The following is a 1043079-nucleotide window of genomic DNA, read 5'->3' on the forward strand; positions in this document are numbered from 1 at the left end:
CTTGAGAGACATTAGACTTTGTGCAGAGGGTATCTTGTAAAATATGGAGTTAACTGGGAAGAGGAGCAATGGATGGTGATTAACCTTCAATGGAGCAGGTTTTTCTTCTGGTTAAGTAATTGCTTCCTGATACAAGGTCACTTTTAAAGTGACTCACAGCTTGTCTTGCTACTGCTTATTAGGATATGAAGAAAACAAGGAAAAGAACTTTGAAAGTTAATTTTCTAAAAGCAGTAGGACATTGCAGTACCATAGATAAACCCCTTGTCTTAAGCTTAGGAAAAGTAGTTCAAATCCAGCAAATACTAAATTTTTATCAATTGCTACAGATTTACCCAGGTCAGCCACAGTAACTGGGTCTGACCCTGAGAATGCCAAGTCTAAATGAGTGTTTTCAATTAGTCTTGTTAGTTCTTCAGTTACAGCTCAAGCTGGTGCTTCCAGAGAAAGACCTCTACCCCAGTTCACACATCTCAGTTACACCCATGCCACCCATCACCTGATCCCCAAATCAGTCACTAAATTCTGGTCCATGGTCTCCTGATCTCTTACTGGATTTCACTGTCACTGGGCTGGCCGCCTTCTGAAGTTACTTTATTACCTTGGAATTGTCTCCTGGGTCCTTATCATCTTCATTCTGCTCCTATCTGCTGAATTCAGGGAGTTCTTTGTTAGCAGCATTGTTTTATCAGAAGTTTATGTTTGGTCAGCTCTTGTGGCCTGAGGCAGCCAGCAGCTTCAGCTGCTGATGGTGAGACACCAGTGCTAAATGAGACTGTTCAGAGAGGAGAATACACTTAACCTAATTCCTCTGTAACATTGATGATAGTTCTTTAGCTTACTCCTTAAAACAACCAGTTGTTTGTCAGCTTGAAAAACCTTTCAGAGCTGGAGGAAAGCAGGGATGTCACTAGGTGCTTCTGTGTTAAAATGCCTGAGTCATCGTAGCTTGCTATAAAATTTTGTTGTTTCCAAAAAGTGTACAGATTCTGTTCCATCTAATGGTATTTGCAGTGGCAAGGAAGTTGCAGTAACTGCTTTTCCAGTAGATCCAACATTTAGATGCTTTATGCAATCAAGGCACACGGAGGGTCAGGTGTCAGACTGACAATAATGCCCAGGCCATTGCAGGGCTCAAGGGCTTCTTTGCAAAGCTTAGTCACTATGACTTTGCAGACAAGGGCAAGCATACAAGTAAACTGCATCTACAATGATATGGAATAGATTTCTTTTTACTGTTTGGAGCAGGAAGTAGATTTAATGCAGCGTGAAATATCAGTGCTGAGTTAATTGCGAGATATGCAGTTAATATGTAGCTTTTTTTCCCCTTCTGGACCAAACCTCACACAGAATTATCACAATGCCTGTTCTGTTTTACCCTTATTAGTCTCTGAAGCTTGAGATACATATGAGAACAATTTGTTACCATGGTCAAAAACAGATACCTTTGTCACTTTTGACAGTCCCCTGAGTACATCCACCAAGTCCTTCAGTTGGTGCTAGTTTGAGGCAAGGCTGCTTTACTAATTTTCACTAAAGGCTGGGCAAGACACTGGGCAGGCCAAGTTCTGCCACGTGTGTGCTGGGGAGGAGGTACAGCTCCTTTTGGGCACGAGATGGGAACAAAGATTACAAAACAGAGCCTCTGTGGAGATGAACTGAAACCTTGTCACCACACAGGTAAAGCTGTAGGATGTGGTCAGGGACTAGGTCAGGCTCACTCCTCCAGAGAACTGGTTCTGCAACCACAGAGCTGCGATTCTGTTGCTTGCAGAACTGGCACCATCCGCATATCCCTTCAGCTTCTTTTGATTCCTACAGCAGCAGCTGCTGCTTCAAATTCCAGCTCCAAAAGCACAGCAGACACACAACCTCAAACTGGAGAGAGATCATTCTCCAAAAGGGCTCAGGACGATGCAGTCCAAACAGGCATCAGCTCAGAGTTTGCCAGACCTGGTTTCCAACCTCTGTCAGAGCTGGGAACTGTAGACTAATTACAGATATCGTTATGCTCTCTGTAAAAGGGATGTAATGTTATTCTAGGTCACAAGGGATCCTGTAGCCCTGAAATCCTGCAGTTAAAATACCCAGATATGAAAATGACTGTGTACTGTATAATCTCTCTCCCAACCCTGTGTTTTTGATATAACTTCCTTTCCTGCTGAAATCTCTCAGAAAATGTTACAGCCAACACATGTTTCATAAGAGCTGGAAGTGGGAGGTGCCTCCTGTGCAGAGCCATTTTCACACAATAATTTCTGCTCTGAAGCTGACAGATGTATCTCCAGCAAGTTCTCACTGTGTGTCGATAAAACCACAAAAGCGAAGAGTATTGACACTTTTCTACTTCGCTGTAACAAGCCCAGAGAACGTGTTGAGCTGTCGGTCAAACGAGTTCTTTTTTCACGTTAAACAGACCTACATGGAGAAGCAGTTTGTCGTGACTCACAGAACGCATAAATCTCATCTGCTGCCACATGTTAACCCAGCTGCCGAGCGCTCTAGCACGTGTCGCATCCAGCAGCAGCTGGAAATGGCTCTGAGCACAACAGGGCACCCCAAAGCAGTGGCACGCCTCGCCCCCCATCCCACAGCAGTGGGACAGCACAGGAGCAGCTGCTGCCCCGGCACCGTGTCCGAGCCCGGCTCCTGCCCCGCTTTCCCCCCCCTCCAGAGCACCAGCACATGACTAAACCAAGCCGCGAGTGTGTGAGCCGCGTTTGTTTAACAGGCTGTGACAAAACGCCGCCTGTGCCTCTGCTCCGGCCTGCTGCGCCGGGAATGTGTTTTTCCAGCTGTGTCACAACGCCAGCTTTCACAGGGCTTTAGCAGGAAGTTTTGCAGCCCTCTGCTGCAACCTGCTCTCTGATCTCTCCACCGCCCCACCAAGCCGTTCTTTTTTTGGCATTTCACGTGATTTCCCCGGTCTTGACTCAGCAGTTTCCCGCAGCAGCATTTATTGGTTTGGTTTCCTACCACCACCTCCTCCAGAAACGCGGCGGCTCAGAAACGCTGCCATCTGCTCAGAGCTTTCTCACAGCTTAGATAAGGAGTGTTTTTTCAGAGCAAGCAGCACAGAGCTCTCGGAGCCCTCCCTGTCCTGTCCCTGGGCGGGCTCACACACACAGCCGAAGCACTGCAGATGTCAAACTGGGCTGGACAAAGTATGGTCTTCATTACGGTGTCCAGATCCCAAATCCCTAGTCCCCAGGCTATAGACTGGGGCTGCATGAGAAGGAAAAAACAGCTGTAACTCTCAGTTGTTGGCACAGTCCCAAGAAGGCCCCTGTGGTTCTGCCCCTCTGCCAAGTGAATATGTGACCTCTCTGGCCAGCATGAATATATTCCTCTTTCCATCCCTTCCACATGAAATGGTACCAAATCCTTCCTCTGCCTCCTGGAAAGGAATAATTGGTTCTGACACAATCTTGTCCCTGGAAAAAAAATACAGGAATTGCCCTTCTGTTAAGAGATATCTAAAAGAATGAATAAAAATACATTAGAATAAAGTTGTGGTTACTGCACGTCCTAGGCATTATCTCTTCCTTCTTTTTATCACAATCTCTACTCTTCTGCACCAGGAATTAGAAACATTAAGTTACTCAGTGATTAATTAAACAGTGGACACTTCACTTCTGGCCACACGTTCTCCAATTTTTGCAAGACCCTGGGTTAAGAAAAGTTTGATTGCAGATATAATACCTAACCAGCTGAAACTGATAAAAGAGTCACAGAGGATTAAGCATATGATGTGAATGAAAGTTATTGAACAGCCTTTACACTTGAAATTAGGCATAAATCCATATTCCTTGATGAACCAAAGCTTTAAAAAGAAATCATAAGGTTTTGCATATTTGTTCTCAGTACATGTCAATACCTTCTTAAAATGACTGACATCAGACTTGGTGCAACATGGTAAAACTGTAATGCCCTACAGAAACATTAGAGTCCTTATTCTCCCATCCATCAATAAACATAAGGAATGTCTTAGAAAACCAGGATCAGCTTGCCATCCATCAGCGGCTCCCAAAGTCATGCCAAATGCAAAAGCATTTCTCTCTAGTAAGCAAAAGGATAAGGCATTTTCTCTGCATTCTGGTAACAATCATTCAGTCTTCTACCGTTAAAGGAAAGTAGCTGAGTTTGCATATGAGTGTGAGTTTATGTCACTGAAGTCCAACTATCACATAAATTTTACTGGTTTTTAAGACTGACACAATCAATGAAGAAATTACTCTTGATAAATAAGATGAGGTTGAATCCTACAAGTACTGAATATAATAGCTTATGGAACTTAAGAGGAATCAGACAATACTTGATGCCAAACACTAATTTTTTTTCCTAAGGAAAGCTGAAGGATTTGTTAAAGGAGAGGAACTGTTTCATTTTGTTCCCTTCAGAGCTTCAGAGAAGAGACAGGCTTTGGGAACTGCCCAAAAATTCTTTATTCAGGGAGAACAGTGCCAAAATCAAGCTTCTGTCAGTTGGCTGGGCAAGAGGAGAATTATCGCTGTGCAAATGCAAGAGTACCTTGCTTTTAACAACCTATTAATACATTCAGATGGCTGGAGCATGTGGGCTTTGTTAGATAAACCTCCTCCCGTACATGACCATGAGGTGCTTGTACCAACTCTCTGCAGGGGGAATTCGATCCATTTGTTTCCCCAAGGATTCCACACGAGGGCAGGAGCCCTTGGGGCAGCTTTTGTGGTTGCCTCATCTCTTGCTGTGCAGTCGCTGGGGTCAGCCTTGATGCACACACCCCACGTCAGTCCCTCTGTGACAGTCTGTGACAATGACAATAAACCAGCTCAAAGTCTGCTGAGATCATGGTAAAATGATGTCACATCACCACCTGTGGAAGCCCATGGAAGGCTGTTACATGGCAGGGATGGAGGCACAGGGAGGGCAAAGTAACCAGGTGCAAACAAAGAAAGAATAATCTGCATTCTCACATTAATTATGGTATTTCTGGTGCAAAGCAATATGTTTTTCATTATGCTAAATTATATAAATTATACTGCTCCTTTAATCCCACACTAGTTGCTACTTTTCTTGTGTTACTAACAGAAAGGGATTTGCTTGTTATGGTAGCTACCATTAGATTTCATTTCAAGCTTCACTAAATTAGCATAAAGGAAACAAGTTAATCAGCCTTCCTGTTATGTCTGCAGAATATTTAGCTGTTTTGCAGTCCATTTCCTATGTCCAAGAAAGAGATCAAAATATTCAGGATTTTTCACTCAGAACAAGGGGAGTGTTTGAACAGATCAATGTTTATATATAAAGCTACATGTCCTGAAGTAAATATTCCAGCAGATACAGAAGGTGACACTTCACCACACCAACTGCATGGATCGGACCAATCATTTTCTCCTCTTCCAATTAATTAAAGCCTAATTCATTGTCTGTCTGCTAATAGTCAAATCCTCCTAATGTAATTGCTCCTAACTCCCTGAAAGTTCACTTTTTAAAAACAGGATTTTGAACTAAAATAGTGAAGCCTGAGGAAATATAAAATTCCTCAGACCAGGACTCTCCCTCACCTCTGAAATGCCCCATTCTTTATGCTGAAACTGAGAAAGAGAAAAGACTTGCTGCTTTCAGAATTCGTGGTTTCATCTGGGCTGCTGCTACTGGACATTCCCCCACAGCCTACAGCAAGTGCCGGCTCAATTATTAAATATAAAGTTTATTTCTTCAAATAAATTTTCAATAATTAAGCCCAAAGGCAAAATGTAAATTTATCCTAAGGGTTTTGAAATTATACGAATGTTGATATTCACATGCAACCTCGCTTAGACAATTGCATGTGCAGGTATGTAATACACATGGTAAGTGGGTTCTAGGTGCAGTCATTAAGCACACAAAGAAAAGCAAAGAAGCAGTGAAGGTGTCTGACCTCACGAGCACTTGTGTGTGGGACCCTCATTTGTTCAATGCCCTGGTTTCTGTGGTGGCCCTGACACGCCAGCTTTGGTTTTGTGGTGCTCTATGGAAAAGTTTGGTATTGCAAGTACAAAACCGAGAGAAATTAACAGCCATTTGATAACAAATTGCATTATTGCCACTTCCTCAGGAGTTCATAACTGCTTTCTTGTCAACACCATCTACACTCCGGCTGTCTCAGTATATCAGGTCGATGTGTTTTATTGTCTTTTTCAGCCTTCTTTCCTTCTCCCATAGCTGGGGATGTCTTCTAGAGCCTGATTATTCAAAATCCTCAGTTCTACTACAGCATCAGAAACAGGAATGTGTCATTCCAGGAGGCCCTTCCTGGCTGAGCCCAGAGCTCCTCAGTCATCTGCCTGCTATTTTCCTTGCCGTCTTCCAGCCTCAGTGTCTTCTTCCTCATCTCCCTTTCCTTGCCAAGCCAGCCTTCATGTTTGGGTTTTGGGTTGTTTTCCATTTTTCCCTAATCAATACTCTCCAGGCTGGAATCCAACACCAATCCCCATTTTATACCTCCTTCCAGTCCCAAGTCCACCAAGTTTTTTGCCCATCCCTGTCTTCTCCCGCCCTCTACGCCAGTGGCTCTTTTCTCCCCCAGGGATACCACGAACCCACCAAGGGCACCGCCAGCCTCAGGACACGTGCAGTGAGAGCAGCGCAGCTCACTTCTCCCCCTCTGTGTTTATCGCAAACACGGACAAGATCTTTTAGTCTTTATTTTTCTTTATTAGTGAAAGCCTCTATATTAAACTTCTCTGCACGCGCACGTCCTCTCACAGCGTACAGCGGCCTCAGAGCGAACCGCAAACGCTGCCGAGGCCCAGGGCAAGCGGCCGGGACATGGCCCTGCAGAGGCCAGAGCGGCGGCACAGCCCCGGTCCAGCCCCGGTCCAGCCCCGCGGTGCCGCCGGTGCACGGGGAGCGGGCACCCCAGACCCGCCCGCCCGCGGCGCTTCGCGGCGAGCTCCGCGTCCGCGACCCATGGAATCGAGCGGCGGCGCCGCGCGGCGATTGGCGGCGCTCGGGCGGCCCCGCCCCGCCCCTCACATGACCGCTGGCGAGGGTTTTGTCGCGCCCGCTCGCCCCGGCCCCTCGCCGCCCCCCGGAGTCCCCGCCGGCAGCACCCCCGCGATGGAGCCGGTCCGCCCCGCCGCCGCCTCCCGCCGCCGCCTCCTGCTGCCGCTGCTGCTGCTCGGCGTGTCCGGTGAGCGGGGCAGCGCCGGGGCCCGTGGGAGGGGGGGGGGGCGGGCGTGGGGTGTCCCCGCGGGCGCGTGCCCGTCCCGCTCCCCCCGCTCCGTGACGCGGCGCGCGCGGGGGGTCCCGGGGCCGCCTCGGCCCCGCGGCGGCTTCGCGGGGCGGCCCCGGGGCGGGGGCACCGCCGGAGGGGAGGGGAGGGAGGAGAGGGGAGGGGAGGGAGGAGAGGGGAGGGGAGGGCGGCGGGGGCCGAGGCCCCGCGGCCCTGCCGGGCACACCCGCCCCGCGCCGCCGGTGCCGCCGCCGGGGCCCAGAACCGCGGGGGGAACGGCGGGGGCAGCCCCGGGGCTGTGGCCCGGCAGCCGCGACCGCGGGCCCGCCCGGGCCGGTCCTGCCCCGTCAGCGCCGCTCGGCGTGGGGGCAGAGGGCACAGCCACGGCTCTGCCGGCGTTCACCCCCTTAAAAATCCCCAGGCTGGGAAGAGTTCTCTAAAAACGCAACGATCCGTGTGCTCTGAGCCAGGCATTGTGGAGGCACAAGGCACGCCGATCCCATCCGTGAGGGTTCAGCTGGAGTCGTAACCACTCGCACAACATATGAAATAATAGGGAGACGCTGGTCTGCGAGCAGGACGCTGTTTAAGTGGTGTGCTCAGGCACTTGGTTCGCTCACTGTGTCACCAGAAAGCCAGGGCTTATTTCATACAGTCATAGAATCCCAGGTTGGAAGAGACCTCAAGGATCAGCTGGTCCAGCCTTTCTTGGCAAAAACACGGTCTAGACAAGATGGCCCAGCACCCTGTCCAGCCTGATCTTACAAATGCCCAATACTGGGGAATCCAGCACTTCTAGATTATTAGTCCATGTCAGGTAAACAGACTATAAAATGTTCTCACAATTTTTACCTAGCTTTGATAACTTCACAATATGCTTCCTGTTTTTAATACTTTTCAGAAATCTAGCTTTTCTTTCAGTGTCTGGCAAATTGAATATAGTCCTGACATAATTTACTGCTTTGTGATGATCTGCCCTCTTAAGTGGTTCTAGAAAATGAAGTAAAAACAATGTCTTAGTAGCTAATAATCATATCTTACAGGTTTTTTCCAGTCCCATGCAGTGGAAGTAGATATAAAGGATGCCTCTAATGCTACATGCCTGTATGCAAATTGGATGATGAGGTTCTTGATAACATATGAATCAAACACTAGTGATTATGTAAGTATTTGGAGGTAACTCTTGCTAAGAACTGTATTTTGGCCTGCATAGAAGTTTAAGTATACTATGTTACTTAGAGTGTTTGATTTTTTACTTCTTTTTTTTACTCAGTTGTTAAGAGTATTCCTACATACTCCTTTTAAAACCAAGCATAAGTTCTCAGTCATACAAATGACTGAAAGTCCCCTGTTGCTCTTACTTAAATGACATACACAGAACTCACCAAGTTTAACTAGTATCAGCATAGTTATGTTTTTAGCCCAAACAGTAAATCTGAACTGCAGCTCAGCACAGTCAGGATTTACAGCCAAGTTAGATTTGTACTTTTGTACTTGAATCTGATATAGCTCCTTTCTCATACAGATGTCAGGGAGCCTTTTTCATGATTTTGTAGAATAACCTAAAATAATCTCACTTATCTTGTGCAAGGTTTATGATGTTGTCATGAGGAAGAACTGCTATCTTTTTCTTCCAGAAAACCACAACCTTGAATTTGTCATCCAGCGTGACACACGATGGAAGCGTCTGTGGCAATGACACACAAGCTGCACTTGTGGCGGTGCAGTTTGGGGAAGGTCATTCTTGGAGCATTAACTTTACAAAAACCAACGAAACTTTCCAGGGAGACTTGATCATATTTACCTACAACACCAATGACACAGCTGTGTTTCCTGATGCTAAAAGAAAAGGTAACGTTCCTTGCAGAATCTGACTGGCAGAGCAATCTCAGCCACGAGTGTCAGACCTCGGTACCTGATCTTGGTTGGTGTTTTCAAAGTTAGAAGAGCTAGTAATGTGTGTAGAGAGCTCTGTGGCAGCTCCATATGCTGCCAGCTATTGCTCATCCTACCTACCTACTGGATGACAATGCAGACTAGTTGTCTTGGTTGAATGTGTAATTCCTTTAAGTGAAACAAAATGGGAGGGATAACTGAGCAGCTTTGATCAGAGTGGTGCTGGTAGACAGCAGGCACATGGAAAATTCATTTTAGTGTGCGCTACTTGACCTTCCACCTTGCCAAGCAATGCAGTGTTAGGCTTTCTGTGTGCTAGTGCCTGCTAATAATAGGATTTTTTTTCTCTTTAGTAACTTAAGTAAAGGGATTTACCTTTCTAATGGCTTGTCTAGTTCTGGAAGCTTGGTTACTTCTCTGCATTACTCAGCACTTCAGGTCAGGATGCATAGGGAGAACAAAAAACAGAGCTTAGGACTGTTAAACTTAATTATCTCTTACTCTTTGTTTTATGGAATTATATAAAACGTAAGACTACCTCCAAGTTCTTGTAGTTCATAAGGCATTAAAATATTTTTACTTATTTGTAGGACCAGTTTCTGTTGTTGTAAAGGACCCTACACATCCAGTTCAAGTGAATAATGTCTACGTGTGTCATAGTGCTGACTTTATTGAAGCAGAAAATGTAACACAGATTTTCTGGAATGTTACTCTGCAGCCTTTTGTTCAGAATGGCACAGTCAGTAAAAAAGGTGAGCATTTAAATTTGTGAATAAACTTTTTTGTGTTGCACCTTAGTGCGGGGAGCAGAGTCCCGTAATAAAAAGTCCACCAGTTCTCAAATGTGCTGTGTTCAATAATACTCATGTAAATATCCTTTAGTACTTCTTTCCTTGTTCCTGGAATAATAGATTAGGAGAACAGATTTAGTAGTGTGTTGTAATGTGGATTGTGTCCATGCCAAGGGGGTAGGCTCCTAAAGTGTGTGTTCCAGTAATTGGGGTTTTAAGAATAAGCACTTCAGAACTACTGTTGCTGACTAGTTCATTTGAGCTTGAAGGTTTTTAACTGACTGCCTTCCAGTGGGGCCTCTGCTTATAGCATTTGAACAGCCCAGAGCCTGTTGTTTCATCTCCCAGCCCAGCTGCTAAAAGAGATGAGCACATCATCCTGCTGCCTGCAGCTTAACAGGGTCCCTCACTTTGTGACAGGAAGGGCATTATCACACTTCTATAACCACTTAGCTGTCTGTGTGTATTTTGGTTTCATGTATCAGAGGTAAGTAGTACTGCATGGATTTAACACTGTGAACATTACAGAATTTCTGAGAATAGAGGGTAGCCGTACATTTTTTGGAATACTGTGCCACAGTGCCAAGTTTGGGGCTTCTGACTTGGTGATTAACAGACTCCCAATGAGCCTAGATTTCAGCAAAGCAATTGATAAGTGTATTGAACTGACCACTGAGTCATAAGATTTTAATAAAATTCAGCACTGAAATGGTGGTTAAAATGTCTTTTCAGAGTCTAGATGTCGTGCTGATACACCTACTTCTGCACCTACTGTTCTGCCTACTGCTGCCAATGTAACTACTGTATCCACCACCACTTTGTCACCTGCTCCAACCACTCCTCCCAAGCCTGTGGAGAATCCAGACACAGGAAATTATTCTCTTAAAAGTGGAAATAAAACTTGTCTTCTGGCTACTGTGGGGCTGCAGCTGAATGTTTCTCAAGACAAGGTGCTTTTCCTTTGTTTGAAGAGTAACAGGGTGTGATGTAGGTATTGGGTGTGAAATCTGAATGCAGGGTGTTTGCTTTGTATGCTGCTGGCTGTCCAGAACTGCTTCTGACTATTGTGTGTAGCACCTCTCTGACATCAGAGTAGTTTTGTGGCATAATGTCTGGCTTTAAAACCTGATGTGGATTCAACATAGCTTGTTATGGGAGTACTTCTAACGTGATTAGAAGTCTGGAGCTTTCTTAGCTGTTAAGGCTGTTGGTCCCTGCAGATACTGTCTTTCCCCTCAGAGGGAGCCAGGGAGCCTGATGTGTTGAGGAACAAAGTAGGACTTCTCTGGGCAATTTGTTTGCTTCAGTTTTTGCCAGCATTTAAATTTTTAACTCAGATAGCCTTGGTTTGATGGTAGCCAGGCTCAATCTTCCTGCTGTCGTGTTTGTGACAAGACTGAACAATGTATTCCAAACGACAGCTGAATGTGTTTGTGGTGTGTCTGTGTTTCAGCCTCTCCTGATCAACATCAATCCAAAGACAACCATCGCAGATGGTGCCTGTGGTAACACAACAGCAACTCTGAAGCTGAACGATGGAAATAGCACACTGATTAGTTTCACATTTGTTGTTGTAAGTAACTTCTTTTATTTTAAACCAAGCTTTCATTTAACAGCACTGCATGGTGATCACTCATAGTAAAATCCTCCTGTCACTTGCTGTGGTGGGCTGTTCCCATATGGGAAGTGGAACTGGCTGCCTCAAGGCAAATGGGGTTAAAGATGTAGAAAATGTAAGACTGGGAGATGTGTTAGCCTTTGTAAAGCGTGTGTTCTTACAGTTACAAATGCAGAATTGCACACTGACACTTGGTTCTTGCTTCTTAAACAGAAAAATACAAGTGCAAGTGTACAGAAGTTTTATCTGAAAGAGGTGAATGTTACGCTGCTCAACCGTCTGAATGGTTCTGGTAAGAAACAGTGTCTGCCTTAAAGCAAGTGTAATATTTTACTCAATGTCTGCATCAAATACTTCTTTTTTCATTGTTGTTCATGCTTACCGTTAGCTCCTACTTTATGTTTATAAGTTGGTATGAACAAAAATAATGAGCAGAAATGGCAGTAAGAGTTACTTTAAACAGCAGTGTGGGATCATTCTGTGATTCCTGAAACTTCTGCTAGTGAAGCCTCTATATAAATTAATAGGGTTTCTTTACAACTATTTTCAGTAATGTAATTTTTTGAGGTGTGAAATACAGTTGTACCAACTTAGTAGCTTTTTTTCCTAAACCAGCTGTTGTTTTCTTTGATTGAAGATGCTGCTATATCTTCCAACCACTTGTACTTAACTCTCACTGGGAAAAGAGGCCAGTCCTTCAAAAACTAAAGCATATTTTTTTCCAAAACAAAAGTATATTGTTTTCTTTTTTTTTTAAGTTGCTTGTCATGGCTACCTACAGCAGTTGAAAGAGCACTAAAGCTAAAACACTTGCAACTCTGCAATGCTGGGATGAGTGGAAGTACAAGGAAAGCCTGATGTCATCTGTATATATTGAGGAGAGGTCACTGCTGAGTACTTCAGTAGTAACTTCAGTGCCTGACTTCTGTTTAAGCAGATTAATCCCACTTTGCACTACTTTGCTTTTCAGACTAGTCAGTGTTGAAATGTTGGCCCCTCTCGTTTCAGCTCCTCAGTCTAGTGATTGTTTTAGCAACTGTCATGCATTTAAAGTGGACATGCAAATTTCCTTTCTTTTTTTCCCCCTTTTGTTTAGTCATTTCAAGTGCAGATAACCACAACTTCAGCAAGTGGGATGCTTTCCTTGGGAGCTCTTACATGTGCCGAAAAGAGCAAACTCTTGACATTAGTGAAGATATTCAAGTACATACTTTTAATCTACGGATTCAGCCATTCCTTGTGGAGGCAAATAAGTTTGCTACAGGTAAGAGTTATATTTTTGTTAACTTTATCAATGCTTGCAAGATTCTTACTTGCTAAAAAGCACCAGCATTGGGTACAAGCATTCATCTTGGAAGCTCTTGTTCCAATTTTTTTTTTAATCTGTTTTTATATACATGGAGCGAAGAGAAGTTCTGAGACTGACATTCAAGTTCAAGCAAAGCTTTGCTCTCACTTAAAAAATGTCTGCTAGATATGTGGTGTGGTTCTCCTTCACAAAAGTCAAATGAACTAGAGACACTGAAGAGGGACGTAAGCTTTGCCATGTAGAAAAGATTAGAAGTTACGTGACATTATCTTGACATACAGCTTTTTGTAGCTCAAATATATGAGAAAATAGGACAGAACTTAAGCAGAAGTGGACATTGAGAATGCTGTTAGGTGTTTTGTTTCTTTTTACCTGTCACTCCAAGGACAGGAGTGTTGGGGGGAAAAATGAACTGACAGAGCTTCCTTCAGAGGCAGTCTTAAGTATCCAGAACTAAATAAAGATTTTTAAAATGTTTGTTTGCATTATCTGGGTCTTGTCTGCAGATAATTGGAATGTCTTAAATGACCTCATTCTTCATATTTAGTGTAACCTGGTCTTTGTTCTTAATAATAATACTTACAGCACAGTCTTTTTGGACTAGACTGATATGTAGACATATAGATTGAGTGCACATTTTTTAATTTCTGTTTTTTAGACAGAGGTAAATAACTCTCCAGATGTGAGCAGGGTAAACAGTATTTCTAAAGAGTTAGGGTCCCATTTCACTTTGTAGTTCAAGTTGCAGCTGGCTTTCTTCTCCTCCTAATACAGTTATTTTATCTGTGTGACATGTCTCCGTTCTGGATAGATTCTTGATACCAAATCTAGGTCACTTTTTATCCTTAATAATTAAAAGCACAAACCAGACTTGCCTTAAGTGTGAAATAGATAAGCCTGGTTCTTAAATGTAGAAGAATGGCTACTCCCTTGTCTAGTGCAGAACTTGTGCACATGAAAACTCAGACACCTTTACTTTGCTCTAGGTGTGTGTGTATATATATATGTAAAACATATATATATTGCTATATGTATGTTACCAAACATTCCACGTGATTAATACTTCATATATGCTAGATGTAGCCATGAGACCTCTGCAGTTCCTTCTGTCTTAGTTTAAATATGTAAAAATAAGTGACTCTTGAACATGTTCATATTAAGGAAAACAGGTTTTTCTACCACACTTAGGAAGTATTCTGTCTTTATTTATTCTTTGTCGCAACCTTTTTCTCACCTACAGCCCAGGAGTGTTCGCTGGATGATGACAGCATTCTAATCCCAATTGTAGTTGGTGCTGCACTTGCTGTCTTGATTGCCATTATAGTGGTTGCTTACATAATTGGCAGAAGAAAAAGCTATGCTGGATATCAAACTCTGTGAATCTAAAAGTGATTCCTGTTCTGATTTCACTCTAAACAAAGCAAGTGCAAGTTCTGAAGTCCAAAAAAGACCCAAACTTAGGAGTAATTACTAGCCACAGCTAATTGGAGTTGAGAAACAAAGAGAGACTGTTTCTCTCAGATGAAGCAGAACTACGGTTTCAGTTTCCCTGCTCTAAGAAGACGCCGTGGGTTTCATAGTTGTTTTGAAGATGTCAAATACTGGATGAATTGCTAGGCTAAAGATTTTATCTTGCAAAAATCCTAAAGCGTTTAGGATTTATTTCTGCTTTTTACAAATAGTAGCCTGAAACAAGAACACATTCTGAACTGATGTGCATTGGGCAACTCCCAGAATAGCATAGAATTTGTACTTGCTTATCTCCTTTGCATTCCTTAGTTGTTGTCGTAATTGTGGGTTAAGCTGGCAGCATTAGTCACTATGTTGACTTGTGTAGTGTTTAACAAGGATTGTATGATGCCCAATAACAACTTCGTTTTCCATAGGATTGAGCTTCAGGTTGGTGATTAAGTGATCTCTTGAAGTGGCAGCAGTAACTTACTTACCTTTGTCAGAACTTGAGTAATTTACTCCCGCCTTGGTGTAATTTCAGGAGTCATTCCTGTACCCTGGCTGTAAAAACAAAATGGGTAACCTATATTTGCCAAATGGTGGATATGTAGGAAGACTTCAGTGCCATTTCCAAATGTTTTCAAAAAAAAATAACAACTGTTAGGCACTGAATTCTTCATTCCTTATTACACCTTGGCAATCATCTGAAATACTCAACTAAGGCAGACTTCTGCTAAATTAATGCAAGCTTTTTTGCTGGCATCAGTTTAAAGGGAATTACCTTTCTAAATATTCCAGAACTTTAAAGTGCACTTAACTTCATACCATACTCTGCACAGAACTGGTCTGTCTTGTTGCTTTGAATGACCATTGTTTAAAGATGCTTTTGTTTAATGAGCCAGTATCTGTTGTTGCAGCTTTTAAAATCTCCATCTTGAATGGTTCTCTGCCAACCAAAATCCCCGTTCCAACTGCCCGCCCTTGGCATTCTGAATGTTCAGCGTACTTTGTGTTTGACTGTTTGCAGTGTAGCATTTTGTTAATGTTAAGAATGCAAAAGCCAAAACTAGTCTGAGATGGACCCACAACACCTGTTTTTCCTTGCTGTATGGAAAGAATAACTAGGCTAAAATATGCAGTGCAACTGGACTGGTCTTAAACTGCAACTCTGTAGAGACAAACCCTTGATACACAACTTTTCTCTGGCCTCCTTGTGCTGTAATACATATTCTTACTGCATGGAAAAAAAGAAGTCTTTTAGACTTTTAGATAAGTGTGGCTTTTTTGCATATGTCATAACATCAGCTGCCTAAACTATTTAATGACCATAACATTGACTCCCCTTTTAGGATGAGTTTAGCCTGCATCAAAGCTGCTCTAGTGTTTTATTAGTGTTCTCTAGGGTTGTAGAGATGTCTGTGGCATGTTTGTATACAAATCATAAAATACACTTCTTTCAGTAATGGTTTGGGTTGGTTTTGTTTTTTTTCTGTAAAAACAGTTTACTCTTGACACTATCTAAGGAAGCAGGTATGGGTGGATAATACTATAGCTTGTAGTCTACAGCTTGAATTTTGCATCAGTTACTGAAATTCATTTTAATGAAAGTGGGGAACTGCTATAAATTTAATCATGAAACAGGCTTCAAGACTTACCATTTTAATTTAAAAAAATGGATCTAATGACTTTCATATTAATATATCCTCAAATGCAGAAGTTCATATAGACTTTTTAGCTTTTTTTTTTTTTTTTTTTTGTGAGTGATGTTCAGTGGCACCAGTTAAACATGCATTTCTGTTAAGGAGTAATCATCACACTGTATTCTTCTGGCCATGCAAATTTTTGAACTGTACACAGTTTCCATAATATAGAAGATTTGTGCAAACTGCTCCCAAAAATCAACGTTAATACCTTTGCAAAAGCCTGCAAGGACATCGGCTCAGAGTTTTAAGCACTCCTAGACTGATGTGCAGACAACTGGTTCAAAAACATCAAAGTTTCACCTGACTTCCTGTTGTTATAAAACCACTAGTTTTTCCTGTATGTATTGCTCCATAGGGAACTGTCAAATCTGTTTAACTTGTGCTCTAAAAAATAAAGATTGTTCTATTTCTTAAGGAAACTTGTTCACATTTTTTAACTGATTTGAAAATGGACGTCTTGTATTGTCTTTTTTTAAAGAAAATAAACTAAATGAGTAAGGTCAACTCCAATCAGTCTATACCTGAGATTCTGTTACATAACTGGCTTTGTTCTGGTCTGTGGAAACAGCACTTCAATAGTATGTGCTTGTGGATGTTGAGTATTAGTATGTATCTTCTATCATAGAGTGTGCTTGGGTTTGTGCCTTATACAGTTTACTAAATAGATTGTACTCTAAAATGCCAAGATTTCTGATCTTTTACATTAAAGATGTCATACTAAGAGATCTCAAAATAAGCAGTTCTAGCTAATGAATAATGGGCTTGGGGTTTTTTGGGGGGGTATTTGTTAATTTGTTTTTTGTTTGGCTGTTTTCTAATTTTTAAATTTACCAGAGTGTTCTCTGTTGCATAGCACATACCAATAAACCACAGAATTTGGGGCTATTGGTTGAATGTTGTGATCAGAATTAAACAGGAAGGTAGCTTTTATACTGGGACTAAGAAAGCTTTGGGCCAAAATTTCTGGATTACTTTGAATAGAAACACATCAGCCGAAAAAGCTGTTCCTGCTGGCCCGAATGCAGGGCCTGGGCCCTGGTGTAGTTACCAGTTCTGCATGTGGAGACACCTCTCTGAAGCTTCTGACCAGTACAGTGACCATCCCTGGTCTGAAACCAGAAACCCTCTCTGGGAATTGTTTGCAGTTGTCCTAGTGTGATGTGTACTGCAGCCATCCTCTTCCTCTAAAGAACACAGTCTGTCCCTACCTGCTGGGCACTCTTCATACTTAACAAATCCATTTGTGTTTAGGGTTAATGACCCATTATCCAGCATGTAGGAAATTGTGTATCTTGATCTTCAGTGAACAAAGATGACTAAACATTGAATGCAGGTTTCTCTTTAAGATGCTTAAATACTTTCTCAGTAGTTCCTTTCCTCCTTTTTTTTTCCTTTCCAAGTCTTGCTCTACTTGGCAGTAAGGTGCCTTCAGATAATCTGAGTTTAATATTTTCAGGTGTGGAGCCTCCAGATGTTCTTCCTCTGAGCCAAAGACTTTGTATAGGGTTTCATGAAGGGGCAGTGGCAAGTGTGTGCTGGACTGTAATAGGCTAAATCAAGACAGTAGATTTCCTGTAACTAATGCTGATTCTATGGAAAACTCTAACAAAAAAGTTTTATAAGGAGTGCTGCTTTATGAGAAGCATGTAAGTCAGGCACCCTTCCAGGCACAATATCAATATCTTACCAAACCTCTCCTGGCACCAGGCAGGTGGAGCTCTGCTCTCATTACCAACAGCACAGAATGCCAAGCCCTGTCCCCGTGTCTGAGGTGTATCCTTGAGTTTGAAACCAGTTCCCAGCATTGTTTGCTAATCCTTGATGAGTGTTTATATCAGCAAGGTACTCCTCACATGGTTTATAATCTGTATATTAAAAACCAGCGTAGCATTACAGCTGCCTCTTCTGGTTTTTTCCTCCTCTGTGGATTTCAGTAAGGTCTGTGTCCTTCTCATCTGAAACTGGTAACCCTTTTTTGCTGAAAATAAAGGTACCCAACCCAAGAGAGTCTTTCAGCATTTTCCATTCAGTGCTTTTCAGTAAGTTTCCACTTTGTTACTTGGATTGTCCTTTATTTCTTCATGTCTGGAACCCAGAGAGGTGCTGGTGACTTGAGATTTGGGAAGACCCTTGGACAAGGCAATAATACGCCAGTCTGGGGGTTTTGTTGCTTTATTGCTGCTAACTCTGAGGTGTGATCAGCTAATGGTGCTCAGGCTGCTGCTTTGTCCTCGCATTTCTGATTTATCCTCACTAGAGGAAGCTGAAATTAAATAGAAATCGGAAGTATAGTGCCAATATAAATTATGTGTGTAGAATATATGTTTAAAGAAATCACTCCATCAATTCTTTGCTCAATGCTGATTTTACTTTAGATGTATTACTGTATCTAATGCAGCATAATTTCTCAAAAATGCCTCTTTTTTCCTTGCTTTCTTTGGTTTCTAATGCCTGATTTCCCTTACTAACTTACTCTCCCTTGCTTCTTTTTTGTTTTTCTCCTTTCTGCAGCCCAAGAATGCCCTGCTGACTCTGACCTGAACTTTCTTATTCCCATCGCAGTGGGCATGGCGCTCGGATTCCTTATCATTCTTGTCTTTATATCTTACCTCATTGGAAGAAGAAAAAGTCGTACTGGCTATCAGTCTGTATAATCTCTTAATTCCATCTCTGTTGCCACCTTCCCTGCTCTTCTCCCTTTCCCAGACTCCCTGATCTGCCCCTTTAAAAAGGAGAAAAACAAATTAATTCATGGTTTCTTTCTTTAAAAAGATTAAAATCACTTCATGGTAGGATAACATGCCATGAGTATGAAGATGAGTTGCGATTACTTGAAGCTACTGTATGATTTTGGAAAAAGTAAGTGTTCTGAGGACCATAGAATTGAGCAGAGGTGATGTGTGTCCCTGTGAGAAATTATTTTGAGGAAAGAAGACATCTACCAAGCTTTATGTTGTTTAATCTTTTTATACAAGAAAATTTCTAGCTGCCTACAGCTTGTCTTGGATAATGCTAAAGCTAAAACTATAATTAAAAGTGTGAATGCTGTGTCAAAAGGGACTGTACATGCAGTGGGAAAAAATACCAAGCTCTTAACAGACTTCTATGGGGAACTTGGCATATGGCTGTTCTCGTGAACCAGTCTGAATTTCCTGTTCCTTCTGAATGTAAAGGTGGTACCTGATCTCACTAATAACATAATATGAGAAGAGCATCTGAATCTTCTAGTAAATTAATTTGTTTAACATCAGTATGGAGAAGTTGACTGCTAACATATATTGAATAGCTTTGCACTTAGCATGATGTCTAATTTGCTAAGATAGTCCTGGAGAACTTTGGCTACTCAGAAAAGCCAACAGTCTGCTAAATGAAATGTCTCCTGTGTTATTTTGTTGGACTGCATTTTTCCTTTTGTTCTGAGCTCAATTGTGAAATGAGGGTGGGAGGCTGGAATTTCAGTGGCTGCAGTTTCTCTCAGCTTTGATTCTGAACATAAAAGAAATTACACAGCATTGCTCCATGTGAGGCTGAAGAGTATTTTGAGAGCACTCAAAGACTGACTAAACACAGATTGCTCAGAGATTCCTGCAGATCCTTTGGACAGCTTTCATAGGTTAACAAGGGATCACTGAAAAGCTGTGATTTAGGAGTGCAGGTGAAGATATAAAACCAGTTGGTTTTGATAGAATTTATCTGCTTTTAACCTCCTCATTAGTACTGTCTCAATGTAAGAGCACAAAATTTCTAGCATGAGGAATGCTGATTGTAAAGCAGAATATATATATATAGTGAAGAAAGTGACTTCCAAAGGAATGAGAGCATCTGACCTGTTTGAAGATGCTTTCTTTGTTATTAATGCCATACCTTTTGCAATTCTATGTTCCATATATAAACTGTACCAAAATATAAGTTAGTCGTTAGTGGTTGTGTTCTGCTTCACTCCCATCAGGTTCGTGTTGATGGGAGGGAAGGATGAAAGGAGCCTCTTGCTCTTTCAGCCTTTTTGGTCCATGTTGGCAGAAGCCTTGTGCAGCCAACGAGCCCTGATTTCCAGCTGCAGGACAGCTCAAGAGCTGCCAGGTCTGCAGAGAGCTACTGAGGGCACACAGAGCTCTGTCCTCTGCAGCAAATGTTTGCTAAAGCTGCTTTCATATTTAATCTCTTTGTGCATTGAGCCCACGTCCACGTTGTAGGGAAAGCACCTTTGGTAATTCACGTGCTTAGAGGTGACAGCCAACACTGATGTTTGAGTGACTCACAACAGCTCTATATTCAGGGAAGGGAGATTTCTGAAGAGTTAGTTTTGATGTCTGAGAAGTACCTGTACATTCAATTATTCTTGTCCTCACTGTGACCAAAGATACACTCTACCTGAATCTGACAAAAGTGACTTTGTACTGCAGATGGGCTCTTGAACCAAGTTGTCTTTTTTTTTAGGAACGTAATTTAATGCTGCTGAGTTGGACTGTGTGCTTCAGATTTGGTTGTCTTGGTCTTTTATATTGTACCTTTGCTCTCTCAATACTTGATTTTCCTGCCAGAGTGGTAAATGGAATTATTTCAAGGCTGGCAATTTCTGAATAACACCCCCTGGTGAGTGTGGTGCTTCTCTGCTGCCAGCAGATGGATCCCAGCTATGGTTTTGTGCTCAGATTGCAGACTGAAGTATTTAACATCACTTTCGCTAGGCTATTTTAGTAAAATGTGGTCATTTCCCAGATGCAGACACATACACATATATATATATTTTATATATACATATAAAGTATTATTTTGAGCTTCAATAGAAGTCAAAAGTTGATCCAGCACTTTCAGGTTGTTGCAGCATGAAGAGTGGTGTATACAGTTTTCCAGATCTTGAAATGACTGTACAAATATGCTGAAAGCAGAATATGTGTGTGGAAAATAAAGTTAACTCTTGTGTTTATAAAGCTTTGTTTCAGTGTAAGTAGACAACCCATGCCATTTCTGAAAGCTTTTGCAATGGGATTGTCAACATGCCTGGATCTGGGTGTTGGTGGGGAAACAGAAGCTCTTGCTTCTAAGCTGTTCACACATTTGCATCCAAATAAGTCAATTTTATTTCGTTGATTTGATCAAAGCAAGGGTCCAGTGTCTGCTAAAGGGCCTGCTACTTCATGAATCCTTCCAACAGGCAGATAAGGAATAGACGTTAAATAAAGTTTTACCTTGTTGCTAGCATAAGAACTGTTAATTTCACAGCAAAAAGCATGAAGGGTTTGGTTTCCTTTCAAGACCCCACAGAAGTATAAATGTATTAAAAGAGCTAAAGCAATTGGCAGGGGGAGGAGTGCTTGTGGGTTCCATGTATTTCTGATGGCAAAAGAAGAGCCACTCCCCCAGGATCCTCCTCCTTGGCAGAATGCAATTTCTGTTGATCAGAAGATGCCCTTTCAGATAACTTGTGCAGGCAGAATGATTGTGTTGCCCTGGCTCTGTCAGTGTCATCTGAATGATGACATCTGAGCAGAATTAGTTCCTAAACTACCTCTGGTTCAGGTTTTTAACAGTTCTTAATAAATAGGTTTTGCCAGATGGTTGGCTGTGATAGTGTAGAGGGAGTCTTATTGTTCTGGGTTCCTGAACTCTTTGGCCTAAGGAAGTTAATCAAGTTCTCAGAATTCCACTTAATCAAGTGCTCAGAATTCCAGGATCAAGTTACACACTGCTTTGAAATTCAGTCCCTAACTGGCCAGCACAGGGAGCTAAAGTCTCAAACTGCATCTCTTACACCAGTGTTTGAAGAATGCTACCACAGAGTTAATTTTACTGTAGTCACTTTATTTTTAATACAAAAAATTACTTCTTAGAGACTTATATAGATCAGGAAATGACGGCAGATTAAGTACCTGGACTAGGATGTAGGACAAACATACCATAATGCTCCTGTTCAGTCAGTAATTTTAGTAAGTGTGCTTTCCAACTAGTACATTATCCCAAGGTGTCCTGTCCTGCTGTGTTCTCGTAGCTCCCACCATGCAGAGTGCAGTTCATGTCTCAGACACAAGGGCTGGGAGGGTTGGGTGGCCCGTGCAGCAGAGGTTGCTTAGGGTAGCAGTGCTCTGCTGGGACAGGGACAGATGTGCTCCATCAGCCTTTGGGGATGATGAGCTGGGGGCTTCATCCATATCCACATTGACCCTTTAACAATTAAACCACCGAGTGTTTCCCTGTGGCTGCTGCAGCGTTAGAGCTGTGACCTCTCTGGACCAGGGAAGAACCAGTCTGAAAGCTCTGGGCACTTCTGTGCCTGATCAGGGGAAGCAATGAGGCACTGCCAACTTGTGAACTGTGACAAGAGGGCTCCTTTTGCTTGGCCCTGCCTAAGAGACTTGATGAGGATTCCTGGGGCAGAGAGAAGTACTGGAGTGAGGAGGAGGGAGGGACAAATGCATTAATCTTCCCACATCAGAAAGGAACAGCTGGAAAGGTTCAAGGGCAAATGATTTTCTATGTGGCCCTTGCTCAACACCCTGGGTGTGCTGAACAAGCTGTGTAAAATGCTGCAGTCAAGATGCTTCTGGTGCTGAAGATCCTAGGAGGCATTTTGAGAACTGCCATTTTCACTTTTAAACTCAGTTATTGCAGGCATAATCCAGAATTTTTGCTGTTTATTATTTTAACAATAATAGTGCTAATAAACTACCCTCTTGTTAGCTTTTGCCTGAGAAATGCACATAAAACTATGGTAAAATTTAAAATTTAAAGCCAGGAAAAATGCATTCCACAGGGGTCAATTGTAAAAGACCTTATGAAAATAACATTTGGATACCAGAGGATTTTTAATCAAAACTGAAATGCTTTTGCAGGTTCTCTACCCAGGAGATAACTTAATTTTTACTAATAATGATTTACATCAGGTGATGAAAAATGTGGATCCATGCTCCATTGCATTTCCTTTGTTTCCTAACTATGAACAAAAATAAATTAACAGTAATCTCCATGTGCCTGTTTTTCCTAGCTGAAAAAATGCTGGCTTGATGCTTTAAAAAGGAAAAAGCCTCTGACTGACTTAACCTAAGTGCCTGGTGTTGGCAGTGGCTACTTCCCGATGCTGAGTGTGAAGATGATCCGGCCCAGGAAGCGGTCGCTGTTAAGGTCGTTGATAATCCCCTTCCCATTCAGACTGCACTGAATGGGGACCAAGTGATTCTTCTCCACGTCTGTAAAGTGCATGGCCACCAGTGGGGATGTGTAGTTGACCTGAAAAGAAGGGAGATTTAAGTGCAATTTTCGAGGGAGCAGAAAGGCAGGCTGGGCTCTCACGATCAGTAAAATCATTAGTAATTGGTTCACGATTCCCAAGGCATCTGAGAGCGTTTCCCTGATGTCCATCGTGGTCCCTTGGGATGATGAAGTTGAGCCTTTCTGTGTCTGTGCCTGAGAGGGATGGGATCATGTTGGAGTTTTGTAGTGCACCTTTGCCTCTTGGGCTGATTACCCAGGACAACACCAGACAATGGGACTCTCAAATACTTTCTGCTGTTCTAAAAACCAGCCTATGGTTTGTAATAAGAAATCCATGGTGTTCCATGGATCTGTGTGCTCAAAGCATGTGCAGACATGGCATCTGGGGCTGTTACTCAGCCTCAGCTGGCAGCAGTATGATAATAGGAGTCTAGTGCCTGTCTCATCTTCCATTTCAGGTTTTTTTGTGATGGTATGTTCCCTCCCAACACAGTCCAGCCCAGCACAGCTCAGAGCAGTGCTGGCCAGCATGTTCAGAAATAGCTGCTGATGTTGGACTGCTCTGTTTGGAGCCATCCAGCCTGAAAGCTGTTTTGCCATAGCTTTGTCAGATGCCCCATCCTTTTCCTCTTGTGTCACCTAACCCCTGACTTCCCTAATATCCTGGGAAAATGCTGGTGTTGAGACCTTCCCTGGGAGTTAGCAATGCCAATCTTAGTCTCCAGCTGGTAAATGTAATCATTCCCATTGCTAGCAAGGAGTCCCCAAGGATATCCCGTGGTTTGTCAGAGACAGAAATAGAGCACTGTAATCCCAGTGCCCATGGCCTCCCTCCTGCCTGCATCTGCCCAAAATAGCCAGAAAGCACATCTGTACTCTGCATGGCAGCTCCTGCCCTCTCCTCCTCAAAGAGGCAGAACAGAGATGCCAGAGCCATAACTTACATGAGTGAACTTGCCGTAGTAGGGATAATACATGAGGTCAAACGTCCCGTTCCCAGGGTAGAAGTCCACGGATCTGAGATGGCTCTCATTGCCTTTCTGTGATCAGAAAAAAAAATAAGGACACACACACACACATAGGACATGGGACACAAAATGCAGCTCCCTGCAGAGCAAGGCAAAGGAGCTTTAATATGGATGTCTCCTGCCAGCCCACGGCAGGGCTCAGCTGCGCTGCCCGCAGGGTGCCTGCTGTGAGCACAGCTGCTCTCCTGATCCAGCCAGGGCAGAACAGAGCTATGGAGCCATGGGCAAGGGTTTCAGTTTGCTGCCTGTTGATTTCTAGGGTATGATCCAGCAGCTGCCTGGGCAGTGGGAGCCCTTCCTTCCCCTTATTGCAGTTGGCTTGCGGGGTGCCCCCCAGGACTGAGGGTGCTGTGGAGAGGCTGGAGATGGATGTGAGCAGTTCCTACATGTTTCCCCTGGTTCCAGGCTCTAGCTGGCACTGCAGTACCCAGCCCAGCAGGTCTGCCACAGGGGCTGAGCAGAGTGCTGCCAGTCAGGCTGACAGCAGCCAGCAGCGCTCAGAGGGTGATGGCCAAGGTGGGAAGCAGGAGACTGGTGGCCTCTGCTGCTCTCAGCAGACCAGCCCCCACTTGCACCCAGACTCATGGGCAGCACTGGGTCCTGTGAGTGTTTGGGGCTAAAATGAAGACAGATGGTGGTGGGGTCCATCATTTGGCATTGGCATTTGGCCTTGTACCCACCACAGTGCCCAGCATGAAGGAAAGCAGTACCTGCACTTTGCAGTCCACGCTCACAGGGACCCCAGCGCCAGGGCGGTAGCCTATGATCTGCAAAAACAAAAACCATCCATGCTTGTAGGAAATGCAGTGCCAAGCATGTGCTGCCACCCTTCTCCAGGGCTTAAACCTTTCTGGGTGCCAGTCACATTGCTCAGGACAGGAGCTGTGTGTCCCTACAGCAGGGTCTGCCACCCCACACAGTGTGACCTGCCCTTGGCTGAGTGCTGGATTGGTGCCTGAGAGCAGGGGCAGAGCAGAGCACCCAGAAAGCCCAAACACCCTGGAGTAACACAGCCCCCTCCCCGCACAGTTCACATCCTCTTAGACTTATTTTCCCAGCAGTATGCACTGAACCACCATGCTGTTAGATTTAAAATAAACTCAGTTCTATGAAAATTCCCACTGTAAAGTGCCTGGGGTCTGGAATGTACCCTGAAAGCTCAGTTCCTCCCAGAGAAGGGCCTGGCACAAGATCCTCTAAGCACTCAGGCCTCAGCAAATCAAATCAAGCAAGTTTTGTAGTGTTTCTTTTTTATGTTTTCTAGTGGGTATGAGCCAGTAAGTTTGGGGATTCTAGTTCACTTTTTCTCTGGGCCTGAGAAGCGAAAGAGTTTCAGTCCCTGCATGGTCTTTATCACACTGGGATGCACTGAAGGAAGGAATTGAGATGAAAAGCTTCCTCTGTACCCGGTTCATCTTCAGCAGGATGCAGGGCTGGCCTTTGGAGTATCCAAACGTTGGGTCCTCAATGCCAGAGCAGTTCTGCAGCAGTGAGCGCTTGAACTGGCAGGCCTTCTTCTCCTCACTGTCATCACCCCCTTGGATGAAGTACTGTCCCGAGACACACTCGATGTTCTTTTCTTCTTGAACTTTGTCATCATAAGCTGGTGGGGACCAAGAGACTTGTTAAAATTTCCTGAGACCTGCATGGACCCCCACTCTCAGAGTACATCCACATGTCAAGGGCATTAGAAAGTCCCACCCAGAAAGGCAAAGCTCCCTCCCACAGCAGCTCCCATGTCCTTTTGAGCCTCGCTTTCCAAATGGGGGTCATGAGATGCCCAGGAGGAGACCCCTGCACCCATGTGTGCATGGATGGAAACAACTCACCAGCATGATTCCTGGGGTGATGAAGAGCTTACCTGCTAGGAAGTGGTGCATGCTGTCCACGTAGGGCTGCCACGTGTTGGGCTGAGAGACATTGAAGGCAATGGTGAACCCATTCAAGTATGGCCTGATCATCACTCCTGAAGAAGGAGATGGACTCTGATAGAGCAAACGTGGGTGGACTGGCCATGGGCTTCGGGTGTGTGTTGTAGGGGCTGGTTGCTCTGTGACTGGGCTTGGGGCTGGGCACAGCCATGACAGTGGCAGCACCAGTGCACAGATCGACTCTCTTCTCAACCTACTGATCCCTCACCTCCATTTCACCCCCAGAGAACACCATATACACGTCAAAATATCCCAGGAAACAGGGGAGATATGGAGGGTCTCAGCAGTGCTGTGGGTAAGTGATGGGTTTGGGGTTGCACAGAGGGGCTGAGGCATTCTCCATGTTCCCAGCTGCCTGGCTGGCTCCAGACAGGGGTCAAGGTGAGAGGGCCTTGTGTTCCTCACCAACACAAAAACACAGGGAAAATGCTGTGTCTGATACAGGGAAAGGATATTCTGAACATTATCTTGCCAGAACTCCCCCATATAATAAAAATTACTCTTGATTTGCATTTTGTTTTGAAGATATGAGGTATAAACAGGAAGCAGCTGAAATGAATCAGCATCACCTATGAAATGACTAAACTTGGCCATTTACCTTGAGAATAACAATAACAATAAATAGCATAATTAGAATAACAATTAGTATAATCAGGACAAATGCTTCCCATGGGGCTATTTAAGATGTCTGATCCTCTGCAGAGAACATGCAGCTCTGTCAGTGCCCTGAGGTAAGCGAGAACACCCTGTGTGATGGAGGGCTGGGTGACTGTGGGAGTGTACAGCTCCAGCAGGGCTTTGTCTGAAGTCCCAGCCATGCCATTTCAGTAGGCCATTGCTGGGCAAGTGCCCTCAGAGGTGCCCAGGGTCAGGCTGGCTGGGGTACGTACCTGGCGGAGACACACGGTCCCGGAACCTGGGCGTGTAGGGGCTCAGCGTGAGCAGCATCACGTACATGCAAAAAGCAAACATTCCCGCCAGGCACGTGTAGAAAACGAAGTAAAACAGTAAGATCAGGCCTGCAAAAGACAGAGGCATGTTGCTGTTGATGCAACCAGAGCACATCCCGTGGGAGGCGTCCCACAGGGATGCACAGTCGTGCTCAGCTCGGCGTCCTCCGCAGCTCTGAGTCCGTGGTGGAGGTGGGAGCTTGCACACACACCCCCTGCACACAGACCCTGGTGGTTTTGGGTGCAGGACTCTCAGCCAGACATGCTCCCTGCCCAGCCCTGGGGCTGGGGCAGCTGCTACTTGGCTCTGTACCCCTTTTGCTGCAAGGCCCTTCCCAGAGCTGTCAGGACCAGCTGTCTGCGTGTCCACCTGCCTCAGCTCTCTCCGACAGACAGACCCAGCCTTGCCTCTTGCCCTTCCCACCTGCTCTTGGCATGGTAACATGCAAGGATACCCACTGGCTTCAGCACCTCCAAATTCCTGATGGGGCTGTGGGTGATGCTCCTGCCCTGACTCGTGTCCCCTGCCTGGCAGGGACCCTGTGCTGAGACTCAGTGAGCAGCATCTGAACACTCCGGGGCTGCAGCACCACACTGGCTGTTTCATGGCCCGGACATTCAGGGAATGGGTTTGTTTTTCCTCTGGACCAGGCTCATGGCTGAGGATGTCTCAGGAGGCCACGGCCTATGAATAAAACCCAGCGGTTCAGAAAGCAAAGTGAAGCCCTAACCCAAACATTTCCCAGGAGAAACGTTCCGGCAGCTCGGGGGGAGCCCTGGGAACACAGATGTGCTCTCCTGCCGTGCTTCTGCCGCAGCCACGGTGCTGGGAAACACTGAGGGCCATGTCCTGCTGTGAGCTGAGCTGAGGTGCATGGGACCATCACTGCTGCTGGTGGCACAGCAGAGACAATGCCCAGCCCTGCCATTGTGATGCTGGATGGTGCCTCTGCCCCAACCTGGCAGAGCTAGAACTGCATCTGGGGTGCCAAGATGATGCTTGTTGAAACATCTTGCCACTTGCATTGCCCTTCTGATGTTTCCTGCAGTGCAGCGGGAGCATTGTCACTGGCAGAGATGGGGGTGCAGCCTTTCCCAGGGCCTGGGCCCTCCAGTGATAACCCTGTGGCCCTGCACTTTGTCAGTGCAAGTCCCCTGAGCCCCCAGTCTGTGGGGGACACCTTCAGAGCAGCACGGGGGAGCAGCCCCAGGCTGGGCAAATTTCCTCCTCACCCATGAGATGAGGATGGGAAAGTTCAGCTTCATTCACCTCCAAGTGTTCTCACTTTAAAAGAAATTTTGATTTTCACAGTAGTTTCAATGTCTCTCTCCTGTCCCCCTGTACGGGCATGTGAGCACAAGTGTGTGCACCGAGGGCATGTGTGTCCATGGAGAGTGGGATCCTATGGCAGAGCACGATGATCCCAGGGTGCAGGAGGATGCTGCACCCACCCTGAGGCTGAAAATAAATAACTGCTAGCAGGGTCACATCCACATCAGACCGAGCAAGTTCTCTCACAGGCATCTTCTCAGCACCTGGCAGAGCCTCCAGAAACACAAACCCACATCCCTAAGGACTGTCACCCCCATACTGCTCCCGCACTTCATTCTGCACCTTCCCATCCAGCAAAGGGGCAGAAGAACTGTGCTGCCTCCATGGCCAGCAAAGGGCACAGGGGAGCAAATGTGGATGTCAGGATCTGACCCTGGCTCATGTTTGTGGGTTTTCAGCCTCCTCTGGTGCTGGTGGGCAGCTTCCCCTCCTGGCTGTCCCCACAGGCTTTGCAGGAGACCCAGAGTGCTCAACAGGGGCACAGGCAGGCTGCGGGGCTTGCAACATGTTGCCAGTGCCAGCCAAGGGCTGCCAACACTGAGCACCAGCCCCGAGAGCTCACAGCCTTACACTGGTGTGGATGTGCGAGTGATTCTGGGCTCAGGTTGGGATTTTCACTCTGCCACGGGAGCTGTGTGCTGTCAGAACAGAGCTGGAAAGGTGGACGGCACCGCATGTGCTGTGGCACTTTGGTTTTGCACCGAGCCTGCAGCAGAGCTCTCCCCACAGCAACGGGCTGCTCTTAACCACCCGGGGCACCTCCAGCCTCTGAGGTAATTTTTGAGGGCCACATGGATGCAGATAAAATAGACAGGGTACTGAGAACCCTCACTGGCACATCCCAGCCCACTGGCCCTGACAGCACTTGTGGGTTCTGCTGTGGGCACCATGGCACACCCCGGGAAGCTGTGGGGTGACAGTGGGGACCAGCCCTTCCCTCCCCAGAGCCAGAGATCACATGGGCAGGGAGGGCTGCTCAGCCCTATGGTGTGCACCCTTCACAAAACACCTGCCCTACAGCTTGAGTACCCTTCCCCTACCAACCTGATGACCCCAAAGCCACTGTCCCACAGGCTCCTGATTTACACAGGCAGGAGCTGGGGTGCTGGCAGAAGCAGAGATGAATGGCTGCAGCAGACTGACCTGCAGCCCCCATGCTTTTTCAGACTCTAAATTTCTTTCCAGGACTCAGTCTGGGCAGCCTGAAATCTTTGCTTTCACACTCTGAGTGAACATTAACACCCAGACCAAGAGTTTTCTGCTTGTCCTCCTCACTAGTTCTTTATTGCACTGGCTAGAAATATTTTCACTAAAAAAAATGGACAGGGGTGGTCAGTCCAAGCTATCAAGGACATTCACAGTTAAGTGAATCTGTTGTGAAGCAGAAAAGGCAACAATCCCCAGAAGCAGGGCTTGAGCAAAGACCTACCCCAGCTCTTGGCTGTTCTCCCCAGGCATGTTCTCTCCTCCGGGTTCCACAGGAATATCTTCATCTCCCCAGCCAGGTCTGCCCAGGTTTTGCTCCCCATCTCTGCCTTGGTCTCGTCCTTCCCTCTGTCAGGATCTTGGACCTTCTCCTCATGCTTATTTTCCTGGAAGAGTTACAGAACACAACCCCCACAGGCAAGCTGAACATCTCATTGGCCAAAAATAAATGCAAAAGCACTTAATAGCTGGAAATGTTTCAAATTTCCATTTTCCCATCATCACTCTTGAGTTAAAGAGAGGCAGTTTTGGCTGTTCCGACTTAAGATCTCTTAGAACCCAGCACCCATTTTTCCATGACATGTACGTCACTGCCATCACACTGGGCACTGTCTCCTTGTCCTGGCATTTACAGAAACTCATCTTTTTCCACCTGTATGAACATGATCAAAGAAAACCTGTGATCTGGGAGGGTCAGGACTGTTCCCACGCTTCTGCAACATCTCTGAGCTCAAATGCACATTTTCAGTGCTACCACAGATGATAGCAGGCAGCAGCATATAAGGTCATTCAGTTTGTTTTTCTTGGTGCAGGAAGAAGTGTTTAGTGTTTGGAGAAATCCCTGTGTTGTTATATTTCAATTATGCTGAGTTCCAGGGAAAAGCATCCCCTCAGGTTGCAACAGTTTGTATTTTGCCTCGGTGGTGAAAACTTGTTTGTCCAGAACTGAGGAACACAAACCTCTCTGTACCTGGCCCTGGCCAAGAGTCGCTTGAGACACAGCAGCCGTCTTTGAACCTGGGCATGTTCTGTGTCTCCAAAAGCAGGCAGTGAGGTAGGAGAAGGTGCTGACCTGGCTTTCAGCCGGGGAGGAGGGCGATGCTGAGGTCTGGATGGGTTCATCGCCTCCCCACATTTAATGCAGCATCGCCCCGTGTCTGCGCCGAGGGCCATGGAAACCTGCCGGCCGCGGGCACCTGTTGGAGCCAGGGCTGACAAACAAGACATTTGCACCCCGTAGGTTGCCCCGGGGGAGCCGGGAAGCGGCCGACAGCTTGGCAGAACGCCTGGCTTGGAAACACCTTTGAATCGGGGGCGGGGGGATTAAACTCTTGCGCAGACACACGAATACTGCAAAACAGTGAGAATGGGGGCAGAGTACTGACTCCAAAGCCTGAATGTGTCCCTTGGGGAGCCTGGTCAGACCCAGCGTGGCTGGAAACCATCAGCATCCCACTGACTGCCCTGATCGGCTCTGGCTAAAGCCCCGGTGGGACTCCTTTGTTAGCCCGCCTGCGTCAGAGCCTGCTCCCGGCACAGTGCCCACGGTTCCTGTACGGCCAAGGCAATGCTTGGCCCAGGTCCTGCACCCCAGGCTGAGCCCTTCCCGAGCCAGCTCCTGCATGGCCAGAGGTACAGGGCACACATGGTACGGGCTGATGGAAACACGAGATCGGTGTGGGGCAGCTGGACAGGATGGGACAGCCACACTGCCTGGCAGACGCCTCTTAGCTAGGGAGCTGGGTCAGGTCTGGAATGAACCACCTCCCAGGCGGTTTAGCTTTGCAGCCCAGGACAGAGACAGTCTTGGAGCAGTCCCTTTCACTTGGACAAGGTGCAGAAGGAGTGGCAGCAGCTGGGGCAGGATGGGACACACAGCCAGGTAGGATGTGTTGGAAGACTGGACAGCACTGGGCTGCTGTGGGCCATGACAGCAGGAAAAGAAAAGCTGGATCCCTGGCGAGATCACTCTGTGCTGCCAATTGCAGGTGTCCTGGGGGAAGCCAGGGGCTTTCCCTTTTCCTCACCCCAGACCAGGTCAGCTCTCAATGGGGGATTCCTCCTGCTGAAATCCAGGTGTGCAGAGTCACTGTGCCCAGGTGTCCCCGTCCCTCCTAGTCCCCCTCATCAGCCAGCACCACTAGCCAGACCTGCCACTGTCCTTTCCCCTCCCAGTACAAAGTGCTTTGCCAAAGGGACAAAGCAGCATTTCCTAAAGCAAAGTAGTTATATTTATCAGCCATGAAGCAGGTCCTTGCAGCAGCTCCCACTCTCCTCTTGGAGGGTGGCCAGCAGCCCCCAAAACACTCACCGCCTCCTGGCTGGAACTGCTGTGCTGGCCCTCCATGCCCCTGGTGCTGGTGTTCCTGTCCATCCCTGGGTGGGAAATGCAGAGAAATATGAATGTTAGCACAGCAGCACGAGCCTCATTGTGGGTGCCATGTCACCCCAGCTCTCAGTAACCCACAGGCACAGCCCTATAGCCCCACAGCACCTCCCAAAAACACAGCTGTGCCAAGACCTCTGCCTGTCTGTGGGGAGCCACACTGCTTTCCCTCTCTACCCTGCAAAGCTCAGCGTTCAGGAGTGGATCAAAAAATAACTTGCTTTCCCAAGAGGGGTGAGCTCAATGCAACAGGATCCCATCCTGAGTCCTCTGGAATCTGGTGCCCTTTGCAGCCCCCTCACTGCATCCTGCCTCATGTTTGGGTCCCCATCACTGCCAGTCAGTGCCCTACATGGGAAAGCCAGGCTCTTCGCCCCCAGGAGACCCTGCAGCTGTTAATAAACATTAGCAAATCACTAGGGTTTCCTATGGCCACATGTCGGTCAATGTGTGCTTGTCAGTCACAGCGGGCCACAGTTAACACTTACAAAATCTCTTTTGCAATGAAGGGGCAGTGCAAGGGGCAGGTCTATATTTACCCCTTCAAATAAAGACGGCAGCCAGCAGTTCACAGCATTGGCTTCCTCGACCTGGCTTAAAGAGCTGGGCACAGCCAACCAGACAAAATCCAGAGGGACACCTTGCTGTGGCACCCAGCAGACCGGGGCTGGGGGGTGTCAGATTTTTCACCCATCAGTGAATTACAGGCACAGGATGAAGCACTGGGGCACAGGGGCTGTGTGCTGGAGCCCTGCTCCTGGAACAGCTCCAGTGGTGCAATGGCAGGGACAGGTAGCTCTGGTTGTGCCCACACAGCTCTCAAGGAACAGCAGGGCTCGTTTTACACGTCTGTCCCAGCAGGAGCTTGGCACTATCCACCAGCTCATTTATTGGCACAATTCCAATGGGACCAGTGACCTTTCCCTTCACAAGAGAGCCAGGCCCTGTTCAACAGTGGCGAAAGACTGCCTTGCCTAGGCTGGGGCTCTGCCCGGAGGCACAGGGACATCTGTCCCAGGCTCCCACAGGGCTGCACCGTGCCGTCCGAGCAGGCAAAGCACCACTTCTCCCTCTCCTCTCCTGAGCATGGCTGAAAGCCCTCACCGGCTGCACTAATAAACGGGCACAGCAGGAAACAAAGAGGTCTGGCAGCTGCCCTGGTCTGTGCTGAGTTGGCCGGGGCTGGCACACGCCTGCTGGGCCTGCAGGCAGGGCTGGCTCAGTACCGGTGCCGGTGCCTGCCCGCAGCCAGCCCACCGGCAGGAGGGCACTCGGGCTGCTGTGCTCACAGCTGGACCTCCTGGCCAGGCTGGCGCCTTGGGGCAAGGGTTGCCTTCCTGAAGCTCAGGAGCTGGGATGGGATGCAGGGATTTAACGTGGCCTGGGCAATTGTAGGGCACCAGCAGCTCCCCGGGGGCACACACACCCTGTCACAGCAGTTGTGCTGCTGCTCAGCCCGGCCCTGGCACGGAGTGGAGGAGGGAACTGAGACCTGCCTCCTCCATCACTGTCACAGAGTGGGGGTGACTGAGCAGGAGGGGACCAGTGCCAGCCCCTCTGTCCAGTGGGACACAGGCAGTGAGCTCAGGGCTCCTCTAGTTCATCCGAGGTGAATAACTGCTGTTTTCTCTGGAGGTGATGTGTTCTTTGCCATTAATTGATCTGGGCATTTGTAACTTGTCTCTCACACCGCTGTCAGTGTACACTTTCCCTTTTCTCCTGGGAGAAGCTGGTCATTAGGCTCTTATCCAGTTAAAGTGTGGTGTGCTGTGTGTTTTTTTTTTTTTTTTTTAAGCACAGATAGGATTAGTTTCTTTTAACTTGATGAAATATGCTTGAAACAATTATATGATTTGTACTTAGCACCTTTCAGCCCAGGGCATTAAAGTGATTTACAAGCAATTATGAAGCCTGCTGGGAAGATGCTTTTATCCCCATTTTATAGACAGGATATGGAAAACAGAGGTTAAGGGCCTGTCCTAGCTCCTTGGCCAGAGACTCAGGGAGATTGCAGAGGATTGCTGCCTCCATGGGACAGGGCAAGGGCAGCAACAGGCATCGCCACCGGAGCGGAGGTCTCAGAGCACCGGGAAACAAAACACTGGGCCGGTGGCCGTGGCCGTGTGCCTGCCCGGGACTGTCACCCACACCGCAGGGAGGAGGGCCATGGGGAGGACGGGGTAACAGAGAGGTGCCAGGGAGGTGTTTGGTGAAGGACAGAATGTCCCAGAGCAACAGGGCTTGAGAGGGGTGGGAGCTGCTGAAGGTAAAGGGGCTGGAGAAAGATGGGGAGAGCCAACACCAGCGAGGCGGGGAGCCCCTCTGGCCGGGCTGCCGGTGAGTGCGGCGGGACCTCCCGGAGAAGGGGTAGCACCTCTGCCCCTCCGGAGATGGGGCAGGAGCTCTGTCCCTCCCTCCCCAGCCCCTCCTGGGGTACTGTCGCTCCGCCGTTTCCAGCGGGACGGCTCCGGGCAGTCACTTGGGAAGGACGTGCCCGTGCCCGAGCGCTCCCCGCGGACCCGGGGGTGCAGCGGGCGGTGCAGTTCGGTTCTGTTCGGCGCAGTTCGGTTCTGTTCGGCGCAGTTCGGTTCTGTTCGGTGCAATTCGGTGCAGTTGGGTTCTGTTCGGTGCAGTTCGGTTCTGTTCGGCGCAGTTCGGTTCTGTTCGGTGCAATTCGGTGCAGTTCGGTTCTGTTCGGCGCAGTTCGGTGCAGTTCGGTTCTGTTCGGCGCAGTTCGGTGCAGTTCGGTTCTGTTCGGCGCAGTTCGGTGCAGTTCGGTTCCATTCGGTGCAGTTCGGTTCGGTTCGTCCCTGCTCGGCGCTGCCCGGTTCCGAGCCGGCCCCGCCGCTCGTTCCCGCCCCACTGCGCAGGCGCGGCGCAGCCGGTGCCGGGGCTGTGGCCGCCGCCGTGGCCCCGCGGCTGCGGCGGGAGCGGCGGCACCGGCACCATGCGGCAGTCCCTGACTCAGCAGCGCCCGGGCGGCGTGGCCCTGCCCGACTCCGTGGGTGAGTGCCGGGCCGGGGGCACCCCGGGCGGGGCCGGGGGCGCGGGGCCGTGCGGGGCCGGGGGTGCGCGGGGACCCGGCGGGGCTGCGGGGCTGGGGCCGCTCCCCCGCTGGGCGGGTCCGGCCGCAGGGCACGGTCCGTGTGTCCCCTCAGGCCCCGCGGCCGCTGCGGCGGGACCCCCGCGGGCGGGTCATTGCCCGGCCCCGCAGCGGCGGCAGCAGCAGCATCATCCTTCGGAGCGGCCGCTGCTGGGGCCGGGCACGGCTCGTCCCTGGGCGCGGGCTGCGATCCCCCCACCCTCGCTCCGCCCGAGCGGGGCCCGAGCCACGCAGCCCCCGCAGCCCCCGCAGCCCCCCGGCCGTGCGCTGCCGGGCCCGCAGTCGGGGGGCGGTGGGGTCACCGCTCCCACGCTGGCGCGGTTTTAGCCGAAAAAATGGAATAAAAGGAGAGGGGCTGGGGAGAGGGAGGCTCGGTGCCATCTGCCCCCCTCCGTCGTTCTCTCGGGGTAAAAGTTGAGGCTGGCTTCTTCCTTGGGCTACTTTGCGCTTATTCTTCGCCTTCTGGTTTTCCACCCCCCCAAAGAACAAGATGGAGAAGTCGGTGCTGTTTCTGTGCCATCTTGTCTGTTTTCTTCTAATAATCAGGAAAAAAACAGAAGTAAATCAAGGGCAGTACAAAGATATACATTATTGCAAACTTTTAAAGTAATCTGCAAAAACCTGCTACAACCTTGTCTTTAGAGTGGGTTTATATATGGCAAGGATAATAAAAGGGTGTTTCTGATGCTTAACATAAAAATGATATTTCTAAGACCAGTCCACATTTGGAGTGCCATTTTAGCAAAAGCAATAGCCAGACTATGGATAGCAGTAATGTCTTTACATCTCCCTCCCAGAGTTAAGCAATGCTTCTGACCACCTTGTATACTCTCACTGTGGTAAGCACTGTGAGTTTTGAAGTATCTAATTGGGATAAATCACAGAGAAAAGGCTATTGCTATCTCTTAAAAGCAGAGATAGCAAAGCTCTTGTACCTCTGCTTCTGTCTACAGAGCTGTACCAAGCTCAGGAACAAAGAGGAGAATGATGTGATGGGGAATTCTTTCAGCAAAAATTAATGTTGAGGGAGATGATTTTGCCAGGGCAGCCCTTCAGCAGCTGTCAACAGAGATACTGAGTATGAGTCCATGTATGCTGAAGCAGCTGCAGGCATCCTTATAGAAGTACAAAACCACTTTCTCTCTACACATGTAGCAAAATGTGTTTTCAGAGAAAGAAAAAATGTAATTAGTGTCCCAGTGCAGAGCTAAAGTGGAGGTAATCACATTATCTCTTCAGTTTCACATCTCTCTTCAATAGCAAGGTAAAGGACTATCGTTGGTTTTGTCAGAACTTGGAATAAAAGCTTTGTTTTTTTTAATTTAATCTTATAAGGAATATTGAAAAGCTTTCAGAAATTTTCCAGTGGGAAACATTTTGTTCCTCTTCTGTGTTGCATTTTGATGTTTGCCACTCCTGACCAGGGAAACGATGTGGAAACGAAGAGTGGAAAACATGGTGGCGCAAAAACAAGTTCAGAATCCATAAACAGTGTTTCAGACTGCTTCTTTTAGGGTGTTTTTCTGCAGGAATGCTGTTGAAAAACACTCCTGTTTTGAGACAAATGGTGCATTTTGCAGGTGTTTTCGTGGTGACTGTGAGGGCAGCGCAGGAGCACCGGTTTGTGCTCGTGTGCCCACTGGGCCGTGCTCTGCAGGGTGGTTTTGCAGGGCACACAAACATCTGCACACCCACACAGCCCGACCGTGCACGGTTTGAGCTGTGCAAGGAACATATGGCTGGGTTTGTTTACCCTCTGCTCATTTGCCAGCCAAACTGTAGCAGTAAACAGAAGTTTGGTAATCATGTGGAAGCAAGACGGGTTCGTTCTTTCTCTCCTTTCAGAACTAATCTATGTAGGAAGTGGCAGTTTCTCTCCAGGTTTTGAAGTTTTGTTCAGCTAAATTTTGGTCCCAGTGCTATGGAATTTTAAGAAATTTATGGGACACTTGCATTTAAATGGTTACATTGGAACTGCAGTGTGGCACAAGTGATAGTATTTGGGAGGTAGTACATACAGAAAGGCTTAATATCTTGATGAATTTTGAATGCTTTAGAAGACTAGATTTTATATTATTAACTTATTTGGCAGATTTAGGAGAATAAAAAGAATAACCCCAAATACAACAAGCAGCAAACAGTTGGGTACCTTTATCCCAGGCTGTAAAAGCATGGCATGAAAAACAAAGGATCACTGAGAAAAGAACCAGCCTGCATCTTAAGGTTCTTTAGTAGTTATTTGATTTTTTTTTTTGTTTGAAATTAGTAACTGTGTAGCTGTTCATTTCAGCTAGGGACTAACTAGTTGCCGGGCTCCTTGCTCTTAGAACCAGTGACATTCCACTGGTGCAGTCAGAGCTGTGCTGTGGGACACAAGAAGAAGGTTTGCAGGTGGAGAGCTTTCCTTCCAGAGACACTGGTCAGTCAGAAAGGATGGTGCTTTTCTTTACAAACCTCTCTTGCCTTTCATCTAGGGGAGCCTGCTTGAGCAGGGAGGCTGGACTAGATGACCTCCAGTGGTCCTTTCCAGCCTTACCCATTCTGCGATTCTGTGATCTCCTTGTGTTGGGCTTTTAAGCCCCAAGTTTAGGAGTTGTCTGTGATTTCAAGCTCATCTGATTGATGTGGGTGAAATGATCCAGCCCCATGCCCATGGCAGCCGTGCCAGTCCAGAGCATGGAGAGGGAGCACTCCTGCCAGCAGCACAGTGGTGGATCAGGCTGGAGCGGGTGTGGAGGAGCAGTGGGGAGCTGCTGCCCTTGTCCCTGGGGAGAGCTGTCCCTGTGGAGGAAGGGAGATAATTTGTACCAGTGTGTGTCCATATGGCTGCATTGGTGTAACTGTTGGGGTGAAAAGATCTCTCTGTCTGCTCTGCAGATATGCACAACCCTACGGAAGGGCTTGTGGGCACCTGGGGTGTACACCTCTGAGACAGAAACTTCCCAGCAAGGCCTTCTATGCTCTTCTTTCTGGAGAATTTGGACAAGGAGGTTGTGTTTGGCTTGGCCAAGTCTTGGCCTTTCTGCAGGTGTTTTATCTAGCCATGTAGAGGCTGTCAGGGAGCCCTTGAACACCTCAGATGGGGATTCCCAAGGTGGTTTCCTTTAGGGAATACACTCAGCAATGGTGAAAGCAGCTCCTTGCCCTTGGGACATGTTCCCTGCCCTTCTCTGAAATACCCTGAGAAGTGCTGGGAGCATGCACATGGCTTGGGAGCCTCTGGGGTGGGAATTACCTTTACCTGCTCCCCGGGCACGCTGGAGAGCCCCAGGCTGTGGGAATGGGATTCAGGATGGCCCCAGCAGCCCACAGGGAGTGTGGCAGGGGGCTGTTATAGTCCATTGTCCTACCAGCCACTCTTGCAGGTGCTGGTAGGACATATGTATGTCTACATAATATATGAAATATAATCAAAAGGATTGTTCCACAGAGTGATATGAAGATGGCAGAGCACACGCTGAGCAAACACACCTAAGGATGTTGCTGAGTGTGACGTCGCAGCCAGCTTTCCTCTTGGCTGGTGGAATCACTCTTTTATATTTATGTTCATTTGGGGAGATCTATAAATATATAAAAGAAAAAAACCTCATCATCAGGCAGCTGTAGATGAATTTTATTAATCCACAAATTCATTATTCAAGCATGTAAAAATAGCTGGTCCTTGCTGAAAGTAGGGGATGACACTACAGGAGAGTGGCTGTTACTGGTGATGTCTCATTTGCATGGAAAATCGTGGATGCCTTATGATTACAGCCAAGATTGCCCCCCTCAAAACAAGCAGCATACAGTGTGGTTATTTAGCTTGATGTAAGCAGATAGATCAGAAAATATGTAAGTGCCTAATGGGAATATTTCTCATTAGCTCAATTGCCCCAGGCCAGAGGGGCTGGGAGACTCTGATGTATCTAAATGAGCTTTGCAGAGTTACAGTTCTTAAAGCTCTCTTCATCTACGTCAGAGCAATGATAAGTAAATGTGGATTCAGATGCCCTAGTAATGCTTGATAAAGCATGTTAGTGAAGGTGAAAAGTGACAGCCAAACCCAAAAATATTCTCAAGCTGGAAGAAAGGAAATTCACCATGATGTGGTTGGCGGTGGGAGGAGAAATTTGTGGTGTCGTGACTGTCCCCAGATGAAATCAGCAAATTCTGTTGTGTGTGTGTGTGTTTTTAGGGTCGTTCAATAGAAGAAAAAGAAATTCCCTCTACGTAACTGTGACTCTCCTCATTGTGTCAGTATTAATTCTAACGGTGGGCCTAGCTGCTACAACAAGAACCCAAAATGTGACTGTTGGAGGTTATTACCCAGGGGTTATTGTAAGTATAGAACTCCTAGGTAGGTCTAGAAAACTTATTGCCTACAAAGTCCCTTGTAATGCTGCAAATGTTATAAAGGGTGTTCTTGTCCTGAATATTTTGCTCAGTTACTTCATTGCCATTTGATTTATTTGTTTTATTATTATTTTGCACCTGCTGCTCATTCCCATGCAAAAATCACATCCAAATGGCAGCTTCCTCTGAGCTTAGGTAATAACTAATGCTTTTGAGCTAATGGTATGGCAGGTTTTATGTCAGTAGAAGGAACCATAGAACTTCTTTGTTTGCACAGATCACATTCAGCCCAGGCAGAAGTAAGGCAAAGAAGGACCACAGGTGCCAAGAGCAGTTGAGAGACCAGGTCTTGGAATACTGTTCACGTGACTTGTGGTGATAAAGTTCACTTGCCAAAGTGTTTAATGACTTGGAGTCCCTGGATGAGGAGCTGTGGCAGTTTGCCAGGAGAGCGTGTATATCAAAGCCACGAGCACATCTATTTCTTCTGTTTTGTTATCAACAGCTGAAAGTGGGAAAGGACAATCTTGTAGCTTCAAATGGCTTAATTTAGAGAAGACTACTGGTGTCCAGCCTTCTTGCTATTAGATGTATATCCTCCTGCAGAAGCATAAGGGACAAGTACATCATGCCTCTCCCAGCATGAGCAAAGGTCTAACCCGAGCTGGAAAGCAAGTCCTGGTCTGTTCCTGTGCATGTCTGAGATATGCTCAAAAAGAAGCACTGAACTGCAGACAAAATGGGTGTCTTAGCATATTGAGTGTAGCTAGTAGCCCAGCTAGAGGTTTCTGGTCTAACAGCTGTGGAGTGCTGCACTTCTGATTTGGAGGCTTGAAACAGTCTAGATAACCCCAGGCTTGTTCTTGACTTATTGCTGTTTGATTTATTTGCCATGCATTGCAGATCTCAGGGAGCTTTATACTTCTCTGTGACCGAGTTCCTCTATGGCTGAAGAAAGCCCCTTTACAGCCCTTAGTGTGGAACATTGTTACAGATTATGTTGGGCCTCTTCTGTTTAGGTTTTCTGGTTTCTCACAGTAACTCCTGCACTTAGGCCTGATCTTTTTTAAAGAGAAGCATAGAAGGAAGGTGTTGAGAAGGGTTTCAAACATTCCACACTTAGCCTACACCCTGTCAGCCTGAGCTGAACCTCGTGCTTCAGAGCAGGTCCTGCAGACTGATGCAGATGGGTTGAGTCTGTTGCTCACGTCCCCTTGACATCTCCCGTGCTATTTATGGACTGGGAACGTCAGCATCACTAACGCTTTTTTAGGACTTAGCCTACCCAAGGAATTAATGAATTCCTGGACTTGGGAAGGGCGCTGAGTTACTTTATTCAGAAGCACCCTGGCAATTTCTGTTTATCACCAAATTCTGCCTCTCGGTTCATTAATCCACTGCATGGTAATGTGTGATGACCTCACCTGTCTGCCTGCACAGGAAAACATTCCAGTGTGCTGCTGGATGCTTCAGCAGGTGCTTAAAATAGCTGATGTTTCATAACAAGCTGGGCTTTCTCCCTTTACTGGGAAAAAGGGCTTGCTGTGGTGCATGAGTACTCAGTGAGCTGTCCCCAAGCAGGTGACTTCCACAGCCCTGAAGAAGCAGCTCCTTGCAGCTCTTGTCATCCAGAACCTCACACTGCTGTTAGGCCTGTGTGCATTTCCCTCAGGGATTCTGTGCACTGTTAGTCATACCCTGAGTGCCCTGTGTTGGTAGGTAAGGTAAGGAAAACACAGAGCCAGAAGTCTCATCACTGCCACACCTCATGCACTGTTCTGTGCTCCTTCAGCTTGTGTTCCTTGGGCAAACACCTCTTGTGGAGGAGGGGACATGCAAAGAAGTGATGTCTAATGCAGGGGATTGTCTTCCCAGGCCTCTTCTTCCAAGGAAGGGCAGAACCGGGCACTGGAGACCATCCACACGAGTGGGATTTTGTTTGGTTGGGTTTTTTGAGGGTTTGAGGTTAGTTTTTTCCCAAAACAACTCAGTTCCTCATTGGTACAACTGGAGAAGCTGAATTAGAGGGTGCAGTGACATGTCCTGTAGACAGGCTGCCCTCACCCTCCTCCATGACCACCCAACTTTCATGACTACATCAGTGAGCACCCTGGCTGTGTCTCTGTGGGAAATGTCCTCACCTGTACCTGGATGACTGAGCTGGGACAGAGAAGCCTGGAATATAGCAGTGGTGCTCAGCAGACAAGAGTAATGATCAGGTGCACAGGGCAAGCACCCTTGTGAAGTGAGACTGTGAGATATGTGTGTTGTCTCCAAGTTACAACAGCTTCCAGAATCTGTGTAAGTGACTGACCTTTCTTATGCTTTCACTGGCAAACCTCTTCTGTAGTGGTTCCTTGCCAAGGATGTTGGCTTCGGGCTGGAAAAGTGCATTCATTTTGTGTCCTGTCCTTCTTTCAAACAGGCATCCCAAGGCATCACATCCATCAGCAAATTAATGATGCAGTTGATGCAGATTCCTAAGATCTCTTTGTCCCATCCATAGAAGAATGAGTAGTTTTTCCATTAATGCAATGAGAATTCCTGTTAAGGAGAATCCACGGATTTATTTGGTCTTCACCTGTTGGATGTACAGACTTGCTGTAATTTCTTCTTTTTGAATTACCTGAGATTATCTGAGGTATTTCACCTTTTGATTTGAAGCTGCTCTGAAAGACCAAGTGGATATTTCTCTTATGGATAAAGCTCAAAGGGCACAAAACATTTTTCTTGAGCATTTGCCTTGGGTGTGTGTTGCCTGATCAGCTGCTCTGCTTTAAGCCCTGCTGTTTGAGCCAGCTGCTCTTGCTGCCCACGGCACTGCACCAAAGGTTACTGGGCTTAAGCAGGGCAGAAGAAGATTTAAGACCAACTTTTCATCACATTTGTGTCTTTTAATCTCTGTATATGCCTCTACCTGAAAGTATTTGGCTTATTAACTCTTTGTTTTCTATTCCTGGCTCTTAAAATATCGATTCCAAGTTGGTTGGCTCATTCTTGAATCACTGCAGTTTGTCTCATGCTTTGTTCTGCTTCCTGGGGAGTTGGCCAGTTATTGGGTGTTCTCACCCAGATCTTCACTGTCCCTTGGTCTGTTGTCTGGATTTGCACCTGCTTAATATGACAGGTCCAACTGTAGGACTTTTCTGGCATTTCTCATTTTGCCGACCCATGGAAGTGGAGATGGATGTGCTCTAGACCAACCAGAGACCTTTCTTGGCGTGACACAGAAGTACTTCTGCATCTCCCCTTGTAGTCTGTGGTTCCTCCTTGAAGTCCCTGTTTCTGGCCTGGCTGAGGTGTGCTCTGTCCTGGAAACTTCTCCTTAGTGTAGCTAAATAGCTTAAGGTTGTGGAGAAAGGAGGTGGAAAATCACACTCCTGGATGACTTCACTGAGCTGAAATAAGTGTTGTCAGTTATGGCAGCAAGAAAAGATGCTTTTGCTGCAGTAGCTTGTTCTGTTGGCTGGGTTGGCGTGAGCTCTTCTGGTAGAAGACCCTGGTGAATGCATCCTCACCCCTGGAAATGAGGGAGGAGTAGGAGAAGGCAGAAAGCTGCTAAATCTTCTCAAGTATAAATCTCCCTTATTTCATACTTCGCATCAAGAAAGTCTCTGAGTTAAAAACTGAGGTGATTGCTCACAGGCTCGGTGAGGCTACAGAACCTGGTCCTGCAGATGTTAGTGCCGTGGTCCTGCAAGCTTTGCATCTGGAGAGTCCTGAGTGTTGGTAGGGTTGTTCCAAGACAGCAATGCATATCCTCATCCACCAGCCATTACTCAGCATCACTGGGGCGGGGATGGAATTCAGAACTCATCCTTTTGGTTTCTACACACGCTTTTAGTGCCATATGTGGGATACACCTGATAGTTCCTGCTAGTGAGACTCCACTGGTTTCTTGCTAAGGAAGAGTGCTCACACATCCACAGTATGTTCTCTTGCTGCTTCTGGATTTAAATGTGTTCTGTCTGTATACAAAATATGTTGGGTATCATCCTGATCTAAATGCTAACAATACATTGTTTTTCAGCTTGGTTTTGGGTCGTTTCTTGGAATAATCGGATCAAACTTGATAGAAAACAAAAGGCAAATGGTAAGTTCTTTATAGAAACTTCTCTAAAAAATGACAGTAACTCAAGTATTGTATGTAAATAGTATTATTGGTTTTCCTAACTCTTCCAGGGTAGTATTGCATACCTCTTGAGAACTAGAGATGGTTTCTGGCAGCCCAGGAGAACAAGGCTGTTAACTCTGCTATTTTTAAATTAAAAAAAAGAAATGCTCAAGGAAGCACAAAGTGACTATACACAGTTTCACTGAACTTGGTGGGATTTTTTTAAAGAGCATGAAATTGGGCATTTGGAGTTTTCAGGATAGTCAGTGCTTCACAGGCTCATGCCCAGGGCTTTTTCTTTTGAGCTGTCTCAGTATGTGATACATAATATGGTAAATAAGATAAAAATAATATAGTTATTTTAAATCTTCTAAAATAAATACTTTGAAGCCCAGAACTCTAGAAGAATTGCTTTTGGCCACTTTCTATTCTAAGCAATGGTTAGAGGAGAAGATCAAGCAGTTGGTGTAACAGCCAGTCTGGAGGTGAAATCCCCTAGAGAGCCCAGCAGAAAGTCCTTCCTGAAGACAGGAGTGCTCAGAGCTGTCTGCTCTACAAATGTCTACAGAGTAAGTCACTTGAGATATCATCATGACAAAAAGCACGAAGACTGGTGTAACTGAAAAGCAGCCAATCTCTCCAGCACTGCTGATTAACACACTTGTTGCTGGTTCCTGTTTCCAAACACCTCTTCCAGTGAGAAGGAAAACCAAGAAACTTTGCATACTATAGAGCAGCAGTTGGGGACCTCAGAAACACAGGAGGTGCTGGCTAGACCAGGTGTGCAGCCCCCAGTGCTCTCGGGTTCCCTCCTCGTGCTGCAAGGAGGGTTTTGTGTGCTGGGGCTGGGAGCAACATTCAGAAGAGAGCAGGTGGGCAGTGAACATGCAGATAGCACAAACCAGGGGAGATGAGATCACAACTGAGCTTGTGCTGGGGTGGGAGGGGGTCTCTCTGTGGATTGGGGATGGAGCTGGCTCAGATTACCCCTCTTGGCAAGCACAGGACACTTGGCTTGCCACAGGACACCTGTGGACTTGTCTGGGTCTCTGATGGCATCTTGCAGATGCTGTTTCACAAACTCCACACCTTGATGCCCGTGCCTGGAGGTAGGGGCTGTAGTGCTTGGAGACATCAGTAACAGGGCTTAGGGCAGGGGGAAGGCTTTTTGGAGAATTTAGCAAAAGGTGGGGGTAGAGAAAGATCAGTAGAAGTTGGTACCCAATACTGTCCTGGCGGGCTGTCGAGCTCAATCTTTCCAAGCCTATTTCCTCTGCTTGCCCACACATGGCTGGCCAGAAGTAGCACGTGGGGAGGAGCAGTCCAGCTCCTGGAGCACCCTGTGGGCAGATCTGTCTCCTGCCTTAGCTGGGCTCTCCCAAGAGAGTGGCTGCAGTCCCCCTCCCCGGTGTTTTCCCCATGCTCTGGCAGCAAGATCTCTCCAGCCTTCTGGTGTGAGGCAGCAGAGGGCTGAGGGAGGTGGTGCTGTCCCTGCAGCCTGTCCCACTGGGCTGCTGCTGCTTCTGCAGGGATGGAGCTGCCTCTGGGAGGGTCCCCAGGGGTCAGATTAGCAGGGTGTGCTGCTGACCGAGGCTAAGGCGTGGTGGCCAAACTGCAGGGGGAAATGGGAGAAATTCCTGCCTGTCCAAATCCAGAAGCTCGGCTGTGCTGCCTTAGCCTTTGCTTTGCAAATAGCAGGCTCCCTGCTGAGCCAGAGGGAGAGGGTGAGGCAGACCCTGCAGGAGAGGACATCTGCCTTTCCCACAGTCAGACAGGGTGCAGGGGAGGTGAGTTTCCCAGTGGATATTTTTTGTTGTTTTCACCCTGGCTCTGTAAGAGCAACATGTCCTGTTCTTTCTGTCCTAGTGGGGTTTCAGCCTCTTGCTCATCATGTATTAGCAGCATGTCAGCGTCTGGTTGAGCAATGACCATGTTGTGCCAGTCCTGGACCCTTCACAGGAGTGCCCACGAGTGCCAGCATGGCTCTGACTTGACTATTTGGTTATTCTGAAGAGCCCTGGGTAGCCTGTGTTTGTTCTTTTCATCTCTATCATTTTGTGTCCTAAAAAGCACACATGACCCAGCTCTGCAGGGATTGCGTCACTGCTGCCTCGGCCGGCAGGAGCGTGTCTCTGCTCTGACCGCAGAGAGGACATGCAGTAGCTGTCACTTACTGCCCCTGTGCTTTAGTCACACCTCCTCCTTGCCCAGGGGCAGCTTTGTCCATTACATGTTTCCATAATGCCACTGGCAGCGCAGGATTTATTTTTTTTTATCTCCTGTGAGCTTCCCCAGTGTCCTAGTTTGCTAAAAGGCAGTCTGGGTCTGGCTTGTTACGCAGCTGGTGGCAGAAAAAGCTAAAAGCAACTTCTGCAGCCGTGTTCTCGTGTGTGTTTCTGTCCGTCAGGTGACTGGGGAGCGTGAGGAGTCGAGTGAGCAGGGAGAGCTAAGCTGAAGCAGCACTCACTCCTCACTTCTCTCCTGCCTGCCTTCAGGAATAGACCTCTCTGTTTTTTCCCACCCAAGCATATTGACTGCCATGCCATACATCTGCACTTCCCACTTGCCAGAGGAAAGGAGAGCTCTCGTCCCCCCAGGGATGCCCGCCCTGCAGGCAGCTCTGGCCCAGCCCAGCTGCCCACTCAGCAGTTTTCAGCTGAGGAGTCAGGGGTTTACAAGGAGTCAGGGGTTTACAAGGAGTCAGGGGTTTACAAGGAGTCAGGGGTTTACGTGCCTTTATGACAGTCATCCAGGCCAGGGAAAAGTGAGAACCAACAGCTTCACAGCCCATGAGTGGCTGTACCCTCACCTAAAGGGATCCTCAGCCCAGGACACTCCTGCTTCCTGGTTCCTGCACTGTCCAAACCCAGTTTGTCTTTTCTTGTCTGAGTGCTACTTGGTGTGGCTGACTTCATCAAGAGTTAGGTGAGTGAAGACCAATCAAGAATATCACTCAGCTCTTGAGAGGGGCTTCTGCTTGCTACAGTAACAGTATTAAGCCCAAATCAAAGATCTTAGTGGCAAGTTGAAAACTGAGATTTTTAAAAATTAATTTGTATATTTCTATTTGCTGTTTGATTTTTCTTTATCATAAATTCTCGGTGTTTGGTTTTCAGGCTTTTCTTTCTCCAGCTGAGAGAGAGGAAACTCTGTAAATAAAGTGAGCAAACCCATTTCTAGCATTAGATCCTTATCTCTTGGTAGGGCTGTTATGAAAGTATCATCATTAACCTTGTATTTATTTTAAACAACCATATTAGCAGCTCCTATCTGCAAGCAAGCATGACCAACAAATACCCTAATTGTATATATTTAGTGTTTGGCTCACTTCCCATCTCCAAGGCTCATGCTATTTAGGGAAAATATCCTCTTTCATGTATGTATGAAAAAAAAGGACAGTACAGAGGAAAACCAAACTTGCTACAAAATAACCTAAGCCATAAGCCCCATTCTTCCACTGAGACTGTGAGAAGCTGCACCTTCTCCCCTTGTGTAATTTCACTGGTTTGGTTGTGAAACAGGGTGACTGTGATGGATAATGTGAGTTGGGATCCAAATGTGGAGATGCTGGGGCTGAGTGGGGAGGAAATGCAGGTGTTTACAGCTGACAGAACCAAGGTCCCAGTGTAGGATCTGATCCTGGAAAACTTGTCACCTGCTGCCATCTGCAAGTAGTTTGTGGCACAGCATCTAATATTCCATAGCAGCCTAGTGGCTGTGATGTGTTCATGTGGTCACTGGGATCATTTCACAGTCTGCTCCATCTGCTGCTGCAGGTTTTATGTCTATGCCTTGAATACTTGCCTCATCTAGAAAACCATTTTATTTTCTCTCATTTTGAAGCTAAGTGAAGTCAGCAATTGTACAGGGACCATTTCCACTGTCCCAAGCAAGCCCTCCTGCATCCCCACTCGTTTCTCAAGCTGACCTGTTCTGCACATGGATGTTCCTGGAGGAAGGCCTGTTTTCGCTTAGGGAGATCTAGGTAAAACCAGTGTGATTAACCTAAAAATCCTCAGGTACTTTAAAAATACACATAGGATCCTTCTGGATTGTGTTAGGGAAGAGTTAAGGACAGCAGCAGCCAGAAGAGGAGGTGTATCCTCAGCCTAAGTTTAGCCTTTTGGAGTCATGGAAAAACCTGCCTTACTATCTCAAGTGCCCAGAGAACCAGTCTGGCACAGTGCTGCCGCTCCTGCCGCTTTGCCAGCAGTGAGAGCAGGCTGTGCAGCCCAGGCAAACATTGGGGTCATTGATTGCTTGAGGGCTTATTGACTGTGGTTTAGGTATCCTTGTGGAGAGGGCACAAATCACTTGGTTGTGGAGAGGCAGGTGATACTTTGCTTTGTTTTCCTTTCTCAGCTGGTTGCATCGATCGTCTTCATCAGCTTTGGTGTCATTGCTGCGTTCTGCTGTGCCATAGTAGACGGTGTCTTTGCTGCCAGACACATAGTAAGTGCTTCCAGGAAAACACAGGTCCTGCAATGCTTTTACTCTAGGAAAGCAAGTGATGGTGTCTGCAGTCCTGTATCGGGACACATCAAACCCTGCAAATATACACCATGTGCTGAATGCTGTTTCAAATCATAAGCTTTAGAAAAATGTATCTTTTTTAAAAAATATTTTTAAATTAGCATGAAGAATTGAGATCTTAAAATTTTTGTGTGTGTGCTTTATGTGTTTACTGAGTCTCACAACTCTTAAGATGTAATGTGAATTACAGCTATCACCAAGGGATAAAATATGACCAGTAACATCTATTTTGTTTTAAATGTAGGCAGAGGTAGTTCTTAATGCAGAGTCAACCACTGAATGTTGTAGTAGAATGAAGCAATTTGATACAAAGCTCATTAAAGCATTAGAGTATAAACAGGAAACAGTTGTTCTCAGTTTCCATTTAGTGACTTAAAAAAAGGATGAGCTGCTGCTGTCACGACCAATCACTAGTGCAGTGGCAAGTTGGGGTGGGGGGTGCCATGGCTGGGATGGTACAAAACAGTCTCTAAGTTTCCCCAGCCCCTTTAGGTGGTCTTTTTGGTTTAGCTGCAGTACTGATCCTGGTGCCTTTCCCCGGCAGGACCTGAGGCCGCTGTACGCGGGGCGATGTCAGTACTACTCCAAGAGCACGACCCCGCCTGAGGTGAGAGCAGGTTTGGCTCTGCTGGCTCTGAACGGGCAGCTTCATGGTGCAGGTGGAGGAACCTGCTGCCAGGAGTCTGCTCCAGTGTCCTGGAGGTCTGAAAAGTGAGGAGGGGGTGGGAGGCTGGGCCTGGGGTGGGAGGACTCAAGGAGGTGAATTCCTCCATGCTTGGTACTGCCTCATTAGTGAAGGAGCAGGTGGAGAGGAGGGGATGGGGGATAGGAAAATACACCAGTTTCTCTAGATCTTCAGCTGTGCATTCATTATGGGATTAGGGTGTGGGTTAAGAGTTCAGACAGCTGTAATTTCTGTGGGTTTGAGCAACATGTACGAGCCTCTGCACCCCTGCTGTTGTATTCTCCAAAGAAAAGCCTCTCAGGGCTCCCAAGTTCCCAAGTAGTTTTGAATAACCACTATATTCCAAATTAGAATGCCTGCTTGAGGTGCAAAGTTAAGTACTACTCAGCAGCATTGCTGGGGTCCACTCTCTTTTCAGGCCAAAGCCTGTCCATGTGAGCTTGGGTGTTACCACCCATGGGCAGACAATGACCACTTTGGTCAGTTATGCACCAGTATGGAATTCTTGCTCTCAGTTTGTACCGTGCTGTTGGCAGCTCTGTTGCTGTGTGGTGAGCTGTGTTCGTTCAGCAACACCTCGGCTGCCTGTAAGAGCTGCAAACCCCCTTCCTATGCAGGCGTGGGCTTGTCTGTGAGTTCCCCACTGTGAAAGGAAATGCTGGTCTGTTCTAGTCTAGTACATCTTTATTCCAGTAACTGTGGACTTTGCAGGAGCAAGATAAGGAAAGAAAAATCTGCCTGGGGCTAATCTGGAGATTAGTGCAAAATCTACATGTAGAGCAAGCCAAATAGCAGCAGAAACTGTTTGAGGATGTCCCAATATGCTTTATGTATTTTTCTCTGTGTTCACACAGGCGATCTGTCACCCACAACGCCGTGCCCCCTGCACACCAAAAATAAAAACCAATACCTGCTTCTGCTGTGACCTGTACAACTGTGGGAAGTAAGCCAAAAATGCCATTCCTGGCCGTGGGAAGGGCAAGCAGGTGTCTGCCTTGCAGGTGTCTGGCAGGCCAGGACAGTATCGGTTAATGACAGTTGTTGTGGGAAGGGATCTTAAGCTGTGGTTACCAGCCACCAGGAGTCCCAGACAAAAGCTAAGCAAATAAAGGGGTGTGTGAACACACCAAAGCCATCCCAGCTGTGGGTGAGCATGCTCTGGGCCAGCCCAGCTGGAAAAATGAAGAGGACAGGAGTTTCCATTGCTTTTGTGCTTGGTGTCCTCCCCAGTTTCCCCCCCTACTGAGTGTCACCTTCCTTCTCTGTTGGCACTGCTTGTTCCCTGGGTCTTATTTTGTTTTAGATGGTTATTGGTGTAAAAACTGGGACACTGTTCTTCCTCTCCTTGTGACCGTTTCATTCCCCACCCTGCCAACAGGGAGGAGAGTTCACAGGCTGGTGTTCATAAACCTCTCTGCCCATTTCTGAATATTGTTTATGGTCACAGAGGGTTGGAAGGTGAATCAGCACTGTGCAATGAAGAGTCAGAAGGTGGTTACCAATCCAGAGCCACTGCAGAGTGATCACACCAGCTAGATCAGGCTACTGTGCCTAAGCCAGCTTCATTTACAGCATGTGCTGCTTATATCATGTGGAGTCTCTAATGTGTGTCAGCAAGCAATTAATAAATTGATTTTTTTAGTGCTCGTTCTTGCCTAGGGCTGTTCCAGGCTTAGCATTTCTCACAGTACTTAGCTGGGCTGGCCCCCACTTAAATCATTGACTGTGGTGGAGGAAGATCAAAAGCTGCTGTTGGGAGAGGGTAGGTGGTTCCCTGTGCTGGGAGTGATCCCTGGTCTTTGTAGGACTTTGTGTCTGTGAAAGCCGTTGCAGAGGGGCGAAGCTCACACCTTCCTTTAGCAATTTACAGAACATTATCCCTTTGTACTGGCTGAAGAGAGGGATTCACAGAGACAGTGTTTGGAATAGAAAAGCTTGAAACTTTTCTGTATTTCCCTTTCTTTGGGTTTTGGGGTTTTTTGTCCCCAGGCAGGCTGGTTCAGGGTCCTGCCTCTGACCCATTTTCTCCTCTTTGATACAAGATACTAGTTGTTACCATCTTAATCTTGCTTAACACCACAAAAATATCCTTCACTGAGGAGGTGCTGGTTCTTTTGGGATCTCATTAAGAAAGGCATGGACCTTCAAGACCGGTTAGTGCACATGTAAAGGATGGAAAATGCAGAAAAAGTGATGGCAGTCTTGCATCCCTCCTGATGTCTGGCTGTGGCAGCAGAGGATGAGCCCCTTCCCTTGGATAAGTACATGCTGTATGTCTCTGAACAGTGCAGAATGTTCTCCTCAGTGCACCAAGGCTGGCTGAGAGCTCTGCACTCTGACACATCTCCATAGGAACAAGCTCTTGCCAGCAGCACATGCAGGTTGTGTTGTTGGAGGCGGTCACGGTGTGTGCTCGGGGTCACACGGAGGTCGTGCCAGCAACGTGCAGGTTTTTGTGACCTGTGCTTATGCTTGAAAGCCCTGTCTCCTTGTTGCAGTGTCTCCTGCAGTGGCCTGCTACAATGAAATACGGAAAAAGGAAAGGAGAGAAGTCAAAGTTGAGTAATGAGGGAAGGAGCATGGCTCTTGTGAAAGGGGACAGGTCCTGAAGGCCTTGCAGAGTCTGTTGGGGACCTGAGCCTGGATCTCCTGCTTCTTGACCTTCAGTATGAGCCTGTTCTTTCCCATTTCCTCAAAGCCCTTGTGCAGTTTGAGCCTAACTCTGTATGTGAGCTGAGAGACAAGTCATTCATAAGCTCTTAATATTGTCTGTCCCTGATAAATATGTTTTCTGAAGGGGAATTTGCTGTAGCCCACTACATCTGGTATGTTATGCTGAAGGCCAGCCTGTGTCCTGCCCAGCAGGCAGAGAGAAGTCATTCCTGAAGAATCCCTGTAAGGTAAAATGTATGCAGGTATTCTTCCCTGCATATGCCAAGGCAGTGGAAGGATTAAAGAAAGGGTTTATTTCAGATGCAAGGACCATTTATTAATGATGCTGCGCACTGGGCCCCCAGGGGAAAAAGGCAATGCCCTGCCTTCTCCAAGGCTCTTTGTATCTTCTCTCTCTTCCCCCACCCTCTCTGTCCAGAGGAGGCCTTGTACACATCTGCAAAACCCGTGTTATCTCTCTGCATACCTGGGAGATAGCTTGCTCACAGCTTCTCCCTGCAGCTTTCTGAAATGCAGAAGGAAGGAAAAAAAGAACATCTAACCCGTTTTAGAAGGCATTTTGCAGTCTTCCTAAGTGAAATCAAGTTCTAGCTTTCCATCACAAATTCTTCCAAACTTGTACCTATCCCTACAATCCCGCTGCAAGACTCCAGCCCACGTGTTGCAGGAGCTGCTTTTCCTTTTCTAGAATAATGACCTCGCTGGATCCCACCAAGTTTTCTCTATCTCTTTTCTGCATGTGGAAAAGCTTAAAAATGCAAGCAGAAAGACCTTTCCCTGCCAGGGTGCCAGGCTGTTTTAGAGACTGCTTTGTCCTTGGGAAGCCTGCAGGACCTCTGGAGATTTCAGATGATAGAAATAACCGGCAGATTCAGACTCAAGGATATTTGGGTGTTTGCAGGCCTTGCTTGTTTCAGAGCACATCAGTCTTCTGCTGTCATTGTGCAGGGAGATCTTGGATGGCACAAGTGTGGGATCTACCACTCCCTTGGTAGTCAGGTCCAGGCTGTCATTGAATTACAGAATGCATTTTACTGTCCAGCAGAAGTACTCAGGTTTTCGATGCGTGGTGCAGTTTTTTTATCATTATTGTTTTTCTTTCCTAATCTAGCAGAGTGGAGATTTCTGGAGGCTACTATGAATACATTGATGTCAGCAGCTGCCAGGACATCATCCACCTTTACCACTTGCTCTGGTCAGCAACAATTCTGAACATAGTGGGGCTATTCCTGGGGATCATTACAGCAGCAATCCTTGGAGGCTTTAAAGACATGGTAAGAGGGTATCAATTTCTCTGTATATTAAGGCAGAAAAACTCAGGCAAATTGCCTTTTAAAAATAATCATGAGAACAGCTATTAGTATTTCCATGCAAATTATCTATGCATCACTGCAATCAGGATGAAAAGGAGGGCAGGAAATAACTGTGAGGGGAAAGTGGAAGTGATTCACTTTCTGATCTCAAGTCACCACCTGAGCACAGTTAGAAAAGATGAACAGAATTAGGAGGTTGTATTTTCAAAAGGAACCTTCTCAGAGGTGTTGGCAATACCAGGATGAATGAAAATAAGCTCTTTCTTAAAAATTGATCTTCTTTTCATAGCGTTCTCATTCTACAAGGAAATGTGTGGTGGTTGCTCATGAATTGTTGATTTTATAGCAGTAGTAGGGTTCTGAGCTTTACAGACTGTTAAAGCAGCTGTGTTAGGCTGAAACTCTCCATCTGGTTTCTTCATGGTGTGGAATCTGGAAGGGTGAACTGGGGATCAAAACCAAACTTCAGATAATGGAGAAAATGCTGTTCTGACAACATGAGCTTTGAAATACCCTCACTTGACCAAGCTACCTTCCATACAGTTTTGTTCTGAAAGCACAAATCAGTGGGGAGAGCTGAACATTCAGCAGATACACTTGGGGTTTTTTCAGTCTCTTGTGACTCATTTGGAAAAATACAAAATGAGACACACAGAAAAAGAGCATTTGTTGTCCTGGCTATACATTTTTCTTACAAAGAAATCTTGGACCCTGCACTAAGGGTGCCGTATTGCAGAACTCTGAACTCTTTTCAGACTCACCAGTATCTTCCCAAATAAAATAGGAGACACATTCCCAGCTGTGCATTGGAGCCCTTTGAGATTTGATCCACACCAGAGAGCCTCTAAACCTCTGCAAAAAAAAAGATGCATAGAAGTGTCTGTGAACAGCAGTACAAGAGGATTTGAAATATCTCAAAATGCACTGAATAACAGAGTAATCAGAATTAATGGGTCATTTCTCCTACTTGTGAAGATGCAAATCTGTTTTGTCTGAGTGCTGGTGTGCACTGGGCTATTACCAGCTTGTTCTGTGGCATCTGAGAGGAAGCAATGAGTGGGTGATGAATGAAATGACCTTGGGACTTAGCTGCTGCCCTGAGAGGGAACTGGATTGCCAGTTGCTAATTCAACAGAATTGAGGTCTAAAGACACACAGTGCTCCTCTAAATCATTTCTGCTTTCATTCAGCTGTCAGCTTTCCATGACTTGGTTAGCAGCCTGAAATTCTCTTCTTTTTGTTTTAACAGACTCCTTCCCTCCCTACGCTGAACTGTACGGTTGAAAATGCACACCCTTCAGTGACCTACTACTCAAGGCCACAAGTGACATCTTACAACACCTACTACCACAGCACTCCTCACCTGCCTCCCTACTCTGCATATGACTTTCAGGTGGGGAATGTTACAGGATGTTTTCTTGTTTAGCAGCAAGGTTAAATCCAGCCAGTCCTGCAGGACTCTGGAGACCTGCCTTCCCATCATTCACACAGTTTAATTTTCTTGTTCCTGCAGAACATATCCAATCTTTCCTACTAGGTAGGAAAGACTAAGTCCTTGGTAGTGCTCTCTCTTACTAAGGCAGTATTTTCCTGAAAGCTGTCTTTGAAGTGAGGGCAACAGAACCTGCTGCCTACCTGCCTTCCCCACCTCTCACTAGTAGAGGCCACATGAAAAATAGGCATTGCCTCTGGCACTGCAGTGTTCTGAGGAGAGAGGCAAAGCCAGGTGTTCAGGTGCTAGATTTTATTGGGCCAACTACTGTGTCTGAGAGAAACAGATGAGCTTTTGGAAACAAGCTATTTGAGCTCCTGAAGAGACATGATGCCTCAAAAGCTATCGTGTGGTTTCTTTCCACATGGTTCAGCTAGTCTAAGGGTGGTCTCTGCAAACAGCACCTCTGCTGTAATGCATCCCTTCCTCTTTGAATTATGGAGCTGTGCTGTTGGAAGTGGTGTGTTCACATGAAGCTTTCAGCTCTCACTGGTGAAGCAGATGAGGACATTTCCTCCTCAGCTCCTTTGTCAAGTGGATGTTACCACAGTGGTGATGATAACACATCATACATTTTCTTTGCAACCATCAGGGCTGAAGACTTTTTTTTATTAACAAAAGGTTAAGGTCTTAGAAATCAGCTAAGAGGTGTGCTCTGTGGTAGCCACCATCTCCCTCATCAGAGCCATGCATAAGAGTTAAATCTAAACTTTTCTGGTTTTACTGCTAGTGGCACTAGACAACACTGCTGTCAGGGCTTCCTAGGTATGCTTGAATACTTATATCACAATTTCTAGGATTTATGTATACAGATTTGTGATGCATTTTTGAGATTAATGAAACCTGGGACAGTCACTGGCATTGTATCACTTACAAAAATGCCAACATCAGTGCATACCAAACCAAGCTTGTCTGCAAAGTCCTCTTCTCAGCTTCTCAGCAGTTCTAAGTGCTGTCAGACTCAGGATTTGTCAGTACAGTAGCCCCAGTACCTGCAGAGAGCTCAGCATGGGTGGATTTTCCTGCTTTTTATCTGGAAGTACTGCTGGGCTCTGCTAACACTTAGAGCTCAGCTGGACGGATCAAAGTCTCTGGGTCTCAGTGCTGTGAGCACAGGTGTTGGCTTAGGAGTCAGCACAAAAGCTGGGCATAAATTCAGGTAATCTAAATTTAATATAGCCAAGTCTCTCTTTGAGATGCAATTCCAAGTCTGCGCTTTGTGTATCTTCCAGGAAACTTGAGGGCCTGCATGAGAGCCTTAGCTGAGCCTCTGGCTGTGGAGACTCTCTTGCCTTGAACCCTGCTCTGCTCCAAGCAGTGACTGTACCACCCTGACACCCTCTTCTCTGCCATCCTGCAGCAGACAGAGCAGGCCCAGCATTGCCTCTCAAATTCCTTTCAGAGGATGCATTAGCTCTGGTGCAAGAGTGCTTCCCACTCATCCCACAGATGTTTTTTTCCTTCACAGGAAAAAAACCAGCACTATTCCAGAATTTCTGAGGAAGCCTGTGCCCCTGCAAGAGCTTTCACACACAAATCTAAAATGGCAGACCCAGCTCTCTGGTTTTTGGGAGAGCTGGTGGGTGTTGCAGCAGCCACTACTTGTGCCATCGCTAATGACACTCCACACTCCTCCAGTGGTGAGGAAGGCACCAGGCCTTTGCAGGGGGCTGTGATGGGAACTGGGCAGTAGGAAAAGGTCCTGGTGGAAGCAGTGCCATCTTACTCCTCATTGTGTTCTTGGTTGGGGGCAATTGGGTGAGAAAGCCTCAGAGTTTTGACTTCCACAGGCCCTGAGCCACGTTTGTCTCTGACAGGAGAGTGCAGGCGAGCGTTGACCTTCTCTGCCTTTCACCCTCTGTTGAAGGAGGAATTAATGCCATCTTCCCATGGGCACTCCCATGCCCCTGACAGTGCAGTGCAAATCCTCCTCCCACTTGCCAGGGCCTTAAGCCAGGAACATTTGGGATTTCAGTTTGTGCCACAGCTAAAGGGTGGTGGAGGGGTGTGTGGTGCCTGGGCTCTGCCCCAGTGTTTGCTGGTGTGTCCAGGCACCACCAAACACTGTTTGCTCTGCAGGTGGCCTGTTCAGGTGGGCCAGGTGGAAAACAGCAGCACAGGGGCACCACGGCTGTCTGGGGCAAACCCACCGTGTATTAGTGGCCAGAAGAGTTGTTGTGGTTTGACCTCAACCAGTTGTGCCCCACACAGATGGGGTGGGGGGGATCAGGGAGAGAATCAAAAGTGAGAAAATTCGTGGGACAGTAAAGGAAAGGCCACGTGCACAAGCAAAGCATGAAGCCACATGGTCTGGGATATCCCTTGGGTCAGTTGGGATCAGCTGTCCCAGCTGTGTCCCCTCCCAGCTCTTTGTGCCCCCCCAGCCTCCTCCCTGGTGGGGTGGGGTGCGAAGCAGAAAAGACCTTGGCTCTGGGTAAATGCTGCTCCGTGATAAGGGAAACATCCCTGAATTATCAACACTGTTTCCAGCGGAAATCCAAACCACAGCCCCCTACCAGCTGCTATGAAGAAAATTAACTCTTTCACAGCCAAACCCAGCAGAGGCACAAGTGGAAATAGCAGAATTGTTATTTGTATGTACACATTTTGCAGAGGTGAACCTTGCACTGTTAATTTTGAATTGCTTGGTAATCAAGTATCACTTTGCTGAGGTCCTTGACATTATGAAGTGGTTACATTACAGCCTTCTTGCTGTCTCTGCAGCATTCCAGCGTGTTTCCAGCCTCCACTCCCTCTGGCCTCTCCGATGACCCCCAGTCCATGTCGCCATCTCCCAGCTATATGTGGGCCTCTAATGCGCCGCCTCGTTACTCGCCACCGTATTTTCCCCCTTTTGAAAAGCCACCACCTTACACACCATAAAGAATGTGGGAAAGAAGACAAAAGTGCTTGCCATCGAAATAATTGTGAACATTTTGTATTTATATTTTACTGTGGGAGGCAGCAGGAGGATAGATACAGAACAGAATTGCAAATACAAATATTAGATTGGACTGTTCTTTCTTGCGAGACTTTGTTTCAGAAGTTCAACAATGGCCTGTGACAGAGGGGACAGACTGCTGATGTTTTAAAGTGTTGGTGAGTAGCAGGTGACCTAAATGTCAGCCTCTTTGGTTCATGTAGTCCTTGATTTTTAATAAAGTGATCCAACACAGATGACAGATTCTGGTCTGCCTTACTCCATCTTGTGCCAAGCTGAAGTAAGGGCAGCCAGGATCGATAGGAGCCAGAGAATGTCAGTCTGTTTAAGGTGAGGGTGCTCGCAAACAGTGTGACTCGACACTGGTTTTGTTTGGCCTTCAGGCTCCAATTGCTGGGATTTTGGGCAGGGAGGCACAGGACTTGGCTCACATCACTTGTTGGTTACAGCCTACACACTGGAAAAATCTTGGGGGAACTGCAACAGTGTCTCAAACTTCAACCCTATTGAAAAGAGGTAACATCCTAGGATAGTCTCGTAGATTGTAGCAAAATAACTGGAACAATGCTTTTTTGAGGGGGGGAATCTTTAATAGGCAAGCTGTTTTTATTTCAGAATGCTTCTTCAAGTGAAATGGAAGGTGAAATGGAGTTGTCTCTCTCTGAATTCTGTGTAAGTAAAGCTGAAGTCAAGCATTTTGGGTGGTTGCACTGCCTAAATCACCCTTGTATTCCTATAAAGAGCATCAGAAGCTGTCCACAAGTCACTGAAACAGTGCAGTGAAAACATAATGTATTTATTTATTTCCCTTTTGTTTGGTTGGGATTTTTTTTTTAAGCTTGTACTTTTAACTTTTTTAATGGACTGAATCAGCTCCCTGAATAAGCACTGTTTTAGTAGCTGTTTTATGGGCTGCACATAAGGAATATCCACTACTTGTTCTCCAAGACATAAGTCTCACACAGTAAAATTCAACACCCTGTAATATAGGATGAAACTGAGGAATTTGCAATTACTGTTGTGACTTTCATTTAATCTTCAGCTGATGACTATGCTGACTGATCTAGATTAAAGCAGATTTTGCATGCATCCTGCATAACAAAAGAAGGTCAGCTTTGATATGTGACACACTGACCTGTAAAGTGTGGTTCTACTCCAGGAAGTGATTTCAGATGACAGTGTTCAGATCTGAGCTGCTCAACCTGAGCATTCTCAGCTGCTTACTTCAGGGATACAAATAATGTATTGACATTTTACTACTTATTTCCTAAAGATTTAATTTCCTTGGCCTCAGTTTGTTGACTCTAATCCTCAGTTGCCTACCTTTACTTGCAACTGATGCAGACCAAAAGGCACTTAAGAGGTTAAATCTGGCTTTCAGAATCAAAAAGTGGAATATATGCTAGTGGGGTGGGGGAAAATCCAGCTGGATTTTAAATTGTGGCATCTCCTTTTAATCTATTAAAAAAAAAATCAAAATCAATTAAAATGCTGTCAACATGGAAAACAAAACACTGAAGTCTCTGATCTCACTTTTGAAAGTACACCCACACTTTATAATGCTGTTTTTAATCCTATGCATTTGCAAAGCCTTTAGGCTAGACTCTGTGTTAACCTTATCATTTCCACTGTCAAATACTAATCAGTATGTTAGTATATTAAAGGATAATATTGTTTATCCAGAAGCAAGTGTAACTTTTCTCCAGTAAGAAGGGGAACTAAACAGCTGGAGAAAGGAATACAACTTATAGGATTTAAAGCAGTAGTGTATGCAAAACATATCCTGGTCACATTTGGTTTGTTGAAGTGCAGCTCCTATAAATTTGCATACTGAAAATAAACTTATATACTAGGGCATCCTCCCTTTTATATTACATTTTACTGAATTAAATCTTGATAAAGAGATCATGGGCAATTTCAAAACAGACAGTACTTCTCTTGATAAAACTCCCCACAAAACTAGAATTAGAAGGGCACATCAATTTAGTATCAGAAAACATTTTATTCCTGTATCTTTGAGATAACAAGTAACAGTCCTGTCCTACTTCTGACAAACACTCTACCATTTGTGCCTGTGAACTAAATAGGGCTAGAAGGACTAGGGGACACCACAGGACAGGACAAAACTCCTGAGGGGAACATAACTTACTGGCAGAGGAACAACTGGGAAATTACTGATTTTGAGTTGAAAAACATTAAACTTAGGAAATATCCAAATTCTCATTTTTTCTAAGGAATGCTTAAGCAAAAGTTACATTGCTGCTTTAAATTCACTATAAAAGGACAAGGCCATTTTCACATTTAAAAAAATTACTGGTGGGATTTTCTGTTGAATTACCTGTGTCCTGCTTGAGCAAAACTAAACATTTAATGTAACTGCAACATTCTGCACTGTATTCATCATTTCTTATGAGAATGTCAAGATTGTGGCTCATATGTACCCTTTTATTACTTTACCAAAGTTAAATAAAATTGTGTGACTTTTGTAAACATTTATAAATTGCATTTTACATTTTAACAACTTTCCTGTCTTACAAGCATCTTTAATGTTAGTTGAGAAATTCCAGTATAATTGCACTGAGAATAAAAAAAAAAAAAAAGAAAAGAAAAACCTAACGAACAAAAAAAAAACCCCACCTCTACTTGTTATACTGGAAATGTGTTTTTATACCAGGATTAAACAAAGACACCTTTTTTTAAATTCTGTTTGTGAAAGCCCCAGATGTACCTACACTTTGTAATTCTGCAGTTCTACCCACATAACATGGTGCCCTGACCTCCAGCACCATAAAGGCATTACTGCTGATTTTTTGCTTTAACATACAGATGAATAATGTAGACAGTGGAGTCTCAGTGTCTCCTTTACTTACTATGGGCCTAATTCTGTCCTGATGAAGTCAGCTGCCAGGAAGAAGTGGAGCCCAAACCATGAGTGAGCTGAAATGCATTGCACTGGTCACTAGGGATGTTTTACTGGTCACTGGGGATGTTTTTCTTCATTTTGAGCTTGTTTGCAATGACAGCAGCAGTTGGTCAGACTGTTCCATGGCAGCTCTGCCTGTTCTGAGAGTTTGTGGCTGTCACAGCATTCTCACAGCACACTGGAGCTGTTCAGTGAATTTGCTTTCTTGGAAAGGGTTCAACAAAAACAAACAAACCAACCAACCTCAGGCCCAAAAAGCTGTGTGTCCCCCCTGCCCCAGCGGTTCCCTGCTATTCCCAAAGACCTGGAAAAGGAAGGTACAAGCTGTTGGTAATCAAACACGTTAAGACTGTAGAACTTGAGTTGCAGTTACAAAGAAACATGCTACCACTCAGCTTTAGAATTTAAGTTTTTTATTTTTGCCATAGAAAGCTCTAAGAACTAATATCAAGTATCGATTAATGAAAAGTAGAACACAACTTTAAAAAGTATGTTAAGGAAGGACTGTACAACTATATACATCACAGATCTGGGAAAATCAAGAAATGTTTTCACATGGAACATTTCCTAGGCAATAGCTGTAGAATTCAGAGTTCAATGTATATAGTTGTCAGCTTCTGCATCTTTTATAAGCTGCATGCCTTAACAGTAAAAAATAAATAAGCAGTCAGTGTTATTTGTTAAACAAACAAATATTTGCTTAGTTCACATAGTGGAATGTTAGGTATGAATCCCCAAAGAAACCAGACAGTGAGGATGCAGCCACTGTTACCATATTCTGCAGCAGATCTGTTAATGGTTTATATGCATATAAATGACTGTAAGGTTTGCCACCACAGTCTGTTGAAATTTTTAATTTCTATATAAATGCTTTGTCAACCTTTTTTTTCCATTACCCCAAAGCCAATTTCTTAATATTTACATAAGTTTATTTCATTAAGTTAAACTGGAAGCTAAATGCTTACAAAAACAAACAAACCCACAAATATAAGTGCAACAGCCAGAAATCTAAATATAAAAGCTCGTGGCCGCATAGAAAGTTTTAGAAGTATGGATTTAACGTGTTTCCAAACCAATAAATACTGGAAGTGAAATAAAAAAAATGCTTTACATGACCTCTGGACTTTGGATATCAAAAATTATTTCCAAGGAAAACTGAAGACCCTGAGACACATGCAAGCACGAGTCTTCTAGCAAAAATAGTTACAAAGCCCTAATTTTCCAGTTTTCCTCCAAAAAGAGACCTTTAGTAGGCACAGTTTAATTTAAGGTTTGAAATATACCAGCAGCAAACAGTGATAGCCATTATATTTAATTTTGTACACTTTGCAATGTATGCTTAATTCCAGATCCCTGTACAGGTCATAAGAATTGGACCTGATCGTCCTTGAGGGTCCCTTCCAACTCAGAATGTTGTGTGATTAAACGTGTCATGTCAGTAACAAAAATAACATTGTATTTGTCTTGTCAAAGTTCAAGAATTCCCGTCATAGCACCAGCCAGCTAGGGCAGAACCACCTGTGCCAACACAGGCAATCCACACTCATGTTGCATAAGGATTATGTTTGACTGCTGCAATGCCACCTCAGATAACACCCCACCTGGAACACTTAAAGCATGCCCCATTATATTCCCAGGGGTCTGCAATATGATCTGGAAATCATCAGTGTACCACATTCTTGGCCAACAAAAGAGAAGTGCAGAGCATTACAAGTGTAAGGTAAACAAATCCTCCTCCCACCGTTGCTCACAGGGATTTCTGGTATCCTTTTCTGTAGCTCGAGTTATATTTGAATCATTTACCATTTAAGCCTTTCTGTCTAGAGTCCTGTATGTCCAAAATCCTGACTTTGACAGTCATAGGATCAAGATGCTTGCTTAAAACATGAAAAAGGAAAGAAAAACCTGTAACTGGAATTTAAGCAATGAAAGGTTGCAATAACTAACTAGTACTACGCACGACAGTCTTTCTCAGTCATCTCTAGAACTTGAGCAGTTTTTATATTACCATTTACAAAAATTCAACAAGTCACTAAATCTGAAGTGCTAAACTATGACTTGGTAAACAGCCATTTGTTTTTCTCAGATCTACCATTTCCTCATCAAGTTGGACGTCTCATTAATCTTCTAAGAGCTTAAAAATGTACCAAGTGCAAGGAGAATAAGGACAACATAATAAACCCAAACCTGAAAACAGATGACAACTAGACAACCACAGAGAAATTATACTTTAGATTATGGTGAATAAAGGGTATTTTTTGATCGTTGGTTTAGTCTTCACGCTTCCACAATCTATAAATGGGGGAGAAAAAAAATCCAAATCCCTGTTTCACTTGAAGATCTAGACAAAGTCGTACAAGATCCTCAGCAGTCTCAGTGCTGAACCGATACAGCATTTACATGACTTCCCAGTTTTGAGAAGCCTTCAGCTAAAAACAAAACAAAACAAAAAGATACTACTTTTACCAAAAGTATTACTGTTTTTAAAATTCCAGACTGAAGCCCTTCTTCTTGAAGAGTGAAAGAAGGAACATCACTTTGTATCAAACTAACTACTGGCATTTTTTCCAGCATTAAAAAAACCTGATCTTATTCCTCAAGCTTTAAAACAGTAAAATAATCTCCTTCCTAAGTGTTTTAAGCTTCTTCACTACAGAGTTCTGTAGGTTTTGGCTTTTTATCCCCATTGCAAAAAGAATAAAATATGATGGTTCAGACAGTGAATACTCTGCTCACCATCCTGCCAAGTGTAAATAAAGTTTGTTCAAGTTAGCCCTGATTATCTCTCATTGACAAAACCATTTGCACAAAGACAGATGATTTATAATGTTTATAAAAGCAAAACTAAGATGCTAGCTCAGAAATACACTACTCCAGTCTAGTAACAGCTCATTTATTTTGGCCCCTTGCAGTAATGCACTGTTCACAAATGTGAGGTGTGGGATTATTTTTTTAAAATGGTTCCACGACCAAGAGACAATGAAAAAAAGCCTGTTTTCTTGGCTAACATCTAAACAGAATTCAGCATTAAAGTGCTAACATGAAGTAAAGGGTTTACATAGTAGGTATGGGTACAGAAAATAATTCAATTATTTTAGAAATATTTCTAGGTCTTTAGAAGAAATTGTACCTTTTCAAGCTACAAATCCTCATGTTTTGATCAAATTTAACATACCAGAAAACACTGCCAGCTCCTTAGAAATGTCTTCCTCTCTATTCAGATAAATTTGAAATGAATTGCTTCCACAAATCACTGCAGATAACATAATCCAGACAAGTGTTACCATTTTGGTGACTTTGTAGAACAAGTTAGCTTGTTTTGACTTTAACCTTTTATTTTACAGCTATTTTAACAGTCCTGTTAAAACAGCTGCAATGTTTCTGCACTGAATCCTTTTTTTCCAGCACTTAATGCATTTCAGTAAGACTCTGGTATTACAAACTCAAACTCAGTACTTCCCTCTGACGGATTTTGTTTGAACATTGTTTCATTTCCCGGCGGAACGAAAATGTCGTCCCAGCTAATTTGTTTGGCCGGAGAGTTAGGTGCTGTCCCTTCAGTGCCGTCCTTCCCTGAGCCAACACGATAGACAATTCCCCCCTCGTTCATTCCCGGGATGCTGCTCGAGCGGTCACTAATGTAGGCGTACTGCCTGATCTGCAGGGACCTGCAGGGGTGCAGCCGGTAGAGCTTGGTGTCTCCGGAAGGGTCTTGGCTGTGAACCGACCTGATGTGGGAGACCGTGATCTGGTAGTTGATGAAAGTCTTGCCACACGTCAAGCACTGGTACCTTCGCTCCCCGGTGTGGTGGAGCTCGTGCTTGGTGCGATACTCTGCCAGAGCAAACACCTTGTCGCAGTACCGGCACGGGTACTTCTTCTCCCAGGAATGGACGTTAAAATGTCTCCGTAAGCTCGTCAGACACGCGTAGGATCTCTTGCACACGATGCAGATGTAGTACACTCTGCCGTCCACTATGAGCTCGTAGTGGTCATCGTGCTTGACTTTCATGCGTTTCCTGTTTGAAGATTCATCACCAGATGTCCTGGGCGTGTCCTCAGGCTTGGCTTCCCCCTCCTCGGAGTCCCCCTTTACAGGGATGACTATGTCGTACGTATCCTCACCGATGTTTGCATAAACCTTACAGCCTGTTGACAAGCCTCCTATCTCAGTTGCTGTATCTAATGTTATGATTTTCTGCCCATCTGCCACATTCTTTGATGCTATGCCCGAATTGAATTCCTTGTTGTTTCCACTGAGGACATCTGAGATTTTTATTTTAAATTCTCCAGGTTTAGCAAATGACTCTTGTGGAAATGTAACAACCTGTTTTTTCTGTACACCTGATCCCTCGGTGGTTGCTGCCTTGGGAACAGAAGACTGCTGAACCAAAGAGCTGCTGCTGACTGAACCAGGACTAGAGGAGCTAATGATATCGACATCATCTTCAACAACCTCTTCATCATCAACAGCAGTTGTTTCCACTTCAGTTAAGGAGCCCTTATTAGATGGCTGCTGGTTCTCCTCAAGTAAATTAATTGTAGGGGTCACATGTGTTTGATGCAAGGAGCTGGCACCAAGTGATGAGTTAAGCAGAGGCTTGTTTAGCACGATGATATTAGGGGTAAAATGCTGGGGAGTTGCTGAGACAAGCGATTCAGCACCTGACTGTGTTTGGTTTGGGTTTAGCTGACTGGCAGACAAGGTGAGGTTTTGAGCTGCTGTGGTGTTTGTCAAACAGGGAGAGCCACCACCGCCACAGGTTTTTTGGTCAGAAGCTCCAGCTGGACTTGAGCAAGGCTGGTTCTGGCTTGCAGCATTTTTATCTTTAGTACATTCTTTTGGAGGAACAATCTCAGAACAAAAAATTACATCATCGTCCTCATCATCCGAGTCGCTCACTGTAATTTTTGTAGTCTCATATTCTATGCCATGTAAGGAGAATGACTGTGTTATAACTGGCATCCCATCCGTTGCCTCTTGACTCTCTGGCCTGATTAGAGGTACTTGTGTTTCAGCATCCCTTTGACTTGGACTAGAAGTTTCTGAAGCACCATCTTTGACCTCGCTCGGCACATTTTTCTCTTCCGATGGAGCTATGCCCAGATCAGCTATGAATTTCACGCCCAGCTGCTGCCCTGATTTGATCAGTTCATCAAGTAAATCGGATCGAACGCTGATTATTTTCGAACTATAAATATAATTAAGAATTTCTGCAAAAATTTCTGCTCTCACAAAGCTCAGTTCAACCACTTGACCAGCCACTGAGAAAAGCTGGTGAAAATACGTGCTTGAGGCCGAAAGGATGTTTCTGTGAGCTCGAAACTTCCGGTCCTCCACGATGACTGTAACATCACAAAAAAGTCCATGGCCACGTTGTTCATTCAAAGACTGAAGGAGCACACTAGAATACTGTGTGTCTGTTGCAGAGATGAGTTTTTTCCCCTCCATTCCTACAAGAGGAAAGTAAAAAGTATCAAATTAGTAAAAATACAGACATACAGTTTTAACTGCGTGACAAAATTCCCATATTTACTGTCTGTTCCTTCTTTGAAAGAAAACAAATCTGAGACACTGTTCATAAGGATATATGCTACAGCACTTGGCAAATTTGTTTCTTCTTATTTGTCCTTTCACCTTCTACAAAAGGTAAGTGCAATTCTGAACATATCCTCTACTCTTACAAGGTGAGGAACAGAGAAACAACTGCTTATTTTACGCAACAGAAAATACAGTAAATTTTACAACCAAGCAGATGGAAGATTTGGGTCCCTCAAACAGCTTTAAACACTATTAGACATTTCTTTCTGATTGTGAAGATATTCTATAAATTGTTATGAGAAATCCCAATAACATGAAGTTATTCGTGGGCCAGACAGCAATATCTGTATATCACCAGTCAACTGAGTTGATGAAAACGCTATGGATACCGCACTTCCTGCCCCAGGAAAATAAACTTTTTTTAACCCCTCGTCATACATTCGCAAGGCTATTCTGTATTTCAAACCGAGACGCCGAGGCAGCACGGCAACAAAACAGACCCGCAAAGTCAAACTGACCCCTCTCTCGGCACTGCCCCCTTCACAGCCCCCAACAGGCTGAAAAAATCAACGTCAAAATATAGAACAGCGAAACTTTTATTTCCGCAGGCCGGGCCGGGCCGGATGAGCCGCCGAGGCCGGAGCCCCGCGGCCGCCGTACCTCCGGCCCCGCTCCCCCCGCGGCCCCGGCGGGGCTTCCCCGTGACAACGAGCGCCCCGAGCGCCGCCGCGGGCGTTCCGCGGGCGGCCCGGCAGGACCGGCGGCTCCGGGAGCGGCCTGGCGGCAGCGGCCCGAACCCACGGACGGCCCCTCCGCCGCTCGGCCCTTGTCGAGCCGGGGAGAGCCCCCGGCGGGGCGGGATCCGAGCCCCGCGCTGCCCCCGCGCCCCCGGTACCGCGTTACCTGCCCGCGCTCCGGCCGCGGCCCCGCTCCCCGTGCACCCGCCGCGCCTCGGCCGCCGGGGGGCGCTGCCCGCGCTGCCCTCGGCCCTGACCCGAGAGGCCTCGGGAACCTTCGCGCCGGGGCGGGGCCGGGCCGCGATCCCGCCCCCGCGCCGGGGCTCGCCCACAGACCCTCGGCTCGGCGGCCCCGGGGCTACCGGAGACTGCCCGGTCGCACCGCCCGGGTTCTTCCCCGCCGGCAGAACCCCCCCTGCCCCACCGCAGGCCTTGGGCAGCTCGGGCCTCACGCACGGGCCTCGCCGCGGCCTTGGCGGTTCCCGCCCGGCTGTCCCGGCACCTGCCTTGTGCCCGGCCGTGTGGATGAGGCCGTGCAGACGTTATTTCCCGCTGCGGCTCATTTCCTTCCCGGGGGCAGGGACCGAGCTGGCGCTGCTCCGCCGGGGGTGACGCAGCTGTGGCACCTCCGCCCAGCACCGAGCGGGGCTGTAACCCGGCCTGGGCATCCCTGGATAACCCGGCCTGGGCACCGCTGGATAACCCGGCCTGGGCACCGCTGGATAACCCGACCTGGGCACCGCTGGATAACCCGGCCTGGGCACCGCTGGATAACCCGACCTGGGCACCGCTGGATAACCCGGCCTGGGCACCCCTGTATAACCTGGCCTGGCACCGCTGGATAACCCGGCCTGGCACCGCTGAATAACACGACCTGGCACTGCTGTATAACCCGACCTGGGCACCCCTGTAAAACCCGGCCTGGGCACCCCTGTATAATCCGACCCTGGGCACCCATGTAACCCAGCTCTGGGCACCCCTGTATAATCCGACCCTGGGCACCCCTGCCCACACTGCAGGAGCGTTGGTTTGGTGCTCTTTGCACCTCGCTGGCACGTCTTGGACCCTGCTGGCAGCTGTGCAGACGTGCACGGACTCCACACAAAGTATCTTTGAGAAAAGGCGCGACAGGTTCCAGGTTTGACATGTGGCCATCAAAGCGACACATCCACAATGCGGCCTCTTGGAAACTGTCGCTGTTCTGGAACGCTCAAAGAGCACCGAGATCATAAAAGATATTTTTCATCTTCAGTTACTGATCTGTTCCATTTTTTTTTTTCCTATGGATTTTGTGGACTTGAACCACAGGGGTTCCTATTTTTCTTTAAGATTTAAAAACTTTGACAAGAACAAATGTCCTCCTGTGAAGTTAGACCAAAAACATGAACAGGCCACAGTCACTGGCAGAAACAGCTGCAATCCCTCACACTACATATATCAGCAATGAAATGATCCTGCCCCAGTATATGAGCCCTTCTAGCAAGAAAATCACTGCCAACCTCCCTATATTTGTATAGTTAGTAGTGTTTGTATAGTTAGTGCCTTTTGGAAGCAAGCTCTCATATCTGAAATGTTATAAACCGGTTTCTGTTTATTTATAGCTTTTACCAGAGAGTCAAATGGAGGAGAATAAATAACAGAAAAGAATAATCGGGGAAAAGGAAGGCTTTTCTTCCTCATATAACCCTTCAATTAAGTTTTCTCCTTTGATCCAGGTTCTTAATAATTTTTACTTAGGTGGATATATTAAATGAAAATAATACTATAATTATTTTAATTCTTAATCCAGTGTTCCTTTTTCTCCTCCAAAAATCTGTGATGGCCCAAATTAAACCATTTCTTAGCCTTTCATCTTCCAGTTTTAAGGAGTTTTCTCCTAATTGCCTATCCCATTCCTAAACAATGAACAGGAGAATTTACAGCTAAAGATGAGCACTGCGTTGGAAGGAGCCCTGCTCCTGAGGCATCACCAGTTCTCAGAAATCAGGTTTGAACTGCTTACCCTTAGGCATAGAAATACTGGCTGATTTAAAAGCTGCTGGTCTAGCTGGGAGAGCTGCACCATCTCCTTGACTTTTACCTTATTTGGAAAAGCTTCTCTCTATGTCAACTTCTTTGATCAGATACAAATCTGAACCCCACTGTCACCTTGCTGTGGCCAGAACAGAGCCAATGCTCTGAGCAGCTTAAATCTGACCAAAGCTGCCACTCAGTCCTCCTGCACTTGAATGCAGAATTTCAACATTCATATTTTTTTGTCTAGCATGCAACTCTTAGTTCTGGGGCTGTTTTTTCCTCTTTTATTTTTAGATAAGATTATAAAGTGTCAGGTGATTCAAGTCACATCAACACTTATACAGTGACGATTTAAAAGAACCATTTTATCTAAGATACTAATAAGAAACATCTAAAACATAGAACTAAACATGCTATTCTTGGAACTGAAAAAATAGCTAAGAGACACAATGGCAACTTTTATTTTGTTGCATAGAAGTGATCAAAAAAACTCTGGGATTGAGCCTCTGAAAATATGAAGTACAAATTTAAAGAAGTGATGTCAGGCTTTTGTGAGAAGACAAAAAAATACGCAATTCACTGACAAGTTTTCAGTTAAGCAGTTTGAGGAGCTCTCTTGTTTTTAAAAATTCCAGTTTGAGAGAACAGAACGTTTTTAAAGATCTGACAAATCTGAGAGACAAAGAAGCATTCTCCGTCTCATGACGTGTCCTGTGACTCCCCGCCCCACGGGAGGCACTAGGCGTTCCCACCTGAGCCCGAATGTGTGTAACTCGTGAGATCTTTGAGTTTTGAGGGGAGGAGGGGGCTTCCCCCAGCCGATCAAGACCATCACTTGGACAGGACTGCGACCACCATCTTCAACCAACAGAACATTGAAGGTGCAACTACCAAGTTTCATCGCTGGATCCAGCGAGTGGTGACAACATATATCTTTCCATTTTTATCCTTTCTTTCTCCTCCTTATACATTTCCTTAAGTGTTACTTTTATGCTTTAATATTGCTGTATTACTTTAGATGATAAGAAGCAAAACGGCTACACACCTGTTTTCCTTTGAAACAAAATTGCTCTAAAATAAGCCCTACATATATATTTACAAACACGGATCATTCAGTGTCGTTTCACCTTAATCCACCCCAAGGGATTTATTAACAAGAACCTGGGTTACCCTCCCCTTCTGGGGCGGGTCGTATCAAATCCTACCGTCAACCCAGTACCACCATTAAACCACGACCTCAAGTGCTACACGTTTTATGAACACTTCCAGGGATGGTGCCTCCATCGCTTCCCTGGGCAGCGTGTTCCAATGCTTTACAACCCTTTCCGTGAAAAAAATTTCCCTAATATCCAATCTAAACCTCCCCTGGTGCCACTTGAGGCCGTTTCCCCTCGCCCTGTCAATGCTCCCCCGACACGCTGCCGTATCAGGCCGCGCCGGGAGCCGCCGGATTTCCAGCACTCCCAACCGGACCGTGACGGTGTCGGGCCCGGGCGGGGAAGGCGAGCCCCGACGGGGCAGGGTGAGCTGTCCGCGGGGCAGTGCTGCTCCCGGGCCGCCCTAGAGAGCTCCCGGGGCCGCGGCCCCGTGCCGGTACCCGCCGCCGGCGCTCCCCCCGCCGCTGCCTCACCCACCACCGCCTCACCTGCCGCCGCCGTTGTCCGCGCGTCCGTCGCTGCCGGGCGGCACAAAGGGAGCCGCCGGAGCCGCCGGTGCCGCCCGCGCCGGAGGGGCGGTGACCCCGCGGGCGGGGCCGCCCCGCGCTCGCCCGGCCGGGAGGCGCCGGAAGTGGCCGGAAGCGGCCGGAAGTGGCTTCCCCGCCCCTTCGCCGCCATGGCGCCCGTGTCCCGCTCCCGCTCCCCGCCCGCCGCCAGCCCCGAGCGCCGCGCCCGCCGATCCCGATCCCGCTCCCGCGAGCGCAACGTCCCGAGGCGCCCGAGCCACCGGCGGAGCCGCAGCCGGTCGCGGTCGCGCAGCCCCGGCCCGCCGCGCTCCGCCGCGCACCACGGGCACCACCACCACGGCAAGGGCTGGCCCGAGTACTACGAGAAGGAGAAGGAGGAGATCCTACGGCAGAGGCAAGCGCTGGGCCGGGTCGGGGCTGTCCTACCGGTTGTCGGCGGGGTCTGGGGGTGCTGTGGGAGGGCGGCGGGCCCGGCGCTGCACGGCCCGGCCACGGGTCTCGGCCCCTCCGGACGCTCCCTCGGCCGTGTCCGCGGGCAGGACTGAGCCGGGGCTCGGCTGGGAGGGGGTAACACCTCTGCAGTGGGGGGGCACTTCTGCCAGCCCTCCGGCCTGGGAGTTGGCTCCTTGCGCCTGTTTTTTTCTTTTCCGTACTGCGATTAACAGTGGTGACAAGTGCTAAATTTAAAGTGTTTATGTACTAGGTGTGGCACGCAAGGGTTCAGTGAAGGTGTTTTCCTTTACAGGAGGCTCAATGAGAGAGAGAGAATTGGAGAGCTGGGGGCACCTGAAGTCTGGGGGCTGTCACCAAAGGTTCCTGACCCCGAGTAAGGCTTACTCTTTTTTCTTTTCTTCAGTTTTTTATGTTAGTTTAATTTACAAAAATGCCTTATCCCTGTGCTAGTCCCATTGCCACAATTCTTGTCGTATCAGTTAACTTCTGAATCAACATAATATGAGATTATTAGGTTTTTCCCCCCAGGTAATTCCAATATGTGATTAATTGTAGATCAATAAATTGATCTACAAATATTGTGACCTCTGTGTTGTGGTTCTGAAAGCAGTTCCCATGCTGAAAATTAACCCTTTAATAGTTTACTTCATTGCAAGTATTGACTCAAAACCTGCAAGCCTTTGGTCACATGTGTATCTTTGATCTTGAGTACTACAAAATAGATGTTAAACAGCAAACTGTTCTTTTTATTCAGTTCTGATGAGCATACACCAGTAGAAGATGAAGAGGCAAAATCGAAGAGTAGTTCTTCGGATTCCAGCTCCGAAGGTATTTTGTTTGGCTTACACAGCTTGTTTTGAAAATGGGAAGCTATTGAAGTCTAGAATCTGCTGCAGTTACTTGCAGGAGGGTTACTGGTTTTGATGGCTGGAAGTGAGTGGGCTCCAGTTCAAAGGAGAGCATTACCTTGGGAAGATTGGGAAGTACATATGGAGCCAGTTGATTGACCTCTAATGTTATATTTTCAAAACATTCTAGAGGAAAAGAAGAAAAAGAAGAAGAAAAGAAACAAGAAGAAACGTAAGGCATCCAAAAGAAAGCGCAGAAAACATTCTGAGGACAGCGACAGTGAGTCGGAGTCTGAGCAGAACTCCAGTGGTAAGACAGGAAGGTTTTGGCTGGTGTGTGAGGGCTGAACACAAACTGACACTTCTGGCTTTTATTGCATGCTTGCAGTGTTCTGAAGTTACAGAGCTGCAGCATCAATCCATGGTCTTTTCTTTCACCATCTTGCTGGGTTTGTAGTGCCTTTTCCTTGAGTGCTTGAGGTCTGGCCTCAGGAAATGGGATTTCTGAGTTAAGCATCCATTGGGTATCTCATCATAGAGATCTGTTTGAGATGTTCTCATATTCATCAATACTGCAGGTAGCTTTCTACTAATGCTTTCTTAGTATTGCTTGATATCTAAACAGTCATGTCTGAGAAGCTGTGTGAGTACTAGGGCATTCTGGTGGAGGCAGTTCAGTACAGTAAACTACTTAGTTATAGCTAATCATCTCTTTTTGCTAATGATATACTTTATTTTTTTTCAGATGAAGATAAAAAGAAAAGCAAGAAGAGGAAAAAGAAGAGCAAAAAGTAAGTGCCTGGGTTGCTGCGTGTAGTTCTGGCTTCTTTGGCTGGAGAGCAGCTCCACTTTCTTCACAGGCTCTGAGGGAGTCTGAGCACTCTGGTAATTCAGGCTGCAAGTGCTGACAAGTAATATTAATTTGATGGATTTTCTTTGAATCAACAGAATCGTGCAGCATAGACAACTCCCTGCAAGTGTAGAGCCACTTTCTAGCGCTCTGTGAAAGGTGTAACATTGTCTTGGCTTTGCTGTAAGGTGTTTTCTATAAAACAGCAATCTGTACATAGCCAGCCAGTCTTCCCATAAGTAGAAGTTACCTTGAGAAACTAATTATTTGAGTATGATTCCAAGCAAATTTTGGTAAATAGTATGTCTGTCTGACTTTATCACAGGAAGAAGTATAAGAAAAAGAAAAATAAGAAGAGCAGGAAGGAATCCAGCGATTCCAGTAGCGAAGATTCCGACGATGAAACAGTTCAAGGGGATGATCTCTGGATTGAGAGATCAAGTAGGTTCACCTGACTTTACATTTGTATTGAAACTTTTTAGTGTCCTTTTTGTGAATTCTCTTAGGTCTTACTGACCTGTGGAACACTTCTGATAACAAAGAACAATGGGCACAATATCAATCTTCCTCATTATTTGATTGTTGCAGAAAATACCGAAGCTGATAGCTTGATTGGACCAGAGGCTCCCAAAACTCATGCGTCTCAGGATGACAGGCCTTTGAAGTGAGTAGCCAGCTCTAACAGTGCTTTGATCAAATCAAGTAAATCAAGCATGAAAGTTACTGTTCAAAAGGGCTGTTACAACAATATGGCATGCAGAGGGAGAAATGCTGTGCCAGAAACTTGCAAACAAAAGTGCTAGTGGTGCTAGCCTTTCCCCTGGCCTGAATTTGGGTAGAAAAGTCTGGTTTATGCTTCTTAGTCTTGATTCCTAGAAAATCAATTGTAAGGTACCTTTATTCTAATGCTCTGCAGTGTTGTGACTTTGTAGTGTCTTCTTCATTTTTTAATCAGAATGGACTCAACTGGTAATTTAAGATGTTTCTGCTGGTGTTAGCCATAAGGAAAGAACAGGCCAATATGTGGGAAAGAATAAGAAAGTGTTTAAAAATGCAGCTGTATCTGGTAGTGAACAGGGAAGCAGGATGTTTATCTCAGGCTCTCTGTATTTGAGACTGCAATCCTCCCTTTTTTTTTTTTTTAGCTATGGACACGCCCTCCTGCCGGGTGAAGGTGCAGCAATGGCAGAGTATGTAAAAGCAGGAAAACGTATTCCCCGGAGAGGCGAGATCGGTTTAACCAGTGAAGAGATCGCATCGTTTGAGAGCTCTGGTTACGTCATGAGTGGCAGCAGGTATGGTTTTGATGATGGCAGTGGTTCAGTGATGTTTTCAAGAGCTGCTTGCTCTGTTGGCTGAGTGGCAGACTGCTTCCAAGCTCTAGTTGAAAGTGTGGAGGAGAAGGTGCTCTGCATGCTTGCAGTAATCTACACCAAACTCCCCATTGCTGTAGACAGATGGTGAGGTTTTCAAGGATGCTTTCTCCTCGAGCAAAAGTTCTTTCCAGGCAATATACTTCTAATTATCTTTATTTCAAATGAGGAGATGCTTGTGCCAGGTGGTGTGTTTGGACAGCCCTGGTGATGTGCTGGCCAGTAGGAGACAAATCAAAGTGTGAGAGGTTGGCTGCACTTTTTGCTCTATGAGTCCTCCAGGAATTTCACTTAAATTTTGGTGAGCCAGCAGCTGACACCCTGGGGGTAGGTGGGACTTCTGGCTGACACGCCCAGAAGTCAGTTCCTTGCTCTGCCACACTCCTTCTTGGGAAGGTTTGTGTGCAAGTTCGGACTTTGTAGTGCAGGTATCTTTATTTAAAGCCCCTGAAAACACTCAGGCCAGTTGATGGATGGAAGCTGTACCGGGGCAGTGTGCCCATGATGACACACACCACGTTCCCCTCCACAGACACCGGCGCATGGAAGCCGTGCGTCTGCGCAAGGAGAACCAGATCTACAGCGCGGACGAGAAGAGAGCCCTGGCCTCCTTCAACCAAGAGGAGAGGAGGAAACGAGAGAACAAGATCCTCGCAAGCTTTCGGGAGATGGTCTACAGAAAGACTAAGGGCAAAGAGGAGAAATAGTGCTTTGTTTGAGCTGTGCAGCACAGACTGTACCACGCAGCAGCTGACCTGTTCCAGTCGTGATTTGAAAAATGCTGCAGGTGCTGCAGCGCCTTTCACCCAACAGGGCCGGGCCCCAGGAGTGGATTACTTCTGTCAAGAAAACAGAGTTACTTTCATCAGATTCTCTAGGGTGATTTGTTCACCATCTACAAGGAATCCCTGTAAAGCGAAAGGCTAGAAGGCAGGAACAGACAGGGAAGATTAGAGGTGTCAAATGTTCTGCGCTTGCTTTGAATCAGACAAGCAGGAGGATCCCGTGAGAAGGGCTTTGTTACATAATACCAATGTGTCATTTTTTTAATTCCATTTATTTTGATTTTTCATAGACTCATTTAGCTTGGAAAAGACAGTGAACAAGCTACTACTAACAGCAGCAAAAATGAAGGAACTCCTGAGTTCCTGTTTAAGATCTAGGACTGTCCACTATTTCTTCAGAAGTCTTTTTAGATTTAGGTTTTTCTCAAAACAGTGAAGTTTGGTTTGTGGTTCAAACTAGACTTGTAAATATTCTGTAAATGAGTTTGTAATTTAATACAGATGGGCTTCAGTTACTTGAAAGCAAGCAGATTGCAATTGGGGTGTAAAGTAACAGTATAATAGGAGGGTCCGCTCTTCACCGAAATCTGTGGTGGAGAACAAAGTTGCTTGCTTCTTTTTCTCCTATGTTATACATAGGCATTAGAGCAGTGGGGTGCAGTGATTGGAACCCCTGGATGTATACAGTGGCAACAAGGATGTGTCTTTCAATTTATTTGAAATGTTTATGTTTATGAAAGTGTTCTAGATTAAAACCTTATTTTAACTCCGGTAGTGTTTTAATTTGGTCTGTTTCAGCAGCATTGCATGGTTTGCTTTAAGCTCTGTACTTGGAGGCCTTGCTCAAGCAGTGCTTATGTGGTGGTTACCTTTGATTCAACCACATATTTCCAAACATATCCCCTTTGAACTTGTTTTTAAAAACACTTGAGAAAGTGTTTTTGAGAGGGCTTTTGTTCCCCTAAATCCTTTTTTTATTTTTTTTGTTCCCCTAAGTTGGGCAGCAGAGATGTCTCGTATATTGGTGCAAAGAAGATAAAAGTCCTAAAGTCCTATAATGTTTTCCCTATAGTTCCACAGACCAGCAAATCCCTCCCAGCTGTCTCTTCCCATTTACACTCTGGAACCTGGTTCCATCCTGGTGTACCCACCCATACCTGCCAGCAACCGTCCCATAAAGCCAACTGCCATGTCAGGGCATCGTTGATTTGGCACAGGTTCAATGCTTTTTATGTGTCCACAAAGCAGAAATGCTGCTAAGGAAGAGCCTTTCTTTCTTCATTGTGTTTATTTGGTTCTCCAAAACGGAGCATTGGTGATGGTGAATTGGAGCTGCTCATTGGGAACTAAGTCTTTCTATGAGGATTATTTTATTTTCAATAATGTCCTGAAGCCACTTTTCTCTAAACTGACACTCTTCTGGCCTGGAGGATGGAATAAAAAGAGGGTAAATTGTAAGAATAATATTGAATCCAAGTTTGGCCAGCTCAGAGCTGGCCTTAATTCACCAGGCAAGCCTATCTACTGCAATAAAGACCATGCCTAGACCTGGGTAAGCAGGACATATTCTTCCTGGAGAAGGCAGATGCCCATGGGGTGGCTATCTATGCTTGTGAGGGAGAGAAGCTAATAATAAGCAGGGTCATTTCATTTTGTGTAGCAAAATTTTGACAGCTTCTTCCACCTCCCTGATGTGACTGCAAACTTATTTACATGGAGCTCCCTCTTTGGTTTTGGCATGGAAAAGCTTGCTAGAACCTCCTGAGTTGTGTCAGTGACAGAAGAGTAATGACATTTACCTGCGAATCAGCCTGCTGGACTCCAGTCTGAAGAAAACCTCCACAGGCGAGGTCTGCAAGAGAGCAGAGACAGGGCAGAGGTCATGTACAGCCCCTCAAAGAGCAGACATTGTAGTTAGGTAAGAGCTACTATCTATGTCTTCAAAAATAACCTGGATATTTGTACAATGTTTCTGATACAGATTAGAATAGTTTTAGTTTAAAGCCTCTCTGAGTATTTTCTTAAAGCCTATTAAAGGTAAAGCCTCATAAGTTACAATTCTAAGTGTGTGGGATGATGTAAGATTTCTGACCAGCTATGGGCTGTTGTGCTGGTTTTGACTGCCTCAGGAATCCCTGTGCTCTTTTCCCTTTAAGGACTGGTGTGTGGCATTTCTGAGTACTTACGTCAGGTTTGAGTTTGGAGATCACTATAACAAAGTAGACGCTTGCTGTTGCTCGTGGGATGGGTTTTCGGCGTGTTGGGATGCCCCAGCAAGCTCTGTAATGGTACCTCTTGCTGTCCTCCAGTTCTTCTTCCTCAAGAAATTCTGAGTGGTGAAGCCAGCTCTCATGAATGTCCCATGTCTGTCGAACAAAGGCATCACACTAAGACTCCCTCTGTCCAGTAGAGGTGACTTGAGGGCAGTGCTAAAAAGGAACCAGAGGTGCTGTCCTTAAATTTTTCACACTTCTTAACAGTGAGAGGGTGTGACCTTCCCGAATGGATGGAATTGTCACTCACAGAAATGAGTTCTTCAATCTGCTGTCGCCCTCTCTCCACTGTGAAGTTGTTGCCTGTGGTCCACTGGATAGTTTTGATAACACGCTTGGCTTCTAAAGCAAATAAAATGCTGACAAATCCTCCTGGGAAAAAACAAACAAACAAACAACAAAACAACACATGCTAATAGAGCAAACACAATACCTTTTTCCTTTTTCTTCAGACAGTCCTCTGTACTGCTTCTCTCATTGTCTGGGGGTTTGTGATCTTTGTCCTCCTCCTTGTCCATTGGCTTCACCTTTAGAGAAAGAAAAGCACAAACACAGTGAGACAGAGCCGGCCCGAGAGCTGCAGGACCCATCAGAGGAACACGGAGAGCACTGGCCACTCCCTCGCTCGCCCCTCGCCCCCGCTCACCCCCCTCAGCGCTGCCCCGGACGGACGGAGGGTCCCGGGGCTTTTTTATTCCAGGGAAGGTGTCCAGCCCCGAGGAGCTGCTCCCGGGCCCCGGCGGTGTCCCTGCCGCTGTCCCGCTCCCCGGCCACGGCAGCGTTCCGCGTCACCATGGAGAGGCGGGGCCGTCTCCCGGCATCCCAGTCGGCATTCCCTGCGGATACACCGACCCCGGGGAAATGCGTCCCCAGCAGCCGCAGCGTTACGGAAAAGGAAGGCAGTATGGCCAGGAAAGCAGCTGTGGGATCCTGCCGGATTCTCTGTTTGTCATGTTTCTGCCGGTCTCGGCAATGGGGGAACTAAAGCAGCCTCCGCTCTGTGCTGTCTGGGCAGAGTCTCAGCCCAGCCCGGCGCACAGAGGGCTGTAGTCTCCCAGCCCTTCATAGGGAAAGGACCAACAGAGAGAGGCCAGAAATGTTTTAGCATATCACAGTGTGCTGAATTCACAGCAGCTGCTCTTCCAGAATGACAAAAGGCTGCTATATGGATTCAGCTGCTCGATCAATAATGAGCAAAGTGTAGGTCCTAGTCCTCGTGGTCTCATAGATGCTTCCTGTCCAGCTGAGAGAGCATTAATACAAGCCTGGACATTTCTCAGAAATTTGTCTGATCCATGTGACTCTGCACCTTGTTCCCTCCACATTGGTTGTGGGTGGTCATTCCATGCCCCATGTCTCACAGGGGATCAATGTTGGTGGCAGTGACACAAAATCTGCGTTTCACTCTGACTGCCACAAGGAGATAAGTAACAGGCATCGTTATAGCAGGTTCAGGATGTAGCAGAGACAAGTTTTGGCTTTATTGTAAGTTGAGACTGCTGACTAGTGCTATGCTGGGAGGCAAGAATCCAAGCTGCAGGAGGTAGCACTGGCTATTCATGCAGGCTGCTGCAGTCAGCAGCAGGGAACTGCATGTCAGAAGTGGGTGCGAAAACAGAATCAGTCTTTCTGGCATTCCTTTTCCTCCTCTCACAGACAGCTGCCTGGTGCATATCAGAGCACATAAAGTGAGGAAACCAGTTCTGTCCAAAGCTTTTATGCGACTTATGCAGCTCATACGCACCTCTGGGATAACAGATTTAAGAAGGGGGAAAAAACTTGGTTTCAAGACTGCAGCTGGAGAGGAGTGAGGATATGTGGGAGGAACAGCTCTGCAGACACCCAGGTCAGTGAAGAAGGAGGGGGAAGAGATGCTCCAGAAGCTGAAGCAGAGATTTTGCTGCAGCCCATGGAGGACCCATGCCAGAGCAGGTGGAAGTCCAAAGGAGGCTGTGGCCCCATGGGAAGCACAGACTGGAGCAGGCTCCTGGCAGGACCTGTGAGCCCATAGAGAGAGGAGCCCACACTGGAGCAGGTTTGCTGGCAGGCCTTGTGCCCCAGCAGGGGATCCACGCTGGAGCAGCCTGTTCCTGAAGGACTGCACCCTGTGGGAGGAACCCACACTGAGCAGTTTGTGAAGAAGTGCAGCTTATGGGCAGGACTCACAGTGGAGAAGTTTGTGGAGGACTGTCTCCCATGGGCAGGACTCCAGGCTGGAGCAGGGGAAAAGTGTGAGGAGTCTTCCCCTGAGAAAGAAGGAGCAGCAGAGACACCATGTGATGACATTCACCACGACCCCCATTCCCTGCACAGCTTGGGGGGCACGAGGTAGAGAAAACTGGGAGTGAAGTTGAACCCAGGAAGAAGACAGCGGTGGAAGGAAAGTGTTTCATCATTTGGTTTTATTTCTCATTATCCTGTTCTTATTTGATTGACAATAGATTAATTTCCCCGAGTTGAGTCTCATTTGCCCTTGATAGTAATTGCTGAGTGATCTCTCCCAGTCCTTATTTCCACCCTTGAGCCTTTCATTATGTTTTCTCTCCCCTGTCCAGCTGAGAAGGGGAGTGACAGAGCAGCTTTGGTGAGCACCTGGTGTCCAGCCCCGGTCACCCCACCACAGCAACACAGATACAAGGGCTGAACACACATATATCTTTATTTAGGAGTTCAATCATTCTCAATAGATACGTGGATTCTTCAAAGTGCTGCCACCTTTGTCTATATTCTCCAGACCCTAAAAAGAAAAAATAACAGCTATATCTGCATCATTCTCGCCACTAATGGGCAACAGGGCATAGCTAAAAACGCCAGTTTTCAAACTACACCTAATTACCCAAGTCCTAGTTAAAACACAATTAAAATGCACAGCACCAGAGGCAGATCAGCTGCGGGTACGGAGCCCGACAGCCCCGGGAGCGACCAGTGCGGCCGCGGGAACCCCATCCCAGAGCCCGGGGATGGAGGAGCAGCGCCTGGCTCCTGCCTCTTCCCCCCCGGTGGTACCTGCCCATGCCCCAAAAACCTGCCTTGGACACGTAGTACTTGTTGACACCCGAGATCCGCCGATCCCTTTCCATCAGGGCCCACTGGAAGGGGAAGCGGGCGATCCTCTTCTCCTGTGGGCACAGCGATGCCTGTTACGGCCCCGGGCAGGGCCCCCGCCGGGTTCGCCGGTATGGGGTCCCGAGGGATGGGGGAAAGGGGAGCCCGGGAAGGAAGGGATCCCAGAAGGATGCAGGGGGCTGAGGGGTAAGGGCGGTCCCGGGGGAAGCGGAGCCCCGGGGCCGCGGGTCCCGCCCCGCGCTGACCTTGCCGCCGTTGTTCCAGCGGTTCATGAACATGGTGGAGAAGCCGGGGATGCTGAGGCAGACGCCCATGATGGCCATGCCGGGCAAGATCTCGTACCACATCTTGCCGGTGTCGCTACCGGTCCCGGTGCCGGTCCCGCTGCGCCGCTCCCGGGGCGCTCCCGGGGCACTCCCGGCCTGCCCCGCGCCCTTCCCGGCCTGCCCCGCGCCCGTCACAGCCCGGCGGGCCGGAGGGGCGGTGGGAGTGACAGCGCTTGCGGGAGACCGGCCCTCGGCAAGGAACGAGGCCGAGGCCGTGCCCGCGCCCCAGCCCGCCTGATCCCAATCCTGATCCCAATCCTGATCCCAATCCTGATCCCAATCCCGCACCCGGTGCCTGTCGCTGACACCTCCGGGACTGGCGGTGCCGGGCGCGGTGCACGCCGGGAGTTGTAGTCCGGCGGAACCCTCGGCCCGTTTCAGGCGTAGTCTCGCGAGAGTCGGCGGCCAATGGGCGCGCGGGGGCGCGCGGCGCTGCCCTGGTCCGGGATCGGGATCCGGAGCGGGGCCGGGATGAAGGAGGACAAGGAGAACGCCAGGCCCAAGGAGCGGCGCGGGGCCGCCGCCGGGCCGGGGACTGTGCTGGGCGCGGGGCCGGGCCCCGCCGCCGGCACGGAGGGCAGGGCCGGCGCGGCCGAGATCGACCGCCTGGAGCGGCCCAAGGACAAGAAGGAGACGCTCAGCAAGGTGGGGCCCGCGCGGCGCTCGGGAACGGGCACCCCCCGGGAACGGGCACCCCCCGGGAACGGGCACCCTCCGGGAACGGGCACCCCAGGACCGGGCAGCCCCCGGCACCAGGCCCTATCGCGGTAGCAGGAACCACCCCTTCAGGAACGGGCCCCCCAACCCGGTAACGGGGCCTTGTTCCGGTAACGGGGCCGCCTGCGGGGGCCGGGGGTGGGGGAGAACGGGGCCACCCGGGACGGGAGGGCCGCGGTACCGCCCTGTCCCCGGCACTGCCGCCCTCTGACCGCCGGTCCCTCCGTGCCGCAGGTGGTGATTCGGCGGCTCCCGCCCAGCCTGACGAAGGAGCAGCTGGAGGAGCACCTGCAGCCCCTGCCCGAGCACGACTACTTCGAGTTCTTCGCCAACGACTCCAGGTACGGCCGCGGGCCCCGCCCGGGCGCTCCCGGGAGCCGCCGCTGCCGCCCCCCGGGCCCCGGTGGCGCCGCCGCCCCGTCAGCCGAGCGCCCTCGGTTTGTGTCTCCGCAGCCTGTACCCGCACATGTTCTCCAGAGCCTACATCAACTTCAAGAACCAGGAAGACATAGTCCTCTTCAGGGATCGCTTCGACGGCTATGTTTTCGTCGATCACAAAGGTGAGTGAATGGCACTCAGTGCGTGTTGCTGCTTTCCCGCTGTCTGTGCCGTGTGCTGGTTGAGTGTTGGAGGGGTGGGGGTGAGCAGCCAATTCTGGCTTGTTCGGGTTAAGTGCCTTTGGTGCATGTTATGCAGTATTTCACAGAACAAAGAAAACTCCATGTGCTTTGTGGAAACTAGTTTAAATTGACTTTTTTTATGGATGTATTTTTAATGGATTTTCTATACGATGTGTAAAATCCAGATGGGTGTATATAAGGCAGCAGTGGTGTTGATATAAATCCTGATATTGAGGTGAATGTTTGCACTGTCATACCTGAGCATCAAGTCTGTAAAGTGAAAGCAGGTTCATGCTGTCAGTGTACAAACAAATGAAGCTGAGGTTACTGATGTCACCCTCTGCTACTCCCCTCACCTGTTCTGTGCACTTCCAACAGTGTCACTTATCTTTTGGTCAGTTTTTACCTGAAATTGTCACTTGTTTCAGTTTACAACTGAGTGAGTCATCTTGATTCAGTAAAAAGAACAGCTGCTTCTTTGCAGATTAAGTTGTTAAAGTGACTGCTCTGGAGACAGTAATCTGTAGGAAACATATTTGGTTTAATTAACTGGTTAAAAATTTGAGTATTTAGTCACCACTTACCTGTTTTCTAAACATGTTAGGTTTCATGGGTTTAAATTTTGCTTTTCAGAAGTGCTTACATTGGGCAGCACTAAAAGTTCCTGTTGGCTTGGGCAGTGAAAGGGTCTTACCTGGAGCTTTGATTCAAGTGCATGTGTTTTACAATTCATCTAGACAGGTGTTCTATGTGACAAAGCTCTGTCCATAAGATTCTTCTTTATTTGGGAGGGTTACAAGTTCATGAATTCTGCTGTCTCTAGGGTGGTTTTTTTATTAAATTGCTTTCAAAATGGAAGGATTTTTTTATGCTGTCTAAATAATCTCTTCTAGTATTGCATGTTTCTTGTGAGGCTTATCTTCCTGCTTTAGATATGGACAATATGGTCTATTTTATATCTGCTTCATCTCTATTTTAATGCATTTTTCCCTCTCCTCTTAACAGGTCAGGAGTATGCTGCCATAGTTGAGTTTGCACCTTTCCAAAAAGCTGCAAAAAAGAAGAGTAAGAAAAAGGATGCCAAAACTGGAACTATCGAAGATGGTATAACAGCAAGATAGTTTGTTTTGCATGTGTAGATTGAAAATCTTAGCAGTAATTTGAATATGTTTTTACTGTGACACTGTAATTCCATCAATGGGATGTTTGCTTATTGGCACTGCTTTGTGAGGTGCAAGTCTATTAAATGGTTGTCCCAGACAAACATAATGCAGCAGCTCATTTGAGAGCTGCCAGCTTATGAAAAGATGGCATATAAACAACCCAACTTATGTAAATCCAACCCAGACTTCCAGCAGTGCATAATGCAAATGCTTTTCGTGCTCCAATGTATCTCTTTTTTGTTTTTCCCTTTTTTTTCCCTTCCCCTTCCTTTTCCCCTTCCCTGTAGATCCAGAATACAAGAAGTTTTTGGAAAGTTACAGTGCAGATGATGAAAAATTAACCTCCACTCCTGAAACTTTGTTGGAGGAAATAGAGGCAAGAAACAAAGAGCTAATAGGTATGGAAATCTGTGTACTATAGTTATATTTTCCTAGAGCACAAAGAAACGTGGTTTGTAATTTGAAGCTGTGATTCCTCAACCTGGAGGAGACTGAATTCTTTTGTGTACCTGCTTAGTATTTGTAAACCTTTAGGCTAATATTATTCAGTGTATATTTTGTTTTGTTCCCATCCTCTAAATTCTTCTCTAGGTTTAAGTTTCAGGTGAGAAAGTTCCTTCCTGTTGCCAGCTGCTGGTCAGATGTTTGTTAGCCAGACCAGGCTTTGGAGTGGCTGCATTTCAGTGGATGCAGTGATGTTTAGTGCACAGTGCTGTGAGTTGTGATGTTCCACACAGGCACAAGTTAAGAGAGAATGTGATTGGGTAAAATACCACAAAAAATGACCAGATTGCTCTTTTTAAGCATGTTCCAGGAATATCTTTAAAAGCAAGAGAGTCTGGGAAAAGCCTAATGCAGACTGAGTATCCCTGTACACAGAGGTGTACTGGGTATCATATTAGTGTCCTAAAGAAGTTTGTAGAATCCTAATAATTGCCACTGTTCAGAGACAGGTTTGGAATACTTGTTTCAAAGTATTGCTGTACGTGAGAGGAGACAGGCAGGGGAATCTGTAAAGATGCTTCACTTCATACAGGGTTTTGTTGTATTGCAGTATTGGATAAGGCAAATTGTTTACATTTGTTTTGTATATTCTCTAGCTAAAAAGACTACTCCTTTATTGAACTTCTTGAAAAACAAACAGGTAAGAGTTACCTCCAGAATCTTCTTGTTTGCAAGTACAATTTGCTCATTTAAAGCATGATTGTAGATATTGCAGTATGTGTACTGATATGTTTCTGCCCTTCCTTTTGAAGAAGGATCTTTTGACCCAACTCACTTGTCAACACCTGGTTCACATATTTTAAAGTACTGGAATGTTGGTCCTTGTAGGAATGGTGGTGCTTTGTGTACATTCTGGTCCCAGCAAATTGTCTCTTGTGGCACTGCCAAAACAGATTCCATTTTAATGCTTCCATTTTTAGTGCACTTACAGCTGAGGTCCTTGTGGATGATCTTTCTCCTAGCACATAATGTTATTTTAACTTTTAGCACTGGAGAAAATCAGAGGTGGGGCAGATTAAATGAAAATTAGAATGATAAAGGCTGAGGCCAGTGTTGTGGTTGGGCTTTTTAAGACAGTACAAATCAAGGCTTATGAGTAAGAAAAAAATACTGCTGCAACATGTTCAGGTTCACAACAACAGTAGAGGTGACAGGATTTTTTTTTTTTCTTTTATAGTAGAGGCAGCTTTGAGGTGAGTTATTTGATGGCTTAAAGAGATGTTTTCTGGTGTGGAGATACACTATTTCTCTTTGCTTTTACACACACAGAGACTGAGAGAAGAAAAAAGAGAGGAGAGGAGGAGGAGAGAATTGGAAAGAAAAAGACAAAGAGAAGAAGAGAGAAGAAAATGGAAAGAGGAGGAGAGAAGGAAGAGAAAAGAAGCAGAAAAATTGAAGAAAGTAGACAGATGCCCAGAAAAAGAAAGAGACAGATCAAAAGAAGAACCAAAGATTAAGGTCTAGAACAGTTCTTTATTATAAACTGTTACACTCCCTTTCCCCTATTATTTGTATATCAGTCTCAAAATGTGCTTTGAGTATTGTGTGAAAAATCACATGAGTTTGGTGTTAGTAAATTACCAATTTTTTGTAATATTCAATAGTAGGCAATGTAAAGGTTTACATGCTGTAATGCTTCATAGTAATATTTAAACTTCTTGTCATGTGACTGTTGTACATGCCGTGGTAAACAGGATTGTGAATTCACTATGGAATGGAGACTTTTTAAGCTTTCTAAAATGGCCTGGTTTAGGAGAAAAATCCTAGTTTGCTGTGTGAATAATGCTTACTCATACACTCCAGCTTTTAGAAATGCTGCTATTTGCAGTAATATTTCCTTAATGTTCACTTCTCACTGGACTGTGGTTCCTTTGATGCAATTTCGGTGTTGTGCCAGACAATATGTATCAGAGTGAGCTTTTTAGTTGAGACTTCTGTTTTCTTTGTAGCTACTTAAGAAGCCTGAAAAAGATGAAAAAGACTTGGAGAGAAAAGAAAAATCCAAGAAACTGGAAAAAGAGACTCTGAGGGAGGAAAAAATTGCGAGTAGTGCATCTGCCAAACGATCTGATGGGGAGACAAAAGAAGAGAAGGCAAAAAAGTATTTTAGTACTTGCTATAAATATATATGTATCTATAACTTGTTTCCTGATCATAATGAGGCTTAGGCTGCTCTGCTATGTCAATGTTTTGAAATTCCTTTTAAATGCTTTTCCTAATATAAGGCACAGGCTGTGTTCTCTGTGGCAGTGCACATCCCTGTGATTGCAGAAAGCTCTGTGAATTACCTGAAAATTCTTCACTAGTGGACAAATTTTAATATTTTTGCAACTCAGTGTGAGAACTGCACTAAAGAAGCCCAGGTGTAGGTGACTGCAGCAGGCTGTGAGCACTGTCCTTGCAATGGGATGATTATAAACATGGTGAGAGGAGAGGTGTTCTCCAGTTACTAGTCCCTCTAAGGTCTTGTAAAAAGGTCAAAGTGGAAATTGTAATTCTCAAAAGCTCTGTGATCTGTTCGAGGTTCAGTTTTGTCGTGTGAGAAACAGAGATGAGAGACAGAAATTCAGGTTTTTGTAAAGCCAGAGGAGACTCAACCAGCTATGCAAGTAGGAGGCTGGGAAGTGCTAGTGGTCAGTGTCCTCTCTGGCTGTCGTGCATGACTCGGGTTGTCACAGCCGCCCAAGAGCTCCCTAGAACCTGCCAGTGTGTCGTCCTCCTATTGCACATTTACACCGCTATTACATTGATCTCCCGGCTCTGTTTGATGAATCTTTTGAGCTTAATTTTCAGTTTTGTTTTCATACAGATCAGAAGATGAGTGTGTAAAGGACTACAGGGACCGAGATAGAGATTTTGACAGAGACAGAGAATATGAGAGAGCGCAGAGAGAGAAACTGAGACGCCAAGAAGAGGAGCGTCGGAGGCAGAAAGAGCGCTATGAGAAAGAGAAGGTTTTTAGAAGAAAAGAGGAAGAGGTGAAAAAGGAGAGAGACTTACTCAGAGAAAAGGGAAAGAAAAGTGATCTTACAGACTTTACCAGCAGCACGGACAAATCTGAGAAAGTAACCAAAGATGATAAAAAAGAGGATACAATTAAGAGAGATCGTATCAGAAACAAGGTGCTGAATTTCTTTAAATTCATATGTTGATTCATAGGGGTCAGTTTGTGTTTTTTAGGATAAAAGCACTTCAAGGAAAGAACCATGTGGTTTCTCTGTTGAAAATTCTCCCTGTTCTGGCAACAAACTCTGCCATTACTAGAAAGTTTTTTTTTTCCTGTTTGTCCACTGAATTTTGCTAAATTATTTGTGGTATTTCTTGTCACTGAGTAGGAATTAAGCCAAGATACGATGGGTTAAATTGTAAGACACTGATACCTTTCCATTTGCTGACTTGTGCCATGGGCTGTATCTTTAAGGTGTTGGTAGAGCATCAGTATCTCTGCTGCCTGAAAATGCATCTCGAAGTGGAAGAGTGATTGAACAGGCTCCTCCAAAGCAGTGTCAAGACTGCTACTTGCAGAATAGGGCATGTCCTGTAGGCTCAAGAAATGTCTTGAGTTTAGTTTTATATCGTCAGCAAATTAGTTTTTGCAGCATCACTGTGCATGTTTTTTATGTCACTTAAGACATTGTCAGGTACAAATGAAACTCAGGGTTTTGAAGATTTGAAATTGGCCTCTTTTCTGAGGGTGAGCTGAACTCAACAGGAAACTCTCTACAAATCTCTTCAACTGTGAGCAGTGTTCTTTGTGGCTTGAACAGGGATGTTGCCTTACAACAGAGACAACCTTGATTTGAGACACTTGAAGTTACGTTGCCACCATGGTGGAGTAATTTAACTTAGAACACCCAGAAAAGTTTGAATTTGAGCCATTTCTAATACCACTGCTGCCATAATAACCCTGATAGCAGGGAGCTATGAAAGAGTCTAAACAGTTCTGGTTTGTTTCAGGATCGCCCCGCAATGCAGCTGTACCAGCCAGGAGCCCGAAGCCGAAGCAGATTGTGTCAGTATGAAGACAGTGCTGCAAAGCCCACAGATCAGGGAGTGGATAAGAAACAAGAGAGTGAGACCAGTCACATGAAGGAAGAGGAGTGACTAGCATGCAAGCCTTATGTGTTCTGACTGTCTGTGCAGCCAAAGAGCATGTACAACGCAATCCAGAAGTGCCTTCGAAGCGAAGAAGGAACAAAGGAAGAAAAGGGGGCATTGTGCTGTTGGATGTTTCTGGTTAAAGAACCTCAGTTGTAGATTCGGAATTTGAAATGTGTTCTCATTGTATTTTCAGTTATTTGAATTTATTTTCCCAGCATCTAACTACAACAGGGAAGAGAATCTTTGCTAAATAGAAAGACTTTATGGCCTTAACTATGATAATAAATGAGTTGTGGTCAGGAGGGGATGACACCTGGATCTAAAGCCAGAGCTCTACTGCAAGGCGATGGGAGCTAGTGTTGGATGCACTTAGGCAGAGCAAGCTTGGAGTTGCCCAGACGTAATACAGGTGTTGCTATGTTGTGTGGTGCTCCTGCCTGAGGCAGGGAAAGCTAAATTGTGTCAGTCTAGCACTGAGACAGGTATACAGGCTGGGGTTGTTGAGGTACCAGTGGACAGGAGCACTTTGGCACGTAAGGAGCAGAACATCTGGCAGTGCAGTAACAGTGTTAGGGAGGGAGAGACCTTCCTCTTCAGTGGTTCTGTGGATAAAGTAACTAAGTTGGAGTGTATGAATAAGCTGGCTTAAGAATGGAATATGTCTTGACAAATTCTCATGCAAAGTCTCCCTACATTGAAATGCTTCTTTTTAATCAAATGTAGCTGGTTTGGGCATCCTGTTCTTTTCCAGCATCCTCCCTTCTGTAGAGTCTGAAACGTTTCCCAACTCCTGCCCTCTCGGAACTGCTTCCTCTTCCCTCATAACTTGAAGTATTGTTTTACAGCCCAGAACGAGACTTCGCCAGTAGCAGCTCCTCCCAAGCTAGCGAATTTTAGCCATAGCTGGTTTTTTTTGTACTAAACCCAAATAAAACTGCACAAACTCGCTCCTCCGCAGCCGCCGTTCCCTCACTGCGTGCGGGTCCTCCTGGCCGCAAGGGGGCGCCGTGCCAGCGCTGCCGGCGCCGCTCCGCCCCGCCCCTTCCGCCTCCTCTGCCGCCGCCATCGCCGGGAGGCCGCTCCGCTCCGCGCCATGGTGAGCCCCCCCCGAGCAATCCGCCGCCATCCGCCGCGCCTCGGCATCGCGAACCGCCGCCGCAGCGTTCGGGGGGCCCGGCGGGCCGGCCGCGGGGGTGGCGGGGCGAGGCGGCCGCGGGGGAGCGGGAGGGACCCGGGTGCGACTCGCCCGGGCTTGGCGGGGCGGTGCCGGGGCTCCGTGAGGGACTGACCGCTGCGCTCTCTTGCAGTCGTCCCACAAGACGTTTAAGATCAAGCGCTTCCTCGCCAAGAAGCAGAAGCAGAACCGGCCCATCCCTCAGTGGATCCGGATGAAAACCGGCAATAAGATCAGGTATCGAGCGCGGCTGGCGCGTTTTGAGGAGCTGCGGCCGCACGGGCGCGCTCGGGCGGCCCGGGCGGTGCGGGCCGAAGGAGGAGCTGATGGCATTTATGCCTCCAGAAGTGCGGTTTTGTGGCCGTGAGGGCCAGGCAGGGGTGGCAGTGCAGTTTTCGTGGGGTTTCCATGCCATTTCTTTCTGTAGCCGTTCTGTCCAGTGCTCTGCGAGGGTCCACGGGTGTTCAGTGATGGCACATGTAAAGCGAAAGCCTGAGCTGCACTTGTGGGTAATTTATTCCAGATTTTGTACCCTGGTAGCGTGTTTGTTTCTGACGGTCTTGGGGTGGTGCCTGTCTGAGCCCGCTGTTTAAAAGCTGTTGTATACTTCGGTCAGAGAGCTTGTTATCTCATCCGCTTCTTTGTCTGGATTTTTTTAAGGCAGCGGAATTTTTCCTCCTCTTTCTCTCTCTTTGCCCTAAGCAGTGAGGAGAGCCACAGCAGCAGTGGCTGGCTCAGGTAGTGAAACTGGGCAGGATTGCCAGGTTCTGTTCCTGTAACTCCTCCCAACTTGTTTCTTTCTAGGCAAGATTGGTGGCGTGTATGTACAACGAGGTTCTGTTTTAGCTAAATTGCAGTACTTTGGAGTACTGTACCGTGGGGCAAAATGATGGATTTTTGACGTGTGGCACTTGAACACCGTGGTGATCAGCTGTGTCTGAGCTGTGTGCCAAAGCAGGCTGCAATTGCAGAGCTTCCTGCAGTGGGAGCACTGCCATTTTCCTGCTGAGAGCAACTCTGTTACAAACACTGTCTGCGGTTTCACCTGCACCGTGGTGAAAACGTTTGTTCTTAACATGGACAAGTGCATGCTCACAAACGGATATTTCTTGGGATAGACCTTTTCCATGTGCTGCTCTTCTTTCATGTTTTGAACAAATGTGTGTGTGCACTTTGCTAATTTACCCTGCTCTTGTCTTAGGTACAACTCCAAAAGGAGACACTGGAGGAGGACCAAGCTGGGCTTGTAAGGGAGACTGTCCTGGGAGCTCTAATGAACACTGGTCTTTCTGCATCAGATTGATACACCCTCAAGTCATTCCTTCTGTGGTGCTGGACTGCACTCCCCAGTGTGGGGTTTTTATGAGCTGGTCTGGGATGTTGATGTTAACTGGGAAAATCTCTTCTTGCATCTGAAACATGGAGACTGTGTTCTATTAGTGTTCTTTCTTTCAGGCATCACCATGAGCATTGACAGTGCACAGGCTTACTAATAAATATGGACCTGAATTGCTTGGTTGAAATAATTTCGTATATATATATGGTGGGATCATAACAGAATGAAAAATAACATTCCTGTGAGTATGTTCTCACTTAGTATGAGGAACCCTGGCAGCTCTTTTCAGGTAGAGTAGGCTGTGTCTTCCTTGTCACTTGCTGGCTGTAAACCTTTGAGAGCAAAATGTACCCGTTTTAAAAGAAAAAAAAAAGATGTAAAAATTAGAACTAATTTTAGAGGAGTTAAAATGAAAAAAAAATTATTAGAGAAGCTACTCCCAGGTAGGAGTGGGGCAGGGCAGCCCTTGGAGCCTGTGATTAAAATCCTCGCTGGGGAGTGGGTGCAGTGGAATAACTGGATGAAAGAAAATTTTGCTAAGGGTGAGTAGATCTATCTCCTACAAAATGCAGTACTGTAAACTGTAGCACATCATCTCTGCATGCTCCCTAGAATATGAGGTAACCTGAGCTTGCTTTGGAGCTCTGTATTGGTTTGATAAGTTAGTTCATGTCAACCACAGGTGCAGCTTAATATAAAACATTTTTTGCAGACAGTAGTAGCTCAAGACAAATCAGCTATTTAAAAAATTGGGAGAGGAAAAAACAGATAAAATGGCTCAGAGTAGTTGTCACTCCAGCTCCCTGACGCTGGTATTTTCTGCTGGGGCCTGTGGAACCATGTATTTACCTCAGGGAAGTGGAGGAGGTGGCTGTGCTCTGCTCCCAGCCCGGCCTGGCTGCTCCTTCCCTTTCTGCAGAGCTGACCCGGGGTAGGTGCTCCGGTCAGCAGGAAATCCCTGACGGTGCAAAGCCCATCCTGACACTGAGGGCTGCCAAGGTTCCTGGGTTCAGCTGCTGTGGTGGTTCCGTTCCTGAGAGGCAGCTTCCTGAGGAAGCCTCGGGGTGCCACACCTGTGTGGCTGCTCTTCACATTGAAGGTAAATAGATTTACCTCCTTCGCATAGCGATTGGTAGCAAATAATGCTGGGCACATCACATGTTCACACGTGCAAATGCCAACAAACAGACATCTCACTCATGGCAATCTGTCCCTCCTAAGCTGTGCTGGAGGGTTCTGTGAGCTGGGGCGAGCAAGGCTGGGATTTTTCCCAACTTCAGGACGCTGCAGAGGTATCATCTAGGTTCTCTTCCTGTCTGGTCAGAGTCTAGACTCCTTTGTTATCAGAGGGAAGCAGTAAGTCACTGCAACAGGAAAGCAGCAAACAGCATTGCCAGAGAGGCTCACATGCTGCAGACACTTTGACCCCAATGAATTTGAAGTCTCTTTGCTCTTGAGGCAAATGTTGGGAAATAACAGCGCTGCTGAGGGCTGGAGATCTGCCTTGGAGCCTGGTGAACCTCCCGCAGCCTCTCCACAGCACCACTGTTGGCAGGCAAAGCTACTCTAGAGTTTCTCTTTAATTGTGTCTATGGGGATCTGGCTGAGGAGGAAAACAGTAATTTTATGGACTTGAGAATGGAAAGAGACAGTTTTCTCCATGGCATTTGTGGGAAAGCTTTCCTGAGTAATAGATTGAAAAATTTATTACTATTTATTAGAAAGTCTCCCTATTACTGTCCTTACTGTGATATTTTTATCAGATGGAAGCAGTTTCTACTAAGGAGCTGCTTTGGAAAATAACCCCTTGTATTATTTTCCTCATTTGACAATCTGTTTTTCAAATTTGACATTAAAGGACAGCACATAGTAAATTTAGTACAAATTAAACTTGGGATAAACTCAGCCTTCTGCAGAATCTTAACCCCTGGTTATGAATGGTTTCTGTTGTTCCTGTGGCAGCTCTGTTTGCCCTCTCCTCTCTGTGAGACTTGCAGGGGGGATCAGGGATCTCTGCAGAACTGGGCTAATGAGATAATTGAGACACCAACAGAAGCTTTAAAGAAAAAAAATCTAAATAATTTGGATGTTTTACTACATTAGTTTTGGTGGATATGCTGTTGCTTTTGAGTGAGAAGCAAAGTTAGAGCCAATTGTGTACTTGAGAAATATTTTTTAAATGTGTCTGCATATCCAAACCAACTGCCCTTCTGCAGGTATAAAAATAAACCGTGCAAGACAGAGGGGTGGGTCACTGGAAGTGGCGTGGGGTTTGGGGCAAACACAACGTGCAGCAGCAGGAGAAGATCCTTTTTTTGCTCAGTGGAAAAGAACTCGGGCAGGGCAGGGGGGTGTCATCAGTGAGCGTGTTGTACCACCACCCAGAGAAGCTGAGCTCTGGCTCTGCTCTTTCTGAAGTCCCTGCCTAATTCACCTCAGCACAGAATACAGGTTTAAACCCACAACCAAAAGATGGGGGAAAAGCTCCTTTAAGGGATTTTCATTACCTGTCAAGGGGAATCAAGTACTAAAAATCATTTTGTGTTATTTAAGTGCAGCATTTGCCAGCTAAATTTTACCTTTGAATGGAACATTGAAGTCCAGGTTTCCTGGTGGGGTGTGACTAAGCTGCAGGTATGAGTGCCAAGGAAATGGTTCCTTCAAGGCAATTCTCATTAATTCCACTGTTTACTCTGTGCCTTACTCAGAGGCGGATGTATGAGCGGTCCCGTGTCCCTTCCCTGACAGGTGTGAAAGGGTGACAGAGGACTAACAGGACAAAAAATATTTTGTCAGTCCCACCTGTCTCATCAACAGCACTTTGGTTACCAGAACTTGACCCCAGTGCTGTTCATGGAGTCTGTGCTGCTGTGACCAGCCCTGCTGTCCCATGGCATGGATGTGGCCAGAGCAGTTCCAGGAGGAGCTGTGTTGCCATACTCTTCAATCCATTAGAGCTAAAGCATTACAAAACTGCTGTAGATCAGGCATTGAATTCATTCCCAGCATGTTTTGTATGTATCTACTGCTGACCTCAAAGATTAAAAAGACACATCTATATGTTCACCTTGTCACCTGGATCGCTGTCCACCCATGTGCAGGCTGCTCTTCCCTTTGTCACCTACTGCAGACTGGGTGTCCAAGTAGCATTTCAGAGCACAATCTGTATGTAATGGGTTGGCTCAGGGTCTGTGAAACCCACAGGCTCAGGTTCCCCAGAGGAACTTACGTGTGTATCTTTCTGCATCAAGATGCAAATTCATCTGTGCAGCCAGGCCAGATCATCTCAAGTCCTTTGGCCACCTCTGCAGACCCCCAGAAAGGCAGTTGGAAAGAAACTACAACTCCCTTCCCAAATGAGGTGTGTCTGCAAGGGCTGTTGCTCTGTGAGGGGAACAGAAACTCCCCGGTTCCTGTCTGAGAGACATTTGCTCAAATGGGACTGCTATTTAGGGAGGCAGGAATGGTCTTGTGCTGATGAAAAAGAGGAAGGGGACATTGTTTTTCTGAAGGTATTTTTAAGCAGCCCTGGCCTTCAAGAATGTAAAAAGCAAGTTGAAATCATGGGCAGAGCTCCATTTGGTGAACAAAACACAAACAGGCAAGCAGAGGCTTTGCCCTTTTAATGCAGTGACCAGTACATACACATGGCATTTTACTGCTGCAGGGATATTTTATCAGTTTCATTTTTGAGCATGACCTCAGTAGCAATAAAAATGATCTCACAGCCTTCACATACCTTTTCCATGGTATTGAGCAATGAATCATCTTTCCAGAGTTGCTCCTGAACTCCAGTCGCCACAGAAGCCAACCCATGCCATCCCACTGGTGCCCTTGCTGCCTCCTGTGCTCTGGCCCCCATCCCCAACGGGGCTGAGTGTCTCAGGCATCTCATTTTACAGGTAGGAGAACCAAGTCACCGAATTTCTGTGTGACCCATCTACAGGCACACATAAAGTCTGCCAGCAGCCTGGGACAGGCAGCTCAAACATCCACCCACAGCCCCAGCATGGGATCCACACGTGGTGGGTCAGCATCCTCTCATGGGCACACGGGGTGTCAGAGAAGCAGCTCCCCAGAGCAGAGCTGACTTGTGAGTCCCTACCGAGGGGCTGCAGCAAGGAGTTCCCATCAGCTTGGGCATGGGGTAAAAGCCCCTCTGCCGACAGGCAGTTTTTTGGAAGGGCTGTCCCTAGTCTGTGCTCCGATGGCTGTGGTGCTCCCCACACGCACCAGCACAGCCCCAAAGACCACACGAGACCCGGGGTGGCTGAGGTGCCTTGGTTTAATCCTCACTTGGCCAGGGTTTCAAGCACCCAAGTTCCCAGCTCCCTTCAGGCTCTTCCGGCTGCTATCCAGCATGGATTTACAGGTGAATGGGGACAGAGGAGCTTCAGTGCTCTTGGAAGAAAGCAAATGCCTGTCTAACAATGCCTCGGAGAGCTGACAGGCTCCAGGGGTGCTGGGCTTTCCCCTCGGCCCCAGAGTCCACAGAGTCCTGCCCTGCCCTGGCCTCTTTGGATGACTTACAGTTGTTGTTGGTGTTGTGAGAGCGCAGCTGGACCAAGTCCTCCTCCAAGGCCCCCGCCAGCTCCTTCAGGTCCCTGGAGGTGTCTGCCCTCAGGTACTGCCAAGCCTTGCGCCCATTGTGGTCCCTGCAGCTGGTGTCTGCCCCGTAAGCTCCCACCAGCACTTTGATGAGCACCTCGTGTCCCTGCAAGGCAGCCAGGTGCAAGGGGGTGAGCCCGCCGCTGGCTGTGGGAATGTTCACGTTGACGGGATAGCCTTTCTTCTGGGCGTGGGAGATGACCTGGATGAGGCTCTCATGGTGGCCATGCTTCGCAAGCCAGTGGAGAGCAGTGAAGCCCGTCACAAAGTCTCTCCTGGTCAGCAGGCTGGGATCCAAGTCCAGCAGCTTGATGATGCTTTCGGCATCGCCCTCAGCCACCGTCAGCAGCCACGCGTGCTCCAGGGGATCAAGGACAAGGGGCAGCAGGTCAGGACTCTGCTCAGACTTCTGCTCTTGGTGCAGCCCTGCAAGGAGATTACTGCTGTTGGATGTCTTCTGAGTGGTGGCAAACCGCAAGGTGCTGCCAGGGCTGTTGGTCTGTAGGAGGATTTCCTTCAGCTCCTTCCTCCGGGTACTGCCATGGCCGATGGAGAACCTGCCTGCAGTCCTACCCCAGCTCCCCAGGCTGTTCCTGCCCCAGCTGAGGCTTTTGTTGGTGTCCATCTTCTGCAGCGTATAGGAACTGTCCCTGCTCCCCAGGGTGGCTGACCGGAGCTGGGAGCTGCGGGCTTGGCTCCCTGCTTGGGGCTGGGCAGCTTCCAGGAAGGAGAACTTCTGGCCGGTGCCAGCTACCTTCTGCTCTGCCAAGCTCTGCTCCTGCCGGGCCATGGCGGTGCCTCCCCGGGCTGGCCAGCAGCCTGATCCCCAGCAGGGCACAGCTCACGCTCCCCAGCTCTCACCCCACGCTTCCTCCCCGGCATTAGGCGGAGGAGGAACCGATTCTGCGTGGCGGGAGGGCATGGCGGCGGATCCCGGCACTGCCGGGCGGTGCAGGTGACCTTTGGCCACGCTGTGTCCGTGGCTGCCGCAGGCGCCGTGCACGGCCTCAACCACAGACTGTCTGCCCCCCCGGCCCCACTCGGCTGCGGTGTCACAGAGGGAGAGCAGGTGGTTGTGTGGGGATGTGCAGAGTGTGTGGGACCACGGGGGCGGGTGGAGGCAGGTGGGTCCTGGGCAGTCTGGTGCTGGTGTTATGGAAAAAATTTGTTGAACTGTCTCCTCCTCTCTGAACAGTCTCGTTTAGCACCAGTGTCTCACCATCAGCAGCTGAAGTAGCCTCAGCCTTAGCCCGCAACAGCTGACAAAACGTAAACTTCTGATAAAACAATGCTGCTAACAAAGAACTCCCTGAATTCAGCAGATAGGAGCAGAATGGAGATGATAAGGACCCAGGAGACAATTCCAAGGGAAAAAGTAACTTCAGAAGGTGGCCAGCCCAGTGACAGTGTAGTCCAGTAAGAAATCAATAGACCACTGACCAGAATTTAGTGATTGACTTGGGAATCAGGTGATGGGTGGCATGGGTGTAACTGAGAGGTGTGAATTGGGGTAGGAGGCACCAGCTTGACCTGTAACCAAAGAACTAACAAAAGACTAATTGGGAACATTCACTTGGACTTGGCATTCCCAGTGGGGTTCCAGGTCAGATCCTGTTACAACATCTGGCCTGTGTAAATCCGTGACACCGATCCCAGGAATGCTTCCTCTGGCCCCAGTGGTGCCCCAGGGTTGCCTTGCTGAGGCACCTGTCTTACAGCCCCCCCAGAATTGTACCCCACGATTGCAATGCTTCTCCTTGATGCTGTGCTCAGGCAGACCCAGGTTACTGCCCCAAGGAGCCGTGTTCCCAGTAGCTGGTGGGTCTCCATGCTGTAAGGGACACCCAGCCTGGGACAGTGTTTTGGGTCCCTTGCCACGTGATGTTTCATCCCAGAGGCATTTTGGCCTTTCTCTCTTGCTCTGTTTCACTTTCCAGCACAGCCCATGGCTGGTGGTGTTGGCAGCTGCAGCCACCAGTAGTCTGTACCCTAATTTTTTCAGAAATCAGGACAAATTCCTCTGCCTCAAAAGCTCCTAGTCCTGTTTCTCCCAAGACCTTTCTCTAACCCATGACTCCTCTGACACCCATGGCTGAACTGTTACTGTGTTTTGTGGCTGGTCAGGCAGTGAAGAGCCACAACAGCCCCTTGAACCTTTTTAATTTCCCTTCCCTAAGCTTTAGCCCTGCTCTGACTTGCCCCGGGCTGGTTGTCTGCCCTCAAGGACCTTTGCCTTTCTCCAACCACTTTAACCAGTTTTTCTGGGATGTGTGGGGAGCTGGCATAATCTCAAAGCCCAAATGACTGGTGGTGAAAATGTAATTGTCCCCTTGCTCCCTTTCTGGTGCTGCCTGGATTTATCATTGGCTGTTGGTGGCTTCTGTGGGCTCAGAGAACTTGAGCCACACAGCCGTGGGATCCTGGGGAAGAGTTGAAAACACTTGGGTGGCAGCTGGGGAAAACAAGGAGGGAAAGAAACAAGGAGGGAAACAAGGTGCTGCTCCTGGGGAATGAGGTGCACAGCAAAGCTTCCATTTAGCGCTACCCTGGCCATAACTGCATTAGGGGCTGGATGCACTGGATGCACTCTGACCAGGATAAAACCCAGGTTGCCAAGCCTGGGGACTTTACTCGGGGGTCCCAGGGGCTGGGGAAGTGACTTGCTTTGGGTGGGGACTGAGTTTCCTCTCAGCCTTGTTTGATGCTTGTGCTGGCGCACCAAATGAAGGAAAACCCAAGCGGCAGCAGCGACACCGCCCGGAAGCAGCAGATGTGCTCAAGCGGCTGAGGGAGCAGAGGCTGCACCTTCGGGCCGAGAGGGGCCGGGAAGGGCTGTGGTGCCACCGGGAGGGGATTCGGCACCGCCGCGGTCAGTGGGTGCCCGGCGGGCCTGAACCGTCCAGCAGCTCTCGGCAAGTGCGCCACGTGCTCGGACAGGGGACCCGAACAGACCCAAACCGGGAACCCCGGCCCAGCCTCGGGGCTGCACGGCCCGCGCTACCGGAGGGGCCGCAGGGGCAGCCGGACATCGGGACTGGTAAGGGCCGAGGAGCCGCCGTCCGGGGCTCGACACCCGCTGTCCGGAGCTCCGCGCCCGCCCGGCCCCGCTCGGAGCCACCGCCCCGGACCCTCCGCCCGCCCCGCCCGCAGCCCGGGCTGCACCATCGCGGGCGGCCGAGGGGGAGGACCGGCGGCCCCGCGCGCCCCGGAGCGCGGCGGCGGCGGCACCGGCGGGCCCGCCTGGCCCGAGCAGGGCAGGGGCGGCGGGGCCGGGCGGGGCGGGGCGCGGAGCGCGGGGGGGCGGGCGCGGTGCCGTGGCGGGATCCCCCCGCGCGGTGCCGCGGTGGGCGCGCCCGGAGCCGCCCGCAGGCCGGGGCGGGACGTGCGGCGAGCGCGCAGCGATGGCGGCGGCCGAGGTGGCGCGGCAGGTGCGGGCGGGCGCGGGGCCGCCGCATCGCGGGGCCCGGGCAGCGCCGGGGCGGGGGAACCGGGGCCGGGCAGCGTCGGGGCGGCGGGCGGGACAGTCGGGCACGGCCGGGGCAGAGGGCCGGGGCGGAGGGGGGCGCGGGCTGCGGGGACCGCGGGCTGCGGGGACCCCGGCCTGGGGCGGGCTGCGGGGCTCGGCCCGGGGCGGCGGCTCCCGGAGGGTCGGGGTTTGGGGTCCGTCCCCAGGGCTGTCGGGGTTGCCCGGGGTAGGGGGTGTTGGGGTCCCCCGCTGCAGCCCGGCCCGGCGCCTTGTCCTCCCGCACCGGGATGGGCGGGGGGTCCTGCCCGGCCGGTGTCCCCGGACCCGGCGCTGGTCGGGCTGCAGTGCTGGGGAAGCCTCGCCCCGCTCCCCCGCCCGGGGTGGGGGCCCCTCGCCGGCCGGGGCGCGGCGGTGGCGTCCCGGTCTCTCCAGGGATGCTGCTCTCCCAAAGGAACATCTCCCCGTGCTCGGCGGTGCGTGGTGCGGGGAGGTGGCCGGGCCGGCACCGTGTGCCGGAGGAGCTGCGGGAGGCGAGCGGCAGCAGCGCCGTGTCCCCGCTGCGCTGACCCGGAGGGACTCCCCGAGATGTCCCCCCGGGCCGCCGCCGTGCTCGACACAAGGTCTCTGTGTGCCTGCGGAGAATTATCTCCGCAGGAGATACGAGGAGGAGAGGGAGCCGAGCCACCTTTGCGTATGTTAGAGAAATGCTAAGAAGGCATCTGTAACGCGTTTGCATGCGGAAGCGTTTTGTCTGCGATTTGATGGGCTTCCAACTTTGATGTCCGTGCGTTAGTACAGAAATAATACTTGAGATGAATGCTTGCTATTTCGTCTTCAAAGCAGTAGGTTTTAGCATGGACCCAGTCTTGTTGAACGGGTAAATGTAGCCATTCCTCACCAGTTTGTGATGTTATTTCTTCCTGGACATACCCATTGCCTTGTATGTGACTGCCAAGGTATGTAAAGTGACTCACTTGCTCCCCTGTCTTTTAAAAGCAATTGAGTGTTAGACTTTCCTAGGATAATGTACAGGAGTTTCAGACATCTGCTCGTGGCCTGGCATGAATTATGATATGGCACAGCCTCTCTTTGGAGGCAAAAGGGAAAGCTGGCTGTGAGACAGGCTTGAAATTAATGCACTGCAAATTGCACATGTCTTTGTTCAGATAGATGACTTGTCAGCCAAGGTCTTGGGCATCCGGTCATGACCATGGTTTGTGGAGCAGTCAGCTGTACTGTCCAGGTAATGCAGAGGGCTCTGAGTGTGCCAACAGGGTTAAATGTGTGAGGCCTGGGTTTGTGGGGCAGTTGGGATCACCACCCAGCCTCTGCCCAAGCAAACCGTTCATCAAACCCGTGTTTATTGTGGAGATGGTCAGTGAAACCCCCTCCTCCCCGGGCAGGCAGTGGGGCCCTGTCACCACCAAGCTGAGTCTCTTCTCCTGTCCTCTCTTGGTGCAGAGGGTGCAGGATGTAAACACTGAGACCACAGGGAATGTGTCCACTCTGCTGCCCAAGGGGGAGGATGTGTGCAGAGGACCGGCTTGCCAGACACTATTCAACTCTCAGTCTCTAGTAGGGGTCAGAAAAACCATTATAACTGCTGGTAGTGATATGTATTTTTGAGTTGCTGGAGGAGACTTCTGGGAATGTATCCAAACTGCATTGGTGTTTCTGCAGCCTTTTGGCAGGGGCATAAGGAAGTGTAATCTTAGGAGTTGTCAGAATTTGAGATTTTGGAAGCACTTGGCTGTGCATGTTGAGTGGCCGAGTGATGCAGTGCGTCTGAAGAGGGTGGTCGATGGTCAGGATCTTTGGTGAGATGTTTCTTGCTTTCTGTGGTGGCTGTTTGAAAACTATTTCCCTCTCACTTTTCTTTTTCTTTTATATTCTTGTTGATTTGTTATCAACTGAGCAAAGAGAAGAAATACAAAGTCTTTATCTAGACTTTACATTCTTGCTTTACATTTATCTTGGGGAGGATGTTTATACTGTCTGCTGGATAATTCCTTCGTTGCATGAGAGAATTACTTGTACAAGTGAGAAGTAATTCATACAAGTGTTGCTCTAATTTGCTGTTTAATCAGAGCCAAATGCAGTCTGGGGAAGTGGATACCGTAACACCAAGGTCAGGAGAAGGGATCTAATGTTGTTCTGATGTGGAAAACTGTGATGTGGAAACCTCGGTTCAGGTTCTGCCTTGCTTTGTGATGTGACCTCTTGTGCAAGAGTTGTCTCAGGTTTGGGGGTTAAGCCCCCAGGTCTCAGCATTACGGGGCAGCAGAGGGGCAGGGGGGGTGGCTGCTTTGAGCACTGGCAGCGGTGCTGGAGCTCTGTGAGTGTTGCTTGATTTGGTTTTGTTGTGGGATGGTGCTGTTGCGTTTGTTGCAGCAGTTTGGAAATCCTTCGAAGGGAGTCTCCAAGGCCTCAGTGTTTAAGTGATTCTCATTTGGGAAGAGGTGGGAAATTGTGTCAGAAGTACTAAATGTCAGCTGTCAGTGTCCTAAACAGAAACAGTCTTCTCAATTAGATGCAGCCTTTGGGAGCAGTTTCATGCTGTGCTGGCCTTGTTTGGATATTGGTCCCTTGGGTTCAGAGCTGTGACGTTCGTTATTTGCCGTGCTCTGCTTGAATATCACGAAGTGGAGGCTTTTCATTTGCCTTGTCCTTTCTCATCATTCCTTTAGACCAGGCCACCAGAAATAGTTCTGAATATGCAGCGTTGACATTTGCAATGGCAGCATCACTGTGTGTCTCAGGGACCACGCTCTGCTTTATCTCCACAAAGAGGAAACGGCCTCTCAGGGCTTTGAGGACATTGGGAGGTGACAGTGCTGTACCTGCTTGTCCTGTAAAGTAGATCAAGGCACAGACATGCATTCAGCAAGATTTTCCTTTAATCGTTTCTTCATCCCAAGGACCCTGGAATGATTCAAACACCTTGGAGTCTAAATCTCACTGATTTTATGTACACTAATATTTAATGTGCAGTGCTTGGGGTTGTCCATTATAAAATCTTTGTATTTTTCATATATTTCTAAGAGTTCTCTGTAAGAATCAGAGTAGGCAGTGGTGGCTTCTGTGACATGGAGAAACACTAACAAAAGGTTGTGTAAATCCTTGAAAGACAGGCAAAAAGTAAAATAACCTCTCCAAGTGGCTGCTCCTTACTTTCACTCTGCAGTACCCTGATGATGCAGCAAGAGAGTGTGTTGCTCTTTTTGTTCTTTTAATCTTGTTTGTGACAAACATGCTTCACTTCCTCCCGAGCAACAACAGCCCATTCTATCCTGGAGCGGGTCACTCTGTGTATATGGGGGAAAAGAAGGCATCTGGGATCTTGGTGTGGTGCCAGTGTTCACACTGCCTTTCCAGACATTCCATCTTTGCCTTTGTTCCAAGAAGCTGGTAACCTTAAAACAGAGAGTATGGAAGGACTCAACCATCCAGCACTCACTGATGCTCAGGGAAAAAGCCTTCACGCAATAGTTAAGCCTTACTTACCTTGTTGGTACCTCTGTATATGTTTTAAATTTGATCTGAAACTTTGTTTTCAAAGATAAATAGTACAAGACAGCTCTTGAACACTTTATCACCAGAAAGCTTATAAGCTTAACGTATTCTCCTTCAGTGTTGAACAAGGTGATCCAACTTTACATTTAATATACATCCAGGATGACTAATCGTTGTGCTCATATGTTGTTTATGATGGTGGTCTTTATATATAGCAGCATTCTTGGTACAAAGACTTGGTGCCTGAAGACTGGTGACTTGCACAGTTTCTTGGTGGATCAGATAGAAAATGTTTATTTTCTCTCCACGGGTTTGGTAATTGCTGACAACTTCTGATGTGTGTTTGACCTTAAAACATTTTTTCTTATTTTTTTCCCATTGCATCTGATCTCTTGATGCCTTGGCCAAGGAGGTTTTAGCTTTTTTGCCAGAGTAGCACATGGTTGTGTAGTTAACATGAAGGCTCAGCTGCTGTGACTGGAAATCACATTTCACAGTACTTGTTTCCTGGCCTGTAGCAGACGTGAAGTGTGGTTTAACTGCATTATAAAACCACAGGTGACTAGAAAAAGAAGCTGCAGGAAATGACTTGGAGGCTGAATTCTGTGCGATGGTAAATGCCTGCTCTCAGCCCAGCGTGGCTCAACTTCTACCGTTTATTTTGTTCCATCTGGATCACACTTATATTTAGGGATGAGGGGAAGATTTGTTCTTAATGAGAGCCTACACTCCTGCCCACGCTTCCTGGGGAGAGTAGTGTTCAAGCAGTCTTCAAACGGTGCAGTTTTAAGGCTGAGTATTAAAAATACACTTGATATTTCTCCTTCCCCAGGAGCAGTCTGCCTGTGGTTCTCTCTCGCGCCTTCATGGACTCTGTCCCCCCATCTGTTCTTCACCGGGACTGGGTGCTTTTGCTGCAGATCCAGCACTGCCATAAGATACCCTGGTGCTGGGTTTTGTTTTGGTGAATGCAGTCCAGGAGAGTTTGAGTGTGTTGTCACAAAAATCTGTGTGCCTGACAGCCTCCCTTTCTTCTGCTTTAGCTGTTTGTGCATTGCTGCACTTGGAGCTGCATCCTCAAGGCAAAACCAGAATCTGCTGCTAACATGTCGTTAGGAGGGAAGGTGCTCAGGAATTAATAAAGCACCATATTTGGTGAACATCTTGGCAGGAAGAGTCAGACTAATACACAAAATATGGCTAAGGGGAAACATATTTACACATCACAGACTGGTAAATATGGTTAATGGCTGCAGTGTATTTGGAACCTCATATCTGAAGAAAAAAAAACAAAAACGACAAACCCACAACAGCAAAACAGTAACAAGGCAAGTAATGATACCGACAGGCTACTGTAGTAAATGCAATCCTTGGGGATGTTTTCCTAGCTTAAAATACCAGTGCCATTAGCAGAAGAGGGAAAACCAGTATGCCTGTCCCTGCAAACAGTCTTTCAAGATACGTGAAAGCATGATTCTGAAAGAACAAGTCAAAAATTACACCCTGTAAACTATTGCCTTTTGGCTGTAGTATTTCTTGCAGACTTATGATGTTCCTAGAAAGCCAGAGGGGAATTTTCTGGTTTTGACGCTAAAATACGTTATTAAGAGAAGCCTTTTCTTCAGAGAGGCAGATAGCTGCCTTTTGGGGGCTGCAGGAGGGCAACTTTCCAGTACACACAAATAATGTGGGTGCAGCACCGTTCTCTCTGTTTTGCATGATGCCATTTCTGAGGCTGAGCTCCTGCATGTGGTTTACTGCTGTTTGCTGGGCAGGGTTGGAACCCTGGGTGCCTTGGCCTACACAGGCCTGTGTGCAATGGCCAGGTGGAAGTTCCTCCAGAAGGAAGTGGCTGTGCATGGTGTGGAGCTGGAGCTGGGCCTCAGCCCTTCTGCGTCCTGGGGCAGAAGGGGGCACCTGGCTGGGGAGACTGGGTTGGTGGTGTTGGGCACAGGAGAGAGGGTGCAGGAGCACCTTCTCGTAAAGTCCTTTGGGTGGCTGGGGAGGAGCAGCCCTTGCCCCCCCGCAGACAGGTTTGGGTACCCCCACTCCCAAACCCTCGTGCAGGCTCCCTTCTGATAGGGCAGTGGATTTATGAGCAGCTGAGTTCTGGACACGTTTTCTCAGTTTGTGTTTTCCTGTTTGGTTCCTGGCTTTCAAAGATGTGCTCTGAAGCTCGGATAGGGACACTTGGAGCTGGAGAAGACCTGATGCCTTGCATGGTCTGGCCACCTGCCTATGTGAGCATCTCCCTTGCAGCTTCTTTCAGTGATCCCTGATTTTCAGGTGCCAGTGGCTGTTTTACAGATTTGGACAGACTCCTCTTTGCAGTCTGAGATTTTCATCTTCACAACAGTACAGAAGATATTGCTGTGTTTGATAGCTTGGAGCTTGTATTCTCTGCTGTTTCTGTGCTGCAGCAATTGAGCTTTGCAGAGACAATGTGTTTGGGTTGCTCAGTTACTAGATGTAGGTCCATTTGTTCAGTTACTAGATGTAGGTACAGTTTTCCTAACTGTTCTAACTAGTTTCTGTAATTGCAGCTGTGAATGGGAATTACATGTGAGTTCCAATTCACATAAAATGAATTGTAATAGGCTTATAGGAGGAAGTGTCATTAATACTCTCCTTTGCACCGGAGATTCTTTTTGTTTTCAGTATGAGACTTGAGTTTCTATGTATTTCCTCAAGAAACAAGTGTTTTGCTGCCTCTTTATCTCAGCAGCTGTGTTTGGGTACGTGTTTTGCAAAGTTTAGTATTTTTCTGACAGGGCTACCTTCAGATGTGTGCCAAATGAAACGTGCTATTTGTGCCGCCTGGGTTTGTTTTGGGGAAGAGGGAAGCACGCTGACATGATTGACAGCATCCCTGCAAATCTGCTTGGACTGTGCAGTTGATTCTGCTTGGGAGGTCTTAGAGAATAGACAGAGCAGTGTATTTTGCTTGAAAATGACACAACTCTTTCATTGTATTTCAGGGTGAAGGCTGTCGTACTGTCCCGCTCTCTGGACACGTAGGATTTGACAGTTTGCCTGACCAGCTGGTTAATAAGTCAGTTAATCATGGGTTTTGTTTCAACATCCTGTGTGTGGGTGAGTATTTCCATTTTGGGAAGTTCTCTTGCTGAAAAGTTCTCTGCAGCTGGATGTAGCTTGTCAGTGACAGCGTTAACAAGGTAGCTTTGATTTAAATTTCCCCAACTGTTCTATTTTCAGTAACAAGATTTACTGGTGCTCTGGGAAATCCCCGCTGGTGTTCTGCAGTATGGCTTTCTACCAAGCAGTGAAATAAAATGCCTAAAATCACAGGCTGTTATTATGATCTTTATTTTCCTAGTATGTTTGAATTTCACATTTTTAAAAGAAAATAGGTACTCATGCCAGAGTACTTTGTACTGAGGTCTTGTCTGGCTAGGTATTGAATTATTATTATAATTATTTTGACAAAATACTAGTCGTCGCCTCTTAAATCACTAAAAGCTATTTTCTTCTCCTCCCTTCTGTGCATACTTGAATTAAAATTGTGTCTAGCCAAGCCTTAACTGGTCAGACGATTATCCAAGATGCCATGTGTGGATCACAGCTGGGGCCTGGCACTGTAGCAGGACTTGGTGTCAGTCCCTGCATCCCGTCTCACAGGGTTAGGATCCCAAATAGTCCCTCCTTGGAGGCAGAAGTAAAAACCCTGTATGACTTTGATAGAGTGATTTGGCAATGTGGATAAGGAAATTAATAATAGGGAATTAATAATTGTCTGATTGTTTTACTGATGCTGATCCCCTGCCTCTGGGGAGCAGGAGGTTATTGTGTGGCCATGGCTGCTCAGGGTAAGCCCTGAGATGAGTCTGCAGATGATCCCAGCTGTGCCTGGTGTGACAGAGGGAAGAGAAGCAGCTGTGGATACCTCTTGGGGTAGCTCTGCATGCTGGTGGTCAGCTCTGCATGCACACAGAGCTTTTCTGTCCCCTCCCATGAGAGATGCAACTCTTGGTATGGACCTGGTGTTTGCCCAGGACAGGGTTAAGTCTGAAACAAGAGTAGTGGAGCGAGGAGAGGGGAGCTGAGCCCTGTTAAATGGAGCTGAGAAGAAAATTTTCTGTACAAGGGCATTCCTGTGAGATGATAAACTTTGCTGACAAATGGAGGTCACTGTCAGGCTGAGTCGCTGGTGATTTCCACGGTACGTAAATGTGATATGACCTAGTGAGACTCCTGGCCCCAAGACTGAAGCCTTGAAGAGTTTCCTTTTCCACTTACCGAGCTGCAGTGTTTTTTTCTACAAGTTCTACGTGTAGCAGGGAGTGCCTCCTGTGGTTATATGTTCACTTTGATGTGTGGAGAAGAGTTGAATGCCTCTGCTTTCCTCTTTGGAGGACAGGAATGGAATACATTAATCCCTTGTCGATCTGAATGACAAGGACACACCAAGATCAATGTGCATTAGTTATTAATGTCAGTCTTTTATGAATAGTAATAACACAGTCAATCCTGAAATAAAGAAACTTTACAGAAAAAAATTAATAAACTTAATTAGAAAAAGATCCACAAATCTAAAGTTGAGGAGGCCAGGCTTTAAAGTATTTTTTAAGAGTTGTCTGGTGTCTCTGTTAACTTGTGGAAACAGAGTTAAACTCTTAAACATCCTGGAGAAAAAACCCAACATTTCTCAGAGTTCGTCCGTCATTTGTTCTGTTGGATCTCACTTGGACAGCAGGAGTTTGGGGTGAAAAATTGAAAGAAGAGGGAGCAAATGAGGATTGGAGCAAATAAAAGGAATAGATGAACTGATCCCATAGACAGGCCACTAAGCATGACAGAAGGGCACTTCATTGCCTCCCATTTTTCAGATGTGTGTGGCATCTGTTGGAGGAAAAATCCAATGGCAATTTTACTCTGCATCATATTGGATCTGAGCCACCGATCCCTCCAGCTCCTGGTGGAGAAGCCAAGGAAAGCATCAAAAATGACTCTCAGCAGCACGTCCAGAGTGGAGCAATTTTTAGCTCTTCTCATGCTGAAAGCTGTCTCCCCTTTGAGACTAAAGCCAAAGATAGAATAAATGAGAAAACCTCTCATAAGAAGCTAGGGGTTGTGGATGGTTTCTCTGATCTTTTATTCCTCAGCACAATCATTTTCTTCCTAAAGCTTCTGTGATAAATTGTTAGTTGCCTCTTAGTTCAGTACAAAGGCTGAAGAGGTATTTAATGGCTGAAACTTTCTGTGCTGACTGTATTTCTCAGTGAGATGGGGAAATAAAAGAGGAATATATATAGGTTTTTAATGTAAACTTGCTCAGTTTTGGCCAGGGTAGATTACAGTTGCATTAGACTAGTATCCCGTTATAAGCAGGATTTTCCTGCTTCTTCTGTTAGGGAACTTGTTCTAACTGGCCTATCCAGTGCAATGAAAAATGGCTATTTAAGTAGAAATACCTTCACTTTCCCCAAGGGTTGTACCAAGACTGCTTGAAGTCTGTCACTCCAAACGACTGAGCCCCGTGGTGTGTGGGAGCTCTCACCAGCTGGAGGAGGGAGGGATCTGCACAGGTTTCCCTGCTCTCCAGCAGGCAGCTCTCTGGGGTGATGAGCTGTACAGCCTGGAAGTTACCCTGTGGTTGTTTTTATGGTCACTGGTGCAACCAGCTGAGGAGACAGCAGGGTTTCTCCAACCAAAAAGCCATCTGTCTCCTCAGCCCTCTCCTGCCCCCTCGCCGCTGGTCCCCTGGGATGGATGGTGGGAGCTGGGTGGTCCTCTCAGATGCTTCAGCATCTTTTGTGAGCTGATGTTGCTCCTCTTGCCTCCACAGCCCAGCCTCTGCCCTGCAGTGGGTGAATTGTGTGGTGTCTCTGTACACCTGTCAGATGAAACGAGCTATTTTTTCCTGTCTCCTTGAGAGATGCCCTTATCAGGCTGAGCTGCCTCAGGGCTTGTCTCAACAAACCTGCTACATTGGATTAGCTCCCATTTCTACACATGAAAAGGCTGTGCATGTGGATACATTTTCTTTAAACTTGAACTGTTTGATATCTGGAGGCACGGTTGTTACTCTTGTGAAGGCCAGGTGCTGCTCTCTCATGAAAGGGTGCTCTTCTGAAAGCTGTTCTATGCCTTTGAACAGGGAAATACTGCAAGGACTTCTCTGTCCTCCCACAGAATTGAATGAAGATCATATGATTGGGGCCTCTTAAATCCCGAGTGATGTGGAGAAGGGGGCCAGTGAGCAGTTGCTTGTTGTTTCACTTATCACATCCTAGGGAAAAGCAAATTAAATCTCCAGCTACCAAAAAAGGAGGTACAGCTTTTGTGGTGTATAATTCAGCTTACTGCTGCAGGGTGCTTAGGATGCCAAAATTTCTGTGGAAGGAAGAAGCCATGAAGATTCATTCACCACAAAGAGACCTGTATTGATTTGGGAAGCTGGGAGCTTGTCCCAGCTGTAGTTTTGCAAGTGATGCCACTGCTCCATCAATGTGGGATTTGATGAACCATTTCCATAGAGCACTGAAGACACCGTGTGCATGTGCAGCTGGACCAGAGGGCACATCTCAGAACGAGAGGAGGTGTGGGGAGCCCAGCACAGTGACTCTTGCCTGACAGCCTACTGTGGGCATTAAGAGTGGGTGGTGCTTTCTGGGCACTGCTGTAGGGCTGCTGTGTGTCCAGAACCTGGTGTGGTGTCTGTTGCCATTTTTATTTGTTTTTTAATGTCTCTGAAAATCGTGGGTCTTAGCAGCAAACCTCCATCCCATGATGAAAGGCACAACACTACAGCTTCTCAGTAGCTGTCAGAGCTTCCTGCTGTAGAACTCTACCAGGAAAGGTCACCCTCTGTGCCCTGTCCTTTTTTGTCAGCCCTGTTTCGGGAGAGCAGACCACTGCCTAGTTGCATAACCCCTAAGTACGGTTTTGGAGATCAAATCACGTGTGCCCATAAGCCTGACATCAGGAAATAATCCCCCTGCCAAGGATGCCTCTCACTCGGTCTGTACACTCACTCTGTACACTGCTGCTTTTTTCACAGTAATTCTGCCTCTTAATCCCCATTCATCGTTTCTGCTTTTTGGAGATGATTCCAGTGCTGTTGGCTGGAACAAGCACGCACCACTTTGTCCTTTTCATCAGGCCATCTGTTCCATCTGGACTCCTGTCCTTACAAGTAGCAGTTGGCACCATTCACATCTTCCAGCCAGCAGAAAGTTGCCTCTGTGCGAGGCAGAAATTCCCAGGAGATTCAGAAATCCTCTCTTCTGTAGTTTTGGCCTTCAGAGTAACACTCCTCATATTTAACACAATGAAAAACTTTATTAGCATCTTCAGTCTTTTGCCATCTCATGTCACTTTGTCAGTGTTAACATCGTGTTTCTTTCAGCTGAGACAGTCTTTCCTCTCTTCTCCACTGTCCTCTTCCCTGGCAGGCTTTAATGCTGTGCCATGTCAGTGGGGTCACACAGCTCAGGGGCGAGGGTATCTGCTGGCTCAATGTAATTCTTGGTGTGCAGACTTCATGTTTGACATGCTGTGTTAGTGGCTGAGTGTTTTGTGTTTTAAATGTGAAGTTGTAGGTGTTTGGATGGTCAGCTCCCACCTATGGAAAAATGACTTACCAGTTCAGATCTTACCCTTCCAAAAGAAAAAACTTAGTGTTTGAATTCAGAGTTGCCTTTGCCCTGTGTAGGTGTCATGAAATAGAATATAAAAGCATGTCCTGCATCTCTTAGGCACTTGACCTGGCCCCTCTGGCATTAAAGTCCTTCCTGCTGGAAACAGCACATTAGATTGATTTAAAGTAGGCAATGATTAACAGGTTCAGGATGTGCTTAAACAATAGTCTTGGCCTCACATGAACATCTTTTGCCCCAAAGAAGGAGGGAGGCAGAAACCAGAGGTGATTTACAGGGTATTTTGTCTGCCTGGAAGTCAGTGTGGGTTACACATGATCTGTGTATCTGCTGCAGGGAGCAGCTCCCTGCCCTGGTCACCACTGCTCCTCCCCTGTCACCCTGTCCTGCAGCCCTGCAGGCTTGGGAACAGACTGCTGGATCTGACCCTGCTCCAGGGCCTTCCAGGCTGTGAGGCAGCGGCATAGGAGGAGGCTTTGCAGGCTGGTGTGTGGATGATGGTCCCACACCCCAGGGCTGATGGACTCCCCAGCTCTGAGATGTCCCATCCAGGGTTCCTGGCATTCACAGGCGAGCAGCCAGCTCGCTGCTCTGTCCCACCCATCCCTTGGCAGGGGCTCTGGAAATGCTGCAGCCTTCTCAGGTTGTTTAGATTTTTGTCTTTTTTTACACTGCTGTTTTCCTGGAATCCCTGAGAAAGGCCTGGCAGGTCCTACAGGCTGTCTGCTGTTAACTCTCAAAATCCCTGTCCAAACTCTGGTCTGCTGCACTTTGCGCACCTGCTGCCTTTTGGGGGCAAATGGTACCTGAGAAGTCCAGACAATGAGATTCCAAGTCGATGAAGGACTTGCTGGACCAGCTTATTTTTCCAGCGACAGAGGTAACGTTGTGCTTTGCTGGGTCCCCCTGCCTTGCTCTGGTCAGCAGTGTTTTAGGCACAGCTGATGCACTGACATAGCACAAGGGACTGCAGCCATACCAGCTCCTGGTGCTGACTCCCTCTTCCCCCCTTCAGATTGCAAATGGGATTGATGCAAAAAGCAACTGGACTGGTGGCTGCTCTGGCCATATGTGGCATCCCTTGGTGATGGAGCACAAGCTCTCAGCTGGCTCCCAGGCAGCTCAGGGTGTATGCTGACTTTGAAATGTTAATGAATTTTGCTGCCTCTGGAAAGGTATTTGATATGTGATCCTGGCAATCAGAGAAGCTCAGTTCCCAGAGCAGGGGATTTGGGCGTTGGAACGGGGTGATCTTTAAGGTCCCTTCCAACGCAAACCATTCTGTGATTTTATGAATCTATGTTTGCCTTGCCCTGCCTATCTTGTAGTTCAGCCCTGAGTGAGAGAAATCCCTTCTGTGGCCAAGAGAGGAATTTGCCTGCTTGAAGGGGTGAGGCTTGGAGATTTGGAAGGGGGAGGATGGGGAGGAATTTCCCCTTGTTGAATTGGGCATTTCATGCAAGTTTGGATCTGTTGCAGAGCTCTAAACTTACAAAAATAAGAAGCTCTTTTATTCTGAGCAAAGTAGGAAAGCGATGAAGTTGTTTTGGTTGGGAGCTGAGGGCTGGGGGAAGGAGGGAAAGGCTGCTGCAGCCAGACACAGCCTCCCTGTGCTCCCGCAGTGGGTGGGGTTCAGCCGGCTCCTGAAGTTTCTGCAAAAGTCAGCCGGGCAGCTCAGAAATTGTTGTTTCTCCAAAACACAACAGCCCTCACAGGGCAACAAACCAGACTGCATAGGAAGTCAGATCCTTTGAGCTCAGAGACCTGGCTCCGTTCTCAGAGCTTGGCAAGGGAGGCTGCCCTGTGGAATGCAGGCACAGAGGGATTTGTTTTATTCTTCTTGGGATGTATCTAAAACAAATTTAAGACTAGTCTCTGGGATTTCTCTCTTCCTTCCAGTCAGTGAAATAGTTACCTGTTGATAGAGGGGATCCAAGTAACAGTTCAGTGCTGCAGAAAGTTTGGAAGCAGATTTTGGAATATTGTATAGCTTGTGTAGCTCCTAAGATATGGAAACCAGATACTACCAAAAATGCCCTCTCCCAGTCTAGAAGGCTGATTCCCCAACTCAAGCTGTTGTGAGTAGAAACCCACTGCACAACTTGCTATAGGACTAGAACCAATTCTCAGGGTTTCTGCACAGTAGGAGACTGCTTCTGTGGCTGCTTATTAAACACATATTGATCTGGAGCAGCTTTTTTTGGAAATGGCAGTAAGCCCCACCCCCACCCCCCTTTTTAATGAAAACAGCATCTTCTGTAGTGTAGCTGTGGGTTTATGCAGGATCTGAATGATGCTTTCCCCTTCACCTTTTCACCTCTTTCTTTTCATCTCTATTTTCTAACGATATTAATGGCCATTAGACTGTGAAATGTAATTTGCCCAGAATACAGACCTCCCATTGTTCATGGCTTTCTGTTTACCAGACGCTCCCTTGGGAGCATGAGATCTGCTTTCATCTGCTACAATTTCACCCCTGTTAATGGTTGGAAGCTGAAAGGCCAAGCCATATTAATATTCAACTGAACATTTCAACTCTCTTTTTTTTCCAACAGGGGAAACTGGCCTTGGTAAGTCCACCCTCATGGACACCCTTTTCAACACCAAGTTTGAAGGTGACCCAGCATCTCACTCACAGCCCGGGGTTCAGCTGAAATCCAGTACCTACGACCTGCAGGAGAGCAATGTCAACCTCAAACTGACTATTGTGAGCACAGTGGGCTTTGGGGATCAGATCAACAAAGAGGACAGGTGAGTGTGGGGGAGAGAGGCTATATCATGGCCTAGTTTTTCATGCAAGGTCTCTCCCTGTGCTCTATGGGGGCCAGACTGCCTTGTACACTTTTCCTGCTTCTTTCTTATGGGTTGTCCTTGTCATCTCTTTGTGATGGGACAGGTAGAAGAGAGGACAGAGGCTGTGGAGTGTCGGCACTGCTTTGGCTATGAAACAGCTTTTCTTACGCTGTCAGAGTAATATCTGCCCTGCTGGCAGCCTTCTGCCCAAATTCATCTGGTGGGGAGAGTGGAATGCTCCAGGGCAGCATCTGGGTTTGTTTTGGCTGTGCTGACCACAAGCTGCCAACCAAACCACCTGTGTGGTCTAGTGACCACTTGGCTTAATACCCACTTCTCTGTGTTGCCAAAGGAAGCACGATAAATGTGCAGTGAGATACCCAGGGGAAGTGTGTCTGGCAGCTCACATCCCAGCATGGCTGGACTGTGGTGGTTAAGGGATGTGCAGTTCCAGCAGGCAGTCTCCAAGGTGCATCTTCACAGAGACATTGCTGATGGGATTTGCTTTGTTGTGGGTCTGTCAGGTTTCTTTTTTTAAGCTATGTTTAAGATGCATTGATGTCCTTTACGTTATGAGTCTGAAAGGCTCTGTATTTCAGAAGGCCTTGGAAGGGTGCTACAGGAATTTCCTGCCCAGAGCACTGGGCAAAGGTAGTACTGAATGGAGCTGTATCTTCCACCAGCAGGACTCAGAGCTGTGAGAGCAGCAAGCCATTCAACCCCTGAGTGCAAGCAAGGGTTACACACTGCTGCAAATGAGTCTACATGATTCTTACTTTAGAAAGTCTCTCACCCTCATATTTCAAAGTACGAGAGTCCTCTTTCCCTGGAGAGGATGATGTGTCTCCTGTCCTCTGCTGAATCTCAGTACTGTGTTTTGACAAACAGGCTGCTAGAGTCTGATGTAGGACCACATCTCCGTGTCAGTAGTGTAACTCTAAAATTTCTTGTGGGTGGAGAGGAAGGGAGATGGAGAGAATTGGTCTCAGGACGTGAATTCTAACAAGCAGCTTGTTTCTTAAAAGCAAGCAAAGGAGCACTGTCTGTTTTTCTCTCCGACTGTGAGATGTATAGCTTTTTTTGTTTTCCTTTCACCAAAGCTATAAGCCCATCGTTGAGTTCATTGATGCTCAGTTTGAAGCCTACTTGCAAGAAGAACTGAAGATAAGAAGGGTCCTGCACAACTACCATGACACCCGCATCCACGCCTGCTTGTACTTCATTGCTCCGACGGGACACTCGCTGAAATCCCTGGACTTGGTAACAATGAAGAAGCTCGACAGCAAGGTGGGCACGTTTAACTCTTATGGGACAGGCTTGCTGTTTGCATGGTGGAAAGGCTGCTGCTTTTCCAGAGCATTTCCCCACCTTGAATAGCCCTTCTGGTGGAAGTGACTGGCTTGGCAGATAAATCCTGTAGATTTATTGATCGCTTACAATTTTTTGAAGGTTGTTTTGCAGACTTGGAAAAACTCCCTGGAGCAAAGTTGATTACTTTGTTCCTCTGTTCTTTTCTAGGTGAACATCATTCCCATCATTGCCAAATCTGATGCCATTTCCAAGAGTGAGCTGACCAAGTTTAAAATTAAAATCACAAGTGAACTGGTCAGTAACGGGGTTCAGATCTACCAGTTCCCAACAGATGATGAATCGGTGGCAGAGATAAATGGGACAATGAATGTAAGTGACTGGGTGCTTCCTCCTCTCATAGAACAGCACTGTCAGCATAGGGGTTGGTGGGCCATATTGGGGTGTTTCTTAAATCTGCTTTCCCTTTTTATTTTGTGTCTTAAAAACAGGATTTCACAGAGATCCCCTCCTTGTAGGGTCATCCTAGACTAGCAGAGCCTTGTGGTTGGCTACTGACTCTCTGGTGGGCTTTTCTATTCAGAAAACAGACTTTTAACCCCCTCCTTGTCCTCATGCATGTCTGTTGAGGGACATGTAGGAAGCTAGACAGACAGTGAGGCCTGGCTGTGCAGGGCAAGGACAGTCCTGGGTTATGGATTAATAAGATGAGTGTTACCTGTCTGGTGTGAGGGGCAGACTGTCTGCAGACATGCACCTCTGCTCCTCACCCTGTGTTCTTCTCAACAAACAGTTCTACTCTCCTGGACTGGTGTTTCCTGGAAAGTCCTGCCTCTATGGATGTCTCCTCTTGCCTATGGCTGTCTTTGCAGCAGAGCCCCTTCACCTGGCCAGCTCTGGGACTCTTGTCTGCATTGAATTCCTGTTTTATTATTGATCCAGGTTCTTAGCTAGGTCATGGTCTGGTTTGGCCTTTTGGCTCTGTTGCTGTTGGCCAGAATGGGTGGACAGGGAGTGCAACGAGGCTGATTGGAACAGTGATGTGAGAAATAAAACACAAGGGTGGGACCAGAGGCCCTGGCAGCCCAGTGGCCCTTCTCTTCTGCTTTTGGTCACTTTGGGAGTACACAAGAAGAGAGGGAGTGTGTACAACTTTCTCTGGTGTCTAACACTGTTAGCTCAAGAGTTTCTCTGTATTTCTGTCCCATGTCCTGCCATGATGTCCTGCCACCAGTAAATTTCCAGGATCTGGTGGCAAGGAGTTGCACAGGTTAACCAGCAGTGTGTGAAAACCAATACACAGCTTAGTCCAGACATGCCTTAAGGTGCCTGCAAGTGCTCATTCTGGCTCTGGCCTGCACAGCATGGTGGGTGCCTGTCTGTGGTTCCTTGAAGAGGGAGCAAACTGTCCCTTGGCCCCTCTGGCAGTGCATCCTGACCATGGTCCCGTTTTACAGAAGGCCTTTTACAGGAAAGCAAGTAGGGGAAGTTGCTTCACTGCTGTTGATGTAGTACAGGTCTACCTGATGTGCTTTTGTGTCACCTCTTGATCTAATATTAAAGAGTATTCTGGAGAGGCCTAAAAGAAATATAAGGTTTGTCCTGATGTCAGTGGTGGTTTCCTGGTCAGAGTGGTTTTGTGATGGTATCTTTTTTAGTGCTTAATGCTCTCACTGTGTAAGAATAGAGTTACTGCTGGAAGCAAAATGCAACATCACTCCATCCTCAAGGAACCAGAGGTGTGATGATAAAGGGAGAAGTCCTTCCCTCTCAGCCCTTCTCTGCTTGTCTTTCCTTTTAGCCATTCACATGTTCCCTGGGAGGGAGTTGCTGTCTGGGGCAATGTAGACATTTTGGGTTGTGTCAGTTGCTCACAGAGAGATCAGCTCTTTAATCCTCCATTGAAATCGTATCAGTCAGAATTACCAGGTTTATGGGAACTAAGCAGGCCAGAATCTGAATCTGATCAAGGCAATTTTGCAGGCCTGGAAAACTTGTATCCAAATAGTGATTTTATTAGCAACATAAGACAAATCTGCTTATGCTTCAGGGCAGGGGATGAGCTTGTGGAGGGACTGAGACCATTAAAAGAGCCAGGATGGGTTGATTTAGGTTGACAACTTAAATTGCCAGTTTTAGTCATGTTTAAAATTGAGGAATGGGGAACTTTGATTTAAATAGGTTGCCTTAACCTTGTGTTTGTACTCCTCTACAGAAAGCTTAATTGTCTTTGCCTGTTACAGATCAACATCTTAGAAGGGTTATAAATGTAGTTTTCATAATTAAGTAGTGCTTCTTGCTGACCATCAACTTCTCTGGATCAGTTACTTTTTTCCCATAAAGTATATATATACAAGTTCAGAGAAGACACTGTCCAAATTCATTAGGTCTCTTCCCATCTAGATTTTATTCTTGCATAAAATCAAATCAGAAAAACAAGCTCTCCTGTTCTTTCAACTCCCTGATGGCTTTTCCATTTTGAATTAGTTAGTCTAATTACTGAAAAAAATATTCTCCCTGCACCTGCTAGTTAAATGAGATCACATGCAGCTGTGTGAGCTGTCCCACATGGTGGGAGCTGGGAACTTCCTTTGCTAATGGAAAAAGGGAATCACCAGCACTTTCTCCCTGGCAAAGACAGCAACTGGACAGTTGGTGCCTGTGGAGGAAGAGTCTCTGCTGTTGAGGGTAACCAGGTCCATTGATGGCCGAGGTTCAGGCTGTGCCTGTGTGGCCATAGCACAGTGTATCTGCCACTGCCTCAGGCTTCTCCTCTTGTTCCTATTGCTTGCTTTGTCCATTGGAAAATCCCCTTACTTTGCTCTCCCAGAAGCCTGGATACAAAGTGAACAAAAAGCATTAACAGCTGTGGGAGAAGCCAGTCATGGGATGCTCCTCATGGACAGCCCGAAGAAGCCAACAGGGAAGTCCGGAAGCTCTCCCTCAGAAGCAGCAGGATGTGAAGAGGAGAGAAGTAGGCACCTCTGGTGCCCCATCAGGCTGACCACTAGCCCCACTTATTCTGTGTGTCCCATGTGAGAGCTGGGAGGCTGAGCAATACAAGTGGAAGAACCCATCTGTGTGAGTGCTTGCTGGCAGTTTTGCTGTATTTACAGTTTGACTCTATGAGCCACACTCTGAGAGCAGAAAACATAATCTGTGAAATCTTTTGCTTGTATCAACTGTCATGAACTTGTCCAAGTTTTCAGATAAGCTATGGAATTCTCTTGCCTGTTCTTGAGAGCAATCCAGGGTCACTGATCTTCCACGTGGTTGGTTTCCTGGGGCCCTTTCAACTGCCCAGAACTCAGCACACTTTAAAAGCTCTCTAGCAAATGTCACTGCACGAAACTCAGCAGAAGGGCTTGGTGCAGGGAGCTGGAACTCTCATTTTTAAAGTGCTGAAACTTTGCACTGGACTTCTTTGCAGCTTGGCAGAATGCACAGTATTGTTCCCAAGAGCAAGTGGAGGTGTGGACAAATCTCACTTACTGCGCCACAGAAAAGTGCAGCAAAGTATGATGGCAGTGTTGGGGGTTTGCCCGGCTGCCTGAGTCTAGGGAATGAGGGGACTGTAAGGTGAGGTCTTCAGAGCTTAGATAAGTGTTGGGAGTGTTTATTTTCCAGTTTTGCTGAGCTTGCACTGGGCAAATCTCTTCGCATTCTTCAGAGAGACTGTCTTTACTGAGAAATGACTGTTTTTGATTTCTGAATTTCTGAAAAGCACATCTCTCTTGTGAGCCCCAGGGAATGCAGAGTCATTCCCAGCTCAGCCTGGGGCACACCTCGGGGCACACGTGGCCATGGAGGCTGACCCTGTGCAGGGACACATTCAGCCCTTCCTCACCAGGGCTGAAGCAAGCGGGGAGGAAGGAGCTGTTCTCTGGGGGTGAAGGATGGACTTCTATTTCATGATCCGATGGAGCAAGGAGTCTTGTGCTCCAGTGTGAGCCAAGGGAGTGGAGGGGGGATAAAAAACCAAGAAGGCTCCAAGACCTCTTACTGCTTCTGTGCTTGTGCAGATGTTCTCCTCAGCCACGGCAGCCCCGGGACAGCACCGCAGTCAGCGCCGCGCAGCACATTGTTCGAGCTGGCATTCTGATGCCAGTCTTGACTGGCTCATCTCACCTGAGACCCTGTGGCTGGGAGGATCAGCCAGGTAGAGGATATAGAGTGGTAGCACTAACAAGGTTTCCAAAAAGGACCCACCCTGCTCCCCCTTTGTCTTGGGCTAGTGGCCAGTGACTAGACTCCCTGAGATTAGCGTGTGCGTAATGACTGTTCTGCTCAGTGGCTGTGCTAATCTCTGTGTGCTGGCAGGTCAGCCAGGTGTGAGAGGGACTAATGTGGGTATCATGAAATGTGTTCCAGGCCCACTTGCCATTTGCAGTGATCGGGAGCACGGAGGAGCTGAAAATAGGAAACAAAATGATGAAAGCTCGTCAGTACCCCTGGGGCACAGTGCAGGGTGAGTTGAGCCCTGGGATTTTCATGGCATGAATGGTGACACGTATGCAAGTGGGCTCTCGTAAAAGGCGGAAAGGCCTGTTGGACTTTATTATCTCATGGGGAATTATCCTTTGCTAAATCCTTGTGTCAGGCCTATAGCGACAGTTTGCTCTGCTCCAAAGGGCTGTTAAACCTGTTGGAGGAGTAGACAAGTGGGGAATATGGGAAGAGATCTTTGTTTCTGTCCCCACCTTAGTGCTTACCGTGTCTTCTTCCAGTGGAGAATGAAGCTCACTGTGACTTCGTGAAGCTGCGGGAGATGCTGATCCGCGTGAACATGGAGGACCTTCGTGAGCAGACCCACACCCGCCACTACGAGCTGTACCGGCGGTGCAAACTGGAAGAGATGGGGTTCAAGGACACTGATCCAGACAGCAAACCCTTCAGGTGAGATCCTAGAGGAGACAGGAGAGCCTGAGAGAGGCATTGCTGGATGTGCCGCGTGCTTGTGTAAGTGTGCGTGTCCTTGGGAGAGCATGGAAAGAACCAATGCACCAAGAAAACCTGCCAGGTCTGATAAATCCAATTCAGCAAAGGTACTGGCTGAGTGAGAGAGGGTGAAAACACGGGGAGCATGTGCAGGACTGACTGAAACTGCAAGTATAAGAGGAGAAATATCTGTGCTGCAGAGACACAGCAGTGTTCCTCTGAGCTAGTGTTTGTTGCCGGTGGGTTTCTTTGAATTGCCCAACATTCAGCATACAGAAAAGTGTAACAGACCCCAAAAATTATTGGACAAAAAAAGACCTCGGGCACACGTGGGTGAGTGAGTAGCAAATGTGTTGTGTTCAAGCAATATTCACAGTGAGGGCCTGATTTCAGAAGGTCAGAGGAAGCAGAGTTTGTTCCAAATGATATCACTGGACTTTCCTTTCTTTTTAGCTTACAAGAAACTTATGAAGCCAAAAGAAATGAGTTTCTGGGGGAACTGCAGAAAAAGGAAGAGGCAATGAGGCAGATGTTTGTCCAGAGGGTCAAGGAGAAAGAAGCAGAGCTGAAGGAGGCTGAAAAAGAGGTGAAGACTGCAGTACTTCTCTCTTCGTGGTTGTGAGTGATAGATTCACTCCCAAGTAGGTAGTTGCTGCCAAAGCACTTTCTGCAAAGTGGGGTTTAGGACTTTCTTATCAAGAAGTCTAAGGTTTAACTTGGATGGGGATGTTAAGGTGTTCATCCTGTAGGACAGAACTGAATCACAGTGTTTACTGAGTACAGCTTACTGCACCAGGAAAGGGCCATAGACTTGATTCTGATGGAGAGGTGCAGCGTGGCAAAAGTCAAGGAGAGAAGCAGCCCCTGAATAAACTTGTTATACAAAAAGGATACCCATACAACTTCATTAGCATTGTGAAAAATCCATTAATTTACTGACCTTTAAAGAGGAATAAGGAAGAGACTCCTGGAAATGGATTAGGGATTTTTTTACAATTATGCTCTCTCAGTCCTCTGTTCTTAGTGTGCACAATGATGCCTCACTAGAACACTGCCTGGTTTGTGAGTTGTTGTGGAAGGAGACTGTTCCCTGCTCTTGTCTAGGCACTGTCAGCTCAGGAGCTAGAAATTATGTAGAGACCAATAGAGACTTGCAGGCTCAGGTATCAAGGGATCCTTCCATCTTCCTCTTTTCCTGTGCACAGAGTATCTGGTAGTGCTGGGTCCTCCTCACCTCTCTCCTTTCCCTTTAGCTGCATGAAAAGTTTGATCGCCTGAAGAAATTACATCAGGATGAAAAAAAGAAGCTAGAGGATAAGAAGAAGTCTCTGGATGATGAAGTAAATGCATTTAAACAAAGGAAGACAGCAGCTGAATTGCTTCAGTCTCAGGCTCAGCAGGCTGGAGGATCGCAAACTCTTAAAAGGGATAAGGAAAGGAAAAAGTAAGTTGCTAACCCAGTGGCATTTGCCTTTTGGTAATGGTTCTCCTTTACTAATTTTCTGGGTGTTCATATCTCCCTTCCAACATAGCCAGTCCTTATCATGGGAAGGTTTGCAGCCAGATCTAATGCCTAGTAAGGCTGAGCAGTAGCTGGAAGCGTTTAACCTTCAGCTGTCATCCTGAAGAGCTGGGAGCAGTGCTAACCTCCCTCATTGCCTGCTGACAGCATGGGAGAGGATGAATTTATTTTTATTCCCCTAGATTCCCTGCTCCTCCCCTGGTCTGTCAGTGCTTGTAATGAAGTGGAACCATGCTAGCTGCCAAGGCAAGGGTGTGGGTAGCAGGGGTGTTCCTCTACCCCCAGAGAGGAGCATGTCCTGTCTCAGATTCTTACTTGTTCAGGTTGGGAAAAAACTTGGACTGTGAAAAGTCTTGACTTATGGAGCCTGCAAAATGTAAGGCTGCAAAATGAGGGGACAGGTTACAGCACCTTGTTAGCACTAGTATTCTTCTACAGTCCTAAATCAGCTTTTTGCCCTCCACATAAGCAGTGGGAGTTACTGCATGGCTTTAGCAGGGGTTCCCTGTGCCAGGGACTGGTGTTTCGGGATCCACCCCCTCCTAAGGGTCCTGGGATCTGGGCAGTGCCCCTTAGGGGCCTGGGCTCTTGAAGCTCTGCAGTTGATCAAGAGCAACCAGCTGTACAGTGAAACAGTGCTCCCAGTTCTCCCAGCACTGAGCAGTTCTTGCCACTGGGGTACATTTCCCAAAATGAAGCACTGTGCCACCTGGGCGAGTGTACAGACAGAGTGCACTCTGGTGCAGAGACAAAGGAGTCTGGTTTTGTACCACTGCCACAATCCCCCCTCTGCACGTCCCTGGGGCAAATCCAGAGCAAATCTTGCTTGCACTATGCAGTCTCAAATACATGAGGAAGTGCTGTTAAATTGGACAATATGGGATGTGCCCAAAGAGCTGACAGCATTGTTTGTCAGAGAAAAAGCCCATGACCGTTAAGCTTGGAATCAAATGAGACAGGAGAGAAACACCCAATAACAAAAATGAGATCCTGGTTTAGTCTTTTAATTTTGAACTGGAGCTGCTTCTATGTCAACATTCTTTTCTGATGAGTAATTAGCACTAGTCTGTTCCTTTTTCCACTGCCTATGTTGATTTGCTCATTTGAATTACCTTCAGGGGGTTTTAGTATCTTTTCATGCTGAGGAGTCTGAGACTGACTGGGAGCAGACTTCTCTCCCCAGCCTGGACTGTGTAAGGAATACACAACTGAGTTCTTTCATGCTTATAGCTCTCAGACATCTGGTCACTCAGGACTGCAGACTTCAGCCCTGAGATTAGTCAGGGTCAGGAGTGCAGAAAAGGGAAACAAGATGCCCTATAGTATCAGCAAATAGTTGCTGTGGCCCGAGCCACACTCTTGTTCCTTGAAGTGCTTCTGATCTCAGAAGAGCTCCTTGACACCAAGCACACTGATATGGTAAAGCTTTGGTACTGTCCTGGTCATTTAAGGGCACAGAAAACTCCATGACAGAGATGGGTCAGTGCTTCAGTACGGCTTGGGAAGATAGTAGGGGGCTTTCCTCTCCTCCAGGAAAATGGCTGTGTTAGAAATGGGGCTGCTTTCTTTGCTCTGTAACCTCTCCAGTTGTCCTTAATAATCCATTTCAGTATTTAGATCATAAATTTTCCTCAACAATCCATGAATTTCACAAGCTGTAGCTTAATTGTAGCTAGTTCACTACTGTCTGGCAGTACACTAGCCTTTTTCTTTCACAGGTGACTCCTTTAAACCTAAGCTCTGTAATTTGCACTAATCATGACTTAGTTTATTTTTGTTGTTTTTGTTGTGACATCATTATCATCATCATTAGCTCTTTACCTGTGTGCTGTTTTACAGTTAGCTGCTGTTTGGCTGCATGGTGCATGAGGCACATTGTCCTGGTAAGCGTCATTAACTAATAGAGCCTCACAGTGGGATCAAGTACCCTTCCTAAAAAAGGGAAGGGTAAAAGAAGCCTATAAGTATTATCTCTGTCTTCCTCTGCTTTCACCCTCACAATATGTGCTCTACCAGTTTCTCTCTACATATGCAGTTGTAGAAAAGGGATGTAATTGTCTTCAAAGGTTCTGCAAAGTAAAATGCAGAGACTTTGTATTAGGATATGAAACGTAAAAAATAAGGATTAGGTCCTTTTCCTTTTAAATCTTCCCAGCACTTTGTTGGCTCTGTTCTCTTTATTCCATCTCCCTTAGAAATAAATTATATTCTTTAATCACACAGGCCATGTTGATACTATGGCAACAATTGCTATGGAGATGTGGTGCTGATGATACAGCCCAGCCATCCATGTAAATACTTCTTCCCTTTCTCCTCCTTACCTCCCACCCCTCCCAAGTTGTAGTGTTAACTTGTGGTTACAGTGAAGGTGAAGGTAGATCCCCCTCTTCATATACTAACAGATAGTAAAGTCTGCCAAGCCTAGAGCTCTCCTTTGTCCCAGAGCACCAGAGAATCACCAGACTCTCTGTGTGTATGTGTGTGTGTGTATGTGTGTGTGAGGGAACATTAAAAAAGCTACTGCTGAGTAACCAAACCAGTGTTCACCTGCTGACTGATTATAGTTGGTTGTGCAAAACCACAAGGGATAATGGGTTGAGCATTAGCAGGTAATGAAGGCTCTGAAGAGAGACTGAGAGTCTTTATGACACTTTTAGGAGGCAAACAGGTCACCCATGGATTGTCTGTTCAGTTGTAGCAGGCAGGCACAGACCCACACCCCTGGGAGCCGTGCCAAGTGTGCCCATGGCCAGGGTAAGGATAGAGGTAGAAGGAGGGCTGTGCTCAACTTGTGTCCAGAAAGCCTGCCAGAGAGCACTTAGCCCCTGAATAAGGCTGGCATCCAAGTGCCTGAGGAGTTTTGCCAAGGTGTGGAGAGTTCCCACTGCAGGAGATCCCTGTCAGGGCTGTTATGCTGTGAGTCTGCTCTGCTCCAGTTGCAGTGACTGTCACTGTCTCTGCCTGCATGTGAGCAGGGGTGTGAGGTGGCCACAAAGTCATGGCCAGGCTTGTGGAACAGATAGGGCTGCCTGAAAGGGTTAACAAAGCCAGCCCTAAGCAAGGGTCTGCAGTGCGGAGTGCCTGCATCTATTGTAAAAGGAAGGGTCATTTAAACACAGATACATAAGAAATGACTCTGCCTGGCAGGAGAGCAGCATCCTCATTAGGGTTATTAGTTAAACTGCTAATGACAGTCGTCTACTTACAGCTAGGTTGAGTGTGTTTAATTGAGTCTTTTTAATTTGTTGTTGATTCTCTGGTGAGAGGAAAAAGGAAGCTCCCACAGGAATGTCTTGCTTCTTGACGGAGCAGCAATACTCATTATCCAAGGCAAGGATTAGAGCACCCGAGGCTGAGGTGTGCAGGCCTTTCAGAGAAGTGACCTGTTGGAACATCAGCACTTAACTATAAAACACTCTGAAAACTCAGCCTCGAATCCACCCTTCCCTGCAGACAAAGCTAAGACTGACATTCCCTCCTGAATTGTCTAGACTAAATTATGGTCTGCCCTTAAATAGGTAAAGCTGATTCCAGGATTCCTACCCTCTTAGCTCCACCAAGGGAAATGGAAAAGCAAGTAAACATTACGCTGTCAGTGAGAGGCATTTCAATGTAATTTAAATGGGACCTTCCACTTAACAGAAGAGCTTCAGAAGGGTCTTGCACTGCCTCGAACTGGAGCTTGCAGTCGTCTTGAGCTGTCCAGTTGAATCAATGTACCGGTAACTGTAAAACAATGAAAAGAACAATTCTCTCCTTATCAGACTCTGAATGTGAAAAAATAAGCTCAAGGAATAACTGTTCATTCTGGTGCTGAGTACGAAGGCACGGCTAAAGTGCAGTTAGAGTGAACATTGCTGATTTTTGTTGGGTTTGGATTGCTTTTGGCAGCCCTCATAACTGTACACTGTTGTGTGCCGGGCTTTGAATCAAATGAAGTTCTTTGTTCCCGCTACACAAATGCAGACAGTGCCTTTTTCAATGAGCATTTGTTGTTGCTAAATTAAATATGTATATATGGTACTTTCCCAGAATTCAAAAAAACACTCTCCATATTGATCCATAAAGTATTGCAGGGCTCCACTGTTTTGCATGAATACAAACAAGTCATAGTTGACGAGTTCTGTATCTTGCAAAACTGTGAGAGGATTGTTTTAGAAAATAAATTTGGTTCATCCCACTGCTGAGTGTGTGCGTGTATGCATGTGTGTGTCTGCATAAAGCATGTTCTGTAGTCAAATTAAACATCATTAACACTTAGCAGCATTTCTTTTTTTGTGTGTGTGTGTGTTAGGAAACATTCGTATTTTTATTTTGGATTTTTTTTTTGTCATTAATCCATAAAACCATTAACCTGCCTTTTTCTTTCATTTTCAGTCCGGGTTTCCTGTAGAGCCTTTCCCTTCGCACCAGAGGCGAATGCCCCACCCCCGGTTAACACTCCATTGTGCCTGTTTGCTCACCTTTGCCCATTGCTCCCCCCTGTGCTTAAACTCTGGTTTAAGTGAGAGCCCCGGGCTGTTGTGGTTGTCCCTGTGAGGAACTCGAGCTGCCCAGAGGTGCTCGTTGCTGATTCCCAGTGCTCCCGTGTGTGTGCCCTCTTCCCATTGCTCAGCTCTTTGTCCCTGCTCTGTGCTGTGCCAGGGCTGCTTGGGGGGTGCATTTACCTCCCGTGGTGGGACCCCAGATGCTGCCGTGGGGTGGGATGTGCTGTCTCAAGAGACTGGCTGCCCTCTTCCTTATTAATTTGCTGTGCCTAACCCCTTGTTACCACCTCTGTGCTGCCCTGTGTGACTCATATAATTTTCAAGGACTTTTTGTAAAACTTGACATCCTCACAGGCATGGGCCTGAGTCCAAACCTCTGGTCCTCAGGCTTGGGGAATTCTCAAATTTGGATCCATGGTTTGCAACTAAGTGTTCTCTGAATGCTGCAGGGGTCACGAAGGATCTCTTGCCTTGTCTCCCTCTCATTGTGCTGGCCTGGATGCACATCCTGGATCCAATCTCAGGGAAAGCTGGACACCTTGCTGTACATATCAGTGTTTGTGAAGAAAGACGATGCTGTTTCTTTGACTTTCTTCTCAGTGATTCCAGCAATTTCTGGTTTTAATGCAAAAACCTGTATGTTTTTTAGCTGGCATCCATTTAAAAGTGTACAGATGTTAGCAGGTTGCTTTTCATATTTTCTATTCAGCAAAAGCCTTGTTTTTACTGCAAGATCTGCACTAAAAAGGAGGGTGTTTTGCTCACTGGGCCAGGAGTTCACTCTGGCCAAGTGCAACTGTGGTTTGCCTGCAGGTGTCTTCTCTGTGTATTTCTGGCTGAGTTTTGTTTTTAAATAAAGAGTTCATCAGACAGTGAATTCTGGTTAACATTTACTTCTTTTGTTTTTTGTTTTCTTTGCCCTTCTTTTACAGTAACCCATGGCTCTGTACTGAGTAATTACCCCAGAATACAATGGGCTGGAATGGACCTTCATTTACTTGTTAAATCGGAGGGTCTAATAAAACGTGACAGCATTTCAGCTGTGACCTTTCCAGGGTGTTACCCTTGCTCTCTCCTTGTTGTGATTCTGTCTTTCCTATGTACTCATGGTTATTGCTTTTATTAAACAATGTAAAATCAGTGCTAACAAGGTTTCGGATGCTGCAACTTCCAATCCTACCATACTTTTTTCCCCTACAATTAATGGATTATCCTTTTTCCTGGTCTCTCTCTACCTAGATAGATAAGGGATAGGGAAATAAGTTCTGTGAGTTATTTTTGCTGGCAAAATAACAACGCAGTTTAAATGTATTTATTGGTGACGTTAAAATGACAACACCACCTTAGTTTAATTATCACATAGTTTAGAGATAAAGCACTCTTTTCTCTTTAAACTTGGTGTCATTTTCATGGCTTCATCTATCCTTTAAAATTTTCTTTTATTTTTTTCTGTTGCTAGTTCATGCTCCTTGAAGACTAGCATGTAAATCCTCATTTCCATTTCAGAGTTCCTTGTTGTGACCCTGATTCTTCAGTCGTGCTGTGGGCAGGCTCAGTGCTCTGTGTGTGGGGGTGAATCCACACGTCCTGCCCCTGCTGAAAGATCAGGATGCATTGCTGCCAAACAGCCTCAACAAAAACCCTCCAAACTCTGGGTTTTTAGGAGATAAGCTTATGTCAGGCCTAGCCCTGATAGGTGGTCTTGTTTTAGTGCAAGCTGCTGCTCAGAGTTTTCCTGGAGAAGTGCTCTGGGTGATGCCAAAGGCCCATGAGCAGTTCCAGCACAGTGCCAGCCCAGCTCTTGCTCGCAGCAGCAGCTGCCCAGATCACACTAAGGTCTGGCCTCCGTTTCCAGCAGTCAGGGCAGTCCAAACTCTTGATTGCAATGTATTTTCTCAGGTATTCTGTTTCACCATAAACACAGTTTCATATCCCATAGAACTCTTTGATTGCTTTGTGGTTCGTTTGGGGGGTTTTAGGAAGTTAAAATAATTTGAATATTTACTTCTTCCCCTACTGTTGCATGTTACCCTGCTCCCCAAACCAGTCAATATCAATCTGTCAAGGATTTCTAGATTACCTGCTAAATAACCATTTAATGTTGCTTTTTTTACCTTACTGCAGGTCATTGACTGTTCTTCCTGACCATTTGCCTTATTAGAAAGTTATTTAAAGTTATGCAAAGTCTTTAAAAAGACTTTAAAGAAAAAAGGGGTTTTATATGTGTGGTTTCTGAAGTACTTGAGGGTGCCACAAGGAGATGCCATCTCTCCTCTGTCAGCTGTTTTCATGTTGCATCTCTTTTTCTTGCTTTTTGAGTGTCTTTCTCTTTTTTTGCTAATCTTCTGGTTTTTTCTCTTTTTTACCCCTTTTCTCTCTCTGTAGCTTTTTTTAATCTGTCTTCGCCAGCTGCACTGTGTCTGAGGGAGAAGACTGCCACTTCTAGAAGAGTTTAAGGGTCTTATGTCTGGGGAGGGGGGAACAAATCTTCAGTGTTAGTGTCTTGGAAAGAAGCTCTTTTACTGACTTGCATGATACCTAAAATTGAAGTGTCTTGTAATTTGTGTGACAAGACAGGGTGATATGGGGGGAACTGATTGTTACCTGGGATTTTGAAGAGCGACAGAAATGTCATGTTTGGACTAATGATGTAGCGAATACATTTTCAAACGTTGTTATGGGCATATTTTTTTTCTAATGTTGTCTTTAATAATATAAATGTCGTGGGCTTCCCTGGGGTGTGAAGCCTAAGGAATATTTTCAATATGCTATTGTTTGACTGGTTTTGGAAACCGTGCATTCGAGAATCAAAGGAAATATGAACATGGTGCAACTTACTCTGTTGGCAGCCACAAAATATTTAATTTTATCAAAGAAATAAAGTAAGAACTGTGTGTTTTCATTGGTGTCCTCCTGTGTCTCACCACCCTGTTAAACAAGCCTGGTGGACGTGGGTCAAGTGGTACTTTCTTTTTCCTAACTGCACCTCCTCCTGTTCTTTAAAGTTAGGGAAAGCTGACAGTACCAGGAGGGAGAGGCGGTGCTGGGGGCTGGTATAACCATCACAGCAGCCCCTCCGCACCCTGTGAGCTGGTCCAGAAGTGCCGGACCAGCCCCGTCCTGCCCTGCCCGCTCCCCGCATGCTTCCAGAGCCACCTCCCCATCCCGGCCCCCTTCCCTTTTTACACATGGAACTGCACCGCGTATATTTACATGGCAAAACACCGAGGAACCGGCACTGTTCCGCCTGTGACCTTTCTAACTTTCATGTCAATTTTAAATAAAAAATTACGAAAAGCCAGCGCGCCTGCTGTGGTTTGTGATCGGGGCTCCCGCCGGGGCCGGGGCAGTTCCAGACCGTCACAGGGGAGTCAGAGCCCGGCGGGGACGGTGGTCGGCAACGCCAGGGGCAGGGCGGGACCCGCGGAGAGACGGAAGGGAAGAAGGGAAGAAGGGAAGAAGGGAAGAAGGGAAGAAGGGAAGGGAAGGGAAGGGAAGGGAAGGGAAGGGAAGGGAAGGGAAGGGAAGGGAAGGAGCGGCCTCGGGACCGTCGGGACACTCCGCCGGGGCTGCCTAAGCCCCGCCCCCTGGCCGTGGCCCCGCCCCCGGTCTGACCCCGCCCCGCCCTCGGCCGCCGGCAGGGGGCGCTGTGCCCCGTGGCGCCCGGGCCCCGCTATGGTGTCGGAGTCTCGCGCGACCGTGACGCGCGGCCACGTGAGGCGGTGCCGGCCGGGCCGCCCTGCTCGGCCCCGCGCGAGTGACGGGACCGGGACGGGGACGGGGAGGGGCGGGGGCGGCGGGGCCGCGGCGGCACCGGCACCGGCCAGCGGGGCTAGGGGGGGCGGCTGAGGCCGGGCCGCGCCCGCGCTCCCCGTTGGCCCACAGCGCGCCGCGGCCTGGTCCGCACGTGGGGCCTGGTCCCGCCGAACGCGCCCGGGCCCGGAGGGTCCGCGCCCCCGGCGGGGTCCGGCGCCGCGGCCTCTGCCCACCATGGCGCCGCCGCCCGCCGAGCCGCAGCCGGAGGCGGTGCCCGAGCCGGCGGTGGAGCAGTGGCGGCAGTACAACGAGACCGAGCGGCAATGGGCGCTGCGCCGCCGCTTCATCCTCCGACACCTGCCCGCCTACCCCGGCGCCGCCATCGACCAGCTGCTCGCTCTCTCCGTGCTCTGGACCAACCACGTCTTCATGGGCTGCAGGTGAGCCCCGGGGGCACCCCCGGCGCGGGGTCAGCGCGGCTCGGGGGGTCCCGACTCGGGGCAGAATTCGGAGCCGCCCCCGTTGGGAGAAGGGGCTCGGGCTCCCGTCGTGGCCGAGTCTCGGCCCCAGCTGCCTTCTAAGAAACAACGGCGGAAGGGCTGAGGTGGAACGGGTTGGTGCGGGAGAATTCAGCTCCTTGGCAGTTTTCTTTGCTCGGATATGCCCCTGTTTGCATGTGGAGGGAAGCAAGCTGCTGGAAAAGTTAATTTGTGTTTTGAAAGTAGTTCTTGATGTCCCGCCCCCAGGACTCGTTAAGCTGGTGATGCTGTGCTTTGTCATTTAAGTGAGCAGTTTCCCTCTGCGCGTAAAGCAGCCGGTACAGTGCCCTTAATTCTCGGCTTTTCTGGGAGAAACAGGCCTGTGAGATGAAAGCAGTCCTGTATCAGGATTACCAGAATCCAGCCGAACTGGAGATCTGCAGAAACGACACCCACGTTCCGACCGACACCTCCGGTGTTGTGATTGTTTTTAAGTGGACGTGAGGCTTTAAGGGCAGAACCAACTGCTTAACGACCAACTTCTGCAAGCTGTGCAGTGACAGAGGAGCTTGTGAGCGCTGGGGGCACATAACTGACTTTGATTACTGTTCCGTCCCGGAGCCCTGTGGGGGGAATACTTCGTGTCATTTGTACAGAGCCGAGTCAGCATCCTTAAATACAGATCTGCCTGTTCCCTTGTTCCTTTCTGGTTCAAGTACTAAACTGTTCTGGTCTGCAAGCACCGAAATTAAACATAATTTTAAAATAGCTTCCAATTCCCAAGCTCGAGTAGTATGTTAAAATTGAGAATTTATTCTTAAGAGACAGGCTGTGTGGGCCATCAGCTCATGTTAATGCGTTTGTGTGTTGTCTTGGGGGGCCTTTTTTGTGCCAGTGCTTTTGGGAATTAGTGCAGTGATACAAAGTGCTGGTAACAAAAGTGAGTGAACAACTGTGTGTGAAGAGCTCAGATCCCAAGAACTGATAGAGTTTAAGCCTGTAAGTGCACATGCTGTGCCTGATGATCATCTTCACCTGTAGCTCTCAGGGGAGATGCAATTTGGGCAGGATGGATGTGGAGCCATTACCAGTGAGGATGTTTCCCCATGTTGTGCTCAGCCGAGAACACACAGCAGGGGAACATGCTGGGCTGTTAAAGACAATTCCAGCTTTGCTTAGTATTGTCTGGGAATGGGAGGGACCTGCAGAGTTCCCTGGAACTGCCTTTTGCTGCTTGGGAAGAGCTGTTATTGCTGTATCAAGGGAATATCTTCAAAGTTTGGGGGATTTTTGTTTTCTCTTTAAGTTTGCTGGTTGATTTTTGAGTTGGTGGGGTTTGGTTTTTGCTTTGTTTTGTTTTGCTGTTGTTGATTACTTCCTGGCTGAAGACAACCTGTTTGTCAGAGTAAATACAGATCAAAGTCTTTGCTGATGAAATCTGAGTGAGTGTTCTGCTGGGAGGTGATCTGGAGAATGTCCAGAAGGCTTAGAAAACACGGTCTGTGAGGAAGGAGTTATGTAGAAGGCTCCATTTAGTTTAGAGGTGGATGAGAGAAGATGTTTGTGTTCTCGGATATGTTCACGGTGGCTGCAGAATGGGGTAGGAGGAAGCATTGTGCTCTACAGCTGCTGGGATCAGAGTAAGGGGTAATGTATTAAAATCAAACCAGGGAGACTTCAGTTAGGCACTGGAGGCGTGGGATTCCTCTGCCTCCACATGCAGTTTCCACAGCCTGAGATTGCTAAGGCCAGGTTAGACAAACACATTGGGACTGGTTGATTTCCCTGCCCCCCTGGCAGAAATCTGAGCCCCAAAGGTCTCCATCCCTTGTGAAGAAGAACGACACATGTCAAATCTAAGCTGTTCTTGCACCCTGCTGGAAAGGAGCATTGTCCATCACGGGTAATGTCCTCTTCCCTGTAAGCCAGAGAGAGGAACAGAGATTCCCATCCCTCTCCCTTTCCGCTGCAAGAGAGTGAGGGTGTCACCACTGTCTGCCTCCCTTTGATCCCTCCTGACATTTTCTTCCCCTGCACAGTTCCACTGCCTCTCTGCTGGGGGCTGAGCTGTGCTGGGACTGCAGGAGTGTGTGCTCAGAGTTCTCAGCCAGGAATTTAAATGGATCTAATTTCTGCCTGGCCCTCTAAATCAGGAGCAGGAAGGGCATATCTTGAGTGGAGGATGAGTGGATTTCCAGAGCCCTTGAAACAGTAGTATTTAAAAGCTGGTGCAAGTTGTTGCAGCACTTCATGACACTTGTAGACTCCTGTGATGGGTGGTGACCTGATGCTTTCTGTCTTTGGAAGGTGAGCACACGTGGAACAGGTACAGCATTGCTTGTTCTCTGTTCTGACCCATGGGGTGAAGCTCTCAGAGGCTGCTTTCAGGCCATGATTGTAGGTTATCCTTGGATAGAAAGGTTTAGGGGTTTTTTCCTCTTCAGCTTCAGTGTGCAAATGGCTTGAAATCATGTGACAGATCCCCAGAGCAAGGGCAAACTGTGCTGGTTGGGGCTGTAAGGCCGAGAGCGATGGGGCTGGAGAGGGACAGGGCTGTGCCGTGCAAGTCCCACCTGTGCAGAACCCCAGTGCTGTGGCAGGGTCAGGGTTTGCTTGGGGCGTTGCAACCTCCTCACCTCCATCGTGGCTCAGGGATCTGAAACATTTTGGTTACAGCACCAAGCCAGAATTTAGTCTGGCTTTTTAAAGAGGGGTCGATTTAGGCTGAGCAGTGCCTCTGTCACCTGATCTTGGTGTTGGTGATGTGCAGGCTGTGGCTGCTGCCCCACACGGGACTCCAGTGCCAGCCTGAACTCCTGAGCTTAGTTCACTGAAGCTGCTCCTCCTTCTCCACACCCTGTGTTCCTTAGTGCTCCTAGTAGCTCTGCCAAGTACTGTATTTTGTCAGATAATGTATTTAAATTTCAGTGTAGAACACTGTCAGTGTGGTGGCTGCATGGTTTGTTACTCACAAGTGAGCCCCCTCAGCTGCTGTGGGGCTCTCTGCCCGTGCTGGACTGGCCATGGCAGGGGGACAGTGCTCAGCTCTGCTCCAGCAGAATCAAGGGAGTGTCTCCCTTGCACCAGCTGCTGTGTCCCAGGCAGCCTTAGTTCTCGTTTTACATAACAAAAGCTCGTGTGTGCATGTGTGTGTTGCCCGTGGGACCGGCTCTCAGGTGGTTTGCTGTTGGATCCACACAGATATGGCGTGCAGGTCATGGAGAAGGTTCTCAAGATGGCCGAAGGCATCGACATCGGCGAGATGAGGAGCTACGAGTTGGTTCCCAGCAGGAAGCTCAAGAGACACCGCTCTCCATCAGACAGTGAGTATTTGTGCCTGTGTCAGGGACCCCCTTCCCTGTCCCTGTCTGGTGGGCATCAGTGGGAGTGTGGGGAGGGCAATGACAGCCGACATGGTAAACTGGGGAGATGTGTCCATGACGTGCTCTGCTGGACTGCAGCTGCTCCCCCTCCTCTGCTGTGTGCATAATTCATGCAGAGTTCTCTCTTTGCTTAAGAAAATGCCATTTTTCATTTAGATTATCAGGTAATTGGTTTTCTCTAGGGATAGTGTTGGAAATCGAATCTGTGTAATGAAATCCCTGTGGGGTGACGTTCTAACCCAAGGAGGGGCTGTACGTGTATGTGGAGATGTGGAGTTCAGCTCATTGATTTTGAGTTATGACCTGCCTGGAGAATTGTTGTGAGGAGGGGTGAGATGATGTCTAGTTTTGATTTTGTTCTTCTTAATTCCCTACTGGAATGGAAGAGTCTGCCTGTGTCAACCCAGTCCCATGGGTGCAGGGATCAGTGTTCCAGCTCTGGCTTTTCCAGTGGAGGAAATGCAGCAGGCAGAGGAGGCTGGCAGTTCAACAGGCTCTGTCTGCTGGCTTCTCTGCAGCACCTTCAGAGCTGCCTGCCCTCCCTCTGGAGAGGGGTGGGAATTGTGTCCCTGTGTGTGGTGTGGGTGCAGGCAGGCCCTTGGGTCAGCCAGCACTGTGGCTGTGTGCAGCACAAATGTGTGTGTCCTGTGTGAAGCACAGGACTCCTCTAGGCTTGGATATAATCCCTAACTCTGCCACAGTTGCTTCCCTTACTTTGGCAGCCAGCAGTCTTTCTGTGCTTCCATGGGCCAGCTGTAAAACTGAGATAAATACTGCTTTTCTCCCATGTTTTGACTGTCACAGGCAGCAGCTCTGAGAGGAGGGTTTCTCTATGTCATGTTGCACAGACAGCATAAAGAGCTGTTCTGCTGGCAAGAGCCTTTAGGTGCTGCTGCAGTGCAACCATCAAAATACAAACAGCAAGAAATGGAAATGTTGCCATAATTCATCAGAACTGATGAGCAAAGGATTTAACGTGTGTGTAAGAGCTTTGTCACCTGATTTAAATAGGAGGGAGGGGCTGTTTGTGCTGTGTGCAGAGCACTGTTTTCACCTGCAGGGAGCTGGGCCATGATAACCATGCTCTGGTGGTTGATGTCTAGACAGATGTGCTGCCTGACCTATATTAGGGCTGCACACGTTGGCCCTGGATCAGGCAGCATTTCCCAGCACTGAGGTGGCCTTTTGCTCCCCCGATGAAATTACGCACATGTACCACGTCAGCGTGTGGGGGCTAAATCTTTCACAGAAGTCTTGTATAACCATCTCTTAGATGTTACATATTTGCTTGTCAGCTATTTGATTCTCCTTTTCTGCAGTCACTGTGCATGTCAAGATAGTCTGCCTCATTAGCATTTCTTCTGGTGAAGAAACAAGAGGTCTCTCAGTAATGTATAATGGGGCCCCCAGCCACTGCAACTTGGGCAGATTTCTCCATGTTTGGTGCCCTTTAGCCAAAAGAAATTACTTTGACAGAAAATGTCAAAGCCAGTAACAACCCTGTGTGTTTTGGAAAGGAGGGTTCAATCTCACTGTGTTCCCCCTCAGATGAGAAGACCTGAAGTAGTTTATCTGAGATCATTCCACAACCATGCAGCAGAGTCAGAGCTGAGGCTCTGTCCTGCTCTGGTGTTCTGTCTTGTAGTTTTACTTGTTTTAGTAGCTTTTAGTGGATTAACTTCAGAAATTACTGGATGGGTTCAGTGGGCAGTGCTGGGGGGCAGCATCGTGTAACAAAATAGGTAAAGATTTTTGTGTGGTAGTTGTGAAGGTGGAAATACCACTGTAGTGACCTGCACAAGAATGACTGGTCGTCTTTGATCTATTGTGAACGTCTTTGGAAAGAAACCTGTTGGGTTTTGGCTAAGGAGTGGGAATCCTGTGTTCAGAACCTGCAGGCTCCTCCTGGAGATCTCTCTCTGAAAACATTGCCTCCCTGTCATGCACATATTGGTAATTGTGTAATTTTCTTCCATTTCCTAGGTCCAGAGCCGGAGAAGATTCCTGAGCCGCCCAAAAAGGTGACCCCCAAGTTCCGAGTGCGACCACGTTTTGAACCCATACACTTTGTCACCAGTGCTGAGAAGGATGGCAAGAAGGACAGTTCTCTGGATAACCAAACGCAGGAGGTGAACCAGGAGGCAAATACAAACAGCATGGCACAGCCAGCTGAAAACTGTACAAATTCTTTTGTGAATGCACGGGACGTGGATCCCCAGGTCTCCAGCACAGCTGGGTTAGGCTTTACAGGCCCGGCAGCAGCAGCAGCACCAACAGCCAAGAGGGCTGTGAATAGTGTGGACTCTAACACAAGCAGCTCGTTGCAGGTTTCTGTTTCCCCTTCAACTGCCCCGTCTACATCAGAGACTTTCCCTCCGTCAGCAATAATGCTGAAGCAGAGCTTTATGGAGAAACTGTCAGCAGCTGTCTGGAAAAATCTCGCCAACCCAGATGCAAACACTGGGACTGATAAAATTAACTTCACCTATCTTTTGACACGTTCGATTCAGGCATGCAAGACAAATCCTGAATATATTTATGTTCCTCTGAAAGAGATCGCCCCTGCTGACCTCCCCAAGAGCAAGAAGCTCCTGACAGATGGCTTTGCCTGCGAAGTGCGATGTCAGAATGTCTACCTGGCCACTGGCTACGCCGGCAGCAAGAACGGGTCCCGGGATCGAGCCGCGGAGCAGGCAGTGAAGCTGCTGAAGAAGTCCGTGGAAGTTCGAGTTGTCCAGCGGAAGTTCAAGCACACCTACCACGAGGACCTGGTGGTGTGCGAGGCGGGCGTGTGTCGCACGGATTTCCCTCCTGCTCTCAAGCCTCACGAGGAGTTTGTAGTTGCCAACAGGGACTGTGTCCCACTGCAGCCCGGTACTGAAGCCGTGAAGGGTTCTGCCAATACCAACAAACACTGGACTAGTTTTGTCCTCACGGAGAACGCCAGTGACGCAATAGGAATACTGAACAATTCTGCCTCATACAACAAAATGTCTGTTGAATATAAGTACGAATTGATGCCCAACCGCTCGTGGCGGTGTCAGGTGTATCTCCAAGATCACTGCCTGGCCGAGGGGTTTGGCACGAAAAAGACCAGCAAGCACGCAGCAGCTGAGGAGGCCCTGAAAATCCTGCAGAAGATGCAGTCAAATATAGCGTCCCTCAAAGTGACCCAGGTGCAGAAAGTGGGCTGCTCGTCGCGGGGCTCCGGGAGGAAGAAGGACCTGAAGGACCTGGTGATCTATGAGAACTCCAGCAACCCCGTGTGTACGCTGAACGACACTGCCCAGTTCAACAAGATGACGGTGGAGTACGTGTTCGAGAGGATGACAGGCATGCGATGGAAATGCAAGGTGATGCTTGAGGATGAATTCATCGCAGAAGCAGTTGGAGTGAAGAAATCTGTCAAGCATGAGGCAGCAGAGGAAGCTGTGAAAATCCTCAAAAAGACTCAGCCAACTGTTGTTAATAACCTGAAGAAAGGCACCGTCGAAGACGTCATCTCCAGAAATGAGATCCGGGGTCGATCAGCAGAAGAGGCTTTCAAACAGAAGATCAAAGAAGACAACATTGGGAACCAAATTTTAAGAAAGATGGGCTGGACAGGCGGTGGCCTAGGGAAAGATGGTGAAGGAATTAGAGAGCCTATTTCAGTGAAAGAGCAGTTTAAAAGGGAAGGACTTGGGCTTGATGTAGAAAGGGTGAACAGAATTGCTAAAAGAGATATTGAAGAGATCATTCGAAACTATGCACGCTCAGACAGTCACATTGACTTGACTTTCTCTAGAGAACTGACCATGGATGAGCGGAAGCAGATACATCAGATAGCCCAAAAATATGGTCTTAAAAGTAAATCCCACGGGCAGGGACACAACAGATACTTGGTGGTGAGCAGGAAGCGGCGCAAGGAAGATCTGTTAGACCAGCTGAAGCAGGAAGGCCAGGTTGGGCATTATGAGCTTATCATGCCCCAAGCAAACTGAGGTGAGGTGTCCCCTTAGACCAGAGACTGAGCTTCCTGGACACTCAACTAAAGAAAGAGATGCTGCATTTTTCTTGTGGGTAATAATGTCATCTTTTACTTTGGCAATATAATTTCTAAAATGTTGTTAGGCGTTTAGAACCGACCGAGTTCTGTTCCAGTACATTAGCACAACCCAAAAGCAGTAGTGCAGTTACTGTATGTGTCTTTGATATTACTTGTTCCTTCACATTTTAATAGTTTTGTAATAGCAAACACACATGTCCAATGAGAAGGAATTTGACATCATTTAAAATCATAGGTCCATTATTCTTTTTGAACAAGGAAGGAAAAAAAAAAGCCTTTTTTTTTTTAAATAATTAAAAAACAAAGGAAATGCAGTCTGGGGGCATAAACCTGTATGTAAAATTGATATTAATGACAATAAAGTTTTATTTCTGGAAAAAAAAGGATTTGTCACACTTTGTATAAAAAAAGTGTGAAAACTCTGTTTATTCTTGAGAAATACATGTATTGAGGTCTTGTCTCTGCCACGTGTGTATGTACAGTATGTAAACCTTAACCAGCAGTACAGTTTTATTCATAGATTTCTACCCCGAGTCTCCCATTCTGAGAATCACCGAAGGCACCTTCGTGGCCAGCGTATTGGACTGAGAGAATCCCAGCGCCTTTCTGCCTTGGAGAACTGCTTGACATGTGCAAATGCCATGGTGAAGTGTGAAATGTAAAAACTGGAGGTAAATGCAGAGCCCACGCTCAAAGATGCTCATGTAGCTTGTGGGGACTGTTATATAACTTATTTTTTTACTTTGAATATCAGCTCTTTAATCCTGAGCAAAAACAAATCTGTGCCTGATTATTTCTCTGCTCCATCCCTGTACCTTTGCTTGTGCCTGTGGAGGGAGATTCACCAGTGACCTTGTGGCCTTGCTCTGACCCCTGTGTGAGCGTGGCAGCTCTCCAGGAGGCTGGAACGCTTCCCTCCGTGCCAGGGAAGCAGGCTGACCTCTGGCTGTGCTGCTCCACCAGCAGCACCACAGGACACGGTGCTCTGTGAGCCTTGGAGAACATTCACTTCATGCCTGGGGAGCATAAAGGTTAGGAACTGGTCTTGGAAGAGTCCAGAGTCAGGCGTGCTGGTTTTTCTGTCAGCAGTGGTTCTGTACCGCTAAGTCGGTCCTCATGCAGTGTTTTTGTTTGTTCTCCTGTTATTGTGTCTCAGCTCTTGCCTTTGGTTTTCTGCTGCCTGTATTTGCCACGCCATCCTCTACCTTTTTTCCTCACCTCCTGTTCTGTTTTTAAATACTCCCAGTGCTTTTTTAAATACTCCTCTTATCGCTGAGGCAGGAGCTCCTGGTGATGTGTAGTTAGAGGCATTTTCATCCCTACAGGATGCCCTGGCAGGTGAGACTCGATCAGGAAGCAGAGTGAGCATCCCCTCCTCTCCCTGCCTGGCTGCAGCACAGCTTCTGCCAGCTTGGACTGCTGAAGTAACAACTTGCTGCTGCTCTTGCTGTAGGAAAATAACGTGGCAGTTAATTCTGAAAGTAGATTGTTTTTTTCATTTTGTTTGGGTTTTTTTGTGCATTATTCCTTTTCTCTGGTTCTGAATTCTGCTGTCAAGAATGCTGGGCTCTAGCAGATGGTGCTGTAGGAGTGGAAGAAGCCTGGTACTTTCTAGGGAGATATTCCTGCAAGCAGGAGTGAAGCTCCCCCTCCCTAACTCGGGTATGCAGCAGGTCTTCAGAGCTTGCTGATGCCAAGAAAAGCAGTGAGAGCACCACTGGTGTTCAGGCTGAAAAATGCCTCTTTTGGGAGAGTGGGGACTGGCTGTAGGTCGGGGTAGTGGGCCTGTGTAGCCTGTGCAGGGCAGGGTGTTGCTTTTCCTGCCCCAGGAAGTGGCCCTGACCCATCTTTGCTGAGCACGGTGCCCGTGCAGGACCTGGAGTGCAGGTGTAGGTTTGGCTGGGGGGGCATCACCTGTGGGAGGAGAAGAGCAGCAGCCCCACCCTCCCCTGTGAGTCTGTGCAGTGTCAGGGCTGGGGAGAGACCATGGTTGTAATTAAGGCCGTGCATAAAGGCCTTGCCTGAGCAAGCGGGGAAGGTGAGATTGGTGTTTCTGCAGCTCAGTTCTGGCTGCCTTGAGTCCACTCTCTTACTTTGGTGGTTTTTTGTGACTATCAAAACAAACACAAGAATGGAGGGACTGGTAGGAGGGCTCCTGTGACCTTGGAGTGACTTGGCCCTTCCAGCTGCTGCCCTGAGTGGGAAGTATGTCAGTGCTGGAGCTTGATCCCACACCCGACTGCTGCCACCCCAGTTAAAGAAGCACAGTTATACACTTCTTGCCTATTTATACAATAAGCACTAAGGTTACACTTTATTTACAACTTTTGAAAAATGTACAGTTTCTTACATGGGTTACTTGTGCAAAGTTATACTTTTCAACTAACAGACCAATGTGCACACAAAAGACACTGGAACAGTGGACAACACAATTGTAGGTTCCATCCCACACTGCTGCTTAAGGTTCTGTATCCAAAGGTACAAACTTGCCTTACAAAAAAAGTGAGTCTGGACTTACAAATGTTTTTTTTTTTCAGAGTTGAAAAAATACTTTCATAAAACTGAAGGGAACAAACTCAAGCATGCAGCAGTAGCTCACACAAACCACGCGGTCATCTACAAAGAGCAGAAACTGCAGAGACTCGAGTGCCTACCCTGGACTTAATTCAAACTTTCCACAAGACAAAGTTAGATCCCAAAGAACTTAATCTTTCTCAGCTAAATATAAGGGGCAGGAGAAAGATACCAGAGGAGAGTAATTCCACAGCTGAACAGGTCATGTTTTACCTCTTCCTTAACATGGAAGGCCTTTTGCTGAGTACCACACCTCTACCTGGTTTTGTCCAGTAATGCCTCGGTGACAGGACTATAGAAACCTACTGACATTTCTGTAGGCATGTCCTTTAAAATAATAATAATAATAATAAAAAAAAGGGCTTGTTTCTTGCCCTCAGTAAAGATCCAAGTACCACAGCTGAAGTGATTTATGTAGATCTGTACATAAATCTTGCATGTGAAGTGCAGAAGTAACAAGCATTCCAGGGTCTTACTAAATCTTTGAATTGAAATCAATTGAAGAGTTAATTTTTTTAACATGAGTAAGGAGTTGATAAACCAATACAAAAAGGAAACAGGTTATTTCTTCACTCAATACTTACAAATGCAGTGGGGTCTAAACCAATAGTAGAGGAAGTGACCAGCCTGGACACATCAGCACTTTAGTTAATATCAGTTAAAAAATGTGTATGTATATAAACATCCCTTTTATCAAGCTACACATAAGCGTCACTGTGTATAACACAATTACAATTAAAAGCTTAGTGTACACTACAGAAATGCACAATACTGCCCTAAGACTGGAGAGGGACCACAGAAAATGAATTCAGCATCAGTAACTCTTTTGCAAGTAACCCAAGTACAGAACGTTTGACTTCAAAGTGGGTGCGTTCTGATGTCCAAGGAGAAGAAGCTTCAGCAAGGGAGGGTGGCAACAGCACAACAGCTATTCTGCTTGCAAAGTAAATGCTAGGAGGAAAAAGATGACTCGGACACTTTGTTTATTTTCCTCATCAGAGTGTTCATTTGCATCATCCTGGGTCAACAGTCACGCCAGCTCTGTTCTACTATTGCAGAAACCCGTTTTTCATATTCCCGCTTATTCTCTTGGTATAGCTGAGCTGCCTGGCTGTTTGCTGGACTGTTCGGATTTGGCTCATCCAATAGAGACTGTGCAAAGAGAAAAAGATCCTTAGGCATTGCAAAGTACACAGCTTTCCAATGTGTCCTGTAAACTACCCACTCTAATCAGAGCAGAGAGGTTAGTCTGGGTGCAGCACACTGCACTCCTGCAGCTGGAAGGCACCACAGGCTTTGGCTACACTGGCACTGCTCAGCACAGGGGACTGTGGCAGCCAAGCAGTGCAGCCCTGGGCAGGTCCCTGCAGTGCCCACCTGTGTCACTGCCCAGCCCATTTACACCTGGGAAGGATTCACACTGGGCCAGTATACACGTACAGCTGCTATACTGACTCTTGGGAGAGGGAAAAAAACCATTTTCCTGAGCTGTTTTTGTCAAAGCATCCTAATTTCATTCCACCTTTTCATGCAGAGTTCTTTTACCTGTATGGATGTTAAGATGGAGGAGACATCGTAAGTAGGACTCCAACGATTCTGAAGAATATCCAGACATATACTACCGTCTGCATAGACTAGAAAAGGTTCAAAGAGAACAGCTTAAAACAGGAGTTGTACAGCTACTGCCTTTTTCCTGCTATTGCCTGATGCTGAAAACCTACATTCAGACAGACACTACAACAGTCCATAGCATCTGACAGACTGCAATCCAGCCAACAGGCCTGCAGGTAGGAAGTGGTGAAGCTCCTCACCAACAGCTGCCTGAGGTATTTAAACTCAACCCCCTAACATCAAACTTCTCTGTCATTGTAACAACCACTACAGAAAACCAAAAACAGCTTTTAAGGCAAAAAACCTCCAGCTACCCAAAAGTGAACCAAATAAAGAACAGCAGCAAACAGTTGTTTACACTCAAGGCTTCCCCAAGAAGTCTCTACATCAGTCAGAGTCCAGTCACCTTCCTCACAGCAGCTACAGGAGAACCTTCCCTCCCTGCACTGTACCCACTCTTGCACATTTGAAAGTGTCAGGTATTTCTTCACAAAGCTGATATTTGTTTGGAGGCCAGGCTTACCTCTCCAGCTTTAGTTACCAAGGAAGGGGATTTATTGAACAATCTTACTGTGACTAGCTATAGTGGAGAGTAACACTACACTTCGTGGTATATTGCTCTTGCAGGGATTTTGGGGAAGAGATGGAAGTCAGCTGCATTCAGCAGCATCACTATGCTGTATCTACAGTACAACAGACAGAAGTCCAAGACACTGCTATTTAAGTACAAAACATTCTTCTGTAAGGCTTAACAACAGGCAGTTGAGAGTCTCATCAGTACTGTGCTATAACACCTGAAAGTTAAGAGGCTCTTTTTATTGCCCCTTTCATTTCAAGCCTGAGCACTGCTCATGTATCCATCCTCATCAAAACTACATGGGCCCACACCGGATTTTGCTGCCTTATTAGATAGGGGAAACTTTTATAATAATTAGACCTTTTTCTAAAGCAAGCTATAACAACAAAAAAACACCCCAAAACAACAAAATTCCTCCTCCCCCCCCCCAAAACACCTACAACCCAACAAAACAACAGAAGTAAAGCCAGGCATTGTGTAAGTACTTACCATTTGGATGAAACATTTTAGAGACAAATCTAACAGTAGGTGGCTTATTTGGGTATTCTTCTGTGAATTCTATTGTAAGTTTGAAAGTCCCTGGAGTTGAAAAAGAGATAAGCAACCTTTATTCAACAAGAATTTACACAAGGGATGAGTAAGTAGCATCCCTCCACAACACACACTGTACTATTGTGCTCACACACGCATGTTGGACATGGAACACAGACTGGGCAGCCCTACAGCCATTCCTCTACTCCCTTGGAGTTAATCATTAGCGCTGAAGTCCCAGACAGTGCCGGTACAAGAGTATCTCCCGTGACTTCTACTGCCAAAACCACCAACCTAGTCAAAGGGTCTGTGTAAGGAATTAAATCTGCCCATGAGGTTTTCTTTCACGGAGCCCAATCCCTGCACACTGTACAAACAACACAAGTGGGTGTACAACCATCTGCGTAACAGCCGGGATTCGGTAAGTCCTATCTATGGAATGTGCTGTCATGACAAGGACCTTCTTATTTATTTTCTCTGCATTTCAAAAAAAAAAAAAAAAAATCATGTTTCTCAACAACTGTGAGGTAATCAGATTTTATTGCAGAAAAGCAGTATTGAATGCAGCATCCAAATCCAACAATTCAAAATAAAAAATCTCACCATTTATTTCACACTAACTGGTCTTCCTTGGAGAAAGACTGATTAAGCAGAAACAGAAAACTGCAGCTGAGTCCCACTCCAACGTTTTAACAGCCTGCACCAACGTAAGTTATTTTAGCCCTTCTCCTCAGGCTGTGACAATCTGAGAATAAGAAGTCTGTCAACTAAGCTGCACACATATGGGTCCAGGGGATTAAGGACTGCTTCTGATTCAGATGGATAACTAAAGAACTCACACACTCCACTGCAGACCCTGTGAGCTTCTCCTAACCACAATATCACCTGAGAGCAACCAGCCTGGGCAGCAGCTTAGGAAGGGCCTGGGTATGCCTGGAGAGAAATCTCTGAAGCACCTTCATATAAATATACAGCTCTTCTGCAGGAGGACTGCACCTTACAGTAGCAGCTGTAACAAGCTGCCAGGGTGGACACACTGCCTTTTTCAAAAGGAATTCTTATGTATCAGTGAGAGGTCAAGTTCCCTCCACCCCCCCCACTCAGCGTCCTTGCTTCCTGCTGTGAGGGAGTTTTCCAGCACTAATATAATGAAGTTACTCCTTTCTCTGGCTGGCAAACATGTGCCAACAACTGGTAGCCAGAGAACAGATTTTTCCCCCCCCATTTTCTTTTCAGATCAGCAAGGACCTGCAGTATCTCCCAGGGACTCCTTTCTTTGTAAGGAGATAAACTGTAACACTGAGTGGCAAGAAATGAAGGTCATTGTTTTGACGTTCCAGTTTGCAAATGAAGACACAGCACAGATGCCTCAGTGCTTTCCCTACAGCACTGGGAAGTCTCAACACCCTAAAAATAAGTTTTTGCATGTTTGTTTTTTATTAGCAGCCTAACAACATAAGAGTACAAACCCAACACCATGCTATCTTAATGTGAAACAAAAAAACCCAAAACAATATAGTTAAGACTGTTCAAGTTAATGGAAGTCTGCAGTGGGGCTTTCAAGCTTTACCCCAGCTAGTCCAGAAGCACTGAGATCAGTGTTTGCAAGCCAGTACTGGGAAGTTAGTAACAACTTCTACCAGCTGCAAACATCAGGTCAGGGCTACTTTTCCTTCCCTACATGGTGACAGTCCCAAGCAATGCTGGCCTTTTAGAACTAAATGCTTAGAGATGTGATTCTGAATTTCAGAGATTCCCTGCCCCAGTTCTGGTTCTCAGTACCTCCTCCTGAGGAAGGAGGAGTGACTAAGCAAGCAGCAGGCTGAAAACTGAGCACAAACCATCACAGGGTAGAGTTCAACAAGCACACTTGAGCCAATGAATGCTGGTCTGGAACTCTGCCTGAAGTGGGAGCAGAAGGGACAGACAAGACAGCCCAAGGGCAGTAACGGGCAGTTTGGTCTTAGAATCTATTTAAAACTACTGAAAGAAAGGGAAGCTTTTGTCTCACCAGAGGCAGGACAGCATTACTTTAAACACAAATCTGAGCGGGGGGCAGACAGTGTCCAGCAGGAGTATCTCCCTACTCAGATTTCCACATCAGGGCCCAGAGTGGCAATGGCTTTTTGGAACAGCTCCCCAGTACACAACTCCTCGTTGCTGAGCTTTAGTAAAGGACAAATCCAGACGTCTGACAAACCAAAGTCCAACAGTCACTCACACTGGAAGCCAACACAAGTCAATCAGGTATCACAACACACACTGTTGGGGATGAGGCCTTTGGTGTTCAGTCTGTCACTAATTTTAAAGCTTTCAACTGGTATTCCTCACAACTTATCCTATACAGCCATTTTTAAAACATAAATTATCATATTCACTGTCATTACTGATACTGGGATCATCACTGAGGAGAAAACATTCTCTTTTCTCTCCTGTACTCACCTTGTTGATCGGCTTCTCCTGCCTCAGGATCTGAGTCTCTGACACAGCTAACAGAAGTCTCTGCACAACCCATGTGCTGGCCCCAGCAGCCCCCCAGAGCAGAGCCTGTGCCCCTGCTGGGCCCCCTCACTGCAGGCAGTGAGAGCAGCCCCTCCATTCCACTGCCCACAGAGCAGGAACAATCTCTTCCACTCCCGCAAGAGGATACACGATCCATATTCCACAAGCAAGGAACAAACCACAACACACAAACGCCTTGCCTTCTCTGTTCAAGCCTCCTGCATGACGACAGCAAGGCAGGATACTACAACAGCTGTATTACTTAACTCTCTCCAAGCCAGGAATCCTGCACTGACCACATTATTGTCATCCAGTTTCAGAGAAACAGGTCTGAAAGACTGGGAGAGCCTGGGCTTCCATGGCTGTGCCAGCACTACCACTTTAGATGCCACACACATATAGATTCTTAGAAATATGGTGAAAGGCAGGATAAATATCCCCAGGGTACTACTGCAGACACCTGCAATCCAATCCTCTCAAAGGAGAAGATGGAAGTTATGCTGCTGATCTGAATTAGTGGTTGCTCCTAAGCTGAGCCAGCCTGAACACTGAGTTGTGAAAACACCCTCCAAAGTCTGGGGGTGGAGAAGGAGGGATGTTAGCTGCAGTATGTTGCACAGCAAGTAAACAAACACGTTTGAACTTCGGGTTTTCAGTCCAGACACCTCAGAAGCTGGGACTGGGGAAGGGCCTCAGCAGAGGGAGGATAAAGAACAGTAATTCTGACGATGTTGGAGTTATACATTGGTTTTAACAAAAATCTCAAAATTTCACACGCTACTTTCACAAGAACTAAGCTATCTGAAGTCTTACAGCATCACCAGAAAGTGCCTAAAACCAAAAATACAAAAGCAACTTCTGAAGCACTGACCTCAAAGGCTTCATGAGAAAGATTACAGAGTTTCAGTGTACCTTTGACTCCCAGGGGCCTGCACAGTTACAAAATAAGCCCAAACCAGCATACTGTTAAATTAAAATTCCCTTAATTTTACCTACATTGAGCTGGACTGCACCTGGACTGCACTACCATTATCTGAGCTGTGCTACTCTACTCACTTAATGGAAAAGCACAGCTGAGGCACCAGTAATGCCATATCTCCAGGCACCACTTAGTGTTTTGTTATCTAGCACAAGGTAAGATATGTCCAGAAAAGAGGAGATAAGCAAGTATCCTGCAACACAAGACGCATCTGTTTTCTTGAGCACAGTGTGAAAACACACACTTTGCTATGAAAAGAGCAATCCATCACACGCTGAGATTACAAGATCAACCAAAGCAGGACAGCAGCAGCCTCAAGCATCTGCCTGAACCTCAAAACTGCTGCAAGTCCAACACGTCCTCGGCATCCGAGATAAAAAAATGATGCTGCCACAGAAAGCACAGAGGAAATCAATATGTCAGGGCTCTCAAAAGCAGTCTTCAACCTTCTGCAACTAAATGGAAATGTATGGAAAAAAACCCTTATAGCATCTGTTAACCACACACTGAGCTGGAAGAGCCTGAGCATGGTAACAACCTGCATTTTAGCACACTGCAAGGAGACAGCTTTCTGCTCCAAACAGTGAATCACTCCATTAGCAGCAGTGCTCCAAGAGCCTAAGCAGCTCTAGCAACCCTCATAGAAGTTTAAGGGAGCCTTCTTTAAAGGTTACAACATGAGATAACAAAATGTATTTAGTCTATCTGTTCTATAATACAATGTTATGGAACACTTAAGTTCTGAACATTAGACTGCTGAAGCAGCTACTACAGCAAACAACTAACCCAATACATTAAAAAAAGTAACTGGAATCTTTGCAGTTTTCTTAGGCTTGAGATATGTAAAATCTTCACAGAGAAAAACAATCTGCAGTTTAGAGGCATGTCCACAGGTGCTACCTCCGAGGATAAACAGAGACATGGGAGTTAGCCAAGAACAACATAAAAGAGTTAAGGAATTTTTCCTATGCTTTTGTCATGAGTCACAGAGATCTAAGATTAATTATAGCCTGCACTGAAAATATCTTAAAAAAAAATGCATCGCTGATTTCAGTTAGACAGTATTTCGTGTCTAACAGGTTTTCACAAGATGCTGAAGTATTCATACAGCACCTGTAAACCTACCAAAGGCAATAAGGCCAGATGGAAACTACAGGTATGTTACCAGGACCTATTTAGTCACCTTTTAGAGTTAAAAAGTCCTTTTAATCTTAAGCCCTGAATGATAACAATTGTAGCAGACTGAAGTAAATGCCAAAAAAACCCCCAACCCAACTGTTCTGAACTTCCTCAAACATGCAGCCCATTTCCTACTTCAGCTGACTCACATTGGGACTTACTCACAAAACACTTCCAGCACCAGAAAAGAAACACAGAACTCAAACAAAAGACAACGGTTCTATACCAGGATTTTGATGGTTCTCCAAATACAAGTGTCCCTAAAAACACAGTCCAGGGTTCAACAGAAAAGTCTGAAGAGCCTTAAAATGCTACATTAAATTAGGTTTAGGACAGCCAGACTTCACGACTACAAGCAAGACCCTACAAGCTAATCTGTCTATCTCAGTAAATTAGCACAGCAATCTAAATCTACATCAGTTTTTGGAAGTCGGAGTAAGGGGAAAAAAAAAAAGGGTATTTACTTAAGTCAAGCACACGGGTGTGCGGTCAGGTGAACGTGACCCATGCCCCCCCTCCACCCCCGGGCCCACACCTGTTGCAGAGTTCACGGCAGTGACACCAAGGCCGTGTCAAACCGCACCAGTTTTACCCCAGAACGCCAACCACCAGCCCCGCACGCCGCACTTACCGTCCTCGAAAGGGGTCCCCTCGGGCCTGGAGGAGGGAAAGCAAAGCACAGCGTTACCCCGCGGGCAGCCCGGCTCCGACCCCCGCGCGGCGGCCGAGCGGCCCCCGCGGCCCCGCCGCCCCTGGCCGCGCCGACTCACCCGAAGATGACGGCGTTCCACACCATGATGTTGTTCTCGGAGGGGGCCCCGCTCACCCCGGCCGGGGGATCCTCCTGCAGCCTGCGGGACACAGGGACCGTGAGGGCGGCCCCGCCAGCGGCGTAACCCGGCCCGGGGCTGCGCAAACGGCGTAACCCGGCCCGGGGCCGCCGCCCTGCGCAAACACCGTACCCGGGCCAGCGGCTGCGCCAGCAGCGTAACCCGGGCCGGCGGCGGCCGCGCTGCGCAAACGGCGTAACCCGCGCCGGGCAGCGCCGCCCGCGCTACGCCACCAGCGGAGCGCGCCCTGCCCCGCCGCCATGTTGTGCTGCCCCCTCCTCCCCCGCCAGCGCTGGGCCCCTCGTCCTCCTACCGCCCGCCCCCCCACCCCTTCCCCTCGGCCCGCGGCCTCGGTACCTCTTGAAGTCCCGCATGAGGCGCCTACGGGCCGGAGTGGACATGGCGGGCTGAGGGTTATAGCTCAGGCATACACTGCCGGAGGGAGCGCGGGGCGCCGGGCGCGGTTCGAGCTCCGACTGAGGCGGCGGCGGCGGCGCTGACCGACAGGAGCGATCGCAGCCTCTACCACTGCGGCGGGCGCGGGGGGGGAGCCTGAGCTGCACCGACTCCTGCGCCGGCTGCCGGACGGTCCCGGGATGTACCAACGGCGCGGGGGGGGGGGGCGGAGCCGGATGTGGAGGAGCCCCCGGCCCAGCCTGAACCACCGCGGCGCGGGCGCGGGGGCGGCGCCGGGCGGGGCTGTACCAACGGCGGCGGGGGGCGGGGGTGGAACGTGATTGCTGACGTCATGGAGGGGGCGGAGCGTCGGCGGCGCTGCGGGTTGGGATCAAAACAGTTCGACAGGGAAAGCGAACGTCACACACGGAAAAAGGAAAAGGGGGAATTTAATGCCCACTTCCCAAGGGCAGGCAGGTATTCAGCATCCCCAGGACAGCAGGGCCCCAGCACACGTAATGGTAGCTTGGGAAGACAAACACCATCACTCCAAACGTCCTTCCTTCCTCCTTCTCCCCCAGCTTTATTGCTGAGGATGAGGCCGTATGGTCTGGGATATCCCTTGGGTCTGCTGGGATCAGCTGTCCCAGCTGCTTGTGCCCCCCCAGCCTCCTCCCTGGTGGATTGAGGAGCAGAAAAGGCCTTGGCTCTAGGTAAGAACCACTCAGCAGCAACAAACACATCCCTGAATTATCAACACTGTTTCCAGCACAGATCTAAACACAGCCCCGCACCAGGTACTGTGAAGAAAATTAACTCTATCCCAGCCAAAACCAGCACGACCTTCTACACTGCACTTTCTGCTTCCCTAGAGAGCATTTTCCAAGGGAAAATAATCTCCTTTCTACCTTTCTTTAATAGCCTTTGGAAGCAAAGGATCTCTCTGCTGCTGTCTAGAGCAGGCCGGGTGGGCCCTGTTTTTCGAGCTTATCCTCACTCGTATCCTCACGTGAGGCAGCCGCGTGGGGAGGCGGCTTCGGAAGAGACACGGGAGGAGACCCACGGAAAGGAAACAATAAACCCACGGTTATCAGCGGCCGCGCTGCAAACCGCCCGTCCCGGGCCTTCCCTGCTGCCACCGGCCTGCGCCACGAGAAACGTGCGGGCTGGTCAGGAGGAGCCGTGTCCAGAGCCTTGCTTTAGGGACACGGGAGCCGAGGGAGCTCCAGCACCGGGTGTCCCCGGAGCCCCGCGGAGCCGCCCCGCGGGCGGGGCCGGGCCGGGCGGGCAGGGCCAGGCGCCGCCATGCCCAAGGTGGTGTCGCGCTCCGTGGTGTGCTCCGACACCCGCGACCGCGAGGAGTACGACGATGGCGAGAAGCCGCTGCACGTCTACTACTGCCTGTGCGGGCAGATGGTGCTGGTGCTGGGTGAGCCGGGCCGGCGGGTGAGGCCGCGGGCGGGGGGCGGTCAGGCCGCGGGCCGGGAGGGGTCAGGCCGCGGGCCCGGGCAGGCGGCGGGTGCGGGGTGCGGGGTTCCGGGTGCGGGGTTCGGGGTTCCAGGTGCCCGCCTGGCCCCGCCGCCACCCCGGCCCTGCCGCTCCCCGCAGACTGCCAGCTGGAGAAGCTGCCGATGCGGCCGCGGGACCGTGCCCGGGTGATGGACGCGGCCAAGCACGCCCACAAGTTCTGCAACGCCGAGGAGGAGGAGAGCGTCTTCCTGCGCAGGTGGGCCCGGCCGCGGCACCCCCGACCCCCTGAGAGCCCCTCAGGGCTGCCCTCCCCACCCGGCTGGCAGCCACCGAACCCCGCTGTCTGTGTGCCCTGCTCCAGCTGTTCCTCTCTCCCCCAGACCCGAAGGCATAGAGCGGCAGTTCAGGAAGAAGTGCGGCAAGTGAGTGATCACACCATCTTTTTAGTAACATTTATAACCTTTTCTTGACATTTATAATCTCAACCACAGGAATCCACAATCTAAGTTTCCTCTCAGCTCCGTGTTTCTGTTTCCAGGTGTGGACTGCTGCTCTTTTATCAACACCAACAGAAGAATGCTCCTGTGACGTTCATTGTTGATGGTGCTGTGGTCAAATTTGGCCAGGGTTTTGGGAAAACAAACATATATACTCAGAAACAAGAACCTCCCAAAAAGGTAATCGGCTCTAGAGAATTAAAAAGGCTATCTTTGCTTTTCAAAACATGCTGTGTGTAAAATAACTTAATTGTCGGGGCAGGGGGGAGAAAAAACAGGACCTCTGAACAATATAGTGTCTTCTCCATGTCTTCCTAAAGTTTTCCTTTACAGAGGTCACTGCAGCTTGGAGTCTGAGCATTAAAGGAAAGCAAAATAAACTTCAAAATTTATACTGTGTCTGATGTTTAGGCTCAGTTACCAGAAAGTTTCCATCTGTAAGTAGGTCAGGTTGGTAGCCTGCACAGTGATTTTCAAAATCTGGCTCATCTATTTTATATCAGTGAATTTCCTTCTGGTAATGAATGACACCTCTAAGCCCAGAAATCACTGGGCATAATTCTCCTTTGCCACCCACAGAGTTCAGGTAATCTCGATGACTTAAGAAGCCTTAAAAACTTTGGAAGCACTCCCTCGTGGCACAACTGTTACCAAGGTTTAACAAAATACTCTGTTTTTCACCCAGGTGATGATGACCAAACGGACAAAAGATATGGGCAAGTTCAGTTCTGTAACAGTCTCCACAATTGATGAAGAGGAGGAGGAGATCGAAGCGGTGAGTTTCGGGTGCCCTTGGTGGCACCCACATGTGAGCTGGGCACCTGTCTGGGACGTGGGGCAGAGCCAGCGCTCGTCTCACCACCTGGGTGAGGTGTTGTTACTCTGGGGTTTGCTGTTGCAAAGTGATGTGTGTGTGTTTCAGAGGGAGATTGCAGACTCCTATGCACAGAATGCAAAAGTGATTGAGAAACAGCTGGAACGCAAAGGCATGAGCAAGAAAAGGCTACAGGAGTTGGTGAGTGTTTTCTTTGGTGTTCAACACAACTCCCTGAGATGTTTGTTTTGTACACAGAAACTATTTTGCAGATCAGACTGCAAGTATAGAGAGGTCCTGGTACAGTCACAGGTAACTTGTAGTTTTGTGAGGATGCGTTTTCCTTTACAGGTTTTATAGAAATATTCTTCTAGTCCTTCTAGAATTAAAATAGTACTCGATTACCTGTAGAGCTAACAAGAGCAGCCAGCTTGCAGGGAGGCTTTCTGCAACGTGTTGGACAAGGATCAAGGGAAGGGGACATAAGGCCATGGCTTTGCCAACCAGAACACCCCTAATACTGTGCTCTTGTGCCTGCCTGGCAGAGCAGGTTGTTGCCATGAGGTGTCAGGGCAAGGCAAGGCTCTTGTGGAGAACTTGCAGCTCAGCCCCTACTGAGGCACTTGAAGAATGGCAGGAACATCCCAGCTGATCTTACCTGCTGTGACAGGAGGGTGGTAGATGGGAGGGGGACGAAATGTGCAGCTTCCACTTGGGGATAGAAAGTATGAAATTGTCTCCTGAGTGGTTAGTTTTAGGATGTTTATGATTTTAAAGGTGGTCCTCGTTTTGTGCGTCAGGGAAGGAGGGAGTCAGCAAAGCAATTGGGCTACTCCTGCCCCTGGGTTGGGAACTGGAAAGTTTGCAGTGGTCAGACAAGAGCAAACCTCACTGGAGCACTGAAGGGAAACATATGCAGACATTATTTCATTCTGTCTTAATTTTCCTTTATTCAGGCTGAGTTGGAAGCCAAGAAAGCCAAGATGAAGGGAACCCTGATTGATAACCAGTTCAAATGAAATGCTACGTATTTGCTGAGTATTTGGAGACAGGAGAAGGGATCTGTTAATAGATCTGTTAACACAGCAGAAGCAACAGACAGTGTTCAAGGGTTGCACTGTGCTGCAGCCAGCCTGGAGGGTGAGAACCTCTCTGTCATAAGTGATACTCTGGTACCAATTTTAATAACTCCAACAGCACTGGAGACTTTGCTGAAACTGCAGTTCTCCACAGACCCAGTGTTATGAGCACGCTCTTCCAGGCAGAATATTTACTTTCGGGAAAATCTTTGCCAGGTGCCTTCCTGAGTTCACCTTTAGATACCTGTCTTTTTATTTTGATAGTGTAAGATTTCCTTGAATGTATTAGAACAACAGGTCAACTGTACAACAAAGACACCCTTACAAAAGTATGCTCTGTGCCTGTTACTCATTTTGTTATTTTAACTGTGTCCAAAACATGCGGCAGCCTGAGGGACATGCCATTCCAACACAGTCTAGAACAACTGGGATGCAAGGCTTGAGCATCATTCTGCTGCTCACCCTGACCTGCCAGAGGCAGCCAGCACAGGCTTGGCTGCAGCACTCCAGCCTCAGGTCCTGTGGAACAGGGTACAGAATTACACTGTCCCAATAGCTACTGCCCCATACAAGAACATGAAATCCAACCTTGTTTTAAATTAATGAAAACAAACTGCAACTATGAGTTCAAATATATAGTAAGAAGCTACTGATACAGTTGGTAATCATTTAAAGTAGAATACCACTGCATGTCTTAACTAAACCGTTCTAAAAAACAGTATTGGTTCTAGAGTTGTGAAATGTGGAGGAAAAATTGTTTTGAATGTTCTGACCACTAAGGACTTGATGAAGACAACATTACACATCGGTTTTAAAGTACCTTATTTGGAGAATATTATTTTGTATTTCTTGTTGATGTAATAGCAGTGCTCTGCAGCGCATGTGTTTGTTGCTCTACTTGAGATTAAATGCCATATTATGAATTTGAACTAAAATGCCTTTCCTAAGGTTTTCTTACTCTAGCAAGTATCATAAAATAATTTGAGCAAAGATGCTTCATCTCCCACAATTATTACGGAAAACTTCCTTTAATCAATAAAGATTTTCCATCTGGCTTTATAACCTTGACTGGGAAAACTCATCTCTGCTTTGCCTAAGGATCTATTCTTCCTTTCTTTGGGGAAACAAGGTGTAACAGAGGGAGTGAACTCTGTGCCAGAGTTGGCAGGCTGGGATGTGTCCATAGGTCCTGTGACAATTTAATGCCAGGCTGGGTAAGCAGGTGTTCAGGTTAACTCACAGTGCTGATCTTGTTCCCTGCTTATCACCTGTTAATCTGAAGCCTATTTCCAGAAGCTCTTCAGTTAAGCAATTACAGGGTGGTGTGCCATACTTGGGAAGGGCAGGAGGCGTATGTGGGTACATCTCTGGTACACAAATCCCTTTCCCCAGTGTGGTAACACAGTCCAGCCAGGCGAGGGCCTCACGGCTCCCCTGGGAGCGATCCAAGCCCCAAGTAACTGCAAGTTGGTCTCTCTAAAGATTGGGAAGTTTTTTCCCCAAGCACGTGTCAAAGACTGACATCCAAAAATTGGTTTTGCACCACATGAAGTCCACTGGGATGCAGACTCTGAGTCTCTAGTTGTCCAAGAATGAAGTACAGTCCTGCTTCAAGTGACACCAGCACACAAGCTGACTTGGGGATAGTGTGACTTACAGTCAGGGTTGAGGCTGGGAGTGACAAAAGGTTTCAGCTGAGGGTGGGCTGTGAAGGGGCTGTCAGGTGGGGTTAGGACCATCTGCAGTTTGGTGAGGCACAAAGAAAATATGGTGAGTGCCCAGCTCAGCACAAGTTGTCCAATGTAGCTGTTACCAAGTGCCACCCAGAGTCTTGAGGCACAGCACAGGCACTCCTCGATTTTGGAAGGCCAGTCCATACGCAGTCAGTGTTTGTCATTCTTGTCACTGGAGATCTGCCTAGTTTGGCTCAGGACTCGTGCATGGACCCAGTCAGAAAGGAGAGTACATCATTTGTTGCACCAGCAGTCCCTGAAGTGCTTTTGATACACTCTAGTTACAAACTCAATGCCTGAAACAACTCCAACACAGAGACTCTGACCCAATACATTATTATGTATTTCTTACTCTAACTAGATCTAATTCACAACGGGTTAAATCAAGTTGGGTTTCTCATTTCTAGATCTAAATGAATTAAAATATATTAGCTGACTGTAGCAACAGGAAGCAGGGGCACCTAGTTCAAACACTTGATTAAATGTCCTAACCAGCTGTTCTACAGCTGGTTTTTTTGTACCCTGGTAGAAAATGGGGGATCTGCAGCAGAGTTCAGACCAAAGCAAATCCAGATTTTGCATTACTGTAAAAGTCAACATTTGTTTTTATAAATCTGTTTGTTTAACTGAGCACCATATTGTACGTAAGAACCTGTCCAGATGCAGAGGTATCACAAAGCAAAGTAATGTGTGAAATAAAAGTAGAGGAGGGGATCTGTTCCAAAAGTAATGGCACACATGGCCAGACTTACCTTCCTGTGTTTCATGGCTTAGTCCAGACCAATAACCAGGCACCTTCACAAGATCCTAGTCTGATTTACTGTGTCAGAACAGCTCGGGGTGTAAAAATGCTGCCTTGTTCCCCATTACCTGTACAAAAACCCCCACACAATTTTTAAACACTGAAGAGAAGTGGTAATGCTGAATCAGACCTTGTCGGTGTTAATTGCAGCTGTACCTGGGGAGCAGCGTGATGTCCTCCCTGCCTGCCTCCTGAGGGGAAATATTTCTGGTCAGTTCTTACAGCTCTCCTTGGGCTGTGCTCTGTGTTTGTGCTATTTCACCTGCCAACTGGCATACAGATGGCTAATTCTGACTCCCTAGACTATTGCAATGAATATTGATAACTGCACACTAACAACGTGTATGACAAAGTGATCAGCTTGGGAGCAGCACTGACTGGTCAGCCTAAATCAAACTGGACTCAGCTTTTGCTGGTGTTCTAAAGAGCCCCACAGGTCCATGGGCCACTGCTACCTCCAGGCATTTGAAAGTATAAAAGGACAGACTTGTTTAAAAGGCTGCAGGGCTGGGCTCCAAGGGATGGAGGAGGAAGCATTGTAGCTCTCTCCACTGAAGAGTTCTTATGAACCTAGCTGGCCACAGTGTGCTGGTATTTTGGGTGGATTTCAAGGCACAGGTGGCCAATCTCCTTGTCAGCCAGAAAATTGCTGCCCTATCCCTGCAGCTAGGGCCGTAACTCCTGTCATCCCAGCAGGATCAGACAACAACCACCAACAAACCACTGGTGGGATGACACCTCCCACAACCTCTCTGATGCTGCCGGTCTTGGTGTGGGTCTTGGCAGCTCCTGAGTGCTCATTGCTCCCCAAACTGCTACCTCTCCAGCAGCTCCCTGTGACTCCCAGAGACACAGCTTGGAGTGACCCAAGGACCGCTGAAGGGGACAGTGGAGTGGATGAGCTGGCACTCCGCTGGTCTTTTACAAGGTGAGTCCTTGGGGTGGGATGCTCTCCACTGCACGACTCAGCACACACGAGGCAGCCCAGCCAGCCCAGCCAGGGCAGACTGGTGCCCACTGAGCCATCCCAACTATCCAGCACCACTCGCCACCTGCCCCAGCCACTGACAAGTGTTTCATATGATCCCATGCACAGCCATGCTGTGTCAACTCCTCGTAAGCCTGGGATTTACAGCTGCTGGGCGAGGGGGCGAGACAAAAGTGGTGTTAGAAGGCGTTTGTCCACCTGTCCCTGCCAGCAAAGGGGCTGATACACCAGGACATGGCTCCCGTGGAGGAAATCATGACATACGAGATGTTCGGCCCTCCCACAGGAGAATCACAGTTAAAAGGAAAATCCACCCTGTCCATGCTGTCCTCGGAGCAGCCCAGCCTGGTGGCCAAAATGCTGTGTTGGAGGGACTGCACTCAGTTTGTTGCTTTGCCACTGGATGGCTCCAATCCCTTTTCTTTGCCTCAGTTTCCCTGCAAGAAGAAAGCCCTTAATCCCTGTGTAGTGTGCTCCTGTGGCAGGCACCAGTAGCGGCTGAACCCCCCGACTTACATCCCCAGATAAAGCTGCTCCCAGGGAACTGCCAGGAGGGGGAAGTTAAAGCCCCAGGGGCCCAGTGCCATAAGGGCTGCCAGCCTGTGCTCCCTGGCATTGGATTGTAGGTAAAACCCATTGTGGGCTCTGTCCTGCATCTCCCATGTGCCAGAGCTAAAAAAAAAAAAAGCTGTGAAACGAGCTTGTTTCCCAAGTCCCCAGGGCATTCATTAACTATTGTGGGTAGCCACAACCCATTTCACTCAGTGCCAGTCCTGCACCCCAAGCCCAGTGCACAACGCTGTAGGTCTAAGGACTTGGGGGTCCCCCGGCTCAGCTCCTTTGCAGCCTGGCACAACAGCCCAGCTCAGCACCTTGGTCACCCATCACCATGTGCAGGAAGAAATGATGCACTTACCTCCTCGTGCTAATGGCCCAGCCACACATCCCCTGCGGAGGAAAGGACAGGAAGGGATGCCCCACGCTCAGCAACCAGCAGCATAAGAACAGCCCTTGAAATCCAGGAGAGCTTAGCAGCAGGAGGCAAAACCAGCCAAGAGCCCTCAATTAATTAGCTGCACTTCTGCAGCAGGAGAGGGTTCCCTGGTAAAGTTGCCCCACGGCAGAGCCCCCTGCCAGGCTGCTGCCTGCACCCTCAGCACTGCCCAGCTCATGGCACTGCTCCACATCTCACAGGGCAACTTTCAGCTGGTTTTGTTTCCCCAGAAGACAGTGGGGGGATCTCACACTGCAGCAGCCCAGGGCCAGCTGAAAAACATCAGCAAGGGCTGTTGGCTCAACACCATCTCCCATCAGGAATGCACATGCCCATTTATAGGGACCCTGGCAAGCCAACACCTGCAGCAGGATGGTGCTCCGCTCTCACGCCTGGTTGCCCTTAGATTTCAGCAAGAAAAACAACTCTCACCCTATGCAATACAAGGTCTTGCTTAGCTGCCTTGGGCAGTAGTTAAGATTAGTTTCAGTGATTGAGATCAACTGCTTTGAGCAGGCCTGGGCAGCCAGAAAGGAGCCAAGGCGTGGGGGAAGCGAGGAACCTCGCTGATCTGAAGGGCAGAAGACCAGGAGAACATCCCCTCACCACTCCACATCCCCTAGCAGAAACCAGGCAGTTTCACTGGGGTGGCTCACAGACCCACAGAGGTATCTGTGTAAAGGCCAAACCACCCACATTGCTCCGTCTTGCAGTGTTTTCTGCAAACTGCCCTGGCAGCATGAAGGAATTTTCCCCTTCCTCTGGAATTTGGAAGCTTAACTTCCAGGGGTAAGGGATGAGCCTGGAGATGCAGCTCCCTGCCTGGTAAGCAGAGCTGGCACAGAAGCTGTCTCAGTTCAGCTGTTCCATCCCCATAGCACACCACTCACCTCCTGTGAGGGCAAGGCTAGCCAGGGGCTCTACAGAACAGCAGCAATTACCTGCACTTGTGTTCTCTGGCTGGGTTTTAACATATCCAAGTAGGCAGCTCAGTTTCTAAGCCAGAGAACATGAGGCCAGCTCTGCTCCTCCAGACAGCATTTCTCCAGCCTCTCAGGCATTCAGTGCCATAGGGAGTGTTGTGCTTTGCAGATGGTTTAGGCACTTGGCACTTTCAAAACCAGGTTTCAGCAGCTTCAGGGGTAGACAGGCCAGAGGCAGGATTGTGGCACACAGTTAGTGCATCATCTCTGGTTACCGGTGTCTCAGGGAGATCAGCTGGGTCAGTCCTTCAGAGCTGCCAGTCCTCATTTCAGCCACACAACTGGCCTCCCTCTGGGGAGCAAACAGGGTCCTCTGCAGCCTGCGCTGTGTTTACCTGCTGTACTTCGCAGGTAGCAAGGCTTGCAGGATGCACATGGTTCATCCTCCTCCTTCTCTACAGTCACCGAGACCCCCACCCCCCTCGTGCTGCAGCTGCTGCAAGAACAAACATGAGATGAGGAATATTGGTTTCGGATTTTTATTTCTTTGTACTCTTTAAGCAGGAGTGACTGAAATAGAAACCATCATGAGTCCCATCAAGGGGAATAAAGACAGGGCAGGCTGTTGCCCCTGCCCCATGCCAACCTGTATAAACATCAGCCGTCACTGTTTAGTAACTAGATGGTTTTCAAACAAGTCCATGAACTCTCATAGACTACACAGAACAACATGCCAGTTCACAACAGGAAACAACTTATGTGTACTTCTTGATTTCATCATACAAGACTAAGACAAAAGCACCACCCATTCCTCGGAGTACATTCGACCATGCACCTTTGAAAAACGCCTTGGAGCCCTCATCCCGGGCAATCTTCCTCCAGCAGTCAAGAGTGCCAGTGTACATTATGTCAGCTGCAGAAGACAGACAGCTTTAGCAACTGGATGCCCAAGACCCCCAATATCCAGGTCAGAAATGGCCTGATGTATCTGCCAGCTTCATAACCTCAAGTGCATCCCCCCATTTCTTGACTGACTTTCTCCAGTATTAGTGCACTGGAAGATAAGACTGCCCAGCAGATATGCTGCTGCCGCCTTACCCCTGGGAGACACTGGAAGGACTGGTTTGAGCAGAAGGCAGCAACTGTTTGCTTTGACACCAACACTTCCAGACCCAAAAGCTATTGCACAGGTAGCCAGGCTGTGCCTGCTATGAGGGTTGTCTGTTCTTGCCCCAGAGACACCAGTTTGCAACATCCTTGGGGAAGTTCTGCTGTTCCTCCCTACTGGCAGATAAAGGGGTTTGTGCAAGCCCCTTTATAGGTGTGCTGTGCAGGCCAACCCACCCATGCCCCTGCCTGTCACCTGCTTCTGCAGTCCCTCCCACACCTTTCTTACAGGACATGAGGATATCTACTCGGGTTGGTGAAAGCTAAGCCACCCTCACCTCAGCTCCAACACCAACTGTTGATTCAGGGATGCCCTATATTTCTTATACAATGAAGGGGAAACTTACCTCCTTTACGGCCAGACTGCATCATCATGCGACGACGAACCGTGTCAAAGGGGTAGGAAACCAAACCGGCGACAGCAGTGACGGTCTGAGCAATCATCCAGCTGACAACGATGTGGGTGTTCTTGGGGTCTGGGAGCATGCCTGCAGGAGAGAGGCTTTGATGAGCACGGCAGGTGAGCCACCAGCGCTGCTGAAACGCACTGCAGGCCTGCTGCAGAACAGCGTCTCCCTTTCAGTGCCATTTTGGTCAACCTACCCTTGGCGGTGTCGTAGATGCCAAAGTAGGCAGCTCTGTAGATGATAATGCCCTGGACAGAGACACTGAAGCCCTGGTACAGGCCCCTGAGGCCATCCGAGCGGAAGATTTTGACCAGGCAGTCACCGAGCCCGCTGAACTCCCGGTCGGCCCCGGCTTTACCCACATCCGCTGCCAGGCGGGTTCGGGCAAAGTCAAGGGGGTACACGAAGCAGAGGGAGGTCGCGCCGGCGGCACCTCCGGACGCCAGGTTACCGGCGAAGTACCGCCAGAACTGGGTCCGCTTGTCCACGCCGCCCAGGAAGATCTGCTTGTACTTATCCTTGAAGGCGAAGTTGAGGGCCTGGGTGGGGAAGTACCGGATCACATTGGCCAGGTTGCCGCGCCAGAAGGAGAGGACGCCCTGCTCCCGCGGGATGCGCACCACGCAGTCGATGATGCCCTTGTAGTGCTTGTCGGCCGAGATCTGCTTGCTGGCGTGTTGCACCTGCGGGGAGCCCACACGCCGCCGTCAGAGCCGCCACCCTGCGACCCCCCGGCCCGCCGCCCCCGCCGCCCCCCCTCTCCTTGCGGCGACCTTGCGGCGGCCCCCAACGCTCACCTGCAGCAGCAGCTTGACCCTCTCGATGGGCGCGACGGCGGTCTTGGAGATGGCGGCCGCCACCCCGCCGGCGAGGAAATCCTTGGCGAAGGACACGGCCGCATCGGTCATGGCGGGAGCGGCGGGAGCGGGAGGCGATGCCGGGCGAGGGAGGCGGGAGGCGGCGCTGAGGGGGGGGCGCCGCAATGGCCGCTTATATAGGGGCGGTGGCGCGCGCGTGGGCGGGGCGCGCGCCCCGCTCGCCCGTTGGCTGCGGGAGGGGGCGGGGCCGCCGCGGCAACGGGCGGGGGGAGCGGGATGGGGGGACCGGGATCGGGATCGGGGTCGGGATCGGGACCGGGGGGGACCGGGACGGGGCACCCCGGGATGGGGGAGCCCCACATGGGGCACCCCACCGGCACCGCGGGCGGACAGGGTTATATCTATATATGGCCCCGGCCCGGCCACACGGCTCATCCCCATCCTAGCCATGAACAGGCCCACATCCGACTGCCCCGACTCCCTGAACCCCAGCCGAGACACTCGTTCAGAGATCTCTCAGGATACTGTCCTCCCTGCACACATGATGCTCCAGGAGTCACCGAGCTCCAAGTAGTGTACGGATTCCCTCCGAGTACTGCACGGATTCCCTCCCTCAATCACTGCTGAGCTCAGTTGGGGCGCTCAGACACACCCCCCACCAGGTACCACCCACCACCTCCATCGCACCGCCGCATCCAAATGTCACTCGAGTGACACTTCACCTACCCAAGAGTTCAGCCTTGCTATTCACTGGTTGTTCATGATCACACACCATTTCGCACGTTAGTGATCCACTGCTGAAGCGCTTTCTTTTGGAGCTGTCTCAAATATTAGTGCTGCCTTTTGGGTTTATCATGCACAGATGTGATTACAAAGGAGAGGCTTGGTTGATAAAAGGTTAGTAAGTGATTTATAGGTCGTAGGAGTGCATTACAATAGAAAGGTGGTATTAGCACATCAGAAACAAGTTAGAGGTAACTTTTTGACTCACTTGACTCTTATGAGGTTTGAAGAGCTGATCAGACATTCATATGCACCCATCGTTCAATCTTTAAATCTATTTAGAAATACAGTATTAGTAAAAAACATACAGGTATGCTTGGAAAAGGTAAGAAATCCATTCCTTCCCAAAACGCTTACAAGTCATATCTTATTCATACATCTCCAATAAGTCCCAGCATTATTACCTGCACTGTGTTGATGGGGAAACTGAGGCACAGAGAAACATGTTCACTAGACTGCTTGATTAGAGCCAAAGCACTTACAGCCTCAGTGTGATTCATGAGCCACCAGATCTGCTCTCTACCATCCTCAGCTGTAGGATACATCAACAATGAGTTTTAGGTGCAGGGCAGGCCTTACAGTTATCCCAAATCTTTCTGCAAGTTTCTCTCCATGGTCACAGACTGTTCCTGCATGGATCTGCCAATGCCTCATCCCGCTGTGACTTGTCCTAACCAAGCAGTTTCTGAGATTTACTTATTTCCACCCATCAGGGGTTATAAACAGTGCAAAAATGCCCACAAGGAGCTGTGTAGAGCAGCAGCAAACCCCGTGCTGAGCCCAGGCTGCTGCAGCTTGGGCTGGAGCAGAACTGATGTGCACACACTTTCTCAAGGTGCCGTGATTCCCACCCTGCCACAGCCCGAGCCTGCGGGACACACCGCAGGGGGCACAGCCACCTTCCCACGGGGACATGGGGTTTGGGTTTTCTATCAGAAGGCACTGGGACGGGGCTGTTCCATAGTTGAACTTCTACAAAGGAACTGGAGCAATATCACAGGTCCTCAGATGATCTTTTATTGTCCAAAACCTCCCAAGGCTGGTCAGATTCCTATCAATTGCATTGGCACTGGCAGTAACCTCGTGGTCTTGCAGAGAGGCTCCTACACAGGATCTGTCTGCAGCTCCTGGATCACAGCAGTTAAAGTGGAGCAATCACAGGTGGTGTGCATGGTGCTATTCTGCTGGCACATTCCGGGCAGCACAGCAGGCCTAGGTCTGTGCAGTGGAACTAAAAAGTGGTCTAATATAAAAATAGAGCTTTAAGAATACCAAAACAACATGACAAGGCTCGTGGCTCTGAAATACCTAACACACCTAAGAACTGCATTTTTCAGGAAATATTTCAGTTAGAGAACTTCAGGAAAACTATTTTTCAAACTGAAATAATTCACATAGGTGCAGTAGCAACACACAAGAAAGGGAGGAAGATTTCCTAGTACGCACTTAAGTTTGCAAGATTGTCATTCCAGTGTATTGCAGTCCATTTTGCACATTACAGTTCTCTCTTAGCAAAAGCATAGTTGCAGCAGCATGTTTTCATCTTTGTGCTGGAGTTTCACACACAATTATTATTCTCGAGTAAGTCTCAAAAACTGAGGTGTGGATTTGGGAGTGTAACTGAACTGAGACTAATTCTGGCTTGGCAGAATGCCATGTCCACACAGTATCACTAAAAAACCTGGAGACTTCAGTAGAAATTCTTGCATGTTGCATGGATTCTAGTTTGTTTTATCATGTTTGGCTGACTTGGTATCTCAGATTGCTTAAAAAAAACCATTTGAATTTTCTTAATGGCTTTGAAGATACAATTTATAATCTCATCTCTGTTCTCTCACCTTTCTGCAATTGGTTTAATCTCAAGTTGTTACTCAGTATTAAAAAACACCTAAAATAATGCCATTTCAAGTTCCAGCAGTAGAGAGTTTTCAAATTGGTTGTAAGTCTCCTCTTCAGTATGTGGTTGCTATTTATATCGTTTATATCCATTCAGCAAATGAAATACAAGGTTTATTCTTTTCTGTCACAGGTGTCTCAGTACTAAAACCATGCAATCTGCTGAAAAGCCAGTACCTGTAGCTCAGTATGTCTTTCTTGCAAAGTTCCTTAAGAAAAGTGGTTGGTATATCTGCAGTGGACACTCTGAAGTCAGTTTTCAAGAGCCGATTTCCTTGGCTCAAAATTTTCCCTTCGGAAGCGCTTTAATTCTCTCAGTTCTTGTGGCTGTAAGCTCTGGTCCACACCAGGAGTCAGCTTGTAATTTAAAGGAGATTCAATATAACCATTTCTGTACAGACAGACCCGCTTGCAGAATTCAAAGGTGCTAAACATAACACCAAAGTACGGGACAATCTGATAAAATAATAATAAAAAAAGCAATATTAGACTCACTAGTAGCATTCATAGCTTAGATGTTTTAAAAAAGGAAACTTGTAGAACTTCAAATCTGATCTGCTAATAGACCTGTCCTCATTTATATAAAATCAGTCTCACTTCAAACTAGGCTGGCACCTGCAGCATGCTAGAAGTAGGAGTTTATTATTGGTCTATAACTAATTATAACAATATTGTGAGGAACAAGGTCTATGCTAGACTATAGATTATTACAACTTGTGAAATACCTAAGCCCCTGAGCATATCTTGGTAGGAAATGTGGAATTCATTCTACACACAGCAGAGTGACTGAACAATTTCCTTCTTTTTCCCATGCAGAACCAGCAGCTCTGGTGCTGTGTGGCTTTGTACCAGTCAAGGTAGGGCAGGCACAGGTAGCCCATCACAATCAATCACATTGTCACTCAATTAGCACTCATTAGCTGACCTGTATTACTCCATGTAGGTAATCCTCATCACAGCACTATAAAACGTATTTATGTACACTAAATTACCTTCTGTTTAAGTTACTGTGCTTTATTTCATGCTTTCAACTCAGCAAGGGCTGTAGTAACCAATACACATGTATTAAATAACTGGCTGAAAGTGCTGCTTTGGACTTCTGGGCAAGTGGCTTACACAAACACAATTTTCTTTACAGCCCAGTACAACATATCAAATTACTGGAGCTCAGCTGAGGAGGAGAACTCGTTTAGCTGTTCTAAGTGGATCACTTGCAATCCCCCATCCATTTCCTACCTTGTGTGTTAGCAGCACTCCCTTGGCTAAGAACATTCAAATGAGCTTGAAAGTAATGACATCTAGAAGCCAACCTTACATTTGGAGAAATACAATACAAACAAGTTCCAAGGCTGGTTTCTAACCTGTTCTGTCACAGATCAGCCGTCCATGAGCTGCTACTAAGTACAGAGGAATGCCACAAACTTTAAAACCCCAACTGTCCAAAACTGTCTTGATTACTTTAAGATAGTACTGGATTGGGATGAAAGTAAACCCTTACCTTGAGCAGACTGGGTGTGAGTCCATTCCAAAGTCCAAGCACACCTTTGTTCTTCACAGTTTGCCGGAAACAGTCAGCCATGCCAGTAAAATGGACATCAACTCCTCCATAGTGGGGAAGCCAAGGACTCTGGGCCTGCCAAGAGACACCCAGGGGGATTTACAACAAGCAGAGGAAAACCAAAGTAATTAATTATTTTCTCTATTCTGGTACATAAGGAACACTCAATGCCAGGTTTCAACAGACTGATCTGGATTCTTCCCAAAAGAATCAGCTATTTTCCATTAAAATATAAAATAAAAAGGGAGGCAATTCACTCTCTGATAGGTATGAAAGAGAACAGTAATTTCACACAGCACTTCCTTTTGTGTCATGAGATAAATCCCACCCCTGTGAAGACAAACCGTCCTAACCAGAGCCACATATCCCATCAGACCCACGTCTGCCAGCTGCTCAGGTCTGAGGGGAGGTATTTCACATCCCTGGCAGTGGAGCACCTATGAGAGGGAAGCCTGGGGCTGGTCCCTGATGCCACTCTGCCTTCCTGTAACTGATGGAACCAGCTGGCTCACCTCTGGCTGCCTAGGCTGTGTCTGCACTGCAATTAGAAGGGTGAACTGTACTATGGGCTCAGCAGCAACAGCAACAGCAACAGAAGGACAGAGATTTCAGCCCAGGCTGTACAAGCCCACCAAGGGCTGCAGAGCAGCAGCTGGTGCCCACGCTCCATATCAACATGTTCAGTTCATACAGACTGGTAAAAGTCAGCTTGGGAGCATCCTGCTGGGCTGCAGCTACGTTTCCAGCTGCAGTACAGACCGTGTCTGTTCACATGGAAGAAGTGTAGTTGGTCATTTTTAACAGCTAAATCCTTTCTTCATTAATCTCCTACTGCGTTAGCACAGACAGGATAACCTGACCTTCAAAAATCCCCTCCTCATCCATCTGTGCACATGCAGCCATGGGTTTATTTTGCATTGGCAAATCAGGGTTTCACTCAAACAAATGTCACTTCTCAGTCAGGGGTGTGCAGGGACCCCAGGACACAGGTTGATGACTTGCAGGTGCAAACTGATCATCATAAGGCAGAAGTTTGATAGAAATGGGACTTGTACAGTGAACTCATTGATGAGTGTCATTATCCCCACATTGATCTGAAACACCATATAGTATAGCAAATTTTCCCTCCTTGGCCAGACTAATCTACAGCTTCTCAGAGCTGCTAAGCCTATAGCAAGCCTTTCATAAATGTACAAGTGGTGATGACATTTTCTAGATGCCTCAGCTATAGCATTTCAAGTACTTGGCAACTGAGATGCTGGAAATGCAAAGAGATCAAAACTCATGCTCTAGGTGTATAAGAGAAATTGCTAATCAAATAGTTTAAATGTTGCTGCATTCCCTTGCATTACTGGGAAATTTACTGCTAAGATTTATAAGCTGACAAAAAAAAAATCCCTGATCACCCCACACACTAACAGCATAGTCTTCTTTGTCTACAAAAAAAAAATAAATCCACACATCATCATTTTTTTCTCTTTTTATTTTGTTTTTGTGCATGATTGAATTGTATGTGAAATACTTCTTATGGCAAAAGAAACACCTCCTGCACAAAGACTTTCATGTCTGTACTGCAGAAGATGCTGAATGCTGTGTCTGAGACTTTAGCAACCAATTCCACTAAGAATGGTGATATTAGCAGCAGCAATGCTTAAAAGAATACTCAAATTATGTAAGTATTCCTAAAAATGCAGCAGCAGTCATAGGAGAGCTGGATCCAAAAGCCTGTTCTGCTTTCTGGAATGTCAGTCAGGTTCCACGAGTTTTTTTGGTAAAGAAAGTTAAAGAAATGAAGAGGGACAAGTTTCTGAAATGTTTCAGGAAGGCAGGAATGCTGTTAACACACAATTCCCTTCCTTTTTCAGTCCCTTCGTGGTAGGCAGGGCATGGCCTGCCAGAATTAACTGCATGAGCTTGACTTAATCTCCTTCATTACTGTATACACTGCAAAGCCACATATCAAAGGTTTTGATTACAGTACTCCACCAAAACTAGCAACAAGCACAGTGCAGGTTTCAGCAAGATCCTGCACAGAGTAAACACTGCTAGAAGACAATTAAAAAGGAACAGGTAAGCCAAACACCCAGATTTCCAATGTGCCCACAGACACTGACCTCTTAAGAGATTTACTGAAAAATTATTTATAGCAACATTCACCACAGATAGAGTCGTTCTCAAGATTTCAGTCTGTGAAGTATGTGTTGCCAGTCTTTCTGCCTTACAGAAACAGTATGTTTCTAGGACTCTATACACAGTATTTAAATAACTATTGTCCACAGAATCTCAGAATCACCTACTGCAAAAGGAAGCCTAAAAACTGTATCAGTGGGTAGTTAAAACTTCAGTATTTTGGAACACAGCTGAACAAAGTTAAAATGCATTAATAAAAGAGAAATATTACCCAGGAATTTCATTTGGCACTGTTTTTAACGAAAACAATGACTGTGGGTTTTGGGTGGTTCTTCATCATCTAAGCACGTCCACCACACTGCAATCCTCACAACCACCCCATGGCAACAGAGCCAGAAATGGAAGGAACAAAACAGATCAAACTAGTTTCTCTACCTCTTTTGCAGAAACCCACTATGACATACAAATCAAACAGCTAATCTCATACCAAAAAGGTCAGGTTTACGACAGAGACATTTCACACACCTCAAAGCAGCCTGAATTCTTTTCTTTTGACACCCCTTGATGCTATGGGCTGCTGCTTGTTATGAGCACTTTTAAAGACTTCCTTCCCCCCCATTACTGCTGTCTCAAACTGCAGGAGGCTGGAGATACAATACAGCTCCCAGTGCTGATAACAGTGCCAAGGTGTTAGTCATGGTAGTAGCACAGCTAAGTTGCTTATCCCTTTACCTCTGATGGGCAATGCATTGATTAAAGCACATCAAATGCAGAACTGGCTCCATCTGCTCTCTCACAAATGCAGTATTTTCATATCCAGAGGCCACCAAATCTACTAAGTCACTGCAATACATCCCCAAAGTCAGCACTCTGTTCCACAGTGGCAATCTAAACCCAAGAGAGACACATACCAAAAAAAAAAATCCCAACTACCTGCTCTCACTTTTTTTTTAAATAAAATATTTAAATCACGATGAAGTGTCATGACAAAACTCAGGTTAATTGTTATAGTTAATTGTTACCTGAAGACTCTTCCGACACCGTCTCTCCCATTGTCTGCATTACGAGGTGACTGCTAGGACAACATAATCCCATTTTGGGAACTAATCTCACAGACCCTTTCAGTGACTTCCCCCAGCCCCTCTCCTGTGCAGAGAAAAGCTTTTCACTGGCCTTTTGGGACATTTTGGTTTGCAATTATTTGAATTTACACGTATCAGAAACTGTCTGAAAATACTTCCCTCTCAATTCAAGTACTTCCCTCCCCTTCCCTCTTCATAAATTTTGTTGGTACAAATATTTACTATTTCTTTTTTGAGTAAGCAGTACTTGTTGGCACAGAATATGAAATACCAAGTAACAGTGAATAGCTGCCATCACCAGTATGGTACCCTGATGGTAGATAAGAGTAAAATTGCTTTGTTACTTCTGTATTTTCAACAGATTCAGGTGTCTTACACTTCTAATCAATTTAAAAAAAAAAGGTACAGGAAGACACTTTACACACAGCTCAAGAGTTCACACTCTTAATCTGGAAGCTAAAAGAAGAAGTCTTTGCAGTCTGGGTTAATAAGGGCACATGCAAAGGGCAAGTGCAGCTGTAGTTCAAAGGAAAGGAAGGACAAAGATTGCAGTTCTCATTCAAGTTAATGCCACTCCAGTCATCAGAAATTTCACTCAAGTGAAGGTTGAATGCTTGAAAGATTATTTAATTCCATTCCAAAAAGAAAGAATTAAAATGCAAATAAGTATTAATACTGGGTAGAAAAGCACTCTCTTGGGCTAATCAATCCTTCCTCCTGGAGGTCAGCATTACTTAGCAGTCATTGTCTTTTCTGTGTCAGGTTTGGTAATGCTGACTTACCTCTGGCTAAAGTCCACCCAAAGGTATTCAGGCACGTAGGAAGGTAAACCATGACAACTATCAGGATACAATCAGAGCAGAGCACAGCTGCTGACCTCCAGCTTCCTGCACTCTAGGAACACCGTGTCCTCTGTAACCTGAACTGGGGCCAAATCATCTCATCTTTCTGAGGGAGCAAAAAAGTCTGACTCTGCTTTAAATCCATTATCACCAAGCCTGTTGTACCCTGAGGCTTCGTGGCTTGTGACACTCCCTCCTTTATTACTGAATCTAAGCTTTCCCTGCTTTTAACACCTGTGGTATGCAGAAGTCTTTAATACAGAAGTCTTTCTCCTCAAGGTAGTGCAAACACCTTTCATGGGCACCTCTGGGTGGTTTCCAAATGCCTCACGATGGTTCAGTTCAAGCCCTACAAATGGGTGCACCATTTTCATGCACGTTAGCACTAGTTTATTTAATGGTGCAAAACCTTTAGGCAGACCAGCTTGGTCCCACACTTCACACAGTGGACAGCAATGCTACTTCCTGCATCTTCTGATGCCTGTGTAGGAACTGAGGAGAAAATTAATTTTTTACAGGACTGTAGCTTTCTAGAGGACATATTTCCACTGGCCTGGCAGCCACTGGTGGATGAGGTAAGGACCTACATCAAATCAAAATAAATCAGATATAAAAGTAAAGTGTCTATCAAGTTTTAGCTCCTCCTTATGGAGTATTTTGCATAATTAGTCACGTCACATGTCACAAGCACAGACAACTGAATACAAAACTGTCCTATATAACTGATGCAAAAGTACTCATGTTGGGGTAACAGTGATAGCTGTACCTCCAGAGACATTATTGTCCCCTGGCTGAAAGTGATGGCTATAATAGCTGTGTGTGCACAGCAGCAAACCCAACCTGTGTCAGGCTGTGCCAGCTGGGTGAGCTTACTGAGTTTAAAACGGTGTGCTGAGTTAACCCATCTGATCTGGCCCAAAGCAGATTAAAGAGCTCTCACTCACACCACACTGATCACAGGGCTGCAGAGGCTGTAAGAGGCTGGCAGCCATGCTCAGCAGGGAATACCAAATCCAGGACTGGGAGTGTGTGGCCACTTCAGCGTCTGGGAAAACCATTTGGAGAGAATTGCATTCTGCCCTCCCTCAGGCTTCCTGCATTTCAAACGGCTGCAGTGTTTTCCTGCTTTTCTTCAGCAGGCCACTGTGTTGCAGTGCTACTGCTGTAAGCTACTGCTGTATTCTGCTTCAGGGTGAGCATTACATAATTATCACACCACAGATTCTTGGATGAACAGGGTTAGAGATGATTTTCATAGCATGAGCTGTCACAAGGCAGACCTCACTGCTAGATCAGCCCAGCCCTAATTCCAATTCTTGATTTACAATTTTTTTTCTCTTATTCAGTTTTTCTACTAATACTTCTCAGTGTTTCAACTTAACAGACAGTCTTCATGATTCTCTCCTATGGAAGTCTGGGGATTTAAGAGAAATGCCTCTGAGGTTTGCTCAGATGCATAAAAGCTGATCTAGGCTGTTACAGAAAGCAAAGCCCATGTTATGCTCTCTATCTTTTTTCAGGCATTGTCTCAACGATTTACTGGACCAAATACTTCCCAAAGCAGTAGGGCACTATTTTGCAACAGCTTCAGAGAAAGTGGTATAAAATATTTTTATAGCAACATCAACAAAACAATAGAAAATGCTGGTAGCTCAAAGCATTTAGACATAGCAGAAACCAGAAGGAAGGAATGGATTTTGCCACAACCAGAATCTGACATCTATTACCTATTTGCTGGTAATCAAAGGAGCCAGGCTGGTCCCAAGTTCAAGCATGACTCAGGATGTGGGGACCTGGCTGATGTCTGAATCTCAGCAGCAAGAAGAAGGGGAGATCATAGGGAGAAGTAAAAAAAGTAAGAACTCACACTGTAGCCTCCCCTTAGAGATGAGACTCCAAAATATTTCACCTATCTGTGCACTTATTTTCACAACACTTGAAGGAAGTTAATATATCTGAAATCTCCACTCTTCTGTCAAGTTTAGTTGGAAGTTGGACAGTAGGATCAAAAGTTATTGGGGGCAAGGACAAGGACTGGCAGCTAGCAACCACATAAGCCTTACTTACACAGGAAATCATAATAGAAGTAGTAATATTGCTACTTATTTGCTTCCACACAATGGGACTTGCCACTCTGTGTGGTCAAAATTTTCAAGGCTCCCATGCCGTTCACTATTAAAGGGTCTCCCTGCTCAAAGACTCAGAGCACGTATGCTTTCGAGATGTCGTGTGAACCACATGACCCAAAAGGGATTTCTTATTTTTAAATCAGGTCATGACTCCAATAACTTTCATATTCCCAGCTGACAAGAACACAGATCTCACCACCAGCAGCGACGCCACAGCTCGTGAGCTTCCCAAGGCTGCCACGCCAGCCCAGAGACCATCCCCAAAGACAGAGCACTCTTCGCAAGTTACTCATGTTTAAGCAAAGCAGGAGCACTGTCTCCTCATCTCAGCAGGCAAGAGGACCATTTATCATTTTCTTTTCCAAAACTCTGTTCATAACCCAGCCACTGGGTTCTAACTACGATTTTTACCATGCAAGGAACATAGGGGACTGTTTTTAAATAAATACTTGAACAACTACTACTTTTAAGGAGAGGCTTTTACTTTAAATTAGCTACCTTACAAAGGGAACAACTTCCTAATTTTCTCCAGGTTATTAAGAACTCATAGCATTTACAACAGATTTCACACTTGCAGAGCACCCCATGTTCCAAAAAACTAAAAAAAAAAAAAACAACAAAACCCCCAAAACGCACTGCAGATTTATAGGCAGCTGAGGCCAAACTGATTCACTTTTGTCACTGAAAAGAGGCCACTTCTTGGGTGACACATGGCAACAGTCTACACTAACCAAGAACAGTGAGCCTGTTTGTTTGTGGGAGTGAAGAGAAGTCAAAGCCTGGATTTTAAAAGAGAAAGATCAGTACTGAATAATGCTTTCCCCACAGAGATGTCCTCACAGCTTGAGGATGCAGTGCAGTCAGCACCAAAAATCTGCAAAAGTCAGCACCACTGAATCCTGCAGTGTACTAACAGTATGCTTATTCTGTATTGCAAGGGTTTTATAGCAAAACTATACCTGAGTAGCATTTACTGGTGAAGGAGAGTTTAAGACAAGTTTTAGTCGCAGATATCAAAACAAATCATACCATCAAAATATAGGGAGAGGGTTGAGCTTCTGAAAACCATGCAAAGTTTGTTCATCTGAGCAGGTGAGGAGTAACTGTAGTTGGTAGAATATCTGTGAAACTTTGGGGACATCTTTGTGCATTTTGCCTTACAAAACTACCAAAATCACAGGTCAGTTTGGAATGGAGGCTGAGAAGTGACACCCTGGGGTATCTGAGCCCACCTCTGCACATCATGAGCACAGAGGGAAGTGCCAAACTTGGGTTTGGGTTTGTATTGACCATTTGCATGCTTGTAGATTTTCAGTTCCACACATAGCCTGGGATTGGTGCCATCCTAATAATAATCTTCTGTACAGCCTGTAACAGCTCTAAATTCATCTTCCCTTACTGAAATGCCACAGCTCAGTCCAACAGGCATTTATGAATGTTATCATAGGCAAAAAGATGATGTGGGGGAGTGGAAACATATTACCAGTGCTTCCCTTAGACTCATTCAAAGGAAGAGATTTTCCTGCTGAAGGTGAAAAAAAATGAAAAAGAAAAAAGTGTTCTTGTATGCCAGTCTGCAGGTTAAAGGTGCAGTACTTGAATATGGCTTAGAAACTGTATTTAACAAAGAAAATGATATTGTGAGTTAAGGAAGGAAAGCCAAGAACAACAGTCAGCAGGATATAAAGATCAGTACGCTTTTGTTCAGAAACAGATAAATCATAAAAGTGAACCAGGAAAACATTTAATATGGAACATGCCTTTGAATAACCCTCTCCTTCACTAATCCCCTTCTACAGAAGCACAACAAAAGCTATATTTCCATGTTGAAACATGCATACAGTACCTCTGAATTCTCTAACATGCCAATCAGGAGCAAAGTGAAAAAAGGAAGACAAAGGAATAAAATTAGGATAAACACAACATACAGGACTCACATATTCAGTAAGACTCGCTCACATTGATTAACATTTCTTACAAGAAAAACATTAAAATGTATTTAACAAATATAACATCTTAGTAAAGAAAAAAAAGCAAACCCGGTAAAGACAATTCTAACAGCAAAGGGGGAAGGAGCCATGGTTACAGAACAAATCTGACATCATAAATCATCACCACAGCACAGAGGAAGAATTGTTCACTGACAGTCAGCTCCTACTCCCACAGCTGCCAGTGACAGAAGCAGCTGATGTCAGAAGTGTAGGATTCAGATACGTAGAATGAGAAAGGATGAAACAAAATTATTACAATGGAGATTAAAAATAGCACCTTATCCTTCCTCCCATAGCAGAATTAATTTGCTAGTCTATGCAAACAAATCAAACAGATTGTCCAGATGAGGAGCTGGATGGAGCTAACTCGTTCAAGACTGCCTAGCATATCAGGTAAAGATCTGAGCTGGATGTCCTGGTCTCAGGCTTGTTCTCCATCCTTGAATGAATGAAGGCTGCTTTGTGTCCTAGTTCCTCTTTTTTTGAAGCTCCTGAGACTGCCTTACAACTCCCTTGTTCCCCATCACCATCAGCTTCACTGGAAAAGTCTTCTTTTGTAACATACTCCCTCCATCTGTTAGAAGGGAGGGAAGAGGAATCTGATAGTGACCTCCTCAGTGTGCTGGGTTGCTCTTCATACACAAACCCAGCGTTCACTGCTCCAAAACAAAGCCAGCACTTCCCTTTGTTCACTGCAGAGCACACACACCAGGCCCAGGGGAGCTGAAGGCTTTGGTATCCCCTCTTTCTATCAGCTAGAAAGGTGAATCACCGAATGGAGGCTGATCAGAATAAGATGTCTGAGAAAAACTGATCAGAAGTATCTGCCTCCCTGCTTTCTACAGAACTCCAAACTGTCTTGAGCTCTTATTCCCCCCATTCTTTATTCTCCCCCTTTCTAGGTCCATCCCTTCACATGATATCTTTTCTGGTGCTGTACTAGACATTTCTCTCTTCTGACCACCACCCCACAAACTGAACAGACCAGGAGGTAAGGGCAAAGCAGAGCTGATCCCTGCAAAGCTGGGCTGTACCCTGGTGCTAACTGTGAAAACCAAACTTCTTGGATGACCTTGCATGAGTTCCAGTGAGCTTTTGGTGTCAGTTGTGGTGTGATTTGCAACAGGTCTCTTTTCTGATCAAGCCTCCACTATTTAAATAATTTCCAGTATCTAACAAATTACAGAATTTCACACCTAGGAAGCTGGTTTTCCTGAGACATCTTTGCCTTCTCCTATGCCTTCAGAATAAACCACTGAACAGGAGGTGTTTCTCTAAGCTCAGACAAAAACTATTCAGTTGTTGCAATGTACTTATGAGGGAAAAAACCCTCTCTTGATGAGCCTTTTTTTTTTTTTCCACGCAAAGTATTTTTAGCATCTCCACTTCCTACATACTTAGGCAGTAAATCCAGTTCCCTTATTTCTGGAAGTGCTGATCAGATGACTTAAGCATCCTTTAGGTGGAAGAGCACGGCCTAGTGGTAGGAAAATGAAACATGGGCCCGTCCCACTTCTTCACTTTCCTGCCACAGCTTGACACAGAACCTCACACCAGTCACAGCTGAAAGCTACTTTTGAACTGATTCCAAAAACTGAATGTCCAAGTAACTGTTGTATCAACAGAAGACTTTAAAAGGGAAACAGCACAGTAAATGCCTTTCTTTTCTTTTATTCTTTAGGGCAACAGTATTGCTGTGAGCTGAAGGATATAAAGGAAAAGATGACTTGTGAGGAGTAACTGCTTTTCTTAGACCCACTCATACAGCCAGGAAAAAACGATCAAGTTTTCGTGCTCAGAATGTCTCTCACCTGACACATTTTAGAAGATACCTAATGAAAGGCCTCAGATTAAAACTTGACTTCTGGACACGTCAACTAAATGAGCTGGTCTAATAAAAGCCATTACTTGTGCTGCTGAGGTCCTTTGTTACGAGATGGAGAGAGACAGTGAAGGCTTCTGTGACATGACATCTAAGCCCTGAAAAGGGGAACTCGGGGAGCAGGAGAGGGAAATTCACAGTTTCACTGACCTTTTGCTACCTTGTGGCTTGTCAACCAGGCTAAAACTCAATGAAGGGGAGAGGGACCTACATAATGCTGTCACACCAAATGACTGGGTTTTTTATAAGATCACAGAAGACTCCCATAAATCTGCAGTCCCATGAACCAGGATGAAAAACCAAACTCATGTGCCCCAGTCAGAGAGCCACCAGACAATGACAACTATTCACTGTGACTCTACTGGATGAAGTTCTAATGAAAAGTCAGTATCATCAAGTGAATTATGTCAGATGGAAGCTGGGGGGTAGGGTTGTTCTGTGGGGTTTGGGTCTTTTTTATATTATTATTAAACTTTTGGGAGAAAGGATCACAAGATACAGTAACTCTCATGTTGCTGATGCTCCAGGAAAACAGCAGAACCAGCAGCTGCTAAGTCCCTCATTAACCAGTGGAGTCAGAAATAAAAATAAGGACAGTTATGACCCTTCAGACTTAATACTTGCTGTGGAAGTTTGTTGTGGTCGCCAGAACTTAGGTGAGGCATAAATGGCAGACACACAGGCTCTGAAAATGACATGGATCTTCCTGCCTACTACCAAGGGGACTGAATTTCTGCAGCTGGCAAACTTTCAGCCTGTATTTCACAGAAGGTTTGCCACTTCTGAACTTTGAGAATCCGATGGAACTACTATGAAAAAGAAAAGAAATAAAGCTACAGACACAGAGTCTGAGAGCACACACATATCCCATGGTAGTACTTGAACCCACGTTAAAAGCATAACAACCCACTTGTAACAATAATATCCAGACTAAAAACAAAACAACAACAACAACAATAAAACAACAAAACCCCAAATAAAGAAAAGGCCCAACAAAGCCAAACCCAAAGTCTGTGTAGCCTCCTGGTAAGAAAAGTAAAGCAGCACTCATGATCACCTCACTAGTCTTGTCCCAAGCTCTTGCAACAAGCACCTGTAACAAAGTACTGGTAACATGAATTTTCTGTACCTGCATCTTCCTCTTGACAGTCTCAAAGGGGAAAGAAAGTGTCTGGGCCACACCAGCTGCTACACAGCCATTTATGAAGTTCTGAAGAGGAGTGAACCGAACTATGGGCTCTTGCCAGATTTTGTCCAGACTGATGTAAACAAAGAATGAGCCTGCAGAAAATGGGACAGCACCTAGAAAGCAAACAAGACAGGTTTATCTCAACACACTGTACATTAAGAGAACAGAGCTGCTCACCACACAGCCTAGAAAGACGGGAGGAGTTGCTGCCAGTTTACACCTTGCATTCCTCAAACCCAATCCGGATTTTGAAGAACTTTAGTCTATGGTTTGCCACCAAACACCCATATTGTAGCATCTAGATGTGCAGTTAGGGACATACATTTACATATTAAAACTTGCATGTTATCAGACTGAACTGCTTTAGACTCATGACAGGTCAGTTCTTTCTCCAGGTTACCTTTTTTCTGACAAGCTCTTTCCCAGTCCAACCCAACCCTAGCACTTGTATAGGTAAACAGAGCTATGTCTTCAGTCAAGCTCATGAAGGATAATTCTGGTCTCTTTTGCTTGTTTCATGCTCTCATCAATTTTATAGTGGGATTATACATTTATTATTGTTGTTGTTGTTAGGCATTTTTTGTAGTGTCGTTGTGGAAAAGTGGACTCAAAGTTAAATGGCATTTTTAGAGGCTATGGAGAGTAAATAAATAATTAAAATGTCATTTTAAGTAAAGACAGAATACAACTAATCTTAACCTTTCACATCAGTTATGCACTGCTTGCTCATACTGGTTTTGCTGAACCGCTTGGGAGACACTCTCACACCTAGACAGGAATTAGGAATACTCTGTGTGTGTATATATTTAAAGAGTTTAATAGTGAAAATCATGCATCCAAGCACAACTACTACCTATATCTACTACTATCATCTATAAAAAAAGGTAAAGAGGATACATAAAATGCTACACACATGGTCATGATTTGAAAGAATAAAGCTGCAGCAGAGGTAATCAGTATTGCAGTGCCTTGTAAATCTACACATCTTCTACAAGAAAACATTTCTACTTGCTTTTGAAATCAAGTGAGCAAGTGAACCCACTACACAGCTGCAACAAACAACAGGCAATGAAGTGACTTCCCTTTTATTTTTACCTAATATAGCTGGTGAAACACCACGGTAGAGAGCACGGAGTCCTTCTTGATGATAAATTTTGTAAAAAGCATGAAGAATTCCCTCATAAGATGGTTCCAGTCGGTTCTGCACAATGAGCCGTGTTTTAATCACGTCAGTGGGGTATGTCACGATGGTTGCAACCATGCCAGCCAGACTTCCTGCCATGATGGCTCTCCAGTGGGAGACATGACCCAGCTCATCCGCGAAAAGTATAACAAGTCTAAACACATAAAAGAAGTCCTATTAGTGACACTGTGAACGTGAAAACACATGAAAAATTAAGGAAGATAATTCCTGATGCAATTGTTCTTCTGCCCACAGGCCCTTTCAGCAGCAGGAATTGAAACTTTAATATGTAAATCATCGAAGATCTTTATGTAACACCACACAAGCATCCATCTACAGGGTGAAAATCTCCCTTTTACATTTTCATCTACTGGATGAAAATTACCATGACTCAAAACACGTCTGCATGAAATTATCTGATCATCAGTCATCAGTTAGAGACATTGATCCAACACACCAGCCAAAGTTATCTCGTAAGAAGAAATATGTAGATAATGTCATCACAGGCCTTCCGACAGCAACTGAACCTTCCTCTGTTGCTTGTGTTAGAACAGGAGGATCCACATGGATATGCCTCTAGAGAAGACTTATGTCCAGGCACTACTATGCAGAGGAGGTTAAGTCTAAATTTGAAATTTTGAAATTGAAGCAGAGTTTTAAAGGCTACACACAACTCGTGCATTTGTGCTGCAGAGAAGGACTTTTCTGTGGCAAGGCACTCGTACATCAGGGAGCAGTGTTATGGAGGCAGCAAGAAGCAAGTAAAAACATCCAAGAGGAGAGTTTTAGCTGGAGGTAAAGAAACTTATCCTATTTTGGAAGCATTAACTAAACTGCCTAAACAGCAGATCTACATGTAACCCACATGGTGCAACCATGTCCAAAACAAAATGATTTGCAAATATTTACAAGTCACTGCTTGCTCGGCTGATGTTTTTTCACAGGAACGTGCATTTGCTACTGGATGACAGATCCCTACACCTACTTGTCCTGAGCCCTGGAAGAGCCCAGGGCAGAAAGCCCAGCCAAGCAGAAGCAAAAGGGCATAAACTTTTTTTCCCACGTGTCTTGTACAGTCCTTAAACCCACACTGCCTGATTTTCCTGTGTGTGCACAAATGCGTGGGGAGGGTGGTGAGGTGTCTCCAGGTACTACCCAGATAACATTTGAAACTGCCACGGAATGACAGCCCGTGCCCAGTAATTGCTGATGGAGTGTGGAGTCAGCCAACCCGCCCTTGCCCAGCCAGCTCCACCCACACCCCTGTCCCCAGGGTGCTGGCTGTGCTCAGCCCCACTCCTCCTGCCACTGGAATTACCATTTACTTAAGCTGCCCTCTAACACTTCTCTTTTTGTGTTTCTTGCCTTCATACACACCATTCTCCTACTAGAAAACACATTGAAAAATCCCCAAATAATGTATCAAGGAATAAGGATTTATTTTCATATTTATTTAATTTCCTGATAGCCTACTTCAATGTGATGTTCAGAACACCCTGTGCAAATAGAGACAAAATATGGCCTTGCACAGGGAATACACTGTTTCAAGCTAAAAGAACAGTGACGTTAGTTAGTTCTTTTGCTCAAAATCGACTGGTTTATACTGGTGCAACACACCACCTTTTCTGGGAATTTTAAATGACGTTTAAATCACTGTTTGTGCCTTCCCACTGCCATTATCCCTCCCCTGTGACCACTGTGTGTATTATGGCACAACAAAGCTGCCCAGTTTTAGGGTCACTTCATCTGTGGTCTCCTGAAGGGCACAGGCAGCACTGGGTGAGTGACCTGCTGGGGCAGATGAGTGACAAACCCAGCGGACTGGCAGTGCCAGTGAGCCCAGGCTGCTGCCCAAGAACCGAATAGCCCACCGCCCAGCTGGGTGGAAATGTCATGTGCTGCCGTGAACAGCTGACTGTGATAAAAAAAAAAAAAATAGAAGAACGAAGCCCAACCCCCCGAGCGGCAAAACATGCTGGTGCGTGCGAACAGTCAGGCACTCCCTGGAAGGGCTGAGAGATACTGGCAGAAAACGGGAATCCCAGGACACAGCACGGTCGGCAGAGCTCGGTCAGCACTGCTCCATGTTGATCCCGCTGCAGCCCTTCCAGCGTTTACCTTAGTTTAGTGGCAGTGCATTATCGAAAACAAGATCTTAAAACAAATAATGTCACATATCAACGTCAAAACTTATCTAATTTGCTTAACAAATGCTGCACAACCGGGTAAAATATTTGATTCATGATTTCGCTATTTTCTTTGATATAGACAACATAAATACTCGAGAGCGTATAAATGAATAAAATAAATTGGCTGCAAAGAACAGATGTGGCAGCCACATCTGCACGTTGTGCTGTAACTTCATTTCTAAAGGAACCTGAGCAGAAGAGTTTTAAGACTATTGACCCTTCATGACTTGAAAGAACACCTATGACTTTATAAGAAACTGCTGGTGACTAACACCTAGACTTTATAAGCAATTGCTGGCATACCACCAGGCCCTCGGAATCGCTACGCGCTGAATAAACTAAATAAATTATTAACAAATCATTAACAAATTACGATTCAGGGTCCGTGCCTCTGGGGGGAGAGAGGGGGCGCAACCAGAGACATCAGACTAAACTCTCCACCTTCCCCCCCCGCGTTCGCAACAGACAGGACAGCCGGGGCGAGCGCGGACCCTCCGGGAGCCCCCCCGGCCCCTTACCGGCGGGAGGCGGCGATCTGGAGCGCGCTGTAGGGGCAGAGGCGCAGGCAGGCGGTGAGGTTCCCCTTCCAGAGGGCCCGCAGGCCCTCGGTGCGGCACAGGCAGCGCCCGGCTTCGCGCAGCCCCCGCCGGCAGTGCCAGGTGCCCACCTGCGCCAGCACCGTCAGCAGCTCCAGCGGCGCCGTCAGGCTCAAGCTCAGCGCGCCCGCCAGCCCCGCGCAGCCCAGCCGCTGCAGCGCGGTCACCCGGCCGTCCCGCCGCAGGGTGGCCATGGCCCCGCGGGCCCCGCGGACCCCGCGGCGCGGAGGGAGCGGAGCGCGGGGAGCGGCCCCGCTCGGCCCGGCCCGGCCCGGCGGGCGCGGTCAGCGCGGGGGCGGCACCGCCCGCCTCGGCCGCCGGGGGGCGCTCGCGCCGCGGGTGCGCTGTGCGGGGGCGGAAGGAAAACACGGAGCGGATTCCTGGGACCGGTCCCTGCTCCTGCTGGGGCCTGAACTCACACAGCGTCGCCTTATTTCCATTTATGTGGCTTAAAAAGTGACTCAGGCGCATGCAGGACACTCCCCTTCGCCTTTACGTGTTCCCACAGGGATCGGATGCATCCACCAGTTGCTGTTCATTCACTGCACTACCTGGACAGAAACACTGCGTCCCAATAGTGAGCTCTGCTTCTGAAGCCCTGTGCATTGGTGCTGAAGTGAGCGACAGAGTGAAAACCATTAATGAGATTTACAGGGTCAGTTAGTTCAGGTTTTGTTGAGGTACTGCCAGAGAAAAGAGAAAAAGAGCACGGAAACAGAAGAGAAGAAAATGGAAGTGAGATAAAAGCAGTGACCTGGATCTATGGAGTGAGGAGATAACGGGCAGCAAGAAGGCAGTAGCAGTGATTTGCCCTAAAACAGGATGTTTGCTGTTACTGTTCTGTTTCTTGTAATAAAAAGAACAAGCAACCAACCAACCAACCAACAAACAAAACCTCACAAACAAAAAACCCCACCTAAATTGAACCCTACATTCAGTATCTTTTTACAGTGCATGCAACAGAAGAATATCAAATGGCCCTTAGCCTGCCTTTGGCAAGAATGCTCTGCTGATGATCCAGTGGAGTATTCCCAGATCAATAAAAGAGATAAAAGACATCAGTTGCCAGGAGCTCAACTACTTCTGGTCTTGTATTTCCTTGGTAGGAAGAAACCATTTAATCACCAGGGAGCAGAAAAAAAAATGATATATGGGTGTAACTCACCATATATTAATAATGCTTGGAAACAGAAGACTTCTAACCATAAAAGGGTGATATTTCTTGCAGAGGTTTGCTTTCCTTGCTTGTCTGCACAAGACAAACCTCAGCTTAAGATTCTGAGCACTGGTATTTTTCATCCATTCTTCCCATTTCCGTTACTCATTTTGGGGCAAGTTTTTACAGAATTGTTCTGCATGACAAAATGAATCACCAGATGACCTCAGCCTTCCACAGCACAATTCAATCCATGGAGAAGAAGATGGTTGGTGTGAGATTCTCTGTTGTTATTTTTTCTCCCATATAAAGGGATCTGACAAAAGAAAACTGTCTTTAAAAAAAAAAAATTAAAATAAAAGATTGATTGTCACCAGCAGGAAGTGGAAGTGTTCAAAGCCAGGTTGCATGGAGCTTTGAGCAACCTGGTCTAGTGGAAGGTGTCCCTGCCCATGACAGCAAGTTTGGAATTAGATGATCTTTAAGGTCCCTTTCAACTCAACCCATTCTGTTATTCTATGATCTAAGATTACTAAAAATGAATACTTTAAATTGCACCTTCTTTTCACCCTTTCTGCCAACCCAATCAAGTTTATATTGTTTATGTACTCCTTAGTTTCCTCTATCTCAAAAGCTATCACTGCAAAAACTACCAGTGAATCCTCTGAGGGATTTTTGTTATCTATATAAAAAAAGATTTTTATTACAGTTGCAGACTGAATTTCTCTAAGCAAATATTTTATGCAGTTGAGTCATTTGTAAGAACTATTCTGAACATAACTTTTCTTTACTAGAAGATTGCTGTGTATTTCTTGCATAGTTGTAGTTAATAAAGAACAACATACACTGTCTTAAACTAGCTACTAGTTAATTCTTTAATCATTCCTACACTGACATCATCCTGCATTATTACACATCTTTTAATCAATGATGACATAGAATCACAGAATTGTTAATTGGAAAAGACCACCTATATAATTTACCCCAGACACCCTTGCAGTGAAAACATCAAGTTCTGGATTGGATTTGGTTGGGTTTTGTTGTTTGGGTGATTCTTGTTTGGTTTGGGTTGAGTTGGGTTTTTGTTTGCTTGGTTGGTTTGGTTTGGTTTGGTGACTGCAAATAGTTTGGTCACTATCAATGAGTTGCTTCAGCACAATACAGGTGTGGCTGACATCAGAATCAGGCACAGCACTGAGATCTGTCACACACTGGTTTTACTAGTAAAGTTGGTGTTGGAGTGTGCTGTCATTTTCTAAATTAAACTCCTTTCTATTCTGACACTTGGGTGCCATGTCAGTACCTAACAAGAATATGTTTAAAGTTTCATGGAAATCTTCTGAGATGAGGGAGAGAGAATGAACAAAGCTCTCAAAGAACCCACTTTTCTCCCATGCCATCTTCACACACGAGTTTGAAAATCTCCACATTTAGCCCTGCTCAGAGATGTTCAGTTGCCACTGCTTTCCAGGACATTTGCTGGAGATTCCTAGAGCACAACGTGCTTCCAGTTCACTCCTTCACTGGTGCTAGGAGGAGAAGCCACTCCAGCAAGCAGCTGGGTTGTCTGTATGCCTGATAGCAAAAATTAGCAGATTTGCCTCTGGTAACCCAGGACGTCTGTGACTGAGCCAGAAATAGAACCTCACGCTGTTACTCCTGTGACTTCATCACGAGCTGCCTCTCAGTACCACGAGCGACTCACAGTGTCAGCTGGGTTGGGTGGTTGTAGAGCAGACTTTAGAAGGAGGAAGCAACCAAGAAACTTCGATCTCTGTGTCCATATAAAAAAATCTCCCACTAATACACAGTCTAAGCATAGCTCCAAAATGTTATAAAACAGAATTATATTAAGGGTTGTGCATTCAGGACTTTATAAATTATCATATTTCCCATGGCTGGACAGCTTATGTTCTAGAAAACGAATTCTTCTTAAAGCCAAAGCTACATGTTGGACTAAGAACTAACTTTCTTCCTTTCTTTCTTCCTTTCTTTCTTTCTCTCTCTCTTCCTCTCTTTCTTTCTTTCCCTCTAAGCAAAATCACTCACTTATGTAAGAAGTACTTCTGAGGTAACTTTCTTTTGGATTAAATCCGTCACCACACAGGCCGATTAGAAGGTCCTGACAGGGAAGTTAAACACTTTAAAAAAACCCAGGTACTTTTTAATATTACCTTAAAGACATTTAAGTTGAACGAGTTTTTTGTGCAGCCAGCCAGGGGATGGCAGTATTCAACCCATCATTCACTTGCTCCTGGCTAGAAAGTGGTTGTGTAGGTCAGCTTCCTCTCAATAACTGATCACATCAGTATCTAAGGAAAGAATATCTCAGCAGTGCACAAATTAGTTTCCTGAGTCAAACCCACAGTGACAACCATCTGCATGAAGCAAGGTTGTATCACTTTTATTTATGAATTGAAACTATGCAAGTTTCCTGCTGTCCCTTGGAACAGATCGCAGTGTTCTATTTCAAAATGAAAAACAACTCTGAGGTTTGATTTTTTCTATAGACTGTACAACCTAGAGTAGAGAGATATATAGTCTCAACAGGGAAAGCTACCTTAGCTTTTAAATTACTTGAGCAGTACATAACATACAGACATAGCTCCTGGAATGGCATTACCAAGCCCCAAGCAGAACCATAACTAAGATTCTTCCTTTCACATACTCAAACACACTTCATGTTCAAATCTTCCAACCATCTCCCTCCCCGGCCTAATCCTGAAGCTTCCAGAGAAGTTTGCCTATGCACACTGGTTTCAAGACCTTAAAGAATACCCCTTTGAAATGTAGTTGGTTATGATGTTGCAATTTCTGTGCACTAAAGTTGATTCACTTCAAATCCACTTCAGTTAGATGACAATAAACCCAGAACAAACAAATGAGCTGGCTCTACACAGTCCTTGGCACCAGTTTTCCCTGAACTGATTTTCAAAGGTCTCATAAGACTTGTTCAGGCAAGGGTTTTCTCTTTCCTTGCTATGACCAGTTCTAAGAAGAAAGTTTTTGTAAGAGTAGAGCAAATGTAGGCAGGTAACATATGGGGTAAAGCCTACAAGCTTGCAGGGTGCAGAGGGAAGTGTAACTCCTCTGCAAGAGGGAGATATGGGAAAATTAATCGCTCAAAATCTCTTTCTAATGTCTCAACATTGTATCTTTTGCATAGAATGAGATAACTAATACTGGCTTAAAATTGTATCTGCAAAACGACTCTGTATTTTGTTGTTGCTTCTGTAAACATCAAACCCCACATCTGAAGCAAGGTGCTCAGTCTCCCATATTCTTTGTAGCAACAATTTCCACAGTTTTATTGTTCCCTCTGTAAAAGGGAATAATTTCTTTCATCCACTGTGTAATACTGAATCATCCTTTTATCAGTTTTGGCTTTGGCATGTTTAATTAACATGACAAGACACTTCTTCATAACATGAGAACGTTGCCAAAGTGATTTCCTTAACATCAGTTTTCCAGCCTCCTTTCCTAGAGGAAATACAACTTACTGCTCATTCTCAGAGTAACTCTTCATACTGCTCCAATACAGTGCTCAATCTCAGCAGGCAGGATATTCCACAATGGCAAAAGACCCTCTGCCTGCATCCCAAGCCCTCTGTATGTCCTATGATCATCACCCATCAAATTTACAACCATACTGCCCCAGGAGAAGAGAGAGAAGTGTCTGTTTCTAACATGGGGCATGAGAGATAAAAAATGTATTATGTTTTACATTTATGTTTGGAAGATTGCAAGATACAAAACCAACACTGAAAATACAGGGAATATTTGAGTGAATGGCTACTCTACCTTGAATTCCTCTGGAGATCTTGAAGGCAGAATAGCCAAGTGCTGGTACCTCCAGCAGCACACGGGTGAGGTGCTGGCACCCTTGGGAGCCTTGGTACCATGCTGAGACATGGGCACAGCGTTCTCACTGGGCAAACACGTACAAGCCAGTGCTAAAACAGGGAAAAGCCAGACATAAACCTTCACATGCTATTTCTCATAAGCAGTGGTGGATGAGCTACCTGTGTTGCAGGACAAAGGAAAACACGGTATTGTATCCCAACCAGGCCTTCGCACTGCCCGAGCGAGGCAGCTGCTGAGGGGCAACCTTTTCTCTCTGGTATGTTTTTAATACACTGCACACACATGATGCCCACAGGCCGAGGATGCCGGGTCCAGGCCGGTGCAGCCGAGGCCGGGCGTGCAGGGGCAGCCCGGGGCTGTGCGGACCCTCAAGGGCAAAGAGCCGGGCGGGAAGAGCAGCCACCGGCACCACCCGGGATTCGCCTCGCGAACCGTTCCTCAAAAGCACCCGTCAAATCCCCGACCACCACAGGGCCGGGCCGCCCCTTCACGGGAGCCTGGCGACCGCGGAACGCCCGGGGGTGCGGCCGGGGCGGGCGGATGGCCGGGACGCGCGGGAGGGGCGGGCGAGCCGCGCCCCAGGGGCGGGTCCCCCCGGCGCTGCTGCGGCCGCCGCGCTCCGCCCCGGGGTGGCGGCGCGAAGGGCCGGCGGTGCAGCGCGGCCGGAGGGTAAGGGAGGCCGGCCCTGAGGGAGCGGGAGCGGGGCGCTGCCGGCGGAGGGCGCTCCGGGCCGGCCGGGCGGGGGGCGCGGTGCCCCGCTCGGCCGGGGAAGGTGCCGCGCCCGCCGGGCGCTGGGGGCGGAGCGGTGCCCGGCGGCTCCGGCGGGGCTGCCCGGAGCCCGCGGGCCCTCCAGGACGGGACGGCCCTGCCTCCTCTGCGGCCCCGGGGCGGCGGCGGGCTCGGCCGGAGGAGCCCGGCCCGTGCGGGGGTGCCGGGCCCGGGGGTTGCCCGGCCCGGAGTGGCCCGGCCCGGCTTGGCCCGGCCCGCGGCTGCCGCAGCGCTCGGACCGGCCGGAGCTGGGCCCGCAGCTCCCCGGGGCTGGAGAGAGCGCGAGTCCCCCCGGGTCGCCGTCCCTGGGACCGCCGGGGGTGGGCCGGGCTCCGCTCGGCCGGCGGTGCCGTCACCCGGCTGCTCCGGGCACCGCGGCCTCCGGCGGCCGCGTCCCTCGGGCCGGGGCTGGCGGGCGGTTTGCGGTGTCCCCACCGCAGGCAGGCGGGATGGGGCACGGCGGGGCTGGGAGCGTCCGCTTCAAAACGCCCCTTTTATTGCGATGTCTGTTCGAGCAGTCGCGCATCTGGTCATCTCTCCTTTTCACTTATTTTGCGCAGAGCTAGGTGGATAAACTGCTCTCATCTGTTAAAAATTGGTTTAAACCTCTTGTTTAAACTTCTGCAAGTGGCTCTTTCCTGGTAGACACTTGTCGTAGAATGACTAAGGTTGGAGAGGACCTCTAAGCTCATGGAGTCCATCTGGGAACCTCACCGTGTTTGCCACTAAACCATGTCCCCAAGTGCCACATCCACACATCTTTTGAGCGCTTCCAGGGGTGGTGATTCCAGCCTCTTCCAATGCCTGATCACCCCTTCAGTGCAGAAATTTTTCTTAGTATCCTATCTAAACCTCCCCTGAATGCAACTTGAGGCCATTTCATCTTGCCTGTCATTTGTTACCGGGGAAAAGAGACTGACCCCAGGCTACAGCCTCCATTCAGGTAGTTGTAGAGAGTCATAAGGACCTCCCTGAGCTGCTATGTATCAATTCATATACTTACCACATTGCATTTGCTTGTAGGTGCTCTTGCATACCCACCTCTGCAGAATTAAGATATTTCCTCTCAGGCTTTGGGGACTGCTCTGTGCACGAGGGCAGGGAAATCAGATGTCTGAAAAATAACCTGGCAAAATACTTTTTTTTTTTTTTTCTTCAAGATAACCCTCTTTCCTGACTTGGTTGATGGTATGGTCTCTGAAACTGTTGTGATGGCCCAGGGCCTGGCATGAGTGACCAGCTGGGAAACTGGGGATGGTAAGAGCTGTTTGAGTTAGCAGTACTGTGAGCAAATATGAGGGACACCTTTGGATCAAAGTATTCCCACTACTTGCATGTTACTCATGTGGACTGTATGAGTGTTTCAGGTCAGATGTTACCTGGTTGTTAATGTTTCCCTAGAGTGTAATTTTGTTTTAAAGTATGAACTTAGGTAACACATTTTAGGGTGTTGTAAGATAAGGACAGCCTGCAGTTATCATAATAAACCCTAGTGCAAGGGCAGATGTGTTCCAAATGTTATGACAGAATGGTTAAAAGGAAATATTAATAATTTGGTAAAGGGGTGGAATGTCAATTTTCTTGTGATTTATTCAGTTGGAACAATTAAAACCTAAGATAACAGCTTCTTCATATGTCAGGGTTGATTCCAAAAGGCCATGCTGCTGAGATCAGTCAGTAAATAATTCTGTGCTTTGTACACAATTACATGACAAGAAATAGATTTCTGATGCTTGAAGAGCTCCTGGCTGTGAAGAAGAACAAGGGTAACAGTGTGCACTGGCAAACCACTATAGCTTACTCAGCTCTATGAAGAGAGTTTTGGGCTTACTTTCAGGTGATTTATTACAGTAGTAGCAACATGGTTGCAGCCACGGTGGTGTAAGGATATAAGTGAAAGATTTGCAAGGGCAGGATAACATCAGTTGGTTTAATAGGAAATGTACTTGCAAAACAGAACAAGATTTTGGGTACAGCAACTGCTCTTCAGGCTTGACTGTCATATCTCTACAGGTTGCAACAGCAGTGTCCTAGATGTTTCAACCTGCTGCACCACAAATCTTAGTGTGATGGAAGAAGTGTAGCTGATATTACACTTTAGCTTTAGGAATCTCTTTATCTTAATGCGTAGTGGGAATAAAGGATTCTAGAGACTACTGACTGCTTCAGTTCTGTAGTAAGTACTTTGGGTGTATCTGCTTTGCTTATATGAGACACTGAAGGTGTGTCTATATACATACACTCCTGTATGCAGAGATTAATCCTGAGAGATTCAGCCTTGCCTGACAAAGGTATGGTTGATTGAGTGCATTTGGCAGCAGCTCCCTAAGAGAAGTGATTCAGTCCTAAGATTGTGCTGTAGCTGCTGCTTCCACAGATTCATGGTTATTTTATTTTAATTTTAATTACACTAGCTTTTCCTCAGTACATTTGTGGGTTTTTTTCTTCATCGTTCTTAATAAAGTATAATCACCTTCTTTTTCCAAACAGTTTCTGTGCTTGTCTTCCCTTGTACATTCCCATATTGAAGGCAAACAGGCATTTTTCAAGCAATAGCAGTACAGTTTTTAACCTAGGAAAACCATCTTACAGACCTTTTTTTCATGTTTCTTTGGTGGAAGCTTTTATGTGGCACTCCTGCAGTTCTCTCTGTATATGTATCTTTTTTTTTCTCCCCCAGTTTGGTTTAGTCTGTATTTATGTTAAAATGGTAGATAAAAATAAAAGAAAATATAGCATGTGGACAGCATTAAAATACACTAAGCTTTATTTGGAACTAGGTGATAAGATTTTGTGGAATAAACTGGCACAGATGGTGGTTTTCCAATTTCTGCTCTTTTTTCCTTGAAGTCTGAGAAATCCTTGTTAACCAGTGGAAGGGAAGCGTCTCTGTAAACTTTTTGGACACTTAACCATGTGCAGGGATAAAAACAACCCTTGTGATTATCCTGTTTGTAGTGGATGTAAGATATTGATATATTGAGTTGAAGTATCTGAACTTCAGTCCTTGAATCAAAAAAGAGGGGTTTATAGTTTTAATGTCCTGAAAAATTTGTCTGGCTAAGCTAAAACTTGTCATTATTTTCAGTGTGCTTGGCACTGAAACTTGGAGATGATCTCAGGAACTGCCACTTGATTTCTTATTGTTAAATATGAAATAGATGTAGGAGCTGCCCTAATTTAGGTGATTCTTGGCTAGAAAAGGGTACTTATTCTCTTCTCTGTACCTTTTTTGATGAGGTATGTTGAGAGATGGATCCATTGAAGTGCTATGCTTAGTGCGGCATTATAAAAGAAAATGTGCAAACCTGTAAGCCTAATTTCAACAGCCTATTAGCTTACCTCTGTAAGCACTTATTAGGGTGTGCCCTGTTTCATTTTTTTTCCCCCAGAAGGTAATTTCTAAACTGTGATCCTGAAATTTACCTCTGTGCTGGAAATAATGCTTCCTATTACTTATTTTTTCAGTGTAGGTAGACCTCGATGCAACTTACTTGAGTATTTTGTTTTAGTGTGCTCACATCTGGGCATTTGAAGCTGATGAAATGCAGCACACATCAACAGAATTCATCAATTTTTAAGCAAGCAGATAAGCATTTGATCCAAAAGATGTTGCTCTAAGAGTCAGTGGATTCTAGTTTTGGCAGAACTGCTTGAATCCTGCGACCAGGAATGCTCTGCTGAACATGCTGAACTGAGTCCCCAGAAGAGCATGCCAGGAACGAGTTTGGTCACAGGTATGGTGTCAGATTTTTGAGCCCCTGATATCAGGGAGGACACATTTGGGAGTGGGGTGTTTGAGCTTCATTGAAACCCAGTGTGAGCCTCAGAGGAGATGTTGTAGTATGTCAGGGTACAGAGGGACATTCTCATGAGTGTAGTGGTGCTTTGGGAGTCACCTGGGGTCTCTCATTTGCTCAGCATGTTGTCTGTGTTTGTATAAATACACAGCAAACTGGGCTGCTAAGTCTGATTCTGCTTCTTCTGTGACAGGTGACTTTTGATACAACCAGGCATTTTAGTGAAGGAGCCATAAGAGAGAGAAGCCTGAAAAGACTAAAGCTGCAAGAACAGGAGCACATTCGAAAAAGGGGGAAAAAAAGAGAGGGGGTTGAAAGGTGAGAGTATATTTTTAGAGAATGTCCCATTTTCTTGAGATTTGTTACACTGCCTCATACCGAGTCAAATACAGGAAGAGTAGCTATGTGAAAATCCAGGCTTTGAGGAAACAGGAGTTGGAGAACTTGAAACACTACTGTGTAGTTGTTAATGTGTTTCAGAATGAAAAGCATCATGATAATTCTGTGTAAGACATGAGATACAGGGGTCTTGATTATGAGAAAGGTGGGACTGGAGACATTCCAAGGTCCCTTTCAGATGGGATTATTTGATGACTCTGTGGGCCTGGTGTGAAATCAGAGAACTCTTTCTCTCAAATTGATCTGAGGCTTGATTGCTTAAGATTTCTGCATGTGGACTTTTTGTATTGCTCTGTGCTGCAACATCATAAATGATGTTGTTATGCCCTGAAATAAAATTAATGTGACATGCATTTCTAGGTGCCTCCCAGTTGACTGGAAGATCCAAAGCTAGAAATTAATACTTTTCTCTCTTTACCCATTTTTACATGTTATTTTTTCATTGTTGATATCTTTAGGGTAGTGTTCTTAAATTTTGTGTATGAGTAATAGTAGCATATTGAAGTTTTGATTCTCTAGATAATGTGTTTGGATGACATCCTAAACTGTCACTAGTAATTAATCATGTTATATACCTTCGTGTCTTAAAAAACCCCAACACTCAGAATGCAGAGCATAGTGACATGCAACGGAAGCATAGCACGCTAGGTCTCCAAAAGGTTTAGTTGTTAATTCTTCCTTATTCAAATACTTCTTAAAAAACTGTTTTTAAACACTTATTTGTGTGAACGCTGTTCCTTGAATTTTCTGGAGCTTTTTGTGATGTGTCATGTTGATTATTTGGTAGATTTACTTTCTGCAGGGCAAGGTTCCCAAAAAGCAGTGACAGCCTGTTGTGGTTTAACCCTAGCTGGTAATTAAACCTTACAACAGCTGCTCCCTCCCTCCTACTCCCTGGTGGGATGGGGGGAAGAATCAGAAGGGTGAAAGTGAGAAAACTCATGGGTTGAGATCAAGACAGTTTAATACATAAAGGTCATGTGCATAAGCAAAGCAAAACAAGGAATTCATTGCCCACTTCCAAAGGGCAGGCAGGTGTTCAGCAGCCCCAGGACAGCAGAGCTCCATCACGTGTAACGGTGACTTGGGAAGACAAACACTCCAAACGTCCCCCCTTCCTCCTTCTCCCCCAGCTTTATATGCTGAGCATGAGGCCATATGGTCTGGGATATCCCTTGGGTCAGTTGGGATCAGCTGTCCCAGCTCTGTCCCCTCCCAGCTCCTTGTGCCCCTCCAGCCTCCTCACTGGTGAGTTGGGGTGAGGAGCAGAAAAGGCCTTGGCTCTGGGTAAGCTCTGCTCAGCAATAACCCCTGTATTACTCTTGTAATACCTCTTAAATGGGACCCTCCTGCTAATCTGTAGGGGAGATTTGTTAATCTAAGAATTAGATCCAAATGATTAGTCTCTAGTTGTGTCCTTGGAGACAAACAATCATGTGATGCTGTTGTCTTGGCAGTGCTTATAAAGAAAACACTAGAATACAAACAATTTGAAGAGACAAAGAACTTTCTAACTGTGGGCATCAGTTATGTGTGTGTACTTTTTATGCCATGTTTTTTTAAACATGTTATTTTAACAAACAAGATTCCTTGTTAATCACATGTGATTCTTGGCGACTGGTTGCTTATTATTAGCACTTCAAAGACTTACATCCAATTCTCCAGGACTCAAACTGTAAAATAAGTGTCATCTAAATTGTCCCATATTGATAATTGCCTAGAAAAAGACGTGGTGATGAAAAGAAGTTCAAGAGAGAAAAAAGAAAGCTAAGCTCGAGAGGAGAGAAGAGAGGCAGATAGATGGAGATGAGAAACACCCCCCAAAGCAGCAGAAGGTACCAGCAGAAGAACAGCAGTGGCCAGAGAATATGCCTGAATGGGAAGAAAGGAAATCTCTGCTAGCTCAGAGAAGAGTGGAGTCTGTCAGACTGCTTACAGTGCTGTTAAATCGTGTGAACGTAAGACTATTTTAAAACATATTTTAAATTTTGAAGGATATTTACTACATCTTGAATAATTCACTAGACATTTGATGTCTTGATGCTATTGAGAAGAATGCCTTGGGGCTGACCAAACACTGAGGCGGCCTGAGGTCTGTGTCTTGTGACAATCTCTTCTCAGTCTTGCCCTGAGAGCAAATGTAGTCCATTTTCAGCCAGAAACCTTGCTTTTGGTGCTTTTCTGAGGCATTGTCATTACTGAATAAAAAATAGGGGTGGAAGGGCTGTATCAGCTCTATTAGACTTGATCCAGCATTGCAAGGAAGGAGTTTTGGGGTGGGGACACAAGTCATGCTTTCTCTGCTTGGTTTATCTCAGGTCTACAAGTGACTGAATTAAATTGGCACAGATTATGCCAGTTGCATTTCTAATAGCCTCTTTTTTGGGGGGGGCCAACACTAATCTATCAACTTCATTTCAGTTTGATTCAGTTAATGTCTTGAGTAAGTCAGCAGAGGAGTGAGCAAAATTTTAGTGTTTTGAACACAGATTAATGTTTGGAGGTTTAGTTTAGTGCTTTGGGCTAAAAAAAAAGAATTTAAATGAAAATGGGGTTTAATTTCTCTGGGGCTTTAATTTCTAACATGGCTTTGTCTTCACTGTTTGTTCAAAAAGATTTGCTTACAAGCTTTTAACAAGTGTATGTTTTCCCCAGTCCTGGATGTAAAAGATTTCTAGAGGTCTATAATGTATTGTGAGTTGAAGTCAGAGGCTACCCTTGCCATTCTGCATAAATTTTAGGGCCCCATAATATCTGACATTGGCCTTCTTAATCATGAAGGTGACATGTTAAATAAAGTTCTATTTTCTTGGTTTCACAGTTGGCAAGTCAAAAAGTGGATCCTTCATTGGGCGTAAGGAAGGACGGTTCATTTTCTGAAACAGCATTAAAAGACATCCACCAGGAGCTGATTAACTCCCACTGTCACACGCACAAAGAGCTGAAACACGAGGAAGAGTTTAAGTGCCTGTTAACCCAAAAAGGTGGTGGTTTGTGCAGTGAGGAAGGAGATGTGAGTAATTTCCATGCATCTGCTTGTCACATAGTCAGGACGGTGTTAAATGAGCCCTCTCCAGCCCCGGGTTCTGAGGGACTGCCTGGCAGAGACGTGTGGGACTCCTCTGGCTGGGGATCTTTGCTGATTACGGTCACCCAGGACAGCAGGGTCATCGAATCTCTCGCTGGAAGGCACCACCCAGCACTGAATGCAGCTCACACACAGACAGTGCCTGAGGAAGATGATTGCAAAAAGCAAAAGGTTTATGAGACTGATGAATTCATCCATTATTTACTGAACTACTATCAGACACCGCACTATGCACGTGTTTGCTTAGAGCCAAAAAACTCGGCGAGCAAGTCCTGGTGGAAGAGAGTGGTGTCTGGTGACGGTGGTGGTTTTGACATCAGCTTGAGTAACAAACATGGGCGGCACCTCAGAGAAGGGAGTCCTGTACAAAACCTCCAGAAGAGAAATTGTAGTAGCGATAGTAATTATAGACTGGTGGTCACTGTTGGGGAACTTGAATCAACAGACAAAGTGTCAGAAAACAAAGTCCATGGGGGCAAGCTTGCAAAAAAGTTGCAAGTGCAGAGGAATGACTCACTCACTGTTGATAACTTACCACATGCAGTTCTGAATCATTCTTTGGCGTGCACTGCTGTTACTTGTGATAAGGAGTTCAAACGAGAAGATGGTAGAGATGAAGGCACTGTATCATACGAAACATGTAGATCTGCTTGCAGATTAAAGGATTTGTTGGAAGAGATCAGTGATTCTGAGTACTTTAGAGAGGCATGTGGCAGCTCAATGAAGAGAGCAGAAAAAAGATGTGAAGAAATTTACAGCAATTGCAATAGAGGGTGCTTGCCTGCAAGAGGTGAGGAAAGAAAATTGCTGGTTTACCATAAAAATGTAGCTCTGGAAGGTCAAGAGAAGGAAACCAACAAATGTAACTCCTGTTCTAATTCTGTCCATGAGGGCTTGACAAGGCAGTGGGAACATAAGCTTAAAAAGTCATGCAAGCGGTCTAGTAGTAAATTAAGACATGAAGGACAGAAAAGTGAGAGACAATCCAGGGAAGAGGAGAGGAATGCTCATAAAATCAAGAAAAAGCGAAAAAAGCTTTCTTCTAATTTTTTATCCGATGAATGTGGCTTTTCAGAGACGGACAGTTGCATGCAGCTGGAGTCGCTCAGAAAGATACAGAGAAAATGTAAGAAAATGTTCCACAAAAAAGTGAAATTCAAGACACTTCACACCACCATGGCAGCACCAGATGTGACCCCTCGTGATGGCTCACCCATTCAGGAGACCCTCCAGAGGAGAGGTGAGAAAGAGGGACACCACAGCTAAGGGGACTGAATTTGACAGACTCTGCAGGTGAGGTCAGTCGCCACAGTTCTTACAGTGATGAATGGTGTTTTTAAAAAGAGTTTTAAAAATTATAACTATGGCATAAAGAAGCAGTGCAGCTTCTCTGCAATTACAGGTTTGTTCAGTTTAGCTCAGAAACAGTACACACAGCTGCAGCTGAAGAGTAGTATTTGTCTACTTAATTGGGTAGCAAAGTATCTGGCTTGGGCGTTTGCAGATGGGTGCTTATTCTGTTAAAAGAACATGCATGCTAACAACATGCTTCAGACAATTAAAACATTGATAGGCAATTAATATGTGGCACAGCTGTGTGGGGAGTACTGTCAGAGGTTAGTGAATTTCTGTAGAGGTAATCATCTGATTTTCATACAGGATTGCTACTGGCAGTTGTTACAGCCCGTTCACAATTTACTGTGCTTTCAGTTGGTTGGTGGACACCTTATAGCCACCTTCCCATACCCTTTTCCCTTCCTGCCTGCTTGACAAACTCATTTCAAGTAACTTTTTCATATACTTATCTACAGGAGATGAGAGGAAACTAATGCTGAGAAGAGAGATGGATGCAGACGTCAGAGGATGCCCTCTATTTCCTCTTGAGATAATTCAGACAAACCCCTGCTCAGATACTTTCTGTGGAGCAGAACCCAGAAGAGGATGCTGAACAGCTACGATATAGTAGTTCTGAATCTTTTGTACAGAAGTGGGAGAAGAAAGCCCTTTGATCATTAAAAGGTATATGAAATACTGGTTTGGGTTTTTTTTTTGCTTAGGTAATTCCTTTGGTTAGAATATCTGACTGGTGCAGTGAGCCACAAAAGCAGAATCTGTGTTTGCCTTTTGGATAACAGAGGACCAAAACTTTCCCCAGGGCCAGACTTTCATGGACCAGCTGCTAAGAATTTGAAAGGACATGAATTGAGATCTTGGAGTGTTATACTTTGATTAAATGTAGGGAATCATGTAAATATCAAAATCGCAGTATTTAGTAATGAGTCATTGGAAAAAGACATACTTGTCAATCCTAGAGCAAGCATATGAAGTGCCTCCTCAATCAGATTGTTATAATGATGGGACTGGAAGGTGTGGGGGACATTTACACTCAATTGTGTGAATAGATTTCCAGATATGAAAAAAATCCCATCTTCTGTAAAACCCACACTGGAAAAATGCTTGTTTTCTATTCACAATTCTAGAGGTGTTTCTGAAAACCTGCTGGTCTTTGGGAGGAAGGATTTCACTGAACTTGTGCTCGATGTAGTGTTCCCAGGGATCTGAATGGTTGTGTAAGCAAAGCTCTGAGTGTTTGATAATGAAAGGGCAATGCTTCTCAGCCTGCCGCTGACAGTCCTCTGTAAATGCAGGCTGACAGTTTGTTCACACAATTTCCAAGGCACATGTGGTGAGGTAGCTATTTAGTACGAGTTTGCTTACAAATAATTTCCAGAGGAATTGTGAAATGTTGTTGGACTTGTGCTGCATGTAGGTAAAAATGTGAAAATGCAGTCTAGGAGCTTGAGTTATATCCATATTTATTCAGCTGGCTATATCTAGAAGACAGCCACAATTGCTTTTGGACAAAGTTCCTTAGCAAGATATAGAGGACCAGCTCAAAGTTCAATACACTGATTATTGCAGCTTTCATTTTATTAATGCTTTATTTATTACATGTCAGTAGACTAAGTTAATGTGAAAATGTTGCCTTCATTACATAGAATCTTACCCATATTTGTAACTTCTGCTCTAATAAATAGTAATAAAAAAGAATAATTGTAATTGTCTGTGGTAGATAGATTTTCCCCCAGTCTTCAATACTGGTGATTCCTACAGGCTTCTAAGCTAGGTTTTATCAGCCTTCTCTGTTCATATGTTCAGATGTTGAGTGCCTTTTCAGGGTTATGAATGACAAATGGTTGCTACTCAAAGTAGTGTTAATCTATTACTTTTGTCTAAAAAGATCTTATTTTCTTGACAGAAATATTTTCTGAATATTTTGGAGAACATTTATGCCCCTCTTAAGTCTCCTTTTTAGTATTTTATACAGTTCTAATGAAGATCAACTGTTGTACTTGTTGACTGTGTAAAATGTTTTCAGTTGCACTGATGTGACATACCAAGGGTGTTTTTTCTCTATGCAATATTTGCAGATTAAAGATGACAAAACTTCCCCCTCTGTCAATCTATAGGCAGTTCTGTGTCCATGAGTACCTGTTTCCCATGAGACAGGCCTTTTGATTACAGGTGAGGAAGTTATTTCTTTTTGTTAATCTGGGGGAGAAGGAACAAACGATTTCCTTCAGTGTAAATTTCCAGTGTTTTATCAACGTGCTGGCACAATATTCAATAACAAATAAACACTCCAGTTCTGCAATTGCTTCTTGCATTCACCTACATTGATTGAAACTGATAAAGCAAATCCTCTGTCTCCAAGTCCTCATTCTATGTAAAACCTCGTTAGTAAATAAAATATGCATGCACTTTAAGTTGAGACACCATTGTAATCTTCATACTGAAACAGAACTTTTGGGACTCCTATTTGTTTATAGGTGACATAATTTAGAATCTGTTTTCAGGTGTTTTAATATTAATTCATTACTTTTCACAAGATCATAGAATGGTTTGGATTGGGACCTTAAAGACCATCTTGTTCCACCCCCTGCCATGGGCAGGGACACCTTCCACTAGACCAGGTGCTCCAAGCCCCATCCAACCTGGCCTTGAACCCTTCAGAGATGGGGTAGCCACAGTTTCTCTGGGCAACCTGTGCCAGGGCCTCACCACCCTCACAGTCAAGAATTTCTTTTTCCTATCAGCACATTTAATATGAACCCCATCCTTTCATATGCTGGACTGCTCAGTAAATTATATTATCCTGAAGTCTAATCTTTAAAGAGACACGTAACAGCTTGCTTTAAAACTTTTAAAATACATAGCTTTGTAGATTGGATTTTAGTAGTTACAGGAGTAAATGTCACATCTCAAGTATGAAAGTTACCAAATGTTTTGGCAATTAGAACAATTATTAGGTGAAAATATGCATTCAAAGCAGCATTTATGTAGTTCAGTAGTGGCAACGTAGAACACCTTTCAGTTCAAGCCTGGTGTGTGCTGTTGTGGCCAGCTGGTGTTTCAGGAGGCTGGGTTCTTTTTATGGAAACAGTTTACTCTGACATGTATGAAGTAGGGCCCTGAGACTGCAGACCTTGCCATCAAATCTGACTTTTTGTACAGAACTAATGCAAATGCCTCCTCATAGAGCTGGTAAGAACTGAAGTCCTCTCAGGGAAGTTGGTTGAACAAGGCTTTGTACTGAAAATACATGACCTGTGGGTTGTACCTTGTGCTGAATTCTGAAGTCAGAATCCTAAAGGCTGGTTTTAAAGCAGAAATACACAAAGCCCATTACATCAGTCCATCTGCTTGAAATACAATACAGCAATTATGATATAAAGCCCTTTCTTCTTAATCCAGGGGTTCCAGGCAATGCACAGAAATGCCTCACCTTTTGTAAAGCCCCTTACATAACTCTCAACAGAAGCATTCATTACTGAACTTTTGTTTAGCTGAAACAGCAGGAATTAAGAGCAAATAGTGGTGATTAAGAGCAGGCAGAGTCCAGATAAAAGAATATGTGAATTTTACAAAGCAGCTGACGGTATGACAGAACTGGTTGGAAATGAGATGCTATTCATTTGTTTTGATTTGTCCAGGAGCTCCTCAAATATTCCTCTGTGACAGTCCTAACATTTTAGAAGAAAGTAAAAATCCATGCCTGCTGCTTCATGCTTTCATGACTTGCTTCTTCCCCTTTCACAACAAATTCTCTGTTTATTCTGACGAAAGTAGTGGTCTTACCAAAGTGTCATACCTCCTTCCCAAGAGGTATTAAGCTTTGTCTTGTGTTACTGCCCATTTTCTGCATCATTTTTGCTACTTTTCTTTCTGATGCATCACGTTGTAATGTACAGATTAATACTTAATGTCCAGTTCCTTAGGATATTTTATGGAGTAACTTAAGAGTCAGGTGGTTGGGTCTGCTGAAGGGTAGGTTACAGCCTAGCCTAGTTCCACCACATGACAGCTTTACAAAGCTCCATCTTCTGCTCAGTATTAACAATTATTTGGTGGGTTTTTTTTCTGATTGACTCTGCTTTTGCAACAGCAAAGCATATTGTACAACATGAACATGTTGTCTATTTAATATTCTGCTAAAGTTATGCTACGCAGAACTGCATTTACTGGCATTTGATTAGAATGTATTATACTGATCCATGTGTTGGATAACATAAAACATTGGAGAAAGACAAGATGAAACATTAGAGGAGGGTTAAGTATCACATGTGGTTGCAGTTAATAAAAACAAACACCACTATTATGCAAGAGTATTTTATTTTCTGCCTTAAACAAATAAAAGCACATTTCCAATTTGAGGTAAACCATTAGTAGTAGTTTGCAAAGAGTATAAATGTCTCTAAAAATAAAACAGCAACACAAAGGTCATGACAAGATCTACGTTTGTCTCTAGACCTTCATTAGGTAGTTCATACAGTACCACTTTATTCATGCTGTCAAACAATCGTGCTCTTCATTGGAAGGCCCAGTGCAACCTAAAGAAAATGCCAGGACAGTGTCTGGACTGAGGGAAAGTCACTTGTTCTCACCACAGATGGTATCAGACACTTTAAACATGTTGTGTCAACTTGTTTATGAAAGCTGCTGTTGTGCAATGCACTCTACTTCTGAACGCTGAAGTTTACACCTTCCCACTCAGGACTCAGTTCATCATTTTGGTCGTGTTGCCAAACTGAAACGACCAGACAGCCAAGCCAGAGAAATGAAATAGAGGGAACTATACCAGACAGGCACCCTGGGATATTCTGCAGCAGCGGAATCACCTGGACACGAAATGCATTTACAGGTGATCAGCAAATCATCAGTGATCTTGGAAGTTATGAGGAAGTTTTACAGAAGTATTTTGGATGATGATGAAGCACATTAATATTTTTCCTTGGTCAGATCCATTTACCCAGCCCTCTCTGGTAGGAGGCAGGTCACATAGTAATTAAGCATAGATGTGAGGAAAGAGAGTAAATAAGTAAAAAGCAACTCAAAGGTCAGGTCCCCATTGCTGGTTATGAATTAGATTGTGCCATTTCTTTTAATGGCAAAGTTCCAAAGCAACAAGTGCCTCAGCACAGAATGGCTTACACCATGTTATTTTATTGTGTACAGGAAACTTGTGTAAATTATGTTGACCAGGAACATTTTTCTGCTAGTTAAAGCTGCATATACAAGAGCACTTGTTAATCATGCCATATGAGCAACCTTTGTTTTTCTTACGCACAGGAATGAAGAGCAGCTGATCTTCCATGTTTAACATAATTTTATTGGAATTAACAGAAGAGTTTTACTAAGAAAATTGAATGAACAGTAGTCCAGTGCAGTCACACTTCATGGTGTACCTCTAGGGATGCCTAGTTCCACTCAGTATCTAAACCTTTGTAACACTTCAGATGTGAACAAAGAATATTAATCCACGCAGAATTATGCATGTTGAATACATCAAGTATTCATCAGTCCTTATTAATTTTTAAGTATCTAAAAGTGATTTAACCTCTGAAATATTCTTGATATTTTTTAAAAGCAGTTAGTGTTTCACCTGTAAACCGCTAACACAACCCTTAAAAGCCAAATTATCTTATATAATATTGAATTACATTGCACAACAAATGAGTACGGTGCTTCGTGGGCAAATAAAATATAGTCCCTTTTCTAGAGGAACTACAACCCAAGGGCCAGACCCTGCAGAAGCTAAAACAAAAGAAGATTTAGTGGAATTTGTGTTGCATAGGTGAAGTTACTCATGTTTGTGTCCACAGTGGTAGGTTGTTAATGAAAAACTGGATTTCAACCTACTCTGCACTAAAAGGTGATAGCAGAAAACCAGTAATAGTCCTTTATTGCCAAAACTGCAGTTTACTTTTCCACAGATATTTGTTGTGCACACTTCTGATTATGTGGGTTTAAAGGAAGACAGACCTTCAGTAGTTTGCCACTGAATTTGAAAAGGAAACCATTGAAGAGAAACAATTCACTGTAACTCTTGGACCTTTTGTAAGCATTGCTGCTGCTGCACCTTGTAAAACAAGTGGAATGTTACAAATGATCCTTTAGATTCAAAACCAGATTGTTCCTCACTGCACTCTCTACTCTTTCTTTGCATTCTGGGCATCTTTTTCTTCTTCGTCAGAGTACACAGTGGGTTCTTCCCCCTCCTTCAGCAGCTTACCAACATGATGATACTTAACTGGGGAAAAAAAAAAGAATCCAAGTAATTATTCTGCCCTGAAGATGTACCTTTTTTAACTCTGTTTTCTGAATTAACAAAATGCCTGTATTATAATAAAATAACTCTGAGCAACTTGTTTCAAACATTGTGGGGAAGGAGCAGAGCCAAAATCAACTACCTGAATTACTATTAATGTTGTACTAAGTGTAAGAATCATGCCAAGTGAATGTAACTGTAATTCTCATTCTACTGCCTAAGCCAAAAGGTGAATGAATGTAAAGACAAAAACCAGAATCCTGGATTAGATTATTTCTCTTGCCAGTGTCAAAGGTGGTTTTTCAACCAATGGCATTGTCAGATTACTTACATATTAAACATGCACATACATATATGCATATACACGACATATACACAACTTTGAAGGGGTTTTATTTTTTGTGTGTTGAAAATATCCAATAGGACAGAAGGGAGATCCTTTCTCTCGAAGATAAAGATGGATCTATTATCCAATTATGTGATTAAGCCTCTGATTTATTTTATATCTCTTTTTGAACCAAGATCATAGACATGTAAGAACTGAGAGCTATATTATGTTGCCCATGTGTCAACTTCAACAAAGCAGAAGATGCCCTGGATTACAGGTATCTTGGCCTAGCATTGCTGTTATAATTTATAAGAATTGAAAGCAACTAATTGGCATATTTAATAGAAACACAGTAATAAAAACAGTGCAGTTCATTTCAGTCCTGATGCTCAACTCTTGTAAAGGTACATTTAAACACGAGTTTAGGTCAGATATTTGGTAGCATAGTTCTGGTTTCTGCTACGTGCTTGTTAGCATAATAAAACAGCCATTCAGTGTGGCATGATTAACAGTCTTGATTAAGACAGGAAGAGAGCCAAAATAGTAGGGGCACATCAGGTCAGGACTGAGATGTTCTAATGACATGATGTGCAGGAAAACTCCACTGTAGCCAGTTAGAGTAAATCTTTGAACACTAGATTTAAAAACAAAACACATTTGATTTCCACTATACTACTTTTCAGTATATGCAATTTCCCTCGTGGATATATACATATAAATTCATCAGGACAAGCAACTGACATATTTATTTTTTGTCTTATATGAATAAAACTAATTGCTTTGCTGTTCACTCACTTAAAAGGCATCATGAGATACGGAGAAATTATTTTTCAGCAATATATGCAACAGGAGGGGAAAAAAATCATACTAGTAGACATGCCCTGGTACAAGGTCAGCACAGCAACTTCCATAAAACTGTGGTTTGAAGTTGGTTTTGAGCAGCAAGTTGAGACACATGACACAAACCAGTTGGAACTGCTTTTTTAAACTTTTAGTACTAAGCATAAAACAAGGCTACTATGAAAGTGACTTCCTCCTGTTAATTTTAGAGCAAACATCTCAAGTGTTCAAGTTGCCTTTTTTCCTCTGGCCATCACTGGCACAGCACACATCAGGCAGCTGGAAAACACAGAGGGGACATTTGCCCATTTTCCTGATCACCTTCTGGGGGAGAAATTCAACTGAATAGAGCTGTCTGTGAATCTGCCACAGCCACCAGCAAGGCCATGCAGAATAACTTACTGAGAGTAGAAAAAGTTCTATCAAGAGCTCCAAGGGGAAGTCTTCAAAAATACTAAAACCCAAGAAGTAATAATTAAAATGTTACTGTTATTTCTGAGAAGCTGAATGGGACATAAGCTTCATTTTTCAGAGCATTAAAATCTATCAGTCTCTGTAGAAGGAGTCTTAACTTTATAAAAAACATGGTCTTTATTTCCATATCTTGTCAACTTTTTGGGTGGTCTTACAGATCTTACACTATGATAGAGTGCTTGTATCTGCTACTGTTCAGTAAGGAACAGAGGGAAGGAGAATGCAGGAGAACCTGACATTTCTCTTAATTCTAAGTAACAGTAATTCTAGTAATATTAAACCCAGGTATTAATTTCCAGACTGATGCTTTCAGCTGGTAACAGCCTTTTGACCATTGCTTCCCCTCTTACACACCAGTTACTGACTTATTTGTAAATAGGTTTAAAATTGCTTACAAGTGAATTGTGACTCCCAGTCCCTCAAGGTCTCTTGCTGTGTAGCGTTGAGGTCAGAGAGGTCATCGTACTCATCCCTCAGTGCCTCCTTATCCAGGCAGAAAGTGGCAAGACCTCGGGAGGCATCTCTTCCAGCAAAAATGCCATATGGACCCTCTTAAAATAAAAACATAAGCTGCGTTATTACGGAGATAATGGATGCTGTGTGATCTTCATGGATCAGAGTCCCCAGGCTAAAACAGATAAAGAGTTCCTACCCTGACCTGTGGGTCAGAGGTGCCTCAAGCTTCTGAAAGGTTTTTAAGTTTTATGCTACTTGGTAATAAGGGAAAACAGAGGAAGAGGGCAAGAAACAAGACCATGGGAAAAAGACACTGAGTTTGCTACACCACAGTGGTGCATGGCACATACAGACAGGGTAAGGACAAGCACCAACTGGGAAACACATCGTCAGAACGAGGAACAGAGGAAGGATTTTTAAGTCTGAGGTGAAATGAAAGTTTTCCAAGAGATGCTCCTGACTTAAAGAGATGAAAGGATGGCTTGACAGAAAAAATAGTGCAGATACTAGAAATTACTAACTTGGAAAAAACATCTATTAAAACTTTCAAAATGTGAGATGGACTCAAATTACCAAAACATGCAACTCACAGAACATCAGAGATACCAAGACAGACTCTTGATAAACTTCATTAATGATTAACTTGTTTGCATGACAAGCCAAAATTTGAGATATTGCATGTTGCAACTACACATTCAAAGTTCTTCTTAAGGGAGCTTCAGTGAGTTAGATGTGAACACTGGGTACTGTAGAGCACATGCCATCTTCCACTCCTCCCAAAGCGTGCTTTTTCCTAAATTCCTCAAAAGAATCTTACGTTTCCATTAAAATGAAAACCAAACCAGCCAGACACTGTGGTGAACCATTCAGCAACTACCAAATTAGATACAAGGGGCAGCTTTTACTGTTGTCAGGGAAGGCAGCATCCAAAGCATGGACTTTAAGTGGTTTTCAGTTTGCACAAATACAAAACTGCACATCTAACTCATCTGTACATATCATCTCAACTGCTGCAGAATGCAAAATTACAGTCTGACGTCATTCAGTGACAGTCTTCAGTCTATGTATGGACCAAAAGTATAACTGATAACACTTACAAATACACTGTGTATCCTGCACTATTCTTCTTGTCTCTAAGTAGCACTGGCAGCTCACTACTGCAGCTACCAGCTGTCTGGACAGCTCAAGAGTGGTTATGCCAGACAGGTCCTGGGACAAATCAGCAAGCCTGAGTGGGGCTTTTAAACAGGCGGCCTCTGTTAAAAATAAACCCCCACGCCCACGTGGAGGTGATTAAACTCTTGCACCTCGGTGCACATACTCCCACCCTTCTCATCACTGGCTGCTCTACGAGCATAGGTTATTCAATCTTTGCACGTTTGAACTATGCTCCTGCTAGGAAGGTGGCTTAATCTAAATTGGTAGATATTTAGTATAAATATTATGCAATAGAGTGATGTCCACTAAAAGCTGGGAAGGGAATGTAAACACTCAGAGAACGCTTGGCTTCTGCCGCCTGGCATCGGGCAAAGGCACCCCAGGCCGACGAAGCCGCCCAACCCCTTACGGTACTTGTAACCTGCCACGGGCAAACACACAGAATAATGAAGCAACGCTAGCTCGCAAAGCAGGAGTTTCTGCACCACCGAGGCCCGACCCTGGAGCCGGAGCGGCAGCGGTAACCCTGCCCTCCGCCTCTCCGGGAGGCAGCTCGGTGTGCGCGCCCTTCCCGGCTCCAAGCCAGCCGTGCCCTTCCCAAAGCTCCGGAGCCGGAGCCGGCCCACGGTGCGGGTCAGGCAGGAGCGCGGACCGCGCTGACCGCGCACCGGGGGACGCGCTCCCGGCAGCAGCGGCTCCGCCCCGCCCCGCCAACACCCGGGTGGCCGCGCCGGGCCCGCCCCGGCCCTCACCGGGCCCGTAGAACTTCCTGGCGCGGGTCACGTCGAAGACTTTGCCGTTGACGGCCATGAGGATGCGCGGGTCGCTCACGCCGTCGAAGGGCCGCAGCTGCGCCAGGGTGAAGTCGCGGCGCTTCATCTTGGGCAGCGGCGGCGGGTCCGCCTCGCCCGCGGGCGCCGCGGGCCGCTCGCCCCGCAGGATCTGGTAGAGCAGGAAGAGGCAGAGGCCCAGCAGGCTCAGGTTGAGCGGGGAGCCCACGATCTCCAGCAGCAGCCCGCCGGCCTCGCCCGCCGCCTCCTCGCCGGCCACCGCCGCCTCCTCGCGGGCCATGGCTCCAGGTACGCTGCAGCTCGGCGGGTCTGGGAGCGCGGGGCGGCGGCTCCGAGCGCTGCCGGCCCGGCGGGGCGGGCCCGGGGGTGGTGGGAGGTGGAAGGAGGGAGGGGCGGCGGGCGGGGCGGTGCCGCCCCCGGGCCGGGCGGGCTCGGCGGGCCCGGTCCGAGCCCTCCGCCGGCACTAGGTGGTGGTGCGGGCCCGGGATGGCGAGCGCTGCCCGGGGACACCGCGCGGCTGAGCCGGGGGCGGCCCCGCCGGCCGCTGGTCCCCCCGAGGCGGCGGTGGGGCGGGTCAGGGCAGGCCGCGGCGGCGGCTCCGTGGAACACGGGTCCACGGCACACGGTTCCATAGAAATTCCGGAAAAAAGACCCCTCTGCGTTGCGTTAGACCCATGTCAGAGCTGTCGCGCTGGGCTCTGGGAGCCGCCGGGCCCTTCGGGATGGGGGACGGAGGATGAAAGATGGAAGTTGGATCAGGCTCTGCTCGGTGGTGCCCAACAATAGGACAAGAGGCAATGGGCAGAAACTGATGCACAGAAAGTTCCACCTGAGTATGAGGAAGAACTTTGCTATGCGTGTGACCGCTGGAACAGATTGCCCAGAGAGGGTGTGGAGTCTCCCCCTCTGGAGAACTGTCTGGACACAATCTGAACCTAGCATTGGGACATTTGTTTATAGAAAACCAGAAGCAGTGCATTTCATTTACTTTCCACTTCTCAGTGTTAGGAACATTTTAACTCTGTGGGCCACAGGAGATACTGACGAAGTTTTACCTTTTGGGATACACTCAAAACCTCTGAGCACTAAGACATTTAAACATGTTGGCTCTTGCAAGGGAGGGTGTTTGGTTCCATCTGCTGTCTCCTTTGGGAAGCTCCTTGTTTTATTGATCAGCACTTGAACTTTAATCTGTCCTTTCATGGTATACACTGACTTTTGCTTCCACCTGCTGTGTAACTGGAAAAACTACTTGTTTCATTGATCTGACAACTGAGATTTGTACTTGTTAATAAAGTAGCTCTGAATTTTGGCCCTATTTAGTATATTAGAGAAATATCCAAACCGTCAGATTTATTCAAACTGGAAGCTGTATTACCTAGTTAATTCTACTCATTGTAGACATGAGACTATTACACTTCATTGTGTTGATATTACATGTTATAGGGATAGATGTAGAAAAAACCAGAAATTTTGGTGGAAGATTTTTCTTTCATTTTTTACAACACATTTTGTTCAAAAGCAAGGAAAAAAACCCCAGACTCCAAAACAACTCCAGCCCTGAATTTGACCTTGAACCAGACACTGAAGTCAAGGAAAAAGAAGCTTTGTTTATGCCTAGTATCCTAGAGAAACCATCCAAGAACAGTTCATTCTTAGATAAAGAAGGGCCAGGAAACATTGCCAAAATTGATAGAATCTCAAGTTATCTGCCACACGAGCACTGTTACTGCAAGTTACAGTGGCCAAACTTCCAGCTCTTTTTTTACCTTCCAGCATATAAAAAATAGTCATATGCCTAAGAATGCATCTTAAGAAAAAAAAATAGGAGCAGACATTTAGAAATAAGTGGATATGAATAAAATTATGATAAAATCAGTCAGAATTATCTAAATTCATGTACCCTTTGCTATACATTTCTCTCTAGCAAGCCTATGTGTCAATTCCTTTAAACAGGTTCTAGTCAGAGAAGTTGGTCCCAGCTCTAGTTAAATACCTCAGGCATCAGCCATGCTCCCACGCAGGTTTTCCTCTGCATCCGATAGACAATAGCTTCCTCCTTGAAACCATTCTGTTAACACCTATGAGATGGGTTGATAGAGCAGTTCTAGTAAAATGCTCTCTTATTAATTGAAGAAAACACTGGAACTCAGACAACTTTCATATCCTTGCAAATCAGAGTGGTTCGATCAGTTTTAAAATATTTCTACTTGTGTTTTTTATAAGCAGCATAAATCTGTTAGAGATGAAGGAAAAGTAGCTCTACTACACCTCAGCATTCTTCTTACTACTCTATTTCCACTTTGGAACTTGTCTGGTAGATGTAATGCATCTTTTAGAGCATATGTAATGCTTCTAAACAAAGTGTGCTTTGCCTAGGTTGCCCATGGTACATTTTATCTTGGCAAAATACCTGGGGACCGTTGTTGCCAAGCTGGTTTTGGGCCTCACATTCTCTCATTGGAAGGCCTTCACAGGAATTCCTTTCTCTGAATTACCTGATTGACCATTTTAATTTAATCTACGACTGCAAGAAAGTTTTCCAAAGTTTGCAAAGATAGCAATGCCTAATTTGCATTACTTGTGAGCTGATTCTCAGAGCTGCTGGTCACCTGGAACTATTGCTGGCTTTCACTTGACCTGCAGGGACCCAGGGTTTCTGAAGCAGAGATCTTAGTCTTTGAAATTACTGAGAACTGGTGACAAATAAAAGCACTGGCAACTTAGATCTTTGCTGCCCAGACTAAAGGTTGATTTGTAGCTCCCACTTGAGAATTTGAGAGACTTCAGGAACGTGCTGTAGGATTGCAGTGCAAACAGCTCGTGACACCAAGTAACTATAGAGAGGCGATTTTTGCCTTATGGTCCAATGGCCTCTTGGAACCTGTAGACTTCCCTAAGTAAAGAATTTAAAAAGCAAGATTAAATGTGCCTTACAAGGACACCAGGAAATCAAACCTTCTAGGGAGACAGCGTCTTATATGAGACCATTCAATATTTTTACGTAGGCAAGCTCTATCATGTCTGACTAGTTTGGTGTTATACGACTATTACATCTCCCTCTTTTTTTCCCCTCTGTTCCCTGCCCTCAGTAATAATTTAACTTTCTAACAAGGAAAAAGAAAGGAAAGATGAGATGGGGTAATCTCACACTTCTTTTACTGACTAGGGCCTACCTATGCCAAGGAAGCAGAACCCCTCCCTAAACTGCAGAGATCCAGTAGGTCAAATGTACTAATGCTGGCAGCAGGCATTATATGAAGCGGATCTGTTCCAGGTGCAGATCTAGGAATGCCCTGAATTACTTCTAGTCCTCAGATCAAAAGCAGCGAGCATTTTTCTGATGGACAATTCTTTTTTTTTTTTTAGTTTTTATTTCCATCTCTGCCACATTTCTGTTTCTTTTTTCAGTTGCATTTTCTGTCTTTCTAGCTGTGCTCTCCATCCAGTTAAGTGTGAGAAGAAATGACTGTGCAATGTGAAGATGACACTGTGCTGAAGGCTATCAAGACCGTGCCATTCCTGCAGATATATGTGTACACATCTGCAGCATAAAACAGTTCCAGATGGGAATTTTTACCAAGTTTTAGAAAATGTGTTGGAGAAGGTGATTGGAAATGCAGACACCGCTCATGCTGGAGAGTTGCTTTCCTCAGAAATACACTGTTGTGAGCTTGCACCTAAAATCTTCCCCACACCAGCCTTATCTTCCCCCTTGCTTGCTTGTCTTTTAGGCTGCCAGGACTATGGGTGTTGATTCAGTCATGTCAAACAGGACTGACAGTCACCATGACAAGAAAGCTTGCTCGGTCAGTATGTACAGCAAGTATACTAGGAAGTTTTGGAGGTGTCTTTTAACTATAGATGAAAATCTAGGGGTGAATTCTCAATATTGAGTCTTTTTTTTTTAAAGGCAGCAGATGTCAGAAACAATCTGCACAAGCTGCAGATACTTCTGGAAGAGTCAAGGAAAAGAAAACACAAATCCACATGTGATTCTTGCAATGTAAGAGGTTCAGTATCCCTAGAAAGCACACTGATTTACACTGGAAGAGTAAACAAAATCCCTGACTTCCTGAAAATAACAACTTGGATTTGCTTACAGATCTGATGAGCCAGAAGGATTTTATGTATCAGAAATAACTGGATGACAGGAAGGAAACTTGGTGCACTCCCAGATCAAGTCAAACCAGTAGCACTGTTAGTGGGAGTAGGAAATGTTATCTCTGCTCCGTTAGTTTTGGACAGGGAAATGGTATCCATTGCATGTACATGTGTTGTTCACAAGGACCAATTTTTACTTACACTGGAGACATTACTTTGTATTTTGGAATACATGAGCCGTCTTCACTTGTGTCACTGTATCCCTGAAGTAGGGCCTGTTATTTCTCTGCCACTGGGATGCAGTGCCAGTTCTGCTACAGAGCAGATCAGTCTGTTTCAGTGGGAATTGGCAACCAGCTTCAACATTAATAGAGTCAAAGGTTAGAAGAAGGGAGGTATCAATAAACTGTGAGATTTTCTATGCAATGTTTCTGCAACAATTTAATTGCAGAAATGCAACAAGATAGGCAGGGATTCTCATCTCAGTTTATTTAGCTGGAATCTGCTAAATTGATTACAATTTACAATCTACTTGATTACAAAGAGGGCTTTTGTTACCTTTCTTTAATCTGGTTTAGTTTGGTGGTCAAGTCCAAAGCAGCACAGACAAGATGGGGGTGACTGAGTAAAAAGGAGAAAACCATAAAGGAAGACAGACGTGGCAGGATTATCACTTGGGTTTTTTTTTACAAAATCATCTAAGTGTCTGTCTAGATTAGATACACGTCCATGTGCAAGACAAATTTTTGTCTGATTATTTTTATCCTTGGTTTTCAGACCTTATTCAATAGTTGAAGACAGTTCAGTCACGTGTAGTTTGACACAAACTAAAATGCTAAGTACTAATCCAATAGAATCCAGTTTTCAACGTGATAAGGAAGCACTCTTAATTTACATCTGCTCTAGTTATACGATGTCCTCAATGGGAAAAGCTCTCAAACCCTCCAAGTCACCCCCCAGCCTGAGTGATGTTACCTGTGTCACTCTGCTGAGAAGATGCCTTGCACTCACGCCCTCCAGGCAATGTGCTGAATGACATCTTAGGTCAAGCTTAATGTTTTCCCAAGCCATTGTGTCTCAGGAGCTGGGCCCCAGAACTGCCATTACCATCACATGAAGCTGAGTCAGGAGAGGTTTAGGTTTGGTATCAGGAAAAGGTTTTTCACCTAGAGGGTGATTAAGCACTGGAACAGGCTGCCCAGGGAAGTGGTCACCAAACCTGTCTGAGTTCAAGAAATGTTTGGACAATGCTCTCAGATGTTGGGGTGTCTTGTGTAGGGCCAAGAGCTGGACTTGATGATTCTAATGGACCCCTTCCACCTCAGGATATTCTATGGTTCTACGACTCTGTGATTGCGCTGAGGCTGTGCCTTCACAGCTGAATTATTACAGGTCCCTCAGACCGGACTCTGTAAGATTTTGTGGACAACAAACTCGCAGGAAGCCCAGGAAGCCTTGAAGGTAGCACAGTCTTCCCGTCCCGCAAAGGCGTGAGAAAGAGCCAAAATTCCTGCAGTGAATGTGTCAGGTGGTCTCCGACGCCCCGCGCAGGTTTCGGGCGGAGGCGGGGGTCGGACGGGCCCCGGGGGTGTCCGTGCTGCTCCCGTGGGACCCCCCCGCCGGTAACACGGTGGCGGGAGGTGGGGCCGGTGCCCGGTGCCCGCGGGGCGGGGCCGCCCGGGGCGGGGGCGCTGAGCCGTGCGGGGAGCGCGGGCGGTGAGCGGCGGCGGGGACCGGGAGGGGGAGGACGGGCAGGCGGGCGGTCACCGGGAGGGGCACGGCCCCGGCCCCGGCCCCCGGCACGGGAAGGGCTCCTGCCGCCGCTCCCGCCCTCCCGGCCGTTCGGTGCCGGGGCAGCTCCTCGGCTGTGTCGGGCGTCGCACACGCGGAGCCCTGGGCGCTCGGCAGCTTTGGGATAACGCTGGTGGGTGTTCCGTGGCGGAGGCGAGCGGCGTGAGCTTTCTGAGAAGCATTCTTTGTTCCGATGCTGTATTCACCGGCTACCGGCTCCCTACGTCTGCGAAGGCTCCGCGGGCATCCTCGTCCCGAACTGCAGACTCGCAGGCTTCCAGTGTCGGATCTCCGCATTTTATGCTCCAAAACAGGTTTTTAACCCTAAGTTAGTTAGCTGGAGTAGTTGTGGTTGTTAATACGATCTGGAGTTTATTTTGTGTCTTGCAGTCTTAGTGGAATTGCTGGAATTGGCGGCTGTCTCCCAGGAGTGAAGTCTTAATCCTGGTATGGGCGCTGGGAGAATCCATGTGATCTCAGAGCTAGTATGAAGGAGTGACGTGAGAGAAGTAGTAAAGGGTCAGATACATGAGCTGTAGTAGATGAAAAGACACCCACTGTGTAATTTCTGTCCTCTTTGTTTTGCTGAGACACTCCATAGCTTGGTCTTGCAAACAGCTGTATGCAGGAGTAACGCCTTAATGACTTTGATGAATTTCCTGTGATAACTATCCTTGTACAAGTCAGTGTGGCTCATGTAAGGGCGAGTGCTTTCATCCAGGTAACAATCTGCAGGCAGGGTATGAGCACAAAATATCCAAGAACCTCAGCAAACCACCTCCAGTCTTTTCCATAGTGTAGTCCAAATCCTCTCTTGAAAATTGAGGAGTTTCTCATTTAAAATGTCCCTTTTCCCAAGTAATCTGAAGTATACTGTTAGGAACCTTTAAAACAGAAAAGCAAGTTTGGTGGCATTATCTTTTATTAACAGCTTCACCATTGTAAGTTTTCTATTTCTGTTTCCCTCACACTATATAATAGATGATAATTAGGACTCCAATACTTTTGCAGGTACACTGTAAGATAGGAAATACAAATATGTATTTGTCTTGCTGTTACAAAACAAATACAGTGAAAAATTAATCCATTGATTTCATGAGCATGGAATGACTTTTTGCACTGTTTGGTTGTTTATAGTTTGGACTTCTAGCTATATAATATACAGACCACATTGCTAGTGCTTCAGGCCAATTCATGAATACTGCACCTGGAAAGTTACACTGACTTAGTGAAATTGCTCATGTGTCGGCAGATGACTTATCACAAGATGAACACAGCTGCAATTCTCCAGCTGAGCTCCTACACATCATAAGAAAATGCAGCCCTGTTGCACAGGTAGGGTGTGAGGTTTGCAAGGATTCCAGAACTGTCCGGTACTACAGAGAATTTTGATCCATATCTGCAAAACTAAAAGTTGACTCGGTTCTTACTCATTATAATGTAAGAAAGGGCAAAGCACTTTTTCTTACCTTGGTCTTTATGATTGACTCAAGTTTAGCTTATATGTAGATGAATGCATTTAGGTTTGTATAAAAATGCTTTTTCTAATATGTGAAGCCAAGTTACTTGGATGTTACACGAACCAAAAGTAAGCTTCTCCTTTTGTTTTAGATCATTGTGAGTTAGAAGACTTTTCCACTTAAGCTGTTTGTTTATGTTTCTGTTAAAGATTTGATGGAAGTTTTCTGAAAATGAAATGTCACAGATTCTTGTGACCACAGTGATGGAGACATGCCCAGGGCAGATTTGATGACTCAAAATTCTTTGTCCTTTGGAACCCACAGCACAGGGTTTTTTTTGCTATATTCAGACATTTGGGAACTAAATGCCCTTTTAGCTTCTTTTTAGTATTTCTGGGATCCAGCGAGTGCAGACTTATCCAGCAGAAGTTAAATTTTACCACTTTAGAAGATTTACTGACATTTGTTTCTGTTTCAAAGTTAGTATTTGTGTCTACTTGTTTCTTAACTTACCAGTCAGAGAATTTGCTACAGACAAATGCACACCTATGTTTTCTTATACCAGAAGATGATGTATGGCACTCAGAGAAGAAACAAGAAATTGTACTTGGTCCAAAGACCTGCTTAATACAGGCCCATTAATTTATTTAGAGATCAATGGTTACTTAGAATATTTCACAAGAAAGCACTCGCTGCCAGTGCAAATACTGGGATCATGCATAAGCCTTAAGAGAAGGGCTAAGATGTTGCTCAATTTTGAGCAACTGTGAAAATGGGCACTCAGGAACAGTATTTTGTGTATATGGGAGTCTGGAACATTTAATACAAACAAATACATCTTTAGTTGTTCCTGCTTAATCTCTGCTAAAATCCACTATGACTTTGACCAGAATGCTTACTGTATCTGATACTGTTGACGTGTGTTAGACATTCATTCATATGTATTTATTTATTTATATGAAATCTCTCTCTGTGTAAATGAAAAGGAAATACACATGGTTTAGCAAACTGGGGAGCTGATTTTTTTTTCCCCCCTGAGGATTTTCAGTAATCCTTATATTTGTACTGTGGACAGTGTGCGTGGTGTGGTTGGTCTCAATATCTTTAGTTATGTAACGTAAACATCAAGCTGTGCTGTAAGTCAAACAGGGGACAAAGCAGTGTGACTGTAGTCTCTGTGGTACGTCAGACTGCAGGCTGACACTATGATGGGAAGAGTTGAGTTCAGTGGAAAGACCATCATTGATTTTAATGAGCTGTGGATATGGCCCAAACTCAAGGATCGGTGGCTTGGCTTCGCTGGAATGCCACCAGCATCATGTTGAGTCATGCGTGCACAGATACATATACATCCTCTTAAAGTTTAAAATAGCTTTCCAAAGGAGTGCCAGTGCCACAAGCAAAGATACCATTTGTATTTCATCATTTTCTTCTAATTGAATTCAAACACACTGCATAAGATTTTGGTACTCAACACCGGATTTAGTGGAAATGCAGTTCTGTCCCCTCATCACTCCCTCAGATGTGTTTCTATGCCAGTTCTTCTGTCTGTTTAAGGTCAATCTATTGTGTAGTTTAAGCATAAAGCTCCATCTGGAGAGGTTTATCTCCACATCTTCAGTTGACAGCTTGTTTGTGCAATGAAAGGAGTGCTACAGGTTAGAACTTGAAAGCACCTCTTTGGCGAGCAGGACTGAGATTTGCAGCTGATGGTATTCACAAGGATTGTTGTAACTACTGTTCTTCCCACACTCCTGCTGACTGTTGCAGTTCCCCCCAAATGCCATGAGATCTCATCAGGTCATAGCTCACACAGCCAGGTGATCGTGCAAGACTGAACATTCTTCTGAGCAAACAAAACCAGGCAAAACTGTCAAAATACATGCCCAGCCACAAAGCTTAAAAGCAGGATCTTTAATGGTTCAGAAACTGAAAATGAAGAGACCACCAAATGTTTCCAATACACCTGCTTGTTTAAGGCATCACATAATTTTGCTGACTCAGGAATGCTGAATTTTGGGTGGCTGCACTATTCTAAGCTCTTAAAACTGCAGGAAGCAATGAGAATCTTATTTCCCAGCTTCTGTTGAAATTTCTGCTTGAAAGCCTGTGGGGAAAAATGGAAGTTAGTGCACATACTTATTTTGCTTACAACTTTGATGCTGTCTTTAGGGCTGACCTCAGCAAAATGGCATGTCAAGGAGTCACACAGCCCATCCTGCTTTCACTGCTGTTCTTTGGCTTTTCATCTGCTGTTCCACCCTCTCTTCTTTCTGCTGAACATGCATTTCTTAAATTTAGATGACATTTGCCAGTAAAAGAGGCTACCATTATTCATAGGAGTCTGTTAAATATTATTGCTACCATTTGCCAAAAAATGTTATAGTAGCTTGTAGTCGTGTGTCCTTTCCTTTCTCCCAGTTAATATTTTATAAGACTGTTTTGTATTCCACTAGGTTACAAAGGAAGGATACCTGCCAGCACAAAAAGGGTTAATGCTCATGTATTTGGCTGGGTCTTTGCTATTTTGAGTGCCAAGACTCTTTTTTTGTGCCTTTTTTTTTTTTTTAATAAGATTCCTAACTTAGCAGAGTTGGAGCTGCAGCCCTTGCGGTGTGATGTGGGGACATTTGTCTCTCCCTGGATCCTGGCATCTGGCAAACCAGCATCTTTTCCCAGTCCTGTGGCACATTACTGCAGGCAGATAAAAGGGGTCTAAGGCTCTCCCTCATGGTGTCAGGATATATTTTATCCCATTGTTCAAGAAGCTATTCGTGTATTTCTAAGCACTGGTAATGACAAGAGAGGGAAGGTTTAGAGAAGATGCATCCTCTGATCCTGTTTTTCAAAGCAGTGTCAGGATTTCTGAGCTCTTCTGAATTTACCCTTTTTTTTTATATGATACATTTAATTATCTCAGTAAGAGGAAGTGAAAGGACGAGTGAAAGAAAGCAGGAGAGGCAGACAGTGTGGTATACTTGACATTTGAGAAATGATCCAAGAGTTGATCTACAAATTTAAACTATAAGCCCTTAATATAATTACCCAGAAACATGCTAGAAGCCAGGAGTGTTTATTAATGGTGCTTGCTTGATTTTCTTGCTTTTTCAATCTATATGTTGTATTTGAGTTTACCTTCAAGTGATATAACACCTCATAGGGAACTTGTGGATTTATATAATTGGCTTTATATCTGAATTAAAAAGGGGGAGATGTCAACACAATTTTATAGAGAATGGTGCATAGAAAACCTCCTATGCATTAGGAGACTAAACTCAGCTGGCGATACCATCTAGGAATTGCCTTCTGTAAAATGGTAATGACAGTTTTTTCCCAAATCCTTAGTTCTTTGTTTGTGGATCTGTTAAGAGAGACCTTATTTACAGATGCATAAAGCTTTATTTTTTTAAAGATTTTTGTCCTTTGAAAGAGACATAGCATGCAGCACATCAAAGTAAATTTCAAAGCCACAATGCAACGTTTGTGTGCTCTTAAAGGTTCAAGAGCAGTACAGTGAACAGAAGAATATGAGATGGTTTATACACCTCTTGTTAACTACCAGCATGTACTTCTTTGAGCATTTATTTTTTTATTGCTTATTTTCTTTTTTTGAATCTGTCTTTCACACACCATCACTATGTTGCTACTGTGCTGGCGGAATAGTGGATTTAATGAGTTGAACTCCTAAAGCTGTGGGCTCTGCAATAATTAAAAGCAATATCTTATTGTATAAGAAAATACATTAAAATGTTAAGGTTCTTATGATAAATGTTTCATGAGAGGATCTGAGTTTGTCTTCGTGGGGAGGTGCTGATAAAACCTGTAGAACTGGTAGGTGACTTTGCAGGTACGTGGTGACAACTGCTCCTCTTTCTGTTTGGACCCACAGTGTTGCTGGCATTTCAGTATTTGAAAACTACCTGGATGGAAGGATCCACTTAGTAGCAAGGATTCAAGGCTTGATGCCTATACCAGTGGATATCAATTATGTTCTCTTTAAAGGGGCGGTGAGGCTGAGAGTGGCATTTATCCTAGGAAAGCTGTTGGTATCCCCTAAACTCCGTGGTAAGGCAGAAAGATACTAAAACAATGGACTTAAGTTTGTCATGGCTCTTAACTGCAGCTTTTTTGGATACCACTGATCCTGGGGTGACAGACCCATTGGCTCAGTGATCAGCTTAAAGTGTGTGCCAAGCTCTGTGGTTGGGAAGGACCAAGCAGAGATCCAGTTTAAGCATGTGATTATGTGACTAGTGACACAGAACTGTGGTTTATTCAACAGTTTTAGGTAAAATTCTTCTGCAATTAGCTTATTTCCTGCCTCTGGATATTTATTAGATATTTTCCCTTCCCATTATAGTGGGAACAGCTCCAGCATATTTAAGAGACAATTGAGAGCACACTGGGATACTTAAAGATTGCCAGAACTTGAATCTGAGTAACATGTTAGGCTGCTGTGTAAGGACTCTGCTGTGCTATGGGTCTGTTCTGGAGAAACTGGCTCAGTATGAGGTATTTTTTATTATGTGATGATTTTAAAACTCTGAACATGAGAGGTCAAATTATGCAGTGCACTCACTGATTTCTAATTTAACTTAGCATTTTGATGCCAGTGCTCCTGCAAGAGTTCCCACAGCTGAAGGCTGGCTAGTGAACTTACAGTTATCTTGGGTATTTATAGGGTGACTATTCTTGTAGGGTCTTTCTGGCTGTCCTTATTGAGCAAGGGAGGATGGGGAAAGACTCTAAAACACAGTTCCAGGCACCAGGAATTTTTGAGTTCAGTTGCAGTTTATGGATTCTGGAACAGTCACTGAATTACTTGTCCTCGGTTCTCCCCACTGTATCTGCAGTATGGAGTAATACATTCTGTGCAGAGGGACACAGGTCTGGTATCTCACAGATATCAAGTGGTAGGAATAAATTTATTATTTCTTAATATTTTCAGTTATTTTGCAGCTTGTGGAATGAACCAGGTACAGTATTCATGCTTTTACACAGAGAAAAGATAACAAAGAAAACACAATGTTACCATTGCCTACTAATTTGAGTTAAATGTCAAAAGTATGCCATTTTGACTTTTATTTTTCTGTTTGCTTCCCCTTGGAGCAATAAAGCCTGCAGGCAGGACATTCTGGGACTCCACTGCCCTTCTCTGAAGGTTAATGGTCACCTTATCTTCAGCCTTGTGTTCGCAGGCTCTGGAGCCAGACAGCCTTTTCCCCAGAGCTGTGCTTCCGTGATTTCCCGTATTATTGCCTCAGCCAGCAGCCACTGAGATGGTATCAGAGATGACCTTCGCTTTTGAGTTTTTATTTCAGTTGCAGTTGAAATTCAGGATGTTGATGGCTTTAGGAATATTATTCCAGATGTGGGAGTCCCTGATTCTCCTCTTGCTTATACCTGCACAAACGAATCAGAAGTAATTCTGTTGAAGAGGTGGGTCTACATTAGCGCAAAACTAATATACATGGGAAGTCATTAAACCTGATTGCTGTTCACAGCACAGGCATTAGTGGCAATGTTGATCTGATCTGTCTCCAAGGGAGCTTGGCGAGAGTGTTGGAAGGACATTAACTGGATCTATCCCTAGAGGGGAGTTTGGGAAGAATGGGGAGTAGAAAACTCAATTCATTATTCACATCATCTCCGGATATTTGTTTAGACTCAGTAACTGTTACCTCTGATGTTCGACATCTAGACTAGGCACTGGTCCATGTGCCTGTAGCTACACACTGTGTTCTCACATTTCTTTCCAGATGGTCTTGTATGTTGGTGCCTGCCTGGACACCGAGAAGGAAAAGTTGTGTTGTTGGAACTTAATATTTTTTAACACGGTGTTTTCTTAAGTCAGAATCTGCTGAAATAGAGCTCCTTTGTTCAACTTCTGCACTACTCCCCCTTAGACAAAAGAACCACAGTTTCCTAGTATATAAAATATTGACCGTGCTAGTATTTTCACAGGAAATACCAGCTCTTCCACTGTGTCAAAAATAATCTGCTTTTCATTCAGATTCTTTAAAATCTTAGACTTTAGATTTATGATCTTGGATGAAAAAAGCAGAAACGTGAGAGGCAGCACATCCTGGCTATATTGTCTGTGTATACAGGGATGCTGTCACTTCTCTATTAGTAAATTATATATTTATATGCAAATAAATCCTTGTACATTTGTAAAATGTCAAACAAACAATCTATCTCTGGATATGTATTACTTGTTTGTCAATTGGTATTTTCTCTCACTGAAGTCTGAGGTTACATCTGTGATCCTGTTGCAAATCTAGAGGAAATTACCTTTTGAATGACACATGGTCTGACCTTCATCTCCAGATAATCCAGTAAGAGTTCACATTTGGCTGTGGAGACACAAAGGATAGATTTAGAATACCAGTATTTTTGGCTGTATTTTAGAATTCAGTAATGCACTGGATATCCCATACTGAAGTTTATCTTCACTCATTCCTCAGAGGTGAAGACAGTGTGTTTGTGGTAAACTGCAAGAAACAATTCAGACTCAGAGTTACCAAACACTGGAATTAGAGATTACATGTATTGCTGCTTTCTTTGAAATATTCTTTTTATTGAAGGAGATTGCAGGAAGTCCTCTAACAGGGAATAACAACAACAAAAATCCCCCAAATCCCACACATTGTACACAAAGTGTGAAAATAGACTTAATTAGAGCAACATACAGTAATTAGACTCCAGATAAAGTATCATGGCAAATTCTTCTGGCTTATATGCATGAATAAAAAGCCATTAATAGTGCATAGTTGGAGATGTCTGACTATACTCTCTACTTTCAGTTTCAGAGATAGGCTTTGACCCTCATTTTCCTTCTGATATTAATCACAGATGGATGTATAAACTCTGCAAGGCAGAAATCCTCTTATCTCCACTTCTTTGTTGTCTGCAGAGTGCTGTGTTTGATTCTAACCCTGTTTGTTTAAAGCTCTGATACTGCAGCTTTTAACAGCGGTGCACGTTTAGTTGTTTCTTTAGAATTGAAGGGCTTTCACAGAAAATGTCTAAGCCAGGCTGATTTGCCAGCCTGGGAATCTCACTTGTAAGAAAACTGAATCCATTTATCTTTCAGGAAAGTATTTTCTGAGAATCACGTTTATGCTGGCACACAGTTGCAGAGTGTTGTTAGGGGTACAGATGCAACATGCATGTAAGAAATGCATGGAATCTTCGTGGCATAAAATCCAAGTGCCCATAGATCAGTATATGACGGCTCACCCTGTCACAAGGGTGACAGGGGAGCTGCAAACCTCCTTCAGTGAATTCTCAGCTGATAGACACTGTTTTCAAAACAGCAAAACTTACCAGAGGAATGCAGTCAAAACGTTACAGTGACTAGGAAAGAAGAAAGTAGACTAGATTTTGGTAGAGCTTGAAGGCTAAAACCGGGAGACTAAAGTCTGCCTTGTTGAATTCAGTTCAGAGACATAGAAATCTAAAGGAAATCTGCAATGTTGTGGTCTACTAGTTTGCTGTGGGATTTTTACTCCTACCTCTAAATTTGTTTAGTGAAAAATTCACATGAAACTTTTGTCCCTTTCTGGAAAAATCAAAAAAAAACGTAAACCAAACATCCATGTTTAAACACAGTTTGTGAATCATGGGATTTCCTAACTGTGTGACATCTGGTCCATCCCTGCTGCTGTGCACTCTGTCTGTGTCCTGATGGACAGAGCAAGCCAGCTTTGGATGGGCAATTGTGAAGTTGGAAGTGTTTGCAGTCTGGGAGCTGAGGAGGCAAGGATGTAGTCAGCCCTTAGAGACCCAGTTGCAAGAGGCTACAAGAAAAGCAGTAGCTCTGTCAGACATGGAACATGTTTAGAATTGCTGGTTGTGTGTATAGTTCCTGACACCTCTGCTGTCAGGCTGCTGGTGTGTACCCTATGTATTTGCAGTATGTATATATTTGAATTTCCTCCATTGGATTAGTAGTTACTGTTGGTTACTTATGTCGAAGAGGCCTTTTTTTTTTGCCGTGGCACAGGTCACAGTGCCTGAGAAATTAATAGCTTGCTGATTTTAGGAGCTGTATTTTGGTGCAAGCATTTTTCAGTGATTGGATTCCTGAGCCTTGCTCAGACTTGCCTCCCTCCTTTGGAGAAATTGAGAAACCCATTGGGAAGTTTACCAGGCACTTGGATCTCTGCTGCTGCCCATTCATTGCTGCTGGTACCACTGCGGGAAGGCAGCTTCCCACCAGGACTGCTTGTTCTCCCAGAAGGGGAAGCAAGGTGGATTTGGATGTGCAGTGATCACAGGGGGTGGTGCAATGTTGGGCTGTTGAGGGAAAGCAGTGACAGTGAGTTTGACAGTGAGTTAAAATGGGGAAGGCCATAATTTTCAAGTGAGAGTAGGCCTGGACTGGGCTATTTTAATCAAGCCAAGCCACAAACTTTAGAGGAAATCCAGATCTGATTCAACTTCCAGGTGTTTAAACTTGCTGTCTTCCCTATCTTTAAAGAACCATCTTTACCTTGCCGAAGTCTGTGTTTGAGGTTATTTGGTGTTCACTAACTTTCCAAGTTAAAACCAGCTTTAATTAATTGGCAGTAGAGCAGCCTGTTCACTTCAGCACTTAAATGAAGAGCTAATGTAAGTGTAGCAATGTTTGGCTCTCAAACCCAGGGTGCAGCACATAACTGCTTACTTGCACTGATTTACCTGTGGATGAAGAGCCATGATATTTATCAACATCTAAGATTTCAGACCTATACCCAAAAAGCTCAGTGTGTAGCCATTTGGAGCTGTGCTAGTGATAAAGAAGCAGAGCAGTGAATAATAAATCTAACATGAAGTGGCTTGGAGAGTGATATGAAGATAGAGAATCAAAAAGGATTAAATCCTGAGGTAGGGTAATTATTTTTAATGACTGTTTACTAGTTTTTGCTTCTTGGAAAGTAAGGGGGTTTTGAGATGGTGCAATGTGTCTTGCTAAACTGCCAGTTGCTGGGAATGGGACTATGTCTGACCTAAATGGAACCCAACAGATGAAGATTTACATGTTCAGGTAAGTCACTTCAAGACAAAAATGCATGAAAGAAAACAAGAATAATGAAAGGAAGGCAAACCATCTGAGGAGGTTTGGAGACAGGGAATCTGCTTCATGGTAGCAAAAACTCCAATCTTTTGAAGCTTGCGGGCTGTATTCTGCACCAGGTGAAGTGATGAAATTCTTCCAAAGCCATCAAGATTGCACCCTTCCACTGGCTTTAGGGACTGTGCCTTCCCACTGGGAGGCCATTTGATCCTTCCAGCTTTTAAATACAAATGTGAATTTTTCATGAGGTCTCCTTCATTTCTTACTGTACTACAAATGTTTCTGTTGGCAGCATTTTCTGAACTAAATGCCAGGCAAATTTCAGATGCAATCCTACATCCAAGGTTTTGAACATTAGGCCAGTCAGAAGGTTTCTCCAGTAATCTCCGGGAATTCCTTCCTGGTGGTTGTTACCCAATAACTGAAACCTTGATTTTGCATTTTTTTTTCCTGTGGGCTTTCTCTGATGGGTGGAGATTAATGCTCTCTAGTGAGTCTTTTTTTGCTGGGATTAGGAGTTCAGTATGAAGTCATTGTGACAAATGCAGTAATTCAGGACAACGATGAAACTTCCTTGGGTAAAACTTCAACTAGTGTTACTGTATTTTTGCTTCTTTGTCTTTTCCCAAGAGACAGAAAGTGTATCTGCTCGAGGTCAGGTTTGATTTGTAGTTCTTGTGTGGATGGCATTGAAGCTGGCTGCTTGGAGAGGCTTTTGCTTGCCTGCTAAGTGGGAAACTAGACTAGAATATGATTTGTTTCCCCTTTGTGATGGTTCTTGCACTTGCTGTCATCTATTATTTGTGTCATGGCTTTCCTTTGTGAAGGGGCCTTAATAGAAAATAGAGAAATGGAGTTGTCTGTTCATAGATTTCAAAGTTCTGCACTGGTGGAAAACTGCTGTAGCTGAGTCACTTATGTGACTCCTCACCCAAGGCCCATTTCTCAAACTTCATGTTTCTGTTATCAGAAAGGTATTAAAAGAAAATACTTTTTTTCCTAGTATTCCAGAAGAACTGCTCCACCTTAGATCTGGTCTTGCTTCTCAATGCCTTTAAGAGGAGCTCATACAGAAATAATAATACTGCCTCTTACTGGCTTGCCAGAGCCAAGTATTCAAATGCAGTGTACTAGCTGAGAAACACAAATAAATGTGGTCTTCTTCTGATCTTCTAGGAATGACTGTAAATATTTCCTTTGCTATTATGAGAGTTATGAACTTCCTACTTTCAAATATATGTGCATTTTTTAAATCAGGAGCTGACATTCTTAGCAAGGCACGCGACTCCAGGAACAGGCTGACGTGTTACTGGCTGCTGCTGCTCCCTTGTTGTGTGCAAGTGGCACAAACAATGTCTTGCCTCATATTTCTGCTTTTACCTCAACAGAGGCCATTAACAGTCATGAATTCATTTCCACATGAATTTAATGCAATATAATGTCAGAAACAACAGCTATGTTGTCCCCAGGACTTGGGTCATCCTTGTGAATGAAGCTGCTTGAGGTTTATGTTCCCCAGCATTTTCCTCCTTCCACACCCAGTGAGGGCGTCCTTAATTGTGATAGTGAGTAACAACCATTAGTGTATTGTCAGAGGTCATCACCAGGCACTAATTTTGTCATATGGGTCTACTGGCTAATTTAAACTCTAGAGCTTTTAGCCTGACCTTGCAATATTGCAGGGATGTAGTTGGGGTTTTTTTCCCTCTGTTAATGTGTTAGAATAGATTATGATTTACAGTGAACTGGGATAATACCTGTTTTGGAAGGTGCTGGGCACTCCTTACGTGCTGGAGAATAATTACAGTTTTTACTGGTTACTTCTAAGATGTTGCAAGTATTTTCTGTAGCTTTTCTCTACCAAAAAAAATAACAATAACAATTAATCTCCTCAGGGCTTCTTCACATCCTAATTACAACCAAGCCTCTCATTAGTCCCACAGCGAGGCAGAATCAAATGCCATATGGTATTTTACACTTAGGATGCTGCGCGTACCAAGAGCTGGAAGGAGACAGGAAAAGGGGGAGTTAACAATTCATAACCATTTATGGAGCAGGCACAGCCCTCCTTGGACCCAGTTCAGCAGAGTCTGAGGGCCTCAGATCAGGAACTTTATCTGGCCAGTAATTGCATCGGCATGCTGGCTGCCTTGTGCGCGCGTGTGGGCAAGTGCTGAGCACGACACAAGGCTGCAGAACCTTCTGCTGGCATCCACACACAGGGATGAATTAAATGCACACACGCCTCCCGGGAAACACCATGGCTGGATTCTACGGGTGCCTGAAAAGTAAAAAGTAAGTGCCATGCTGAGCCCTCCCCTCCACCTTTCCCCTCCACCCACCAGCCCTCCCTCACTTTCCAAAGTGAGCTGAGTCTCCTGAGTAGTTTGAAAACCTGTCTTTGTTGTATTGCAGCTGCAGCACTGAGCAAAGTGCTTGTGCCTTGGGACTGAAGCACCATTCTGAGTGCAGAAGTGCAAAAAATTAGTCCTGGGTAAAATATTAGTGTGGTGAGAATTGGTCATGTTTTTTTCCTTCAGAGGTGTAGGCATGAAATATTGAAAAAGGAATTAAGAATCTTTTCCTGTTTAATTATAGCAAGAGGAAAAATGTCCTCTTCCTTAGTGATTAGCTATATTGTTTGTATATTAACACATAAAAATGAGAAATAAAGAAATGTACATTGGCTTTTATAAAAGCATTCAGCTAGAAGTCTGGCAGTAAATGCTCTTTAAGAACTTGATGTACTCAGTTTTTCTATAAGCAATCTGAGGTTTGTTTCTGTAATTGCTCCCTGTTGAGAGATTCAATTGTATTTAAAAGGAATATTTTTTTATTGCTTCACTGACATATTCTGTTGGAGTAGACTATAAAGAGAGAAGAGAATGAGATAATGCACATTAGTGTTTGTGCTTTAAACCACCATGAAGATGCATTCTGTTTCTGCTTTGACATTCTCCCTGCTAAGGAATGGAACAAAATTTCCTGCTGCCAAACCCGAGCAGTGGTTTGATCATGTTTTGCGCCAGCAGACTGCAGAGGGCTCTATTCTTGCACCCAGTGTGGGATTACAGACAGGGAACATGCACAGTGGAAGGCAAGTGAAGCTGTGTCTTGAGGCTTAGGATGTGAATGCTGATAGTTGAATGTGTCCTAGTTAGCAGAGGGGAAAACATAGTTCAAAAGTGGTGATGGATTCTTTTTCCTTTTCCCTCTCCTAAAGGTTGTATCCCTCACACTAACAGTTTGTCTCATGTTACTCTGGTGGAAATGTGCATTTTCAAAGGCACACAACTCTATTGGATTTCAGTTAGCATTTCCATCCCATACTGACTCTTTTCCTCCTCTGAAATTTGTAACAGGGAATTAATATTTGGAATGTAAGTTTGCTTTAAATAAAGGAAGAGTATGCCATCATAACTAGCAAAAGGTCTAAGAGTGAGTCCTGATGAAGATAGGTGGATTGGCACTTGAATTGACAACCCCCCCCCCGTTTACATAGTTGGATTTATGCTGAGAGGCTTTTTTCCCCCCCAAATTCTCCAGCATCTAATGCATTTAAAACAAAATTGAAAGTCTGAGAGGCTATAAAGGCTGGCAGATGAAGCTTTTTACATGTGGTATACCATCTCTTCTTTCCTGGTAGATCTCCACCTGATTTATGAGGAACAGAGCTTTTTTTCTTCAACAGATTTTTCTTTCTTGATATTTTCCAGTTAGGTCTCTACACTTGATAATATACAGATCATATTCTTTAGCCTGTTATTTCAGCCCTGTGATGTGTTCCCAAGTGAATTAGTGCAACTATTAATACTTTGCAGTCTTTGCAAATTTTACATGCTGCTTTGGCTGTGGTTATTAGCAGTTAAAATAAGTGCAAGGCACCCGTTGCAGTAATAGTGATGTTTTTAGCCCAGTATTAATTTTGGATGAAATTTGTTTGGAGTTTGATGTGAAGTGTTTGTCTTTCTGGACAAATGCGTCATTGGAATGGCTTCCCCAAGTTCTCACGTGGTCATTTGACCTGTAGGAGTTAGTTTGCTTTCTGAATGAAAGCTCTTTTGGAATGAAGTGGCTTTTCTGTGTTAAGCAGTTGGCTTGGGCACCGGCAGGAGCTTGGCCAAAGTGGCACAGAGCTCAGTGCAGGCCATGAAACCTGCCATGGACACTGGGAGAGGGTGCCCTCCAGGGCCCTGAGCTGCTGAGTCCAGCTAAAGCACCTGGGCTGTTTTAAAAGCAGCTTTGGGTAGTGCTTTCCTGTGCTGCTGTCACATTTACCTTCCCCACGTTTTGCAAGAGAAAGCAAAGGCTCTGCCCTGGTGCAATAATGTGTGGCTGAATCTGATCTTTGTGCACAGTCTTGTACCTGTGTTTTATTTATGTTCTTTTAAGACATAAAGAAAAAGGCCAAAGCCTAATCCAGATAATTCTACATCACAGCTCCAATCTTGGCTGCTATGTCACTGAAGTAAAACTTGTAGATTGCTTTCATATTTCTCTTTAGCCAGCTGAATAACCTCAAACTGTTGTTCTGGTAAGTTTATAGCTCATCACCCTTGTTGCAAAGTTTTGTTTTTTCTCGGTCCAAGTGTGGTGTCAGAAGAAAAAATTAGATCTGGACAGTTAGGATGAAGTTTTTAAAACCTGTGGAGGAATCTTTTTATATGTTCCTCAGTTTTTGGTACTAGCCAAGTATGTTGTTATAAGCTGAAAATGTGGTTGCTTGAATAGTAAGGTTCACTGATGGTCAACACAAACTGCCAATTTCCAAAGACAAAAATAGTGTGTTAGAAGCTATATAAAATAGCTGGCTGAAGGTTTTATGTGCCAGCTCAGAACTGGTTTGTATAGCAGACTATAAGAAAATGTATGTAACTGGTCTGCATTTAATGTGGTCACTCAGGATTTCACGGTGCCTTCCACAAACAATCCTAGAATTATGGACATTTCAATTTGAATGTCTTCTGCTATGCTAAGCTCTGCACTCTCAGTAGAGAATTGTGTTCTTTTTCTATAGTCCAAAATTGTTAAAAAATGCTGATGTGCACTTTTGTCCTGCAAAGAAGTTTTAACATTTGGGTAAAGCAACTCTATCAAGGAATACATCAGTAGAATTTTCAATATATTTTTAAATTGCTTGAGATGAAAGTGATTGCAAATGCAGAACAATGTTATGACCACGAAATTGAGTAAAATGTGTTTTCTAGGTTAGGTGCTGCTGCTGTAGTTTATACTGCCTGTTCAGATGAGTGTCAGGAAGAGATGTTTGCTGGGTTTATTTCATAGTTGGTACAGTGCTGTCCACCTGACAGATAACCAAGCTGTCTGTTCACTGCCTCTTGCACCTTCACCCCAAGCCCTCTTGTTGGAGAAGTTCATATGGGACAGTGGAAGGAGTGCCAAAAATCCCTTTGTCCTTGGGGCTAATTACACTTTTATTACAGCTTTCATATGTGTGTGGAGTCCTTTGAGCCTTTTACTCCCCATCCACAGCAAGCAGCTGCTGTTTTAGCTCAGACAGCAGCAAGTGAATTGGAAGTGGTTTAAAGCTCCACCAACTGCTACTGAAGTAGCAACTTGACAGTTTAAAACTGTTGGCTTTTCTCTGTCAGCAGCTCATTTGCCTCCCGTGGCCTCTCTCCCTTTTTGGAGCCGTGTAATCACCACGGGGTCTCAGTAGCTGCGTGTACTGACTGCCTGCAGTACATGATGCTGTGCTCTTTGGCATGGTTTTAGATATGCAGCATCTCTCCAAGGCTCAAAGGCTGTTTAAAGCAAGACACTGAGTTCCCTGGCCATCCCTGCCTGTGTATCCCCCTGCATATCTGGGCTTGTCTCGACTCAGCAGTGGTCCATGGGCTCAGTGCCACTGGTACAGTCAGAAGGCTGTGCAGCTTTGGAGTTGGTGCTTCCTGGGAGTTGTGGCAGAACTAGTGGTCCTGTGGTGAGCTGGGGATCTGTGTGGCTGATGAATTGTGGTGAAATGCTTTCCATGAACACTTTGGTGTTTTTAAATATGTCTCTATTGTACATCACTTTGACACAATGTTTCCCAACAAGAGCAAGAATGACTCCTTAACAGCTTTTCAGTGTTGGTTTTTTTGAGGTGAAAATATCTGAGCATGATAGGCAGTTTCTGCCCAGCAAAGCAAGTTCACCTGTGTAGAGACAATCCTTGGATCCACATAGGAGTGACAATATTAGGTTTCAAGAAACAGCTTTTGTGGAAAGTGGAGAGCTCTCCCAGCTGGGGCCAAGTTAGAGAGGATGAGCTGAGGTGAAAGGAGTCCTCGGGCTTGTGAGTCTCTCAAGGGAATCTTTCAATACACAACCTATGAGCATGTTCCTGTACTTGGCAATTATACAGAGTGGACATTTGTGAGCATGTTGGTTTTGGCCCACAAGGATCATTCAGTGCTACGCCTGGTATTAAATGTGTGGAGGCTTAAGTCCTGTTTTCCTATTCAAGAATGGTAGAGAGGGTAAACAAAAGCAGTCAGGAGGTGTCAGAGCCATGGCACTGCAGGCAGTTGGGCACAGTTAGTACAATGGTGCTATATTAGTAACAAAAAAATCAACTATTTCTCTTTGTTGATTCATTCCATTTGACTCATCTCTGTGCAAGAAGTTCACTTCTGGCTTAATACACGAGTGAGTCACTCCACATCTCCCAGTCCTCCTCATTCTGTTCGTGCTTCTCTCTGGATGGTGTTTGTTTTAGCAGCCACAGTGGTGCAGTGTGTTTGCTGGCTGTAGGCAGAGGAATTCCAAGCAGGCATGCCAGTTTGTTTGGTTTCAGCCCTTTCCCTATCACCGAGGTTCTGAGTATTTGACAGACATGCTGTCAAATGGACCTCTAATGCTGCTTGTCCTACATCACTTGCACTGGAGCAGAAGCTTCTTGGTTTGGGACAGTCTGCTGAATGTGATCCTCACTCTTCTGCATCATTTGACTGCCAGGTTTTTTGTCTACATTATTTTGCCAGACTGAGCCATGAAAACATCGTGTCACAATTTTGCCTTGTGTAGACGCTGGCCTTTGTCTCTTACACAGAAACTTCTGCTGCTCAAGGTATCTAGCTTTGTACCCCTACAGCCAACTGGAGGGATTAATTTGTCATTTCATCCTTTTGTAGAGGTATAGAAAGTTTAATAGCTGTGATGTAAAGGCCTAGAACTGGCTTTAGAAGCTGAAATTTGATGATATGTGGGACAAAAATGTAGTAGGTCCAAACTGTACTTCTGGTAGATAACCTACCTGAGGTGGTGTAGAGCAGCTAGAGCTGATTAACAGACAGACTTGGGAAAATCTCAGATAAGCCTGTCCTTGGGGAAACAGGAGAAAAACAGCAAGGTAATTCCAAGGTTGATTTCTACTCCCCCCCCCATTTCTCCTAGGAACTGCTGCTGTAAGAAAACAATTGAGCACAAGGTGCTCCACACTAATGCAATTCAAGCTTATAGTTCTGCATTAAATCTGTTAGAGTCTTAAGGTTGAGTAAAGTTATTTTGGATACAGTAAATACTAACTGCAGACTCATTTTATCTATCTTGTTATTTTATTCGTAATTATTTGTATCAAGATAGCAGGTGGCCCTCCAAGGCCCCACTGAGGGAGTCACTGTATAAACAAACAAGAAAACCCCCCAGTCAGTTGATTTCCTGTTTGATTTTGCTTGTAGATGCTGTTCATCACTATGTTAATAGTCAGGGTTGTTCCAACAGCTCAACCTTTCCAACATAATGTATGTGAAAAAGCTGAGACCTGGGCCACACACATCATTATTTTTTTCTTTAACTGCATTTTTATATTGGTGTGTGCTGCTGCTGCATTCATACAGGTGTGCAGGTGCCACAACTATAGTTCTATAGTCTATCATATCCTGTCCCCATGCTAGAGCATGTTGGTATCTTTGCAACTGTTGTGGTTTAGCTCCAACAATTAAACCCTACAACAGCTGCTCACTCCCCCCCCTCCGGTGGGATTGGAGAGAGAACTGGAAGGGTAAAAGTGAGAAAACTTGTGGGTTGAGATCAAGACAGTTTAATAGGTAAAGCAAAAGCTGCACATGAAACCAGAACAAAACAAGGGATCCATTCCCCACTTCCCATGGGCAGACAGGTGTTCAGCATTCCCAGGGCAGCAGGGCTCCATCACAGGTAATGGTGACTTGGGAAGACAAACACCATCACTCCAAACGTCCTCCCTTCCTCCTTCACCCTCAGCTTTATTGCTGAGCATGAAGCCATATAATCTGGGATATCCCTTGGGTCATTTGGGATCAGCTGTCCCAGCTCTTTCGCCTCCCAAATCCTTGTGCCCCCCCCAGCCTCCTCACTGGTGGGGTGGGGTAAGGAGCAGAAAAGGCCTTGGCTCTGGGTAAGTGTTGCTCGGTGATAAAGGAAACATCTCTGAGTTACCAAAACTGTTTCCAGCACAAATCCAAGCCACAGCCCCCTACCAGCTGCTGTGATGAAAATTAGCTCTACTTCAACCCAGATCAGCATGCTCTTAGAGGGAATTGTAGCACTCATGGTCGGAGCAGGGAAACTTGGCTGTGCAGACAAAGCCACCCAATCTTGCTTTTTAACCATCTAGCCAGAGCTAAGGCAGCTTTCCATCTTCAAAGTCTTGTGGTGGTTGTTTCAAGGATCTGGTGCTAATTAGTGAACTAAATGTTTGACTTTTATTCATGATGAATTCCTTTATGCTTATTCATTCTCAGAAAAATGTAAGTGTGTGCTTCTGCTGGGTCTTCCAGGTATCACTCATCTAACAACACAGTTCTGACCCACACAGTAGTTCTGATGCAAATAGGATGTGTTTGAATGCTCCAGCTCAGATTTAGAATGGAGACATCATGGTAATCATCAACCTACCTGAGTATGTGGGAAGATACAGACTTGTCAGGGGTGTAGAAGAATTGTTCTTTCATTCACTCTAGCAGTTAAACTGCTTTCCAGCATCTCAGTTTAGTGAAAAGAATGTTTCAGAAGTTGAAATGTCATTGCTTTCCCTCAAAAACTTGCAACTGTCTTATTGCTTCCTTCCTTTCAGCCTTGGCCTATGAAGACCTTATAGAATGTCTGTCCCAATCTGATTCCCTCCCTGCTTCCCCCTCACTGCCTACTTTTCAGTACCCCTTCCTTCAGTCCTTGTTGTCTTTGGTGTCACCTTTCTGGGTCTTCCTACTGTCATGTACCATCTGGGTTTTCCTACTGTCATGTACTGTCTCTGCTCCCTGATGCTGCTGTACCACCACCTTCAAAACACAGTTGAATACAGCTTGATACTCCATTGGTGCAAAACAGCATTAGCTCAGATAATCTTATTTTAGATGATCCTGTTTTAGAGAGGTATTTGTGTCTGGAATCCCAGAGAAGTAGGATCCCTTTTTAGCAGTTGCTCATACTAAAGTGAAAGGTCAGTAGTTGCCCTTGGGACAGAAATGACTCAGGAACTGCACTGAGCACATGGATGATACTCCTTGGCTCCAACAGTTCTCCATGAGCTTCAAGACCAATTGTACTCCAGGAGCTGCCTAATTTGAGGCTCTAGAGAGAGCAGCCAGGAAAGCAGAGCAGGGACAGCAGGAGGTTTCCTTTAGAATAAAAGAAGGGAGACCATCAAACTTCACACACAGCTGCAGAAAAGCTTCTCTGCAAGCACTGAGGCTGCCTCAGGCCTTCCTTGATCAGGAGCCAAAATAGGGGCTGAATTACAGAGATACCCACGGGCAGTGGGAACTCAGGGGATTTAGCCAGCCGGACACAGTATGTTTCAACATAGGAAGGAGCTGGCCTCATTTTTATTTTTGTGTGTGTACAGGCAGTAGATACTGCCCCAAATAGGTTTTGGGACTTCACATGAAGAGAGATTTCCTGAGCTTCCTGCCAAAGGCAGCTTTTGAGACCACAAAGCCTGTGTTTTATTTGCTTTCTTATAGCCAAAAGATGGCTGACTGGTTTTATGATGTTTTGATCTTCAGAGTGAAAATTTGTAACACAATTCATCCTGGAAATTTCTGTTAGCCTCTCCTTTTTTTTCAGTGCATTTTGCATTCTTGGCCATTAAATGTCTTTATTATCTCTTCCAAGAGACATGTCCTGGGAAGTTTGATCTATCTGAAGATTTCATTTTATTTTTTCCCATTCTTAAGCTGCTCTTTACCCCCAAATTGAGGGATAAATGACTGTTTTGGAAAAACCTTAACAAAAGAAAGCTTTAGGCATAGCCTAAAATTCCATGTTTCAGTTCTGGCATTCAGTTCTCTATTGTTTCAACCTAATTTCCCCTGCAGTAGTCAGACAGCTTAATTTGGTAAAAGTGCCTCCAGACTCTTTCTTTTAGGCTCAAGATGTAATGATTCTTCACATTTTGTGAGAATAACATCTTAGAAATCACTGTGACTCAAATACAGGGGCACGGCAGATATGCAGGCTATTATTGTGAAATTTTATGGGGTTTTTGTTATTTATCTTCTGTGTTGTGGTAGCACTTGTTAGCAGTGTCAGTGGGTATGGTTCCAGCACACTGGTTTCCTGTAGGAGAGGCAGTACTTAGTTCTTCTATAGGGCTCATTAGGCTTTTCAGGCATTCAGTGTGACCCTTTTGATTCCACAGGTAAAGAAACTCTAGGCTCCTGTCAGAAATCCAGTAATTTACCCTGATATCCAGTGATAGAGCCAGGAAAATCAGTCAATCTACCCAAGTCCAGCCCTGTAGTCTCCACCTGCTAGACTATGTTCGAAGACAAGCTCTGTCTCATAGATTTTACTGTCTAAACTAATAATTGTCACCTTCATGGTTTGCAAATATTGGCAATTTCCATTAAGTTTTCTCAGGCACACAGTCTTTCAGGCCCTTGTAGAGCGTGTTGAAGCCAGCTGATGGCAAACTCCTTTCCTTAGCTGCCTTTTTGCTGATCCCTGAAGAGCAGCCCATGGACTCCTAGGGCTCTGCACACCACAGGTCAGATCCCAGTCATCTAACTTTATGCTTGAAGGCCACAGATGAAACAAAATTATTTTAGGACTTTGGAGAGGAGGTAAAAAGCACACACATAAGCTAGAAAACAGTGGCCAAATATGCCCACCACCAGATCTGGGATGGAAGATGACACTTATTTGTGGAATTTACCACTTGAAGAGGCAGAAGACAGCAACTTGACTTTTATTCCCATACTTGACTCTCTGACATCTTGACTCTGCTAGCATGAGGCATTCAGAGATAGTGGCTTGACATTTCCTGTTGTTTTGCTCTTGAAACCATTTCCAAAGGCAGCAGCACATACTGGGCGTAGCTCCCTCACTGGCAAAGGCAGCCTTTGGTTACATGCTTGTTGATTTTTAAATGCATGTTCCCTCTCCTTCCAAACTACTTCAAATGTATCCATGTCAAGTAGATCTGAGAGCATCTCCTACTGCTGGCTCCTTAGCGTGGTTGCTGGAAGACTCTCCTGCTTCTTTTACTTCTTTTTAGGAAGAGTGGAAGAAGATCCTCATTCCAGCTGCTTCCTGAAATTTCCCCAGTGTGACAGTCTGAAGAAAAAGAATTACTACATGGGAAAAGCACTGACCTACTCCTATGCTAATGCCAAATGGTGGAATTCAGCTGTGTTATTTAACGTACATTCCTTTAAAATGGAGGAGGCAGTCTGGACCCAGAATCTTGGCTGAGCTCTTGCATGGTTTAGATCATGACTGTGTTAGTGCCAGGCTCGATTTGAGCAAAGTTCTGTCACACTTCTCCTTATTGGTGCTGACCAGAAAATGCACTGGAAGAAGTGTGCGATAAATTATTACCAAGGATGGGCTATTCAGAAACATTTTCCTTGGCTTTTGGGAAACAGGTAGATATTTGCTCTCTCCCTGAGCAGATACAAACTTGCAGCTGAGATCTTCTCACTGACAGCAGCTACACAAGATCATGCTAATAAGCACTGTGGAGTAATTAGGTGTTTGAGGGCAGCCTGAAGTGCCATGTCCAAACCGGGTTAATCTGTCTGGTGTGGGTGCCAAGTGTTGCAAAGCTCTGGTAGGTGGGACTGCAGTTTGGCCTCTCGAGCTGAGTACAAACTAACAGCTGCCCTGCTACTGGTACCTGCCTCAGGTGTAAGGTAGCACAGGTCTGTGTATGTGTCCTACAGGTGTGTCCCCACGTGCAGGGAGATGGTTCTGCAGGGCTAAATAAACAAATGCCATGAGTGCTGGGAGGGAGGGAGCCTGTGGAGATGGGACAGCATGCAGGGAACACAGGCACTGACTCTCTCAGTTCCTGGACTGAGTAACAGTGCTTATGAATTTGTCTTATTTACCCTTCCCCCTTCTTATCCTCTTGGCTTCTCACACAATTACAGACTGAGCCTGTGTGACTGTATGAAAGGCATTTCCTCCTCTTACTTTTTTTTTTTAAAGTTGGCTTCAGCCCACCAGCTGCTTTCCATTAGTGTTACACACACACTCACTAGGAGGGCAGCACATAATGCTTCAGGCACTGTTGAACAGCAGAAATCCTTCAGAATCGCTGTCAGACAGAGGCTTCTCAAAGTAGATTGTAGGTAAAAAGAGTTCAGCACATTGGGACCTGTCTTCTGGCGAGCCTTCGTGGAGAAGCCAAGGTGTGGGGACAGAGGGGGGTGAGGGGGTGTTGTCTGAATGCAAAGTGTGAAAGCTGTGAACAGATCTCTCTGTGTGACCAGTTGTTGGCTCTGGATATCTCATCAAGGGCAGGAGCTGAATGTTGTCTGTTGCTATTATGACCGCCTGCTTGATTCTGGGAGAATATTTTATTGATATTAAGTGTTATCTAGATGCTTATCCAGACTTCCTGATTGATACTATTGCTGTATTATTTGTGATCCCTGGAAAAGGACCTTAAACTTTCTTAAACTATCCCTCCTTCAGTGAAAATTAGATGAGCAATATTCATTAACTTGGTAAACTCTTCCCCTCACTGTTATCAGTGCAAGGTCAGGTCCTGGTTCCTGCTGTTGTGTTGGGTTGTACCCCATTTCAACAGAGCTGTGTGTGGAATCCCACACTGTTCAGCATGTTCCATGACTGTGGGCCTTGAAGTGCAGGTCACTCATCTCATTGCATGGAGAGCAAAGGGATATTTGGTTGTTGTGTTTCTGATGTGCTCAAAGGGTGTGGAAATTGAATAGAAATCTTGCTGGCTTTGCTCCATGATTGACCTGAAATCCTGCTCTGTGGAGCTACAGGGGGTAAACTTATCCTTCAGCTGTTGGATTAACAAGTTCATTGATAGCTACCTTGTTGGGTGCCCAGAGAGGAAAGCCATCATTTTGACAGAATAAAGTCCTCTAACGTGCTTTAATGAGAGAGAATAAAATTTAATCTGTTGGTCACCTTTTGCTGAAGACTGTAATTTGAATACTAAACCATACTGAAATCTGTGGTTTTTTGAACCTTGCTTCTTAGGAGAAATAGAGGGGCTTTCTCTGAGGTCCTGCAGTAGCTTGAAGTATGTTCTGAGGGAGACTGGCTGCAGGGTGGTGGCCTAGAGGACCAGATGGGGGCATGCATTTCCCTGTGCTGATCCATCTTGCTGTGAAACGTGTGTGTCCTGAAATCTGGAGCATAAGCTTGATTTCAAATAATTTTTGTAGCATGAAGGAAATTGGTCTTTAATAGCTCCAGGCAAAAATTTCACCTCTTTGTCTTGGCTGCTTGCCATTGTCTGTCTTCTGTAGGCTATGAAGATGCTAACTGAATACAGTGCCTCTGTAAATAAAGACTCTTCTTGAGTCTTTATTTCTTCAAGCATTTATTTAATAGGAAAGAGGCTGTTCAGGGCTCAGAATCTCCTTTGATCTCTCTGTCATAAGGCCTTCCGGAATGCTTATACAGAACCATGGGACTGAAGCTGAAGAAACACTAAAGGTGGGGTAGGAGCTTGCTTGCTGTGCAGTCTCCAAGTTTCCTGCTCCCTTGGAGAGACAGCAAGGAGGCTGTGTCCCTTTTCTGAGGCTGAGCAGAAAGCATTTGTCTTGGGCCTTTGTTAAATGCAGGAAACTTGAGTCCTGTATAATGTTAACTTCCCAGGAGGCATTAAATACACAAACCAAGCAGTGAAAGGGAATTGTCTTTCCTTCATTTAGCATTTTCCTACCCCCCATGTACATGTTAAGTCATGTGTTCAACTGGGAAAAGCGAGTGGTCAGAACACCATCCTGAAACTTTATTCTTTTGCCCTATCACTGCCCTCCTATAGAGCACTCCAAATATTTGTCCAGTTGCCTCGGTTTGCAAGGGGGAGACAAGGACATTTCTCCTGTTCCTGGAGATTTCTTTTTTCTCTTCAGGCTCATTAGTTCCTGTAATGAGTCGAAGAGCTCCAAGTGAATGCAACACGGTAGGGTTATCAATGGGAATTTTGTATGGGATAGCAGGGAGCCTAGATCTAAACCATCAAACCAAGCAAGGGTAGTGATGATTGCTAACAAAGTCCTGTTGTCTGCTTTGAAAGTACAGCAAGCCCTTCAACTTTGTATGAGTTTTATTGCTTTAAAGTACACCATAGCAATGCAAATAAGGTCCAATAATGTCAGTTTTATTTTTGTGATTGTATCTGTATAGGAAGCCACTGTTTGCAAGTAATTAATTAATTCATAGTTGTGGTAATCCAGCCCATCACCCTGTGCAAGGAGAGGCAAATACTGTGCTTTCAGTAAGTTTTCAGCCTTTTCCATGGCCCTGTGCAGCAATTGATGCAGTGGACTTACTGAACAGGGCCAAGTCTGGCTTTTGAGGGCAAGAGATTCAGCATCTTGTTTGGCTTTTACCTCTTCAGCAAGAGGCCTGTGCACATAACAGGCATAGCAAATGCTGTTAGACAGAGGATTAAGAACATGGTTAGAAAGTTGTAGAATGGGGAAATGTGTCCACTCTTCCAGTTCTAGTGAGAAGCAATTGGTAGGTGTGACTTGACAACTCTACTATCTTGTCTGGCCATATCTGTTGCACTGAGGAGACAGTTTCCTCCATCCCTCTGCAAGCTCCTTCTCCCAGATGTCCTGTAGCACCTGAAGGGTACCAGAAATACTGCTCTAAAAGGCCATCTATTTAACCTGCTATTTTTATCAAAAAATCAATACACATACAGGATTTCTTTAAAACTTTGTCTCTAATGGTGTAATGCTCTGGGAGCGCTCACAGGGTGCCAGCTGGATTGAACTGATGTACATGGTATTGATACATCCTGACACTGCATCTGTCTGCTGTCATTAAGGCCTGGAAGTGGTGAATGTCTGGAGGTTCAATTGTTTAATGCCTGTGCACTCACATGTATTTGTATTGATGGGGTTTTGTCCTCTTTTACTCCATTACATTGACCCCCAGGGTAGGGTCTGTGGCTCAGAACATTTGCTAGCTGTTCTCTGTAAAGTGCAACTCACTGCCACCAGAAATTGGAAGTCTATGTGTCATCTAATTGCTAACTTTCCTCCAGGTATGTTTTTAATGATGGAACTTCCACTTAAATATATGGTTTCCTCTTTTAATTTGAATACTTGCTAACTTAAAGCTTGGGAAAATCTGTGATGTTCAGTTCACTGGAAAAAAGATGATACTGTGAGGAGGTATAGAAAGGCACCAAACCATTAGGTCCTACATGGGGCACCCTTGTAATTGACACTTGAGCTCCATGTGCCCCAGAGAACTATAAAATCGAGTTAATGCTGGAGCTGATTTGACTTAAGAAACCGCCCCAGAGCTGAACTGCTTTGCAGTTACAATTCTACTTGTCTAAAAGATATACCATTTGGAAATATATGCTTGCAGTTACAATAAACACTGCAGTCAAAATATCTCCAATGCCTGGAAGAATTCTGAGTGAGCAGCTGAGATGATCGAGTGATTTAAATAAATGTTGAACTGGTGCAAACAAAGCTGGATCTGAAAGCAGCAATTTTCTCTTGCTTTGGTTTAATTGAAGATGGGTAAAGCAGGAGTTAGAGGTCTAAATGAACCAAATTCCAGGTTCACACACATTCTGTGAAAAAAAGCTCAAGTCTGGACACTTGCCAGTTTGTTCTTGTAAATTTGTTGAATTCTTTCTTGGCGTTTTATTTCAAATGCATTTCCCTTTCCCTCAAGAAAAATCTAATGCAATATGCATGGTGTATAAAGTTGAGAGGGAAAATTGGAACAAAATTTCTTTTTAATACAGAGAAAGAGTCTATGAGAAAATCTACTGATGATTGCTTTAATGAAAATATGCAGGAAATGCAAACTTTTTTATGGGTAGATGATGAGACATGGGGGAAAAGGGATGAGAGCTGAATGGTTATGGTCATCCAAAAGGAGAAAATCTTAGAAGTCTTATTTTTTTGTTGCTTCTCAATATTGTCTAATAACTGTTTCAAAAACAACTTCAGTGTGTCTATATTAGGAAAGGTATAATCAGTCCTGGTTGCTGCAATGGCTTTTTCATTACCTTTTAGCAAGTTGGGGTGAGATTATTTGGAGCTATGGTGTGTTGATGCTCTCCTGTGTTCAGTGCTAGCAGGTGATATTAGACTGCACTTTGCCTCTCCTTTGTATCTCCCCCTTTCCCACTCAGAGTTCAGCAGCGTGGCAGATTGCATTCCTGCGTGGCTCACACAGGGAAAACTTGTTCCACAGCCTCTTTCTGCAGGAGCCCTTTCTGTTTTACTTCCATGGGCTGCACTTTTCTTTTTTCAGACAGTCCCATCACCTCTCCCTCTGAGTTTGTGCACCTTAAGGTTATCTGAGAGTGTGGGCTCATAGGAAAGTCCCAGTGCTTTTGGGCATAACCAATTATAGAATATGTGGGTGATACAGAAGAAATAAAATAGTTTAGTGATTGGCCAAAGCAGTACAGAATCACAGTCTTGCTTGCTGTTGAGGTACTTGACTTGGCAATATTGTTACACTACTTTGAGGCGGAAAATATTTAGATGAGATCTGTGCAGAAGAGGAAGCAGGATTTGTTTCTGGGTAATTTCATTTGTTTGTAAAGATTTCTTACTCTTCAAGTCCTGACACAGTATATTGGAACAGCTAATGATATAAAAGTACCACCTAGATATCTTCCATAACAAAGGACAGTATTTATGAGCTGCCCTGCTAAACTGTCACATTTCCATTGTTGCTTGACATTTGTACTGTAACTCTCTGGACTGCTGCTTCATTCCTTTGTCTCTGACAGACACTCATTTAGGAGTCTTGGAAAATACAAAGTGGAGCCAGTTAACATTGAATGATCTTAAAACTAGGCTGAACTTTTGTTTTCATCAGGGAGGAAGATGATGCCATCAGCTAATTTGGTTGATCAATAGCCCTGCTGGCGATAAGGTTTCAGAGCTTGTGGCTAAAAGCTGATTGCACTGTATCCAAAATAATTTGATCTATTGGTTTCCACAAATGTAGCATAGCCCAGAATGATGTTTCAGTGCTGATGCTTAACTGGTTTTAATAATGCTGACAGACTAGCCTGGTGCCTGCTGTGAGGACACTGTTAAACATGAACCCTGGGCAGCAGAGCACTTACTTACATTTTTTCCAGTAGCATGGAGCTGTCACTCTCTAGTGAAGGTTCATTATTCTAAGACTGGGAAGCGTTACAGTGTTTGGTGAGCAAGTGTAGTGACATCTTTCATGAAAGCAAACTTTGATTCTGGTCTCCTAAAAAGAGAGAGGTACTGGCAATAATTAGACTGGTTTGTTAGTTGTGGCTGGAGAAATAACTGTTACTGAAAAATGAGGAAAAGCTCTGTGGCCAACGTACAAAAAAGTGTGCAAGCCATGTTTGTGATAACCATTTGGGCATGTGGTCTCAGAAAGAATCCAGCCATGTTCTTTCTTTATGTGGGCTGGGACCATATTCTACTGGGGCAATGGACTAAAATTTAACTGGAGCTTTTATTTCTATTTCAGTGACTATATCATGGCTACGGGACCCACAGAGGTCACACAGTCACCTGAATCAGGAGACACAGTTGAAGAGTGCACAGGTAAGCTGTTGTTCTCAGAATGTATAGTCAATTTGGAAGTCAAAATTTATTTTCTTCAGGCAAAGGGGTCTGTAGTGAGTAATTTTGCAGTGTTGTTTTGTTTTTTGTTGTGTAAAAAATCTCTATATGGCTTTGTCCATTGTCAGTATTGTGGGAAAGGTTTTTTAATGTGCGATAATGGAGCAACATATCCTGATGGAGAATATTCTTTTTGGTTCTGAATTGGATTTTTAAAAGCAGGATGTTAGAACTTGAAGAGCTGATTGTGTTGCCTGCTTTGGTAGATCCTGCAGAGGTGGGAGCTGAGCCTGTTAGCCAACTTCTGTCTGTGGCAGCTGTATTAGTACCCCCTAATATTTGCCACCATCAAAATATTATTAGAAGAGAGAAGCAAATGGCAAAGTGACTGTTAGTTGAACTCTGCATGGCAGATGGAGAGAGGTGAAAAAAGTGTAATGATGGATGCTCAGCAACGGCTGGCTTCTTAAATTTGTAATCTAGTTTGTCACACAGTCTAGTGCTATCCTGTCAAACTGGTGAGCTTGTGTGAAACCCATGAATGAAAATTTTGTACTCAGGTTCACTAGAAGATTCACAAAATGGATCAAATTATGAAGTGGGTGACAGGGAAAGCAGGAGATGGCTCATGATCTGAAGTGCTGACTCTAAAACCACCAGGAATATTTCTGTCTCTAAATGAACAAAAACGTGAAATACTTAAAGGCTGCTGCTCTATTGCCAAGGTATTCAAGAGACACTTGACTGGATCTGGATAAAACCATTTGAGGATCTTTTGTTTACTTCCAGTATAATGAAGGATTGCCTCACCTCTTTATAACTTTAATTGGTTTGTGATCTAAAGGTTCCAGGAGGCTAAAATCCTCAGCCTTTGCAGTCTTGTCAATTAAATTGATTTCTTGAGGTCTGCCTTATTCTCGGACTAGTAGCAGAGGGCTTCCAGTGCATGCTGCTCCTTCTTGATGGCAGTAACCAGGTCACTGACCAAAACCTGTCAGCGTCCAATGTTACCCTTGCTGAATTCCATGATTTTAATGCCTGTCTGGCAATATCAGGTATTTTTTAATGGAGTTAGAATAATGGTATTTTCTGAGAATTTTGTCTATGGATTAGGTTTTTTGTTTTCATGTGTTTTTATTGTTGAGAGTATCCAGTCCTTGAATTTGAGGGGAAAAAGAACATAGAAAATCTATCCTGACCACACCTTAGGAAGTCAGAGACCATAGAAGATCCCTGAATTAACTGTTTAATTTAAATATGATCATTGAACTCCCAAATCAGATGCTTCTTATGCTTTTTACAGTCTCAGTTTGGCACTGGAAGAAGCATCTATCTTTTCTATCCTCTTATAGGAAAGAATGATTCAAAGAGCAGAAAGTCATGTGTTAATTCTCTGTGCACAGAAGACACAATGAAATAGGCAGTACAAAACCAGTAAAAAATACAGAATATACAAACTTTACAGAGAAAGCAAAATGGTTATTCCTGCTCCTTTTCTGTTATAGTTGACTAAATCATAGTTAACATAAGCAATTAATATTTGGGAAGGCTTTTCCTTTTTAGGGCAGTAACCTTTAAATTTAATATTTTATTTTTAATGCCATGAAATTTAAGATGAGTAACCATAAGAATTCAAAAATCATGAGTCATTGTTCATCAGTGGGTGAAGGGGAAATAGATGTAGTTGTCTGGGCTTGGATTTTTGTTATGCAATGAAATTTTTCCATCTTAAGTAATAAGATCCTCTCTATATTATTAGTTCAAGTATCAGAGAGCACTCTACCAATTCAGTGATATATCGAGCTACTTCACAGTGCACTGAATTGTTACTTAAATGTGGCATCCTTTTAATGGTGTGCAAAACCAGTGCACAGCTGTTCACAGCAGGAAGCAAATATGGGTGCTGTCCTTCTGAACCGTGCCTTTTGTGCCAAATGCTCTCACACAGAGCAGCCCCACAGTTTTCATCCAGCACTAAGTGTCTAGTAGTGATTTTATCTTTTTTTTTTAATGTAATAGTATGGCAAGCGCCAGTCTCTGGAACTCCAGGGAAACTTACTGATTTCTCACTCATCTGAGACAGCTGAAGGCTTGGGGCTGAGCAGAGTGTGGTTGAAGAGGAGTTCTTGCTGGAGGGGGTGTACCCTGCACATCACATAAATTAGAGGCTTAGAGAAGGCACTGAAGTAACTGATGTGTCTGCATCAGAGGACTCTCTGTTGCACAATGATACCCAAACCTTGTCCCATGCCAGCTGAGGTTTGCTCCTTGGCGGTTTTTGCAAATCCTTTCCATGGGCTCCACTTTAAAGTTAGCACCACTTCTGATCTAGACAAGTATTTGGAGTAGTGTTTGGCAATGTTAGCCTTTGTGGTAAGACTTATGTCTGTTTCTCTTAAATGTCCATGGATTCACTTCTTTTTTGTTATTGTGTTGTGGTTTTTTGGTTTGCTTTGTTAACACTCCTCTGGGTCTCTGGAAATACCAGCACCTAATTAAGCTCAGTAATACTTGCACTAAAATCCAACTTGCTTTCTGTCTGTACCACTGTCATCTGACCAGTGTACGTGACAATGTCCTTGTTTCTCATTTAGACAGCTTTTGAGTTGCAGAGCTCTTTGCCTGTATCAAAGTTTGCCATCTTGTTCTTTGAGTCATTGGACTGTGTTAGCAGACATTGCTGAATTGATAGTTTTGAGGAACTGCTTTCATGAAACTTTTTAAACTTTTGTTTTGCCTATCTAAAATAAACCAGATCAGCTTTGACAAGTTTCCTGGAAGAATACCATGCACATTGTCTTAATTCCTGATATGAAAGGCAGGAATGGTCAGGAGGTGTTTCTGAAGACTCTCTAAAGCGCCCTCAACATGCTTGTTTTCTTTGAGAGGCTTTGTGGTCTATTCTTGCTGTGTGACTTCTCTTCTCTTACCAGTTCTTGCTATGGGTGCAGCATGGAGCTCACTGAGACCCATGAGAGCCTTAACAAATCCAAAAGCCTTGAGATCAGCTCTGTAGTGTGATCCAGGCAATATGACCTGTATGTTTGCTGTGACTGTCTCATTCACTGATGAGCAGCCACGGAAGATGGAAGGGCCTTCCACTGGCAAACCCTCCGTAAGAGCACCACATCCCATTATTATTCAGATGAGTGGGACTCCAGTGACAGGTTTGTTCCAGATAGTTTGAAAGATAGTTTGGTCTCAGAGACAGCCCCAGTCCCTTGGAAAGCAACGTGCAGGTCTCTGCTGGCTGCTGCTGCTCTGCCGTGTCGCCAGTCCACGCCGGACAGTGCAACAGTGTCCTGTGTGTTCTGACGTCTGGTGCTGGCACTGGTCTGGAGAGCAGGGAGGAGACAGGGTGAGTAGACCTCAGTATCATTGTTTATTTCTCAAAGTGGCCACTGTCTGATGCAGCTGTGCAGTGGCACAGTTTCAGCCCAGATAAGGCCCATTGGCAGAGGTCCCTACACGTACAGGGCACACGCTGAGACAGAGCATCGGCGACTAAATCATTACTGGGAGAAGACAATAATTGTGTTGAAATAATGCCTTGCTTATGAAGGAATCCTCCAGCTGTGGGCATTTATTATGCCAACTGCTGTAAAGTATTATTGAACGAAGAACTTGGCTCGGATCTGCAATGATGTTATTGCTCTGCCTATGTATTTTAGTCAATCACGGGGGTCTTAGTACAATAGTTTGGCCCCAACCACTCCAAAGTGACCCCTCAATGTAAGGGTCAGTGACAAAATGCAGTACTTGTGTGCTGAAAGAAAGTAGATTTAAGAATGTTAAAGTATCTTAGATTATTGAAAAGGAAATGTCAGTGAAACTTCATATGGTTTATTTTGTTATTTTTTTATTTTTGTTTAGACAATGGAAAATTTGAAACCAGATTAACAGTTTTCTATTTGTGTTCTTAGTGCTGCTGTGTTTGGGACTTTTGTGTCCTGCAGGGCAATGTCTTAATTTAAGTTTGCTCCACTGTCCTTGAAGGACTTGCTTTTATTCTGGGACAGTGGCTTAATGTGGAAACAGATATTTTGGTTTTAGAGTTTATAAATTATTTTGTCAGTTTCAATCTTTTTGGCAAATTTGAATGTCCTACGGGTGTTGTCTCCTTACTGCACTGAGTAAAGAGAAAGCAGAACTAAACTAAGCTAAGTAAAGAACATTAAGAGCTAAAGACATTGACAGCAATTTTTTAGTAAAAATACAGCAATTATGATTGGTGTTCAGTTGCAGGTAGATACATTCTCTATATAAGGGGTATTTTTGCATAAACTAGAACCTAAGTAGGCACCACTATTGTCAGCTTAATGCCAGTGTTGCTTTAGAGGCAGCAGATGTAAGAACTGCAGCTTCACCTTTCACTGGACTCTAGCACTGAATAATTTAAAAGGAGCTGACTAAAACTGAATGGGCTGCCTTAGCTTTAAGGCTTGCTCCAGAATTTAAGAGACAACATTCTCCAAGCTAAGCAATACCACCAACTTTCATAAATTTTCATTTTTCTCATCTTGCAGGAAAGAAAAAATCCAAATTTCAGACTTTCAAGAACTTCTTTTCCAAGAAGAAAAGGAAAGAGCCTCCACCTCCCAGGGGGGAAAGTAATTTAAAACCTTGCCAGTCCAGCAGCGATGTCAGCATCGCTGTGCTCAACGCTACTGCACTTCACTCACCGAAGGAGGCTGGGTAAGCTGGCAAGGAAGGAAAATAAATAAATAAAAGCAGGCCTCGCACAGCAGTGGGATGAAAGCATGAGCTGGCCCCTTAGGAGCAACCTCTGTCCAAGTTTGTGCAAAACAAGGCCTAATGCTGATGAAGGAATTCCAGGAATTTCCTCTTTCTTTGCTAGTGCTTGAAAAGTCAGACTGGAGAGGAGGGGGAGGGCAGCCAGGGGTGATCCAGCCTCTTAGTCTAGAACTGCAGATAGCCCAGATTGTTTTGATTGGTTTTAGTGTTTGAAATCTGTCTTGGAAGGCCTGATCAGCAGCAGCTTTTCAAGAGGATGATGTTTGAGTAGTGTTAATACAGAGAACACGTGTGGAGTGGCTTTTTTAGCATCAGTGCCCTCTATCATGGCTGCAGTAAAGAGAAAGAAGTATTTCTGGTATATTATTAGCATGTGATTGCTTCTTTAACTTTCTTACCTAGCCATTTAGGCATAGATAAAGACTGAAGGCCCCTGGTTTTGTGTCACCACCCCCAGAGGGCTGGGCATGTGAGTGAGGTTTACAAGTCCATAAGGTGTGTCCAGAGCAGTTGTCAGACCCCTGAGTGATGTTAGCTCAAACCCTTGTCCTTTTTTCAGTCGGTGTTGTACAAGCTATCAGCTTGCACTGCTAACACTGCTTCACTGATGTTAGACCACCAAACTACACAACACTTACATTGCAAATCTCTGACTGAATCTGAGCTGGGACAACCCTCTGAGCATGGTCGTGTCTCTTGCCAGGCATGTCATGGAACACTATCGGGTAACCTGTAAATTTGGCTGTTTTCCAGCTCCCCCACCCTCTTCATCCTCCCTTGTTAGCCACTAAACTAGGCCTCTCTTTGGATTATTCTACACTTCGGGTTGTGGAGCTGCAGACTAACAAAGTGTGACAAAACACTGGCCACGTCCAATGGTTTACAGTGTTTTGTTGGAGGGAGCACTGGATGGATGTGACACTGGCAGAGGGCACGAACAGGTGACTAGAGTGGGACATGACTGAAATCAGCACTGCTGCCAGATGCTTTGTATCATCAAATAGAGGATTGGGTGGAGCATTTCTTCTGGTGGAAAACTTACAGATGTTACTTTCTCATGGGTACTGGCTCCTCCTTGCCCCACCTTTCCCCACTCATTCGGTTTTGTTTATGCAACTGTATCATGAAAATGATCTGGGAATGAAACAACAATCTCCTTGTTTTGTTTGTTAGCATAACAGCAACAGAGTAAGTGACCACACAACCAGTCTCCTGGGGTAAGGGGAATTAGACTGACTCAGCCCAGTCCAAAAAGTTTAGAGACAGCTGAGCTTACCCCATCAGCCCATAGGAGGCAGCTGTCTGCTCCAGAGGCACAGTCGGTGCAAACTCTTTCTCTTGCCCTTAACCAAGTATTTGAAGTCCAATTGCTGTTTACCTCAGTGCTATCCTCCAGTGATTATGAACTGTTTTGCAAGATCAGAGATCAGGAAATGAGTAAAACCCTTCTGCTTTTTTCCCTTACAGATAGGATTAGATGGACTATCAGAAAAACTTAGGGATATGTTTATGCTACTCGAAAACCCTATTATATCCAGACTGTGCATGGCATAAGCACACTTTATAAGTACCTAAAGAGACTGAACTATGTAATCCTATGGAAAACCTGATCCTGAAAGCCAGTGGAAATACAGCTTGTGGAGGGTTTATAGCAGGACCCTGAGCTTTGCAATTTCTGGCATGCAGACTATAAAACCCAGTTCTAGAACAATGCTGCTCTTTGCTTGTTCTTGAGGCAGAAGCACTGTTTTTCTTTTTTTCTTTCTTTTTTTTTTAAGCGTTGTTTTAAAACCAGGTGCCCACCAAATCTGCTCTGTCACTCTCCTCCTCAGCTGGACACAGGAGAGAAAATATAGTTAAAGGCTTGTGGGTCAAGATACGGACAGGGAGAGATCACTCACCAATTACCACCACTTTTCATCCTCCTACTTCAAACACTAATAAAAGGAGTGGGGTTGCAGCAACAAGAAAGGGAAGACAGCATAGGCCACGATAGGTTTAGGAGCTGCTTTCCTGCTACCTGCAGAGTCCCATCGTTTCCTCAGTCATGGCAGCTCAAATGTTGATGCACGTGAATGAATCTAGCATTTGTATGAGGAAATCAGTGTGGAGATACAGTGTTTAAAACATCTGGGCTTTAGGTAGTGCATCTTTAGCATCAGTGCAAATATAAATACACTGCCTGGAATTACACAGGAATGCAGATTTGCACATAAGCGACTCATCTGTACTAAAGCTGCAGTTAATTCTATGTTTAATCTAATGCTCTTTTTGTGACTGCCAGAAGAAAATACAGTAATTCTCTTGCAAACACATATGATACACATGCAGAGAGAGGAAAAGAGAAACAGATCTTGAACTGGCAGTCTAAAGAACAAGGAAACCTTAGCTCTGATTGCTAAGGAATTCCAAGTAAAGGAAGCGAGGAAATCCCCAATTGGAAAAGTTATTACATTCTAATGCACATGCATTCTTTGCAGTAAATAGAATATGCTAAGTAATAATGATTATACATTACAGTAAATAAAAGTTGCATGACTGTTTTTCTGAATGCAGTAAAATTATGTCTTGCCCGTATGGAGTATCTTTCATGCTGAAAAGGACTATAAAATCAAGCACACAAAAGGATGGGATGGCTTCATTAACTCTAATCATGAAGTAAGGCAAGTGCCTTGCCTGTGTGTGGGACTGCTGTCCTGTAGACTAACACAGACATTAACCATCACTTATAATGGGAGGAAGCACAAACTCTGACCTGTGCTGTGAGAGAAAGAGCTCAGATTGCCTTTGACGCAATGTAAACATGGAGCAAAATTATTTTGCCCTACTGTGAGACTCGATATAACTGTAAACTGATTGACTATACCTTTGTGGCAACAGGAGGGTTAGTCAAGCAGCTAAAGGAGATGTCTCTGGAGATGTAAAGAAGGAAGATGTGGGAGGAAAAAGAGTAATTTTTGGGGTGTTTTTGCATGGTGTATTTACTTTATGAAAGTTCACAGTCCTTCAGGGTTTTCTTCTAAATAGAGAATCTGTGGTTGGGCAAATAACAGAGAAATATTTGATTTTCTTGCAGAAGAGTTTTGACATCCTGGATTTTTCTTGTCAGAGCTGTGTTCCTAATCATCCTGTGTTACCCAGAATCAAACTTCCAGAGGCAGTGAGCATTTCCTGAGCCAAGGAATCCTTGTAACTTGAGTTAGTGATCTCATGGCCTACGATGAGAGAATATTAGTTAAAAACTGGGATGAAATCCTGGTAGAGGCCATCCTTATGGTCTTCTGAACAAAGTAATGTACAGACAGTGCTTGCCTATGATAGTGGAACTTGGTGAATAAATGATATGAAGTCTTCCTTGTTGTGCCAGCCAAGGGCAAAATTTTCCCTGGCCAACTTAATAGCTCAAACCAAATCAATATCACTTGTTACAACTCAGTTAACAGTTGTTGTGGGAACTCATCATTGCTTCACTGGGCTGAACACCCAGTGAGCACAGAAACAGAGCAGGAATATCTTACCTGGGTACTTTAACTTGGCCACGGATAGGTGTGTAAATATGGTCATGGACATTTGTCCCACCTACATTTTTTAATATGTTTGGGATCTGGAGATGTTCCAGATACAGGTGAACACAACCGGTTTTATTGCTGGACATGAGAGGATTTGAATCAAGTTTGTTAATGTAACAAAATTTAATTTTCTGCCCACATTTGGGAGAAGCGGAAAAATAATCCCCTACCTTCGGCAGGTATGACACACACCAGGATGCAAAGGTCATATCCTGAATGTCTCATGCTTGGCCCATTACCACCCAAGGAGGGCAGGGGATTTCTGTTGCCCCCCTCTGCACTGTAGACATTTCTCAGGGTGGTGTGCAGCCACCTAAATCCCAACATCAGACTAATCACCCTGGGCTCCCTCTCTAGTTTACACAGACTGATCTGTGTGTTCAGTGCAGATGCTGAGTAGTCTGAAAACAGACATCTGCATTCAACCATCATCCTAAAAAGTGTTTCTCCTCCCTTCTGAGTATAAAAAAAGCTAGCAGTGACTACCTTAAACAACTAACATGCACAAATCTGAAGTTAAGTGAGATGCATCCTGCCCTGGAACTCTTTATGATCCTTCTGCCCTGGTGAAATAGTGTGGGGAAGGTACCCAGTGCACTGACCACTCTTCCTTCCTTCCCAGGCCCAAAGGAAGCATGGGAAACAAAGCCTTGTCCCATGACAGTGTCTTCATTTTTGAATCTGCACCAGGAAATGTGGCAGGTGATGTGTTGTCTCAGGAAAACATACCTGGAAGAGTGAAAACTTTGCAGGTGAGAACATCATCCCCTCATTCATGGTGCTGCTTTGTGTGAGCTGTCTCCTAGGAAAATCTGTTTCTTGATTCCTTTGCTGTGTGCCTTAAGATTTTGCTGACTAAAGTGTCCAAAGACAGATTTACTACTTTTGGATCTATTCTGCCTCTTGGAAGCTGCATCTCTGAGCAGTGCTGGTGCTTTCAGCCTTGCCCAGATCTCACAGTGTTGGAGTGACATGAATCCAACTCATGGACTCTTGGAAACTTTCCTTATTGAGCGTGTCCTCTTTCAGTGGGATTTATATTCTTTACTTCACAGCTACTGCTTTTGGGTTAAGGCCATTTATTTATACTATAGTGTGTCCCTTACACTGTTATTCTTTAAATATTATTTATGTTATTTTTTTTGGCAATTCTGGCTCTGATGTTTTCACTGTACATGCTACCACCAGTGACTGTGTACATGTGTGGGATGATGGATATGTTAGGGTGCTCTGACAGCTTTATTTATATGATTATTCTTCTGGTCTTTGCCAGCAAAGGATACTGTATTCTGCTAGATCATTTCCTTCTTCCAAGGCTATACTGAACCCTCCTTGACAGCTCCCTTATGAACTGTTGGGTATATTAAATGCATTTAAGTAACTGCCCAGCTCGGAACACTGAGATAAAAGTTTAAGATTTTTCCAGGGGCCGAATACAAATTGATAAAGCAGCCAAAGGCCACTGAAATTCTTGTTTTGCTCAGTGTGAGCTTCATGTTGCAAACACAATTGCATCACACAGTAAGTAATTGAAAATGCACGGAGGGGCTTGTTCATCCCTAAGACTGCAAAATAGTCAAAGACATTTTTTGTACAACAATAGGAGTAGCAGGAGAAATCATGTTTATATATGGCAGAACTTTGTTGTGGGGGAAAAAAGCTCTTTTCATGCCATCTCCAGTCCACTGTGCCCTCTCCTCATCCATCCATCATCCTGCATGGTAATGTAATACTGCCAGCACTATTTTTGTAGCTGTAAGAGACAGCCTTTTTCTGTGAGCTTGACTCATGTCAGAATAAAAGCCAAGCACTAATAAAAGCTGTTACTTTCTTAGCAATCTAAATTAACTTCTACCACTAGAAGACAGAGTGTAAATTCAGAGTTTCCCCCATACCACTTTGCTGTCTGCATGTAACAAATTTAATAAATCTAACATAGGAAGTTGTGCAAAGGCACCAAAGCAAAATTGACTTTCTGCCTTTTCCTTCCCATTAAGTGCACAGGTGTGTTATATGTCTTGTGTTGCCCATATATTGCAATAAGGGCTAGAAATCTGTTTGAACTGGAGGACTGGTGCATTAAAGGGTGGCATTGTGCTACCCTGTGTGGCTGTTAGATCTTGAGGAATTACATTGCATATTAATCTTGTGGAATAAGAATTGCAGCTATTTAGATCTAATTTACAGAGATATAAATGAATACATATCTTGCAAGAAAACACAGAATTAGGCCTAGAATTTCCCAATAAGCAAAGAAATGGAAAAAACCCAAGTCTACATGTTTATCTTGGGAATATTCTGTAGAGATGTTTTCAGTTGAAGGACAAAGTTTCTGTTCAGGCCTTGTTTCTATTCCAGCTTTGACAAGGCTGATAGACTTAAGCCAAGAATTTTAGTAATGGTGTTTCCTGAAATCTGAACATTTTTAGTTTGAGGGAACATCTGGCTGCTTGTGAGTTTGCAGACTTTGTTTTATTTTTCTTGGGTCAGGGTCTGCCAGAGCATTCTTTTATGCAATCTTGGAAAAGAATCCCCATATCCCTTTGCAAACAAAGCTGTTCCTGGCTGCTGTTATCATTCTTGCTGTTAATAGGAGCAACTGCATTAAAAGTGTCCAAAATGTTCCCTATAAATAATGCCATTGAAAGTCTATATTCTAAATTTCAACCACAGCTTCAGCTGCAGCAGAATGTCAGACTTGGATCACCTCCTCTTGTTATAACTGGAAAGAAACTGGAAGATGCAGGTGCTGTTTCTGAGGATGATGGTTTACCTAGAAGCCCTCCTGAAATTTCAACCCTTCGTGAAGTTCTGACAGATTCGCCAAACAAGGTATAATTGTCACGTCACCTTGATGACCACCTGTACAGAAAAGAGAAAATCTGCCTGGAGAAGGGGAAGACCTTTTTGCTTGCTTGTGATAAATTGTGATGGCATGGATCAGTCAGAACCAGAAAAAATTAACTAGGTGGATTGTGGACTTGTCACTCTGAGGGATACCTAGAAAGTGACCTTACAAATACCCTTTCTGGGTACAGTGTTCCATGCTTTTGTGTAGACCAGTACTGAGACACTTGTGACCTACATAATTAGCAAATGAATGATTTTGGGCTGCAGAGAACAGGCGAGCATTTGTAAATTTGAAGATTTTAAAACAATAAGCCAAAATAATTTTATAAAATATGTTGCCTCGGGGTCAACCTTCATGGCATATCTCATAGCAGGAGAAAGCTTCCCTACTTTGCTTGATCCCAATGAAGAAATGAAAGCTACTGTGTAAGGCAGGAACTCAGTGACCCTTCCTTTATCTTTCCTCTTGTGTTTTCTCATAATTAGCACTGGATATCCAGTCCCAGATAATTCAGTGTGATACTTCCCTGGACTTACCCTCTTCCTTATTTTATCCCACAGTCCTCCAACCCTGTTCAGCGTCATAGCTCTTTGAGTTTAGGTGGCACAGACAGTGAAGATGAACAGGTAAATAGCTACTTTTCCTGCTAATAAACTTTCCTGAGACGGCATGTGTGGTGTCTGTATGGAGACAGTACAATCATTTCACTTTTTAAAATTTATTCTGGGTACAGTGTATCCCAGGAAACAATTCTTTAACACTCCAGAGTGAGGCAAGCGATACTGAAAATGTGCCTCTTTGAGTTTTGAATAAGAAATAAAGTCAGGCAGAAATCTAGTGGTAAGTGATTTGTTTGAACAGCATAGTCAGTTCTTTGACAAAGTATGAATCTGTAAAGTTACACAACAAAAAATTGGACAAGGTAAAGCACTTCAAGTGCAATGGCTGTGTCACCTTGCTTTATAAATGAAGCTTGTTTGGCACGTCTGTGACATTTTGCAGATGTTCCAGAAAGTTTGGTCTATGTTTCAAAACAGTAACAAAACCAGTCAAACTGCATCTTTAGGGGGGTTTCTATGAACACTTGTGTAAATCCTTTATTTTGATAGCCTAATCTAAGGTTACTGCTCTTTAGTTCCCCAGAGCAGCATTGCTGCAAGGCTGAGATCCACATCCCTGTCTGGAAGGTGGTTCTGGGATACTTGTTGGACAGAAGCATTTGATTCTCCTGAAAGTGGATATTAAAAGAGAAAAGTGGCTATGACAAATTTCTTAGAGATAAACAAGCACCCATACTACTTTTGGTGGTTTCTGTGCTTTTTTTAAATACTGTATTCCTGTACTGTGGCATTACTGATATGGGAATGCAGCTATACAAACGGCACCAGTGTCTCCTGCTGGTGTGTGCATGTACTGCAAACGAGTTTTCAGATAAGAAATGAGAAGACAAGCTGAGGCTCTTACTGTGGGAAAGCAAGAGACAGGTGTTTCTCACTCTGTGTAACATACAGCCGAACACACAGAACTGAGTAATCTCTATGCAAAGATGACTTTAGGCAAGTATTTTAAAAAGAGGTTTTATGCCCCGAAACACAGCCATTTCACACTTCTGAAATGGAAGGAGGTAGCAAAGGAACTGTTCCAGAGCTGTGGGGAAGCCAAGCAGAATGTCGAGCGTTGTGTTTGTGTTTTACAGACACCTTCTGGAGCTTCCTCCAGGCCCATCAGTCCTTCCTCCCCTGCCACTCTGGGGGTCTCCATCTCACGAGGCAGCAGCTTCCTTCCTGTTGACTTCACCACCCCTGCCAGTCCCCTCGGCTGCCTGGACACCTCAGCAGCCAGGCACAGGATTGCCATAAACCCTCGGAAACAGAAAGGCTTTACCAACAAGAATCAGCAACCCCTCCAGGTAAGTGTTTTCCTGAAAAGAATCGCTCAGCAGACGGAAATCAATGTGAATTTTTAACTATTATTTTAAATAGTTTTAAATTTTTTTCTTTCTTATCCATGTTCATTTACTTCTTCTGTTGGAGGAAGGGAAACCACCTATTTTGCACCAACCAACCAAAAAAGCCTTGGAAAACTTTAGTATCGTGGAAACTGAAGAAAGTGCAAGTTTTGGTTTTCATTATTTAGCCAAAAAGTTGGGGGTTATGCTTCATTTGTAAAAACATTCCTGTTGTTTGAAAAGCTAGCTGTCAGTTTTAAAGAGGCTTAAGTCTATTTCTGCAAGTCTAGTTCTTAACTGGAGTGGTATATTAACCACAGTGTTGGTAAATTACAGGGTGGAGTTTTTGTGTCTATGTTTTGAGTATTCATAAAAGTTCATGTGTATAAAATAAAATCTTTGTGCGTGATTCTTTAATTAAAAGATCTTACTGCACTTCATTAGGTGGAACAGCTGGAAAATGAAGCGTGTATTCCTGCAACTCCAGAAAAGAAGGAGAATTCAACAGAATTACTTGAGAGTGACAAACATAAAAGTGATTGGGAAGGTAATAAAGACTTAATTGTTGCTACTTTAGATGCTTGAACTCTGACAAGACCTATTTGAATTTTAAGTCTTTTAAAACTAGTTATTTTTTGGTTTTATATCATAAAATCAATTCTGGCTGCTAAAGTGTTATGATGGAAAAAGTCATGTACACTCAACACAGTGATGCTGAAGTGGTGAACTTTGAGGGCAGCATTAAAAAATACATAAAGTAAAAGCACCATGTTCAGAAGTACCTGTCCTGCACAGCTGTTTGGGTCACATTGGCTACCAAACTGAGTTCCTTAACACTAAGAAAAACCTTAACCTCAGCATTATATCTGTTATGTGTGACAGGTGACTTTGACTGGCTTGTGTTTACTAGGTCTTCCTTTGCTACTCACCCCCTTATCAGCTGAATAGCAGCTAACTGCCAGTAGTAACACAATTGTAAGTTGTAAAACAAATGAAATTTCTCCAAACAGCACCAAAAGACTTTTCTCTGTAGCACTGCCTTACCTGGCAATTGTGCAATGGTGTCGTGGGAATGTTGGCACTTTGTTGTCAGGGCAAACTCAGGGCAAACCCAGTGCTATCAGGCATCAGTTACTGTGTGTGCAGGCACATCTAAGCTATCCAGATGATCAACAACCCTGCTTGAAGCTGCAGGAGGCAGAGCTACCTGATGTTGAGGTGCCATGCTTACATGCAGAGAATTCTCCAGGTCATTGTAGACAGCCTTTTTAGGCATATGCATGAAGAAATGTCTAGGGAAATCTAGCTAGTAGTCTTACAATTAGGGATATGCACAAAAAACAGCTAAACAGCAACTAATTTAGTACACCTGAAGCAGACAGCAACTTTCAGTCATTCCCCGGATTCTCTGAATTAGATATGTTCAAACTAAAAACTTTATTAGTCTTTCACTTGGACAGCCCTTTTCTAAATATGCTTTTAACAGCCTTATTTATCAGTTAATGGTACCCAGACGTGGGACGCTCATGTTAAATGACTGCACTGTCTGGAATGAAATAGTCATACAGATGGTGTTTGAATTGTAACCTTTAAGTGCACACTCTTCTCTGTTTAATACAGGATTATCAGCCCAGGTGGGACAATTTTTGAAGGGAGGCAGTTCTGTGGAGACACCAGGTGTAAAAACTCCCGCTGATGCTGCCCATGACTCTTGTGATTCCACAGCTGTGGCAGGAGGCTCCTGTGCTTTGCTGCAGGAGGATGGAAGCCTTCCCTGCATGGACCATCACCACACAGCAGCCACACTCCCTCTGAGACCTGAGCCTTCTCCAGTGAACCTGGAGGAACACCACAGTGCAAAAGTGTTGCACTCTTCAGATGAGTCTGCTGATGAATTGAAAGAACACCAGCAAAGTACTGGGACTGAAGTACTTGCACTTCCAGAGCTGCAGCAACTCGAAGGAGAAGCTGTTGTGTCTCCAGACATACCAGCAGCTGACTTGTTTAGCAGTGGTGTGGAAACAGAGGGCATAGATATTTTGGCAAACGTGTCCTCACTAAATTCTGTGGACCCAAACATCAAAGCCCAGGAAAAGGGGGATCCACTGTTTACTGGCGAAGTAGAAACCTGCTTGGGTGCTGCTGAGAACCATTCCAACCGTGACATCCTAGGTTCTGCACTAAGCACTTCACAGGTTGCGGTAGCTGATTCAGAGTCTTGTGCTGGCGTTGAGACAGTGGCTGTTTTGGAGCCTGAAAACAGTTCAGTAACAAAAAATAAGAAAGAAACTTGTGAAATTATGGAATCTCAGTCACCCAAAGGCAATGCAGAAAAAAAACCAGACACTGCTGCATCTGTCTCAGAAGCAGGTTGCGTGCTACCTCGCGGGAAATTGGAAGGATGTTTTAAAGCAGAAACTGTTCCTGTTTCAAAGGGTAACAAACAGGCCAGCACATCATGCATTTCTGAAAAACTTTCCATTGGGTGTCTTGCCTCTTCTAGTTTGGCTGGCTTGAAGAGTAACATACCTTCTGATGACAGTGTGGAGTACCAGATAAGCAGTACAGATTCTCACAGAAAAACAGTGGAAGGCAATCAATCTTCAGATGAAAATGTGAAAACTCCATTGAAGACTCCTTCTGCTAAACCAGTTCGATTTACCATTGCACCAGCATGGCAAAGATCTCTCTCAGGGGGTTCAAATTCAAAGGAAGATTCCTATTCCAGAAGTTCCCCAACATCCCCTATAAGACCAGAGTTCTTTGAGGGAATGACAAAAGAGCACACATGTTTTGATGCAGTCATCCAGGAATCAGCAAAAAACAATTCAGATAGATTTGATCAAGACTGTAAGGACAGAGATCTGCATTTGAATTCTTTTATGGAGTGGGCTGACCATGAAACTCAAAATGCTGAGAACCCATTTGGGGTCAGACTAAGGAGAACATCTTCTTTACTAAAATACCAGAGTGAAAGCCGTGTGGAGTCTTCAAAGCTGATCCCCTCAGCTGTTCCCATTGCTTCTTCTGCTTCAGCCAAGGAGGATCAGAAATTGATGGGAACTGGGAAGCCACCTCCAGGCCTTCCTGTCAGCACAAAATCAGTTGTTAAAAAACCTGATCTCCTAGAAGACAAAAATCCCCCCAAGACCAGATCAGAAGAAGTGGCAAAGAAGCAAAATGGTCATAAACCTTCAGGTATTTATGCTGTATTTTTAACCAGACATTGTAGAAAACAGTGGTCATATAATAGGCTTGGCAGAGTGGCAAACAGAAGATAAAAATCCTCTTGATGAGGACCAAATTCAGCCTTGAGTTCGTCAGCACTATAATTTAACTGGCTTGGTGATTTGGCCAGTCAAGAGAATTCTTGGCTTATCTTAATGAGGGGTGTGTTCCAGCAAGAATAACAACAATAGCTTGAGGGCTATATCTGAAACATTTCTGGTACAAGGGACTTGTGCATATAGTCAGAGTTTTAACACAGTTTTTAAAAACTTGCTGCTGTTTGGTAGTTAATTCAGACTGCATCTGCTCAAACCTTAACTAGAAGTTGCATTAGGTGTGATTATTTTTTTCTGCAATGACTTAATTTAAAATATTTAAAAAGTGACAAGGCAGCCTGTATTTTACTGCCTACATGAAAAAATCATGTTTAACATATTAATTTAGTCTGCAATATAAGGATTTTGTTTCAAAGACAAAATCCAGTTCACAACGACCTTAGTGGGAGTTCTGCCATTGACTTAAATGGAAGCGGACTCAGGTCAAAAACTCCAAAATAAACAGGAAAAAGCAGTTATTACCAAGGACAAAATCATCAGGGAAGGTAATTTCATCTCCACAGTGTTCAAAGAGTATTACAGATGCTGAAGGATTTAAAACATGAAACACTAGCTTTAGGCTGACTTGACCTAAATCCCTTCTTTACTTCAAAAATGCTTCTTTTGTAGAAAAAGTCACTCCACATTTGGAGACTGCTTCCTCTGAGCCAGCTTGGGTCTCCATGGCAAAGCTAAAACAAAAGGGTTTCCAGGACCACCCTCTTGCCAAAGAACATAAAGCTGAAGACAAAGCTTTGACCAAAGTGGATCAGGAGGAGGTAGAGTACCAAGTAATGTTGCATGGGTGTGAATCCTGCCCTAGGTTGCCTGGGTGCTCTTGCAAGCTGTTCAATGTCATCTTCATGGGAGGTGTGTTGTGAGCACTACCCAAAGAAAGATTTGCAGAACTGGCCTCTAAAAACACTGAGACAAACAACTTATGCAAGTGAGCAAACACATGTGCCTACACTGTCCCAGTGATTAGTTTCAGAGCTCCTGTATGTTCTTTTGCACTCCTCAAACCCAAACATTTTCAGAGCTTACTTATTGCCCATAATGTATTTATGTAGCCCAAGAGCTGCTTTGAGCTGTATTAGCTTCCTCACTGCCTTCTCCCTCCCTCCCACGGGATGTCCCCAGCCATCCTTGTCTGGCTTTTACTGCATTTCCACAGTCGGGTTTGAGATGTTGCCAGGCTGAGCTTTATGAATGCCAGTGGCTAGTGGTTCAGTTGCATTCTTTTCTTCTCCCCTCATGCTGTAGCAAGGGATCTGTGCTAGTGAGAACATACTGAAGAAGAATCTGCCTTCCAGCTTGAGCTCTCAGGAGAAGAAAATGCAAATGAAGACCAATGTGTCTGCAGCAACAGGTATTCTTTTTCTTTACATCTTTACATAGTGGCTACGGTTTATGCCAGTAAGTGGTGTGGGTGGCAGGTGATGGGGGAAGATAGACCCATTTTTATAATCAGCACACTTTATATAAGGCCCGTTCAGAGTGTACTGTGTGTAAGTCAACATAATGGCTTGGTCTTTCAGCAGAGAAAGCAAGTGAGGAACTTTTATCTCCACTACCAGTTCACAGAATGGCATATAAACAGTCTGGTGATTTATTACCAACCAAGGTCAGTACTAAAGAATAGCAGCTGAAGTTGGAGACTGTCCAGAAGAGAGCAGCAAAAAAAGGTCAGGACTTCTAGACCTCCAGTCAGCCAGGAAATACTGATGGAAGGGGATTTGTTTAGTCTAGAAAAGACAATAGAATTTTCTGTAGAGGCCAAGACTAGTCTTTATGACCTTTATGAGCTTAAAATGCACCAGGGGATGTTTAGCTTAGATATTAGGAAATACCATCTAATAATAAGAGTGGTGAAGTGCAGAAAATGTGGCTTGCATACAGAGTGTATGCAGTTTCCATTGCTGGATGTGTTGAAGAGATAAACACGTATCAAGAACAATTTAGGCAGAGTGAGTTTCACCCTCAGGTGAACAGAGGCCCGATGGCCCCTCTCCTGATCTGTTAGCTGAGTTTCTGGATAATAAAGATGCAGGGGAAGACTGTGACTCAGACATCGTGACTCACATTACCTCTTCCAAGGCTTCTGCTGGGCTGCAGCTTATCCCTCCCTGCTTACTCAGTGTGGTGCCAAACCTCCAGCTACATATAGATAAGCTGGTTCTTCAGCTGTAAAAGCATATTGTACCAGCTGAAAGCTATTGATTTCAGATACTGCCTAAGAAGATGAGAAATGCCCCACTGTGTCAGAGCTGTGGCTTTTCTGTTCCAGATTCCTGTTGCTGACACAGTAGGAGATGCTGTCTAGAGAGAGCACAAGCACCTGGCCACTTTTCCCTTGTAATCTGCCAGCATCCAGAGTTGTTGTGCTAGAGATTTTAGGTGGTACCTCTGTGCTGCTCCCTGTAGTAGTTGTTTTTAGAGCTGTTATCCATTTCTGAATCTACAGGTTCTACAAAATGAGCTTTCTCCCTCAATGCAGATATCTGGCTGGCTCAGGATGTGTGCACCAACACAGAAGCTCTGATGGCAGTTGCCAATTAACTCTGTGTGTGTGACTAACATACTATAGCTTTTAGAAAGGGTTCTGTTACAAGCCAGCTTTGTCTTATGCTTTTAGGTGTAAAGTGAGAGATGAAATGTAAACAGGCCAAGATTTTTGCTTGGATTAGGTCTTCCTTTGAAAGGCTGGCACAAGCAGACTGGATTTCTGTTTGTTGAATCATCTAAACCTTGGAAGCCAGCACCCTTCAGTCAAAATTCAGAACTTCACAAACAAATCTGCTACTCCTTTACTAGAACTTGCACTCTTTGTGGTCCTTGCAGCAGAACTACAAGTTTTTGTGCATCACCTCTTCCTAAGAATTGGCCTAGTTTCCTGACATTTGATAACTGTTTCCTCAGCTTCAGAGACAGCGTTTATTTATAGGCATATTCTAGTGTTCCACACCTTGAACATCACAAAAAGCTCTGACTAGTGCTGATGTTTATGGAAAACACTGCTCCTCTGCTGCTTGCAATACCATGCCCTATTGTTTAGGAAATGTTCAGCACTGTCCATGTGTGAGTAGGAAACTGGGAATCCCAAATGTAACCTCCCCTTTATTTGATTCCCATTAGCACAGCCAGAAATTTGGCTAGTTGAAGGTGCTGGTGGTGAACAGGACGTAGACTTAATATCCAGAGAAATTATTAATTTGGATCATGCTTTTTGGAATATGTTAACTGTTAGCAGTTTTCTTAATGACTGGTTGAAGTTTTCTGTGTGATCCACACAAGCTGCATGCAACAGCAAGAGCCAGGACAGCTCAAGGTCAGCTAAGTTTGGAAGAGAATTCCAAGACATCAGTTCCTTACTTTAATGAGTGTTGTTACTGCTGCCTGACAGCCCATGTCACAACCAAGGGAAGTTTCCTCTTGCTCTCCCACCTCACCTTAAACCCCGTGAGGCTGGTCTCAAAGCCTGTCTTCCTGCAAATAGGAGTGAGCCACTGTCTTGGGATTTTGTTTTACCTTGTGCTGTTGAGACCATGCTAACAATTTTAGAGTCGCTTTTGCTTATTACAAAGAAGGAGGTCTTCCAAAATGTGGAAATTAATTTTCAAAATAAAAATTTCAGTAATACCTAAATTCCTACATCTTCTTAGATACTTCTGAAAGTCTGCTGTGTATGAGCTGTGTATGTAGAGCTGCAGCCTGTTTTTAATGAATATACTTCCTCCAGTATTCCTAAGTGCAATTTGCCTCCTGCAAGAACTACCAACCAGCCAGAACTTTTGAAAGACAAGGGACCTCCTGAGTGGAAATAGGGAACTACTTTGACTCTGCTCAGGAGTGTGACTGATGGAGCTCATGGATATTTTCCATTGATTTCATTTCAAGCATGCTCAAGCTTCTTGCACTTAACATGGCTTAAGTCCACATGTGGCCTCTGTTGTTGTGCTGGAGCACAGCAGCCTCATCATGCCTGCCTCACACCACACACAGACTAGTCAAGTATGAGAAAAAGTCTGAATTTTCTTAGTTTGACTGACACAGAAATGAAGTACTACCTGGATTGAAATGGATGGAGAGAGCATGATGATGAAAAGACTTGTGAGCCATATCTCAAGAATGAGAGCTGCATTCCCTGAAGCCCCATTCTGGGATGTCTGTCTGAAGGCATTAATTTTGAAAAATTTCAAATAAGATGAATGGAGGAGGCCTTTTCTAAATAGGCACTCAAAGCCATACAGGGAGCATTATCTGTATTCCTCATTCCTTTGTGAGGATGACAGGCTTCTGTTAGGCTGCATCAAGAGGAACACCTAGTCCCACCTTTTTGGCTTAAAAGTCCAAGAATATAAAGCACTAGTTTGATCTCTACCTAGTATTTAATAATATTGCTGCAGCAATATTTGTGCCAGCAGTGAGGACCGAAAAAAAACTTTAAGTCTTCTCAGTGTTGAAAAACATATACCAGTTACTTTTAACTCCACAGCAAGCCTGGGGTGATCCTTATCCTGCAGATATTTTGCTTCCATTTTCCTGTGTACTCAGGAGTCTTATTCCTGGATTTTCTTGCACTCACAGAGCAGAATTAGTCTGTGGAACTCCTTGCTGTGCACTTTAATGGAAGTCAAGTGTTTGAAAAGATTAAGAAATTAATTAGCCGAGAATATGAATTAGAAAAATAACTGGTGCTATAGTGTCCACATGCTTGAAGAATTTTGAAGAATTTCTTCGTTTATCAGGGCTTAGACACTTGCTGTTGGGACTGAAGAGAAGATTCTTATATTACTCACTAGCAGCTTGCTATCAATTTTCCCGTTGCAGTAGCTGGTCCTTGCCACTGCTGTAGCTGGACCAGATAGTGCCAGAGATAACCAGTTTAGCAAATCTTCTGACTTATTTGTGATTCACAAGCATTTTGGGCTGTAAAACAATTGCTTTAGAGATGAGGAGATATTACTGGCAGAAATGGAGTCTTTAGCCCTCTGATGAGTGATGGATATCTTCTTGTTGGCAGGTAAAGTTGAACCTATTTCTCAGGAAGCATCTGTGATTCCTGCTGTTGAAAAGGAAGCAAGGCACTCCGCTAACCTGCCAATGACACCCTGCAGTCCTGCTGAACCACCGTGGCTGTCCCTGGCCAAGAAGAAAGCCAAAGCATGGAGTGAAATGCCCCAGATTGTACAATAGGAAATGACAGGAGCATCCTTCTTCGTATTGCCAATAGCTGCGTTAACTCCATTTAATCCCTTCTTTACTGTGACCATTTTTTGGAGAAATTAGAGCCTTAAAGCTTTTGATCAGACTGTTGTATGTAAATACACGATGAAGAAATACCATTGCAGGCTTAATTTGATGTATTAGGAAGCTGAACATTTCCTACTACCAAACACTAGGAAAACTTGATTAATTTTTATATCCTTACACATCGATGGTGATGTTCTAAAGAGGACATGCTTCAGGCTTTTGAAACATTTCTCTAGCAAAATATGTTTTTAAAGTTTCTTTTAAAGAAACTCTTTCTTTTAAAGACCATACAGTATTTTGTGCAGTTTCTTTGAGCTAAGAAATTAATGTATGCTATAAAATAGATACAATGCTGGGCACTGACGCATCATGACTCATGGGCATTGATGTCATCACACTTCTTTCTTTAATGCTCTGGGATGGGCAGTCTGACTTTGCTTCAGATTGTTAATGGATCTGCTTTGTGACAGCTGTAAGATCTGAACACATTATGAGTTAGAGCAATTCTGGCTTTTGTGTGGTTTGAAGTCACAAGGCTTTGGTCTTGGTGCTTTGCTCATAGATACCCAGTGGAATGGCCCAGAGCCACACACCCATTCTCTCCCATGCACTGGAAAACCATCACACTGTAGTGTATGCTCTGCTTTTGGTTCCACCTTTGGAAATCTGGGGTAATTTAGACATTCTGCTCAAAGAATCCATCCTTTCTTTAATTATGGCAAACAGTGATTTTTTGTTGTGCGTGAGATTCCTCAGCCAATTTTCTCTCTTAAAGAGTGTGTTGGGGATGAGAGCTCTGCTCCTTAGAAGGTGGCATCTTGTTTTCAAGAAATGCCACTCCCTATGTTCATATGGATATGTATTTAGTCAGTTGTATTTAATATTAGTGATACAAGGGGCATCTGCTTTCCTTCTTGTCTCCTCAGTCTTTAACCTGTAACTCAACATCAGTCTGAGAATGTGCAGCTAGGGCAGGATTGTTCTCTCAGGGCCTGACCTTGCAGTCACTTAAACTGACAAAAGTTTTGCTATTGGCTTTGAAAGACACAGACATTTGAAAAAGAAGCTTTGTAAAATGATGTTAGTGGCATAAGTGGCAGTAGCACTTAATGGTCCTTTTCAGTTCTTGCAGCATTGCACATTATATAGCTTTTGTTTACAGTCAGTGCAAGATTTGAAGGCTGACTTGGCTGATGGACTGTTTTTAGCTGGAAAGTTGGTAGATATTTTTAAGGATAATAATATCTATTGATAGGATTAACTGCAAAATGAAATAAATTGGTTTCAGATCAGCTCAAGCAAGACTTTAATCTTCCAGTCTTGGCCTGAATTTAATAAGTAGCTCTTGCAATTTGAAAACAGTATTAATTATGAGGTAGAAAGTGATTTTTTAATTTTTTTTTTTTCATATAGGTGAAAACTTACCCAAGTAGGCTCAGAATCTGTAGATACTCTTTATTCTGGACTAAGACCAGAAAGAGTAGGAGTTTCACATTGACTTGGTAATCAATGCCTATTTTATTACTTGTTTTTCTCTGCTTTAGGGAGCATATCTTCTCTTACAAAGAACTGAAACATTTGTATTTCTCTGAAACTTTTGACTGTAATGTAAATGAACATACTCAGCTTTGATTCCTGAAGTTTTGTACAGCTGCCATCCCATCACAAGCTTACTGACCCTGTGAAATATGGGCATTTCTATATTCAGTAAACTCTCTTCTCTTTTTATTAATATGGATTGTGATCCTTCATCCAAAGTACTGCAAATGATGCTATAATCTCTCTTTCCCTGTGTTTGCTTTTGATCTTAATACTGTTCCTGTCTTTTATGTTTGGTATGTATATATGTTTTTGTAATCCTTGTCTTGAAGGAACCCTGTTTGTATTCCATTCCCATATTTGGTTTACTATTAAATGCTGTTGCCAGTGATGATGGTATAATTTCTGGGAAAAAAAGAAGGATGAATGGCCCCCATTCCTTAAGGAAAAAATAAAAAAGAGGTCTTTGATCAATATAGGCTCTATACATGGATATACTGCACAGATTTTGTTTCGAGGTGATTTTGTGTGACCTAAGACTGATCAACATGGCTGGTCAGACTAAGAAACTTTTCTAAATCTAGCTATTTAACAGTTTAAAAATATCACCAGAGAGCTGATGGCTCTCCTTTTGTTTTGGAGTTATTGCTCCTCCAGTGAAGGGTTGGTTTGAAGGCGAGCACTCATGGTTGTAGGAAGCCCTGAAAATACTTCTTCAAATGTGTTCAAACAAGCTGCTCTAAAATATTTTGGAGGTGCTTTACAAAAGAAGGAAAACACAAGAGAATTATGAGATGTTACATTTGAAATTCACTTGCATTCTGGATTTCTGAAATTAATGTTTTCAAGTTTCTCTCTTCAACTGAGGGAACAAAAAGCACATAGAGAAAACATCAAAACTGAGTCTCTGGAGTATCAGGGATTTATTGATGCATTTATAAAAGTTGGTAACTCCATTAGCAGACTTTCGATTTCCTGTTGTCCAAGTGTAGTTTTCAGGTGTTCGATCAGTGAAAATAACTAACATAACAAGCGCCCTTTGGGTGGTTATTTCTAGACACAACCACCGTCTTTGAAAATGAGCTGTGTTGAAGTGGGGAGTTCTTTGCAGAACGTCACTGTGAGGTTTGTGCCTTGGGATGTGTAGTGGAGGATGTAGAAATCTGTCCCTGGAATTCCCTGTGCACAGTCCAGCGACTGGGGCTTGGCTTTGGTGCTGCTGTGTGACAGCAGAGGGTGCTGGAGCCTTCCCCGAGCGGCGCAGAGGCTGCTCAGTGTTGGAGAAGGTGGATTTCAGCGTGGCTGTAGCACTAAACACTGGCCCTTCTCATGTTAAAGTTTGGATAGAGAGGGCCCCCCTAACATATTACGTTATGTCTTTTTAAGGGCTGCAGTCTAAAACAGTGAATGTAATTTGTTTTGAAGCATTACAGCAGAAATTCTAAGCTCAGGGAAGCTGTGACTCCTGAGTTTGTGCCACCTGCTCTGCTAAGTGCTTTTGAGATCAATACAGGAAGGATATTAGCCTGTGGAGATACTCTATCCTTTAGAACTGCTCCTGGAAGATGATACATCTGAAGGATACAGGTAATGAGAGATGTGATTAGCAGCCTACTGAAGAAAGCAAACATTTTTCTTTGTCTTTTCCTCCAGGGTGTGTTAACCTACCTACAATTTTGTTCGAGATTTAATCAGGTTATAAGATTTGACAAACTTGTCTCATCAGCCATCACCAAAATATTAATAATGATGTTGAAGCTCTTGTATTTGGGGAATACTTGTTTAGGATTCTGACCTTGACTTCTTGCTTGAATTCTGCCTGTTCTATGTTGTCAGGAAGTATTGCACCCAAAGTATCAATATTTGTTACAGGCTACAGCCTCGGTTAGTTGTTGATGCAGAGGTTCACTGAAACCTCTGTTTTTCATTGAAAATGAATTTTACGTCTTTCGTGGAAGTACAAAGGTGAAATAAACTGTAAATTCTGGACTTGGAACACAAACCCATTCCTCTGCCCAGAACAAAATGCCTGTTCAGGTATTTTCAACTGGATGGTTGAAGGGGCATGGCTGGGTTGCAGTGAATGACAGTTCAAGCTGAGAAACAACAGGCTTAGAGCGGGAAGCTGCAATTCCAATTATTCTTCCATAGTGGGATGGATCTAAGCCCAAGGAAAGGTAATGAATGGGACCTTTAAGTAGGGGCTCTAAATGCATCTCTTCTCACTGCACATGAGGCAGCAGAATGTGGTATGTTCTTGTGAAGAGTGGAAATACATCAGAGGTGCCCACTGTGATCCACAGCTTTTCTTTTTTCCTTCTTTCATTTGATGCAGCCCATATACTTCCATTTCATTTGGCCCGGGAGAGGTAACACTTCTTTACCAGACCTTGTTCCTTGCTCTGAACCACATTAAGCAGGTGAGCACCATGACTGCACTGCAAATCAAAACTGGTTTTGGCCTGCTGGTCAAGTCCACAGCAGCACAACAGTTTAAATGGAATTTCTGTGTAATCCATGTGTTAAAAATGCAGCTTCTCAGGAGTGAGCTAAGCCAAAGTTTAGCAGCTTCCTCTGTCTTGAGGGGCAGATTATTGACTGGAAAATGTGAGATGCTATTTTTATTCTTATTGTGCTAGGAGTGATTTAAAAAGAAGCTATTTTAATAGCTGTTTATTTTTTAGAGGCAGTTCAAAGAAGAAAAATCTAGAGGCAGATTATCTAAACAGGATTATTAACTGTCAATTCTTAGACTAGTCTAAAGCAAGTTAGTCGCTAAACAAGAAACAGGTATGGAAATGGCTGAAGTGTGGAGTATTTTATTTATATAATTTTGTATGATGTAGAAATGAAAAGGCAGCAGGAAGGGATTGATTGACATAAATAACCCACATGGAAAAGGTTGTTTGATATCTGAAACTCTTGTTCCAGCCTTTCTTCTCTCTGCCTCACAATATTTCACTTCTCTCTATATGCATTCTTACTTTTCATTTGATGGGATCAAAAACGATTTTTACTTAACCTGTTTTGTAGTCAGCCATATTTTGCAGAATTTGGATGAAAAGCTGACAAGCCCATGATCACATACCTGTCAATACTGGCAACAGTGTCTTGTTCAAAGTTCATCCTAACCTCCATGGTTAAGCTTCAATTTCCCTATTATACCATTCAGACCTCAAATTAGTTTTGATTTGCAGGTATTTTTCCAGCACAGAAGGGTGAGGTTGGCTGCTTTAAAATTAGAACCTCTACACAGTGCTTAGGAATATGTTTCTGTGGCATTGAGGTAACTTTTTCCAAGTTACACAATAAGTTCACTGTAGCAATGGCAGCAATGTATGGGAAAGGGTTGGAGTCCTGGGACTGTGTTGTGTTTCCATAGAGCTTAAATTCCATGCAGCAGCCTTCCCTAATGGTGTCATTGGCACTGCTGAGAGCTGACAAAGCAGGAGGAGATGTTGCTGGCTGGCTCTGTGTGTCGTTCAGGCTGTGCTAAATGCCAGCATCACTGCTGACGTGGGCAGAGGGGTGAAGTGACAGTCATGGAGAAGAGGTGGAAGGGTGACGTGCACCCCAACGGGGCAGCATTTTACCAGTTGTGCCTGTGGGATGAAATAACTTCACTGGACTTTGTGAGCTGTGGAGGTATGTTTTATTCATACAGGAGTAAATAAAGTGACATTTCTGTCACAGCTAGATGTACAAATTAGGATATATCTACATTAAACTGGAGCTGTGTTTTAAACACAAGAGGCATTTACTCAGTTTGGATCCTGAGTCATACATATTTCAAAGAGGAGGAATAAATATCTGTTTCAGTAGAACATTTAATTTGTAAAAGTAGTTCTACCCAAAGATGAGTGACCTGATCTGTAGTTGCATGAAAAGAAATCAGAACAGTGTCTCATTTCATGTTTTAATTTCCATTTTGACAGAACAATTTATTACATAAGCATCCTTAGTGTTATGATCCCTTTTAAAAAATAATTGTCTCCTTACTTTGCATTGTTTATAAAATAAGAGCTTTGGCTATTAGAAGTACTACATATGGTGGTAGAATAATTGTGGGGAATAGGCACATTGCATGTAAAATGCTAGGAGAATCAACATCACTTCATATTTGCTATTTATTTAATAGTTTCAGAGTATGACTTGCTACTAAAGCACAAATTCTGCAAAGTCCTCTAGCATGGATCAGTATGGGATGGGGCTTGGACTGACCCCGTGGGGCCTGTAGAAAGTTAGACTGCAGGTCTAGTCCTGCTCTTGAGTGGACACGCTGGAAATCGGGTTTGGCTCCTTCTAAGAGATGTTTAAGCAAAGTGAAACAAAAACTTTTAGAAAAGTATGTTATTTTTTAAAATAATCAACCATGTCATGCAAATTCGAACAATATAACTTGGGGGCTGAAATGGCATGGATTGATGTGACAAAGTGTAATGTTGCAATCTCAAGTCCAACTACCCTTGAATGGGGGGAAAGTTGGGTCTTACCCTTTACTCCTGGGAATCCAGGTCTGGTAACCAGGTCCGTGTGACTCTGGGGCTGTGATTGGTCCTTCACCTCTAAGAGGTGTGTTTGGCTCGGACTTGCTGAGTGTGAAGGTCTTCACTTATTCCTAGGTAATGCACCCCAAAATGGTGTTACCTGAAGGATCTGATGACATCAGTCAGAAGTTCCAAGCAAATGCATCTTCTCTAAAGCCAAGTTTGATAAGTCACTTCTGAGAGTCCTTTAAATCCAAATGAGGAGTAGCTGCTCCACGAAGTGCTTTTGCATCCATGCCAGCAGGCATCCTGCTCCACAGTACATTTGGCTTTATGTTGGGACAGAGGCTCCCTCCTGCGATTCAGAGAAAGAAATGTTTGTGCAGCTTGAGTTTAGGGACTCTGGTGAGTGAGCTGAAGCCAGTCATTGTCCAGATGGGACCTCTGGTGTGTTCCGTGGAATGTTTAATTAATCTAATTCAGTGGGTTTCCTACAGCACAGGTGTCCTTATGACTGCAAGACACTGATTTGACCCAATGTAGCAAAGGTCTCATTTGCAATTTCACCAAAGTCACTGGAATTGACAGGAATTGGGTGGGAATGTAATTCGTTTATGCTAGTTTGTATCTTACTTCATCCTTTTTCTTCTGGATTTCTCCTTTGAAGGCAGTAACTCAAAAGTGAGAGCATATAGAGACACTGCCATGACTAATTCTTTTTTAGAGCACTCCATTCCTTTAGAAAGTTTGTATCTCTGAAAAGCTAATGGCATAACACAGAGGGCTGGGATGGAGACGTGGGATACCTGGACCTCTCTATGGGGACTTCAGGTGTGCCAGAGCCCATTCCCCTTCCTGCTTCACCTTCTCTGCCCCGGCCAGGAATCTGAAACCTGGCTTGGGTGCAACGGGGTGAACCAGGAGGCTGGTGTGTCCAGCCCCAGCCCTGCACTGGGCTGCTCTGAGTACCGGAGTCCCAGGGCCTGAGCCAGCCTCGAGCTCCTCCTGCAGCACCGCGGCCGTGCCTGCGCTGACCGGGAGCCACCCGCGCTCTTCCCAGCCAGGATCAGTGTCTCGGCTTCCTGCAGACACTCTGCAGGCGGCTGCGTCTTGCAGGCTCAGAGCCTTGGCATTTATTTACTCTCCCCTAGTGTTTCCCTTGCTGTGCTGACGTAACCAAGGCCATTGCATAATAACCCAGTCTTCAAAATTACTTTCTCATAGCTTTTACCACGTGAAAGAAGTTGAGCCAGCAATGCTGGCGGTGTCCAGAGCCAGAGCTGCTGGAACATCTGATTCCTTTGCCTCAAAGAGGCAGCTTGTCAGTCTTCTCCCTCTGTTTAATTATGGGAATTTCAGAAGTGTGTGCACACGCTTTTGTACTGACTGAACAGATAAAACCAACTATTTTCCAGACAGAACTCATACTTTTACTAGACTTTTGCGTTTGTTTTTATTAACAGTATGGGTCTGTAACCACAGTACTGCAGTAAAGATTTTTTATTTCAGGGAGTGACTTAAACAACAACAGACTTCATGCAATTTTCCAAAGAAATGTAAAATAATTGGAAGGATCAGTGCTAAGTGGCACTTTAGGCTTTCTTTCAGATCTTAGGAACATCTCTGTCAGAAAAGAACAGATCTGCTACAGCCAATGGAATTAGTTTGTTCTAAATAGGATTATAATTCGACCATTCTGTTTCTGCATTGCTCAAAAATAAATTTCAGTAAACAGCTTAAAGTCAAGTCTCCTCCTAGCTATGCCAGAACTATGCTGAAGTGGGAGGAAATTTCCCCAAATTCACACTGTCTGATACTAGTCCACAGTGAAAAAATTGTTGAATAAATATCTGTGTTTCCTAGGTAGCCCTTTCAGAACTTGACTTGCAATTAAAAGCTGTCTCTTACTAAAAATACTATTTTATTGGCTTGCTTGACTCCCTTGATGTCACTGCAGACATTTCTTCCCTGAACTTTCCCCAAGTGGGAGATTTCACAGGCCAACCACAACTGAATTGGTGAGGTGGCACCAGGCTGGGTACCACCACCTGTCCTGCAGCTTTACTGATGCGATGTGGTGCCTCTGGGGTAGTGGCTTTTTGGTCAGAACTGACCAACATCCACCTGACTCCAAGGGAAAGGAGAGCAAGCTCACACTCACATCCCCCTGCAAGACAGAGTGTTGGCATTTCCATGGGCATCCACAGCCCCCTCTTCAGTTATGTTTGCATTGATGGTAGACTCCAAGTTGAAAGGGACATTTTGAGTTAGATAGAAAGTTCTCCAGAGTTCAGTAAGAACTGAGGTTGTGGTTCTGTGTGTTGTGGAACTCTAATTCAGATGCGTTGCTCTGATCCAAATCTGGATCTGAATTCCCCCAAAGCTTGGGGATATTTGGAGGACTGTTTTTGCTTTTAAACCCATACAATCTTCTCATTCTTATAAGCAGTGTTCATTTTGGACTCACTCTGTTAATATACAGCCTAGTAGGAGCAACTATCAACACATAAATATTTCTACTAATAGCCCAAGCCTGACATTCTGACTTAATTAATCTGATTATGTTTAATCATAAATTGTAGTAATGCTTTGGACATATTTTTTAACTGGTGAGGCTGCTAATCAGTTTTGCAAAATTGGCATTCACCAGGCTAGGGATTTACCTTGCTTGAAGGCAATATTAATCCCTGGCTAAAAAGATGACTGTCTTTACTCTCTTTGTATTTCTAGAATCCTCAAACTGACCTTTTTTTTTTTTTTTTTTTTTTTTGTAGCACAGTGAAGTATATTATTATTCACTTGAAAGAAATCAGTTTATGGGGAATGGTTCATCTACTATATGAAAAATAGTTTAGAGATATGTCTTGATTTATTTTGGCTTTGATCAGTTAACAGCTGAGTGCTTAAAGCACAGAAATAATAGCTAAACCGATGGACTTGTGACCTTTTATTGCCACAGAAGCAGCAAAGTGCCTGTGTATCTAAAGCTGACAGACCAGCTTTGTCTAGCTGGGAAGGGCTGAAAACAGGAAGTTGGTTTCCATTTTGGTTTCCCAGAGGAATATGTATTATGGCTCCAAGGAAGGCAGAGAGTAGACATAGAGCTTTTGCCTTGTTTTTTAGATGACATCCCACTTTGCTCTTACCTGTTACTTTGTCTAAAGGTGTTTCCTGGAATGTAAAATTTCTGCAAGTTTGCCTTTGAGCACAGGTTTTCTGTAGAAGTTTGTGCAGCACCTTTCATGCTCTGGTGAGACAAGGCTTTGTGAGACATGGAGCACTTGTGGATGGTTAACTTTGACCAGTGTGAAATGATGGTTCAGCGCTTTTGCTGAACTATCACTGATGCAAACTGCCTCCACAGAATAAACCTGATTCTTAAAACTTCTCTTAAAGGATTGAAGAAAAAAGTTGGTCTCTAGCAATGAAATGCCGTTTTTATTTTAGGCATCTCAGTGTATGAGTGAGGAAGTAATCTGATTAGCACATTTGCTAGAGAAATGAACCAATGGGAAGGTGAAAATATTAATAAAAGATAGTTGATTTATACTCAAACTGGCCTTTAAATTTGCAATATATGCTGTAAGAACATGCTTATATAACCTCTATTTCTATTCATAAAGGTTTATGTGGGTCTATATTGAATTATGCATTTAAAATTAATCCACTGAGGCAGCCCACTGAGATGCCACTTCTCATTTAGTAACTGCATTAAGGACTTTGTGCTTCATTTAGAAACTGTGAGAAGCTTGCTTTGTGATGTGGAGAGGCACTGACCTGCCAGATTCAGACTGGCTATTATAGGGGGTTTAAAACAATCATCTCTCCGTCTCTCTCTGATTTACCAGTAAAACTCCATTCTTGACTCGTGTGACCTGACTCATGCAACTTGGCTGAACCTGACAGACCCAAAAGAATTGTGTCAGATTCTTAGAAAAGATTATTGAAGATTTTCTTCAGAAGTTGGGAACAGCCGTGGGGACCCAGAATGAACAGACACACACATTGGGGTTTTATACCAGCAGCTGTAATTCAAATTTATTAAGTGTCTTGTTTGTGTAGCTTTCCAGTTCCTCAGACATTGCAAAAGGGTCAAGAGCTCTCCTAGATGTTTATGTGGATTTTTTTCTAAGAAATATTGGACTCAGTTCTTCTGATTGGCATTCTCCAAAGTGCAATTTTGCTTCTAAAATGGCTGCAGAATGGTATTATGAGGCTCTGTGTCTGAATTAAACTTTTTAACCTTAAAAATAAAAGCATACCAGTTCTGCATATCCACACTGTGGCATAAAATACAAATTGACAAATCTACGTGGCCTATCTCATTGATCACAAAAAATGACTTGTTGTGGGAATGATTGCCTTTATTGGCTCTGGGCAAACCTGTTGTCTTCCTATCCTGTTTTTGCTTGTTATTGTTTTTATTATTAAGATAATGCTTTGTAGCCTTAGTTTAAACAAATTATGAAATACCTAGCAAGACTTGGTTTGTATTTCTCATTCTCTGAGCTGTGCTCATACTGCCAAAGTATTCAAGTGTCTCCTGAGTATTTAAGAAGTTAATTCTGTGACTACTGAAACTGAAGGACTTTGCTCTCACACAGAGTTGTGCACCTTCTCTTCCATATTTTCCACCATATCGGTCCCCGATTCCTTGTGTTATCTACTCCACGTTAAAGATTGTCCAGAGCCACCTGGAAGCTCACCACCTTCTCTGTGTGTGCACCTGCATTTTGGGTGACTGGCTGGCAGTCTCAAATTTGAAAGGAGGTGGTAGAAATGGCAAATAAATTGGTTAAAAATCAGCCACCTGGTTCAAAACTTCTCAGAGGGGATGGACAGGCAGGATCATACTGGAAGTGAAGATTCTGTAGAAAACCAGGCTAGAAGGATAAACAGTTGTAAGAAGAACATTCCCTCACTTTTACATTGTCTCCCTTTACAGTCAGCAAACAGAACAACTTGTTCAGTTTGCTGCTTTATTTTTGTGTGAGAGAATTAATATGTGTGATTTACTAGAGGGAAGCTAAGTTGAAGAAAAGGATTTTTATGTAAGTACAGAAAGTGCTTATTCCCCTGATCATTTTTATCTGCTATGGGATTAAATTCTATAGTCTAGATTCAGCTGCTATAAAAATCTTATCTCTTGCATGTATGACTGTGCTCTGCTAGATGAGAGTTTCAGTGCTGCAGGGTGTCTGCAGCCAAGCCCAGGGAGGACTTCGACTATCAGGGTAAACACTTTAAATAAGATGCAGTAGGTAAGGTAAATAACATTTATATATAATGACTTTATTTTAAAATAGTCTAGCCTTTGCCAGATCTGTGACAAAATTAAGACTGATATCCTCAAAGTTATTTAGGTGTCTCATTAATGCAATTGAGAACTGAGTATTTGGGGATCTGAAGTTAAGTTAGAAAACAATGAACATCTTGAGGAAAGTATTATTTAAGATTACAATAGATCTTTCTTCAAGTCTCACCATTTTCAGAATCTCTTGCAGGTTTATTTGTGTTTAGATTAATGGTAAATAAGATCATAAAATTAAATGTTCATTTTAATTTGTGAAAAGCAACTGGTTGCATAACTGTCGAGTTATGAAACCTATATTTTTGTCCTCTGCATCCAGAACATCTGTGGCCTATATTTAATTGTAGTTTTTATCTTCAATTTGAAGAAACAATGTTTAGCCTGAAGACAAAAGTGATCTATGTAGTGAAATCAGCTCAATAACGTGGCTGAGTCTCACTTGCTAACAGAAAATGCATTTTTATACATGTTCTAACTTAGAAATTGTATTCATTTGATAGTTTAAGTACAGTTAGAATACTCTGCTGTTCTGAGCAATGTGAACAGCGGAGTATTAAGATATAGAGGGATTGTAACTCAAGAGGAACAGGTACATAAGAATAGAAATGTGGGGCCATATTGCAGCATCAATTTTTAAGCAGAAATCTGTACTGATTCCAGTAGGAAGTAATTCTGATGAAATATTAATGAAATTATGTGATATGGCCCATGGGCAGGAAATAACGAAATGTGTGAAGTAAAGCAAGCTGGTACAAGTAGAGAGAATAACATGAAATGCAGAACCAAAGGGAATGAGTAACCTCAGAAGCAAAACTCCTGAAAAATCTGGAGCATGATGTAGAAATAAGGTTTTACGTAGACTGGGAATGTGAAAATGTCATCACCTTTCAGTCCAGATTGGCAGCTGCAATCTGTATTTTGCAGTTGGTCCGTATAACGGACCAGATGAGATTTCTGTTTCAGTCAACCTCCTTTTTTTTGACTTGTAATTCAAATCCAAATGCTAATCTGCATTTGTGACTCAGAAATCTTTAAGTGACATCCTTACTAAAGAAAAAAAAAGATGTAACCTTCATGTAGAAATAGAAAGGTGAGGTTTGAAGGATGTTTCTTAATCTTTTAAAATAAGGTAGTCAAGAGCTTCTGAGATGTTTGCATTCAGTTGGCTTCTACATTATTGTTGCTGTTAAATTCAAGGTCTCCATAGGCTTCTTAACCCATGTCTGAGTTGCAAATCAAGATATCTGCAAGTGTACGCAGCTGAAAACAGAACAAGGTATGAAGTTCTAATTTTAAAACAAATTCTGTTGTTTGATGTAAATCTTAGGGTTCCCAGGTACAATCTCAATGAGATATCTTGAAGTAAAACTACAGTTTGCTCCAAACACAATATGATTTATTTCCACAAAGGTGAGGAATTCTAAACCTCCAGTTTCTCCCTGCACATCTCATGAAGGAGATTGTTGGTTGGTCTGTCTGGCTTGGGATGTGCTGGTCAACGAGGCCTCGTTCATAGCCATGGCATTAAAGAGCCTCATCAATGAGGTGTCCCAGTTAAGTGAATTGAAGGTGGAAATATTTCCATCTGCTACTAAAAAGTAAATCTACTTGTATTCTGCTGGAGACATACCAAGTATTTTGAGAGTTTTCTAACACACTGCCATTCATTTCCCCACATTGGATTGTGTAGATTAAAAAGCACACAAAAAAAGGAACCCTCAAAACATACTCCAATAACAGATGCATATTTATGCAGCCAGCAGTTCCCTTGTTTAAAGAGAATGCTCTAAGAATTAAATCTCACAATTTTCTGAAATAGCAAGGACATTTAAAGTGCATCTGTGGATTAGTCTGAGTAAGATTGTTCTGTGAATTGCTTGAAAAGAAAATAGACTCTTCCTAGGTATTGCAACAAATTGTTCCCAGCACTTCAGCTTAATACAATAAATGAAAATTCAGGGGAAGCAACACAATATTGGATGAACCTGCTTCAGAACATTGGCTCAGGCCACAAAGCAAGTAATTAACAAGCTGAATGAAGCATTTAAGCCCACGCCTTATCATTTATGTAACTAACCTTTGAGTTTTGGACGCACTGGTATGCTGCAGAGAAGCCTACACAGTGTTTCTTTTATGTGTGTGTATTGAGCAAATGGGAAATGCATACCCTGCCATTTGTTTTTCACATTTTCAGCACTTATCAGAGTTCTCTGGCTGAGTGATCTTATATTGCAAAAATGTACGCCTCTTGGTCCTTTTTTCTGTAGTGCAATATAAATCTAGATGAGCCTCAGCCTTGTTATGTGTGTGTGGGGGGTGTATTCTACTTTTAAGGGTGCTTTTGAGCTTGTTTAAAGCATCATTAGTAGCGCTAGAAAAGAATTAATTGAATGCCACTTTTCACCAAAGAAGTGAGCAACAAAAAGAGCGACAGGAATTCTGCAAACTCCTTGTTTATGGAAGCAGCGTTCACAAACAGCTTTGAAAATAAACCAAGAATGCTGTGAACCAATGAGATCTGAAAAGATGTACTTTCCATCTTTGTCACACATCTGTTTTTCCCATCCTGAGAAATACTGGGCACGTTAGGAATGCTGAGACTGCTGGTGACAACATTAGTTTCCTATAGAGCCCCTGAGATAGAAGCAGAGTGTAACGTCACCTCTGCACTTGGGGAATGAGTCATTTTGCTTATTAGTGCTCTCACTTTCGTCTCTCCCTCCTGTTCTTTTCCCCATCACTTAAAAACCAGACTTATTTGGAACTCTTGTAAGACAAACACCATTTCTCCTTGGTGAGAGGAAAATAAAATAGCATACTTAACATGGTTACATAACACACTGCTACGCATGCCTAAAATGAGGTCATTTTGATTAATATATTTATCTGGTGTGCAGCTGTAACAGGAGATGTAATTGTGATTAAAAGAACACCGTTTTATTTAGTCTCTTTGCCATAGCCTTCAGTTTTTATAACTAATATCCCCAAAACTGATGGGAGTTAGTTGTTAGTTATGTCATACTTCGTGCCCTCGGGCTATGTCCAAGCCCTCCAAACCTTGGAAAATCATTATAGTGATTCCTTTCTCTCTTCTTTCCTCTGTCAGAAGTTAGGTAAGAATTCTGCAATAATTATGGTTATTATAAGTAATCCAGCAACATATGACTAGAAGGAGGAAAGAGAACAGAGGCAAACTGGAATTCCTTAAAGTTTAAGATGTTGCTGGATGATGGGGAAAGTAAAAAGATGAGATGAGTGATAAAGCCAGTTGCAGTGAGCCAGGAGAAAAAGCGGAGCAGCACGCTGCAAATGTCTCTAGTATCATCTGTGGGAATGAGAGAACCGGTAGGATCTGCTTTTGGAATACGAGCAGATGTATTTTTCTTTTGGGATGTTGAACTGCCATTCTTCAAAGTTCTGACGCATCCGGTTCTATTTCGGTTTGATGACTCCCAACTAGACACGTTAGGCGGCTGCTGCTCAGAAGCCAGCATTTAAAAACACTGTGTTTTTCTGTTCGACTCTTTCTGGCAAAAAGCTCGTTATTCAAGTGCTTGCTCTAACCTTTAGTTACCCTGGTTGCATAACTGGAAAGCAGCATCCCACCATGCACTTCTGTGACCCAGTTGTGCCTTTCCAGTAGTGACTTTATGAGTTATGAAAGGTGTGTCTGCCACATTGCTACAGAAACATTTACTCTACTGACCCTGATTTCCTAAATATTATATAGTCATCGTTCACTAGGAAGTAAAAAACAATGTAAAAGCACGTGAAAAAAAAACACCCTAATTCTGTGATGTTGAAAATCCTTGTGTATACTCTTTAGCCTTGATAGTGTTTGGGATTCTCATTGATAAAAAAAAAATACTTGTAGAACCCATTTTAAAATCATTAATGCTTCAGTAATCTTTCAAAATGAATTTTAGATGGTACATTCAGTACTAATAGTCACAGTACAAATCATTGACTCATACAAGGAAGAACCTGAATAACAATTGCTTTGTTGAACTGATTTGCAGTCTAAATTGTGATGTGCAGCATTCACATTTTCTGGAGTGTCTGCAGACTTGCTAAAATCCTTCCACATTATTGTGTCATCTGTTACCCTGTATTCTACTCATGATAAACATCTATGTGGATGAGAATGAATTTCTAATATGTCAAATAGAGAAAACTATTTATCACTAGCACTACTTTTACAAAATCTTTCTGTAGCTCATAGAAAACACAAAAAAGACGTGTGCTTGGTTTTCTTTTCCATCGCATAATACAGCATAAGTCAGTTATATAAAGTCACTTACATAAATAGCTTAATTCTCCTTTCACTTATATGGAATTATAAATCAAGAGCAGATCTACTGAAACAAAAGATGCTACACTGGCATAAAACTGGTATTGACAGCATGTGCAGACTTTCATTATATGGATTTGTCCAGCCAGTGATTTTTGGGCTTTAACAACTTGAAAGCCATCCTATCCTAAGATGTAAACTATTCAGGATGTGGCTGGCCTTCATAGCAAAGCCTGCTCTTTACATCAGTGCTGTGTTTTTCAGGTAGCCTCTGTATATTAATTTTTGGTATCAATATACAATTTATCTGGGTAATTAAAAACATAACATTACAGGCAAAGGCAGCCCAATGACATTGCTGTTCACTGGTAGGCATGACTTAACCAGTTCTTCTACTGTGTATGTTTTAGAGAACTTAGTATTAGTGACTGCTGATGAAAACCTGTTTGAAAATCAGAAAGACTTCTAAAAAAATCAGTCCCAGCCCTGCAATAGTTTAATAATGTAGTTTCTAGTCTTCCTTCATCTATATGTGTGGCCAAGAGGCTGATTGATGGCATTCCTTACCTTAGGTTTGGTTGTGAGTAGTATGGAGCAAAGACCAGGCAAGCCATAACTCCTACAGCAGAGCTGAAGAACTGTTGAAACTGAGAAGTCAGCACACCTTTTGAAGCTAAAAACTGTTGCCACACCTTTCACCCAGTCATACAGAGAACCACAGCATGCTAAGAGATGTTCCGGGATTTTTGTGGCATCTCATTCACAGAATAAAAAATGTATTACAGCTGACTGACATTTGAAAAGCTGTGGCAGGTCACAGCCAGGAGCTATCCTGTGGCACACCCTTCCCTCAGCCTCACACCCACAGTGAAGTCAGCACAGGGTCTTGTGTCAGGGAACTGGGAAGCAAAGGCTGACTGGAAATGGAAGTTCTTCTTGAAGTGCTTCATATGATAGAGATCATCCAAAATTGCTAATGATAATTTTAATATGAAGCATTATGTAAGCGTAGATGACTTTAGCATATTTCAAATATCATTTGAATCAATCTGTGTAGGTACACTTATAAAACAAGAACACAGTGAGCAAATAGTTGGGAAATATTTTGCTATCCTATATTTGGTTTAAATTCTGTTTTATACTGCATCTAAACCCCACATTTTTATAACTGATCTTAAAGGTTTCAAAACTAAAGTTATGACTTAAAAACAATAGTTTAAATCAACATTTTCCCTAGCAAAGCTTCAGTTTTGACTATTTACTATTTCCCAGTGAAAAAGCACTTTAACCGAAGCACTTCCTCTACTCAGAAGCAAATGTATTTTGTTGTAGAAAATAGCAGCCTTGACATAATGAGCTGTTGGCCCACCATATACAGCCTTAGCTTGTGCCCTGGATTCTAAAATAAATGCAGGGCCTGAATAAGCTTACATCGAGAGACCAGCAAGCCAACCTCTGACCCCAGCAGCAGCTGGGGCTTAGGCAGCAAGTCACAAGCAGGCTACATCTTGCTTAAATGACAAGGCAAAAGAAGCAGCCCATACATATGTGACTTGCAAAACACTTTGCAGATTTCATTTTTTTAGTAGAATAAACTCTTAAGTTTATGAATAAAACTATTCTCGAGCTTTCTCTGTGAAGTTAATGGCTTTGATAAGCCTATGGAACTTCTTCTTCACTAAAAACAATCTTCTCAACACCACATAGATACAGGTTAAGTGTGGCCAGGATGCATTCTTGCCTGAGAGTGTAAATGAGAAGGTATCCTGGTCATAGTTTTAAATCACAGCAGGCTGTAAAGCAAATGTAAAACAGGGAATAAGAGGAAGCAAAGTCCAGAGAAGTGCAGGGTAGTACTGTAAGCCAGGCCCTCTTCAGCTCCCATTATTCTTACTTTACTAGAGCAACAAGGGAAGGAAAAAAAGAAAAGCACTTGCTGTACTTTTTTTTACAAATTCTGAGGTTTGAACAACTTAATTTCTGTGGTTTGGCTTCTTCGCTTCAAGTGCTGTTGTGTGACTGCAGGATCCAGCTGTTCTTTTTTCCTTTGTCTAAAATACCTACAAAAAGTAGCTCCCGTGTAATATTTGTTCATCTCTGTAGTTCTTTGTTATGGAAGCCAAAGAGTAAAGAACACAAAAATTTTAATTAGGAAACAACTCTCCACACAGACTTCATTGGTACAACATAGTTATAAGTACATCTACAAACACATACAGGTTCTTTGGACTATGATTTTTTTAAAATATATTTTATATGACAACGCAAACAAATCTGGAAAAAACAAATTACTTCAACCTTATGTAGAGGTAGCTGAACAGTACTCTGTCCAGTGATATGAGAGTATAACTTAAGTTACATTTCAAGTTCATTACAGTGCACAAAAGGATGTTTTACAAACAAATGGATTATACAAGTCCACAAAACTTTTTATTTAAAATGGCTTGATAGATATATTTCTGGCACTCTTGTAACCACATAGCTTGATGGAATTAAATTGGACAAGTATATGGTTCCAAATTAAGACATCTTACACAGATAGTCTTTTGCTCCACATTTTTGTACTTCTCCCGTTCCTCATCAGGGAATTATAGAAGCTATTACATTGTTTTTGCTACACTTCTGCTCTGTAAACCTTTGTTCTGCAAATTGAATGTAAAGATTAAAAGGTGCATATGTTTTATATTTATAAAATATATGGCTATGACTATTAAAAAGCTCAAGAATGGCAATAACAGAATACAGGCACTTCTATGTGAGGGTTACTTTAGACCTTATGAAACTCCAACATTAGTAAGCACTTCACATGATACCTGGATGAGTAAGTCAATGTAATAGTTCAGGTTTTTATTATCCACCATTTTAATCCTGTCTAAGCAGATTAGTTTCTTTCTTCTTTCAGACAATATTTATTTAGCAAAGTGTTTCAAGAGAGTGACTTTGCTCAAACTACCATTTTTCTGTAGCTGTAAGACTTTCAGTGATTTACTGAGCTTTGGAATAAACCCCAGATCCTAAACTATGTGCTGCACTAGTTACAATTTCTGTTGTGAAGCCAACAAATTAAATGAGAACTAAGCAGGGGTTGAAAAGAGAGATTGAGTTCATCTGATGTAGGACTTGGAGGAAATGGGAAGCACTACTCTAAGTGCATATAGGTCCATGGGGTTTTTATGCACAAAACCCCTGTAGTTAATTTACACTTTGTTTTTTAAATAAGAGTTTGTGAACATGTTCTCCATTCCTAAGCATTGCATTTAAATACAACTCCTGCCTGTCATTGATTTAAACATCAGTAGAAGTTCAGCACCAAGTAGAAATCATTAAAAGGAAAATTTTTTCACAATGAGAACAATCAGTCATTGGAATAATCTCCCCAGGGAAGTGTTGGAATTCCCCAACACTGGACACTTGTAAGATTTGGCTGGACAGGGTGCTGGGCCATCTTGTCTAGACTATGCTTTTGCCAAGAAAATTTGGATCAGCTGATCCTTGAGGTCCCTTCCAACCTGGGATTCTACAATTCTGTGAAAAGACCATCTAAAACAGAACTCAATTCTATGAAGCTCTTTCTCTACAGCACAGATTAAGACAGACCAAATCCACATTTTTTTTTTTAGACTAAAACAATCTTTGGATTAAGAAATCCATGGTTGAGGTGTTCTGTCAGTAAGCAGTCATACAGGACAGAAGGACAGGCCGAGCAATAGACCAGCCATTCAGTATCTCTTATTGCTATAAGGTAATGGAAGATATCAGCACTTAAAGAAAAAAAAATAAGAGAAACTTTTACATCTAACACCAGAACATCACTTAAGACTTAGCATAATGGCCTATCACACCATTTTATCATTTCATTATTAAAACTACTGAACTACTTCCTAAGCAGCCTATGCATTACTTATGCCCCCACAAGAACAATTAATCAATACTTCTGATCACACAGGAAATACAAGTTTGAGTCATGATTTTTTTTTTGTTTTTAACAGATGAGCAAGACTGGTTATGGAACTGGGTTTGGTGTCTAGAAAAAAATGCAAAGAGCTTAAATAAAATACTCCCCCAATTAATATTTTATCTGATCAATGCTGTTTCTATAATTAAAGCGAAGGTATTTTTAGATCTGCTCAGCTGTTTATTCATGCCTGTGATAAATGTTGCATTTACATCCTTGTACTCATTAACACAACTGAAAAATAGTCAGCGATGATGTGGCATAACTAGAAGATTTTTTGGTTTTTAAATGTCATTACTGAAACTTTACCATCTCAATTTATTGCAGGCTAGGGCCATCCCTTGTCCAGCTTTTTCTGGACAGGTTTGTGTTCTCTAACAAATTTCTTTCTCAATATTGTTTTTTTCTTCTGATGGAATTTGTAGACTGCAGCCATTAATCTAGGATGTGTGGCCATAGAGCAGCCCCAGAATGCTACTGTACGTGTACAGATGAACTTTTTGATGTGTTTGATTTGTTGTGCACGTGCAGATCACCTGTTTGCATTACATGCAGTAGGTCCAGTGTTTCCAGGTGGCAGCAAATGCACTGGGTGTTCATGATGCAGGGCATGTACGAGAGTCTCTGCTTAGGAAATTCTGGCAGCTTCAGTCAAGGCTAACAGAAAAGATAATATTCACTTTTAAAACCAAGGATTCTTTTCCATGACAGTTTCTAAAACAACAAAATTGGCAGAATGAGTATGTAGAATACATAGCATGCAGGGAAAAAGAATAATGACATCAGTGAGAAAACAGTTTAAATTAAATATTTAAGGTCCTTTTCTCACAGATAAGAGTAACAAAGTGACAGCTTTTTTTCCTATGGGAGCACTATGAGGCCCTTACGTTATGCAATAATACATAATGGTTTGTGGAAGAATTGCATTGAATGCAGCTTCACTTCCAAACAAGTGGAAATCACTTCATTATTGATTTATGAAGACAAATGTCATAGCAGGTGTCAGCCACTGTATACTTGATACTGTTCAGAACATGAAGGTATTTTTATACATTGTTTACAGCATGTCAAGTACCCTTATGGAAGAAATGCAGGAATCTAGCAGTGAGGAAGGAAGCTGTAGTATTTCTAGAGTAGCTCAATGCAAACAGGATACACATTCCATGTTTATCACAAAGGTGAAACATGTTTGTCTTCCATTTGTTGCTTTGGTACCCTTATGGAAATGTTCTATGGAATTTAACAAAAAGGGGAACAAAGGTAGTTTTATAAAAACGTAACAGTATGGAAACTACTTTTAACTAATAAATATTTCTGATGAGATGGAAAAACACCCAGAAAAATGACATTAAATTCTACTGCATTTTTTCATAAAGGAGGCATGAAATGGCAGAGTACTGTCCTGGGTAAAAAAAAAAATCAAAGAAATGTGTAGCATTCCATAACATTCTCACTTCATTCTAGCTTTTGCCACTGAAAAGGAAAACAGTAGCTTAGAATAAAAGGCCCAGTTTTGCTCGCATTGAAATCAGTGAAAGCCCAAGTCAGATGGAGGTACAAGCAGTCCCAGAAAGTGGTACACTGTGAGCAATAAAAGCAGAAAAACAAGTATAGGAATCGTTGATTTAAAAAAAAAAAATCAAAACCAAGATACTTCCTGTTCTCATTTCTGCCCTATTTTTACCTGCTTTATAGCTAGCAGTAATCATGCTAAAATTCACTTGTTTTCCTTGGCAGTTAACTATTATTAGCAACACTACCCAGTCTCTTAAGAGAAATGCAATGGCTGGGTAGAGATTTGAAGCTAACAGAAACCTGAAGATTGGGGTGAAATAAATAGCATTTATTACAACATATTCCTTCTTATGTGACACAAACTGCCCTCTGAGTCCTACAGGTCAAAATAACTCCCCCCTCCCCGTCCCATACACACACTCCAAAGCCAAATCCCACCAAACAATTAAAAGAAATAAAACTCATCTTAACAGCAACAAGAGTTGATTAAAAAAAAAAAAAGTCTGTGTATTAACCTACAATGAAATGACACCAGTACTTCCAGTTTTCTCTAGGATGAGCCACTTTTCATATATTGTGGCTCTTTCTTCGCACTTTGTAGCCATTGTCCATTTTTGCAAGAAAGAGTTCAGATACAAATTCAACTTCAAGTTATCCTCCGTTCTGTGAAAAATTAGGGAATAGATCCTTCTGTCACCACTATGGTCAATTCCCACTGACATCACCTGATCAACACAAACTTATCCAAGCATTTAAACACTCATGCTCAAGGTTAAGCACGTGCTTGACTGTTTGGTTGCATCACAAACCTAGTCACAAGCATAGGATCAACCTCCAACAACTGTGCTTGAATTATCTCAAACATAATCTGTGTATTCAAAGACTTCAAGGCAGGATGTTTCAGGGGAAAAAATCCTTCTTAAGCTACAGTAGAACTGGGGATGAGTAGAAAAACATTCAAAGTATTTGAACAGAAATAACTGAAAAATTATCAAAGCAGTTGCTTGTGCACTGCAAGAATCATCATTTTTGCCCCCAGTCATAAATACAGGGTAAAAACACTATAAATAAATAGAGCAGCTCACTTTCCTTTAGCGAATGAACACATAAATAATATACATTTTGAAACAAAAAATCATAGTGCAAAAATAAATTATCAAACAGAAGTTGTGAACATTATTTTACACAATGCTATATAAAACCTGAACCATTTGAATAAAAGACTTTGCAGTTCACTGAAATAATGCATTAACATTATTATTTCTGCTTCACATTAAACTGCACAGTTCATCCTTTATCCACTAAAAAATAAAAATAAAATAAATTAAAAAAAATCCTTAAGATTTTTAAAAGGTTTATGGCAAACAAGATCACTTTTTGTTCTATCACATTTGTTATTAGTTTAGCAGTGCAGTGATTGAATAATTGTCTCAGACTTCCAAATGGAAACTACTGAAGTATCCATAAACATCCCCTGCTCTTTATAACCCATTCTCTTTGAAATTCAGGCTTGAAACATCCTGACACTCAAATCTGTAAGACATTATTGCAGTTATATGAAGTTACAAGAGACAGTCTACAGTCAAGGACTGTGGGAGACTTCACAGCTCTCCTCCTCACCATCACCGTGATCTCGTACGAGACATGAACGTAAGGACACGTCTGATGCCATTCAAGCGGTCTTTGAGGGATTTCATGGCAAGGAACGGGAGCTGAGCTCTGTTCTCAAGTGGAAGGACAGCCAGGACCCACCAGCACCAGGCTGGCCCATTAGGGTTAGCCTACAGCCAGGGGAAAAAGAAAAATAGAAGTCAGGATTCATACAGATGGCAAGGTCCTGGTTTTGAAGATCTAACTTCGAAAACACAGTTTTTGACAGCAATCTAGCAACTAGGTCATTTCATCACCAACCTAATGGCTGTGCTTACAGGTTCCCCTGAAACAGATTACAAACAAATTTCACCTTTCCTAAAAATAGAATGTTGAAGGCATTTCTACTTCTAGCAACGATTTATAGGCTGGACTTTCTAGATTTTTTAAATGTATTTTTTTTCCCATGTTATCATTGACCCAGCTCTTTGGGATTCCTGCCTCCCTTCTCCATACTTCATAACAGTTCTTCATATTTAGCTTTTGTTGTTCCATTCTGTTATTTTAAGACCCCACCATTTGCAGACCTTTAAGAAGAGAACCAGGTTTTCTCTTGCCTATTTACACTTCATCCTTCAATTGAGGAGGTAGAATAGGCATTTCCATTTCCTGGGATTAATATAGTCAGATAAGTAGCCTTAGAAAGTTATCAACATTAAATATGAGCTTTTGTTCACAACTGTGCTACTGCTGGTGTATGGCAATAGAACTCAGGCTCAGCTTATGTGGGGTAAATGCAGAGTATTCATATTTTCATCTTAAAAGGCAATGCCTGCCAGCTTATCGGATATCCCTGCTATTTCTGTCTCCAAAAGTTACATAAGCCACTGATTCTGGATACCTGTGGGTCAGGATCCTTAGCTGGCATTGGACCAAAATGACTGAGAATTCGACTTTTGAGTGCTTGCTTGAGGGAGTTAAACCACATATATGCCTGATCATAGACAGAATCATGGAGAACAAGTAATGCAGCATATTCTTGTCCTTGCACCTGAAACGAGTAACAAAAGGGGGAAGGTTACTGTTTGTTCAGTCTCTATGTTGGGGAAGGCACAGCATTTTTAGGATTTTCTGAGGTGGGTGAGGGAAAGAAAAAGGAAAAAAAAAACACACCAAGAGAGTTCTGGGATAAACGCTGAAAGCTCATTTGGTGTTCCCCCTTTTGCTCTCCCTCCCCAGTCCAAATTCTTCACTTTCTTTCCCTGTATTCTATACCAAAGATATCTATTTGCAGAACATGCACTTTCTGGATTGCTATATAAAAAAGCCTTTACACAAACATCATATACAACAACAGAAGAAAAGACCATACAAAGCTTTTTTAAAAAAAAAAAAATTAGTAGAGCCTTAGAGTAGACATTTTATCCTCCCATACGAAAGCTCTTAAGAACTAATGTAATTTTGAAGATTATTGTGGGCTCAAACTTGCTCCTTCTTACCTGAATGGGAGTTTTCTAACTGGATTCCATGCAAATGGAGGCAGGTTCCCTCTCTACCCTCTTATATATAGCAGTTACTCTGTCTAGAAGAGCAGTAAGATTTCATTCCTGAATTCACTTAGTTTTGTCCTCTGCTAAATGCCTCTAGGAAACACAGTCTTCAGTACATGGGCAGTATGTGTGCATGCTTGTGGTAACTATTATGTTTCCCACCTTAACCATGAGCACTTAATAAATACCACAAATTTGTTTTACTATAAACTTCTACAAAGAAGAACTCACTGAAAACAAGCACTTAGAATTTCAAAAGTAATACAGTTTAAATGAAATATTTCTAAATTTACCTTTTGATCCTCAATGTACTCAATATCTGCTGTGTTATATCCATCACGCTGGCTGTGCTGGATCACCTTAAATCTCCTCTTGCCAATGCTGTCTACAACAGAGCGACCATCAGCAAAGAATTCAACATTTCTTATCTCCAGAATGCAGCCATAATCTGCAAACCTATTGAAATCAGAACAAAAGCAAATAAACAAGTCTTATTCTCTCCACCCTTAGTTCCACAGAGCTGCCATACAGCCAGTCCCTACCACAGAGGTATTTACCAATGTCAGCTCATTTCTATTGTTCATAATACTGACCTGTTGTAGTTCAAATTATTCCACAATTGTTTGCAAAACTATCAGGAAGATTCAGGCTGTCTAATCTGATTAATGCTAACTGGATGTTTTGGAATACAGGGAACATCTTATGAAATTGAAAGTTATATAGGTCAGAAGAGCACTTTCTCCATAACCCTAATATGTTCAGTCAATTTGTACAGAAGGGCAAGTGCAATTCAGAATATTAGAATTATGGAAGGACTATGAAATCTATAAAGAAAAAAGTGTTTCCACAGTTTCAGCAGATTTAACTCTGTAGGTGGGTACTTTGTGTATGTTATACTTCTTACAGTGTATACGTACCCAGTAGGTAGATACCATAAAAAGAAGGGAGAAAATCTAAATACAGAGACAGACACTGAGGTCAAATTACCCAAGACCGACTGTAAATTGTCAATGTAAATGGTCAGTCAGTCTTTATGATGGTTCTGTTATGCCTCTGCAGCCTCCACTATATTCAGAACACTGAAGATATAAACATATCCCATAATATAAAAAAGTAAACCCCCCAACGCGCTGTACTGCCATTTCAACTTGATTTCTTGTGCCAAAGCATTCAACAGATTTGAAAATAGTAGAAAATACACTTCCTTTTCATGTATTACAAGAGGTCTGCAGCTCAATTTCATATGCTACACACTAGTCGTGTGTTTTGAGAGAACAATCAGTCATATTAGTCAGAATCCAAGTGATCAAGAGAGAAACTTCGGTCTTCTCAATGACTTCAAGCAGCATGATTATGAAGAAACTTTGTCTGCTGGAAAACTACTGCAGATATATAACCATGGACCTTTCTGCAGCTTTCCAAAGACACTGGCTCCAGACTAAGTGGGTACATCACATGGTCCAAGCACGCTGTTCACTCACCCCTTTACAGGGTCGCTGATGCACATCCCAAATTGTTTGGTGCCAGTCTCCATGCACCTCCGAATCATCAGGCGATAACATGGCTCAAAGATGTGCAAAGGACATGGGACTGTAGGATAAGCCATTGTGCAGACAAATATGGGAACATTCTTATTTAGGCTGTAAGAGAGAAAGGACAAATCAGATGTGACATTTTACCAAACCACTGACAAGGTATAAAATATGTAGTAACATAGTCTTTTGAATTATGATGTCTTTAAATAGAAATTACAACATCTTTGGAAAAAAATTCTTAATGGATTAAGTAAATGTTTTCCCTCAATTGACTAGATATTATATTTATATACCACTTAATAGTAGAAGAATTTTTCATTATGCTTTCTGGTTTTGCTAGTGAGAGCATTATTGTATCTTCATTATTGCTTTTATTTACTTAATTTTCCTTAATCCCAATTCTTCCCTACCCAGTACATTCCAACCCCCATCCTGTCAGACTACTTCCACCTATTGTCTCACTCTGTGCCTTTCACAGAGGTCCACTGAAAGCAACCACATTGCTTTATACTTCCTTTATAAAACAACCTTCTGGATTTCTTCTACTTCTGTTTATTGTTTAGCCCAGTGTGCAGATTTTATGCTCACTCAAGCACAGTTTCACCTGGACCCTGTTCTCTAAAATGACACAGAGAAAGAAGCTCCTTTGTCAGCACCTCAGCCTGCTGTTCCACAGCAGTCGGAGCCATTCACAGCTAACGGCAGTGGAATTACAGATTGGATTTTACATAAATGGATTACATACTTGGAAAGCTCTGCTATTTCCTCTTCATAAATCTTTCTTCTTTCAGTGAGTTCCTCTGGAAGATATCTGGCTATTAACTCCTCCATTAGCACTGTTTTACAATATTTCCTCATAGCCAAGCACTGCAGGAAAAACACACACAAGCAGTTACAGACAATGTCCAGCATTTCACAGCGTATGGTGCCTGTGCACATGGGATCCACCTTTACCCCCATTTCCTGATATCTGTGGTTCTATGATCTCTTAAGCTTGCTCTGCCATTGAAGATTTGTTTCTTCAACTATTCTCTATGTTACAGACAGTTTCTTCAGAAATCTGGAAAGTAAGTAAAGTCACCTTTTTCTAAGCACAGGCCTGGTCCTAAGGTTTGAACAGAGACTATCCATGCTTGATAACTCACAAGAGCATTTAAAAAATCACATTCTTCCTAAGTTATGTAATATTTCTGTGGAGTTGGGAAATATCAAGGGTTTCTGAAGGTGAAGGTGTTCCTATGCCTTGCACTTGAACTTATGCTGAGAAAATCCAAACATTACCTCTGAGAGCCCTTCCTTGCACAGGGGACATTTTGGGTTGTGATCCAGACACCTCTCCAGACATTTGAGACAGAAGGTGTGTCCACAAGGTGTAGTGACAGGTTCATAGAAGAGCCTGGATTGAAAAATCCAAAAGCAAAAAGACAACAATATCGTGTACCAAAGTAAAAGAAAAAGGCTGCTACTCAAAAAAGCTGAATTCATTCACTAACTTAACTACTGACTACTACAGGGAAAAAGTTGATTCTTGCTTTTCATTTCTTCAACCAACGTTGGTACTTATTCAGCTTACAGACTTTCTTATTGTCACCCAAGGTGAACTCTGATGAATGTGAGTGACAATATTGTCATGAAATTCCAACAAGCCAGGATTTAATTTTCCTCTATGTGAGCAATAAATAGAACCAGAATTGGGACCATCTGACTTTGCTAATGAAATGGAGCAATACTTGCACAACTATTACTGTGGAAATCACGTGATTACTTGTATGAGTAGAGCTAAGCACAAAATAGCTATTTGCATCAACAGCCCACATCAGTGACTGCAATAAACTGGGACCTGGCAGTTCTGGGTTAATGGCTGAACTCAAAGATCCTGAAGGTCTTTTCCAACTTAAATGATTTTATAATTCTACTATTGCCAGCTCTAATGGAGACTTTTTTTTTTCTGGTTGGCATAGACAGGTTTTAACCTTCAAATGACTGCTTTTCTGGAGAATGAGTGACATTAGGTTCATGTTTCATCGAGAAGAATATTTAAATATATAAGGCCAAATCTGCAAAGTACCATGGTATTTAACCTTTACTCAGTACCTCTGTGACACTTATTCTCATGTAAGGATTTTTTTCCTTATAATGATTATGTGGTATTGCAAAGTGATGTTTCCTTGTCAATAATAAAAAAATAGAAGTAATTCAAAACTAGAAACTAAAGTGTTTGGCATATACTGTATTTTACAACATACTGTCTAAGCATTTTAAGGTCTCAAATATTAGTCTAACCATAATTTAAGTAAATTAATAAGTTTCCTTTAAAATATTAGTTTATCAAAACAGTACACTATGTTCTATTAAACCTGTGGAAATCACAAATACGTAAACCCACATTTAACAGCATCTTTAACAAGATGAGTATTTAAGAATGTAATCAGCTCTTAACAGGACTGCCATGGACAGTTTATTAAATGTCATTAGTTAATATAAATATGACATTTAAGCAATGGAACATATGAAGTAGTATCTAGAATACCACACCTATCTTACTGCTGCTTGACTGTATAACTGAAAACACTTGTTAATTGTTTCATAAACAGAAACCTCACTGTACCAAGGCTTCCCTAGTGCTTTAACTGTGTAAAACACTGAATTGTACAATGTGTTTCAGTAGGTACTGGACTGCATATGTAATTACTTAGTAATGACTGACTTCATCTGAAACATTAGCAAAAAGACAAGGAATTCCTATTAGGATGCCTGAGTCTCTTTCACACCAGTATGTTGCTTTGACTATTACTTTGTGTTTTCTGCTTGCTGTGGGAGCAAATGTAGATCAGTAACATTTTAGCCACTCCACCAGACAAACAGGTTAATAACAGCTCCTGAAGTTAATTATGAACAGGTCAGTAGGTTACTAGGTAATTAGTCCAAAGTACCTCAGGAACCAAATCCCTGAAATACTTCTGAAGAACATGGCAGGAAATAATTATAATCAATCAATAACAAAGATCTTATGACAGCTTTCCTTAGCACAAGCCTCCCTTGTGCAGTGATGTTACAAAGCTAACATCCTTCTAGATGCAAGGCCTGGATTCGTGACTGCAATTACAAGCTCAGCACCCCCATCCTCTATACTGTAAGGGAATCAGTAATCCTTGGGCTAATTCCTTTACAAATGTATTGTAGTCTGGCTCTTTCTGACTTAACACACAGCATGAGAAAGTAGGACTAATTAACTTCATTAAAAACGTCTGAAAAATGCTGTGTGGACATGATAAACATGTAGAATCACTAAACAACCTAAGACTAATTGCGTGGCTTTCTGTTAGAGGAAAGGTTTGCTCTTTGCAGTATTGAGTGTTTTGACAGCTGTATAAACTTTTGGAACACATTTCAGTTGTAGATAGGCAGAGGGAGAGGGGGCAGATCTGATTTATTTCAAGCAGAAGCAAATCAGACAACAGCAGTTGTTCCCTCAAAGGTTTCAGTTTGTCTGGAATAAATTGAAGCCCCCTTCTCCACATATAAACAATAAAACAAAGCAAATCCAGATTTCTCAAAACACAGGCCTTCAGAAGTAAATCCATAAAGAGGCTGCTATTTAAGAATTTAAAATGTAGTGCAAACCCCACCATGTGTTATTCATAGATCTGGGTACTTAAAAAAAAAAACAAACCTAAGCAACACTCACTGCAGTGAGTGAAACATCTTCCCAATATTTCTAAGTCAGTAACAAAACCCCACATGTGTTTTTGCCAAAGTTAAAATGTTTTTTTACAAAACAAGTAGTAAAATAGATGGAGCTGACAACTCCTACTTATTTTATCAAGTCATTGCTGTCCCCAAGAATACCTGCTGTTTAACTGGAAGAGATCTTTAAGCAAATGGAGTGACACCCATGTCACTTAACATGTCTCTTAAGCAATAGAGGAGAAGCATGCTCTTGTTTACTTGCAAGATCCTCCTATTGCAATAGCAGCAACACAGTACTTCACATGCAAACTCAGAATATTCATTGGATGTGGTCTCTTCAGCTATTTTGTGCTTTTTGTAACATTACAAACAGCTCTACAAATTCCAGAGGACAAACCATGGTTTTGTGCACTATATGTGTCAGTGGGTAGGTGTGTATCAGTGGTGAGAGGAAATCTTCCAGACACCTTCACTAACACACTTAATCCTCGTGTGACCTTACATGCCCTTCCCAAAACAATCAGTAGCCTAGAGCAGATCAAAGAGTCCCTATTCATGAACAGTGCTCAGAACCAAAGGTCTAGAAATGCATCATTGGACTATAGTGAAAACTTATTTCAAGTCAGGGCAAAAATAAGTACCAAGTAAGATAGAAAATCTGTAGATCATAAAATGGAAAAAGATACAGCTTGAAAGCTAAAGACATCCATGAGAAAACAGCGCATACCTCATACACAGGGAGCAGTCCAAATCTGATGGATCCACAACTTCAAATGGAATATGTTGTCCAGTACTATTTTCCTTAGTATCAACTGTATCTATCAATAAGACAAAAAAATAATTGAACAGAACTATGCAAACACAATACTATTCCATGTATCTCTGTCAACATCTGATATTTAAATGGGTGTTGTATGTACTTTTAATTTACTGAACCATTAAGCATCATTACAATAATTTCTATGCAAAGCAAATCCTCATACTTCCTCTTAATTTTGGTCACATTATACCCAGTTACAGAGTAACTTGGTCTTGCTTTAACAATCAATGTCAAAACACTGTTAGTGCTGAAAGTCTAAAGTGAGACAAATTCTTCTGTCGTACCATTGTAAATACATCCCACAGCATGAAAACAAGGCCAGTTATAATGAACAAATAGAATTTTTGCTTTTAAACTTTTAAAATTGATACAGAAAGCATTAAGACCACATGCAACATTGATGTTCCTTAAAGATTAAAGCTCTGCTGAGAAACAAGCACTTGGCCCAAACTTCTTTGACCCTTTTTTGACTTTTTTCTCCCCACATACAGGAAAGATTCCACATCATGCCTTCATTAGGCAAAACAGAAAGTTTAAAAACCAAAGTGTAATAATATGGACTCTCTTCCTTTGAGTTTTATAAAAGCAAAGTTCCCAAGGATTCCATGTCATGGAACCCATCCTGTGTGTAATTAAACATACCTTTCTTCATCAGTTTGCAGGGTACCTCAGCGTTTCGCAACTCTTCCGAGCAGCACTTCCTTTTCAGGAGGCTGCATTTCTCAGAAATGAGTAAAGTAGACTCTGGCATGGTGGTGAATTTGTTCTCCTCCTCCGAGCAGTCCTTTTTGCTCTCTGTAATTTGCATCGATTTCCTCAAACTACCAGAAGTAGTTACATTTGGTTCCTCTTGAATGGAAAAACCCTTTTTCTGTTCCACATTTACCTGTGTAAAGAGAGGACTGACATTTGACCAATCATCCAACAACCTGGTAAGGAAAGACCCCAAACCTGTCACAAATCTTTAATATTATGGATCACCAGGAAAAAGCTAGTAGGTCAAGAAGCAAGAGTCTGAGAATTGCTAATTCTAATACAAAACAAAAAACAACCAACAAACAAACTCAAATTATTTTCCCTCTCTGCCACCCCCACCACTGAATATTTTCAGCCCTTTTATGTGGCTTTATAGCTTGAAGGTCATGAAACTGGATTCAGGCAGAAATGCAGCTAGATCTCAGGTTAAATGTGTTGTTATCACTTAACCTATGGAAAAACTGCATATTGTTTATATCATAATGATGGCATCAACCATCAGAACAACCAAAACAACGTGAGTTTATTTCAAGGAAGCAGTATAAATACAAAAAATATATAAGAGAAAGTACACAGAGCTTCCTTCTGCGAGACAGATTTCTTTTGCAAAGGATAAACCACTCAGTGTTTATCCCCTTACGGCTACAGGACATCACCTGTCAGCTTGTAACATCAACTCCCCAGATGAACCCCAAAACAGATAGTGTGGATTGTGAGCAGGAGCTGTGGTGATGTGTAACATGCAGAAAGATGGGTGAACTGCTCCTCAAATGACTTTGTGAAAGGGTCATACAGAAGGATTTCTTGTCAGAATATCCTGACAGCCTTTCCAGAAGGCAAGGTCACTGACTGTTTCTTATTGGTCTCAACAAGGCTGCTCAAGACCTACCACTTTGTTTGTAAGGACCACTGAAGTTTCCTCCTACATATACAGTATATGCAAACCCCATCCCAAAGTTCAGTGAAGCAGAAGTGGTCCTCACACACCCATGAATGTAAACCTCCACAGCCATTTACAAAACTGTGGCTATGAAAGCAAACTTATAAAGTTGCTGATGTATCTGACACAGCTCTACAATAACCTCTAAGTAGTATACAGACTCTGAATGCCACTGACATCACCAGTTACAGGTTCAAGCTGAAACTCTAGATTTTAACATTTCACAGCTTTTGAGGGTATCTCAATCCAATCTTCAGAGGCCCTTTCCCACTACCAACTACTTGGAAGAGCTAATGACAGTTAGAGGAATTGAACCCAATCAATTCTGAAACAAAATTTATCAGAACAACAGAGGACTTGTATTAAAGTCAATTAAGGAGACTTCAGTAAGTCAACACTGTTTTGTATGTTCTGAAACTCAGTAAAAATTTGAGAAAATGTATCCTCCTATCTCCCAGAGGCAAAAAGGAGAGAAGGCTTCCCAATGTGAACACAAAACACACAACAAATTAAGAACCACACATCAGACTTGATCTTTACCTTGAGCAACCTTTGTAGGTTATGGCTGGTGCCTCCAGATCCCACTGAATTTAGGAGATTCCCCTTTAATCTAGAGTGATGTGACAACAGCTGCAGGATATCGGGTAAGTGTTCCTGAGCATTTCCCGGGATGAGTGAAAACAAACTAAGTAGAAGCTGTGATATAAAACAGAACACTTCACTGCTTAGTTCCTTCCTTATAACCTCTAAATGAAAAAGCAAGTAAGGGAATAGCTGAAAGAAGCATCCTTGATTTTGTTAAAACCATTTAAAGAGCCCTTTAGACTAGGGTAGGAACAAAAAGATCAAGAGCTATGGCAATACAGGCCAAACAGACAGCAAGAAACATTTTCAGAGTTAAATAAGCCCATAAAGTTATTAATCATTCTCTGATGTGACACACAACATGCCTTTGTTGTTTTTGTCCTGCAGTTCAAAGTTCACCAGAAATTACTACCATCTTTCTTAAGTACGTTTTTTTGCTGCACATCAGAAGCTTTCACTGGAGTTTACTAGTACAGAAAGCACTCATCTCTCACAGGCTTAATCCAAGATCAGTTGAGTAAATGTCTCTGATATTGTAAACTGTAGCTATTTTTAATTCACTTATGTGGGAATACAAAAAAGGTAGGCAGTAGAAAAATGCTATTTCTTTATTTGCTATAAGAAAATAAGTGGATCTGTTTCAAGTAGCAGCTTGAAGCCCCTTGTATAGCATAGCTTATCAGATGATTATTTAAGGAAAGAAACAGAGCTGAATAGAAGATTCACACTTCAAAAACTAATTTCAACATACTACTGAGGTGATCCTGCTGATGTCTGAGGAAGCCACATGACAGCCAAGATTTCTATTTAAAGCCAAAAAGGATTCCACAGGATCACACTATGTTCAAAGTAACATGTGCAGACAGTTAATACAAGCAGAACATCACAGCTGCACCCAAAGAATTTGGTAAAACGTAGTATGTCATTGTTATGCAAACAGCCTTGGAAATGACCCAGTAAAACATTGCATCATGGATGAACTCTGTGTCTGATGAGTGCACGAGTAATTCTTTTGGTCATAAGAAGCCTAGTTTTTCTCGGAACCCCACTGCTCAGAAATCAAGTGTCTTGGTTAGGGCTATTCGGAGTCAGGATTTAGAAACCTATCTGTTTGTTTCTTGTCTTTTTGCTCTGGTGCACAGAGTCTCCCAGCATGACTATGAGCACAAAGCATGACACAATGACAATGAAAGACTGCGTGGAACCCACTGGGGAAAACAGCAAACAAAACCCTCAAACATCAGTGACAAAAAACTCCCAGGAGACTGAAATCTCAACCATATTTAAAATGAGATAGAAATTTGATCGTCCTACAGCCATACAGGTTATACTGTTACCTTCATGAACAGTGCTTTACTGTAAGAATTCTACTTTTAGAAAGCCTTATGTGTTACAGTACACAGAAACCCTAAACCTCCTGTCCCCACCAGTTATGGAGAATGGGATGAATACACTGCCATAAAAGAAAATTCAATAGAAGGAAGATAGAACTATTATGGTTTTATTGCCATTAGCTATCACTGCCACACTGAGCCTTTTAGCTATGACAACAACAAAAAAAACCAGTCAAATGTCAAAATACTGATTCACAGGAAATCAGAGTTTTGAGGGGTGTGCAACACAGAGCAGTATTCACAAAAGCCACTTAAGAGTTCACACACATCTTAGGCTGCTGCTGAAAAAAGTCACACTGCAGATCCATTTCATTGCTTACTTAGCATTAATTATTAGCAACCTTAGAAAACTATTTTAAAAACAGTTCTTCCTCTGTTGGCTGCTTCCTCTCTCACGCCTCCTTCACACACCGATACTCGGCACAGCGAGACTGGCAGTGGGAAGAAAGCTGCTGCTCCCAAGTGGAGTTTGATGAGTGCTGCGTGTTGCATTCTGCCAGTCAGTGGCCTGATACAACATTCAATAGCAACTCCCCCTCTTCTGCACTCCATCATTGGTAATAGATTGCCAGGCTAGGAATCAGATCAGAAATTTGACTATAGAGAATCACAGTAGTCTGCGGGTGGCAATTATTAACAACTCAGTTTTAGTTCAGATTTGCTGATGCTAATGTCCTGACTGTTTCCACCTCATACCTGCTGAGTATGTTTTCTTGCTACCTCCCTATCTTCAAGAGCAATATACAACTCAAATGTCTGGATTTGTGCAGCTCTTTGCAGTAATGAGAGAGGGGAAAAGAAATAATCCCATCCTCCTTAATGAAAGGCCACTGAAAACAATAATGCAGTTCTAGATGATTTAGGGAACTCACCTTTTGTGCCTCAGACTTGGCTGTCTTGTTCCCAGTATCTAGAGCAAGGCAGAATAGAAACTCTCTTAAAGCTTCTTCTGTTTTCCCCAGATTAGCTAATGCCTGTCCTTTCCTCAGGTGACCCTGCAAGGAAACACATCCATAGCTACAGTATTTTTTCTTTTGTTATGAAAATAGGCAATAAAATCATGATGAAATTACAAGAGATCTTTCTGAAGAAGAAAAAGTTAAGTAGGAAAAGTCACTATAAGCATCTCTTACACCTAGACACCACCACTCTGTGTTTCTAACCGCAATGGTCCTAAAAACTCCTACAGGATATTCTCCAACTCAAGCAAATATGACTTTCACAGCACCTGAGCCCAAATGATCTTGGAAACATCTACTTCCCCTGCACTGATCTCCTAAAATCGTAATTTTGTCCTTATAGAATGATACAAGCACAGCATTCATTTTTAGAGAGAGTTCATGAACTTGATATTCATCCAGGTCAAAGACAATAGCCTTAGCTCATGTTCCATGATTGTCACTCTCTACCTCAGGAAGCTCGAGAATACCATGGTTAAATGTCTGTAAACAACAAGGGTCCAAGAAGTTACAGGATTTAAAGCTTCCCTCAAATTCAGCTGTCTGACCATTCTAACCATTTCCTACCAGGGTAGTATCAAGATTTTAAACCAAAGTAAAACTGGAGTCAGAACTTACTTTCAACCAGTATGGCTGGAGCCTGCACGCTGTTTCTGCATCGTGCAATGCATCTTCACAAGCTTTCAAAGTGGAGTTAATCTGGGACCGGTTGCTATATAGTAAGTGGTCATTTGGAGCTGTAAGAAATAGAAAAAGTGGTTAAGTAAAACAAAAATTAGTTACATAAGCTTTACTCCTTAATTTTTTTTTTTTTTTTGTTAAACACATGTTGGTGCTTCTGAGTTGCACAAACCCACAAAATATCCAGTTTTTAAATAACTATGTACTAAATGAAATCTGGAAACCTCTTTGGGCAACTCCAGACAAAATGTCAGCTATGTATTATATAACTGCAGGGAACATTGCATAAATAAATGCTGAGACGCTCACACAATAAATTACCAGTGCTGACTGAGGATCAGATGGTTGGTAGAAACATACAGGAGACATTTAAGGCGGCAGGAGGGATGCTGGCATACTGTAGGGAGGAGTTTCAAAATCCGTGGCATCAAAGTTTTTAAGTGATACATAACGATCTCTTCGTGTCATCGCTCAACACAGGAAAAGAAGTGACAGTGTGAAGAATCAGATAACACTACACTGATCACCGAGTTACACACACGCGGCGCGTTGTAGCATCGAGACAAAACGTGTGCTGAGGGAAGGCTGGGCACTTTTCTGAGAATACTTTCTCATTTAAGTGAAACTCGTAATACCTTGCCTCTAATTCCCCCTTACTGCGTGCAGTGTGTGAGTTGCTTTTCCTCAAACTGCATTAAAAGGACCTCGTCAAAAAGTTCTCCCTGCACAGCCCCGCAGGCGCTTCCCGGCGATGGGGCGGGAGAGCCGAGCCGGGTCAGCCGGGGTTGTGGGATCCCGGACACGCATCCCCCGCCATTCCCTTTGCGCCCGGCTACGAGCGGCTCCTTCGCACCTGGCGGTGGTCCGCGGGGACCGGCCCCCGGCCCCTGTGGAGCTCCTCCCGGGGCGCGGCGGGATGCCCGGGGCGCGGCGCTCCGCTCGCTCCCGGCCCCGCCGGTTACACAACGGCGCCGGCCGGGGGGAGCCCGGCCGGACCGCAGGCTCCGGCTTACGCAACCGCTGCTCTCCTGACCCAGTTTCACCGCGGGCCGAAGAGCCACGACCCCTCCCCGGGGCTCCCCCTCCGGGGCACCCCCGACACTCCGCCAGGGCCCGGCGCGGGGGGCCGGCGGCGGCGGGAGCGCGGCCCCGGCACACCCCCCGGACGCGGGGGCTGCCCCCGGCAGAGCTCGGGGCTCCGCGGGGCGAGAGGCACCGGAGTGGCCGCGGGCGAGCCCCGGCCGGTGCAAAGTTGCCTTCCCCGGGGGCTGCGGGAGCGCGTCCCCCGCGGGGCAGCGCCGGGGAGGGGGAGAGCCCTTACCTAGGCTGACCGCTTCGTTGTACTTCTGCAGGGCGGCTTGGAGCTTCTTCTCCTTGTAGAGGAGGTTCCCTTCGTGCCGGAGCTGCGAAGCCTTCACTTGGCAGGGGAACCACTTGGCCAGCAGGTTGCTGAGGATGACATTGACCCGCAGGAGCTGCCCGGCCGCCGCGCCGCCCGCCTCCTTGCACAGGACGCAGCGGGACTGGGGCGCCCGGTCCCTCTCCAGGCACTTTTTGCAGAACGTGTGTCCGCAAGGCAAGGAAACGGGCTCGAAGAGGAAGCCCTGGCACTTGCGGCACCTGAAAACGTCCCACTCGCGGGGTGCCGCGGGGTGTCCGGCGGCGGGCAGCCCCTCTTTGATCCGGACGCTCTGCGCCAGGCACTCCACCAGCTTCTCCAGCTGCTCGGCGCGCAGCTGCTGGTGGCGGGACGCCAGCTGGTACAGCGGCAGCGCCTCGTGCAGCCGCCCGCCGAAGGCCAGCGCGTCCGCCCGCCCGAGCAGCACCTGCCACTCGGGCCCCAGGCCGCCGCCCGGCGCCTCCAAGTTCTGCGCCTGTAGAGCCCCCGCCGCCAGCTGCAGCACCAGCTGGGGCTCGGGGCGCGGCGGCGGCAGGTGCGAGCCCATGCCGTCGGCTCTAGCGGGGCGGGCGGCGCGAGGCGCCGGGGCGCGCAGGGGGCGCGGCGCGGCCCCGCCGGCCCATGGCGGTGCTGCTGCCGCCCCGCGCCGGGAGCGCCCCGCGCCGCCGCCAACGCTTATATAAAGGCGGGCACGTGACGGCGGCGCCGCCGCTCATTGGGCAGCGCCCGCAGGTTGTTACAAAACCAGGCGGTTTTGTAACGCGCCGGCCCCGGCCCGGCCCGGCCCACCCCGCTCCCCCCGCCCCGTGAGGGGTCACCCGGCCCCTCAGACCCCCCGGCCCCTCAGACCCCCCGGCCCGGCCGTGTCCGCCCCTCGGCGGGTGGGTTGGAGCCGCGCGGCCAAGGGAGCGCCCCGTGCTCGGAGTTCGGTCTGACCCGCCGGTGGGACGCGGGGCTCGCTCCCGGGCTCGGCGTTTTGGTGCCGCCGGTGACACGGAGAAAACAGCGGTTCAAAGAGGTTTTGAGATGCCGTTCCCTGCTAGAACTGGAGTTGTAGAGCCTTGTACTTGCACGGTTAATCAGTCCCTTTCAGGGAATCTACGTAGTGCTGAAGCTATTTTGATGTCAGGTAATCGTGCTTTTAGGGCAACTAAGGAAAACATTAGAAGGAAAATGCTGTGTTTATTTAGTTTTATTGGGTTTATTTATTTACGGCATGGCATGTTGCACAGCTCTACCTGTCCATGCCGGATTCTAGAAAAAAGCACATGATGTATCTTTGTTTTATTCAAGACCAGCCGTGTTGACCATTTGAATCTGCACATTCCCACCAATTCTTGTTAGATGAGAGGATCGCACTAGTTGTGTAACTGTCTGTGCTAAATGTAGCCTAGGAAGAAAATCACCTGTGCTACTATCGAAAAGAAGCAGTTGTTCTAAAAGAAGTTGTCAAATTTTTTTTTTTTTTGCAGTTTCATGCATATCTATAGTTACCAGAAATGTCCATGTTACGTTATATATACATACCCTTTCAAATGTTCTAAAAATGTGGGGCACTTTTCATGCTGTCTTGAAATCCACTGCAGAATTTGAAGTTTCTGAGGATGTCCTGTCACTGATACTACTTGCCTCCTCACGAAGCTCAAGGGACGGGATGAAGGAATAAATTTCCATTTTCCTACTTATAGAAGTGTCTGGACTCCCCAGCTTAGACTGTGTGAGCTAAGCAGGTATTAAGGGACAAGCCCTGCCTATGGAGCTTGAATGGACAGGAGAAAAGATGGAAGAAAGGAGAGGCAACATGAGTTTTGTAAGACCTTGTTTAGAGAGGATACTTGACAAAGTTCAGATGAACTTCAAGATAAAAAACAACTTAAAGCTGCTTAAATTCTGGATCTTAACTTTTAATAATATACACTTTGAATTAATGAGTTCAATATCTACCTGTTGTTCTTAGGCAAATCCTTTAATTGGAAAAAGAATTTAAGAACCATTGGTTTCCATACTTCTTTCTGCCATCACTTAAATCATATTTGAATCTAAAGTATAGCACAGCCTGACAGCAAGTAATTCAAAGAAAGCTAGGACAGCTGAAGCACTTAAAATTTCAGTTAAGCAATGCTTCAGAACAGCTAGAAAGAATTAGCTTGGGAGTGTGGGGTTTTCCCACCAGACTCCAGCTTGCTAACATAGATTTCTTGTTTTCCAAACTTCCATGCAAGAAAATCTCATCCTATAAAAGAATAAAACCCTTAAGAAAAAAAAAAAAAAGGAAAAATGCTTTCTTGCAGCCTTGAGGTCGGCAGTTGTCTCTATTGCAAAACTATAGTCTCGGCAACCCCTCGGTGTGTTATTTTATAACCATTGTCCTGAAAACCACTATGAGTCAAAGCCTATTCAAGCGAGGGAAAGTGACATAACCACTGGTTACCAGTAGCAATGCAGTGACAATCTCCCTATCAGGGATACGCCACCAGTATTTACATAGTTACATAGCAGACACTTAAAGAGATAAATCATGGTATAAAGAGAGGGTTTCTAGCAGCACACAAATTCTAGATAGGGAAGGGGAATAGATTATCATAGAAAATGTAATCAGCATTTGCACTCTGAAAGGAACTTCCACAGTTCCTATTTGCAATGTATGAAAGCATCTGCAGGGCTGGCTGATGCTCTGGACTGAAACGAGTCTCAAAAAAGCACTGTGAAATGCACTTCTGGGAATTCTCTTCCACCAGCAGGGAGGTGGCTGGAACGTTTCAAGGGAAAAGGGAAGCTGTGCTTATGAACTACTCCTGTGTTGGAAGCTGTGTGCTTAGAAGGGTTCAGAACACAGACCCTTATCCCAGGCTAGAAAACAGTTAAGACCTTGTCACAGATGGCCTACGGGCAACAACTCTGTGACTTCTTAGGGGAGAAACCAGCTGGCTCTGCCTCTGCTAGTTCCTGGTATGTGTGTGGTGTTTGGTAAATGTTAGTACTTGGTGGGGTGTGACAGGTACAGAGTGACCTGTACAGTCACTAACAGCAAAATATTTTAAAGCCAAGATACTAATTTACTGTTCACTAGAAGTCAAACAACTACAAAATATTTGATTCTGACATCAGGCCTGGCTCTGCAAAGACTTTTTTTTTAGCAAAAACAGCTGTGTGAATTGAACATACATAATCTAGATATGCTGGGGTGTTTTTATATAACACATCCTGAAAGCACAGAGTTTTCATACATTCATACATATATTCATGGATTTGGAGCAGCAGTAGGTCATGAGGTATACTTGATTAGAAAGCAAAAAAAAAAAAGGAAAAAGGAAAAAAGCACCCTCCTGCCTACCTGCATTGTTCATGAGATCAAGAACAGATTTATCCTTCACTTAAACAGAAGAAGTTAAAGCGAGGAGGTGACTCACTCTGCAAAAGCACATCTCCCTTGTATGATTTTTCTACAAAGGGAGGTTTAATTTCTTCCTTTTAATGACAATGAGCACAATACTGATCTCCTTCCAGCAGTTAATGGCTGGCATAACAGGCAGCGTGAGAGCATGACTACATTCTTCAGCCTTCTTCTGCATCTATAAACTGCATCAGGCTTTGAGACCACAAAAGCCATCAATAAACCTGCATCTTTCCTCTCTCAAACACAACAAACCCAAGTGTGAAATTCCACCCCACCAGTCACGCTGACAAAGCTCCTTCTCTAGTGGAAGTAGGGATGTGAAAAGTCACATCACAAATACAGCCACAGATGGCTTTTTATTCTCAAGTGCTCTGCCCACACTGTAGTGGTCCATAAGCAAGAACAGATTTGGACTGATGGCCCTTGCAGCTGAGATAATTAAAAAAACCACCAAGTGTGAGGCCTGACCAGTATGTCAGGAAGCTGCACTAACTTACAGATAGGGAACAGGAAGGGAAGACATATCAGTTCTTCTGGGTTATTTTGCCACTGAATCTCTGGATGACTTTTGGCAACTATCTTTACCTCTCCTTTTACATTCTGCCTGCTGTGACTACTCCTTCATGTACTGGGTGTCTTTGCTATCATACACACATAATTTACATTGAAAAGAAATCAAGTCCAAGTTCTATTTTAAATCTATTTTGACACATTAATCTTAAAAAAAAAAGTCATAATGTTCCATAAAATAAAAAGGAAATTAAAGAAGTGTAATGGAGAAGTTTATGTTCATATGCCATGGTTAGAAAAATAACTAGAATTCAGATGCAAACACATTATCCAGTTTAAATAAATGCAAGCACCAATAGAGAGAGCAACGTGATCATGGAGGGCTGTTTTTCAGGGAAAAACACCAACAGAGCCTGAGAAAGGTTCTTGTTACCTACTGGTCCATGAACTGTGTAATAAGAAAAAACCCCAGTGCCCTTCCCACGCAAACCTCTGCCTGCCTAATTGATGACTGACTAGTGATCAGCTTGACAAGACCTCAGGACTGACAAAGCGAGCATCCCACTGAGGTTGTACCTTTCACTGCATGATACTGGAAGGGGGAATCACAGCGTGTCCCTGAAGCGTAACCAAACCTAGAGCGGGCTGGGTAAAATAATTTCTGTTCAACCATATCTAGATTCTTAGAAGGTTACTTCTGTTCTGTACTAGAATGAAAGGGCTACTGTCATAAACTCAGTGGAATTCAAATTCCAGAGTATTTTGATCATGAAGGAGTAAGATATTTCAGCGTTGAACAAGTATTTAACATGTAGTTTGTCATGAAGTTCTGAGATACCTAACTGTTCTTTGAAGACTCACATTTTATCAAAACTGAGGAATTATCCACTATGCACTCCCACTAGCCATTAGGGTGACAACTTCTGTTTTACTGGAAAGCTAATCTGTCAGAAGGAAAGCCCAGATTAACTCTTAAGTACAGAGGAATGAACATCCCAAGTGTTCAAGTACCCTCAGCATACACAGTAAACCTCCAATTACAACAAGCTCCTGCTTAATGTGTGGCAAGACAAATTTGAGACCAAGCAGTCCAGGGTCCCTCATGGTCAGGAAGCCTCTCCATTTCTGGAGAACATGGGCAATTGCTGTTACAGGAGAACAACTGAATTAATATATTCTGTCTAGAAGGTAAAGGTATTAATGGATTTTTCTACTCTGACCAGTAAAAAACTACTTTGCAAATGCCTTGAGCAACAAATCATTTTATGCAGCATTCTGTTTGTCTGAAGACTTCACTTAGGCTCAGTTTGAGCTATCTTTGCAGTTTGAAACCTTATAAATCTAAACATCCAGAAGGGAAAGGTTGTAGCAAGGAAGATCATGATCTGTTTTGTTTCACAGCTCGTGATAATGTAATTCCAGAAAGAAGACAAACAAGCTCCACAGAGTAATCAATGCAATCCACAGTCCACTTGAAGGTATAGGAGCTAATTCTTTATGTGCTTTGGTGTTTGGTGTTCCTTGAATACAATAGCTAAGATGCATCATGGATCAAAGCTGGAAGTTATTGATGAATCCCCTACAAAGCAAATGGAACATGCAGCTTTTAAACAGTTTGAAATCGTGACTGATGGTTTATTTGAAACTACAGGACACGTTCTTGCTTGGGTTTTAAAAGCTTTCTGGACCAGAGCTATTCAGCTATCTTTAGACTGGTAGGGACTGCTGTTAAAGAAGTCTCCTCTTAAAAAGTGTGACAAATAAGCCTTATTACGCTTGTTGTGATTTTTAAAATCCAAAAGCCAAGTCATCCTTTCCTACACAAACATCTGTGGGAATGTAAAAGGCCTCCCAAATCCACAATTTTAATTTCAGTAGTTTTCTGCAGGGGGTGAGGAAGATAAAGGCAAGTTCTATAGTCACAAAACATGAAAGAGTATGGGTGGTACTACTGAGACAAAACCCCTGCAATTAGCTAGAATAAGTGAAGGCTTAACAGTGGCAGTAGCGTGTGCTTTCTAAAGTACACCTGACAGGCAGATAAAGCCTCCAGTTCTAGGATGCTGTCTTTGAGCCATTGCTCACAGCCTCCATATCTTTGCTGCTGGGGAAAACTCACTCAGGCAAGGACTGAGGAATGCATCCCTTCTTGGCAAAACTCTTAGGGACATACTTGTGGTCCCACAGCATTTAAATGAGACTTAAAACATATGCTTCGAGTTAAGGGGGTCCTTCTGAGGTTAACTCTTGGGGCAAAGGAATAACTTAGAATAGACTATTTCTGTTGAAAGGGAGGGGCCTACAATGACCATCCAATCCAACTGCTGGAGCAGCTCAGGGAACTTCAGCCTGTGCTTAACTCCTTTCTCGACCTGGGGGCTTGGATATCCTCACACCTGTGACTTTCACCCCAGAGGCTGCAGGCAGCCCCTCCATCCTGGGCTCTGACCTGCACAGGTAATGAGTCTATGGTGTTGTGGGCTACAAGATCTCTGCCTCCCACTGTTCACCATCACTGCAGGCCCAGGGGTTTCTGTCCAGCTATGTCAGCTGATTCCATTCAATCAAACATACAGGCAATACATGAAACAAGAGACAGGCATTTCCACTTAGAAACCCATGACATGACTGCTATTTAGCCCATTATGATCAACCAGATAAAGACTTAAGACTACCCCTTCCCACTTCTGTAATTCCATGGAATTAGTCCTGGAAGCTCAGCTGATACTTTGTTCTTGATCCACAGGTTTCCAATTTTCTTTCAAATTAGCCTTTAAATGTCTGTAGCTATACCTTAGTCACTTAGTGAGAAGCCAGACAACAATTTTACTTATGCAAAACTCAAGATTGCATTTGTCATACTAGAAGGCAGGAGTGGGTTTGTTATTTTATTTTTTATTTGAAGTATTGCAGAGCTTTCTTATGATACATACACATTGCTGGGGCTTCCGGTAGCAGACTTTCAAAAATAATTAAAGTGATGAATCATAATCAGAAATAAATGACTCTTACATCTATTAAGACAGTTATTTAAAAAAATGTTTTGATGAATCATGCAAAATGCTCGCAAACAGCATTATACTTTCTCAGAGATACATTTTTTGGTTTTCCTAAGTCTTACAAAAAGAGCTTGTGCTTTTAAACACTTGAATTGAAAAAAATATTTACAGCAGACATCATAAATGTCACATTGAAGTTCATACAGGCAAAGTGGTGATGGTCCCCTGCTCTACCATTCACAAAACACGCTGAGGGTTCCAGGTCTCTTCCACAAACTCCCAATTTAAAAGTGTTCAGTCTTGGATCTTCAGTATGCTCCTCTTCTCCAAATCATTCATTTCCTTCAGTATAAGGGCAACATTGTATCTCAATTCTTGAAACTTTGCAACTGGCACCTGAAACAAAATATTCAGGGTAGAAAACAGAAGACATCTTAGGAACTTTCACTAGGGCATGCCTATGGATAGGGAACATTGCAGTGTCAGTGCAATCTCTCTTAAAATACGATTTTTTTCAGATTTAAGACAAAGGATTTGAGGTTAATAACATTCAGTTAATTCAACTAAATCCATGTGGAAAAGGAGAGTGGAAAAAACCAGAAATAACAGCTACATAGTACATTTTCTGTACTGCTTGATGGAAGAAAGGAAATACTACAGGATGTAAACTGAGGACTGCTGTGGTGAAGTAAGAGTCCTGGATTGGAAGGAAAAACAAAGACATCTGGAATGTTGTGAAGCCTACAAAATTCTCCAACACAAATTTCAGATATTGCTTGTCCAAACTTGCAAGAGAAAGGAACTGAGACTTGGGGCAAGAGACTTGGCAGCAACCTCAAGAGCAAAGGGCACTGGGCAGTGTCTATATGTGGAAGGCACAAGACTTTGCTTGAACATACAAAGCATTTTCAGCTGTGCAGGAGACTTATGGACTCTACCATTTCAAACCTGAGAAACCACGTGGATGGAAATCTGTTATGTGTTAAGACAGAGATCCACACCTGAGCACAGGCACAGATGGCGTGGCACAGACTAACAACAGGGCAGTGCACAAACACACGTGCTCACAAGAGTGCCCATCCCAGGCTAGCTGCTCCCATGCTGCTCTGCAGAGCTCTGCCTAATTCACTCCACTGCTTTGGCTACACTGAAGACAGCAGTTCTTTTGACAGAGACCCTTGTCATCCTTCTGCCTAGTGTAGCACAGATAACAATTATGTGAGAGGAATCCAACACCCGATTTGCATTTTCCACATACATCCAAAATGCATAAAAAGGCATCATGTCCTTTTCACTTTTGACATACATAGAACAAGACTCAAAATGCTGCAATTCCCACTGCTTTTGAAAAAAATCTTCGGTTAGAAGTCACACTGTGATTAAAAAACCAAACAGAGACCAGAGTGTAACTTCTCCCTGTGCCAGACATATTTTAAAACTGTTCACAATAGAATTCTGGACTTACCATCTTACATAAGCCTTGATAGTTAGCAGGACATTCTGAACATGTCCAAATGAAAGGAAACCAGAGAGCTGAGGACTATATTTGCTTGCACATGGCACCTTGAACCAAAACACAGGTTTATCCCCACTAACTGTGGGAAGACCACTCATCAGATACAGAAATCGTGTTTACAGCCAAATCCTTGGCATTCAGAACTAAGCAGCAGCAGCAAAGAGTCAATTCTAAGAGAAGCACATTGCTTGCTATCAGATATCTGCACTGCTGTGTGTTCTGGACAAACACACCTCCACTACCAAATAGCAAAGGGTCTTCCACAGACTTACAAGAAAAGAAAAACAACTAAAATCAAACCAAAACAACCAGAAACAATAGCACCAAGATGAAGACTTGACATTATATGCCAGGAAATAAAGCCCCAGATATAAACAGTAAAGAATATATACTAGCTTTTATTCCCAAAAATGAAACTTACCCTGTTGTAAAGAGCTAACCTGACATCCATGGCATCATTTAAGTTCCATGGAAGATGTCAAACAGACCTTATGGGATGCTCTGACCTGGACTGTCCAGAGTGGTAAATTTGATCTCCTGTGAAGTGACACCCTCAACATTTTGCAGTGTAGCACAGATTTATGCCTTCCTCAACAGCTGCTTTTTTGCACAACATTTTAACAGTAAAATCAGTTCACCTCTTTCAACCCACAGGGCTTTGGTGCTCCTTCCAGACTACTACTAACCTGGGAACTGAAGTCAAAATCTGTACAGAGTTCAAATGTAACAATGCCTGCTGTGCACTGAATTCCTGTATGCACCACCATGTTATTTATAGAACAAATAGCATTTCTTTTCAAAGGTTAAAATTCCGGAAGAGTTTATGGCATCTTCTGGCAAGCCTTTAGGTACAGTGTCATAAATACTGCCACTGACTAATTCTGAGGTCAGAGAGGTTTGTTTTTTACTTTCTAGCAGCAAGAATGGTAGTGAAGAAAAAGAATAAAACTACCTCTGCCACAGAAGAGAATGTTATCATTCTCTGCAAAATGCAGGTTCAGAAGTGTATCATACCTTATATAAACTACCCCAGTAATTTTCTTGCCCTCGAAAGCCACCTTCAGGTCTGAAGGTTACAGTTGATAACAACCCCATAATTTTTAATCAAACCACATATTGTGCAACAGTGTTTTTCAGTCATTTTCTTCTAAAAGATTAGATTTCAGCAGAATGTGCATAGGAACAAGGTATGAAATGATTTTTGTTGGTGTTTCATTATATATTGTATGCAGCTACACTGAACATGATGGATTCCAAAGCAAACCAAGCAATGGTAACGCATTATTTAAAAGAGCTTTAGTATTTTAAATAATAATTCAACTTTCTAAATAGAACTTCAAGTGGTTTCTTTTTTATTTATTATGGCAATCAGACTTACTTCAAAGCGATGAGCTGTCCCATCTGAAAGCTTCATCATCATCAGAATGGATGGTTGAAGTGCACGGGCCAGTGAGCTGAAATTATTTACATTATTAGTATTACAGCAGCAGCCATCAGCAGCATGATGACTACAGCATTGCACATTAACCATTTTAGATGTTCATGTAGGCTTTACACAGAACATGAGTAATTTCAGTCTCAGAGTCCTTTACCTGTCTGGCTGGGAACTCATGAACATAAGAGTACTGTCCAACTTATCTCAGTATTGAGACTAAATGTTTCTTTAATACTGTAGCAACCACAAGTTTAGGAGCATTTTTGTTTTTACGTAGTCAATTTAGTGGAACTATGATAGGGATGAGAGCTGACCAAGTACTGCTAATAATAATGCACAGTTTTCTTATGCAGTTTACCATCCTGTCCATCCCTTCATATTTTCAACTGCCACCTCACCTGGGGAATCAAGCTCTTCCAGTCTTTATGCTAAATTCGTGTGTGGTTATTTTATTTGATGACCCAAAGAAGGGAAATGAGTCATTCTTGTGCAGCTTCCATCAACTGATGTTGCCAAAGCCTGCTCAGGTACTGACAGGCACTACAGCCAGGAGCCACCATACCTCTCTGCAGAGGCTGTTGCTGCATGATAAACAAGAAATCCCAGGGGGAAGGTTAACTGGAAAGGAAAATAAGAGGAAGGAAAACAAAAAAGGATAATGTATTGCTCCTGTGCTGTTTGGAAAACAAATAATAGGATTTGCTTGCAGCTTGCAAGCACTGTGCCTGAGGATGTTTATCTGGACATTTTGCTCTCTTATAGGTATAGATTTTTTTTTGCAGTGATACCTGTGTGGTGCTTACAGCACTGCTTGGCAGAGTCACCTGAACTAGTAGCTTCTGGCCATTACAGTTTTTACTTAGGAGCCTTTTTTCTTGATTTCAGGAAGACAATCCCTGATTACCCATGGGACTCTCAGCTATGGCAGCAAAGAAGCTGCACTCTCTCCTTGATGCAGGTATCCATGAATGCAATATGAAGTCACTCATGCTAATAATTTACTGTACTAACAAATACTGGATCATGTTCTAATTTATTTCATCTTGGTCTGTCTTGGTTAGAACTAGACAGAGATCAAAACAGCGCAGACAACAGGTTTCTGTGCCAAAGATACATCCCCCAGCTGCCTCTCCTCTGGCAGATGGCAAGAAGCCACTCACTGCAGGCACAGGCAGGATGATCACAAAGGCCTTTGATCCTGTTTTGTGAAAGAAACCAGGAGGTAGTACAATGACCAACTGCATAACTATGGCACTGTAAAGGTGCTGTTCTGAAACCTCTCTTTGTAGAATCTGTAGCACACTGTACAGGGGATGTAAAGTCATTTTAACATGTGCAACATAAAGTGATAGTATACTTGAGAAGTTGCATAGGGGATTTCCCTCCCCCATTCCAGTGAAACAAAGTTTGCCTGGCTGCTTGAGGCTCAATCCATTTAATTTATTCCATCCATCTCTGAGGGCTTGTGGGTTTGTATCAGCTCCTTTAAGTTTTAAAATGGGACTCAAACTTTGAGTGAAATGTTAACAACAATAACATGTATATACACTGACTTCTATCCTGTTCAGAAAATTCCATCTGTATCTTACTGTTTAAGGCTACATGCCAATCCCTAACAGCAAGATACATTTTAACCCTGTTAACATTTTTAAGAAGCCCAAGAAATCAGTTTAACCTTAGGTAAAACAACTTCCAGGGACATGCACGATTCTCTTTTATACCTTGTGGATATTGCTACGTCCACTCTCCACTTGAAGTCCTGGATACCTGGTAGCCTACTTCTTTGTAGCAGAGCTGTGCCTTCGGAAGCGGGACGCCTAAGGAGTAAATCAGTAATGGGAGACTGAAATGCAAATTCATAAAAGAAAAAACAATCTAAAGAGAAAATACGATTCCTCAGAACAAACCTGTCTGGAACTTGTTTCTCTCCTGCATCTGTCCTCATTTAGAGAGGTCTGAGTGAGTAGAGGTATTGTGGATTAAAGACAGCTACGCTCAGATTATCCCCTTTTCCTACGCTTAACTACGATCCACGTTGAAAAAAGAGACCAAGGGACTGTGTAATTCCAGTAAACTGATGTCACTATAAAGTTTACTAAGAGTCACTGTGGTGGCTGGCATATCTATTATTTCAATTATATGCAACTGTGAGGCATAGAAAGAGACCTGCAAATGTATCTTTAAATACATGCAGATCCAACAGGAACAAGCAAGCAGGAACAAGACAGATGACTTACGCAAAACAGTTGGATAAGGTCACCGTATTTCTTCAGCAAAAAGCATCTAGTATTGTCAAGCAGAAATGTTTTAAAATATAATAACACTGAGTGTCTTTTGAGCGTATTTTGAAGCATACTTAAAAAAAAATAGTGTCTCTTGTTAATCCAACATAATTTACAGACTTTAAATTCCTTACATAATGTGCACTGCCAAGCCCAGCACAACCTTCAAGATTTTTGTCTAGTCTAACATGTAAAAAGCCAAGCACTTCATTTATTAGTCATATTGCAGTAAGAATTAGGTCGATCAAGCCCTAGTTTATTTCTGTAAGGAAATACAGTTGACAGTGATTAAACTTCAGATGATTGACAATCTTCAAAGTTGGAACAGCATCTTAAGCTCTGGGTAACCAAAGAAGCCAAATCTGACACAAACACATAACAAGCGTTCATTTTTAGAGATATATGCAGAAATAATTTCAGAATGAGGTCATTGAGCTGGTCCATTCAGGACTATGTGTTACTTACCATATTTACTTTTTTTCCTAAGCATCCCATGTCCCTGGAAGTTATTTACGGTACATTTCAAAGCTACTCCACTAGTCCCACTAAGGGTGGGATAAGAAACGTTACATCCTTTATCCATGGTGCTAGACATAATCTAATTACAGACTTTACATCAGAAGGGAATCCTCTCTGAACAAATCAAGGACTGTAGGAATGGCACTCTAACATCCCTACTCAGATGCTTGTGTGCAAGTTAGCTGGTGCCTTTAGAAACTGCCTGGAAAGATTAATGATCCAATAAGGCACACAGGACTGACAGGTTGAGATCCTCCAATGCTCCTGCTTTTCACAAAGATGATATAAGGAAGAATTTATCCTTCTGGTGGGGGCATTGGGTGGTGTCAGAAATGACACACATTCCTAATAGTATGGTAAAGGAATGAGCAAAAAAAAAAAGTAGATCAGCTGGTTCTTACTGTCAGCTCCTGGATAGGAAGTAGGTCACCATGGGGTGACCATGGGTACAACCATGAGGAGCTGGAGTCTAGAACAGTCATTAGCAGGATTAAACAGTAAGAACAGACCGTTCCCTCAGTGGAGAGCTGCAATAGCTTAATTTGGAGAATCCCTAAAAATAGCCACACTGCTACCATTTCCTTAAGACATGCTAACTCCCATCAATGGAAGATGGTCCATTCAGTGCAGCACCAGCACTCCTGGGGAAGAAAGGAGTAGAAAAAACAGGAAGATGTTCTAATTAGCAATGGTTGGAAAGGCCAGCAATGGTGACCTCCCAAAGAGAGGTGAAGCTTCTGAATATTGTTGGGTGACAGCATTTCTGTAACCAAATATGAAGCTTTATTTCTGGTCAGGACTGCACTTCAGTGCCATTCCCTCGGGAAGAGTCACAACTTTTATGGCTTAGTTTAAGCTTCTGTCAGGACGTTCCCAGTTTGGACAAGACTAAATTAGAACTGCAAGAATCCTGTAAGGATGACAGAATGTGCATAGTGGCCAACATACAAACAGAAATTATACAGGCTGTTAATAAAGCCATTGATTTATAAGAGGAATAGCAAAATGGAGCAGAAAAGACTCCAAAACCTATAGCCTGTAATTACATTTCATAAACACTCTCTACCAACAGCTGCAATATACTGTCAGCACACCCTGCAAAGGCAGAAGTCAGAACAAGTAAAGGACCATGGATCAGCCAGAGACCATCTCAACTATATGTGGAAGGGATGATACCCCTGGTGACAAGAACATCATCTGCTAAAGGATGCAACACAAGAGCACTCAAAAATGAAAGATTAGAGAACTTGGAGCAGCAGCTGACCTAACAAAACTAAAGACAAGTTCTGGATGGTTCCCTATGCACATAACAAGACATGCCTAGCAGGTCACTGAAAAGGAAGGATGAATAAACTGGTATGTGTGAAATGCTGACAAATGCACCCTCCTGGTAGAAACTAAAGCTATACTATTAAAAAAAAAAAAAGCAGTGCATTTATTATAACCATTCAGAGAGGGGGAAGTTAGAGCTATCCTTTCCCTTAAAAAAGTTTTAATTTCATGCAGCTATTTGATGGTGTCAGTGTGGCAAGTTTTTCTTTCCTTTCAGTCTACGTAGCTTGATGGAATTGTGGGGACACAGAAATACAAATGTCAAATTCTTCAGAGCTGTTGTTCAGTGAACAGAAGTCCAAAAATAGGATAAGATGCCAGGAAAAGTATTAAAAATGGATTTTTCTGGGTTATCTAGCTCATATTGAATTTTTGATCAGATGCTAATACATCTCTTACCATCACAATCATATATATTTACAACTCGGTAAGCAAATGTATGATTCAGTGTTACATTTAAGATTATAAAAGCAGATCTGTCTAGAAATCTAATCTGAGGTGCTCTTCTCTGGTCTCAAAACACAGAGCAAGATTACACTGGATAATCACAGCTTTCAAAATGAGAAAAAGCTAAATTTTCCAGCATCGTGATTTCACAGTAGAAAACAGACAATCATGCATGTTTCAAATTACATCTAAATTTATCTTCTTTTTCCACTGCAAACAATATTTCCACTTTGCAACCATGAATTTTGCATTCTTAACACCTATAATTCGAAAAGAGCAAAGAAAAGATGAGAAGACTGAATTTATTTTTACTCCAAGAACCTTTAGCTGTAAGCCAAGATCTTAATCAAGGAAATGAAAAGTATTTTTAACTTTGGTAGCAGCATTCAGACCCTTGTAAGGGTAACTGAAATACCACAGTTATGATTACCAAGATTCTATGCAAAGAATCTGGAGCAGCATTGGGTTAGTGATGCTATGTGCTGAGTGACCTCAAGTTTCAAGGAAGAAAGTTGTAATCATAGAATATTCTGAGTTGGAAGGGACCCACAAGGATCATTGAAGTCTAGCTCCTGGCTCTGCACAAGTTTTCCATATGCAAAATGTTCAAGAAATTTCTAGATGTAGAATAAGCTAAATATGATGGAGCAGAGAACCATTCTTGGGATTCCCTTTTTCTGCATGTTCAAAAAGCTCTTGATTTAGTACTTCCTCTGGAGCTACTGAGGGATACTGCTTAAAAAATGAATTTCACCTAGCAGAGCACTTGATATCTCATGTGTCAAGTCACTCAGTGTGAACTCCCAATTCAACTGTACCTTAAGACTTGATGAATTTCTATCTGAAAAAGCTGCCACGAACCACAGCAAATAGAAGGCACATGTAGCTTGCCTCTCAACACAGCAAGTCTTTCACTGTTGCTCTAAATTGCAATGATAATGATGGCAAAAATGCTTAATTCTGCACTGCATTTTTCATCTGTAGGTATTGATGCATCTCACAGTCTTTAGAACATTATAAAAAATGCTGATCAGAGAAAAAACTGAAAATTGGCATGAAAGCCATTTAATGCATATATAGCCATGCATGATGGACATCATACTGTACTGAATCAAGATAATGGGACAAATCTTGTCTCAATAATTTAGAAAATTTTGCTGTTCCTTCAAGATGCGAGGGATTTGTGTCAGCAGAGCTCTGTGCAACCCTGCTGCCTGCACAATGTATGACACATGAAGACACCAACCTGTTACCAAAGACCACACTGGAAAAGTCCACAATGAAATCTTCTGGTATCCTGAAAGAGAAGAGCAATACAAAACAGTTAAGTTTCTTGTACCTATAATTATGTGGCCGTATCTAGAAAAAGCTAAATCCATTATAGAACACAAAAGATGTGACAACATTTTCTCTCTTCCACTGCTTAAAACTGCCATCAGCTCTTATGTAAGCATTTCAGTATTGATTCAGTTGGAGCTCTCAAAAGGACAGCCTGTGTTTTTATATCAAGAACCCTAAAAACTGTATTACATCTTCCTGTCCTACCTAGTATGGAAATGATGAGTTTCAAAAGAACCCAGTATGTGCTTAACTTCTCTTGGTAAAGTCAAGAAAAATTTTACTGATGGCTCTAACAAGTGTAGAAGGCAGGCCAGCAATGCATGCTTTCAAAAATCCCAAACCTACACATTTCACTTCACTTCCACCTGAAGCACGATGAAAAGAAGACAGAAAGAATTGCTCCCTCAAAAGTAAAACAGAGGCCCTTGTAGCTAAGACTGCTTAGAAAAGGAGCATATCTAACATGAGGACTGGTGTAACAAATTCACACTTCATCCACCCTGTGCCTCTCCACTCCTTTACTATTCCTTCGACACTGGTGTTGCCTCACAAACAAGCTGCTGTCGATTTTCAGTTCAATAGATCAGGCTGTGAATTGCAAAGACTACAGAGCAAACACTCTCCATTCAGCCACATGGACAGTAATCTCCTACAGAGAGGCAAGTTGGACAAGAAGGAGAAGTAACTACTGCTGCTGCCACAGTTAAATCCTCACCATGAATCAGTGCCCAGAGACATTACTCATCAGTGGCTTGAGATACACAGCAGTGTATCAAAGGAAAATCAAAGGAAGTTACCTGTCCTAAAGAGCTTACAGTGTCTAATGACAGGAGAAAAAACAACTCATCAACTCTCACAGTGGGAAGATGAAACAGCAGTTACTACGGCTCGAATTTCTAATGGAAGAAGGGAGGTTACACCACATTTTTAAATGGTATTTGGATAAAAAGGAATTCTTTTTTTATGTTAACTAGCATCTGATATCTAGCTTTTAGGATATGATCTTCTATTCAGACATACTCTGGAGAGCCTGACACAGATTTTGGCAAAGCCTGTAACAAAGGTTATGATTTCTTGAGAAATTGGCAGGAGAGATTGTAGCTGAACAAGGTGGTAGGGTTGGCCTTTCAAAGAAGTGAAAAAGTAGGGCACTTCCTTAGCTTCTCAAATATTACCACTGTCTTACTAAACATGTTAAAAAATATTGCAGGGCAAGGTGGGGATGGCAGAGAGAAGGTCACTCACATTTGCATAACCTACATTACAGACTAAATTAGACCATTCTCCCCAGCATGTGAAATTCACTGCTCATGCTCACTGCTAAACCAAGTCTTACACAACACCTGGTTTTTGACTCTGGCTTTATGTGATGCTTGGCAACAGATGTATTATGTGTTATTTACAGGTAATTTTTATACCAACTTCATTGTGTTGATTCGGGGAAGCAATTACGTAAAAGTTATGAAAAAACAAATATTTAAAAAAAACAGGCAAAAATGGGCATACCTGAGCTCCTTCAGGTCTTCCTTAAAAGCCTAGAAAGACAAGGAAGGTTAAATTTTACACAGTGTAGCCTTAAAAAAATCATTTCTTACCTAGTGAATCAATAGTAGTTACTCTTTCCCAAAAGTTTTAGTCTCGAGTGCCAGTAGTTTTGAAGTGACGGGTGACATATTGAGAAGAATTTTCAGAAGTGTTCCATCAAGTTGTGATTTAATTTTAAAGACCTAAATACCTTGGAAGCCTTTATTTTTCAAAATAACCTCTCTGCCACTTGTCTTACTTAGCTACCCAGAACATATTCTTCTTTTAGAGTAACTGTGTGCCCTTATTCTCAAATATGTTTTGCAGTAGCTTGTTTAAACTATGACAACAGAAAGGAAGTGCAAAAGGTAAGGTCTGAATACTAAAACCATATTTCCACTATGTTTCCTGCAATATGGGAGCATTTCCAGTATGCCTAAGTAAATATGAAACAATATGTCAAACAAGATAGAGGTGCTGGAAGCCCAGAAGTGATTCACTCACATAAAAATAAAATGAGAGAGGGAAAATATAAGGTCGAGGAACATGAAAAATGAGAGAAAATAGCACAAAAAAGGGATAGGGGTTGGGAACACGGCACGTGTCTACATATTCACACCAAACATCCTCAGCATAAGTGGAAACTGCACTTTATTCCAATTTCCACTATACTGTTCTGGCCATAAGACTTTCCTTCCTCTATGGCAGCAATATAAACAAATGCAGGCAAGGAAATATGAGAAATGATAAGTGTGGACAAAATGAGCAGTATATGAACACCCAGTGAGGGTAAGAGAGAGCGGTGACGTCTGTGAAATAACACTTTGCTATGGTTTCTTTGGAGGTTTTAATTTCAGAGTGAAAACAAACATGTACAGTAAACAAGATGATGAAGCAGAAATAGATACAGGAATCTTTTTCCCAAAGCTTAAATAGCTTTCAGAAAGCTCACTGTAAATCTACCCAAGTGAAAGAATAAGCTCTAGATTTTTAACAGTTTTTTACAACAACTTTGACTTGGAGTAACATTTTTATGTGCAGCTCCCCACCCTTGCAAATAGGATCTAGATTGTAATTCGTGTCTGATGCAGCTTTTAACTTATCAGGGCTCCAAGTACTCCCAGAACTTACTTCTTGTTTGAAGGTTGATATGGGGAGTCTCAACGCCTCTCGGAGAAGGGTATACATGCCAGAAATGAGGAAAGCAAGTTGCTCTTCTGAGAGATTAGCACTTTCTGCAATCAGCTTGACAGATTCCTTGCAGTCTTTTCCTTCCAGTGCATTAACGGTGACTGTGAATAAGAAAGCAAAGCAAGACCTCTTTAAAAAGAGGAAGACCTGGAGACTGTGAACATTCACATAAACACCTCTATGATTTTGTCTGACTTAATGTACTTTTACACCAAAATTAAGCCCAGACAGTCAGGCTGCCTGGCACCAATAGAGCTTTTCAGTCTCTGTGGCCCCTGCACTAGACAGCAAATATGGTTCAACATCTGTATTTACTTCTGTCCCAAATGACTCTGCCTATATGTAGCTTTATTACTTTCAGTTATTATTATAAGGAAACCCTGGATACATTGCTCAATTTCTGACACTTTGCAGCAACACTTTGAGACAAACCAGATACTTTGAGTCCTTCTTGACTCAAATCAAAAAGGAAAACCCTGACAGGATGTTAGCTGAGAGAACATATCAGGGTCGCAGCACAACCCCATGCTGGGCAGCAGCTGCCCTCCTCTCAGCTGGCCACAAACAAACTGTGCTTTTGCTTTGCTAAACAACTCTTCCATTAATCCATGATTATTTTACATACCTTAATTTACTTAACTGAACAACTCCTCATTTTGAGGGTCAAAGGTGCTTTGAGAAAATTCTCACCACAGGGAGAAGCGTTATAGACAAAAATGAAATCAATCATTGTCAATCTTACTGCCCCAATCTCAGCAAGAAACCTGCACCTTGAGGTTCCTGTATTGTCTCCTGCACATTATGAAGATGCCCACGGGGTCTCTGACTGTCACACACAGCCTGACAGTGACTGGACCACTGGCTCTGGAGCACAGGGACGAGAGAGGAATAACTCCAACAGGACTCAGCATGAGTTCGGGGGCCATCCATAGCTGCAGAAGTCTGTTCCTCATTCTCACGGTTGTTACAGAACTGTAGAGAACAACCAAGCAAGCCTGGTGCTGTATTTAACCCTCAGCTCTAACTTCCTGACGGGAAAGGCGATGGGAAGTGACACAGGAAGCTGCAGCCTCTCAGTTGTCACAGAATCACAGGATTTCTGAGTTGGAGGGGACCTACAAGGATCATTCAGTCCAACCCTTACCCTGCAGAGGACACCCCAACAATCCCACCATGTGTCCGACAGCGTTGTCCAAAAGTTTCTTGGGCTTTGTCAGAGTTGGTGCTGTGATCACAGTCCTGGGGAGCCTGTTCCAGTGCCCAAACACCCTAGAGGTGAAGAATGTTTTCCTAATATCCAACCTAAGCCTCCCCTGACACAGTTTCAGGCCATCCCCTCGGATCCTGTCACTGGCCACCAAAGAGATCAATGCCTGTCCCTCCTCTTACTCACAAGGAAGTTTAACCGCAATGAGGTCTCCCCTCAGTCTCCTTTTCCCCAGGCTGAACAAACCAAGTGCCCTCAGCCGCTCCTCACACGGCTTCCCCTCCAGGCCCTTCACCATCTTCGCAGCCCTCCTTTGGACGCCCTCTGAGAGCTGTCCTAGCCTTACCGAGAGGATCCACGGCCTCTCGGGGACCGCGGCTCCCGCCCATCTACCCTGGCTGCGAACCCTTCCCGACCCTGCCTGGGGGGCAGCGGGGACCCCTCCGCGCCGGGCCCTACCTTTGAGGAGCCGCCGGAACGTGTCCTTGCCCAGGTCCTGCAGGGCCCGGGCCATGGCCTCCACCTCGGCGGGCACCCGCGGGCCCAGGAACCCGCGGCCGCCGCCGCCGCCCTCGGCGAGCCCGTGGCCCACCACGGCCGCCATGGCCCCGCCGTGCGGCCTCCCCGCCGCGGGGGGCGCTGCGCCGCCGCCGGGGCCGGAAGGAGCCGCCGCGACAGCGCGGCGCGTCCCGGGACCGGCCGCTGATGGCGCCGCCGCCGCCGGGTGCCTGAGGCGCTCCAGCCGCCTGCCCCAGGCGTCCCCGCCGCCTCCCGAGCCGCCCCCGCGCCCACCGCCATGACCGAGGAGCCGTACGAGAAGTTCCTGGCCCCCGAGGAGCCGTGCCCGCTGCTCTCGCACCAGCACCCGCCGCGCGGCGGCAGCTTGAGCCTGAGCGAGGAGGGCTGCCTGGACGTCAGCGATTTCGGCTGCCAGCTCTCGTCCTGCCACCGCACCGACCCGCTGCACCGCTTCCACTCCAACAGGTGCGCCCGGGGGGTGCTGAGGGGCCCCAGGGCGGCTGCTGCCCCCGGGCAGGGCCGCTGCTGCCCCCGGGCAGGGCCGAGCATCATTGCCCCGCTCGCCTGCCCGGTGCGAGCCGGGTGTGACCGGGCTGAGGGTGCTCCGCACGCCCTGCTGGGGTACCCTGCGCTTGGCTTAGTCGGGGTTCGGCTCGTCACGTTACACCTATCGATGTGAGCTGGGTCGTTCTTTAAAGATGTGTTTGTTCGTAGGATGACAGACTGGTTTGGGTTGGAAGGGACCCCAAAGATCATGTAGTTCCAACCCCCCTGCCTTGGGCAGGGATACTTTGCACTGAGCCACGTTGCTCCAAGCCTCGTTCCATTCCAAATGTCTTTTTTTTTAAGATTTCTGGTAATTTTTGAGCGCTGCAGGATGGTCAGCTGCAGAGTGGTGTGTTTATAAGAGTTAAAAGCAGGCCTTGCATGGACACCAGGCAAACCTGTAGAGGTTCAGAATGAGTCAGGCAGCTTGGTGACTGCACCGACTCCTGCAGAAACATTTCAATCCCATGCTACTAATGATCGTCAAATTATTCAGCCTGTAGTTTGTAGAAATGATCTATTCAAAAAGTGCATATACAACTCTACAAAGAAATTCCAAAAGTGAAAATCACAGTTTTCCTAAGAACGTAATTCTGCTACTGCGTATAATTAAACTTGAATATGGCAATAGCTTTTTTTTTGAGAACAGTCTGTGAGATTTCAGTCACGAACATATGTGTGGGGTAGTTCTAGTTCCTGTTCCAGACTTGCAAGATACTTTTACTGATTGTTTCTACTACACCATTATGAAGAGTGAATAATAAGGTAGTCTTTCAGTTGAATTTGTATGAAATCATGGAAATTGCACTTTAAAAGTATTGTTCACAAGGGCAAACTCTTAATTATAGATTCTTAAATGATTCAGCACAAACAACCTTAATCAAATATGATACATTTCTCATGATAGGGTTCTTAAATCATAAAACACAATTGTGGCATGAGCAGTAAGAAATATTCTTAGCATATCTGTAAGATAAATGTTTGATAGCTGTTTTGTGAGTTTCTCTTTGTGTTGCTTTTCACTTCCCAAGTGTGTTACTTAGGTTTGCTCATTTTACAAATACAGGGTTGTAACTCAGGCATCTTGAGGGGCTATCTCACTTCTTTGGGCAAGGACACACACTCATTAAGCCATTGCAGATGCACAGCTCAATCTGTGCTGTTTGCATAATATTACGAGTAATTGTAATGTAGTTCCCGCTTGTTGTTAGTCCAGTTCACCCCAGCAAGCCCAGCAGACCCCCCTGGGTGTGAAAAGGTGAGGGCTGTCTGCCTGTACCTGGAGTATCTGCACAGTGGGGTGGTGGTAGAGCCCCTGCACCTCACCCTTTGTTTTGATAGGTCTGGAAACTTTGTCCGCTCTGTTCCTTTCGTCAATATTTCATGAATTCTGTAACTGTAGTCATGTTGAGAAGTGTGCTGTGTCACCACACCTGTGCTCTGCTCCATACCAATGGACTGCCCTGCCCACAAAAGTCTGAACCGGTGAAACACTGCACGTCTGTAAGGGATCCAGAAAGGGAGGGAGAGCAGGATCTCCTGAATCTGCTAAATGAGAAGTTTTGGAAATGTCTTTAACATTGGATAAATTCAGTGCTGGCCAAGTAGATGTGGGAGTGAATCCATCACAAACATATTTAGCCAACCTGGTATGCAGCTTAAATAATGACAGTGAGGACCAGCCCTTCAGGGTGATGAGATTGCTTGGCTTTTGCAGTTGGATGGAAGAAGAGTGTTTTTCTAGTTAGCCAGGCTGAAGTGGACAGGCTGATGGAAAGGAGTTGATTGTGTGGGTTTGTGTGGTGCATTTTAGAAGCCCTTTTCAAGTTGTTTTGGCCATATTGCAGTGCTGTGCTGACTCATATTTGTCTCGACCTACTTTTCACCAATATGTAAAATAAATCCAGATTTGGAGACTGATTTCATGAGCTTGTTAAATTCTGACTTACTCTCATTAGAGCAAAAAACCTGTTCTGTGAAAATTGAGTCCTCAATAGCTTTCCTTTAGCAACAGCATTAACTAGCTTTATAAATGAAATAATGAGGTGGAAAAAGTATTTAGTTTTGGCGTGGTAACATTTTCACACAGGTCATTTTCCCATCTTGCACTGTTTTATTCCAATAGCATGTCCAATGTTTTTGGCATTCGGAGTTGTGAATAATGAATCCATAATGTGTTTCCTTATTAAGCCTCAGTTTTGTGGGGGATTATCAGCCTAGAATTTCTTTTTGACTTCTATTTATCCTGATGTCTGATTGATTAACTTCTTAGTTCTGCTTATTTCAATTTACGTGACAGTTTAAATATCCAAACATATGGAAAATTTTATTTTTAGATCAGTGTATTTTAGAAATCCAACCAACAGCAAAAAGAAGCAATTCACATACTAGAGGAGTCATGGCTCTGGGGTGGAAAGTGATAATATATTAAAATAAAGATGTAATTATACTAACTATGTGTGGATTTTTGCCTGGCCATTTTTGGCCTTGGGTTCCCTTTGGTGTTGTTTATGGACCTTAAAAAATATTTTAAACTAGAATACTTCAATTTCCATAATTATAACTTCAGTAAAATCCATGTATAATGCGAGCAAAGTGAAGATAGTTTTAAAAGGCTTAAAAGAATTTTTCAGGGCCACTTGATGCCAACATTTGCTGCTTTCTAATTGTTTTGTCATGTTTTGCAGGTGGAACTTGACATCCTGTGGAACCAGCGTCGCCAGCTCAGAGTGCAGTGAGGAGCTGTTCTCATCGGTCTCTGTTGGTGATCAGGATGACTGTTACTCTCTGTTGGATGACCAGGAGTTCACCTCTTTTGATTTGTTCCCCGAGGGCAGTGTCTGCAGTGATGTCTCTTCTTCTATCAGCACATACTGGGATTGGTCAGACAGTGAGTTTGAATGGCAGGTAAACTAGTTCCACTGTAAATGTAAAATTTTGTGTAGACTGTTATGTGCTGGTTTTAGTTGTAGTTGAAAAGCTGTCGGATAGAACAGAATATCCTGAGTTGGAAGGGACCCACAAGGATCATCGAAAGCCACTCCTGGCCCTGCACAGGACAGCCCCAGGAATCCCACCATGTGTCTGAGAGCGTTGCCCAAATGCTCCTTGAGTTCTGTCAGAGTTGATGCTGTGACCACTGCCCTGGGGAGCCTGTTCCAGTGCCCAACCACCCTCTAGATGAAGAACCTTTTCCTGATACCCAACCTAAATCTCCCCTGACACAACTTCAGACCATTCCCTTGGATCTTGTCACTGGTCACCATAGAGAAGAGATCAGTGCCTGCCCCTCCTCTTCCCCTTGTGAGGAAGCTGCAGACAGCTGTGATATCTCCCCACAGTCTCTTCTTCTCCGGGCTGAACAGACCAAATGACCTTCTCAGCATTTGTTTCTTTGTAACTACTGAGCATGGGAGCACATACCTGAATCTTGAGTGATAAAGAAATGCTTTGTTTAGTTTTATTCCAACCTTTTTAATCTGGAGGAGTGAGTGAAGGTCATACTTTTAAATTTTGTTGTAAAGTTCAGTCAAAGCATGTAGAGTCCTAAGGGCATTATAAGAACTGAAAACTAAGGCGGCTCAGATCCTGTTCCAGAAGATGCAGATAAACTCAAGACGTGCTCTGAGATTAGCTCCGAATTTCTGACTGGTTTAGTCTAACTGCAGGTCTCTATTTATTGCAGAAGTTACAAGTGCACGTGTATAATGTGTATAATGCAGCCTGTAGGAATGACTCAGGTTGCATCCCAAAGATTCAGAGCTTCACTGAGCTGTGAAATTTTAATTGCCTGATAAACTTGGCAATTGTTTTGAAAAGAAGTAATTTCTTAAGCCTTAGTTAGCTAACAGCATGTTTGACTGGTAACTAGCTTTTTTATCACTCTTTACTTTTTAAAACAAACTTTTCTTAAGAGACATACTTGATTGGACTTGTAAAATTTTGGAAAGACTTTTTTGCAGCTCTTTATGGTGTTATCTGGCAGAATCTGAGCATGAGTAATCCAACTGTCCCACTTCAACTGGAAGTGCATTCAGAAATCATGTGTCAGTTGTATAAATGAAGCTATCTGAAGTTCTGCAGTTGCTTCCAGGCAAATGACAGTAATTTTAATTGAATATTCTTGTGTAATTATGGGGTGTGGCATGAATTACAGACCGACTTTGAAATTATATTCCTTAAACTAGACTTATGCTTTGAAATGGGGGGTTTAGATTTAAGTTTGGATTGTAATGGACAATTTCCACTGATGGAAAAGGGAAGTAATTGAAATGTCACACCATTCTGCTGTTTTCTTATATGCAATTTTTTAAAAAGATTTGATAAGTAGAGAATAGTATGAATCGAGTTTGCTGCACTTGTTGTTTGTAGGAAGATTCAAGGGAGTTATGAGTAATTACAAAGAAGTTGTCAGAGTGCAGAGATAATCGATGCTTTGCTAATTTGACAGTATGTTTTGAATGGTTAATAGTGTTAGAGTGATTTACAGTCTGCCTACTGTACTCTAAAGCTTTGTTCCTTCTCTTGCATGTTACAAGTTGCCTGGCAGCGACATTACCAGTGGGAGTGATGTGCTTTCTGATGTTATACCTAGTATTCCGAGCTCTCCCTGTCTGCTTCCGAAAAAGAAAAACAAGCACAGGAATCTTGATGAACTTCCATGGAGCGCAATGACAAATGATGAACAGGTGACTTTTTTTCCTGTGTGAGAACTGCAATGTACAGAAGAACTTTCCATTAAAAGATACAACTTAAATGCCATCCTGATTGCTGTAGGTATAAATGCAGACCTATACAGGACTGCTTGATTCTCAAAACTAAATCTTGTCTTTTGGGTCTGTAAGAGGCAGTTTAATGCCTACTCAGGTTTTCACCCTGAGTTTTTAAGGATACTCAAGGCTAGAATATTTGAGCATGCTTTATCCTGTTGGTCCTTCCTTTTTTCTGTCTCTCATTTAGAATCAATGATACTTTAAAATGACCTGCCTCTCTTTGGATCCTAGGTTGAATATATTGAATATTTGAGTCGCAAAGTCAGTACAGAAATGGGCCTTCGAGAGCAACTTGATATTATTAAAATTATTGATCCTACTGCTCAGATCTCACCTACAGATAGTGAATTCATTATTGAATTGAACTGTCTCACAGATGAAAAACTGAAACAGGTGAGTTAAAGTTTGTACATTTGACTTTGGGGTTTCAGCATCTGATATGTCTTGGAAAATCGTATGGACTTGTGATCAATTTTTATACCTAATCATTAGATATAGAGATATACACTAGAGCACAATATTGTCAGTGAGGGAAACCTTTATATGAGACTGTGACTGTACATTCTCAGTATGTGTTAAGCCTAAGCTGGTGAGTGTGTACTATAGACCTGGTGCTGCTTATGGCAGTGTACCTCACCTCATGGCCATCAGCTAGCTGAGGATCTTCATTTGCTCACTGAATATGAACTAGCATTTAAAACTCTAAAAGATTGGGATTGGTTGGGGAAGACCATAAATTTCATGTAGAAAGGGAGATAAAAACACATTTTAAAGATGTAACGGAATAGGAATTATAACAAAGAAGGGTACCTGACTGGTAGGGTAGATACATCCCACTACTTAGTCTTTGTACTATTGTGATGTGTTGTGGTGTCCAAACAAGCTGAATTCCTCAGTGTTACTCTGATTGTGATGAAAGTGAAGATTGAAACTGGAAAACATTCACTGCTTTTATGGGCTTGGCCTATTTCATGTTTCAAACATTTTTTAAGTATCATCTTACAGTAGAAAAGTACTGCTTTATTTACACCCATTTTTGTTTGAGTATACCTAGCAAAATAAAGGGGTTTGATACATTAAGTAAACAGCTTAGTTCAGCTGAACTTGACTGATGTTCCTTTTTGGTGTTGAAATAATAACTAACGTAGTAGCAAACTCAAGGAGCAGGAGAGGAGAAAAAACCCCAAACCTTGCTACTTATTTTCGTTCCTTCTGTAGTGAAGCTAATTTTAACTTAGTTCTCTGGGTGACTGCCAGATGGCTTGGGATTTAAGCAGGCGCAGCAAAATATTTTAAAAGTCTAACTGAATTGATCTAATAACTTGATCATTAATAGGCAAATTGGTTTTTTCCATGGAAAGGAGCATCTCAGTGCAGTGTTTATCAAGCCTTAGCCATTTTGCTGCCTCTGTTCTACAGGTGAGGAACTACATCAAGGAACACGGGCCTCGTCAGCGGTCAGCAAGGGAGAGCTGGAAGAGGAGCAGCTACAGCTGTGCAAGTACCAGTGGTGTGAGTGGTGCCAGTGCCAGCAGCAGCAGTGCCAGCATGGTCAGCTCAGCCAGCAGCAGCGGCTCCAGCGTCGCCAACTCCGCCTCAAACTCGAGTGCCAACATGAGTCGAGCGCACAGCGATAGTAACCTGTCCTCGAGTGCTGCAGAGAGGATCCGGGATTCAAAAGTAAAGTTTCTAATTATGTAAATCTGCACTAAGCTGTCTTAACTCTTTAAGCTTGCTTATGTGATCTTACCTGGGATGTTTGTCCTGAAGGAACACAGTTAGTGACTGAGTTATTTAGATAGACTGTTTGGTGCGACATGATCACGAGGAGTTAAAACTCGTGCTCTTGCCATAATTTCTGTTCTAAGAGAAAGCCTGATGTTTGTAGCAGATTTTTAATTCCTTTTGTTTAGAGTAATGTGAGTGGGCTTGAGTAAGGGCTTATGCATCTAACTTAAAAACACACACAGTTTTAAAAAAATAATTATTTAAGATTGATCACCCTAATCTAGGCATAATTTCTGGATAGTAAAGACCATCTTGGTTGTGTTTTGTTTTTCTTTTGTGTTTTTTTTTTTTCCAACTAAAAGTTTCATCAGGCTTTTTGAATCTTCTTCAGTTTATTCTTCCATGTCTCATGAGATTACGTGGTGAGGAGAGACCCACTGAAGCGTGTTCCATTTAAAGTAGGACTGTGGCACTTGTCGTGTCTCCATAATTTCAGTTTCAGGGGTGGAGGAGAGGAGCAGTTCTTGCTTGCTCTTCAACATCTTGGGTTTGTTAATGTAAGACTGTAACATTTCCCCAGCAGTAAAGATTCCTTCAATCAAAAATTCGACTGTGCAACATCACAGGGTAATGTTGTGCCTCATAATTCAGATATGGTAATTGGGTCTTGATATTTTAATATCAGATACAATTTTGGATGACTGTTTGCACCACCTCTAAGAATTCATATTAGTTATTTTTCAGAGCAGATGTTATTTTAGAGGTTAATTTATATTTTCCAGCTTTAGAAGTGTTTTCTAATCTACAGAACAAAATCTTACATTTTGTCTCTTCTTTATTTTTGACAGAAACGTTCCAAGCAACGGAAACTACAGCAAAAGGCCTTACGGAAGAGACAGCTGAAGGAGCAGAGACAAGCTCGTAAAGAAAGACTGAGTGGATTGTTTCTTAATGAAGAAGTGCTCTCTTTAAAAGTGACTGAGGAGGACCATGAAGGAGATGTGGATGTTTTAATGTGACAGGGGTGAATTTATCAGTGTTCTTTCTAAGCCTTAAATGTATTATCCTTATTGTTTACATACATTTCCTGACCAAATTTTGATTAGTGTTAACAATATAAACCAGATCTTTTCTCAAGTGTAATTTTGCTAAGAAGGTCTAAGTATTGAGTAACTTCAGCTTTTTGAGAGTAATTTTGCAACAAAGAATTCAGAAACTTAACTGTCTTCTGAAAAGCTGCTCAGTAAATACAATTTTAAGGAAATTGAACTTGGCTAATATGCTAACTTAACTTACAAGATTTAAGTCTAGGGGTGCTCTTGGATGACACAAAGCATGCATTACTATGCTTCAGCTTCTTTGTTTTTTTACAACTTAGAGTTAGTATTCCACTTGACTTGTTCTGTCTTCCTTTCCCATTATTAGGAAGATTGTTTAGCATGAGGAAAAATCTTTCTATTCTGTGGGGCTTTCTTCAGTCTTGCTCTTGAATTGTATGAAATCAAAGTGCTGTCATAAATTCTTTTCTAAAAGTTGTGATTTAACTGAAACTACACAGAAAACAAGAAGCGGGACTTCTAATGCAGGGAATCTGTAACAAATACTGCTTAATAATGTTCTTAGGAAGCAACTAGAATTAAAAAAAAAAAACAAGAAGTACAGGCTTAGTCTTCAGAAGCTGCTCAATATCTTAGGATGATCACTAATGGTTGACCAGTACATCCCTTCTATTTCTATGAAAAGATTACAATAAAAATCTCTTTATGCATTGAAAGTACACTAATCTGCAAGTAAGTTGTCTAGGACACTACTTAACAGTAGTTAAGAACTCTACTGGAAACAGAAGTGCAAACAAGTGGCACACAACTTCAGTGGTTTTCTTTCCCAGAAGCACATCTAAATAGATTCATGTTGTTTACAGGAGAATTTAAATTCATGCAGCTGTGCTTTTTAATGGTATGTTTAGCTGAGGGTGTCTTCTGTGTGGGTTGTTACACCATGACATGTATCAGAATCTCCTTTTGTTGTCTACTGGCTTTTGAAATTTCTGTTGGTAAGAATATGAGGTAAAATTGTGGCTTTCAGGTAGGGAAGTAAAAGTAGTTTTAACCTCTTTTCTAATTTTGACCATCTTTAAGGTGACTTTTGTCTCTATTTTGGAATTACTTTTTACAGAACTCCTTCCCCCCACTGAGATAAAAATAATACTTCTAAATTTTAATGTGAAACTTAAAAGATTATGAAAGTATTTTTGAATTCTGAATTTAGTAATTTTTTATTATTTTGATGCTTCATTGCTTTAATTTTGCTCTTGAATTAAGGAGTTTGACAGTGTAGTGTGGCCACAGGTGTCTGTAATTGCACGATGTAGCCCAATCCTGCAGAATTGCATGGTCAGCTTTAGGACTACTGACATTAATTTTGCATGTCCTGCACAAACTTATTAGCCCTGACAGGAGAAGTATTTTTCTTTCAGAAGTGGCATTCCTTGTAGACTCAAACTGACCAGTAAAATATCTGAACAATGCCCTCTGAAAGAGTCCATGGTCAAACTAGTATGTGTGACTTTATTCACTCTTACTGCTGCTGTACAACAGGTACCCAGACTTGTCCACTCACTGATTAAAAGCCATGTAATGTCATTTTAAGCTCAAGTATTAGCTGTCCCATATGGCCAATTATTTGGCCACTAACCACAAGTGTCTGTTACCTCTCAGTATTTCCTTGAAAGACAAAATTTAATTGCTGTCAATTCAGCTAATTTCAGGGTGCAGTTTTAAACTCTTGCGTGGTAATGGATGAATTCATCATGAAATATTTCACCATGTGTACACTGTTGCAGTTCAGTACAACTTTTATTTTCTGCAGTGACTTTGTAATGTGATTGCATTTTTTTTTCTGAAGAAAAATGCACACGATACTGTAGAGAATGGAAACTCTGAAGTGAATTGTAAGAAAGGTGCAATATCTCAGTGTGGTGGAGCATGAAAGTGTGTAACTTTTTTCTGTTTCAGCAGTTCTTCAGAGTTTAAAATGCCTCAGGTTTTGTTGAGAGAAGGCGCCCTCATTTTGATGAGGTACAGTTCGTTTTGGTCACCTGTGTACTAGTTTCCAGGGATCATGAAATGAGGAGGGTAGTATTTCCACCTTGATCTTAGGTTGAGCATGTAAGTATAAATTAATCCAAGTGATTAAATGGGTCCAGTTTCTTGTCACATTGGATGAAAAGGTCCTGGGTGCCACAATAGCTGATAGTGGTGTGTTGTCTCCAGCAGGTACTTCAATCACTTGTGTGACAGTAGAAATGAAAGAAGAGAGTGGATTTCCAGGGATTCCATGGTAGTAATTTATAGCTTTGTGATCTCATAGACCCAGGATGCTTATAACATGAGAATACAAAGCTCTGAATGTTCTGGTAAGAATGCAGAGTAACATCTTGCCTGAATGTTCTTTGCCAAGTACTCAGAGATATAATGTTGTCTTTGATCTCAGAGAATCAGGCCTGAAGTAGCTGTGGGATTCGAGAGTTCTCACATTTGGGTTTTTTTCCCTTTTGTTTTCTCATCCTCCATAGTTCTAGTGACATGCTCAATTTGTGCTGGGGGAGGTTTTTGGTCAGAATCCTGTCTTTCCCTGCTTTGTGCTCTGTGCTTACCCAGGAGGACCCTGCCCCTGGAGGTGTTTAAAAGACACTTAAATGTGGCACTTAAGGGCGTGGTTTAGTGATGGACTTGGCAGTGTTAGATTTAGAGTTGGAATCGATGATCTTAAAAGGTCTTTTCCAATCTAAATGATTCTATGAATTTATGTTAAATACCCATGGCATTAGTCAAACAGTTGGAATTTTAGTTAAACCCGGTCTTGCCAATTTAAGTGTTGACCATTGTGGCTACAGCTGTAGATTACTGGGTTCAGGTGAAGAGTAACAGACTGCTAAAATAATGCATTCTCTTATTAGTATGTTTTGTTTTGTTTTTTTTTTAAATCAAATCTCTGCTTTTTATTCACAGAGCACAAATGTCAAGCTTAAAAGTAACATAGAGGCACACAGGAAAAAGCTCAGAGTTCTATGGTTCCATGGTACTGAAGCTGTGTATGTAGGAGCTTTGTACCCACTGCAATATGAATGTAATTAATTTACACTCTGTAAAGGTAACGGTTTGCTTCCATGGTAACTTTTTCTCTATAAAGGCTTAGAAGGAGCACTGAAAGTTTGATTGCAATAAGACTGTAAACAGTAGAGAACATTCTTTTCTAATATGATTTTAAATACGAGGAAGAAAGCTGCCTGACAAACCTGGTTGATTTCTGTGTGTGTATCTAATGTCATCTTTTGTCTCTGTTAAGATATCTATTTTTCTTTATCTGGGAAACTGATAAAAAGATGCTTACAGTATACTCAGTATGGGGTGCTTACTTGAAAGAGCAAGAAAATTCTTTGCAAGACTTTCCTGGGCCTAAATTTTGGTTCTCCTGTTGTGGTTTGAAACCTGTGAAGATCATTCTCTGGAGGGAAAAACCCAAACCAACCTGCTTGAACTTAAGTACATGCATTTACATCAGAATGCATATACAATATAGAAACATATAAAAATGACAGTATTTACTGTTCATCTATGCTGAATGGCCTGAAGCCATTTCTTTTCTCTTAACACTCTTTCAACTTTGAAATCAGCTGATGCATTGGTCTATAAATATTAATAAACCCAACTGTTTTGGGAGCTCTTACAGTTCATTCTTATTAGCCAGATTTTCATGGCAATTGTTGTTAGATTTATTGGTTTAATATTCTTAAGCTTACTGATCTTGCGGTTCATGAGCATAGAAAAGTCAACATGCAGTTGTCCATTTAAGGATTGCAAAGATAGTTTATTAATCTGTCAAGGGCACATCCTAGTAATATTCAAAGCTTGTATATTTTGACTATTAACTCTGATGAATCATACTTGCATTCTCTCTCATCTGGCTAACTTTAAAACATTTCCAAATGACAAATAAATTCTTCAGTGTAAAAAAAAAAATTGTAATATTGAAGCCTTGAATATAGTTCATAACCAAAGCAAGGGGAAAGTGGGGGGTCTGATTTTTTTTGGTCTTTTTTTAGGGGGAGAGGTGAGGGTATATATTAGAGTATATGGTATTGCTTAAATTGATCCCCCCCCCCGTTCTCTGCTAATTGTAATGCTAAAATGCACTTTTGTATAGAAAACTGTTCTCTGTACATTCTGTATCTACTTTACACAATGTTTATAGAGATTTTTCTGAAGTTGTGAAGGATTTACTGAAAGCTCTGATGCTGTTGACTTCAGGATTTCCTTGTATTTGAAAATAGTTATGTGCATATTAAAGTACAGGTTGGAATTAAAATTGATGACATATAGCAAAGATATTCTGATGAAACTATGTGGTATCTTCTTCAGAGCAGGGGGATTTATATACAGGGCCTGCAGAGTCACTCTTCAGGCAGAAAGTACAAATAAAGTGGCACATCTTATTGGTTCTTAGTGGCAGAAAGCAGACTGGTCCCTCCTTAACCCAGAGGCATTTGTTATCCACAAAATCTGACAAGAATCGTGTCATAGGGCAACAATTCGTTGTTGTGAATGATATAACCCAAGGTCATGTACTTGAAGCTGCCTGTCCTTAGTTTTGGTCTCTGTGTGAGAGGATTTTTCCTATATATGCTCTATCCTGTGTAGCTGTGGGCACAGACAGTCTAATCACTGTTGTTACCAGCAGGAACTGAATCTGCTGCTGTCGCCCTCAGTACCCACAGCCATCAAACCACCACCTGTCCTGAGATGTTTGAAATCCCTTATAAGACTTACAGACTACCAACCTGCCATGCTTTTACAGTTCACCATGCAGGCACCTGTGTGTCACTGCTGTAAATCCAGGTCTCATTTGCCATGGCAGAAGCTGCAGTGATGCACACCAGGACATGCAGCACCAGCAAGGACATGTCAGTGACAATGGCTTTGCCACCAGCATTTGAGTGGACTAGAGTGAGGACACTTGCCAGCCTGTATAATCTGTGCCCCTGAACCAAATTTGCCTTCTGCAATACTAAAGTTTCAAGTGTAACAACAAAACCTCCTTTTTCCCCTTGGAATCCAATAGAAAAGTCATGAAAACCTGGTAAGAGAATAGCTGGCATAGGGATGTATTCCTGTGTTCAGAAAGTCTCCTGCAGCATCTCAGGGATCTAAACTGCCTCATTCATCCCAACTAAGGCTCATCAAATGCTTCTGGGAGTTGATTCTCATCAGAGAAGAACATCATGACAGAAGGTAATATTGGGCAAGTGTTACTATCCTAGTTTCTGTAGATGTCAAGGGATGGTGAAGGACAGATGAGGGTTGAAATGCTGTGTATCACAGCAAGTCTTATCAAACTCTGAGAGATCTTTAATCGTTGTGGACGAAACTGCAGAAGCTATTGCTCTTGTGATGCTTTGCCTGCAATTGGGCAGCCTGCTTGTGTGTTTTGGCTGTTTTCACCCAAAGGTGACTGACAGTACAGAATGTTTTGTAGAAAAAAAAACAAACTGAAATGTTTCCAAGGTCCTTGAGCCGTTATAATGCTGCTTGTTGTAGAGGACTGACTGCTCCCTGGATAGCTGATGTTTATGCTTTCTGAATCACAGGAACTTTCCCAGTAGGTCCTGTTGCAGCAGTTCATTTCCAGGGCACCAGTTGCACAGGTGAGTTGTACCTCCTGGCAAACAGCTCCCTGTGTGTCAATGAGGTCACTTGGGCATAACCAAACACAGCCTGTTATGGATCTCTTATTAGCTGTCCTTAAACATTTCTTCATCATCACTCAAGTCTATCCAGTTTCACTGCATTGAGAAACTCTCAATGGCCAAAGACTATCTAGGCACAAGCTAAACAAAGATTTCCACACTGGCAAAACAAATTGATAAACTTCCTTTAATAAATTGACAGGGAAAGGTGTCATTGACTATGGGCTTGCTGTCATCAGTCCACTCTTACTGTACTGGCCTGAACTATACACTTGATCCAAACATTTTCCAGTACAGAACTAGTTAGAATTTGGTTTCCTGAGATCCTTTGTATGAACTCCTAAAGGTTCCGTGTCCTACTGGATAGAAACATTTTTTCACCTCCTTCCAGAACATTCATCCCTTGTAAATGGTTTCTCTGGTGCTGAAATGGAATTTAAGTCCCATTCCACATTTCTAAGCTGAAATCTCATTTCATGCTCTTTTCTACATGCTGCAGTGACTGACACCTGGCAGCATCAGTGGTGTAAAAACTTATTTCTGGTAATGTACAACACATTCCTGAGGTTTAAGCGTGATAACTCATCGTGACATTGGAGTATTTCTAATCCTTCTTCAGTGGAAGTACCTGCTGTATTGCTATGAAGTTTCAAAGGAGGAAGATGTGTTGCCCTGGAGTTTGACACGGATGTGCCGATTCTCACGGCAGGTGACTCGCCTCGTCTGTTGTCACCAGAGGGAGCACTGTGGTCATTTACCGGCATTTTAGACTGCAGCTGCCAACGTTTCTTTGCTACAAACGCTTTTCTTTATTCTTTAATGTCCTGTTAAAAGGATTTTAGGGGGATTTGCTTCTCCTCTTATGCTGTTTTTGAAGCAGGGATCTGTCTGCTAAGGGTCAGTTTTACAATAATAACATTTCCAGTGACTTAGGAAAAAGTTGGCTTTTTCTGTTGGTGGCGACTGCTAATTCCTTCCTGGTCCTGCTGATTGCAGCTGAAAGGTGGAAGTGCACTCCTGCTTAGTGCTAACTTTTGTATGCACTGTGTTGCTGCTTTACATTTCCTGGTCTCTGTTTTGAATTCAACCTTCCTCAATGGGGACTGAGGATTTTGCACTTGAAAATATTAGATGATGATAGAAAACAAGCAACCAGCTTGTAATGTGCTGAGTCTCATAATGTAGATAACTGTCTGTCCCTGGGAGGCAGAGAGAAAAGATGTAGCTTGACTATCTTTATTTTTTTGAATAATAACCTCTGAATTGGGCTTCCTTGGAGCAAAGGAAAGTACTGCTTGAAAGGGAGCTTTCTGGAGTGTCTTTTTCCTACTCAGTCTGACAGTTGTTGCAGTGGTGCCAAGTTCAAAACAGCACTATAATGTCTGTATAGATGCCTCTGTAACGTGGCACCTGTGAAGGCACACTTCCAACTCCCATTCTCTCAAGTAGCAGATTCTAAAGTTATTAATTGTAGGATAGCTCCCCTAGGGAAACCGTGTGCTCAAACCTCAAAAGGAGGGAATAAAGTTTTAAATCACGGTCACAGTGTAAAGAGCTTTAAAATGTGGCAGATAGCTGTTTATGTGCCCATAGCTCCTGTTTTTCTTGTCACCTAGTTCCTGTCTATACTTCCTGAGGACAGTAAGTTGTAAGCACAACATAGCAGTTCATCATAGGAGTTGCTGAAAACATATTTTTAATTCATTATAGACCATTCTAGTTATTGAGGTAATTCTCATTTCATGATATTTGTTTCCTTTCTTAGTTGGTTAAAAGGCAGTTGATTTAGTTCTTGCTTTCTTTGTCCAGTGTAGAAATAAATAGATTAGTCAGAGGGTTTTGTTTTACCTTCCATTGTGCTTGGTATGAGCAAAAGTAAAGCTGAGTTCACTTTAATAGCTGGTCAATTTTCGGCTTCTTCCAGACATAGTTTAGATAATTTTGTAGGTTTGATATCTCCTGCATTTAAGAGATATCTAAAGATGCAATGCATCATTTAGGATCTTAAGGAGCACTGGAAGTATGCAAGAACTGTTAATGATGAGTGTATGCTTTGAGCAATAAATGCTCCCCGTGCAGGACAGGTCTGTGTGTGTCCAGACATCCTGTACCTGACCTTTTCCCAAAGCCAGAGCACAGTGGTGTGTTCAGTGTCTGGCTGGTACTTTCTGGCAGGAGCAGTGTGAGCTGCTTAGAAGTTACTGTAGATTATTTTGGCCTAGGATCTCATAAGTCTTGGGTGGTTCTACTTGGTAACTCTTCTCTACTCTTCTAGAACACAGACCAGCTTGGGGACCTCTCCACCCCATCCCCTTGTTAACTGCTGAGCAGAGCAAAACCAGTTTGTGTTGAGAGAGTTTAAAATCTTGTGATTATGGTGCTATGTGGCTTTCACCACACAGTCACAAGAATATTATATTCAACTAATGACTCCCTTCTGAAAGCATAATTGAACACTAAGGCTGAGCAAATGTCATGTATTTATTTCATGTTCTTTAAATAATGAAATATTTTTTAAATCAAAATCTTTGATATTCAACCAACTCTGCTGTGGAATATTCTGTCTCTGGTAGTACAGGGATCCAGAGCCTATCATGTCTAGGGTTGGCACAATCTTCTACCCTCTGTAGGATGGAAATGATCACTCCAGCAACAATTTATACTGGCAGATTAGATAGACAGATAAAAAGGTGCATGAGTCTATGTGAGTATTTCACTAAATTCAAACTGAGGAGAAAAGCACTATGGTACTTTTTGTTTGAAAGAATTTTTTTCTGCTTATTTTTAAATAAGGTGAATTTATTTACCAAATAGAAAGTATTCACAGTGTGTATTTGACTTATAAACATGTTGCTCCACAAATCCATGCACTTCCTCCTGAAACAATTTAGATCATAAAACTGTTTGTAGAAGTTACAAATGTTAGCCAAGCAAAAATGAAGCAGTCTAAAGTCTTAGCACAAACCCATTTGTGGACTGATAAACCCATTTGCAGACTGATAAAATGAGTGTAATTTATGGTCGAGATGCCTTATTGGCATATGTATTAAAGTTCAGGGATATGTCTATTTTTCTTAGTATTGCATTAGCTGTAATTTCTATGTAATGCTTCAATTCATTTATATATTTGCACAACAGACTATCAGATAAAAAAGTGCCAAAATGTGTATAAGGAGGTCATCACTTTAGCTTAATTGCACACAAATTTCCTGCAGACTCTGATGCTTAAGACCAATAACGAGACTGCTACAGCTAGAATAAACGCATTAGCCTATAAATTTAGAGCTTCTACCTGCTTTCCAAAGGGAGAATCATCTCTAAATGAGCCTAGTAACATTGATTTGTGATTAATCATTTTACTTGGTGACTCATCTATGATCACAGTACAACAAAAATGTCATGTTTGCTTAGTGGCATTAGCACCATTTATCTTCTCTGCATTCGGAGAATTGCCTTGTTGTCAATGTGGGACTGGGGCTGAACAGTACGGTTGTTAAAGGACTTCTGATGTCAGTTTACCCAAAGCAGAGTATAAACAAGAAAACAAAAAATGTTTTTTAATACATGTTCCCGTCCTTAAAATTTAATTATTCCACTTGATCAGGCCAAACCATTTGCAGTAATTATCTTGCATCTGTAAAACAAAATTAATTTATCCTTGAAAATTGGTATTATTCAAGTTGCCTCTGGATTTTTCTTTTTAAGGCCATCCCTGCAAGTTAACTCTGCTTTTTAGGCAGTTTTGCTTTTCTTGTTGCAGAGTGAACCCAACCCTCACTCATTACCAAATGCTTGGCTTGTGGATGGACTTGTGGATGTCAAGTTTGCATAGGTGTTCTCTAACCCAATCTTCCTTGACCAAGGGAAAGTCTTCATTCCAACATTCCTTTACCCTGGTCTTCTGGGTCAGAGATTCCTGAGGGTTGGTCTTGTCAGTGAAGACTGAAGGTAATAAAAATGATTCATGTTGAGTGTGAGATCTGAGAAAGAGAAAACCCAACCCAACAACCTTCAGAGGAAACTTTGATTTAAAGAGCAAATGGTACAACCAGAAGGTTTGGTGAGGATGAAGAATTCACACCTGCCTTGTATTGCCTGTTCAGTGTCTAAAAAGTATGAGTTAAATCTCTGCACCTTGAATTTACTTAAAAATCATTAATACTTGCATGTATCCATAAATATAGCTGGCCTCTGGTTATGCATTCACAGGTTTCTTGTGACTATGGAAGCCAACTTATCTTTAAAGGAAGAGACACAGTCCTGCCATTTCGTAAGGGCATTGGTGAGGCTTTAATAAATATTGGATTGTATTGGATAATACATCTGGAGAAGGGCATATCCACGTGATAAAACCTTAATTCAAAAAAGATCCAAGTGTTCATTGCTGCTTCTGTGACTGTTGGTTTTTTCCTTCAGCTTTACAACTGAGCCTGCTGCCTCTGTGAATTTAGTGATGATCAATGTGGACATGCTGGAACTGTTTACATGAAGTGAGCTGAATCATTCAACCTAATATTCATTTGTTTGACTAAAGCCTCTTTAGAGCCACTTGTGATCTGATGACTAACGTGGCACAAAGATGCTAATGCTCAGTGTATACATAAATCATTAACTACTTAATTTGGATTTGGAAACCTGAGGCAACAGAATGCTCCATGGAGAAGTAGCTATATTTATCTCTCTCCATCCTGAACCACCTGTCTCCAGAGACTTGGAATGCATTAGAAAAATTAATGTAATGACTGATCTAAATCTAGGTTCTCTGTTTCAAAAGAAAACAGCATTTTTTCAAGTAGATAAGCATGGAAATCTAGGATCTGTTCTCTGTTCTGCTGAGACAACAAAAATTAACTTGAGCAGTCCTGCCAGAAAAAGTGAGTAAGAGTTGAGAAGAATCTGAGGGCAGCCATAGTTTTTTTCTAAAATATTTTTGGAGATGGTCTAGGTTAGAGTGTTTATGGAAGAGAAAAAGGAATTTTGGTCCTTTTTTGACTCCAGGGAGTAGGACTTGATGTTTTAAAGTGAGACTGAAAGCCTCCCTTCAGCAGTATTTCAGCCCATTCCTGAAGGCATATTTAACTACATTTCTTTAGTGAATTGTGTTGGCACTGATGAGGGAAATCTATCTTCCAAACTGATAAGCTCACCTGCTAGATGATGTGAACAACTTCCTGCCATTCAGAGCCAACTTTTCCCCTCATTGTCACTGTTATCTTGTTCCTTACCTCTGGTTATTTATTAAAGAGCTGTGACCCATTGACTAAAATACCATAAAGAATATTATTTATAATGAAGCCTAATGGAATATGTTCAGGGGTCTCTGTGCTCTTACAGGGCACTAAACTGCAAAATTCATAAGGGGAAATCTTGAGACTGGATAAATTTTTAGATATAAATTGACATTGAGAGAGAGGCATTTCATAATGATGTCAGTGAATGAACTCCATCCTCTGAAGCTTTTGTTTATCTCTTGTTACATAAACAGGGTTAGGTGCATGTATTTAAGTATGCACAGAGCACCAAAGCTGCTTCTGTACCAAAGCCAGTTGATCCTATGCCCATTCCTACAAGTCCAAGAGGTGTTATTGCCCAGTTCTTAGAGGGGAAAACTCAGTGCTGTGAGCTAACCTGGATCCTGACATGTGTTGAGCTGAAAGGGAAGTTGGACCCTCCAACCTTCTTCCTGGCTTAATTATTTATCTGTTCATTCTTTAGTACTACACTACTACCAGATGGGACCTTTTTTTCTTCATTTGAGTTATTAATTTGATCCTCTTGTGTAAAAGTATGGCAATTGATAATCTACTGGCATGTTGCTTTTTTTTTTAGTTTGAGCTGTGTTATGTCACTCTGTGTTGTTAATGGTGAGCATGACTTTCAGGAAAAAATATTTTGTTTGCTATTTCACCAGTATGTTGTTTACCCGAATGGAAAGCTTGGTCCACCAAATCTGAATGTTAGACACATTTTCTATTTAGTAAAGCAGGCAGTAAAAAATTATTTTGTTTTAAACATCAGATGACCTCACTCATTCTTAGAGAAGTATTACTTAAATATTTAATGACAGCTTATCCTAAAGGGTTTGATCTGTCCTAGATAAAATGTTTGCTTTGTCTTTAAATATATAGTATTTAAACCCTGCTCCTTTAGATGTTTATGGAAATACAAATTTGGAAAAGTGATATGCAAAAAAAAGAAAAGTATTGGAGGGCAAACAGGAATTATCACACAGTTCAGAGAAATCAAAATCACTTCAATATACGGATTTTAGCAATGTGCTTTTATTTAGCTTAAAAGCTGGAAAGTGAAGTTTAAGGGGCAAGTCAATATTCTCACAAGGACTTGTTTTACTTCATGATATAAAACTTGGAGATTACTTGTCAGCTACATTAGTTTTTAAAGTGTTTTTACAGTGAGTGATACACACACTTTGGAAGAAATAGTTCTTTTCCAGAGATAGCATTTTAATTCTATTTCAAATATTGAGTGAAGAAAGCTCCAAAGAATTTAGTACAATAAACCATTGCTACGTTCAAGACAGTAATATAAGGGGTGGGTTTTTTGTTTTTTTTACGGTTGCTAATAGCAACTTATGTGGCGAACATAAGTACAGCAATTTAAAAGGACACAGTGGTAATGTGAATTTCTTCAAGTAGTTAAATACTAATGTCTTTCACCACAACATCAATGTCAGCTCTGCTCCCAGTCAAAAAGCAAAGGACAAATGAACTTACCATTTTCATTTGCTTTTTTGAATTGAAGAGTTTTCAAAAACCTGACAATAGCCGGTCTAGTCTGTAATTTTAACTTGATTTATTTGAATTAGTGAAATCTTCAGTAAATACATCTCAGTACACTTCTTAAATATTTCCCCAGAGAGATTAAACATCTATTTACTTTAACTCCACTAGTGCTCACAGACTTTTAATTGCAGTGCCTGACAAACTTTTCAAGAAAGGGAAAGCGAAGAAAGAGGAAGAGAAGGTCACTGCTGTAGAGAGCCATTACCCTGAGTGGGAGCCCTGGGTAGCACACTTCAGCAGCTCATCTGAATGCCAGGCAAGTGTGTTTGTGTGTTGGGAAGCGTAGCTGGATCATTTACGCTACAGATTTCATTTGTATGTGTTATCAGGAGGAGTATTTGTCCACTTCTGGAGAACTTGCCTTTCTGTGTGGTGTTCCCATCTGCTTGCTGCATCTGCGTGCACGTAAGAGTGGCTGCACTCATGTCCTTCACCTTAATCTGTGTTTGGGGTGACTGTTTAATAGAAGAATATTTAAAACAAAATGCTAGTGGTAGTCCCATGTGTAGTGTAAACGCAGCACAGACCTGTCAGAAGAGCTTGGCAATAAAATTGAGTAATTGTCAATGTACATCCTTGAGGTGGAGTTCTACCCATGGTAAAATCAATGTCAACAGTTTAGTTGATTTTAGCCTTGGGTTTATTTGCTCTTTGCTGCTGGTAACCATGGTATGGCATGTGTAGTTCTTAAAGAAGAATACGTGCTGTTGTTTTCATTTGAGGCTTTATTGCAAAGACTGTGGAAGTTGACAACAGGATTTTTCCTACCCACAGCAAGGTCTGGACTTGGAAATGTCAAAATGGGAGTAAAAGGCCTGTTCTCTGTCCTCCTCCTCCTCCTCCATCTCTGCAGAGTCCCCCACTAAAGCTCTCTGAGCCATCCTGGTTGAAATGGCAGAGACAAGTGCAAGTAATCTCCCCCACCATGGCATCTCTGCCTTCACAAAGATGATCCCACTGGGCAAATGTCTTGGATTGACCCAGAAGTATTTTGCAGAATTCACCTTTAATTCTTTGTTTCCTGCCATTGCTGCTTCTGCTGTCCCAGGAGTTCTCCCTTTAAAGAAGTCGTATCCTGGCTGCCTGGGACTTACCAGTTCCCTGTTAAACTGAGCAACACAAGTAAAGAGAGACACACAAAAGATCTCTTTTGCAACAGAAACAAATTGCTTAAGAAAGAATTCTTGCAGACTGGAGGCTTCTCTATCAGTGCCACATCTGCAGTGCCCTCTCCCTGGCTTTGGGAGGCATGTTTCCACGTTGGCTTCAAGGGGTGAGGAGCCAGCCTTGCTGATTCAGTGCACTAATGGAATCGTCCTCGAGACATTGCTTGGCTGCAATGGGCTCAGAACTGTCTTCTCATGCCCTTTTAGTGTTTCTGAACAAATCCAGGCTTAACTGAGAAGGTCATTCTCTACCCTGGTAAAGCTTCTGGGAACTTTACAAGGGGAAAGGTATGATCAGTATTTTCAAAGATATATGAATTTTCTGCTGTAATTAGGTAGAATATGGACATAGCATTATAGGTTCAATTAAAAGCATGTCAATAAAAGGCAGTTGTGTGCTACATAAAAGATTCTTTTGTTAAAAACTGGCCTGAATTACGACTGTTTTATACACATTAATTTGCTTTGTACATACAGAATGGAGCCGATTGAACAGCGTGATTGTCTGACGAGAGCTGAAAAGCAGCACTTGCTGTAGGTAATTTAAATTGAGCCCTATTATCATTTACGGATTTATTCTGCTTAGAATCAATAAGATGAAAAAGGGTCTGAAAGCTTTACACTAATGCTAATCACTTCTGGGTCAGTAACTCCTTGTGTTGAAGTTATGCATTTCTTCCCTGTATTCACAGAGCTACTTGGAAAGTGAAATATTTAAAATATCTTCCACTGAAGAGAATCTTCCCGCTTCTACTTCACAGAGCATTCAGCATTGATAAATATTTTGTTGTACTGAAAAAAGATCCCTGAGAGGGAAGTGACACCAGCCAAAAGAACAAAAGAGATGCTTTGGAAAGAAGCTCAGCACAGAGTGCCCTGAAAAATTTGTTATAAAGCAGCATTCTTGGTGGCTGGAGATTCAACTTGACCCTAGGATGCAAACCAAAGCTGGGTTTGGGTAGCTGCAGTCATTTCACTTTCTATTATAGGAACAATTTTACTCCTGGATGATTTATCTTTTCAGTTTAGAGAGGTATCAGGAGTCACAGGATGGGAAGAGTAAAAACAAGAGAGACCAGAACCAAGATGATTTTGGTATAGAGATGCAATCAAGAGGGAATACAATGAAAGGAATGTATATGTATAAAGCTGAAAAAAGGCTAAAATGACCCCAAAAAATCAACTCGACAAATTTATTTGTCCAGTAAGACCCTGGTTACTCTTTTGGGGATGCAGGCAAAGGGCAGGGGTGTGCTGTGCTGAAGGGTTGTGTTTGACAAACTGGAGGAGAGCTAGCAAGTTCTTATGAGGAAGAAACCTAACCAAAACATCACTCTGAGCAAGGAGCCACGGTGAATTTCCCACTTCTCCAGACTGGATTCGTTGTTTTTGAAGCTCAGGAACTGGTGGTAAAAGTATGGCTTAAAGAGAAGGTGAGGGGAAAAAAAAAAAAGACAAAAAAGGACAGACCCCTGTCACAAGAGGATCTATGCTCCATGAATGCCTGTTTGTGTCACCTGTTGGCTGTGCAGCAGTGGATGGACTGCACCCCCTGCAGAGAAACCAGGAAGGGTAGTGAAAGAAGTGATCTGGATCTCTTCAGGAATTGGATGTGCACTGCCATGATGAGCCTATGGCTGTCTGAAATCTACTTTTTCACCCAGAGCAGCACAGAAGAGACAGTGAAGGGCTCCTTGAGTCCCAGTTCTATGGTTTCTGCTGACTCAGCCCCTCCCAACTTTACCAGGAAAGATCCATTCTGCAGGTTGAGAGGGGGCCCAGGTGATCCCTTTGGAAGTGGCTTATGTGGCAGAGCTGAGACTCAGGATCCTGAGGGCACTATAAAGCAGAAGGGTGAGTGATGCTCCTCTCCCTGAAGAGATTGGGCTTTGTAGACAGGGCAAAGTGTGGCAGAGGACAAAATGTTCTGCCTAAGGCATATGGAGGTGCAGGGGTAGGGGCAGAATCAGAAGTAGAATAAGACTTTTGAGTCCCAGGTGAGTGTCCCAGCCTCTGCACCCTGCTGCATCTCTGTTCAGGTACAGGGAGGTTAGTTCTGGATGATTAAACCTTCAGGGCTGTTATAACCGTAGTTCATTGCGGGCAACATTGTTGGAGCAGATTGCCAAATCTTTATTTCATCAACGAAGTGGCTTCCCCTCCTCATACTCAGTTTCCCCAGATACCTGAGAGTGATACTTCAGAGGTTTAACTTTTTTTTTATTAAAGTGTTTTAAAAAACACGTTAAACTTTTCTTGTATTAAAATGGGCTGGAGCAGCTAATACAATCTCTTGCAGTAAATAGCTTTAAAAACATCAAAGGTTTTGATAACTGTTAGCTATATATTTTGTAATGCCTATTGTATTTCCATTTTGTTAGTTCTATTTAAAGAGCAGTATTATCATGCCCCATTTCCTGTTAGATAGTTCTATTTGTCTGCTCTACAGGAGGCAGGAGATTTTAGGTCCAAAAGAAATTATCTCTCAGTAAATTACTCCTAACTCCATTACGGAATACTAAGCACTCTCCCCTTACTGTGTGAGCAGCTTGAAGAGATAACATTGCAATTTATTTATTTGTTTTGTCCCATGTATATAGGTGACACACGAACTCATCTGAGCAGAGATGGTGATAACTGACAGGTACATTAGATCAGACATATATAGCAAAGTTTACTTTGATTATGTAGTAAGTGCCAAGATGTACAGTAGCTGATGTCAGTTTGATCTCTCTTACAGCATATAATGGCTTGTCTTTTTCATGGTTGAATGGACACTAATTTTTGTCTAATAAGTAAGCTATCAGTTGAGTGTTTTAGAGAGTAGCCCGAGTTTTTTATCCTTCTGAAAGGGAAACCATTCGTGAAATTATTTTAAAATTTGTTTGGATTGCTTGTTGTATTCATTTTTCTCCTTCCAAAGTCCCCTGTTTACTCCAAGGTACTAAAGATACAATATTTTCTAAGGACCTGCTGTGAATCTGTTGCATTGTGTATGAGACCTTTCCATACTGAAATAGTAGCAGAGAACAGAATATTTTCTATCTATGTATCTGATGTATAGCTGCCAAACTATAAAGTCTGTATGTAACACCTTTTAAACTTTAAAGGGAGAGAAGCAACGATGTTCTGGCATTACAACCTCCATCCTTCTCCCCTCTGGGTAATGCAGGAATTATCTAAGACTGTAATTTTGTAGGTTTGTTTTATTATTATCATGCAGCCATGATTTCAGGTGAGTTGTGTTTATGAAAATAACTTTTAAAAATACATTTTGCAAGACATAATATTAACTGATTAATAATGGACTTAAACAAACCTAAAAAACCAGAATCCCAAAATAACACTGGCAAACTCTGGAAGTGAAGAGTAACGTACTGGGTTGTCCAACATGGCTTAGCTTCGTGGCACAAGGGCAGTTCCAGGGGAAAAAAAATATTTACAGTGAATAGCAGTCTCTAAATTTGGAGGAATATGCCAATTAAAATGCAACTTTCTGGCTACTACAAGTATGGCAGTAATAATTAACATCTCTGAACCCCATGCTGTTCACAGTATACATCAGTGGGACCAGAAAGTCTCAGTTCTGCATGGTTAGATCTTCTCTTGTGCAGACATCTGAATGGCCTGCACTGGTTTTTGTTTCTCTGATCAAAGTGCTCTTCCACAAGCAAAACTGCTGAATGCTTCAGTGTTGAGGCTGTGGATAATTTCAAATATTTGACTGCAGCCTAGCCATGCATCTTTGTCTTAAGAACAGTTTTTCTTGAAAACATTTGAAATGGCCCCTTCAGAAGGTAAAATTCTGTAAGAGTCAATAGTAATGGCCATGTCTGGTCACCTGTGCTGGAAACAATAAGTGAGGTTGTCTCCTGCCTTCTCTTAGACTCAGGATGAGAACTTGAGATGCAGATTGAGTTATTTTTAAAACTGAAAATTTTGTGAGTGCTCTAGTAATGCTTGGTGCTGGTCTCAGAGCTCACCACAGTCCCAAAGCAGAAACCCTGCTGCGGTGTTGGGAGCTGAGTAAGAATTTCTCCCATTTGCTCCTCTGTCCTCCAAGCATAGCCCCCTCACTCCTTTGCTGTCTCTTTGCTCAGCTCTGTACAGAGAAGCTGAATGTTTACAGTGCAACTGCTGAAACATCACCTGAAAACTTTATTGCTGCTGTCAGCAACTTCTCCACCAGTTCAGTTTGAGAGAGCACTAACAGAAGTAAGACTGAGATGTTTTCATAACTTACTGATGAAAGTGTCTCCAGGCTCTTCTCATACATTAACATTGCAGCCTGCTTCACTTCTCTTCCTATATTCACTTTGGGATATATAGAAAATAAGGCTATAATAATGCTGTCCTTTCTTGTCTTCTTTCACAAACATTAATCCCATGATTTTTTATCAGTACAAAATAACCCTGGAGATAGGGCAGTCTGTGGATCAGCTTCTATGAAACTAGAAAACTGAAATTATTGTGTTTAATTGCGTGTGAAAGTCAACTTTTGTCAAAATCTCTAGCTGTGACTGGGTGCTTACAAAATGCAATGTATTCTTTTCTTTAGCAGATCACCTAAATACATTTTACTAGCAACCCTTTTGAACCAGATAAAACTGTAATTCAAGCTGTCTTGTCTGCTTCTGCTTTAGTTCACAATAATGTCACTATGCTGCTCACACCAAAGCCTCACACCAAAGTTTTTATCTCTAACAGCTACATCAGATATTTTGTCCTAGTTTTTCTGCAGGTCATTGCTGATAAGGTATAAAGTAAAAAAAAACCCCAACAACCCAACCAAACCCCAACAATCCTCCATTCAGTTATATTTTTAATGTAAAAGTTTTGTTACTCCATCAGTGTGACTTTGCAAGCTCCTCCCAATCTTCCAGTGACTTCTGCCAGCTGTCACAGAGCAATTCTCTATCTGGAATATAGGAAATGTTTCTGCAACCAACAAATGAAGTTAAAATATTATGTTCCTTCCAGGAATTGTGCCTTGACATGCTGCTTGGCTGAACATCTTCAATCCTTCAAGGTTTTCCTCATACTTTTTTGAACATATATGTTAAAGGGTGGGGGACAGCATGGCCAAGGGCTGAGGAGAGGACAGGCAGCAGGCAGGGCTGGCTTCTTGCTGGTGCTCTGCTGCTCCTGTGAAGTAATGCCTCAATTTCTTGAAAATTAACAATTTGTTAAAATCCCAATAATAGCAAAAAGGAAAAAGAAAGTTCTGATTTAGGGAAAAACATCTGAAGTTTGGGGATGTTTCTCCCCTATGTTACTTTTCCTTTGATTTCAGGCATCTTTCGCAGGATGAACAAGTGGAGCAAAATTCTTACCTGGCTGAAGGAGAGAGGAAGTTTTACAGAGAAATTCTTGTTTACATGGTTTAGCATAAAGTCAGCAGATCTCTGTTTCAAAAATGGCAGTGCACTGGGATTTATTATTCAGAATAAGGAGGGAAAAAAAGTAACATCCCGCTCTACCGTTGGCAAATTTGCAGCGAGGACCCCATTGAAAGCTGGTGGTTTACATCTCATATAACTTGAAATAAAGGAGTCACTCACACATTCATAATCAATACAATTACTTCTACTTTACATGAATTAAGTAATTTGTATGGCATTACTGTTTGGGGCATTTGTATCCCTATTCAGAGCACTTTTTCAGTATTTCAGTCCCACTGATGGTAAAGGCAGGTGCATGCCAGTTACCCACAAAACCAAGGCAAAGCTCTATGGGGAAACTCTTTTATGTTCATCTAGATTTGAATTTGTAGTCCCTTTCCAATTACTGCACTAATTGTTTAAGAGATTGCTAGACTAAAAAAGTTTTTAATCACTAATCTGTTTTTGAAAGGAACTTATGGGCTCAAAACCCGAACTACATACTTCTTAAATTAATTTTCTTCGTGAATACTTCTTTCTCAATACAGATTTGTGAGTCAGAACACCCTACTGTGCTTGTTTCTTTGTCTTTTCTTCAAACACCTGGCCTATTATTCTCTTTTTTTTTCTCCCAACAAAATCGCTCTTTCTTTGTAGGCAAGGTTCTGATGATATTATGTCACTGGAAATAAGGAAATTTACCCAACGGCCTATGGTACCAGAACTGAATTTGGAGCAGAGAACAAATTGAACAAACTTGACAATTCAGCCAAATGTGAGCCCTACAACAGAAATATTTGTCAATGTTTCCTGAAGAGATATCAATATGCTGCAGGATCTTCCAACAAAACACCTTGAAAAATTGTGACATGAAGCCAATAGGTTTAATTTGGAGATAGAGGTTTTTCCTTAGTGGGATGGTGGCTGTAGAAGGTGGATGGGGTTGGGGGTGTGTTTAGATCTTCTGTGTGGCTTTGAAAATCCTCCCATATATTTTTGCTCTCAGGAAAACCAGACAAACCCAACAAAACAACCAGGACTCTAGGCCTACTTCAGTTGAAACCTGTGCTGGGAAAAAATCTTGATGTCACCCAGAGAAGATCTGGGCTGCGACCCTTCCTTATTCAGAAGAGAGGCACAGGGGCAAATCCTGCAGTCTTAATACAGATCAGTGTAGGCTTTGCCTAAATTAGGACTAAAGAATTTAGTGCACAAAGCAAGATAAAGTGTTGGGAAATAATTGCAATGTTCAGTGTGAGGCACTCTCTGTAAAATGGCTGACCTGTTTAGGATGTGGGAGGCTGCACACCCCATTGCCCTGAGAAAAACTAGGAAGCAAATGTCCTGGCTTGGTTCATGGCAAAGCTGTTGACCCATGTGCAGCTATGAAATTAGGCTGAAGGTTTTTCAGTTAATTGCTCCTCACCATTTTTAAAATGTAATTTTAATACTGTGTCCATAATAGATGGTAATTAAGCCTCTTGATTTAAATTTAAAACATACTGAATAAGTAAATCTTCTTCCCTTGGTGTGATATTTCATTGTAAGATGGTAATAATTAACATGAAAAGCTTTCTGAGTTTTGGTTACAGACACACTGATTCCTAAGCTGATTTCAAGTGTTGCCCTGCATATTTATTTTCATAATATCATTAGCTCTCACAGCTGGATTTCAATTCACACGAAAGAATGGAAATTTCTTGGAAGGACCCATTAAAGCAGAAAAAATGAAATCAGCTTAAAGAAAACCTCTCTGCACTTCAAACTAAAACCAGATGAAACATCAATAAGCTATATTCTCTACCTGTACCCATTGGGAACTGCTGGTGATTGGAGACAGTGTCTTCCATGCAGACAGCACAGGACTGACAGCTCCCATTTAATCAGGAACAAGGAGCAGAGGGTATCTTGGAAGAAAGGTGCCCTCTTGTAAGGAGAATTAGGACAGAGCAACAACCAGTCAAAATTGGCAAGAGTTTAGGAGCCAGCCCTGCTGTCCAGCCCTACAGTTGAGGTAGCAGCTCCCAGCTCTGGCAGGAGCTGTCATGCACGAGTGAAGTTACTTTGCAGCTGTGTGTTTAATTGCTGTTCCTGAAATTATTTCTATCCATAGCTATTGGAAAAATTTTGTTGATAGATGAAAGTTATCTTTGATGTAACTGCTGAAATTTAGCTTGTGAATTTGATCCACTCACATGCCTGAGTGTGATCTCTGTGCCCTGTAGTCAGTAATGAAGATTTTAGTGATTACATAGGACCTACTATTTCATGCAATGTATTAAAACAACCTTCAGCTGTTATTTTTCACTTTCTACTTCCAGTGAATTTTGTCTAGGAATTTGGCAAAAATACCTGGGTTTTGTTATTATTGCAGAGTTCTTTTCTCAGTGGCTCATGGCAAATGCAGGACAGTTTCTGCTACTTTAAATGAAACAGTGAGAGAGTCTATTTTCCTGCAGAACCTCTTTGCATTGCAAGAGCCAGACACTGGTGGTAAGGAAAGATGCCACAGAACAGGAGTTGTGTAATGACAGTTTTCAAGCCATTAACCTACTTAAAAGGTTAATTTGGAACAAACTCAGTGCTTGAATGGATACCGTGTTGTGCTGCCAGTTGGCAGCCTGGGCCATGAGAGTGGACTGGTGGAAGCAAATAGCTGTTGTGGAAGAAACACACTTAAACTTTGTGTGAGAGGTCCTGGTTACATCACTTCCCCAGCCTCCTGCTGCTCCATGCACAAGCACAGCCTCAGTGCTACTCGGGTGGGAAGCTGGCTTTTCCTAACAGTGAAATGCCACCACCTTCTCCTACCTGTGAGGTCTACAAACCCAGAAATACTTCCACTGTTTTGGTAGGTTGTGACTCAAGAGCAGCCCAAGCAGTGAGTATTTCAGAGGAAATGGAAAACTGCCTTCTCTGTCATGTACCCAAGTACAAGCTTGGCAAAGTCTCCAGAAGCAGCAGTGAGGTAGCTGGAGCTCTGCACCTCAACCTGTAGTCTTAAAAATAGTCCCAGAGCTGCCTGGAGAAACAAGTTCTAAAATATACAAAATCTTTTCAGTGTAAATGTATTTGAGGATGGTTTTGAGGAATGAGGCAGCACCAGTGGAGGAGTTCAATGCTGTCCCATCAACCCACAGAAACAGAGCTTGCTTGGACCTCAGCTAGAGGTGTGGGAAAGGTGATCTCCATGTGCAACCAGCTATTGGCCTTTCTTTTGTAATTGCTAAGCAACAATTAGCACTTGTATAACTCTGCCATTTGCACAGTGTCATGTTTGTTTAATCAGTCCTCACAACAGCCCTGTGAGGTAGGCGAGAAAGCTGCAAAAGGAGGATACTACTTATCCTCACTTTACACTAAAGCATCAGACCTGTAGAGAGTTGTTCTCAGTCCCATGTCCTGGATGGAGAAATTCAGCAAAGACTTTAAAACGACCTGTCTTGAGGCCAGAGAGGAATCCAGGATTTTGAAGACTGTAGACACTTACTCAGTCAAGACTCAGTTTTCACTCATTCCAACATCAGTCCAAGGAAGAATTTAACACTTCACATTTAGTTTTCACTTAAATTCTGAACCTACTCAAGGCATGAAATGTCTCAAAATGTACAAGTAATCTGTTAACTTACTGGTCTTGTAAGATGTGCCAGAAATCTTGCTATAAGTATTCAGCAACTTCATATTTACAGCTCTGAGCTACTGATTGACAAGTATGTACATACACGGAGAACTACACACAATTTGCTGCACACTGATCACCTACTTCCACAGATACAGTTTTCATATACAAAGGTTAAACTTTTTTAACTATTAAAACATTGCCACCCTGAACATAAAGCAAACTTTTTTTAAAAATTCGAAACAAGGTACTCTTTGTACAAACCTAGTTCTGAATCAAAAGGCCATACTGAAAACAGTCCCCATCTCGTTCCTGCTAAGTCTGTCTAGAATGCAATATTTCACTGGCATTTGCACTTCAACATGAAGCATGGTCTCCAAGTTAATAACTGTGTACAGATTCTTACATCTCAAGTGCTGCATGTAAGAGTTCCTCCTGAGAAGTAAGTTAAGAATTGCTTAGAAAACTGCTTATTTCTACAAAGAATTTGGAACCTTTGGACTAGCATCTGGTGAGTCTGGTGATTTCAAAGCTTCAGATTCATGCTGGCCTGATTTACAAAGAAGAGATAGTTCCTGTTTCTGTTTCTGCAGTGTGAGAAATTATACAAGCCAACTTACTACCTGATTTAATGTTGTAATGAAGGAAACCCATCTTTAGCAGGGTTATTCCTTTCAGTCTGTTACTGTAGATACAGGAACTACAGCTCTGCGTGTGTGTGTGTTTTTATTTTAAACGTGTCTCTCTAACGAGAGCTACTTATTGGAGAAGGCATTCACTTCCCCCTCCGTGGCTGTAGTCTGTGGGAGAGCTCCTAACAAAGTTCTTTGTTAGTGTTTGTAAGACTGGAGATGAGGTTTAATTGAGGGATTTGTGCTGAATGTTCTTTCGCTTTGAGTCTTAGTGCTGCAATGCTTGACGTTTTCCTTTCAACTGCTGCTGGATCAGTGAAGGCAGTAAGAGCAGGGTCTGACGGGGGTCCAGGAGCTTTCATTAGCACTGAAGCTGTTGTCACGAGAGGATTTAAAGCATTGAGAAACCTGTATTTGAAAGAAGTCAATATTATCCAAATTAAGAATTGTTTTGGAGAACAAGTACTTACTGAGTTGCAGCTTCCCCCACCCAAAGTATTAGAAAAAAATGTGCCAAAATTTCCAGTTTCTTCCACGTGTACATTTTGTTTTAGCTTGATTTTGCAGCATAGTCTCTTGCCTTTAAAAAAACCAAACCAAACCAAAACCAACCAGAAACCCCCACCCTAAATAAAAAAACAAAACACTTTTAAATAAAATGAAAAAGAGGTGATCAGACGTGGCATGCAGATACCTAGAACAGCATTTGCTTAACTCCTCATGCTAAATCCTTTCTAAACAAACCTGGGATGCTGCAGATCAGCCTGTTCTCTGAAAGCAATAAACCATCTCATAAAAAGACCAATTTATATGGCTGTTTATGCAGCCAATTTGTTCAGATCAACTGATTCCATGTGAAAAGCAGCATTTGTTTGTCTGTAATTGTGGAACTACCATACAAGCTCCAATTTCAGCAAGAGTGCTGTCTTCTGTTTTTATAAATATTTTTATATTTTAAAAATATATATATTTATATATCTACATACCTATTACATGTATACACATACACTATATACATGCTTTTTTCCTATTTTATGGGGTACACTAGAGCAGCAGTAGCATTTTGCTGATAAATTTCAGGTTGCCAGGCAAGAAAGCCCAGACAGCAGGTTCAGCCAAAATGAATTGCTGGGGTGTCTGACTACAGAGAAAGAAAAGGAGACTGGCTGTGGGCTCGTTCTGCGTGCTGAGAGCACATCACCTGCCAAGGGAAATGGGCTGGCTTTTAGTGGGACATGTAAGAGTCAGGAAGATCTCTCTCAATCTCTCTCTCTCCAGCTGTGTCTCTATACACAGCCAGACCCCTAGTCTTCTGAGAAGAAATGTTAAATACCATTATTCTGTCAAATCACCTACACACCATGTCTGCCTGCAGCCACATCTTTATGGTGTACAACCTGTGTTAGCCTGAGACAAGGATGAAGCTGCAGCCACCCAGGTCACAGCAGTCTGTGTGAAGACTAGAGTTCAGTGAGACCAAAATTGCAGTAAGTATGCACAACTGGTCTTCAAAAAACAACTACATGTTAATTTTTTACTAGCATGACAAACTTAAATCTTGCTATTCCTAATCAAGCTATCCTACATGGGAACTAACCCATTTTATTAAGTTTATTTCTCTATGGGAACACATTTATTGAGAACATGTGAGTATGAAACTAAAAAAAAATGCAGCATTTTTTAACAGTTTAGAGATTTAGAAAAAAAAAATTGGTTCTGTACCTTCCAAAATGTGGATTTAAAATAGGATTTCTGAAGAGAGAAGTCCAGGTAAGGCTGTTGAGGCCAAATGGCCCTAAGGTTGAAGGACTAAAAGCTGGAGACATGGATGGCACAGCCAATGTAGAAAGAGGCATTGACCTCCACGTGGGATCTAGGAGGGGAGAATGACTCAGTGGAACATCCAAAAATAGACCAAGTGGGTGTGTTAAGGAGATTCCTGGAACAGTCCCCAGAATTTCATTTTTTTCACGTTTTCTCCACTTTGCCCTTCTGTTTTGGAACCAGACCTTCAATAAAAAAATTATAAAGGCATTAGATGAACTTACTCTGTAGCTTGTCTTACCAGATACTACTGCATGCATTGATACAGGTAGCAAAATATTTACTGTTAAACCAAAACCCCCTTCCTTTAATACAAAAGATCCATTCATAAATGCCTTAGTGGGTTTATTAACAAATAAATCACTTGCAAGTATTGTAAATTTGACTACTCACATATGTTTTAAAGCCATTGTAATACCTATCACCTGAAAACTCATGAGCAGTTATTAAAAATTATCATTCTCCCGTTCATAAGCTATTTATTGAAAGTTAAACTTCAACAAAGCCATTCCAGAGGTGGCTATTTCTGTACAGATACCTCAGGAAGCAACTTAATCATGACTGTAAGAGTAACTAGGCCAAACATATATGTGCTTTTTATCTTGGTAGCTGCATCATACAGTTTTATGTAGAGGATTCAAAAGTAAAATGAGAACTTTTGCTACCTACCGTGAATGCAAACAGCACATGAAAGTGATTAACTGAATTGCACTGAAAGCCAATCCTAAACTAGAAAATCTAGTAAGCAGTATCAGAACAGGGTATCAAGATGTTTCTAAAAGGGCTCTAGCTACTATTAGGTTTGTGTAGTATGCTGGTATGTTGCCTCTTCAAGCCTGACTAGTCATTACTTTAGCCCATTAAACATCTTTTAAAGACTTTAGTCAACTGAATCTACAGATCAGAAAACTGAGGCTTCACACTGTTATTCTTTAGCATTCACTGAGCAGAACGTTCAGACTCAGGATGGCAGCAAAGAGGAGTGAAGGGTATCAGCTCTAAAGTGAGGGAGAGAGAATCTAAATCGAGGATATATAAAAATGCCAAAAATGTGAACACAAAAGATGTTGAACACTCAACATCCAAATGAAACTCAGCAGCTCAGGTTCCTCCAGCCCCCTCAGCAGTGGAGGCTGTTGGAGGTGGATTCTGAACTGGATCTGGATTTGGAAGACAGGCATTAGCTGTGGCCCATAATCTCATTCAGCAGTCTGGTATATAACTACTGTTGCAATTCAGTGAGCTGCTTGCAAGCACCTCCTATGTATAAAACTTGAATGCACTAATCAGGATTCCATATTATAAATAATAATGATAAATAGAGAGTGGTAACACAAGGAAGAAGAGTTGTTTGAAAGGCCAATTTGTGTCCTGGATAAAATTATGACTCTCTAAAATTTACTTCTGATTTACAGCAAAGGTAAACTTCAAATATGAGGGTCTTTTACCATAATAATGTAGATGACTTCTTAATAAGAATCTATCAAGGCCACTAAAGCAAACTAAAATCATAAAATTAAACTCCAAAAATTAAAGTATCAAAAAAATTACAACATGTTCTAAAATTAGTTATTCCTCTGATATTGGTATTTCTGAAATAGTAAAATTCTATAGAAATCTGTATTATGACTTTGGAAGCAGCAGTTTTACAGATGCATGCTTTTTCAATAGTTTCTTTTTGTATCCTCAATTACATTTCAGCCAAAAAAAATGTTTTCAAAGAGTTTTAAATAACAGCTAAAAATCAGGTTTTTGGGGGTCCCGGTTTCGCTGTTTGCTTTATCTCAGACATGCCATATAACCATTTCCAGAAATGGGACTTACCTTCAGGTGCTCAAAAATAACATGAAGTGTGTTTGGAGGGAAGGCCCTTCACACACTGCAGCAGGTCCAGCCTTTGTGTCCCTCTGTCAGTAACAACTGCCTCCTTCAAAGCACTCGCCCTGGGGTTTTCAGGAGCCAGCTGAAGGGCTACTGCTCTACTCCTTTCAATGCATCTGGTATCTTTACACTGTGAGCTGCTGTTCTCCTAGAGGAGGGATTTATATCCCTTGGGTTACATATATAACTGTCTCGCTGCACAAGCAGTGGGCAGAGGGAGGTGTCTTTAGCAGGAAAGTCAGAACATCAAAATTGTGACGCTGTTACTTAAAATTCTTGAGTGCTTTGACTCATTCTTTGGTCCTTTCTCCAGCAGCCCGTGGCTTTCAGTGGTCAGATGTCTTACAAAGGAATATCTGAACCCCTGAAATGCCAGGCAGCTGTGCCCGTGTGACAGGGAGGACACTTGGTCTGTATTAGTCCAACACAGGGGGGTGGTAAGAAAAAAAACACCTCAATTACTGAGATCAGATGACTTTAAATCACTATTAACCAGTAATCCCAAATATTTGTAAGTGGAGCTTAGCTAAGATCTCATAGCAGAAGATCAACTCAAAGGTGTTAGTGTTTTCTGTGAAAATAAAGTCCAGTTGAAAAGGCAGTGAACTGTCTCGCACTGCAGATATGCAGATACAGCCTTTCCTAAAAAGGATAAATGCTGCCGAGGTGTACATGACCTTACTAAATCTTAGCACTGTTCTTCAATCTGTTCTTGATAAAGAAGCCTAACACAAAATGAGATATCTGCTTTCCTGCTTTCTCTGCCTAAAGGAAATCCATTTGATCACTGCAGTGCAGACGTGCACTCTAACTACAAAATAATTTTTTTAATGTTACAGGTAATTTCACGCTTAAAACCAAACTTTAGTCATCTTTCAGTTTTTTTATTTATCAAACTGGAAGGAAATGCTAGCATACATATCTAATAATTACCTTTAGAAAAAGGCTGGCTTTCAGCTCCTTAGTGGTACAAACATCAATGCAAGTGGTAATAGAAGAGCAGATCCACACCTCATACCTTACACTGACGTGAGAAACAGCTTTCAAAATCTACTGCATACATTATAGTCATTAACATTCAGATTAGTCATCTTGAACCTTTTGTTAAGTGGTTTTCCTTTGCTTCAAATAAAAGGCTTAAGTTGCCTTTACTCTATTTTCAGACACATCTCAAGTGCCAAACTAACCGTAACAGAAACTGCTATACCAGTCTTAAGATTTTCATGGTATGACTGTAATATCAGTGGTAAAATAACTGTGGAAAAAATGCATTACTTACTACTCAAAGATGAGTTTTAAACCATCAAGTTTGAATTGTATGCTAAATATTACCCAGATTTTATTTGCAATTACAGCATATCTGACAAGAGATTTAGGTCTTTCATAAAGGAAAAGGTGAGCATGTAAAATTTGATAGCTTTCTTGCTGTAATTTTCTTTAAAAATGTATCCTATTTAATTGATGTAATACCTAATGATGCTAAAAAGAAACAGATGTGTCCAACTGTATCGTGTTTCTGCTGCAGCTGAATAAGAGGGTTATAATGAGAAAATATGACAAGGATGCCCAGATCCATTATATCTGTAAGCTCATGTTTTAAAACTGATGCGATTTATGGTACTGAAATACCCATGGAATGTTTTACTGCTCACGTTAACAAAATAACATATTCTTTTAACTTTTTCCTGTTTTCCTCCCATCCTAACAGTACGAATTATGAGAAGCAGAATGGCAACAACAGATGCAAATGCAACTGAAGAGCACCCCAACATGGCTCCAGGTTATGAAAAGGTTTTGCAGACTCACCGACTACCCCTTTCCCAAGGTAAGGAATGCTGCCATCTCCCCTCCTCTATACAAGTAAATAATGGGGGTTGAGTGAGGGGATCTCTTTGAAGTGATGCTGGAATGAGCATATGTTCATGCAATTTTTTTTCTTATTTGTTCATTTTCATGTAAGATTCAGAATGCAAGAGGAGGAACAATGCTGTGCCTGGTACCCGTTTCAGCTGGCTGATGGAAGGCTGTCCCCAGAGAAGCAAACCTCAATTTGAAAACATACTGAGGTGAAGAAATGGTCTGACTGTATTGGGTAAGATCAGTTTGTTCAGTTTACACTCGAGTAAATAAAGAGATACCAGTTTTCATGTCCACTGGTTTAGCCAGGTACCGTGGGACAGGACTGGAAGTCTTCCCTTCACACGGGATGCCTTATAGAGCAATTATGAGCACAGGCACATGAGGCAGGCATTTGGGAATTAAGGTAGCTTGCTAAGTACAGTACATCACCATTGATACAGTACCTATTCCTATGCATCCCCTTCCCTCCAGGCTAAGCCCCATTTCTCACAGGATAAGAACACATGCACTGGAGCTGAGCCACTGTGCACTGCAAGATCACCCTAAACAACTGTGCTGACTCTGTGCTCTGTGCCCAGGAGACTTGTGTTAAGATGTGATATCTTCAGGAGGTAAGGAGGTGCCAGGAACAGCTCTCTGCTGTTCCTTCCATCCACTGTGGATGCATCAGCTCTGCTATTTCCCTTGTTAATTCCTTTTTTACTCCATCAAACATAAACATTTCAATTTCTTCTTGATGAGTCATTGAGAAAAGAGTCCCTCTTTGCCATATACCACTGCACCATTCCTTCACAGGATCTACAGAGCATGTACCCCACAAAGGGAATGTGACAGTAACAGGTCAATTAACAGCTTTCTACCCATATCTTTTCAATTGTTAGATGCCATGTGTAATTGCCAGAGACTGGGCCATTTCAGTGACTGGAGGTTTTAGGGATTGTTGATGGTAGGAAGAGGAGAGGGCACATAATTTCCTCCAAGTCCAAAAAAGAGAGATGAAAAGTGCATCTAGATATTCTCAGATGAGTCACTTATGAAGTGCCATTCATACTTCTAAGGCCTTTTCTGAAGATGGTGCATATTAAAAAAAACCAAACTAAAGAAGTTACAATTTTACAGACATTAGCTAGTGTGAACCATCACTGATCCAGTGACTGAAGTAATGACAACGTATACAAACAAGGATCTGGCATCAACAGTAACAAAGCTACAGGAGTTAGTAGGGCTGTCACACTGAGCAGCTGTACCAGTTCTCAGTCTTTCACAAGTAGGCACAAACCCAGAGCTGTGCTGAAACAGTCAATATCTGATATACAGAACAAGCCAAATTTAGTGCAATTGTCGTTCTGAGCTTAAAAATACTTTGAAAGCCTTCACACCTTCTGAAACAACTATTATTTTTTTTTAAGGTTGTAGTTTCTGTATAAAAAGGATTTCTAGGTTATACAAGAGATGAATCTAAAGAAACTGCTTCTTAAGAGGTATTGTTAGGCAGGAGTGCACAGAGTCAGGAAAAGTTACTAAGGGTTATTTGTAGTTTAAGCAAACTGCAGGCTACAAGTCATTAGTGTCTGTCTCTGTACGATGAAGCTCTATGGGCGTTGTTACAATCACAGTCCAGCCAGGCATGAAATTTTTCTGGACAGTGCCTGACTGTCATATATGAATGTCAAATTAATCTTTCATTTGTTTTGACCAGTCATTTAGAAGTGTGACTGTTTTATGGAGCTAAGTTAGAGCAAGAAGAGGATGTAAACTTCACTGCAGCCTGGGTAAATAACTTTGGATGCCCCACAGAACCCCTCATTTGCTGTGAACCACCTGATTTATTTTTTTTTAAAAAGCTGTTTAGGCACTCAGGAGACACTACATGCCTTTAGACCCACGAAGGCGGCAGCACACGCGGGTGTGAAGCTCAACCTGGGAGCGCTCCCGAACCCTTTCCCCGCCGCGGAGGTACCGCGTCCCTTCCCCCGTCCCTTCAGCACCCCCGGCGAGGACGGGACGATCCCGGCCCCGCCGCTATTCCCTTCCCTCCCGGCTGAGCACGGGGACAGCGCCCTGTGTTCCCCCTGCTCTCAGCGCTCCTGGGGCGTCTCTGAGCTCGCCCCCAGCCCCCAGAAGGGCCCCCCGGTGCTGCCGCGCCCGTCACTCACCTGCACCCGGGCTTCCGTCAGGTCCAGGCGCAGGGCCAGCTCCTCTCTGCGGGGCACACACGGTTAGCGCCGGAGCCTGGCGGCCGCCCCGCACGGCCCCCCCCGCCCGCCCCTCCCGCTACCTGGTGAACACGTCGGGGTAGTGCGACTTGCGGAAGGCGCGCTCCAGCTCCTCCAGCTGGAAGGTGCTGAACGTGGTGCGGTAGCGCCGCTGCTTCCTCTTCACCGGACCGGGCGCCTCGGGGCCGGGCGGGCGCCCCCCGCGCCCCTCGGCCGGCGGATCCTCCGCGGGGCTGCGCGCCCGGACGGGCCGCGGCGGCACCGAGCGCTCCGCGCCTGCGGGGGAGAACCGCGGAGTTACCGGGGCGGGCGGGGAGCGCCCCGCCGCCCCTCACCGTGCCCACCGCGCCACCCGCACCGCACCGCCCCGCGCTGCCCCTCACCGCGCTGCCCCTCACCGTGCCGGCCCGCGGCGGGGCCCCGGCCCAGAATGCTGTCGATGAAGTAGGAGGTGAGCAGGTGCAGGGCCGGCGGGGCGGCGGGGGCCGCGCTCTGCATGGCTGCGGGCCGGCGGCGGGGCAGGGCCCCCGCGCCGCTCCCGGTTTTATGGTGGCGGGCAGCGCCCGGCTCCGCGCCCCGGCATTAGCATTTCATTAGCTCGTGGCGTCAAGGCCGGGGGTGGGACGCGCCGGGCCCCGCTCGCCGCGCAGGGGCCGGGCCGCCTCCCCCGGGGGGCAGGGAGAGCCGCCCCGTCGGGGCAGCCCCGGGGCAGGGCGCTGCCCTGGTGCCCTGCCCTGCCCTGCCCTGCCCTGCTCTCGGGCCTTACCGACCGCTCCCGCGGGCCGGCGGTAACTTTTTCAAGGCTCCCTCGAGGGCGCGGGGCGGCTGCGGTGAAGTCGATGCCTAAGGCATCAAAGTTGTGCGGCTGGGTCGGCAGCGGGGCCTGACAGCCCCCGGCTGAGCCCCGGCAGTGTGAGGGGGATCACTCCCTCACACAGAGGGAGAAGGATCGCTAGAGTTTGCCTTTATTGCTTCCGATGAACTTGAACTTGAACTTGTTGAATTCAGCGTTTTAAGACTGATCTTGCAAAGTGCCGTGTGCCGGCAGGTGCAGGGGGAGCGTGCAAACCAAGGCAAGATTGAGCCCTTTTTCCTGGAGATCTCTGATTCCACTCCTGCTAGAATTCTGTTGTGTGTGCTGTTACAGCAATGATTCCTCAACAGGAGGTCTGGAAACTATTTCCTGCACAGGGAGACTTCCAGCAGTACTCTGATCTTACTGTGGTGTACTGATAGAGACTGACATAAATTAGATGATGAAATTACTCAGTCCCAGGGTCTTGATTTTGGGGGTTGAGGATGAAATACTGCTTTCTAGAGTGTCTTACAGAGAGTGCAGCAGAAAGGGGCTAAAAAAAACCCAAAAGTGGCTGAAAGCTGAAGCCAGACAAATTTAGATTAGAAATTAGATATAGATTTAAAAATCTGTGGGTTTATAACTAACTTTTGAAACAATGTAGGTGGTGGTTTTCTGTGTTCTTTGTCTGTCTTTGCATCAAGGCTCGATGGTTTATGTTCTAGCTGAAGATGTAAAGGCCGTCAGTGCAGGGATGTTTTCTGAATCTGTGACCTGCCTTACACCAGATGTCTGGCTGAATAATCTTTTGGTTCCTCCTGGCACCGTAGTCCATGAGCAAATAATTTTTTCCTTTTGTCTTCCACTCACCTCACCGGGGCTGTGTGGGTGCTTAGTGCTTCTGTCTTTGTTACTGACAGACCTCCTTGCTGTCTCACTGCTCTGCTGCAGGGCTCTTCATTGAGTCAGCCCTCAGCTTCACTCCCTTCACTACAAAAATCGTGTTTGGCCTGAAGCAACACCTACATGAACCTATTCCTGCAGCACCTTCAGATGAGAAGGTTGGGAAAGCACTTACTGATGCTAACTCTTGAGAAAGTGTGCTGCCTTTGTGAAAGATGACCCGTGGAGAGAGAAGTCTGTGCTGGAGAAGGTTTGCTGGCAAGACTTTTGACCCTGGAGGGGACCCATGTTGAAGCAGTCTGTTCCTGAGGTATTGTACCCTGTGGAAAGGACCTATGCTGGAGATAGAAGAACTGTCTCCCCTGGGAGGGACCCCAGGCTGGATCAGAGGAAGAGCGTAAGGAGTCCTTCCACTCTGGAGGAGGAGCGGCAGGGACAAGGTGTGATGAACTGACTGCAATCCCCCTTCCCTGTCCCTCTGTGCTGGGAGGAGGTAGGGAATGCAGGAGTGAGGTTAAGCTCAGAAAGAAGGGAGTGGGAAAGGTGTTTTAAGGTTTTATGTTATTTTTCATTACCCAACTCTGATTTGATTGGTAATAAATTAATTTCTGTAAATCTAGTCTGTTTTACCTGGGATGGTAATTGATGAGTGATATCTCCCAGTCCTTATTTCCACCATGAGCCTTTCATTATATTTTCTCTACCTTGTCCAGCTGAGGGGGGGAGTGACAGAGTAGCTTTGGTGGGCAGAGAAACATAGCAATTTGGGGGTGTATCTCATGCTCTATCACCCACAAGCCTCTGGAAAGAATGAGAGATACAATGGGCTGCTAAAGACTATGTTGAGATTATTAGGCAATGGGGCACGGAAACATTTGATACAAATTTACCAGAAGCCACTTACCTGGTTAACATGAGAATGAATATTAGTTTAGTGTTAAAGGACAGGGGATATTAGTTAATGAGAATGTATAAAACTGTGTATTGGGTGTAAGATGGATTAAGTATGTAGTACAAGTTGTACATGTTGGTAAGAAGGGATTTAAGTAATGAGATTTAAATGCAATGACATGGCTAGAAGATGTATATGTATTAAATTATATGGGATCTGAGCATGATACAAATGATATGGAATAATGGATGGAGATTGTGCTGGGTTTAGCTGAGAGGTAGTTAATTTTCCCCAGAGCAGCCCCCATAGGGCTGTGCTGTGTATTGGTAGAAAGGTGTTGGTAACATCCAGTGCTGTGGCTGTTGCTGAGCAGTGCTCCTCAGCATCAGGGCTGTCTCTGCAACATTCTCACCTCACCCAGTGTGGTGGAGGTGGGCAAGATCTTGGAAGGGGACACAGCTGGGACAGCTGACCCCAACTGACCATATGATGTCTGCTCAGCAATAGAGGCTGAGGGAATGGATGAGGGGTGTGAGGCATTTGTTGTTATGACATTTGTCTTCCAGAGTAACTCCTACGTGTGCTGAAGCCCTACTTCCCAGGAAGTGATCAGACATCGCCTGCTGATGGGAAGTAGAGAATAAATGTTTTGTCTTCCTTTGCTTCCATGCCTGGCCTTTGGTTTTGCATTATCAAACTGCCTTTATCTTGACCCATTAACTTTTTTCAACTTGTTTTCTCCCCTCCCTGTCATGCTGAGGAGAGGAGGGACAGAGCAGCTTGATGTGCACCTCATGTCCAGTCAAGGTGAACCCACCACACAGCTGTATTTTTTGGATGTTCTCAGGCAAGTCACACTTACACTGCTGACTTTTAATTTGGTAATTTGGATTTGTATTGTGTCTTGTCATAAGCTGAACAACCTGTCTTGTAGTTGCTGCCTAATGCCATTGAAAGATGCCCCAAAAGAGTGTGATCTAAATGACTTTTTCATCACTTCTTGTTTAACCAACCTCGTTGCTACTGCTTTCTTGGTTTTCTTTGACTCCCATACAAAGTAAAATGTGACAGATGACTCATAAAGCTCACCTTGTCCACAAAGTGTTTGAAAAATGAAAGGAAGTATATGTGTATGTTTGTGGATGACAGCAGAGTTGCAATTGCATGAGGGGGACTTGTGTTTGATGTGCTTGAAATGTTTCTTGGTGTGTTGACAATGTGCTTCAGCATTCTTTATAGAGCTTTAAATACATAAATGTATTTTAATTATTTTAGTTTAGTATTTAGACCTAAAAAACAAAGCCTGACTATATTTATATTGAAAGAAAGTTCTGAGACAAAATATGATGAAATTAACTGGAAAAATTTCCTGAAGAAAGTCCAAGGAGTTAGTTTGACAGCTCAGCCTGAAGCTTTATTGGCTTGAAGAAGAAAGATATCTGTCTGAGAGATCTAAGTGCAAAACTTGGGAAAGGCAGAAGTGATTCTGATGAGAACTCTGAGTCAGCTTTGGTTGATGTTATAGGAACCACATCCTGAAAAGTGCTGAACACCTTTAATGCCATATAATTAATGTTTCATATTCTAATTAATACAGTTGGTATCTCATTCTATTTCTGTTTTACACTGAGGCCTGAAGATCTGGGTGAACTTGAAGATCAGCACCTCTCTTTCTTTTTACAGGATTAGATCTTATGTGTGGCAATCCTGTAAATACTGGGGAACTGCAAGACTGAATGTTGTGGGACAAAGCCTTAGTTGGCATGGTTAAGTTCTCTCAAGCCAATTGATACTTATTATACCAGCTGCACCTGAGTGCAGTAACTCTTTTGTAATGGAATCACAGTAAGCTGGTTTCCCATTTCAGTTAATAACTTCTGGAAATAATGTAAGTGCTTTTTGCTGATTAGGCATACCTGACTGCTTGGAAAGAAAATGTGTGTGCAGTACATGGCAATTCAGCTTCCCTTTCTGTGCTGCATATTCAAGAGCACAGCAAAGTATTAGTTGGAAGACAAATGAGATAAGAATCGAGGTGTTGCTGACTAACTCTGGAGAAGCCAATTGTGTTGAGGTGGTGGATGCTGCTGTCACTGTGCTCATTCTGACCAACCTGCTGGGAGCAGATGCCCTTCTGTTGTGTCCCCGTCCAAATATCTTGGCAGGCTCAGTTTCAGATCTGTTCCTTCCCCCTCTGCAGACTTTTGAATTTATGCAGGCCAATAGAGTGAGAGCCTCAGTCTTCCCTTTGTGCATTTGGTTCTTGAAGGAGATTGTTCATGAAGGACTGGCACGTAAGAGGTTCCTGCTGAAATTATATGAAAATATTGTGGGAGATACCTTGAACAACCTAAACCTGAGTATTGTCTCAGCAGCCTTTGTAATGCACTATTTCTCAAAACCTTTAGATGAAAAGTGACAAGCTCTTTGCTGCATGGGTACCTCTGGCAGTGCTGTTATGATATTATAATATTTACTGAGTCTACTAAAGCCACCACTTTTTGGGTCAGAATTAAAGGAGGCTCTCATCTCTTCTAAAAGTAAAAAATGTATGTTCTAACTTCTCAAAGTTTCTAGACTTTGCTTTTATGGAGAAACATTTGAAAACTGGTCAAGCCTACAGTCTCACAAGTCCAGGAATAAATAAAAACAAATCAACATTAGTTTATTTTTTCTTAGAAAATGACTAATTCCAACTCACTTTACAGACAGGGACTTAATTCACAAAAAATTAAGAGAGTTGTGAACTGTCTAGTAATGTGCAAGAGGGGCTCTGCTACAATCTTTCTGTTATCTCTGCCTCACTCTTCCACAACTGGAGTAAAGTAATTGCTCTGTCATCCTATTTCTTTATAGCAGTTTTGCTGCTGCCATCATGGAGAGCATGTTGAGATGGAGTGGTGTAGGAAAGGTGGTGGGTTGTTCTGTGTGTATAAAGTGGTTGCCCATGTTCAGCCTTATTGATTGAACTATCAGATTGTCCCTTTAGTACACCCACTTTAATACACTAAAAATTTTATAGGAGGCATAACTGCAGAAATCCATAGCATCCATATCTGTTCTCCTAACAAATCTGTAAGTGAAGCAGCCAGTCAATAGGTAAAAGTCTGCAGTAGTACATTTCTTTTAGTGTGCCTGTTGGCACACAGCTATTCAGTAGTATCCTAGATATTTAATACAATACCTAGATACACAGAGGTACAGCTACAGAGGCAGCTGTAGTGAGGTTCCCGCACTGTTTTATGGATTGCTCCTCTGACTTGTTTTTTGGTCTTTCTAAGGATCAGAGAGCTCTGCATTTGGTAATAGAGTGATTTGGGAACTCCTTTGGCTGGATTTGTTGAGGTACAGTCTGACTGGGCTCGGGGTATTATAGCACATCTCTGACCACAGCAGTTCTGCTGCTGATTCATGACAGTGCAAGTGCAAAGGGAATCAGGTGTAGATTGTGTTCAGCTAGAAAGGTATCATAGAATAGTTTGGGTTGGAAGGGACCTTAAAGATCATCCAGTTCCAAGTCCCCTTCCACTAGACCAGGTTGCTGAAAGCCCCATCCAACCTGGCCTTGAACACTTCCCAGAATGGGGCAGCCACAGCTTCTCTGGGCAACCAGTTCCAGTGCCTCACCACCCTCACAGGAAAGATTTTTTTCAAATATCTAACCTAAATCTCCTCTGTTCCAGTTTAAAGCAATTTTCCTATGTCCTGTCACTACATGCCCTGTAAAAAAATCCCTCTCAATCTTTCTTGTAGGCTCCCTTCAGGTACTGGAAGGCTGCAATTAGGTCACTCTGAAGCCTTCTCTGCTCCAGGCTGAACAATCCCAACTCTCTGAGCCTTTCCTCATAGAAGAGGAATCCATCCCTCTAACGCTCTCTCATTCTGAACTGTGGCACACTTGGTAACAGCAAACACCTGGAGTCTGCCACTGGTGGTGTTTGTGACAGCTGCTGTCAATAACAGAGGGAAGTAACTGTTGTCTACAGCTGAGCTGACTTAGGACTAAAGGGATATTAGAGACAAAAGGGCACCTGTTTGTTGTTTTAAATTGTGAAGAGTTGGTGACTTAGTTCTACAGGTTGAAAGTGTGGAAGAGATACTGGTATTAGTTACTTGGCTTCTTTATTTTATTAACTAGTTCTGAAGAGCAAAGGCTGCATAAAATCATTCTGTAGTTACCTTTGTGGAATTGGAATGGAGTGAATCATCAAAAGGAAACAACTAAGCAGCTAAGACATAAGCTGAGCAAACTCCTCATCCACATGTTGGAAACTAATTGTGAAGGATGGCACAAATGCAGCCTGGATCTGAGCAGAGTTGGATAGCTACAGTCAAGTAACCTCATTCAAGAGGAAGGTAAGTGTGAGGCAGAGAACTCAGTTCTCTTTTTCTCCTCCTCCTAGAAAATCTGTGTCTGGGTTTAGTCTGTCTTTATCCAGCAAGGTTTAAGGATATGTAAGTTGCTGTGTTTGATACCAGTGGTAACAATGGTTGGAATCACTATGGATTGAAAGTCAATGGGCTTGGGCATCTGTTTGATTGCTCTGCTGGAATAGGACAGTAGCTGTTGCTTTTAGCAGTGGTGTCATAATATTTCAGGAGCAACCTGTAACTACCTGGATTTAAGATTTCTATTTCTAAACATTATAATATTCAGTTTCATAGTACTTAAAAGAGTTTTGGTGACTGGGGGAGAAGGTAGATAGGACAGGGGGGAGAGAGAGAGAGAGAAGGAATGACCAGGGACACTCTCCTATACTGCAAGCTTGTACACTCTTTGTTGTCATATATGCTGCAGAAGAGGAGGTTCAGGGTTTTTTTTTTTTTTTTTAGGGAGCTATTTTCTAATATTGTTTTAGTGAGAAATCATAGTATACTGCCATTAAGGTTAGTACCTCCAGTTAGAAGTGTGTAGTTTCCTCATCTGTCCCTGCTCCCCCACACATATTTGATATGCTTGGAAAGGCTTATCAATTTCTTGCAAATATTCTGTTCACGCTGCTGTGATGAACCTGCAGGTTTCTTCCCATCAGGATTGTCTTGATTTTGCCATCCTGTGGCATCACCCTGTGTGTGTTCCTTAGGTGACCTCTGCAGCATCTGCTGGCTTTGAAGAGGGCTCATCATGTTGTGAATGTGAGGCAACACCTTTTCAAAAGCAAAAAAATTGACTTTTTTCATTGTCTGAAGACCCGTGTGCTGTATAAAATTATTGTTAACTCTTAGCCTGACTTTAGTCGTAGGTAATTACATCGAACTGCTTATTTCTACCTCTTCTCTGGCATGGAGAGTTTAAGGAAGGTGAACTCTGCGCTCCCTCTTGTGGTACATGTAGGGTACATGTAGAAATGTGAAAAAAGTTTGGGGAAAAGCTGCCTGTAACAGTGAGGGAAGCTGTCTACGTTTTCCCTACCGTCTTGCGACAAGATTAAATGAGATTTTTGATGTTACCTCAAACGGCGTAAAAGTAAAAGGTTTTCTGAGGCCAGAACACAGCCCTGAAGCAAACAGCTTTTTACAGCAAGACTAAATGTTGTATTATATTGTAGCTTTCCAACAGTCAGGGAAGGCAGAATGGTGAAATAGAGTTACATATATGCTCTGTTGATTGATTTTTACAAATGCACGCAAAAGAACAGCATTTGCCTAATGCTAGTTAAAGTTTTTATGCCACATCCTGTAGATCTTCATGCCACTTGATGTATTTTTCCTTTATATGTTATTGAGTCTTCTGCGGGTTTGTAATCCAATAGTAGAAAATGCATTCATTTTGTGATCTCTTAGCTTTCTTGACCTTACAGCACAAGAAGTATTGACACAGATGTTCAAAGATCCTTTTCGCATAGCTGGAAATTATGTGCATTTTTACTCTAGAAATGAGGAAAGGAATAGTAATAAAGAACTACACCCCAGACTACTGCAGGTTGGTGTATGCTCTGTAAAGATCCTGTGCTTGCTTGGACTTCATAATTTTGCTTTAGATAATGTACTTTTTTTCTGGAATTGTTTATGCCCTTACAGAAGAATTTTTTTTTGTTGTTTTTAAAAGGGAGCAGTATGCAATGTCATCTGGGGATCCAGGAGCCTGGTTTGAAGGGAGACTTCACTGGCTGTGCCTGGTTGGCTTCATGTCTTTGCCATGGGCTGCACATTATTGGATGGATATGTGTGGAGTGCCCAGAGCCTCCAGCACCCCCAGGCACTCTGCAGTAGTGAACTGGTGCAAAGCCTGATCTTGAAGATACTGAGAGGCAAGTGAGGAACGTCAGGTGAGCAGTTTTGTTTGTGGTTACAGTTGATGACTTGTGTTGCCCAGTTATAGAAAAAAAGAAACAGGTTTAGCTCATTTATACAGAACCTAACAATAGAATGACTGCCTCTTTGTCCCAGTAATAGTTTGTGTTAAGCAATGATTTCATCACTGCCTAAACAGTGGTATACCAGGCTAATAACATCCTGAAGGTTATACCATGACTTCCCCTCTCTGTTGGCCATAATTATATCTGTTTAATGTCTTCAACTTCCAATATCACCTATAGTCTTGTAAATAATACAAACCTTTGGTGTTTGCTAGTTGTATGCGGATTTTGAAAAGGTGGTTGTGCTGGTTTTGGCTGGGATAATTTTCTTCATGTTATCTGGTATGGGCCTATGTTCTGGATTTTTGCTGGAAACAGTGTTGATAACTCATAGATGTTTTTGTTCTCACTGAGCAACACTTACCCAGAGCCAAGGCCTTTTCTGCTCCTCACCCCACCCCACCCCTGAGGAGTCTGGGGGGGGCACAAGGAGCTGGGAGGGGACAGAGCTGGGACAGCTGATCCCAACTGACCCAAGGGATATCCCAGACCATATGGCCTCATGCTCAGCATATAAAGCTGGGGGAGAAGGAGGAAGGGGGGATGTTTGGAGTGATGGTGTTTGTCTTCCTAAGTCACCATCATGTGTGATGGAGTCCTGCTGTCCTGGGGATACTGAACACCTGCCTGCCCTTGGGAGGTAGTGAATGAATTCCTTGTTTTGCTTTACTTGTGTACATGGCTTTTGCTTTACCTATTAAACTCTCTTGATCTCAACCCATGAGTTTTCTCACTTTTACCCTTCTGGTTCTTTTTCCCATCCTACTGGGTGGCTGTGTGGTGCTTAGTTGCTGGCTGGGGTTAAACCACAACAGCAGTGAAAGATTTTAACATTAATGAAACACTCTGATGTGGTTCACTTGGCAGTTCCAAGCAAAATTGCTTTGCATTTCTCTTTGCTGCGGTTTAAAGAATTTGAGTTTGCTGCAAAAAGCTTATGTAGATATCTGTAGTTTTACTGCTGGCAGAGGAAAAACCATCCAAGGAAAATCAATAGTTGCTTTATCTGGATTAGAAGCTGGGCTTTAGGCCTAAAGTGCTCTAAGCAATGCAAGCATTGAGTGAACCACCAGGACTTTTATTTTCAGGGAGGACAAGCTGTTGTAAATGTGCAACACCCTAAACTTAAGTCTATTCACGTTACATGTCAGTCAAACATGTTATCCAGGACGCACTTAAGCGGGTAGGTGTCTCTTCTGATATTTTTCCAAGGTGTGGCTGTCATGATGCTGGGGATCTGCAGAGATATAGAGATAAATATTTCAGTGGTGTAAAGTTTTGCTTAATGAGGGGACATGTCTCAAAACATACATAAGGTCTACTGGAGTATTGATAGCTCAGGTAACCCCCTTAAGCACTTTCATTGCATGAGCAACAGAGGATGGATGCTTAAGCAGAGAAGTGACTAAATCCAGAAGTGGTGGATGAAAGATCTCACAGGGAATTGGTGCAACAAAACACAATGAACGATGTTCTTCTTAATTGAAAAAAAAAAAGTCAATGAACCAGATTGAAGTTAAATAGTTTATGTGAAAAACCTGTCTCATGGGCTCTGGAGGTGTGAGCTGCTGTTTGCCATTGTGGTGCAGTCGTTTCAGTGACTGTCAGTGTTGCAATGTGCTGGTTCCAAGTTGAAGCCTATGGGACAAATCTGTTTCTTTCTCTTCATCATTTAATGCCTCAATGCTGCTAGCACCAAGGCATTTACACCTCAGGGGAAAGGTGCCAAGTGGTTACAAGAGTGGCCTGTAAACCCCTGAGGTTACAATAAATAACTGGTAGCATGAGTTCTTGTTTGTGTGCTGTCTGTCTTGGAGCTGTTCAGGATACACCTATACAGTCCACTGCTCTCTGTAACTGCAAGGAAATGTCGCTTTTTCCTCTTTAAAATGAAAACCTGAGACTCTGATGGGATCATGTGAGTCTAGTAATTGAGTCTTTAAAACAGACCTGTGAAATAATGCGGCACTTGTGGTGAGTTATGGGAGGGCTGATAATACTTTAAGCAAGGGCTCTGTCTTGACTCTTGCTGCCCATTTCCTTCTGAACCCTGTCCTGTACCCCTCTCATTCCTAGTACAGAAAATAACATGGTTTTTGTCCCCCAAGTAGCTCGGTAAAACGGGAGGGTGTTGCAATTATCAAGAAATGAAGCAGAGATTTATTTTTATATTAACCTGCAACATAAATATCTTTTATACTGTTAGGCTATTTCACAGTTCTCATTAATGGACTAAACTTGCTAGTTTGTCTCTTTATCATGTTGATAGACCTGTTAAATGAAACCCTGAGAGATCAGACAATTTAGTCCCGTGGCCAGTGGCAGCTTTTCACAGTAGTGATTTCTAGCTGGGTTGTACATGCCAAATGTCCAGGCAGCTTGTGCTTATCAGCATCCGTTATACTTTTTGTTGACTTGAGCCATTAATAACCTGTCAGATTAGGTAATTAAGCTGTCTCTAGTAGCCAGGGGAAATTGTTTTTCCCTAACTGATGGTATGGGTTGTGCAGTTGTGCAGATAAGCACTTGGTCAAACGGCAGTTCAGGCGATTTTTAACTAGCCTTGCTGATGAATGCAGAAGTAGTGCTGAGACATGAGGGGCAGATAACAACAGAGAGACAGGCATGAAGTAAAAGGACCTGCCACTTTCAGAACTCTCTCCAAATAAGACAATGGTTACTGTTCTGATTCTGCAAATCTGCTGCATGTAGATTTGGTAATTGCAATTCTGTGATGGTTTTATAAACATTCTTCCATCCTCTTGAATTAAAAGTCATCCTAGACCTGGTGGAACTAAAGGGATTCTCTCTGAGGTGTTGTTCTACCCCTGTGAGTAAAGCTGTCTACTGCTAGTACTCACTGCTGCTCTGAGATTCTCTTTGTGCAGTGACCTTCTCTCTTTGGCACTGATGGAGTCTGTTGTGCCCAGGAAATGCTTCAGTGGTTAGTAGGTGCAGGAAAGGTCTGATTATTTTGTTGAAGCCAGGATCCCAGTTCTTAGGTGAATGACATTTACCTATTTCTAGAAGCCATCAATCTTCAGTGTGAAAAGGCTGAGTGTTGTGACAGCATCCATCAAATAGCTGTGTCACCTCAGTTACGTGAAGGCTTTCTGTCAAAATAGACAAGAAAATGAATTTCCTGAAAAGCCATTTGGGTTCCCCATGATTAAGTGCTTAAGTTCTTGAAGCTTACTGTATTTGAGCCAACTGGTAAGGTGGGTGCAAGGGTCCTAGAGGCTACTTTGTTCTGCAAGATTGGTAAGGGGAATGAATTCCTGCACAAAAGGGTGTTTTAAGATACCATTCCTCTGAACTGGAATGATGTTGGGAAGGGAAACAAACCAGCAAACAAATAGTGATTCCCCAGCCCTAATTGTACTGATGCTGACAGATTCCCACAGAGGGCTGTGAGATGGGAGCAGGAAAATATGGTCAGCTGCCCAGTCTTATCTACTCAGGGGGACACTGAGCAGATTAGTTGTGCTTGGGTGCAGGGGAGGTCCAGGGAGTGGAGGGAGAGAGTGGCAGAGGGCTGGAGCAACCTTTGAACATGCATATGATGCAGCGAATGTCTTGGAAGAGATGACTTGTTCTGGCTGGCACCCACCCTGCACATGCTCTTCTTGCAGCCCAGGTGGGTGGAGTGGATCCACTGGCCAGCTCGTTGTGCCTCGAGTCCAGAGGCATTAGAGGGATTTGTAGCATTACAGCTTTGCCAGCTGAGTGACTACTGAGATTTATGTGACGTAGACCTAACCACCTCAAAGTCAAAATACTTTCTGGCAGGCCAGCCCTGCCCAGGGTACATAGTATAGGAGACTGAGAGCTCCCTTCTCCAGTGAGAAGTCCCTGAAAATGAGGTGTTTTAACAGTGGATTTTCCTAGTTCCCTGATACCTCCCTGGGAGATATGCACAGGGCAGCAGCCCTGTGTACAGACCCTAAGAGGAGGCAAGTGTTCTCTGCTCAGGTGGTGGCACATGCCTTGGTGCCCAGGGAATTACCTGCTTTTGCACTTTTATGCAGCTCCTGATGGGATGACAAAGATTTCTCTTTTAAATGTCACTGAAGAAATTTTGCTGAACCTCTGCCTGATAAAAATAGATATGTTGAAAGTTTGTCCTTTTGATTTACTGTCTGAACTTCATTGTGAGCTTCAGTGGAGCATTAAGTATTTTCTGGGGGTTCAAGGATTGGAGGCAGTTGATCTCTGGACAACAATCCATTAGAAGCTAAACAATCCATTGGGATGGTTTATGCTATGGTTGGTTTATGGAACTGACTGGATTGAGTCTGTTGAACTGTTCACTTAAAACAAGATGAAAATCCCCTTGCTTCAGATGAAAGCTCTGTGTGAACTTGAGCTGGGTTTCTCCCTTCCCCAGGCTCCACAGTCCCTCTCCCTCTTGCTTAGGCAGCTGCCCTCAACTGCCTGAAGCTCTTTGCTCCTGCTCTGCCCAGCCTTGTCACACTGTGATTCTCCTGGGCTTGCTGGTAGTTGTCCTGTCCTGGTCTGAAGAACTTGGTCAGTTTTGTCTGGGGAGGATTCCTGTATCAGGGAAGCCCTAAGAAGTTTCCTAGAAACACAACAGATCTCTGAGATATTAGTAACACTGCCTGTGGCTGTTTGAGGCCAACACTTTCTGAGACAGTGAAAGTGCATAGAAAGGGGTGTTGAACATTGAGAATTCAGTTGCATTTAATGAAAATGTTGCATATGAGGAGGTTTTTGTTTCTCAGTAAAGGGAGAGATCAGCTAAGTCAGCTGAATATGACAAACTTGGTGCAGGGTAAACCTTAAGGCACACAAAGTAAAGGATTGGCTTGGAAACTCTTACTCCCAAGGTAATGGCTGCCTATAGTAGATCAGCTACCTATAGTTGTCAATCAGCTAGAAATAAAAGTGCAGAGCCCTCTCCAAGTCTCTTGTAATAGGGGAAGGAAAGGAAATAACATTGTTAAATATTGGCCTGAATAGGTGCTTAATGAGTTAGGTTATTTGTTGACCCAGTAAAGAATGGTTAGCAATAAATCAGAGTCTACTTTTTTAATATCATGGTGCAAGTGAAGTTCTTGTTTTAACTTCAAGCTGGGCAACTTTTTTTGCCATAAAATGAGTAGAGTTCAGAGAAATTGTGAGAGGGAGAGAGATAAGGTGGCACTGTGGAGTGAGAGGACACAGAGATGCCAACTGGACGGTGGAGCTGGAGGGATGGAGTGGAGTTCTTTGTAAAATATGCTTTGTGCTCACAAGTGATTGCTTTCTGTAGTTCACTAATGCTGTCCTAGTAGTAGTGAGCTGTAAGATCTTGAGTTAGTGCCAAGGCTTTGGTGGATAACAACACCCTACCTGGAGTACTGCATCCAGCTCTGGGGTCACTGAAATAAGAACAACATGCCTGTCAGAGTGAGTCCAGAGAAGGCCATGAGATGCTCAGAAGGCTTGAGCATCTCTCCTATGAAGGCAAGCTGACAGAGTTGGGGTTGTTCAGCCTGAGGAAGAGAAGGCTCTGGGGAGACCTAAGAGCCCCTTCCAGTACATAAAGGAGCTACAAGAGGGCTGGAGAGGGAGTTTTTACTGGAGCATGGAGTGACAGGACAAGGGGGAATGGCTTTAAATTGAAAGAGGATGAATTTGGTTTAGATATTAGGAAGATGCTCTTTACTCTGAGAGTGGTGAGGCCCTGGCACAAGTTGCCCAGAGAGGTTGGGAATGCTCCACTCCGGGAAGTGTTCAAGGCTGCGTTAGGTGGGGCTTTGAGCAACCTGGTCTAGTGGAAGGTGTCCCTGCCCGTGGCAGAGGGGTGGAATGAGATGATCCTTAAGGGCTCTTCCAAGCCAAGCCATTCCGTGATCCTCTCATTCTCGTGGAGGCTTTCCCGCGGACTAACCCCGCGCTGCTCGCAGGCGGCGGAGACCCGCGAGAGAGAGCCCGAGGTCCCGGCGGTGCCGTCGAGGGGCAGGTGGCCCTGTGAGCAGCTCCGTTCGCGCCGGACCCGGCGGTGTCGCCGCGCGGTGTCGCCCGCCGGCCGCGCCAGCGCCGCTGCGAGCCCGGCGAGCGGGACCCCCGGCCCCCGGCTCTGCCGAACTGTCGCTGCTCCACCTGTAGGTTTGCATTTTTGGCAGCGTTAAGAAAAGTCGTCGCTGCTCCTGCTGCTGCCGCCCGCCTGCTTTTTGTGATCGCAGGAGCTCTAGTCGTGTCCAAAAAACTTTGTTTTCTGCAGCGTTCCAGGGAAGCAACTGAAATGGTCTTGTTTTGGGCAGCAAATAGTCTAGTAACTAAGGGAAAAACACCCAAAAGTAAGTGGACAGAGGGCAAGAATTGAACTGCTGTGTCCTTCCTTCTCTAAACTACTTGTAACTCAGTCTGTATGAACACTGTGTTGCATCTGATTTCTATAGAAAATCCAAGGAGGAAAAAGACAGAAATAACTGGTTTAGTAGAATCTAGGGGCAAATCTTATGTAAAACTTAACAGGTTATGAATAGCTCTTGCAGAGGTTGCTGTGGCTTAACCTCAGCCAGTAACTAAGTATACACAGCTGTGGGATGGAGAGGAGAATAAGAAAAAGGTAAAACTTGTGGGTTAAAATAAGAACAGTTCAAGTTCTGAACAGTTCTGGTCAAGAATAAACACAGGGAGAATCATAGTAGTGAGATGCAGAAAAATCTGTACCTCTTGCTTGGGGGATAGGAAAAATGTAACAAAATACAGCCACAGGTTCCAAAATCTCAAAGTCAGAGGTAACAAAAAATGCTGATCTAGATCATTTGCATTTCAGATCTGTGCTTACAACAGAGGCAAGTGTACTGACTTCAGTATGTATCAGAAGTTTGCAGATACAGGAAAGTATAGAAATCTCTGAAAAGAGATTACTCTAGGGCAAGGTGAGGAAGCCAAGAAACCACACTGCAACTGCATAATGTACACTGTAAATTGTTGCAATACAAAAAGATCATTCAGGGATGAAGAAAGTACAAGAGACAGCTGGGGCATAATACAGGAACATTGAAATTATGGTTGCTTTACAAGGTTTTAGGACATAAGAAATTAAAATTCTACTCCAAGTTGATGTCAGGCCATCCTGGGGTCCAGCACATCCATATATGCTACAAGATCAACAAAGCTTCGCATGCTCCTGGCTGCTGCAGTTGGTACCAGAAAATCAGTGTCCAGGGAAGTTAGGTGCTCTTGTTCCCAAGGAGCAAGAAGACTCTGAATTTTGTAGAAAAATAGCTTTCAGCATAAGATCAGCTGGATCCCAGGCTAATCAATAATTTCAGGATAGTGATATGTAAGGACATGTTGTGCTGGAGAGAAAAGTTGATCAATTCTCCATTATTCTCTGGCACTCAATATCGAATGCTGCAGGACACACACATTAAATGTGGTGCTTTTGCCACAACATAAACCTCTCAGTAAAAAGCCAAGAAGAAACAGGGTACCTGTTTCTTGGTACAGAAAATTACCTATTACCTGTCAACGATTTTTGTCTCTGACATCCGCTCCGAGCCCTGTTGCTGTTTCAACTGTGCTAACAATTGCTTTGTGGGCAAAACAACTCCCTAAAAACACAGAGTGACAAATCCTAGGTCTAGTATTCCCCTCCAGCTCTGTCTGGCAGACATGTGGATGAGGCAGTGGAAGAAATTGTAGTATCAGAGAATGGTTTGGACTGGAAAGGACCTTGAAGATCATCTAGTTCCAAGTCCCCCACCACGGACAGGGATGCCACCCACTAGACCAGGTTGCTCAGGGTCCTGTCCATCTTGGCCTTGAACACTTTCAGGATGGGCCATCCACAACCTCTCTGGGAAACCTCTGCCAGTGCCTCATTACCCTCTGGGCAAAGAATTTCTTCCTAACATTTAATCTCAATCTCTTGAAGTTTAAAACCATTCCCCCTTGTCTTATCACTGTCAACCTATGCAAAAAGTCACCTTTCCTCTTTTTGTAAGCCCTGCTGAAGTTCTGAAAGGACTTCCAGTACCAGGGATTCAGATGTGTCACTTGCTGTGTGAAGCTGGTAGTGCAGTTTAGCTTCTGCAAAGCTAAAAGAATGTCTGTACAATGTCAACAGGAAGAATTTATCCTTGTCTTGCATGACCTCTTCCTTAGTTACAGCATTTCACGTGTGACTCCATGCATGCCTCTGTACATTAGTTTTGTGCTTCTCATAGTTCATCAGAGACTCACACACATGCCTTTTTACAAGCATAGAATGAAGTATAATAGGAAAGGACTTACATCTCAGTGTAGAGAGAGATTTATTGTCCTAGTCTATTATATTAAATTAAATTGCATTATTACTCTCTCTTGTCTATTGATTACCTTCTTAAGTGTGTCTAAAGTGAGCAATTGCCTTGATCTTCCAGCTTACTGACATCTGAAAAGAGGGAAGTCAAGCAACCTCCTTTCAGGTTCTTTTGCTTAAATATATTTACATTTACATTATGTATATTTTCTAGCTTATCCATTATTCCCACCCTTAAGTTCATCTGTGTGCAGCTATGCCTGCTTGCATTGTGTAATACAATGTGGTTTTCTACACTGGAGGCAGAAAACGTGCAGCTTACAAATTAATTGGTCAGACTTGTGCAGAAGAACAGACAATTTTTGATTCAGTTTCCAGGAGCTTTACTGCAAATATGTTATCACTTCTGCGAGATTTATCCACCTATGTGGTTAAACAGATCTTGATAAGGCTTGTCTGTAATTCCACTTTTCATGATTCTAAATAATGTTACACCTTGCAATCTCTGTTATCTATGTATCATGGTATCCAAAAGTCTTTCTGTGCTTAAGGAAAGTAAAACACAGTAATGCCAAGTGTATATCAGATCTTGTTTTGCTGGTCTTTATCTCAAACTTTGATCATTAACGTAGTTCTGAAAATCTGGAAAAGTGAGACAAAGAATTTTGCATTCTGCTTTTAGGTAGGGTGGCGTGTCCCTCTTTATTAATAAAAATGGCTTTATTTACCCCAAATTTAGCTCAAATAAGTTGATTATGCCATGTTCTTGCTGGTGCAATTTTCTACCATAGGAGTATTGCTTTTGATTTGGAGGCTGGGGGGTGGAGTGAGGCAGTCACTAATCTCTAGTGTAACAGAGAGTAGTTACAGCACAGTAGTATTTACAGGATACATGCACAGGTGCCCTCAGTCACTAAGGGGAGCTATTTTGTAGTGGAAGCGATTTAGGAAAAGGGAAAAAACTGGAGCTGACTGACATTATACTGAGAGAAAAACTGACTGTGATCTAAATGTTATTTTTTTTTTTCTGGAAATCTGTCTTCCATTGATGTCCCTTCAGTATCAGGAAGCCAGCAACCCCTTCACTCTGCAGCAAGGCAACAAGAGCACACAGGGGCTGCACCTTGCTCGGTGAAGGCCACATCTCCCCACTGGTAATTTCACATGACTTTGGAAAAGGCTTCTGACCTGTTTCCCTTGTGAATAGCAATATGAGTTCATACCTGAATTTTTTTCTTTGCACCTTGTCTAGACATTTGTACTTGTGAACCAGAAGTGTTGAGCTGCCACCAAGAAAGAAGGGGAATTCTTATTTGGAAGAATTTCAGTCACTTTGTGCAGGCAGAAATGAAGACATGAAAGCTGTGCTAAGGAGAATCAGACCTAGAAATTGTCTTGAGCTTCATGAAAATGATCAGACAGAACCCTTCCCCATCACAGAGCACTGCTGGCATGCCATTGGTATATTGTCTGTATTCATCAACTAAAGGGTTTGCCCTGGGCAGCCAAGTAGCCCTGGAGGGATATATAGGCCTCAACCCTTGCATCTCTGCTAGATCCCCTCCTTGTCACCCTGAGAATTATATGACATGTCATTTACTGTCAGCTTCTTTTCTCCTTCAGGACTGCTGAGGCAAATAATTAATTTAGCTTGTTTTAGAGAATGTAATTTTTCTGTCTCAAAAGATTACCCTGGCTGCTCTATCCCTGCAAGCCATTCAGTCTGCTTCACTTCTAGCACCCCATGTGCCCTCTGGATGTGAATTTTTTTTTCTTTCTCTGAACATCTTTCATTATCTTTTATTTATTTTACCCCTTTGCTTTTCTTCTCATTTGTTCACAGCTGATAACTTTGAACTTGCTAGTCATCATTGCCTGATGTTTTAGTGTCCATATGCCTCTAGACTTCTTTATCAATCTGTATCAATCTGTATTGTCCTTCTGTGAATTTACAGCATGATGACTTTGCTATTTGTACTGGATCAGTTCCCTGTGCCTATGGAATCAGATCTGATGGCTTTAATGATGCACTCAATTTGGATTGGATTTTGGCCCTGCTAGCCCAGTGGACCAGGTTAGAGAAAAGTGGTACCTTTTCTGTTCAAAATGCATGATTCATCCTGCAAAACCCTTTGAGGAAGGCAGGATAGCAGCCAAACTCCCAAGCTGGCAGAAACTTTGGTGGATTTAGTTCTCTTCTCCGCACTCCCTTTTTGAACTGAACATGTCTGATCTGGAATCAGTCAAAGACAATGAGCATAGAATCTTATGAAAAATTTCATAAATCACATTTCAAAGTAGATCTGCATCTTACTAAGCCTGTAAAAGACCAAAGTGTGAGTAGAGGATTGAGAAGATGAAGGGAAGGTAACTATATTCAGGGAGGTGATGGCAGGTGAGGGTTATGTGGGAGGAAGAGAATGAATTCATATTTAAGGATCACTCTGACACTTCATGACCTGACCTGTGGTAGGTCTAAGTTTAGAGAATACAGTTAAGATCTGAGAAGAGGAGAAGCAGATACAAGATACAGTGCATAGAGAATGTGGTACCCTGGAGGATTTAACTCAGTAGTAGGGAGCTTTGGTGCAGCCAGCAGCTGACAGCTTAAAGCAAGTCACCTAGAGGGATCTGAGTGAGCTACCCCAGAGCAGCAACTCATTAGTGTCACCAGAGACACAGAACTATGTAAGTCTGTCTTTCAGGTGAGAGAGATGTTATCTTCCAGTAGGGAAGGGTTGTGCTGATGAAGAATTTCTGTTTTAAAAGCTCTGCTACAGACTAAAATTAGCTACTCCCCAGACTCAGCAATAACGGGCATCTTCTGAGGATGTGACTATTTATACATGTCAGGCAGCCTGAGAGAGTAGGGCCAGCATCAGCCTGGTTCTCCTGTTTGCCTGCAGTAAACAAGTGAGTTCTCCCTTGTCCCAGTGATGCACAAAGAATTGTAGGCTCTGTTCCCTGGGGGAGCAGAGACTGTTCTGTCCCCAGGCAGTGGAGATGCAGAAAGCTGTAAAGAGCACTGGGGACTGGATCTGTGGCCAACCATCCTGATGTAACAATGAGCTGCTGGGAAGTACATACAGGAGGTGGGATCAATCCCCTCTGTTATTGCTTCCTCAGCCATAGCTGCAGTAACTTTGATTCCATGTCATAGTGTAAAAGGACCAGCTGTTTTCTAGGTCTCCCTTTTTAAGCATTTCCTTCCTCAATGCATCACTGTGAACAGCCTAGATGAGAGTACCTTTCCTCACAGCTTTACTATTTTGAGGAAAACTGGGGTTTTACACTGTTAGCCCAAGGTAAATTACAGTGAAAATTCAGGTGTTGCACTTCTAATGTGAACTGGTGGTCTGGAGGCATCCTTAGCTCTGCCACAGTCTTTAACCTGACTGCCCCAGCCTGTGGGTTACAGACTGTGTAGCAGTCTTGAACAAAGAGCTCATCTGTGGTGCAACACAGTAGTTGAAGATTTTGACATGAGATATGAAGAAGGCAGCCACTCATCAGAGCTCTCTCTTGCCTCCCTCTGTTTTCCTACGTTGTCTCTTGGTCCCCTTCAGCTGATGGGCTGGGAGCAGTTAAGGTGCCTGCACACTCAGAGGAAGGCAAGATCCATCTGTCTGCTACATAAAGATGTCTCTTATGCAAGACAATTCTGAGCTTCTCTCAGCAGTGACCATATAATATTTTTCAGTTATTTTCTGACTCTATGTTTAGGTGGGATAAAGGATGAGCTCAAAATCGGATTTAAAATTCAGTGGAAACTTCCTTTCTTGTGCTACTTCTTTCCTTAAAACTTGCAATTTTGAAGGAAAAAATAGTGAGAACAGTGGAAATTCTGTGTAGTTCACATCACAAATAAAGCAGGGACTGGTAAGAAAGAGCTAATACAGAAAATTTCTGCTCATATGAAATCTGTGAATCTGCTTTAGCCAAATAGGTTGAAATACCCAGCATAGAAAACTTCCCCTTCAAGTTTCTGGATGAGCAAATAAGGAGTTGTTTGTACAGAGTGAAGTATAGTGCCTGACTGTGACTGTGACCAGGCAAAAGACTTAAATTCATGAACTTATTCCTGAGCTGTTCCTCACTAGCTAAATCCACAGTGTCATATGCTCAGAATGCATGTGAGTGCTTTGATGGCTTTCAACATGTCAAAAATTAGGCCAATATCTGCTTGTTCTTCTGTGTATATGCACTTGGCACTGAATACATTGTAGTACTCTGAGCTATCCAATGTAATGGGATTTCCATAAATTTTTTTAATGTAGACTTCAGAAGTACAGTATTTAGATAGTGCATCAAATGGATCTGACTGTTTCCCAAAGTTAAGGGCTCGAGGCTCAGCCAACAGATCATTCCTGGATGCTGTAGCATCACACAGGGACAACGTAGCTCCGAGAGCAGTAACACAAAGACACAAATACTACTGAAATGAGGTGTGAAGGAACTGAAAAATAACATAAAACCCCAGTGTGCAAATTCAGACCATTTGCCTCTGACCCTACGTGAGAAGTTTTTATTCTAGGACTGTGTTTGATGCTTGGTGCTGATGAGGCACAGTATGACAGGAAAACTAGAAGCCATGAGAAGAGTGGATGCACAACCACTTGTGCCTCTCTCTGCCAGGCTGGCCCCTCCAAGTTGCTGCTTGTGCTGGGAGTAATTTTCCCACCTTTGTTCATTCCATCTCTGCATGTAGATAGGGATGTTTTGCCCAGTGGGGATTGGTAGCATATTCAGGCTGGGTTTGTAATGGGGGAATTGACATATTTGCTAATCAAATGAAATTGGTTAGAATGCCTGAATAGCTACCAAAACTTTCTGAACATTTGTTGTCATGGCAGCTTTTATTGACTGGCCTTATTGCAATATCTTGCCTAACTGGACAGTTGTAAAAAAATATTCCATGGAGGTGATGAGTTTTAACTCTTTTTGGGTGAGTTGAGATTTCAAGGAAGAATTTCATTCCATTTGCAAACATTCCAGTGCAAGAACACACACGTGGTAGTTTCTCTTCTGATTGCTCATTTTAGAATTACATGGCTTGCTTTGTGTTAATGAGGGCTTTCTAATCTCATATAAGCAATCTTATTTATGGACAAGCTGTGCTCCATGGATCTTCATCTTTCCCCAATGAATATAAGCAATGATGGGAACTGTGCTAAATGACTTGCTACACCACTTTTTCTGCTTGTTAATACTGATCTATCAGTCATTGATAAAAAAGAGCTTATGAGGGAGCTGGCTACCTTAATGTGCATGTGAAGTTTGCCAGCTCTTTATTACCTATGTTATGTACATCATAGCAATTTGTTGAGTTATTCAACTGGAGAGAAGAATTTTATAGCAAGCATCAGGCTACAAATATTAGAGCCCAGGGTGTGTAGGAACAGGATAGAGTTAAGTGTTATGCCAGTATACAAGTCATTAATTTGAGGTTACTTAACGCAAAAAATCTGAAAATCCACTTTATTTATATAAGAGATGTTTGGGTTTTTGTTTGCTTGTTTGAGGGAGAAGGGTGTTTTATTGAAAAGTCAGATTTTGCTAACAAATATGCAAGATGCCTCTGGGGAGGTCAGTAAAATCTGTTCTCTAGTTAAGCTATAAGGTGGGAGATGGTTTTGAACATAGGATTGTGATCATTAAGAACTGCTAAATATGTCATGAATAATACCTGCTGTGGCTTTTCCTGGATCTTTTCACTGCCTCTGTCACAGAAATCCAAGCAGTTGTGGTCAAAATATAGTAAATGACAAAAGCAAAGTTTGGAGATGACTGTTTCTTGTGCTGCAATGTTGTCTTGAGTTGGAATGAGATAGAGTTTACAGCAGAGACAGAGGGGCAGGATGGAAAGTGGACTCATTTCTACTCTGAAGTAACAGTGTAGTCACAAGAAACAGAGTTTATTCTGAAAGAAGGACCAGAGGAGGCGACAAAGGTATAAAGAGAGAAAAAGTGGAAGCAATAATCTAGTTTCCCATAAACCAGAGACAATTCTTCAAATTACAGAACCTCTGGATTTGGGGGGTATTTTTGCCATGAATCCCAAATTGTTGACCACCTCTACCAGGCTGTATATGTCTTGAAGATTAAACCAAATCTATATGAGCCATTTATGTTCAGTTATTATTTATTTTTGATGCTCAATTTAAACAGCTAAAATTGTGATCTAAACATTAAATTAAACCTTGGCATGAATTGGATCGTGTACGTCTCTGCATGATTGCTTTTATATTAAACAGTTTACATGAATGCTGTTACTTATCTTGCAAGCAGTTTGACATGCATAATGATGAGGCCAGCTGTTAACTTCACACCTTCTTTCCAACTAGGAAAATCTTTATATTAACTTAGTATTTTTTACAAGTATTTCTTGTAATATATATGATGACACATTCCACATCTTAATGTTCCAGCATCACAACTGGAACATTTTATTTTTTCCTTTCTGACTCTCTTGCTCAGTTGTAGATGAATCAGGCTCAGAGTGATAGCAGATATAGCCCAACATAAGCTGAGTAAAATGATATTGAGGAACCTACCAAAATATCAATAAACCCTAAGAAAGCACTGAGAGTTGAATCCCAAACAAGTCAGTGCTGTCTTGCTCAAAAAACAATCTTGGTGCATTCCTGTCTCTGATTACCCAGCTTCATAGCTGTTCAGTCACTGATGTGACTTTCCTTATTTTCCCTGGTGCCAGAATATTCTGCCTGCTTATGTGGAGTTGAAAAGTGTTGCATTTGGGTTTGTGAGCTTGCAGCTTGAGTAGCTTTTATTTGTGACCTTTTAGTTAAAAAACAGATAGAGCTGTCAATGATTTAGGCATGTTCTTGGACTTGTTGCAGCAGCCTGGGCAGTACTGGTAGTACATACAGCTAGTCCTAGGCATGCAAAGGCACCATCAGGTTGTAGAACTGCAATTCATCTGTAACTCTTGCAGTGGTGACTTCATCCCTTGCTTGCACATGAGGTCTTTGGAGGCTTCTAAAGCTTCATTTCCTCGATTGGGAAGCAGAATTCATGTGTGCTAAATCAATTCTACAACATTATTTTTGTACAGCTCTATCTTAGCTTGGTGAGCTTATGATTAACAAAGGTAATAAGGAGTGAGTGTGTCTCACACCACTTAAGTCTTGCCTAAAAAAAAGCTCCTTGGATATGGAGGGACATAGGTAACAAGAGAAATTCTTCAAAATCAAAGCCACACAAAGCAGAACTGACTTCTGAGGAGCTTAGGAAGAAGGCCTGTATTTCATAAATAGACCCAGCTGCTGTAAGAGTTCAATCTCATTTGCTTTGGATTTTGGGTTCTGGTAGAACTGTATAGTGTTACTCTGCTTGTGATACCTGATTATTCACACATATCACAGTACTTGTCATAAGAACATAATTTATCTGTAAGAGTTTGATTCTCCAAGATGTTGGATTTCATGCCTATAATCTGGTCAAAGACTTTGGTTCTAGTTCTGCAGGGCATGTAGGTATATGCTGAATGTAAGTATATTAAGTTCAAGTTGAATAAGAGCCAAAATGCTTCCCATCTTGAAGGTTATTCCCAAGTGAACTAATGGCTCATAATGAGCATATTAATCCCTGCTTATGCAAAGTATTTGGATTGCCCCTCTAAAATAAATACCTTAGCACATTCATATCCAACAGAGGCTTAATTATAGGTTTTAAAGTATTGGTACAAGGAGTACAGAAATAAATATATCTTTTAAAAGAAAAAAAGTTAATGGTATTACACTTATTGCATACTGCCAAAGGACACTGTGTATATATAGCAAGTTATGTACTCAGGTTACAGAAATAAATTTTTAATTTGAAATTATGAGCTCAATGGGCACTTAACTTTATTTCCAGTGTTAGTTACAGGTATTAATGGCTTCATTTACATTAGGTTAAATCATTACATTTAACTCTCATTCAAGCAACTCTTTTCATGGGGAGTCACTAGGAGTTGTTCTTGTTTAAGGGGACAGGACCAGAATTTACAATGCATGGGAGTTCCCATTAAAATGTTAGAATCTCTTAAAGGTTTGGGGTGCCAGCTCTCCCTAGAAGACAGGGTTTTTTTCTATGGAATGGGGTGAGTCTACAGAAATGTTTTGATAGAGAAGAATTGGCTGCGAAGGTGGTCAAAGAAAGAGTGGAGAGCAGAAGGGCTTTGTGGAAATAGTTGATTTTTCAATGGTGGGGAGAAGTGCTTGTCTATTTTTGTCAATGTTTTGAAAAATGTCATCAGCTCTCGAGGACTGTCAGCAGGTTTGTGAAGCTGGCACATTGGAGGGTGATAGAAAGAGAGCATTTGGCCTGTTCTTCTCACCTAGAAACCCTGCTCCTCTCGCCAACCCCTGACAGCTGAGATTTCGCTTCTTCACAAGTCTGTGAGCAGGGAGGAACAGAACCAGACCTGGAAGGGCCTGCTGAGGTCTGCCCCTGGTGTGGGCACAGTGTGCTGTTACCTGGGGCGGGGAGCGAGCAGAGCAGCCGGTGACCACCTGCCTGCTCCATTGCACAGCTCCTGGTGCAGCACCAGCCCTTCCAGCAGCAAGGGCACCCTCAGGAGATCTCCAGAGCCGGTGGCCTGCACAACAGCACGTGTGGCATTCTCAGGATGAAGACATTTCTCCTGAGCAGAGATCCTCTGCAGGCACAGAGGACAGAATTTGAAGCTGACAGGCTCAGTGACATGCAAGAGCAGGGTAATTAGACCACTGTGTGGTGTGGGCATAGGGATGCCTGAGCTGTGAATGTTCAGATGTGTGGCCACCCTCAAGGGCAAGTTGAGGTTTCCCTAAAGATTGGACGTCAGTGCATTCTGCACAGCTTAGCATGTGGCTCAATGTCTCTGGCAGGAAGGTGTGAGTGTGTTGCAGCTGAGCTGGAGATCTTTCTGTAGTTGAAATCCAGACACAAACTACAGCTATTCTTGTTGGAAAGCTGGAATGTGTGATGTCCAGGACAAGAGTGTATTTAGTATGGAAAGAGTATGTTACTAATTCACATGGCTGTTTTTCTTGATTTAAGTTGAAGGTCCATGTCGTGACTGAGATTTCCTCTGAGCCCAGGTTTTCAGGAAGGTCTTTGTGGAACCAGAGAGACTGCAGTAAAACCTGCCAGAGCAGAATTCTTTTGTTCTAAAGTTGTTAAGCTAATGAGACCCTTCAGGATGTCTCGAGGACCCAAGGGACAGAGGAGGAAGGAAGCAAGAAAGCTGGTTTAAGCTGTGGCCAAGGCAAAAGGAGCGTGATAAATGAGGTGAAAGTACAGTTGTGTTGCCTTGGCTGCTGCAAGCTGAAAGATTAACAGGTCAATGTATCCCAGCTGGGGAGGATGAGGAACAAAACAAATAGACTTGTGAGTGGGCTTGTAAGGTTTGGAAGCCAGCTGTATTAGGTATAACAGAGTTTCTCTCTTGGATTTGTAAAGCTTTTACAGTTCTAATTGAGGACTAAGTGATAATCTGAACTTTTAGAAATACTTGGAGGTGGAAAAGGTTTTCTGTGAGTGCAGTACTGCCACTTAGAGACAGATTTTTTTTCACTTCTCACGTAGGAAGTACTCAAGGATATGGCCCCAAAGCTGGTTGGGCCCGTTATCCATGAAATTATTTTCCCCAGCCCAGATCTGGCAGAGGTTGGGATGCTGATGAGCCCTTTGCAAGCAAGCAAACAAGATCCTAAGTGCTGTCAGGCAGTGTGTGTTCTCAGGCCCCGTGGATGTGAATGTTCGCTGTCCTGGGCTTGTAATTTTGGGGAGAATTAAACCTTTAATACTGAAGTTATCTTTCTGGGAGAAGTTCTTGGATGTGATTGCTCATCAGTTGAGTACAGAAAAGACCCCACCACTAACATTCAGAGTGAAAACAGCTGTTCGCCAGTAATTTTTTAGAGAGGTCTCCCAAATTTATGCCTGGCTCTTGATAAAGTGAGTGAAGTGCTTCTGATACTAACAGTAACCCCTGCAGCTGACCTCAGGTTTGTGCCAAGGCTACTGTATGTTGCATGTGGTTCTCAAGAAAAATCTGTTTAACTAAAGCAGGGCATCTCATCTTCCTTAGAAGCCCATCTTCCTCTTTATGAGGTGTTACTTTGCTATAAATCCCAACCACTGAGATGTCTGTAGCTGACACTGGGTTTTGAAAGACAACAGAGACTGATTAGGCCTTTCTCCAGAAATTAGTTACTGAGGGTGGGGAGAGGACACAAATAGCACAGGCTGAATGAGGGGGAAGCAGTACACAGATCAAGGGATTAACTGGCTGTGCAAGAACACGCATCCAACCTAAAATGTTTTAGATATACTGTCAAGTTAATGTTATCCCTGATTTTTACTGTTGCCCAGATTTCCCCCCTTGTGTAGTTCAGTTTCCAGCTGTCAGTAACTTTTCCATCCTTTCAACATTTGGTGGAAATTCCTTCACCTCTATTCCACCTTGCCAGTGCTGGATTCTTCTGGAGTGTTACAAGTGTGTGTAGTTCTCTGGATATTGAGTTCATCACGTACTCACTGTCACTCCACTGAAACCATCAGAAATGAAGTTACCCTTTAATTATGAAGAGAGATGTGCCTTTTCAATGCTTCATTGACCCTCACATTGCTGACATTGAACCTTAAGGCTATTGGGAATGTCTTACTCAGAACGCCTTGGGGAAGGATTCTGGTTATTTTTATAAATACCCTTCATTTCTCCTACTTTTGAAAGACTTCCTTTTACAAAATATCCCTTCTCTGTGAAAAAACTGCTAAGTGGCCAGCCAACAAAATTCGCTGCATCCACAGTTTTTAAGGAGTGGCTGGAAGTGTGGTTAGTACATGAGTGCCCAGGGGAGTGTCACAGGGGGGTGAGGCTGGTGTGGTAATTGCTGACCATGGGTAAGACTCAGGGTGATTGCTTGGAGGGATAGTAACAGGAGATTGCTGCTCGCAGCCATCCAAATTTGCTCTCCTTTGCATCTTGGTAATGAGCAATTAGGACTTGCAGAGCAGCTTTATTTGTTTGCCCTGGTTTGTTCAACTTACCAGGGTTAGTCTCATCTCCTGCCTTCTTATGGGGTCTTGAAGTTTTCAGGTAGTTGCTGTGAGAGTTTTGCTGCCTTGGAGGGTTTGGAGGAGCCTGTTAAATCACAGTATGACTGCAGAAGAGCTGGAAGCAATGCAGTGAGGCAGTCATAAGATCTAGGACAAGGAGACTAACTTTATGGTAGCAATACTCACTGGAGGGTATGGCTGAACTTCCAGCTCTGGCCAAGGTTTTGGGATGGCAAGGCCCTGCAAAATGGGCTTGTGGTCCTGATTCTGGATCAAGATGGAGATTCCTTTGATTGTCCTGCAGCAAATCCATGTACAGTGATGGCAATGAGGCCATTTAAAAAAGCTGAGATTTATACATAGATATTTTGCTTTATATCAAGTTGAATTTAACTACAGGGAATTTTCAAGCTGGGAAGTTCTGGGTAGAATTAAAGCCAGCTCTTAAGTCTGGTGTTTACTCTGGTAAAATATCTTGGGTGGTTCTTGCATGCCATGTGAACACTTGAACCTCTGAGCTATAAATTCACCATATACCCTACCTCTAAGAGATACATAAGTATTTCATAAAGAGAAGAATAACTACAATAAGAGACTGCATATAGTCAGGCATAGAATGCCTAATTTATGTTTAAAAATAATGTTTCAGACTTCAGAATAATTTCCAGTGTTGATTATAAAGTGAACCAATTTCAGCAGAACTGACTTGGCAGAGAGAGATCTTGGTGCTTAGAAAAGTATCCTGACAAACAGATTTGAAACCCTCTTCAGAGCTGAGTAGAAAAAGGATATGCCTTCAAATTTTTCTTTTCTTTCTAGATTTTTGTCTCTCTAGCTAGATTAGAAGATATGATAGCTTGCCAGTGTTGTGATAGTGTGCAGCTGGCAACTTCTACTTTTGCTGTTATTTGGAGTGCTTCAAAGTGAAACAAAATCATTTGGGGTTGAAATTAGAGGTTTAAGCCAAAACAAAGTGTTACCATTTATTGAATGTATATACACAAACACATTTATATATATGTAAAAATATATACTTTAAAAAAAATAATTTGCTTCAGGTGTACCCAAAGTATTTTTTCTCTCTCCAACTGAACCACTGATCTAAAAAGATCAATTATTCACACCTCTCTATTGGTGAGGGATGTTTGCCTTTGTCATATCCTCAGTTCTGTAATGAAATCATAGTCTACTGTAATACCTTCTCTTTGGTAACTCCCCTTTAGGGCTCTTCTTTATCAGGTGTCTTAGAAACCTGACTTTTAAAATTTAAGGATCCTGTGTTGCAAATTTCAACCCGGACTAAAACTTTATCACATAGTTATTCAGCAAAAACTTGGATTCCAGAAAGTATCTTAAGGCGGCTGCCTTGCTTCCCCTTTAGGCATGTTTGGTTTTTCTTCTAACTTAAATCAGAGAGAGTGGGGGGAAATGTCATAATTTCTTCTTCACTTCTGTTTTAGTAACCTTTTCATCAAACACGAGGAGCTACATGTCTTTGTGCTTCAAATAGTGTTATCCTTCGGCAACGATAAGTAGAAAAATGTGTTTCTGCCTTGAAAATCTTATCACCTTGCTTTCAGATTCTTCACTTTTCTTGTATCTGTCTGTCTGTATCCTTTGTGGCTGGGCATGTACTATAACAACATTATTTATGTAAAGTGCAGGAAAGAGCTGCACAGTAAGAGTTCAAAGGCAGATTGTAATTCAGTAGAGATCAGGCATTTCTTTGCAGCTGGTTTGAAAAAAAATGAAATGCAAATAATCATCATTTCCTCCCCTCAATTATTTTGAAAAATAGAATAACATTTATGTTTTAGAGATTGACTTAGTTTTCTTTCAAAGTGTTAAAAATAAACAGTCATGGCTATTAGGAAACATTTTTCAAATGTGTGGCTTCCAGTTAATTTGCTGGAGGACACAGTCCTGGATGTATTATGGCTTCAGTGGGGAGGTCTTAACTCAGAGGTTAAGAGCTCTTGGGTTACCAGAGACCTTCTTAGGCCCTAAGAAATGGAACAGTTTTTACTCAGATGCAGCTTGCTGGAGACTCAGTCAGACTTGAGTGACTCAAATGGAAAAACTATTTGTTTTGCTTCTCCAGTCTGCCCTCTGAGGAGAAGGTTTTCCTACACTGCTTGGATCAGAATGCAGGCTCAGTAGGTTCAGACCACCCAGGGGTGGTGGGCTGTGGAGAAGAGGGGCTGTGGTGGGAACAAGGAGGATGGAGTAAGAACACTTCTGGGCAGTGAGCTGGGCTGTGAGGGGAGCAGGACCCTGCATCTCCCTGGTGCTGAGTGGGGTGTGGAGGGGAGAGGGAAAGAGATGCAGTGTCAGAATTTCTCTTTTTTTTAGTCTCAGCCAATGGGACATTGATGGGGCTGATTTCAGTGGGGGCAGTTTCTTTCTCCAAAACAAAGGAAAGACTTCCCCTTACTGTGCAGGCACTGGGCAGGAATCCATAGTACCTGGCAGTGCCTCGGTACTGTGCATCTTGCAATTTGAGCATCTGGGACTTTTACCTATGAATATTGGAGCAATACTGAATAAGAAATCATTTAGCAATGAGAACTCCTGCTGCTTCTGTTCCTTCATTCTTGCCCCAAATGAAGAGTTGTCCAACCAGTGTATCATGGTACCATGAAATATTGGAGAGGCAGTCCTTATGCTCCACCAGGTACTTTAAGTAGGACAGCAAAATGATTAATGAGACCTAGCCCAAGCTCTGTCAAAGCCAGATTTGTTGGGCTGCATAGTTCTTCTTTTTTGGAATATTCTGCTCAGCAGCATGTTGCCGTACAGACTCATCAGCAAATGAGTAGCAGATGGAGCAGTGACACATTTTATCTTGCAGCAGCAGGGACATTGTATGTGCTAGGAGAATTCAGAGAAGTTAGTTTCATGCAAGTATGTGATGAAAGAAAAGCTGCCGATGGTTTTTCTTTCTCTGCAGAATTGCAGATGGACAAACAGAGAAGAAAGTGGTTGTCTCAAGCAAGAGAGTAACAAAGAATGAAATGTTCCAGAAGTTAAAATTAAAACCCCTGCTATGGCAGAGACATACATCTCTGCCTCCTGTGGCTAACTGTTACACCATGGCTTAGTCTTTTGTTTCAGATACTATCCTTTCAGTCAGGGCTTTACAAGTTCTTTAAAAGTCAGATGCTACCTGTCATCAAGAGCAGTTAATCCATACCCTGGGCTTTGTATAAATTGATTCTTCCACCCCTCAAAATATATAATAGATGAGACATTGTAAAGGAAAATTTGAAAATAAATCTGAGCTGAGACTGTTTCAGGATTGTTTAGTTCCTGGGCTCTGCCCACATATGCCTTTTTCTCCTCTAAGCTCCATGTACCATAATGTTTACTAGAATACTTAGACTGGAAGTTGCTGATTGTGAAGTTGAAGCCTGAGGCTGGCTCCTGAAGCTAACTGGACTGTGAGGAAGACTAAAGCAGACATTACAAAGCAAGGTCTGTGTTTGTCCAGCCAACATCTAACTCTTGAATGTGCAGTCATTGTCTGAGGTGCAGGTCAGGTTTAACTTGTGAAAGGCCCTGCAGTATGATACTTTTTTCCTCAATTAATTGACAGATAGAGGGATGTTTTCTGCCTTGTTTCTGTGGGTAGTGCTTCCCTCTCATTTTCACTTTGATATTCATACTGCATCCAGGGATTTGCCAAGTATTTTTTCCCAATGACTGTATTGATTTATAAGGAGAAAGCATATGCAGCTGGCAGTGTGCCGTGTGCCTTGCTGTTTACCAGGTACAAGGCACATCCATAGATGTCAATTTGCCATTGCAGTGCTGTGCAGTGTTAGTGTATTTGGGCCAATGCACCCAAAAAATGTCTCAGCCCTCACAGAGTCTGATTACTCTTGAGACAGAGCTTGTTCAGATGAAGAAAGAGAAGTGACAAGGTACTGGTAGCGGCAGGGAATGGGTTACAATAACCCAACTGTCCCTTTCAATTCCTTTATCCCAGACCGTGCTGTCTTCTACAACAGTTAATATCCTATTTTAGTGCGTGACATAAGTCATAATTCAGTAGTCTATTCTCCTTGCTTGCCCTATCCCATGACATCCTTGATGCACAAAGGGCTGTGATTTACAACAACAGACATATTGGGAACCACGTGCTGGTCTGCAAGTTATGTGGTGCTGTGCAGAGAGGGAGGTGCTGGCAGCCAGAGCCAAGCCTGACACTTCCTGAATGTAAAGGTGTGACTGCACCTCATCACCAGGCTCTGTGAAGTCTGCAGTGTGAAACATGGTGACTACCAGGAGAGGACAGAAGGCAGCAGGAGTGGGACATGCATGTCGGCTCAGACTTCCCAGACATTGAGGATGCCATGGAGGGAAAGGGCTTCCTTCTCTCCAGACCAGAGTCACAAGCATTGGCAAAACCAAATTCCCAGTCCCACTTGTAGCCTGTCCCACCATCTGCTGGGGAAAGAGAATTTGGTAAGTGATTTGCAAAAAGTTGAGGAGATCCCTTTCTACTGTTAATGAATAACTCTCCTCCTGCTGTGGTGACTAAAATCCTCTGCAAAGCCAGCTCCTAACATTGTCATTAGTGTCTCTGGCATAGTTGGGAGGAATGAAGGATGAGCTTTAGTTGAACATTAATCTCAGATTAGTCTGGTTTAGTAAAAGAAAAAAATAGCAATTGCATCATTTCTGAAAACCAAAGGCAGACAGGAACCTATTCATTTAGATGTAAATCACTTTAAAGTGCTTGCTCTGGGTTGGAATTTAGTTGATGTTAAATTTGTCAGCTTAAAAATGTGGGGAGGGTGGAGAGAGGGGAGGAGGGAGAGGGAGATATTGCAGGACTGCTTTCAGAACTCTCTTATAATCCTATATATTTAGAACAAAGTGAAAGCTTACTTTGTGGTAGTACTACAGATTTCTTTAAAGGAAGAGAAAGGAATATTTGCCTTCCAGTGCTTGCTTTGAACTTCAGAGCTTGTTAGAGCCCTGAATCAATATTCAGTGCAATTTCATTACCAGTTGAGTGAATTTGGATTTTTTATTCAAAGTGATTATTTCCCTCCCTCTAGCAGTCTGAGAGATTCTTAAATACCCTTTTACTCCAGACTGATCAAAATATTAGTGGAGGTTTGTGAAGTTTGGACCTGCTGCGCAGCACCAGATTCATTAATCTTTTGGGTTTCTGACAGATGTTAACCAAAAGCAGCTGTATGTTTAAATCTTCCCCTTAGTGATCAACACATGAAAGTATTAGGAATGGGGAGGAATAACACAGAATATATTAAGTGCTGTGAATGTGTAACTGAAATGGATAAAATAACTAGAAAACAAAATATAAAACTGCAACTTGAGAAGATTGATTATAAGGTTTCAGGAGTATTTAACAATTTAATTTTCTTAAGGATTATAAGTGTTTATTCCAAATATTTCTAATAAATATTCACAAAGAATATGAAATTTAGCATTTTATGTCCAAGGCTGGAATTGATTTGTACAAAATTCCTCTGGTAAAAAATAGATTTCTTTAATACTCCAGGCACAGATGCTGCCAATTTTTTAGAAATTTCCACAGTTACTGAGAAAAATTGTATGTATTATGAGACAAGTCTAATAGATCATAGAGTTAGTCACTTAAACCTGCAGGAAACACATTTATTAGGGCTTAATCTGTACTATTAAGCACTCATAGGGAATTTGCTATTAAAGCATAAATCATTGTCACGGATGATTTCCAAAAAGCAATGCATGCTGACTGTGATCTCTCAATCTTCACTGCACAGAGAGCAGGCAAAACATAACTGTAGATACGAATGGGTTCAATGTGAAGGATCTTGGGAGTAGTCTGCATGGTCATTTCTTGACCCAGGCACCAAAGTGCTCAATTTTGGGTGAGTTTCTCAGCCTGCAGAAAGGCTTGGCTATGAGGCAGCAGGTGGGACCAGGCTCACAGACTTTTTAGGGGGGGAAATGTGCTGTGGAGCCAGCAGGGTACTCCTACATGGTGGCCAACACAGCTCTCCCCAAACTCTATCATCCTCTACCCTGTCCTGCATGTGTGATGTGATGCCTGGCCACTGAGGGGATGGGCACACCACAGCCCTTCTGGAATATATCTTCATCAGCAACCAAGTGCTGTTGCTCATGGTTGCTTGATCGATGTGACAGGGGTCGCTGGAAGTTAGACATATGAAAGGCAGGCTTTTGGTCAGATATTCTGGGCTGGGGGAGAAGGTGCAGTTGTGAACCTTGTTACCTACTAAAATACACCCCCCTGGAGCCAGGGACTCACTGCTGGCCTCACAACATGTGCAACATGTTGGAGCTGCTTATCAGCCCTACAGCAAGGGCACAGCAGAGCATCTCACACTAGGGGAGTTGTTGTGTTTCAGACCTCATTCTACGTTATGAAGTCATTTCAATATTGGAAGAGGCACCATTCTGGAAGGCTGGGGTCCCATTTCCATGAGATTTTTGGCTATAAATAACCAGTAATTTTTAACTTTGGTGTTAATGAAGTAATGAATTAATGTCCTAATAAGTGTATTTCTTTGGAGGCATACTGAGCTCTGATCTCCCTAGACTTCTGTGTGTTCAGGAAGAAGTGATTCAAATCTGTGTATGAAGAAGGATTTACAAGAGCAAGTAACTGGACAGTACTAGGCAGTAAGTGGCAGTGTGAGCTAAGGACAAAATGCCTTGACTAGTGTGTCCTTTTGGACAGCCTTATTGGCAGGAGTTGGATCCTATTTGACAGCTGTCAAGGACAGTGTAACAGGGAAAAGCCATAAAATTCTGCTTGGTAACAAGCAGAAATCTTCAAGAGGGACAACATGGTAAATATCTTGCTGCTGGCCCATCCTGAAGGATGGAGATTGGCATTTATGTAGTGGCATTCAAACAGCACCCTGAGTAATGTTTGAATTCTGCCCCTTAGGCATTTTATAGAATCATAGGATCATAGAATTGTTTAAGTAGGAAAAGATCTCTAAGACGATTAAGTTTTACCATTAACCCAGCACTGCAAAGCTCATCACTAAACCATGTCCCTGAGTGCCACATCTACATGTCTTTTAAATACCTGCAGGGATGGTGACTCAACCACTGCCCTGGGCAGCCTCTTCCAGTGCTTGACAACCCTTTAAATGAAGAAATTTTTTCTAATATTGAATTGAAACTCTCCTGGCACGACTTGAGGCTATTTCTTCTTGTCCTATTGCTTGTTACTTAGGAGGAGAGACTGACCCACACCTGACTACAGCCTTCTTTCAGGTACTTGTAGAGAGTGATAAGGTCCCCCCTGAGCCTCCTTTCTCCAGGCTAAACACTCCCAGCTCCCTCAGTCACTTAGCATCAGACTTGTGCTCCAGACCCTTCCCCAGCTCTGTTACCCTTCTCTGGACCTGCTTCAGCCCCTCGATGTCTTCCCTGTTGTGAGGGGCCCAAAACTGAACAGAGGATTTGAGGTGTGGCCTCAGCAGTGCCCAGCACAGGGGGACGGTCACTGCCCTGGTCCTGATCCAAGCCAGGATGTCATTGGCCTTCTTGGCCACCTGGGCACACTGCTGGCCACTGCTGACCACTGTTCAGCCACTGTTGACCAGCACCCCCCGGGTCTTTTCAACCAGACAGCTTTCCAACCAGTCTGCCCCAAGCCTGTAGTGCTGCCTGGGGTTGTTGGGACCCAAGTGTAGGACTCAGAACTTTGCCTTGTTGAACCACACATAAATGGCCTTTGCCCTTTGATCCAACCTATCTAGGTCCCTCTCTAGAGCCTTGCTTCCCTCAGGCAGATCAATACTCCTACCCAACTTGATGTTGCCTGCAAAGTGGCTGAGAGAGCTTTTGGTCCCCTTGTTCACATCTGACCTGTCAAGGTCAGATTGACAGGCCTGTAGTTCACTGGGTCTTCTTTCCAGCCCTTCTTGTAGATGAGTGCCACTTTTACTAACCTCTAGTCAGCTGGGACCTCCCTGGTTAGCTGGGACTGCTGGTAAATGATGGCAAGTGTCTGGGAGAGCTCAGCTGCCAGCTCCCTCAGTACCCTTGGGTGGATTCCATGTAAGTCATTCTTCTGATGGCAGTTTGATTTCATTCTTGTTTATTTTAATACGCTGTGAATTCAATTCTCAATTGCACTAAAGTATTTTCCCTTTCTTTGACAGCATGTCAGAGGCTACAAAGTATGTTCATATTAAGTGCTCTTAGTACTGTCAGAATGACATGAAATGTCTTAGGTTGAGTGAGGAGAAGGTCTTTTCTTGGGGCAACTTGGTGCTCAGAATTCCACGGAAGTAAAGTCTACTGAAATAAATGTTTCTTTTCAGCAGTGTCTGGAAAATAAATATCTAGTGTGAGCATCCAACTATAGCTGTAATTCACATTTAATTCTCCTACAAGATCCGGGGAATTGGAGACAGAGACTGAAAAGTCTATTAGGTTATTTGCAGTCTTTCATCTAGAATCTTTTCATTGACTAATAGCAAGATTAAAATCAGTCTGTTATTCCTCCTCTATACATATTTCCTACAGTCTTATTAAATCTTTTAGATGACTTTGAACCGACAGGATAGAATTTTTTTTCATTAAAAAGGCTGATTCAGAGTTAAATAGTATAAGACTATGTAATGTTAAAAATAGATGCAGACCCCTGTGTCAGTCTAGTTTCAGATTCAAAGCTGTACTTGTACTCTTGCATCTTTCAGAAGAAACACTTGCTTTAGCCTGGTAGGGATGTAATATATTGACATCAGTGGCATAAGCATAACTGAGATGAATTTGATTCTGCTCCTCATGCCACTTCTTTCTTCAATCTATATTTCACTTGAGAAACTTGATTTGGTGTCATGCAGCATTGCATGTGGTAAAGGGTCCTGGCATTTTATTGCTCCTGCCTAGATGATATTACTAATGTTTCAAGGAGTGCTGCAAAGCATGAAAGCAAGACATAAATCTCTAAAGGTAGCCTAGCTGCTGTAAAACTAGAAAATAAATGTGAACCATTTGCATTTCCTGCAATGATGTTAGAAAAGAACTTGACTGATTGACTGGTAATTCTGCAGATTGAAAATGGGAGACAGAGTCATATTAGCCATATCTAACAGGCGAGTCATCCTCTTGTTCTTACAGTTGTGCAATGTAACAAGGGAAAAATAAAAGGAAGAAACACACGCCTAGGTTTTTTTTTGAGCTGACCCTGGGCTATCAGTTGGAGTTGGCCAAAAGGCAGATTTTCCATATTGTAAAATAACTTTTTTTTTTATTATATTTTGTGTCAGTTTGAATCAGACTGCTACCAAATATTTTGACACTTCCTCTGAACTGGATATCCTGGCAAAATTTTGTAAGTGCTGAAATATGTCATTGCAAATTCACTCCCCTTGGCCCACACAGCTTTTGGGCAAAATGCATTTCTGTCTCAGCATCACCACTGTGACAGAAGCCATGAGACAGGCAGGAGTAGCTGGGGGGGCTGATGCTATGGGACTTGTTCCATGCAGTGTGCTGTGAGCCCTGCAGGCTCCTGGGTGTCTGCCTGGCAGGTGTCAAGGCAGTGCCACTGCTGGCTGAGGCTGCCCTGCTTGGTCTTCTCCCCTGCTTCCCTCCCTCCTCTTGTTTGCTCACTGTGCTGCTCTTGCTGGCTCTGGTCTTTCCTGTTTGTCATTCAGTGGTTTGCTGAATGTAGACCCATCCTCTGTGTGCACACTCAGTGTCACCTTGGCTTGCCATGGTCCTTGGCTTCTGTGGCCCCGACTACACTGAGCAAATTCCTTGTACCTCTGCACTTCACTGCAGCCTCTCTTTAATCACTGGATCTTCTCTTTGGGTTGTCCAAAGTCAATCAAACCTGTTTTGAAAAACGTGCTTTTTCATTGATAATAGGGTATTTTGGGTGAGGTTTGTTTCTACAGGAAGTTTCTGTCTACGTCATTGTGTGCCATTTCTAGGACTTGTATTAGGTTAGAATTGCTTTCTAACCTATTCTGCTTTGGGGAAACTTTCTTTCCAATAGACCTTGTTCTTTGAAATCCCATCTCATCTCAGCTTCATCTTCTGTGCTTCGTATTATTTACTCAGACGTTTCCACTGACGTTTTAGGTTCTGTCAAGAATGAAGGGTTGTGGTACACACAGTTATGTTTCCATTAATGTAGGTGCTGCCCTGACCTTGCTGGGTGTCCATGGCATTATCATCTCCACTTGTGCCCATCTGAAATGTGCAGTCTGGCACGTTGCAGATGGAGCTAAAGGGAAGGTCAAGAACTGTAGCCCTGCAATTGAGAGTAAAATCTCTGAACAGGCAGGTGCTGAACTTCACCTGACTGGTCCAAGCAGGGGTATTAATTCCTTACTTTCCTGAACACGCTTGCAAAGCTAATTTAAGAAGAAAAACAGCAAACCAAAACCAAACCTCAAACCAACAAAAACACCCAGAAAACATCCTGAAGTGATGCTTGATTACTTCTGGCTCATGCAATGTTAATTACTTTGGTTGGTTGGTTTGATTTGGAATATAAAAGTTATGATCTTCAATCTTTAATGAGAAACATTCTTGCCAATGATAAAAAGCAGGGAAACTGTTCACAGGTTGGCAGATAATGGCAAGTTCACCTAAATTCTCATAAGTTACTGAGGGATTCCCTTGCCAACCTTAAATCATATTCCCCATCCCCAACTGCCACCATGCACCATCAACTGCCCGACCTACAGTGCATGCCAGAGGCACTAAAAAAAAATAAAATAGTTGAAAGACAGTTATAAGATATTATTTTGGAAATTATTTTGTTTTTCTTTTTAATTTTGTTATTTGTTAGACAATGTTGCCAGACACATTATTTAATAGTCACTACTAATGCTTCACTAATTGTGTCAGTCCTCTTCTTCCCAGGAGGAACATTGTAATCGTGACAAGGTGGCTCAAAATTGCTGCTGCTGATTTAAGGTGGGAAATCAAAATATGTCATTTACTATGACACCTCATATTCTGGAAGTGATGACTTTGTGAATACTGTAAGTTATATGAAATGGGGAATTAATACTTCTAAATAAAAAGGGAGATTTTTCATATTTGTTCCAGTTTGCTAAAGTTGGTGTTATGCCACAATTGATATTACATAAATTATCTTGATCAAAGCAGTGTTTTTCAACAGAAAAGCACTTCCAGCAGTTTCAGCCCTGAGTATTTCTAGGAAGTTACATAGCTGCACAGAACATTTTGAGTCACTGTAAGACCTATTACTTCACTTCTGCTTCCTCTTTGAGCCAGTGCCAGAGGTTGGCAGTGTTCAAGGTGTAAGAGCTATTCGTCTGGAGCTTCATCTAGATAATCCTCTAGTGTAGTTGGGAGGCTGGGAAAAGACTAGAAATGGCAAGATTTCCCACTGCCCTGCCATGAAAGATGGACACTTGCCATGGGACATGGCAGTTTGCTGTGGTGAGTTCTGGTAGCTCTTGCTGAACAGATGTTGCTCGATCTGTGAAGAAGTTTGCAGCCATGTCCTTGGATGTGCTCCTTGCTATCATTGGTATTTTCATTCATTGGAGATGCTGCTGCATTTGCTTTCTGGTCTGAACCCTGAGTAAGTTCAGAAACTATAGCCAGTAACAGTGTGTCCCCTGTTAGTAAACTCTTTGTCCTTCTAAACACTACAGTGGGCATACATCTGCTGGAGTCAGCCTTACAAAAGCAACCACCAAAACAATATAGAAAAACAGAACTATATTCAATATAGTACTGATTTCTTATCATCACAGTCTGCTGGGACATACCTGAACCTTGGCTCAGGTCTGACCTGAAGGTCAGAGCAGAAGGCTGCAGAGTTAAGGATCAGAGCAGACAGATCTAACTTGAGATTTGCAACCAAGATAAGTGCAACTGCTGAGAAAGGAGAGCACTTAAGACTGCTGGACAAGGCTGCCATTAAGTGATAAGATGCAAAGGCCAATAACAGCTACTGTGCTTGTGCTATCTAGTGATCTGTGCTCAAAATGACACAGAGTAAAGTGGAAGCTAAATGTATTCATCCAAGTTAAAACAATCCAGCTGATTGAATCTTGGATGTGGCAGAAACTGAACAGTTTCAATTAGGGTGAAGTAGGAAGGTATAGGTGGAAAAGGGAGATGGGACAAGACCTGGAGACAAGGTGTGTCTTTCCAGCTAGAAACATCACAAGAGGCAAACAGGTGATTCCCATGTGAGAAAGGTGTGGATCGGTGACACACTTGACATTTTATATGTGGAGGTGCCATTCCACACCATTCCATGCCAGATTTGACCTAAGCTTCTTTTCTTTATTATTAATACAATATTTTTAATTGGCCTGCTTGGCTTTAATTAAACTATAGCACTTTTATAGATATATATAGAGCACTGATGTGGATAGAAATGTTCCACTGAAACAACACCTGTGCCTGGGATGGTTTGCTCTATGTAAGGTTGGCCATGCCCTCAGGACATGTTGGGAGTCTGGATCATAGGGAGTCAAATATGGGTGGGTTTGAAATGAGTGAGAAGCAGGGTAGTGATTTGGCCTGGCAGGACCATGGAAACTCCCCTCTGCTTTTCATTAGTGCCATGCTGGAACTTTGGCATTCATTACTCTTTGTGTCCTTTTCCCTCTCTCTGTTGGTTTTGTCTGTTCACACGGCAAGTGAGCGTCTGTCTGTTGATGCACAAGGCCCTGACCTTCACTGCTATCAGTGTATGATCTCACTGGTATAAATAATGCATACAGTTTCTAACAGCCCTACCTACAGTAGTCAGCAAAGACAGGCACATTTTAAATCTCAAAGCATGCTAAGATACCTTCCCTTGGATGAGAAGCTTTCCAGAGGAAGAAGTTGATGTGCTACTGGAGTAAGTTACCCTTAAGTAATAAGATTGGATACATATGAATAATTTCAGAACCATAAATAGGACAGTTTAGCTCTAGATGTGCTGCTTTGAACTGGACCCCAGGTCATTATGTGGTGTTCTGTCATCAAATCTCCATGAAGAATGCCATATATAGTCTCAATTTCAGTAGCAAACCTGTATCATTGTTGTTTAACCTCGGTGACTTGACACAGGGAACTGTTGAAATGGAGCTCTCAGTTTGTTTCATGATTAAAAGTAAGGCCAATAGGAGTGTGAGTCTGTGTATGCACACACACACACACAGACACACATAAGTATATACACATGTACATTAATCCAAGGCAGAAATCTCAGGGGTCAAGAAATTTGGAGAATAAAACCTTATGCATCTCAGGTGGCTCAGCAGTCAATCTGGGAGATCAACCTCTCTTTATATAATATTTTTCAGAGCCATCTTTGGTTATTTTTGCTGTAAACCCTTACATTTGTAGGGAAGGGAAAAGAAAACAATGGCAATTCCATTTCACTCTTTAGTTTTAACAAAGGTTCAAGGGCCATTTTCAGGGTGCCTGCAGCTTCAGTGTCTTCAAGAGTTTGTGCTACACTTGCTGGGCTTGTTCTTTGGCAGCTGGAGATGTGAATGTACAGCAGTCAAGCGTTTAATTTAACTTTGTGGGGCTGCATAACTTTGAGATTCTGAGGCAATTTGGCTGCTACTAAAGGGAAACACTGATTTTTAAATATACATTCATTACAGCAAAAGGCTGGAGGAACTTTTTAATATTTATGGTGCAATAATTGATCTTTTACCACTGTCAAAAGCTGTTAAAGACTTATCAGCTTGCTATTTCAGCACCATATGCTCTATACAAACTCCTCACCATGTGTCTTTCCTGCATTTTAGAGGAAGAACATTTGCTGGAATATCAAAACAGAGAATCGCTTCTTCAAATGATGGTGCCTGTGTAGATGTGTGGGACTTCATCATAAGCCCTCATTTGTATCCAGACCCCTTGAGCAGGGAGAGGTCTTGGGGATGTGCAGTTGGGTCTTTGTTTAGTAAAGTGTGGTAATAGTATTTTGTCAGAAAAAAACCTGTATTTGGATTTTCTTTAATGTTGGCTACAATAACTTAATGCAGTGCTGTTGGGAAGGTACTGAGCTGCAGGCCTGGAATAAAGCAAATGCTCTTGCACTGGTGTGTTCACCTGATTTAGCTTTTATGATCACTTTAAGTCTTGATCTTGCAAGTTGTTCCCACGTTTTCCAGAGTCTTACCTTCCTCTTGCCCATTATAAAGTGGTGGGAGGCTCTGAGGTCCCACAGGTCAGTAAGGAACAAAGTCTTCACAGACCACTGAATACACTTGAAATAAACCCTTAACTTGCCTGAGTTGCTACATGCTCTGGCATCTCATCTACACAAGGTCAGTGGGGAAGGAGTTTGTGCTCTGCAGGTCTCAGCCTGGGGATATATGGAGCATGTAGGTGTCTCTGTTGCATTTTTACCTTCTAGTGGAATGCAAAAGAGTCTCAGAGAGCTTCCCTGTCACCTGAGCATGTTTCCATCACAACCCCTCTCTGTGAGCCTCACACCCATTTTCTACATCAGAATTAAAATTACCTAATTAAAATGAAAAGGGTTGGGAAAAGAGTAAGAAAGAAGCAATAGTAGGGTGGGAAGAAGAGCTAATTAAATTGGATTTCTATTTATTCAATTGTATAGTGAATTTCTAGAGAAAGAGGGATGGAATGAGCTTCTGTAGTTCATTCAGATCCTGCTCAAAGTCAGCCATACCATAGCCAGCAACGAGAGGAAGAAGACTGGCAAGTCTTGTGTCTGGCCATAAAATAATCATGGTCTTTCTAAAGACCCTAAAATATTGAAGAATAACAGGCCTCCTTCAGCTGTGGCCCTGTGCCATACCCCCACCCGAGAGTTTGGGCTGTGTCCATTTTTTGAAGAAATATGATTTTGCAGTCATGTCTTGCAAAGTCTGGAGCAGAAGAAAAATGCATATGGATTTCAGAGCACCCTCAGCTGTTCCTTCCACCAGGAGAGTCATTGCAGGATTCAGGTCAAGACAAAGTTGGTTGGGTCTCTTCAAAGAGTAAGACCAGATGAACCTCTTATGGATGGTTAACTGGATTCCTCCCTCAAGGAAAGCTGGGAGGTGGGAGGTACTCAGTTCCTGTTGCTTTTTATCTGTGTGATTTGGTCCCCCTCCTCTCTCAAGCTCCTGTGAAAAATCCCTGCCATAACATCTCAGATGGAGGTTACTGTGGCAACGTTAACTCTTGCTTTCTTGCTGTGCACCAGATACCGTTGAGCCTTATTATGAGACAATCTTTGAAGATTGTGGAGCTTTTAAAAATCTGCTCATTCTCCACAGGGAAGAAGAAAATTTCTGATGGGTGGTAGTGTCTGCCCCGGCAGCTTCATCAAACTCAGAGCTCCCCTTTTAGGGCAAATTACTGCCCTCCTTCATTTTGCTGATCTTTCATCGGGTTTTCATCCTCTCCCTTACCTCTCAGTGACCTATTCTCTCAGAGAGCACCTGAGAGCATTTATAGACCTCCTGTAACTCAGCAGTGCCTTTGAAGACTAGGATGTTAAACTGTGATCTTTTCTCCCTGCTGTTTTTCCTCTTAACCTTGCTCTCTGATTTTAGCCGTGTTCTCTGGATGCTGGTTTCCTCTTATGCACAGCCAGCTGTCAGTGGCAAGAGAGAGTTTTGGAATCAGCTTGGAAGTAGAAGTTAGTTAGGGTAAGCTTCCTGACAACAGTGTACTGACTGATTTTTCAAAGTCATGTTTTGCTGTGAGGACTGTTTTGAACTAAATTTAATTATCTGAGTGTGAAACAATCTAGCATGAGCCGTGATGGATAGCCCAAGGCTGTGAGTGATAGAAGAGGTATAACAAAACTGCTACGTGTCTATGTTTTTATATTTACCTGTAATTGGATGACGTTTGTTTATATGCAGGAAAACAAGATGAGGTAAAAGCTCTGAGAAACGGAGCAAATAGAAAGAGCCCAATGCACTAGTGTTTGTGGACTGCTTTGTAAGATGACTGACAGGGTCAAAAAAAAGTACAGAAATTTGGGAGAATTAAAAGTTACAGCTTTACTTTGTGTTAGTTGAGGTAACACCTGACATAAAGACTGATAGGCTTCAAACTGCAGCATCTGTGCCTGGCATAGTGATGTGGTGCTGTAAACAAAGGGCTGGGAGCCAGGACACCTGGGTTCTGTATCCAGCTTTTCTGCAACCCTAAGTGTGTTACTCACCACTGCGCTGCTATTTCTCATTGTAGCTCCTGTTGGCTTCACCTGCTGAGCCTGTTGACTTTCCCCTGCAGATGCTGTCCCCTGTACTGGAGCTGCACCTGACACAATGGGGCTTTGCTTCTTATTGGAAGATTTCTTAGGTTCACTAGTGACATCTGATGCTGAAGAAATGCCACCCTTGAGTCATTTTTATTTAGGAATGAGTCAAGCTCTGTAATATTCCGTAGGGTCACAGCAAAGCAGTTGGTCCCATCCCTGCTTATAGTGGAAGGAGTTTGGGAATGCAGGATGTAGTCAGGCACCACATTCTGGATCTGATGGCCTGCTTTGTACAAATGCATAGATCTTAAGATCTCTTACAGGTGCTTGCAGTGGAAGATTATTCAGGACCACAACATGAATATGGAAGTTCATCTCTGGGCAGCCAGTGAACCTGTGGTGCTTGGCTGGAAGGTGGCAGGTTCAGGTCTGAATCCCTGCCATGATAAACTTCAAGATAGGTTTCCAATGCTGCAAGCAGCTTCTTGAATGCTGATCTGTTTTCTGTTTTTCATAGCAAAAGGCAGAAACATGGAGCAACTGCTGCAGAGGTGCATCATGTGCATAGTGGAAATGTTACTCACTTGTGGTTGGTGCTCATCATTCTTTCCCACCAGTCTTTAGAGGCATGTTTCCCTTTTTCAGAGAATGGAGACTGAAGACAAAAAGGACTTGGGAAAACAGATAAGTAATCAGGACAAATAGTCCAGTGAGGCTTTTGTCGCATTTTGACGAGGCTGAACCCATGGCATGGACTTGTTCTCAGACTTATTTATGGTATAAAGTGTTTTGAGATCCTACAGACAAAGCTAATGCTCCCTTGGTCTTTCATTCCTTATGCAGCTCCAACACCTTTTAATGTCACAGGGAGATCTGGAAATCTGTCAGGATTGAGCCTTATGCTACCACAAGTCCTTTCTGCTAATAATTTAAAATGTCAGGCAGCTGCATGTTTGTGTAGGTAATATATCAGTATATGTTTTAATAACATAATAATGTTACCGAACATTAGCACTACCAAGGGGGGGACTAGCTCTCTGTGCCCTTTGACTAGCTTTGATTCCTCATGAGGCTACACAATTTTTACTTTATTTAAGGTTTTTTTTTTTCCTCTAGAAATGGAGAAAGTGTTGACAAATCTATTGAAAGTGCATTGAGATTAAGAGGTGCTACACAACAGTCAGAGCTCACAAACTTAACTCATTACTAATTAGCTTGCATTTCAGTATAACTTAATTACTTCAATGCCTCATTCACTTGGCAGAACAGGAGGTTTCTCCACTGTAGGATCCACTGCAGGCACTGCAAACAAGGAGGCACTAAATAAACTCAGCTCCTATGGAAATGACCAAGATCCTTTACCAGATGCAAAGATGGCTACAGTGAACAAATGTTTGTGTTGGGTTGACTGTTAATCTGAATTACATTAGGCAACAGAGATCATCAGAGGTTAGAAATAGGAGGGGATTTGCCCCCCAAATGCATTATCTTTTCTTATTAAGTAAAGTTTGCTTCCCTTTTTTCCTTTGTGTGTCTTAGTGTGACTCTTACGCTTGTCAAACTTATAGGAACTCAGCATCTTTCTGAATGATCTTTTTTTTGCTGACTTTAAATTATTTAAACTGGTCAACAAATTCCGTAATTCCTGGGTGTGGGTGGACAGAGGGCACAAAGAGTTGCCTGCCTCTTCTTAGGAGATGAGACTAATAAGAAAATTCATGTCTTGCTTCCTGCTCTCAATTAATAATGTCGCTCATAAAAGAAAATCTACTTTCTTAGAAGTATTGTTTTAGAATTTAGAACACATAGCAAGTGTGACTCCCCAAGGCAATAGTTTCCTTCTTATAACTTCCTAAATATATGTTCCTAAGTTTGTACTAAAATGAAGTAGAGAATTTACTCTAGACAAGTTATTAGATGATGTGCATAACATAATTACTATGGAAATTGCTATAACCAGTATAGCTAAGTATAAAGTTTGTTTCTTGCCTCTGGTAATTTACAATTCTTTTTTTTTCCACTAGATTTTATGACCCTGAATTAGAAGAATTAGGTTCAGTTGAAAAAAAGAAAAAAACCCTAACTTTTCTTTTAAGAAAAACCAATAGCAAAACGATCCTTTTATTTTCTTCAATGAGCTATGTTACATTTGCTCAGCCTTGTAATATTTTTCAAAACTACCTGTCAAAACTGCAAAGGCAGTCTGAGTTTTAAAAAAAATGAAGGTTCTGTGCTCCTGTGCCCAGAGCATCATATGTAATTAGGAAAAACTAATAGAAGTTAAGAGAAGTGGAATTTTGGCTCTTCTCTTATGCTTCTAGCACTGAAAACATGTCCTTTGCTTTGTATTTTTTCCTTGGAGCCATACCTTTTCTTCTGGACCAAATTCTAATAACTTGGTGGTTTGGAAAATATGTCCAAGATTTGGCACCAGAAATACAGGGAGCCCTGGCTACAGCTGTGGAATGAATGTCAAGAGTGACAGGAAGCAAGTTTTTTCCTCACTCTTTTCCCAGAGTGCTATAATAAGTCTTGTTTCACCCAAAGTGTCTGAAGCCCGTGGGAATGTCACTGATGTGGGGTGAAACCAGCACCTGCATTGTATCAGTAACTCTGTGCAACAGAGGTTTACATCCAGTATTAAATTTCTACCGATTGACAAATCCAGTATATTAATTTTCAGCCATTCAATACATAGCCAAAGGCTTTCTTGGAACTGATGGTGAATTTATTAAGACTGGTAGCTGGCCTTTGGTTTTTCATCTGTATTCTCATTCCTAAAAATATTGGCTTTGTGTGTCAGTTCACAAGGGATTGACTTTGAGGTTTGGGAACAGATAAAATCTGTTGTGAAGGAGAGAACATTATTCCTGTCATTGCTTTTGGGGATAGTTTGAGCTAAAACCTGTCTGGTTTCAGCTGGGGAGCAGCAATCAGATCTATAGCATTTATTTTTGCTGACTGCATCTTTCAGATGTCCTGGTAAAACCCTTCTCTGTTTAGACATCTGGCTTTGTCTCATTAACTTGATGCACCTCAATGCTCCATTCATCCATTTCTCCCATAAACAGCTCCATGTCTCATTTTCCTGCTGCCTCCTTTTCATACGATACACACTTATCTACCAATTTCTACTTCTTAGCTTAAATCTCACATGAAAATTAATTTATGACTGCCCACAGTAAGCAAAGTAATAACAATCTTTATGTTGGCTCCTCATCTAGCAGATTTAATCACAGGCTTAACATTTTTGGAGCCTCGAGTCAGGTTTGACTCTGGAAAGGTACAACTGCTGTGCTGAGATGCTCTCTCTCTTACAGGTAGGCAGAATCAAGGGCTGGCACAAAGAGCTGTTAATTCCCTAGGGATTTTAGATCACTTGTGTCTTTGGTCTCATGGATTTGAAATCTATAGCAATTAGAGTAAATTCCTTTATTTCTCAAAATTAAAGCTGAATTTTCCTATGTACTATTCCATAAGGGCAAGATTTTACTGTGAAGATTGCAGAATCTCTCTCTCTCACACACATATTGAGGCAGGTCTCTTTCTCTTACAAAACTTGATAAAAAGACCATTATTATCTTTCAGTGCATTCTGCTCTTTCTTAGTTGATTCAACTTCCACCTCTCTGACACTTTAAATTTTTTTAAGGTCAGACAGGGGAAGAATGGATAAGCATCTATTATTGTTGTGGTACTTTATTGTTCTGCATGAAAAGACACCTTTCTGTCTTCAAAGACCTATTCTCTTTCCTTTCCAGGACAGTGCTTCAAAATATTTTAAGAGGGACATTTTTCTCTTTAACTCCATCTGTGCTGTGCTGGTAGGATGCAGCATGGATAGATTCCTCTTAAAGGTTTTTTTTTGCACAGGAATATCTGTCACTCTAGACATGAACACTCACCTCAGGATAGATGCTAGACACAAAGGCTGATACTCCAAGAGCTATCTGTGGTCTCCACAAGACAGGCTGTTTTAACAGAGCCCTTTGTGCCAAGTCAAACCTGGAAGTCTCCTCTTTTTGATTTTTATGGATGTTAAGTAATGCCCAAGGGGGATGCAAATCACATCAAGAAAAGCTCTGGGCTGAACTCTTCCGATGGTCCATCACTGCTAACTGATAAATCTATTATGTAAGCAGGAAAGCCCTGTGGGACAGAGGATGTTCAACATAAGTTGTATGGGTAATCCATAAACTGCTGCAAGACAAAGAAAACACTGCTGCTTTGGCAGTGAAAGATCTGAGGAGAGCACACCAAATCCTGTAATTAAATGACTTTAAGTGTTCCTAAATGTTGTGTTTCATCTAGACTTCCTAAATAGAATTAGCCAGAAGCTAATTAAAAAAGCCTCCTGCTTTCTTTCAAAGTATCTTTCTGGTATTGACTATAGTGAGTTTATCTATTCACAGAGAGCCATGAATCACTCCTCTGTTTAGGAAAAAAATTGATTGCTGTTCTAATACTTATTGAACACCTATAACAGATGTTTAAATCTCTACAAGCTTGAGATAATTAAAATAATTAAATCTATACCCATTTGACAAGACTTAGCAGAAATCAAGGATATAAATAATCTAGTGGAGCCAAGAGACATTATTCTGCCAAGTATTATGATCATGTTCTCATGGAAATTTCAAGCCTGATTCTACCATCCTTATTGAGGCAATGCTCTTGATTCCAGGAGAGGGCTCAGGACAGTGTAACAGCAAGGACCTCAAGAGCCTGGCCATTCCCCCCAGGACTAGTGTCTCAGCACTTGGTTGTCCTTGCCTATATCTTCTAGGAGAACTAGGCACAGATCTTTTTTGTCCTTTTCTTAGTGTCTGTTTTGGTTCAACCCTGGTTGGCTGGCCATTGGGGCAGTAGCAGTTGAGTTGCATGTGTTGTGGTTTACTCCCCAGTGCCATAACCAGAGGGATATCAATCACTTTCATTCCACCAAAGCTAGACAATTAGCTCCCTGGGCACTGGGAATGAAAGCACAGACTGGACACAACATTGCAAAAGCAGGAAGACAATGTTTAGCACCACTGTGGACATGGAGAGAAGTTTTCCTGGTTGCTTCTCTACCCAGGGGGGCTTGAAAGTAGTTGGTTTCAAAATTTTGTGTGAAGCCCCTAAAGACATCAGTGTGATATAAATTATTCTCCCATTCATGCAACCCCTGACCAGTGAGCTCATCCAACAGAGTGACAAAGGCCAGGAGAAATGGACATCCATAGGGAAGGTGAAAAAAGGAGGAGTGATGTTCATCCAAGAGGAACCTATAAAACTGTAACGCTGTCTTTTTATAAAAGAGCTGTGGGACTAGAGGTCTTGATTCACATAGCAGGACTCATATGAAAATAACTAGACAAGGAAACAAAAAAACCCCCCAGTGTTAAAAGAAAAATCTGGTTTTGCTTTCATCTCACCGCAGTGGTAGCCTTGTGATTAGTTGTGGCATTCTCCTGTTTTCAGACTAATGAGTATGTTAAACTGTGTTTTGTAATTTCTGGCACCATGTCAGCTTCTTAAGATCACTTGAAAGGGAGATCAATGGGAAGGATGCCACAGTAGTGCTTAGAGAATAACTTTGCAGGTTTTTCTCTTGTTTTCCCTCTCCTCCACCCTTTGCACATTCCCCCAAGAATCCTGGCTGGCAGAGGAGACAGGGCATTGATGATAAACTCGAGGCTGCTTTCCGAGTGGTGTGAGGTGCTCACCTCAGTGCTGCAGTTGAGCACATCTTTGCTTGAGCCTGCTCAGTCCCTGACAGCATCTCTGTTGTCCTGTGGTTCTTTTCTTTGCTGTGATATTTGTGCTTTCAGGTACTCTATTGCCACTGCAGCTCGTGGTTTGGGTTTTTTCCCCTTCTGTTGTAGCTCTGTTAGCAAAAGAAACCTACCAGCATTTTGTTCATCACGTTTTTTTCCTTCCATGGCAAATACATATGAGTAAATCAGTCAGTCCTTGTCAAGGGAACTCTAATGGTATGCTTCTATGTGGATAATTATTACTTCCCTACCAGCAAAAGGTTATAAAAATTTTTCCTTTGGGAAAATGCAATAGAGAGTTTTTTCCTGGCAGGCAAATACCGTACAGATGTTTTTCTCTGGATAATACGGCTGAAAAGCTCCTTCTAGGATAACCTGACATAAATGCTTCTGTTAGGCTGATTTCTTTGTCACTGAAAGACTGTTGACTCTTTTCCTAGGAGGGGAAAAAAGCTTTCTCTGGTTTCCTCCTACTGGGAAAACATTATTCAGGCTCCTGGTTATGTCAGGAAAATACAAATAAAAACCAGTGGTTTTTTCCCTTTAAACGCGTCAGAATCTTGGTTCAGGAAAGCTGTTAAATACATACTTAAATCTGTGTTTACTGGGACAGATTGTTAGCTGCTCATCTCTTAACTAGCTGCGCAGCAGGGATTGCTCACCTAACCAGTTTCTTTAGTGCTGTGAGTACAAGCTCATAAGTGAGGTGGAAGGTTTACTCGTTGAGTGGAACAATTTGCTGCCAAAGCTGTGGTTTAGCTGACACTGGCAGCACTTCCAGCTGGCTTGACTGGACTGACTTTTTCCTGGAAACAGCTGTCTTGCATTGAATCATCCCAGGCAAGTTATCTGACAGAAACACAGAATCATAGAGCTGTTTAGGTTGGAAAATACCTTAAAGACAATGGAGTCTAGGCATTAATGTAACACTGCCAAGCCCACCAGTAAACCAGGTGCCCAAGCCCCACATCTACATGTCTTTTAAATACCACCAGGGCTGGTGACTCAACCACTACCCTAGGCAGCCTCTTTCAAGTCTTCCCTTTTCCATGAAGAAATTTTTTTCTAATATTCAATCTAAACCTCCACTCACACAACTTGAGGCTATTTCTTCTTGTCCTATTGCTTGTTACTTGGGAGGAGAGACTGACCCACACTTGGTTACAACCTTCTTTCAGGTACTTGTAGAGAGTGATAAGGTCCCCTCTGAGCCTCCTTTCTCCAGGCTAAACACTCCCGGCTCCCTCAGTCACTTCTCATCAGACTTGTGCTCCAGACCCTTCCCCAGCTCTGTTGCCCTTCTCTGGACCTGCTCCAGCCCCTCAATGACTTTTTTGTCGTGAGAGGCCCAAAACTGAACCCAGGATTTGAGGTGTGGCCTCAGCAGTGCCCAGCACAGGGGGACGGTCACTGCCCTGGTCCTGCTGGCCACATTACTTCTGATCCAGGCCAGGATGCCATTGGCCTTCTTGGCCACCTGGGCACACTGCTGACTCATGTTCAGCTGGCTGTTGACCAGCACCCCCAGTCACCTTTTGGACTGTCTGTGGTGTAGGAAAATGGAAAGGCAAATCTTGCCACGTCCTATTTTCTGTCCCCAGCTGCAGCTGGATGGTGCTGCAATGCCCAGCCCTAAGCCCCCATGCTTAGGAGTGTCTGGAGGAAATTGCAGATGGCAGGTGCCTGTTCATTCTGTGGTGCCCTTGTGTGAACACTGTATTTTTGGGTGAGGGGCAATTACCTGTCCCTTCCTAAACATTAACTACACTGACTTAGTTGCCTTGTGTCAGGCACTGGAGAGAGCCAGGAGAAGAGGGGCCCAGAAGAGCATGTTGGTCCAGGGTAGTGTGCCTGTGCGTGGTGGCTGCTGTCTCTGACACTTATTTGTGAGCCTGGTTTTATCTGAATTTGTAGAAATATATATTAGAAGGTGTGTGGTTTTTCTTTTTTTTTTTTTTTTTTAATTCTTCTAACCTTTTTTTGCCCCAATGGTGGGGAATGGAGAGACTGCTTTGGGCGGTTTAGATACTTTTGACTCTTAGCTATATAATGAAACTGTTTGAGATTGAAGAGTAGGCCTTAATTGCTAACATGAATCAACATGCAGTGTGTGATGTGTGTACAGGAGAGAGTGCTACTCAAGAAAATTATTGCTTTCCACCCTCTTAATTACTGCTGCTCTAAGGTCTAGGCTGAGGTCTAAGTGCTGTTTCTCAGCTGCTTTGTGTCCAAGACAAAGTGATATGGTTCTGAGAATTAAGAGGAAATGGGAAATGATTTGTAGTTCAAATAGGTCTGATGCAGTCTCATTCCCATCTGTCAACCTGTCCCCTCCTTGTGAACTACCAGTGCTGTCACAGATGCAGATGGGTGGTGGCACCTCTGTGCTCACAGGGGAGCTGAACAGCAGTGGCAGCTCTGGGGAGACGGCTGCAAAGCTGGACTTAGCAAATTTGACATGATGTTTTTTTTCTGTAGGACAAAGACTTGGGTGTGACTTTGTGAAAACTGCTGTCAGAGGTGCTCTGCTGCAGTCATGTGTCCTGGTGCTCAGCAAAGGTAAGTTAAAATGTGCTGCTTGTCCTAGAGGAAAGTTAAAACATGCTGCTTGTTCTCTTCACCATGGAGAAAGAATAGTGTGAGAAAACTAGGCAATTATTAAACCCAGTGGAGCTCACCTAAGGCAAAAGTAATTCACCCACTGGATTTCCTGGAAAAGCAGACAAAACAATGGTTTGTTTAATGGAATTGGACCAACATGGATTTCATCATCTAACAAAGATATTTCTCTGTGCTCTCATATAATTTTTTGTTAATTGTCTCAGAAAGGAGGAGGAAGTCCTAAAATGGTTATCTTTGAGCAAAACCATGAGCAGGGTGAAGCATACATAATTAGGCAGAGGACATTTGGCTGAGCAGAGCCAGCAGGATTCCTGAGGCTGCTGGGCATGTGCAGTGAAGACAATGATATGCTTGAAAATTAAGTGGAAAAATTAACCTTTAAAGAAGCAGCATGCTAGAGAGAGGGAGGGAGGCTGATGGAGTCATATTGCTTTCCTATGAGTGCAAGGAAACAAAATCCCCAGAGCCACCAGTGCTGCACGAACTGAGAGGCTGTTGAAGCAAATGCTTTGGAGGGAAAATACACTGTTGGTGCAAAACATCAGTATGAGTTTGAGAGTGACTATGGCTAAGGAAGCACAAGGACATCTAATGGGAACAGGATGGGGAAATTCCTATCTGTGGACTCTTTCTCTGTCCCTAAAACTTTGAATGAGTATGAACTTATTCCAGACTCTTATGTCTTCTGCTTTTAAGAACTGTCTTCTCACGAGGAACGCCTGCCTGCAGACCAGTATAAAGTTTGTCTATGAATCCCTGACAATGTAGCATCTTTACTGGATTAACCTCCTCCAAACAGCAGTGACATATGCAAGACAGCCTTGTCCCCTCCAATTCATTCATGTAGTTATAAACTAGTAAAGCTGAACTCGGAAGAGGGAGAAAAATACCTCGTACGCTTCAAGCAAATGGGGAATCCAAAGTAAAATATCTTCCCAAGGTTTAAACCATTATTCCTTTGAGGAATGTCTGTGTGTCACAACTAGTCGTTATTCAGACACCAGAAGATGAATTTAAAGTACAGCTCTGCACAGTGTAGTGTGAAAGAGGCCTGATAGCCTTACTGTTTTTCTTCCTCTGTTAAAGAGAGATGTTTGCTTACAGAGCAAGAAGAACACTCTGTCTGCCCAGCCTGACACTCTGACCACCAAACTGCAGGGTCACATCCCTTTTGTTTGTGTGTGCCAATCCCCCTTTTCAGAGCTAGGCTGGCACTTGAAATAAACTTCCTTGAGGTAATTGTAGTTCATAACTTGTTTTTGGGAGAGGCTTCAGTATTCACATATTTCTTTCCAGCAGTAGATGGCAGCAATTTTCTTAGTCCTAATCTGATAAGATCTGTAAGTTAATTACTGTCTAATAATGTATTTCAAGAGGTAAAGGCTTCAGTTGCCCTTTTCAGAAGTTATTGTTAACTAAGATATCATCCCTGCTGTCATCCAGTTAGTTCAGTGCTGGGCAACAGCAGAGACCAGTGCCTGAGCTTGCCCATCCTGTGCTTGTCCTCTGAAAAGCCCAGCCAGCACCTGGGATGCTCTGTGCCTCTGCCTCCGTGCTGGCAAGAAAGTGTGGGACCAACAGCCAGCCAAGCTGACTCCCAGACTCTTGGCCTTCAGTGGTGCCACCAGGCACCAGCAAGGGATAGACCAACTTCCAGTTCCTTTGGAGTTATACTTTGGGGATAAGAGAACTGTGTAGAAATGTGGGCCCACATCCTCACCTTCAGCTGGGAGGGAAAATGAATAGCTTGAAAAATAAGGAAGCACAAAAATGCTATGATGAATGACTAGTTAAACAAAGTCTGAAGGAAAAGAAAAGAGCAGAAATGATCTGGCTCAGAAATAATCAATCTGTGCGTATTGCTCTAAGCTGACTTTTCCTCCTTGTACATGCTGTACATATATTTCCAGAGGAGGGTCATTAGGAGACTCATTTTAAAATGAAATGTTTTGATCAGTATAAAGGTTTGCAACAGGAGATAGAAAATATGAGAAATAGATTAAGCAACATGAATCTAAAATATAATGGCTTCTGTTATGTGAGCTTAGAATAATGATGTTGAAATTAGGAAAGCTTCATCAACTTTGAATGAATAACTGATCTCCAGTGGACAGAGAGAAAACTGATTTTAATGATTGCTTTAAACTAACATTTGGTGAAATAAATGTTTAATGCATTTGTTCTAAACCAGAATTAACTGCAGTGCTGTGTCTTCTTCATGGCTCAAGCACTGCTTCTATTCAGCTGTTTCTCTATCCTTTCTATCTCCCAAAGTCGACAGTAAGTTGGGATTTTAAAGTTTATGATCCATTTTGAAATTGATAAATATACCCCCTACTACTGCTTTTCATGGTGTGTCTGATGGATTTGATTTCATCATGGGAAATGCAAGTGCAAGGCCAGGAATCAGACAAATTTATAATGGGGTAATTGCATTAAAACCATATTAAGCTCTGTTCATCCTGAAACACTGCAGGAACCTGCAGCTTTGCAGTCCCCTGTGTTCCAGTTCTTATTGTGTGTTAGAACCCCCCACTATTACACAATTAAAAATATGCCTGTGGTATAATTCAGGCAGGTGAAGGAGAGTGACCTGCCCAAAATTAAAAAAATAATAAGAAAGGGAAGGATCCTTGACTAACCTGGGCATTGTTGCAGCTGAAATCATTGTGGACAGCTGACCTATCTAGCAAGCAAGGTAAAACCTTTTCCCTAATCATCAAAGAAAATTGGGCATAAGATGTGAGCTTGTGGGAACTGGTAAAAATATTCTTTCCTACATCTTGGGTAAGTGACTAGTTCTAATACCATGCCTTTAATTTAAGACAAGTTGTCAAGGTCTGACTACTGTCCTTTAATGCCTCAAGGAGCTCCTCCATCACTGTTTCTGCTCTTTTACTCTGGATGCTTTTATGTTTCTCTAAGTGTACTCTAAGGACGAGAGTGCTCGTGGGACTGGTGCTCGTTCATAGTGAAGCTGTTTGTCTACTTTGAAGTGCTCCTTTTGACCTTGTCCTGTTCTCCTTGCTAAAAAGGTCACGTACACAGTGAGCAGAGCTGTTGCAGAGACACCTTTATGCCTATATAGCAAACATCCTGCCTTTTCCTGTGGTAACAGGGCCATTCTCTACCAGGTAGCAGAGAAGTGCAGGCAAACTTCCAGGGGCTCTTGCAGACTCTCCAGCTTGGAGCAGGGAGGTGAGCAGGAGGCAGCCCCAAGGCACAGGCCAAAGGGGCTTGTTTAGGAGGTCGTGGCTGGGAGGATGCAGAGCAGGAACTGTCTGCCAGGTGGGAGGAGAGGGATGAACTCAGGCACTGAAATGGCTTTTCCTGGCCACTGGTACATGGCTGGTGGCCACAGAAGGCAGCAGAGGTTGTGAGGATCAGGTTGTTGTGTCCAAGTCACTTAGGTGCTTTGATTTCTATGTTAGAAGTGAGATTTAGATTTTTTATTTGTTTGCTTGATGAGTCTGAAATGTTCTCTCCTTGATGCCATCACCAATATAAGCACTTTAATTTTCTGGGAATAGGCCATTTAATACCTAACATTCTCCCCAGGGCCTGGATTGCAGTGATTTTGGTCAGTGAAATGCTTCATGCTTTGAAGTGACAGATACATGTGAGTGTGGGGTCTGTGCTTGTCCTCTCCATGACTGCCCAGCAGGCAGGTTGCTCCCTGGAGTACTGAGCTTTTCTATGCCTCCCTGCTGCCAGCAGTGCAGTGCTCTGGTATATGATGGTCTATTTTCTGACCATGTTGCAGATGCTGTGAAGGGTTTGTTTGTAGCTTTGTGGTAAATGTTGCACAGGAATCTGTGACAGCAGGGACCAGCTCCCTTTGTAGAGGATAAAATGTAAGTGCTCTCATTATCAAACGTGCACCATGCTCTGACTGAGCACAGGCTGCCTCTGCTGGGAAGTCAAAAGGCAATGAGTTTGCATTAGACAAGTAAACTTGCAGTATGAATTCTCCCTCTCCAAGATCCCTGAATCCCTCATCATGCAATCCTTTGGGCAAGGACTGTCATGTACTACATGGCTATGTAGCTTATCAAAATATAACTCTGGCTCAGCTGATGCCTCTAGAAACCAACATGAAATAAATATTAATAACATGGCAGCCTCCCTGCTTACTGTATTCCTGTTTCCAGCCTTCTTATTACTGATCATTTACAGCTGGAGAAACAGATGCAAAATCATCTTCTTTCAAATAAGGCTAGAACTGAAAGTGAAAGGGGGCAGGAAAGGGCAGCTGAAATAATTACAGGCATAAGGGGGCTTTGATTTGAGACAATATTAAGCAAGATAAAAATCTACTTAATTCTCAGGGCAGACTAATAAACAAGAGTGTGATGGGAGGATGTATAATAATGAATGGCACAGGGAGGGTCAGCAGGGTTATTCTTCACTGAGTGTTTACAGTATATGAAAGAGATGCCCAATGAAACTCGAAGGTGACAAGCTTGAAATAGATAAATGAGTTATTTTTATGCAGTGCAAAACTTAACCTGTAAATCTCAATTCCACAAGATGGTGTGTTGTTATGAGATACACTTAAATACAAAACTGGTGAGGATTTTACATGCCACACTTATTAGATCTATTCAGTTAATTTAAAAGCAATTTAACTTCATGTTTTAGCTAGACTTCAGAGGTGGCTGTGTTTCAGAAGCAGAAGCAGGCAACTTCCTTCAAAAATCTTATAAAATATGAAGACTATACCAAGAAAAACAGGGCCTAAGCAGAGTAAAGGCAGATAAGGCTTCTTGAACCATGCATTCTGTGAAATGACTGTGCAGGCTCAAAAATACTGAATTCACAATTGTTTTTTAACTTTTCCTTTGAATCAGCTAGCTTGAGAAAGCAAGCTCTCTGTTTTGTTCTGATATAACAAGCGTTTTACTCTTCTTATCAGAGGAGATCGTGCTTACCTAAACCTTATTCCTAAAACTTCCTTCTGCGGGTCAGAAACCTCCTCATGCTGGTTGTCAGAACCATTACCACATCTGGAGAATTTTTCCCTGGAATGTTTGGTACTGAATTATTTCCAGTCGCACAGTGTCTTTGTGCCTGAGAAGATGCAAATAATGATCCAGAGATCCTCACTGTAAACTAGCAGTTTATTTAACTTCATCCCATTAATACAATTAAACCTGAGGTGATGATGATCATTGATCACTGCACAGCTTCACAGGAATGGCTGGGCTGGTTTGTTTTCTGAGACAGGTTTTGGATGGATGCAATTAAACCGAATCCTTTCTGTTGCTGGAGGTTTCTGATGCAGTCACTGAAATCCACGTCTAAACCAGTAAAGAACCTGGTCTTCCAGTTAATTTTGAGTGAAGAGCTCTAACTGCAATACTGGTGGAGTCCTTACTTCTAAAGCTATTATAGAGCTAAGTGTTGGTCAATGAGATGCCTTCAGGCCCACTGAGACTTTTGAACTGAAAGTTATTTTATCTTTTTATAGCTTTTTATTTTCTTTTGTAAGGGGCATATACTCCCACATGTGCTTAGGAAAATGAAAGAACCAGATGAGGAGGAGGAAGGTAAAATGCCAAATATCTCAACCAGTCCTGCTCAGCACCAAACACTGGCATCTACTGAATACAGAAGGCAGCAGAAATAACTCAGGTATTTGTTTTGCAATCAGCTGGTTTACACAGGGGAGCAGGAGGGGAGTTCAGTGTGCTGGCATTGTTGGCCGTTTTAATTTTCAAATGCAGCTGAACAATAGATTTTGATCATCAGTCTCACTAACATTCTTACTAAATACAAATTAAGTCATTCAAAGGACCTAATTATTAAAAAGACTGAATCAAAAACCACTTTTCACTCCCAGTTTTGAACCTTTTGCTACACATGAGTCATGTCACCCAAAAAAGCCATCCCACGGGGTATTCACCTAATCCATCTGGTAGTGCAAATAGTGGCAGGACTCAAAATAACAAGAAAATTGTTTACCTTTCTGAATAGGATATGAAATGACTTTCTTGCTTCTTTAAAGCAGCTCAAACATTTACACAAACTTGTTAAGCTGCTTAGAGAGAGGATTGTTTGTCCAGGTAATGCTTCTTTCAGTAAGTTAAGCTGCAAGGAAAGCATATGCTTGACTTCATGAAATTTGGGTGATTCTGGAAAAATTGCCTCTGGGAGAAATTTAAATAAATTAATGGAGAACTTCTGCTTTTCTTCCTTCTCTGTCTTTATTTTAAACGAGCTATTCCCTCTCTATGCAGATGGGTCTGTGCAATACTCCTAAGGAAGTCATTTAATTATGTAAAGCTGCACCAGGTAACTGTTATTTACAGATGGCTGAAAAATTTTGTGTTATACTTATTTGCCAAGAAAAACCTCCCTCATTTCACAGTTGGTGGAGAGGTGTTAGTCGTCATCCAGGTAAGCTGCAGATTGTGTACTCCTGTCTGCATCTTTTTACCCATTTTGACTGTTATCTTTCTTTGTGTTTTTAAATGGTAACCCTGCAGGCACTGTGCATATAATTGAAGTAAACAATCTGCTTGTTTATCTCTGTTTTCCATTAATTAGATATGTGCAATCTAAATTTCCTACTGCAAAACATGAGGTGACATGCTCAGGGACCAAATCTGCTTTTCCTCAGCAGGCTGATCTGCCAGTGTTGGACAAGACATCTCCAGAGCAGGGGCACAGCAGTGTTTGTAGCCATCTCAATCTGGGCTGGACAGTGAGTGGAGGGTGAACAAGTCACCCTGGAAAAGACTGTAGGAGTGACCTGAGAGGCCCCTGCCCTTGGCAGCCTTTGTGAGGGTGAGCCTTCATGTGCTTTGTGTTTGCTGCAGGCTGGGTGTGCACGTCCACAGGACACTTTGAAGCTGCAGTGTTGTCCCTGGGCAGGGTGAAATGGTGCTCCAGGAGTTTCAACCTCTGCCTGAGCCGGGCTCGCAGCAGCACTCCAGGATAGTTTTCTCTAGCCAGACTTCTTTTTTACTACTTTGTTTGCTGCTGACCCAGTGGCTCAAAACTTCACTTTTATAGATAAGCAAGGCGCAACCCCTAATCTAAATAGTTACTTCTGACCTACAAAGGCATAGGTAAGACTTAAAGGTACTGCTATTTGCTAAAGTGGTTCTCAGAATCAATTTTATTCAGAAATGGCCCAGCTCTGCAGTGGTGACATGTTCAAAATGGGCTAGTGATCAGCTGTCAGGTTCAGGCAAGAACTGAAGAGCCTGCCTAGAGTGAAGTTCCTGGGAAAAAATCGAAGAGATCTTCATGTAACAGGCAAAAGCAAACTGTTTTCAGCCTGCCCACAGACACCCACTAATGAGAAGAGAGAAGAAGGAATAGCCTCAGCTCTGGGTGTGCAGAATGACAGCTACGTGGAAAATTCCGTAAAGGAACGGGTCAGTAAAAATTAAACTCTTATCCAAATTCTGAGGCAACCATTAAGGAAATCTTTGGAACTAGAAAAAACTTAGTGCTGTTTTTTGAGGTTCTTCTAACACTTTGGTCTGGATCCACAATGGACAAAGCTCAGCATGTGCCTACACACTTTGTGAGCTCGGGACCTGCTGCTTTTTACTGGAAGGGATAAATAAGTGGTTCTTTGAAGCTAATGGCCTCTTTTGCCTGTATATGTATGCCATAATCCCATTGCAATCCTGTGACAGCTCCCTGATGTCAGACTGGCCTTGTACACACATTAAGGAGCTATCAGGTACTAGCTCTCTGCCCAGCCCACACCCTTTCTTGCCTCCCCTGTGCTGCTTCAAATCATTTTTCTTTGCTTGCTTGTTCCTTGCCTGCAGTGATGGGTGTGTGCCCTTTTCCTCACTGGGAGTCTAGCAGTAAATCATCCATTTGCCTTTTTTTTTTTTTCTTTTTACATTCTGGAGCAGCTGCTTTGATTAGTTTGAAGCAGAATAAAAGACCTATAAATAGGGAGAATCCTGAAGGTAAGTACTTTAGTGGGGACTTAATGTCAAGGTACAGCACGCAGAGTAGCTTTTACAGGGACCATTTAAAAACTGTTATCTGCTGTATAGTTTAAAGGCAGGACATAATTCAGACATCTGATTGACTGCCCTTGAACATTGATTTTTGCTCTATAATTTTTATTTTTAAGAAACCTTGATTTGAGAACTTTTTGAGGACATCACATATTGCGTTCATCACCCTTCGTGGATTACTTCTGCTGCCCGAGCTGCACTAGATTTGTGGGGATAATAAGGCAGAGGAAGGAATGGCAAGCTCTGTCAGAGGAGCAGTGGAAAAGTCACTCCTGTAAATCTGAGGATTGCTTAAGAATTGTCTTCCCTTTTCACTGTAGAAAGTGTTATTTCTAATATTTTTTTTTCTGGTTCTAATTACTTCAGGGAGGACATGATTCAGTGACCTCTGATCCCTGCAGAGACCACGACACAGTCTGAGTCCTTCTCTTGGGAATGGGGAAATGACAGTGACCCCCAGGGAACCTTCAACAGGAAAAGCATTTGCCATTCTGAAGCACTGAGTCTAGGGATTGAACACAAAAATTTAGGAAGGGTACTAGACTTGAAATGTACTTCAGAAAGCTGTCAATCAATTATCTGTAGCTTTCAAGTCAGGTGCTCTTTAATACATTCTTGAAGTAGTCTTTAAACTGAGTCTTCCTCACAGCATCTCCACTCAGATTATGGTGATTTTATGACCCTTTTCTCAGCACCCTTCTCATCTCCCCCAAGATGCACTCTCTGTGTTTTCCTTGGTGTTTGCAGAGTTCAGTGTTTGACCAAGTCTGTTTTCACCCCTCCAGAGAAGTGTTGTTGGGTTTGTTGCATGAGGTGGGGCATTTGAGCAGCTCCTGCAACCTGAGGGCTTTTAATGAAGAACCTCTTTGGGGCTTTCTAAGTGTGCTGGTGACCAGAATCCTTCCCAAAAACCATGATTTTCACTCAATTTTACACCTAATCTGCTTCCACTCCCCCTCTCATGGGGGATCTCATGAGAGATGCTGACCAGGTTTTCTCCAATCTGTGCACCACTTTTCAGTTGTTTTTATCATGTCTCCATCACCCCACCACTTCACTGCTGTCTGACTCTTCTTCATGCTGTTCCCTAGCTCAGCAAAGAGTTCTGTTGCCCTGCCCCTGCCCTTTTCTTGAGTCTTGGGGTGTGTCTCCCTCTCAGAAGGTTTTGGACTGTAGGGTTTACACCACAAGAGATGTGTCCTTGGATCTTATGAAGAGCTTGAGGTCAATGCTTTGATTCTTTTACTTGGGCCAAGTCTGCCTCTGATGTGCCCACTCCAAAGCTGTGGAGCTTAAATTCCAAGTCAACTGATATGTCTGCTCTGCTTTTGCAAGTGCTGCTCTACATTGATTTCCAAATAGTGTTTTTCTTTATTTTGAAAGAGGTGCCCCTGGCCTTAGGCAGTTCAATGGAAGCTGGACACTGGAGGTTTGATGGAGATGGAGGCTGAAGACCATGAGTAGTATATGCCTGCCTGGAGATGTCTGTGCACTTGTCTTCCATTTGTTTTCTATTAAGGAATATTAACACTCAAAACAGAAATTAAGCAAGTAGTTTCAGCATGCTTGCCCTGTTTCCTTTAAGACAGGGTATAACTCTAATATGTTTGAAATTTCCAGGTACTGGCATTTTTACATAGGTAAGAAACCTTCAATTCTGAAATACAGCATACAGCTCCTTACAGAAGTTCAAACCAATTTTAGAATATTACCGTGTTATCACAAGCCAAAAGCATTGGCAATCAAATGTGGTTTTGAAGCCGTTAGCTTGTTTTGGATTTTTTTTTTGCTTTGATAGCACTCATGACTTTTGAGGAAATGAACTCACCAACAGCTTGGAGGGCAGGACTGGCTCAGGCGTGGTGAAAAAACCCCTAACGCCACTGTTTAGTCTTTGAGTCTGAAATTAAATTATATCCCTTTATTTCCATAAATGTTTCTCTTCGCAGATGTACTGGGAAGGGAATTCGGTGAGAGGGGAATTCAGTGCCTTTGAATGCATGGACAACAGAGGATGACAAAGCCTGAAAACAAATGTCCCGAGAAGTGTTTATTACCAGGCATTAAAACAGGTAAAGCTGGAAAAAGTATTTTAGCATGTCTTTGCTTTGTTGACTGCTACCAATATGTTAGACTCTTTTTTTTTTTTTTTTTTTTAATCTCATCTCATTTATGGGTTGTGCTCACTGATGCTTAAAGAGACCTTGAAACATTGACATCAGAATTGAATTACTGATGTGATAAATTGGAGGGCCGCTTGAACAGGTCACGCTGGAGCAGCCTGCCAGGTGAGCGGGTGGATGTGCAGGTGTGTAAGTGCAGAGCACCTTTTTCTTGCCAGAAGTATTTCGTGTATGTACACCTCAGAAAAACAAAGGGAGGTCTTTTCTGCCAAATACAACATTGCATAAAAACTAGAGGATCTTCTTGGCTGTGTTTGCCCTGGAGGTGAAGTGAGGGCTTGAGAAAGGGTCCTGGCACATGAGCCTCTTTGCCGTGGCTCTGGCCTCGGAGGGATGTGCTGCAGCTCCCCCCTCCAGCCCTGCCCACCTGGAGCTTGGCATGAGCTCCCCCAGCCGGGAGCTGTGCCGCTGTGGCTCCGCACCACGGGTCATTTGACAGCCTTGGCTCCTCCACACTCCCTGGCAGCCCCGGCAGCGGCTGCAGCAGAGCCAGGGAGGACCCTTGTGCAGGCGTAAGTGGGAACAGCAAAATCCTCCTTTTCTGCGTGGCAGACCAGCCCAGTGCTTCTGCTTGAGTTGAAGCCCAGTTATCTTTTCAAAAAGTGAAAGAATCAGACTCAAGAATTTAACCTTGAACTTTACATTTTAATAATGGTGCCGGTCAACTTAAAAAAGAGACACCTGTTCACAATGTCATCCAGGTACGTGGGTTTAATACACGATTTATCCATCTGTGAACAAGGGGATGAGACAACACTTAAAGTTGATCATTATTATTTTAACCACATTTCTCCCCTGCCCTGAAACTCCATTTTGCTTTCAACTGAAACAACATTTTTCTTTTCTTTTTGTCAGCTGACCTGGAAAATCCATTATTCAGCTAAGTACAAGCTACCCCAAATATGTGTAGCTTCTGTCTAGAGAAGTAATCTGTGTTTTCTGCCATCAATCTACAGTTTCAGACTATTTGTTGTACCCTTCCCTTTATAGTTATGATTTGCTCTGTGGCCTGAAATATGATAATCTGAGCAGGACAGAAATGCAAAACAGTCCAATTTGTACAACCAGATTTAAAATTTCTATTGTTTGCTACAAACACAATAAAGTTTAAAAAAAGTGCTGCATTAATTTATTCTTCTCTAGAAGCAAAAAAACAGAGAGGGGAAAAGGAATCTGTAACAGAAAAAACATACAAGATCAATATTGATATTTGTTGTTTTCTAGCTTTTATTTCCTTTTACTTTTTAAACTATGTTTTTCAAACCATCCACTTGCAGAAATTTGCATTTTATGAGGACAAAGTTACAAAATGTGATGAGATTGTTTTAGGTAACTTACCTCTTTTTCCTCAGCTTGTGGCATCTAAAACTAACCGTGCTTGTCATCTTCTCAGTAATTTCTCAGCATTGGAGTTAAAATATCATCTAAGTTTGCACCAAATGAGCTGTTCCAAGATGAATTTGCCAAACTCTGTATTGCAGTGGGATTTCTGCAATTATGATTAGATACTGTCAAACAAAAATGATCTGTGGAATACAAGTGAATCCAACATTGATTAGCTTCTCTAAATCCCACAAGAGGTTAGGAGAAGGACAGCTTGCATTTAATCTTTTGTCTTGGGTGTCTCTGCCAACCACAGTTGTGCTGTCACATACAGAGCAACTGAAAGGGGATGAAGGGAGGAGAAACAAGGGGCTGATGGAGAACTTTTCTGTTACTAGGATTTCTGTTTTAGGATGCTGTTGGTGCTCACCAGTGGTCTCAGAGTTACTGGATAGATTGTGTAGCTGCATCTCATCCAGAGGACAGAAATCACCAGTACAAGAGTTTGTGTGTGCTGATTATTTTTACACCTCTCCATCCACCTGCCTTTTTTTTTGCTGATTATTGGTTCTCCCACCAAAAAGTAAAATAAACAGACAAAGGCAGCATTTGTCTTAGTCTTGTCTGAGAAATTCCCAATGGGAAATGGAAGCATATTTCCGCTATCTATTAGTGGATTTTACATTCCTGCTGCACAAACTGTTCTGCATGTGAAAAAGAGCTCTCCATTAGAGCACTTTCTCTGACAAGCTTCATAGCTATTTGCTGGATTAAGGCAAAGTTAGGATTTGTGTCTAATTTTAATTAATCCCAAACAGTGCTTCCATTTCTGCTGTTGGCCAGTCAGGAGAAACAGGTGAATAGTCAATATGTTGTATCTTTTACAAAAATATAATGACTACTGCATGAAGATGTTATCTCTGCTGTAAAGCTGTCATGTTATTCTTTGGGGAAGGAAATTCTTATTTTACAATTCATGTACCTATGCAGAGCAGTCACTCTTTTTGTACTCTGTACATGCAAAATGCTTAATAATTTTATCTTCAGCTTTCAAACATAAAAGTGAGAAAGTTACCCTATTCCAAACTTAACTACTTGTGTATGTTGTCGGTATCAAATAAGATTACTGCTTGGAAGATGGTGCATTTATCTTTCACTTGAAATAACCCAGGAGAATGTCAAATGCAAAATGATGTTTGAAATCTTGGCGTTTACTGCTGCTTTATACTGTGTGTGTGCGACTTCAGTCAACAGCAGTGACATTATTGTGCGAGGCCCTGCAACTGAAGGGAATTGGCACTCTATTAAAAATCCCTCTTTGTGGAGCCCAACTGGAAATATGTTACTGTGCAGCTCTGTGTTTGTCTCCTGAAAAGTGGTGTTCGGAATCATGTCTGCTACCAGCCAGGCAGGATTCTCTCCTTGTCAGTTTATTCCTTCCTGTAGCTAATCCTTTATCCGGTGTTATCCGGCCATCGATGTCCTACTCGTTCCTCTCACAACAGGCACTCTTTGCTTTGGCTTTTGTCCCATGTAAATGCTGCCCTGCCAAGTCTCTCTGCGATGAGCTCCCTTCTGTGCTCTGCTCTTGCAGCATCAGCATCTCACATCCTCATGGATCAGCTCTTCCTCCTCTCTCTGCTCCGGTGATGTGGGTGCTGCTGGCAGAGTAGCCTGCACAGAGCATGGGGCCCTGGGCAGCAGGACACGGAGTGGCTGGGGATGGTGGATGCAGCATGGGAGGGGGTGATGTTCATTGTCACTGTCACTGTCACCTGGGCTGAGGGAGGCTGTGTGCCTGCGCCTGCAGGGGGGTTATCTATCAGCTTTGCATCACTGCTGAACTTAATTGCTGGGAAAGTCTGATGGTGTTTTCAGAGATGGACTGATGGACATAGCTGTCAGTCTTATTTCCTCTTGCTTATGTTGGTCATCACAGGGGCTCTTTGGAGCAGGAACATGCACACACTCACACATACATGCACACACACACACACACACTCTCACACACACACAGAGTTTCCATGTGTGGCCATATTTTGCAGAGATCAGACCTGAATCTGTGCTGCTGTATACAAAGGACTAGACATAAAGTCAATAAGTGTGACTTGACACAGCTGTAAATTTTCTCATCCTGTCATCTTCCCATTCAGGGAAGAAAGATGTGAGAATCATGCAGATTCAGGAGCAGAGGTTCATGGAAAGACTGAGAGTCTCCTGATCCCAGCATGGATGGTGGCTCCTTCTGGAAGTAGCTGTGTTAGTGGTAGGGTTTATTAGGGCAGTCTATGCCCCCACAACTACCTTATTCTTGCTGGAGGCTGCTTACTTTGTACCTCAGCTCTGCCAAGCAAGTTGCTCATGTGAAAGCTCTTTAATTTCTGCTTTTTAAAGTCAAACTAAACCTGTCATATTTGACATCTGTCCTTGGGAGATGAGAAAAGAGCAGCAGGGAGAGCTGCCTCCATTGGTGGCTGTCAGAAAAGGATGTTTGGCTACAATCTAATCATAACAGATATGAGTGAGTCTACACATAGATTGATTAATACTGATTAAGAAGGTGTATCTGGGAACTCTCCCAAAGCTAACTGACAGTGGAAAACAATCTTTTTCAGTGAATTCTCTGGCATGAAGTAATTTGGTTAGCAGAAAGAATGGAAAGATGAAGCAAATCAAGGATGGGAGAACTAAATGGGATTTGAGGTGATGCATTCGGTTCCTGGCTCTCCACAGACTTACAGCTTGATGTTGCCTGAGCTCACCAGTCTCTTTGGACATCCTTTCCAAGTATGTACAGGTATGACAGGGGGAATAACTTTTCTATCTCCTATTTTTATCAGGATCAGCTGCATTATTCTCTGTTTCCTGTGTGTGTGGCTACAACACACAGTGCATCTGGGAAGCCTTAGCTGGGGTCCCTGGCCAGCTTTGCCACACATTAAAAAACAACAGCAAAAAGGTGGTCAGAAACAAAGGCCAAAGCAGATCTCATTACTTCTTTAGTGGTTCATTAGAAACTAGCCTAAGGCCTGGTGCATGGCAGGCTGTTCCTACAATTCCTCTGAAGGTTGATCTCTTCTGCTCTGTATTCAACTCCATGAATACTACATTCCTCTTTTCATTCCTACTGAGCCTACCTAAAGACTGACAGCTGTATGGCATACTACTCTTGTCTGTGAAATGGATTATTTTCCACAATGGGCTGAGATGAGATCAGAATAAGGGAAACAAAGTTGGTTTAAAAAAAAAAAAATCAGTCAGCAGTATATTCCCCTCTTTTTTATGAATAATGTATAAATTCATATAGTGAGCCTAATAATTAACATTTTTTTGACTTATTATAAAGTGCTGAAGAATGTCTAATGAATACCACATTATCTATTCATTTTAAGTTCAAGTATAATTCTGAGGTATCATTAACTACAGCTTCACCTAACTGTATATATCAGAGTCAACGGGATGTTTTATTTTAGGCTTTAAATCTTTTAATTCAGCTAAAAAGTGACTTTAGTATGTGACTTGGTAAATAATGTTAAAAATAGCACTTTTACACTGTAATCATGCCAGGAGAAATGAAAGAGTAGCCGAAGTGCAAGAAGTTATAAATTGCAGAAGACATCTATGTCATCTGAAGAAGCAAGGTCTCCTGGCAACATATTCTCTCTTTCTAATTAGTTAAAAGAATTATACAGGCAGAAAAAATGGGTAAGTTTATTGATTATTTTTTTTTCACATTCCTGCTCTACAATAGTTTTGCTCATTTACTGTATGTAAGAATACTTTGAGTGTGCCTGAGTCCCCTTCATGACTGGGACTGGGAAAAGTCACCACATTTGGTTGTTCTTGGCCTCACCCTGCAGAACAATGTGGCTGTTCATCCCCAGCACCTCCTTAAGAGAGGCTTTAAAGGATGGTTATACTCAGAGAAATGCCTAAACATGCTGCTACTTTTGTTGTCCTTGTATGGTATCTAGTTCAAACTTGCTTTGTCTGTCGGCAACAGGACAATGTTTCTAATTGTCAGCTCTGCATATGTGATAAAGACCTGAAAGCAGAGCTGAGTGTTTTCTTGGCTTACCATCAATAATCGCAAAGGTGCTGACACTGATGCATAGCTGGGGTGGACTGTGTGTGACTGAGTAGGATCTGGCTCTTCTCAGCTGCCGGATGCTGAGAGGATGCTTAACTTCTCTGGTGTGGGTCTTGCAAGGAAGGTGTTTTCCTGTGTGTGGCTGCTGTTTGGGTTACGAGCTTCCCACCGCTGCGTTGCTCAGTGTTTGCAGCCTCGCAAGGGTCATGTGCAGGAGTGACGATCGCTCGCCCTGTGACACAGCACCAGTCGGTCCCACCACTGGCACCCTAAAGTCGTGCAGCTTACGTGAGCCTGAAGTGCACTTACAGGAATTTGGCCCGTGATTTTCCTGCCTGTATCGCAGTTGCGTGACAAAACTGGGTCCTCCTGTGAATCTGAGCAAAATGCAGAAGTAGATTATATTCTGCATGGAGCTATTCTAAGCTATTTAAAAGCGAATGAAAAGCAGCGCAGGGAAACTAAAAATAACACTACCGTGCTGCGGAAAGCATGGATGTGCCATGTCAGAAGCAGAGTTAGGGAAGAGAAACTTAGCCTGGTCCAGTTCAAGGCAGGGCTGGTTAAATTGATGCTAATGATGGTGCGAAAATGTGCAGCGGGTTTGGAAGCGGCTTCTCCCCGTTCAGTGCAGATGCTGTAACCCCGGGGGCGAGTCGCACCGCTCTCCATCGAACTGAAACCGATACAAGTGGGGCGGGCAGCCCGAGGCCAGCCCGGCGCTGCCCGGGGAAGGGGCGGAACGGCCGCGGGTGCTGCTCCCGGAGGGATGTTGCGTGTTCGCTGCGACCCTCGGGAGCCCCGGGTTGCGCTAGCACCGCGCGTTGCCGAAGCGCGGGGAGGTTCAGGGCCGCCTGTTCCCATCCCAGCCCTGCCAGACCCCCTTGGACGGGGCGGCGCCTCCGCAGCCCTTTGGGGACGCTCTCTCTATCCCTCTCTTGGCCGTTTTCTTCTGCCGCGATCGCGGCCGCGTGCGCGGCCCCTTCTGGGACCGACAGCCCCCTCCCCGCCGGGGCCCTGCGGGGCTCTGGGGGGTCCCTGTCCCGCCGCTGGTCCCGCCGCGGGTCCGGGCGGTGCCGGCGCGGGGGCAGCGGGGCCGGGGCGGTGCCCTGGCGCGGCGCGGCCGCCAGGGGGCGCTGCGGCGTCTCTGAGCGCGTGGCGGGCGGGCGCACCTGCCGCGCGCGGGGCCGGCGGGGGGAGCGCGCGCGGTCCCGGCCCCGCTCCGGTCCCGTCCCCATCCCGATCCCCATCCCCGTCCCCATCCCGATCCCCATCCCGGTCCCGCTCCGCCGCGACCCCACGGGCGGGAGCCGCGCTCCGCGCACACGGGCCGCCGCCGGCCCGCAGCTCCCGCTGCCTCCGCGGCGGGGGGGACGCCCGGCATGGAGACCTAGAGGGGAGCCGCTGGGGAGGTGAGCCCTGCGCGCGGCGCGTCTCGCGGCAGCTCCCTTTTTTAATTTGAAAGGAGAAAAGAAATCTTCCCTCAGAAAAAGAAAAGTTCGGGTGTAAGGAGTCCCCCCCTTCGGTGCCGCCGCTGCGCGCGGGACGGGGCTGGGAAGATGCGGCTGCCGCCGCGTCCCTCCCGCAGCTCCGGAGCAGGAGGAGGGAGCCCCGGGGGTCCCGCTGGTGCCGGGGCGCTCCCGAGGGGCTCCGGGCAGGGAACACCCGCAGCTCCGGCTCCGTCCCGCGGCGCCGCCGGTCTCGGAGCAGCTGCTCGGGGCCGCGGCCGGAGCCGTCCGTGCTGGCGCGGCCACTCCACCGCTCCCCGGATCGAGCCCTGCGGCTCTGGAGGCGCCGGGAGGGTTTTTCTGTCACGAAGGGCGGTCTGAGTTAGTACCGAGGGTCTCTCACTCAGCGCCGCGAGCGCTCGTGGGGCTTCCCGGGTAAAGTGTTACTGCCGGGGATTTAAAATAAAAGCACGAGAGCAGTTGCCCTTTGGGATGTTGCAGCGCGGTGGAGCCTGTTGAAGAGGTATCGGTTCTTTGGAGGCTTGGCTGCTTTGAGGTACCGCGGTGGGTCCAGAACACTGGGACTTGAAATCTCTCGCTGCCTCCGAAAATTCCGTGGCAAATAAGGCTGCTCTGGTTTCTTTTGGGGTCTGACGGAAACCTGCTAAAGGGCACAAAACCTGTCTCAAACAATTGATTCAGCGGGTGTTTTCAAACAGCCTGTCCCTAGGCTGCTGTCTCTGCTAGGATTCGAAGAATCGAAAGTTTCTGGTAGAAAATGCTGTAAGCTGCGGTTTCTCAAAGTTCCAGTGAGGTCTGTGTGCTTTGGGCAATTTTTGCTTCTTTTGGATTAAGACGCAAACTTAGGTTTGTACTGCGAGGAAAAACCCATCGTGGCAGGAGACAGCACTTTGTCGTGCTCCTCGGCAGTGTTTATGTTGTCTTGTTTTTATCCTGATTATTTAAAATATTTGTGTAGATTTTTAGTGCGTGTGTGCGGTTTTTGGGTGTTACAATATTACCATCAGAGTGCGGATAGTTTTGAGGTTTTTCAGAGTATTCTTAGAGGTGGGTGCAAGGCGAGGTGACCTGCTGGGGGAGGAGGGAAAGGCAGGGGGCAAGGGCTATTTCAGGGTGCTCAGGTGCTGCGTGATTATGGTTGCATCACTCCTGAGAGAAGCACTCGCCCCAAATGCTTGCTGTCCGTGCCTAAAAGGGGATGTTATTCCTCGTCAGGGATAAAACTGTGTGGCTGCCTGACAGTCTGTGATATCTGTAAGAGCAGGTGACTGCCTGCCCTGCTTCTGTGTAGTGCATGGGAAGGGACTTCCCTCCAGAGGCAGGAGCTGGCCAGCCCTGAGGAGGACATGGTGTCTGAAAGGCTTTGCTCGTGCCAGACCCGAGGCAGGAGGTAAGTCTGGAGGACAAGCTGCCTGACAGCAAGTCAGTCTCTTGCTTTGCAATAGAGTGACTGCAGAGGAGACAGTGGAACCCGCTAGGATTTGGGATTTTGGGCTCCCTAAGCCAGCAGGGTGCAATGCATGTGCAGTAAACATTAGAAGTAGAGTTCTGGCAGTTCACCAAGGCACAGTCAGTGTTCATAAGGATTTGGCGAGTCTGTGGTTAAGCAAGCGTTGTGCAGGTGATGTGCAGGATGGCTTTCTGAGAAATTACTAAGGTTTGCATCCTTGTGAGGATAGGGCATAGGAGACCTCTTGCAGTGGGAGGACTGGGGCATGGTCCGACCTCCACGCAGAGTGCTTGTGTTGCTAGGCAGCAGCTTGCACCTCCAGCGTGCTCCAGATCCGAATCTGCGAGGGGAGTCCTTCCTCTGCTGAACTAAAGCTTTCCAGCTGGTGATCAAGGGTGTTGGAAAGCACATATCCTGCGTGCCTGGGTGTGTGCACTTATGGCCCACACCTGGGTACCAGGGAGGGGTGATCAGCTGGGAACGTTCAGCTAGCTGATAACAAGACTTCCTTGTACTCACCCCCCTGCTTGAGCTGCAGGTGAGCACAGGAGAGAGAGGAATCTTTGGTTGTTCCCTTTGTAAGGCTCAGGAGTTCTCTGCAGACCACTCTTTTACTTTCACATTGCTTAGAAACTCATAGGAGGTTCATCTTCAAATTGTTTCGTGATTGATGCTTTACCAGCAGAATGGGGAGGGAAGGGGAGGGAAAAGGGAAGAAGATTTGCTTGCATGAGAAGTAAGAAAGGCCAGGTGTGCCACATTAATGCACTTAGCGAGTTTGAGTCAATTTTGGTGGATGCCATGCAATTGCTGGAGCCTCTGTGCATACGTGGCATCAGCCAGTGTTGTCTGAACTGCTCTGTGTCTTGCAGAGCAGAGCGATGGAAAGCCTTTTAACCTTCAGAGCTGCTGGTCTGATGGCTGCACTTTGAAGCAGTGCAGTAGCTGAAGCTGTTGGAAACCAATGTGGGGGGACTGACCATTCTCCAAACAGAAGTCAGATCAAAAAAGAGCCTGTGAGTGTCTGGAGGGATTCGTAGGCTGGTGGGGTGAAGGTGAGCTCAGCAGAAAGGCTGTTCTTGTGGCACAAATAATTTCTGATCAGGCAGAGATTGGTGGTGTGGGAGAGGGAGGAGGAAGTTTCCTGATTTGATGGAGGTTGGGGGCCTCAGAAGAAGCTGGACTTCGCAGCCTTAAGCCCAGATGAGGCTGCAGAGGAGTGTGGAAGCAGAGGCAGGTAGGAGCACACTTACTGGGCTCAGGATCTCATGGGTGTTGTCCCTTGCCACCCTAAGCTTGAGCCATGGAGGGTTTAGGCTTTTGGGAGCTGCTGGGGGCAGTTCCCGGCAGAGGTAACGGGCAGCTTGTGTATGGAGCAGTGTGTGTGTGAGGAGCCCAGCAGAGATGCAGACAGGCTGCTGGAGAGCAAGGAGGAGGGAATGGGGACAGCATGTGAGGCCCATACCCCTTGGTGTGCTCTACCTGCTTGGATGTGACGGGAGCATCCAGGCTCTCAGGCTGGGATGTGTCTGTAAGGGGATTTGGTTTGTTTGCAAAAGCAGAGTAATTTTTACCCTGACTACAGCTGTTTCCTGGGAGAGAAGGGTACATGTTACAGTAATCAGTTAAAGCTAAGGAGAACAGTGTCTTCTACGTGGCATTTGGAAGGGAGAGGCTGTTAGTTCAAAATTTTCTGTGTCCTGAGTTGTGATGCCCTTGTGGGACCAGAGGTGGAGGAAAAGTTCCAGGGAGCATGTGCAGGCAGCCATCCCTACTGGCTGGGGGCTGGCTGAGGTGGGAAGCTGGCAGGGATGGCTGGGGCTGGTGGCCTGGACCTGTGCATCTGAGGGAAAGGGCTGAGAATTTGTACTCACTGTAAGAAGTACAAATAAAGCATTTATAATGTATGGACTTTTCCTGCTCTCCAAAACATTAATGCTCGGAATAATCTCTCACTTCAAACTCAAGCACAAGCTGAAAATATCAAGGGATGCTAAATCGTGAACAACTATTAAACAGCCTTAAAGGGCTGTATGGGAAACCATGTCTGCTTGTCATTTCTAAGCCTTCCTCAAACAATGTGAACTATTTATCAGGAGGTCTTTAGTGCTGGAAAGGGGAGTGAACATTTAAAGTGTATTGCAAAATAAAGAGGCACTTTAAGAGGCAATTTGCTTTTCAGGATGTCAAACTAAACATAAATCTTCCTTTAAAGAGCCTTGACAAGAAGACAGAGGGAAGAGATCTTGCCCTTGCTGAAAATAAATAGGATCTCTTTGCTAGCCTTGACGGTCAGGGTTTCCTCTGGCATCTGGTACTAGACTCAGGTAAACCTTCCTGGAATAGGTGGTGGACTGAGGGATGGGTTATGTTCAGTGACAAAGCTGGTGAGAGAGAGACTGTGTGTTAGAAACTTCTGCAGGGGTTTTGGCTGATCCTTTTCATCCCAAAAGCACTACAGAGAGTTCCTTCCACCCCTCTTCTCACTGTTTTATGTAAAAATTAAATTAACGAGGATGTCTATTTGGTAGAGCAATTTCAGGGCACATAAGGTATGTATTTCACTTTAATTTTGGGTGCATCAGAAAAAAAACCCATTGTTTTCAAGATTTCCATAAAATATGTGGAAGGAATATTCTGTAAACATTTTCTCACGATTCTCAAATTCTGGGGAGAGTATTGTTTGCTTGCTTGCTTAAATTCTTATTTTCATCCAGATAAATATGGCAGTACATATATGTAAAGGCCAGACTCTGGTTATGTAAGGGGAAAAAAAATCCCCATCAAGAATATGTTTATCACTTTAAGGTACTGAGATTGTGCTGAGTTCAGTGAAAGCATCTTGCCTCTGTTTGGCAGCCAAGTGCCCTGCCTGGCTTCTCTGGAACTGTGTTTTCTAAGTGAAAAACTGTAGAAGAGTGTTTTATAAGAAGCGTAACAGCTGGTATATCATCTTTTTCTGTTAATTCTGTCTTCTTTGAGCATTAGGTATTAGTTAGGGAAGCATGTGGCCACGAATGAGATCAGGGAATGAATTTCTGAGCACATCTCATGTGGAGTTGTGTTCTCTCGGAGCTTGTTTCATTAATGTGCAGGAGTGAATGTGGATCAGCTTTGCCATCAATAGTGCAGATATTGTTATTGTGTTAATACTGCAGAGGTGTGAGTGTATATAGGAGCAAATATAATGTCAATACAACTGACAGTTATAGCTGCAGTCCATCTTCTATGTGGTCCTGGAAAGGGGACTGTTTTAAGACACTGTAAAAACAGTTTCTCTATAAAAGCAGGGAATGTTTCAGCATGCAGATGGCAGCCCAGTCTAAAATCTAGTTCTCTTTGTGCTGAGCACCTCCATAACGAGCCTTGAGGAACACAAGGGGAAGGAGAGAAGCAGTATGGGGGGGAAGAGGAGGGATATGCTATCTTTCAGGATTGAGGCCTCTTTTTGAACTGTCTCCATTTTTAATAGCTTTTCTGCAAAAGCTGCTTGGGAAGCACGGTTGGTATGAGTATGAAAGAAGCAAAGCATCTAATCTTTTGGCTTAATAATGCTCCTGCGTAGGCAGCTGTGAATTGGACAGACTTCCTTATTGATATAAGAGCAGTGTGCAGTGAGTGAAATTGGTGTGGGTGAAAATGGTCTTTTCTCATCTCTTTTAATCTGAAATGTCTTCTTTTGTAGTTGAGGCTCTGTAGAGGGGACCTGTGATCCCTGGCAGGGCTGTCTAAAGCACTCAGGAGAAAAGACCCACGACCTGAGCAGTGGTGTTTGTTCTGGGTGTCAACGACTGAAGAGCTGGAGTCAAGTGAAGCCTTGGGTTTTCTGGAATTTGCAAGGTTTATCAGCAGCTCTGGAGCCTAAGAATTCTCATCAGCAACGAGGGTTTTTTTACTCAGAGTTCTGAAAAGCAGGATTCAGAGTCCTTTTTGTTCTGAGCGGAGCTTCTCCACAGCCCAGGATGGGCTGGGTGGGCTGAGTCTGAGAGAGCAGCCTCGGAGTTGGCCTCTGCCCAGAAGTCTGCCCTTCTGGGACAGTGCCCAGCAGCCTTCTCAGCTTTGGGAAGCATATGTGGTCATTCAGGGCTGGGGCTCCTCTTTCCCCTTGGATGGCTCTGATTACTGCTGCAGTTTGGGAACTGTCTTGCTGTAACTGTCAGTTCTAGGACTTCAGCTGATTTAAAATGATTCTTAAAATCACTCCCTGTTCCACAGTGTAAGTGCACATGTTTAGCTTTCCAAGTGTAGACTGTCTTCACATTTTCTTCTCTCCCTCAACTGGCTTTTCTGTAATCTTTTAAGTACTTCTACAGGGTGGTAAGAGGCTAAGCCCCACTCTGTAAAACTAACCTCTCTGGGTCTGACAGTCTTTACATTTCCTACAGTACTTCATGTTGCCTGAAGTACTGTATTGATTAAACCACAAGCTGCAGAAGTAAATATATGTAGAATATTAATAGCTTCAACTCTAGGAGGGAAAAAAAGCCTGTAAATTAATTGATCCATTATGTTGACCTCATAAACCACGAGGGCTTGCAGTACAGCTGTAATCCTCCTCCCACAACACTTATTTCACTTTGAATGTCTATAAAAGGACTGGACTACTCAAATTTAAAAGCTGTGATACTGGACAAGCATATCCATCTTTCCTGGGATGTGTAGTTAGAATATTGCAATGTAAAGGCTGGAACAATAGTTCTCTGTAGAATCCAGGGTAGTGCTGAATCAGTACATCACTAATGGTGCAGCTGGGCATGAGACTTAAAAAACAATAGTTAACTTTCACACTCCTTTGTCAGTCTTGTTCCTCATTACAGTTGCTTTCTGCATTTCCAAGTGCAGGAGTTGCTGCAATAGGGGACAAGTACAATTGAGGGATTTAAAATCCAATTTGAAGATATAATGAACTTGAATTCTGTGTGAGGGAGTTGCTTAGGGAATCGAGGTCAGTGTGTGGTGTGAGCTGATAGAACTCAATCTGCTAATCAGTGCTAGGTAGTCCTAGTTCTTCTGGTTCACAAATCTGTGAGGATGGACTGCTCAAGTTTTGTTGAATTTTCTTAGGAGAGACTTAGCATTTTGAACCTATAGATATTGGAATCTTTATCTGTATTTGGAATATTTCAGGGGATTTTTCCATTTTCTGCTCTTCATTTTTTTTTACCATAAATGAACACTATTTTAGGCAGCTATTGGATCAGAAAGTCCTTGGTGGAAAAGGTTCTTGTGTTAATGCTTGCAGAATTTTCTCTACAGGGCAAGCCAGGAGTTTGCTCATAGTGTTGAGTCTGATTGCCACCTTAACATAACTAAAATCACTTCTACCCTCTGCAACCAGACATATTAAAGGGGGGAGTTATGGGGTGGTGGCCATCCACAGTACTTTTCTTTTGTGCTTGGCAGTGAAGCCCATTTTTTTTGTTTCTGTTCTACACTGTAAGATGCCTTTTGAAACTTTAAGATGCTGCTCTTGGTATCTTCTATGGTTGCCATTTGGAAGATATTTAACTTTTTAATGGAAGCATTACAATCTTTCAAGCAAAACCTCAGTGTTGACACCTAAGGGGTCGTGCTGTTTGTTTCTTCTGAAATAAGTGAGAAGATTCCGAGTTTATTCCAATCACATCCCAAAAGATCTGTGAGTTTTACAGTTTTTATTCAGCCTTTAGAGAAATCATTACAGATCAGTATTGTAACCTTGTCAGGTGCTTTGTGTATTTAGTTGTGGTTTCCTTTGCTTCCTCAGGACAAGACCTTGTTTTTTCCTTGTATGCTGTCATGCAACTGATACACTGCTGAGCCAGTAATAATCCCAAATACTCTAGATGTTGTCTCACTGTTGATGTTTACTTTCAGTCTGCACAACACGAGCACTGACAGGTATCCTCCATGCTTCCCTCATTTTTAAATTTCTCTTAAAATTTCAGCTGAACAAGGAGAATGAACCATATGTGAGTCTAGTTAAGGACCTGAGCCAAATGGAGGCTTAGATCCAGCAAGACAAATGCTGAATGCACACTGCCTTGTAGAATTAATGTTCATTGTGTATTTAGACAACTTAAGTGGCTGGTTATGATGGTGAAGATGCACAATGAATTAGGCAAAATGAAATATTCTTTGATGCTCATTGAGCAGCAGAGCGAGGAACACTGCATGACCCCTACCAAGTAGAGCTGAAGATACATTATTTGAGCTAACATGCATCTCTGATCCTAAGTATTTTTTGTTTGTGTTTATGAAAAAAAAGGATCCGGTGCCCGTTGTGGGTTGCTTCCAACCAACATATTAGATAGACTGAGAATCTTTTAGTAATAAACAGCTTAGTATGGTGTGTTGGCAAAAGAGAAGACCTGAGAGAGAGTTCATATTAAAATTTAAAACCTTAAAAAGTAGAGTGGGGAAATGGTTTGAAAAGAAATGAACAGAAGTCACCATCTAGCATACTCTAAAGACAGTGAAAGGATTACTGTTGCCATTTCATCCTTTGTGTGTGGGGTGACAATGGTGATTTATTTCTGTGAGATTTCTGAGCAACAAAACCTGACAATTGGCAATCACTAAAGAGGTGGGCTGCTGTTTTTAACGAGTGCCTTCTGCATCGCAGCTTCTGTGGAGAAACCAGAACCTACAGAGCCTCATGGTGTGTCAGCAAATCTCAGCCTGTGCACAGACGTGTGCCTGAGTGCACACATGCATCTCTTTTCTTGATTTCTTTTGAAAAGGAACACTGCATAAACAAAGCTCATGGTAGAAATTAGAGCAAAGCTAAATTATATTTAAAGCGTGAACTTGGGAATCTCTGTGCTGGGTTTTGTGCAGAATACTAATGCTCCAGTTTCCTTCTTGTTTCTGAGTGCCTCCTTCTAACCTTGTCACTGGAAATTCTTTTGAGTCCCAGAAGCTATAGGAGCTGATGTGGGTGCTGGAAGGACAGCAGGCAGCACATGAAGAAAATGGGACACAACTTCCCAAGCCTTGTTTTCTGAGGACTCAGAAGAATGAACTAAGTTTGTCAACAGAGGTGAAGGGCATTGGGCAGCATATGGGAGTCAAGGTGGTTTCTGTTAGAACAGAATCTGTGTTGCATCACAACAAGTCCCTTGTAGTTGCTGGGTGCTTACAGGTCACTGTGACAGCTGCCTGAAGTCTGTGGTCTGTAGCATCAAGCAGTATGAGGAGGGAAGGGGTGCCCTTGTGGGAGTGGAATGATGGAGAATTAAGTTGTCTCACCTTACTTCTACACTTCTCCCCCTGATGGCAGCAACCTCCCTTTACTTATCTGGATACAAATGCAACCTGGCAGACCACAACAAGGTCTAGATTAGTGATTCTTTCAGCCTTCTCAACAAACACTTTATTCTGTGTCTCTCTTCCCCCCTCTCAGTGACTTTGGGCAAGTTGTCTGCAATTGGTATTTCTATATCCTTATCAAGTAAGATGTCTTTTCACTCTTCTGGGAATGATCCTGAACTTTGTTCCCCTCTTGTGAGGTGTATCCAGTAGAGTACTATGTTTTTGTTACAGCTGTGAGCCCTTACAGCTGCTTGGAGTTTGCAGAGTCAGAGTAAGCAGCTCCTCAGGGAAATGCTGCTCAGTGCCTGTGAGCAAATTTAGAACTTTGTCCTGGACACATACAACCTTCTCTCTTCTGGCTAGGGGACATTCCTCTGGGGGAAATAGATCTTGTATTGTACCTCGTGTTCTTTGTTAACTTGCATGTTTACAGATAGTCATCTGTGAGAGGGCAGGTCAAACAGCCTGTTTGTCTATGGCTGCTGTCTCAGGACAGTAACCAGCTGACCCACTGGTCACACTGGTGTCACCACTCCCACCTTCTTCTGGTGGAATGTCTTGCACGATGAAGGTGACACTTCAGAGTCTGATATGTATTTCCGTGCCAGCTTTAGTGGGGTTGTGTCAGATGTGACAAGCTGAGGCTGTGGGCTTGATTGTGAATGACTAGGTAGTGCTGTAGTTTCTTGCCCTTTTCCTGCTCAATTTTCCTGATTTTTGGAGGTACAGAGACTGACTGCCTCGATGAGGCCAGGACTTCAAAAGGCAAAACTCCTATCAATGCTGACAGAACCAAGAATTTTCTCCTCTGCCTAGCATTAATATTGGTTGGCAGAACTTGCTTTGAATTTTTAAATGTATTTAATGCAGCATAGCTTGTTTGGGGTGGAGATGGATGGACCCACATGAAAAAGGACCTAGGAGTTCCATACTTCAGCTGTAATAACTGAAGGGAGGAAAGTGTAGAAAGTAATTTGCAAAGCTACACTTGAAAATCATTCTAGCATAACATCATTACAATTATCTGTCAAAAGATTTAGTTCAATTACTTTTTTTTAAGCTCTCTTGTCAGGATGGCCTCGCTTGTTTCAGGATTTTGTTACTCCAAGGAGAGGTTAAGGAAGAATGAATGCTAATTCTGTCATTAACCACTGTCAGACACCCTTCAGCACATATTATTCCTTGAAAATGCCTTAGCATCATTACTGTGAGGAATCAATAGGCATAAAGTGCCCATGGGAACATAGAGTTCAGGAAGAGGAAAAAAAAAAATCCACTGCCTGTTTGTAGCTTATAGTACAGTAAGGTGAGAGGAAGAGAACTTCAGTTCCAAGCGGTAATTTTGAAATAACTGAATGGCAACATAATTCCTGTCGTGTAAAATATCCTTACATATTCTTCACACAACAGTAGGCTAGTAGTAAAATTACAAGGGAAGGATATTTGATGTAATAAACTCAAACTGAATAAGCTTTGGTGAACTGCAGGACATTGCACCCTCTTTCTGCTCTATCCTGTTGGGTGACAGGGGTCTGGGTTGGTCCCAAAGTTGAGGGTTTGGGACCTCTGAGTGGGCAGATGTGGTACAGAGTTTAAGGAATTATTCCATTTCGTTGGCCTTGGTTTTGACTCCTAATGCAGGTAGTTTTGTGCATCTGTTTAAAAGAAACTGCTATAGAATGTTTGCTGAATCTTTTGGTGCAAATAATAATTTCAGATGACTGCCCACTTTATCTGAGAATAAGGGTCCTGATAAAAACTCTGTATCTGTTATGGAGATGAATTCCTGGAGTCTAAATATAGCAAGCCACTTCAAGGCCTGTGACTTCAAGCTAAGCATATATTTGGGGACTCTAGCTTATAATTAATCATCTCTCTTTGAGAGAGAGCAAGAGAGAGTTGGGCTTTGCTGAGTTCAGATTCAATCTACCTGTTTTTAAATGCAGAGAAGGAGCCTCAGTTTGCTCTTGCTATTTTATCTTGAATGTCTTCGTATTTGTAAATGAAAACAAAATTAGTTCTGGTAATTATATCAAATTAAAAATAGAATCCTAAACTAGATTTTTCCTTTTTTTTTTTCTTTATTTTTTAAAAGTTATGTAATATAAAGTGAGTAGCAAAGTTCACAGGAGAGACTAATTTTGTCTTTTAAATGAGAATCCCGAGACCTAGATTCCTTGATTTCTGAATTTTGTTCACCTTCTTTTACCTCATTTTATAGGAGAAATTTGTGGAGTAGCATTAATTCATTTTATGAGCTTTTACAAGGTCACCAGTGGGAAAATAAGGTTGCTAAGAGAGACTGCATGAATAACCTACTCTTTCCTGAACAATATGAATTTTTTAAAGTGTTTAGCCTGTTTGTATGAGACAAAGCTAATTATGACAGTCAGGATCTCCCCCTTAAATAACATACAAAAATCTGCCAGATTAGACCCATACTATTTCAAATAAACTGTTGTATCTTGTGATTTTTTTTTTGAGAGCAAAATTATATTTTTGAGGTGTCATTTAATAAAAAACCCAACCCTTTTGTGTGATAGAGGTAAATTGTTCATACACAGTTACTTTGAACTGTTATGATTTCCTACCTCTGCATAAATATAAACCCAGAAGTCATTACATTAAGCACTGTACTGGTTCTTTGAGAAATAGTTTAACTGTAGCTGCTGCTTTGTTGTAGTGAAGAGCTGGGATTCAGACTTACTACTATGTTTGCATTTCAGCTGACACGGAAAGTGAAAGATGAAGCCTCTTGTTCTCTTGGTTCTTGTGATCTGTACTGTAGTCAGCATGAATTTGAAGCTCGTGTCAAAGAGAAATTCTGGTAAGTCACAGAAAATTATTTTTACTTTTGGATCTGGACCTAGTACTCATGCAATCAGGCATTTTAGATGGCTGCTTTTTGGTTTGCATATATAATGCTTATTCTCTTCTGCCAAAAAAAAAAGAAAAAAGTCATAATGAGTATGGTTTGCTTACCAGATGTTTACAGGATGAATTTTCTCACCATAATGTTCTGTTGGTGTGACTTTAAGCTATTTGAAAGTGTCCTTATGTTTTCTTTTGTTAAAAAAAAAGATTGATCTGACTGAAACCCCACCAAGGTAATAATAACTTTGGCATTGTTTTAACATCCAGTCTTTTACTCACGCTAAGGGATTTTCTTAACTGTCGATGTGGTTTGTGGTAACTTCTAAGTCTGGATGGTTTTTTTGTATGTTGGAAAATCGCATTCCAAAAAGTCATGGTGGCCACATGTGTGATCATATATAGGATTAACTGGGAAGAGTTTTCCTGAGTAGATAATCTCTGATTCTTCTGGCAGTGGAAGGGAGGGAGTAGGAGTTGGTTTATGTTTACACCTGCTTTTGAAACCTACTAATAGTAACAGAACACTTCAAAGAGGCATTAGAGCATCTCCTTCCAGGGTAGACAGTTCACCTGGATAATGGCTCACCTGTACTTGAGCCTGAAGTGACTTCTAGTCCATGCAACTCTCCCCCCTCAAAGGGAGTGACTTCATTGGACTGTTTGCCTTTCTCAAGTAAGCTGTGAGTTTGGGAGGATTTTGGGCAGACCAGTAGGTTCCCTGCGGTTTGCACAGTGGTGTTGGTCTGCTACAGCCTGGTGTATGTGGGCAGGTAACTGACACTGGGTAAAAGTTGTACTTTTAAACTTGCACATTATCTTGTTTTTCTGCACTATTTGTGTGCTGTGCTTACATGTGTGAGGGCTCCCGTTGATCCTGCTGTCCTCGGTGTCTTCAGCCAACACTCAGCCCTGCAGGTGCAAACAGAAATTACTGATTTCAGCTGGTGTGGTCAGTTTTAAGTTTAATTTCTACATTTCTTGAGAACAAAGGAGAAAAGTTATTGGTTATAAAGAATTAGATGTCACACCCCAGGCTAAGAAGTGTTACTCTGGGAATTGCCAGATGCTGGGCCGAATTCTTTCTGCTGGGCTGGAAAATGTAAATGGAGGTTGCTAAACTGAACTAGTGTGTGGCTTTTTGTTGTGGTTATTGTGTCCAGAGCCCTATTTGCCCTGTGAGAGCAGTCATGGATAATGGGGTTTGGCTGTGGTGGAACTTGGTCTAAACTCTGCTGTGATGGTGTTCCTGTTTTTCAAAACTGCTGTCGCTGGCCTGGATGGGAACCCTTTGTGACATCCATAATCAGTATAATTGAACAGCCTTTATTCACTGATGCCACAGCACCTGGCTGCAAGGAAGAGCCTTTGCAATTCTTTTGTCAGAAGTACGCATCTGTAGAAGTGACATGCTGGTGGTCATAGCATCATTCAGCTGGTAATTCACCTTTAATTATATTTTTTTAAAAAAACTGTGAGGCTGCTTCTTGCTAAATATAACCAACAAGTGAATAGGTGGTTCTTATTCTTTTCATTTGATATGCTGAGAATAAGATGAAGGGGAAAAATGCATGTAAAGTAAAATTATAGTTTCTCTGCAAGCACTTAATCATGTAGTTGGCTCTCACCTTCAATACTCATTCTGATTGCTGCATGGAGCAAACTATTGATTTCTTTTTTTGCTTTTTCCACTACATTGTGTGTGAAATAATTTTCTGTTTCTGTGATATCAGCACTTGGTGCAAAACTGATAATTTGACTCCTCTTCTGAAAGATCTTTAGATATGAAGGACTGTTGTTTGATTGCTTAGGGCTTCATTAAATGTTTTATGTTGTGAAGAGACAGATGCCCCACAGGCTTCTGAGCTTTAACTGTTTGTATTAGTTTAGTGGAAGATCTGGGATAGTGGATGGATGCAACCAGGGAAATGCACCAAGAAACAATGACACTGTATTGCTCCATAGGGTGACAGTAGCTGTAACATGCTGGTGCTGTGGTTCAGAGTCTTTTTTTTTTATTATTTTTTACTGATGTCTTGATGAAGGAGAATGGAAAGAGGAAATTAATGTAATGGTTATTTGTGGGCAGCTGCACTGCAGTGTAAACAGCAGGATGTCTGAAAGCAGGAAGACTGTTTTAGCTGTAGCTTAGAGCTGAGGTGGGGGGAGTGGATGAAGTGCCCAAATGATGCCCTGTGGACAGGATCTCTGCAGCAGTGTTCTGGCTGGATGTTGTAGTCTTGGCTCTTGCCGGCTATTGGTACAGGGATGTCTACACTGGTGAGCATCCTCAAAAGGGGAAGGGAAATTGTGCAGACAGTTATGTAGAGCAGTGTGAAGCAGTGCATGGAAGGTGCTGACACTGATGATAAAGACAGATTTGGGCTACTAGGACAATAAACCAGCAAAATTGGGGTATTGGTGTCTTTGCCGACTTATGCAGACTGGCATTTTTCTAAGCAATGTGTAGAATTATTGCATGAATGGCCAGAATTATGATTAGCGTCAAGTACAAGAGCAATTATGAAGCTGACTGGCATGCATGTAATATCACATAATTGAATATATCTTGTTTAAGGGGTAGGGAAAATCTAAAGAGAGCTGAGTTGAAGAGGACCTGGGCTGGAGCAATAGGAGGGTGAGGTGTTGTCTTCAGGTAATGCAAAAGCATCACTAAAACTGAGGCAGTCAAAAGGAGGGCAGAGTGTCCAGAAGGACATTATCAGTGTGACTGAAGTTGCCTAAAGAGAACAGAGTTTTGGCTAGGAAGGCATCTTCAGAGGTTGGTGTGAAAGTACCCCTTCAAAGCCAAGGAATGAAAACCCAAGGGGAGAAAGTTGAGCATGAGAAATCCAGACAGCAAGTGCAGACAGTACACAGGGGCAGGACAACAGGCAAGAGTCATTAAGGAGAGGTCAGGAGTATCTAAGATACTAAACAAAAGGTGATGAAATGGTGCTCCAGTTGGAAGCATAGAACTATAGCTTGCTGAAGAAACAGTCCTCATGGAAGGGAAAAGAAAAACAGCTGTGAAAGATTTGTCTCATGTCCTTTACTTGCCCTTTGTTATAGATTCAGGTGTCTGTATTTCCCATTTGGAGAAGACAAATAGGAATGCATGTGAGGGCTGCAAGTAGGTTTTAGAGTACCCTGCAACACTGCAAAAATGTCAGAGACACTTGTAGCAATATTAATTTGTTTGGCTGCTTCGCACTTGAGATGTGGTGCCAAAATAATTAAAATGGGTGAGCTAATTTAATTATGCTAGTCAGAGTCTTCTTTACAGGCAGTGACTTCCAGATGCTCCAGAAGAAATCTGTCATGTCTACAGAGTAACAATTTCTGTTTGTGGTGGGAACAGAACAGTTTGCCTCAAGCAACTGTGTGAGTGTAATGTTGACTTAAGTTTCACAGGCATTTCTTAATATTAGGAAGCGTTTTTGAAAACTGCAGGCCATCCTTTTTCCTTTAAGAAGCAGACTGAACAAACAGCTAATGCGGGGACTGCAGCCTTAGCAATATCCTAGAAAGGATATTTTGCAGATGGAGGTTATACAAATAAATTGAGGATGTGGGAGCTGCTAGGTTCCCAGCTGGCAGGTGATTTCCTTTTAATCGGATTAAGTCACTTCTTTTCCCAAGCCCATTGTATATAGTGCTTTGAATAATCATAGCAGGGAATATAAAACCAATTAAAAAATCATTGCATTTTTTAAGCAGAAGATTTTTCAGATTATAGATTCTGTTTGATTTACTAGACATAATTCCATTAGTGAATAATTGATGCCATTTATTGTTGCTGTATTTGTTTGCTAAGCTGAAATACCCTCTCTCAGCATGCTGGAGCTCCGGAGGGCATGCCAGCCTTGTGTGGAGGAGCATGGGCAGACATTCCCAAGGTTTCTGCAAGGCTGCTGGCTGCAGAGCACACAGTAGTCTTTCTGCAGGTTAACACAGCTTAATTGGCTCAGGCCTGGCACAGGCATGTCCTCCAAGCTACAGTCATGTCCTCTCCTCCATAGCATGTTGGATGGATGTGCTGTGGGATTCCGCCCTTCCCTTCTCCTTCTGTTTATCTTGGGACCATCCAAAAGGCAGTCATGTGGCACAGGAGCAAGTACATCTCTGATCCACCACCCTTCACCTGCAGCTGGCTTTCCCACCAATGGCATGAGAGAGAGGGGACTTGACTTGTCACTGTGTCTTGCTGTGTATGGGCAGAGCCAAATTGTCTTGAATTCTCTCACTGATGTTGTGCTGGTGAGGATGTAGTGCTTTAACACATTCATTTAAAGCCTTCACTTTCTGACTATTTGTCACTGCTCTAGCCTGGGATTTCCATCTGCTCCCTTCAATGAAGCTCAGTCATCCTGTGTTGTTGCCTGACCATTTTGGCCATGAAAACTGTGGCATACATGGAAGTGAAGGTGTTTGTAGTTCAGAGGTGACTCACAGATTTGTGCATGGAGCAGGATATCCTAGATGAGCCTAAGTTCCAAAGTCTATTGCTGCTTCTGGAGTGGGCTCCAGAGGAGGTGCTGGATGTATGCTCACACTTGCCATTTACTTTAGTTTGCAGTTGCACCTGATGAAAAATGCATGGCTATGAGCCCTCCCACTTCTGAGATATGAGTGATGCCAGAGAGGCTTTTGGCTTTTACTTCCCGCCAATAACGTGCAGGCAGAGGAGATGAGAGCTTGGCAACACCAATCAGTGCACACTGATCTCTTACTTTTCCCAGAAGATGTTGAGTTCTTCACAGCTCCAGCAAACAAAGTCAGAATCACCGTTGTTCTAAGCTGTCATCAGTGCAGGAAAGTACAGCCTCTCCTGCATATGGTTGTGTCTGCTCACGGGTTCAGGCTGCTCTCCATCTGTTCAGTTTGGATCAGCAGGAAGTGAGGAGCCGAGCTCCTGTGCTCGGTCAGGTCTCAGGGGGCTACCAGCAAGTCAGCTGTGAAGCTCTGGTAGTCGTGCACCTCATTACAGGATTCTCAGCCTTAGTTTCTTCTCCTCTAGACAGAAAGCAGCATTGCAGCTGGACAGACCTATCTGGGAGACAGCTGGCAGCATTTATCCGTTGTATTTGCAGGCAGGGAGGGAGGAAAATGCACAAAGAACAAGAAAGGAAATAGTCTACTAAAGATTTGGGGTTTTTTTTTAGTGACCTCAACCTGAGAAAGTTCAAATATTGAACTCACTTAAGCACTCAAATTTTTAGCTATTGCACATGTTTAAAATGAATTAATGTATAATTAAAACAATTAAAATATTGAGCTGATACTTAAATATTAAAGCTAGACTCCTTCCCAAAAGGGAAATCACAGCTGTATTTGAATAAAATAAATGAACACAGTTAAATTGTTTCAAACTGCAGTAAATTACAAAGGTAAGATCTTCAGGGGATAGGGAGAAATAAAGCATGAAAGAAGTGTCATTTCCTCAGTTAACAATCTATAATCCTCCACTTTTGCATTGGGCATCATGTCAGCTGTTTGGATATCTGTTCTACATCTAGCTGCAGCATGTAGAAGTTTATTGATAATATCTGGACCTCTACTGAACCATATGTACCATCATGACTGAGAAATCTTCTAGCTCTGTGCCTTTAACTGGATAGTACATATTTTTCCTCTCCAAAATGGAGAGAGGAAATTTTTCAAATGAAAAAAAAAACCCTAATATATCAAGGTGTCTTTTCTTTGTTTTCTTTAAGATCCTAATTAGAAATTTTAAGAGAACTCTTCAGTGTTTCTAGTTTGCTCGCTTTGACAGCAAGTGTCCTAGGTTCGTGTCCTTACTGTGAAACTGGCTGTCCTGAGGGACAGGGAAAGTTGTTCTGGCATGTTTTGTTTTTCATCTTGTTCATGAAAATATTTTTGGAAGGTTTGTCTTACATAATGTTCAAATGAAAGTATAAATAATACAGCTGCAGACTTACTCAGAACAGTCTCCAAGCTCAGCATGTTGGCTTGTCCTGGAGATGAATATCTGCTCAATTTGGGACATCTGTTGGTGACTCAGAGACTTTGAGATAACTTAGGGGTATGTGGACCTATGGGAGCTATAAGGAATCTGTGATGAAATGGCTTTGCTTTGGGTCAGTTCCTGACCAAGAACAGTTCTGAGGAGTGTTTGGGTTTTTGTAACCTGAATACATCTTAAGGCAGGTTTTACACACTGCTGTACATATTTGAAGGAATGTAAATAAGGCTCCTTAGATTGAACTAAGTATGAATATTAATACACATTCTCATATCTCTGTCCACTGAATTTAAAGAACTTTTTCTACTTTGCTTTCAGAACCTTGTTGTTTGAAGTGCTTTTCAACTTTGAATTCCTAGTCTCTGTGACACATTGTATCAGAAACTTCTTTTTTTTATTTTTTACTACTTGTTTTTGTCATGAGTGTAGCTGTCACAGTCACAGTAAAACTGTGAGATAGAAGATGTTGGGATCACTATGGGAAATAGTGAGAGAAAGGAGAATTAAGATGCATTTTTGGGGTTGTTTTTTGGGGCCTTTAAGTTTTTGAAGAAGTTGGTTTTACAGATAAAAAAGGAAATATCAGATTTTTGCCTTTTCAGGAGGTGCAGATGTATTTCAAGTTGCTGACCTGTGAAGGAAGGAATTCTGTTTTGTGCAGTGCATGTATGTACAAACATTAGTATATAGACCTGTGTGATTGTTGTATTCTGTTGTAACTCGCTAAAGTAGAAATGATTGCCCATCTATTAGTTGAAAGTAAAATTGATTTGAACTGCAGTGTCACCTCTAGAGGGTACATTTATCACTTTATTAATCTCTAACCCTTTCAAATCCAATCGATTCTTTCCTACAAGAAGCATGATTAGCACTTATAACACAGACTGATAGGGAAATGTGCAGTGCTCTGCAGCTGAAGACAGTTTGATTCGAGTTAAGCTTCCAACCTGAGCACTTTGCTTTTCCAAGACATAGTAACCAGGCTACCTGTGCCCACCAGCCTCTGCCATCAGTTCCTTCTTGCTTTCCCTCCCTGTGTGGTTCCTTATTCAGGCAGGAATGGAGCCAGCAGGAGGGTATTTCTGTTAGCTTGACTTGTTTTAAACCTCCTTCACCTTTGGGATTCACAGAACTGTAGATCTATTGTGCTGCATAGGACCTTTGGAAACTCATTCCCAGTTACTTTTTTTTTTTTTTGAGTGGGGAAGGTATTTTGACACTTCAGTGTAAGACAGGTGCAGTTGGTCTGCTTCTTTGAGGGATCAGCATTGCTTTAAAAAGGTATCTACCGAGATTTCTGCACCCGTTATTCCAGATGGGAAGTAAAATAGTAAGTGAACAAGTAGGAGACTGTATGATCCAGGCAGCTGTAAGTGTTGCTCAGTGATTTTTCATAAAGAAATTGGAGGCAATGGCAGTACCTGACATGAGCTTTTGTATCTGGCTGTCTCATTCCTGTGGCTGTAATGAAGTGGGAGGAGAAGGAACCTGCATCAGTCCCTGGCAACTAACCTGACCTACCAGCCCCTCTGGGACTGAAGGCACCAGGGAAAGTGGTGCATCTCAGGGCAAGCTCCCGAGGCATTCAGCTCCCCTGTCAATGAATAGGCCTGAAAGAGGGCAAAAGGCAAAGTCTGAAGTTCCCAAATTGCTTTCTAATGTCTAAAGTACAATATTTTTTATGTCACTTTTGCATGTGTCTGGGGGACATACTGCTGTTTAGGCTTCCAGCAGCCATGTGTACAGTTCAAATGTTTGTTAGGGCTATGTAGTAGAAACATGATAGTTGTATTATTTTTTGGACTTCCTAGGTTCTAATTGTACTTTGTTGCCTGGGTAGGGTTTTTTTAAGTCTCATGGGATTATCTGGTGTTTTCAGTAAACATCTGCTACCATGGTGTTTCATAACAAGTGCTTTTTGTCTCTAATGTTTGCATCATAGTTATTTCCATTTTACAAATGGCAGAAAATCATCCAGAGATAAAACAATGTTACGACTGCCCAACACACTGAAGGTGATGTGGGGAGTAACACATAAATAAAATGTTTCCCTCTGTTTTGTTATGTTGCTAATCCCTTAGGCAAGGACGAGGAAAGCAGTACTGTCTCATAGAGAAATTTTGAGGCTAAATAAGCATGTGTGTAGAAGTGCTTTTATGTCCTTGGATACATGTGATAGGGAACAGCTTCTTTAAATTCTGTTATTTTTCAGTAGAAGTTAGAAAAATGTGTCAGCCAGAAATGGAAGAGGAAAAGAAGGAGAGAGATTTGGTTATACCAAGTTTTATGCACTAGTTTTAGGCTTACAGCTTTTGCTTTTGAATGTTACAAGTCTGTTCTGTGTACTGGCTATGAGCTGCCCTTCCAGAGAATAGTGGGGACACAGAGGGAGCAACCACTGAAGACTAAAATGGCATATGGAATTGCCTGAGGGACCAGGAGCATTGGAGATGCCAATCAAGTCTCTTGGGTAACCAAGTTTATCGAAACCTCTGTGTATACTTATTGCTCTGACTTGAAGAACATTTGTTGATTGTGAACTGCTGGGGCTCTGCAGCTCTGCAGGCAGCTGCATTTGAGCCACTCTGGGCTCCATCTGTGCTTACAGAGTATCTGCCTTTAGATTTTTAGCAATAGCAGGAACTCGACTTCTGTCCTCAGATGTGTGAATAGCCTTAAACACCTTTATCCAAGGACACCTCTGTCTAGTCTTAACCAGATGTTCATGTTTATTTAAAGAAGTGCTGGTCCTTTCCTCCCACTGTACAAATACATATAAAATTTGAGTGCGAAGTTGTTTTTCAGATTTTTTAAAATTTATTCTTTAATATTTGAGAGTTAATGGATTTTTTTTCTGGTATGTTGAAGATAGAATTGGCTTATATTTGTGAAGACTGATGTTAATATAGCAGATCAGATTTTTCAAAAGACAACATGAATTGTTTGTTCTGAATTTAAGCATTATGGTTTTGTTTTGCTGATGCACTCTGTGATACTAAGGTTATTTGGATCAATGTGCAGAGCCATTTCATGCATGATTATGCTATATTACATGTTCAGCAATATATATATATATGGGTGGGCCTGGAATGGGAGAAATAATGTGAAATATAATCATTCTGATGTCTTTGAGCTATTCGTAAAATGCAGACATATAATCACGTTCTAGAGAATAGGATGCATCAGAAATTCTTTTTCAGTGACATGATTTCATTTTGAATAGTAAATTCCCTGAGATGGATACATTGGAAAACTGCTGGAACAGGAATCAAAGGCAGAGTTATTCCCAGGCTCTGTATCTCTGGAGAGATACAAGAGCTGCAGCTGAACAGTTGTACTCCTGGCATCGTTGGTATGGATGTCGGGAGAAGGAGCTGGAAGACCTTGAACATTTAGTGATCAGGACATTCCTCTTTCTGGGATTCCCTGCTGGGAAGCATTTTGCTGTGTCAAATCTCAAGTTTACTGCAGAGGAGATCTGAAAACTGAGAAAGTGGGAGCACTTGAATGGAACCAGGTCATCCTGCAAGCTTCCTTGGCTCCAGATGTGAGGTGGATCTCTGGCCATCAACACTGCTCTCTGGCACTCCTCTCTAGTGAAGGAGAAGCTCCTCCAGAACCTGGGTCTTCCCCTCTAGTTGCAGGCTCCAGTGTTTTGTTGAGAAAATAAACCAATTTTCAAGGATTTTGAAAACCTTTTTGTTCTGGTACTTGTGGTCTAGAAAAGCAAATTTGAAACTTAAGCCAAGAAAATAGTTACTAAGGATTTGAGTTCTTGAATGTATTACTTGTTTTTGTTGTGACCTTGAAAATCTTGCCCTGTTATATAAAGCTAGAGAGGTGTGAATAATGGTGTGGTCTTAGACATAAGGAAAGAAATTAGGATGTGTATCACTAATGACACTTTGTATATAGTATTTCTATTCAAAATGACATCTGTAGTTTTAGGGAAATCAGGGGCTACAGTGGAAATGCACTTAGGAGTGGAATATTTCAGCTTTATTGGAGCAGATTGAAAGCTGAAGCTTTTTGGCTGACTTGTGATGTAGGTCAACATAATTCCTATTTGCTGTGACTTTACATCATATTATTTACAGCATAATGATTTTTTCATCTGGATTGGATGATTGAATTTGCTCTTTACCATTCAGTGTTTATTGCAAATGGTTTTGTTCCAACTGTACAACATGCCTCTAACAGCGCATGAGAGAGGAAACCTAAATCCAGTCACCTGGGATGCCTGGCTGCAACTGTTGTGGACTTTACATAGGAAGAGTGTAAAGCTCTGTGGATGAAGAAAGGATCATTATTAAATCCTGTTTTAGAAGTGTCTACAAATGAACTGTTCCATTTGCTGTCCTCTATAAGGAGCTGTAATTGATGGATTTCTCTGAAGGACACAGATCCCATGTGAACAGTTGGCTATTCAGAATGCTGTTGTGTGAAGTCCCTTGCAGAATGTGTCACCAACTTGCTTCATGTTGTAGGAAGACCCTTGATGTGCTATAGCAATTAGTTGCCTTTGGAACAATGTCCTTTTTTTTTCCCCCCAGAAGTGAAATGCTGGGTACCTTGGTCATGAGAACTTAAATAATACAAGTTGCACAGTGGGACTGTAGAATGGCTTGGTAATGTCAAACCAAGTTGAACTGTAAATTGAGTCTTTTACTGGTGTGTAAATTCGAGTATCCTCAAGAGAGGCAACTGATTTGATTTTTTTTTTTTTCTTTTTTTTTTTTTTTTCTGGGGGCTGCTGGCTAAAAGCTCTCCTCTGGAAGAGTTTCACTGCTACCATTGGCAGGTTTTTCAGGTTTGTGCAAGACAAGCACATCCTTTCCTGCACGTAGGGTTGCCCTTTTAGAATGATGATGTGTAATATACTTGTAAAAATCAGATTTCCTTTAATGGTTTTATTGTGCACATGAAAGTTGTGCATTGTCAGTGTAGTTACTGAGATAATTTAACGCTCCTTTTATGCTTTACTACTGGTGCTTTCCAACAGGGAGCTGTAAAAGGTAATTTTGATCTCCTTAAACTTTGTTTAGGTTATTAAGAAATATTTTTTAGTGGCAGAAGAGGGAATTCTATTTTTCCATAATCTAATAGCCCCTTAAGGCTCACTTTTTAAAAATCACATCAGTCAGATCAGGGAAGAGATGGGAGCAATCAGTCATCTTGCTAAGTGTTCAGGGATTCTTGAGCATGCAGCATCCGTGGCTGGTGGTCCCCAGTGCAGAGCTGGGCAGTGTTTGGTGACACACAGTGTCAGCTGTTTCCAAATGACTGGGAGGTGAGAGGGAATAAAGCCATCAAAAGGCCTTGTCTAACCATGGTACTGGCTCTTCCAGTCCATCCTTCGAGGTGTTATTAGAGGTATCTTAGTGCCCTGGGCAGTCTAGAGGAAGGGAGATGGCTGAGCTGCCCCCATTCCAGGATGCTGTTCCCTGTTCCAGCTGTGTTGAGAAGCAGCAATGCAGCCCTTGCTTGGGGTGGTCTCAGCAGGTACTTTCCAATCTGGGGTGCCACACAGGGGGTTTGGGCTCTGCTCCAGGGAATTGGACTGGGCTGTGTCATGTTCCTCTTTTTATTTTCTTCTTTGAGAAGCTTTCTTTAGAATAGGATATGCTGTAATATGCCAGGAGAATTAACCAGAGGAAGCTTCTATGTAGAGTGAGAGAGGAGCTCATTAATTGCTTAAAAATTAGGCAGTCTCCATCTGAGTAATCGGTGTTGGCTGGCTGGCCGGCCGGCCTTCCTCAGCCTAAGAAGTAGCTCATTAGTAGAATACATACAGATGGTACTGTGCTCTGAGGTACTTAAAACACACAGGCAGAGAGCTGTGCTAATAAGGCAAACCTGTCCTTAGCCTCTGTGACTGAGTTTGCTACAAGCAGCAGAGGGAACAGTGTCATTTGGCAAATATTATTAGGTAAATGCATTTCCATAAATCCATTTAGTTTTCACTTTTTTTTTTCCTGCAGATAACAGATTATGATAAATATTCAAAGTAATTTACTGTTTCTGGAAAAATTCTATTGCAAAAACAGACTTAGAATAACCACTTCATTTGTTCAGTACCTGATTTACTCATATAATTGCTAGAGGAGGAGATGTATTTAGAGCCTAATTTTTATTTGGAATTTATATAGGGTTTTTTGGTTTCTGTTCTTTCTTATGATGTTCTCCTGTATTCAGTTTGTTAACAGTTTATTCAAAGTAAGATTTTTTTTTCTGAGGGAGTTGAATCCCTCCTGAAAATGCTAGCGTATAGCAACATAAGGAATCTTCCACCAGGGAAGACAGAAAATGCAGAGCCTGGAGCCCCCAGCAGTGCTGGTGGGTGAGCAGGGGCTGAGCAGGGGCACTGGCAGGCTCCTTCCTAACAAACTGCCCGTGCCACTGAGGATGCACAGCCCTGCAGAGGGATGGCCCAGAGCCTCCCACTTTCAAAGCTCTAGGATAAATTCAGAGGTGCTAGTACTCATGGCTTTGTTTTCAAATGGCAGACTCTCCCTCTGCTCCTCATCCCGTGTGTCTCACTGAATGGAGAACTGCTCCATCTCTCCTGTGGGCAGTTTCTTTTTTTGCCTGAGTAGGGTCTGAGCCCATCTTAAAGTTACTGCTGTCCTTTAGTGCACTTGATTCAATGAAACTCTCTTTCCTCACCCCATCTGTGAGGTCCTAAATGTATTGTGCATTGACTTTTCTGTTTAAGAGACTTTTACCATTAAGTCTGAGCTGGGGAAGAAATGGGCTCCCTCGGATAACCATTCTTCCCCAAACAGTCAGAGTTTGATCTCCTGTGCAGTTACACTTTGTTTAGAGTGCTTTTTGTCTCAGTGCTAGCATGTCTTTGTCATGAACTGTGACAAATTCTTTCTAATGAAAGAGTTTAATGTTTCCTTTGTTGATCCTCTGCAAACTCAGTGCATTTCATGCCTTCCTTGGAGGGTTTAAATAGAGCTGCTAGTTACACCCTTCTGGTACACGTTTTTTTCCAAGCCCTCAAGAGGCCCTCTTTGCTGCATTTTCAGCAGATATTATTTACATTATTGCTTCTCTCTCCCTTTTTTTTCCCCTCTCTCTTTTTTCATTTCTCGTAGATTGGATGTCTGTTAGTTGAGTGTATGCTGGTGTTGAAAGGAATGGTTCCACTTCACCTTGATTAGTCTCTGCCTTGCTGTGTGTGTGTAAGATACAGAGCCACTTTGGTAGATCTTTCAAAATTAATGTTTGGGTTTGTGGAGTATATTTTAAAAATACTGGCTGGACTAGGTAACTCGGGAACAGATGTAATTTGTGAAGAATAATTTAATAGTTACACACAAGTGTTTTGAATGATGCTGATCCTCTCTGAGGTAGAGTACTATTCTCTTTAAGTCCTCCTTTAGGCTTAGGTTCAATCCTTGGTAGCATGCATGGTTTTCACAGCCTGCACTGGAGGGAGCAGGCTGTAATGGAACTCAAATATTTGAACCTGAAAACTTTGAAGAAATAGTGAAATGTACTTACTGCTCTGGATCAATGGGATTCAATATTTCCAGGGTCATTTAAGAATGGCTACAAGTAGAAATGCAACTTAGTGGTGTATGGAGAGATGAGAGCAAAGAATGGATATCATACAGAGGGGACTGGGAAAGCTTTTTGCAAGGGTACGTGTAAAAGAGTAAGGCTTTGGAAGAAAACTCTGGAAAATATTTGCTTGATTACAGATATGACTTGATGAAGAAGTGGGGAAGGTTTGGGGTTTACAAGGACAGGAAATCACCAAGCGGCATGATTTCCAAGGAAATTTCAGGAGTTTCATGGCAGCAGAATTCCATAAACTATTCAAAGGTGGCAGTGTACGGAGTTCTCAAAGCAAGAAGGGCTTTTAATCGAATGCGTTGAAAAAGGGAGATCAGTATTCATTTTAGCTTTCAAATTTCAGGGTAATTTGATAGGGTTTACTAGTCACCCTAGGCTGTGGGTTCGTTTGTTGGTTTTTTTCCTACTGTAAAGCTGTTGAGTTTGGTGGAATTAACAAACATGACTGTGTAGCAATGTGATTGTTTCTCCCTTCTGTGTGCCAAGCTTCTGCTTATTTGTTGTGATTCTGCAAAAACATCCATTGATTTCGGTTATTCAGCAGCTAATTACCTCATAACCCACGGGATCAAGCAGATCAAGCCCATAACAACACAGTTCTTATTATGGTGCCCAGTTGTGTTGGCACTGGCTGCAGGGAACCTCCTGTTGACCCTGCTTGGGAGATGGCTGTGGAGCAGGTCTCCAGCACGTATCCTGCCTCTAGACTGTGACTATTGTGCATGCAAATGGACAGCAATTGCTATTTAAGTAATGAGTTCTTAATGGATGTTTGTATTCTGTAAATCTGAAGCCTTTTTAAGCTGAAATTTCCCTGCCGGTGTAATTTGACGTGTGCCACAAATTGCTGAGGTGAGAACACAAGCGGGAGGAAAATCAAATTATCAGTGGAAGTAGCCTCTGACAGCTCCCTCCCCTGCCTCTACCTCAGGCATTGCAATGGATAAGAGGAGAGAAAAATATGAATGTATGAGAGCAAATCTCCAGGAAGAATCTTTGCCTTTTCTAGGTAGGATCATGATGAAAATTGCCCTGTATTGGATTCTGGGGGGACCTGGCTCTTCATTAGAATAAAAGTCAAGCATGTTAATATGGTAGGTGTAGCAGCAGGAATTCCCCAAAAATGACACCTTGGCTGTAGTTTGACTAAACAGTCGACAAATAGCTCAGTGCAGGCTGCATTCAGACATGCTGTGCAGATTCCTTCAGTGCATCCATTTGAAAAGGCCCTCTAATACTAATCCATTTGGATACCACAGTGTCATTTCCAAATGCAAAATCTGAATTTTAATTGAAGTTTTGTGGTCCACAAGAGAAAAGTAATACATCACTATGATTATTTCAAAGACAAATCCTTTGGGGGGAACTCCCAATTGCAATTCCTCAGGCGTCCTTAAGATTCTCAGAAGCAAATCAATAAATTTCTCAACAACAATTATCCTTGGAGAACTTCCAATTAGATATGATATAAAGAAACAAAGCTGTGCTGGTCTCCAGCTGAGCCATTGCCTGTGAAACTGCCTTTGCAACTGGAAAGCTAAATGAAATTGTAAAACAGAACTTGACTTTATCAGTAGGAAGCTATCTTTTGTCAAGTACATGTGGGGATAAAATAACCTCTGAATTTGGAATTGTTAACTCATTTAAACTGTTAAGTTCTCATGAACTGGCATTGTCTTTCTTCTGCATTTGACTGGAGCTTTTGAGTTCTTCAGCTGTATGAAGGACCAGGAATACTTTAGTAGTGCTAATTAGAGGGCTATAGCCTGTCCTAAAGTGCTCATTTGAACTTAGTGATAATGATAAAATATTAATCTCTCAGAACGTTAATTAAGATTACTTACAGACATTGGGATCACTTTGTACAGAAGAGCAGAAATGCTGCAATTCCTGGCAGGGCTATTTTTAAAAAATTCAGAAGCAAAACTATTTTACTGATATTATTTGTGATTAACTTTTAATGGACTTGTGGTGATTTGAGTAGCTAGGAACTACAGCATGGATCAAGATGGCTTGATAATTCTTCCACTGTGAGTTAGGCACTGCTGTCCAGCACTTGCCTGATTGAACACACAAATTAACTTCTTTCTTCAAGAAAATACATGGGATTGCCTGACCAGCTGCTTAGTGGCATCTTAGTCTTGGCTTGATCAGTTTGCAGCAGCAAATGTATACATAATAGATATATTTAAAGGTACCTCTTTCAGAAAAACAGTTTGGTGGGATGGAAAGAAAATAGTTCCATGTGATGAGTGTTAGTTCATTAGCTCTTGGAGCACTATGGTTGGATGCTGCTAAAATGGTAGGGGAATGTCCATCTTCCTGTGTAAGACAAAGGTGGGAATACTCTTAAATACCTAGGAAAAAATTGGTTTTGTTTCAAACAAAGTCACTGTGCTCAAACATGAGTGTGGGAAGGATGCCTCTGACAAAAAAGCTGTTAGTCTGAGTTGTTGGGAGGAATAAGATTGGAAATCTCCATTGTCTCCCATCATGGGGGGATGAACTAGTGAAGGCCACTAACAGCTCTTTGCCAGGTATATTCATCAGGACATACTTGGAGACATAGGCTGCAAAACAATCTTCTAGAAGCCAGGTTCTAGTACATTCTTCAAGCTATTTTGTGTGGTCTAAATGGAATGGAATACCCATGGGAGCAGAGAATTTTTAATAGGATGTGGGAAATTCAGGTTCATGCTTTCTGGAATTACAGAAGCATAATTTTCTTTTATTTTCTCCTATAAATTTTCTTCCTGTGTTTAGTCATCTAGTCTGCATTTGGTTTCTGCTTTCATGGTTTGACTCCAAGTACGTGTAGTTTGTGTTGCTAGCTGGCAAAATAAAATGTGGCAGCCTCCTACAGATATTAAAGGACCCCAAAATCAGGAAGGATTAATGAAGTCCCTGAGTGAGACTGTAAATTATGGCTGCTTTCTCTCATAGTCTTTGATGGCACAGTCAGATATTACTGCTCTCAAGTGCTATTGCAAAAGCACCACTGATGTGCTCCTTTGGTCTGTTAACTTTTATGTCTCTCCATACTGACAACAGTCTTTCAAGGCACATCTCTAATACAGAAAAAAGGGTCAAAAAATGTACATGTGTTTCATGCAGCTGATTTAAAAATGTCAGAGTTGAATTCTTTGGTGATTGACTGTATTGGAAAACTGTATGAGATGATGTCTTGTGCAGGGCATCAGAGAGTGATGATAAAGCACTTGAGGTCTCCTTGGACTTGATGGAGTCTATGACCTGTTACACCTCAGCAAGCATCTGCTCTGCTATGTTAGCTCAGAAAGGGTTAAAGATGTTCTGGAAGCTTCTGAATACTAGAGCAATTATTTTCCCTGTGTAACAGTGGAAGAATGACTGTGCATAATCTAATTTTAACTTAATTTAATGTACCTCGTAGATTTTTGTATATAGAATAATGCCAGAAGCATTTGAAAAAGCTTTTCTCTTACTGAAGCCTGTGTTAAAACTCTGACACCAACAGAGAAAATATGTTGATTCAAAGAACTTTTAAAAACCCCCCCTTGACTTCTGCATTTGATGATCTAAAAACACATTGTCATGATTAATTTGTTGTTCTTGTTAAAATCTTAAGCTCTCCTTTTAATAAGATTGTGCTGATAGCAAAGCTTCTTATGCTGGTGCAATTTCCCTGTCTGTTAGTTAATAGCTACCTAATTAGAAATGTAAAAGTAATTCTCATTGTGTAAACAAATTGACTAAAAAACCTCTTAATGGGTAATGCAGTTTTGCTATTTAATTTCTGCAGTAATAACAGAGAGAGGACTTTATTGTGAGGCCTCTCTAGGAGTGCAAATACAGAGGTCATCTCCTAACTAAACTGATTCTTAAAAAAAGGGGATAAATTAGGGTTTCAAAATGGTGGTGTGAGTTCCCTTGTCCTGTGGGAAACAGAAGCAAAGACGTTGCAGAGAGACTGTGGATTTTGCCTGTGTTTTGTACATTTTTCAGAGGCTCCCTGAACTATTTGTGTTTTTCTCCAAGGACATATTTTGTTATATCTTCTCTTTTTAATTTCTGTTATGAAATGAGGGTCTCCAGTGTTCCTGTCATCTTTTCTGAACCAGAAAGCAAAACATGAGGGAGAAAAGGAGAAAAAAATTCACAATGTGACTTCTGAGAAGTGAAGTCACTTCACTTCTTCACTGAGAAGTGAAGGCCTTCTGTGAAGGCCTTCATACCTTTCAAAGAACTGTAGCTCCCAGTTTTTGTTGACTGCAATGCATTTTAAAATACCTACCCTTTAAAAAAAATTGGCCTTGAGTACCTACAACTTGCTCTGCAATTGATGAGACCTGCAGAACCTAAGCACCACTGAAAATCAAACTTATCAGTCATGCTCACTGGCTTCCTTTGATGGAAGCAACAATATGCCTTGGGGAGTTTTGGGAGCTTTACTTAAAATTCCAGCACCTAAATGAAGAGAAGTTTCTGTTCATTTCTTTGCTTCTGGTGCTGTCACCTTCTGGGAGCAGAGCTGAGGCTCTCCTGTGAGAGCAGATACCACAGAGTCACTTGGGAACCCTTTCACAGTTCCTGAACCCACACATGCCCCCTCTCCCCCATCCTGTGACTGGATGGGCAGCCTTTAAAGTGAGTCCTGCTTACAGTGCACTGAGATTTGTTTATTGTTTGCTGTAGGTGATTGTTAACAAGAGGAATTATTTTTTTTCGTCTGGAGAGGAAACAAATGTGCTGGTTTTTATGCTCAAGAAGAATTACCCAGGATGGAAGGTATTAAATTAGCAGGTTATACCTCCTCATTTGCTGATTTGTGTTCATAAGCCTTCAAACAATATAAATGCACCATAGTGTATAGGGCTGTGTTAAACCTTTGTAGCTTCTCTGTGCTGGAGGTTGCTAATACTTGAGGTGTCGCATACTGGAGTAACTAAGTAAAAACAAAAACAAAAAAACTCCAAACCCAAACAGTAGGATGACTTCTTTAAAAGAGTCAGTGATATCTCTGTTCAGAATTAGAAGTTTAAACTTTGAATGAGGTGGATTTCTTCTTTAATTGCAGTACTAATTGGAGAAAAAGAAGACTAAGTATGCAGTGTTAGATCCTGAATACATATGGCATATGGTGAAAGGCTGATACCGTAACAAGGGGAATACAAGAGCTTTGCAGGACCTCTGTGCACACTTAGAGCTGCACCTGGCTCATTCACAGCCTGGGTCTCTGTGATGTAAGTTCCTACTCAGGAAATAGGGTTTCCTGGGCTTCTACACACACTCACTGAGGTTGGTGAGTGTAGATGAATTTCATTGCAACTATTGAAGAAGTTAACCAAGGCATAGCAAAAAAAATAGGCGTGTTATGAACTCTGTAAAAAAATGGAGCTGAGGCTCTTCACAAAAGTGTGTTTGCATGATAAGTGAGGGAAGGAAGGAGGAGGAGAGGAAAGTGAAAAGTTTTGCAAACAGTGGCTTTGCCAAGATTCAGTAGCTGGATAGAAGAGTGCTGCTGCACTTGTGGAGAGTGGGTTGTTTGTTCAGTGTGCTGTTCCTCACAGCCTGGGTTTAGATCTTGGGCTATGTCCTCATGATGCCTTGGGAGAGGAGGGGAGATTGTGAGCTTGTGTCTGGGAACATGGGAGCTTTGGCTCAGCCCAGTGCCAACCAAGGTAAACAAACAGCTCCCAGCAAGCCTGGAGCCTGGGCTGAGTACTCTTCTTTTTCTTTTTTTTTTTTTTTTTTGGCTTATATGGCAAAATTGTCAAGCAACAACTGAATTCCTTTGAAACTTATGGAAGCCTTGACAGCTTTAGAGCCATACTCTTTTCATCCAGGTGCAGCAAACTGGGGCTGCCATGGTTGTCCTCCTCCCCCTGTGTATAGGTCTCTGCTTTTTAGTGGCGGTCTCTGGCAGCTTTTGGGGTTTACAACAGCCCATATAACACCTGGGAACTCTTGTGAATTGGATGCTGTGGAACTTGTAAATTACTTGTCTATCCAAACTCTGCACTTGTAAGAGATGGACTAGCTGTGGACCAAGGGAGGGGACTCGTGCCAGAGAAGTGGGCTTACTCAGTGAAGAGCAAAGAGGTAGTGAGGAGATTAGAAGTGAAAATATTAAGCAGCCAAGTAGAGGAAGCTCTTGTCTAAATATAAAAAGGGGCTGGGAAAGCAACTGAATTCTGCCTGATTTTACAGATTCCATTCAGACCAGTTTTTAAATTTTATTTACTTTTTTTTACTCTGCAGAAGCAGGGACTTGGCTCAATGTGTTCAAGGGGAAATCTTTGTGCCGTGCATGTAGGCTGCAGGGGGCATCAGGGCAGAACTTCTCCTCCAGCTGAAAGACACTGTAGTGCCTGCGGAGCTTAGAATGCTCAGGAATCCCCACCTGCCTTCATAAGCATTGTGTATGCCCCCCTCGGGCTGTCAGCAAACACAAATAAAGGGCAGGTTCCAATTAAAAATGCACAGGGTCACTGTAATCTAGCTAAAGAGGCTCTCTGAGCTGTAATCCTGTCAGCCTAGCGCAGGTTTCATCTCAGTGAAAGGTACTGGATTGAAAAGGAAAAGCCCTTTCTGGAGTGCAGCTTTGTTGAGCTTTGCTCTCTCTGTCGTTTTCAACTTGCCTCAAAGGAAGGCTGAACTCCTGAAGTTTGAGTTGGCAGCTCTGGCCCCAAGTGCTCACTGCCTGCCCTTCAGAGGGGTCATTGTGCTGCTGGTCAGACACAGGTGTAACGTGCTGCCGGGGGTGTCTGATCATCACCCTCTGATGGGAGACAGGCAGAACCGTGGTGGAGGTGGGTCAACAGCACTTGAGAGCAAAGGTCTTGCCATGTCGCTCTCAGGGGCAGCACAGCTGAAGCTGAGGGACTGCTCTCAAGGTAAAGAGGATTTACATCAACAAAGCAAGGATGAAGGCTGGTTCTTTGCCTCGAGCAAGTCTCCGTTGTGTTTGAAGACTTTGAGCCTGATGCTTGGAGGTCATTTGAGTGACTTGCACATTTCTGCAATACCTGAGTGCTTGCTGAATTTCACTGTATAGCTGCTATTCAAGGCAGAAACCAAAACCAGAGTATAATTAATATATAAAAGCCTCTTTTCTTTGCCTCAGGCTTGTTTCTAGTTTGTTTGTTTCAGTACATTTCAATGTGTATTTCTCTTGGTTCACTGACTCCAAACCAATGGCTGGCATCAATACATAAAGCCTCACAATCACTTTTGCCTCTTTCATGTGTGACTGCCTCAGAAATGGTGGCTCAGAGCACTGGAAATGTCAGCTACAAGCAGTTCTGGGGGCTACAGCTCTCCTTGTTGGGGTAGAGTTGTAAAAAAGCTTTGGCAGAGGGATGAGTTTGTTCTCCTGGGTGCAGAGGACTGTGGCAGTGACTGCAACTATTTTGAAATAAAGTTATCTCCTGGACTTGATTGTTTTCTGTATGTCACTCTAGTTTCTCAGAAAAGAGTGTATATTTCTCGGGGGTGTTGGGTATTTGTTTAGAATAAATAGAAGTTTCTTCATACAGGTTTGATTAAAAACAAAGATGAGGTTGGCATTGCTTTGAGAATTGCTGAGCAACAGGCTTAACTAAAACTGCTTAAACTTAGGGAAGGTCTCAGAATGTTAGGAGTGAGGAGGATTGCTGATGAAGGGAGGGTCTCTGGGGTTACCTCCCTCCCACAGGGTAATCCAATTAATAATCCACTTGAATCATGCAGAGTGTTTAGGAGTGGCAGCTTTACAGCCCGTTTTGGACCATAACTTGGATTTTTATGTCAGTGTGTTTAAATCAGTGCTTGGTCAGAACTTTGTCTGTTCCCAAATTGTGTAATTGTCATGATACATTTCTTTTCATGTCTCCGAAGACCGTAAATCCAGGATGCTGAGGGTTACCAGTAAGGAGAGCAGCCTTTCCTCACCTGGCAACATCCTGGCTGAAACCAAGTGTTTTTAGAGGTTTGCAAAACACTGTTACCTCTTGTCTGAAATAATACCTTTACCTAGCGGTTACTAAGGTATGATTTGCTAAAAGCATAAAATGATATTCTATTTCCTTCCACTTTCTTGTGCTTTATGTGAACCCTCTTACCAGGTCACCCAGGCAGCCCATCCCCTGTCCTACATCTCCTTACAGTCCTGAAATTCTGGGTTTTGCAGAGACTGGTGAATGCACCTTATGGTGTTTAAGGTGCAGTGGCACAACTGCAGTGCCCACATTTTTCCTTTAAAAGTGCTTCTTTGTCATGGAAGGCTCATCTAAATGTGGGGTAGCATATAAGTCAGAGATTTTGGGGTTTTGTCTTGAGGTATTACATGTGAGTTACATTTGGTTAACTTAAATACATCTGCCCAGTACTTTTAGATATAAAATATCAGTGAGGTTCATGCTGATTTTCTTCTTGACTTGGTTAAATACATAACTGCAGCTTAAGGCCATCAATCTTAAATAGAAACTCAGTGAAATGAGATGCCAGCAAGAGTGGATGGGAGACACTGAAGATTCTGCTTTATGAGAGCTCGTGGGATCCCAGCAGGGCCAGTCCAAACTCAGGATTTTTGTTGAATAAGAAACTATGCACACTTTATATTTAATTTCAGTTCCAGTTCAAAACAAAACCTCACCTTTTCTGTAGTTAGAACAAAGAAGAGCTTTCAAAACTTTTCCATACGGGAAATAAGGTTTTACTTAAAAGACTCCTGTGTTCCTAAAGGATTTCCAAATGTGGGATTTCCAAGAGCAGAATTTTCCTTCATGGCTTTTCTTTGTGTGTGTTGTTTTTATGTTATACTGAAAAGAGGCCCAACATGCTACAAATCAATCTTTTAAACAAGGAAGAAGACCACAAAGCAAAATTCTAAATTTAACATGGAAATGAATAATTCTTTTTATGACCCAAATATTTCCATAAATAAGAGTCACTTGCAAGTAGCTTTCTTGGTAGAATTAAGAAATCATGATGGGCTGACTCCATCAGCAATTTCAACCAAAATCCATGTAAAAAAGCCCTCTGCCTAGCTCTTGGATGGCAGTCTGTGCGATGATGCTGTCTGTGTTTCTGTGGGGATCAGTGTCAATGTGAGGAAGGGCTCCCGAGTGAAACTAGAATGTGATATTAAGAATGTCAATATTTCACTTTCTAAATTGAAATTCTTGGTAGTGTTGAGGTAATCCATATGTCTTAATCAACTCCTGGTGTTTGAGTGGGAGGAAGCTCACACAGTAACTAGTTGAGGAGGAGGAGCAGTTAGTCAAAATAACTGCTTTTCTCCCTGAGGACTTTTGGGTTCTGGAAATATTTAACAGTTGAAATAGCAAGAGCAGCTGTCCTAAGGGAATTATCAGAGAGGCATTTGATGTTGTGAATCGTATAGATTGCTAAATGAGTGTTTTGTCTTCAGGGGGCCCAAAGTGTGATAGCACCAAGTGGGGTTGGGGGATTTATCTGGTGGTTGTGATCACCACCAACAGCACAGCAATGGCAGCTCCGATGCTGTGGAGGGGGCTTTGGGGACAGGTATCTGATGGGGCCCTCACTGCTTGCCTGGCCCTTTGAAACTAGGCTGAGGTGCGAGTCTCCAGAGCTGGGGTGAGGGATGCCATCTGCAGTGCAAGGTGGTCCTGCCTCCAGGGGTGTTTGCTCCCATCCTAGGATGGTAGGAGGGGTAAGTGAGGCACCCTGTGCCTGTCTGCTGTCCGGCCTCTGCTGTCTCTTAAGGGCCATATTTGTGTGGAAATTCAAATGGCTCCCCTGTAGATTTGGGGGCAGGAGGTGCCCCCCACTGCAGCTCATTGCCTTCTCCTGGGCAGAGAGCACCATGTGTCCCCAGCTCCTGCAGCACAAGGTCGCTGGCTGCTGCTCTCCTGGGACAGCTCTGCTGCTGGAGTGCTTCCCTGCATGCCTGGGGATGGCCTGCTGCCTCAGAATTAATAATTTAACCGATTATGAAGGCACGTTGGCAGATACCGTAGTACCCGTCAAATCTAACTGCCTGTAAATTTAATTAGTGTGCAAAAACCAGCTTCGGAGTATACCAAAACTTAATTAGTCAGCAACTTAAGGTTGTTAGCGCACTCTCCAGGGTAATAATATCCAAAAAAGAGTACGTGAAGGCTGTGATAAAATAATTAAAAGTGTAAGATCCTCACGGCATGTTTTCTTTAGTACTCATCTCTGCTCTGTATAAATCAGGATGGAGGAAAAGGAACAACAGCACCTTGGAGCTGGTCTCTGGTAGTGGGTGTCTTCCCTCAGTAGTGGGGGAACAATTAATTAGCAGGTGTGGTGGCTCAGGTCTGCCCAGTCCTATGCAGAGGGTTGGACCTGTCTTTGAGAGCATCTGATGCATTTTCTGTGTGTCTGCCTGCTGGTGGGGAAAACCATGGTCTTTACAAAAGTATGGACTAGTAATTATCAGTTTGGGAACCATGGAGTGGCTGGGGGCTTTCTAACTGGGCTGATGGGGAAACCTGTAATTAATGTAGTAAGTCTTTAAAATGAGGTAATTTGGGAAAAAAAAGCAGAAATTCTTTAGGAGTATTATGAGCAACCTGAGTGGCAGTAACTTCTTCTAGGCTTGTCCCCATCAGAATAAAGTGCTGTGGGTGCCACAGTTGCTTCTGGGTTACCACAGTGGCTTTGCAGCAAAGGCAAGCAAATGGTTTGATACCTGGAAGGAAAGCTGGTGTACAGTTTGTCTGCGTGCTCCTGCCATGCAGGGTGTACGTGGAGAGAAGGATATGTAGCTCGTCGCCAGCGTTACTACAGGGAGGTTTTTAACAGTGATGGAATGGCATGGTGTAACAGTGACTCACTGCAGGCTGTTTGAAAGGAAAGGAATGGGATTTAGTAACACAGAGTGCGCCCCATCTGTCACACCCTAGAGATGTACACACGTGTCTTCCTAATGTTCTGCTTCAGCCCTAAGCTGCTGCAAAATGTTTATCCCAATTAGCTGTGTTTTTGTGGGAATCGCCTCTTCTGTGAATGGAGCACGGACTAAAATGAAAGCAACAAAATTTTGTTCAAGCATCCCTGGGCCTGACTGGTTTGTTTCTCAATGCTTGCCCTCTGAGTGCTCCTGGTCTCTCGTTATCCCCATGCATCATGGGGAAAGAAGGAAACAATGAACTTTATGATCCCTGGAAGAATATGTAAAAGTCAACAGTGTCTAAGAAATGTCTGGAGGCTGAAACCACTTATCCACTTACATTCAAGAAGTGAAAGAATTAATAAAACATGCTTTGGCTTCTCCACTCTGTCTCCAAACAGCCAGACAACAAATTCAGTTCCTGTGCCCTGCAAATCTCACAGAGGAGGTATTTTGGCAGCATGTGAAGCTCCCCAGGCTACCAGTGTCAAACACAGGTACTGCAGCCTCCCTAAATACTTGTGCTGGGCACCCATCCTGCCTCTCTCCCAGACAGTGCAGAACAGGGGGGGCAAATGGGCCATCTGCTTTGGTACTGGGAGAGAGAAAACACATTGCCTGTCAGTACTGGACTGCCTACCTGCAGTGATGTCTCCAGCATTGCCTGGAGACCCCATTCCAGAGTATGGGATTAGTGGAATTGTGCCCTGGGAAGGGACTTAGGTCCATAGCAAAGAGCCTCTCCAGGGGTGGTGTTTCATGGAGTGGGACCATCTTTCACAGTATGATGGACAGCCCAGTGGAACCTTGTCGAGATTGCCTCTAAATCCTGTATTATTATGGGGCAGTGTCCCCACATGAGCCAGGGTTTGGCGTTTGAGAAGTTGGTGTAGGGACAAAACGAGGAAGGGTGGGTGCTGTGTGTGTGTGTGTGTTTACACAAACACCTTTCCCCCTGGATTTAATATGCACCTCTTGAGTTTCACTTCACTTTCTAGTGAGCCTGGAAGCTTAAAGCAGAACTGATCTGTAAAAGCTCCATTTCACATGCACAAGGTTCACTCACAGCTCAGACTAGACTTGCTGAAGATAAGAAGATTTGTTGACAATCCTCTGCACAATTATGTTTAACTGTTGGGTTTTGCTGTGACTGTCTCATGTAACATCTAGCTACCTTAAAGTCTATGGAAATTTGAGATTGACTTTGATAAAACAGAATTTTAGTGTGTTTTCATCACAGGCCTGTGACAAAGTGAAGAATGAATGACAGGATTCAGTAAACTACCAGGTTTCTGAGAGACAGACTGCATGCTGCTGAGTGAGCTTAATTTAATGAACTCAGGGATGCTATGTAATCTAACTGCTTATTATGTTAAGAGGCAGCAGATAATCTAATGATCCACAGGTGGCTATTTTGATTGTACTGTGTGAAGTTAAATATGTGTTTAACTCCACCAAGCTGAGCAGTGTTTCTCCCTGTGCTAGAAGTGGCTCAGAGCAGTAGATGTCACCTCAGTGGTCGGAGAGAGGCATTTATTCTTTTTGCCTGACCACGCATGATGTAGGACAACCTGTCTTGAACCATCATGTTAGTTGTGAGGCCTTTCCTGGAGGGAGCAGGACCTGGGATTTGCCTGGTAGCCCCCTCCCCACATGGAGAAGCTGGGATTGTCAGTGCTGGGGTGTTGGTAGGAGCCCTCCCAGGCTCTCTGTCAGGGTGCTGTGGATGTTTGTCACAATGGGGCAGCCTCAGGCTTCCAGGGATCTTAATCTCTGTGACCAAGAGCTCTCAGCCTTAGCAAAAATGATGGCAAGGATGTGTCCAGGTTTCTTATTGAAAACCATGAAATATAATTTTTATTTTTTTATTAAGAACATTTGGTAATTATGTTCCTTCATATGCATGTATAGGTGCTCTGATCAGCTGGAGAAATGCACGTCATTTGTTATTTATATTTGTAGAATGCTTATGTATTTAAAAAAAGTACCTATTCACAGCCTGTAATCAAGCTGTAATCACAGCCTGTAATCACAATCAATAAATTAATAGATTAATTAATAAATTAATGTCAATGAAATATGATTTTTCTATTGATTGTATGTCTGTTTATTGATTTTGGTGCCTAGAAATGCCAGCCTTATCGTTGGGTTTATCTTCAAAGGAGGAAGCTGAATTTTAATGGGATTTGTGCGTAGCACTTAGGAACACTATTCTTCCGAGTGTGCCCTGCTCCCATTGCTGGGATCACTGATGTTGTTGATATAAAACTGCTTCCGATCTTCATTGTAAAGCTCAGCTTTTAATTGCTTTTGGTTCTGTTCAGTCTGACTGTAATAATTTAATTTTTTAGTTTAAAATTTCAGTCGTGCTTACCATATGGTAGGCATCATTTATACATAAAAGCTACTTGCTGTTTTACCTTTGGAAATTGTCAGGGCCTTCACAGTAAGAGCTTCCTAACCATCTGCTACCCTCTCTGACCTCTGGTTAATGTAGACATCTGCAGTTGTGACTCCGGGGTTATTAAACAGTGATGTCCAGTCGAATGCCCTTGTGCCTGGCTTTCCAAAAATCAGCACTGCAGAAAGTGACTCTTTAGCTGCAACAAAAGCCGCTCAATTTGCAGCCACGGTGGCCAGGCACGTGCCCCCCCCCCGCCTCCTGCAGGTCCTGCCACACACACAGCCAGAACAAGTGGATTTGGCTGAGGGGGCGCAGCCATCCCAATTAGCTGTGAGTTCAGATTGATGTCCTGTAATCCTTTAATGCTAGAGAGGCTCCAGCATTAGACCCCGTGCTAATCCATTTTCAGAGTGTGTGGCGTGCATAAAGAAGATTATGCCATTTTAAAATGAGCTAATTACATGTAGGTAATCAGAGTATCCCTCAAATAACAGAAGAAAGTGCTGTAGGTTGAAATCTTGTCCTCGATTAAGTCAGCAGCAAGACTCTCCCTGGCTTCAGTAAGGCAGGGTGGGAGTGCTGGAGCACACTTACCCTGTCACTTCACTAGTGCTGGCTACCTCATGGCATACTTTGTATCCTGGGATTTGGGGTGGTTTTGATTTAATTTTGCTTTTTTCTATCAAAATTTTGTATACAAATGTTTGTCAGTGAGGAGGAAGAGGCGGCTCCTCGTAATCTCTGATCTTGCAGGAGGTGAAAACAATGGAATTAATCACAGAATTTAAATGTCTAATGTTTCTGAGACTTGACACTCTTCATCTTGGTGCTGTATTTATTGCAGATGAAGACAGACTGAAAATTTGAAGAATGCCATACCATTATTAAAAAAGAAGAAAAAAGCAAAGGAAAAGCGAATTTCATTGTGTGGTTAATGTACTTTTAATGATTATTTTTTTAAAGTGCAAATATTGCTTACTAGAGCTGTTAAATTCCTTTATATATGTTTCTGGAATTGTATTCAACCCTAATAATGACAATTAGACTTAATGCATTAGTGTTAATACTGCTCTGTTTTCTCTAAAGCAGAATGCTTTTAAACACATGCTCTTGAATAGTAAAAATCTCATAAATGACTCAGGTCACGTGTTGGTCTAAAACTGATTCTTATACGCATTAGCCCTTTTAAATAACAGAACAAGGAAACAGTTCTAAAATGTATTAGCTAATGGATTAAGCATAGCAGTTAAATGCTGGGATTTCTGATAAAAACCCTGTGTTTTTAATGGCCTAGCAGCATGTAAAAAATCTTGATGAGGTAAGAATCTGGGGGAAGAAACCTTGGCATGGCAGGTACACCTGCCAGTCTGTCCACAGCCCATGGGCAGGATATAGTGTCTGACCCACAGAAAAATAAAGTAAGTTTGAATTTTTTGGTGGTGGTAATTTAGAGCTTTTTTTTTTCCCCTTGGTTTCTTTTTTTTTTTTTAAATGAAATAATTGGTCCCATGGATTTCATTTCTGAAATAGATTCTTTTCTTTAGTGAAAGTGGAAGAAAGTTTTCCTCTCCGTGGAAGGTAGGTAAGAATGTCACTGTAGGCAGTTGGACAAATGACCAATTCAGGTTACCAATGCATCTGTTCAAGTCTACAGGGAGTAAAAATTGAGTTGAAAATGTGCATGCAGTCTCTGAAAAGAGATCGGTGAAGAAAATTATCAAAAATGCTTTTTCATTTTTTATTCTTGACCAAATTTCCTGAATACTTTAATATGAAGTATTTGGTTTTCAGTTACCTCAACGTATGGATTTTTTAGGAAAGTTGGTGGCGGTGTTTGTGCTTCTTGAGAGGATGTGGGTAGGAGGGGAGTGGCAGATGGGAAAGTCAGGAGAAGGTTAGGATATGCTTTTTAAAGGAAATGCAAATAGAAATGTAATTTAAAAATGAAAATGAAAGGAAAAAAGGGTTTCTGAAGGATCCTTTGGGTGAAGGGGGATGGCTGTGCTCTCAAGACAAGGGGTTGGACGCAGCATTTCAGCTTCTTTCACGGGTCCAGAGCCTTCCTTGCTGGAGAGGAAGGAGGTTGGAATTCCGGCTGGCAGAAGCAGGGGGGTGAGCTATTTGTGCTGCTCCCGCAGCCTGGCTGTGGCTAAAGCGCTTCGTTAGGGAGTGTAATTGACCTTGAAATGTGCTGTGAGTGCGGAGGACACAGTCTCACACCTTGGGGAACTTGTTTATTGCCAATTGCTGCTTGTTCTAAGCCTTAATTTAATTCCTTCCAAATTCCTCTTTTAAAAAATCCCTTGAACAAGTTCACATGGATCAAGGAGAAATGGCAATTAAGGGGTTACAGAGGTAGGTATTTGCCTGTGGGGAGGGTTATAGAGAAGGGAACCCTGTGAACAGGGATGTCCACGATGCCCCTGTAGGATACCCCACGGATCCAGTGCTGCTGCTTCTGTGGGAGATTGGATCTTCATGGAGCTCCTTTCCTTTCAGTTCATATAAAGGAGAGACCAGTAGAGGAGCTGAATGGGAAGTGTAGCTGCGTATTAATTTTGCTGTAATTATTTCACTTAAACATCTCTCTTGTTGATTTGAACTTGAAATAGATGCAGCCACTGTGTCTTGCTGTTTGTAATAGGAAATGAGCAGAGCATGCTTCTGAGATGGCAGCGTGCTCCTAAAATTTTTGTGAATTTGAAGATGAGATTAGTGCACAATGTTCTTTTGCATGGTGAGGCAGATGTTAAACTGATCTGCATGTGATATAGTAGCCATATCCATTCAAGCCTTTGTTGCTTCTGTTGCACTTCAGATGAAGGCACTACAGGTGTAAAGGGCTTTCAGGTGAACGTACTACAATTCCTTTATTCCAGGCCCACAGTGAATTACACAGATTTCACAGATCCCAGTACCTGTGGGATGAGGACAGATGGATTTGCCTAAAGCTGTGAGGTGGCTGCGTGCAGCACATCTGGGGATGGGATGAGGGAGAGCCTTGTTCCCTCTGGGAACTCCTTGGGTGCTGTGTCTCCATCTCCTTCCTCAGCTGCTGGCCTTTGTGTGCGGGGGTGAGCCCCAGAGTTGATCAAACTCTCTGCTCGAGTTTGTCCAAAATTACTTTGTACAAACTTTTAACTGCTTGGCTCCATTATGAAATTCTCACTATTGTCCGTGGTGCAACACTGTTGCCTATTTCAGGATGACATTTTCAAGTGGTTGTGTCCTTACATTTTGCTTTAAAAAACCCTCTTTGTCTCCCCTCACAGACTTGTTTCTGGACGGGACTCTGCCATTTGTACTAAGAAGTCCTACCAGTTTGGACATATTTATTTCATTGCAGAGTCTCTTTTAAAATGGTTTAATACAGTTTCAGGAGTGGAAGATGTGTGCTTTGTCTTGTTACTTCCAGAGCAAACTGTTTAATATTACCTGCAACTGTGTGATGTGACTGCTTGCAATTTAGTTAAATGAACTGTTTTTCTGCCTGAGGTTCAGCTCCTCTTGTTGCAGCTTGGCTTCAAACTGAAAGACAGTATGTTTAGGTTAAATATTGGGAAGAAATTCTTTACTGAGGGTTGTGAGGCACTGGAACAGTTTGCTCAGAGAAGCTGTGGATACCCTGTCCTTGGAAATGTTCAAGGCCAGGTAAAATGGAGCTTTGAGCAACTTGGTCTAGTGGAAGGTGTCCCTGCCTCTGGCAGTGGATTTGGAATTTGATGGTCCTTAAGGTCCTTTTCAACCCAAACTGTCCTGTGCTTGTGGTTCTGTGTGCTGCTTGTTGCACTGCCAGAAAATTCAAGTGTAGGGAAGCAAAGAGATTTATTCATTGCCGTACTGAGGAGGGATTTTGGTCATAGTCTACTAAGTCACAATTGACTATGCTAAAGTTTAGGTAAAGAGTTCTGTAGATACCCCTTTTGGGTCCATCCTGTGGTAAAAACCTTGATTTAATCTCTCTGCAGAAGGTAGCTGTGGCATTTTGGGTCTGGCTGATCATGATCGGGTTTTGACCATGAGGCTGGAGAAACTCACACGTGGTACCCTCCTGAGTGGTAAATGTTCCTGTTCCCAGGGATCCATGGAGTTTGCCTGAGAGCACCTTTGTGCACAGTTGCTCATTTTTCATTAGGCAGTGATTTGATTAGATAAAAATAAAAGTTGCTTGAGCATTCACTTTTGCAGTGATGCATAACAAATTTATGCAGATTCAAATAGGAGTAATCTGCATGCAAAATATAAAATGTGATTACTAACCCATATGCACCTGTACTGAAGTTTAATCGGGTACAAATATGAACAGGAAGAGAGAAACCTAACAAAATGCAGAGCCTTGAATTTGGGTATGAATTAATGCAAAGAGATCCTTATAGTGTTAATGATGATTCAGGTGTTTCCGGAGTAAATGAAATCTTTCAGTAATTTAAGAACACTTATTCTTTAATTAACTTCTACTCTATTAAAAAAATAATGCTACTTTCTGCAGAGTTTTCACCGTTTTCTTCCTTTAGCTGTGTTGTTCTAATGGAATTCAGTTTGTATCCAGGATCACCCTGAAAACACAGATGATTGATTCTGATGATGTGTGAATCAGTTGACGATGAATATAGTTTCCTTGACATAAAAGAAACATTATCAGTACTAACAGTGTGCTGGGAGGTCAGGACTTAAAGTCAGGAGAGCTTTAAAGAACGTTATGACTCATTTTCATAATAATTTTCGCGGTGTTCAGTGATTCGTTCATCTAACCCTGCATCTTGAGTTCAAATTCAGTACTTCACTTGCCTGTGATGGTTTTCATGGTCCAGGAAAGTTTGGTGTCAGTGGAAGTGCATTTTAGATGATGTTTCTTGCTTCCAGGATGCTCTGAGAAGACTGTTAATGTTCTGTGGTTAAGCAAAGGAGAGTGAATTCAGGTTATAAAAGTGAATGAGTTACAACAAGAAGAAAAACTGAAAGTCAATTACCATCACCTGTTTCTCATTCTTAGGGCTTGTATCTGAGGGGAGACTCCTGCCCTTGTAGTACCCGTTTTCAAGAAAGAACCCATGTCTGTATGAACCTGCTTCAGTTAATAAAGCAAGTGAATGGAAAGAATTGGTGCTGCACTGAAAAGCTGGCAGTGCTTGGGTGAGGTTTTGCCACTCACTGAAGTGTGTAAAGGGTACAGTGCTGGGAAAGTAACCCCCCTGCCTGGCTGAGGAGCTGTGGGCACACAGCAGCAGGGCCTTGTGCACAGCATGGGCATCCCTGCTCCTTAGAAACAGTTGCATGTAAAAAGTTCCCAGAGTGGATTTCTTGAGGACCAGGCTCATTCAGTAAGAACGATGCTGTGATGAGGATAGCTGTTCTCAGAGAACCTACCAAATAAACATTGCATGTTGTGACCACCAGCAGTTGCAGCTGAGCCCCACTGACCCCTTTGGTTAAGAATGGTTCTTGAGAAGAGATTTCTGACACATTTTGATGGAAAGCAAATGCAAGTAGTGGGAATGCTTTACGTAAACTGAGCTGACATCAAATAACCAAAACCACTTAACACTGGGACGCAAAGTGACAGCATCACAGAGTTTCAGAATTTAAGCTGACACTCCATCCTGTGCATTAGTGGATACAAGAGCGACCAGCACCATGGTGTGAGTTGGTCAGGATTTCCTTTAAGTGGCTGCAACACTGTGAGGCTGGCCCGTAACCCTGGAGGTGTTTTATACAGGGGAGTGGTTTTGTGTGCAAATGAACAAGGCCTTGGAAAGGTAAACTGCTTAAAGGTGTCTTGAACAGAAGGCTCCAAGTGGAGTGTTGTGTGGGAGAGCGGCTCGGGTTATTTGCCAGAGTGACTGCTGTGCTTGTTGAAAACTGTGTGATGAGAGAGAGTTTGTGATGAGCTTTGCTAGGCAAATCTACCCTTGTTTAATAAGAATATACCCAAATGACTGTATGGGGAGCCTTAGGTTCAGATTCCTCTTGAAGTTATGCATCCAAGACCTCTCCATTTATACATATTTCCCAGAGGAAACAGTCTCTGTTATTTCCTTTAAGCAGTTACCCAGGATATATGCTACCCGCAACAGCTGCTGCTTGCAAGAGCTTTCATTTTGTTAATGTTACCTTTGCCAGAAAATATTCAAAACTGAAAATGAAGTATCTGTAGTGGTGTGTTCAACTCAGCAGGAAGCTGCATTGGTGCCAGAGTGGAAGGAGACAGAATAGCACAGTTCTGTAACAAATAAAGTATTAATCTTTAACTTACAAAAAGGAGCTGTAGGAAGAAAGGATGGCCTGATTCTGGCAATGCTTGCAAGCACCTGTGAGTCTTGGGGCTGTACAGAGTTTCCAAGAAATATCTTTATGTTCTAGGCCCTTAAGAAAATAATAGACTGTGAGGGAGCCACCTAACCCATTTATCCACTAGCAAGCAGTGCTGGCTTTACCAATGCCATGGTAAATCTTGGTTATCAGCTCTTTGATCAGGCAGATGGGAGAGGGTTTTGCACTACCATCTGCAAGGTCTCAGAGCTAATTGTCAGCTGAAAACAAGAAAAATTGTTCCACGGGCCATGGAGTATCTTATGATTGCTTATCAACAAATGACTAAATGACTTGAAAGCAGACAAATGAGAATGTGCAAGTGTTGTAGGTGAACAGGTTCTGGGAGGTCAATGTTCAGGGAGTGTTCCTGGGGTCTCAGGTTCCTCTGACAGCACTGGCCCTTTCAGAAGGCATTTGCCAGTGTCAGAATGGTATTTTAAAGAGGTTAATGAGCACTTAAGGAGAATGAAGGAGTTTCTTAATAGAAAAGGGGGGAGAAAGTATACTGAAGAAAAAAAGAAGGGAGAAGGCAGCAAGGAAGGCTTGTCTTTTTTGTAGTTATACTGTATTTAGGTGGACTCAGTGCTCTAGGATCTGTGAACAGTCTGTGAGTATAAATGCTTCAGGAGAAGGTGGCATTTTAAGACAAAATACTCTGATATTCCAGGCTCAAGTGAGCTCATGTTGTAAAGATAGCTTTGACTGTGTCACTGCCACTGGTCGGGTGACGTGGCATCATCCGGCATTGCCCTAGAACATGTTCGGGCCATGGAGGTGTGATGCGTGGGTACACACTGAATGCCTGTTTAGAGCTTGACTTTACATTTGGGTATAGAAAAATTGAGTTTTCCATTTTGGTTTACCTCGGGTTTGGGATTGTAGGGTGGTGTGGGAGTACCCTGAGCGTTTACAAAAGGGAATCCAATGAAGTGCTAGAAAGTCACCATAGAAACATTAATGTGTGGAGAGTATGACAGAATTGTTTCTGTAGATACTTCCGGAGGCTTTAAAGGATGATACTTTTCAGAAATAGTGGAGTGCAACCAATTAACTGGAATGGGAAGTTTCAGAGATATGCATAAGTGCATAGAGGGATGGAGATGCTTTTTGAATCCTGTCCTTTGCTGTAGTGGGAAAATATGTCATATAGTCCCTTCAATTTTATCAAGATATTTTATGACAGCAGTTGAATCCAGTACTCCTGTACAGCTCCCAGTACTGCTGTTCCCTCAGAACCACTGGGTTCTGCTGACTGGAGACCTTCTTCTCATACCCCCAAAGGTATCCATGGTTACTTGGAGCTGTGTAAATAGCTTTTCTGCCTCTCTGGTGCTTTCCCCTGTTTTACTTAGGAGTCAATTATTTTGCTACCTTCAGCTTGTAAAATTGAGTCTCAGTTTGCCTGGTCTCGTAGATTATCCTTCTCTGCACTCCTTTCAGTGTGAATTTCTCAGTCGTGGGTGACTGGAACTGTGGAGTTCCCCCATCAGCTTGTCACGTCCCACAGATGCATGGAGTCTGGCAGTGGACTGTCCAAAGGCCAAGGTTACACATCTTCTTTGGCAAAAGCTTCAAGGTGGTTTGTATTCGAGTTTCTTGTAAGGTGATCGTGTTGTTGGACGCTGAATTGTCCTCTGCAAGAGGATGCATCTCCAGTGCTGTGAGGGAATATTAAGCAGTAATTAACCATTACATTGCTTGCACAATATATAATCTCCTCACTGGCAGTTTTTCTAGTTAAATGATACTTTGCCTCTGTCTGTCTTCATCTTGTTTCAGAAGAGTACGGGCCTCAAAGAAAGAGCTCTCGGATGTCATTTTTGCATGACAACTGCTTTGTGAGTGCTGTTGGCAGTGCTGTGTATGGTTGGCTCACCAGGACATCTGGAAGCTCTGGGAGGTTCTTGGAGTGCAGATGAGGAGCTCAAAGCTTCCAGAAGTTCTTTGCTGTGCCACGGTCTGACAGTGACAGGCCTTCCTGAGGCTTCTGCTTTTGCCTGTAATAATGGTGCAGGTAGAAATAACCACTGATTGGTGTTCTGTTAGGTAATGTGTGCAGACAAAGCAGCTTTATACCTGCATGTGGTCAGTGGTTTTTTTGTTTAATCTCTGATGATATGTATTTATAACACACACTTCTGAAATTCTGTTGACAGTAGTGAGTCTTCAGGTTCCTACTTTTTATCCAGAATTCTTGAGCATTAAGAAAAAACCTTTATAGAAACCATAGGGCAGAAGAAATGCTTCTCAGGTGAGCTGCTGAACAACTATTACTTGGACCAGACCTGTTGGAAGGTAATCCAATTTGTTATTAAAAAATATGAAGAACAAATTCTTTATTTTCAGATAACCTGTACCTGTCTGATGTTTGTGTCCTTGCACGGGGATTTCTAATTTTGAATGTCAGTCATGTGTGCTGCAAATGAATGTTGTGAAGATGAGAATGATTGCTGGTTTTAGGTCTGCTTTCTGGCACTGCAGTGTTTTGTATTCTAAAAATGTTCTATATTCCTTTTGAAAATGGAATTCACATAAGGCCACGTGCATAAGAAATGTGCAAGTGTGCTATCATAACAAATGGAGGACACAAGCTAGGCTGTAGGTGCATGGTGTTGGTTTTTTGATATGTCTGGTAAGATGTTTCCCTCCTCACAGAGCTTTACTCAGAAATTAGGAATGAGAGCTGATGGGAGAAAGGGCAGATTATTTTCATAACTCCTGCAATGAGTAGAAGAGTGACCATACAGAAAGGGTAGCCAGGGTCAAATTAGGAAAGTGCATCAATTTGTCCTGAATTTCCATCCATATCTCATAGAGGATGATCTTAATGGTGCTATGATTCAGAACTAGTCCTTGGCTGAGGCAACTGGAAACATATCCAGGACAGTTGGTGAGAACTGGGGTAGGAAGAAGCCCATTGAGATTTAACCTCTGACTTCAGAGGCGTTGGAATTTCATCCTGTGTTACTTTTGTTTTGGTTTGGTTTGGTTTTCTTAACCTGTAGCGCCTTTGTTTGAGATGTGTTAATCGCTCATGTCAGTGGCCCTATCTTTGATGGAGCTGGTCATCTTCCAGGAATTTGTTTTGTTATTTCACAATGAAATATTCAAGATACCGTTTTTGTAAAAATTTTCTTTTTCCAACAAGCTGCTTCTTGTCTTGGAAAATCACTCTAAATTATCCACCAGGCTCCCAATTCTTTTCAGAATTAATGGCTTGACCCAGTTATACAATCCATTCCTCATTCATTTTTCTGAGTTTCTTGGATAGTCATTTATTTCCCATCTCATTGTATATTGAAATGATCTCTCCTATATTTTTCTAGTTATTTAGCTCCTGTTGGGTAATGGGGGTTTGCGGAGGTTTGGCTTTCAGAACCAAACAGCCATGTTCTAGTGTATTTTGTAAGTTCTCACAGGAGCTGTTTGGTAATGACTTTTGTACTGTGCTGGGACTGGCCGCTACATGATGCTGCATAGTTAGAGATCTGCATCAGATGCCTTAGTTTTAAGCAATCTGTGAAAAACATTCTGAAATTTGCTTACACTGTTTTTTTTTCCCTTCCCCAAATATTGCTAAATTAACTGGGTTATAACTAAATGGGGTTTTTTTTGTCTTAAAAAATGACTCACTGAGAATTTGCAGCTGTTATGTCATGTTCTCTTATTGCTGTTACTTGCTGTGGATTGTGTTTTTCCTCACCAGCACTTTTCAAACTGGAAATAGGTGGGTTTCTTCGTGCACTGTTAAATAGACTCAATTTGAATGACTGGCAGTGGGCTCTCACTCTGCAGCCATCCTTGCTGTGAGTTTTGAAATGGCAGGCATGGTTCTAATACAAATTTTGTCTGTGCTGTTATTTTAGTGCTATTTTTTAATATAACATTTACAAAAACATTGGCAATCAAAGGACACGTTACCATTTGTGCTAATTTCAGGAGATGATCACAGGGCTATGTAATTAGCATTGATTAAACAAGGAGCTGAATGGAGAGAGGCTACTTAGGAGATGGAAGAGCAGGACATTTTCACTGCTAGACAAGGAACACTTTACAGTATGTTAATGAATCAAGACAGCTGGAGAATTCATAAAGGGCAAATCAGAGATGATTGCCTCTGTTACAAGGCAATAGGTAGGTCACTGGGCATTATAAGATACTCAGGATGGTATCCTGTTGTACTGTGGGGAAAGTAAGAGACTTATGTAATGGAAATCCTGTTTCACAGCCCTAATAAGCTTGTTAATAACAATTCACTGTGTTATGGCATTTAGTAAGGATTTCAGATTTTGTAATGTAGAATGAGGAGAAAGACTCAAGTGGAAAAGGAAGAAAGACTTGGCAGTGAACATTTTTCAGTGTGTGCTAGCAGCACCCTTTAAGAGGCTTTCATGGACTGCAATTTGAAGTCCAGTTGTACAGTGTGAAGACAGGGTGGTTCCACTTGTGTTGCCTCTGTACCACCTGCCTGTCTGCCTTTAAAATGAGAAGAAAATGTTAGAGAATTTGGTGCTGGGAATTAGGCAGGGCCAGTTTCCTTTTGTCAGTGTGACAGGCCATTGCTACTTGAAATGGCATGTGCTGAAGACTATCTGAGCTCTCATGTGAAATCCCTTGTGCAAACAGCTCGTAAAAACTCATGTACTTCCTTCCCCATTTTGTAAACAGGGCGCTGTGGGTGGGAATTGATAGGTGCAGACTGTGTTTCTCACCTTGGCGTTCACCCACCTGCACCAACTAAGCAGATTGATGCTACCACCTGGGAAAAGGGCAGAAATTTAGGGTGTTGAAATCTAGGGATGAGTTTAGTGAGTTCTGTATTCCCTTGCAGTGGAATTCATGCTATATAGTGGTGTACATAACTCATTGACTCAGTAGAAATGCCTGGGTGAGTTACTATTTGGGTGAATCTACTCCAGTGTAGTGGCTGTATGAATCCTTTGAAGAACTCTAGTTCATCACCCAAATGAGCAGAGTGCTTAGATCATACCATTTTACATCCAATCCTCCACTGGCTTGACTGTCTCTGTAATTCCTTGGAAGGACCATTCAGCTTTGTCTTTCTCCTCAGACCAAAAATCCCAGTGTTAGAGCAATTCCCAAAGTCTGTTTTCTGTTCTTGCCATTAGAAGAACTTGTCCATAAGGATCAGTCTTCCTAATGAATGTTGCTTTTGGAAATGTCTGCTTGTATATTCTACACCAGTGTGAAAGTCTTACCTTTTTATTGTTTGGCATCATCATGGGACACAACAGGATCTGTATGAATCTGCACAAAACCTGTCTGCAGGGTTTTTTTAAGTTGCTTTTATTTTACCTCTTCACTCAAATTTTGATTCATGTGTATAACCACAGTTCTGTGCATTTAAATGCTGGCTCAGCATTTCAGTGGTGGTTATAGTTTTTTTTACTTATTGGTCTGTCTGGGACAGGATGTGACATGTTTGAAATGCACCCTCTACTAACTGGAGAGCAGCCTGAAGCAAAACCCTGCATGTCTGAACAGCTCCACAGATGGAGAAGAGGGGAGGGAGTGCAAGTTTTTTAGACTAGACTTTCTTTTCTCCTGATTAACCCAGTTCTTTGAATCTCAGCATCAATTTTGTGTGTCTGAAACCCTTTTCTAGACTTGTCTACAGAGGGCAAGGGCTGTGATTTTTGTTAGAACCTGACTTCAGTGATGTGAAACAGAATATGTTTGCTCTTGCTTCCAGACCATCTGCTCATCTCTGAACTATGCAATGTATTGATAGAGGTGAGCACATACAAGCTTACTCCAGGTTGTGAGGAAGTCTCAGAGCTGTGGATGTTGTGCTGCTTTTGGTCCATCGCCCGTTCCAATTAAGGTTTTTTCACTAGGAAAAGTCATGCTGGTAAATAGATATCAACTGTCAGCTTCACTTTTTTTCTTTTTTTTAGTTCTTCTCTCCTTATTTTTTATTCTCTCCTTCTTGAAGGAGTATAATGACACTAGTACAGGCTGTTCCATAATTGCAGTGAAAGCCTGAGTGGAGGTATACATTAAAGCATGAACAAACAGGAATCTGCTAGATAAACATTTAATTTTTGCCTGCCTACTTCAGTTTTAAGTCCCAGAGGACCAACTTCCTATTATCACTGAACCTCATTATAGTTTTATCTCTGGTCTTATAATAAAATCAAAAACATTAAGCAACTGAAGCTGTCCTAGGCTATTTAGGATCAATTCAGATAACCACTAATTGCAGTTTGCCTCCCAAATGCTGTGGAAGTTGAAGGTCTTTAGCTATATGTGGTGGTCAAATATCTTCTGAGGTACTGCGTGAAGCAAAGTTAATAGCGAGCAGGGTTATTTAATATCCTAAATAAGGATACAGGGAGGAAGTGGAAGGCAATCTGGCAATGTCTGCTGTAGCTGCTGGCTTCATTTTGTTACAAATTAACTGTATCAGAGTGAATTAGTGAGGGAAAAAAGAGTTGCAAATGTTCATAAAATTTGGAAAGTGAATTTAGATTTGCTTGTATACGCGACTTTTTCCATGTTTTCTGTGGAACTAGTTCACGTGGTTCCAATTATTCATTTAAGTCCCATATTATTATTTTCGGTTTCCTGAGTGCATGATTTATGTATCTAAGAATATTAATGCCAAATGCACAAATTGAAATTCACTGCACATAGATTAAATTGGCTGTATGCATTACTTAAGTTAAATAAATTACGTACGTTAAAAAATGACTCTAATAGTTACAATTTGCAATTCGAATGACCTATAAACTAAGAATTATTTACCAACAAAATGTTTGAATAATATTGAGTAACAAATACATTAGAGATTTTCATGAGTTCACCGCAATTAATGAAGGAAAAAATACTCATCAGATATTATGTAAGTATTTGTTCAGTGGAAAATTGAATTCACAACAGGTTATTTGGAAAGTCTGTCTGAATGTAAAGGATGCAGAAGTGGGTAAGGTGTGATGAAATTGGTAAGGGGCAGACTCAGGAGCAGGGTCGTTGTCTGACATACCTTAATGGCTGTTGGATACTCTTGAGCAAGGCTCCTCCTCCATGAGGAACTCATGGTCACTTTTGTAGCTGTCTGCTAGCGTCATTGCACATATAATACTGCTTTAAGAAGGTTGGCTTTCTGCAATTGAGCATCTTCTTTCTGTGAAGAAACAGAAGAATGTAAGACTGTGGCAATACTATATCCATGGAAGGTTGTAATGGTGTGACTAAATTCCTCATTCCTCTTTGGCTCCAGAATTAAAACACAATCAAGACTGAATCTTGTCTTGATGATGCTTCCCCCTTCTCTACAAACATGATCATGTTCTTTTTATGTTTGACTGCCCAAGTGCTTGTGTGTGTGGGACTGCTTTGCTCACCATTGGAAATATGGGTCTTCTTGGAGAGGAAACTTCTGTGTTGAAGCTTTTTAAAAGAAGTTGGAAGCTAAGGGGCTTGCTCTCATTTTTTTCTGAAAGTCAGTCTCCACTGAGATGTTTCAAGTTCTGGTGCTGCAGTCAAAGTGAAGTATTGGAATGCCTAGGCAAAGGGGTGGGTCTGGCTCCATGAAACTCTTCCATCATTGTTTGCTCTAGTCCTTTTAAAACAAAATAGTACCCTAAAACCTGTGGCCTGTTGAGCTTTTAGTCCGATGGAAAAATTATACAGTAAAAAACCCCAAACAAGCACAGACTGTCCCTCCCTAATCAACCCAAGCTAATTTTTTTTTTCCAAATACCACCTTCCAAATGCCAGCAATCCATCAATTTCCAACCCCATTTCTAGCCTTCTTCAAGAGGAACCATTATGTTTTATAAACCTTCCTAACATTTCATATGTATAGTAATAACACTAATAAAAGGTGTAGAGATTTATTTTACTGTATAAACAATGCAACTCTATTGCAAAAGATTTAACTGTAGGACATGTAAAAACAGGTACTTAAAGAGATTAAGTGCTTGGAAGAATTAACAACAGATTCTGTGGGGATCTTGAAAGGTCACACTGGTAATGATTGTATTAAGGGGAAAAAGGGCATGTTAGCAAGGAATAAGCAAGTATGGATGTTAAATCTTGGATGGTAACTTATTTCTTCCTAGACTGGTAGAGAAATCTCTGTGCATTATGGAAGATATGGTGTTCCTTATCACCTCCTATCAGTCCTCATTAATTTCTGGGAAAATGCAAAAGTCAAGGTTAGTTCCAGATGGCTGAGGTGGAGGCTTCAACATTTCCTTCCTACTTATTGCATGTTAATCTGGAAATTTATTCTTTCACAGTGGGAGACAGACAAGTATGTTAGTGTGTTACCTGTGATTTTTTTTTTTCAAGTCTCTGTATGTTTATTTATCATTTTCCACCTAGGGGAAAAAAAAAAGGAGAGGGATTCTGAACCGTTGCAGTCCCAGATTTTTAGGTAGTGCTGCAGGATTGCCGAGAGCAACTTGGGTCAGAAATAAAAGATACCACAGTTGCTTTTCCCCCTGCTCTTCTCTGTACTCACAGTGTCCTTTATTCCACCCCTGCCACAGCCTCTACAAAAAGCATTGTGGCAGGTCTAAAACCCAGTTTGGTTGTTGGAATATATTACTGAGTTCTGAGCTCAATGAAGATCAGAGATGTGCATAGGGAGAGCACCAGTGCAATACATTATGGGCAGCGTTTTTATTTTCCATTTATTTCCATTACTTCTGTCAAGTAACACTGTTGTGAGGTGAGTGGGTTAAGTGCTCCTTTTTAAATTTTTCTTTAGAGCTACAGTTTTGCTGACTCTGCAAATGGGGCATTTCTAATGCTATTGCAGTCCTCTTATAGTGAGGGGAATTGTATTTCAGTCCTGTGAAGTACCACATGCCTGGCTCTATTTGTTATCTTTCACCTTCATGAAAGTGCATTTGAATAACAGAATCTGCAAATACAGTTTAGGAAGAAGAGAAGAAAATATGAATATGAACAGCTCTGAAACAGCCCTTGTAAAATAAATAGGCACTACTAGTCCTACTGTAAAGAAACCAGGAGCCTGATATTATGTGATGTTGAGCACCCTGTACATTGGTGGCAGTCAGCTCCTCTGAATTTTAAGTCATAAAGTGACTTGCCAGTGAGCAGCTGGGCTGTGATGGGACTGCCAAAAGACCTTGTTCCCCCTATTATATTCCAACTGTGCTACCCTGACAGTAATGGTGTGTTGTGAAGATTAGTCAGGCTCAACATTTAAATTTGAAATTAATTTTATTTGTTACATTTAATTAACTATTATATTCTATAAAATGTACTCTGTAAAAAACACAAAATGAAAACAAATTACCATCTGTGGCAATTTAGCATTTCTTCTATGATTAAAAAAAAAAATGAAAGAGACAGCTTTATCTTGAAAAATTACCCTTGAGGTAAAAGGTAATCCTCCAAATCTGGCTGCCAGATAGCAAAGTGTAAACCTTCATGCCTGTGTCCTACCCAGGGCTCTTTCTCTAATGTGGGGCTGCTTTTACTGTTTTTAAGAGATACCTATAAATTTTGACAAACTTCTTGTATTAGGATGTAAATAAAAATGCTTGTGCTGGGAACTACTACCTGGTTGCAAATGTGGTCTTTACCAGAGCCTGCTGGACTCAATGGAGAAGCCTCTCTGATGTTTTTATTTTGCTTAGAGCATATTCTGGCAAGTGTTCACAATATGGATGTGTCTGATTTAACAGAGGGCAGCAGATGCATGCTTGGGGTGACTCTTGTTCCAGGTAGTTGTAGCACTGCTAGGGATCCAGAAGGTGCTCATTAGAGACAAAGCTATTGCTGTGTTATTTCTGATCATAAACCAGATGATGGATTCCATCCTGGCATAGAAAGATCTAGCTTATGCTTGTGCTTGTCATGCTAATTTTATAGCAAATGTTTTATTTTATGTAGCAGAGCTTTAGGTACTGCAGGTTTTAGAACATTCTCCAACCAGGTACTGAATTGCTCACCTCCAGGAAAGTGAGAGAGAAAAGTCTTGGCTCTACAAGAGGTTGGTGACCTGGGGGTAAAATGTCAAGTCCAGATCTCACTGCTGTTAAGGGTGCAGGGAACTGTGCTGAAGATGAGCCAGTATGTCCTGACTAGACGAGCTCTGCACCTGCTCTGTCAGGGAACCTCCTTGTGTGGTAGGGTCAGTCACTTCCAGCCAGGCTCAGGACATCAGTGGCTATCTGATGTATAACCCATGAGCCTTTTCACTACAGGCAGTGAGCTGTCTTTCATGTGTTCTGGAGATGTTATAATATTTCAAGTCCTCTATCAGATTTAAGGGTAAGGATAAGACATGATTTGGTCTGTTGGTTTCTATAAAATGCAATTTTACTTCAGCCAGTCAGCTAGTCTGAGTTGCTTTAGATTGCTAAGTGTTCACATGGTTGGAAAGAGCAGGTAGCTTAAATCTCTGAAAGAACCAAACCCAACTTGACGTGGAAGTTACAGAATTCATTGCACTGTCCAAAACTGGCAGAGTAGTAGTGAAAAATTGCTTTGCGTGCTGATGCTTTCTAAGCACATCTGCTCTGCAAGTGTCCCTCTGTGATGACAGATTTTAAAAAAAAAATGCTTTGCCTTTGGAGAATTTTGTAAGCGGGTGGAATATGTTGAGATCTGCCCCCCTGTGAACGAAGTGTAGCAGTGCTGGCACCTTGACTGGGCTGTCACATCCATTAGGCAGCGTGTAAGCAGAGCAGTACAGGAGTCTCTGGAAAGTTTAGCTTGAGAAAAACATTAACATTAATGTCAGCAGGACCAAATCTGCCCACCTATTAACTTGCCTGAACTTGGAGATGCTTGTGCTGGAGCTGAATTTAGCTCCAAGCCCATGTGCATGTTGTCGTCTGCAGGAGCAGAATGTCTCTCGCTTGGCTCTTCACAGCCTTCCTTCCAGCAGTGCTTGTGATGTGTGCCCAAGGGGTGCAGGAACTGTCAGGCCAGGGCAACTTTGCATCCCTTTCCTTCCTCCCTTGGGTATGTTTTCTGAAACTGTGCTTGCTGATTTGAACAGAGGCTTAACTTCTGTTTTGTTCTTCTACGAGTGTTTCTAGATTTTCTTCCCTTTGCCAGCTCTCACAGATTTTCTTTTGTATTTGTTCACCACCAGCAAGATCTTATGTTTCTTTGGTATTAAAAAAAATACATATGGGCTTTAAAGTCTTTGGAATAAACTAAAAGCAAATGGACTGCCATGCTTCTCATAAAATACATGATTTGTCCAAAAACAAGCTGCACACTTAGTTTTCCTCATCAAAACTGACTACATTTTTTGACCTAAAGATGTTGTAATGTTTTAAGCTCCTACTTGTAATAGGTCCAGCTTCTGCCTGCTTTGCTCACACAGTATTCAGAGCAATTATTTCTCTTTTTTTTATGAAGGCTGTTAAAATACTGCTTTGAGGACATTCTTATCCTCTTGTTTTCCTTTTCACTGTGGAGAGGCATCTCCTGTGCCTCTTTTGAGTTGTGCTGGTTTTTTGCAGGTTTTTTTAGGCTGAGGTGTGAAAACAAGAGCAGTGCTGGGCAAGGCAGAAGGGTGCTCAGGCAGGGGCAGCCCCAGCAGCTGCTGCTCTGCTGCCTCCTTATCAGTGCCAGAGCCCTGAAGAGCCAGGCTGGGGTCTGCGTGATGGGACAAGGCATCCGTGTGCTGGAGGAGATGGCTTGGTCCCAGCACCAGCTGTTGTTGACTGCCTCTCTGCTATCCCATCCCTGGTATCAGGAAGCAAGTCTGACTTCTCATGTGTCTCCCACCAGCTGGAGCATCCCAGGCTTGGTCCATGGGCAGCAAAATTCAATTTTGCCTGCACGACTGGAGACCTCGAGCAGGGCCGATGTGGCAGCTGCTGCCCTCCCTGTGCCAGTGTGAGCTGGAGAAGGAGGTGCTCTACAAGTGCTGCTTAATTGCTGTGTCTTGTGAAGCACACTCAAAAGGGACCTCACTAGAATGTGTGCAGGACTGCAATCCCTTGTCCTTACTTTCTTGCAGAAGTAGGCTGCTCCTCCAGTTTAATTTTTCTAGATACTTTCAGAAGAGAAATTGGCCTGAATACCAGGTTGCCAAATGGAAATCAAAGTACTGTCAGCCACTGAAGCATGTGAAAAAGCTCCTTCTCTCTTCTGGCTCCACTTTATTGGGGTTGCTCTGGGTGCCTTTGCTCTGGGAAAGTGCACATTCAGGCTGTGACTCAGAGTCCTTGAATGGGTTTGTGGTCTGCAGAGATGGGGGTAGCTCAGGAAGAGACAACTTTCTTTTTCCTCTTGTGTATTTCTTAGAAAAACATAACAAAAAAACAACAACAAAAAAATTTCCTGTCCTCAGCTGCAGCGTGTGATGAACTCTGGTTGAAATGCCAGCTGTATTCACTTGTGTTTTCCCTCCTGTGCCATCTCTTCAAGGAAACTTTTTTCAGCTGCTGATTGCACAAAGACAAGAGACATAAGCTGATGTGCTGCTGGAGCTGCTGCCTTGTGCTGGGGGGTATTTTGGTGCTGCAGCCTGTTGAGTGTATGTGATAATTGGTTTCCCTTTTGGTCTTTGAGGACAGAAGATGCAATTAGCATGTCCGACATATTTTCTTTCATACATTCTCAAAATTGCAATTCTTTCAGGAACACCAAGGAGTCATTAAATTCAGAATTGGTTCTTCCATTGTAAAATACCTTTGCTTTCTGAGCATCAGAAGAAGTTGCTTGCCCTAGCAGCTGTTCTCTTGGTGTATTTGAATTCAGTTGTGGTGTCACAAGTGCAAGTACAAAATCCTATTGAAGTACACAAAAAACATTAAAGGTACTCTGCAAAGCTCTTGAGACTTGGAACTTGCACCAAAGGACAGGTGTCAGCCCTCAATTTGTCTTTCAGACAAGGCTTGAGAAGCTTGTAGGTGGATGATGGGGAATATTTACATGTTAAACTTTAGGTAGGGTTTCATAGTGTACTGAAAACAACTTGTGTTGCACTTCAAAGTTTACCAACATCTGATTTCTAGCACCTTGCCACTTCTGAACAACAACACAAGCATCCCACACTGCAATCTGGCTACCTGGAGGAAGGCTGCATGTGAGGAGAAAAGAACAAAATGTGAGGGACATAAGGTTTCAGGTTCGCATATGTTTGTGTATACAGGTCTGCATGAATAAACTGAGACAGTTTTCTTTACTAGAGATGACTGGGGACCTTCATGGGATGCTGGAGAGCAGCTTGTAATATCAAAGGCTCTATGTCCTTTTCCCACACATCCCAGATCAATTGTCTTGTCTCCTGGCTCATGCTCATATGTGGATGTAGGTTTATTCCTTCCTGAGACAAAAAAAACCAGTCTCTTTCTTTTTGTCCCAATGAGAAATGTCAACACACTGAAATGCCAAAGATTTTACAGGCTAAGAAATATATCCAGTGATGAGAACTCACTGGGATTATTTCGATCTTGGAATAAATGACCAGAAAAGGGGAACGGATAGAATAGGAAAAAAAAGTGTAATTCCTCTGACTTTGCTCATCCATGAATGCTGCTGAGAAAGTATCTGACTGCCAACTTGTGTAAGGAAAGAGAAATATCTTCATTTTGCTCAGTATGATTCTTTTGCAAAAAAGTGACTTAAGTGGGTAAATAATCTTTGGGCAAAATTTGCCTTGTGCAAACAATATGAATAAAAATCAGTTAACTGATTCACTTTTCTATTTACTGATATCCCGTTTCAGTTTAAAATAGAAAAAGAAAAAAAGAGGCTAGATGTGACCTCAGCATTCTGCTTTTGACCAGAGCTGGGAGGGCACCCCCAAACATTGCTTTTTTAGACCTTGCTCACTTGAGTAACATTCCTTTAAAATGTCACCATTTACCAGCAGCCACTTCAGATTTACAACAGTTATTGCCCCAATTATAGATGGAAACTGTTGTCTGAGAGATAGCTGTGTGGAAACTGTCAAATGCTGACATTTCATGGCAACCATGGGAGCTGGAGATTTGTTTTGGAGGTGTTTCTAAAAATACTTTCTAAAAATCCTAAAAATACATAAAAAATATGTTTAAGATGTGTTCTGCTGTATGTTTTAAAAATCTTCCCTTCCACTGAATTTAATATTTCATTAGAAACTACGTATCCTAAAAGAAAAAAGAAAAGTGGAAATAAAATATGATGTTTGTGTTCATTTGGCTGGTTTTGTAGGGTTATTACTAGCAAAGCAAATTTGGAACAAACCCTGTTAGGATTTCTACTCCTCTCTGTAGAGCCCTAAGTCTGGCATATAGTCATTAATTTACCAATTTTGGAAGGATTTTTATCTAATAAAAAGAGAGATGAGTAAGAGCCTGCACATCTTTGCAGACACGAAGATACAGTTTCGAAGATGTTGTCTCAAGCCCCTTTGATGCAGCCTCGGTGCTCTGAGGAGAGGAACAGGCACAGGGAGCTCTGCTCACAGAGCATCCCAGTGAGCCTGCCCTGCTGTGCCGGGCGTTGTGCCGGAGAGAGGGATGGGCTGAGAGCTCGGCTCTGGCAGTGGTGGCTGGCAGGTTTCTGTGCCCAACTCCTGGCTAGGCTAAGGAGAGCCAGTGCTTAGAGTATCAGATGTGTTATGGAGAGGGATGGGAAGGAATGACAGATGAAGGGCGGTGGGGATGGGGGGAGCCTTTGCCTGCTGCTCAGAAATGCATGACAGACAGAAGTCAGGCACAGCTGGAGGTGGTTCATCCCTGGGTGCACATGAGGGCTACAATCTGCCAGCAGTTAGCTAAACTGAGACTGAGTGGGCTCAGGGGACTGTGGATTGCCTCCAAGGGACACCAGAGTTGCCAGGAGGGCTTTGCATCGCCCAAGTCTCAGTGAGCTGATTCGGTGCAAATCCCGGGGGACTGATGTGGTCGGACCCAGGAGGGGGGTGATGCTCTGTACAGGCTGCCTGTTTGGACACCATCTCTACTTGCTGCTTCTATTTTCAGTTTGGCTTGGAAACAAGGTTTTAAGCAAGGCAGACACTGAGCATCAGACTCCGTAGGGAGGTGTGTGTGGTGGTAGGCGCACAAAAGTCTGGGATTGCCTTGAGCCAAGAGGGGAGAGGATGGATCCCGTCAGGTGACAAAGGCAAGGTGCATGTCAGAGAACAGCAAGTATTGTGTCTGAGATGGTGGCTGGGAGAATCTTTCTCTGTCCTGGAAGATGTCGAGGTGGTCAAGAAGGAGAAAACTGGGGGTGGGGAGAGGGGAAGGGGGGAAGGATATAATCCAATTTCCTCTATTTAGTGAGAGAAATGTTATTAAATGCAAGAGATGGATAAGGTAGGGAAAATTGTGTCAGAAGAGTGGCTGGGGCTGCTGTTGTGCCCTGAATTTCATGACTGATCTCAGCATAGGTTAAATATGTGTGAAGAGTCTCACCTTGCTGGGCACCCTGCAGATCATCTTTGTTGCTGGGCTATGGTCAGGCTAGGCTGGGGTTGAAAATGCAGCACACTCATTTTTCACCTGTGAGGAAGAGCATGCACATCCATCCTGGGCCATTTGTAAGAGGAGATAACTTTTGCCTTGTGTGTTTTGTCACCTTCTGGGGCAGTGGCATTGTCTGATAACAGTGTGTGCAGGAGTTTGGTGTTTGATTCAAGTGTTGGCACTTTTGAATAATCTGTTCTTGTCTTGAAGGGTTAATGAACCATGGGTCATGCACAGGAGGGCAGTTACCTTCTACCTTTTGTACCATCAGAGTTATTGTTCTGAACTGAGGTTCCTCTCCTTGCAAAGTGATTGTCAGGGTAGCTTTCTGCCCCCATCTCGACTACAGAAAAATGGTTTGACCTTTAGTCTAGTTGGCAGAGGGTCAGAGTTGTAGCTGAAAGGCTGGAGAGGGAAAGGTGGTTTGGGGGAAATTAGTTTCAGGATTAAAAGAAGGTTGGTGACTGTTTGCTGGTGCTAGTCTAGCAAGTGCTCCAGTGGTACAAAATAGGTTAAGGATGAGAGGTAGACAAAGGCATCTTGAAATCTTCCTTCAAAATTTGTCAGCTCTTAGAATGGTAGATTAGTATACCAGTTATTTCCTAATAGAATAGGATTGGGATTATTTAGTTTTCATCAAGGTTATGGCATTGTTCAGACTGTTTTTTTCCCCCCACTTTTTTTGTACCTTAAAAAAAAATCTATCTGTGTGGGCTAGAATAGCTCTGAAATGCAGCCAACTGGCAGGCTGTAAACTAACTTAAAGCAATAATTTTATAAAGCTGAAATAGTAGAAATCCTGGGAAAAACAGTGTTTTGAATGCACATCTTGAGATCTGTGCAGTGCCTGTGTGCATGTGCTCATGCTCGTGGTGGGGGAGGTATTTGTCAGAGCACACCTGCCTGTCTTCTAAATTAGCTAAGTGAGGGTTTGGTTTCCACTGAGCTCTCCCTGTCCACCCATCAGGCCCCATGGCTGCCAGTTGCTACCTCCACAGATCCACCAGTCCCCGCTGTCGCTGGCAGGGCTGTGCTGGGCAGCACTGGGCTTTGTGGTTCTTCAGCCGGTACCGAGGCCAGTGACGGTGCCCTGTCAGCAGGGCTTGGCCTGACCAGGGGAGTGTGTGTGAGTCAGCTTCTGCCTCTGCACCAGCCTTGTGTGGGTGGGCAGTAAGCCAGCCAAGGCCCCAGCACTCCAGTCCTCCTTGGCAGATCCCTTCCTATTGCTGAGACCCTTGGCATTTTCCCCTGTCACTTCAAACATTGTTTGAAAACTTCTTACCCTCTTTATGCTTGAGATGCATCTGAAGATCCTGCCACTTACATATATTCCATAAATTTTCTTGTTCTGACAAGAGCGTGACCTTTCAAGATGCAGATAATTCTTGCCTTTATTGCAAAGCATCTTTTTTTCTTTCTTTTCTCGAGTGTTTCTGAAGTTTTCTATTTGTACTAATGACATCCAAACAGGTCAATACCTTGCTGATTTGTTCTGGTATGTGTATTCAGCAGGAACCAGCTTTCTCTAGCAAGGAGGTGGGGGGGGGGTGAAATCCTACGCCTCTTCAGATGAGTCTTGGCAGGTGTAATCACAGGATTTGTGATTCATGTCCAATATCTGTGAGAAGAGCTGACATCTTAGGGCCAGTTGCAGATATTAAGGGGCTAAGTAAAACCTGCTTTTGATGTGTGCGGATTTCTCTCTGCTAGATCAAAAGTGAAGCTGTTAATTCAGTTGATCAAACCTCCAGTCCCTTCTTACACTAGAGTAACTGGGTTAAATGCTGTCTTAATCAGCTTAAATCTCTACCTCTTCCTTCTGCGAGGCACCAAAGAAGTTAGATCTGTAACATTAGTTTGTTTTGATGAACCTGCCCCTAATGCTGAATAGGATGGGACTGCTAAAGGAGCTATAAAAATTGAGTTAGTAATTACCTGTAATCCCATCGTATTGAATGATGAAACCTGGCTGTAGGGTTTTGTATGTGAAAGGTTTTTAAGGTCTGGGACTACTGGTGCACTGAAATTTTAGTCTCTTCCTCTATTGGCATGTTCCATTTCCTGGCTGGTTTCTCCTGTTGACATTCTTTGGTGTGTCTATGCTGTGAATATCCTTTGCCTGAATTCGGGAGGAGCTGCAGGACTGGATCTGATTCTGTGTTACCATGCTTTGTGCTGAAGTTACTCTGTTCGTTTCTGTTTCTCTGACTTGTCTGAGCTTAGAAATTTTCAGTACCATAAGGAGGTAACTGAGGGAAGGGTTTTGGTGTCCATCTGCATTGCTGAAATTCAAATCCTCACGGGGCTCATTTCTTAGTGTAAAATTTGTCTAAACAGTAACAGGAGTCTTGCCTGCAGTGAAGGTTGCAGGATCTGACCCAAAAACATTGGAAGTATTCAGCTGCAGTGGTAGCACAAGGTTATAGAGGAAAACTTTTGACATGGAAATCACAATAGCTGCTCAAATGAAGGGGTGTGTTACTTTTTCTTTTGGGGCCAGGGGAGGGGAGGATGGTTTTCAACTGGGGAAAGACAGGAAGACCAGCTTGTTTGGCAGAGGAAACTGGATGAAGGGACCATGAGGAGGTACAGGAGCAAGGGACTGCATTTCAGTGGAGAATATGAGGGTTAACAGTACTAAAAGAGAGGGGGTGTAAAGATCAGTCTTGAGGGCTTTTCTAGAGAGATACAGTGTAAAGCCCCAAATCCTGCAGACTCACTGAAGCAAAAGAAAAACCTTGGAAAATGTGGGATTCAGGCAGTTCTTGCATCTCATCCAGTGGGAGCAGCAGCATGAAGCAGTTCAGGGACACAGGGCAGTGCACTGCAAACCCCTCTGTGTGGGGACTGTGTGGTCTTCCCAGGTGTGCCAGAGGCAGGAACCTTTCCCTGCATGTACCAGTGTCACTGCCAAGGCAATGGGCTTGTGTGTCAAAGCAGGGCCAGGCACTGCTGAGGGTGTTCATTGCACATTAGAATTTTAAAACAGATTGCTTATAGCACACTTTTCAAGAAGAAGCAGATAATACACACCACTGCCTATTTAATGTAAAGCTTAAGGTAGTCTGTGATATGACCAGTTTTTATGTTGGTTTAAATTTATTTTAAAACTTTAATGCTGTCAGATGATGCATTATCCATACCTAGATGCCTGCTGTTCACTGTGCAGGTTATCTCCACTATGACAGCTCTGTATCTTCAATGTCAGATACACTGTTCTTGAGTCAGAGTAGATTTACAGATTCTATTATACTTCTATTGAACAGCTCTTAATCTGGGCAGAGGAAAACATGCTGCAACCAGCACGTTTTATCCCTTGCCTTTAGTGTTAGAGCCCTTTTTGGCAGGGTTGGCTATTGTGTTACAAATAGTTCACCACCAGCTCTGCCTTGAACACTAAAAAACCCAATAACCCTGTAAATGCTGGAGGTAGTGGTTTCTGTCATTCCCAAGCATAGCAGAGTCTGAATGAAAACTAGCATTGGCTTTAATTGAAGGTCTGTGTCTGTGTAACCTGACTGTAGTACACAGGTCACCTAATGTTGCTTTCTGCTCTTGTGTCACAATCCTGTATTACAACCTTCATGTAAAACAAGAGAGTTGTGAGTCTGAATTTAGAAGCTGTCTTCAGTCCCTTATTGTTTTGGCAGCTTTATTTTTGACATCACTGTTTCTTTAGTAAATGAAGATTATATGTGTGAAGAAGTGTAACTGCTCTGTGCGTGAAAAATGACATTCGTTGTGCTTGTATGATTTTGCAGACAGAGTTACTGCATTATTTAGCCTCTCCTGAGCAGCATAACACAGGACACTGCCCTTGGCCTGTAAGGAATAGGAATGGCATTGCTCCATGTATGTAGCACCTTGTTATAATTAGCAGTGTTTCTTTTCTCTTTTAGTTGTAAGCAGTAATTGCAATAAGTAGGTAGGAGCATAGTAAATACTCTGGGAATGTTATGAATGTGAATAGTCCCTGGTGGGTTTTCTCTTCCCCCCCCTCCACTGCTTCACTTTCTCCCACCAGCTGCTCTGACCTTGTACCTACCTTGAGATTCATGCTCCTTGCTACCTTTTTTTCCAATTTATCCCCGCTGTTAGTGCTTTGAATGCCATTGGCCCAACACTGTGGTTATTCCTATAGCTCAGCAGTTCCACTTTGTTTCAGCTGCTGAAGTCTATCTCTCATCTTTCTCTGCTTTTTGCTCATTAAAGACAAAGAAAGGAAGAAGGTGAGTTTGAATCTGTCACTGGGAAGTATACAGTTTGATTTGATTCTGTCTGAGAAGGGCTCTTCCTTATGTGCCAATGTATGTCATGAAAATGAATAATCAGCTTACACATGTATCCACATGCTTCCAGGAAGTAATCCTTCTTAGCATCACTTTATGGGGTTTGGAGTCTTTCTGAACGTTCTAATCCCTGGTGATATTTAAATAACACGTTGTGATCACCGTTTGGCTTAGTTCATGGAGAAAAGATGGATTATACAGATGTATCAGCGTGGAAATATGTGTGTGCCTAGAGACATACATGCACACACAGAATGTATATATTCAACCTGCAAAATAATTTCCATTTGCAGACTTTGGGACGTACTGGGGCAGCTTTCTAGACAGGTGCTCTGGGATGGCTGTCTGACAAAGCAGAGATACTACAGTGGTGTTATTTTTAGGTGGAAATTTTGTTCTAAAACTAGAAGAACTGCCATGATTGTCCCATTTCTACACATAAAACTCAGAAAGCATTTGCTACTTCAACACTCAGGATGAGACAGGTGTGTTGTTTTTTTACTCCAGTTAGCTGGGTTTTTAGCCAAAGGGGGTCTGCCTTACAGATTTATGATTTGAAAATAGCTGTGAAGAGCTGCTTAGTGAGTCATGTGCAGAAGGCAACAGAAAATGTCTCAATCTACAGCATCCAGCACCTACACAACCTACTGCTGCCTCCCACATGCAGCACCCTTTCCTGAGAAGCACTGAACCCGAGGGATGTTTTGAAGTCCTGAAGGCACCACTGGGCAAGCCTTTCTCTAGGAGAGAAGCTATTTGTGACACTTACCCAGAGTCAGAGGGAGTGTTGTTGGCCAGAGTTCCTCCCTTGCTTGCCATCTCCAGTGGTGGAAGTGTGAATACAAATGTTCCTCTTCCAGCTCCTCTGTGTTTGGAGCAACCTTCTGTGTTTCCTCCATCAACTGTGGAGTGGATATAGGACATACCACACTGTACCTTTGGCTAAATACTTCCTGAGGAATTTTCCCAGCTTGTGCTCCAAGTATGGGTCTAAAGTGTAGCAGTTACTGTTCTGAATTAAACTTAGTCCTGTCCTGGCTTGCTCCAGTGGTCAGTCACATACCAGTGGCTGCAAACAGTGTGCACTGGAGGTGCTGGTACTGACCTGTCTGGCCTGGCTGGCAGTGTGTTACACACATATACTGCCTGTAGCCCTACCTTCATCTTCAGTGTAACTCACAAAAAAGGTGTGATTTTCATTGTTAGAGAGATGAACTTTGATCTAGCAAAGAACATAAATGAGTAAATAGATCCATCTCTTAATGGAACAAATGAAAGTGCTTATTAAGCTTCAGTCCTTGCACGTGCTGGCTCTGAAGGCAGCGTGCAGGCAGCACCACTGGGTGCTTTTGGAAGACAAGTCAGAAACAGGAGTGGTATCCACAGTAGGAGGCCAGGTTGTGATTCATGAACACCAATTCCGGATGCACAGCATGCTTTCCTGATTAGAATCAGGTCCATACAAATTATGAATTTATATTAAAAGTCCTTTCCACTGGCATGAGAAATTGTCATTGCATTAACAGTCATTCTATTGTTAATAATAATTGAAGTGCTTGAAATAAGAAAATACTAGCTGATATTTAAAGTACTTATTATCAAATCAAAATTCCTTAGATAAAAGCACTTAATTAGTCTGCATTCTATTTGCTAAGCATCTAGATCAGCATTCAATAGAGGTAAATAATGCTCCTATGGTTTCTGATACCAGATAGCATATTCATTTCTTGAAGCATTGCTACAATAACCAACATTTTGGAAAGCTGTGTCCTGTAACCAGAAACTTTTCTGCTGTTCAGTTGAAAAAGGATTATTAATTTAAAGCAAATGTTCAGTTACACAGAGAAGGTCTTTGAAAGCCTCCAAATATTGTTTTGTGAATCAAGGTTTCTGTTTTCTTCTGAAGTTGTTATTTTTTATTGCTATGGGTATTCATCCTTGGAAGTTCAGATGATTTCTTTGATACAGCCAAGCAAGTCTTTACTGTGCATGTCATGTAAATTGACATTCCTCCTTTTTTTTTTTTTTCCTATAAGACTCTGGTGGCTCCTGCTTTACACTGAGAACTATTCAGAGAGGTAACTCATGTCACCACGATAAGCACACTGCAACCTCCTTCATTTTTCACTGCTGCCTGAAGGACATTTGGGGAGGGAGATGCTGTTAACCTGAAGAATTTTTATCCTGAGGAAGCGTGATGATTCAGTGGGTTGCCTTATTGAACTGTGATTCAGTCATAAATACAAAGAAATGGTGGTTAAAAGATGCTAAAATTCTGACACACATTGACAAAGGAGAAGTTTGACTCTTTGACTAGGAGTTGCTCTTGACTAGGAGTTGATCCTAGAAGTCCTTGATCTCCAGGTACAGTAGCAGATTGTACTCTGTAAGTAAGTTATTGTTCTCTTTCTCAGCCCTGCAGTGTGATGTGCACGGTTTGATTTCTGCACCTGCCCAGAAATCCACTGTAGTATTTGGAGTTACTGAAATCTGGAATGTGTTTCAGGTTATTGACTTGTTTCTTCTGCCTATGGAGAAAAGAAAAAGAGCACTGGGACAAGTACTAGAGGGATTTGTTTGGATGATTGCAGTGTTCTTGTGGTATCCCAATAATTAAAAAACATAATAATTACACAAATTTCATTTTGAAAAGAGAGTTAGGTTTCAAACACTTAAATCCTATTGATTTCCCCTGGAACATGGTCTCATAAAACACCAAAGTAATTTTTTATATTTTACCCTGTCACCTTTTCTATGCAGAACTCGCTAATGGATTCCAGTACATATGTTGTCAACAGCTTCTAAAACCTATAATTAGGTCCAGTTCAAAACCAAATACATTTTTATTAAATGATTATGATCTTCTATCAAATAATTATTTAAGAAAGCATAAAAAATGCAACCATTTATTAAAAGAGTGCTGTTGACAACGTAAGCACTTAATATGAGTACAGAATGGCTTATTTTAGTATGTGTTGAGCATCTGTCATGAGGTGCCCACTCCTGGTAGTGCTTTGTTGGCTTGCAATTTTAATTACTGAAATTACTATTGAGATTGATGAATATGGGGGGGGGGAAGTAATTTATATAAAATATTCCTTATTCTACAGTATTTTGAGGCCGTTTTACTCTGCTGTTTTTATGTCTTTTGATAAAACATATAATTGGTGTACTGAAGAGTTTGTACAGAAGGCGCTTCTAATTTTTGGCTTTTAAAGAAGGTGCTTAAATGATCAGACTGATAAATTTCATGCTAATGAAATTTTCAGCTAACTAATTAGCTGAAAAAAAAAGTATAAGTCATTGTTAGAATAATTGTTCAGTGTTCTTTCAAATCACGTCTTGTAATTTGCAGAACAGTGAAGAAGTTTGAAGGAGTAAATTACAGTTTCAATGCAAGAATTGGCAGGATATACCATTTCCTGAAGAAGAAGTGTGCCTTCTGATGAAAATGATTTTTGATTTTCTGGCCTCCTATGATTTTTCTGTCATCGCTCCTAGATCTGGATCAGAACAGAATTCTGTGATCCAAATGCTGGAAATTTGAGAGAATTTGGACTGTGATAAATATTTTGCAGCTGACTCACTCTGCTTATGAATGAGCTCTGCTAGAAAATCTGGCTCCCACAATTAAGTGATTTAGAGACTTAATTGCAAGGCAAAGGGGAATTGTAAGCTCCTATTTTTGTGGCAATGAAGGTAATTTTAGATCCTCAATCCAAATGGTGGAACATATGGAAATTATGGATCCAGACTTTGGCTTACAATGAGCTTTGCACAACAAAAAAGCCCAAAACCAGTGATGGAGAGAATCTCATCCACAAGATCTGGGAATGGCTGAGATGCCAGTCACTGGTGTCAGTGCAGTGGAAGGCACTGTACAGCCACAGAAAACAAGCTGTAGAAATGAGAGGGAGCCGGGGGCAACAGTATCACTTAATTTTCTGCTGTTGTACACTGCTCTACTAAGTAATTAGTAATTATTTATTAGGGTGGTAGCCACGGGCTACAGCTGAGATCAACTTGTTTTCTCAAGTTTGTAGTCTTAATACAAAAGATGAGGGGTGAAGGAGCAAGGAAGAGGTACCAAACTGAAGTTGTTTTCCGAGGTTGTGCAACACATCGGTAATGGACTGTGGGTGGGCAGCCAGCAGGATGGAGGAGAGCTGGGGAGAGGACAGGAGTGCTGTGCTGCTGGTTGAGACTCAGAAGTTGCAGTTACTCTGGTCATGAGAATGAGTTAGTTATGGCTCTGGAGGGTGATTTGTAATCGAAAGGAGAGGAAGAAAGGAGATATGTGTTGGGGTTCTCTGCACTGTTTGCTGAGGAGCAAACACTCTGCACCATACAGAAGTGATGTGAGACCAGCCCCACTGGTAGTTCTGTATTGGCCACTTGTTAATTCTGTTGGTTTTCATTCGTTGTACAGTTGTGTAACACTTCAGGGAGCAGAAGGTGCTGAAGGGTGTGTAGGAGCAGAACAGCTCCTGCCAGGAGCACAGATGGTTGGAGAACAAGCCACCCTCAACAACCACAGTGGGGTTTTGTGTTGGTTTCTTTTTTTCCTCTTTCTTTTCTTTCAAACCACAGTTTTAAACTGGGAATAATTTAAACAGAAATAATCAGATCCCTCCCACTCCTTCCTAGGGTCTGCCTGTGTGTGTGCTCTCTAGGCATGCAGTGTGACAGCAGCAAAGCCAAGCAGTGCTGTCTTAAAGAAGGGAAGGTCTGGTTTTTCCATTTATCCAGAGAACAGGGAGCAGCTCTGCCCTGAGCAATTGCATATCAGATCATATGGGGTTGTGCATGGAGTTATGGATGTTGTTCTTACCACTTTTTATTGTTGTCATAATTTATAGAATCTGTGGTAAATATAAAAGTGTGGAGATTACTTTAATCTTTTCAGAAATGCACAGCCCCCCTCCTTGCCCAAATATTGTTGTGTCATGCACAAGGCTTTGAACTGTCCCAGGACAGCATTAAAAAAGTCAGCTCAGATTCTTTCCACCCAGTGGGAACTAGGAGAGCAGATTTGTGCAGGCAAGATCTGTGCCAGTGCATGGAAAGAAATGGAAGGGAACAAGGAGAACCAGTAAGAGTGTGTTGCTTTGCCAGTGAAGCAAAGAACAAGCACGGCTACATGTGTCTGGATGTGTCACTGTCTCAAGTACAGACCTACAGAGAGAGTCTTTCCTAGTGAAAGGGGTTGTACTTGTTCATGGAAAGCCAGACACAATGTGATTATTGCTTCAAGGGATAAAATCTTTTCCTGTCCGTTGACATGTATTTGTGCAGGTTAGTTTTCCATTAGCACTTGGGTAGATGGAGGCAGCATTGCCCTGCAGGTTTCCTGGTGGAGGTGTTGGTACACAGCTGCTGTGTACATAAAATAACTTGGAATATGTATGATATATCCCTGAGTAAAGACGAAATGTGCTGATGTAAAATATACAGTTAAGCATTTTATTTTTGTAGAGTAAACTGTATGTGCACATATGTGTGTACATGTATAAGTTGCAAAGATTTTTTTATTTTCTTTTATTTCCTCACACCTGAGGACATGCCCTGCAGCGGTGTGCTGAGTGGGCTCCTGCTCTGCAGAGCAACCTTCTCAGAGAGCTTGGGAAAGGCTTTGCCTTTGGATGTAGTCCTGCAGTAAGCTGCTCATGAGTTGGTTTTGTTTGTGAGTTTGGATGCCTGCAGATGGGAATATCCTGTCCCGATGGGTGAGTGGGCTGTGACCGCTGTCACGTGTGTGCTGGGGAAGGCAGAAGCTGCAGGAGCCATGGGGCACTCTCTGATGAATCCATCCTGCACCACAGCCTCCTGCAGGATTGTGAGCTGCCATTAGAGTTGCTGTATGTGTCTCACATCAGGGCTGTGCCACCCCTAAGGGTGTCCATGAGCTCTGCCCTTCACCTTGGGCCTCTGGGAAGGTATGCAGTGGATGCTGCTCTGAGCAGCTGCTGCAGGCCCTGGGGGTGAGGTGCCCCAGTGTGGTGGTGACTGTTCCTCTCTTGGCATGACTTTGCTATTATGCAGCTCATGAGGATAATTAAGAGTTTCTGGAGAGAGAGTATAAAATGCAATGTGCACTGTTCCTTCGGAGGGGGTAGAGCAGGGGCAGACAGTCCACGTATTGACTTCAGCCATGATGTGCCTGTTCAGGACGGGAGGACGGGGACCAAGGAGGAGGGGAGGGAATTCGCCAGCAAATATGCAGACAGAAAGACACTGTGGCTGGGCTGACAAATTAGTTCTGCATAGCGTTCATTCCAGTGCTCTGTGACTTAATTTAAAAAAAAGAAAGCCTCATTGACCCTGGTTGTGGGGTACAGAGTTCACATCTAGCCTCAGGGCTCGAGCAGGGCACAGTGGTGACATTGCTGAACTGGGCTTGGAAAATCTTACCATTCTCACAATCTAGAGGAATTATTTGCAAATAATTTGGGGTTTGCAGTTCACCCTGGAAGTGTTCAAGGCCAGGCTGGATGGGGCCTTGAGAAACCTGTCTTCTTGGAAGATGTTCCTGCCCACAGCAGGGGGAATTGGAACTAGATGATCTTTAAGGGTCTCTCCCAACCCAAACCATTCTGTTATTCCCTCCTGGTGTGACAGAATTTAACCAATACATATTGAAGTTGGAAAATTCCCTTCTAGGGAACTAGATGTGAGGAAAGGATGTATCTATACTCTTTCCTTAGTGTAGCATCGAGTCCCTTATTTCAGCTCCCAGACATTTTGTCACTCTGCCAGAAGTCCTTCCTGGGCTCTAGGAAGAGACAGGGGCATACTGCAGTGGGAATAGCTGAACATGCATTGGCAGGGGGAAAAGAAGTTTAAAATGTTCCCCCTTTCCTACCCAATGTTAGGAGGCTTCCATTTCAGGAAGGAAGTGTGGGTCTGTTCTGTTATACCTGGGGGTGGGAGAGCCCAGTGATGTAATTAATGCTGCACGCCTCTGCTCCGCAGTTGTAGACTGTAAACAGAGCTGATCAAATGATGGTGTGGGAGAGGAATTGTTTAAAATAAATTTTAATAAATTATAAATAACTTATGACTTGCTTTTGTTTAACCAACTCCAGCTAGCCAGCCAGTATTTCCAAGCTTACAAAACACAGCATTGTGCTGGTAATGCTCATGTGAGTAACTGCACTGGTGGTTGAAAGTATCTATGTTGATTTTAACTGTAGTGTACAATAATAAGGCCTAAAGTCCCAGTCACAGATCAGGGGTTTATTGCTTGTGGCACTCAGTATAGGATGCCTCTTATCCAGCTATATCAAGCATTCTGCAAAACCAAAATTCAGTGGCTTTTCTGATCTTTGGATGTGAGGGAAGGAGATTTAAAGTCCTGCTTTTAACTGCTTTGTTGTCCAGATGTTTGGGAAATAAAAGAAACTGGTTTAGACATGAACTCTATTGCTCCATCCGAATTAGCAGTGTGTATGGTATGGTTTGCTCCATGCAGACTCACAAATAGACATAAAAGTAGAAGAGATTAGGAGAAGTAAGGGGAGTCAAAAGCCTTTTGATGAACACAACTCTGCTGAGACTGGTGCTCCCTTCCTTGGCTGCCCCAGAAGGGCTCTGCATTTGAGGCCATGGCAGAAGGGACTCGAGTGAGCATAGCTGGGATTACATTAGATTCTGTGCTGAAGTTAGAGGCTGTTTCATTAGTGAACGTAGGAATTCTGTTCCCAGGTGCTTAGGTGTTGCTTTCCATTTATTGTCTGAGAGTGTGAATAGTCTTAAGATTGTCCTGTTGGCTAAGGTGTTGGGATGGCTGGATGCAGAAAAAAATGGGATGTTATTTAGCTATTATGGAAAGGAGATAAATAGAATGACTAGGAAACTAGGTATCTAAAAATCTGTGTTTCAATGTTATGTCTCTACATTTCCTTCCAACAGGAATAACAACACTTCCCTATCCCCAGGGTTGTTGTGTGGATAAGTACGTCATGCAGTGGAAGCTGTTTAGATAAGCAGACTGATTCAGTGGGGATTTCTTTTATCCTAACAAAATCAGTATCAGATGGAATACAGTACAACTCACTGAAGATGGAAAAGCCAACAAATACCTTTTTCATTCCCGTAGATGGTGGAACCCCTGCTTATTTTTCTTTATTTAAGAGGTATTCAGGAGGCAGAACAAAGCTCTGCTGTTGCCTCCCAGCAAGTGACCTAAACCATTTAAGCTGAAACATATGACTTGGAGGAAGTATTTTGCAAAAACAGATGCACAGAAAGTCAATTTCCTATTCATATTTTGTTGTGGCAATTGGTACTTTAAAGAGATGGCAGACTTAAATTAGCTGGAAAAGTGACATCTTTAATTAGGAAAGCCTCTCTGCCAGCATATTGAACAGTTGCCAGTTTCTCAGCATTTAGGGACCATTGATTGCCAACAATGGCAGCTAAACTGCTTCTGGGTAGAAACTAATTGAATTTTCTCAAGTTAAAACGAGGATCTGAAGATAAATCAAGACAAACTCCTTTGCTTACTCTCATTTTACTTACCACTGTGATGTTCTCAGCAGTCCAAGGGCTCTGCTGTGTGTTGGTGAGTGGTGCCGCTTGGGGCATGGCTGCACAAATCCCTCCAGCCTCAGTAGTCCTGGGACTCTGCCATTGCCATTCACAGTTCAGGTCCCTGTCTGCCCTGTTGGTCCTCCTATGCTATTTTGGTCATCCTGTTCTGGAGAGACTCTTTTCCTGGGGCAGGTGGCTTTTATTTAGTCTGGTGCTGCTCTGGTGGGGACTGGTGGAGCCAACCTGAGGAGCTGGGCTGTATTCCATTGCCTGAGCATCCTGTCCGAGCCAGTGCTTGGGATGGGTGAACAGCCTGTGGTTGACATGAACAAGCTGTGATTTTGGGTTACAGGTCTGTGTGGGCCTTGCCAACTAGACTTTCAGCGGGCGTGTGGTTGGTGTTGGTCCCAGGTCTGCTCCCTTTCCTGTGAAAGCTGAGGGCTGAGCACACACTGAGGTGAAGCCTCGTGTCACAGTGGTAAAGACCAGGGGTCCAAAGCGTTGCTGCCTTTGCTGGCTGCAGTCTGGATGCTTTAGCTCTACTTCTGTCCCTTCTTAGGTTATTTCCTCATCTCAGGTGCAGCTTCTCTGAAGGAATTTTAGCACTTCCTCCATCAGTAAGCCTAGGGAGATTTATCCTCTCTGCAAGCAGGTTCTTATACTGCTGATAACCATCCAGGCTGAGTTCTGGCATAATGTCAGTTCTGCTCCCGTCCCATCCTAGAGGTGGGGGGTTCTCCATCCACCCAGACCTGTCTTATGTGTCAGTATTAAAAAAAAAAGCTTGTCTAGTGTGTCTTACCATTAATTATCTACCTTGTTTTAGTCTTCTGATTAAAAGTCTGATTAAATATTTTGTTAGAAAGAATCCTTTTTTGAGCAGCTAGGAGTAAATTATTCAGCTTTCCCTGTTACCCTCCAGCATTAATCCAGAGCAGAAATACCTTGCTTATGAAATGTATGTTCTTTCAGGTACTTTACAAAAGTTATATTCCCATTACAAATACAATGAAAGGGAAGAAGATCCTTGCACTTTTTACCGACCCACTGTCGGAGCAACTCCTTTTGCCTCTTTTTCTAGCAGTGGATGGGAAACATATGAAGACTTCCAAAATATTATCTATGGAAATATTAAAGGAGATTTTTCTCATCACCGTATGAAATGACAGCAAACTTTGCCTATATTTGAAAGAAAAGTTTAGAAGAAAAGAAGGCAAAGATGTGGTTGCTCACATCTGCTTAAAGTAGTGTTCTGGGAGTCATCTGCATGGAAAGCAAAAGGGACAAATTGCTGGGTGTATGGAGGTTTTAAATGAAGCCTCTGAAAAGTCTACTCAGCAGTTACCAGGGAATGGCAGGAACAGATGAGTGCCTTGAGGAAATTGAAATTTCCTGTGTTTTGTCAGCCCAGGCACCAGGACGTGGAAGTCCTTCAGAGTCTGATGCCACGCGTCCTGCAGTTTCACTGAGGACCAAGAAGAGGCTGGACAAACAGGTGGCTGCTGACATGGGGCTCAGACTTTAATGACATTGAAAGGGGAGATGGATAATAAATTTATCTGCAAGGGTGCAGGTTTCCATTATCCTGGCCAATTTGATGCTTCTGTCAGGAATGCAGCCTTGTGAATGTACTCTTTGCCTCCTGAGATTCGCTGCTACGTGTGACACTTCGAGAGGAAGTTTGCATCTGAGACATATAAGAACCAAATCCTGTTTCAGTGTTAGGTCTAAAACCTTTCTGTCTTTCTAATATTTTTCCTTGGAAAACCGCTGATTTGTATTGCAAATGTGTTTGTATAATTCTTTAAACTCTGGTTATTTTTTTCCACCAAATGGTATTTTTAAAGTACAAATGCAGTTACCTCATCAAGACAAGTTCAACAGTAGAAGGTCAAAGAACTTACAGGCAAGAACAAATTTTAATAAGGTCCCAAGATCCCCAATTAATCCTCCTTTTTTTTTTAATATACTCATCAATTCCGGGCCACCAATTGCATTGAGCGTCTTTTAAAAATAATTAATACTGCAATCCCTCGAGTACTTTCAAGGTAAATAAGTTTTAAAGTTGAACCACAGTACTGGTAAAGAGATAGAAACTGCTTTCTGTACTTTTTGTATGTAACTGCAGGCCCATATACCTAATCAAATATTTCTAAGCAAATCTGGATCGATTTAGAGATTCCAGCTGAAGCAGGGGTTGAATTGCAGCTGGATGTTGTTGAAATTGTACAAGCTCTCTTCTTGACATTTTTGATATTCCAGCTTCCTCTCGCTCTTTTCCTCTTCCCTATAAAATCTTGTATTATCTGCAGGTTTTGAAGACTTTTTTTCTAATCTGGGTTGCTCTTTTTTTTTTTTTTTTGTCTCCTTAAATAGAGATCTGAGAAAATGTGAGAGTATTAATTTAAGTGAAATGACTTTGTTGCGTCAAGCTGGATAATCTGGTCTTCTTGCAGAGTACAGTTCAAGATGAAAGAGTAATAAATGCTTTATATTTAAACTTCTCAGGAAATACTGGATGTGGGCTGGTTGTTATAGTGAAGTCATCTTTAAAAACTAGTGAAAAATACACTCTTTCTGTTATCATTTTTAGTTTGGATCAGGAATGTATTTTTAAGTGAATCTTGCATGTCCCCACTTGCCAGGTTTGTTCTGCACTGTAGGGTGGTCTCAGTGCAGGGGCTGAATTCCTTTCCAGTGAAGACAAATGTGAAGGTGGGCTCCCACTGCTTGCCTAGTTCACACTAGCTGCTAGCAGGCACTCAGTGTGTGGCCAGATAAGTGCTGTTGTGAGTGATTAACAGCCAGAATGCATAAAATGTGGGGGTTTGGTCATCAGGACCTGCTGTTTGACTCCTCAGACCTGCCCTGTCACACTGTACTGCTTGGGAATGAAGACCAAGCTGCAGTTGGGTAATTTGTTCCATTGAAGTCATGGCCTTTGCTTTACTGCTGGGTTAAACAGAGAACCAGTGTTTCAATGTCTGCTGGAAATCCCATCCCAGATGTGAAGAGCACTCTGCTGAGAACAGTCTCCTCACCACTTGCAGCATCTTACGTGTTTTGGTAAGTAGGAGTCTGCCTATTGAAAGCAGCTGTTCCAAATGTTTAAGAAGGTACCTCGTACAAAAATGTGTGCTGTAAATGTTTGACATCTCAATTACCTGTGTAATTCATTTGTTCTTTTTCCTGTAAAGTCCTACTTTTCCTTTTCTGAAATTTCGATGTGTTTTGCTTTAAGGGGGTCTTGTTACTTGTACGTAGAATGTGACCTAGAAATGTGCAGATGAGAAATTCGCCTATAGATGAGCGAAACTGGATTTCTCTATTCTGCAGAACTAATCAAAGCTTATTTTAATAATGTGATTTGTCTTAAATTTTCAACTGGGTCTAAACCTTTAGACTTTTCAATCTGCCTTCCAGTCATTATAGGCAGATTTCTGTATGAATAATGCATAATTTTGCTTTAAAAACCAATCTACACAAAACCACTTCATTTTCACTTTTTATTGATTCCAACCTTGGTGGCTTGCAGACATCAGAAATTTCACAACTTAAAAATGTGCCTGTCCCTACAAACGAGTCATTGATCAAAAAAGGTTAATTTGACTGACTCCCTTGAATTTTTCATCGTCTCCCTTTTGTGTTTCTAAGTAGTAAAAACAATTTCCATTTAGAAACTTCAGTTTTCAGTAGGGTAGGGATTTGCTTTCTCTGCTGAGTGCATGTGAATACGATGTATTCATTTAAATACAGATTCACAGAAACAATTCAGAGATACAATCCACAGAAAATTTGAATCCATTGCAGTACTTCATTACTGTAAGAATGCTCAGGTTATGCTTCCCTCCCAAACAGATTCACCTGTTGCTAACTGCTAATATTTCATTGATCATAAAGTTCAAGTACAGCAGAATTTGATGTTTTTTGAAATGGTGAAGAAAATGTTTTTGACCTCTACTTTTGTAATGAAATTTCCAGCAGTAGCCTTTTTGTGTCGTTTTTTTCACCTTCCCTTGATCTAATTTCTTTTCCTTCTTGAATTTCTTAGGACTTTTCTTTCCTACATCCAAGTAGTCTGTCATGTCACTTCTTAATTACCTTTTTTCCTTTCTGAGTTGGATGCAGGAGGGACTCAAATCCTGACTTGGATCTAATGGTGGGAATCCTTGTGTTTTCGTTCCTGTGGACTAGGGTCTGGTAGGCTGGGAATTCCCACCTGAAGAACTGTATGCTGTATGTCCTGGTGGGCTGTGATGGTGGCAGACAGGACTGCTTGTGAGCCTTTGCTGACCTACATGGTGGCTGGAGAGATTGAAGATTTGGGTGCAAGTTACCCTTTAGAGTCCTCAGTAGGAGGTGAAGGAACATTTGTTTTGTTCTTTTAGGAAAGATAGTGTCTGTAAAATATCTGCCCTTCAGCATGGAGTCTGAAGATCTTACAAAGAGCACAGTTTTATAGAGCATGTGACAAAACTTGCTTGTGCAGTAGCAGCCTCTTCTTCAGGAAAGAGGGACTTGGTGGGCTCCAGTTGGGAGCAGTGGGACCAGTTAGGCTCCCTTGGAGCAGTGCAGATGCTGCTGTGAGTAGAAGCCAATGTCCCATTGCTGCTGCTGATAGCTTTCACTCACATTGGCATGGGCACTTTTTTGATCACATCTGAATTATTTGCTGCCTCAGAGGTTTTACTGTACAACACCTGTTTTTTTAATAACTTGGGCACCATGTGATCTGCATCCTTCTTTGTTGTTTTTAGTGCTCCATTTCATACTGTTGTAATGTGAAGGGCAAAAGCCTGGAGGGAACCACAGACTACCATGCCACTTTTATGTGCTGCCAAACCTCTTATGGTGAAGTGCCTTAAAAGCAAGACTGTCAATATGGTTGGCTGAGTGACAGAAGAGCTGTGCTGGCCACTTGTTATATGCTTGGTTAGTTGTAAACTGCCACAACCTGTAAGTCCCCTAGCTCAAACACATGCATAAGGACCCTGGTTTCATAAGGTAGCTCTAAGTAATATTCAGAATCTTTCATTAACATCAGACTGAGCAAACCCAAGGTAAACTCAGGCAGTTATGAGCACAGTGGAGTGGGGAATGATGCCGTGGTACACAAGTACTGAAGGAAAGGTGAGCTTTCCCATCTCAGTCTCAGTCTGTCTGGGGCCAGGCCATTGTGATTGATTACCAGCACGCCTGTAAGTGACAGTTGTATGATAGAAACATGCTTTCTGTGTGACAGGTTCTGTTTTCCCCATGGAAGTGCTTGCTGGTTGGACACTGCTTGTATGTGGCTCTCTGAGTCGCACATGTCCCCGTGGATGTGCTGATAGGCGTTACTGGGCAAGGGGCCAGGAACCTGCTTCCTGCAGCCACACAGCCCCCCCAGCACGTGCATCCCGGGCATTTCCTCGACTGTGACTTTCTATCTCTCGTGCTTGACGCTTGCATCCAGCCCGGGGCACTTTTGCCACTGATGAATTTGGTGATTTAAACAAAAATAGAAGTTGTTCCTGTCCTTGCTGTGGTAGTTTCAGCCTTTCTTCTGTCGTTTCCTTAGCAGGTCAGTGGGTTCTTTGGAAACCAGTGCCTGAGCCGGCCCAACAACTGGCTCTGCACTGAAGCAGAGGAACTGCTGGAAGCTACACATCCCAGTAGATTATGTCTGCTTTGAAATGCTCTCAGCCACCCCAGCCGCAGGGCCCTGATCTCCTGCCTGCATCTGTGGCAAGCTGCCTGCCTCATACACAGCCTGCTAATGTGTCCTAGTGGTGCAGGTTTTCCCTGCTTCACAATTTTATACTCTTCCTATGAAACAGAAATAGCAACGTGGATGTATTTATTCAAAGCATTGAGGGAAGGGGCCTTTAGCAGCCCTGCTGGCTGTGTGACATTTACCTTCTTGGGTCTGTCAGGAATTTCATTGCTGAAATGAGGCTTGTGAACAGCTCCTCTCAGGACAGAAACCATTGGGGTTGCTGTATCATAACCGACTGCCTTCATTTTATGTAGTGAGACAATGTCCCAGGTATTTGGGATACTTCTGTGGCTTGTCTGTCATCATTCTTTGTCACATGTTCTTTGGTCTTGTGAGACTGATGAAAGAATCACTTAACCATCTGATTTCATGTACCCTTTTTTAGGACAACCTTTGAGTAGTAATTTGATGTTTATATTCAGGCCCAAGTAAGGATTTTTTTTCCTGAACTGGACTCTAAGAGCTGGATGTATCTGTGTACAGGCTTCAAAAGACAGAGATGTCCCATCTCAGTAACTGGATGAGTTATTTATTTGTTGTGGCAAGGTCAAAAAGATGAAAACAGGGCTGGATTAAAAACTTTTGTGTTGTAAGTGAGAAGATATCTGTTGCTTCAGTGGAACTCAGACTATTGGGAATACTGGATTTGAGGCTTCCTTACAGACTCCCCTGCCTGTCCCCAAGTAGGCTGGCCAGGGGAGCCAGACCTGGGCTGGCTGGGTGCCAGAGAAGAGATGCAGCTGGAACCCTTAGAGGGTTTGTCCCAGCTGAAGATGCTGCTGTCATGAAGCATGAGAGCTTTGGCAAGGCACGGGAGAGGCCGTGGTTTGAAAATGCTCAATGGTGAAAGTCCATGAAAGATGCTGCCTAACTTTTTGTTTAATTTGAGTGCATAGGTGATGAGCATGACAGTAAAAATAGAGGCCAGGACAGAATCGACAAGGAGGATTTATTTATCTTTAGTACCATATGGGAGATTACTGTTTTTGTTTTGCTTGTTTGTTCTGGTTCCAGTATGATCTGTATCATCTCAGTTCTTGAGACTTCAGTGCCTTAGAGATGTGATAAACAGCTGCCTGATGTTTCATTCTCTTTCTGCTCTTCAAGAGACTACCTGAATGGGCAACATGATATTTATTTTCTGGGTGTGTGGTTATAGTAAGATTTCTTATGATTTCTCCCTGTGTATTGCTCCAAGCATTGGACAGGATTCCTAAATTGGAAAAGACCTTTTAAAAGTGAACGTGGCAAAAGAAATAAATAAAAATAAGCAATGAAGCTTAAAACTTAGGTTTCAAATAATTCTTCTAAAATCTTAATTCTTTTCCTTATGCACTGACAAGTTTGTTTTATTGGAGAAGGGAAACACTGCTAACATTTTATTAGCACCTTTTTTACCCTGGCCTTTTCAATCTTAACAAGCAGAGGGTAGCTTGGGAAGGGTGTTACAGCTTGTTTTCTACTCTTTTGACATCTTGTGTAAATTAATGACAAAGCCCCATGTAATGTGCAAAGTGAAAATGAGGTTTTGCTGGTGCTTGAGAGCCCTACACTAAAACACAAAGATGAAAATTCTCTTTTCTTGAGCCCAGTGACCTAACCTCTTCCTGTGAGCAACCAAGGGAGGGTGGGAGAAGAAAAAAGGGAAGTGGGGAAAGAAAAAATAATTTAAAGTGTTTTTTTTTGAGATTGTGACTCATTATTCTTTAGCTCTCTGGAATGCCACGAGACTTTTTCAAGCATCTGCTGTTTGTTACTTGGCAGAAAGAGGCTGATAGCTTGAGATTTGAATTGTCATTTTATACACAACACACTGACAGATCCATGCAAAAACAAACCTACCAAAATTACATTTTCAAAATGTATAAAGACACCAAATTAACTAACAGAGAGCTCACAGACACTATTCTTAATTTTTTGATAAAAGACAGAAGAGAGGGTGCTGCTGGAGTTATGCCTCTTATATTTGCACTGATTCTATGTACCTGGTATTATTGCTTTCTAGTTGTTGTCTCTTTAAAGGGAATGGGCTTTTCCTAACCTCAGGTAGAGGGAGGGAAGCTGTGTTTTAGCTCTTTGGAGGCAGAACAGATAATCCAACTATGTAGGGAATAGCTTGAAAGCAGGGAATGATGTCCCTCATTGAGTAAGGTGTCATGTCAGTAATTTGCAATCAATATGTTTCTAAATTTGAATATGAACTTGCTTTGGGGCATGCCAGCACTTTTTCTGGTCTCTGTCCACGTGCAGTTGAAGGATTGGGTTTTGGTTGCATAAATGTCACCTCGGATGTTTGGACTCTTAAGAAACTGTTTTTAAAGGGATCTTTTTCTAACAGGAACCAGCCAAGGTATTTTAGCACAGAAGGAAGAAAGATTTCCTCAAAACCCCTTTGTCAAAGCAGGTGTTGCAATGTGAGGCAAGATAATGAAGGGTTTCACTCACATTTCTTTGCCCAGTGCTTGTATGAAGGTGTAAAATGTTAATTTGTGTAGCCTACCTGTACATTTTATTTTTGCTCACTATTACAAGAAGCAACACTTTGTTCTGCGTCTTTTCATGAAATGTCAGAGGCTTTTTTTCACACTTATAATTACTAGTGAAGTTATTTGGTCTGTAATTCTCCAAATTTTTCTTACTTTCTCTGAATGACTTCTGCAATGGTCTGATTGATTGTTTGGGAGTTGAACACTCCCATAAAAGTACTCCATCCACCAAATCTCAAACTAAAGCTCTGCTTTGGTGGCAGTTAATTGGGAGTTAGTTCTGTTTTTCTGCAGTCTGTAGGTGCTATCACTGTTTTTCTTGGAGTAGCATTTAAAAGCTTTGGTTCAAGATCAGGTTCCTTCTACACTAAATGACATCTGGACATATTGAAAAAGGGGGTTCCTGTTCCAGAGACTTTATAGCTAAGTTATACTTTTACAGTGAAAAAGAAATCTTGAAAACAAAGATTGAATAACTATTTCAGAGGAGCCATGGAGAATAGTATTGGTCTATCCAAATACTTTTGGATAATGCATCGCCTTGAATTTGAGGGAGTTTACCTGGCCCTGTTGTCAAACTGAGTATTAAAAAGTGATGTTTTGAAGGCAAGTCGGGTGCACAGTAGTGGGCTGTATACACTGACTTGACATGTTGACCCTGACTGTTGAGATCCCATGGTAACTCTTGGAATATGTATGTGTGTATACGAGAGGAATAAACAGAGCTCTTAAATTTCGAGAAGAGAAATCACTATCACTGCTTTCTCTCTGACCTTGAATGGTCTTGAATTATTAAAGAGTCTCTTAAAAGTGCAACCTAGTTTCCAGGCTCTGTAACTTTAAAATGGCATAACCATTGTGAAATTTAGTTACAGAACCATTTCAGCAATTTTTTCTGCATCACTTTAATTACAAAAATTGAATGTTTCTCTTGCTTCACAATATTTTATCATGTTAATTAAAAATAATAATTTTATGTACACTGCAGTTCTGTGAATTCAGGATACCAAATGATTGAACAACTCATAATACTCTTGCAAAAGTATCTTGAGTAGTTGTATTACTGGGGGAGTTTCTGATAGCTGAGCAGCACTTGAAGAACTTGCTTAGAATATGCTTAATTTATATAGGGATCTCAGTAGCTTTTAGATACCACTGGGGTACAAAGGTATTGTTTATGCTGCCTCCAGAAAGCAGACTCCACTATGAGAACTGGAGTTGGGCCAGACTTTGACTGGCTTAACAAAAACCCATACCTTTAGGCAGCTTGGACTTGGAATAAGAAGATTTTGAAATAATGATATAATGATTTCCTTGGGTTAGAAGTTTTCATACAAGAAAAGTCTCCTGTGTTCGTATGTGATGCAGGTGGTGATGGGATGTAGTCTTTGCCCCAGACTTGCCCTTGACACAGTGAGGTGGAATCAGGAGTACAGCTGTTGACAGCTTATTATTTTTATATCTTATTTATTAACATCAAAGAAGTGACATGTCTCCCGAATGCCCAAGTCTGGGTTATTTTATGTTCTCTTGTGCACAAGTGAGCTTTATATACTGTAAGAGAAACTTGCAATGGAAAAGTCATCCAACCCCCTCCTCACAGGCATAGACCTATGCCCATGTTCAAGCAGGTTCCAGAAATTGGTTCTCCTGCAGGAGCACTTGCAGGCTATGGTCAAAGCTGAAACCTTGGCTGTGGGACAGCTTCAGGTCTTGCAAGTCCCTTTGAGCTCCATCTAACAGAAAGGCCTTTGAATTCTGGCTTATTGTCAATGTTTACAGCAGTGTGAGTAGAGCCAATTAGTGACTTGTGCTTTGTGTGTGCTGTAATAACAGAGATGCTGTTTTACCACTTTGCTAAATGGCCACAAGGCAAACAAACTTCCTCTTGACTCTGAGGAGATAGCTTGTAGTGAGAGACAGTCCCTCCTCATCAAATACCAACCTCTCACTGCTGGGCAGGAGTATCTAAAGAAAGCAGGCGAGGGAACGTCCAGGTGTGTGCTGAGAGGAGGAGCAGGGCAGCTCTTTTCAGTACCGATGTGGGACAGGGTCTGTCACTGCATATTTATGGTGGTTCCACTGGAATAACAATGCAGTGCAGTATTTGATGGCTGTTGGCAACTGTTTGCTAATACAGATGCACTTCCTGCCATGTAATCTGTGCCCATGCAGAGCTGCTTCATCAAAAGCTGGGGGAAATGGGAAGGGATGGAGAGGAGCTCTTAATTTTGTCCCTTCGGAAAAGCAGAGTCCTGCGGATTCTGGTATCATCACATCCAGTTTTTGTGCATTTGTTACAGATCAAACCCTACTTACCTCTGCCTTTAAATGTAATTACTGTAAATTCCAGGCTCCTGTACCATGCTAGAGCTGTGCAAAGGTCCTGCAGGAATCTGTCCTCCATGGCTCAGGTATGGAAATGCTGCCAAGAAGCGTGACCTGTCCCTTTTGCTTCCTCTGTCTTAAAGCAGAGACACCTCTCAAAGTTAATTTCAGAATGTTCTTTGTTGTCAGAAGTAATTTGGTGACCTCAAAGGTGTGATAAACACCACCCCTGGACAATCAAATGCACTTTTGGATGTTTGTGATGTGATTTGCAGTGTGTAAACAGACAGCTTCCAGACTCTGCACTCTCTTTATCTGGATCTGTAGACTAAAAACTGTGTGGGTTTTAATTAAGAGATAAAACTGCTCAGAAATGAAAAATTGAAAAGGGACCTGCTTGCAATATGCATGTGCTTCCTTTTTCTGACACGTGCTTATGAGCACACCCACTCTCGGTGAGGAGGAGCTTCAGCTCTGGCTCTGTCAGTGGGACCAGGGCTTGGTGGAGCTGTGGAGCTCCGGACCCGAAGGCTTTGGTTAGGGATGGCCCGCTGAAGGATCTCCCTGTGTCTCTGCTGATGCTGGGGACCAGCACAAGGCTGTCTTTTGTTGGCAGAGATGTAGCTGGAGCAGGCAGCTCCACCAGGGCCGTCTGTAATGACAACTGCAGAGATGAGGGCTGTGGCACCTTCTGGTGTGAAGCACTGTGCCCTCAGGACCACAGAGCTCTCCCCGTGCAGCGTGGGTGTGTGTGCAGCAGCCAAATGTGGGAGGGTGTGCGACACCTGGGAGGTGAAAGGCAGCGCCACGTGGCTCCGGACCTGTCCCTCGCAAAACTTGCACAGTAAGGGTAAATAGTAACAGTTGGTTTCTGCTCTGCAAGAGGAATTAAGCATAATAATGTGTTAGCCTAGACTGCTACCTGCCAGAGTTAGACAGACTCAAGACTGGGATAAAAAAAGATTGTTGTCTGATTTTTCCATCTGGATGAGACTGCTCAGTTTGCCTGCCGACTGTGCCTCCGGGGCTGAAGCGGAGTGACTGATGCTGCACTCCCTGCCTCGCAGGAGGAGGTATGGCCAACAGTAAGGGGTCCTGCACATGCCCTTCTGGAAAAAACAGATGCAGATCCAAACATGTTGATGGAAAACAACCTGAAAATACACGCATTGACCAATTGGTGTCTCTCCCCCAACTTGCTGCTCACAAAACTGAAGTGACTTCAGATACTGGATAGATTTATTGAAAATGTTTTCATCCTGCTTGTCATCAGTTTAAAAATGTATTAGAAAGGAAATGAAGCTACAGTTGTAAAGTATACAGCATATTAATGCTAAAATGATATGACTAGCATCCTATAAAAAGAGGATTTCTATTTCATACCTAGAAATTAAATTGTATGCAATTATGGTGAGACCATTTATCCTTTGTCCAGTCCAGCTGTCCCTACCTCTTCAGACAAGCTTCCCTGAACAAATGAGTTTTATAGCAAAAACACAAATGGTGATTAGCACAGAAATAGTATTTATTCTAATTATCCTCCAGTGGCTAGACTACTGTAAGAGTTAAACCTCATTTGCATCTTTCTGCAAACAGATGTGGCTGTAGAGAGCTGTGGTATCACAGACAGCAAGGCTAGTGTGTAGGGGGTGTGCTATGTCAGCTTTCTGATCTGGCTGGTTAGGCTTATAATTTCCTGCCAGTTTATAACAGCTTCTGGGTGTTTGATTGTAAAGGGAAAGGCAAACACTTTGGGGCTTGGGCAGCAGGGGAACTGACTTACCCGAATGCCCTTCATCTGAACATGATTTGTTAATTTTAGATTTAAAGACTATGCTGCCTCATATCATATCTGCTTCAGCCTATGATGTTTTGTATGTTTTATTTTTAACTGCAAGGTTTTATATCCATATTAATAAGTCATCCAAGAAGTACTGTAGCACTAAATAACTTGCATTTTCCAAGTGAAATAATTGTCACGGTTTGCACAAATATAACCATCCAGTTTGCTACAAGTGACACAAATATAATGGAACATAGTCTAATGGAAGAGACAGTCTTCAGAACAAGTTTTCAAGGATTCTTTATTGCTTTGCAATGCATTTTTTGTGAAAAAGGCAACTGGATTATAGTTCAACTTATGTCCTAACCTGGTCATTATTTAAAATCACCGAGTCGTTTTTAGTATCCAACTTTTTCCTCTTCATAAGTGGCTTTATGGATGGACAGCATGTCAGTTGCTAACTGAATTTCAGTTTTTAGGAAGGGCTGTAGTCATATAACTCAGGATGATAAAAATCCTATTTAATGGGGAATACTCCTTTGCCATGGGCATGATCAATAAATTAAATAGATTAATTAAGTCGAGCTGTCAGCACCAAGGACTGTTATGAAGTCAGGCCAGCAGAGTTGGCCATTTATCAGAGGCAAAAGTTTGTCAAGAAAAGGCAGCCTTTAATGGGTAATTCTGGAATGCATGCAAATGAGCAAGTACATAAAAAGTCTAGCAAAGAATGTCTGTCATCTAATCACAAGCGGTATAAAAGGAGGTGGATACGTCTGTGTAAAGTCAATAAATTTGCTTATCAAACTTCTTTCTGTGAATTTTTGAACTTCAAGTTCTGAGGAGATGAACTGGCTTGTAATGTGGGTATATAGTCTTAAGTATTTCCATTTTTTAATCTTCACTGAGAAATTGAATTGGTTTTATGTTTTGAGATATATATACAGACACAAACATATACATATATATGTATGAAGTGGTTTAAAATGCAAGCTTATTAAAAACTATGAAAACTTTTATTGCTTTCAGAGCACTCGGAGAAATTATGCTCAGCAGGTAGAGTTCAGCACAGAATTGGTGCCAGACCAATACATTTCTTTCACTTCAGCACAGGAAACTTCTGAGGTTGTTTGTGCCTTGTTCTGTTTTCTGCCTGCGGGAGGGTCCTGTCAGTTCTGGCCTGAGAGAGTCCTGGGTGCTGTGGGCATCTGAACAGGGGACCCTGATGGCTGAACCAGGCTCTCTTAGGACCATCACTGGAGAGGGACAGTCAGCGGTTCCAGTGCTCACTTACTGAGGGTCAAGAGACAGAAGGCCACAGGTGCTGCATATCTTTAGTTTTCCCCTGTGTACCTTAGGTTGCAGAAAGGAGATTTCTCTGGCAGTTGTAGGTGTGGTGGCCGAGGGAGCTCTGTCAATCCCGTGCCACCGGAGGAGCCCCCCAGGCCGGCGCGGTGCGGGCGGCAGAGCAGCAGCAGCTCCCGGCTCTCGCAGGCGGAGGAGCTGCTTTGCCATGGACCTCTTTGCTACCACGTGTTTCTCTGCGGATGCAGTGGGAGTGAGATGGTGTGTGCTTCCCAATGTGGAAAGCGAAGCAGTGCATATAATTGCATGAAAGTTGCATCTCTGTTTTGGTACTTCCAGTTTAGCTGTAAAGCCCTGACCATATGGATGTACTCCTACAGCCACTCTGGAGGCAAGCTGAGAATAAAATGAGCTGTGTGCAAGTGCTGCAAGCCTGTGTAAATGAAACCTGCCTGACAAACCAGGAACATGCCTTTTTGATGTATAATAAAAATAAAATTCTCTCAAGGCAAAGAACCGTACGTATGTTCAATTCCTGTTGATTAAATACTTCTGAGCTCAAAACGTCAAGGGAGTCAGCCAGGGATGCTGGTGTCAGTGTACTGATCTATCAGGGGAAACATGGAAAGGACAGTTCTAGAAAAATGTGCCCAGCCATGCAGGCAAGGCCAGGGTCTTTGTTGCAGTTCAGAGAGAAGATCCTCTTTGCAAGAGTGAGAAGGAGCAAGGAAATACTTGCTCTTCCTGTGTGTGTCTGACCTTGGCCTGCTGAAATACCACTGGGGTGGAAGAGGATGAAGATGAGAGACTGTGTCTGGTGATAACTTCTGGATTGTTTCCCCTCCTTGCTTAGTGGAGCAATGGGAATCACTGCCCCATGCTGTAGTCCAGGGTTTTGTCTTGGGGACTTAGGAGAAAAGTTAAAAATACTCCCAGGTGGCTGAATAGTGTGAACTGGGCTCCTTAGAGGGTAATCAGGGTAATTTGTGACATTAGCCTATGGGCTTTTGATGAACATTTTAAAAATGGCCCTGGTACTTCAGCTGTAGGAAAGTCAGGCTTTTTGTACTTTTTTTTCTTATACTATTATCAGCAGCTGTGAAGGGTGATGCAATCCATATGCCGTATGGAGCACCTATATATAAAAATCTGACATATGGATGTTGTGAAGTTCTTGGAAGATTCCACATGCTTGAGATCACCCACGTGTTAAAAACATTCTGTTTGGGAATTAGTTGTTGAAATTTATGTTAAATTCCCCAAAGTGAAACCAGGCAAATTGTACTGGGAATGTTTGTAGCATGGAGTCAGGTCTTTATTACTCTTTTCAGTCCCCAGTGGAGAACCACATGTTTTGAGAAGGATGTGTTTGGCTGAATGTTTTCAAGGTGTCTCTCCAGATAACTTTTACTGGATTTCTTAACCTATTGGATCTGAGACGTTTCTAGCTTGTTGTTCTTTAGTGTCATCTCCTGCCCCTCACCTAGCTGGGAGCCTCTGTCCCCATAGGCAGTATGGGAAGCGAGGATGAGGCACAATATCACTCAACACCTGGTTTCTCAATTAAATCTTCAGGATTGTTTTGCTGCATAGAAATTAAGGCAACCTAGTTGCTGCTGTTTCTGTGGGACTTGAAGAAGGTAAGGCATTCCAATGGGTTTAGAAATTAGTAAAGCACGCAGTTTGCAGGAAGCTACTGCCTTTCCTAACACTGATTTTCCATGCTCCTGTAGCTCATCATGTCAGAATGTTTATTTGGAAGTTCTCCATGGCTAGCTAGCATGAGTTGGCCAGACTTATTTTTTTTTCTTTAAATCTTTTTTTGTGCACTGAGATGGGAATCCACCCTTCTAGTGCTGATTTGGCTGATGCTGCATTATCCTCCCTGAGGAATTTGCCATTGGAGCATGAGAGTGAGTGACAAGGTGGGCATAAGGCTTGGTGGGCATGTTGGCTCCACACAGATGGAGACTGAGCAAAATCAACGACTGAGTGAGCAAATGGTAAGGAGGAAGGTACATATAAACTGAAAAGACTTTTCAGTTTTTCTCACTGTTTAAGAAGCACAGAGCAAGCGCTATAAAAATACAGCTGAGTAATATGTGGTTGGTTGATCCTCCTCTGGCCTCAGCAAAGGCAGATGGAAATGTGCCTGTTTATACACTGATTTTGGGGCTTGTTCAGAGTGAGTGTCAGTACAAACTGCTCAAGGATCATGATCTAGGGTGGGCTTTATTCCTCATATACCATACTTCTCCCAGCACCTGGGGCGTGCTGTGCCCCCAGATGTTTGTACCAGTACTGTGAGTTTTCATGAAAGACATCTCAAATTGCTGCTGTCCTCTCTGTCGATTTTGTTCTTGTGGAACGGCAGAAGATTGACAGTGATTTGGATTCTGCTTTCTGAAATGCTTAGTCCAGTGCTTCAGTGATGTGGAGTAGCAGCAAGCAGTGCACTTTGGAGCTTGGTTATTTAAGAGCTCAGGTTACAGATGTATGTAAACCTCTTACTCCCCAAAGAGCTGTCAAGGTGAAGTAAATTCCACTGCCAATAAATGTTTGTTGTAATCTGTGAAGCAATAGCAGGAGACCGAGCCTACAGCACGTGCCTGTACATCACTTTAATCTGTAAACAAGCTGATATGATTTCTAGTTCATACCTGTGTCTTAGTTACATGCACGTGCTGTGCTACAGTGAATTCTACTTGCTTAAAATCCTTTGCAGGGAAGAAACATTTTTCTGGCTTTTATTTGAAATGAAAGCTGTTCCCTAGGGTCATGTCAGCTGCAGAAATCCAGACCCCAGCACAAGTGTCTGCATTAAAAACTGGGCTTTGGGCTCCATTAAAATACTGTGACTGCACATGTCACAAACAGAGACAGGCAGCACAGTGGCACAGGCGCTTAAAAGATTGCATCCCGCTTAGAAACTGGGGGGCTTTTGAAACTGGGGGGCTGCAATCCTGGGAAAAGAAACAACTATATCCTCTCTTTCCTTTTTCCAGCCCCCTATCCCCAGCCTCTATCAACTCTTGGCTTTAAACTTTCTTTGAAATTATGTGCTTGTCTCCTTGTAGAGTTCCCTGGTATTTTAATTGGGGATGGCAGGTGAGGCATAAAGTCAAAGGCCTGGAAATAACCTGTAAAACTAAAACAATGGAGTCAGAAAGACAGAAAGTCAGAAAGACATCAGAAAGACATTTCAGTTAAAAGTGGTGATGGTAACTGCCAGATTTTTGGGAATGTTGGCAAACTCGTGATTAGATCACACAGAATTGTATAAAACTTTTAAGACCTTTGAGTATGAACAGGGCTGGAGGACTCTGAGAAGAGAATGGCTGAGCTCCAGTAAGAGATGTGTATCATGACAGTTTGCTACACATTGTGTAGGCAACAAGTCGTGCTGATGTGTTAATGCATCTTTTTGACATTTCTGAGGAAAGTAAATGTCATCTTCTGCTACTACATGTTGCATGTTGTTTATATGTGTACATGTGCATGTTATTACCATACCTGTGAGCAGAGCGTGCCCTTCACTGCCCCTAAGACAAGTGTTGACCTGCTCTGTTCTGGCTAAGTTTTATAGGTGGCTCATTGCCATGATGTAGGAGTGCCTTTTATTTCTATAGCAAGCATTTTGACCACCACCTATTTAATATTAAGTCTGTTCTCTCTCAGTTCCTTCTGGAGGAGGAGGATTGGAGCAGAGTGTTTTGGTCAGCTTTGCTGCTCTGCTTTGGTGTGGCAGGAGTTATATCTGTTGTTGGGGAAGTCTGGATCCAAGAGGACTTTGAAGTAGAAGGGATTGGGGTTTATGGTAAGGTCACAGTTCCTGGGTGAATTAATTTGTCACATCAGTTGTTGAGAAATGCTGTCCCCTGCCCTAGCAGGTGAAGGTGTGCTCTGATTTTAAGCATGTGAGTAGTCCATATTGAGTCTGGATTAGAAACTGAGATTGCTTTTTGACAGTGTCAAAATAAACTAAAGAGTAATAATAAACCCCAAAGAAGAGATTAGGATTTAAAAAAACTGAAGACTCTCATCTTGCACATCTTCTGCTCTTGTCCTACTCTTTTTGACTATGAAGCTGAAGCAAAAAGAGAAAAGTGCTCAAGGCTATTCAGATTTTCAGTGCAAAGGACTAATGTTTTGGTGAGATGAGCAGGAAATAATGTCCAGAGACTTGTAGAAGAGCATAGGGATTTGCAGTGATTTTTGAATCCCTGCTTAACACTGCAGGTCATTCAAGATCTGAACTGTAACAAAAGGCATGTCAGAGACAAGGAGTAGAGAAACAGAGATCCCATAGGTGCAAAGTGCACTAGTCTGGATCTAACAAGCAGTTTATGGGTATTATGGATTCTCATTGCTTGGTGTGGGACTGTGCACACTGTTTGGTGTGTGCTCTTAGGCAGAATGAACAATTTTCTGAAAGATTTTCCAAGGTGTGAATCCTGGCAATGGGAGTAATGCTGTCTAAGTGCCAATTAACTTCTCTGTAGCTCTTTGGCAGCCTGAGAAAGCTCTACTGCAGTTCTCCCTTTCCCATCCTCATGGGGAAAGCGGAGTCTGGGGAGGTTGAGCCTCAGTGTCTGTTGTTATGTTCCGGCAGCCGGTGCTGACGGGATCATTGGGGATGGCAGATGGGCCCTGTGGCCCCAAATGGATCTTGTGCATTAGGAACACCCAGGAGGTGAGTGGGGTGTCTGTGAAGGTCTTGGCTTAAGGATCTTGTAAAGAAGCCCAGGGGCAAAGAAAAGGATTGAAGCCAGTTCTCCCGGGCTGCGCTCAGCTGCCTGTGCTGGTGAAGGGGGTGAGCTACTTGCTTGCTGGTCCAGTTCCCTGCTTTGGCACCAGGTTTTGTTTGTATTTCCTTCCAGCCCCTGAAGGAAGTGAAGCAGGGCTCATGCAAACAACTAGACAAACTGTGGGAGCAGAGAAGGAAATGTCTTTCTGGATCTAAATAGTATATGATGAAGGCCAGCAGAAGCAATCTGGATTTGGACATTCTGGATGGCTGCTTCCCTGTCTCGGGTCAGGACACCTAATTTCCAAAAGCATTAAAAATTTCCATATAGCTTTAGACTGTCTCCAGATTCCCACCCACTTAATTTCTAATTAAATGAAAGAATTTCCACTTTATGATTAATCCTTCTTTTCAGGGCAAGCTGCACAATAGTTGAAAAAGTAAGACTTATCTGTCTGCTGCTTTCCTTCTGCCTTTTTAGTTTGCAAATGAATGTAGGGTCATCTTATATCATTTGTCTTCTTAGAACTTTTGCCAGTTTTAATTCTGTAAAATGCAATAGTCATTCCTCATACTTATCTGTAAATTGCATTGAATCTTGTTGCAGTCATATTAGGTGGTAATGATTTATATGCCTTCTAATAATTTATTTGATTATGCCAGCTGTGTTCCATTTTTAAAGAATCATTGAACTAATGCTCTTGTGTGGGGAACAAAGAAATATTTTCCATAGTTCTTACTTTGCCTTTCTGCAGTTTGGTACAGTGCTGCATGTTGTGTTCATTAATATAGTGGTATGTAAGGATCAGGCTGACAATTTATTACAGGTATTTAATGTTGTTAGACTTCAGGTTGCACAGAAGCTGCACGTCCAGAAGTGGTTTAAACATGGTGTGTGTCAGTGCTTAGGTGGTTCTGCCTTGTGCATGTCACCAGATTCTGCAAGTCTGTGATGGGACTATCTGTGCTGGGCATGGGTGGGGCCAGCAGCTCTGAGCTCAGTGAGAACATGAAGGATGAGCAACACTGTCGAAAATCTCAGTGGCAAGATATGTTGCTTTTTCCTCTCCTTTTCCTTATGCCCCCGAAGTTCTTCCATGTGGGGTGTAAGGAGCTCTCTGACCCCCCTCATCAGCAAAGGGCTCGCTGCAGGGAAATAGTTAAGCACAGGTTTAACTTTAGGATTGGAATTACTCCCTGTGATTTCTGAGGCAATTGTTCTCTCAAAAATAGGCAAATAGGAAATGGGACTGCTGAGGGGGAACAGGGAGAGAAAAGCACAGCAGGACTGAAGGAAAGTGATTCTTCTATCTGGTGTGTCTCATATATTGGACACTTTCAGTATCCCCTTTCTTGATGGACTGTCTACCTTGTCTGTTTTCTCTCCCTTCTGGAAATGTGTGCCTAACTCCTGGATAATAATACCTCCCACGGCAGCTGACAAAACACAAAGAAGTAGGAAGAAACTTCAGCTCTAGGGGAAAATTCTTCTCTTCATGAAAAAATGATGTAGTTTTTCTTTTCCTTGACTTGCATATTTAGAAAAGCACAGGGTGGAACAAAGTCATTGCACAAGTGCAAATAACTTTCAACTCTTTTTTTTCCCTCTAAAATTTCTCTTTGAAAAATGGTGAATTTCTTTATGAATATGTTGGCACAAAATATCAATTTTTGGCAATGTTGGAATGCTGCTTTTTTTGCCATTTGATAGTAGTACTACACTGCTGAGACATTGCACTTTTGAACAGGATGAAATGTGGTTACTTCTTAGGGAAAATGATTGCAGTTACTTCAGAAGCCAAATTGCTGCCTTTTCCAGAGTTCATGTACAGGCTGGTACTGTGTGTGCCTGAAAAGAGAGGTAGTACAACCCAAAGGGACAAAAACAGTAGGTAGAAAAACAGGAAGATATTTTAGCCAGTGTACAAGCACCTGAAAACATGCAGAAAATCAAACAAGAAATTACTTCCTAGCAAGAAATTAAAGCATCCAAGCAATGGAATGAGTAATCAAACAGACATATGATATCCTCTCCATTTAAACCAGTTTTTTTTTCTCCTAAAGCACTTCAATTTCTGGAGGAGAATTTGAGTCCTGACCCTGTAAAGTGCCTAGCTCCCAACTCTGCTCTCAAGTGGCTCAGCCCCTCCAATCCGTTGAAACTGGGGAGCCAGATCCACAGTCTGGGCCACTACATCTGCTCCCCTGGTTGCAAAAATACACTCCATGTCTCTTCATCAATTTTTTGTTTCTCTTTACCATTTCTCATTATTGCTTGTGTTGCTGTTATTGCATCAATTCTACCATGGAGTGTCACTGTGATTGGGAGTGGGCCTCCTTAACATCTCTGTTTGTGTGCTTTTCGACATTATTTACTTTTTGACATTACTGCAGACAGCTGTGTGCACACATAACATCTGGGGGCCTGCTGAACTGTAAAACCTCCTGACATAGATGTTTAATTTGCATTGACATATTTTCACTTTTACTTTATACCTGTTTGCAGCCTTGCATGTCTTTTGGCTCTTTGTTCTTTTACAGATGACAAGCAGCAGAGACCTGAAACGGAGGGCATACCCTTGGTCTGCAGAGCTATGGTGTGTGAATAAGGGGTTATTCCCAAAACTCTTTCTGTGGCTGCTGAGGAATGCTGGTGTTTAAACAGTTGCTTCTTGATTGCTGATACTCTCTTTTTAAGTGTTATTGTTTCATAATGGTCATTTGCACTTGTACAACCTCCTTGTCATGAGAGCGGTTGATAGTTTGCTAAGAGGCTGATTTCAACCCGATCTTTTCACAGGCCTGGTTATTAGGGAATGCAGCAATCTTCTGCCAGATTTTCTACTCTATTAAACAGCCACATCATCTCTGTGAAGAAAAGTGCCTGCTTTTATAGGAGTTGGCTTTGGTGTGTTGAGGCCATTTGGGTGTTTACAATCAGTGTTGAAAAGCAGCTGATCTTGCAGGTGCCGGTTCTCTGGCTATCCACAGCTAGTTTTTAATGCAGATCTGAAAGTACCATGTCTGGTACCTTCTTTGCTCCTGGGGCAGCTCTGTTAAAAAGGCACATTAACAAGTGTAAGGCAATGTGCCAACCCCAACTATTCAGTCATTCTGTGCATCCCATGGCCTTCTCTAGACCTCTCAGATTTGTGCAAGCAAGGAGTTGGTCTTCCAGGAGCACAGCTGGTTCCCTGGGAGCATGGCTGGTTCCCTGGGAGCATGGCTGGTTCCCTGGAGCATGGCTGGTTCCCTGGAGCACAGCTGGTTTCCTTGGCTGCCCAACAGGGTGCTGCTTTGGGCACTTCTCTTTTGTCTGCAACTTCCTCCTGAACCATTGCGTTTGCCTGTTGACTAAATCCTTCCTATTTCCTTGTGCCTGTAGTGACCCTTCAATGAGGTTAGGGGTATTTTCTCCCAGAGATGTGGAATATTTGTTCCCTGCACACGTTGGCCTTTTGCTTATTCTTGAAAGTGCGATGTAGCAAATTGCATTGCTGTCTGTTTCTGTTCTGTTGTTGATTAATCTGTTTTTCCACGAGGGCTCTGTTATGAGAGAAGATTAATATTACAGAGAAGATACTTGTTTGTTTCAAATATTTTGTTTCCTTTCTCTGTTGGGAATACTAGTATAAACACCAGGCAATCTGAATTTAAATAGCTAAAGTATTAGTCTTGCTATTCCAGTTGCTTGTCATTACACTTGAGGATATGGTTACAGCTGATTATACAAAAATACCTGAGCCATACATTTTACATTCTCAATCAGCATATTACAGATGAACTGTGAAAATTTGAGATAGCTTTTTATGATAATTGAGAGAGATTTTCCTTGAAGTGTGCAAGACTCTTGAGAGAAGTTGAATTGCTTGTCTGTAATTTTGTTATAAGCTTTACTGGTATTTATTTAACATGCAGTTTATTGCTACTGAATATTTTTCTTATGGCTTGTTGTCAGAGGCTGCACACTCAGAAGGTTGCTCCTAGGTTTGATACCCTCTGCACAGTGGCTTGCTTGTTTGACCCACCTGAAGCCTCCTCCAGGAGCCTGACTCATGTGCAAGGCAGCAGTGCACTTATGTGAAGAAAATGTAAATTGTTATTGACTGAGTGAGCCCCTTCAGCTCCCCCCTTGACATCAAGGGTAATCAGCCAGCCCGGGGCCCTGGCTGAGATTCCTCTGGCCCTTGGACCTTCCCAGACACAAACTGCCAACTGCAACAGATCCCTGGTCCTTGGCTTTGGAGGTTTGAGGTTGGAAGCTGGTCCTTGACTCACTCCTACAGGTCTGGGCTGTCCTGTCCCCCATGTCAGCAGCACCAGTGAATTGGATTGACCTGCTCTTGCCTTGAGGGTGTCAGTACCTTACAGGTATTACCCCTATAAAGCTGTGTGGGGCAGTCCCAAGGTGCTCCCTGGTTGTAGAAAATGTGATTCTGGCAGTTAAAAACTTCTTAATGGGATGAGGGAATTTCATGTGCTGGGACTGTGCAGGTGAAGGCCAAAAGGGTTATTATATTGGACTGAGAGGCTGCTCACCCAGCACGTGACTGCTCAGGCCCTTCAGCCCGGAACACACAGCTTTTTTAGCACCACAGGGATGAGCTCTGTCAGGTTTGGGGGTTGATGCAAGCACATGGGACAGCAAGGTGGCTGTTTGGAGCCCCAGGATCTAGCTTCTGACTCCTCCTTCATCTGCAGAAGCTGGAGTTGACCAGAGATGCTGCTGGATTCTTATAGCCCATTACATGTCTTCCTGCTCAACTCTTCCTTGCAATTATTGCAAATAAAAGTGAAGAGGAGCCGTGGTGATTACCTTGTTGAGATTCAGGTTAAATCCAGTTTTAAAAGTAAAAATTAAATATTAAGTTCTCAATTTAAATGAAGCAAGTGAAGCACTAATGCAGTAAACTATAATTTGTGAGATTTTGCTGCAGAAGGTTCAGCTTGTCCTGGAGTAGATGAGATGCATACTGGCATACCAGGTGAGAAACAAATGGTTTTCTGCCCAGATTTGTGGCAATAAGTGGAAAGTTACAACTCTCACTTTTCTTTGTTGGCCCTTGTGAACAAGGTTACTTTATGCTTGGCTGTGTTTTCTGGTCTCAAGTCACAAGAGTTAGTTTCTCCATGGCTTTAGGGTACACTCTCATGTTCATTAGTGTGGGAGATCACAGCTGCTCCTGTCCCTCCCCTTGGTGTTTTTGTAGAGGTTTTATGCAGCTGGAGGTTGGCAGGTGGCACGGGAGAACTGCCTCCTCCAAGGGTGTGTTGTGGGGGACCTGGGGGCAGCAGGACAGAGCTTGTGTCTCAGCTTATGCACAAGGATTTGGAGGCTGGGTTGCCTGACTGAGAGCTGATGTAAAGCCCTTTGGTCTGGTGTGATTAGAGTTGTTTAGCCCAGTGTGTCTTGACTCTGTCCATTCAGTCATGCTCTCCGTTTGTTTTAGTGTTTGCAGGGTCGACCTCTGGGGCATTAACTCCAAAGGAGACTTTTGTCTGTTTACAAAGATGGGAATTGCCTAGGTTGGGAGTGGGCTGCAATCCCTTCAGAAGACTCATCTTTAGTATATTTCCTGTAATCACAGCTTAAAAACAAACACACATTTCCAAAGTGTTCCTCATTTTTTTTACCCTGTTATTTCTCGCACAGGCATTAATCATCCACTTCTCCATTTAAGTACAGAGCACAGCATATTGCAGTGAAGAACTGACTTCTCATGCCCGGTGAAAAAAATGAGTAATTTTACAGAGAGATTCCTATCACTCTGGGGAGCAGTGATCGTGCTGGAAAAACGTTCACTGACCTGTGTGACACAGGTACTGTGTGTGTCATGATTTTGGTGGTGTTGACCCCTGGGAGTTCACTCTGTAGAACGTCCTATCTTACACTACAAAGCTACAGTCTTGGATTTAGGGTTGTTTAAACCTAGCCTGGCTTGATAATCATTAGATTATCAAGTGTATACTGGCTCAGGCTGTGCAGGGCATGACACACTGGAATTTTGGGGTGCCCACTTTTTGCCTGCTGTGATTTGGTGAAGACGCTGGGTCTTATCCCAGTGAGCCTTAGCACTGGATATGTTTAGTCCAACTTATGGTTGTGAAAATGCAGGTGTTCCTGCAGCATTGGCTTAGTTAAAAAGAGATGTCTAAATATTATTTCCCCCTCTCTGGAAGGCATGAGTTGTTCAGCAGGGTGGGCGCAGTGTGCCCAGGTAGTGCCCCAGTGCCTTGCTCTGTCATTTGTGCTGCTCTCTATTAACCCACTTTACCAGGCTCCTTCCACCACCATCTGCCTCTCTGACCTGAGCCCTGCTCACCCTGCACCTCTCAGACCCATGAGGTGAGCCCAGAGCAGCAGCAAGCTGGACCTGAATTTTGGCTTTCTGTGCAGTCCTGGGCTCAGGGACAAGGACTTAGAAAGGAGAGGTGGTTTCTGGTGAGGATGAACTGTCTGGCTCAGCAGGCTGTGGAGGCAAGATCTGAAATCCTGAAGAGGCTGGAGCAGGATTTGATGTTTTTTACCTTGTGTTGCCACAAGCAACCTCCTTGTGTCATAAAGCAAGATCTGTTCTTTATTGTCTTTGGATTTTAAACTGCCTTAGTCAGCTCTTGAAGCAGATGAGTCAAGCACAGCATACACAGCCTGTGGCTGCTGGAACACCTTCGTGCTCCTGGATATGGAAACAGTCAGGGCTACTGAGCCTGGACCTGTGCTTGTGGGAGCACAGCGTTTGTAGGCAGGCCATACCCAGCCCAGGAGTGGGATCTGGACTTAGGATGGGGTCAGGGGCTCATCAAAAAGAGCATCCCTCCCAGCCCTGCCATCCGGCAGTGCAGCCACAGGCTTGTGCAGCGAGTCTGAACTCCCTGCACCGGGGCCATGGATGAAGTCCGTGCAAGCCTTATGTCCACATCCCATTTGCAGCCTGAAAACAGGCAAATGGCAGTGGAACAGGCAATGAGACCACCTCAGTAATTTGAAAATACATGGCTCCATAATTTCCTGTGTAATCTTACACTGTTCTGCAGGAACCCAATAAACCAGTGCCTACCAGAGACCCTGTTCGAAGAGGTGCCTGTTGTTCAACACAAATATTGCTAAATAGAAATTTCGAGGTAGCAGGTTTGTAGCAGTGGGGGGGAAGGTAGAAGTGGGCTTAAATTTGCAGAAGTCTTTGACTGAAGTAAAGCTGTGGACCAGGATGCTTAAAAATTTAGCGTGAAAACAACAGGCTGGCAGCCTGCAGTACCGAAGATTTAAAAATTAAAATGCCACCATGCTTAATGGAATCACCAAAAGTAACGATAAAAATGTAATTACTTCTGATGAGACAAATGTTCTATTAAGTAAAGAATACGGTAACTCTCAATTGGCTTGGGTAACCTAGGTAATTTAAAATGAGATATTTCTTAGAGCTCAATATGCAAGTGAACTGGAGATTATATAGTTACTATTTGCAGGATAAACAGCCAGTAATTTAAGTTGATTATGAACAAACCTAAATCCTTGGAGTGATTACGGCCATGCTCCTGTTTGGGGTCAGTTTAACTCAGGTTTGACATTGAGACCTCATTTCCAAAAAGCACATAGCTGTTAGGTTACTGAGCATTAGTGTTCATGCAGTTTGTTTTTCTTATCTCTTCTGTGGCCTGAATGCATTCATACTTTGACTCCACAGGTACATGAGTACAGTGGGAACAGTTTCTTTTCAGGTTTAACACAATTTAATTGACACAATAGTAAAGACCTTATTTTTCTACTGAATTTCAGACTGTTAAAATTGAGAAGACAAACATCTTTCAAAGCTACTATGGCATTTGATTCTTAACTTCAGTCAAGAACCAGCTTGTTTGTAAAACAGAAGCAATGTTACTAAATGGTCAGTCAGCTGCCATGATGGAAACAAAATAATGAGCAGTCCTCCATAACTGGTTTGAGTTTAGAGCCCACAATTTCCTCAGACTTTTCTCCCCTATATGCATGGTTTAAAAAATCCCAACACCCAAAGCCCTGAAAAACTCAGAAAATTAAAGTAAACATGCAACATTTTTTTTGGCAGATCTTTTTAAAAGTTGGAGAAGTCTGATGTGAGATAAAGCAGGATCAGACATGCTATGCTGGTTTCAACTGACAGATGTAACTGGTATTGAATTCACTGAACCTGTGCCTGTTCATAACAGGAACGAACTTGGCCAGATGACTACACTCCATTTTAATAGAAAATAATGAATATTGATTAATACCGTTGGACGTGCTAATACTGTTGAAGCAGTAGCCAGAGGAGACAGATGCAATAGGGTATGTGGCAAGTGGTCCTGCCTTCCTGATGTATTGACCTCATGATGCTGCTCTGCTCCAGGGTTCAAAACAGGCAAGCATGGCTTGGTGTGAATCGGGGGCTGGTCTGTCCTGGTGCTCCTCTGTGGTTTGGGCTGGAATGCCTGTGCAGGCCTGGGTTCTGCTCTGGATGGTAGAAACGGGTAGATTAATGTTTGAGTTGTCTGTATAAATGGGAAGAAATACCTTATGGAAAGACTGTAGTGATTTTAGTTTGGTAGCTGTTGAGCATCCTAACAGAGGTTGGCTTTCTAATGGACTTGGGCATTGGTAATGAGAAACCTGGATGTGTCTGCTATGGAACTGCTGAGCATGGAGAATTTATTGTTAGCTGAGCTATAATCAGAGCCATTGAGAGTTTAAAAATAGTATGGCCTGCTGGGAGGAAAAGGTAAGAGTATGTATTAACATATTGTATTTATACCCACAGCATACTTTCCTTTCAGGAGGTGAGTTTTAATCGTAGTATGTTACACTCATGGCACAGATTTTGGAGATACCTGCATGGCTCTGAGGATGCTATGCCTGCATGGCTCTGAGTCATGCTCCACACACTGCCATGACTGTGGAGATGCATGGGAAGGTGTGGGAAGGCCAGAGGTGGCTGTAGACAGGGAAGGGGCAGTGGGTCTGTGCAAGACATTTCTTGTGCTATAATGCAGCGGGATTTAAATTTAGAACTCGTGTGCAACCCAATGTCAAGTCAGAAATGTGTGGTTGAAAGTGTATAATCAGCTCCAAGTGGCTGCCTTGTAAATCTCAGGAGTGGAAACTGGCCTCGGGCTAGCAGCCGTCTCTGCCGCATCTCTGCTCGAGTGAACTTTAATTTGACTCTTTATCAAGAAAAGCAGTGAGAGAAAGAGGGGAAAAAAGATGAACACAGCATGAGTTGCTTAAAATAGGCTTTGTATGGATAAAGGTAATTTTGATGGAGACTTTGCAAAGAGTTCTGTGTGCCCTCAAAGAAAAGTGAAGTCCTGTTAGAAAGTGTAACCAGAGAGGGAGGGGCAAGAGAAACTCAGAGAAATGCTCTGGTTCTGACTTTGGGAGCTCCCTTGGTTGAAAAACCCTTGATTGGGTTGAAAACAAATGAAGTGATGTCAAATTGGGCTGTTACAATCTGGGGCCAATCCGCAAAGCAGTCCGTACTCTGTGCGGGGATTTGTTTGCTTAAGCTGCTGCCAGAAGTGAAACGAACATCTGCAATGGCACCAATAACCAGCGTGCAGTTAGTGTGCAGAGGTGTTCAGGGAGAGAATGAGGGCATTAAACACTCTCTGAAATTTTGAGCAGCTCCTGGCTAGGGAGTTTTTTTGTGATATCATAATGTGAAGTCTACATTATGAAAAGAGATTATCGATGCTGTGAAACTCAGCAAACCTTGTGAGGTCTGCCTCGATTAGATGTGGGTATGTTGTTGTCTGCCATGCTGGAGACTGGGGAGCATTTTGAGCCAGCTGTGTTTCACACATCTTAGAAGATGTAAAATAAAGGAAATATTAGTGACAAATGGAAGTTTAATCTCAGATGAGTTTACAATCCTGGGAACAATATATTCTGGAGCAACCTGTTACTGATTTTAGGGGAAGATGCTTCATTTTGTGGGTGCTAAGCACAGACTTACTCAAAGGAACCAGTTCACAGTGTCAGTGAACCAACCAAGATTTGAAACTCAATTTGTTCTTAAATAAGTCAAGTGACTTTTTATAGTTTTGGTCTGGTAATTTAGCTTTTTATCATTTTCATGCGTAAAATACTTGATATTTAGCAAACTACAAGTTTTACACATGTCTGTATGTTGACAGCAAACATAAACATTTATATGAAGTAACACTGAAAATCTGTATTTTTCACACATTGGAAGGTGTCTGAGTCCATTCTATTTTCCCTGGAGGAATATCCAAATAATTTTTAAAAAGGAAACTGGATATAAAAATAGTAGTTAGTGAGTATTCTATATATATAGATCTACATGAAAAATTGCTGTTTTCCTTTTTTTCCAGGAAAACAAGAGTGACATAATTCCACTGTGTCCATATGTACAATGTTTGTGGCCTAAAAATCAGTCATGGAAATAAACAGAAATTCAAGTAGCTCAGTCTACTCACCTTGTAGAATGTAGCTTGTAATACTCACCCAAAGAACTACAATCTGATCAGTGCTGTAATCTCTTCCCTTGTGGTTTTTTTTTCTTACCTAGCGTATCATTGTTTGTTGTTCGAAGTCATCAGAGTGCTGGAGAAGGCAGAACGTATTGAGACTTTCTAAAAAGTAGAAATACCTGTCTGCTTACCTTGTCAGGTGGTTTCAGTTGAGTCATGGCATGACCAGTCTTGGGTTTGCAGTGCAAAACCCCCCGTACTTCAACATGCCAGTCATAAGCTTACACACAAGCTGCTTTGTGTCTTTGCTGCCTCCCCATTGATTCCTTTGGTGCCTGGAAATTCAAACCTGGGCCTGTTCACATCTTCACAGCCTAGAACAGTAAAGCAAACTGGCACAAAACCAACTATAAACTGTGAAACCCCAAAATATCAGTGAGGAATAAGCAAGAGTTATTTTTGAAGCATCTACTGCCACCTCTTTTGTTAGGAGAAAGGTAGTTGTGAGCTTCTGAGAGATGCTCTAGTAGATGCTGAAGCCTGTCATAAAGCTCTTTGTTCAAAAAGAAAGCTAATGTAAACTATTTGAAGAAGTGTTTACCAATAAACTTAAATATAGCTTTAGCCATCTTCTGATCTCAGAGTCCTCCTTTTCTCTCCAACCCCGGCTACTTACTAAATTTTCTTGTATTGAAACTAGGCGAATGGTTACAGAAAGCTTTTTTTCCCCGTTGACATCCATGTTGTTGGAGAAAATTATGTTAAATCCCCTTTAGCTTAAAGCTAATTAGAGCTAGTAATGAAGTCTCTGTTCTTGTGTGCTGTTTCTCTTGTAACTATGATAATTACATAAGGATAGGGGCATCTGTCTGGGAGTTTGACAGGCTGAGAGTCTTGGGTGTAAAGCTGAGATCTGTTTGAGCTGTGGATGTAGTTGGATCTGTGCAGTTCCAGTGCTGGAGCCAAACTGGGCCATGGCTCTTGGCTTACAAACAAGCAGGGTCTGGTGCCCAGGGAGGACACCAGCATGGTCAGTGCATCCAAAGCCGTTGTCTGCCTCCGTGAGTTGTAGGGTGAACCGTCTTCATTTTCAGCTCGATTGTAAAGTCTGGAAAAAAAGTTGCTGATACGGTGAAAAGAGGTTATAAAAGTCTCTCAATATATAGTGCTTCTGGTCTCTTCACTCATTTAACTGTGTGGGCCTGCCTGAAGGTACCTGAGCCCCTGAGCTCCCAGTGGGAGTGGGTGAATTAAAAAAAAAGAGTGTAGTGGGATGAATGTGTGTAGACCATGTATGTGTGACTGTAACAGACCACCAGGCTTTGACCTTTTGAGTCTGAGTTCAGTGATTAGGAAGGAAAGTAGTGAGAACCTGCTCCCAGATACCTCTTTTACTCAGTCAATGGGAAATGAAATGGGAAATGAAGCTGCCACTTCGAGCAAGTTATTTTAAAGCTGAAAGCTTTGAAGGTCAATCCCACTGGAGTGACATTTTAGCCAAGGGGAGCAGAGAAGAGATCATTCCGTGAGTGAAGCAGAAAGAGTTGTGACCTTAATGGAGTTGTAAAAGCAGAACAAGACACTATGGAAGTGAGTTCCCATATCCAAGGAAGGGATTTTTATTAAATGAGGGACAGAATGAGCAGAGAAAAAAAGTGTGAATGCTTTCCTTTTTTATTGTCATAAAAAGCAGTTTTGCAATTGACTTATTTTTTTTCAAAATTAGTTCTATTTGATAACCATCATTAAAATAAGCTCTAACTGCAGGTACTCCAGTATGTGAACAGAATTATCTCTTATCCCTGAGGATATTCTGTTCTTATCTACTGATGTTCTTTGCAGAAGTAATTCAGTGGTTTGTAAAAGATCCATGAGAAATCTGTATAGTTCTAGAGGGATTGACCACATATTAGAGTTTGTTCAAGGCAAGATTTTCAGAATGTTTAAAAATATGAATGTTGTATTTGAATTTCATGCTCTCCAGCAGGACTCCTGTGCAGTTTGTTGATGGCCAGTGTATTCTACAATTTTGTCTGATGTTGTCTGCTTCAAGTTTGCTAGAATTTCTCTGGAGGAGGGAGGTGGGGCAATTCCCAATTAAAACACTGTGACAAGAGCAGCAATGCTCTAACAGTGAGAATGTCCAAATCAAAATGTCTTCCTTTAAAGATGTTTTAGGTTCATAGCTGGGATATAGGACTTGTAGAGCACTGCTCATGTTGAATGCTCTGGAAATGCAGGCAGCACACAGAAGGGGTATCATCCCTGGGTAAAACTAGATTGGATGTTCTGCTTTACTGTAGTCAAATTTATTTAGGGTATCTTGCTTGCAATTTGTTTACTATTATGGAGATTTCTCAAGTTCTTACCATGTTTAATTTTTGCTTCCAACTGAAATATAAGCCTTCCAGAAATATGGCTTAGTGCTTCCAAAACATAAGTAGGGATTCCTTAAGGTTCTTAAAAAATTCTAAATTATTAGTTTTGTTTGTATTTCAATTTTTTGAAACCCACCTCTTCATATTAAGAGCCAGGGCCATGAGGATGTCAGGAACATGGATTATGATGAAAGAATTAACTCATCTCCCTAATAAAGATCAATGCATCAACTATTGCAACACTCTTACTGGTCTACAGGAAGAAGCAGAATGACTTTGATAGAGTGGTCAACCCTCTTAAATCAACTTAACCTCTATTCCTTGTTCCCTATGCCATGTTTCTTGCACATGCACAACTTGCTTTCAGGGCTCTGCTCCTGAGCCTGTTACCTCTTTGTGTAGCAGAATATTGAACTGTGTTTTCTCTCTGTGGAAATGAAACCTTCTAACAAGGCAAGCAAACCCAGTGTTATTTAATATCTGCGCTTGAGAATGTGAAAAACTGACTTCAAAGTAGCAGCCACTACTTGAATGGCTTTCCATAGTACCCATAACCATCTTTCTTCAATTGCAATTGCTGTTTGGAGAGGACTGTATTGATTTGTAGATATAATTATCTTAAAACAAAGGAAAAACCATTATTTTAACAGGAATATAAAATTCTGTGTTGCAGAAAAGAGAGGTTAATGCTTTGTCTATATTCAGAAATGGGAGACTGCCTATCCAGGCATGCAGAGAAGCTTAAATCAGAGCTGATGAGCCTCAGACAGTTGATGAGATATCTGGGAAATGGGAAAAGCTTAGGATCTATTTGCTGGGGTCTGGAGGGGTCAAACATGAGAATTGAGTTGGTTCTTCTCCCCAGTGTTATGGGACCTCTGTGGAGGTGACTGAAGAACTTGCTGTTGGCAGACTGGATTCTGAGGGCAGCAGCAATTTCCTGAGTGTGTCCAGCAAAGTCTGCCTGAACACTCAAATGGGTGAAATGGTTGGTTGTGTTTGCTGTTGCTGTCTCTTGGTGTAGCTGACTGTTAAAACATGTCATGAGAAGTCATGTAGATCTTGGAAAGTACTTGCTTTCTTTACCATCTAAGGAAAAAAGACCCATGTCCCTTCTGATAATCAGGGTGTTTGATTGTGAAAAATGTACCTTCAGTAGTCTGCTAATAGCTTGTTCTGTTCTTAATAGTCCTTTAATCTTTGCTTCTTGTAGGATTAATTACTAAAACTTGCTTCATGCTCCTGCCTCCAGTTAACATAAGCTATTGCCTTTGTGTTTCACCCAGCCACTGAGCAGGTCCTCCTGCTTGTGTACTGCTGCAAGCTGAAAGCAGCCTCTTTTGGGGTATTTTGGACTGAGGGAGATAGTTGCATGCTGTCTTCATATCGCTTCCATGCTGGCTGCTGAGACTAATTGCTTTCAGTACCATACAAAAGCCTGGTTTCCCATGTTCTGCTCAGGGTGCAACTTTACATTGTCTAACAGTAAAGCAAGGACAGTGTGTGAGATTGCCAAATGCTGAGAAGGAGAAAAATCGATCGTAATCGCAGAACTAGAGGGCTAGGGGGGTGCAAGGTCACTGGCAATTAGTGATTGTGCTTCAGCGCTGAACCTGGCATGGAGCTCCTGGAAAAACAGAAAACCAGGAGCTGTGGAACAAACCCTATCATTGTATCAGTGCTCTGGCAATATCATTAAGGAAAAGATCACTCAGCTGGACTACGGAGAGCTTGAGTTTCAGAGGGCAGGGGAATTTGTTTTCTGGAGCATTTACTGATCATCCATAAAATAAGAAGAGAATGGGGTTTTGAGATGAAAAGAAGGTCGGATCCTGCCATAGTGCAGCATTTTCAGTGTTTACACACACAGATCCTCACTCCTGTGAAGAGGTCTGTGGGAATCTCGCTGGGAATGGTGTGTTCATAAATGTCCTGCTGGAATTGAGAATGGTCATGCTAGCCTGTATGGGGCATTTGAAAATATCAAGGAGGTGGTGTCCCTCTTTTAGAACTGTGTGTCTGCCCACGTGAGTCTGTTTTGTTCAAGGCTTGCCTGGGCATTGCTCTTTGCTTTCATCTTTTTCCCCTTTACAAGGAAGCACTGAGGATTTGCAAAGGTTCTCATATGGTGTCTGCTTTAGGACACTCGCAGGAGTTTAGACATCTTAATGTGTGCTTTGAAAAGAGCCAGAAACCCAACTGCTCGCTGCTTACGCATGTGACCTTGCACAAGAAAGGCTCATAGGGGAAAGTCAAAGAACTTAAAGGGAAATTATATACCAGCTTAGCTTTAGAAGCATTAGACAGCTTTCTTCTTCCTTATCAAAGAGTGATAATCAGCTTTCTTCTTTGTGACAGAAGTAGCTGTAAAATAGTTCTTTTTCTCTCCCACCCTGCCTTTTTTCTTCCGAATTTCTTTAAAGTTTGCTTTCCTTGTACATGCACAACTGCTTCACTGTGTGATTTGATGGAGAGATTCTTTCCTGAAATAACCATTAAAAAAAGTCTGTAAAGCTTTTGTTGTCATACACAGAACTGCACTTGCTTACTGTTTTAATAGTTAGCTAAAATTTTGGTGGGTTTGTTTTGAAATAGTTTATACACTTAAGATGTAGTATGAGGAAAATGAGTGTCAGAGATATAATCCTCAGAGCTTATTAATTCTTACAAAGAGACAACTTTTAAGTGTAAATTTTTTTATTGAGTGTATGGGAAAATGACACCAAAGAGAGAAGTATAAGGTGCAGCAGATCCTTGTCTAGATCAAACATAGGTCACTTCTGTGGGACTGAGAACCAGCCTACAGATTTCACCAAAAAGTATATGTTTTCCTTAAAGATGCTGTCTGTGTCAGGTTAAAAATAACAAATGCATTACTTGATTTCTAAGAGAGCATATATTGAGAAGTCTCTCAGATCTATTCTGAGAGCTATTTAGGTGTCTAACTCCCATTGAATTTTCAGTTCAATGAAATCAATGGGAATTAGGCACCCGAAGAACTTCACAAATCTGCCTTTTAATTTACTCTTTATGCAGGGGAGTGAGGAGTTGATGATGTGGTGGGGTCCCTCCCTTTCAGTTTTGTTCCTAGCAGGTTCAGAGGAGAGCATAGGGACAAACCCTGCAGCCGCCTCTAGAGCTCAGGAGGTGTCTTTGTGTTTAAAATAGGTGGGGTTTTTTTCATGTTACTTCTGTGTTTTCAAACAATCCCCTCTTTTGGGGAGGAGTAAAGCCATGTGGTAATGTATGCTGGATTGAGTCCTTGTGCTTGACCTCCCATACAGGTGAGGTTTCTAGTCTATTTTGTGCTTATCATAAGATCAAATTTTTTAGGATGCATCCTGGTAGTTGATTTTAATTAAAGTCCAAATTGCTGTTAGGAATTTATTCTTTTCTGATAGAACAGAGTTCTGTTGTTAGGAAGTGACTGCATCAAGCTAATTACACTATGAAGATGAAAATGTCATCTCAAGCCTGGGCTTTAGCACTCAGTAACTCATTGATTTTTAGTATATCAAATGCTTACATCAGAAGTGTAGGGTCACAGGCATAAAATAACCTGTATGAATTATGAATCTTTACCATTTCCTTTTATTAGTAGTAGTTAGACCATTTGTCTCAATTACTATTGCAGCCAAGTAAAGAACAAGTATGTTACTCATTGATACATGATGGGAATGAGCTGCTTCTTTATATGGGTCAAATGTCTTCTCATCATCCTGAATATGAACTCCTTTAAGAGTCTGTAATACTTCTGTACCCCTTTTACTGCCACTAGTGCTGTCTCTGATGACCAGAATGTCAACATGCGTTCATTAAAACACAATTCCTGTGTGTAAATAGATTTAAAATAAGTGAGGCAGATGTAGTAGGTGGCCTTTTTCTCTGCCCTGTGAGGTCATGCGAAGGAGATAATCAAAGATAAGCACACAACATAGCCTTTAGCAAGGAAGAATGCAGCAAAACTCAGCCCTTGCTTTCCCACAATCCTGTTGCTCTCAGCAAGCAGTGCTAGATGATCTCTTCTGTACTCCTCCATAGGGACACCTGTGTATTTTGTTTATGTGACCTTTTTAGTTTGCCTTTCCATTATATCATTCCCTGCAAGTGGAGGGTGTTTTGCAGAAGCTATACCCAAGAAAACTTACAATTAATTTCCTGTTTCTCTTCAAATGAGTAAAATATTTGGGTTGAACATCACAGCTTTTAAAGCAGTCACTGAAGTTTCACCTGTTCAGCAAAAACGTGTCACCCTCTATATTTGTTTTTGTTTGAATAATAACCACAGGGGTTTCTTGTCCCTGATAGTTGGGGGAAAATGGGTATTTAAAATCAAGCTAAAAGTGGTGGTTGTTTTAAAATATTCCTGGATGTAGTTACAAGTATTTTTCAGAAATGTAACTGGTATAGAAATTCTCTGTGTACCCTGTTAATTAACAGTCTTCCATCCATACTCGTACCTGTTGTTCAGTGCTGCTTTCTCGTATTGCTCCCAACCCCTTTGGTATCTCCACTGAATTTTGACCATGCAGAAGGTCAATTCTGCAATTATTTACACCCTGCATGTCCTCCTCTGTCTAACTGTAATAGCAGACGTGAGGGGTCATCTGGGTCTCGCTCTGTAAAATAGAAATAAAAATTATTGGTCTAACATACAAGAGAATAGAACAGTAGCCTTAAAATTGGTGTTAGTGGCTTCATCTTCTGTTGATAGGGTAGGCAGGGTAGCCCTGTTGGCACGTGTCCTCTGTTCTGGGCTGCTGTTGATAGCAGTCGGTGCCAGAGTAGTGGAAGAAGATTCCCAAAGATTCCTCAGTCAATCTGCCTTTTCATTACCACCTTCTCCAGGAGAAAAGGTGTCTGTGGGACAGCTTCAGTCACATCATTGAGGTTACTGATGGTTTATCATCCCTCTTCCAGTAGTCTGATGTTGAATGATCAAAGCCATAGTGCAGAAGCCCTGCTATGGCAATGGTTTTCCTGCAGCCCTTCTTTGAGAGGTGACAAGGGACAAGCTGGGTGTCCTGAGCAGGGATGGTGTGACTGATGATGCTTTCTCAATCCAAGTGTGTTTTTTGTTCACCAGCCAAACATTTTGTATTACTGTTTTTATTGTTGATAGTGTTTTATCTATGTCTTTATCTGATATGACTCCAGGTAGTTTTGTTTGCTCTGGCACATTAACTGGTGTGGATTTTTGTGCAGCAGTTCTTCATCTATTTTGACATGTGTATCTGTCGTTTTTATCAATTTTTGCAAAGACCAGACTGGTATAATCTTAATCACAGTATTTGTTCTGGAATTGTCTGCTTGAGCCCCTTCACATGAATTCTCGTTCTTGGTGGCTGAAATGACCCTGTGTTTTCTGAAAAGGAAGATTTCATTTACTATTACATTGGTTGACCAATTTATTAAAATGCTGGCAATAGTCAGTCACTTGTTAATTGTTTTTACCACATTCCAGTGCAAATACCCTAACTGAGATCATGAGCTGGGCCAAGTACTGGGCAAACTGAGAGAACCTCTGCTGCTGTCCTTGCAGGGCAAGGAGAGAAAGAGCAGGCAAGACCCAGAGGCCCTGTTTTGCTCATGATCACATAGCAAGACTGCATTAGAGCTGGGAGTGACATGCAGGTCTCTGACTTTCAGCCTGAAGTATTGCTTTTGTTCTTTGCTCAACCCTCTTGTCTCACAGATCACCTCCCCATCCCCCAAGGCATCATTCTGATTTTGGTTACAAAAGGGTCTGTTAAATTTTTTAAACTGTTCTGGTGTTCTCCACTATGTTTTTCTGCCTCAGTAAGCCCAAACTTTCCTGTCTTTGTTTCTTTTAGAGCTGACTCAAGAATATTTGTGGATGAGAAGCAGGCACAGCCCAGCCAGATTTTAAATTAAGGATATGTTTCTTGACTTACTCTTTTTAGTCCATTCAGAGTTTCTTTTATATTCAGTCCCTCTGGGACAACCAATATCTCTAATTTTTCACATCCTCAACAGAAGGAATTGAGCAATCTGAGTCTCTGTCTGTCCACCAAATAGAGACAAAGGACAGAAGCTTCTCAAGGTAGGATGCAGGCAAATTATGCAGGATACAAGACGGTCACCTCGGACAATATTCTACAGAGAAAGTATTCTCTGTTTCTTGTAGGTTTATACAGGTACCATGGCTATGATCTCTGTTATGTCCTGGGAGTTAGTGATTGTAGCCTTGATGAAGCTCAGCATTGACTTTACCTTTTTAATTTGCTTCCAACAGTTGTTGTATCCTACAGTACTCAATATGTAGCACTGGGAATAATCAGGCTAATGATCCTGCTCTTGGCTTTGGGCTTCTGCAGCAAGAAGGCATCTGTCTACTTTGTTAGATGTGCTGCTGTTGCAAAGGAAGAGGAGTAATGGTGAGAGCCTTTCTCACCCTTGTACAGCCCTACTGTGCTCCTTGTTCATGCTTTCCTCACCTGCTTCTTTCATCCTTTGGTCTGGAGCTGCTTGAGATTTGTTTGATGTCTATCTTCCTCTGTTGCTTTCCCTCTAAGAGAGCACTGAAAGAATAATGGGAATGTTGTAGAAATAAAAAGCAAAACTGGGAACAGAGGCTGGGGGTAAAGGAAAGCACAGATGGGAGAGAGGAGATGTAGTAGGACACAGCATGAACAGATTCTAAAAGTTTCTTCCTCTGCTTAAAGCATTTAAACCTATGATATTTGCCACGACTCTAATCTCATTCAAATACTTCAGCAGTATGGGCAAACTATGTGAGTTTGTATTTGAGGAGTCTTTCTCTTTTTTGTTCTAAGTTATTATTTGGAGAGTCCTAATGAGCCATGATTGTGCTTTAAGCTAATAGCTATCCAAGGAATTCAAAATTGAGGGGAACAATTATTTGAGTGCATTAATTGCTTTATCTTCATTACTGCCAAAATCTGAAGGGTACTGTTACTGTAAGTTGACTATAATAAGTTGCATCTGATTTTCTTTTAATTAGTGATTTGTTGCCTCCTGAAATACTGGTTAATGCCAATTACAAAAGCGTTGTGAGATAGGTCTGATGTAGTACTGGTGCAATTCCCCTCTGAATAAAGGGAGGGGGAAAAGAAGAGTAAGTTAGTCAGTTTGTTCTTGATGGTTTTGACTTCCTTACACACTTCTTTATTTAGTAAGTGTCCAAAGGGATTCAAATGTCATGGTTGCCGATGAAAGTTACTTTGAGATGACTCTGTTCCTTAACCCTCAATAATTCTTCCTGTTTAAAAGAGCATGGGGCTTAACAGTCTGACTGCTCTGTTAAGTGAAGTTGTAGGTCATGGGGAACACTGGGGTTTCTGCATCAGGCCTGCTGACAGGTTTCATAGCTCCAGAAAGTGATGAAGGGATATATCACCACAGGGATTGGCTTCTGATGCTGAAAGAAAAGCTCAAATGTTGTCTCTGAGTGTACTTCGCACATCCAGGGAGATTTTTTGACATTGGACATGGTGTTTATGGTTGATGACCACTTGGGTCAGTAAGTGGGAGGTGGGAAACACGGCTTCTGGAGCTAAATACAGTAACTTCAACAAGTTATAAAATAAGATGTTTGACCCCAGCAGGCCTTCTAACACATTGCAGTGGCTTATGTAATAATCAGTGAAAATAGGTAAAACATACATAAATAAACAAACTGGCATGCTGTTGTCATTATTTTTAAATACAATTTGAAAGGCAAATTATTTTTCTATAGTAATTTCCTCTATTCTCTGCAGCTTTCATTCTTGGCTGTCAGTAAATGGTTCATTTAGAGCTAATATTAAATTTGCTATTGTATACAAGGAATAGGCCCCTGAGCCACTGATTAAAAAGCAAGGTAGGGAAGGCCAAAGCATTTAATTGGAAGCCTGAGAGCCGTTAATCCTTTTGTTTTCCTCCAGTCAACAAATTGCTGTTACAATGAAAGAGAGAGAAGGGCTGTGCTTTTTCAGAGCACTAGAGTTTTGTGAAGAAATCCTTCAGCCCCTCCTGCCTCACCTCTGGTGAATGCGGGATAATTCACCCGGAGGGGACAGTTGTGACACACCACAAGTGCTTCAAGTATTGCAGAGCATAAATATGGTGGTTTGAAAATGAGCAAATGACAGATAATGCACACTTGTGGCCATGTATGTGACTCTGAGCAATTTTCAGTAGTGACATTAATGTGAGAAGCATTTAACAACATCCCTCGAATTGCTGTTTCGGACAACTGGCAGCCAGAAAAAGTGGCAAGATGTTTTTCACTTCTTGATTCAGCCCTCTCTGATGACACTGTGTTTTGTTGTGAAAGGATGAAGCACCTTCCGAAGTTAATGGCCATGCAGGAGGAGAGCACAGTCACCGGTTACTCCAGAACAAGCCACCCAGCGCTTTTGAGCAGTACCTTTGATAAATGTCCCCTGAGGCAAAAAGCTCCTACAAGGTTAAGGCTTGCCCCACCCCGTTTCAGTTGCGGCTTGCACTGGCCTTGACTGTGTTGTGTGTTGTTTGCTGTCTCTCCTACATGATCACCACGATTGGGATGTGGATGAGCTTTCTAACCTGAATGGTGTCAGCCATAGCCGAGCCCTTTAAACATAAACTCCACACAAATGTTAAGTACTACTGTGTAGTAGCATAAAGGACTGAACAAAAACAGATGTCTGGGGAAACAAAGAGAACCTGCTCTCAAGGTTTTTAGCAAGGAACCCCCCAGGAAACAAAAGGGGCACTGAAAGGACATCCTTAAAACAATGACTGTAATGAATAAACTGTTCATATATGGAGCATTTGCAAAAGATGAACCTTAGGCATGGCAGGAAGATCCATTGAATAGTGCATCTCTGCAGACTCTTTGGATTTAAAAACCCCCAAAAAACAAGAAGAGAGACATATAAATATATAATGGCTATAAATCACTGGGTTATTCAATTATTCATATCCATACAAACCCCCTGCATTTATTCTAAAGAGCAAAAACCAAAAGGGATTATTTCTCCTAGTTCTTTTTTTAATATGAGCAATAGAGGAACAGTGGTAAATGATCTTTGTTTTGTGTTCTTCCACAGAATTTGTAGTGTTCATTTGTTTTGAGTGCTTTACTGAGTCAGTTCACTTGCAAAATTTTTTAAATAATAGCCTTGACCTTTCAGCAAGTGGCACAGAATAATGGTGGGAAACAGTTTTGCTTTCTGAATCTTGTATTCCTGGTGACAGAAACATGCTTTCTAACCTTGAGGGCAGGTCTGAAATTGTTCCATTCTTCTGTGGACACCTTGCAGCAGTGTCATGGGTGAGGATTATTCAGTGAATAACTGTAAATAAAAATAAGAGTAATTAGGAGCCTGTTAGCATTCATGCTTAAAAATTGAGATCAATTAGATAAATGATTCAGTATGAATTATTTGCTTAGATCCTTGTAATAGGACAAAATTTCCTGCTGATGTAGTTTGATTGACCTCAGGGAAGGTGAGTCACTGCAATAGAGCATATAGTATTGGCTCTAATTTAGCATTCATTTTTCCCTGTTAATCATAAACTAAATGCCTGGCAGTAACTATTATATGGCAGTGGATGACTTGCTGAGTTCAAAAGTTTGTACACCACCAGCTGTCTTGGTGCCAGACTGACCCTGGTGCTCACTGCACGCAGCCTTCAGTGGTGCCGTGTCTGCAGAGAGGACACAGCTCTGAAACCTGAAGGATTAATTCCTCCCCACCTGCAGCAAGTCCAGGCTCCCCACAATGTTTAATTATGGTATCCCTCAGCTGATGATTCCTTGTTCTCCTTGCCATGAGGGAGCTCCTGTCCTCCTCGTGCTGCTGAAGCAGCCGTGGAACGTTTGCCATGATGTAGAGTGTGCGTGGTAAATGCCTCCCTGAGCCTGCTAGGGGAAGCCAGGACTTGATATGTACACTGAGTGAACTGGCACCCATTCTGTGTGTCTTTGGTTTTGCATAAACAAGATCTTTAATCTATTTAATGTAGCTAGCTATTTATTAATTATGTAGCTCTACATGTCACACACTCTGGTTATAGCATCTGAATTTTAGTCAGCTAAAAAGCCCTGCTGCTGCAGGTCTTGGTGTGGCATCAAATACTTCTAGCTTCTTCTACAAGTAGCATCAGTCTTCATCTAAATCTAGGACACATTTTACCCTCTGCATTTCACTTATCTCTAATATTTAGTGATCTTTGCTAAGAGAATATGGTGCTGAGCTAAAATATTTTTGTTTTCAAAGTGGTCTTTTGTTAAGAGTTCTTCATTCTCTGGCTTTCTTGGGAAACAGTCTTTCCTGTTACAATCACTTTCAGTGTCTTTATATGGCTATTTACAACTTCATATATTTACTTCTGAGTAATCAACAACATAAACTGTATCTTTGGAGTGTTGTTAACAGGCACTGAGGGGGCTGAATCAAAAATTTTTGAGGTCAGGTGGACTCTTTCAGTTGATCTCTGCAAGCCTTGAGTAAGATTGATAGAAGTGGAAGCACACTAACTCCCTGTCCACACTGCTATCAGTCTGAATGCTGAGTCTCTTTGATTATGGTTGAATCCTGTCAAGATTTCTAGGAGAAATTACTGTTATGGCCCTTGCAGCTTGGGAGAGATAATTCAGAATTTGTAACTAAGTCGTTACTCTGGAAAACCTGCTGGTTTGAACCTTTTTGTGCAGGTCTTCCCTGCTGCCATGAAACTGTCTCCAGTTGATACTTAGCTTGAGTTGCAAACTTTTATTCATAACTCAGTGAAAATAGCCTAGAGATTAAATATTGGCGTTTTCTTCATTTTGTATGTTAGTTTATCTGTTATGTTGTTGTTGTACATAAACTGTGTAGAAAACACTCTCAGAAGGGACTGACTGCACTTTTGAACCTCACAGGGTTTAGCTCTGAGAATATTGAGGAAGAGTTTAATTTCTGAAGATGAGTGAGCAGCAGTGCAAGCACTCAATAGGTACCACACTCCAGCATGATTGAAATTTTCAGTCAGAACATTAAGCAGTTAATTGAAATACACAAATAAAATGTTGGTAGTATTTTTATGGTGCTGAGCCTGTTATTCAGGACCTGCTTGTTACTGTCAATGATTGAGTAAATGTGAGGAACCTTATTTTCTTTCACGTTAAACTGAGGAATCATCACATGAGTATACAAACACAGCCCAGTGTATCCTGTGTGTTTTCTTCTCCTTTTCTCTCTTGATACAACTGAAAAAAACCATTCAGTATTTACCTCTGTTGACTTCCTTCACTGATCCTGTCTCAGAGAATGGAGGAAATGTTGTTTAATTAGGATAAGGAAGGACTTCTAGACTGCCCCTGTAATCACTACTAAAATTTTCAAAGCTATTTCCTCTAAAGTGCTTTGAAGCCTGGTTCTTGACACTCAAGTTAAATATGATGGAATTAATTTTGTGGATGGCCTCATCATAAAATCAAGATAGCATCAGCTCTATGAAGAGTATTCCAGTTAGTGTGTTAATTTTAATTATATGAAAAAAAGATCTGTTTTACCCTGATAAGTTAGTGCTTGTCATTGCTTTAGATTTTTTTGGATGTTCTCCAGAGCAGGTAGAAGGTTAGCTAATTTTAACATGTGAATAGAGAAGGGAATAAGATTAATACTCTCTCCCCAAACAAAACTATTTAAAACTGCTTGGAAGAGAAAATTATAGGCTGCAAACAAATGATACTGTTCACACCTAGACTTTCCATGGGTCTTTGAATACACAGTGATAACCACTTTCTCTAGTATTCCCATAGCAACAGGAAAAGAGTAACACAGATGTAAAGTGATATATCAGTGACATTCCTGTTATCTTGTCCTTTGGATAGACTTTCTCTTCCTCTCTGCTCTGGTTGAGTGTCTTCTCTGCTGTGCAAAGGCTCTCTAGGTCAGAGCTACTGCAGGATAGGCACGTGTCTCTTTGTGTCTCTGGTTTCTGAAGCAGCTTCAGCCCAACGTGGTGTCCAGAGCCTCCCTGACTGAACTCGCTGCTGTGTCCAGACCTAGGAGGAGGTCAGTGCAGTGTGGGAGTAGCCACAGGCTGAGGACGAGTCTTCTCCTGCCACCATGGGCACAAGGTGCCTTCTTTTCCTGGTGACAACCAGCCTGAACTCCCCAGTAAACTGAGAAGAGTGGGAGACAGGAAAAGTTTACTCCCATACATTGTTTAAAATTGGCTCAAACCTTGAAATGTATTTTGTTCACTTACAGAATGAGTGAGTGCCCAGTATCCTGATCTGTGTGGATCCCTTCCAACCTGAGATATCTGATGATCTCATGGAGGCCTTGTTAGCTTTGTTAGAGATGTGTTGCCAAACAGGTGCTGCTCGTATGCACCTTTTTGTTTTCTTTGTGTTTGCAGTTAATTCATGTTTGATACTGTTTCAGTTTATGTTCTTGGCAATGTGGGTTATTTTCCTACTAAAGAAACATTGAAAGTTTTGATATTTACAATGTTTATGGAAAGGTGCTAACTGAAACCTGAAGCTTCACTTCTGAAATTCCAGTATTTATAAATTTCTTTTCCTCCAGTGTAGACCACCAAGACATTTAAAAGTGCAATATGTGATACAGATATTTTGTCATGGAATTATGGACACTAGTAAGAACTAGAATGTTTTGTTTTGATATCTGTGGTATTGTGATTTATAACTGCAGGAAAAGTGAAGTGTTTTAGCCACCTGATAAATTAAAAATTAAGTATTCCCCACTGTCAAAATTAGAGCCCAGGGAATTTCTGTTCTAAAAAACTAAGAAAAGTATTTCATTTGGACATATCAGAACACTAATTAATAAAATCTAAAAATGCCATTGGAACCTGTGCACGCATAACCTGCCTGGGACTTCTAGTCAGCCTGAGCCCTTGACACTGATAATATCTTATGTTCCACAGATGGATAATGCATTGTACTGATTTTGCAATCTTCTGGTAGTGTTGAAGGTATCCTTGATCTTACATTATGAAAGAGACTGAATGGTAGACCTCAATTTATCTTTGCTATACCTTTTATCATATTGTCTTCTTTAGTTTCATGTCGTCTCTACCTTTGCTTTTGCTTCTCTGATCTAAGAAGTCCCAGCATCTTCAGTCTCTACTGATACAGAAGAATCAGCATGACTTTAATCACATTTATTGCCTGTCTTTGGAACTTTTATAATTCTGCTACATCCTTTTGGAAGTGGTGTGACCCGAATTAAATAGAACACCTCATCCTTTTTTATGTGCTCTCCTCCCCTTTGAAGTACATTTTGAACTTTGTATTTCTTCTTTCTTTGGTTACAAGAAAAAGATGCATTCAGCTGGGCAGAGACGGTATCTGTTTTGAATGGGAAGATTTATTTTTCCTTGCAAAGACTTTGGGCATGTCACTTGAAATCAAGTGGAAGACAGTGCCAGTAGCTTGCAAGTATTGTACCAAATGTGAAAGTACAAGTTCCTTTTGAATAATGTATTATTTATCATGCATTAAGCTATTAATAGAATGAAGAGTCTAAGATTGCCTAAGACGAAAGTCAGGAATTTGGTTGGAAGGAAAAATGCTGTTAAGTGAAACTTTTTACTGTGTTTTCTTTGACTCACATTTTTGAGAACTGTATTATTGTTTTGGAAATGGATTTTGGTTATTTCAGGGTGTGAAAGAAGACTGTTCATAATTTCTCTTCTCTTTCGTAATTCTCTCCAGAGCCTAAATGTCCTTATTGGCCATGGCAAGTGCATACATGAGGACTGGCAAAAATGATGTTCTAACTTCTTAATGAAAAAAAGAATAAGTCAGAGTTAAAATTCTCTAATTCCTTTGTGTTTTGTCTTTGGATCTGGCCGTGCTTGGTCACTGACATGGCTTTTACTTTTTCCAAAGCAAGAACCTCCCCCACTTGAGGACTGAGTCCTGCAGGATGGAAACCTTGCAGAAGTGGACAGTCAATAGCTAGCAAGATCAGTCTTGCAAAATGTGTCTTATTTTGCTGTGTTTCTGGTTACTTGCTTGCACTGCATGTTGAAGCATGTGGAGGTCCTTGGCTGACCTTTTCTGAGTGCTGGATGGCTGTACTTGTTTGTGAAGATTTTTCAGATCAATGAAGTTCATATAGAAAAGTGAAGAAAAGCAGATACAAAGAAAGAACTATAAGGGCTGAAGTAAAGTTTTACCAACACCAGCGCCAGTGCGTCTGTCAGCCTGGAATGAGTCACTGTTCAGCAGGGAGGGTTTGTCAAATGAGACCAGGGAGGAGATGAGGATCCAACCAAACTTATGGGACTGATCTCTGAGCTCAGAGTATTATAAAAGCATGTGCTTACCCTGTGATTTATCTAGTCAAGTTTGAGAGTACTACAAAGCTACTGTAATTTTCCTGTGTCATGATAGTAAGAAGGACAAATGATACAGTGCAGAAAATACCTACCCTCCCCATCTCATCCATTTTATTTGTGTGAACTTGGTTTTAAACGGAAAAAAAAATAAAGAGAGAATTTATCTTTTTTTTTTTTTTTTTTTTTTTTTCACAAAGAGCTTTCAAGTATAAAGAATACATTGTGCATCCTTTGGTTTGCTTGTTTTAAATTTCCAGTAACTGGATCCAGCAGCATGACTGATGCATCGTGTCCAACAGCACCATCAGACATGTTAACCGAGGAACTAGTCTGCACCATTGACTAACCTAATTCTGGGAACTTTAACTGGTCTGAAAGGACAGGAACGGAACTGTGAAAACTGTCTTGACACTTGGTCATTTCTTTTTGATGCTAATGGGGTTAACATCCTCCTCTGCCATTAGGAATTAAAAATTTTCATCCGTTGGTTTTTAGCCCACAGGGCTATTAAATGGAATCATCAAATGCAAATGAAGCCCCTGGTAAAGTCCCTTGAAGTTTTTCCCTTAGTAAAATAGTGGCACAAATGTATAAATTAAAATGTAGTTCACTGGAAGGTAACAAAAGCAGAAGCAGGAAATATCATGAGTGATAAAAATAGTAGTGATGGTAAGAAAACAATCTGTTTTCTCTAGTGGTATCAGCCTGGTAAGGAACTGAAGGTCCCTTGAATGCTTGCATATTTAGGTATCTCCTGTTAGGTATTACTATATAGAGTTACCTTCTGTAAGAGCCACCCTGGGTTGTCTCTAGTAAACAAGAAAACAGGATGAGGATTTAAAAAAAAAACCACAAGCCAAAACTGTAGAACCCCACACCGATATGGTCATTTGTAGCTTGTGAGTGGTTTTCTCAGAAGCCTTAACTGGTCTGTGTAATGGGAAGTAGGTGAAGGATTTTACAGTGGCTTAGGGACTTGAACTTTGTAGCACCTGCACTTCTGCAGACTAATGATTTCTGACTCAGACTTGGTTAAAACACTAACACACGCACATACAGAATCATAAAACCGTTTTGGTTGGAAAAGACCTTTGAGATGATCAAGTCCAACCATTAACCCAGCATTAACCCACCAAGCCTACCACTAAACCATGTCCCCAAGTGCCACATCTATATGTATTTTAAATATCTCCAGGGGTGGTGACTCAAGCATTTTCCTGGGCAGCCAGTTCCAATATTTGATAAGCTTTTCAGTGAAGAAATTTCTCCTAATATCCAATCTAAACCTTTCCTTTGGATATACACACACCCACACACAGATTTTTCAGCTGTACAATGTTTAGTGAAAATCAACAATTCACTGTCACAGTCCTGATTTGACAGACTTTGGCTAATACCTGGTTTGTCTTCTAGTTTCAGCCCAGGTTTATGTTTTCCTGTTGATATCTTACATGCAGTGGGAAAACCAGGTGAAATGCCAGCTGGTACTTGACCAAGAAATTAAAATGTTTAAACTCTGCTCTTGAATGTTGCTTTCCAGCTACCACTTAAATTGACTGAATTAAGTAATTCAGTCTGTCTTGCACAGGAATGACTTGTGGTGTTTTTTTCTTGATGAAGGTGTGTGTGTGTATGTGTGTTTGTGAGAGACAGTTTATTAACATGTCATGGTGTAGAAACTAATCCTATTACCACCCTTCCCCGTGAAAACAAGCTCAGGCATGTGGTGCTCTCATCACTGCAGGACTTCTTCCAGCACAAAGGCAGCTTCCATTCTCTGTGGCCTGTGGGTAATCTCTCTCCTGTACTTCTACCTCCAGGGCACTTTTCAGCATTTTGTACTTAATGTTGCAATTTGGTAAATGCTAATTACCACAATAAAGATTGCCCTTGTATGCTGATTAGGATGTCTTTTTGTCACTAACCAAAGTAAGATTGCATATCACTGTCAGAGCGTTTAAACCCGGTGAACTTGACTGATCATTTCAACGTGTCACTTGGTACCCTGCAACATTTTACTACGCTAAAGTTGATGTAGATGGCTGTAGAAACATGATGAGTAGGGCTGTATGAATCTTTCATAATGAAGCATGAAATAGGATGGAATTCTTCTGGACTCCAATCTTGCAGACACTGATTTAATGGAACTATATCCCCTAGTCAAAGAAAATTGAAGTCGGTAATAAGCACTGAGGCTGACTCAAAATTTGTTGTCAAAACTGGTTTTGAATTGCTAAAGAAAAAAAAAATGAGAAAAGGAAGAAAGTGGTGTGGACAATATATATATATGTGGGGGGGGGGGTGTATTGAAAAACATACATATTTTCAAAACAGGAACTTCCCCCTAAGTTTTGACTTCTATGATCTAAAGATTGTTTGTTTGTTTGTTTTGCAGAACTTATCACAGAAGGGAAAAAAATAGCAATTGATAAGCACCAAAACAAGTAGGTTCTGCAATCCTAACCTACTAATCAATCAGTGGAAGACATGGGCCTGAAAAGGGGGGTTCAAGGCAAAGTCCTCTGTTTGTCTCTGAAGTTTAGAGGACATACAGAGGAAATCTGAAGATGATTCAGAGGCTTTGGCTGAGGAGACTTCAGAGCATTAAGCAGGGAGAGTAGAGAAATTTAGGTGTGATCGGAGAAAGCCCTATAAAATAAGGGATAGTACAGTGTAGGTGATGAGTACTGTTGCTTGAGTTCTGCAGGTCTGGGAGTGAGAGAAGGTTCTGTGGGTTGTGTGTCAGCAAAGATAATTCTGGCTGAAGGGAAGCCGGGGTTGATGGAGCAGTCTGAGAATTTTGGAGCTCTCTACACTCCAGTCTTGTGCATGCTGCCAGTTACTAGGTTTATGAAAGATGCTTTAAAACTGAGAAGGTGGAGAGGGTTTTTTGAATTGTGAGGGCAGTGGGAAGCCTTACTATGGAGATGAGAAAGAACAGTTGTTTTTGCAGCAAAATGAAGCCTGTAAGATTTAATTGCCATTGATGATACTTGGGGGAGTTACCATCTGGGAGTGAAAGAAATACCTGTTTTGGGAAGAAGGGCAGGGTTGCTGTAAGAATAACACGCTGTAGCTTGGTTATACACAAACTAAAAGTAAATTTGTAGTTACTTATGTGGGAAATTCTAGCGGAGTTTTCTACCATAAGCAGTGAAAGTAGAAAGCAACTAGTAGTTGTAAGGCTGAGCTCAATCAGCTAATGAGAGACTGGCTGGTGTGTTTGTAGGTAGCAGTGGTGAAGTTATGTTTTTAAGCAGTACCTGTTGATGTGTCTGTTTTGATGTGTCTGTTTATCCCTTTCTCCACATTGAAAATGCATTTGACAGACGACTGGAGAATTTCAACCTTCCCTATTGTCTGTCTGGCACCTAAAATAGTTCCACTTTCGGCTGCCTGCCCTTACCCTGGTTCGGAGGGCAGGGAGGCAGAGGGGAGACTGGAGTGTAGCAAAAATTGTGACTACACATAAAATTTGACAACCAAGTATGAACAGTTGTTTCCTCAATGGTTAGGTTTTTTTTTAAAAAAGCTCAGATTCCAGCAACAAGTCCAAGTTTCCCAACTTCTTGTTTCCAACCAAATTGAAGTGAAAAATCAATCACTAAAATTCTCACAAAAAGAAACTTGAAAACATATTTTGCTTTAATTTTTCAAAAGAATGATATCAGAGTTATTTGGGTGAAAAGAATTGGTGAAAAGGAAACTGAAGTGTCACTAGGAGTATGAGTTTTCTTGAAATTTGTAGATTTAGTTCAAGAATTTCAAACATAAAAAGATACATTTCAGTTGAACTGTTTGGAAGTAATGTGTGTGAAGTATAGTCCTCTGAAATGTCTCAATTTATATCAAATAAGCATTTTTTCAGTCGAAAAGTCTGAATGTCAAGTGAGTCAGCTTCTGAACTGTATGCCAGACTGTATTATTAAGTTAGAAAATGAAAATAATAATTGCAAATGACTCACAGTGTCTGTGGGTATCATATGTGCTTTCACTTGCCAGAACCATCCTCCTCGTTTAGGAAAACATGGAAATAATTGGTGAGGTTAAGAGAAACATGACAGATACTTGAGTTTATGGCAGATGTGGAAGGCTACCTCTGCATGTTTTCTCCACCATAGATGGGGGAATCAGGAGCATTGTGGTATCTAATCCCTTACCCACACTCCTACCCACACAGCCCTACCTGGTTCCTGAGTTTTCTGCCTTGTACAGTGGCACCAACTTCCAGTGCAGGCTTCTCCAAGTCCCTGTCCAGGGGCTGGGAGGTAGCAGCATGGAGATGGACCAGTGTGTATTTGCACTTCACCTTCTTTTTTGTGTCCTTCCTATTCTGAAATATGACCTCTGATGTTTATATAATAGATACACAAATTTAAGGCAGGAAAATGTTCTATTTATTTTTTTTCCTGCTTGTATATCAGTCCTGTTAATAAACAGTGCTTCTCTTATCTGGAGTTTTATTAACATCTATAAACTGCTTGGTCTGTATTTTAAAAAAGGACAAAATACTTGTTATTTTGTTTTTGCTGACCTTCCTCCTAAAACTGATGTGACTGATGACATAATAGGTAATAGGGAGAGATTGTGTATTAATAGGTAATAGGGAGAGATTGTGTATTAATATTTAATAGGGATAGATAGGTTTATTACTAAACATGTAAAATGCCCTCACAGCTGTCAGCTGTAATTACTGCCTCTGTCTAGAAGGTACATACACATTTGTGTATTTATGGAATTAAGTTTAGAAAGTCAAGATGATCAAAGTTAAGCACTTAAATAGCCTATGTTTGTCAGAATTACCTATCAGGATTGTAGGGGTTTGAAGAAACAGAGCATGTTTCAGTGCATTGGGAATTCAGTTTTTAACCCTTATTAATCCATCCTGTTTCATCAGATGGATATTCCTGCACCTTTAAAGGTTGGTGCTGATTTTGGAGAAACAGCAGAGTTGTCTCAAGATCAGCTGAATATTGCCCATAGTCAGGAGAGCCCAGTTGACCCTGCTCTGTCTCTGTGAGTTGGTCTTCAGCTGGGGTTTTCATGCCCCTCAGCTTTGAATCCTGCTTGTACCTGGTTTTCAGGTTCTGGACTTCAAACTCCAGCTGTACAGGGGATTTGACACAGCTTTGGGGTAACACTCCTATATTCCTTGGCAGGTGCAGAATATTTGCATCCCCAAAGCAGAAGGAAGCTTGTGAAGTGACTGAAACAGTAAAGGCTTAAACCAGATATTGCAATTCACAATGGAAATAGATGGGATTTTTCTATTGGCTGATAAAACTGATTTTATTTATTTTTATTTGATGTTCAAGTGACAGATTTTATCAGCCTAGAGGTTCTCTTCTAGTATTTCCATTCCAACAGGCAAATACTGAAACCAAAGCTTCCCGAGCTTTCTGTCACTTCCGCTTTCTGTCAACATATACACAATCTGAAATTGTATTCTGTTATTAAATGAGCGAGAACAGTGTGCTGGAAGCGTGGTTATCCTCACCCAGAGGGCAGAGATCTTATGAAAAAGTATGTCTCTTCACATAACAGTGTTCTTTATTTGTTTTTCTTTCCCTTGAAATCCCACCACATTGTTATGAAGTTAATTTAGTTGCTGCTGCTTATGATACACACTTCACAGGAATGTGTGGTAAGGCTAAAGAAACAGCTCCTGTGCTTTTTAAAAATCAATTCGGTCTTAAAATAGAGTTGTGTTTTGGGGGAAAGAATAGGAATTGTATTTCAGGGGCTGAGAAGTTTCCTTATTTTTATCACTTATCAAAAGGACTTCTTAAATCAAATTCAGAGCTGGTACCAAGTGAGCTTTTCAGTGCCACCAGCTCATGATGTCCACTGCATGGCTGCTGTATACACAGGCTGATGAGGACTCTTCCTACTTTGATTCTTCTGTTTTCTGATTGAAGTCAGGAAAGTTTTAATATATATAGTCTGACAGCATTTATTATAACAAGCACATCCCCCAGACTCTGCAAGTAAGGCAAGGTGTGCTTGTCAGCCTTGAGCAGCACTCAGACACACAGCTGTTGAGATGCTCTCACTCAGACAAGTATTGCTGTGAGTTTCCAAGGGATTTCATTTTTCATTTTAAAAAAGCCTTCAAAAGTGGGAATGAGTTGCTCACCTGTTCACTGGTTCTCACAGGTTTGTGGTCCCTGAGTTTCACATTTAAATGGGTCTCAAAAGCAAGCTTAGTGAAATTTTCCCTTTCTAGAATTCCCCAATCCTCTATCTTAGTCCTTGTCCTTTGGAATGCAGCCCAGATGTGCTACAATGCTCATACACCTTGAATTTCTCTTAGTTTTGGGTTTTCTTAGGAAATCTTCATGTGCTAGAATATATTTTAATAATATGAAAGAACAACCCTGCTGAATGCTTCTGGATAAAAGACTGGTCTGGAAGGATATGAACTTTGGAGGTGATCAGAGTCAATCTTTGCTGATATTTTGTATATACAAATATAATATTTGTATATGTTGCCAATATCTCTCTTGAGACAGAAAATTCCCAAATATAGAGGAATGAGTCACACCCCATCAGGTGAATTTGTGTATTCCACACAGCTGAAAGTACAATATCTCTGCAGTTCCTGTTAAAGCATTAGAGGAGGAAATTCCCACCCTTTATGCACCCATCACATTCCCAGGCTCTGTGGCAGATCCACGTGGCAGGGGTGGGCTGTGTGACACTAGTTTGTGTATAACTGCTGCCTGCGTGAATTAATGTAATAATTGTGCAATTATGCAATTATGACACTTGCGTGACTGTATTGTCTGTGTGGTAAATGATACCATGATTATAAAGTCATTATACAGTATAGCAGCATGCCTGTAAAACCCAATGCCTTTCCTGCACTGTTGGTAGGTACCTGCATTCCCTAAAAGGGCTGGCTCTCCCTGGAAAGTCAGTGAAGTTTGTTTACTTTTATCTCTTACCCCTTGCTATGAAAAATTTAACCAATTTCAGACTTTAATGCTTTCCTCTAACTACTGGCCATCTGCTGTAGTGTGGAAGGATTTCCTACAGGGATGCCTGCTTTAACACAGTTTAACTGCCGTATCAGCAGTGCTTTCCTGTCATCTTTCTGTTGTGATAAACGATGGCTGCATTGACAGCTGTCACATACGTGCTTGGGTAGCAACTGGGAATATCCATTTCTGGACTATATCTAAATTCTTTCACTTGGTCAATGCATCTGAAGAACGGAGGAGCAGATAAAAGGTTTTCTGTGACGTTTTAAAAGGAACTGTAGTATTTAATCTAATTTCTGTAGTTTATCAAAATTAATATATAGCAAGATTTCTTGCTGTAGGAAGTCAAAGAGAATCATTGTAATGCACAGTCCTACCAGACATGGTCATGTCTAATTGTGCAGACACAGAATTTTATTTATTTCAGTAGGACATCATTTATGCATAAAATTCAGTCTTTTTATATAAAAAGTTTTCAAGATGTATTTTATATGAAAAATGGTAATTACTTAACATTTGCCTATTTCCTGAATTAGGATGTTCTGATGGTTTTACTGTAAACAAGCTGCTGCTGTCTGGAGTCCAGTTACTGTTTGGAGACTTCCAGAAGTGAGTCCAGAAAGAGAAAAATACAGTCTGGGCTGAAACGTAGTAAGTCTTTAAGAGTGACAACAACCCTGTATTTAGAAGAGATAATAAATTTGGGATGTAGGAACTACCTTGTGTATTACACTTAAGACGGGAAAGAAGTTGGATGAGCATGAATGTACTGAGGGATGATATTATTTCAGCCTTGGTGAAGTTTTGGAGCTTAGAACATTTGGGATTCGGGGCTGGCAGGTGAGGGCATGGCTAGAGAATGTCTTCTATCTGGAGCCCCTGTCTGGAGGTTGTGTCCTGTTCAGGCCACAGCTGGACATGATGGAGGCCTTGCACTAGGGAGGGCTGTGACCCATGGGAAAACATCTCGTGCTTTAGTGTGAGATGTGAGCAGCTATGAGAGCCCTCCTAAAGGGAAAATGGATATTCATCTACAACAGTGTTGCTTCCAGGACACCGCTGGTATGGCTGTGTGGACGTAGCATGGAGAAGTCTGTGCTACCTGGCATGACTTGTCTAAGCAGTTACTGTTCAGGAGTGAGACCTGGGTCTATAGCAGACAGCTCTGTGGCAGCATGGGTGCTAGACTCAATAGCAGGCAGAAAAGCAAACAGAATATTATGGGTTATTAGGAGAGAAATTGGGAACACACTGGAGCAACATTGTTGTGCCACCATATAGATCTATGGTGTTTCAGCATCTTGAATGTGGTCTTGGTGCCTTTTTAGCAGAAAGAATAGAATGGAATAGAATAGAGAAAACTTACCGGAGGGCTACGGACGAGTTTGGAGCAGGGATGGGCCATTGAGGAGGAGCACAGAAACATGCCCCAAGCTGGCAGGGAGGGGATTAGAAAAGCCAAAGCTTGGCAGTAGCTGCATTGAGGAGATAGATTTCTTCCTGACATTTTGTCTGTACAGCTGTTGGGTTCCCCTCCCTCATTCCCAGCTGCTGCACTGCAAGGACATGACTGAAAGTGTGCTGCCTCTTCATAGGAAACCAAACTGCCCCTTCTCCTTTTGTTCTTTTTATGCTGGTTTCTCCTCAGCTCCTTTTCTCCTGCCCAAACCTCCCCTTTATTCAGTGCTATGCACTTCCAAGACCTTCCTCTTTACTGCTTTGGGGTGCTTGATGTGAAGCAACCCCACTCACCAGCTCCATGGGGTGCTGGGGGTCTGTGCAAACCCACCCAGGGAACACAGAAAAGCAGTTCAGGGCCACACACCACATGTCTGCCATCAACCTGCCAGTGACAAGAGCAGATCTTTGTTTCCAGACAGCACAGGTGCACTCAGAAATCTTCACCAGCTGCCCTCAGGCAGAGTCTCGCCACACTCTGGGGGACAAATCAGACCCAAGTGGGCAATTTGGCATTTTACAATGGTGCATTTTTGTGGGTGGTCAAATGTACTTTGGAGAAGAAAATCCTTGTGGAGAGCCAAGTTTTACCCAAGTTTTATAATTGAGTTATTATGGAAGTGTGTAAAAAGTGGGGTTTAGAATAGAAGTGCTGACACTAGAACAGCATGAACACAGCTGTTATAATATAGTAAATTTGTTAGAAATTGTATAGCTAACAAAGTAGGTCAACAGCTTCAGAGGAAAAACTGTTTCAGATGGCATGCTGCTCTATCTTAGAGATCTTGATGTTTTTTCAACGTGAGAACAGAGATGTTTTCCCTTCTGTGCTAATTCCTGTCATTTTTGCTTTTAAAAATATTCATGCTCGAAGGTGGGGCTGACCTCCAACTGTGAGTAAATACAAATCCCTCCTGTACAGGTACAGCAGAGTGGATCACAGACCAGAGAATGTAAGGATGATTATACCATGCCAGATCACAGATCACACTTTCTTGGTATCCCACTGTGACAGTGGCCAGTAATGGCTGGCTGTGAACAAGGCTGAGAAGGCAGGTGACACGTGTGGCAGTTTTTCGAGAACATTCTCCCGGACCCAAGCAACTCCTGTGCCGTAAAGACTTCCCATATCAGAAGGGCTGCCTTTGTACATAACAGCCCTTATAGTATCCATGAATTTGTTTTCTGCATCTGTGCTCCCTTCAGGGTCCACTTCAAGTCTCCACCTTCCACTTTGCTCTCTCCTCCTGCCTGTTAACCCCTGCTTGACCACCTGGCTTATAGCCCAACATAGCTACTTAGTCTGACTCAATGAGTTTGGTGAAGAGTAGTGTCAAACTGTTCTAGGGAACAAGGTTAATCCAAATATTAGTACAACCATTAGACTTTCTGTAAACACTTGATGTTTACTTGAATAAATATTGACAAAGGTAGCACTTGTCAGTCTCTCCCTCGGTCCCCACCTCTGTTTAAAGTCTGGTGCCTTAATCTCATCTTCCTTGTCCTATTTTTTTTTTTCTTTGGTCTGCTTCTGGCAAAAAGGTTTTGAGGAACTTTTTTCACCTTCTTTTAACCTTCCTGTATATCTCCATTGCCAGCCAATTTGTTGCTTTGGGGTACAGTGTTGCTGTTGGGAAGGTTCAGCAGTGATTCCCACCTGGCTCAGAGCAATATATTTATAGTTACAGTTGTTCTTGAGAACATGTAAATACCAGTGGTACTTTGACTGACAAGTATATTGCTTAATTCCATAGTTTCCATGAGAAAGAAACGATGAGTGCTGAAGTGGTAACAAGACTGGGACCACTGGTAAGATTTTCAAGGAATTCTGCTTTCCCTTTTTAAAAGTAATCTATTTACTGAGGAGGCAAAATGGAACAGTTTTTTGGTGAGTCAAAGACTCAGTGTTGAAACCACTCATGACAGTGGCACTTAATTGCACTGTGGAGCTCAGAATCTTATTTTCCATACCTACCCTAGGTTTTGTTCTGGAGCTTTCAATAATGTTGATAACCAGCTTCACAGGAATGATTTGGAGCTTTTTAAGCAGCTTCCTATCTCATTCAAAAATTTGCTTTTTACATAAGCATTTGATAACATCTAGTATTTTATGACAGAGGAAACAACTGTATTTGTTGTCTTTTCTGTACTGTGGCTTGAGTGTGTCATGCCATTTGTGAATAATTTCTTCTCAAATCAAATTTATCTACATTTTTAGAAACTTAATACTGCAGGATTTCCAGTTCTTATTTCTTATGTTGGCTGTCCTTTGGCTGCTTTTATTTCTACACAGCCTTTTTTTTTTTTGACAAACTGTAAATCACTGTAATAGTGTTATGAGCTACCAAAACCTTATTCTCTGTTGATAATATTCCTAATATTCCCATCTTGTATGACACTCCAATCTGGGAGCTGAGTATTTCAATGAAATATATCTGTTCTTTGCAGAAGCTAATGCTAGTGGTTTTTTCATTTGGTAATAAACACGTGGGTTTTTGCACAGAAATGGACCCAGATGTGACCTGCAATGCCAATCTCAAAATCTGAATTCTTCCATGTTTGAGTCATTTATTTTCATGCTGACTTGCAGTTAGATGTTCACGCTATTTTTTTCCCTGGCTTACATAATCCTTATCTAGGCAGCTGACATTGCAATCCAAGTTGCAGTGGTACTTAACAAGGAATGGAAAAATGATTGGAATGATATGTTTTAGCAGTTCAGAGTCACAGGATGTTCAGCTTATGCTTCTGACTGCTGAGTAACTTTATTGATAACAAGAATGTTACTGAAATACTGACCCTCTTTTTAATAATACAACAAAATCATGCTATTATGTGCTACTGTGTTTTACCAGTAGAGAATTGGAAAAATGATTTACTCCTAGGTCTAGTAAATAGGCACTATTATTTAGAGAAAATCAAATAGCAAGAATTGAACCTCTTCCTTGCAGTGAAATTAATGTTGCACTCTCAGCTGTGTTTCAACTTAATGTTGTTTGCTTTGATTTCACATTTGCAAAGAAGTTTGTTCACAGAGGATGTAATTTTATTTACATGATGTACAACAGGTAATGGAAGACCAATATTCAACAAGTACAGTAGTAGTATTCACTTGTCAACATGAACAAGTATTTTGGCCGCATACACATTTTTAAAGGCAAGCAGGCAGTGGCTGATAAAGAGCTTACTACAAGTCTTACCAAGGTTGCAAGTGATTCAGTAAACTGGGACCATTCCTGCCCAGACCATCTGGGTCAGGAGCTATGAGCAAAATGAAGTATTTGCTTTTGAACTAAATGCTCATCTGCATTGTGTGGAATATGCACCCTTTCATGTGTGAAAGTCTTGAGCTCAGCCTTACTCATCCATCACTTCATGCTGCCCAGCTGGAGAGCAGCTTTGCAGAAAAAGATCTGGTGGTCCTGGTGGACACCAAGTTGACCATGAGCCAACAAATGTGCCCTTGCCACAAAGAAGGCCAGCAGTATCCTGGGCTGCATTAGGAGAAGCACTGCCAGCAGGTTGCAGGAGGTGATCCTTTTCCTCTATTCAGCACTGGGCAGGCTGCACCTGGGGACTGTGCCCAGTTCTGGGCTCCCAAGTGCAAGAGAGACATGGACAGACTGGAGAGTCCAACGAAGAACCACAGTTGTTGAAGGGACTGGAGCATCTCATATGAGGAACAGCTGAGGGTAAAGAATTAATCAAAATGTTTTCAACCATGAGCCAGGGAACAGGAGAGCTGAGGTGTGTCTATGGAGAACATGAAAATGGGGTAGGAACTGGCTCACTGCTATAGAAGGGACAGAGCTTAAGAGTGGCTAAGAAAGGCTTAAAAATAATTTTGAATTTGTGAATATTACTTGAAAGATTTTATGAAGGTAATGAATCCCAGTTGTTTGAAAACCTGTACGTGTGGAGTTAGAACTATGTTGCCATGGCTGGAGTGTGTGTTAATGCTGCCATGGGCAATGGGCACTCCTCTCATCTTCTGATTCACAGGTATTGTACTGAAGTGTGGACAATGAGTAGTACTTAATCAATAATAATCACAATCAAGATTGAATTTTAATGCAGCTTAGGATAATTAGCCATTTATCAAATGGCTTTGCTTGGGGGCATGTGAAATGCCTGAGAGATGAAGCCGTGCTTTTCTAAGTTTCATTCAAGAACATTCAACAGATCATTTAAATGAGCAGTTTTCAGCCTGTAGCTCATTTTTAAATGGGTTTTTTGCAAGTCTGTGATGGGGCATGTGTAGAGTGTGAAAGGTTTGTGGTATCAGTGGCTGATAGTTTCAATCTGAGCTGGGCTGTGAGATGGGCAGTGCTCTGAACTGATGATCTGCAAAACTACTCACAGTTTGTTTCAGAAGGGTTGTGTCCAGGTGGTTTGGAGCTCTGGGGTGCTGGGAGGAGACACAGAGACCCATTGAGCATTTTTTAAGTAATCATTCAGATCTACTAATTGCTGCTAAAATGAAATTTTACAAATAGGAGAGAGTGCCACAAGGACACAGTAGGAGTTGGGAAAGTGTTCAGAGATGTTTAACCAGGTGCCCAAAGGTCACCCATGTTACCTAGCAACAGAAATACTAGGAGTTAAGGAAAAAGGGTAGTATATCTGAACAGGGATATGCAAAGATCCTTATTTTTAAAATATAAACATTGAGATTACTGCAGAGTGAAAGCAGTAATGTAAGATAAGTGTATGCAAAAAGGTGGACAGTAAAGTGCTGGTGTGTTACTGGTATGATGTTTGCAGTGTCTGCTGGGGAATGCATCTGTTTGCTGGGTGAGAAATTACAGTTGTTAGAGATGTTAAAAGCAGTGCTGTCTGTGCTTGTTCTGAGAGAAAGTTGTGCCATATTTCAGGAAAAAAAATGAATATATTCTTAACGGGAAAAAGTGACCTTGTGGTTGCAGCATGTCAGAAATTTGGTGAGCTCCCATCTGGTGAAGTGCAGTGCAATTTTGGGGGGGGTTCTGCACTGGCTGGAATTGTAGCTGAAAACCTGAAGTGAGAATTCACTGCAAACATGAACCTCTGGGTTGGAAAGAAGGTAGAGAGACAGTGCTGTGAAGAAACAGGGGGAGGATGCCTCTGCATGGCCCACAATCCCCAAATTATTCTTGAATCAAATCCTTGGAAACACGGATTCCATAAGGCATAAGGAAGAAGGAACAGCAATTTCAAGGGAAAATGGGAATCAAGGGGTTGAAATTTGGTAATGTGGCTTAAAAAGACAATTTTTCTATTATGTGTAAGAGGTTTTCAAAAGTTTTTAGATTTTTAGTTTTTGGGGTTTTTTGCATCCTGCATAAGGTTAAAAACCACTACGAACTTTTTGCTAAATCAAATCTATTTTTTTTTCTGTGTTGGAATATTTGAGTAAGCTTCCAGTGTGTTCTTCATATTTTTATTTTTCTTAAAAATATTTCACTTAGAAGTTTAGTGGATTGAATAATGTCTGCTTGAAATGAAAAATTGAAACCTGCTGCTAGATAAATGCAGAGAAGTGGTACTTTGTTTGCATTTTCCAGATATTTTCCATTTTTTCTAAATAAGAATGTGAAAGTAGATCTGATGCTGTGAAAATCAGATGTGCATTTGCTCATCTGATGGAAAATTTTACAGTGGAGTGATTTTTGATCTGTTATGTTCGGAGATAGGCACAGAAATTATTTGGAGCACATGTGTTTCTGAGGCATCTGAGGCTGGAGCCTTTCCATGGGAACAAACTCTACAGTTAGAAAAAACACTGGACTCTTTGATTGTGTACTTATATGGGGCTTCATAGGACCATAGAAGAAATGGTAGGGAGTTTCTAGGATTTTACATTTATTTTTATTTTTAAAATCATACTCAGCGTAATCCAATTTGTCTTGCTCTGTCTTTGGAGTTACAGAGGCCAAAGGTGGTGATGTGGAGTAAGGCAGGGGGATATTAACTCATCTCTCATTTAAAAGTAGGGATGTCAAGTGCACAGGTGTTTTAAAATCACATTTCAGCATGTTATCTAATTTTTATGGTTAGTCATTACTGTAACTAACTCGACAGAAAGGAAAGAGAAAATTGGTATGGCTTCTAAAATCAATGAGCCATTAAATAGGTGACAATAATCTTGATATAAACTTAGAATATTTAATTGGCACGCAGAATACCTCTGGAGAGCAATACCATTTCATGCTGTTCTCTAAATGCCAAGTGTTTTTCCCTTGCCCAGGAAGGCAAGGCAGCCCTGAGGGGGTCACCACAGCCCTGCTCCTGCAGTGTGCGGGTTGCGTCTCTTCCCGTGCCTTTTCTGTGTGCCTGTGTTTGCTTTCATGGTTTTCTGCCTTCAGTTCTGTGTGAACAGGTGAGGCCACAGAGGTAGCAGGGATGTTCTGCCAGTTTATACCCACTGCTGTAAATGCCCCCACTTTATTTTGCCGAGGGCGATTGATCATTTCGTACACTGCATTTCCAGGTGTGACTTCATACCAACATAACACAGGTAACAGTATTTGCACAGCTTTCTTGTTGGTTTGCCTTTGTTGTTTCTAGCTGATGTCCTTCCTTTGTCTCAAGTGCCACCTGTAATATTCTCTTCTTTGTATAGCACTGGAGAGCAGCTGTGCCCACAGAGGGTGCTGAGCATCCCCGCTGGCACTGAGCAGGCAGCCAGCAGCTCCTGCACCCTCCTCGTGCTCAGCCAGATCCCTTCTCAAGAGGAGCAGAGTCCAGGTGGTGGCTCCTGCTCTCACCTCTCCCCTCCTCTGAAGGCTCCACAAATGCAGCTGTTTCCTGGCTCTATCAGCTCCAAGTGCCCTATGGGGGCAGCTCTCACCTCTCTCTGCCTGTCCCATACCCAGAGCCTACTTGGGACCTGTTCTTAGCTGGTGCCATGGGCTGAGAGTGCTTTGGAGTAGCAGGTGTCAGGAGATTTCCAACCCCTCAGGGATCTTCCAGGCTCTTCACTAGACATTGTACCATTCTTTGTTTTGCATTGTAGAATGTTCTTCCATGTTTGGAAAGAGTTTGATGTTTCAGGAAAAAAACATCTAGAGAAAGAAAAAGAAGGCAAAGTGTTGAGATGGCAAATAGAGGCAGTATGGCTTGTTCAGACAGAGTCAATTGAATCAAGGGTGGATCTCATGGTACTTGAATCACTATTACTTGGTGGCCTGGCCAAGTAGGATTATGTTGACAGCAAGTGCTATCTGAGGTTGTTTTCTCTTCTTGCTTTTTGCATTCTTGTTCCTGTTGTAGTACCAGTTTACAAATCACTTTTATATTAATAGTAATTGTGTTTTTCATATTGTTCTTATTTGTAATATTGGGACTATATGTTATGGTGCCTAATCTTCTAGGAGTGAGACACAACAGTGTAACCAGGGCTCAGAACTGAAATCACATGCAATTGAGATTGATCCTTTCCCCCCCAGAAAATAAGAATTTAAACTTCTCAAAATTGTTTACATGAGTATAGACAAAAATGCTTAATGGAAAAAAACAAATCACATAAAGAAAACATTATATTTCATTCTCCTATGATGCTAAATTTTCAAAGCCTTTCCCCCTTGCCCTGAAAACATTTTCTCATGTGTTTGTTGTGCTCTGTTGTTGAAAATCTACCCTGGGAACATGCAGCACCCCTTTATTAAGTTGCCAAATGATTTTAGCAATCTTATTTTCCACATCTGGTTTTTAAACCTCTTTGAAAAGCAGCCAGGCCTATGAAAAGAAGTCATGAATTGCAAATGTGTGTGTCTCTGAAAGTTACCTCACATTTTAGACCTAGCACTGCTGCTCTGACATGGTGCAAACAATGCCTGCACTGAGTGATGCTGGCAGTAATCCGGCGCTGGGGATGGCTGTGGGCAGCTGCAGAGCTCTGCCACCATCGTGGCTCAGGTAGAGAAATTCACTGCCAAGGGCATCTCTGGTCAAGTGCCCGTGTGCTGGAGTAGCCTAAGACACTTGTTGCTCTTAGCATCTATTTCTCTTGTTTTTTTTACTCACTCTCTGGTCTTCTCGGGGAAGCTTTTTAACTGCTTTTTCTTTCAGAGCTTGGTTTACAGGTGTTAAATGTTTAATAAAGCACCAGCTCAACAATATTTTCAAATATGAGCCCTTATGTCCAACAAACTCATGTTCTTTCCGTGTCATGGGATGATACGATGATGGCCAATTCAACCTGTGTAACACAGCAGGAGAAGACACGTATGGCCACAAGCCCTCTCTGCCACCATGAAGGAGCAAAGGAAGATGATGTAGGGCCTGAAATGCCCAAATTTCAGCTGAAGTGGCACACTGATCAACTCCACTGCCCACCCAGAGCCCTGTGCAGAGCTCAGACAAGCACAAGCCTCCCGCTTGCAGAGCTGAGTGCTGTGCCTTTTGGTATTTTAGGACAAAGAAATTGTTTCTCCACTTGCTGTGTTTGTTGTATAATATAATAAGCTGCAACCATAAGAACCAAAACTGAACTGGAAGCAGCTTTGACCTCTTCATTACTGTAGAAGAGGTTACTAGTACTGTACAATTAGTACTAGCATGTACATGAGCAATTAAGAAGTCAGAAAAGTGGAGACATGAACAATAGTCCATCTGTTTGACAGAAATAACTGTAAAGATCAGTACAAATTTAGATGCTTCTTTACTACTTAAACTGTTCTAATGACTAATGTTCTTGTGGTAGAATTACCTCGTTAGCTAATGAAAATTCTTTGGGAAACCCCCAGGAAGAACACTTGTGAAATGCTAGGCAAAAATTAAATATTGATTATTTTTAATGCATCAAATGAAACTTAATCATACTTTAGGAAATACATTATGTTTCCCAGAAATAATTGAAATCCCACTGCTGGTTTCTGTACGAGGTGGTTTCATACTGGAATGAGCTGCAGTACAATAGAAGCTACTGCTAACGTATAATTTGTGATATTCAAAAAGTGTTAGTGTATCATTTAGATAATGAAACCTTTATACCCATCTAGATTTGTAAGTACCAACTTGAGAGAAGGAAATGCTATTTCAGTGCTATTATATTAAATTATATACATTTTCTGAGGGGTTTAGATGGTTGTATGTTTAATTTACAAGCTTTTCATTCAAAAAAGCTTTTCGTTTATTCTTAGCAATTAAGAAAACCATAGTTTTAAAACCTACTGATGGTAGTGTTAAAATCAAGTGCATATTCACAAGACTGACCAAAGTCTGAATGATCAAAGTAGTCAATAAATATGAATAATTTCCTAGACACTTTTAATAGCTAGTTTTTCTGAATGTTTTAATTGCACATTCTTCTTATGAACCACCATCACTCTCTGCTTTTCCACCATTTGGTTTAGGAGCAGCAGCCCAATGTCTCGCTGCAAGTGAAGGGAAGAGGGAGGAGTGAAGCAGACAGGGGGCTCTCTGGCTGTGGCAGTGCTGGTGAGAGGTGTCAGTTCCCCCACTCCCTCCTTTCTGGTAGGTTGAGGTGTCCCCACTACCTGCAGAATGAGGTGCTTTCATGTGCTTGTGCAGTTGTTCTTTACTGCTGCAGGGTCTGCTGGGCAGCTCTCCCTGGGCCAAGCCAACAGCATGGACAGGGCAGATTTGTGTGAACCAGCACTAGTTCTGTAGGCTGCAAACTCAGTTTTATGGTCAAAAATGGGAAAAATGTGGTAGCTTTTAAAAGCAAGTCAAGAGGAGCTGCTATGGAGTATTGCCTCTTCCTACCCCCTTGTTTTGCAGTGGAGACATCTCAGCAGCACAAAGCAGGTACCAGCAGTTCCCAGCTCAGCAGCATCCCTGCATCAGATGTTTTGCACATCCATTCACACACTGTTACCTCTCTGAATTTCATCCTTAGTCTTTGTTATGAAATCTCAGGCAAGCTGTTAGTTTTTCTTATCTCCGTTTTTCCTTTTATAACTTGTTGAGTGTTTTCTGTAACCATTGGATGCTTAAATATCCTGGTGATACATGCCTAAGGAAAACAAAGCAAAACAAAGGCTTCAGGAGTTACAGTCTGCAGAACTATTTGTAAAGCACTGGGAGATTCTCGCACATGAGTGCAAAGCATTTGCAGCAGATTTCGTTTAATAGTAAGCAAGCTCTTTATGGCTGAGTGTATTTTAATGGACTTGCTGCATTGTTTGGTTGTTGAAGATAGTTTCTGAAAGCAGAGCTGAGGCTTGCAGGAAATTTTCAGCCTAGGGAAGGAAGGCGGCAAGTTTTAGCAGTGCTCCACCCCCTGACTCCTTGGGCTTTTGAAGTGACTGGCCAGTACTGGGGGTCCTGTTGTCATTGCACACTGGTTCTAGGAAACAGTAAATGTTTTTGAGATCCCTGCCCTGATTTAATGAGGTTTGTGCATGTTGAATGTCATTGAATGTGAGTAGAGTGTGTTTCAGCAGAGTTAAGAGTTCAGGATTGCCCCCAAATAAAGAAATTTTGAAGAATTAGAACAATAAATTTTCTTGCTGTTTTAGTACCAGAACCAGATGACATGTCTATGCCTGCCCATGTTCTGGTGCTGTCTTTGCTTTCCAATGCCGGTAAGAACCCAGCTTGGAGGTACCATGGCACTTCAAGATCTGCTTGAGTAGGAAATGGTCTATAAAACAAAAAGGAGCTATGAATACCGTATCTTTCCATAATCCTCATGAATTGTCAATTAGAGCACAGCTATTTCTGTTAGTATCATTGATGTGCTGTCAGCATTTTTTAAAGTCATCCCCCCCTTTAAGGAGGGATTTCCTTCTCCATAACAGCTAAAATAATTTTGATTCTTAGCACAACTCACAGCACTTAGTTCGGGGACATTTATTTTTATTTTATTTGGGGGACCATAAGGTGGTCAAAAGATTGAATCATTAAAGCAAACAGAGTGCAGAGATATTTCAGGAAAGGATTTCCCGCTCCTGTGATTTCACACTTCCGAGAGAAAAGAAATGATTTACAGGGATTTTACACTTTCCTTTTCATACTCAAAGTTGATACATTGCAGTTATACTCAAAGTTAATGCATTTCACTGTTCTACAATTGGTCATCAGTGCTCAGTGTCTCATGGAGGGGGGAAACATTGGGGGAAAAAATGTGGAGAGACAAAGTCATTAGTCCAAAGATGGATGGTGGGTTTGAGAGCTTCTGGTCTATGGCCCAGGCCATGGACCCACATGTGGTGTTTTATCTCTCAGAGCTGTGTAGACTCAGTTGTGACCCCTGGGCTTGGTCCATCCTTTCCTCCTCCTCCTCTTCTTCCTCCACAGCTGCCAATGACCTGGTGCTTGAAGCTGCTGACATTGTGGGACAGTAGAAAAGGGAACTGGGGACTTTTCACCATGGATGGAAAAAGAGACCATGGCGATGCCACATGGGCAGACCCACACATGGTTCATGCCCTCATGACCTGGAGGCTGGACCATCCTCTGCTATGCACAGGCATTTGGGAGGACTTATCATCCTAATTTCTCTATTTGGTTTTTGTTTTGTTTTGTTGGGGGGGGGGCTGTGTGTGAGAATAGATTGGGGAATAAAACTGGCTCCAAAACAAGCCTCCTGCTGAGCACAGAGTTCATCAACTCTGTCTGGGCAGGCCATCGCTGATAACTGCCTTCAAAGAAGGTTATTTTACTTGCTTTTGAACCACCTTTATAGTTGGTCATAAAGAGTTTTTGACCTTATGTCAAAAATCCACCTATTGAGCTTCCAGCGCTCCCAGAGCAAAGGGCTGTAACAATGCAAGAGGAGGAATTTCAAAAGGGTCTTGACAGGTTTTTGTGAAATGAATTATGGTGGATTGTTTGAAGCTGTTAGAACTGATCTTTAATAGTTGCAACCCTTTAAAAGCTTCTGAAATCCGTTCATGTTTACAAGATGAGACATGAATTTCAAAAGTCTTTTTTCTCCTCTTCTTCTTCATTTTAGTTCCTGCATTAATAGCCATGGTTCCTGCAGAGAGACGAGCATTGCTGAGGTCAATACTGCGTCTTTAATGTGAACTGTCAGGATAATCATCTGTGCTGAAATTCACCTTGACACAGAGGGAGTGTGCAAAGCCCTCACTTGCCTTCATTAGGGTAATCCAGTGCAAATACCCTGATTTCTTTAGGGTAATACAGTGCCAAGCACGTGGAGTGGGCTGGGGAGGGATCACTCGGCTGGGTTAGAGTCAGGTGGGAGACCAGTGCTTTTGGGTGAATTACAGGGTGGTGTTGCTAAGAGGAATGATGAAGAGCTTTGCAAATGGGATATCTAAGAGTCTTGTCAGTGCTTCGGGTTTCATAGAATAAAGGAATAAGTTTGTGTAAGTTTAGGTTCATTTGCTAGAACTTTGTGGGAAAAGAAATAATTCTTTTATACGTAGAGTTTTTAGTATTTTTCCAATATGAGCTGAAGGTGGCTCGTTTACCTTGCTGGTACAAGTGAGAAGTGGGTTCCCTAAACTGTAGGAAAATCACTGGAAGTAAACTACATACTATTATAAAAGTTCATTACAATTTTAATGAAAAACACCCCTGAATAATCTTAAACTTTTGACTTCAGGTATTTGACAGACTCAGTTGAGCACATTTTTAAGCAAGGATTTGTCATGTTTGTCTTGCTACCATCATTTGCAAATTAATAGTAGAAATCTGTTGTGGTAGCAACAATTTATGCAATTTGCAGTACCCTGAGATGGCACTGAGACCTCTTAAGAAAGTAGGGTGTGGAAGCCATATTGCAAGAGGAAGCTAATTAGTTTTAATTAAAGGTAGGCACAAATAATGGACTTCAGGTCACAATCTAACAGTCTCCCCAGGGCTTATGTGGCTTTTTCATTAAAATGAAGCTTCAGTAAAGCAAAACTGATTCTGCAAAGAAATCTGGTAGTCTTCTCTGTAGTTCCTCAAGCAAAATTCTCATTAGCTTCACTGTCATGAGCATGCAGTCTGTAGTTCATACACTAAAAGCTGTAGATATTATTTACTTTAATTTTTGTCCTAGATATAGTAACTTTGACAGTAGGAATAACTGATTTGAGAAGGTGACTAGAGAGCAAATATTTATCATTCCTCATTACAAAAATACTAGAAGGTGCTTGATCAGGAGTGAGAAAACGGATTTTAGAAAAAATAAAAGCAGTATGTTTTAGACAAGACATGAAGTCAAATTGTGTAACTCATTGCCACTGCCTGTTACGAAGATCAAATGTACAGAGGGGTTAGAAGTTCATTGGCTGAGTTAATGGGGGATAGGTCTGTCAAAATCTGTTAAACATGGTGCTCTGAATCCAGCTCCCGCTCCAGGGAGTCCCAGGCTCCTTGTTTCTGAAATGGAGAAGGCCGTGTCAGTGCATGTCCCACCCCCTCCTGTCCCTGGCAGAGCAAGGTCCTGAGCCGGGGGCACCTGCCAGTCGGCAGCACATCCCTCCTGCGGATGGCTGAGCACTGCAGAGCTCAGCTCACGGGGGGTGGGGGTTACTGTGGAGCATCAGACCCTGCCTTCACCAGACCTGCTCTTGGAGCTGGCTGTGAGCTGCCAGCTGGGTGCCCACGGGGGGTTTGCTCGCGGGGCAAACAAAGCTCCTCGCTTCCAGGGGATGGTTGGGAGGAAGTGTTTCATTTTGAATTGGCGTTGTGAAGTGATATGTTCAGCTGCAGCAGAGACAGTGCACAGTTTTTAATTTCCACACACCCTTACTAAGGTTTTTCAAAGGTTTTCACTTGTGGGAAATGTTGACATTCTGAGGAAAATTATGTTTGGACAGTGTATCACTCAAAATATGTATTCTGGAATAATTAGCTTATTTAGATGTAGGAATTTACCTCTCGGTACAAACCCAAATATTCTGATCATTTATTGGTGAAGAATAATTTGACAAGCCATCACAAGGATCTCAGCTTTTATAGATGTATTCTATTTTGGTTGCTTCTGTCAAGAGGATTTTTTTTTAACATGAAAAAAATTCAGTTCAATGGGACAGATTTCCTTCCAGAAGATAATTTTAAACATTTACTTATATGTAGTGGTTTTCCTCCAGCTGTCACTGCTTTCTTGTTCCTACATTCTTGAGAAAAGATTTTAAAAATAATTAAGTGTGAATGTGTCTGTATCAGCCTTTCATAGCAAGGACTTTTGTTTATTTAAATTTGGCAGCTCCTCGCATTTGTACCACAGACTCTACACCATGTTGTGCCCACAGGTCACAGACTGGAGGATTATTATTCAGTCCTCACCCTTGAAGCATGTATTGGTAATGCAGAGAAGAGGGCTGATAATTAGAGAGAGACCACAAAACCTTCAGTGCCATGTGTGGGATTGTCAGATGAACAGTGCAAACTATCTCCTCGGCTGCTTTGGAGAAGTGGGGATAAATCCTGACCTGGTGCCCATCAGCAAGATCATAGGGATGTCACCCATGGCCCTGACGAAATTAATGGAATTAGGCTGATAATTCACACATGGGGAATCTGCTCCTTTTGGTAGTTGCTAGCTGTTGAGGTGTGGTGTCTCATACCAAAAATGCCTCTGATGGAGGTATGTCTCCGTGGGCATGGAGCTGTAAGGCAACAGGGAAGAGGATCTACAGTGGTGAAGCCAGGGCCGTAGCACTGAGGTGCTTTCCTCAGCATTTCCTAAAAATACAGACATTTCAGTTGCATTACTGTTAGTTAAGAAATATTTCCTTTGAATTCTCAGGAATCATTTTATCCACCCCTCTGTGATGGGACTTTGCTGCCATTCTTCCTAGAGCTCCAAGGCCTCCCAGGGAACACATGGGTGGAGGCACATCTGCTCTGTGCCCATCCATCCTCTGGCAGAGAGAGGTGGTCAGTGCCAGTGAGATGTCACTGCTGATGCTGATCCCTGAGCTGGACTGCAACTCTCTGCTGTGCTTTGGCTTTCTTGGGGCCACCATCCATGTGGATGGGTGGGGGTGTTGGACCGTGGTGCTGGGGGCTGGTGTTGCACCTGAGGGTCTGTCTGGCTGCCACCTGGTTCCTGCATGGCTACCCCAGGGGCTGCTGCAGGGACTCTGTTCACCCCATTCCAGTCAGGCTGAGATGCCTGAGCTTGGAGTAGTTAAATAATTGACTTCTGCAAATTTTCCTTAGGGAGGCAGCAGGAGTATGCCTTGCCTTGCTATGTCCCACAGCAGTCAGAGCTGGTCAATGCACCAAGCACTCTGCAAGCTGCTCAGAGTCATGAGGTTTCTGCACAGCCCTCTGCAAGCACTTCCCTGTGGGAATTTGGCTGCCCCTTTCCTTCCCCCATCAGGAAGGAACTGGCTGACCTTTGAGGTGAGGACAGGAAGGACCAGGGAGGGCACAGCACTCATTGGCATCTCTGTAGCATCTCAGGTACAGGCAGGTGCCTTCCCTCATTCAGCAATAGAAAAATATTTTCCTCCTGGTGCTTTTGGCCCTGTTTGACTTGGTCTTTGGGAGCTGGTGACCGCTGTGCAGAGCACTTTGGGAATTACACAGGCACAGACAATTAGTCTTTTAAAAGGTCTGCTGCTTGGCAATGTGCCAGGGAAACCAGCACAGCCCCACTACATAATATCAATTTTTAATGATGAGAACTTTGCTAAATTCAGCCCTTGATAAATCTTGGAGTTGGGTTTTAAAAGTTTAAAATCAAACGTAACCCAATTATTTTGGTATTTGATTAAACCGAACTGCCACTTCGGTAAAGTGTTTAAATAAATCAGTATTAATATACTTTTCTACGGTAAATAAAGTTATGTCTGTAAAGTTCAGATATGAATATTCAAACGTAGCTCTAGGAAATGAAGCACTGGCAGTTTGCACGGAAAATGTATTAACTTAAGGAAATAAGTATTTTATTGATCTTTAAAGGCTGAGATTATAATCTTGGTGGTGGTGACTGAAAACACTTGTTTTAAAACAGTAAAACAAATATTTGTAAACATAGTGTAGGAGATCCATTGTATTTTATTCTATTAACTCTGAAGACCACCTGCTGTAGACACTTGAACACTGACAGACTCTGGGAGGCAATGTCAAATGGACTTTTTGGAGGCTGCAGCACTTATGGACACATGCTCTGGTCTCCTCAGCTGCCAGGTGGCACTGCCAGGAGACACCTGCCTTTAAAGTCAGTTCTCAAACACAGAAGAGTTCTTCACCCAGTGAGGCCTCCTGGCTTCAGCACTAGCAGTGCTCTGCCCTCTTTGCATGCAAAGTTGCCCCTTCCCTTTGGAACCTCATCCAGAGCCCTTCTGCCTCAGCAGGAACCTGCTCACTGGCTGGGACAGCTTTGAAATGCACCTTTATAAGAGAGAGCTGAGCACCAGGGCCTTAATATGCAGTTCAGTGTACTCTTACACGTAGAAATAGTTCCAAAGAGTGAGAATTATGGGCTGCTGCATCTCTCTGTGGAATCTTGAAACCTGCTCTGTCAGGATCCATTGCCAGCCAGAGGTGGCCCAAGGCCTGTGCAGTTTGACCTTGGCTGCCTGTGGAGTATAAAAGGGCACAACCACCTGAACTCTGCGTAATGATTTCCGTGTGTCAGGAATTCACATGATGACTTGCTTGCAGCTGCTCATCTCCCAACTTGTTTCCACAAGTCTTACTAAAGATGTGATCTTTTTGTCAAGCAAATCATGGGCCTTTAGAAATGCTGCAAAAGGCCAATCTGCCCATTCTTATGGATGATTTGATTTTTCCAGGCTCGTAGGGTTTGAGAAATTAGATCCCTAATTCGACATCTTAGTTCTTCAGTCTTGGTAAACCTGAAGAACTGGGCTTTGCTGACTACCTGCAGCTTGGCTTAAGAATGCAACCATCTTTTAAAACAGACCACAGGAAGACATTACCCCAAAATGTGAAAGCTATCACTGGTTTTGGATCCATCTGTCTTGGAGCCCTTATTTTTATTATCATAGTGCATGTAGGTATTCCCAGGAGGTTTATTTAGTGCTCCTAGGAGCAGCCTCCTACCGTCCAGAGATTCTGGGTGTCATGCGCTTGTTTGAGGCTGCAAAAGTCTGTTCTGAAATCCTTCACATTTCAACCCATGTTTTGAGCCTGTTTTGAGCTGCTTGACCTGGTGTAACCCATATCCATGATACCATGGTTCTCTGTCCTCCTGGGATTGTATCAGAGGTTTCCCACTGAAGCAGGAAAAAACAACCACCTTCTGAAGCAGGATATGCTTCTCTGTAGCTGCCCATTGAAGTGCCACCTTCATCACAGGATGCCACTGGAACATTCTTTGAAAAGAATCAAATGTTGGAGAATATCAAGAGAGATACTCAGTGAGGCCACTAATGAGAACTGACAAATGAGAATTGCAATTAAGTGAAACTGTACAAATCCAAAGAACTTTCTCTGATTACCTTTATTCAGAGGGTGAAAAAAGCATTTCTCAGAGTGGGCGTCCAAGTGACTAATGTGTCATTACATTCAACTCAAGAGATAAAACTTATTATTGCTTTTCAGAACATTCAATATTTTAGCATTAATTTATGGTGAAAGAACATGTCCAGTCTCAGCTCTTTTCTTACAGAGACTTTTATGCTTAATGCCTTTTTTTAAGGCATTTTTTCCTCCTAATTTATACTATTTAATTTCTTGGGCCATCATGAGTAGTCATGCTGGGTGAGGTTCTTACCTGGCCTCCTATGCTGTGGGCATATGGATGAGAGGCTTTTTACCTTATTAATACCTGGTATTAACTTTGCAGGAGGGAGTAAAAAGACATAGAAGATTAGAGTGTGGAACTGCTTGGTTCCCAAGTGCGTCGTTGAAAGAATCTCCTGAAGAAGTGTGTAACTTGGCTTTTTGTGGTTAATTTAGGAAAATTCACTATCTGATGTTTCTATGAGACTTCTCTTGTGTTGTAGCAGGGGACCTGGAGACATGTTTGGTTTGGAGATTTCTGAAATCACCTGTATGTGCTGCTTTCAGCAGTAACATGAAGAATGTTACTTCATTCTCTGCACTTCATTTTCTTTCCCCCGTCCTCACAGATGCGTATTCTGATGGAGTCTGTGACAGGTTTCAATCTCAGCCTGCTAGAGGAACACGGTTATGCATTCAGTTTTCCAGCTGTTCCTGCATGGCACTTCAGGGTCAGGTTGGACAGAGCAACCTGATCTAGTTGAAAGTGTTTCTGCCCATAGCAAGGGAGTAGGACTAGATGGCCTTTAAAGATCCCTTCCAACCCAAACCATTCTGTTGATTCCGTGTGCTCTCATAATAAAACCAGTAGTTCAGTTTTGCTGACTGCCATCCACTGCCTGGTCAGACAGTCATGTGAAACTCTTGTTTTCTTCTGTCATGGCTCACAGTTAGTTAAATTCATGGAAGAATGTTTACAAGGCACACACAGCCCTGCAAGGCCAAGGCAGGGGGACAAACAGGAAGTCTCTGTCCATTGGGGTTGAAAGAATAAGGTAAAATTAAATCAATTCAAATGACTTGATGGTCTGTCAGACTTTAGAATGAAATTAGACTTACATAGATACAGAGAAAGGACTGTGTGAACAGTATTTTTGGCTAATTGCCACAAATATTTAAAAATACAGCCCTGGCCATGCACTGGGGTGCCTGGTAAGCAAGAAAAAAGATCTTTTTGTGCTGTCAGGCAGAGATTTATATATTTCATAAGTAAACATAATAGATGTATAATTTCGTTTTCTGAAGAGGGATGCAGACGTGGCTGTGATTCCCAGCAGTTCTAAATATGTATTGTCTGGGCATTGTTCATTTTCATCTGTGGTAGAAATCTGTCATATCTTTTCAGAAAGAGCTTGACAGTGTTTGCACCAAAGAGTAGATGTCTCCGCAGCACTGAGGCATACATTGGCTTTAGCAGTTGAACTTCAGGCTTTGAATCTGACTTCAGTGTTGCATGGGCAGCTACAAGAGTTCTTTGTTTTTCTCAGTTTTATTGTGGGCTAAAGCAGATCAACACAGGATTTGAGCCAAAGCTCATTACAGTCAATGTAAGTTTTGTTCAGTTGATTTCTAAACAATGATTCTGTTCATGTAGCAAGAGCTGTATTCAGGGGGAAAAAAATCAAATAGCATTCTGTGATCTCTAGAAGTGGAGGGTCTTGTTACTTTAGTAACATTAGTCCCATTGCTAATTAGTGTTTGCTGTCTTCCCAGACTGTGAACAAGTTATGGAATAATGAGTACTGGATTTAAAACAAAACAAAAAGCAAAAAGGAATAGGAAAATATTGCTATTATGATCATGCTTTTTATCTCCATAAGGTATCAATGCCAGATAATTGTTTTGATAGGGTTAGAAATATGCAGCATTGTATATTTGTACTTATGAATCTGGTGCTCTATATGCTCCCAGGATTGATAGTATTACATCAATAGCTTCACAAAGGATCCTGCTCAATGAGACCACACTGATCAGGGTATTCATTAAATTAAATGTAATGTGACATCTTTGCCTACGTGATGTCCTGCGTGAAGGATTCTTTGCTGTGGTTAATTTGCAAAGTTCAACTTAAAAGTTCTTGCAAATACATTCTGTAGAGTAATGGAGGATTTTGTCTCAGATCACAAGTTATGTGACATGATCAGAGATCAAAAAACTACTAATGTTTTGCTTTTCTCAAATGGACCAAAAGTTAATGAGGAGTAGCAATCAGCTGGGATGTTCTGCAGAGACCCGTGCTGGTCCTGCCACACTTGTTTTCCCGTGAAGTCAAATAAAAAATTCTTCTGATTAAGGAAGGATTGATGTTGGCAAAGTGGAAGATAATGATTGATGCGACGTCTGTCAACGTGATAAGATTAATTTCTTTTAAACTACTTTGGAGATACATCTGGGAATAAGAATGTAGCTTGTGTTTATGTGTTATGGGTGAAGAGTTGTGCCTGGAGCTCTGAACAGGGCATAGAGCTCACGTTGGAGAACCTACTGAACATGATCCCAAGATACAGAGCTGTGGTTAAGAGGAATAGCATGAATTTGTAAGCACTGAAATACCAAGCAGGGAGAGAGGCAGCTTGTTCATTGTATACAGTACCAGAAGTTACTGCAGTGTATCCCATTCTGATGGTTGAAAAGAACTGGGAAGAATTAGGAAAATAATTTCAAAGTAATAAGGCTGCCTTATAAAGGGTTATTAAAGGATCTTGATGTATTTATCTGGCAGAAGAAAAAAAAAACAAACAAAAGAAGAGAAGTATTGATCAGGATTTTTTTTTAAAGAAATATTATCTGATTATTTGAAAATCATTAGTAGACCTGAATCTGGTTCTTGAAAAGTCTAAAAGAAGGCACTCTGCTCTTCTATCACATCAACAATTTTCCACCTATCTCATTATATAAGAATCACACTGAATTAGTGTTAGTTGTCACCAGTAGGGTATGAGAGACTGATCATATTAGAGACTGTCACACTATATTAGCCAGAATAAATATGGAAAGAATATGAGGAAAAACATATCAGTGTTTCAAATGCTGTATCTTATTAGAACAGGAAGCTTTCTGCTCACAAAGCCAGCGTTTTCTGCCTCAGTCCCACTTGCTGATGTGAGATGAAATGCCATGCTCCATTTACACAGGATGCTAATGCTCCACAGAGAGGACTTTACCAGAAGAGCTCAAGTGACAGGAGGCTTTGGAGTCCAGTCAGGGTTTGGATCACTGTTCACCTTAACTTTATAAGGTGCAAGATAGGAATGTAGGTATCATTTACAGTTCCTGACATGTTAGTTTGCAACCTGACTTGTAGGGCAGCATCAATTTTTTTTTCATACTGTAGCAGACTGTAGTTTGCAGAGGTTCAGCAAGTGTCACATGGGGACCAGGGCAGAGCAGGGGGGACAGCTGGGAATAGTGAAACCCTTCCTCCATCCTGGGGAAATAGAAGCCAGAGCTGAATTACATTGAGAAAACTGCTTGGTTTATGTGGCATACCTGGCCTTACACACCAGATTTTTCAAGAGCTAACCAGCATGCCCTGCTTGTAGAAGGGAAAGCACAACTTCCCATGGAGTTGCCACCACCTGGCTGGAGATGCCAGTTCCTGGGAGTGCCAGCTCTGGGCTGCAGCAGCTGCCTGGCACTTGGCAATGTGAGTCACTGTTACTGTGTGCTTTAGACACAGAAATCTCTTGCCTCTTTGGTTGAAATTAATTAGTTTTTTCTTATAAATTTGAAACAGATTTTGTGGTAATGACATGGTATTATGCCATATTAGCTGCATAGAACAATATCCTGTCCTATACCTGATGCACAGTTATTGTTTTAAAGCTATCAGTGTTAATGCAGTAACATGAAATCTTGTTCAGTTTTAGCTCAGAAACTCTTTTCTCTGAGATGCTTTACATTAATGAAACTCATTTCAAAGCTGGACAAAAAGCTAAAAAGAAAAGTTTGAGATTAATTGTGTGGAGTGGAAGCTCTTAAAACCCAAGACAGAAAGATTTTTACACAGAAATTGGTTTCAGGAGAAGTGGAAAAGAATTTGCAAGCTGCTTTATCTGCTGAATGGAAGGTCCTACAAGCTGATTGCTGAGACTGGGATCTTCATTTTCCTCACTGGGAAACCAGTAACTCCCACCCTTCCTCAGCTGCTCCACATGGGTCTGTGTGAGCCCAGCCCCTGCCATGTGCAGGCCTTACTGGATCTTTTGAAATATAAAGTGATATGAAAATTGCCTGATCTTTTATCACTGTGTCACTCTGAGACTTGTGTGTGAGTTACCACAGAGGCTGCATGTTATCATGTAATACATGCTGCAGCTGTGAGCAGCACACCGAAACATTCCCATCAGCTCAGAAACATGCATCAGTTCATTTTTAGGATGTGCATGTCTGTGCTGAGGATCAGAAAGGAGAATAAAGTGCTGCAGCTAATCTTCAGCAGTTGCAGCACACGTAAGTAGATTATACAAAACTGTTAATTTTTTATTATTAAATAGCACTTTAGGGAGAAGAAGACCTTAATACTCTGCCTAAAGATGCTAGTCACGCCAGATTAGTATTGTTGTACATTAATAATAAAAATAGCTGGGTCTGATTAGTGTCAGTTAAAGTTTCCTGAATGGGAGATATAACTCTTTGAATTAAACTGCTTCAATAGCAGCTAAGGATTCCTGAGGAATAATTTGTATTAAAAAGTTAAGACCTTCACTACTTTTCTAAAGGAAAATCTATCACCAGTGTGGGAATTACATACCATCCACATAACAGCATGAAAAGAAAGGATCTTCACAGACCATAAAAGTGTAATAAAGGAACATCTAAAATTGATTTTCATTTAAGTAGATTACTTATGTTTTCCTCTAGACCAGGGAAAGCACTACTGGTTTGATCCAGATATCCATCACTAAATGAACCGAGCCACTCTCCCAAGCACCTGCTTCCCTGAAACCTGCATCTTTGCATGCGAGAGCATTTTGTCCGAAATAATTAAAATTAAAAAGGAGACACAACTCATTAGTTATTTCCATCTTGCTGGTTGATGTGTGGGTTAATTTGGGATACAAAATTTATTTCTTCTGTTCTAGAGGATGCATTTGTGGGAGGGATTTGGGGTGATGTGTTGTTCCCAGGCTCACAGCAGGTTAGCAGTGATGCTGTTGTAGGTTCTCCATGGGAGCTGAGCACGGCACTGCAGGCTGCTCAGGCAGCTGCTCCAGCACTCGTGGTGGTTCACAGGGGCTTGGAGGGGTGTCCAGTGCATGGGTGGCTTCCGTGTGGTCCGAGTGGTTTGGACCCAGAGTGTGTCTGTATTTGTCACTTGTTGGAAGGCTCTTGCTGAGAGCTTTGGGATTGAAAAACCTGTGCTCTCCTCGGGTTTCATGTGAGATATCCTGACTTTATGGGGGGCTTGACTTAGTTTTCTGCCCCTGCCACTGTGCAGAATGCTTCAGCTTCCAAGTGTGAGCTCATATATTCTCAGTTTAGTTTATCTGATCATTTTTGGCCTGCTTGCTTAAGGAAATGAGGATAACATGATCACCTTGTGTGTGTGTCTGTGCACATGTGCCTGCTGCTCTTTCTTACCCAGTTCTCAATAACTTACAAACCACTGCCCCTCTTTGATGAGGGAGGTGTTACAGGCAATTAAAGTTTTATGGAAATAAATACCAGTTATAAGTGGCTGATATGGAGGAGTCTGAAGGAGAAACTTGTTGACTGCACTTCTGGAAACTGGAAAGAGGGAGAGGTAATGGATGAACCAGTCACATGGAAAGCTTTGATTCAAGTTTGCTCCTTCTGGAACACAGGGAGTTTAACCACAGGAAATAAATCCAGGAGAAAGCAGAATTTGTTAGATGTGCTGGTCCCAAAACAATTTGTTTCTTTGACTAATCTGGGGGTTTTGACAAAAGAAACCTATTTTTAATTGTGTTCATTGCAAATGTGGTTGTGTCAGGGATAGAGCTGTAAATAGCTGTCAGTGTCTCAGCACAGCGGGGCACATTCCTTAGATAGGAATGTTGCCTCAACAAGCCCGTCTGTTTAAGTGAGCAATTCGAAGATGAGACATCTTTCCTAGAGCAGGTAGTGATGTAACATCAGAGACAAGAAGGTCGTCAAGGTAACTTTTGAGGCAGATTGTTGCAAAAATGGCTAGAAGAGTTTACATATGTCTGTAGTGATTCATTTGTACAGAGTGAGACTGCTGCCCTTCACATGTATTCACAGTTTCATTGTAGTTCAGAGGCCTCAACGTAGTTGTAAATAGATCAAATTCTCAATTTTTTCCGAGGCTTTGCAACCCATCTGGAAAGACACACTTGCAGGTCAAATTGAAGCAGAAATTAGTTTGGACTGTATTCTGTGTTTTTGGTCATTATTATAATAATTTTTTTCAGAGGTTACCTTGCCACCTTTTGACATTGTCTCTTTCAGGAGTGAGGTCTGGACCCTGGCTTCTGGCTCTGGGTGTGCAGAGCTGTGGTAAATCCCACACTTGTGTTTCTGCACTTGCCAAAGCAACTATCAGTAATCTCACAAGAAAGCCTGGTTTTGCAGGATTTAGAGAGATGCTGCTACTGGACAAGAAAGAAAGGCTTTGAGGGAGTCTGGTGTGCTTGTGAGGCAGGAAGCCCCTGTAGCTGAGGGTTGTATGGCAGCACTTGTATCCCACGCACTCGCTGTCAGCCGGCTCTGGACCTCCCCGGTCTCGCTGGCTCCAGCTCAGGGTCTGTGCTCAGTGCAGAGGCTGTGGAGGATCCTCAGGGTGAGATACAGCTGGGAGGGAAAATACAAACTGAAGTGACACAGTCAGAGCTGGCTGAAAGGAGATTGCAAATTCAGAGCAGTGCTGAAGCCCAGCCAACCTATTACACAAACTGGATATCTCTTGTCTAATGTTAAAAATTCTCCTTGTTAAATGGGGAATGGTCTTATTTTTACATCATTTGAGCCCTTCCTTTGAGCTACCTGGAATACAGTCCATCACAGGATCCCTCAGACTGTGACTTGGGATAGACTGTCAGGGTCTGCCAGGCACCAGTTCTCCTGTCTCTAAGGGGAATCTGGAGGGAAATTCCAGCATGGTATTGGGCACTGGTACTTTTGAAGGGATGATGACAGACCAGGGGCTAATCCTGATTTTGGGTTCTGTTAATGTTTTGTTGAATTGTATCTGAATCCAGCAAACAGTTCCATGTTCAAAGCTATACAGCTTTGTAAATGCTTTAGCTGTGGTTCACTCATGTTTGTTTTTAAACCACAAAATTGGGCCCTTTCTTATGCTAACTCCTGGGGTTTTTCACACTTTTTCTTCAACAGGTCTTTCACTAGACAGAAACATCTTCAGAGGCTTCTTTTATCACTGTAATGATGATGATTGTACTGACTGTGCAAAGAGCTGGAAATGAGACCATCGCTATTTCCCTGTGCATGAGCAAACAAGTTGCTGTCCACAAGAATTTTCCTTGATCTCTGCGACACATCTGCTGTAGGCACGTCTTGAGAACAGGCAGTTTGTCTGTGATCACGAGCTGCAAACTGGTTTGTTACCCCATCAAAACACAACAAAGGAGACTAACACTTTTGTAGTGAGGATGTTTACTTAGTACTCAGAAAATGCTAAAGAAAATCAACAAATTATATGGCATGTGTTGGAAGTCTTAGAGAGAAGAAGTAAACTGTTTTCACTTGGTTGTTTTAGTGGCAGGATATTCCAGGAATGATGAGAGTTGGACCTCTCTTAATATTACAAATTCCCAGTTCAAGAATAGCTGTAAATGTTTATTTGATGTGAAAGAGCTAATTGTACAAATCATTATCTCCAGCCTGACGTGCTTCTGCTGTTTATTCTGTGGCAGTAATTAATTCTATAATTAGAAAATGTCCTATTAGATAACTTCTTTGGGAACTCAGCCTGTTGTCCAATGCAGGAAGCCTTCAAGAAGCTGAAGTGTTTCGGTTATGACCTTGGCAATTTGACTACTTTTATCAGCAAGTGCTGGTTTGCTTCACTGGGAGTTCATTACTGAAGAGTTTAGCTTTTATGAGTGGGATTGGAGATGAGTCTCTTGATGCTGAGATTCAGTGCTGTGGATGGATGGATTTGCCCATGGCCTTGCCCCTCTGCAGAAGGGGACACCTGACCTACCTGTGTATTTGCATCTGGTTTTGATCTGTCAGCGTCTGCCATTCTGTGAGAAGTTTGGATGAAATGAGTGTATTTCATAATGTATCAGAGTGAACACAAGAAAATCAATAAGCAATCTGTGTGATAATTAATTAGCGTGCCAGGATGAATTACTGTTTCTTCCCCTCCTGATTTGGGTCACAGTCACATCTGATTTGGGAAGTTGTCAGTTTTTCAATTATCGCTTGGTCTCTGCTGTTGGTATGGCTTTTTGCCTTTCTTTATTTGATGTGACCAGAATGAAGGATTGGCAGGTAGAAACTCGCACTGTGCAAACTTGTTTGTTGTGGGAAGGAGACAATGTTGAACTCAGCATCCAGCAGAACCTGTTGATGAGGAGATGTCCTGTATGCTGTCAAAGCTGGCCTGAGCTCGAGTATTTAAACCCCCAGGAGTGGGGGAATTTGTTGAGGGATCTGACAGATTTGATAGGATCTAAAATCCATTTAGTGTCCTGCAACTAAAAACTACTTAGAAAGTATCTAGGGAAAGAATGCAAGAGGAGAGGAAGAACATGGTGCTGTGCCTTCCAGCTCATTCAAAAGGAAAGATCCAGCAACCTCCACCTTAATGACATTTCTTAGATAGAGGCTGTTTCTTTGTATTTGGAGTCCTTGCTTGTTCTGACACCTCACCTTCCAACCCAGACCTACTTCTTAAACCCCACTGATTGCTGACATGAACAGTATTCTGTTGTGAGATGCTCCCCATTTGAACTCACTCCTGTAACCAACTTCTGTTGGAGCATACTGCCTGTAGATTTTGCTGGGGTCCCCCTACTCCAGGGTGGCCTAAGTAACAGATAATTCTGTAGGTAAGAGAAGGTTCTGGCCTTAATCATTTGTTGACTGGACTGAGGAACTGACTGGGTTTCCACCAACACTCTGGTAGTTCTGAGTAGCCAATTAAAGGATATTTTGTACTACAGCCACAGACTGGGATGGGTAACAGTTCCCCACTTGCTGTCCCCCCGGCTTGGCAGCAGGCTAGTTCCCTTCGGATGTAGGTGCAGAGGCTCTCTGCCCTCTTTGCACTGGTGTTGCCCTGTGCATGCTCTGCATTGCCTGGTGTGACTTGCCTCTGGTTTGTGTAGCATCTTTGTACTTGCACATCTCCATGCCACAGGCTGAAGAAGCAGCCTGGGGGCTGGGAACTCCATGTCCTTGCTACTGGACACCTGCTCTAGTCTGCAGGCTCCTGTCTGCAGAATTACTGAGGGGTAATTACTTGAGAACAGTTTTGATCTGAAACAGTTGATGTCTAAGAAGTTAATGATATTTTTATGGGAACATCAAGCATTTATGACAAACTAAGCCCAACACGTGGCTGATGTTATTATTAACCCTGCTCTCAGTCTATCCTAGTTAGTGTGATTGCCATTCTTGTGGTATTATAACCACCTCCAGTTTAGGTGGACCAAACATGGTGTCAGAAGTGTGATTAATACATGAGGAAGGGAGATCTGATTTTTTCTTTATAATTCATGGCATCAAAAAGAACATCTTGTGCATACAATAAATATTCTGAAAGACTTCTACAAACATTCAGCTCTTTCTGACATGCTAAGATAGTTCCGTAGCACCGAGTTTAAAATCTGTCGTTTTTCTTTAGATCAGTCCAAGGGCAACTTTGGGAAGAACCCAACAGAGGGTTTGCTCCATCAGCAGACCACAGTTGGTGGCCGTCAGAATAATTCTAATGTGGCTATAAGTACATTCAGAGGGAAAAACCTCCAGCCCATTCACACTCTGTTTCAGAATCACGGCAGCATTACAAGGAAGCTGAAGTTTGGCCCTCGGCACGTTGTGGAGGCAGCGGCTTCTTACTCAACGTCTGTCTGTTATGTCTGTCACATTTTCAGGAACTGAAAGCAGAAAGTCACATGCTGCCTACTCAAACCCAGCTAAACTGCTGCTCCATTTGTAAGGAGTCATTTGGTTTTAATTAGCAGAACCTTTTGGCTGTGTTGATACAGTTGAATGTCTCCTCTGGTTATGTGGAGTCAGGTTTTCTCAGGTTCCTGTGTTAGACTTTTCTCTTTTTTTTTTTTTTCTTCAAGTGCAAGAGCACAAGGTTTATTTATAAAGCAGCTTTTGCCGCAAGTTTCTTATCCAACCTCAGCTAGAGAGGTTTGGGTTTTTAAGCAAATTGTATTTGGCAGAGGTTGGCTGGAAGGCATCAGCTCAAATGTGATGTAACTTTTATTTTAGAATGAAGCCAAGGAATTCCTTAGTATCTCAATGTTAAGAAACAGAGGGTGAAAGACCTTAATAAGAATAAAGTGCAAAATCATGGTATAAGGTACTACTGCGTGCCAGCTTAAGTGATTGGAAAAAAATATAGAAAACCTTCTAGTTTTTCTAAGCCATGATGGACTAATTATACTCCAGTTGTCAATAATTCAGGGTGAATGAAGGGTTCTAAGCAGGAGCTGAAAATTGGAAATAGTCCAGAGTGATGGAAGTGCACATCCTAATGAGCCTCCCTGCCCTGAATTCCAGCGGCTGTGGAGAAAAAGTATTTTAGCTTCACGTGCTGTTTTCCCAACACGGTAGTAAAAGTAATGGATGTTGGATAGCTCCTTAACTTCAGAACATCTCCAAGATCAAATTATTCAGTTTAAATCATGGTAGCTGCTTGTGAAAGTGAACCTGTAGTTCTCTGGACTCCCGAGTTCAGAGATAGTTGGTTTTGAACTGAAGTGGGGATGCTCTGAGTTAGGCTCTTACTGAAATCCTCAGGCTCTCCCTTCTGCCTTGGATCTTCAACCTTTTCAGGCACAAGTATCTACCTGATTTTTTGCTCCTGACATTTCACACCCTGCCTTTACTCATCAGCTCATTTTACCAAAGTGAAGTTCTGGTTTTGTTTTGGAGTGAGCTCTTCCAAAACTTGAGCAAAAACTGTATTTACAAAAAACCACTGAATAGGATTTCGATGGTGGAGAGGTGTGAAAAGGCTCTGGGAGAGTCAAGTTCCTGGTCAGACTGGTGGTAGATGTGTAATAAATGGGAGGTGCAGGCCATCCTTCCTCCTCACCAGGCAAATCTCTGGGTGAGTTTAAGTCATGCACATAGAACTGCATAGATTAGAGAGTTTGGATAACCATTTGGGTTCACAAACTCAAATTTCAAGGCCCAGGTAGCAGCATTACTTGATCTTTTGAAGGATCAAGCAAGAAATTTTGCAGGAAGCAGCACTGATTATCCCCCCTCTCCCCAGTCTGTAAACATTACAGCCTGCATCAAACCCTGAAACATGAATGTTATCTCAAATAGTTTTCCTATAAATATGAGCTATTTTAAGCTTTGTTACAGAATTGTTTTCCTTGTAATTTTTTCATGATAATTAGGCAATTAATGTTAATCTAATATTAATGCAGAAAATCCACCCAAGTGAGTGAATTCTTCCAGTTAAAGATACTGACAGTTTTATTTGGCTGCATTGTGTTATCTGAAAACTTTGTGTATTTGATTAGAGGCAATATTAAATGACCATATGCATGTAAAGAAAATGGATAGAAAATGTGAGATTTTTGCAGAGTAGTGCTCTTATTATCTTAGAATCACAGAATCATGTAGGTTGCAAAAGACCCTTAAGATCAAGTCCAACCATTACCTCAGCACTACCAGGTCCACCAATAAAGCACGTCCCCAGGTGCCACATCTGTACGTCTTTTAAACATTTCCAGAGATGGTGACTCCACCATTGCTCTGGACAGCCTGTTCTAGTGCTTGAAAATCCTTTCTGTGGAGAATTTTGTCCTAATATCTAATGTAAATGCTCCCTTACGTGCATTTGAAGCTGAGTGCAGCAAAATTCTGAAGAGAGAAAGAGAGAGGAGCATCCAAAAGTACTCATTTGATTCTTTTTTTATTCTGCTACACTCATTCCTCATTTTCTTTCCCTGTTCAATATTTTTGTGTCAGTGGTATTTATCCTGGTTGTTCTTTGGAGCAAGGCTGTGGATTCACATCTCATCGCTTGCCACACACTGTCTTATCTGCAGTGGGTCACAGAGGTGGGGGGCACTGAAAACACTGAGAAGGAGCTGGAAGCATCCACAGGCAGACTCCAGGGCACCTCAGAGAGCTTGTACCTGCTTGCCTGTTGGTGCAATAGGGTCTGGTTCTTGTCCAGGAAACAATTGAAGAGCTATTACACACCATCCATCTATTTTCACTAGGATTATAAATGTAAGTAGTTAAACTACAGGTTGATGGTGATCATTTGTTAATGTGACAGTGTGAGGAACCAACCCCTTAAATCAGGTATTTTAATGTTTTAGGCAGTGAGAGTTTTTCAAAACTGTTACATTTTTAGTTCTATGTTATTTTGGGTTTTCCATGCTTATTTTTTTTTTAATTTGAGTTGGATTTGTCTCTGAGAAAGGTAAAGTGAAGAACAAAAGGTATCAAAGATGTTTTGAGGGCCCTAAGAACCTTTGGAAAGAAGCTCTCAATGGGAGGTTTGACAGTCTGCTTTGTCAGGGCAAGTGGCTGCATTTGGAGTCCTTTGTATTACAGCAAAGGGCTATATGCATGTAATGACATCAACTTGGTCCAAACTTCGTTTTCAGAAGTCACATTTTTACAAGAAAAGGTTTGCTTTCTATTTCATTTCATGATGAAATTTCAAAATGAAGCATTTGCTGAAATTCCTATTTAGAAATCATAGAACCCCAACAGTTTTCTTTGTTGTTGGTGGTAGTTTTTTCCCCCCTCCTATTCCTGCGGAGCAGGAAAAAGATGAACTGCTTAGAAAGAGGGCAGGGAACGAACCACTTTCTCTCATAATTTGACAACCCTGTCCTTTTCCCATTTTCTCCTTTTACAAAAACAGGCAAAGGGTATCAAATAATCAAGTAGAAGCTGGGTTTTCTGACTTCCTGTTTTGGATACATTTGGCAGTGATTTGGGATTCTGTGCAAAACACCTTCTGTGCGATAATAGACCTTGGAGGAATTTTAGTGATGGTTTCAGTCGACTTAAAGTCTGCCTTTCCATGATGGCAAATGGTTCTGTATTTTATCGTGTCAGCACCTACAATATACCCTGGTATCTGATCTGAACCTTGAGCAGTTTATCAGTGTTGCAATTGGAACGGCTGACATAGGTAACTGCTATAAACACCTACATAACTGCAGTATTTAGAGGACCAGAACTACAGTTTTCAATTTTATTTGGCGTTCACCTTTCCTAAAGAATTTCCAGTAGAAGATCAGTGTCAAAAACTTAAATCTCTTGTTGATAGGTGGCTACTTTGCAGATGTGAACACTGCAGTGATTTCTGTAAGCCAAGGATACCAAATGGAACACTGCTATGCTAAGGTGCTTCCAGGTACTGTGTTAGAGGTTTTATCTGTTCTGCTCTTCCTACTGGACCTATTTCTGCTATCTTTGCTAGCACTGTGGCTGCATTGTGCATATGGACAGGCATATGCCGTGAGATGATTCTTCGGGGGATGTTTGTGTAATACAAAGCCTTTTTGTCACTAGACCAGTCTGGCATCACTTGTCTCTGAGGGTAACTCGAGGGATCTGACACAATTAGCACTGGAAACAGTGAATTGGTTTAAATACTGATGTTTTGGAAAAGATCTTGTACTTGATATAGAATTTAAATTCTGTGATTCTTTGAACATTAATGTGGATGTGCACTTCTTGGACTTGCTGAGAAAGTTTGACCTAGTAAGGCACTGGTAAAAATAATTCAATCGCAGTGAATGTATGTGCTGAAGATCAAGTCAAAGCAAATGAAGCAGATCTCTGAATTTGTGAAAAATAAAGTTGTTGGATAAAATTGTACAGTACATACCAACTCCATATGCTGTCTTAGTAATGCTATAATTAAGCCAAAGAGTCATGTCAAACTGGCCTTTTCCATCTGCTCTGTGATCTGCTCTGGGAGCAATTTGGAAAGAATGACAGCTGACCTCAAAACCAATGAGTTCGTTTAATGTATGATCCACCAGAAGTGATACTTAAACAGAGCTCATCCACTTTCATATACAGGTACTAATTGTTCTCCATTTAACTGGGAAAATCACAATTAGGTTTGCTGTGATGTAGGCTTGTTCATAGTTTTTGTTTCAGTAAATGCCTCTTGGTATTAGTTGAGCCATTTTATGGCTCATAAAAATATTCTTCCATTTTATTTGCAGCTATGTAAACTGCAGTGTGGTGGCACAAGTTTAAAACAGCACTGTTGGGTTTTTCTCTCTTTTTTTATAGCTTTTGCCAAAACAAACCTGTTAATAATAAAGTCTCAAAAGTTCAGTATGAGTAATCGACATGTGAGACACGTGAAACTCAGCCTGTATTTATAATACTAATTGATTTCATTTATTTTGCATCCCCTGTGAATTTCTCACTGCCAGTCTTGTCATTATCTTAATGTTGTTGTTTCCAATAACACTCATAAAAGTCGTTTTAAAGGCAGGGGGTCTTACAGCACAGATGTATCAGGTGTAAAGCTTCCTTTCCTCAGAGGTGATCAAATTGGCTAAAAGAAACCTCATGGAATGGTACAGCTTAAAAACCAGGGGCTGTCCATCTGCTTGAATCTGTGTTACCTTGTGAAAGTCTGCTTAACGCTCGCTCCCACAAGTGTCTGCATTCAGATAATGTGGCCACAGGTTTTTGTTCTGACAGGGAAGTGTGAAAAATGTTGCTGCTGGAATCAGTATTTGGAAGGTCATAGTCATCCCTACAGAAGGATAGCAGGGCCTGTTTGGGGGAGTGAGCATTAAGCAGATCAGCAAAAAAGTCAGAATTAGGAGTGAGGAATCTCACTTATGTTCATGTTTTAAATACCAGATTGGGATACTCCTTTCCCCTTGCCTGCATGCTGGGCATCACAGGATGAAGGGATGCAGGAAGTGTGGTGCTCCTGCAGTAGTTGTGTGATGGTGTTTCATGCTGCCTTTTGGTGTGTGGTGAGAGGCAAAAGGCAATTTATCCCCACTGTAGTTACTCGGGGAGCCTCAGAGCTGCAGTGTCTTGGAGCAGGTAACGTAATGTTTTATCAGAACACAATTTTCCAGCTCCGCTCTTGGAAAAGCCATATTGTGCCTCACAGTTGAAACTGCATTAGCAGTGTCATTGGTAATGAACTGCATCTTTTAAGTAAGGAGGGCTGAAGCAGTGTGAGTGGGAGTGAGCTGAAAATCGTGTCTGGGGTGACCCGATGAGGCCACAGATGTGAGTGGTCCCAGGCTGGTCACGGCAGGTTTACAGCCAGTGCTTCACTGCAGTGTCCGGCTGCTTTGCTTCCCTGTGGAAAGGGAAGGGGTGGGTGTCTTGGCTTCAGGTGGATGTTACAGAGCTTTTAATTCACAGTCTGTTAATTGCACTGTGTCGAAGCTTTACCTGTTTGGGGTGGCAGGTTTGCACTGAAGACTGTTGTTGGGGGTATTATGCAATGGTCTGTTATTTCAATGAAGTATTAAACAAAATTGTTTCCACATCATGAAATAGGGAGATGACCTGCCAGAAAGCCTTAGTTAAACTTTCAAACATGCCTGTGAACCTACTGACCTTCAGGATACAGTAGAGGGCTCTTATTTTCTTTTTCCTTCAGCCCTTGTCCAGATGGGATGGCTGGAGGCACCGTATCAGTGCAGGGGGTAGGGCCTCTTAATGCCATCACCATCATTTAAATATTGATCAGAGCATGTGGAGGGACCGTGATGGCTGCTGTGGGAGGTTAGTGAGCAGAGTCCCTGTAGGCTTTTCTCTGCTTCGGCGAGCAGAAGGAGCCGTGTAACCACTGGCTGCTCATGGGTCAGTGCTGCTGTGCAAGACCAGCCTTGCACAGTGCTCGAGCTGTGAAGCATCAGGCCCGTGTGAGGAGACTGCTCTGCAACTGGGGAGGGGAAGCCACAGCCTTCCCACTTGCTTAGTGAGGCCCTTGCTGGCGAGGTGTGCGGGGATGTGGCACAGATGCTGACGGACCCGCTGCAGCCCCAGTGCCTTGGCAGCAGTCCCAGGCTCTGGTCCTGTAAGCACAGCATGGGTGTTTCAGGCCCAGAGCTGTGGCAGGTTTAGCAGCTTGCAGTGTGACTCTGAAACACGTGTGCAGTCTGGCTCATATCTGTACGTCTCCCTTGAGACTGCTCCTTTCCTCGGGATGTTGCTCCAGGATGTGCAGCCTCCTCGGGTGCCCAGCAGCTGCCGGGGCTGTGCAGCAGGACCTAGGAGGCTCAGCTAAGAGGCAAGCCTGTGTTTGTAGTGGTGATGCTGCTTTGAGGTCCTGCTGAGAGCTCTCCCACTCATATCTGCATCCTGCTGCTGGAAAGAAGACACCTCAAGGCAGGATTGTCTGCATTGACTGTTTGCCAGCACTGGTCCTCTGAAGTGCCCTTGGGGAGACTGGGTTCTCCAGAGGGGGGGTTTGTTTGCTATGGAGGTAAGCACAGCATGGCTGGGGCACTCTGCCAAGTGGGGTTTATCATCTCTACAACTCAGAGATTCTCATTCCCCCCCCAAACTATTGCAGAGGAACTTGCCCAGAGCCCACTGCCCCTCAGCTGCGTGTCCTAGGAAGGAATGATCTCCCACTCGCTGCTCCATGGTACTTTGTGTAAGAGGTAAAAGAAAGGAGGAAAAGTGGCAAAAGTAGGAGTAAGAGTAAAGATCTTGCCAGTTACTGTAATATTCTGGAATCTGGATTCTGTGTGTCTCCTTTTAGTGGCTCCTACTACTGCATGACCACCGTTGTGTGCTTCAACTGAGCCAAAGTGAAAGTCAGTTAAGCTTTTATCAGGGTCGTGATTCACTTCAGGTGTACATTTCCTTTTAAAAAGTGTTTTTTTCTGTGCCTGCTCTGAAGCTCAGGCAAGGGCAGCACAGAAGGAAGCTGAGGAGGGCTCTAACAGTGGACTCTCACAGTCTGGGGATCCTTCCGTGCTCAGGGCTTAGCAGAGACATCTGTGGTGTAAGTCTGAATCTTGGCCTCTGCTCTTGGACTCTGACAGCTCTAAGGTGAAAATAATGTGGAAGGCTGATGATTTCAGTCTAGGTTTAATTTTGATTATTACTTTTTATTAACCGAGACCCCAAGCAAGCCATGAGCAGGAAGCACATGCAGTGAAAACTGTGAACTGCAGATTTGTGTTGGGATCCCTTCAGTAAAATTACCTTCATCAGGAACTGCCTGAAGAGTGTCTTTTTTTGAAAGAGTTGCTGAGTATGAAACTGCTTTTTTGCCACAGAACTTCAGTATTTCTGTTTTCCTTAGAAAATGGGGATAATTCCTTTTATCTGCTTTTCTTATGAAACTTTTATATTCCTGGGGATAAGCTTATTTTTATCTCTTTGATACACATCTCAGCATGGCCTGTGATTTTTATTCAGCACTAAGTGGCAAATGTTAATTACAGTCACACAGAGGAGATGACCAAGTGCTGTGTGGCTGAACCTTGGTGGCTGCACAAGTACCAGTTTGCACGCTTGAATTAAAGAACTGACACTTTTTGAAAACTCTTGTGCATTTTGAAAATGCCAATTAGGAAAGGATGGCCATTTTGTCCTCTTTCTAAATGTGGTTCCAGTGTCACACCAAAATGTTATTACTTTAAGTGCCAGAGTTCCCTGAGACTTTCCCTTTTCAGCTTCATTTAGGTTTCTGAGGTGAGATTTACAGGTGCTTTGTGTGATCAAGTGGCTGCCAGGCCATATACTGTGTGAAAACCTGGAGATATTGCACATGCAAAAATGATCTTGCCCCAAATGTTTTTTTCTAGGGTACTAGTTTACTAGGTAATAACCATTTTTAGTAAACCAACATCGTGTCAGCAAGGCTATTGTCCAGATGGCACGTTTAGTCAGGTTTAAAGTGCAAGTGTACTCTAGATAAATAAAAAATGGCAATAAATTAACACAGTAAAAATAATAAAAAAGTGACCTCCTACATACTCACATGGCCAAATACTAGAGGTTGGGAAGGAATTGCTGTATTTCATTGCTGAGTGGCATAAAAGCACAGAACAAGTGGATGGAAAATGTCATATTAGCATAGTTGTTTTTCAAGTGTTAGTGTTAACAAAGCTCTTTTGACAAAGTCTGTACTAGATCATTTTTTCTAACAAAAGAAAATCAGATTTGAAACTGCATCTTTAATGGCCTAGGGATTTTGTTAGCATATTAATCTGAATGGTGGGCAGACTTTGTCTCCTCGAGAAGGCTGTCCTAAGATAGCCTTCACCATCTGGGGGGATGCAATACCAGGGAAAGCCTGGCCTTGGCAAAGCTGAAAGAAATGATCTTCAGATGCTTTTTGTAGGAGGACTTCTTTCATTTGCAGCTGAAGCTTACAGAGCACAACACTTGGTCTCATCTGACTATGAAACTTTTGTCAAAGCTCAGAAGAGACTTGGTAAAGTTACACAGGCATAATGAATGCTTGAATGATTCAGCCACCTCTTTGTGAACATTGTCTTTCCATCCCCAAAGAAATCTCGTGTCTCTTGTACATCATTTCACCAGGGGAGCTTGGGTCTGTATGGCCAGATATTTTTGTTTCTTGTCTCCCTGCAATAAAAGTGGCAATATTCCTGCAGGCAGAAAGGAAAGGGCAAGGTGCTTGTAGGAATTCCCATTAGAATGTTTAAAACATTCATCTAAAGGCTCTTGAGGAGGAAGACAAACTTTAAATGTCCAAGTTATTTTTACAGAGTGCACATGAACCTAGTTAAAGTCTGTGGGTTGAAACAATGCAAAAAACCCAACCTGTAGGAGACAAAAGGGGAAAAAAGTTAGATAAAGTTTCCTGTGGAAGCCTGTTACTTGTGGAAGTTTTGGAAGTCAGAGGTGATGTGCTAAACTTTCTTCACTGAATGTATGCAATGGCAATCAAAATCAAGAGGATGTTAATAAGAAGAGAGCAGTCTGAGCTGTATACAATTTGGTTTGCTGGGAATCAGGGTTTAAATTGGGGTGTCTTGAGCTCTGGTCCATAATGCATCAGAAAGTGACCTCTGCATCAGCTGTGAAACAACTGAAAACAAACAGTGTGGTATAAAGTGGAATCAAATAAAAGCAAGAGAAACATTTTAAAATTTAGACTTACTTGGATGTGAAAATCACTATGGCAGCAGGGTGAGTAACAGCTGTTTATTGCTTCCCTCAGATCTAGTTTAGATTATTCAATTTAGGGCTGTTCCAAGTGCCAGCTGATGCCCTCTCTCCACTGGTAATTCTTAGTCCCTTTAGTTTGGATCTAAACCCAGACTGGGGTTCCAGGAGTGACTGTGCCCATCCACACTGTTGTCCTAAGCCTTCATGGTGGTTCTTTGGTGCATCTCACTGATGTGCAATGTACACTGGTCACATTTGCACAGGGAAGGAGGGACTGGCTTCTGTTCATATCCAAAGAATTTTATTGAACATTACTAAAACACATGATACAGTTTAGAGGAACAAGCAATGATAGGCTAGATTCTGTTAATTATTTCCTTTAAGATCCATTCAGGGATGCAATTCCTGCAGTTTCAATTGTTTTTGTTATGCCATAGGCACAAACACAATGCTCACGATTATTAATTTCCTTTATAGTTGAACAAAGGAAAGAACAAAGTACAAAACCAACTAAAAGTATACTTTAGTTTAGTTTCCTTCTCACCACCAGAAGTTCGTCCCACAGATTATGTGTTTGAGAGTTGGCTTGTGTCTGGGAGCTCTTCTTTAATGCAGGAAGTCTGAAGCATATCACTTCCAGAATGAATAGAAAGTCCCATCCTAGGGCACCCTGGGCTAGATCTGTGTTAGCATGCAACTGAGTGCAGCAAGAGCAGATTGTTGGAACAAAGGATTTGGGGCAGAAGCATGTGTGGTTTGTGGGGGTTTGCTTCAAACCAGATTGAATCCTGGGTTCTGCTGATCCCTGGGTTGGGATGTTTCCCAGCTTCACGGAGCGGCCTGACTTGGACCTGTTTGTCTCCATTTGGGGCAGGGTGCATTTGCGTGTCTACCTGCAGTGTAATATCCTGATTAAATGCAGTTTCAATACAGCAAACCCCACTTTGTGGATTAAACTGGGAAAGGTGAGGGAGGACAACAGTAGGATTTGATTCCAAGCTGCACTACTGCTCTGAATTGTAATGACAGTGTGAATAAGATGACCACAGTCATGAGAAGGTGGCCACAGCAGGATGCTGAAGGTAGGGGAGGAGATCTGCCAGGGATCTGTAAACTGGCAAGTGTAATTCTTAGTTCTGTGAAACAGATAGATTAAGTTTTATGCAGTTACTTTAAAGAATCTCTTCAAGGCACAGTTTTGTGGCAGGTGAAATTAATGTGTATGAATGTTCTATATTAAAAATAAATGCATCTTTTTGCAGATCTATCTTTTGCTTTAACAAAGCAAAAACATGAAGTCCAGCCATTCAGACATGTTTAAACAAGTATCCTCTCCCCTGTGAAGTGCTGTCCTGGTGAACTGGATTGCAAGAACAGTGCTCTGCTGAGATTGTGGTACTTGTTGGTACTGTATAGGGCACCTGTACATGTTCTTTGTCATCGTGGCATGCACAAGCTTAACTTGAGACATAAAAACATGTTGCTTACTTCATTGAGAAACAGCAGTTACCTTTGTTCCTGGTTTTGCTGCAGGAGAGAAATTTCATCTTTAGAGTTGGTGAGGTGTTAAACACCTGTTTGTCGTCAATACTAGATGGAGGTCAGCCTGCCTGTGTGTAGGTGACACATTGACAGCCCTTTGAGGTGTTTCTGAGCAGCATTATGGCTTGAGCACTCAGTCTGAGCAGATGTCTCCGAGGATGAGAGGTGGGGAACCAAGTGGCGGGCTTGGGGTACCCCAGGCAAGCTTGATTTCAGCAATTGAGAGGGAATTTAACAATTTACGGAGTTTAAAATTTTAGCACTTTCAGGTATCTCAGCAAATGAACTGAATGTTCCTTTTGTTCTGATGGGGTTTTGTCTGGAGCTTTAATTAATTATGAGGTGAAATTCTGTTTGGACTGGGTCCAGGCATGCTTACTTTTTGTATAAATGGTTGGGTTTAAAAGTCATATGAAACTTGCTTGGAGCACTTTTGGATTTCATCTATTTTCTCAGCAGTTCTCAGAGAAGAAACTGGATTTAGTAAGCTGATGAAATGCAACCAGATCATGACCTGTGCTCAGTCACCAGTGTTCCATATTTAAATGCCATAGGATCACAGTATTATATTCCTAAACTGGAATGATATGATGAAGTATGTTGTGATTGTATAGAATTGTGTTTCAATGAAAATATATAAAAACCAGTAGCTTGATAAATTTCCTACCTATTTAGGGAATTTACAAAGAGTTCATGCATTGCCTTTCCTGGTGATAATAATTTTTTGTTCTTAGTGTATAAAAGCTGCAGAGCATTCATAGGAGGGGAATTTTTCCAATAATCAGCTACTTGAATTTAAAATAGAAACATTGTTTAATAAAGAATAAAGGGAAACAGTATCCATTTCCATTTTGCAAATGAAGAATAGATTATAAACCCTGGAGCTATGTAGGTGTTTAACTCTTTTAGGGAATGGACATTTAATTATCTTTACAGTCTGGGCCTTAGAAACTGTAATTTCTTTACTACCATAAACAGTTCACCCAAAACTGTGATTAAAGGCTTAAGGAGTGTATAGTTAACTCATAAAAATATGTACATAAATTTTGCTGATTCATTGAACTGTAAAGCATATCCTTATTTATTATTATAAATTAAACTCTAATGTAGCTCATGCAAAGTCCTAAATGAGTGCCATTCTTTTTCATTAGGTAGTTCTTTAAAATCAATAACGTTTTCTTTAAGGGAAAGCTTTGGCTGTTACTAATTTAAATCTCATTAACTTTTGCCTTTTTTTTTTCTTAGGGTTCAATTGGAGCTACATTTTTCATTTAGATTTGGAGCTGCAGGCTATATGTAATTCCATTTAAAAACCCAAGGTAGAAAGGAATAATGTTGGGTTAACAGTAATTTAGAGAACTAAAAATTCAGAATATTTAGCATGCAGCCTACACTTGTCATTTAGCAGTAAATGGTTTTCCCAGCATAAAGTTTGGAGATGCCTGGGCGTTTGAGAAATTCTTTCATAATTAATGTAAAGTTTGCAAAACCAGATTGAAAGTCACTCTTCTTGCACCATATTCTTTTGATTTATGTACATCTCTGTGCAGTGAAAATTTGTGAATATTCTTGAGACTCAGGGTTGTAACCCCAGTCCCCTCTGTCCATGCCTGTGTTTGCACGTCTGTTGGTTTGGGTCTGCTGGGACACTGCTGTCACCCCTTCCATCCTTCAGGTATGTTATCTGTGCTCTCTGGAGTGCCTAGACTATTTTTAAATATATGCAAATAGAAGCAAAGAAGTGCAGGGTCTGTGATGCCTACTGAGTAGATTTGTCTCTTCTAACAGGAGAAGCAGTTCGATAGCAACTGGGCTATTAGTGGTGCTTTTTGTTATCTCAAGTTTGTAGCTCGTTAATGAGGTTGTATTTGCTTATCTTTTTTTACTGAAGACACACTAATCAGTCCCAGGGAAGAGGGAGAAAAAAAAAAATCCAATTCTCATCATTTTGATGACATACTTTGGAATATTTGGTATTAAACAATAGCAGAAAATTGTATTGTGAAGGTTTATGCAGCCCCAGGCAGTCTGAAGATGGAAAAATTAGTACAGCTTTTCAAAATAGTGGTTGGCTGGAAGGGTTCTGGCACCATGTTATTCACTGTGCATCAAAATTAACACATTACAAGCAGTGGTTATTTTCAATTATGTAAAAGCAGATGAGTCTTTGGAGAGATTAAAATGAGATTTGTAATGGCTTAGGAGAATTCTTAAAATTGACAACTTGACACAGCATGATTTCAGATTATGTGAAATCTGGCATGAGGATATTTATATGTCTGTTTGCAGAGATTCTGTTCAAAGTCATCATGATGGAAATATTTACAATGAAGACATAATAATGTCTTTAGTATGCAAATCATTCTAATTGCATTTCTTACACTGTCAGCCTCACAGTGAAATATCATTTATTTCACAAGTGACACATGAAGAAATATGATTACATTTGTGATACTCTTATTTTTAATAGAAATGCAGCAGACAGTCTTCCTATTTGAAAAACTTCTCTTTATCAGCAGTTCCCTTAACACAGTTTGTATGACGTCTGCATCTCTTTATTTCTGCTTCCAACACAACCTCTCTCTGTTTTATTCTTCTTCCCCTCTCACAAAGAAGGTTTGCTGTAGGGATGTGCTTCCAGAAGTGTCGGCACCCTCTGCAGGGTGCAGAGGTTGTGGGGAGTGCTGATCCCCGTGGGAGCTGGATGCCATCCACACTTCTGAGGCTAGACCCTGTATCTTGTGAAAACAGGAATCATTTGTTGCCATTAAATTCTGCTTTAACCTTAATAAGAGCACTTGAAAAGTGCCCTTTTTTTTTTTTTTTTGTGCCCCGAGAACACGTGTTAGACTGTCAGACACCTCTCACTTCACTTCCCTGTCTGTAGCCCAAAATCCTTACCCTGAGGTCACATGCCTCCTGTGTACTTTTCCCCCTCTGGCTGGGAACAGTCATTTTCCTCTTCCCTCAGATGTAGAGCTGGACAGATGACAGTTCTGTCATCTCAACTGAAAAATCTGTCATTATGAACTGAAAGAATAATGCAGTCAAAACAATATTAAAATTGACTGGGTTGAATTAAATAGAGCATTTTTAATTGGGAATGCATCCACTCACAACACTGTGTGTCATAATTAATCCTCCCTCCTGTCCTCAGCTTCCCCAGTGGGGAATTTCCCCATGATTTGCAGAATTCTACTTACATTTAGCAGGGGTGGTGAGGGAAGGATCAAGGACCAGGGGGCAGGAGAGCCCCAGCCAGGAGTCCTCCCTGAGCAGCTGAGACAGGGACAGCCTGCCCACCCCAGGCACTGAGCATTTGCAGCCCCTCACTCATTGGGGGGCCCCTCTTCATGAAGAAGATGGATGGAAGAAGAAGGTATCCAGCTTTGTGTGTCCTCCCTAGTCACTGTGAGTTTTTTTTCTATTTAAGAATTTAAGTACTGATTTTCCATGTTTCAAAGGATGGTGTCCTAAGTGGAAAACATAGTGGTTTTCTATGGGGCGATCCCTACAGTGGCCAATCCAGGTGCAACCACCTCAACACTTTGAACTTGTCCTCAAGCTGTTATGGCAGTCGATTCCCAAAGCTGGGGCAGGAAATGAGGGCTGGGGGTTAGGTCAAGAAACTGGGAGTGAGCAAGCAAGAAACATGACAGAAAATGAGCAGCCTCCACGTTACCTACTGAGTATTGGGTAACCAGTCAGTACCAGTGGAGAGACATCAATTAAACATGTTACTCCAGTTATGCAATTTTTTTCTGGTTTATCAGTAGCTCATGTGGAGGCTTTTATGATGAATTTCAGAGTTGTCTTTTACGGTTGTGCTGTGATGATTTAATAACAATGTGCTGATGGGTGGTGGGGCTGCAGGACAGTGTCCCACCTGGATGACATGTTGACATCCAAAGAAAAGCCTTAGGTGCCCAGGGCTCTCCAGCTCTCCCCCCCCACATCCCAGACCCAAACTTCTGTCTTTGCTGAGCCTCCTCCCAGAGCTCAAACATCTCTGTCTCCCCATTCCTCTCAGGCTCTTCTTGGTGAAACAGGCAGCAGCTGCGTGTTTTTGCAGTGAGTTGAGGCCATTGAGGATGACAGGGGGCCCATGAATAAAACACAGACCTGTTTGTTTTGTGCCGTTCTGAGCAAATGATGTATTAGTAATGAAGTATTCGCAGTTTTGTTGCTTTTTGCTTACTAATAAATGAAAGGTTCCTGTTGCCAGGTTTTGTTTCTGGCTTATGAAGTAACAGGAAAATGCGAGGAAAAGGCTGTAAACTGGGTTGGTTTGGGGTCTGTCTGCTTTATGATGGTTCTCATTTAAAGATAGTCACTGCTGTGTGTCAGCTGGAAGCAGGGCCAGTTTCTGTGGGACTTCAATCAGTGTTGGCCCTGTTCTGAGTCTCCTGAGTAAAGGCTTTGGACAATGACTGGAAAGAGGATGAAGTCCCTAGGAATGTGCCCGTGGGGGGAGCTGCAGTCCTAGTGACAACTAAATGGCCCCTCTACCTAAACGAGGGGGCATCACCAGGGCTGGGGCTGGGGCAGAGCAGGACCCAGGAATGGGAACCCAAGAGGGGAGACTGAGTTGTATTGGTGACAAGGCCTGCTCAGGGCCACCACTGACAACTCATCTGGAAGTGGGTTGGGACTTTAGGGGAACTGTCAGACCATAGCAGGGAGCAGGGAGAGTTGCCATCACAGCCCCCTTTTCATGGTCTGTGTTTGTGAAATGGAAATGGGTGTGGTCCTGTCAACGAAGCCCTTGTTTTCACTGGAGGTGCATAGCTGGGGGGTGTGGGACTGCTGGTGGATTCAGTGCTGCAGGAATTTGCAATAGGCAGCTTTTAGAAAATGCATTTGTAAATGTAAAGGTGTTCCTAAGCAAATGAGCAATGCTGTGTTACAGAGCACAGCACTTCATTACCAGTTGCTGCTTCGCCTAGAGAGATGTGTCTGTAGCACAGGTAGATCTTGTAATGGCTCATTGTTCAATCATCCTTCACTTTTCTTTCTTACATGTAATAATAATGGCTTGCAATAAGGAAACCTGTATGTTTGTTTATTTTAAATAGAAGCAAGCCTTAAGAACAATGTTTACTGTTTAAAAATATCTCATTTTGAAAGCACTTCATAATTTACCACTTACAGACATATTTTAAACAAATAGGCCTCTAACACTTCTATTCATGGTTGTCTATAAAAGCAAATGCTGTTTTTATTTGTGAATGTTCCTTTTACTGAAACAGAGTTTGGTGTGTTCCAGTCAGGAGTTTCCTATTTAAATTCTGCTGAATACATGCAGATAATGAATTTAAATGAGAGGAGGAATTACTACTTAGGTTAGTGCATGGGTCACAACCTTTTCAGACAGAGGTCTTCCTGTCATGCAAGTGGAAATGGTAATTGGCTCACTGCAGCTGAAATTATCTGTGCCAGATAACAGGAGGAATGGCAATTATGTCTTAGATATCCAAAGGTAAATGTGTAGAGGCAAAGCAAATGACCAAAGCTGGTTATTTGTTGCAAGTGAATTCAGATGAACTTGTCTTGTGTTCATGTGCATGTCCTGATTGAAAATTGTGCATTCTCTCTCTTTTTTTGTTGTTTTTAATTTTTTAATGTTACGGTGTGTTCATGCAGTAGTTCGCAGATATCCAAGGCTCAAAACATTCATTCTACCTGGTGTGTTTATGATAGGGAACTAGTTTTGTAAAGCATTTGGTAATCCTCTGATGGACTGACTACATCTTTGTAAGTTAGAAAATAAACAATCAATGGGTAGGGCAGAGCATGTGCAGACCCAGATATGGATATTTGTGTGAAAGGCTCCTTTCATGTGCCTGCGAATTGGTGTTTGGTGATAGGACCGAATCATGGGATCAGGTAGGTTAGAGGAGGCCCCTGGAAGTCTGGAATCTGGGCTCTTGCTCAAAGGCCTGGCACGATGGCACAGTTGGCTGTGCAGGCCAGGCAAGTGTGTTGGTCAGGCATGAGTTGCCCATGGAAATTGAGGAATTTGGGCTACCAGAAATGTCCCTGCTCCGGTGTCCCAGTGAATAATTGCTTAAACCTTGTACAAATACCATGGAGGTCATCCACAGGAATAACTTAGTCCTGCTTTCCTCTTGTGGTGGGGTGTGATACTCTCCCATGGCTCTTTTGAGTCTCCTCGCTCTCTTCTTATGTCAAGTAATCTTCCTCTGCCACAGGTGAGATATGGGAAGAGTCCTTACAGCAGACCTGGGTTACTCAAGGATTCCCCTCTGCAGACAGGGGAAGAAATTAATACAGCCTGGTGTATTCAACGGGGAGTCTGTCTTCTTAACCTAATCCAAACTCAAGAGGACTCTGCCCTGAAAGCAGATAATGCAATTCAAACTGTCCACATACTTGAAAAACAGATGAAAAATAAAATAACCTCGTGCATGTACACCACTCTGACTGCCCCACAGAGACTAGAAAGTTAATAGAGGTTCATTCTCTTCAATTTTTAATTCTTATTATTCACAGTTCTTTCCTACAACTCCCTTCTGGGAATAACAAGCAGTGGATATAGAGTTTTCTAATTGTGTGATTACTTGAGTCTGCAACTGCCTGATCTGGGATCTAGTTTCCATTTACTTTACCTTCAGTAACTTTATTCAAAGGGACTAATGAAAAGAGACTCATCAATTATTGAGATGAATTCAGCTTTGTTCCCAAAGTTTGCATGGTGCTAAAGACATGAAAACAGAAGTGTGTGAAAGTCTCTGTGGTTAATGTGATTGGCTGGAGACTATTAAAACCATCTTGGAGAGTGTCCTTAAAGAACTCATGTATAGTCGACACCACTTAAAATATTAAATGCATATACCTTCAGGTATAAAGTGTATTTTCGGTGTGTTGTTCCTTACCTGAAATCTTGTTAGGATAAAAGTTTTATTTATAAATGCAGTGGAATATTTTCAGTCTGTTTTACTCGCTAGTAGTATCAGTTACTGTTCTCCCTTAGACAGCGATTCTTCTTTCTTTGTATCTCCTTTGTGTGAAGATAGTTCTGTGCACCAAAGAAGTATCAGAGATGCTGGGAAATCTCTCTTTGTGCTTTTCCATCACTCATTAATTCCCTCAGGAATCTGAAGAGCTAATAAAAATGGCAATATTCATTGCACAACGTGTTAGAAAAAATTACTTTTTCCGCATTCTGGAACCTGGAAAATGGAAGTATTTTTATTTACTAGATTTTGTGGACAATATGTTAAAAAAAATGGAGAAATGGAGTTCAGGTAGGTTTCAGAACTGGGTAAACAGCTAATTTACAGTCTTTGAGTTCATACTCGTGTTTTTACTGATTTCTTGAGTACTTGAGTTGTTCATTTATGAACTTAAGGATTTAAACAGGAAAGTTTTGTTACTTGGTCACTCCAAGAAGCAACTGTAATGTCAAATACCTGATCTGGCTCCTCCAGTCTAGAGCAACATACTTTTTCTGCCTAAAATAATGTTTCCTTTCTAGTTGGATAAAGAAAAAAGGGAGATATGCAAATATCATGTTATTGCATGGCTGACTTTGAAGAAATAGAGATTAATTTATGGATCCTCAGATGATAAAAAAATTTTAGTTGTTTGGATATCTTGTTTGCCACAGATCATCCACTTGGCTTTACCTCTGTAGAGTAAAGAAGGAGGCTGGCCAGAGGCAGGAGTTTTGCCAATGAACTTCCCCACAACTCTTCCAAATCTGTTGCCCCATTGCAGGAGGAGAACTGGAGCAGGAAGGACAGGCCAGGCAGTGCCAGAGGGGCTGAGAAGCCAGGACAGGCTGGGGCACATTCCTTGAACCCATGTATGGGACTTCACAAAATACATGAAATCATGAAGCCATGATTTCTTTATTGTTCATGTCCTGGCTCTACTGCTGTTGATTTTCAAGGTGCCTTTTACATTGTTTTCTAACCTGGTGACAGCTGTGGAGAATCAAGGCATTATATTGAATATTTAAAACCAAGCTGCTTTTATAAGTTCCAGTTTCTGTTTACTTCAACACAGGCTCTTTAAAAACCTGCCAGATACTGAAGTGATTAGGAGATCAAGGTCACCAAACACTCATTTTTAAGGTAAATATGCTGCATTTTAAGCAGTTGGTTTAGTGCCCTCTCTCTCTGTGCTCAGCAGAGCGATCTGCTCCACGCAAAGAGCACAGCTTTGGAAGGGCACTTCAGGTTCCATCTGTCTCCAGGAACATCTGACTTGGAAGAGGTAGCAAAGAATATGATGAGAACAGAGATTTTTCTTTCCCTCACAGAATGTGTCTCAGAGCTCTCTGTCCCCAGCAAAATCTTAACCTGCCAACTGTGATTTGCTCTTCTCTCCATCAGCAAGCATTCCCAAAAGCCCCTGTGATAAGGTGCCACCTGAAAAGCTGACTCTGACAAGTGCTACAGGATGAAATGCCCCTGTCCAGTCACTTCTACTGACACTGCTGCAGCATTTTTGTTCTTCAAGTATGATTTCTAAGTCTTGACCTCATTAATATGCCATCGCTCCTGGAAGCTGAGACTTTGTTCAGGTTTTTTTTCTCTCCCTAGAGAATTCTGGTGATCTACTAGTATATTTTCTTCTGCATTTTCAATATAAGACTAAAATGCTTCTGGCACCATATGCATATGTAATTCAGAGCAGAGCAATCCGTGGTTATTTGAACCTCTGGCGATATATATTTACAGTGTGTTTGACCTCAAAGGAAATGATGAGTGTTCGACTGGAATATTTGACATTTGAGTTGGGTTGTTTAGCTGCATATCATAAGAAAAGCTGGTCAAAAAAATGAAGCAAGCACAAGACTTAAAAACCTTTTGGTCCATCTTATAGAAATTTGAAGCTTTGATCAAAATTTGGAAAAATATCAGATAATGTGTATGGATAACTAAATGCATTTTTCCTTATTTATGACCCAGATTTGGATAAATATTTGCATGTTGCTAAATCTAGTAAAGTAGGTTTTTTGCACTCATCAGTACTTGCTTTAGGAATTTTGAAATATTTGCACTTTTACATGTCCTGAAAGTCCCAAACTTTTTCACCAGTAAATTTGAATGGTCTACTTCTTGCTAGAAAAAAATCAGAAAGTAGAGATCAGAGTATAGAAACTACAAAGTCTGTGGGTGATCGTCCTCTTAGCTGTTGTGTTTCTATAGCAAAATAATCTTGGTTTATTGCTGAAACAAGACGTTACTGGGATAGAAATTAACTAGTTGGAGTTGTTAACAGGGTAGTAGGAGAAGCATGGCAAAATTCACCCATCTTGGATCATGATAAACTTGGTTTTTTCCTCAAGATTGGTGGTTTTCTAATTGGTCTTATCTCCAACAGATACATTTTTGATTTACTGTATGTCTCAGGGGACACAACTATTTGTATTTTTTTCTAAAATGCAGTTTAAAATTTGAGCATAGTCAGAGTCAAAAACAAAGGTCCACTTGACTCAAAGAAGGGTAAAACTGTAACTCACAGAAAAGAAACATCACAGACACTTTACCTGAACTTCCTCCTCCTTTCCTACCTGCTATTTGCAGTCGCTCCTCTGCTGCTGGAGAAGGGCACTCTCCACACCTTCCTGAAGTACCACCAGCAGGGACGACTACTTCTCCCCTGTAAAACTGGGTAACTGGCTCTCTGTGTTGGAGATATCAGCTCAGATATCTTTAGTTAGAGTGGATTTTTATTAATAGCTGTCAGAGTGTCCTTTGACCATCCAGTTTGGTAGGTCAGCCAAGCTGAGGGAGCTCCACACGCAAAGAGCTTACCCTGCTTCAGAGGTGACATCCATTATTTTGAAGAGTGAGCAAACTGGTCAATGGACTGTTTTATTTGAAATGTGTTCTCTGACCAGCAAATGTGTCTCTGAACATCAGAGTATTTAAAGATTACTCCAAAGGGAGGAGGTGGTGTCTGTCAGTTTTTAGGCGGCTCAGCTCCCTGACACGGCTCACGGTGTGAGGAGCAGGGGACCACATGCTGGGCTCTGCTGACTGTCAGGTCTCTCGTGGCAGTGCCAGGCTGTGATGAGATGCTGGCAGGGGTCTGCAAGCACCACAGCAGCATTAGCACAGTGTAGCCAGAAAGCCAGAGATGTGAAACCAATTATGCATGGCAAGGCTGATCCAACACCCTGACCCTTGTGAAGATCACGTCCGGCCAAAGCTGTTAAAGGTTTCACTGTGTTTGCTCAAATGCAGGACGTGTTCCCTCTTCTCCAGAATCAAGATCTGAAAATACCAAGTTGCCAAGAATTCATTGCCTGTAACTGATTTCTCTCCTTTAAGATTCTAAAAAATTTGCATCCCTCTTTGGACATCCTTAATGGAGTGCATCTATCATTCCTACATGTCTGCAAAGCCCGAGCATGGTGGATATCAATTCCTGGACTCTGCTGTTCTACAGCTAATATGTACATAAAGATATAACTCTTATATTAGAGGAATGGTAGTTTTATTTCTGACTATGTACCTGCAGTCACAAGCATTGCTTGCTTTGTGGAGCAATAAATTTAATACATTAGCTAGTCTGGGTTTTTTTTAATTATTTATTTGTAGATGATTTCAATTTAAAATGAGATTTTCAGGTAACAAGGTAGGCAAACATGTTTAACAATGCCATGATATAAATTGCTGTAGGTGACAGATCCCTACAAAAATTATAACAGGCAGATTCGCTATGCAAAAAATTATTTATATGACAGCAATCAGAAAGACAAATTACTCAGAGACTATGTACATGCTCCTCTGTAATTGCTCATAAATTATATGGTTCATGTTAAAATGCATCTAGACTCCCTAGACAGTGAGATTTATTTAAAATAAGAGTAATGGGAAATTATCAGGAAATGTTGAGGAAGAAGATGCAGTACACGCTTTGGGTTGATTGTTGACATAAAAGTACAGTAAGTTATTGTCAGCCAACTTAAACTCTTGTTTACTTAATAATTTTGAAACCTTCATTTTCAATTCACTCTCTCCTCAGGTTGCATTAGCCTGGATAGATAACTGGGATGGGCTCAGTGGGGCTCTGCCATGATTCACTGCTGCTGTGTTTCCCAGCCCTGGGGGACACACTGGGACTCTCCTGCACCCATGCAGGGCTCTTGTGTACCTGAACACTTTCGTGTTCTACACAATAGGGTGGAATTAGTCACTTGGGGCAGAAGTTACGCTGAGGGAGTGGGGACACTGACTGATGGACAAACTGCTTTTCCTCAGGAACCTGGGCTAAAAATGGGACAGTTTTTTTCCATATTCTCTAAGTGCTCCAAATTTAAAATAAAAAATATTTCAAAAAATTATTGAAGGTTTCTAAAGTACACCCAGAATATACAGGATTTAATTTGAGTTGGCTTTCAGTCAGGCATTTACCAGGTGATTATAGGGTAGCAGAGAAATAGCACATATACATTTATTGTGTAGTAAGTTCCTCTCTCTAATGCCATTATTTTTCTCTTCTTACTACCCTGATTATATTACATATTGAGAGCCAGCCCCAAAAAAATGACAGCAAACTTTGTTCTGGATAATGGAGTGCTGGACTCCACCTAAGCAGCTCCAGTCATTTGTAATGACAGCTTGGAGAATACTCCAAAAGAATCTAACAATGCTCACGCTCCAGTGACTGACAGCACGGCAAGAGGAAAAATTCCAGCTTCCATGTGAGTGCAGGGAGCCTGACCTAGATTTTAGCCTCTACAGCTTCATAAGAGGAAACATTCTTGACTGTGTATTTAACAAGAAAAAAAAGAGTGAGGGGAAAAAAGTCATCTCCTGTTTGATTAGTCTTTCTTTAATAATTAAGATTTAGTCAAGGCGGTCTGTGAGACTTCTCCCCTCCGCAGATGTCACCAACCCTGTAATGAATGGTTGCTCCGTTCCCTGTGTGCTCTCCTCTGTAATTACCACCTCCTGACGTGCTGCAGGGAGGGAGCTCTTGCAGGGGAGCAGCGGGGGCAGGCAGGGGCAATGGGCAGGCACAGCCTGCCTGCACCTTCCCCTCCATCCGGCTCCCTGTGTTGGGGTCAGCCTTGCTGTGGGCTGCTGAAATTCTTCCATTTGGACACTGTTAATGGGAAAAGGGTCTCCTGTGTAAATTTCCTTTTCTTTAAGTTCTTCTTCGAGATGCAGGTGCTGTGCTGGGCTCAGGTCACTGTGCCCAGTGCCGACTAGAGCGCTGGCAGTGGCCAACAGAGCACCAGCACCACTGTCTTGTTCTCCTCTGGGGGCAACTAGAGATGGATTTTAGCCACTCTAGTGACCTGCTTGTAAATAATCTTTCAAATGCCTTTCATCTATTCCACTTCAACAAGTCAAATTTTGAAAATAAAACAGTAGAGAAGTGCACACTAGAAGGGAGAAGAAGTTTTCAAATCAAAGTGGAAGATGAGACAGATTGAATGACACTGAAGGATGATTAGCATTAATTTGAGCTGTGCTTCGACAAGTTGTTTGATGTGGATGTGGGAGAAATTTTACTGGAATCAGAGGCATTTTCAGCTTCCAAAGCTGGATTTCCATATTGGGTCAGTACCTGACTCCATAACTCCTCCTAATTGTGACTCTGCTCTGTGAAATAAATGAAAAACTGGCACCATTCTGCTTGACCCTCAAGCTTTCCATATGTGTCTGAATGTCAGTTATTCTTTGCTGTGGTTTAACTTTGCTGAACCAGCACAGGTTTGAAAGCATTAGGTGATGTGACAGGATTCGATTGACACAAGATTGACAGGATTAATTAGTCTGGATCTGAATTCCAGTTCTGGGCACCCCTATTCATTTCAGCTGAGACTTTTGTGTCTTTGCTAAAGTGCAGGAGGAAGGGTGCCTTTGAGAATATCTGTGTGTCGTGGAGAACAAGGGATGAGCCATCTGGAGAGCTCAGCATTGCCTTTCACATCCCTCGCTGAGAGAAAGTGACTGTGAGCTCTGCACTGCTCTTTAATTGTAAATCACACCAGCCTAAAGAGCAGGGCTTATAAAAAGCATAGAGTTTTGTGAGGAAACTCTGTATGGAGTACAATGATACCTGCTCGATGTAAAAGACTTCAGTCCACTCTATGAAATAATTCATGGTGTCAGAACTGGGCTTTGACATAAAAGTGGATTGGATGGGGTTGTAGGACTGGGAGAACCAGCTCTGCTGCTGGTTGCCCATGTCTGTGTAACAGTGATGCAGAGAGAGGCCAGTGCCGTGTTTCCTGGGGTCCCGACAAGGGCGTGTTCAAGTTACGACGTGCAGCTTTGGTCACAGTGAAGGATGTTATAAACCTGGAGGGGATGCACTGAGAGCAAATACTCCTGTGCAGGATTTTCAATTAATTATTATCCAAACTTGTCCTGTTGTGTGTGGCACTAAGTGTGAGAGGGTGAACACAGAGGAAGCAGTGATGCTGCAGCAGTGAGGAAAACGAAAGTCAGTAAATTGCTGATGGCCCTTCAGTTGATGTCATTAACAGCAGCTGTTAAAAGCAAGAAGCAATGGATTTTAGTTTAAATCAACGGGATGTTTTCATCAAAATGAAAATGAAAATTGAAGTTAACCAAAACTGTGTGTACATAACTTCAGGTGAAGGATTTGGTCTGGGGACTTTTCTTGATGAGAAGTCAGCTGGCACAACCAGCTGCTGTGTTTGTACCTGCCAGCAGGGTGGGGGCAGGAGCAGGGAACACCCTGTGGGTAAAGGTGTTCTAAGACCTCCCTTTGCCTGCCAATACCCTCGTGACCGTAGGTACATAACATAGGTTTGAGTATTGGGTTTCCCTTCCCTCCTGAATGCTAGTTTGGGGTTTTTTAACAAGTAACGTTTGTTTTGCAATAAGATGTTACGTGGAAGTTATGTATACATAACATGGAAGTTATGTATCAGAAAAGTGTGAAAGTGGTCAGTGTCAACAGGTTTAAAATATGGTTCAGGTGTATGGCTCATGTGATCAGAGTACAGTCAAAGCTGATTCATGGCAATGGGAAAATTAAACCCCTCCATTTATCACAGGTACTTTTGAATGATGGAAGAGAAGCCTGAAAAGATGTCAGAAATAATTTAAAGGCTGTAAAAACTGCTAAAAAAAGAACCAGACCTGATATTTCACCATGTGTAGAAATTTTGGTTTGCTGCATTTGTTTAGGAAGTAAATTTAAAAATCACTTGAAGAGTTCATGCTATTGAAGATGTATATGAAATCAAGAATGTATAAGGATATCCAACATTTATAGTTTGAGAATTAATGTTGTAAATGCAGAAGAGGAAAATTGAGCATTACTTGGTTGAATTTGAGATAGCTGCATGAAGGGTAAAGGTGCTTCACTTACTTGTAGCTGAATATGATCAATAAATTCTGAAAACTACGTATTTAATCAAGTCTATTAATTTTAGGTAATGTGTTTGCCTATTGATGATCTGCCTTTGAATTCTTTGTCCTTGGTTATGTTCTTGGTTGACTTTCAAACTTACAATTTTTCCAACGATGAGAAAGATTGAACTAGAAGGTCTCTGATAATTGAGGGGGGAGTTACACGTATTCGTGTTCTGGGATTTTATTGTAACTAAGATAATAATAAAGGGAGAAAAAATTGTAGGGAGAAGTAATCTTTTATTTAACTGGCTGACATATATTAATTTTACAAGTGAAATATCAAGAAAACTGTTTCAAAAATTTTTGCTGAACAGAACATCAAAAGATCTCTTTTCTTGTTTGTACAACTCCTGTATTAATCTTGATTGTACAGGCAGCAAGTAGTAATTGTATCCTGTTGTGTGTAATACACATCTCTACAGTGTGAGTAGGCTGCAGAAAAGAAAAAAGTTCTGTGGAACTGCCTCGAAAAGAAAATGATAAATGTCACATCTGTTATTTGGGGGTTTTTTGCATAACGTAATTAGCAGAGGTGGATGGAAAAGTTTTAAGGGATAAGATTGGCATCAGATGCCAATGTACATTTTCCTCCAACAACAAAATAAAGATTTCAAAACTGGTTTACAGAGGCAAATAGTTAAGGTGAAACATTTAGTTTATTTAATAAAAAATTAGTGCTTTGGGGATGAAAGTAATGATATTCTAAAGAAGTGTTCAATGGTTTAATGTGTTCTATTTATTGGCTGCAAATTCACAGTTACATGTAATGAAAAAAGGTGTATGAAACCCTAATTGCCAATAGTTGCTTTTCATTTTTTGTATTGCCATAAAACAAAGGTTCTTTTCTTTTAGTGTATTGCATTGTATTTCACAAGCGTCCTTGAACTGTATTGAAAAATATGTCTGTGTCTAATATTTCTTTATTATTGTTTTGCTTTCAGTTGATGGTTGCATTGACTGGTCAGTGGATCTCAAGACATACATGGCTTTGGCAGGTGAACCAGTCCGAGTGAAATGTGCCCTTTTCTACAGCTATATCAGAACTAATTATAGCATGGCCCAAAGCACAGGTCTTAGGCTTATGTGGTACAAAAACAAAGGAGATTTAGAAGAACCCATTATATTTTCCGAAGTTAGGATGAGCAAGGATGAAGATTCCATATGGTTTCACTCGGTTGAGTTGCAAGACAGTGGTTTCTACACATGTGTTCTAAGGTGGGTATTGTGTTAAAGTCTAAGTAAGAATGTATGGATTGTCTTGGTTAAAAATATGTTTTATTTTAGCTATCAGGATCGAGATATTCATCCAGCTAATACATAATCATTTTTATTCTCATAATTATATATGTCACATAATGCTTTGTCTCAAAATTAGTTTCCCTAGTAATTATAGTTACCTTGTCTAATAGCTGTAATTAATGTGCTTTCACTTAATTACTTCTTTTTTTTAAGTCCAACATTTGCAAATTCTCAATTTGCCATAAATCTTCAGAACTTGATACTTCTTAAATCATGAAGTATTTTGGTTAAGTAATGTTCTCTTTCAAATCCTCTGAGTTATTCGAGAGTTACAGTTTGAATTATTCTGATGGGGTTAGGCCATGGGGAGTTACAGTTCTGTCTGGTTTTGAAGAAATGTGTATTTTAATATACAGTTATGATTTGTCATAAATTTGAGCAGACCTCGTTTGGTAAGGCACCAAAACGCATGTCTCAGAAGTATTTTGGAACTGTTGGATGAGCCTTAAATTAAACATGTGCTGGAGCTCGTGATTTCCATCATGTGCATGTTGATGTCAGCTCTATGCCTAAAACAAGAAGATAAAAAAAGTAGAATTCTTTAAGAATGAATGAATAAATATTCCTTAAATGATCCAGTTCTGAATTAAACGGAGCTTGCAGATACTTTGTATGATTTGGTTTTAAACTGTTTAGTTTCAGAGAACGAAGCTTGCATCATCCTTCTCTGCTGTTCCATACTGAAATTAAACATGTTTGATGAATTTAATATCAAATATTGCAGCAAAATAACAGCACTGTTCAGAACCCAGGATTTGCTCTCTCTCCATCTCTGCTGACTTGCTGTCTCAGCTGCCTCAGACCATTTTGATCCCGAGGAATGCTACTGAAATCAAAGATTGTGCCGTGGGGCCTGGTGGTTCTGCTGGGCATCAACGTCCAGTTTAAATATCAGATGCATCTGCCAAACTTACCATTAAGCCTGTGTGGCAGCCTTTGGAGTTATTCTTTTATTAGCTGCTCTGTCACAGGTTGGGTGTGCTGTGAACTCCTTGATTTTGAAATGTTACGGTGAGATGGTGATTTACATGTCTCGAGGGAGCTGTCCTTTTTTCATAAGAAGTCACTGTTGTGATAATCAAGTTACTAGTTTAATACTCTGAATATTTTTAATGCAAATCCTTTGTGAACAATGAAGAATTGATCTTGGATCAAATTCTGGGACGTACTTTTTTCCAGGAAATTTCAAAACTCTGCTCATTTACATGACAAAGTAGTTTTGGTAACAAATGGGCAAGTTCTTGAATAATTCATGGCTTCTCCGCATTGTCAGCTAAAAACTATATGACATGCTTCTTGGAAGGCATTATACAGCAACAAGATCTTCCTTGTCAGTTCCTGCTTTGACTAGAACTTTCTTATATAATTACAGATATTTTTTCCTTTTTCATATTTATGTCAGAGTGCAGAATATTATGTGTAGTGGTTACAGATAAAAGACTATATTTCTTCCTTTACTGAATTATTTTTTCTTTCAAAAATGGGGTAACATATCCTTGCTGTTACTGTTTATGAAACCCTGGATGGCTTAAAATAGCAGAGGAAATAGCAATAGTAATTGATTTTAATATCATTAAAATTGAGCTAGATGTTATGTTCTGAAATGATGATCACACTTTTGTGGGAGACTATCCACATCATTGACTGTGTAATTTCAGCCTTATTAATCCATTTTTTGGAGGGGGATAAGCAGATGTTTGCGTTTAAGTCATTAACCAGGATCACCTGCTTTATGAGAATTAAGAGGTCACAAATGAGTGCAGTAATTTTAGAATATGATTTTATTTTCTAGAAGCATTAACAGTTTCTGTTACAAATGCTGTCTTTTGTAGACTGAGTGAACAGAGATAGAACTTGATGCACTGGATATGTGTCCATCAGTGTGCAACACTGGGTTTAGGGTTGCATGCATAGTTGAATCTTTTGGTTTGGTAGCTGAAAGAAAAAAATTGGGGAGAAAAATGCTTTTGATTCAAGATAAATTTAAAACTTCTGCAGTGTTTCTCAAGAAAGAAGTTTTCATTTAGGTTCTCTAAGAGAAAATCAGGATCAATTCAATCCTGAATTGATGTCTTTCTAGCCGCTCTCTAAGGACGGGTGAAGCCCTGGTGCAATTTCCTGTGCTATCCAAAGGGTCAAGTCCCACATTTGCATGTCCCAGTGGCCAGGCTGTGCTGAGTTCCACTACTTCAAGTCTCTTGCCTTAGAACTGTCTTGTCTGTTATTTGTACTTGTCTTTGCAAAAGTGTGCAAAGTGAGATTCTTGGATGTGGTGCTAAGACCAAGGGGAGACAAGGGATCCTTGTCCCAGAAGCAGTTTATGGCTTGAAAGAAAGGACAGTCTTGAGCTGTGAAGATCTTTTCTGATAAAAGGGAATTGAACACCAAGGCTTTTCAGTAAGTTGTACATAAAGGATATCACAGGCAATAGTGAGAGCTTTACTAATTCACTCTCCCCCAACTTGTTACTTTTTTCCCAGTCAACACAACATGACACATAAAAAAACTGTATGGGGAAAATATCAACTGCACTTTTCACTGAATTTCTTATTTGTTGAATGTCTTCACAATTCTATAAGAAACCCCAAACCTATTTTTCAAGAAGCTGCATCATCTGCTTGCTCATGTGTGCTTGTAGGATCAAGGCATGAGTATCAGTGAAGCAATTGGAAGGAATTTTTCAGAAGTTGCTTGAAAAGGGTGTCTATGAGCAGGTGAAGGATAGGCTGATATGACAGTGATTTGGAGATGGGTAAAAATTAAATGTGTCAGTTAATTCTTTCTTATACAGAATTGTCATCTCAATAATCATAATGTCTGTTTTGTAAAAGAACCTGTAATACTGACTAAAATTAAGGAGTATTAGACCAACCATAATAAGAGGTTGCTTCTCCAGGCTGAAAAGGTCTGATATCATAATTTAAATGTTTCCTCTCCTTTATTAACCAGTTAGACATTGTTGCTTAGACAGATGTGGGGGTGTGTGTATAATAGGAGGAAGTTATTGTTGCATTAAAACCTACTTCTCCCTTCTCACAATACATTTTAGCATTGAGCTGACACTCAAATGCAAACCAAAGTGTGGTATTTTTCTCCAGTATTAAGCATGGATGTAACATATTAAAGGGTCCTAATTCTGCAAGGAGTTTTAAGGAAGTGGAGAGTTGAGCTGTGTTAGCTAATCCATGTGAATTCCATGAATCTGCTTTGTTCTTGGGTGCCTTTTCTGTGTAAAATCAGAGATTTGGATAAATCTGTTTTTCACTGCATCATTGGTATCATGACTTTACTGCCCAATAGGGAAATGCTGTGTTCTGGAGGTCTCTTTGCAGTACAGGCCCTGGATATACCATTAATCTCCCAGCACCCAGCAATGCTACTTTCAGATAAAACTGTCAACATTTCTTTTACAGAGGTTTGATGTTCTGGGATGTTCCCATCAGCACTCTGGATCACAGCTTCTTCACTGAAGCATTCAGAGATGAGCACTCCAAAATCAAACATGGAAACTCAACCAGATCTAAATGCATAGGGTGGCCCTGAAGTTCTGAGTATGTAGGACAGTCATTTGCCAGATCATGTGCTACTTTTTCTCTCTGAACAAATACATCTGTTTTTCTATGTTAAAAACCTGTTTTTTAAGAGGGAAGAAAAGCTGGGACAACTTAAATCTTAACCTGGTAAAAGAAGAGAAGATAAGATGGGGAAGAAATCTCAGCAAGTTTAGCCCAAATTTGCCCTCATCAAGGGACTGCTCCTGGAAACCTTTCTTCTAACTAGTCCCAGCTCCAAGAGAAACTCTAGTGAGCATTTAAAGAATAAAACCAGTAAGAGTAAAAATACTAGTGCACATTTGGTGTTAATTAACTGTTGGTGAAATAAAATAACTCAATTCCCATAATGTGAATCAGGAGGGTAGAAAATCTGGGCCTTCAGTGGGTGCAGGAAAGCAGGGGGTGGAGGTTTGTGGTCACCAGACTGGCTGATGGAGCTAAGCCTTGATTTTTGTACAGGATGCAGAATAAAAAGGGAGTGAGGGCCTTGAATGCCTATGAGGGAATAAGTTTGCAGATCTTTAATACCAGCATTTGATGCCAGAGAACTGCCGACAAATCAAGTTAGGAAATCTGTGTATCCTTTTTCCTTTACTGTGTCCCTGTCTGCACAGTTCTTAATGGAGAGCAGCATTGGTATGGACATGCACAGAAGAATTGAGCCTTTGCTGAGCCATTGGTGAAATACTGAGATATTACTTTCTGAGCAGTAATAAAATAGACCAATAGTAGATTTTAAGCCTTCTGGCTTCTGAATGTCTGTGGAGCACATGACCAGCAACTCCAAATCAGATTTAGGCAGCCTGGAGGGCTGGCAGTAAAACTTCATCTGTGGCACAACCTCTGTGCTCTCACTTCAGAGGGTGTTAGGGGGAGCTGAGGGGCTTGTTTCAAGTGCCTACAATCTGGACTGCAGAATGCACCCATCATCCCAGGAAAAGCTGCACCATTTTCTGAGTGCTGAATGCCTGGTTTTGGACCCAAAGAAAGGCCAAACAAGAATGTTGAACTAAATCACGATGTAAAAATCTGCAGGGGTAAGGTTGCTTTCTCTGCAGCCATCTCATGGTTTTTGCAATATGTGTTTTAATACAGTTGTTAATTTTGTTGGTGGCAATACAGACTGTTTCATTTTTAGTTGTTTTGGCTTTATTCAGTGCTAACCTGCTCATGACAAAGGTGATTTTGTATCTCAAATCCCTTTCAGTTGCAGTGTTGTAGTTCCAGTGGTCCCAGGCATGTCTATAGAAGCAGTTACATCTCACATTTGGAGCAACTGCATTCAGCACAGGCTTCCTAGGCTCTGTATGACACTAACATTAAATGTCACACATTAAAAGTGTGTGACATTTGCCACAATAAAATTGACTGATTCTGTATAAACAAAATCCCTGTGAGATATGGTATTCAATACTTCATTTCAGTGCTAGAGCAGATACATTATAGTCAGTATGATTCATGATAAAATAAAATTTTTTGAGTTTTTATCACTGAGATATAATGTTTTTGGCATTATCAAAATGCAGGGGAAAGTAGAATCAGAATGCTTCTACTTTTGTAACTAAAATTGTGTATAGGCTGATGGTGCTCCTGCAAATCATTTTGATGACACTGTCTTTATTGAGAGAAATCAGTTCTATCTATTCTTTGCAGAAAAACAAAGATTTGTTTCTTTTCCCTGGTGATATGTATATTTCCGCTCACTCACCCTCCTCCTCTAAAACTTTAAAAGAGAAATTATTCATCCCCTGTCTTTCTGAAAGCCAATGTTTACTGTTGATGAGAAGCTGCAAGAACAGTCAGGGCTTCAAGCAGAAATGCCCGTGTTGCTCTGTGGTTGGAGGGCGTCCAGTGACTTCCCTGTTGCAGCAGCATGTACAAGGATGAGAATATTGTGTATCCTTCAGTTTTCCTAATAGTGAAATCCCAGCTTTAGATACCTTTAAAATGACTGACATTACTTTGCAGCCTGTACAGATTTTCACAGCGAAAGCTCCCTGGGCTGCAGTGCCTCAGTGGCGTTTCAGTTCACTATCACTGGTTGCTTGTGAAGAAGGGCCTTCCCTGGTGGGCTTCCAGCCTTGCCTAGGGGAGAGAAAGGATGCAAAGTGGAGGAACTGCTTCCTCATGCAGTCCACTCTGCATGCAGGAGACCTGCTGCCAAGATATTGTTCAGCCCTCCTCAGCCACCTCCTCTCCAACACATCAGGGTGTTTACATTTCCCTTTTGGTCTCCACATATCAGTGGGGGAGAATGTGCTCCTCCTGTTAGAACCCACATTGAACCAGCTGTGACTATAACGTGTCAGTAGACAATGTTTTCTGTGTCCTGTGAGCAGACAGACACTTGGAAGGTTTCCTGAGGAAATCCATCATTCCCAAAGTACAAGGTAACAGAACCATAGGGAGTTAAGCTAATATTTGGTGAGTGATCCTGGAAGATAATTTCTTCTTTTCTGACCACTTAAGGGAAGACACAGCCAGGAGGACTCAGCTACAGGACTCAAACAGTTTTGATTTCAAACTGACTTGAGGACAACTTCATGGTTCTTCATGATAGCATTCTGTGTACACCCTATGAGACAATAACTGATCCACTGGTTTATGTGCTCAACTGCCCACATACAAACAGAGCAGGACTTGCCTTTCAACATTGCATCTACAAAATTGGACTTAGATGCAGGACGCAGGATGTGCTCCACAGGTTTTATTCCCCAAGGCAATGAAATCAGTGAGATTTAGCAATGCAGACAAGTCAGATGGGTGTCCTGAATGCAACTTTTGTTTTGTGTGCTAGGTGTCCAATGAAAAAAAGCATAGAGGAGTAAATACAGGAATTCACACTCTGTGTGGTTTGGAAGACATAGAAGAGAACGTGTTCAGTGCTCTCAGAAACAGAGTATTGCAAATGCAAAATTATTGGAAGGGGATTTCTTAGTACTGTCCTGGGAGCAGTTGTTCCTGTGCCTCAGATTTATGTCATTTGTAATGGGGCTTTTCAGTAAGACAATGTAATTTAACAGTACTATCCAGAGTTCTAATACAAAAGTGTTAAGAAATAAATGAAAAGGGCTTAGTCATTTGCAGTAGCAAACTTTAGAGTAACTCGCTGCATTGTAATTCTTAAGGGCAAGGAAGAAATTTTCCCTGAGAGCGAACCCAGCCAATTACAGGATTTCTTCTAGTGGAACAGGATGTGCTGAAGCTGAGAGAGACCACATGGATTGTGATATGCTGAGATAGCATGGTGTTCCTTTAGCTTCTGCATTTCAATTGTGTTCTGCATTATATTTTCACATATTCATTTCTAACATTTAATAACTAACATTAATGAAGACTTAAAAAAAATCCAACCCAAAAACAAGGGACGCCATTGGCCTGTGTGATTCAACTTAAATGTTAGGAGATTTTCTCTTTTTGCCTGAATAGCTCCTGCTGGAATGACTGACTGGTGATTTGCTTTTGAATTGCTTCTGTCACAATGCAGAGGTCATCAGGACAAGTGCATGCATTTGTGAAGGCAACCAGAAAAGAAATAGCTCCTCCTGACCCATAACCATGTACAAATCAGGCTGGCTGTCACTTACCATTCTCAGAGAGACTTAAAAAGCATGATACTACAGATTAGCCCCGAATTTTCAGATCACGGCCTTGCTCTTACAGGCTGTATCACTGGCTGTAGTAGGAACACCCTGACATTTTTGTGTCACATTTCACTCTTAATAAGGATGTAAGCTGAAATCCAACTTAAACTTAGATCTAAGCTTTGGTGGGAGAGACCCAACCGTGAGCAGCTCTACCCAACTGCCATATCCAAACATCTTTTCTTCTCCATCCCAGTATCTAAGAAGCATGAAGATTCTCTAAAAAGAGCTAAACTCACAGTGAGGATTAGAGGTCTTGCTTTTAAGTGCCTCTGGTGAGAACTATACTGTTGATGTTTAACTTGAGGAGACATCCCTGGATATCTGTTTTTCAAGCTGTCATTAATGTGAGCTTTTTAAAATTACCTTTCAGTGACTTTGCTCAGGTCTTTCTTTTGAAGAGTAATGGGAAAGCCTTTCTTCACTGTAAAACATGGGCCTCTGGGACATCTAGTGTGTTTTAGTCAAGCTCAAATTGTCTTGTTTTTAGTGAGTCTTGTGTAGAGATTGAATCTTAGGAGAAAAGAAGTGCAGAAAGAATAAAAATTCTTCATGAGTGATGGATTAGCTCTGCACAAATACTTTTTCTACTTGAAGGGAATGCAGCCTTGAATGGTAGCTCTGTCTGGATTCACAACCCAGGTCTCTGTTGGAGGATCAAAGGAAGTAGAGATAATATAATGTTGGATTTGTAACATTGTTCTGTTGTAGTACTTCTGAGATCATACTTCCATGATGGTATTTTCATTTACTAGGAGGATCTTGAATCAAACACTAAATAAAGGTAATGTGGGATTAGGATTTCTCCTTAGCAGGCACAGGAGCTAGTATTAGAATTACTGTTATAACAGCAACGAGCAAGCAAAAAACAGGACAGGAGTGTTTGGAGCTGTACCAAGGCCAGGTACCACACACATGAGCTGCAGAATCACTGCACCTCATGGCCTGTGATTGAGGGAGCAACTACAGCAGTGCCAGCCATCTGTTAAATTGTTCTACTCAGATGTTGCTCTTTCACTTGACAAACTGATAAGAATTAAAAATCCAAAAACTTTGAAGGGTCTGTGATTTGTAACCTCCAACAGTCACTTACTCCATGTTCAGGAAATTGATCTTTTCCAGACAATAACCTCAAACATGTAGCAGTGGTAGTCACTGAGAAATAAGTTAGCACTTGAAGGAAACCTTGGAAGAGTAAGCAATAATCCATTTGTTTTTAAGATGTTACATTTTTGTGATCTAAAAAATACAATGGTAACAAATAACTCGTTTTTCTTTAAGGCGATCACCAAACCATGACCTTGGTAACCATTATGTGAAGTGTAAAATTTGGACAGGAATAAATTTATAGTACTCTCATGAAGAGAGAGGAAAACAATCAAATGCTCAATTAAGTCTGAAAGCTGATAACACAGCACATTTATAGAGCAGCCAGTAGTGGATCTGGTCATGCATTAATGCTGTGAACCTTCAGATGGACAAAAACAGTTGGTGGTGTAGTTATTGCTGTTACTGTTCTAACTCAAAATGAGCAAAGAGGAATGTATGTGCTGCTTTATACAGTCCTTCAGTTAGTGAGCCAATAAAAATGTCATTAAAACAGCCAGAGTGTTAAGGTACATGGAGAGAGATCTAAACCTGAGCTGTGCTGTTTCCTGAGCACTGCTTTGATAAATACACTTTCCAGCTTTTGGATCTACCCTCAAAGTATCAGAATGTAATAAAAAACCAAATGCAATGAAAAATTAACCTGCAAGGGAGAAAATCCCATTGTGAATCCCTTCGTATAAATGTGCAATTCAAATTTGGGTGGGATTTTTCAATCTAGAAGATATAAAATATTCAACCCCTTTTCTGCCTCCTTCCTCTTTATAAGAAAATGAATAAATGGGGGTGGGGGGAGATTCTGTGTATACTAGAGCCAAAATTGTTTTACTTGACTCTTTTAACAAACATCCTCACTTAGCAGAAACACAAATGCCAAAAAAAGTTTTTTCCAAAGCTGTGAATATTTCCTCTGATTTTAATTCAGCCTTAGGGCTGATGAATTGTCTTGAATCCAAAACAAGATGAAAAATAATTTAGGGATTGACACTCCAATTCCAAATGTCCTTCTTATCCATTTCTTTACATCATCCCTTTTTCCCTCTTGCCCTTACTTCCAAGCCAAACTCACAGTTTTGCTTGCTTTTGTTTTGAGACCTGTTAAATTCCCTTGGTTTTCCCTGTGGTTTTCTGTTGGATTTGGAGCTGGCTTCAGTTTGTGGTTCAGTGCCAGTTCCAAGTGGCCTGTGGATTACAGATGCCTTGCCACCAAAACAAAGGAATCTGCTTTGTGAACTCTGGCAGAGCGAAACCCATCCTATTTCCAGTCAAGAGAGTAGGCCCAGTGTGTAACTAGTCCCTTGAAAAAGAGAATTACAGATCTTAGTTTCAGTGTGAAAATATAAGACAATTTTTTTTCTTTGTGCTATGGAGTGATTCTTTCTTTTCTTCTCTCTTCCTGTTCCCCATATGACCACTGCTACCTCTTGTAGAAATGAAATCCATTGGAAATCAACTCCTGTGGAAAGTGAATGGTTTGGCAACCTCTCAAAAAAGACAGATTATCAAAAAATGCACTTTCAGACTCATAGGTTATTTCCTTTGCATGGATGTGCAAAAGGTTCTGCAGCCTGACAGGTTAATTTGGGTTCATATATTCTCTACTGAGAAACAACTCTTCTTGTCTGGCCTTGCAATACTAAGATCATCACTGGAAGCCCTCCAGCATCTTCCTCATCCACATGGGAGATACTTCCTTTTTATTCCTTTTGGCCACAGATTCTGACAGCAGAACCCAGGTTACTAGCCTTGATTTTGTTATCTACTGTTCTTTTTGTGTCCAGCATTCCTCATTAAATATGAACATACAACTGTATGCTCCAGACTCCACAAGGAAGGGAAGACAACAAGAAAAAGTCAGTACAGATGCATCACCTTCTCAGAGGACTGAGTGATGAAATCCTTACAGCTGAGGAACAGCTTGCCCAGCATGGGATGGAATGGCTCACAATTTCAACAGACTTCAGCTCCCAGACTTCTACCTCAAAACTGAGAAAAACAGACTGATCAAACTTTCCTTTCCTTTTGCACATAACTGCAATATAACTGTTATCCCAAGCTGACGAGATTAAAGGAAGGCTGCTGCTGTTTCAGTCACTGGAAAATTGCCCTTTCCTGAATTACCAGCAGTAGCACTAACCTGAGTGGCTGGTGAAGAAGCATTCATAAAGCTTTCAAGTCTATTGCTGTTGGCTTAGTGAGGGCTTTCTTCATCATGAGCCTGAATAGATTTATTGTCTCGGTCATGGAGTGTGAACAAAAGTGATAGTACTCACCAGGCACTTAGTTTCCTCAATTCTACTCAGTTCTAATTGTAACTAATGAAAAGAATACTACATTTTTGGGTCCTGGTTCCAGGAAGCATTTTAAATAGAAGTAGCCTCCAGCGTTTTTCAAAATACAATCTAAATAATGCAAGATTGTTAGGAGAAAATACAGCACTATTAAATAGCACCAAGTAATGGACAACTGTTCAAAGTCATTATTCTTGATTAGCCTGGATCATTATCACTGAGCACATGTGACCTTACTTGCACTCAGTAGTACTTATAGTCATTCAGGAAGGTTAAATAATCATTACTGATTAATTACTATTGATTATACTGAGTGGTTGTATCACATTCTGTGGATTTTCAGTGCAGGAAGCATTGAAACTCTCAAATATGTTTTGTTCCTACAAGAAAGGTAACTCTTTTCAAAAGCCAGTTTAGGAGAAAGTTGACTTATGCTCCCTAACCATATAAATATTTCTGAAAAGCCCACCCCAAATGATGGATTTTTTTCAGTCCAGAAAATTTTTCTTTCAGGTAAAATAATATATTTTGCGCAGTTTGTGAGGATGAGACTTTATTATAACCTCTCAGCTGAAAGACATCATGGCAGCATGCAAAGTGAGCCTTTCCATCAGAGGTGAGGGAATGGAGAAAAATATCCACGAATTTTATTACATAAATGTACAGGTGGCATTTTGAGGAGAAGGGACTAGGGTGGACAAACTCTGTGGTTCTGCCGAATATGTAGGACTAATGATGCTGAAAATGGGAGGTTTCTGAGACTGCCTGCTGATTTGCCTTGCAAATGCCTCTGTCTGCCAAAACCTGCTCATGGCACACCTTTGACAAGAACCCATTTACAGTGTTTTGTCAGCGCTTGTTTAGCATGAAGCTTCGAGCTGTGATGAAGTGTCCCTGTAGACCTTTTTATTTTCTTCCCAACTACAGGCTCACTTGACAGAGTGAAATGTAGAAACGCTGCATAAGAAAAGATTTGTCATGGAGCATGTTGGATTTTTTTTTTTAATTAAAAGCATTGTCCTGGGTCTAGTTGGAGGGAGTGAGCAGCCAGCGTCGTTAGCGTCAGAGTGAGACTGATGGATCACTTCCCAGGTGCACAGGGCACCCTCTTGTCTCAGCTAAATCAGTTTGCAGCAGAGCTGTGATGGAAGAGGCAGTGGCAAAGCCAAGATACCTCCCGCCAGAGCTCTCCACAGCTCCCTTCGGTGGGAGTAACCACCCAGCACGACTGGTTTTCTCCTGGTTTTTTTGGTTGTGGTGCAATCAGTTAAAATGACAAGATGATGCATGACGGGAGGAAGAGCCCCCTTATATTGTGGGTTGTTCTCTGAGCCTGCTGTGGCACAGAGTGAGGGGCAGAGCTGGCAGCCTGGCCTGCAGCCATCCTGTGCAGAGTGCCAGTAACAGCATGGCAAACACCGGTTTGGGGGGTTTATTGTGTGTCTGATAGCTCTGTTAAAGCTGCAAGGCTGAAGGAATTTAGTTTAATCCTGTTTTCCTGATTGTGCAGCATGGCAGCTGAGTTGGTTGTGTTTATTCTGCCCTGATATTAAGAAAAACTGGGCGTAGCAATCTGCTTCCTGGATTTAGCTGTCAGGGTTCTTTGGTGCCCTGGGCCCCAGCAGGCACTGAGTCCCTGTGGCCTGAGAGGGATTCTGGAGAGCTGATTTTCTGGACAGGAGCTGCATCCATGCTGCAGCAGCGAAACGTAAGAAGGAAGAGGTGACAGAGAGGAATGAACCACTCCCCATCCCCACCTCCTGGACCAATCAGTGAGGGAGGGAGGGTAGAGGAGGAAAAAGAAAAGATATGAGGGAAACATGTTTTAGTTTTTTTATCTTTCTTACTACCAACCTATTATAATTCACAAATAATTAAAATATTTTTTCTTAGTGAAGTCTGTTTTGCCTATGACAGTAATTCGTGAATGATCTCCTTGTCTTTATCTTGACCTGTGAGCTTTTTCATTTTATTTTCTCCTCCCCATCCTGTGAGGGTGAGTGAGGGAGCAGCTGGAGGGGTGGCTGGCAGCTGGTCCAGGTCGACCCACCACAATATCCTATGTTGTAGGATTTTGTACAGCAGTTCCTTCTGAGGGAGAAATCCTTCCTGCATGATGTGCTTTAACACCCAACTCATAACCCTTCTTCTCAAACATGCAGCACTGAGTACTAGGGTGAAATCTCCTGATGGTGGGAGAGAACGAGGGTGAGGAGGACTGTGTGGGACACGCAGAGGAAATGGGACAGTGTATCCTGGCTGATATTTGAGATGCCAACAGGTTCCTGTGTTCACAGACTTGCAAGCTTGAAAGAGCTGCTGTGCTGGGTTGGATCACTTGTCAACAAAATTTCTGCAAGGTTCTGCATAGTCTTCACAGTAAATCAGAAATGAGCCTTTACATTTTCTGTAATTCCTCTGTGTTGGAAAGATAGAACATGACAGTCACTATTTGAATCTGTCATTCAAGTGTTTGTGAAGATGAGAGCTTAACAAAGAAACTTACTGTGTTGAAACAAACACAGTAGAAAGAAGGTAGGATAAATGAAAACATCTTTCTGTTCCTGCAGAAACTCAACATATTGCATGAAGGTGTCCATGTCCTTGACGGTAGCTGAGAATGAATCTGGGCTTTGCTACAACAGCAAGATCAGATATCTGGAAAAATCAGAAGTCACTAAGAGAAAGACAATCTCCTGTCCTGACATTGAGGATTACAAAACAGCCGGTCAAGAGCCAGATGTGGTGTGGTACAAGGTAACTATTGATGACTCATTGTTCTTGTGCTAAAAAGCACAAGCTAGTTAAATCCTAAATTTAACTACAAGCTAGTTAAATCCTAAATTTGGAGTGCTTGATTTGCCAACCTTAATAACATTCTTTAAAGACAGTTATCTTGTGTGAAATAAGTAATACACGCAGAGCAGCAGTTTTTTTCCTCCTTAGCAGGTTGCGTCAGAAAAGAGCAATTATAAAAGTTGTCATTTATTTCTACTTTTTACAAAAATCTCACATGTTCTGTCTTGTAGTAACAAAATGTGTACCATAGCCTACTGTTAGTGTAAACAAAATTTTCTTTCAGCCGTTGAAGCTCTTTTTTTCAGCATATGGGTGGATATCTTCAGTGCTGTTCGTGTGTCAAATATATGTATTTAGTTAATCATAGATATCCTGTGTTGGAAGGGGCCCACGAGGATCATCAAGTCCAATTCCTGGCTCTGCAGAGGAAGTCTGAAATCTTGAAAAAAAGAGAGTACCAAAGAGAAGCTTCTTCTTGCCCTATCTGCCTAGGTATTGCTGAACACCAGATCACTGAAGATCTCATTTTCTGCAAGAACACGCTGAAAAATAGTCTGACAGGAATAATCTTCAGCTGTCACGGAGCAGAAATCAGTCTAACTAAGATGCATGTGCAGGTCCACACCAGTGATGCTTTGTACTGACCAAGAAAGGGAATGGAAGGGTCTGTCCCATACACCCACACGTGTTGTCTGGGTTGCACACACAGATTGTGTGACACCAGGCTGGAGTGTGACAACTGACTGACAAGTCATCACAGTGATTGAAAGTGAACAGAATTGATGTGGTTTGGTGATGATGGTAAAACAATCAAAGTTGACAACCTTTAGTCTGCCTTAATAATGAGAAGAGACATTAATGGGATAACCTCCTACATACACCTTCTTATCCATAATTAACAATAAGGTGCTATCAGTTTGGCTCTTAGAGAACATCTGTGTTATCTGGAAATGAGTCAGGAAGCTCAGCAGTGTGAAATGTCAATATTGATGTTATGCAGAAGGTAGGTATGTCAGGTTGTCCATTGAAACTTATTCCTGAACAGGGTTTTGGAAAAATATTCTAGAGAGTATCGTGTTAAGAAGTCTGCTTACTCAAAAGCCCAGTTACTAGAAAATATATAATTACTTGGATTGCAAAATAATATGATGAATACTGGGGTAACCCCTACAAACCACAGTCAGGGATTTCAGACCATTCTCTGTGAGGCAACGTGAGTGACAAAAAGCAGGTCCCTTCCCCCAAACAATAGTGTACAGTGATACTCTGCTTATGATTTGGTCCTTGCTTTCTGAAGGAGGCATCTGTCTCTAGTCATAGCACACTGGGTCCTCAAGTTTTTCCCCTTTACCTTGAAGATTGAGTTTGATGTGTACATGAAGCCATCTTCTTGTGTAAATCTGCTCCAGAGGCACTGGGGGGCAATTCCTTTTCGTTATGCTGAAATACTTAGAGAAGATTTTCATCCAGGTAGGGAACATAAGTTGGCCGAAAGAGAACAGTAGATAAATAAATATAAGGAAGTCCTGGAGGTTCCTTCTTTATACCCTTGTCTGAAAAGAGAAACCCTTGTGTTCAGGAGAAACCTGCCAGTTCTCTGGTAGTCAGGGGTTTGGACTTGTGACCTATGAAATACCATCAGACAGGACAGTCACGGTGCAAGCCCACTGTGTACAGGACTCACTCTACCTTCCAAAAGGCTTCTCTGTGTTGAGGGATTAATGAATCTGAGCCAATAATTGCATCAATTTACAGGGAGTTAACTGTAATTTAAACATGCTCTTAATTATGCCTGAATAGATTTTCCCATGCACACCCAGTAAGTAATAAAACATTTACTGTGAGGATTTGTTTTAACAGTGGTATGAACTTCACTGCTGGCTAGAATTACACTGCATGAAATATTTATTTTTAAAGATTTCCTCAATTAATGCCATTGATATATACAGAACTCTGTTATACCTCTTAAAACTGTTTTGACAAGAAGTGTGAGGATTTTTTTGAAGTAAATGAATGTGTCAAGGCATGATTGAATGAATGGGATTTAAGAGTAAGAGCAGTTTCATGAAAAATCAACTGGCAGAGGAAAAAGGTATATTACATCTTGAATGTGGAGTCTTAATCCATTTCCATCATCTCTTTTCTACAACTGGGTTGAAGGAAGGGCTGTGAAAACAATCAAAATGTCAGGTGAAGGACAGGTAGTTGTTATCTACCTTAGAAAAATAGAGTTGTTGAGGTGCTGCCACTAACATTTCAAGGAAGAGAAACATAGCATAATAGTGCACAAGTTAATTACTGGGGAAAAAAACCCACAAAAAACATTTAAGATATCTAAGGAGAATAAATAGGCTTGGAAAAGAAACTTTCAGATTCTTCTAGCAGGTAAATGTAGTGCAAAAGCAGAAAAGAACAATTAATTGGTTAAAGGCTTCATTGAGACCTTAGAGCACTTTCCAGTACCTGAAGGGGCTTTATGAGAAGGCTGGAGAGGGACTTTTCACAAGGGCATGTAGTGACAGGACAAAAGGGAATGGCCTTAAACTGAAGGAGGGTAGATTCTAATGAAGTGTTAAGAAGTTCTTCTCTGTAAGGGTGGTGAGGCACTGGCACAGGTTGACCAGAGAGGTTGTGGACTCCCCATCCCTGGAAGTGTTCAGCACCAAGTTGGATTGGGCTTAGAGCAACCTGGTCTAGTGGAAGGTGTTCCTGCCCATGACTGGGGGAGTTGGAACCAGATGAACTGTAAAGTCCTTTCCAACCCCAGCTGTTCTGTGATTCTATGAAACGAGTCATACAATTGAGCACTTACCTTTTAGAGAAATTAGCACACCTCTGACAGTAAAATCTACATTGTTTTCCCAGTATGAAGACTAGTTAGAATTTTATTTGTTTCTCAGCCGTTTTTGTTGCTAAAATGCAAATTGTTACGATTTTCCAGCTTCTCCCCTTTTTTGCTTTTAGTTTTGTGTATTAAATATATAAACAAGCATTTTCAACATATTTTTATAAAGCCTGCATAGTTAATAGAAGACAAATTAACTAGCTGAACTTTGGAAAAGAAAGGCTTATAAATAATTTTTAATATGAAGTATTCTAAGTAGATACAAAAAGAAATAATTAGGAAATCGGTGATATAATTCAGCAGAACAGTTTCTCTCTGTAAAAACGTAACAGCACATTGTTTGAGCTAAATCATTAATCTCTGTAGTAGTAAAGGTGTTGCCCTTCTTATTACAAACATGTAGTATATAAAAATATAAGGCATATAAAAATGTATCTTCCATCTCTTTGCTCCCTTATCTACTTTTAAAAATAAAGTACATAATGGAAAACTGGTAACACATAATAGGGAATTTCAGTGCTGCACTAAAAGGTGCATATCTGAAATACGCTTACTTTGTGTGTTCTGGGAATTGTATTCCTTCTAAATTAGGATTGAAGAGAACAGAATCATATTCCTTGCCCAGTGTTCAAATTTAGTTACTCCAAGTAGGTGGTCGATGTACCTTTCAATAGACCTAAAATATTGAGCACAAATCAGAAAGGATTCAATGGCCTTTCCTGGCTCTGATCTGTGTCCTGCGTGAATCTCAAGCGATGATAGTGCAATTTAGTAACAAAAATAAGCTCTGATTCTTTTTAGCAGAGCAGATAGGATCTGGATTTAGTCATTCTCTATCACTGCTGTTAACTAAAGTTCACATGCAAGGCAAGATTACGCTGCCCTTACAGCTGTACTTTGGAAACAGAGATAACCCGATCACTCTGTTACCTGCAGTAGTATTGCACAGCTTCAGAAATTGAAATCTGTCCACATTGTAACTGGATTTGGCCACCTAGGGATAGGGGTGATTCTTCAGTGCTCCATTTTCAAGTGCAAGGCCAGAAGCTCTCAGTCCTCTCTTTCTATTTCCCTGTTGTTATCCTTTAATTTAGAATCTGGCGTGGATTTGGAATGCACATGGAATCCCATGAAAAATTTATGTTTGTGTCATTCTGATCTCTTGCTGTGATACAGTGTATTTGCATGTTGACGTATTTTCTTGTTTGGTTGTTTTCTTAAGAGAAAGCTTTGTTCTATTTTGTTTTCTCTGTTTCTGACACTGCTGTTGCAGAGGAGCAGAAAATGGGGCATAGGTCTGGGCATGTCACCAGTCTCTGAAGTTGCTGAGCCCGATGTAACTGATGCAAGACTGTTAGCTGCAGTCTGAGAGCTTATTCCAAGTTGCCACCTTGAGGGAGGGAGTAGAGGGACATTGAAGGTACTCAGGCCCTATGTTGCTTTGTGTTCTCTTGGTATAGAACTGTCAGGAGTGCTGAGTGCTTTAGAGAACTGAGAAAAGTGATTTTGTTGCAGGCAGAACAGGCTTGATGTTAAATATATTTAGAGACAGTAAGTATATAATCTTAAGGTGCCATTTTCAAGAGACAGTAATTAGGTTGAGCCCCTGCTTTTAGTTCAGAGCATTCCAAGAACTATTCCATCATGAGTACAATTCACGTGGAAGGTGACTGATCTGCCTGCAAGGATGTGGTTTGTTAGGAAAGGGAGAGCCTCTTCTGGCACTATATCACACCCTATACAGAAGGACTCAAATGCTGTCCCAGTAGGACCACAGTTTGTAGTGATGAACTGAAATCTGCCAAACAACAGCTAAGGACTGTTACTGACAGACCATCAGTACCATGTACTGCATCAGAGGACACATGTGGGGGTGATATTACATAGAGCCTAGTGATGGGGAAAAGCTGAATCAGAGCTCATCAGGTGCTAGAGAAGCCAGTGATGAGAAACAAGACTGTTAGGAAACCAGGTTTTTGAATTCTCTTGCTCACAAAACTGCTGTTCTTCCTGTTTGCTTCTATTGGTAAATGGTTCTAGCCTGGGACTATGTGTAAAGTTTGCCTCCAGGCTAACTCTTAACAAATGTTGCCCTTACCCCCTTCAAACAGAGATGTATTTTAATGGTCTGTCCTAAAGTAGAGGTCTTGGCAGTTGTTATCAAGAAAAAGAGAAGATACTTAACCATTGCTTCAGGGCACCATGTATTAAACATAACCCATGTGATACAGTAGGAATTACTGAACCTTAAAAACATTACTGTTTAATTCCAGCCTTTGAATTAATTCCAGTTTCAGATCTCTATGCTTTCTGAAATTATATTCAAATTTTAATTGCAAAATATATCAGGGTGGTTGTTTACTTGTATATATAATACTGAAAATCTGATCAGGCAACACTGTCTTATGTTGTACAAGCTGAGTAATTTTGGCAATGGATTTTTTTTCTGCAGGAATGTAAGCCAAAAATGTGGAGAAGCGTTGTAATTCAGAAAGGAAATACTCTCTTAATTCAAGAGGTCCAGGAAGAAGATGGAGGAAATTACACCTGTGAACTAAAGTTTGAAGGCAAGCTTATACGAAGGACGGTTGAATTGAAGGTTACTGGTAAGAATCTTTGTTCTGTGCCAATAGAAAAAACAAAGCTTTGAAATAATAAGAAAAAGTGGGTTTCACATGTCAGTGAATCTGTTTGATAGAAGTAAGTCCAAAGCAAATCCCAGTAGCTGAGCAGTCCAAAACTCAGGGAAATTTATATGAAGATCTTACAAAATTTCACGGAAGAGTATTCCTAGCTTTTTCTCTGTACAGAACCTGGAAATGCCAGCTATAAAGCAAAAGGTAGAGCAGACCTAAGTCCTCCATATACACTGGAATTAACTCAGACTCCACTTTGGTCTTCAGTGCTGAATGGAGGAAAGGTTGACTGAAGCTGTAAAACAGGCTTTTGGTGAGGCTTTTTGTCCTGGAATAAACACAAGCAGAAGAGACATCTTCAACCATTAATTTCTTTTTTATGAGTGATTGTTCCATATTTTTAAGCTTTGGTTTAATTCATGATGGTCAGCTTCTAGCTTCAGTCTGTGGTTTGTCTTTAGTGAAGAGTATGGCACAACTATTTCAAGAATGAAGTTATGAACATTGGACTGTCAAGGGAAAGTAACCTGCTCATGAAGAGGTCATACACTGTGTGGTTCTGACTCCATGTAATATGTACTAGACAAGAGTGTTTTTCTGTCTCTTTTTGCCAGGTACCAAAAATGAATGGGTAAAAAAGTATTGTCTACAGATATAGTCCTGTTCCCTTTCCAGTCCACTGTACAATATGACATCTATAATTATTATTTTGCCTTCTGTGTCTGTGGAACTTTGCGAGTATCTGAAAACTGTTGAGGTTTTCTTCAGCCTTTCACACAAAACCATATAAACAAATGGTTAGGTATTTTCCCAACTGTATTTCAACATACTGATTAAAATGGGACCCTACTTAAAGCAATGAGAAGTAGAATTCCAATTTCTTATATCGAAGTGAATTGGTCCATATGACGTTTCTCATATGTTCTTGAAATAAAATTCTTCCCTTTATTTTGAGTGGAACCCATTTTTTTTTTATTCTTATTCTTATTCCTCATTTTCAATGAGTTCCCTGTGTGCCATATTCATATATCATATGACTCTTTATTGTCCATTTTTGACCATGGACAGATCTCTACAGTATTGATTCAACCTACCTGACCCCAGACCTGTCAAATGAAGATATAATACCTGCCTTGTGGATAGTTGCTACCCTAAGTAGCATGCTGGTCTTCAACCAGATTGTGAACTAAGTTTGACAAAGTGAAAATGAGATGCATTTAATTCAATTCCCCACGAAGGGTAGTCTATGCTCTCTCTCTCATCATGACCTTGCTAGAAGTCATGTGTTCTCTGTATTATTTAAACACTGTGGTACATTCATACTTCAGAATTTAAGGAATTTGTCCTAAACTAGCTATAGTATTTATTAAAACTATTTCTTTTATTAAAAAAATTACGACCTGAATTATTTAAAATGTAATATGAAATATGTAAGTGTTCTCAGTTTTGCAAAATGCTTGAGAAGCAGATTTTTCCCCTTGTAATTTGGTGTGAAGTTCATGTTGCATTAAATTTTGTTTAGTTTATAAAAGCACATATGTTAGTAAACACCTTTTCCAGATGGAAATGTTCAGGAGACTGTCTGTTTGGGATTCATCGTTAGTGTTGCTTAAGGATTTATTTCAAGTAGAGGCTTTTGATTAGGGGCACGACCCTGCTCTTAATAGTTATCCATCAAACTTCCAGTGATGTCATTAGAGCTGTTAGAAGCTACTGCCTTAATTTTCTGTGCCAAAGTGTCAGTGCAATTGCCTGACTGGCTGTGGCTGTGGCAGGGAGATCCAAGGGTGGCGTGTGCTGGTCCTCAGGCACTGCTCTCCTCGAGTCCTGTCTTGCCTTCTTGCTTTTGCAGACCCAAGCGGAAGATTTCAGTGGGCCAGTCAGAGGTAGGAGGGAAGTTCTACTCCCTTTCTTCTCCTGTGACTAAGTCATAGTATGAGCAACTGTGAGATTTGTAAGAAAAATAAAATCTCTGGAGTCGTAGATGGAAACTGAAAGCCACCAATGTGATGTCTGGCTACAGGGGGAAAGACTGAGGGACCTGAGTGGTATTAGTAGGTGAGCAGAGCACAAAGCAAACAGGTCAGGTGGCATTTGTGGAAAGGGGCAGTTGGACTACACATGGGTACTGTGTGGGGCTGGCAGTGTTATCGTGTGGGTGGTTGAGTGTGAGTCAGATAATAAAAGGCTTCAACGGCTGTAGCTCTTCGGGGTTGTGAAGGCAAGGCTTGCAGCCTAGAATATATTACAAAAATATTTTGACACAAAGTATTTATAGGGACAAAATCCTGAGCTACAATACAGCACTAATGAGCATTGCCTAAATCTTGGTGTTTGGGTGCATTTAACAATAATAGATTGTCAACAAAACAGCTTTTTCATCACTAGTTCTTCATGGGTTTGTTACATTATGCAGACAGATGTGAAACAAGTCTTGTCAGCCATTTTTTGCTGAAGAAACATGACAACAGTGTTATTTCTTAGCAAATAACATGTAACCCTTCAATCTATGTAAAAAAAAATAGAGATACAATTTCACTTTGTTTCTTGTTGTGGACAAAAAAGTGAGGTTAGCAACTGTGAGGTTAGCAACTGTTTAGCGTTCTAAAACCTAAAAAATGTAACAGAAACTCCATTTTTAATTAGATAATAAATTAGACTGCCCCCATATAGAAAAAAATGAATTTGCTAATATAAAGTTAATCTACAGATAACCTACAATATCAGAATTTATTAGTTTTTAATCAGATTACAGCTATTCAGGAATATCAGCAATCATAAGCATGTTAATGAGTATTGTTAAATGCCAGTGTTTATTGAAGAACAATTATACTATTCAGATAAAAAGAAAAACCCAAACGTAAAAAGTCACATTGGTTTTAAAAGGCAATTTATGCAGCCTTCTGTTTTCCCCAACCCTACCAACCAGTTCTCTCTGTTTTGATGCACAGCAATATTTTAGTAGCAGTGGAGGTGAAAAGGTACAATTTTAAAAAACCACCTGCTATGTTTACCTACTGCTTCTGCCCTCTTTTTGTTTTGGGCCACTGATCTGTAAGGAGACAGGCTGAGAAGATGTATGGAGATGTATGTTGGGAAAGGGTAACTCCCCTGAGAAAGGAGCAAACCCTGCTTGTCAGGGCAGATGGGGCAGTTTTGCAGGGATGTGCTTTCCCATGGCCAGCTATGCTAGTGGGAGAGTTGCCTTCTTCTTTCTGTTGCCTGTGAAAAGAGGTGATTTGTGAACTTGTACTGGTGAATTATTTTCCAGTTTGACAGCAGAAGGTGGCCATCTGACCAACTTCATAAAGTGCTGGTGATGGATTGGAGTGGCATGCAGGAATTACTGGACCACTCCGTCCAGCAGCCCTGTCCTCCAAGTTTCCTTCAGTCTCTACTCTGGCATGTTCTTCATAGGCTGCTAAAATGCCTGGCTGTTCCTAAAAGTCATTTATGCAGCAATATTTGTTTTGACCATCGTAAATGACAAATTATTCCACATGGCTACATGAATCGAATGATTCCGCCTGAATTCACTCTTTGCTCACAGTTTTTCAATTAAATTCTTTCAAGTCTCATTACATTGCTCACTTTTCAAATTACACCTGCTGCTGTTGCTACATTTTGTTTGTGGGTCTGGGACCCCTTTATTAGCACAAGCAGTTGATGGCAATTTGCTATTGTTAAGCCAAGGGGGTGAATTGGATTTAGAAAGGCAAACGATTAGTTGTACTTTCCAGCAGCTCTAGGGACGTACAGTGAGCAGCTACCACAAAATAGGTGAGGATATGAGCTAAAAGTATGTCCACTGTTTGTTTGCAGTTTCTTTTCTGTGCATTTTTAATGCTCTGCAAACTGGGTATGCTGTTTTACATTATTGGAAGTCTAGTGACACCTTGGCAGCAATCACTGGGTGCTGATCAGTACAAATTTATAGTATTCTGTAGTGCACTCTAAGCCTTATCAATTTACAGGAGATAAAGTATTGCCACCACAATCATACAAATGACATGTTGACTGACAACATTTTTGGCTGTTGACAGTTTCCAGAACAACCAAAGCAAGAAGTGTTAAGATAAATTAAAAGCTTATTTAAACTGAGCTGTAGCTGTAACATGTCCTCTGAAATTCAGACTTTTATAAGGGATTTATAGAACTGGTATTTGCTTAAAAATCTGAAAACGTGTAATTGTGATTCTCTCCCAGTGGCATTGTGTTTTGGCACAAGCAGTTTAGTAATCTGCAATGAATTTGTGAAATGGTTCAGTGTTGCTTAAAAAGTTACTTATCCAAAAAACCAGTTTATCTCTGAAAGGTCACTGAGCTCTGAATATCACTGTGTAGATGTACACAAAAGCAGGGCCAGCACAAGACACAGGTTAGAACAGCAGGTGGCTGAGGAATAGGAGCAGATAAGCTGAATATATTCAGCAGTTTTCTGCAGTGACAGGTACTGTGCTAAGGACATACCTGTCGCACAGAGCTCTGGTCTGTAGGGATTCCTGAGTTAAGCTCTGAAGGAGCTTTTCCAGCAGAGCTAGTTAACATGTTTTCATGGCTTTTAGTACCCAAATTAACTCTGACATCTCTGCCTGGCATTGCACTCTGTAGAGAAGGCAGAGCCTCCAGGTCCTGGTAGAGGCTAGACACACCCTCACTCTTCCATTGTTGCCTCATATTCTAAGCTCCAGAGCTTTTTCTTTGGAGATGAGATGAAATAGCTGTTGTTACCACTGTTGTATCATCAAATAAAGCAGTAACATGTCAATTAGAGCACTGTATGAAAATAACATTAATTTCAATTTATGTAATTTTAACATCAAAGATCATATTGCAACATTTTGCGTTTCTTATTTTGTTATGTCACATTACTTCTTTGTTGTGAGCCGAGATGTTTTAATTTGATTTGTGGCTGTATAATTTTAATAACGCATATAGCTACTAATGTATATTACTGGAATTTTTCAGCATTTCTAAAATGAGATGTTTTGATAGTTCCTATTAAAAATTTTTTTAATTGATATTTCACAGGATGTTTCTTCTGCTATGCCTAAATTTGCACCAAATGTAGACTATATTTCCTGGCAGCACTCAATATCATACCTTATCCCTGGGATCTGGGAGTTGCTTGGAGTGTGGGGGTGTTTAATTGCTGATTTTGGCCAGCAGCTCTGGTGAGAACTGTTAGTTCCCCACTGTCTTATTTATTTGTATTTTCAAGCATGGGTCAGAGAGCCTGTTGTCTCAAATAAAGCAGAAAACATTTCAAGGAAAGCCTAAAGCAGCCTGTGAATTTTCCTGATGAAACAGCCTGAAAAGCACTCCAAGGTAAAACGTGGTGACGTGCGTATGGTGGGAGTTAGTCTGGCCTTCAGGGCGTGCTCCTCCTCACATACTTGCATGTCCAGTGCTGATGGGCATGGGAAGTGTTTGCTGTAGTTGGAGCTGTCTCCTTTTTCCTGGAAACAGATACTTCTTCTAGAGAGATTTTTTTTTTAGCTCCACATCTCCAAATGAAAAACTTCCCTTATTTAGGGTTCAAGAATTCTAAAGCGGTGTTGAAGCTGTCAGCAGCTGTTGGACCCAAGAACATGCTTTTCCTTCTTTCCTTCCTCTTCTGTCTTGGCAGCTTTAGCCTTTCTTTCCCTGCTAAGAACAATGTTCAGCTCACTCCCAGTGCTTGACAGTCCCTTCCACTTCTGACATATGGCCTAGGGTGCCTGTCCCCCGTCGTATCCCATGCAAGTGTTGTAGCCAGAGCCTCCTCTTGGCAGGAAATGTGCTGTTTCCAGCTGAAGACCCAACTTCTGCTCCCCGAAACTTCATGGGGAACTGCTGGAGTACAGTCAGAGAACGCTGGAATATTGGCACTTTCTACTTCAGAGCCCAATTTTGTGCTTAACAAGCTAGTTTGTCCATGATTTGTAACTCCCCCCCATACTTACTAATACAGACAGCAAATCACTGTGCAGAAGGCTTCCAAAGCAGGGGGGTGATTGATGTTTGCACTGTTTCCAGGGAGAAGGGGGTCACACTGTGTCTTCCCTGATGCCTGTCTGTGTGCCATGGTGGGCTTTAGGTGTCATTCTCTAATAGCATCACAAAGCAAGATTTAATGTTTAACCAGAGGTGTTGAGCTCAAAATAAAGTATGCATTTTCAGATTTTCATCAAATATAGTATAAGCAGTTTGTTGAGCCAACAAACTGGTAAGATTTTCATAGGGACTTACATTTCCTTTTTAATTACTGTTAGTACTTGCCATCTACTAATGTGGTATTTATAGTGGTAGAGGCAGCAAGGCCTTCTTTCCTTCTGGAAAACACTTTTTAATATTCTTTTGTAATAGAACTTTTACCAATATTTGAGTCCAAAAGAGAATAAAGGGGAAAAAAATCTACATAAACCAATTGTTTGTGAAGAAAATATTTACATAACAAAAGGCAAAGAGAACAGCAACTTGCTTATGACTACAGTTCTAATAACTGTGAAAATGAGATACTTTTTAATTTGGAAGAGAAATCTTAAAGGTGAACAAGTTAAATCTGCAGAAATTCTGTACTTCTGGGAGGGATACTACAGATTGTTTGGAAATAGAAAATCCTTCCTATTCCTTCTAATATTGACATGTTAAAATATATAACATTTACGTCATATCTGAAGTGACATTTTCTTGCTCATATAAGTTACACATTTCCATAGCAAGATTTCATCTCTTCTCCCCATTTGCAATATCTTAACACAGTCAGGGCATCACTTTTTCATTAAATGCAAAGGACAGCAAAAAGCCTGCCCAAATTAAGTTTTTAGTGAGAATCTCAAACTTTAAAAGATCTGTGGTAGGAGATCCTGTCCTTAGCATTTCCTCTGCTGCTCTTGTTTATAAATAATGCATTGAATTTTCTAGTATTTTTATTTTCTAAAGGAAACCTTCCTTTTTGTGACAAAAAGCAAGCCAGAAATGGGTTAAGTGCTGACAAATACAGTACTAAAAGACCAGGAAATGAATTTCACAGCTGGGTTCTCAAACCATTGCCAAAATAACTATCTATTTAAAGCGACATATAGGAAGTACCAAAAAATTAGAGTTTTCTTTTGATATATTTTGTGTGATTTGTATTAATTTTTATCAAGGTCTTTGTTTTGTAAATATTAGCTTTCTATTTCTTACAGTAAAGTATTTATCTTAAACCTTTAACTTCAATTCTGATTTGTTACATGTCTGGCCAGCACCATCCCGTTAACTGCTGTAGGCAGCTAAGCATGTTTCTGTGGTCAAAGCACACTTAATAGCCACTAATTTCTGTAGTGACTTTAATTTTTCTAGCTACCTCAGGCAAGCCCACTTGTGATCCAGCAAGAGAAATGTGTGCATTTACTTTTGACCTCATTTGGAAAATGGAGTGATTTCTCTGCCTTTTTCAGAATATTCCTTGTTCAACCATGCAAAAGCCCCATCATAAATCTGCAGCAACTTCTCTGTCTGTGAAGAGTCAACAGGAAAATTCAATCCAGAGCACAGTGTCAGTACAATGCAGGTGCCCATTCACCTGGAAGAAGTGACACAGCCGGTCGTGTTCTCTCTTTTAACATCTCCTTTTCACCTTACACCCAGCAAGGTCCTGATAAATTGACCAGGCTCTGCTGCTTTCAGGAGCACCTTATCAGAGTCTGTAAAGTGAGGATCTGGACAGTGTCTGAAGGATGCATGTGCCCATTTGTGGTTGCTGTGTGAACTGTGTCGCTGTTGAAGTGACAACGCAGTATATCCACAAGGATAAAAGCTCCTTCATTTTCAGTCCCTCAAATGATCCAGATTGATGACTTTTCCATTCACCAGAGTGACCTGTTAATACAGGGCTCATGGAAAACAAGTTTGGAAGATAAACATTAAGTATTACCTCCATATTTCCTGGAGAAAGTGCACGTTCTAAGGGCAATGAGAAATGTAGCAATATGCTGCAGTCTATGAATTATATATAGTGTCAGTACTCTTGGCGCTTTACTTACAGCTTCACAGACTGCCTTCCTGGCTCATGAACATGCAAAGTAATTAGAATGGCAAATAGCATTAGTTTTTATTGACCTATGTTGCCCCCTAGTTCTCTGTCATGTTCTTGAACATCATGCTTTTTTCCTTCCACCTTAAATCAGCAGTTTGCAGTTTGTAGCATTGATTATTTGGTGTTGTCTAATTTATTGACGCGGACAGCCAAAGCTTCCACACTTGTTATCAGTTGCTCATTTATCCCATGATCTGCCATTGTGCACAGCAACTGTAGCTTGCTGAATCACTTGCTCTATACTGTAAATGTCAGATATGAGCTCCCACTTTAAAAACTGCCTTTTATTCTGGGAGCTACCGAGCCACATTCTTTAAGTGTATTGTGCCTTCAGTAGTGGAGGTGACTTGGTATAAATGATAGGACTGTGAGGTTTTTTGCCCACAACAGTGAGGTAAAGCACAGCCACTGAAATAAACTTGTACATTTTCATTTCCTATATAAGAGAGGTTTCCTTCATCATGAAAATGTAGGCTGGATGCTCATTCTTCTTTATTAATAATAGATAGGCAGATAGATGCACAGACATGAAATAACGCTGCCTCTGAAACCATTTTGCTAATGGTAAAATAGATACACATGAATGAGCAGATTGCTTTTCCCACTGAAAATGCAGCTTTCCCACCCAGAGAAACTGCAAATCTTGCCTAATGTTTTGTCTCATAAGAAAAGCCTGAGAATAGGGAGCAATGACTGTCTAGTTCCTGTGAAATGGCTGGAGAAATTTTAATAGGTGAACTGCAGTAACTTTAACTGGCATCAGGGTTATGTTTTTGCAGCACAATGTTGACGCCTTTCAGAGCTGGTTTGTGCTGCTTGGCACTTGTGGCTTTGTATCTGAGATGAAAAGTTCTGCTGTGGAAGGAATAGTGCTCACTACTGAATTGTCAGCATTATTTCTTGCTGCAGTGATGTGATCCTCAAAGGTGCCTTATTCAAGTGCCTGTTTGGCCTGACCCTGTTTAGCTTATGAGATCTGACAGTAGTAGTATTGCTTCAGGCTCTGATGTTGCTCTTATGAAGTTCACCAGAAGACTGGAGCTAATAACTTACTGGTGTTTGTTCAGTGCCTTGCAATTTTTAAGTTGAAAGGACATACAAAAACATGCTGGGTGTGTTAAGTAGCTTGTTTGTCTTTGATATCATGGAACAGGATGGAAAACATGTTCTTACTTTTTATCAGGACCAACCAAGCTATTTTTTGTCTTCGATAGTATTGACTGACCTCTTGTAAGCAGGAGAAAAATAAGCATTCAACTAAATTTGTATTTAGGCGTTTATGACTCCAGTGTATTTCAAAGGGATAGGTAGCTACTTGGTTACGTTAGACTTTCATGTGCTGACTTATTTACTCTGTGTGTTGAGTGGTTTTTGCAATGCAAGCATGTTTCAGTAAATAAAATCAATTTGCAGCCAATGGGAAGGGAGCAGTAAGTGATTTAACTTTTCATCTTTTCCTTTGGCTTAAAATGAAAAGCTCTCCAAGGTATTTTTTTATGACAAGCCCTGTGGGCTGAAATACTCTGAGAAAGTGCAGGAAATATAAAGTGCAGAATTGCAAACCAAAATGATTTAGCAGTAAAATTAAAAAACAATATAGTTATAAATTTCTAAGGCAGCTTTGGGTTCTTATCCTCTATTTTTTCTGTTACAGGCCAGCAATGGACCTAAAGGACTATTTCTACTGGTAAAGGACAGTGTGGTCTGTGTGATGTCTGATTTTATTTTATTCTGGCTGGTGCTCCTGCTCTTGTGTGGGTACCTGTCTGCCAGGAATTGGTCTGAGATAATTTCATAATGGAGATGATAAAAGGGCTTTGGTTATATTGAAGGAGGCTGGATCCAAGCACCAGATGGCTTTTCATCTTTATACAGTACATATCACATTAGCAATCCAGTTGTGGGTAGTTGAGTCACCCATCCTGAGCCAGGAGTGGTTATAGTTTCTGGCAGGGAAGGAACCAATTTGCCATAAGCCATATATGCCCTTACAACTTCTCTGGAATACACGTGCATGCTGCTTTTTTTTCTTATGTGGGAGAAGACGTGCATTTGGAACAAGGGAGGTGTGACCCTGCCAGGGATATGACAGGTCTGTAACCTCTGAGTGGACATAGTAACTGTATTTAGGCAGATGTTTTTAAGGAGAATATTGTTATCTGAATATGGGTATGTACATGTGAATGTGCAGTAAAGCAATCTCATTTAGAGATTTCATTTCAGTTGTGCTTCTCTTGGGACATGCACATGTTGCAGAAATATGGGCAACTTAACTTGTAAATAAAATAGGAATGAGGAGTGATCAGTAAGTTTTTCAGCATGGGGTGGATGCCAGTAGGAGAGGAACAGAAATACTGTGGGAAGGATTAGATGGGCAGAGAGGAAGACCTTTGGTACTTGGTTGAGTTTTCTGATATAGAAATCTGTTTGAAACTGGCGGAAAACCTAACCAAAGCATCAGGTTGATGAAGAATTGTGAATATTTGGAAAAAAACCAGGAGTTTTGTTGGAGAGGAATGTTAGCATTTGCCCCCTTATGAAATACTTTTTTCCTTTTGTAGCAGGAATTCCATTCTGGGATAAACTGCAGCTTTTCTGTAGTGTTCTCCAGAGGGAGAGAATTCATTCTTTTTCTAGCTAAAAGACTTCTTGAAAAAGAAGCTGCCCTAGAGCTTTGGGCAATGCTGTGCTCAGAGGAACTACTGTGATCACAGACTGCAGGTGGGAAGAGAGGTCAGTCTGGGAAGATGATGCTCAGGGGTTAAAATTGTGGTGTCTGCACCTCCAGCAGTGACAAGGCCTGTTATGTTCTCACCTCTAACAGGTTTCATACAGCTCACGCAAAGAAATGTTTTATAATTTACTCGTAAACTGATATTAATACACTTGGGACTGTTTGTTTTAAACACTGATCAAAGAGAAATTTCTCTTCCATGTTAATGACTTCCCATACAGGACTATCCAATTTCCTGTAGATCATACCCACATGACTGAAGCAGTATAGCAAAGCATGGAAGTATTTCCAACCATTCCCTCGAGGATAGTTATCAGTGCCTTCGTTCCAGAAAAGCAGTCACGGAAGCTGAGTACACATGTAATGTACATGTTGAATCATTCTACCCATAGGGAAAAATGGCCCTTTGTTGGGGTTTTATTTTTGATGTCTGCTTTTTCTCCACCTCCCAAACACGAATAATTCTATTCCTCACTGTCCACTGTTCTGGCAGTGCAATGGGAATTGTGCATTTCATAAGTACATACAGAGGTTTTTTGTCAGCTGGAGCTGTAGGGGAGAGGTTAATGGGACACATCATATTCTAAAGATAAGGAGTGGGAATTATATATATTAGTTTAATGTAGAGGATATGGACTGGAAAGAAAGTTGGTTCCTTTCCATTAAGTTGTGGGAGAGTCAGAGCAATGTCTTTGAGCACCACCAAAATCTCTGTCTATCTGCTACTGAATCTATATTCCCCATCAGCCCAGACCTCACTTTAATATTAAAAATGGTACTTGCTTTCTTTTTCTAGCCCTCGAAAGGGCTTTAATTCTTTCCCTTGTTCTGCCAATGCTCTAGCTGCTACAGCTGTTGCTGTCACATTTAATAAGGACTTTGTAGAGTTTAAATATTGCGTTGCTTCACCAGCTTTTCTTTGGCATAGGAGAAAAGCTTTGTTGTTAAGATGAGATGCTTCTCACCAACACAGCTGCTGACACGTGGGTTTCAGCTGAAGGTGACAGGAACTTGTCACTTGCCCCAGCGTTCACATGAACCTCCCTGCAGTGCAAGTGCTGCCTGGCACAGTAACACAGCCACTGATGGAGCTGGGAGCTTGCTGTGCTTCAGGGCAGACCCCATCCAGCACAGAGCCCTCACTGATTTGCCCCAGGACTGTGGTATTCAAAAATGCACCTCTTTCAAATGGAAATATAAAACTGACCACATTATGGTGGCTGGCCTACAGTTGTGCCATTACAGCGTCTTTGTGGTCTCATATTTCTCATTTTAAAATCACCGGTGATACTTGGTTTGTTTTATGCAGTAAATAGGTAACTTTCCCTTGCTCACTCGTAGTCAAGGTGGGAAACAAGACAGCAATGTGGACAGTAGCTTGACATTTTAAAAGGTCAGAAGGAGGAGGAAGTGAGACTAAAACTTGATGTCCTCATACCTACAGTAACTGAACTGCTTATTGAAATATTCTTCTCCCCAGCCTTGAGCTCTGTATGTGTCAATCCAGCTGAATATAATTGGGGCTGTTTACTTTGACAGACAGTCAAATTCAAGAAAAACATGGAAAAAACACTCAACCCCCACTCTTCAGTGTACTGCTGTATACCCTCCTGTGTGCATTGTATCTCTTCCCATTCTCCTTCCCCCCAAACTTTCCATCTCTCTGCACAACCAGGCTAGATATTTGCATTCATTCTCAATGTTAAACTGCATTAAAAAAGCCCACTTTCTTCCTGAAGCTATTCATCATCTTTCTGGACCTTTGATGACATCCTCTTCCTTTGATTCTGAATCATTCTCATGTTTTCAGTATGACAGAGAGTGATTTTATTTTTTTTTCCCCTAACATTACAAAAGGACCAACCTCTCTTGTTAGGATTTCTTTTGAAGTAGCCAGAGTGAAAAGACCTGAGCTGTGGGATATAAAAATATTGCCAAAACATGACATTTTAAAAAAATTGACAATAAAGTCTAGGTTAAAAAAGAAGTTACTGTGCAATGCATGTATTTTCATCCAAACATTACAGGCTGTTCTTTTGTTTGAATTTTCTGAGTGATGAAGGAAAACAGATAAGAACTGTTAAGAGTTTTGGTAAAAATGCTACTTTTCAAGAGTATTATCAATTATATTTGGACACCTCATGGCATGTTTCTATCCTTTAAATAGGATTGGGTTTGGCTTAGTGTGCTTATACTGCTCTGATTCTGCCTTAATTCACAGACATTTGCATTTCTCTGCTTTCCCTCTTGGTGACATGCTTGGTGAATAACAGCTTGCTGGGTTTACATTATGAAAATAAGAAAAGGAAATGAAACTGCAGATCCTTATCTTCAAGAAAGATGCCTAAATTAGAGAAAATCTTTTTGTTGTTCTTGTGTTTGCTAAATATAAGGCGTAGTCAAATCCCAGAAGCTGACACAAGAAACATCTGCAGTTGGAAAGTGGCAGTTTGAATTCTCAAACCCATGACATAGCCATACCCATTAAACCCAAACCAAAATGAAAGTTAAACCCAAACAGAGATTGTTTCCATCTTTGCATTTGAGGTTCTCTGTCATTCTAATGCTTGCTTGCATGTCTGGCTGAGAACTTACTACCAGGCTGTGCTATATTGTCCTGGGAAGAGAAAGAGGGACTCTCCAAAGGACAGGTGCCATCAGTGATCCAGCATCAATCATCCAAATCAGTCCAAAGACCTGGTGGAGAGCTGGAAGGAGGTGGCTAAAACAGGTGCCAAAAACAATCCAGGGCCTCAACTGGCCCAGATCAGCATTAGAAATCAAGAAGACAGTGCTGCTTTGTACTGACCAAGGGTCTTTATGTTTAATTCTCAGTTGGTTTTTATGGAGGTGTGTAAAAAAAGTTCATCCTGTTGATTTAGATTCAGCTTGCAGCTTGTTGTATATGCAAAGAACCTTGCCACCAGAGAGGTCATTGCAAGATAACACAACAACAAGAGCAATTGTTCTCCTCTTATCTGAAGCCCTGGTGCACCGATTACTATTTAAAATTATTATTTAAAATGTTTGTCATAAACCCTTTCATAGCAGGAGCACTTTTGAAATATTAAATGCTATTTTCCTTTCAGACAGAGCAAGGAATGAGGGGAGATGGAGTTGCTCGAAAGCACGTGGCTGCAGTTTCTTGTATGAAGCTCATTTGTCAAGATAACAGATGCAGTGCTGTAGGGACGGGGTTGTTGTCCTGTGTGCTGTTTATCACTGCAGGGGTTGTCCTGGAGGTGAGATGCACATGCAATATAAAGTGGTGGAGGATCGTAGCTCTGTTCTGTCTCTGTCAGAGGGCGTGATGACTGTCCCAAGGGACAGGGCAGATGCCACCACACTGACGTGGTGCTGCATCCTTGCAGCACTGTCTGCACTGTCTGGTGGGCTGGCTGGCACAGCTCCCCTGCTCTGCCCAGGTGCTCCTGCACGGCTGACACAGGCACTGCTTGCTGGAGGCTCTCTGTGCTGCTGTCCATCGTGTCGTGTAGACACATGTACAGTGTGCTCATTGTCTGAGCAGCTGCTAAAATTAAACATGTAAGTGCAAGATGTTTTTTACAGCCCCATTTTGATTTTCTCAAGGCAGTCATTTGTATTAGAGGTGGGAGGCTGAGATCTGGTCTGCAAGGGGGCTGGCTATAACATCCTTTATAGTCATTTGTGTGAAGAACAAAGTTAATGAAATTGATAGTTGCATTAGTGTATATTTCATGGAAAACTAGTGCAAGGCTTTGAGTATTTTCAAAGTATTTTTTCTGCATTTGACCTTGGTTTTGAGTTTCTGACCTTGAAAAGAGAAAATGAGATATTTTTCTTGCAACAAAAATGGCAACAGCAAAATTGACTCTGGCCTCTGTTTGGAGCCTGAGAAATTTCAACCTGAAAGGGGGAAATTCTAAGTCACTGACTTCCCACGAAAGGGCAACCTTGTAGAGTATGTGTATGTATAGCTGTAACCGTTGTAACAAAGGCTAATGTGCTGCTGCCAAGGAAAACTCAAAATGGCAAAACATAATGTGAGAAGTGGAGGTGATAGAAAAGTAACCAAGTGAGTTAATAGTACAAGGCTTGAAAGAAATCCATTGCAACGTGAAACTGAAGTTAGAGTATTTACCAGCTTCCTGAGATGAAGGTGATTATGCTCTGGACAGTCAATATCGGGAGCAAAAATCTAGGACGCAAAAGCAAACATGTACTAAACTGGTTTTACTGGGGCAGTCTCTGATTGAAGAGCAATTAGATGGATGTGCCACTCCTGGACTCACTCTCTGTGTCACTGGAGAGGCAAACCATCTGAAATAAACAGTCTGGCTTCTGTTAATGTTTATCAGAGTACGATGTGTTGCCCTCAGTGGTGTTCCACCAGTGGGCAGCTGAGTATTCAGTCTGTGGCAGACATAAAGTGCCAATCAGTGCTGGAGAAGAGCTGCTTGGATGCATAGGCTAACGAGTTAGAAAAGGAAGAGTTGAGAGGAGCTGACAAAAAAGAGCTTCCATTTTCATGGAAGAGAGTGAATTTTTGGTGGGTGTTAAGTTTCCTTTGCCATGAAGAGCAAGCTTTTGAAGCCATGCTTTGTTCCCAGCTGAAGAGAAACATATGCAGCTCCAGCTGTGGAAATTACCATGCGGTAAACTAGTCTCAAATGACTTTGCTGCTTCGTTTCATAGTTATAATTTTGGAAGCATATCACAGCAAAGGCCTTCATCCAGGACTAAGTTCAAATCAAGTTTCGAGTTTTGAAATTGAGGTATTTTGTGAAATCCCCAAGCATTTAAAAATAAATGCCCCTGGAGAATTTAACAGATGAAAAATGTATTTTATGTTAAACAATTCATTCAAAAGATGAAAAAGAGAAGGGAAGAAACAGTTGTTTCTTAACTACAAAATAATCTATTAACTTTTGGATTGTCTTTTCATCTCTGCAGAAAGATGTGAGGACATTAAAATAAAAGTAGAAGTAGGAATGCATTTATACCAGGAGCAGGCATGCATATACATCTTGATGTGAATTGTTGAAATGATACCACATGCATGAGTTTGCTCAGAGGTCCTCATTGTCTGCCTCTCCATCTTCCTGATGGTTTAGCTGCTTGTGTAGAGAAACACTTTGGAGTTGCTTGAGCTTTCTGGTCTCAATTCTGACTCTAAAGTCCCTTACTCAGAAATGTTAGCAGGGTACTCATTGACCTTAATTGATTTCTGTGGGACCAAGGTTGAGTATGAAGCTGTTGCCCATCCCTTGACCAGCTGTCTGTTGCTGTGCAGCAAAACATAAACAAAGGTTTTATTCTGCTTGAAGTTGAGAAGGTTTAAGCACAATGCTTAAGGACAGCCACACAGTACAAGACCTTGGCAGAAGAGGAATGGAGTTTCAGAGAAGCAGTGCATGTGAAAACCTGTGCAGAGCCCTCCTGTGTCCCAGGGCTGTCTGTGGTCACCTCCAGTGGCACATGTCAGAGCGCAGCTTTTCCAGCTGTGACAGCATGGCAGCTACAACTGTTGTTGTAAAACATCCAGTTCTTTTCCCTAATGCCCTCTAATGCCAAACACTTGAAAGTATATGGGAAACTTATGTTGAATCAATACCTTATGAATAAGGAAGCTTTTCTTACAGAGCTCTTGATAGAAATGAGTGTTTGGCTCTTATATTGAACAAAGTGTACTTGTGCAGCAGTTTCATCTCTAAATGGCATTTTTAGCTGCAGCTACTAGAAACATAAATGACTAAAAACCATGCTCTGTTGTGAAGACCATGTTGAAAATAAAACTTGTCTTGTGCTCATGTACCAAGTAATAATGATAACAAAAAAAGCTGTTCAGAAAGTGCTACTATTTGAATTAGGCCTGTCTTCATCTCGTTAAAATAAATGTATTTATTAAGTATGCATATCTTTATCTCTTATGTAATGAGAAGAACAGAGCCATATCACAGATCTGCAGTGTCTTTTGTGCTCTACAAATTCGATGCGACAGTCACCAGACAAAAAAGTGATTTATACTGTGTCTTGTAATGGGTGGAATAATTAGCAGTGGTGGCATCCATCACTTCTACAACATGCTTATCTCAGAACTTTTCCATTGATTCAAGAGAAAAGCAGGAACAAACCACAGGAACTGAACAGTAAAAGTCTGTTATGTACTCGGTGCTTTAACTTGATGTGTCTGATTGGACACCTGATTAATAGATCTCTACAGCTTGAACAAAGTGTGGCTTAGGAATGGGTTCAGTTCGTCAGAAATTAATGCTGCAAGGCTAAGAATAAGAGGAAAATAAGCACCATAACTGTCTATGGATTGTGAAGGCTGTCAAGGGGGTTTCAATTCTGTTTTCTGCCCAGACGCTTTGTTCACTGGGAGCATGATAAGCTCAAGATTTTGGAAGTTTCCTGTCATTGTGAAGCATGTGATCTTGGATTCAAAGAAGGAGACCATATCTTAACAAAATAGTGCACATTAGTAGATCATTGCTCAGCTCTGGTGTAACTTCTCTCTGATTTCCAACACACTTCATTCCTTCAAAACTTTTAAAACTTTTAAAAGTTTTTAAAAACAAGAGCAATTGGGAGTCTGACTCTGACTCCATGCACTTCTCTTTCATTCTTTTGGCACAGGTGAGAAGTTGGGGTTACTGTATTTCCCTGTTTTTTTGTTTGTTTTTTTTTAAGCAACTGTTGCAAAGCTGCTTGCCAAGTTGCAGGTCCATCAAACTGCATGGAAGTGGCAATCCAGTACAACCTGACAACATTTCGGGAGCAAAAGAAATGTTGCATTAGATACAGGGCATGCCCTAGTGTAACCCACACTCCTGTGCATCTTCCTCCATTTTGTTGCTTGTTTTCTGCCATCAATAGCCTTTTGTTAAAAAGAAAAGTTTATTTTCTAGCTATGTTGGTTTTGAAAAATAGGGGAGCAATAATTCTGTACAAGACATGGGGATAATGACTCTCAGAAGGCAACTGTAGGAATCAAAATCAGTGGGATTAGTCTTTTTTTTCTGTATTGAAAGTAAAAAACAACAACACATTACAAGTATGGGAAATGTCTGGGAAATATTTAGGTACAAGATTTATGAATAGCTTACGTGCAGTATGAAATTGGCTGGCTAAAGATAATTTCAAGGTTAAAAGAGGAGGAGATAATTTCTGACTATAAATGATATTTGTAATTCTACAAAGGAAGTTTAAAAGGGCATTTGGATCTTGGGCTTCATCACCTGAGACAGTTCCTTTAACACTGATGCTACGTCGTTTGGTGTGAGGCGAAGGAAGGAAGAAGAGTTGGTTAGCAGAGCACCTAAAACAAAATCAGATGTACAGATTTTGAATATTTTACCCAAGTAGATCTCGGATTAAGGATGGGACAGTTCCACACTTCCTCTCTAGGAGAGTAACAGTGAGAAGCTTGTTAATTTACGGGAGTACCTGTGAGAGCTCAGGGGAGGAAGTGTGGTTACCTCTAAAGCTCACAGCAGTTCACCAAAGAATGCATTCAGAAGAACAGGAGGCAATAATACAGGTCATTGGAGAAACCATTACACATTGATATGAACCAGTACTGGAGAAGTTAGTCTGGAAAATCACAGAATCTGCAAAGGAAGGAACCCAGGAAAAATGTTATGTTCACTGTTATTAAAATTGTACATTCACTTGTACGATTTGGGGTTTATTTCCATTATGATCCAAGCAGAAATTTCTTTCAAACAAGAATCTTTCTGGCCGCTGTAACTCAGCTCACATTCAGATGGAAAAGGAAGAAAATTGTTAGTTCAGTTGCCATTGAAAAATGAAGGCCTTTAATTAAAGAGGGATATTTTTTGTGAAATACAAAAAAAAATAAAACAAAATAATAAACCAAAACTTTTCTAGAGGTCATTGAAATTCAAAACACTCTGAGTTCTGGCATTAGTGCAGAAAGAAATGTAATATAAATATGTACAGAATGTCTGTCACTGCTCCCATTCCATGTTGGTTGTATTCTTAGAGCACATGCTGTTTTCTGCGAATGTGCTGACTGCTAAATAATCTTGTCATTTGCTGAGTTCCTGTAACAGCAGACACATAATCATCTGTTCAAAATAATTATGTAAGATTCTAGCTGATCTGAAGAGTGTCATATAGCTTTTTAGCCTATAATTAACATGGATATTTTCCAGCTTTGCTTTTTCACATAGAAATGGGAGCAGTTGTGTATTTTACTACATTTTTCTTTGCTAGAAGTCTACATTCCAAACTCTACAGAAAGCTGTGAAGGTTTTACACACTTGGTGCTATAAAACAGTGCTTGATAAAACATATTTTCTGTGCAAGGACCCCAGTGAAATAGCAGAGCTCCACTGCACCTACTTAGATATTCTTTAAATAACTTTGAAAAAAAAAGAATATGAACATTCTGTTAGGGTGCAAGTGTCTCTGTTTTTTGTGGACATAACTCTTCATGTGTTACTAAGGTGCTTGTGATCAGTGGGTTAGGAGAGATGGAATCCAGACTGGCAGAGAATGAGTTGTTGTCCCCACTAGTGGTTGACCCAGAAGGATAAAAATACATCACTGCTGGTTGCAAGTAGCAGTACTCCTTTACCATGGCTGCTATGTGGCCTGCATGGAGATCTGAAATTGCCAAAACTGAAACGTTCCAGGTTTCAGCTGTGCTGCTCACCCTATTCAACTCATGACTTTGAACAAGTTATTAACTTTGGAGTGTGTCCTTTTCCCCTCCCAGTAAAAGCTTGAGCATACATACTGTATGTGCAGAGTGTAGGATAACCAGTGAATTCATGCTTCCAATATTCTGTAGGTAGAAGGATAAGAACTAACAATAATAGTTGTTATCTACCAGGGCTGTAACTCTGAATTCTTCCTATGCTTGGCTTTGGCTAAAATGTTTTCATGTTTGGATAAGCCATCATGTAATTTCAGAGTGTTTTAGCTGAAAATGTGGAGGTGATTGTAAGAAAGCCCATGCCCCAGCAAATAACTCTGACATAATTGGCAATATGCCAGCAGGACAGCATTCACATAGCTTAGATTCATGCCAGTCCTAAGAAATAGAAGCTGGGGAAGAACAGTGGCCATGTACTGCTCTACAGTGTTACAGTATTGTCCTGCATCCAAACACTTTTAGGACAAATCATACAAAATTCAGGTCTCTCCTGAAATCAGAAAAATGGTTATGGACAGACACATAAATCAGTCACCTTGGGTATGAGGAGGATTGGTGCAGATCTTCCAGTTTTGGACTGTGACTTTGGGTTCAGCCTTGAAGGGTGCCTTGCAGCAGAGCACCTGATCTCAGGTGATAACACAGAACCCAGGGCTGTACACAATGTTAAATAACAGCAATTAGTCTGTTCATCAGAGTGTCTGTGACATTAACACTCTTGTTAAAAAGGCAGCTCTATTCATGTAGTTCCATATTAGCAATTTTCTTCATAGAGAATAAAAATATCTGTGTGAGAGCCATGTGATTGAAGTCTACTCAGAAGTTAGCCACTACAACAAGAGCAAAGATTTGCTGGTGAGGCCTGTTGGTGTTAAATCTCTCTGCAGACAGTGTCTGGCATCATTTTATTAGCAGACGAGATATGGTGTTAAAAATTATATCTATTGTACCCATCCCAGAGGCGTTCATTCAGAAGAGAGTAATGGAGCTCAGCTAACAAAAGAGATTTGTCCATTTGGACATGCTGAAGGGCCTTTAGATAAGAAATAATTCTCACATAAGCAGTTCCTGAGTTAAAATATTAATTTATAGGAAATGATTTAAAAATAGGTCTTTTGAGGAGATTTTGAATGGCTCAGTTTTCTCATTTTAGAAGCTTTAAAGCTTAGCTCACCTGGTAAGAGTTTCCAAATCCAATCCCAATGATTTGTGTGTCCACATTCATACTTTTCATAGTGAGACCTCATCACTCTCTACAACTCCCTGAAAGGAAGCTGTAGCCAGGTGGGGGTTGGTCTCTTCTCCCAGGCAACTATCAGTAAGACAAGAGGGCATGGTCTTAAGCTCTACCAGGGGAGGTTTAGGTTGGATATTAGGAAGAAATTCTTTACAGAGAGGGTAATCAGGCATTGGAATGGGCTGCCCAGGGAAGTGGTGGATTCTCTGTCCCTGGAGGTTTTTAAGATAAGACTGGATATGGCACTAAGTGCCATGGTCTGGGAACCACGGCGGTGTTGGGTCAAGGGTTGGACTTGATGATCTCGGGGGTCCCTTCCAACCTGGCTGATTCTATGATTCTATGACAGTAACTTCCTGAACAAGGAGTATGTTTTATCCAGGACATAGCTATTTTTGGGGGATTAGCTCAGGGAGCTCACTCTTCTGGCAGTTTTCGATGGACAAACCTTTGCCCTGGTGGAAGCTCATCCGCCTTCCCTGGATGGCGCAGTGGGGATGGACGGGCATCACTGCAGAATCCTGCCCTCTTTGTTTACTCCCTGAAAGCCCTCCCTGAGCAACTGGGTTGCAGGCAATTCTCTGACAGACTGAGTTGTCATTTTTAAAATTACTTAGAGACATAGGAAGTACAAAACCAATACAACCACAAGCTACTTTTCTCTTTGGAGGAGTCCTGCTCCCCTGGTATGCCCCACTCCACACATCATCTCCCGGAGGGCCGTGCTTCGCTCTGACAGAGGACAGTTTGTAACTTCCCTTTCATATCCAATGTAGCAGCCAGATTTCAGCTTACATGCCAAAATGCATCTCCTGGGATGTTTCTGTACATTTTTGTGATTAATTAATAAGGAGCAATATCAGGTACTTTGCTAACATTTGGATTTCTGACCTGCGTTCCTGCCTGCCTTTACTGTTACAATTCTACCAAAGAGCAGTCAGTTTGTCTGGGGTGGTTAATTCTGTGTGTACCATGCTGCCTGCTGCTTGTGTAGCCATTACCCAGTAGGTACATAGAGAGTGGTACTTTGAGGGGTGGAGGAGGAGGTGTGAGGGTTATTTTGCTCTTGTAGTTTGCTAGACACACTGAAGAGCTGTGAAGGTTACCATGCTTCTATTGAGCTCATTCTTTAGTTGATGTAGAGCTTTCCACTCCTCTGAATGAGTCAGAGATTACATTTACTCCAGCTACGAAAGCCCCCTGGTCAGCAGTGTACAGGAAAGGAGTGTATTGGTTTGCACTTTGTCTGTTTTTGTGATTATTTTTTATTGACTTCAAGAAGTCTGGTTCAAACTAATAGAAAAGATATCAGGAATGTAGCTGTTAAGAGAAATCACCCCTTTCCAAGATTGCTTTTATATTAGTAGATTTTTAGACATTTTGAGTCTTTTCAGTGGAAGAGACAATGTTGAAGCCCTGTTTGTGCCTGGTTTCTTCAGATTGTAGATTAAAAGTTCTGTTAAAACTGTGTTGGAAAATGCCATTTATAAGGAAATGCAAGGAAATTGGACTGCCTTAAAAAAAAATGGACCTAACCCGGTTGTCAGTAGTGAACTGTAGAGAGCTTGGGGACATGCATTGTAGCTGGCATGTCTCCTTATTTTAGTTTCGGGAACATCTGACAGTAATCTTGATTGCACAAAGTGAAAGAGAACCATCCCAAATTTCTACAGAGTCCCTGCCCCCGGGGTTACTATTGTAAGAATTTCATTTTCAGGAATTGATAATAGTTTCTTAAAGGTGATCACTGAAATTAAAGGTTTCTCTTTGAAATTAAGGGACTCAAAGCTCTCAGTGAAATCCAGGTGTTTTCTCTGCTCCTGATGAAAGTGCTGTTGCATTTGGTGAGACATTCCCAAGTAATATCTACTGTTTACTCACTTTTGTTTGCTATCATCCAGGCAGAGTGTACTTACCTCTCTAACCTGCAAGAAGTATGAAATTTGCCTCTGGCTCTTTATATTTTTTATTAAGCTATTTTTCAGTCTTTAGTGAAGAAAATTCTTTTTCCTGCTGTTCTCAGTGCTGGAAGTGACAGCAGTGTGGTCCTGCCATCTTGCAGCCTCCCTCCCCATTAGCACTTCTGTGATCGCTGTGTGATTTTTTTTTTTTGTTCTTCACCACGTAGCTCAAGCAGAGACTCCCAGTCATAATATGCAAGAAGTTGTTATTCTCTGCAGTGCCACTGCTGTGGTTTGGAGTGAGTCTGTCTGCTAGTTGTGTGCACAGAGACTATGTTTTCCGTCTGCTTCAAGGTATGGTATCAAAGGTACATGCAGGACTTAATCCTAAATGTGATTTTCTTGGGAATAAGACAGGGAAGCCTTTTCTCCCTTTGTACATAGACTGGTTCAGTCAAACAGACCAGGGAGGCCAGGCCTGGAGATGTGGGTGTTGGTGGCTGGAGCAGCTCACCAGAGCCTCTACTCATTTAGAGTGCCAGGAATCTTCTTACCCTCAGATGATCCTGTCTTGTGGCAGCAGCTTTGTCTTCCTGGAGCTGTCATGGAGCTTTCCTGTGGCTGGAAAGGAAGGGGGATGAGGAACAGGAGAAATGTGGAATTAGGAGTCAACAGCAGGTTTTGGCAGTAGCAGGAGAAGGTCGTCTTGCCTGCGAATCCCTGAAGGCAAAATGCATAAGAAAATCTCAGACAGGGAGCAGTTCACACAGCCCCAGACATGGGGATGCAAGGCAAAGAGAAGGAGGAGGGCATGTTTTCTTCTTGTCTTTATGAGTGATCTTGCACAGTATCATCCACCCATGTTGATTTTTTTTTTCCAGACATTTTTCATCATTCTGGATTTTGTTTTGCCTTTTTCATTTCCCTAGATGTCTTCTGCAATTATGTGCGAGCAAGGAGAATAGATGCATAATTTCTTCATAGTCCCCATGTTTACCTAGAGGGGAAGCTTCCTGTAGGTGTACAGACAGACACACAGACATAGGTGTGCAAGAACATAATGGCTAAATACCTCAGGCCCAGAAATGGGCATCCACAGTGGAACTGCTTTCACAGATACAAGCTGTCAGCATACACGTTCTGGCAGCTGCCTAACTGTACTCAGACAGAACACTTCATTATTTGCCATAAAGAGTAGAGGCTTTTGAACCCAGGTGTAACACTTTCCAAAAGGAGCTCTTGCATGCAGTGGCATGCCAGGAAAGGCTGCTGTGCTCTCATCCTGGTCTACCCGTGTTCTAGTTTGTGAGTGGTCTGTTCCCATTTGCTCTATGGTCCCTCCAGGTGCATTTTATCCTGTGAGTTTATTTTAATTACCTTGCATTGACCGTTGGCTGTCTCTGTAGTTACAGAACTAGTGAAGTGATCTCTCATTATGCAATTTGGGTTAGGCATAATTATGAAATTATGGTGTGTAATTTATTCATTTTGAGACAGGCCTGTGATAAAATCCACAGCTGCTTCTTTCTCTGGGAAACATTTTTTTTTTAACTTTCAGATTGAGTGGGAGGTTCCATAAAGTTGAGGGCAAATGGCAACGGGGTTGCCTTCCACCCTGCCTGTTCTGCCCCAGCAAGATCGAGTAGCCAGGAAGGAGGGAATGGCAGCAGTCACTGATCCCTGCAGTTTCCCAGCCATCAGTATGGTTTATCTCAGATCTCACATATCTTTCCACACTTGGGTCTTAATGCAGGTTTAGCAAGCAGATTGCTGTAGAATTCATTACAGAAGCCAGGCTGTCACTGCATTCAGGGTTGGATAGGGGAATGGAAAAGTGAAACATCTTTTCAGTGAAACAAAGGAAGCTGATAAAGAATGTCCTGTGAATTGAATGTTAATGTTATTACGGGGCAAATACTTGACAGATTGAGATGTTCTATTGAGAGCAGATCTGATCACAGGCCTTTAAGTGAATACAGTGCCTTTTGACTCCCATCTTATTTCCATTTAGAAGTAATTAAATTACTTTCAGATTAAAATATGAATTATTTTGTGGTGATTTAGATTTTCATAGAGACAAGGTATGAAAGTATCCTATTTTCTATTTTATCTACATTTTAACAGAAATTTATAATGAATTGAAATCTTGCTTTTCATAGAAGCTTTAAGCATTACTCAAGAACTTCTACAGTTGGGGTTGTTTGAGCTTCAGATTTATTTTTTTTAAACTTTAGTAACAATGTTTTAACCCAGCCTTATACAATTACACAATTTAAAGGCAGAGTTAATTTCAATACAATAAATATTTAATCGACACAAAAATCTACGAAAGTCTTTCAAATAAAAAATTTAATTTTTGTTTGGGAAATGCTGTCTCATTAATATGGACCTGCCCGTGGAAATGCATGGATATTGGTGGAAATTCCAGGGTGTTGGTGAAAGTGAGGGCATTATAGGAACAGCCAGGAAGCTGATTGTCTGTGCAGTCACCCTGGGGAGACTGAAGTTCTCATCTCCAATTAACTAATTGCCCTTTCTACCAGACCACTGCTGCTTCTATTCTAGTGTCTCCTATTATGATATTTATTCAGGTTTTGGGAAAGAAAGATCGGGATTTGCTTATAGGTTAAAAGCAATTTTGGAAAAAAAAAAATGTTTCCTCTGACTTTCCTGCCAGATTGAATTGTTGTTTTCTGATTATCCCTAAATCATTACAATTATAAATAGTGGAAAATGGGCATGAAATATGTTTGACCCGAACTCTCAGTCTCGGCTTGCTCACTGTGCACACATCAGCCCTCAGGGTATCCCTGGGTGTCGTAGCCCAAATCGTCTCAAGGTCTGCGAATCATTCCATTTAATGCTGTTGTCACAGGTGATTAACATCATGAGTGTCTTCCCATTGCAGTGTTTCATTATCTGCTCTCAGCAGTGGAAGGGGAATTACTTTGTGCCAGCCCTGCTCTGGGTTGGGTGCATCTTGGAGTGCCGGGCACAGCTGAGCTGACTGCTCCCTGACAGCTCAGAGATATGTGGAAGGGGACAAATGCCTTCTGCTGGGAATTCCAGTGTAGCCTTGGGAAGTGTATCTTCTGCCTATGGTAGTGCAGGGCAGGTGTATCATGTTCCCTGGCAAATGAATTAGCAATCCCTCACTCATGCTGGAATACAACAGGACAAAGATTTTATTAGAGTCCAGGAATCTCAGTAACTTAAAACAGTTCTCAATTATGAGAGAAACCTTTTCCTCTCTTCAACACCTTGAGTGAATATTTAAAGATGTGAAGTGACCACTTCATTAGGAAGAAGACTCCTTTTTGGCTGGATATTTCTTTTCTTGCAGCATATTTCTCTGTAGTGTTAGGCACTGGTTTTTTGTCTTTAATACCTCTTGATTGCATCTTGTTATCATCTTGTCTTGATTGGCTTTGTGGCTCGTTATACAAAAAGGGTGCTAATCTTTGTTAATTAGTTCCTTATTAGAGTCAGTAGAGATTTGTACCACAATAAGTGAGCTGTGTGTCTGATGATAAATAATTGGCTGCCAAGGAATTCTTAGCGTGAAATCATGTCAGTATAACTGATGATACTTTAATATTTTATGTGGGTTTGTATGTGTTTACTACAGTACTTCTTGGTTCTTCCAGCTGCGATTTCCAAGACTTCTTTTTTTGTCCTGCAGCTCTGTTACTAGTTTGAACATAGCTTGTCTTTTCAAGTTATTTCTTTCCATGTTACATTCTATGATTTCATTACTTCATTGCTAGACAGCTATATGGTTCAGAAAATTCTCTTCTGTAAATGGCAGGAAGGACTTTTAGTGGTTTTCACACCTGTCTTTATTCTGTTCTGGTTTTGCTGTGTCGTAGGATTGGATATTATAAGGTCTTTGGAGAGTGTTAAGACTTGCAATGTTTTCTGGAGAACTGGTAATAGGAAGTGGGATGTAAGGTTCTAACAATACTTTGAATCAGTGGGATGCTCCTGTGTTTCACAAAAAATCCAAGTCATTGCTCTGTATGTGATCCCACTGATGATGACCAACGTCCCTCTATCACAGCTCCTGGCTCAAGAGGGAGAACCTGTAGGAGTAGGGTGTAAGGAGTAAGCCTCTCTGTGCTTGCTTGCCTCTGGGACATACCCTGGGAGATGAGGTCGAACCAAACCCAAGCCTTTTCCTGTCTTTCTGGTATGTCACAGTGCTTTTCCTGGAAGGCAAACAAAGATATGCTTTACAGCATTAATCCATATCTAAACAAACAACCTTAGGGGTCTAAGCATTTTGAGATCTGTATTCCCACCTCCTCTGCAACAGCTCTGAGGCATTGACCTGGGTAGTGGTCCTTTCTCCTCTGTGAAGTGAAATATAGGCACCCTTGGAAGTACAGTGATGGACTGAGCTGTAGAGAAGTTGAATCTGTTTTTTGGCTGGTGCTTTTGAGGGATTGTCTGAGGTCAGAGTGGGCACTTCTGCAGCAGAGCTTTGCTTGTCCTGGTATGTTCCCATAGAGAAAGGCAACTATCATTGTGTGCTCATTCAACCAAGCAACAGGAACAGGCAGAGGGGGAGAATGTATGTGTAAACTCTAACTTAGTTTTTAGTCTACTAAAACTTCTACTAATACTTCTATTTGCTTGGTTATCCTGTATGGCTCAGTGAGATGCCAGATGTCCCTGCTGCTGTGTCACAGTCAGCAGGGTTATGTGGAAGTGTGGGATTTCCCTGCATGCATCTCCCCAGTGGAGCCAGGCACAGCCTCCCTGCAGCATCTGCCTTGCCCTAGTGCATTCATTTCAGTAGGGATCCTCATGATGATGTAGATTACTGCTTTGCAGAAGGGATGGGGGTATTCTCAACATGGGTATCCTCATCTGGGAGATACTTGGTGAGAGCTTTGATGTAACAGCCTGCTTTTCCCAGGAAGCAGCAGAGAGAGTATCAGTAGTCTTACATATTAAGGGTGGTTTGCCACATGGAAGAAGAGTGAGGCAAAAAGCCCGAAAAAAGTAAAAGTGTCAGTTTGAGCTATACTTGCTTAAGAAATCCTTGGGTTATATCTTCCTCTCAAGTACTGTAATGTTTTGCATATCATTAACATACATTTTGCAGAGCAGAAAAGTCAGTAAATTATTTTAGTCCCAATGATAAATTGTGAAGTAGTTTAGCTGGCATACTGTTTGCTTTTGATTTCCTTGCATTGTGGATGGAGCCTAGAGGTATCCCCCCCAAATACATACTTTACGATTTACTTTTTACTGTCCAGCAGTACTTTAATTTTATAAAACCACCAGAATATTTCTCATGTTCAAGTAACATTATTATTGTGACTCTCCCCAGAATCAGAATTATTTTGAGGATTGATTTGACATAGTAGAGGGACATTCTGGAACAGGTTGCCTCCATTATAACCTGGACTTTTTAATTTTGCAGAAAGGGTCAGATCTCTCTCTTGCTAAAATTCTAAGGACTTTCACCTTCAAGGGGCGGCAGCTCCAGTTCTGCATATTGGTCCTGAGCTGCTTGTTCTCCAAACAGTAGGATTTATATAAGTAAATACTGCTGAACTCCACTAGTTCATCCGGGGCGTACTGATGTGAGGGGGGGCACAGACAGTAAGGGGGGACACCCATTCCATTCCATTCCCACAGGCAAGTCTGTTGGCAGCACTGTGGGCTGGGTGACAGCTTTGCTATTAGTTCATATGGCAAAGCATTTCTAAAAGCAGCCACTGTACCTGCAACTGATAATGATCACATTGTGTACAAATCTCTAGAGCTCTGGGATACAAAATCCATCCGAAATTTAATAGTAAAATTATGTTCTTCCACTGCACAATACATAATCTGGTTTGTACCAATTTATCAGTCTTTCAGCTTACATTACTGCCTCTAGTCTCTCTAACATACTGTGTCAACCATGGTCTGGTCATGGAGCTTTCTATCACAGTTTGTAAATTTTACCACTTCTTTCAAGCAGTGTAATTTCACAACAAACAAATGTGAAAAATAATAATATAAAGAATCAAATGCTTATAAACAGGCTAACCTCTGGGGATTCCATTTTACTGTGTGGTGGTTGGAACTTATCTGCAAAACAATTCTATGTAATTTCTCAAGGATATGTACTGAAGTCTAAAGCAGTTTTGATACTGGAATCACCGAAGAATAACAGTACATATCAAAACTACTTTTTGCATTTGAGCTGCTGCATGCAGAGTGATGCAGATTTAAATAGTGCATAAGGTATTTTGACAATGACATATTTTTTAAGACATACACTGAATGTTTGTGAGTTATGAGCTTTATCCTCAGTAGTCAGAATAATGCATTTATTCCCATTAGTGCAAAAGAACTCATAAATCAGAGTGGCAAGATACGAGGCTCCCAAATGCTCACATGTATGCAGATGCCCATACTCTTCCTGCTCTCGACTGAGCATGTGTTTATTTTGTTATCCTAAACCGTGCTGGTCAAAATCACCGTAGCTCCCATTACAGTTGAGTGAGATAAGCTACTTAGCTCCAGCTGACTCTCTAGTCCATAGTGATAAATAAGTCAGGAATCCATGGTTTTGAATTCTGTATTAATGGGACAATTTGTGGTAGTTTCTCAAAGATGATTTCTGTGCTACAAGTTGGAAGTCCCTAACTGAATGAAGATACAACCCAGAGTGGGTGTATTGACTCCTTCCAGTGCTGAGTATTCCAGTTGCATGTGCTCATGTGCTCTAGTGAGTGCTGATGCTGTTGGAGCACAGATTAAAAAAAAAAAGAGAGGTGAAAAAAGGCAAAAAAAAAAATCAGTGTGGGGTAGCCAGTATCTTGGAGAAATGTATACTTTACCCATGCTTTTTAAGCTCTCCTTTGAAGCTTTCTGTGAGATGCCTTCAGTAACCTGATTTTCAAAGTGGCCCTGAGCATGTGCAACTGAACACAGAAAATGCTGTGGAGGCAACCCAAGCAGTGGCTGCAACAGGGGACTGTCTCCCTTCTCTACATGTTGTTCTTTTGCTCGTTCTTGCTGCTGTGTTTAACAGAAAATGTCACCAAAAGGTCCTCTTAATCAAGGAGTGATTGCTAATCTGTAGATGGACAGGCAGAATGGGCAGGAAGCTGGCCTACAGTGTTCCTTCTGAGTCTCTTTTCTGTTCTGGACATGGAAATATGTGCCTAAAATGAACATGATAATCTAACATTTGAAGCAAAAGTGTCATCAAGGGACGAATCCTTCTCAAAGGAAGACTCCTCATCTTAATGACTGCCTATCTAACAAGTTAAGAATGTTTTTACAGCGAAACTAAAGAAAGCACAGTGCAGGGCAAAGTCACAGTCTTGTAAAATAATAATAAAAAAAGATTATGAAAGAATACAGTAGCACCTGTCGTTTAAAAAATGATGAATTCTGAACCAAAGACTGTCATGAATAAGATAAGGATGAAGCTCTCCAAGAAATACTTCAGGGAATTTCTTTTAATAAGACCTGAAAATACTGAAAAGTATGCCTTGGGTATAATATCACAGAACAGAGATTTGAAAGCCTCGAGCCAACTTTCTCTTTTGCCATTGTAATTTGACCCAGCTATTGTACTTAATCACTGAATATGAGGTAGCTACAAGTTCCCTCCTTTAGGTAACTTTTTAGAAGTTCAATAATTGGAAAAGTTTCAGCTATTTCCCATCATGTCTAAATGGTTGGAAATCAAAGCCCTTTCTCAAGCATTTTAAAGAAGAAAGGCACTTAATGGGGAACCTCCCATTCCCAGATGTTCGTTTGTGACATGTGAAGGGGTAAACAAATTTCAGAGTATTAAGACATTTCAGTAAGGTGCCTAAGGGAAGGTAGGGAACACTTGACATGCAGTGAACCCAAACTTACAGGAATCCAATACCCTCATCTCACTAAAAACGCAGGTTGTTCTGTGCCAGTGGGAACTGAAAGTGCTTAGCCTTGTGTGAACAATCTCTGAGATTGCAGTTCACTCCTGCATGGAGGGCTGCTGGAGAGGGCCTGGTGGTTACAGTGGATGCCAAGTTGAAAATGAGACAGCGGTGTGTTCGATTGCAAATAAGGCAAAACACACACTGAGATGTGTTGGGAGCGGTGAAGTCAGAAGATAAGGGAAGAAGGGAATGCGTGTCCATTCTGACTTTGTTCTTGTTAGGGAGGATCAGTGCTGACCTATTGAGGTTTTGGTTTTGATTAACAGTATGTGTACTGTCTGATTCTAAGTATGTTTACTTGTATCAGCTCACTTGGAGTACTTTAGTTTGGGCTAAAAAACCTGAGCTCGGTTGGAGAATACTTGAGCTTTGCATTGTATAAATTGTATGAAGTATTAAAGAACAGGCTTCCAAAGCACGTTTCAGATAGTAACTCCATGTCACCTTGAATATCTTACTGTAATATTGAAGAACAGGTTCAATCAGCACTTGTCCAGAAAGCAGTGGTAGTAGTGGATTGTTGAAAGTGAAGCCGACCCTCCCTTGGGGTGAGGGAATGGTAAAAATGGTCTCCATGGGTACCTTGCTATTTTTTGTCATCCCTCAGTAAAATGTAGCAATGATAATCTGTCTAGTTGCCTTTAGTTCTCTGTCTGTCATTAGTTCTACTCCTGAGACCCTTTTGAGCACTAAAGGTCCCTGAAGCATGAGGAGAACTCCGCAGCGTATGAAGATTTGGTGATGTGTCAGTGTGTGTGTGTGTGTGTGTGCAATCTGTGATCACATCAGTCTTCCTAATACTTGGTATCCTGAACTTCCCTGGTTATTTTGCAGTTAGAATTGTGACCAACAGCTGTACTACTGATTTTAATGCACCTTGTTCTTAGAAATTTGAACATTCTGTTCATTGTTTACAGTGGGCTCCTTTGAAAAAGTTGCAGATTAATGTACCTTTTTATTGTAAAAGTCTTACTAACAGGAATAACATCCAAATGCACAGTTTGTTTGAGAATCAATAATGTCATTCTCCGTGGTATCCTCAGGCAAGGAAATGACATTTTGAAATATTAGATTTTAAAATGTATGAAAGACCTTGCACCCAAAGTATTGCAGAAAATCAAAAACATTGTCTGTTACATTAATGCCTTGATTCCAGACTCTGTGAAACTATTTTATGAAATTTATAGCTGCAGTTCTCTTGCAGACAATCATGATATATTAAAAAGTCTATGGAAATAGACAAGTTCTGTGTGAACTTTCAAAACAAAACTGAGTTTGAGTCTGAGTTTGTCTGGATAGCACATCAGTCATCTTTTGGAAGTCATTGTTTAGCAGTAGATGCAGAATAGTCTCTTAGAATTTGAGTCAAACATATTTAAAGTGAGATTTATTTATTTGTTTGCAATTTCACTAGGAGAGGCAGCACTTTCAGAAGGCACCTCTGAAATTGTGAGGTTTTCTCATTCCGAATCTTGTCCTGTGTCTGTTGAGAGTTGGTTGGAGGGAGCAGAATGACACCTTCTGGATATTTTTAATCTTATGCTTATGACAGCTGTTACAGGTTGTTACATTTCTCCAGTCTTCTGCCTATTCTGTCATTCTAAAACAAAGCCGGTGAGGAAATTCACGTTTGTCTTATGCTTTAAAATACATACATTTGAACAATGTGAGTTCCCTCAGTTTAGCAAGGTGGGCTCTGCTTCTCAAACTCTGTTTTCATGGGATAGGTTTACTCCACCTTAGGCAGCTGCATTCCCCACTGGTCACCAAGGAGGTGAATCTTCATGTGCAGGGTACACCTGAACTTTGCTATTTTAAATGGCTTCAGAGAATGCCTTCCTCCTGAGTGCTTGTGCTTGTGGATTCTCAGGATGACAGCGAGGAACCGTGAGAAATCAAGAAAAAGAGACAGCCTTTGACATAACAGTTGCACAAAAATGAGAAGAAAGCCAGGACATGCACTTTAGTTTTTCAGTTTTGTAGCCTCCGTGTGGACAATACACTGATTTCCCTCCCTATTGCATGTGGAGTACTTTGAACTCAAGGAAATGTGTTCCATCTTTACAAGGACACTCCTTGTGTTATAGAAAACATTTAAACATTTGTGCAGCACCGGACACAGTTGTTTTCTCAGATTCGGATGTATCATGGTTATCTCACTTTTGTGGTAGATCCTTGACATAGAAACTTGTTTCAGGCTTATACAGCTCAGGTGAAGATCAATGCAACTTGTCCTCCAGTCTGAGAAAACTTTTACCTTTGTGTTCCTCAGACTAGAATTAACATCAGTGAATGCAGATACCTCCGTTCCTGAAAAGACAAAACACTGAATACAGTCCTCAGAAGAAATCCTTTCTCCACTCGTCTTGTTACTCTCAGAATAAAAGTTAGATTCTAAAAGGGACCTCAATGTAAACAGGAAATGAACTTAGGCCATTAGAAACAGGTTTCAGACTTTGTGTAACTCTAAGGATGTTGGAGGCTGTTAGCTGGGCTTTGCTTAACAAACAAGTTTTCCCATAGCTTTGATGCAATTGCTCATAAATTGAAAATGGAACCCACTGTCTGCTGACCAGTATGGATTCACAATTCAGGGCTGCACAGGCTGAAAATTTGTTGGGGCCAAGATGTTTCCTTCTTTCACCTTTACCTTCTCCTATTCCTTGACAGTATTCAGGTCTGAAATTCCCATTTAATTTGGAATATTGCAGCAGCTCGTGTGCACTGTGTAATTAGGCCTTCCAAACTCCATGGCCCGACACTCTTTATTCTGCATGCAGTGTTGTCAAAAGGGCAAGAAGGTTGCATGTGCTCAACATGGATGGAGCTGTCTGCATGAAAGGAGCTTCCAAGTCTGTAGCTGCACCAGAGAAGGATGAGGCTGTTTGATAGTCACAGATGAATTTTGACTGAGTTGAAATGTCCCCTTGCCTGCATGTTCCCAATATGCCAGTGAACAAACATCAGCATAATCAAGCACCAAAGAAAAGCCCCAATTCTCAGATGAAAGAGTAATGGCAAATTTGAATGCATCACCCACACAGGCATATTATTATGGAGTTTGACCATTATCTCTGAGCTACAGTGGGATATGGACAAAAGCTTCCTAAACCATGGTGTGCCTGAGCCCTGTGCAGATATTAAGAATTCCTTCTCTGTGGATCCATGTAAATCAGCACAGGGACTGTGCAGTGCTCACTCTCCAGCACAGGGATAATGGAGTGACACATTTTAGTTAATTTTACAGTATCCAAAAGGCAAAGCTCCCATGTGATGCACTTCCACTCACATTGGGTTTTGCCACAGAATTTGTGTTTCTTAAAGGAAAACATTAGTCCATGACTGTGTCACATAAGCAAATGCAGGTAGTAGAATTGCTCCCTACTTTGTTGTGGGGATTTTTTCTCCTGTTTGAGTGACTTTTTTTTCTCAGTGAAATCCCATTTAGTTTAAACTTGTGGGGGTTTTTTTCAAAGTATAACCTCAAGCTAAACTCTTTTGCTTATGTTGCTGTTTTTTGCAATGGTTTAAGCTGAAGTTAACCTTCCTATTAGCATTTTAATGGAAAAGGAGATTCTAGCACTTAGCCAGACGTTTTGTCTGCTTTCAAATGGCAACATGGTAAAGGTATGAAATGCTACTTTCCAGTGTTTGCAAATTCCTTCTTTCCCTACAGCAAGACTCTCTTCCCTTTATTGATATAAATAATAGTATTTGGCAGGGACATCCCAGGTCATCTGTTACAGTCATTTCCTTTATAACCACATCAAATACTTCACTTTATAAGCTAGTGAGTCTTGTTTTAAATGAAATTGAGTTTTTTTGCTCATGCTTTCTAAGCCTATTCTAAATGTTCACATTTCTGGTGGTTAAAATACTTTTTTGTTGCTAAATGAATTCATGGTCAATTATAATCACTTGTTTCAATGCCAGTAATGTGCTTTAGCTGACATATTGTTCTTTTAAGTGAAGATGACTTTCCAAATATGGTTTTGTTGCCATAGTCCTTCCTTACAAATGTTGTCCCTGTTGTCTGACACTGTATGGGGAGCCCTTTCCTTAGTGAGGATCTAAAAGTGGGTCAGGACATTGTGTGCCTAAGTGAATAATATTAAATGTACTGTCAGCTTTCCAAAGGTACTGCAGGGTCTTTCTAACACCCTCCCAGAACAGTGGAGGTTAAGCCATGTGAAAATCGAAGGGCAAGCAATAGATTTGTTGTACAGGCAAGATTTATTTATTAAAAGTTCCCAAGGTAATAAAGACTTTAAAGTAGCAGTTATAATAATAGCTTTGTTCCTGCCTTGCTAGGATTTCCATTAGATGTTAATTCTATTATTAAAAATTAAATTTGTTTTATTTATGGTCCTGTTTTCTTAGAAAACACCTATTGATCAAAACAGACCTTGCCTTATTAAAAATTCAGAGCTTTATCCAGATCTGTTGTCAAGCTGGATATATAGCAGATACAAAGTGATGTGCCCAGCAAGAGGGAGAACCAGGCACATCTACAAAGTGTATCCCAAAAACCTAAAGCACCCTCAGGGGCACAGGGGTGAGAGCACACTGAGGTACTGTGCCAGTGGAGCCACCAGGGTGGCCAGGGAAGTTGTTGGCAGGAAGAGCCTGGTGATAGAAGCTTGTTGAAAGGGCTAAATATTGAGAGAATTTAATCTCTGTGCTGATAAAACTCCTGGGAAGGTGCCTTTCTGGTGATATATGTGGTTCTTTCACATAGAAGGGCTCACTGACTGTCACTGTAAAAGAGAAAACAGAAGTGAGAAGGTGCCAAGTGAAGCCAGACAAGTGTGTACAGGGCAGAGTTGGGAGTTGTTAACACTGGAGTGAAGTGTCCATGTGATGGTGATGGTGCTGCCTCCATCCTCTGGCCTCTCCTGGCTGGAATGGGAGGACAGGCATCAGCCCTGAGCTCCAGTGAGGAACATCTGCAGTGTGCACTTCCATGGAGAGAGTGGGAGGGGGTTGGCTTTTTCATATGCTGGCTGGAAGACCAGTTGATAGAAAGCTACATTTTCCTTGTAAATTGGTTGAATAATGGTGTAATTGGGAAAAATACTGGATCTTGCACGCAGGTATCTGATGAGGCTGTGTTAAAAGACAGAAACCTCCATCTGCTGTACGAGAGCAGTTCAGTGTCAGTGTCAGAACAGCAGGTCATCAGGGCTCGTGTGACTTAACTGTGCCAAGAGTTATTTATATTCATTTATTGAGAGCAAGGTCTACGAAGCTGCTGTCCTGAAGAATCAGAATTTCAAATACAGGAGGATTTCCAACCAAAGGATGAACATTGGATTAGTACATTAAATTTAGTTATAAGAGGATAAACATACATTTTTTCAACCAGGCAGTACCCTTCCTATTCCCGCTGTCTCGGTGTGGAATGGGTTGGTGATGTCACATTACATTAATATAAAAGTCTTCTGTGAGGCTGGGTGACTGTACCTGAGATTATCCACTCTGCCAGAGGAGGAAGCAGCTAGAAAATACATTACATAGTTAATATAATGCATTTTCTGGTTAGGATAAACTATTTTGTTTGGAAAGACAGATTGTAGATTTTCCAAATTGCTTTTCTGTCCTTTTAAACAAAGAATCGTGAGGAGAATAAAAACATCAAGACCATACATTAGGTCTCGAGGTCACTTCTACTGAAAAGTTAAATTGTTTGAGTTGAATAATAATGAGGAGGAGAAGGATGATAATAATAACAATAATGTGAAATTATTTAATCTTTGATATTAAGAGAATTTCCAAAAAAATAGTGATATCTTTGTCCATTCTGCTATTCATTGGTATGGATTTTGTTCAATTTTCAAAATTGTTCATTTTTAAGAAGAACCAACATTTACAGGTTGTTGGTTTTTATATATGTTCTATTAAAGGATTGTAACCACAGACAGGTACCCCAAATTCCCATATATAAAAAATGAAAATATGTCACTTTTGTTTGAAATAACTCAAAAGTGCCATTTAAACCAGTGAATTCATCCCTAGTTCATCTTACCTGGGTTCAAGATTTAGACCTGCAAAGCTGTCAACTGTGGCTTAAATTATACTTGTTTGATTTGTCTGCATTCAGGAAGCAAAATTAGAGGCATGTAACATGACTTAATTGTGGATCATGTATGCAAGAGGAATGTTGTTAGTAGACAAGTACAAAGTAACTGATGTTTGGCAGCTGCTGCTCTGACTCTGCTGTGCCAACAGACTGTTGACTTTGTGTATATGTAATGATTTTTTCATAGAATCAGTGATTATTGAGGCAGGAATAATTGGCACTGGGGAAACCTTTTAGCAAGTCTTCCCTAGCAGCTAGTGATATGTTGATTTTCACTGGTTTTTGAATAGCTAGAAAACATGCTAATTTTCAGTTGTGTAGTAGCACTTAATTAAAAATGCTATAGAGGCTTGGAGGGGTGGGCTTAAGGTTGGGCAAGATCCTGGTAAAAGGGCATTGTGTACTGAGGAGTCTGTAAGGGAAGTATGGTCTCAGACTAACTAAGCAGTGGAGGAATAGAAGGCCTTGTTTGTAAAGAAAATGCAGCAGGAGGAGAAAAATTCACAGCGAAATTCAACAGAGAATGGAAGTACATGATACAAACTGGCCAACTTGGATTATTTAGGAGCCAAGCATCCAACCATGCTGTTCAACGAGAAGCACTGGGCTTCAGAATGCACACCCACTAGATCAAAGCCCAGGCTTGGGAGGTTACCAGTTTAAGGCCATGTTGAGTTCTGTGTATGTAGGACATTACAAGGGACATCTGGAAATGTCTATTCACTTATCACTTGCAAGCCTGGCCATCATCATTATTTACCACTTCGGGCGTCCCAGCCCCCAGGCACAGAAGCCATTGTGGCTGATGCACACCAGGGTCAGGAACATGTCACTGGAAATATTCCTCGACCGACTGACCTCAACACTTTCAGTGTTTGGAATGACTATGGAGAATTGCTGACTGGAGTCCCCAATAGGGAGACAGCACTTATGCAGTTCCCATCAGTGTAAATGCACTCAGTTGAGCAGGTCCTGTGCCTACCATCATTTCTAGCACCAAGACTGGACACCAGATCTCAGGAAGCATTCAAACCAGTGCAGTCTGGAGATGGTAGGCAAGCTGAGGAATTCTGGCTCCCTCTGTCAAGAGCAATGTGGAAAAGGGTTCCATAGATGTGGTTTTTTAGGAAATAGGCATTTAGATTCCTAGTGAAGGTGAACGTGATTTGGATCGTCCCTGCGACCTTGCACCTCCATGTGAGAGAGGGACAATTGGTTTATGACATGCTCGTAGCTCATGAGTGACAAGTTGACATTTCATTCTGCTGCTACTCATTCTGTTTGGTCCACAGAGGAATCAGCAAACAGAAAGTAGGATCTTACACTGGGGAGAGATCATAGGTGTCCTCAGATGACCCTGTCTCGTGTGTTCCTACCTGTCACCCAGATTTACAGCAGAGCCAGGATGGGTTCATTTCCTGCCTGTCCCCAGATCCTTTGACAGAGCATTGCAGAGCACTGTTGTCCTGTTCAAAGTAATGGGCTCCTTTACCCCATAGAATGGGCTGTACACCTTTTGTGTGGTCTCATAAGGGAAATAACACTAATGAAAAGGACAATGGCAACTCTGTTTTTCTTTAGTCTTGCCATGCTAGTATGCCATGCAAGTATAGCTGTATGACATGATGCTGTCAGGGTCAAGCTCCTGCTGCATATGGGTTTATTATAAATGTGCTACTTACTTATCAGTGTGCTTGACCTGGGATTTGGCATATACGTATTTCAGCTGTGGGGGTGATCTTTGACTTGCCCACATTTTGGAAACTGGTGATTTATAAATTTTAAATACACAACAGAATTAAAGGAATCTAGGATCCACTTGGATGCCTTCCACATTTTACCAGTACATGAAGTGCTTCTCCAGCCCATCAAGGTTTTTGCAGAACAGAGAATAGATTTTCGCTCCCATTAATTGTCAAACATATGCAATGGCTGCAGGTCTTTGAGCTAAGGCTCAACCAAAGATTAAGTTTAGGATTTGGATGGGGTTAGGACAGAGACAAAGCCTGCTTTTCAGCTGTAATTTCATTTGAGCAGGTATCAGTGCGGAGCAACCTTGTGCATAGGAGCAGAACTAATAAAGCCAGGAAGTGCTTCTGTTTGTTTCATTTTCAAATTACTGCTGTCCTTACTCTTGCTTCCTCAGCCATGGCTTTAACACAGAGTAGAAGTTCACTCATTTACCCTAAATATTGGTGTAAAATAAGTTGTATACATGTGGATAAGTGAATAGAGAACTCTCAAACGGAATCTCTGTGCATTTTTTCCATTTTCTCTTTCAGTTTAGGCAATAACTCAAATCTGTTTGTACTTTGTGTAGGTTTGGATTTCAGCATAGGGTTTTCTTGAGCCTCACTGAAGTATCATACCTTGCAAGACACTCAGGCTTGAAGGGCTCTTCCACTGTCTTAGAGGACACAGTCTGCCAACCCAAAGAAAACCTACTTGTGCAGGGACAGACAGCTGAGTTCTGAGGGATGGGATATTCCTCCTTGGAAAGCTGTGGTATGGGAGGTACAGATAGTGGTTTGTTTTCTCTCCAGAATTTCTGGTTTATAGAAAAAAAAAAAAGGCAAAAGCAAAAGTTAAGGCTCTAGCTGCTGCAGCTGTTACAGAAGCTTTCAGAACTAACATGAGTTTAAATTAGGAAGTTTTATCTGCCTGAATCTGAAGCTTGAAAATGTAAGAGTCATTTCAGTCGATTCAGTTGCTTAATGAAATAACGAAAGCATCATATGAAATTATGCAAAACCAGGGGAAATTCAATATCCTGAAATCCTACACACAGATTAATCAAATTAATGGCAAGGTATAAAAGGACACATTTGGGAGATTATGTAGAAATTCAGCTGTGCAGGGGTTTAAGAGCCTTGGCAAGGGAAGATGAGCCATTTCTCAATGCTGTATGGAAATTTTCTCAGTATAGTAGTTAAATATAATATTTTGGGGAAAAGATATTATTTTTTTTTCTTTTTTTTATGAAACCTTCTTAGCACATTTGTTTTAGCTTGGACAAAGTTAAGTATGCTTCAAAGATATTGCCTTAATTTTCTGAAGAAAAATATATAACTATGTTTTATATAGTAAAAATGTCATACCAAGGTGTTTCTATTTGTGGAGAAGAGGTATATTACTCTTCCTTTCTTTTTTTTTCTTTTTCTTTTTCTTTTTTATTATTATTATCTAAAACTGAATTTGACATTAATATATGAACAGTTTCAGGCAACCAATAACACATTTCTTTTCCTTCATAAACCATTTGTCTGAAAAAATTAATGGGGCTCCTACCTTGAATATTTGAGAACTTCTCAGTGTTCAAACAGTGTGAAAATATAATTGGAGTCTCCTAGTTTCTGCCTCTACCCACTGTCATATTTTAAATAGAATAAACAATATGTGGAAGTGAAAAAGAAAGAATTATAACCTTAGAGAGGTGAAATCTGAGAAAAGATGCAATATACCCAAAGCTTATAACAAAATTTATGAATTAAAAAAATGCGCTTACCAAAAGTACGAGCAAAAATGAAAACTATGAAATAGATCCCTCACTGCCAAACCATTACCCCCAAGCTTTAGGAACCTGGAACTTGGGTGCCAGATTTACTCTCCTTGGTGACAGGCTGCTGTGCCAGCTCTTTGACCACAGAAAGTCAGGAGACTAAAACCATAAAGAATCAAGATAAATATCAACATCACAGTAATCAGCCCAAAGCTTCTGAATGTGCTCATGTGTAAGACTGCAACCTCATCTCTCGAAGGAAACATCCCCAGAAGAAATTTACTTCACTAGAGGGATTCAGATTGGAAAGTTTCCTGATCTGAGGGTCTTTCCCTGCTTTTAAAACCATACTTCCCCTGCAGCAGTCCAAAATGCATCAATTAATATGAGACCATACCTTCACGTAGGGTCTGAGTAAAGCACTGCTTCATTGCTGGTAGAGAGCTTTTATGCTTTTTTTATGACTGCAAACCTCCTCAGTACCTTTATTTTAGCTTGGAGGAAGTTAAATATACTTCAAAAATATTGTCCCACATCTCACATCTCAGTTTCCTGTACAGAGTCCCTCAAAGAAATGCTCCATCCCCACATCTCTGTGCTTATCTCAGTGCATCTCTGACAGGGCCCATGGCTTGCACTGTTACTGTACATGCCTCTCCTCTTCTCACCTAGGATCCCTCATGCTTGTTCCCCAAAGGAGACATTTCAATGTGTGATATTGGCAAATCATCTTCCTAAGAGGCACAGGGAAATGGAAAGGATTAGAAAGATGGAAGGAACACACTCTGTTGTGCTGTTTCGTCCCACCGTAGTGCAAATCTGGAGTGGATGCAACTCACCCCAATCAGAGTTTTCAACTATGCTGACACAGCAGAGATGAGAACCAGAGAGAAACCTGTGCTTCTCTGAAAGCAACTCATCAAAGCCTGTTCATTATGACTAACAGTGATCAGTGTACAAAAGAGATAGTGACATCTCTTGAGTTAAGCTGATAACAAAAGAAAAGAGAGAGAATAAATGAGTTTCCTCAGATGCAACCAAATCTCCTACCAAGCCAGTTTGCCTGCCCTGGCCAGCTCAGCTCAGTCCCAGCCAAGAACATCTGCTTCAGCCATCGTGTCAGGGGGAGCACAGAGACTCCTGACCCTGAGCTGCTGATTCTCTCATGGCTCACATCAGACTAGGTTAAGTCAGGTTCTTTAACCTAAAAATTATGACTGCAGAATAATCCTTGTTGGTTTGTTTCCATTCCAAGTGAGCATAAATCCTCTTGCTAAGTCCTCTGTCACAGAGCTGTGGGTGTTGTGCTGCTGGGAGCTGGCTCTCAGGGAGACATCCCATTGCCTCAGAGGTAGTTAAAGGAAATGTCAGACTGCCAGCCAAAGGTGGAGAGATGGTGGTTCGTGGTGAGCGTGTTTGTAAAATCTGGGAGGAAAATACTGGGGAGGAAGATGAGGGTTAGAAAACAACGCTCTGTTAGATATCTGTGTATTGAAAGTGACAACACCCAATACTACTAACAGGAAAATTTATCATGTGTTAAATTAATGTACCGTATTATTGGGTGCTTTTATGCAGCAATTTGGCACTCTCAATGAAGTTTTGTATTTAGAACTAATAAAGAAAATTCCAATGTAAAATATGCTACCTTCAACATTCATAAAACATGCCATACTTTAAAGGACCCAATCCTGTTCATATCCAGAGAAATGGAAGCTTTGCCATTGACTTCTGTGGAAGCAAGGGCAGCTACAAAATGATCAATTAAATGGGATTCAAAAAATGATTTATTGTCCTCACGATACTCATTTTCACCCCATTAGTGTTCCTTTTGGTTAGTGTGACCTTCAGTCTTGCATAGTGAAATGCTATTGCTCCAAACCACGATGAGAATACAACTGATAAAGCAATGATCTGAATCAAACAAGATAGTACCAGTGGACAAGAACTTTTTGTAGAATGCAGTGGACTCCTGGCCTACACACTGTAGTGGTTTTGGACACCCTGGCAGCATAAAATCTGTGTAATTCTAATAAACCAGTGAATGTGTAGGTTTGAGGAACCAAAATATGTTTTATAAGATTCATTTGATTGCTGATAATTTTTTAAGGATTTCAACGATTAAGTATGCTGGTTTTGGCTGGGGTAGTTAATTTTCTTTGTAGTAGCTGGTATGGGGCAGTGGTTTTGATTTGTGCTGGAAACAGCGTTGATAATTCAGGGATCTTTTCATTGTCACTGAGCAGCACTTACACAGAGCCAAGACCTTTTCTGCTCCTTACCCCACCCCACCATTGAGGAGGCACAAGGGGGGGCACAAGGAGCTGAGAGGGGACAGAGCTGGGACAGCTGATCCCAACTGACACCCAAGGGATATCCCAGACCATATGGCCTCATGCTCAGCAATAAAGCTGGGGGAGAAGGAGGAGGGGGGGATGTTTGGAGTGATAGTGTTTGTCTTCTCAAGTCACTGTTATGTGTGATGGAGCCCTGCTGTCCTGAGGATGCTGCACATCTGCCTGCCCTTGGGGAGTGGGGGATGAATTCCTTGTTTTCTTTGCTTGTGCACATGACTTGTGCTTTATCTATGAAATTGTCTTAATCTCAACCTGAGAGTTTTCTTACTTTTACTCTTCTGATTCTCTCCCCAGTCCCAAGAGGGGGGAGTAAGCAAGCAGCAGTGTGGGGCTGAGTTGCCAGCTGGGGTTAAACCATGACACTAAACTAGCATCTAGACTAATATTTTCTTGGGGAGTGAAATTAATGTTGGTTTGCTTTTCTAAATAAAAATATCTGGCTAATGGGAAACAAGCAAAGGACTAATCCCAATGGAACAGAAATTCAGTTACAAACCATCTATAGCACAGACCTAGGAAATCTTGACTTTCATTTTCCATTGAAAAATAGAGATGTTTGATGTAGTGACAGATGAAACACTGTACTGTATGTTCTTTTTCTATTGCTGTTGGAATTGTATATTTAGTGAATTAGTCGTGATTGATGATAGTGTTTTAAAGACTTGCTAGTTCTTCCAGGGAAAAGATGGCATATTTTAACTATATTAATGGTTTGAGACTTAAGGATAGCACCATATATTTTTGTAATCTTTCAGCAGCGAAGCCACAATTTATATAAATGGATTCACTCTGTCTTTAGCTCAAGCAACTCTGACAAAAGATGTCGTTTGAAGTAATGTTGCTCATCATTCATAGATGCAAAAGTTTAAGACTCCATTGCTTTGATATGAAATGGTGTTGCAGTTTTCTGCTCCTTGCAAGATCAATATATGGTGTTAATGATACTTTCACTGTTAAGCAGCTCCTTATTAGAGCTAATATGAACACAAAGGTTCTTATTTGCAACAGAAAGAGCTACACTAACTTGGGAGTATGTAGGAGGAGAAAAGGAGCGTTCCAACAACAACTCAGAATTCCCTAAATGTTAGCTCTGGAGCAGTTAAAAAATGGTGCTACAATGTGTTCAGCCAAAATTGCCAATTTACAGTACAGTACAGTATATTAGATCCCTTTACAGCACCTTGGTAAGGAAGCACATCATTGCAGAGTAATATTAAGGGCTGGGAGAGGTCTCTGACTTACTCTGGTGTATTTGCTGAAGTGGAGCCCAATCCTGCAGTTGCATTTGGGACTCCCTTTAGTTGTGATATCAGTAATGCATGTTTAGGGACCTGTCTCTGAATGGGTAGCAGACAACAAAAGCATAGTACAGAGAGTAGTCTTTAGACACAAACTGAGAATAATAACAGATTAAGACAGACATTCTGCCTTAAGAGCATGTCTGACAGTACTGCTGCACTGTGGTTTTGCTTTTGTGATCCAGCCCTTTTACGATGCCACTATGCTTTTACTGATTAAAAAAACCCCGAACAGCAACTGAGGAAACACCAGCTCTTTCTTTCTGTATTTAATCCACCGGTTCTCTAAAAAGCAATGATGTCATACAGTGTGTAGATAATTGATAGATCTTTATATAGTGCCTGTATTACAAGTGTGCTGACACACAAAGATTTCCTTTAATTACTAATTAAAATCTGGGAGAGAAAGTGATAATATTTCCCGTCTCTAATTCTGTATTTAGATTATCTCCATATTACCCTGTTAAAATACTTTGTTCTCTAATTATTAATCCAAATATTGTTCACCTCCTGAGAAACTCTCATCTTCTTTAGCTATGCATCGCACGTCTTTCAGTGTAAACCATTGCCTTGCATTTCTAGAAAACAGGCCTTAGAATTGAGGTAAAAGACTTGCTGAACAAGACATAATCTTTTCTCCTGTAATAAATAAAAGGTGTTTGATAGCTATTGTGCATCAGAAGGAGTTGGTGGATGTCTACATGTTGATTAGAGAGAACTGAGTGTGCTGCATAATACATTTTAAAGCAGAGAACAAAATGAAGAGAAATTTTCAAATGGGGGTAGGTGGTAGGTAAAACAATCCCACGTACCTGGGCAGGTTACCACACTCATCGTATGAGGAACGTGATAAGTAATGCAACCTTTACTGTTTCCTACACTGCCACTGCTGAGTTTGTGCTCAGCTTTTTCATCAGCCAGTCATCCCGTCCTTGGGGATTGAAGTAGGATAGATGGTCAGAAATTTGTATTTGGGAGGAAATTTGTGTGGGTTTTTTTCCTCGGATTTTGCTTTCATTTTAGGGTGGAAAAAAAGCCAAAATTCTCAAAAATCCTGTCATAAAGGCACACCTGATGAATGCTATGTGAGAATGCTGTTTCAGAAAGAAATAGAAGTTTCAAGGTGGCATTACTGGACAGTTGCAGAGGTCTTCTTTAAAAGTCTTTGTTGCTTGAACGTTGTTCCATGAGATGGGACAGTAGTAGTACATAATCATACGTAAGATATATATAAAATGGCAGTTAAAATCGTATGTTGAGTTTCATTTGAAAGATGTAGTTTGAATGTAATGGCAGGTAGTACCTAGAACAGATTGAATCATCTTGTTCTCTTGTTGAAAATGTCAAAGCAAAATCTTAAATTGCTTCTACACATGACAAACAGAAGACACTTTCTACAGGAAAACGAAGTGTCAAGCGGGTTCGTTACAACAAGCTGACACAATTTCATGAAGAATTTCTCAGAAATTACATTCCTGGTGCAAAACTTCAATCTGGCTTCTGGAAAAAGAAGTAGCAGAAAACGTAAAAGCTGGGTGATGAATGGTCCTCTGAGAACAGCAGAGAAATGCAGAAGCCAAGGAAAGTGATCCTTGTTTTGAGCTGCTTCACCAACAGTGTCCCAGTGGCTGAGGGCCAGGAGCAGTGCTGATTTCTGTCCAGGCACTTGGTGGAGAACTTATAAGAGAACAGAAAACCCCTCTTAAGAGCCTGCTTATGCACAAGTAGTTCAGGCAGGGGATCTGGGTATTGGGGCAGCCCATTGGTGTCATGTCCATGCACTGTTCAGAGAGCTGGTGGTGCCTTGTCTACCAGGGCTGGGGGGAGCGAGTTGTCCTAACCACACATTTTGGGTATATAAGCCTTGGCTGAGAGGATTTGTTAATAAAAATAGGGTTAGTTCCTCTCCAGTTTTTCTGCTTGATGTTTGTTGGCTCTTTCAATTTTTTTTTCCTATTTTTCTCTTGATTTAAAGATTATCTTCATCTCTTAATAAAGGATGGAGGAAATATACCGAAGGATTAAATCCTTATCAGCAGCCATTTGAAGTGCCTGTGGGAGTGTTTAATCTCACATTTCAGGGGATTTGGAAGCTAGGCCTTCCTGCAGTTTCTGCTGCCTACAGTATATGTAACGTGTGCTCAAGTTGACCTGTGGGACAGGTACAATCCATCGCTCACTCTGCTGACAAGTTTATTTTATACTCCTCTGATATAAATGTCTGATGTGTTGGCAGCCTACTTAGCAATGGTCACATTGATTAAAAACAAGTATAGTCCCAAAGACATTTTTTTGGCCATATCTTCACTGTTTTCCATTGCTTTTAGTGTTGCCTTGAGGTCTCTGAATTGTTTCACTGGGAAGTTCACTTTTAACTCTCCACTGTGCTGTGTGTCACTCACTGGGCTTCTTAATAGGGCTGCCCAGAGGTGCACCACTGGGCACTGGCACGACATCCATCCTCATACTTTTTGTACACATGGATCTCTATGCAGCCTTTAGTCATGTTCCTGTAGGAGGTTTGCTTGCAATTCTTTACACCCCCACTGACCATTAAACATTTTCAAGTAATATGTTAGTTTTAAAATATTACATGTTTATTGTTGAATAGTTGCCTGCTGCAAACCTGATACAGTGCTTTGCACGTTTGGTGTATTTTTGTGAAAAAGAAATTGCATTCTCAGACCAGAAAACTTTCCTGTGTTTGATGGTAGCTGATACTGAAAGGTTCAGGTCCCAGGCTGATCACTAGAGGTTACTCTGCTTCCCATCAGCTGGTATAAACTCTGATGTAAGTGGTAAAAGGCAGCAGTGCCGACTCTGAAAATGGGTCGTCTCGCCAGAGATTTCTGTGGATGCTACTTTTATTGTTAATTCTTTTAAATCCTTTGCCTCAAATAAGAAGACAAATTTCCTGGGATAACTATCTCCTTCATTTCTTAAAGCATTGTCTTTCATCAGAAGATTTACATTTTCTTGATCTTTGGTCATGAGGCAGGATAAACAATAGTGAGCGTATCTATGATTTCCTTATGTGCCTTTATTATGCCTGCTTTTATTCATTTTTCTGCTCATCCAACCAACAATGACATGATTCGGCCCAATTTTTTCTTAACAACGCTCCATGTACTTAGTGAATAATATAATTCAAAACTTCTTCGATGGAAAAATGAAAAAATATTAGCAAAACCTGGTGGAACATATTTTGCAGCTTTTGAAGGCAAATTAGAGACAAAGAACCTACATAAATATTGCATAAACATTTTATGAAAAGGTTTTCCTTGTCGAGGATAGTAACATTTTTCATCACTGTAACAAGCTTTGGAAGCCAGGGTGCTGATCCAAAGAATGGATCTGAATTAGTAGACTGTATGGGGCAGGATGAAACCTACTCATTAGCCCCCTACAGAGCAAAATCAATTGGCAAGGGATTACTTTACTGAAGTTCCATGTGTCTTACTTGTAAATATAGTTAATCTAAGAAACTCACAATTTAAATTCCATCTAAAAATTGTTTGTGGTATGGTAGCTTTGAAATTGTGATGGTGCTGCTGAACATCAAAGCAGGCTGAGCTGTTACACTGTGCAACATCTAATCTTGTCCAGAGTACAAGTTTTAAATGGTTTCTACTGCCTTTGAGACTTTAGTGAAATGCATTTTTAATATCCATCTTCAGTAGCTCTGTCCTCTTTGAAAAACTGCACAGGAATGTTTGGTCTGTAGCGAGGGTTTGATCTGGGCTGTCTCAGGGCACAGCCATGTGGTTGCTGAAACAGCAAACTAAGAGAGGTGGCAAAATGGCACCATCTCCTCCTTTGGCAGATTGTGATGAACACTGGCTGGAAGCTGCTGTTGAGCTTGGAGATGGCTTTTCCCAGTCCCAAAAAGAGCACCCATTGTTTTGCCTGTGTATAGTACCATAGGGGCTTAAGACTTAGTTCAGCTGGTGCTCATCATCCACGATAATTCTCTTTTGATACACTCTCTATATTTAATACAAGTTTTTTTGGTTTCAGAGAATAATGGATTGCTTTGAGTTTTATTATAAAATCCACTCCATGATAATTCATGTGGCTGTGGTGCAGTAGTTCACTGTGCACAAGTGGTCAAATTGATCATGGAATATTAATTGGTTGTGGACTGCGGGCTTTTGGTACTTTGGCTTCAGGTTGACAAGAATGATAGCTTTCATTTGCATGCAAAGGCTCCAGCTGTCCTTTTAAGATGGATGATGGGATCTGGCTTCATCCGTCACCACTTCTTTACTTTTTTATAAGACAGAAAGAAAAAAGAATTAAAAAAGCCAAACCATAAAATGTCATAAAATGTTCTTTGCAGATCTCCTTGAAATAGAGGGTAATTTCAAGCATCTTATTTCTGCCCAGAGTGCAAGAGAAACATTTTGAGTGCAGATCAAATTATGTGTCCTTTGTGCTAAATACTCTCTGTTCATTAAATAAAGCACACTCCATTTGAGATTTTCATGAATTACATTGCAGGAAAATGTAATTTACATTTAGTAAGAATTTATTACACTTTTTTCTCTACTTCAGAGGAAACTCATGCTTGCTTCATAAAAGCAAGCTGCATGATCCACATTTAGGAAAGGAATAAAACGATCATAGGATCATTTCGGTTGGAAAAGAATTTTGCATAATATAACACAATCTGTGAAATTTGGAAATGCAGTGAAAAGAAAGGTGTGTTGGCAACTGTGGGAGTAAGGAAACTTGATAGCACCATACAGGGAGAGCCCTGCTAACACAGAATTCTTCTGCTTTCCAGCACCCACCTTGCAAAGACTCTAGTGATGGCACCAACAGTAACCCCTACCATCAGTGTCACTGAGTGTTTCACATCAGGAGATGTGTAACAGTCAGCTGCCACTGGCATTTAACACGTATATTGCAGTTGTGTGAAGTGTTCAGCCCTGTTGTAATTACTTTGTGATAGGCACCTTGTGGGATTTTGCCATCTGTGCTTCAGTAATGTGCAATCTGTGCTATTGTTTCTATTCCACTTCACCAGAGTCCTCCTAAGTCGTACTCTATTGCATAAGTTCTGCCAGAATCTCACCATTTCATTTTCTACAGCCCTGCATAACTTGACTGCCTTCTGAGAAGGGGGAAGAAGGTCCAGCACAAATCAGAAAACTAGAAGATCCCAACCCCAAAATCTAGTTAATCTCTGCTTCTCTTAATATTTCATTAATTCAAGAGTTCATCTAGTACCTGATGCTGCTGCTGTTCTCTCCAAAGCCATTTGCCTATCTCCGTGCACTCCCATAGCATCCCGTGTTCAATAGCTGAAGACAGATGAGAAGACTGGCAGCAGGACTTTTTATTTAGAGTTGATTTTGCACATAGAATTGCCAGCTGCTCTTACTAGTTCTAAGCAGTAACCATGGGCTGCAAGGTCATACCTGCAGCAGAAGCCGTTGGAGCAGCTGGCAAGAACAGGCCAGTTGTTTAGAATTTTGACTGCTCTCAAAGTCAAAGGAGCTACAGTCATGGCCAGCTTCTTCTTGGTGCCAGTAGTATGACCTGTCAAGCACGGGGCTGTTCTGAGTCATTGAGGACTTAATGGGTTAGAATCAAACCCACCAGTAATGATCCAAGAGCATTTGACTGCCTCAAAATTCATTTCCCTTGCGAGCTGCATTTCAGCACGGACACAGCATCTTCCTTAAAACTGTGATTGTGTTGTCCTTCTTTCTATGTCATAAAAAGAATTCATGTGATGAATGCCAATTATTTACTGCTAATATAAAAGCGCTAAACTCCTTCTTGCAGAAAATTGTCCCACAGAGGCAGTCCAAACAGTGCATTAAGGCACTCTTGATCCTAGGTAGAGTTTTCAAAAAGTGATATTTGTGATGGTGGTGGCAGAGGGGGAGGCATCCGGTTGCTGAATCATTTCACCGCCTTGTCCCAGAAGAAGCATTTCCTGCTTGAATAGTAATAAATAGAGAAAAACTCTTTGTCACTGGTTAATGACTATTGACTTCCATGCAAGTTCTGAGTTTATTAAGTTGGAGTTTTTTTAAAATAAGTGTTCAGTGTTTATTTTCAAAGATGTAGACATTTATTCTTTGTCAACATTTCATTGCAATGGCTTTATTTCTGTTAGAACAAATGACAGACGGAGGTGCAATCGTTTTGTCAGCTTGATACTGTGGGGAAGGAAATAGCACAATAGCCAACTGATGGAGAAGTGTATTTTGACTGACTGGTAGAACACACTACAATGCAGCTAATGAGGAAACAGGGTCCTTGTATAAACACAGCCTCACAAAATTGCATTTTTATGAATGAGTTGCTTTATGTGGTTTTCTACTACTTTTCACCTTGTGTAGTAATTTACTGCTGTGCCAAGAAAATGAAAAGCAACCGTTCTGATCTGATAGCAGGGCTTGCTGGAGATCGTGTGTTAGAGGCTCAGTCTGCAAAGTCCAGGTGGGAACCCTTGGCTCTTTAAAGAAGCTTTTAGCTCTGCAAGTGCACAGTTCGGTCCCTGGCAGCCAAATTATAGCTGTCACATTTACATTTACATCTGCACAATTGGCTCACAAGTTTGCTTAGGTGTAAGCAGCAACATGAAAGATAAAGCAGTGGCAGGTCAGGCCTGAAGCATTTTCCTGCCAGCCATTGAGAAATCTCTTGGCACAAGCTGAGATTATGGATGAGACAAAGGGAGTTAGGTATATATCTTTTTAAAAGGTATAATGCTGAGCTTCTCTTAGCAACATGTGCCCTCTGGTTAACATATTGATTTAGAGTTTTAGACGCAGTTAGTTCTGTCGTCATCTATGGTGTGAAAGTTGCAGTGTCACTGCCAAGATTTTTAGATGCCAAAGTAGATCTAAGCCATACCTGGAAGCATGTGTACTTGAACTAGGGGTGAACAAAAGCTTAACTTTGAGTATGAGGTGGTTTCAGATTAAGGATTTGGCATGCAATTATTTGCCCCAGAGGCTGCCATTCCAACAGATCTGTTCTGCTGTCAAAAGGTTAGCCAGATTCTTGATTGCATGATACTAGATGCTCTGTGTTAATTAATGGTGAGAAAATGCCAGATCCTTTGATTGAAGGAAGTAGGTTGGTATGTACTTGTCTCATAGAAGATTTGAAACAATTCTGTTAGATTCCCTGCATTCTGCTTCATGTTTGGATAATTTTCCTTTCATCATTCCAAATTACGTGAACAAATGTCCAGGAGGTACATCAATGGCAAATTATAGAACAGCAAATGTACTTTGTCTGCTTATCACAAGAGGAGTGATACCATGAGAAAGAAAAAGAAAACTGTTCACCAGAATTTGACCAATTCTTACCCACATGGGACTTAACATTTTAGATTCCTTAGAAGAGTTATCTGACCTGGAAAATTCTCCAGCTATGCTGAGTCATAAGAAAGAAGTCCTTTAAATCATAAGCAGCTGGATTTCAGTGCATGACCCGGGTGCTAACTGGCTTCACACTGGCAGCAGTTCAGGTCCTCAGAGCACAGGTGATGCCTGTTGGCTTGGAGCATGGCCTTTGCATGGCACTGGGGAAGGTGATCTGTGTTCAATTCAGTTGTGTTTAGCTGAACCACTCTAAATACACAGTAAAAGACTTGTGTTCATCGTAGCAACAGCTTGGGCTGGCTGTCTGTCACTGTGGCTGCTGTAAAAGTCTGACTGGAGTGGGGTGAGTATTGTGAGGCTGCTGCAGAAGGAAGGTAGGAAACAGTCTAGGGAAATAGAGCTGTGTCAAATAACAAACTGTGAAGGAACTGATGCTTACTGAGGAGCCTGATAGTGTTTCTAGCAAGTTATCATCGCTTATCCCTAAATCATGATATCCTAGGGCTATTTGTTTTCAACTGCTTTGTGCTTTTTTCAAGAGAACTCATTAGTGTGTCAGATTATGTCTGAATACAGAACGAGAGACTTTTGAAACAGTAAGGCTGTGGTGGGGAAAAAATGAGCCTTCAGGCTCTTAGGCTGCACTGACACTTAGAAGCAGAAGCTAACTCTGTCAAGGCAGTTTTCTTCTTCATTTGGTCCTGTGAGTAGCTCAGCACTGACCTGGGCAGCATATCATGCTCTCCTTTATCTGATAAAGATCACTGTGTAACTCACTGCAGAGACCAAATCTTTCACAAGTGTCTTCTCTGCTCTTCTGCAGCACTTCTGGTGGGACAGCATATTCCTTGTGCCTATGACCAAGAGAGAATAAAAAAATATTTGTCTTTAAAATTCTTAGGGACAAACCCTATGACAAGTGTTGAAATCACAGCAACTCGATTATTGTTTTAAAGTTTGTGTGTTACTTTCGAATGGGGTGAATATAAGCATAGGAGAAAACAGCACTTCAGGCAGTCTCCAAGCAGTCTGGCTGCTAAACAGCCTCTGGCCATGTTCAGCAGGCTCCTATGGGAGGCACGTGCATTGCCAGGTACCCCTGGGTGAAGAAATGTCTTTTCAGCTTGTCATCCAGCACCTGTGACTTCCAGCGATGCCCCAGGTAATGAGCCTGGTGTGAGCCCCCCTCAGTCTCTGCTCAGTAATGTATCTATCCATTGGCACCTGCAGAAACAAACCCAGTCTATTCACAGAATGAAATCCTAGAACAGCAGGCAAAGGCAAAGCAACCCCTTAGTGTGCTGCGTTGTCAGACCTGGTACCTTGCAAAGGCAGGTCTGTCTGTGTGGTGCAGGAATTGTGCCTTGGGAAACTAATGTCATCCACGTTGTGATGGCTTCACCATGTAAGTGTTGCTGCTCAGAGCAGCCCAGGGCCCTGGCACATTCCATGGTGTCTGGAAGGAAAAATAACAGACAGCTCTATCCCAGTTCTTCCCATGACAGTTCATGAGGTAGATTCAGTTTCATAGCAGAAGTACTGCTGTCCCTTTAATAATAGGAAGAGCATTTGCAGTGCATTTATTGTTTCAATTTAAAGTGGCTTTGTGGGAGGTGAAGCGAGAGTTATACTGTTAAATATATGTTGATACAATAACAGCACTAACTTTTTGTTCTGCTTCCCCTTGAGCAAGGCTGGAAATCAGAGTGCCACACATCTGTCAAACTGTTCTGAGAATTAAAGAAACTTCTCATAGAGGACTGGGAATTTGACTAAAGGTTGTTTGTGGACTTCTGTCAAGTACAGAGATCATGTAAGATTAGAATCCTTCCTAGCTGAGAATATCTTGTATTGCCTTTCTGTTTAAGAAGGACCAAAAGGGAATTTCATAAATGATAATGAATAAGTGATCTGATGTCTGACCTCTAAAATAAGAGTGGGTTTTGTTTTCTGTAAACACATCTGACATTGAAGAGCCAGCAGTTCATTGCCTTCAAGTCTCAAAATCCCCTTGGGCCATTTCAATTCCGACAGAAAGAGTTCTGACAGGCTGCCAGTTCATTATGGTGATTACTCTCCAAGAACAGTATGGCAAAGTATAACCATTTAAAATGCAGGAGCACATTTAGAAAACATCCAAAGACTGCAAGTAAGCTAAGGGAAACAGGGGGAAGCCCTGGTCAGATTGGGTTGCAAAGGGTGCAGGTGGAGATGAGATATGAAGAGAACATTAAGCAAGGAAAGCCTGACCACACTGGCACAGCGTGGATGCAGTTACTCCAGTAAGTTTTCTCTGTATCTTACAATGCACAAAGTACAGTTTGGTACCAGAAATGAAAAATAATAATATAAGAAAAACCTAAAGGTAGCAACAAAAGCCCGAAAAACTGAGGAAAAAAGCTGATAAAAAGAGTACCGATAATATACCAGAAACTGAAGCTTTGTTGAGGCCCTTCACAAACTACAAGGCACACACTCAACTGAGATGCAAGGTTTTGGAGGTTGGGCTTTCCCTCTCTCTCACAATCAAATTTCCACCCAAACCAACACTTATCTGGTATATCAAATTGCTTAGAACTTCGTCAGGCTGATCTCGTTCTGCATTTCATGCTGTACTCATGAATACTCGTGTGTGTGCTGAGCTTCAAACATATCATCACATCTTCTGAAGGGCTCTCTTAAGTTTGATGCCCAAAACTCCTACCTCAAAGTTTTCAGCTTTTGTTAGGATTGAGATTCCCTAGAAAGTAAGTACTTTGACCATATTTACAGGTTGGGCAGTACTTTGTCTCATTCTCTAATGATGTTCAGATGACTTAGGTGCTTTAGCACAGCAAATTAGTTATTTGTTTCTACCAGAAATTTTCTACTCACAGGCTAATCCCCAAATAATGTGATTGTACAGGTAGTGTTGGTGTTGTCTTGTGAGTCTGCACTGGATGAACATTTTTGAACTGCTGAATTCTCAGTAACAGAATTTTCCACTTATCTATCATTCTGAGCCCTGCTTGTGGTTTTATTCTTGATAACATGCTGTTTAAATCCCTTTGGAGATTCCTGTGTTGTCCTTGTGGGTACACCGTACAAGGAGTTCTTACAAGCACACATGATTTTGATTTGAAATGCTGGCTGCTGACTTGTTACCAGAATGCCTATTTTTTAATAGGCTAAGCAGAACTGTAGCATCAGTGGAAGGAACCCTGTTTACTTTTAAATGGCACCAGGGAAGTGGTTTGTGCTGACAGTCACATCTTAGAGAGTTTTAAAAATAGTGTTGACTGTGAAGCAAAATCAAGCAGGTATTTCTTTAATACAGTTTTCGTTTTCTGTAGATGTTTATGTAAAATTGTTTTGTAGGTTGACAGTGTTTGTTGGTTTGGTTTTTTTTTTATAGCAGATTTTTTCAGCTACCTCCAATTTCACACAGCTGTGATTTGATAGCTGGTTGTCAGAGTCACATTAGTGGAAGGTGTGACTGCTGCACCTCTGCTTCAGCCCCTCAGCTGGCTTGTTTTAAAGCCATAGAGGGCTGTGTGGAACCCTTAACTCATGGCTGAGAGAGACCTGGGGAGAGATGTCCTTCCAGCATGCCAGTGGCTCAGGCTGAGTTGGGAGCATAGGTTTGGAGCTTTCAGAGCTGGAACTCCCTCTGCTTGGTTCAGGGACATCTGTCCCAGCCATGGCCAAATTTCAGCTCTGTTTAGGCTTATTTCCTCTCAAATCAGTAAGTGCTAAGGCTTCTGAGGTGATCAGGGCAATTTTGTCATAGTCTTTTATTGAAAAACGCTAATTCATTTTACAAACTCAGATCAAAAAATTTCAGGTGATGAATTTTAACAGGAAAAGTTTGGAGGTGATTTTGAAATGTTTGATTTCATGTGGTTCAAGATGCTATATGTGATTAATATCAGTTCTCCCCATTTCCAGGAATACTCAGTCATTTATTTCAAGCTAACCTGAATTTACAAAACCTATTTTCACTATCTGGCCCTAAGCCTTCAAGAAGGGTCAGGAAGCCTGTGCCTGTAGCTATGCTTTTTAGTAGTCGTATTATCTGGTGGCTGGAGCAGTCCCCTGGTAGGACCAGGCTGGGGAATGTTTTCCTGCTCTCAGATGGAGAAAATTCTGTTTAGCAGGAGGCAGGGTCCCCACTCAGGCTTTGAGAAGAGGGTCCAGGTGCCCCACCTGCTGGAGTGAGAGTCTAAGCTAAGTGTGGAGCTGCTGGGGTTTTTCAGGCACATTTGTGTGCAAGTTTTTTATATGCTGTTTTGGACAAGCATCAAGGCGTGTTGGGACTGGTCACACTGAAACAGATTTGTCTGGCAGTTCAAATTAGTTGTGTTAACTTTGCAACATGAGGGTCTAAACTGCTTGATCTAGTTATTATAGGTAGGTTAAAAGTGAGAAATGGAGTTTCTTTTGCTGCTTTGTATTAAAAGTGTAATTCTTGAAATAGCTCATCTCTGTTGAATCAGGGGATCACCACAGCCCTGAGGAAAGTGGTAACACATTGGCAGCGTAACAGCCATAGTATGTAATAAATGTTTATGTACCATCGAGTGTACAAACATTTGATTGCTTACATGACAGAGCTTTTTTTTTTTACAGTCATTGGTCTCAATTTTTCCATTACATTTTCTCATTTTCTTTTCTAGCTTTACTCACAGACAAACCTCCAAAGCCATTGTTCCCCATGGAGAACCAGCCAACTGTTATAGATGTCCAGCTGGGTAAGTCCCCTTCTGGGAATAATAGATCCTGAAATTCCACTCTGGTAGCAGATGGGATAAATTGAAAGTGGTAAGAAAGGTTTAGTGGTACTGTTATTACATGCAAATCAATTTGCAGCCTCTCATTTATAACCATAGAATTTACTGCCATGGCAATTTAAGGGAATGAACTTGTGTAATATCAGGGGATGGCAGTACTAATTGGTTACAATGGGTATTAAATATAAAATGTTGATGCTTTTTTTAATATATGATTGATATAGTAATATATCTTTGCATTGGTGCTGTATTGATTAATTGATGTTCACCCTAAAACAAATATTCTCATAAAAGAGGTGCTGATTCCTTTGAAAGTCAATGTAAAGCAGTGCATTTTCAGGTTGTTCTGAATGTTTACTAGAAAGGGCTTTTGACTAAAATGCTTGTATCCTTTTCTCACTCCTGTTATATATTCTTCTGTGAATGCACATCTCTGGATCTCAGCTAGCAGCCTGTATTTTCCTTCACGTTAGAAACTAATGGTATGGAGTTCTGCTAACTTTGAGGAACTGTGGTGCATCTTGATGCTGAAAGAACTGCTCAGCTTTGAAGTTAGAGGTTTTTTTCAGTGATTTGAAAATAGATTTCTAATTTTGAGAGGCAGAATTGGAGTTACTGTTGAGGACTGTGGTGCCATGAGCTTAAATTACAAGAAATGTATTGCAGATGGGGATTATTCACTTGATGCTGAAGCTGTGGTGTTTTTTTTCTTAAGCTTGACTTTCTTCCTTCTTTTATAACAAAGCTGACTAGGAGTCAGAGGTAGAATGGTGTTTAAAGGCAGGCAGGGTCAGCATGAAACATTTCAGTGGGGCTGGTGACACTGTGGTAAAGCTGTTTGTGAAACTCTACCTGAGCTGAGTACAAAGGCACATCCTTAAAGCAGGTGCCTAACAATGTCAGTGAAGTTCTGTAGATGCTATGAAGCATTTAAAAATGGGGTTTGAATTCTTGAATGTGAGAATATAAATGAGAATATGAATCATTTGTGACTTTAGCTAATCTTAAAGATTAGCTTTCTCTCATATACCTGAACTGACTGCAGCCAGGAATCTGCAAGGGCTTGCACAGGGAAGGAACTGGGAAGCAGTGGAACTGGGAAGCAGCCAGTGCCACATGAGTTGTGCAGACAGGTGCATATGTACCTGTTTAGGTTCCCCTCCACAGGGCTCAAATGTTTGTAGCTGTAGCTGAGCAGAAATGATCCCTAAAAGAGGATACAAAATGGTCTGAAACCACAGTCAAACCCCTACCTGAATTAGCAGCAAAACATCATCATCGAAGTTTGGATGAACCCAGAAGACTGAATTCAGTCTCCTGGTCCAGCTTCTTCAAAGTCAACTTTCTAATGATTTCCTGTGGGGGCACACTGCCCCTGCATACATCTGTGTAATAAAGGCACCGAAAGAGTACACATCTTTATGTCCTGTGTTTTCATTTCATCTTCATTTTCTCTTCCAAGTTCCCCTGTTCCCTCAGGACTCTGGTTTTTTTGCACTCAGTTGTTTGGGTTTTTTTCCTCTGTGAAAACATTTTGTTCTGGTTGATTAAAAGGAGGTTTGATTAAAAAAAATTAAAACAAACAAACCCCTTCCTCTCCATGGAGATGTGGCTCAGTAATAGGATTTTGGAATATCTCTAGAGGGAAATATAGATCTTGCATCTTTATATGCTGGAATGTAATCCATTCGTTGTCACCTAAGATCAGGGAACTTACATATGGTGCTTTTTTTTTTTTTTCTGATATGTTAATGGGTTTGGTTATTGCCACCAAACCATATCCATATTATGTGTTATATTAATGCTTATGCAAGAGCCTGAACTGACTTATTTTGCAGTGAAGTTCCTTGATTTCCCCCTTGATTTTACTTGGCAAATAGATAAAGCTAGAAGATTCTCAGGGAACACCTTCATCTTGTGGAGGCCACCTGCAGCTTGGGGCTGGGAGGCTTGTTCTGGCCTCTGCAATGTGGTGCTGACCCTCATGATGTGCAGGAGAGAGAATCATTTGATTGCAGCACAGTAATGGAGGAGAAAGTTGCATGTAAGGTCACCTGCTGGAGTACTTCTTTGAAATCTTGTTAAGCTCCAAGGAGTTTTGAACAGTAGATATTCTTCAGTATTTTATTAGAAATCAAAGTTTCTGTGTTTTACAGGCCCTTTAGCACATGGAGTCAAATCACCCAATATGCCTGATTTTTTTTTTTTCAGTGGTTCTGCAAGTATGAATGTGCCACTAAACTACAAAAGAAACTGAGTTTAATCCGTCTTCTTGTTCTGCAGAGATTATTTTAGTTTTCTATTGGAAAACTAATCTTTAAAGAAATAGCTGTCTTTGCTGTATAAGTAGAGGAGATTAATAGTTATTTACTGTCTTTATGCTTAATGATAAGCACAATGCAATGCAAAATCTCTCTAGAACTCTAGGCAGTGGCCTAAGTATTTAGCAGCTTATTTGACCTTACTGCAGACTTCAGTATTCACCTTTTAGCTTTCAGTTTTTATAAGAAGATTCAGTGGAAACAAGTATTTACAATTCTTATTGACAGCAGATAAAAGAACTCCTTCAGGCTTCAAACATGGTCCAGAGCCTGCCTTGTTCTTCTTAAGGAGCATGAATGTACTTTTTGCTTTTTCTGTTTTTCTTTGGCATGTGACAGAGATCAAAACCAACCCTGTCAAGGTTAGAGAGAAGCAGAAATTGGAATTTGCTTCTTTCCCATTTTCCATATTTGCTTGTGCTGGAGAAACAGAGCCAGAGACAGGAGGGTTGACAGGAGGACAAAAGAGCATCCCAGAGGACTAGAGATACAGTCAAAACCAGTTTCACTGTCTCAGTTGCTTTACCAAGTCAGATAATCATTTCATGTCTTGGCCAACCTAGGAAATAATGACTGATTTTTTTTTTTTTTTATTGTCCACTTACTGCTTCCTTTTCATAAAAACAGAACTAGGGGAAAAAAAATTCTTTTTATTTGTGTTTTAGCTCTTTGCTTTGGGGTTGGTATAGAAATGGTTCTTGATTGCATTTACATTTAATCTTTATCTTGGTTTTGACAAATAATGTTTATGTTTACTATATAGCGTATGTTTTGCAAATCTGTGACGTTACTCTGATAATATAATGTTCTTACTGAAAAAAAATATCCTTGAGTTGACTTCGTGACATTAAAATGAAATATGATCATAGAAGCCAAAATACACATAACTCCTATGCCCAGGAGATGGTGTGGCTTTAGTAGAAGGCATTCAAGATTGTCTCCTACGTAAAGCTCTTAATGTGAATTTATTAAAGCTAATGCTGTTGTGATTCGAAATAGTTGTTCAAAGGCCCCATTTTTTAGAGAAGGAATTTGCTGTTGCTTTGACTGACCATATAAACCTGAGTGTGCTTGTGGATTGTTCATAACAAATCCCTGAGGTTACAGAATTCCTTAAGTGATTTAGAAGAGTGAAGATCGAGACCTTGGTCAGAAGTCTCAAGGCTGTGAGCAGTAAGTTTTAAAGATCTATTATCTATTTTCACATACAGCTGTCTGACAGTAAGAGGAGCATGCTATGCTGTTAAGTCTTAAGATGACATGTTGGGACATGGCTCTGCTGATTTCTTAATTTATTCTTTAAATTATTTTCCAGCTAACTTTGCTAACTCTTAGTGCTTTGAGAACATGCAAAGAAAGAAAACCAATCATTTGTGTTTTGATTATATGATTACAGAGTAGGTTTCTTCTCTGAACCAGCTCATTTGCGCAATTCTGGAAGCCAAAATCTGACTGATACCTGATAGCTGTGAGCTGTTGTGCTGCCAACTCTCTGCTGGTGTGAAAACAGCATGGCAGAGGCATTTGCAGGAGAAAGGAAGCACAGTTGTGCTCTGCTGCTATTTGGCTGGACACGGATCTGTAAGGATCTTGTAAGGAACTATATCTAGCTAGTCTATGTATAAGCAGCTGCCAGAGTCATCTAGCTTGCACCATGGCTACTATCTTACACTTGTGTGTTCCACAGGGTATCAAAAAAGCTAAAATTACAATATCAAAATAGAAGCTGCATCTGTCAATCCTGTTCCATGTAGTACACTGAGTGTAATGTTAAGTTAGTCTTCTTATGAATGAGTTAGTTGAGATGGGAATGAATGTTTGCATATTTGGATCTATATTCATTGAATATATAATTCACACATCATTTGCTTTTCAGCTATGTGCTGGGTTTGTTTTCAGGCATTTACTTAAGAAATGTAGCAGGAGTCTTACAAAACAAAGCAAAAATCATCTATGTTAATTCATTTACTGAACAGGGAAAATGTCAAGGGGTTTAACTTGCTTTTGTCATGGTAGTTTCTCTGCTTCTAAAGGTGCTGAGGAAAGAAAACACATAGTTTATGAGGATTGTCACTTTTCTAATAGCTGACCTGTTCAGAAAGATTTTGTTTCTAAAAGATTTAACAGTGCAATTCCTTGGGACTTATTATTAAGCAGATCAATAGAGATCAATAGAGCTACTGTAAAACAAGTGCAAGGGAATATACAAAGTTACATCTGCTGACAGGTATGGGAATAGAATAAAAATAGGAAAAAACCTCTTTTTGTTTGAAGCACTGGCTGTAAGGAGTTATTTAGGAAGTGAAAATTTGTGTATTTACTGACATTTTAAATATATATTTCTTCACTGTCCACAGTGTCTATTTTCACTGAGACCCCACTTCTTTTCTTAAAAATAAATAGTAATTATTAAAAAAAAAAAACCTGCAAAAGGTTTGAGACATCCATTTCATACCAAGCCTATCTATTCCAGGCAATCCAGCAGTGTCTCTCGTTACTGATTTGCTCATTAAATCTTGCCTTCTTCATATATAACGATACAGGTATTTGATAAACAGTTGAATAGGGTGGTGATCTTGGACAGAAAGCAATACAGAAATTCTGAACTGTAAAGTGATTCAAATAGAGCAAGTGATTTGAAAGTGAACTTGGGAAGGAATTCTCATTTTGTGTGTTTGCAGTGTGGAAAGAGCACTGATACTTGTCTGTGGTCAGGCCTCTGAGTGTTGTGGATGTGCCTTTTGATTTGCTCTTTGTTTAAAGGGTCATGTATGATAACTGCTCGGGAATGTAGCAGGTATATATGAAAAACAAGGATCTTGGATGTTGGTTACTCCATGCTACCCTGCTACCTGTCTTTCCCTCAGCTCCCTCAGGCTTTCTCCAGCCTAGGGCTTGTCAGGGGCTCTCAGATGGAGATCTGGGTTTCTGTGAGCTGGGCCAAACCCAGAGCTCTGCACCTCCCTGAGGGCAGTCACCCTCCATCCCTGTGCTGCTCCTGCTCCCTCTGCTCAGCTGGGCCAGCACAGAAAAGAGGAATATTGAGGTGAGCTGACCCAAATGGGCCCTGAGTCAGCAAAAAGGCTGAACTGGGCAAAAGATGAAGCTGAGACCAAGAAGGAGTGTCTGAGGAGGATAAAATTAAAACTTAGAGGGCAAGGAGAAGATAAGACTGCAGATTTTTTTTTCTTCTCCCTCCCTTTTCTGTTGAGATTTAGAGCTCTTGTCACCCTGTATGAAATGTGATGACAGCCAAAATACATGTTTGCAAGAAGTTCTTGGAGCCCAGCAAGAAGTGTGCACAGAAGTGTGCTGGGCTTCTGCAGCTGATACTCAAATCACCACATGTTCAGGGTGACTCTTCTGAAAGCTCATAGCCTGATTAGACTTGGAAGATTTTCCTGGAAGCGTTTTGTAGAGAGATTGTTGGCCATCAAATTGGACATCTCTTCTCTGATTGTGAAAAGAAAGGGGATGGAAGGAAGGAAATACTTTTTTTCCTCTGTTCTCTTCACTCATTCTGTGAGAATGCCTGATAGTTTTGATGTAGATTCCACCCCTTTCCTGTCTTCCAAAGTTAAAAAGCTCTGATTAAGATAATTAACTAATATCTCAGCTTTGATTTCACCTAACAGATCGATCAGTAAGAAATCATAAGCATGTAAAACCAGAGCCTTATGAAGAACAGCCTTGATAGATGATGATATTATCTTATATGTACACTGAGGATTTTTTTCTGGTTGGGAAAATACAGTAACAATCAGCATACCATTTTCCTATCAGAATAGTCTGATAGGACTAGTAAATATTAAAAGCAGTAGTACCCCAAGTGGAGTAGTGGCTTATGGTGCCCCACCCCACTGGCTGAATGGTGCACTGAGTGCCCTAAGTGAAAGTTATCCATAGAGACTCATTACTCTTTCCTTGTGCAAGACCTGAGTGTAAGATGAGAGACAGTCTTGCCCCAGATCATGTTCTACTGCCCTATTCTGTCTGTGTGGAATAACCCTTACCCCCACAGAGATCTTCTAGGTCTGTGATCTGAATGGCAGAGCAGAAGGGAGGTGGGATTAAAGGCAGAGAAGGCCTGTGGTTGGTGTCCCCTCCATCCCAACACCAGCAAAAATTTGGTCCCCTTCATTCCCAGTTCTCCCCACGCTGCACCTTCATCTCACAGCTGTGTCCCCTCTGCACTGTTGCTGTCTGGAGGAACAAGCTGGTACCCCTCACTGTTGTGTCCCCCACACATTCTTCCAGACATCCATGGATCTCTACTGCACCACATCCTCCTAGAGATAAGCTGGGAGACCCCTGTTCTTCCCAGCAGTGGATGAACCTCGTGTGCTGTTCCCCTCCCTTGGAGAGGTTACAGACTCACTGTGTAAATTACCCAACTCGGTGCTGGAAAATCATTTCCTCCCAACAGTGCAGAGTCACATACCAAAACTTCATGTTCCTGCGTAAAAATACATGAAGGAGCAATTTTCACTAGGAAATGAAGAGAAACTCGGGGTATGGTCTTTAGGACCTGCCCTCCTCTGCAGCACAGGCAATACAGCTCCACAGCTATTTCAGCTGTACGTGCCTGTAGGAAAGGAGGCAGGATTTACATCTATTACAATCATTTTGTACTAATCTGCAGGGAATATTAGAGACAAATTGTCTGACATTTAGGTTTAGAAGTAGTTCCCTAAATACCCAAAGTGTATTACTGCTAATGCTTTGATGCTAATTTGGTATGTTGTTAATATCCCTGCCTCTCTCAGGGATAATGGTGAAATGCTGCACTTCAGAGACTTGGGCTGGGATCTGTGGTTCAGCTGGTGTAAATCCATGGTTGTTTTGCCTTTTGTATGGTTAATCCAGGTTTACATCTGTGAAACAGAGAACAGTTCATTGGCACACTTCTTTTGTTTTACTGGACTTGTAAAACTAAGCGAAATTCTGACTGCTGATCCATGGTTTTTACACCCATTTAGATCCCTGGGATTGGCACAGGTATGCAAGAAAGGAAGATTTAGCACTTCTCAATTTTTTTTTTTTTGTACTTCTATAAACCATTTATTGCTTATATTGAGTTCAGTGGTTGTTAGGTCAGTCCTATATATACTGTGAGGGCAAAATGCTTCTGCCTCTATAGAAAAATTTGATGAATTGATGTCAGATAGACACTCTTGCAGTTAGTTTTGACAGCAATACTATAAATCAATCTGATGTGCTCTTGTTATTCCAAGAAAGTAGTTAAGAAACACTTGATATATCCTGACTTACAGTTGTTCCAAGGACATTGGCTAACTTGTCATGATAGAGAAATGACAGTAAATGTTTCCCTGAAAGTGGTGACTGTTGTGTGGGGGTGTCCAGGACATGGACCTTTAGCACTTCACTAGGAGTTAAGCTTCCATTACCAAATACAACCCTCGCTTCAGCTGCCACAGAGATGTGACTGTAATCAACTTGGCTAAAGGATCTCTAGTTTCTCAGTTTACTGCATTTGACGGGTGTCTGGGAAATGGGCAGAAGTTTGTTTCTGCAAAAATGAAGTTCAGCCAACAGGACAGAAAATAGAAAAGATGGTCTTTGTGAAGAACAGATACTTAGGGCTGTTGTAAGAGCTGTGGAGTTTTTTTTTCTGCTATATCTCTCCTGATCTTGACCAGGACTCTATTTGTTCTTAAGGTGAGGATATTCCTTTAGTTTTCAGGATTGTTGTGACAATAAAATCACCTGATATTGGGAAAGTGTTCCAAGAAAGGCAAAGAAAGAGTGCAGATAGGGAAGGCTTTGACCTGGATTTTTCCCTCAGGGACCTTGCCTTTTGGGTTCTGAGCCTGACTGCAAGCACAGAGACATTTGACTGCACAGTCCACAGACATCTGCTGTTGTGCATTGAAAGTCAGACAATATTAATGTTTCAAAAAACAGAACCACAGGGCAAAGTTTGCACCATTTTCCATGCTTGTTGGAAACACTGTCACTGGAAGGAATTCATGTGCTGCCATTTTACATTCTCTCTACAGTGTTTGTCATGTGAATGAGTTATTAAGCTGTGAATGCCTCATATATTCTGTAAATTACAGAGTAGGAACATTCAGCACTACTATTTTGACCTTTTCAGCATTCTGTGATTTGCTGGGCATGCCATTCCACATCTTTTGTTTACAGCCTCACTAAAGTGTAGGGATGGAGCTGAGTGGGCAAACAGTCAAAATATACGGGGCTGTGAAAGGTCAGGGTCATGCATCACAGCACCACTGTTCAGTGGGCAGGGAAGATTAAAATCTAGACTAACTGTTCTCATGATTTTTTCCTTCTTCACTGAAAAATAATAGAGAATTGTATTTTGTAATCTGTTCTGAAGGCAACAGGGCAGAAAATGAAGATTGATGGTATAATTTTTATTTCTTAAAATTTCAATATCGTAATGTCATGATCTTAGAGGCCGTGAAAATCAAAACTGTCATAGCCTTTCAAAAGAATTGAGATGGAATTCCACTCACCAAATCTTTGCTTCATTTAATCCTTGTTTGATAAATGTTGCTCTTACCTTCATCCTCAATACCCTTGCGTTTGTCTCCATCCTACAGAAACAAATAGTTTCTATTAGGTAATTGAACTTCGACCATTAGAACGAGGTTGATTTACTGTACTTGTGTTAGACACTACAGTCCAACAAAGACCAAATGAAAGATGAGCAAAGCAAGATTTCTCTTGAAATGAAGAGATACTTTTATTACCTTCTGACGACACGTTACGTGACTTCCCAGGACCCCAAATCAACTGGAAAGTAAAAAATCTAGGAAGCAGTAATCTGTAGAAAGGCAGCAGAGGCACGCTGGTTTCTACCACACGTTTTTAGTTTTAAAAACAAGCCTCACAGTAAATGACTGTAACTTTCTAGTACTGAATGTATTTTTGTTATCTGCTTATGCTATATGAGAAGCTTACTAAGTTTTACATAGTTGGCTCTAGTCCCACGAACAAGTGAACATGATTAGTCACAAAAACATCCACAGAGATCTCACTAATGCACAGTCAGGTGTGCAGTTAATTAAGCTCACAGGAGCTTAAACACTTATTCTTTGAGTGATGATTTATATTACTCAAATACAAATTTCACTGATGGTCTTGCACACTGTGTTGATTAAAAGGCCTAAGAAAATTTCATTTTACATCTATATTAGAGTCACAAGTGTAAGTGAACTACATATGCCACTGCTATAATCTCAGAGATGAAGTTTGTAAAAGGTGCTACATGCCTTACTGTGCAAATTCAAAATGTTTACCATGTTTCTCTGATGAAGCTCAGTTGTTAGAGTTGAGAATTTAAATATTTAGGATGCACTAATTTTAAAAAGAAAAACAACAGGTGTGTTAAGCGTGCTTTTTCATTACTAGTGAGCTCAGTAAATAATAACAAGTAATCTATTGTATGAATTTTATCTCTCTTTATGAAGGAAAAGATTTTCCCTGATCTTTTCCTGATCCCTAAGGATCTTTCCTTAGACACATCCTCCAAATGCTTCTGGACTTGACACACTATTTTGAATAGTTTATTGCTAAGTCCTGAATATGCAGGATTGGAAAAGTGAAGCTGTTATGATTGGTCAGGCTGATCAAATCAAACTTTGTTTCCTGATTACATTACTGTTAACTCTTTTTAATGATTTCCTGATCTGCATTGATGAATTTGAAATCCAATTTATGGATAATATTCTGTAGCCTGTCATTCAAATTGTTGATAGCAATAAATATTACAGGCAGAAAACTGCTCTGCTGAAGCATTTGAGCATTGGCCCAGTGAGGTGAATGCATATGGAGTAAGCAGAGGATTTCATTTGTAAGTGCAGTGGGTACTTGTGGTTTAATTTCACCTGAATTCACCTGCCTTTCATGCTTTACTCGGTTTGGAAACTAAGTTGTGGGGACTTTACTATATGCAGTAAGAAATCTGCTTTACTAAGGATCATTGACCAAGCGCTTTTATTTAGGATTGTGGTTTAACTTTTCTAAATATCATCTGGCATAGTGAGTGGTGTGCAGATATCAAATTGTTATTCCACCTGTGGGCACATTGCCTCTGAGAAGGGATCTGTTGCATTTGAGCAGTTATTTGGAGGCAGGCAAGCATACTCCCCCTCTCAGTGTCAGGATTTCAAACCCCAGCGTCTCACAATCCAGCTCATCCCTTCACAGCCTGACCTCTCTTGTGTGAAATGTGTCCTCAGTCAGAAGACTCGTAAACAAACTTGCGATTCCAAACACCTACATTTTCAGCAGGCATTTGGGGGTTATGAGCCATAGTTTTTCCTGTAAAAAAAAAAAAAAAACCAAAACCAAAAAAGACCCTGGAGAGCCACAAGTGAATTACAACATTATAGTATATAACAGCAGGCACGGCTGTCTTAGATTATTAGAATAGCTTTTTAAGAGGAGACACCAGTAAATCCTCCCTGGGAATTTGCAAGCATCTTGTTTTCTGTGCTAGTTTTGTGTCAGGACCTTGGTTCACACCTGTCATGTACAATACTCTGTGCCAGCTGTGTAGTGAGGTGTTCGACCAACATTTCAGCAAAACAGACCTTGCAGATTCGTTTTTTTCTGTGTCATGTAAGGCTCATATGTAACTATCTTGTAAATATGGGTGTATGCACATCATTGTCTTATTTCCTGTTCCACACTTATTTGCCTTACAGTCTTAAGCACTGAAATCCCCTTCAGAGTTTCCATTAATCTTGTTTTTCAGGCCACATTAATTAAATATCTCTTGATTTAGAGAGCTTTGGGGAATTTCTGCTGCAAATAGTATTTTTTTGAATTGTGACACTGTTATCCTACATAACCATCTCAAAAGTATTCAGAAACATCACTTCAAATGTTTGGGGGCTGTTATCAGAAGCTTGGTGTATGTCCACTTCTGGCACTGCAAAAATTAAGTGACACATTGGAGAAGCTGAGGGTCTAAATTATGAACAGAGATGCTAAAACAGCAGGTCCAGTCTAGTTCACTTTGTTCTAAGACAGGCCACAGGTACTTCTGTAGAGAGAGAATATATGGTCATTAATGTTTAGAAATATAGAGTAATTGTTGTCTTTTGTTATGTCAAAAATGATATGATCTGTTTGGCATTACATGCTACTGCCACCATGGCATGCCTTTGGAAGTTTACATTATTGCTTTATTTCTTTAAAAATGAAGATTTTTTTTTTTTTTTTTCAATTTGGGTAGAAGCAGGTCAGGAGAAGGGCATGGCATCTTCTTGTCATTGGAAGTTCAAGAATTTCTTTATTTTTGACTCAGAAAACAATTTTCAAGACATAATTTAAACTCAGAATATCTGATCAATGTAGCCTGCTGCCCATGTCATGCAAGTGGTGGCACTTAAAACAGACCTTAACCCTCAAGTGTCAATGAGCACAATATCTCCTGTAGGAAAGGGTGCATGGTCTCATAGTGGCAGTGTAGTGTTCCTTCTCTGACATGAGCTAGATTTCCATCTGTGAAGCCATTGCTCTCCTTGTGTTCCTGTTTCTAATGGTATGAACAGGATCTCTATATCTAGATCTCTGGGAATTTTGGAAGTATGTGCAGGGATTGCTTGCTGGGTTTCGTTGATGTTCTTTTAATGCAAGCCAGATAAACTTTCTTAAGCAGTTGGTTTTTTTTTTTTGACCAGACAATAATGAATGATTATGAGATCAAAAGTGGGCAACAGAACAGCTGGCATGAGTAAAGACTCTTATTTTTTTGCTATATCCCTGATTGAAATCACCAGTTTTCAAAGCCGATGCTGACTCTGTTGAATCTAATTTAATTCCTGCATCAACTCAGTTGAAGCATAAGTGTAACTGGGAAGGAAACTGATGTTCTCTAACGAGGTCTCACAGCCAAATGCCACATCTGCAGTGTCAGACACGTGAGTGCCCACAAACACCTGTTTTAAACAACAGCCAATTTGCTAATGCTCAGTTATGCCCACAAATAGCATCTGTTTCTGGCCTGTTGTCTACCTGAATATAGCATCCTTCTTAATCAGTGAAAGCCTCTGTTGCATAACTAGTCGGACTCATTTTCCACCCAGAGATGGGAATTACCCACTCTGCTCTCTGCCCTTAATATCTTTGAGGGAATTGGTGGAAAATAGAAAGTCTGCTGGAACGGTTCCACCCTCCCTTCCAAACAAATAAAGCTGTCAGGGCTTTGATATGTGCATAAAAATAAATACATTTTTAGAGCTGGATGTTATTAAAATATCACATTGGCTGAATGATAATTAGTAATGGACCAGTGGAGCTCCTGGGGCATTCCCACGGTGGATATTGCTTTAATGATGCCTCCAAAAAAATGCCCACACATTTATAGTGGATTTGGATGCTGGTGAGAGAGAAACAGGAACACCTTCCTGACACCTAGAAGTCAGAACCACCTTGTCAGCTAAAAGGACCCTGGACAACTGATCCATGCAAACCTGGCATCACACACTTCCACTGTGCTAAATATGTGCTGTGCACTGTTTGCCCATGGGCTTTGAGGAGAGCCTGGCATATGGACACAGTAAAGACTTACTGTTCTTCCTCAGGAAAATTTTGTATCTTTAGGTTGAAATTCCAGATCTAGCAATAAATTCTGTGTATAAAACCCTATTGCTCGATGTACAGCCTTACGGTGCCAGTAAAGGAGTAAATAAAGCTTATTACGCTATATAATCTCTAAATAATATCCTGCCTTCTTCTTTGAAGGAAACAACCTCAGGGGAGAAACAGTGGTGATAGAGACAATCCTTTTCTCTTCCTGGTGTGCCCCACTACTAACTATAGAGATGCAGAAGTGGATTTAGTTATTAAACTGTTTTATTGCTTTTCTTATTAAACATTCCTAATGGGATTACAACTAGAGGCCATTGCACTTACACAAGAATAAAGCATCTTCTGACCTCTGCCCACGCATGTAATAAGTAATATATTGTCTGCTATGCAGTTATTACAAGTAATAATGAATTGAGGATACAAACTATCAGGCAGGAGTGAGGGACCAGAGAGACAAAGCAATGAAATAGCAATATTTTTGTAATTTTAACCTTTCAGGAGCAGCATTGCAGCTGACCATGTGCCCAATACAATAACCTGAAACAGCATAATAATATAGCCAGGGAGAAGCAAATCTCCAACCCAGCAAAAGTGAAGTCTTGACTTAAACCTTTACGTGAATTTTTGTAAGCCAACCTGTGCTGCTTGTTAACAAAAGACAATTCCTAAATCTTTTATCCTCTGTGCTAATTCTGCCCAGCAGATTGTATTTGATAGAGAATCAGATCAGTGGAAGCCAATCCAAACTGCTTTTGACTTGATTTTATATTTTATAGAAGTCAACCTGCCTAAAGTGTTATGAAAAAAAATGTGGTTCTGTGGCCCCTGATTAAAAAATGTGAGGGAGCTGATTATTCACCACTTACACTACATTTTCAACAAGAAGTATTCATACAGTGCAAACTGTCTGCATAGTGAGAGATGAAGCACCAGACGCTCAAACCGCTCCTGTGACTGAGCAACCAGCAGTGGTGGATGTTTATGTTTTGAGTCCATAATGCACCCTGACAAGGGAGGCCACTGGATAGAGGTAGACAGAAATAAAATTAAAATTGAATAAAAACAACTGAAACCCTGGGACAAAATTGCAACATTCTATTTTTATTTTTGAGACATCTGGTCTCACTGGGATTTTCTGAATGTCTCTCACCGAAGTTGCATATTAAGTACCTTGAAAGCAAATGATGCAGCACAGAAGGGAGTTGGCTACTCACTGTGCACTGAGCAGAGATTTTTCATTTCATCCATCATTCACAACGTGCTGCAGTACTTTCAGAACTACTGAACTTTTCTTACATAGAGTAGAACAAGACCAAGAGCTCCATTTGCAATGTGTGCTCTGCCTCTAAACTGAATGCAATAAGCTGGTTTGTAATTGCTGGTTTTAGTAGCATGGTTAATCCTATAGAATATTGTGTGATTGTGCACTCTGCTTTTTAGGATACACAATTATCAGCTTTCAGGAGTCATTAGTTGGTTATTTATAAATCATAAGACTGACTTACATATCAGGCTCAAGGGGGTTTTTGCATTTTGTTTATTGTAAATGTAGGTTGTACTCTACCTGTAAGTACATAATAAGAACTGCACATTAAGAACTACTGTCCAGCTTCTCCATTTCCCACAGTATATCCCACAGTACCTATGTTAATGGATTTATGGCCTTCCAGGTCATCCCACATCTGACCATCCACACAATAGAGAGCACACTGCATAATCATTTACTCAGAATAGCAGTAAAAAAATGCAGCTGGTCTTGCCAGTTTACTAATAGTTGGCCAGCTTTGGGAGCTGATCTCTCAAGACCCTTCCTGCTTCAGCATCCATTGTGTTATGATTTAAGAAGCTGGAGATTTTCAAAAGGTCAAGACTCATGGTAAAATACCAAGATGTTGATGGATTTGGCAGCATATATCTTCTCTCTCCCTGTTTTCTGTAGACCACTTAATTGCAGTTAATTGAAATTCCATAATTGAATTATTAAAATGCTTTCATTTGTCAGCTTCTTAAATGCACTTCTGATCTTTGTTGTTAGCATGTATCAATGTGTGCAGTTGGAGAGATGTTGTCATCTGTGGCATCCAAAATTATAGAATTGGAGAAGGTGGAATTGGAGGATTTTAAGTCATTTTGCATTTGTCTTTTACTAGTGAGTGAGCCAGGCTGAAGAAAGTGGCAAGTATCTTTCACAGGGCTTGTCTTTGGGGATTTGGTGTTTGAACTTAAAAACCTTTCAAATGCTTGGGATTTCCAGCATTGCAGTTCCAATCTGCCACAGGAGATGGGCAAAACAACAGAAGACAATTGCTGTTCAGTGCCTAAAAGAGAAAGCTGTGCCTATGCACGAGCAAGGCGTGCGACACACGGGGCAAGCTGGGTTCATTGGGTCGGATGTTCCTATTTGTTGTTTGAGCCCAATAAGCACTGTTGAAATTGCTTTCAACTGCACCAAACCAAAGACCTAAAATGATTTACCTTTCTATTGCTGTGGTGTTCAGGCTGTGTCTGGCCTGTTTTCAGATCTCCTGCATTACAAAGTTTTTATTTTTGTCGTACTGCAAGAGGTCAGGGGAAGGGCAGATCCTAGGAGCAGAAAAATCTTACTTAAACAAGCCTCTGTTTGTTTCAGTCTTTGAAAAGGTGAGGATTTGCACAGCCCCTTGGCACCCTGGGTGTCTGCTCTGCCCTGACCAAGCACCAGCATCACAGCAGTCATTTTGTGCACAAAGGTCTCCCTTATCTTTTGTAAAGTAGATGGAGTTGTTTCTGTGGAGAATGAGGAATTAATTGTTTTGCCCTGTGACTTCCAAAGAGTCACTCTGGGCCATGCTCAGGTAAGTCTGGCAGCCACAGCAGGTTCTTAGACCTGAAGCATGTGCACAGTGCCTGGACTGTTTAGATTACTGACAGACAGAACTAACTTTGACTTCTTCAGTGGTTAAGTTTATGAAAGAATCTGCAAACTGAAATTTTTTGGGGAGGAGAACTCTTCACATCCCCTTTTTGTCTCTTGCAGAAGAGGAGATTGTGGGGCCTGTCAGCCTGTGTCATAGACTGGCTTCCACCATTCATGTGAAGTACCTCTAAAAAAAAGCTTTGCAGCACCTGCAGCTTCTTGCAGGAAATATCCTTTTATGTTTTAGTGCCTGACTGGCTCCATGTGTCACATCCACCTGAGTTTTGAAAATCATTATTCCTTGTGGATTTTGTGCTCACCTATGAGGACAGTGTCTGTAGGAACCCAAAGCACGTGCAGCAAGGTTACTTCAAGATTTATTTTATGGCAGCCTCATTTCTCTGCATGCTCTTCCTGTGCCTCGTAAGATTAAAGTCAAACTTAAAAGAACCATTTTCCAAAACAGGAAGCAAACAATGATTTAGCAAGTCCATACCCCATCATTCACCATTCAGACTTGGGAGAATGGCAGCATTATGTCACTGTCCTAACTGTGAATGTTGCCTCTAAATTTGTACGTTCTAAGGATGGAAAGTGAAGCAGCCTTTTTCTGATAAAAGAAAGGCTGGTTGGCTTTGATATCATAGATAAATGCTTTGATAGTTACTTTTAAATTGCTTTATTGCCAGAAATTTTCAATGAAGCCATAAAAGAGGAAAAAAAATGATCAGTCTAATTGCCTCAAGATGGATATGTAATGCATAAATCTCTTGTTTAATGGATCTAGTAATAGACCACCTGTTTCAGTTGGCTTTTCCTGTTCAGAATATGAATGAATGATTCTCTCAGATGATTACAAAGAGAAAACACAATTGCACCATCAAAAACTCAGTGATTTTTCTTTCTACTTTTTTTCCTTGAGGTTGGTTCATTCTTGTTCTGTGTATCAGCCAATCTTGGTACATTTAACCTTGGGAAAATAAAACCATTTGGTGTGATGTGTAAAGCTTCATGCGTTTTTGTTTTCCAGTTGTGTTTCAAATGAAAATAGAGAGCCATGCACATTTATAAAACTTTTTCAAAAACCCAGAGAGTCAGGTCTGAGTTGCACATCCTTCATTATGTGGTGTCTGTAGACTCCCCAGTCTGGATTCCACCTCCTTGCACAGTTCTGTGTCTTCTAGTGTTATTATTAATTGTCTCTGGCAGGATTCAGTGCAGCAAGGGTGTTTGAACTCCCCAGCCTGTCTTGTGATTCCATATGTTTTAAAAATAATAATAAAAAAAAGACCACACAACTTTGTGGCTTTGGGCTTTTCCTTTTTGTGGACATGGGGAATTACTAAGCCATTTATAGAGACTGAATTTTAGTAAGTAGAAGTTTCATTTTTTCCTCTTGCGGTGTTAGGTTTTTTTGGTTGGTATTTTTTTGGGGGGAGAGGTTTGGATGTTTGTTTGGTTGGGTTTTTTCCCTTAAGGATAACTTAGAATGCATTTACAAACAGCTGAAAGTGCATATGCTGCCAATCACTGTGTCCCACTCCTGTGGGTAACTTTCCAAGACGTGCTAATTTGCTGTCTTTTTAATTACAACAAGCTCAGTTCTGAGCTTACATCCTTCTGCTGTAAGTCCCGGCATGATCCCTGTGAGCACACCCAGAAAAGCTGTCTCTGTGTGACTCTTCCATGTTCCCTGTGGTAACTGTGTTTCAAAGATGTGCATTTTCCTTATGAAAATGTATTCCAGGGATCTCTTTCCAGAGCTCAGCCCCGCGACAGTAGAAATTGGAGACTCACAGGGCTTCTTGTATCTGGAGGCTTCACAAGCCCCAGTCACAGATCAATGAGTGAAGCAGTCTAGCAGGTTTTAGAATGGCAACAAACAGGAAAGGTGGGGAAGGAACAAATGAGCAGTCATTTAGAAAAAAATCAGGATGTCAAGAACAAAATTAATCAAGCCATCAGCAGATGTAAAAAGTGTTTTTTTATTTTTTGTTTTAAATGTTTACACACCCATGAAAGGAACCTGGGTAGTAAACAAGAAAGGTAATGGCACATTTATGGGATTAAATTCAACCTAGTCAATAGCAGAGAAATCTGGTGGGAATGATTTCCACGATGGAAGTGTTAAAATCCATGTTTATAACTTATTTAAGAGCAGATGAGGGGAGGAGGAGCCATCTGCCAGAAGTGGCATTTGCTGCTTCTGGGAACCTGGAAGCACTTCTGATGGATGCATATCAATCAGTGCTGTAGCCATGAAAGAGCAGGAAGGGGAACAGGCTTGTATCTCTGCAGACCATGGTTTTGTAGTGAGGAAGAAGATGACCCATTGTGAAACCTTTCACTGTTAGTTAAGGGCTGGAAGAGCTGGAAATCACACTTTTGTCATCAATAAAACTTCCCCTAAAGTACTACATCCTTAGCAGGGCATTTATATGTTGCCCTCATCCTGAGCAGCAAAGAGGAACAGACCAGAGCTCTGGTTGAGTTTAAGTAGGTGTAAAAGACCTATGATTTGGTGATCTTGTTTCCACATAACATATATATATATAAAGCCCAAATGGGTAAAAAAAACTTGGAAAAAACCAAACTATGAGCAATATTGCATGGTACCAGCTTTATTTGTCACAGATAAAGTAAAGTTGTGCCTATGTTTCGTCTCTATACCAGAGTCTCTGCTGCTTTATCCCTCCCTCTCCTCCCATTGCCCAGAAAGCCTGAGTTATGGTAAATCTCCATAAAATCATTTGGTCTGGTTGTCATGCAACACTGAGGTGTTGTCAGTGATTGCCAGCTCATTTCAATAGTTTCTGCACTACTTCACTGTGGATTTTGGCTCTGAGTGGCATTGAAATGGAGATAGTATACAGTGACACAGGCAAACCAGACATCCAGCATTTCAGTACAGCTAAATCAGCCATGTCTGTAAGAGTACAGGCTGTAAAAAGGATGAGGAGATCTGCTTCGAAGTGTTTCAGGAGTGCTACTGTGACCAGAAGGGCTAATACAATCCCTAGGGAATACACTCATAGAGGGTTGGAGAAATGATATTTCCGCATCTGGCATCTTGATGGGATCCTTGCAGCAGTTTCCAGGTCTGGCTGTTAGTGCTTCAGGAAAGCTGAGCATGTGGAGGGCAACTGGGGAGGCCCACAAGAAAGGCTGAAGAGTTGGGAAGAGTTAAAGAAACTCTGCTGTGCTCAACACGGTGCCACACGCCTTAGTCTGTGAATTACATATAGAGGGAATTGAAATCTGGTGATGGAGAGCTCTTGTATTTGTTACCTGAAGTATATAACAAGAGCTGATTACTGGGTGTTGATGCTATGAATGTATACCAGACTTACAGCAGAGACTTTTACCAGGGAAGGTAATAGAGCAGTACAGCAGCTCATCAGCCTGTAGCTCTCCATCAGTGTGGATTCTTCAGTCAAGAATTGGGCTTTGCCCGATTCAAGATATGCTGCAGTCTGACCTCCTCCTTTGGCTTGTGCAATGAAAGAGCTGGAAGTGGGAGATCAGTAGGCCCTTCTGCCCCTGTCCTCTCCAAAAAGCTGGAAGCCCAATGTTAAGCTCTTGCACCTGTACTTATATAAGTGACTTGATTTCCAAAACCTTTTAAAGTCAACAGGATCTGGGCCTTGGTGCATAGCTAGAGAGAAATTTTTGGTCTATAATTGTTAGTTCTATGTGAATGCTCCATTATTTAAAAGTACACACTGTAAAGGATCAGTTCATGAGAGAAAATAGCCCAATTCCGGCTAAAATGTCCTATTTCTAATAGCTAGTCAAACCAGAACTTGTTTAGGATGTAGACCCCAGGAGGCCTAAGGATTGTCTTACTCCAGAACAAAACAGGGCTCATACACCATAGGGCTCATACCTCAAAATCTCTTCTAGACCTCCAGTTTTGTTTGCTGCAAGCTAACTTTTAATAGCAGAAAATCTGGGAGATAGACCTGCACAGCAAAGGCGTGATTTAATAAATTTTTAAGGGTTTTTTTCATAGAACTCGTTATTGCAGTGCACTCCCTGCTATACAGTTATGCTAATATGAAAGTATCTTATATTTCAAAATACTTTCTTGTTCTTAGTGTGGATTGTCTGTGCTTGTGTTTGAAGATTCTGAAGTAACGTATAGTTTTAATCAACCCTTTGGATGATTTGAGTTTACACAAAACAAATATCAGATTATGCTTACTTTTTATGTGCCGACTCTATTTCTGGTTTTATTTCTCTATAAATAAAGAGCAAAGTTCTAGTTACATATGCCTAAATGCCTGCAAAGAGGGATTTGATTCCAGAAGTTGTTGTTGTAATGCAGTTAGCGTCGATGTTCTGCTAGCAAATTCCATTTTGAATCATTTTAATGTAGGTTAGTAAAATAGACTATGAGAGTTAGCTATTTGTAGTGTTCAGAAGAACCTGCTTTTTTCATCCATTCTGTATTTTATGAAGGAATAAGTCTAAAAACAAAGGGGATTTTTTTGAGCTATTCCCAAGGAAATGGAAGTGCATACTCTTAATTCTGCCTCTTACAAGAAAAAAGTAATATATAAGTCTTGTGGTTTGCCCAGGAGCGTGTAATGCCTTATCTTGTTTAGTAAATCTTAAGTTTGGTCTGTATTACCTGAAAGATGAGTTCATAAATAGCTGTATGGGAATGGATGTGTTCATTGGACCTGATGGTTTTGCCATCATCTGCAACTTCAGGTGCTGAGATACCCTGATAAAATGAAACTAGATGCTCATTTATCTGTTTTTTCCTCACTTAGTTCCTTGACTTTTAATTGCTGCATTTTAGGCTGTGGTCTTTTTTAACATACAGTAGTGTTGTAAGTCTTTCATGTGTCTGGAGGCAATATGCTTTTCCCCAATTTCTGAGGTAAAGAGGCAGATTTTCAAAGGTGTGGCAAATTGCCAGGGAAATCATTAAATCTGAACTCTGTTATTTTATCCAGGACTGCTAATGACCTAATTTCATTGGTTTCAAGTGAGCTTTGCCTAAAGTGAGTTGCAGCTTTTCCAATCAAACTGTAGCAGAGCCATTGCCTTATTTGAACAACTTGTCCTTTTGCCTGCAATGTGCCGTCGTTGGGTATTCAGATATAAGGGCTAATTCATTATGACCAAGTTGTCTTTATTAAGAATAAATTAGAGCAATTATGCTGTTATGTAAACCCAGAACATCCTACATCCGTTGCTGTATTGGCCATGAATTGTATGATTTAATAGAGTTCTATCAACCCAAAAAAGGAAGAACCAGTCAGTGACAAGGAATTAAGCTTAATAATTATGTACAATCAAATGTTTAACAGGCTTGAAAGGGATTTCATTTAACTGTAACCTGCACCTCCAACCATAAAGGCAATGGTTCCTCAGCCCGATGCTCTTCGGGGACCTTCATAGCTGTCGTTCAGTTTGCTTCTTTCAGCACCACTCTTTGTTTACCTGGATTAGTTGTCAACATTTCCATGTACTACTCAGAGAAGGATTCACATGGAGAATTCATAATGCTAGTGTTAAAACATCTAAATATTTTTAAAAAATTATAATGTTGTTTTAAATGTTGCAAAAATTAAGGGGAATGGGGGATTTGTCCTTTTCCAGAGACTCCAACAAGGGTTCTGCACAGGGGCTCTGGTATCATTTACTCTGGGATGAATGTCCTGTAAAAGGTAGTGAAATGTGAATGATGGTTACATCAGCAGGACAGAAACTGAGAGATAAGAGGAAATACAATAAAAAGTGGGGCAGGGGTTGAAGGGAAGGAAAGAAAAAGCTTCCTGGAGGGAAAAAAGAGAAAAGAAATGGCAGAAAGGCAGGAGGAGAGAAACAGAAAGCTACAGAAAGTCATCACCTATCAGTGAGAAGAAAAGCAAAATGAAAAGGTTGTGATGGAGAAGAAAGTATCTTTTTAAAAAGAAAGAAAAAAAAAAAGAAAGAAAAGAAAAAGTGAGAGAATTAAGAAATGGCTCTACCTAGCATCCAGCCCCAGGAGAGCTGTCCTAAAAATGAAGTACATAAATAGGATATGTCACTTCTACTGACCAATTACTCAGACGTATGTTTTATTAAAGTCTGAATAATTTCCTCAAATTCCATTCAAACACTGGCATCTATGCTTGCCACTCCCTGAAACCTGGCAGGATTGCTTGGGTACTCGCAGCAGATCCTGACTCTTCTTCTGTTAGATATTTATTGGTAAGTGTGTGTGACTTTCAGTTGATCAGTACTGGGTGTAAGTAAAGGGATGAGTCTGTGCAGCCACAGGAATGCACAATGCTGTGCCACAGGCAGGGCAGCAAGTTCTTGGATGGTTGGGTCAGGTGACTCTTCCTACGGAGCACAGATTCTCTCTCCACTTCTTCACCCTGAATCATGCAGTATTGTAGTTATTGTTGATTATTGTCTGTGAGGTTGAGCATATGGGCCTAAAAGAGTTCTAAATGATTTTGTTTTCTATTTTATTGTTATCCATCTGATGCATACAACCAGGCAGCATAAGGCACTTGATTCTCTTCACCAATCCCTTGTGTACAATACTGAAAAAATTCAAAACGGTGCATATTTTAGCTGTCCTTTAGAGATGAGTTATTGCTGTTTATGCTTCATGCAGAAGCTTGGAAACAGATTTCTGCATATATATGCTATTTTGCTTGCAAGTAAATGTTTAAAGCCACAGTTATATGACATGTAAATCTAAATTATTCTCCATTTGTTTAAATCTGAGATGAGTTTTTAATTAGCTATCAACAGTAAATCTGAAATGAATGAGGGAAATATTATGAACTTGGCTTTTTAACTATTTCAAAATCATCTCTTGAGAAAAAAGTCAAAGTTCAGAGAAATGTCCTTCTTAGGGCGTGTGCCCACAACCCTGAAAACATTTTGTGTAAGAGTTCATGCAACTCTCTCAGGTGCTCTCCTCACCTTGATTTAAACTGAAGATTCAGTGTTAAAGGTGAAATATTAATCTTGGAGAAGTGAGGGATAAAGCTGGAACTAATGGAATCAACATTTTACTCCACTGTTTGTGTATCCACAGGAAAAACTGAACAACAGAATTCTATTTTGATCAGAGAGTAGGTAGCATACACAGCCTGATCACTGTCTCACATGCATATACACATATATATATATATATATATATATATATATATATATATGCTGTGCCCCTGGAAGAGTTCTGCATTCGTATGCTGAATTTCCACAATGAGATTAACAACTGTCTTTTTTTTTTTTCCCCTTCACTTAAGTACAGATAGTGGTTAAGGAAACTGTATGGATAAATCACAAAAATATTTTCTGTCCCTCTGCCTTGATAGGGAAAGTCACTGCAAAGCCTTTTTTTCTTATGTACAGTATTGTGTTATCTGCGTCTTTTCCTCACTGTAATCTCTTTTTCTGTGTCACTTATTAAAAATTCTGACTTTCAAACAGCTACATAAATTTCTTTAAGCATCTCCTGACTCAATAAAAAAGGGAGGAAGGGATTAAATTGAACGCTCAAGCTTCATTCCATCGTCTCACAAAAGTGTTCAGATAAACTATGAAATAAATCTTTCTTCCTGTCAGGTCATTTCAATAGCTCTGATATTATTTATGGTCTCATCTGTATAATCCTCACTCAGAAGTAATCGCAAAGTTCCCCTCAGTCAGCTCGCATGATCTTTAGAAGTGGAAAGTGCAAATGCTTTTGCTTAACTTCAGCTCAGATAAGGGACAGGGATTCAGAAGCAGGAGTGTGTGGTTATTCTCAAATGGTAATAATGTTCAATGAAATGAAAAATTCTGGCGATGATTCACCCCATTTCAGTTCTGTAGTAACAAAGCTGTAAGTGGGGCTGCTTTCTGGGAAAGGATTCTACGATTTACGTTGTGATTGTGATGCTGTGAGGAAAGAGGCCCATTGGGGATGTCTGGCTCACATTCTGACTCCAGGTAGTTTGGGGAAGGGGGTATGGATTTGGTTGTTTTTTGCTGTATGGGCAAGTTTTTTTGAGGGAGAGATATAATTCTGGAGAGGCTCAGAGTCCAAAGGAGAGCATAAGGGAAAGGAGAAGGGCAGCTTCCAAAACCTCGTCTGTTCATTTTTGACCTTCAGCATTGGTGACTCCTAGCTCAGACTTGGGTTTAACCAGAGGCCATTGTTTGATTTTAAACCAAAGGGTGTAGGCCATCCATGCACTCCGGAGGAAGTTTGTGCCAGAATCTTGCTATACAGCCTGCTGCCCTTCCCCTGCAGGCTTCATGTCAGAGGCAGCGTTGGGCAGGTGCTCAACTCTCAGCTGCAAAGATGGGGGGTTTAAAAGTAAATGCCTGACTATAAAGGAACTTTTGGAAAACTACTGGCATATGATCTGTGCCACAGCACATCAATATACCAAAGAAAGTAGAGGAGTTTGCAAACATCGTTGCACACTACTCTGAATACTCTCGCTCTCCTTTTGAGTAGGCTTTGAACAGCTCCTTGATGGAAGAAAGTTATATTGGCTTTATTTCCTTGAAAGTCTTTAATGGCTTGACAAACATGGTTTAGAGAATTGGACTATTACTCCTTAAATTATGTGTACTAAGATTATCTGAATTTCTAAATACAGACTTCAGGTTTTTTCAGTCCCCCATTACATAACTCAGCATCACTGAGTTCAATACTATAGCAGCATAAGAAGAAGCACTGTCTTTTAAAATAAGGCTTTGCTACAGGTAATGGTTGGAAAATGGATATGTTCTTCTTCTGGATTAGTGAATACTCATACTTACAGCAGATATTCTTCTCCATGCCTAAGAGAATTATTATAGGCTGCTGCATGAAAGACTTTCATTGGTTTTAAATGTAGAAGTCTTTCCTACAAATACTTTAAAAATCCAATCTCATCACATCTGTTTCATTCATTTAGGACACTGCTAGGCAGCTTTTCTGCAGGTGTTTGCTGATTTTTTGCTTTTGTTTCAGTTGTCCCAATTTGGTTCTATCTGAAAATCTTTCAGTTTGATGTCATCCCATACATTGTGTTGCTGTCATGGTTCTGACTGGCTGAGATGCCACGGTGCCTAACCCTGTTATGCTCCATAAAGGCAGAAGTTAGAATCCCTCAGCATAATCTTAGCCACTAACTCTTTTCTAAGCCCTTTACAGACAGACACAATATCATTTGTCATGTATATTACACTCCGACAGATCATGAAAGAGAGATATCTCTTGTACTGTCGTAATTTAAACTGCAGTTTTATTTTCCTAGACAGTAATAGGAAGGTGGTGGTGAACACATGGAGTGCCTATATGCTTCTGTTTAGTGGGTTTGGTAATACACAGATTTATTAGGGTGAATCTTGGGTGTTAGTTACTTGGTGATACCATAGTTTGCATCATTCTGTTTTAACAGTGCAGTTCCCTACTTTGCCATGGAGTAAGTCAGATCCTGCCACTGTTACTCTGGCAGAGTCCCAGAGTATTATGCTTAAAAAGATCATGCACATGCCAAAAAATGCAGAAAGGTTGGGAGGTGAATGGATGCAGCTCTGTGTAGGAGCCTACCAGCTGTTAGCAATTTTGAGGTCATGCTGGTGCCCAGCCTGCTCAGGCATGACCTATTTCTCACTGAGCACCTCTCTACTTTTGCAATTCATGCCCCTTGCTGAAGAAAAGACAGTCCTTTTGACAACAATGGGGCTCAGGTCAACCATTGGGTTATGACAACATGAGTCAGAATTTTGTCCTATAAATAAAAAGCTCATCCTTTATTTCAAAACTAAGTGGAAACTTTAAGTATGCCCAGCTGCCACCCTTCATTTAACTTCTTCCCCCATTTTCTTCACAGTGACTGTTAATTACATAGTTCCTGTTCTCTTCTCTGGCATCTATTTTCCAGTGTTTTGCATGAAAGTGGTAGATAATACGGTATGTGTGTCTCCGTGGAGATTTGGCACTTCAGAGAGCAGAGTTGCAATGGGATTTGGTGATAATCCATATTGTTTTGAATAGTTTATGACATTGGTAAAAATAGATATTATGCTTTCACAGAAAATTGCTGCAGGTTTCAAGCAAGTGCTGAATTTCTAATAGTCCTTGCAAACTCTAAGGAGTTGTCTTGGGGAAGGGAACAATTACTTCATGGCACTGATATTTTTTTTTTTTATGTTACATACATTTTAAGATCACAGAGTAGCATTGATGGTGTCAGTGTTAGTGAGATGAGGCCACTCTGAAGAAAGGAGCCCCAGTTCAGTCAGTTAAGAAACACCTGCAGCTCAGCAGTCACTCTGGGTTGTAAAAATCATATCCCAATGCGGTGGTTTCACTTGGGCACAGTTTTGGTGCCCATAAGGAGATGAGGAAATCTTTGGACCCAAATTCAAAGTATTTCGTTGGAACGAGGACATAATTGCTGCACTGCTGTTGCTGTGCCCTTGCTGCCAAGGGTGGTGTGGTAGAGCTGAGTCCTGCTAAGGACCTGGCCCAGATCTCTGACTTGGTACAGCTGGATCCACAGACGATGAAATTCCTTGGAGAAGGAGATGATAGCTTTCTCAAACTGTCTTTGAATCATGTGCAATGTCTGACAATGGCTTCTTGGAAAAGGCACAAAAAGACCATGTGAATTTAGAAGTGCAGCCAATTCACAGGATAATTGTGCCTGTGCCTTGGCTGCTGTATTTTATCAGCCTGAAGGATCAAAGGAGACTGAATGCTATCTGACTTTCAAGGAATTAACTATATCAATCACTAGCTACTGATGACATTGATGTTCCAGCAAGCTGATGTGACAAGTAGCTAAGTTTTGGCTATAATGAGAAAAGACAAAGGCAAACTACTGATGTGTCACTTTGATCTCATTTTAACAAGGTGCAAAATGCTTGCGGATCAGACACACCATAGTGCCTTTAAGTATTTATCTTAATCTGAAATCTATGGAAGTCATCAGTACCATTAGTTGAGAAAGCTAGAGATGTCTGTTTGACTTAAAAGGCGATTTTGATCACATTTGAGAACTATATTCAAATTGATAAAGCCTAAGTCTAGACCTTCCTTGTAATGAGGGGCTGAGAGAAAGTCTTTTCCTATGCACTCTGCTGTAGTGGATTGGTTAGAAATGCGAGGACATATGAACATGGCTAAGGCTATGGATGAGCTGCTAAAGTATAAGACGCAGTCTGACTAGGCCCATGAGAAAGTCTGAGATAGCAGGGCCGTGAGAAAGCAGCAGCGTCCTTGGGTATCCTAAATTGAGCTGAGAAACAGGAGCTGGGCATTACCAAAACAAAGGCACTTAACGAGCCACCTGTGTAAACAGTGGGAAGCAGTTAAGATGATATCACCACCTAACCGGGCACCAATAATGAGCCTGATTTCTGTAATATTCATGAACCTATTATAGAGTGTATATTAAGCTACTGTCAATCTACAATAAACGAAGTTCCTGGATTCTCACATTGAGGTGTCTAGAGCTTTCCGTCGCGACGTTACTCTGCCATGCCATCACCCTGTGCGAAGGCTACGGGTTAAAGTAGCACCCTGCACCCAGCAAATAAAGTCTGGGGGGAGAGAGACAGACAGACAGACAGTTCTTATAAAAACCTCTGCCTTCTCCATACGAGGGACTCCTGTGCTTCTCACGGCTGTGTGGAGTGAGCAGGTCTTGACTTTGGTTTTCCAGTAAAGGTTATAGCTAGAACACCAAAGATCTAGCCTCCAGCATCCCAACTTATGAACACGTGAAAATTTCTAGGGGGATTGGATCTGTGGATTGTGAGAAAAAACAACCTGTTTAGGTTTAGAGACTGCCTTAGCCACAGCAGATACTTGAATAAGTATATTGCAACCTGAAGAGATATTACTGGTTTTCTCTTTTTTTTTTTTTTTTAAATCCTAGCCATACCCACTGCATTAAAATTTGTGTTAAAGATAATTAGAAATATTAATACACTACAGAAAACTGGCATCACATTTCGCTGTGTTCCTTGTACCAGAATAGATTCCCTTCAACATTAAAGTGGTAATCTCAGAGGTATTTGTTATTTCCAAAGAATTAATGATCATTTAGTCAGCTAACAGCCCAAGGCAAAGCAGAAGGGTTTAACATTGTGCCAAGTGGTAGCTTCTTGTAGGAATGACTGCTTTCAAAGAATTAGCGTTATGCATAATGCTTTCAGGATGTGCCAGTCAGCTCCGTGGTTTATGGCTCTAATAGTCTGCTTGTTTTTCAAATCATTTACCCTGGTGATTTAGATGCTGCAAGTTACATTTACAAATCTAATCACTGCTTATAAATGAACCAGTAATTATCCAACCAGTAAGTGTATGAGCTTACTCTCAATAAAAAAAAACAAAAACAAAAACCCCAGAGGTATGTGTGGTTGATGTTGGAAAGCATGCCTGAGGACTGAGTCCTGGAGATAAATTGAACCTCTTGGGTAGATTTTTTGGAAAGCTGATCTAACTTAGAGTCCACTGCTTTCACTGAGAGCAGCAGAAGTTACTTGTGTGCATTTCTGTGGGTAGTGCCAGGACTGTTACAGAACATGTTGATGTTCTTTATTCAGACAGAACTTTTAAAGCTTAAAAGCATTTAAGCATTTTGTAATCCCATTTTGAAACACCTCCAGGCCACATAGATGCATTATTTCAATATATTGCAGCATCACTAGAAACACTATATCTGGAGAATACATTCAGACCTTGAAAGTTTAAGACAGGCACTGTTCAGAAGTACTGAGGCTGCCTGATCTGGCTGATCTAGAGCCCTGTTTTTACTCGTAGAACACCAGCTTAGTTCACATGAATACAGTGTTATATCATTTATTATCTACCTTTATCTGAAGACTGCAAATGGAATATTGCTTGTGCTGTCAGGTAACAGTGCAAAACATGACTTACCCACCTCAGAACTATTTATTTTTGTCTGCTAAATCCCAGTTCTATGTGATTCCTGTGGTCCAGATTCACATTTTGTTAATGGAAATGACAATCACTTCATAGTTTTCCCCCGTGTTCTGTGGTTTGGGTTTGTCGGTGTTTTTTCTGGTCTCCACAAATGTGGTATGGACAGTTGGTGTAAAATCTATGCTATCAACACATTTTCACTGATAGCAAAGAAAATATATCATACATTCGTAGCTGTCTGAGTTGAAGTCCACATTTGGCATTTGCAAACCAGGACAAATTCATTCCTTTAAATTTGTTAAACTTGTTTACGATCTGTGAGGGCAGCAGAACCAGTTTTATGGAACATGGCTCATTTCCTCAGCCCTCAGCCTGGGGAACAAGAGTGTACCCTGGCTCATTTGACAGGACAAGGACTGTCCAGCATGACCTGACAGTGATAAATATCCTCCCATTCCCCCACTACGGAGCTGGAATGAGTCCTGGACTGTTTTCTTCCATATGTGCCTGAACAACATGAAATCTTGTGTTTTTGTTGCTGGACCTGTCCAACTCTAGCATATTTAGCATGTGCTTTGTGGGTCTTCATTTCACTAAATGGTACTAAAAAGTGGTAGTAGACTTTCTGCTTTATAAGCAGAGCTCACACTGTTTTCTTATTAAGGTCGTTGGACACTCCACTATAAACACTGTTTTTATTTGTCTTCGTTTAATTTGGGTAAAATATAACCTTTGAACTTAAATTATCCATTCTGTGGGAGCATGCCTTGGACAAACAATTAATTTAAATCCAAGCAACTCAGATGAATCTGGGAACAAAGCAAAATCAAATATTCTTTTTAACTAGGGCTTTGTAAAGAAAAACTTGCTAGTTTGGAGAGGAAAGTTAACACAGATTTCAGGAATGTATTATTTGGCATTGCCTAGAAAATCTGTTCAATTTGACCAAAACCTTCACAGTGCAGATGAGCATCCAGCCTCTCACAGGTGCTGTGTTAGTTGTCATTATTTGGGGCTTTCCTATATGGACACAGAGTTGGATCCAGCTGGCTGGGCAGAGACCAGCTGTGCTCTGGGGCACAGACAGCTCTGTTTGTCCAGCTCCCACATCACCTGGAGGACAAAATAGGTTTTTAAACATTTGCTTTCACTCTATCTGTAGAAAAGTACTTCATCCTGTCATCTGACCTTTGGAGAGGATAGAAAACAGCCTGTGTGAGGTGACATTTGTGTCACCAGGGGGCCTGTTGTCTGGAGCCAAATCAAGATCTCTCTTACAGATTAGGGAAAATGGGGATGTTCCTTCTTTCCTGTTGTGAATTTGCTGAATCCCACTAGTCTCACTAGAATTTTTGTGATGAGGAAATGTGCTTGTCTTCATTAAGGGGGAGATAAATCAGCTTAAAAATAGCCTTGAAGTAGAAAAGGGCGAAAAGCCAAAAAATGTTTAAAAGCTGGATTGAGGGCAGACAGTCTTGTATTTGTTTAGTTGAACAAATTCCACAGCTCCAGAGTAGTTGTTAATCCTGAGCTGGATTATCTGTCTTTCCAAAAGCACTCCTTTTGTGGCTGCTGCTCACAACTGCATCCGGACCCTGGCTCTGCTCCACCGTGGGTATCACAGCACCACAGCCTCGCCTGGTCCAGAAACACCTCCCAGGCAGGAAGGAGACTGTCCAGCAGTGCAGGCCAGAGTGGTCCATTTTCCCTTCCCAGTAAATGCTGATTGTTATCCTGAGTGAGAGTTGTCTGTAAACTTCGGGATGGTATTTGCTATGCAGTTATTCTTCCTCCAGCTTTTTAAACTGAAATAGGTTTCACAACAGTTAAATATCAATTCAGTTGTTTGTATTTGAAACTTTCTTATTGCTGTGGCAAGAGCCAATGTCTTCATTGTATTATTAATCTTAGATATTTCCTGTGTGCAAATGCATCATTTAATTTAAAAGTCTAAGGCTTTCGTTTAGAAGCAGTAAAATTTTATATGGCATCAGTCTTTCCTGCATTTTTACCTTTTAAATATTAGTTGAATCCCACATGAGCATTTTTTTTCTTATCTTTTTGATGATTTCAAGGCAGATAATAATCATCATTGGGTTTTGTCTTTAGAAAGTGGATACTTTTCATTTGAATGAAGATGGGGAGTCTGGAAAAGACTGTTTATTATCACTCCAAAACTACTGTGCATTAATACAGAGAGTCCTGCCTCTATCATTGAAGGGAATAACAATAACAACGTGAAGCAGCTCAGCAAAAAGAGAAATGGAGTTGAAGAAAAAAACAGCTGTAGACATCCAGGAGCTGATTCAGCTTGTGAATCAGAAGTCAGTGCTAGTACACTCATTGGGTAGGAATTGGTTTTAACTAATGAGAGTAAAAGGAAAGACAGGACTTGTGGAGTGGGGAAAAAAAATTACAGACTGTTATCGGAGAAACTCACAGGCTGAAAGAGATGGGATTTTCAATGCAAATCCAATTGCTGTATAAGTATGAATATCTCTGATTTTTCACTGGAAACCAAAGAATCTTCAGATTACATAGGTGCTTTTTGAAAATCCTCTTATAAGATGCTTGCATGGAATTCAATAGCATCCTCTCTGCAAACTGTATTTTTTATGTATTGCAATTCAGTACAGTAAGAAAATGTCTTACAGCAGAGCAACTCAGCAGTGCAGGGGTCAGGTCCTGCATCTCCCCTGCCCAGCCAAAATGGGGCTCTGGGGCTGTAGTGTCCCAAAACAGTCCCTGATGTACCGTGCAGAAGTGAGCCTAAAACTGTGGCAAACGAGCAGAGCTACCTCAGCTCTGTGATAGCACTGAACAGTCTGGCAGAGTCACTGAATTTAGGGAGGAACATTAGCTGAGATATTGATGCACCTGGTGACAGCTGTGCTGCCTTCAGCGCTGCTCTGTGCGGTGCTTCACACATCTCTGTGTGCTACTGAGTACAACCTGCCCCCTCTGCACCCAAAATGTGTGCAAGTCAAGGCTTTTTGAGTGTTTTTGCTACAGATATCCCTGCAGTGGAGAGCTACAGCTTCATGCTGGTAGTAAGCTGATTTGATTTGTGTTTAAATGTTGGAAAATATTTGGAGCAAATTTTCTATTTTACTCCTTAATAGGTAACTTGTAGTGAGACTTAAGCAATCTCCTAATTATGATATTTGTGTATGTGCATCTAGATTTGTACAGTGGTGACATCTGCTATTGCCTAATCAGCTTCTAAAAAATAATAGCAATAATCACAGAAAGTGGATTTAGGAAATCTGTTATTAAATCTGCCAAGTGTCAAGTTTTGTTATAGAACTTTCACTCTCTGGCTGTAGGCTTTGTCTTGTTCTTACAACAAAATTAATCATAACCTGGGGCAGAATTATACATTACATTGGCTTTACTCTGCTCAGACCTATTGAATGAGGAAGTACTTCCATTCTGCTCAAGGTCAAACTTAATTTTTACTGAGATTCATAAGCCTTCCCTTTAGAGTCTGCGTGCTGCTGTTCACCCACAATCTCAGCCACACTGTAAAACTCAAGGGGAAACCTAGTGTAAAGTTGTTGAATATTATACATTTTCTTTCTGGAGGAAGAATTGTGTTACTCGTTTTTTGTAAAGAGGACATTTCTGTGTTAAAGCCTTGTTCATAGTATTTAACAGTTTTACAGTGAGTTTGGATCTGTAAGCACTGCCAGGGTGCAATTAAGTATTTCAGTGCTAGCAGTGTCCTGAAAGCCTCACACAGGACTGGGATATCAGCAGGGTGTGGCACACACAGAGGCAAGAATCTACTGCCCTCTCAATTTTCTAAGAAAGGCATAGAATTTTTGGATACAAGGCATTACTAGACTCTATATCTGTTCTTCCCAAACTCCTATGCTTTGGAACAAGGGCTCCCCAGTTCTTGGTATTAGTGTGTGATGCTGCCTTTTTTATACAGGAGGAAGTTGGGTTTAAAAGCCTTGGTTTTAAAAATAGTTTCTGGGCAGGCCTGACACTGGTGTCACCTAGCTCGTTTGTCCCCAGGCGTTAAATCTGTGCAGAGGGCAAAAATAAATAAATAATCAGAGTCTTTCTGAACTATAAATGTAACCAGCAAATAGATAAGAGTTCAGTGTCCTATAATAGGATGTCTTTTCGCTGACTAGCAGAAAGGGAGTGACTCAGCCTGACTGTGTACACACACTGAAATAGACTTTTTCAAGTTTGGAGACAAAGGCCTTTACATGCATTTATAAAATTGCCTTTAAAATGCTTGTGAATGAGTTAATCACACAGCCATCTGATTAGACATGAACAGCCTCCCTATTTTTTATGAGATTAGGTCATCCCAAGAGAATCATAAAACAAAATAGATGCAGATGTGTCATCCAAGGGTGACTAATAAAATGTAGTTGAAAACAGTGCAATTAGGAAAATAGTTCAAGTAGGAAATTTTCAAGCCAATTTCTCAACTCTCTGTCCTTCATCTGCCCCACCAGAGCCTGCTCTTCAGGAAGTTGATGGAAAAAGTTCCCCTTGGCTTGCACAGGTCCAGACAGGTCTCTGCTTTCTCCTTGCTCCTCTTCATTCCTTCCTTGGGGCTGTCTCCAGCTCAGCAGTGGCATTTTGAGCATCTGAGCCTCAGAGTCTCTCCACTTTCACATGAAGATTGTACTTTCCCATGAACTCACTGAAGTGGGAACTGCTGTAGTGGAGATTTGAGAGATTGAATGCCACTCAAAATCTTGAAAACTACAGAAATGGCACAGCTGGCACAGCTATAAACGTGTGTCTCAGTAGCATGAGCAAGCACAGATCCATAACCTTGCAGTTCTACAGAGTGGTTTTGTGCCCACTGTCTGACAATGACTCCAATCCTGACTTGATCTTTGTTCCCTACAGCTCAGCCTTCCCAAAGTTCAATAGAATCATAGAATATCCTGAGTTGGAAGGGACCCCCAAGGATCGTCAAAGTCCAGCTCCTGGCCCTGCATGGGACAGCCCTGAGAATCACACCATTCTCTCCTGCCTACTCTCCATTCCCCATTCTCCTGCCACACTCTTCTTCCCCAGCTTGACTGCAGAATCCCAACTCCCTCCTCTCTTGAAGCTTCAGAGTGAAGTGAAAGGCAACCAGTGGTCACCTTGCTGGGAGGATGCTTCATCAGACCCTCTCAGGCTTTACCCTATAATCTCTTTAGCATATTTCACCATTTAAAAGACAAGGAGAACATACAACAAACAGGCCAGTTGGGCTCCCAGAGTCAAGAGATATGTGTAGAGGGCACTTAAGCATTTTTTAAAGTACAGTGGTGGAGGATCTGAACCTTCTTACTTGCAGGCTTTCATCTTATGCTAAACTCCAGTATGTGGAGTTTTTGATAAGCTGACATCATTGTCTGGATATTTGTAGCTTACTAAATAGGCTTTCGATTACAAGCTTAGAGAGGGAGAGAGAGATGTCAAAAGAAACTTGATCTTTATAGTTTTCCTGCAGCTTTAATTGTGAATGGCATCTAATCTCTAGCAGTCATCTGTCAGATGCAATGCTGGGAAAGGAAAAAGCCCCTAGACAGCTGAGAATCAAAAAGAAACACACAACTCACTTGATTGGTGGTGTAATCTTTGAGGTGTCTTTGCAGTCCTAAGAACCTTGTTTTACAGCTGTCAGCTTTAAAGAATGAATGTCATCTTTCCCAAGCCTCTTTTTCTAGTGGTGGCAGTTGTCTGGGGAGATAAAAACTACACAGACTGACACAGTTGCTGATACAAAGGGGCTTTCGATGGCTCTCTCACCACTGCTGTAATAAAATGAAGTACTGAATCCAAGATATCTTGTAGCAGATTTCTAGGGTGTAAAAAAAGCTGCCCAAAGTAAGTCAGGCATGTGCTAAAATTTTTTACAGTTTGAAAGATGATGGTGGAGGAAGAGGTGAAGAGGTGACTAGGTCTGATTATTCTGAAAATGTTCTGAATACTGTTTTGGAGCAGCTTACCGGTTCCAGGTGGTTCTAGTGTGGAAATACCGGGTATTTGTACTGCTGAGCACTGTTATATGTTCATTTTAACATATCCAGAGGGACTTCCTGACAGGGGAAGTACTTCCCTACTCAGCAGAGGTTGTTAGTATGTGTTTAAATTCTCTTCTCAAACTGATTTAAAATTGGGTGCGCTCAGTTGCTTTAATTGGAAGGACTAACTGGGTGCCTGGTGTTTTACTCAGTGTTGGGATGTGTCAGCCACATGGTGTTTGGCAATATACATTAGTGATTTAGACATCTGTAGGAAAAATCAATGGAACACCAAGTATTAATTCACTCAGGTACTTTAACAAATGTACCCTGGAGTTGTTCAATATGCTCTGTTTTGCTATGATGAATCTTAGAATTAGGCTGACCCAAACCTTAAAAGTGTTATTAATAGCAGTGCATGAATATTGTGTGCATAATCGGGGGTTCCTTGATTTAAATTTATGTTAATGTAAATGAATTCTTACCGTGCTGGCTGATGGCACTCCATAATTCCAGTTTGTCCATGTAGTGTGTCACTGTTTTGCAAATTAGAGGTTCTGGCGTGTTGAGTTTTGATGCTGCCAAAATTTATCTCAAAAGCATTGAGATGTGCTGTATGTAATTAAATGAATAAGGAGAGAAGCATCCTTCCTGGCTTTTTCTTCTTTTCTAACATCTTTTCTACTTTTTGGAAGTCGGATTTAAGTTCTTATTTTTCAAAAGGTGACTATGAATTCTTATTCTTACCAGGAATGTAAAAGTGATGGGTTCAGGTCTTAAACATTTGTTCTCCTGTCAAGAACAGCTCCTCTAAAATCATTCCCCCTAGAGAAAAATATGAACAATCTTAAAGAAGAAATCTGTAGGCGGAAGAGAGCTGCTAAATAAGTAGTCCTAAGAAAGAGAAACGGTGAGCTGCAGCCTTCAACAGCTAGAAAAAATATATCTTATATAGACACTAACTGTGGTTTGCTATTCAAAGAGCTGGAGGGAGAAGGGAGCTAAGGCTATAGAAAAATTATTTCCTCAGAGACAGAGTCTGTAGGATATAGACTGTTGCCAGAGTTTAAGGGAAAACTGGAAAAATCTCACATTTGATTCAGAAGCTGCTGAAAAGAAAAAAAAAAGATAGCTTTGGACTGTAGGGTCTTTTCAAGAACTCATTTGTTAACATCCCACTATTCTTGGGAATAAGGCACCGACCTGTTCCTGGCAGACTATAGTGAGCTTAATCTGATCCTAAGGGCATTTAAAATAAACCTTTTTGCTGGTTTTACCTGGTGCAGGACCACATCACGGAGGCAGCGCAGTCAGTCATTCTACATTTGCTTCCCTTAGCTGGAGAGGAGCTCAAATCCAATTATTCTGTTGGACCAGGTTACACTTTCCTGATGCCTCCACATGTGCTCCAGAGCAGAGCATGTTGGAGGGTCGTGTGCTGTGCTTACATGAACAGGGCTGAGGAGGTAAAATCAGAGGCTGAGCATCAGTAGTGCTTCTGCAGCAACAGGAATTCAGGTGCTGTTTGAGATCTTCTGCATGAATGTGGTGCCTTAGCAGAGCCCTGGTGACACTGTGATGTAATTAGAGAGGTGGCTCAAAAGTGCCTCAGTGCACTAATGACAAATCCTGTAATTGCTGAATTCATTTTCCCGGGTGACCAGTAAGGCAGTGTCAGATGGCACATTACAAATTACCCCCCAAAAAAACAGGCTGTAAGTAAGAGAAAAACAACTTGCAAAATGCCACAGACAATAAACCCCTTATTTCAGAAGCAAAAAGAGGTTGGGAGTTGATGTGTTCACTTGGAAACTAAGCCAGTGAGGATTTGTGTGTTCAAATAAAAATAAATAAAAAATAGCAGAACATTTAAAAGAAGCTTATTTCTGTAATAATGTAAAATGTTAAGCACAGATTTAAAAGCATAAATAAGAACTCAAGTCACAAAATGGGTAGAGACATTATACAAGCAACATTAAATAGATGGAATAGCAGTAGTCAATCTAATAAATAGTTTTCCTTTGCTACCTCTGAAGCCAAAGAAATTGTACTGCTTTAGGGACATGTTTGAAAAGAGTTCAGAGAAATATCTGCTCAGCCTTTCTGCCACTGCCAAAAGGCGCCATCTGAGGTTACAGCACCAAACTACTTTTCACTGTTGCCCTGACCATTGCACACATAGCAAAATTCAACTTTTAAAGGGCAGAACAAATGATGAGGAAAACGTGATGGCAGCAGCCGGGGAATTCATCCTGCTGAAATCAATGGCTGTTTGAATTATAGTTGCTAGATTAATCTACCTACTCCAGGAATTTCTGAAACTTACTTTCTTTAGTCCAATTCCTTTTTTAACCATCCGGGTGCTGGTTTGCCACCCTAATTCCTCCAGAGGAAAAATAACATCCCATCATTGCTCAGGTGTGGTGAAAGCACTGATCATTTTGTAGCTCTGCGGGGACATCTGTTGTTGTATCAGCTCAGTCTGTGAGTTAGTGCCAGCAAAAAAGCTCAGGTCAAATCTTCTTGTTCTGTTCTGGTAAAACCAACTTGGAATGCTAGTTCTGATTATCACCTATTTTAAAACCAAATATTTTATTTTTTTTTTTTCACCCTCAAGTACTGGACACTGGCAATTTCCAGTTACCTGGAAATCACATCATTGTGTGGGTTTACAGGGAGAGCAATACAACAGCTAAGGAGGGACGGGGAGCAGAGTGCTGGTGGTGTTTATGATGCACTGGGCAATCTGTGAGTGCTTTGCTGCAATGAGAGTCAGTAGAACTTAAAATTTTAAGGCTCAGTTCTGCAAAGGCTGTGCTGAATACTTAAGCATATGCTTATGTCCCCTGGTAAGCAGCAAATCTGAGTCTTCTTTCTGTTGCTTCCTGTGCTTTTCTGCTTTGCCAAATAGAGCTGGGGAGCTATTTGAGGCCTTGAAAACAAAACACCTTCCCCTCCAGCCAGGGCTTTGAGACATCATTAAGGATTTCACCTACTGCTACTGATCCTTCACTGGGCTGTTTTGCTGAGGTCCTGGTGGGTGCTGAGACATGTGTACACCCAGGGAGATCTTGCAGAAGAATCTGGCCTTGCCATCCATGTTAAATCATGGAAATAGAAGCTCTGTCTGGCACTATCAGCCAAACAAACCCACAGCTTTTCAGGGCTGTGACCTTCCCCTGACACAAGAAGAGCTTCCACTGCTTGTGGTTAAACCTTAACAAGGGGAGTAACTCCTTTATTGTTGCAGTTTCCTTAATGATTATGTGTTTTCCATTTCTGAATCCTCCCATTGCACTGGAGGCCAGACTGGATGATATTTGTGATGACTCATTTCAGTGCTTGTAAACCTATTAATTCATTTAATGAACTGCAGGCAAACCTCTTGTTTGGAAACCCCTTTGTATGAAAATAAACAAACTTGGCTTTTTTTTTATATATATAGTTTCACTAGAAACCTGTATTTTTAAATAAATACCATCCTGCTTTTCAAAAACTCATATGCTAAGGTTTGCTTTGACAGAGAATCTGCAGGTGCCTGCAGTACCTTGTATTGAAGGAGTACCTCTCCATTTAGAGGGCTATGTCATGTTTGATGTAGAGTGCTCTTCTTTTTACTTAAATAAACTCTAGCTTTGGCTTCTGTAACAAGAGGCTAATTCTGCTCTGCTTGAGGGAGAGAGGAAGACAAGTTAGTACAGAGCACCATCAGTCTCGTTCTTGTCATCTGATTCAGTTGTTCCATAATAAGCAGGGACCAAGACCACAAGAGTTTATGATTCAGGAGCTGTGTGGAGTAGAGTCACTCTCAGGTGCTAAAATGACAAGTGTGCTGTGAGAGACCAAACCCTGTGAGGTCCTGTGGTGGTGTCCTCAGTGACACCCTTCCTGTGCACATAAGGTGTGAGGGGTTTCCATCTGGCACATGCTGTTGTCCTGCCAGAGTTCCTGCATCACTGAAATACAGTTTGGGGAGTTGGCATGGGACTTGTTAAGCTCATTCAGGCACTTCACCCAGGGGAATGTAAGCACTCCTAGGGGATTTCATGGCAGAAGACATGCTGCAGTAGTCCTGGGGTGGGGAAGCAATGCCATACTGCTGCTACTGCAGGGACTCTGCTTGCCAGCAGCTGGCATGGGCAGAGAAAGGTCTAAGGCATGTTTGAACAGCTCCCCTCTTCAGCTTTTATGCATGATAATAAGGTAAATGCTTTCAGCTTATTTTACAGATAACATTAGAACATGTTTTTTGTTGCAGAGACAATGCTGTTTCATTTAATTTCTTTTCTGCTTTTGCAGTGCCTCATTTAAAATGAGGGGATGTTTTCTATTTCAAAACCTGTTCCAAGATCTGCCTGTTTTTCTCTTGTGTAAAATCACCTCTAAGTCCATACGGGTTTCATTGGAGAAACTAAAATTGTTCAAGAAAGGTAATTTAGGGAAATCCCTAATCATTTACAAAAGCAACATGAGTACAAGTTTAAAGTGTTCCCAACACACTAAAGTGCTGTATAATATATATACAGACACAAGTTTTTGGTTTTGGATCCTTAATTGTGTTTGCCACAGCCAGGCTACCCAGGTATCCTGAAGTGCTGAAGCAGGTTTTCCCCATATAAATTGTTGAGCTTTTAGGCTTGGGATTTCCCTCTTTTCTACAGTGGCATACTGTGGATTTTGTCCACACTTGGCAATATCATGTCTGTTGCTGACTGACAATGGAGCCAATCTGGAGTAGTATTGCAAGTCATCTGGCATGCTAAAAGTGAACTGAGCAGCTTTGGGAAGGCCCTAAAAGGCTCTTAAGCAAATCTAAATCCACTCCAGAGAAGACTGTGAAATTGCCAATGAGAAATTGTGGGAAATATCACCAGGGAGGAACTAATAATACTAAATGAGCTGTACTTCACAAAGTTTACTAGTATAACCTGTCCTTTCAGTAGCAGTGATGGCAGACCATTTTCCTGTCTGGGCATCGTGAATGGTGCCACTACCTGTTAGTAACATATTTGTCAGTAGTGCTAATGGGTCCCCATTGCTGCACTGCAGTGTTTGATGATTAAAGGGAACTATTACATCTGTTTGACACTTGCAAAAAGTCCACATATTTGCTCCAAGGTAAGAAAAAAAGGGAATATCGTATTTTGATCCTCTATATTACAGTTTATCGTGGTGCTCTCAGATTGAGCCCAAGAACTTGTGCCTGTGCAGTACTTATTCTCCGAAGGCATCCTCCAGCTGAAAAGTAAAGAAATAGAGAACTCAATATATTGCTTGGCTCAGCATTCAAAAGCAGTGCCTTGTTTCCCAAATGAATTTCTCTGGCTTCAGTTCCCAGCCATCAGTTCTTCTAGTATAATTTCCCTGCTGGACAAGAGAGACTCTAAGTACCCAGTGTTTGTTTTCTCCCCGGGAAAATGCTTACACTGTATAAACCAGTCACTTGTCAATCTTCTCTTTTATAAACTAAATGTATTGAGACTTCCGTAGTCTCTTGCTATATGGATTTTTTCATATAGTCCCTGTAGTCAAGGTTTTGGGGCTGTTTTCTGTGTTCTCTCAATTTTTTTTCTAAGACAGGAGCACGCTGTGTGCTAACACAAGGTTTCACAAGTACTGCATACACTTCCCTGCTTCTTGTTACCCTTTGGTATTCAAAGTTAAGGAATAAGTTACCCTTTTCATACAGCTAGGATAATACTAGAGCTGGTGGGTATGTATAGATATGTGTGTAATGTAAAGCAGATCCTTTCTGGTATCACAGAGGCATTCTCCTTCCTGCAAGTAGATTTGCATTTCTTATTTCCGAAGTCTTTGCACTTGGCTAAATTAAAATTTACTTAATTTGACTGGACCCAGCTTGCCAGTGATCCCCATCATTTTCACTGGCTTGACCTCCTCCTGATGGGTCACTGAGCCACAGCTTGTCACCTGCAAATCTGCCAGCACATGATCTTGTGTTTGCTTGCAGATTTCATGCCTATAGTTGATGTTCCCTTCCCTATGATTTGTACACCTCTGTCTACATGTTGTAAACCATTAAAGAGTTCTTTCATTTTCAAAGTTTTGCTCTTGGCTTTTGCATTTTAGTGAAAGAGAGGAGATAGCAAAAGTCCAGATCTTCAGAGACTTGTGTTTGGGGCAGAGGTTCTTCACAGTGGCATGAGTAGACAGACATGTCTCATGGTTTTTGAAGAGCTCTCATATTCCTCTTGCAGCAGAATAAATGGATAACAGATAAGCCAAAGCAGCTCACCAGACCTGCCAAAACATAACTGCTCATCTGGCAGAAGTTACAGAATATAAATTTTATTTCACAGCTGGGCTGTTAATCTCATTATTATGTTCACTTGTCAGAGCATGTTAATATAACCAAGTGAAAAATGTTCATAGAGACATGTTATTGAATATTTAAAATGAAGAATTAAGCGTGACTTTCAAAGCATCTGAGAGAAGTGGTGCTAAATCATGGTGGTTTTAAGGGAGGGTTGGCTTACCTATACATGTTCTGAGAGTCTCCCTAAATGGAAAACAAAGAAAAGTCAGTTAGAAATCAATTGAGTAATAGAAAAATATTATGTTTTTCTTTAAAATCTCCATTTTTTTACTGGTATAGTAATCCTTTTTGTTATGGATATTCATTGAGGATTGAAGTGGAGTGGGAACTCTGCACATACAAAATATAAACTGAAAATTTGGTCAAAAGAACTATGCAGACAGGAAGAAACGTAGAGATTAAAAACTTCGTTGATAAGATTATGCTGGGTTTCTGTGCTGTGTCCCTGCAGATTTAAGCCCTGAAATTAGCAGGAAGTTTGCAGCTACGTTGTGTAAGTGCTCAAACTTACTTAGCACACGAAGGCCCCACTCATCCATATGATCGTTTATTTTTCTCCATAAATACTCTGTTTTAAATCTTTTTAGATAGCAAGAGCCAGATGTTTAACAACTTCTGAAGCCATCAGTAAAGCAAAATACCCAAATGTACGTGGGTTCACTGGAGACTAATTTGTTGTAGTCAGTGAATATAGTCCTTGAAAATTACATTCTCTTTTCTTCCATCTCAACAGCAGGCCAGGTTTCATTTGCCTTATGGATTTCTGTGGGGCTGTTGGTATAAATGAGCAAGAGGGCTGTGACAGGGCATGGAGATGTAGTGTATAGGACTTGGGTTCTGAGACACTGAAAAGAGGTTTCTTCCTGCAATGTAATAATTCAAACCTATACATCTTCTCTCTGATGGTGTTTGTAGGGCTCAGGAGGAGAAGGTAAATAATAACACATTCAGTGCTATTTGTCTGTGTGGCAGGGAGCAGGGGAGTGGAGCAGGCCATTTCCTGGGCAGGATGCAGGCTCCTGCTTTTGTGCAGCACAGAGCTGAGGCACCTGGTGAGTCAGCCTGGGGCACTGGGGCACTTCAGTGCCTCAGTGAAGAGCCTGGGGAAGTCTAGGGTGGAGACACTGAATGCTTCTGCTGGAGGCAGCACAAATTTTGGGATGGTCCATACAGAGTTAGAGCTAATAAAGCCCATCTAGGTATAAGTGTGTCTACTCCCCAACCATCCAGGCTTCAGAAGAACTTTCTAGCTTGGGAGCAGCACCAGATTCAAGCTGGTCCTGGATTTCTATATTGCTCAGTCCACAAAGTACCTTCTGCTGGGAACCTTGCAGAGCAGGGCATGGGGATAGTGAGGCAATTCTGCAAGGGCAAGAAAAATCCCTATGGATGTTATAATTTCAGCTGAACACCAGCTGTGCTGGAGATGGGTTGTCTCAGGGCAAAACTGCTCCTGTATCTCCAGCTCAAAGCTTGATACCAAGCAATTCCACGCTCCACAGATGGGGAAACTGGCACCCACAGACTTGTCCAAGGACACAGAGCAGGCTGGTGGCAGAGCTAGGAGTAAACCCCAGATTTCCATCACTGCTTCTTTCTTTTATCCACTAGGCCATGAGACATATTGATTATCCTTCTGTGCTTTGCTTGTGTCCTTTCTTAAGTGGAAAAAGTCATCGCCAGTATTAGTGGATTGTAAATTTCCCAGATAAAACATACGTACACACACATATATTTAGGTGTTTGTATTATTTATTACTACGTTTCATAGGCAGAGCCATTTGAGATAAATCCTTACCACTAATTTAGACCACAATTCCACATTGGTGGTCCTTTTGGCAATTGGTTGTAACTCTCATGATTGAGTTTCCTTTCCTTCCCCCTGCCCCTTGAGTACCACATGTGTATTCACATGATCTATTTTACATCTATTTATGGAGGTACATCAGCACAGTGTAGTATCTGTACAAAATAAAGTTATAAATTAAAGGAAACGTCAGCTCTTTACTGGAGCTGCATTTTCCAGGAAGATAAATGCAGTGAAATAAATGCTTAATGAGGGTACTTCTGGCAAGATGGTCCTGGAAATATTCATTATAACTTCTATGAAAGTTGCACGTCCCACTTCCCTTTTGGGACGCCCAGGTCCTCCTTCTATCCCATTTAATGTTTTAGGTAACCAACCATTAATTAAATGTCGTGGCTTCCCAGCAGTAACGCAGCAGTGGTTTGGTCCAGCCACTCTCTTGTAGGAAATGTGCAGGATGGATCAGCCAACTGTTTGGTTCGGGCCAGTGCTGGCCTGTGCTCGCCTCGTCCCAGCGTGTCGGCTGCGAGCCCCATGTATAATTCAGAGCTCCACGGGGCTGTGACGGGAGCTTTTCCGGCCATTGCTTGGACAGATGGTGAGCAGAGCACGGAGCAGAGAGCACGCGATAGATTGGTGCCAAGACTGGGACTTGGTTGCCAAAATCTCATGTGAAGTAAGGCTGTGCAGATGAAATAGAGACATTAATTATAGTTTGTTAATGTTCATTAAAACTTTTGGTCCTTATAGTCCTGCTGAGATGAAAAATTCTGGAGCAAACAGAAATCCGTAGGAACTCACCATGTTTTCTACAAAGGTCTCCCTTGATCTCTGATTTTAAGTTTGCTTTCTTTCCCGAAGATATTTAGTTGCCACATGTAATGGCTTCAGACTTCTGACTGTTATGAAATTGAGACTGAGTCTTTAAGTGAAAACAAATCCCTCACTTCAGTAACAAACCTAGAATTATTTCTGCTCATTCCACTTCATAGTGCTACAGCAGTTTTTAGTAGATACAGGGTAGTTTGACAGATTGTGATAAAAGCAGTGATAAATACATTGCTATTTATACTGTAAAACTGACTAGATAAAAACCTAGAGCATTGTCCTAATCTGACTTCCAATATAGAAATCCTCTGTCCTTTAAGCCTCTTTTTGGGGGATTGTGACTGGGAACAGAGCTCTGCTTTTATAGGCAAATTGCAAGATCCTTCCAGGCAGGGGCAGGGCATTGAGGGATGCAGGAGGGCTCTTGTGAACTGGTGGTTGGCAGAAGAAGTAAGCTCCCAAGAAGGTGGTACTCAGTGGAAAAGCCTTAAATATTTATGTTGAAAGAAGTTTTTCTCTCTCTCTTCTTTACCTTTTGGCTGTTGGTTGCACAACCCAAAACACAGTGTTAATTCATTTAAGCTGACTTTCTCAACTTTGAGATACAAAAAAGGGCAGGTTGGCCTTGGAGAACATTTAGGCCCCAGTGGTAGTGGTCTGATCTTATGCAGACAGATCCAGAAGCAGAATAAGTAAGGCTTGTGGAGTTTGTGCAACTTCACAAAGGTCGTAGGTCTGCTGTGCAGAGGGAAAGCTTGTATTTTCATATTGATATTTCTTCAGGTTACTCAACTTCTTTTGGTAGGTAGAGATGAAAAAAGTTACCCAGAGAATAATTCTTCGAGTATACCAGAAAGTTTTGCAAGTAAAGCACTGAATTTCTCTAAGAAGCGTGATGCATAACCAGGAAAAACAATGACTTCCCAATTTGATTTGGGAGCTCAGTTGTACTGGAGATCATCATCACTGGGAGATGACATCATTGCTTATTGTCCATTTTAGTAGCTTACAAAGCCAGGTAGCCTTTCAGGCCACTGAAATGCAACTGGATTAAAGGAGAATATTTTATTGTACACACCAAACCACTTTGGAAATGTGCACCAACATGTGGTGTCCAGGGATTACTTCAATCCCTTGCTTTTCCTTTATTTGTTGTATATGTTCTACGGTAACAAGAGTTTTTTGAAATTGGCTCTGCCTTTTAATCTTAAAGGAATGAGGCTTTCTTGGCTGCTAATGCTGGCATAGTTTTTACTTCTTTGCAACTTGTACTAAACACATTTCTACAAAGCTCTTCCTAAGAGGTAACATGCATTTTGGGTTTGTTTTTGAAATCCACGCACTGCTTTTCTGTTGTGCTTGTGAGCTTTCTTTGTTCTAGCATTTAAGACTCAATTCAACAGGAATGCTTCCCACAAAAGCAAGAGAAATGGACAATTATCTAGCTACTGGGAGAAATATTTTACAGATGCTTGTATGTTCTAAACAAACATTTTAATCCTCATGGAAAACTATCCAGTAGGGTTCCATAATCTGAAAACATTACCATTTTTTTACAAAACAAGCTATTCTTTTGTGTTGTTGCCCTGCAGAGTTCCTTGGCAGGGAAACCATTTTGTGTTCAGCAGAGATAGGTAAAAATATTAAAAATTGCAACTTCAGGCCAGATTTTGAAGTACTTTATGTTTACATTTTATAGAGGAGATGTGTTGACTTTGGGTTTTGGCAATATAGTGGAAGACCTTCACGTACAGGAGATTGCAGTGAAATTTCCTCAAAATGAAAGTCCTGATTTGCTGCTTCACATTGCATTAAGTTCAGTGGTGAAAATACATATAACAGCTGTAATTCTGCTGGAATTCCTCATTGAGACATTATTACAAACTACTCTTAAGAATGCTTTATCAACTCCCTCTCTGCCCATACTAGCAGGAAGGAATCATTGCCCATAGCTAAGTCTGGTAGGAAAAATGCTAGTGTTTTGGAGACCAAAATTTTCTATACTGTGTATCAGTCTTTCTAATTTAGTGCCCTACTGTTGCCAACAGGCATGGTCAGGGCATGGCTTGCTTATTAGCTCATGAGTGATAATTAGAGCATGGGAAGGTTCAATTGTTGATGCTGGGTGATGGAGGCTCTCCAGAGCTGGAGACAGATCCCACGACAAGATGGGACAGAACAGCCCATGCAGTTCACAGCCTGTAGTGTTGAAGTACACGGGAGCTGGTGGCAAGTGGAAGTTACATCCCAGGCTGTAAAATATGATGGAGATTCACAGACTTGCCACCTACTCTGTCATCCCTGTTACTAGGGTGGCACCATCTGCCTGATGGCCAGGCAAACATTTAGGGAGTTTAACCTCCTAAACTGCCCATGAGTTGTGGATTTTAAAAGGATATCTATGATTCTGGCCACAGCAAGATATTAAATATGTTTATGAAATGATACCTTTGTGCCCTCCTGAAATCAATTCCTGTGGCATTCAATGTGACCCAGAATTTTGTCCTGCAAAATTGCCTGATTAGGCAGTGGACTTCAACAATATTCACAAGTAGTGTCTCATGCAGGAGGAAAAGGGGACTGGAATCCTTTTTTTTCCATCCCCCAAAAAGCAGTGTCCCCATACTAGTGCTTCATCCTCTATGTGCTACATCAACATTGAGAGTTTCAGAATGTCAAACAGAAACTTCTAGGAGCATTCAAATATACAAACATCTGCCTTTGTGCAAACTGTAAATTGTTTGTTCCAAAGAAGTTCCATTTGTTGTTACCTTAGGCTAAATCAAATTGCAGAGGAGAGTAATTTATTACAAACATGATATTTTGTGGCAGTTAAACCCATTTACTAGCAAATCTGGAAAGCAAAATTCTGTAATTGCAAAGGTCTTGGTACAGAAAATATTGAGAGGAAAACTAGTAATGGCTGAGTAGTACTTGTTGTCAGTGGATATGCATGATTAAATAATAAGTGAAGTTAAATTGGTGGCACCTCTCTAATTTAATCTCATCTTCTAGTAAAAAAGATACCTAACTATAAGTTCAACTACTAGAACCAACTATTTTATCCCGAGAAGAGACATTTACTACTCATTTAATCTGCATTCAGATGAAAAGACAGTCCCCTTATTATTTTTAATTCCTTCATAAATTTGGAATGATATTGCTTTCATGACCTTGTTATAATTAGCAGTAGCGATTTCCTGTTAATGAGCTATTACCTGCAAATCCATATAATTCATCTGACAAGCTGACAGCCTGACTAATTAACAAGGTTTGACCAGTATCTGCAGCCCTCTGCAAAAGATTTTCTCCTCTGACACTAAAAAATGTTCTCTGAGTTACCATATATAAATATATCAAACACTGTAAATGGTTTCTGCAAAGAGGTTACAAAATCATCCTGCTGAGAAGTTTGTCTGTAGCATTCATCTAGAATAGAGACTGGTACCTAAAAATCCTATTTTGCACCACGTTTATCCTGTGATTAAAACTGCTGACACCACTAATATTTATAAATCCCTGGCAATCTATAGCATTATTTCTACATGGCTTTCACAAAAGATTTTAAAACAGAGAACATCAGGCTGTCCTGCATGAAAAAGCCTCTAGATCTCTGCACTAGTGGAAAAAAAACACTTTTGAAAAACCATTTGCCTGTTTTCAACAGAAACTGTACCATTAGCTTTCAGGGCCTGATCAGTCAGTCCTCCAGTGAGTCATTATTCGTTGCACTTTGGTGGAATACAGATCTGGCCCTGGCCCTTCTTGGCTGTACATTACTACCTAGTCTCTCTCCATCAACTTTTCTGCACCCTTGTAAGTAATAGGAAATATTTTCTTCTTTCTAGGAAGTATCTTTTCAATGGCATTAAGGCGGGTTTTTGTGGCTTGAGGTTCAGTAATGTTCAGAAAGGCATCTTGTAATGTTACAGCTGCTCTGTGTGGATTTATTGATACACATGACACTTTACCATGAAAAAGCAAAGTCACTGCCCAAGGCAGTTTGCAATTCAACATGCAGTGATCTTCTGCATAATGTGTGGTAATTTTGCATAGACCAGATTCAGTGCACACACTCTGCTTCTCAGAGTTGCTGTGAAAATTAGATTTGTTATTGTTTGTGAAGCCATTAGAAACCAGAGGGATTAACCGGAAGAAAAGATGAGGAGGAAATTACAAATTCTGTCATCAGGGTAGTGTTTGAGTGATGTGAAGTAAATAAAACACGAGACCATGCCATGGACAAAGGGGAGAAAACAAAAGATTGAATAGCTTCTCTTTACATGGACAGCATTCCTCCTGTGCAATGTATGAGGCAGTGACTCTGTGGAAAAAATACATTGTGTACGTGTATCTGGACTGTCTGGTGCTGCACTTGCACAAAGAGGCTGTGTTAAGGTTGCAGATATTTCCAGCTTTCAAGCACTTGGTTTCACTCCCTTTGTTTTTTGGGGATGCTTTCTGTGACTCTGTTTAGGATGTGTTGTGGGACCCACCTCAAAACTCGTCCATCATGAATTGAGATCCAATTACAAAAGCTACTGTGCAAATACATAAGAAGATACTGATCACAAGAATTGACCAAATAATTTTTATCTTTTTTTTTTAAAGGTTAGTAGTCAAAGCAAAAGATAAAGGGAACTAATTTCATCTCTGATTCAGTGACTGTAGTTTTTTGAGGTTCACAGAGAAGGGGAAAAGGAAACCCTTGGAAAACTTTGTTTAACAGCCATATTAAAGCCTAAATGACAGGTCTCATTTTGGTCACTGAGATGTTTTTACACAGGGAAGGAAGAAGCATCATAGAGAAAACTGTGACAGAAGTGATAACAAGGAGGATGTGGGAGTGCAGGCACAACCTCGTTGGTGAAGCAGCCAGGATGGATGTGTGCAGCTTCAGGTTCATGTGTTCATAAAGGCAGCAGAGACCTCTGGGAGCATCCATGGCTCCCTCCCACACTGATTTGCAGGGTGGACGGTGTGGTTCCCTCTCTGGTGTATTCGTTGCTGTTTGGTTAAAAGACTTTCTTTTCTCCTACAGAATTCCAATAAAAATAAAGTTTGTTTTATTTAGCTTTCAAGTGGTGACTAACTGGTAAATTTAGGTAGATTTTTTTGGGTAGTTTCAGCTTTATTTTCCCCATGGGGAAAATTCATCTGTCTTTACCTACAGTTCAGGGGAAGATTTTCATTCTGATTGTAAGGGAGGAGCTCTCAACTTTCATACCCTGATTTCTTTCCTTCTCATTGCTGTTTTGCTTTATACCTTTCTGTTATCCTATTGTGATACAGAGGAGAACTGTAAAATTCCCTACTGGTGTCATTTCTCATTTTTTATTTCTGGAGGAGAAGTTTTTGACAGACTTTTGATTGTGGCACATTCCTTCCCTTGTTAAATCAGTGACAGACGTTTTTAGCTGCTCAGTCTGCTTTCTCCGGTGAGGAACATTCTCACCACAAAAAGAAATAACAATATGCTGCAACCCTGCTGCAGCTGGGAGCTGTGCTGTTGTGGGAGTGTCCAAGCAAAACCCCACCAGAGTTAGTTCTGTATTTTACCTCAGTCCAGGCAGTTGCAGTGAAGCCCATGTCTGGAAATAAAGTGACTTCAGCTCATTACAGTAGTGTAAAGTATTCCTGTACCATATCACCCAGCAGCATTTATGTTGAAGCAGCTGACACAAGTGTGTCGATTTAGAGAGAGACCTGTTTTTGCAGTGAGCTGTAGCCCAAGGCCTCTGCTTAGCAGGACTTTTAAGCAAGCAAGTAGTGCATTGATGTTGGCACTTAAATTTACACATTTTTAAGCACTCTGGCAAGCAGGGACTTGAGCAGAAACTGTTTTGGTATGGAACAGAAATCATGTGAAACCCTGAAGAGAAGGTATCAGTAAAAGCATTTGTGAATTTCAAGGCTTTTTTTTTTTTTTTTTTTTACTGTGTTTGGACCTGGGAAGGTCTGCACCAGTGTTTGAGCTCTTAGACTGAATAGCACTCTGACCTCATGCAAACTGGGTGCTGTGCTTGCTGTCAGATGGTGAGAAAGCTTTGTTTTGCGACAGTGCATCATTTAAGAATTTTGGTTCTTAGCGCAGACATAATAAATTGCCTACATTTCAAGGAAGAAAATGAGGAGCAGCACCTGGGACTGCATGGGCTCTCCACAGATGCCGTTTTAGCCCAGCAGTGTGTCCTGTGTCAGGACTGTGGAGCTGAGCACACAGCAGCTGTCAGCCTGCAGAGAGAGCAGCGGGAGCGTGTTTCGCTGCAGGAACCGCTCTGTCCTCAGCCGCTTGGGCTCCGAGTATTGCAAATGATGTGCAGATTAACTTGAGTGCAAACAGTCCTGCTGATGCAGGCAAGAGGCAGCAAACCTCTTTCACTGGTTATTTCCAAAAGGTAGAGTATACTCTTAAAGTACCAGTAGGTTATTGGAATGTATAGCAGGATAAGTGAACTTCCCCTTAGGACAGAGGACGGCATGATGAATGAGAGGCTCGCACTGACAGCTACCAGGACACTTCTTGGATAAAAACGCCATTTATCTTCTCACAAAGCACTTGTCTATTGTAGAGCAACAGCCATGTCAGTGTTAGGAATATTACCAAAATCCAGGCAGTAAAAGCTCCAAGAGATGGGCAGGCTTTGGTGCTATCATGGTGCTTCTGCCTCCAACTGCACCAGCCTACTTGGTGAGTTATTGTTATTGTATTTGTAAGTAACTCTACGCAGACAATTTGCATCTTAACCAATGCAGCACATTTGCTTTGTGACAGCTTTAGCACCCTGATTACATATAATATGTTTAGGCTGTAGGGAAAAACTGCTTCTCTTCTTCTTCCCTCCTCACTCACTAGTGCCCCTCCTGTCTCCGGCCCTCCTCAGAGCAGATGGGCAAGAAGCAGGAGGGGAGGCAAGGGGGAGCAGCACTCACTCTCCTTGTCCTTGGCTTGTTAGGAAAGGTGTCCTAGATTCATGGCATGACTTAGAGGAAGCACAGGACCCACTCAGGATAACCTAACCCCACTTCATCCCAGGGTTTTGCCCTGAACAAGTACCATCCGTTTTGAGTCTGACGGAGATGTTCCATTCGTCTCCAGTGCAAGGACAGTCTCTGAGGAAGTATTTTGTGTGGCAGAGCTCCCAGCAAGGGACACTGTGTCCATCCCAACTGTTCCTTCAGAGAGATGTGTTTTTCTAGAGCAATGCTGTCTGTCCAGGCAGGACACAACCCTTGACTTTAAAGCTACATTTACAGAGGGTGAGGCCTTGGCAATTTTCACTTAACCCCTGGGTTCACACTGAGCCAGAGCTCAGGCAGCTCAGGCTCAGCACTGCAGGAATTCAGCAGCCCATCAGTGTAAGAGAGCCGCTGGTGTATCTCCATTTACTCAGTCCAGGAGTGATTAACTATGTAATAGCCCACAGCTCCAGGAGTGCCTGTCCTGCAGAAGGCTTAAGATAACCATTTTACAAAATGGAAAAGTGTGAAACAAAACACGGTATTCTTTCAGGCAGCAAAACACATATCAAATATACCTGGATTTAGGCTCTGGAGAAAGCATGACACTTAGTCTCTGTCCAAAGAATTATAGTCTAATAAATTTTAGCACAGTTAAATAGATGATAACAGGGGAGATTAATGTGTAAATAAACTTTAAACCACCAGGAAAAGTTTATTTCTGTCTTGTCACAAGCTGACTTTTGTGTGTGATAAGACCAGAAATATTTTGGTAATTATTATGAATCAATTATATAGGCAGGGAGAATGGTCATCATCAAAGCTAGTTTTTTGTGTGATAGCATATTGGCATTTCTGTGCAACTGATTAATTTTATCACTGGAAATTGTGACCGTTCTCCCTCTAGACACTGTTACAGAGAGGCTCAGCATGTCAGAATGGTTGGGACAGAGGCTGGGAAGGTATGGCCATCAGCAGCTGTGAAATGCAATTCAACCTGCAGCTCAGGAAGTCCTTACAATGCTGATTGCTGAAAGGATGAAGTGTATTTCAGAGGAAGGGTTGTTGTTTTCCTTTGGCTTTCATCCCAGCCACTGTCAAAGAAAAGATAGGAGGATAAATGAACTTCTGGCTAACCCAGTATGGCTGTTTGTATGTTGTAAGGATATTGTTTAATTACTCAAGAGCAAATAAGAAAGTCTTTAAAATAGCATGGCATCACTGAAAAATGGTAATAGACTGGGACAACTGCACAGGCTTTGACTGAGGTGTTGCTGATTTAATAAACAGTTGAGTCTTGATGGAGTTCACTGTCATTCCAAATGCACTTGTAAAATGTGGCTTTAATTTTGGAGTAAGATCTCTCCAGGCTGAGAGCTTTGTGCCAGTATCATTTGTTAGCAAAGTACCACATGTACTAGTAAGTACATCTGCAAAGAAGTTGATGTAGAAGTAAAAGATGGCAAAGACTTTAAAAGCATTAATGAGTTGGAAACAGGTCAGCAATAGAGTCCTGGCTCGTTAAAGATGTCCTCTTGGTTCAGAATAATTGCCAGTGTAAGTTGAGCTGACATTCTCAGTACAGCAGACTCAGATGAACTGCAGGGTTAGAAGTGAATGACCAAGTGTCCACTTCCTTCTGCTGCTAGGAGGATGGGGAAATGTCCATTTCTAGCATTACTGGCTAAAATGATGCTTCAGTACTTTCCCAGCTTTTTCAAAAGGTAACCCTCCCCTTTAAGAATTATTTCATCAACATGAAATCCAGATTCGTGAAATTATATTGGGCTAGACCCTCAGAGAGTGTAAGTCCCAGAGAATTGTCTATATACAGCGAATAGGAATCTGTCCCATTAATCTTATTGCTCTACTAAGAAAGCAGCCATATCACTTAGACCTTCCCTCAGGCCAAAACTGCCAAGAGAACTCAGAAAAAGGGCCCATTTACAGATAAGCAGGTTTTCAGTCAAGCCTGGGGACTGCTTTCCTATTTGTTTGCTTCTCCTCTTAACCTAAAACTAACTTAAGGAATTTCATGTTTTGTATTTTGAATAACTTTTCTTCTGCAGATAAATTGCTAAAATGACCTTTCCCTAAATCCTATTAGTGACTCCTACGTTTAAGGGGTAATATGTTTTGTTTCTATCTGTAAAACAGGGGGAAAAAATCAAATAATGTGTGCAGAGTCATGAGAAAGATGATTTCATTAGATGTGGGAAATTTTGAAGATGAAAAATGTGCCGAGATTAGATTTGGACAACAGCACTTCAATAGTCAAGTCCACAGAAAACAAAACAAACCTGAGCAACTAAGAAATTCTTTGGGAGAAAAAAAAAATCACGAACTTTTTGCTAAAAGTCTTCATAAGTCCCCTGGGTTTTAGTGTTTCCCTCTAAATTAGGATGTAGCTCATCTTGTTTCATTGAGATGGAGTATGTCACTTGGATGATATCTGTTGGGAGCAGTTTTCACTTGTTGTGCAAGCTCTCATTTTTTGGGAATTTTTCATGCAGGTAATCCCACCAACATTATTCCATAGACTCACAGACCTTCCAGAGACAGTTTGTTAGTTCACCTGATTTCCTCTCGTGTGCATTATGGGCAATTAAATTTTCAGTCACCCCCTGTGCAGAGCACAACACAGGGTATTTTAGAAAGATCATATAGTTCAGGAAGACAACTTGTCTTGATCTCACAGTGTGGAGAGCTGAAGAATTCACTGTTTCCCAGAGTCATCTCTTTTGATTGCTGTTTAGATTCACTGTTTCAAACTGGTATTTTGTTTGCAATTAAAACTTTCCTGGGTTCCCCTTTCAGTTCTTGAAATGCCTTTTCTGCTGTGCTAAGAAATCTTCCACTGTCTTGCTTTTCTTCCCAGTGAAATCCTTGCACGTTGTAATGTAGGCACTTTCTAATCCTCTTATTGATAAACTGAACACACTGGTCCTTGAATTCTTCCTTTAAGGCCTGTCCCTCCTAGGGTGCTTGCCTTTCTCAGCTAGTGCCAAGTCCAACATCTCAGGACAGTTCCTGTAACAGAACTAGCTGCATAATTAAGGAAATTTTTACAGAATTGTGAGCAAAGTTGGTAAATTGAGGACTTGGTTAAGTAGGTAAAGTAGCATTGACTGTGAATTCCTATCAGATAGGATGGGAGCTGGATTGTGCCTTTGCACAGGCGTAAAGAGAAGTGTTGTTCAGCACTGGATGCTGCCAAGTAGTTTAGTTAAATTTGCTGCAGTCAGCCGGTCCACATTTGGCATACAAAGAAATTGCGCACAACTTGCTGAAATGTAATCACTGAGTCACATCATTGAGTGCTTAATCTCTAGGAAAGTTAACTTTTTCGGCACAGGGTAGGTCACATCAGCAGGATTCTTTCTTATTTATTCCCAGGTGCTGCTAATGCCTTCTGCTCCCCTTACCAGAGAGATTGTGGGCAGTGCTATGGGAGCTGCTTTGATGTCATATCATGTTGCTTTTACACACACATCAAAAATGCAAAAGCACAGCTTGTTTACTGTAGCTCAACAAAGGGACAAGTGCACTTAAATCAAAGAGCTTGCCAATACCAACATCTGAGTGTGTAGGCTTCATTATTAGACAGATCTTTGGGGGCTTTAAAACATGGTGCCATGTAACGAAATCCTCAGATGCCACAAATGAGGCTATTCCCCTTACTGTACTTGGCAGGAATCTGTTAAATGAGCAGCTCTTCTTTTGGCAGCTGTGCCAGTAGGAATAAAATGCAATGAAAAGGCTGTGCCAGTATTTACTGACCGCACAGCTGCACTCACAGGCAGAGTTACAAAGTCATTTCTTGACATGCCTCCTGTGACAGGCTCCTGCTCAGCATTCTAATTTCCTTGATGCTCTCTTCCCAATGTGTGATGTTCCTTTGAAACATCACTATTTATTCATTTGACAGTTGCAATGTCAATGACAAGGAAAGAGAATAACAGCCTGTTACTTTGCAAAAGTGAGTTGGAAGTGAGAAAGTCAAAGTCCTTGTCGAGTTTTCAATTTTCATCTCTCTGTTCTACCCCAAGAAATATGGAGTTTTCCCCCATCTGAAGACCCCTCAAATGACTTTGTGTATTCAGGTTATGTGCATTAGAAGACAATCATCTGTTCTTCAACAAGAATGCTTTTCTGACAAATCAGCAAGGAAATGGAAAGACTCTATAGCCTGTAAGGCAACAGTGGTATTTTTGCTTCAGTCACTTGATTTGACATTTCTTTTTCAGAGACTCTGTCCAAAAAAAGCACCCCTGCTCCTCCCCTTAGCCTCTTTTGACTCCAAGTAGAGCTTCTTACCTGTAGTTCTGCTTGCTTGCTTTGATACTTCTAAAGCATCGCCCTGAAGTGAGAATGGGCCTAATGAAGGAGTTCCTTGTCTGTGATTCTGCTTTGAATCTAAAGGCAATAAAGAAGATTTTTTAAATCCCCTCTTATCTCTGTGACTTCAAGCCACTCTTAAACTAGCAATGCAGAGCACTTGCAATTAAACTCCAGGCAGACTTTTTGATGACCTTCAGTGTCCATGGGCGTTCACTATCCTGCAAACCTCCTCCAGGCTATTCAGACTAAAACTCAAGTGCTTACATAGAAGATGGAGAGGGAATGAGGTGACTGAGCAGCTGTGACTTACACAACTATAATTAATCATAGGAGACCTTTCATCTTGATCCTCACGCTTGGGACCTGCAGAGTTTTGTCAACCAAAATGAAGGCAGGGCGTTCTAAACACAATTGAGAGGTTTGTGTATCAGGTTTCTGTTCACCTGCAACTGGATGGTCATAATCTGCTTTCAAAACACTGGCAGCTTAGCTAGCTAATGAGTCTTTTTTTTTTTTAAGAGAAGGAAAGGAAATCAAGCTACATTTTCTGCATTGTTAAATCCTTTTAAAAAAAGTATTTTTGAAATCAGTTTAGCAGTTTAGAAAGAGGAAAGCAGTTACAATCTATCAGGTAGCCAGATTGGAAGAAAGTACAGATAATGTCATGGACGGCTTCATGCTTACTCGAACTCTTCCTGCCAGGGGGGCAACAGGGGTTTAAAATGACATTTGTAAATTATATGACAAAAACCTCATTTTCCTTCTTATGGGTGGTGGCAGAGTTCTGATTGCAAAGGTCAGTCCTGAAGACACTAACACAACTGAATGAGAAATACTGTGCTTCCCTAGACTTCTTTCTACTTCAGAAGGATTAGTTCAGGACACTAACACAAACATATTTGATAATATTTTCTGTTTTGGAAAAACAGCAATCCAGAATTCTCTTTGTATTTTGTCCCCTCATTGACTGACTTGCTCAATTTTCTTAATAAATTGTCTCCTGAAGCACTTGTTAAAAAAGGAAGCTGCTAAGTGCTGCTGGTACATCCCTGTGTATCCCAAGGAGAACATGTGGCACTGAGATAATAATAGTAATGAAGGGATGAGACTCTGGAGCAGCTGTGTAAGTCAGTTCAAGCATCATGCATCTGTTGAGGGCATAGATAGCCCATAGATGTTAGGTATGTAAACACAGTATGTGTATCTGTGAGTACATAAATTCCCAGAGAACTGTCCATAAGAGTATCAGGGCATCCTTACTAATAGCCTGCTAATTGTTTGCTGGTTTCTATTGATCTTTAAATTGCATAAAGTCAAGATCAATTTCCTGAGTAATGCCTCTGACATTTGTAAGCAGTACCCAATATAATAATTGATCTTGGGTCGTCTTGTCTGGGACCGACAACGCTGTAAATGTCCACTGGTCAATACACTCCCAAATAGTGCTTTAGTGATACCTTTTGGAAGCAGCTGTATGTCTCATAGAAGCAATATACACTGCAGGAGCTTTTTCGAAAGCACAGAAAGAAGGGCCCACTTTTCCTTCTCTGACCCTCACGTGTGCCCATCTGGTCCCTGTGGAGTTGTTGTTTTTCTTTGAACCTGTAAGAAATACAACACCTGTACTTAAGAACTATAATCTTGTTGGAAAACAGAGTCTTGGTGGGCATTGTAATGAAGTATGTTCAAGAAAACCACAAATTCCAGTTTGGATTAGATGATAAATGGCATTATACTTCAATGTGGGTAGCTTGGGGTAATTTTTCCAACCAGCACTGTCTTTGCATAAGTCCTTCTGGACTTCCTCAGCCATCCAGTTTAGCAATGAAGAGAGAGGGATCAATCATGATTCCTTCCTTAGATTCATTCCCCTACCCCAAAGTGAGAGTACCTGATCTGATTCTCTGCCAGCTGTACTTCCTTGAAGGGAGCTGAAATACATGTTATTCTTTTCTACTACTGACAACCCAAGGAGTTAAAACAAAACAGAAATCAGGCTCCAAAAATGCGTGAGATAGTTTTAATATATATCTAAATGCCAGAATGGTCTTCAGGCATTGTTGGGCACTTCATCATACTTGAATTAGATCACTGAACTTCAGTTTTCTCTATAACCAACAGGATAAAGCCTAGCATTCTCCTCTAGATCCGTGCCCCAAGGAGGCTCAGCATTAGAGCACCAGTCAGTGCAAAACCTTATGCAGCAGGGTCCCACAGTGCAATCCCAGGAGAGGGCATTGGCACTTTTCCATCTTCTGAAGCTTCAGCGTCACTGGCTGCTCAGCAGAGAATATGATTTAAAGCAAAATTGTTTCTGCATTTCAGCTCTGGCTGGGTTGGTACAGTGGATGAAGGATAGGGTGCGTGTCTGAGGTACCCCAGGAGCATGAAAGGAAGATCAAGGCATGAAGTTGTCACAGCCTGCCTCTTCCTCTTGTTCTTTGCTTTAGACACAATGGTTTGTTTTTCAACTAATGGGAGAAGCTCAGTAAGATTTGCAAATGGAAAAATAACTCCAGCCTGCCCTGTGTGCTCTTGTTAATCACAAACTGTACTATAAACTCAGTCAGATTCTGTTGTTGTTGCATAGAGCTGTTCTGGTTTGAGAGGGAAGCTTCGGGGTGCACTGAGGACAGGATCATGGCTCTTGGTCTCCACTTGGGTTTTTTCAGTCCCCTTTGAAGTTCTTCTGCCTAGTGTTCTTTCTTGCAGTAAACATCAAAAGCCAGTGTGGGTTTTGGCTGATATCATTAAGATAAGCAATAGGCAGTTGTGTGCTGAGCAGCTCCTGCTCCCTGAGGTCACAAAGTAACCTTAGCAAGCAGCCTGCACTTCACTACCACTGCCTGCTGCTATCCCTTTTAATCCCTTCCGTCATTTGGATAACCTTGCTGAAGCCAACAGACTTAATCACATCAAGCTTACCTCGGAGTTCTACTTGCTCTTGTCTTCTTGGGATCACCACTGTGGACCTTTGTGTCCAAAAATGAATCCCATAGTATGGAGGTTATTTTAGCTTCCATCTGTGAAATGAACCTGCCACCTGCCATCAGGTGGGAGGTCTCTATTGAGAAAAGTCTCTGTGAAAATTTTGCACCAGCTAGGAAGAAGATGGCAACAGTGCTCTGGCTCTGTGCTAACTGCCTGAAGTTGTGAAATAACAGCCCTGTGCTCACGATAGGGAGGTAAGACTAAAGTGGGGGACAAGATTGCAATAACTTGTTTTCCTCTTCCACAAAGAGGAAGATCTCTCCAAGTGGTGGTGATTGGCACATATGCCATGTTCTATCTAAATGAGAACACTTTTTCTACTTACCTTTCTAAGTTTTAGATAAGAGTCTGTTAGGTTTCTGCACATCCCACATCAGCACTCAGGTACCGAATCAGAGCCTGGCATTCTCACTCCTCATTATGAGAGAAGCATTGCTGCCATACATAATAGAAGGCACGAATGCATCAAGAGAGACAAAGGTAATTTCCTTGGACTTGAACACCTACCTCTGGGAAATGCTAGAGTGACAGAAATTAGACGTACTGCAAAAGCAATGAGATCCTTTTCTTCCTTCCTTAAAAGCAAATTAGGCTTCAAAAAACAAGGATCATTATAACTGGTCACTGACTGTCAGTTTGACTGAACAGGCATAACTGCTTGGATTGTTAACAAGGGCTCTGACAAACAGGAATAGCTAAGTACACACAGAATTCCCCCAACAAGAAGTTAATGGATACTAACGATAACTACAAGAAATAGTATGTCGTCTGGTGATGTGCTGTGTGCAGGATTTGTTTCTCATTACTGCAAGCCAAGTCATGTAGAACTTGTAGTTTGCCCTTTACCATAATTTATATCCACCGGGGCTCTAAGCAGATTCATAAAAAATGGCAACCAATCCATATCTATCATGTTTTAGGTTTGGGCAAAGAATATGGGTATTACTTTTATTAAGTTTCATGAAATATCTGCTCTTATATTCATAGTGATAGATGACCCTGCCAAAGTTTTATTTTAAGGTGGGTTAGGGGCAGCAAACAGAAGGGGGAGATGCTAAAGGAGAGAAGGGTGTTGAGTACAATTTTTATTTTACTGAGGACAAAGAAGCCATAAACCCTTCTTGCCTTGGGGGAAGTATATGCAAGAGACTATCTGGCATAGCCAGAGCTATCTGTAACTGGATAATATTTTCTGCAAGGCTTTTTAAATACATTTTGCCAAAGTAAATTGATCCTGACAGAAGCCTTCCTGTCACTACGACGTTCTCTCTTGAGCAAAGCCTTCCAGCTGTGCTGAGATTTGCCAGATTTACAGATCTCTCCTGGGGACTGGACAGGGTCTTTTGATATTAGATGTCTGAGTATGTAGCTGTACCTGACTTCCAAAATACATTTACTATCAAATACAGGGACTGCAGATAGCTTATACCTTCCTAATGGCTACTTTAAAAATACTTTGTCACAGAAGTATTTTCTCCAGAAGCAGATAAAGTAGGCTAGAAGGTTTGCATTTTTTTACCTTATTAATCTGTTGTTTTCTTTTCTTTTTCAAAAAATGTAGACATAGCCAGGACTTAAAAAATCTGCAAGCCCTGGAGAGGGTGGTACAGGAGGGTTACTTGCAAGCTTCTTAAAATGAGGTGTCATAGGGCTGAAAACAGGTGCTGATCTCTGTTGTGGTGCCAAGGGTGCACAAGGCTATCAACCAGCCCACGGAGGAGGAGGATGGAGAGCTGCTGAGGGCACACTCTGCTCCTTTTGTGTCTTCAGCTGTACAGCACAGCTTTTCTGAGCAGTGGATCAGAGATCACAGAGCATTTCCCATACCCAGACGCAGAGATACTTTCCAAATGCACTCTCCCCAAACCACAAGTTAATGGGCCCAGGGTAAGGATCAGTGAGAACACCATTATGAGCAGGGATGGGGAGAGATGGTCTTGATGATCCGTTCTAGCCTTAAAAATCTGCGACGCCTGCAGAAAGCCCAGTGTGGCTACAGAGGAGCAAACCAGCACTAGACAAGTGAGCTCCTGGTTGCCAGTAAAACCACACAGATTAAATAGCAGGAGAGAGAGTCAGTTTTCAGCTTGAATCATATTGGCTTATAGAGGCAGCATACTATGTGGTAGACTCCTGCAGATTTCTGAGACCTCTTTTCTTGAATCAACCTGAGCATCAGCATGTTCAATTCTTGTTCTCTATCCATTGTGTGGTTTCACAGACTGTTGCCGCTATTCCCATTTTTTACCACAATGTGTGGAAAATTCAGGTCAGTGTCTTACAAAGCGCAGCAGTAATAAGGTTACTCTATCTGCAGTTGTTTAAGGAAATAAGCAAGGCAACGTGCAACATCAGTGAGTGTCCTCACACTGCTGACATTGGTAATGTAAAGAATAGCCCAGTATTCATACAAATAAAGGTCAAATTTGTGTTTTGTTGCAAAATACGAAGTGATTAAATAAATAAAATGCTACATTTTTTTCAAAATTGCAAGGCAGTGTAGTGCCTAGCACCCTTATCTGGCAAATGCATGTCTTTGAAGGTAATCTTCAAATCTTCTGAAGCATCTACTTTGTGAGTATTAGCAGGAGTGAGACTTTTCTCATATAATTTTTTTTTAATAAAATTCTGCAAGGCATCATTTAAAGGATTAAGGGATTTGCTAGCTAAATCTATTAACTGTGTACTGCTCTGGGATAAATGCGTGAGTTTACTTGGGGCAAGAAGTAAGAAATGGTGCATTGTTCTGCAAGGTTAGGACAAAAGTACAAAGCCAGGTCCTCTGAGGCTGGACCTCATGCTTTAAGAAGAGAGTACATTTCACAGAGTAGGTGGATGCTCCTTTGGAAAGATAGTAGTTGCAAAACCTCCCACAATGCAGCCGAACATGTTTTTCCTCATTGCCTTTTAAAGCAGCTGTTGGAAGCAGTCTGTGGTCCAGTGGAACTAGGCAACTGCTTCTCTCTTTGAAGCAGAGCCCTGCATGGATGAGGGCTAAGGAACAGCTTTCTGGCTGTACAAAAACATCATGTAGAGACAGTGTCCCACAAGGAAGCCTGCTTCCTTTTGTCTTCCTTCTCTGTCCCATAGCCAAATGGCTGTAGGCATGAACCAGACGTTGTGTGCTTTGGTGCTTTCATAAGTGCCCTCAAACACAGCCTGTGTCTGTAGACTGACCTCCCGAGATGGCATTTTTAACATGCTAAAATTTTAAATAGTAGCAATCAGCACTAAATGGAGTTTTGGCTACCAACCCTCAATTCAAAAAGGCAGCGGCCTGATTTGGTCGGCCTGAGTCAGGACTGAGATTCCAAATCCCAGCACTAGTCGCTACCTTTTAAAATTTAAGCATCACTTGTACTGACAAATCGCTTTCTAAAGTGAAAATCTGGAATGAGAACAGCTTGCTGGAGTTCCAACAGGAACAGAGGAAAGAGTTGCATCTCGTGTCCATGTAACAGAGAAAAATTTGAAGCCATGATTCGTGTCTCCTAATCATTGCTTGTTGTAAAAGAAATCTTGGGTTGCTGGAGGGGCTGTGGAGGTGTGCCTGTGGGTATATCTGAGGAAGATCTTGGGGTCAGAACCATGCTTTTGTGCTGTTCAGGATGGTGTGGGGGGCTCAGGTTGGCGCTTGCTCCAGTGCTTTTCCTCTCTCTTTGGGAGCAAATTGCTTGGTGGAACAAACTCCAGAGGAAATTAAGAACAGCAGTAGCAGGCAAGTCTGTGCTTCTGTAAAGCAGCAGAGTCAGGTGTTGAAACTAAAGAACCTGACCAACCCTAGGAGAGTGGTTTCCATGGTTAATTTTCTCTTTCCTATCACTGATTTTTTCTTTTCATTATGCTTGAAATTGAGAGTTCTTTGTTCAACATTAATAGCCAATGGCAATAAGCTGTAGAGATGAGACTTTGCAGAGATACAGGGCAGGGGAAAAGAAGAGGTGTGAGAAATTGAAATGACAAGGTAGCATTGGTGACTAGTGATTTGGAGGAAGGAAATTTTTACCCAGTGTGCTTTGATGAATAGTTTAGAACAGGAGACTGTAGTAGGCAGGAAAATCTTTAGAGACCAAGTTGGCATGTCTGGGGCACATCTGGTATAAAACAAAAGAAAATGGAATCATTTCTGTTTTAAATGAGTCTATTTGGGAGATTTTTATTATTCTCTTTTTCAAGTTGGAGACATCTGGGCATATTTTCATTTGGGAGGGACCCAATATCAACTGCCGACTGCATCCATGTGTCTGTGCACGGGAAGTGAGCTACTGACAAGACTCATGGCAGTTCCATCTGTCACCTGGGATCACAGCAGGTCTCACTACTCAGGTTTTTATGTGAAACTGAATTCACTGAAAGTGCGATCGTGCTTTTGAGACCTTACCATTCAAAGTCTGCAATAAAAAAGCTTTACTGCCTCAACTGTCCTCTTAAGGTTTCCCTTCCTTTCTGTTCAGTTGTGGTCCCAAAGTGCAAAAAGTATATTTTGCTGCTTGGGAGTAAATATATATTTTTCATTTTATTAAGTGGATACCTTGCCATCACTGAAAAACAAGACTTTTCCAGAAATTTAGCATATTGAAAATTAAAATATTTCCACCACTCACGCTAAAGGCAGGTGACTGTCAGAGGGGTGACCATGTTACTCCTTGTAATAAACAGCCCCTGTGTAGTGCTTTAGAGTGGCCAGGAACTGAAGAAGAAAAAGCACAGTCAAAAGCAGGGCAGCAGCATTCTGTTGGACCATTCACCCGCCTTTGATTGCTTTTGAGTTTGAGGTTACATAAACCTTGTCTTCATGTAGTCCAAAGTGAAATTTGTTACTGAGACAGACTTTCCCTAGGCTCATGGCCTCAGATTTGGTGGAAGTGCTACTCTGGCTCTGCATTAGTTTTTCTGCACAGTAGTGCATGTCACCGTGGCACTTCATTTCCATTTGAGCAAGCAAAAAGCATCATCACATAGGCTCTGAGCAGCTTGCAGATGACTCGACATGACAAAAGCAAAGTGCAGGGTGCCAGCAATCAGTTTCTCCCACAAACTGCCTGTCACATTGTCATCTCCTTTGCATCAAAAGCCAACCAAAAAAGGTAGGGCAGGCAGTATCAGGGGGTGAAGCTGCTTGGGACCTCATGGGCCCTGCAGATCCTTTCTCCTGGTGGGGCAGGTCCACTTTAGCAGTGGTTGTACACAGAGAAGCTGAAGTTTCTTTAACGCCGTAAGAAAAACCACATTAGTTCAAGTGCCTGCTGAGTGTGGTGGCAGCACAGGTGGCCCAGAGTCCAGGGGCTGGGCAGTGCTTGCTGTGAAGATGGGAGGTAGGAGACAGTGGCTGAACCAAGGACCAAGCACCACCCCATGCTGCTCCACACTTGTGGGCAGCAGGGACCAGGGTGCCAGCCCTGTAGGGACAGGCAGGCTGCTGCCATTGCATGGCTAATCCTGCCAGGCAGCAACACTGGGGTTCCCCTGGATGTAACTTCCCTTGCAAGCCCAGCTCAGAGTGAATTCACTGCCAGTCATGGGTTTGCTGTTTCCACGGGCATATGGGACAGATTTTATTTCTCTTTTTCTCCTATGAAACTATGCCTTGCCATCAAAGGTGACAGGAGCTGAAGAGCAACCCTCCCCTGCCAGAGTCTCTGGGGAAGCCCAGCCTTTATTAATATTACCCCTTGCACTGTTGAAACTGAACTTGAGGCTGTTTTGGTGTAGCACAGGCAAGGACTTCCACTGTGGCAGCCCTGCACCTTGGGAACATCCACGCTGCTGTTGAGGCGGGGCAGGCCTAGTTCTGGAGTGGCCCTGCAAGGAGCCCTCCTTGCTTTAAGGAGGCCACAGCCTGTCAACTTCTATTCTCACAGCTGGATGTTTCACTGCCCAAAGGCTCATTCCCTGTGTGGGTGTGTATCTGTACCAGACACAAGGGAAACATTGGCCTATCTGGGCTTTAGTGTCTCCTTTCGCTGAAATGCCCTTAGATTACTCTCCCATCCGAAGCTGTCTCTCTGAAGCAGTTCTCTGAAAGGGCGATTGCTCTTTGCCTTCCCAGCTGTCCCCAGAAAGCTGCTGCGTGTGCTCTGTGATCCCAGCAAATGCAGCACTGTGTACTGGTAACTGGGGTCTGATCCCTCCTCAGGGCTGTGAAAGGCAGCTGGGCTCTACCTTTCTGTGAGTGGGAGCAAATAAGGTCAGCAGTTCTGACAGAAAATTTGTAGGAGTCAGTAAATCTAATAAGGCTGAAAAACTAATGCTACAGGAGTCAATATAACAAGTAATTAATGTATTTTCTGTCTGTTGGGAAAATGAGAAACATTCAACAACTCACTGGAAAAGAAAGAAAAACCCCAACTTGTTCACAAACAGAGCTGTGTTTCTATGTGGTGCTGACTTTTGAAGAGGGTTTCATTAATGGGATTGAAGTGGGGTGGGAGTGTCTGTGTAGCTAATTCGTTTGGCACTTGGGAGTACTGAGTGTTACATGGTCTGTTTGGCTGATAGCTACCCAAGGGATCCTGGTTTTCAGCACACTGCAAGGCATGAAGTACAGTGTTCTGCAGGGTCTGTGCTCGTTCTCTGGGACAGACTGTGAGCTTATCCTTAGTGGCAAATGAGAAATGGCACAGGTGTAGGTAGCACAGAGCACAAATCTGTCCTACTCTTCCCAAAGGAGCACTGCTTTCAGAGGCTCCTCAACATGCCTTGAGTCAGCCCTGTTTCCCATGACCAGAGCCAGCAGAATCCTTCCTTTACCTGTGAAGACTCAGGCTCTTTCCTCACTGCCCCTACTCCCCTGCTCGTTAGGCAGCGCTGTCCACAGCTGGATTTCTGCAATATGGGAAGGATTTTTCATATGCTGTATCCAGCCCTATCTTCCTCCAACCAGGCTTTCAGTTGGGGATGAGTCCACCTGGCAGAGCTAAGAAGCGAATCTTGCCTGATATCTGCACAACTCAGCAGAGGGAAATGTTGGTAAGAAATACTAGGCTGAAATGAAGCAGCAGTAGCATATAAGGCAAAATATTAAGAAGCCTCCAGTGAAATCCCAGAGTAAACCATACCTATACATAAACCACACCCAAGAAAAGAAGTTTTCTATCAAACCCTGAGTTAGCACAGATGTAGTAGTGGAGATTCAGGCTGTAGGAGGGAGCTAAGGGGCAGAGACTTCAGTCAAGATGATTCCTGATAAATGTAAGTTATTGTCTTTTTCTGAGCCCTAGCCCAAGGAAGAATGAGTCAGCTAAGGAAATAAATATTTTTTTTTTGACAGAGAAATAAAAGAAATTGGCTCAGACACATTGGATCTCAACAAGGTAGCACAGAAGATAATTATCCAAACAGGGGGAAAATTTTGCCCAGCCTTTTCTTTCTCTAATACTCAGCAGAGTCAGCAGAAGACCTTGAGAAAAACCTGTCTGACTTCAAAGTGCAGCAGCCCCCTCAGGGCAGCTATCAACTCTTCACAGGTATCACCCAGCTCTGGGAACCCTCTGCCAGTATTCCTCTGGGTGTTGGGGTGGGAAATAACAGCAAAGCATTGCCATGTTCATGTCGCCCTGTGCTGGAGCAATACTGTCTTTCCTGATTTGGAAAATCTCTGGACTACAGCAGGGTTTTTTCTGTTGTATTTGTCTCTGTTTTGTATTGCTACACGAGCTTTTGAGAACATACACAGCATCCCTTTAGAAAACCTTAAAAGAAACATCATCAAAACTTTGGGGCAGGCGTTTGCCTCAGCCTGTTGCCAGCTGCAGGCACAGCTTTATTGAGTGCTCTGTGAGGTAGCAGATGCACATCTCTAAAGACCAGTCCTTTGCTCTCGCTTCTGCCCATCTGTGTGTAATTAGACCATCACATTTCCAGATGATCACTATTACCTGGGTCCTTTTGGATGGTGGCAGGAGCTTTCCCAAGGGAGGGAAGAGTAAGCCTGTAACCTTCTCTGGTTAATTCAGAGGTGAAGGCCATGTAAAGGTTTCTGGCATTAGAAGAAAAACTCAAATAACAATCTTGATACTGAAGTAGCCAAGGTTTCACAGTAACTCTTTCAGGGAGCAGCTTAATTTTCTTCTCAGCACTAGCACAGCTAAGAAAAGATATAAGCAATAAAGAAGAGCAAAGCCTTTCTCTCAGGAGAGTTTGTTTAAGATACTGCTCTGAGCTCCTAAGATACAGCCTTATATCCAAACACCACTGTGGGCAAGATGGGGAGGGGGGGGGGGGGAGTGGCGCATTCTGAGGCTCCGGGAGTGTATAAAATCAAAGCTGCTTTCAGTGGGAGCCAGCTCTGTGTGCCGAGTGCTCTTGCACAGCTGTTCCCAGTATGCTGGACTGAAGAGCAGGCTGGGCCAGACAGGAGCTCACTGACGCTTTGCCTGCTGTGCATGACATGACTGACAGAGACAGGATCCCTATTTCCTGATTCCTTTTTGGTTTTGAATAGCAGGTGGTCTTTTTAAGATCAACCGTGTAGGTTCACATTAAATCCTCAGGAGGCTGTTCTGAATAAACATGCTCAGAACATGGCTCTCCCAAATGGATGTTCACTCTGAGTTCTCCACAGCAGAATATAAAGCCTCCCCTCTTCTAAATAGATTTCAGATTTGAACTCATAACATCTTTTTGTAAGTCTAGTGAAGACATGAATGCAAGGTAAGAGGCTTAGGGTAAATCTGAGTCCTCACTGCTAATAGGTTTAGGGCAATTAGTCCATTGACTTCTGTAAATCACATCTGTCACAGCAAAAATAACAAGGTCATTTTCAACATAGCACTTGACTGAACTGCTACATTATGGCTCAAATTACTGAGCACAAGGAGATGTCACTATATCTCTTTAGGAAGGGGTAGTTTTAATTCTGAGAAGTTGTCTGAATTTACAAAATTTTTTATGACTATTGCATCCTTAAGTCTCTTTTGCAGGTCTTGTGTCTTGGTTAAAAAATTCTTAACCTAAGGTTTTTTAAAAAAAAACAAACACCAAAAATAAACAAACAAACAGAAAAAAATTATGTAAACTGTGAATTTTCAGTGTGATTGAAATTTTTTAAATACTATCTACCCTAATGTTATTTATTGGGGTTTTTTATCATGATTATTTTTTTATCAATAAGAAGGACAAATAAAAATGTGCCCTTTAATCTTTACAAATTATAAGAGGTTGATCTTCCCTGTAAGTTCTTTATTGGACAACTGGTGAACAATACTGATTCACGGAACAAGCAAAATACAGTTTGTGTTTATTGAACTGTGTTTTACTGTCCTACTCAACCTGAATGCTATCTCTAATTTAAGTAAATAATAAATGGGAATTATTTACTGCAGTTAACTTGGCAAAAACATTGCTCTGTGGCTGTTGTTTTTCTTTTAAAATCTTTTTTGTAAATACATTTTTATTTAGAACTCACTGTTACCCTTACTCAGCATGGCACTTAAATATGGGCTTAAATTTAATGAACAGGGAACCCTTTCCCTATTCAGCAAAATGTTTGAGTATTTGCTGAGTTTTTAGCACATCAGTCAGTTGTAGATTCTCGTTTGGGTACAAGCTGATCTCGTAGCTGTGTCCCTGTTGGTCCCATTGTGCAGGGGAGGTGGGAACTTGCGTCATCTTATCACGAGCCATGGCAGGTCCTGTCCCCTGTGGATGAGAGGCCACCTGCAAAACTGAGGCCAAGTGAGGTGACAGTTGTGGTTACACTCATTGTCAGAGGTGATTGACATCTGTCTCTTCATCCCCCTGACCAGGGGGGATAGGAAAGCTAGAAGGTTGCAGCAGTTACTGCCTCTTGTGTCTGGCCCCTTTTCTTAGCCTTCCCATCCCTTTCTCCTGTACTGTGTCAGGAGTGTGGCAGCAGAGAGAGGAAAGGACTTAGCTGACATCAAAATACGTGCATCAAGTTGATATTCTGGACCTTGTTAACACACTTTTCTGGCCCTACATGCCTGCTGCAGGTCACTACAGGGGTATTAGTGAGCTGTTTATTGAGAATTAGGGTTTTCATCAACGTATTTGTACAAAACTGATGTCACAGTATGTTCAGACCTTTCCAATTTACAGAGGAATGTACTCTGTTATTTAAACTTTGTTTCATAAGTAATTAAGAAATATAGTAAATGTGACAAACAGGCTCAATCCTCTTTTCCTCAGAGAAGTCTGTCATCTGAATTCACTTACTCAGAACTTGTAACCCGTAATTCATATCATACACTTACCCTATCTGAAGGTGAGAGTGCTCATGCTTCCTCCTCCATCAAGTTGGGACTGTGCCCTGTATCACACCCCACAGGAAGCATGAAATTCTGAGCAGTCCAGTTGCTGTTGGATCTGCTTCAAAAGCTTTTTGGGTAAACTGATGTTTTATACCCTCCAGGTTGGAGGTTTGGTCTATACCCTTATCCATAAGTTAGTGGATTCTGAGGGGACTGCCAGACAAAAGATAATGGTGGCTGGAGACAGCAATTTGAGGTGATAGTGGTGCATAAGGGACTTCAGCTCTGTCTGGCCACCTGTCCTGCCCATGGAGTGTTCTGGCTTTGACCTCATGATGCTGCTCCCAGCATATATCAGGCCTTACCATGAGCTGTGTGATCAAAACCTAAGCAGGAGCTGAGTGAACAGTCACAAACTGAGTATGAAAATACCCAGATGACTCCTTAGATGCAAGCACACATACAAAAGTGTCACTTTGTTTATAGGGTAGGACGTCCATAGCAGCAAGCAGAAGTTTGCACTGGCTTTGTCCTTTCTAAGTGGAAGATTATCCATTCTGTAGTCAGTGCCTTGAGGGGGTTTATCATTTGTTTAGAAAGCAACACAGAAGTTGGAAGAGGTTTAGCGTAATTTCTTCAGCCTGTTGCAGCCTGCAGCTGGTTTCCTTAGCAACCTTGAGTGTACCCTCTGCCTCCTAGATGGGGACTCTTTGAAATGTACAGCTGGGTACCCATAACATACTCATGTGACTAAGGTTCAGAATTTGACCACATTGGTGTCGGTAGATCTCAGTCAGGTTGGTCCCTCCGTGCACTTCTTCACATTGAAGCCAGGTTACTCTAGAAAGAGATGCTGGATTTCATCCTCTTTATCCCCTGTGAGAAAAGATCAAGATGTAATTGCTCAGGAAGCTGAAATGTGAGACACAAATGTCCATAGAAACTTTCATGCAGGGGCAAGTTGGAGAGCTGGAAACTCCCGAAGCTGGCAAGAAGCAGCACTGTGCGGGATAGGACCCTGCCTTCCCCTTGAGCCAGCAGGTTGTTGTGAGGAGACAGGAGCATCTCTTTGGAGCTCAAACAAATAATTCACTGTTTCCCCTTCTCACCGTGGGACAGTAGTTTAAGGAAGCAAGTGTCCCTCTGAATAATTTTTCCCTTCCTGCTCTTCTCTCGGGGCAGTGAGAGGAATCATTGCTGTGGCAGCATGGGGACATGTCCATGCCTTGGCCATAATGAGATGATTTGTTCCATGGCACTCTCTGCGTAGTTCACCCTATTCTGGATGTCACTGCTCTGCTGCCATTGGGCTGCCTCAGCCCTTGCAACCCTACCACTGAGGGGATATTTTCCAAGTACGTGCAGGGCACTTCTCTTCTTAAATAATGTTTCTATGCCTCAAAATGCACAGAAGTGAGATTTGCAGAAAGACCTCGGCACTGAACACAAGTTAAAGTCAGCACAAGGCAGCTGTCAAGCTGCTTCTGGAAATCCCACTAAGCATCTGTCTTCATTGTAGGTGACTAACCGAAAAGCTACAATCCTTGACTTTCCGTTACACCCGAGCTCTCAATGACTAAGATTTTAAATTATGACCCCCAGGCAGTTCTGAAAATGGGATAAAGGATTTTATAGGATTTAGGTGAGGTTAACTTTTTTTTTGTTTTGGCAGTGGAGGGAGGCAGGGGTTGGGATGTTTTTCTGGGTGTTATTTTTTTGGAAAAAAGTTGCTCTAGGTGATTTTGCCTTGATTGATTCATTTTTGGAACATCTGATAAATTTTTATCAGCAACATTTCAGCCTTGTGTGTGTTTTTTAGTTTTGTTTTTCTCTCTTTCTGGGAGCTACAGTCAATAGCCAAGCCTACAAGCAGCCCTTACAGTGGGTTGTGATTGTGTTGTTTAAATTAGCAATGGTTGGAGCTGTATGGAATGACAGCAAATGCATTGACTTGTGTTCTTGGCAACAAACTGTGTAGAGGCTTAGTTGCTTTGTTTCATGTTTGGAGTTTTGCTGCTTGTTGTTAGTGTTATTTTTATCCTGCTTTTTATATATGCTATTTGCTCACTTGAGTGAGACAGAAAAGCACAAATATCTCATGGCTGTGTGTTTTGTGATGTCTCAGGGCATAAGAAATAAGAGCAGAGCAAGAAAGAAAGTTAAAATTAAGATCATAAACTACAGAGGACAAAACAAGACCTAAAGATCTCTTGCATTTTTCTTGTCAAAGTTTTCACCAGTCTCTTTTTTTATTGCCAAAGAGTTGCCTTGGTCAAAAAGTTCTTATATGAGTGAAGAGCCAACTTACTGTAAGTTATGTATTGCCACCATTTATTTTTCCTAAACATCAGTACAGCAGCCAGGATACCACTGTAGTGGCTGTATGTGCTGTTAGTAGCACAGGGTCGTACTTAGGGGAAGAGCACCTCCTTTAGGCTGTTTCTTTTAGAAACTTGGAGACTAAAACAATCTAATTATACATATATATGGGTGTGCTTTCAAATGTTCTTAAACTGTTTTGAAATTAATGTCTGGAGGCTAGTTAGGTTTGATTTCACTATAAATTTATCTTATTAAGGCAATTATTATCACTACCCAAAGCAGGTTTCTTAATTTTCTTTAAAATGCTTTCAGTTCATTAATTCTTGGCTGAGCTTTAATTATGCAAATGTTTGGAAGGCTCATATCCAGTCATGAATCTACTGGCTGTTGGAATAGAGTTTTGAAATATTATAGGATTTTCTGTAATTATGTTTTTTGGTGAGGGAAAATAATTTGATTTGAGTATATTTTATTTTCACTGGATCCACTAATGCTCAAACTACTCATTGAACTTTATGAGACTTTTACCTAAATGGGATAACATGGTTCAGCACACAATTAGGCCTGTATTCTGTAGAATAGCCAGGTAAAAGAGAAGGCAAAAGAAGCCCTATAGTATAGAAGGTATAGTAATTAGCACTGTCTTTATTGAACTAAACAAAACATGAAACCTCTGATCAAGTGATGCTGGTAAATGGCCAGGGAAAAATAAAGGATAATGTATCTGTAGTTTTTGTGGGGTGTTTGTAGCTTTGTCTAAATTCAGTAGTGGTGAGCTACTGGGCTCCGCTGTCGCTGCCGAGCACAGGAGAGCAGCTCAGAAGATGTCCTTGCAAGGGACTTGGAGAGAACTGACATTCTCTAACTAGAGAGAAACTACCACACACAGAGATTGTTTTCCACGAGTCAAGGTCTATGTTGCCCCCGGCATTTGTTTTGTGGATAAATTGCAGGCATAAGCTCTGTCTCCCATATCTTCTTATCCAGGATGTCCTTCTGAAAGAAAAGGAAATGTGTTCTTTACTTCAGGGTTGTATACAATCCAGTCTGCCTTGCCAGGGGAATTTAAATCACTCTGCTGCTCTTTGGCCGCTTACTAGCACTTGTAAAGCACATTAGAACAATAATGTTCTTGTCAGTGACATGGTGATTTGCCTTGCAAACCTCACAGCCTGGAAAGTCAGCTTCAGTTTTGCAGACAGCTTGTAGAATACACTTATTGAGATGTGATAAGTAACCTGCCTTTCTTGTCCTCTGCCTCAGCAAAAAGAAGAAACAAAGCCCATGAAGTGCCTGCATAACATCTGCACGTGTTGAGTGGGAAGCTGCTCCTTTGCCAACACTCCTCTCTGTTAGTCTTACAGGGAAACAGACACAAGCACCATTGTCAGAGAGGAGCTACATGATGCATATGCATTGATAACAGGGACTTGGAGTGATGAAATGACTTTTCAGTGGCAGCAGTGCACTTGTCTTCCCTTCTATGTGTACACAGCATCCAGCCCTGGAGTAGATGAAAGCAGTGATATTGCAGTCCATGGTATTAGCACCCAGGTGGAACAGAAGTTGTAAATCCAGCTAGCAATGTGTGCAGGATTGACTTTTGATGTTGCTTAGTACAAAAGGAGGCCTTTTGCACTTTCAGTCAGTTCTGCCACCAGCTGGGAAGGATCATTTGCTTCAATTCAGGCTTGCTGAGACCGGTGTTGTATCTGGCACAAAAATGTGAAAGAATTGGAAAAACAACTAATGTCTTTCAAGCCACAGGGAAAAAAAAAAGCACCCAAGGATTCACAGATGACTTTGGCTCCTTTATGGGGTTGCTCTGAGGTGATTTGCTCTGTGAGTGAAGGCCTGATTTGCTGGTAGCATAGGTCATCAGTCCATATTCTCTGATGTGGGCATCAAAGCCACAAAATACACCTGTTTGTGCAAAACGAGTGAAAAACAACAAACAACCAATCTGCATTTTAAAAAAAAGTCCTGAAAAATACCTTGGCATAAGGCAGAAGTTATGACCTGTGAAGAGGCTTTGTCTTCCATGCTGGTCAGTCATGTAGCCTTGGCATTTAAGTTTTTAAGTCTTTTGAGTTTTTAAAAGACAGAAAAACTTTAGGTATTTTAAGTTTCATTTACTTGATGCTTGGAGCATATCTCATTTAAGAGAGATTGTACTCCAGGATTTGTGATTCTCTTTCAATGCATGTCGGCCCTGCAGTAAGCACATTCAGAATCATTCCTGGCTAAATTATTTTGCAGACCCTTTTTCCATCATTAGCTAGTACTTTACCACCATCAGGCAGCTCTTTTTCTTGAGTAATTACATTTCTGTGGAATTCTCCTTGTCAGGAATACAAGTTGCTAAAACTTGTATGGTAGAGTTCACACAGATTTACTGTGAAAATGGGCAGGTGAAAATTGTACAGTAAGATTTAGTAATAAAAGTCATTGCCAGCGGTTGTGTCTTATCAACTGAGAGTTCGCAAAAAGCCTGCCTGATTGACAGGGCAGGGAGAAAAGCTAAAGCAGAGACTTCTGCTGGAATCTGCAGCTTAACTGTAACAAGGTGACCCCAGCAGAGCAGAAGACTCAGGGATGTCTATAAACAAGCTTTTCTGCTTTCTTTCCTTGTTTTTTCACACTTTCTTAACTGTTGATTCATTAGAAATCTCGCTAATAGTCTTCTCTGTTTCTCAGCAAATTATTTTATTAAGTAAAAATGCATCTGAAATCTCTATCTGATTTAAGCAGAATCCATCTATAAATGAAAAAATATTAAGATACCATTCATTCTAGGAGGTTTAATGTTGTTAATTAAATGGTGCAAGGGGAATATTTCTTAATAAGAACACTTAGTAGGGGAACTACTTGGGGTCGTGCAGAATAGCAGTAATGATGTGCAGAAGTTAGGACCTTACACAAGATGGATTGTTGGAGTTCCAAATGGCCTGCTAGTTCCTTCTGCCTGGAGCCATGACTCAGTGTGATACTGCATGGCTTGAAGCCAGCCCCAAAATCAGTACCTGCAAAAGGGCACTTTCCATGCTCAGTGCCTGTTTCTCCACCTATTCAAGGGTACATTTAGGAATCAGGGAAATCAGCCTCATTTTTAGGATCACAGCACTTGGAGGGAAATGCAGTGAGACATGCTGTGTTCTTTTCTGGATGGGAATTGGTTGGAGTTCCCTGAAAACCAGGTTGCTGCCGTAGTTGTGTCTTAACATAGCAGGAGAGAGGAAACCTCCCTTACTTTCCTTGTGGAGTCTCATTTGGGGAGGTGAAGTGGTTCTGCAAGAGAGCCACTGTTACCTTTCTGACTGTGTCCTGCTGCCAGAGTCACAAAGGAGTAATGAGAGTTACAAACCAGAAGCTGCTTCAGAGAGGTACAGAAGAGTGAGCTGGCCTTACCAGCTTGAGGAGTAGAAGAAGAGGGAGTGAGAGTTTGAGTTTGGATGGGACTTCAAAGGGTCATTAAGCCCCAAACTCTTTCCACCCCAGAACAGATCAGCTCAACCCATATGCACATCATTCTGCTACTGAGATAAAAATTAGTTATTCTATGAGAAACAGTTGCTTATGCCACCCTCTAGTCAGTGATGGATTTGCAGATGAGATTAACTGTGGGGTTTTTCAGGTGTGGCCAGTCCCAGACTTCGAGCTGAAAATCCGAATTTACTCTAAATTTTGCTGTCGATGGTATTAGTTTATTCTGCTGGTTTCCCTGGTGGCAAAGCTAGGAAATAGATCTGCCCAGGCATGTTCAGATCATACAGGCTGTCATAGTAAAGGCTCCTGATGCTTTATATTGGGGTTGTTTATTACAGAAGCTGTGTACCAACAGCTGGGGGTTTTAGATTTTCCTATTTGTGTAGAAAACTTTTTGTTTCTTCAGAGCAGACGTATTACCTCAGGATATTTACTCTGCATGTATAGAAATCTTAGGCTCACCTTAGAATATTCTCATTTCTCAGGGCTTGTTTTTTAAGTAAAAATCTGCTAGTTTGAGAAAAAGCACACTGTGTAATATATTTTGCCTGTAACACTTAAGGCCCAGCATGGTGAACCAGGAAAAGGGCAAATACTGTCAATGCTGATAGGCCACATCTATCCTTTTCCTTTTACACATTGCAACAATGTCTTTTTCCATTAAAATCAAACATGGACTGAGCAGCCACATGCTAGGATTCACCAAATGGTATTTAAAAAGATGTGTATTGTGACTCCAAGGCAAGTGGCACAAAAGCCCTCACACCATGCAGGCATTCAGCATGTTTGGAGAAACTGACGTGAATGTAGCCACAAGCTCCAGTTTTCCACTCCACCCGTGGAGTGAGGCTGGGTGAGCTTGTAGTGGAATTAAATGTCTGCCTAGGAGTGTTTCTGACTCTTTGTTAGGTAGAAGTTTAGAAATTTTTCTGATGGTGGTCAGTGTTGTGGGATGTGCAGAGAACTGTGAATATCCACCCCTTCTTCTCTCTTGTATGTTTGATCTGGTTGTATAATCTGTCAGCATCAGCACGTGTTCAGTGGCCAGCTGTGGTGCCAGAGTTCATCATGAATGTGGAGATAATTAAAGAGTCTGGAAAACATTTTCAGGATAAACACTTTCCATTTTTATCTTTTGCTATTTGAGAAACAGAGACTCAAGTGCAGCCTTTAAATCTTTTCTTGCTGTATCCTAATGTTTCAAAAGGACTTGTAATTTTGGATCTTGACTTGGAAACAGTTTAAAGGCGGCTGATTTTCCATGGCTGGGAGTGCTGTGCTTCCTGACTAATCAGGCTCTTTAGACATGTCTTAAATTGGGCACCGAAATACTGGATAGACAAGAGCAAGCAGTTGACTTAGGACAGCTCTGTGGGGATTTAGGCAAAGACACTTTAACACGCAGCTCTGATCCGCTCTGAGTGTGCACACAGCAAGTTAACGCTCCTGAGCAGACAAGAGGCAACTGGTTAAGGCACAGTAAGTCAATCATGTGAAACCATTAGCCCATGCTCAACCAAGTGATGTGCTCCAAATGATTAGCCCCTCTGAAAATTGTAGGCCTGTTATATTTCAACGTCAAGAGAGTCTCCTGCTGACACTGAGAATGGTTGACATAATAAAATCTTTCTTTCAAATACAGTAAAATTCATTTGGGCTTTCCATTCTTGATCCAAGTCCTAGTAGGAGTCTCCATTGACATTAAATGTAATCTGTCCTCACATCTAAGTTGCTGATTCTACAGCTGCTCTGTAACCTAGACGACCTCTGTGGGGTAAAATAGGCAGAGAAAAGTGGGTGCAGGAGCTGTATTTTCATACCAAGGGAATGGGCATGTTTCTCATGAATTTCCTGTCTTGTTTGAGGTTTTTCTGGGGGTTTTTGTTGGGTTTTTTTTTTGTCTTCTGCAGTCAGACGACCATCCGTCCTGGCAGTGTAAGCACAGTCCTGGACTACCTAACACAGTTAGAGCTGTAGCCAAACTAAATCCCATCTAAATGCTGAATTCTCGAAGAGAAAAGAAACCTGATTAGTTTCCAAGTTTTAATTTCTTTCTTTTGGAAGTATTATTGCAGAGCTGAAAGGAAGAGGTTCTTTAGTCTATTGCTTAAATAATGCTTTGAAGTTTGGTCCTTTGCCAAATGCCTGTTGACAGTAACATCAGTGTTGGTGCTCACTGGCATCATGTATTTCTAGAGAATCTTTAAAAACTCTCTGAGCAGCTTACCACGACTTCATTAACATTTGATTTCTATCTAAATGAGGAAGAAATTATTCCTGTGTCTTTTTTATGGTGGGAGCAGTAGTTCAGTGATTTACCTACCATATAGAGACGAATCCCCAGTCCTGGTAGAGATCCCAGGAGTCTAACAGAGAGGTCATCTCTTTCTTTTTGACAACCAGTTTGACATCACCTTATGTTGCCACCATTTCCATACCTTCTCATTGTTCACGTAGTATCTTTCTTCTGGGAAAAATTAAACGATAGATAACCTCAGGGTTTCATTTCACAGCTATTTCATGTAGATGGAAATCAACATCACTCTTTTTCCTACCTTATAGTTATTCCTTCTTTTTTTTCCTTCCAATTTTAAACGAGGAGCTTTATCTGAGGTGTTGAGATTTCTTGTATTCTTATATTCTTATATTCTCTCACTAGTAGCTATGACATAGTCTCTAACCTTTTCTCTTCTTTTTGTCCTCAGGAAACCCACTGACTGTGGCCTGCAAAGCTTTCTTTGGATTCAGTGGAGAATCAGGCCCCATGATCTACTGGATGAAAGGGGAGAAATTCATAGAAGAATTAGAAGGTCACATTAGAGAAGGAGAAGTCAGGTACTTTTTAGGTTATGTACTGTTAAACTTATTGTTTGCCCCAAAAGCCTGTTGGGTTTTCTTAACAGGTTTTTAATTGAAAGTGAAAATGTTTTTCTGTCTGAATAGTGATTAATGACTTGGAGCCAGGGCTCTGTGATTTGCTCCCTCCCCTTTCTAAACTCTAAAGACATAGAAGATAAAGACATAGCTAAGGGCCTGAAAATCTGTTATCAAATTCCCCTGGTGGGTGGTAGCTGAAGGGTCTCTCGAGTGTTCCAGGGGTTGATTTTAGCCCTGCATGAAAATGGTGCTGCCCAGTGCAGCTGTCCCATGTGGCAGTCCTTGGCAAGATGACATTCATTTCAGCAGCAGTGTTCATCTTGAAGACGAATGGTCTCCTGTCAAAGCCACCATACTTTTTCTCTTCTACTGCACGTGCTGTCTGTCTGTGATGCAGCTCTCAGTGTGCCTTAACCAGGACTTTCAAAGAGCAGCATTTGTTCCTCCAGGCTTAACTCTTAAGGGAGAGAAAGGAGTGGCTGTGTCTGATATCCAGCTTGTGCTTGGCTTGTTCCAGGTGCTGGTTATCATTTACTGTACCAGTTGTAAAGAAAACACTCACTTGTATCCCCATGAACTTCCATGGAATTTGCACTTAACAGAATCATCTTCTCTTCTTTAATAATTACCTGATTATTTTTCTTTGAGCAAAGACTAAACTATGGTTAAACTATGGAAAAAAGGGGTCCCAGCTCCAATAGACACAATGAATATAGCTTATAAAGAAAGCCTAGGTCTTTTCACCTTCCATTGCACATTTTTTTGATCTCATATCTGAGTTGTTTGTTTCTTGTAAAGGTAATTTTGGAGAGCAGGCAGAGAGAGGTTCCTTTGCTTTATTACTTGATCAATAATTTGAAGTTCAGCCATTTAGCCACTGGTTATTAAGATATACTAAAATAACTGACCTAACATTGCACCTTAATTGCACAAAGATGAAATTTATTTTATATTGCCACTGTACAGTCCTCTTTTGGGCTTCTGACCACAAAAAGCAATTATTGGAAACTTCTGCTATTGTAAGTAACCAGCACTTAATGACATTGTGTCCTCTCTGGTGTGGGTATATATATATGAACAGAGTGATTTTGGTCATGTTCTTCCTCTGCATCAGAAGGACAATTTGAATTTTGTATCTGAAGAGCATTCCAGCTTTAGCACAGTTCAAAACTTTTCCTTCATGTGCTTTTATTAGTGAAACTGAGTTTGAAAAAGCTGTATTTGTCCTTCATTGTGCCATCTCATTACACATTCATGTTTCAAATTAATATGTGACAACTCTCTCTTCTCATTCCATTAAAATGCTTTGACTCAGTTTGCAGACCCCTCACAATTCAGTGAATCTTCTCCTCAGCAAATCTACTTATCACGTACCTAATCTCCTGTGATCACAGCCAGCATTAAAAAGAGCATTTAGCAAAACCTACTGCATCATTACCAGCAGTGCCACAGCCCTTCCCTTTTTTGATTTAGAAGTAGCTGTGGCAACTGAAGTGGTAACTTTTTGCAAATGATTCTTTCTCAGTAAGAGCTCTTGTTTATGTGTCCCATTACAGGTGTGCTGCTTTAGGGAAACTAAGCAGCACTAATCATTCTGACAGTGCTCTGAGCCAGCCCACACCTTCCACCCAGTCGTATTTATTGTTGTATTTAAAAAATTGTCTAGTATGCGTCAAATTTGATGAGCCACGTTGAACTTGCTGCTTAAATGCCTTTTCCATTAGTTTACTTCTCTGTGGTGTTACCAGCATGTTTCTGTTTGTGTTGAGAAACTAAAAGTAGTAGGGAATTGTTACAACCAGACCGAGATACTCCAGCTTTCATTTGGAGAGCTTTTAACATTTTAACCCTGCATCCCCCATCTTAAATCAGTTCACAAACTTAGTAGCATTCTGAATTTTTGGTGCTGTCCCTACCCTGGACCGTGCCTGTCTGTTGTGTTGCTGGGTTTTCTGTGTATGCTGAGAGTTCAGGTTTGCAAATCAATGCAGTGTGGGAGTACAAACCCCCCATCCCTAGTTTGCATCCTCCAGTGTGCATGGTTAGCAGCCACTGCTGTTATGAAAGCACTGAAACAAGGGTGCACTTAACTTGAGCATTCCTGTTCAAATCAAACCTATGGAACTGGGGTTTTTTTTGTAACCACACTTCACTATGAGTAATATTTGTGTAGTTCTGGACTTCTTGTAATTTATTAGACCTTGTTCCAAAGCCTCATAATAAAAAGCAACTAATCAGCATTGCAGGACTCAGAGGCAATGACCCTCTCCCTAAGCTGCTTCCTTGCCTTCCCTTGAAATAAGATCCCCAGGTGTTAGACATGCGTGGGGGGAAAGGAAAAAGAGGCTTTGCTTGCCAGGTGGGCTTTTCACAGCGGTAATAAAAATGTCATGTAAATTGAACCAGGGCTATTAAAGAAGGAATCAGAGTCTTTAAGCCTGTCTTCAGTGTTGTCAGTTGTACCTAATTATCAAAGGAGCCCACAGCAAATTTCAACACCATCTCTCTGCCGTGGCAAAGTATTTTCAGACATAAATCTTACTCTCCCAGCCACCTATGAGTTGCTTCTTTTTCTTCTTCAGGCAACACTGCCAAACAGTTTGCAGTTGCCTCATAATGCACATCTTATAAAGTATGTTTGTCCTTGTTTTTTCTGTCTTGTCCATTTCTAGAGTAGTAATAGTTTAACTCCTTCTAGTGGCATGAAAAGAGGTGAATGAAGACATTTTGAACGGCAGCTTTATTTCTTCAGATTAATTTATCACCCACAGAAGTAAACTGATGGTTACAAAATGCTCAGACAAGATGAGGTTATGTTGTGTTTTGTTAGAAGGGGGTGCTGAGGGCGGGAGACAGAATTCCCACCACTGCCTGGCCAGTGTGCTGGGTACTTGGCAGAGAAGTATGGAAATTACAGACCTCTCCTGAAAAGCTTATACTGCTTAAGTAGACAATTTCTGGGCAAAGAATAAGAAACATGATGCAGGAAAGTGAAAGGGAAGATCATTGTGCCATGTTGCCAGTTGAACTGCTTTGCTTTGGAGAGGTACTTATGTACTCACAGGTCTGTCCTTTCATCTACAGCCTATTGTTAAGGAGTAGAAGGAAGGCAGTAGAGTTCATAGCCCTGTTCACTGTCCACATCCTCAGCTATATAAGGAATGAAAATATCCTTTCTGCTAAGTCCCATCTCACATGCAGGTTAGTAAAGGTTTGGAAGTAATGCCTTGGTCTTGCAAAGAGACCCAGGTGAGGCTTTCTTAGGGCCTTTACATCTTTGATCATACACAGCCTAAAAATTTTAGGAAAATATGGTCTCAAAGGAAAAGTCTTTTAACTTCAGATTCAACTTAGTGCACACATGCATTGGAAAAAATATGACAAAAGATTTGAAAATCCAAACTGTTGGATCATTTTCAAAGAAAACATTTGTATTCTGAAATGGCACTTCCCTTTTTTAAAAATTCATATTCTTAACTGAAAAATATTCACTAGACAAAATGTTTTGATTCAGCTCAAATAAAATGCTTCAGCTTGAAGAAAAAGAAGGCACTGTATTGTTTTTACTTCACCCACCTTTTCTTTCTCTCTTTCTATCCTGTTTGTTGTGAGTTGTCAAGTGCCATTGATTTAGCAATGTATTAAATGATGTAATTACTCTTAGTTTGTTCAGCAAACCAGAAAAAGCAAGCTATTATTTTCTCAACTTGTGAGAGCTGGCATGTGTTGACAGTGTCGCTGGTGAAGTTTCCCCCATTTCAGACAGGGACAGAGCTTCATCTTCGGGGTGTGCAGAAAATGCTGTTGGACCTGTAAGGTCTTACTTGTTACTCTGTTCCTTTTCTAAACCAAAAATGCTGTGCTCAGTGTTCTCTGAACCAACCACAAAATGCAATTAATTAAAGGCTGTACACATATTGAAAAAATGTAGGTGACCAGCTGTGTATTTCCAGGCAATAATGAATCATTAGCTGTAGAGTACTGGTTAAAAGAAAAAAGAAGAAAAACAAAAAAGCAGGAATGAAAGGTTCAACACCACCAAGAGCATTCTATGCTTTACTGCCAGCATAATGCTTAAATGTTTGTCAGCATTTTCATGATAGATCCCGTTCTAAAGAGTTCCCTTAGAAGTAAGATAAGTGGAAAAAATTCTCTGTTCAAATGCATATTCTTTGTTTTATGAAAGCTCCTTTTTAGCTGCTCATGTATTATTTAAATTTAGGTTAAGGGTCAGTTATTTTAAATAAATATAGTTTGGATATAGTTCAAATTAACAGTTTCTTTTATTTTAATTGTAATCTGTCTTCATTTTTTTCTGTGTAAAATATCCTGATTATAGGATAAATACAAGACAATCGGAGCATTGACAAAGTGCTCCAGATTAGTGTCCCAGATATCATCTCTGTCAAGGATTATATAGTTCCTTGTGGCAGGATTTGTAGGCCAAAATTTGTCAGGCGTATTGTTTACCAGCAGAGGAGAAAGACTTTCCTGAGTCTTTTTATAGATAGCAGATTAATAGGTAGATGAGAATTGATTTATCTGACTCCCAATTATTTAGGCTGAGTCTGCAAACAGACCAAGCTTTCCAAGGAGGTTTCTTTTCTGACCAGAAATGATGCAAATTCAACTTTTCTTCAATAATTTCACCACTTGGACTCTGGACTAGAATTAAAAAAATTTAAAAAAAAATGAAAAAAAGAACACAAAAAACCCCATAATAAATGAGAGTTAATTTGCAAAAAAAAGATGAAATCTAAGTTTCCAAATGCAACACACACACACATGTTTTTAAACTAATGATTTTCCCCTTGCTTTTTTGCAAGTTACACAGCCACAGTGAAAGAGGCTGAATCGTTGTGGATGCTCTGGTACATCTTCTGAGTTCTGTCAGATCCCACATGCCTTTAGAGGCTGTGTGCTGTATGAAATCTTACTGTAAAGATGTGGTTTATAGCAGTCAGCATTCTATTTTTCATTGTCTAGTGCAATTCTCTCATACTTCTGATTTGTTTTCAAATTCGGAGTGTTATGTGAACTCGCATACATGAGAAAATGTGTGTGTGCATCGGAAACTCCAAAACTCTCTGTTATGGTTTATAATAGAGAAGTTTGGGGTTTGCTCTTTACTGACAAATGTTAAGGTCTCCAGCAGCAGTTTCTGCCCAGAGCGGGCAGCACTCCCATTAGTTACTTCCTGCCCAGTTGCCTCCCTTTGGTCTCTGAAGAAAATATTTCATCTTTGGGGAACCTGGATTTTATTTATACCTTTACCTCACAGTGCTGTAAACAGCCTTTTCAGAGAAAAGACTCACTGAAGTGCAATGTGCAGTGGTGAGTTCACAGGTGTCTGCCAGGGCACCCCACATTTTGTGTTTACCCCCTCCACGTTAAGCAGCAGTACACAAACAGGATCAAATGAACCTGGTAGATTTTACTTGACATTACATTTCCTTTATCAAAGGAGCAGCAACTTTTCCTTGAACAAGTGATAAGCCTTTTGAGAGAATAGGGTATTGTATTTTTAGACTTGATGTCAGCAGCAGAAAACACTTGCATTTACTTTGCATTCTTTTTAATGTTCACACGAGAACAATGACATGAAAAGACTGTACCTCTGGCCTGAAAGTCTGCTAGAACTTTCTATTCCCTTTGTGGGGATTTTGCATGTCTCCTCTGTCCTCTCAGAGGAGCAGAGAGCTCTTGTTCTTGACACTATTCCCTTTTAAAGTCAGGATCTAGCCCCAGAAAATAGAGGAAAGTTACAGGGAGTAGCACAGCTCCTTTTGTTAGGTTTCCAGACTGCATTAAAATGTATTACAATACCCAGCCTTTAAAATACTGCCTTATAATTTGTTCTGTGATGGCTTCGTAGCACATATTTGCTTCTGGAAAATGGATATTCACTGCTTCTTTTAAAAGAAGCATTGTTTTTAGCATTTAATTCTGATGGAGCCAATGTAAACAATCCATATGCAACCATTGCACTCATGGCCACTCTTCCTTTACTTGGTTTAGCTCCTCACTAGACATGGAAGGAGAAAGAGGCTTTTGGTGACCATGAAAGATGCCTCTGAGAAGTCTTTCAGGCAGCATGAATCTCCTTCTAAATCCTTCTCCCGGAGTGAAGGAGCCCAAGGGACACTGTCTGCCTTGTGCTGAGAAATAATGGTTCTTTTCAAAGTCTTCCACCCATATTAATTCAGCTAAAGCAAAGGCTGTATCCTTCCTTTCAGACTCCTCAGAGAACACCTTGGAGAAAAAGAAGTTGAGTTGACATTGATCTTTGATGCTGTAGGGGAGGCAGACCTGGCTAACTACACGTGTCACGTGGAAAACAGAAATGGACGGAAACACGCCAGTGTCCTTCTGCGCAAGAAAGGTAATTCTCTCCACTTCATTATCTGTGCTCTCACCCCTCGCAGCAGCAACAGGTCAGCCAGAGGTCCTGCTGACCTCTCTGAGCCAGGCTGGACTCCTGTGTGCCTGCTTGGAGCTGAAGTAGGCTTGTGTACAGCTTCAGTTTACCACTTGTGAAAAAAAAGAAAATAAAAATCATTAATTGTTCTTTAGTGTCTAGCTATTCAGCCTTGAAGGTGATGCACTTGCTTGGAATACAGTCACTCATAAAGCACCAATATGATCAGTGCGAAGTATTTTGGTCTAAACAACCTATGAATTTGACCCAGAGTTGACTGACTAGGCCAGCAGTAATTGTGTGATAGAGTTAAAATGTGGATTTCTTAGAACGGGTGCCTTGGCAGTGAGGTCAGATGTTCTCGTATTTCTCCACTTCCCGGCTTTATGTTTTAAATGGAAAACTTTAAACTGTCACCATGCATTTAGATTTGTAACTGCATTGAGAATGAAAAACATTGCAATAGGAGCTACAAATTGATGGAGAATTACCCTATCGTGGTTGTCTTGCTTGATACTGCTCCTGAATTGGGAATACAACTACAGACAAGATATCCTAGCAGAAAGGAAACCATTTGGATTTGAATGTGCCAAATTAAAAGGTGCTACTATGTGCTGCTGTTTGGAGAAGTCATTACCGTAAAGAGTTTAACAGTTCCTCATTACAGTTCTTATGTTGTTTGTTCAATCACCTCTCCTATTCATAAGTAGGGTGGCATTTAAATTTGATGGTGATCTCTCTAAGATACAGTATATCAGGCAATACAAAAGCTATAGGAAAAGCAAAGGAAGGTTACACACTCAGGAGAAAGCTGTTATGTGAAACTACAGAGCCCTCAGCACGGGAGATTGACTAAAGAGTTAATACATTGTCCAGATTTCTGCCATCATTCCTGGCTGTAAATTATTTTGCCAAAAGCAGAGAAGAAGAAATGTTTTTGTGAGGCAAACCTGAAGGTGCAGTTCCAGTCCTTCGTGTGTTTTCACTATGGCAAAGCATGTGCTTCTCAGTAGGTTCTGGGTTACAGTGTTAATTGAAAAAGCCAGTGCTCTCCATGGTCACAGATGCAGCAAAATCCCATAGAAGTGTCACCATTTGGAGAAGGTTCAAATACACTGTTAGTACCTGAGCATGCTGCAGATTGACTTTGGAGCGTAAGGTAGACATCACCATGGGACAAATGAACTAAGAGTCAGGTGGAAGAATAAGAAGAGCAGCCAAGGCCTCTCTAGATGGGGCATCACAGTTCTGGAAAACATCCCTAGTCATCAGTTCCCCCTGAAGGCATGCTGGGTGCTAAGCACTGTGTTTGATGGCTATAATCTGTATCAAATGAAAGGTGAGGGAGGTGGGGTATTGAGACAAAAAAGGGCTACAAGGGAGAGGAAACTTTTGGGTCAATGTCCTCTTTTTTTGCTATTCTTTCATGTGACCCACAGGTTTTATGTGTGGAAGTAGAGTATGCAGTCCTGTCAGAGTCAGCTGACAACACCAAGTTGGGCAGGAATGTTGATCCAGCAGATCATTTTACTCTCTACTACACACATACATACATACATACAGGAGGGTAGGAAGGCTCTGCAGAGGGATCTGGACTGGCTGGATCAATGGGATGAGGGCAATTATATGAGTTTCAACAAGGCAAAGTGCCAGGTCCTGCCCTTAGGTCACAACAACCCCCTGCAGCACTGCAGGCTGGGGCAGAGTCACTGGAAAGCTGCCTGGGGAAAAAGGACTTGGGAGTGCTGGAGTCACCATCCCTGAAGGGATTTAAAAGTCATGGAGATGTGGCACTTGGGGACATGGTTTAGTGGTGGGCTTGGCAGTGCTGGGTTAACAGCTGGGCTCAATCATCTTAGAGGTCTTTTCCAACCAAAACGATTCTATGATTCTATGATCTAAAGTGACAGGTTGTCACAACTTTAATTAAGGAGTCTGGTCATCATGATGAAGGATTAGCCTCTTTAGTGCAAAAAGCATTCTACCTTTCCTTCTACTGAACCTCATAAATATACAACTGATAGTTAGTGTATCTATGTTGGCACTGTTAAATGTTCTTCTGTGTGCATATATTAGAATAACAAGCTAGGTTTATTTATAACAAAAAAATGCAGATATTTCAGAGCTCTGCTGAAATTATGGAAGAAGCACTGCTGAATACAGAATTTGGAGGTGGAAAGGATCACTTTGCAGCTACTATTTCATTTCTCTCTGCACTGTGGCTGTAAAAAACTTATATTCCCCTCAGGCATTCTCAATAGTTGATTTTCAAGCTATTAAAGTGTCATTTAAAATAACCACTGTATTTTACTGTGTCCTTTGACTGCCTGTCCCATTGTCCTGTTTGTTATTTATTAAGTTCTTACAAATACTTGACCAAACTTTTCCTTTCTGCAACTTGATTTAATTACTTCTTATCCTAGCTTTCTCCAACTTGGATTTGACTGTATTCATGAGCCAGGAAATACTACTGTACTTACTGACCTGGGACAAGATTTAGAGCAGGACTGGTAGAAAGCTGTTGACCAACACCCCTTTTGCTGTGTTAGTGGTATGGTCCTCACGAATCCTCAGGAGAATACAGGAGTGCTGTCTGCATAGCACCAGGGTACCAATAGCCCCAGAGTACGTGTCATCATTTATGATTATTTTCATTGGGCTTTTTTGACTGAAAAAGAACAAAATCCAGTTATAAACACCCAAAGTTACCAATGCAAAGACAGAATCAGTCATGCTTAGACCTGAATACCACTGTCTGCTGTCACATTCTTCTTTACTGACTTAATTCAAGACTGCATTGTTACTTCTTTCTAGTAGTTCAGGAATAAGTTCTGGGCAACCCTGGGTTTGGTTTGCTTTTATTTTTTGTTTCTGTATGCTGTCCTAGCATATTTGATGCTCAAATTACATGGAAATGCAATATACACCTACTTGTCCCTTAGTTGTGGGAATGGTTCAGGATTCCCTTCAAAAGAATTTGAAAACAGTCCAGTATTTTAGTGGTTGAAGTCTACATAGCCTATAATATAACTGTACTGGAAGATGAAAAGTTTGTCAGGAACTGCAGAATAAAATCAAGCCAGGCTATTAGTGGAAAGAAGCAGTGAACTGAGATAAAAGTAAATATTATGACTTTTGTTCATGATTTATTTCAAGGAGGCTGCCTTTAATCAAGACATGCAGGGAACTAATTTTGGGGTTTTTTCGATACTGATGTAATACTAAATTATGAGGAACTTCTAAAATATATTTGTCTCTCATTTATTGGGTGTTAGGAGACTTTTGCTATTTTAAAGACCATAATCCTCTATAACATGTTGTGGGAAGGTCCTTCTACATTATTTTACAGAATATTATTATTTGCTATTTTTCAGTCACTGTTATAGCAGAAAGGCCAGATTCTCCTCCTTTCTTAATGTTGGAAATGCTGCCTTCCTTATTGACCTCAATGAGGACCACTTGAGGAGGAAAGAGTTAATCAGAGGCTGAGTCTAAGCTACAGTAGGCAAGAAAACTGAACATTCTGGGTTTTTCTCTTTGTCTCCACCTTGAAATGGAATTAAGGAGCTCAAAAGCCTTGTTTTCTTCCTCTTTATGTGTGGACTCTAGAAGAGTTTATGGTGCAGAAGGACAACTACAGGACATGTGAAAGCAGATCAGTTTTGCCTTTTGAGCTGGATTTTGTGGTTTTGCTCAATATCCTGCCGTTCCCCCCAAAAGTGGACACAAGTCAGAGCTCCTATGTCGGCTGCAAGGCTCAGCATTTTCTCTCCTTCCAAGCTGGCAGCTTTGCCATCATCTCAGTTTCCTAGCAAAGAAGATTCAGTGCAACAAAAAAATATTTTTTCCCCAAAAAGTGACTTTAACCAACTCTGTTCTCCATTTGCCCAGATTTATCCCCAGAGCATATGCTAAGCTTTATCATGCAGTGTAATAAAAGTCCCATGAATTCCCTGTGTTCTCACAGAGATTAAATAGCTATTATAGTAGAGTTTTTCCATCTATTAGTCCATGACTTCTTGCCAGCCAGACATCAGAGATACTGTAAACTGGGAATAGCTTGACATCTGATGTTAATTATTGAAATACGAGGCTTGGCGAGGCAAGAATAACCCCAAAAGATACACAACTAATTTGCTTTTTATCTCGAAAATGACACAAATGACATACGAGTAATTTTTTCTGACCTAAGTTTTAGAAGCGTAAAGATCACAAAAACTTTGTCTCGCCTGTATTAGTTTTGCAACTTCTCGTTGTATTTATCACAGCAGCAAATATCTTCATGACGTCTTATCTGAACTAATATAGAATGCTACAGTCAAATTGTCATCCTCTGTCTTTTATGGCTAAATAATATGCCAGGCAGTGTTAGGAGCAGTATTACATTCAGAGGACATTTCAGGCTAAAAAGCAATGCTGTTCAAGTTAATGTCTTACATCAAATGGAGCTCTGGACTGGTAATCAAGGGGTTTTATCCCATTCTGTCATTGGTTTGCTGAGTGACCTTGAACATGTTGCTTCTCTTTTCTATGCCTCTGTTTCCCTAGCTGTAAAAGTTGGATCACTGTCTTTGGATGAATTTGTGAATCACTGCTTGTGATGTTTCCTAATAAAAGCATCCCAGTAGGAAATTTTAACTAGCACTAGTTCCCATTAAAGTATAATGTGTACTCCACAAGCATGTGAGAACTTTGTTAGTAGCCATCACAATTCAAATGAAGTGGCTCTTGGCAGCCTGATGTGTACTCCTGGCTTCTCATGTTATCTTGGGCTTTCTGGATGCTCCATTCATTTTCCAGTGATCCAGCTGAAGCCCTGACTTGGCAGCTCACATCACCTTGTCCACAGGCTTCACAAATACAAAACCAAAGTTGTTTAATTTGGGGATGGGGGAATGGGGGACTAGAGCCAGTGAGGTACAATATATCTGGTTCTATATTCCATATATATAGAATATGTCTATTCTCACATGCTGCATACAGCATTTGATGCACTTGGCCAATGCAGAAGGTTCAAACTCCACAAGCTCATTTTGATTAATCCTCTGGGTAAAATCACTACATAATTCCCATATAGAAGAATTACATATATTGTCTCAAATGCATTCCGGATTTCAGATGGTAATTCCAGATGAGTGGTAGATGGAGTAAATAAGTAAAGTTAAATAATAGGCAATGAACAAAAATATTAGGCATTCCTAATGTTACAGTGGTTATAACTGGAAGCTGCAGAATTTTATGTGCAATTGTATGGTGGATTAGAGCAAATAAAGCTTGGAAAGATCATAACCTTGTTGTCTTTCCTTGCTAATTTTAGATTTGATCTACAAAATAGAGCTTGCTGGAGGACTGGGAGCCATCCTTCTTCTGCTTATTTTGCTCGTGACCATCTATAAGTGCTACAACATAGAGTTAATGCTGTTCTACAGACAGAACTTTGGAGGAGATGAAGCAGCTGATGGTAAGCAGTTGCACAGGAAACTCTATATATGCAATGGCAATATTTCAGAGACCCAAAGTGGTGAAGCTTCTAGATTGAAATGAATCCCAAAAGATACCTGCTTTTAGTTCAAGTTCAAACTACTAAGCATCCAATAGTGTAAAGCCCTAAGACTTTCTCCCAAAGCCCCCTGAAATCAATTAGTCTTTTCACAGAAATATCACTGGGTCGTGCCATAAGCAAATGGGAGTCTGAAGAATTGTTCATGAGTATGTTATAGAGACTTCAGCATCATTTGTGAACTCATTCCTTGGGGAAACTCTTTACATTCATGTCTCCGGTGCCATATCTGCCCAGGATCACTTCTCCTGAGGTCTGTACTTTATGTGGGCAGCCCTTTCACCAGGTATTCCTCGTTAAACATTTTCATTGAATTCCCATCAGGCTGTCAATGAGCTCCTCTGACTAGTGAGAGGTGATTGTTATCAAGGCTAACTAGTTACCTCAGTTAATTGAGAGACTGTAAACAACTTAGTGGAAATGTAAAACTTCCCTGGGGAGTATGTTGGGGAATAAACTAGGCTGTTTTCCATTTTTATTTCCTCACCTTCCCTCTCACTAGCTTATATTCTGTTTAGTGCCTAAAGCTAAAGTTGTATTTTTAAATGGCAGCTTTAATTCTGTGAATTAATTTAATTCTCTGAATTCTATTCTGAACATAGAACATTCCTGCTCCTATGAAGCTGGAGTAAGCCCTGTAAACTAAATCCAAATATTTCTAATTAAATCCTATTATTATGTTCTTAACACATATCATAATTAATATGTTATTAATATGCATCTAAGTAGTATCTGCTAAAGATCTGAAGTACAGTGTTGAATACAGGTACTTGCCATAGTCCACTGCAACACTTAATGAGCCACAGAAGCACTCTGGAATGCTACATCTAGAAGCTATAATGTGTTTGAAAAAAGAACAGGGAACACATTACCCATACTGCCAAAACAATGTGTAGTTGCATAGACATGTTCCTTTCTGCAGTTAGTGTTACTGTTATCACAGTAATAAATGTTTCACACTGGGTAGATATGGTGTGAAAATGTTCCACTACAATGAAATCCGTGGGCGTTTTGGAGAATGGATGGAATGACATCTAGGAGATTTTAGAATAGGGAACAATAAATAGCAGGACTAGAGGTCAGGAAACTGGCTCCTTTGCAATCTTCATATGTGACTGGCAAAACATGAAATTATGGGGTTTTTTCATGCTATATGATACTGCACAATATTTATGCTGGTACCTAGGAGAAAGTGAAGGGTGGGATTATTTGGGAAGTACTTTACCTCTAACACTTTAGGATTATAGCAACACGACTTCCCTGGCTCACCCCCACAAAAAGTGATAACTTCCTTCAACCTGCTTTGATTAATTTATCTTGTGTTTTCAGTGTGAAGCTGCTGCATTTTTATTCATGTAACTTTTTTGGTTCGATCACTTTTTAATTTATGAAACAGTATTGTTTTCTGGTTGTTTAGAGGAAGCCCCATGAGTACATAGGGTATTTTGTGTGCATGTTAATTCTGAAAACAACCTTTTATTTTTCCAGTGCATGATTGTAGACCTACTGCAGCTTTGTGTCACATTCTGATCCTGCAGAACAGAAGATGGAGGCAGAATGTTACTGAACTCAAAACATGTATGGGGATGTTTTTACTGATGCAGGCTATAGTGGGATTGTACAGAGCTCCTATGAGCAGTCAGCTATATTGATGCAATTGCAGGGTCATTTTCCATTTATACATGTATTTCTTTAAAAAAGAAGATTTGAGAACTCAACAGATTTGCTTTATTCCTATTTCTAAAAATACCCTATGTAAGCAATGCTAGATGCATTCACTTCCTTTATTGTGTGTAGCATTGCTTTTAGAGAAAATGACACTGAGGATTAAAGGACCCATTTAGAAATTGGCTCCAAACAGTGCTGCTTCCAGAGCACTCAGAGCAAGTGGTAGGCAAGTGTGGACAGGTCCTTCTGCTCTGTCCTGTGTGTGTGAAGCTTGTGAAGAGGGAGTTGAGCCCATGGAGATGTAACAGAAGTGTGCAAGTCTCAGGAGCTCGGGGGAACTGGTTCTGTCTGCATCTTGCTCACTTGTGTTGTGAGCAGAGGTGACTGGAGAGGGCAGCTGTGCCCCCACAGCTGGAAGGGGTTGGAAGCTCCGGGACCACTGGCACATGGATGTGTGGCTTTCACGCTGCTCCACGGCCACGTCAGGGCTCGGCTGCCTCTGCAGAGCTCGCAGACGTTTGCAGGGATGTTGCCTCTAGGATCACTTGGTGCCTGGCATCTCTTAAAAGGTTTTGGCAGGCTTCATTATGGACAGGGGAGTAGGTTTTGGACAGGCCTCCAAAGCTGACTGGCCTGTTGATTTCAGAGGAATATCAGCAAGCCAGGTGGACATCTTCCATCCTCTCCTACAGCTATGGTGACACTAGGCAAATTGCCTTTTACAAATATATAATTATTCACATGCTTTGACTGTAGCTCTGACCCTCATGGGTCTGGCTTTGTGTCAAAAATTATAAGTAACCATCATTTCAAGGTCATCAAGGAAAATATTGTATTACGATTAGGTTTTTTTTTCTTTTTGTCAGAATATATTGATGACTTTTAACTGCTGTAATTATCGTTCATGTGCACTATTCTTTACAGATAATTGGTACTCAGAAACCCTCCATTCATGCAGTTTTGTTCTCACAACTATTTGATTTTTCATTTTCTGTAAATAATGGCAGCTGTGCTCTTCCCTGGAGACTGAATTGCTGAAGGTTGACTTTTCCGATACACTGTTTTCCATTACTGCAGAGGAATAGCAAAGAGAAATGTCACTAAGACAGTCTGATGCCAGCATGGATCCTGAGCTCAGTAGTGGATCACTTCTGTTCCTGGCATGGTCACCAGCTCTTAGCTCCATGTTTCAGAAGCAGAGCTGGAGACAAGCCCCAGTGCTGAGTGGGAGGAAGAGGAGGGGGTGTATTGCCCTTTCTATCCACCTTTGGATGAGGTTTTGCATCCACTCCTGAGCTGCAAGGAGAATGGAGGGGCAAGTCTCCCCCTAAGCCCCACTGCTCCGGGAATTATTTCTCTCTCTCAAACTGTGAGCTCCAAATATTTCAAATGTCCTGGGTCAAGTGACCTCTAAAATTATTACATTGATTTTTAAAACTACAGGGCTTTCTGAAAAAAATACTTTAAACTGTTTGTATCTGGTGTTGTATTTTGCATAGTCAGTATTCATTGGGTTAAGTCATGTCTGTTCTCACAATTACTTGTGAGAGGAAGTTTTCCTTGCTCAAAACTTTCCAGGCACAAAAACTTTTCCAAGTTCAAAACTTTCACATAATCCTAGCACTCTTGAGGCATAGGAATTGAAAGATTTCCATTAGCAATATGTAAAGGATTAAAATTAAAACTTTCAGCTTTAGTATTTTGTATCAAAATCTTGCCCATGACCTTGTCAGCTGTGACATGGGTCCGACCACATGGAGCAGAGTTACTGCTCCACATGCAGAAGAAAACTGAAAGGATATCCTTTGTCTGGATCCATAAAATTTCTCTCTGGAAGCCAGATTATATGTTCCTGTGAAAAGTCCCAATTTTGTTGGGAAATGCCTGGTCATTTCAAGGAATAATACAATTTCCTAGTCCTTCCCTGTATTTTTTCTAGTGCTCTTGCAAACAGCCAGCTGAGCATTAATTTGTTTTCTTGCAGACAACAAGGAATATGATGCATATCTTTCATACACCAAAGTGGATCCCGATGCGTTAGATCGTGACACTAACGAAGAGGAGCAGTTTGCACTTGAAATTCTGCCAGATGTTCTGGAAAAGCACTATGGATACAAGCTCTTCATTCCGGATAGGGACCTGATCCCTAGTGGAAGTAAGTATTTCTGACCTTTCTGTTTTGTTTCTCTCTGATGTGTCACAAAGGCCTGGACTGGGTGACAGTCACTAGAGGAAAACCTCTCTTTGGGAAGTGGTTGCAAGGATTGGAAAAGTTTCCTCAGCACTGCAAATTCGAGCTCTATGTTAGAGCTTGTTCATGCATTGCTGAAATCAATGGAACTGCCATTGATTTCAGTGGTGGAGGAAGGAGCTGGACCTTCCTACAGGGAAGGCTGCATCTCTTCAAGCAATACGGAGTCCAAAATGTCTATATCAGACACAGGTAACTAAGCAGGAAACTTCCTAAAAAGATTTTGTAGTCTCTGGTATATATTGAAAATGGGATTATTATTTTTTTTCAGTGATTATTTGTTTGTCTACAGCAGCTTTACAAGTAAAAGTAATCTTTTCCATTATCTTTCTGGGTTTTTCCCTAACTTGGAAGTCTCATAAAGTGCTACAATAGTTTCCCAGTTAATGGTAAGGGTACAATTGGAGTTTTAACTGAGTGTTGAATTTCTGAGCAGTGTGAGCATTGTGTAAGTCATTGATATTGTGTAAGTAGTATTCATTATTCAGAGGACTATGTACAGCCCCATGAGCCAATACTATTTTCAATGCTGACAATGAAATACAGTTGTGCATTTCAAATCAGTTTTGCTACCATGTCTGAAGATGCAGCACCACCTTTGGATGTCTGTACCAACAGTTAATGCTTTCCTAGTGGTAGTTATGGCATTTTTTCTACCAGGTTCATTTTCGAGCAAGTCAAAAAGACCATGAATCATATGCATGATGTTGATGAATTTTGAGTGCAGGGTATGTTTACTGCAATACCACATTTATTTGAAATGCTACCCTTGTGGAAAAAAATCAGCATTTTTTACTACAAATTCCGTTTCCAAATCACTTCCATAAAAACATAGTAAAAGAGAAAATGAACTTCTCTCTGTATGTGCTACTGTATAGAAAATATGAACAAGAGAACAAAGCAATGGCTGTACTGGAACAGATGTCCCCAAACATGAAACAGCTCGAACATAGCTGCGTTAGCAACCTGCCTGCCAAAAACCTGAAACTGCCGCCTTGCTGCTGCCAAACCCCAGTGCCTGCCCCAGAAGTTAGAGCCTGTTTCTTCTTTGACATTTGAGAGAGCTGGAAGCAGAGCTCTGAATCCTGTACCACTGGGAAAGAGGGGTCAGAGCCCAGCCAGAGATCATGCAAAGTCCTGCGTAGAGGCTTGAATCGATCATGTGTGTTTGCAGCTCCTAGTTTAGAGCTGATTCCCTTTTTCTTTCTGCCCCTGCAAGGTGTGAGTTTTTCTCCCTTAGTGAGAAATTCCAGAAGGGGGATTTGGCCCATAGCCTTCTTATTTCTGACAGTACAAGCAAGTAATACAAAATTTTTAGATATTATTAAGAGAAAATACACTTCTTTCACAGAATTGCTGTAACTAGTTGTTTGATATCCAGCAATATAGCAGAGTTATACATAGCAATTATGCAAGTGAATTAAAGAATTTAAAGTTAACCCTTCAGTAACTATACTGAAGCACAAATTAATCCAAAATGAGATTCTTTTTCCCAATTGTTGTACCAGCCAACATGGTATTTTATTTTTGTCTATTTTTGTCAGTCAGGCACTCAGCAAATACTTGTCATCACTTTGGGTATTCATTAAACCTCTCTTGAAAATGTAGGGTACCTGAAAATGTCAGTTCTCATTTATGAACATTCACGGATTTAATCCCTCTTTTTTCCTCTCAAACTCACTTCTTCAGTATTATGAAAAGGCCTGATTCTAACACATGGAGCTTCAAGAACGCTTAATCAGACATAATGACAATGCAGAATAAAATGTGCCACTGAAATGAGTGTGATTTGCATGCTTTAGCTTTGAAAAAGATATGAGAGAAGGCACTTTATTTTAAGTGGGGCTAGAGGGAGGGAGAGGGGATGGGGAAGGAAGGAAGACTCGGCCTCCTGTATTTGTAAGCTCTCCGTGTGCTCTGGAGAAGTGGAATGTGGCCATGTCCTGCCTAGTGCTCACCAGTCTCACAAGGACTTGCAGTGCTTAGTGAAGGCAGTGTGATGTAGAATGGGCCTGCTAGAAACTTCTGAGGTAAACATAACATATTTTAGAGTGACTGTCTCAAAAATTGGCAGATATGACAAAATATATAGCTCTCCAGGGTAGACTTCTATAGAAAAATTGAGGGTTGATTACAGTTATTTTTTTTATTTTAGGAAATATCTCTTCTCACATGTGCTGCATTTCCTCATCTTTCGGTGTAAATTACTTTCAATCAATGTAATACTTTGTTCTGATGTGTTTCCTTCTATATCCTGTGCGCCTCAGTGTGTGCCACTCCACTAGTGCAGCACATGAGCTGTGTTCTGTAGGACTGTTCCTACAGTCTCTGCAGTTGTGAGGTGCTGCCACAGGAGGGTGTGAACCATTGCTCTTCCTTCCTGGCATGCAGCAGTACTGACAGCTGCTCCTTGGATTTGAGAGCGAGCAAAAAATAGATTTGTTAAATAGTATTTCATTAATTTTCTTGCACAGTTCTCTGAACAACCTAAAAAGCTGACTCCAGAAAAATTCAGGGACAACTTTGATTATGTTTTTGTCCAGCTGGCTCATCACTAACCTCTGGGGAAAAGCTGTGATGGGCTCTGCATGTCCCTGTGCAGCCAAGGGGGAGATTACAGCCAGATGTGCTTTAGCTGGGATGCACCCAGCAGCCACCTCCTTCACAGTGCATGTCTGAGCTCTGCATGGCACCTCTGTGCTGAGAACCCTCTGTTTCAGGGATGTCCATGGAGCAACTGCTGCTGTCCCTGGAAGGACAGAGGTGATGGCTGTGGGGACTCAGGCCACCTCTTCACCATTGGGAAGCAGATCCCTGGCATCCAGGGTTCAGGTCAAATGGGGTTGAGTCATGTTTTGCAGTAGGTGTTGGTTTCTAAGCCCTGCCGGGATACAAATCTTATCCCAGTGGAGCGTTTTGTCCTAGTGGGAGGGAGAACACCATGAAAGATGCCAAGGGCCTCAGTGGTGCCCATCACACCATGACCAGCAAGGACCTTTGAGGTGAATCTTGGTGCTGCCTGAGAGCAGCGTGGATGGACCCGGCTCCCCAGACTGGTGAGGTGGAAAAGGGGCTAAAGCAGCCACCGCTCCTCTGCTCTGGCTCCTGCAGAATCCCACACAGCCATGCTGGCTGGGAGGTGAAAGGGGTGACCCAGCAGGGAGATGTGACATGTAGAGTGCTGTGTAAGCAGCGAGACCAAGTTTATAACCTAGGAATTGAGTTGCATATTCTGGGAAGTACTATAGCAGCTATTTGTTCACAAAGAATATTCTTTGGTCTTATCAGAGTGAGTGTTCTGCATTCTGTCGAAGCTGACAGCACATACACCTTTCTGCCTGGGCAACTTAGGCATAATTGGATATGTTAACCTGTGTAAGGAGACTGTGATCCCTGAGATGCACTTGCAGTTGTTATGGAAGTTTTTTAGCAGTTCTCATTATTTTCACCCTATTAGTTTTCAGGGCTTTTTAAACAAACCCTTTCCCACAGCAAATACTCTCAAGCCCTGTGAGTTTTTTAATTCAGTGTTAGGAGACCTGAGGAGACTGAATAGTTGGGGGTGGGGGGCAGGGATGTGCAACAGCAATAGTTACATTTTCACCTGAGCCATTTTCTGTCTGCTAAGGATGATGTGTCTGCAGAGAAAAACATCTATTTGTCCTTCACTCCTCTAAAATTAGGACTACTCAGAAGAAGATATTTTTCTCCATGGTTTCTGCAAATTATTTTAAACCCTGAAAGTGAAGAGGTCAGAATTGTCAAGTTTGATTTTTAATACCAGCAATACAAATCTATTAGAGCATCATCTAGGTGCTCTCTAAGCATATGTACATTTGGTCTTGACAGGATTGAAAAAACCACAAACAATTCACCCCAGCTCAGCCCAGGGTAAACAGATCAGGCAGTGAAAAGAACTACAGTGATAATCTTTGCTTTACCTGAAAAATGAGAAGTTCTCAGCAAAACAGGAGAGTGCCTAAGACGTGATAAAAAGCACACAACAGTCAGTATTTCAGTTCTGGCACTTTGTAGTTTTGTCTGCCTGTCTGTGTGGTGTTTGCCCAGTGAATTCCAGCTTCCTGGGCTCCTGGGTGAACAAAACCAGTAGAACCATATGTCTGGAGTTCCCAAGGAGCCTTTATTAGGTATGGGATGCCATTTCTTTGGAACAGGAACAACTCCTTTCTGAAGTCCCTGGTTGTTTGCTCTGTATGAATCTTAAACTTAATGCCAGGCATGGGTGAGGGCACCAGGGATAGAGAGGGATAACAGCTGAAAAAGGAAGAAATGTGAGCAAAAGCCAGAAGGGCTGGCTATCCTGTAACAGCCCACTGAAGGCCACCAAGGTGGTCAGGGAGCTGGAGCATACAGTATAAGAGGAGAGCCCAAAAGAAAAGGCCAACAAAGACAAAGCTAAGGACGGATCTGACTGTTATTTTTCCAGTGGACAGCACAAAGGTGAAGGCAGCTTCTTCTCAGAGGAGCACAGTTCTTGAACAAGAGGTCACAGCTATGAGTTGCAACACTGGAAATTCCATTTAAACATCTGAAAAGTTTACTCACCATGGAGGTGGTCAGAAACTGAAACAACCCAGAGACATCAAGAAACCTCCAATCTTGGAGGTCTTCAAAACATATTGGACAATGTCCTGAGCAATTCAGGCAGGATATTGAACTGGAGACCTCCAGGGCCCCCTTCTAACCTGCATCAGTCTATGAATCTTTGATTATAAATATGCAGAATTTTGTTTCAGGCATCTATTGCCAAGACAATTTTACCAACATTGCCCACTTCAGATATTTCAGTCTGCAAGGAGACATTCCCAGAACTTCCATATTTTCTATTTTCCTTCTTCCTTTACCATGTCAAATACAGAAAGTCTGATGATGGCAAGGGGAGGAATATGCTGAGAGGGCAGTGTGTCACACTGATGTGCAGTATTTGTTTATGTAGAACTCATCAGCTGTCCCTTAGCTTATACAGGGATTGGACTCTCTCTCAGGAGGGGCCATTACTCTGCTCTGTGTTTCAGCAGTTCCAACTGCATTGCTGTTCTGGTCTGAGCTAACAGAAGCAAAACATATTTAATAAATAGGAAAGCAATACATGCAGTTATTTGTATTATAATAAAGTGGTCAGATTTAGGGTTTGGGAACTATTCAGTTAGGAAACCAGGACTGAATTGCTCTTCTATAAATAACTTCCTCAAGTGATGGTCACATTGCCAAACACAGAAAGGCTGGTTATTTTCAGACTGCCAGGAACCAGCCAGCAGGGGGTTGATGGTAGATACTCTTTGGTTCTCGTGGTGCTGGTGTTTCCCAAAAATATCCGTAGGACTTAATATGATTTCTAGTGTTTTTTCTTTCTCCCTCAACTGCTTCTGCAAATCACCTAAATCTGGTTAGTCAGTCATTTCTTTGTGTAAGCAAATGGTGTTCATTAATTTCCTTGCTCTTAGTCTGCTTGTATATTATGTTTCCTTCCAGCTTGTGGTTAATGTAGCTCATTCAAGGTTCCATAGGCAGTTATGCATGATTTAATTGCAAATGGGATGCATCGCTTGGAATTCTCTTCTTCAGTGCTTCAGACTACAGTTCAGCATTACTACATGTTGATGGTGTTTGGTGAGCACATTTGATGTCAGGTGATCTGTCTTCATTACTCATGGACAACCATGCAAAAACATTGTTTGGTTTGGGGTATAACATTTCTTGCTGTCCATGCCTCCTTGGGCGTTGCACTGAACATGATGCAAGTAAGTTACTGATACAGTCACTCACAATTTTAAGTTTTTGACCTATGGGATTTGCTTACATTTTGAGAACAGTTTTGTACCATATTGCAAAATGATGTTTAAAGGAGGGGGGAAAAGGGCCAAAATTTAAAATGTTCTTTTTCAATGAAATCCAAGTGGATAATTCTAATGCTGACATCTTATTTTTACATTCTAGTTTATAATAAAAACACAGTCTTTGGGAATTAAAAGCGAGTAATCCCATACTGATTTTGTCAAGACAACTTTCTCTCCCCTCACAATGAAATGTCATTGAAGTTGACACCTCCTCAGCAAAAGTGAAGTTACAGCAAAGTTATGTTTATCTGATGTAAATATGTTGCTCTGGAATCTTATAGTTGATCCTAGTTGGTGATGTCATTGCTGAAGTCCCTGTTCAGGTTTTTTTTTGTAAGTGAAACAGAACCATTGCCTGACAACTACTTCTTAGCTCACTGGAAAGGTGAAAGCAACCCTTTCTCCATCCCACACTGCAACAGAGATTGCTTGGATTTAATACCTTCTCATGGACTTCACTTGAGACAGACAACTGAAACTTCTGTATTTTGGGAAGTCTCAAATTCTGAAGTGAAATGAGAGCGGGTGATTTAGCAACTCATAGGTTTATGCAGTCAGACTTGTACCACTGGAAAATACCGAGCTGGAATTTCCACAGACAGGAACCTGTCTTCCTGTGCTTTTCTTCACAGAAATGTTCAAGTTGTGCACATTGGACATATTGTAGAGTGCACCTGATGGAACCACATGCTCCAGGAAATTTGTCACCAACCTTCAGTAGTAATCCCAAACTGAAGTTATTGGGAGTACTGAGTACTTCTGGACCAGATGGCTGGAAATGTGGCTTTCCAGTTTCCTATTCAGTGTGCTTTATCCTCAGTGCACCAACAGGCCCCCTGTTCACTGGCCATGTCCATGGAGCTATAACAGCTCCAAATGTGGAATTTGAGAGATCACCTCATGGTCATTTGGGAAGGCGTCTGTTAGTCAGCTGAGGATAGAGCTCTAACCTGTTGCAATATCCAGTAATAAAGGTGGGCATGCCAAAATGTGGGAGAGGCACCAAGGGAAGAAATGTCCATCTGTTGTCTTCTCACCTCTTTCCCTGATTGACTAAAGCAAAGTCTGATGAGTTTTTGACTGCGATGGTATAATGGATTATTGCTATTGAAATGATTGCCACTGGATATTTGAAGAGATGAAAGTGGACTGATTTCTGTTTGTTTTGTTGGTTTGTGTTTGTTGGATGCATATTGGATATGCGTGGCCGTGCTTGGCACTAACCTGGACATGTGGTATTGCCCAGTGTTGTGTCCTGCAGAGAACTGTCTTGTATAAAGCAGTGTCTGAGTTGTTTGAAGGAGGGATGAATATGTCTCAGGAAAGATGCATGATAGTTTGTTGTTTTACTGTATCTTGCAGATTCAACCTCTAATGATGAAGCTTCCCACCTAAATTCTTTCTTTTTGGGAGCAGAAAGAAAGGAAGAAAATGAAGAGTCTGAGCTGTTGATACATTGGGATAATCTCTTTCCATTGTATTGAACATTTCTACCTTTCCTTAAGTTTTGTTTCACCAGTTCTGCTTATCATTTTCTCTTTGTTGCCGATTCTCTCCCCTCTCTGCTGCCTCTCCCATGGATTTTAATGTTGAGTTTTTTTCATTAATGAGTAACTATTTTACACAGAACAATGTGGGGGTTTTCCTCATAAAATATTTCAAGGAAAAAAAACAAAATGTAAATGCTGCATGATTAAAGAGTCATAAACCATTAACTAAAAGTCAGGATTGTTGCATAGACATTTATAATGTATGTGTATGTCTTAAATTTTTGTGTGTCTGTGGGATGTTTGCAATTGCCTCTTTTTTCCATTTGTGAAAGAAATTCTTCTTGCTGCTAAGTGGTGAAATAAAACATTGGTAAAGGCAGATTTGATGCTAACTATGCCTTCAGTCTCATGAAAATAAGCTATTTTAGAATGTTACTGTTGGCCTATTTTGTAGCTATTTGCTTTACTGGAAGTGGTGTGAACAAGCATGCTGTGGTATGGTGCCTGGGACTATAAAAATGAGTCTTGCAGTAACAGATGTTGATTAATGATGTTATTTGTAATTATTGTTCCTGCTAGAGGGCAGGTGTGTAAAGAGAGGCCCTGCCCTGTGCTGAGTAAAGATCTGTTCTGTGCAGCTCTTGTGTCCAAGTCTTCATTTATAACACGTGCTTTCCTCTGTTGTCAGGTGGCACATCCTCAGTAGCATGGTCAAAGAGGTTCATGTAGTTTAAAAACACAAAAAGATATCCTGTGTCGAGTGCTATGCAATCTATGAACACTCTTCTGCCCTTAGTGGGTTTTTTTTAAGTGATTTCATTTTTCCGGTCTTGACCCAAAACCCATTGAAATTTGCTGAAGTCTGTTCATTTGAATGGGTTTTGGATCAGGTCTGTAAGTAGATCTCTTTCCCATCCTGTTCCATGTCAGACCAGTGTAATTGGCTTCTCTTCCCTACCATCCCTGGGATGAGCGAAACTCAGGGAGCCAAGTCCAACTTCAAGGATATTTTGTAGTTCCATAAGCTGGCATCATGGAGCTGATGATGGGCTGGCATTTCTGCTTACACTGATCAATTGCAACTCCTTGGCATGCATGAATAAAAGAATTCTACTATTTTCTTTGTCACTGATGTCTCAACAAATAAATACCTCCAATATGTTTAAATTTTCCATTTGTTCCTGTCACTTGTGAAGTTTCTGTTAATACCTTGGGGCACATAGAAGCACAGGTTCCTGATATTAAAACAGACCATTGGGCTACAAAGAATGTTCTTGGGCTTTGTGGTCAATACCTAAAGAAGAAAGAGCTACCATGATGCTTCTATGCAATAAGCACAAGTTCTGCATGTGATGAGGGTTCATTTCTTTTTGAGCACTTGCAAGTTACGGTTCGTACACCCTGCGGCACCCTCATGTCCTTGCATCTGAAACACGAGAACTGCTTCCCAGAGTGTGCTTCCCTCAACACAGTGTTGATCATAACCAATGTTAATGTTAAAATTTACACAAACATTACATTCATCTTGACCTGTATTCTTTTCACTGAGTGAACTGTGTGTTTTTAGTCACTAATGCATCTACACAGCGAGGATGTTTTGTAAATGTCGTTCTGCTGCAACGGACAGGGAAAAATAGCAAAGGGAGGAGGGTATTATTAAGGAGTTTTTTATGTGTACTTCATAAATAGAACTATGTTGTGATACACAATCCTATTTTTGTTGGAGTATATTGAAATGCCCATTGTCTTAAACAGTGTGGATCAGTAAGCTGTAGGATTTTGTTATACTTGATTGCAAGCCTAATGTTTTGATACAATAGACTTCTTTATTCTTTACTCTTTCTCTCTTTCTATAATTTGTAGCCTACATTGAAGATCTCACAAGATGTGTTGAGCAAAGCAGAAGACTCATTATCGTGTTAACTCCAGACTATGTTCTCAGGAGAGGATGGAGTATTTTTGAGATGGAAAACAGACTCCATAACATGCTAGTCAGTGGCGAAATCAAAGTTATTTTGATTGAGTGTACTGAATTAAAAGGGAAAGTGAATTATCATGAAGTGGAATCTTTAAAGCACACCATCAAACTTCTCTCGGTGGTCAAGTGGAAAGGACCAAAAAGCAGCAAACTGAATTCTAAGTTTTGGAAGCGCCTAGTCTTTGAAATGCCAGGGAAGAAAAAGGAGGTGGTGTCACGGCATCAGGTCCTGGATTCTGCAGAGCAGGGCCTTTTTGGAGACCTTCAGACTATCCCCTCTGTTGCTGTCACAGGCACTTCTGCCACGTTGGTGGAATCACGGGCTGATTTAACTGACTACCACCAAGCAGACTCTGTGCACATGAGACATTACTGCCGAGGATACGAGTACGACGTGTCAGCAGCGACACTGCCAATCGCTTCCATAAGCAACCACCACACGTACTGTAACATTCCTCTGACACTCCTGAACGGACAGCTACCTCTCAACAACACCGTGAAGGACCCCCAGGAGTTTCACAGGAACAACCCATTGCTACCTTTATCAGCCAAGGAGCTTAGCTTCACCAGTGATATCTGGTAGTGGACATCAGGACTCTTTCGAGATGCTTCATGACCGCCATGAAGACACATTTTTAAAGAACTTTGCCCTAACCCCATGGGGTGAGAAAACATATTCGAAGCAGCAGCACACTTGTTTGCTTTTCTACTTGAACTTTTTTGTTTACATTTACAAATTGTTGACAAAGGGGGCATTCTTTTTGTAACTCAGTAATGTCCTTCCTGTCTTTTAATGTACAGTTTTATTGCTTCTTTAGAAAGGAGGGGGGAGAGAAAAAACGCACCCCATCATTTTACAGTAGGTTTACAATCTGGGATGGGTAAAAGGTCACTGTATATGGTCTCCAACATCCATACATATTTAAGTAACAGTATTTGAAATACACAGAAGTTGTCGGGTTTTTCATATAGACTACAGTACACTTTGAAATTCTAATCATGCTACAAAAAATTATTATCTCCTGCACAGACCACAAGGGGTGAATCATCCTGAAAAGGAAGGAGGAGGAAACCTTCCCGGTAACATTGTCTCACAAATACTTTTTAGTAAGATGACCAGCTGAAACAATGCAGATGAAGCTTTATCAATAAAGTGCATAGTAACAGTTACTGCAGAATAAATCACCTGCTCCCATCAGCATCTCTTCATTTTATTATTGAGGCATGTTGTATTCCTAGTCAATGGTTAGCAATGTGGTTTTACTAAACAACTTACTAGAATATCGGAAGATGTTTAGGAGGATTTTAAACATTTTTTTCTGTCAATTATAGATTATTTCACAACTTTTTGCAGATTTATAATGACTTTTTCCAAACAATTTAAGTAGAAGTTTATCTGTCTATTGGTCTATTCATTAATTTGAAATTTCTTACGATCTCTTGAGCCCTATTAAGATTTGTAGAAAAGGCAATGTAATTTTACATAGGATTTTCTTTCCAAAATCAGTAGTTACAATTTGAAATTAACCTTTTTGTGAGAACATCAGCAATAGAAAATAATTACTACAGCAATATTCAGAGATGAAGTGCTAAATTATTCAGGTTTACTGGTAAATCTGACTTCAGTTGCAGTGATAATCACCTGAGACAGTTTTCTCTCTTGTCTATCTACCTGTCAGTTTATGTACCTTTTAAATATGGCAGAAGCAGGAATATTTCTGCTGTCTGTGCAACTAGTGAAAAGTGATGTTTTTAAGCAGCTGTTAAGGTCTTGCATTTCTCACTTATGTGAGTGATCCCATCAGTCAAATAGGATACTGTCATTTATCTTTCATGTAAGGCATTCCTGCTGCTGGTGGATGAGAAGTGTTATACAGGTACTCTGCATCAGGCATTGCTGCTCAGTGAGTACCACTGAGATTTCCATACTCAGTTGATTAAGAGTTGCAGAGTGGAGTATTTAAGGAAAAAAGCCCTAAATAATGAAGGCAGAAGCCAGTTTTGCAGGTTTTGGCACAGCTCTAATGAAAACACAGTAGACATGAAAGTTTTGTCTCAATGAGATCTGCTGGAGCAAATTCCCAAAAATCTTTTTAGGCAGGCAGCCTTGCCTGTGTTTCAGCATTGTTCTTTAGCATTGTTCTCTTTGATTGCATGAATAAAAGTTAGCACTCTGCACTCAGCTGCCTGTGGTTTCATCAGCAAACAAGTTCAGTAAATCCTTGACATTTTGCAGTGGTTCCTAAATTGTACCCTACAGTCAAATGGAAACAAACACTGACCTAAGACTTAAAAGTCAAAGAATTGGCCCAAAGGCCATGAGAATGATCTCAAATGTGCAATAATTCATAGAGGTCAGTATTTTTCCATTGCTTCTTTCCCCAGTTCTTTATTCTGTGCCCTCCTACACCAGTTATAGTCTGTAAGATTTTCATTAGGTTCTAAATAATAATGTTTCTCTTGTTTTTTCTAGCATTATTATGCATTTGACACTAACACTGAAAATGGAAATCTAGAAAAGATATTAATTTATTACACAGTATAGAAACTATAACTTGCTCTTTTGTGAAGTTAAGTTCCAAACATATAGGTGTTTAATAGATGTATTTTTCTACTGAGAAAGAAAGCGATTTTACCTCCATTATAAATATATGGATTTCAACCTCCTCCCAAAAATTTACAAAATTTGCACTGTTTTATAAGTGTTACAGACTGTGTTTACACTGGCTATGTTCTTTAATGCAAAGTGTAATTAAAAAAAAAAAAAGGAAAAAAATTCCTAAAAGCAAACCCTGCATGAAAAGAGCTGCATATGTTTAAATGAAAAGCTGTACTTTTCATTATTTTCCTTCCCACATTACTCTAGAATCTGGTTAATTCACATAGAATGTTCAGTGAGATTTTAAATCCGCTAGTTCTGTATTAAGCATGCAAACTCCAAAAAAAAAAAAAAAAAGAAAAGAAAAAACATATGCAGGTTGGTCTGCTTCTTTTATTTACAAGGACTAAATATGGGTAACAAATTCATTCACCCAATGGTAATATGTCTCTTAGAGCAGTAGTTATTCCAAAGCAAAATGCAGTCATGTTTGCATTGAGGAAACATGAAAAGAACAGTTTTTCTGTCATTTTGCAAAAGCACATTGAGTGTCTATGTATTGATATTTTTTTAGTTATAGATGCCAAGTCACAATCTGCTTTAAGATTTCTGAGTGTGTATTGAGTACTACGACAATATATACATGAATTGGAACTGCCTGTACCCCTCTGCTTCTAGTGTGGGGATGGGGAGCTGAGCTCAGGAGGCCTCTCATGGACTCAGTTTCATGTAATACCAGTATGGAATCATGGAATTGTTTAGGTTGGAAAACACCTCTAAGATGATTGGGTCTAACCGTTAACCCCGCGCTGCCAAGCCTGTCACTAAACCATGTCCCTGAGTGCCACATCTACATGTCTTTTGTGTATCTCCAGGGATGGTGATTCCACCACTGCCCTGGGCAGCCTCTTCCAGTGCTTGACAACCCTTTCAGTGAATAAATTTTCCGTAATCCAATCTAAACCTCCCCTGGCACAACTTGAGGCCATTCCCTCTTGTCCTGCCACTTGTTACTTAGGAGAAGAGACCAACCCCCACCTGGCTACCACCTTCTTTCAGGTAGTTGTAGAGAGTGATAAGGTCACCCCTGAGGCCCCTTTTCTCCAGCCTGACACCCCCAGCTCCCTCAGCCTCTTCTAATCACACTTGTGCTCCAGACCCTTCTCTTGCCCTTCTCTGGACATGTTCCAGCACCTCTATGACATGCAAGAGGCCACATGCTTCCATAGGTAGCACTTAAGGGTCTGGAAAAATACAGTCAAACGCTGAAATGCATCCATCTGTGGGATTTGAGTGGCACAGGAGTTTGTCCCACTGTGAAAACCACCACCATAATAGCAGCCCTCCAGCGGGATCCCTCATGGCAGGAGTAGCAGCTGGATCAGGGCCTTGGTGGCAAGAATGTGAACTTCATTAGCTGAAATAGAAGGGCATATGGGCATTTTGCATTCCTCTGTCTCACCAAAGCCATGGGGGCTTTATCAGCTGGATTTATCAGGGAAGAGGCCAGGGCACTACCCTGACTGTGCTTGGTGCTGCATCTTGCTTGGGTGACTCTGCAGCCCTGCCACCCCCAACTTGTCAGGCTGTGCCTTCCCCGGTGACAAAATCACCAGCAGCAAACATCCTTATTGCAACCACAGGGACTTCTGATTTGGGGCACACTCATTTTAAATATGATTTATTGTAATGTTTGGAAGCTACTGTTTGTATACTTACCTTTATGTGTGATGTACTTCAGAGGCAATTGTGGTTTAAAGGTTGTCTATAAAAAGAGCTAGAAATTGGAAACCTATTCAGCTGCTGCAGATTTTATGTTCCTAAAGTAAGTTCAGCAAGAAAACAGGGTAATTTTAAATTAACTAACAAAGTACAGTGAATATTGACAGTTCTTGGGAGCTGTGTGCTTGGCTGGTATTTTAATAACATTCCTTTCTCTAGACAGCGGATGAGAAAAATATATAAAGGTATTGCCATACTCTTGCCGCCAGGTCTGCTCCAAAACCCATTCAAGCCAATAGAAAGAGTTCCATCAAATTCAGCAGACTTTGGATAAGGCCATAAACCTTATATTTACTGTGTACAGAGGAATACAAAAGACAAAAGGGAGAGAAAGAAGTCAAAAGACTAAGGAGCATTTGCTTATTTATTCTGTCTAAAATCAAGCTTATTTTTGTCCCTGTTTGGTGTGGATATGCTCCAGAACCATCCAGCCTTGGGAAAGGAATTTTGTTCATTCTTTGTTATAAACAAGATAAGGACTTGGGAATAAATAACAGATACTTTTGCAGGGAAAAAAGAAATCATTATTTTTAAGGGCTTCTGCTCTCAGTAGTTCCTTTGATTCAACAGGCTTTCTCTGTTCATCCAAATGCATAAGCACATACTTAAATTCCCCTTAATTCAGTGAGAAATACTTTACTGAGCAGGGGCCTGGAAGGGCAGTTCAGTGCCAGAAATCACAGCGTTCAGCAGCCTTTAGAATTGTGCCCCTATGGAATGCTCTGAGCAGCTTTTTCCAGTGTCCATCTCTGAACGGACACTGAGAGTTGAGCTTTATGGCAGAGCAGCTGTCAGGTCTCACAGGCCTGGTCACAGGAGAGGAAGTCTCCAATGCATGTTAGCCCTGGCAGAGACACTGCCCTGGGAACTGTGTCACAGATGGGAGAACAGTGGAGGTTTTGCATTGTCTCCCAGTTGGGCAACTGGGAGCTTATCCCATGGGACAGCTTGGTTAGAAATACTGTCTGCAAGAGACCTCTACCTCCATGCAGCATTTTGTCCATCCCCTCTTGTGCACCCTTTGTGCAGCCCCAGTAACTTTGCTGGGGGCTGCAAAGTTACTGGGACACTAAGAAATAAGTGGGCAGTGTGAAGAAGAGAGGGGAAGAAGAGAGTAGAGTCCAAGGGTTTTCCAGGCAGAAACACTGATTGACTACAGGACAATGGCAGCTCTTGCATGAATGCATCATGTTAGCCCAGTACTCAGTGGATGCTGTGCAAAGTTCCTCAGAAAAATGTCATCTCTTAACATCAGTTCTGCAGCTCTTGCAACACATCACTGCTGGGTGCTGTATCAGTTTGCTGTCCCCGGGGGTCTGACAGAGCAATCACAGCCAGAGCCTGATTGTCCAAAGCAGTTAAGCCACACAGGAGCCAGATCTTATCAAAAGTCCACAGGAATTAGTCCTGATCCTCAGTTTTTGTAATACCAACATCGGTTAGTTAGGACTGTGAGAAGTGATGACTGCTGTGAGCAGTGGAGCTGGAAGATCCACACCAAGGTGTCAGGGAGCCAATGGGTCTGAAGGAAAATGGGTACCTGACCTGTAATATTCATTTAAAATAATCAATATTGGTCTGTTTGTTTATAAAATAATGAAAACTACAGAAAAGTACCTTCCTCCATGGTCTTGGAAGCATTGAAGCTTTTGAAATTTCATAAATAACAGTGATTAAAACAGTTCCATTTTGGCACTAGTTTACCCAGCAAATGTTAAAAATATGGCACTTTGGAATACTTTGTTACAGGAAGAAAGCAGAATTTGAAAATAGAAAGTAATGGCACATCATATTCCTGCAAACACAAAGAACAGAGTTCTGAAAAGTAATTTGCTTCCCCAAAGAAAGGACCTGCAGCATTTGTGATGGTAAGCTTTGCAGTGCTTACCACAGGAAGCCATTTGATCACTTCAGTGCCACTGGAGAAATTCAGAGGTTAATAAGGCTGCTCCAAAGAGGTATAAAACAATGTCTCAAAAAAGGAAATGCAAAGTAAATGTTACCAAGCTTTGCCAGGATATTTGTCATATAAATATAAAACATCAGCACTGCCAGCAGAAGCATAACATGGCCTATCAGCATTTTCTCTTCTTTGCAATACCATTGTAAAGCTACAGACCAAGCAGTAAAGCAAATAAATAACAATAATAAAAATACAGTTTGTCAAGCTGAGCCAGATTCTCACGGTAGGTATTCTATAAACAACTCCTCTAATTCATTTTGATGGAGTGTAATTGGCTTTACAAGGTTTTAAGAGCTTTCTTCTCTTCAGGACAAACACAAAGACAAAACAATGTACTTCATATTAGATGGGTTTTGCAAATTTCTATGACTGTAAAATAATTCCTTCATACACAGCAGTGGGTGGTAAATGTTTTCCTGGCTGCAAGTATCCATTGTGGATATTCAGAGTGGTTTATTGGAGTGAGAACACCAACAGCTACTGCCGAGCCCAGCAGAGCTGGTAGACCAACAGGGCTACATTCAAGGGCAGTGGGGTATCCAACATGCTCAGCATCACTGGGTGGGCTCAAATATTTGGCTGGGCAATACCTAGAGAATAGAGCACAAGTTCAGGCTGTGCTCATACTGGATAGAGGGATTTGCAAAACCCCGGTGCCCTCTTTTAATGGAGAAATACAGGCAAGCCAAGGTGGGAATGAAAATTGTCAAAGGAAGAATTGTGTGCCTCATTTCTCTCTAAATTCAAATTATTTGGGATTCAGAGCATGCCCTAGGATTTATGATGTGGAGGAGGGAATTAGTGATTCTCATGCAGAGAGTACAAAGGGCTTTGCTTTTACTACCAAGACATATTTTCATGAGAAATCAAGACCCTAACATGGGCTAGACTTCATGTAAATTAGCCTCTTATGAGATGACTCAAGAAGAGAGGGTCTAATGAGATGTGAAGAAGCTTTCAAAGCACAGTATGCTCTGATCAGCTTGTGTATGAGGCTTAAAGGTAACTTCTGTCAGCATCTAAAAGGGAGCATTTAAAACTTAGTCCCCAAATAACATTAGAGACTCCATGTTCTGTGAATTAACATCTCTTCCACAGATTATAACAACCTTTAAAACCCTTAACAGCTCTTTGATTAAAAGATATCAAAGGCTTTATGATCATGAAACAATCAATCTAACACCTAAATCCTCTGGGGAAATATTTTCATCCACCCTTTAGCAAATGAAAAATATGGTTAAGATCCATTTTACCCAAGATCCCACCAAAAACCAAAGGCAGAGCTGAGGCTGTGCCCACAGTGCCCCAGTTTGGAGTTCTGACCAGTAGATAATATTCCCTGGACTGGACTGGTAACTGGATTGCCTCATTCTGACTCTGTGGCTGCACTGTCTCAACCAAAGAAAAAGTTTGCTCCAGCCTGTGTGAACAACCTCTGAGTGTCCCCTGAGTGGGTCACAGTGGGGCTGTTTTGGGGGTACGGCAGAGCTGTCCCAGAGAGAGTCGTGATGCTTCCCTGTGGGATCAGCAGCTCATTGCAGAAACAGGAAAAGACAAGCTAATCATCAGCAGTGAAGTGACTTTGGAAGGACACAGACTGACAGAAAAGCTGTGTGCTGTAGCAAATTATTGGCAAAAGGAGACGGGGGGGGAAAACATTGAACTGACACATAATTTGTACCTAACAACCAGCCTGAACCCGTATCAGAGGTCTGGCTGTTATGCTGCCAAACTCAGGGAAAATCTGAACAAAGTTCAAACTTCATTGCTTTCACCCATCAACATAATGAACAGAAGAAGCATCTGTGATGTGACAGTGCCAATCTGCAAGGTAGGCTTCAATCCAGGGCCAGAAGTTTTCAGCTATTCTCCAAACAAAGTGCCCAGACGAATGCAGGTGTTGGTATAGGGTAGTGTACAGACAATTCAAAGCAGCCCCTTCATGGTGGAAAAAAGAGAGCAGCCTGAGACAGCAAAATAAAGGAGGATGTTCATGAACTTGATCGACCTGACATGTCCTTGGCAGGTTCCCCAGCTGTGAAATACAAGCATGAGGGCCCTGTAAGACAAGTGACGTGGCAGAGGCAGTCAAGCTGGGTGAATGTATCCCAGAGGTGCTACAGAGCAGGGATTCAGGGCAGAGAGGGGCAGGAGCTGAGTGCATGAGGGGAAGGAGCCCACCACCACTGCCTAGAGACCTGCCTATGCCAGCAGCTGGTGGAGATGTGTAGGGCATGGACTCTGCTTGGACACAATGGCAGCAGCAGCTCATGATCACAGCAGCCTGCTCTAAAACCCTCAAAAAGGTTTCCAAAGCTATTTATACCCAATTTCTGAGCTCCCTAGAGTCCAAGGAGAGGTAAATTCTATCCAAACAGCTCTGCCCCCAGGAAACAGGCTAATAAGAGGCTAATAAAGGAAACAATAACAGTAGTCATTAATTCAGCAATCTCTTTAAATCCCTTTCTTAAAACATTAACTAGATCTTATAAACTCGTCATCTTGTCTTTAACATACTGAAGTCCATGGAGAGGATATGGAAATAGCATTGCATGGAGCAGGGAGTGTTTTATGTGCCTTATAAAGCTAGTCATGGTCACATGGATTAAGTGGGAAATGAGGCATCAGACGGCCACTTGCAACATCTGGGCACTGCTGCCCATGGGAGGAGGAGAGGACAAGCATCTGCAGGACAGCAGTGGAGATGTCCCACACTGCACCACAAACACTGGGACAGGACAGAGAGCTGGAGCAGCACAGCCCCACGGGCAGTAACCCAGCACCCTGCGGGCATGGCAGCACCGCGTCCACTGTCAGCAAAAGAGAGGCAGCCCGTGGCAAGGGCTTCTCTTGCAAAATACAGCAATGTAACCTTTGAGCTGCTAATCATTTTTCCTTTTTGGCAGCCAAACAAATGTTACGAAAGAGTAATTCTCAGCATCCATTGTACCCTGAGGGTTAACAAACATGTGTAAGAAGAGCTCCAGATAGAGAGCTGGCAGCCTCTGCTTCTCCTTTACTGTGTGCAGAGCTCTTCTGAGACTTGAGGGATGATGGGAGTTGTCTTTTCTTCCCTTTTTTTTTTTTTTTTCCAGAAATAAGGTCATGGAAATTGTCAGAGGAGCATGTGGAGCGATTATAGCAAAAGCACAGAAGCCTCTTAGAGAAACTTCCTGATTTTAGAAGCCTGACTCTTGTTGTTTTACAATAAGACTGTAAAGAACAAACTCTCCCCAAGAGAGCCAAGGAAAGTGAGGCGGTTTGTGCAGGGCAGTGACAGAAGTTGAGGTGGGAATGGGTAGAAAGGCAGAAGCCAGTGTGTCCACGGCTGACACCAATCTCAGGTGATGCCGTGCAGGGACAGAGCCAGGAGAATCCTTGCATGGGGAAATGCAGCGCCCACCACCTGCCATGGGCTACTGCCACCCCATGGTCACTTCTCTGTGACACTGTTGCTGATCTTGGGGACATGTCTATTGGCCAGGCCTGGACTTCTCCTTTGGCAGCCTTTCCCCTTCACTCAGCAAAGAGGCTGAGACTGGAGCAAGCCCAAAAACCGAATTATTGTCAATCAGGGGTACGGTGTGCAAGGGGTGGCACAGGGACACCTGTCTGGGGCCAGGTCCAGGGCACAGGGCTTCAAGTGCTGTCACTGTCACCTCCTCGGAAGCAGATACAACAACATTTCAGTATACATGTCCACTGGGCCTTTCTGGCACTGAAACCTCACCAAAGTGTCTGAATTCTGATACTTACTTCCCCTAAACCAGCAAAATCCCACAGGAATAGCATTGGTGGCAAAGATAAAATGTGAGAGTGAGACTGAAGACCAGGTAACCTAGTCAGGGCCAGTTTAACTTGCAGCAAGTTATTGCCTTCTTAAATAGTACTGAAAAATTGTGATGTGGAAGCTGTGTTTTTACAAAGCAGCTGAAGCAGAACAACCTCAGATAATCATCAGCCTCAGTGTGTTCAAATGGTTTTGCCTGGCACCACTGGGAATGAGACTTTCCCCTGGGCTGACCTCCCCTGCCCCAGCCCACTCTGCTTTTCCCCAGGTTTGCCATGTGCTGGGATATCCCTGCTGACCTGCCAGCCACTCCACACAGGCACCACACCATTTTCCTGACAATTTCATGTTTAACTAGTACTTTGCACTGAGCCACACAAGCAATTCCTTGTGGAATGGGAGAAGTTCCTCGTGGGCAACTTGAAATGCAGGACTTGGGCAATGAGGCTTACTGTAACATTTAGAAATTACATTTTATGGTACTTGGTTGATTCAGGAGCTTACCAACCAAAAGCAAAAAACCAGGCTTTAATGATGCTGCTATCAGCCCCCGGCCTCAGCCTGGGCCTTTTTCATATGGAGTGAGATGAATTCACTGTACATGTGAGCAGTGAGCCACCAACAGTAAGCTTTGTTAGAACAAAGCATTTCTTTAACTTTCCCTATAGGCTGTGGAGGAAGTGACTAACTCCTGAGCAGGCAGTCATGGACCTGATGAGAGATTTCAGGTCTGTGTTGAAGGCAAAAAAATGTGCTGGTGCCTGTTAGTCAAGCACTAGTCAGCACTACACCTAAGACAGACTTCCCCGGGGAAATCATAGACTGCTAATTTGGGGGAGACAACAGTGAAGATTTTTTCCACTAAGATGATAAAATAAAGGTCTCCAGCTGAGATACCCGTTTGGGGAGATGAATGTTAATTTGCCAGAACAGGGGACAGCTGAAATTAATAATGATATTCTGCTGTAATTTGTACTGCTCAAAAGCCAGAGTCAGATCAGCGTAGTCACTAGGGATCTGTACCTGATTTCTCTGAATGAGAATTTTTTCCATTAATCTGGGTGGCTTAAAAGGAAAACTCTAATAATGCTGAGCATTGGGCTTCACTTGGTTCAGTGGCTTTTGTGGAGGACAAAAAAAAAAGACCTGTGAGTTACAGGGTCTGTGTTTTTGTAACTAGACTAGTTAATGTGATGTGGCTTGGCAGAACTTGTGATTCCCTCTAACACAGAGGGAAGTTACCAGAAGTATTTTCAGTTTGCCAGCTGCAGTACAAAACCATGCTCACCCCACTCCCCCCGTTTTACGTGGATAAGGCATCATTACTGCACCAAAGTTTAAGAAGGGAGTTCCTCACTCAAACCAACTTCTCAGAGTCAGCTGTGCTGTAAAAGACCTCAAAAGTCACAGAGGCTAGAATTGTCCCTCCTGACCTAAAGGGCAACCAAGTTTCAGTTACCTTTCTCCTTGCCTGTGCCTCTGCAAAGAGCCTCAGCACATCTCAGCTGCAGAGTCAGCCCAGGGCTGCCCCCCTGTGAGTCCTCCCTGCTGCCCCCGGGTTCCTATCAATAGCTAGAAAGGCAAAACTGCAGAAAATGTTCTCAAAAGGTTAAAAAGAAAAATGCAATAGAAATGCTGGCCAAGGAAGGATCAGCCCTGGAAGCTATCTAATTCTCAGTTTGAGCTTGGACATGTGGAAAAAATAATAGTCATGAAAGGACTCGCAGGCCCTCCCAGTCTAGATGAAGAATAAACAATACAAGGGACATGGCAAAGAGAAAAAAAAATAGATAATTTTTTATTATCTTCCCAGCAGTTATAACATGGAAATTAGGACAGGATAACAGGCAATTTAATGCCAATGTATGCGTTGGAAAAGTGGAGGTGGCCATGAAGGGGATTAAATATGACTGGAGAAACAGCCAGCATTGGCATGAGAGAATCATCAAAATAAGCCAAAAGGAGAAAGGGAATGAGGATACACACTACTGACCTTTGCTATACTGTTCACAGAAATGTCAAGGGAAAACCCAAACCCATGCAGCCACACACAAGTAAAGCAAACTGTTATCAGCCTGAGCAGGAGGACATGTCTGGGCAAGAAAGAAAACAATCAGTCTCTGTGGGGTGACCTAAATCTAGCAAAAAGAACAAAAGGGTTCAAATATTGCAGAGATAAAATGAAAGGGGTTTTTTCTGGTTTTTTTTAAATTTATTTATTTTATATAAATCAAAGAAAAGAACACCTAGAAAAAAGAATGGAAGTGCTACTGCTGCTTCAAAGTAAGAGATGGTACAAAGCACGCAGCTCAGAGGAGGTGTGGGAGCACCCACAGTGTGAGCATGTCTGTTCACAGCCACCACGAGAAACACCTTTGATTTGAGAGAACAGATTACAGAAGAGACATCCAGCACACAGGTGTTAATCCATGCCAGGGGAGGTCCAGCACAGCCAGGCTGGTGAGCCAACCCCCATTGCATCCCAAATGGCTCAGCACAGCCAGGGCCAAGGGGAACACTGCTGGGCTGGCTAAACCCACTCCATAACCACAGAGTCCCAGCCAGGGTGCCCTGACACTGGCAGAGTGGAAAGCTCTGGGGCAAGCATGATGGACCAGGGTGGAGGGCAGCACTGTGCAAGGCCATGACTCCTTTTGCTTCAGCAGACTGGGTGCAGTGCCAGACTCAAGTGATAGCTGCAGGTCCCCAGTACAAAGACACCCCCACTTTGTCCCTGCATAAAAGGGCACATGTAAAAGTTGTGTCAAAGAGGCAGAATGTAAAATCAGGCCAAACAGCCACACTTAGGTTCTCTGTTTCTATCAGCCCTGATGGCTGGCAGCTGTGTCCCTGCCTAATGAGGGATCTTAGCTTTGGGAGGGAGGTTGTATGTTCCCACCCTTGGAGCTCCAGGTGCTGGGAGGGTGGTGCTGGCTATGGGATGTCTGAACTGGTAAGTACAGTTATGTTGGAAGTGCTTTAGCAGGAGCTGTGTGGCTTTGGGGAATTTTTCATCAAAATGGGGTAAGTTTTTGAAGTACAATCTGTTTGCAGCAAACACTGGTGTTTGCAGGGATTGAGGAACTGTTGAGGTGCCTGCTGATTGGGGCATTAAGCTGGGAAGTTTCTTGGTTAGAGCAACAGTTGGATTTGTTGATGAACTGGGTTCATGTAATGAACTGCACAAAGTGCCTTACTGGGACAGGGCTCATCTTGGAAACATCCAGCACCCTCAGGTCTGCTTCAGGGTCCAGGGGCTGTGCCTCAGTGCCATATCCTCCTCAGGTGAACCTGATGCAGAGGGTTGAACATGGGTGTTGAGCAGGCAGAGCTGATGGATGGGGCCTTTTCTGGGATGATTTGTCACTAGCCTAGAAGAAAAGGAGATGGTGACCTTGCAAGTGAGCAACAGCAGCAGCAGCTCCACAGCAGTGGAGCAGGTCTGCCCTTCACATAACACTCATGTTATGTCAATGGTCCTTTTCAGGCATAAGCACATGACTGACCTCAAGTATGTGGGCAAACTGTATATTTATTGCTACAAAATGACGGCAAGTTCACTGACAAAAGCAGATTGGGCAGCTGTTGGGGATTTTTAATCACAGAGAAGATTCAGTGGTCACTGAATGTTAATCCACAACTGTTTACAGAATCACGTTATTACTGCAGCCTGTTGTTTTTTCTGTGCAGGAGTTAAAACTATATTCTAACAGAACATAATGATATATGGTTATTAACTGACTTTAAAAGAGCATATAGGAGATATGCAGTGATTTGTTTAATGTGTATATATAATGCAAATCTATATAGTTTATATATAAATATATCTAGCTATGCAGGATATGTCCTACAGGAAACAAAGGAGGCTGGTGATAGCTTCACATAAAATTTTATGATGTGGTTTTCTGGCTTTCAAGATATTGCTGATTTGTCTGCTTAAAAACAAATGAAAGAAACCCTAACAAAAAAGCCCAAAAGAGTACTTCAGAGACTTGGTTGTAAGCTTTCATATTCGAATATCAAATGACTGTATTACTGTTCTCCTTCTCGTAGTGTTAGCTAATCTGAAGGAAAAAGGAAGGACAGATAAGGCGTTGGGATGGGACCCGCGGGGCTGACACCAGTTATGTCTGCCTGCACTACCACAGTGGACGTGTAACTGAGATAATAACTGGTTTACTCCCACTTTTAGCATATCAAGTTTATGGGCTTGTGGGCCATCTATTACTTTCTAACCTCAAACCGGGGCTTCTGGAAAACAGAGGGATAAAGGTGGCTTGACCTTTTCCAAACCTGTAAGAATTTGGTCTCAGAATCGAGGCCATGGAGTGCAGCACTCCAAGTCTGGTCTGCAGAAAATTCCAGACTCGCCAACTCTGCCTGGGATTGCTCGCCCCGTGACCTCCCAACATGCTCAGATCTCAGCTAGATGAAAACAGCTTTCACCCTGTAAAGCAATGTAAGCAGGCAAACTGGGGGAGGTATGAGAGCTCAAGGATTTCAAGATGCTTAATTGGTTTATGGAACTAAACTGTTTAAAGTTAAGCTGCTGTGAAAAGGGAAGCTGGTTCAAATCCTGAAATCTTCCTGCTGGAAGGCAAAGCCTGAGTATGCTATAGGGTGGCAGTTCTGGGCTTGGCTGCAAGTTGGCCCCTGCACAGCAGCCAGGCAGCCCTCTGGAGGGGTCAGGTTACCTGGGTGGCACAGAACCTGCCACGGTCAGGACATCTTGCTAACCATAACTTTGGACTAGTGAAGCAGTGAGGCTGCTGACACCAGTTGTAATTTGGGGAGGTCTGAGCACTCTTTCACTTATCCTAGGAACCAGAAAGTGATAGACCCATGAGAAATGGAAACCAGCAGGTCTGTTAACATGTGGTGCCTTTGTTTCTACTTTGTTGGTTTTTTAGTTTCACGGTAGGTTTTATTGTTTGGTTTCTGCTTCAGCTACTGGCTCTCATTATGTCTCTTGTGATTAAAATGCCCACTATTTTCTCTTTAGGAGAAAATATAAAGTCACTTCTCTTTTTAATAAGGTTAGAGCTTTAGCTATTCACAGTGGGCTATTTTAGCTATTCAAAGTATTAATTTTTTTACCACCTCTTTGCACTGAATCCAAGTCTTCATTTCTGCTAGGAATATGCTGGAGCTGCTGCCCCAGCATCCATCTCAGCAAAGCAGTAGAGGAGGGAAAGTCCTTTCCCTTGTCTTTCTCTGCTTATGCAGCCATGGATCTCATCAGCCCATGTGTCACAGTATTGCAGCAAGATGTTCCCACAGATTTGCTCTGTTTGGCATAGTCTGTGAGTGCTCTGGGCAGTGTCCAGGCTGTGGAAAGCAGGGTCTGTGCCACAGCCCTTCACCCCACTGAGCGCTGGCTGGGCTTGCACATAACCCAGCATGAGCTGCTGCTGAGGTGAATATTGTTTAAATGGGTTTAAGTTACTGAGCTGTGTGTGCTTTATAGTGTAGCCCTGTGCCACTTGCCACTCTTTATGCCCTCTGTTCACTATGCAGTGATTATTTAGTAGTTGTTTCCGAGTTATCAATAAAAACAGTGAATACACCTGGTCTCAAACCTGTGCAAACACATTTCTTGCCCACAAAACTTCCATGACTAAATATCAGTGAATGACTGGCAGATGTACAGAGCCTTCTCATTCTTCCCAAACCACCAAAGAACTTGTCAAATTTAATTTTTAAAATGTTTACAATCTCAGCTGACAGCTGCACTGTGCAGCAGCACCATCAAGGCGAGTGCACCTACTCAGTGCTTTGCCCAAAATGCTGTGAAGTGCAGCGAGAAGCTGACAGACCCTCATGAGAGCCGTGTGCTTGTTTCCAGGCTGAGCATGGTGTTACAGGCATAAGTGAAACTTGGCTGGAAGTTATATGCAGGTTATTAATATACAAAGATAGAGAATGTTTAGATAGGATTGGCAAGGATCTACAGGAAAAGACATAGACTTATTCATGAGTTAATGTTGGAAGAGGACAATGTTGCTCAATGCCTAAATGAGCTTCCCCTTGCCTTTCCCATACAGCAGACACACACACGCTCACACACAAAAATTAGGCAACCTCCCAAATACAGGACACAGTTCCCTTGAGGAAAAGAGGAGGATTTAAAAGACTCAGGCACTGCACTGGGGCACCCAAGTGTGTTTGAAATTGTCGAAGTTGACAAACTATTGAGATGAAAAGTAACTTAGAACTAAATGTGGAAATTGGACCGAGAATAGAGGAGACTTCTCTGAAGATTTTTAATAGGTCACAGAGGGCAGGTTTTGTTCCAGAGGGCTGGATAGGGGCTCATAAATTACAGTTCCTCTTTTGCTTCTTTTTTCCTCCTTTAAGAAAAAGGAGAAGCAGAGGGCCTGGGAACTGCAGATGTGTAACAGGGACTTGAGCAACAAGGTAGGCTTTTTTTGTAGCTAAGGCAAGTTTAAAATTGTGTAATTTTGTGAGGTACAAGTTAGGCCTGCAACACGACTGAAAAAATCTGTTTAATTTACTGAGAATGTACCCAGACTGACACATGAAAAGGTTAAAAAGATAGGATAAAGTCGATTTTTTAAAATATTTTTAAAATATTTTTAAAGTACATTGAAAACTGTCCTCACATTTAGTTGTTGAATTCTTTTTCTTTCCTTTAGGGAAGAGGGGAACAGAAACCCAGTGAACACCCTGCCCCCAAAACCCCATGCCTGAGACCTTAATCTGACAATTCCTCCAAACTAAGGGTGATTCAGATACCAGTTCCTTTTTAGCTAACCACCAAACTTCAGTGGTTTGGATAAAAGGGAACTGTGGTTTGAGTCATCCAGAGTTAGTGTTTGGTTGGCAAAACCATGCCTGCAGGATTTTCTAAAAGTCACAAAAACCCCTGCCTGTCTGCCAGAAGCGTTACCACAACTTGTCTTGCTTTCACATAAAAAGCATCTGCCACGTGATATTTTGACTGATACATTTAATGTGGTAGCGATTAAACTGTGCTATGTCAGTTTTCTTTGTATTTTGGATTTTTTAACTGAGAAGTCTGCCTGTGAAGAGGCAGCAGCTATTTTTTCCATAATTGCATCTGTTTCAGAGAGCAGACAGATGTTGGGCTGAAATTCATTACGGTATTCATAAACTCCATTGGGATCTGATGACCTAGTAACATATAGCTACTGCTCCTTGCAAAGGATTTCAAAGGGTTCTTACTTTGAATGAAGAAATAACTTTGCAGAAGATGGGAGGAAAGGTAAAAACTTACAGCTAGGCAGATGGCTGCACCAACAGCAAGATACAATAGTTATGTAAAATGTATGGGTTCAATTTATTTCAATAAATTATCTTTCTCTTTATTTTGCAGAATTGTCAGCCAGCCTTCTTGCACTGGTATTACTGTAGCAGGCAGATATTGCCTAGATATTCTCATGCAAGGCAGAGAGTCACAGGGAAATAGCCAGTGACACAGGAAAGAAAAGAAAATCAGAGTAGGAAAAATTCTCATGGGGAGACAATGTAACAGAAATGGCTTTCACAGAGGGAAACAGTTATCTGTGTAATTCATGTATTACTGCACAAAATCACCACTGAGGATTCAACTGGCGCTGGAACAGAGTCCAAAAGCCAGGAGTGCAAAATACCATCGTTCCAGAAGATACGACTGTTCTCCCTGAAAGCTTTTCAGGGACAGGACAGCGTGGCTGTTTTCAGGGATAGAAGGGATGTGTGCTGGGCTGATGGGAAACTGGAAACTTCCAGTTGCAGCATTCTTACTTGAGAAACTTCGAAGTGCTGAGCTGGAACAATGCTGTGAAGTCATGGGTCAGGCAGCAATGGGAGGTTATCGGTGCTGTGAGGAGAGGGCTCCTTGTGCTCCCTGTGTGGGGACATGTTTGGCACAGGCAGGCTCGTTTGTGTGCCACTGGAAAGAAAATAACTTTCTGCAAGAGTCCCAGTGAACAGATTTGGACTAATGGAAGTTTTGTGGGAGACCTATATTTTAAGTTTTACCCTGGGAAATGAGGTGGACATCCTGGCTGGGATTACAGTAGTGAGAGGCACTTTTTCCAGCTTGCCTGTCCCCTCAGTAATCCTTGGGGAAGGAAGCTGTTTGGTCTCATTTTGGATATCCTGTGAAACAGAACTAGCACGTCTGCCAGGAACTGAAAAAAGTTATTTAATTTTTAAAGAGATGAAAACTACTGTATGTGCTACTGAGTATTATACGGGAAATGACTGATTTAGTTTGTTTGTCTGGATTTCTGATATTTCCAGTTTACTCAGGGTAGTAACCCCGTCTCTCAGTCCTAATGCAGCAACCTCTGCAAAGTGCAAATCTGAAGACAGATTCAGGTTTTAATATGAATTTCTGGCCCAACCTTAATATTTTTGGAATGAAGTGGGAATTTTCTTTAGTTCAAATAGGAGAAAGCATGAGAAATATTCACAGCTCTATCCAACAATCCATTGAAAAGAAAGATATTTTACTGTGATTTCCAAGCACTGCAGGGATGGGTCCCAGAAATGCTGAAGTTATGAAGTGGACTGGGTTGGTGGTTCAGCTTTCTTAGCATCTTCTAAGTAAATTGGAATGTAAGTAGCTGGGTGTCCATGGCCCGAAACTTAAATCTTTCCTGTGCAATCAAAAAAATTTTTGCATCAGCTACAGTAAGTTATGCTGGTATTTTCCAAGGTGTGACCTGATGAAAGTATGCTCTGATTTTCTGGTTTCATTCATTAGTTCTCCTGGCATTGTGAGGCTCCCATCAAGTTAGCATGCAGACATACCCAGGCTGTATGCAATCCTATACACATTTTTAATGTGTTATCTTGTTCCTGACAGTCTAGCAAAGCCACCCACGGTACAAACCATGCTGTAATTGGAAAAGGAAGAGGACAACTTTAAAGTTAGTGACTAGCCTAATAAATCAGGATTTTCTTTTTTTTTTTTTTTTTTTGTACTCTGAGACTTCATAAAATGACTTCCAGAATGATGCTGTAAATGGTAATGAATTCAAGCAGCAGCCAAGAGACCCTACTCAAGGATGAGTGTTGGGCTTAATATCATGCTGGCCACTGCCACCCATAGACTCTCCTGTAATCTGCATTTAACATTTTGTCATGTTCTGATTCTGCAAACAAATGAGGAAAAATTGTTTCCTGAGATCATCAGGCAAAAAGATTGGCCTCTCTTTTCAGCAATCCAGAAAGCACTTCTGGAAGGGGAGGGTGAAATCTGTAGTTACAAGCAGATTTCATGGGCTTTGGTGTCACTTCTGTCTGTCAGCCAAGGGTTGTTCCCTAAAGAAACACTAAAGAGATGTCTAAAAATTTTAGTTCATATAAAAACCAAAAGTAATGGGGAGTTTTGTAAAGTATTTTTATTCTGGGAGAAAGGTGCTGATGTCAGAGCATCTGCATCAGTCCAATCAGGCACCTCAGACACTGTCAAAATGCAGGTTCCTTGCAGAAGGTAAGAAAATTTTCAGCAAAATAAATATCTCAGGGAATGTTTCAGTGTCAAGGAAAGCTGGTGTTCACAGGGATCCTGTTTGGCTCTGAAGCATGTGCTGGGGAACTGCTGCAGGGAGGAGTCCTAGAGAAGGCTGGCACACTGGGGTGAGTCAGGCTGTGGCTCTCCACCATGGGAGCAGGGGAACTCAGAAGCTTGAAGAGGGATTTTCCTTCTACTTCTATGGCAGAAAGCCTAAATTGAGCTTTTGGGTTTCGAGCTCCCTGTTGAATTTGGATCTTGGAAATGCTGGGAAGTTATGCAGAAGGTTGGCTCTGGAGTCACAGATGTGGCATGAGCTTGCTGAGCCTGGCCATTCCTGCAGCCATGGGGGTAGCAGGGATGTCCATTCCCAGAGCAAATCTGGGGGATTATTTCAGTGTGTTGAAGTTTCTCTGAATGGTAATTTCTCTGAATTTACAGTTCAGAGAACCAAGAAACACTGAAAAGGGTCAGTTTGTCCATTTCAGGCTAAATGCACATTTTAAGAGGCTGTTTATTTCCTGCAGACCAGAAATCCTGTTCTCTTATGAGTTATCTTCTTGTTTATTTCTCTGCCAACTTCACACCTGTAGGCGAGACCTCAGTGTAAACAAAGCTAAGGGAAACAAGCCAGCATGCCAATTCTAGCCTCGGCTTTAAACGCTCTCTTCCTTTACTGAGTGTCACATCTGGCAGGGGCAATTACTATTGGTAGGACTATTATGGACCCAAATCTGAGTTGGGATGCTGACAGAAGAGCTCAGGATTAGCCCGTACTTCTGGGGTACAATGGCATTTCCTTTGCTGAAACAAAGGAAGTTCTTCCCCCTTCATTCTTGCACTTCCCTTCTAATACAAAACATCCTTTGCATGCACATAGACATTCGAAAGGTTTTTATGTTCAGGTCTGTGGTTGCTGAATTTGGCTGCAGGGTTTTGACTACAGCTGTTGGAAAGGAAAGCTGTACTGATAGCATTTAATTGTCTCTTGTGTTTGTTATGCTTTGGTTGTTAGGGTGATTTTTTTTTTTAATTGAATTTATTCTTAAGGGAACCTGTTCACTTTTTATTATTGGTGAGATAAATGTGGGTTTCTAATTTATTAACAACTGTGCTAAGGCACTGAATTTCTGATTCCTGGGAGTTACTCTGCCACACAGCTTCATGCAGAAGAGCAAGGTGGGACAGCCCACTTGCATGTCATCAATAGCAGCAGTGCCCTGTCAGCACAGGGCTTTGGGGATGGCTGGGACAGGGCACAAGACCACAGGGGACACCTGGAGCACAGTTTCTGTGTCTGTAGAACCAGTCATCAGGCTGGTGATGGGAGAACTCAGGGCTTTTAAATCTGGTTCTACTCTGAAAAATAGGCTTGGCCTAGTGGCATTTGTAGCCTCAGCAACAGGGTTCAGTGAGGGGAAGGCAACGAAAGGTCGTGATAAAACCACGTAGCAGAGATACTGACCTGCTTGCAGAAATACTATAAGCCATGTTATGCTGCTAAACCCAGATTTTCATCTCATTTTTGAGATTTTAGAGCTTTCTGTCAAGTGGAAATGAATCCTCAGGTTGGAGAACTCATCAGAGGTAAGCAAGGCAGGCAGGATTAATTTTGGCAAAGAATCTAAGAGATGGAGCAGGAGAGATTGCGTTGGGTAGACAACAGCCTGGAGTTTCACACCAGTTCTCACCAGGGAAGCAGGAAGGAAGTGGAAAGTGGCAGGAGACAAAGGACAGCCTGGAGGTTAGAGGAGAGATAAATAGGGATTGTGAGAAATAACACAAGCAAAAAGGCTAATGATGGATTTATGTGAGGCAGGAAGGCTAGAATGGGGAGCAAAGCTGTGGCTTAACTTTGTCAAAGGCGACATGAGGGCCAGAGTTTTCCAAGCGCTGCTCAGGGGAGAGTGGAGGGGCTGGATTGTCGTTGTGTGTGGATTTCTGCCCATGTTGTGCATGGCTGCATTTACATGTTTAGTTCTTCAACAAACTTCCACTTTAATGCAGCAATTGGCCACAACTGCTCAGCAGTGCCTCCACGTGCTGGCCTGCAGGTAGGCAGAGAGCAAAAATCCAGGGTTGCTGTAGCGATAAGGTGCCCACTGTGGGCTTTTGTACAAGAATACTTTGAAGCTGAGTGATACATCAGCACTTCTTTCAAGGAAATTGCCAAATGCCTTTATTACAACACTACCCCTCGCTGCTGGCATGCGGCTGCCCCTGTGTGTTTACAGGCACCGAAGACACTTTGACTACTTTGTCTTGATTTCATATCTGCAACTATGAAAGTACAGATTCAGAATTTCATGCTCTCTGGGAGGGGACAACGCCCTGAGCATCCTTTAAGAGTATTTAAGGACTTTGACTGAGAAATGTGCATTTCCACTGAATTTTGTCTCTAAACACGAGGCCCAAATATACCCACGAGTCGTTCCACTCCACTATAGCTGTGTTCTTTCTGTGGTCATAATTACCGGGGGGAAAGAGGCCGTAAGGGGCCGTGGAGGTTTGCGGTGCCTCCGTGAAGCCGTCTGCGGCACTCGGGGCCGTGCTGGCAGAGGGGGCTGCTGCCAGCTCCGCACCACGGGGGCCGCCTGTGCCCCTGTTCTTTGTGGGGCCACGGGGCTGGGATCCCCCCGGGGCTGAGGCAGCGGCTCCGAGCTCGGCGCTCTGATGAGCATCGCTGCTGTCACCCCCGTGGGATCGTTTGCAGCGCCCGCTACCTGAAGGAAAGGGGCTAGCAGCGTTTCTTGTGTGTAACCCTCTTCTTTGGATGCCGTCAGCGCAGTTTGTTGGGGGGCTTTAGGAGGTTTTGTTCGTGGCGCGTGTAACGCCCTGCTGCGCGGTGGGGGCGAGAGAGGCGCGGCGGCCGCCGCTCGGGGTGGGTCCCCTCTCTCGGCCCGGGGGACACACGTGCACAGAAACTCCCGCTCCAGAGGCAATTCCTATTCCAGCGGCAATTCCCACCCGGCGGGGAGCGCGCGTGGGGCGCAGAGCGCGGCCGCCCCCGCCCCGCGGGCGGCAGGTGGCCCCGACCCCCCGCCGGCGCCGCACGTCACTTCCTCGCAAACTTTCTTTCCCCGTAGCAGCTCCCTCCGCCAAAGTTGCCGGCGGCGGCCGCCCGGGCCGGGGAGGGCGTTGGGGGCCGGCCGGGCATGCCCGGCTCCCTGCGCCCGCCGGGGCACGGCCGGGCCGCCGCGGGCCGCCCGCGGCACCGTTAGCGCGGGGCGGCGGAGCCATGGCCCGCGACTGCGCCGCCCGCAGCCTGGACGGCATCGACCTGGCGGCGCTGCGGGTAAGGAGGGGGACGGGCGGGCTGCCCCGCGGCGGGAGCTGAAACCCCCTGGGTGACACCCCGACCCCGCTCCTCGCCTGTGCAGGGCTGCGCGAGGGCTTCACCCCGCGGCTGTCGCCCTTTGTCGGAGGGGGTTCGCGGGGAGAGGCGCCGGTGCGGCGTGCGGCGGCCGCGGGACAGCGGCGGGGACAGCGCGGCGGTGCCGCCCGTGCCCGCGCAGGGAGCGCAGATGCCCGAGCGGCGGCCGAGGGTCGCGGGCTCCTCGGGGGGAGCAGCCCCGGGCGGAGCAGCCTCGGGGCTCCCCCGGTCCCGCAGCTCGCAGGGTCCGGGGGTCGCGCTCCCTCCTGGAGCGGTCGTCCCGCGGGAGCGCTGCGCTGCCCGGCCGGGAGCGCTTCACCGGAGAGGCGCGTTCCCCTGCCAGGGTAATAAATAATTCCTGCTGACGTTCCTAAAGGTGTTGACAATGCTGTGGAGAGAAAACGACTGAGGAATTAGGATCTTCTGGAAGGAAGTGTGTGCGTGGGGGTTTGCCTTTTTTTGGTCGAGGTTTAGGTTTTTTTATTTTTGTTCTCCCAAAGCTAAAAAAGCCAGCATTCACCTAGTTTGCTATGAGTTTTTATGGTTATCCTCTTGTGTTTTGGGGTTTTTAATGTAATCCAAACTTTAGCCACGTTAAAAGCCATACTGTCAGTGTTTCATATTCACAGACAGGGAATACGATGCCCCCGAGTTCCACTTTGCCTTTTTACATAGAAGCTGACCACCTAGCAACCCTTCCAACCCAGGCAGGAGCACTCTCAACAGAAGAAGAGGGAAGAGTTCAATTGTGGCAAAAAGCAGTCATCCCCAGACAGTGAAACCAAAGCAACTACTTTCTAAAAATATCAGGAAAAAAAAAAAGAGGGCTGGGAGAAGCCTTTGCAATAATCACATGGCGAGGAGGGTGTTCCAGACCAGAGGCAAAAAGAGGAAAGGCAGCAGGGACAGTAAAGTTTGTGAGAATGGCAAAAGGCTTCTGGCTAGGCAAGCAGAAGTTTAACCTGGCTCTGCTCAGGGGTGTGAGGCAAAGTAATGGAAGCTCTTCTTTAGAGCTTTAACAGATGAATCTCATCTCCTTAAATAAGTAAGAAAATCATGTAAGTTTGAAAAAGAGTAATGCTGCAAGGCAGACAACAGGCTTTGTGTCATAACTGTCTGATTTAGAACCTCTGAAGGCTGAGAGCATTGCAGATTTCAGCCTCAACAGGAGAAGGGACAAATGGCTCCTTTTGGAGGAAACTTTTTAAGCACTCAGCAGCCTTAGTTTGGGGTTTGTGCTTCATGGGAAATGAGAGGCAGGTGATGCTGAGCTGTGGAAATTATTTAAATACAGGTGCCTTACTTTTGCCTTGTCTGAGGTGTTCCTGGGCCCAGTGGGAGCTGCTTGGTGCTGTCCTGCTCTCACCAGCTGCAGGGAGGTATGACTGTGATTGGCGTAATTTTCAAAGTGCATGAGCTGGCATTGCTCCTCTACAAATGGGTGCTTGTCAGGGCTGGAAAGAAGGGGGGGTGTAGTTTCCTAATGTTGCTGGAGCATCTTGCTGGGGTGTTCTGCAGGGCTAAAAAGCCCCTGAACTCTGCATTACATGCTGAGGTGCAGAGGTCCTGTAGAACAACTTGTGCTTCAAACTCCTTTATCTTCTTTAGCTGCAGAGATGTGGAAAGCACAAGTTGATCAAGCTCTTGCTGTTTGTGTTGCTTTTCATTCTGCTGTGGGGAGGAGATGGATGTGACCTGGGTGCCTCTGGGTCAGCAGTCTTGCTATTGCCTCCTGAGTGCTCTGCAGATGACTTGCAGGAAAGCAAGGCGGCCACCATATGGTACAATGTATTGTGGTAATTAACCTTAAAGTGATGAATGTTCAGGCCAGGATTTTGGCATCTGCCAAAGGGAACCTAGCAATTTGGCAGGTGCTGGCTGGTGAAGGGTTAGCTGGACCATGGGGCTTAAATGGTAGCTGAGAGGAAGCACTACATCAAAGATGATACCTAACTCCAAGATAATTAAGAAGTTGGCCCATTGTGAAAAATGCCAGCATTTGCTGTGTGGTATCCAAGCAAACAAGGGCAATCCAAGGACCAAAGTCAGAGCCCATATTAATATCCTTTATGACTCTTAACAAGGCTTGGTTCACTATGGTGTCCTGATTAAAACAAGAGAGATGGCCAAGTATTTTGGCTGCACTCAGAACTGAGGTAGCTTGAGATCTTAATGCTCAATTGGCTAGCAAGGGCATGGTAGGATTTTCACTGTATTAAAGTTGATGCTAATATTTATTTAGATAATTGTTTGAGTTTTTCCTAGAGTGTCAGCAACCATTAGAAGCAAACTATTAGGATGCTAAATCAGAATGAAATTGATTGGAGGGGGAAAGAGAAGCTGATTTTGAGGCACCTTAGATTACCATATTTGCATAATAAATAAGCTTAGAGAAGAAGAGTGAGGACAGAGCACACATTTAAGTGAGAGGGACAGTTGCAAACTTGGAGTTTAAAATGCAATTTAGGTTCCTCTGGGTTTCTGTGCACTGTGAGCACTTCTCAATTCAGCAGTGCTGCTTTCTGCAGGGAAGGTGGGGAAATGGGGTGCTGCTTGTGCTTCCCACAGAGTACAGCAGATATTGTGCATGGAAGGCCTTGTCTGGAAGAGTTCCTCAAAGAGCTGCTCTGAGTTTCGCTGCACGGACCATGTGCAACCCACAGCACAGTTCTGTGGGGAGGTTGCACATGAAGCACAGGTTTGTACCACCCACCTGTTGCTTTAGAGGTAGTGATGGATTATTTGCTGACTTTTGCTCCAATGAAGCAAAGTCTATGGCTCATTTATGTCCAGACTAGAAAACAAAAATTGAAGAAAGGAGAAGAAAGCAAAGCACTTCACAGAGATCTCAGTGTCGTAGGCTTTCTTATGCCTATGCCCAACTCCATATGCAAGGGTTCTCATTGATTTTGTTTAGTGTGAGGGCTTTTGGAATTGAGGGTTGAGTCTAGAAGGCCATGCCTTACTAACTTGTTTTAAAAATAAGAGACAGAACAGATCTTGATCTGGTTTATGCATTGCTTTTTAAAAAAGTCTTGTGAGGTTGACAGTCCTGGAAGTATAAGATTAAAACTCGTTTAACTTAAAGGTAAAACCAACTGAACTCATTAGTACTTTCAGCTGTGGAAATCTGGGCTCTGTTGCACTGAAAGCTATTGCCATTTATCATTACAGTTGTGCCAGTAAAGGCAAAATCTGCTCAGAAAAAAAAGCCTGTATGTTTCCACTGGGATTTTGTTGAGGTAAACGTTTCCCTATCAGATATGAAGAAAGTATTACTTATATTAAAAGATGAACATAGAAATGGAGTGGAGAAGTAGCTGGATACCTTTAAAAAAGGATTTTTTGTGACCAGGGTCACTGAAATTGTACTTCTGAGACTGTTTTTCTGTATCACATTCCTCAGCAGTACCAGTAAGCATCAACTGACATGACAGATTGCTGAAACAGATGTGGTAAAACTGACACACGGAGTTAATAATATTTTATATAAATCTCTCAATGATACCATAGCAAGAAATGAGTGGACTGATAAATGGCTTAGCCAGAAACTAAGAAACTGGTCTCTTGAGTTCTTAATGGTTTTATATAAATCTCTGAGTGAGTTTTAACTGAAGCACCAGATTTTTTTAATGTGCTCAGTCATGCAGGAGCAAACATTCCCTGTGCCTTGCAACAAGATGGTCTGCCTGTATCTGAGGGGCTGCAGCATCTCATTGTTGGAGGAGGACATCTGCTGCAGGGGTTGGTTTTTGAGCAACTGATGCTATACTAGGAGGGTGGAAATTGGTTCATGTGTAATGGTACACTGATCATCTGACTTCATGAATCTTTTATGTAAATTAACAGCAATCTAGTTTGGGTTCGAAGCCAAGAGGTCAATACATGAGTCAAGTTCACTTTGTTATGATTGCAGAGCAGGATGGTTGAGCGTTCTCAGCCTACCTGTAGTGTTATGGTTGCCTGGGATGGTGCATTTCCCTTCTGTAAGGTAACGGGGCTCAGATGCTTTATGTAGTAATTCTTTCAAGTCTCTAGCTTAGGTTTTTTCCTTTGTTACACATTGGTGATGCCAAGTGTTTCATGGCAGAGGGCAGCATCTTAGCCTCCAGGCTAGCTCAGTGTGGGACTGCTTAGGAAGCCTGGAGGTTTTTCCTTATTCTACTACTAAACTGAGTCAGCAGTTGAATTCTTGTATTTTCACACACCTTCATTTATTTGTTGTATCTGCTGTATTGCCATGCAAATCTTCACTGAGTTATTTTGTGTATAGGGTTTTGAGCAACTTGACTGAAAACTTTAATATTAATGCATTTCTTATACTGTGGTTTGGCAATTTCCCCTTCAGTTTGTAATTCAGATCATTAGGAGATATACCACAAACGTTTCATTTTGATTGTGTACAATTTCTCTCCTATATGAAGTGATTGCTTTAATGCAAATAATGTTGTTTCTTCTGCCTTTTGCAGGATCCTGCGGGAATATTTGAACTGGTGCAGGTTGTTGGAAATGGAACATATGGACAAGTCTATAAGGTTTGGATGCATCTTTAAATTATGATGCAGTTCTTTATAAAGCTGTATTTCCTAAGGCAGAATGAGCACCATTTAAGAAGATGGACAATATTGTTCTAGTAATAGCCTGGTTTATCTTGCTGTCTTTTTTCTGTGTAATGCAAAATGTTGTCACCTATGAAACTCTGTGCCCCTTCCTTCTGTCCTGTTTTCATGTCTCTCTGCTGCTGCAGGTCACATAAGTGTGTTGGCTTTTGTACTGACTTCCCTATGCCCTGTGTTTTTTTCTGTCCTGCAGTTATTTTCTCATTTTCAAAATTATTAAAGAGGTGTCTGGCACAAATTCACATCAGTGATGGCTGAATTTGGCCTGGATTGAGTGGAGCTCAAGACTCAAACAGCAGTGCTCTTCAAGATGTGTCAATTAACTTTGCCCTGCAAGCAGGCAATGGTGTCTTTGATTTCCATCATTATCGTGTTTGCTGGGATATCAAAGCAGAGCCCCCATCCAGAGACTACAGCAGTTAATGTTGTTTGCCATAACATAGTGCTGTGTACACTGTGCAGTGCACACCTTCCTTTAGTTGTAAGAACTAGCCTAGAAGTGTTCTTTCAGTGTGAAGCCTTCCCTGAAAAGGTGAAATAGATGTGATTAAACAGGGAACTGAGTCTGTGTTGTTCCCATTTGGAGAATGAAGACAGAGGAAGAAAAAGCCCGTGCTGCTGAACCCTTGGAGGTACACCAGAAGAGTAGTGGCACTGGAGTGAGTTGTCTGGTCTTGCTTCTCCCTCAGGTCCCACTGCTGATAAATCCCTGTGTGGTAAGTCCCAGTGTTGGTGCAGGCTCTTCGTGCTTTGATTCCGTACTGCAAGAGGAATGCCCTGATGTAGCAATGCAGGACAGTTCTTTCTCCAGTGCCTGTGCACTGAGTACATGCTACATTTTGGTGTCCATCCTCTGGTGGCAGATCTGCTGTAATTACATTTTGCTTTCCCTTTCAAGCTATGGATACTCTTTCAAAATGTTTTACAGATACTCTGGAAATGTTTTACAGAAGCAGTTCTGGGAAGTTTGTGTTTTCCCATACTACCCTTTTTTTTTTTATGTCAGAAGCAGGATCTTTCTCATTTCTCTGCAATGACCAAGTCTTTGTTGTTTCTGAGGTTGTCATTCAGATACTGAATTTACTAAATTAAAAATAGAGGCTTGGGGGTTCATATGGACAGATTAGAAGCCAGGAAACATTCAGAGGTGCTGCTGTCAGTGTAATCACAATTTTCTGTCTGTAAAAAGATCCCAGAGCTCCTGAAGTTCTGTGAAATAGTTGCCTTTCTTTTTGTATCTGGATTTATTTTATATTGGGAAAGAAAAATTTCAGTCTAGTCATATTTTAAGGATGTTGAGAGTGAATCAGCTGCTTAATCATAGCAGAAACAGGAAGGAGCAACATAGTTTGCTTCTCTGCTGCAGAAGAAAATATTTTGAGCTGTCGTGTAGCTCACTAGAATGTTAGTTGCCAAAATGTGTAAGAAATATTGACAATGACAATTCAAAATTGCACCTAAAGGCTGCTCTCCACTGAGCATGCAAGAGACCAGGGTCTGACAGCTCTGGGAAATGAGCGATTTGAGTCTTGGCTCATTCTGTACTTGGACTGGCTGGAACATTTAAGCAAGGCACTGAGAGAAAGGGTGTAACAAGGCTGGGGGCTCTGAGGGGGAGCTTTGTGCACATGCATCATGCACTGGAGGCATGGTGGACTGTGTAGCCCTGGCTCCATGCAAGCACACCCATAACTAAGGCTTTGCTCCTGTAAATACGTGTGATCACTGAATGTGGGGTGTTCTGTCGAGGCTTGCTGAGGGGATGGAGCTGCTCTTTGCAGGAGGATGGCAGTGAGCTGTGCAGTTGAAGAAGACAGATGATGACAGCTGAGCTGAACAGGTACAAAAAGCATACTCCACACTGCTGGCAGTCTCTGTTGTGAACAGTTTTCACGCAGTCCAAAGCTCCAGTGTGTTTGGAAATCCTCCTGCAGAAGATGCTGAGTTGAATGTGCTCAGGTGGTATCTTGCTTCGTGGTATCTCCCTAGTGCTGGCCTTGCAACCAGAGCAAATGTCTGTTTTCTCTGAAGGAGAACAGCTGCAGTGGAACAACTGCTTCTGCAATGGCCATGAGAAGTTGGGCTGTGATATTCACTTTTCTTTTTCACTTCTGTGTAGTATGTCATCTGATCTATATAATGGATCTGATAGATTGAAGGGATGGAATTTTGGGATAATTTTGTAGTTTGTCTATTATAGGCTTGTGATCATAAATAAGTTATAAAGTAATCTCTGTTATCCACATACCATACTTATATCATTAGAGCATGTTTTGTTTCTTTCTCTGGAGGTGTCAGAATCTTCCATATGTTCAGACACGACGCATAGAAGTTTGCACATAATCAAAGAAAAACTTATTTCAGGCTAAATAAACTATGTCCAGAATTACTAAATTACTTTGTTGGCTGTGAAGATGATTCATATTTTAATATATGCAGCTCCATAAAAGTGAAAATAAAATTTTGAGGATTCATCATTAGATTTGGAAAACAACGTTTAGCAGTTTTATTGAAGGAGAGTATTACTCATACTGAATTATTCCAGACCAGTTCCAGTTCAGTGTCTTTTAAAATTAAATGGAAGAGGTATAGATTGTACACATGATAATGTTAGAGCTGTGTAGGAATGTTGTAAAGTTGGAATTTGCATATAATAGTTGACTAAAAGCGAGAAGGTTTTTTGACAACTTATGAAGTAGTAGGATGTAAATATGCCAGTACTGGCAACTTCAGCCTTTTGTAAAGTATGAATTAGATATTAAAAAAATCAGGTGGTACCCAGAAGTCATGAGACTTAGGCTTCGTTACCTCTTGAAATGACAGAACTAACCATCATCTAGTGAGGTTTTTTTAGAGCTGCTGATCATTAAGGACCTTAAGACAGGGCAGAGCAAAGTGTTGGTGTCATCTGGGAGGAAGTGAGATGGCTGAAGGTGTTACCTGCCAGTTCTTGGGATCTGCTTCCTCCCTGGAAGTTCCAGTTGCCTTGGAACTCTGTCTCACAGGCTGCCTGGGGAACCTTGAAATGACTGTTGTTTGGGATGGCAGCAAAGCTGCAGAAAACTATCTAGGGGATTTATAAGCACCTTTTTTTTATTATTTCCTAGTAGTTGCTACTATTGTGACATGGTGTGATGTTAAAGCAGGAACCTTTGAAAGCATCGTGAAGCTAACGCCCCTGGCTGTGTGGGCTGCTCTTAGTGTGCTTTTGGGGTTATCTTGCAGTGTAGGGTGTGGCTGTTGAGACCTGGCACTGTTGTCATTTGAGTAATTCTTTGCCTGCTCCCGTTACCCCCAGAAGTTTAACTGTATGGATGCCTTGTTTTCTTCCCATGGTTGGACTCTGTGGGTTTGAAGCGCTGGATAGTGAATGTGCATCACCCTTAATGTAGAATAGTTGTATCTTGGTCTGTTCTTGTGCATTTACTAATAACTGAACTGTAAGTTTGAGGGAAATGAAATATTTTTTTCGAAGATTTCAGCTGTTAGTTTCATATTCTTTGATCAGAGGTGTGTCTTCTGTAGGAGCCTGTTAATGCATTTTCTGTCTTACGATTTTCAAGGCAAGGTCATCTTTCTACTGTTAAAGGGGGAAAGAGAGACATGGAGCCAGTTGAGGTGGTTGCCATTTTTGAAGTGTTTAGGTCACACAATTCCTCTTGAGCTCTGGAAGAGGCTGTGATAGTCTAAGTTTATAGCTGCTTTGTTTTTTAAGTTATCAAGATAAAGAGGAATTGCTCCTAATCCTACTCATTCAGCCATGCTCTGAGAGTCGTCTTCCTTCTAAAAAAGTTTTCATGGGCCAGATGAGGTCAGCAACAGCATCTGTGCAATCTGCTTGCTTTCTGGTTTCAAGAGGCACCTGATTGGGGCTTTTGTCTTCCTTTGTTTTAATGATGTGGATTAGCCCTCTCCTGGGCTCAGCATTTTGAGTGGCCTAGGGATGGAGAGGTCAGTGTCTCTGGATAGTTCCAGGGGCTGATGTTTTTTGGCATATGATCTTGCAGGCTGACGATAAACCCTGACAGATTTGCAGCTGCTGTGTGTTCAAAACGGTTGTATTTTTAAGGGAGTCTGAGGGCACAGAGAACTTGAGAGAGGTGCTCTGGTTTGGGACTGTGAGAGTCTAAGGGGAAAATGTGGTTTCCCAGTAATGATGAAGCACTGATGAAGAGGCAGTGCTGTTGCTGAGGCTTAGCAAGGGTGGAAGCAACCCTGCCTTCTTGTAGTGCCTCTGCACAGCTAATATTTTTATTTCTATGCAGTCACATCAGAATTTGTGTACAAAAAGGAAGCAGGTCTGAGTAAGGAAGTGTATGGGATTTTGGTTAGGGTTTTTTTTGAACACAGCTGCTTCTTGGCGTTGAATTGTTCTTCAATTGCTGACATGAGTTATCAGTTACTTTGCTGTTCAGGTACAGTGGCAGGAGTGTAGTGAAGCATAAATGTGACTTTTCAGTTTATCCTAAACAATTTGAAAGTCTGCTAAGTTCTTCATAATTCATTTCATTGAATGACTGGCTGAAATACTTGAGACCAAGTTGGGAGTGGCGAGGGGAAGCAACATGTTTTTTTTGAGGCTGGGTACTGCCTGGAAAGAATCACTGGACCGTGCTAAGTTATGAAGTGTTGTAGTCTGTGGACTTTATTGAAAACCTTAATTGATGGTAACACCTCAGGCAGCGACTGGAAGCATAAATGTAAGAAACTTTACAGTTATGTTCAATGTAATCCAGATGGTGACATGTGTATAAGATGAAAATTTCAAAACTGTCCCTTCTGTGGGTGGGTCAGGAGTAACCACCTTCAGAAGTTTGTGTCTCAGGGTTGAAATGAATTTCAGAGTCTCTGAACCACCGCAAAGACGTTAAAAATGTCATGTAATCTTGGGTTATTTTGTTATCGTTTGTGGTCAGTTACAGTTTTCAAGCCAATCATAGTCTTCAAAGCACTGAGATTTTGATGAGTCAAGTTAGGAAATCAGTTGTACTATATAGAAATGACAAAATTCTACTTTCTGTTTCACTACCAGTTGATACAAGTGCTTGTTCATCTATCCATTTTCTTTATTTGAGGTTTTAGTAGCATAGCTGATTATCTTGTCCACATGAAAAACTAGTTAATTACAGTAGGCAGCAGTGTATAAAGACATATTGCCACAGTGTAGAGGATGGAGTCAACAACTTATTGGGCAGATCCTTGGTTCACCAGTGCAAGCAAATAATTGAGATGTTCTGCTACTTCTGGCAACAGGGATCTCTTTCAGGAATAAGTCTGAGCTTAATATGTGCTGCTGCCATTGTAATAAAATGCTCTGAAATGCTGTGGTGCTTATGAACAAATTGCCTTGAAAACTGAAGCGTGCATGGCTGTAATACCATTAATACACTGGAGAGATGTGAGTTGGCATTTCAGTGCTTAACTTCTTCAGGCCTCTGATTTTTAATAACACCCGTGAAGTGTGCATATTGCTAGGTGTGTTTCTTCCTCTTCTCTAAGTTGTCTGCAGCTCTGAAATACACTCTCATAAAGGTCTCCTTAATGCTTCCACACCACCGTTTTCCTTTTCCTTCCCCATCAAGAAGGAATGTGGAGTTGGCAGTGCACTCGTGATGCAAGGAGGGCAAACCATGCCTTGGACTGTGTCAGCAAGAGCACAGCAAGCAAATCAGGGGTTGTGATTATTTCCTCTGCTCTTGTTAGGCCACACCTGGAATGCAGTGTCCCATCTTTGCTCTCCCAGTTCCAGGGAGACTTTGGGAAACAGAGAGGATGAAACAAAGGGCCACTAAAACATTTAGAGGGTTGAAGAAGGAAAGGCTGAAGGAGTTGGGCTTTTTTGACCTAGGGAAGATAAGGCCAGGGACAGTTTAGTTAGTCTTCAAATGCTTCAAAGGTGGTTTGTATAGAAGATGCACAGGACTAATGTGGGTTGCTCAAGAGAAATTCCATTTGGATGTAAGAAAAAAAATTCTGTACTGTGAGAACAAGTCACAATTGAAATAAGTTTCCTAAGGTGGTGGTGGAGTCACCTTTGTTGGAAACATCAAAGATTCTTAGACATTGTCTTGGGTTAACCTAAATTAAGGGCCTGCTTTCAACAGAAGGTGAGACTGTATGTTCCCAGAGGTCTTCTCCAATCTTGATTTGAGTACAAGACATGAATCTCAGTGGAGAGAACACACCTACTGGATTGTGAATGATTAACTTGGAGGATAGAAAAAAAAAGTAGGGGAAATTACTTTTATTGATATATATATATATAAAATAAGTAGTATATGGTGTGTATTCAGTCATCAGAGCCAGGAGCATTTTAGTGCTGGGGTTTTTTGGCGTTTGGGGTTGTTTTCTTTTTTCTAAATCTTGGCTTCCCTGCTTATTTGCATGGCAGTGCCAAACTGTGTTCAGTATGGAATTTAAAATAATGGATCATACATGCGAAATTAATTAGCAAATTGTGAAGTCCTGGTTCTAGTTAGTGAATATTTCAGAGGAACTCAATTAAGATTCTTAAGAGTGAGACTAGTTTATCAAAAATAGAAGAGTAAGGATGTGAGAAAACCTCTCAGCTGTGGAGTGCCTCTATACAATAAAGGCTCTGACTGAACAGAGCAGTGTACAATAATTAGATGTGCCATATCAGCCATTAGAGAGTAGTAAAATACTTGCAAATAATTTGTTGGCAGGCCTAGTGCTTGCAGCTCCTCCATGTTTTGGACCTGAAAGTCCACATGGGAGACTACAAAGCATTTTCACCCTAAACTGGTGACATTTTGAGCTCACGTTGCATAACACCTCAGATTTTGGCACTGGGTCATGCTATTTTGAAGGTAAGGGAACATGCTAAAAATGCACTGGTGATAATGTGAGTACAGTAGGAAATAGTTCAAGCTCTTAATTCCCTGCCCAAGCACTTTGCTGTGCTTGAAGCACCTCACTAGTGACATTGATTTCAGTACTCCTGAGTGCTCAGTACCATCCAGAATCGTGCCAGCTGAAGATACACATCGGAGTGACCAGAGCATCACGTGTCTGAGTTTGCAGTATATATATTGTGACCCTGTTCTGAAGGAAGAGTTTTATCTCTGTGTTGAGCGTGGTCTCTAGTACTCCTCTACCAGTAGTACTTTGTTACAGATGTCACTGGAAGATCCAGCAGCAGAAATGTTGGTCCACAGAGAGGCAAATTCTCCCACTGAGGTCTGTTTTCCGTGGGTTGGATGTCACGCAGCATTTCCAGCATGCCCAGACCAGTGATTGTGCACAGTGGGACTGCTCACTCTAGCTCCTGTTTCACTTCAGCAACTTGAGCTCTGAAGTCTCCTGCTAAGGTGTCTGCTGCACTGGCACTGTGACCGTGAGCTCAGGCTTGGTTGAACTCTGTCCTACCTCTGACTTTCCCACTTTCACCTTTTTCTGTTTGCCCCAGTACTTGATCAGTCTCTCTGGTGGGTTTTTCTCCTTCAGGTAGAAAGGATGCTGCTTGAACTGCAGAATGCATCTGTAGTTCATTTTGCCCTCAGTTATGTATCTTCACTGCAGAGTTGAGCTTGCATTAACTCCTCTCAGTCAGCCTGGCTGTGTGAGAGCAAGCATGCCATGAAATAACACTGTAAGAGCAGCTGTTGAGCTGCAGCTGTAGAGAGGTAATTTTTACTCTGGGAGCAGTTAAAAGCACTACTGTGCTTTTGCCAGAAATGTTTTGTGTGTCCTCAGTACTTGAGCTTAAGGCAGTGCTTGGGATAGGACTGGAGCAAGCTGGTGGCAGCAGCCAGCCCTTTGTTCAGTGTTGCTTTTCTGAAGCAAACAGAAGTAAATAGTATTGAAGATTTGGCTTTGTTTGTTATTTGGATGAAGTTGTGAGCCTGGTAACTTGTCCTGCAAACGACGTACTGATTTATGGCTGATTGAAGGTTGCACAGAAGTCTGCCAAGTCAGACTGTTGGTGCTGGGGATGAGGAGTGCTGGAACAAGAAGGGTGTTCCTTGGACAGTAAGCGCAGATGCAAGTCAGCTCCTTGTCCCATCATAATGAAGTTTCCATTAAGTGGTTTGCAATTCTATTGCATCCAGTTTCTATTGGATCGTAGTCTGTTTGATTGGATTGGATTTCTACTGGATTCTAATCCAATTTCTATTGTAAAATTCATAAATGTGATAAAATTATGCATCTCCTGTCTGGTATTCAGCTGTTCTCAGGCTGCTGGCCAGCGGTAATTTTCTTGGCCTGTGCAGACCTGTGAATATGGATATTGGGAATAAAATTCAAGAAGAAACTATTTTTCAGCTGTTTGCAGTATACTTTATTATTTTTCAAAGCCCTTGTGTGTTATAAGTCTGCCCTTGTAACTTACTGACTTTGTGGGATTCCCGAAAGGTTTTCAAGATTTGCTTTAGAAGCATCTTTTCAAAGGTCGTTTCTTTCCGCATCCCCTTCTTCTTCCCCATGAAAATACGAAGTTTTAGTAACTTCTGACATCTTAAGAGAGCAAGCAATCCAGAAGACACACTCTGTAGCAAACTGTGACCTTTTCAGTGTCCTGCACAAATAATGTTATTAGTTCCTGTGTAACAGCTGGCATGTGATCTGCGGCAGTGCCTTTAGGTGCTCCTGGCACATAAGAAATACGCTTTTTCATGAAGGTAAGAGAGGGGGTGGGCAGCTGTGGCTCAAGAGTTCTTGCTACTCTTCGTTCCTCTGCTTCTTGTCATTGCTAAAAAACACGTGAATTTGCTGGAAATGGAGCTGTCCTGAGGAGTGTAGCTGTGAAAATGGAGCCAGCCCTTGTTTTTGTAAAGCATCTTAGGGTTCTGGTTGAGAGGAATCAGTGTGCTTGTGGAGGTGATTTGTGAGAATTGGTTAGCAGCCACTTACTGAACAACATGCTGTTTGCAAACAGTTTCACTTGAATCCAAACATGAGTTCAACAGAACCCTTAGTGGGAAAATTTCAAGAAATTAGTTGGCTTTCATTTTCAAACTTTGCTTTAGAGACATCAAAACAGTGCATTTAATTTGCTTCATTGGAACATGCATTTCAGTTTAGCAGGATGTTTAATATTTCATATATTGTCTTTAGTACTGCATACTTGGGGGAAAAAGTACTATCATACTGAAATAATTTGGCATTAACAAAATAAATGTGAGTAATAATGTGAGTTCTTCTGACTTTCCATTCTGTGAGGAGTGTTTACCACCAAAAGTGAGACCGATTGGAAACTACTGACATTTTGTTGATGCTTACTGATTACTGGAATTTACTAAATTCTGTTTTCCGAATGTGCAGTTGCTACATCTGATATCAACTTTTTTAATGCAATTTTTTCTTATATCTCTTTTGTTAGAAGTGTAAACATTTAGAGGAAAAGGGCATAAGAGAAATGTGTGATGGCCTTCTGAAAGGAAAATTCCTCAAGTTCAGTAAAATATAGATATATTTCTTCTTTATTATGCTGAATTTTAATATGGCTTTTTCCCAGTATTTAAAAGTAACAAAAGAGTAACTAGCTTACTGATTATCTCTGCTGTAGTAGATTTGTCTACTTCTGTTTTACTCTTGGCTTTAAACCTGTGAACAATTATACTAAAATATGCAACAAAACCAACATAAAATAAATATGCATATGACTTAGATAATGGATTCTCAAATGTATTATTTATACAGATTGTTCATAATGTTGTCTTTTTATATGGAAAAAGGAAAGAGCTAGCAAAAAATGTTTTTGCTTTAATATTTGCTTTTTGTAGTCTAGCATGAAATATTTATCGTAACAGGCTTCTTGCAAACATTCTGCCCCCAGAAGCCAAATCATATCAGTAGATATCTGATTGCCCTTTATTAGTAAAAGTCAGGTATTGTGAGCCAGCATAACCCTCCTGCTTTGAAAATCAGATTACTGTGGTGGAGTCTTCCAGTTTTCCCTGTGTGTGCATTTTGACCTGCAGAAGAGGACAGGCGGTGCCGGTACATGATTGGGGTGCACCAGACCATTCGTCCTGTGGGATCCCTTTCTGATGGAGGGTGGTTTGTTTCCAGAGGCATTAGAATACATTTTGTCATCTCTCCCAGTGGAAGGTGGCCAGCTTTTGCAGGCAGGCACATTAGCAGTTGGGGCACAGGGTGTGCCCAGTGAACCCAGCAGTTGGGAATCCTGGGATGGCTTGGACATCGTGGAAGGGGTACGTGCCAGTGAGTGTGGTGCACTCAGGGCACACTGGGCTTTTTGTGCATGTGCAGATCAGCCTAAGTAGGTCTGACATTTCCCAAATGCGTTGAGCCCCTGGCTCACATGCTGCTGGGTAGGTGTGCACGTGCACAGGGCATAGCAGATTGCTGGATGCCCAGTTGGGATGGTTTCCTTGGCAGAAAAAGAGGTTGCACGTGGAGAAGCTGCATGTGTTGTAGCGTACTCTCCATAAGTATGCCTGAAAATGAAGAAAGGATGAAGGAATAAGGAGGTGCACTAACTTTCCTTTCTTCTGGACACTTGAGAGTTTTCAGTCAGAACTGTTTCGAATAGAGGAAATTGCAAAACAAAGGCTGGAAACTCAGGTCCCAAATCCCACAGGTTGGAGAATAAAGGTTAGGATTTGGGATTCACCCTCTCTTCCTTTCTTTGCATTATGTTGGTCTCTAGGTACCCACCTGATGGAAGACTTTGCATGGCCTGTATCCATGGCTTGCATTGATGGAGTTAAGAGTATTTTCATGTTGGCGCAGGAATCAGCACACACAGACACTGCATGAATGATCAGGTTTCTTCCTGTGTTTGCAAAGCACCAAGTGCATTCGTGAAGCTGTTCAAATAGTCACAGCAAGTTCCTGGTCAGGCTGTATAACATCATTTGGCTTCTGGCGTCTGCCAAAGTCTCAGTTCTCTGATGAGGAGTGAAAGAAAATCACCTTATCAGCCCTGGATGATGGTCGAGGCCTGTGTGGCACTTGCCCTGTCATGCAGATGGGGTTTGAATGTTGTAGTGAGTACATTAAATACAGCCTGGCTGTCTGAGCTTTTGTGGTTGCTGTATCCTGCATTCTTTACATTACTGAGTTCTGGCAGACCACTCCCTTTTGATGTTGTTAATATTAAAATAGTTTATTTGTTCTACAAAGGTATCCTTCTAGTCCAACTCTGACAGCCTTGACTGGGAGGCTCCAGGCACCTCTGCTGCCCTTGTGGTGGAGTCAGTGCTGAGCTGGACCAGGGCTGGACAGGGATTGTAGGTTCCCACTGGAGTTTGGGATGGAGATGACACTGTGCTCTATGAAGTGTGGTTCTTAGTGGTGTGTAAATGCTGCCTGGATTTCAGGAGGGGTTGTTCCTTCAGATTAGGGGAGCATATGCCAGCAGTGGGTTTTCTTTCCTTTCTGTCTTCCTTTATTGCCAAGTAAGTAGCATGAACATCATCAGACAGTGCCCTATTGTCTAAGCTGTTCACTGTCAATAGCCATTGCGTGATATGAAAAGTCCCCAGAGACTTTATGATGCATTTTCATTCCCAGGAATCTTCTCATAAAATTGGGAGCATGACCAGAAGGAGAAATGGGGAAGCTGCTGCCTCTGCATTTTTCCTCACCCCAGGGCAGGCTGCTGACTGTGCAATTCTCCAGGAGAATTCTGTTCAGGAGTTGGTTGTGATCTGATAAACCACGCCTGGCTCATGTCCTGTCTGCCAAGGAGGACATCCATGTTTGTGCATCAGTGCTGCCTGAAGGACCCTTGGTTAGCAAGCAGTGTTTGCAGTACATGAGACCACTCAGAGGGCTTTGCATCTTGATTTTTTTATTATTATTATTATTATTCCCCCCTGTATTGTGTTTGCCATCAGTGCAGCCATGCATTTCTGCAGATGTGCTTCTGAGGTCTCACAGTTCCAGCTCGTGTGCTCTGGACTGGGTCTGTGGATGCTGGTGTTGGTCTGTGACAGGGTGTGTGCCTGAACCCAGTGGTGAAGCAGAACCACAGCTCTCATGAGGTTTGACATAAAATAGTTTCTTACATTACTATTCTTTTTTTCTCTTTTTTTTTTTTTTTAAATCTTGGTGAAAACAAAAGGAAGCTTCAGCAGGTAGGAGGTTGTTATCTTACCACAGAAGCATGTTCTCACTTACTGGTACAGTAAGGGCAAAACCACAAGCTGGACCCACCCCTGGCTTTGTGCAGCATTTGCTGTCCCAATTAGTGATAAAACCCATGTTCTTATTGAATCCTGATACATATGAATATTAAACTTACTCCAGTCAGCTTTTTGATCAGTCTTAATTGCTGACTTTTCTAAAACAAATTCTTTCAAAAAGAAGAAAAAACTAGTGACAGAAATAGACAAAAATTCCAAAAAAACTCAGCATTTATCTCCTCCTTCTATTAAAGACACTGTGAAAGTGTGTAGACAGAGATGGAGTTATGCAAAAGATGAGCATTTTGGAAAATGATGTCCAGTATCAGTGAAAAGGAAATGAGGAACAAACCTGATTCAGGCCAGTGAGCATGTCCACACTTAACAAAATTGAGCTGGAAATACATTTCTAATTAAACTGGGTCAAACTGCGTGCAAACCAGGTCTTTAAAAATAATTATTTGAAACCTCATTTTTTCCAGTCCTTTGCACATGATGTCATTTGTTTGACCTACTCAAAGTAGATGTAAAATGCTAACAGTGGCACGATGGTGCTTTATGCTCACCCTGCACTCATTTGATTACAGAGTAAATGACAAATCCAAATCGTTGCAGGGGAGCCAGTCCCTAAAGGTGACTCAGTGACTAATTTCAGAACACCTTCTTATTAGGTAATTGTTTTTCTGTAACCCTTCTGTTACTGAATGTAGTTTCTTGCAGAAACGTGTCAAAAATACGTATCTTCTGTAAGCCTGAGTGGTGCAAAGATGAAAACACTTTTGTAAGGGTAATGTTAAGAGTAGAGGAAAGAAACCTGTAAGTGCTGATGAAAGATGGCTTTGTTTATCAAGGTAAATTGTTTAAACTTCTTGGGTTTTGAGGAAGAATTAAGTGGTGAAACTAATAAAATGCAGTTACTTGCAAATTTGTCCTTTTTGTGTCCTCCACATCTGACCCCAGCAGTCCCAATTGCTTTGTTGAGTCCTTTTATGTAGCACACACACCCGTGGCCCCCGTTTAGTCCTTCACCACCCTTCTGATGTGGCACAGCAGCTGCTGCCTATGGCTGTCTGTGCCCTTTGAGCACAATCCTGCCCTGTTTTCTTAAGAAACGTGGCTTCTGTCTTTGATAATGGAGGAAGGCTTGCAATTCCCTGCAATCCTATTTCCCCCCTGAACCCAAGGGTTCAGAAACTAGAAGGCAATGCAAAGCACTTGGGAGTTGGGTTTTCTGGTATGGTGTTTTCATATGCTCTTTCATTTATTTATTTTTTTAAGAGAGTTTTGTTTTAAATAGAGACCTAGTTATTTAAATTTCTGTTATTTAAATATGTTCACTGGCATTGCTGTAGAGTTTTAGCTGACCCTGCAAAATTTTTCTCTGATGCGTAATACCAGATTTATCCTAAGGAGCAGTGAGCTCTTGGTGGTGTATTTTGGCATCTGGATGTGGATGACGGAATATGTAAAAGGAAGTTCTTCTAAAACTTGTGGATGGTTAAACTTTTTGAGTAAATTTTATAGTGACTACAGCTAGAACATGTTAAAAGCAGAGATACTAGTTTTTAAAGCTTATATTATATATGTAAACCAGGAAGCTGCTGGTATTAGCTGGATGCCTTGTGGAATCTTTAGGTTTGTTTGCTGTTTTGTTTTGTTCTTTCTTGACAGCTGCTTTGTGATGTGATGCAGCTGGTTGCACAGCCTATTGCCATTACAAGGTAAAGGAAGCAGATAGGGTTCAGACCTTGGAAAACGAGAACTGGGTTTGAGACTGAGTCACAAGAAGGGTTCTGGTGCAGGTTCATTCATACCTGAGGTACCCTGGGCTGAGTCAGGGGATTTCAGTTTTGCAGTTTTGAATATTTCTATATATGTTTCTGTGCCTGTAGTTTTGTTCATAGTACTTTGGGCCCCATTGCATTTGGTGTTGAACAAGTTCAGAGATGCCATTGCTGCCTGGGAAAGCTTCATGTGACACAACAGCTGACAAATCCTGAATGAGAGTGATCCAATCAAATCTATATGCCTGCCAATGTGAATGTATGTGTCATCAGTCAGAATAATGAGTGTTCTAAGTTTCCATCTGACCTGCATCTGTAGTTTTATGGAGAGACCAATTTCCCATGGGCAGTGAGCTTTGGGTGGCAGCCGTGACACAAATGGAGACTCTGCAGCAATGGCTCAGGTTAATTTCTTCCATCATAAGCTCTGGCTCAAATCTGTGACAGGATCTATGCAAACACACCTACTCCAACAGAGAAACCATTGAATATACACTTTTCTTTTTCAGTGTAAAGTGGGATTTCTTTTGTTTGAGAAATTTGACCTTTCATGAGGCAAATTCAGATCCAATAAACTCAACAGCAGAAATTCCTTTGGACATAGAATCATTAAGATTGGAAAAGACCTTTAAGATCATAGAGTCCAGTCGACATCAGTGGAGCCAGAATTGCATGCAAGAACCCAAGTGTCAGGAGAATCCATCAGCTGCTGTTGGTGGGAAGTCCTGCAGGGAACCTCTCAGAGGTGTAGCCAGCAGTGCATTTGAGGAGGGCAGGGGGGTACCAGCCTGTGCTGGGGCTCTGTCTTTGTTTTACCTCCCGCCCCCAGTTTGCTATGTAGGGCACTACTTTGTCTTAGGCTGTACAAAATGAACTTGGGTTGCTTAAACAGGGTGAGACAGAGATGAGAGTTTCAAAATCTGGTAAAGCTGTTCAGTGGTTAATTGCAGGAAAGTCTTGGTACCTCCTGCGACCAGTTCTTCCAGTGATTCGCTGCTGGTTTTGCTTCATCTGAGCTGGTAATTATTCTGGTCTGCATTGCTTAAGGCTCTGTGGTTCTTCAGCTGTGATGTGTTTAGCCATTTTCTTGAAATTTTTCTTCCTCTCTAGAGTTTACTGTTCATTTCTCTCCTGCTGTGATTGTCTTTGATCCCTACAAGTAATACAGAAAGTCAGAAGATAAGGCATTGAACAGTAACTGCTTGTGGCTGTTGAGGAACTATTACTGCACATCTGACCTACAGCTGGCTTGAGAGGAGAATCTTTGCCAGCCAGGCTTCTGCTGTTTAAAGCTGATTAGGTCAGTTTAGAAAAAAATAACACCAAGGCTCTTCATGAATTCAGTTTTTTTTCTTTAGGAAAGTGAACTTGGAAGTCCTGCTCCATTTTAACTTTGTTAGGAAAGCAAGGTATTGTAAGAATAATTAGAAGGGTAGTCTGGTTTCATTTTGGAGACCAAGTTAACACTGAAAGCCTTTCCAAACACTTAAGTAATTTTCCCTTGAGTTTTGTGGACCATCTGGCCAATAGGATTTTGGAAGGAAATGGGAATTGACTGCTGCTGCGAGATCAGTGCCGTGTACTTCATCTCTTACAGAGATCATTCAGAAATCTGGAGGCTGATGTATTTTCTCACAGACTAATTGTGTCCATTAACTCTCTTAATTTTTGGAGAGGATTCATCAAATAGAGCCAAAGGAAAAGGCACTGAGAGTAAATGCTCTTTTTTCCTCAGTTAAATGCTCTGTGAAGACTTTTGTATATGTGCAAAAAATATGATCTTTTCCTAGGCAAACCACAGATCTTCTGATTTGACAGTGATAGTCAGCAGAGTTTTTGATTTCAGGATTCACCTCAGGTGAACAGAGTTATAGGGAGGGTATTGGCCATGAAACACTGAAGGAAAGACTCCGAGAGCCTGAGTTAGGGTTGGGCTGTCCTGTGCTGTGTGTACTGTCTCACACAGTCGTCTGCAGAAATGTAGACCTGCATGGTATTGCAATCTGTGTGAGAAAAGCACCAGCAGAACTGGAATGAAAAAGTAAATCACCTCTAAGGTGGTTGTAGCTCTGTCATCGTCTAGGCTGTAACTTGTAGTCCGAGCTGTATACCCTGCCTGCCTCAAAGACTTTTTAAAAAACCCAAGAACACAGTTTTAACCTTTGCAGAACCTTGTCTGTGTTCTGCATTATATAAAAGAGAAAATTCAACTGTGTTACATTGTTCACAAAAATGAAGGATTTTTAAAAATTCAGTGCTATAATTGCTGAGAGCTTATTGTGCACACAAGGTTATGTTTACGTGGTATAGAAGGCTAATAAAGCCCTTCTTCATTAGCATGAGTCTGGGAAGGCTGCATTACTGAAAAAGTTAACAGATGACTCTCATAACATGAGATTTGTAATTGCTGTGTGCAGCTTGACCTTCAGAGCTTTGTAGCAATGGTGAGCCAAAAAACCTCCCTTTGAGGGATTCCTGCTCTGAAAGTCCGGCCACCCATCAGCTGACCTCCAGCAGTCCAGCCCTGACTTCCTTTCAGCAGGACGGGGCTGGCAGGACACATTTAACTGCTTGTGACTTCATCCAGCAGAATTGTGCTGTGTGCAGGTTTTCTGTAGTGCCCTGTATTTCTGCAAACGGAGGCATATGAGTCAGGCAGTGAAAATTCACTGGGGTGGAGGGCTTTGTACCTCTCCCCAGACTTAGCTTCTTGACAACCCATGTCGTGCAGAATGAGAGCCTTCCAAAGGCTGAGGCTTTTCCGAAGTTGTTTTTTTTTTCTGGATGAATAGACTTTCGTTGCAGTGGACCTTTGCAGTGGTAAATCATCGCTGAGCTCCCCAGGTGCTGAGCGGGACTGGCTCTGGGCCAGGGCTGTTCCAACCCTCCTGCCCGCAGCAATGGGACCTGCAGGGCTGTAAACACCCCCCATTCCCATGGCCCCACATTCCCACTGCCATGTGCTGGGCAGCCTGGGTCCCTGCTGCTGGTGGCTGCCTGCAGACCCACCAGCCCAGCATCTCCAAGGCAGAACACCCACTGGAAGAGGAAAGCCTCTGTGTCCCCTGGCAGGGGGAGCAAGCTGTGATGGGGTGTCTGAAGCTGGAAACTCAACAGTGTTTCAGCAGATGTGAGGAGGTGTGACAAATGCCAAAGCCCAGGATGAATAGCAAGGCTGTTAAAGCTGCTACTTGTGCAAATACTGAAATTTAGGCTCAGTGAAAGCAGGTTTTATAGCCCAATAAATGGGGTGTGAGGAAAATGGGATAACCGCACAACTTGCTTGTCAGACCTCTCCTCCCGTTCACTGTGCTGCTGTCTGAGTTACTTTCTTGACCCATGTATGGCCCCAAAATGTTGCTTTTCTTTACTTGTTGGCAGCAGCTCCCATTCAGGGGCCTTACAGTTCCCTCTAAACTCAAGCACCTGGATGACTTTTGAATAGAAGAGAGCTGGAGTTTCAGTGTTTGTTGTCACCTCAGACACTCCCGAAGTGTCTCCAGGTACAGATTGGACCAAAGTTGGTGGGTCCTTCACCAGGAGCAGCTATGCCTCTGGTAATCCTGTGTATCCCCAGCCAGGCTGACCCTGAGCACAGCAGTGGTGGCAGCCTGAAGGTTGTTTTTCTGAGGTGCCTGATACACTGTGTGCTGCAGCTCTCGATTTCCTGCTGTCACCCACCACGACCTACCCTGGGTTTACCTGCCCCAGGAGAAATGTTCCTGCATTTCCTTCTTGCACATTGTTGACATTGTTCAGGAACTTTAAATAGCAGTTGAATATCTAAAGCATCAAGTTTGCATGTTAGCTGAGTAAGGAGAAGCCACAGGAATGAGTACTTCCCTCCAAATGAGTATGGAGCTGCAGCAGATTACATAGGATATTCTGCTGCAGACACCACCCTTTTCAAATAAGTAGAGGACAAACCTCTTCATATTATGACTAGCATGGTATTTTCAAAGGGCTTAGTGCTTTGCTTGATCTTGCTGATCATCATGTGAATGATCTGTTTGGGAGCAGGTTTCAACATCCCAAAAGATTAGTCTCTAGTCCAGTCTCATACAAGTATGCAGTAGCCTTGAGTGGTTCATGTTTTGCATGAGGATGGTAATCTCTGATCAACTGAACATACTGATATTGCAAAAAAATGTAGATACTCAAATATGTGTTTGTGAAAGAGCTTGAATTTGCTCCTTTGTTTCATTTTCTTTTCCCACTGGTCTGCAGTCAGACATAGACAAACATTAGGCAAAGCAAACAATCTGCGTTTCCACTTGTACAATGGGAGGAAATAGGAACTGAAAGGATAAAAAAAAAACTGGATAGAAAAACTGCTTCTGGTGCCTCTCAGGTTTTACAGTTCATGAGGGTTGTGGTACAGACCCTTTCAGTGGGGATAAAAAAAACTGTCCTTTTCCTCCAGAAATCGAGGTGGTTTGATCTGGTACCTTTGAAATGACCCTTATCCATCCCTCCCTTCTAGACAATGCGGACGTGGGTAGAATTTTAAGTGACTGGCAGAAGTAGTATTTTCTAATCTCTTCTCTTGGCTAACGTGTTGCTATTTTAGTGTATGGGAAGTCCTCCTATACCACTGCCAACTTCGTTAATCTCTGTAGTGTTATGAGTTACAGATATTTTTGTTTGTTTAAGCATGCAATACAAATAGGGGCTCTGAGAGAAATTCCTGACTCTTTTTTTCCAATCTTACCACCTGAAACATCTTAAACTTCATTTAAAAAAAAAAATTGTAAAAATATTTTCCCTTTGAGTGAGTGCACAATAGTTTCTCACTTCTGAGATGAGGGGGGAGAGGTACACAACGGGAGGGATAGAATGGTTTATCAACATAGAAATAGAGCAGTGGTGTTTTCTAGGAAATGAATTTGTTTTTCACTAAATATTCAAGTAATTTTTGCTCTATAAATTTGATAACCTTTACAAAATTATCCTTGTTTTTTAGTTTGGGATGCAGTGTAACATTTTGATTATATTTTTAATAATTTTTCATTTCATTATAAGTAGTATATGTCCTTACTGTTTCTTCATTAATGTAACAGGCTTTGTCTTAGAGTGCACTGAGTGTTATTAATTATCTTTAAATTTATTTTTTTTTAAATCTACAGGCAGACAGGGTAGAGTTTACTGTTGATGTTTTGCAACCCAAGTTCTAGAGTATGTGAATTAACATTTTACATCATAGTATGGTCTATACTGAAAGTGGTAAATTTGAGCTAACTTCTTTGAACATAACTAATCATAAAGTAAAAACAACATAAACCTTGAAGAGCATGTCTTTATTATCTACAGTGTATTAATATTTCTGTTGTTCATCAGCAGCGGACAAGGGTGATGATATTTTGTAGTGTTTAGGTGTTTTAGATGATATTTTGTAGTTTTGTAGTGTTTTGCCTTCCCTATTATGAGACATCTCGGGTCAGTTCTGAAGGCACTGTTAAGATGGACTTAGTCAGACAGTCCTGTTTCATCCTGAGGGATTGGATGGACAATACTAGTTTTGGATTGTCTGAGAACAAGGAAGGACCTTTGTGTTGGGAACGGTGATCTCAGGAGCTCATGCTCTTCCTCTCGCTAGCACAGAGTTGATGGCAGCAAAGGTATCCAGAGGGCGTTAAAAGAGGACAGGGAAGAGGAAATGCAACATTTGGTTATGCTGCCCAAGTGGTTTTTGGTGAGACCTAGGACTGTCTGGAAATTGTGTGCCAGATGTGAGGGCGAAAGGGCAAATGTGTTGCATCCACATGGTCAGCATTTAGGCAGCTGGGTTGTGGTTTTACAGAAGTCCCTGCATCCTGCACTGCTGGCATAAAAGCAGCCACTTACAAGGAAAGGAGGCTGTGCTCCAGCTGGGAAATGGAGCTGAGGAGCTACCCTAAAGGTGACCTGGAGCAGCTTCCAAAATTTCAACATCTGCCAGTATCACAAAGAAGAAAAGAAATTCTCTAGGGGAATACAAGTCTTTGATTTACAGCCCTGAAATACAACAGACATCCAGAGATGATGTGACAGAAGTGCCACCAAAACTTTATAATGTCAATCACAGTAGGCTTTCTGCAGCCTGAGTTGTGTGATTAAAGGATGAAGCTGTAATCAAAATGATAGCTTCATTACCACCTGGTTGGTGTCCTGAGCTCTTCATGGGGGGTTAGGAAAAAAAGAAAAAGACTTTCTGAAACTGGCGCTAATCTGTCCAAAGCTGATGTGGGTTGGGGTGTGTTGGGGGTTTTGTGTTTTTGTTTGTTTGTTTTTGTTGTTGTTGTTTGTTGGTTTTTTTTTAAACTATCAGAATTGACCTGAATTACATGTTATAGTCTACAATGAAACAGATAATTCCTGAAATCCAGCACTAGAATTCAGCTAACAACTGGCCCTTAACTCCACCTCGGGCCATTAACTAACAAAAAACAAGCAATAAGCTCCCAAACTCACAATTAGTTCTTCCTTGGAATTTATTCCTGTCCCCTTTCAAGGGGATCATCTCATGTGGTACCAGTTGCTGAGTTGAGGATTATGGATTGCTCTTGCTGATAGAGGTCTCCTATAAATTGTCTTCTTGGGTGACACTTACCAGCACCAAGACACTACACCCCAGATGTGCAAGCCCTGACCACTTATTTACATTGCCAAGACCGTGAAGGACAGCAGTATGTCTGGGTGAGCAGCCTTATGCTGTAAAACAGCAGCTGTGTCTTTAAACTGCAGCATAGGAGCAGCACATCTGTAGGTTTTATGTTCTTGGGATTCTCCTGCTGTGCTGACCCACTGGGGAGCACACTGCAGCTCCATGGGAGGCTGGCCTTGCCTGCCTGCAGTGTGAACAGGCAAAGCTTGTGTTCCCAGTCTGGCATGGGGGCCGGTGATGGCAAACACTGCTCTTCTCTTCTAAAGAGCTGGGTCTTAGTAGAAAAGCCCTGTGTAGGTGGAAAGGGAAACAGAAGGACCATGACTTTAAGGTCATGTGGAATAGGACACAGGGCTTCCTGGATCCCTGTGCAGAGCATTGTTCACTCAGTTCATAATCTCTTAAAGGCTTTTCTTGTATTACCAGGATGGAAAGGGTGGAGAGGAGAGGGGCGAAAGGGTGGGGTCGGGTCCCACAGGACACAGCAGGCTGAGCTGGCAGTCTACCAGGAACCGCAGGGCCACACAGATTTACCCAAGATGGGCTCAAAGTTCATCAGTGGGTTTTGAGCAGGAAATCTGCTTGCTCAAGTTCACTTTCGGTAAGAGCTTGCAGTGACAGCTGTGCCTTCACCTCGCTCCCAAAGGGCGAGTGGCCACAGGCTGCATCAGTTATCCCATAATTAATGCTTCTGGGTGAGGAAGACCTCTGGCATCTGAAGTCTCACACCTCCAACAGCCAGATCTGGCTTTCCAATGCAAATGTACAATATCCAGAGAAGATCCCAGGAGTTAAGATTGTGGTAGCTACCAGCTCTCAGGATTACAGTGCTGTGAAGGGTCACCTGGGAGCCCCACACTCGTGTGCTGATACTGTGAGCTGGTTGTGTCTGTGCCTGGTGGTCTGCCAGCAGGTGTGTTTGATATGAAATTGCCCTTCATGTGGGTACAAAGGTACAAATTGGCAAGTGTCCAAATCTTCTGGTTTCTGGGAGGTATCTCTGCACACAGGCATCTTGCAGCCTCGCCAAACCCCCTGCTTTTTAAGTGAGGTGGTGCTTCTCGTTGCTGGCAGAACATGGGCACAAACAAGGACTTCTGCACAGTCAAACCCACCAGCTTGGTGCTGCCATGGTATCCTGCAGCAGCAGCAGGCAGTTCCTGCCCTTCATGTGCACTTCTTCCTGCAGCGGTTAAATGGGGACAACTCCATCAGACCCAGAAACACGTGGTCACTGAAGGAGTGCCCCTTGCCAAAAAGGAAGCGTGTGATGGGACTGCCGTGGGCTGCCTTGGCATGGTGTGCAGCACTTAACAGGACAGCTGGCTTCTGTCGTCTGGACTTGCAATTGTCCACTCTAGATCTGTCAGAAGCTGATGGGAGCTGTTTTCCACCTCTAGAAAGAGAGAAATGTGCAGGATCTGGGAGGGAAGCTGTCCAACTAAGTGCTCTGCCTGTGACCTGCATCCTTACAATGTTATTGGGACCTGGCTTTCTTCTTGTAATCATGGCCCAAGCCAGGGACCTTCCAAAATTTTTATTTGGACCTAACAGGAAAAGGTGTGTTGTATGTGACTGAATGCATCATTTTGTAAATATACTTAATTCATGTAAAGCCCCTTTATCAGCTAATAGCTGACGGCTAGTGTTGCCACTCTTGTTTGATGTAAATAGAAAAGTACATGTCTTGACCCCTGGTAGAGGGCATAGATAAGCAGTTCCTTTATCTGATTGAGGTAAAAAGATAAATACACATCCAATAGGAATAGCTCTGAGCACTCTGCCCTATTCTCTGTATCTTTCCCCACAGAGATAATGCATAGCTGGAGCTCATCAGAACCAGATCTTTGGCATAAAGCATCTCCCATAAGTCTGGCTGCAATGAGCAGTATACAGATTTGAGAAATGTGTGTGCTGGCTCCAGGTTTGCTGAATGTTGCTTTAGTGACTAACTGGCAGCTACAGCAGACTTTATACGGAAATATTTTCTGGAGGAGTCCAGGAATTTAGCTGGACTCAAAGCTAATGGGAGAATTTTTTCCAACTTGGATACCTCATCAAAATGAAGGGAGGAACTTCAATTTTAGAAAGTCGTTAAGCTTCAGAATTTTTGATGTCTAAGCTCTGTATGAGCTTGATAGAGTTTAATGCTGTATTCTTGGGTAGGAATATGGTTGACTTGCAGATGTCTGTTGGATGTTTTGACTACATTCTCCAGAGTTGAAACCTGCTCTTACACTGAGCCTTTGGGTGAAAGATGAAACCTTTTATGAGGGAAACTGGCCCACAGACCATTCCAGCCCTCTGCTCAGTTTCTGGGGAAATGTGAAGGGGAGGATCTTGAATCACAACAAGCTGATTCTCTTTAATGATCAGGAGAGGATGGGCAGGGACAGAGGGCTCGGAGGGCAGCGCCCCTTGTTCTTCCTCACATGTTTTGTTAAATCAATAAGGATGAGCTTCTGCATGTCTTGTCACTGGAAGTGAGTCTTTTGGTCTTATTTGCTTGGGAAGCAGTTAAAACAACCAGTTTTCTCAAAACAATTTACACCTGCTCAACTTAGCGGCTTCATCAGAAGCAGCAATGTGAGAGTTCCCATGAACTCTGGCTAACCTCTGAGATTTATTGATAAATGAAAAAAAATAAGGGTCCAGGCCCTGAAACCTTTCCTTGCTTAGGCACTAGTCTCAGTCTGTTAACAAGAAGCCCAGGGCTGGGTTCAGGATATTTACTGCTTTCAGATATGTTAAGGAAAATTAACTTGAAACAGTTTGAAGTCATGTGCTGAATTCTAGCACTGGATGTCGGGAATGATCTGTTTCATTGTCGATTATAACATTTAATCCACATCAATTCTGAGAGTTTAAAAAACAAACAAACAAAAAAACACCATCTCTATGCTTCACTATAGTTATGAAAATTAGTATTGATTCGTTACATCGTCCTTTGTAGAATCTAGAGCTGCCCAGGAGACACTCACTGTTTCAATGGCTTAGTTGCTGGTGACCTATGGTGGCCAGAGACATGGAATTACCAGCATACTTGACTCCAGACAAACTCTGGAGTGAAGTCAGGGTGCCAGCGTGTCCAGCGTGGCTGTGCTTTGTGGAAGGCCCTCTCTCTCTCTGTATTGCCAAGGCATTCAATGCCTGGAAACATTTGCAAACAATGGCCTCCAAGAAAGGAGCTGTGGTTGTGCAGAGGAAGCTCAGTAACCCAGACTGACGTCAGCAGGGATGGATGCTGACTGAACACCGGCATCTGTTGGGATAGCACTGGTCACTGCCCATCCACACTCACCCACGGAGGCTTGTGGGGGGAGAGCGCCCCATTTCCCTTCCTCCTGAGGTCTGTGATAATGTATAAATCCTATCTCTTTATGAGAAAAAGCTTTGCAATCCCAGGAGTGCTTCCGTGGAAAGAGGACACTTATAAATATACAAAAAACTCAGCAGGATTTAGTTTTTTGTAAAAGAAAACATGACTGTGACATATCGCCCGAGAACGAGGAATCATTTTTCTTTGATGCAAAATTGCTTAGTCTTAGAAATAACACTTGTATGCAATTTTGTGCAGATAGGACCTGGGTTTTAAAATTACATCAACCCAGCTTTTAATTTTGCAGGTGTAAATTGCACCTGCAAATCATTTTGTCTGCAAACTGCAGCATTTCATATTTGATTTCCTGATTTCCTATGGCTTCCTTAACTGATGTTAGTTAGTTATTTCAATATACAGCTTTGCAGGCACTACTATTTCAGGAATAAAATTGCAGTCTCAAAGCTTCAAACCCATTTCTGAACATTTAATGGCAGTGAAGAGTTAGGACATATAGTAAATCTGCTGTTCATTCAAATCTTTTGATGCTATCCTCCAGTATGAGATGCTGGTTGTCATGGCAAAAGACTACACCTATGGTGTCTGTTGAGCAACTTGCTCAAACCAAACCAAGAAACTGCAATTTACAGCAAGATTCCTGGTTATGTTTCTAATACATGTTCTTGTGAATCACATTTTGTCAGTCTCAGTAGCAAGTTTGCTCTTTAAATGCCTTTATTCCCTGTTACCTCCCTTTTACTAGTTCTGTTTTCAAAAACAAGCCAGTCACCTAGTCTGAAGTTACCAGTTCTCTGTTGCTTAATGGTGACTGTGGGGTGTGGGCATTTCACTAGTGAAGTGTGTACATGTGTAGGCACCTACTCAGTCAAACCTGGGTGAGCTCCTCCCCACCACCACAGAAGATGACATTTTTAAATTCAAAGCCCCTGCATGCTTTTTGGGAAGTAGCTGAGATATAGTTAGCTCAGCTACAGTAAGAATTTTTAAAACTAAGCATTTCACAGTAAAAAGCACTAAAAAAAAAAAAAGTGGCAAAAACTCACATAGAGCTTTAATTTCTTGGCATCCACGTACAGATTGATGTACTGAAACCTCGAGTTTTCCCTTTACCCTGAGGTGTACCAGGACATGTGGGGGTTCAAGGTGAGGTCACATCACCAAACTTCACTTTGGTAGTTTTGTAGCACCAAAAGGTTTTTTGTACATAGAATGATAGAATAGTTTGTGTTGGAGGGAATCCTTTACAGGTCAGCTAGTCCAACCCTCTTGCAATGAGCAGGCACATCTTCAACTGAAACAAGTTGCTGACATGACTTTGAACATGATTGAAAGCATTTACTCTAACCCAGTTGTTATATGCCTAATTTGTTGCTGTATTCATAGTTTACCTGTGTGTTTTACTTACAATCTTTTGTTATTTTAACAGGGTCGTCATGTTAAGACCGGGCAGCTAGCAGCAATCAAAGTGATGAATGTTACTGAGGTGAGTGCTAAACCAAAAATAAAAAAGGTTGTTATTATGGTGCAAGGAAAAGTAAATAATCAGATCATTAGAAGGTGGATAGCTTGTAAAAGAAGATCCTGTGGTATAAATTATGCTTGCTGAACACTGGTTTGTGTTTTATAAAGTACTGAGAGGTGTTAACACAACCAGATTTTTCAACTGTACCTGACCAATGGTGACAAAGTGATAAGGGAATGCACTGCCATATATTTTGGTGGCAAATAATAACAAAGAGAAGAAGTCTCTTGCTGCTTATTTCTAGTTGATTATCTGTTTCCAGAGATAACAAGTAAAAGATTTCCTGTAGCTCTGCACTGCCCCTGCTGTGTTTCATCACATCCTATCCCCTCACCAGCCATTTCTCAGAGTAGCTGCCCTGACAGTCAGCAAGCAGGGACATGTTAGAAATGCAAATGTAGCACTTTTTATTGTGATTTGACAGATGAGAGAAGGAGACAGTTTAATTGGCACTGTCCCTGCTCACATTTATAAAGTGGTGTCAGTGCTGGAACAGAGTGTTGAAAAAGTTGCTAAATATTGTTTTTTGTTTATCCTTTGAAGAGCACAACCAGTAGTGGGTCCATCAACAGTGCATGAGGGCTGGTCAAAGATGTCACTTGTGGGCTGTCATGTTAACACCAGTGACAGTCCCTTCCTTGATGAAACAATTGAAGAAAAAACTGCAGGAAGGGAACCTTGGAAAGATTTCCTTCCCTTTGCTATGCATAACAGTTTCCTTTGTATGCAAGTATCAAACTGTAGCATGCAGTAGTGCCTTCTTGCTTGGCAACAGAATTTAAATGCAGCACAACCATATGGTCCAGCTTCAGGAATCACCTTGGTAAACTTGCATGGTTCTGGGAGCAAAAACCAGCTCCTTAAGTCTGATTTGCTGCTTCTTTGCAGGTTAGACAACCAGCATCATACTGGGGAACCTGTCCCATTGCTTGAGGGGTAGTGGTAGCAGATCCTGCTGTTTTCACATTGGGTCCCTTCATGCAAAGATTTGGGAGTTGAGTGGGGACCATGTTGGTGCAGCTGCTCAGAGGGGTTTTCCCTGATGCTAGTACCCCACTAAACCCTGAACAATTCCAGCTCAGCTGTTCTCGAGTGTTTCTGCTTTCTGGCCTTGGCACAGGGGGAGTGCAAGGCTTTCTGCTGTTATTTCCACTTTCCCAGTGCAGGGTTGGCTGTGTTCCTGCTGCTAGGGCACAGGCTGGCAGACCTGGATGCAGTCCATTCTGCTACTTCTGTCTCTTGTTCACCAAAAGATTCTGATTCTTTCACCAAGTCTACCGGGTTTCTCTTTCCAGCAAGAAGTCATTTTATCAGAAATCACCTGACCAGCTGCAGCTGTGATTGTTCAGATTTGGGGCACACCAAGAGCTAAGCAAATTTGCCCTTTGCTGTCATGAGCTGCAGCCCTGGGCCGGGTTCTTAAGAGCAGCAGCAGGATGCTGTGGTCATTGTGGGATCCTCTGGACATCTGTCAGGAAGTGCTGCCGTGTCGTGTTGCAGGGGTGGGGGGGGAGCCCTTTGAAATGGTTAAAGGGGAGCTGATGGCAACGTGCACTCGTGTGCCTCTCCATGCAGGCTCTGCTTCCTGTTATTTGATGGAGCCAAGCAAGCAGAGCGCTTGCAGAGGGATTGGATTCTTGCTGCTTGTCTCTTCAGCTGTCGGTGCAGGTGATCAAAGAGCTCTTTGGCAGCACATCGTTCTCTCTCTGTCTTTGCTTTCATTCTTTGTAGAGAGCAAAATAACATTTAGATGTGAAACTTGTTGTTAGACCTGCCCCAGTACTAAGGGGTCTCTTGGTGCAGTATTTATCAGCTGATATCTTGTTTCTATTTGAGATCAGAGGCGTGTGCTTTCTGGTTTTGTGCTTCCTAATGCCATTGCAGATAGGCCCACATCTTCAAAAACAGCCTTTGATCATGAGCCTGTCATCTTTGTGCATGAAGCCATCTGTGCCCAGGAACATGTAGGTTTGTGAAAGGAAACAGTTTTTTGCACCTGCACATCTGCGAGCCTGTTTCCTTTTCTTAAGCAGCAATTATTTATGAGCAGGTTTGTAGACCCCTGAGAGATGGGGCTGATGGTAACGCTGACAAGAGGGTGGTGGAAAGTGGAAATCCTGAGCATGGACATGCACTGAGAAGCTGAGGGTGCTTTTGTCCCCAGTCACCCTGCTTGGAGGATGTTGTAGCACTGAGACTTAGCAAGTCCAGATTCAGTTCCTGGCCAGGCCTCAGACATGACCCACGGGGCAGAATCACTCACGTTTTACCCTTCTGCCTTGGTTTTTCCATGGCATAGAGTAATTCTTCCAAAAATCACTCAAGCCCTGGGAAGCCAGAGTGCATTTGTCTGTGAAATGCCCAGCTGCTGTTCTGTGCAGCCCTTTCCTTACAGACTGACTGCTATTTGAAGCTCAGCCTGCTGTCTGCCCTAAGCAGTGTCTCCCCAAGGCATTCAACCTGTACCGCCCAGTGTTACCTGTGCAGGCACATGTAGCTGCCTCTACAGGCAAGGATGGGCAAGAGAAGAAGAAGCAGGTGCAGGGTAAATAGATAGAGCAGGAACTGCATCATCTTGCTGGTGCTGGGAAGGAAGCATTACACACGTGCAGCTACTCTTTACTCTTGCCAGTGGGTGTGGAAGAGCCTACCAGGTATCCTGGCTGTGTTCACAGACAAGGTCATGCTTGGCTTTGTTCTAAAAACATAGAGGTGAGATTGCAGAGGAATGGAAAGTACTCAGGTGCTGTGCCAGCATGGTTCCAACATCTAGCAAATTAGCTGGGCAAAGGAAGAAGAGCTGAAAAATAGGCAGCAGCTCTGAGGAAGTGGTTGGGATCTGCCAGCTCCCTGAGGGGAACTTTGTGAAAGCTGCAGGCTGGTGCTGAGGGCACAGCAGGGAACTCTGCCTGTGCAAAGTTCATGCAGATGGGAAGAGTTAAGAAAACCCCAAACCCTTGATGTCTGTAAAGGTTTTAAGTAATTTGGGGAAGACCTTTACCAAAGATGAATGTTTCCCCTCCACGTTTGGTTCTCCTGTGGCAGAAGGAGTGGGCAGGATGCAGGAGGGACAGCAGCAGGGGGAAAGGAGTAATCTTCCCTGTTTTCTGCTTTTCTTCCCTAAAGATCCAGAAACTCGTTTAGATGACAGGACCCTTGTGGTCAGGTCCAGGATGACAGTTCCCATGTCCTTATTGTCTGCCTGCTCCTCACTTGCCTGTTTACACCCTTTCATGTGCACTCTCCGGAGTCCCAGTTCTGTCTCTCCTCCCAGAAAGCATCATCATGAGCTCTCACCTCCCTTTGGATGTGCTCTGGCCATGTACAGGGAGAAACAGGACCCTGGTCATGGAGGATTTCCTGCCTGCTGTCTAGAAGTCAGCTCTGATTTGTCCTGGAGACTCCAGGTGCTGCATGGAGCTCCTCCTTACCCTTGATAATTCAGTCATACAACATCCAGAGCTGTATTAAGCCAAAGAGCAAGGGTCCTCCTTTTTCCTTAACTGCATACAAAAGATAAATGGAATATATAGCGTAATGTGTGCAGCTAGAGAGCCTGTGTTCAACAAAGAGACTGTTCTGAAACCTGAAATACTTTATTTAGCTTTGAGTTATTTTACATTTCCCATTTCCTAAGGCTTAATACAATTAGGCTTTGGTCTGGTAACGTGCCTCCTATGGATTGTTACTCGGGAAAACTTATTGGTCCCCCTCTGTTGGGAATGATTTTTGTGTGGTCGGGTTTAATACGACACATAATATTCTTGAAGGGAATTTGGCTTTAGCTTGTCAGGCCTTAATGTGTTACTCCAGGTATAGAAAGGACAATGTGTCTGGTTTTGTAAGCAGTCTGTTGTGATGGTTAAAGGAATGCTTCGATGGCAAAGCTACTGGAAAATAGAGGAAAAGTGCAGAAAAATGTCCTGTGGGGCTGAGTTGTTCTTGCTGCCTCTTTTTTCTTTTTTTTTCCCTTCAGCTGGTAAGTGCTGACTGAGATGTTTTGCAGAAAGGTAAATTAATTTTCAACTTGGTCGTACTCCTTTTTACTGATGGAGGGATACCTTGCAGCACCACTTGTTTCCTATTAAAGTGAATGAGATGGCAAAATCTACGTGCACTTCTCTGGGTGTTATGCACCATAGCAAACAGGCTGGATCTGAGGGGCCTCTTCAGATCAAGCAGTCTCTCTGAAAAAGAGTATTTCCTTCTAATGTAGTTATAAAAACTTGTATTTCCATTAGTTGTCTTGTTGTGCACAGTGCTGTACTGGGCAGAAGGGAATGTCTGAGTGGACTGAAACAAAGACCATGGGAAAACTGGTGCCTGGAAGGGAATGTCCAGAGGTGTACTTAGCTCCCCGTATGCCAGAGACTTCACTGATGGCATGATGGAATGGAGAAAAAGCCTATGGTCCAGGTGGGGCAGCCTCACAATTGTAAGGAAAGAGCAGATCCCAACCCTGGCTGGCACTGGAATTTGATTTGTGGCGAGTCACCTCCTCCTTGGCTTTGGTTTCCTCCCAGCAGGACCCTCCACAGGACTGGGAAGACGAATTGGCTGATGTGTGCACTAAGTGCTTTTCCAAGTATTTAAGTAATGGAGTGTTAGGAATACTTTTGTTTTTGTTTGAATCTGATTAGTTTCTCCGAGACTAAATTACTGCATACAGAAACCACAGGTGGGGCAGTAACAGGTCCTGTGTAAGCTCCCTGAGGAGACAACATGCGATTTTTGTGCCCCAGTGGGGACATTTTTGATTCTTTAGGTCAATTTAGCAATTCCTTGTTCAAGACCTGTGGATCAGGGTGTTTCAGTTGGCAGTTTAAGAGGTGTCCATCAGTTGCAGTCTCATAATTCCAGGATAACTCTGATCCAATCTCCTGCTCAAAACAGGGTCAGCCATGGAATCAGACCAGGTTGCTCAGGGCGCTTCCAGATGAGTGTTAAAGCTTCCAAAGACAGAGGTTGCTTTCCTTGGTGATCTGTGGTCACCTAAGGAGCCTTCTGCTCTCTTCTGTTACAGAATGAAGAGGAGGAAATCAAGCTGGAGATAAATATGCTAAAAAAGTACTCCCATCACCGAAATATTGCTACATATTATGGTGCTTTTGTAAAGAAAAGTCCTGCAGGTCAAGATGATCAGCTCTGGGTAAGTGTTCAGTGTCATTTCTCTTCAGTAGATTTACAGCTCTTTCCTTAGAGCTCCAGTGTGCTTGGCTTGGACTCTGTCTCAGCAAAGCTCTGAAATCATTGTTCTGAAGAATAACATATAAAAGAGAAAAATTGCTCCTCCCTAGACATCTTCCATCCCCTATGATTTCCTTTGAGGATGGGTATAAAGTACGTTATGATACTTGTGACTTGTGCTGTCATTTTGATTTGTTGTTTGAGTCTTCTTTTGGTCCAAATTAAACACTTCTGTATTTTTTTTTACAAAAGTGAAAGAGCTTGTCCTTTTCCTCTCCTCTCCTCCCCTTTTTCTTCTTGCTTTCCTCTCCTTTTTTCAGTTGGAAAATAAAAAAAGGAGCAGAGGAATTGGCAATAAAGCAAAGAAGAATAATGAATCCTCCAATTTTTTGGAGGCAAGATTTTTAAAGCTCTGCAGCAAAGTGAAAAATTTCAAATTTTTAAAAAATTCCCATGTTTTTTGGTGCTATTAGCTCTTGCTTTTCTGATTTTGTATTTTATATATAAAACCCCCTACCTATAACCTGCAATAGGAGAGGAACACTACTGAGTTCTTTTATTTATTTAGCAATGTGTGTGATTCAGGAAATGAAATTTTAAGTCACTTGGCATCCGGGAAGGCCACCTGTGGTTTGCCACACCTGGGTTGTGGTGAGGTGGGTGTTTGCACATGGCATCTCTGCTGGGAGCCTGGCAGAGGTGTGGTGAAGGTGCACTGTGTTTGTCTCCCTGCAGCTGGTGATGGAGTACTGTGGTGCAGGCTCTGTCACTGACCTGGTAAAGAAGACAAAAGGGAACTGTTTCAAGGAAGACTGGATTGCTTACATCTGCAGAGAGGTTCTCAGGGTGAGTCCTGCCAGCAGAGCTTTGATGCTCATTTGCAACAAAAAGGGCTTTTCAAGCTTTTGGTTGCTAAAATAGGTCACTAATGAGCATTATTGTTTAAAGGTTGTGATCCATGGGGCTCGTGGTCTGTGGTCCTTGAGTTCAGAAGAGCCTTAAGAGCCGGCTGCTTGACATCCCACATTGTTGTAGTTAATCCCATTTTCTGTATGAAGAACAGAAAATTCCTGTTTCCTATGGCAAATAGCCATATTCTAAAATTCCAGACACTGGGCCTCTAGAAAAATAAATAAATTTTGTGTTTTCAGTAAGTCTGTCCTCTGCATCAGGAGATGTTCCTGCTCATTTGCTTCAGCTGTTCACGCTGTGTAAGAACTTTCTGTTCATAATTCCTTTACCTACACACATTCAAGGGTCCCTTTTCCACACTATTAGAGACTATTTAGTTGACTAAACACCATTCCAAAATCTTAAAGGTGGCCCTGCTGGGACAGTATTCCCCAAGACAATTCTTGGGGCTATATTTCATTCTATGCAGGCTTAGGGCTGCTTTTTTTTTTTTTTCCTGGGAAGTACAGAGGATAAAACAATTCCCAAGTGTAATCTAGTGAACTAGCCTGGAAAAAAAAATATAATGTTGGAACCTGTCATTCTGAATTCAAAACCCATTACAGGGTTACTGATCCATCTTCCTTGTAATGGAGTTTTACATCTTTTCTAAGTAATGGTAAGATAAACGTGTATTCTGGGAGTTGGAATTCAAATGGCATGCCAAAGTAATGCTTGAATAGGGGTAAAACTTTGTTCTAGGAGTTGAGAAATGTGCTCAGTAGAGAGCATTGGCCATCTTATGGGGATTTGGCACTAGTCTGCAGATTATAATAACTATACTGGAGAGTGTGGGGAGGGCTCTTCTGCAAAAGAAAAAATCCTTAATGGTGTGGTCAGGTTGCTAAAGCAACTGATGTTAAAACATTTGATTTACCCTCATGCAACTGAAAGCCACAACAGCGTGTTTGTAAAAACAAGAGATTGGATTTAATCATGCCGGTTTCAAAACATAATGGCCCAGTTGCACATGGATTGACAGTGTTTCCTTCTGGAAAATTTACAAGGTGGGTGGAAGCTCTGTTTGAAGCCATTAATATTGGAGAGGCTAAATGTTTTGTGTGAAGCATCTCTGGCTTACTGTAATGGGTTATTTCAGCATGTTCCTTCATATCTGTGCTAGTTCAACCATGGGCAGTTTTGAAATGAAGGAGAACGTAGCAAATATGAGCTGATTGAAAACAATACTTGCTGCATCCAGAAAGAGGTCTGACATGGTATTTTTAACTTTCTGTAGTGCATTTACCATTGAATTTACCATTTTGCTGAATGCTGGTCTCTGGTCCTCATACAGAGCATTCTGCTTTGTTCTTTTTCTCTTTGGTCTGCTTTTAGCACGTAGTGTCAGGAGCATCCCTTGATTATGAGACAGAAGTTTAAAGTATTTCTACCTTGTTCTCTTCACACTTGACTTCAGAGATGCTCCACTGCTGTCAGATCTGTGGCAAGGAAGTCAATCAAACTTGCAGTTGCTGTCCTCTGTCCTCCCCCAAAATGGGCTCTTCATGTTGCTACTAACGTCTAAAGGATTTTCCTTACAAATAAAGTCTGAGAAGAGTAAAAGTGCAAAAAGGCAACAGTGTCACACTAATGGTAATAATGTTAGGAAGAAAATAAGGAAAGTGTGGTTTTCTTTTAGGGCTTGGCACATCTTCATGCTCACCATGTCATCCATCGAGATATTAAAGGACAGAATGTTCTTCTCACAGAAAATGCAGAAGTCAAATTGGGTAAGTTCCCTTAAAGGTGGGCTAGAAACCTGTTTGTTAAAGTGTAAGATTTCCATTTTGTCTCCGAAAGAACCTTCAGTAACCTAAAAGCAACAGGTATGCAAAGTATCAATAATGGTTGTGCCTGTAAGGTGCCTGTCAGGTAGAAAAGGCTGAAAATGTGACATGTTCTGCAAGGATGTTACTCACAGCCTGTGGGGAATCCAGCTACTTCTGGTCAGTCAAACACAGCAGCATCAGGCCTTCACAGCTGATCTCAGCATGCAAAGACTTCCAAAGTAAAAAAGTAGTGGGAACAAATTACACTAATCCATTTATTTCTCTAAGGGAAGTGGTCTTAGGGATTTTTATAAGTCTGACAATATGTGAAATTACTCATGTGTAAGGGCTACCACTGAGCTCATAGTCATCTTTCCAAAAATTTGGAGGGTTTACTCACTTCCTTTACTTCCTGTGACATGTCAGTGTTGACAACTTGTGAATTCCTAAGACTAAACTCAAGTATATATCTCTCTTGAGGAGGGCATGTCTTTCATGTTTTGGAAAGACATCACAGGGAATGCGTGGCAGTGGAGAAGTCTCAAGGGAAGCACTTCTCTTATTTGTGATGATCTTTACTGTCCCTCTCTCTTTAATTGAAAAAATTCACTGCAGAGTTGGAAAACAAAAATAATAAACATCGCTTGTGGATGTGGGGTGGGATGTTTGCTTGGAACAAGTGAAAGTAAGTACTTTAAATCTCATTATGGTTTAACCTTGTGGCAAAAACTGAAGTCCAAGGGAGTTTTGCATTGTATTAAACAAAGGCAGGATTTTGCTTATAGTATCTAAAACATATGAGCTAGCTGTCAACTGGTCCCTCTTAAAACAAGTGAGATGGGATGGTTGGGTGTGTTTATGGTCTTGTATAGTTACTAGTCCCACCATTCTCCACATGGTTGACAAGAAAGTTAAACCTTTCTTACTCTGGGTAAAGATGAAACAGATTTACTAAGTACAACAATTAAAAAAAAAAACAAACCACAGTTGCTTCCAGATATATTTAGCTTGTGTGTCTTAAGCCAAAGAATCTAGAAAGCCAAGAGGTCCTCAATCCAGTTCCGTTCCACTTCAGTGTAAGAGTGCACACTTCCCATCAGAAGCACAGAGTGCACGATGATCCCAGGGGTCAGGTCCACCTTATTCTTGGAGAAGGTTTGCTAAGCAGGCACATTAAATTATAGTAATAAAAATGATTAAGGTTTGCAGATGATCTGCAGTGAGGCAACATAAATGGGAAAATCTGTTCCTTGATGGCAACCACAGGGCTGTCTCCTTTCAGTCCTTTCTTTTCCCTGCTAGTTTGCCTCCTTTATGAATACTCCTCCAGTGCTATGCCCAGTGGATCCAATTAATGTATCTCAGAGGGTTGTTCAAAGGGAAATACAGTCACATAATTATTTGGTTTCATATTTGAACAAAAGCATTTTGCTGTACAGTCCTGATGAATGTAAAACGCTTTTCAGTGCAAGGAGCACCACACGATTCTCTCATTGTAACGAGTCTAAGATCAGAATAAGGTAGTAGACTCTCTGTCTTGTTTCAAGATACTGTATGAGTGTAGAGAAGGAGTTATTCCAGACACTTCAAAATGAAGTGATGTGATGGTTCTTTGCAGCTTTCACAAGTTGGCCATATTAGACACATCCAAATTTGCCTTGTCTGTAGATACTATTTTTACTTTCACACACTAGTCCTACTCAGTGTAGTGTTTAAATTAAGCATAAATTATTCTATAATGTCTTCATAGCCCAATTCATGTTGCTGTAACCTGCCTGGCAGATTTAGCATGCTGTTTATTTGATCCTTTATTTGATCAAAAAGAAGGAGGGGGAAAAAAAAAAGGAAATTAAATTTCAACTCTTGGACAAGATGTGCTGGAAGAACTTGGATTTGATACACATTTTAGCCCAAAGATCTGGTGTTCCAAACAGGATGAAAGTAACCAAGCACACGCTCTGCCATGTGAATACAACTTTTTACTGATTTCTTCACCTCTTCTTGGCTTTTCAGTGGATTTTGGTGTAAGTGCTCAGCTGGACAGAACTATTGGGAGAAGAAACACATTTATTGGCACACCTTACTGGATGGCACCTGAGGTCATTGCTTGTGAGGAGAACCCAGACTCTACATATGATTACAGGGTACGTGTTAAACTCTGCATAAGGTACAAAAACATGCAGGTTATTGCTGAAATTCTGCTAATTTGAAAAGTTCAAACTTCCTGCCTTTTAAACCACAATAGTACTAGAACTACACAAATAGATGTATTTGTAATATGTGGGTGGAGGCTCTTTTTAAGATTGGAGTTTCATGATTAATTATTTTTTGTGAATCGTTAATACATGAAATACACTTTCATGATCTTCTCTGCAATAAAAAAGTACTGATATATGAAGGTTGCAGGTCTGAATAGAAAAGAAAGGAAGAGAGAAGTTCCAAAGGAATACTTGGAGTAGTGTAATATGAACATGGCAAGTGGCTGCACTCTGTAATAGAGCTCCGTACTCAGCTGTGAATCCCGGATTAATTGGCAGTAATTAGTATCACTTCACTCATTTATGAGCATGTGACTGGAAGAGTTTTCCCATACCAGAATGATTTCTGGTCATTGACAGGGTGGCTGAGGTGAGAAGGCACAGAATATCCTGTATTTCAGTTTGTGTCCATTGCCTCTTGTCCAGTCACTGGGCACCACTCAGAAGTCTGGCTTGGTCATTCTTACTTCCCTCCTGGTAGGAATTTGTACCCATGTATGAGATCCCTCTTAGCCTTCCCTTCTGCAGACTGAACTGGTCTTTCTCTCTCTGCCCAGACCCTCCCAGCTCCAGCACCTTAAGCACCTTTGTGGCCCTTCACTGCATCCCCTCCAGTGTGTCTATGACTTTTTTACTGGGGAGCCCAAGAACAGCTATTAAGCACTTTTTCTGGTTTTCTTCCTAACCCATAATATGTTGATGCTGTTCCAAAGAGACTCACAAAGCTTATTCTTTGTCCTCTGGCCTCTTTCCAGCAGTGTTGTCATTTGTCTGCCTACACTTTCCATGCAGGATATTTTCCAGAGATGGCTTTCTGAGCAGACATCTTCTGGGTGACCCTGCAGTCACTCTTTTAGTTCAGGTGCTCTCTTCTTTGCCACTTGGCACCTCTAGTTCCAATTGCAGCTTCAGAAATGTTTATGAGAAGAACCTGTTACTGCTTCCATTTCCTGCTGATTCAGGGGCTGTGATTCTCCCTTGCTGAGACCTTCTGTGCTGCACTGGCAGAGTGAGGTCATGTTGTGTGTCTCAGTCATGACCAAAGAATGTTCTTGGATTTTATTTTTCATACCATACCAATCTTCTGAAAACTCAAATTATTTCTTGTCTTCATTCCCTGTCCCCAGTCGATTTTCTTCTCAGAATGTGTACTTATCAGAAGATAGTTATAAAGAATGTGCACTCCTAATTCTAGAGGTTTCTTTGCCGTCAGTAATAATCACAGTTTGTCAGTTTTCAAATAGATTCTGCAGATGCTAGTTTAAAACTGATCAGCAGAGGGTTTTGGAAGCACTTATGCAAACAGTGCTATGACTCAGAAGGTGGCACAGGGCCGGTCTTTTCCACAGAGATTTATAGCTGATAGGTTGAGCTACGTAGCAGGAAGCCACTCTGTAACTTCTTGGTCTTAAAAGAAAAAAAAAAAAGGAGCCAAAAGAGTAAAAATATATACACATAAATATGTGTGTATACACACCAAGCTTTACAAACACTCTTCATCCTCCCTGTCACCTGTCTGCCTCTTGTGCTTTGGAACTCCAAAAGTCTTTGTAGCCTGTTTGTTTCTCTCATTGTCCCAAAACCTGTGGTACTATCCCAGTAGTCATTTACTTAATAACAGGTCCGGATCATGAATCCATGAAATTCCCACTGGTTTTGTTGTCAAATCCCTTCACAAACTGTGATGTGAACTCACTTCCAGCTTGTGTAAAGAGTTCAGAGCAGCTGGACTGAGAAGGCTCTTTTGATAAAGTCAGGTTTAGTTAGAGAGCTGTGCTGTGTCTGAGCTGCTATTTATGTAATGGTTTATTCCCTCTAATCTTTGAAGGTTTGTTTTCTGTTGCCGTGTTTTTTAAAAGATAGTTTTGGAGAAGCTCTGCGAGTTGGTTTGGTCGCGTGCCTCTCATTTGGCTACATTTAGACACAAAGAAATAGTGAAATAATGCACATGATTAATCAAGTGGAAACCTGTGAAGTTTTTACAGTCACTGGTGGTGTTTACGATTTACCTTCATCATTAAAACCTGGCCCTTGGCATCCAGATCAGCTGATAAAGGGAACTCCACTCTGTTAGCTGGGCTGAACATATGCTGCAGCATAAATCTGACTGCATGCTGTGCTCTCATGTGCCCAAAAACGCGGGGCCGGAGATTTTGTAGACAGAAAAAGTCAGACCCTAAGTCCTGAATATAATTTCTGTTCCATCAGTGTAGAAACTCAGCAATGACTGCTCTGAAATAAGCATTAAGACCAAGAATTTTTGGGGCCAGAAGGAGGAGGGCAAGGCACTGCTGTGTCTCACTACCTCATGAAAAGAGATTTAAGACATATATTTAAGTGGTGCCTGCTATGTTCTGGCTCTTGTTTTTTGAATGCAGAAGGTCTGCATTTTGAGGCTGGCTGCTTAAATGATGACTCAGCTGTTCAGAGTTGCATGGGAAATGGGAAGCTTCTGGCTATTAGCACATTTCCTAAAAGCTCAGTAGGGAGTGGGAGGGAGCAGAATATATGTCACTCCAGCTAAAACAACATGATCCAGGAGAGATCTAGGGAAACTGTAAAAAAAAAAAACCAAAAAACAATAAACCAAAGAAAACCCCAAAACCTAAAAATCCAGAAGAAAACAAACAAAAAAGCTTGAATGCTGCAAGCTGCAATGTACATTGTTTCTTTCCTGCAGAGTGACCTGTGGTCTCTGGGAATCACTGCTATTGAAATGGCTGAAGGAGCTCCTCGTAAGTGATTTGGTATAAAGGTGGGGGGGGATCTGTGCTTTGTAACATGTTCTGTGTTAAAATAACTCATGCTTGGCTAACACATAGATTTACAAAATTCTGGTTCTGTCTGTATCTTTAAAAATAATCTATGACTTTTTCTCCTTTGGACTGTTTTGCTTTCCTGTTCCTTTCAGACCTTTTCAGTCTATATTTTGATTCCTTGCCTTCATTTCCTAGGGAAACAAAATTTATTTTTTTTGAAGCTCTTGTTAGCATCGCTTTGTTGACCGCTGCCTGTGGGTTCAGCTGAGCAGAAGTGATTGACATGTTAGCAGAAAACGTTGACAGGAGTGGCTTTTGGTTTAGGTCAATAAAAATAATTATGGCAGTAGGAGAAGGTAGGCCTAAAGGTTATGTTTTTACTCTGTACAGTTTTTGGGATTAATACTGTTTTCTCACGTGTAATGGCTTTGGTCCATGACCACATTCTCAACTTGGCAGCAGATTGCCATAGTTTTGCAGCCTGCCCCTGCCTGCCAGGTGTCCCTCTAGCTCCTCCAGTGAGCCTCTGGCAGCAGAGACCTGTGGATGCAAAGTCCCTGTGTGTTGTGGTTTCCATGGGGGACTGGCTGCTTTGCCCCAGCTCCCACAGAGCAGATGGGATGTGATGGGGTATCCAGTCACTGCTGAGAGCACGGGGGATGAAATAAATCATGCTCTGGCCTGAGCCTGAGAGCATGGAGGCTGTGTTTTTAAAAAACACACTTGGCTGTTCTCCCATCAGACTTGGTTTTCAGCAGGAGCCAGCTGGAGTTCAGGAGCACTTTCAGACCCTGTGCTTCAGCATAACTGAAGCTTGGTCCTGAGACATGAATCCATGGGGAGTTTTCTTTGAGAGACTTTGTAGCTTTGCATGCCAGTTCCTCATGCCTCTTGTATTTGATGTTTTCCCTAGTTTTGACAGGGAAATGCTGTGGATTAAATTCTGTTGCATTGTGTTTTGTATACTGTGGTACAGCAGTGTCTGGGACCCAGAGGTAGAAACTAGACTTCTTCTGTCCCCCATCTCCACTGTGTCATGTATTATTGACAATACAAAGGAAAAAGTCAAAACCAGAACCCAAATGTGAGAAGTGATAGCAGGTGGATGCAGATAGAGAAATTAATAGAAAGCAGGGAAGGGTTTACCAGAGCAGTCTTCTCACTTGTACTAATGCTGTAATGCTGTAAGTCCATTCCTATTAAAAGAATCACTGCTGGACACCTACATATCATAAGAAATCAGCCTCTGTGTAGTTCCTATCAGTCCCCATTCAGTAGCTCTGTACAGTGAAGGCCAACCTTTGACCCCTGATGTTTCTCCGTGGCAGGTGGAGCACACTCATAATTCCATACAAAATGCCTGAGATAGATGAGACGTGACAGTATTTACTTTATGCAGAGTTCTTCATAGCTTCAATTCCCACAACAGTAATGCTGAAGAGAAGTACACTGGGCTGGAGAGAAACCAGCATCTGAATGAATGCAGGAGTAGAATCTGTTGCAGATTGCCTAATAATGGTGCTCACACTGCCAAGCACAGAATAGATGAACTGTGTGCTCAGTCATTCCACGTGATGCAGGTTATGAGCTCCTCGCTTCGCATCAGCTTTTCTTCATCCTGCATTTTCTCATATGCCATGAACAATGTAGTGAAGAGCTTGGTTAAAATGGAGCTTATCATTTATCTGAACCATAAGCCAGACATAATGACTAGATAGGTATTTCAATCTCAGCTTTAACTTCTGTGTATGTAAAAACATGCTTTGGCATCTGAGAAAGGTGAGCTTTTTTTATGTCCCTCTGAAGCATTATATATATCAAAAATATGAAGGAAGTTTTGCTTGTTTGTGCCTTGCAGCTTTTCTTTCAAATCTCTTTTATCTGGAAATTTCTGTGTGTTCAGAGACTTGATTTCTTGGCTGTAGTGTGAATTCTGTTGACTACTGGTGTGGTTCTGGGGCAGGTGCTGTGGTGTTTGAAGTGGGGATGTTTGTGGAGGACTGTTCCTCTCTGTTGGTAGAGCCAGTCTCATGGCACAGCTGGGTTAGCATGGTCTGGCTGTGGGAGGGACACAGGGAGGACATGCACTGTTCAGTAATTTGTGGTTTCTTTTGCAGCCCTGTGTGACATGCACCCCATGAGAGCTCTCTTCCTCATCCCACGGAACCCACCCCCAAAGTTGAAATCCAGAAAATGGTAAAGAGATGTGTAAAAGAACCCTATAGTTCTGGCTTTTGCATTGGACTTAGAAAGATTTTTGAACTCACTTGTCCAGAGACAATGATCCTGTTAAATCTTACAGTGATCTAGGAGGTGTTCCCTAGGTCTTTGCTGGTGCTGGGTTAAGCCAGAGGGCAGATATAGTTTACCTTTGGGAAGCAACACCTTTCTTTTGAACTCTGTCTAAACTGCAGCAGTTGTTTAATTTTTGTGTTTGTGGCTGAAATTGCAGGATAGGCAAGGAAGGCTTAGATGGGCTGCTTGGAGTCAGTGCTTTGTGCAGAAGACTGCATGGACACTGTGGGGCTAATGGCAGTCAGTGTGCCCCACAGATAGTTACTTTTAAATGAAGTGTATAAAGAAAACCTTCATCTCTTCTGTCTTTTTCAGGTCAAAGAAATTCCTAAACTTTGTTGAAAGCTGCCTTGTAAAACATTATTTGCACCGTCCATCCACTGAAACTTTGCTCAAGCATTCTTTCATCCGAGACATGCAGAACGAACGGCAAGTGCGCATCATGCTGAAAGATCACCTGGACAGGACCAGGAAGAAAAAAGGAGAAAAGGGTAACGTGGCAAAACCAAAGTAAAAGGCACTTCAGAGAGCAGGTCCTCTTTGGATTTTGGCACAAGGCAGAACCAGGAAAATTGAGACAGCGTAGTCCTTGATAGTGGTGGGGCCATTTTGAAGATCTCTTTGTCAAAGCCTGGGTCCTTTGTGGTGTTTAAGTGCCAAAGTCTTTGGAACCTGACTGACCCTGAGTCACTGAGAGCGACCCTGATGCTAGCAGAAGCAAGGAGTCTAAGCCTAGGGGTCTACTTTCTGGAGCATCTAAGTGGTGCTCTACAAACATTTTCTGGTCTCTTAGTTCATATTTCTCTCCCAGATCCACCTGTTGTGTCTCCATATAATTATATCTTGTGAATTCTTTGGAGGCAGCAGGGCTCTTTAAGTGTTTTGCAGTGGAGTGCACAAAAGAGACCTAGAGAAGACCTCCAGCAAAACACAAATGGATATAATGAATCATCTGCTTCACAGAGTGGATCAAGAAAAACAGAGAATCTGAGTTTGTTACAAAAGCCAGCCTTACTCTTCAAAGCAAAACCTGGAAGAAGCAGTGCTGGAGAGGGGATAATACTTGTGTAAATGCCTCTGTAAATGCCATGGCAGACTAAGGGCTGTGCAAAGGGGGAGTGAAACCCGTAGCCTGTTGAACAACAATTTTCCCCTTTCTTCTCTCCTGTCTTCCTCTTTTGTATATTTTATATGGCAGAGGCACTGTGAAGATCAGTGACTGTGAGGGTAAACTTGGAAAGCACTATGGTGTTGGGAGGTGTTTTATAAACTCCAACCAAGTAGTGATTTGACAACAGGAATATTTGTGCCTAAAATGAAATTGCTCTTACAGTGTAGATTTACTGACTCCAGTAGTAGTTGCAAAATCTGCCACCTCTTTCAGCTATGAATCTCAAAACACATTGGAATGGAGAGACAGTAAATTAGAGTTTCTCACAAATGCCCTTGGGGAGGGGCAGGGAAATGCAATGATAACAATCAGTTCTTGATGAATAGTCATATTTTGACCTGAAAAGTGCTATTTTAATCAAGGCTCCCCTGTAATGGAGAACCGTGTAAAATTGCCAGACTATACACTTCAAAATAGTAACTTCAAAAAAAATGAAGCCCCAATTTAGCATGCAATATAGCCAGCAATGCAGGGTAGGACTCATTTGAACTTATCCCATTAAAACTGCCTTCCTGTTAGTCTTGAAGAGAACTTTAAACTACGGGTCAGCCTCTTCTAAACCTTTGTGCTAAAACTAGCATTAGTGGAGGGTTTTTACATATTTACTTATTTACTTTGATACAAAAGGAAACCTGGATTTACTGAAAGCCTCAGCATAGCCATACAACAGTTATGAGCAGCAGAGCAGGGCAGTGCAAGGCTTTTATGTCCTATCTAAATGTCTTTCTAAAGAATTCCTCTGCTGGTGGTTCTGTGGGGGTTGGGTTCCTCTGTGGGTTTAGCCTAATTTGTTTCAGGTGATGGAAATAGGTTAGTTTTTCAAAACTAACACAGTCAGTCAACAGAAAAGGTGTATGTGTGTGTAAAGGGGCTGCCCTGAAACATTACCTGAACTAGATTTTGAATTATATATGTGGATATTTTGTCTCCCCTCAGCCTCCCAGTATAATCTGTGACTTCTAAATTCCAATTACTGTTGAGCCTGTAGTTCAGGTTGAGTGCTCAGAAACAAAGTTGAAGATCATACCTTAAATAACAGTATCCTCCTCTGGGGTTTGTTTATTCTCTTTTTTAGAAGAAACGGACTATGATTACAGTGGAAGTGAGGAGGAAGATGATGAGCTGAATGAAGATGAAGGAGAACCAAGGTTAACTTTATTACTGGAATAGAAAATTTGACTGCCCAAGCTGTTCTCATTGAAGCTGGAACAGCTTTCTCAACTTGGTCTGAATCCCTAATCTCCTGTGTCCCCTTTGGTAGCTTTAACAGTTTTGTAGCTGTCAAACGTAACTGCTGGGTATAAAATATCTGTAATAAGCTGCTTCTTAGTTCCCCTGCAATAGGGAGGAAACTCTCAAATGAAGGACCCAATAATCACCTTCAGGCTGGTTTGTAGCACAGCAAGTGCGGCTACACAGTCAACATGCTGGAGATAAATCTTAATCTCCTAACACAGGACACCAAACAATTCCCAGTGCACCTTGTATTCTGTCTTTAATGTTACGTTTAGTCATGTAGAAACCTCCTCTTTGTTTCAGCTCCATCGTTAATCTCCCAGGGGAGTCAACTCTCCGTCGTGAATTTCTGAGGCTGCAGCAGGAGAACAAGAACCGTTCTGACCCTCAGCGCCAGCAGCAGCAGCTGAAGGACCAGGAGAAATACAAGAAGCAGCTGCTGACAGAGCGGCAGAAGCGGATTGAGCAGCAGAAGGAGCAGAGGAGGAGGCTGGAGGATGTAGGGATTGGCTTGTATTGTTATTCCATGTGTCTGTAGAAAGTAGGCTTTGAAAGGCAAGAAGGGTTGTGTTAAATTGTCAGCACAACCTGGAGCGTAGCTTTCCACCTTGGGAGAACTGTGAGACTTCTGAATGCAGTGATTTTAAATGGGCTCTGTCATTTTCCTGCTGACAACCTGCCCTGAGCTTTGGAAATAGAAGAGGAAGGCCAATTTGCTTGAGTTAGTTTTGGTGGGAAGCCCAGGCAGATGGGATGAGACATCCCCATTTCTTTCCCGTGTGCATTTCCCAGTTTGGAGTTAGTCAGTCTGGTCCAGAGTCCTGGCCCTGCTTGTGTTTGAGATGTTAAAAGATAGCTGCTGCCTTTTCAGCTGCTTGACATGCTGTGGTCTTGGAGGCAGTGTTGTGTCATAGAATCATAGGTTGGAAAAGACCTCTAGGATCATCCAGTCCAACCTTACCCCAGCACTGACAAGTGCACCACTAGCCACGTTCCTAAGTGCCACATCCGCATGTTTTTTGAACATTTGCAGGAATGGTGATTCCACCACTTCCCTGTGCAGTCTGTTCCAGTGCTTGGTCACCCTTTCAGTAAAGAAATTTTTCCTAATATCCAATCTAAACCTCCCCTGGCACAACTTGTTTGTTGCCCAGGAGAAGACACTGACCCCCATCTGGCTACAACCTCCTGTCAGGGAGTTGCAGAGAGGTACAGAGAGCCTCCTTTTCTGCAGCCTAACACCCCCAGCTTCCTCAGTCACTCCTCATCAGGCTTGTGCTCCAGACCCTTCACCAGCTCTGTTGCCCTTCTCTGAACTCACTCCAGCACCTCAATGTCTTTCTTGTAGTGATCGGCCCAACGCAAACCAAAAATAACCAGCATGTCTCTTCTCATGAGTATCTGACAAAACTCAAGCACTGTGTGAACTCTGGAGTTGATGTTTGTGAAGCACAGTGCTGCTCCAGCAAAACAGGGGCACTCTGGAAAAACCCTTCCTTCTTGAAATGACAGGAAGACATTTGTCATTAGATTAGCTGCCAGCTGTCAGGGAGATCTTGCATGCCTGCCTAAATGAATGACAAAGCTGCCTTGGGCTGCCAAAAGGGCAGAGGTTTCACTTCAAGTTTGGCAGTTGTGGTGGTGGCAGCTTCTGCTGCGTGGTGTGTGGGGTGTCCCCTGCTAGTGACTGCAGAGCAGGAAATGGGCCTTGTGATTAATGAACAATGGCATAAGTAATTGGTGGGTACAAAAATAAAGTGAAATAAGCAACGTTATTCCCTGGCTCTCTTCCAGCACCAGAGGCGAGAGCAGGAGCTACGAAGGCAGCAGGAGTGTGAGCAGAGGTGGCCAGAGGCAAAGGTCGGTCAGAGGAAAGAGGAAAGGGGTAAAGAAGACAAAAGGGCTGTGGAAGATGAACACTTCATAGTAGATGGACAGAGGAAATTAGAAAAGAAGCAGGTATGCAGAGAGTGTTTACTGACAGCAGTTTGCAGCTTCCTCTTCCTGTATCTGATGTCTTTCTCCGTTCCCTGAGGGTATTCCCATCCTCTTGAGTCATGGACCAAAGGGGGGCTTTATTAAGGCATTCACTGCCTCTTGTTCTCAGATTCAGCCTTTTTTTGAATTAACTTACATGTTACTGAGTCATCCTCTGTACCTACAGCAGGGACACCACCTGTCCTACTTCTGTCCGTACTGTTTCTCTGTGCTGAAATGGTCTTCACTCCAATTTAAAATTCCTTTTCCCTTAAAGCTTCCAGCATCAAGTAAACCTAAGCTTAAATCTCCAGCCTCCATTTTGTATTCTGGTTGTAATGAGAAACATTTCTTTTTCACAAAAATAGTGGAGCAGAGGTTAATTTTAACGCTGAAGTCTCTATCAGATTTGATACATTGGCCACCATGTTTTTCTGATGTTTCAGCTGCAAATTGATTTGTAGAAGCATGGAGTGTTTTATTAAAGTCCTCCGGTTTTAGGAAAAGTAAACAGAAGAAATATGATTTTCTGACATGCTGTCTAAAAAGCCAAATACAGTATTTGGTGTCACTTTATTCTTCCTGTTGCTTGGGGTTCTGGCTCTTCTGTGGGCCCTGCTGGAATTGTGCTCGCTCTGTTCTTTGAAAAGCCACTATTTCCAGCAGGCAACTGGGTTGTCCTCCAAGGCATTGTTCTCTCTGAGGTTCATCATTCTCTGCTTTCAGAAGATGGAAGATGTGCAGCACAACAGGAGGGTGCATCGAACTCTCCCCAAAGATCAGACACAGCTGCTGTCCCTCCAACATGACCACAAGCAGAAGAAGAAGGAACCTTCCACAAGTTCAAATGCAGCAGTGCATCCTCCATCAAGCAGCACAAGCAAAGAGGTACTATCTTGGCCAGTGTAGCATTTTGGTGCTCTGCAGTTCATGATGCTGTGGTTATGCTGAAGCCAAAAGCAGACTGGTCTTTAAACCTCAGTTTGGAGCTTGACCTGTGTCTTACTACACACCTGTGCTACAGTAAAGTCTTTGCTTGCCATTAATATTCAGAAGATAAGGAAAGGGAAAAATTGCTGTTACTTCTACTTGAATTTAGAGAGTGGTTTGACTGGTGAATGGGGAAACAGTTCTTCTGGTCAACTAGGTGTCATTCCCTTGTTTTCAAAGAGGAATGAATTAAGGTAATATCATCTGAAATTTAACAGAGGTCTTTGCCTGATGTGAGGGTTCACAAAACTGACCCAGACACAGAACAGCATCATGCCTCTCAAGTACAGACCTCTGCTCCCCAACATCAGGCTGTGGTGCCTTTTCTTGTTATGTCCCAGGATAAGATTTAATGGATCAGGGCCACAGAACCATTTATTGGGAATTCCTTGGCTTTGCCATTGCACTTACCCTGTCACCAGCAGTTCAGGACAGTTTTTCCCTGCACATCTGTGTCCAGCTGTGAGCTCACTGTGTGCTGTATCTGATCCCAGCAGCACCAAAGTGAATGAGCTGAGAGGGAAAGACTCCAAGCTCAGGCTTGACACTGCACAGGCTGAGGTCAGTTTGGGGAGCCCAGAGTGTCACCTGCATGAGTTTGCATCTGGATCATAATACATTGCATGAAGCTCCCTGTGGGCACAGAGCTGGGGGGTGAATTATCATATCTAGTTTTTACATCTTCTTTCTTGCTATGGTAGAATTTGCCTTTCATTATTAGGAGTTGCAAGTAATGAAAATGTGGCCTCAAGAGCATATAATGATTGAGTTCACTGGGGTTAGAATTTCGTGGTGTTTGGCTGTGGTAGCTTGTTTTAATAAGGTATTTTTTGGGAGGGGGATGGTTTGGTGTTCTTTTTTTCCCCAGTGGAGATCTGTGAGACTAAGTGGAACCATTTTCATGTTCTCAGCAGTTTCTTGGCTGTGTTAAGAATATGCTTACCTTTCTGACACAGGCACAAACATCCAGATATAGTGAGAGATACCATTAAGAAAGCCCACCCAGACACAGATAACTGGGTATTTTTATGACATTAATCTCTAGTTTACTGTGTAGAGCCTTTCCTAGGCTGCTGAATCAGAGGATATGCTAAAGATTTACACTAGAGAATGGGAATGAGTCATGTTGAATGGAACTGAAAAGAGTAGAGGGGTCAAAACCACAGGATAAAGATTTTTGTAACGAACAGTGCCCTCGGGAAATTCATTCCTTCTAAATCATGTTTCTCAGTCTTTTCCATAGTGCAAGTAACATAGCGAAAGATAGAGTGTTAAAAGTGTTTTAAAGTAGAAAGCAACGTGCAGTAATGTGAGCTCTGTAGAAGGGGGTAATAAATGCACAGCAAAACAGGCTGCATGTTGTCAAAGATAAGTAAATATAGGCAGATGATTCGTCCCAGTTAAAATCCCAGCCTGCAGCAAAAGAGATGACCTAGAGTACATCAGATGGAAACTCAGGCCCTTCTCTTTACTGCAGTTTGGAAACTTGATGGAAAAGGAAGGGTTGCAAATGGAGAGAAAGCAGTGGTTTATACTGTGCCAGGGCTGTCCTCCTTGATGAGAGGGTCCATCAGAGGTGGTGCACTCTGTGATGCTGTGGGAGAACATCCAGCCTCCAAAGCCTGGGGCTCAGTGTGCAACGTGCTGTTGCTTTTCTCCTCCTCAGGCTGAGGACCGAATAAAGAAGAGCGATGCCCCCCAGCCTTCCCTGCAGTGGCCAGCGGCGCTGGGACACGAGGCCACACCACACTCCAGGATGGGCTCCGGCAGCAGCTCCAGCCCCTGCACCCCCGCGCCACAGAGAGCCATGGTAGTGCAGGTACTGCTGCCCCAGGTGGGGAGGAGGGACCGTGGGTGCTTCCCAAGCAGAAAAACACATGAGAAAAGTGATTTTCTTCATTCCTGGCACAAATGTGCAAACCACCTCGGAGGCTTTTTAGTGACGCTATCGCTGCTAAGTTCTGTATGGAATTATACTTAAGCACTGCAGGTCAGGGTTAGATAACAGGTATTTTTACATACTTGATGCCTGATTGCTGGTTCCATGATATTCCTCTTAGGTGTTTCACAGAAAGCCTGAATGGCTGAGCTGTTGCAGTCCCTGGATGATGTATTATTTACGTGGTGCCATAAATGTGTGTGACACTTTACAAAAACAGTCCAAAGCCAGAATTTTTACAAGTGAAATCATGTAAAAAATAAAAATTTTAAGTGAGCTTATGAAATAATCTGAAAGTAAGTGGAGATGCAGTAAGGGCAATGCAGAGTCAGATTTTGCTGTGGATAGAGCCCAGAAAGTCTGTGACTTTAAAAACTTCAGTATTAGAGGTAGAAGTGGTATCTAAACAGTACCTATGCAGTGAAAGCACTCTGATGAAGCTATTCATTGAAATCCTTCTCTCAAAACATTTTATCTCCTGCTTTTTCTACCAGTTCTGGGAGAGGTGATTCAGAGTTCTCTCAGTGTGCCCAAAAATTTGACTTCCTTTCAACCTCCTACTCTTTCAAAGGGTATGAGGTAAGTAGCTGAGACTGCAGGGTTTTTTTCTCCAGTCTCTTGTGAAAGGACTGTAAGCATATTGAACAAAATCAAAACAAAACAGCAAGTAGAAATTGAATAAACTACTGTAAGTGTGAGCACAGCTCACTTAAGCTGGATCTCTCCACTTGCTTTGAAAACGTGCAGTGGCAGCAATAATCTTACTGCCTCTACATTTTACACAGCACTTCAGTTGTGCATTCATTCATCCCCACAGAGAGGATATACGGTTACAACATTTGTTTTATTCTTGGCAGCTCTCAGTTTCTGCTGGGCTCTCGGATGCATGGATGGATGGATGGATGTACAGCTTCTGATCCACCTCTCCAGTTGCTTCTGTGGGACTTAGCTCATGGTACCCACAGGGGAGTGGCATTCAGAGCAGGCTTGAGCATTGTTTGTGTGCTGCTGTGGCATCTTGTGGCCTTATTTCCTTCTGTGTTGGATCTTAGAGTCAAAGGGGGAGGATCAGACTGCAGAGAGGATGGGTTATTGCTTTCAGCTCAGCTGCTTCCAGAGAATGTTGAGCTGCCTCACTGCTGAGCCCAGGCAGCAGGGTGGCCCTGTGTACTTCTTTGAGGCTGTTATGGCTTATTGCTATGAGATTAGGTTATATTATCCCAAACTTTTTTTAAACTCATTGCTGGCAACTGGAATTTTCCTTGGCATGAGCTTCAGCTGAACATCTACATGAAAGATTTTAGAATCACAGGATGGTTTGGGTTAGAAGGGACCTCTAAGGGTCATTTAATCTGTTTCCAGAGATGGGGCATCTGCAATATCTTAGGGCAAACTCTTCCAGTGTTGCACCACCCTCATTGTAAAGAATTTCTTCCTTTGCTTTCCTGAAATTCAGGATCCTGACTTGGCTCTTTACCTGAGCCATATTCCCTCAGGACTGCAAATTCCACCAGTGCACGACCACTGCAGCCCTGGCTGCCTCCAATCTTGATGTCCCCAAGTAGCTCTCTTGTGTTGGTGATCCTGAGGTCCGGTATGGCATCTCCCCTGGTAGGGCTGCCTATTACCTGGCTTAAAAAGTTGTCCTCCTTGCATTCCAAGAGTCTTCTGGATCACCTACAGTTCCCCGTGCTGCTCTTCTAGCAGATGTCAGGGTGGTTGAAATACCCCAGCAGGATATGGGGAAGCAGCTCTTCCTTATCATTCTGCTTCAGTTTGGGCCCTAGAGTGAGTCTGTGGAGACTGGGAGTCATATAATAGCTGGCTGTTAGTGTCTCTAAGTCAAAGCCTCCCTCTGCCTTTCCTGTTCAGGTTGCTGTTTGGTGATGATGCAAAAGTCACCACAGACAGATGCCTTGAGCAGAAAGGCCTCATTTCACCTGATAGCTTTTTCATGGAAAAATATTTATGTGTGTCTTCTCACATCCTTTTTTTCCAGGACCTGTTTGTTGTTTCAACTCACAAATATTGTAAGTGGGCTGAGTTGATGGCCTGGCTTGTAGCATCAAATCACTGGAGAGCTATTGCAAGGTCTACAAGAAGGACACTTGTATCTTAGCCTTGGGTAGAGGCTGGCAGCTTCCCTGAGGCAAATATTTCAGCCCTGTAGTAGCAGTGGGAGCATCCATAGTTTGTTGCATGGCCTTTGAGATTCTGCAGGAGCACAGTGGCTGTACAGAGGATAGTTCTGCCCTGTTGAGGTGCCATTCCCAGGATGAGAGGAGCTACATGCTAGGCTGGCTTCTTCACGTGGGACAAGTGATCATTCCTTTGCACCCTGCCAGTGCTTCTCTGTTTGGTAGCACCTCTCCCAGCTGCCAAGAGGAGTGGTGAAGAATGAAGCAGTATTTACCAACCTCTTTCACGTTCTTTGATGGAAACGGCACTCTAAAAATTTTATGCTGTTTAAAGCAATGGTGTTACTTAAGGATAATAGCAGCAAGTGATGTACAGTTGTTGCCTGTGATTTCACTCCCTGCTGGGAGCTGCCCTGTTGCCCACTCACAAGGCAGAGCTCCAGCTGACAGCCCACGTGGACAGGGAGAAGCCAATTTGTACTCTTTACCTGCTGTGTTTGCATGGAGACCAGATGAACTTTAATGGGTAATTTGTAAATCCTCTGGAGGGTTGTCTTTCCCTTTGCTGGTTGGGAGCAGCTGGTGATGTCAATAACAGCATGTTTGGATATGCTGCCTGCATGAACTGTGTGAAGTGTTCAGGCAATAGGAGTGATGGGCCAGTTAGTCACCTGAAGATTAAAAGACTCACAGCAATATACTTGTGAGGTTCAGTACGTGGGTGCCTTGTTGATTTAAAATAAAAGTGAACTGTGGAGTTAAAAGGCAAGCTGAATTCATTACAGATGCTGCAGTGAAGAACTTCCAGCTAGGTTTATCAGAGAGGAATCATCTGTTGTTACTGCTCTGCTCAGACAAAAATGACTTCTTATTTTCAACAATTATATTCTGAGAGATCATGTGGCAAGATCCTTGTTGCCCAAATCTCTCTCAGAATTATTTAACGGGAAAACAACACAGCCCCTGAGGTGCAAGGAGCATGATTTCTCAGTGTCTAATATGCTACCTGTCTGCTAAGGGGAATGCAAGATGTTATCAGTTCAGAGTGTACCATTTCCCCCTGTTTTGTACCAATTTTGTGTTTGCTGCAGTATGGTATCAGGTCTGGCTCTCTGGTTGTGGTGGTGTGGGATGAGCCGTTTTGGGCTGCTGCAGAATTTCACAGAGGCTTCCTGAGCAAAGTCACTGAGTCTGTTCCTCTGCCCAGCACCTCCTGCTGCCTGACTAGTGGGGGAATTTAGCTCACATCTTAAATGAACCTCATTTTTTAATCGACTCTGTGGTTTTCCTGTAGGATTTGGTAGGTAGATTTCTGTTGTCTGGAGTGATGTGGTTGAATCAGAACAAGAAGGCTAACAATATTAGAAGAAATAGGTGTGCATAAAGTCATGGGCTGTCCTGGTATCCCAGAGCGCTTCTGCTCAGAAGTTTAAGAAACTCCTTTTCCTTATTCTATTTTGTAACAACACTTGCACTTTATCTGTTTCCTCTATGTAGATTCAGTTCAAATTAGTAACTTGGGTATTCTCCAAAAAGCAGTGCAGCTTGTGTTTTTAAAACTTCTTCCATGTAAATCTTTTTAAACTAACTATAGTAATGAGTCTTTGTGCTATACCACCTTATGTTATCATTTCAGGGATCAAAAGGTTCTTTTCCTTAGCTCTGTTATGTGTCCCTTTATGGTTTGAAGACACACAGTAGGTAACACTGTCTCCTGTACTGCTTTCTGTTGATGAGAAGAACTACTGTTCTTTCAGTGTTACTTAAAACCAATTTAAGATTGAAATCTTGGTATTTTAGAATCATTGTTTGCTGAGGTTTTTAAATTTTCTTCCCCATACAAATTATTTTATCTGTAAAACTTAAGAGGAATATCAGGCACTATAATTTTAGGGTCTATCTGAGATGGTTTGGGCTTGCTATGGAAGCAGGTGTCTCTTCTTGGCTTTACATGGAACTAGTGTGCTAGTCTCTCTTTGCCCAAAGGTATGTGGGCACCATCTGCAGAGTTTGGATTCACTCAGTTATTTATATCATGATTCAGCAAAGCTCATCCATGCTTTTAAGTACAAATAATTTTCTGGTAGGCTCCAGAACTCAAAAGCTGGAATTTAAAAAGAAATGTGTGTATCTTGTTGAGAAAGTGACAAAGAAAAAAATTCCTCCTATATTCTGATAATAATACACTTGTTGTAAAACCTGTTCCTGTTGCTACGATGAATCGTTTCAAGGGAACACTTTGCTGCTCAAATAATTCTGGTTAACTAAAAACTGTTATTAGTGACAATCATTTTGGACATAAAGGTAATTTTGACAAAATGAAAGGACATAGATTATGAGATGTTATAACTGCTGAAAAAGCTATTTTCTGTAAAGGGAGTCAACAGAACATATTGTCCCAAAAAGGCAGGGAAAGCACCTGAATATTTAACTAGGTGAACTTATCCAGACTGGTTTTTGACAGTTGATTTTGCCATACTGGTCTGGGAGGTTGTGATGAGACATCTTCTGTATCTTTAGCTGGTTTTAGAATTACTACCTGTCAATATTTAATTGATGTTGAACATTGTTTCCATGAAATAATTAGTTTTGTACAGTTACGGGGAGTTTGTAATCATATTATCTTCTGAAAAGCTGTGTGCAGTTCTCAGTTACTCTGTTTTACTTTTTAGGGTGGGGGAACTGGAGAATTTTATAGACTGGGGCTGATGATAAATCAATAAAATATTCATCTGAGTCATTCTTTGGGGAAAGTGAACTGCAGCTACTGTTGCAGTAGCTCAGTTGGGATACAAGAGTTTGAACTTTGACTCGGACAAAAATTGCAAACCTCCTTCTTAGGCCTCGAAGTGTTGGGGATGATGGTCTTTCCATGCGAAAGAGGCACCTCCCAGAAAGCCCTGGTCTTGCTTTGCATGGGAGATCTGACAAGATAAAGCACAAGGTGGTGTAGCTTCAGGCATTTCTCTAATACTTTTTCTGTTTCTATCAAATTGGTTCTAGCACAGCAATCCCTGCAGACAGGCCCAGCTCACGCAGGGCTTCCATGTGTTCTGTCTTGGTCTCGTGTCCAAGAGGATTTCTCATTTCAGGGAGGCAGTACACTCAGCTGACATGTTTAGCTTTGTGTTTCTTCCCCTTTGGAAGATGCTAGTGTGGTAGATCATCAGTATGTAGAATTTAAGGGACCTCTATTCTTGTGTCTCTTTTTTTTTCCTTCTTTTAAATGCCAAAAGAATCAGAGCGCTAAACGTTGAATATTTTAGCTTGAGTTTTACAATGCTTGCTTCTTGTTCCCTTGGAGTGAAAACTTTGTAAGGAAATAATTTGATTCCTTCCCCTTCCTGTGCTGTGATTGGGGTTTTTGCTACCCTCATGCTCTAATTTGACACCTTTGAAGAGATCTTTTAAACCCAGGTGGTCACAATGGGATCGTGGGATCACAATGGGGTCACCTGTACATGACCACCCATGAGGTGTAGTCTGAGCATAGTTTCATTCATTCTTAACTGCATTCTCAAGTTTGATTATTTTTTTTTTCAAGTAATTGTAAACTTTGTTATGGAGGAGGGCCAGGGACCCCTCATAACCACTGGAGCATTTGAAAGCACTTTGAGCTGACAGTTTGTCTCCATTGACTCCAGGCTGGTGGTGGGCTTGCAAAAACTAGTTTATAAGTTCAACGTCAGTGTTAGCAAAGTGGGTTCCCCCAGTGATTAGGCTGTCTAAATTCTGCAATGGAAGCAGAGGTCAGGTTTGAATGAAATATATTCAACAGTATTATTTGCATCATCCAGGTAACTAGTTCACTGTGCATTACTAGTGACCTATTTGCTTCTCCATAGATTTAAGAAAGGGGGGGGTGTGTATATATATATATGGCATCGATGTGTTTGCTATTTCTTTTTATTGTACCCTTCACCTTGAAATATTTGTGCCTAACATGCTAACCTGCTGGAAATGAATAACTTACTTCACAGTGAACAAGGTGAGTAGGGCTGTATCCAGACGCAATCCTTGTGCATTTACTAAAAACTTGTTCTCACAAACAGAACCACTGATGCCTGTTGAGACTGGGACCTGTTACATAGGCAGGGAAGTACAACTCAGCATGTATTTTGTTTGTTTCAAGTGTGAAAATTTCCGGGCTAGTAAGGACGTGTACCACAGCAGTTCCCTGTCAGACATGGTGACAGCACCGCTCAGCCCTGTGCAGGATGACGTGTTCTGGAGCGTGAGTCAAAACGAAGAGCAGCCCCCAAAGGTATGTGGAAATCAGGGTGTTTTACACTGTCAGTGTTGTGGGTTTATGTGTACATATATAGTATCTGCAGGATCTGTGAATGCAGATACACCTCTTTTGTTAGACCAGGTATTTGTAGCTGCCCTTTCTCTGAAAAATCTGGCCTGTCGCAGAAAAGCTCATTAGTTTGTATGATGGAGGTGATGGTGTATTTCTAACAGAACTTCTGAAAACAGGTACAAGAATATTTGAGTGGGGATGTGTCTGTGCATTTGTGTGTCCATATTATTGCTTTGTACTTGGGGGATGTGTGTGTCTCTCACTCCCCAGCCTGTGGTAGCAACAGAAGGTAACCCACCACCTGGGGAAAGCTGCATTCAGTGACTGCAGATGCATTTCACTGTCTGCTTTAAGTATTGACCAAGAGTGGTGCTACCTCTAAGGAGAGGTTCAAACCTCTGTCTGTCTGCGCCCTCATAGACTGCACAGGCTTGGAACAAACTGGAAGCACCTCCTGCTGACTTGCAGCTTCCAGTGCTGATACCATGGAAGACCTCTCCACCAATCCCACGGAAGCATTATTCATTTTTGTTGGTTAGGCTTAGTTTTTCATTGATACAGGGTAAGCATTAGGTTTAATAACTGAATTTAAAATATCAGTAGTGACCTTAAAACGTTTGATTAAATTCTTAAGGTTCCAGAAAGGACAACCTCGAAATTTTACAGCAGGGACCAGCCTGGCCATCAGAGATGCCTTTCAAGGTAAGCTCTTAAGTGTTTTATGCTTATACTAATGCTGCTTTTTTGTCAATAGGAAAACTAAAGCGAATTTATTAAAACAAAGCCATAACCTCAGTAGCACCAAAGTGACATGGGTTCGTTCCTCATTTCATAGCACTTAAAATTATTTTGTCTTTTGAGCCAGTTTGTCCACAAAAATAGCTAACCAAACTTCCTGATCTTAAACCTCAAGGAAGTGTCTAAGCCAGCTTCCTTTCAATGATTGACATAAGCAACTTAAAGAGAAACAAGCCTCTTGTGGATCTCCTTTTCATGCAAGGTAGTTCTGTCTTCTGCTGGAAAGCAGTATTTTAACATACAAGAGCTGTTCCATCTGTAACAAATCCTGCAGTGAGTTGTTTCCTTTGGCTCAGCCTGTTTGGTGTGCCTGAGTGAGTTGCAGGCCAGCTGTATATCCATTTCCCAGTTAACAGGCAGCGTGTTATGCTGTCATTGGACTTGTGATTTGGTGATGCTGGACTTTCCCCTCACATTAGAATGAGAGTCTGTGGAAGGTGCAGGTTAGCTGAGGTCCTGGCATGTCAACACTGATGATTCCAAGATGGAGTGGTGCTGGTCAGAGCTGCCTGGATGCTCTTGCAGATCCTCTGCATCAGTGCCAGTGCCATTGGTTTCAAAGGGGTGTATGGATGCATTGGTGAGAGAAGGTCTGGCTCTAACTCCCTGTATAGGCACTTTAATTATAGCTTGATGCTTATTTTGCCTGGTAGTAGCTTGAACAGGCTGCCTATAGATGTATCAATTTGGGCAGTCTGCCCTTAAGGCTTGTGTACTTTTTTATATCCCGGGATAAAAGACCAAGGATGCAGAGAGCTCAGCAGTAAAGGGTAGCCCCAGCTGGGTGTCTAATCAGGGAACAGAATGGCTTGGAGAGATTGGAAAGTGAAGTAGATTTAGCTGAAATAACAAAATAATGCACAGCATTTCTGATGAGCCAAAGTAACATCATCTGAAATAGCTTTCAAGTGAAGTCAAGCCCTAAATGTTCTCCACTTGGGAATTATAGAAGGCAAAACAGAAAAGAAATATGTAAATAATCAACAGTGTTACAAGTGAGTGGCTCCTGAGACAGGGTTTCTGGGTGAGCCACTGGCTTAACAGCTTATTAGTGTCCAACACATTCCTTCCTTCATTGATAAGTGACTGATGATGCATCTTCTAGGGAAGTAGGGGAGCAGGCTTGTTTAGTTTTAAAAGATGTGAGATTTTGGAATCAAGAATGACACAGATCTGAAGAATCCAAGGGAGGAGTACGTATATAAGGATATTTTGTATTTACTTGGGAATCTCTGTAATCTCCCAGAATGATTGCCCAGAGGAAACTGTCCTCTCCTTCATCTTGTCTCATTACTGATGGCCCTACTTGGAGCAGCAATGAAGATAAATTTTTTCTTGATCAGGACTATGATATCACACGGTAACAGCAGGGAACTCGATTCAGTGGCCTCAGAGCTCTGTTCCAGTCTCTGTTCCTCCACACGAGCTGGTCTGATCTGCTTTTTGTCTTTCTGTTTAGTAACACTCATCAGTCATCCCCCGTGGGACAGGCTCTGAAGCTAAACAGTAGCAGCAGCACTCCTGGCAACAAGCAGTGGGAGATGGGATCTCATCAAAGCAGCTGGTCAACCTCAGGTGATTCCTAAGTCAAAGATTCATCAGTCAAAATGTACTAAACTCTTATCACATGAAATAGGCTTCTGCAGAGTATCAAGTTCTGCATTGAAAATGGGATGTGTCTTTTTAACGATGTCTTCTGGTGAGAGGCTTTTGAAAGTCCTCTGGATTTTATGGTGCTATGTTCCTAAAATATAAGCATTTCCTCTTTTGAGTCAAAAAGCAACTATGAACGTATTTTCACATGGAAAATTTGAATTGCCTCAATTAAGAATCCAAAACTAAATCATTTCTGGTGCACTTACTGACACAACTGAAAGTCAGCAGAGCCAACATTCCAGACATACAGATGTAATTCAGTACTAGTGTTCACCCACTGGCAAATTCTGCATAACCATGTGCTGCTCTTTGCATTGCCCACTGATAAGATGATACAGATGAGTATTTGATATACACTAGTAGTTCTGCCCTCTAATAACTGAAGGAAGCATAAGACTCTGTGTACAGCACCTTATGAAATATTCCTCCAATATTCCTTTATTTGCAGAAAGGTAGTGGAACTAAAAGAAAAGGGGGCAAAAGAAGTTAAAAGGAAGAGAAAACCTCATCTAATTTAACAAATTATGGCTTTGTAAGCTCTTTTAATATCACTGGTAGTGGTGTAGAAATGCAGTGGGCTTGCTCGTGATTGAGCAGTTTTTTTGCAGTAGAGACTCTGGTTCCTGAGACGTGATCTGAGATTCTGGCAGATGGGGCCACAGAGCAGAAGTGAATAGCTTTGTTCCTCTATTGCTGTTCCTAAGGGTGTTTTCTGTGGGTCAGTTGTAGGGCAATTTTTTGTGTAGCTCCTCGCAAAGCCGTGATGTGTCACAACGCCTTGCATCCAGGTTGACTGCTATAGACTGGGAACACTGCAAATCATGCACACCCAGTTCAAAGCAGGGTGGATGCTAAAAATGTTCTGAAACCACCCCAGTGAGCTGCTGAGGTCATTTATTTTTATGTTGAGACTTACATTGTTAATTTATAAGCCCTTGATAAATGAAGAACAAATTGCTTATTTATTATGCTTACACAATCAAGCCAGTTTTGCTTTCACTAAACTGCACAGAATAGGAAACTTTACTTCAAGAGAAATCCAGAGCACACTTTAAATTCCTTGGATTATATTTCTTTTTGCTCTTATGTCATTTTGTGTTTGAATAACAGAGTTGAACAACATGCAACAGCCCAGCTCAACTTTGCAAAGTCTGCGTGATGTGTAACTCCTGTGCTGTTTTGGCATGGGGAAATGAAAATCTCACCAGCAATGGAAAGAATAGAAAACCTCCTTTGTGATTTAAACTGTCTTCTTGAGTTCTTAAGTGAATTAAATTACAGCAAGTTCTGGCATATGGCGTTTTCAGATAGAGTTTGTTGCTTTCCCAAACCCACAGGGATAATGAATTGGACAGGAAAAGGCTATAAATACTTTAAAGCTAATACTTCTGCTGAGTTGCTTAGGTGCTTGTTGACCAGTAAGGAATTCTGATTTTTGAAAGCTTTGCAAAATGCATGAAGACATAAAACCATTGTGACAAAACTATCTAAATCACCAAATACAGATTCTAATTTGTGTGAGCTTGAACTCTTCCCTTAACTTGCAAGGAGTCCTGTTGGTAGCAGTGGGATAGTCATGGGAGAAGCTGCTGAACAAGGTAGACATTGAACTGGCCAGTGTGTTCCAGGGTGGGGTGAGGGTACAACTGCTTTCCCTCCCTTCCCTCTGTATCAGGAATTGTGGTATCTGCTTTGAGTGGTAGCTGTGTATGTGTTTGTCTTACTGGTCCCCTCACTAATTCTGCTGCACGTGCATTTTCAGAAAAAGGTAAAATTTGGGGTTTTTTTATCCCCAGGGAATCCAGGACCGGCCAAGGCAGAGAACGTTTTGTCACAGAACCACTTGCAGCTGCATAAGAAGGCTGAAAAAGTTTCTCATCCAGGCCAGATTGCAGTAGGTTCTTTTAAATCCACTGATATTTTTTATTTGTTTATGGTTTTGGTGCTTCAGTTTGCTGTTGCTGGTGAGTCCACCTGAGGGGTGTGTGGGGCTGGATTGAGCTTTGCTGATGCAGTAACGTGTCCATCAGCTCCTGGTCCAGGTCTGACTTGTGTCCAGCTCAGATCCTCAGCAGAACGTTCAGTTTTCCTGAACCTTTCTGATCATAAGTCTTTAGAAAGGAAGGGAATGTCTTTATTATTTCAGGAAGCCATTGACCCGTTTTCTTGCAACACAGAAGTCAAGACCATGCTGGTGGCTTGTGTGTAGCAGGGGACAGCTACAGCTTAGCAGAGTCCCCAGCCCCTCCTGGCTTGTCAGGGGCTGGAGGTTTGCAGAAGACTCTGTGTTTAGGCCATTGTCCACAGTGTGGGACACTTGTATATGAATTTCTGTAGGACTGGGGTGTCATAACTGCCCTGTGGGTGTGAGCTGTGTCTGTTTTGGTGTTACTTTTCCAGACCAAAGGTGCTTTGTACCTGCTCTGTGCAGGCACACAGTGCTCAGGGCAGGGCCCTGCAAGCCTCAGGGTAGTCCAGGGCTGGAATGACACTGAAACCAGTGTAATCCTTTAGTCCTGCTGCAGAACACTCCTTTTCTTATGTGAAAAGGGAAGTACTTCTCTGCTCTTGCAAAGTGCGAGATTGAACGATTAAACATCAAAATAACATACTAACTAAAGCTAGTCACCTTTCAGCTTTTAGGAAAATTGGGTGTTTTGGCTCAGGTCACTTTTTAGTGTGAAGTACCTGCTTGTGATGGACCAACAAAAGCATCAACTTCCTAATAAAGCTTTTTTTTGGTGTGGAAGTGACAATAACTGTATTTGCTGGGGCAGTAAAGTACTGCACATGCTGTTTAGCGATGGATTCTTCAACTGAGTTTTCTTTATTCAGAGTCCAGTCTCCTTTGCCAAGGTGAAGGACAGTGCCAACTCATTGTTAAAAGCAGCAGACTATTCCTCCTCAAGTGACGAGGTCAGCAGCAGCAGCAGCAGCAGCAGCAGTGATGAAGATGACACGAACCACACAAGGTTGGCTTGATTTATTTTATTATTATTATTGTCTTCCTTTTTTATTACACACTTCTAAATATGTGGGAAAAAAAGCTGGCATGCATAAATACTACCTCTCCTTCGAAGTTACTATCAGTCATTTCTGGCAGTTGTAATTAAGCAGTTTAATTGCACTGTAATGAACTCCCGGGGGTAAATGTTTGCTCCATCAGATGTGTGCAGTGTAATAAGCTTTGATGACTTGCTGCCCTGGGACAATGAGGAAATGTCTAGTTTTAAACAGAATATACTGGGTAGTGCATTTACAGAGATTACTTCACATTGATCTATGTTTACATGGAATTTTTGAAAGCAAAAAGGAGAGGGAAAGAAAACTGTATGCCTTCATGGCAAATACAGGTTACAGTGAAAAAAGCAAGGCAAGTATGACCCTCATATTCACATAGTCTGTTTACTCTGGGAGAAATAATTACTACTGAAAAGCTGATTCCTTCACTAGTGCTGTTAATAAAAAGGGACAGTAGTGTTGTAAAACTTGCTGTATTTTTAATATTGACATTTTGGATAATTGCTGTGGTTTCCAGCTGATGCTGTGACTTGTCCCAAGCTGATCTCACCTGAGCTGTGTCCTCCTAGCTTTCCAGTTTCTCTTGTTGATTTTGTGACTGACATCTGTTGGTGTTCTACCTGTCGTGCAAAATGTGTATTTTGCCGAGAAGTAATGGAGTGGGAATAGCTTGCTAGTCCAAGAGAGAAGGGAGTCAGGGGAGTCACCTGGCCAGCCCTGCTGTTAGGAACAGCAAACAGAATTATTTTTTAGTATTGATGAATGAAACTTCAGTTTAATTCAGGTTTTAAGATTTACTTTGAAGTGTATCTCAGGGCCACAGAGCTCTCTGGGATGGGGCTCTTGTTCATCTGACAGAATTGCACGTGCAGTTTCAGGCAAAGGTGGCCAGATTTGTAGTAGCATTGTTGTCAAGTTATTGTGTTGGCATGGTACCAGTCCTTTCCCCTGTGCAGCTCTGAAGAGGTAGAGATTTTATATGCTTCTGATTTGCATTTCTGAAGTTTATTTTGAAAACTGAGATGAGCAGAGAGAATGGTAAAAATCTTGTAGCTTATTCAGCACACCTGAAAGAGCAGTTGTTTACTGTAATGCCTTTATTTTCTTACTGATCCTCTTCCAGACCACCTTATTCTGATCTGTAAAAGGTTTTATTCACTCTAGGTCCTAGACCTCAGAAAGACTCTACATAAAAATATGGATTTGCCTTGTAGCAATGACTTTGCTGTGTAAGTGTTAGATTGTTGTAGTCCTTGCATGCTGTGATGATCTGAAGGAGTGGTATCACTGCCTTTGGAAAGCTGCATGTGTTATTTGCATCTTGTCTGTGTGTGAGATCCACCAGCCCTCTGGAGAAATGGAACTAGCAGGGTGCTCCCTGTCAGGTTTGCACTTCCATGGACAGAGCCACTGCGAGAGCTCCTGTAAAATCAGAAGTATAATCTTGCTATTAAAAGAATTCCTTCATCTTGGCTAAACATCTTTTATATTAAAAGATAGATACTAGGAAATATATCCTGATTGCTACCAAGTAAATGGTGAAAAGGATAATGATGAGAGTGGAAGGAGCAGCCAACACTGAAACTTTGCATATTGTGGATAAGTGAAGGGTATGAAGGTTTTTGCTCTCTAAAACGTGACTGTAGGATTTGAAGTCCCTTGCACTCTGTGCAAGGAAATGTTTCTGTGTGGACTTTGGCTGAGACACCTTAGGCCAAGTCTTAGTTGGCTCCAGAAAACAATCTGTGTATTCCTGTTTTTGCCTGGGCTATGGAACAGCATTCAGTGTCTACACTCCAGCTTTTCTGGAGGTGCCCAGTAGGACTACACTTGGGACACATGCAAGAGAAAGAGATTTCTATTCTCTTGGACTGATCCTGTTAATGACTCTGAGAGGGCTCATTTCTGAGAAAGCCATGACTAAGTGGCTGTTTTTCACCAGTAAAACAACTTTTGGTCTTGTTTTCCTTAACAGTGAGATGAGCCAGAATTCTTTCTCACACACCCCACGTATTTGTTTTAAGGAAAAGGTGTCAGTGTATATGATTTAGCATCTTACCTACTTGAATAGCACATCCATTCCATTGATGCCAATTTCTCCTGCTTTACTGAGAGTACTTCCTCCTCTGATGCCTGCAGTATTTTCAATCCCCCTAAAACACTGAGCATCCTGGGACTCAGTTGTGTAGTTCAGTTTTTTCTCTCTGCTCTTTAAAGGCTGTTTCCTACCAACATTTGGACTAAGTGGGTTCAGGTGTGTGCTTGGCTAGGAATTACTTTCTCCCCTACTAAGTGGGAGGTTGACATTATTTAAGATAAGCTACTGCTTGCTTTCCTGATAAGAACAGGTCCTTGCATTCAGCATTGATCCTACACCATATCTTGTCATTCCTCCTAAGTTTAGTATGTAAATATTTGCCTCTCCCAAAGAAGAGGGGTCTAATTTGAGACAAAAAAAGAACAACCAACAACAAAGCACCCCCCCAAACTTCTACTCTTTCATAACCATCTTAAATCAGTTGTTCTCTCACAAAACCTTCTTTGTTATCCCATTGGGCATCTTTTAAAAGAAAAAAAACACATTACTGTCTGCTACCAGTTGGCACATAGCACTGTGGAACCCTTCACATTCTGAATCCAGTCAGTTTTATAATTACTGGAAAGGAGGCAAAAATGTAATGGGCTTAAATGGACTGCGGTAATAAAGAAATTAATATAAATAAGTAAGTGGGATAAATAAACCATGTGAGGTAGAACTGTACGGAAATGGGGCCAGAGCCTCGCTGACGGAAGTTTGAAGCAGTTCCACTTAGGTGAAAAAGTTTAAAACACTAAGATACCTCAGGTTGTGCAGGAAGCAGTGGTGTGCTGGGAGTTCACAGCAGACACTTGCCTTATCCTCACTCTCTTTTGTTATCAGCTTTTGGTCACTGTTGAAGATGGGATACTTGGCTGGGAAGCTTTTGGCCCCAGCCAGTCCAACAGCTCTTGTTTTTTTCTGTCTGTGTGCACTTGGCAACATTTTCTGTGCTTCTTTGTACATAAGGTGAGGTTGTCTGTGTTTCAGGGACTGATGTACAGTATGGAATTCCAGCATGGTCTGTCCCAGTAGGCACTGGCAGAGGGGTCTCTAATACCATCACATGGCAGAGCAGTGGCTCTCCTCTTCCAAGTGCAGCTGGTGCTCTCTCTGGAGAGCAGGGTGGCTCATAATTGCACCACACAGGGCGTTGTATGAGGAGAGACAGAAGTTTTGAAGTAGGCATTTCTCAAATGACAGCGTGAGGAATCAGGTCTCACTTGCCTGGGCTATTCAGTGTCTGAAGGATGATGGGTGAAATGCAGGGAGATGAAGGGATGTTCTCTGTCGAGGTGGGGAGATCTTCCTGCTGTGTGTGAGTGGTCCTCAGGCTCGAGTCCGTTCAGGCAGATCCACAGACTAATCAGCTTGCTTTTGTACAAGAACCTCTCAGTGTAACTAGTGAATGTTAATTATGCTCACTTTTGAACATGGGTATGTGTGGTTTTCTTTTTTGTTTTTGTTGTTGTTTTTTTTTTCTTTTTGGCTCTTTTTTTTCCCCCTGAAGTAGTTCTGTTCATTAATTGGGGTTTGTTACCAGGCAACTGCTAAGCGGCAGAATCGCAGATTTCTCAAGGACGAGAGTACCAGATGGAATTGAACTGAAACCCCAAAGCACTGTCACAGAACAGAAGGTAATTTGGCCATTTGTAAGGGGGTGGGTACACTGGGGGGGGAAGTGAGATCATTAATGTGCGTGATAAACGTTGTATCCATTACTTCTCAGCAGCATTTTCACTCTGAAGTCCTGCTCTGTTATTGCAAATTACAGCTATAAGCCTTGAAAAAAAGGTGTAGTTTCAGGTTTTGTGCTTCCTGTAAAACTGCTTACATTAAGGTACAAAATTGCAGTTCTTCTTGTCCTTGTTATTGACCTGTAGTAGTTTCTGATGACAAGATATTTTGTGAAAGCACTGGGCAAAAAGCAATACTGTGGATTATTGTTGGTGTGCATTGTTGCTATTTTTAAAAGTCTTGACTTTTTTAATTCTAGTGTAACGAGAACTACCTCCTACTACTTAAAATAGAAGAGGGGAAAAACACTTAATCTCTCCCTGCTGGCTTAGCAAAAATACTTGTCTTCTCATATGTCATGTTGTGGTTCCTTCCAGCTGTAGTTTCTAGTAGGGGCTTCCAGTCATGTGGATTTTCCCCCTTGATAAATGTTAGCACAGAAAAGATGAAGAGAGACAAAGCAGAACAATGTTCTTTGTGGTTGAAAACAGAAAAAAATTACAGTAATAAGACTTGTACTTGGCGTCAGAGCACTTCTCACATATTACTGAGTTTACTCTCACCTCACAGATAGAAGAAATGAATTGCTGTGAAACTGGTGTTTTCCCCAGAGCTGCTGGTATGAGCCGTGGAAGATCTAGGAACTAAAAGGAGTTTTCTTTACCTGTGGTGTGATTTCTAAGCTTCAGGCCAGCATGGTGTCCTTCCTGACTGGGGAAGGAGTTCCACATGGCCTTTGTCCCACCATCCTTGAGGAAAAAAGACCCTGCTTTGGAGAAAGAATTATAAACAGGGCCTAACCCAGTATTTCTCTTGTGGCAAAACAAGCCCAGTATTTTCCCTTTCCCCTGATATTCAGGTATTGGAAATAGGCTGCTTGAGGGAAAGGAGAAGGATGGAACCTTTGAGGGCCACTTAGGATGAGGGAGAATGTAAAAGAGTTGAGATCACGTTTTCTGGAGGGTTTGGAGAGAACAGTGGGGGAGCGAGAACAGGCAGATGACTGATGCCTCTCTTTATAAATCTCTCTGATGCCTTCTAGTCTTCTGCCTCCCTCTCATGGATCCTTCTATCCATTCCTCCTTTTTCACCAGCCACAGCCATCATGACTCTCCTTGACTTCTCCAATATCCCTTTCCCTGGCCCATCAGCCTGAACTGCTTTGAAGTGGTTTAGGGTGTACCAAACTGCCCCTATGATTCAAATGGGTTTTTGGTTGGGTTCAGTTCAGCTGAATGTGACTGAAAACTGAACAAAAAAGCCCTATACTGGCTTGGTTCCCTAATCTCAAATCTGACTTCCATGTTTTGGTTTCAGTTTTTATGTCTAACTTAAAATGTAAAATACTTTGAGCATCAGCTTGATTTCTAGTCAATTACTTGACTTCTAAAAGGCAAATGTCTTTTATTTAGAATTATCTTCTTACTTTTTTTTCCCCCTATTTTGGCCGGCATTCAAAAAAGATTATTTGATTTCAGTCAGTTGTTTATCAAAGTCAGTACACAGCACAGACTTCACTTTGAGTTCAACCAGCCAGAAGCTGCTTGAGTTGGCTGGTGCTTTTTGCTCTTGGTGAAATTCAGGAGGAATTTTCTAGTGTAGCACTTGGCTCCCATCACTCCCTATGTTCCAGTGCCAGTGGTGGTCAGGTACCCTGACGGATCCCTCTGCACTGCCCTCCCCATCTGGGACACCTCTTGCTTTACACATCCAGTCTTCCTCTCAACACTTCAGCCCATCTGTTCCCAGAAACTGACTTCTGACTCCATAGATTGTGCTGTCAGGGGCAGAGCTGGTGTGGTACCTTATGTAATTTACAAGTATTTCCATGAAGCTGGTGGAATAGTGTCAGGAGGTCTGCAGAACCAAATATCAGTTTACTGGAAATGCTGATGCTGATCCCACTGAATATTGTCTCTCTGGAATAATATCCTAATTCAGTAAATGGAAAGTAGAAATGAAATGAATGGTGAGAGGTTTTGAACTAAATGCAGGTCCAGAATTAAGTACCTACTTCTGTCTGGTACACAGAGGTCAGATCTGTAATGTCAGAGCAAGTCATCCAACTTCATGTCTCTGAGGATGAAGTTGCTTTTTTTCCTGTGGTTGAGGTAATGTAGATGAAGAATATTTGTGGAGCACTTCAGAAGTGGAAGCCAAAGTTGTCATCTCAGGTGTTTGCCTACTCTTTTGTATTTAATTTTTTAATTTAATCTTTCCTTAGAGTTTTCTTTATAGGATGCCTCACACAGAGCACCCCTCCCTGTATGCTCATTATTTTTCATCCTAATTAACAGGAGTTGCAGAGTGCATTGGAAATATGCTAAATGTGGAGTTTAACTGTGTGTTCTTGTGCAGGACCAGATTTTAGGGAAACAAATTTCTAACACCCAAGAAGGCCTTTGGAGCGTAAACAACCAGAACTATCTCCTGCCAGATCTCCTCCAGCAAAGCCAAATCACAGACTCCTCTGTGAACCCGCCACAAGTGCCACTGACTTGCCAGGAACCTCAGAACAAACCTCTGAACAAGGTAAGAGATAAATTAGATTGAATTATTACCCTCTGCTCCTCCACCTGCCATATCAGCAGTGCAGCACTCTGGTGTGCCTCTGCTCATTGTCCCTGGCTTTCTCCCACCCAAGCATCGTGTGGGGAGCACAGGGGCCGGGGCAGCAAGTCTTGGCAGCCCAGAGAGGCTCTAACACAACTGTGAGCATGGGCTCTAGGGGAGAAGTGTGGCACTGGAAGCAGGTAACAGCTCTGTCAGAGTTCTGCCTGAAGCAGCCCTTGTTTTTCATTGCAGCCCCCCTCTGCTGAAAGCCCACCTCCCAAGAGCAGTACATCGTCCACGACGTCATTTACGTCATTCATAGATCCCAGACTCCTGCCAATCACCCCTCCCACCAGTCCAGTAGGACCTTCCTGTAGTTCTCGTGAGTATGCTTTACCTTTGCATAAAATGCCACTCCTGGTCTTTTCTTTTTTATGTCTGGAGTAGGGAGGGCCTATTGCTTGGAAATGGAAACTGTGAGTAAAATCTCCTGAAACTGAAGCTTCACATTACTATGAATTTTCATTGTACTGCTTCTGCTTTTCTTCCAGGTGTGGCTTGCTCTACTCTGCTGCTCTGTTATCACAGTGCTTTCTCAGGAATGTCTGAGGAATTTTCCAGATTTTTTTTTTTTATTCTGACTGTGTAATGCTCTTAAGTTGTTTTCTCACTCCTCTGGAGCTTCTTTCATTTTGCCTCAAACAGGTCAAATATGAGCTGTAGCCACTCACATTTTTCATGATTGCATATGTCTTTCATTCCAGCATCTAGTGCCAAACCTGAGCCTGTCAGGAGGGAAAATGCAAGGAAGGGCTCCGTTGTCAATGTCAACCCAACGAATATCCGCCCGCAGAGTGACAGCCCCGAAATTCGTAAATACAAGAAGAAATTCAACTCAGAGGTCCTTTGTGCTGCTTTGTGGGGTAAGCTTGAGAGGACTTGGGCATGTGTTTGGAGGGAAGGCAGCAGCAGGGGAGGCTGGCAGGGTATGCCAGGCAGATTTCACAGTTGTATTGCACCTCTCCTGGCAGAGGGTCCTGGAGCATGTCCCTGCGCAGATACCTGTGTCACTCGTGTGGCACTGCCATCCTGGTATGAGATGGCAAACACATGATTTACAGTGGCAAAGGATTTTTGTGCGTCAGAATGAGAAAATGTTTTGATTGAGCACCAAACTGAAACCATGCTCATTGGAAGAGCCAAAAGTTGCAACTGTTTTAGTGGCTTATGCAGCTCATGACACTTGCTCTTGACTGAGCTGCACGTGAGTACAGCTGGTCACACTGAGCCCTGACCCAGTGGAAATAATCCAAACTGGAAGCCTTTTACTGTCACTGTGTTAGGTATTCCAAGAATCTGAAACAGGTCAGGCATCAGTCTTTCCAAAAGCTTGGCTTAGTTCATGCTGGCAGTGTTTATTCAGAACCTCACTGAATCATGTAAATTTACACACTTTTTACAGGATCTGTTTCACGTGGTGTAAAATCAAGAAGAGTGTAGTCAGACCACATTTCAACAACCATAGACCTTGTCCCAGTTGCACACTAGCTGAGCTCTTGAGTTGTTTCGACCGTCTTTCTACTTCAAAAGAACAGGCGTATTCTGTGGGACTCACCCAGACATTTGCTCCTCACTTTTTGAGCCTGGAATGGCAGATGAATGAAGCAGATGAAACATTATCCAAAGCGAGTATAGATTTCCAGTTTATAGCTTCACAGATTTTGTGTAATATGTGTTAGCAGGAATCCAAGATTTTAAATTAAGTACAGAGCTGTGTGGCAAGGTCTGTAATTAAGTGTTCATTGAGGCTGAAGAGCACCAGGTACTCAACAGAGCACTGGCAGTGGAGGAGGGTGCTTGTTACAGCAGGATACCTTATGTCGTGTCTTTAGAACTTGCTGATTAGGAAGCTTAGCTGTCATTCCAGCTGAACGTAATTTTTGACATCCTCTGATGTCAGCAACCCGCTGGAGCCTTCGCTTCCTTAGTAGCACTTGCATTTCAGATGGATTCACTCCTTTGATTTAGCATTTGAATGCATTCTTCCAAAACCCAGCCTGTTTTCAGACAAACGCTGCACCTCCTTGTAACAGCAGTGCTTCTTCCCACAAGTTTGGTGCCCCTGTGCTGTGAGTGTTGTATTTGGAAACAGAGTGTTTGGGGGGAATTTTTTGTTTGTTTTTTTTCTGTCTTAATTGTTAGGGACCCTTCGATCACTTAGTTGGATCCCCTGTGTCAGTAGTGTAGTGGTGCTGGACTGAGACTTCTGCACTGCTCACAGACACTTTCCAAGATCTCCTGAGAAGTTCGAGTTCACAAAACATTTTCCTTTTTGTTTAAATCAACATTGACTTCAGTAGAACTATTCAACCTTCAAGTTCCATGGGTATATAAGTGTTCTGCTGGGTAAAAACTGTAATGGTGAGATCTGTTTTTCTGGGAGGTCATCCACAGAGCAACAGAGAAATTATCGGGTACCATTAAGTGAGACTAAATAAGAATCAGTTTGCAAAACAGTGAACACTCGGTGGCCTCTGAATCATTAGGTGACTTATGCAGGTTTTTTTTCATGTATCAACAGGAGTAAATTTACTGGTGGGAACAGAGAATGGATTGTGGCTGCTGGACAGAAGTGGGCAAGGAAGAGTTTATACATTGATTACAAGGAGACGATTCCAGCAAATGGATGTTTTGGAAGGACTCAATGTGCTAATTACTATATCAGGTTAGTTCAGTGTCTAAAAGTATCTGACCTGCATTCGAGTTGGAAGCAATTAAAAAGAAGAATTAGGTTATAAACTAGGTTGAGGAATTTCCTCTTTCAGAAAATCACAGGACAGTTATTCTTGTTAATAGGAAAACTCTCCTGAATTTTTAACATTTACACTCTCATTCCAGAGAGGCTTTGGAACAATTCATTACTTGGTTAATGTGCAGAATGGTTTGTGGGAAGTACGAAGTGTTTCATTCCTAAAATGGACTGATTCTCAGCAAGTTGTAGTTTGTCACTCAGCTTGTTTCTGTGGTCAGTGACCATCTAGGTGCAATTCTGTTAACATATCATTAAATAACCTGTGTCCAACAAGATGTATGAGCAGTAACATAAGAGTGATCTGTATTGTGAAAGCATCAGTAACATTAAGTGCAGGTCTTCAACCTCTGCTGCAAACAGCTTAGACTCTGCCCTTATTCCCCATGGATGAGAGTGGCCTCAAAGGATGCATAGCACATACCAAGGTAGAGGTGTGTAGGTCCAGCAAGGAATGGCAGCTCCTTGTCTCCAATCCAGACTCACCGTGGTGAGTGAGCTGTTTGTCCCACATTGCCAGGTCCAGCTGATGATGTGACATAGTCTTTCTCTTCAGACTAACCTGTGGTCACAGGCTGCTGTTGACAATACGGATTTATGAACTAAAGCAACAGAAAGACTGATTGAGATGAAAGATGACAAAATAATTCTCACCATCTAAAAGAAAAGCCATCTAAAAGAAAAATAGCTGCTTGTAATGAAGATTGTCATTTATTTAGAACTAAATTAATCACTTTTTCAAAATGGCCACAGTAGGACATGCCTGTGTTCCAGAGTAAATGCCAGGTAGTGTGATTGTTTCTGATAATACTTGTGTCTGTAGAGACTTGTTCTTTGGCCTGAGGGAGGAATTTTAGTCAGGTGTGAAAATCTTGAAGCTTGAATAACAAGGTAAGTGCATGTGCCATAGGACTGCTCATGTGCCAGTTCCTGTGCCCCCATCACACAGAGCTTTCTTGTGCCACTGGACTGTTCTCTCACCTTGGTAAGGCACAAAGACCTGCTGCACTCAAGGTCACAAAACTCTGGCAGTTTGTAAGTGGGGGAGAGTTTGTATTTCAGAGAGTTAAAGCAATCTGTCTCTTTTTGCAAACCCTAGGGAAGAAGAATAAGTTGAGGGTGTATTACTTGTCATGGCTGAGAAATAAAATTTTGCGCAATGATCCAGAGGTGGAGAAGCGGCAGGGCTGGGTGTCCGTGGGTGACCTGGAAGGCTGTGTGCACTACAAAGTTGGTAAGGATTTCCTGTTTTTAACTTGGAGAGGTACTTAATCGTCCTCTTTTTACATCTTGTGACAGCAGCATTTTTGTTCAGCGTTGTTTCAGGATTGTATTGCTCTGAATATCTCTTGAGTTCTTTCAAGCCTCCTTGTTTTACATGGCAGGTGCTTTGGTCCCTGTCATTCCAGGTAGCAGCTCTTTTTGCAGCAGATATCAGAGGATGTTATGGCTGTTTCCTGTGATGGCTGAAAGGAGGGAGTGCCAGCCACGGTCTGTGGTTCTGTAGTTACTTAAGGTTTTAATTAGACTGACTTTTTTCCACTTCTGTGCTGTTCAGCTTCCCTCCTGCCCCTGAGTAATTGCTAAGAAACTGGACCTATTTAAAGTCCTAGTGAATTGTATTTATAGGATGTCCTTAGGTAGATCAGACTGGATGTGCTACAGCTCATCCCTTTCTCTAGGTCATGAAAGACCCAAATATACCTTTGTTTAAACTTACACACTGGAAATGATCCATCTGGCTTTTCTTTGGCTTTCAGGCAGCTCATTCTTGAAGAAAGAGCATCAGTGTTGTGATAGTTTCTGTCATTTAACTGTGTGAGAGGGTGTGAACTATGGTGCAAGTCTTGCTGTGGTAAAGGGTAGTATATGACAGTGACACATTCTTCAAAGTCAAACAGAGCTGTGCTACAGAGGAGTGCAGGAAATGCGAGCTAGCTGGCTCTCCTGGCTTTAAAAGAGGCAGGGGTTAAACCCAATAGAGAATGTGAAACAGATGTGTGTTGCTACTTTAGTTGTGATTACAGCTAAGCACCCGAGTATTCCGCTTCAGTTGGTCATCACTGGGTTTTCTGTGTTATTAAAAAAAAACACAAACCAAAATACTTATCCTAAAATTAGGCAAGCATGTGGTAGGACCTTCTGTATTTACATATGATGAGCCAGACTTAGTTTTTTGACAGCACAACTGCTGCTGTTTTTCTCTTGGTGAATCTTCTTGTATCTTGACCTTTGGCTTTACAGCCATTTTTCCAGGTAAAAGAGGAAAAGAATGTGCTGGTTTGTATTTTGGTGGAGTTTTCTGGGTTTTTTTGTTTTCTGCCTATGTGAGATAACATCCTGCTTCCAAAGCAAATGCTTGTCTCTGTACACTGTGTTTTTACTCTGCCAAAGAAACCTTAATTTTCAATGCACAGTTCTTCATTTATTCTTGATGGGCCCAACATGACCTTAATCGTCGTGGAGAAATTACTCATCTCGTAAATGCTTACTCATGTCAGAAAGCTTGGGAGTCCTTCACCCACACTGGCAAATGGGGATTTAACCCCACAGATGAACAGTGAAATGAAAATTCATCCTGCAGAGTCTTACAGAATTGTTCAGCCGGCAACCACCAGTCATCCAACAGTAGCTTATTCCTAACAAGCTGTTGGGGTGCGTTCACACTTAAAAAATCACATAGCTTGGCTTAGATGCAGGGTCAAGACCTTTTTTTTCTGAGTGGTAAGATTTATTACTATTTTTTGATTGCTATATGAAAAGCAATATATAAATATTGTTAACAGTCATTTGGCTTTACTGAAAATAAATGAACTATGGGTTTCCAGTCAAGGTATTGTCACTGGTGGTATTAAACATTGATGTCCTGAATGCATTAGTCTCCCTTACTGGATAATGTCTACCTCTACAAGTAATCCATTGAAATTATTTCATGTGATGAGATGGCCTTTGATTTAAGTGTCTGTCTGGTACCTAAGGAATTGTTCTTCTTGTATTACAGTAAAATATGAGAGAATAAAATTCCTCGTAATTGCTTTGAAAAACTCAGTGGAGGTTTATGCCTGGGCTCCAAAGCCTTATCACAAATTCATGGCTTTTAAGGTACGTGAAAATCCCTTTGGTTCAGATGTGTCAGTGTCTCTCGCTGCCTCTCATCTGCTCTTTGCTTTCGGGGTTTTTTTGTTTGTTTTGTTTTGTATAACGTTTATTCGAGTTAAAGATAAAATCAGTATTCTTCTAAAGAAAGTGTAGCTCATTTGACATATATTGGAGATGGCAGGCATAAAACTGTCACGATTGTTAGACGTGAGTAACTTGTTTGTCTCTACCCCAGCCAAATGCAGCACGTGTGCTGTGCCAAAATGTACATTTGAATTCACAGAGTTGATGCTGATTTCCCTCAGAAGGGGATGAAACTGAACACAAATGGTACTCAGCCTAATTTTTGCCTAGTCCATTTCTAGAATCTGAATTTCTACAAGTGAACTGTCAAACTGTCCTTGCAACTCAGTGGATGATGGATACTCAGCTCCTTAAATATAACCTACTATTTAACAAAAATAGCTGTCTAACTTTTGAGTTTTGAGAATTCTTAAGATTGTATATGTTGATCTGTAAACCAGCAGGTTTATTTTGTTATATTTTATGTTTTTTCTTTTTTCCAGTCCTTTACCTCACTTCATCACAAACCACTATCAGTTGACCTGACTGTTGAAAATGGACAGAGATTGAAGGTTATATATGGGTCACTAGTGGGCTTTCACGCTATTGATGTGGACTCTGGATCTGTGTATGACCTGTATCTTCCAACACACGTAAGATAATCCCAAAACCAACGTTATTGCCTTTTTCTTTGGGCTGTATATTGATGATGATCAGGTTAAGAGTTGTGCTGTTTTTCAAAAGACAGGATAAGAGAATAATTATTGTATGACAGCTAATAGAAAACCAATTTTCTCGTACTTCTATAACACTGAAGTCCTGTTAAAATGCTTTTATCACATTTAGGATATCAATTTAATGGTTTAATATCAGAAAGCCTATTGTATGGACAGTACTATTTCTAATCGATTTGTCCTGGAAATTGAGGACTTAACAGTCAAAGACACAATAATATCTACATGAATTTAGCTGACTTTTACAGTCTACCACTGTGCAGACTTTTCAGAAACCCAACTTTGGATTAAATAAATTTGTGGATCTTCTTACCATTCAGTTGCCTGTTAAATCAGTCTGTAAGTTCAGAAGAGGTTTTACATTTTCCTCTAGACTTTCTCGTTAGATTGTCAAGAAGTTGGCATGAAAATGTTGATTTGAGGTTGATGTGTACAAATTGATTGCATTGTGTCTCTGTTGGAGGTGATGGTGATCACTGAATTGCTGCTTAAACTCAAATGCAGCAAATTCCCCTGCAGAAGTGAATGACAGGGCATGGGGCTGTCCAATATGAAGTCTGTGCTATGGTTTTAATGTGTTTGTTTGTTTGCTTATTTTTTTGCTGTTCTAGATAGTTCTTTTCAAAAGCCAGAGAAACTTGGGGGCTTATATTCAGTAAACTGGCGGGTTCCAGACTGGCTCCAGTCTAATGGGAGGCTCCTGGCAAGGAAACTTCTGTGCACACTTGGAAACCTCCCTGAAGTCAACAGTGCTCCACAGGGGCCGAGGGTTAGCTCATCCAGGTGCCATGACCTCCTTGCATCCCAAGGCCACGTGTCCTAAAGTTACGCTTGGGATGTCTGAAGAAATCTCATCCCAGATCTGCATGTTGCAGCGTGTGCCATGAATCCATTTATTTTTTTAACTTTTCTCCACTCTCAGTCCCACGTTTTCAACTCAAATGAAAAGCCTCCTGTGCAAGCCATTTGATCACTCTGCTGCCCTGGAAGTGACAGCCTCCGTGTCCTGTCAGACCTGTGTTCCTGATGGACACAGTGTTTGAGGATGGCTGCTAAGTTTAGAAACTTCTCTTCATTGAGAAGTGACTTTTTTAGCTGTTGGAACTGTTTAATCATCTGCTAAAGGCTTGTACTGTTTATTTCTGCATTGGGGTTTTTTTTAAGGGACTTAGTATTTGTCCTGTTAGAGGGTGTATTGTTAGAGGGTTTATTTAATCTGACAATTAGTACCTTTAACTATGCAGCTATGATAAATTCACATCAGTTTATAAATTGAAGCGTGGTACCCACATGCCATTCTGAAAGTGGGTTGCTGAGCAAGGTGAACAGTGACTTGTCAAAGAGATCATTAGCATAATTGCCCAAGAAAAGAAAGGCAAAGAAAAAAGTGAACCTTCTTAGAGGCTTTACTTTTTCAACAGGCTGCAAATACAATTAGGTACCTGATGAGAGAGATTTCCCAGGTGACTGCCCTGAATATGTGGGGCACCTCTAAGACTGACTGAGTTTGTGTGCACTCTTCAGCCAAAAGTTAGCATGTACTAAAAATACATTTTCCCTTTAGAGTCTTAGACCTGAAATAAATCGACTGCTACAGCGGCTCTATCTTCTTTGGTATTTTATAATTTTAAAGAGCATCTGCTAGAATTGGATAATTCTCTCAAGGAGCTTTTTGGTAGCAACAGCCCGGACTTTTTAACAGGCTGACTTTAGATACTCTTGCTTTCTGGTAGCCTCTTTTCCTGGTTCCCCACCTCTATCTTCATCTCTTACCTGCTCCGATCACTCATGCGAGTACCAAGGCAACGCATTAAAATTGCTCTGCGGCTCTGGATACCCGTTCTAGTGTTGCGGATAGTTGTTGCGGAGGCACGGAGTCAAGTGGTTGGCCTGAGTGTATTCGGTTTGGCAAGTACAGCTTCAGTGCTTCTTTTACTGTTCGTTGTGCCCTCACGGTGTGTATAAGTGTCTGTGCTTGAAGGAAAAAAACAAACCATCTCTGTGTGTGGCTGGCTTGTGAGAATGATGTAAAGCTCCAGTCATATGCTTCCTATAAAAATATTAATTGTGGTGGTTTAATTTACTATGTAACATCCTGTTTTGAGTAGCGCTTTAAACAAGGAAATGCTTTGTTACTGTTTTTTAAGGCTGTCCTCTTTTTCTTTTGAAAATGCTTCCGTAAAATCCCACCTTCGTGGTTGTATACCTCAACTTTTGTGGGGTTTTTTTTTGTTTGGGACATGTTGGCTTCTGGAAGAGATTCGTGTGAGTGAAATGCACTGTTCCTGTGGCTTGCAGAGAGGTGTGCCCAACAGCAGTTAAAGGGGAACTGTTTGTAGTGAGGGATTTGGGAAGGGAAGGACAGAGAGTGGCTTGTATTTGAAAGGTAACTTTTCACAGCAAAGTGAATATTGTTGAATTTGCAGGGTTTAACTTGTGAGTAGTGATAGGGAAATATCATGGAAAGTGAAAGCACTGATCTCCTGGAATGTGAAAGCTTCTGTCCTTCCTCCATCTTCTGAAATAATTGTGAATTCAAATTTATTTCACCTTTCTTCTATTTATGTTTTGCAAGTGTTTTGTGAGTGACTAAGTAAATATTATTGTGTCTCAATGGCTCCATAGCTTCTTGAAACCAATTAACACTGGTAAATTTAAAGAGAAATACTGAACATTGATATGTTTTGCCAGCCTACTGTCATATTCAAGGGGGGAGGAGGGGAGAAAGCCTGTTTCAGAGGCTCACTAGCAAACTATTCAGCCTTTGAGAACGGGCATTTCTTTCACTTTCCATGAACCAGTTGTTTTTATTGCTCTGCCAAGCTAGTTAGATTGATGTCATCACTAAAATTGCAGTCCATGTTCTGATATAAATCTTAGTAAAATATGATTCTAGATCCAGGGGACTATTCGCCCACATGCCATTATCATCCTCCCGAACACCAGCGGAATGGAGCTTTTGCTCACCTATGAAGATGAAGGCATCTACATTGATATATATGGGCATTTCACAAAGGAGACTGTTTTACAGTGGGGAGAAATGCCAGCGTCTGTAGGTATGTATGAAAAATAGCTCTTTATTAAATACAAGATTCTGCTGCATGAAGCCTGACTTCTTTACGAGGTTTGTATCCATGTGAAAGTGTATGGTACATAAAGCAACTTCTGAGCAAACCAGATGTGTAAAGAGTAAACAGATTTATGGATGTTTGTGTTAACGTGGCCTATGATTGCAATAGGGGCTTCACATTTGGATCACAGTCTGTTTATTGCCACGCTGTTTATTGCATCACACTTTGACTGTACAGACAAACCTCACTGACAGTGCAGCTTGCCACCAGTTCTCACAGAGAGAATTGTGTGAATTACAGAGGGGGAAAAGGTGCTGTGGTCGTTCATAGCTCAGAACGTTTTATGTACAAATTCACAGCTACAGAGGTCAGTTACTGAAGAGATCTGTAACTGCTGTCAAATGGCCCCTTAATTTTATCACTTTAAATTCACAGGGCTGCCAACCCAGGGTATTTATAACAGATTCTCAAGCTCCCCATGCTTGCAGTTGTCTGTGTAGGAGGAGATTCTGGTTGTACTGGAGCCAGGACAGCTGTTTGTTTCACCTTCCCTGGAGGGCTTCAAGCTAACACTATGGGGAAAACCAAGAACAACACAGGCAGATTTTTGTTTTTATTAGTTGTTACTTTTAATTTCTGTCTCACTGCTGTTGTTTTGCATTTTAAAACAAACATGCCAATAAACAAAACAAGCCCAAGACACTTAGACTGTACAGAAGCATGGTGTTAGCTTTGAAGAAACTGGATGCCACAGTGAAAATCAAGGATGTACACCTTTCTCCTTTCATTTCTAGCTGAGTAGTTTTAGGAAAAGCCCATTAAAATCAATAGAATAACACCCGTGAGTAAAGGCCAGGTTTGATTGTGGATGTTCTCTGGAAGGAGTGGTGTCAGTCTCCATCCCTCTGTCTCTCTCATTGTTTATACTTCGGCAGATTCCACAGTTGAAGGGCAGTCTCCAAACAGCCCCTCTTAGTTTTCATTTAAACAGTTTCCAGTACATTACCTGAGAACACTTGAGTTTCTGCTGCTGCTGCAGCACTTCTGGTATCTCAGAAATGGATTTCATTGGAACAGAAACTGTCAGTCTTTGTGATGTGGTACAAAACAGATTTGATTTCTGATTGGAATCATATTTCCACTAAAAACTAACCCAACCTATAACTCAACACACAACTCAAACTTTAAACAAGAACCTCTGTTAACTGTTATTTTAAAAATTTTCCCCACTAACTCCTATTAATTTTCTTAATCCTTTGATATTCTTGGCTCCAGACAGAAACATTAACTATTATGACAGAAGTGTGAATTAACTGTTATTTGCATGGCCCAGCTTGGTGGAAATTTGAGTTTCATAAAAGAAACTGTTTTCCTGGGAGACATTTCCAGACCCATTTCAGATCTCCTGAAGTCTGTATGAGCTTACCTCAAAATTTTGCAGAGATAGAAGGGTCTTGTGTTAACCTCAGTGTGCTCTCTAGTCATCCTTTGCTCATTTCTTGATTTCTTTAACCAAGTATTTTGAAAGAAAACTTTCATAGTTGGTGAGAATATTTTGATACAAAAAGTAAAAAATAGTTTGTATTATAATCAATGGATTTAGGGCAGGGAATCTAAATATAACTTACTCATAGTCTTAAAGTTGGGACCTCTGTGACCGATCTGTTAATAAGAAATTGGAGAGAGGAAGCTCAAATCCCATGGGAAATTAAAATTGTAGAAGTATTCTATGTTTAAGCTGAAAGATACTTCACATATGTAGTGCTAAATATAAATATAGATGTAATATTTTCTTTCTATAAAACAGGATTAAAAAGGCTTTAAGAAACATCAAGTTAATAAGATTGGGGAGCACTTTTGCCCTTTTGTGTGAGTAATGAATTATTTACAGTATGTAATCTCAGAGGTTTGACACAAATCTGGATATTCCCAGAGTGTGAAAGCAGTAAAAGCCCTTATTTCATTTTCCCTGTACATATTAGAAGCAAAATGGATATTATGGAGAGAAACAGACAGTGTTACCAAAAGGTGGTAGAATTATTGCCTCAGTGTTCTACCACCACACTCACCAGTTCTTGAGAGAGTTGCTGTCCAGCTCGTGCACAGAACACGCCTGCTCATATCTGAGTGACTGATGTTGGTCAGGTCTCCTGCATGCTCTTCCCCAAGGGAACAGCAAAAGGCATTCAAACAAGCAAATGGCCACCCCAGGTGCATTTCTGGGTTGGGGTATCACTTCTGCTGTATGTTAGCCCTCTTCCCAGTGCACTCTAACCAAAAGGTACAGCAGGAAAACACCGGCCTTCCAGGGCCAATTTCTTAATTTGTCTATTTCTAACTTTATTCAGCCTTAGCTTTTTTTCCTTCTTTATTTTGATTCTCTAGCCTCTCTTGTTTAATAAAAGTTCTCCACAGCTGTGACTGGAAGAAGAAAAACACCCTCTTCCGTATCCAGGTAACATAAATTATAGCAGTAAAACTATTTAACAGAATTGCACAAGAGAAGTTATCTTCCTCAGTTTTCCTACCCAAAACTGCTCAACTTTATGGTCAGTAAGTATTAAAGCATGGGCTAGAGACAGCATGCAAAATAGCTATCAGCCCCTAATCAGTAATCAGCAGCATCACTGGAGAGCTCTCAGCTGGGTTTTTGTGGGAACAAGCTTTGCTGCATCACAGGACACTTGGTATCTCTGTGGGTTTTTTTATTCCCAGTCCTCAACATGTATGCGTCCCCTCCATTTGTCTAAAAATGAACAAACATGTTTTCCCCAAAGACTGGGAAACCAATAAAAGCTTTATATATATTGAATATAGTATATATTGAAAAAAGCTTGAATATACTGTGGTTTCATAGAGTGTACTGAGTTTGACTGAAGGGCCAAAGAAGGGTTCTACAGCAGTGTACTCGGCAGTGGATGGTATCTTTTACTGTCACCAAAGTCGTCACTAGATATTCTCCTCAGTATTTTGCCCAGCTCCACACTTGCCTGAAGCAATTTTCACAAACCTGTATAGAAAGCAAAATTCAGTGGCTTTTTTGCATTGAATCTCACCTGTGCACATACCGATTGTCTCCAAAAAGGAATTCAGTAAAGCAGTGTACACTTTCTTCCACCCTGGAATGGAGTTTGATATCGTGACTCAGATACACAAAAGTGGGTCGGACTCTTTTAAATCATGTTCTGTTTCTTCATTTTAAACTTCCTGGTTTATCTGGAATCAGTTGCCTGGGGAATTTTTGGAGTCTCCATCACTGGAGGTCTTTAAGGTCAGGTTAAACAAACAATTGTCACCAGTGATACTGATGCAGCATAGGGATATGGATAGAAGAGAAGGTGCATTAAGGTCCTTTCCTGCCCTATTTTTGTAACACTGATCAGAAAAGCCCAACTTTATGATATTTTGCTAAAAGCTGGCCTGATTCTGCTCTCATGCAGAGGTCAGTTGGGAATAACTGCTTACAGGGCAATGAGCCAAATTCAGTACATGAGATTAGAAGAGGGATTTTTTTAAAAGAGAAACATTTTAAAAAAGATTAAGAAGGGAAGTGAGATTGTAACAGTACCTGGCTTCTGTGGTACCAAGTGCACTTGTCTCATTCAGACATTGAATATGCTACTGGTGTGAGATATTTAGCTCATGTCAGTGACACTTCATAGGAGTTAATGGATTCAATATGGCTCAGTGATTTCTTTAACCTTTCCTATCTCCCTCAACCATTTACCCTTGAAACAGTCACTCCCTGCCTCTACTCAATACACAGGGTAAACAGGAAATACCAAGTCTTGCACAAGTTTAGAGCATTGCTAATGCCTTCACGATTATAAGAAACTGGCTTTGTGGCATGTATTCTTTGATGTCCAGGGAGTACTGCTGGGGTAAATGGTGTAGCAAGAGCCACAGTTCATGCACAGTTGTAGGTTTTTTAATACACACGGTAATCTGGGTGAAGCAGGGCAGCTTCAGGGAACTCTGAATAACTTTGTTCCCGTAGGTTAAGCAGCTACTGGCACATCATTCAGAGTCAGTATATGCCTTTTCTGCTTAGCTACTGCACAAAGGATCAGAGTGGCTGTTAAGTCTAGAGTTGCTAAAAACCTGTACAATCTGTAATATAAGCACCTGTGTATGTTGCCAGCTAGAAGCACAGGACATTTTTATGTAAAGCCTGTTGAGGTGAAAAGTGGACTCAGTAACTATTCCCAAGTTTCCTGTAGTATAGGAGCTATTGTTCCAAAAGAAGACAACTTTGAGTATCTGCTCTCAATTCATCTCACATCAGACACCTGTAAAGTGCTCCCATATGGGAAGATTATCAAGACTTGGTACTGACCTCTGAATTCACAGCCTGCTATCCTCCAAATTAATCTCCATGTATAGTTAAATCCTTATAACTGGACAACCCTGCAAATGGTATAATCAAGCCATTTTGTTGGCAAGTTGTTTCACAAATGAAATCTGAGAATTTTTTGATTCTGTGACAAGACTTTTTATGCTACTTGTACTTAAATCAGCCATTGTCAGTTGACAAGTTCCCAGTGATGTGTCTGGTTTATTATGTTCCTATTGTAATACTGCTTGGATACTTATAATACTTGTCTCTTCTGAACACAGCAGTAGTGGTCCGGTCATGCAGGCTTTCTATCCCAAATGACCTAGAGGTTGCAGCAGAGCTTAATGAAGTGGGTACTGGGAGCTGAAAGGAAGCTATCAAATTGAAATCTGCCAAAGGCACGGATACAGCTGATACAGACACAGCATACTGACACCTGGAGTGCAGATTTCATGTGATGGAAAAGATCAGGAGACTTACCAGTGGATTCGGTCTTTGTTGCTAAACCTGTGTGACCTATACTAAACAGTGTAGCCACAGAATGCTTCCATGCTGTTTATATACACACCTGCCTCCCTGTCCCACCCCCCAGAACCGTAGTGTCCTCCGTCTCTGTTGTTTCAAAAGCCAAGTTTGAAGAGGTTAATGTGCTGTCAGTTACAAAATATAGCAGAAGTCTGAGTACTGTATCATTTTTATCTTTTTCACTGTATGTGTGGTCCAGGCTTACCTTTTCACATGCTGACTTCACTGGGTGCTGCCCTGGGGCTCACCCAGCTACTGCTGCAGTGGGTTGAGATGTTAATGACACCCTCACAGCCTGCAGCAATGATACCCTGTTGTACAGCCTAAGAACTGAAAAGATTTAAAAATGTATTGATTTCATGTGTTTGAGTTTTAGAAAATACCCCTCCTCTTTTGCCACTTACCCTCAGTTGCTCACTGCTGCTTTGCTTTTAAAACAGCTTGGTTTCTTCCTCTTTCCTCATGACTGGGATACTGGGAAAGAATTGTCTAGCTCTCAGCTCTAGTGACAGGGAAGCCTTCAGTGTGCACGAAGAAAGTCATCTGAACAGATGTAGGGGAAATTCATAGAATTTGAGGAAACTAAAATCACAGAATTGTAGCCAAAACACACGTGTTTCCAAGGAGGTATGACTTTCATACACTTGCTTTAACAACAATTATAAATCAAAGATTCCAAGTTAATATTAAATCAACACTGCTAGAAGAAGTATATACAGACACTTGGGCATATTGCCCTTATTTTCTACTGTCCTTCAAGTAGGATCACGGGCTGTTGCTTCCTGTGTCAGTCTGTACTGAAAGTTTAACTTTTATACAAAAACCTAAAGCAACATGGAAGCTTTTAAGAAACAGACATTGCTCACACTAGTAATGTAGGGCAGGCAAGCCCTGTCCACTGAAGCTAAACCCAGTCCAATGCACACATTCCCTTTACATCATTTCAGAGCACCAGGATTCTCAGGCTAATGAAATAACAGTTGATAGTTGAGCAAGAAGAACAATTTCTGAGCATTGACTACCAGTAGAGCATAACTAATGTGATTTTACCTTGGAAGCCCATACATGCAATAATCAGAGGGCTTTCACTGAAACTGTGCCTAATTTGAAATTTGTGATGTTAACTCCTTCGTCACTATTCCAGTTTCTTATTGCCAGATGTAAAGCTTATCATAGTAAGCTTCCACTGTGCTGGAATATCTTTTGGTTTTGGAGATACCGCACGTAACCAGTAACAGGAAGACAATAGCTAAGGACACCAAATTAATCATGCCATAGTCTCAAATTCTGAAGTATTTAGGTTTCAGACTAAGCTGAACTTTATAGTAAATACAAACCGAGCTTCCTAATGGTGACAGAGAACAGTCTCTGTACTTAATGGGTACAGAGAAGACAGTCAAGACTTTTCTTGGATATTGAAAGGCTGAGAGGCAAAAAAGTTGCACCAAGAAAAAATTGTATTAGGAAGAAGTTTTTAACCTTGAAATTGGTGATGCATTGTGAGATATCCATCAAAACATGTCCTGACAAGGTCCTGAGTAGCCCTGTCTAATTTGGCCCTGATATGGGGCTCGGGGTTCAAAAAGATGTCCTTCAGAGGTTTCCTTCAACCTTTTGTGAATCTAAGACATGCAACAGTAGTTAAGATTTATGTCTAGAGTCCAGAATAAGTCTGAGAGGAGTAACTGAAAATGAGTTACTATCCCCAAGGCTTTTTGTGTAAATTTAAAATACAAATAATTCAGAATATATTGTTATCAAAGAGAAATGCATCAGATCCATAATTGATATAAATGAGGCAAGAATCAGTCTTTCAGGTGTTAAATAGTATAAATTATTTTTTTCTCTTTTTTTTCTTTTAGCTTACCTTCAGTCTAATCAGGTCATGGGCTGGGGAGAGAAAGCCATTGAACTACGCTCTGTGGAGACAGGAAATCTGGAAGGAGTATTTATGCACAAGAAAGCACAGAAGCTAAAATTTCTTTGTGAAAGAAATGACAAGGTACAGAGGTCACTGAGTGTGGTGATTTAGCAAAAATGAGTAATAGCTGACTATGACACGAAGACCAGTTAATTTTTGTAACTTTGTTATTGGTTATTTCTTACCTTAGTATAACTTCCCCATTCAAAGCCAGTGTAGTCACTGATCCCACAAAACCCTCACTATGGATATTCTGCACTTTCCCACCACCAGCTCTGTTAGAACTCCTATTCCACCCAGCTTTCACTGCTGTCAGAGGTGATAATAAATACAGACGTTGCTAACTGGCCACACCACAGGTATAGTGGGGAGGGCTGGTGAGTCAGCCCCAAAAACACCCAGCTACAGGACTGCCTCTCCTGGGCTGCTGAAATTACAGGCAGTTCAGAGCAGCCATCGTGGAGAAAAAAACCCCACAACACTCTTAATTGCAGACACCAAAGTATGGATAATCAAGTCTGATTTCTTGTATATAGCAATTTTGATAAATGTTCTCTGAAACCCTCTTAGTCCCACTGTCATATTTGGAAAACTGTTTAAATTCTTTTTAAATGTTCTCCTGTGTCTTTTCAAATTAGAAAAGAAATATATATTAAGAAAAATCCAGTTGTATCACAAGTAGAGTTTCACTTTAAGAAGTTTCTCAGGGGATTAAAGTTGATTTGTGATATCCATATATCCTTGTATTTGGGACTGTGGCATTCTATCAAACTTCTTATATGAGTAAAAATATTCTCATAAATGTAAACTGACAGTAGCATAATGTTTTGTTCTTTTTTTTTTCCCCTTCAAGGTGTTCTTTGCATCTGTACAGTCAGGAGGCAGCAGTCAAATATACTTTATGACTCTTGGTCAAAATGTACTATTCAACTGGTAAAGCACATCAAAAGAAGGACGCTTTGAAACTCCCTGTAGGTAGCAGTGTAAAATTCTTAGAGGTAGTATACACAAATTTGCACTTTTTACCTACAAAAACGTTGTCATTATTGACTTACAAAATTCATATTCTTTCAGTCTGGAAGGAATTCTGTTTTCCTGTCAAAGTATTGCAAACATGTTTAGTTTGTTCTCTAAAGTATGTTTCAAACCAAGATTGTATTAGGAGACTTTAATGAAGAATGCAGCCAATATAAGAAGCTCCTGTACTCTGAAAAGTGTATGGTTTCATTTTCACAGATAATGTAATGTTGTTATCTTGAACTGAAGTCTCTTTTTTGGACAGCAACATTTGCAGGTAGATATAAAAACACAATTTGAATCTATTTTGAGTTGCATTTGGGCTTGTTTTGCATTTCAAGCAAGCTGTTACTCTTTCACCAAGACTCGTTTGTCCAAGTCTTATAATAAAGAGAAACTGTTCCTGGTAGGTCCCAGCGCAGCCTGGGACACTGGAGGGATCGTCCCCTGTGCTGGCTGGACAGGTGTGTTCCAGTGCAGAGTTGTAAAAACAGCGAATTCTTAAAATGTTGTGGGGATTTTTACAAATGCAGACTTTGTGTTTCTCTCAGGGCTGGATGCCTGAGCCCATAGACACAGTTACTGTAGAATGTATTTGTAAAAATAGTTTAAATAGTAGTTTGTCAAAATCATAGATGCATAAAGTATTATGGACCAGAACCTGTAATTTTTATCCACACCTGGGACCCACACTCATACAAGTTGACTTAAAGGCACTACCCATGTATATAAATAAGGGCACAGGATCAGGCACCTTCTTTTCTTCCTTTCTGCTCTTTCACATCAAGTCTTTGTGTATTTGTGTGTAAATATAATCTTTCTGCAATGGATGTTAAGATTAACAAATGTATTCTTAATATAGTTATGAAAATATCCAAAGAGTTAATCTATTATAAATAGAAAATATAAATAATTCCAGGTGCTTTCTATGCTAATTACATCTAAATAAAGCTGCATCCACTAGTGTTATTGGTGCCAGTGTTTCTGCATAAACTCTGTTCTCAGGGGCTTATAACTTGGCCATAAAACTATAGAGATATAATATATATATACTATATATAATCATATACTATGATTAAATTGTAGGGTTTAATGCAATCCTCATTTAGCTGATTTTTGGATGTGCTTTGAAAATGTAAAGCATCAAATGTAATACAAAAGAGCTCATTCCAGACATGATACAGTATGGGTGATACTAAAGTGAAATCACTAGCTACAGTGTTTGAAAATAGGTATTTTTTACTTGAAATATTTGATACTGAAAGGTGCAGGGAAAGTGTAGTGGAATATCTGGTCGTCTACCTCAAGGATGATGATTCTATGTTGACTAAGGAAGGCAGAAATGAAGTTGGTCAAACTGGTAGGTGTGCTGTACAGTATGACAGGTTCATTTAGTGTTGGCAGTCATGCAGTGACTGACAGGTGCTCAGAACTCATATTCTTGTATATGTCATCAGAGAATCAAACTAGGGGCTAATTACCCTTTTCCCCTTTCCCTGTGTTGGCACCTCAACTGCTGCAGGCAGGTCAGAGATGTCTGCACTCTAGCTGTCTATATTTTTGGCTATGTGGAGGACTGTACTTTCCAAACTGATTTAACCTCGCACTTTTCACAGGCACTAGCTTATCTCAAAATGTGTAGGGTTTTTTTATGAAGTATTTTCCTTTAAAATGTTTAACTAACAGAAAAATAAGCCTAAAGCCATACTAAAAAAATCTGCAGTTAAATACTCAGTGTGGTTCTTAATGTAAGTAAGTAACCAGCTTGTGAGCAGACTTGAAATCTGAATGGGAGCTGAGCTCTGGCAGAGCTGTGTGACAACAGGAGCTCTGTCTGACTGTAGTAATGTTCCTACCTGTTGCCAGTGCCAGGGCTGGGGCAAATGAGCAAAACCTGGCGTGGCTTCCCATGCTACTGAACACTGGGCTTGTTTAGTTCAACTTTCACAGAACAAACAAACAATCAAACAACAAAAAAACCCCAACAAAACCAAACAAGCCTAAACTTGTAAGAGAAACAGAGATTAAAGTTACAATTATAGGCAAAAAAAAAAGTTGCAGACAATCAGAAATACAACTTACTTGCTTTTGATTTAAGAGTCTGAGAGACTGTGAAGGAAGAAGAGCTTTCATTTTGCACACAGTAGGTGTGCAAAACTTGCTTGCAAAACTGTTCGTGCTATAAGCAATCAAGTGATCCAGGCTGCCCTATAATATTTTTAAAGTGTGCTTATCTCAGCAGCCTCTGCATTACAGGGGATGCATGTGAATATTTCCCCTCCCCTGTTCTGGTGTCAACAGGTAGAAGGCTGACTTTTTTCCTGATGCTAGTTAAGAAGAATTTAGCAGAGAACAGTGGAAATTTAGAACAACAACCCATATCAAAGAAGCAAATGTCATTGAACTTGTTTAAGATTATTGTAACAGAAAATTGTGACAGTAAGTTGACACACTGTGGAGATGTTTAACTCCATACTGAGAGGGAAAGAACAAACAACTCCAAATTCAAGAGAGGGAACGTGCACTATTACAATGGGATTTTATTTTTTCATTCTGTCTTCCTCTATTAGCTCTCTCTTCTTTCCAGCTACAATTCAAGGCAGTGGGTTGAATTTTCGTCTTCTACCTACTAGGTAAAACGGTTGGAATTTTTTGGGTTATACCCATGTGTAAATGTGGAAAGAACAAGGCCCTTAGAGGTGAATGCTTTTTAAAGGATTTAGAAGTGGTATTGCAAATAGCAATAGCAACTGGATGGAACAAGAAAACTGTAGCATTGTCTATCAAGAGACAGTCAGAATGGCTGAAGATGAGAAAGAGCCCAGAGACGTTGAGAAGAGTAACAGAAGAGAGTGGAAGTGACTGAAGAGGAAGAGAGGGAAAAGCTGAAGAAAAATAAGTAGGAGTAGCCAAAGGGGAGGGAGTGGATGTCTGGCTCAGCTGTAGGAGGAATACAAAAGGTTAAGAGGTGTTAAGGAAAAGAGAGCAACCAAAGAAATGGAAAGGTATCTGGAGTGACTGGGGGGCACTGAATGAGAGTGTTTTGAATAACTGTTCAGCTTGAAGCAAAAGTACAAAGGCCAGAAGAAAACAAAAATCCAGTGATCTAAGTTTATCCAGACATAAATTTAACTATGCAAAATGTGTATCAGATTTGTAGCTTCATTCTGTGAGGTGTTTCACTAGCTGTGGCCTTTCACTAACTTTTGAAACCAAGGAGTGAACTGCTTAATGGGGTTTTCTAGTGATGTCACTTTGACATGAACAAGTGCTACAGGGGCAGCGGGGCAGAACGTTAAGGATCCGTGTCAGTGATCCTTTGGTACATGCAGTGTCCTAATGGCAGGTGGTGCTCCTAATGTTGTATTTGCCACACAGGATTGTGCTAATAGAACTGTATGTATGTGCCTGCTTTCATTTTAGGAATGGTGAACTCTATTCTGCAGCTTGAACCTCGACACATAACTTTAAAACCTGGGAACAACGCAAGCCATGTACTGTATATTATGTATTGTTTCCTAATGCTGAAATTGTACAACTGAAACAGTAATAAAAATACTCTGAAATTCAAAACTAGTATCATGCTGTTATAATGACATAAGCTATTGTAAAAATCTTAGAAACCTTTGTTATTGTTTTCCAAATCCATTCACTGTCCTTAGGCAAACATCAACATCTGCCTATAGGGACAAAATGAATATATTTCCTTGCAGTGGATAAAGATGTCAAGGTGACAGTGTGAGTCCAGCCTAGACAGAGTGATAGTAACGGTGACAGCCAGTGCTGAGCTTCACAGGTGAATTTCTGCACATCCACCTTTCTCTTTGCACAAATACCCGGTGGGATGAGGGCAGTGGAACTAGACAAAAATCACACCTTGCAGTCATTGATGCTACAAGAACTGGTTTGTTTTACAAGTACTTTGTTTCGCAGTGTCAGATTGCTCTGGAATGAAATTGTTTCTCCAAAGACCATCATACAAGCTGGCTTAAAAGTTCAGTTCAATGTTTAGGCAGTTGTATTTAAGTTAAATGAAGGATAAGCAAACCTGCAGTCTATGTAAAAGACTTCTGTAGATTCTAAAACCTGTGCAATATATCAAGGTTCCACACACCAAAAGTGTAAGAGATTTTCCTGCTGATAGCCCACCACTTTCTTAAACTGCTTTTTAAAGTGCATAGAGCTGATTAAAGGGCAAGGGGATGTCAGCTGGGTAATCACCTAAAATGTTATTTTAGCATTATTTAACCGCTTCCTGTGATTCTCTAGGAAGATTCAACAAAAGCACCTAGGAGATAATAGTGAAATGCACCAGAAAACTTTCCCATTTTGTCCTCAAAGCACTTTGTGGTGAACAACTTTTACAGTAAGCTTCATGATCTTGCACACCAACTAATATTTTTAAATCTAGAGCCTCACCTTTTATTCTTTTGTGCCTTTCATTTCTCCAGCATATTTTAAATGTAATATTTAACAGAATGCAATAACATCCTCCTGCACAGCATAGCTCATTCCTCACTGTCACTGCTGTAGAGGCTAACTGCTGGTTTTTTAAGGCGTGTTGTACATAAAACCCAAGATGCTTGACTGCTCGTTATCTCTGAGAATTCCAGACTATTGATTCCCCAGAACACAGGTATGGTTCAGCACACTTGGTTGTAAGTATATAAAAAGGATACTGTCTTCAGTGAGCTGCTCACACATCCCAATGGAACAGGCTCAACATAACACAAATCTCTGGTTTTGTGATTCGATACAGCCACCTGCTGATGGCTCATCTCCAGTGATTACAGATTCTCCAAGTGTTTCTGAACTTCCCGTTTTTAATACAATCACATCGGTCCCACTGTTCAGTTATGGTAGGGAAATCACACCTAGAGGAACTCAAAGACATAACCAGTCATGAAAACATGTTGTTGACATGCTGTCAGCAAAAGAGATTTACCCTGTTTTGAAGTCAGTATGTAAGCTAGACCTCTGCTGGTGAGAAAGAAGGTAACAGGACCAAGTTCCTAAGAGAACAAACTATCTTGTATCTGAAACTGCAATGCATACACATTTATGCAATATAAAGTATTAACACTCCTGTTAGTCCACATCAGTCCATTACTGCTCCACAAAAGCTACAGCTTCAGTTTCCATTAATAAAACCGCAGTGACTTACAATAACAAAAAAATCTGGCAACACATGTACACGTAACAGTTACTTCTGTATAAATAAGTTTCTTCTGCAAATCAAATCTTGAGGACAGACAAAAGTAGGGATAAGCTGCCAACAGTCCACAGATTTCCTCATTATTCCTATAGGTTCATTTAATAACTAAAAGTGGCCTAGTGGAAGGTGTCCCTGCCCATGGCAAGGTGGTTAGAACTAGATGGTCTTTAAGGTCCCTTCCAACTCAAACCATTCTTTGATTTTATGGTACAGTAAAGAATAGGATGATCTTGGTAGTTGCAGTGGGACAAGAATCAATTATTATATAAATAAGGTCACAGGCTTAGGGTCCACTGCTAAGAATTTCTTCTAACGATGGAAACAACAAAGAAAAAAGACTCAATAGTGTTCTAATGGCAGGTTGATGACGATTACCCAGACACTGTAACTATGTAAAAGGAGCTAGCACGAGACTCTTCCGTTCCAACGAGGAACACGCTCGGATGGTGAGGTAGAAGCTATGACGAGTATTGTGCATCCACTTAAACGGAATCGGGAACAGGTGCAGCAGGAAGTCCCTAAGGGACGCTGGGACCAAGGTGGTGCCCAGGAGGCCGCCAGGCCCGGCACCCCTGTCCTACCAACGGGGAGCGGGGGGTTCCCGGCACCCCCGAGCTCCCGGGCACCGCCACAAGGCACAGACCAGGGCGGGCAGCGGGCCAGCACTGGAGCAGCCGCGGCCCCCAGGCCACCGGGGAAACGCCCGCCGGCTACCGGGAACCCCCTCACGCCCTTCTTCCGCCGCCACCCGGCCGCTCATCGCCGACCTCTTCCCCGGGCCTCCACTTCGCCCCTGCACCCAAGCGCAGCCGCTCTCCCTCTCCTGTTCCCGTTCCCGTTCCCATCCCCATCCTCATTCCCATTCCCATCCCCATCCTCATTCCCATTCCCATTCCCATTCCCATTCCCATTCCCGTCCCGGTGTCGGTCCCGTGCCGCTCCCCCTCCCCAGCCCTGGCCCCGCCCCCGCCGTTGGCGGCCGTTGGCGGTTTGAAGGGCGCGCGCGCGCAGCGGCCCCGCCCCGCGCGCCATGGCGGCGGCGCCCCGGCTCGGCCTATGACAGCAGGAACCCGCCGCTGCGGCCGCCGCCGTCTCTGCCGCCCCCCGCCGCCGCCCCGGCAGCGCCCCGGGCCGCGGCTCTCGCCTTGCAGCGGCCGCCAGGACGCTGTCATGCAGGACCCTACCCCGGAGCGCGCCGAGGAGAGCCGGGCGGCGGCGGAGGGCGGCGGCGGCGGCGGGGCCTCCTGGCTGCAGAAGGTGTTCGAGGAGGTGCGGGGCTCCTCGCAGCTGAGCGTGGCGCCCGCGGAGCCGCCGGCGGTGACGGTGGTGGCGGTGGAGCGGTACCTGGCGCAGGCCCCTCCGCCCCCGGCCGCCCCCCCGGCCCCTCAGTACTGGTACGACGTGACGCTCGCGGACGGCGCGCGCCGGCAGCGCTGCCACCTCGCGCCGCGCCTCAACGGGCTCGTGCAGCGCGCGCGCCTGCGGGCGGGAGCGCGCCTGCGCCTGACGCGCTGCTCGTACCGCTACGACGAGAAGCGGCTGAACCGCGGGTTCCTCTGCCTGGAGGGGCTGGAGCGGGCGGGGGGGCCGGGAGACACCGCCGCCACCGCGGGCACCCCGCCCGACGGCACCCGCCCGCTCCAGCCCCTCCGCGGCGAGAACAGGCACTACCTGCCGCTCTGGAACAACGAGGATCCCTATGGAGACGTGTGGATGCCCGACAGACCCCCGGCGCAGGTGGATGTGGACGGTAAGAGGGGAGAAGGCGGGAGGTGCCCTTTCCTGGGGATCCCACAGTGAGGAGGCGGCGCGGTGGTGTGCGATGGGCAGCGGAGCTGGGGAGGGGTCCGGAGCACAAGTCCTTTGAGGAGCTGGGGGTGTTTAGCCTGGAGAAGAGGAGGCTCAGGGGAGACCTGACTGACAGGAGATTGTAGCCAGGTGGGAGTCGGGCTCTTGTGCCAGACAATAGGGTAAAGGGACATAGTCTTAAGGGGAGGTTCAGGTCGGACGTTAGGGAAAATTTGTTCACAGCAAGGGTGATGAGACATTGGAATGGGCTGCCCAGGGAGGTGGTGGAGTCACCGTCCCTGGAGGTGTTTAAGGAAAGACTGGATGTGGCACTCAGTACCATGATGTAGTTGACACGGTGGTGTTGGGTCATAGGTTGGACTCAACGATCCGAGAGGTCTTTTCCCACGTAATTGATTCTGTGATGGCTTGTGCAGCAGGGCCGAGATCCCTGGTGACCCGCCAGTTGTGTTTGGCACTGCCAAAGTGTGCCACCTGTATCACAGTTCACTTGCTCGTGTAACATTGGGTAGCGGGGAAAAACTTCCCTGTGAGGGTGGTGGGGCACTGGCACAAGTTGCCCAGAGTTGCCAAGTTGTGGATACCCCATCTCTAAAAGTGTTCAAAACCAGGTTGGACTGGATTTGGAGCAACCTGGTCTAGTGGAAGGTGTCCCCACCCATGGCTGGGAGATGATACCTTCCAACCTAACCCATTCTGTGACTCTGTGTTACTTTGAGAGGGTTTTTTTTAAGCTCTATGAAACACTGACTGATAACCTGTAGCTGTGGTGCTTGTGCCCAGTCTTCTGAAGTGTTAAAAACAGCCAGTCCAGTAGTAGTCTCATGTCTGGTCTGTGGGACAGGGTGCTCAGATCCAGCAGCTGGCACCCAAAGCGTGCTCAGTATTGAGGGGCTTGGGCCATTCCGTGAAGCCTGGTGAGGAGGGAGGTACAAGCAGGACTTCTGCACAAGTGTGTGGTGCCTGTGTTGGCTAATGCCTGTTTTTTGTAGTAGCTCTTCTGGTCATGTGACAACGCTTCTGTGTCATTTTAATTATGTCATCACTCTCTTTCAATTAAAAATACAAAGCAAAACTATGCCGTGTGCAGATAGCTCATAAAAGGATTTAATGGTGAATGGCGTCAACAAATGAGCCTTTTTTGATGTTAGAAACATTATGAAAATACATACGACATCGTGGTCTGAGAACTTTACTCCTGAAAACTTGAATGCTCAATCATGAATGCTCTTTTCTGATCTTTTCCCCACCTCTCCTCCCCCCCTTGACCTTAGTGTCCAAGCTGACTAATCTTGGTCATCTGGAAATGACATGGAGAAGCAGAGTGCGCTTCCATCCACTCCTTGTGAGAATCCTGCACAAATCTAGACTAAGGTACTACGGAAAACCAGGGAAAGCAATGGATATGCCTTATCAGGTAAAGAGGCATAAATACGTAGGTAACACTCAAACAAATAGGTGTAGGATATTTGAAAATAATTTTTCCCATGTTACAAGCTCATAAAGTTAAGATTTATGTTGTAGCTATTTTATATTGAAAAGTATGAAAAATTTGCTGCCTTGAAAAAATGCTGAGCCCCTTGGAGTAGGAAATGCTGCATTTAGTGGCCATATGTACAAACTGGTGGATGTGTTTCAGTTAGTATAGTTCAGTTGAGCTTTTTGTGAAGAAATACAGATATTTGGAGGTTTTAGTAGTTGACTAGCCTTAATGTTTCTGTTCTTTATGCTTTGGAAGTTGGAGTGTCTTGTCAAAAAAAAATAAAAAAGGCAATACATTTGAGCAACTTTTAAGTAACTTCCAGATAGATTATTTTATTGTAAAATTCTTAATTACTTTCCTAATATATTTTAGCTGAAGTTTTCTTTTCAGTGGATTGCTATGTTGTAAGATCATTCTACGACTGTTTAAAAATCTTTTTTACTGCTCAGTGATCTACTCAGTTATGGATTCAGTGTTTCCCCAGTTTGAAAAAAAAAATGTAGCAAACTTTGTACTGAGAAAAACTGCAATGATAACATAGTGGTTTGCAAAGTACCTTGTTCTCTGCATTATTTTTTTTGCCGGGAAATCAGACTTGTATAGTTTTTTGATCAGGAACGTTTAGTGAACGTCCCTGTAACTTCTCAGCTTCCAAAATACGTTTTTCCTTCATGGATACTTAGAAATGTAACTCTAAATACAGCATTCTCTGCGATAAAGAAGAATCTTTTCCGTGCTGTTTCTTGTGGTTGGGATTTCCCCGACCTCCTCCAAAAGCCATGGAGTGAAATTGGTGTCATCCTGCCTTTACTGAGCACTGGGAGGGTTAGAGTTTGGGCTGAGGTAATTGTGGAAGAATTCTTTGTGGAAAGTGGGGATTTTTTCCGCTCTAGTATTCAGTACAAGTTCTGGAACATGCTCTAAATCCATTGTAATCATCAGAGAATTTGCTCAGGAGTCAAGTAGCTGGTTCATCACCCAAAATAAACACATACCAGAATGATGATAAATAAAAAATGAATAAATATTATCTCTTTTTTCCCCTAGGCTTATTTTGAAGTTGCTGATGGTTCAGGCATGACATCAATGGTTTTGTGGAGCTCACTGTGTCCTGAGTGGTATAACAGCATGAAGGTTGGCACAGTCCTTCTCCTTGAACAGTATGCAATCAAAGACAGTTACCCGTTTAAAACACAGCCAACACCGGGGGATTCACAGATGAAGAGATTTGCTACAATTGGTTAAGTATTACAGAAACCTGTTTTGGCTGTGGAAAGGTAGTTCTTCATAGAAATAAAATAGAAAATTATCAATCGCTGAGACTAAAGGATAAGGTATAATTGCACCTCTGAAAGGTGTGGTAACGTCCAGGTTCTTATTGTTCCCTGTTTATATTTGGATCATGTCTGCAAAGTTTACTGCCACAATTAGTTAAGACATTTATTTTAAAAATAAAAAAAAGTCTCTGATATCAGCAAGTGGCATTATAAACACAAGTCTCTGGTACTGAATTTCAATCTGATTCTACTTCCTGATTAATAATACAGATATTATTCGTGCACTGCTCACACCTTCTTCCAGGCCATTGAAGCACATTATCACCTGATCTGACTTTAGATTTTAGTGTCTATTCCCAAGGCCTAGAGCAACTGCACAGCTCCACTGAATAAAAAGTTGCATTGATGACTGCTGTGTGCTGAAAGAGCATCACCATGGGAGTGTGTGTATGAAGAATGTTCCTTGGCTATGAAAAAGCATTTTCTTACTTGCAGTTGTTTAGTGTGGCAGATACTCAAAGGAGCTACACTACAGAAATACAAGTACTGCAATATAACAGTAATGGCATTTTCAAACTGGATTTGGTCAGCTTTGGGGTTTTTTCTCTCCTACTTCACTGAACATGAATTCCTTCCCTTTTTGTGCTTTTATACTCAGAAGAAAATGACAGCCAGCACTCAGAAAATTCAAATAACTTCCTTGAACCAAGCAAATATGCATGTTAGTGAAGGATGGTGTATGTATAACCTATTAACCATGACAGTTTCCTAATGCACTTGCTACAGTGCACAAAAATAAACAATATTTTCACTGCTAGACACAGTGTGTTCTCTGACTGATGTATATTTGCATTAAAACAAGATCTTAGTGTTTGAAGAATTTGTGATGAGTTGGCAGGAGAGAGAAACGTTTAGCCAAGAATGGAAGTTTGTCAGGGAAGGTGATGACAGTTTGTGTTCAGATCAAGTAAAACTTAATACCTCACTAAGTATCTCTGTATATGCCCAATATGGGGCAGTATTTCAGGTTTCAGTTACACTGAATTGCTTAAGTTTTCTTGTTACCTTTTCCATAATTTATTTCCAATTTATAATTTCATCAAATCCCAACTATCCAGTGTTTCCTAACGACCATTCACCTGTAAACATTGTGCAGTGTACCTGGAGAGTTAACAAGTCCCCAAGGGAAAGGGCTTTCCACACTGAGTGCTTGCAAGGCAGTGTGCTGCTGCAGTCCCTACCCTGCTCTGGAGTGAGTTCTGCACTGCGTGCCTCTGTTTGCAGCTGCAGCATGGTATGACATGCACAGAGGTGCTGTTTCAGGACCTAAAACTTTTGCAGCTTAAATAGTTGGTACCACCACCTTGAATTCCTCTGCCAGGCAATGTTTACATTTCACAGATCACTGCATTTATGTGGCACTGACAAAAGCCTGATCTTATCTTCTGACTCATCCCAGGGTGTAGTCCTTTGTTGAGTGTATGACTTTTGTTTAATCTCAGAATTAGGAAACAATTGATAAGTAGTGCATGAGAAAGTTTTGGGTTGCAGAATTTTCTCTGAGGTATTGTCTTAAAATGCCATATTCAAATCCACAATTGTCCTCCAAATATATCTCTATAAAGCAGCAGCCAAAAGAATATTCCTAAGTAGAGAGGCTGACTGCAAGTATAGCACCTTCCTAATTTTGCTCTGCTAGGGTGAGGGGCCAGATACAGTTATATAAACAATTGTATACATTATTTATACTTATTTAATTACTTTTCTGGGTACATTATTTGAGTAATTCCTTACCCAAACCCAAGCAACCAGAATAAATAATACAGAGAGAATGGCTTCACCATCTAGAAAACACCAGTACTCTGTATGGTCTATAACAAGAACAATAATAATAATAATAAAAACCAACCCATAAAGAAACCAGGATAAAGTTTCTTAAGGATTCCAGCTTTATCTCACTGTTTGTTAAATTATTAATCAATTCCTGTGACTTTACCTTTTCATCAAAATAAAGTTAGGAATTCAGGTACAGAATTCAACAAAGCAATTTTATAATCTGAGTAATTTAAACTTTCCAATTTCCTACATGAGCTAACAAGTCCGATCCTGCCAGATATTTTAACAGCAATTAATACCACAGTACTGATTAGATACAAAGTACTTTCTACACTAGCTCTATTGCCAAATGCCAGTAAGGTCTAAAATTGATGTGCAGACAATAAACTAAAACAGAACTAGCAGATGAGAACTTCCATACCTGATGCCAGTGCAAGTAATTATTAACATTATATAAATACACCATGGCCTTGAAGGAAAACAGAAGGTCTTGTGTCTATTCTGTAGCACCTGTTGTTGTTATTGATGATGCTGCTGATTTGTACTCATGCCTTAAATGTTACCTTTTTTTTCTTTGTCAGAAATTAGCCTTAATGATCGAAATCCTCCTACTAAAATAAGCATTATTCCAGAAGAAATGGTTAAGCCAGAATGGGGATTACCTGAAGTTAAATATCGGTTTATCACAAGGTAAAACAGAATTTTGTTGGTTATCAAGCTGTAACTTAAATTACACTGCATTGGAGTGAATGTTAATTGGAAATGGTTTTTTGCAAAGTTTCTGAGAAAACTTGCCCACATATTTCTTCTGTTTTGGTTTTAGGTCAGAACTGGATGACTTACCACACAATTATTCCTGTGATGTCATTGGTCTTGTGACATTTGTAGGAAGGGCTGAACGAGCCAGAAAAAGAGGTTTTTCTATAAAATATGATTTTCAGAATTTAGCAAATTATTTTTATATTTCTGAATAAATACTTATACATTTTTCTTAATATTTGTTTATACAGATCACTGTGAAGACTTCTGGCTCTATCGTTGGGCACATGCCATTGATGGGACCTCAGACCAACCATTCATACTGGAATTATTTGCAACTTCTCAGCCAGATGTGTTTGAGCGTATTCACCCAAGTATTCATCTCTCTATAATACTTACTAATAATTACTTATAGTGTTTTTCTAGTTCGTTGCTAATTTCAAATTCTGAGCATAATTGCCACTGAATAAAAAAATGCCTCTGTTTGAGGTTTATCTCCTTAAACAGATAAATAACAGATAAAACTTAAAAAATGGTTTAAATATTTTAAACCCTCATCATATTGCAGTGTCAGTTAGTGTGAACAATTAGGTGGATAGGTGGGGTTCACCTGGTCTCATTAATTTCAGACAGAAACTTAAGTGAAGCACCTGGGGCAACATCTACATCAGAGGCAATGAAAGACAGCAGCTGATCAAGTCTGTTATTCCTTTTGTCCTATAAATATCTGGATTTTTTTTATAGACAGGAATTATTTAAGAGGATTGAATGAAGGGAGAGGTGAAAGTGGAAAAGCTTAATTTCTTTGAGTCAATATTTTTGTCCAAACAGCAGTCAACACCCAGCTGTGTTATTTATTGCATGTGAGCTAAGAATAATAGATTTCAAACTGGGGAATCCTTAATTAAGGATTTTAAAAGAGCTTTACATTTTTCTTCTTGCCTTCTTTCTCTTCTCTTCCAAGCACTCATTCTTCCTTTAACACTGGTTGGTTGCTGTCATGTGCATTTTTTATATCATATGATGCAGGACCAGCTGCACAACCCTGTTAAGATTATGGCTGCATTCATCTTGAGTGTTCTGGGGGAATGGCAAAGAATGACATTCCAGTGTTTAACTGAGATATTAACAAAAGAGTGAGTTTGTACTCTATTTAGAAGTTTTGCAGTGACATGTCATGATTTCTCGTGATTTTATGCTTTTTATCCTTAGGAAACACAGCCATCTAGTACTGTTTGTTTCTTTGATATCCTACCTGATGAAATGTCTTATTTTTAGTCCTGATATGTATGCTGAAATTAAATTGAATATTTAATTACACCTCCATATTATAATTTATAACGGACACTCAAAACATGGTGAAGCATTTGTAGGATCAAAAACTAAATTGTCTTGTTTAGGCCACTTATTAAAATTAATACAGTGTGTGTCAGTCTTGACATTCTAAAATCAATGAACTGTCGGGAAAAGAATGAAGGTGTTTCTTTCCTCCAGTGACATACTTGGTGTGCACACAGATGAGAGTAGTCCGGGACCTCACTGGGAATCCTTCCAGCACAATTTACCTCACGACTTCAAATGAAAGTCAAATATTCATTACAGGTAACTTAAATGAGTTCTACTGGGGTAGTATGTAGTTCTTATCTTATTTCTTTGGAAAGGGTATTTTTTAATTAAAAGAAAAAAAGGGTATAGGTGTCTTAAATTGTGTCTTTGCTCTTGAATCCAGAGGCAGATTTTTGCAGTGTTGCAGGTGAGCGATGTAGTGACCAAATTGCAAGGCAGTATAAGGTGCAGTAGGTGTATCTTTCCTAGTTTTGTTAATCCAGCTCATTTCTTCATTGTTCCTAACATATCAGTCACCCAGCCTGAATCCTTCTGCTGGCAAGTAGGAATAGAGAAAAATATGTGCAAAAAAGAGTACCTGATCATACCCAATTCTGCACACACAGTCTTTTCTGACAGGCTGGGTAGGGTGTTTTGTGCTTAGTCGGACTTTCAAACTAGTTGTTTTGTTCATAGATTCCTAATGATTTAATTTACTCCTAAATAAAGGGTTTGAGAATTTGGTTTTTTTCCTTTGCTTTCCTTCAGTATAATTTGTGCTTAATTTCTGATTAAATACTTAAGCTTTCCCCCACTCTAGCTTTAGTTCATTTTATATCTGTATGGGTCCTAAATGAGGACTACAGCTGGAGATAGCAAACCACTGCATAAGGTCTGTTTTAATTAACAGGCTGGATGAAGCCCTGCTCAGATTACAATTTATTTGATAAAACTGGTATTTAATCCATACCTTACTTTTTAAACCAGCCAACAATGAATACATACTTTACCAGTTACCTGTCAGTAACAGTCTTTGCTGAACCCTATAGAGAAGACCAACCTGCTCTTTCCTGCTAAAAAACCAATTTCTGGTTATTTTATTGTTTTGTGTGCTCCTGTCAGAAAGTATTCTAGTAGATTTTTGCTAGTTGTTTTATTTCCTTCAGTTACTTCATATTTGTATGACTTTCAGTGTCAAATGCAAGTGTAGTTAAGGAATTCAGGATACTTGTTTTGATAAAACACTGTTGACTAGTGCAAAGACATCTTTTGTACTCTCTAGTCAAGATTTTCTTAATTTGGTTTTTTTGTGTAGTATTCAGGGAAGTTTCAAGATAATAACAGATTACAGTAACCTACTTTGGTTTTGATACCTGATTATTTTTCTTTTAAAAGGGTGGCACAAGGGTCAACCATACACTAAGGACACCAAAGTGAAAAACTTCATTCAGTGGATGAAATCACAAAGTGAAGCTGATCAAATAAAGAAAACTGTCATTGGTGGCTATTACCCTTTTCCACGACCTCCAGATAACTTTTCAGATTATTGTAAAAGCAATAAAGGTATCATGCATCAAATATCTGTAAAATTTGTGGCCTTTTTCAGTTCAGTCTTACTCCAGGAAAGACTCTCTTACGTGACTAAATGTTTCACAGGTTAAATCCTCATCTTACAAAAGGTATCACAGCACTATTAGCTCAGGAGAACTGTAGAAGTTTACATGAGCTCCAGATATGCCCAGAAGTTTTACTCTGAATATTCTGTTAAATCAGTATTAAAAATAGTTATTCTGGATGAAACAGTGAATTAGAAACTTCACCTGAAACATGAATTGTGATGTCTGATAATGCATACTAAGGGATTCACATGAGCTAAAAAGGTTTATTGTTTAAATTTTTTCCCCTGTGATGTGGACAACAAAAAGATTTAAAATTCTTCAAAAACATAAGTTTAAATCAATTTAATATTTATTAACAAAATAATTTTTTTTTGACTTGCATTTGGAGATTTTGGTATTCTGTTTCTTTAAAATTTGTTTGTGGCAATTTCTTTTTTGCAGTTGAATCAGTTTTGAAGACCATAAGTGAAACAGGGAAAGAGATTGAAGACTTGCACTACAGAGAACACAAGCGCATTGCTGTTCAGGGAATAATTAGTGCCATAAGATATATCAGCTGTAGCAACACAGCTGAAGAAGTTTCAGGAGTGGACCTTGTTCAGGTACAGTGTGAGAGTTAATGCTTTAGCACTTGAGCAGCTGGGATTGTAATTAGAATGGAGAATTTTGCATTTGAGTTCAGAACTTAATTACATTGCCTTTTGATTAACTTAATTTGCTTTTTGAGAGCAAAATTTTAAAAAGCAATGATTCAGTGCTTTTCTGAAAGTATTCTGGCAGTCCTTTGTAAAACATGTAACTGTTTAGACATTGCTAGTTTGACTGGATAACCTAATGTAAAGTAGCATGTGGGAGAGGCAACTACTGCAACACTCACTGTCACTTCTGAGACAGAATTTATCTTATTAATAAGATTTGAAGATAATTTTTGCTAGATAAAAGATGACTTTCAGAAAGTAGGGTAAATTGTTCTGTTCCTTTGAAAGTTACTTTGAAATTTGCAGGTTTTTGAGTTGCGAGCAATAGCTTTAAGTGCACTGAAAACCTTAAACAATTAACTGTTGTTGCAGAAAGACACTTCTCAGTCTCCTGAAAGTTCTGCTGTTTCCAAAGAAGACTCTGTTGACAGGGGAAAAAATACCAGCCTTCAAAATGAAGAAGTTAAGTCTTTTCTGGGTCCACATGGTTCTCCTGGGGAACAACATCAGCAGCAAGCTCTGCTGTCACAGGAGAGTTCAGTCAAGAGAAAGATACGCAGATTAAACAGAGATGCAGAACAGTAAGCTCTCTCCATAAATACGTAGTGGATCTTCTGAAAAGTCTTTACAGAAATTAGTTCAGAGCCCAGGCCACAGGAATTATATAAGAAAGCTTTAAAAGCATGCATAGTTTAATCTTTAAAGTGGAGTTACAAACTTTTACTGGCATCGGGTGATGACAATTATACTGTTAATGCTACTGAGGAATTGATTAAAGCAGGTTTGCAGTACTTTCTTCTGATTAATATTATACTACTTTGTTGTTAAGGTCACAGATTTGAAATAAAAGTTGTTAATACTTGAACTATATGTAGTTTAGTAACATAGCTATGGAACAAACAGCAGTTAGTGGTGTGAGAAAAGAAGATTTCTTCACTGAAAACGCAGAATTTCAAACATACCTTGTTTTTTTCTTTGTGGGTAATAGCATGTATCTGTAACTTGTGTAAGAAGGGCAAGTAGATGCTGATCATGTGCTAACGTAAAGGCTCAAAATAACTTGTAGTACTATGGCTCTGCTTCTGCTGGGATTTCATCCAGTTGTATCCCATCTAGTCATAGACAAAGGATATCAGTCCAGTATAAGGAAATGGAATGACACAATATGTCTGATACAACTATATCAGATTCAAGAGTAAAATAACTGCTTGCGTAAGATTGCCCTTTGTTGCAATGTTTGTGTAAAATCTAGTGTAGCCATACTTCCTATTGAAAGCCTGGTGTTATATTGACAGATGGAATGTTGCAAGAGTCAGGCCAGTAACATCTGTTTTTTCTGCAGTGGATTTCTCATGTTGTAAAGGGTATATTTTTATTCTTGACTTTTCACATCCATAAGTCATAATGTGTGAAGAGGTTGGGTATTTAGAATACGTTGAGGAAAAATGAGATGAAATATAGTTGGGATTGAATCAAAGTTTAGGATTAAGAAAACCCTAGTGAATAGAAGTTCCGTCTTGGCAGTGTTACAGCAAACTTGTTAGTGGATTCTGTTCTGTATGAAAAATTACAGCATTTGAGTGTCTTAGTTTAGTTCTGCCTGAAAGGAAAACTTGAATGTTCCTTGCTTTGTGTATTTCCATTTAAATAAATACTGTAAAATAATGGTGAATTTCCTACTTTAAGGGGAAGTACATCTGTTATTGCTGTATCGTCTTGCCCCTATTATACACGGTCTGCAAGAAGAAAATTTAGGTAAGTCATGTGAAGTTAATTATGTTGAATAATTGCAACACTGAAACAAAGATACTTGAAGTGAAAATTTTACAGGTCGGGAATCAGTGTGGAAGTGAAATGAAAGAACAGATCAGGGTAGAGTTTAATATTAATTTTCTGTTCAGTCCTCTGCACTGATTCTACTTCAAATATATTGGACTATTGTGAAACATAATTTTGAGTGTGTTATTAAACATCTTTTTATATTGCTACTAGTGCTACTAAGGGAATATATAGTTACAGAGGTCCATCATAGTGTACTATATGTAGTTTTTGTTTCAGAGGTATTACAGTTCAGGTGGGGAAGTCAGAGGTAGGAGGGAGGGATGCTTAATTAGCAAACAGTGAAAATGTAATAGCATTAATGGATTTGCTAGTGGTGGCTGAGCCATACATTATCCTTGATGCTACAGAGGGGTAAGTATAGTCCCTGAGAAGCCACTTAGTTCCTTCCATTCCCCAACACTCAGTTGTTACTGAACTCAGTTTGGATCCAGAGAAGGTGGGGTTTTTTGAAATCCAGGTAGGAATTTCACATCCAAGCCCTGACAAATCTAGAACCTATTGAAATAACCACAAATGTAAAATTATTAAGAAAACTGAATAAGTGTTTTTCTTTTTTGCTAGTCTGGGGTAAAAAGTAACTTTTCTTTGTGCATTTTGTTTAAGAGTCATAAATTCTTGTAATTTGTTCCAAACACAGTGTGGACAACTTGAGTATTTGAACACTTTGGTGTCAGTCACTTAAGATGTTTATGTATTTTGGCAGTGGTGATTTGGGTGTGTGTCATGAGTACTTTTACAGCTCAGTTGCCTTTTTAATTTACTTTTTAGCATCTCTTCCTTCCCCCTAAAACAAAAGAATCATGGTGCTTGGGATAGGGCAACAATGCTAACGAGAGAGTTGATCAAAAGTTGTTGACCATTCTGCCAGTATTACTCCCCCTACAAAGCATGACCCTTTCCTTGGGAACTAATTTGCAGAAGTTTCTCTGTGGAGTAAATTAGTCTCTTTTGAGCCCATGTGTCTGTTGTGTTCTGGTCCACTTGGTAGAAACTGCATTTTGTAGGGGAAATGGTTGCCTGTCTTTGAAGCTGGTTCATTTAAAAGCACCACCTGGCTTTAGGGTCCCATCTCTGCAGGTGGTGCAGGAGTTTGCAGGGACTTGTGGCACAAATCCAAAGGAAAATCAGGAGGTTTTTCTTGACTGTGAAGAATCCTGTTTTCTTTTGCTTGCTGAGGAATGTTCCCTTTTTTCTTGGGGGTGGAGGGTGAAGAATGTTTTCTCCCCATTTCTTGTAGGTGAAGCAGAAAGTTAAGGCATGTTTACTTTGTTCTCTGCTTTTCTCAATCTGCTACTCTCCTTGCTACCTGTGTGTCCTCTCTGTGCCATTAATGCTAGAACCCCAGCTAAAGGAGGAGAAAGTCTGTGTTGGATTATGGAAAGCTGTTTCACTCTATATAATTAAAAGGTAACTTGTGTATTTCTGTAACTAACTATGAAGTTGTGCTGAATTCTCCAAATTGCAAAAGAAAAATAGAAAGTTAGCTGACTTACCTTAAAATTGCATTGTTTTCTGTTCTGTTGCTTAGATGCAGCAGAATGTAAGCTCTCACTGAAATATTTTCATATGTTAATGAAATAACAACACTAGTTTTAATAAACTTCACACATTGCACAGAATATTCTGAGTTGGAAGGGACCCACAAGGATCATCAAGTCCAGCAGCAGAGACACATTTTGAAGTACATATTCTAGCTTAGACTATTTAGCATCAAGGTTTTTTCTGTTTTGTTCTCAGCATGTGGTTGCATTTTTAATTTCCTTTTTAAGCAGTAAAAACTTAGAGGTTTTTTTTATTGACAGCCTCAGTTCCTTCATTTCTTTGGTAACTTACCTGATTATTAAGGGTTTCAGAAAGAACAAGGAAACTGGTTAATTTAATAGTTTTGCTAATATTTATAGCCTTGCTGGTAAAGATCTTCCACATAAAGGTACTTTTAAGCATTTAATACACCCGAAAGTAGTTTAATTTATAGTGAATGAAGTGATTGTGAGTGGGAAAAGATTGGGAACTTCAGAAAGGCTTATTTTTATGTGGAAGTGAAAAAAACCCGCAGTAGTTTTCATAGTATTTTAATGTTTGTAAGTTTAGCATGTTACTGTGGGATTGCTGGTGCACTGTCTGCTCCCACTCCACACTGCTTGAAAGTAACTTGTTTGATTGATTCTATCCTTGCAGTTTCACTTCTAAATGTTTATATAACCTAAACCCTTTTCTCCTTTTTCTTCCCCTCTGATGAGAGCTAAGGGATGGAAATTCTGTAATATGGGGAAATTCAGCTTGAAGTTTGCATGACTGAAAGTTTCCTAGAATGTGATATTTCCTTTGTAGCCCTTTTTCACATAAATTAGAATTTTTCAGGGAGAAATTGGTAGGTACCAATAATCAGTTTGTGTAGACTTGTCAAGTTATCATAGAAGGCTGTTTGGTTTCTCTGTTACTTGCTGTAATAGATGTGTTTACCATAATGGTGGCAGGACAGTTAGGTTGACTTCAAACCAGTGTATAAAACAAGTTTTTCCTGTCATATCAGTGAGTGAGGTGTTTTGGTTTTTTGAGTTACTTCAATTCCTTGCATTGTTTGAGCATAGCTTCAAGATCCAACTATTTCCTTTCTTAATTTCATCACAGTCCCAGTGCTTAAGGAAATATGTGTGAAGCACGAGACATGCTTATTTTCCCAGTATTTTCTATAAGTATTGATCTACCATCTATTTTGATTGACATTATTTTCATTGACAATACTTTAAAGTAAAATGACTGAAAAGGTGAATACCAGTGTCTAGAAATAGTGTATAATGGCCTTTTTTTTGCAAGTGGGCATCTGTGAAAAGGTGGGCCTGCAGAATGCAGGCTGGGAACAGCAAATATGGCATGGCACAAGTTCTCCTAAAACTGGTGTGGGCAAAATAGGATGTGGGTGTACAACAGCCAAAGCATATTGCAGTAAATGGAAGGATTTGGGTTATATCAGATGCCTTGCAGATGTACTGGCTGGCAAATAAGCAAATAGATTGTAGGTTTCCCTTACAAGCCTAGCTCAAGTTAGGCTGTACTCTCATCCAACACAAAGCAGTCCCATAGGAATGACATGTCAGATCTGAGAAAGAAGTGGGGAAAAATCATGACAAGTTATTTTCGTATTATTCAGAGGCTTTACTAGCTCTAAATCAGAGCCTATTCACTTCCCAAACTAGACAACACTAAAAGGAAAAAACCTTTTCCATAATATCCACCCGTCAGCAGTATGACTTGGTTTAATCCTCTGCTGTAATGAAGAGGGAAGTTGGCACATGTCTGACTTGACATACTGGTTTCTGAGCAAGCCTTTCCTAACACTGTGCTGGGGTTTCATGTCTCTTTTTGAGAAGTCCAAATCTCAAAAGTGAAAATTAATTTTGTGGGCAGTAATTGCATAGTTGGTGCTGCTTAAGTGAGGATTCTTCTGTGCCTAGAGTTGGAGATCACGAGAAGGGCACTTCAGTGACGATGTCCATGATGATAGTGCATTTCATAAAATGTACTTTTGTACTCAAAACCCACAGTGTATTTCCTTTTATCTTTTCACTAGATATTTTTAGGTAATTCTATATGTTAAGAACCATTGACATGAAGTTTTCAAGATACATTCTAGTATGAAATAAGAGAAATTGAAATAAACCCTGTAAATCTTTATGAAATACAGAATGGGCCACTAAACAGCATGTTCATCTTTGATTCCTTTTTTACTGTCTCTGCATATTGTCTCTGTGTATTTGCAGTTACAATCTTTCATTAGTAACTAGTTTGGCAGTCTGGAATTTTAATGGTACCTTAACAAAGTCTTACCCGTGTTGCAGTTGTTTGTGATGCAAGATAATCAAGATAGTCCTTTCCCTAAGTTTGTTCAGATATCCTGGTGAGTTTTCATATTATAATAAGAAGAATGGATCAAAGAAGACAGGAATAAATGAGCCTAAGAGATTATTTTACCATGTTTGGTTGCAGAGTATCTGATAAATTTTTTGCCTTCCTGATATCTTGCATAATTCATTAGAGATTGGTAAAGAATAGTTTCTTACCATTAATTCAAAACATCACAGTTAAAGAAAGAAAAGAAAGTATAACAAAAATCTAGTTTGCTTCATTGAACTGGTTTTTGTAATAGGGTAGTATGTCCACAGGAAAGTATCATTTTGGATTCTGGAGTGATGACATGGCTCCATTGGTGCTTTCTTTTTGACTGCTGCAGGGTGATGGGATGAAAGTGCAGCAGCACTTGATGCACCGTTTTTTAGCATCAGGTCACCTGCGATGTTGAGCCGTGTCAAACGTGATATTTCCTGCAGGTGCCCGGGAGAGGGCAGCAGACACCGGGCTTTGAGTGTAAAATCGTTCCCCATCAGCTTCCCAAAGCCCGGGAATCCTGCGGGGCTTGTCCTGACCTCTGCAAAGCCAATTTCCTGAGCTGAGGAGGTCTCATTGTCAAGCCGCTGTATTACAGCTCTCATGATATGAAACCGGTACTAGTGCTTATTCATTCGAGCTTGTATCCTTTATCACTAGAAATCTGTCAAGGTTTGAACTTTTGCCTGCATTGTGTTTGAGGTTAAACAGGTTTTAAAAATATATACATATATATGTATACACACTATAACTTTATTTTTTTAGGTTGGATGAATGTCAACACGGAGATGTTGTGCAAGATAAAAATGGACAGGCTGTATCAACCAGTTTGCAGTACTGCACAGGTACATTGCAAGTAGTTGTTATATTAATTTTAGACTAATACAAGATTTGGGGAGGAAATGGATGAAATGTGCAAGGCAGTAATAAGAATAATGTTTGATTTAAGGATTTTTTTTAAAAGTTGGTGTTAATTTTTTCTTTCTTTCTCTGCAATCAAAAAATAAACTCATGTTTCATGCAGTTAGTTTCTTGGTATCTATTTTTGGTAGAAGAAAGAAGAACAGTTTGCAGTCTGGGCTGTAAGATAATCTCTTTTCTGATGTAAATAGTTCTATGATTCAGTTGTACTCATTTTAAACCTGTTTTTATGGTTTCTGGCTGTTCATTGAATGAATTGAGTGCTCTCCAGAAACAAGACATGATGATGCTCTTCATGTAGTGAAATAAGTATTTCTATTACAAGTCTGGCCTCTGAGGTTACCCATTTACTGACATTTCAACTCTGATTTGATTCCTTGTGTTGTGTTTCCCACATTCTTCCATGTCTTCATAATTGAAATGTTCTAATAGAAATTATTTCTCATCTAGCAGAGTGATACAATTATGTAAGCCTATAAGCAACTAAATATTTTCTGTTTTTATAACAGACCAAGAAGGAATGAGTGATATACCTGAAACTGAAGAGACTAGAAGAACTTGTGATTCCTGGCAGAGTGACCTGTGGACACAAGTGAAAGACAAATTAATGAAATATTTGCATCACAGCAAAATTTTCCCTGAAAGTATCCCACGTAAATTTGATTATGTGTACAAAGACTTACTTATGCAACAGTACAACCTTCATGCAGCAGTGCACCAGCCAAAAGAAACCACAGCAGAGAAAAGTATCGATGAGTTTAAAAGTGCTAGTGGCCTTGGGTACTATGAAGTGACAGTTCTGGGTAAGTAACTTGTCCTGTAGAAAACGTTAAGCAAAAGCAGTATGTAAGTTCATCAGAAACTGAATGGATTTCTCTAAATCAGTCAGTGGATTCTGAGTATAAAAATTACTGATGTTTTACATTTTTGTTAAGAGTCCTCATTTAGGGTAAGTTTTTTACTAGAAAGCTGTAATTCTCATTAGAAATACCTTTCAGTGAAGTCACTGAATATTTTATTTCTAGTATCACTTTTCATATAATTTCAGTTTTGTGTATAGGCTTCTGTTTGTCATTTTAAGAATGTGTGCAGCCCTTAAGCTATTGATTATTTCAGTTAGAAGTAGGTCCTGTTCAGTAGTTTGACCATTCTGACATAATCAGGTAGATTATTCAATTGCACTTGTCAACCGACTTTCCTACTGGAGAGGTGTTCATCAGAAATGAGTCAGTGTTCTTTGAGAGAAAAGAACAACTATAAATGCTTCTTTTCAGCTTTATTGAGCTGGTTCTTCTGTTGCTCTTAAAGTGCCTCCCTTCCAGGGTAAAAAAAGGAAGGGCTGTATTTTAGCCATACTCATTAACTGCCCTCTGCTGCTTCTGGCTAACAGAAAGTGTCTGTTTATTCATCTTCATTTGTTAAAATATAAATAGGCAAGTCGATGTGTATCTGTTTGCTACCATTATTGTAGGTTATTAATTTGTTTGATTTTGTCTTTCCATTAAAAGGAGAGAGAAATTGCCTTGCTTACCATTGCTTATGTTAAGTTCCCATAATTTAAAAATTTCCATTATTTGCTAATGGAGATTTGCAGAGAAGGTGTTTGAATATTTACAGTCATTAGAATGCTGAGACTGACAATTTGATATTCAAGATGAAAGCAGCTCTGTACTGCACACTGCATAGATACATTGGTTGTAAAGTTAATTTCTCTGCCCTTGCAGGTTTAATATTTAATGTTGGTTTAATATTTTCTGAGCTAACAGCATTGTTACCCTTAAACCATAGTATGTTATAACATCATACCAGTTTGAATGTGCTTGTGTATAATATAAACATATTTTAGATGTTAGTCATTAATTAATGGTCAAAGAACATATAAATAAAAATCAGTGCAATAGTGTGTTTAAAAAAAAAGAAATGGTGCATGACGTTGCTAATGAGCTGAACATGAAGTTTTCTGCTAACTGAAATATTTTTCTTCATCAGGTATAAACCACGATGTAGCCATAGATGTTGCATTTCTCCCGCTGTTTTGTCCTGAAGATCCCCACTTATTTCAACTGGAAGAGATTCAAAATGACACATTATTGTCTTGTATGAGCTGCATCTCTGCACATCAGCAGAAGACCACTAGCAATGGAAGGCCTTGTGACATGTTTTCTCTTTCAGGTGAGACTGGCTTTCACTGGCATTATTCATTTATCATTTCTTGTTTTATTTTTCAGTGCAAGAGGTAATTCTCTGTAGAAATCTCTGGTGTGGGTCAGACATTGCTCACCTCTTCAGTGAGAGAGACATGAATTCTATGTCATCACCTTTAGTAAATAGATGTAACTGAACTTTCAAGGCAGTTTTTACTGGAGCTTTTCTCATACTCTGAAGACAGTATTTTAATACCCAAACCACAAACTCCTAAGAAACCTAGATAGTGTTGGCAGTTATTTGTTGATGCAAAGTTATTCTGGTATAGATGGAAGTCAGCGTGTGCTTTGAAATAAAATGGAGTAACTGTCAATCAGTCAGTTAATTTAAGTGGTGACACTTTGAACAGCTGTTTTAACACAACCTGCAGTGCCTATGTGCTGAAGTATTTGCCTGCTATTGAATTACTTCAGATTATGCTTCTAATTACTAGCCCATCAGAACAAATATGATGAGCATTACTGTGTGTGTCATACTGCAAAGTGCTAGATAAACATGGTGTTTTCCTGCATGGTTATATAGAACATACAGACCTGATTTTATTTAAATACATCATTACTTTTCCTTCAATAGCGCTATGAAATCTGAGATGAGTAGTGGTTAATTAATCCATATATCAGCTTTTCCATATCTAATTCTGATGCTATCATTTCTAGTGATTGAATTTACTAATAAAATTTTTCACTGAAAGAAGGTTGAACATACATACATTACTGTATGGCAAACTATCAATTCAGTATACCTCTTTATTGTACACGCAGTATACAGTAAGTACCTTTTAAAAACACCCTTTCTTAACTTCTAGATGAAATTGTAAAAGCAGCAAAGGATCTCGATGGCAAACATGTTGTCTGCATCTTGGACATCTGTCACTTGGGTGATGACAAGGTGGAAGTCTTTCTGAGCAAAATCTACAAGACAGAGGAACCAGGTGTGCTGGATCCAGTATAATTTAATAACTTATTTTTCAAATTTATATTGTTCAAAAGAAGGGAAATAAAATTTCTGTAACTTGAACGAAAACATTGCACTTTTCTAGAACTAGCAGGCACAAATATAAAAGTTATGATTCTTGGGGCAGTTGTAATGGTCATCCATGGAACTGGCAAGGACAATTGTTGCCTTTATTTTTCAGTCTTGAAACATGGTGCCTTTAGTACCGCAATGCAAGAAACTACTTTGCTCTTCTTGCCTTAGCAAGGGCAGCTCCTTTGTTTTTTTATATGTCTGCTTTTGTACATACTGTTGGGTAGTGAGTATAGCACCCAAACACTTTTAACATGTTTTATTCATGAATAAAAAAAGTAATGAAATATTTGTTAAAACAAAATTTTTTTACTGGAACTTGCTTCTAGCTTTGCAAGAGAAAAACTGTCTTTAAGGAGTGGTAAATATGGCAGTATGCACAGTTTGTCACACCACTTATAGCTGTATTCTGAGTACATGAAGGAGTTCGGCACCTACAAGAAGCTGCTACTTCCACAAGAGTAAGACACTCTGTAAAATTCTTTTTTTTGCCTGTGTACTAGGTAGCAGCTGACTCCTGCTGAGTTCAGAATCAATTAGCACTTTTTCCTCCCATGTTAAACAGCCTCAGTTCTCATCCAGAACTGGAAATTATTCTCAAGCAGGAGTTTATTGGCAGTTGACTACTTGCCCATTTGAAATGCTGGTCTCATTCAATTCTTTAAGAAGAAATAATTGCATTATGGAAGCTTGCCAGTTCAATTGTACCATTATTGACCAAAGCCCACAGAGTTAATTTACAGGAACAGACATATTCTTTTGTGGAAAACTTCTAGGCATATTTTAGTAGCCTGTTGGTGATTGGGGATTATCTCTGTGAACCAGTAGCTTACTTGTCTGCCCTGAGGACAGTGGACTTTGCCCTCAAGTCTGTGCCCTATCTTCAGTTAATGGTACTTTGAAGAAGATCCATAACTGATTTTATTATATATAAGTTCACAGGCAACTTCAAATTAAAAAAAAATGAAAAGGAAAAAAAGTATTCTGTTTCTAGTATAGTTTACAGTTTAAAAATGTATTAAGGAGAAAAAGGAGTAAAACTTAATTAAATGTGACTATGTATTGTATGTATCTATTTTGTGTGGACCCTTAGTATTAGCTCTAGAGCAATGTTTGTCAACTCATACCTTTCAGAGTACCCACAAAAGGCAAAATGAAAACATGCCAACCCTTAGAAGAGCAGGGTTGCTTGCAGTGTTATTTGTGTACTGGGGTTGCTGATGGGTATGTGAAGTTGAGTGACCATTGTTCTGGAGACGCACCAGCACTTCATGTTCCAAACTGAGCCAATGCTGACTGTGTCAGCCAGTGTTTTTTATTTAGATATACTTCAGGTCGAAGTCTAATTTTAATGAAATCATTATTTCCCGAAGCAATTTAAAGTAATTATCCTTGTACAAAAGGATGTGGCTAATGCTGTCACAGAGCCACCCTGTTGAGTTGTTCCAGCCACCTCCATAGAAATGCAGCAAAGGCTGGTTGTGGCATTGCACTGCTTAGTACACCTGTAATACATAGCATTAATCATTTCACCCTATATGTTAGGACTTCCTAACTCTAAAAGAATATCAGAATGGTGTGGAATATAGACAACATACTTAAAATGTTAAAGGATATAATTTTATTTTACACAAGTGTTGTTTGAAAAGCTGTGAAGGAGAGATGTTTACTCTGGCAGAATGGAGTGCCAATGTTAGAAGCACGGGCTTTCTGTGTGTAGCTGGAGAATATCCAATGCCTGTGGTAGACTTTTAATTTTACTACTCTGGATCAATTCACAGAGGCACCATCTAAGTAATACTGAACTTAATCCATCGAGTTCAGTTGAAGTGCTGCAGTGTTACTGTGTAGTTCCACTCTGCCTGTCTCCCTCCTCCCTGCCAAGCCAGCACTGTCGCACTGGAGCAAAGGTGCTCTCTGCAAAGAAAGCACCTGTTTTGCCATGTTAAGCCAAGATATGGACTCTTTACTCCTGAAAAATGTCACAGGAATTGCCTTTCTTGCTGCTGTGTATTGTCACTGCTGAGGGCAAAATACTATGGAAGCACATTCCTTAACTGCAGAATTTGTACCTGACCAAAGAACCACACTCTAAAACCTTATATTTGCATGTTTCTTATGTTTCCAGCATTAATTGCAGAGGCAGGCAGACTGTGTGTAGCTAATGGTACTTTTGAGTGTATAATAGTTGCTAAGTCATAGATCATGTAAAGAAAGATTGATTTTGAATTAATGTGATGTAGAACTAGTGCAACATTGAAAAGTAAAGAATATAAATAAATTAATTAATATATGTAAACATCTTGGATCGTTTCTTTCCATTTCTTTCCCTTTTCCTTTTGCTTCTTGAAAGTTGTTTCACTTTTTCAAGAATCTTCTCCACGGTCATGTGGAGATGGCTGAGGTTCTGTCAAAATATGTGCCACCAATTGCAGCTTCTCCTGGCTTTCAACACTGTGCTGTGTGACTTCTGCAGAAAAACAGGAAGAAGGTAGTGAACTATTTAGGAGTGACATTGAACCACCTTTGAGAGCACTCTGGGCAGGGCAAAGCTGCATGTTGGAAATGGGCTGAGGAGCACACTAGCAGGGCTCTGCCTCCCCTCAGCCCCACCAGGCACTTGTACCATATTTGGTAGAGAAATGAGGACAAAGGAAAAGCCTGGCCAGGCTGTTCTGTCTGCTGTAATCTGTGGTCACTTATCTCAATGAGCGCTGATGACTTTCATTTGCCCCAAGCCCTGCCCTTTCTTTGCCCTCCAGCCCTCACCCCATGGGAATGGGGCCTTGAACGGAGACTTGTGACATGGCTGAGGACATGAAGCCAACAGGCTAAACCAAGTCTTGACTGACAGGGGACAAAACAGACTGGAAGACAGCCTTTGGATACCCTGCAGGCTGAAGGAAGATGAAGTGCAGGCTCAAGACCAGATAGAAAAGATCAGAACAAGCTCCAAGCAAATACATTCAGACAAACAGGCTGGAGAACAATCAGCTCAAGTGGATGACTTCAGGTGGACAGGTCCTTATTAATCTTGCAGCATGTAACGATCTAAACACTTCATGCAACCTGAAATGTGGGCAGTTTTCTTTGAGGTCTGTTAAAAACAGGAGAAGTCTTTAAAAAGTGAAGGACAAACATCACGTTGTCCTCAGAAAGGAAGCATCCAAGGAATTATTGGTCCATTTGCCCAGCTTTTCTCCCTAGAGTAACTCTGGACCAAAGTAAACAGTTTTGTTTTTTAATCCCTTCCTTGGGTTTTTACCAAGCATCAAGAACAGCTTGTACCAAACAAGTCCAGTTTCCCTTTAGGACAGACCTAACCTATGAGGCAACATCCTTCTAATCAGCTTGAGGAAATACAAATTAATCACTGAGATGGGTATGCAGCTATCTGAAAAAAAGAAGTCTTAAAGAGCACTTGACCACCCAGCAGGACAGCAAACGCTGCTGTTCTGCAGGAATGTGTCAGGTTAGCAGCTTTATTCAGCATTTTAAACAATTTGCTCATCTGAAAAACGACCCTCTGTGGATTATACCCAAGGAGGAATGATTACAAGGATGTTCAAAAACACAATTAGAGTATAAAAAATTGCACCAGTTTTCCAAATTGGCAGAGCAACACAAAAATACAATCCAATAAAATTGTCAAAAGCATTCCTCTTAGGCAGGAGAAAGCAATTTTGCAGTAAGGAGTAGCTGACAGGGCAGCAGTGTTACTGAAAAAATCAGAAATCATAGAAAGCCACAAACCGAGGAGCAGCTACACAACGAGCTGTTGCCAAGAAAGTAGCAGCTACTAGTTCTGCAGGAAGTTGGGGAAAGAGGACCAAGAGACAAACAAGGTAATTGTTCTGCTGGCTTGGGGATGATGCAGCCTGGCTTAGAGAGCAACACTCTCAGCTCTACAGAAGACCAATAGCAATGATTAATGATTTAGAAAACATAACTTAGGAGATAAGACTGAAAGGTTCAGTTTTGATTTTTTTTCTGCAAAGCAGAAGAGAGCAGGAACAGAACTCAGGACAGCGTGAGCAGAGTGCAAACCAGATGCTGAACCACTGTGTTCCCTGATTAGGGGAGGACAGAGGGGAAGGCAACTCAATTTGCAACAAAATCAATTCAGGTCAGTTTGTGGGGGAGTTTTTGAGTTAAGGAGGAAACAGCAGTGAGACAGAACATTTGGGAGACACTGTCACTTAGAGTTTTTTCACAAGTTGGACAAATCTACACCAAGAATGCTCTGCCTTGGCACCACACAGCAGAAGAAAACAGCAGCAGGTGCCCTGATAAATCTTCTTTCTTTATAAGGAAGCTTTAATAAACAGATGATCAGTACTATTTTACATACAGCTCATAAACAAAAGAATTAGTATTACGCACAAAACAAAATGACTCAGTGTTTCCAAGGATTTGGAAACAGGGTTTTTGCTCCAAACCAAGCTTAAACACAGTCCTTGAAGTCCCATGTACAGAAAGGCACATGTCCTTTTCTCTGCCTGGTATGTTGCCAGCTTTTCTACCTCCTAGGAAAACAAGTCACAAAGTTTGAATGCAAGAAAAGTGCTATGAAAGTCAGCTGTGAAAAAATGTCAACTAATTGCTCTGCCTTAGTACCTGCCAAGGTACTGAAGGGTACTGTGAGGAAAAGTCATGTTGCTGGAGGTTAGTGTCCACAAAGGAGACAGAAGAGCCTTTTTGGTTTTACCTTTTTTTCTAGCTTTATCCAGGTAAAGGGAGAAAGGTCATTAAGGCAATGCCCAATGAAAACTTTCTCAGTTTGACGAGGGGATACAGCCTCACTTTTATCCCAACTTCCCAGCTGCATACTACCCTCTCCCCTTCCCCATTGCCTGAGGTAATTGGGAGGTACAAGTGTGTTCCCCCTCATTACACATAATGTATGACCATTAAAATTAGCTCTAAGCCCACTCTGGGCATAGAAGTTAATACATATAACCCTCATTAAGCCTGAAGAGTTGAGAAGTTCAGCATAACCTCGGTAAAGAAGCATCTAGTCCAGGCTAGCTGAACTCCCCAAAATCCTTCTCTTTGCTGATTGGTTCTTATTCCCCTTATCTACAAGCAGATAGACAGGCTTTGTTAAGACCCATTCATCTTGTTCTTGTCAGTGTCTACAGACGAATATTCTCCTAGAACATGATAGAGTGTGACATTAAAACTGAATAGCCATACCATGAACAGCTTTCCTTGTAGCTGATTTTGACATTTGAAGGACTGAGCAATTTCACACCTTTTAAGAGTACCTAGCTGGCATTTTTGAAGTTTCCACACTGACATTTTGTGTGAAGGAAAGAAACTAGTGAGGCTAAGAGGCTTTAAACTGCAGGAGGGAGAAAGGCTCCAAGAGGCAAAACAAGCTAATTTTGGTGATCTCTTGCTGTTAAAAAAAAAAAGGAAAAAAAAAAATCAGTGGATTTTGTTCCTATTGCTACAAGAAAACTGGTTAAGAAGCAGCAATGACATTGCTGCCTTAAGTTCTAGTGCTTCAGAGGAGAAAACAGACAAAAATTGCTGATAGCAATTTCAGTATATCAATAAGAAAGGCTGCCTATTGCACACACCATTTTGTTAATAACATGGAGAACATACCTATTTGGGTTTGGGGGGTTTTTTCCCCCTTTTTTTTTTTTCAGCACAGAAGATGAAGGGGCAGCTCTAATTTTAGAGCATTAGCTTAACTCCTGCCCCTAACACTTGATCTAAATTCGTAAATTTTGCCCAAATTCCAAAAAATGGCAGTGCCTGAGCTTAACAAAACCTCTTTCTCAGTATGCTTTTAATTTCATCATGCACTTAGCCAAGTCCATTTTAGCAGTTTGAGCTAAATTAAATAGAGGAAAACTGATGTATTAAGCAAAGAGTATGATTACTGGAAGCACTGGTTAACTGGAAAGTCTCTCTTTGTAGATGCTTTGTGCAAGAGTCATCAAAATAATCGCAGTACTTTGGCAACAGCAAAACAAGGAACAGAGACTTTTACTAGAATACACTGCCTAGTTTACAGTTTTCCCCACTGAATTATTACCTTCAGAACACTACTTGGCAATAATTAGAGAACAGCTGTCAAAAGGATGCTTCTACAAGGTCTAAAAGCAAAGAGAAAGGATTTCATTAACCTAACCAATATAACTGGAAAAAAAGAGAGGGGGGGAAAAAACAGCTGCACAAAAAAACCCCAAGAGTCATCACCAAGCTTTCAGGCTCTCAGATGTTACAAAACTGAGGCAGAGTTTCCGGACCTGAGAGAAAGTTTGTCTCTCCCGTGCCACCCACCCAAACCCACATTGCTTTGCTGTGGTGAGAGCATGGATTTAGTTACATCAACTATCTCAAGTCTCCTGCTATCACCATGATTGAAGACAGCTTGCAGGAAGCTCATCCAAATAGAGAGATTTTAATCTGGTTTTACATTTGGATTTTCAGTATTATTTCAAGGCTGCATTTCTACAGCTGACAGTGCAAACCATGGGGCTTGCTCCCCTGAAAACTTTTTTGCAAATATTGAATAAAACCTAAGTGTTTGAGAATCATCTTGATGAATCTTAAATAACCCACAGATCTGCTCCTCCCAGCCCCACTGTGCCCATTCCTGGACCTGCAGATCTCAGCTGCTGCCTGACCATGGCAGTAGAGTGACAAGGGAGGGAGGTTCCTGTAATGTCCTGGCCATACCTGGGCTTTCACCTACCTCTTGCTCTTGCTTGGGTGAGGGAAAAATCCTGCAAACCAAAAAATTTTTTCTGTTAGCATTTTTTTATTTCTTTTTTTTTTTCTTTTTTTTTTTTTTAATTAAAAAAATCATTTTCCTTCCAGGGGAAATTTTGCGTATTTGAAGTTCCAACTCAGAACTAAGCTTATTGAATAATTTCCAGTGAATGGAAATGCCTAACCTGTGAATAGTTCTACCCAGTAAGTGCTGAAACACCATGGCTTACAATTTGACGTGTGCCTTTATGACTCCTTTAAAGCTGTTCAACTGTGTCATGGCATTCCTTAATTGAAATAAATTAAAACTAACAAAAAAAAAGATAGAAATTAATTGTTCAATTTTTCTAGGATGCCAAATACAGAAAAATTATTTAACAGAATGTATTAACATAGAAAAAAGTCACTTACGGCAAGTGATTTGTTGTTGGTCACCATCACCACCAAAACAGGAGGACTGGGAGAGAGGAATCCAAAGAGTGTCTTGGATGGTCATGTCATGGTTATGTCTTAATTTTGAATGATCTGCTGAACTGAAGGGAACAAAGTATTTTTTCTCTGAATCTTTTCAGGAAGCCATCACTAATGTGTTCAAGTGCCAAATAAACACATTTGGGTCCCAGCAACTAGGTAATGATGGCTTTCAGCAGTTTAGCAACCTGGCATTTTCAGTGACTTCAGCAGCTAGCAAGGACTATGGAGCTATATTTGGGAAGGCTGCAGCACTCTCAGTCAAATTCCAGTTTGATCATTTATTAAGTCTCAACATGGCAATGTCAGAAAATAGTGTGGCCTTGAGTACCCTGAGAGTGAGAGCACAAGTCTCACAGCTCCATCTCTGTTCCATTATCCCAGCAAAAAAATATGGCTATAGTATTCCCCTCTGACTGTGTGGCTCAAGTTCACTTTTGAGAGGGAAGAGGCCAAAGAAACACGCAAGTTTTTCTTCTTTGGGTTCTGCAACCCTTGAACATGGTTTCCCATCAAAACACCATCTCTCTTATATTAGTTTATCTACTCAAACCAAGAACAAAATGCCACAACATAATAAATATTATTGAATGTTTTTCAATATAAATTCTTTGAATAAATTTACAGATCAAGTAACTGCAATGAAGAACAAACAAATGATAGCAAAACGTGGAAAATTTCAAGCTAAAACCCCTCTAACCTTAAAAAACACACATTAAAGATGAAAGTACACTCAGACAATTGCTTTACATGCACAAACACAGGCTCAAGAAATTAATCCATTAGGAAGTGTGTCAACTGCTGTTATTCAGGAGAGTCATCCAAAACTTTTCTATACAGCAATCCAAACCATCTTTTGTATTTAAGTCTTCCTTTTGACCTTACAGCTTACATCTGGGTTTTTTTCTACTTCTCTGGCTTTATGAATTTGTTTGGGGTCTTTTTGTTGGTTTGGATTTTTTAAGAAACAATAAACTTTGGGTTTACCATAAACACCAGAACAAAAGTCAAAAGGATTTAGGGTAAAGCACTGATTTTCCTAGAGGGTTATACTGAAAGCCACAAAACTTTACATTACACTGTTATGCTTACTTATATTGAAATCATACATTTCTGTTTGTCTAGTGGTCTGTGATGAGCAACATTCTAGATGAGGTAGATTGAAAATATATTTGTATCACTATAATGATATAAATGTTGCAGGGCAGAGGGAATGAAGTTGGCACAGGAATTTAATTCCTCTCTCCCCCACGCTATTCCTTTACCTCTGAAATTTCCCACAGTGCTGCTAACTGACTTTTTATAACCTGAGTTTTATCTCACTCAAATCCCTGAGGCTTTATTCTCATTTTGTCTCATTTATTAATTTTTAGAATGTTGGGGGTTTTTTTAGCCTTGCTGTAAGTAAAAGCTAAATGCTAATATGGAGTCTGCTAGTTCTGCTACATTTCTCCTCCCCTTTCTACCACTAACAGAAGGTAGGTAAGAATGTGGAAGAAACTGTATATTTGAGAGGCTCAGTAGGGACTGGGGAAAGAATTGAATTTATTGAGGAGGGCATACACAAGTGGGTAAAGGATGCACATTTGTTCTACTTCTCACAGAACATTATGTTCTAAGAATGTAGCATTTTGTTTCAGATTTTTGACTGGAGTTTGAGAACAGGGATGAACTATAAAAGGTTAGTGGCTATAGAGTTTGTTCCTAGCAAACTTATCAGGAGATCTCTTCCCAGTCTGCTAAGACTGACCATATCAGTGATTAACATGTCTGCACTTAGCTGGGAGGAGCAAGAAATTCCTGAACACTAACCATAAAGGGCTTCCATGGATCCCTTTCTGCTCATTACATTACTTTCTTCCTCCTGCACAATTAAGGTACTGCTGTCACCACCCTTGCAGCACAGGATGGAAACTAATGCTTGGAATTCAGAGCAGAGAAACACCACAGTTGTGCCAAAAAACATCTGTTGAGCTTTGCTGGGTAAAGCACCCTCAAAACAAAACCATCAAAAAATGAACAAAACAATTAATGACTAAAAAAAAAAAAAAAAAAAAAATCAACCTGCTGCAGTAAAACATAGAACAATTTTTTTTTTTAGAAGTCCCGTCAGCACCTTGTTTTATATAGCTAAGCTCCTAGAGGGGAAGCTCAAATCACAGTCTCATCACTATAGAAATAATAAAACTTATCCCTTAGAAAACAGGCCAAGGTTGTTGTCCCCCCTTCTCCCAAAAGCATCAGCTTGGCAGTAAGGATGGGTCTTGAAGCCTTTGAATTATTTCAGTTTTGGTGGGTTAACACTTGCTATCAATTTGAACACAGCTCCTTTGACTCGAGCATCCATCCTGGTAATTCTGCTGGACAGACTCAGGATGACTTTGCTTCCAAAAATCGTGTTTTCAGGCCAATATGGCCAAAGTAGAATCACAGTCTGTTAAGACTCAATACAGTTATCTGCCACTGCACAGCACAGGTAAAAAAATCTATATAATTTGAAACAAAGTATAATTAACCCAAGAAGTCCATGAAGGCAAGGCATCAGAGGACAGGATACAATACTAAGCCTTTTCTATGAATATTCTGAATACCAGCTGGAAAGCAGAGAGGCTTTTCATACACATTTTCAAAGAAAAAAAACCCCCTCTTTTAAGATATCTGACCAGGCCACAGCTGATGCACATCAACCAGAAACACAAGAAAGTCAGTCCTTAAGTGCCCTCCAGAAAGTGCCCAGGCACACACAGACACGGGGCCATCCACAAACAGTCTGTGCTCTGGGACCACACCTGGCAGCAGCTCCATGCAACAGCACTAATGAGTCATGTACTGTACATGAACCTTATCTCACCTACTGCAAAACAGAGACAAATATTTCAGAGAAGTCACAGTGCTTGCTCCAAAAAAAATGCACTGACAGTCTCCTGTGAGGCACAAACTCAAGTGCAAGTGACAAGTAACAGGGCAGAGCTGGTTGAAGCCAGAATGGGAGATGCTGCAGTGCAGTGACAGGATTTATGTACATGCTCCTCTGGAGTGATCTTGGATGATCAGAGAGATGGAAGAACAGCCACAGTTAGTGATGCATCTCCTGTGCATCAGAGGAGGACTCAGTGAGGTGAGAGCTGAATGTCTCATGGGCCTCTTCACATCTACACTGTCACCTGAGGTATGAGCAGGAATGAGCTTCCTCCTCTTTCACTGATAAAGCACAGTTCATCTGTTTTCTTTTTCAGAATTAGGAGTCTCTGAAGTTTCTGTTAAAATTAAAGAATGAATTTCTTCTTCCATAATTAACTTGTCGTAAGCATTCATGGAATCATCCTTTGCATAGCTCTGAAAGAGAGGAACAACATTTTTAACAGCACTTCCTCATGGTGAGTGTTGTTTTTTCAGACCAATAAGACAGACTCATGTTCTACAACATATACCCCATATTATGGTGAAAAGGCCAAGGTAGCTGGGTAACAAACTGTACTTTTTGGAGACATGGCTGAGGCCTGGTTGACAGAAGAGTTGTTCTCTCTGGAGAGGAGAAACTGAATGTTGGTCCCCACCTTAATAGTGCTTCCAACTATAGCTAAGGGGTAAAGCTCAGGCAGGAGGATGGAGAAGTGAGGCTGTACACACTCAGTAGGGTTTTCACTGAGCACACGGAGAAATCGTGCACTTGTCAAAGCACAACAAAGTGTAACAGCTACCATAGTTACAGCCCTCATGGCCAGGAGTCCCATCTTTGAGAACAACATACACTGCATAAATTAGGGCTTCTCAGTGTATTTCCCTTAGGGGTTTTTATAAAGGACTACTGAGATTCATTTATTTAGAAATAAGTTTCCATAATCAGTACTATGTTTATTTTTCCCAAAATAAGGCACCATAGCTTGGAGTGACTATAGCTAGCTTTGTTCTTTTGCCAATGAGAAGCTAAACATCCTGGTTTACTTCAAAGCTAACTGACTATGAGAAATGTGAGAATGCTAAAAATACAGGTTTCTGGAAGTCAAATACGAATAGCTTCATTCGGTATCATATATATGAGCAACCAGCAGAAAAACACATGAATGTTCAGCAGAAGTCATCTAATGGAGCTGCAAAAACAAACAAAAAAACCTCAAACCAAAACCCACACAGGAAAAGAATCCTGATAATCAGGAAACCCTCACCTAAAGAAAACCACCCTGAAACACATTTAACGGGCTAGCAGTCTGAACTAAGAGAATAATGCAATTCTACTTGTGTAACTAGAGAAGTATATGCAAAGGGGGAAAATCTCAGTTTTGAGTAATTGTTTCTGAACAACAACTACTATTGTAAATACTTAATCTTCATATGATATACTTACTTACATATAGTTAGTTATAAGATAGACATAGGTAGTAGGAAAAAGAAAATTGCAAGCCTAGAGATCACAGTTCAATAGATTAGTTGGCCCAACAGCTTTTTACTAACCTGGGAATCCTCATTCTGCTCTCCAAACATGCGCTTAAGAATTTCTCTAGGGTCTGGAATTGGTGGAAGAATTAATATCTTCAGCCTTCATAAAATTAAAAAGAAAATATTTAGATGAGACATACATTAATTTAAAAATCACCCTTTGAAAATCATATTTGGGTACAGTCAAGAAGATTTGTGGGCTCAGCTTTGGCACCACTGGCCAGCCTTCATTCTCTGTGTAACTGCACTTATTTCTTATTTTTACTCCCCAAACCAAAAGGAAAGGGGAATGTTGACACAGACAGATTCTTAATAACTTTCACTCTTGACAAAGACAGCAGCAAATAGAGGGAGATCATTATTTACCTTTTCAGATAAACCAGTAGAATTATTGTAGATACTGCTACTATTAATGGAATAGTAATTATTAGAACCAAAGAGATTGTAGAGTCCCTCTTCTCACCTGGAAAACAAAAATTGTAGAAACTTAGGGATGTTCTGAGAGGCTTTTGAGGAATAATGACAACAAATAAGTTAATTCTCTAATTTGTTCATAGATTCAATGCTTTTTCAAATACACTATCACTTCTGTAGGCAAGGACAGACTTGTTTTTCAAAAATGGGATTATAATGTAGATATATTTGGCAAGAAAATGCAAACCACCAAGACACAGGGCTGAAAAGCTGACCACACTGGAAAGGGGTCATTGCCCAGCTACACAGATGGCAAATCTAGCAGCACAGGCAGGAACTGACAGCGCTGCTGAAGGACTAGAACTCTCTTGCCCTCTTTTCACTCAAAATTAAATAGATACATAGGAAGATGATCTTTGACTCCCATTTATTTAGTAGACAAAAGGTATTAGATGCCTTACAGATGAAGAATAAAGTGCAACAAAACACAGGGACAACTGCTCTCACCAATGCTCTTTTCTTCACTCCAGTCACTATAGAACTCGCTGCTGTAACAGTCGGGCTTTGGCTTTGCTTTCACTTTGAAGATGTACTTGCTATTGGGATCAATGCCAGAAATTGACACAGAATTCTCTTCAGACTGAGGTAAAAACAAAAGGTAATTTGCTCTGTTCAATTACCAATGTATTCTCAGTCATGAACAAGCCTATTTGCATTGTGCAGATAATGTATTCTGAGTGTTTTGACAGAACATCTTTTTATGACTATTGAACCTCATTAGAAAAAGGACAAAGCAGCACTTAAATTGCACACTGCTTAAACAGAGATTCCAAAGCTAACATTTAATCTCATTCACTGCTACATCTATCATGCAGCACTTGGCATCAATGATTAAACTAAGACTCAGTGTCTGGAATGGTGCCTTTTTAATCTTTTTTTTTCCCCCCCCTTCTGAAAACATCTATGATTTACACAGCCTTCCTCTCTGTCAGGGTAGCAATGTTGATCTAACTTTGACCATACCAAAGTGTTCTGTGATGCCTCTACAGAGAGGCACACAGACTAGATAGTATCAACATCACTTATTTTTGATCCAAAACGCCAGTTTCCTGAGGATTGCTGATATCATTCGAGTTTGGGGTAGACTAAACAACTAAATATGCTCCACAAGAGAAGACTGCCACTTACTTTGACATTTATTATGCTGTTTACCATTCTGATCAAAAGTACAGTCTGTGTGGCAATACAGATACGGGCAAAAGTATATCCAGACACTGAACTCAGTGCTTGTACATGTACATTTAAATCAGTGTGTCTCAGAGTGCACACCTCTTTCTTCTTTTCTTCCCCTCCACCTTCAGTCTTTTTATTCCCTTTTCTGTATGACATTTTGTGTTCTTGTGTGCACCAGCAATTGATTTTCCTATACAGTAATCAGGTCCCACCATTCAAAAACAAGGCTCACATCTGACCACATCTGACCACGACAGGAAAACCCAACACCAACACACCAAAGCCCATAACCCTGAGAAGCAAACAGGCACAGGCACCACAGTGCATTTCCTGATAGTTTAGTATATACTTCTTTATCAGACTGTTCTTACACATTACTGTTTTGCTCTAACAAATGATGGGAAGGATTCACAAGACTTGTATGATAACAGAAACCAACTGTATGAGAGAAAAACTTTACATTCATGCAACACTTCCAGCTAGTGCACCCAACCCATTCACATGCAGCATATTAACAGCTCAATTGCAACAGCAAATATCAACACAAATTACAAAAGAGACATAGGAGAAAAAAAAAAATCAATAATGAAAACTTACTGGAATTATCCAACCAGTGTCCAAATCACTATTGCGATATTTAACTTCATAAAGCAAACAGCCTTTTGGAAAGGTTTCTGATTCACTCCATTTTACATCTATTTTATCATTAATCTTTGACAATGTCACTTGACTTGGTGTAGCAGGTTTTACTGAAACGCAAAATGGCACTAATTAGTTCAAAAGTCTATTTCAATGCTTACAAAAATTGTTCAAGTCCTGTGTTGGAGAATATTACACTTATACCAGTTTAGGAACAGAAAGAGGAAGAAGTTAGCAGCAGAAAGTAAAAAAAAGAATAAATCCAACTAAAGAATAAGAGTAGAAGTGAATGGAAAATGACCCCTCCACCCTAACACCCACCCCCCCAGAAACCAAACCCTGTCTATATCACTTCAAATCAAAGGTCAGTAGAAGAAGGAAGCATCTAATCATGGTGTCTCATCCACACCTTATCAGGTGCAAGTTTCTCAAACACAGCAATATACTACCAAACTTCTTATTTTAATTATTTTTTTTATGATGTGGTGTTAAACGTACCAAGGGTGGTAGGATTTTTACTTGCACACACAGGTCTAATTTCTTCAGAGTCATCTCTTATCAAAATACTTATAGTCGGGTAAGTATTGGTGACTTTTGGAAAGGTAAAATTGAAAACGCATCCAAAGAGTCCTTGGTCTGTAGAATAGTTGCTGCACTTCTTTGGGTTTTTCAAACCATCAAACCTACAGGAATAAAATTATTTTTGTAAACTTCAGAAGAAAAGGACAGCAAAGGACAGGCTTGGTTTTAAACCCATGTTACAAATTCTGAAGACTGATCTTGCATTAAAGCTGTACTATAGTATATAGAAAAGTAAAGCTGGGTAAAGTAAGAAGCCTCTAATTTATCTCAAGCTTTATAAAGAATATTATAAGTGTTGAGCAGAAAGAGAGGCAGGGTTGCTTTATCTCAAAGCATCAGAGATAACAGCTGCTGTCAGTTCTGGCTCACATTATCCAAATGGGAAAACAATTTCAAGGGAAAAAAGTATTTAGAAAGCACACTAATTTGGACCATTTCTTGTCAAGAGAATTTCACTTCTGTTACAGAATGAGCAGATCAATCTCCTTTAGCTCTGCCTCGGGTACCACAGCTCTTGGTTGAGATGGTCGAGTTTCACCTATTTACCTGCATTTGCTTTTCAAAATGTCAATATTCACTTCCAATAACAGAGAAGCTATGACAACCTTTTTCCTTGCTTCTCTTTGTTCCCCAAGCCCCAATGAACATATACCAGGAGCTTTTCCTCCCCAAAAACCTAACAATTTATTTATTTAAAAGTGATATAGAGTGAATCAGAGCTTCATTTAGGAGCACAAAAGGAATGGCATTCTCCTACTTCATATCTCAATATGTAGGTTCGGGAAGCTGAACTCTCTGTCCTGTTTTCAGCACAGACCCATTTTTTATTCACCTTTCCCACCTCCCTGCCCTGGGGCTGATGAGGGCAGAGGCATTCAGAGCAGGTAGCTCAGTGCAGATGCATCAACCTGCTCTCATATGCCTCCATTTCAGCAGGAATTACTGTGTACTGGCTGGATTCATTTGGTCTAAGTTATCATTATATTCACACCCACTTTAGATGAATAGACAGTGTTTTAGAGGAAGACATCAAAGAATAACGTAGAATGGAACTAGGTAATAATTTTTCCGGCAGTTCTTTACTCATTTCTGAAAACCAAAACCAAAACAAACCACCACCTCACCTGCACTGTGGAAAATGTATCTTTCAGTCTAAAAATAAAGTGCTTCTTTAGTTTTTGGATGTAAAATCTAAAAATTATTCTTCTTTCTAAGCAGCACAAATTAAAACACTTTGCAGTCACTGCAGCTGCATCTTCCATTAAAATTAAGAGGCAAGTTCAAAATACATAGCTCAAATCTAAAGCATTATTCCAGTAAATATCCATATACCCAGAAATTCAGACCTTAAATGCCTCATTAGTTCTGTTCTTTCTTTCTTTGAGTAGCAGTCTAGAGAGAGAGAACAAACAGTCCCCCCGTATTTAACTAAGGCATCAAGTTTTCTGCTGTTTGCTCCCAAAATTTACTGAATCAAACAGCCTGTGACACTGCTACTGGAGAGGAATAGGAAAAAGTTTATGTAGTTAGTTCAAATAAGACAGAAACATGATTTAAAACTACTACATAGGGCTTTCAAAAACAAAACTTCACTATTTCTACAGAAGCTCATGCAATCTGGCATTTCACAAGCCCTATCAAGGTGCAGAAGTATGCATAGATTAGCATGTACAGATACTGATGCCAAGAGTTTGCTCACACAACTCTGCTCCTTTGGAACAAGACACTATTTATGGCAATCCACTGGCCAGCAGGGATGATGATGATGATGATAAAAAGATGTTCTTCATAACTTCAGAGGTGAATCTGTTATTTAAGATACCAAAGATGCAAACCAAACTACTACTCAGAATTATTAATCCTTTCATAACATCTCCCAGTGATTTATGAGCTGACATGTACATTAGTGAGTGATTCTGACTTGAACAGCCCATGTTTGTCAGACTGCAGAGAAAGAAATTAATATATTGGTCTAGCTTAATTCTTAATTCTTCCCTCTTCAAATCAAATGTTCAATTAGGTAAAAATAGAAAGCAATAGCAGTTATGTTAAAATGGGTGACAGAAGCAGACAGTGCTTCATGTAACAGTTATATCAAGTTCCCAAAAAGTCTTGGCCACAGCAGGCTCTGGAACCTTGAGTTCAATAGGACTGAACACTAACTTGGACACAATGCTCTGGGAACCTTCAAAGCAACAGAGGAAGTAGACAAGTAGAATGTGTAATGTAAAACTAAAGATTAGCACCAAAGCACCTGAGTTGGGAATAAAAAGCTCATACGAACCAGTAGAACAAGGTATAGTTGGTATCACTGCTTACATTCTCCCCAGGACGCCACGTACAAGCCATGTACTCCAAATTGTGCCAAACACAGCTCAAGTCAACAGCAGCAGTACCTGGAATACCTACAAGGCAAGTTGGAAAGGTTCTCTAAGATTTATTTTGCCAAATTCTTCTTCCCCCATTTTCCATCTTTACACAGCTGAAACTGTCCGGAAGGCAAAAATGGGTTGGTTATCTCTCAAACTACACTGGCTGTCTCAGCACAGCAAATGATGAATTCCAGTTGTTGATAGCTTGCAATAGCTGAAATCTCAGCAGAGTAACTTCTAAATGCAAGTCAATCACAGCAGTAAATTTCAGTTTTCACCATGTCTGAATTACTACTCAGAGTTACCTGATGCTAAGGACAAGGTGTTGAGTCAGGAAAATATTTTATTCTATTAAATGACAGATACTTTAAATAGGAGTCAAAGTAACTGGCAATTACAGGGAAAACTAGAACAAAGCTTAGTGCTATTACAGCCATCGACATAAACTATAATGAAATGCTGACTATTTTTATCTTCTCCAGATACAATATTAGTTTCTTGGTATTCTGAATATGGAAATGCCTGTAGGTCTTAAATATGGACAAAAGCAACACTGGGTAAGTTGACTTTTTAATTGAGACCCATATACCTCTAGACTTTCAAATTCAACATATGGAAAACTCAAATTACAGAACATAAATACAAGGAAGTGCATAGCAACTGTAAAGAGAGATGTCCATACATCTCCCAGGCAGAGCAATTATGGAATAAAGTCTTTCATATTCAATCTTGCATTTCTGAATGGTACTGGTTCTTTATACTGTATTATCCTATTACAGCATATTGGATATTTTTTCCTTCTAACAAGTAGCAACATATCCATGAACCAAAAATTAAATGTGTGTTAAACCCCAATGTACTTTGCTACTTCAGGGAAAATACAAGCTCGGTAGTTCAACTAAGAGTACAGGGAAATGAAACTGCTTTTGCTATTCCAAGAAGTATTGAACAAAGTTTCATCTGCAAACAGACTTATAAAAGCCCCAGCATGTTTAGTACATGCTGTCCTAATAATCTGCTTCCATGATTTTTCCAGAAAACCATTTTGGCAGACACACTGACAGGCTTGATAAGGTGTCTGATTCTCCCACCCACACGTGGTTTTTGTCCACATCAAGTCATGCTCCCGGGTTAAGACAGATTTTTAGGCAAGAGGCTCTGTGTCCTTGCTGTACATCGTAACTTCAAGCATTCAGCAAAATACATCCTTTCTCAAAGTCTGTTTCCTAACAATTTTGCTGTGCACCCCTTACTTCTGCATTCCAGAAATACTTTTTTTTTTCTACTCATTTTGCTATGCACAGCTTTGTATACCCCAGTCATCTCTTTTGAAAAAGACAGAACCCTACTGTAATTATTCAAGTCATTTATTCAACAAGTTGTTAAATTTGCTAGATTCTTTCCTCCAGCATGTACAAATGTCGGGTTATTTTAGGGACTTTTGCTTGTACAGGAAAATCATATAAAATAAGCTGACTCAGGTGTTAGTCATGAAGGCAGCAGGCTTAATACAACCTAAGTTATCTCTTACCCCACAACCACCACACAGCAGGGACAAAAGGAATGACAGGAACCACATTGTTATTTTGGGAGAGTATTTAAATTTTACAAGCTTGTCCATAAGATTTTAAGCCTCAGGAGACCCCAGCTGTGTTTAAATGTTTTATAATCATTCTCCTTAAGCCCTATCAATTGAATGGGCCCGTATAGCTGGTATTTCTCTATGATATATTTCTATGATATTTTGCTAAAATGGCAGAGAAAAAGCCATGTCTCCTCAGGTCTGGCCACTGCTTGTGTTACCTTTTGGCAGAAGGGAGGTCTCCACCCACGGACTGGGCTCACTGGTGTTATCATGCTTGCACTCACTTCTCACTTTGAAACGCATTTCCTCATCCAAGAACGCGTCTGTCACACGGAAGAGATTCTTACTCCATTCCTGCATTTAGATCGGGAGAGGAAAACCACAACATATGTCATACCATCTCAGACACATGGGAATTCCTGTAAGAATGCATCACAGCCCCTCAGAAAGACTGCAGATCAAAGCCACATGAAATCAGTGTCTGACAACATAGGAAGCCTCAGCATCGCTTGGCTTTGCTTTTTCCTCATCAGGGGCACTCAGAACTCACTAAGGAAAACTACAGCTACTCCTGTGGCCTACAAACATGAGCAAAGGCTACAAAGAGATCAAAAACCAAGTATACAGCACGGGGGGAAATGATCCTAGAAAAGTCTTTATGGATAATGCAAAATAAACATGTTTATATTACAGCTATATAAACAGGAGCTTAGAGATCTAACCTTCATCTTTCTGTGTATGTGCACATGAGTGTGTGACAAACAGAAGAAAAAACATTTGGAGACACAACCAAAAAGCAATGAGAAGAGTTTGCATGGATTTAAGGAGCAAAAGGAAAAGTTATCAAAACAAACCCACAAACGGCTATTAAATACAGCAACACCACATAAAGCTCAAGTAGTCTTTGAGCTTCCATTTGCAGAACAGAGTACATGTTTGTGTGAGAAAAAGGCTCAGCTTTTTATCACACACTTTTTTGAGTGTCTTTTGTTGGGCTAGGAGGATGTCTTTTACTTAACTGGAAACTAGATACAAACCCAATATCTTTGTTATGACCAAAGAATGTTGTAACCACTTGTGTATAAAAACAAATACTAAATATTGGCACTAATGAGAGGGCAAATAAACCAAACAGCAATAGACAGAGTGGGTTCTATGAACTGTAATGCAAAAAAGATACAGCAAGATGATACAATCTGGTTCATCCTGTCCTGTGAAACTGCTGTCCCTTAGCTCTTTCACTGCTGCTGACCTTAACACCTATTAGACTCTTCCACAAACTCATTCAGCTCATTAACCAAGGTGACCTTCTACTTGTTAGTGAACCCATCAGAAAAGGTAAATAGGTTTCTGCTGAGGTAGCAGGTTCAACTGGCTCATGTAAAGGTCCAATGAAGATCATTAGAGAAAGAGGTGTCAAAATTGAAACATCACCCTTCTAGTAGTGACATTAAATCAACTCAGCTGTTTGTGAAACCACAGAATCATAAAACAGTTTGTGTTGGAAGGGACCTTAAAGATCATCAAGCTCCAACCTCTCTACCATGGGTTTCTGCCTTCCAATAGACCAGGTTGCTCAACACTCCATCCAACCTGGCCAAACCACAGCCTTACTTCATGCCCAGGATATCCTGGAGCTGTGAGAAAGAAGACAGCAGTCACCATGAAGAGGCATCAGGCTGTAAAAGCAGGGCTCAACAACAAAGGACTGTTGCAAATGTTTATATAAATTTTAACCATATCTGAAATAGCAGCACTGCTGACCCCACAGCTGGTGTGTATTCAAGGCTTCAAATTCTCATGGCCTGGAATTATGGATATATTATCTTACAGGCAATAAATTGTAAAAATATTTGTTCTATGACTCCTTCAGCACCATGGCAATGCTACTCTCAGTCCTGACCACAGCAAGGATCACATCTAGGCTGCAAACCCTCTAACAAAGAAAAACAAAAGCCCAAACCCAAGAAGTTTTACAATTTCCATTCCAGGGAACATGTGCTCCATGTTGTCTTCATAACATAAACCCCCATGAATAATTGTAAGCACAGGGACAGGGCAAATTTGGGAATACTTGGCATTACCTCCAAAAGATGCTATGCTGTCAAATCACAGCTAAATGTGCATGTCTCCTTCTGAAACTGAGTTCAAAGTAAAGGGCACCAGCCACTCCCACCTAAATTCCCATTTAAGTCTTAAGGATGTAGACTGCCCTGTATATATTTTATTTTTTCTAGAAAGCTGCATAAGCAAAGATTGAAACAAGACTTTTCACATTATTATTACGGTATTTCTGTGTTACCATTAGCAGCTCCATTATCAGGGAGCCACAGACAGATTTTTCTGATCTGAAGATCCCATATACTGGTATGACTCATTTTTGATGTTTTGATCCCATGACAAGAATTACAGGCTATATTAAAACTGTACTTATATATATTTATATATATATATGCTTATATATATTTATATATATATATATATATATATATATATATATGCTTGCACACACATAGTTTTATCCCAATAAGACATTTACCAGGGCACAGCAGGGTTTAAAGAGGTGATGTACTTACTGTTTTGTCCTGAGGAACCTCGTTAATGACGATGTCACTGGAATACTCCAGGTTGCAGCTACTGCTGACGTTCTGTGGGGGGTTCCATGTCCAGTTCAGAGTGCAGATTTGGATAAATGAGTAGTCCAGGTTGGATGGAGGTGGAAGAACTTTTGCTCCTAGAAGAAAGGAGTTACCAGTGTAACAACCCCATTGGTCCACACTTTACCATTAGTAATATTGACTTTTAACTTTCCAACAAAAAAACGAACACACATAACTTCTCGACTTCGTCAGCTTGTATTTGCTATCAGATAAGCTACTGCCCATTAGATTGTTTTTAGTATTCCTGTTACCTCTATCCATCAATACTTTAAATATGCACAGAATAACTGGAAAGTAATTTTTAAGAAACTGCAGTATGCAACAACATAGTGGCTGTGGTACTCGAGCTCATGTTTGTGGAGGGAAGATAAGTCTGACTTTTCAGACTTTTTCTGCTGTGAGTTTGCATCACACATGCTGAAACTTTAGTAAAAATACTACATAGATTTTGCAAAGCAATTAATATTTTGTTCTACCCAAAAGTTGTCCATCAATGAGGTTTTAAAGAGAAATCTCTAAAAAGACAAGCAATTAAATTTTACAAGCAACAGCTGTACGTTAGAACCACAATTTAGTCCAATCTAAGCAAAGACTGCAAAGGCAAGAACATTAAAGAACAACTTGGAAACCACATTACTTTTTCAATTACTCACCTATTAAACTTTTAATGCTATGTTCTGGCACAGTGAGCAAAAACAACGTGGGACAAGTAGTAATTTATTGCTGGCACACTACAGAGGTACATTTTTTCACCTCCCCAAAAGCCAGACAGCAGAGCCATGACTCAGAGAGAGTTGCTGGGATAAATCTGTTTGTGCTTTGACCCTTCCTTACTCTTTTGCACCAAGCCAACACCTACTCAAGACCCCATCATACAGCTTGAAGGTCATATTAGAAAACAAAGAAGGGAAATACAGCAGAAAATAGAAAACTGCCAGGAAAAAGTAAAGCTGTATCAGACATTAATTCTAGAAAGAATTACAAATTGGAATTCCCCAGGAAAATGAGGGTGGATTTTTTTTTTTAAAGGGCTACTCTAATATGTACTATGAGAAAGTATTAAACAAGAAGCCCAATGAGACTCCTTCTCAGGGTACCTACAGATACCATTGCTGAGGCACCACCACCCATTTGTCTGTGGGCAGAGAGTACCCTTGTTACTCAATAGTTTCACAAACACTTCAAACAGATATCAACTGGTGCTGCTGGTCTTGCTCATTCCAGGAAACCAAGCTCAACCCATCCCAACATTTAAAGCAACACATAGGAAGAGGGTAGAATAATTCTGTCAAGATCAGTTTTCCTATGCAGATCACACTGTAGACTCATTTCCTTCTGCTGGCACAAGGAAGAGGGAAGATGAAAAAGCAAGAGAGCTTCCTTGAGCAAGAATTACACTCAAAGTGTCCATGACACCATTATTTTACATTTCCTGAGAGTCAGAGCAGCCAAAGCTTGATGGAAATTCATCAAAGTCCTGCAGCTTTCTCAGACTTTGCATAGTTAAAGGACAGGCAATGGTAGAGGTCAGACATTATCACCATCTGTGTGTCCACGTGTATGCACAGATAATGGATGCTCACACAAAAAAATGAGAAAAATTACAAAGATTTACTGATTTAGTGCAATTATGCTTAGTTTTTTTAAATACTTAAAACTTTCAGAATTTTTGTTTGTTTGTTTGTTCTGTTTTATAGATAATGCCAGGAGCAGAGAAGTCTCCACTTCTAGGTTCAGAAAACTGAACGTAGTCAGACCATCTTTGCCTATTACCTGTTCCTTTAAAAAGTTAGGTCGGGTTTTAGGAACAGCATCAGAACATTACATTTGCAAATACTAAGTCCTTTTGATCATATTAAAAAATAAGTATGTATTTTTTCAGCAAGACTACACATCTCCAAGCATCTGATGGTTTCGTGATCAAACTCTTAATTACCTACAAAAGCCATGAACCATTAAAAATATTACAGGGTCATCCCTGGTTGCTATTCTGAAGTTCGGAACATTTTCTTCTAATAGGTTTGATTGAAGTCATTGTGCTTAAGTCTGCAGATTTCTGACCACACAAAGTGGAAATATTCAAAGCTTATAAATAAATCAATGAATTGTATTAGCATAAGAAGTTTAAGTCTAGTAGATTTTCGATTAATCTATACAATTCTGAAGCTCATGCTTTAATGTTACATTCAGCTTTTATTCACAGGCTGGCAAGTCTCATACCTTTTTTTTGTGTAAAATATAGAGTGCAATACTTTTGTTATTATAATTTCTACTGCAATTTTAGCAGAACAACTCAGTGACCAACTACAAAACGTAGGCAAGTCGTTATTTCACTGTTAAAAAGCAAAATCACGGTGGTGCTTCTAAGAAAACAAAGCACGGCAGTAATCAGCAGAGATTAGCTGAGGCAGTCCAGCATAGAAAACGTACTATTTCCAAAAGCCCTAATGTGGAAACATTAACAAATCCCTTGCCTCGAGTACCGTCTAAGTGTCCTAAAGTAATAAAAAAGACATCACATTTGCATTCTGTCCTCCAGCATTTTCTGAAGGTTGATTTCATTGTATATGAATTGTAGCCAGTTGAAAAATAACAGTTCTCTAGAGTTTGCAACTGGGTTTTTGGATAACATGAGCAGAGAAAGAACTAATAAAGCTTCGAGCACGGGTCCTTTTGAAACCCTTCAACTGAACGCTCGCGCTTCCAGAAGCGGGGATACCGAGGGCGAAGGCAGCGGCCGAGAACCAGGGCGAGGGGGGCTCTGGGTACCCCGGGCTCTCGCACCCGGCGGACCCGCTCCCGCAGCGGGAGGAGGGCGGCGGGCTTCTGCTTCGGGTTTCAAGGCAGAAACAGTCCCGGGAACCGAACGCAGAGCTTAAAAGATTTCTGCCGACCCTGTCAAACGCTGCCTTACTGCGAGAGGAGCGCGGATTTAAATCATCCCCGTTCCTCCGCCCGGTAAGCGGCAGAGCAGGGCAGGGCGCAGCGCCGGCGCTGCCTCGCACACGGCCGACCCGCTTCGGGCGATTTCTACTACAAAACGAAAGCATTTCACTTAAACAGGTGTCCATGTGCGAACAGAGCCGCCAGGCTTGCGCAGGGCAGAGCCCGGCAGCGGCTGCTCCAGCCCCGGCCCCGCCGGACACGGAGCGCAGCCGGCCCCGCTCCCCTCCCCTGCCTTCCCTTTCCCCCCTTCCCGCTCCTACCTGCCGCCGTGCCCGCGGCCACCACCCAGCACACGGCGAGGAGGAGCCGGCACCGCGCAGGGGCTCCCTGGAAAGCCATAGCTCCGGCCGCCCGGCGCGACTCCCAACTCCCACTTCCCGTCGAGGGGCCGGGCCAGACGGGAAGAGCGGAGCTGCGGGACGGCCCGCCCAGGTAACCCGAGCCGGGCGGGGAGCGGCGGACGATGCCCGCCCCCACCACCTGGGCAACTGAGCTGCCAGAGCAGCGTGTCCCGGGTCCGGGCTCGGGCTGCCCTCCCTCTGTTGTCACCCCGTTCTCACCCCGTGCGCCGCCCCTGCCTGCCCTTCGCTTCCTCCCGCACGCTCACCGCAGAGACACTTCACAGAATCAATGCAATTAGGTTGGAAAAGACTCCTGAGATCATCGCGTTCCCTTCTCCCGGAGTCGTCTGTGCCTCCCCAAGCCCCGACGTGGCCCTGCCGCGAACCATGAACTTCAGCGATGCTGAGGGACCCTGGCAGTGCCCGCACATCCTCTGCAGGGACCGCAGCCCGCAACCCGCTGCTGCCCCGCCACCAGCCCGGTGCCCCCCGCATCCCCTGCCGCACCCTCCGTGCCCCCTCGCACCGCAACGCAGCGCGGCCAAAAACTCCCAAAGATCTCGTCTTTTGAGTCAGTCATTTTCCTTTTACAATCGGATTCACACTCAACTACTACTGCTATTTCATATCATAAGGGAAACAGCTACGTTAGCAGTTCTTTTGATCTTAGAGCTAGTTATTCACCCCCTAGCAGAACTCCTCTTTTCAGAATCCCTCCTGCAAATTCAGTTGTCGTCTGTGCTTTTTTTTTTCTTTTTTTTTGTTGTTGGTTTGGTTTGATTTTTTTCCCCCATGTGCTACTACACATTCTTCTTTTTACAAACTTCCCCAAATGCCATCTGCTTCAGCCCCTTCGCAGCACAATGTGGTCACTTGCAATTTTGCTCTCACTTTTGTGGGTGTGATGCAGCAAGTTGTTCCCCAAAATTTTCACGGAAGTGGGAATATGACATAAGTGATAGTTGGTACATTTCAGGTTAAGAAAACATTTGGGATAAGGCTTTTTCTCAGAACTAGATTTTTGTGGTAGCTGACAAGCTTGCTCCTAGTTGCCATGAAATACAGGTATTATAAAAAGAGTACAGATCCAGAAGAGAGGAAATTTTGTCTTAAGTTTCAGTGCAAAGCAAAATTCATTAGTGAAACTTACTTATTCCTAAGCCAACAGAATGTTTCCGTAATTACTCAGCTCTTCAAGGAGTTTTGCAAGAGTTCATCTGCTTTTTAGACACTCATTTTAGAAAAAGGGAAGTGTATCTTTTTATGATAGGGTGGGGAATATCCTGTGTTAATGTTGGGCTTTTTTGCTTTTCTGCCTGTTTGTTTTCATACTCCTGTGAAAAGAAGAGGATTTAGCAAATTTCCTAGTTGCTGTTAGAAAGTGCCCAAGGACCTGCAGTTATAATCAAATAAAAAATGTAGCTTAAAAGTTCCAGGATGTGGAACATTTAAGCTGTGTGACTGAGATGGGATTGTGCAACTACCTATAGCCAGCATGGGCTATGCCTGTTAGTGAGGACATTTGTAGAGTAAAGCTGACCCAAGCAACTTCTCCCTCTTGCTTTCGGTTTCCCTGCTGATGTTTTCTTTCCTTCCTTCTTTCTGTTTTGTCCACTCTTTCTCCCAGGAGAGTCAGTGCCAAGCACACATCCAATAGTTCACACGCTTTTGGTTGCCTGCCCACCATTGTTCTTGTCGGCAGCTGAAACATTTTTCCCTGGCTCTCTCCTGGCTCCCCGAGTGCCCGGCTTGTTACCACATTCCCATACTGATTCACGGCAATCAGAATGGCTGCCAGAGTCTCTGATCTCTGCCACCTACCCAAAACTTCCCATTTCTCAATTGTGTTGAATCCCGTCCTGCCTCTTTCTGTTGCAAATCTCATGCTCGTTCATGTCCCTGTGAGCCGATACACCTGCGCTGCAGCGACTGGGACTTGTATGGACGCACCTGAGGTACATTGAAAATAATCTGTCGAATGAGTACTTGGAAAATGGCTTCATGCTTGGTGTAAACTGATTTATGAATATGTTGCTGATCTGCCCTTGGCTGTGTGTTCCTGCCATTTTCACCCATGCAACCAAAGCCAGTGGCCGTGGGACTGTGCAGTAAGTTTGCTGATGCATTTAAAAAAAAAAAACAAAAAACAAAAGGAAAAACAAAAACCAAACAACTAACCATTTTTTCCTGTACATGTTCCCTAACACAGATTAACAAATGGTGCTGGTGAATGGAGTGGCTTCATGATTACTAGGTCTGACAAGCAGCAGCAGTAATTATCAGCACAGGGCTGTAGGGAATTGTCCCTTTGAGAGCAGAAGAGTCCGCAGTCACCCCATACCAATGGTGAGATTTACCTTTTTTGATTTTGGATTTTGCAGCAGCTTCCATCAGTACTTTGGGTCTTAACTGACATAATGACAGACTCTTCAGAAGATGGCTGGAGTCGGTTCAGAAAAGGGCTCAAATAGAATACAGCTGGATCTGAGGCACAAAAATTCAAAACTATGAGCTGAAAAAAACCCCCATCTGACTCACGGGGCCTCTCCCTGTTTGACCTCAGTGTTTTTTGGAGACATCTAGAATTTTGTGATATGAGTGTCCACAATGGCCATGAACTCTTCAAAATCCCTCTGCACTGCTATCCAAGCCCCACGGGAAATCAGAAATCATGAGGAACAAAACCCACCTCCTTTGCAGAGCACTTTTGGGTAGATGTGGAACCAGGTGTGCTTGTGCAAATGTTGTATCCCTGTCTGACTTGCTATTGCAAGTCCGTGCATCAACTTTTCTGCTCACAGTTCCCTAAGTAACATGATCTATTTAATTAATCTATTTATTTGGCAAGGGAGTAATTCCTTTACCTATCAAGGGAGGCAGGGCATGAAACTGGTTCTACAGCTGTTTTGCCAAGTCTTCCAAGAGTCCCATAGAGAAGCCTCAGGGGTAGAAGACAGCAGTAGAAAAAGAAGTTTGTCCTTTATGTTCTGATGAGGTAAATAATAATTATGCCTGACTTTCATTACATCATATAAGAGCTGGTAAAACTGCCTGGCCTGAGCATGTACACTAGTGTATCTTCCATGTAAGCTGAGTTAATTGGAGAAGAGCAACAATAAATATGCACCCAAAGAGCAAAAGTCTGGGTTTGAAAATTGCAACTACAAACCAGAGCTAAAACCAGATCACACACTTACTGGACATTCTTTAGCAAAGTAAGGTGATCTGCTGGGATGTTTCCTTACTAGTCATTCATTCCTTGTTCTATTGGTAAATTTGTATGCATGTCTATTGTCTGTCTCAGGTTTCCGGATGAATCACGTTTTTGGGATCCCTCCAAGCTGGATTTATGGCATTTCTGAATCAATATCTTTTATTTGTTGCTGAATAATTTTCACAATTTCATTTGGTATATTTATGTACTAGAAGGTTTATTACAGTAATCTTTAGAGGCAGCGTATGTGATAGCTCAGTGGACTAGGATTTAGACCCATGAATCTTACACTGGTATTAGCTTCTGATCACTCATCCTATTCTGCGAAATGAAAAAAAAAACAAACCCAAAACCCTAAGCCAAACATGTTTATTGCAACACTTATTTTTCCTGTTTTTCATAGTCTTTTATTTTGACCTGAAATAAACTCTCTGAACTCGTCTGAATGTGATTTTTGCCTTGGCTTCTTGTCAAAGTTATTCATCATTCAAGAAGAAGAAAGTAAAAAGGGCAATATAGGATCACTGGTCTCAGAAAGCCCTGGAGCAGTGCTGTGCATCACTCAGTGTCCCAGGTGCACGAGTGGACAACCGGGGCACGGGGGACGCGCCGTTCCTCGGCACACACAGGAGGCTCCACAGGGCTCATACAACACATGTTCCGTACAACACGCACGGTAAAAGCACTTCTGTTATGAATATGTAGCAGCAGGTGTTAAATTTACATGAGAAGGGAGTTAATTACATCCATAATAGCCGAAAGATTATGTATTTATCACAACTGGTTCACCATTGCTTGACACAAGCATATTATTTAAAGGTTAAGTACTACACAGTCTGTGGTTGCATAATAATTAGCTGTACACAGTGTTCTTCAATCCAGTAAGAAACCCTTGTTTTATTAAAGAACTCAGCTCAGTGAACATCAAATCAACACATGCTACTCTCCTCAAGCAGGTAAATTGAGTAAGATGTGGTTTAATTTGTATGAGATTTTTGAGCCCATGACTTCAACTTCTGTTTTTTTCCAATTCTTTTGGGTCAAGTTACTCAAATCATAGGGTTATTCTGCAGATTGCTGTGAAGTACATGGGGCCTGTCTCTAGAGAAAGGGAAAACAAGCACAGTTTACCTACTGTGAGACAAAAAGTGTCATGTTTATGTAAAGTCTTATTCTATATCTAAATATCAGGTTGCATATGTTCAAAAGTCTTCTGGAACAAAATAAACATGTCACACACTGCAGGTGTGTAACATGATGATTTTCATTTGTTAGCCTATCTCATGGAAATTCCTGTTATCAGAAGAAATTTAGAACACCAAGTAGTATGTAGAAATACATCCTTCGCTGCAGTAAGTTCTTCATTCCAGATTTTTTGGGGGAGAAAGAAACATAACTCTGAAGTTATATTTCTTAAAATACAACTTTCTAACCTCTCTGCAGAGAGAAAACCAGTAGGTCAAAGAAGAAAATGTTTATACTTATCTTACTCTATAAAACTCTAAAAGCAAGTTCTTGTACATAAAATGCTGGCAGCCCCTTTGTTCCTTTATATGTCCTATTTGCAAACCATCTGGTTCTAGCACATACCATTATCCAAACCAATCCTGATACTGAGAGTAGCCAAGTGCTCTTAAACCTCATGGAGAGATACTTAACTCTGTTTCTTTGCCTTTTAAGCAAAACTTCCAATGCATCCATCCCAAAGGCTTGATGTGTTGCACAGCAGTTTTGCAGCAAAAGTTATTAGAGGCACATATATAAAATATGTAGATATAGCCACACTGAGATACAGAAAGAGTGCATACCAGGATGTAATTTGAGATATGTTCTACTAATTTTTCCAGACCAAAAACCTTCCACCATTCCTCAGGCAGTATAAGAAAATAAAAAAATTATAATGAACAATAGACATTTCTGTTGTTCCCAGAAAGGTAGCAAATAGGAAGTACCCAATGTGAGTACCAGCTACATAAAAGTGGCATAGATACAGCACACTCTCCAGCTATATCTGTGAATTAAGCTATTTCAGCCTGAAATAAGAAAAAATCTTGAGGATTTCTTTTAACTGCAACAATTATATGGGAAAAGTCTAGGTAGAGAAAATGTGATCATCTTCTTGGCACTATTGTCCAGATACAGCTGTAAAATATCTAATGGCCACTCCCTAGATTCTTGAATACATAAAAGAAAAAAAAAAGTTGCTTTGTTACCAATCTTTTTATAACCCATCTAAAAAGGAGATTATTCTGTAAAAAAAAACCCAGACAAATTATTTAGCTGCAGGACAGAAGGCAAATCCTTAGGGCATGATCGTTTTTGTAATTCCTTAAAACTGCATCTAAGTGTGTATTCTGAAATGTAGTGACTGTATATATTCTAACCACACTGGTATTAAACACACTTTTTTTTTTGGCCAAATTACCAAGACAGCTTTCCAGTATACGACAGTGAAATGTCAGGACAACTCCAATACCAACAAAAACTTGAGAAGTTCAGACAAAAATGCATCTTGGAACATCGAAGACATTTGAAGATATAAGAATTTCACTGGAATTCCAGTAAAGATAAGGAATAGAAATTGAAAATTCAGCCAACAGTGTTACCCCAGAACATTAAAGACATCAAAAAACATGCATATGAATCTTACTGCAAATCCAGGAAAACTACTGGGTTACCTGCAGTATTTAAAAGAGCTACAGTGCAAGAGCTTTTGGATGTCCATATCTCATCACTGCTGACTGCAGTCAAGATATGCCCTTAGTAATGATGTTTAGAGGTTAAGTAGCTCCAAAAAAATCTTGTACTGGATCGAGCTTCAACACCTTTTAGTAAAGAAATTTGGAAAACTCTCACTATCTGCCTTTAAATATTATTTGTTGAAAGATGACAATCCGTAAGGTGCTAACCATATTTAAACACATTAGTCCCTCTTCCTCTTTCTGTTATGCTAAATTTGGAGCCTACTTGGCAGAAAAGCACATACAAGCAGAAATGTGGCCAGTTTGTTATACAGGCATATCTGTATTTTGCTTGTAACAGCTAATGGGCGAATTTATGGATCACAACATTATTTTCTCAGAAGACAATTAATTCTAGGTATTTAGAATCATGCATAACAAACATTTTGAAATGTGGTCCAGCTACTATTTGAAGATAATTTTTGTTACAAAGATTAGAAGCTTAACATTTTATAGACACTACAGCCAAGCTAAATACCCAGCTGGAGTCCTTTTATTATGGCATTTTGTTACATATCCTTAAAACCCCCCACTCTTCCCATATGAACTACTGGAACCATATTTACAATTGCTGGGATTTTGAAAAAACATGGATGTTAAAAATGCTGCCAGATAAAAGGATTACTGCTCTGTGTTTTTATTCCTGCATCTGAAGTGTCTTATTAAAAAGAGACAATGTATTCAAGCTTTGGGATGGGGAAGGAGGAATAAAAGAATTATGGAAAATACATTTTCTCTAACCACATGTCAGAGAAAAACCCCAAGTTTTCAGAAAACAGATCTGTTTAATAGGAGGGAAAATGCATATTTTACGGTGCTAAAAGAAATCCCCTCAATTTTGTATGAGTTATTTCAATGTGCTGCTTTTTTTTTTTCAAACTACATCTCTCAGATTATTAGAATTTTTCTGAACACTTTTAAAGCACTCTATAATTTCCAACTCAATTTAACGTTGTCAGAGTTTATATTTGTGTGAGACCATGAGTGGTAAACAGGAAAACTCAAATGACAAGTTTCTCAGGTTGTCCTTAGTGAGTACAATCCATCCTCTCCTGCAGCTGCGAAAGGTTACCCAAAATTTAAATCAGTTACAGTAAGCTCAGCTTTCATGGAGTTTACTTTAAAAATATCTGTTCTGAGGATGTATGAAAATTATAATTTCTGACTTAGGTTTTTATTTATTCCAGACTAGGGCAAGCTTACTCTCATTGAGTGCAAGAGGGGTGTCTAGACCCCAAGTCACTTTTTAGAAGAGGAAGGTCTCTTACTAGTGACCACAATTTCTCCTTCATGTTCCTTGGCCAACAAAGCTTTTAGCAGCAAATATGATACAATGCTAATTTCTATATACTCTATACTCCTTCTATTTACAAAGTAGTTTTACATTTTATTATATTCCATTGTACAACTTTACATAGTACGTCATCACTTCAATTCATAGTTCAGCAATTCCATACATATTTAGATAACTGCCTTTCCATGTCCTGTTATACATTTAGCTTAAAAAAAATAGTAGAAAACAAGCACAGTGGTGCAACGTCCAGGCACTTTCAATGTTGCTCAGCAAAATAAGCAAGCACCCTGTTTGAAAGCATGGCAACTCCTTTTGGGAAACAAACAAACAAACAAACAAAAAATCCACAACTGAATCTTTGCTCATCATGGATGGTTTTAAGCATCCTTTGTACAGTTCCAAGAATTCCTGAGAAAGTTCTGTAAAATATGACTGATATGTTTATATTTCAGCAGTGGGTCTGAGTGAACAGTAACTTCCATCACCAGAGGTTCCGCTGATGGCACAGAAGACATGGAGGGAGTCGTGCATCCACGGCGAGTGCATTGTATCTTCATGGTAGATCTAGACAAAACACAAGAATCACTAATTCAGTAAAGGTCTCAGCTCATTATTATAATCAAGCTGTTTAAAAAGGTATGCAAAAAAGAGATACCCAACCTTGTCTTCAAAGCTGTTTCGCAAAGGCAGCGTAACAAAGAAATGAGAAAGAAGAGTAATTTAGCAATTTCTGTAGCATTAATATATACACTATTCTGCATATTGCTGGATCATTTTTCGTTACAACTATGCACCATAGGGAAAAAACAGTTCTCTGTACAGCAATTTTTTTATTCTGTCTTAGCAGTAACAGAATTTTAATAGTTTTTTTTGGTAAACACAAGGAGTACATGCAGCTAAACCCAGCAGACACTCTTTACCTCTGTGCCATTTGGCAAGATATTATACTTTCTAATCTGAAGGACAGTCTGACAGCACAGGATCTAATTGGACTGGCAGAGCTGTGCTAGAGCTGACTGTGTATTTGTTTTTCACCATGTGGTTCACCAGTTAGCCTGAAGTTGCATTACTGGAGCTGATATTACTGGCCATCATAAACAGCTTCTGGACATCCAGCTTTCTGCCAGTCTCTGAAGCTTCCAGGATCTGTTTCGCTGCAGTTTATCCATTTTTTGTGTTTACATTTCCCTTATTTAAAAGATCTGTAGATAGGTCATGGGCTGACCCAGTGAGTTGTCCACCTGCCCTTCCACCTCGAACAAAGGGCACTGCTTTGGGGCACTGGCAATATTAGAAAAGGATATGTTATTTGCAATGGGAACCCCAAATTAATGCAATATACTTTTATGTTCACCTGAGTAATGTTGCAGAAGAGGAAAACATGTTCCATTAAGTTTAATTTGTTAGATACCCGGGCCATTTGACGGCAATGCAAAGCTTAAGTCAGCAGTTGTACATAATGTCATATAACTATAGAGAACAGTGTTTTTAAACATGGTCTTTTAAACTGCCTTTTGAGATAATACAAGAAGAAAGTGAAAAGTATATCCTTCCCAGGGAGCCCTTCACTTGGACATTTCAGTCATATTTTGCCCATGAACCAACGACAATACAACAGTGGATTTGCAAATCTATTGAGACAGTAGGGAGTGTGCTTTAACAATGCTTCTTAGTATTCTAAGATAACTTTAACCATTGTACTGTGACAGTGCAGGACTGGGTGATTTGGTTTTGATTTGACTATTGCAGAATTCAGAAGCCACAAAAGTTCCAGCAGCTGCATGCAAATTAAATGTCTTGGAAAGGTTTACTGCAAACAGCTTAGAGTAAGCAGGTGGCAACTCCTATGAACGAGCTTCTCTGATCAAAGTTCAGCAGTGGAGTATGCAGGGCAGGTAATGCAAATGAAAAAAATTAGTGTGGCACAAGTGCAAAGTGAGTAGTTTGCATCCTAAAAAAATGGTGGTGATGAGCAGAATAGAAGAAAAATCTAACAAAAGCAAGAGGGGTTCTGCAGTTCACTCTCAAACAGATCCACCCTTATACTCCTACAACAAAATTCAGCCCCATCGTGAGACTGCTTCCCTAAAATGATATTGTACTCTTCCATAACAAGATTCTGATTCCCATAAGCATTATTTCATTGTAAATAAACCTAATTTACAAATACTAGCCTGGTGCAGTTGTATTATTTTTTGTATTTGCACATTTTTGCATTACTGTGAGCAACTGCTCAACTTACTGTGGAACTTGCCTAGCTGCTTTCAGTGACTTAAAATGTTGCATTTTTAATTCATAGTCACACATGGACTGTATATCAACTAACTGGGAGTCCCTGAAAGGATTTATCTAAATTTCAAGTTTTATGAATCACAATGCAGTCTGTACCATTAATTTTATATCCTTGATACTATAAATCTATAAAGCTTTCTTTTGTCATAATGAAGGCAAAATTAAAGAGCAGAGGTATGGAGATTACTTCAGAAACCCAGTTTTCATCAAATTTCATAGCATGATGCTAGGTACAAGTGCAACTGCTCTTTGAATCTCTCACCTCTCTGATGCTACTACTCGAATGTATTTTCCTAGAAAGATCAAAGCACGGATCAGATAAATTAGAAGAAATATTTTAACTGTGCATGTAAATGACATGTTGGCATCAGGTAAAAATTAAAAGAAAACATCTTTTAAGCAAAAATAACATATTAAAAAAAAAAAAGTAACTTAACCTGGATATAACTGAGGGAATGGAAATTTTTTGCCAGAGAATTTTGATCTGTGACCTCTTGTAATGTATAAAACATGACAAAACATAGGGCACAGGATTTCTGACCACAACAGCCAGGAAACTACAGCATGTGTCAGCAAAGACTCCACCCTGAAGCACACTGAATACCAACACCAGACTGAGACTTTCAGTGAACAGAAAGCAGTTTTAGGAATGCACCAAGTCTATTGCTTAATTTTCATGTTCACTTACTGGCCTTTTTATATTTAGCTACATAACATGAAGGATGATCAAGTTTTCAATCAGATCTCAGTTTTCAGCTTAGCTAATTTTCAAGCACAGAGAGCCACCTCTGTGGCCTCCTGACATGCAGTACGTGCCTGTTCGTGGATGATGTCAGAAAGCTCTTTCACCATATCCCGAAAGTTTGATTTCAGTCCCTCGTGGTACTCCACTTGGTCCTCCTTAATGAGACGCTCGTTGAGCTCCAGAGCAATTCCACAGGCTTGGATAAACTTCCTGGGGAGGAAAGGAATGAACTTGGGGCATTGCAATAGCTTAGTCTTCTACTAAGCAAGCAACCAAAGAGACAGGCAAATCTCATTATTTCCCACTACCCTTTTTTCTCCAATGTTTGGGACAAGTTGCGTTCTGGGAGCATCCCTGGCCCGGTGGATCAGGGAATGGGGAGGGACTGCAACACAGGGATGGGGCTTTCTGCTGGAGCTCCTTCAAGCCTGGATCCTCAGCAGATGGGACACACTCCGACCTGCAGGACCACACACAACTCACCGGTACCAGATAAGCCCAACCAGCTGCACGTGGGGTCACAGAACAGAGGGAGGCCATGGCCAGGCACAGAGGGGAAACCAGGGCTTGTCAGAGCTGGGTGTGTGACACAGCAGTGTGCTGGAGAGGGCAGGTTGCTATCAGCAGAGACAGCCTCCAGAAGGAAGTTTGGATCATGGGGAGGTGCAATACTGTTTCTTGCTTACCATTGTTCATTCTTTGCTTCATTTCACACACGTATTTTCCTTTCTTATAAACCTCATTTGAAATAGAGTTTGTGTTTGTCCTGCTGGCTGCACTGCAAGGTTGGAAAGTAAAACTGCCTTCCCTCTAGTCTGCATCTATGCATGGCAGGTTCACATGGATTGCTCCCTTATTGTCAGGTTACTCAATACACAGAAGGAGAATTGGATTGGCCCAAAAGCTGCTTTCTCCATGTAATTACTAAGGAGTGAAATGGGAGTCACCAGCACAGAGTAACAAACGCAGGGGGTGGCAGACAACTGGTTGCACTCGAGAGGTTCAGAAAATAGGGTGGCAAAGACTCATCATCCTGAGGTGAAGTAGCAGTTGCCTAATTATATCTTGGAGGACACTTTCAAGTGAGAGGTAAAACTTACCCTAAGGGACAGAAATTAGAAAAACACCTGTGCAAGTCACATAGTTTCAAAAATTAGCAGCAGAAATGAGAACAATGGTCTTCCATAAACGGGGAAAGGATTTGCTTTAAAGTATTTCAAGTTCATCATTATCTAACAAAAAATCCCTTTGGAAAAACAGGGAAACAATGCACAATATGAAAGATGCCTGAAGACAGGACTGTCAGATCTCTGGTTTTCAAACATACTTCCTTCATGTGATAATCTCAAATATCCATACCAACTGCTGAAGCAGGTGTTCAAGTAAATCTCCCCATGAAGAGCACAGCCCTGAGCTTGGGAACTCTTGACAGATATAATTACATTGGCTTTTCTCATATGTCTGAGCACCCATAATCCTATGAGACTTGGATCTTTATAAGACATATCAAACACACAGCATCTGCTGATTTTGGAGACAGACAAAAATAAAATCAAAGCAGGTACCATGTTCCAGCCAGCTAGCTAGTTTTTATTACATTAGAAATCCTACCTGAACATTTCTTTCAACTCATTCACCTTCTTAGCAGGATATTTGCTGGACTGGCTGTCACTTAGGAAAGCTCTGGCATAGGCCAAGGGACCAGCATTAACCTAGAACCAAAGAAGAAATCTGAGGTGGTGAATCACAGAAATCATTTATGCTAGAACTTCTGTTGAGCTGCTAAAGGCATTTGTGAAAAGAATAACAATTTTTTTTTAAAAAACCCACCCAACATTAGCTATTTGAATGCCATCAACTCTGCATTACTAATGTCACCAGAGACACTGAAAGTTTCAAAGGTTGAGTATTTTTCCATCTACATTTTCTAAGATCAAAAGATAAATGGAGATAAAAAGAGAGATTAAATTTGTTTCTTCGTACTTTCCTCTTATTTCCGTTTGGAAAAGCAGTATGATCCGAGTCCTAAGGTCGTTTAACCAGCTTGAGAAGTCAGGCTTGCAAAAAGGCTATTTGTGCCTGACACTTGCAGTGCAGTGTTCAAGAGTTAAGTATATTTCAGCAGTCACCCACGGCCAACTAATGGGCAATTACTTGGACTCGACTCTGTAAACACCACTGGAGAAGTGCTTATTGCCAGGAGCCTCCTGCTAATGCAGCAGCGAAGCTGCAGGGAAGCTGAGCTGGCAGGCTGATGGCTCAGCCCTGCAAGCCGGGTAGTTAATGATTTCTGGAAAGTCAATGTGTTGTGTCACGACTAGATGGCTCACCCTGAGCTGTGTATATAAACACAGTTTTGAACAGACATCAGACAGACTCACCTGCACAGAAACACAGCCTTGCAATTTGAGCTGCAGCTGGATCATGTCAACGTCACCAGCAGAGCAGAGTTTCTGCAGCTCTGCTGTCTTGTCTTTTATTTCATCAGTAGCAACATCGATTGGTTTTAAATTAACCTGATGTTCATAATTGACTGGAATTCTCTTCTTTACGTATGGAAAGGAGTTGGAAGCTAGCAGAAACAGCAAAAGAAATTTATAGATTGAAAAGTCATGCAGCACATAGGAGTACTCTTCACAGAATATATCCAAGCGGATTCTTGCTCTCAAGGATTTATTTGGTGTGTGTGAAATCTCAAATAAGGCTATAATTTACCAGCACAGTTTATTAATTTGGAAAAATGTGAGCATAAAAACACAAGGTAAATTATCCCTCACAACCAGGATATCATCTCACAAGTCTGATTAAGCTGAGAGAATTTCATGAGAGAAGTTGAGGGATATTTTCATGAGCTAAAATAGTTTCAAAATAGTTGCTGATACTGTCTCATGATCAGATGTTTGTACTTACTAGTTAGAATGGTCCTTTTTTTACACTGTTCTTCCACACTGCCATGCTTTTTTCCAGACAAAGTGTAAGGAGTTTCAAATACAAATCTATTGATGTTATGATTTCTTTCAAATTCAGTCTTTCTTTCAGAGATTTCTTTGTCTTCAAAATAGGGCTTCACGTAAGTCACTTGAATATGGGCATACTTAGGATCAAGGTCTTTAATGTTGACCTGTGGGTTACTCACAAAGAGAGCAAAGGTTAATAACTTACAGTTGACTAATTTATATACTGGGATCTGATTTAAACTAATTCCCTGCTGACCTAGCCTTACTGCGTGCAGATTAGTGACACATCAAATGCTCCTTTTGACCTCAGCTGGGATGTCTAGACCACTAGAAGATAAACGAGACAAGGAGGTGTGGCACAAGAAACATGTCATATGGTGCCAAACAAGCTGCTCCTGAGCAGGCAGTCATATCACCTTATCCATCAATGCAGCACATGCCTCAGCTACTTAGTCCTTCTAATATGACCATAAAGTTTTTGGAGCACAAGCCAATGCTCATACAGTGCTGTGCTGGGACAGGCAAATCTGCAGGCTTGCACTAAGCCAGGTTTGGGATCACCAGTGCTGTCTTTGCTAACCCAGATAAATCTGCAGTTGCAGCCTAAGGGTGTGAACAGCCCTTGCAGGGAGCATAAATAAGTATTCCATGTGAAAGAGAAGGAGCTATGGCTGCAAGGTCCAAAAAGATTTTTTTTTTAGACTTGGAGTGTCAAAGCAACAAGAAGTAACTCTGCTTCCAGTCATCTGCTGCTCTGTGCTGGCTTCTGACACCTGCCAACAACAAGGCTCAGTGGGATGGGGATTGCAATTTCCCATTCATAATTCCCAACTGATTTGTCTCCATCCACCCAGGAGCTGGAGCAGCACCAAAACTTGTCAAGCTGTGCCAGCATGTCCACACTGGAGCATGAGGATGCGAGGGGCCATTGGAAGCAAGGTGCTTGCAAGAGGGTGGAGGAGAGGGCTTGCTCCTCTCTTCCTACAGGCAGAAGGGAGGGATGCTCTATCAACTTCCTTCTTCAGCTCCACACAGCAAAGTTCACCCTAACAGCATTTCATTAGCTCGTTCATGCAATTTAACTCTACCTTATTAGAATCCTGGATAATCTTTACAGTCTCTGACCCAAATTTTTCTCCATAAAGCTTAAGAAGTCTGAAGGAGATCTCTGAGAGGCCTGTCAGTTTAGGTTCCTTATAGACGTATTCCTTCCCATCTTCTTCTTCAAAGAACGTCTTGCATTAAACATACAAAAAAAAATAAAATAGTGAAGTAGTGAGTGTGAGAAACAGAGGCCCAGTCGGGCAATTTCCAATCAGAATTTATTATATGATAAAAGCAACTTCAGCGCTGGGTGATCAGGGAAGGGGTCCAACAACTCCCAACGCCTGTCACACCCAAAGAATACAGTTGTTCTACATTTATTTCCAGCTACTTCATGCATATTCATTATACATAAGCATAAACATTACACATTGTTATCATCAACAGATGTTTTTCTTAACAAGAATGTTATCTATAAGCATCCATAATATATTGTCAAATCAGACATTCAGCAGATGTTTGCTTGCTATCTATACAAAGTTATAAATTTCAAGAAAGGTCCTATTATCTATCTAACTAAACAAAATTGTCTCACTATAAATCCTACACAGGGTAAAAGGGAGGTAACTTGTTTTATCTCTTTATAGGGGCCCAATTAAGTTTTATGACTTGTTTTTCTTTTCTCTCCAGGTCATATTGACCTTACACTGTTTCCTCTTAATCAGCTCGAATTATTTTGTGAGTTTATCACATGAGGAATAGCTGTGTTCCTTCATTTGGAGAACTTTATCTTAGATTTGCTACTTGGAAAGTAAGTTTCTACTAACATTTCAGAAAGCCAAGAAGGTTTGTAAGGCTATGGCTCCCATAAAGTCTCTCTGAACTCAGCCTGTTTAATAGGTTCCTTCAAAAATTGTCTAAAAAAACCCATAAAATTCCTCAACCAACCCAAACATAGCACATCATTGCTTGAGTACAATTGGTGAGAAATCTAAACAATATGGAAGATGGTTTGGCCAGCACATGACCTTTTGGAAGGTTGGGAAGAAACAAACGGGAAAAAAACCATAAAAACAAGGTACAGAGAAGGAGCTGAAAGATAATTAAGTTGAGGACAGCAGAGCCATAAGAAAAGTCTGAAATTAAGGAATTTGTGTAGACTGTGAGAGACTTTAAGCAATAAAAAAAAAATGGATTTTCTCTGCTTTAATTTCTCTTGTATTCAAGGAAGTGGAACTTGGTGTATTTACTGTAAGTAAAGACAAAACCGCATCAAAGGTTGTGCTTGCATCACCAGTCCTCCCAATAATGGAAACAGCATGAAAACTTCACACTTTGGCAAGCTATTCCGGTCAGAAGTTGTGACACAGTGTTAAAACTATTTGTGGGTAGCTGGAATAAAAAGCCAGCAAAGCTTTAAAGTACAAAACTGGATCAAGTATTAAATGTCAGGATGACATGTTACACAGCTTAATTTTAGGGGCTAGTCCAGTTATTTCCACAGCTTCTGGAAAACCAACCTTGCAGTTGTTTTCTTTTATCTTTTGCTAACCTTATTTACTTTTTACATATCCAAAGTTGTGGATGAGGACAAATGTAAAATGTATGTCTACTGCAGCAAATGCAGCATTGCAATGCTCCAATATGCTGTGTGTGCAGTGACAGTGGTGTTCAAAGGTAGAAACCCATGATGGTTTCAGGGGTATTCATCATCTTCTCTAAAAGAAGGAATGAGGAAAAAGCAAGGCTAATTTAATTTCCATAGGATTTTGTAAAGAGGAGTCCTGTATGTCCCCCACGGTTATGGGTCCACAAGCAGAAGTAGGTTGTTCAGAGACAAAAAGGACATGAGGGTATCATACTTTAGATTAACTTCTACAGGTAGAATAAAAAAACCTCCAAAACCACAACTGCTTTCAAGTTCAGAAGACTTCATCAGATATGATAAGATCATGCCCCTTCCTGGGACTCTTAAGCCCCAGATCTTGTTCAGTTTTCCAATACTCTCTATCTCTACACGTGAGTAACCAACACTGATACATGTTTTGTCTCCATCTTCTCCCATAACCATTTACTCTACTAATATGTAGAAGGGAGCAGCAATTGTCTGCAGAAAAAAAAGTCTGTTACTACTACTTTTTATATACTATGGGTATATATACTGTTAGTGGTTATATACTATACACACTAAATTGTGTAACTTATAATAACTATAGTTACAAAAATACCCCAGTGTTTTCTGAACCCAATAAGCCATTTCCTAACTGTGGAGTTGTTTTATGAAAAGCCTACCAGCAGAATCATAAACTTGATAATAAGTCAAGTGCTCCTGGAACAGACACAAACCCTCACCACAGGTGCGTGATACCAAAATGCTCAGGTAGACATGCTGGTGGTTGCCCCAGAGGAACTTTTCAGCTCCAGGTCTGACAGAGCAGCAGCTTTTGGGGCCAGGATGCCTGGTGAGAGGTAGCTGACAAGCCAGTGTATATACTTACTTGTCCATAAAAGGCCACTCTGAAAAAGGTTCCAAGGAGCCTCTTCCTTGAGTGCATTACTTCCAATATCTTAGCATATGCTCCATGGAGCGTTCTGTACAGCTGAGTGAGCTTCTGGAAATCAGATTTTGACATTGTTAAAAAAGGATTTTGCAAGTAGGACATTCTGGTTAACACCGGAAGCTACTGAGATATCTGAACACAATCCTTTGGAGAATTGAAACTTGAATTTCCAAAGAGGTTGAATTCGTGCAGTTTTGCTTGAAAAACCTGCCTTAAGTACACGCTTAGTGTCAGGTCTGCAAGGTACCACAGACTGCAGTAAAGCCACTACCCTTGGAGAGAAGACTGAGTGCACTGTCCCAGCGTGCCCCCTGACTTGGCTTTTATGAGTAGAGAAGCTTGTAATATTTTATGCAGGAAGTATTTTTTTGATTAAAAACAGCTTTATAATGAAAAAAAAACCAAACAGATCAAGGCAAGACTTTCCCTAGCTTCAGTTATATTTGGATGCTGTCCTGATGTGGAAGGGGTCATGGAAGAGGGTGGGAAAGGGTAACACTACTCAGCAGCCGAGGCCCAGCCTCACCAAAGCACAGGTCACAGCAGGTGCTGGGAAGGAGCAAGGCAGAGGGCTGGTAACAACTTCCTTCCTTCCTCTCCACTTGCCACCGAATTGCCTACAGATCTAGTCCTTTGAAGAGTTCTCACTCTGTTTTTAACCCTTAAGAACCTCAAGTCTCAAAAAGAATCCAGCTTTGAGGAGCATATGGGATGATAAGTTTTATTTTAGGGGAAGGAAGGTGGGAATTATTCACTAAATATGAGTCTCCCATAACTTTAGCTTTGATAATTACCTCTCAGACCATTGCTTTCACTAATTTCTTTAACGACCAGCAATGAAGCAATCTAGAAAATTACCTGCTATATGCAGATAATTTCAAAATACCCACCTCAAATTCCCGCCGCTTTTCATAAATAGGAATGATCAGTTTGGAAACTTCAGAAATTGTTTCATAACGCTCTGCTTTCCACAGGCCATCTACACACTGCTCCAGCAGCTCCACCAGGACCTCCTACAAGAGCAACCAAATGGGTGATGTTAATAACAGTCAAAGTTAGAAAAGAAAGCCACTTTAACTTCAGATACTTTATTGGGTCCCAGGATAAGTAGCCACAGTTTAAGTTAAGAAGAAATTAAGTTTAAATCCTGGGTGTTCCCAGTCTTTCCAAAAGCATTCTAAATTTTAGGGGGGGGGGAAGAAAAAGTATGAATTATTTTTAAAAAGTTCATTAATTCTTAACAATCGTTAGCACAATAGCCAGCAAGTATGTCCTGGTTATTTAGCTACCTCCTCAGGAGAAGGCCAAAACTCTGGGAAAATACAGAGATGACAGCACTGGGAGTCAGAAGTGTATGTCTAAGAAACATGTCCAAACAACATGTGTGCAACAGCAGTGGGATGTGATGCTGAGGACCCTCAAGCTTAGTCTTGAGGAGTGGGCAGCTGGGCTGCAGGGCCACCTCGCTCAGCCACGTGTGGCCCACCCAATGTAGTTGTATAGCTACGGTGCAGAAGTAACTGTGAGACTTTATGACTCATGGGTGGATCTACCCACTTCCCCAGTGCCCTGCTATGGTTTCTGGATTGTTCTGCTAACATGCTGTCCTGCAGCACAGCCCTAACTCGAGGGCAACCTAAGTTGACTTGCATTCTATCCCTCCTTGGAAACACCACACCCAGCTGCACTGCCCTGTGCTGGCAGAATCAGGATTTGCATAACAGAGGAGGCAAAGGTTGTGGTGCAGCTTTTTCAGTCTCGATGCTCGAAAAGCCTTTCATAGGAATCAAGAACTTACACCAGTTTTGCCTTTCTGAATCATACACAGAAAATCCTTCAGTGCAGATTTCTCTTGGGAAATTGCAGTGGAACAGTCTTCTTTACAGATGCCAGTGCATGCTATAATTTATGTTAGAGCTCACATGAACAATGTCTAAAACTAAATCCTAACCAGCCATCAAATATCCTGTAGTCTATAGTACAGGACCTCACCTCACTGTAATGTACATCCATCATCCCACCATCTTCTTTCATTGCACCTTCTTCATCAATGTTGGGAGTGATTTTCCTGAAGGCAGTGCATCCACTGGGGAAGAGTTCTGCAGCAGACAAAACCAAATAGCCAACACTAAGTAGAGAATTTGGAGGGACTCCAAGTCTCCTAAGCAGGTTACTGAAGACTTTCCCAGCCAAGGCAGTGCATTTAACAAGGTTCTCTGCAGCCTTAACTTTTTGAAAAGTTAAGGGTCCTCTTCAACAATTAATCCCTTACATGAAAATATGAAATGGAGTCAATATATCAACTGTGGAACAGATATTTAGAAGAAAATCTGCAATGTGGTGTAACGTGAGAACACACGAGTCTGTCCTTCCTTCCTGTTTTGTGTTAAACCACAACACTCTCCTTTTTTTCTCATTGTTCTTTACATATGTGCATAGTTTGGCTACAGTCTCATTTCTTGACTGAATTTTGACTGCTTTATTCTATAGTTTTCTGTACTGCCTATAGCAGTACTTCTGATGAACATATTGACAATCAGTTTTCAACATGGGCTTCCCCTGTGAGCCCATTTCCTACTGTGAGATACAAGTGAACTTTTAAACAAAGGCACGATGTGTCAGTTCTTATTTCACTCAGCACCATGCCAATGTGGCTGCCTAAGTAGACCTGGTCAGCCTAGAAAATGCCTGAATATGAGCAATTGAATTCCTTTCTTAAAAAATACTCGTAATCTTCTAGTTTTATCCATTGCATTATTTATTTTCTTTTCTAGCTTGTCTCTAAAATAATCATTTACCAAATCGAGAGAAAATTATCTTTAAAAATATTTCAGTCCCCTGAAACCCCTTCACTGCATCATCCCCCTCCTTGTGCCTCCCAAAGAGCAGACACTTACTTTTCCTGTGCAGAAACTCTGCAACGAGGGCTGCTACGTGCACATAACACATGGCTGCCTGCAAAGAACAAAGGGACATTATTAAAATGTCATCTGAAAATCTGTCTTTGTTGCACACCGTGTTTCTAATCACATGAATTACCTCTGAAAAGTCTCCATTTTTCACGTGTATCTTTGCCATGCTGTCCAGCCATGTTTTCCGGAGCTCCGGGGTACTCGCGTAGGACTTGGCTAAGCTGTACTGGAGATCTATCAGCATTTCTGGATCCTTCTCGTGTTCTTTCATTTGAGCAGTAGCCATAAGCACCGTGCGGATTCTCTTTGTCAAATCTTTGACTTCAGAAGGAAAAGCAGTTGCCTGACACAAAACAAATCTAATTAGAAGATAATACAGAAAACACAGGCTTTGCGCCAAGGAAAGACTATCACTAACCTTTTAGCCAACACTCCATGTACTGCCAATCTGAGACAGCTGAGAACATGTGAGATAAGACTAATTAACTGTTCCTTTTTGAGCTCACGCTGCATACAGTGTACAGTGTTTCATACACAATTAGAGGCATTTCAGTTGTGGCACACACATGGCCAGTCTCTCCAGGTCATGTGCAGGATGCCAAGTTGGCTGTTCCCATAATACAGTGAGTCTGGTACTTTGGCATCCTGAGGAACTGGTCTGGGAGCAATACAGAAGTGCTCCATGCATGCAAATGTCCCTGGATGGGACCACAAACCATGCCTCCAGTATTTTGCATGTTATTCAACATCTGGCTTGTTAGGCTCTGATGTGGTCACTCTTCAATTCCTAAAGCACTGACAGCATCTGTAGAGCTCCCCACCACAGGAATGCAATAGAGAAAGAAACACAGGCTCGGATCTGGTTCCGTGCTCAGAGCAGGGCCATCACTGAGTAAAAGCAAGGCTTGCCCAGCCGAGTTTTATAATCTCCTACGACAGAAATCCCACTTTCTTTCTGAGCCCTGCTCCAGGGCTGTGCTTAGGAAATAACTTTAAGTAAAGCTGGAATTGTCCTTGCAGCAACATGCACATTTTTTCTTGTCCTGCACTCCACACCTCTGAGAAGAGCTTGACCTTGTCTCTATAACCTGCCTGCTGTGGAAAGCAGCAGTTAGGTCCCCCCTCGGCTTTCCCTCCTCCGTGATGAGCCTGGATTACATTCCCTTTCCTTAGGCTCCTGCTCCCTAGCTGTTGCTGTGGCTGTGCATAGCACCCCCTCCAGTGTGTTGAAATGACCCTTGCACTTAAACATAAACTGGGTATAATGATCATCTCGCAATGTAAATTATGAGCAGCAAAGTATGGCTCAGTGAAACCCTTATCAACATCTGTGCACAGAAAAGAACTGAGATTTTTACCAGGAATATCCTAACTATAAAGTTTTTTATCACAGTCAAACACCATCCCACTTTTAGGTCATAGGATAGTCCTGGAACTGTAAAGACTCTTCCCATTTTCCCCTATCCTACCTGGGCAGCTACTCTGTGTGCAGTGAAGGAAGCTGCAATTGCTCAGTGGGTTGAGTACAAACTACTAATCTTAGTGCAAGGACAGACAATAATTTTCTAAAGAAATACAACCAGCAATCTCCATAAGAGTGCTTTCTTAACATTACTGACACTCAGTTAATTAAAATTAATTCCTGCTAATTATGACCTTCAGGCAACAGAAGTATAAGACCCTCCCTTGTCATTTTTCTCAAAGCTGGAAGTTCCTGGAAAGTTCTTTGGACACCCTTGCAAGCAGCACACTGCAAAATATAACCTGAGCTCCCTCCCCTTGGTGTGAGGCCTCACGGACGGAGCATGACCTGCCTGAGCAGCTGGCCCTGCTGCTGTTGGCATAACACTTCAGTTCACTGAGCAAATGCAGCCCATTTTGAGCCTCTAAATTACAGTTCCAACCATTAGCCCTATCCTTAATCATGGCTTCCTGGAGTCTGTCCCCAGCCTTGCTGCTAGCACATGATGGGATGTAACACCTTCAACTCACCTTCATAGGCCTGTCGCTGTTTGCAAAGTTGTTAATGATGAGCAAAGAGTCCTGAAATCTTGTCCCACCGCTAAGTGCCACATCTGCTATCAACTGGCTCACTGCAATTATGATCTGTTGGGACAGAGTAGGGGCTTTATTTAAATGAGCCCTAACGAGTTTTATTATCACAGTTAATAAAATGTTCATAGGAAAACAACACATCCTTCCCACAATGTAAGCCTTGGTAAGCAGATGGTGTGCCTTTGCTGGCAGGTCTCCCAAGGACAAATACTCCCCAGAGGTCCAAACTGCTTTGCTGAACAGAACTATCCAACAATTGTAATACGAACTCCTGTTTGTATGTTAGCTACCTTCTTCTGTGATTCATTACGACCTGGAGGGTATTCATCTGTCCCACTAGGTTATCTAAATTTGCTTCAAAAAGTACCAATGTCAAAAAAGCAGCTCCAAGGAAATCCCTTTTCCTGACTCAAAGGCAGCTGTCCTTTCCACCCCATCCCAGTCAGCCTCTGGGGCAGAGATGTGTCTTCTGTCTGAGACTCTAAAAATTCAACAGCTTGGAGTACTTCACTGCAGTATATTTTACCCAAAGCTGCCTGGGCCAGTCACTGGAAAGGGGATTTTTGTCCATATGGCAACAGCAAGATCCTCTGCAGACATGAGGTGACAATTGCTATATCTATTCATTAAATCTGAGGCATGCTGCTCTCTAGCTTTTCTCAAGTCACTGACCTGAAGATGTGTTCTCAGGAATGTTCTCCTTTTGGTGAACTCAAAGTTATTTCTCATCAGGAGATACAGAAGAGCGGAGGCTTCGTTCCTTGTGGAGGACACCTTGGAAGTGCAACACTTCAGGATCTCATAGCAGAGGGCAGCACACATGTTCACCCTTCCCTTGAAAAATGCTGAGGGAAACTTCACAAGAAACATGCAAATATTAGAAAATACACCACTAAATGGCACCCACAGGGCTCAGATGGGCAGGAACACAGGGCAACACACTGAGCCTGGTCAGCCTCAGTAAAACTTCTGCCAGTATTCTGAGCCTGAAAGTATTCGGGGGAATGAATTTGAGGCCTGTTTTTAACTACGTTTCCTAGAGCAATGTGAACTTTGCTGTCAGACTTCTTGGGGATGTGCTTGCGTACGTCCATCTAACCCACCTGCTGATACTATTTGGGTTTTTGGAAAATGCTCACCAAATTGGATAGAAGTGTTATGTTCTTACAAAATCCATAAACACCAGTAGTGGGGCAGAGAGGAGAGGTCCCATTGACATTCCCACCAAAGGCTGCTGTATGGAACATCAGAAAATCCATCAGAACCCACCCAGGAGTCCAACCTCTCCGGGAAACATGATGTGTGATGCTTGCACAGCTACTTCCACCCCTCAGAAAAGTCTAAAATCATGCCTGTGCACCCTTGGGAATGCAAACAAGAGACTGGTTTGTCCCTGAGAGCCTAAAATACAGTGACCTGCCCTGTCCCCCCAGATGGAGCCTGCCCCAGGAAGCAGCAGGACCAAGCCAAACCACAGTGTGAGCTCCCTCAGTCAGCAGCAGGGTAAAGAGACCTGCAGCAGGGGGAAGGGAAGCAGATGGGGAAGACCCTGGTGGCACATCTGTGCCCTCACCAAACTCCTGCTGCTGAGCACAGCTGTGGGGGCAAGCTCAGCCATGTCTGGAAAGCAGATGGATGCAGTGGGTCAGTGGGCAGCAGCCTCCAGGGCTCCTGGAGCTGGGGATGCCAGTGAGTGTCCCACTGGCTGCGGTCATGAGTGGTGGCTGGAGGGGAGGGAGCACCACACTCAGCTTCCTTCCACCCCAGCCACAGTGGTCTGGGTGCAGGGAAGCAGAACAAGGAAGGGTTTTGTGCTGGCACGCAGCCGCCTCTGCAGGGACCTGCTGGAGAGGGGTGATGCCAGCACTTCCTCAAGGCAGTGGAGGCTGTTTGGGCATTGCACAGCAACACTCTGCTCCTTCTGCACTCTGCTCCTTCCTGCTGCAGCTGGCAATGAGCCCCAAGGAATTTCCTGGCACAAAGAGGCAACTGTGGCTTTCCCTGTTCAGAGGAGTGACGTGTTCAGTTTGCTCAAGAGCCAGTGGTGCTCATGGGGCACTTCTATCTGCCCCAGTACCTTCTGCCCATGGGAGATGACAGTAAATGCTGTCAGAGTATTCACTCACACCCTCCAGTTAGAGCCTGGAGTTGTTACTGTGGCCCTCTACTCCTTGCATTAGGTATATATGTTCCAGGAAAGCTTGTAGGGTACTGCCATGGCCACCATCATGGCATACTGGTGACAGGGTCTCAAAACGGGAATGTAGGAGCTGTGGCTGGCAAGACTACTGTTAGGATCACACATACACACACACAGAGGTTAAAAACCAGAATGAAGACATGAAATACTTGGATGTTCACCGCCTCTAGCCAAAAACATATTCAGAAGAAAAATGGGAGAAAGAAAAGAGGCAAATAAATATCATAGTAAGGCAGGGCCACGAGGATCTTGTGTGCATTCAGCAAAGGAGCTCCTAAGGAACTGCTGCTCATTGTAATGCAGTCCTTCCCCCACAGCGAGATGGGGTCATGCTCAGCACTGGGTTTAGCCCACAGTTGGCCACAGCAGTGGTTCCTGGTGCCAGGTTCAGGGCAGCAGACCCATGGGTGTATCCCTGCTGGAGATTTGGCCAGGTGTTGCCTGTGGTTCTCCTGGCCAGAGAACACACTGGAAAGAGCATGAAATGGCCCATGTGTGATGACTGTGAACACTGGAGGAGCCCATTTCTGATCCAGCCCTAATATGATGGACCAGAGCAGGAGTCAACACAGCAACCAGCTCCCAGAGAGGTCTCAGCACAAAAGGGATGTGAGGGCAGGACAGCCACAGTGGCAGGCAAGACATGGGGTTTCCATGATTCACATCCATGTGTCTGAGCTGCTCTTTAAGGCAGATCCCTCCTCTGTGCATGTTTTCCTTTATAACCTTTAATTTAAAACCATTCCTAAGCATGTGTGTATATATTTATCTGTAAATGATGCTCTGAACAGAAGGAATCAGTTGTTAAGAAAACCTAGAGTATGAAACCAGAACGGTCTAGTTTTGGTGGTTCTTCCCAGCTGGTAAAACAGTCAGCTTTCTTCCTGCATTCCCAGCACACATGCATGCAAGCGAGATTCATTTTAAAACCAAAACTAAAGATGCAAACAATTATAGAATGTCTTTGTTCTTTGCTTTCTTGCAACATCTCTTACTTATTTTTTTTAAGGTCTTTTCCCTATCCAGTAACCAGATGTAATGCAGAAAGAAAGCTATTTTTAAGACAGATTTTGGGATGTGGAATAAATTTCATAAGGTTTTTCCCCTCCAGTAACCATTTGCTGTGACCCCAGATAAGAGGGGGATTTTCTTCATTGTAATTATAGCTACCATAGAAGGCCATAAAAATGACAAATTGTCCTTTCTAACCCTGTCAAAGGCACAACTCACTCTTGCTTTTCTTGGAGTTACAAAGCAGCATTCGTACTTCAAAACAAACTTGCAGGAACACATTCTATCGTTGCACTTGTCATGAAGTGCAGTGATGACCCACCCTTCCCCCCACACCACTTTAGCCCTTAAAAGAACCCTTGAGAGGACTTAGAAGGAAGTTTGGGACTTGTGTGGTTATGGAGTTGGCAAAGAAAACACTTCCTTATAGATACTATCTGCTGGGCTCATATCTTGCTCTTACAGAAGCAACCCGTGTCCTGTTATAGGGGAAATGTGAGAAATTAGCTGAAATCAATCTTTCATATCTTTAAAGACCCATGATGCCAAATTGAGCATGGATTCAGGCTGGCATAAATCCAAGGAAACAATCCCACTCCCATCCTTGCAGTAGCCAAGCATGCAGCCTGCCTTGCTGTCATCAGCATTTTGGAAAGCAAGTGTGGAACCCCTGAGGGCCTCCAGGCTTTGAAGGATGACAGTGAGATCAAATTGAACAGGTGTGCAGGTTTGGCTTCACATTTAAAAAAAACTCCCAGAAAATGCGCCGGGAAGGCAAGGAATGTCTCTTATTTGCTATAGGCACAGAACAAATATTTCTGGCTAAACAAACTTTTGACTATTAAGAGGAAAGGTGGGGTGTGTGCAGATCTGCATCAGGATGGACCTCGAGGCTACAGAGATCACAGGCACACAGAAAACTCAACAGAAAGGTAGAGCAGTAAACATGCACTGGACCCTGCAGAAAAACTCAGCGATTCCTGCCACTGCCAGTTGCCAACTAGCAGGCTTTAAGAAACCCCATGGAAAAACACCTTGCAGAAGACCACAATGTCTGGAGCCAGACAGGGAGCCAGCAAGTCTGCATTTCTGCTTCTCACATGTTTGCTTAGCACAAGCCAATATTCAGCCCTAGACTCATACTAGCTCTCAGCTTTGCTGTGGGGTTATAGTAAAACATACATAGCACAGACTTTTTCCACCTCTGAAAAACAGTTTAGCAGTCTCTTTATTTAATCAGACTTTGGTCAGCACCTAGTGCAAAGAGCTCCTTTGGAAGTTACCATTTGCTGCTTCTCACTCACATACTGTGCTCTGCCTGGCTGCAATGGATTTTCCTCATTAATGAAGTGTTGTGTCCACGGGATTTGAGAGGTTTTAATTAACTTTGCATTCGTGATAACTGTGCAGCTTGGAAGGAATGGCGTTCACAGGTATATTGGGTCTTGAAGACGTACTTATGAGAGGTGGCAGGTTTTGACAAGCACAAAGGGAAATGTCATCACTCACTGCTTTTTTCATAGCATCAGTCACTGCTCTTTCATAGTTTGCTGTGGCTTTGTCACTGCTTGAGCGTGGGGGATTAAACAGCTTCACTGCCTACCAGGGCTCAGAAAAGCACAGAAAGAGGTTCAGCAAGTACTAACTTCTTTTGAATGCAGTGGGTGAGGAGCTGCCTGTCAGAGCAAGTATTATTCAAGCAATAGCACTGTCAGCATAGTTAGTTTGGGGCAAAGACTCAAGCACCAGCTTTTGGTTGAACAGAGGCTAATCTTTGTAAACAAGGCAAGTGAGGGAACTCCTCATGATTTCTCCTTTTGCTTCCTGATATCCACCAAATAATAAATAACTGGAGGACTTCACTGACTTAAAAAACAGCCCAGGTTAACTGGTTTTCTAAAACACTTCTCCAAAATATTAGGAGTTTAAGCCTACTGGCCTTTTCTGCCGTACCTATAAGTTCTCCTACACCCTTATTGTCATGTATTACATACCTTGCTAATGAAAGCTCTCAGAGAGGCAAACACATGCTTAAGAGCTGCTTCTGACTGCCCGTTTTTGAGAAAAGCCAGATGAATATCAAAAACCTTCTTCATAAGTGGATTGTGGCCATCGTTGCTTAAAAGCTGGGTCTGTAAAGCAATGAGAGAATTTACTTCTTAGAAATGTTATGCCTGAAGCTGGAAATAACAGAGATAATTTTGCATAATTAATCACATCAATTCTTAAGCCAGATAAGGAACAGGGCCCTCAGTAAAAGTACAATCAATAAAATATGACAATCACTACAAACCTACAGTAGTTAGTCAGAGGTTATTTTTATAGCAGAGAATAAAACAAAAATATTTTATCACTTCTGCATCACTAATTCCAAAACCTAAGTCAATAGCCTGTACAACTTTCACTGATTGCCTAGTTATTTTAAATAAAACATGCTGTTAACAACATAACTATCACATTGGTTTTTTCCATTTCTTTTTATTTGCCTTGAAAATTGTTTCATTTGCAGCCCAAAAGAGAGAGAGAAAAAAAAAAGACTATCACATCTTTTCACTGGGTAGATTCATAGCTGTAGGAAACCAGTACACTTCCCTTGTTCCCTCCAAATTTTGGAAGTTTGCATCATCTGGAGATACGGTAAAATGGAGCTACTTGTCTTTTGACACTTTGTACACACCTTTGTCACAGTTTAGGATCCAGACTTTTAAACTGAGCTCATTTGCTCGGCAGCAAGAGCAGCACCAGCCCTGTTGCTGCAGCACAGAGCCCACTCCTGTGCAGGAACACCCTGTGACCATAAAAGTGAAGCAGAAGCCCATTAAAGCGGAAGGGAATCCAGTCTGTCCTGTGGTTTGAAAATCACATTGTTTTGCAGTTCAGCCATATTCAAAAAGAGGCAATTGAGAAAGTCAAGCAAGTTTTAACCCTTGCATCACTGAAATCCTTTTGCTGCTACCAAACTTCTAAGGAGTAATTTAATGTATACACCAGGATGGTTTTTTGGCTCTGCAACAGAAGCAGAGGCTATGAAGCACTTCTCTTCATGTTGTTCAATTCATCTAAAAAGGAAATCTTTATCGTGCTTGCTCTGAAATCCAGAGTTGCTCTTGTGACATTATGCAGACACATTGCTACATGCAGGATTCCTCTGACTACATTTCGGGAAGAGCACTTCTGGAACAGTATTTTGCTGCCAGTCTGGGGTTCTCTTCACCACAGAGGCTTTGGTTTTTGTAGATGGCAATGACTGACAGGAGCGGGAATCATCATATGAAGGATGATTCATATGGTGGTACTGGTCCTGTCTGCTCTGGTAGCCACAGCAGGAATGCCTCAGCCCCAGAGACATTAACGTGTAGAGATTCAAAGAAATTTGGGACTTGCTTCTAGGAATTCATGGCAGAAAAGAGTGACCATTTTAAAAATGCTGAATCTTCATTTCCCTTTCCTCTAGTCCTCCTTTCTACATGATGTACATTTCCTCTTATTCTATTTTTGTAATGTTTACAGTCATGGTATAACATCTTGCAGTTTTGAAGAAACAGCAAGATTGCATAAGGGCATAATTACTCTAAGACCCTGTGAAACACTCAGTGTTTGAAAAATAAACAAGATGCAAATGATTTGCTTTTGTAAAGCCTTCCATATTCTTCCACTCTAGGAGAAGGGATCACCAAAATCCACACAAAATCAGAAATACAGCACACTTTTCTACAACATTTTTGATTTCAGTGCTGACCTTGAAACTCTGAGTGAAAAAAGAGATGGTGTCCAGGACTGTCAGGCACACTTCGGTGGCAATATTGCCCTCCAGTAACGCCTGGTGCACAATATCTGCTTCTGAGGTGCCTGCATCTGTGGGCAAAGAGAAAATCAGGAGGAAACAGTGTTCAACACTCCAACTCCCACAAGATCTAAATGCGGATATAGACAAGGTTCTCCCCTTGCACTTCACTGGGTTTGGGAGATAAAGCAAGAACAGTAAGATGCAGAATTTGCCAGCTCCATTCAGAGAAGCTGCCTCAGCCTGATGCCAAGAGAGAAAACCAGTATCAGTATTACCCCTTAATATCACTGTCTTTAAAGCCAGACAGACAATGAGCTGTCCAAGTTGTCTCCACGAAGGAGAAATGGCAAAGTGCTTCAATGGGACAAAATTCACCCACATGGAACAGCTGAGAGCAGATTCCAGCACAGGTCTGTGCAGGGCAGCTCTCCTGCCTGCCCTGCTCACTACCCAAACCAAGGTGTTCCCTGCACACACACTCACCCAAGAAGCTGAGCCAAGATAGGCAAGAGGAAAAAGTCACACAAGTCCTAAGTTCCAGCAGTGATTTTTAGGGGATTGGCTTAAACATCACCCCCACCCAATTAGGAACGTTGCAGGGAGGAATGGTGACCACTGTAACTCCATAGAGTTTGAGTATCCTGAAGCAACAAGCAGCAAGTGGAAAACGGCTGCATGGAGTTTTCATCAGGCTAACACTCCACAGACCCATCCCACCCTGCTGTACGTACTGTGGTTGAGTGTGAAGGAAGTCTCCAAGCTGCCCAGGTGCTGGAGCCGCACCCCGGCTCTGCTGCGGAGAGCTGGCATTGTCTGGGATTTCCTATCTGCTGCCGTGTGCTTGGATAACCAGGCATCATGCACCCTGCAAGGGGAAGCAAACACTGCGGGTTTGGACCAACAGCAGCGGCCACACCACTATAGGATTATGTGAGGCACCAGGACGGAGACCTCCTCCCTCCAACACACTGATCTGGTTTATCCTGGACAATCCCAGTGGGACTGACCAGGCTAGGATGATCTTGCCTGCTCCAGACAGCCCTAGAGCTACTGCAAGAGCAGTGCTGCTGCTCAGGAAGCAGGGAGGGAGCCGTGACTCGTGTCTCACCTGCAGCCAGCTGGGGGGGACACTGCCAACCTGCGCTCGCCTGGGCCTGGGGATCGCATGCAGGAGCTGGAGGGGAGGGAAGGGGCAGGGTGCTGAGATGCAGGGCCCCTGCTCACAGCACAGTGCTGAGCAGAGCCCCGGCCCCACGGGCTTCCTGCCAGCTGGGGTTTGCCCAGCGTGGGCGTGCATGCGCCCTTCCTGCCTCAGCTGTGGCAGGGAGCACCGGGACAGCACCCACACTCTGGCACCTGATGGAGGAAGGCAGTACCTGGCAATATTCCTCTTGCCCACGTATCTGAAGTGAAATAAACACACCCTAGGAAGAAAGCGAAATACGTATCTGTTAGAGATCCTGCAGATCAGGAATGATCCAGAACATTGTTCTGGCCTGCAGACACACTCCTCTGTGCATGAGGGTTTGGGTCTGTATTTACAAGTCACTTGACCTCACACCCATGGCTTCCAAACCCTGTGGCACAGCCCTGTCTTCTCATCCATCTGTTCCACCAAACCCACTGCAATGTGGAGGCTGTGCTGTGAGCCCTGCTTGTTCACACATGGTGGGACATAGCCCAGGCTGAGCACAGGGCACTGTGCTCCCTCGATATACAATTGTTTCTCCTCAGAGGGAGGAAGAGCATTTCATTACAACTGAACAGACACCACTAGTGTTGCACAGGGCAGTGAGTGCACTGTGGTCTCCTCCTTCGCCAGTACCGACCACATGAAGGTGCAGTGTTTGAGTAGCCACCTCATGATACTCACTCCAGAAGCACAAGGACATTGATCAGCTCCTGGGGGGAGAATTTGTTCCAATATGCTAAAAGAGTATCTGAAAGAAAAAGAAAAGCAGTGCACTGAGATTTAAAATCTCAAAGAGGGACCTTACAGACCAAAACTGCCAGTGATGGTCCCTTGTGCTTCTGGCTGCCCCCAGTGAGCAGGAGTCACCAACCTTCAGAGATCATCTTCACAATGTAGAGGTAGCACATCAGAAGCGTCCGGATCTCAAACTGGTCCAGCCGGCTGCAGTGTGACACACTGCTCCTCATGGAACTTCTGCGGGCCTGTTGGGACACAGATGTGACATGGAGGACCACGGCCCTGGGTCCCTGGGCTGTGCCCAAGCAGAGTGCGGGGCCAGATGCTGGGCAGCATGGGCACAGTGAACCCGGCACACATCAGATGTGCTGCCATTCCCCCCTGCCCACCAACTTGAGCACCCCACAGCACCATGTTTTGGAGACAGCTCATCCTTTGGGGTTGCTGCCCATCCCGCCTGGAAATCCCGGACACACGACTGAACGCTTCTCTGCCCAGAAAAACAAATGTCTGGGCAGGGAATGAGGTCTTATCTGGCAAAACACACAACAGTCTGATTTCACTTCCCCTGCTCTCTGCAGCATCTAAACTCCCAGATGTTTTTAAAGACAGTTCTTGTAACAAAAGAGTTCTTTGGCTATCACAGTTTAAAGCAAGAATCTAACTTTCTGTTAAAGGCATACACTTCAAAACAAAAAGTCAGTTATTAAAAAAGGAGGAAATTTCAGCTTAAGACTTTTTTTTCTCCCCCATGATTTTTGGAAGTATTCTGATTTTCTCCTACTTAGGCAAAATACTACTCCTATTTAGGCAAAATAAATGAAATCCTGTTGGTGGGTCAATTTATGTGGGAAAGTCTTGGGCACTGTGTGGTGGGAAACATCACTTTTAAGGTTATACCAATTTTATTTTGCATTCTCTGTGCTTGCCCTAGCTGCATCCTCCAACAAATGGATACAATTAAGCCTTAAGCAGGACACTTATCCTAAAACTGTGCGTCACATGTTTGGAGAGTGATCCACAGATCTCATTTGCTGTTTATTCTGGGAAAAGCTGTGGATGTGAGTCATAATAAAGCAGAAATAAACAATCATTTTAGAGTTGGAGATGTGTGCTATAGCCAGAGCTTTGCTATTGACCGTGCCAAACTATCAAGTCAGCACACAATTCACTCCAGGGCAACAGGCACAGAGCAACCTGTCTGCCTCTGCAGAGCAGCACTGAAGCTGTGCCCCTCCACGTGGCATTGCTTTTATGTGGTTTTGTGGATATTACATTCCCTAACAGAAAAGCCTTTTTCAACAACTCTGAAAAGTGTACCTCCAAGGGCACAGAGGAGGATATCTGGCCGTGGGGGAAGAGCTGAGCTGCAAGTGATATTGCTTTCTGCAACACCTCAACACCACCAGCAACAGTGAAGCACATGCTCAGGGCTTTGCTGAACAGTTTGATAGTCAAGTGTTTGCTATACTTGGTCTTATAGCTCTGTGATTTATGAACGAGAGCTTGCAAGGCCCCACCTCTGCTAAGCATGTCAGGACACAGCCAGGAGCCCAGATAATCTTTGCCTTGCAAGGGCCAAACTTTTTGAAAATGGATCAATGATTCACGCCAACCCAGGCATTTGGAAAGCGCCTTGAGGAAAACCAGGGGCTGGATTGCACAAATACCTGATTTCCATGTGTGCAATCTGCCAAGAAGAAAGTACACCCTGTCCAAATAGTGGGGTCAGAGCTCTTTGTGGAGTGACTGCAGTCACCTTCTGCAAGTTTGGGCCTGTGGTTATTGGCCTGTGCTGGTTTTTCATCAAACAGCTCATCTTAAGTCAGTGGTCACTGGCAATCTCACATCACAGTGCTTTGTTTCCCAGACATGCATGGAAACCAGTTCCCAGCACTGGATGCTGGACTCTGGCCAGGCTCAGACCCATCCACACACAGGGAGAATGTCTGAGTATGGATAAATGCACCATGGGAGTAGAGATTTTCCACACAGATTTTGCCTTTCATCTTTAACAAGTAATTTGTCAACAGTTCTATTTTTGGCTCAGGGATGTTTGAAGAGGGAAAGCATACCAGACCAGTGACTCTGACCTCCTCTGGTAAACATCAATCTGTTTGTTTCCAAACAGAGAGATCTATAAGCTGGCTTTGGAGACCATTAACACAGGGAACTCCTTTTCCCTCCCCCTTATTTAAAACATCCCGCAGACTGCTGCAGTGAGCGCTGTTATTTCCAGCTCCTGATACATTACTGTTTCACTCTGATCCGGGGAACTGGTTGCCCCCTCCGAGTTCAGGGATCCTTTTGAGTCCTCTCGCTTTATTGCATGGCCATTTGGAAGGGCTGCTCCACAGGCTGAAAAAAAAAACCCAGACCCCACGATTAAGCCCTTTGCACCAGCACTCATCAGTGCAGCACAGACAGAGAGTGGAGGACACAATTCAGACAGCACTGATGGGGCTTGGCAAAGCCCCAGGTCAAAAGCTGCAAAAGGACAAATCTGGATAGGACAGTTGGGGTGACACCACATCCATGGAAAAACAGGTAGACTCTGTGAGTCTTTCAGGAGATGACTGTTTCGGGCTTGGGGTAACAGGGTTTGGGTTTTTCGGGCTGATAACAGTTGTGTTAAAAATAAATGGGAGTGCTAAAATTTAGAAAAATTAAATTTACCTGGATCTTTGTCTGCAATCAGGCTGGATCTATTTGAGGGGGATGGAAAACTGCATATGAATTCATCCCTGGATGCCTGTAAAGCAATATATGGTTTTTGTGACCAACAGAAGGTTACACCTATTCTCTTACAGAAGAGAATAATGCAATACAAAAAGGCAAATTAGAGTACTTTTTAAAAACAACACAGTAGAAAACAAAAATCGATATCCTTACTTCCATAAAAAAGAAACAAAAACTTCAGGAGTAGAAAGAATAGCAGAAGATATTAAAGTCACAGCAGTGTTTTCCCCTTTGTTTTTCATTTTTTGAATTGTTTTTCTCAAATGTCTTATTTTTCTTTTGGCCCAAACAAGGAGGTAAGTCTAGTCTGCAAGGCTAAGGCCACCTGGGAACCACACACAACTCTGAGGCAACTCCCCATGACAGTTGCTGGAGTCCAAGGCTGAGTCCTGTGTCAACTTGTTGCACTTGGAGGGATTTACCGCATCTCAGGGCGCTACACATACTGTACAGAAACATGTTAAACATGTCAAAAAAGGGAGAGTCCTTGTACCCAGTTCTGCAGACAGAACTAAGTCACAGAAAAGCCAAATTAAAAGAAACAAGCACCTTACGGGCCTGTGGGGAGTGGAAAAACACACTTCTTTCTAAAGCTGAGCCTGGCTGTAGGCAGTGGAAGTTGCACAGGGGGCGTGTGGGGAGAGCAGGACAGACAGGGAGGGCAAAGAGGCATCACTGGGCTTTACTCACGGGACTGGAGGCGGATGCACAGGAATAAAGTGCCTCACGACTGGCCACGCGCTGGAGGTTCTCCAGGAGCACCCCAAAGAGTGGCAGGTACAGCTGGGCGATTTTTGCCTGCTGGTTCTGAAAACAGGGAGAAAAACACAGGTAAAAGCCCAGGTTTCCAACCGACTCAGAAAGGGAAACTCTTGAGCCAAAGCACATGTACATATATATATATATGTCTATTTACACACTGTATATGGTGTCTTGAGGACATGTGTTGGTTTGGCTTCTCATCTCCAGTTCTAGAGCTGCCAGGGAGGTTTTATCCTTCTAGCAACAAGCTTGGGGCACTCGGGGATTTTGGAGGTTAAATAACATTTCCAGTCATACAGGATGTGTGACAAACTAAATCCCAGATTTCCTAACTCTTTAACTGTTACTTGACTTACATGGTTTGATTTTTAAGTACAACACCTCAGAGTAATGGAACAGAAACATTTGTTCCACGCCTGGTGCTGGCTATTGCTTCCAGTAGGGAATTCTCCACAGCAAATGCTTCTAGTGACAACAGTTTGTAGGAACAGATTAATTTGGATTAAGTGATACATATAAAAAATGGTCTGGTTGACATTTTCTAAATGGAGGCCTCCTTTACATCCAATTATTTTTTGTTAAACATTTATTATTCTGGATTTGACAGAAAAGTTACAAAAAAAAAGGAAAGAAATTTAAGGCTTGCAAATTAAATGGAACATTTTGAATGATAAAAGAATCCATTTTTTCTCGTGATTCAGTATAACAAAAGATAAAAGAAATCTTGAAAACACTCATGGGATGAGAAAACCTCTTGGCCATTGATAGAGATGGAGTCTCCTTGGCTTGAGCAAGACTGTGCCAACAGACCCTGCCACACTCAGTCTGTCCTGCCTGTGATGTAATTTTTTGCTTTGGTGTCTCTGGACACCAGCTGAGCATCCTGCCCTGGCTCCAGACAGTTTCCTGGTCACATACCCTGGAGTACAATACATGTACAAATACCCCATGGGACAACTGTGAGACAGGTGGAGTTTCTGGGAAGTCAGGGAGAGTGCTGCACACTGAGAGGGCAAACACCTCCTGACTTAGTGTGAGGGGTTCCAGGCACCCAGAAGTGCAGGAACAGTCTGCCTCTGACCCAGCCTTGGCAGGGAGGTGGCAATCTCTCCTGAAATATCAAGTCTTGCCAGCTGCCATGGGCTGCAGTTTCGTTTCCAGGCTGTGTAATCACCTCGGATCCTCACTGCGGAGAAAAGCAAGCCTGCCTCCCACTCAGCCCTTCAAACAAGCAGAGAAGGGAGGGAAGAGGAGCTGGCTCCGGGCCCATTCCGGCCACTCCTCCCACCCTTCATGCCAGGAAGTTATCCATGTCCCAATAAAAACCCTAGGAGCAATTTGAGGACCTAAACACTAAACAGGGGTATGTTATCAGGCTAGAGCAAGGACAGGTAGCATCTGCACAGGTAGACGGGCACTTTTGAGGGCCTTTGTGTCAGCTGGGAGCAGCACCAAGATAAAACAAGCCCATCTCCAGGCTCTTTGAGCATTACCACACTCTGAGTCTCTGCCTGAAGAACACTGACAGCTACCCAGCGGAAATCCAGTGTCTCATGAGAACTGAGATCCTCTCCTCTGAGTCACTAATTAGGAAAACATGCAGCTGACTAGTAACAGAGATCAGTTCTGTTTCCTGATTATAGCATATTAATGCAGGATATGAATTTAAGCCCAAGACCAGAACATCATTGATGTTGCCTAATTTTGTTGAACAACCTCTTCGCTAATGACACTTTCAAGTTCCTTAATGGCTTAGGGCTTTATTACCTAAATACTCAGGATGAATAAGGGGGCTGTAGTTATCTGACTGCATTATTTTTGTTCCTAGATGGTTTCTCAGAGCTATTACTGTTCTACCATAACTATCAGTTATTTACAACACTTTCTTAAAAAGTAATGAGTCTACCCCTGGTGCACCATGCAATATCTAAAAGTCTGATGTGTGCATTTTTTTTCATAAAGTTCAAAAACATTATGTTAAAAAGACAACAAAACAGGCCTGACCTTATGCTGGTATCTGTTGTCAAAGGCATGCTTGATCAAGAGATTTTTTAAGACTGAGATGGCTGTATATCTGATATCATAGTTGTCCTGCAAGGCAACAGAGGCTTCTCTGAGCAGCATCCCCACCAGGAAATGGTGCCTGCAATACTCATCAGTTAAACTGTACTCGAGATTTACATCTGAAAGAAACAGCAAGGACATGGTTAAGGGAAATGTTTTGAGAAAAAGGTCACTTAACCTACTATAGTCCTCCAGAAGGGTTCATCACTCTCTCCTACAGTGCACTGATCTTTCAATAACGCTTGAAATGAACATACAGTTTTCTCCACCACTGAGCTAAGTCATATTAAATAATTTGGTATCTTCCAGTTCAGGTTTATTAATTGCAGCCCTCTCTGTTTCAGCAGCACCTGAAGGAAGGATTTCTGCAGAGTGATGCTTTGCAAAGCTTACCTCTCCAGTGAGTAATTTGTAAAGGCAGAGATGGATGAAATGGGGAAAGACAGGACAACTTAGTTCCTTGGGGCTGCTTTGCTCCCGACTGGCGGTTATCCTGTAAATCCCCAAACTACCCACGTTGCAGGAGTGCCAACCTCCACCAAGCATCTGTGAGCGTGGGAATGGGCAGTGGAGATGGTGGGTTTAGGACACCCAGCCCTGGAGTGCTGCTCTGTAGCTCATTCCACATCCACCATGAAATCTGCATTCCTTCTCTCCATGTTAGAGAGCAGAGCAAAGGCAAATACTCCTGCTGGGATAGGGATGCAAACGAGGAGCAGGTGCCAAGTGCTCGGTACTGCATCCTCCATCAGTCTGCACAGCTGGGCAGCTGCATGGGCTGGGGAGCTGGGGTAGAGCTCCAGGCAGCTGCTTGTCAGAAACTGTGAGATTCCCTCAGCTTCCCACCAGCAAATATTGAAAACAGCTCCTTAGAAGATGTGCTGACTCCCAGGAGAAAGGCAGCTCAATATCTGATTACCTTGGTTAACTTAACTTCTACCCTGCATCTCACACAGAGTCAGGCTATATTCTGTAATCAAAGGAGTGGGTGCTACAAGGATAAGGCATCACTTCCATGGATGTGCCTGGATAGTGCAGCAGAGAACCAACAGTCAGAGATTTCAGTGCAGGGTGTGTGTGCACTTGGGCTGCTATGAATGACCTTGTCCTGACACCATTATCTCTGTCAGACAACCCATACACCGAATTAGAGCTGTGCTCAGCTCAGACCTTTTTTTTGAAAACATGTGTGAAAGTTTTTCTGTGGTAAGGCAGGGTGCATACACATAGCTTTGAAAATTCCAGCCAAAGGGTTACAACAGCTCCGTGGCTGCAAAAAATATTTTTGGGTTCATTGATTCATAAGTAGCATTTACTGAATTGTGAAACTGTGATTCAGAGGAAAGAGAAAGCAATCTGGAACATTATCTAGCTTTCATTGTTAGTCATGTTAGCAAATGCCTAATTGTCACACAATATGGTTATTTCATTAGTTGAATGCAAGCTAATTGATTCGAAGGTGTATATTTAATTTGACATTAGAGGATTTGGTCATTCCAGTTGGACCTACCTACTGAAGTGAACCGTTCCACAGCAAATGAAAAAAAATCTAATTCATGTGTAAAAAGAAAAGGGACAAATAAAAAGACGGCAAAAATAAACAGGAACAAGTAATGCTCTAAATCTTGGAGAAACAGGACTGTATGTCATGTTTAAATATTATTTGTAAGGCTATTCCTTAACTCCCATCTTCTGTCAATCCCTTGGGTTTTTTCCTATCACAGGATTGCAAAACCAATTGCAAGCTGCTGGCTGTGAGGCCAAGCTTGGGGCTTGCTTTGGCTGATGTCCCCACGTACAGCAGAAGGGACACACACCACCAACACAGAATTAGCTGAGATGTTTCAGAGAAACTGCTCCAACATGCAACTCTCCAACTCAATGGGATGTGGTTGCTGGAATGTGCTCTGTCATCATGCCTCTCTGCAGTGACTGAAGCTGCAGAAACCCTCTTTATCCACCTCCCTGAGGGCTATTCCTTCTTTTCCCGGAAACAAAGCAGTAAGGGTTTGGGCATGACCCCTCTCTTCATCCAAACAGATTGATAAAGAGGTGAGGCATGCCAGCAGGGTACCTCTTTGGTGATGTGCACTTTGTACCTCTCCATCTCTGAGCCTGCAGTCCCCTGTAACCACAGGTCTGTCCATAAAACCAGACAAGCCTGCAATGGAGATGCATCACTATATCCTTCTACCATGGCAGGCAGAGCTCAGGTACCACTGCAAAGGCACTTCAGCTACCTGTGGGAGGGCTGCTGTACTGGCAAGAGCTGTGTGTAAATCTCAGCTGGTAGATCTCAGTCACAAGAAAACACAGGAGGAAAGATGGGCTGCCCTTACAGCTTCTCAGTTTAACCATCTCAAATGCAAAGGTGAATGTTAACCAAGAAAGAGCATCCCTATGTTATCATGCCACTAAAAAGCATCAGGGAGGCACTATGGATGTGTTTTTCTCAGCCATTTCCAGCAAAACTTTTTGTTAAATGATGCCAGGCAAGTAGTCAAATTGGTGTAAGACATTAGCAGCTGGTCCAGAAAGCTCTGAGAGGTCACACACACACACACACACACACACACACACATATCTATATATAAATCAAAATAAGGGATACTTCACAGTTACTGTTGCTTCTGCCATCTGCATGTGGGTGGAACCACTTTAGGACTTGTACAACTACACCCTGAGGCACAACCAAACATCCCCTTTCCTCCATCAGAATAAATCATACAATCATAAAACCACTGGGCTGTCACATGGGGGAATCCCAAACCTCACTCTCCTCTCCCATACTTATATTGGCCAAGCTATTATCATCCAAACCTGGCAATGTTTACTGTATTTATCTAGCACAGATGAGAAAGCGGGACCCAGGGAGAATGAGGGTATCTCCATAGCACTCTTGGGAGGCCACTGATGTCCACACTGCCATCGGTGGCACAGCTCCAGCCACCCACTCTTGCTCAGTGCCTCAGCTCAGCCCCTTGTAAACCCCATCTGAGCTGCTGAGCAGCTTCAGGACCAAAGGGGACACGGTGTGACAGCAAAAGCAGTGTGGGTATGTGGTGGTGCACAGCACTTATGCCCTTGGAATGCACGAAGGACTGGCATGGGCTCAAGCTCTCTGCTGGCTGCCTTCAGCCCAGGTTTGAGTACAAGCTCAAACACGCTGTGCCCTGCTGTGCTCTTGTTCAAAATGAAAGGAGAAGGTAACCTAGGTCACCTTCTGGTGGTCACAAGGGGAGCTGGCATTGCAGCAGTGAGTTCAATCTGTTCTCCTATATTTCCATTCCCTACAGCACCCATTGATGAGACACCCACTTCTCAGGGGATGCTGACACTCATGAGAACGAAGGATTACACTTGCACAACTTCTGTATTTACTGAAACACGGGCAGTTTCTTTCGGATATTGTTAGTCCCATGCAAACTTAAATATAGGAAAGACTGAAAAGAATGACTGCATACCATTGTGGAGCAAAATTATGTAAACCTGAAAGAAAAGCATCTTGTCCTGAGGTTAATGTAAATCAGGCTAATGAATTTCCTTGACACCAAACCAAAGTCCATGTAGTCAGAAGCCATCAAGACTAATGAATTATAGCTCTTTAGCCAGTCTCTTGAGAAAGGACATACCTTGAACTCTTTGCAGCTTGGGTTTGGAAAAGGTCATTGGCAAGTTCAGAGGAATGTAGTGCTCGTGATTGCAAATGGTTTGAAGAAATTCAAACTTGTATTCAACCAGCAGCTGGGATAAAAAAAAAGACAAACACAAACTATGTTTTCAGTTTGACCCATGTGCTTCCAGTTCAATGTGCTTGTTGCATAAGAATTGGGGAATCTAAAGAGCATGTGGTAAAACTCACTAATAAATGGTAAATTTCTGTGTTGTTCCCACCAAGTGTCAGCACATGCAGCTGTCACTTGGGACTTCTTTTCCTTTTTCATCCAAACTATTAACCAATCTCTCCTTTACTTCTGACTCTTTACATTACTTGGAAACTTAACTGGATAAAGGCTCTTGGCCCAGACAAAGAGAACTCTGCCTCCAAAAGACTCTGCAGGAACAGAGTCTAAAAGGCCTCCAAGAGTTGTATAAAATAATTACTAAAGAGCTTTGACTAATGTAGATAAGCACAACTGCAAACCACCTTTCAAGAAACCTACTGCTTACCTTAGGGTCTTTTGGGCTGAATCCAGAAACGTAATCATTTATCAAGTTAAAAACAAATCCTCTGTCCATAAAGGTCAGACAACGCTGGAGAAAAAATAGCAAGATGTGAGCAATGATTAAAAATTAAAGCAATTATGCTAAATCTTCTCCATACTACTGTCTGCCAGCAGCTCGATCTGATCCTCCAGCTGCTGCCGACTTTCCAAAACATACTTGATCCTGTTTCTCTGAAACTATTTGGATGATCTCACATAAGTCTCCCGTGGACAACAGAAATATTTAAAATGAGATTATACATATTTCAGGTTCCAAACAGCTGCTAGGCATGACTGAAAACCCGAGGTAACATGTAGAGTTAGTGCTCGTCAGAAAGAGAAAGTTACTTTCCTAGGAAAGCTTGTCTCCTCCAGAGTTTTGACGACTGAAAAAAAACCCAAAGACAAGATAAAGTAAAACCATATTTGTTTGCTTGCTGCTTATTTCTCTTTGTCTGTCTTTTTGTTTTTTCTGATAAAAACCTTGGGAGAAGGTAAGAAGCTGCTGACCTTCAGGAAGTTAGCCAAGCTAAAGTTGACGTTCCTGGACTCCTCGGGGATCTCGTTATAGCGAATGGTCACGTGGGGAATGATGGCAAGGAGCAGCGAATGCAGGGCGTGCTGGTAGGACTCAGGGAACCGCTGGCCTCTGGGCAGCTGAAACCAAAAGCACACCCAAACTCAGTGCTGCAAGCCAGCCCCAGTCCAGACATAAGTTCTTTAGCATTTGTTTTAGTTGTTTGCTAATAAAACACTGGCCAAAGACAGCACTGGCTGCAGCTGCAGTGGGTAGTAACAGAAAAGGAGGGTGCACAAGCCGTAAGGAGGTCTGGAATTTTTAAATTACAATTGAGAGTGAAAAGGGGAAAAAGGGAGATGTAAAGCAAAAGGAAAAAGGCTAGATGTTCAGCTTGGCATGGTTGGGGTTTTTTTTAAATAAAGAGTTACAAAGCTTTTCAGAAAAACTTTTGGAGGAGAGTTAGTTAGCTTGTGACAGTTCTGTAATGCAGCATTGACCAAATTTATTTTTACCTTGATTTTGTTCTCTTCCAGTAAGTACATTGCCATGGACTTTGCCAGTGCTTCAAAGAAAAACCACGAGTACTAGAACAAACAAAGAATACTATTACTTTTCTCAGCAGGATTGACATTCCCTGACTGTGTGGAGAAGCACCTATTTGTGAGGGAGAGCTCACACTCTCAAATGGCATTTTTTTAGCACAGTTGTGCTTGGCGTGGGTGCCTTTGCTACCCAGAGATGTCCTGCCAGTCTTAGGGTGGGAATAGATTCATCCCCTCTGCATCCCAGTGCATCCTGCCAAGAGCCAGCAGAGCTTGGGGTGTAAGCCCTGCAAAGGCCCAGAGGCAGAAACTCAGTCTGCCTCCTGTGAGTCACCACTCATGTATGGCTTGAGGAAAATAGGTAAAACTGACAAGATGAACAGCCCTTTGCTGTGTCCTGCCATGAGCCTAAACACAGCCAGGTTCTCTGCAAGAATTCATCTCTGTTGTAAGGGGAGAACCTCAAGGATGTGGATGTGAGGAGCTGTCCCGGTAGCTTTGTCCCGGCAGTGGGTTTAGATGAGTGTAAGTGTTGGGCTTTATACTAGACACCCTTTTCCTCCCTCCATCCTTGACAGCCAAGTACAGCCAATACTTCACCTTGAGTAGCTTATTGATGGCTAGAAAATCTGCTGATTGCTTCAAGATCGTGGCCATGGAAAGGACCAGGATTTCATGGGTCATCTTGGCCTGTTTGACACTTGGCTTCTCAGCTCTAAAGACATACTGAGGCAAGAACAACAGTGTCAGTGGTGTGCCTGCTCCCAGCAGGGAGTCTGGAGAAGCAGTGTGTCGTGACTGACCTTTATGAAGGAGCGCAAGTAGTGGTCTAGACCTTCTTCATGGCACTTGGACACGATGTGCAGAAGAACCCTGAGGAGAAACGTGGTTTGTGTTCAGCACGCAATGCGAGAGTAAGTTCCTTCAGCTCACAGAAGTAGAAACCATGTGTGTCCTATCCTGCTCAACCTCAAAACCTGCTGGCACAGCCTGATTTGCAGAGAGCCAGCAGCTGCAGGCTAGCACCCCTCACAGCTCCTGTGGCTGCACCATCCTTGCACAAAGCACTCAGACACGAGGTAGCCAAAGGCTCTTCTTCACTTTTGTGCTGGACCAGGTATCACCCAGACCAGCTGACTTCAACACTCAAGACTCCTTGCACGATGAGATGAGATAAAACAGTCTCATTGTTTTTATAATCTGATACCTTCCTGCATCCCCTGAATTTATTAATTCTGGAAGCCTCCTTTTTTGTTGAACTTGCATCATATGCTTCTTGTTACATGCAGTGGACTATTTTGGGTTGTCACGTTGTAGTTCAGGAGGGTCAAGCAGACCCTGGAGAATATGCAAGCCCTCTAGAAGCACTCCCAGGAGTGAAGGCAGCAAGAGCCTAGTTTCCCCAGCCAGCACTGAGGATTTACATTTCAGTTCCAGTCAGAGGGAACAACAAACTATTGCATGTTTTCACAAACCCCACAGGCCAAACCACAAGGAGCAGTTTACAAGCCATTTATCAGATAAATTGGGTTTTAAATTCCACTATGAAAGTCTGATGAAAAAACAGTTGCCATTAAACAGAAAGCTACTGACAAACTGGAGAGCATCAGGCCAAGCTTTGAAGAAATCTCTGGAAATTAAGGTGGGAGTTGGTCACCTGATCCCCTGTCCTTGCCCCCTGGTGATTTAAACAGAGTGGAATTACAGTATTCCACACAGGAGAAGTCTTCACAACCCAAAACATATGGCACAGGGCTGTGACTGCAATCCCTGCACTGCATCCATGGGGGAGCAGGGCTCAAGTCCCACATCCCTGGGGGAGTAGGGCTCAGCCTCCAGCCTCCCGTTTCATGCTAGCAGGATGCTTCTGGTACAAGGATGCATGGTATGTACTAGAACCAGAGGAGGATCTCCATGGAGTGGCATCCAGCATCCCCTTTTGCCCTGGCAGCACTTCACTGAGGAATAACCTCAGGAGGAAGATGGATGTTTCAGTGCATCCCTCAGTTTCAGAGAGTAGTGGCCAGTGCTAAGCAGGGAAGGTGCTTTTGCCCCTTGAGCTCCCTTTGGTCCCTTGCCTGCCTGCAGCTGGGGCCTCCACGGGCCCGGGCTGGTGCCGCCAGAACAGCGCTGGGGGATCCGAGCAGGCACAGCTGGAGCAGCTGCTCCTGCTGCTGCAGCACAACACACCCAGCTCTGGGCAACTTGTAGCAATCCTGACAGAGGGACTGGTGTGCTGGGATGAGACCCAGGCATTGCTCCCCACATCTGCTGCCTGCAGCTGGGATGTGCCTGGATACTTCAGTGCCTATCAACACCCCAATAACTCAGCTTCCAGAGCCATCTCTGCCAGCAAACCCTTTTGAAAAACAAACCAGGAGTATCTTTAAAGTACCACATTTTTCCCCATGCATCTCCCAGGACCAGGGCCCCACGAAGCCCTACAACACTCAGATGTGCCAGGGGAAGAGAGCAGCAGGGGACAGCCAGTGCTGTCACTTAGCACCCTGTACTGGGAAACCAGACCCTGCTTTGCACTGTCATTTGTGGCTTTGCATTTGTAACCAAAGACTGGATGGTTTGCCCAACACTCACATGGTGCAGTTGACAGCTACTTCATCCTCCTGGGTCACGTTTGTGAGGACTCTAAATAGTTGCATAAGAATTACAGGTAGAAACTGAATCATTACTTGGATCTCCATGGCGTGCAAACACTAAAACAAATGTTCAAAACACAGACACTTTTAGTTCAACATTTTGCAGATGTTAAACATTTACAGTCCACAGACATTCTGTGGCAATAGGACAGGCGTTAGCAAATGCTTCAGGGTCTGGGCTTCAGCCCACTGGAGGATGGGGGAACTTGGACCCACAGCAGCACTCGCTGCCTCCTTCCAGCTGACAGATTCCAGCTGCACGCCTTTGAGGAGCAGCATGAATCACTCATGGTAGGTATTAATCCTTGTCTCCAATGTGCCCTGATAGCTATGACTTAATTAGAGGTCACATGCTATGGTTTGACTGAAAACCCCCAAAATTTAAGGCTGAAGTTTAGCTCCCAAGTCTTGTCATTACTCTGTGTCAGTTTTTTGAAATGTCATTTTCACAAGTGCCTTTGGAGCATGAAAACCTGCTGCCCAATGAATTGCACTAAGACTTTTCACCAAAAAGCATAGCTTGCTACCAGAAATGGGATTTAAGGGACTTGGTGAAGGTCAAGATAACCTGGTGCATATGCTCTCTACCCGTCTCATAAAACTCTTGTGTCTGAACCTCATGATACGAATCTAGGAAAGACAGTGCATTTAATTTTCAGTTTTCAAACGTGCAAATCTAATGAAGTGTTTTTAAATCTCCATCTAGTTATTGAAATAACTGAACTTATTGAGGTGTTGGTGATTAAGAATCCCTCACTTGTAGTTAGCACACACATGTCTCCCTGGCTCTAGGTTGCAGCGAGGGCGCTGGGGCTTGACAGGGCTGGGACCTGACGAAATGCTCACAACAAATTTAGTGTGATTTTAGTGCTTGGCTTCAAAACCTGCCACTATTTCTATTTCTTAAAATATTTGTACATTATCTGCCACACATTCAGTAACTTTGTGGTGATACATCCCCACCACTGAAAGTGGAGCTGTTGCTACAGCAGCACTCTCAAAACCAGGCAGTGATGGAAGGAAATAAGGATAGTAAATAGCCAATATATAATATTCCTGGCAGAAGCCTTTGGTGGACCTGTTCCAAGGTCCTTACTCATGCTGCAGAAATTGCCAAAAAGCTGGGTCTAGGTCACAGGTCGCCTCTGGTCAAATTTAACTGGCTGGTAATCCCACATATCTTTTTCAGCCTTAAAAAAAAATCCTGTTTTGAATGGGCTTCCAGAAAACAAGGAACTGTGCTACAGTTTAAAGGTTGGAATCAGTCCTAGGGCAGCAGGGGAGGAATGTGAGGCCACCAGGAGGAAGGTTTTGCCATGAGCATGGCAGAGTCATGCTTGTTTTATCTGCTGTGGAAGGGAGGGGAGCAGCACACAGACAATTGTGTCGTTGAGTGAGGGTAAAGATACTGCACAGTGCACAGGGCCCCAGTGCTGCAGTGAGGGCCTGTTCCTACAGGGCAGGGGTCTGGGTATTTGCTGATGGTCTGTAAAAACACAAACAAAGCCCACCAACAGGCACTGCTCACCTTTAGGCATTTAACGAGTTCTCCTGGGACCTCCTTAGCTCCCGCCTGAACCAGCTGGCAGTACTGGAAGAATTTGTGCAAATGTATGTCCTGGAAGAGACAAACGAGTTCAATTCAGCAGCCTCAACATTTGTCAACTACTACTCTGCAGCTTACATTCAAAAATCTGCTGTTTTACCTACAGCAGTGGGCCATGTCCCCATCAGTGGCTCTCTTGATCCCCAGCTGCCATCTCCTAGGACTGCAGTAATGCTCCTTGTCTTTTCCAACATACCCATCCACTGCCATCCCCTGGCTCCCGACCGTACTCAAGATTAAGCACAAAATTTCCAGCAGTGTTAAAATTCTCCTGTGTTGCACTACCCTGAGTCCCAATCCCCATCCAACATTGGCCTGGAAAAACAGAAGCCTTCCCCTCACAACTGCGACTCTTAGAGACTGCCTGACCTTCTGCATCACTGACATCCTACCATCCATCTGAGGCAGGCTCTCCTTCCCATTACTCTCCCTCCTCCTCCAAGGATAAATTTCATTACTGGGTTATTTAACCCTGAAAAGCATCTGGGAATGTAATGTGGTGGGAAGTGGAACTACTGTGCTGCTTTCAGTGTTGTACAGAATCAGTAAGGCACTAAACCAGATTCAGATGCTGAAAGTGAATTTCTGTGAATGTACAGGCAGCTGATGACATTCGGCACAGGACAAGTCCTGCCAAGAGCATTTTTCCATGAGCAGTGCTGACAGGAGGTGCCCCAGAGCATGTGCTGGGGATCTTTGCTGCACATCATGTGAAGCTTGAGGATGTCCACCACTACCATAAGGTGGCAGAATGCACAAGCACTTGATAAAACAGCCTGAACTAGTTTCAAAGGAAAATCAAGACTCTTGTTTTCTTGTGTCTGTTGTTGTCAGATAACTTCTTTTTAAAAAAACTTAATAAACAGTCTAATATTAACTGTGGTACTCATTGGTCTTAGAGGTCTTTTCCAACCTTAATGATTCTATGATTTGTGGAAACCTCTCATATCCACCAGTTCTTCTCTCTTTTGTGTCACTGAAGCAACTCATTTGCTCAGGTGTTTCCTTTGTCCTGCCAGTTACGGTGCAATGGACCAAGAAAACGTCAGCTTCTTCCCTGGGCTCATTCACTCACACAATCGTTTTATCACATCCAGAAAAAGAGCAGATCCCTGCAAGTTATCTCAGTTCTGCTGCTACAGAAGTATCTCAGTGCTGCTCTGCAAACCAGATACCTCTTTCCCACACCAGCTACGGTTTAGCAGCAGTAGAGACACAGCAATTGCTTCCTCTGCATTTGCATTGCAAGTCTTTAAGAGTGAGGTGCTTGACTTACCTGGGTGTAAATTGTTGAGTCCAAATGGATTCTGATTTTAAACAGTGGCTTTGCTCCATCCACCCACTTTGTGTCCACACTGGGCTGCTGTGAACGAACAACATTCAAGTGCTTGGTTTCAGACTGGTGAGAAGGTGGCTCTGTGCAGACACACAGAGCCCACGTGCTCACTCTCCTGCACTTGCCATCTGCAACAGCCTAGTCCAGCCTGCCACCGAAATATTCTCTACAACCTGTATAACCAGGGAAAGTGGAATTAAAGGTGTCCTGTTTCCCATCCCTAAGAACTTTAAGCTTTGGGGTTGCCCTGCAGTACAGTCCTTTCCAGCTGAGCAGAGCACCAACAGGAGCCCAGAATTTACAGTGGCAACAAAAGCTCAACTTTCCTCCTCCTTTTACATTTAGGCCCATTTTAAATGGCTTTCCTACCTTTCGTGACTCTGTGTCTCCAAGACCCAGGTAGCCAGGTGGAAGGTTGGATGAAACCGGCAGCTGCCGCTCCAGGGTGACGATCCGCCCATCCTTCAGCAACGGGACCCAGGAGTATCCCACTGTGGAGGCAACCAGTGGGGCAGAGTTAGCAGACCCACAGTGACACATGTTCAGCTCAAACAGAGCTGTCTCTCACCCTGGGAAGTCTGAACTTGCAGTTGTGCAAGTGGCTTCAGCGAGGCTGGGATCAACCACGTCAGTCTTGTTAAAGCACCTTTTACCCGGTGACTTGGTGAATGAAATTCAGACACAGCACAACCAAGACCAGGAGTGGGTTTGAGGGGCAGAAACAGTGTGTGAGCCATGGCTATGCACCATGATGAGGGTCCTTTGAGGACTGGATGAATGGAGAGGCATCCCGACCAGTGGGACTTGGGTGTGCACACATCTAGTGTGGGCAGGATCAGCCCCTGAGGCCTTGACCGAGTGTCAGGTTTTTGTTGGTGTCTTGCCTGAGAACAGCCCATTTGTGCAAGTCAGGAACATGCAGAAAGAGCTGTCAGATTGCAGCAAAAATCTGAGCTTTAGTATACACCAAAACATTGAGTTTATTCCAGTTTAGACCTACAATTTTGCATTAGGTTGTTTTTAGAAAAGAAAATTCAGATAGGCTAGTATTTTAATCAAATATTTTTTTCATGACCCTACATTCATTTTATCTTGGCCTTTTCCACTCCAACAAAAATAATTTAAGCATTGAACATACCTTGAGTTTCAACGGTGTCCTGTTTTTTCGATGTTGCCTTTGTATTAATTTCACAGCTGACATGATAGAAGGTGAAAAGCAAATGATGCTTTTGATGGAGGTGAATTGGAAGCTCAATTTTAATCTAAAATGATATCATGATAGATCAGACTGTATTTTTGTGGAGTAATATTTTAGTTCTATTTTATTTCACAAACGCTATGTTGTATGCAGTTACACAAGACACATTCTTACCCATTTTAAGTAACTCCTGGCTAACATTTTCATCATATTTGCAACATTACTTATTAATGGGGGTGTGTGATTGGAGGCACAAAGCGTGACAGTAAAGACAGCAGAAAACAAACCGACATTAAAAATTGACAAAGGCTCTGGCTTTGCTGAGCCCTTCTGCTGAGGCAAAGGGCTGGTGATTATCTTTACCCATATTTCACCCAGCTCTGCAAAGAGAGGTATCCCTGAAAAGCCCCTTGGCATTGTAGCATCCAGGAAAATCTGCTCTTTCCCACATTTTGTTTTTACCTCATCATAGAACTCTGGACTCTGGTTGTGATGCAGCACAGCAGCATATGCGTTTGTGGTCAGGAGAGGGCCTCCAGGTTTGCCATATATACACTGGAAACACAAATGAAGAGCTGAATTCAGGGTTGCTACCATCCTAAATTAGCCAGTCAAATAAAAACAGCGATGGAAACTCGGTGTTTTCCTATTGCCTGCTCAGACTGGCTGGCACAGCAGTGAGCAAATGGCAGCCCCATTAACAGGTACCCACCTTTAGCGGCCTGGCATCAGCTTCATCTGAATCCCTGAACTCAACACAGACAGCAATATTCCTTGCCTGAAATGGGAGAGAATGGGAGGATGAGCCATTGCTACAGGCCAGCAGCATCACCCCAGCCCTCACTCCAGGTCACTCACCTTTGCAAACACCTTCTGGTTCTCATACTTCAAATGCAAGGGGTAGACATAGAGGTGGTTTTTGTAAACAGTGAAGGGGTAACAGTATTTTGCAACTTCTGGGACAAGCTCCTCCACTTCCACCGCAACGTCCTCACAGCTCTTCTCAAAAGGCTTTATAGGAATGTAAGAAGCTGTGACACAATCTTGAAGAAAATAAGAACAGAAAAAATTAAGTCCACTAGAAGAGCCTTTTGGACAGATTAGCCTACAAGAGCTGCCAAAAGTCCATGGAGTGACACTGAACACATCACAAGTCCTTTCTTTGCCTCAGTTCCTTTAAATGCAAAGTAAAGAATCACACTGACCACGTTTGTGAAGCCCTCCAGTGTTATGGATCAAAAACGTCATATAAGATTGATGTAATAACACCAGCAAAAGCAGGCAGGTGGCTTCCTTTAGATTTAGGATGCAATGGCCAAACTGCAAAGCAGATGAACCCCTCAGGTAAACCTCTGCACTTGGCTCACATCCCTCCAGAGAATCCATCAGAAAGACTTATAAGGCAGTGGTTGTGCTGAATTACTCTTTTCTCATTGCACCCCCAAGATACTCTTATTAATGAAACGGCAAAATTCCCCACAGAAACATCAACTCCTGAGGCTCGAGCCAGCAGCATTTATTTTAAGATCCAAGATCCTTACTTGTGAAGTCTAGCGGGACGTCTTTGATAATGATATTTAACTGGGCTGGAATGACTTGTAGTTTTGTCTTCTCTGGTCTGCATTAAAGAGAAAGGAACAAGAGTGTGAATCTTGAAAGCTCAGGTGCTGAACACATCAGCAGCACTTCTTGCTACCCTCTGAGTGTCTTAGAAATTGTCATCTCATGCTTACACTTAACTGTTTCAAAATGTAATTTAAAATGCCTGCCCAGCCCCTACACCAGTCTCTCACACTTACTTCTTATACTCTGCTAAAAGTTTCAGCATATCTTCATTTGAGAGTTTGCTGCTGTCTTGCTTGTAGAGGGGTGAGAATTTTCCTTCAGCATCAAGAGTGCCCTGGGAGTCTTTGAAAACTGGTCTGCAGAAAAAAAAAAAAAAAGGAGGTAAGTTTCCTAAATGTTGATAAATACACAGACACTGAGGTCTTTGATATGTCTGAAAGGCAGTTTATAGGGTGAGAGGTTCACTGCCCTGCAACTGCTCTGCACACCACCAGACCTGACTGCTCTCCCATCCTCACATGGTGCTTAGACCCCACACAGCCTTCAATCCAGCATGTCACACTGAATCACATGGGACATCACCCATTTCCCTTCTCACCAGCCAGGTCAGGAGGACACATCCAGCCCATTTCCAAGCCTGGTCCACAATCATGAACACCCTTCCATCTCCTCCCAGGGGATGCATTCCAGAGATGCAGAACAACACAGTTCCCTGCACCAGGCCACTCAGCTCCTTGCTGTCCAAAGGCAGCTCTTTACCCAGCAGGAATAAATCTGAAGCCAAAGTCAATGCCCACACAGAGCCCATCATTAAGCTGAGGTACCACTTGAAAGAGGGCTGAGTGCTGGCTCCCAGGATTCAGATGCATCCCAGAAATACAATCTCGAAGGTGAGCAGCCAGTGTCACAGGAAAATCCAGCTCAAGAGTACACACTGCAAGCAATATACCATCAAATTCCATCCCACTGTGACAGTTTTCTGTGTTCCCATGTCATTACCATCCCTTTTGTCAGCATCAAAATGCAATTTAGCACTAGGAGGCAGTGGATGATCTTGCCTTCAGGCCTTCCTCTCATTGAGATCTGAGAGTTAGCAGTGACATCCTTTATCAGTCCCAGTAAAGAACAGCAAGGGAATGGGATTACTACCTCCAGCCATTCTCAAGAACATTAATTAAAGCAGAGTTTAAGATGGAAAACAAGCCCCAGCTGATTGCCACCTCCAGGCTGGGAGATCCTCTACTCTCTTGTCCCTGGCAATGGATGGTGGCAGGAGGGAGTTTCTGCACTGATTCCCGTGGTAGCATGGTACGGTGTAATTTGTTCCCAGGAATGTTCTTCCCTGACAGCAGTAGCTACAGGTCATTAGGAAGGTTACTGCCTTCCCAGCACTGTTTACTTTTTAATATTTTGTTTCTAATTCTAGATAGAGCATTTCAGGCCAATCCCAATTCTGTTTTGGGAGTCAGAGCCAAACTCTGCCCCTGGCTGCAGCTTCACTGACTTCAGTCACTTGGCCCTTTGCCCACTTGGCCAACTCATGTCTTGGATAACTCACAGTGGCAGCAGCTCCTGCCATGGGCAAAGCCCAGTCTGAGGAGACTCACCTGGCAGCCCAACCAAAGGGCATCCGGTACTGCCCCAGACGGCTGCACACCTGCTTGGCCACCTTATGGACTTTCTGGGCAGTCTGCAAAACACGAGAGAGGTGGGTTAATGTGTGCCAGGACTTCCCTGCTGCCCTGGGAAAGGAGTGAAGAGTGCTGCACTCTCCAGGAAGAAGCATCTCTCCACGAGGCACAGCTCCCCAGGCACACAGCACAGCAGTTGCTGCAGCAGCTGACAGACACCCCTGTTTGCCACTTTATACCATCTACAGTTATTACTTTGAAAAGCAATAGCAAACATTGAGGGCACAGTCATATTAAACCTATTATATTAGTTTATTTTCCAAAATTAACTGCAAGAGGCTCATCCCATACAGATTTAGAAAGTGTGCCAAGGGAATGCCATCATCATTGGGTGTTCTATAATTGACTTTTCAGGAACTAATTTTGAGTGGCTGCAACAAGGCAGCATGAGCTCTGCCTGGCATGCAGAAACTGATACTGGCTGCAGCAGGGTCTCTCTCTTGCATATTAGGAAAAATTTCTTCACTGAAAGCATTATCAAGCACTATAACAGGCTGCCCAGAGAAGTGGTGGAGTCACCATCCCTGGAGGTATGTAAAAGACATGTCGAAGCAGTGTTTAGGGACATGGTTTAGTGTTGGGCTTGGCAGTGCTGGTTTAATGATTGGACTCAATGATCTTTTCCAACCTAAAGGATTCTATGTAGACACTTCATTCTGGGGATGAAGTGTGCCACTTTTTGTTGCCAGTCCAGGCTTTGCCTTGTCGAAGTGCAATGGGGAAAGGTCCCCATGCTCCAAGTGCTTGGCTCTTTTTAAAAATCCTCTGCCCCTTTCCAAGGGAAGGAATCAATCTTCCAGGACAGCCCAGCTGAAGCCAGCCTGGGAACAGTGCAAACAGAACAGACGAAGGCTGTATTTGCCAGAAAGAAACTAAACAGAAGCAGGAGCAACCCGTGTTTCAGACCACACTACTCCCTGCAGCAGAAGAGAGCATCACTAAGGAGATACTCTCATGGCCCCACCCAATACCTTTCCAGGGTCCGAATTCTTCATGTAGGGCTCTACACAGTGTGCAATGCTGCCCTGCAGCACCTTCTCCACACGGGCCACCAGGAAGATCTCTGCATGTGGGTCAGTCACGGAGAAGACCCCCTGCAACAGACAGGCAGCAGCTGTCAGACAGCAGGACACCTGACATGCACTGCAGGGTCTGCCCCCAGTCATCAAACTGTCCCTTCCCACAACCCACACTCACCCTGCCCTGGTTGCTCCTGTGGGTAGGCCAAAGGGGCTCACCAGGCTTGAGCATGGTCAAGTGTTGAAAAACTCTACCTGGTGCTCTGCCTGTCACTGCCGGCGAGCCCAAAGCGGCAAATTCAACACTGACCAAAACCCCCCAGCTCCAGAGAAAAGCTGACTTGTGGTTCCCCACGCAGTGGGTAACACCACACTGCCAGGCTGCTGAACAGCCACAGCCTCAGCAGAGGCACAGAACGAGGAGAAGGTCAGATATTCACCCATTTTATGTAGCGCAGGCAGGACTCGGGGACCCCGTGCACGAGGCTCTCGCCCGGCGAGCGTCCCTTGGCTCCCTCCGCTCCGGACACGGAGCTCTCCAGCAGCATCTCACGGACAGACGGGGGGTTCAGGTCCACGTGGAAGTCAGCTGAAATCTTGCAATTATTTTTCAGGTCGAATAACGCCAAGCTTAGGAAAAAGGGCTCAACCTGGAAATTTGATTGAATGTACGTTGTCAAAAAAAAAAAAAATGCACGGCACAGGCTCGAGGGTATCAGCATTGCCTTCCCTGCTAAGGAAACTGGGAACCTTCTGCATGTGTTTGTGCCTTTAGCTTTGTACGCCAGCATTCTACAGAATTCTTACAGATAATCCATGGTTTTTGCTTTATAAATATACAAATCCATTTTTTTCCCTGCACCTTCTTGCATTTTGATCTAGTCAATTAGAAAAAAGCTACTTTAAAGCCATCAGTGAAATAAAAGGAATGAAATCCATATGTTTTTTACATAAGTGGCAAACTACAAAGTCAGAAAGAAAAGATGAACTCAGTTCATCAGAGCTGTTTATCCTTTGCAATGAGAAATAGATCAGCTTAACAGTGTTTATGATCACATGCTAAAGACCACTACTGATTTTCCTAAGTCCATCAGCTCTGGATGGCCCAACTGCGACACTCAAAACGTTCCTCAGATGCTCTCCCGGGAGGAAAGTTAGTTCTCCCAGCCAGGACAGCTCAAATACAAGGCTAACACTGCTGAGGAACTGCATGTGCAAAATCTGCCAACCTCTTTTGTAGCTACTGACCTTGACAACACAAGGCAAGTGGCAATAATTCATGTATTTTTAATTCAAAGATTGCAGTAGGCATGCATCCATGTAAAGACAAAAACCAAGGCCTGAAAATAAGACTGTAGAGTGCCTGAGACATTCCGGCATGACTCAAGGCATTACATCAATGCTGCAAATGTGCTGATTAGGTCTCACTCTGGACCTGATTAAGGATGAATAATAAGAATCTTTGCTATTAGTGATGTGTCCGTCCCCTGGGAGTTACTGAGGAGAACGAGCCTGGTGTCGTGTATGGAGCCTGCTGTCCTGTACTGGAGCTGGGAGCTGCCAATATGAAACCATCACAGAAAAGCCTTTGTGGTTCTAACAGGCATCAGGCAGGGCAGCATCAGTAGAGATGGGGCAGTGCCAGGGCTGCTGCCTCCCCTGTGATGCTACCTGCTGCTCTGGCACCCGCAGAAAGGGGTGATCAGAGCAAGTGCAGGACAGGACAACAGGAATTATTTTGGGAGGAAAGACTGGAGAAGACTGGTCTGCTCAGCCCAGCAGCAAAAGGCTGAGGTGAGATGTAATAGCTGTCTACAGACATCAGAGGCTCAGAAAATAAAATAAAGAGATTTTTAGGCTAAGGCACAACTTTGGCACGATAACAAATGCATATAATAAAATGGTTGTGAATACAGTTAGGCTGGGAGTCAGAAGAAGGTTCCAGAACAGGGAAATCCCTTGCCATTAGGGGAAATGAAATAAAAACCAGCCATGAGTGGTTTGGAGATGGAGCTTAATCATTTACCAACAGGACTTTCATAGGGACCCAGAATTTGGCAGACACAGGCTCCCCACTCCTTCTGCCTCTGAACTGCTGGTTTCCCAGCAGTCCCAGTTACTGCAAGCTGAGGCATGTCAGGACAGACCCTGTCCCCAAACACATTTTTGGAACACCAAAATACCAAGGCAGACAAATCCTGCAATGACCCTGGGCCAGCAGTCACCGCCTGCCAGGTCCCATCAGAGCTCATGGCAAAATGGGATGTATCCACCCAGATTAATTTGCCAAGGGTTTTTCTTGCTGGTGAGGAGAAAGAAGACAAAGCAGGACATGCTGGAGCTCCCCTTACGTTGGTGGGTCCTCCTTCTGCCCTGTCACTGAGCTGAGCGAGGAGGTTGAGGGAGAAGTCCTGGCAGCACACCACAAAGCGCCTGCTGCACTTTTCCTCAAATGGCTTCACATCTGGCTCAATCCCCGAGAAGTCTAGTCTCTAGACAGCAAACAAACAAATCTGGTCTCATTAAAAAAGAAAATAAACCCCTGAATAATGTTAAGGGATAACATTACGGTCAATACTATCTCAAAGTGGTACAAAAGGTACAGGACACATTCACAAATGAGTGCAATTTGGTGATGTTACACAAATACAAGACATGAATTCATGGGGATGTATCAATTTTTAGCAACTTGTTTTGTAGAGCACAGCAAACTAAACCTCAGTATGATTTCAGTTCCTTCCTGCTTTGCTGTAACTCTGGGGATCTTCCCAAGCACCATTTAGAGCTTAGGGAAGAAAGCAGAACATAAGGCAATAAAAAAAGTATCTTCCACCATGAAGATATGGCTAGTTTAGGAGATGGTCCCTGTGCCTGAAACAAACCTTTGCCATACCCACCATGCTGGCACTGGGGACACAGAGACCCCAAACACCCCCAAATACCAGCAGGTCTCTCAGTGACAGTCTGGCAGAGTCCTGTTCGCATTTCTCCCTCAAACCCTGCAGAAACCTGCATGCCAAACACAAGGTGCTGATATCCCAATTCAATCAACTGATTTCAGAAAAACAGGCTGCAATTGTTAATCCAGTTTTGAGGAACTCTTTCCATTGTTTACCTCATTTCCATTCCACGAGGAAGGTACGTTGCAGGTGTAAGTTCCTGCTCCCAGTTTCCTCAGCACCAGGCATACAAGTGTGCACATACACACCAGCATTGACTAGGGCAATGATTTTGAATGCCTGGTGTGATAGCAGATCCGACTGACCCACATCAGAATGAAGAGCTCTTTATATAAAAAGAGGGCAGTGAATTCAGCCTCAGGTAAAAAAAGTTATCTTAGGTGCTCTGCACTAAATAATATTTCCATTTTTATTATCTGACTAAAACATGAGAAACTTCTCAAAGCTTCTCTTAAAAAAAAAAAAGCTAAAAGCCCCCTGGATGCTTATCTTGTTTCTGTTAAAGACCTTAAAGAAGTGCCAAGAGAAAAACTCATTTTGCACAACTAAACCTTTTAAAGACTAATTACATTTCCTTGTTAAACCAGAATGTTCCATTTCACAGGTGTGAACAAGCCAAAGCATGCCAGAAGGGGAACGAGAAACTGTGAAATAACCTGGAACAATTCTCTAAAACTGTGTTAACAATTGCAGCTCATTTCACTGAAATCCCACACCTGGACCTTGGCAGAGAACTCAGCAAAGTTCAAAGCCAAGAATAAAACAGGCCAATAGGCAGCGACCCTCTCCTCCAGTGAATCAGACCAGCACAGGGTGTTTTTTCTGTTTGTATGTTCCTACATTTGAAAACTGCCTGAAGACTGAGGCTCTCCCTGTAAACCCCTATCATGGCCTTTACCACCACCACTCCCTACTCCAGATGTGCTGAGCCCCATGCAGCACTGCAGGTATCCTTGCAGTAACACCTCTGCTGCTTCTTCTGCAACCATGAGAACCTCCCAGAGGCACAGATGATGGGTTTGAAATCCAGCAACATGAAGATCCATCACACAAAAGCCAGCAAAGCTGGAGGGAGGCCCTGTGTGGGGCTGCTGCGAGTCTTCCCTGTATTTGAGCTGTCACCTGAGCACTGACATCTCATTCTGCTCTCACTGGCAGGGTATGGGCTGCACTTCTGTTCTCCAGTCCAGAGAAACATCCTGCCCCTGCAGGCAAATACTGTGGCCATGCAAGGGAACAAGGGAGGCACAACACAGAGAACAAAACCTCACACTGGCAAATGTGGGGATGTTTACCTGGACTTCTGGGTCAAAAGAAAAGATGTTTTGTCTTCCATCATTTCTGCTGAGTTTGTTCAGCTGATCTGTTTCTCTTCCATACTAGGACAAAGGAAGGCATTGACATTACTGCCTGGCCACACAGAGGCAAACATTCGTTAATGGGAAAGAAAGGAATTAAAACAAAATAATTATTTTTCAGGTTCCCTTTGTGATATGTGAGATATGTAAAGTATCTTGGCTGCAGCCACCAACATGGTGCAATGACAGTACAGTGATGTGGCTGTGCCAAATGAGAAGGCAGGCAGGAGCAGGCAACCAAACCACACTCTGGATCATAAACAGGAGGTAGCTGCTGCCTAACTCCCCCTCTGCTCCCACAACCAGGATGGTCACACCTGATGAGCCCAAATGAGCAGTGCTGATCACAACAGTCCTTCATTTGCCCTAAATCTGGTTATTCCTCAAGGGAAGAACCACAACCCACCACACTTGGAGGTGAAGAACATGTGGCCTCAAATCATGAAGCTTCATCCATGAGACAGGCAGGTGAGATAACAGACCCCACTAGCACTTGGTGCCTGCCCAGATCCCCCAGATCTGAAGATACAGAAAGTAGAAAACCCCTTTCAAAGACAAGGTGGACAGAATTAGTTATGGGTGGGGAGAGTGATCTCTGCAAACACGGTACCTTCATCAGCTCTGGATGCATGCTTCTCTCCAGGCTCTCCAGGATGTTCTCTGATTTACCCTGCGTGCTTGATTCATCATCTGCAAGGACACGAGAAACAGATGTTCAAAACAACTGCAGCACCACCACTCTGCCAGAAAGCATCCTGCAGTATTTGCTAACAATAGAACAAAAACAGTTTACGGAAATTTTTCCATTCCTTGGGAGTAAGATTTTTCCATACATTACTAGTATCAAAGTGTACTATTACAGTCTGCTAGGTCTTTCCAAAGCAAAACTTCAGCACAGAGCCAATTTTCCAGGAGCCTTGAAACTTTGCCATGGATTTCCCTTCCAGAAGAAGGGTCACATTTCCCTCCACTTTTATTCCTCAGACTATAGTCTCTGTTGTAATAAGCCCCTCTGCATGATATTATGTGTCAGCCACAATTCTTGCTATTTATACAGCACACACTTCTCCAGGCACACTGCTTGCATCCTGCTGGAGAAGGGAGAAGGTAGGCGTTTATTTACAAACTGACCTTGCACAGATTCCACAGTATCTTTCTTCTCTTGCACCAAACTCTCAGTATTGCTCTGAATGATCTTTCTCAGGGTCACCAGCCATTCTTCCATCTCCTGCTCAGTTTCAGCTGCAAGGTAGTGGCTGTACTTGTCTATTGTCTTCAGTTCAAATGCATAACGGCGCATCTTGGGACACTGAACAAACACAGAGACTTGTATTACATTTTCCTCAACAACTCAGCACAGTACCTGCCCCACAGCTCCTCTTTGGGAAAGCATCCTGAGCTGAAATACCACAAAATACAATGCAGCACCCTCCCTGACACAGCAATCCTGCAGCAATCACAAAGGGCTTCCCAGCTGTGACCAAGCAATGCACAGGTCCATGGCTGCCAGCTACTCTGAGAGTGAAAGAAAGCCAGACTGAACCACAGACACTGCACTAGGAGCAGGAGCAAGCTCCTTCTGATGTCCTCAAACCTTTAGCATTTGCCCAGAGAAGCCAGTAACTGCATTTGTCCGACACAATAAGTAATGCTGTGCTCCAGGACACTTAGAGGCAACTATCTTAAAAGCAAGCGGTTCAATGCAACATTTCGGAGCTGTGCTGGCCTTTAAACAGCATTTTCCAACCAGAAGCCAAAGCAAATCTGATGCAACTTGGGAATTACATCCCGTACATCACTGAGGCGTGTGCATTACTGCTTTTACTGTGTTCAGAAAGATAAATGGGAACTCACAGCTCTGACTCATCCATGCTAAAGCAAACCACTGGGGTAATTTAAGCTGCCCTGCACCAGCTCCACCACACTCAGTGCTTGATGCTTCTGCAGAGACAGCAAGGGCAGAAGGCACAGCAGGAACCCACTGCTGCCTCTCACCCTCACACAACTAAGCAAACCCAGGTTTTAGACCTGTACAAATCCCTGCTCCTAAAACCTTACAAGCCTTGAGCAGGTTCTAAGTCCCAAAGAACTGCATGTTTGCATGGACTTATCAGGATGTGACTTAAGAAACAAGAAGCTGATGCAAGCAGCAAATAGAGGAAGGTGCCCAAGATAAAGTCACACCAATTACTAACTGGTTCAACCTTCAAGGTCTTGAAAGGCACCTGACCTACAATAACAGGTGAAAGAGATGGACAGAACAGGGAGGCAACAGATGAGGTAATGATGAAATGCTTGCATTTTACTCTTCAGCAGCTCTTCCTAGCCAAAAGTATGGCACCTTTGTGAAATGCCTTGTCTGCCTGTTGATCAGTTTAGCTGACCAGCTCTGGATTAGTTTGCAAATCCATGCCTTCAGACCTCGAGAGAGCACATGTATCTCAGAGCCAGCAACGCAAAAGTCCACGTGCAGCCACACAGAAAGCACACCTACCTGAACAACGTCATTGCAAGCGTCCAAGAAAATGCAGCCTTTGGATTCTTTTGAAATTTTCTCATCTTTATAGGAATTTAGAATATAGGAGCCATCTGTGAGTTGTGACAAGTAAAAATACCTCCTCTTGAATACCTGCAAAAGTACAAAGTCTTGCTGAGGCAAGTATTCACTCTGTTGTAGATCACAAACCATGGCCCTGGTTTCCCTATTCGTCCTCCCTGCTGCTGAGAAAATACTGTAACAAGAAACACTGCTGACTCTATAGTGTTGCAGATTCACCTATTTCACTATGATTTGCTTTTATAAAGAGGGATTTCCATCATCTTCTTTAATTTTAATGTCCTTGTTGTTATTACAAGTTTGCCCAGCTAAAGCAAAGCTCCAGGGCTTCCAGTTTGTCTCTCAGCTGGCTCCAGTCTCATTTATCTTTACAAAGTAATGCTGCACAGTAAATTCAGATCAGCACATGGCTTGAAGATTCATTCCACCTCAGAGCAGGTATTTCCAGAGCCTTTTTGATATAGGCCTCAGCTAGAATTACAAAGGAATTGTCTGTAAGACTTTGGAACAGACATGTGGAAATTCCTAGCACTCGAATGCAAGCCAAGGGATGCTGTAATCCAATGAACTGCTTGGTTTTTTGTGACTTTGGGTTTATTTTTCTTATACAAATCTATTTTCAAGAACTGTTTTTGGCTTAGTGTTCAATTCCCACACCAAAAAGCAATAACTTTGGGAGAAGTGTTCCTTTGTTTGAACTCCTGATTTTTACGAAGAAAAAGAAGCTCTCCAGTATCTCAGAGCATCTCCCTTCATGCTTGTCAGCCAGAAGACACTGGACTATAACTCAAGAGCACATTTTGGCAGCAACTGGGGTAGCACCACATGCTGCCAAGTCTGTAAGGATCAGGGTGCATTTCACAGTTGCTGGGTATCTGTGTTAGGAGAATCACAAAGGAAGCTGGGGCAAGCAGCACTGCAAGTATTTCTACTGCTCTGTGTATCTGGAAGATCTACAAATAAACACAGCATTTTTCATCCCACATGGGAGATTACAAGTAATTTCCTGCTCCCATCATTACAGACACTAGCACATGTTCAATAAACCCACTCAAGTGCACAGAACTGGGAGGAAGCATCGTGCTCTGAACCATAACTTAACCCTGCTGAAAAGTAACCTCTGGCATCCTTTGGATGACTAATTAGCTGTAGAGATGCTCCAAGGTTGTTGAGCTTTACGTTTTTTAAGATCTAACTAAACCTTCAGTTCAACAGAGCATAAAAATACATGGAAAGCTAAGGATGCAAAGCGTTAAGCCAGCTTAAACACTGATTTAGCACTTCACTGAATCAGTCTCAGGAATTTTGGCAGTGGATGCTACAGAAACCCATGACAGATCTCTCTCTAGATATTACAGGGTTGATATCACTAAACCATTTGCATCTGATGAATTCTGTTCAAAAGTAAATGCAGAATCAAATAGCAAACACTATTCCTATGATCTTCCCCCCTTGTAAGCACTGCTGTCAGAAGACAATGATTATTTGAAATTAATACTATAAACCTAGGAGCAGAGAGAACAGGTGCTGCTGTTGAGCACTGTGAGTGCAGAGGGATGTCAAGAACTGGGCAAGTCCATTTGGGCAGAGAAGGACAGAAGGACAATCTGGACACTGTGGTTGTAGTGCAGCACAACACACGCTGCAAACCAGACAGGGAGAGCTGGGCCAAACCAGGGCATTTCTCTGTAAAGGAAAGGTTGCTCTGAAATAAAGGTTGGCAGCTGTAGCCTAATGACAGTTTGCTCATGGGCTGGCTCTCCACAAAACACTCTGCTCATGCTTAGCAACAGTGTGAGGTACCAGCAGCTCAGCACAGCACAGCAATGAAAGAACCAGCACTCACAACTGAACACAGCACAGCAGCCTCTCCAAGTGGTGATAAGGCCAAAGGTGTTCAAAGTCCTCAGCTTTCATATATGTGCCTTGGAGTTGTGTGTTTAGTAAGACACAGAAGTGACCAGGACCAGCTCAGAGAATGAGTACTGATTTTCAGTGCTGTGATATCAGAGTTTCACTGGAGGCTCTGGATCATATTAATGGAACTGAAGCCAGTGTAGTTCAAATGACTTCTCAGAAAGGTGGGTCTGAGGTGCTGAGACCAATTACCACAAGAGGCTCAGACCAGAACAGACCCAACTGACTGCTTTGAGCAGTCATACCTCCTCCAGAAGTTACAGGCAAAAAAAATTGCTTCAACCTTGCTTGGAAAAGCAGAGGATCAGAAAATCCTATTCTGTCTATCGCCTTCAAGCCCATTTCAAAACTCAAATTAAAATTAGCCCTATGAACAGTCCTGTTCTGCTTCTCCTGGAAGCATAACTCATTGAATTGAGACTTGGAACAGCCAGGCTATTTGAGATTTTTTTAATATACCCTTGCAAAGCAGCCTCACTGCAGCCATCCTTCAGCTGCACCATTGAGCATAACTCCCTAACACTCTCTCTATGCTGTAACAAGGCAGCTGCATGGTGGGACAGCACATGGGCTCATTGCCACAGCAAAAACCTATGGTGTAACTATTAAAAATCTCTGCACAATCTAAGCAATGTCACGCCAGATTACGCAGAGCAGAGAACAGGAGACAAGGCAGCTGTTGCTTTTAGGTCAGCAATGCTCTGTCTCTGCAGTGATATCACCCCTGCTTTTAAAGCAAAGATCTGTCATTTCAGTTTAAAGCTGGCCTCCCTGCATATTTCCTACCAGCAAGGAAACCATCAATTCAGAAAGTTGTCTTTTCAGGGCAGCTGTTTCAGTTATTCAAGCTGCCTTCCTCTCCTGGGCCTCAGCTGCTCACTCAGAAAACAATCCTGCTATACCAGAACACGCTTCACCTTTTTGCTCAGCTTGCCCATCATGATCTGAACTGCATCAGTCTTACATTCTGGACAGGGAAGGGTGGAAGACTGTTGCCAGATTGGGTTTTCCAGTCCACCATGGGATACTCTACAAGAGGGACGGATGCCCATCCAAAACCAAACCCACTCACTGAGCTCCTGTGAGCTTCAGAGATGTGGTCTGAACTTCACCTCATGCCTTGTTCACAAGTAACTGGATCAAACTCACCTTCATGGTAACAGTGATGGTGCTATTTACATTTGCTTTGTGCAGCCAGCCCTGCTTTATCACACCGCCCTTCTGGGAGCACAGGGATGAGGAATCCTGAAAGACAAGAAAATATTAGAAAAAGAGGAGGTCAGGTGAACTCTGTCTCACAGAAAATTCCCCCTGGGCACAGGGATTTGTCCACACTGGAAAGCAATACCATTTTAACTACAGCAATACAGTGAAATGAAGAATGTATGTGTAACAGGTACAGCTACATAGACAGTGTTATCACAAAAAATTTCAGGGATATCTCTTTCCAATAAAGAGGCAAAACAGGCTAGTTTGGGTCACCTTTAAAAAAAGAAAGATTACATCTATGCCAATAGGCACAGCACTTTTGCAATGAGGAAATGCACGTTGGTTCTTGTGCAGTATTTCAAAAACCTGGAGAAGAAGGAAATTTTCAGAAAGGCCTGTTTAGGAAGTTGCAAAATGCAGAACTCGGGACTTATTTTGTCATTTTCTTTTGTCATTCCTCCATTTTAAATTTAGGCAAAAATCATCAAACCCCAATAACTGAAATGAACTGGCTGGTTTCACATTTATCAAAATAAAACCATGACCTCCACTGGGGAGGGAAATAAGAGCACAGAGTGATGAAAAAAACTTGCCCTGGGATTTCCACTGAATCAGCAGCAGAGGCAGCCCTGGCCTGTCTGATGATGAGCCATGAAGGGACTGGTTTATATCGCCTGCTGCATCCCAAGGGGCAGGTTTTCACTCTTTTCACATCAAACTTCCAAAGTAAATTCTCTGATACTTTATTTCCCTGGGTAAAACAACCCATGATTTCTCCTTTATAATGCTTCACCTTTTTTCACCAAGAGATTTCTTTTATTTGGATTTCCATTACACAATTCTAATGCAAATGCTCTGTTAGGAAACTGTAACAGAATCCTTCAGATACGACCATGCCAAAAGATATAAACATCCAAACATCTGCCAAAGCACTTGGAATACTCTTCTACAACAAACCTCAGTAACTTCTCTTGTTTGAGTATTTGGGACACTGGCCAGAAGAAAAAAGGTCTCCAAATTTTGATAGCATATTCTTGTCCTTTTGCTTTCTCAGAAGCATGCTGATAACATAGTGCACAGCAATGTCTCCAGCCCAGATTAGATATTATTAAAGAGGGAACACCTCAAGTTAATGATGTAAAGCAAACCAACAACACAGCCAAAAAAAGATTAAGGCCAAACTTGACAAAACATTTCCATTTATAAAGAAGCCATCCTAGTCCAGACCCGAAGTGTGCTGGGACATACACAGTGATTGCGAGAAATGTGCATGAAACAGCTCCTCCAAATCTTCAGTTCTCCAACAAAGAAATGTCCTTTTCCCCCTGTAAGAATCTCAGCAGCAGCATCTTCATGCCATGTGAACTTTAAACATCTGGGCTAAACCCTTCCCTCTGTAACCAAAAACTTCTTAATGTCACAATTATGGATTAAGCTCCCCATGGTACGTGAGACAGAAAAATGTCTGTCTATGTCCCTCATTTCTGTAGCAAACATGACACTGCACCATCCAAAATAACCATCAGGTCTGAGATGTCCCAATTGTCAGAGCCCTCAGATCATTCCCATGGAGGGCTGCAAATCCTCCCTGCAACCAGTTGAGCACAAACACTTCAACTTCTAGAGGAAGCAAATGCCTGTACAGAGGACTGACACATGTGAATATATTGGGGAGAAGTGACTGATTAAGAATGGCAATGTCATGTGGAAAAGCACAAAACCTTTCAGAAGAGGATCCCAGTATGCAGTGTCGTTGAAAAAGAGATTGCCTACTTTTAGTTCTGGACATGAGGAGTGTTCCTCAGTAAGTGCTTGGTTTCCTTTTTTTTCTCTTCTACTGATGCTCTGTTTCAAGTGAAAAAGCCATGAGAAATATGGCTAATCCTCCAGATGATTCAGGAGACCCTTGGCTCCAAGAAGTTATCTTGTCATACTTTGAAATAAACTATTGTCTCACTTTTGATCTCATCTTCACAGCACTAAGCATCTCACCAGAAAACTGCTCCTAGGAACTGAATTCTGCCTCTGCCTTGTGAAATCTTCTTTTTAACAGATCTTAGGGTGGTATATGTAAAAAAACCCCCAAACTTCTCCTTACCTCATCCTTTTCAAAGTCTTCATCAATTTCAAACACATGGCTTGGAATCTTGTCTGGCCTGAAGGATTTGCTGAAATCACAACACATTTTCATGTTTAATGACTGGAACACAAGGGTCCTCTGAGCCAGCAGCTGATGCTGGATCCAGAAGCAATAGCCAAACTGCAGACTATAGAGCACAGAAGACAGATTTCAAGAGACCTACAGCCCCTTACAGCTGGGGAAAGCTAACTTTTGAGTGCATTTCATGGAAATTAAGCACAAGCAGTCTGTAATTAGCTTTCTCTTGTTAGTTATCTGATTCTGCAAACATTTTGCTGACCTGCATTTATGCAACAAAGAGATACAGCAGGCCAAGTTTATCTTCCATCTTGCTAAAAAAGAAGCAAGATCAGACTGCAGATTATTCACAAATCTTAACATGATTTGATCGACTGTGTTACCCCCGTTGCTGCTTCACATCCCCGTGAGACCACCAGAACAGACCCACTTCAGCCAATTAGGAAGAAAAAGCACTTAACAAGCTGCCAGCATTGGAGCAGCCTGGACAGGGGTCCAGACATGCCCCAAGTGTGGGCAGTGAGAGCAGGGCAGGCGCCACCATGGAGAAAATAAGAATCCAGCAGAAATCAAAGATGTATGTGCCTGTCTGAGAAACCCAATTAGCTTTGGAGCTGGAATCACTGGCACAGCCCAGCATTTCCAAGCACACAGCTTCCCAGCACTGCCAGCATTAGCAGCAATACCACATCACTGGACTGAAGTTGTCCAGCAACTTCTCTGTACTGAGAGTACAAGGAAAATCTGCTCAGCATGGGAACACCGTGTGTAGCTCACAGGGAACATTAGCCCAGCGGGACAATGAGGCTCCTGATTTTGTCTGAGCAGACACTGCCAGCACTATTTACCCTGCCATGAGTCTGGACTGCAGTCCACCCTCATCCCAAGTGGAGGGGGTGTTTATACACTGGTGGATGGGATGTGAAGCAATGACCCACACTGACAATACTGTGGGCATCTCCCTGACAGAACTGAGTGACAATGGCACGATAACACAAACCACCTCTGGCTCCCTAACCTTCAGAGTGACATACCTCTGGAGCAGAGGCTGCTTGTGGGACAGGCATCAGGAAAAGGGCAGACTGCTTCTGCTAAACCCTATCAAACCCCAGCCCTGTGACCATGCATTAGTATTCCAAGGGAGCACGACACTTACCATGGCAACATCCGAAAGTCTCCTGAGTATTCCTCATACTTGTAGTTTACCACGTGCCAGTCAGAGCTGTAGGTTTTAATGCACTGAAAGGAAAACAATACAGCTCTTTGAAAGCTACACCAGGCAAAACAAAACCAGGCACAAGTCAGAAGGGCTACACACTGGGTGAGGGAAGCACAAGTGGAAAGGGTCTGAACAAGACTGCTTCACTTGTTTTATGTTGCAATACAGAATTTCATAAGGAACCTTTACAGCACAAAGACAAAAATCACACAGCATCTGGCCTGCCACACAGCTACAGATTTTGTATTTATGTTGCTCCAAGGCTCTAAAAAAGGAGTAGTGATTTGGGAAGAGACTTCTTTCCAGAAAGCACCAATTTTCTGCCCTCGGAAATGTAGGCATCACTTCGCATTTAGTTCCACTGCACTTGGAGGGAGCAGTCCTAGAGAGCAGCACTTTACAGAACAAACCTGCAGCACTCTGGATGCTCCAGGGAGGTTGTGTATCCCCCCTTGCCCTGCTGCACTTCTGCACCTTGCAGCTCAGGCAGGTGGTGCAAAGCCACACACCTTGTCTGTGAACAAAACCCACTGGAAAGACGCACTGCACAAGAGATGCACATGAGGACCCTCCCATGCAGCCACCCTGCCAGCAATCAGTGCTTCCCACAAAGGAAAAACCAAGTGATCTGCAACCCTGCAGATCAGGAGCTACAGCTGAGCATCCTGCCCAAGAGACAAAGTGCTGAAGGCAGGTGTCATGTGGACTTTGCCCCTACCTCTTTGACAAAGAGACTCTGAGCTTTCTTTAGAGCATCTTCTGGCACTGTCGACTGGACAGTCCTTCTCTGTCGGCCGATGACTGAGATCTGCACAAAAAAGGGGAAGACGTTGTCAGTGCAAACTGCATCTTCAGGGCTTGACACTCGCTTTAAATGAATGTGGTGGGCCTAAATCACCAGTGGGTCATTTTGGTTTTATGTGTCACTACTGCAGCCAAAATTAACATGTGGTTAATGGTGGAAGTTTTCCAAGGTACACAGGACCGGAGACGAGTGAACCTCAAACATGGGAAACAGCCAGTGCAAACTCACAGACACATCTTCGATCGGAAATATCAGCAGGTCCCGGAGGGGATCACTGTAGATCTGAACTCTGCGTTGAAGGATCACGTTCTCATAGTCCAAGGGTTCCACCACTTTGGTTTTTTCCTGTAGGAAAAGCAGAAGATGAAAAAAAATTACGTATATATAATATCTAAAATAACCAGTAACAAACATCTTGTGCTTAATTAGCCTGATGATTTCAAACTGTGTGACTGCTGGACTGGCTGTTACCTCAGCACTCTGACACTCCTGTGCTGCAGGTAACCACCTGCGAGCGTGGTTTGCAGGAGGGAAATGATGGGTTAAGTTATTTGTGTCTGGTAATAAGCTATGGGAAGAAACAAAGCACTGTGCTGCTCTCCTCTCAGCACAGTCTCTAATTTCTTAATGGAGCAAGAAATCCTCCTGGACAGTCCATAGCTTTAATAGCTGCAAGATCCAGCATCTTTATGTTTGAGCAGCTCATCTGTGCAGCTCAGAAGAAATATGGGCTCCTATGCTGGCTCTGCTCAGCTCAGAGCTGGTTGTGCTTGAGGAGGAGATGAGAGTTGTGCTCTCTCTGGAAATGTGCCGCAGGCGGGATGAGAGCAGGCCTGCTGCTACGACTGCCAGAGCAGGAATCTCACCCCATAGAAGGAAGAACAGCATCCCCCTGGAAAGACAGGAAAGCCCTCTCCATAAATTGCACCTCAGACACAGCCAAAGGCTGGAAAAATCTGGAGCCTAGTTTTGTTCTTACTCACATTTCTGGGAAGCAAAAGGAACCTCTCCAAAGTCTCAGGAGTCAAAAGTAAATCTACTAGGAGAGCTCCATTACATTCATTATTACACTCATTTCGTATGTGTTACAAGTCCAAAAAATGAAACTTAAAAAAATAAGAAAAACACAACTTCTGAAGTAGGCAAGTGCCATCTCAGCTGCCCTGACTGACTTCAGATTTCATGAGCAAGAGTCAGGCCCTCAGCATTGCACTGTGAAAAATCAAACATCACACCAAAAGCCAAACCATGACTCTGTATAGGAATGGTCACAAGAAAACAGGAAGCAAATTCTGACACATCAGCTTTGCCTTGTTTTGAGTCTTGACCAAAATCCTGATGCCTGACCCTGCCACAGACAGTGTTTATGAACCCCTCCCAGCAGTGCGTGACGCCACGTGCCTCTGGAGATGATGCCACGTGCCTCTGGAGATGATACTATGAGCCTCTGGAGATGACAACCTTGCACAATGGCATGTTTGGACTCTCAACCCTCGTGGGAGGAACACTGGATGCTTCCCTCTGGGCAGCAAACTTTACCTGCCAGTTGAATGGCTTTGCTGGGATGAACTGTTCACATAGACCAGAGCTAAAGACAAGACCAATAAGAGGTCTCTTGCTGATTCAGCACAACCTGCAGTCTAAGAAAATGAGCCCAAAATGAGGACAAAAGGCTCAGCATTGTCTAACACCACTGAGTAAACAGCCACACCACCAAGAGTACAAACAACTCAATATTTTCTGTGACATGAGATAAGCCAAGAAATCAAGGTTGCTCTTCCAAAACCATTTCTAGCCAGAGGTTTCTGCCCTGTGCCTTTGGCTCCTCAGGGTCTGGGATGCAGTAATGAACATCTTCAAGGCCTTTGCAGCAAATGTGATCCAGGGTTTTGCTTTAGTGACAACTGAGCATCTCCTGTGTTGAAGCAAAGCTGATGCTGGGACTTTGGAGAGGCAGTTGTCACATTAGAGGGTAATGGCCCCAGGCAGGAGCTATTTGGAGATAGTCATATTTTAAGCTTGTTTTAATCTTTTTCTGAAATGTTGCAGAAAATCTTTGTATGATAATATCTTCTCATATACCAGCACCTTTAAACAACAACAACAACAACAAAACCCCAAACAAACAAAAAAACTAAACAAAGAATTGTAGAAAAAAAAATCTTTCCATTTTTGCCATATCTGGTAACTGCTAAAAAGAGAATAAAAATCCAGGGTCTGCAGCAAACTTGAACAGTCCTTTAGGCTGGAGCAGCAAAGGCTGCCTGTAGCTTCCCTTACCCAAAGGACCAGCCCCACTGAGCAGAGGCTATTCCTCTATCCCAGGTGCATGACTGGTGCTTTTAATAATTGCAAAAAGCAAAACCAAAATGAAAGCTTTTCCCCACAGCACTTCAGAAATGCAAGGCAGGTACCTTTTAAGCTGTGTTTCCCAGCACTGCATCCCAGCAGCAGAGTGACATCCAAGCATCTCTCTGATGGGGGACAGCACAGAGCCTATGTACAATTAAGGCCAGTTTTACTAATGTAAAGGATGCCTGGGTCCTGTGTGAGCCTCCAGGTAGAGCAATTTCTGCACAGCCATCCACTGAGCACCTGCTCTGTCCTGCTGCTGGCTGTCACAGAATCATTAAGGTTGGGGAAGACCTCTAAGGTCACCAAGTCCAACCATTAACCCAGCCCTACCAGGTCCACCACTAAATCATGTCCCCAGGTGCCACATCTACACATGTTTTTAACAGTTCCAGATATGGTGGTTCCACCACTTTCCTGGGAAGCCTGTTCCAATGCTTGACCGCCTTTTCAATGTAGAAATTTTTCCTAATATCAGATCTAAACATCCCCTGGCACACCTTCACTCTGTTTCCTCTTATCCTATTGTCTGTTACCTGGGAGAAGAGACCAACCCTCACCTTCCGCAAAGAAGCTTCTACTCTTGGCTGGGGAAACTCCTGCCTCAGACAGTTTTGCACCCAAAATATCTTTTTTCCATGCTACAGAAATCCAGTATGGATTAGCTTAGATACCTGAAACAAAGTTCCCTTTGGTTGCCCTCTGAAAATTTTGCTTCACTGCTCACAGAGTCCTGAAAAGAACCTCACACGCCTCAGATTACCAGTGACAAAGACAAAGGTCCATCGGCAGAGAGCCCATGCTCAGTGCCAGAGCATCCAGGGACTGCTGCCTGCTCCCTCAGCCATGGGGGATTTGGGAACAGGGTGGCAAATGCTGCCAGCCACACTACACACAGAGCGTTTCTTCCTCCTGCATCCAAGACCTGAGCTGCACGGGAATTTAATAGGAAAATAAAAAGCCCATCTGAAAAACAGGACTCTGAAAAACCCAACAGGTAGATAGAGAAAAGGAACTCATTTACTCTCAGTTAGTCTCATGCTCATTAAATGCTTAACTGAATTTGGTTAATCATCTGAAACACTGGTCTTAATGCAGGACAGCACTTCTGAAAGTTTGCCAAGCTTTGCAAATTGATGTGAAATAACAATTACCTATTTGAAAGTCTCGGGCCAGGTGTCCCCAAGGCTTGTCTTCCCCACAAGACCAGGCAGGACCCCATGGAGTCCATATACCCACTAGGTGTATGGCTCTGCTGACCTCTCAAATTTACCTCTCTTGCTGCTGATCACTGCAGCAATCCTGGCAAAACTCAGCAGCATCAGCGGGTTAAAGCAGTGCTATGAGCACTCACATCAACTTCCCTCTCAACTCACTCCCCACAGCACCTGTAACAGGAAATAAGATTCCCTCTAAGACCACAGTGCTGTGGCTTTGGGAACACTGAACTCAGGCCTTCTGATCACACAGTATTTTAGTCCTTTTTTATTTTGCAACATGGTCCTGGAACTAGGACTGTGTTTCTAAAGATGTCCTTTTTAAAAGCTGGGGCTTTGAATAACATTTTTTTTCTAGCTTTGACACCAGCAAGACAAAGTCCTGGCTGTAATCCTCATGGGACTCAATGACAACTAAAGGATAAGGACTGAAAAGGATCCCACATCCTCACATGAGAGGTTCCAAAACCCATGCAGCACTGCCCACCACAGATTCAAAAAAAATCCTTAGAACTCACTACAGCCCTTCCAGTCTTGTGAATTTAATAATATCGGAAAAAAATGTGTTGTGCAGGCTGGTGCTGTGATCTGTATCCCACAAACCAGTGCTGGGCCCTGTGACACACAGCTCATAACCCAGGGAGCTCCAGGAAAGTTGTGCACTGTCACCCAGATGGGTTCTGCAGCATCCACAGGCAGGCATTTCTTCTCTGGAGTTGTTGCAAACACGGTCTCTAGAGCTCTTCTTACCCAAGGTGTGCTGATTCCCTGTCTCAGCACACAGCAGCCCTCCATCACCTGCAGCTCAGTGTCACACACCCAGCACACCACCCAGTCTGCCACAGGCCACAACAGGAACCACAGCAATGTCTCTAAAGAGAAGCCAAAAGATGCAGGTCAAGCTGTTTGTTAGCAAAGAAGCTGCTCACAGAAGGACATGGTCTGTGTCCTGCCTGCTGTCAAGGAAACAAACTCCTCCATCCATCCTGAACTGTGCAGGCTTGCCCAGCAGGGCCAGGCATGCTCCTGTCCCTGCAAACAGACCTGTGGAGTAAGGAGGGAGCCATCCCAAATATTTTTTGCCTTTTGGCCCAGCGGGGTTGGAGTTAAAGCATTAAATGCTGAAAATCAGATTTCAAAGTAGTTTTCCTGAAGAGCTTGGTTGAAGCACACACCTCCTAACATCCTGGGCTCAGACTGAGCTGCCCAGTGCTGTCACAACAGCAGATGGCACCCACCAAAGTCATTATGAAAGCAGAGGAAAAACTATTACACTAAAGTAATTAGAGTCTTAGAAACCACAAAATCCTCCACAGGGGAAGCCAATACTGAAGTACAAAGAAATGCTGCCAGTCCAGCAACAAAATCAATCCATTTCTGCAGGAGAGACTGTGCAACACTGTCAAAGGCATCCTGTGCTCTCTGGCACACACACAGCAGATATTCACCCAGGGCAGGCACTGGGATGCTCCTCAGGCTCCTCTGACCTCCTGTGGAACAGCAGCACTGGCAGGTTGGAGTGAGCTGCTCTCTCCTGTGGTTCCTGTGGATCCAGCACCTGAGCACACTCAGCAGCAGCTCCAGCCCAAAGCATCACAGCCCACTGTGCTGGGATAAAAAGCAGACCCATGGGAAATACCTCAAGTAAAACATAAACATGATTTTAAACAAGGATAACAGGAGAGTAGTGCACCTTCCCACATAAGCCTCTCTTTAAAAAAAAAACTGGTTCGAGCCCAACACACCAACACGAAGCCATGTGGAGCACAAGGAAGAGGATCATCTGTGTGCTGGAGACCCCATCCATGCTGGGTCACAAGGTTACACTTGGACAACTGCACAGGCAGAACAACAGCCTGTCTATTGGAGTATTGACTCCCCACCACAAGCAACTTGGCCGGCATTTTAACAGGAAATTCAATGAAATTACTTCAACAGAAACATGCCCACAAACACCAACGCAAGGCTCTGCCTTTGGCCAAGCACGAGCACAAAGAGCCTGGCACAAGGGAAACCCCCAGTGAGGTCCTTGTCCTCAGTGTCCTGCTTGTCCCACTGCCCTCTGACAGCATGATCCCAAAACCCTCTGGACAGAAACGAACAGAGAGAGAGCAAAGGAACAGTTTAGCAAAGGGATTAACCATTAACAAAGAGGGGGAAACTTCAGAAGTCAGACTGAATTGTCACCTTTCTGCATCCATTCGCAAAGCCCATAAAATTCCTCATATTTGCTTTATAAACAAAGGCTCATGATGACAGCTGGGGATGTTCATGTGGGGAAGTATAGGAAATAACATTTCTATTTTAAACTTTTAGTGCCTGAAAAACAGTAGCCACCTGTCTTCTAGTGTTCTGCATTTGAACACCATACAAACATGCCAGTTTGTTATATGATTAATGTTTTTCTGAGGTCCTTTTCTCCCAGAATTACAACAGGTATAACCCAGGTGATGTGAACGTTCAGAGAGCGAAAGAAAGATGTTTTTTTAAAACAGCAGCCAAAGGAAAGCTATGAGAAAGCTTTTGTATTTTCAGTCCTTTCAGTCTGCCTCTCATTTAAAGCAATATCCAGAGAGGAAAATGGCAAAGCCAGCTGGTTTGGCTCCACTGTAACCGGTTTGATGGTCACTTTGCAATGACACAAGCCCTGCGGTGGCTGCCAGCACACATTATCTGTTGCACAGAGGAAGCCCAGCCCAAGAGCTGAACCAGGCTCGACTTTCACTTCTCGTGGCACTAACAGCCAGCACAAACACTCACACAGCCCTGCAACGCTTCCTCCTGCCTCCCACTGAAAAACTTGCGGGTTCAGCAGCACCTGACACGTGGTGTTTTCTCACAACCTCAGAAATGAAGACCTACCCAGTGTGTGCATCCACTCCAAAGCAGCAAGAGAGACAACTGAGATGAATATTAACAGTGCTGGTTCTTTAGAGTAGCTGAAGAGAGAAGAGGAAATAGCACAGGCCACATGTACATCTAAATGTACACATAAATACATATATATATCTGAGTACATAACTGTTCCCCGAATTTTAGCAACCATTCTACAGCCTATTTGCTGCCTCACCTGTTGCAAACCTGTAGTGCATTTACATGGAAAGACAGGCGAAGCCCAAATTTTAAAACAAATCCTAAAGGGCCAATTAGGTGAAATACAACAGAAAACAAGAGGAAAAGTCAATATGGGGAATTAAAAGCTAAAGAGGGTGGGGAAATGGAAGCATACGACTACCCTTTGGATACACTTATAACAGTCACATCACTTCTGAGACAGGAAACAGCCCTTGGCAGAGGGACCACTTCCCACTGCAATATGCAATCTGGAGATGTGAGGATACCTCAAAAACAGGAGAGAGAACTCCCTATTTTCTTATTTTGCTCATGAAACCTTACAGTACGTGGGAGAATTAAAGTGATGCCTGGGAACTGAGCAAATTCACTTGGCAAACTGTATGGGCATGTGGAATTGAGCAATTTCTATCCATAGAAAAGCTCTTCCACAGCCAGGTATTTAGAGATCAGGTCAGGGCAAACTCAAATTGTGTGGTCTTGCAGAGCTTTCTTTTTTTTATTATTTCAAATTTGTGACTGTTCACTTTTTCCACCTCCAATTCCTGCACTGCCATCTGATCCTCTTTACACACTCTCATTCAAGCTTGCAGGAAGGCTATGGAGCTTCATCTACAAAATCTGAGACTCATGGATAATTCATCATTCCAGGATCCTGGGTATAAGAAAGAACAACGAAAAGTGGCAAAACCCAGGTTTGGCCATCCAGCACCTGGAACCACCCTGTGCAAAGGCAGAATAAAGTCTGTGCCTAAAAAACTTTGCATTCAAAAGCACAGGAGAAAGGGAAGAGATGGAAACAGACATCAGGGGAGGAAGGGCAAGCAGGGAGACAGTGTGAGTCAGCACATATGGCAGCAGTCGCAACACGACACAGCCTTGCTGCTGCCAAGAGGTTTGTGGGCTCCTCAGCAAAGCCACATTTTGGGAAGAAATCAGCAGGGAGGCAATGAGGCAGCTCTCAGCAGGTGATGGGGAGTTTGTGTCCATGAGCCTGCTGCAAACCCAGCAGGTTGGATGTAGCAGATGCGCAGAGATGGGATACGGTAAAACCACAAGGATGAAAAATAGTTGATAAAGCTGGGTATGAGCAGGCCAAAACTATTTTTACACTGGTCAGAGAGAAGGAAGGTTAAATAGACAAGAGGAATGTCTTGACAGGAATCCTGGCTGTGCTGAAGACACCAAAACACTGAGAGACCACAGGAGAAACATCTGCACCTAGGACAGGAAGAGGGACGGGCTGTAAGGTGGGCATGCAAACACATGAAGCATCTTGTGAAATGGAAAGGGAGGGAAATCTCATCAGAAGGAGGAGGAGCAGGGGCCACGTCATGGGAAGCAAGACTTGTGTGAAGGCTGGGGCTGTGTAGCTGGGAGAGGCAGGAGATGGAGTCAGGGAGACCAAGAGGGGATAGTGGAGAAGGTGTGCGCTTCAGACAGGAGGGGAGCCCCACGGGCAATCAGGAAGGGAAGAGGTGAGGAGAAGGAACCTGACAGGGAGTGATCAGGTGCCAACATAGCTCAGAGCAATGCTCTGCACAGCCCTCCATGGACAGCAGGCGAGCAGCCCCTGAAACAGCTCCTGACAGCTCTGATGTGCCACTGCCAGGGCCCCAGCTGCCCCACGGGCACTGCCTGCTGCAGGGCAGCCTGTGCTGCACCCCACTCCCTGCTCACCCAGGTCCAGCATCCCAGAGCAAAGCTGGCAGAAATAACTTGCAAGGATGCTCACAGCACGTGGATGCACAGGGATGTTTTGTGGCCCTGAGCACCAAGAGGAAAGCAGGACACAGACTTGCACAGGCTGGACCAACAGACAGGAGCAGATCAGTGGCATGCCAGGCCTCCAAAGGCTCTCCCCACCCTGTAGCAAACAGATCCTCCCTCAGGCAGTGTGGGCTCCCCACCAGTTGTTAGGTGATGCCTTCAGCAGGGTACCTCTGCACTTCCTTCTTTCCTTGCAGTACTCATCCTACCCTGGAAACAAATGCTTCACCAGCTGTGGCCCAGGAAAGCAGACTCTCCTTTGCCTGGTCCTCAGCACCCCTAGAGCAAATTTCAGGGCTCACTTTGTCTCTTTGTCACCCAGAAATGGGTACACGTGGCAGAGGAACCCCAGCAGCTGGACAGCAGGAGACACAGCTGCAAGTGCATCATTTCCAAGGATCTCATGAGACAGGAGTTTGGGTGAGTCCCCATGCTCCCATCTCCATATAGGAGTTATGTGCCAGTCTGTGCCACACTCCAGCTCTAAATGCAGTGCCAGTAGCACAAAGCTGCTGTACCCCACTCTTTCCCTGCTCTGTATTACATGGGATAGGCTGTGTCTGACAGGAGCTCTCAGAGAAATAAGAAGCCATGTGGCAGGGAAGGGGAGGATGGGTGCACAGTCCTGGCACCCTGCAAGAAAACACTTGCAGTGGAAATGACTCACTCTTTCCATCTGAAAGCACGGAGCAAAAGCCAGCCCCCTCTCCTATGCTTCCCTCCACCCCACTCAAGTTCTGTGCAAACCAACCCACAGCTCTCCCCTCCTGCACCGATGGTCCTGGGTGGCAGCAGAACCTCATTTTAGCACTGCAAATGGCAGACTGGGTTCTGGCAACCTGGATGTCTCCTTTTTCAGAGTAATGCCCAGTTCTCTAGTGACAAAGTGCCTGCAGTTATCAGCACTGTCTCCGAGACAGTGCAGCATCAGTGTGAGACATCAGCTTGGAGAAGGCTTGAATGAACAGTCAAAAAGTTGATGTCAGTGTAGACAGGCAAATATTTACCTGTCATTATTAGGCTAGCAAATAAAACAAATTCAGCCCTTGAAGCGCCTTCAGATTGGCTTAGAAATTACAGGAAGTCAGGATAACCAACATATGACTTTTCATTTCCCTTCCACTTACTCAGAAGTGGACACCACACTTCACAGCCTTTAGCAGATCCCATTTTGAAGCTGAGTTCTGCAGCCACAAGGGTCAATAACACTGTTTTTTTCCTGAAAGCTTGAGATTCTTGCATAATCACTTAAGCAAAGGAAACAGAAAGCAGCTGCATTGCAATGAAGCAGTGAGAGTTCACAGCCCAACTGAGTGGTTCAGCCTAGAAGGCAGTGCTGCCACTCCAGCCCACCTGCACTTCATCTTCACACATCACCTCTGAAAAATGATGCCTTGAACAAGTGCAGAGTCATCAGAAAAGCACTGTTGGTAGCTGGGGGCAAGGCCCATCTCTGGCATGAGCACACACTTGAGGAGATCCAGCACTGTTCTTGCACAGGCAGTGGTTTAGGACAAGTATCTGAGATAGCTTTCAGTACCCTATACCCCTGTGCTTGACCTTCCTCGGGACCTCTGAGTGCTTCTGTGTGACAGACACCAGTGCCAGCTCAGTACAAACTCCTACAGTGTCTCCACTTCCCAGGCACAGCACCTGAAGCCCTGAGTCCCTGCCTGCACAGGTACATCCTGGCACACATCCAGCCCTTCTCCTCGAGGAGCAGAGGGAGGGATCAGAGTAGCTCTACGTCAGCCAAACTGCACCTGCATCCAGCTGAGCATCTGCCGCAGAGCATGAGATGTGAAAACACGTCATAGCTTTGATTTTCTCCTCCAAAAATAATAGCGCTGATAGAATCTGGCAAAAGGGTACTGGTTTCTGTGGGACAGCTGAAGTTCTGCCAGATAGGACTCCTCAAAACATTCTGTAAGCACAGGCATGCTAAAAAAGGAAAACAGTAATTACAATGACAATAATACATGTTATTTATTTAAATTCTTAACTGGAACATCCCGAAGTGCTTTTCAGATGTCACTTGTATTTCATCATTTATTTATGTAGTATCAGTTTTATATTTAGCATCCAGTTCCATAATAGCCAGCTTCAGAACATCTTAAAGCAATTAATGGCACATAAGCAGAACCCCTCCCTTTCCTGTCTGTCTTAAACTCTTGTTTTTCACTAAGAAACCACTTGCACATGGGGCCAAGCCAACTGCGCAGCTGCTGCCCGAAGGGGAGGAGGCAGAACACTCCTCATCGAGCTGGGACGGGGTGAAGAGACTTGTTCAAGCCCACAGAGCAACACTGGGGAAAAATGGAGCAGGAAGTTACAAGATAGTTTTGAGTTGCCTCAGCAACACAGCAAACACCCCAGCCGTGCAGTCAAACCCAAAGATGTCAGCGGTGGTTTAAGCAGCTCAGGAAGTTGTTTGTCTCAGCCTCATCTATGCTCCATTTTCTGGCTGCAGGCATTGGATACAGGTGCAAACAGCTGCAGCAGCTGCAGAGTTAAACTCTGTTCTCCCCAGCAAATGCAGGAGGGGCTGTGGATGGGCTCTGTGAGGCTTCAACCCACCCATAGACAAAATGCTGCCGTCAACAGAAACACCTTAACGTTTCCCCCGGTACAGACATCCATACAAGTTCCAGCATCATGCAACAGGACAAGGGAGTGCTCAGGGCTCCCCAGGCACAGAGGGAAAGGCAGAATTGTGAGGAAAATCTGTCTGAGTCCAGCACAACTTTCCTGGAGCCCCAAACTGCCATGGAAAGTGGTTGTCTGTCGGCAGCTGGGTTTGCCTCCCTGAACACCAGGTCTGCAGGCATTCAGTCCACCCCAGCCAGTGCTATCACCTCCCTCCAAGAGATGGAGACTTCCTTTCCCTCTCCCAACCATATCTCTTCTACCTGCCCCTATCACAAACCCAGCTCCTGCCAAGTCTCTCACGTCCCTGTGCCCCTCCATCCCTTTCTGGCTGGCACAACACTTCCCTCGAGTCCCTGCTCCAGCTAACCCTCATGTCCCCAAGGACTGAGCCACAGAGCCATGGGCTTGGCAGGCTGACAGAGCCCTGGCGGACATGGAGTCAGCTGCCATTCTGAGCTGTGGCTTCCTCCAGACCTCTGGGAGATGGGCCTTGCTCCTCACACAGACACTGCCATCCAGCCCACATCCCAGGGTCCTGACTCCTGCCAAAACAGGTACGTGTATGGCTGCTACGGAGCAATGTACAGCACTCTGCCATCACCAGGTCCTAATACTGCACAGGGGAGACTTTTCTGGCCCCACCCATGCAGTGTCCTCACTCTGGGGACAGAGGGACCAGGCTGCAGAGGGGATGTCACCCAGCATGGAGCCAAGAGCAGGATGAGAGAGCACTGTAGACCAAAACACACAGTCTCCTTCCAGATGCAACCACTCCCCAGGAACAGCCCTGTGACAGGGGATATTAATAGGGAGAGAAGAAACTGCATTTCAGCAAGAAAGGAGAGAGGGGTGAGAAAGGGGTCAGGAAGAAGTAGCCCTGACCCCATTAGAGAAGCAGCGGGAGGCAGGGAAAAACTGTAAAGATAAGTGAGGGCTGTGTTGAAGGAAAGAGGAGCCAGCAAAGGGAGAGCTTTGATTTGTACTTTTTAAGGGAATGAAAGAGATGGAAAGAGTTGGTGGCAGGGAAACATATTCCAGAATTTTTAAGATAACAGCAATGGTCACAAAGGTATAAGAAACTACTCTTTTCTTCCTTGGACAAAGCAGGAGTGAGGAGGCCAATTAACCAGGGATGCTGAAGCACACATGTGCCCCATGCCTGGCTGCTGTTCAGCTCTGTGTGTGACCGTGACTTGCATTCTCAGGCCACAGAAATGTCAAAAGCTTTGTGCATTTTTGCATCATTAGATATAATAAATCAGCGTGCAAAGGGCTAAGTGAAATGATGAAAGAGCCATCCAGCTGCATACAGAAAAGGACACTACACTATACACTACAGCAGGTAGTCCTGGTTCAAATGCTCGTGGTCCTTGGGGGAGATATCTACAAATATCTCCAGACACAGAAGAGGCTGAAACAAAGCCCAGGAGCCATCCCCCTCCCTGGATTCTGAGTGCACCAAATCCCCACTGCATTGCTGGCATTAGCTGCAGGCACCATCACCAACCATCTGTTCCAGGCGTTTCACTGCATTGACAGTGGTGGGTCGGGGCAGATGCTGTCAATGCAGGGACACCTGCATTTTTATGATACTGTCCTTGGCACACAACAAACCACTCTCTGCCTAGCCCAGCAAGTGCTAAAACCCCAGCTAACAAAATGTGATAAGAGGTACACACACGTAAGGCCTGGATGCTTTGTTCTTCTCCTAGTGCTTTTCCTATAATGGGTGGGAGGACACACACATTTAAATTATGACTTAGGAAGGGTAAGATTTAGCGCCCATCAAAAGCTTGTCATCGACTCCAAAAGCCCTGAGAAATGGATACACTGACTGGAGCTCCTCCTGCAGCCATTCCTCAGCACACAGGCATTCATGGGGAGCAAGAATTGCCCCATCTCTTCGGGACTGGGTATCAGTAGGAGATATGCCAGAGATTTGGCCACAAATAGCTGCAGAGGTCACTTGGAGCCTTGCTCTTCTCCATCAACCCATGCCCCTCATCCACTCCACAAGTGGTGTATCTCAGGCAGGAGCAAACCCAGCCACTTCCCTGGCACACGTTGCCCAGGGCCATGCCACGGCACTCAGCCAGCACTGGGCTAAATCCAGCCCCTTACAGCACACGAGCCCCAAGTCAGGAAAGCATGTGATTAATTCCAAGAATGCGTTTAAGCATTTTCTTGAATAAGCCCCTGTGAAAAACAGTTCTCTCCGCAAACACTTCCACAGAAGCCACCCCAGCCAGCTGTGGTGGCCGGCTCTGGAGGCACCCGGCCACAGTAGGCAAATCCTGCCCTGGCTGAACCAACTGCAAAGCTCCCACCCACTTACACAGGGGCAGAGTTTCCTCCCATGCCTCATACATGTCTCTTTCTCTATGTAAATTGTGCAAACACAGCATGTTGACAACCCCCAGGGGGAACATGCATATATTCCGTGTCTCTCTTGAGCGCCAAGATCACTACAAACGCTGCATATAAACAGGCTTCACATTGATCAAAGTGAATTTAGCTTATTAAAAGAGGACTGTATGCAGAAAGCTGATTTCCTCTGCATGAGCATAAATTGAGGCACTAATAATATAGTTTAAGCTGAAAAAAAAAACACAGAAAGAACAAAATGCCTTTTTGCCTCCAGTCAAAACCTTCTTAAGTATCACTATTAAGGCACTTTTTATCTCCTTTTTGTAACTGACTGAAACTGAGCCACCCATATGAACCCAGCCCAGCCAGGATCAAACAAAACCCATCTCCTCCTGGCACGCTGCCCACTGTCTCACGGCGAGGTTTCAGGGAGCACATCCCACAGCACCACATAACACAGAGAGCAGACACTCGCCTTGGATACCTCTGGATGGCAAGGATCGATGCAGTTGTTTGCAAGCAGAGGTTCTCCCACACTTGCTGGGAGTTTCTGTGCTGGCAGAGGTGTGGCCAAGAGCTGAGTGTGCCTGGGTGCCACCAATCTGTGCCCTGGGGTGCCTGGAGATGCTCCACTGGGCTGGCTGACACTCAGTGTGGGCAAATCCTTTGCAGCTGCTCCTTCTCAGATAAGATGCTCTGGCTCTGCACCCTTTGTAAATCTCTATGGCAAAGCAGTAAATGCATCTTTAGTTAATCTGTATAGAACTGATCTAAAGAAAATCAGAGTAATTGTGCAAGACTTAAAATTGCCACCAGATGAGTAGGTTTGGCAGCACTGTGGGAAAATGCATCATCTGAGTTTTGTCAAGTGCTTGCTGCTCTGATCTCGTGTCTCCCACACATTTTATTTCTCTGTCACGACACAGAAGATGACACCTCTGGAAGACTTGCAACTGGCTTGAGACACAGCTCTCTCCTTGCAGGAGCTGAGCCACTGCTGAACATCACTTCCAAAGAGAGAGGGGAGGCACAGGGAGACTCTGTCTCAGTTTTGGCCTTACAACCACACAGAAGCAAGTGACCACGTGCAGCTGATCTGATCCTGAGGCAGAAAGAAGAGCCTTTGCTATTGTCCTGTCAGTGCCACAATACTTGAGATCTCATTCACACACATGTGCTCTTAAACGGCTCAGCTCTACGATGCCCCACTGCACTTCATGGAGAGGTGCACAGGCACCTCCATCAGAACGAGGACCACACACCTGAGCACACATGTGCATCCTGCTGACAAGTGTCTGAGCACTGTGACTGCTCAGGTCTCACATCAGCCAGTGACTTGGAGCAGGGTTCTCCTGCCCTGCTGCTCAACTTTCCCATTATTACTCAGCAACATCCTCAGTGTGGAGAGCATGGGAGGAGGGAGATTGCATTGAAGGTCTGAGCCAAAATCACCCATGTCCCTCCACTGGCAAAGGCCCTGGCTGCTCTCCTGAGCTCTAGTCCAGGTGCCTCTCCCAGGTATCATCAGCACTTCAGCTCTGAAGTTGCACTTCTAACACAGTATTGTACTGTTGGTGCCCCAAAGTTTAAGTTGCAGGTCATCTCTTGGTTAAGAATGGTTTAAGTTATCACACTTGGGCTTTGACTGCTCCTTTCTTTAATCTAATCCTAAAATTTTCCTTTATCTTCTAGCAAGTCATTTATCCCACCTGCCAACTAATGCTTTCACTAAATTTGTTTGTTTAAACAGTGACCTTGTTTGTCAATTAGTCTGCCAAAACTCCATCCCCAGCTGTAATCAGTAGCGCACATCAGGGAGCTTTCAAAGCTGAAATTGATACAATCTGCCCTGCAGCTTTGGGAAGAAAAGCGCACAGAGAGAACCCGGGTTCCCACACACCCCGGCTGCCTCCGGCACCCCAGGCACTCTTGATGCTGCTCTGCAGGGCTGTGCCTGCTTTCAAGGGATTCCCACTGAACTCTTTCCTCCAAGCCCAGACCTCCCCTACACAGCCCGTCTGTGAACGTGATGCAAGGCCAGAATGACGGCTGGGACACTGGAAACAGCAGCAGAGCCCAAAGTGAACTGTACTTCATCCTTCCCCATCCTTCCCACAGGGCCCAAAGTGCTTCCCAGCTCCCCAACACGGCCTGTGCTTACTTTCACTACTACAGCTCCAGGTTACAGCTCCGTTTAGACCACGGCAGGAACCGCTCTAACTGCATCCTAGCAGCTGGTCCAAAGGGCAATGGGCGAACACGGGTACTCCAGGACACCTTGGAAAGGGACAACCTCCCCTCGCTGCTGATGTACAGCCACCACCATATCCAACACTTCCCTTTCACAAGCACAAAGGAGCAAAGCCCTGCCAAAGTCAACAACCAAACTCCCATCAACTTCAGTCCAGCTCTGCAAATCAAAGAGAAGCATAAATACTCTCCTTGCACCAGAGAGTCATAAATGGAAAACCAGGAACAGAAATAAGATGACACAGGCTTCACTGCACCTGCAGGGCAGCACTTTTGGAAACGCAGTGTTGCAGACATCACTCTGGCTCAGGCTGGCCATGCAGGAGCACGGCGCTCCTGGCTGGAGATGCGTCTCCTTTAATGCACAAATTGTGGCTCTGTACAGGCTGACCACTTCCATGTTAAAAGCTTTCTTCACTGACATGTTTTCATTTATGAGTATTTCATTCACTGACTACAAATGTCTTCTTACTCCAGACGGTTCCTTGTCTCAAGGAGTGCCCTGAATCCAAAAGTGTTGAGCTTAACAAACACATTGAAAGAGCCCTATAGTGCCCACTCCTCCTGTGGATGAAGGTGTGTGCTCTGGAACGTGCAGCATTAGCTCTGCTCCCCATTCCTTCATCTCATCCACGCTCACCACCACAGATCCCCACGCTTTCAGCTAGATTGCCCCAAGGCAAGCAGACAGACAAGGCACCTGACAGGATCACAGAGGGACAGGCAGGGTGTCCCCTGGGGCCTGAAGAGCATTAAACTACTCACACGCTTTTATTGACTTTTTATTGACCTGCTGTGTCCAGGCTGCAGGAAGGGGATGGGATCCTGCCAGGCAGTCTCTAGTGCAACTCCAGTCTGCTTCAGAAAGTCCCAGCTCGTGGGACACACAGAACCACATGGTGCCAGCCTGCTCTGTCCAGTCACCAAGCACCAGCCCCTGCTCCCCACATATCCATGGGCCATTGGTGAGCTCAGCACTGCCTCAGGGTGAGGCACAGCTGGGACCACAGCCTGCTGGGCCCTTCGATCTCCCCCACGTTGCCCATGGCAAGGAGGAGGCAGATGGGTAGGGGATGTGCACCATCAGCACCAAGACTGAGCCTCACCTTGGGATCAGGATCAGAAACTACAAGCTTTCAGTCTCCCCCTCTCTCCACCGTCATTTCCCAGAATCCTCTCTGCACCCTCCCAACAGCCAGCACACCAGTGCACAGACATCCCTTCCTCACAGGACAATGCACTAACAGATGGAGAGGAACCACCTTTTCTTGGAATAACCTGAAAAGCATGAACCTTAACCTTAATTACTGAGGGTGGCAAAAACGCCCTCTGAGACAGTCCTATAACCTTGTGCCAGCTCCATCCCCACTCCTTGATCACTGCAGTGTTCTTACGGCTCTTCCTAGTGATGCAGAAGTGCTGGGATTTATCCATTGCTATTGAACTGCCAAAAGCAGGAAAGTCTGCCAAGACCTAGGGATCAGAGACACCTGCCCTCATCCTCCTTTGGCACTTGGCTGCCAACACACCAGGCAGCACAGCAGCTCTGGGGATTTGCCTGCCAGAAAGACAGAGAAGTTGGCAGGGGCAGTGTGGGCAATGAAACACTAGAAAGGATCAGAAAGAGAGTGGCTGCTGATGGATGCTGGACTCTGACAGCTTCTTTCGGTTCCTGTTAGGGTTTTATTTATTTTCATCTAGAGTCCCACCCATCCCTTCCCTTTCTGACACTCCCACTCACCCCTTCCCTCCCTGAGCTTCCTGGCACAGGTGCCAAGTAACCATTTGCCTGTAGGATAACAAAGCTCTTCTGGTCCTATACACACAATTTCATTTTTAATCAGAGGTTCCATCAGCTTGTACAAAACATTTGTCCCTGTGTATTGTTGATGAAAGAGGGAAAGCAAATCACATGTAAGCCCATAAGGATCCCTGAACAACCGCACATTGGAAGCAAAACTAGCACTAGGAAGTCAGACTGGATTATCACCATGGCTTTTTTACAGCTTTAGAAATCAGTAAATTTTCAAGAAAGCTGTGTTTTTAAAAGATTTGTTCAAACCCCTCAATTTGTTTAACAGCACAAGCCATTTAATCTAATAGTAGAGAACTAATAGGAATTATTCCCTGAACTTGTACTGCACTTTCTGCATATCCCATTGACTAACCTTCCTTCCATCAGTGTCAAGGTCAAAGTTGATTACATGCTAGAGTAATTCAATGAGCACCAGTGCAATCCATCCAACAAAGCCCTGGGAAGCTGAGCTGACCCCGGCATCCTCCCAGGGCACAGCGCTAACGTTTGCACAGCTGTGAGCACAACAAAGACAACCTGCTGCAGCATCCCACATGCGGGGATGAAACCCATCTGATAACGCACGTGACGTTCACCCCAGACACTGGAGCGCGATTCCCGGGATATTGCGGGCTCCCGGCTTACGCCAATGCCCGTGCCTCTCTCTCACCTTGCCAGGCCGTGCCCTTCAGTCCTGCCCTATCTAAGTGCCAGTTTCACGCTGCCTGCACCCTGTGGAACGTGGGCTCTGTTACCTGTTCGCTCAGTGCCCCGCACCGACAGATTCCCGTTAATTCTTGCTCGCACCACCCAGACACTAACTCACGCCAGGTGGATAAAGTGCCGCTTCCCTGCGCTCCTCTCAGCTTTGAGCGGTGCTGAGGGGCGCGGTGACGGCAGGTGGGATGGCACGGCACAAACACACGGAGAGGATCCCAAAGAGGGATCCCTTCCCCATCCCCTGCCTTGCCCAGCCGCGCCCGCCCATCTCTCGCATAGCGCTTCCCAAACCCTGCCCCGCCGCGCCCTGAGCATCCCCCGCTCTGCCCAGCGCCGACCCAGCTCTGCCCCTTCGCCGGCCCCTACCCAGCCCCTTCCTCTTCCTCTCCCCGCGATCGGCGCATCCCCTGCCCAGCTCTGCCCCTTCCCCGGCGCATCCCCTGCCCAGCTCTGCCCCTTCCCCCGGCGCATCCCCTGCCCAGCTCTGCCCCTTCCCGGGCGCATCCCCTGCCCAGCTCTGCCCCTTCCCCCGGCGCATCCCCTGCCCAGCTCTGCCCCTTCCCGGGAGCATCCCCTCCCAGCTCTGCCCCTTCCCCGGCGCATCCCCTCCCAGCTCTGCCCCTTCCCGGGCGCCGAGCGGGCTCCGCGGCCCCGCCCGGGCTGTGCCCGCGCTCACCAGCACGAAGGAGCTGCGCACCGCCTCGGACACGCTCTGCCGCAGCTCGGCCGCCGTGCCCGGCTTGCTGAGCCGCTTCGTGAACTTCCTCACTTCCGACATGGCGACATGGTCCGAGCCGAGCCAAACCCAGCCGATCCGAGCCGATCCGCGGGCTGGTGCCTCCCGCTTCCCTCCCTCGCTGCCGGCGGGCGCGGCCGGGCCGGGGCGGGCGGAGCCGCGGGGCGGGCCCGGGAGGGTCCCTGCTCGCCCCGCCCCGCCCGGCCCCGCTTTGTCCCCGCCGCAGGTGCCCCCGGGCCGGCCACGGACACACGGAAAGCCCCGGGCTGGGGCGGTGCCTCGGCCCGGTACGGCCAGACCGTGCCCCCGCTCCCCGCAGGGGATGCTCCCCGGTGGAGCTCCGCGGACGCAGCCCCGGTTTGCCCAGGCAAGGGCACAGGTGCCGGGGCTCACCCGAGGGCAGCAGCCTCCGGCTGAAGTGGCTGGACACTGAGAACGATACCCCGCGGAGGGTCGGTGCCGAATGGGACACCGGTCCATTTGGGCTGGTGGTCTCCGTGTGGCTCTGCCCAAGGTGCGTCGCCGCTCTACAGGCTGTTCCTGCAAGGCTAAGCTGGATCCAGGGCAAGATCTTTTTACTGAGCATCTCTGTTCTGGTTGTGGCTGGGATAGAGTTAATTTTCTCCACGGTAGTTGGTATGGGGCTGTGGTTTGGATTTGTGCTGGAAACAGTGTGGATAATTAGGATGTTTTCGTTACTGCTGAGAGTCAAGTGCTTTTCTGCTCCTCACCCCAAGCCCACCAGTACAACAAGGAGCTGGGAGAGGACACAGCCAGAACAGCTGACCCAAAGGATATCCCAGACCACATGCCATCATATTCCTGGTATAAAGCTGGGGCAGAAGGAGGAAGTGGGGACTTTCAGAGTAGCTTCCTAAGTCACGCCTGCTGGAGCCCTCCTTTCCTAGGGATGGCTGAACACTTGCCTGCCCATGGAAAGTGGTGAATTAATTCCTTGTTTTGCTTTGCCTGTGTGTGGGGCTTTGCTTTACCTATTGAACTGTCTTTATTTCAACCCATGAGTTGTATCACTTTTACCCTTCCAATTCTCCCACCCCCATCCCACTGGGGGGAAGGGATGGAACAGCTGGGGCTGAATTGCCATCAGGGATTAAACCAGAAAATCTCCAACCTATAGGGTTTGCTACAGGAAAGTGCTTTGATGAGAGAGGCCACAATCCCCTGTGCCTGCCCAGCTGCAAAAGCAAGAAGTAAGGATTTAAGAGAAGGTTCCTTAGGACTTAATTCCTCGTCCTTGCTACTTTGTCATTGTACACTGCTTTTAAGGATTTTGAAATTACAACAGAGAGCCGCTGATCCTTTGTTTTGTACATTAAAGCCTTATAATTTTTTTTACTTATTTCATTGTGTTGTATCTTCACAACAAGACGCTGAATTGAATAGTTGCCATATAGTCATACGCTTGAGGAATTTACACACATTGTACCATATGGCTGATTAAATACTATCTACAAGGATCTCACTGGAATTATAAGCACGCTGTAAGTCACACAACATATAGAGAAATTGTTTTGATTATGGGAGCCAATCTGTAGGGGGTAATGAATACAGCTATTATGATCCAAGCCATTCAAAATGTTATTTGTGACTTCTAAAGCATGCAAGCCAGTTATTGTTCTGCTTTTTAGCAGTTCACTGAAGGGGCAGCAGACACCATTTCATATGAAACATTGCTCTGATTTTTTACACCAGAGGCAAAACAAATCCAAAAGTTTATTGTTAATTATCAAATATCTATGAAATGAGGGACAGAAAAAAAAAAAGAGTTGATGAGCTGGAGAATTTGCATTTTCACAAAGCTTTTCAAAACCTAAGTTAAGAAGCGAAAGCCTTTGTGATGCACAATTCCAGCAGCGGTGCACTGAGGTTCACTTCCTTATCCCCACACCCATGAACTTTCTTGGAGAGATTTTACCAGCCACTTCAGATCACCACAGTACACAGCTCTAGAGACTGCACTGCAATGAACTGGCAAATAAAATTGTTAGGTCTCATTCACCTGGCCTCAAGAGGACAGGTAACATGATGTTTGTCACAGAATGGGGTAGCCCTGTTTATCCTGGCTGCTGGGGAGAACCCCTGGCCCCTGTGGCTCCTCAGAGCAGGCTGGGCACTGCAGGAGAGCACAAGCCAGCACAGCACCAATGACTGGAGTCAACACTTGTGGTAGAGCCATTTCCAGACATTTAGGAACAGCTCTGAGAACCAGAGTGTTTGTCCAGGGGCTGAGGAGTGACAAGTCACTTGACAAGAAATAAAATCCTCCCTAAAGCACCCACCCCATTTTTTATCCAGTCAGAAGCAAAGGGTTCCTACTAAGATTACAAGCTTGGTTTGGTGCCAGCCAGGGGCTGCATCTGATCAGCTGCCCATCAGCATCCTACTCAACTGAGCTTTGCAGCCAGGGAAGACCAGTGAACAGTGGAGCTGTTTTTTGAAGCAAAGCATGAAAACAAAAGGAAAATAGAAGCAATGGGAAGGACACATCACATGAAAAGAGCTCGCAGAAAGCTATGACTCCCTCTTGGGAACATCAGAAACATCAGAATAAGAGTCTCAAGCACAAGGAGTGTTAAGGCAAGACGACAGCAGCCACAGCACTGCTGCGACGGACAAGCCCAAAGTTGCAAGGATTGTAGTTTTCATCTCCTTTTTTACAGGGAAGAAAGGCAGCCAAGAACACACATGGGCATTCTGGAGGTGCTGAGGAGTTACACTGCCTCAGATGACCAAACTTTCTTGAACACTGTCTACCATGGGGAACTCACAGACTCAACTGTGCTAACATTTCCACCTTTCCATTGAGGCTACAGACTTGAGGTCCCCGATGTCACTTTGATCCCACACCTGCCTGACTGATCAGAGGGGGAACAGCAGCACCAGTTTGTAGTGCTCAGTGAGGATATGCACTGGAAGGTACAGCTAACCTGGCTGAAACAGCTCTTTTTGCCACCTCCTCCCCAGATCTGCTGGACAGCACCGACTACAAGAAAAGAAGGTTTGCAGAGGACACTGCATTAGTCTGATAGTAGAATCCTTCCCACTTACCAGAAGCACTATAGCACAGAGGATGCATCAAGGAAAAATATCTTTTTTGTTTTTTTTTACTAACATCTATCAGTGCAGCTCACACAGATATAAGGTCTGGAACCACATATAAGGGACTCCAGGACCAACTCTGCAAACCTCCCAGAGGTGCTGAAGGGTTAGTGGCAGGCTTAGGACTTAATTTCTCACAAGCCATCCAATATAAAAGACACTTAATATTATTAGCCAATAATCCCATTTTTCTCTGCCTTCACTGGTTATCTGTGGGCCTTTTAATCACCTGCAAATGGCCTGTCCCAGAAAAATACTTACCTATGGGATCAGCCTTAAGCAGGTGATTAACCAAGTGCTTTACTGCATTGGAGAGGGTCCTGCATTCCTGCAGGGAACTGCAGGACTCAGTAACCCAGATCCAGATGTGCTTTTTTGCTGTGCAGGGAGAGGATTATAAATGCCACTACGTCTTCCATTTCCCAGCTTCAAAGTTCTTTTTGAGATACAGATGTGATATTTTAATGTATTTCAAATACTTAAAAATTTTAAAAAAACCAAACACACCAAAAAGTAGCCTTATGATTACATCTGCACATTTACCTCTCTTGACAGCAAAGCCAAGATGCAGACTGCCCCAGGTCCACATGCAAAGAACTCCTTGAGCAATGCTTTTTGTGCAGCTTGTGCCTCCTTGCCAAAACAAGGGGAAAATGATGTCCTCAGCTGCACAGGCCACCAGCCAGCACTCCTGGTGTGCTCAGGGGACATCCAGGTGTGCCACCAGGACAGGTATAAACACCGTGCAAGGCTGGGGATGGCAAGAGCAGCTGGTTGGACCCCACAGCTACAGCTGCTCTTCCCTCTGTGCCACCTGTCCACGGATGAGTGTTGAGTGTCACCCATCCCTAGAGGTGCCAAAGGGACTGTCAGTGAGTAGCCACTTGTTGGCTTCTCAGGCCTGGGAAGGCAGGATGCTCCAGCTGTGCAGCAGGAAACTGGTCCTTAGTCCAGGGCTGCAAAGTCCTGGCGTTGAAGGGCTGCCCTCTGCTGACTCACCCTGGATCGCGGGTGAGGGCTGCAGGAACCCACTGCACTCGCTGTAGAAAAGGAGAGTGCCGACAGCTGCTGCAAAGCTGCTGCACCAGCACGTCACCAACGGGGTCACACAGAGCAGCAACAACACTGCCTCGACTGTCTCACTGCCCGTGCAGGCTCCACCCCTAATCCGAGGGAGCACGGCATGGCAAAGACACACTTTCCCTGGCGCAAGAGCAACTTTGTTAAATTGGGGACACTTTAAGAGACAGATGTTTGGGTCTGTCCTAGTGTTTGACCACTCTGACAGGAAAAAAAAAAAACCAACATTTTTTTAATATTTATTTAAACGTATGAATGTCCTATATTTCATTTGTGCCCACTGCCTCTGTGCTTCCACTGGATACCACCAAGAAGTCTCTATCAGTCTTCTTTACCCCATCAGGAATTTATACACATGGGTAAGATCCCCCTGAGACATCTCTTCTCCAGGCTGAACAGCCCCAGCTCTCTCATGCTCTCCCCATTTGTCAGATGCTCCAAGCTCTTCATCACCCCAGCAGCCTTTTGCTGGACTCTCTCCAGTATATCCTTGTCTCTCTGTAGTGGGGAGCCCAGCACTGCACGCTGATGAGACCCCTGAGCTGTTGCCCCTCTCTCCTGCACCCTGGATCACACCAAAGCAGATGGCAGTGATGGCAGGAAAGCACAGGGTTTGGTTTAAGCAGTAGAGCTGTACTGTAACGAAGCAAAAGCCAGCTTTTGAGCACTCCTCTATCTATCTTCCTCTGCTTGAAGGCTTTAAAGATCACTTACAGTAACTGCCATACACGAGAGGATTACTAAGATCTCACACAACTCCCATGAGCATCTCTACCTCGGACAAAGAATGCAGGAATTAAGAGGAGGATACACACCGCTGCTGGACATCCCCATTGAGGTCAAAATGCCATTGCTGCCTGTCTCAGCCCAGTATTTTTCAGGCAGGACAAGTCTGTGAAAAGGCAGAAAAAAAAAGTGGTAAAACCTCCCTGATGTTTGTTTCCTTGTGAGGCCAATTGGAAAACAACATGAGGGGATCACCATCGCTCAAATAAATCTATTTCACAATACGCTCTACAGAGTCAAGTACTGCACTTAAATCAGGCCAATAAAATAATCTCTCACCTTTTCAAAATTTCCTAAGAGTGTTTACTGTTCTTGAATGTCTGTTTTCAGACAGCAAAACAAAGCAGTCAGTTCCATAAAAGCAGAGTCTGTTGAAGACCACAGACACAAACTGACCTAAGCAAATCCCAGTAGGTCTAAAAAAGACTAAAATGACATTGAGACATTTAGATATACAACCAGAAGAAGTAAGTGGAAAAAGAATGCAAGACATGAGGAAACACTCTGTGAGGCTGGTCAAATGGGACAGGTCACCTAGGGAAACTGGAGTATCCATCCCTGGAGACACTAAAAGCCCTGTGCAACTTGCTCTGACCTGGGTGAGCAGTGGGGATTGGACTAGAGCTCCAGAGGACCTTGAGTAACGTGTGATTCTCTAACAAGCTGTTCTCTTAATCACCATGCTATAGTATCAACCTTTATTCAGGAGGGTACTAAAGGACAGGTTTAAATTTATTCTTGAACCCTCTAAAAATCAAAGGAGTTACAGTTATTGGAAGAACAAACTTACTGGCACAGCTCTAAGCATGTGCTCATCACTTACTGCAGTTAAAGACAAATTTACCCACAGGCTTAAATGAGTACTCGTGTCTCTTTCTGAATGGCCTTGTGTGTGTTGTTCTGTATGTAGCACTTGGCTTCACTCATTTTTCGTGCTCCATTTGCTTAACATTACAGTCTGAGCAGAATTCCACACAGAAGCCTGAAGCACTGTCACTAAAGCACACACAGGAAAAAACCGACCAGTTTCTAACCACATGAACTGAAAAGCCTCCGCTACATCTTGGCAGGAGACCAACACTATTAGCAAAATACTAGGGAAACAAAAGTAGCAGCTATAGGCATTAGCATAAAGAACCCAGAATCACAACTCCAGTACCATGTCCTCATAACTAGTCAACAGTTCCCTACAGCCTTCCAGTTTGTTCCCACATTCACAAAATGAAGCAACGTGCTTCTAAGCAGTTCTCAAACAAACAAAGTATCTAAACTATATGTAACTAGAGAAAGCACATAGAAAGCAGACATGGACAAAACACAAATAAATTTGCATTGATGATATTCCAGCCAGAAGCAGCTGGCAAGTTTGCCTCGGAAGACTGCAGCTTAGCATTCCTCACACTCACAGGTTCACTTTGAATTATTTGAAGAGTGACCATTTTCCAACATTTTCCTGAACATGTGTTCAGCAAATTGCTAATGACAGGAAAAAAAGGACACAGTGGCTTTTTGTGACTGATAAAATCGATTCTGTCATGTCTACAGCTAATGCTCTTACATTCAAGTGTTATCATCATGCCAGTGGCCAAGTTCAGCACTGCTTTCAGTTAAAAAAAAAAAAATCTCACCAACCAAAAGAAACAAAGATTCCCTGCCCTTTTTAACTTGAGAAAACAAGCAGTATTTAAAGATCAAATTTTAGCATTATTCATCTACTTGAACTGCTGTTTTTGTCCCCCTGCACGTGCACTGGGCTTGGTGCCCAGCACTGGAAGAGACAAAGGTAGCAGAGACACAGCTTTGTTTCCACCCACAGCTCCTTGCTGCCAGAAGCAGCTGCCAGGAGCCAGCCACAGCAGAAATGAGGTGCTGAAGATCTATGACACTCCAGTCAGCTCATTTTATTGATTCTTGGGAAGTGACTGGGTTAATTCAGACATTTCCTGCACCAAGGTTCCTCTGCAATGGCAATTCCTCATTTTGCCCCCTGGGAATTCTCAATCACTTTCTGTAAGCAGGATTTTGATTACATGGATGTCGACCTTTTGTTCTTTAACAGAAGTTGTTAAGTAAGTCCTTAAAAAAAAAAAAAGCAGTCCAGAGAGGAAGCCTTCAGCACAAAGGAAAGTGTTCTATTTCAACAGATCTCCACCCATGCTTTGCTTGTGCTCCCAGAACATCACTGCAGTGGCACTACCTGAGGTACAGTGAAGGCACTTGTCTGAACCAAACAGGCTCAGCAGAATAACTGACATTTACCTGCAACTTGACATTTACCTGCAACTTAACATTTACCTGCAAGGAGAAGCTGGAGGCTCTACACAAAAGCAGAACACAGCTGTGTAAGGTACCAGACCAGCCCTCAGACCCAGTAGAGGACACCATTAGAGTGGACACAGCACCACTCAGACTGGAATAGCACTTAACTGACGCAGCTCTTGGAAGGAGAGGGAAAGAGGCACTGGTTTCTGAACCATTAAAAATGTGCAGCACAGTTCACTGGGGAAGAAGCATTGAGAATACCAGATCACTGCAGAGGAGCACCAGAACTGAGTGCTAAAAAGCTAAATATCGAGACAAATGGAAATCAAACATCTTCCTCAAGATCACCTTTGTTTACTGCCTGGATCATGAAAACAGTAACCTCTTTTTATGATCACCTTAGTACTTGCCAGGTCCAACACAACTTAATGGAGCTTCTGGCAGCTACAATGCAAAACTACATTTCAACTTGTGTCTCCAAATGCAGTCATGTTTACATCTTTAAAAAAACCCCAGACTATTCAGATCATTAAGAGGTTACAGAGGAGACTGTTTGCACAGAACATGTAAAGCAACCTGCCAAAATGCAGGCCATTAATGTTGCAGGAATCCCTCCTGAAGCCTCCCATAAGCCTCTTCTTCCAGACTGGATTTCTCATTCCAGAGACGGGAAGGCCATATGTGCCAAGACACTGGAATTAAGGTACCTGTAAGCAAGGTGATGGTGTTTGTACTGCACAAAGCAGCTTCTTAACTGGTATCAGTCAATAAATAAGTAGAACATCTAAGCAAACTCTGGAAGTGTCTGGGATCAGCTCATAGGAAAAACAGTCAATTACAACCTTCTACACATATATTGCATCTATTACAGAAACTCATTTTTGGAGTCACAAACCAAATGTCTTTTTGTGCCACCTCCTCACTTCTGTCAATTCAGTGGAGCTCAAAGCAACAAAAAGACCTTTAGAGAGTTTAGCTTGTCTCATCCATGCAGGCATTTTCAGCTTGAGTCAAACTTACCTGAGTGTGTCAATTGAAGATAGTTTTACGTAGTGTGTACCGTTTTGGGATTTATTTTGTCTGATAATAAACCCCTTGCAACTGTCTTTCTTGTCTAAGACAATTCTACACAAAGTCATAGTCAAATTTACCTGAGTAGAAAAGAATTAAAAGAGTGAGACTCATTTCCTGCCTTTCCATGTCTCCATTGTCACACTAATGGGAAGGAGAGGATTCTGTACACACTTTTCAAGTCTCCTCCTCATACTAAACTACCATATAACTACTCTTAATTCTGCTTAATATCCAGTTGCAGTACTCCACTCCCCATTACTGCAGAAAAAAAGCTGTAACAAGACCAGGAAAAGTAGACCTCGGAAGGTAATAAGTTCATGCAGGATCAATGATCTCAAAACAGGTCAAACCTACTTAAACAAAATGCAAATTAATAAATCAAAATGGGAAAGAAGCAACAATTTCCAAGTGTGTGACCAAGTTTAATGATACATCTGTTCTCTGAAACATTTGACCATCAATAACATTTCATGGGTTATGACGCCCAGAATGTTACTTCATAGGTGTTTTATATGAATATTTACAAAGACTTTCAAAATTCAGTGGCACTAAACAAACGAGAAGAACTTAAAACTTTAAGCTACAATGCTTAAAAAATGTAAACAGTTTATTTTACATAGTTGTAAAATATAAGAACTTTCTAATGCAGCTTAATTTCGTCTGGAAGGTGAATATATCCTGGTGCCCATGAACAAGGAATGAGAGAATTCTTTACACAAGTATTGTGCTCCAGTGTGCAAAAAATTATATATAAGAAAGGAATCTAAAGTTCACAACAATTAAGAGACAACAAAAAAATTTTCACGTCCTGAAGTCGAGAAATTTATAAAAACATTTACACATGGTTGCTGACCCACCAAAAACTTGCATAACTTAAAATTCTGAACAATAGCTACTACAAATTCAAGATCTTTCCCAAATGGAATTTTGTGCAAAGACCTGACTAGATTATTCAGCATTTTTCCAGCCTTCCCTTCCCATCCCCATTCCTGACATCTAGTGGCCACAAGCACCACTAAAATCCTTTTGATGGATGTTCCAATTTGTGCATGTAGCCAAAAGGCACACACATGTGTGAGTACGTTTTCGTGCAGAAACCTGTGCAGTTTCACAATAACATTCCAAAACAACTGTTTGCAGAAAGTTTAGAGTCTAATGTTTGGCAGGATTATTCTTACACATTCCTTTCTGTCCTACAAGCCCAGGTGTTAACAGGCACACTGCTTTCTGAGGATCCAATATTTGAGTAGCCTTAAAATAAAGATTTAAAAATAAATCAGCCTGTAACATTATTATATTAGATACTTTGCTTTTGCCTGCATTATTTATGGAATTCTAATCCCACAGTACCACATAGCTTTATGCTGTCAGTTGCAAAACAACTAAGATACATATTTCTTTTTGTTAATGAAGACTTTAATTGCTCCAGTAAAGTCAGCTGATAAAAGCACTTCTGTGTGATCTGTCTTCAGGGCTCCTGAAAAGGAAAGAGAAAAAACTGTTAGTTCATTAGAAAAAATAGATGATAAAAATCAAGCTGTTATTAAAATATAAGATATCACTGTGATATCCTTCTTCCTCTATCATATTTCTGTTATCTAGTCAGTACTTAAAGAAACATCTGCATTTCTGGGAAAAGGAACATTTTTATTGATTTTTGATAGAGCTCTAACTCCTAACAGCCCCAGTGTAAAATGAATAATCCTAAAGAACACAGGACAACAGCTCTGCCCCTCACCTCACATTCTCTCAGGTTTCAAGAATGCAACAGCTGCAGAGCTCATCATAAACACCTACCAGAGGGTATAGTGTCTGACGTCTCAGAATCTTCTCCCTTACTTTCAGCTTCTTGCTTTTCGGAAGTTTCCAGTGACACCATCAAACCAGGATTTGGAGCAAAAATCGCAGAGGTGACGACTGCATTGTGCGCTTCAGAAAGACAGTTGAATTTTGATTACCTTGTTTCAAGGAACTGTTAATTTTACAAGAATAGCAGGTAGAAGTTCTAGCAAATATCCAAGAATCTCAGTGCTACTGGCATCTGTTAAGCTCAGCATTCAAGGAGCAACTGTCATTGTTCTATAAGCTTGGAGATTTCAGAAGTCGTAAGGAGGTCCAAAACACATTTGATATAAACATGGCCCCACATTTCCCAAAAACTGTGTGAGTGTGGTGGAGATAAAAGAGCTGCTTTTTTCCCCCCCCCTTTTTTTTTAATCCCACCATGAAAGAGAAAAAACTGGCATTTATTTTCAAAGTCACTTTTTCATAAAGGATCTAAGGGTTGATAATTATTTTGATGTCTACACTTCTACAGTCAAGTTCTGCCAGCAAAATATTACATTCATTCAGAAACTCTTACTGAAGCTGGACAAACTCTAAACTACTCTGTCTCCTACCAACCCAATCATGCATCTGAAGAGAGACTCCTGTGAACAGGGATTTCTGATAGTCCATCATTTACAATGCCTCTTGCTAAGAATTTGTTCACACTAAATGCATAGCAAATAAAACAATGTTCCAATTTGCAAATCATATAAACTTTGATAAAACAAAGATCAAAAGCTGGTTTTTACCTTTAATGCCTTCCCAGAAGTCATTTCGGTCTCTTCTTACAGATGTAAACTTGCTCAGGTCGTGGTACGTACTCCAAATATAGACATATTTATCTTCTGAACCACTTACAATGTAGGTAAAGTCATGGCTAAAGATTCAGAGGAGGAAAAACATTACTTTTCTTAGCTGTTCAAGCATCCATTACAGTAGCTCTGCAGATGACTTGCAGCTTTACAAGTTCATTCAGGTTGAGTTCACAATTCAAACTGATCCTTTATTTTAGTCACTACAGTTCAAAAAAATGCACAGCCCTTAAATGACTATGTGTGCAAGCTTCCTGATGCTCTCCTTCTGGAAGAGAATTGGTTCTCATGGACAGTTCTCCTGCAGCTTCTGACAGAGGAGTGTGGGTCTAACAGCTGTACTAAGCAACAAGAAAATGGCATCATCTTTAAGTGTAATTTTCATCTGTTTGAGCCCAGAACCTGTGTGAACACCTGAGCCTGTGTAACAGGAATTGTTTACAATACAAACACAGGCTAGGGAAGATGAAAAGCATTCAACAAGATTGTACTCAGATGACTGTATAATGCACACTGACAGACAGCACCTGCAAATCCAATTCAGGTATTTACTTTTTACAGCTGGGTGACTAACATATATCTGACAACAATTCCTGACAAATTAAGGAAATAAAACCTATTTATCATGGAGGAGAGAAAAGATGCAGAGTTCCAGCCCCAGCAGTTCTAGCACAGTTCCTGCACTTACAGGAATATTAATGGACACACATCATACTGTTCAACAGGATTCACTCATTCACAGAAGCTCCCAGCTCACAGGCAGCTTCATCACTCTTGACCAGAGCCTTTAGTTACCTTGGTATTCTGAGCCAAGTGACATTTCAGAGGCTCAGTTTCATATCAAAGTAGATTATTTAAACAAAAGCCTCTGTACATCAGCCACAGCATTTCCCAAATCCAACAACCCCGTTGTTAAAATACTGTCTTACCTAAAGCTGGCTTTGATTTGGCTGCTGCTGTTGACATAACCTTTGTACTTCATAGACAGAGACAGATCTCTTAGGTCATACAACCTGATTCTGGAATCGTTTGATGTCACTAGTATCTAGAAAAGAAATAAATAAATTTAGAAGTGAAAACAATTAGCATGCCCAAAAAGGAGCAGCAGAGTTAATTCCAACAGTCAATATTGCAGTTCTTTTGCTTAAAAAAGTGTCATAGACAAAAAATAGGCCCAAAGAGGTAGAATAAGATTCAGGACAATGACATTTTTCTCTCTCACCTTCTGTCAACAGACAGAACAACTTCACTGTCAGGATCACTCTGACTGGTCTGAACCAGAACAGCTGCTCTCTACTGAAGTAAAACATGGGCCCAAAGAACACTCATCCATTTGGAATGGATATTTTGGAACACATTCCACTATAACATAGCAGAACAGATCAATCATGAAGCACAGATTAGAGGCCATTATCTGCTATATAAACAAACTGGGTTTTTCTTGGTTGATGAGAGTTTGCTTTTGTTTCACATTTTTCAAGTCAGAAGCTTGGAAGTACTTATAAGAAACAGAAAGGGTTCTCAAAATGCATAAGGGCACTCAGCTGATTAGCCCTTCTATGGAACCTTAGAAGCAGACTGCAGGTTAGCCATTAGTCTCAAGATGACACTAGGAAAAGGGTGCAGAAGAGTAGCAGGTAAATACTGACCCCTACTTATCTAATCATTCATGTAACAAAGTTGTGACAACTCTTGGAACACCATCAGATTACAGAACTTCCTATTTATTTTCAGGAGTTCACATTAAGCTCTGATTTATTACATAGTTACAACTCAAAGCATCTGATGGAAACCCATAGGCACTATTGATTCCTGAATCTTCTGCATGTCTTTGGAATTAAGTAATTTCTGTGTCACTGTGTGATATAGGGGACAACAGCTGGTGATCTGCT

At 42.7% G+C, this 1043079-nt stretch overlaps 29 protein-coding genes, 2 long non-coding RNA genes and 1 other non-coding gene across 86 annotated transcripts in view; 16 read left to right on the forward strand and 16 right to left on the reverse strand.

Moving 5' to 3' along the window:
- The first annotated feature begins 6918 nt into the window (after window positions 1-6918).
- On the forward strand, window positions 6919-19023 carry LAMP2 (lysosomal associated membrane protein 2). Of its 2 annotated transcripts, none has more exons than XM_051788706.1 (9): window positions 6919-7156; window positions 8242-8360; window positions 8836-9049; window positions 9685-9846; window positions 10618-10835; window positions 11339-11458; window positions 11717-11795; window positions 12600-12767; window positions 18479-19023. In XM_051788706.1, the coding sequence occupies exons 1-9, from the start codon at window positions 6934-6936 to the stop codon at window positions 18619-18621; spliced, it is 1446 nt and encodes a 481-aa protein (XP_051644666.1). In that variant the 5' UTR covers window positions 6919-6933; the 3' UTR covers window positions 18622-19023. The 2 variants fall into 2 exon arrangements, with proteins under 2 accessions (XP_051644666.1, XP_051644675.1); XM_051788715.1 differs by lacking the exon at window positions 18479-19023 and adding an exon at window positions 14047-16386 and having other exon boundaries at window positions 12600-12761.
- Window positions 19024-21748: 2725 nt separating this feature from the next.
- ATP1B4 (ATPase Na+/K+ transporting family member beta 4) lies at window positions 21749-32350 on the reverse strand. 4 transcript variants are annotated; one of them, XM_051788783.1, is made up of 9 exons: window positions 32232-32350; window positions 31936-32000; window positions 29848-30010; window positions 27026-27154; window positions 26066-26170; window positions 25611-25807; window positions 24915-24971; window positions 24121-24216; window positions 21749-23191 (listed from the first exon to the last, which is right to left on the reverse strand). In XM_051788783.1, the coding sequence occupies exons 2-9, from the start codon at window positions 31996-31998 to the stop codon at window positions 23030-23032; spliced, it is 972 nt and encodes a 323-aa protein (XP_051644743.1). In that variant the 5' UTR covers window positions 31999-32000; window positions 32232-32350; the 3' UTR covers window positions 21749-23029. The 4 variants fall into 4 exon arrangements, with proteins under 4 accessions (XP_051644743.1, XP_051644722.1, XP_051644732.1 ...); XM_051788762.1 differs by having other exon boundaries at window positions 32188-32346; XM_051788772.1 differs by having other exon boundaries at window positions 32146-32243.
- Window positions 32351-34261: 1911 nt separating this feature from the next.
- Window positions 34262-57432, forward strand: TMEM255A (transmembrane protein 255A). Of its 2 annotated transcripts, none has more exons than XM_051788806.1 (9): window positions 34262-34347; window positions 39288-39430; window positions 43476-43538; window positions 47922-48011; window positions 48637-48699; window positions 49632-49720; window positions 52562-52724; window positions 54013-54156; window positions 56980-57432. In XM_051788806.1, exons 1-9 carry the CDS (start codon window positions 34296-34298, stop codon window positions 57136-57138), a joined length of 966 nt encoding a protein of 321 aa, XP_051644766.1. In that variant the 5' UTR covers window positions 34262-34295; the 3' UTR covers window positions 57139-57432. The 2 variants fall into 2 exon arrangements, with proteins under 2 accessions (XP_051644766.1, XP_051644757.1); XM_051788797.1 differs by lacking the exon at window positions 34262-34347 and adding an exon at window positions 34894-35015.
- Window positions 57433-60515: 3083 nt separating this feature from the next.
- On the reverse strand, window positions 60516-70152 carry ZBTB33 (zinc finger and BTB domain containing 33). Of its 4 annotated transcripts, none has more exons than XM_051788663.1 (2): window positions 70060-70152; window positions 60516-65573 (listed from the first exon to the last, which is right to left on the reverse strand). In XM_051788663.1, exon 2 carries the CDS (start codon window positions 65569-65571, stop codon window positions 63538-63540), a length of 2034 nt encoding a protein of 677 aa, XP_051644623.1. In that variant the 5' UTR covers window positions 65572-65573; window positions 70060-70152; the 3' UTR covers window positions 60516-63537. The 4 variants fall into 4 exon arrangements, with proteins under 4 accessions (XP_051644623.1, XP_051644654.1, XP_051644644.1 ...); XM_051788694.1 differs by lacking the exon at window positions 70060-70152 and adding an exon at window positions 67444-67461; XM_051788684.1 differs by lacking the exon at window positions 70060-70152 and adding an exon at window positions 66905-67129.
- Window positions 70153-70225: 73 nt separating this feature from the next.
- Window positions 70226-75177, forward strand: NKAP (NFKB activating protein). Its single transcript, XM_051788728.1, has 9 exons — window positions 70226-70492; window positions 70844-70924; window positions 71306-71379; window positions 71590-71709; window positions 72145-72190; window positions 72575-72690; window positions 72838-72913; window positions 73395-73544; window positions 74155-75177. The coding sequence occupies exons 1-9, from the start codon at window positions 70248-70250 to the stop codon at window positions 74327-74329; spliced, it is 1083 nt and encodes a 360-aa protein (XP_051644688.1). The 5' UTR covers window positions 70226-70247; the 3' UTR covers window positions 74330-75177.
- Window positions 75178-75240: 63 nt separating this feature from the next.
- On the reverse strand, window positions 75241-77535 carry AKAP14 (A-kinase anchoring protein 14). Of its 3 annotated transcripts, none has more exons than XR_007904737.1 (6): window positions 77327-77535; window positions 77114-77207; window positions 76931-77022; window positions 76594-76836; window positions 76207-76259; window positions 75241-75831 (listed from the first exon to the last, which is right to left on the reverse strand). XR_007904737.1 is itself a non-coding variant. In XM_051788867.1 (6 exons), the coding sequence occupies exons 2-6, from the start codon at window positions 77196-77198 to the stop codon at window positions 75744-75746; spliced, it is 495 nt and encodes a 164-aa protein (XP_051644827.1). In that variant the 5' UTR covers window positions 77199-77207; window positions 77327-77531; the 3' UTR covers window positions 75241-75743. The 3 variants fall into 3 exon arrangements, 2 of the variants coding, with proteins under 2 accessions (XP_051644827.1, XP_051644817.1); XM_051788867.1 differs by having other exon boundaries at window positions 76594-76773; window positions 76931-77019; window positions 77327-77531; XM_051788857.1 differs by having other exon boundaries at window positions 76594-76773; window positions 77327-77522.
- A 1786-nt stretch (window positions 77536-79321) lies between these two features.
- On the reverse strand, window positions 79322-80195 carry NDUFA1 (NADH:ubiquinone oxidoreductase subunit A1). The gene is made up of 3 exons (XM_051788882.1): window positions 79992-80195; window positions 79710-79799; window positions 79322-79417 (listed from the first exon to the last, which is right to left on the reverse strand). The coding sequence occupies exons 1-3, from the start codon at window positions 80091-80093 to the stop codon at window positions 79361-79363; spliced, it is 249 nt and encodes an 82-aa protein (XP_051644842.1). The 5' UTR covers window positions 80094-80195; the 3' UTR covers window positions 79322-79360.
- A 270-nt stretch (window positions 80196-80465) lies between these two features.
- On the forward strand, window positions 80466-87341 carry UPF3B (UPF3B regulator of nonsense mediated mRNA decay). The gene is made up of 10 exons (XM_051788726.1): window positions 80466-80717; window positions 81024-81130; window positions 81243-81349; window positions 82415-82513; window positions 82860-82970; window positions 83673-83716; window positions 84346-84534; window positions 85026-85177; window positions 85886-86198; window positions 87034-87341. Exons 1-10 carry the CDS (start codon window positions 80481-80483, stop codon window positions 87178-87180), a joined length of 1506 nt encoding a protein of 501 aa, XP_051644686.1. The 5' UTR covers window positions 80466-80480; the 3' UTR covers window positions 87181-87341.
- Window positions 87224-89860, forward strand: RPL39 (ribosomal protein L39). The gene is made up of 3 exons (XM_051788889.1): window positions 87224-88273; window positions 88485-88588; window positions 89553-89860. The coding sequence occupies exons 1-3, from the start codon at window positions 88271-88273 to the stop codon at window positions 89599-89601; spliced, it is 156 nt and encodes a 51-aa protein (XP_051644849.1). The 5' UTR covers window positions 87224-88270; the 3' UTR covers window positions 89602-89860.
- On the forward strand, window positions 89303-89437 carry LOC127473559 (small nucleolar RNA SNORA69). Its single transcript, XR_007905497.1, has one exon. It is a non-coding gene; the product is annotated as a small nucleolar RNA SNORA69 (small nucleolar RNA).
- A 3433-nt stretch (window positions 89861-93293) lies between the features above and the next one.
- On the reverse strand, window positions 93294-95289 carry SOWAHD (sosondowah ankyrin repeat domain family member D). The gene has a single exon (XM_051788737.1). It carries the CDS (start codon window positions 95083-95085, stop codon window positions 94081-94083), a length of 1005 nt encoding a protein of 334 aa, XP_051644697.1. The 5' UTR covers window positions 95086-95289; the 3' UTR covers window positions 93294-94080.
- A 2357-nt stretch (window positions 95290-97646) lies between these two features.
- SEPTIN6 (septin 6) lies at window positions 97647-126843 on the forward strand. 6 transcript variants are annotated; one of them, XM_051784629.1, is made up of 11 exons: window positions 97663-97723; window positions 104253-104367; window positions 111449-111644; window positions 112787-112973; window positions 113205-113366; window positions 117366-117462; window positions 117722-117890; window positions 118386-118518; window positions 119186-119376; window positions 121294-121337; window positions 123832-124867. In XM_051784629.1, the coding sequence occupies exons 1-10, from the start codon at window positions 97697-97699 to the stop codon at window positions 121295-121297; spliced, it is 1281 nt and encodes a 426-aa protein (XP_051640589.1). In that variant the 5' UTR covers window positions 97663-97696; the 3' UTR covers window positions 121298-121337; window positions 123832-124867. The 6 variants fall into 6 exon arrangements, with proteins under 6 accessions (XP_051640544.1, XP_051640589.1, XP_051640581.1 ...); XM_051784612.1 differs by lacking the exon at window positions 97663-97723 and adding an exon at window positions 103258-103514; XM_051784584.1 differs by lacking the exon at window positions 121294-121337 and having other exon boundaries at window positions 97647-97723; window positions 124391-124867.
- Window positions 126844-127731: 888 nt separating this feature from the next.
- On the forward strand, window positions 127732-135990 carry NKRF (NFKB repressing factor). The gene is made up of 3 exons (XM_051784176.1): window positions 127732-128137; window positions 131378-131499; window positions 133543-135990. The coding sequence occupies exons 1-3, from the start codon at window positions 127932-127934 to the stop codon at window positions 135540-135542; spliced, it is 2328 nt and encodes a 775-aa protein (XP_051640136.1). The 5' UTR covers window positions 127732-127931; the 3' UTR covers window positions 135543-135990.
- A 1893-nt stretch (window positions 135991-137883) lies between these two features.
- UBE2A (ubiquitin conjugating enzyme E2 A) lies at window positions 137884-146994 on the reverse strand. Its single transcript, XM_051785044.1, has 6 exons — window positions 146748-146994; window positions 146331-146411; window positions 146192-146217; window positions 140859-140948; window positions 139727-139815; window positions 137884-139333 (listed from the first exon to the last, which is right to left on the reverse strand). The coding sequence occupies exons 1-6, from the start codon at window positions 146789-146791 to the stop codon at window positions 139205-139207; spliced, it is 459 nt and encodes a 152-aa protein (XP_051641004.1). The 5' UTR covers window positions 146792-146994; the 3' UTR covers window positions 137884-139204.
- A 1050-nt stretch (window positions 146995-148044) lies between these two features.
- Window positions 148045-150978, forward strand: STEEP1 (STING1 ER exit protein 1). The gene is made up of 7 exons (XM_051784931.1): window positions 148045-148215; window positions 148395-148512; window positions 148637-148678; window positions 148795-148933; window positions 149439-149528; window positions 149676-149768; window positions 150524-150978. The coding sequence occupies exons 1-7, from the start codon at window positions 148092-148094 to the stop codon at window positions 150584-150586; spliced, it is 669 nt and encodes a 222-aa protein (XP_051640891.1). The 5' UTR covers window positions 148045-148091; the 3' UTR covers window positions 150587-150978.
- Window positions 150979-156611: 5633 nt separating this feature from the next.
- SLC25A5 (solute carrier family 25 member 5) lies at window positions 156612-161394 on the reverse strand. Of its 2 annotated transcripts, XM_051784826.1 has the most exons (6): window positions 161335-161394; window positions 159470-159535; window positions 158458-158623; window positions 157857-158343; window positions 157601-157741; window positions 156612-156999 (listed from the first exon to the last, which is right to left on the reverse strand). In XM_051784826.1, exons 2-6 carry the CDS (start codon window positions 159517-159519, stop codon window positions 156842-156844), a joined length of 1002 nt encoding a protein of 333 aa, XP_051640786.1. In that variant the 5' UTR covers window positions 159520-159535; window positions 161335-161394; the 3' UTR covers window positions 156612-156841. The 2 variants fall into 2 exon arrangements, with proteins under 2 accessions (XP_051640786.1, XP_051640787.1); XM_051784827.1 differs by lacking the exon at window positions 161335-161394 and having other exon boundaries at window positions 159470-159573.
- On the reverse strand, window positions 159370-178220 carry SLC25A43 (solute carrier family 25 member 43). 3 transcript variants are annotated; one of them, XR_007904120.1, is made up of 6 exons: window positions 177851-178137; window positions 175056-175297; window positions 173901-174073; window positions 162656-162790; window positions 161335-161613; window positions 159370-159535 (listed from the first exon to the last, which is right to left on the reverse strand). XR_007904120.1 is itself a non-coding variant. In XM_051784802.1 (5 exons), exons 1-5 carry the CDS (start codon window positions 178120-178122, stop codon window positions 161410-161412), a joined length of 1026 nt encoding a protein of 341 aa, XP_051640762.1. In that variant the 5' UTR covers window positions 178123-178220; the 3' UTR covers window positions 160256-161409. The 3 variants fall into 3 exon arrangements, 1 of the variants encoding a protein (XP_051640762.1); XR_007904119.1 differs by lacking the exon at window positions 159370-159535 and adding an exon at window positions 160256-160492; XM_051784802.1 differs by lacking the exon at window positions 159370-159535 and having other exon boundaries at window positions 160256-161613; window positions 177851-178220.
- A 5327-nt stretch (window positions 178221-183547) lies between these two features.
- Window positions 183548-196895, forward strand: LOC127469760 (A-kinase anchor protein 17B-like). 10 transcript variants are annotated; one of them, XM_051784493.1, is made up of 7 exons: window positions 183548-183617; window positions 184877-184973; window positions 187185-187453; window positions 187710-187834; window positions 189637-189873; window positions 190737-192243; window positions 192815-196895. In XM_051784493.1, exons 5-7 carry the CDS (start codon window positions 189784-189786, stop codon window positions 192949-192951), a joined length of 1734 nt encoding a protein of 577 aa, XP_051640453.1. In that variant the 5' UTR covers window positions 183548-183617; window positions 184877-184973; window positions 187185-187453; window positions 187710-187834; window positions 189637-189783; the 3' UTR covers window positions 192952-196895. The 10 variants fall into 10 exon arrangements, 6 of the variants coding, with proteins under 6 accessions (XP_051640453.1, XP_051640480.1, XP_051640490.1 ...); XM_051784520.1 differs by having other exon boundaries at window positions 187355-187453; XR_007904051.1 differs by lacking the exon at window positions 183548-183617 and having other exon boundaries at window positions 184698-184973; window positions 192815-193022; window positions 194435-196895.
- A 757-nt stretch (window positions 196896-197652) lies between these two features.
- On the reverse strand, window positions 197653-203015 carry PGRMC1 (progesterone receptor membrane component 1). The gene is made up of 3 exons (XM_051784981.1): window positions 202621-203015; window positions 200650-200805; window positions 197653-198594 (listed from the first exon to the last, which is right to left on the reverse strand). The coding sequence occupies exons 1-3, from the start codon at window positions 202937-202939 to the stop codon at window positions 198494-198496; spliced, it is 576 nt and encodes a 191-aa protein (XP_051640941.1). The 5' UTR covers window positions 202940-203015; the 3' UTR covers window positions 197653-198493.
- Window positions 203016-208498: 5483 nt separating this feature from the next.
- Window positions 208499-260721, forward strand: KIAA1210 (KIAA1210 ortholog). Of its 11 annotated transcripts, XM_051783895.1 has the most exons (13): window positions 208499-208868; window positions 209807-209889; window positions 236998-237074; window positions 241619-241787; window positions 246039-246168; window positions 248090-248248; window positions 248828-248893; window positions 249964-250176; window positions 250660-250762; window positions 251836-253413; window positions 254169-254317; window positions 254802-254907; window positions 258562-260721. In XM_051783895.1, the coding sequence occupies exons 3-13, from the start codon at window positions 237008-237010 to the stop codon at window positions 258732-258734; spliced, it is 2913 nt and encodes a 970-aa protein (XP_051639855.1). In that variant the 5' UTR covers window positions 208499-208868; window positions 209807-209889; window positions 236998-237007; the 3' UTR covers window positions 258735-260721. The 11 variants fall into 11 exon arrangements, with proteins under 11 accessions (XP_051639855.1, XP_051639837.1, XP_051639909.1 ...); XM_051783877.1 differs by lacking the exon at window positions 209807-209889; XM_051783949.1 differs by lacking the exon at window positions 209807-209889 and having other exon boundaries at window positions 208838-208882.
- A 15825-nt stretch (window positions 260722-276546) lies between these two features.
- LONRF3 (LON peptidase N-terminal domain and ring finger 3) lies at window positions 276547-296426 on the reverse strand. Of its 4 annotated transcripts, none has more exons than XR_007904024.1 (13): window positions 295711-296426; window positions 294327-294445; window positions 293622-293744; window positions 291311-291466; window positions 289717-289960; window positions 288982-289072; window positions 285846-285960; window positions 285310-285431; window positions 284511-284669; window positions 283323-283485; window positions 282381-282530; window positions 280409-281670; window positions 276547-279031 (listed from the first exon to the last, which is right to left on the reverse strand). XR_007904024.1 is itself a non-coding variant. In XM_051784202.1 (13 exons), the coding sequence occupies exons 1-12, from the start codon at window positions 296333-296335 to the stop codon at window positions 281512-281514; spliced, it is 2226 nt and encodes a 741-aa protein (XP_051640162.1). In that variant the 5' UTR covers window positions 296336-296426; the 3' UTR covers window positions 276547-279031; window positions 281510-281511. The 4 variants fall into 4 exon arrangements, 3 of the variants coding, with proteins under 3 accessions (XP_051640162.1, XP_051640152.1, XP_051640172.1); XM_051784202.1 differs by having other exon boundaries at window positions 281510-281670; XM_051784192.1 differs by having other exon boundaries at window positions 276547-280552; window positions 281510-281670.
- Window positions 296427-296592: 166 nt separating this feature from the next.
- Window positions 296593-310297, forward strand: LOC127470038 (uncharacterized). The gene is made up of 3 exons (XR_007904147.1): window positions 296593-296917; window positions 306531-306603; window positions 309519-310297. It is a non-coding gene; the product is annotated as an uncharacterized LOC127470038 (long non-coding RNA).
- On the reverse strand, window positions 302571-316165 carry COMMD5 (COMM domain containing 5). Its single transcript, XM_051785070.1, has 7 exons — window positions 315948-316165; window positions 314222-314382; window positions 313073-313101; window positions 311472-311522; window positions 307367-307462; window positions 305589-305664; window positions 302571-303090 (listed from the first exon to the last, which is right to left on the reverse strand). The coding sequence occupies exons 1-7, from the start codon at window positions 316090-316092 to the stop codon at window positions 302989-302991; spliced, it is 660 nt and encodes a 219-aa protein (XP_051641030.1). The 5' UTR covers window positions 316093-316165; the 3' UTR covers window positions 302571-302988.
- A 119-nt stretch (window positions 316166-316284) lies between these two features.
- Window positions 316285-328442, forward strand: FAM199X (family with sequence similarity 199, X-linked). Its single transcript, XM_051784675.1, has 6 exons — window positions 316285-316472; window positions 319241-319460; window positions 321092-321241; window positions 321557-321718; window positions 322745-323005; window positions 323902-328442. The coding sequence occupies exons 1-6, from the start codon at window positions 316285-316287 to the stop codon at window positions 324070-324072; spliced, it is 1152 nt and encodes a 383-aa protein (XP_051640635.1). The 3' UTR covers window positions 324073-328442.
- Window positions 328443-351057: 22615 nt separating this feature from the next.
- Window positions 351058-355678, reverse strand: LOC127471411 (homeobox protein aristaless-like 3). Its single transcript, XM_051788290.1, has 4 exons — window positions 355579-355678; window positions 355243-355510; window positions 355121-355166; window positions 351058-351252 (listed from the first exon to the last, which is right to left on the reverse strand). Exons 1-4 carry the CDS (start codon window positions 355676-355678, stop codon window positions 351058-351060), a joined length of 609 nt encoding a protein of 202 aa, XP_051644250.1.
- Window positions 355679-418250: 62572 nt separating this feature from the next.
- IL1RAPL2 (interleukin 1 receptor accessory protein like 2) lies at window positions 418251-786654 on the forward strand. 8 transcript variants are annotated; one of them, XM_051784226.1, is made up of 11 exons: window positions 418251-418275; window positions 436522-436622; window positions 605557-605830; window positions 619081-619267; window positions 624607-624760; window positions 680570-680644; window positions 757355-757484; window positions 763763-763908; window positions 769262-769405; window positions 773157-773327; window positions 782635-786654. In XM_051784226.1, the coding sequence occupies exons 2-11, from the start codon at window positions 436541-436543 to the stop codon at window positions 783330-783332; spliced, it is 2061 nt and encodes a 686-aa protein (XP_051640186.1). In that variant the 5' UTR covers window positions 418251-418275; window positions 436522-436540; the 3' UTR covers window positions 783333-786654. The 8 variants fall into 8 exon arrangements, with proteins under 8 accessions (XP_051640186.1, XP_051640245.1, XP_051640236.1 ...); XM_051784285.1 differs by lacking the exon at window positions 782635-786654 and adding an exon at window positions 780644-781405; XM_051784262.1 differs by lacking the exon at window positions 418251-418275 and adding an exon at window positions 422216-422290.
- An 18776-nt stretch (window positions 786655-805430) lies between these two features.
- LOC127469473 (mitogen-activated protein kinase kinase kinase kinase 4-like) lies at window positions 805431-897713 on the forward strand. Of its 2 annotated transcripts, none has more exons than XM_051783856.1 (31): window positions 805431-805665; window positions 810213-810278; window positions 835672-835728; window positions 840791-840916; window positions 841690-841800; window positions 843545-843635; window positions 845688-845818; window positions 848613-848667; window positions 850809-850887; window positions 851302-851477; window positions 853233-853305; window positions 853697-853892; window positions 855188-855352; window positions 856100-856258; window positions 858027-858179; window positions 864570-864701; window positions 865375-865442; window positions 866998-867113; window positions 868991-869088; window positions 870030-870166; window positions 873836-873929; window positions 876388-876561; window positions 876835-876964; window positions 877347-877505; window positions 879164-879307; window positions 880491-880625; window positions 882393-882493; window positions 883057-883206; window positions 886184-886343; window positions 893082-893221; window positions 893994-897713. In XM_051783856.1, exons 1-31 carry the CDS (start codon window positions 805609-805611, stop codon window positions 894075-894077), a joined length of 3717 nt encoding a protein of 1238 aa, XP_051639816.1. In that variant the 5' UTR covers window positions 805431-805608; the 3' UTR covers window positions 894078-897713. The 2 variants fall into 2 exon arrangements, with proteins under 2 accessions (XP_051639816.1, XP_051639807.1); XM_051783847.1 differs by having other exon boundaries at window positions 856097-856258; window positions 893994-897711.
- LOC127470035 (uncharacterized) lies at window positions 886356-893074 on the reverse strand. The gene is made up of 3 exons (XR_007904145.1): window positions 891624-893074; window positions 891425-891549; window positions 886356-889368 (listed from the first exon to the last, which is right to left on the reverse strand). It is a non-coding gene; the product is annotated as an uncharacterized LOC127470035 (long non-coding RNA).
- A 2700-nt stretch (window positions 897714-900413) lies between the features above and the next one.
- On the forward strand, window positions 900414-922307 carry RADX (RPA1 related single stranded DNA binding protein, X-linked). Of its 2 annotated transcripts, XM_051783977.1 has the most exons (16): window positions 900414-900926; window positions 901011-901122; window positions 902456-902598; window positions 903712-903904; window positions 906359-906467; window positions 906601-906692; window positions 906788-906910; window positions 908031-908138; window positions 909258-909425; window positions 909923-910083; window positions 910552-910760; window positions 911866-911934; window positions 916672-916751; window positions 917337-917630; window positions 918817-918999; window positions 919838-922306. In XM_051783977.1, the coding sequence occupies exons 1-16, from the start codon at window positions 900429-900431 to the stop codon at window positions 919981-919983; spliced, it is 2688 nt and encodes an 895-aa protein (XP_051639937.1). In that variant the 5' UTR covers window positions 900414-900428; the 3' UTR covers window positions 919984-922306. The 2 variants fall into 2 exon arrangements, with proteins under 2 accessions (XP_051639937.1, XP_051639934.1); XM_051783974.1 differs by having other exon boundaries at window positions 900414-901122; window positions 919838-922307.
- Window positions 922308-923014: 707 nt separating this feature from the next.
- Window positions 923015-944545, reverse strand: IL13RA1 (interleukin 13 receptor subunit alpha 1). 2 transcript variants are annotated; one of them, XR_007904089.1, is made up of 11 exons: window positions 944387-944544; window positions 941097-941254; window positions 938739-938874; window positions 936848-936968; window positions 934480-934664; window positions 933940-934091; window positions 932617-932749; window positions 932062-932158; window positions 931711-931795; window positions 927199-930594; window positions 923015-926801 (listed from the first exon to the last, which is right to left on the reverse strand). XR_007904089.1 is itself a non-coding variant. In XM_051784645.1 (10 exons), exons 1-10 carry the CDS (start codon window positions 944463-944465, stop codon window positions 930475-930477), a joined length of 1266 nt encoding a protein of 421 aa, XP_051640605.1. In that variant the 5' UTR covers window positions 944466-944545; the 3' UTR covers window positions 927079-930474. The 2 variants fall into 2 exon arrangements, 1 of the variants encoding a protein (XP_051640605.1); XM_051784645.1 differs by lacking the exon at window positions 923015-926801 and having other exon boundaries at window positions 927079-930594; window positions 944387-944545.
- A 6261-nt stretch (window positions 944546-950806) lies between these two features.
- DOCK11 (dedicator of cytokinesis 11) lies at window positions 950807-1030361 on the reverse strand. Of its 4 annotated transcripts, XM_051783803.1 has the most exons (55): window positions 1030167-1030361; window positions 1011527-1011643; window positions 1011212-1011301; window positions 1010431-1010513; window positions 1009215-1009284; window positions 1007057-1007152; window positions 1003928-1004062; window positions 1002565-1002742; window positions 1002044-1002123; window positions 1001371-1001454; window positions 999467-999607; window positions 997556-997765; window positions 997068-997190; window positions 996013-996095; window positions 994639-994761; window positions 994381-994457; window positions 993698-993882; window positions 993552-993617; window positions 993302-993394; window positions 992780-992903; window positions 992011-992132; window positions 991582-991668; window positions 990228-990317; window positions 988638-988756; window positions 986846-986915; window positions 986643-986768; window positions 986013-986084; window positions 985491-985637; window positions 984946-985029; window positions 984408-984519; window positions 982286-982324; window positions 980716-980894; window positions 978640-978756; window positions 977887-977962; window positions 977465-977568; window positions 975344-975455; window positions 975154-975220; window positions 974657-974704; window positions 974389-974454; window positions 974012-974145; window positions 973233-973348; window positions 971488-971625; window positions 966955-967137; window positions 966220-966333; window positions 964355-964570; window positions 964213-964270; window positions 963308-963414; window positions 962206-962328; window positions 961253-961366; window positions 958799-958945; window positions 957664-957874; window positions 957135-957325; window positions 956365-956465; window positions 954825-954963; window positions 950807-952280 (listed from the first exon to the last, which is right to left on the reverse strand). In XM_051783803.1, the coding sequence occupies exons 1-55, from the start codon at window positions 1030266-1030268 to the stop codon at window positions 952158-952160; spliced, it is 6312 nt and encodes a 2103-aa protein (XP_051639763.1). In that variant the 5' UTR covers window positions 1030269-1030361; the 3' UTR covers window positions 950807-952157. The 4 variants fall into 4 exon arrangements, with proteins under 4 accessions (XP_051639763.1, XP_051639783.1, XP_051639773.1 ...); XM_051783823.1 differs by lacking the exon at window positions 974389-974454 and having other exon boundaries at window positions 991582-991665; XM_051783813.1 differs by lacking the exon at window positions 982286-982324.
- Window positions 1030362-1038949: 8588 nt separating this feature from the next.
- Window positions 1038950-1043079, reverse strand: part of WDR44 (WD repeat domain 44) — a 24305-nt gene continuing 20175 nt past the window's right edge. For both annotated transcript variants that reach the window (XM_051783990.1, XM_051783998.1), the window contains exons 17-20: window positions 1042117-1042232; window positions 1041125-1041252; window positions 1040346-1040477; window positions 1038950-1040025 (exon numbers count right to left, since the gene is read on the reverse strand). In XM_051783990.1, the coding sequence (XP_051639950.1) occupies window positions 1039931-1040025; window positions 1040346-1040477; window positions 1041125-1041252; window positions 1042117-1042232 (471 nt within the window). In that variant the 3' untranslated portion in view covers window positions 1038950-1039930. The remainder of the gene's footprint in view (window positions 1040026-1040345; window positions 1040478-1041124; window positions 1041253-1042116; window positions 1042233-1043079) is intronic.

This window comes from Manacus candei, unplaced genomic scaffold, assembly GCF_025592945.1.
Source record: "Manacus candei isolate 608988 ecotype Guabito, Panama unplaced genomic scaffold, ASM2559294v1 h1tg000003l, whole genome shotgun sequence".
Taxonomy (NCBI): Eukaryota; Metazoa; Chordata; class Aves; order Passeriformes; family Pipridae; genus Manacus; species Manacus candei.

Excerpts from the sequence above, each read along its gene's own strand:
- LAMP2 (XM_051788706.1), top strand. The coding sequence starts at position 6,934 with ATGGAATCGAGCGGCGGCGCCGCGCGGCGATTGGCGGCGCTCGGGCGG. Across the intron at positions 8,361-8,835 it reads AATCAAACACTAGTGATTAT|AAAACCACAACCTTGAATTT; the intron begins GTAAGTATTTGG and ends TTTTTCTTCCAG. Across the intron at positions 10,836-11,338 it reads TGAATGTTTCTCAAGACAAG|CCTCTCCTGATCAACATCAA; the intron begins GTGCTTTTCCTT and ends TCTGTGTTTCAG.
- ATP1B4 (XM_051788783.1), bottom strand. The coding sequence starts at position 31,998 with ATGGACAGGAACACCAGCACCAGGGGCATGGAGGGCCAGCACAGCAGT. Across the intron at positions 30,011-31,935 it reads GCAGTTCCAGCCAGGAGGCG|GAAAATAAGCATGAGGAGAA; the intron begins GTGAGTGTTTTG and ends TAACTCTTCCAG. Across the intron at positions 24,217-24,914 it reads GCGTGGACTGCAAAGTGCAG|AAAGGCAATGAGAGCCATCT; the intron begins GTACTGCTTTCC and ends TTCTGATCACAG.
- TMEM255A (XM_051788797.1), top strand. The coding sequence starts at position 34,958 with ATGCGGCAGTCCCTGACTCAGCAGCGCCCGGGCGGCGTGGCCCTGCCC. Across the intron at positions 48,012-48,636 it reads TCTTTGCTGCCAGACACATA|GACCTGAGGCCGCTGTACGC; the intron begins GTAAGTGCTTCC and ends TTTCCCCGGCAG. Across the intron at positions 48,700-49,631 it reads AGAGCACGACCCCGCCTGAG|GCGATCTGTCACCCACAACG; the intron begins GTGAGAGCAGGT and ends GTGTTCACACAG.
- ZBTB33 (XM_051788663.1), bottom strand. The coding sequence starts at position 65,571 with ATGGAGGGGAAAAAACTCATCTCTGCAACAGACACACAGTATTCTAGT.
- NKAP (XM_051788728.1), top strand. The coding sequence starts at position 70,248 with ATGGCGCCCGTGTCCCGCTCCCGCTCCCCGCCCGCCGCCAGCCCCGAG. Across the intron at positions 72,191-72,574 it reads AGGAAAAAGAAGAGCAAAAA|GAAGAAGTATAAGAAAAAGA; the intron begins GTAAGTGCCTGG and ends ACTTTATCACAG. Across the intron at positions 72,691-72,837 it reads TCTCTGGATTGAGAGATCAA|AAAATACCGAAGCTGATAGC; the intron begins GTAGGTTCACCT and ends TGATTGTTGCAG.
- AKAP14 (XM_051788857.1), bottom strand. The coding sequence starts at position 77,198 with ATGGACAAGGAGGAGGACAAAGATCACAAACCCCCAGACAATGAGAGA. Across the intron at positions 77,023-77,113 it reads TCTGAAGAAAAAGGAAAAAG|AAGCCAAGCGTGTTATCAAA; the intron begins GTATTGTGTTTG and ends TATTTGCTTTAG. Across the intron at positions 75,832-76,206 it reads TCCAGCAGGCTGATTCGCAG|GCCAGAAGAGTGTCAGTTTA; the intron begins GTAAATGTCATT and ends TCCATCCTCCAG.
- NDUFA1 (XM_051788882.1), bottom strand. The coding sequence starts at position 80,093 with ATGTGGTACGAGATCTTGCCCGGCATGGCCATCATGGGCGTCTGCCTC. Across the intron at positions 79,800-79,991 it reads GCTGGAACAACGGCGGCAAG|GAGAAGAGGATCGCCCGCTT; the intron begins GTCAGCGCGGGG and ends CTGTGCCCACAG. Across the intron at positions 79,418-79,709 it reads ACAAGTACTACGTGTCCAAG|GGTCTGGAGAATATAGACAA; the intron begins GCAGGTTTTTGG and ends TTTTCTTTTTAG.
- UPF3B (XM_051788726.1), top strand. The coding sequence starts at position 80,481 with ATGGGCGCGCGGGGGCGCGCGGCGCTGCCCTGGTCCGGGATCGGGATC. Across the intron at positions 80,718-81,023 it reads AGAAGGAGACGCTCAGCAAG|GTGGTGATTCGGCGGCTCCC; the intron begins GTGGGGCCCGCG and ends TCCGTGCCGCAG. Across the intron at positions 84,535-85,025 it reads AAGAAGAACCAAAGATTAAG|CTACTTAAGAAGCCTGAAAA; the intron begins GTCTAGAACAGT and ends TTTTCTTTGTAG.
- RPL39 (XM_051788889.1), top strand. Across the intron at positions 88,589-89,552 it reads AAAACCGGCAATAAGATCAG|GTACAACTCCAAAAGGAGAC; the intron begins GTATCGAGCGCG and ends CTCTTGTCTTAG.
- SOWAHD (XM_051788737.1), bottom strand. The coding sequence starts at position 95,085 with ATGGCCCGGCAGGAGCAGAGCTTGGCAGAGCAGAAGGTAGCTGGCACC.
- SEPTIN6 (XM_051784584.1), top strand. The coding sequence starts at position 97,697 with ATGGCGGCGGCCGAGGTGGCGCGGCAG. Across the intron at positions 104,368-111,448 it reads TTTCAACATCCTGTGTGTGG|GGGAAACTGGCCTTGGTAAG; the intron begins GTGAGTATTTCC and ends TTTTTCCAACAG. Across the intron at positions 111,645-112,786 it reads CAGATCAACAAAGAGGACAG|CTATAAGCCCATCGTTGAGT; the intron begins GTGAGTGTGGGG and ends CTTTCACCAAAG.
- NKRF (XM_051784176.1), top strand. The coding sequence starts at position 127,932 with ATGGCGCCGCCGCCCGCCGAGCCGCAGCCGGAGGCGGTGCCCGAGCCG. Across the intron at positions 128,138-131,377 it reads CACGTCTTCATGGGCTGCAG|ATATGGCGTGCAGGTCATGG; the intron begins GTGAGCCCCGGG and ends GGATCCACACAG. Across the intron at positions 131,500-133,542 it reads ACACCGCTCTCCATCAGACA|GTCCAGAGCCGGAGAAGATT; the intron begins GTGAGTATTTGT and ends TCCATTTCCTAG.
- UBE2A (XM_051785044.1), bottom strand. The coding sequence starts at position 146,791 with ATGTCCACTCCGGCCCGTAGGCGCCTCATGCGGGACTTCAAGAG. Across the intron at positions 140,949-146,191 it reads GGGGACCCCTTTCGAGGACG|GGACTTTCAAACTTACAATA; the intron begins GTAAGTGCGGCG and ends TTTCAACTCCAG. Across the intron at positions 139,334-139,726 it reads CCATCTTAACATCCATACAG|TCTCTATTGGATGAGCCAAA; the intron begins GTAAAAGAACTC and ends CTCTTTGCACAG.
- STEEP1 (XM_051784931.1), top strand. The coding sequence starts at position 148,092 with ATGCCCAAGGTGGTGTCGCGCTCCGTGGTGTGCTCCGACACCCGCGAC. Across the intron at positions 148,216-148,394 it reads GCAGATGGTGCTGGTGCTGG|ACTGCCAGCTGGAGAAGCTG; the intron begins GTGAGCCGGGCC and ends CGCTCCCCGCAG. Across the intron at positions 148,513-148,636 it reads GAGAGCGTCTTCCTGCGCAG|ACCCGAAGGCATAGAGCGGC; the intron begins GTGGGCCCGGCC and ends TCTCTCCCCCAG.
- SLC25A5 (XM_051784826.1), bottom strand. The coding sequence starts at position 159,519 with ATGGGTGCATATGAATGTCTGATCAGCTCTTCAAACCTCATAAGAGTC. Across the intron at positions 158,344-158,457 it reads GGGTCAAGCTGCTGCTGCAG|GTGCAACACGCCAGCAAGCA; the intron begins GTGAGCGTTGGG and ends GGCTCCCCGCAG. Across the intron at positions 157,742-157,856 it reads CATCTACGACACCGCCAAGG|GCATGCTCCCAGACCCCAAG; the intron begins GTAGGTTGACCA and ends TCTCTCCTGCAG.
- SLC25A43 (XM_051784802.1), bottom strand. The coding sequence starts at position 178,122 with ATGGCCACCCTGCGGCGGGACGGCCGGGTGACCGCGCTGCAGCGGCTG. Across the intron at positions 175,298-177,850 it reads CAGATCGCCGCCTCCCGCCG|ACTTGTTATACTTTTCGCGG; the intron begins GTAAGGGGCCGG and ends TTATGTGTTTAG. Across the intron at positions 162,791-173,900 it reads CTGTCAAGAGGAAGATGCAG|GCCCAGAGTCCTTGGCTTCC; the intron begins GTACAGAAAATT and ends GTCTCTTGGCAG.
- LOC127469760 (XM_051784493.1), top strand. The coding sequence starts at position 189,784 with ATGCCTGAATGGGAAGAAAGGAAATCTCTGCTAGCTCAGAGAAGAGTG. Across the intron at positions 189,874-190,736 it reads TGCTGTTAAATCGTGTGAAC|TTGGCAAGTCAAAAAGTGGA; the intron begins GTAAGACTATTT and ends TTGGTTTCACAG. Across the intron at positions 192,244-192,814 it reads GGAGACCCTCCAGAGGAGAG|GAGATGAGAGGAAACTAATG; the intron begins GTGAGAAAGAGG and ends ACTTATCTACAG.
- PGRMC1 (XM_051784981.1), bottom strand. The coding sequence starts at position 202,939 with ATGGCCCGCGAGGAGGCGGCGGTGGCCGGCGAGGAGGCGGCGGGCGAG. Across the intron at positions 200,806-202,620 it reads CAGGAAGTTCTACGGGCCCG|AGGGTCCATATGGCATTTTT; the intron begins GTGAGGGCCGGG and ends TTTTATTTTAAG. Across the intron at positions 198,595-200,649 it reads CTGGGAGTCACAATTCACTT|TTAAGTATCATCATGTTGGT; the intron begins GTAAGCAATTTT and ends TTTTTTCCCCAG.
- KIAA1210 (XM_051783869.1), top strand. The coding sequence starts at position 221,309 with ATGCACACACGCCTCCCGGGAAACACCATGGCTGGATTCTACGGGTGC. Across the intron at positions 246,169-248,089 it reads GAAGAGTGAAAACTTTGCAG|CTTCAGCTGCAGCAGAATGT; the intron begins GTGAGAACATCA and ends TTTCAACCACAG. Across the intron at positions 248,894-249,963 it reads CAGACAGTGAAGATGAACAG|ACACCTTCTGGAGCTTCCTC; the intron begins GTAAATAGCTAC and ends TGTGTTTTACAG.
- LONRF3 (XM_051784202.1), bottom strand. The coding sequence starts at position 296,335 with ATGGGCTCGCACCTGCCGCCGCCGCGCCCCGAGCCCCAGCTGGTGCTG. Across the intron at positions 293,745-294,326 it reads TCCAGCCATACTGGTTGAAA|GGTCACCTGAGGAAAGGACA; the intron begins GTAAGTTCTGAC and ends GTTTCCTTGCAG. Across the intron at positions 289,961-291,310 it reads ACCTACAAAGGTTGCTCAAG|GTAAATGTGGAACAGAAAAA; the intron begins GTAAAGATCAAG and ends CTCTTTACACAG.
- COMMD5 (XM_051785070.1), bottom strand. The coding sequence starts at position 316,092 with ATGGCGGCCGTGGTGGGCCACGGGCTCGCCGAGGGCGGCGGCGGCGGC. Across the intron at positions 313,102-314,221 it reads TATCAACCTTCAAACAAGAA|GCTTTTAAGGAAGACCTGAA; the intron begins GTAAGTTCTGGG and ends TTGTCTTTCTAG. Across the intron at positions 307,463-311,471 it reads AGTGTGGTCTTTGGTAACAG|GCGTCCCGCTTCCGAAGGCA; the intron begins GTTGGTGTCTTC and ends TTTACTCCTTAG.
- FAM199X (XM_051784675.1), top strand. The coding sequence starts at position 316,285 with ATGACCGAGGAGCCGTACGAGAAGTTCCTGGCCCCCGAGGAGCCGTGC. Across the intron at positions 319,461-321,091 it reads ACAGTGAGTTTGAATGGCAG|TTGCCTGGCAGCGACATTAC; the intron begins GTAAACTAGTTC and ends GCATGTTACAAG. Across the intron at positions 321,719-322,744 it reads CAGATGAAAAACTGAAACAG|GTGAGGAACTACATCAAGGA; the intron begins GTGAGTTAAAGT and ends TCTGTTCTACAG.
- LOC127471411 (XM_051788290.1), bottom strand. The coding sequence starts at position 355,678 with ATGCAGAGCGCGGCCCCCGCCGCCCCGCCGGCCCTGCACCTGCTCACC. Across the intron at positions 355,167-355,242 it reads TACCCCGACGTGTTCACCAG|AGAGGAGCTGGCCCTGCGCC; the intron begins GTAGCGGGAGGG and ends TGTGCCCCGCAG. Across the intron at positions 351,253-355,120 it reads TGACGGAAGCCCGGGTGCAG|GAGAACAGCAGCTCACAGTG; the intron begins GTGAGTGACGGG and ends TCCCTCCTCTAG.
- IL1RAPL2 (XM_051784226.1), top strand. The coding sequence starts at position 436,541 with ATGAAGCCTCTTGTTCTCTTGGTTCTTGTGATCTGTACTGTAGTCAGC. Across the intron at positions 436,623-605,556 it reads CGTGTCAAAGAGAAATTCTG|TTGATGGTTGCATTGACTGG; the intron begins GTAAGTCACAGA and ends TTTTGCTTTCAG. Across the intron at positions 763,909-769,261 it reads TGTCCTTCTGCGCAAGAAAG|ATTTGATCTACAAAATAGAG; the intron begins GTAATTCTCTCC and ends TGCTAATTTTAG.
- LOC127469473 (XM_051783847.1), top strand. The coding sequence starts at position 805,609 with ATGGCCCGCGACTGCGCCGCCCGCAGCCTGGACGGCATCGACCTGGCG. Across the intron at positions 853,306-853,696 it reads GAAGATGAAGGAGAACCAAG|CTCCATCGTTAATCTCCCAG; the intron begins GTTAACTTTATT and ends TCTTTGTTTCAG. Across the intron at positions 893,222-893,993 it reads TTTGTGAAAGAAATGACAAG|GTGTTCTTTGCATCTGTACA; the intron begins GTACAGAGGTCA and ends TTCCCCTTCAAG.
- RADX (XM_051783974.1), top strand. The coding sequence starts at position 900,429 with ATGACAGCAGGAACCCGCCGCTGCGGCCGCCGCCGTCTCTGCCGCCCC. Across the intron at positions 910,084-910,551 it reads CAGGAGTGGACCTTGTTCAG|AAAGACACTTCTCAGTCTCC; the intron begins GTACAGTGTGAG and ends CTGTTGTTGCAG. Across the intron at positions 919,000-919,837 it reads TGACATGTTTTCTCTTTCAG|ATGAAATTGTAAAAGCAGCA; the intron begins GTGAGACTGGCT and ends CTTAACTTCTAG.
- IL13RA1 (XM_051784645.1), bottom strand. The coding sequence starts at position 944,465 with ATGGCTTTCCAGGGAGCCCCTGCGCGGTGCCGGCTCCTCCTCGCCGTG. Across the intron at positions 934,092-934,479 it reads TAAAAATCCTACCACCCTTG|TAAAACCTGCTACACCAAGT; the intron begins GTACGTTTAACA and ends TTTGCGTTTCAG. Across the intron at positions 931,796-932,061 it reads CTACTGGTTTATCTGAAAAG|GCTGAAGATATTAATTCTTC; the intron begins GTAAATAATGAT and ends AATTTTATGAAG.
- DOCK11 (XM_051783803.1), bottom strand. The coding sequence starts at position 1,030,268 with ATGTCGGAAGTGAGGAAGTTCACGAAGCGGCTCAGCAAGCCGGGCACG. Across the intron at positions 986,916-988,637 it reads GTAGCTGTCAACTGCACCAT|GGTTCTTCTGCACATCGTGT; the intron begins GTGAGTGTTGGG and ends GTTTCTCCTCAG. Across the intron at positions 978,757-980,715 it reads ACAACAGATACCAGCATAAG|AACCAGCAGGCAAAAATCGC; the intron begins GTCAGGCCTGTT and ends CCCTGTTTTCAG.